The 1,153,433-nt window shown below is 41.4% G+C and overlaps 1 protein-coding gene and 7 long non-coding RNA genes across 20 annotated transcripts; 5 read left to right on the top strand and 3 right to left on the bottom strand.

Moving 5' to 3' along the window:
- Positions 1–42,968: 42,968 nt before the first annotated feature.
- On the bottom strand, positions 42,969–801,533 carry LPP (LIM domain containing preferred translocation partner in lipoma). 11 transcript variants are annotated; one of them, XM_070802158.1, is made up of 13 exons: positions 801,396–801,533; positions 731,593–731,709; positions 675,559–675,714; positions 619,674–619,737; positions 560,268–560,468; positions 487,732–487,844; positions 443,700–443,822; positions 344,477–345,166; positions 247,882–248,008; positions 175,740–175,909; positions 68,485–68,663; positions 62,045–62,165; positions 42,969–59,658 (listed from the first exon to the last, which is right to left on the bottom strand). In XM_070802158.1, the coding sequence occupies exons 5-13, from the start codon at positions 560,458–560,460 to the stop codon at positions 59,530–59,532; spliced, it is 1,845 nt and encodes a 614-aa protein (XP_070658259.1). In that variant the 5' UTR covers positions 560,461–560,468; positions 619,674–619,737; positions 675,559–675,714; positions 731,593–731,709; positions 801,396–801,533; the 3' UTR covers positions 42,969–59,529. The 11 variants fall into 11 exon arrangements, with proteins under 11 accessions (XP_070658259.1, XP_070658272.1, XP_070658368.1 ...); XM_070802171.1 differs by lacking the exon at positions 675,559–675,714 and adding an exon at positions 714,559–714,612; XM_070802267.1 differs by lacking the exon at positions 801,396–801,533 and adding an exon at positions 801,222–801,309.
- On the top strand, positions 609,928–616,807 carry LOC109556857 (uncharacterized). Its single transcript, XR_002180450.2, has 3 exons — positions 609,928–610,056; positions 615,123–615,259; positions 616,530–616,807. It is a non-coding gene; the product is annotated as an uncharacterized lncRNA (long non-coding RNA).
- Positions 801,518–802,537, top strand: LOC109556849 (uncharacterized). Its single transcript, XR_002180448.2, has 2 exons — positions 801,518–801,656; positions 801,942–802,537. It is a non-coding gene; the product is annotated as an uncharacterized lncRNA (long non-coding RNA).
- An 83,042-nt stretch (positions 802,538–885,579) lies between these two features.
- LOC139179094 (uncharacterized) lies at positions 885,580–902,806 on the bottom strand. Of its 2 annotated transcripts, XR_011563519.1 has the most exons (4): positions 902,541–902,806; positions 893,067–893,180; positions 892,211–892,263; positions 885,580–887,648 (listed from the first exon to the last, which is right to left on the bottom strand). It is a non-coding gene; the product is annotated as an uncharacterized lncRNA (long non-coding RNA). The 2 variants fall into 2 exon arrangements; XR_011563509.1 differs by lacking the exon at positions 893,067–893,180.
- Positions 902,807–934,369: 31,563 nt separating this feature from the next.
- LOC139179122 (uncharacterized) lies at positions 934,370–935,656 on the top strand. The gene is made up of 2 exons (XR_011563555.1): positions 934,370–934,597; positions 935,462–935,656. It is a non-coding gene; the product is annotated as an uncharacterized lncRNA (long non-coding RNA).
- A 28,880-nt stretch (positions 935,657–964,536) lies between these two features.
- Positions 964,537–990,145, top strand: LOC139179148 (uncharacterized). Of its 2 annotated transcripts, XR_011563641.1 has the most exons (6): positions 964,537–964,651; positions 967,482–967,648; positions 969,782–969,891; positions 978,379–978,491; positions 979,909–979,956; positions 989,883–990,145. It is a non-coding gene; the product is annotated as an uncharacterized lncRNA (long non-coding RNA). The 2 variants fall into 2 exon arrangements; XR_011563626.1 differs by lacking the exon at positions 979,909–979,956 and having other exon boundaries at positions 989,883–990,124.
- A 31,267-nt stretch (positions 990,146–1,021,412) lies between these two features.
- LOC109564203 (uncharacterized) lies at positions 1,021,413–1,027,385 on the top strand. Its single transcript, XR_002181486.2, has 3 exons — positions 1,021,413–1,021,573; positions 1,026,995–1,027,163; positions 1,027,311–1,027,385. It is a non-coding gene; the product is annotated as an uncharacterized lncRNA (long non-coding RNA).
- A 470-nt stretch (positions 1,027,386–1,027,855) lies between these two features.
- On the bottom strand, positions 1,027,856–1,034,259 carry LOC109556864 (uncharacterized). The gene is made up of 3 exons (XR_002180451.2): positions 1,034,187–1,034,259; positions 1,032,572–1,032,676; positions 1,027,856–1,029,104 (listed from the first exon to the last, which is right to left on the bottom strand). It is a non-coding gene; the product is annotated as an uncharacterized lncRNA (long non-coding RNA).
- Positions 1,034,260–1,153,433: the final 119,174 nt, after the last annotated feature.

A 1,153,433-nucleotide genomic window follows, 5' to 3' on the forward strand; every position in this document is an offset into this window, starting at 1 on the left:
ACAGTCTTTCATCAACACAATTCCTAGTGAAAGGAAGCTTTCAATAAATTTGAGTTTACCTGGGTTGAGTTTCTCACCCAGTAGAGTGAAACCACTTCATGCCCATGCTTGAGCTGAGAGCCCAGCCCCAGAGGCTAAACCAGCCAAGGAACTTTTTCCACAGTCTCACAGTCACATCAATCTTGCAGAGCCAGAAACAAAACTCTTCTTCAAGCATCTGGAGATTTATTTAACTAAAGGAATCATTCCACCAGAACGCATGATTGTGATTTCTCTTATTATCCAGAGTATTAATGAGTCATTATCATGATAAATTAGTGACAGGAGTCATTGATTTATAGAAAGGAAAATTAATAATGCACCATGAAATTGTATTTATAGAATCTTATTCAGGCATTCTTTGTACTTACTCTCTAAAGAAAAGAATTCACTTTATAGTACTTTACATCAATGTATGATTGTACAGTTGGTACATCAGTGTATGATTTCATCCACATACTGACCCAGAGAACCTGGAGGCCTTATCAATTTACAGATAAGCAAATCAAAGTCCAGCAGACAAAGAGACTAAGAATTATTTAGTGTTAGAGTTGGGCCTCAAACTCAGGACCTGTGACTACATGCTGGGTTCTCTTCTCCTGGGCATTGTGCTGTAGATGGTCATGCTGCTAAGTCACTTTAGTTGTGTCCGACTCTGTGCCACCCCATAGACAGCAGCCCACCAGGCTCCACTGTCCCTGGGATTCTCCAAGCAAGAACACTGGAGTGGGTTGCCATTTCCATCTCCAGGAATGGTCATGCTCCCCCACAAAATTTGTATGTTGAAATCTAATCCCCAATGTGATGGGAGGTGGGGCTTTGGGGAGGTGACTGGGTAATGAGAGTGGAACCCTCATGAATGGGATGAGTGCCCTTATAAAAGGGACCCCAGAGAAACCCCCTTACCTCTTCTTCCAGGGAGATGACAGCCACCTACAAACCAAGAAGCAGCCCCTCACTGGACACTAAATCTGCCATTGCCTTGTTCTTGGACTTCTAGCCTCCAGAACTGTGAGACATAAATGTCTTGCTGATAAGGCAGCCAGTCCACGGTTTGTTTGTTAAAGCGGCCTAAACAGACTAAGACACAGGGACAAGGGTCCCAGGTCCCTCCCAAAGGTACATTTGTCAGGTGAGCAGCTTCCTCTCCAGACACAGGGGTCCTTGCCCAAGGCCTGTATGTCTCATATCATCTCTGTCACCCCAACCACACCTGGACAAGTGACCTAGGAGTCTTGATGCTATGGGATTGCTCACCCACAGTATAGGTGTTTTACCATCTATGGTTCTCCAGGCTTCTGATAACATCTCAGGGACTTACTTTCCATTTTTGTATCCCAGTCCCCTACATTGAAATAACATTATGCCTTTACTCTCTAAACCATGCCTTTTCCCTTTCACCTTCACCCCCCACAATAAACTGCCTTCTTCTTTCAAATATCTTCTTTCCAAATGAAATTGGAACATAACTGTACCCAGAGGAGGGGCTGTTCTAAGTGAGCTAAACCCACATCTAATTTGATAGAACGTTAGTTCACAATATAAACTCTCCAGTTACCTAGGCGAGACCTTGGCACAGAGAAAGCCCTTGGTACATATCACTGCTGAAGAAAGTTAAACAAACGATAAATAATAATATTAATAAGCATGTTATTTAGATTTGCGGAGGTAATCACAATTAAAACTGAAGCCAAGATGGTGAGCAGCCCTTGTTTTTGAGTTAAATGATTAATGGTGGGAAGAGCATAAATCAGGAGCTTACTGCCTTTATTATGTGCCTGACGGAGTATTTAACTTCTGGGAAGAGTCAGCCTAATCCCCACTGAAGTTTTTTGGGGGCTTTCTACCTGTTAACTGCACCTTCCCCACCTGAAGACTGAAAACCCCACACTGGGAAGCCCGATGTCTGCACCTGTTTTAACCATGTGTGGTTCTATCAACTTGAACAAAAATTCAAGCGTTCAATCTATGTTACAAATCATTCCATTTATATGCTTTGTGTTTGTGGTTTCTATGATGCATAAACAAAAGAACAAAGACCCCTAGCAAGCATCCTTTCTTCACTCTCCTTTCTGTAGCCTAAAACAATGTAGACATGTGGGAAAAATAAGCAAATACCAACAGGGAGCCTCACAGCCTTTCATACGCTCAATGCTGTTTCTTTCAGAATGGCTTACTAAGCCCTCTCCCCATCAATTTTCTCATGAACCTATGCCCAGAGGGCATTGAAGTCATCCCCTTCCCCCCCCACCCCAGCCATGGGCAACCCTTACCCTGCACAGGGCAGAGTGAGGGTCCCTCCAGGGTGGTCTCACAGAAGGAGCTCAGGACACATCCGTGGGACTTCTGATATAGCCTGATGCTGAGGGTCATTGAGGATGGCATGCCATATTGGGAATGACACAATCTAAGCAAAAGCCCCAAATAAATGTTTAAGTTTGAAATTAAACAAGAGAGACAAAGAGCAGTGGGTAGGAGGAAGTTGTATGCGCTGGGCCTGCCTCTGAGGCTCAGTGGCTGTGGGTCTCTGAACAGGTCACTTCTCTGGACCGCAGGCAGCTACTCCTCACTAAATGAGGACAAAACCTTGCCTTGCCAGTCTCCTCAGAGAAGATCCAGGGTGTTTAACAGTTTGGGGAGCTATGCAAGCATGCGTGCTAAGTCGTGTCTGACTCTGTGACCCTATAGGCTGTAGCCCACCAGGCTCCTCTGTCCATAGGATTCTGCAGGCAAGAATACCAGAGTGCATTGCCATGTCCTCTTCCAGGGGATCTTTCTGACCCAGGAACCTTCGTCTCTTATGTCTCCTGCATTGGCAGGCAGGTTCTTTACCACTAGTGCCACCTGGGAAACCCCCTTTGAGGAGCTATAAGTTTCCGGTATATTTTGAAAACTTTTTGTTATCATACATTGAGCTGGAAAGAGAAGAAATTGTTTTGCTTTTCCCTGGTCTAAAAAACTTCGGATCTCAAAGCAGCTAACCTAAGAAGCTTTGGGATAGATCTAGGCGAGGAATTCTGGCCTCCTGCTTCCTGTCCTAGTTGCTAAAATCCAGCACATTGCTTGAGAACAGAATATATCATATAGACATCAGCTTTAAAAGCAAACTCAGAGAGGCCAAGGGCTGCTCTCCATGCCTCCCCACAGGACCCCAGAGAACAGTCACACTCTCTGAGACCCATGCTTTCTCCCCAGGATTAACCTTTCAGAGCCAGGTTCAGAAAATAGGCATTGAAGGCCTCCTGCTCTGGGGAAGGTTCACGGCATTTAGCTGAATCCCAGCAGCCACGTGAGGCAGGTGCAACTATCACCCCCTTTTCAAGATGAGGACTGAGGTTGAAAAAAGATGAAATGAGTTATTCAAGCCTGGAATTCCAGGCCCAGATCTCCTTCACCTGAGCTCCTAGGCTTTATGGTGTTTGGACACGGGGCCAGGAAACCAGCTATGAGTATCAGAACCCAGCTATACGCTAGGCTGGGCCAGAGGTGGTGGATACCCCACCGTCTGCCCTCCTTGCAAAGCGCTCACTCTCAAGAGGTTCTAGAGGCTTCTGGGAGGAGCTTCTCTAGCCAGACAATAATCGTGCTGCCAGCCTGGTGGAGATGTCAAGGGGACTTGTCCATTCCTGGTTTCTCTGCTCGAGGGGGTCCCTGCAAAGGAAAGGTTACACTTGGGACAAATCTCCAGAGTCTCTGTCTGGAAGAGGACACTCTCTGGCTACCCACTCACATAGCACACTCAGGTTCAGCAGGCATGCCCTGCTCTGGCTCCCAGCCAACCATAGCCTTATTTGAGAACATCCTTGTTCTGTGTACATGTGTTCATTTGCTCAGTCATGGCCAACTCTTTGTGACCCCATGGACTGTAGCCCACCAGGCTCCTCTGTCCATGGGATTCTCCAGTATAATACTGGAGTGCGTTGCCATTTCCTACTCCAGGGGAATCTTCCTGACCTAGGGATTGTTCCCACGTCTCTTATGTCTCCTGCACTGGCAGATGGATTCTTTCACACTGTGCCACCTGGAAAGCCCATTTCTCTGTGTATGAACCTGGGACAATTACAGTAGGTTCTGGGAGGGGTGCCTTGATCTCCTGCCAAGACAGGACTCAAGAGAGAGGTCTGTAACCCTGAAAGTAAAGCAATCATTATATTCTCTAAAGATCTCTAGAAGCCATGCAATTTTTGTCTCAGGGTTTATTCTGTCCAGCTCAAGCTTTGATATAGGTTCCAGCTCAGGATGAGGGTTAGTGATTCCAGGATACCTGTAAGCTAAGAAGTTCTTTGAATGGGGACAAGAAGTGAGCAGAGATTCAAGTAGTGATGTGGGTTGGAGGAACCTGGAAGCAGGTACGTGTTCCCACATATGGGCCACATTTGGTGGGGGCAGGCCAGGTCCTGCTAGGATGGGAAATGGGAGAAGTCAAGGATATCTGCCAGATGGTAGGATTCCATTCCAAGATTTTACAAGGGCAGGGTCTCATACTGAGGAGGAGCAAGATGGGCCCCGAGAACTAAATACAGGCAGAGGAATCACAGCGCCAGGGCCAAGGTGTGGAGTCACCATGCTGACCTGGTGCTTATTTCCCGGAGTTACTGAGCCAGGGCTTCTTAAATTCTAATTGATTTTTCCCTTAATGACAATAAGATGTATGACAACACTGTAAAGCGATTATCCTCCAATTAAAAGTTTAAAAATAAAAATATAAAAAATTTTAAGCAAAAGATCCCACATGTCACAACTAAGACCTGGTTGGCCAGATATCTAAATATTAAAAAATAAGATTTATGCACTAGAGAACCTAGGACCAGACTATGCCTTTACAGGGTCTACATTAAATCTGGTACAAGTTACTGGAAAGAGGCTGGAGAGCTCAATTTCATCACTAAATCTTGGACCTTTCATAGACCCCATCACCTCCTTAGGCCGTAGTGACTTGCAGTGTAAAATGAGGGTGTTGGACCACAGCAAAGGTTCCAAACTGCTGTCCATAAAACCCAGCGATTTGAGGACGGGCCTCACGGGGTCAGATAAGAGGGAAGCTAGAAAGGGAAGCCAGATGGCGCGTAACCTCAGTTGCCTAGAGCACATCCATTTTTAAGTTTAATACGCTGGATTTCTGTTTAAGATTTTTTTTTTAATGTGGATCATTTTTATAATCCTTATTGAATTTGTTATAATACTGTTTCTGTCTTATGTTTTGTTTTGTGTTTTTTGGCCACAAGGCATGTGGGATCTTAGCTCCCAGACCAGTGATCCAACCGGCACCCTCTGCGTTGGAAGGCAAAGTCCTAACCACTGGACCACCAGGGAAGTCCCTGTTGGATTTCTGTATAAGATTTTATGTAGAAGCCACAACAAGAAAAGGAATGAAAAGGAAAGGAAAGGGGGAATTACAGACTAGCAAAAGAAAGAAAGAAGAGACAAGAGTTCTCTGCTGGGTGATCTCCAAGCTCTTTCCGTCTTCTCCTTCTCTGACTCACCATCATGCTCTCCTGCTCACAGTTTTAAGAACCACTTCTGTTCCTTTCTGCTATCCTCTCAGGGAAGCATCCATACATAAGCCCAGAAAAAGTCACTGGTGAGATCTCGTTTCCCAGCTCGGAGGAGTGCTGGCGCACAGAGAAGGAAATTGGGGGGTTTATGTGGGCGGGGAGTGACGAGATTTGAGGCCCTGAGCTGTAAATCAGGCTCAGAGGTTTGGATTCCCCACAGCGTGACCTTCAGATGCCCCTCCACTCCAGAAACCGGCCTGCTAACACCCAGGCCGAGGGAAGCGTGCCCAGCTCCTGGGCTGCCCCTGGAATCTGGGCCCACTCTCAGGAGTTGTTTTGATTTTTCAGGAAAAACTACTCCAAGCCAAACCTTCCCTCCCAAGAACAACACAGGCAGGGATTCTCGACGTGCTCCGGAGATGAAGGCTTTGGGTGGCTCTAAACCATCGCCCAACCAGTAAGACCCACAGACAACATCCCCACCTGAGTCATACATACGGCTCCTAATTGCTATCTCTTTTTATTCCAAACACCTCCCGCCCCTGCTAAGTCTCGGGGTGTCTCCATTTGCCAACCTGACTGTGTGGTTGCCCATCCCTCAATACCCAGCCCACGAGCCCAGGAATGCCACAGCTGACTGGAGATGTGGCAAGTCCCGCTTGAACTGGGGACCTCCTTTGTGTACTCACAAGCCACCCAGTCAGGGCACTCTGCTGCCCTCTCACACAAGAAGAGGGTTTGCTGAAACTATCTGAATGTGTAGGGTGGTGGGATAAGATACAGGAATCAAGAGAAAACTTCTCTGGAGCCATTACAGCTAGACCCTCTCTCTGTGTGAGCTCTAGTGGGTCATCTCCCCTTTCCAGCCCTGTTGCTCTGTGAAATGAGGGGGACCCCTCACTCAGTCAACACTCACCACCTGCCTGCTTTCCAGTGAAGTGGGTCTCCTTGACCAAGGTCAGAGCCCAAGGAAAGGCATGGAAGCCACATAGGTCAAGTTAACTCGAGTTCAGGAGGGTATCTGATGTTATGGCCATTCTGCTTCTGTAAAGGAAATAAATTAGATGTATTCTCATCCCTGGGAAAGCTCACAGTGTAAGGAAGGAGAGTGTGACATTGAAGGATTATCGCCTAACAGAGCAGTAAATGCTCTGAGAGGCTGGTACCTATAGTGTGTCCCAGGCAACGTGACAGCTAAGTGGAATTTTAAAGGCTGAGCAATAAGCTGGGGAAAGGAGATGGGGAGAAGAATAGGGAAAGAAAGAGGCGAGTTTGGAGAATTTCAAGTAATTAACCAAGGAGGAGCCCTTGTGGAGTGAGAAGGGCAGAGGATGTAAGAGATGGAGTCAACCATATCCCCAGGGGCCTGTGTCCATCAGGCTTTGTATATTTCAGGTTGTTGGTTTTTCCTGAAGGCAGTGGGGAAACACTAAAATGCAGGGGAATGAGATAATCACATTTGTAGTTGAGAAATGTCACTCTAGTTCTTTTGCAGGCCATGGTTTGGAGAGGAGGAGAAATGGAAGGCGAGGAGATCATCAGGAAGCAAGAGCAGGAGGCAATGGCCCCATAAGCCATGTCAGGCAGGGTGGGAGTAAAGAAGGAAGCAAAATCCAAGACGAGAGTAAGGACTGTGACTAGATGAGCATCCTCCATTTCTGACTTTCTAGGACTCGACAGCTAAAGAAATCTCTCGACACACATTCCACCTCCCATTTTTATCCTTCCCTCCTCCCACCACCCACACACCCTGAAGTCTGGCCGGACCCTCCCACTCCCAGGCTTAGATAATAGGCGTGGCAGCGGGCCCAGGAGTTCCCGCCATCCCCTCCACCAGCATGTTCCGCTGCCTGAGCAGTTGGCTGCTGCCATGAGTGTTAATTGGAGAGACATCTGAAGTGACCAGACTGGTAACGCCGCTGCCATGATAGACGTACTCCATCTGCTGCAACAAGGCGCGTCTCCTGCACACAGGAGGCTGCCCCACTCCTTGCCCGGGACTCGTTAGAAGTGAGACTCAAGTTAGATTCACTGGCTTTCAAACTGAAAACTGCCTCTGAGAACATTGAATCCCAGCCCCTTGGTTGATGAGGAGGAAGCTAAGGCCCAAAGTCATCCAGGGTTAGTCTCTGAGCTCAGGCCCAAGGGGTCTGCTGCCCTTCCTTCCTAGATGGATAAGGTGGGAAGCCAGGGACTGAGCTTCTAAAATCACAAACTGATCAGTATGGTTCCCTCCACAGATCTGCTCAAACTATCCACAAACTGTTAAGTGTTATGACATGACTTAAGGATGAAATTTTCATTGCACCTATCAATGTCTTAGAAATTTTTTATTAAAGCTTATTCTATGATCTGGCTTTAGAAATAATCCAGTCCAGTGGTTTTCGTACTGATATTCATGTATTTGGATTTTGTTCTGTTTTGTCTTAGTAGTAGAACCTTTATCAGATAATGAAACTGAGGCTAAGAAAAGACAGCCCTTGGGCAAGAGTATAAGTGAAGAAGTTACAAAATGTGGCTGGAACCAAGCTCTTGGAGCCCCAAGCACATGGTTCACATCCATTTCCTTATTTGGTCTTCACAACTCCCACTGCTGCCCACTCCCAGTTCCACCACTGATGGGGACAGAGAGGAGGAAAGTTTCATGATGAATAAGTGTCTGTCTTATTTTAAGCATGAAAATCTTCCAGAACAGACTATTTTAGTATTACCTGATTGTCATATGGCGTTTTCTAATTAAACATTCACATCCACATATACAATCCCATGTTCACTGAAGACTGTTGTGTATGCCCATTTTACAGAAGGCACGAAAAATAGACGAATGAATTGCCACACAGTCAATGAGAGGAAGCGCCAGGAGGCTGCTGTCTCAGTGTTTGGGCCCCCATGCTGTGATCCCCATACCCAGGAGTTACCGTGCATCCTGAGAGTACCCACGCCCTCCACAGCTGTCTTTTGTGGACTAAACTTTTATGGACTGAAGGTGTAGGAAGAGAGCTGCTGTTGCTAAGATTCAGCATTACAAATAACACCGCAACATCCTTGATCATGGTTCATCTACAGGGAGATAGAAGTCATTAAAGAGACCAGTCTGGGATCTATAATTAACTAGGAGCCAAAGTGTCTTGAGGAACCAGCAGCGACTGGAGGTCTCAGTAAAGAGAAGAAGGATGTCTTCTTTCTGAGGCTCAGGCAACCCCAGGAAGCCCAAGTTCAGCCTCCACTGCTGCCCAGGTGCTGAGGGGATAATTACCCTGGCCCACCAGAAGGACAAAGGCGATGCTGGGTGGCAGGCCCTCACATCAGCAGGGTGGGCAGTACAGGTAAGATTCTGTGCCAGGGAACCAAGAAGGTGATCCTAGGAGATCCTAGTCCTCTATAGGCCCAAGGTACATCCTCCATCTGGGTGGGGGACCAAAGACCATGCCTAAGAGAGAGGCTCAGGACTAGGTCATCCCCTCCCCACAGACATTTTCAGAGTAGGTTAAATCTGTCTGTGGTGACCCTGAGAGGGAGAGAAATGCAGTGGAAAATGCAGCTTTAAGCAGGGCCATGGTTTTTTATGGAAGGGGGCTTCAAACACATTCTAATTTAGCCTATTTTTGGTCATGCGGTGATTGAGTCACTTGGCAATGACAGCTGCCTGATTCTTGGAAGCAGCTAACAACTCTCCCACGACGATAATAGTGATAAAAATAACAAGAATAGCAGTGGTAATTATTAGTATAAATATATATTAAAATAACTACTATTACTTTAAGGACAGTTAACAGGACATAAACAGTTTTTAGTCCTCAATAGTCTTTACTGTTCATCACTGCATTTGCTTTTCACAAAACCCGAAGGTGGTAGGCAAGTCAGGAATGGTAACCACACCCATTTTGCAGAGGAAGAAACTGAGGCACAGTGACTAGGAGTGGGTTGCCCGAATCACACAGGAAACTAGTGGCAGAGCTGCCAGGATTTGGAAGTGGGAGAAGAGAGGGGAAAGTTTGACTAATCTGCGCCTGCTAAGTCCCAGCGAAGAAGAGCAGGTTTCCCTTTGTAAGGGATGCAGAGTTTTCATCATCCTCAGCACAGTGGCCTTGGGAGGATACACTATTGAATGAGAAGACAAGACTCCCAGAGATCCAGCTCTGTGTGTGGAATGTGTTTTCAGAGGAAGACTTGAGAAGCGGAGATTCCCAGAACTCCCCTGGTGGTCCAGTGGTTAAGACTCTGTGCTTCTACTGCAGGGAGCACAGGTTCGATCCCTGGTCGGGGACCTAAGATCCTGCATACCACGCAGCACAGCTGCTACTGCTACTGCTAAGTCACTTCAGTCATGTCCAACTCTGTGTGACCCCATAGACAGCAGCCCACCATGCTCCCCCGTCCCTGGGATTCTCCAGGCAAGAACACTGGAGTGGGTTGCCATTTCCTTCTCCAATACATGAAAGTGAAAAGTGAAAGTGAAGTCGCTCAGTCATGTCCGACTCCTAGCGACCCCACGGACTGCAGCCTACCAGGCTCCTCCACCCATGGGATTTTCCAGGCAAGAGTACTGGAGTGGCGTGCCATTGCATTCTCAGACGCAGCACAGCTAATAAATAAATAAAGGAGACTCCGATCTCAGGGCCTTGAGCACAGAGTGCACAATACTCACAGTTGCGTGACTTCACTTACATGACAAATACCACAGAACAGTGAAATAGAATGAATAAGCTTCGTATACACACCTCCGGCATTGCTCTTAAAGATCTTGCTTACTCCCTGCCCTGTCTTTCAGCTTCTGATACTCTGATGTGAGGAGCTTCAAAAAGTCCAAGACTTTTTTTCTTCTTTGTCCTCGGAGCCTATTATATTGCCGGGCACATAGCTGTGATCAGTATGTGTTGAATTCACATGTGTGTAGAGGCATAGATGGATACATCAAAAGGCAACTGACTTGGGGGCTGGGGAGACGTGAGGCAGCTCTTAACTGAGATAACCTGCTTCTTGGCACCAAGAATTTGGTTTCTGTGTGTCTTCCCCTCTGAGACCACTAATATTTACTCCCTTGGAAAGTTCGGTGAGAACAAAAACAACGTGGAATCTGAAAAGACAAAAGGTTAAATAGCAGCAGAAACCCCAAAGCATCACTGACAGGCTCTGCTTAATAAATGCCACACAGATGCACCCACCACCACATTAGGCCTGGCATCATTTCTAACCTGATGAAAACCCAGCCACCTGAAATGATGCCCGTGTAGCAGTTCCAGCCCACCTGGCTTTACGTGTACAAGTTTTAATCTAGTTCTGGGACTTCACCCAAAAGACTACTTGATTTAAACTCAATACTCCAAAGAGGGCATTTGATTTAAATTCACAGACAGAGTAGGTATCTGCATGTGCAGAGATCTGTGTTAGGTACCCAAGGGTTAAGACCATTAATCTGATTGGTCCTTGCTCACAAGAGGTTTACAATATTATGAAGGACAAGATAGTACAGGCAAATAATACATAAACGCTAAGTACAGAATATTGGTTTCTTCTTGTGGCTTTTAAAAAAGTACCACATAATTACCATACTTAATGGCTTCAAATGATACAAGTTCATTATCATATGGTTCTGAAGGTCAGAAATTTGAAATGGGTTCACTGGGCTGTATTCCTTCTGGATGCTCTAGGAGAGAATCTCTCTCCTTACCTTTTCTAGCCTAGAGAGGCCACCTGCATCCCTTGGCTCCTGGCTCACTTCCTCTATCTTCAAAGCCAGGAGGGTAGCACCTTCTCCCCTTGCTGATCTCCTTCTGCCCTTTTATAAGGACTATTATGATTACACTGGATAATCTAGGATAATTTTCCCATAGCAAGATCTGAATTGTGTCTGCAAATTTCCTTTTGCCATATGAGGTGACATGGTCACAGTTTCTGGGAATTAGGACATAGGCATTCTAGGAGGTCATAATTTTGTTGAGCATATAAAGGAACAGTTCAGAACTTTAGAGTTACAAGGAAAACCAGGGTGAATTCCAACAAGAGGCTTGAGGATCAGAAGGGTGTCATGACAGAGGTGACTTTTGAACTGGTCTTGAAGAATAGGTAAGATTTTACAGGGAGAGAGGACAGAAGAAACCATGACACATAATCTGGTGAGAGTGGAATAGAATATCTGTACGGGAGGGAAGCATCGGGATAAGAGGCTGATGGTATTGTTCACACCAAACTGAGGAGCACCGCCAGTGCCATGGGAAACCATTTGTGTTCTGTATGCAGGAAGACCTCAAACATATTTTATGTCCTGTCCTTCTGAAAGGCCATTCTAGCAACAGCATGGAGAACATACAAGAGAGAGAGAATATACGAGAGAGGGTAAGGTGACCAGTTTGAAGCTGTTGTAGTAGCCAAAGCAATAAATGATGACCTTGGCAATGGTCTGAAAAGAGGGGAAGATGTAGAGACACTGAAGAAGTAAATCTGTGCAGACTTGGTAATTAAGTATACATAGACGGTGAGGAACCTGGAAGAGATAGAGCTATAAATGCAATAACTTGAACTGATACCCTTGTATTGATTGTTAATTAGATGAACCGTTAGCAGAAATATATATGGGAAAAGGAGCAGGTTTCGGGAAGGAAAGGGATGGGTTCAAGTTTAGGACACACTGCTGAATCCAAAGTGCCCGTGTGGCTTCCAGTGGAGATGCCGACAGGTCAGTGGAGTTTCAGAACTAGATGGTGACTGAGAGATCAAGACCCCTTACATCTGGATGCCACCTATTTGTCAGGTGCAAGGGTCATAGCTAACATAAGTTTTTGAAGTGAATTGCTGAGAACTGTCATCACATGGCAGAAATTCCAGTTCTTGAGATTGAAAGAAGCATGACAAGAAGACCCACCACCATTCCCAGGCTAGTTATTCTCAGACATGAGACTTCCATAAGTCACCATAAGAGAGCAACTGTGGGTACTGTCCTCAAAGAAACAGGAACAGAGCCTCTGTGTACCCGTGATCAAAGCCAGCCTGGGCGGGGGGCAGGGGGGGCATGCACTCAGGCTATGAGCAGAGGCAGAGAAGAGTAGTGGGTGAGAAGACGGCGCTGTCTAGAGTGGGCTTACTCTCCTCCATTTGTATGTGTTCCAACTCAACTCTGCTTCTACTTTCCTGTCTCCATGATTTCTCATGTCTCTTTCTACTTAGAGTTGCTATTTCACCTTCCCATCAAGGTTCAGCTCAAACACCACTTCCTCTGGGAAGCCTTCCATGGTGTTCTCCAAGGACATAATACTTTTCCCTACCATTGGCTGTATACTTTTTATGATTTTTCTGTCTGTACTGTCTATTACAGTCATCTGTATTATAAGCATTGCAAATACTATTATAATAATCTGTGGATTTAAGGCTTTCTTCCTCACCCAACTCAGAATTTCCTGAGAGTGCAGATTTTGCCTGATCTATTTTTGTGAGCATGCCAGCACCTTACATAATGCCCTGTATACTGCCCATGCTCCATAAATGCAAGATAAACAGGCAGAAGTTTTTCAGGGCGCATTTATGTTATTCCCTCCTCTCTCTCTCTCCCACTCTTTGATAAATAGATTTTGAGGGACATCATTATGGGCAGGGGTCAGTTCTTATTCAACTCCCAAAGCATCTCTTATGGATACCTTTCAAATGACTGGAAATCCATCAAACATTGTTGAACTCAGTTATGTTGATGACCTATTGCGTTAGCAAAGAGATGTAGAATAATGAGGCCTGGGAAACACTTATTGAAAGAATATGCCATGAGACATATTTAGGGCAGGAACTCTGCTGTCTGCTTCTTATCACTAGCCTCATATTTTGTATTTATTGTATCCTAGGTATTCAATATTTGTAGATTATTAGACTACCTATGAAATGGAAAAAGGTTGGGGAGTAAGAAGAGATGATTTCTAAGAAAATCCTGTCTCTCCTACCTGTACAATTGTACATTCCATTCTGTATACCTCTGGTGCTCTTGAAACTCTGTGGTGAAATATAAATTTTTGTTTCCATAATTATTCCAATGACATGCCCTTTGGCATATAGAAAAAGTCTACCATATGGAAAAGTCTACCAATAACATCCTTCATTTTTGTTGAGGACTGTAATTTAAAGTGTACTTTCTCACTTGATCCTACAACCACCTACGGGGAAAAGTATTATTATCCTCTTTTACAAGTGAGAAAACTCAGAGCTCAGCAGGGTGAAGTGATTAGCCCAGGGTCACACAGCTTGGCTGTTGCTGAGGCTCCCAAGGTCTATGTTTGATTTCTAGTTCTATGGTCTTCTGATCCCAAGTTCTATGCTTTCTTTCTAGACCTCACTGCATTTTAGCCATCAATAAGGTAAAGCTCCATACTGTGTGAAAAACAGCATACATAAGATAAATTCTCCAGTTTGCAGTTGCTCCCTCTCCTGGGATGGCATAATCAGGTGGGTTCACTGGGCTATTTAATTCTTCTATCAATGAAAGATCACTCCAACAGTGTCAATATTCTGGGCTCTGAGACCCAGAGATTGATTACAGGAGTAGAGAATGTTATGGTGAAATATAGAAGAGTACCTAGATATCACTGACTTTTACCTTTTTGTAAAGAAATGGAGAAACTGAAGCACAAAGGAGAAGTGACATCCAACTTCTCCTGAGTCCAGATCTTTAAGTCATTTTACCGTAACTTCTCAGTATCTCATGAAGACATGAGGCAATCAAAACTGGATTCTCTACTTTAGGAAAAAAAGTGAGCCTGGCCCGCATTTGCCCAGACCTGCTGGGGAAAGCCTGAATTAATGAGGTGACAAGGAATAAGAGCCCCTTCTCTCCAGGAGTAAAGGTGAGTGCAACCGTAGGTCCTTCAGAGCAAATCCCACAGCTAAGATGCTCTCAGGAGCTTGGGGGACTGGAACCCTCATCCCTTGAGGAATGTGACAATCCGAGAGTCTATGCTCCAAGCTACGAGCTGTTTCTGCCTGTGAGGTGGGCTGGAAACAGCCCACCTGAGTGGTGCCCCCAGGAGAGGACTTGCCTCAAGAACACTAGATCTATATGGTCTCCAGGGGACCCAAGATACAGGACTTAATTTGCCCCTAAACTCACTGAGAAAGACAAGCTCAGTTCCTCCATTTTCTCCTCTGCAGAGCATGGCAAAACAGCCAAGGGAATTCAAAGTGATTTACTCATTGACAGATCCTAGCCTGTTGGAACATTATTGTTTTATCTTTATGTCTAAAAACAACAAACCACCCAACCAATAAACAAGACAAGAGAAAGGTGTTTTCCAATTTGGGGCATTCCACAGGATTTTCTCCATCAGTGCTTAAAGTACTGTGTACACAGTTGAAGTGAGAGTGACAGTTGCTTGGTCGTGTCCAACTCTTTGCAACCCCATGGACTATACAGTCCACAGCCTTCTCCAGGCCAGAATACTGGAGTGGGTAGCCTATCCCTTCTCCAGGGGATCTTCCCAACCCAGGAATTGAACCAGGGTCTCCTGCATTGCAGGCGGATCCTTTACCAACTGAGCTATGGCTTGTTGTAATTTATTAAATATTTTCATATTCATTATGTCACTCCACCCTGCTTTATCACTCCACTTCCTCTGTGGGGGAGACAAATAGGTACTTACTCATTCACTGGGGAGTTAGCAGGTAACGATAAGACTTTGTGTCAGCAGCTGTGCTAGATGCTGGAAACATGTGCATAAAGGGTGACAGAAGGGGAAACCAAGGCTCAGGAAGATGATGTGATATTTCTTAGGAGTACAGAGTTACCCTGCAGGGGAACTTGATCTCAGAGCCAGCTTTGCCATGTGGCTTTTTCCTTGTCTACACACACCTTACCACCCATTTCTGCACAGAAATTCAAAAGGATGATATCTCTCCTGCTTCCTTTCTTCTCCTAATTTACATATTGCTAAATGATGAAATTATACAGTACATAATTCCACAGCAACTCTGCTGCTTAAAAAAAAAATTGGGAATGGAGTAATTAGGCAGAAAGGATTCTCAATTAGGCAGTGGATTCTGTTTCTAAAGCAGTAAATGGGGAAGAGATATTTTTTAACTGTCTCTTGAATACATTGCCTCAGAATGATTGCTGCCTTGGAGAGCAGCAGTGCGGCTCTGAAATGGAGCCCTCTGGTCTGGCCTCCAAGCTGTATTTTGTATCTGAGTTCCCTGCCCAGTTCCAGATCCTAAGATTTCAAAGGTAAAAATATTTTAGGATCTTCGGCACCAAGACAGACAGCCAAGACCATCACCTAATTCAAGGTGTTGTCTCTAGTTTTCCTTGTTTGAGGTAAGAAATGTGAGAAGTCCAGAGGTTTTGTCAGGATCCTTTGTGCTGGGAAATAGCAGAAAATGATAGAAAATCTCTGGGTTTTCCAGGGCTGGTCCTGACTTCCTAAACTAGGACCTGCTTGAAGGTTCTGAAAACCTTCCAGTTGGATGGCCTTGTAGAATTTTATCTCTCTGAACTTCAGCTCTCTAGACTAATGAGCATTGGGTGATTTCAACCCCATAACAATAGTGAGGACTATGTGTGCGTGTGTGTTAAGTCACTTCAGTTGTGTTCCACTCTTTGCGACCACATGGACAGTAGCTCACCAGGTTCCTCCGTCCTTGGGATTCTCCAGGCAAGAATATTGTAGTGGATTGCTATGCCCTCTCCAGGAGATCTTCCCGATGGAGGGAAGATGTGTAAGCTGCATCTCTTACATCTCCTGCATTGGTAGGTGGATTCTTTACCACTAGCGCTACCTGGGAAGCCCCTTGGGAGGTAACAGTAGGAACTAGCATATGGTAGGAGCTAAATGGAAGGTTCATTCCCCTCCCCAAGAGGGAATGTTCACTATGTTCAAATCAAGAAAGGGTTGATCCTGGCAGAAAAAGGCAGGTTTGTTGAATTGACTTATTGTCCATGGCATCAGAGGATGTAACCATAATCAGTGAGTACAAACTCAAGTGACTTATATATAGATCACCATTTTAAAAAATGGCTTTTTGTAGAACTGTTCAAAGTAGAGTTCAACAGAGACTGAGTTTTCTATCACTGGAGATAATCAAACTATGGCTCAAAACAATTTGGAAGAGATGCTTCAGAAAGGATTCCAGCTGCCAGTAACAGCTGAACAATTTGACCATTTAGGACTTTTCCCAAGCTGAAGTTCCATCATTCTGACTGTGGTCATTTGTGGCATAAGGGAAAGACCAACACCTATTTTATATGCAAGGGACTGTCTCTTCCCCAAGGAGAATGAGTCCAGATATACTGGCCTTTTAGGATCCTGGCCTTCCTCCTTCAGTATTACTGCTATGCATTGGGTTAATACAAACAGTATCTTGTTCTGTCTACAGGCTATGGTCTCCAGGAGAATCATAGAACACTTTTCGACTAAAGGCAAGGGAGAAAATCTCTTGGTTTCCTGTTTTTTTTTTTTTTTAATGCAAATTAAAATGTGAAAGATCCTCATAGTTATTCACAGTGGGATACTGCTTTTCTGACATTTTGTTTATTTGGTTGTTCCCTGGAAGATAAATCATTTCTTGGGTATGAACACCAATAAGGAGGCCACTGTTCTTTGTTTCAAATTTTGCATGCTCTGGGAAGGACTACGTTTTTGCCACAGCAGCCAGTAAAATCTGCCAAGTGTCTTTAATGGATTAGCCTCACAAAGCTAAATGGTTTTGATGCCAGACTTTGAGTGAACTAGAAAAAGTAACTAACCCTCTGAGGTTGACACATCTTCATATCTGCAGGGAAATCATAGCTTTTTCCTATGAGTTTCTTGGCAAGGTTCAGTTAGACTGAAATTCATTCTAAGTACATGATGGGAGAAACATTGACAAGAATAATCCTTCATATGGGTACTTACATAGACATTACTTCAAAACGTGTTTAATTAAAAATGTATGTATATCCCCATTTTATTGCTGATTACATGACTTTCCCAGGAAGGGATTATATAATCCACATGTAAGAACCCAAATTATCAGAGATCAGTTATGGTTTACAAAAAGAGATCTAGTAAAAATGTGTGCTTAGAAGCTCAGTCGTGTCCAATTGTTTGCAACCCCATGGATTGTAGGCCACCAGGCTCCTCTGTCCATGGGGATTCTCCAGACAAGAATACTGAGGACCCAAGAATACTGGGTCCTCCTCCAGGGGGACCTAACCCAGGGATTGAACCCAGGTTTCCAACATTGTGAGTGGATTCTTTACCATTTGAGCCACCAGGGAAGCCCAAGAATACTGGAGTGGGTAGCCTATCCCTCCTCCAGGGCTCTTCCCAACCCAGGAATCGAACCAAGGTCTCCTGGCGGATTCTTTACCAAATGGCTTAGCATAATTAGCAAAGCATCTTTTTGTGTGTGTGAGGTTTGATATGAAGTCAACTCCACATAAAAAGAGGTAAATGTGGAGCTGCTTTGGTGTCTATAGGTGGCAGGTCAGAAATTTTTAGATGAGGAAGCCGAGGCATCCAGTTTAGGAAATGACTTATTTGGGATTATATAACAGCATGACCAAAATTGAGACCTCTACCCACTTTTATGGATAAGCATAAAGGAACTGGAAAAAGTGAAAAATAAGAAGGAAGCAGAATCCTCAAATTCTTGGGCTCTCCAACCCTAAGAATGTATCACACACTTCAAAATTCTGGACCCCAGGGACTTCTCTGATAGTCCAGTGGTTAACAAGCTGCTTTATGGTGTAGGACATGGAGGTTTCATCCTTGGTCAGGGTACTAAGATCCCACATGCCACAGAGCAACTAAGCCCACTCGTAGCAACTAGAGAGCCCATGGGCCACAGTGAAAGATCCCACATGATGCACTGAAGCTCCCATGTGCCACAACTAAGACCCGACACAGCCAAGTAAATAATGAATAAATATTTTCAGAAATTCTGGACCCCAGCTTTTGAACTTCCACTGGAGCGCAAGGAAGGGAACCTCAGTCATCAGATTTTAAATGTTGACCTGGTCAGGCTGAGGAGAAGAACTAGACCATCAGGGAAGAACACGTCCCATAGCAAAAGAGGCAGTCAAGCCCCATAACACCAGACAATCCACAAGCGTTCTTGAAGCTCTTTCTCTAAACAGTAGTAATGATGTGTTACAGTCTCATTAATCTGTAGTTTTCAAAGGACTTGCACATTCACTGTTCAGTTTGATCTTCCCACCAATCCTGTAAAGCAGTAAGGGCTGGTATCATTATCCTCATTTTACAGGAGAAGAAACTGAAGCTTGGAGAAGCCAAGTGGTGTGGCTGTGGCCACAGTTAGTAAATGTAGTTGAGTGATAACTTGACCCTGATTCCCATGTGGTTCTCTTTTTACACCATGGTCTCGTGTTGTTTTGGGTGATATGGGCAAGCAGAAAGGAAGATGTTAGAAATCTTTCTAAACAGGTGCAGGGGAGGGCTCTGATATACTGGGAAGTTTCACAACCCTGCGTCATTCTCCCAAACCAGAGGAAGATGCTGGTTAAGATACTTTCAAATGGTGACAAATCACATTGCTGCCATGAAAACCAAGGCTCTCTTGCCTTTTCCCCTCAATGTTATCACAGGAAAAATGGTGGAAGAAAGTCAGACAGAGGCGTATGGGAGCTGGACTTCCATGAAGCTCATCTCTGTTTAAAGTTTATGAACTTTGGTTACATTCTTCCAACAGGAATACAAAACTCAATCATCCTAGCAGAGCATCTGAAGGAGTTGGGATTCTTACTCTAATTGAAGGATACACAACAGGCAATTAACTGTCTTACTGAGTGAAGTAAGTCAGAAAGAGAAAAACAAATATTGTATATTAACGTATATACATGGAATCTAAAAAATGGTACAGATGAACCTATTTGCAGGGTAGGAATAGAGACACAAATTTAGAGAATGGACTTGCAGACACAGAAGGGGAAGGAGCAGGTGGGATGAATTGGGAGATTAGGAGTGACATATATACACTGCTGCTGCTGCTGCTAAATCGCTTCAGTCTCGTCCAACTCTGTGCGACCCCATAGACGGCAGCCCACCAGGCTCCCCCGTCCCTGGGATTCTCCAGGCAAGAACACTGGAGTGGGTTGCCATTTCCTTCTCCAATGCATGAAAGTGGAAAGTGAAAGTGAAGTCACTCAGTCGTGTCCGACTCTTAGCCACCCCATGGACTGCAGCGTACCAGGCTCCTCCATCCACGGGATTTTCCAGGCAAGAGTACTGGAGTGGGGTGCCATTGCCTTCTCTGCATATATACACTACCATGTGTGAAATAGACAGCTAGTGGGAAGCTGCTGAATAGCACAGGGATTTCGGCTTGGTGCTCTGTAGTGAGCTAGAGGGGTGGGATGGGGGGTAGGGTGTGATGGGGCATGGGGTGGGAGGGAAGGCGAAGAAGGAGGGGATATATGTATATATACAGCTGATTCATTTTGTTGTACAACAGAAACTAACCAAAATTGTAAAGTTTTTATACTCCAATTAAAAAAACAATTGGAGACTATATATACAATATGCATATGAATAAATATATATATGTGAAAATTTTATATGCAGATAAGGTAAATAGTTCCTATGTGAAGATTACATATTGCATTGGACAAAGTAATCAATTCACACTGATTATGTGTCAGTATTAGATATTTTATGATATTATATAATATTTATTGACTATTATATGCTAGGCACTATACTGAAGGTTTTCATATATAAATAATAATAATGAGACATTCCATATTTTCTTTAACTGTTAGCCTTGTAGTAAGTATGAGGATGAGATTTTATTCCCAAACTGTCGTTTCCTGGTGTTATCCTCACCTGAACATCTACGATTTCCTTAAAGTTCTCTCAAATTTTTTCTGAGCAGCCTGAGGGGGTGACTCACACATGCTCTTGTGTGTGCTATGGCACTTTAGTCATGTCCAACTCTTTGCAACCCCATGGACTGTAGCTTATCAGGCTCCTCTCTCCATGGGATTCTCTAGGCAAGAATACTGGAGTGAGTTGCCATTTTCTCCTCCAGGGGATCTTCTCCACCCAGGGACTGAACCTATGTCTCTTTATCTCCTGCATTGGCAGGGAGGTTCTTTAATATTAGTGCCACCTGGGAAGGACCATGCTTTCATATACAGCCCCATTTGGAGTATGTCATTTTGCCTCTTCAAGATCCTTCTTTTGACTCTAGCAATGAACCGAGGCAGAACCTCCAAGCTGCCATCCCAAATTGAAGTTCATGTAACTGTCAAAGGTGCAGACAGCACTTGTAATTATACCTCATAGCACTAGAGCTACCTTGTGCTGCCTCCTTCTCTGTTTTATACGATGATGTTTCATGGGTCCCATATTGGAGCTGCCTGGTGTTCCTAATTTTTACAGCCTTTGAGGAAACCTTCCATCAGATTAATTTAAGTGGCCATTCTCCTGACTTCTGCCATGAATTGAGGCAGCCGGCAGACCTGAGGTGAATGGGTATGATACTCTGGGAATTGTCTTTCTCCTTTCCCAAGATTCATCCTCTATGGCTCTTTGTTAGAGGCCTCCACACTGTCTCGTCTCTTAGAAGCCTTCCCTCTCAACAGGTTTCCTGGTCACCACTGCAAACAGTCACCCGCTGACCTACCCCATAGACCTTCCAGTCCTCTTCAGAAGGACCTGCATCTAGGCTAGGATGAACTCAGCCAGCCACTTGCCAACATGTCCACATAGCAGATGTCCACACTACATACAGACACATGTACATATACGTACACACAAATGTATACATATACAGTAAGTGCCCTACACACAAACCTTTAGGTTGCAAATTTTCAACCATGCGAACATGAGTTCTCACGTCCTATCCTATAAGGTAGTTCACATGTCTGGTGTACACTGACACACACGTGCATCCCCTACAGATGGTGGTACTTTTGTATACTCTACAGCACTGTCTAGATTACAGTAGCTCAGCATCTTTATTTCAAGCCCAGGGTGTCTGGAAGCAAGTGTAAATGCAGTGGCATTGTAGCTGGTATCTCCTATTACTGATGATCCTTCATCTCTATCGCCTCCCTTCTTCCCTCCTCCAGTTCACTGGATGTCCACTTCTGGATGCCGGCTGTTGTACTGTACTACTGTACTTTTCAAGGTACTGTGTGTGAGATTTAAAATGCTTTTTTAAAATTTTTCATGTTTTTTTTTTATGTATTCTTTGTGTGAAAGTATTTAATCCTATTACAGTAGTACTATATAGCTGATTGTGTTAGTTGGCTAATTTCATTGGACTTACAAACACACTGGACTTAGAAATGTGCTCTTGGAACAGAAATTGTTTATATATAGGGAACTTCCTGGGCTTCCCTGGTGGGTCAGCAGTAAGGAATATGCAAGAGCCGCAGGAGAGGCAGTTTTGATCCCTGGACTAGGAAGATCCCCCAGAGGAGCGCACAGCAACCCACTCCAGTATTCTTGCCTGGGCAGTCCCATGGATAGAGGAGCCTGGAGGGCTACCGTCCATAGGATCGCAGAGCCAGACATGACTGAAGAGACTTAGCAGGCTCGCAGGGAACTTACTGTGTAAAATCCACAGATAATAAATTGTTAAATTGTGCTATACTGGCAACTGGAGGATACAATGTAGTTGAATACAAGTAACTATGAGATAGATTTTTAGACTGTCACGCTAAAGTTGCTTTCTCTCTGACCTTGAAAAGTGCAAGAAGCCTAGGCTATTCCAGGGACACAAAATGGACCCGAGCTGTACTGCACTCTTTCACATATGAATGCCACCATGTGAAATCATTTCCGTAACTCAAATGTTCAAGCTAAAGGCTGATGCAGCAGCCTGAACCTCAGCAGCACGGGGACCTTTCTGAGGTAGGTCCTCTCGTTTACAGAAGCACTCAGACATCGCTCACCAGACCAATGGCCATCAGCCAAGCCATGCTTGGCAAAGTCTGCAGTGTCCTGCTTGGAGACTTTGCTCTTAGAAGGTGACACAGGAACTCCTTAAATGAAGAGAACCAAAGACAATAGATCACTTCCTATGTCCATTTCACAGAGGAAGACAATATTTCAAGGAAGCGGATGTTTTACATCTACACAGTTTTCCACTTAGCTTCTGACCTCTTCTACTGCTGCTGTAAATCTAAGGACTGTCCAGCTGTCAGCCTTCCAGATGACATTTCTCTCTAATGCCCCTTTAGGAGAAAAAAAAATTGCAGCAGAGGAGAGAGAGAGAGACTGTCTCAGGCAAGGACTGTGTGAACAAAGCCCGTGGTTGTAGCATGAAATTAATGAGAAGCTGAAGGCTTCTTTCTAATGAGAAGAAAGGGAGTGTGAGTGTGGAGGCACACGTGCAGATGCGTGCACCTCAAAGTTCTTCTTTTATATATATATGAACCATTTTTGAAGTCTTTATTGAATTTGTTACAATTTGTTGCTTCTGTTTTATGTTTTGATTTTTTGTCCACAAGGCATGTGGGATCTTAGCTCCCTGACCAGGGATTGAACCTGTACCTCCTACAGTGAAAGGTGAAGTCTTCATCACTGGGCCACTAGGGAAGTCTCCTGGAATCTCGGTATTTCTAGTGATCCTTTCCTCTTGGTACCTCGATTGGAGTTGGAATTGTTGCTTAGGAATCAGTTCTGAGGTTACAGTAATGGAACAATTTTGTTTTCAAACACTTTATGGTTTCAGACTTGGATTGCCATCTTTTCTCTACCACTAACAAAGTGACCTTAAACATTTTATTTAACCCTTTTGAGTCTCTCTCTCTCTCTTTTTTTTTTTTTTTTTGCATAACTGAGAAAACATGTATTTATCCTACAAACACATATGGGGCACCCATTCTGTACAAGGCTCTCTGATAATTGTGTGGGGAGGGTAGAAAGAAGGAGAAAGAAAATAAGCCACACAGTCCTTTTTACCAAGTTCTTACTGGACTGGTTAATTTTTTTCTGTTTGCTTTTTGTGTTTCACTTTTTTTTTTCCATTGGAGTATCGCTGCTTTATAATGTATTAGTTTCTGCTGTATAGCAAAGTGAATCAGCTATATGTTTACATAAATCCCCTCTTTCTTGGATTTCCTTCCCATTTGAAATCACCACAGAGCATTGAGTAGAGTTCCCTGTGCTATACAGTAAGTTCTCATTATTTTATCATCAGTCAGTTCAGTCGCTCAGTCATGTCCGACTCTTTGCGACCCCATGAACTGCAGCACTCCAGGCCTCCCTGTCCATCACCAACTCCCAAAGTCTACCCAAACCCATGTCCATTGAGTCAGTGATGCCATCTAACCATCTCATCCTCTGTCGTCCCCTTCTCCTCCTGCCCTCAACCTTTCCTAGCATCAGGGTCTTTTCAAATGAGTCAGCTCTTCGCATCAGGTGGCCAAAGCATTGGAGTTTCAGCTTCAACATCAGTCCTTCCAGTGAACACCCAGGGCTGATCTCCTTTAGGATGGACTGGTTGGATCTCCTTGCAGTCCAAGGGACTCTCAAGAGTCTTCTCCAACATCACAGTTCAAAAGCATCTATTCTTTGGTGCTCAGCTTTCTTTATAGTCCAATTCTCACATCCATACATAACTATTGGAAAAACCATAGCCTTGACTAGATGGACCTTATTTTATACATAATATTAATGCTTAATTCTTAACAGTCCCTCTCTTGACTTGCATGATGGCCTTTGTCTTTCTCTGTGATCAGACCCTGTCTGGCCCCACTTCCGTCTCATCTTTCCCTGCATGGGCATCTTCCATGTACACACTTATAGACTCTCTCTCCCTCATACCACCTTCCGTATTCTTGCTTTCTTGAACTAGGAGGTATGTGTGCTATTTAGAGTCCCCAGCATTTTTCTATAGACATATTCCCAAACAACCATTTCTTTCACCTTCATAGGATTAGCAGTTATCATTTCACCTTCATCTTTATTCTTTAATTAATGGCTATCTCACCCATTTGACTGCAACTTTCATGTAGACTAGACTCACAGCTGCTCTTGTTCACCACTCTATCTGCAGAGTCTAGCATGTCCCCTGATGCTGAGCAGGCACTGAATATTTGTTAAAGGAATGAAGTAATGAACATTTGTTTTCTACTCTGCTTTTCCATAGATTCTCCTCTGGGCTTATTTGGCCCAATTGCCTCATTTTACAGATGAGAAACCCAGATTCCTGGGAGGAAGAAACTTGCTCAGCATCACACAGCGCCTTAAAGGCTGCCACAGAACTACAAACCAGGTTTTCTGGCTCCAGGAAAAGGAGACAGGGCTCTTTCCAGGCTGTTCTTATTTTTCTTTCAGAGAATAATTAAAATGCCTCAGGACTTACCCGTCTGGGACTATCAAAAAACAAAGAAGGCGGGGGACTTATTTTTACTGATAGTATGCTAATACAAACTACTACTTGCCCGATCACCAGAAAGTAGTTTCCATTAAGGAATCTGCCATCTGTAGGTGGGAGTCCCCAAGAAGAGGGTCACAGAGAACCACAAAGCAGAGTGTCAGCAATAGCCACCGCTCAGCTGCCCAGGTCTTTGCCTCTCCTTTCTCTTGCCTATGACTGATTACTGCAGAATGAATTGTAGAAATCTCCTCGTTTCCACCCTCCACGGCAAGAGCATCAGTTTTGCCGTCAAGGATTCTGTCTCCAGTGTTTCTGGTCTGCAGGATACAAGACCGTCGCTTGTTTCCTGCAGAAGGAAGGAGTGCCTCTCCTCCTGCATGCCTTATAGACTGCTGTCTGTGTTCAGTCTCACTAAGGCTTGTGTAAATCCTCCAGATCCTATCGGTGTCATACCCTTCTCTCTACAGGAGCCACGAATCAGCCCGAGGACCAGTGAGGGATGGTAGGTACCACTGATACCCTGGCTCACCCTCCCCTGCACAAGGCCTGCACCAAGTCTCTGAAGGGACCTTGATGGGGACCGGGGGAATGTGATATGATGTCTATACTATCTCAGTCTGAGCTTGGCAGTAGAAATGTAAATTTCCATCAATACCTTGGCAGAAGCAGCACAGAAGCTCAGATGCATAGACAGCAAAACTGATGACCTTGCTCCTCCTTTGTAACAAAGGCGTTTTGTTTTTTCTTTTACTGAATTCAAAGCATCACAAGTAAAACTATCTATTATCTGTCAGGGGCTTCCTTTATATCGTATTACGTCTCTCACTGAATGCAGCCTGCTGTGCTTCTTGTGGAAGGCCCCATAATACATGTGCTGTGTGTTTATATCACATCCTGTGGCTCTCTCAATTGTTTTGATGCCACAGATTTTGTCAAAATGAACACTTGGCTAAAAATCATATGCCAGTTCGAAGGAGAGTGAAATGGAACAAAGTTCTCCTTGGTCTCTTCTAGCAAGATCCTAGAGGGAGATGGCATTTCTCTGCTCTTTCCTCCACCCTTTCATTTATTCATTCATTAGAAATTATTGAGCTGGGACCTGCGGCTACCAACATAGACCCAGGTCTTGGCCTCAAGGTGCACTTAATGTCCAACTGTATTGGACACATGAACATAGAAACAATCTAGATTTCAGCATGGTACATGCTGAAAAACTGCTGGCCATGGGGGTGTCTGGGGAAGAAATGGCTGGAATTCAAATTTCAGGGGCATGCATGGGTGCTCATTTGCTCAGTCATGTCTGACTCTTTGCAACCCTGTGGACAGTAGCCTGCCAGGCTTCTCCATCCATGGAATTTTCCAGGCAAGAATACTGGAGTGGGTAGCCATTTCTTTCTCCCAGGGGATCTTCTCAACCCAGGGATGGAACCCGTGTCTCTTGAGTCTCCTGAATTGGCAGGCGGATTCTTTTACTACCATGCCACCTGGAAAGCCTGATATCAGAGGATATCAGAGGAACACAAGTTAATTCCAGAAAGATCTGAAATAAAGAGGAAAATGCCAAAAGAGGAAATTGGTTATAATATGGACAAACAAAGACTGGGAAACTGAGTGGGGTAGCAGATGGCTAAGCAGGTCCAGACATTAGGTAAGATCACTAAAAGATGTACATTTGGGCAGCAACCACACAAAGCCAGGACGAGAGAGAGTGCACACATGATCAAGGCATCTCCTGTCCAGGCAGGCTCCTGGGGAACCCAGGCTGACAGCCCCAAAAACTAAGCCTCAGAGACCTTTCAGGACCCTCTGCTGACTGGAATTAGATGTGACCCCAGCTCTACAACGTTCCAGTTTATGGAGGCAACTCTCAATCACTTGAGCAAGGTCATAGCGAAGAAGATTTAAGGCTTCTTAAACAGGGCCCCCAGACTCCACAAATTCCCCCAGCTGTCTGAGGACTCTCAGTTTTGCAGAATTCAAGGCCCAGAGCTCCCCTCAGAACTACGGATGTGGTGGGGAAGTGGAAACCGAGCCGACATTTGGTGTGTTTGTAGCGTTCCCAGCTCTGGTTTAACACAAGTGATGTGTTTCGCTCACAAACTGGCACTGAGAGCTCATTTACATTTAAATAAGAGGCTTGTTAATGCCAGCAGGAGGACGCTGTCAATGCCAAGCCTGGCTCAGGATTCCTGCCAAGGAGTTTCTAAGAGCATTGCTCTAGGAAACTCCCCCAGAAGAGAAGCAAGCGTGCCTTCTCATTAAGACAACTCCACCACAGTGACATTTGCCTCAGAGCAGCAAGCCTTTGGCTGGGCTGGAAGCAAGTTGTCGAGTCTTAGAAAGTTACCTGTTGCCAAGACAGTCTTTTAGTTCAGCTTGGCTCCATACATAGCCCGAGACCACCTGGCACATGTCTGGTGGCCTGGTCAGGAGGGTGGCAAGGTCGATCCTGACTGCTGACCCCTCCAGTCACATGGGGAGTTACTGAGAAACACGTGCAGATCATTTGAGTTGTAAAGAGAGGACCTATGCCATTGTTGAACAGCTCTTGACATTGGAAGTTCCTTCCAGGCACTGGCAGAAAAAATGTTGGTCTCTTGTAAGGATGGTGCACTCAAATGCCTGCAGATGCCCAGCAGGGAACACGGAGGATGAGACGTGCTGTTTATGAAACCGTCCAAAATGGTTGGGAGCCTAGCTGTCTAGTCTGAAGGTGAATGTGCTACTCAGCGAGAACTGATTCGGGTTTTGTAAACATGAATCTTGTTCTCTGTGGCTTAATGACTATTGGGAGAGTCAGGTAATCAGACAAGAATCACAACACAATTAATGGCGACTATCCTGGGGAAGTAAAAGTGCCGGCAGAAGCACATAGAAGTGGTAAGAGGCACACAACGCAGAATCTAAAGGTCATGAAGGGACTGAGGGTTTAAGTTCAGTCTGAAGAATGAACAGAGGTTACCCAGGCATAGATGTGTTGGGAGAGAGGGAGGAGCAGGTACCAAGGTCCGGAGGCTATAGCGAGAACAAAGTACCTTAGAGAACCTAAAGAAATTTTGTATGAGAGGAGTTTAAAATTAAAGGGAGGGAAAGGATGAAGAGGAAACTAGGGACTAGATTGTGCAGAGATTTCCAGCCCCTGAAAGAGTTTAGGCTTTAACCTAAGAGCAATGAGGTTAAGCAGAGGAGTATCAGGATCAGGGTTGATGCTGGCTGAGTCTTCTAAGGGCAAAATACCCCCAGTTCTGGTAAAAAGGGATAGAGTGGATAGAGTGGATAGAAAAGAGCTCAGAACTTGGAGTCAGAAAACTGTGGGTTATGGGTCTAATTCCATCACTCTGTAAACATGGACAACCTCACATATCTTTTCTGTAAAATGGGAAGAACATATACCATTGCTACTGAAATAACAGAGCAGGGAACTGTTGCACTCTGTGTGTGGTATGGGAAAATCATAAAGTGTTGTCAAAATCTCGTCAGGACTGTTTGACAGCATGTATCAGAAGAATTAAGAATAAGCATTCTGTCTAGAAGAATGTCCTGTTGAACCTATTTGCAGGATAGAAATAGAGATGCAGACATAGAGAATGGACTTGCGGACACGGGGGAAGGAGGGGGTGGGACAGATTGAGAGAGTAGCATTGACATATATATACTACTATGTGTAAAACAGACAGCACATGGGAAGCTGCTGTATAGCACAGGGAGCTCAGTGCTGTGCTCTTTGATGACTTAGAGGGGTGGGATGAGGAGGGAGGCAGGAGGAGGCTCAGGAGAGAGGGAGTATATACATATACTTAAATACTTATATATATGCCTATGTACTTATGGCTAATTCAAGTTATTGTACAGAAGAAACTAACTCAACATTGTAAAGCAATTATTCTCCAATTTAAAAATGTAAAAACAATCTAGTGAATTTGTCTGAACTCAAAAATAAAACTTTTTTAAAAGACAAAAGAAAAAATATGCATCCTCTTGGATCTGATAATTCCACCTCTAATATTTACCCTAAAGAAAAAGTTAAGTATTGTTTGCAAATATTTAACAACAATGGTATTGTATGTAGAGTTGGTAAGAATTACAAAAAAAGGAGTGTAATATAAGTGTCTGCTGACTGGATATTCCTTAAGTCCTTTATCCTGCTGAAGTCATTTTGGCCATTAATATTTAAGCAAAATTGGCTCAGGGACACATGTCATATGTGCAGAAAACCTTGTGACCCTGATCTGGCTCTCTTCTCTGAGTTGACTCTGCCTCCAAAATCTGTTTAATTCTCTATCCCCACTGTGTATTTTACACTTGCCCCAACTGTCCTTCTTTTGCAAAGTACCCTCTGTGTAACGCAATTCACCCCAGATACCTTTCACTCCCCCATATACTTTGGCGAGGAATACACTGCAAAGAGTGTGATTAAGCGTTACTAAGGGTTGGGACCGTGAAAGGTTTGATGTTCAGCAGACAACCACCTTCCTCAGCACCACCTCCTCCCTTTCTAAGCTTTGTCCACCTACTGTCCTCTTTGTTTTTCAGGATCCAGCATTCCTGGACTCTTCTTCAGATACCCACCCCTAGGCTATCTCCCTTCCATTAAACTTCTCAAATTCATCTGACTCTCTCCTCCTCAATCCCTACTCTACAAAGCAGAGACTCATGAATGGACTATACCAAGTATCTTATCCATTAACAGTGCAGAGGAGTCTTAAAATAGTCTCCCCAGTGGAGTCTATGAGTGAAAAGACATAGTAGAAAGATTTATTTCCTCATTCATATGCATTATTCCAACCTCTTCCCATATTAGAAAGCAAAAGAGGCACAAAGAAATGGCTTTTGTTTTCATAGTCTTACTACCTTGGAAAAGAATCTCCATGTCCCCAGATCAAGGATGAAATCAATAATGTTATCACTGTGCAATAGAGCAAAATGGAAAGGTTAAGATAATATTGTAAAATAGACATCAACATAGGGAAATGTTCAGGAACTTCAGTTAAGCAAAAAAATAAAAATAAAATTAACATATGAATTACAATTCTATGTAAAAATATGGATCACTTGTTTGTATACAAGAAAAAAGACTGGAAAATGACATTATTATCTCTAGAGTTTTAGTTTTTATTGAGAATAATTTTGTTGCTAGGGGGCATATGACAATGTCTTGTGACCTGTTTGTTGTTCCAATTTAAGGTGGAGAGAGTGTGCTACTGGCATCTAGTGGGTAGGAGATAACAGGATGTTGCTAAATATCCTACCACATGCAGGCAGCCCTCACAGCAGAGAATTACACAGCTCTCTTATGTCAGTAGTGCTGAGGCTAAGAAACCCTCTTCTACATGATGGGCTTATAGAATACTACAACTTTCTTGCTTGCTTGTTTCTATTTTTGCAGCTCATGTGTAGTTTTTGGTTTTCTAAAATGCATTGAGAGAATGCATCTGAAGAAGATCTGGAGCAAACACCTATATTTTTGCTATAAGATAATTCACATGTAAGTAGTTGGCACTGTTCCTCAGGTTTCCTCACCACCATGGTGCCATTCTCTAAACTGGTTCCTTTAAGTTGGGGCCAAGGGGCAGGGACCCAGAAGTACCAGATGACTTTCCCCAGATGTGATTCTAGTCATTCCCCATCCATGGCCCGAGCCTTTGGGCAGTGTCATAGCACAGCTGATCCAGTGAACTTGCTATTCACAAGTGTATCACAAGTGGTCCTCAAAGGCATCTCAACAGAACTAGAGATGGAGCAGGACTCTGACAGAGGAGACAGGGTACATTGCACATCCAGAGTTCCTGGCTACCCATTCTCCATTCATGAGGCCACATCTTGAGGATGCTGTTACCTGGAAGAACCTCTGCCAGGGAATGGTTCTTGTGGTAATCAAAGTGTGTTTTCTTTGCAGTTTAATCACTTGAAGAAGAGGTTTATTGCCCCTACAGACTCCTCTGCTGTGAACATTAGTCCTAATTAGTAGCTGAAACAGTGATGATTTAGCAGAGCCTCTCTATATGATGGCTGTGGTTTCTGGGCCACCAATCACAGTTGAAAAGAAAACAGCAGTCATCTCTGCCTTGTAATGAATCCTTCGCCCTAATTCCCAGGGAGCTGAAAGGCCCTGTGGGGATTTGACCCTAAACCTGGTAGAAGCTCAGAGTTGAAGAAATGACTCACATGCTGATAAAAGTGAATCCAGCAGCTAGGAGGGGCTTTGGGTAATTTTTGGTGGGGTGCTGGCCTCCCTGTGAATGCATCCAGCGTCTTGCAAAGAAAGGAGCAAAGTCTCAGAGAGGGGAGATTTTCCTCCTTGCCCGAGGATCACAGGCCTTCTCTGAATATATAGCATGGACAGTCAATCCCCTCTGCCATCAGACTGGGTAGGAGACAGGAGAAGCTGAGTGGAAACTAGTAGGGTTAGCAACTTGGAGAAGATGGATGAGACTTCTGATGTTTTGGAAGGTGAGAATGAGTGGAGGAAATATTGGAACCGAAAAGCTTGGGTTAGATGATTTCAGCTCTTCATAATCTGCCATGATGAGGGAGGAAGGACTCTTCCGATCTTCCAAAGACACATTTGATGGATGTCCTTCCTGTCTGTTTCCACTCTTTGAAGACATTCACAGAGCTGTGTTTCCACTCACGTCTCCATTTTCCCTCTGACAGAAGTCATTACCTACCTGTCTAGTCATCTAGCCCACGTGGAACAGGCTTTTTTTTACTCTCTGCAAACACCACTCTGCACAAAGAAAACGTGCCAGAAGGCAGAACTAAAGAAATAGTCTACAGGGAGATGGAAGGAACTGCTGGCAGCCCAAAGGTGTGAGGATTTGTTTTGGAAAAAAACAGAACTCTGGAACAAAGAAAAAGTGTTTACATTGCTCCTGATGGGGGGTGGGGAATGTCTTGGTGTCCCAGGGAACCTCAGATCTCACATGGGCATGAAAACTGTTGACTCCGCACTAGATGACCTGGGAAAGGTCCTTTCCAATTAGGATTTTGATAGTCTTTGTTGTGGGCTTCCCTGGTGGCTCAGTGGTAAAGAATCTGCCTGTAATGCAGGAGTCACAGTTTGATCCCCGGGTCCGGAAGATGCCCTAGAGGAGGTCATGGCAACCCATGGTCATGGCAACCCACTGCAGTATTCTTGCCTGGAGAATCCCATGGACAGAGGAACATGTGGGCTACAGTCCATGGGGTGGCAAAGAGTCAGACACGACTGAAGGGCCTTTGCACACACGTGTTCTTTGTTGTCTCTGTGAGTAACACAGGACAACAAAAACAAAAACGAAAAATGAAATCTAAGAACAAAAAGCCATTGCTAAACTTAAGGGAATCCCTGGGAGTTAAAAAAATTTTTTTCCCCTCTTGCACTTTCCCCCCCTTTCTCAGTTGGTTATGATGAGCAGGAAATCATTGTGTTCAGACAGCAACGTAGAACAACAGCCTGGAACACTTCCATTCTACTGAGTCAAAAAAAAAAAGTTGCCAGAGGAAGTAATTTTAGTCAGTACTTAGTCACACTTGAAAACAATGGAATCATTTAGGTTGGCTTTACATCACACATCTGCGCCTGGTTAAGGCCAAGATGAAGCCCTTTCAATGGACAGATTTCGTTCCGTGTTTGAAGGGATTCCTCTTTGCCCCTGAATTATGGTAAAGTATACAAAATGATTCTTAACAGCTCCTGAAAGAAAAAGGTTTGCATACAAGCTCAGAAAGGCTTGGGAAGGAAAAAAAAAAAATGGAGTGGAAATTCTCAGTGGCAAGAAAGGGCAAGTCTGTACCGGTCGATCTTCCTCTCCTCCTGGAGAAGTGTAATGACTCTCTTCCTGCTCTACAGCCATACCTCAGTCTTCATTTCCTTTAGGGACAACTCTAGAAAGAGGACATATCTTAACCCTTACCACCCTGTAAAGAAACACTCATTCATTCATTCATCCAACCTCCTCCTCATACATCTGTATTCCAGGCCTGTTACGTACGTGGCTCAAGGCATGCAGGGATGAGCAAAACACGATCTTCAACTCTCAGGGTTTTAGTCCAGATGAAAATCTAACTAGAAGACAAGAAAGAAAATTTTGTTTTAATACAATAAGTATCCTACTGTATGTCTGTTTGAAGTTGTGTGGGCTTATGTATGTAAGAGTAAAATATCACAGTGGCGGTCAAGGAAAGGAAAATTCTTGGTAGAGGTAACATGGGGCCTGGGTCTTGGAGTGTGAGTCGTGTCAGAGGTAAAAAAAAGTCAGACATTAGTTAAAGTGGAGGAAATGGATTTTATTCTGTCACTAGTGATAGGAGGGCAAAGAGCTTCCTGTTTGCAGTGCTGACTGGGCATTTTATAGGGAGGATGAGGTAATAGGGAGGGGAGTGCACAGGGGCTCAACTAGCCCTGGGGACAGGGAAAATTACAAAAAGCGTGTCGGAGGTTTGGTCAGTAAAATGTGATCAGGCCAGCTATGTCTGCTGCCAGGCAACCATTAGAGTTAGGAATCTATCCTCCTACAGAGACTGAGAGACACAGATCCTTTACTTCCTGACAATTACATTTCAAAGGAATGGCTTTCATGTCCTGAAGAAAGACTCTTGGGTTGTAGGATATATCTGGCTTTCCAGGTGGCACTAGTGGTAAAGAATCCACCTGCCAAGAAGGAGATATGAGAGATGTGGGTTTGAACCCTAGGTCAGGAAGATCCCTTGGAGGAGGAAATGGCAATCACTCCAATATTCTTGCCTGGAAAATTCCATAGACAGAGGAGCACGGTGGGCTACAGTCCATGGGGTTGCAAAGAGTCTGACACGACTGAGCAACTGAGCATATATGCACATGCGCGCGTGCGTGTGTGCACACACACACACACACACACACACACAAAATCTCAAAAGGACAGAGGAAAATTTACAGCTGTCAGCTTTTCAAAGTAAATTCTCTAAGAAAGAGGTTAGAGGCCTATTGTCAGGGGTTGGCCAGAACAAATAGTAAATTCTTTGCACAGCCTTGAGCTTTTGCAGACAGAATCTCAAAAGGGAGCTGGGTTGTCCCAGGAATGTGCCCTCAGGCTCCCAGCATTTGTGCTAGAGTTGATCAAGTCTCTTAGTGTGGGGATTTGGATGGGGTTTTGTGCCAAAGGCCTTTTGTAGTTCTCAGTGGGTGCCACTGGCAGGAGCAGAAGGGGCAGTCTAAACACAAGAAGTGAACATAAAGGCATGGAGAAGGGTGAAGGCATGTTCTCTTTGGGAATGGTGCAGTTTACTGGTTGGTATGTTGGGCGAGGCTAGGAGTAGATAAGCGTGGAAAGATGACCCAGAAAAATTGTCAACTAATGATATTAATAAAATTTAGACCCTCAAAAAACAAACAAACAAATGAACAAACAGATAATCTGGGATCTTCAGGGTCATGCCAAAGAATTTGGATTGAATCCTGAGGGCAATGGAAGGACCGTAAAAGATTGGGATCAGAGGAGCAGGGTGGTCCTATTTGTGCTTTGGAAATAGGCTGGCCCCAGTGGAGGATGGTTTAGAGGTGTGGTGAGGGGTTAAAAAAGACTGAGACAGGGAAGGAAGTGTTGACTGGTGATTTCCTAATGGAATAAAAGCCTGGAATGAAAGCAGGGAAGACAAAGTGAAGGAGATCAAATTGTCAAAAGGGAAGGCCAGGATAGGAAAGCCACAGGATGAGGAAATAGGATGGAGGAATTTGGGACAAAATTGAGGTCTGAACCCTGAGTGACCCTAAGGACATGGCAGATTTTGGGGACATGGCCATCCTGTGTTTGTTTCTTCCTTTTTCCTGTTTACCTGGCCCACTTCCTTCATAAAAGAGTTGGGAGGGAGGAAGCTCTCTGACTTGAATTTAGGAATCTTGTCTGTAATACTTCATGCAGAATTCTCTACATTGTTAGTTTTACAACATCGTAGGGAAATAATGAGTATTTTATTTACATCCTGACTGTAATAGCCAAGGTAGAAAGAAATAAAATGCTCTGCTTTGAACATGAATCTGGGGTGAAATTGAAAGAGGATCAACCTAATTCCATTGGATAATAATTTATTTAAGTTCTATAATGTGCCAGCCTGTGCTACTTTGTTGTTGCTATTGTTGAGCTGCTCAGTAGTGTCTGACTCTTCCCTAGAACCCTTGGACTCTAGCCCTCCAGGCTCCTCTGCCCATAGGATTTTCCAGGCAAGAATACTGGAGTGAGTTTCCATTTCCTTCTCCAGGGGATCTTCCCAACCCAGGGATTGAACCCGTGTTTTCTATATCTCCTGCAATGCAGGCAGATTCTTTACTGCTGAGCCACCAAGAACCCCCAAAAGATATTTTGGTGGCAACTAAATTAACAAGATCATTTCTCAGAAAAAATCATGAAAATTGTTTGGGTATAGAGGCATTTACACAACTGAGGAATGGTGGTATGCTAATTTACACTGGAATGAAAATTTAGAAGAAGGACTTAGTCACTTTCAATAAAGAAAGCAGTAAAGGCTTCATGGCAGAAAAGTCTTTATGGAAGATGCCAGGGGTAGAGAAGTGTGGGAAGAGAGAGGGGAAGTGTCCTGTAATTGTGTGGCCCACACTGTGAACTTTGCTCCCCATTTTCCACTCATTGACGTACACATTTTCTAAAGTTACTTCTAGTATTTTATGTAAGAAGTGCTGAAACGTGCTTTGCCCTCTTCTAAGGCAGCCTTAAGGTCGTTAAGGATGTACTGAGCACATGACTCTGCACCAGAATGGAAAGAGAGTTATCAGAAAGCATTTCTTCTAGAATTCCCTGGAGATCCAGTGGTTAAGACTCTGCTTTCATGGCTGAGTGCCTGGATTCAATCCCTGGTCAGGGAAATAAGATCCCATAAGCTGTGTGGCATGGTCAAAAAAAAAAAAAAACACCTAAAAAAAGAAAACTATTATACCATGAAACATATGACAGATATGTAACACATAGTATAATGTATAATGGTAAAATGAATCCCTATGACTTCATTCCAACTAAAGAAAACTAATACTATAATAGTAGCCCTGAAGATCCCCTGTGCTATGTTTTTTACCAGTCACATTTCCCTCTTTTTATTCTAACTCCACAGCATAATGTTTTTCTTGTTTTAAAATTTTGTATTGTTAGGTAGTTAGAATAGGAAAGAGGAGTCCAGAATGGTGGTGGCTAAAAGATAAGAAAGGGAAAAGCCCGTAAAAATAGAACAAAGGAAAATCCGAGGACCGGAGTAAGGACCTCAGGTAGAACAAACAGCACTCCTGGCTAGCCCAATTTACATAGGGCAGGCCCAGGGAGAGGAGAAAAGAAAACAACAACAACAAAAAAACATATAAAAAGAGGAGCCAAAGGGCCAGGCGCTCTCTCTCTCTCTCTTTCTCCTCTTCACGTCTTTTGGGTCATCATGCTGTCATGCCTCGAGGATGTATTTTCCTTTATTTTCTAAATAAAACTGAGCTGTAACACAGAGCTGCGACACTGGTCTGTCCAAGGGCTGTAATGCTGGTCTGTCACTTCAAACTTTTATTGTGACGAGACAAAACTGAGGAAATTATACACTCCCCTAACACAATGTTAATTATTATTTTATACCAATCAGATCAGTAAAAATCTAAAAGGCTGTTGATGTCAAGTATAAGAGATGACACGGCAAAATGGGTATTTATTTACAGTATTTCGGGAGTATAAACTTCTAAAATCACTTTGGAAAATAATTTAGCATCTGCTGGATCATGGAAAAAGCAAGAGAGTTCCAGAAAAACATCTATTTCTGCTTTATTGACTATGCCAAAGCCTTTGACTGTGTGGATCACAATAAACTGTGGGAAATTCTGAAAGAGATGGGAATCCCAGACCACTTGACCTGCCTCTTGAGAAATCTGTATGCAGGTCAGGAAGCGACAGTTAGAACTGGACATGGAACAACAGACTGGTTCCAAATAGGAAAAGGAGTACGTCAAGCCTGTATATTGTCACCCTGCTTATTTAACTTACATGCAGAGTACATCATGAGAAGCTCTGGACTGGAAGAAGCACAAGCTGGAATCAAGATTGCAGGGAGAAATATCAATAACCTCAGATGCAGATGACACCACCCTTATGGCAGAAAGTGAAGAGGAACTAAAAAGTCTTTTGATGAAAGTGAAAATGGAGAGTGAAAAAGTTGGCTTAAAGCTCAACATTCAGAAAACGAAGATCATGGCATCTGGTCCCATCACTTCATGGGAAATAGATGGGGAAACAGTGGAAACAGTGTCAGACTTTCTTTTTTGGGGCTCCAAAATCACTGCAGATGGTGACTGCAGCCATGAAATTAAAAGACGCTTACTCCTTGGAAGGAAAGTTATGTCTAACCTAGATAGCATATTCAAAAGCAGAGACATTACTTTCTCAACAAAGGTTCGTCTAGTCAAGGCTATGGTTTTTCCAGTGGTCATGTATGGATGTGAGAGTTGGACTGTGAAGAAGGCTGAGCACTGAAGAATTGATGCTTTTGACCTGTGGTGTTGAAGAAGACTCTTGAGAGTCCCTTGGACTGCAAGGAGATCCAACCAGTCCAGGCTGAAGGAGATCAGCCCTGGGATTTCTTTGGAAGGAATGATGCTAAAGCTGAAACTCCAGTACTTTGGCCACCTCATGTGAAGAGTTGACTCATTGGAAAAGACTCTGATGCTGGGAGGGATTGAGGGCAAGAGAAAAAGGGGACGACAGAGGATGAGATGGCTGGATGGCATCACCGACACGATGGACGTGAGTTTGAGTGAATTCCGGGAGTTGGTGATGGACAGGGAGGCCTGGCGTGCTGCAATTCATGGGGTCGCAAAGAGTCGGACACGACTGAGCGACTGAACTGAACTGACTGAATAAAGATAAAAATGTGTAAATCCCATGACTGACAATCCTGCTCTTGCCCATGTAACCCAAAGATATTTACAAAGATATATAGAACAGTACTGTTTGTAATGACAGAAAGCTGAAGATAGCAAATATCCATCCAAGGAGAATTGTTAAATAAAAGTAATATATTTCTACAACAGAAAAATCTATAACAGTAAAAATCAACTATCATTGAATAAGTCAGTATAGTCAATTCTCAGAAATAAAGTTAGAGAAAAAAAACACAAAAAGACACAAAAAAGCATAAAAGAATAGATATAGCCATATCACATCATTTATACTGTTGAGTAGTGTGTAATTTCCTCAGTTTTGTCTCGTCACAACGAAAATTTGAAACAATGGACCAGCATTATAGCCCTCCATCGGGTCAGTGTTACAGCTCCCAGACAGACCAGTGTCACAGCTCTTGGACAGATCAGTGTTACAGCTCCATGTTACAGCTCAGTTTTATTTAGAAAATAAAGGAAAGTACATCCTTGAGGCATTAGCGCATAACGTCCCAAAAGATGAGAAAAGAGAGAGACCCTGGCCCTTTGGCTTCTCTTTATATATGTGTGTGTGTATATATATATATATATATATATATATATTTTTTTTTTTTCTCCTCCCCCTGGGCCTGCCCTATGTAAATTGGGCTAGCCAGGAGTACTTTGTTCTACCTGAGGTCCTCATTCTGGTCCTCGGATCTTCCTTTGTTCTATTTTCACGGTCTTTTCCCTTATCTTTTAGCCACCGCCTTTCTGGACTCCTTTTTCCTATTCTAACTACCTAACAATTGGTTTTCAAGGCGGCTCAGTGATAAAGAACTGCCTGCCAATGCAGGAGATACGGGTTTGATCCCTGGGTCAGCAAGATACCCTGGAGGAGGAAATGGCAACCCACTCCAGTATTCTTGCCTGGAAAATCCCATGGACAGAGCAGCCTGGCAGGTTACAGTCCATGGGGTCTCAAAGAGTTGGACAGGACTTAGTGACTAAGCAACAGCAAATGACTAACATAAATGTGCTTTCCTGTGTCAGTTGGCTATTTATATTTCCTTTTCTGTGGAATGCCTTTTATTGTGCCCATTTTTCTATTGAATTTTCTTTGTCTTAAGAATTCTTCGCATATTCTGGATAGTAGTCCTTTATTATTTTCATGTGTAGCAAATAGCTTTCCCAGCTTGAAGTTGTTATGTGTCTTCTAATTAACTATATTTCTTAATTGTAATAGGGTTTAAATGATTAATTCTTTTATTTACTGCTTTAATGTTTTTTGTTTAATAAATCTTTTTGTAATGCAAAGGTTTTTTAGTAGGTCTTAACATTTTATCTGCATGAAGTAGGCATGGATGTTATTTTTTTCCACATGAAAAACCAATTATCTCAGTATCTACCCTTGTCACAGTGATCTACCATATTATTCATGTCATAGATTAAGTTACCATAAATGGGTGGTTTTGTTTTAGGAGTTTCAACTGTGGTCCATTTAAGTTATATATGTCTTTTTCTTATACAAATAATACGTTGCTTTAGCTACTATTGCTTAGAAAATTTTATCTGCTAAAGAAAATTATCTTTCCTTGTTCTTTAAAAATTTCTTGGGTATTTGGCATTTGGTTTTCTGAGTAAATTTTAGAAGCAGCTTGCCAAAGTCCATAAAAATTCTGCTGGGACTTGGATTAGCATTCCATTAAATCTGTGAATCAATTTACATTTTTATGATATTATTTTCCTATCTTTGAAGATGGTATATCTTTCTACTTATTTAGATCTACTTTAATGTCTTTCAGTAAAGTTTTATGATTTTCTTCATTTAGGTATTTTATATTTTAAAAAAGATATTCTAGGGTACTTTACATTTTTTAATAAATTATATGATTTATTAAAAAATGCATGTGCATGCTCAGTCACATCAGTCGTCTCCAACTCTTTCCAACTCCACAACTGTAAGCTGCCAGGCTCCTCTGTCCATGGGATTCTCCAGGCAAGAATACTGGGGTGGGTTTCCATGCCCTTCTCCAGGGTATCTTCCCAATCTAGGGATGGAGCCTGGGTCTCCTGCCTTGCAGGTGGATTCTTTACTGCTGACCCACTGGGAAAAGTACATTATCAAAAATACATTATCTGACTTCTTGTGGCTATTGCACTGAAATAAAATGCAGTTTGGGTATATTAATGTTATATCTGGCAAAGTGTTATGTGTACATCATACCGATTTGACAACCAAATATATTAAGAAATGATCACCACAAAAATCTGGTAAGCATCTGCATCATACAAAATTATTAGTTACATGGACTATATTCTTTATGTTGTACTTTACATTACTGTGACTTATTTATTTTACAATTGGAAGTCTGTACCTTTTAATCCCCTTCATGTATTTCATCCAACACCCACCAGTTTGCTCTAAGTCTGTTTAATGTTAATTATTTGTATATTATTTTGGATTTCAGTATATAGTTTTCTCTAGTTATATCATCTATGAGTAATGACATTTTGGCTCCTTACAGGCTATTTTTTTTATAACTCTTATTCATGTTTTTATTATAAGTGTACTGGTTAGAATTTTCAGTATAAAGTTGAGAAGATGTATTGATAGTGAGCATACTTTTTTATAATTTAAAATAACTACTTCTAATTTTTCAGTATTTGTGGTGATTTTTTCATAGATAGGCTTTACTTAAGGAAGCTTCTTTTTATTTCTAGTTTGCTAAGGGGCTGCTGTTTATTATGAATACTTTATTGTATTATGCTCTTTTCCTGCATCTATTGAGATACTATGATCGTAACACTTTTCTATTTTGTTCTGTGAAAGTGATGAATTACTTTAATGCATTTCTAATTCAACTACTCCTGTATTATTGGGATAAACTCATGTTATTTGAGATAGAACTGTATGATTGCCATTTTCTTTGTTCAACATTCCTTATGTGTCACTGATATTCCTTTCTGGTTTATTTTGTTTATGAAATAAGTCTTTTAGAATTTTTTTGTTATATTCTGTGTGTGTGTGTGTTAGCAGCTCAGTCATGTCCAACTCTTCGTGACCCCATGCATTTTAGCCCACCAGGCTCTTCTGTCCATGGAATTCTTCAGGCAAGAATACTGGAGTGGGCAGCCATTCCTTTCTCCAGAGGATGTTCCTGACCCAGGGACTGAACTCTGGTCTCCTGTGTTGCAGGCAGACTCTTTACCTTCTGATCCACCAGGGAAGCCCTGAACATTCTATTTTCTTAGGCTCCAAAATCACTGGACAGTGACTGCAGCCATGATATTAAAAGATGCTTGCTCCTTGGAAGGAAAGCCCTAATAAAACCTAGGCAGTGCATTAAAAAGCACAGACATCACTTTGCCAACAAAGGTCCATGTAGTCAAAGCTATGGTTTTTCTAGTAGTCATGTACGAATGTGAGAGTTGGACCATAAAGAAGGCTGAGTGCCAAAGAATTGATGCTTTCAAATTGTGGTGCTGGAGAAGAGTCCTGAGAGACCCTTGGATTGCAAGGAGCTCAAACCAGTCAATCCTAAAGGAAATCAACCCTGAATATTCATTGGAAGGACTGTTGCTGAAGTACCAATACTTTGGTTAGCTGATGTGAAGAACTGATTCATTGGAAAAGATCTTGATGCTGGGAAAGATTGGAGGGAAAAGGAGAAGGAGGTAGAGGATAAGATGGTTAGATAGCACCACCAACTCAATGGACATGAATTTGAGAAAATACTGGGAGATATTGGAGGACAGAAGGGTCTGGCAGGCTGTAGTCCATGGTGTCGCAAAAAGAAAGGACTTAACAACTGAACAAAAACAGCAACAAACAGTCATCAAGACCTTTCAGCTTTTGTTCATTTTTAAATTGTCTTTGTTTTTCCTAGAAATGGAAATTACAGATAGAACTTTTTTTCTACTCCCTTCACATTATTAAAGTTGTCAGTATGATAGCACAGGACTGAGGGTCATGTCAGGACACAAGATCCAGCTTTGTAATTAAATTACATTGTGACCTTAGGTAAATTCTTTCCTACCTCTGGAACCTAGTATTTCCTTGAAAAATCAGAAAACATGCTAAGAGCCCTCCCAGCTCCCACACAATGAATAGGGACAAATAATATGTGTGCAGTGTTAAATTACAAAGCAGAAGGGGGCTGAGGATCATAAAGCGAGCAATTTGAGAAAAATAGGGAAAGAAAAGCCAACGTTACATGTTATATGCGCTTCTTTGTTTACAACTTTCTGGCAAGAAGTTATGAACACCCTGTGCCCTAGTGCTATATCCATCATTTGTTAATTCAGAAACACACCTTGTGTCCAGCATCTCTGAAAATGGTGGCCCCTTGTTGGACTCTCAGTTCTCTCAGCATTTGTAAGCTGAAACATGAGGCTGAAGAGATAAAACCAAAAGCCTAATTGGGAAGGAGAAGGGATACCCTTTTCTGAATTTCATAGGAGTTTCACGTACCCTGTAGTTCTACTCACTCTTAAGTTTTAGACTGGACTAGGGATCAGGGTACTGGCTTAATTTGAAGCTTTGTTTAAAAAATTAAAAACAAGTGTTCAGTGAATGGTGATCTTGGATTGTTACATTTATTTCTCACATTCTTAGCATTTTCACATAGAAAATGAGAGTAGAATCATTGCAGACCACAGACTATTAAACATGATATGATGAACTGTGAAAAGTTTTGAAAATGTTGAGTCATACTCTCCCAAGTGTCTGATTCTTTCTGTCTTCTTACCAGTTATTTGCACCTAGCTTTACTAGACTATAGACTTCTTCAAAGCAGGAACTGTGACTGATTTATATCTGTGTCCCTCAAGGAGCCTAGAGCAAAGCAGATTCTCAATGTTGGAAAAGTATACACAGAACAGATAGAATAAAAGTGTGAAAAGTCAGCCAGCCATTAGTGATGTGAGTGGAGAACTCCCCATCCGCCGCCACCACCCCCCTCTCCCCCACCACACGTACAACTCAGGAACTGATTTGCTTGGATCCAACTTAAAAGGGGAAAGTTCTTTACTTGAAAGTTTAAGACAAAGTGGTCAACTAATTCTAGAACATGTCTAACCTTAAGATGTTCTGTGCTAACAGTGGAAAAGAGTGGGTGCCTTCATATTCTTGTTGGCATCATATTTCTTTTGAGAGACGTTCCCTTTCTCAGAAGACCATATGGAAAGCAAATGATGTAAAAAATGAATCACAGTAAAAGAGGTTAGGGGGAAAGAGACAGGGATTATCCAGCTCAAAAAGAATTCCACACATAAGCAAGTAAATGTAATAACTTTATTGGATTTCTAAATATAATAACATAGTTGCAATTTTTTAACAGAAAAAAGGAATACGATTTTCATATTTATTCTTATAGAGCATTGGAAAAACAATTGATAGAAAAAACTGATAGAGGGTAAATTTAAACATGATTTAATAGAGGTGGTAATGTATAAATACAAAAGAAAATAACCCAAATCACTTGCTTATAACAGATTTTATTCTCTTACTTTTACAAGGAACCACGAGGGCTATGTTGGACTTGTCAGTGATGGTTCATGATGTAGAGGAGCGATGTAATTTGCTAAGAATAAAAAAGAGAAATCTGCATTTTGGGAATACCATGGCTCTGTCAGTATCATATATGTGAAAAAAGGCATGTTCTCTACGTGTTTTTTGTGTCGCTTTCCCTAAGTCAGAGAATGCTATTCAGATTTGTAGCAATCATGGTGGGGCTATGATTCTAGTTAGTAGGAAATTCTTGTTCTTTGACACATTTAGCATAGAGAAAACCTGGCTTAACCCCTCTTTTCCCTGATCTATCTTTTTGTAAATACCACTTAACGTTTACATAAAACTCTCTCATAGTCGTGATCAGGTTGAAACCTGGAGCAAAACCATGCTGTATCTTTCCCAGTCTATCTTGTTTCCAAGGAGAAAAAACTCTGTGGTATTCCAATGCCCCTTTTGATATCGTGGAGATTTCCAAACTCTTATCTAGCACATTTTTCTCTAACAAAATAGAAAGTGACTAGTGTTTAAAACTGAATAAAGTAAAAACATAACAAGAACATGAACAGGAAGAGCAGACAGTTTTAGAGAAGAGTATCACTTTTCTTCAAGGAGACAAGTCATCTCATAAAATGAAGACAACTAAGGAAAGATGGTCCACACTCTAGTAATGATAAAACCATGATCCGTTCTGCCCTCCTCCCTAGTTTAAGCAGTGGAGCCCCTTAGATGGAAAGTAGAATGGTGACTGATGTCGATGACACAGGAAGCACCTTCCATTGCTTGTCTCCCTTTACTTCCTGTTGTGAAATTGGGTGGGATAGGAGACAACTTTGTGACCAAGAGGATGGCAAGAGCTTCCTTGGGGAAAGGCCCACTGGAGGTAACTTGCCTTTCCAAAGCAGAGACAGAATCAAGCAAACATGGAGCTAACTGACTTCTAAGGGAAGAGAGCGACTTGGCAAGTGTAATCTGCCAGCTGGTTGAGTCAGACGACACATTGAGAAAGATCTTTTTTGGAAGCACGTCCTCCCTTCAACCCTTTTCCTAAAATCATACATAGTCTACTTTGCCCCGTTGGTCTGGACCCTCTCTTATTGCCACAGCTGGGTAGGAATCCAACTTTGTAGGCTGAGCTGCTGCTCCATTGACAATATCTACAGTTGTTATATCAGTGACAGAACCATGGAAGCAAAAGCCAGTAAATAGCATGTGCTACTATTTTTAGGAGTCAAAGTAAAGATGCTCTAAGGATCTGGCAAGGGCATTTGGCCCCCTGAGCCTCCAATTGTCAGAGCCAAGACTTTAGTTTTCACTGATGTGAGCCTGAGAGATAAAAGGAGAAGCAATGTGCTGACATTCTAAGCTCACCAATGCTAAGTTTATAAAACACACATATGACACATATCCTAATAGAGGCCCTGGCTCATTGATTCTCTTAAACAACCTTTTTTTCCTGACTAAATGTTCCAATTCCATGAAGCATAATCTATTCCCTTGAAGTAGAGTACAGGAAACCTCAGCAATATGCCACCATCCAGTAGGATAAAAATATAAAGTGGCTGTATCAGCAAGGAATGCTCAGGAAATGTGCTTGCAGCCTGTTTCACGGTGCCACTCGGGAGGGGATATTGGAAATGAGTGACTTTCTTCCATTTGGCAAGGTTTCCTTATCTTAGCACCTACTCCTTTCGATGGTGTGTTTTTGAAGGCTGCACGGTATGACTCTGGGTACCGTGTGTACATACATATGTAGGAAGAACGTCTATGTTTCTCAGAATAGGCACTTTTTGAAGGCAGTAAATCTAAAAGTAAAGTTAATAGAGCCTATATTTAGTGCTCATCTTCTCACTTTGCTGATGTGTATGCTGAACAGAAGATCACAGATTTGAGTCAGTCTCGCAAAGAGGCCGGAGTCGGCAAATGGCTATATTCAGAGCTGGGGAAGTCTTGCCAACTCAACTGTAGCTGTTAAAAGGCAGACTTGGAGAAGGTGCAATCGTTTTTCTCAAAGGTGACAGCACAGAAGGAGAAAAGCCTGTGACAAAGCCATGAAATAAAAGCTGGTGTGTGCAGCTCAGAGAAAATTACTATCCTCCCGCTTTGCATCTTCATGTCACATCTACTTCACGGCACAGATTTGCTACCAGAAAGTTCTTTCTTTTCCCTTCCTTTTTTGGGGGGGGTGCATCTCATAACTGCACATGCTCCCAGTAGAAAAGGAGGCAGCCCCAAGTCTGTTTAACAAATGATAAAGGTGAAGTTTAAAAGACAAAATAAAAAGCAAAGTAATTAATTGCATAGATAACACAGTAAAAGTTCAAAAAATCCTGTTGTGAAAGTTTTACATTTCCCTTAAGGCACATTAAATCACAAAATTTCATTTGTGTTAAATAATCAGACAATCAATGCCATCTCTAATTCTATTTGCTTTTTCATATGTTTCTTGAAAATTAATGAGGACAAATTCAGATTTTTTTTGGGGGGAGGATATTCTGACTGTTTAATAAGAATTAATTCTTGGATAATTTGCTCATCATCTTTCCCAAGAGAATAAAAGGTACCAAAAAGAAGAAAGTTATTTAAAATGATTTTTCAGTGACTTCATTATAAACTACTGGTCTTTCAACCCTTGGTTCAGACATTTCAGTTAAGTAAGAAGGCTGGCATGGTTTACTCCAGTTTCAAATTGCTATCTAGTGAGGCAGGTCCAAGGCACTTAACACTTTTTGGTAATTTCATCCTGATATGTTATTGTAATAGCATTCATCTAAAAACTAAGCAGAAGGCACAGAGGGTTAGTGAAATGCAAACACTGCCAAATATCAACTCACCTTTTCTGTGACAAAGTTAAAACATGAGGTCATTCCCATTGTTTGCATTTAAATGATAAAATCCCGTTTCCTCTCAAAGTCTGAATTTGAAGGAATGAAACATGTTGGCAGATACATCATAACCTGGCCATGCTATTCTCCTACTTCTAGTTTATAATTACTAAGGGATCATCAACTGTCACCCAAAGAGATGAAAAGGAACTGGATTTTTTCCCTTTATATTTGTCTCCTGAGAAAGAAGAAAAAGAGAAAATGTATCCAAGAAAAGCTAGCTCTCCCTCTTTTGCACTTTCTAAATTAGTTCAGAAATGGAGTGAAATGATTTGGTGAGGGAAGTCTTTAGGCTTAATATTTACTCCTTCATGATGGAGGACAAGGAGTTAAAAAAGCAACTCTTATTCTTAAACAAGAGTAGGAAGGAAAGCAGGCACTGGAGAAAGCGGCAACACAATGTATCAATAATAATCACCCAAGAATTGTTCTTATGGGACTCCCAGCAGATAGATACATAGAGACTCCAGCTGCAGAGATAAATACCTTAGTTTCCACCCCCACCTCAAATTGCTTTGGCATACTCTAAAAGATAAATGGATCCGTACAAAATTTAAATAGCTTTTTCTTTTCTTTTTTGGCAGTCACAAAATTGGGTCAGGTCTAGGAATTATTAGTTTCTTGGCCTGAAAAATCCAAGTGTTTTAAAATAAGATTTCCTTTTTGAGGCATCAGCTTTCTTGGAAGATGTGTGTGTGTGTATGAGATAGTGTGTGTGAGTGTGTGAGCATGTGTGCATGCAGATGCACGGGTGAGTGTTCTGAAGACAACACAATTGTATTTTTCCTAGTTATGAGGGGTAACATTGTGTACAATGGAGGAAGAAAAAAATGCATTCATAATTTCCTTTATATTACGTAAAGATAAACTGGAGTTTATGGCTGTCTTTATTTTTTTTTAATGAGCTGCTTTTTCATATTCAAAACTTCACTGTCCTTTTATTCCTTGTCTAAGACATCACAGGTTCCACCCAAGTGAGTCTCAGCTCAGGCATACCTACCTAGAAAATTCTGAAGAGTTCTCAAAGTGCTTCTTCTGCTAATCCACTCCTGTGTGTGTGTGGGGGGGGGGGGGGGGGGGCGGGGTACATCATTGATTTTACAAGAATCATTTTCCACTCCATCAATCATAACATTAATCAAACCTCACTGGAAAATGAGGCTCCTTCCCGGTGTCTGAATGTCATCTCAGCCAAAGCCATTCAGCTGCTGCCCCCTGGCACCACCTGTATTTCCCAGGTGTGCAGACTGGAAAGGGGTGAGAAGCCACTTGTTATTTAACTCGGCCCTCATTAATCCCAGAGAATTTAGCAGAAGGATAATGAGACCGATTTGATGGATGGAAGCCTCCTGGGAAAGAAGATGCCTAGAAAGCATATTAGGTAAGCTCATTTTAAGGTTCCCTGCAGTAGATTTAACTCAGATGAAGAAAGAATATTTTTCAGTTAACAGATTTTAACTTCAAGTCAAACAACTACAATTAGAAATGAGAGGAACTGAAAACCCAAGAGGACACATCAAAAGGCACTGTTTCCAGACAGATGCTGCTCAAGAGGAGGCATACCCAGGTGTTGAACCGCCACATTTCATGTTCTAGAACATACAGGCTGGCTTCCAAGTAAGCATTCTGGAAACAACAGTACCAAACTCCCCATGATAAGCCCACAGGAAACACAAAATGACAACAGGAAGGGAAGCCCAGGCTCTCAAACAGCAAAAGGCAAGTGGCAGAATCACGATCCATCCCATAGCACTTTTTCACGGACACTTCAAGGTCAAGGTCACTTGGTTGGCTCGGCCTGATGCTATGACATACACTTGGTGGGGCCCTGATAAATGTGAGCTGAGAGAGAGGACAACATGCATTGTTTACCTGCAGAAGTTCCTGCCTCTGTGGGGCATAAATCAAAGCCCACATAAGAGAAAAATGTCTTAAGGATCAACTCACTTCTGTGTGTCGCCACTGAATTCTAAATGCGTGGCCTCCGTTGATATTCGGAACCTCACAGTTCCAGAGAGGTTTTCAGTTAATGTAAAGTAAACCGGAGTCTCCGGGGAAATCTGCTGCAGTGTGCTTCAGTGCCAGTGTTTGCTCTTCGCGGTGCCCTTCCTCACTGGCTCCGTCACACTGCCAATCAGACAGACTGCCGAGCAGTCTCCCACGAGAAGACACAGAAAATGCACGCACGCTTTGAACGGTCTCAAACCCCACAGCGCCCATATGCCTCTGCCACCTGATAGCTGGGTGATCGGTGTGAATTTCTTGGATGCCTTCAAACAGGGGCCCCGGGGGTCTGTAAGAGGCATCCAGCATGCTCTGAGGTATGTGGTGCCCTGAAAGCAGCCACTGGAGAGAACACTGGACTTGCCAGACCTGGGTACGTCCCCAGGTCTGCCACTTATCAGCTCTTATTGCTTTTGGCAAGTCACTTAACCATTCTGAGCCTTGGCTTTCTCTTTCAGGATAGGGCTATTAATAACCTTCCTCCCAGAGCTGTTTCATGTGCGAAAGCAGTTTGTAAACTATCTTAGGAATTATTATTTTAGAGCTTGGAAAGCCCCCTGCCCAGGAGACTGATGACAGCTTCTGCCAATAGGGCTCTTGGAGTCAAGGCTGGGGTGGAAGAACCTGCAAGTCTTATCGTCCCAGAGACCACTAATATATGGCGAGTGCCTGGTATAGTGTTCTGGCTGTCTTTCTACTTCCCATCTATCTTTGGTTACAAATGTCTTTGGAACAAGCACACTGTATGGATTTAGCCAACATCTTCTAAATAACTTTTGAAGTTTTGAATTTAGGATTTTGAGACATGTGGCATAAACTGTAATTAACGCCATGTTTCAACTGTACTGAACTTGTGTATAAATTTCGATATAAAACTGCAACATAATGTAACCTACTTCCTTTCACACAGAACAACTGGCTAGAGGTAATGCTTTTCAACAGAACCAGCATCTTCTGCTTTTGACATTTTCCTTGTTAGAAGTGGAAATCACGCTGACATTTCCCAGCATTTTAAGGTCATTATCAACAGCCTGGATAACGGGAGAGTGTTTCACGGATTAGTTAGTGGGGGAAGGCATGAAGCTGTGTAACAACTGTCAGGATAGTTTTTCTTTTGAATAAGAAAGTAAGAACTGCAACCCAAAACTCATACTCTTAAACCTGACCCTCAGAAAAACCTTCAGACTATTTTTAAGGATATTTAAAGCTTTTTTTAATAATCTTCAGCTAAAAAAAACCAAAAAAAGATCCCCCAAAAAACCACAGTTTATTTTTTAAAGAAATGTGTTGCCAAAAGCAAAATAGGTTAGGAAGGAAAACAGGGAGGAAGCAATGTTTTATTATGTACTGAGATTAATTTTGTGTGGCACCAAGGAGCACGTAAGCCCCAAAGACTGGTTCTGGGAGCTTGGAACCAAGTACAATGGAGGGAGTGGAAGAACTTAAGAAATAAGAGCTCCCTGATGCAGGGGATGCTCAAGCAGAGCCTGGATTTTCACTTATCAGTACATACATGAGGGAATTTTAACACCAAGTGGAATAGACAAATGTGGAGTCCTTTACAATCATGGACCTAGAAGCAACAGGAAAATACGGTGTCCTGCTTGTCATACTGTAGAGGCTCAGAAGATAGGGGTGCTTGGTGAAAGAGTAGATTATGTAGCTAAGAACCAATGAAAATGTACATTTTGTACATTACCAAAAAAGATTCCTATTCATACTGTCTGAGCTGGATTATATTTTGACAACTTTTCCTATCTTAAAATTACACAGAGATGAAAAAGCAAACGGAATCAATCTTGCTCTATGTCTTTCCCTTCTCACTGACCCTGAATATCTGGAAACCTTTTCTTCTGTGAAGGACATTCTAGAATGAGCTATACTTAAAGTGGAGGATCTTCTCTGAAAATAACCTATGCTTTCCTTTTGTTTCTGGTGCTTTACACAGTCTTCTCTAAACTTCTAAATCAAACCAGTGAATCAAGATTTTTAAGTTCACTCTTCCATGAAGATTTAACTGATGTCACTGGGAAGAATTACTTTTCCTGAAGCTATTATCACTTCCTATGGAGTGCAGACTGAACCTATCTGATTTTATTGCAGTTGACTTTAATCAAAGTTACTTAGGGGCTGATTCTCTTAAAGCGATTATTAAATGGAGGGTATGAGCAAGAGATGAATTTGTTAGAAAGACAAAAGTATAGAGAAAACATGGACTCTTCAGGGTAGTTCTTAAATGATTGAGTGGTGAAGCTGCTCACTTCATCAAGAGTGTAACAACTCTAGGTACTAACATTTGAGCCCAGAAAAATGCAAGCAAATCTCAAAAACCAAACTAGCCAGAAATATTTATGTGGAACCTATAAAGAGTCCAGAACTCTTTTTGCATATTCAGTATAGGAACACGGACAAGAAATGTTTCATTCTTGAAAAGACAAGGACAAAGTGAAAGGGTTGAACATGGACCAAGAAGTGGGAATCTAATGGATGACATATGTAAATACTAGCCCACTCCCTATGTAATTCTGAAAGAGAGGGGAATACCAGACCACCTGACCTGCCTCTTGAGAAACCTGTATGCAGGTTAGGAAGCAACAGTTAGAACTGGACATGGAACAACAGACTGGTTCCAAATAGGAAAAGGAGTACGTCAAGGCTGTATATTGTCACCCTACTTATTTAACGTATATGCAGAGTACATCATGAGAAACGCTGGGCTGGAGGAAGCACAAGCTGGAATCAAGATTGCAGGGAGAAATATCAATAACCTCAGATGCAGATGACACCACCCTTATGGCAAAAAGAGAAGAAGAACTAAAGAGCCTCTTGATGAAAGTGAAAGAGGAGAGTGAAAAAGTGGCTTAAAGCTCAACATTCAGAAAACTAAGATCGTGGCATCCGGTCCCATCACTTCATGGCAAATAGATGGGGAAACAGTGGAAACAGTGGCTGACTTTTATTTTTCTGGGCTCCAAGACTGCTGCAGATGGTGATTGCAGCCATGAAATTAAAAGATGCTTACTCCTTGGAAGGAAAGTTATGACCAACTTAGACAGCATATTGAAAAGCAGAGATATTACTTTGTCAACAAAGGTCCATCTAGTTAAGGCTATGGTTTTTCCAGTGGTCATGTATGGATGTGAGAGTTGGAGTATAAAGAAAGCTGAGTGTGGAAGAACTGATGCTTTTGAACTGTGGTGTTGGAGAAGACTCTTGAGAGTCCCTTGGACTGCAAGGAGATCCAACCAGTCCATCCTAAAGGAGATCAGTCCTGGGTGTTCACTGGAAGGACTGATGTTGAAGCTGAAACTCCAATACTTTGGCCACCTGATGCGAAGAGCTGACTCATTTGAAAAGACCCTGGTGCTGGGAAAGGTTGAGGGCAGGAGAAGGGGACGACAGAGGATGAGATGGTTGGATGGCATCACTGACTCAATGGACATGGGTTTGGGTGGATTCCGGGAGTCAGTGATGGACAGGGAGGCCTGGCATGCTACGGTTCATGGGGTCCAAACAGTCGGACACGACTGAGCGACTGAACTGAACTGAACCCTATGTTGACTTTGGTAACATCAAAAACAGTGAAGTACACAGAGTAAGAGGACTGTTTTACACACAAGCGAGATCTAACCTCATCCAGTTTTCACTCTCCTGGGTCTGAGTCCTTGGGGGAAATTTCCACATTGAATATCAGTTTCCTTTCAACGATTCCAATTCCATTTACTTTCAATCCTGCTGCTGCTGCTGCTAAGTCCCTTCAGTCGTGTCTGACTCTGTGCGACCCCATAGACGGCAACCTACCAGCCTCCCCCGTCCCTGGGATTCTCCAGGCAAGAACAATGGAATGGGTTGCCATTTCCTTCTCCAGTGCATGAAAGTGAAAAGTGAAAGTGAAGTCACTCAGTCGTGTCCGACAGGGTGTTTTTACCTAGCCTGACCCAAAGAGCTGGCTACATTTCACTTAGTAGACTGAAATAAAATTAGAAAATATTGTTGGGTCTAACTGTTCGAAGGAGAAGCAAATGGATGATTGAACTTGATACTATGTTGATAAATGAGGAAAAGTTGAAAGAGTGGTATCTGACCTAGAGGCAAAGATATAGACCTTAGACTTCCTGTGCATAGCTCCAGAGGCCGAATTTTGTTTAACATGAGGAAGAACTTTGGTAGAAAAAAGCTGCCCCAATAGTAGAAGGACTGCCATGAATAGTACTACAAACTAGCGAGCTCTGAAAAGATGTGGAATGGTGACTTGTTGGGAAAGTAATAGGAGATTCAGGTCCTTAAAAGACCCATGAGCCTATGTTTGTCTAGGAACAGCACTGAGGCTTGGGGTTGGCTATAGCCTTCTACGCTGGTGTAGAACAGAAGATGACACAGTGAAATCAGTGTTAATCTTGGTAGATCATTCTGCTCTTGGGGCTGAAAACTGAATTTAGAAGCTACAGTTTTGTGTAGTTGTGTGTGTCATTTAATAAGACTTCTGTTTGGGTCTGTTAGGTCAATGTCTAGCAAAGGAAGGTGAATGATGTTTCCACTTGCCCATTAAGTGAATTAGTTTATTGAAAAAAGTAGCAAGCACATAGTGGGTAAGGATTAATGCAACCATCTTAAAGTATTACAAAAGACGCAGTTATGGGTTTCCCTCTTCTTTCTAGTATATCTAACTTTTGCTTATAGAATGTTACAAAACTTGTGCTTATAATAAGGGTTAGAATGAGAGAGGTTTATTAGGGTAGTTAGAAACTGTTGTAAATTATGCAACAATCAGAAATAAAGAAAAAAGATTTTAGCAATTTCGTTTTTGTAACTTCATAGGAGAAAAGTCAATGAGTTTAATAAAATGCATCTTCCACACAACTTTCCACAAAATAAGCCACATGTATGTTGGATAACACAAATAGTGTCTACAACTTTTTTTGCACAGGGGCCAGGAAAGTAAAATAGAGAAAGGAGTAAGGGTCCTTCCTTTCTATACTGATAGGAAAATACGCCATTTTATATTTATTCTTCTTTGAACTTAGTAATCTAATGTTAGTTTTCTGTGCTTGCAACTAAAAAGGAGAAAAGGTACAAATCAATTCCAGTATAGCTGTGTAGGCAGGGCATTATAGAAAGCGCATGACTGGATTTGAACAAGAGATCCACAGACCAAGGCAACTCCTGTTTACTATGCTCACCAGGTACCTACATTGGAAAGGATGAGATACTCAGTGTGTGAAAACAGAAACCTCTAACCTTTAGAGATGCTTAGGGTGTACTGGAGCTTGCTTAAGACTATGTAAGAATAGGCATCGCCATCTGTCACAGGAGAGTGAGCTATGGCCCTCTTGCAAAGGGATGAAGTGAATATATTACAGAGTCTTGTGTGGTGATGGCCATGCCACAGAGAAAGAGCTCTCCTTTTAATTCTCTTCTGACAAGGGAAAAATACAGTGTTAGCCACAGTGATTTTTAAACACTTCATAAACTTAGAAATATATTTTATTTGTTTAAAAAGCTACAACTGCCAATCCTTAAAACCTCTGTGAAAATTCTGAGTTACATTCTATAAGAATCCTCATGTCAGTGTTTTAATTGTGACCTTCCCCTTCTCTCAAATTCTTCCTTCCCTCCGTATTCCTCTCTTCTTGGAGACCGGTTAAAAAACAAAACAAAACAAACAAGCAGAAAAACCTATTTATCAAAACAATATATTCACTGTGACTATTATTAAAACTGGGTAAGTTCATTTGTGTATTGATTGTATATATTAGATATGCTTTTACTTTTCTCATATGTGACCTTCCCAAAAAGGAAAATCAAGGTCAACTTGTAGACAACATTAAGGACAAAAATCAACAATGGAAATCCATTCCTAGAATTATAAGCTTTTTCCAAACAAATTTATAAAAAACAGACACAGAGGGCATGTTTTTGATCAGTATTAGCCAGAGTTCAAAAGAATCTCAGACTCAAATTTTAAGAAAATGCGTTACTGAGAAATCCAGATCCTTTTCAGGTTAGTTTTTATAAGACTACAAGTCTGTAACATGTGCTTCAGGAAAAACTATTGCTGATCTATTCCCTGTAAAATACCGTGCCTGAAGTATTAGGGTTTAATATGATTGTCATGGGAAAAAATGCTGATACGTGTAAAAATTCCAGAAGGATAATATGGAAAATTCTCAAGTTTCATTGATCTAAAATAACATGCCATCACTTAAGAACACGATTGTCTTGTTGGTCAAAATGCTTAGGATTAAAAAAAAAAAACAAAAAACCTTAAGCTAGTCTTAGAAAGATCACTTTGCCTATAGCTGAGAAAAGTAGGCCAGTCATAAATGAATTTGCCAAGAACTCTGTGATCTGAATCCCTGATGAAAACTCATTAAAATAAAACCCAAAGACTCTATTATCTCACCTCACTTTATGAATAAACACAGTTTGGAAAAATATGCCTTTCTAAAGAAAGGATTTATGGATGCTGCATATATTTTGCGGTACAATTCTTCTCCTAATATGATCATAATTCCATAAGGATTGTAATGTACTGATTTAATTTATTTATGAAAAGTCCAATCAGGATAACACTAATGAGTAGAAATGTTAAGGAATAAGAAGGAGACAAGGAGGGAGGGGGAGAGGGGGAGGGAGAGAGAACTCTCACCAGGTCACACAGCTTTAATCAGATCACTTTTTAAAGGCTGAAACAATAAGCAAACTAAACAACAGCCAGGCTTCCCAGGCAGCAGAGTGGTAAAGAATCCACCTGCCGATGCAGGAGAGACATGAGAGATACCAGTCCGATCCCTGGGTCAGGAAGGAGGAGGAGGAAATGGCAATCCACTTTAGTATTCTTGCTTGGAAAATTCCACGGAGAGAAGAGCCTAGAAGACTACAGTCCACGGGGGCACGAAGAGTTGGGCACGACTGAGCAACTGAACACAGCATGCAGCAAATAACAGCCTTGTGAGAAAAGTTACCTGACAAGGAAATGACTTGACCTGATATATTCATGATTGCACCATAATAATGACTCAGAACCAAGATCCTCAACTGGTTCTGTATACTATTAAAATTAAAAAAAATAAAAAACAGCAAACCAAAAGACTGTGGCAATTAAAGCGGTATGCTGAATAGATCAAGTGGAAGTACGTCTTCATTGCTGACTAAAACTAGAGTAAGACCACTAAATAAGACCACTTACTCACTAACAACACCTAAGACATCACCTGTGGCATAAGAATGCTTAAAAATGTTTTCCTAATTTAGTACCATAAGGTACTTCCCAAGAGATGGCGAGAACAGAAATACTGCTAGAATACATTAAGATGAAGAGTTCAGACATCTCTGGATTTTGACTTTTCAATGAGTACATCTTTGAGATTTGGGAGGGTTATTTATGTGAAGACTCTTCAGAGGAGCATTCATAGTAGTGTAAAGTTTTCTTTAAAAATAAGGCACAAATGCATGTTGCTCTCTGATTGTCTCCCGTGAAAGTGCACCAAAAGAGCGATCTTAGGAAATGAACTTGAGGCACATTTTGCAGAGGTATATCTTTTCCAGCCTCCTGGTTTCCTACAGATGGCTAAAGCAGGGTATGGAACATGCTGTCATATTTCATTCATAACACACATGTACTGAAGCTCTAGGCAACAGATGGACAATCGCTTGTTTAAACTACAAATGTGAAATACTAAGGTAGCATAGCAATATTTCTAGAAATGTATATGGAAAAAAAAGCCTTTCCAAGCCAAGAGAAATGGTGAGAGGCTGTGAGGTTACATCAGTGTTTCCCTGATCTTCCTAGCAGCTGCCATGGTTTCCCCAACACCCTTCAAAACTTGATAATGGAGGGATCAAGGGGCAGCCCCAATGCAGATTTGACAAGAGACGCCTAAACCATATCAAATAGAAATAACACTGTTATTCCTGGCTGGTTCACATTAATAGGATTTTTATTAACTAGGAAAACTGTTGGGAGTTGTGTTTTCAGAGTCCTGTCTATATTCCATAAACCCTCTACGACAGCCCCATGGTAAAATGCTCTCTTCCTTCCCCTGAACCCAAATACAAAATACTTGTTTAAATGCAATTAGAATATTATATACTTGAAACATCATCGCAAACATCTCTGCAGAATCTTAGATAGTGAGGAAACAGTTATAGTGTTTATATCTCCTCTGTATTCATCAGCATACACACAACGAAGTCATTTTGATCAGAGAAGTTGCTCTGGTAAAAACAATTTTTTAATGAAAGGAAAAAGAACCCACATCATTGGGCTGCAGAGACGTCCAGGATCTCAAAGCTTTGATGCATTTAGCTGGAACATATGACTTATTTTGAGTTTTAAAGGCCAATCTGTTCACAGATGAGACTCCATACTGAGTCAGTCTGAGCTGGGGATCCAGGTGGTGGAGAAACCTGACTATAAAACAATCTGCAGAGCCCAGGACATAGTGGGTTTTTTCTCCTTTTCCATGTCTCTCATGTTACATGGAATTGCCAAATATTTCTGTTTGTGACAATTTTTTTAAAAACCAGTATATTTTTTAGTATATTTTTACAAGCTTTCTCTTATAGACTCTATGATTTTTTCTATTATCTATGTCTTTAAATGATAACAATCAAGACAACATATCATAAGACAGTAGAATTATAATCCTTAAGGCACTAGATCTTTATATCTGTTATAGGCATCATTTCATGTAGCTAAAACAGTAAAGAGTGATTTGGCATTGCTGATACCAAATGATTAATAGAAGACAAGAAAGCAATATAAATCATATAATTAAGAAATCCTGAAATAAAATATTTTAGGATCCTTTCCTTAAACCTTGTGAAAGAAAAAAATCTAAATCTAAATATTCTGTATATGTAGGTGTGCACATTCATTATTATAAAAGTATGATAAGTCTATATTAAAAAGAGATTTACTTTAAAAATCTTTGGTAAAGATACTCTGAGGTTACGTGATAAAAACGCACTATAAAGATTGTAAGCAAGCACTATTCTGGCAGTGTCACAGTGAGGGGCCTGTAACAGCCTTTTCTTATAACTCTCTTTTTTCTTGGCATGTAAACATTCAGTTACATAAGAACTTAAACCAACTTGTAACCAACAAGTAGAATGTTACTGCATTTTTATAGTATAAATATTTCATAAATCCTCCCTCTTTTGGCAAAATTCATAAGACTGTATTTTAAGAGATAAACTCCACCCCTCAATAAATTGGGCTCTTTCCTTTTGACCAAAAGATATATTTTTTCCCCAAGTATTTCATAAAAAACAAATTGCTGAAGCAATTCAAGCTGATTATAGATAGTATCACCCCAATTGTCTAATGGTCAGTACTCTTTGAGGTCATCAGCATGGTCTCTCCTTTCATTTGGAAGACAGAAATTCAGTGATACAGTTGCCATTGTATCCTAAAATCCACATGCTGCCCAAAGTAGACCTCTTGTATCTCACATTATGAGAAATGTGAGGTCAAGGACAAGGGAATCAAGGTAAGGAAAGCACAGTGGTCAAAGGACCCTTTGAAAAGCTCTAGCTGTGGTCGTTCTAAAACAAAACTGGTAACCAAAGCAAATGAGCCACAGATTGACTTACAAGAGCCATAGGCTTAAGGATATCTTATTGGAAAAAAAAAAAATGAACCACCTTTATGATTATTCCTACTAAAGTAAAATAAATGTAATTGGGATGCTTGAGGTCTGGATTGCAATGCAAAACATTCACAAATAATTTTTCATTTCTGAGTGTTAAAATTAAAAAACAAAGTCAGACTAGAAAAGTTTATCACTTTCTAATCATGAAAAAGATCTTTGTGGAATCAAGGAAGGGTATATGGGGGAATGTAGCTATATTTGTTATATTTGATTTCTTAAACTGGGTATCACAGAGATCCATTATATTATTATCTATATTTTTGTTATATTTAAAATACTTTGTACTTTAAAAGTATATACTTGCAGAAAGTTTTTAAAAAGGTTGACCTAATCTTAAAAAAGATTTGAACAAATCTTAATCCAAAATACTTTGTTTACAAGATGGTAACCTGCTATTAAGAGAAGGGTCCTTCCTTAAAGGAAACGTGTTAGAACATTAAAAAAAAAAAAAAATGTATGTGGTTCTGCAGTTAGCAGGCAAGCATTTCATTGCCTCAAAAGAATCTGACTAAAGATTCTAGACTCTGCATATTTTTACTTCAAAAAGGCAATTTCTTTTCAGTGATTGTCTATGAAAGTGTGGTGTAAATGTCACATCAGTGATATGAAAATGTCTCCTGCAATATGTATTTTGAGTTGCAGAGAATTATAAGAATGATGAAACTGTGGTTTCACAACCTTTTCAAGTTTCCTGTCTTTTTAAGGTAAACTAAACAAAACCAAGACAATTTTATGTGCCCCGATTTGCAATTGTCAGGTAAAATGGACCTAGGCCTGGAAAAAAAAAAAAAAAAAAACGAACAGTTGTCTATAGAGATCTTCCTCTAGAGGAACACAGCTACACATTCTGGTGGTTGTGTTTGTATGTCCTCCCTCCCCAAACAAACAAACAAAATGTCACAACATATCCGATATGAAAAGTGGAGCAGTATTGGAAGTTATATTCTAGAGAAAACCAAGTCTGTCCATATTATTATATCCAGGTAGCATGGAAAATAAAATTTTAATATTTGAGGCATAATAATGCCTTTTCAAATGTAACCCCAAAATGCTTTTTCCAGCATACCCCATCTGTAATTTCTGCAGAAAAAATATTGAAGTTTGGTTCTCTCTCACCAATATCTATTTTCAAATGAGTCCCACCACTGGTCATTATAGATTTTGAATTGGGATGGCTGCAAATTCAGCTTCTTTTAATCTACGTAATTTACAGTTTAAATTCTTTATAACCTGACATAAAATTGTGCATTTTCTCCCCAAGGGACATGACTAGTTTAGAGCAATAAAAGACAATTTTTTTCAATACACAGAAAATGAATGACTATCTTTTATGATCGCTGGCAGTGTGGAAGTGATAGGATGGAGCCTTCAAGCCGAAAAGCACCTGGGAGTTGGCAGACTTCCCCAGGAAAAACTGTGTGACAGCAAATACCACACTAAAAAAAGCCATTCAACCAGATGAAAAGTGAGACAAACATAGGGATTAAAAGTTAAAGGAATGCAGAAGTGAATGGGATGGAGCATAATCCGTGCAAAAATGTGCAAGTCCTTGGGAACAAAGGCCTATCAAGGTTCTACATGACTAACTGTGAAATGTGTATTGTAAGAACTTAAAAAAAAAATCTCATATTCTAGGTGTTTCTACAGAAAGGTTAATAGTGGATGAAGTAGAGACCATCCCATAGCTTGATTGCCTTTCCTTTCTTTTCCTATTTCTCTTGTCATATTTTTCTTGTGTTTCATCCTTCTCGGATCCACCAACTAACCGCTAAACAGGCGACTGGATTTAAAGGTCAGTGCTGGCCTTGGCGGTCAACACCCTGATGTGGGCAGAGTTGCAGGTCTTGCAGAGGATGTGTCCATCTAGCGGGTAGCAGCCTTGGTTATCTCCTTCAGACAGGAGACCACCACAATCCTGGAAGAAGGAAGGCAGAGGGAAAGGATGTCAGTGAAAATGGAAACAAACTCCTCTGTTCATGCAGAGCTTCCATAAAGAGGCCAATCACTACCTCTTCTCTTCCCCAGGACATCATATGATATGTGCATTAAGTTGAAGCAGAGGCTGGGGACATAAACAAGAACAGGGTAAAATGACCTTTCTGACGTCACACAAAAGGAAATACAGGTACAGAAGGAGAAAAACCCGAGGGCCTAGGCTCCCAAGTAGTTTTTCCCTTCACCCAAACAATAAGAACAGGAGAGAATAAATCTTTATCACTTTTGATTAATTTAAAGATTTTTCAAAAGTAATATACAAGTGCAAGGACAGAATCTTGTGGTAATTCCAGGTCAGAAGCTAAGTTGCAGAGCGACTCCTGCTAAGCAGCGGGCCATCAACAGGCTCTGCATACTTACTCCAACTTTAGAAAGAAAAGAAAATCCTAAGGTTTGGGGTGGGTGGGGGGAGTGGGGAATGATCCATTGTACTTTCTAAAGGATACAGCACAGTGTAGAGGGATGAGTGCAGGATGGGGGGACAGGGCCCTTGGGTACCACCATTCGTTCTGCTCCTGCCTCTGTCACTGCAGGCAAGGCCAATAGCCACTCTGAAAATTATTCCCACAATTCCTACCTCACTGAGATGTTAGGAGGATCAAAGAGGAAAATGGATATGACTATACTTTGAAAAAAATGCCAAGAGCCATATAACTGTAAAGAATTATACTACTGTTAATAGTACCTGAGCATCCATTTTGAAAAGTGTTATATGACAGTTAAATGCCGACCTTCACCTTTAGAGGAAACAGAAATTTCTTCGGAAAAGAAAAATATAGTATTTCATCTTGTGGTGTGTGCCCTTGCTAACTGTGGTAGAAACTCTTCTAGAAGGTCACGACTGCTGTGTGCCTCACCTCTATTGTCTTCTATGACAGCAAGGGAGGGGGGGTCACTGAGGTTCCTATCTGAATTTGACAAATAATGAAATGTAAGTTCAAAAAGGGTATCATCCAGAACACAACAGCAGGAGCAGCAGCAGCAGTGATGGCCCCTATAGTTATTCTTCCCAAGAAGGCCAGCCTTATGAATGAACAAGCAGATATTCTGGAGATCTAGAGACATTTGGGGAAACTGAGTGATGGAATTAAACAGAACCTTTTGATCATAATAAACAGAAAGAAATTACATAAATGACATGGTTTTAAGCCTTTAATGACCTAACATTAACCGTTACCTGGGCACCCTAAAGACCCCAGAGTCGACTGCAGTGTTGAAACTCAACTGTTAGCACCTTGAATCTTAGAACCAAAGGAGCCAATACTGGAGCATCCAGAACAAGCCTGTTTTACACGTGGGGAAGTGAGCTATGGAGAGGGAAGTGATTTGTCTAGGGTGATGGAGGTCTGCCTCCTTTTAATTCAGTGTTCCTCCCATTCTACAGTCTTGATTCTAAGACACATGTGCAGCACAAATTTATTTTGTACTGCTATCATTTCATCTGGGAGGAGAAAAGGTACATCTCACACCACTCTTAGAACAAACAACAAAACCATGAAAAGTCAAAGCCTGTTGGCACATAGAGCAAGTGTGTCTAGAAATAGTGGGAAGCCTGCCTCCATTGAACCTCAGTTTCTCCAACTGCAAAGTGAACTCTAGGTTTTCCACACTTACAATTCAGGTCAATTCTAAGGCTAGACATTTTTATTGCTCTTTAGTCATAACACCTAGTGTAAAAGCTGGACGTTTTTTTATTTTCTTTGCTCATATTAAGGCCAGAGAGAGGCATGCAACTGGGGCTGCAGGAGCGAACAAAGCACACTGCATAAACTGGGTGATCAGCTACAGCTCAGGTGGTAGATGGAATTACTGCAGTCCTAGAGGCTAGGGGCAGCTCTGCCAGCCCCACCGCCCATGTCTTGGGAAAATCTCATGGGACTAGACGAGCCATTGTCATGAGGAGGTGGTAATAAGGTAGTTCATATTATCTCTTGCAGATAGAAGGGGGAGCTGCTAACTGCTGCACTCAGAAGGTCTGGTAGAAAACAAGAAAGCTGCTTCAAAAGAGAGGCCCTGGGCAAGTCATAGGACTAGGATAAAAAAATGCTTTGAAGTCATTTTCTGAATGTGGTGTCCTTTTGATACCCAGATTAGAGGAGAAAGACTTGCTGCTCTTTGCTATATACATGATGACATGGCCCTCGGGCAAGAAATCTCTCGTCACTTCCAACTGGGGTCACAGGTCTCCTGTAAAACCCAAGTTGAATGAACACAGGCATTAAGGGCTCTCTTAGATTTTATAATTGTGATATTTATAAAAATCTGGCTCTGATGGCCTGGCAGGGGGTGGGGCGCTGACCACAGACCTCACACCGGTAGCAGTGAACATGGAAATCACGATCCAGAGCCACAATCCGGACAGTCTCCTCCTGGCCAGGGGCAGGCATGATAGGCTCCTTGCACACAGAACAGCGGGGAGCAAATTTCCTGAAAGAGGAGAGATAGTTCTGGTTAGATACTGAACTTAAGCACTGACAAAGAAGTGAAAACAAGAGAAAAGAAAAGGTGCAAACCAAGAGCCAGGACATCTGGTCTATCACCTCGTGTGACCTTGAGCAAGTCACCTTCCTTCCCTGGGTCTCCTTCCTTAGCTAAAATAGGGGATTTATATTCAATGACTGTTAAGGTTCTTCTAAATCATAAATATTGTGATATTTGGGGAAGTGGGAGATGAGTGTGTGAACTGCGTCTGCATAACACACACTGAGTGGCCCGATGCAATTCACACAGGCCACTCAGCGTGTGGCATGGCATTCACCTGTGGAAAGATTGCAAATACAAATCCTGGGCTGGATCAAGCAGAGGGAAGAATGAAGGTCTTGGCAGCTCCTACTTGTTTCTGACTTTTGCTTCTAGACCTTGTATGTGCTTACTGGGCTCTACCCAAATTTCCTGAGGGTGGTAAGTTTGCCTCACTCCAAATTATTAGAGCGTTTTTCTTAGAATTGTGTGTATGTATATATATACACATATATGTATATATATATATACATACATAAGTGTGTGAAAGTGAAAGTCATTCACTTGTGTCCGACTCTTTATGACTCTGAGGACTATACAGTCCATGGAATTCTTCAGGCCAGAATACTGGAGTGGGTAGCCTGCCTTTCCCTTCTGCAGGGATCTTCACAACCCAGGGATCGAACCCAGGTCTCCCACATTGCAGGCAGATTCTTTATGAGCTGAGCCATGAGGGAAGCCCCATATATGTATGTATGTGTATATATATTGATATACATACACATGATTTTGAGGTCAACTATTGGTGAGAAATTTTAATATATCCTAACTTTTAATAGGAGAAGGCAATGGCACCCACTCCAGTACTCTTGCCTGGAAAATCCCATGGATGGAGGAGCCTGGTGGGCTGCAGTCCATGGGGTCGCTAAGAGTCGGACACGACTGAGTGACTTCACTTTCACTTTTCACTTTCATGCATTGGGGAAGGAAATGGCAACCCACTCCACTATTCTTGCCTGGAGAATCCCAGGGATGGCGGAGCCTGGTGGGCTGCTGTCTATGGGGTCGCACAGAGTCGGACACGACTGAAGTGGCTTAGCAGTAGCAGTAACTTTTAATATTCCCTAACTCTTAATATTCCTTATATGGCTAATGGGCATAACATTTTTTTTTTCTTATAACAGATCAATAGGCTGCAAATACAGGCCATGCATCCATTTGTATCTTCTAGAAATTAGGTGTGCCATTTATGAAAGTGTGAAATCAGACATGATTTGCAATGGACACAGATAACTGAAAAGATTGAAAAAGAAAGAAAGACCGTGCAACTCAGTTTTTTCATGGTAACGCTTTTAAGATTAATGATGTTAAATTTTATCTATTTGTAGAGAGACTTAAAAAGAAATAATGATAGTAATCTAACACTTTGCAGAGCACTTTATGGTTGTCAAAGCATTTTTACATACATTATACTCTATATGTACATATTAATTTGCCTGGCAGCACCCAAAAGGCATCTGTATGGCTGCAATCTAAATAAATATGAATTAAGCAGCAGATCAATTGATTGCTATGAAAGAAAAATTAAAAGGATCATGGTACAACTGCAGGAGTAATCAGAGTTGTTATAATTGGCATTTTATGCAAGAAGTTAATACTCAGTGGCAAAAAAAAACTGCTTTGGACTACCTGATTATTTTTGAATCTGGGTCATCAGTAGTGAAATAAGCAGGCTTCTGGAATCAGCTGTAAAATCTCCTTTCCCCAAACCTACTGGGACCATAAACTTTGAGGTCAGAAGTGTGTCTAGCCTATCACTGTATCTGTGAGCCTTCCCCAATGTCCTCAAATAGGATTACTTACTCCTTGAGGATAAAATATCTTTCATTGAGTTTGCCTATTTTAGTAGTAATTATTTGGATATCTTTGGAGACCTCAAAACTGTGAGCTTCCAAAGAACAAGGTTTGCTTTATTTCTGAGTTTCTAGAAATAACTATTGTGACTGGTGCTGAAGATAGAAAGTCAGACAGTATTTAATGGAATGAAGTATTTGCTATATTCTGCATAAAAAGATATTGCTTAGGCCTTTATGTTCAACCTCAAGGTCTTTCCTCTTTGGAAAGGTATGAACAGTATTCTTGCTGAGTAATGATTCTTTCTTACCAACTAGCCTCATTAGATGGGAAAAGGTAAAGGGTAGAGACTGGAAGTGGCTTCCACAGTCCCCATGGTGTTCCCTGGACAGCATTTTAAGGACTCTGAAAACTCCCAGGTGGTCTATTTAAAAACTTGGCTCACTAAGCAGACAATAATAATAAAATTAATTTGATAAAAAACACTTCTGATGGTTAAAATAGCTACCATTTATTGTGTACTTATTGTATGCCAAGTCTTGTTAAGAACTCTATATACTTGATCTTATTTTTTTTACTGATAGAAAACATGAAGAAATACTTTTTTTTTTTTTTTTTAATCATTTCTGCTATACAGCCATCGGAGCCAAAGCTCAGAGAAGGACGGTCTCTTATTTACTGGGTCCTGGCACATTTCTAGCAATCCACAAATGGATGCTGATTAAACAAATAGATGCATGTAACATCCCTGATCAGAAAGATCAGACAGTGGAATAAAAGCTCAACACAATGAAAGAGTGATTTAAATAAATCTGCTTTTCTGAGCCCACTGTCTTGGAACTGGGAATACAGAAATAAACTAAGACTCCAGCAGTCAGACTGGTGAGGGACCTCTATATATTTCTGTATTTGTTCTGTTAACATATATGTGTACTTGAGTGGGTTGTCATTTCCTTCTCCAGGGGATCTTCCCAACCTAGGGATCGAACTTGGGTCTCCTGCGTTGTGGGCAGACACTTTACCGTCTGAGCCACCAGGGAATCCCATGCATATCCTATCATACTGCAAAAATGATTTAAAGGGGTTACTGTAAAATTGTGCATGTGCATTTTTTTAATCACTAATCAGCTATGTTAAGTGCTATCTATAGTGGATTTACAAAACTATAAAACATAGAGAAAGAGATCTAAATTCAAACATGGAGCTAGGGAGAGTTTGAGATCAGAGGAAGCTTCTTTGTGTGTGCTGTGCTCAGCCATGTCTGACTCTTTGCAACCCCATTGACTGTAGCCTGCTAGGCTTCTCTGTCCATGGAATTTTCACTAGATGATAATTGGGTTGGGCCTTGAAAGATGGCCATTTAGGTGAAATGGGAAAGTAAGTCTGTGTGTGTTTGTGTGTGTGTGCTGTGTATGGGTGTGTATTGGGGGTGAGGGTGGGATACAGGCAGTCTGCCAGGAAACTAGTTTGAGCAGTCATCTGAAATGACACATGGGAAAGAGTTTCTGCCTAACAGGATGGGGGATTTGGGCCAACGCCGACTGAAGGTGGTTATGGAGGGGATGGCCCATTAGCAAGGCTTTAAAAATAGCATTTCAGAAGCTTGTTACTCAGAGTGCAGTCGAAGACCACCTGGGAGCTGGTCAGAAATGCAGAATCTTAGGCCCCCACTCCAGATCTCCGGAACTAAACTTTGCAGTTTAACGAGATCTGTGACTGTAAGCACGCTCAAGTTTGGGAAGCACCAGTGTAAAGGACAGGATTCTAGGCAGGGGAGATAAACCCCTTCTCCTGGGCCTCCTGCATCTCAGCTTCTTCTCCCAGGCTGCTCTGGCTACAGCCAAACAGAGCTTCCTTGAGTGCAGAGAAGCCATTCTTCACTCTGTGCCCTGCTTTAATGCCTGAGCTGTTCCTTCGCTCAGTAAGCTGCATTTCCCATTTAAAACACTCTGCTTCCAGAAGCCCACTCAGGCCCCAGTAATCTCTTCTGGCCTTGACAGCTCAAACCCTTGCCTGTGCCTCACCTCATCACTTTCATAGTCTTTTTTGCCTGATCTCACACATTACCTGCACTTCTTCTCTTCCTTCCTCCTGTCAAACTCCTTGCTGATCTGGGCTTCTCTCTACGAATTTCTACTTATGCAATTTCTTTCCTTTAGCACTTAGCACAGTGATAGGCACATAGAGGGCTCTTCATAGATGTGGTTGAATTGAAATGGAAAAGCATTTCCTGCTGCTGCTGCTGCTAAGTCACTTCAGTCGTGTCCGACTCTGTTTGACCCCATAGACGGCAGCCCATGAGGCTCCCCCGTCCCTGGGATTCTCCAGGCAAGAACACTGGAGTGGGTTGCCATTTCCTTCTCTAATGCGTGAAAGTGAAAATCAAAGTGAAGTCGCTCAGTCGTGTCCGACTCTTCGCGACCCCATGGACTGCAGCCCACCAGGGTCCTCCATCCATGGGATTTTCCAGGCAAGAGTACTGGAGTGAGGCATTTCCTAGAAGCTCACAAATGGGAGATCTGTTCAGAATGACCAAGTATCTGCAGAAGGCAGCTGCATCTCCTCTCTGTAACCCACTTGCCTTAGCCATGCAATGTCTACCCTGGGTTGGACTTATAGCTGCTTTCTGTTCCAGTCTTTCAAGAACCAGAAACAGAGTCCTTTAAAATATATCTTTTATTTTTCTTTTTGGAAATGGGGAAAAGAGCAAAAAGCTTCTCCCCCTGCATACCTGCCGATCATGGAGACAACATTATTTTGAATAGTTTGCATTTTAACTTCCCATTGAATTAGCGATGGTAGGGACCATTGGGGGTTTTGGATTCTTTATCCCTTTTAATTGCTCAAGTGTGCCTTCCTGGAGTGTTCAGACCCAAACACACGTCACCAGTCACAAGTCTCTAATTATGCTCCCCACTCCTCGAAATGAAAGATAAATGGCATAGATATAAACCTACATTTGTCAGAATTGACTTCCTGTTTTAATTGAGGGGTGTAACATATCAGTCTTTTCCAGCAACAGAAACATGTGTGCTCTGATTATATCTATCAGTCTTTCTTGGATTAGAGTAAATCTAAGAAAGGAGAGAAACAGTGACAGAAATACACTTCCCACTGGTATCTTTTCACTTCCCTTAAATAGATGCAAGTTTTTTTTTTTTTATGTGTAATTAGAAGCTAAAAATATCAATAACATGAAGTACAATTTATGCTGTGACTGCCCTTTCAAAGTGAGCCAGCCCTTCCTTGTCTAATTCAGGTTGAGAATTCCTGCCTCTGGATTATTATTATTTTTTTTTAATTCATTCAGCCTCACATCTTTTGGTGAGGTTTTCACTTTCTCTGCTACTTGGAAAGTGGTCAGAAAATTCTTTTTTCAAAATATGAATCTCAGGTCCCCAGGCTGCTTGCGGCAAGTACCTCCTGGTTGTTGACAATAGAGCAATGAAAATTAACCCACAAGACTGTATATTTGGAGGGCAATAGAACCCAAACTGGCAAGCCATACAGATTCATCTCTGTGCAAGCCTCAGATGATTCTTGTGTTTGCTGGACAAAACTTCCGTGTCTGCCATTTATAAACCCCACCTAAAGCTGTCATACCGTTCCTGGGAATATGCAACAAATGTGATCAACCAACAAATTGGTCAAATAAGAATAAGCAAAATACAAAGCTATACAATTTTCATGACCACTACGGCTATCATAAAAGAGGACTCTACAAAGGAGAGAAGTGAGGAAGTGGGCATATATTTTTCTAGTCTTGATCTTGAGGTTCTACTTTCTAATTGTTCTCAAAAGATTAGAAAATATCCTGAGGAAGAGGACCTGGGCTAAGAGCTTAGGGGAGGGTATGCATATGTTGATAATGGCATAAAACCACCTCCAAATATGCAAGAGGCTTTCTTTAGCAAGAGGGGCTGACTTGTTCTCTCAATAATTCAAATGTTCTCCCCCTATAACTTCCTATGTGCAGAGTGGAAAAGACATGGCTCTAGAGAGAACCCTAGGCTGTCTTGGATGGGAAACTGGTCTGGTCTAACTGAACAAACTGAAGAGCTCAGAGAAAACTGGGCAATTTGTCCACTGGCTCACAGCTTGTTCACGTTTAGGCCAGGGAGAGCTACTCTGTGATCCTGGCTCGTCAGTAATATGTTCTGTGGCTGACTCAACTTTCTTACAATTAAGGTGACACAAACATGTGATGGATAAGCCCAAGGGAAGCTTTGAAGCAGAGGCCACACTGGAGGACCACACGGATTACTTGATATCACTTTCTGCATTGGAGGAGGGAATAAATAACTTCTTTCTAAGGTCCCACCAAATCCGGAGATTCTATAGCTTGGAGAGAGAAGAGTAGACCATAAGCCAGGCAGTAAGACCAGACCCCAAGAGGACCATCAGGCAGCAGAAGGGAGAGTAGATCGCCTACTTGTGGAAGTCCTCAATGCAGTGGATGAGGCCACCAGCATCCACGGTGAATGGGATCCCATCCAGGCTGCGGTGGCACATCACACAGGTAAAGCAGTGAGGATGATAAGCCTTCCCTGTGGCTCGGAGAATCCGCTCCATGATGGGCTTGGAGCAAACGCTGCATTGCTCCAGGGTATTCTAGGGAGGAAAAGAAAAAATGCCAATGTTAAGCTGGGATGTAAGGAGCTCCACTTATATAGTAACTTAGAGCATGACAAGCAGTGTTCCAGAACATATGGGCTCATGTGCTTTCACATAGTATTTGGAGAAAGGCAGAGTGTTTATTACAGAGAGAGCATGAAACAGATGGATCAAGTAGCTCTTCTAAGGCCATGCAGATGTGTTTTGTGTATTAGTCACTAAAGTCTGTCCAACTCATTAAGATCCTATGGACTGTAGCTCTCCAAGTTCCTCTGTCCATGGGATTTCCCAGGCAAGAACACTGGTGTGGGTTGCCACACCCTCCTCCACGGGATCTTCCTGGCTCGAGGATTGAACCTGTGTCTCCTGCACTGGCAGAAGGATTCTATACCACTGAGCCACAAGGGAAGCCCTCTGGCTTTGTACAACAACTCAATTTTGCTGTTGTGGCAGGAAGGCAGCCACAGACAATGTGTAAGTAAATGATCATGACTGTGTTCTAATAAAACCTTACTTACAAAAGCAAGCTGGATTTGGCCATGGCTATAGTTGAGCTTCCCAAGTGGCGCTACTGGTAAAGAACCCGACTGCCAATGAAAGAGACCTAAGAGGTGCAGGTTCAATCCTTGGATTGGGAAGATCCCCTGGAGGAGGGCAACCCACTCTAGTATTCTCACCTGAGAATCCCATGGACAGAGGAGCCTGGCAGGCTGCAGTCCATAGGGTTGCAAACAGTCAGACACGACTGAAGTGACTTAGCATATAGTTGGCTGACCTCTGAACTACACAATCTGGGTTCTCCACTGGAAGAATACTTCTCTATTACTTCTAAAACTTGATTAATCATCAAAATCTTACCAGGACCACTCAGAACCTTAACGTTTTAGAGTGGTCTCTCTGATGACCCAGACTCGCAGACAGCATGCTGGTTATAGAACCCAATGAGAGGTCAGTAAAATCAATGATGTTTTGATCATTTAAACCCTTGATTCAAACACCATCTCCATATTTAGTGTTGTGAACTCTTGATAGAAATGTTGAACCTAGAAGGTTTTGAGTCTAGAGGGTTTGTTGAACCTAGAGGGTTTCTCTTTTGAGAAATGAAATAAGAAAGTCAAATTTATTTGGCTTTAAAAATATATTCAGCTTTAAAAATAAATCCTCCTACCCTTTTAAAATGGATATCATTTATTGAGTCAGGACTCAGAAAGATTGATAAAATTAGTTGTTAACTTTCCATCCTTGCCTAGAATTGTATGCTTTCTTACCAGACAACAGAGTTTCACATGTAATATGCATATTCTAACTGAGATGTTTGGACTGACTCCATGAGTTTACAATCTAGAATAAACCTGGGATAGGGATCTGATTAGAAAACTGCAAAACTGGAAGGGATGTGGAAATGGAGAAGAAATATTTCCCTCTTACCACTGGAACTTTTAAATGGGCATGAGGCAAGGCACATCTGTTGGCAGGTAACCATGTGCTGGTGACAAGTAGAGGGACAGTGCCTGACGGGCTTCTGGTTTCCATCTCTCCTCCTGTAACACTTGCCTGTCCTCATACTGACTTTCAGTTTCCTTTCTAAAATACAGATGTGATTAAGTAGCTTTCCTGCCAGAAAAACGTCTATGGCTCCTCACTGTGAAAAGAAGTAGTTCCTCACCTGACGGGCAATCTCCTGTTTTAGGCTCAGATTTCCCTAATGTTTCAGACTGCTACTCCTGCTCAAACCAATGAGAAACTTCCATACTTCTGAGCATTGTCATGCCTAGAAGGAATCACAATTTGCTGTTTTGACCTCTCAAGGTATGGACCAGAAGGCATCTCCCCAGGCAAGCCTTCCTCAGTAACTTCAGTTGGAATAAACTGTTTTTTTTTTTTTTTTTTAATTTTTATTTTATTTTATTTTTTGGAATAAACTGTTTTTTTCTCTCCCTTTCCTAAGCACGTAATTCATGTTGCTTATATCACTTACAGTATTCACTGTATTACAATTATTTGCACATATGGGTATTTCCTATACTATACTGTGATTCTTTAAGGGCAGGGATTATGTCTTAAGAATGTTTGTCCCATGCTTTTTCCCTGGTGGCTCAGATGGCAAAAAATCTGCCTGCAATGCAGGAGACCCAGGTTCAATCCCTGAGTTGGGAAGATCCCCTGGAGAAGGAAATGGCAACCCACTCCAGTATTTTTGCCTGGAGAATTCCATGGACAGAGAAGCCTGGCGGACTACAGTTCATGGGATCGCAAAGAGTCAGGCATGACTGAGCAACTAACACTTTCACTTTTTCACCCAGCATACTACCTGGAATAAAAAGAATCCTAGGATGAACATATGCTAAAAGAATGAAGCAAGGAATATTGTTTACATCCCACTCTGGCATCACAGTGCTGGCCCGAGTCCCCTAAACTCTGGAATCCAGAGGACGGCAAATCCACCACCATTCTCTTCTCCAAGCTGTGGTTGCTGGAGATTCTGAAATTGCTTAGTATGCCTCTGGTCACAGTCTAAACTCATGGAAACTATTAACCTATTTTCCCCCCATTTTGAAGTGGTGAAATTAAAATAGCAGAAGAACATAAGATGAGAGTCTGGAGATGATGATGGTCTGGACAATGAAGGCCCTGGTTCTTTTCTACCCTGGTGATCTGAGTTAATGTGGCTGGAAACTGTCTTCCCAGGGTTTGTGTTTTGCTCTTCTGTGGGTTTTAACTTTTTCTTTTTTAAAGCCAACCCTGTAATGGAGTTGAACAAACCAGAAAATGCTTGACCAGAAAATGTTTTTGTTTGCATTGAGGCTTGGCTGCAAGATTCAGCCTATTTATTCAAAACCAGCAGCAACATATAAAGTTGAGTCAGTTTCTAAGGAAAGACTTTATGGCCCAAGTTTAAAGGGCAGGTAATCAGAACATTTCTGCTACAAAAGAAAGTGTAAAATATTCCTAAAGTGAGACTGCAGTAAAATGCCCCCAAATCACAAAATAAAAGCTCCAAGAATGTATCTGACTAGAAGCTTGGATTGGCAAATGGTTGAGGACATACGAACCTTCTTGAGCCAGTTCCCTTTACTGTATTTATCTCTCAGTCTCCAACTGGTCCACTAGGACCTTTAGACGTATCTTCTCTTAGAGAAAGGCTAGACTGTATAAATGGGAGGAGGACTCTGGGAGTTCCTCTAGTCCAGGCCTCTGATTGCACAGGTCAGAAAACAGACCTGGAAGACTGACACAGCTGGGACCTGAGTCATGGAAACAATTAGGAGTAGAGGATGGGCTGGTACCCCAGGTTCCTGACTCCCAATAATTCAGATAGGGATCTGGTGAGTTAATTCTGTGGTCACAGAGAAACAAAGTTGCTGGATGAAGAAGATGAATTGTCCCTCTGGATTTGTCAACATCTACTGTATGACCTTAGATAAATGATTTTTCCTCCCTAGACCTTGGTTTTCTTATCTGCAAAACAGTGACTAATTTCAGCTCTGCAGTTTTATTAGTCTGTGATATATCAGTATAGTCACTCAGTCATGTCTGATTCTTGGCAACTCCATGGACTGTAGCCCACCAGGCTCCTCTGTCCATGGTGATTATCCAGGCAAGAATACTGGAGTAGGTTGCCATGCCCTCCTCCAGGGGATCTTTCCAACCCAGAAATCAAATCCAGCCCTCTCGCATTACAGGCAGATTCTTTACCATCTGGGCCACCAGAGAAGCCCTGATATATCAGTATTAACAAATACAGGTATAGGTCAATATTTCCATTACTAGAGATATACTAACAACAACTGAATGACCCTTCATCCGAGGCTTGAAACAAGGGTTCGTGTGTCAGAAACCTGGACTCTCTAACCTTTACTTTACCTTACCACTTGGAATTCCAGAAGTTACTAAAGGTAGAATTTTAAGCATGACAAAAGAAGATCTTTGTGTCTTCTTATAGAAGGTTATTTTAAAGTCAGACTAAAAGATACACATTTTATAGAAATATGAAATTTTTCTAAATTAGGTTAAAATGAAATGTTTGTTGGTCAGTCATGCCCGACTCTTTGTCACCTCATAGACTGTAGCCCGTCAGGCTCTTCAGTCCATAGAATTTTCCAGGCAAGAATACTGGAGTGGGTAGTCATTCTCTTTTTCAGGGGATCGTCTCAACCCAGGGATCAAACCTGGGGTCTCCTGCATTGCCAGCCGATTATCATCTGAACCACTAGGGAAGCCCATAAAATGAAATGGTTAATAAATTAAATTGTATTTAATAAAAGATAAAAAGAAATAACAAGTCTTCAAGCAAACAAGCAGAAGATGGGTGTCTCAGTATCTACTCAAATTGCATCTTGTCTGTGAAGCAGGGGCACTGAGTTTGACAGATAGGAGTTAGGAAGGAAGAGAACACTCCAGCCTAAGGCCCTTAAAAATGAGTAGAGGGCCTCATGACCTATCTCTACTGCTCTTTCCCATGGGCCCCACCTGCTAGCTGCCACACTGAGCTCCCTGCCACATCTTTAATAGCTGTGTTTTTTTACAAGCCCAGACTACTCACATTCTTCCTTGTCTAGAGAATACTTACTCATTCTCCAAAGTTAAGCTCCAATGTTACCTCTTCTGCAAAATCTTTCCTAATTCTCCCTTTGTTATACTCCAAGAAAAAGAAGTCACTTTTACTCCTATTGGATTGTATTATGCTTCTTCTATGACACTGAATATAATAATGTCCTTGATTTAAAGGTTTATGTCAACCTCCATGACCAAACAGTGGCCACCCCGCTCTCCTGGTAGGGAGCCATAGTCATAGGTTGAGTTTCCTAGGAAACAGTTTCTGAAACAGAGATTTACACAAAAGAAGTTATTGAAGAGTGTCTTTGAGCTCATACCTATGGGAAAGAACAGGCAGCCTCTGGAGAGAGGGAGGAATTGAACTATGATGCAGTTATAATAAAGGTTTCTGATGGTTTCATGGAGAACTCTGGAGTTAAGATAACTGTGCAAAATTGTCTTTCCCTGAAGCTAGGGGATAGGACGTTTATACCCTTACATCTGCCATCCAATGGATACAGGCTGCTTGCAAGGAGGAAGAATGATGTTGGGATGAGGGTGTTCCCTTCACTTCAGGTTAAACAGGGGATCTGGGCAGTGCACTACAGTATCCATAACATTAAACATCTTTGCCCAGGGCCTGCATGGTCCATAATACACATTAGGCAAGAGGGAACCAGGTGTAAAAGGAGGCTTCCCAGGTGGCTCAGTGAAAGAATTTGCCTGTCAATGCAGGAGACATGGATCCGATCCCTGACCTGAGAAGATCCCACATGCCTTGGAGCAACAAACCCGTGAGCCACAACTAACGGGCCTGTGCTCTGGAGCCCATGCTATGAAACAAGAGAAGCCACCACAATGAGAAGCCCGAGCATGACAGCTAGAGAGTAGCTCCAGGTCTCCCCAACTAGAGAAAAGCCTGCATAGCAAAGAAGACCAGCAGAGCCAAAAAAATAATCCTAGGCTTGTTTGAAGATTTTTAAGGAATTTTTGAAAATATTTTAAGCAGTTACTCAAATGAAAGTATCATTAATGAGAGAAGATGTTAGAGTAGCAGAAAAAAATAAGAAATTATTTAACTGCTAAAAGGCACAGCTTATAAACTTTTTTGAAGTGATGGCAATACAATTGTGATTAAAAGCAAAAAGTGAAAATACAAATAAAATCGTCAATAAATACTGTACACAAAACTCCCCAATGCAACTGTTTTTAAATGAGAGAGACAATCTGGTTGTATCTTTTCTATCCTTGGATAATTATAAATAAATTCTCTAATTCACGGGCAGAAGAGCTGGAAGAATCATCTGAATATAAATGAAGGATACAGGTAACACAAGCACTGACTATTAGTTAAAATGATGAAGAAAAGAGTATTTCTAAAATTTATATATTCCTTAGGTGTATGTGTGTTCCCTGTTGCAGATTAAATCAAGAGGCATAAGTATTTGAAGATTTGGAAGACTATAAAGTACTGCCATTTAGAAATGTTAAAATTTTCATTTCATAAAATTAAAATGTGATCTTATATTCAGTCTTTATTGTTTTTTTTTTTAGGTACCAAAGCAATACTGGAACAGAAAAGACTCTTGGAAAGAGAAGGGTGACATCTCATGTTCTAGATACAGTTTTGGTCTTGCTGAGCTAAGAATAAAAAGAAAGAAATGAGGAGAGCTAGAAAATATGAGACTTTTAAAAGTCTTTAGAGATTATTGTGGTCCTGGAGTTTTCAACTCCCCTCACTTGTCCTCTTTTCCCCAATCCTTTGTTCAGGGAAGCAATTTATTAAGGAAGCACATCCAAAGGAGTCTAAAATCACTTCTGGATGGAGAGAGGAGAGGATGAAGCCTGTTGGGGGGTGGTGCATGCAGTACAGGTTAAAACCCATCCGTCTGGTCCCAACTACCAGATTCAGGAGACTAAAGGGCAGCAAGGGAAAACAACTAGTGGAAGATATGTAATTAGAGGATAGGTCTAATTCTCCATCCAGTGGATAACCCCACTGCTACATCACAGCATGCCTATTCCACATTTCAGTTGACATACTCTACATTGCAAATAAAAGGCAGACGATCTGCAAGCTGCTGCTGCTGCTAAGTCACTTCAGTCGTGTCGAACTCTGTGTGACCCCATAGACGGCAACCCACTAGGCTCCGCCATTCCTGGGATTCTCCAGGCAAGAATACTGGAGTGGGTTGCCATTTCCTTCTCCAATGCATGAAAGTGAAAAGTGAAAGTGAAGTCGCTCAATCATGTCTGACTCTCAGTGACTCCATGGACTGAAGCCCACCAGGCTCCCCCATCCATGGGATTTTCCAGGCAAGAGTACTGGAGTGGGGTGCCATTGCCTTCTCCAGACGTGCAAGCTACATGCGTATAAAACAAAGACAGGAAACACGTTGAGATCTTAAGACAGTTCATCTACTGTCAATTTCATTGGCTTGCACAGGGTAAGCCAGAAAACTCATTGTAAGATCCCTAGCATCTACAACAGTATCCTTGCCTAAAACTGATGCTCCATAAATATTAGTTTCATCATGAATAAGCAAACTCTCGATACTTGACAAAAATGAAACACAATCTATTTAATCATGCAAAACAACTCTCTAGTCCAAAGCTTCTCAACTGGCAGGCTAATACACAGCGCCTCCAATGGGGCCCAGGTGGCCCATGCTTGGAAGGGGCAGAAGGGGCCAAAGGTTCCATAGTCCCTGAACGGTAGTTACCTTGGGCCAGGAGAAGCCTCATCTACTCCCTCCAGTGTGCTCAATGAAGGCCATCACTTTTCATGTGAATCATGATGTAAAAAAGACTGGAAAGCATAACCTAAGTGTAGGTATTCCCAACAGAAGAGCAATGTGGTACAGTAAGAAGAGAACATGGCTATGACTCAGCAAGCTTCACTGGAATGCCACTGACATTATTTAAATTCAAATAACTGTATTATCTACCTTAATTTGGGAATAAAGACTTATTCTTGATTCTGGTAATCAAGGCTTCCCAAATAATGACAGTACTTTTTGGTTTCCTTCACAGATGAAGACATCATTTTATCTCGTTAGTTTTTCAAATAAGCCCACAGTATATAACCATCAAACAGCTCTGCCTCCCAGGAAAGCATGCATTACTCATTGAAAGTTCTCTTGCATTTTCCAAATATCCTTCACCTATATCTGTATCTTAACCTAAATATCTACTGTGTTTATATCTAATACATGTTTCGAAAAGACTGAAAATAACAACGGTTACCCTATGACTGTGATTTTTCAATTAGAATAAAAATTCTTACTTGATAGATGAGAATTCTAATTTTTCCAAAACAGGAAAAATTTTGAGTCAATTTAGCAAACTGCATCAATTCCTTAAGATGTATTTTCTTTTGATGTCATTACCTCCACACACAAAATGACAGCTATGAAACATGTCACTGAAAATTCAGTTAAAGAACCTCAGCATTCTTATTTTTGTCACTTTGGTTCATCTTTTTGAGCATAACTCTTTGTATCCCATGCCTACGTAACATGTACTTTCTTATAAATCTCTTTTAAAGAAACTTTTCACGTGATTTTCTGATGAGCAGAGCTGTCTGCCCCCTTAATTTAGCATTACAGAAAGTCTCAAGAGTAGGACAAAACATCCTGGCAGGTACAGTTGAAGAGAGAACAGACAAAGAGACCATCCCTACTCTCAGAAGTTTCCACTGTGGGGGGTGAGGGAGACACTTCTATAAATAACTGACTGGAGGTAAAGGGCACAACAAATTGCTATTACAGAGGAATGAGTAATATGTGATGGGAACACAGAAGAGAGTAATTACTTATGAATGGTGAGGGAGCAGGCAATGGGTGGTGATGTATGGTTCTGGGAATCTATTGTAGGTGGGACTTGAGTGGCTCTTGGAAAAAAACACATCATAACAGTTTTTGGAATTAATGTTGTGCTAAAACAAAAGTCTTCATTATGTAAGTCCCAGATATGCCTACTCTGAGACAAAATTCATTCCACAAGAAGAGTATTGTAACAAAATGAGCGCATTGGGCAGCATTGGTAAAGGGAACTCGACATGGCTAGAGATGAGTGTCTATGTGTTAAACTAACGCAAACAAAACATGTGACTACTAACAGCATTTAGAGGAAACAATTTTTATAAGATTTTCTGTTTTATTTGGACTAAATAAATTGAATTTAAAACTAAGAAACGTGTCTTAAAACCACAAGGGAAAAAGCCAACAGAAAGAACAAAAACAGACAATTAGATCATTTTATTCAATTTTACCATAAGCCACAAATCACATTCTTCACAAAGTAAATAAATGCCCTGGTGTTTATTCTGAAGCACTGGGGTTAGGATTACAATCTGAGCTTTAGTGAATTAAAAAAAGACACTCCATTAAAGGGCATTTAGCCTGTCTCTACCTTCAGGCCCAGAGAGGTACTATTTTACCTTAAAATGTATAGTCTTTATGTAACACGGTTCTTTCAAAACAAAAACACTTATCTTGAACGTCTCCTAACCCTTGAGAAATATGATGGGGGAGCTGGGACTCATGAGCATCTTAGACCTTTATGCCAGGAGCAAAATTAAAAGATCACAGTACTCCATTGAGAGTATTGTGACAGGAGGAAAGAGTGGAATTCCTTTCCTTCTAAGCTAAGTCAGATAGATGATAGAATTGCCTTTACAACATCATCAAGGTACAGTCTGTTGGGACTTGTTAACTCTGGAATCAGAGAAGAGTCTGCTATATGGGGTAAGAAAATTATTGGTAGGTTCAAGAAACCTGGGTTTCTTGAATTTTCTATGCAATTTTCTTGACCTCTTTGGCCTTCCGTTTCCTCATCTACTATACAAGAATGAAAACATTTACACTGAAGTTCTGTAAGAACTAAATGAGGTCATATATATGAAAATAAGACCCAGAGCCTGGTTGTATAATAAATGCTAGTTGTGTTTAATTCTTATCAATTTTAGGGGACTAGATCATACATTTAATTAATCTGACATTCTTTGATCATTTAATTAAACTATTATATGTAAATACTACATTTCTAATTTTTGCATCACCATCAATCTCTTATATTTTATATCTTTACTAAAACAAATGGATTATTGAAGGAATTCTGTGTATGATACTCTAGGACAACTGGATAACATAATAATATAAAATGGGCTCTTGGATTTCTAAGATTCTTTGCTACATCCACGAGAATTTTGTGGAAGAGCTATTTTCATTTTTATGTACAATTTTTATATCCCAAACCTGGAAATACCTTAGTTCTTCATAAAAGTAATTTGTATCATTTTATACTCTCAAAATAAAAACTGACATCTTGCTTTGGTAGAGCTTTTAATGTTTAGTAACTACACAACCAGGGCCTCATTCAATCTCCGCAATAATCCATCAGAGTCAGTAGAATGGTGGAATTCTTTTTCCTGTTATATATCAAATGACTATAAACGTGGTCAGATTTGAACCTCTATCTTTAAAGTCCAAAGACAAAGTTGTTCATTCTGCTACTTTACACTGTCCTCCAGTTAACAGATTTTTCCTATATGTTGTTATTAATATGTAGTTCCATATAAAGGCAATTACATTGAATGCAAATATCAATCTTTAGCAAACTGATATGCTATAGCCTTTTACAAATACAGTTTGCTTCAGCCTGAAAAACTTATTAAAATCATCCTGTCCAACTTGCTCCCTTTATATCCTAGGACACTGTATTCTGGGAAGTTGGTTGCCTAATGAAAACTAGTTAAAGAGCTAAGGTCAGGACCCAATTGCCTTGGTTTCTATACAGTATTCTTTCCAAACTCCACACTAGGTGATTCTTGGAGCACCAAATCCTCTCTTTGGTATTCTGGCCCTTGTTAATGACAAGAATATGACAACTCTTGCTGATTAGTTATTGACGATTATTCACATTACCAATGGAAAATCATTAGGTTGAGTCTATTGCAACTGTGAAAACAAGATTGTCTCACGCTTGGTTTGTAATAGACGTTCTCTGGCCAATAACTCAGAGGAGCTAATCCTAAACTCAGCAACATGGCATGATGTCTTGCATATGCGTGCATGCTCAGTTGTGTCCAGCTCTTTGTTATCCCATGGGCTGTAGCCTGCCAGGCTTCTCTGGCCAAGGGATTTTTCCAGGCAAAAATACTGGAGTGAGTTGCTCTTTCCTCCTCCAGGGACTCTTCCTAACCCAGAGATTGAACCTGTGTCTCCTGTGTCTCCTGTCTTGGCAGGTGGATTCTTTATCACTGAGCCACCTGGGGAGCCACGGTGTCTTAGGTCCAGCTTTTATAATGCCTGGCATTTGCAACTTGTAAACAGAGGTTATTAATAGACAATCAGATCAGTTTTACTGAGGCAGATGCTTTCCAGAGTAGCTAGAACTGCACAGTATCTTGGACAAAATTCCGTAATCTGAGTATCAATTTTCTCATCTATAGAAGGAGATATAATTACTTGTCCTGTCTACCTCTCAGAATTGTGATAATTAAATGAGATAAGAGATGTAAGATGCACTTTTAAGAATGTAAACAGATGTAAAAATATTTTTATAAAGTTATTTTTTCTGGGCAAAATTACTGTTTCATATGAGGATAGACTCTAATTATTAGTTCTTTTTAGTCAGCTGAGAGGCTAATATATATTACTCTTATTACTGAAGAGAAGAAAATATGATCTGCATACACAGACATCCACAATCCTATGTATACTGGTATACTGAGTTTGAGAAAATACAATATGTTTTTTTCTCTCATTCTTGTTTTTTTTCAACAGATATTTTTATTATTATATTTTTATATACCTGGAACACCTGATAAGTGATGGACCGATTATCTGGTATTTAGGGTATACAGAGAAACTTCATGGAACATGTAGCTTATCACAGATATACCTGTCAGGGTCCTCAACAAAGCCCTTGATACTTGTGCCTGTGAGGTACCCTCTTAACCATTCTCAATCCTATGATCTTCAATTTAGAGTAGACAGGAGGCCATGATGGGGAAAATAGCTATCTTTGGGTCTCAATGCTAAGGCCAGCATTATTTGAAACTGGAATTGTTTAAAACAGATGTTTATGGAAACCCTGCATGGTACAGTAACAAAGAGAAAAGACCCAAAGCCAAGGGCATGCTCTAGTCCCACAGAGCTGAGCCACTGGCAGGATGCATGTGCAAAGCATTTGTTTCTCTGGGCCTAAACTCCTTCATCCATACAAGAAGAGAAGGTGAAAGTCACTCAGCCACATCTGACTCTTTGCATCCCATGAACTGTAGCCTGCCAGGCTCCTCTGTCCATGGGATTCTCCAGGCAATAACACTGGAGTGGGTAGCCATTCCTTTCTCCAGGGGATCTTCCTGACCCAGAGATGGAACACAGGTCTCTTGAACTTGCAGGAGGATTCATTACTGTCTGAGCCACCAGGGAAGCCCCATAAAATAAGAAACTTAGGTTAATAGACTTCTTGCTGCTGCTGCTAAGTCACTTCAGTCGTGTCCGACTCTATGCGACCCCACAGACGGCAGCCCATCAGGCTCCCCCGTCCCTGGGATTCTCCAGGCAAGAACACTGGAGTGGGTTGCCATTTCCTTCTCCAATGCATGAAAGTGAAAAGTGAAAGTGAAGACATGCTCAGTCATGTCTGACTTTCCAGACCCCATGAACTGCAGCCTACCAGGCTCCTCCATCCATGGGAGTTTCCAGGCAAGAGTACTGGAGTGGGGTGCCATTGCCTTCTCCATAGACTTCTTGGTCCCTTGAAATTCTGTGATTGTTTAGAGGGCTGAGCAAAAGTTTTAATAAGGCAAGGCTCCTTGTCTTGTCCACTGTTTCATTCCCAGTTCACTGAAAAATGACTGGCACATAGAAGAAACATAAATATTTTATTAAATCAATAAATTAATGTTTGGGAATGAATATTCCAGAGTCATCCAATAACACCTATTCTCATAGCCAGACTTGAAATTCTACCATGATCCTCAGATGGCCTTCCATCACCACCGTATGTAAGCAGCCCCCTTTACAAAGCCAGACTCTATCTCATGATCCTGCTACTTTCTTCATACTCCTTATCTCTACCTGGCATCACCTCCTGCATGCAGTTGCTGACATAGTGCTTATCTCCCCACCAATCTGATACATAGCTGCATTCACAGCCTTTGGAGCAGTGCTTAACACATAACAGACACTTAAGTATTTGTTGAATGAAAAAAAGTAACTGACATTCAACTACCTAGCATCTAAGGTCTCTTCCAACTGTTGGGTTCCTTGGTTCTATCTCAGCAAGAGCGTATCACTCAGAAAAATCAGTGCTACAAATTTCTCCAAGTATATAAATGATCTGAGGTTAATTACACAATATGGTAGGTAGGACAAGACTTTTTTTTACTATAGTATCTGTCTTCCATGGGTAACTGACCCATCCAGGGGTAAACTAAAACTGCGTTTTAAGTGATGATGTTTTTAGCTCCAAGTATACACAGCCATGACTGCCCACCTGTGCATTTCAGATCAGAATTAAATCCATTATGAATCATCCATTAGAATCAAGAACTGCAAGCAGAGACTAGAAATGCTCCCAATACCATTCTGCTCACGTGTCAGTTCAGAGCTGCCTGAAACTCAGCTCTGCCAAGATGTTTATTTTCTACCTGCCTTCATGAATTGCAATTACTTCCTAAATTATAACAAGCCACAAGTGGTCTGAGCCAAACAACTAGGGTCACAGAAGGTTTCTCCTTGCACTTCTGGGGATGACAGAAAAACTTGTTTGAACCAAAATTGCTCCTCTTTCAAAAGAAAGAAAACTTTAAGCCTTTAACTCTTGGGAGTGGCAAAGGGAACAGCCAGAGGGCCATGAGCTAACTTCATTTCTCTAGAGATCTGTTGAATAGATTTGGCAATGATTTGGCTTCTGTTGAAAACAAGCCCTTCTAATTGTACTTCTGCCAGTGGAAGACAAAAGACAGCACCGAAGCTTAGAAAGGCCATGATGACATGCCAAGATCATGACTGTGACCATGCAGTGTCCTTCTGAGTTGAGCACGGTGGATGTCTGTGTATCTAACACTGGGCTCTGGCCCCCGTGGACAAGAACGTGACCTGAAGAGTACAAAGGGGAGCCGGTGAAGTGACGTGCTTCCCTTCAACTGGATCTTGGCTGTAATATTTTCTGACAGTAGAAATAAAATAATTCCACATTTTGGTTCCTCTTTCCACCCTCAATGTGCCAAAAGTGGTTTACATTAAGTAGGCAAGGATGGCAGAAATAATGAGTACAGGGTTTTCCATTCTGTACGGTGAAAGACAAAAAGGACAGAGAATACAGATGTTTTTGCTGCTGCAAAACGGTGGTGGACTAACTCTTTCAGCGTCTCTGGAATGCAAATTTTCTCTTCACAGTTTAGCAGTCTTTTTTGGATTTCAGCACAGTGAACTAACACTTTCCTGGATTCCAAGACCTCCAGAGAACCAGATGGATGAGAGGAATTGGAGGAAAAAAGAACCCACGCTACTTGAAAAAGGTATGAATTTCTCACTCTGCATCTAGCCAAAAGCTCTGAAAATTAGAAGAGTGAAATCACTTTGAGTTTGTTCAAATGCATGCCATCCTAGAGTTGTTTGTGGTGGGAAAAAAAAAATCTAAAATGATTTGATGGTTTAGAGTCTGTGTTCAGTTTAATCTAGGAAGCAAACTTTAACAGAGATGATATGTTTACTATCAAAGGCAGGAAAGAATGTGGATGGAAGACATTACACAAGAGCATCATTCAATAAGCTTGTGCTCTAAAGCCAGTCACTGCTCCCCAGTGCCAAACTTTTAAACTCGACACTCAAGGCCCTTCAGGATATTGTCTTTCCTCCCCTTTCTGGCAAGTAGCCTACCATTCCCCCAACAGAGTCCTGATCCTGTCAATCCAAACTGTTTAACACTTCACGTCTTGCTCTTGCATACTTTTACACCCATTGTTGCTTCTGCCTGGAGCATTTCTTAACAAATGTGATGGCTCACCTTTTAGAGCCCAGGGCATATGAATGTACCCTGCCTTATTGATCATCTCCCTACACTTCTGTTCTTTAACAGCATTGCTCATAGTTTCATTATAGCAGGGACTCTGTGTAGAGTGTGATCTGTTTATGTGCTATGGGAAATGCTATGACAAAGCACATCTTCCAAAGGTGAAGACATCAACACATATACTCTTCCTCTAACGTGGTCCTAACAGTTCATCAGGGGAACAAGGATGCCTGGGAGGACATTTGTAACTTCCTGGACAATGGAATGTGGTAGAAATGATGCTGTATGACACCCAGTGCTACTCATAAAATAACATACGGTTTTCTTTGGAGACACATACTTTTGAAGCCCTGAGTTGCCTGAAGAGATTATACATAGACAGAGGGAATTCCTGAAGGATCCCAGTTGTTCCAGAATAGCTATTCAAGTATTTCCAGGCTGGGTACCAGATATACAGGTGAGGAAGTCTGTGGAAGAACTCAAACCCAGGAATCTTGTGAGGGACTCCTAGCCAGAATCGCTTAGTTGAGAGGCTATCAAATGCTTGATCCACTAAACTGTGAGAGATAATAAATGATGATTGTCCTTTTTAGCAATAAGTTTTGGAGTGGTTAGGTGTGTAGTCACAGTAACTGAAACCTAAGCAGAGATTCCATATTTGATTATGAGTTCTTCAATATAACAGTTAGAGCTATGTTTCTAGTGCTAAAGTGGGTGAATGAAATATGGGAAAGACTGTTTATTAGGAAGTACTTGAATGAACTGAATATTAACTTTCAGACCATGGCTACATAAATTAATGTCCTATAACTTTATGAGGCCAGTTAGGTTTATTCAGCTAGGGCATTCTAAGTAACAATAATGCTCAAATCATATGAAAATAAACCCTCTTTCATATAGGGTATAATATGTTTTTCAAATTTGGCAAACTATTGTTATTCCCAGTGATCGCCTAAGAATAAATTGGTACAGGAATATATGTATAGAATTCTTTTTCTTCAAAAGCTTCTAGTACTATTCTTAACATCTCTATATTTCAAAAGACAGCAGCTTTCTCTTAGTGCTGGCATCAATTAATAAAGACAAATTATCTATTTAATTGTGCTATCAAAAAAATTAAGGGACTAGAACTTCACATACAACATGGAGTAACATTAAAGTGAGAATAACCTTAGGGACCATCTGTCCCAGTAAATCTGATCCATAAATTCCCTCTGTAACATCCTCAGTCAATCAACATTTGTCCAGCCCCTGGGATTGCTTGTGTCATGTCTGGTCACAGCAGACTGTCTTAGAAGGTGTCCATTCTACCAGTAGGTATGATTGTCAGAATATTCTTTACTATTTCAATTTAAATACCTGCTACCTCATTAATCCTACTTCCGCCCTCTCAGGACAAGTCTGTTGCCTTTTCTATGTAACAGCCCTAGAGTACTGAACAAGTTGTCCCTCCCTTTATTTTTCTCTTTATCATGATAAACACCTGGATTCCTTCAACAATTACTTATGGGACATGATTTCTGTCATCTTACCTTTCTGACCACCCTCCTCTGCACAAGTTCCCTTCAATGTGTGGAGCTCAGGAATGAACACACCACTCTGGGAACTACTGTCTCCCCTCTTCTGCACACTCCTTTTTATATAAGTGCTGCCAAAGAGTGCATTTACTTTGCTATGGTCCTATTTATTATTATTGATCTTGGGTCAAATTGTCTCCCTTATAAGTCTTTTTTTTTTTTTTTACATAAACATCTGTCAAATTAAATGATTCTCATATGTACTTGCAGAGTCAATTTTTAAAGCTAAGAATAAGATTTGACTTTTGTCCCTCTTATATTTTCTCTGGTTGGATTTTGGTTATTGTTACAAAAATTTTTAATAGTATTAATGATCATGTTTTACATATTTTCCTCTCATCCTTTACCTCAAACCAGTAAGTTCAAGTTAAATTTCAAGAGCTACAGTTTTGCTACTATTAAAAGATATTTGACAGCAAAATCAGTAGAAATGTTTTTCCTACATCACATCAGGCACCAAGTTCTATTACTTTTCCCACTAAATATTTAAAATTCCATCCATTATTCTCTCTCCCTTTTTTTTACCTCATTATTCCATCATTTCTCATCCAGGTAACCACTAACTGGCCTCTCAGTCTCCCCATTTCTCTCTAGTCCAATCTACTACCGTATTGATTTGTCTACAACACAATAGCACAGACTCCTCCCTGAGTTGGAAAGATCCCCTGGAGAAAGGAATGGCAATCCACTCCTGTATTCTTGCCGGGAGAACTCCACAGACAGATTACCCTGGAGGGCCTCAGTCCACGGGACTGCAAAGAGTCAGACATGATTGAGCAACTAACATTTCACATTGATAGCTTTAAAAACTAAAGATTCCCAGGCAACTCTCAGACCTATTTCATCATTATCTCTGGGGCCAAGGCTGAGGGATCCATAATTTTTAAAAAGTTCTATGACACTGCCAGATCTTTGTGATCTTTCAAGATTGTCTGAAAAGTGCAAAAAAGAACTGACAATGCATCTAAACAAATCTATTGTGAGTATCCGGAGAAAAGTTCTGTTAAGGATTTAGATTCCTTGTGAAGACTTCCTAGGAAACTGAGTGGTCTCAGAGGAAACCCGAGGAAGGAAGGAGAAAGGAGATGGGAACTAACATCACAGCCCTAGACACATATTCCTTACTTGGCACTGGGCTAGGTCTTTTTATGAATATTATCCCATTTAATTCTTAAAACAATTCTAGTAATAAAATAGTATTACTATTTTAAAGAAGAAAAAACTGAAGTTTGTATTTTTAACCCATATGCACTCAAAGTCATAAACTGGCACACAGGAATTAAACATGGGTCTGCCTGACTCCTATCTCCAAAACCTAGGGATTAATAAACAAAATATCTTGGGCAAAAGAGAACACTGCATGTTGTATGGACACATAAAATGATGAATTTGTATCTTCAAAGTGGTCTATTGGCTTTAATTAAAGATCGCACCCTTATGAGGAAATTCTAGAGTCAGGAAACAGAATACTAGTCCTGAAACTGTCCCTAGCTTGTGGTGTGCCTTGATGGTTATTGTCCTAGAACTGCTCTTCCCATCTTTCTTTAGAACTTCCCAATTTTAGCTAGGTACATAGCTGCTCAGAATAAAAAGTACATCTTTCAGCTTTCTGTGCAGGTAAGTTTGGTTGAAGACTTGAAGGTGGAATGGAAGTGTGCTCAGAGGGAAGTAGTCTAGTTTCAATGCACTGAGATGCAGGAGCTCCCATCTGGGTCCCCCAATAGAAGCCACAAACTGAGTGTGGTCAAGGAGCCCATCAGGAGACTAGGTCCTCGCCTACCACTGTCCTGGGGCTCCTACTTCCCTCCACAGAGAGAAATGGACATTGTCTTCTCGCATCACTGCTTTCTGTCACTCCAGCTGAACCTAATCCTAATACAGTTGCTTTGTGATCCTGCTATTATCCATGTTCTTTCTGCTTCAGTTTTCTTATGTATGTAGAAAGAGGTTGGATAACACCTAAGGTCTATACCACTTTCTCTATGACTGGATGAGATGCTGTATAGAAAAGACTGTAAATTGAAATCAGGATCTCAAAGAGCCAGTGCTCTTCCATGTCCACTATAGCGCTATTCACAATAGGTCGTATACGGAAACAATCCAAGTGTCCCCTGACAAATGAATGGATAAGGAAAAAAAAAATGTATATATAAATGGAATAAATGTGGGAAAATACACACACATACATACACTATACAATGGAACATTATGCAGGCTTAAAAAGAAGAAAATCCTTCTATTCACACCAATATGCATAAACTTGGAGGACATCATGCTAAGTGAAATTAATCAGTCATAGAAGGACCAATACTCATGATTCCACTTACATAAAATATCTAAAATAGTCAAATCTCAGAAGCGGAGAATATAATAGTGGTTGCCAGGAGCAGGGAAGAGAGGGAAATGGGAAGTGGTTATTCAAAGAGTATAAAGTTTTAGTTATTCTAATAGGGGGGTTTCTAGAGATCAGCTCTATAGCATAAATGCCTGTAGTTTAATGTGGTACTACTATTTTGAAATTTGTTAAGAGGGCAGATATCATATTAATTGTTCTTACCACAAAAAAACAAAGCAAGGCAAGGCAAAAAAAAAAAAGGGACATGAGGAAACTGGGACTCATTGGATGTATCTATTACCTTGACTGTGATGATGATATCATGGGTATTTTCTTATGTCCAAACAACAAATTATACATCTTAAATATGTGCAGTTCTTTGTATACTAATTTTTCTTCAATAAAGCTATTAAAGGAAATAAATAATCCAGTCCTAATGTTTCAAACAAATTCTTCCCTTTAGCAGCCTGACATCCTGACCTGCTAGTGACTGACTCTTCAAAATTTGTAAGCAGGCTCCATCATTATCAGTGGAAGGTATTCGAAGACAGGAATCCATCTGGTGTAGAATGCCAGGATACACAGCTATCAAGCAAATGCCTACTGCTGAATATTCTAATGATATTCCAGTTTCAGCCCCACCTGGAAACTCATGAGACAAGACTTAAGGCTTTCATAGTACCCATAGGTCTAAACCTAGAGTTTGTATCAGTCCTCGGTGGAGACATACATGAGACTTAGACAAGGTTATTCATCTCAAATGATTAATTGCAATCAATGCCCATGAACTCTCATGGAATGGAGAATAACATTTTACGATTTATGATCATAAATATTTATGATGTTTATTTTCAAAATCTCCCTATCAGGGCCATAACTAAGATGAAGGAAGTGAGGCATAGAGGGAGCAGGACTTAAGGAGGTGCCCATATTTAGGATCCTGAGTGTCTGAGAATCTCCTTCACTTTGCTTCCCCAGGAGCCTCACTTCTCTTACCCTCTCCAGGCCCTGCTTCATGTCTTGTACGAATACATTTTTTTTTTTTTGCACCCTAAGAAATCCTACCTAATGTCTGTAACCCATTTTCAATCTGCATTTTTATATGACCTGTCTCTTAGGCATTTGGTACATCCCCATTTCCTTACTTGTTCTCTTGATTTCAAGGACAAATATTTGCCTGACAACTTGTTAGAGTTGAAGATAGAGTGTATAACACAGACAATGAAAAAAAATGTACATGCCTGCTCGGGGCATAATGATAAGCTATCCTCTTTCAGCACAATACCAGAGAGGCTACCTACCTGTAAGTTTATGTCCAACAGACTTAGCAATATTTTCCAAAGCCTTGAACTGCAAAGGGTCACACTGAATACACTGCCATCATTCCAAAGCCTTCTGTTCCACCTGTGTCTCTGATTTTATGGGAATCCTACCCAGTTATCATCTAAGATAAAAACTGGAGAGTCTTCTTGGATCTCACCGTCTCTCTCATTCTTTTGACTTCTAAGCAATCAGTCAGTCCATCCTTGTCCTCCTGTCCATCCCACTGCCTGCACACGATTCAGGTTCTCATCGTTCCTGGCAGTCCAACTATAATATCATCCACCAAGGATCTTTCTGACACCAGGTTTGCATTACTCCAGAAATCTCATATTCAAATACAAGACCCAGAAAGACACCATTGGTGAGTGACATGCTTTGGGTGTAAGAAATGAACTGGAGTACATTCTGGTAGATTGCAGAATGCATGTCCCAGCCCCTGATGAAGATACTTCTAAGTTCTAGCTGATTGTTGCTTGACAGAAATTGGAAATTCTGATTTTTAGGAGAAGTAAGAAATTTAGATTTTTCTGTGACTTTTCCAAAATTTTAAAAGTTTGAAATTGGGTAAAACTTAAAAAAAAAATCTTTTGTATATCCAATAAAATGCATCTGCTGGAATGTGATGTGAAAGAAGCCAGCGTGTGACCTCTGCCCTACTCAATTTGATCACCTGTGTTACCTGTCAGAATGGATTTCTAAAGCGTAGACAACATCCCATCTCTGTCTTACCTAGAAACCACAAAAAGACTCCGCATCCCGCCCCCTTTGCCAACACAAGAAATACAACCTCTTGCAGCATCAGAAGAGCGTTTGCAACTTTGAATGGCTGGACACAGCCATTCTTCCTCTGTAACCTACATTCCAGCCAAATCAGATGCTTTGTCTTCTGAACATGCCCTATACATCCCTGTTGGTGTCTCTTTATATGGATCATCCTACTTTATCTCAATCTGGACAACATCAGACTCCAGCCAGATGAGCCCCTCTTCTCTGTAGCCTTCCCTGAGTTAGTCCTTCTTAGGCAGAATTGGCTGCCACCTCTTTCTTCATCCATAAAATATCTACAAGTGTACTCTTGTGGCATTTTTACACTGCATGCTGGTTTTGTGTATGCTGATCTCTTTCACCCTATTTTGAACTTCTTGAGAAGGGACCAAGTCTTACCCATCTTTTGGATCTCCAGTACAGTGCCTGATACAAAACAACAGGAATACAATAAGAGTGATTTTGCTAATAAAAGCTCAAATGCAAAAAAAGTTTTAAGTTGGTTTTGTTGAGCTTAACAATGTGAACCCTCCTCTGGTTTAGTAAAGACTATAATTCATAGACAAAAGTTGGGTTTAGAAGACAAAAGGAATAGCCTGGAAGTGTGGGCAGCAATTGTAACCATTTTCCTAATCTGAGGCAAGCACAGTAATAAACACTTTGTAGTCATGTAGCATCTTTGTGGGATGAGCTCTCAACTCATGGCAGAAGTGATCTTTACCTTGTGTTTGAATCAACTTGTCCCAAGGTCATTGAGTCAGTCTTTGACAAAAAAAAAAAAAAAAAAACAAATGTGAGAGTTCTTGGTTCCCCTGTCACTACTCTGAATTCCACAGCACACTGTCTCCTTTAACAGTGTTCTTGTCAAGGATATGTGGCATATACACCCGGGGAAATTTATGAAAGAAACTGGCTCTGAGACCTGCTTAGATATGCTTCTCACTCACTCATGTTCCATCAAGGAGAACAAATCATAAGCACTCCAAACAGTAACCCGAAGAGAGAACCATTTCAAAATTCTAGATAAATGATGTGTCTTTTGCAAGTGAAAATTTACTTTATAGTGTGGATTTTGTTGTTATTGTTGTTAATTCACTAATCCTCCCTCAAACTTATTGAAAGCTTTAATCTCTCTCAAGCTTTTTACCATCCTCCCCCACATTTTCTAGTGACATGACAATGATTTCTAGATTCTGGGCTGTCTAAACATGAGTAGCACCATCAGGAGACCTTAGCCATAAGGACATCTTATCTCTGCAATGCACACAGAGTGTGGTCACTTAGATTTAATCAGAATGGTCCCGGTCCTCCACTGGAAAAGGGCGTGCATGAGGCCATTAAGATATGATTTTCTGGATCTAATCACAGTTTGGTAAGATGTAAGGCAATAATTAAATGGTCTCAGACTCTGTGAGTATGCACAGGAAATTTATACTTCATTTTGGAAGTTCCAAAGTTAGAGATGAAAACTCTGGGCTTTAATTTTGATATTATAATGAGAAGCGGCAGAAATGACAACTCCAAAGTAATTGCATTAACACCTTTATTGGGTTCATGCCTCAGGTGCCATGAATTTTATATGTATTATCTAAGAACCTCAAAACAACCTTGAAAAATAGAGACTATTATTCCCAATTTACAGATAAAAATACCAAAACTTAAAGAGGTTAAGTGATTTTCCAAAGTTGTTCAACTGGAACATAGCTGGGCCAAGATCAGAAAATTAGCCTTTCTGACTCTGCAAGTCCATGTTCTTTCTCGTCTGATATATTGCAAAGAATACACCCAACGAGATGGCTAATAAAAATGATAGATACTTCCCAAATCCATTTTTGCTTAGAGATGGAATTTTGAAAATTTCCACTATATATGGGTAAATATATTAACCTCTAAACTCCCTTGGTATCCAAAATAATTATATTACTTGGACTTGAGATAAACTGGAAAAATATCCTCCTTCTCTGTTCAACTCCCTCTGGTTTATTTCAATCTAAAGATAGATACTATTTCTTAAAGTGAAGCAAAGCTTGCCTTTGAAATAAAAAAATTCATAGAAAGCATTTCCCATAGGGAGGATGACTGTGTTTCAAAGACCCCCCTTGTTTCTATGAATTGTGAAGAGAAGAAGAAAAGGTCTTACTAAGCTGTGTTCGGAAGTAAAACAGACACTGCCAAGTGAATAACATAAGCCCAGGACTAGCTGAAATGTAGGTAGGCCAGCACTTTGACTATCTGGTACCTAAACTCAGAGGACATAGCTATTACTACCAACAGGAGAAAAAAAAACTTAAGTCAAGAAGTCACCATCAAGAACAATGGTTCTTTCTCTGGGAGAAAGACAGAAAGGACAAATCCACAATGTAGTTCTGAAGTATGATATAAAATACAACAAAGTATGATATCGCTGATCAGCCTTACAAATTAATAGTATTTGAGTCAATCCTAAAGGAAATCAGAGTTGAATATGTATTGGAAGGACTGATGCTGAAGTTGAAACTCCAATATTTTGGCCATCTGATGTGAAAAACTGACTCACTGGAAGAGACCCTGATTCTGGGAAAGATGGGAGGTAGGAGGAGAAGGGGATGACAGAGGATGAGATGGTTGGATGGCATCACCAACTCGATGGACATGAGTCTCAGCAAGCTCCGAGAGTTGGTGAAGGACAGGGAAGCCTGGTGTGCTGCAGTCTATGCGGTTGCCAAGAGTTGGGCACAACTAAGTGACTGAACTGAACTGACTGAGAACTTGACAAATAGGTAAAACTTCAAGACCCAATACTTTTTAGGGAAATCTTTCTTGCAGCAAGCTGCAGACAACATGTCTTCTCTGTGCTCCAAATCTAGAAAAGGTACATGTGGTACATGGAAGAGGAAAAGGGACCAGAGATAGTTCTTGAACATTGATGCTCTGGATACTTCACCACAGAGGTACAAGAGTGAAATCCCAGGACTGACTAATAAGGCTGAGCCATCTAGAGCCCAGAGAAAAGATCTGCAAAGAACCATGGGATAGCTAAAATCAAAGAGCTGAAGGATTATGCAGTCCAACCAGACCACTTTACTGATGGAGAAATTGAATTTTGGAGATAAAGTGGCTAGTTACATTCCTGAGGAGGGGCAGAGCAGCTGTCTGAACACAGGTCTCTGGACTCTCAGGACAATTCAACTGCTGTCTGTCAAGCTCAGCATCTCTACTTCATGTACAAGATGTAATTTAAGTAGATACTTAGAGACAGCCTTCTTCCACTTATTTGCTTGGAGATTTGTCATTTCTTTTTCTATTTTCTTAAGTACTATTTTATTTATTAGCCATTTCACTTTAATCTAATTTAGAAAATCCTCCTGTTTATATAAAGTGCATGTCTTTTAGTCTGGCTTTAAAATAACTGCCTATAAGAAGACACAAAGATCTTCCACTATCGTGTTTAAAATTCTACAATTAGCAATTTCCGGAATTCCAAGTGGTAAGGTAAAGTGAAGGTTAGATATTCCACACTAGTGGGAACAAGGAAGAAATAAACTGTTACCACGAGAAGCAGAGGTGTATGCCTGCTGGTTTGGGTTGGTGTCAGGTGACAAACACCGGAAGCTCTTGGGCCTGAACAGAAGATGGATTTGACCCAATGATTCAATACTTATATCTCCATCTTTTCTACTTACATAAATTCATGACCAAACCAAAAAAGAGGAGAATGGATAAAGGAACTGGGGGTATGTTCATACAACAGAATATGCTCTATAGGGAAAAGGAAAAGATTGATATTACAACAGCATGGATGAATGGATGAATCTCAAAAATCTACATGTCTAATGAAGAAGCCAGATACAAAAATAAACATGGTATGATTATATTTATCTGAATTTTTGGTTATTCCAGTGGTCATGTATGGATGTGAGAGTTGGACTGTGAAGAAGGCTGAGCGCCGAAGAATTGATGCTTTTGAACTGTGGTGTTAGAGAAGACTCTTGAGAGTCCCTTGGACTGCAAGGAGATCCAATCAGTCCATTCTAAAGGAGATCAGCCCTGGGATTTCTTTGGAAGGAATGATGCTAAAGCTGAAACTCCAGTACTTTGGCCACCTCATGCAAAGAGTTGACTCATTGGAAAAGACTCTGATGCTGGGAGGGATTGGGGGCAGGAGGAGAAGGGGATGACAGAGGATGAGACAGCTGGATGGCATCACTGACTCGATGGACGTGAGTCTCAGTGAACTCCGGGAGTTGGTGATAGACAGGGAGGCCTGGCGTCCTGCGATTCATGGGGTTGCAAAGAGTCGGACACGACTGAGTGACTGAACTGACTGACTGACTGACAGATTATATTTATCTGAATTTTTTACTCCAACAGAAGTTGGGAGGTAGTTAGTTGCCTCTGAGGGTGGCAGGTGGATATTGTTTGGAGAGAGTCACAAGAAAACTTCCTGGAGTGATGTGTACAACTGTCAAACCTCATCAGTAGTTTAGAGGCCCCCAGTGGAGATACTCATGATCTGAGTATTTTTCCTGCATGTAAATTATGCCTTTAAAAAATAAGGAAGAAGCACAAAGAAAGCAAGTAATAGTAACAAGTGACATTATAAATAAATGTTATACAAATATACAAAATATAAAAAGACAAATAAAATGAGAAAAACATTAATTTTTATAGCCCTTTTACCATAATGACTGTCCAAGCCAGGCAAGGGTCTAATCCTCAGCAAAGAAAGAAATTAAAATGGTGCTTTTTCTATTTTTTTAAGGATGGACATTATTAGAAAGGGATGCTCTATTTCTTTGCTGCCTTAAATAGCTCCTATTCATAACTTAACCTTTTTTTCATAATGAGATCTCCAGCTCTTTCAATCAACTCCTTACATAGAAAAGTTAAAGAACAATTTCAGACAAGGAAGGGATGTTTGAAAATATCTGGTTCAAACACACAACTGGGAAATTGAGAAAACAGATGCAAAAAGATCAGGTGATTTCACCAGAAGAGGCAGGAGACTAGAAGTTAGGTTTCTAAGTTTTCAGGATAAGCTCTTTTCACTGTACTGCATTAGCTCATGGCCTTGAGAGAGGCCTTCAAGTCAGCCTGCCTTCAGAAATTCAGCTTTCTAAAGCCCTGTCCCCGAGAACATTAAACACACACAAGTACAAATTATAGAGACTGCTTTTCTAATGTGTCTTTCGTGCCTGTGTGTGTTCAGTCGCTCAGTCACAGACTGTAGCCAGCCAGCCTCCTCTGCGTGTGCAATTCTCTAGGCAAGAATACTACAGTGGGTTGCCATTTCCTTCTCCAAGGTATCTTCCGGATTTAGGGACTGAACTTGAGTCTCTTGCATCTCCCGCATGGGAGGGAGGGTTCTTTACCATTGGCGCCACCTGGGAAGCCCAATGTGGACTGACAAAAAGAATCCACAAAGATTGTGACTCACAAGCACATGTTATCGCCAGACAGATCCTAATGAAGAACCTGCAGTATAACCACAGCCCTGGTGCTCTCCTATTTCTCCTGATGGTCAGGGTCAGTCTGAAGACCCCACAGCCCACAGCAACCCATGTACTGGGACCTGAGAAGACGACAAGCAAGTCCAAAAGACAGCACCCCATTCCCATGGTGTCTGGATGCTGCCCCACCAGACTGCTCCACCTTTAGTACAAACTGAGCCTGAGCTTCATCTAGGGGCCTGAGGGAACCAGAAACAAAGCTGGAGAAGGATAAGAAAGTTAACGATTTCTGGTAAAAGCCAGGATACTATTACTGGCTCATGTAATTTCATATCATGGGCAAGTTACTTCTCTGCGGTTTCCTTATCTTTAAAATGAGGATAATAGTGAGCTTTCGTAGGACATAATACAAGTCAAATCCGTCCTCTATAAATGTGAAGACTCACTGTTACAAGCAGTGGCATAACATCGTTCCCTTGCCTGGGGAATAGCAATATGGCCTTCTTTCCCATATCAACATCTGGTCCTCTCGGTTTGAGAGGAGGACATGGTTGTGTGCAGGTAAAACACAGCCTGAATTCACACTCCTGAATGCACACTCCTGAATTCACAGATTCTGGCTCCCAAATAGATACGGGATACAACAAAGACCTGAACACGTCACTCTCTGCCTCCATCAACAGCTGGAAAAAGAAAGGGATTCTTGAGTTTCTTAGAATATAAAGAATAGGAAAACGTTTGGTGGGGGAAATGCTACCTCTTTCTAGAGATAGATCTTTATGCCTTTGGGTAGTCTATGAACCAAAACTGGAATAATACTGACTATCCTAAATTAACTTGATGGGTGCATTTTTCTCACATCAGACTTGTAAAGCAGACATTTATAATTTACTGTTTGTAGATAGTAAAACTAAAGTTTAGAAAAGTTAAGTACTTATCTTGGATGGCCTATATAACAGTTAAGTGTCGAGGCTGGGTTTCATACTCAGGTCTATCTGATTCAATCCTATGGCTTCTTCCCCTGTCTCTTGCTATTGGCTCAAATAAATAACCCTTTGAGCAGACATCTGAGCCTAATCTTGACAATGACTGCTACATTTACTGCTAGTCCTAGAAGTGTTGTGCAGAATGTTTGCTGGAGGCTTGGGGGCTCGAAGTACAGAATAAACTTCAGTTATCCTTGTTTGCCTCGTAAGGGAGCTGTGGGCCTTGAAATCTAACCTGGGGTAACAGCTGACACTTGCTGACAACTTCTAGATATTTAGATAAGACTCTATTAAAAGCACCAATAAAAACTTTTCCTTGTTTATACAACAGACTGTCCACTAGCTTCAGAGTTTAAAAGAGGATTTGTGTAGCCCAAATGCCTTTCCTTACTTCTAGTGGCAGTCACGTTTCTCTCTCCTAAAGAATTTTAGGTAAATGAAGACATCCTCTTTGGTGATTCCTATCAAGTTGTGAGCAGACAGAGGTGTGGGAGACACCACTGCAGATTGTGATCCCATCCCCCAGCTTTAACGTCCAGAGTTTTATAAGAAATCGCATTTCACATTTTTAAATGGGAAATGAAAACCACTCACATAAAATGTAACTTCTTCCAACCTAAGGCTGTATGTTTTTAAGGAACAAAGTTCTTTCTAGAATATATTGTGAGGAAGAGGAGACAGAGAGGTGGGAGGTGGATAAGCCAAGCCTTTCTGACTCCGATCATGTCAAATGTTCAGAACCTTAATAGTCTTAGAAAGAACATGGCTTTAGGGGTCTCAAAGTATGAGTTTGAATCTCGTCCATTATTCAGAAGCAAACTTGTGTCATAAAGTCCTTTATTCTTCTACAAACTCTCTTTTTTATCTGTAAATATAGACCACGATACATTACACATTCTACTACATCCTATTATTGAATACATTCTAGGTTTATATACGATATATCTAACCAATATTATATCTATATTAACATATTATATACATATCTGTATAATATACTCTTTATTCAGTAATAGAATACTTAAGTAAAAGAATAACTATTTTAATACTAGAATAACATTAAGTAATATTAGCAACAATACAATGATAAAATAATAAAGTACTTTGTAAGTCATAAAGTGTTAAATAAATATTGGCCATCATTTGAGATGTTACTCATGAGAAGCTATCTGACCAAACAAGATTCTGAATAGGAACCACTAGAGACAGTGGTTTTTACTAATATGTGCTTGGTACAAAGTTGTTGTTCCACACTTTCCCACACGAATTAGATAGGGAGACAAAGTCTCCAGAGTTCTTGATGTTCCTAAACTCATAAGGCTAAAAGGATTCAGACCAGGATCTTACAGAACCAAGCTATGCTCTCCTAATTTCATAGCCATTCTGCCTTTTCTTTTTTAACTCCAGCAATATCCCTCCATATTTCCTAACTTATTAAGTCTTTTATTTTTTTCCAGGTAATGAGAATATTTAGAAAGACGTCCATGGTGGAAAAGATTTTGGAAAGCAGAGCTGCAGGCACAGCAAAAGCAAGTGATGGCTTTAACAGCTACTGGCGATCAAACTTGAAATAAAGGCAATTTTAAGATTTGTCAGAAAATATGAACACGGTCAGCAGAACAGACGGAATTTCTCAGTTGGTTATGAAAATGACTATTGTTCTCTTTTCCCCTGACCAAAAGCAACCTCAGGATGTACATCTTGCCTGACAATGAGAATAGCATCACTGGAAGCGAAGCAGGCAGCCCAGGTTACTTCTTAGCTCTTCTCTGCCTCTAGAACCAATCAGTCTAGGAAGAGTCACAAAATAGTCATACTACATTTGTATTGAGAAACATATTGTGAATATAGACCGAGTATCTTGATTGAGGAGAGTGCAAACTCCTGCTTCATTCCCTAACTGTAAAGAATGCAAACATGTCAGCTTCGTCATCTGTAAATGATACAAATTTAGATAGGATCTCTAAAAGCCAGTGCAACTCTGAGAGTTTAGGAATTTAGGCCACATGAACACAAAGTTAACCAACCAAGCTGGCCATGAAACCCAGGAATCGAGTGATATTTTGTGGGAATACATTGAAAAGCTTAAAACTATCATTGGAAATATTTTAATTCCATTTGGGCTCTAATGAAAATAACACACATCATTGATTTAGGCATGAAAAAGCAGTATGAAAAATGTACCAGTTAAATGTCATGAAAACCTAGGTGGTGCACCTCATAGAATTAAACGGCTCTGGGAATCAAACTGAAAATTCACCCGTGCGTTCATTCACACATTGAGCCACTATTGTGTGCAAAGCATAATTATCAGCATAAGGCCTATGGTGATAGAGTGAGGAGCTAAATCACGGGCGCCACCCTTGTCAAGTTGTTCACACAGAAACAGTAAGAAGGAAGTACATCAGCCTAGAAAGTTGACAAAACTGAAAAGTCGTGGACACCAAATGCCCATTGTATAAGTCTAGGGCAAATATGGATAAAGAAATGGCAACCCACTCCAGTATTCTTGCCTGGAGAATCCCAGGGACGGAGGAGCCTGTTGGGTGCCATCTATGGGGTCGCACAGAGTCGAACACGACTGATGCGACTTAGCAGCAGCAGGGCAAATATGAAAGCCCTAAGACTGGCCTCAAGTTTTGCTACAGAACTATGAACACACAGAAATGTTTAGTGTTTGCCCTCCTCCAAGGCTGTAGACTAAAGAGAATAATCTTTTCTTTATGCTTAAAGGGACAACATCAAAGAGTTTCAGGCTCAAGATGTGGGGAAGCCAAAGCTCACACAAAGAGAAATCAAAACAGTAGTTTGGCAGTAGAAGCTTTTGATACATTTTTCTTTATTCTTCCCCTTCTTTAAAGAAAATTAAAATAAACATTTCCTGGAGTTTCAAAAAAACTAACATGACCCTACAGTTCTAGACAGAAGTAATGTATGAAATTCACCTGAAATAAAAGGCAAAATTGCCTGAAACCATTTGTTGTAAATCCTGGCAGACAGGTGTTCCTAAGATAGGTAACAAAGTCCCTGTTAACTTTATCAAAATTGCAAAGATGTACACAGGAACAAGATGCACATGGGAGATGATTGTAATAGTTTCCCTGAAATATAAACTATTGTCCTTGCCTATGAAGACTGGGTAGAGGCTTGTCCTTGATTTAAGAACTGCTACTTTACTTCTCCCATTAGGTAGGAATGGGCACAGCCACCTGCCCACACATACTCCACTGATATCACAATGGATGGAGCTTTTCCTCACAGTAGCAGATGTCCTTTCTTGCAGACACCACTGATGCTGCTGGACTCTTTCTCATTCGCCTTATTTTCTATTCTCTAGTGGGGTCAGGACTCATGAATTATTATTTTATATAACACTGGATTAAATAAGTTTCCTTGTGGGCTAAGGGATGCAACTAACTTGTTTATGTGTCTGTAATAAAATGAGGACAGACAATAATGAAAATCCACAGAACCAGGTAGGAATTAGTTCTACCACAAACTCTTCCCAGGACTTTTGGTGAGACAAAGCCCCTTTTTCAGAATTGAGTTGCCTCATCTCTGAAAAGGGAAGGCTGCAATGAATTCTGTCATGGACTATGTTGTCTTTTTTTTTTATCATATTTTTATACAATGGAATAGTACACAGAAATCCAAAGGACGAAGCTATTTCTACACTCAACAACACAGACAATTCTCATACACATAATGCTGAGCAAAAAAAGTCAGACAAAAAAAGTTCACACTACATTATTCCACAGTCAAGGTCTATGAATTGGAATACTCATTCCTCCCTGAACAACTGGAACATAATCCATCTGTAATTTGGCTGCTTCCCACACAGATTGTCATTGATCATTTAAATCCTTTCACTTGGGGTCCCAGATGCTATGGCAAAATTTAAGACTACATTGCTGGTCCAGGAGAAAAATGTAATAGGAACAGCCATCCATTTATGAAATAAACAGTTTTGAAACACTGGCTTTCTGCATGGCCTTTTGCTAGACACTGAGGCTATAATGAACCAGACGAGGTTCTCTGTACTGTTGCAAGAGCCCACTACCTAGTGGGGGAAACTGAGGAATTAAGAGATAAATTAAAATTTCAGTAGAGGGATTTATGGTAGATTGGTAAAAAGTTCTCTGGGATCAAAGATGAGAAAGCAAGTAAATTCCCTGGTGGGGAAGGCTGGCAGAAGACATCTGAACAACTAAGAGAATCAGCCAGAGGAACTCCAAGACACCAGGCTCAAATATTTCATTCTAGCATTCAACCTAGCACTGGATTTTAAGCCTAGATTGGAAAACAAAAACAAACAAAACAAAATAAAAATCACAAATCCAAAACAAACAGAGAAAACAAAAAATTAAAAATAAAATAAGAAGTTTGATAAAGGGTGAAGACACATGGGGTAGAACTGATAGCACATTTGCACATGTCCCTGCCACTAGCTACCACGGAACGTACACGTGATTAAGCTGACGAGAGAACAGGATGTGTACAGAGGCAGGTCAAATTCAGACTGAATGCAGGACATTTATGTGGGACCAAATATAAAGTGCTATACAGATTTGGCTGACTAAATATTTCTTAATCTAAGTTTTTAGGAGGAGGGGTTTGTGGAGGATTTTGGCTTTAATAATGAGATCTTGGTTTTATTCTTCCTAAAGTAGGCAAACAATAAAATATCACTACAACAAAACAGTAATACTTTTAATAAGTACAGTATAAACATAGATATCAAACAGACCCTGAAAAATATAGGTATAAACATATTTTTCTCTTCCAAATGAAAAGAATCACAATATACATAAATAGTTTGTACAAAAAGAATTAGCAGTGCTTTGCTAGGATATCCTTGAATGGACAGATTAAACAGCTTCATTATTTCTTGGGCTCTTGGGGATTAATTTACTTCATTGTGGCTCATGGTTGTAGGAATAACTCTAAAGAAAATAAATGAGTTTGGGACTGGCTGAGAGTGTAAAGTGGCCAGATTTGTAAGTGAAGACATTTTGCTTAGTGAAATTTCTCATCAGATAGACTGCCAAGACTCCAACAGCCCTTCAAGAACAGACAAACATGTTCAAACCAGTTTTGCCCTCAGACAGAACAACGCTAATTGCTTTACCCAAATTCTCTTGAACCTGCCTGCATGCAGAAGCATTCAAATAGCCAAGCTGTATACACTGCCTCTAGGATCCAACCCTCCACCTGTGGAAAGGAATTCAAGTTTCAACGCTATCTCACTGCCACAGGTTTTCTTTGCAGCCTAATTACCAACTAAGTTTGATGACAACGTAACTGGCTCCAGGGCCTTCTTGTTCTTTCCAAACAAAACAAAAAACAAATTCTTAAAGCAAGACCTGAAATGCACCGCTGGGAATCTGGGATCAGTGATGAAATTCCAAACAGGGGGCTGGTCTCCCCTTTATCTTCACATCGGTAGCTTCCCTGGAGAGCCTGTCTTCATCAGTGTGGGCCAGCTTTGACAAATATTTTCTGACAAATGACTATTATTTTGATAATAATAATCATTTGCAATCATTTGCTGATGTACAGCCAACAACATTTTCATAGAGACTATCTCGCTTGATGACCATAATTCTATAAGGAAAATATGCAGAGCAGAGCTTACTAACTTATTTAACTGGATGAAACTTTATACTGCTACAGAGCAGTGGCAGCAAGAGCTCCAGTGTTATCTACCGGCCACATGCATGCCCCTTCAGTAACTTCTTCCATGAAAATATATGGCTCTGGACCAGTAGCCACTTGGGAGAGTTCAGACCCAAGAGAATTAGTAGCCCTTCACCAGCCTATCTGAACCCATGGCATGTCCTAAGCTATGTCTGCAGAGTGTATTACTTTCACAAGAGCTGAACTTGATAATATGCAAACCTGTTTAACTCTGATACAGGCTTCCCTGTGAGATGGTAGCTCCGTGCCACTAAAGATGTTTAAGCAGAACCTTGGTAACCATAGAGCTGGACAATAGTAGAGGGGACTCCTTCATTGGGTGAAGCTTTTCTAAATAGTATCTGTTTAGAATTGGCTTCCCTGGTGGCTCAGTGGGTATAGAATCTGCCTGCCAATGCAGGAGACACAGGTTCAACCCTTGTGCTGGGAAGATCCACTGGATGAAGAAGTGGCAACCAACTCCAGTACTGTTGCCTCAAAATCCCATAGACAGTGGAGCCTGGTGGGCTACAATCCACAGAGTTGCAAAGAGTTGGACATGACTGATGCAAACACGCATATATCTGTTTAGAATACTGTAAAGAGTAGTGCACTAGCTTTCAATTGCTAACTACCATTCTTAGTGGCTTAAAACAACATCATTTATTATCTCATGGATTTTGAGGATTCATATATAGTTTTTCTGGGTCCTCTATGAACTCTTACAGGCTATAACTGAGACGTTGGCTGAGATTCATTTTCATCTGGAGGCTTGACTGGGAAAGAATCTTTTTGTAAAGGATAGTTGATTTGTGATGCAACAGAAATAATCCAAAATAATCACAGAATGTGAATAGGTTTCTGGACTCTTTAATGAACTTGACCCATAATGCTGAGCCAAGTCTGGCTTCCCTGTAGGCCAGTGGTTAAGAATCAGCCTGCCAATGAAGTTATGGGTTTGATTCCTGGTTCAGGAAGATCCCACACGCAGTGGGGCCAGTAAGTCTGTGCTTTGAAACAAAAGAGGCCACTGCAATGAGAAGCCTGTGAACAGTAACGAAGAAAAGCCCCTGCTTGCTGCAACTAGAGAAAGCTTGTGGGCAGGAACAGAGACCCAACAAGCCAAAAATAATTAATTAATTAAAAAAAGACAAGTCAACATGCCACTTAACATCACTAAATTGTACAGATAAATATAGAGACTTCTAGGGTTTGCCCAGAAACAATCTTCTTCACTTTTTCTCAACCACAGGTGTTCACTGGGAGAGGGGATATTTTATTTTATTTTTATTTTTTTATCACAGTTTTGTAGATTTTTATTCATATTTCAGAGCCATTTTTCAGGTGTCAAACAATTTTCTAAGTCCTTCTCAAACTCCTGTTCCCTAGTGAATGTGCTTTTACTGTCACAGCGCTGAATAGCCACAACAGCAAGATGTCTGAAGATAAAGACCATCACATGGATAAGTAGACCAGATATGTGGAAGTGGGATTTCAAACTCTGGAAGTGAGAGCTATACATATACTTGGCCCACAGGTTTTAAAAATGCTTTAATAAATTCTATATTCTTTCATTAGTGTCAAATACTAGATATGCCTGGAAATCTGAAGGGCTTCTGTTTTTGTGGTGTGTGTGGAAATTACAAGAGCGTCCATTTCTTTCCTTCACATATATCAGTCATTATTTTTTCGCAGAGTTGATTCATACCCCCTGACATTTACTCATGGCAACTTATATTTTCTGAAATTTCTTAACATGTCTTTTAATCTTCAAAATACTCCATGAGTCAGGGAGGGCAAGAGTTACTTTTATTTTACAGAAGTGAAAACTGAGACTTTACAGCATTTTCCAGGGACATAGGGTGAGTAAATGGCAAAACTGGGGTGAAAATTCAGGTCATCTGAGTGCCAGACATAAAACTTTTTCAAACTTAGCATTATTGCTTCAGAAAGCAAGAATTCTGGTGTTAACTCTGCCGTTTTTAGCCATGTGCACTTGGATTCTTCACTTCACTCCTCTGAGCATGTTTCCTTATTAGAAACACGCAGCTGATAAATATCTGAAATTTGTACCTCACACAGTTGTTTTAAAGATCAAATGAGAAAATGCGTGAAATTGGTCTTTTACTGCTGCTGCTACTGCTGCTAAGTCGCTTCAGTCGTGTCCGACTCTGTGCGACCCCAGAGATGGCAGCCCAGCAGGCTCCCCCGTCCCTGGGATTCTCCAGGCAAGAATACTGGAGTGGGTTGCCATTTCCTCCTCCAATGCATGAAAGTGAAAAGTGAAAATGAAGTCGCTCAGTTATGCCTGACTCCTAGCGACCCCATGGACTACAGCCTTCCAGGCTTCTCCTTCCATGGGATTTTCCAGGCAACAGTACTGGAGTGGGGTGCCATTGCCTTCTCCAGATAACGGAGTGGATGACCCCCAAAAGAGAGAAATGCTTAAGACTGTGTGAAGGTGGAATGAGGAACTGGCTGGATCCACAGTAAAATGATCTTCCAAAAGCTTCTGTGAAGGAGTAGAGGGGTGTGTGAGTCAGGGAGACAAGGACCATAAGTCTGGCCTCCTGTAAGACGTGGGAAAGAATGGTGACTAGAAGGTAGGGAGGGAGGAGGAGAGGATGTGGCTCATGTTTAGATGTGATATGAGAATGGGGAGAATGAGAGAAGGATTCTAAGAACTGGCTTCCAGGAAAGATTGCTGTGTCGAGGAAAGGGATATCCTATTTGCTTCTAATTTAACAAGCAAACAGACTCCTCCATGTGTCAGGAACTATGAAAGACAAAGAGATCAGCAAGAGATGGGTGTCATCTTCAAAAGTTAAGTACAGTGGGAGAAAGAGACACAGACAAAAATATAGGTGTTTTGAGAAAAATGGAAAATCACAGGCACGAAGTCAGATAAGAATATTATACACATAATATATACACATATCCACTATGTACATAATATTTATATCTTATACAATACATAACATCACACTAATAATGATACAAACAATCATTAAGTATTTATAGGGGTTCAGCCTTTGTGTTGAACACTCAACAAGCATCATCTCAAGTAATTACCACAATTATCAAGAAGATACCCCAAAAAGATTTCTCTTATGATCCCTGATACAAAGACCAGGACACTGAGGCCCAGTGCAGTCTATTAACCTCTAGGCCTGAGATGGATGGAGCTGGCATTCCATCAGCAGCACACCTTGACTCTGTGCTGGAACTTTGGGTCTCTCTTCCTCTAGAACTCCCTCTGCCCTCCCAGTTTATTTTTCCTCAACACTTATCTTCCCAATATTCTATGTAATGTCCAACTATTTCATTTATATTATGTTCTCTCTTTGAGTGGGAGCTCCACAAGGGGAGGAACTTTTGTGTCTTTTGCTCACTGTTGTATCCTCAACAACTAGAATGGTGCCTGGGACCCATGTCTCGTTGAGCAGATACATGAATACATGTTAAAAGATCATATCTTACTGTGGGTCTCAGAGCTAGGGAAAAAGGTGACCAGATGGAAACATTTGGAAGAAGAATGAAATGGACCATGAAAAGGTAGATGGATAGGAAAGTAAGAGCATGGAAAAAGTTATGTAGATAAAGAAACACTAAAAGCAGGTGGTGGTGAAGCAGATGGGAGGAACTGGGGTTGTTTGCAGGTCAGTGAGGAAAAGGACGACAAAAGAGATTTACAGTCCACATTCCAGCAGGCGCTCAGCTCAGAACACACTCAAAGCCCTGAATTCCCTCACGTAATACTGTTATATGGTTGGAGAAAGGAATCTCGCCCCCCTTCCCGCCCCACCATTTGGCTCTCACCCTCATCTCCTCCTACTGCTGAAGTGCATAACTCCCAGTATTTTCTTCCTGTCTACTCCTCGCCCCATTGTGTCAAGCCAGCTCAACTACCACTTCCTTTCTTGCTGTCAATGACCTGACTGCCTGAACTTCACTCATTAAGTCATTTACCAAGTACAAAATTGAGTAAGACTTGTCTTATTCCCATACTCAGGGTTTCTGATTCAGCTCCACAGAACCACCATATGATGGAAGTAGTCATGTTTCCCTCTTAAGTTGCTGCTATTTGGTTTGTACTAGTTATATCAGCAAGGAAATAAATGTAGGGAGTGACGTGCTGTGGGATGGGAAATTATCTTCCCACAACCATGTGACCTGGTCCTGGCCACAGTATGTTTATGTCACTATTATTCTAGCATTGTTTCAAAACAACAGTCTGCGTGGTGGCCTGAACTGAGTTACAATCTTAGCTTCATTATTTCCTTATTGTGTGATCTGTACCTGTCATATATAAATTTTAGCTTCCTCAGTTGAAAATGAAGATTAGTACGGTAGGGAAGGTGGTAGTTAGATTTTGAAGTTCCAGGCAACTCTAATATTCCATCCCATTATGAATAAAGTTTCTTAGATCTCCTATACAATCTCTTTTTAATAGCCCAGTCAATGGAACAACTCACTCCAGCATTCTGCAGATGGCTTCTGCCATTTATTCACACATGTATTCAATCAGTGGTTTCTGAACAACTACAGTGGGTGGGGAACTAAGCCTCCCCTAAATCTAATTAGGAAGGGGACAGGAAGAGATAAGATGGGGACCCTACTATCATATCAAGGCATTTCATATCCAGTAGGGAGAGATAATGTGTATTCCACTAAAAAACAAATAAGATAAAAAGTCGCTGAAGATATCTTGGGAAGTACAGAGATGATAGTTGAAGTTCAGGATAGGACTGTCATTTTCAGCCAGGACAATTAGGGCAATACCTTTTCAGAGGAGGAGGTATTTGAATTGGCTTTTAAAGGATAGGGTGCATACCAGGGGTGGTAGTGGTTGTGGTGGTAATGATGGAGATCGTGGTGGTGCTGGTGATGGTGGTGAAGGAATTCCGGACAGATGCAGCAAGACAAGCAAAGACACAGTGGCGGGAAAACCTACGGCTAATCTGAGAGGAGCAAGAAGGGAGTTAGGAGACACAGAGTTAGCAGTCAGATCATGGAGGACCCATAATCCCAACCTAAAGTATCTAGGTATTATTTAATAGATATTTTTTAGGGTTTCCCTGGTGTCTCAGGTGGTAAAGAATCTGCCTGCAATGCAGGAGACCTGGGTCGGATCCCTGGGTTGGGAAGATCCCCTAGAGAAGGGAATGGCAACCCACTCCAGTATTCTTGCCTGGAGAATCCCATGGACAGAGGAGCCTGGTGGGCTATCATCCATGGGATCACAAAGAGCTGGACACAACTGAGTGACTAACACACACAATAGATATTATTTGACATTGCACATTAAGCCACAATCATGTCTGCATGTATCTTCTGCTTATAAGAATGTCTATCTTAATACACACTACTCAAGTAGGAGTAATAGGGCAGAACTTTCCAGAGGAGACCTTGAACTAATTACTACTGAAAGTTAATGGGGCAAGAATCTACACTGAGGATAGCAAGATGTCCCCAGTAAGTAAATGTGCAGAAACCATAGAGTATTTTGTTAGCGTCCCTACCCAAACCAAGCATACATTGGATGCATTCAAAAATGGTAAAAACCCCTCAGTCTACAAGACAGCCTGAGCCACTCTCTCAAGAGGTAAACTGCCCATTGGAGAGTCTGGAAGTGTTTGCAAGTGTACTGTTTTTTTCAGTCAGTCTTCTGGCAGCTGCTTCTGAACCAACAGAAGAGACAGGCTACAGAGAACAAGCTGTCCTCCACAGAGTGGCACATAAAGACCCAGGGGAGGACAGGGTAAGAGGAGACTCGAGGGGGTGGAGAAAAGAAAGGCTAGGTAGGATTATGCTAGCAGGTAGCCTAGGTAACCAGAAAATATCTTGTATTCTACTTGGGAGTTCAGCAGCACGTGGAAGAAAAACGTGCCCTACTTCTGTCAACATCAACAGCATGGGAACAGGACATCTCTGGGCCTCAGTCAAGGTGAGAGCAAAGATTTCCAAGGTCCTTCAATCTTAAGCATCTGGTGAAAAACAAAACAAAACAATCAAACACATAGAGTTGAAGTATGTATGTGTGTGTTTTGGGGGCCGGTATTGGAGGGTGGTGATGAAGAAAGCTTTCACAATGAGAGGGAAGTATTTTGAAGTCACTGACTATGGAGGTTACCTAGTTCTGAAGGCAGTGTCCTATCAACTCAAAGGTTGAGTGGATTTCTTCCAAGGGAAGGCCTCAAACCAACTCTCCAGAGGACAGGACATGGGGACACCTTGCTGTGATCCTTAATTTGGCAGACCACAGGTTTCTGGATTAGAGAGACTTTGTAGGTTCATTAATGAGCATATGAGTGTCCTAATAATTATGGCTGCTGCTGCTGCTAAGTCGCTTCAGTCATGTCAGACTCCGTGCAACCCCATAGATGGCAGCCCACCAAGCTCCCCCATCCCTGGGATTCTCCAGGCAAGAACACTGGAGTGGTTGCCATTTCCTTCTCCAATGCATGAAAGTGAAAAGTGAAAGTGAAGCCGCTCAGTCATGTCCGACTGCTAGTGACCCCATGGACTGCAGCCTACCAAGCTCCTCCGTCCATGGGATTTTCCAGGTAAGAGTACTGGAGTGGGGTGCCATCGCCTTCTCCGAATAATTATGGCTAACTCATAGCTAATACTTAATAGGGGCTTCCCTTGTGGCTCAGCTGGTAAAGAATCCGCCTGCAATGCGGGAGACCTGGATTTGATCCCTCAGTTGGGAAGATCCCCTGGAGAAGGGAATGGCTACCTACTCCAGTATTTTGGCCTGGAGAATTCCATGGACTGTATAGTCCATGGGTCTCCAAGAGTCAGATATGACTGAGCGGGATGAGAAGGGGACGACAGAGGATGAGATGGTTGGATGGCATGACTGACTCAATAGACACGAGTTTGGGTAAGCTCCAGGAATTGGTGATGGACAGAGAAGCCTGGTGTGCTGTGGTCCATGGGGTCGCAAAGAGTCAGACACAACTGAGTGACTGAACTGAACTGAACTGAATACTTCATAGCAGTTATAATGTGCCAGGAACTGTACTGAGATATATGTATGTAAATATACAGATACATATACAAGCATATATGCAAATAAATATATATGTATGAATATACAGGCAACTCAATATCTGAAGGTTCTGCATCTATAGATTCATCAAAACATTCAGAAAAAAATTCCAGAAAGTTCCAGAAAGCAAAACTTGAATTTGCTGCATACTAGCAACTATTTACATAGCATTTACATTGTATTTAAAACAACTTACATAGCATTTACATTGTATTAGGTATGATAAGTAATCTAGAGATGATTTAAAGTGTATAGGAAGAGATGAATGGGCTATATGCAAATACTAAGTCATTTTATATAACAGACTGAGCCTCTGTGGAGTTTGGTATCTGTGGGGGGTCTTGGAACCAATCCTCCCACATATATTTGTAGACACATTCTCAGTTAATCCTCATACAAATCCAGTTATAGAAACTCTTACTACCGTCACTGTAGATATAGAAACTATCAATAAAACACAAAGAAGGTATGTAACTTTGCCAAGACCACCTAACAAGTCTGTGGTGAAACTGGGAATTGAACACAGACAGTCAGTTCATGGTCCATGCTGGGGAAAAAAAAGGTGAAACTGCCATGCATAAAGAAAAAAATGTACTTTCATACACATGTGAACTCCAGTGTGTGTGTGTGTGCGTGTGCGCACGCATACACATTCAGAGATACTCAGGCATCACTTCACCTATAGTGAAATGAACTTCTGATTGTAAAGGTAGCATGGATGGTCATCATGCTATGACTTTATCATAAAGTTTTTAAACAAATTGATGACAATAATTTTGACTTGGGTATATTGTTTTATAGGTCATAAGAATTTTCAAAATTATATATTTGCATAGAATGTAAATGGTGGCAAACCATAAGCAGAAGGGGCATATATTTTCTGCTTATCATGCAGCTGCTTCTGGTTAATTGAGATGAATTTCTCCCAAGTAACAGGATTCTCAGTTGTCCCCTCTCTTCTCATTCCCAGAACCATTATTGTGTTCTACTGCAGGCTTCTAAAGCCTAGTACATCATCCTCGCCTTGGATGACTAAATTCATGAAGGAGACTCTGAGGTTTCATTTTGGAACTCAGATAAAGCCAGAGAAACATGCCAAAGATGACACCGGACATATGGTATTTAAAAATGATTCCAGCAGAATTCAGAGTAAACATGCCCACTGATTTCACATCTGCAGTGATGCAGCTGACATGCCATCAGCACCAGGAAACCACCTGCTGTACGTGGTAGGTTCACAGTCTCGCGTGCAGTTCAAGCAGAGTCAGAGTTCTTTGACGTTGGTCTATTCCCAGTAGCTCACAGGGCAACTCATATCAATACCATCCACACTCAAACAGCAATTCCCAACATTCTGGAAAAGGTTGTCATTCTAGATCAATGCCATCCAACAGAACACTCTGCAGTGATGAGCTCTCTGCATTTTCAGTATGGTAGCTACTAGTCATATGTGACTACCAAGCATTTGAAATGTGGCCAATGGGATGGGGGAGTTGAATTTTTAATTTTAATGAATTTACATTTAAATAAACCACATGAAGCTAGTAGCTACCCTATCAGACAATGCAGTTCTGGTTCTCCTAGACAAACGCATTCATTTTACTTCTCCTGTGAGTCATCTCCTTTAGACCTGACATCACCCAAATGAGTGAATGCACTCTTCAGAAGACAACACTTAGGCTACAAAGGATAAATGACTTTCTTGAAATTGCACAGCCATTCTACAGTAGATCCAGGATTATAAAATAAACCTCCAGATTACTGTGATTCTTATTCTACTTAACCACATATTTCTGACATGAAATTATGATACAAAGAAATAGATTAGTATGAGTCAAATCATGATCATCAACCTCTTGTTTTCTCCTTAACATTAATGACTTTGGTGCAAAATATCCCTAAGATCTAATGGTTTTAAGAAATAGCAACAGCAAAAGAAAAGAAAAAAAAGGTCAGTCACAAAGATTGAGTAGATATACCAAGGGCAGAATGTAAAAGTTTATGACTAAAAAACGACAAAACTAGTGATTTAAAGACATAATTTTAAAATCCTAAATTAAACATTATTATTAATAGCATAAACTTTTTGGACCAATAAAAAAATGCTAAAAAACCCCCATTAGAATCTTTGCCAGCTGATCACTATAGCTCCACAACTTACCCCTGCTGTTTGCTAACTCTGTTTAACTTCGTTTCCCTTTGTCTTTCTATTAAAGCAGATATGGATTGTCATAAAATCTGAAAGTATTTTGCAGTCATGGGAATGCAAAAAAGCCTCTTCAAAACAAAACATTTGAATTTGTTTTTACTTGTTCTTTTTTTATTAACATTTACAACATAGAAATTGTGTTTGTTTTTCCTCCCCCCATCAAAATCTGTACCCAATAAAAAATGTTTCCAAACTGGGATGCCAAGTTTCCATTCAAATCCCATTTTATTTTATATCCCTGGGTGAACCCTCCTTAAAACAAAGATTTACACTGAAGCTTGGATGAACTTAAAGTTGAAATAGTGAGATCAACCATCCTGTAACCATCTGAGTCCTCTTGAGCCTTGATGGTACTTGGGGAGGAGCCTTCCAAGGAGAAGGGCCAGTGTCAGCAGCATCACGGATGCTCTTTCTTTGTCTAGGAGGGAAATTTGCTTATAATCCTGAAGCTATTTATTCTTTCCCATCTTTTCTAGAAAGGCTGAGAAACTTCACACCTCTACCACAGTATCTTGATTATTATCTTGGCTTGCTCTCTGGGCTCACAGATTGGCTGAAATTCTGAACAGGACTCTCAGAAGGAAGCATGTAACTAAACTATAAAATGCCCAAGTAAGACCTTTACAAAAAGAGACAGGCCATCTAACCTGGACTTAAGCCTTTGTGCAGGACTGTTCCCCTCTCCAGAAAGCTACTGTAACGTGAGGCTTACAGTTTCCTGTATATGCATGTGTGTGTGTGTGTGTGTGTGTGTATATACACACACACATATGTATATGTGTATGTATATATATACACATACACACACAAATTATGATGGGGGATTTTATTTTGGAGGGATTTCACATTGACATAAGAAAGAATTTCCTGTACATATGGTCCCCAATTTTAGACACAATGCATTCCTGGAAATTGTATCATAAAGCAGATCACCATAAGGGAAAGCTTGATTGTGCTTGCTTCTTTCATTCAACACACATCTACTGAAGGCCCACTACAGGCACAATGATGGTCTCTGTCCCATTAACATGGTCTTAAAAATGATGCATGCATCAGATTGGGTAAGACAGTAAGAAGAGAAACAAGGGTTTACGGAGGCTGTGTCAAACGAAAGAGCAGCAGAGCCCTCCAGAGTAGGGACTGCCAGGACACTCTTTGGACTGCTGAGCTTGGAACTTGGTCTTATAACACCTGAAACGACGACTTTTCTAGCAGACTGACAGCATCCAGTGAATGACTACCATGTCAAACTTAGGTGACCCAAGTAACCATGGAATTTCAGCGCTCTCATCAATCTGCTGCTTCCCCTATTACGCTTGACTCATTTCTCTCATCAGGAAGGCATCATCCCTTCCTGACGCGTCAAGCCTGCAAAATCAGGCTCACTTTTCCAAGTCTAAGCAGATGGCCTCAATTTATTATTGGGTTGGCCAAAAAGTTTGTTCAGGATTTTGGTAATATCTTACAGAAAAACCTGAATGAACTTTTTGGCCAACCCGATATGTCAGAGAAGATAAAAGTTCAGATGCCACATGTTCCCCAACATTTTTCCACTTTACCTCAAAGAGTCTTTGTTGTCATATCATGACCTGCATGTCCTTTCTCAGAGGACAGAGTGTAGCCAATCACTTCCCAGATAACACTGTCAGTTAGCAGGGACTCTTTCATGGCCAAGGTTCAATGCTTCTAAAACCCAGGGCACTTCCGTATTAAGTTCTAAGTCTTTAGGAAGAGCAGAAAATAACCATTCTTTTAAATGCCAGAAAGAAACGGGGTACCAGGGAGACTTCAGGGAGCTATGACTCTCCTTCCTGTGGGAAAGCAGCTCACATAGAAAGGAATCAATAGACCACTTAATGTATTCCCAAGGTAAAGATTAGATTAATGCCCACAAATTGTTTAAGGATGTGTCCTGTAACCTTAAGGTATAAGAATAGGAGAACACGTAACTATACTACATGGTATAAGCAAATACACTACATGGCATAATCATGTAGTAGAGGGCATGACGACCCTCTCCAGTTTTCTTGCCTGGAGAATCCCATGGACAGAAGAGCCTGGAGGGCTACAGTCCATGGGATCACAGAGTCAGACACAACTGAGTGACTAACACAACAACCATAAATGTTACACAAATGTTAAGTACTAGGTTCTTGGAGAATAGTTTTGGGAATATATGGAAAATGTGCCTGGAAATAAAAGAGATATGAAATAAAGCCACACACACATAATCAACTTACACCTAAATATGTAAATGGATATCTGATTATAAGCATAAATTTTATACAATATGTAAGCATAAGATCACATTACATAATATATGATTGCAATTTTGTTTAAAAAAGACACAAAGAAAAAATTAGTAGGTAAGCTATTACAAATGTTTATAGTAGTTAAATAGTGAAATATGGAATTACAGGTGATTTGAAATTTTCTTGTCTTTTAAAAAATCTGTTTCTGTAAAAAAAATGTTGAACACCATAATAAAAAAGATTTAAGCCAATAATTCCTCACACTGGAATCACGTAAAGAGCTTTAAAAATTACCGATGCCTAGAATCCACCTTCTGTAAGTGGTCTGGGATGCAGCCTGGGTATCAGAACTTGAAAAGCACATAGGCATATCTAATGTTTTGCTGTAACTAAGAATCAGTTTTTAAACTGTGCTTCTTTTCAATCATATGTTTTATTTATCTTAAATATACATGTTCAAGAAAGAATTTGACTTGAATTACAAGCAAAAGTCACATTCATTAAGGTTGTTGCAATGAAAAAAAAAATCAGAGACTACAGAGAAGAAGGGAGGAGGGAACTGTACCAGAAACATTAAAAAGACAGTTAGTGTAGCACAGCATTAAATCTGGGCCCCCCTTACTGGGGGCCAGGGCAAAGAAGGGAATTTGATATAAAAGAAAAATAATTCATTTCTACTAAAGAAGCCTATAACTAAATTCCAAGAGAAAGTGAGTTTGTGCATTTAAAAAATTGATATTGTAGAAAACATCTTTATTAACAGTGTCACAAAAAGTACACAGATATCTTTTTAAAAATAAGTTTCTTACACTAACTTCTTACAAAAGCCAAAGGTAAAAGTAAAAGCAAAATATAAAGTGCTAAATATTAATTTTGTCAAACATTTCAGTGGTGGACAGGCTTACTGTAGCTGACAATGTGTGTGTGGGTGTGTTAGTCTCTCAGTTGTGTCCAATTCTTTGCCACCTTATGGACTGTAGCCCGCCAGGGTCCTCTGTCCATGGGATTCTCCAGGCAAGAATACTGCAGTGGGTTGCCGTGCCCTTCTTCAGCTGATAGTGTATTCATTTACAATAAAAAGGATTATTTAAGAACGTTGAAAACTAAAATGTGTATTCTTTTCATTGAACTTCTATATATCTGTAACACAGAAGATAATTTCTTAGTTTAGCACTGTCTGATCTGCAGATTGACCAGATATTAGAAATTTAATTTGGGGCTCTTTTGGGAAGTGGGGTATCTTGGGGAGATGCAAATACAAAGAATAAATTAATTCAAATCAGCAAATATGAAAGTAGGTTTTGAGAGAATAATATTTGATGTGAACTTTCAAGAACGGCTTCCCACCTTTTACACCAATTAGCACACACAGACTCAGCTGTAAACAAAAAATATGTGCATACTTTTGTATTTTGGTAATAACTTTCAAAATATATTTATAAACATTTGACTCAAAATAACTTGAGAATGTCACCTTGAGTCTCCTCTGATCTTTACTCAACTGCGCACACACACACATAAGTTTATAAGAGAGCAACCAGTCCGTTCTGAAGGAGATCAGCCCTGGGATTTCTTTGGAAGGGATGATGTTAAAGCTGAAACTCCAGTACTTTGGCCACTTCATGCGAAGAGTTGACTCATTGGAAAAGACTCTGATGCTGGGAGGGATAGGGGGCAGGAGGAGAAGGGGACGACAGAGGATGAGATGGCTGGATGTCATCACCGACTCGATGGACGTGAGTCTGAGTGAACTCCGGGAGTTGGTGATGGACAGGGAGGCCTGGCGTGCTGCAATTCATGGGGTCGCAAAGAGTTGGACACGACTGAGCGACTGAACTGAACTGAACTGAACAGTAGTACATACTAGAGAGTACAGCAAAAAAGTTCTTCAGGGGAAAATTTTTGACCTTTAACACAGAAGCTGTGATTTATTGCTAACAGTACTTAATGCGAGGGCTTTAGAAATATGCTTACCACACTTCCTTGGGAGAATCTGCTAAAAACAAAACTGACCCTATTACACAAGAGTGAAAATAACTCAAGTCTCGTGGACTCCACATGTGTAGTTGAAGCCACAGATACTATGTGACCTTTAGAAATCTCCAGTCTGCTTCAGGTTAGGGCACAAAGCTTCCTTTTCTGATATGATGGACAAAATTTATATATATATTATATATAAATATATATATATATATTATATGTGAAAGTTGAAGTGTTAGTCGCTCAGTCATGTCCAACTCTTTGTGACCCCATGGACCATAGCCCGCCAGGCTCCTCTGTTCATGGAATTATCCAGGCAAGAATACTGGAGTGGGTAGCCATTCTCTTCTCCAGGGGCTCTTCCTGGCCCAGAGACTGAACCCAGGTCTCCTGCATTGCTAGTGGATTCTTTATCACTTGAGCCACCAGGGAAGCCCCATAAATAAATAAATATATGTATATGTATATATATACACACACACACATATGTAAACTACAATTTAATATAAACTATACATATTAAATTATAATTTTATTGATATATACTATAGTATTAATAAATTGTTAGTATATAAATTAATGTAATACAATTTAGTATAATATATACAATTTAATCTCTTTAGGTTTCAAATTGATGGCTGGCAGAGTTAACTGCTTAAAATCCGGTTTTGTCACACATTCCGCTGCTCACATACCTTCTTGTTGTCCCCCAGAAAGGAGTACACCATTCAGGACTCTCCATGAACCAGCTCTAAAAGATTCTTCTATCTTCATTTCCTACTTCTGTGCTTTTACATTCCTGCCACACTGGCTGGAAGATCAATACCCAGATACTGATCTTTTTCCACTTCTGATCCTCAGCCCAGGCTCTATGATCTTTCTTTTCCTTTCCACCCAACATTATCTGCAGAAGACTCTACTGGGTATATAACACCTAGTTATTAGCTATTCTAGAAATTATTCCCTGATCACCTAGCTACAGTAAATCCTTTCTCACCAAATTTTATATTTCTATTATAACACCTTTCAAATTTAACTTTTTTTTTCTGTAAACAACTTAAGGTTTTTCTCTTCCTTTTACAAACTCCCAGAAGGCAGACCTTGTTGTATAGGTCTTTATAGCCCCTAGAGTAAGGTGTAGTGTATTCACTGAGGTGTATTCACTGAGGTGATAGGTATTCACTACAGATTTTCAAGAATACAGTTGAGCTTTTAAAACCAGACTAATCAAATAGAGCCTAGAGGAATAATAGAGATGGCAAAATTTCATCAATTATACACATATAGAAATAACATGTGTTGCAACTCTTTAGAGACGAAGGAAAACAAATTCTTAAATTAGCTCCAACTGAATTCTCATGACAATTATCAGACAATTATCTTCATGGCAAATTATCTTTTCTTCCTACAACTCAAGCTGGGTTGAAAACAAGGCTGGGAAGGAAGCTGGTATGTATTATGTGTTTACAAGGAGTCAGGTACTTCACACATGTAATCCAATGGAAACATTGCAAGGAAAAAACTTATCACTCCTTTTTTTTTATTTGAAGAAACTGAGACTAAGAAAGGCAAAAAAAATAAAAAAGTCCAAGGCCACACTACTACAAAACAGGATAAACCCTGGGCTATAAAATTATAACATTTATATTCTTTAACTCCACACCAAGGTGCCTTTCACATATATTAATATATAATAAAGAATTTAGCTGAAGATGAAAAAAAGAATGATTCTCATAGTACCTTATAAAATTTTTGCATGGGCAGCAACACCTGTCCATGGACATGGAACTACAAAACTCTGGCATTCGCTTAGAGACATAAGAGAAGACACAGCTCAAGAAAGAAAATAATAAATAGAAACTTTTATAGCACTCAGGAGAACTTGAACATTATTTAAATGAGGATGTGTACTTTATCAACTATCAAATAGTTCTATTAGATTACACACATTGTATGTTATCATTCACACACACACACACACACACATACATAGATGTACTGGAAAAACAAATAGAGCACCAATTAAGACTCATGAAATAGGTCTCAGTACAGAAACCCATGGACGTGCCATGGGTATCTGGTGTGAGTCTTTACCTTAGGTGGTTTATTTTTGTGGCCTATTTGCTCTGTAAAGGAGTTGATTACATGAATTCCAATGACCTCTTTGGTTCTGACATCCTGTGAGCCTGAGCCTGCTAACTGATATACTACAAGATATCACTAACAACGAAGACAGACTCTGCTCATGCCCGCTCTCTGAATATTATTTGCTGTGCACTGAATTAGGATCCACACAACTTTCCTAAAGGTGATAACTCGCTGATGCTAAGTTAAGAATTTGCTGCTGCTGCTGCTACTGCTGCTAAGTTGCTTCAGTCATGTCAGACTCTGTGCGACCCCATAGAGGGCAGCCCACCAGGCTCCCCCGTCCCTGGGATTCTCCAGGCAAAAACACTGGAGTGGGTTGCCATTTCCTTCTCCAATGCATGAAAGTGAAAAGTGAAAGTGAAGTTGCTCAGTCATGTCCGACTCTTTGTGACCCCATGGACTGCAGCCTACCAGGCTCCTCCATCCATGGGATTTTCCAGGCAAGAGTACTGGAGTGGGATGCCATTGCCTTCTCCGTAAGAATTAGAGGGAAGAGCAAAAATGCGAACACCTAAAACAGGGGCCTGATGGTGATTTCCTCACTGTTCTTCTCTGAATGGAGCCCAGACACCTCACTGTACTGTAGCATCTGCTTCTTCACTTCAGGTTAGGACTTGGAATTTGTTTGGAGACAAACACAGGATCTGGTCTTCCATTTTTGTTCTATATATAAAGCAGAGTTACAACCATTTCGAATTCAAGCAGAACTCCTCTCCATCCCACAAGCCCACAAGAATTCTAACGGGGCTGGGCTTTATTTTGGGGTGGGGAATGGCAGGAGCCACAAAAATACTAGTAAAATGGAAGAAGGTGTGATACATTGCAGAAATGAGATGAGCTGCCAGGAGAAGCGAGGATGGAAAAATTTGGCATCTTAACTGAAACAGCTGCAGAAGAGGCATCTAGTTTGTTCTGTTCACTTATGTATCTCTACAGTACAGAGCTAAGTGCTTGAACAGCCCTTTTGGAATCTGAAAATGGGTTTTCCATTCATTCAGAGTTCTACACTGGCTCAAACCAGCTCTTGTTCAGAAAGGTCATCTGGAAGGTCATGGTCCATTGTGTACCAGAGTCTGCATCAAACTTTGACAAAGTTCTAGGAAAACAAGGTAATTGCTGCTGAGAGAATAGAGCTGTACCAGCCTCTGCTTCCACGAGACCATGCTGCTAGCCAGTGCCCATCACACAGGACATTCTCATAAACAATTACAATAATGGAGAGATGACAGGAAATTGATTTATTGGCTCTAAAGACCCGAGCTCAGGGGCGGCAGCCAAGAGGAGCTACTCCGAGCCCGAGGTAAGGAGCAGTGGTTGTGCTTTGCTGGAGCAGCTGTGAAGAGAGACCCCCATGTCCACGGTAAGAGAAACCCAAGTAAGATGGTAGGCACTGAGAGAGGGGATCAGAGGGCATACAGACTGAAACTACAATCACAGACAACTAGCCAGTCTGATCACATGGACCACAGCCTTGTCTAACTCAAGGAAACTAAGCCATACCGTGTGGGGCCACCCAAGACCGCTGGGTCCTGGTGGAGAGGTCTGACAGAATGTGGTCCACTGGAGAAGGGAATGGGAAACCACTTCAGTATTCTTGCCTTGAGAAACCCATGAACAGCATGAAAAAGCAAAAAGATAGGACACTTTTTGCCTAAGATGAACTCCCCAGGTCGGTAGGTGCCCAATATGTTACTGGAGATCAGTGGAGAAATAATTCCAGAAAGAATGAAGGGATGGAGCCAAAGCAAAAACAACACCCAGTTGTGAATGGCACTAGTGATGCAAGCAGGGTTCGATGCTGTAAAGAGCAATATTGCATAGGAACCTGGAATGTTAGGTCCATGAAGCAAGGCAAATTGGAAGTGGTCAAACAGGAGATGACAAGAGTAAATGTCGACATTCTAGGAATCAGTGAACTAAGATGGACTGGAATGGGTGAATTTAACTCAGATGACCATTATATCTACCACTGTGGGCAGGAATCCCTTAGAAGAAATGGAGTAGCCATCATAGTCAACAAGAGAGTCTGAAATGCAGTACTTGGATACAATCACAAAAACGACAGAATGATCTCTGTTCGTTTCCAAGGAAAACCATTCAATATCACAGCAATCCAAGTGTATGCTCCAACCAGTAAAGCTGAAGAAGCTGAAGCTGACAGTTCTATGAAGACCTACAAGACCTTCTAGAACTAACACCCCAAAAAGATGTCCTTTTCATTACAGGGGACTGGAATGCAAAAGTAGGAAGTCAAGAAACACCTGGAATAACAGGCACATTTGGCCTTGGAGTACAGAATGAAGCAGAGCAAAGGCTAATAGAGTTCTGCCAAGAGAACACACTGGTGATAGCAAACACCCTCTTCCAACAACACAAGAGAAGACTCTACACATGAACATCATCAGATGGTCAACACCGAAATTAGATTGATTTTATTCTTTGCAGCCAAAGATGGAGAAGCTCTATACAGTCAGCAAAAACAAGACTGGGAGCTGACTGTGGCTCAGATCATGAACTCCTTATTGCCAAATTCAGACTTAAATTGAAGAAAGTAGGAAAAACCACTAGACCATTCAGGTATAACATAAATCAAATCCCTTATGACTATATAGTGGAAGTTAGAAATAGATTTAAGGGACTACATCTGATAGACAGAGTGCCTGATGAACTATGGATGGAGGTATGTGACATTGTACAGGAGACAGGAATCAAGACCATCCCCCAAAAGAAATGCAAAAAGCAAAATGGCTGCCTGAGGAGGCCTTACAAATAGCTGTGACAAGAAGGGAAGTGAAAAGCAAAGGAGAAAAGGAAAGATATACTCATTTGAATGCAGAGTTACAAAGAATAGCAAGGAGAGATAAGAAAGCCTTCCTCAGCAATCAATGCAAAGAAATAGAGGAAAACAATAGAATGGGAAAGACTAGAGATCTCTTCAAGAAAATTAGAGATACCAAGGGAACATTTCATGCAAAGATGGGCTCAATAAAGGACAGAAATGGTATGGACCTAACAGAAGCAGAAGATATTAAGAAGAGGTGGTAAGAATACACAGAAGAACTGTATAAAAAAGATCTTCATGACCCAGATAATCATGAAGGTGTGATCACTCACCTAGAGCCAGACATTCTGGAATGGGAAGTCAAGTGGACCTTTGGAAGCATCACTACGAACAAAGCTAGTGGAGGTGATGGAATTCCAGTTGAGCTATTTCACATCCTGAAAGATGACACTGTGAAAGTGCTGCACTCAATATGCCAGCAAATTTGGAAAACTCAGCAGTGGCCACAGGACTGGAAAAGGTCAGTTTTCATTCCAATCCCAAAGAAAGGCAATGCCAAAGAATACTCAAACTACTGCACAATTGCACTCACCTCACACGCTAGTAAAGTAATGCTCAAAATTCTCCAAGCCAGGCTTCAGCAATATGTGAACCATGAACTTCAAGATGTTCAAGCTGGTTTTAGAAAAGGCAGGGGAACCAGAGATCAAATTGCCAACATCCGCTGGATCATGGAAAAAGCAAGAGAGTTCCAGAAAAACATCTATTTCTGCTTTATTGACTATGCCAAAGACTTTGACTGTGTGGATCACAATAAACTGTGGAAAATTCTGAAAGAGATGGGAATACCAGACCACCTGACCTACCTCTTGAGAAACCTGAATGCAGGTCAGGAAGCAACAGTTAGAACTGGACATGGAACAACAGACTGGTTCCAAATAGGAAAAGGAGTATGTCAAGGCTGTATATTATCACCCTGCTTATTTAACCTATATGTACAGTACATCATGAAACGCTGGGCTGGAGGAAGCATAAGCTGGAATCAAGATTGCCGGGAGAAATATCAATAACCTCAGACATGCAGATGACATCACTGTTATGGCAGAAGGTGAAGAAGAACTGAAGAGCCTCTTGATGAAAGTGAAAGAGGAGAGTGAAAAAGTTGGCGTAAAACTCAGCATTCAGAAAACTAAGATCATGGCATCTGGCCCCATCACTTCATGGCAAATAGATGGGGAAACAGTGGAAACAGTGGCTGACTTACTTTTCTGGGCTCCAAGATTGCTGCAGATGGTGATTGCAGCCATGAAATTAAAAGACGCTTACTCCTTGGAAGGAAAGTTAAGACCAGCCTAGACAGCATATTAAAAAGCAGAGACATTACTTTGCCAACAAAGGTCCGTCTAGTCAAAGCTATGGTTTTTCCAGTGGTCATGTATGGATGTGAGAGTTGGAGTATAAAGAAAGCTGAGCGCCGAAGAATTAATGCTTTTGAACTGTGGTGTTGGAGAAGACTCTTGAGAGTCCCTTGGACTGCAAGGAGATCCAACCAGTTCATCTTAAAGGAGGTCAGTCCTATGTGTTCATTGGAAGGACTGATGTTGAAGCTGAAACTCCAATACTTTGGCCACCTGATGTGAAGTGTTGACTCATTGGAAAAGATCGTGACGCTGGGAAAGATTGAGGGCAGGAGGAGAAGGGGACGATAGAGGATGAGATGGTTGGATAGCATCACCAACTCGATGGACATGGGTTTGGGTATACTCTGGGAGTTGGTGATGGACAGGGAGGCCTTGTGTGGTGCAGTTCATGGGGTCGCAAAGAGTCGGACATGACTGAGTGACTGAACTGAACTGAACTGAAAGACTTTGTGTAGGTTTTTGTATTAGTTCATTTCAAACTTACTTGGAAACTGTCCTCTTTTCAAGAAGCCACATTTTCCCCTCCCCATTAATTACAAATGCCTGTTTCCATGCAACAATCAAAGAGGCAAAGGAATGGTTACTTCTCTCTGTTTAGTTCTAAGGGAGAAAAAAAAAAGGAGATTGAGAGTGGCTTTTTTTTTTTCTTCTAGCAATGAAGGAGTTGTTATCATGTTTTATTGCAATATTTTTTATATCCCTACTGAGTTCTTGGCATTATGCTAAGTATTGGGGACTGTATATGAATTTTACAGTATTTAGGAACACAAGATTAGCTATTTTACATACTGATCTTGGCTCCCAAATACATTCAAGCTCTATTAACTCTCCAGTGAGTAAATAAAAAGCATAGATTTATTTGACAATGAGTCCAAATGGTACAGGGTTTTAGAAAAGGGTAAAGTCTCAGGAAAGGTTTGATTAACCCTGATTTTAATATATATGAAAGGAGGTATAAGCTCTGCCTGATTTAGGAGGTAGAACTGGGAAAGTAAATCAGAAAAGCTTCCCAGTAGATGAGGAGACACTTGACATTTGATTGACATCTTAGATATAGAATAGAAGCAATGACTGTGAGGTACCAAATATCTATGGAGCATTTTATATTTTATCAATCATAGTTTCTGATTTCATATCATATCTGACTTGATCTCATTAGAAGACAAGGTCACAAGTGGGCAGAAACTTTACCTATTTGAAAAATAAAACCCCGCAAAACTAAAACATCATATGGGTAGGATACAGATTAACTTATTTTTCCTATGAGATTTACTTTTGAATTCTCTCTGAACACAACAGATGTAAGTGATCAGTGGTTGATACAAAGACCTTAATAATGCAATATGCTTCCCTGTGGTCTGTTGGAGCCTGCTTGCAGTCCACCATTGACTTGAGGCAGAGAACGTGGCTAGTCTACCCTGCACAGTTGCCAAGGGAACAGCCAGCAATTTATGACATCATGATCTGATCAGGGTGAAATAGAAGGGCCCCATAACAATGCCAGGAGATGACAAGCTGCTTGGAAAATCACAATGCTTATCCAAAGTCATCTTTCAAAACACATATGTGGCAACAGAAAATCCAAACCAACACATACAACCATGAAAACAATTACTTTTTTCAATAAATCCATGGTGAATCCTGACCTAAATATACAAGTCAAATACTGCCTTTTTTTTAAAACAGTTAAAATTTGCTGTTATTTTTGTCTCATTCAGAGATATAATCTTAAATCCTGACTTAGATTATTTTAACTGACAACAGCCCCAAAGGAAATGAGTCCATGTTGAAATATTTTAATAGCAAACCTATACCTGGCTCTATAGTCCTTGAATATCTTGGTTTTTCCTCATAAAATACAAGAATAGAGGCAAAGCCTATATCATATCAGAGTCTTTAGAGAAATGCTAGAAAAGCTATCCAGGTGGTCTAGGGGTTGCCTTGAGTTCGAGGGATAGGGTTAAGTTTGGAAGAAAACCCAAAAGGCATGAGGAAGCTTGTTATAAATACGGTAGCAATAAGAGGGAAGTGTTGCTGCTGCTGCTGCTGCTGCTAAGTCGCTTCAGTCGTGTCCGACTCTGTGCGACCCCATAGACGGCAGCCCACCAGGCTCCCCCGTCCCTGGGATTCTCCAAGTGTTAGGAGCACTAAATTCTAGCTCAATGAATATGTATCTATTATGAAGTGCCTGGATATTCATAGGTGTTTAATACATGTTGGCTGAGGTTAATTCTTGGAGTGGGTTGCCATTTCCTTCTCCAGGGGATCTTCCTGACCCAGGGATTGAACCTGGGTCTCCTGTATCTTGTGCATTACAGGTGGGTTCTTTATCCACTTAGCCATCCAAGAAGCCCTGATAATAATTAGTGCTCATTAGTCTTAGTGTGTGTGAGGCACTGATTGGCATGTATTTTTTCCTTTAAACCTCACAATCACCTAAAGGGAGGAAGACATATTATCATTGTCCCCATTTATGGATATGAGCATGGAGTCTTGGGGATGGGTAATTGACTTAATGCATCACAGCTCACAGGCAGGGACACCTGTCTCCTGAGCCCTGCCTCTAACCACTCTGTTAGCTTGCCTCTCAGCTGAGAGACTGAAGCAGTGCAAGGCCCAACTTCCCAGAGTGGGTGACAGGTGAATCATATACTGTTTCTATCTTCTAAGAGCTTACAAAGTAGTCTGTGTTTTAGTGCCTGTGTCTCTGAATGTGATGGTGGTTTACTTGCTAAGTTGTGTCTGATTCTTGTGACCCCAGGGCCTGCTAGGCTCCTCTGTCCATAGGACTCTCCAGGCAAGAATACTGAAGTGGGTTGCCATTTCCTTCTCCAGTCTCTGAATGTGTATTACAGTAAAAGAGGGGTGGAGAACATGCTGCAGAACCAAATATGGAGTCAGGGACAACATGGAGACAGTTAACGTGGGTGCAAAAAGAAAAATTTACGTTGCAGGGGTTTACAGCTCTTCTCAGAAATTGGCAGAGGACACCAGTCAATCCCCAAATGCCAAGTTGGTTCAAGCCATTTCTGGACATCTTTGTATCCCTGACTCTGCTTCTCTGATCCCAGTAAGAAAGAAAACCACTACACAGAGAAAAAACTTGTGGACATGGAGGAAGGAGAGTGGGACAAATTGATAGAGTAGCACTGAAACACATACATTACTATATGCAAAATAGATAGCCAGTGGGAATGTGATGTGTGACACAGGGAGCTCAACCTAGTGCTCTTTGACAACCTAGAGGGGTGGAATGGGATGGAGGGTGGGAGGGAGGTTCAAGAATGTGGGGATATGTGTATATTTGTGGCTGATTCATGCTGATGTATGGCAGAAACCAGTACAATATTGTAAAGTAATTATTCTCTGATTAAAAAAAAATAAGAAAGAAGACCACTAGGTAACCTGTCAGCTGAAAAAGCCAAATAACGTCCCTATTTGTCCCATACAAATCCCTTAGCCTGTGAGTAACTTGTAACTCATCAGTTCTGTAGTCTTGAGTTTCTCCAGCTTACAAGTCAAAAGCTTTGTAATAAACTCATGTCCCTGGCTTTGTTTTATTCAATACGCAGAGTTTGGGTTTTGACAACATACATGTGCAGACAAATCTCATCAAAGCCAGAACAAATGTGCTACAAGAGAGGAAAGAAGAATTCGAGGAACAAAAAAAGAGGAATTTTAATCCCTTTTGACCTGGGAGAAGCCATGTAGATTATTTGAAAGAGAATATAGGAAAGCCAGGTGAGGGGGCAGTTGAGTGAAATTTCAATGAGAAGTAAATAAAAAAGTCAATAGAAAAGCTTAATCTTTTAACCCAGAGCCATTTCCATGAGAGTGGACTGTAATACCATGAAAGAAAGTGAAAGTGAAGTTGCTCAGTCATGTCCGACTCTTTGCGACCCCATGGACTGTAGCCTACCAGGCTCCTCAGTCCATGGGATTTTCCAGGCAAGAGTACTGGAGTGGGTTGCCATTTCCTCCTCCAGGGGATCTTCCCGACCCAAGGATTGAACCCAGGTCTCCCGAATTTTAGGCAGGCGTTTTACTGTTTGAGCTACCAGGGAAGCCCCGTAATACCATGAGGGTATAACAAAGAAAAGGAGAGGGGAGATTTTAATATTACTCCTTCGGTACTAATTATCTTTACCTCTACTTCTAAACTGAGTCAGTGTCATATAATGATACTGGTAAAGTGAGGTTGTAAAATTGCTCCCAAGTTAACTATTGTGGTTTGTCTTCTCAGTTACTATCTCTGTATAGTTTTGAACACCTTCTCATCTACTCTTTGAGAGAGCTTGACTTTGAGAGATCTCCCAAGTAAAGGCCCTTCAGCATCTCCTAAGGTGATATTGAGATGCACTGCCCGTTACAGATAGTGAATAAACACTTTGTTAACCAAATTCAAATTGGGAACTAGCTCCTTTAAAATAAGCTAGATTTTGCTCAAGTGGATCCCTGAACTCTGCAACAGTATTAACCTTGTGAAGTCTGTTAGTTCCAAGGGCCAGGCTGTGTAGCCTTTGTGTGATATCTAGTGTTATTTGGCTGAGAGATTATAAATGCAGTGGGAAGAGGGCTTAAAACTCTGTCTGATGGATACATCAAATGAATGAATACTGATTTAGAATTCTCTACCTACTAACCTTTTAACTTACCAGTGACCTACTTTTCTCCTTGGATATCAAGTAACCAATCATAATAATGGTACTGGTTTAAAAGATCATCAATATGGTTAAATAAGATCTAGCATGTAAAATGCTCAGCACAAAAACTAGAACAGAAAAACACAGGCAGTAGGTGATATTATTGAAGAACTCAGAGGGACATGCGTGATTGAATAAATAGGTGTTAGTGTTGTTGCAATTAAATAGTTAAGCTTGTTAATTTCACCGGAGGTTAATAAATTCATGCATGTAACTATATGTAGTGTATAATTTCCATTATTCAATTTTTAAATTTAATTCATGAATTCTGTATATATTGGTGTGGCACAAGTCTCAGCTTTCAGTGCTCATCTGTGACTAGGACTGGTTCAGAAGCTATTTTGTCATAATCACCAATCAAGTCCCCTATTTGTCTAGGTTTGTTCTCCTCCCCTCCCCCTGCTTTCACTGACTGATACTTTAATTTGGAGAGAAAACATTAAAAAAGAGAGAGAAAACATAAAGGACCCTAAGAGAAGTGCAAAGTTTTCTCTTGAGTCAAATCTGTACCTAGAACAGCAGACAACTGGAGTAAAATTTATTAGGCATAATATACAAAAAAAACAAGAAAATATAACTGGGTCCTGGGGTGGAGAAAATCTTAAAAATTACCCACACATAAGCAAAAAAAAAAGTCACTCTGAGGTTAGTCCTTTGAATTATTTAATAATCACATCTACAAAGCACACATGAATCTATCAGTGAACATTTTGGAAACTATTTGGTTGGTTTTTAGAATATAATCTTAAAAAATCCTCAATATGCACAAGAGAAATGAGAAAAATAAACACAGATGTGAAAGAAACAAACTGAATTGTGTTTTTTTGGATCCTACTAGTCATCTTTGCAAATTCCTTCAAAATATGCATTTAGATCTTTTTATGTTCTGATTACACTCACCATTAAAATATTGGGTAAAATCCACCATTGCTACTGGTGTGAAATTGGAGGTTTATGCTAACTACAAGAAATAAGCTTTCAGAATTCTCTGGTTGCATGAAGAATGCTGTTTGTACACTGACACTGCAAGTACCAATAACAGGAACTGGAAAGAATCAAAATTAAAAATTTTTCACTTGAGATACACAGAGGTAGAGAGAGTAGTGAGGGTAGAGAGAGTAACCACGATTCTCCAGGTTTTACTTAATCCTCTTTTGCCTAGATTATCATCTGTATAAACTACATTTAGTTTCAAACAACAAACCATATTCACAAAAAATATATAAACTTGCTCACTCTTGCCCTTGAACAGGCCAGAAGGAATGTAGGGGAATAAGAATTATTTTCTACAACCACCAAGTTCACTACACAAGTTTTCCTAAAGAATAAAAAGATGAATAAGACAATGGTTCCACCACTAGAACTTTGAGTATAGCTCAGAGATTTCAACAAGCACATATCTCGACAGAGTGCAACCTGGGCAAGTTCCTTCCTCTCTGTGGGCATCAGTTTTCTCACAGTGAGAGTTGTAGACCCAGTGATGCCTAAGATTCTGCCATTTCTTAGTGAACAGTTCTAAGATTAGTTCATCCGGGGCAAAAGATCCAGAGATCCTCAATATTTCCTATAAGACCCAAGGTCATATGTTCCATTTCTGACATAATGACTCTAAATTTTATGAACTCTCTAAAGATGACTATAGGATGATGCTAATAATGATGATGGTAGTAACATTTCTTGAGCACCTACGATGTGCATGATGGTGCATTATTTAACTGAAATTGCCATTATGATTATCCACATTTTAGAGAAAGGAAGACTGAGTTTTACCCAGCTAAGATGTGCAGAACTAGGATTCAAGTCCAAATCTTCACATTCCAGTTCTTAGCTGATATTTATACTACTATAGTTGAAGGTTCAAGTCAAATGATATTCTCCAATATGCTTTTCCTGATTTTCCCAGTCATGATTTCTCTCTCCCTACTCCTTTTTTTTTATTTGTACAAAACTTGATCACATCTTATCTTTTAAGCTCCTTGATGGCAATGACTTCTTCAACTTTCATTTCCTAAGTGTTTATTATGTTAACATTTTCTCAGTTAATGTTTGAGCATGTGAATATCCACAGATCTATCATATTACACTTTAAAAGATGGCCTATGATCATTTAAGATGAATGTACTTTTTCATAAGTTATACTTCATAGAAAATTTTTATAAGGGTAATTTATAAAATTATATATAAATATATTGTTGTTGTTCAGTCGCTGAGTTGTCCCTGACTCTTTGTGACTCCATGGACTGCAGCATATTAGTCTTTCCTGTCCTTCACCATCTCCTGGAGTTTGCACAAACTCATGTCCATTGAGTCAGTGATACCATCCAATCATTTCATCTTCTGTCATCCCCCAGCATATATGTGTATATATGTACTCTAACTCATCAGTTCTACTCTTATGTCTCTATCTTATAAAAATATTTAATATGTGTGCCAAAAAACATGTGATCACAAAAGCATCATTTGAAGTATTGAACTCAACTTTAAATGTCTCTCAATGATAGAATAAAAAAAATATTTTTTCATTCACTGGAAAGCTATTCCTACAAGAAAATGAATACACTGAGACGGATGGCTTCTGAATAGGATGAAAAAAAGTTGGAAAAGACCAAGGCTTCCATCCTTTCAATAATGACAAAAGCCACTCCAGACAGTCTGCAAATCCGCATATTTGGAAGCTATTAGAGAATTGAGGCTATAGAGCAACCAACTAACCTGAAATCTATGGAAAGAAAGATGCCTCCAAGGAGAGACAGGATACCTGAGACAAATGCCTTTGAAAGCCATATACTCTGGTAGGAATCATCTAAAATTATTAACACATTGTTAAAGGCTGGTTGTGGACTAGTATAAAAACATGGAACTCTTGGGCAGTGCAGCTACAAGGGAAATTTGATTCATGCCCCTCAGAAGCCCTTTGTAGGATCTTCTCCACATGTCTCATCAGACTCTCATAAGAACAGACTGAGTTAGGGTGTAAGTCCTGATAAAGTGTTTGTCCTGGGGAGGGGAATAGCAGCAGCCTTGCAAAAGGCTTAAAGCCCTGCCTAGATCCTTCTCCCATATTTCCCCTCAGAACAAAAGCCTTAAGCCCTTGGGTAAAGGGCAGTGAATCCTGTTGCCCTTAGAGCACCCATGAAGACCCATGGCTGGAGAAGGAAACAAAATGAGACTCTAGTCCTGGGGAAGATGCAGGATCATCAAGACTAGCTCCTAAGACTCAGAGACAGTGTTGCCTTAAAACTGAGATTGAAACAGAATGAAGAGTACTCCATTCTGTACCCCTGGCTTAACAAACATCAAGCAAGACATCACAGCAGTGTCATTGGTAGAGAGACAGGAAAAGACTTCTCTAAGGTATAGGCACAAAGACCTGAATCTTAGGGTGGGGCAAATACTGAGAAAATCCCTTTGGTAAACTATTCCCTACTGCAGAGACAACATTAGAAGGCATGTGAAACCTACAGTGCACTGAGGGTAACCAGAGAAAAAGACCAAAAGCACCCCAAGCTAAGGGCAACTCATGACTAGACTGACTCAAACACCCTACACTAAGGGCCTGACAGAAGAAGACATGTCTATTCTCAGGCACAATATGTACTGGCCTAAGTCTCCACTATCTTATACAAGATGACTATCAAGAAAAATCACAATGCATACAAAAAATAAAAATAACATTACATCTTATAATGCATATATACGTGGTGTAAATATATGTGTGTTATATAACTCATCAATCAATTGTACTCCTATGTCTATACCTTATAAAAATATATTTATATATGTGTGTACCAAAAGACATTTGATCATAGAAGCATTATTGTATTAATAGACCCAACTCTAAACAATACAAATTTCTCTCAGTAATAGAATAGAAACAATTTTATTATTTTTCATACAAAAGAAAGCTATACCTACAAGAAAATGAATAACTGAGATGAATGGCTTATGAATTGGATGAAGAAAGCTAGACAGACCACTTTTACCATTCTTACAACAAGCAAAAAAAAAAAAAAAAAAAGCCAGACAGTCAAAAGACAAAGCAAACTGCAAAAACAGACTCAAATTTAGGGAATTTAGAGCAACTGATTAATATTAAAGGCTTTAGTGGAAAAGGCAGAAAACATACATGATCAACTGAGACACAGAGACTGTGTCCTATGAGACTATGTCTTGTCTCTTATGAGAATACAGTGAAAATGCTAGAAATGAGAGACACAGAAGAAGAAAAATGTTTACAACAGATTCATGTGTACTCTCAACAACTGGGGAAAGAATCATCAAAAGCAAAGATAGGTCAATAGAAATTATGCAAATAGAAGAAAAGGATGCAAAAGAACAGTGCACCAAAGAGCTGGAGGACAATATAAAACAGACATGTAGTTAGAATCCCAGAAGGAGAAGGAGGAGGGAAGGAAGCAACAAACAAAACTTGACGAGGTAATGGCTGAGTATCTCCAAAATTAAGGACAAACAGCAAAATGCAAGTCTGAGATCCAAGAAATTAAGGGACCACCAGGTAGGATATATATAAAAACTAAAATTAAAACTAAAAACAGGAAATGAAAAAACTCTATAAACATAACATTTTTAAACTGTTGAAAAACAATGAAAAAATCCTGAGACTGAAGGAAAAAAACATATACTGCACAGAAAGTGAGGATGAAAAATTTTACAGAGACTTCTTATCAGACACTATGCAAGTGAGAGAATGATGGAATGATGTCTTCAAAGTGATGAAAGGAAAAAGCTGTCAACATAATTCTGTACATAAAACTACTTGCAAAATTGGGAGAATTAAAAACAAAAATTAAGAGGGAATTGATTTCTCACAGACCTACACTATAAGAAATGTTAGAGGAAGTTATTCAGGCAGAAGGAATATGACACCAGACAGAAACCTCATTTACACACACACGAAAAGAAGAGTGCTAGAAAAGCCTAAATAAAGTTTTTCTTATTTTTAATTGCTCTAAAAACTGTCTAAAGCAAAATTAGCATCAATGTGCCATGTGTTCATAGCATATCCACAAATAAAAAGAAAGACAAGAGCTAAAGAATGGCAAGGAGAATGGGAATCTACTATGAGAAGGTCCCGACACTGTACAAATAGCAACATAATATTACTTGAAGGTAGACTCTGGTTAATTAAGATGTTGCAAATCAAAGAACAACACTAACATAAAAATCAAGAGTATAAATAATTGAGAAAGAGTAAAACTAACAGCTATGAAAAACACACAACACAAAGTAGAAAATAAAAAAAGAATACAAATATTTAGAAATGAAATCATATTAATTACCCGTGGGCTGGGTTTCCCAGGTGCTGCTAGGGGTGAAGAACCCACCTGCCAGTGCAGGAGAATAAGTGAGGCAGGTTCGATCCCTGGGTCAGGAAGATCCCCTGGAGGAAGGCATGGCAATCCACTCCAGTATTCTTGCCTGGAGAATCCCATGGACAGAAGAGGCTGGCAGGCTACAGTCCAGAGGGTTGCAAAGAGTCGGACACAACTTAAGTGACTTAGCACACACCCATAGATCAAACAGAAATAACAGAGAAATTAGAAAATATCTTGAATGGAAATCAAAGCACAGTGTATCAAAATTTATAGGATGAAGTTAAAGCAGGCTTCGCTAATTAAATTTTATATTAGAAAAAACAAAGGACCTCAAATCAGTGATTGAAGATTTAACTTTAAGGAAATAGAGAAGAAAAAATTAAAACCAAGGCAAGAAAGAGAAAAAAATAATAAAGCAGAAATCAATGAAAGAGAGCACAAAAATAACAGAGAAAATACTGATGAAACCCAAATCTGATTCTTCAGAAAAATATAAATCAAAATTGCTAAACTATCTCCAGACTGATCAAAGGAAAAGTTAGATAAAGACATAAATTTAAGCATCATGAATAAGAGAGAAAATGAGTAAGTATCACAGTACCTACAGACACTAAAATAATAAGGGACTGTAAACCATCACTGTACCTATAAATGCAGTCATTTAGATTAAATAGACCAATTCCTTGAGAGACTAACTACAAAAGTTCACTTAGAATAAGCCAAATTTGTAGATAAAAGCTTTCTAACAATGAAAATTCCAGGTCCAGATGGTTTAACCAGCATATTCTGCTGAACATTTAAGGAATAATGTCAATTTCCATAAATTCTTCTAGATTTGAGAATGGAACACCTGTCATTATGCTTAATGATAACAAATCCAGACAAAGACATTACAAAAATAACAGCAGCAACAATAAACTATACAGCAGTACCCCTCATGAAGACAGATGCAAAAATCCTTAACTACTGGAAAATTGTATGCAGAGTACATCATGAGAAACGCTGGGCTGGAGGAAGCACAAGCTGGAATCAAGATTGCAGGGAGAAATATCAATAACCTCAGATATGCAGATGACACCACCCTTATGGCAGAAAGTTAAGAGGAACTAAAGAGCCTCTTGATGAAAGTGAAAGAGGAGAGTGAAAAAGTTGGCTTAAAGCTCAACATTCAGAAAACAATGATCATGGCATCTGGTCCCATCACTTCATGGCAAATAGATGGGGAAACAGTGGAAACAGTGGCTGACTTTATTTTTCTGGGCCCCAAGATTGCTGCAGATGGTGAATTAATTTCATGGTGCAGCCATGAAATTAAAAGACGCTTACTCCTTGGAAGGAAAGTTATGACCAGCCTGGACAGCATATTAAAAAGCAGAGACATTACTTTGCCAACAAAGGTCCATCTAGTCAAGGCTATGGTTTTTCCAGTGGTCATGTATGGATGTGAGAGTTGGACTTTAAAGAAAGCTGAGCGCCGAAGAATTGATGCTTTTGAACTGTGGTGTTGGAGAAGACTCTTGAGGGTCCCTTGGACTGCAAGGAGATCCAATCAGTCCATTCTAAAGGACATCAGTCCTGGGTGTTCATTGGAAGGACTGATGCTGAAGCTGAAATTCCAATATTTTGGCCACCTGACGCGAAGAGCTGACTCATTGGAAAAGATGGTGGTGCTGGGAAAGATTGAGGGCAGGAGGAGAAGGGGACGACAGAGGATGAGATGGTTGGATGGCATCACCGACTAGATGGACATGGGTTTGGGTATACTCCGGGAGTTGGTGATGGACAGGGAGGCCTGGTGTGCTGTGGTTCATGGGGTCGCAAAGAGTGGGATCCGACTGAGCGACTAAACTGAACTGAACTGAAGTAGCAAATTACATCTAACAGTACATAAACTGTTTAGCACAACATGACAAGGTGGTTTTATCTTGGGACAGTAAGGTTGATACTACATTAAAAAAAACTCATCAGTGCCACCCGTCATCTTAGTAGGCTACAGAAGAAGAACACTGTCACGCCAAATGACGGTACCATGAACTACTAAGGATCTGTTTCTTCTTCAGTGATAATTCGGCCAACTATATGTTTACGATTTACAAATTACCTGTATGTATTTCATATGTCAATAACACTTTTATTATCTTTGTGACTCAGTTCTTCTGTTTGAAGAACTAGACCGTCTTGGCTCCTTTCTTTGAACAACGTAATAGCTTGATTAATATTTTTCTTAGGTTGAGTTTAGTTGGTTTTACATTTTATATTGATACTTGGGATTGATGGAATAAATAATTTGCATTTCTCTCACTGATTCTGTAATTTGGTACGAAGAATTAAACCTCACATACTATAAGTGTGTATGTGTTTTAGTCACTCAGTCATGCCCGACTCTTTGCAACCCCATGGACTGTAGCCCACCAGGCTCTTTTGTTCATGGGATTCTCCATACTATAAATAATATGCTCCCTAGATGGATCCTTAAAATGCCTCCAAGGTTCTAAATGATCAGTGCTCTTTCCCCCAAGTTACCTCTATGACATCTATTACTCCCCAGCTCGCTCACTTCTGCATGGTTATTCATGCATACTCTGGACGCTGAGGTTTCTCTAGCACTGCAGGCACGCTCCTAGCCCAGGTCCCCCCCTCACCATTTCAGCTCACTATTCAAAGACTGTCTTCTCAAGTCTGACCCTGACCACCCAATTAAACATTGCAACCTCCACCTATACTTCACTTTTGATTCCCATCACCTTGCTTTTTTCTCTTTTTATTGAATATATTATTTTCAAATATGCTACACAATTTACTTTTGTGTTTGGTTTATCATTTATTGTATATCTTCTCCTGATAAAATGTAAGAACAAGGAAAGCAGAGATTTCCGGTATTTTGTTTTCTGATGCCTCCAAAGACCCTAGAATATTTGCCGAAAGAACTGAATGAATAATTGTGGATTAACTCCAGATTCTGTATATTTTTAAAGGGATAAAGAAGATTTCTGAGTAGGCAAGGATAAATTATCTTTTAATACAAATACTTACCACTTTCCCATTTAAAATCTATTTTCTCATTTCCCATCTATTTTGAATGTCTTTGGATTAAGCCATTACACTAAGTTTTATTTAATGAATAAACTGGTATAAAAGAGTCCTGTAGATGACTGCAGAAATTAGTCCCTTCTTAAAAGAACCAACAGAAAGAGGCATTCAACAGAATACCCTCAAGCTACTACCTGGACCATTTAGAGTCATTACTCCACCCTTATTTCAGAGAGAATGAAAGAATGAGAGTGATAGCTACATCTTTTTATTTTTTTCTGTTCAAGTCTAAAAAACGGAAAGTTGGAAAAATCAAGTCCATTTCAGAGGAGATGAGTGCTAAAATATCAACGCTAGTCTACATGCTATGGGGATATGTTAAAAAACAAAACATTTAACTACTGCAATTCCTGTTCAAACTAGCAGTCTGTCTTTCACCACCATAAGAAAGGGTAGTAGATACTTGGATTACGCCTCATGTTTTTGTAAGGTACTATGTTACTCACAAAAGCTAAGAACATTTATCATGCTTCATAGTACCCTAGTCAGGATGACAATGCATGCTTTAGTACTGTCAATGTAAGAGAGAAAAAAATAACTGAAGTTTAGAGATGTTAAGAAGATCTACCCAGTATTAACCAGTAAATAATCATAAAGGAGGTAAAAATGCACTGTAGTAGAGTTAGGACTCTAATGATCTGGGTGCTGCTCTGGTATTAACTAGCTGAGGGGCCTCAAAGATTATCTCTTCATTTACAGAACTGAAAACTTAGCCCAAATCAGCTACTCACAAGTGTGAGTAGCAGATTTCCGCTGGGCCTAGAGTCAGCCAAGTCCTTGGATGAATGCACCATCTATGGACTATATAAAGTAATAAGTAATAAAGAAATCATCAAAATAATAATAATAACATTGAACATTGTCTGAAGTCATATGCATATTTTTAGTTTCGGGTATATGTTGAAGTTATCATGAAAAATAAAATACTTATCAGTATATGGTATTAAAGAATTCATGAAGGCTATCTCAGCATCTTATGTATGCATGCGTGCTAAGTTGCTTCAGTCTTATCTGACTCTGTGATCCTTTAGACTGTAGCCCAGCAGGCTCCTCTGACTATGGATTCTCCAGGCAAGAATAATGGAGTGGGTTGCCATAACCTCCTCCAGGGGATCTTCCTGACCCAGGGATCAAACCCAAGTATCTTATGTTTCTTTCACTGGCAGGCGGGTTCTTCACCACTAGCACCACATGGGAAGCCCATTTTATGTAAAACAACATATATTACAGCATAGTTTACATGCTTGATTTAGGTGTTTATAATACAATTGGAACTGAACATTTACTCTCTAAGGGCTCTTCTGGTTTGAAAATGCTAAGTTGTAGAGCCTGAGACAGACACTTTATGACAAATCTAGGGCTCTTCCATTGCAGTGATTTTTCTTTTTTTTTTTTTTTTACATCTTTTTAGCCCCAGGAGCCTTTTTAAAATCTTGATCCCAAAGCCCAACATGAAATTCAGGTAAAGACTAGGTTAGTCTGCTTGGTCAGTGTTTCTGTGTGGCTGGAGAAAGAAGCGGGAGGTAGTGCTCTAGAGCCAGCCAGGCCACTTCCTTCAGGGCCTTCCCCACGGAACCCATGGGGCTCTGTAGAACAGGTTCCAAATAAACACCAACAAAAGGTGAAAACACATATAACTTCTAACATGCCCACAAGAAAAACATGAAGAACTCAACCAAAAAGACAAAAGGTGTGACTAGGCAAACGGCTAGCTACTAAGCATATGAAATGATGCTAACCTTGATAAAAATTGCAAAAATGAAAAAGAATCTCATCTGGGGGGTCAGAAATTTAAAAGATGAACATGCACAAGGTCAGGAGGGTATATGCAATCAGGTATTCTTATACAGCATTGAGAAGAATGAACTGGGACCACTTTTTTGGAGGACTATTTTAGTAGGTGTGAAAATGGAAATGAACATAGACTTTTGACTCAGCAAGCTCATTCTAGAAATCTATTCCACAGAGAGTCTAAAATTTGCATAAAGATAATGGGACAAGGATATCTGTTCTTAATGGCAAAAAATGGAAACATGTAAATATCCACTCTAGAGAAGTGACTAAATTACGGTCCACACATCCTATAGAATACTATGGCACCATTACAAAGTCAAAGGTATACCCATATACACTATCATTTTCAGAAAGATATTAATCATATATTAGAGGAAAAACAAAAGTGAGATGTAGCATGTTATGTATGCTGTGTCTGTCTGTGTGAATACATATGCACACATATGTGTTTATAAAGTATAAAAAATTCTGGATTCTGGAAGTAGACACACAGAACTGTTAACAATGGTTTCTTCTAGGGAGAAGCATTGGGAAGAATTTCATTTTTTAAAATATTTTTATTTTTTACTAGATCAATTACTTTTATAATTAAAAAAGAACTCTATAGCATGCCACTTCTCTACATAAATATGGCTTGAATGAGGAAACATAAGCCTGAATTACACATGAAGTGCAAGAGACAATTCTGAACTTCACTCCCATACCCTTTTGCTGATGAATCCCATAAAAAGATGGTGGCAGACACACTTCATGGGAATTTTAGTCCATTACACATTCATTAAGTACTTCTAACGATGGAAAGAAAAAGATTTCAACAGCAACAAACAAATGATTTAGCTGCATTAATAAAGACTTCTGTTAAAACATCAAGCCATGGGACTTTCCTGGTGGCCCAGTGGCTAAAACTCTGTGCTTCTAATGCAGGGCCTGGGGTTTGATCTCTGATCAGGGAACTAGTTCCCACATGCCTCAACTAAAGATACATCATGTTATAACTGAAAAAAATCCCACATGCTGCAACTGAGACCCTGTGCAGCCTAATTAAAAACCAAAACAACAACAACAAAACAGCCCCAGCAAGTCACTATTAAAATAATCAACAGGGCGAAGAGGGTGTGGAAATGGAAGACAGTGAAGAGCGGAGCCTGGAAGTTTGCAATGACCCCCATGTCACGTTTCCACAACTCTTGCAAGACATACCTCTGAGGAAAATGGGAACAACATACAAACCCATAAAAAGGGAGGTTTAAATCTTAAGTGGTTTTGTATCTGTTGTGAATACAAAGATTAAATGGGTATTAAAAGAGCTGTAATTTTTTTTTACAAAGATAGAGGAAAATGTTCAAAATGAAGTAGAGACTTTATTAACAGTTGCAGGAGATACTATGAGAGTTTACAAAAACCTCACTCCTGAGTGGCAGGGGAGGGTGGGGGTGGGGGTGGGACGTCTTTATTTTTTATTTATTTTTTTCAGCTAAAGGTGAGGTTGTAAAATTGGAACCTTCTTGCTGCACCAGACTGAAGGAAAACCTGTTAAAAGGCAAGCAGTTGACTAATTCTGGATTATTTTTTATTATTGAGAAGACTTGGCTTACACTGAAGGAGAAAGAAGCAAAACAACTACACACATGTAGCCGAACTGGCAATTAAATAATTATTCATTACAAACGGTTAATCACCCTTCTAAGTGGAGAGGGTGGAACCCAACTGCAGCTGTATTTTTACACCCTGAGCAAGAACACTCACCAGCAAGTGACAGAGTTCAGGAAACCTGAACCTGGAGCGGCTTCATCGAGGGTGAAATCTCCCTTCCCTTAAGCGTCCTTCCCTCATTTCAGGCGAGCATCTTCCCAGCATGGGCTACTCAAGGGATGAGTGCAGGCTTGACTCAAGCCAACAAGTGGCTACTTCATGTTCTCACTAAAATGAGCTCTTTGACAAAGCTCTTTGACATCTGAAGTTATATCTTCCATCTCTACCACCACTCTGAGCAGCATTTCAAAGCAGCTATATCTTATATTTTAAGGGACACATAAAAGAACTGGAGCCTGTCCAGGGCAGAGAGACCAAGATGAACACAGGGAGACAGCAGAAAATCTGACCTGTGAGGAAAGACAGAATGGCCTTGGGCTGTTTACCTTGCACAGCAGGCAGTGGATGGGGGTGGGGGCACCAAGATTTATCATCATATGTTTTGGGACAGTGAACAGACTTTATTATGTCCCTGGACAGGGCTGGATTTACGAGTTTCATTGCCTATTTAACTGATAATTCAGCTTGGAGAAAGTATCAAGAAGGCAGTGTCGACAGCACAGGTCCTGGAATCTGACTGCCTGAGTTTAAGTTCCAGTACCTCTAACATCTGTGCCAAGTTTGGATAAATGACTGCTGCTGCTGCTGTTGCTGCTAAGTCACTTCACTCGTGTCTGACTCTGTGCGACCCCATAGATGGCAGCCCACCAGGCTCCGCCATCCCTGGGATTCTCCAGGCAAGAACACTGGAGTGGGTTGCCATTTCCTTCTCCAGTGCATGAAAGCGAAAAGTGAGAGTGAAGTCGCTCAGTCATGTCTGACTCTCAGTGACCCCATGGACTGTAGCTCACCAGGCTCCTCCGTCCTTGGGATTTTCCAGGCAAGAGTACTGGAGTGGGCTGCCATTGCCTTCTTCAAAGCTTCTCTAAATCTCAGTTTTCTATTCTACAAAATGGGATGGATCAGTGTACCAATCTCAATGGGTGAAATGCAGCACATAAACACTTCCTAAATATTAAAATCATTATTTATTGATAAGGTACTTTGTATTTTGTATAAACATAACATACCCACTACAGACATATCAGTGTCATGCAGGATATAAAGTAGTCTCTTTAACTACCTAACATAACTAAGTCCCATTCCAGGAATTCTCCTATGAGTCTTCTCATTTACTCCTATGAGATTCTGCTAGTGAGGAATTCAGGAGATTTAGCAAGGTTAAGAAACCTGTCCAAGGTCATAAATAAATGTTTTAGTCATAGAGCTTTTTTTCTGAACTAAATTCTTACTGACCTCAAATCACTTTTTCCCACTAGAAGGAGCTCTAGGAAACACAAATACCAAGAAAAGTTATATACCCTTCTTGCAAAAGCTGCTCTTATAGTGAATATGACTTATGCATATAAAGGCATAAGCATATAAATAAAAACGATCTATGTCATAAAGTGAGCAGGAGAGAAAGTGTTCCTTTTGAATCATGAGACAAAAGGAAGCTTCAGGGATGAGACAACACTGAACTTGGCCATGTAAGAGTTTAACATAAAGATGAAGGGAATGGCATTTCAATTCAGGGCACAGAATGAACAAAAGCAGATCAGAAAAAGGTGAGAGTTCTTGAGGACTACAAAGCATGTCAGGACAGCTACAAGTAGGGTGTATGAGATGAAATTATCTACTTTTTGATAATTCAGGTCATTTGCAAGACTTTGATCTCTCCGACTCTTCTCTATCTAGAAGTCTAGAAGAGTTCATGATTCTAATCTTTAGGCAACACTGAATCTGTAGGAATGAGCATATATCAGGGAACATGGATAGAATGGACTAGATTAACTGTAAGATGCCCGGCTGCTAAGTTGCTTCAGTCGTGTCTGACTCTGTGCAACCGCATGGACTGCAGCCTACCAGGCTTCTCCGTCCATGGGATTCTCCAGGCAAGAGCACTGGAGTGGGTTGCCATTTCCTTCTCTGGTAAGATGCCCTACTACCATTCTAATCACCCATGAACCCCAGCCCTCTTGCACAGGAAGTAGTGCTATGCCTGGATCGTAACACACGGTATGTATCACTCATGAGTCAACAAACCGAGGAAGAATGCTCAGTAATAGGTTGATCATGGTTTTCCAGAAAATCCAGGACAAATGTAGACAGCTTTTGAGTCCTGTCAGTTTCTGTCTTCTTCTGGTTCATTAAATCACCAAATTCCACTTTACCCAGTCCAGAGCCCAGAGTCATGTTTTTAAGAAAAATAGCTGAAGACAGTTTCCTCAAGGAGGTTTTCTATTCAGTGGGTGTTAGTTGCTCAGTCGTGACTGACAGTTAGGACCCATGGAATGTAACCCACCAGGCTCCTCTGTCCATGGACTTCTCTAGGCAAGAATGCTGGAGTGGATAACCATTGCCTTCTCCAGGATATCTTCCCGACTCAGGGATTGGGCCTGGGTCTCCTGCACTGCAGGCAGATTCTTTACCACCTAATCCACCAGGGAAGTCCGTTCAGTGGGAGGAGAATAAAATCAATGTATTTGTCCTCTGGGCAGATTTTGTGGAGATGAGAGTCTTGAATTCCAATTTTAGAGTTAGTTCCAGTTTTAGAAGGAAAGGAAAGGTCAGCTCAGTGGGGAGAAAAGGGGATAAAGAGTAAGAGACCTGGTTCAATTGGAAGGAATGTTTTAAATATTATGGAGAAGGAAGAGTTATAATTGGATCTGTGTGGAAAAGTGGAAAGTATACTGGAGTAGGAACCTGAAGGCTGCAATCTAGACCCATTTCTGAAAATAACTGCTGGAAAGTTGCTGATAAAATGAAACTGGTTGGGAGAGGGAAGGTCTGGAAATAGGACTTCAAATTCATTATATCTCTCTACTGAATCATGTAGTAGAAGATACAGACAGGGATCACATTTGGAAGAGGAGAACCTCTTCACTTCTCAGGTTGGTTTCCTAACTAAGCCATGTTTCCTTCAAGCTTGTCTTACTCTTAGTTCTAGGAAACAATGAGGAAAAACAGAGAAATGGAGACTGCATGGCATGTGGCTAAAAACCACAGCACTTAGGGAGAAGGCACCACCATTCACTTACTCATGGTGTTGCTTCCACATCTCCAGTATTGCCAAAGACCTTTCAGGAAAAGCTGTGATGGATGAGTGGTGCAAGAAGTAACGAAATGGTGGTGCTTCCCTTTACTTTTGGGAGAATGGCCAAAATCCTTTAGCAAGGCCTAAGGTCCTTCAGGGTCTACCTCTGAAAACTTGCCTTACATCACGCTTCTCCTTCAGCCTCTGAGCTCTGACCACACTGGCCTTCTTTCAGTTCCTCAAGTCAGTATGCTTCACCATCTGAGCTGGCCAAACCCCACTCACTCTTCCTGCCTCAGTGAAGGAGCACTGCCTGAGGAATGCTCTCCTGACTCCTTTGTCTAGGTCAGCTTTCTTTGTATTTAATTCTTGTAAGACAACTCCTTTTTCTTTTAAAGCACTTTGTCCAGTTCCCTTCAAGGAACACAAGCTTCCTGGGAGCAGGCTGCTTGTCTTATTTTTGGTCACCGTTGAATATCCAGCTGCTAACATGTGGTGGGCTCTCAATATTTGTTGAATAACTAAATAAACATTTTCTTCCTCAAAAAATAAGGTACATCCCTCAATTGTGGACATGAAGGAGGTTAAATTATCTTGTTGGCGCCCATGGAATCTATTTGTTAGTCATTATTTTAAATCAGACCAAGATAGAAAACACATACAGGAATAAAGATAAATTATATTATGGAAACGTATCTTTTATATATTTTGTTAAGCTAAGTAACTCACAAAGTTGGATTTGTAAAATTCCAGGAAAGTATACTGGTGATGATGATGGTGATGATGACAACTAAAGCATGGCTAGATATACCCCAAACCACTTCCTCTTCTTTGGGCTACATTTCCAGGCATTCTTTGCAACTGTAGCCAAATGACTGAGGCCCTGCCAATGGATTATGAGTAGAATGGAGCATTACACCACACTGCCTAGTCTAACCCATGACCATCCTTACCACCACCTCATGAGATCCTCAATGCTCTCTCTTCCCTCATTTGCCAGATGGCAGAGAACCTAGCATAAGACCTGCAAACTCTAGGGTATGGTGGAGCCAGTGGATGGACTGAGGTAGAGCCCCTGACTCCCCAGATGGAAAGCACCTGCCACCTATCTGATTCTATCACAAAGAAATAAACTATTGTGTTAAATCACTGAGATTTGGGAGTTTATTTGCTACAGTAGTCAGCATTATTTGCCCAGACTAATAACATAAGACTTGGCATTAAGAAAATTATATGTTTAAAGTTATATTTCTCTGTAATATTTGACATGGGAGCATAAGGGTAGACTTTAAATCTACTTTCTGCCCAATTTTACCACTCTATTTATTCAGCTTGTTGTAGATTTCTAGGGCTGGACAAAATCCCAGGGCCCTTTTGGCCAGCTACTAGCCAATGCAAAAAGAAATCTTTGTCATCACAGCTCATCAACAACCCCAGCCAAAACCTTCATAATAGAGAAGGCAGGAGGGCTCTTGAGTTATATTGTTACAAAATCCTTTCTCATGCTAAATCCCAAATCTCCTCTATGGCTTTTTCCAATGAATTCTTCTTTTAACACTTCAAGAAATAGGTTTAGAAAATCATGTGCTCCTCCTTGCCTTCTAATATAAATTCAGTTAGTTATAAATTGGGAGCAAGACTGAGTGATAAGGGGACAACCACAGTCACTTAAACTACAGTTGTAGAATACTCCAGAAAGTTTCAGAAAAGAAATCTAAATTCATCTGTTCTGCTGGAGGCACTTGGGAATTGAGGAGTTATTTTTTTATACAAATAAGCTGTTAAAAGTCAGACTTTTATGGGATATTTGACTATTAATGACATATATTACCAATGCCTAGGCCTTACTTTTAAATATTCTGTTTCATTGTTCTGAAATGGGGACTTAACATCAGAGTTTAAAGGAATTATCTAATTTTTAGGTAATTCCAATGCATAGCCCAGGTGGTGCTAGTGGTAAAGAATCTGCCTGCCAATGCAGAAAATGCAAGAGACGCAGGCTGGATCCCTGGGTGGGGAAGATCCCCTGGAAGAGGAAAATAGCAACCTACTCTAGTATTCTTGCCTTAAAAATTCCATGGACAAGAGGAGCCTGGGGGAAAAAGTCCATGGGGTTGCAAAGAGTGGATACAACTGAGCAACTGGGCGTACACACACACACATACACACACACACACACATACACACACACACACAATGCACAACCTAGATACACTTCTATCAACTATCAATATAAATTATACACTGCAGGGAATAAAATGTAAGACTGCTTTCAAAGATCCCTGTCTAAAATAACCCCTAAAATCAGACTGGATTCATCACCTGAAGAAAAGAAAAGCATCTTTTCCTGTCATGATTTTCCCTCATTATCCAAGCACCTTGGGGCTCACTGGCGGCACAGTGGTAAAGAACCTACCTTTCAATGTAGGAGAGATGCAGATTCAGTCCATGGGTCAGCAAGATCCCCTGGAGAAAGAAATCGCAACCCACTCTAGTATTCTTGCCTGGGAAAGCCTATGAACAGAGGAGCCTAGCAGGCTACAGTCCATGGCACTGGAAAAGTACTGGAACTGAGCAACTGAGCAGCAACAATTGAAGCCCCCTAGACTGGAGGATGATGATAAGTTCTGGTGAGAAAGGCCTGGCTGGAGATCAACTAAGACAAGATTTATGTCCTGTAAAGCACCTCCAAAAGAAATTATGCCATCCTGTCACTATTGATTACACAGGAGAAGCCCAAAGCTCCTTCCAGACATGGGACTGTGAATTCCAGGAGGGCAGGGACCAGTGTATCTTGTTTCTAGTTCTAATTCAACATCCATGGCACTGGCTTCCAAGCATCTAAGGGTGTGAATTCTTTTTATAGGTTCTTTGAATGATACTGAATCCAGCTGAATAAGAAACAAGATGTCCACTCATTCACAGGAAAAAGAGAACAGTTTCCAAGCGACCTGGATACCCTTTTGCTAATCAATGAAGCTCATACACCCCGGATGAGCAGGCTTCATTTAAAGGGCGGGCTGGTGGTCATTCTAGTTTCAGAGCATCAGTGAAATAATCACTGATGAGTTATATCCCTCCTCTGGGCCTCAACTTCACTATCAGTACAATGGGAAAGGGAAACTTGAGTCCTTTATCTTGACAATCTCTTCCTTCCGGAATTCTAAATAACAAAAAAGTCTCTGTGCCTCTGACTGCTGTGTGCCAGTCCCTCTGAAGCTAACAGACACTACAGCTGGCTCACTGTGATGTGGATCAGTGCCCACCAGAGGGACTAAAGACACATTCACTCTCAGTCCACAGCCCTGACTTCTTCCCTTCAGAAATTTCAAGATGTTGTGGCTTCAACTCTTTATAAAAGTCTTCCCTCACATGAGACGGTGAGGAAGTTTGAAAGTAAATGTAGCATCGTCTTTATCTCTCACTGTCCATACAGCTGATACTCGAATGCAGGGCCTCATGCATTCCAGAGGTCTTATTAGCAGGGTGCGGTGACTGAGCAGAGGAATCACTTGGATTTTACCTAATGTCTGATTCAACAGGCACTATGAGTGAGCAGGGAAGAGGAAGAGCAGATTCATCTAAACCATTCTTGGTTGCTTTTTGCTGTTTTTCCTCGGCCTCAGAGTCAGCTAGGTAGGTCTGTTTACTCCCAGAAGAAATCTGTGAACTTTTAGATGGTTTCTGCTGTGCTGTGTCAGGCTAGACCAGCCTGAGGAACAGGAGCCCTTCAGAAGAAGAGGGAACATGCAATTCTAAAATTCTGCCAGTGCAAATCTGAATTCTTGTCTTAAGGCTTTTAGTGGGAGGTTGACTGAAACTCTAAATAAAAAGGTACGATTCACAGCCCCACTTATCACCAGTGGCAAAACCAGTAACACCCAGCACAGAGGCGGAGGCAGTGAGCTTACATTAGGTGGGAGGAAGAGGGGGTATTACGGCACCATTCTCCAAAACCATAAATACTGACTGACACATGCTAAATCCATCTGAATGGAGCTGCAACTAGGAAAGACAGAAAACAATTCTCAAAGTGAGAATGACTTCAAGTATTCTATCCCTTCCTAACTAAACTGAATCTTGAAGAACATTAAACTGTCAACTCCTTCTTCTTCTTGTTTAGTTGCTAAATCGTGTCCATCTCTTTTGCGACCCCATGGACTATAGCCCACCAGGCTCCTCAGCCCATGGGATTTCCCAGGCAAGAATACTGGAATGGGTTGTCATTTCCTTCTCCAGGGAATCTTCCCAATCCACACTATCCTGTCCTAAAAACCCGGAGGATACACAATAACTCTGGGCACAGTGTTTGGGCTGTGGGAACAGAACAAGAAGACAGTGAGAAGAGAGCTTGGCATACGAGCAAAAGCAGGGTGCTCAGGCTCAGAATACCTGAGGTCTGGCTGAGCTAAAGCTTATATGTGTACTGTGTGTCAGGCACCAGGTGATGGGAAGGAATATAATAGTGCCTTCGAAACAACTGGAGGACAGAAACTCCCTGTCCTTCAAGAGCGGGATGCAGACAAGCAAAGCCCAAATCCAGACTAAAAAGTAATAGGTGCTATGAAGGGAGACCCAGAGTGCTATGAACTGCACACATCAGCCAGACAAAGCTGTCTTGAGATGCCAGAGAGGCTCCATGGAGAAAGTGAAAAGTCAACTGAGATCTGAAGGATGGGAGAGAATATTCTAGACACGGAAATACAGTGCACCAAGGGCTTTGGGTGGACCAACCCAAAGCCCTTGGTGTAGCTGGGAACCTGAAAGTAACCCAGTGTGATCAGAGTGGAGAGTGAAGGGATGAGGTTGGAGAGATACAAAAAACTCTGCCTTATCTCAGTCACCTCTTTGGGCAGCTGACTCATTCAACACATGTGTCACCAGCTCCAGACCAGTGACCAAAGGTCCCGTAAACAAGGGCATGTTAAAACACATTAAGAAGCTTTGTGTTTATATACAGAACAACTAGTGACCAGGAGCACTGGAAGAGGAACCTACTGAAGGATTTGAAATAAAGGAGCAGCATCATGTGGTTTGGATTTCAGAAAGATCTTTCATTCTTTCATGAAGAAGGTATTATGGAGTAGGAGGCAAGGGCATGGATCCACAGGACAAAGTGGCCAGAGGGAGCAAAGAGCGGATGGACACTCATTTGTCTTGGATGTAGGGCCTTGATCTGCAGAAGGTTATTGTGGTGAGGTGATTGGTAGCCTCTCGGGTCCTCCCACTCTGAGGCCTATACTCTGTGACAGCTGACAGATCACAAGGAGCAAGAAAGGCCACAGATTAGTCACCTGCTTGCCATCACGATTTGGGGTGAAGGTGGGAATTCTGACTCGCTGAGTGGGATTATTGATGTTTTTTTACAAGTCACATAAATCTAAAGCTTCTGAAGAGCTTTTTTTTTTGTCTTTAAGGCTTTTCTATTTGGGTCAATTAAATTTGGGAAATCAATGAAAAACACCACAGCTTGTGAAAGTGAGGACTATCTAAGCCGAATGCTAACTTTTCAAATTTTTATATGTAAATGGATGTATACTCATGTAAAATTTGAATTGGCACAGAAGGATATAAAGTGAAAAATAAGACTCCATCCTAGAGGTAACCACCCAAAACTTGATTCCTACAATTTTTCTCTGCTTGTACATAAATGGATCACACATAAACACTCTTTTAAAAAGTTTTTCTTTAAACACAAATGAGATCATTTATATACTGTTCTGCTCATTGTTTTTTCTTCATCTAGCTTTTCTTGGGTGCATTTTATAGTACATACAGATTTATCTTATTCTATTAGTCTTCATGTTATTGTATGAATTTGCCGTATCTTATTTTGTAATTTTATTTAACTAGTTTCTACAACATTACAAACAATGCCACAGGTATATTTTTGAACAGGTACTGCTGTGCCCTTGTGGAAATCAAAAAGCATACCATTTTAAATTATAGTGTCAAAATATGGGTATAATTAAACATTTTAAAGATGGTGCCAAGTTTTATTTCCAAACGATTGAATCAATTTTACTCTAATCAAAAACACACAAGAGTACCTGTTTCCCACACCTTTACCAAAGGCAGGTATTAAATCTGTAAACCGTGGCCATTCAAATAAGCGGAAAATAGCATTTTAAACTGCATTTCTTTAAGTAAAATAAGGCTGAATGTCTTTTCATAGGTTTAGCAGTTATTTTTATTATTGCTTCTGTGAATTGCCTGCTGAAGGCCTCACTCTTTGTCTAATGGATAATGCTTTTTAAATCAATTTTCATTTGATCTTTATATACAATCAAAATTATTGGTTCTGCTGCATTATTTTTGTTCACATGAATAAATCACCAAGTCTCAGTTTCCAAGTGCATGAGGATTAAATAAGATAATGGATATGAAGGCATGTTGAGAAGTGTAAAGCACTGCTGCTGCTGCTGCTAAGTCGCTTCAGTCATGTCCAACTCTGCACTACAGACACATAATTCTTATATTTTACAAGATTTCTTCACTGGAGTGTTTCAAATCATTGCACACACATAATCTAGCTATACAGTGGGACATGATGAGATAAGTCTTTACTGCCATAAAATAAACACACCTTTTAAAGGGATGGGCACCTCAGATGCTCCAGGGCAGCCCCCTGGAGGATCCAGGTTCCCTGATTTCCAATTTAATACACTTTCCACTAAGACAGACATGTTATGATGACTGTTAAAAACAACAATCCTCCCCTCCCCACAACTCACTATGGATGAGGTAACATATTAGGTGAGATAACCACGGAGTCTGGAGGGACCACATACTGGGGGGATCAGCCATGCCCTACTGCGATGGGCCAGTCAGCAGAGTAGCAGCCACTGAAACTGAGAAGGGGCGCCAGAGGCTCGTGATGTCACACTTACAGTCAGCACTGGTTAGACCCTGAGTCATTCTGGCTTTATACAATGTAGGCGAGAGCTTGCAAAAACAATTGAAAAGAGGGCTGGCAAGATACACAGGAAATGACTACAAGTTTTGGAAATCAGGGGCTGGCTGTGCAGTGGGGAATCATTCATCCAGCATGGGCTCATTGACCCCTAAGCTGCCCCTATAGTGCTTATGCGTATGGCTTCGTATTTAGTGATCTCATCTTTGTTCAGTTCAGTCCAACCCAGCAGGCAAGAAACATTTGAGGGCTCACTATAGGATGCAGTGAGGAACAAGGTATCCCTGCCCTTGGGGAGAGTTTATAGCGAATGGGGTACATGAGAAATACCTGGGTCCTTTAAACACGTGGTATGGTAGGGGGAAAGCAGAAGATGCTGTCAAGCACACGGGGGAGGACAGGAACGAGGACCACACTTGCAGTGAAGTCCAAACTGAGTCCTTATGGAAGATAATTCTTGGCTAGGTAAGAAGATGAATGTGAGAAAGTCACACATTCCAAAAAGGGAAAGTATTTCTCTTACCTTAGCCCTACAGGTAAGAGAAAACCTCCCTGTTTTGGAAGTGTGTGTGTGTTTGTGTGTGTGCGTATATGCACGTGCATGGGCATGCATATGTGGGTGCAGTCTTTTTATATGCCAGTCTGAGTAGCATGAACTTTATCATGAAGGCAGGGAAAAGTCACTACAGGATTTTGGAGGTAAACATAAAGGGAGCTGAAGTGTTACATCAGAACTTGGTGAGTGAGTGGATAAGAGGAGAAGGTGAAACAAGGGGCAGGAGTTAGGGCAGTTCCTGCCTGTGCCTTCAATCAGGGCAAACAAATGGTGCCATTCACCGAAGAGGAACAGAGGGAAGGGGGGGTTTAAAGGGGAAACTTGTGGGTCCTATTTTGAAAGTGTTGGGTTTGTGGGCCTATGAGCCAATTGATGAAGACTGGTAAGTGGATAGATATTTAGGCTGGAGCTCAGAGAGAAAACTCAACTGCAGATCTTGGCTAGAGAATGTTCAACACACAGATGATATCTGTAGTCATGAGAGCAGATGAAGTCATTTAGGAGAGAGTGGAGTGAGACTGGAAGGAGGATTAGGGCAGAACTCAGAAAAATATCGAATTAAGGAATGAAGAAAGGAAATCTGTTTAAAAAAGAAAGGAGTGGGGAGTTGTGAGTAGAGAGGTAAAAGAAAAACCCAGAGTGGTTGGTGTCACAGAAGCTAAATGAAGAACACGTTTTGAGGAGATAGTGTCAACACCTTTAAATGGTGCATAGGGCTCAAGAGAGATAAGGAAAGAACAATCCCCAGCACATTTAGCATCAAAAAAGCCACTAGTGATTCTGAGGAATGAGGTGTAAGTGGAGAGGTTGGGACAGAAGCTGGATTGCAGGTGGTGAGTAGTGAGTAGGAAGTGAGAGAGCAGAGAGAACAAAGCTTAGACGTGTTTATGTGTGTTTGCACATACTTCTAGGCAATTTATTACATGTATATATGTAATATGTGCACCACCATGGCCAAGATACAGGACAGCTTCTTCACCATGATGATCCCTCTGTTGCCCTTCTATCCACACCCACTCCTACCCATCCTTAACCCTTGACTCTTCCCCTCAACTGTAACTCTTGACAGCCGCTCATTTGTTCACTATATCTATCACTCTTTCAAGAATGTTATATAAGTGGAGTATACAATATGCAACCTTCTGTGAATAAGCTTTTATACTGAGCATAATTCTCTTAAGGTTTTGGTGTGTATCAGTAATTCATTCCTTTTTTTTTTTTTTTTATTGCTGAATAGTATTCCTGGGTAAGAATAGACCATTTTTGAAGGACATCTGGATTATTTCCAGTTTAGAGCTGTCATAGATATAGCTGCTATGAACAGATTTTTGAGTAAACTTGTCTTTATTTTTTTTTGGAATAAAGGTCCATTAGTCAACTGCTAGCTTATCAGTTGGAGAAGGCAATGGCACCCCACTCCAGTACTCTTGCCTGGAGAATCCCAGGGACGGGGGAGCCTGGTGGGCTGCAGTCCATGGGATCGCTAAGAGTAGGACACGACTGAGAGACTTCACTTTCACTTTTCACTTTCATGCATTGGAGAAGGAAATGGCAACCCACTCCAGTGTTCTTGCCTAGAGAATCCCAGGGACAGGGGAGCCTGGTGGGCTGTCGTCTATGGGGTCGCACAGAGTCGGACACGACTGAAGCGACTTAGCAGCAGCTTATCAGTAGTTGCATGTTTCTTTAATTTTTAAAGAAACTCCCAAATTGTTTTCCAGCATGAGTATACCATTTTGCATTCCCACCAGTGAAGTATGAGTGATCCCAGTTTATTCACATTCTTTCCAGCATTCCTTCATCCTTGGCCATTGGGGAAATGCCAATTAAAACTATAATGAAATATCACTATCCACTTAGCAGAATGGCTAAAATGAAAAATAATAACAACACAATTAAGGTACCTATTTTAAACATGACAGCATATTGATAGTACTTAGATGCTTGGGAGAAAATGAGAGTGACTACAGTGAGAACTGGGGAGAAAAGTAGCCAAGAGAAGCTAGACATGGGACATGGAAGAAGGAGTATGACAGCAAAAAACAAAACAAAACAAAACAAAACTGAGAAGTATATAAATAGAAAAATCAGAAAGCTCAAAATGCTAAGGAGGCTAGGAGGATAGTTTTTTAAAGATGAAATGTCCATTCCCCACTGCTGAGATATCATGTCAGATGAACCCTGACACTGATCTGTGGTTTTGGAAATGTGGAAGTAACAAGTCACAGATGTCCTCAGCCAAGGCAGTGGAGGTAGGAGTACTGGGGAGAAAAGTCAGGCAGGAGGAAAGACAGAACATGAGATAAAGAAAAGGAGGCAGCATGTGTAATGAAAATTTTTCTAGTCTGGCTTTGATAATGCAACCTGGTGGCTCAGAGGTAAAGAATCTGCCTGCAGATTCAATCCCTGAGTCAGGAAGATCCCCTGGAGAAAGAAATGGCAACCCACTCCAGTATTCCTGCCTGGGAAATCCCACGGACAGAGGAGCCTGGAGGGCTACAGTCCATGGGGTTGCAAAGAGTTGGACATGACTTAGGGACTAAACAACAACAACAACAACAACGCCATATCTGGGAGAGTTGTGTAGTCAAGGGGGGATCCATGCCATGCACGAACACAACTGGATGCTGATGAAAAGAATCCAGTCAAGAAGGACAGGCAGAGGATCCAGGAGGAAGAAGAGATGACCTAGGGAGAGAAAATCCTCTCTGGATGGGGGAAATGAGATCGGGCTAATGGGCTTTGGATCATTTGATGGGCTCTTCTGGTATTGTAACAGAAGGAACAGAGAGGACAGGGACAAATTTGACAGAAGAAGATGGGGGAGGGTCAGCTGGTCTGGTGGCTTTCATTGTCACTCTGGAGAATGTGGAGGAGGGAGTTTGGATGGGGGGGGCAGTCAGAAATTGGAGTAGAGAATGTATATAATAGCTGAGAGCAGCTTGCTTTCTTAATAGCTAAGAAAGCAAGCTGTAAGTGGGGTCAAAGTGGGTCACAGTTCAGTTCAGTTCTGTTTCACAGTCATGGCCAACTCTCTGTGACCCCATGGACTGCAGCACGCCAGGCCTCCCTATCCATCATCAACTTCCAGAGTTTACTCAAACTCATGTCCATTGAGTCAGTGATGCTATCCAACCATCTCATACTCTGTCGTCCCCTTCTTCTCCTGCCTTCAATCTTTTCCAGCATCAGGGATTTTCCAGTGAATCAGTTCTTGCATCAGGTGGCCAAAGTATTGGAGTTTCAGCTTTGGCATCAGTCCTTCCAAAGAATGTTCAGGACTGATTTCCTTTAATATTGACTGGTTTGATCTCCTTGCAGTCCAAGGGACTCACAAGAGTCTTCTTCAACAACACGGTTCAAAAGCATCAATTCTTCCATACTCAGCTTTCTTTATAGTTCAGCTCTCACATCTGTACATGACCACTGGAAAAATCATAGCCTTGACTAGATGGATCTTTGTTGGCAAAGTAATGTCTCTGCTTTTCAATATGCTGTCTAGGTTGGTCATAGCTTTTCTTTCAAGGAGCAAGTGTCTTTTAATTCCATGGCTGCGGTCATCATCTGCAGTGATTTTGGAGCCCAAGAAGATAAACTCTGTCATTGTTTCCATTGTTTCCCTATCTATTTGCCGTGAAGTAATGGGGCCAGATGCCATGATCTTTGTTTTCTGAATGTTGAGTTTTAAGCCAACTTTTTCACTCTCCTCTTTCACTTTCATCAAGAGGCTCTTTGGTTCTTCTTCACTTTCTGCCATAAGGGTGGTGTCATCTGCATGCATATCTGAGGTTATTGATATTTCTCCCAGCAATCTTGATTCCAGTTTGTGCTTCATCCAGCCTGGCATTCCGCATGATGTACTCTGCATAGAAGCTAAATAATCAGGGTGATAATATAGAGCCTTGACTTACTCCATTCCCAACTTGGAAACAGTCTGTTGTTCCACGTCTGGTTCTAACTGTTGCTTCTTGACCTGCATACAGATTTCTCAGGAGGCAGGTAAGCTGGTCTAGTATTCCCATTTCTTTAAGAATTTTCCAGTTGTGATCCACACAAAGGCTTTGACGTAGTCAATAAAGCAGAAGGAGATGTTTTTCTGGAACTCTCTTTCTTTTTCTATGATCCAATGGATGTTGGCAATTTGATCTCTAGTTCCTCTGCCTTTTCTAAATCCGAGCAGATGATAAAAGTGGGTCACAGTTTATCATGATATCAGCAGGTCTGGATGTGTACTTTTCTGCAGCAACATTCAGCTGCTTCAGTGAGCAAAAGACAAGTGGTTCAGTTCATCCAGATTACAGTATTGCCAGAAAAGAGTGATAGAGAAGAGCAAAGGATTGAAGGAAATGTAAATTTCTATGGCATACTCTATTTTCCAGTGGAGGTGTGGTATGGGCAGGGAAGCTGGCATGCTATAGTCTATGGGGTCGCAAAAGTTGGACTCAACTGAGTGACTGAACAACAACAAAATGGTGTGATAAATGTCTTCGGGATGAATCTCAGCAACAGCCAGTATTATTAAACACTTATTAGAAAGCAGGCACTGTGCTTGGCACTTATATGAAATCATTTAATCTTCCCAGTAGCCCAAAACAGTAAATGCTATCAACCTTTTTACCAACCGGCTTTAGAGAACAAATAACCTTGACTTGTCACAAAGTACAGAGTAATACAGCATGGGTTCAAACTGATTTCTCTTTGATTCAGTGTCTGAGTTTTGTGCCCTGCTTTGCAGCCTTCAGTCCAGGTACATGGAAACTGAACCAAGTGACAAGAATGGTCCTGAATGTCATGAGAAACTGAGTTTGCAGTTTTCATCTTGATATTTCCTGATGTGAATCTTTGGTTGCAGGTGAAGCTAAGTATCCTTTAACTGTAAAAGGCATTCACTGGTATTGATGTATTATTTCCATCCAGGGCTCATGGATAACTCCACTAGCCACTCTTTTAAGAAGACAGGTATACCATGTGGGTTTTGCGGGCAGGTATGGCAGGGGGGTTATGGACGCACAGTATCCTTTTTCCTGTGTTTACTTTCATGTTAGAAAGACTGATATAGGTCATTTTCTCCACTCCCCCTTACTTGACAAGAGTCATCTCTGACGAGTGGTCATCTAGAACCTGACCTTTTCCTTTCAGTGGTAGGATGCTCCTGTTTGATAGTGTGTTCAGTCTCTTTGGAGATCCTGCAAGTGTCTGTTTTCCTTTTTTTAGCATTCTTTTCTTTTTTTTTTAAATTGGGGTATAGCTACTTACAATGTTGTGTTAGTTTTTTCTGTACAACAAGGTGAATCAGCTATTCAGTTCAGTTCAGTCGCTCAGTCGTGTCTGGCTCTTTGCGACCCCATGAACCTCAAGCAGGCCAGGCCCCCCTGTCCATCACCAACTCCCGGAGTCCACCCAAACCCATGTCCATTGAGTCGGTGATACCATCCAACCATCTCATCCTCTGTTGTCCCCTTCTCCCCTCCTGCCCTCAATCTTTCCCAGCATCAGGGTCTTTTCAAATGAGTAAGCTCTCCGCATCAGGTCGCCAAAGTATTGGAGTTTCAACTTCAACATCAGTCCCTCCAGTGAACACTCAGGACTGATCTCCTTTAGGATGGACTGGCTGGATATCCTTGCAGTCTAAGGGACTCTCAAGAGTCTTCTCCAGCACCACAGAATCAGCTATAATTATACATATATCCCTTCCCTCTTGAGCCTCCCTTTCACCCTCTATCCCACCCTCTAGGTCCCACTAGTTATCTGTCTTACACACAGTAGTATAGATATATTAATCCCAGTCACCCAATTTGCGTCACCCTCCCCTTTCCTCCTGTGTCCACCCCTCTGTTCTCTATTCCTCCCCTGCATATAGGTTCATCTGTATCAAAAGAATACTTACCTGCCTTTCTTTTAAGGCAGTTCATATTGCTGACAGTTGAACATGACCCACAAACGGCAGCAGCCACTGTGCCAAAAAGTTCTATTTGATATTCACAAAACCCTGATGGATATTGTTATACAGATTTTACATGAAGAAGAACGCGAAAACCCCATTTACCTCTCCCAGTGAGTTCTACCCAATGAACTGTCAGGATCAGTATAATAACCTTTTTACCCAAAATCTCCCCAGTGCTGTCATAGCTAGGGCCCAGATGCCTTTCGGCATCCAGAAGCATGCTTTAAACACAACTTGAAAATGAGATTGCTCAAACTCCTTTGAAAGGGTGGCCATTGCTTAATAGTTGGAAATGTCTCCTCCATTACTGGAATTGGCTGCCCAGTACTGGGATTACTGGAAAGGGCTTTATGGCTGGGACACTTAATCAAACATGGAAATTTTCAGGAGCATTCTGAAAGAAACCGTGGGCATCTTTTGATAAAGATATGGATCCAGACACAGAATGGTGTGATGAGAAGGCTCCCTGGGCAATTCTGAGGTGGGATGGATGTGGACTGATAGTGGTGAGGTCAGGGAGGCAGTGAGGATGGTTTTCCCACTAGGAGGGAGAAACAAGGAGAAGCACTGGATTTTTTACTATCAGTCCAGATGAAGCATCAGCCTGGGCTTCTGGAGGACTGTGTCCAAGTGGCTGGAGAAATTGGCTGGAGCCTAGGAGCCCAAGTTTGAGTACTTTGCCTGACCTCATAGCTGATTTATTTCGAATCATCACTCTCTTCACTGAAGCATCATTTCTCCAACTTGTGCTTCAGAATTTGGATACAAAATGTATCCAAAGTTGCCGGGGACCTTTAAAAAGGTTCCATTTGCTGTCTCAGTTCTAGTCCTCACAGATTACCCATTCCCACAAGACACTGCAGATTCATTTTGGATGCTCTCACGAGAAGCTGCTCTAATGCAACTCCTAGAAATCCAAAAGATTGCTTTCAAATTCACCAAAAGCTTTTGAATTTGAATAACACCTCTAATAAGGGTATAGAAATCAAAGTGCTCTCTCTCCTCAAAGCATTTAAAAACACACTCTACCCAGGCAAAGACCAAGGGATGGTACTTACAGATTCTCTGGTTTAAATGACAAAATTTTAGAGCCACAATGTCTTCCTCTGACCAGCTCTGCGTTCTTAAGTCCCTTAAGCTTTCTGAGCCTGGATTTCCCCATATAAAAACAACAGCAACAACACAGGCACACACAAGAACCAAAACCTGTATGTCAAACTCAAGTTTAGATTGGAAATGTTTTATAAACTGGAAAGCACTTGGAATTATTACTAATGCTCCTTAATTCTAAACACTTAATGCACATCACCTATACCAAGGCAGTGCTGACTGCTAACAGTGCAAAGAAATGAGTAAGTTAACTCCTAGATGAAGATGAAACACATACTTCAGTCTAAGTAAGAAAACGATAAATGTTATAAATCTCATTTTACTTCTGCTGAAAATAGAAGGGAACCAGATCTAGTATGTAACCTTACTTTATTTCACTAGAGTTGGGAAATGGATTATAAAATTTTCCTTCAACTTTAAGAAAGTGTTGTAACTCAGAATCTTTCTGTTTTTGTTGTTTTATATAGTTATTATTGAAATCAAGTTCTACATATTCCAATACATTAATTTGTTTATTTAAGGTAAGGGAAGTTTTAAGTCCTGCACTGGAAGGATAATATTGACATGCTGGATGAATCTAGAAGACAGTGGTCAGCACAGTAAGAGGCCTGATATCAGTACAGATAACACATGGATGGAGAATTTAGCCAGAAGAAGAGAAGATTCAGATGGACTTGAGAACTTTCTTCAAATACCTAAAAGGCTTTCAAATGAAAGATGTATTAGCTGTCTTTTTTGTGGACAGATGAGTAGATGTTGTAAGGAAACAGACTTCCATCCAAAACAAGAAGTAACTTTATAACCTTAAGAGAGTTCAACAAATGAAAAAGCTGTCTTGAGAGCTAGTGAATTTCCCATCACTGGAACTCCGCTCATTTAAAAGAGTATAATGGTAAATCCATTGCAAAACAGCTTTCCCAAATCTATGGCAGAAAGGCTTCTTTTGAAAAGTGCGTAAGCACGCCTGTTTGTTTCTTTCATAAATTATTCACTTTGTTAACTGGCACACAATGAAAGCAGACCTCCACAGGCCAAGACCCACCCAGAGAAAGAGAATCAAATGGCACACTTGATGAATCTGAAGGGCTTTTTAGGCAGTACTCAACAGAGCCTCTGCCATCATGGGATCCCTGTGCTCCAACCTATGTTGATTCACAACCCTTTCTGATCTTCTGCTGTCAACTGGACTAAATGAAATAATCCAGTCTGTGAAGTGTGCTTTACAACCTGATTTTACTCACCAAGGGAATCTGCCTACAATATGCACTTTCTCCAACATCCCTATCTCTTGACAACATTATCATCAGGTACTTTTCCAGAAGGGGAGGTGGCAAATTACTTCAAACTGCATGAATTTCTATAAGTGCAATAACATTCCTCAGTTTTTAAAGGGCATCTTTTTTTTTTTCTTTTAAAGTTGTCATTTGAATTCAAACTCTTTGGAAAACATGCATAATAATCTTAATGATCCCATTGAGCAGTTTAAATTCAAATTGTGGAGCATTTGAAATACCATGCTGGCAGCACTTTCCATAAATTACTTTCAAATTCAATACACACACACACACACACACACACACACACATTTATCCAGTACCGCACTCAAAAATATTTAAATTACACTTTCTCTTTTTTAGTCCCATTTAAATTGTTATTTGGAAAAAAAAATATTTAGTTGATAAATTAGTGCTGTAGTATCTGCTTATAAATTTCCCAATTATTTTTCAAGAAAATAAATCTGTGGTAGGCATAAATTTTTATTTCCCCCAGGGTAAATGGAGCTTTGTTTTATGGTAGGGTTCCTGGGCTTCCCTTGTGGCTCAGCTGGTAAAGAATCTGCCTGCAATGCTGGAGACCTGGGTTCAATCCCTGGGTTGGGAAGATCCCCTAGAGAAGGGAAAGGCTACTCTGTGTTTGGTAAATCAAGTCCAGTTAACTCATTTACCTTGCAATTCATTCTGTACACTATCATTTTTAGGAAATGCTAGGAAACAATCAAAGAGGTCACTCCTGCTAGAGAGGCTGCCCAACCTAGAATCTTTATAATGAGCTCCTATCTACAGTAGAATTGGACAAATTACATCTTGGGAATTAAATGATTAAAGGTGATTCTTAGATATATTAGGAAAACCTCATTTTTGCTTTATTTCTAGTATCTTTGGAATTAATATTTGTTCACAAAGCTTGCCAGTTAAGATTTCAGAAACCAGGAAATATATATAAATGAGCTGGGAAACAATTCTGTTTGTAATATATGGTCAAAATAAAGCAATACAAAATGTTGGCATTGTGCAGCAGAATTCCAAGCTTGTGCAATTGACACATTTAATCATGACTCGGCTATGAGGAAAAAACTTCCCCATAATTTTGAAAATATGGGTGTTCTTTGGAACTGAATAGCACTGCAATCCATCCCCTTCCTGTGCAAAACAGTTGCAATGTTTGATACTACCGAAAATATCAATGAAGCAGTAATGATTAGATACTCGGGAATAATTAGAATTTTAAAGACTGATTAAAGGCTTTTTTGAAAGCCTAATGAAACTTACAATTCACTGACAGAAGAAAAGAACAGTCATATAAGTACAACACTCTAAACTGCAAATGTTGTGCAAAGGCTGGTTAAAACAGGATCATTACTATATTGAGCATGTTAGTACTATATTAATATTTAGATGCTAACTCATAAAGTTGTTTATTTTTCTTAAAAGTGATTTTCAAAAGGCTAACTCAAAATTGTAAATTAAACTCTGTTATACCCAAGAGCCAGCAGGAAACCTCTCCAGGGTTGTGAAAATCAGAGGGAAAAATCATCATCATCATCATCATCAACAGATATCAACTCAATATCAGCAGAATATGAAGCTTGTGCATGGAGTCTCAGGGCAGACAGGCAGATGACATGGTAAGACACTCACAGTCTAGCTGGAGAGACAGGACTCTGCCATGCTTAGATAAACAGCTACAAAATTATGCCCTCAATCTTGTGTGTCCCCTCTTCCCTCAAACACCCAGTATGCATTTAACATGCTACATATTTGTTTGTCTGGATGGCTATCTGCTTCTCATAGGGAGTTCCCCAAGGACTCAGGGTTGTATCTTCTTAAACTCTGGAACCCTAATGCCTACTACAATATTTGAAATATAGAAAGTGCTTATAAGTACTCAGTGGATGGATAAATGACTGAAGACCATTTAGTGAGGCAACTGTGATGCTGAGGTAAGAACACCAGAAACCTAGCCAGAGGATGGAAGTCAGAACATTTTTCAGTTTTTTAGCTATTGGGGCTACCTTAGCTGAGCCTCAGTTTTCTCATGTTTAATCTAGGAATAACACCTGCCTTGTGGAATTGTGAGCATCAAATGAAAAACAACAATAAAAGTACTTTGGGCACATGCATTTAAGTGTAAGGTCTTATTAAGCTAAGCAATTGGTACAGATGGTAAATGCTAAAAGATATATAATTATCATAGCTGGAAAACAGATTATTAAGGGAAATTGCCTAACACCATCCAGTAGTAACTTGGGGAATTGGGAGTCAAGTTATTCTTTCCTAAAAGCCTAATCATTCTGTTCCATGTGAAGGTAACATAAATATCTAATAACTGACCGCTGTTATAGGATTGAGGAAGTTACTTGGCTCTGTCTTCCCTGGAAAAACTGCATTCTAATTTGTCTTCAGTTTATTAATGTGCAAAATATGGGGCTTGTGTTAGAGTCTTCAAGGTCCTTTCAGGTTTCAATGGCATCAATATTGACTTCCACTCAATTCAATGAGCAAAATGGACTTAAACTGTATAAAGGTATATTAGCATTTTTCATAGCTTTTATGTTCTCAATCACTTAGTTGTGTCCAACTCTGTGACCCCATGAAGTGAATGTAGCCCGCTAGGCTCCTCTGTCCATTGGATTTTCCACACAAGAATACTGGAGTGGGCTATTTCCTAACCCAGAGGAGCTTCTTGACCCAGGGATTGAATCCATGCCTCAAGCATCTCCTGCACTGACAGGAGGATTCATAACTTTTAAGTGTCCACTTTTTCAGAAAAGGAAGAACAGTACCAACATGGCTTTTCCATTGGCTGCTGTTTCTGGTGGTCTCAGGACAAAGGAATTTGGCCTCTGTAATAAATCTGATTAAGACCCATCAGAGGAAGGTAATGAGTCCAAGACTATCTTATTGTATATGCAGGAAAATCCATGAACCAGAAGATATTCTTTACCTCCTCTGCTCTCACTTTTTCTGCAGAATAACACATTAAATGAATGCCCAACAGATTCTTATATATCAGCAGGCTGGTTTCTTTTCTTTTTATCCCAGAGGTTTTCACCATGGAAAACAAATGTTTAGAAACTGGAATTGTTTTTGTGCATTCTTTCCACCATCATCTGTGATTCTATTTTCAAGATCTAGCTCAAGTGCTGCATCGTCTGGGAGGTCTTTCTTGGTGTTGACCCCCCTCCACATCCACCCTTTCCAGAGCTCTCATCACTGCCTGAGTCTCCCTCACAGACAGATTCTGCCTTGTATTACACCTGGGTATGTGTCTGGTGCTTCTCCTTCATCTAAAGGCTCCAAGAGAGCAGGAATTGAGTTTCAAGGCGCTCATATCCCCCAGAGCACTGAACTCGGCCCTCTGTACACAGGAGGTGTTCATTCAATGGCTCTCGTGATCAGCAAATAGTTTATTCTTCAGTTAAAAGTATTCAAGATACATATGTTTAAATGCTTACTTTTCCCAAGACTTGGAGACAGTAATCACCTCCATCTCCTGGATTCTATTCTATAAAAACTCAGAAATACTCTTGAGCAAAGTCTGACAGCACAATTTCACAAAAGTAACCTTCTTTATTTTATTTTACTTTGAACTTAATTAGGAATGTTTAACCTGCCACCTCTTAATTACATTGGCAAACTGGTGAGGCTTATTGATCTGTGCATGACGAGTTAATTCCAAAAGAGACTTTGACATAAAGCACTTTATTGGACAACACATCGTTATTCCGGCAGCTTTTCTGGAATGACCTGAAGACACTGCCTGGCCAGACATAGGCCAGTTTGGCTTCCTGCCATTTGTGCCAATTTCCAAATGATCTAATAAGAATGCACAATAAATCTCCAAAGAACCAAAGTCTTTCTCTTTTCTCTGGCCTAAAAATGAGGTAAAATCTAGATGGTGAAAGTGCAATCTAAAGGAAAATTCAGTGGGGCTATATAATGCTTTATTAATATGGCCCTACTGAAGGTCCACCAGAATTCTTTAAAGGCAAGAAGATACTCAATACCTGTTAAATATCTCAGTATGTAGATTCCATATCTAGAAACACAGGATATTCTAATCATCACTCCATCAACCAGTACCAATAATGCATTTAGACCTATAGCCAAAAGGTGCAACTCATTGCTATGTACAGGACTATTGTTTAGTTGCTAAGTTGTGTCTGACTCTTTTGTGACCCCATGGAGTGTCACATTCCAGGCTCCTCTGTCCATAGGATTTTCCACACAAGAATACTGGAGTGGGTAGCCCTCCCCTTCTCCTGGGGTTCTTCCTAACCCAGGGATTGAACCCGCATCTCCTGCACTGGCAGATAGATTCTTTACCACCAAGCCACCATGAACTGCATCCTCCCAAAATTCATGTTGAAGCCCAAACTCACAGTGGAACGGTACTTGCAGATGGGGCCCTTGGGAGACAATTGGTTTTAGATGACTTAAAGAGGCTGGGGTCCTCGCTGTGAGATTAGTATCTTTATAAAAGCAGATACCACAGAGCTTATATACACACACACTCTCTCTCCCTACCATGTGAGGGCACAATAAAAAAGGTGACTCTCTGCAAGCCAGGAAAAGAGCTTGTACCAGAAATCCACCATGCTGGTACCTTGATCTTAGATTTCCAGCCTCTAGCACTGTGAGAAATCTCTGTCACTTTAAGCCACACAGTCTATGGTATTTTGTTATGACCTGAGCAGACTAAGACATTTGTTTAAAAAAAAAAAAAACATAAAAAACTAGATACCCCCAGGGTGAGTGGTATTGCTTTGAGCATTATTTTGGAATGTGGAGAAAGGTTTGAGCACAAACAGGGAAAAGAGACGCAAAGAAGAACAGAAAAAATGAGCTTTCCTCTTATGAATCTCACATTCGACACACATGTGGGTGAGATGGTTTGCCAATATAAGGTTAAGTCAAAGGTGAATGATTAAAACAAAAGTACAGATAAAAACTCTGGGAAGACCGAGGAGGAAGTGCATATCTTCAGCTGGAAGGACATAGGGAAGGATTCGCAAGAGTGGTAACCCAACTGGGACCAGAGGGCTGTAAAAAAAAAAAAAAGACCTATCTGATGACAGGCCATCTGTTAGCTTGAATTTATTTAAGAGACAGGTAGAGGCTAAGATTTAGAGTGCAGGAGCTCAGAGTTCTGCTCTAATCCTATGATAATTCCTTCTTTTTCAAAGCCCTGGTTTTTTAAGCCTTGATTTTGTTAATTTGTAGAAAGGAATAGCAACACTTCTCACTCACCTGTCAGAGTAAAAAAGAATGACTATATGATATCAGGAGAAACGAAAATGTACAATATGACTTATGTGCACTTTCCTCCATGAAGATGTTCTTTTTTAATTCCCCCTTTTCCTCCAAATGTCTCTATTCTCTTTCCTGAGTTCTTTCCTCTGACACCCTGGCACATTCAGTAAGATCTATTGTGTGGAGAAACTATTTGTCTACTTGTTATGGTTTTATAATAGAATTTACTTAAGAGTTTTTCCTAAACTAGAGTAAAAATATAAACATTTACTTTTTTGTTGTTTAGTCCTGTCCAACTCTTTAGCAGCCTCATGGACTGTAGTCCACCAGGCTCCTCTGTCCACGAGATTTCCCAGGCATGGGAAATACTGGAGTGGGTTGCCATTTCCTCCTCCAGGGCATCTTCTTGATTCAAGGATCGAACCCACGTCTCTTGTGTCTCCTACACTGGCAGGCAGATTCTTTACCACTGAGCCACCATGGAAGCCCTTTATTGATGTTAATTACTTCATAAATCTTTTAGCATTATTAAAGAACCCATAAAGTAAAAATAGCTTTTGTGGAACATGTATATCACCCAAAATAATTTTTGTAATTTAAAAACTCATCGCTTATGTTTGTTTGCGATTTTCAGATTTTTAGCGTTCTCAGTGCATCTGTGCATTCCTGACATCCGGAGCAACTCTTTCCCCCTCTCCTGGCATCTGATTTTACCGCATTATAAGTGTAGGAGACTGAATTGTTAAATAATCGTCAAGTTAAAAAAATACTTTTGAAGACCTAGCAGGTGTGCCAGGGCCTTGTCACTATGAAGCCCTCAGAAAGAGTACTTGCTTTGCTATAAGGAGTGACGCCAACCTCGCCTGGCATCCCCTGACGCTGCAGGGAGGTGAGCAAAAAGGGAGATCCCCAAAGCAGGGTTTTTCTTTAAAGTAAGCCTTGCTGTGGGAGGGAATTACAGTGCCCCATTCAAAGTCATCAGAACATCAGAGAACGTCCACTCTAACTCCCTGGCAATTTTTATCCAAGTTGGGCTTGTGTATTTGACCTTGAGCGCGGCAGCTCTTCTGATGATTCTACAGCTGGAAGCGAGACAGCTGGCTTCACTCTCACATCCTTCCTTTCAATCTTTTGCATTTACATTTCAGCAATGACTGCTCACAGGCTTCCCGAGCCAAGTTCTCTTCTTTGCTTGTTATACACAGACTCCCCATTCCAAGGTACAGCAAAGAGCAAGGAGTCAGATTCTTAGGAGACACTGGGATCTAGAGGGGAAACCCAGTCCCTTTCCAGCTCCTTACCCCAAATAAATATCAAAGCAGCCATAGACTCACATGTTGGGATAAGAACTAAGAAAAAGAAAAAAAATGAATAAAATGTGATAACCCCTAACCCCAGCACACATACACTCTCTAAGGGTTTCAAATCAGTAAGGAAATGTGCCAGAGTCTCAAATGACTATGCTGCTGCTGCTGCTGCTAAGTCGCTTCAGTCATGTCCGACTCTGTGCAACCCCATAGACGGCAGCCAACCAGGCTCCCCCGTCCCTGGGATTCTCCAGGCAAGAACACTGGAGTGGGTTGCCATTTCCTTCTCCAATGCATGAAAGTGAAAAGTGAAAGTCAAGTCACTCAGTTGTGTCCAACTCTTCTCGACCCCATGGACTGCAGCCTACCAGGCTCCTCCACCCATGGGATTTTCCAGCCAAGAGTACTGGAGTGCGGTGCCATTGCCTTCTCCGCAAATGACTATAGAGAGGGTTAAATCCTACAAGGGGCTGCCTGGTGGCTCAGATGGTTAAGAACCTGCCGGCAATGTGGGAGACCTGGGTTCGATCCCTGGATCAGGAAGATACCCTGGAGAAGGGAATGGCTACCCACTCCAGTATTCTTGCCTGCAGAATTCCACGGACAGAGGAGCCTGGTGGGCTACAATCCATGGGGTCGCAAAGAGTCGGACATGACTGAGGGACTAAACCACCAAATCCTATAAGAGAAGGAGAAACAAAAGATGTGCATATTTAGGAAAGGCCACATCAATTTGGGGAAGTTCCAAAAAAGCTTTTTAAGGCTGGATGACACAGATTTTCAAGTGATGGAGATGGGGAAAAAGGTACAAGACAGCAATCCAGTCTGGGCACACAGAGAGAGGGCTAAGATAGCAATGGCTAGGGGAAATGTCCAGTTTGGTCATGTGTTGTAAGGGAATGTGTAGGAGAGAGATGGGGGTAATAGTGAATTATTTGAGGACTACTTCTTACAGAGAAGGGGCTGGTGGTAGAGGCACAGGGATCTCAAACCTGAGCATATCTAAGAATCTGCCCCAAGAGCCTTGTAAAATATGCTAATTTTCTGGCTGTTTGTGTAGGAATTCTGGGGAGTGGTCCAGAATTTTACTTTTAATGAGGACTTCAGGGTGATCCCCTGGAGGAGGAAATGGCAACCCACTACAGTATTCTTGCCTGGAGAATCCTATGGACAGAAGAGCCAGGTAGGCTATAAACCTGGGGTTGCAAAAGAGCTGGACATGACTGGCTACTAAACAGCAACAACATTATGACATCAAAGCAGTGATCTCTGACACCTTTTGGGGAAACCAAGTTTCCAGAGTTTCATGGCTGGCCATTGCCCCTCAGACTCAGAATTCTCAAACCAACAATCTGCGGGTAACATTCCAGAAATGGTAATGCTGGTGAATAACTGACCTTTAGTGATTCAAGTTAGGCAAACTTCTCCTTTGCAGGTTTGGTAGGTATGTCCCTGAAGCTTGGTCTGTGCAGTTATTTACCACTCAAAGCCCTCATATGTTTCTACTACTAAGCCCTGTCAACTTCTCTGAACCCTCACTTAGGGTTTAGAGGTAAGAAATACCACTTTCATTCTACTTGTGATGAAATTTAAGCCAAATGAAATGAGGTGGATACAGCATGGTAGCTGGCCTAGCTGAGTGTGAATGAGGTCTGACTTTAAATTCCATATTCTTTCTCTAACATTTTTTGCTGCTACATATCAGGTCCCTTAAATGAAAGACTACATATCTTATTTAGGGCTCTTGAAGTTATTTTTAGGCTTATTTTTAAGATCAATTTGAAAGCGTAAACACACACTCACACATACACACTCGCTCTTTCTCTCTTTCCTTTGCCCAAACCCTTTTTCTTTTAATTGAAAATGTATTTCATTTTTTCTCTTCTGAGGATACAGAGCAGTTCAGAAGACCCTACTGATGCAGACTCCATGCTGTAGATGGGTAATTACCATTCCTTTATCCTTTAAGAGATACAAGATAAATATGAAAGAAAATGAGGAACAGACGCCTTCCCTATTTTCTTTCCACCCTTTTATCTCTAAAGTAGGAAGTTTACTGAACCACTGCCAACAATTCACTCAGCCTAATGAAGTGTATAAGTAATAGGATTAAATAATCTTAAGCCATTATTACAGTGGCCTGATGCTGACATTCATCCAAACTCTGGCAAACACCGAGTGGTGAGTTCATGCTTGATTTAAAAATAAACAAACTAGGGCAGTGGGAAGGTTCTAGCATAAAGTTTCAGAGGCATTTAACCTGGAAATCTGAAACTCTCTACCTTGGTTGGGGCTGAAGCAAATGCTGTCCTATTTCTAACCTCTCCAACCAGAATTTATGCAACCCAACATTTTCTAGGGATGTTTCTCTGGGGCCTGTAGCCGCATATGGTTAAACCTCTTCATGTCAGTCCCAAAGAAAGCAGGTAGTTCTTTGAAGGCATCAGCAAGGCTCATGGTTTCTATTCCTGCCTCTGACATTAATAAACCATATAACCTCAGGCAAATCAGTCAGCTTTCTTGGACTTTAGGTTTTCTCTGCTATAAAAATGACTTTATTGAATTTCTGAGGCTCCTCCTGGCCCTTAAACAGAGTTCAAATCTATGACAACAGATCAGGATGGGAACTGGAGGACAGTTTCTGTTCAGTTAGGTATCTTTGTTGTTCCAGGCAGTCTACTTACATGTATGAGCTTTACTATCCTTACCAGGACAGGACTACCTTAGAGCCTTCAGGGATGTCCATGGTGGGCAGTAATCAAAATCAGCAAAGGGTTGGGGTCTATCTGGGGAAAAAGGCTAAATAAAAACCATTAGCAAAGAACACTGCAGTAACTATTCCTCTCCCACTAAAAGCTGTGCTGTTGTATAATTATAGGGTGCTGATATAAATGCCTGTTAAAGTGAGAGGTGCTTTCCAAAGCATATTCAACCCCAGAATCATTTCACTCATGAGTTAATTATTCCTGTAAAATTTTATCGCATTCTTCATTTAGATCATGTATGCCTTTAAACGTTTGTCTAGGTGCTTTATATTTTTGTTATTTCTGTATAAAGATTTTTTTCCTGTTATATTTTCTAAACATAAATTCCTAATTTTAATGTTGGTAGGTGACTAAACTTTTGTTATTCTAATACTCTAGGTTTCCTCAGATTTTCTGCAACAATTATCATATCATCTGTAAATGTTTATACATCCTAGTCTTATAATTTTGAGTAAAGAAGTCTCAGAAATGTAGGCATGATACAATGGCATTCATTTAAAATTAAGAAACAATATATGCAAACAACACAATTATATATACATGCATACATTCTGGTCTTCCCTGGTGGCTCAGTGGTAAAGAATCTGCCTGCAATGCAGGAGAGACAAGAGACATGGGCTCGAGCCCTGGATCAGGAAGATCCTCTGGAGAAGCAAATGACAACCCAGTCCATTATTCTTGCTTGGGAAATCTCATGGACAGAGGAGTCCATGGGGGTGCCAAGAGTCAGACACGACTTGGCAACTAAATAACAAGAACAATACATATATATTAGAGATAGGTAGTAAAACTACAAATAAATGCATGGCTATAATAAAAAACAAACTTAGTATAGTAGCTACCTCTATACAGGAGTCTTGAGCAAGTGATTAGGGACAAGAACCTAAGAGATTTCAACTGAATTTCTAGTGTTTTATTTCTTAAACTGGATAATGTGTACATGAAATTTAATCTTATTTTATTTTTTTATTTTTGTGATGGAAATATTATGTAATTGGCATATATATATAAAACAAAGACAAGGTCATACATACATGTAAATATATATGTATGTGTATATATATACTTTGTTTCTAAATTTTCATTACAAAGACTAGAATGTTAAGAATAATATTAACATAATAGCAGGAATCCTATGAAGATCTAGGAAAATCTAGAAAGAAGGCTCACCATTAGTTTATCAAACTTGTACATCTTCTTTTTTCTTCTATTTTACTTCAGTTATTTTTATTTTTTTGAGTTACTGCAGTTGTTTTTATTTTTAAACAAGAATGTGTGATAAATTTCATTAAGTGCCCTTTTGGCATCTATGAAGATGATTATCTAGCTTTTTAAAAAATTTGATATATCAATACATTGACATATTAAAAGATTCCCAACACTGTTCTACCATTGGAATCATGGAGTAACCTGAGTTGTTTCATTATGTGGCATTCAATCTTTTAACATTTCATTTAGAATTTCCGCATTTATGTAAGTTTGATCAGCATAGAGTTCTCTGTTGGGAGCAACCTAGGTTAAGTATTATTAATCAGACTCAGGCTGGCTCTTCAAGATAATATGGGAAACTTATCTTCTCTTGCTGAGCTCTGAAAGTTGAAGTAGCACAGGAATCAGTTGTTCTTCAAAGATCTGAAAAATTCTGTTAGTGAAATTTCTCAGTTCTTTCTCAGGTAGGTAGCTCTGCATTTCATCCAGGCTTATGAGGTTAAGTTTCCTTCCCTTGTATTTAGTTTTGCACAGAAAATAGCCTCTTTTATATAAAATTTTAATTGCAATAATATTGAATGTCTCTAGACCTATCCTGAAAGCTTCTTTTTCGTTCCTAATTTTCTTTAATTTTTTTCTTCCCTTTTTTCTTGATTATCTTCACTGGATGTTTCTTTTGTTGTGTTTTTCAAAGAATCGTCTCCTGGACCCAAACATTCTAATAATTTTCAGTGTATTGATAACTCCCTTTATTTTACGTAATCCTTTCTCCCTTTGGATTGATTTTGTTGTCCATTTCTAGCTTTTTAAGTGAAGTGAAGTCGCTCAGTCATGTCCAACTCTTTGCAACCCCGTGGACTGTAGCCTACCAGGCTCTTCTGTCCATGCGATTTTCCAGGGAAGAATACTGGAGTGGGTTGCCATTTCCTTCTCCAGGGGATCTTCCCGACCCAGGGATTGAACCCGGTTCTCCCACATTGTAAGCAGACACTTAACCATTTGAGCCACCAGGGAAGTCTAGCTTTTTAAGTTCATATATTTGCACTCTTTCTTGTTGCAATGAAAAGATTCTAACTTTAAGTGGAATTCAACTTCAGCTGCATTGTATTCTCCTTTATCATTTAGGGCTATCATTATCACTACATTCTAAGAATTTTTTAATCCAAGAGTGTGTTTGTTCATCCTTTTATAGATTTCTTATCTTACTATGCTATTGTGTACAACTCTGCCAGTCAAAATACGAACTATTTCCATTTTCCTTTTAGACTATAATATGATGCTTTTCTAAGTCTTCTATGAAGATTTGGAAAGAAGATATAACCGCTTAGGTTGTATGGATTAGCTCAATCATATTATTCAACTTCTATAATTGGTTTGTCAGAGACTACAAGAAATGTGCTAAAGTTTTATAACTATGGTTTTACCATTTTAAGGCCATATTTCATCAATATATTTATATCATATATTTCAACGTAATGCTATTTACTGAATAAAGGTTCAAGTTGTTCTTTGGGAACTCTGACTTAACATATTTTTTTTGGCTTGTTTGGTGGTTTTGTCCTAAAACTGTACTTTGCTATTAATATTATAGTTAGTAGGTAATTAATGTAATTTTCCTTTGGTCTGAATTTGCCATTACATCTTTTCCAATCTCTTTATTTTTAACTATTAGTTTTATTGGTTCATGGCTTATCACCATTTTATTTGCTGTGGATTTCCCACACATGTTTTGGTTAATTTATTTGTCTGCTGGAATATTTCTTTGAGTCACTTTTTTAGCAAAGGGAGTGTACATAAATACTCTTTTTGAGTGTCCATGGAATATTTAAAAGCTACTTCTAAGGAAGACAAAGTTTGATATACTATTAATAAAAGCAAGTTATGAATTAGTACGACCTCATTGTGTTTGCATGTATGTGTAAATATTTATACAATGGGTTGGCCAAAAGGCTCATACAGATTTTTTCCTGTAAGTTGTTACAGAAAACCCCAAACAAGCTTTTTGACCAACCTAATAGCTGTGTGGTTACATTTACAAACATATGTCCATACTCAGATAACACTGAAATGGAAAAGAAATATGTGGTAAAATGTAAACTGTTAAAACATTTAGACAGCAGAACTATATACCTTTTAAAATATTTTCCAATTTTTCTCTAATAAGCAAATAATACTTAAAAACTGAGGTTTCATTGTTTTTTTTTTTAAAGAATTACTACCATAAGAAAAAATAGTCTGAGCTCAATGTGGTAATAGAGAAAAATTAATAAATAAAAAGGAAATATAGTAATAATAAGTAAGATTTACAATTATTTGTTGGATATGTGGAAAGAACTGGATTTGAGAATCAAAAGCCAGAGTCAAGTCCTGGCCTTGACACTCATGCTCTATGGAACTAAGCAAACCAAAGTTTTCTAAAACTCAATTTATTACTACTGGGAATGAATACAATAATAATTGTATCTACTTTCTAAGATCATGAGAGAATGACATGGGATAAAAGTACTTGAAAAAGTTAAAGCACCACATAAACATCAGTTATTTGTATATTGTTTTTAACCATAAGAAGAGGCTTTTGCCTTAAGACTCAAGGCATTTCAAAGACAGCAAAAAGTAAATGCTCAAGAAAGTGAAGGGCAGCAATTTTACCTCGTAGAAGTTTAGACTTTCAGGTTCTGTAGTACTGGAAGATATGATTCATGTGGTCATCACTAAAAATCGTGGAGATTTTAAGTCTATAATCCCAGGGGGCTGTCAGTATCTATACATTTTTAGAAAGCTAAACTCTCGTTTCAGGGCAGCAGTATGGATCCAGCAATAAAATGCAAGTTAGATCTGTTCCCTAGTCTTCATTTTGGCTATTACTTTGAAAACATCAAAACCACTATAAACAGGACAAAGGATCTCCCCCTTGTCTGTTTCACAAGGTTCTAACAGGTATGGTAAGGTACAGTTAAAGAGGCTCAGGAGCATTATAAAACGCAAGGGCCCGTGCAAATGGAAGAGAGAACTATTCATAGTAGTTAACATGGTTAAGTCTCTCAAGAGTATACTTGACAAATTCTCTTGCTTGAATCATTTTTCTCCTTCCTGGGACAGCGCCTGTGGGATGATGTAACATTAAGAAGAAAGTGTGTGTGTGTGTGTGTATGTGTGTGTGTGTGCATGTAAAAGAGAGAGGGAGAGAGGGAGAGGAAGATGAGAGAGCAGAAATGGGTAATTAAGAAAAAAGAAAGGAAGTTCATGTGAATTTTTCAAGTTTAGTCTAAACTCTCAGGTCCTTTCCTAATACCCACATAAAGCACAGGCCATAACTGCTTTTAAAACTTTTTATTAGGAGAAGTTGAGCATCTAAAAGGACAAGTTCCCTGTGGAGGTACAAAACCTGCCTCTTAATGTAGCTTGAAAAGTTAGAATGCTTTGACTGTAGCCATGTAGTGACAGAGAGAGCAAAAGACTGTGTGTGTTGGCCACTAATGTGTCAAATTCAGGAACTTTCAAGTGTTTAGTCTCCTGTGGAGTTGGCCTCCGATTTCCTGAGGTCTTTTAATCACTTAGATTGTAACTGTAATAAAAATGTCTGTACTAACTTCCACTGCTGGAGAGTTAAGGGTTGGATTCCATCCACTCTGAGTAAGAGCCCTGGTTTAGGGAAAGATCCTTGGCTGCCATTTCATAAACAGACTTGCTGAGAATCTCTGATGCACTAGGTCTCTAGGTCCAGACTCTTTGGCAATGCTAAGAACACAGCAACTCTTTTATAAATCTGTACTTAGGAGTAAACCTGCCTCACTAAGGGCAGAAGGCCACATAAGTGGGAGGCACAGTTGCTGCCTATGCCAACACAAAAATCTTCTTAAGCAAAACATGAACTTCTTCTCATATCTGTCCTCATGCTCTTTCTATGACATCTATTTATTTCAGTATTTCCATAGCAACTGCAGCTATTAAATTATCCCAAACTTAGAGGATTTCTAAATTCTATCAAATTAAGCTAAGGGAAAAAGCAACAATAATAATATTTTTAATCAGGTCAAGCCCTGATATTAGTAAACCACTTCTTCATGATGTACAAAATATTACACTTATTTACTCCTTCCCTTTGAAGACCGGGAAGAAGTTATTACCTCCTTTTAATAAATGAGGATACTGGTACTCAGAAATTAAATTACCTTGCTAACATCACACCACGAGAGCAAGGACTAGAACCATGTACACTTACTTATACTACTTTTCTTCCCTAGGAAGTTAGTGCTCTTAATTTTAATCTGTTCATTTAAATAAATCCACTAGAATAACCAAAACTAAGTTTTAAGAGACCTATCATCAAAGTATAAAAGAATCTCATTGATTTTGCTAATTATAAAAACTCAAATTAAAAACCATTACATAATGTACCTATTAAATTGATTCAAAACAAATGTAAACAAACCTCTTCAAGCGGATAGAGGTTATAGTTTAACATTTGGTCTTGTTATTGCTCCCAGTTCTGAAAATTGGAAAAAAATCTTCTTAAATCTAGAAAAAGTTCTCCAAATTGCTGTAAACTTGGTAACATAAATCAAAGGATTTACGTTTAGAAAGTAATTCAAAATAAAATAACATAAAACATTTTACTCAGTTATTTATAGGCATGTTATATACAATACTCGGAGAAGGCAATGGCACCCCACTCCAGTACTCTTGCCTGGAAAATCCCATGGGTGGAGGAGCCTGGTAGGCTGCAGTCCATGGGGTTGTTAACTGAGCAACTTCACTTTCACTTTTCACTTTCATGCATTGGAGAAGGAAATGGCAACCCACTCCAGTGTTCTTGCCTGGAGAATCCCAGGGACAGGGAAGCCTGGTTGGCTGCCGTCTATGGGGTCGCACAGAGTCAGACACGACTGAAGTTACTTAGCAGTAGCAGTATATACAATACTTAAAGATTGAAAAATACCCAATATCTTTCTAGTGGCAAATGTTTTTAGAAAGGAGTATGTAAACATAATTTAAAAGTAAACAAATAAAAAGCTAAAAATGGAAATTATTAACAATGGAAAGCTATGTACACATTCACATTAAATCAATCAATAGAAAATACAAAAGAAAGCATGTATAAAATTAGTAAAGAGGATTACAGTGCCTTAATGAATCAAATTTGTTTAATTGCAGCTATATACATGTAAGAATTAAGGATTTAAGAAATCACTGGCAAATATAAATAACCATTGACTCAAACATAAAGCCATAGCTGGTGTATTTTTACCTAAATTATGTAAATAATTGATGACTAATTTAGGCAAGAATAAATTAAATTATTTTAGACTAATCTCCTTCCTGAACTCAGAACATCAAGCAGGGTGGTCCTTACACAGGAATAATTGTCTAACTAAACCACTATCTTTACTATTCTGACTCCATCAATAACAACAACAAAAGGCACAGACTGAGGCCCAGCGATAGGCTTTCTCCATTCTGCACAGGACATTTTTCAGACATCTCCTTTCCACTAACGGAACAGGAGGCAACTGAATGAATGACATTGCTGGTGCTTCCTGTGAAAGGGCTTTGTCTCCAAGAGAGATACACACAGCCCTACGGTCCTCCTTCATACAAACTCCATCTTCAAAACAAACATTTCATTTTATCCTCGCAGCTCCCCCACCATCCCGCTGAAGAGAACTCTTTACATTTTTAGTGTTGCAGCTTACTGGTCTTTTGAAATTTCAGAAGAAATTAAAATGCTAAAACATCCATCTGAGGGCTTGAGTGCTGTGCTGAACTCTGAAATCAATATCGAACAAGGGTCTTTGAGTAAAGCTTAACTGAATTCTGACAAAAATTAAATTACATTTAGAGTCACCACGGATAGATCTCATTAAAGAAAAATCCTGATTAAAGTTTCTTCAGAGGGGATGCAGTCAAAAAGGATGGTAAGAATTTCCATTATTTGAATTCCTTCACTTTTTCCAAGGATGTGATTAAATATCACCCAGTGTTCACTGTCATGAGCATACTATAGGAACAGGCAACCAAGACCGAAGGAAACACATCCTCAAGAATCACTGAGATGCTTGCCTGAAACGGAGGCAGAAGCCTTAGTCTACCAGAGTAAAAGCCCATATTAGCCAGCTTAGACTTTCTTCAGTTTTACCACACACTCTGGAGAGTAAGCAAATCATTTAAAAATGGGAGAGGGCTGTGTCTGAGATTTCCAAGCGTGGTGCATCTCACTGCACATGTTAGGTGCTAGCTTTTCAAAAGTGCTAAATAGGCCAGAGATTTTATCAAAATTAATTTCAGAGCAATACTCATCCCACTACTGTTCCCTGAGCCAGCCCAGTGTGCTTTACAAGAATTACCACATTTCACATTTGTAAGTCTTGGGAAAAATCCTGCAATAATCACCATTATATATGAGAAAACAGGCTTAGAAAGATCAAGTAACTTTCCCGAGGAGACAAAGTTTTAAGTGATGTAACCAAATTCAAACCCATATTCTTCATACTGTGTTATATTGTTTCCCAATACTGACCATGTGATTCCTAACCAGGAAGGGATGAAAACTGAAGGAGGCAGCCACTGGAGCATCAGCCAAGTAGTGAGAATCAACACTGCACTCCAAAAAAAAGGGTGAAAAATAGACACAAGAACTACAAAAAAAACCCAGTATTCTGTGGTCACTTAGTGTATGGACAAACAGCCAGAGGTGCTTCTGGAAGCTCTGCTGACATTGCCACAGAACACACTGCAATAAATAATTTCACTGTGGCCCTAGATCATTGTGAATGACAATCCATACTACTTATTTACTGGGGATTTTGCAATTTTCTCTTTCAACAGAGATTTTTAAGAGTGATATTTTAAACATTCTTATTTATTAAGGACATAGATTTTTGTTCACTAGACTTTTCCTGATATGTAATTGTTCCTTCCAAATCAATGGGACATCACTGTGTTTGTATTTATATTCTGGATAAACTAAAGCCTTATTGTGTCTGCACTGAATATGAGACTGTGTGAACCACTGAAGTTAATCTCGGCTCTGACACTAATAAAATGACATAAGTCATTTTCTTCCTCTCTGTATTCTCACTTCTAAAGAGAGGAGTTAGACAAATGATCGTAAGTTTTTTTTCCAGCTCCAGCGTTGTGTGGCACTATAATGATGCTATATGTGACTAAGTTGCCTTTAGGGAGGAAAATGAGATAAAATTGAACTGGAGAGATGCAAAACAATATTTCATCTTGCAAGATCTTAATCTCAAAGAGATTTCAGATCTGTGCTACAGATTCCAGGGCTGCAATGAGTTAGAGCTGTCAGATTATGGGAAAATCCCAATGAGGCCAGAAACTTCTGCAATAAACTTGAACCTCGGGGCTCCGCCAAGCTATGTAGAGCTTCCAATACCTTGCACCTGAGGTTTCTCTTATGTTGCAATGCTGTGGGGGCTGAGGGCCAAATCATGCCTCTTGTGTGGGTTTGCAAAAAGGCACTACTTTTTCCACTGATAAGCGTTCAACTGAGAGATAAAATCATGTAGAAGGATGGCAAGGAAATTTACTTTAGATTTAAAAAGTTTATGTTCATTTACCAAACTGCTCTATCAGAAGACAGCTTAATGTGTAGATTTAAGTAGCCTGGCAAACAGCTAAGATAATGGGACAAGTATTTTATAGTCACTCAACTATGTTATTAAAATATAATTGTGAATTTAAGGAAAGGAAACAGCACAACTATTTTCCTTTAAGGTACTATAAAATATCAATAGTTTATCTAATTGCATCACTGAAAATTTGCTGGGTTTGACAGTTTAAGGGCTTCCCTGGTAGCTCAGTGGTAAAGAATTCACCTGCTAATGCAGGAGACATGGGTTCAATTCCTGGGTCAGGAAGATCCCTTGGAGAAGCAAATGAGGAAATGGCAACCCACTCTAGTATTCATGCCTGGGAAAACCCATGGACAGAGGAGCCTGGTGGGGCTTCAGTCCATGGGGTCCCAAAATTGTTGGATACAACTTAGAGGACTAAATAACAATGACAGGTAAGAGAAATTCTGGGTAGAAAGAAGGTGATTCAATCATCCCAGGAGTTTGAAAGAGTACTTACAATTCCCAAGGCCCTGCAACATGTTTCTCTACAAATATGACATCAAATATAGAGTGAGGCTTAATAATCAGAGGTGTGACTCTGCTACTTGGGAAACCTGATGCTTCAAGGGGGAATATGTTAGCTTGTACATATATGCTTGTAAGCCCCAGGGCGCTGATCTTCCTGGCAGACCACTAACTGAACGGTAGCCCCAGCCAATGCACCTTTTGACCTCAAATGAACAAGGGACATAGGGATAAAAATTAAGATATGTCAATCTATACACTAGCACAGTTTGAAATCTAATCAGAAGCAAAGACCTGAGGGCTACATTTGATCTGGAGTGATCAGTATTTTGCTTTAGAAGTCATTCTAGTAAATTACCCGAGGACCGAATCTGAACTTACGATGTAGCAGGGCTCGCAGTAGGCTTTCTTCTCCACCGCGTAGAAGGGCTGCCCTCGGAGCTTGTTGTTACAGATGATGCAGGTAAAACAATCCACGTGGAAGACCTGATCCATGGCAGTGCATCCTGTCCCTTCCCCAACTACGTTTTCCCCACAGCGAGCACAGCGGCCTGAAAGAAAAGAGGGATTGACTGTAAAGAACACCTTTAGTTCTTCTAAAGAGGACACCATGGGTGACACAGTACATCTGTCAAGTCAACAGCAGCAACAGGCTCACACCACTGCCCTCATCATCAAGATCACAGTGACCACGGCAGCCACCACGAGGCCAGCACCGTGGGGATTTTACAAACCAGCTGAGAAGCTGACTCTCATAGACAAGGTCCCATGGGAAGTGACCAAGTAGAATTCAGGTCTTCTGATGTGGAGGCCAATGCTCTGCCTCTGATCTCACACAGAAATGTAAGAGAAACTCAACTAAGGATGGTGGGAGTGGAAAGCACAGCATTCTTTCTCCTTGGAGCTACCAGTTAGATTGTGAGGAAACTGGGTCCAAACTCAAACTTCAGCTCCTTATATAAAAGCCTGGGTTGCAAAGCCTCTGCGTCCAGTCCTTAGTGACAGGCAGATTAAAAAAAAAAAAAAAAAAAAAAGTAGTCTCTTTTATTTCCAGACAGCACTGATTGTTTTTTCTCATATTGAGCTGGAATGCTTCCTCACTGTTACCCAATAGTCCCAGTTCTGTCTTTTAAGGCCTCAAGAAATGCATCTCATTTCTTACACTTGACACCCTTTAAGATATTACAACTCAGCATTGCCTCTAAATCTGTTTACAGTTTGAATATCCCTTAATCATGCAACAGTTCCACAGACTGTAGGGTTCTGAGTCCCTCATGGTTTTGATTGTCATTGTCCAGCCCAGTGTTGTGTAAATTTTCAGCATTATTACATTGATCCCTGGGGCTCCTGACCACATATGGACATCATGTTTAGCTTGAAAAAAAAAAAAACTGCATTAAGTTTTTAACTAGAACATTAAAATGTAATTTCAAAAAAAAAAATTTGTGTAATGGAAAGGCATTGTGCTGGCTACAGTCTATATCCATAACTGACTTCATTTTGGGAATCTTAAGCCAGAGGCCAGTCACATTCATTTTCCCCTTCTTATTCTTTATTTCTATGAAGGAAAAAAGTCTTAACAGGTTATTACAAGTTCATTGGAAATGTCAGCAAGAATTGACAGACTTTCACAAATAAGCTTTAGCAAACCTAGTGCTTTTCTCGGTGCTTTATATATATTAACTCATTTCATATTCACAATAACTTATATGGCAAGTAATTGCTATTCTTATCTTACAGATGAGGAAACTGGGTTACAAAAGTGGTTAACTGCCTTCTAACCCAAGCAGTCTAACTTCAGTGTTGATGATCCTAACCACTCTGCTGTCTTGCCTCTGCTTAGTTCTGTGCATCAGGATTGCACACAGAGCTGACACTATGGATAAATCTCTTACTAAAGACTGCTTTCAGTGCTCCATCACATTGGATTGACTACCATTTAACACCTAAAAGGGATGGGGGTTAAATATTTCAACTCAGGAGAAAAGAGGCAAAGGTGTTTCTAATTCCCTCTGGTTGCACTGGTCCTGGGAAGTATTTCTTAATATATTTTGTTGCAGAATTTAAGTATAGCCCAAACTTTAGAACATTTTCCCCCTAAAGAATAGACCCAACTATAGAACATTTTCCTCCTAAAGAATAAGAAATATTAAATGCTGGAAAAAAATGTCAAACTCTTCAGCACTTGATATTTTTTTGAAGTCTTGATATCATATTCTTGACATTTGATAAATTTAATAAACTGTGTGGCTTGATTTACAAATTTATATCAAAGAGAGAACTTGTATCTGTTTTTATTATAAGATGTATAACCTTAGAAAAGTACTTTAAAATTTTAGACTGTCATTCCCTTCAGTAACAAAGCTAGGACTACCATACGGCACCACTGTTGTGATTATTCAGAAAAAAAAAAAAAAACAAAAAACAAAACTTAACTGGTTTATTAGAAAGTTCACTATATTATGTTTGAAAAGGATGTTAAAAGTCTTGAGACTTTATGCCACTATCTGATAATATTTCATTACAAAGAACATACTGGAAATTGCAGGTGAATGGATCACTAATCCATAACATATAACTTTAAAAATTACATCATAATCACAGCTTTCAAAAATGTTTTTCTCGACTGCTTGTGCAAAGTAATCACATTCACTCCAGTGTATATAGATTCATTTCCAGTATTTATACTAACATCTTGTTCACTAACACATTTTTAATATTTAGCTGAACTGATCTTTATGGTATTGTCTTTATGACTATTTTTTCCGCTTTAAAAGAATCATTCAAATCACTGATCTAGTCTGTAAAAGTGAACAAACAGTGTAATGAAATAATAATAATCCTTTTATAATGTAGGTTTAGCAGCCGCAGGAAAAAAATACTAATATGAAAATACTGTGAGCTGAATGGCACTGTTAATGAACATCAGTTAAACACCACCAATCCACACAGGTTTCGTGGCACATATGCAATCATTAAGAATGTGATGATTCATTAAAAGCATACTGGATTCCTGTGAATATTATAATTTTATATTCATTAAATGCAAATCAACAAAATAATTATTTACTACTCTTTCCTTTTGTAGACACCAAACTGGACTTCTTGAGACTCCATCAGGGACTACCAGTGATCTGTAGACCACACTTTGGAAAAAAAATTGTTCTGGGCAAAAGTTATTGACTATTAGTCATGGTGGTCGATGAGGCAGGTAGAGGTAGCAATTATGATTTCAGAGCATGGTTGCCCAAAGTGTCAAATCTGGAATCCAAAGGCTGGAGCTTGCATGGTTTATGGAGAGTCTGAGAGCTACCGATGAGGATCTAGGGGAATATTTCAATCACTGGTAAACGGGAAAGGTCAGAACAGAGCCCTGAAGGTCAGGATGAAGGTCAGATAAGCTTTGGAATTCTCACTGTATTTAATAGGCATTCCTTAGCTATTCACTTTTTGTCCAGTTCTACAATATTTATGCTGTAGAAGGAAATGACAACCCACTCCAGCATTCTTGCCTGGAGAATCCCATGCATAGAGGAACCTGGCAGGCTACAGTTTACAGGGTCACAAAGAGCTGGGCATGACTGAAGAGACTTAGCACACAGCACAAAATCTGTATGATACCTGGACCACGTCACTGCCTTTCACATTAACTGCGAGACTATATACATCCTATAGTCATATGACAAAATGTGGTGTCGTCTGAGAAAGTGCTTTGGGGATGTGGAAGGAACACTACACCTGCGATGGCTCAGGAAAGGTTTTGTGGAGAAAGAGGCATTTAAGTCCAACCTTAAAGGATGGAATTGTGACAGGTAGGGATGGAAGAGAGAAAACATTCTAGTTTTTCCACAAGAGGGGATGAGTGGCTAGGCTTCCTGGATCCAAAACCTCTGCAGTGGCTGGGTGGCAGAACAACAAGGTTTTGTCCTGGCAGGACAACAAGGTTTTGTCCTCTCAGCTATGAAAGCAGATGGACTGTGTTCACAAGGAACAGTCTTCTCCTTTATATTTTGGAGAATATTCTTCCAGAGTGGGCCAGGCTAATATGCTAGACCCAGACATGACCAGCACTGCTGCTTCCTGTACTTTTCCTATTCTTGGGAGAAATCGGGGACACCAGGCTTGAGGGCAGTCAGTCTGGCACCTTTAAAATCACAGGCACAGAAAAAGAGCGGAGAACAAGAATTAAAAATAGCACTACACATCAGCAGGACGGAAAAGGTGCCCAAATGTTCCCTTTTTTATTAACAAAAATTTACAAACTATGCCTTTTACGGAGACATTCACAATGGAAAGAAAGTTACTCTAGCATAGCTCATCCTTGCTCCTAGAGGGGCTGGTGCTACTCATCATTAAAAGCATCCCATGATCTTGCTGCCCATCTTAGAGAGAAGTATCTCAGTGCTTTTAAAGGAGAAAAACCAGGGGAATGGTACCGGATTTGGAGGCATCAGAGCATGAAGGAAACATAATTGATTAGGGGCCAATGGGAAGTTAAGGGTCAAGATCAGACCCAAGGCTGGTGAGAGGAGCTTACTGGCAAAGCTCAGTATAGTAACCTAATGGCAGAGGGTTAGACAGCCTGGGGAGAATTCTGTCAGTGAATTGAGATGCCTGAACTAATAAAAACGTGTCCCTGTATTTTTGTTTGTTGTACATATGGCTTTATATCGACCATGGAGCCAGTCAGAGATTCTTCCCACCACTCCCACTTCATCTCCCTTACCCCAGCAACTATCACAATCTCTGCAAAATCTCTGAAATGCTTCTTTTCCCTCACATGTCTGCTGACCACATTGGGCTTATTATCTTTCATGGGCCATTGCAATGAATTCTTGATTGTTCTGCTCTCTCTGATTTACTCCCTCTTACAAATGTAAAGAGGGCTTCCCTGGTGGCTCAGTAACAAAGAATCTGCCTGCCAATCTAAGTTCGATCCCTGGACCAGGAAGATTCCCTGAAGAAGGAAATGGCAACACACTCCAGTATGCTTGCCTGGGAAATCCCATGGATAGGGGAGCCCAGTGGGCTATAGCCCATGGGATCGCTAAAGAGTGGAACATGACTTAGCAACTAAACAACAGGGAATGGAAAGGCTTTCTGGTGGTCTTACCACTTGAGCTCATTCGAAAAGCCCTTGATGTTGGGAAAGATTAAAGGCAGGAAGAGAAGGGAATGACAGAGGATGAGATGGTTAGATGGCATCACTGACTCAATGGACATGAGTTTGGGTAAACTCCAGGAGTTGGTGACGGACAGGGAGGCCTGGCGTGCTGGGGTTCATGGGGTCGCAAAGAATTGGACACGACTGAGCAACTGAATTGAACTGAACTGAACCACTTGAGCTAAGTCTAGAAGTTTAGTTTTTGAAAAAGTCACTTTAGGAATGGCATGGGTACAGAATGACATTACAGGCAAATCTAGTTAAACTAGAGAGGTAAACTAGTGGGATCTGGGTTTTCCTTTTTAATGGTTTCAGCTTTCTTTTCTTGACATGTCAATTTATTTCCTGCACAATATGAAAATACAATTTCACTTAAAAATGATGTCCTTGTGACAAGTACAGAATTAATACAGTAAATCATAGACCACCTTCTGCAAACCCTACTTGTTTCCAAGGTGAGACTGAAAATATCCACAGTGCTTTTGAGAGTTGGTGCCATGGCAAAAGAAGTTAACATACTCCCAAATTGAAGCCTTATTCAGCATCAAAAGTAAACTAGTACAGAGACTTCCCTGGCGGTCCAGTGGTTAAGACTCCACTTCTACTTCGGGGTGAGGTTTTGATCCAGGGCCTGGAAACTATTAATAAGATACTGTATGCCATGTGGCACTCACAAAAAGAATAAATAAAAAAAGAAAAAAGTAAACTAGTATATTTATTCATTCAGACATAAAGCCAGGTCACATTTGTCTTCATAGCATCCTTGCTAACTGACAGAAATTTCAGGCATAAGCAAAATTAATATTCTATCTTTAAATATTATAATGAAACTCTATATGCCAATTGTGTGATGTATCGGCTTTCTTACTAAGTACCTTCTAAAATATATTCTGAACAAAGTCCTGTTCCAGAAGTTGAATCAATAAGGTTATACCAGGGTAGTGAAATGATAGCAAGTTATTCCTAGAAGAAAGCTCACTCCATTTTACCCTTGTGTACCCACTGGAGTTATCTTCCTAAAGTACAGCTTCTGTTAAATCTATTCAGAAATTATCTTTCACTGAAGGTATAAAAGGATCATAGAACAAGTTTGTACTCTTCATGTGACAGGTCCATATGCCATTCACTGAAGGTTCTAGGATGATGCGCTTTCTATTCAGCACAGCTTTTACTTTATGGAGCCGTGTAGTATTAATACATGTAATAATAGACAACCTGTTTTTGTAAACCGCTTAAGTCCTAGGACAGTGATTCTCAACCCTGCTAGTATGTTGAAATAATCTGTAGAATTTAAAAAAAAAAAAAAAAAAAACACTGATCTCTGGGTCCCAGCTCCAGAGGTTCTGATTTCCTTGGACTGAGTTGGGATGTCTTAGGATTGGACTTTTTAAAAGCTCTCCAGGTGATTACAACGTTCAGGCAAGTCATGCTACTGTTCCAAGAGGTGTATGTTTTTATATTGCTCGTCAGGATAACAGCTGATAGCTATTACCCAAACACTTCATCTGCATGCAAGACAGTTAAGGGACAGATTGTTAACTATGAGTTGGCTGAAAAAATAAAAGAAATTTCTGTGGCATCATAATATATCTTACTTTTTCATGAACAACAGTAATTTCCCTGATGCTGTCTCTTTATGTCTTAGACTGAAGCGTTTTCAGTGGCTTTCCATCCACTGATAACATAAATGAAGAGAATCAGCTAAGTTACCATAAAATAATTTGCCAGCATTAAGCCAGAGAAAGCAGTTCACACACACTAAATACAAGCCTGCCTATATATAGAACAGGCTTCTTTTGTGCTGTAAATAAATTTAACATATGGCACTGCTCTATGGCCTTAGACAATACAAAACACACAAAGAATGTCAACAAACAGCCATTTAAGGTGTGATATCACATTCCATACATCATACATCAAACTGAGATTTACTATTTTTTTGGACTCTACTTTTAAATAATGTACCAATATTCAGTCTCCTGTTGTCAGTGCTAGTTAGCTCTGTGAATCCTGAAATCCTTATAATGTATTAAAAGCTGGACTGAGGACATATCTAACTTTGTCACTGCTTGTGTGTAAATTATTATACTACTTCACTGTTATTGCTTAAATGGTCCTTGCAGAGACAGCTTGCAGATTCGACGGGCACATGGATGGAGAGCAGAAGCAGAGGGCTGATGGGTATTCTCTCTTTCTCTTCCCTGTTCTCTCTCTCTCATACGCACACATGCGTGGACATCACGAAAAGGAGCAATGACTATAACGGCACTAGAACCAGTGGTAAATATATAAAGCTTTTGGAAGGAGACACAATAAAAAGCATTTTAGTACAAAATAAGAAATTAAGCTAGTTAACAAGGAAACAAAATAGGTTCTCCAAATTCATCAGAAAGAATGGTTCTGGGACGGGGGAACAAAGGCCTGCGTAACAAATCTGATGAGATGGAGAACCTGGTGACTTACTAGTAAAAGTCATTACAAAGTCTAACCATGAGGTGATTTGTTCACAGATACCTATTTGCTTGGGCTTCCCTGGTAGCTCAGCTGGTAAAGAATCCACCTGCAATGCAGGAGACCCCGGTTCGACTCTTGGATCAGGAAGATCCGCTGGAGAAGGGATAGGCTACTCACTTCAGTATTCTGTGCTTCCCTGGTGGCTCAGCTGGTAAAAAAAATCTGCCTGTGATGTGGGAGACCTGGGTTCGATCCCTGGGTTCAGAAGACCCCCTGGAGAGGGGAAAGGCTACACACTCCAGTATTCTGGCTTGGAGAATTCCATGGACTGTATAGTCCATGTGGTCGCTAAAGTCAGACACGACTGAGCAACTTTCACTTTCAAGTATTTGCTTAGGTTGGACCTTCAGGTAAGGAGGTAAATTGGAAGGGGGAGTCCCACATAGGGCTTCAAAAACAAGCATGTTTCACTAAAATAAATATACCACATCACAAGGAAGCATAACAAAGACATAAAAGAAAATTACCGTATTTTGTCCTCTGGGGCAGACACTGCCTTAAGTATTCTACATGCATTATCTCACTTAGTGCCATCAATCTTTCTTTATTCTTATTTTATAGATGAGAAACCAGGGGTTAAATCACTTGGTCAAGGTCTCAAAGGTAGAAATGAGGCGAGACTGGGATGGGAATCAGATCAGATTTCTAAAGCCCATCTTTTTAATCAGCACATGGTTTTCTAGGAACACACTGCATTATTCAATCATAACTGTGATGTTTTCAGCATTGCTGAGGAGCAGGATCTATTCCCACTCTCAGGGAAAAAAAAGCCAGTAGAGCATTACTTTTCCAATCCCTCAAGCCTCAGGAGAGCTTAGCGTCAGGATTGGCTACACAGGCAGAAATCAGTACAGGTAAGGATCCTTCAGAGAAGAGCCTGAAATGTTGAACCTCAAACTCTGGCTTCCAACCAGGTACATTTAAAAAATAATACAGATAGCCATACTCCACTTAGACACATTCTGATTCATTTGGTCTGGAGTGGGGACTGAAATCATGATGCTAATGTGCAGAGGGGTTGGGGACCTCTGTCCTAAAGGAAACCACGTGTTCATGTGTTCTACAAAGCGGAGTTGATCCAGAGTATTCTTAGAAAGTGGTGATGTTTGGGACCAAAGTCCTGGCCCTCAGGAGCTACATCCTAGGAAACTGCAGAGGGAGTGAGTTGGCCACCAGCCACCCTGGTTCTAACCTTCACTAAACTAATACGCACAGGCATGGTGGTAAGGACAATCACTTTCTGACAACAACTTCCAGTCTCAGGAGGAGAAGCACAAACATAAATGGAAACCAGACAACACAACAAAAGCAAAACAAAAACCAACACTGCTTTGCAATTTTGGATACAATACATGGTGCCCATTGAACAAAATTAGGTATTCCACGGTATAAAGGCAGCAGACAGAACTGCAAGGCTTGCCTTGCCACTCATTAGCTGTGGGAGCATAAACAAGTTTCCTAAATTCTCTGAGCCTGAAGTCCCTTATTTTTAAAATAAGTAGTTGTGTCATCTATCCAGTTATTCTCTCAACCCCTCAATAGATACACTTACTGAGTTTCTACTGTGTTCTAAGTCCCGTGACAGTGGTTACCTTTACTCAGCCTCTATAAAAAGGAATGGATAAACAACAAGGTCTTACTGTATAGCACAGAGAACTGTACTCAGCATTCTATGATAAACCACGATGTGGAAGAATGTAATATATACATTCAGTTCAGTTCAGTTCAGTCGCTCAGTCGTGTCCGACTCTTTGCGACCCCATGAATCGCAGCACGCCAGGCCTCCCTGTCCATCACCAACTCCTGGAGTTCACTCAGACTCACGTCCATCGAGTCAGTGATGCCATCCAGCCATCTCATCCTCTGTCGTCCCCTTCTCCTCCTGACCCCATCCCTCCCAGCATCAGAGTCTTTTCCAATGAGTCAATTCTTCGCATGAGGTGGCCAAAGTACTGGAGTTTCAGCTTCAGCATCATTTCCTCCAAAGAAATCCCAGGGCTGATCTTCAGAATGGACTGGTTGGATCTCCTTGCAGTCTAAGGGACTCTCAAGAGTCTTCTCCAACACCACAGTTCAAAAGCATCAATTCTTCGGTGCTCAGCCTTCTTCACAGTCCAACTCTCACATCCATACATGACCACAGGAAAAACCATAGCCTTAACTAGACGGACCTTTGTTGGTGAAGTAATGTCTCTGCTTTTGAATATGCTATCTAGGTTGGTCATAACTTTCCTTCCAAGGAGTAAGCGTCTTTTAATTTCATGGCTGCAGTCATCATCTGCAGTGATTTTGGAGCCCAGAAAAATAAAGTCTGACACTGTTTCCACTGTTTCCCCATCTATCTCCCATGAAGTGATGGGACTGGATGCCATGATCTTTGTTTTCTGAATGTTGAGCTTTAAGCCAACTTTTTCACTCTCCACTTTCACTTTCATCAAGAGGCTTTTGAGTTCCTCTTCACTTTCTACCATAAGGGTGGTGTCATCGGCATATCTGAGGTTATTGATATTTCTCCCGGCAATCTTGATTCCAGCTTGTGTTTCTTCCAGTCCAGCATTTCTCATGATGTACTCTATATATAAGTTAAATAAGCAGGGTGATAATATACAGCTTTGACGTACTCCTTTTCCTATTTGGAACCAGTCTGTTATTCCATGTCCAGTTCTAACTGTTGCTTCCTGACCTGCACACAGATTTCTCAAGAGGCAGGTCAGGTGGTCTGGTATTCCCATCTCTTTCAGAATTTCCCACAGTTTATTGTGATCCACACAGTCAAAGCCTTTGGCATAGTCAATAAGGCAGAAATAGATGTTTTTCTGGAACTCTCTTGCTTTTTCCATGATCCAGTGGATATTGGCAATTTGATCTCTGGTTCCTCTGCCTTTTCTAAAAGCAGCTTGAACATCAGGAAGTCATGGTTCACGTATTGCTGATACTATAAATATGTGTGTGGGTATGTGTGTGTGTGTGTGTGTATATATATATATAGAGAGAGAGAGAGATAACTGAATCATTGTTGTACAGCAGAAATTAACACAACATTGTAAATCAACTATACTTCAATTAAACAAATTTTTTAAAAAGGCCATGACAATGACTGCCTTGACTATCTGGTCACCAAGTTCAATGACAGGAACAGCTACAAAGTGCCAAGTACAGGCCTTGCTTCTTTCTCCCCCCAACTACAGGAGGCAGAGAACAACTTAAAATGAAGAGGACCAGAGGTGGATGCTCTGAACTCTCCTCTGAAGATAGTGGTCCATGTGAGGGTAAGAGGCAGTTGCATCTGTGAGACAGTTATAAGATGTTTACCAACGTGGTACTAGTATAATTTAGTGCTAGAAATTTAATCCCAAACTTGAAAAAATTTGTGGACTCCAGAATGATGATAATCGTCAAGATTTATTCAGCACTTATTTGCCAAACACTGTTTTAAGGATTTAAATATTTTATCTCAAGTAATCCTTCCAACACCCTCATGATATAGGTCCTCCCATTATGTTCATTAGAGTATAAGAGATGGCAGCCTAGGGAGACAAGATAACTTGCCCAAGGCCACAGAGCTAACTATTGAATCTGGAACTGGGACTCAGTCAGTCTGGACTTAAAACCCACTAAACTCCTCGTCTGACCTGGCTTTTGGCTTCAGAATTTGAAAATTCTGGCCTGGCAGATGTAAGCTTGCATAAGCCTTACAAAATTCCTAATAGGAATGCTGCTGCTGCTGCTAAGTCGCTTCAGTCGTGTCCCATTCTGTGCGACCCCATGGACTGCAGCCTACCAGGCTTCTCCGTCCATGAGATTCTCCAGGCAAGAACACTGGAGGGGGTTGCCATTTCCTTCTCCAATATTCCTAATAGGAATATTAGTATCTATTTTGGCTAAAACATTATTTCAAGTTAATTGTTACACATAGGCATTTTCATAGTCTGATTCTTAATTTTAATCTATTGTTTTATATTTAAAATTCATTTCATGACTGATCTATTAACAGGTAAAAAAAAAACAATGTTTACTAGTACAGTGAAAAAACTGTGACTGCAATGATTATTTTTGACTTACGATTAAACTGTGCTCTATGGTATCTATCCTGAGAATTTGCATTTCCCTCAGGCTCTACTCAAAGCTAAGAAATCTTTAAGTGTGCCATGTTACTTTGTAGTTTTATAGGTGGAAAATCTCCACATGTATTTTTGGTTATTTAAGAGCAAATCTACCACTGAGTGTTCCTGAAGCTACTGTATTTCAATATCTAACAACAGCCATAATATTCTCTTTACAATATTATTAACTAACAAGCACTCCTTATATTTACATATGGGTTTATAATTGTAAATGTACTTTCTCACTCAGTGCTACCAAAAAGAGCAAAATGAACCCTATAATTAAGGCTACTTCTTTTAGATTTTAAGTATAGGAAGATTGAAAGAAATCCTGCAAGCTCACATAAAACTTCTTCATTTCCATGTTCTTATTTGAATCTTGTAATTAAAGCCCAGAGAAGACAATTCTCTTCTTTTAACAAGTTAACCTAGGAATAATGTTGTGCGTAACCTGACAGGTAGATAACAGAGCTGGAATTTAACCCCACTTCATCTAACCCCAAGTCCTAGTGCTTTTGCTGGGCCACATAACCTGCAAGCCTGGCGATGGGCCTAGAGATGGGTGATATTTTCACTTGATACTATGCCCAGGGAAGTCATTCAGTCTTACTTGGGGGTTTTGGATTTTTACTTAGTGCTGAAATGCTCAATAAACATTGTTAAAGGATTTTAAAAATCCTAAAATGTAATAGTACATGAAAACTTAGAAACCATTCAGTCCAACCTCATTTACAGATGAAAAAGCAAAGGCTCAGACAGAGGGAGTGCCTTGATTAAGATCCTACAGCAAATCAACAGCCAAGGTGAGACCTGAATCCAGGCCTTCAGGCTTTCAGCATAGTACACTTGTTGTTTATTGTCGTTTAGTCGCTAAGTCCTGTCCATTCTTTGTGACCCCATGGACTCTAGCCCTCCAGGCTCCACTGTTCATGGGAATTCTCCAGGAAAGTATACTGGAGTGGATAACCATTTCCTTTTCCAAGAGATCTTCTTAACCCAGGAACTGAACCTGAGTCTTCTGCATTTGCAGGTGGATTCTTTACCGTTGAGCTGCCAAGGAACAAGCACTTATATTGCGTGAAAGTGTTTCCCAGTGGCTGCATCAAATACTAGTTTCTTTCCACTAGTAGGTGCTGTGGCCTGAGCACAAGGTAAAGTTTCATTGTAAATAAAATATGGTGTCCACAAGGATGACTCCTACATGATTCCAGAACAAGGGTAATGCCATTACCCTCTGAACCAGCACAACCATTCCACTTCTGTCTGAAACGCCTGTTATACTTTGGATTTGTACATCTGAATGCTCTGAAAATGGAAAAAAAAAAAAAAAAAAACAGCAGCAGGATGTGGGGTGCTGGGTTCTGCTGAGGTACCATTTGGTAAAAGAAGGTCAGTTTCTGGTTCTTGTTTAAACAAAGCTGGTCTGAATCCATCTGTCCACTGGAGTTAATGTATTCAATAGTCACTTGATTGGCTTCCACTTTTATTTTATGTGTTAATATTAGGTCAAAAAGCATTTGAGTGAAATAAGTGGCAGGTTTGTGGTCAGAACTGAGTTCTAGTCCTGGTTCTACTATGTATATATGCATATATCTGTGACTTTGGGCAAGCAACTCAGTGACTCAAAGTGTTACTGGGAGGAATATATATATATGTAAAGCTATAAGTGCAAACAAAATGTAACGAATTCCTTCAAACTATATCACTGTAAAAGAAATTTTGTTATAAATATTAATGCGAATCACATGCGCAATACAGCATAAAATATTTATATATCTGGGGCTTGTATCCGGGGATCATATTTTGAGGAATTCCTATGCAAAACTATAAGATGGAATGCAGTATTGAATGTGAGTAGATAGATTTTGAGGAGGTAAGCTTCTTGGAAATGCTGGCTGTGCCATTATTTTCCCAGTGGAGCGGGCAGAGGGACGCCATGAATATTTGACACATGATGCTACATCAGAGCTCAGAGGGAGACCAAGGCACTAAATCTTAGATCTTTAGGCCATCTTTGCCCTTGTGTGTCTGTAAAATCCTCGTTGCTAAACTGCAGTAGGCATGGATTCCACCTCTAGCACTTGCATAGCAACACTGAGCTCTCTGGGTGCTGAAGTGACGTCTTAGGAACAGATACTAACACATGTATGCATGCACACAGTCTGTGAAAACACGCAAGATTGAAAGTGATCAGTGCATTACTCTTAGGTAATACTTCCCACTGAGGTTACGCTCCTGGAAAAATTCCTCTGTCTCAAAAAGCCTGCACAACTGTCTGCTATCACTTGCCCAAAATGTTTAGGATAAAAATGGTGTCAAATTTAAGGAAACACACTTCTCAATTTTCTTTGTTAGCATCTGAATAAAACATGAGAAGGTTCCTACTTTACCCCTCTCCTCTTTCATTCAGAGAACAAGTCCCTTTACAACCTTGCTTTGTGTGAGAGAGGAAATAGTCACCCTTCTTTGCCACCTTCAAAATGGCACAATCACTGGGTCTAAAGGTAGAAGAGCTTAAATTCCATTCTAATAAATCCCACTGGCTATCATCATGTCTGAGGTGCAGTGCTATATTGTATAAAAAGAACAAACCAAGAAATCACGTATCTATCTGGTAGAAGCTTATGGCCCTGTGAGATCATGGAACAGCAGCACAGGAAAGGCACAGAAAGTTCTGCAGGAAGGATTTGGTGGGGACTGAAAGAACACGTTCATATGAGAGTCTGAGAAATACTGGAACATTTCCCTAATGTACCTGGGCCGAGGCATACATTGAATACTTTCTAGCTCTTGCTATAAAATGAATACACTGAATCAAGTGATTTGAAGTGTTTTTCTAAGCACCTTCCTAGTCTTCAGTTTTTCATTCTAAGATGAATTTTATAAGGCGAATATGAAAATTGAAATTAGATTAAGTCTGCCTGAGGGTAAGGAGAAGAAGCTCATTGCTAATATTTGGACATCTTTTCAAGACCCCAAATTTGTTGAAAAACTATAAAAGCTATAAATAAAACAAAATATAAGAAAATCAGGCAATAGGCATGTTCTGTTTATGTCAGCAGAGTATTTCTGGGTGATTCTTCTTGTAATAATGTGGTTTCCATTTTTAGATTATCATATTCAGTAAACACTTACTTTTTATGGAATAACTAATACCCAAGCATCTAATATCTAGTGAGATAAGTTAAGGGCTCTCCCTTAGCAAGGCGAGTATAGGGAGATCCCAGACACCAAGCAAATCCACAGAAACTGCACAAAACCAGATAAGCTCAGTAGTGGGCTCTTGCATCAGCTCCTGTTCATGTACTTTTATTTGTAGTTCTGTCTCGGGCAAGAGATACCACACAAGGGGAGTGCAAAGTTGAAGGTCTTTAGCAAAAATTTGGACTGTAAACACAGCTTGGCATTATCAGCATTCTGTTAAGTTCAAAGAAGTTACAACAAATACAGCTTGCTTTATTTCTGAAACAAAACTGTGCACATATTTGTGGCCATAATACTAATTAACCTGTAGATTGCTCCTTTCATCTATTCAGTGTGTTTTTCTTCTCCCTGTTACAACATGTTGGGGTTATTTTTTTCCCATCTGGAATATTCTCAAACTGTTCTCTTAGAAGCACTAGGGAGAGGAACAGTATATGAAAAGACTAGAGGGACTGACTTGCACAATAAGATTAGAGAAGCTATAGACGTAAATATAACGAGGCTAAAGGATGACTAAGGAGTGCCATGATGGTAGTCTATAAATATTTGAAAGGTGTAAAGGCTGAGGAATAATTTAGCTTGGTCCAGGTGGTACAAATGGATGTGATGGTATGTCTTAAAGACAAGGGAAGATCTCTGTTAAAGAAAAACTTTAAAATAAGTTGTTGTCCATGGGATACAGTGAAACTGGAACAGAAAAGCAGTTGAAAAACATTAGCATAAAAGTCATCTGAGTTACATTCGCCCATTCCAGTCCATTGTAGTTCACGGACTCCTAAAATGCCGACGTTCACTTTGCCATCTCCTGTTTGACCACTTCTAATTTACCTTGATTCATGGACCTAACATTCCAGGTTCCTATGATATATTGCTCTATACTGCATCGGACTTAACTTCTATCACCAGTCACCTCCACAACTGGGCGTTGTTTTTGCTTTGGGTCTGTCTCTTCATTCTTTCTGGAGTTATTTCTCCACTCTTCTCTACTCTTCTGGAACAGGTGAATTTAACTCAGATGACCATTATATCTACTACTATGTGAAAGAATCCCTTAGAAGAAATGGAGTAGCCCTCACAGTCAACAAAAGACTCTGAAATGCAGTTCCTGAGTGCCATCTCAAAAACAACAAAATGATCTCTGATCATTTCCAAGGCAAATGCCACGACCAGTAATGCTGAAGAAGCTGAAGATGAATGGTTCTATGAAGACCTTACAACACCTGATAGAAGTAATATCCCCCCAAAACGCCCTTTTCATTATAGGGGACTGGAATGCAAACTAGGAAGTCAAGAGATACCTGGAATAACAGGCAAATTTAGCCTTGGACTACAGAAAGAAGCAGGGCAAAGGCTAATAGAGTTTTGCCAGGAGAACGCACTGGTCATAGCAAACACCTTCTTCCAACAACACAAGAGAAGACTCTACACATGGACATCACCAGATGGCCTATACCAAAACCAGATTGATTATATTATTTGCAGTCAAAGATGGAGAAGCTCCATACAGTCAGCAAAAATAAGACCGGGAGTGGACTGTGGCTCAGATCATGAACTCCTTATTGCCAAATTCAGACTTAAATTGAAGAAAGTAGGGAAAACCACTAGACCATTCACATATGCTGCTGCTGCTAAGTCACTTCAGTCGTGTCCGACTCTGTGCAACCCCATAGACAGCAGCCCACCAGGCTCCACCCTCCCTGGGATTCTCCAGGTAAGAACACTGGAGTGGGTTGCCATTTCCTTCTCCAATGCATTAAGTGAAAAGTGAAAGTGAAGTCGCTCAGTCGTGTCCGACTCTGTGCAACCCCATGGACTGCCGCCTACCAGGCTCCGCCGTCCATGGGATTTTCCAGGCAAGAGTACTGGAGTGGGGTGCCGTGTGACCTAAATCAAACCCCTTACGATTATACAGTGGAAGTGAGAAATAGGTTCAAGGGATTAGATCTGATAGACAGAGTGCCTGAGGAGCTATGGACGGAGGTTTGTGACATTGTACAGGTGGCAGTGATCAAGACCATCCCCAAGAAAAAGAAATGCAAAAAGGCAAAATGGTTGTCTGAGGAGGCCTTACAAATAGCTGAAAAAGAAGAGAAGTGAAAGGAAAAGGAGAAAGGAAAGATATACCCATATAAATGCAGAGTTCCAAAGAATAGCAAGGAGAGATAAGAAAGCCTTCCTCAGCAATCAATGCAAAGAAATAGAGGAAAACAATAGAATGGGAAAGACTAGGCTTTCCAGGTGGCTCAGAGGTTAAAGCATCTGCCTGCAATGCGGGAGACCTGGGTTTGATCCCTGGGTTGGGAAGATCCCCTGGAGAAGGAAATGGCAACCCACTATACCCACCCAGTATTCTTGCCTGGAGAATCCCATGGAGGGAGGAGCCTGGTGGGCTACAATCCACGGGGTCGCAAAGAGCTGGACACGACTGAGCAACTTCACTTCACTTCAGAGATCTCTTCATGAAAATTAGAGATACCAAGGGAACATATTATGCAAAGATGGGCTCAATAAGGACAGAAATGGTATGGACCTAACAGAAGCAGAATATTAAAAAGAGGTGGCAAGAATACACAGAAGAACTATACAAAAAAGATCTTCATGACCCAGATAACCATGACAATGTGATCACTTACATAGAGCCAGACATCTTGGAATGCAAAGTCAAGTGGGCCGTAGGAAGCATCGCTATGAACAAAGCTAGTGGAGGTGATGGAATTCCAGTTGAGCTTTTTCAAATCCTAAAAGATGATGCTGTGAAAGTGCTGCACTCAATATGCCAGCAAACATGGAAACTCAGCAGTGGCCACAGGACAGGAAAAGGTCAGTTTTCATTCCAATCCCAAAGAAAGGCAATGCCAAGGAATGTTCGAACTACCACACAATTTCACTTATCTCACACACTAGCAAAGAAATGCTCAAAATTCTACAAGCCAGGGTTCAACAGTACATGAAACATGAACTTCCAAATGTTCAAGCTGGATTTAGAAAAGGCAGAGGAACCAGAGAACAAATTGCCAACATCCGTTGGATCATCAAAAAAGCAAGAGAGTTCCAGAAAAAAAAACAACTATTTCTGTTTTATTGACTATGCCAAAGCCTCTGACTGTGTGGATTACAATAAACTGTGGAGAATTCTTACAGAAATGGAATACCAGACCACTTTACCTGCCTCCTGAGAAATCTGTATGCAGGTCAGGAAGCAAAAGTTAGAACCAGATGTGGAACAACAGACTGGTTCCAAATTGGGAAAGTAGTACATCAAGGCTGTATATTGTCACCTTGCTTATTTAACTAACACGCAGAGTACATCATGTGAAATGCCATGCTAGACGAAGCACAAGCTGGAATCAAGATTGCCAGAAGAAATATTAACCTCAGATATGCAGATGACACCACCCTTATGGCAGAAAGCGAAGAACTAAAGAGCCTCTTGATGAAAGTGAAGAGGAGAGTGAAAAAGTTGACTTAAAACTCAACATTCAGAAAACTAAGATCATGGCATCAAGTCCCATCACTTCAAGGCAAATAGATGGGGAAACAGTGGGAATAGTAGCAGATTTCATTTTCTTGGGCTCCAAAATCACTGTGGACGGTGAGTGCAGCCATGAAATTAAGTGATGCGTGCTCCCTGGAAGAAAAGTTATGACCATCCTAGACATCATATTAAAAAGCAGAGACATTACTTTGCCAACAAAGCTTTGTCTAGTCAAAGCTATGGTTTTTCTAGTAGTCATGGATGTGACTCATATCTATGGATGTGAGAGTTGTTCCATAAAGAAAACTGAGTGACCAAGAATTGATGCTTTTGAACTGTGGTGTTGGAGAAAACTCTTGAGTCCCTTGGACTGCAAGGAAATCCAACCAGTCCATCCTAAAGGAAATCAGTCCTGAATATTCTTTGGAAGGACTAATGTTAAAGCTGAAACTCCAATACTGTGGCCACCTGATGCAAAGAATTGAATTATTTGAAAAGACCCTGATGCTGGGAAAGATTGAAGGCAGGAGGAAAAGGGGACGACAGAGGATGAGATGGTTGGGTGGCATCACTGACTTGATGGACATGAGTTTGAGCAAGCTTCGGGAGTTGGTGATGGACAGGGAAGCCTGGTGTGCTGCAGTCCATGGGGTCACAAAGAGTCAGACATGACTGAGCGACTGAATTGAACTGAACTGACTGAGCATAAAAGTCAGAAGACATGAGCTTCTGGGTTGGCTTTACCATACATACACAGCTATGTGACCTTAGATCACTTAAACACCATGGGCCTCACCACATTTACCTGTTTTGAAAATTAAAGTATGAACCAGATTAGAGATATTTAAAGTGTGCTCCACAGAACCTTTAGGGTTCTGGGGATTCAGCTATGTGGGATCATTAGAACAGGAAGAAGAGTGGAAGGCAGAGATGATGACCTGAGCCCCTGTATCAGTTCCATCTCTATACAATGAACTTCCTCAGAAGAATTTTTCTGGAATGTCATACGTTAAAAAAAGAAAAAAGTGTGCACGAGAAGTTTGCCAACTTACAAAATTTGAGAAAAGTATTAGAGACCAGTTTGAGACCCATTCCTAAAAGTCTCCTTAGAGAGCAGAAGACTCAATAAAATTATGCTTTCACAAAATGATTATTGAGCACCTACTATGGGCCAACTTTGCTGGTAAAACAGTTAGGCAGATCTGCCCTTGTGGAAGTCATATTCCAAATGTAATTTTAAATATAGGATTGCCAAAAATTCATAGATGAATAGAGGTTTAACTCATTTAATTCCGTGTAAGACTGAAAATAATTCAACATTTACTGAGCACTTACTATCAAATCCTTAAGACTTATGATAGATAATACAGAAGGTAAACATTCAAATTCAGCAGCTATTGAGCACCTACTGTATGTCAGGCACTGTGTGACAAACTAGCAATCTTCAGTGTCCACCCCAGGGCTTCTCGGATGCATGCCTTGTGCATAACCAGTGAACGCTGTCAGGAGCACAGCCTGACTCCTGCTCCAACCTGCTACCATAGTCGGCTGGATTTGATCTTAAGCCTACTCATACTTTTGAACTTGTTATTGTCATTAAATTATCTAATTAAATATTATGTAGGTTAGCAAAAAAATGAAAATGTTTTAGTTTTTTAAAAAACATCTAAATAGAACGTTTTGAGAAAGTTCCATAGAGACATTTCACTTAGGGGGGAAAATGTTCAGTACGGTATGGATAAACAGCTTTAAAATATTGGGGAAAAAAGCTTAAAAACTGTAAAGCATTTTGCATTCACACTTTCACAGGTTTCTTTAAATTCTTGCTCTCCTTTAAAGAAACCCAAATTGGAAGTTGTAGAGGACCCGTGATGACACTTGTAAGGCCTCCTCAGACAGCCATTTTGCTTTATTGCATTTCTTTTTCTTGAGGATGGCCTTGATCCCTGTCTGCTGTACAATGTCACGAATCTCCGTCCATAGCTCTTCAGGCACTCTGTCTATCAGATCTAGTCCCTTAAATCTATTTCTCACTTCCACTGTATAATCATAAGGGATTTGATTTAGGTCATACATGAATGGTCTAGTGGTTTTCCCTACTTTCTTCAATTTAAGTCTGAATTTGGCAACCGGGAGTTCATGATCTGAGCCACAGTCCGCTTCTGATATTATTTTTGCTGACTGTATAGAGCTTCTCCATCTTTGGCTCCAAAGAATATAATCAATCTGGTTTTGGTGTTGGCCATCTGGTGATGTCCATGTGTAGAGTCTTCTCTTGTGTTGCTGGAAGAAGGTGTTTGCTATGACCAGTGCATTTTCTTGCCAAAACTCTCTTAGCCTTTGCCATGCTTCATTCTGTGGATCATTGAAAAAGCAAGAGAACTGCAGAAAAACATCTATTTCTGCTTTATTGACTATGCCAAAGCCTTTGACTGTGTGGATCACAATAAACTGTGGAGAATTCTGTAAGAGATGGGAATACCAGACCACCTGACCTGCCTCTTGAGAAATCTGTATGCAGGTCAGGAAGCAACAGTTAGAATGGACATGGAACAACAGACTGGTTTCAAATAGGAAAAGGAATACATCAAGGCTGTATATTGTTACCCTGCTTATTTAACTTACATGGAGAGTACATCATGAGAAATGCTGGACTGGAAAAAGCACAAGCTGGAATCAAGATTGCCGGGAGAAGTATCAATAACCTCAGATATGTAGATGACACCACCCTTATGGCAGAAAGTGAAGAAGAACTAAAGAGCCTCTTGATGAAAGCGAATGAGGAGAGTGAAAAAGTTGGCTTAAAACTCAATATTCAGAAAACTAAGATCATGGCATCCAGTCCCATCACTTCATGGCAAATAGATGGGGGAAACAGTGAAAACAGTGGCTGACTTTATTTTTGGGGGCTCCAATCACTGCAGATGGTGACTACAGCCATGAAATTAAAAGATGCTTACTTCTTGGAAGGAAAGTTATGACCAACTTAGACAGCATATTCAAAAGCAGAGACATTACTTTGCCAACAAAGGTCTGTCTCGTGAAGTCTGTGGTTTTTCCAGTAGTCAGGTATGGATGTGAGAGTTGGACTATAAAGAAAGCTGAGCACCAAATAATTGATGCCTTTGAACTGTGGTATTGAAAAAGACTCTTGAAAGTTGCTTGGAGATCCAGTACTGAGTGTTCACTGGAAGGACTGATGTTGAGGCTGTAACTCCAATACTTTGGCCACCTGATGCAAAGAGCTGACTCATTTGAAAAGACCCTGATGCTGGGAAAAGTTGAAGGCAGGAGGAGAAGGGGACGACAGATGCTGAGATGGTTGGGTGGCATCACCGACTCAATGGAGATGAGTTTGAATAAACTCTGGGAGGTGGTGATGGACAGGGAGGCCTTGTGTGCTGTAGTCCACAGGGTTGCGAAGAGTCGGACATGACTGAGAGACTGAACTGACTAACTGAACGTGATGACATTATGAACAAGGACCTATCAGACACAAAGCCAACATGCCTCATTCAAATATGTTTGTATTTTTAAAAATTGAGGTATAATTTACATGTAAGTAAATGAACCCAATTTAAATCTGCATTTTGAAAGATTTTAGGAAGTTCATAGGGCTGTAACTATCACCATAATCAAGTCTTAAAATATTTCCATTGCCCCCAAAATTTCCCTTGTGTTCCGTAAGAGTTAATCCTCTCCCTTAACTTTAGAAAACCATTCACTGTTCTCTGTAGATTAAACTTGCCTTTTCTATGATTTCATAGAAACTGAATTATATAGTAGAGACTTTTGGGGGGCAGTGAGAGGTCTGGCTTATTTAACTCAGGAAAGTTTATGAAATTTACCCATGTTGTTGTACTTATTGGTGGTTCATTTCCTTATTACTGATGGGTGGCATTCCATTCCAGCTATAGCACAATTTGTCCTTGGATCTGATGGGTATTGCAGTTGTTTCCAGATTTTAGCTATTGCAAATAAAGCTATGAATTTTTGTGTAGAAGTTTTTGTTTCCTTCGGGTCAATATACAGGAGGAAAATGCTTGGTTATATGGTAAATATGTGTTTAACTTCTTAAGACACTACCAAAGTGTTTTCCAAAGTAGTTGTACCATTTTATATCCTCACCAGAAATGTAAAAGCGTTCAAGTTGTTCCATCTATTAGTTAACACTCTGCAACGTCATTCCTTCATTTCTTAGCCATTCTAATCAATTTGTAGAGGTACCTCACATTTTAATATGTACTTCTCTGAAGACTGAAGATTTAGAACATTTTGTATTTGCTTATTAGTGTTGTACATTTTAATAAGGATGTTCAAATATTTTTGCCAATTTTTAATTGAATTATTTGCCTTCAAGTAGTAAGAGTCTTAGTATTACTTTGGACACAAGCTCTTTGTCAGATACATATATATCTCATTTACTTTCTCCCAGTATATGGCGTGTCATTTCATTAAAGTTTACTGAGTTAATACTAAAATTTATAAAATTATATAAGTTCATGGGTAGAACATTATATTTCTACATTTGTATACCATACAGAATGCTTACCACCAAAAATTTACTGATGGTCACAAGAAGGGTAAAATCATACAATATTTGTCTTTCTCTGTTTGACTTATTTCACTCAGTATAACACCCTTTAGGTCCGTCCATATCACTGCAAATGGCAAGATTTCACTCTTTTTATGGCTGAGTAATATTCCATTCTTTTTTTAATCCATTTATCAATCAATGCATCTAGGTTGCTTCCATATCTTGGCTCTTATAAATAATACTTCTTATAAATAATAAATAATAACAAACATTGGAGTGTATATTTCTTTTTGACTTAGTGTGTTTGTTTTCTAAGGTTAAACACTCAAATGGAATTGCTGGATTATATGGGAGTTATATTTTTAATTTTTTTTTTAATTTTATTTTATTTTTAAACTTTACAATATTGAATTAGTTTTGCAAATATCAAAATGAATCCGCCACAAGCATACATGTGTTCCCCATCCTGAACCCTCCACCCTCCTCCCTCCCCATACCATCCCTCTGGGTCGTCCCAGTGCACCAGCCCCAAGCATCCAGTATTGTGCATTGAACCTGGACTGGTGACTCGTTTCATACATGATATTATACATGTTTCAATGCCATTCTCCCAAATCTTCCCACCCTCTCCATCTCCCACAGAGTCCATAAGACTGTTCTATACATCAGTGTCTCTTTTGCTGTCTCGTACACAGGGTTATTGTTAACATCTTTCTAAATTCCATATATATGCGTTAGTATACTGTATTGGTGTTTTTCTTTCTGGCTTACTTCACTCTGTATAATAGGCTCCAGTTTTATCCATCTCATTAGAATTGATTCAAATGTATTCTTTTTAATGGCTGAGTAATACTCCATTGTGTATATGTACCACCGCTTTCTTAACCATTCATCTGCTGATGGACATCTAGGTTGCTTCCATGTCCTGGCTATTATAAACGGTGCTGCGATGAACACTGGAGTACACGTGTCTCTTTCCCTTCTGGTGTCCTCAGTGTGTATGCCCAGAAGTGGGATTGCTGGATCATAAGGCAGTTCTATTTCCAGTTTCTTAAGGAATCTCCACACTGTTCTCCATAGTGGCTGTACTAGTTTGCATTCCCACCAACAGTGTAAGAGGGTTCCCTTTTCTCCACACCCTTTCCAGCATTTATTGCTTGTAGACTTTTGGATCGCAGCTATTCTGACTGGCGTGAAATGGTACCTCATAGTGGTTTTGATTTGCATTTCTCTGATAATGAGTGATGTTGAGCATCTTTTCATGTGTTTGTTAGCCATCTGTATGTCTTCTTTGGAAAAATGTCTATTTAGTTCTTTGGCCCATTTTTTGATTGGGTCATTTAGTTTTCTGGAGTTGAGCTGTAGGAGTTGCTTGTATATTTTTGAGATTAGTTGTTTTGTCCGTTGCTTCATTTGCTATTGTTTTCTCCCATTCTGAAGGCTGCCTTTTCACCTTGCTAATAGTTTCCTTTGCTGTGCAGAAGCTTTTAAGTTTAATTAGGTCCCATTTGTTTATTTTTGCTTTTATTTCCAATCTTCTGGGAGGTGGGTCATAGAGGATCCTGCTGTGATGTATGTCGGAGAGTGTTTTGCCTATGTTCTCCTCTAGGAGTTTTACAGTTTCTGGTCTTACGTTTAGATCTTTAATCCATTTTGAGTTTATTTTTGTGTATGGTGTTAGAAAGTGTTCTAGTTTCATTCTTTTACAAGTGGTTGACCAGTTTTCCGAGCACCATTTGTTAAAGAGATTGTCTTTAATCCATTGTATATTTTTGCCTCCTTTGTCAAAGATAAGGTGTTCATATGTGCATGGATTTATCTCTGGGCTTTCTATTTTGTTCCATTGATCAATATTTCTGTCTTTGTGCCAGTACCATACTGTCTTGATGACTGTGGCTTTGTAGTAGAGCCTGAAGTCAGGTAGGTTGATTCCTCCAGTTCCATTCTTCTTTCTCAAGATAGCTTTGGCTATTCAAGGTTTTTTGTATTTCCATACAAATTGTGAAATTATTTGTTCTAGCTCTGTGAAGAATACTGTTGGTAGCTTGATAGGGATTGCACTGAATCTATAAATTGCTTTGGGTAGTATACTCATTTTCACTATATTGATTCTTCCAATCCACGAACAAGGTATATTTCTCCATCTATTAGTGTCCTCTTTGATTACTTTCACCAGTGTTTTATAGTTTTCTATATATATGTCTTTAGTTTCTTTAGGTAGATATATTCCTAAGTATTTTATTCTTTCTGTTGCAATGGTGAATGGAATTGCTTCCTTAATTTCTCTTTCTGTTTTCTCATTATTAGTGTATAGGAATGCAAGGGATTTCTGTGTGTTGATTTTATATCCTGCAACTTTACTATAATCATTGATTAGTTCTAGTAATTTTCTGGTGGAGTCTTTAGGGTTTTCTAGGTAGAGGATCATGTCATCTGCAAATAGTGAGAGTTTTACTTCTTCTTTTCCAATTTGGATTCCTTTTATTTCTTTTTCTGCTCTGATTGCTATGGCCAAAACTTCCAAAACTATGTTGAATAGTAATGGTGAAAGTGGGCACCCTTGTCTTGTTCCTGACTTTAGAGGGAATGCTTTCAATTTTTCACCATTGAGGATAATGTTTGCTGTGGGTTTGTCATATATAGCTTTTATTATGTTGAGGTATGTTCCTTCTATTCCTGCTTTCTGGAGAGTTTTTATCATAAATGGATGTTGAATTTTGTCAAAGGCTTTCTCTGCATCTATTGAGATAATCATGTGGTTTTTATTTTTCAATTTGTTAATGTGGTGTATTACATTGATTGATTTGAGGATATTGAAGAATCCTTGCATCCCTGGGATAAAGCCCACTTGGTCATGGTGTATGATCTTTTTAATGTGTTGTTGGATTCTGATTGCTAGAATTTTGCTAAGGATTTTTGCATCCATGTTCATCAGTGATATTGGCCTGTAGTTTTCTTTTGTTGTGGCATCTTTGTCAGGTTTTGGTATTAGGGTGATGGTGGCCTCATAGAATGAGTTTGGAAGTTTATCTTCCTCTGCACTTTTCTGGAAGAGTTTGAGCAGGATAGGTGTTAGCTCTTTAAATTTTTGGTAGAATTCAGCTGTGAAGCCGTCTGGACCTGGGCTTTTGTTTGCTGGAAGATTTTTGATTACAGTTTCAATGTCCGTGCTTGTGATGGGTCTATTAAGATTTTCTATTTCTTCCTGGTCCAGTTTTGGAAAGTTGTACTTTTCTAAGAATTTGTCCATTTCTTTCACGTTGTCCATTTTATTGGCATATAATTGTTGATAGTAGTCTCTTATGATCCTTTGTATTTCTGTGCTGTCTGTTGTGATCTCTCCATTTTCATTTCTAATTTTATTGATTTGATTTTTCTCCCTTTGTTTCTTGATGAGTCTGGCTAATGGTTTGTCAATTTTATTTATCCTTTCAAAGAACCAGCTTTTGGCTTTGTTGATTTTTGCTATGGTCTCTTTTGTTTCTTTTGCATTTATTTCTGCTCTAATTTTTAAGATTTCTTTCCTTCTACTAACCCTGGGGTTCTTCATTTCTTCCTTTTCTAGTTGCTTTAGGTGTAGAGTTAGGTTATTTATTTGACTTTTTTCTTGTTTCTTGAGGTGTGCCTGTATTGCTATGAACTTTCCCCTTAGGACTGCTTTTACAGTGTCCCACAGGTTTTGGGTTGTTGTGTTTTCATTTTCATTCATTTCTATGCAAATTTTTATTTCTTTTTTGATTTCTTCTGTGATTTGTTGGTTATTCAGCAGCGTGTTGTTCAGCCTCCATATGTTGGAGTTTTTAATAGTTTTTCTTCTATAATTGAGATCTAATCTTACTGCATTGTGGTCAGAAAAGATGCTTGGAATGATTTCTATTTTTTTGAATTTACCAAGGCTAGATTTATGGCCCAGGATGTGATCTGTCCTGGAGAAGGTTCCATGTGCACTTGAGAAAAAGGTGAAATTCACTGTTTTGGGATGAAATGTCCTGTAGATATCAATTAGGTCTAACTGGTCTATTGTATCATTTAAAGTTTGTGTTTCCTTGTTAATTTTCTGTTTGGTTGATCTATCCATAGGATATTTTTAATTTTTTGAGGAAACTCCATAGTGTTTCCCTTAAGTGGCTGTTCCAATTTACATTCTCACCAACAGTGTCCCAGGGTTCCCTTTCCTCCACATTCTTGCCCCCATTTAGTATTCCTTGTCTTCCTTGTCTTTTTGATAATAGCCATTTTGAGATGTATGAGGTGACATCTCTCACTGTGGTTTTGATTTGCATTTCCCTGTTGATTAGTGATGCCGAACATATTTTCATGTGCCCTTCAGCCATCTGTATTTCTTTTTTGGAAAAATGTTATTCAGATCCTCTACCCATTTTTCAATCAGATTTTTTTTTTAATGTTGAATGGTATGAGTTCTTTATATGTTTTGGAAATTAACTCCTTAGAAGAATACCATTTACAAATATGTTCCCCAACTCATTAAGTGGCTTTTCACTTTGTTAATGGTTTTTTTCATTGCACACTTTTTTTTTAATTGATGAAGTATCATTTATTTTTGCTTTTGTTGTCCTTGACTGAAGAAACAGAGCCCCCTAAAACACTGCTAAGATCAATGTCAAAGAGTGTAGTGCCTATGCTTATTTTTATACATAGTGTTTGAAAGTAGCTGCCCAGGTTCTCCAAAAACATTTCTTTAAGAGGCTGTCTCCCCCATTGTTATATTCTTGTCTCTTTTCCATACATTACTTGACCAGGTAAGTGTCAGTTTATTGATAGGCTCTTTGTTTTGTTCCAGTGTTTTGATTACCTTTGCTTTGTAGTAGAGTTTGAAACCAGGGAGTGTGATAACACCAACTTCTTCTTTCTCAAAATTTCTTTGACATTTGGGGTCTTTTGTGGTTCCATACAAATTTTAGGATTATTAGTTACAGTTTTGTGAAAAATGCCATGGGTATTTTGATAAGGATTGTCCTGAATCTGTAGATTGCTTTGGTAGTACGGACATTTTAACAATGTTAATTCTTCCAATCCATAAGCCAGGTATATCTTTCCATTTATCTGTGTCATATTCTTCTATAATCACTGCTTTTACCAATGTCTTATAGTTTTCAGAGAACAGGTCTTTTGCCTCCTTGGTTAAATTTATTCCTGGGTATTTTCTTCTTTTGAATGAAATTATAAATGGAATACTTTTCCCCATTTCTCTGTCTGATAGTTCGTTATTAGTGAAAAGAAATGCAACAAAGTTCTGTATGTTGATTTTGTCTCTTGTAGATTTACTGAATTTATTAGTTCTAGTAGTCTTTTGGTGGTGTCTTTAGGTTTTTTATATATTGCATCATGTGTATGCTTGGTCACTCAGTTGTGTCTGACTCTGCACCCTCATGGACTGTAGCCCACCAGGCTCCTCTGTCCATAGAAATTTCCAGGCAAGAATACTGGAATGGGTTGCTATTTCTTCCTCTGGGGGATCTTACCAGTATCAAAGCATCTGCAAAGAGTGACAGTTTCATTTCCTGTCACTACATGAGAGTGGGCATCTTTGGAACTGTTCTACATGCAAGGATAGATTTAGGGAGAAGGTAAATTCAGGGTCTTTGTACACTGCCATCCTCTGGCTGGAATTTCATTTCCTTTTAAAATGGAGTTTTTTGAAAAGTCATAGTTTTATCATTTTTATAAACTCCAATTTGTCATTAAAATTTTTTTGACTTTTTTTTTGGTATCTTCTCTAGGAAATCTTTGCTTCTCTCAGCATCATAAGGATTTTCTAAGTTTTCTTGTAAAATTTTTATAATTTAGCTTTGACATCTAGGTCTATGACCCAAAATATGTGTAAGATTTTATAATGAGAAGCATAAAACATTACTGAGAAAAATTAAAGATCTAAATAAGGAGATAATATGCCATGTTCATGTATTGGAAGATAATATTGTTAAGGTTTCATTTCTCTTCAATTTGACTTATTAAGTATAAATCCTATCAGATTCTATTGGTACAAATTGGCAAACAGATTGTAAATTTTACATGCAAATGCCAAGAATGAATAATGGTCCAAATGATTCTTAAAAGAACAAAGTTGGAGGACTCACGTTATCTGATATCAAGATTTGATCTAAAGCTTTAGTAGTTACGACAGAGGAATACTGGTATAAGGATAGCTATAAAAGTAAAAATACTAAAAGTAAATTATATAATCTCTTTCTGAACTTGGATTTCTCCAACTCCGAATGCACTTTGATTAGTTTAGTGGACCCAAATGCATTGAAGAAGGTTCTATTATACTCATTTTTCATAAAATTTCAGGGTTTTTTTTTTTTTTTTTGCTTGTTTAAATAATGTTTAGGAAAACATTATATTTCCTTTACTAATTTTCTCTATGCTATGCTATGCTATGCTAGGTCACTTCAGTCGTGTCCGACTCTGTGTGACCCCATAGACGGTAGCCTACCAGGCTCCCCCGTCCCTGGGATTCTCCAGGCAAGAATACTGGAGTGGGTTGCCATTTCCTTCTCCAGTGCATGAAAGTGATAAGTGAAAGTGAATTCGCCTAGTCGTGTCCGACTCTTAGCGACCCCATGGACTGCAGCCTACCAGGCTCCTCCGTCCATGGGATCTTCCAGGCAAGAGTACTGGAGTGGGGTGCCATTGCCTTCTCCGAATTTTCTCTATAAAGATACTAAAAATTAGTATTTTGATTTTTTATGGTTCATATCACTGAAACATACTAATGTCTTTTTATTTTCTCCTCTAGAAGAACATTTGTATATATCTTATCAAATAAACTAAGATTTTCCCTTAGATTTATTTGCTAAAAAACTGTATGGTCATGGAAACTGAGACGAGGCACATGATCAGTAGAGAGATTTTACATTTTAAAATGTCAAGAGATTATAATTAATACCTCAGTTGAGGTTAAACAAACAAAAATACACATTTTTTTCTTTGTGGGAAGGATGATAATCATTTTGCAACTCACAAGAATCAAATTTAAAGGTGTGTCATTTCTATGGAGCTATTTCTTGTGGATCACTATATAAAGATATGAATTTTACAACCTGCTGAGCACATCAAACAAGTTTAACTGTATAATCAAAATCTGAAGACAAAAGACTTCTAAATGGTCCTTACTCTATGAATTCAGGCCTATTTTTCATTTCTTACCATTTATCGTGCCTGAAATATTTAAAGTAAGTTATGAGGGCCTGAAATATAAAGCACTCCTTATAAAGGAATATTCTTCCCTAATAAGTGAATTCAATTTTTCTAACTCTGTGGAATAAAATATTCATAATGGATTAATGTGAAAGGATAAAGACACAATTAAATGTAATTTCTCCTTATTAAAATTGATGTCAGATATTGGGTTTAGATAGGTATGCTTTAATAGAAAATATGAATGTAGCAGAGCATAAAACATATTACTGTATTATTTTTTTCTTGCAGTCCTAAAATGCAGGAGTACCCTCTGAAGTCTGCAGGCAGTTCCATTAACTCATTGTTATATTTATGAGCAAATAGGCCCAGAGCCCATTAGATACCATAGTCCCTATTGCAAAAGTAACCTTCAGTAAACAGAGTAATTGGCTTGATGATGCCTGTGTTAATATCCATGTTAGCTCTCTTGTCAACAACCTCGAGGAAATCTCCTTCTAGAGTCTGTTAGTGCATATGGAAATACATTCTGGCCCGGAATGGACATAGATGACACCCTTGCAGAGTTCTGTAGACATTCAGCCTGAGAAGCAAAAGGCAACATTCTTACTACTTTTCAGTATCAACAAACTCAAAACAATGATGGCCACTGACTGATAATCATTCACTGGGCTTCATGAAGTATGAGATACATATGAAGACCTCAGAAGTAACTTTCAGAGATTATAAAAAGGCTCTGTTGTCAATCTGTTTATCATCAAGCAAGAGTGGGATTACTCCCATTCCAGCCTTTAGCAGAAGATAAAGATAGGATGATGGCAACTCAAAAGGGCTTTTAAAAATTCTGGTCTTGCACTTCCCTGGTGGTCGAGTTGTTAAGACTCCATGCTTCCACTGCAGGGGGCACAAGTTCCATCCTGATCAGGGAAGTTCCAAGTGCTGCAGGGTGCAGCCAGAAAAAAAATAAGGTATGAAAAAAATTTCCGGTAATTAATAGACTTATAGATAACACTGTTACATCCATGCAGAGCTGGTTAATTATGAATATTTGTGACCCTCAAGTAACTAACTCCCATCTTCAGTTATAAGCTGCTTCAATCCGATGGGAACAGATTTTCAGAAACTTCTAGATTTATCTTATCACACCTTCCTCAGTTCCTTAGCATTCGTCTCCCATGGAATTATGCAGTGACACACCATTAGAAATGAAAATCCTTCCGCTATAGGACTATAGAAAGTCATCCTTATACATCTCCTAAAAAACAGCATAGATCTTTCAACATTATAGGGAATTACATGAATTTCTCTCCTGACTTCTGTTTCCCAATTGTTCCATGTTTTCCAACCTCTATGCCTTTGCTGAAGTTACTTTTTCCTTCTCCATGCCTTGCATCTCCTTTTCTACAATCACAAACCAAATAATCATCCAAATCCTGTCTCAAATGCTGCCTTCTGACAGAAGCCAGACAAAAACCAGTTCTTTCCTTCTCTCTTTCTAATAAATACTGTAAAATTTACCCTTTTGTGAATTACCTGTTTAAAATTCTGACCCATTTTTTTCTGTCTGGTCATTCAGGAAACCTTGTTTTTATACTCCAAAGTTCTCTCTCCTTCAAATTATTGTAGAAATTTTGACTCTTTTCAGGCAATCGTATCAATTCAGTGTGTGTGACAGGGATTTACATAATTGACTGATCCCCATGATAAGATCGTGAGGAACCTTTACAGCAAAAATATTTATGTACTCCCAATCGATACCAGCCAATGTCTGATATCAGAAAGATTTCAAATAAGTACATACAATGATAAGTTATCATTTTTAAGAAAATTTTTTAAACAATCAGGACAGCAAATCTTTGTGAGAAAGAGGCTTGATATTTATGCCAGTTAATGTTCTCGTGGTGAGAGCTGAAAAGGACATGGTGTCCGTGTGTGCTGTGTTCAGTCACTCAGTCATGTCCTACTCTTTGCTACCCCATGGGCTGTAACCTGCCAGGCTCCTCTGTCCATGGGATTTTTTTAGGCAAGAATATGGGAGCAGATTTCCATTTTCGACTCCAAAGGATCTTCCCTGACCCAGGGATCGAACCTGCGTCTCTTCCATTTCCTTCGATGATAGACAGATTCTTCACCACTCTGCCACCTTGATTTGTAAGAATTATGTCTTGACAGCACCAAAGGAAGGAATATAATGAAGGTAACTTTCACAACAAAAGTAAAATAGACAAAGCACCAGGAATCCAATTAAATGTACAAAGTTAAGAGTTAGAGGACACCAGAAAGCTTAGCTTAGCAACTAAGACACTAGTTACATTTGTGATTAAAAGCGACCCACATTCTATCAAGTGACTATGCTTGAGAATGGGATCCCTTGTACCTATAGAAATGACTACAGTAAAATAAAGAGCTTTAAACTCATCACCAGGATAGACTAAAATCCTGTAGACAGTCTCAGTCACATTACCATATGTAGAAAGGAACACTTAGGAACAAGATTTCTGAAGTCAGATTATCTGCCTTTAAGATCTGGCTTTGTTACTTCACTGCTGTGTGTCCTTGGGCAAATCACCTAAGCTATCTGGGTATAAGTTTCCTCCCCTGGTGAAACATATACAATGTTTTATTATACAATAATGATATTATTACTAAGTATATCTTAAACGGATATAATCCTACCTTGTAAAGCAGAGTTGCTGTGGGAATTACACAAGTCAAAGCATGAAGAGAGCGTTGCGTAGCACCTAGAACAACTATAAATACAACTTTACTGCTATTGTTATTGCCAAAGAGTCTGTGGATTCCCTACATGACTGATCCTTATCATTTGGAAATAACACTGCTGAGGACTTCTTTGTTATAAAATTTAATTTCCTTATAATAACAAGATCAAGATGCTGGACTAAGAACTAAGAAAAAAATGCATGCCCTGACTCTACTGAAATGAAAGCATACAGGTACCAAAAGTAATAAAAGCAAAAAGGCGGGTGCAGGAAAGGGAATAAAAAGAGAATTATGTTGGGGAGAAAGGTTATAACACACAAGATATTTCTATTTATTTCTGGAATTTAAAAAAAGCAACTGAGAACCGGTTGATTGAATGGAACAGGCCACGTCTTAGAATAAGGTAGGCTGGAGCTGAGAAAGAGGTAAAATGAAGGCTGAACGCTAGACCATTCTAAACCAAGGGGTTCCAGCATGTGATGACTACAATTTCAATCTGAATCGCAGGGTTGGAAAAAGTGGATTTAAGCTTCTTCAGTCCCATACTACAAGGCATCTTGATGAAAGTGAAAGAGGAGTGTGAAAAAGCTGGCTTAAAACTCAACATTCAGAAAACGAAGATCATGGTATCCGGCCATTTCCCCATCAATTCATGGCAAATAGATGGGGAAACAATGGAAACAGCAAGAGACTTTATTTTGGGGGGCTCCAAAATCACTGCAGATAGTGACTGCAGCCAAGAAATTAAAATATGCTCGCTCCTTGGAAGAAAAGTTATAACCAACCTAGATGACATATTAAAAAGCAGAGACATTATTTTAACAATAAAGGTCCATCTAATCAAAGCTATGGTTTTCCCAGTAGTCATGTTTGGATGTGAGAGTTGGACTATAAAGAAAGCTGAGCACTGAAAAATTGATGCTTTTGAACTGTGGTATTGGAGAAGACTTTTGAGAGTCCCTTGAACTGCAAGGATATCAAACCAGTCAATCTTAAAAGAAAATCAGTCCTGAATATTCATTGGAAAGACTGATGCTGAAGCTGAAACTCCAATACTTTGGCTACCTGAAGCGAAGAGCTCACTCATTGGAAAAGACTCAGATGCTGGGAAAGATTGAAGCAGGAGGAGAAGGGGACGACAGAGGATGAGATGGTTGGATTGCATCACTGACTCAATGGACATGAGTTTGAGCAAGCTCCGGGAGATGGTGAAGGACAGGGAAGCCTGGTCTGCTGCAATCTGTGGGGACGCAAAGAGTCAGACATGATTGAGTGACTGAACTGAACTCAACCGATACTATGAGGGCGCTGCCACATTTCCTAAGGCTATTAAACATTTCAAAAATCTATATAGGTATATTCAGCAATAAACCATTGCCAACACCAGTCAAAAACCATCACTCTGATGCTGAAATGGTACGTGGGTCTACAACTATATAAGACCACAGATATTATTGAAAATGTACTCTGCTCCTCCCATCTCATAGCTGAAGTCAAGTGGGAAGAGGACAACTGGCGTCAGTAATTTCTTACTTCCCTTTCAGAAGAGAGAAAAAGGATAATCAATGGGAAGGAGTTGGAAAGTTCATCCACGCGATTTAGTCTGGGCTACCTACTTTCTACCAGGGTTGGCAGGCCCACCAGTACACAGGGAAGGGACTCTTGGAAAAAAACACTGGCTTGTAGAATCTTTGAGCCTGAAGTGACCATTTCAACAAATCTCTCTGGATTCTAGAATCCAGGTCCCCCACTCTGAATCTAGGGCTCTTTCACTATCCCATTTCTAACTTCCCTTGTTGCTCTTTCATTCTTATTTTGCTAGTTGGTTCTATTTCTCATTTTTAAACGTATTTTTTATTACAAAAATAACACATATTCACTGTAGATAATTTGAAAATTAAGAAAAATTATGAAGAAAATAATAATCTAATTACTGAGAAATAACTAGTCTGTTTACATTTTAATACGTCTTCTTAAAGACCTTCTATACATATTTTTAACTTAACTTTGATCATACTAAATACACAAGTTTAAACCATTTCACCTACAGAAGAGCTTTTTTTCTAAATATATTAAATTCTTCAAATATACTATCTTAATATTTCATCATTTGGGATCTATACTATTTTATAAAACAAGTTCCCTACTTTTGGTAATTTATTTCTCATTATAAATTGTTCCTCAGTGAAAATTTTTGCAAACAGTTTTTGTTCAAATTTCTATGTCCTTAGGCTAGATAGATGGCATAACTGTTTATATGTACATCTATCTCTCTATGTGCATGTCCACCATCTATCTGCATTGAGAGATATGAAACAAAGTTCTTAAAGAATACTGCCAAATAATTTTCTAGAAATACTGGATTAATTTACTCTTAGCAGCTGCAAATGAGAAGAAGTTGTTCCTAAATCTTTGCTAATTTCATACAGAAAACTCTACTTCAGTTGTTTTAATTTTCATTTCATTTTAGTGACAATAAAATTTTAAGTTAATCATCCACTGAATTTATTCTGTTAAGAACTGTTTACATCCTTTGTGTTTCCTTACTGGCATTTCTTCAATTTTAAAAAAAGTTTTCATATTATATATATTGCAAATATTTATTTATCATGTTTATTGCAAATATGATTTTCATTTGTTTCTTGATTTTAATCTCTGACATTTATAAACACGAATTTTTTCTCAAACCTATTGTTAATTTTTTATTGCCATTATTGCTTTATAAGCATAAAATACAAAAAATATCCTTTCTCAAAACTAGATCAGATCAATTCAGATCTGATTATATTTCATTCAGATTACATTTCAGCATAGTTTATTTTAAAATTGTTGTTAGTTTTTAAACATTGACTTCTTTAGTTGATCTGTATTGAGACTACAGTATGAGTTAAGGAACTGTCTATTTTTTCCCTAAAAGCACTATTCCTTGGATAAGCCATAATTCTTATTTTTGCTGTTGTTGTTGTTCATTCACCCAGTTGTATCCGACTCTCTGAGACCCCATGGACTGCAGCACGCCAGGCTTGCCTGTCCTTCACCATCTCCCAGATCTTGCTCAAACTCATGTTCATTGAGTTGGTGATGCCATCCAACCATCTCATCCTCTGTCACCCTCTTCTCCTCCTGCCTTCAATCTTTCCCAGCATCAGGGTCTTTTCTAATGAGTAGGCTCTTAGCAACAGGTGATCAAAATATTAGAGCTTCAGCTTCAGCATCAGCATCAGTCCTTTAAATGAATGTTCAGAGTTGATCTCCTTTAGGATGGACTGGTTGGATCTCCTTGCAGTCCAAGGGACTCTCAAGGGTCTTCTCCAACACCACAGTTCAAAAGCATCAGTTGTTTGGCGCTGACTGAAGTGACTTGGCAGCAGCAGCCTTCTTTACGGTCCAACTCTCATATCCGTACATGACTACTGGAACAACCATAGCTTTGATGAGATGGACCTTTGTCAGCAAAGTATGTTTCTGCTTTTTAACATGCTACCTAGATTTGTCAATGGCTTTTCTTCCAAGGAGCAAGCGTCTTTTAGTTTCATGGCTGCAGTCACCATCCGCAGGACCCAGGGAAAGGAGCAGTGACCTCCATAAGAGACTGAGCCAGACCTGCCTTTGAGTGTTTGAGTGTCTCCTGCAGAGGCACGGGTCAACAGTGACCTACCACGGGGACAGGGGATCTGGCTGGTGCACCACCCAGCTGCACCCACACCCTGGGTGGTGTGGCATGTGGCCGAAGTCCTTTTGGAGGAGGGTACCATTAGCTCCACTATAGAACCACTGAGCAGATGATCCAAAAACTGGAGAACAATTATACCAAAGAAGTTCTCACACCGTTGCAAAAGTTCTAGGGCCCAGATTTGCCAACCTGAAGATCTGGCAAAGGGACTGAGAACACCCAAGGAATTGACTTCAAAGGCCAGTGGGATTTGATTACAGGACTTCCATAGGACTGGGGAAACAGACTCTTGGAGTGCACAGAAAAACCTTGTGCACACCAGGACTCAGGAGAAAGGAGCAGTGTTCCCACAAGAGACTGAGCCAGACTTGCCTGTGAGTATCCAGGAGTCTCTAGTGGAAGTGTGGGTTGACAGTGGCCTGTCACAGGGTAAGGGGCACTGACTACAAAAATCCTGAGAGCCATGGTATGCTGACATAAGTCCTTTAGAAGGAGGTTGCCATTACCCCTACTAAATGATGATGCTGTGAAAGTGCTGCACTTAATATGCCAGCAAATGTGGAAAATTCTGCAGTGGCCACAGGACTGGAAAAAGTCAGTTTTCATTCCAATCCCAAAGAAATGCAATGCCAAAGAATGGTCAAACTACCACACAATTGCACTCATTTCACATGCTAGCAAAGTAATGCTCAAAATTCTCCAAGCCAGGCTTCAACAGTACATGAACCGAGAACTTCCAGATGTTCAAGCTGAATTTAGAAAAGGCAGAGGAACCGGAGGTCAAACTGCCAACATCGGTTCGATCATAGAAAAAGCAAGAGAATTCCAGATAAACATCTTCTGCTTCATTGACTACGCTAAAGCCTTTGACTGTGTGTATCACAACAAACTGTGGAAAATTCTTAAAGAGATGGGAACAGCAGACCACCTTACCTGCCTCCTGAGAAACTTGTATGCAGGTCAAGAAGCAACAGTTAGACCCAGACATGGAACGATGGACTGGGGCCTCACTGGGAAAGGAGTACGTCAAGGCTGTATATTGTCTCCCTGCTTATTAAACTTATATGCAGAGTACAACATGTGAAATGCCAGGCAGGATGAAGCACAAGCTGGAATCAAGATTGTGGGGAGAAATATCAATAATCTCAGATATGCAGATGATACCACCCTTATGGCAGAAAGCAAGAGGAGCTAAAGAGCCTCTTGATGAAAGTGTAAGAGGAGAGTGAAAAGTTGGTTTAAAACTCACATTCAAAAACGGAAGATCATGGCATCTGGTACCATCAATTCATGCCAATTAGAAGGGGAAACAATGGAAACAGTGACAGACTTTATTTTCTTGAGCTCCAAAATCACTGTGGATGGTGACTGCAGCCATGAAACTAAAAAGACACTTGCTCCTTGGAAGAAAAGCTACGGCCAACCTAGACAGCATATTAAAAAGCATAGACTTTACTTTACTGACAAAGGTCCATCTAGTCAAAGATATGGTTTTTCTAGTAGTCATGTATGGATGTGAGAGTTGGATCATAAAGAAGGCTGAGCGCCAAAGAATTGATGCTTTTGAACTGTGGTGTTGGAGCAGACTCCTGACAGTCCCTTGGACTTCAAGGAGAACAAAGCAGTCAATCCTAAAGGAGATCAACTCTGAATATTCATTGCAAAAATGGATGCTAAAGCCTTAATTTAGATGACTACTATATCTGCTACTGTGGGCAAGAATTCCTTAGAAGAAATGGAGTAGCCCTCCTAGTCAACTCTTACTTTTAAACTAGTTTAAACTTTCGGGACACATTTGTGACAGGTCCTTTCTACCTCTCCTAATTCAGCTCATCCAAACTACCTCTGGCATGCAAGGTTACCTGGTATACTTAAGCCATAATCCCTCTAACTGTGCTAGAATGGTTAACTGAATCAGTGACATGTCTGCTTTTACAAACTGGCCATTGTTGGTTTTTAACTCCAATCCTTACATCTGATATATCAGTCTGAAAAGATTTGGGGGCATTTCTCTTCCTCTATGACTTTAACATAGATTAGGACATTTTAAACAATGAAAATTGGAGCACAATTAAGGTGATTTAACTTGGTTGATTCATTTAAGCGTTTTACCTTTGTACCATATATATATATATATATATACACACACACACACACACACACACACACACACACACACACACATAGGGCAGATCTGCTGAAGAATTAATCAGGCTATTTAGTTGCTTAAAATAAACACATGATAACCTCTGAGGAACAAGGTTAGGAAAGTTAAGGTTAGTAGCTTAACAAAAGTCAGGCTCAACAGTCCATTTAAATTTATACATGTGGATTAGTTGGACTACCTGCTTAAAAAAAAATCTGCTTGCGATTAAAGATTTGAACTACTCTAATTTGAACTACATATGCATATAACTTTCAAGGGTGGAATAACTGAATGCTGGGTTCACTTGCAGGGGATGACATTCTTGAATTCAGGGCACAGGGTGACACTGGGTGGCTCCAATTTCAAGAAGGGCTGAATACCCTCAGGCTCTTGACCATATGCTCCCCAAACCTATCAGTGTTTGTCCTGGACTCTTTTCAAACTCAGCAAATGCATCCTTTCCACTGAAGTCATTGGAATGGATGACAATCTTCACAGGTCATCTAATCCATGCACCTGCCTTTAGGCAGGGCTGCTCTTAAAACCACCCAAGACAGATGGTTCTTTGCTGCTCTCAAAATTCCCCAGGGAAGGAGGTTCCACAGGCTGCCACAATAATCCAATCCCATGTCTCTCAGTCACCCGTAGGACACTGAATCCTAAGTATTTAGTTAATAGCAGGTGGCATGAGACAACTCTTTGTCTCTCTTTGAGGAATTGGAAACTGGCCAAATTAGCCATAGGGCAATTGCCAAAGTGAACAGGAACCCCAATGCTACTCCGAGCTTTACAAATAGCAAGTTAAGTGGGGGTATTTAGTGTTCCCAGCTGACAAAATACCAAACCCAGCAATGAATTGGGTACATTTTTATAATACTCAGTCTGGAATTTATATGTCAGTAATAAATTTCAAGGCTTAATTTATTTTGATTTAAAAAAAACTAGAAAAATAAAAAGATGAAAATAACTTGGGGATAAATTTATAACTAATTCTTAGAGGGAAGAAAAAGTGAATTACACAATATTTATAATAAATCTAAAAAGACATATCAAAAACTCATGGGATGCAGATGAAGTAAGGGGAGTATTTATAAAATTAAATGCTTTCATTATGAAACAAAAAAGAGATAGATGATAAATGAAACAACATTTAGGTTAAGATGCTACAATGATGAATAAATAAATGAATTAAAACAAAGTAGGAAGTAGAAATTAATAAAGCTACACACCAAAAGTAATGAGCTAGAAAAAGAAGAAAAACTCCTCATATACATACACCTACCCACAAGAAAACTCTTAGAAGAGCTTAGCTAAAAGCAAAACACAAAAATTAGACAAAAATTTTAAAGAGAGATATAAATATAGACAAAGATATTTTAAAAATTATAAGTGAATAATATACTTACATCATGCTAATGCAGTTAAAAATGTTGATGAAGTGGATGATTTTTATAGTGTTAGACATAAACTACCAAACGAATTCCAAGAGGAATCCAAACACTTCAGCAGCCCAATAGTCACTGAAGAAATTTAAGTTTGTTAAAGATTTGCCAATAAAAAAAGATGATCAAAAGATAAAGATCAGGTCACTCTAATGTTTACAGAGGATATCATTTCTATATGAATCAGATGATTCTAGACCATATTAAAAAATGGGACATTTTCAAACTGATTTTAGGAGATTGTTGTTAAGTCACTAAGTCATATTTGACTCTTTTGAAACCCCATTGCCTGTAGCCTGCCAGGCTCCTCTGTCCATGGAATTTCCCAACAAGAATATTGGAGTGGGTTGCGATTTCCTTCTCCAGGGGATCGTCCAACCCAGGGATCAAATCCACTTCTCCTGCATTGGCAGGCCAGACATTTTTTATCCCTGAGCCATCTGGGAAGCCTTTTTAGAAGGTTAGTCTATACTTAATACCAAAATATAATATTATTCAAAAAGAAAAGTATAGCTCAGTCTGTGAAAATGGAAATGAAAGTGAAAGTTGCTCAGTCATGTCTGACTCTTTGCAACCCCATGGACTGTATAGTCCATGGAATTCTCCAGGCCAGAATACTGGAGTGGGTAGCCTTTTCCTTCTCCAGGGGATCTCCCCAACCCAGGGATCGAACCCAGGTCTCCCGCATTGCAGGGGGATTCTTTACCAGCTGAGCCATAAGGGAAGCCCGAAAATACTGGGGTGGGTAGCCCATCCCTTCTCCAGGGGATTGTCCCGATCCAGGAATCAAACCGGGGTCTCTTGCATTGCAGGTGGATTCTTTACCAACTGAGCTATGAGGGACCAGGATTCTAAATGAATTACATTAACAACTTGAAGCTATCGGTTTATCGTTGTTGTGTGCTGTGCTCAGTCATGTCCGACTCTTGCTACCCCAAGGACTGGAGCCCACCAGGCTCCTCTGTTCATGAGGTTTTACAAGCAAGAATACTGGAGTGGATTGCCATTTCCTCCTCCAGGGGATCTTCCTGACCCAGATTTGGCTGGAATCCATGTCTCCTGTGTCTCCTGCATTGTAGGCAGATTCTCTACACGCTGCACCACTGGGGAAGCCATCAGTTTATTAAATAGTAAAAAGTATGAGGTAAAATTTAAGCCAACAATATAAGGATGGATATACCTTAGGGATTCTACTAACATAATTCATGTACATGAATAAATGAAAGAAAAAAGTATAAATAATGTTGAGCAAATCTAAAACTTTAATAAAATTTAATGACCATATCTAATTGAAAAAAAATCCAAGTAATGGGGAAATAGAATGAAATGTCCTATAATAAAAAGGTATTTGACTGAAGCTATTGGAAACCATTATAGCAAAATAGGAAATGCTAAAGTCATACTGAAAGAAGTAAAGGAAGAGATGCCCAGGTCCCAAGATGGCAGAGGAACAGGATGGGAAGACCATTTTCTCCCTGATAAATACATTCAACAATATTTAAAAACACTATAGTGAAACCATAAGACAAAAAATGACATAAGTGATATATTAATAAACACTGAAAAAGAGGAGACAAAATTGGATAACACTGTATGCTTAAAAGAACCCAAGTAATCCCAACAAAAGAATTAGAGAATAACATAATTCAGTAATGCGTTTAGATAGGTAAGTAAACAAATAAGCAATTATCATTGAGAAATGGGAACAAATGAACAAAAAGAAATCTCACAATAGCAACAAAAGTTGCTTTATTTTAGAGGAAAGGTACATAAATTAGATGGAGAAAATTATTTTTAAAAATGTACTGAAGAGCATGAAACAGAATTTAAACAGAGGGGAAAATATCATGAGGAAGCCTAATTTTAAAAAGTGATTCTAGTATAGCATTATGGGGCAACATGCAAATATTAAATGACTTTTCAGAAGCACTATAGAATTGTTTAGTTTTTTATAGAGGTTTTTTTCTGTGTCTTGATGCATATTAATATGGACATATGTATACATATATATACATACACACACAGACACATACCTACATACACACATCTTTCGGGAGGGAAAACAACATTCCTAAGATATGATGATGATACTTGACTACAGATATACACATTCTGTGGCACAAAATATGGGCTCCCCTATTGGTTCAGCAGTAAATACATCAACAAAGCAGGAGATGCAGGTTTGATCCCTGGGTTGGAAAGACCCCTTAAGAAGGAAATGGAGAATGGCAATGAAACATGTAAAATATCATGTAGGAAACGAGTTGCCAGTCCAGGTTCGATGCACGATGCTGGATGCTTGGGGCTGGTGCACTGGGACGGCCCAGAGGGATGGTATGGGGAGGGAGGAGGGAGGAGGGTTCGGGATGGGGAACACATGTATACCTGTGGCGGATTCATTTTGATATTTGGCAAAACTAATACAATTATGTAAAGTTTAAAAATAAAATAAAATTAGAAAAAAAAAAAAAGAAGGAAATGGAAACACATTCCAATATTATTGCCTGGGAAATCCTATGTACATAGGACCTGGCCAGCGTTTCAACTTTGCAACTAAACTACCACCACCAGAAAATATAGGAATGTTCCCCTTTGTTGTTGTCCAGTTACTCAGTCATGTCTGATGTTTTGCAGTCCCATGGACTGCAGGCTTCCCTGTCCTTTGCAGTCTCCCAGAGCTTGTGCAAACTCATGTCCATTGAGTCCGTAATGCCATCCAACCATCTTGTCCTCTGTCATTTCCTTCCCTACTGCCTTCAACCTTTCCCAGCATCAGGGTCTTTTCCAAAGAGTCAGCTCTTTGTATCAGGTGGCCAAAGTATTGGAGCTTCAGCTTCAGCATCAGTCCTTCCAATGAATATTCAGGGTTGATTTCCTTTAGGATTAACTGGTTTGATCTCCGTGGAGTTCAAGGGACTTTAAAGTGTCTTCGCCAAAATCACAGTTTGAAAGCATTGATTCTTTGGCACTCAGCTTGTTTATGGTCCAATGCTCACATCCAGACATGACTATGGGGAAAGTATAGCTTTGACTGTTATGGACCTTTGTTGGCAAAGCAACGTCTCTTCTTTCTAATACGCTGTCTAGGTTGGCCATAGCTTTTCTTCCAAGGGGCAAACGTCTTTTAATTTCATGGCTGCAGTCACCATCCACAGTGTTTTTGGAGCCCAAGAAAATAAAGTCTGTCACTATTTCCATTGTTTCCCCATCTATATGTCATGAAGTGATGGGGCCAAATGCCACGATCTTAGTTTTTGTATGTTGAGTTTTAAGCCAGACTTTTCACTCATCTCTTTCACTTTCATCAAGAGGCTCTTTAATTCCTCTTCACTTCCTGCCATAAGGGCATTGTCATCTGAATATCTGCATATGTACAACTGTGCGGTAGTTTGAACATTCTTTGGGACTGGAGTGAAAACTGAACTTTTCCAGTCCTGTGGCCACTGCTGAGTTTTTTATATTTGCTGGTGTATTGAGTGCAGCACTTCAACAGCATCATCTTTTAGGATTTGAAATAGTTCAGCTGGAATTCTATCACCTCCACTAGCTTTTTTCGTAGTGATGCTTCCTAAGGCTCATTTGCCTTCACACTCTAGGATCTCTGGCTCTAGGTGAGTGAGCACACCGTCATGGTTATCTGGGTCATTAAGATCTTTTTTGTATAGTTCTTCTGTGTATTCTTGCCGCCTGTTTTTAATATCTTTTGCTTCTGTTAGGTCCACACTGTTTTTGTCCTTTACTACGCTCATCTTTGCAAGAAATGTTCCCTTGGTATCTCTAATTTTCTTGAAGAGATGGCTAGTCTTTCACATTCTATTATTTTCCTCTATTTCTTTGCATTGATCACTGAGGAAGGCTTTCTTATCTCTCCTTGCTATTCTTTGGAACTTTGCATTCAGATGGGTTTATCTTTCCTTTCCTCCTTTGCCTTTTGCTTCTTTTCTTTTCTCAGCTATTTGTAAAGCCTCCTCAGTCAGACATTTTGCCTTTTTGTATTTCTTTTTCTTTGGGTTAGTTTTGATCACTGCCATCTGTATAATGTTATGAACGTCCATCCATAGTTCTTCAGGCACTCTGTCTATTAGATCTAATCTCTTGAATCTATTTGTCACTTCTACTGTATAATCATAAGGGATTTGATTTGAACAGCCTAGTGGACTTCCCTACTTTCTTCAATTTAGCTCTGAATTTTTCAATAAGGAGTTCAATCTTGAGAAAGAAGAATGGAACTGGAGGAATCAACCTGCCTGACTTCAGGCTCTACTACAAAGCCACAGTCATAAAGACAGTATGGTACTGGCACAAAGACAGAAATATAGATCAATGGAACAAAATAGAAAGCCCAGAGACAAATCCACGCACCTACGGACACCTTATCTTTGACAAAGGAGGCAAGAATATACAATGGAGAAAAGACAATCTCTTTAACAAGTGGTGCTGGGAAAACTGGTCAACTACCTGTAAAAGAATGAAACTAGAACACTTTCTAATACCATACACAAAAATAAACTCAAAATGGATTAAAGACCTAAACATAAGACCAGAAACTATAAAACTCCTAGAGGAGAACATAGGCAAAACAATCTCCGACATACACAGCAGGATCCTCTACGACCCACTTCCCAGAATATTGGAAATAAAAGCAAAAATAAACAAATGGGACCTAATTAAAATTGCAAGCTTCTGCACAACAAAGGAAACTATAAGCAAGGTGAAAAGACAGCCTTCAGAATGGGAGAAAATAATAGCAAATGAAGCAACTGACAAAGAATTAATCTCAAAAATATACAAGCAACTCGTGCAGCTCAATTCCAGAAAACTAAATGACCCAATCAAAAAATGGGCCAAAGAACTAAACAGACATTTCTCCAAAGAAGACATACTCATTATTAGAGAAATACAAATCAAAACCACAATGAGGTACCATTTCACACCAGTCAGAATGGCTGCTATCCAAAAGTCTACAAGCAATAAATGCTGGAGAGGGTGTAGAGAAAAGGAAACCCTCTTACACTGCTGGTGGGAATGCAGACTAGTACAGCCACTACGGAGAACAGTGTGGAGATTCCTTAAAAAACTGGAAATAGAACTGCCATACGACCCAGCAATCCCACTTCTGGGCATACACACCAAGGAAACCAGAATTGAAAGAGACACATGTACCCCAATGTTCATCACAGCACTGTTTATAATAGCCAAGACATGGAAACAACCTAAATGTCTTGGATGAATGGAAACAACCATTCATCAATAGATGAATGGTCAAGAAAGCTGTGGTACATACACACAATGGAGTATTACTCAGCCATTAAAAAGAATACATTTGAATCAGTTCTAATGAGGTGGATGAAAGTGGAGCCGATTATACAGAGTGAAGTAAGCCAGAAAAAAAAACACCAATACAGTATACTAACGCATATATATGGAATTTAGAAAGATGGTAACGATAACCCTCTATGCGAGATAGCAAAAGAGACACAGATGTATAGGACAGTCTTTTGGACTCTGGGAGAAGGTGAGGGTGGGATGATTTGTGAGAATGGCATTGAAACGTGTATATTATCATATATGAAATGAATCTCCAGTCCAGGTTTGATGCATGACACAGGATGCTCAGGGCTGGTGCACTGGGATGACCCAGAGGGATGGTACGGGGAGGGATGTGGGTGGGGGGTTCAGGATGGGGAACTCATGAACACCCGTGGTGGATTCATGTCAATGTATGGCAAAACCAATACAATATTGTAAAGTAATTAACCTCCAATTAAAATAAATAAATTTATACTAAAAAAAAATAAGGTGTTCATGGTCTGAGCCATAGTCAGTTCCCGGTCTTGTTTTTGCTGACTATAGAGTTTCTCCATCTTTGGCCACAAAGAATATAATATATCTGATTGTAGTATTGACCATCTGGTGATGTCCATGTTTAGAGTCCTCTCTTGTGTTGTTGGAAGAGGGTGTTTCCTATGACCAATGCATTCTCTTGGCAAAACTTTGCTATCCTGAGCCCTGCTTCATTTTGTACAAGATCTGTACAACTTGCTTGTTCCAGGTATCTCTTGACTTCTTACTTTTTCATTCTAGTCCCCTGTGATGAAAAGGACATCTTTTGTGTGTGTGTGTGTGGGGGGGGGAGGGGGGTGTTAGTTCTAGAAGATCTTGTAGGTCTCTTCATAGAATTGTTCAGCTTCAGATTCTTCAGCATTACTGGCTGGGGCATCTACTTGGATTACTGTGATAGTGAATGGTTTGCCTTGGAATGGAATTGAGGTCATTTTGTTGTTTTTGAGATTGCACCCAAGTACTGCATTTTGGACTCTTTTATTGACTCTGAGGGCTACTCCATTTCTTCTAAGGGATTCTTGCCCACAGTATTAGATATAATGGTCACCTGAATTAAATTAGCCCATTCCCATCCATTTTAGTTCACTGATTTCTAAAATGTCGATGTTCACTCTTGCCATCTCCTGTTTGACCACTTGCAATTTACCTTGACTCATGGACCTGACATTACAGGTTCCTATGCAACACTGTTCTTTATAGCATTGGACTGTAAATAACTGTAAATGCTCCTTTTAGGCTGTGCCTATTAACAGTAATAATAAGATTTGGGTTAGAATTTAGTTCTGCTGTAAAGGTAATCATCCCTAAAGCAACAAAGTTCAAACCCTCTGTGCACACAAGTACTGCAGTAGGAGCTCAAAGATACCCAGAGCTGGCACTTCTTCACTGAGTCTGATTTCCACTGGATATTCTTCCACTTTGATACCAATGGCTAAAGTAGGGCTAGTCCTACTTTTCTCTGTGGCTTAAGTAAGAGAAGATAAATGATGTCTAATGTGAAACAATAGAATAATGAGGAGCAGAAAGAAGAAAATTTATAACTCTAATAGTTTAAAGAACATTTTCACTGATAGTATTTTGTTTGATCTAAATCTGAATATTGTAGGAGACACATTTAATTGTTATTTTATGAAGAAGAAATATGAATCAGACACCTTAAAAACTGTCTTTTTTCAGTAGGATATGCTTTTATGATCAATACTGATTTGTCTAATTGTCATAGCTAGCATTGGAGAAGGAAATGGCAACCCACTCCAGTGTTCTTGCCTGGAGAATTCCAAGGACAGCGGAGCCTGGTGGGCTGCCATCTATGGGGTCGCAGAGAGTTGGACACGACTGAAGCGACTTAGCAGCAGCAGCATTAATATAGCAATTTACATTGCATTGGTTCCTGGAAGAGGGAATTTTGGATGTAAATGCAAGTGGATCTTGAGGACTATTAGAACACATTTCCTTATTTCTCCTCCTACCCAGGTCTCAGACTAACTTTACTCATTCTGAATTGTGTCTAACCTGACTCTTTATGGTGGTATATATACATTTTCACTTGAGGGCCATGTTTGTTTTCTAATTCAGAAAGAACCTTTGCTTTGATAAACATATCCTTTCCCATGATACCAGGCATAAGATTCCTTATTTACTTTTAGTGGCTTCCATAGAGTTACTACTCAGTTCCACAGCTCCTGGCTTAACTGTTTCCAGGAAACACAGCAGTTTTATAGGATTACCTAAGATTGACATAGGGTTGAGGATAGAGATTCTTTCCCCCTAGCCTATTCTCTTTACCCAGATACTCTTTAACACATTTATTTCCCTCTCATATTTCTTCCTATAATCTTCTCCTTCCTTTCTTCCTTCTTTGAAAGAGAAAGTGAAGTCGTAAGTTGTGTCCAGCTCTTTGCGACCCCATGGACTGTAGCCTACCAGGCTTCTCCATCCATGTGATTTTCCAGGCAAGAGTACTAGAGTGGGTTGCCATTTCCTTCTTCCTTCTTTCAGTCCAGGTTCTCTCCTGGAATCTCCAGAAGAGATTGGAGCCCTGCTAACATCTTGATTTTAGCCCTTTGAGACTTGTGTAATTTCTGACCTACAAAAAAAAAAAAAAAAGTATTGAAAGCACCAAGAAAATGCTCTTCCTCTAGTCTCTCACCTGAATTATGGCCAATTAGACCTTTGAATTGGAGAAGGAAATGACAGTCCACTCCAGTATTCTTGCCCGGAGAATCCATGTACAGAGAAGCCTGATGGCCACAGTCCATGGGGTCACAAAGAGTTGGGCACGACTGAGTGACTGAGCAACAGACCTTTGAATATTCATTGGAAGGACTGAAGCTGAAGCTCCAGCATTTTGGCCACCTGTTGCGAAGAGCCAGCTCATTTGAAAAGACCCTGAGGCAGTGAAAGACTGAAGACAAAAGGAGAAGCAGATGACAGAGAATGGGACAGTTTGGTGGTTTAGCTGACTCAGTGGACGTGAATTGGAGCGGGCTCTGGGAGATGGTGAGGGACGGGGGGGCCTGGCGTGCTGCAGTTCATGGGGTCACAAAGAGTGGGCACAACTTAGCGACTGAACGAGACCTCTGACAGGCAAAAGAAACATATATTTTTAAAAAGGGAATGGACAGTACCTAGTACACTGACTTCCTTGATTGACTCTTTGAAAGATAATTGGATTGAGAATTCAGATACTCAGAGACCCAATGTTTAAAAATAAAGTATTTCCATTAGTAGCAAAGAAAAAAAAAAAAAAAGAACTTTAAGATAATAAGTGTGTATTGATTTAAGCTCTTACACTTTTGGTACTTTGTTACAGTAGCAATAAAAAACTATATAGGCTTCATAAACTAATACTGACACAAACCCTTATAGTTTACAGAATACGCTCTCATGTCATATCAAATCAATTTGAGAACAAAGAGGGGCGGAGATGGCTTCATGTTCTTTCTTCCCATGCCCTGCCTCCTTCCCCTTGAAAAAGGTGATTTGAAGTAAGGCTGCTATGGTAAAACATACTTCTTTACCAAATTCCTCAAATATTCTTACTGTTTCTACATTTACAAAGAGTACCAAGATATGTTACCTTAGATAATTCACTCAATCCATAACTACCAAATAGTTTGCAAATAAACGATACAAAAGTGAGACTTCCATTTTTATAATGGATTTATAATAATGGAAAGAATCAAGTTTTAATCTGGGCATGGCTACTTGGTGGCTGTGGCTTAGACTCCTAATTCTCACTGGATATCATTTCTTTTTTTAATCAAAAAAAATGACAGAATTAGGAGATGACTTCAAGATACTTTCTATACTAAACATGCATCTATACTAAATTTTTAGAGGCATCCAGACCTTGAAATGTTTTCTACTTGTATAAACAACAGACACGCACACACACACATACACACACATATACATACAGTGATTTTCTGTAGATCTGTGTATTTTTTGAAAGTTAAGAGTCACCTTTAAATCTGTAGGTTCATATGATGCACTTTAAAAACCTGATGGTCCTCCATCAGTTGAATCTGGTGAAGCAGTCACACAGCAGTATTCAGCAGAAGTATTGCTGATGTGCAAAAAGCAAAATACACACAAAACATACCAAAAACATCATTGACTTGACTTGCATTTTTGCATACCTAGGCACTTCCTGTTTTGAACTATAAGTAAAAAGATAGCCATATCTTTTTTCTCACCCCACAAGTCACTTAAATCTGTTCTCATGAAATTTCCGGCTCCATTATCCCTTGTGATCTGCCTCTATAAAATTATCTAGGCTACTAGTAATGTTACATAGAAATAAAAGTGGCTCTTTCCTCAATTTTTTATAAATCGCTAAATCTGATAATGTCTTCCATTTAACAATAGTCAACAATTTTCCATTTTTTCACAGCAAAAGATACAAAAGATCTTTTCTATGAAAAATTACAGCAGATATTTCAGCAGGGACCTCTGGTTGTCTACTCTTCATGTCCTAACACTTCTCACGCAACTGAACTCAGCTTTAGTCCCAGAGAACTTCTGATAAGAAGTCTATGACACTTACTGTTCCCAATACACCCTGCTTTCCTATCTCTACTCTTTTAAATATGCTGTTTCTTCTCTAACATCATTCCCTTCCTTTTCTACCTGGAAAAATTCTGTGCCGCCTTGAATATGTGGATCCTGTAATCTCCCCAGTCACCCAAAGACTCCCAGACATTCTCATAGCCACATACAGAAAGCTCCTTTATAACATTTATCACAGTGTAAAAGGACTGGACACATGGGTTTGATCCCTGGGTCAGGAAGATCCCCTGGAGAAGAAAATGGCAACCCACTCCAGTATTCTTGCCTGGGAAATCCCATGGACAAAGGAGCCTGGCAGGCTTTGATCCATGGGTATGCAGAGAGTCAGACATGATTGAGGGACTGGGGACAACAACAACAGTAATTATTACATATTTTTGACTCTTCAGCCTGTAGTAGTCTACAAATTTCTTGGGAGCAAAGATCTCTGAATTTAATTCTTTACAGTACATTTTTTTCCCAGAAAGGATTTACAACAACTTTTATAGTTCAACCCACCTAGGTCAGTGATGGACATATAATAGGCTCTCAAAAATATCTACTTAACAAATAAACCAAATCACCTTATAATCTCCTGGGTCATTTACTAGATATACTGATTCAATAGAGAAGAAAAATCACAGAAAATCTAGGAGATAGTTCTTCTGAGTTTTGTCATCTCTGCTATTTGTTCTGTTATCAAAGGAATAGAAATTGAAAACATACACACAAAAAAAGCTATGCAACCCACAAACCTACTATTATGATGTACATTCCACATTGGTGAGCTGTTACTTAAGTAGCACCAAGTGAATAGGTGGAGAACAGCATAATACAACAAACTTATCCTCTCTTGACCAACTGATTTGCTATGGGAACTCTGACAAATTAATCACTCCTTTTCTTTTGCCTATTTATATTCCTCTAGAACCATTAAGGAGGACATAGGGCATTCCACAAAGGCACTTTTGAGGAATAAACAAGAAAATTGCGTAGTCCTGAAAAATCAGTGGGCCCAGGTTCTAATGGTTGATGTGACATAAATGAGCTGTTATGTCAGCTCATTGTTATTGGCATTCTCTGATTCTCAATTTTGTTATTGAGAGTTATTGTCATTCTCTGATTCTCACTGTTCACTGCATGAAAATTTATCAGTGATTCTCAAATCCTCCCCCCTTTTCTTTCCCCTTTCCACCTCCTGGGGAATATGGCATACTTCATCAGCTAAATTTTCTCACAGTAATAGCATTTTCTTAGTAGAGGTGGCCCTAAGGTTATGTCAGAATCACAATGTATGTACAAGGTGGGTGTGTGTGGGTGTGTAAATTGAGTGATAAAGTTCCTTCAGGTGATTCTTAGTCTTGAGTTGAGAACCAGGAAACTCCCTCCAGATCCTGCCAGCAAAAACAACCTATGATTTTATAATTTTATGAATGAATAGTATGAATGACCTATAAAGAACAGTAGTATAAGATGCAGACTGCCTGAAGCATAAGTAACTACTTTATGAAAAAGTATCATCATCAAAAAGTCATGTGCTGAGCAAACAAGAATGGAGACAGGTTTATGAAAATTTAGTCTGTGCTTCTTACTATCTCATTTGCATGACCTTGGACAAGGTACTGAACTGCCTTTGGACTGAATTTTCTCATCTGTAAAATCCACATACACATGCCTCCCTGTAGGGGGATTAAGTATGATCAACTGCGTAAAACAGTCAAGCATAGTGCTTGCAACATAGTCAGTACTTATTAAATGGTTATGAGGCTAATCTATGCTGCTGCTGCTGCTGCTAAGTCGCTTCAGTCATGTTCAACTCTGTGCGACCCCATAGAAGGCAGCCCACCAGGCTCCCCCGTCCCTGGGATTCTCCAGGCAAGAACACTGGAGTGGGTTGCCATTTCCTTCTCCAATGCATGAAGAAGAAAAGTGAAAATGAAGTCGCTCAGTCGTGTCTGACTCTTTGCGACCCCATGGACTATAGCCTACCAGGCTCCTCTGTCCATGGCATTTTCCAGGCAAGAGTACTGGAGTGGGGTCCCATCGCCTTCTCCATAATCTATGCTAGATGCACATAAATGGATCAGACGTTTTTCTGTTTTTAAAGGTTAGGGTGCCATTTCAGGTTTAGAATCTCATATAACTCAGCTCTAGAATGAATTATCTAGAACTAATGTGAGTGAAATGAGTATCTAATTCATTTTCATGTGTTCCATATTTACTCAGTGACCCAAGGGAACTTGTTAGTATTTTACTATCTTAACTGGAAATTCCAGAAGAGCATATGTGTGGCCATCATCAGAGATTGGCTTTAAGTTTATAACCAAACACACAAAGCCTAAAGAACCTATTCTAATACCCTGTTCTAATACCCTTAGTATTGTAATAATACAGTGAATATTTTTCTGAACACCAACTGTGTGTTAGGCAGTGTTGTGAATAATTTACATGAACTAATAGTAACTTATGTAATCCTAAAACATGCTATCATAAATACTATTATAATCATCCCTATTTTGCAAATGAGGTAACTGGTGTAGAGAGGTAAAAATTGCTTACAGCCACAGTGAAAAGTAGAAATTTAAAGCCAGCAAGCCAGATCCCATCCCAGATCCCAAACTTTGGGCCTGTTTGGTATGGTGGCTAATGGAAGGAATTCTAAATGAACTGTTAGGAAACCTAAATTCTAGACCCACCTGCGTGTCCTCAAGTAAGTCATTTTCTTTCTCCATCTAAATGAAAAGATTTGGATTAAATCCAAGATTCTCCCACATTGAAAATCAGAATTATTATCCCAGTTCAAATATTACCTCTTTCCTTTCTATGAATGTCTAACTCATACTATCCAGCGTTTTGAATGACAAGAATTAGTGTCTGAGGGAGCCTCCTTTTTTTTTTTTTTAACTTAAAAAAAAATTACTTTTTTGGCTGCTGTTTTCTTTTGTTGTTCCTGGCATGTGTTATGTTGGCAACACAAACCATTGTGTCTACACTTCTGTGTTTATAAATGTTTATGTTGCTATTGCTGTTTATTTCCTTTGTTTAGGAGAAAAAATTTATAAAACATGAATGGAAAGGAAACAAAATTAGGCAGGCCAGATTTCACCAGCAAGAGGAACCTCACAATTACATTTGTCACATTATCTACTGTTACTTCCACCCCCACCACCACTGATGTATCCACTCTCCCCCTTCTTCCTCTTAGTCTCCCTCTAAAGGATGTATCACCACCTGATATATGATGTGTTTGACTTCTTTGTGTGTTGTCGCCCTGACTAAAACGGAAGCCTCTAATAGGGCACTATGTCTGTTCTGTCTTCTGCTTTTGTGTCAATGCCTACAACAGTAGGTGCTCACACAGTAGGTGCCCAAGGCAGGTGCTCAATAAGCACTGACACATAGAACTACATTGCTTCCGGATAAGGAGGATCTTGGGGACCGGAAGCATGTCACGACTGAACTTCTGTTTTCTTACCTCACTTACTGTCATTATCCCCTGAAGACAGCTCAGGAATAAGCTTTCACACAACCTTCTCATTCTCCCCTGAATCCTCACTACATGACTATCTTGGATCAGGCTGCTTATTATCGTCTTAAACAAATGCAAATGACCTTCAGTCGTCCAAATCACCTCCTGTTTAGTGCCCACTCCCCAAAAGAATCCAGCATGAGCTTTAAGTAATGTCTATCAGATCATGTTGTTCCCTTGTTTAAATCCTTCATGGATTCTCAGAGACTTTAGCACAGATTTCAGTCTCTTTAGTAGGAAACAAAAATCCCTTTGATCTGACCACTGATCAGACTTTTAGTCCCATTTCTCCACTCCAATACCCTAGTCATTCTGCACATTTTGTAATTCTCTGTTGGTCTCTTTGTACTGAGATCATTGAATCGTTCATCTGAAATACCCTTAAATTCATGGATTACCTGGAAAATTATACCACATTCAGTCCCAACATTATCTAAAGTGGAAAACCTTTCCCCACTTTTCCAATCACAGTAAGCCATTCTAACTTTGTTCCCCTTGTAAGACTTTTCACCTAACTCCAGGAGTACATTTATCATATTGTAATTCAGTTTTTTAAAAAAATTCTGTTTCTATTTTGTAGACCAGTGTTTAATGGAAATGCTCAGCACAGTGCTTGGCACAGAGTAGGCCTTCAATAACTACTGAATAAACAAATAAACAAGCAAACAAATACCATAAATGTCTATTTAGATATCCTTATTCTTCCTCTCATTTAAAGCATGTTTACAAATGAATCAAATTCCAAATCCCTACCAACAAGACAAAGTTTATAATTGGCCTAGTCTTACCTAAACACATCTTGTGGCCTGTCTAGGGTATCTCTTGACCTTGACAGTAACCACAGTGCTGAGGGCATTTCTTCCATATCTTCTTACGTGATCTCCAAATGAAGATGCACCTCGATCCTAATGTATCTGTGAGAGTGCTGCTATGACAGACACCACATGGAAGGCAGCCGGACACACACCTGAGTTGTATTTCCTTAGTCAGCCAGAGGACATCCGGAAGCGTTGTATCCCTATACCACCTGTGACCAGAGAGGTAGCTCAGGGGAGATTCCAGGATAGTAGGATGTGGGGTAGACTGTTCCCAGGATTGCTTGAGAAGCACAAGAGAAGTTTTCTTTAGCATCAGGGTGTCACAACAGCTGCTTGAAGACACCACACATCCAAAATTAGGAGTGGGAATAAGTCGAAGAATCAGTTAATCAGTGTCTGGCTTCCTGAACCACCTTAATGAAATAAAATGCCAAAATTCACAGATACATTGACACTCCTGCTGACAGCCTAAAATAGCATCAGCTTCCGACTGAGTGAGCCAATCGCTAGCTATTGCACTGAACTCTTCTACCTGATGATATGTCAATAGGATGACCTTATTTTCAAGATAAGTTCCCTTCTCCTTGCTCTCTCTCATTTCTAATTTGACAGTGAAAGTGAACTTGGCTTTTTCTAAGGCTCACTGGATTAGAAGACGCCATTGTGGATGGATTGTTGAAAGTTACAAGTAACTATTCCCACGTGTGAAAGAAGACTTCATCGATTGGGATGAAATGTTGGGAGAAGGGAGTTTCTGCATTTAGACAATGCTAAAATCACAAGAACCAGGTTTCAAATTCAAGCGGGAACAGAGGAATATAAACATATTTTTCAAGTGCTGTTAACAGAAATAGTTTTACATTTAGCATTTGCCTTATATTGTCTGGAGTAAGTGGCCCATGTGGGCACTATCATCCTTGTAGGGGAGCCAAGACAGTGCCACTGCAAACATCTGGTAGAGTGCCAACAGAAGGCTCATCTGCAGGGATTTTGACCCGTTGCTTGGCCAGTGGAGGGACTCTTCAACTAGAGAAAATCAAATCATACTAAAAGAGTCCCCCAAAAGAAGCAGAGGGAGAAAAAGAAAGGGATTTAGTAGAAAAGCCATATGATGAGCACAGGCTTTGTGGCCCAAATCTTCTGCCACGCTTAGTTAGCTGAGCTTTTGCAAGCTATAGTCATTGACAAAGTACATACAGTGGTTAGGAGGCAGACTCTGGGTTCAAATTACAGCTCCAACAATTAATAGATCCTGGGCAAATTATTTAGCTTCTTTTTGGTTCAATTTTCTCATCGGTAAGAAAAAAGAGTGCCTACACCTCACTGTGTTACAGTCATGAAATATGTATAATACATGTAAAACCTGTATACATGTAGTATATAATAAGTGCTCAGTGTATGGTAGTTTTATTGTAAACAGAACCATTAATGGGGATATTTAGAATCATGTCAAACTAGAGAACCTCTGCTCCAAGCAGAAGTCTTGATGAGTAGCAGAGAGAGATTTAAGGCTTCATCTAGCTCTACTCTTTGTGTTGCTCTTCAGAGAAGAGTAAGATAAGGAAGATGTGGTCTTTCTTCACAATGACCTTACAGTAAAGTGGAAGGTACCAACATATATTATGTATATTATATAGTATATACAATATATATACATATGTGTGTGCTTATATAGATAAGAAAAAAAGGCCCAAAAGTTATGAATAAAATACAACAGTAACAAACATTTATATGAAATTACTGCTGACTTTTAAATTGGAGACTATGTCCCAAGGTAGGTTATAGTACCTTTCTATTTGTACAAAACCATTTTACAAAAAAGCTCCACTTGCAAGTAAGGTAGATTATATATCTGGATCCTGGACTCCAGGAGGACAAAGCCTTCATTTTTCTTTAATCATTAACATCATAACCCAAGTAAGTTAAATTCAAGGAAGCAGCAATTGTACACTGTCCAGGTATTTCCTATTTTGCTGTCTGCCTGTTTCCTACTGAACTGACAAAGGAAACCAGGATCAGATGCGGTCCAAGCTTGCACCAGCTGTGATTGGCCTCTAATTATTCAATAGAGATCACAGGTACATTTCTGAATGGTTTGGACAACAACTTCTGATGAGTCCCAAACTCTCCTGATTAGAATGCTTTAACCAAAGGAAGGAAAAAAAAAAAATCAGCAGACAAAGAAAAAAAAATTAACCATATTTTCTACTATCTGCAATTCTTAGCCTAGTAGTAATATACTCTTTGTTCTGCTGAAAAACATTCTATATTGATTATGCTGACACTGACAGTAAAGCTGTGTGGTGGCTGGCTTTATTTTAATTTTTTCTCTTCACATCTCAGATGAGAAAGTGGGTTATGATTCATCCTGCACAATCTGAGTCAAAATTCATCTTTGTCTCTTTTCAATTAGTTCTTCTGCATTCCACATTAAAAAGCAAGAGTAGTTTGCTCAGCAAATGAGAATATTGTGGTATGCTTTGTGTGTTGCTTTCTCACACAATGACTGAAAAACAGTTTTTTGTAATGACATTCCAATAACAAGAGGACATCATAAGAAAACACAAAGTGTTAATTCAAACAGGGACAAACACTGACATTAAAAATTCAGAGCAGCTGATTATTACACACTAATCATAAGTGGCATAAATCAAGTTAGACGCTGCATTGGGAAGTAATACTGACATCTCTTAAATTTTTGAGTTGTTATGGTTTAGCATACATTTTCACATCTATTTCTTTAGCTTACTCATCACAATAATTATATAAAATAGACAGGGGTAATGTTTATTATTAGTTGAAATAAGTGAAACTCAAAAAGGTTAAGAGGTTATATAAAGTTGCTTAAGGTACATGTAATTTAATCCAGAAAACCTACAATAAGAATTTGGCTCATGGACTTCCATGAAGGTACAGTGATTAAGACTCTGCACTTCCAATGCAGGGGGCATGGGTTTGATCCCTGGTTGGGGAACTAAGATACCACATGATGCACAGCACAGCCAAAAAAAAAAAAAAAAAGGTTCCATCTCTTAACCAGTCCTTGGATAAGCTGATTTCTCTGGCAAAATGATAACTCTAGACTTAAAACTTATGAAAGAATGTTTTTAAATGATGCATATGTTCTAAAGCACAATGCAAATGTCAAAAGTCTCCAGTGTTACACAGAGATACAGGACTTACACTTGGGTTTCTTGACTCCAAGTCCAGTTCTGGTTTCACTATGCCATGTAACAGAAGATGAATTATTTATTTTAATAACAGTGCTATATTACACTGAAGACCATTATCACATTAATGGTTACAAATATTAATATTATTTATGTACTCCAGGTATACTTAGTGAACAATATATTAAACCCAGAATATTCTTAAATAGTGATGCCTGAATAGTCAACTCAGTACACAGTATTCCTTATATTCTACAATTTTATTTTATGTTTATTAACTGACAATGTGATGTGAACCTTCTCATAAACCTTAGGAAATGAGGAACAGTACTGAGCAGAGTGCAAAATAGTGTAGGAAATATAATTCTCGAGTTTCTTTGGCAATTCTTCTGAGGCAACCAATGTTGTAATCTTACACAGGGCAGTTATTTTCCTACCTGCCTATGTTTTAACAGTGTATAGACAACAATATATGAAAAGTATTTGAGGTAAGTAAAGAAAAAGGCCAAAGGATCCCAAGAGATCATGAAGTCTATGAGAGATGAGGTCCATGGAAAAGGGACTGGCCTAAGATGTCACAAGATTATGGGACAGAGATCAGCCCAGAATCTGGCCTCTGATTACTTGATGCCTGATTCTTTATACAACTACACTGCCTCTCATGATAAGATGATGATGCTGGCTGTAAAAATTAAAAAAAAAACAAAAAACACAACTCAGTTGATAACCTTGAGGACATCATTTCACCATAATGTCCCAATAGTTTATCTTCTGGTTGAGTTATACCCACATTTCTCAATATTTTGAACATTAGAGGGTTCATGGATGAACATTCTAAATTTAATTACGGTGTTTGCTTTCATGTCTTTTATGGGGAAAGCAACAAGTACTTAGTCCTTAAAATAAAATTATGGATATTATTGACATGAAGATAAAATAGGTTAAAAAATAAATGAGCTGATTTAAACAAAAATGATGGGCAAATAATAGATATAGATATATTGCATGTGTGTTTGTGTTAGTTGCTTAGTCATGTCCAACCCTTTGCAACCCCATAGACTGTAGCCCACCAGGCCCCTCTGTCCATGGGATTCTCCAGGCAAGAACACTGGAGTGGGTTGCCATTTCCTTCTCCAAAAGGACCTATAGAAAGAAAGAAAGTAAAGTCGCTCAGTTGTGTCCAACCCTCTGTGACCCAATGGACTACAGCCCATCAGGCTTCCCCATTCATGGAATTTTCCAGACAAGAGTACTGGAGTGGTTTGCCATTTCCTTCTCTGATATTATTGCATATTTGGTGAAAATTATGATGGTGGCTTCCAATGACCAAGGAATGGGAAGCTTTCAAGTTGGAAGTTAGTAACTGGCTCTTTAACTGTGCCATGATTCTAGGGCTGAATGATGTGTTTGTGTGTGTGGAGAGAGACTGAAGAGGTAGTGGTTAATAATTGTTTTCAGTTGCCTCCTGCCTACTGCAGCATCTTAACCTTCAGCAAGTCACTCCTGTACAGTGTTTGTGTCCTTTCTCGTTGAATTTTAATAAGCGATGTTTACCTCCAGGTAGGAGTGAAGCCAGGTCCAGGACTCAGATAAATTGAAGTTTTGATAGAGAACCAAATGGGGGCTGAGACCAGAACTGTGCAGTGCTGTAATGAAACTGGGAGAATTTAATGTAACATGACTGGCATCAGAGGCAAAATTAGGAAGAAAATCAGGATACGGTCATTAATTTGGACTTGCTTCTGGAACTTCTCAGTTTACTGGCCTTGGGTATTTTCTGCTTACTTTCCTCTTAAAGCATTCAATTGTCTTTACTGAAAACTCAATCCACAAATAGTACATCACCGATAGATCTCTTTCTTCCCCAGCAATAGGTGGACTCCTCTGGCATTTAATGTGGCACAGGTCAGGTGGCAATAGTGGTAAAACCCCCTGAATCTGGGTGAAAAAGTATGTATTTTACGCCGCCAGTCATGTAATTTGTTTCCTATCAAAGCTCTTTGTGTTAAAGGATTGAACAAATGCTTTCTCTCCTTGGTCATTCTGTTACTTTATTTCTTTTGTCTCCCATAGCACACACTTCTATGATCGGTATATAGTAAGCACTCGATCAATATTTGTAGATGAGTGAATCTGTTTAATTGAAAGTACAACAGATGTCTACCAAGTAGAACTCTGCAGATGTTCAAACAATGGCTTTGCTGACAGTCAATTAATTATGCCTTCTGACAATTCTAATGTCACTTCAAAGTCTGGAAGGAGATGATTATCTGTGTGCTTTAGAGAAAGTTGTGGGGAAAGTTCAGGTTGGGGGAAAGAAGGGTGGTTTGGAGGGGAAAGGGAGTTGAGTTCACAGTTATCTGTATTGGTATGTTTAAGATCAGAAAAGGCAGAATAAGCACTTGTAGGTCTGGGTATCAGCTCTGCCATGTCTCAATACACAACCACAGACAATCTACAAATTGAAACTTTCTTTTGCCATACACAATGTGTGCCCCCCAGCCTTTCTCTCTCAAGATATCAAGCTTATTTCCATGTGATTAGACAAAAGGATGTTTGATTATAAAGCAAAATTTTCTTTTCTACTTTTCTTCTCATTCTTTGATAAAGAGAATGGCGATCCCAATGCAACAAAATGAGTAGGTATCTACTGTAAGTATGAAACACGGATCCTGGGTGATGCTTCCCAGTCTTGAAGGGGTGAAATGTAAGAGAACAACCTTTCACAACTGTTTGCTATGGAAAACACAAGTAAACATGGAGAAAGGATGTTTTCCCAATGTGATTCCCTGCTCATCTGATCTATTTGGATTAGGACAGAAGAAAATTGAGGAGGTAAGAGATTGTCCTGGGTTCCAGGACCACAAAGGAAGCCCAGAGTGAAAGAAATGGAATTTAGAATTTAGAACAGAAAATCCTAACTACATAACCTAAACACTGGCCAATTTCAATCTTTAATTTCCACAGAAAAGACATGAAAAACAGATAAATCAAGTTCAAGGGTATCAATCTAACTTTGACTGAAGTTCAATGATTGTAGCAACCATGTGTTGTTCTCCCTGAAACATTCTCTAGTGACTTCAAGTGATTTAAAAAGGAATTAGAAAGCTTGAGTTATAATCCATGGCTCTGTCACCAATTGGTTTGAAACTAAAAAACTCTTATTTTTGTAATCTCTAAAAGTGAGAGGATTTTCCTAGATAGCCTCTAAGATTCCCTCTAGCTGTAACAATTTATGATTCCATAAGGTGCTAAATAAACATAGGTTAAATAAATGCAGTTTTTTTTTTTTTTTTTGTAGTTTATACCATGTCCTGACCCATGGGATATGGAATGTCTGCTCACAATTTTTTTTTTTCGTGGATTAATTAATTAATTAAATATTAAACATCTCCTATGTATCAGGAATTGATCCAGGATTAAAGATAGAGACACAGTGGTATACTAACCAAAAACTACCTTCAATCAGACTTACATCTTAATGAGGTAAACAATAAATGCTACAAGCAAGTAACTTGATGAGTATGAGAAAAAGATATTGGCAATCTCTTTGGTTCATTTGACTTCCCTGGTGGCTCAGATGGTAAAGCGTCTGTCTACAATGCGGGAGACCTGGGTTCGATCCCTGGGTTGGGAAGATCCCCTGGAGAAGGAAATGGCAATTCACTCCAAGACTATTGCCTGGAAAATCCCAGGGACAGAGGAGCCTGGTAGGCTACAGTCCATGGGGTCACAAAGAGTCGGACACAACTGAGTGACTTCACTCACTCACTCATTCTTGGTTCATTTATATTTGAAAATCAAGTATACATACATAGGTTCTAACAAGTTATTATCATTTTATCATTTTTATGGGCAGTGGATTCTTTTTTTCTTTGTTTTTAATTTGAGGAAATTTGTTTTACAATGTTGTGCTGGTTTCTGCCATACAACTACTCAAATCAGCAATGATTATACATATATCACCTCCCTCCATTCTCCACTGGGCAATGTATTTTTAACCGAAGTTTGAATAAGGTGTAACCCAGTCTGGGTTCACAAAAATAGCAGGCCCAATCTACTTCCTCACCTTTGTGAACAGCCCTGCCATTCCTTTACTCACTGCTGCTGCTAAGTCGCTTCAGTCGTGTCCGACTCTGTGCGACCCCATAGACGGCAGCCCACCAGGCTCCGCCATTCCTGGGCTTCTCCAGGCAAGAACGCTGGAGTGGGTTGCCATTTCCTTCTCCAATGCATGAAAGTGAAAAGTGAAAGGGAAGTCACTCAGCCGTGTCCGACTCTTAGGAACCCCATGGACTGCAGCCTACCAGGCTCCTCTGTCTATGGGATTTTCCAGGCCAGAGTACTGGAGTGGGTTGCCATTGCCTTCTCCGCCTTTACTCACTAGCAGAGACTAATTTCTATCCTTTGTTCAGAAAGGGGATTTTGGCCATAGAGTTCAAAACAGTCTCAGCTTTACAACCTTGAACAAGTCATTTAGGCTTTAGTTTTCGGGAAAATGAAAGGCTGTCCTGTATAGTTTCTAAGATTTAATGATTCTTTATGATACTACAAGTCTAGGTTTCCACATCAATGCTTAAAAATACACCATGTAGCCAAATTAATTAAAAATTAACGTGTACTAAGATAGAACACATAAAATGCTTAGGATTATTATTTATTTAGTGCTGTAATCATATATTGCCCTGAGCAAACGTTTTACCAGAAATCACTACCACAAAAGGAAGTATATCTAATATATCTCATTAACAGAAGACATTTTATTCCCATGACCCACAGAGACCTTAAGTGAAAAGATGGAGAGAAACGAAATCAAGAAATTCATTTTTCCCCAAATCAATACCACCTTTTCTCTAAACCACTTATTTTCTACTTATTCTTCCACTGTGACTTTGGGGTTTTTAATTAATTAGGTCATTTTTCTGTGAAAATAAGGTCCTTAAGGCCCCAGGTTCCATCTGTACTAAAAGAGGCTCCCATTTGGAATCAGTTTCTAGTTTGTAATTGACAGGAGCACTTTGGAAACCATTTTCTTGCCACAAAATAATAATGATTAAAAAAAAACAGTGACACAAATTATTTAGAGCCTGCCAGATGAGACCCTCTAAAAACTTTTCCAAGTAATCATGTTTCTCTTTATACCAATGAAGAAGCTAAAAAAAGAGTATGTTCACTGATTTATCTCATAGTCAATGACCAACCCAGTAACATGGTGCTGAGAGGATGTAATGGGGTGGAGAGAGAGCAGAGTCTGGAGTCAGTAGGCTCGCTGCTTATGGGAGCTATGAGTAGTACGGGGGGTGGAGTGGGGAGTCCCTTAATCACTCAGATCCTCTATTTCTTCATATACCAAATGGAAACAAACACATTGTTTTGCAGGGCAGCTTCGAGCTTAGGGCTTCACTGGTGGCTCAGATGGTAAATAATCTGACTGCAATGTAGGAGACCTGGGTTCAGTCCCTGAGTTGGGAAGATCTCCTGGAGAAGGGAATGGCAACCAGCTCCAGTATTCTTAACTAGAGAATTCCACAGACAGAGGAGCCTGGTGGGCTATAGTCCATGGGATTGCAAAGAGTCAGAAACGACTGAGCAGCTATCTCTTTCTTTTTTTGTCTAGCTTAAATGATATAACAAACACAATATAAAAGTGTTTTACAAAGCATTATATAAATGTTAGTTGTAATCATGTAGCAGTAATGATAAACTGGGTAGCACTGGAAATTAGATGCAAGAGCTTGATTCCCAGGCAAGCTGAGATGCCTAAGTCACAGAAGGTCAGAGTTGGATAACATTTCTGAAATCTAATCTCATAGTCCAATGAATGCTTGAATACTTATCACCACTTCCTCAACAAGGGATTATTGAGCTTTGTCCTAGGCTCATCCAAAAATTTCCTCTGTCACTTAAACATGTTAATTCGTTATATGGAATGTAAATTTTCCAGCTTCCCCTCACTTGCTTTTGTTGCTGACTTTGGAATAATACATATTAAGTCTAATTTCTTTTTGACACGGCAGTTCTCCAACAGGTTTCAAGGCTCTAGGTTTTCTTTCTCCGCTCCTTCAACTGTAGCTCCAATAGTGGTTTCCAGTTTCCTAAGCCTCTTAGTCTAAGTCTTCTAGACATGCTCATTTATCCTTTGCTCTTACTAGTATAGAGAAGAAATAGACCATCTTCCCCTTGTTTGGGGCATTTTGCTTCTACTCACGCGCATCCATGGGACCTCCATCTTGCTCTCAATTGAGGAGATACATAGTACCAAATGTGATGATGTGGTTTTATCAATAAAGTAATCATAGCCATGCCCATCTGAATCTTTCTTCTTTTATGGCTTGATTCATGCCAGGTCCCCACTGCCTCACATATTTTACTCTTGTCCAACTGTCCTTTGAAGCAATAAAGGCTACTTCCCCTAGAACCAACTTCCAGCTTTATGCAAAAACTCTCAATATGTCTCACTAACAATACTCAAGAGATAAGCAAAAACAAAACTTAGATAAACGCCAAGTTTTATGAAGAGAATTTACCTAGTGCTGTCTAAAGGCAAAGGGATTCTTCAAATAGCTCACTAAACGATTCTGAGACTCACACACTTCAGTCTTTTTTTTTTTTTTTTTTTGAAGAAAGAATAAGACAACACCATGTAAACACTGCCAAGATAATTACAGCTTCATGCTTCAAAATAAGCGGGTAGATATTTTCAGTCCATCCTCAGATACATTCCATTATTCACTTCCAGATATTCTGTATTCCAAGATTATTGCCTTCTGCTTTAGGGTCTGTGCAGCCAGAATATCATTATTTTTGAGGGAGTCATGCTGTAGTCAGAGGCTGAGACATGGAACCTCTCACCTACAACACCTTTTCTCTTTCAAAATGAATGAAAGCACAAAACTCAGAGGCTCTGGGTATACCAACCAACATGGAGAACACCTGGATAAATTCACAGATGTGGCTGAAAGATATCTAGAGACAAACTCAACTGTCCTTTACAGTCAGTTCAGTCGCTCAGTCGTATCCGACTCTTTGCGACCCCATGAACTGCAGCACGCCAGGCCTCCCTGTCCATCATCAACTCCTGGAGTCCACCCAAACCCATGTCCATTGAGTGGATGATGCCATCCAACCATTTCATCCTCTGTCGTCCCCTATTTCCCCCTCAAAAATACCTGAAAAATATAAGCTCTAGGGCTTCCCAGGTGGCGCTGGTGGTAAAGAACTCACCTTCCAATACAGGCGGCGAAAGAGTTGTGGGTTCAATTGCTGGGTTGGGAAGATCCCCTGGAGGGGGAAATGGCAACCTACTCCAGTATTCTTGCCTGGGAAATCCCATGGACAGAGGAGCCTGGCGGGCTCTGGTCCATAGGGTTTCAAAGAGTTGAACAGGATTAAAGCAACTTAGCACCCATGTATAAGCTCCAATGTTGGCCACTAGCGCTGTTAAGTTCCACAATTTTCTAGCAATAACTTTCTCCCCCATTAGTTTCAATATCTGTTTTAAAAATCCTCCCTCTATTTTAAGTTCTGAACTTGACCTTAAATTATAATAATTTATAGTTCATTACCCCTTGTTCTTTCTGTGTATCTACCCCTGGCACTAAGAGTCTCTTCTAGCATAAACACAGTCTTCTAGTTGCCCAGGGAAACAGGCTGCTCCAAGATGCAAGCACTTGAACCAAGGCCTGTAGCCTTGCAAATGATTTGAGCTAAGGCTCTGTTGTGTGGCTAACTGAATTAAAAGAAAACTTCTCCTATCTTCAGTTTTCTTCTATATTTCCTCTCTCTCCCCTACAAAATAGTGTTCAAGGCCTATTCAAGTACATCCCTGCTACCAGAAAGACACTGGGGAATCTGATATAACCAAAATTCAAGTCCAGTAGATGCAAAATGTTCAGAACATGAAAGGCTATCTTCCCTTCAAAGATCTGGACTGATCATACTGCTCTCTTATGGTTCATCTTTGGTAGCATTTAGCTAATATTATAATGTAACAGTTAGAATTTTTGATGAGGATGGAAAAGGAGGGGCAATGGAACACTAAAACTAGCACCTTTTCGGATGAAATCATTATAAAAAAATCAGCTGAGATCAGTTGAAGGTTCTAGCTTATAATATTTTATCAAGAAATGGCTTGAGAAAACAAGATGAGTTGTAGCTATCAGTGATTTGCTTCCTCCGAGGTCAACAGTCAACTCATGTGGTTGTTAGAGCAGTATGAGGTGGGCTATCTCTCCAGAGTATGTATCTGAGCCATGGCAAAAAGTCTATGCTTAGTTACACCAGGTAATTCAGGAGTTAAAGACAGTCAAAGTATCTTGCCAGTGACAATGAAGTCAGAACTACAGAAGCCCTGGGAAAGAATGGTAAGGGACAGGAGTAGTTAACTACAGGGACAGCTTACAACTTTTTGCAATGGTAACGAATCAGAATGAACTTAAGATGAAGACGAGTAAGTCCAAATCCAAAAAGTTACGCTGTGTAACTTGAACTCATTGAGTCTCTCTCAATCCTGGTTTCTTCATCAGAGAAATAAAAACATCATTTTTATTGTAGTTGTTCAGTTGCTCAGTCATGTCTGACTCTCTGCAACCCCATGGTCTGCAGCACGCCAAGCTTCCCTGTCCTTCACTATCTCCCAGAGTTTGCTCAAACTCATGTCCATTGAGTCGGTGATGCAATCCCATCATCTCATCCTCTGTCGCCCCCTTCTCCTCCTACCCTCAATCTTTCCCAGCATCAAGGTCTTTTCCAATGAGTTGGCTCTTTGTATCAGGTCATGACCAGGTCCATCAGTCAGACCATGACTGTGAATAGCCTTTTTAAACTTGGAGAGCTCTAGGTAAACATCAGCTTTGGTCATCACCACCACAATGCTTATCATCTCACCAACAATAGAAAGGGTATGTGTCCAGTAGAAAACAAAGAAACAGATACATAAGAAAGAGGAATTTTCAAACAGTCGAATTTAGAAGACACAGGAATGATTCTTTACTCCTCCTGCCCAAGAAGGGAGTGTTAAGATAATTCATTTACGGCAATTCCCTAGTGGTCTCATAGTTAGCAATCTATTGCTTCCACACCAGGGAGCACGGATTTGATCCCTGGTTGGGGAACTAAGATCCTACATGCCACACAGCATGTATATAAAAAGATAATTCATCTATGGCAGGCTTCAATACTTTTGTGGGGGAGAAAGGATGTACTGTGTAGTTATATTATCTCTAGTAGTTATAATCTGAAATGAGTCTGCCCTCCTCACAGTATTTTTACATCTATCTATCTGTTTCAAAACAATTTGCTGACATAATGACAGTTCACTCTAAATACTTCAACATTTGCTCCTGACAACAAGGATACTGTTTTATACACCAATGCCATTACCATACCCACAAAATTGACACTGATGTGTTATTATCTAATATATAGTTCATATTTAAATTTCTCTAACCTCTCCCCAAATGCCCTGATTTTTGATCCAGATCCAGTCAAAATGTATGCCCTGCATTTGAATGACATGTATTTTTTCATCTTCTTTAATCTTAAATAGTCTCTTATAACACTGACATTTTTAAAGAATTCAAGACAATTGTCTTTAAGAATGGCACATCATCTACATTTGTCTATTTCCTAATGGTTAGATTCAGGTTACATATTTCAGCAAGACTATTACATAGACAATGTTGTATACTTTCTACTACATCAAATCAGCTGGCACATGTCAGTTTGTCCTAGTATTGGTGATGCTAAGTTTCATCACTTGCCTTAAGAAAGTTTCCAAACTCTATTTGTGAAGGTATCTTTTCTCCTTTGTACTCAAGTCGTCCGTGAGGTGACCTTTTGATATCCCTCCCCTACTCTGAACATACCATAATTATAGTTCTTTAAATAAAGAAAACATGGTAAAACTGATGGGAAACTCCATAATGAAAAACAAAACGAAACAAAAAACCAAATATATTCATAAATTATTCCACTTAAGGAAAAAGAAACTAGGAGTTGCACAGAGAAAAACCAACATGACCACAGGGGAACCTTTTCCATTGATGCCATTTATTTACATTTTGTTCCCTCTCACTCACTGGTATGGCTCATAATCTAATAGGAGATCTTTGACATGAAAGCTCTTAATGACCTTCAGCAAATCAGCTATAGTGCCGATGAAAATTTCAGCATTAAATAGGCAAAGTGATAGAAAAAGTGAGCAGCTGAGGTACGGCTAGCAATGTTAATGCAAGAGTGAGAAATTCTTTTAAGGTGGTGATTAACAATGCTATTTCCAGCCCAGAATGGAACTAAGGTAAAATTCTAATAGAGAACAAGAGATGACTCTTATTCATCTCTCTTGGGTCAGGCCCTTCTGTTGCAAACACATGATACATAGCCTTCCTCCCTTCATCTTCAGACAGACTTAACTCTGTCTATGCTCACATAGTGTCTCTGGCAGACCCAACACAGTGCCGCACTCCCTGCCACACCGATATCCCTACTATGCTTGCCTCTCTCCCATCCTTCCCAGGAACTTGTGGGTCCCCTGAGGGCAGAGATCCTGCATCTCGCTGTCCCTGGCACCCAGCATAGAGGCAGGTGTGAAAAATGTGCGTGGGAAATATTTAATGTTTAAAGAATAGAAGAGTAAACCACAGTCCTGTTAACTCATCCTTTGCTTTCTGCTTTTACCTACCATGAGAGGTAGAAAAGGCATTCTGGCTTTGGAAACCATAGTCTTAACCACATTTCATGAAATAGTTCTCATAACCTTTTATCTCAACGTGTGGGACTCATTACATAAGATAAAATACTCGGTCTTTAGGCTATTGGTTCCAGCCTACCTCTCTAACCTTATTTCCCAATATCTTGTTCCTTCCCACATGGATGCTTCACTCCAGTGATTTTATTCCCTTTTATGTTAAAATTCTGCTCATCAGAAATGACATCACTTCGCTACTATCACTGCACTTCCAAGTCCTAGTGCCATAATTTAAAAAACAACTGAAAGTTTATCTACTCTATAAACACTTTCCATACCTGCCTCATAATTTGCTCTCTTTCTTTTATACTCTCAAAGGAATTTGGCTGAACTTTGAATAAGTTACTTGTCACTTTCTGCCTTCCGTTATTAATTAAATGCCAGAACATTGCACATATCCTCTATTAGACAATAAGCTTCTTTAAATATAAGACCCATGTCTATCTTGTTTCATGTGCATTTAACACCTACCCAGCAGAGCAGCCTGCACATAATAGGCTGTTCATTGGTGGATGTTTTCCATATGAAGTAATTTTCCTTAAATCATCCTGGGATCAATTTATATTTTCTATATAGTTTCTATATCTATATAGTTCATTCTATCTACTTGGTGGTGCTAGTGGTAAAGAACCTGCCTACACGTGCAGGAGAAACAGGAGACACAAGTCTGATCCCTGGGTCAAGAAGAACCCCTGGAGGAGGAAACGGCAACCCACACCAGTATTCTTGCCTGGAAAATCCCATGGACAGAGGAGCCTGGCAGGTTACAGTTCATAGGGTCACCAAGAGTCGGACAAGACTGAAGTGACTTAACACGAACATAGAAGAGAATACCATCTCTTATTTTCCATTTGTCCAAAGCTAATCTCTTCCATAAAACTTTTCCTAAATATCCAGACTAAACTTTGGAAGGGATGGATATGTTTATTACCTGAATTGCTGTGATGGCAAAACACGTGTATCCATACATCTAAATCCACCAAATTATACACATTATGTGAAGTTCTTTGTATACTTCAATAAAGCTGTGGGAAAAGCTTTTAGAAGAAAAAAAATTGTATAGACCTGGATTTTAGATTCTAATCCACTCCTGCAACTTATTAGCTGTTGATATTGGGCAGATTACTTAACATTTCTGAGCCTTGGTTTTCTAATCTGGAAATAATAATACCATTTACTTCACAGGATTATAGCTTTTTCTGTAAGGATGAAATGAACAAATTCTTATAAAGTACATGGTATATAATAGTCCTGCCATATTGTAAGCACTCAATAAAACTTAATCATTATTCCACATTCCCTCTCGTGGTTTGTAACATTCATTTGGCAATGATTATTTATCGATTGGTGACATATGTTCTAGTTTTGCTTGGAACTTAATTTTAAATCAAGCATTATTAATGGATTTTTAATGGGCATATCTTGTTTTCTTAAGTAAAGCATAGGATAACTCTGATTATTGAGTATATTTCTACATGCCAAGAACTTGACTAAGTGTTTTCTGTAAATATTTCATTCAATACTCACAGTAACAGTATAAAACAGCCATTATTTCCATGTTATAAATACAGCAAAACAAAATGATGTAGAGAGTAAACAATTTGTTTGCATTGTCTAAGATGGAAAGTAGTAGAGCTGGGACAGTTCTTGAAGGCAAAGATAATATTTAATTATATGTTTCCCAGAGTACTTATTATATATTCATTAATACAGTCACAACCTATGGTCAGTGTTGTTTATTTCTATCTATTCTGTTGCTATGATAATTGAAGCATACATATTTGGCATGTTAGCATTTTTGTTTTTGATATACCTTAATACAGATAATAAAGGGCCTTACTTTTCACTTTTAATAAACTTTTTTCAATTATCATCTTAGGTCGCAATATAAGATCTTCTCCCATATCAGTGACAAGGGCATGATATACTTTTAGTGTATTTCAATATAACTAGAGACTTTTTCTTTTTATACTATTCTCTATCCATTTGTGTTAGGCTTCCCAGGTGGCTCAGTGGGTAAAGAATCCACCCGCAATGCGGGAGACACAGAAGATGTGAATTCAATTGCTGAGTTGGGAAGATTTCTTGGAGGAGGGCATGGCAATCCACTTCAGTATTGCTGCCTGGCAAATCCCATGGGCAGAGGAGCCTGGCAGGCTACAGTCCACAGAGTCAGACTGAAGCGACTGAACACACAGATGCACTTGTGCTAGTCTCTATCGACTTTTAGCTTTGTACACTTCTCTGCATTAATGATGTTTCTATAGTGAACTTACTATGAAAGAAACACTAAATAACATTTGCTTCACACTCTTGATTTGGGAAAAGGGGCTGAGGCAGTGGAGAAACAGGCCAATATGTTTAGCTGGTGGAAGGCAGAAAAGGAATCAGAATGACTCTTTATCCCCACTATTATGCTCTTTTAGCTAAGATACACTGTCTCCTGAATACAAATAAATGCCAAATTTTTCATATTCTAATCCAGTCCATTTATGATGTGGGTTTGGACCAGTGCCCTCAGTTTGCTTGTTATTAAATATTCTCAAATAAGAAGTGGGAAGATATAAAAATAGAAAATATTTGAATAAGTAAAAGTCCTGGGCAATTTTTCCACCTCTCTGCCTTTGATCCTACTGCTTCCCAAATGTAATATCTTCTCTCTAGAAGTTCTTACAGCAGGGTTACTCAGAATGGTGGATGGACTAAGACACTCTGTGAAGAGACAAGTTCAGAAGCAGACAGTATTTATAAAATATTATAGCAGCTTGCTGCTACTGCTGCTGCTAAGTCACTTCAGTCGTGTCCGACTCTGTGTGACCCCATAGACGGCAGCCCACCAGGCTCCCCCGTCCTTGGGATTCTCCAGGCAAGAACACTGGAGTGAGTTGCCATTTCCTTCTCCAATGCATGAAAGTGAAAAGTGAAAGTGAAGACGGTCAGTCATATCCGACTTTTAGCAACCCCATGGACTGTAGCCTATCAGGCTCCTCTGTCCATGAGATTTTCCAGGCAAAAGTCTTCTAGCAGCTTAATAGAGTAATTTATTCCTGTTAAAAATAACAATGCTAAAACTCTGTCTTCCAGTTTATATTCTTTTTACTTCATTTTCTTAGTAACTAATTTTAATTATACTCTGTGGAGATATTGATCTCCAACAGATTAGGAAGGAAACAGAAAATGTGAAAGGCACTGCTTTAACAAGTCCAGGTTCAAGAACCATTAATTCTTCTCAAAAGCATCCCTGATGTTCTTGATGCAGAGAGCGTTTACATTTTATAACATTTGACCTAAGTCCCTCTTATAACTCTACCTGGTATACCTAGACTATCAATTATTTGTGTGCTGTTTTTGCCTTTTCTGAATAATTCCAACCTCCTTCAGGACAGGTTATGTATTTTTAATACCTCGTAATTGGCGTATCGGAGAAGGAAATGGCACCCCACTCTAGTACTCTTGCCTGGAAAACCCCATGGATGGAGGAGCCTGGTGGGCTGCAGTCCATGGAGTCTCTAAGAGTCGGACACGACTGAGCGACTTCACTTTCACTTTCACTTTCACGCATTGGAGAAGGAAATGGCAACCCACTCCAGTGTTCTTGCCTGGAGAATCCCAGGGACAGGGGAGCCTTGTGGGCTGCCGTCTATGGGGTCGCACAGAGTCAGACACGACTGAAGCGACTTAGCAGCAGCAGCAGCAGCAGCAGCAATTGGCTTTTACTTTATAAATTGACATTACACTAATGGACTGAATGGATTAACCATTGATAATTATTCACAGGTTTTGAGCAGAAAAAAACAAAACAAAACAAAAACAAAGAGATAAACTCTTCCTAAATAGGGGAAAAAATTAAGAGCAAAGAGTTTCGATACCACCCAATTCCCCATCTTGTAAATGAACGTCTCCCATTTCCCTGAACCCACATAGAAACCCTATGTCTGTCTAATGAGAAGCTAATAAATTGTCAAATATTAACTTTTAAAATAAAACTTGAATTCAAGAAACTCTGCATAACTCCTGAAATTTTAGTCCAAGCTAAACAGATATCACATGTACAGTAGTTTCACAAAGCAGTATCCAGAACACTCAGGTGTGTGCACGTGTGTACCAACTCCAGTGCATCAAGACTCAAAGCCTCTACCAGTGGAGCTGATACTATTCCTAATTACTGATTAAGGAAAACAGAACAGAACCTTTACTTCAGAAGTCAGTTCTAGACCCCACTCACCAAAGTATTCATCGGTGGGTGGATTTTCCATGTCATACAGCATCTTCTTGGTCAGGTGCTCGAGCTCATCTTCAGGGCGGAATGAGGAGGGTGCAGCTGGAGGTCCCATGGACCCTGCTGGTCCACCCTGAAAGGCAGAAAACACAAAGTTCTTTAAGGACAATCTAGACATCAACCAAGGCAGCCAGTAGTGTTTGCACTGGACAGGGCTATTAGAAGACCTGGGTTTAGGATTGATTGGCTTTACCAGCTATTCAAGGTCTGACCTTGGAGGTACCACTTTATTCACTTGCCTTATCTAGATAAGCCATCTATCAGGCTTTAGAAATTCATGTGTAAAAAGAATAGAGCTGTATTTCATTCAACAATTGCAAGCAGTCTCTATGCGCCAGTTGTATATTTGTAAAAAAAAAAAAAAAAAAAAGGATGACTATATTCAGTCTCTTCCCTTATGCAGCTTACAGTCAAGGGAGAGATATAGGCACCCTAATAATGAACAATAAAGCAATTGTGGAAAGTGCACAAAGGGGACTCTGGCATGAGAGGAAGAATTCCAGAGGAGAGGAGAGGTGTCAACACAGATTAGGACTTATTCAGCTGAAGGAGAGGAAACATACGGGTTGAAGTATCTTACATTCAGGTGAGGAAAAAACCAGGTGGCTTAAGGAGCTCCTGGCAGTTGTATATTTTGAGACCATATGTAAAGCTTGACATAAGAAAGAAGATGAATATTATTGGATACATGGGGTCCAGAATGTGAAGGAACGTGTGTTCCAGTTAAGAATGTTAAATGCCCCTCACATCCCCACCCCACTAGACCACTCCTGCACTGCAAACAAACATATCAAATGAGAAAGTAAATCACCAGCATTAAACACTGGATTGGGGTTCAATAGATGGATGCACCTGGATGAAAGCAATGTGAGGGAATCAAAGGTCAAGGGAAAGAACACTTGAGGTGATCAGCCAAGAAGCTGCCAGATGCAAAACAGCTTGTGCTATGTAAATAAGAGGGAATTTCTTATATTTTCCTTTTCCTATATTCTAACTTTGACCATTTCCGATAGCATACCCCAGTATCTTCAAAGTATTAAAAACAGAAAGACTGTTATAAGTTTAGAAATAACAGTGATGATGTTCCCTGTGGCTAAGGGGAAGAACTGAGATAGGGAATGCAGTTCCTTGATGTTTATCCAGTCTTAAAATCATTGACCAAGTTTCTCCTTTCATGAGTAGTTTACAAGAATCAATTCAACAAAATATGAAGCTGCATATTCATTCACACATTGTCTTTACTATACCAAATGAGTTCTTGGATGTGAAAATCCCTCGAAGTCCATATCCCTGTGCAAAAGTTTCATGATTATATTACCAGAATTTATTTCAACAACCAAGAGGGTTATTAATTATTTGTGTTATGTTTAAGGCATGAAATGCCTTCTAAACTAAATACATGTGAAATTGTTGATCGGTACCTATTTGACCTTTTACTCTATAATTATTTTTCGTCTGGAACCTGCAGAATCATTACCTCACTACTCATTGTGAGGTAAAGAAATTGATGCCCCAAAAGATCAGGGCAGGGCTGATTAAGGTAAAGCCAGAACAAGAGCCCATCTTAGATTTACTCATTTATCCTGCTGCTGCTGCTGCTGCTAAGTCCCTTCTCATCTCAGTTGTATCAAACAACTTTTGTACAAGTTTTTTAAACTGTTGTATAAATGTTGTTGCTGCTGCTAAGTCCCTTCAGTCTTGTCTGACTCTGTGCGACCCCATAGACGGCTGCCCACCAGGCTCCCCCGTCCCTGGGATTCTCCAGGCAAGAACACTGGAGTGGGTTGCCATTGCCTTCTCCAATGCATGGAAGTGAAAAGTGAAAGTGAAGTCGCTTATCCTAGGAACATTAAATATTAATCTCAGGGCCTCCTCTAAACTGCAAACAATGTCTGTCTTATAGAGTTAGTGTGAGGTTAAAGAAGCTCTTGACTCATTCACATTTCTTTTGCTTATTAGTTTATCCACACATTCTTACAGGGTCTATTTGTGTACCCTCCACAAGCATAAAGATGTGTTAGACACCGTCTTTGCCTTTGAGAGGACTTGAGTCCAGTGAGGGTGAGAAACACACACAAATGATTCTTTACAAAAAGCACACTATATTGGTGGGAATATATGCAGATACGAACATTGGAGTGATTTGCTGGTACTATTAAATTTCAAATTGCTCATATATGCTATCAACTTTTAGGAAAATTTTACAGAAATATTCATATAAGAACATAAAGTTACTGTGGCCAATGACAGTGAAGGAATATATGGTGTAGCAGTGGCATGATGGTTGGAGATAGTGCTTTAGCAAAGTGAGCCTGTGAACCTTTCTGAACTTCAGATCTTCTTCTGTAAAATGGGCTTGGGAATGCTACCTCACAGTCTTTGTGACAATTAAGATAACTTGATTTTTGGGCTTCCCTGGTGGCTCAGTGGTAAAGAATCTGTCTGCAATGCAGGAGACACAGGAGACGTGGGTTCGATCCCTGGATCAGGAAGATCCCCTGGTGGAGGGAATGGCAACCCACTCCAGTGTTCTTGCCGGGAAAATCCCATGGACGGAGGAGCCTTGTGGGCTACAGTCCATGGGTTCACAGAGAGTTGGACACAACTGATGTGACTGAGGATTCACGCAGGCAACTTGATTTTCATGCTAAATAGAGCTTAACTACTACTTTCAAGCCATGGTAACAAAGGGACTCTGGATCCCCCAACCTGCCTCAGAGGGAGAGGACTATCCCTGTACAGTGACAACAATGAAGACGAGATAGGAAAATTATCTATATTCTTTTTTTTTTTTTTGCAGGTCTGCAATTAAGAGAGAACTTACACACCAAATTTGGTATCACCTGGCTCTAAAACTCTGCATTTTTTTAAACCAAACATTATTTTCCATAGAGAAAAATGCTAGAAAAGCATGAAATATTAATGGTGGTGGCTGTTTTAATTTAAATCAACAGCTAGTAAAGAAAATCTCATAACTCCTGTTTCCAGCCCAACCCTCAGAGAATGGACACAATTTATCATTGTTTGGCCCTAATATCTCCTTGCTTTCCTTTTCATATAAACAAAGAAAGAAAACCAAGTTTGTCCTCTGTAAATCTAAGCCAGCAGTTCAGATTCTACCTTTAAGAACATACATTTCAAGCAGAGGTCTAATTTCAAAGTATTTACCATGTCAGTGTTTCACTGATTTTGAGGGGAAAAAATGTGTCTATTATTTCTTTTATTCTACAAATACTCCTTCCTATTTGTTTTTGATACTGTTTCTGAAGTAACACATTTGGAAAGGTTCTTTTCTTTTAGATTCTAATCTCATATAATGGCTGTCCTGGAATCTTAGTATTTCTTTTGAATAAAATATTTTCCCACATAGCTCAGTTGGTAAAGAATCTGCCTGCAATGCGGGAGACCTGGGTTTGATTCATGGGTTGGGAAGATCCCCTGGAGAAGGAAATGGCAACCCACTCCAGTATTCTTGCCTGGAGAATCCCATGGACAGTGGAGCCTACAGTCCACGGAGTCGCAAGAGTTAGACACGACTTAAGACTATCTTTCTTTCTTCTTATGACTAAAGACCCCAAGAGATCATCTCTCTCAGTGTTTCTGGGTCTTATTTGGCTGTAGAGCTCTCTCCACATGTGCTGTCTCCAGTGGGTAATGCTCAAAATCTGTGGAAACATACTGGTAAAACCTCAATTTCTTCCCAGTTGTCTCTCATACTCAGAAAAATACAGCTCAGGACTTTCTTCAAGGTTCAAGTCTCAAAGTAGTAGTTTATAGTACTTTTCTCATTGGGATGAAGAGACCCCTTTCAATTTCTGTCTTGCTTAGAACTTAACACATCCTAGGAAAAATTAATAACTGTCTGATTCATTTTTTTTTAACAAGCAGTTTCTAAAATTGTGTCTGGGCAATAGACCACAATTGAAAATTTTTAAGTAGGGGTGAGAGAGGGCTGGCAAGATGTGTGATGCATTTTTTGCTTTTTATGTCTTCAAAAGTAGAAATGTGAATAGTACCAGCAGTATACTCATTGTGACACAATAATTCCTTGTATCTATATGACCTTTCTCAAAGTGCCTGCTTCCACATATATGTACTCTCAAATGTTTAAACAACAGGCTTGTGTGATACGGGATCCCTTTTTATGGATGAGGAAACTGAGGCTCAGAGAAGGTAACTGAGCAACTTTGTGTGAAGTACCAGCTCTGAAAGATAGCAGAGCCCTGACTGAGACCAGGTGTGTTTCGGCTCCACTTCAAAACCTCTCTGGGCTTCGACATTGTTGTCTCCAAGTACTTCTAGCTCTATTATTTTATAGTCATTTGGATTTTAATCTACTGATTGTATTATTTAATAAGCAAACATGTCTTTCAGAGTGGAGACTTACTGCTAAATAGTGAAACAAAAGAACTGCAAAACAAGTATAAACACAGTCTTTAACCTTTTCTAGGGAAGAGACATTCTTATAAGTATCAATATTAATCACTAGCATGTGTGTTCTTTGAAATGCCTGGACCTCCTAGTAAAGGTGAAAAAAAATTACATGATCCACAGATGAGTTATTGAGAAGTAAACTTCAGAGAACTCCTTCAAAATTCTCTTAACATACTTTTCCTAAGGAAACGCCAAGTGCTAAGCACTATCATTATAAAGTCAAATTATTCAGGATTCATGCATGCCTCTGACAACTCAGTTTAGGAAGAAAGAGACAAGAAAATAGGCAATTACAGTAAAGTGTAAGTACGAAAAAACAGGTATGAATTCAGTGTTCTGAGATAGCAGAACACTGCCAGAAAGGAGGTACTATTTAGTTTGAGATTAAAGGATAAACTGGATTTCACCAGGTGAAAAAAAGGAAGACAAAGGAGAGAGGGAGGGGGGAGAGAAAGAAAGAAAGGAAGAAAGAGAGAGAAAGAAAAAGAGAAAAGGAAGAAAGGAGGAAAAAAGTAAAGATATTGCAAGAATAATATGCACAAAAGACCATGAACATTAGCAAAAATGTTAAGAAACAGAGGAAGAACAGAGCTAGGATGAGGCTAGAGAAATGGACTGTGGTCAAACTCAAGACTGTTTCAGGCAACAGACAACCATTAGGAGATGGTTGGATGGCATCACCGACTCGATGGACATGAGTTTGGGATGCTCTGGGAGTTGGTGATGAACAGGGAAGCCTGGCGTGCTGCAGTCCATGGGGTCACACAGAGTTGGACACAACAGAGCAACTGAACTGAACTGAGGAGATTTAAAATGATCTCTCTACTGAACTGAACTGAGGAGATTTAAAATGGTCTCTCTTTTTTTGGTCTTTTATATTTTGTCCTACCTCCTTTCAAAGAGAATGGGCTGCCTTTCTGGGTGCCTGGTATCCTCTGCCAGCATTCAGAAGTTGTTTTGTGGAAGTTGCTCTCAGCACTCAAATGATCTTTTGATGAATTTGTGGGGGAGAAAGTGGTCTCCCCATCCTGTTCCTCCAGTATGCAGGTCAAGAAGCAACAGTTAGAACTGGACATGGAACAACAGACTGGTTCCAAATCGGGAAAGAAGTATATCAAGGCTGTACATTGTCACCCTGCTTATTTAACTTATATGCAGAGTACATCATGTGAAACTCTGGGCTGGATGAAGCACAAGCTGGAACCAAGATTGCCAGGAGAAATATCAATAACCTCAGATACGCAACCCCCCTTATGGCAGAAAGCGAAGAACTAAAGAGCCTCCTGATGAAAGTGAAAGAAGAGTGAAAAAGTTGGCTTAAAACTCAACATTCAGAAAATTAAGATCATGGCATCCGGTCCCATCACTTCATGGCAAACAGATAGGGAAACGATGGAAACCGTGAGAGACTATATTTGGGGGCTCCAAAATCACTGCAGATGGTGATTGCAGCCATGAAATTAAAAGATGCTTGCTTGCTCCTTGGAAGAAAAGTTATGACCAACCCAGACAGCTTATTAAAAAGCAGAGACATTACCTTACCAACAAATGTCTGTCTAGTCAAAGTTATTGTTTTTCCAGTAGTCATGTATGGATGTGAGAGTTGGACTATAAAGAAAGCTGAGCACCGAAGGATTGAAGCTTTTGAACTGTGGTGTTGGAGAAGACTCTTGAGAGTCTCTTGAACTGCAAGGAGGTCAAACCAGTCAATTCTAAAGGAAATCAACCCTGAATATTCATTGCAAAGACGGATCCTGAAGCTGAAACTCCAATACTTTGGCCACCTGATGTGAAGAACCAACTTATTGGAAAAGACCCTGATGCTAGCAAAGATTGAAGGCGGGAGGAGAAGGGGATGACAGAGGATGAGATGGTTGGATGGCAACACTGTGCGATGGATGTGAGTTTGAGTAGGCTCCGGAGTTGGTGATGTACAGGGAAGTCTGGCGTGCTGTAGTCCATGGAGTCACGAAGAGTCACACATGACCTGAATTGAACTGAAAATGGTGGGTTGACTTTACTAAAGTCATGCTTCTGAAGTATGTCTTTGGTGAACACCTCAAACACCAAAGAGAATGATTCCTTAAAAATTGCAACCAGACATCATGCGATTTCTGAGCAATTTAATGGTTAATATGCCTTAAAAGAACTGGTATTTACTAAGTACATTTGCTAACTTCTCACCAAAATGTGTTTCCCCTTCCTTCTGAGCTCATAGCTAGACTATTTTCCATATATGACCATATGAAAGATAGGAAGGAGGGGAGCTCACTCCTGGAGGAGAATCATCAACTGCCTAGGCTTGCCTGCCTCCAACTTACAGAAGGGAGACTGGAAAGATATACACTCAGAAGTTAACGGTTAAAAAGTGACGGGCCAGTGGTTTACAGTCTTTTTATTTATATTTTCCATTTGTCTACAATGAAAATTTTTTCCTTAGATAGTAAAAAAAATTTTTTTTTCCTGACACAAACGTGACAGGAAACAGAAAATGTCCAAATATCTACATCAGGCTCTTCTCTGCCATGGTTCTTGTCTTGCTAGGAGCCCAGCTACTTATCATTCCAGGGAAAGCTTAATATGAATATGGTAGCCAAATTTGGATCTAGACCCCTGGTAAAGGTTATGGATGACACTGTGAAAAAATAAGGACAGTTTCTGCAAACAAAATGCACATGGACAGAATCTGCTTGGTGAGCAAAAAAAACCTCTGCCAGATAAAGAACAACACAAATGAGAGTATCTGTCATATTTGTATAGTACTTCATTGTATTTGAAATGTTTTATACTTTCTTACATCAAAACCTATTAAGTACAAAAGACCTATTTCTCTCTCTAATCTTAGTTCTACCTCTAACTTGTCCAGTCATTTTGATCAAATCATTTCTATTCCCTGAACCTCAGTATCTTTATGTGTAAAATGGTGTTTTCAAAGATTCCTTTGAGTCTATCACACTTTTGTGCCTATAATATGAAAGGCACATACCATTACAGATACTTATAGTGAAATCACAGATATTCATATTTACGGATACTTTGTAGTTTATTAAAAACAGACACACACTGAGTAAGTGGAAACCTCATTATTACAGAGATTTCCACTTACAGGAGGACTTAAACTACTTATCAGCATCTCCTGAAACAATCTAGAACTTCATTCAGCACTCTGAATCTGACTAAGCAGCTGGCAGGTCACAGGGTTTCTGCAGCCTACAGAACTTTCACTACACATGGGGCATGAAATCAAGAACATACAAAAGCTAACCACCCTTTCCTACCACCACTCCTTCTTGGGTAGAGAAAGCAGAATTCTATCCCTCCTAAAGAGAAAAGGAAGCATGGTAAACTGCATACACTAAGGCGCAAACAACAGAGAGCTCTAGGAGAACACCTGCCTCCTTCAGTCTTTGTTATCACCAGTTTAATTATTTCAAAACATGTGCTAAGGATCCATGTTACAAAATGGCTACTTAAATCAGTCATCATATTAGACTCTGAGTTACTCTGATATTGACCTCAGCATGGGCCATCTTTCCTCCATGAGTCCTTCCCTGATGTTGATTTCCTAGTTACAGAGTGCTGGGTAACTTAACCTTAGTGAAAATCTTAACCTTACCAGAAAAGCACCGCCCAGGCAGATACGACACCAGGAAAAGGCAGCCAAAATATTCAGAGAGACTACATGATAATGAATACTCTATCACTCTGGGTACCAGAGCTGTTCATTTTTCTTGTCCATTTGCAATGATGTACAAGAGGTTCCTTCTCTCAGAGGGAAAATAACTTCAATTATGTGTTCTTGAAAAAAGAAACATCGAAATTATCTTCTTTCAAAAGGTAGAATTAGTCCCGTTTTGGAGCTGAAAGCCTGCCAGAAAAAATATATTTCTGATATTTTTGCTCTTTTTTCTCCCCCTATTTAACAATGTCAAGTTTGCAGTTTGTAATTTCCTGAGGCTGCTTCTACTTTCTGACTCTCACTGAATTATCACACTCTATGCTCAACATCTCACTGCTTAGTCAATGGAGCACCCCTTCAGGCCAAGGGCAGAAGATGGGCTGAATACTCACCCTGCTTCACATTTAAAGCAATGGATGGGTCACAGAGAAGGAAGGGGCAGGAGAAGAACTACCTATTAACAATTAGAAACCCACAAATGAAACATTCCTTACAGCTTCATGGGAGCAGAAAGGCATGCTCTTAGCTCTTCTATTCCTAAGGCCCATTTTCTAAGGCCCATTTCTATTCCTAAGGCCCATTTCTCCCATAAGGAGAATGAATGGTTAAAGGCACAAAGCAAACCACTAGAAAACTCGACTTTAAACTTTTGATTCTAGCTTGGAAATCCATGCCAGTTAGTTCTCAACTTTCAAAAACTTGGTTTTCTTATAATCTCTTTTTCATGCTCCTTTTCTCATGCCATGTACTGATACCCCTAAATCACTCTTCTTAGGCCAAATTTGGAGATACAGGCAAGGACTGATAAGCCTGAATGATAGCATAGTGGAGTTACTGGATGTCACTGAATCCTGGGGAAAGTGCTAAGTGTCCACTGAGGGCCCAGTGTGTTTGCAAACCAGGGCATTATGGTGGTGTAGCCTGAGCTGAAAGTGGCTTCCCTCCACACCCGTCCCTCCCAGTCCCCACGTGTCAGGGTGACCTCAAGAATGCCCCGACTTTGAGCATGCTTATTCCTGGGCCTGACGTCTAGGGCACCATTTCAATTCCCCACGGATTTGTTTCTCCATTAGACTTTTTCATCCATAAACTGGAAGATAATAATATCTAGATCATATGAAGAAGCTTTATGAAATATTAAATGACAGTTACAATTACCAGGAAACAACTTACAAACCACTAACTAAGATGGTTTTCTTCTTGGAAGTAGAAGGTTTGTAGAGTAATAGTAACTCTTCAGTCTTCTATTTGTTGATAAATTACTTCAGTCTAATGTAGTCTATTTCAATTTCACATTAATTATTGTAGCGAGAGATGTAATTCCTTAGTCTTTTAAACTATAAACCTTGAAATACATGACATTTGGTGAAGGTATGCTATGCTGGTTCTCCAAATTGTTAAACTGTTGACATCTTAGCCTTTGGCATCAAAGATAAACAGTAAAGCAGAGCTCATGTTTGGTTATTCAGAAGGAAGTAGCCTCCTTATGTTTTCCTGCCTAGATGAGCTCCAAGCAAAAACGGCATGTCCATGGATGCTCTCCCACTTGGTAGGCTGCTATGAAAAGTGAAAAGCAGGAGCCCTAGATATTCAGGGTCAGAAAGAAAGTAAAGCAAAGATCTCTTGCCAACCAGTTTCATAGTTCTTATTTCACTGCTCTTTCTCTCCAAACTTCCATATTCTCCATACTTTTATCCTTTAAGAAGGCAGGCTTTCCTTAAAGGAGAAAGCCAGTGGCCTCTGTGGCAAGTGCTAACATCCCCAGCAAATTGATTCCTGTACAAGGCTAATAGAAACTATTTCCACAGCACTAGAGCTAAAACCTACCTGCATTTCTTTGCTCCATTAATTAGGCTTTTTGTGTGTTATGCAGAAGGGATTTGACATAACAAAGGCAAAGCAATGACAAGACGTTATTTCCATTGGTAATTTTCACCTCAATGAGACTCAATGCATAGAAGTTTGATGAATGGGATGAACTATTATTCAAGGTTGTGTTTTCAAACAAAACCAAATCCTGGTCTTTGCTGTGCTTCACTAGTACCCAGCAGTGACTTTGGTTGTGAAGATATTTCATCTTTATTTGGTTGCCTGGAACAATGCAAAGGGCTAGTTGCTCCAACATCAGGAAGGAAAGAGCTATGACAATGCACTGCTTTCCATGCACTGCCACACAGAAAAGCCATCCTCAACTAGACATCTTAGTGTTTTTCTTACCAGGGCTCCGGCCTTGACCAGGGTTCTAATTCACTAGGGCCTTATCAATTTCTTATTGTTACATATTTAGATTGTTTCACAATTCTAGTCATTTCATGTTAAAAAAAAAGACTGACATTAAAACAGTAATCTTCCCTTGTGGCTTAACAGTAAAGAATCCACCTGTAATGCAGGAGACAGATTTGATCCCTGGGTTGGGAAGATCCTCTGGAGGAGGGCATGGCAACCCACTCCTGTATTTCTACCTGGAGAACCCTATGCACAGAGGAGACTGGTGGGCTACCGTCCATAGGATTGCAAAGAGTTGGACATGAATGAAGAGACCGAACATGTATGCTGATAATAACAAATGTATACAAATATATACGTAAGAGTGCCAGTGTGTTTGTCTCTGTAAGCATAAAGAAAAAAGAGATACTGGAAAGAAACAAATATGAAACTTTTAACAGCTTATTTTAGGATGATGGATTACTGAGTCAGTATTTTTCTTTAATATTTTAAAATTAAATAAATAGAATATAGTAAAAAATGAATGGGCCCTAATGAACTACTATGCAAGACATGAGATTTCAGTCTTATCTTTAGCATTTTCAGATACAGAGCCAGAAGAAAAAGCACGTGAAGTGGGGACAATTTGCTTTAAAAAAAAAAAAAAGGGCACCTAGATTTTCAGTCAGATATGCACAGAAACACTTTCCTACTATACAAGCTGTTTCTATCTAAGTGGGCTTGACAGATGCCTGAACGTGACACAAGACACTGAAATAACATGCAAATCAGTTTTCGGTTTTAATATGCAAATATGATGCTTGGCACATCACTTTCCATGGCTGAGGTAAATTTCTGTTTTTGAGTTTTTCGTGGGAAATGCACGCCAGCAAACAAATGGTTAACTCCTCATATTTCACCTAACACAAGGTGGTTTTCATTTGAGTCAGAAAGGTTCTTGCTCAGCGATCCAAGGCACTTTGGATGCAAAGGAAGCGCGTGTGTTTTGTTCGGTAACAATACCACTGGCAGCAAACAAGTCCATCCCCTGACAGATGCACTGATCACATTGGATTTCTGGGCCTCGGCAGGCAGGCAGGCAAAGTGTCTTTGGGAGAATAACAGAGAAAAGGTTTTTTGCTTGACCTGTGAAAATCAAATCAAAGTAGCTCAACATGGTGGAAGATTAGCTTCTGGAGACAAAGAGGAAGGAGTCAAAAGTCCTTGCTTCCAGGATACTGAAGCAGTGTGGAAAATTGTAGCCTCATGAAATCTACATTAAATTATCCACAAATACTAGTAATTAGGCTTTATGGCAATCATCAAGATAATTTAGGTATACTCAACACCTCAATTACTGGAATTGAAATTCCAGTTTAAGGAATTTTTAATTCAGTCAAGAAATCAAGGCACATGAGGGAGAAATAATGAATGAAGCAAAACACTCCTGATGCTAACCAGTATGGTTTAGATACTTCAGAGTCTAGACTCCAGGAGCTGGCTACCTGCTTGGGTTCAAACTCCACATCCTCTACCTGACTCTTGGGTGACTCAGGGCAAGACACTTCTTGTTACTAAATATCAGTTGCCTAAATGGTATCATGGAGTCAAATAGGATTTATCCCTTGAGTTAAATGAGATGGCCCATGGAACTCATTCACTACCAGCACTAAGAGCTTATTCTTACCCTTAAAAACACGCTATACCATAACACAGCCATTCCCCAACTTCTACTGGTTTCATGGAAGACAATTTTTCCATCGACTGCGAGGATGTTAGCGATGGGGAGCGGCTGTAAATATAGATGAAGCTTTGCTGGCTCACCCAAGACTTAATTCCTGCTGTGCAGCTTGGTTCCTAACAGGGAATCCCCGTAGGTTGGGAGTCCCTACTGTAATAGATACTATGTGAATACAACAACGGATGATATGGATTTAGAGGAAAGAGTTTATGGAGGACCAGGGGATGCCAAAACCAGGGAGGATAAGCTGGCTTTAGGATTCAAAACAAAGGAAGAAAAACCTTTGCATTTCCATGATCCTTTACAGGAACAAGGAACTCCAAGGCAATACTCACACATGCTACATTTCATTTAATATTTTTTAAGGCAGGAATGTGTGTTTTTTGTACAAAGAAACAACCATGTTAGTGTTTTGTTAAGTGACTTAGCCAAAATCACACCCATAGTAAGTGGCAGAACCAGGAGTTAAACATGAGTCTTTTGATCCAAGCTCAGTGTTTTTCCACTAATTTACAGCTGCCTCTATATATTCATTTAGAAATATGAAACTTACATGATCTGTCATAAAGGTTAATCAAGACAGTCAACCTCACTGATTAAAGCATGATGCTAATTATACCAGAGGTTGGAGACCAATGTGGCCCCGTTTACTTTCAGAAACATTGATTGTGGTGTAATGGAGAAAGTGTGGGCTTCAGAAGCAGAAAAAGCTGGTTCAAACACCAAGTTATATTCCTTATTTTGCATAACATTTCACAAGTTTTAAAAAATTTCTCTTAGCCTAAGCATCTTCATCTGTAAATGGGGTCAAGGGGCAGGCAGAGAAGAGGGAATGTTTCCACTTCAGGGCCATTGTGAGTAATACCTAAGGTGATACATGGCATGTGCTAATATTTAATAGGGGCTCATGACTTTCATTAAATGCTCACAAACAGTCTGTCAAATGCGAGCTATGGCTGCCTTTCAAATGTGGCAGGAAAGTGGATGAGGGACTGTGAATGACTCATGCCATTCAGCAGCACTGCAGCAGAGGGAGAAAAAGAGCATGCCCTGACAATGAATCTAAAGGCCAGCAACACTGAATATTTCTAACCGATCAGCAACTTTGATTCAGATAACAGTAGTTCTATTGAAGAAATATCCCTTTCCATAAACTCTGAAAGGCAGAAATATATACATACTTTATGTATTTATTGATTTGTAATTGATGAGACTGAAAATAATTACAGTATCTTGAGTAGTTTAGCAGGCACTATACAATGTTCAAAATATGTTAACTCATTTAATCACTACAGCAGCCCCATCAGATCGGAGATCCGATTTTACAAATGAGAAAACTGAAGCACAGAGATCACCTTGATGGTACCTGGGAACTTGGAATCTGAACGCTGTCATCAATCCAGAAAGTGCACGTTTAAACATTACCCAACTGCTCAGACTCTCAACCAATCTACACATTGTTTCAGAGGGATTTTATGACCTATCTACTATGTTTAGGAGGATTTAATCTTGCATTATGCCTTAAACTATCAAGGGAAAGTTCCTTAGTGACAAATATTAACAATTTTATAATTTACAATGTTGTGTTAGTTTCTGGTGTACAGCAAAGTGATTGAATTATATATACATAGGTGTGTGTATGTGTGTGTGTGTGTGTGTGTGTGTGTGTAAATATTCATATTCTTTTTTATTATTGTTTCATATTCTTTTCCATTTTAGTTTATTCCAAGATATTGAATATAGCTCCCTATGCTATACAGGAGGTCCTTATTGTGTATCTCTTTTATATGTAGTAGTTTGTATCTGCTAATCCCAAACTCCTATTTTATCCTTCCCTGCTTTCCCTATTGGTAACCATCAGTTTGTTTTCTATGTCTGTGAGTCTGTTTCCATTTTATATAGTATGTACATGTATAGTATTTCCTCTGTGTAGAAAGATGGCAACCTAGAAAATAACAAGTGTCCTGGGTCATTCTGATGTAGATCGAATGAGAGACTTAGAGAGATAGTGCTGGTTTGGGTGTTTTCACTCATGATTCAGCAAAAGTAGAACTTCCCATCAAAAGATTACTTCCTTTATCAGTCTCTGATACCAGCTGGAGAGGTAATGCTAAATCTTCAGACAGAAAAAAGAAATGATAACTAGCACTGTACTGGAGGTGGACAAGGGGAAAAATCATGTAAAGGGTCATTGATACTCTAATACAAAAAACTGGAAGATGATACCATTCCTGAGTGACCACAGAAATATTTTTTTTTTCCTGTTGGGTTATAGCACAAGCATGAATAAAATACTATGAAATATTCTATTCTATAAGAACTCAGGCCTCACCAAAATGTGCCACCCTGTAATCTATTTGGGAAGTAACTGTAGATCCTCTGCACTCTCCGAGCATTCCAGAAACAGAAGACACATTAGAGAGGTCATGCAGTGGGAGGTGAATCCCCACATTTATAATGAGAACACTGAGAGTCAAAGAGGGGAACTGAGCTGTCCCAGGTCACCTAAAAAAGTGAGCAGCAGACTACAGGAGGGCTCAAATCGGGAAAGCAGGTCTATTTTGAAACTAGCTTTTTTTTTTTTTTCCCACCATGAAAGATGCACTCAGCACAGTGATGCATTCTCAGTGCCCTGTAAAGTATGGTCCTTCTTGGCACAGAGCTGGGAGCCCTCATCTCCATTTATGCAGCATTCTGAACTCCCAAGATGGAAGCTGCTGTAAAGTGAAAATCATGGTGTTATTCTCGGCCGGCCTACACAGACTGACAGCAGCTGGCACACACAGATGTTGTCCCCAGTGGAGCCTTCAGGCTGTGCTGCTGCCATTCCCCTGCCAGTCTCCCCTTCCTCGATGTAACAAAGGGCGGTTCTCTTCACACTGTGCAGCATCTGTGAGCCACCCTCTGTCACAGGTGAGTCCAGAGCCCTAGGCAAGTTGGCCTCAATCTCTCCCCTCTCTTTTTGTCTGATCCACTGTTTTCTCTTAGAAAGAAATACTTCCCTACAGTGAGAATTTTCTTGATTCAGAGTCTTATTCAATGCCCAGGGCTTACAATAATACCATTTACAGAGTCACTATTCTATACATGTATTATCTCCTTTAACCTCTGAAATAAACATGAGCACTTTTGTTACCTCACTTTACAGATGAGGAAACAGACACAGACGCTCTGAAGAGCTTTTCTCAAAGTCACAGAGCTGGTGTGAGAAGGAGCTAGAATTTGTACCCAACCACACTGATTCTTGGAGAAGGCAATGGCACCCCACACCAGTACTCTTGCCTGGAAAATCCCATGGAAGGAGGAGCGTGGTAGGCTCCAGTCCATGAGGTCGATAAGAGTCGGACACGACTGAGGGGCTTCACTTTCACTTTTCACTTTCATGCATTGGAGAAGGAAATGGCAACCCACTCCAGTGTTCTTGCCTGGAGAATCCCAGGGACGGGGGAGCCTGGTGGGCTGCCATCTATGGGGTCACACAGAGTCGGATATGACTGAAGCGACGTAGCAGCAGCAGCAGCAGCAACTGATTGTAGAAACTGTCTCCCAAGTTTTAATAACTAAAGATTAAGACCCAGAAGGATGGGGTTTAAAGTGTCACTCTAATAAGAATGCAGTGGATTTTCTATGATTAAGTGACACAAACATGCAAAAGTTTATTGTTGTAACACCACCATGCGTGTCATCATAAACTCTCCATGTTTCACCATCTCTGTCATTCTAACTATTCTTCGGTATAAAGTAGGAAGCAACTTATTATTGGCTTTATTCTTTTTCTAACCAAGAGATATATTGTAGTGACTGACCCAGGTCATTCAGTAGTGTCTTAGCCCTCATGACAATGCTGAATGTTATGGACTTCGCTTCCAGTGCTTTTTTAACATAAAATGAGCTTTTAGGAGAACAAGGATGAGATGTTACAGTAAGTCAAGCACATTGAGGATCACATTGTTTCACATGAGATGAAACCTGGGAAGTTCTCAATAGCATATAAACTAAACATAACTGAGAAGATGATTATAAGTAATACATTTATTCAAAGTACAATTGCTGAGTGCCTAGCAAGTGTTAGAGCTAAAGAAATTAAAGATATAATTGAGACATGGCCCTATCCTCTAAGAGATGTAGAAGGAAATATTCGACAGCTGGAACTATGCAAAAGTAAAATATCCAAAAATACAATAACCAAAGTCAAATGTTTTAATCAATGCTACCAGAACACAGAGAAAGAGGAGGTGGCTCATGTTGGGCAGACGAAAGGATGCTCACAAGGGAAGGTGGCATTTTAATCAGGTCTTGCACAAAGATGTAATTTGGACATCAGAGATGTAGCAAGAACGACATTCCCGGTGAAGACCCCCAAGAGGGAAGCGTGAGGTAGTCAAGTTGATAAGTTACCGTTTTTCATATCAGGTAAAAATCGTATATAATTGACCCTTGGTACTTATGCCCCTTTATGCTCCCTTTTGTTAGTCTCACTGTCTGTGCATGAAGATGTCAGTGATATTTTGGTGAAAGAGAGGGAACTCTCTTCTGGGGCATCCACCCTGCATGAGGTTGTGGGAGACGTTTCTACAGATTAGCCCATGACTTCAGCACTGCAGGTCAGCTGTTCCGGACTCAGGTGAATACTACTCACTGATATTTGCTTTTCATTGCTAATCTTAAAGAAATGATTGCTTTAATGAGAGGCTGAAGAAAACAAGCACTGAAGTGGTTGTGATGATTTCTGATGCTAACACCTCAGGGCTAGAGGTGTTCCTAGAGGAACGTCAGAGTAGAGAAAGATGGGGGCTCTGGGCTTTTGCTGCAAGGGCTGTGCCAACACACGAAACATGAGGATTGGGATGGAAGTTGTTTATTTACTTGTTTGTTTGTTTTTGCAGCTTTCATAGAAGGACATGCTGCCTTTGCATAAAGCTTGGTTGTACGTTTTCAGGACTGCTCTCCATTTGCCTTTTAGGTATTTACATCCCAGTGGATATGAAGCACTGTCATATAAAGCCTATAGTACCATAAAAGCCAGACTGAAAAACGCAATGTACTCTACTGTTTCTGTAGCTTAATCCACAAAAATTACTTTCCCCAACTAAGAAATGCACATAGGAAACAAATACAGAGCAACCTGATGGCTAGGAATTTTAGGCCCCTCTTTGCCATCAACTTGCTGACTGCAATTTAGTCATTTCCCCTCTCTGGGTCTGGTTGCCTCCAATGGCTATAATCTTCAACCTCTTAATGCATATGTTTCTTGGGGCCAACAAAGGGAGAGGGAGGGGTAAAACTACTCACGCAGTCTGTGAAGAGTAACATGCATAAGGGGACACACAAATCATGCTCACCCCCTCCCCCTCATCATCCCTTCTAAGATTCACTGAGTCAGGCCCTGTTCTAAAGACTTGGAATGCACCGTAGCCTCCCAACCTCCTGCTCAGGCAGTTACTCTCATTGCCCTCATTCAGTGATGAAGAAATTGAAGCCCAGAGTTGTAAGTAGAGTACGCAAGGTATCCCAGCCAGGACTGAAGCGCGACTACAGACCGTGGACTTGGCTGCTATTAATATACCGTGTGTGGTATTAGGAGTGTTGCATTATGGGTGTTCATTTTCTCTTCTGTTTTCTAAACTTTTGGTGGTGTCATTATGTTGCTCTTGTAACTGAAAATTAAAATTTGTTAATCCAAATTGTATTTGCTAAGCACGCACAAGGTGGCAGACCCTGCATCAGTCAGCACATTGATTAGAAAGGTGAGGATAAAATTAGAAATGCAAACTACCCCATGACACAGTAGCATAAACTGACGTTAAATGTAGCTGATACTGTTTACGGAAAAGAAATGGATTGAAGTATCCTAAAGGGTAAGAAGGGGCTTCTCCAGTGGCTCAGTGGTAAAGATCCATCTGCCAATGCAGGAGACACAAGTTTGATCCCTGGGTTGGGAAGATCTCCTGGAGCAGGAAATGGCAACCCGCTAAAGCATTCTTGCCTGGAAAGTTCCGTGGACAGAAGAGCCTGGTGGACTATAATCCATGGGGTCACAAAACAGCTGGACATGACTGAGTAACTGAGCACACATGCAAACAGTAAGAAAAGGGGTCTTGGATGAAGATAAATAGAGTGTTAAGTGGCAACCACATATTCCAACTAAAAATGTGCAGGAATTGTACTCAATCAATTATTCACACATTATATGAAATGGCATTAGATCTCTTTCTCCAAATGAGGAAAACAGAGGCCCAGGAAAGTTAGGGAGATTGTCTGCAGTCTTGCACGTAGTTCAGGAAGAGCCAAGATTCAAATCCTGGTCTGTCTGGCTCTCATGTTTGCATTCTTCATCATGAAGCTACCTCTAGAAGAGGAAGGAGGGTGTGGAAGGAGAGCAGAATGTTGTGACTATTCTCTTATCCTACCTGGTTCTGACTATAGGGATTTCGGTGAGTATTTATAGAACCCATCTCTTTTTCACACTGCTATTTATCAGCCTTTAAAATGTGCTATTGCTTCTGCTTGAAGGGAACATAAAAATTAGGACAGCCTCTCACTTCCAACTTGTAGATTCAAGAAACCTGGAACATTTTTGAGGACATTAAAAAGATTAGAAGTAAAACTGGGAAACAAATGAAAACTTCTCTTTAAACAAGTGGAGCAGTCCCTTTAATAAAATAATAAAGACAATAATAAAGAAGGCTGAGCACTGAATAATTGATGCTTTTGAACTGTGGTGCTGGAAAGACTCTTGAGAGTTCTTTGGACAGCAAGGAGATCAAACCACTGAATCCTAAAGGAAATCAACCCTGAACATTCATTGGCAGGACTGATGCTGAAGTTGAAACACCAGTACTCTGGCCACCTGATGCAAAGAGCCTACTCATTGGAAAAGACCCTGATGCTGGGAAAGATTGAGGGCAGGAGGAGAAGGGAACGACACAGGATGAGATGGTTGGATGGTATCACCAACTCGATGGATATGAGTTTGAGCAAGCTCCAGGAGATGGTGAAAGACAGGAAAGCCTGGTGTGCTATAGTCCATGGGGTTCCAAAGAGTGGGACATGACTGACTGAACAACAAAGTCCCTTTAAAGCCACAGATTTATCACTTTGAAGGGTACATCATACCTGCATTACTATGGCAAACTCTTAGGCTTATAAGTTTAGGTTTACCAAATTTTAACTTCCAAACAGAAAGCCTGACCCATGGCAAACAACAGGCAGGCAGATGGAGGCTGAGATGTCAAGCACAGATACTGAATTCAGAGGCCACAGGACTTAGGATTTCAGCCCTAGATCTGCTACATACTAGTCACACGGCCTAGCCTATGTCATGCAATCTCTCAAGACCTTCTTCTGGACCAGATGGGTTCTATTATAGTTCCCATGGTAGATTTGAAGATAACTACCCTTGGAAGCATGATATAAATCTTTAAGAGTTTGGCAAATGTAAATATTGACAATATATTGAATAGAAAACATGGTCTATGACAGAATAGGTTTACCTTGGGATCAGTCAGGAAAGAGACACAGTGATTTCACAGGTCAGAGAAACATATCAATCTTAAGAATCCCATCCTGAATTTTCTAAGCTCACTCAGCTAAAAAATGAACTCAGATCTCCTGATATACCAGCATGTGTTAACCAGACCAAAAAATACTTCTTTCTCACGGTTTCTCCGATGTCACAACAAACATCTTACACACACATAGCACCAGGAGCTTTATGACTTTGGATGAGTCAGTTTACTTCTGTGGGTCTCAATCTCCCTGGTGACTGAATGGATAGAAGTATTGAAATTCCTACCCTGTGGACCTCAGAGAGATTTCATTAGGAATGAGTGAGATCATGAATTGAGAAAATGTTCTGAAAACAACAAAAATGTCAAACAGAGGCCAGGGACAGCCAACACCACTTCTTTAAGCCACTGTGAGAAGGACTCACTTGCAAATACAATTATAAGCACAGACAACTCAACTTCTCCTGCCAAGAAGATTTGTTGCCTTTGATGAAGTGATAGCATTTTGGCCAGAGAGAAAATTTCGTCATTTTCCTTTGACCTTGGTTCTGACTTTTGCAAGATGCATGCCTGGGATTCAGGGATTGAGGATCCAGAAAGCAACACAGATCCTGACTAGTTCAGAGTCTGAGTAAGAAACTTGATCACTAAGCAAGCAGAGAAGGGATCTGCCAGTTTCCCAGTTTCCCAGGCTGAAATCTCCCCAACCCTCAGGGACCAGAGTACACAAGCCTTCCCACCAGCCAGACAGCAGAAGTCTACTTCCTGAATGCCTACCACATGCCAGGCACTGTGATACAGAAAGAAACAGATTACAAAGCTCCTGCCATGTCAAATGCATCCTATCGTCTTTTTTAATTTCTCCACATCCTCAGTGAGGCAGGCAATAAGAGCCCTGATTTACATATCAGTGAACTGAGGTGCATAGAGTAAAAATAACAGAACTGCAATCCAGGTTTAATTCTGAAACTTGCACTTTTTTTTTTTTCCAGTTGAACAAAAGTGCCTGCCCTCCAGGAGCTCTCAATCTAGTGGGAAAGTCAGAAAGGCAACTCAATAGACTGTGAGCTCCTTGAGGGCAAGGACCATTTTTTATCTTTCTTGTACCTTCAGAGCCAAGAGTGGTATCTGCCATGCAGAAGGTGCTTAATTAGTGTCTGCTGAATGGCTAAACCATAATTGGATGTTTTCTCTCTTAAGATACAAATCTAATTATACTATTCCTCTGTTCTCGCACACCTCTGCTGGCTGCTCTCTACCAACCTCTGAGAATTACTTTACGAAGTTCTTTGCAGTCCTGTCTTCATAGCCTCAACTTCCATGATTCATTCCCTTGCACATGGCCTGTGCACCATTTTCCTAACCTCCAACCACCTGAGCACATAGGTGGGATTCAAAAAATGTTTACTGAATGAACACATAAATATGAGAAGGGGAGGATCAGTGCTATCTATGTAGAAGCCCTGAGTATAATAATGTTTTATGAACACTATGGTGAGATTTATCTATTAGGACACTTCATAGAAGACAGTTGACTTGGGACATCTAACTCTAAAATCTCAAAGGCTAGATGACATTGCATAGGAAAAATTCAGTCCTTTTTTTTTTTTTTTAACTATTAATTAGACAAGTGACATCAGAACAAGACATTTTTCTTTAAATCAGAATATGAGCTGTGCCAAATTCAATCTTCTCCTAAAGGATATGGGTGCAGGCCAAAAGCCCATCATATACATTATTGTTTTTCTTCTCCTAAGTACTTAGGGAAAATTAAGTCTCATTTGGCATGCAGAGGCTTTCAGCAAGGTCATGGTTCTTCTGCAGTGATGCCCGGGGCAGTTAAGGTGAGAACTATGTTTTCAAAAAGAAGAAACTTCAACCATGTTTGAAAATAAGACACTTGGTTAGCCAGGATGGCAAGGGAAGAGTCCAGGCTTTGGTCAAGAAGACAGAAAAAGTCAGTAAGAAAGTTGGAGACACTTGTAAGTTAGCCCTTCCATCCTTGAACCCTGTATTGAGTAGATGATCATGGTGCACTGCCCAAGAGACAACAGATCTGCTACCACAGGGCTGCAGGATGTCAGACATCATTCAAGCTTGCTCATCTCTAAAACGTGGCAGCTGGAACCAAACGAGATGATTTCCCATAATTTGGAAACTAGAAATGAGAAAGGATGGAGAAAAGAGATAAGCTGCAACCAAGCATATAAACCCAAAGACTCATAAGAAAGCCACAGAATTCCTTTATTATTTTGACAGCAGGCAAAGCTAAGAAAACTGTCCTTTCAGAGAGCCTGACACTGAGGTACTCACATTAGTACATGTATTTCACCTCTGCATGTATATACCAGGGGCCTTTGCTGGTCCCCTAGTTAGAGTCTTAAAGCCCCTGCCTAATGTCTCTTTGAAGGTTAGAAGCAACTTTCACCTCCTTGATGCTGGCATCCCCCTACCCGCACTGTTTCTGTACTGCCTGAACATGTGGCCTTGAGATAAGAGACGCAGCAGAAGCAAAGCGCTTGGTGAGCCTGTCTCACCCTGATTCTTCCCCTGCTTGCCTTCAGAGCATTTTATCTCCTCCCTCGGCTCCCCCATCCTCTAACTTATGGGTTCTGAATCCTGGCTGCCCATCAGAATCACTAGGAGACCTTAAGAAAAACATTAACGCCCACTCCTCACCCAAGAACAATGAAATCAGTATCTTGGTGTGGTTTAAAGTCTTCTCAGATAATTCTGACCAGCACATGGGAATGAGAATGTTAAACACTGGATGTCAAACACCAAGTTTAACTTCTCTTTTCTACTGTCTGGCATTCCTCCTGGGAATTGTCTATCCCTCTGGCATCCATGGTGGTGCTAGCTTCCCAGGTGGCACTAGTGGTAAAGAATCCACCTGCCAATGTAGGAGACTCAGGAGATGTGGGTTCGATCCCTGGGTCAGGAAGATTCCCTAGTGGAGGAAATGGCAACCCACTCCAGTATTCTTGCCTAGAGAATCCCATGACAGAGGAGGCTGGTGGGCTACAGTCCATAGGGTTGCAAAGAGTCAGACATGACTGAAGTGACTTAGCATGCATGCATGCATGCATCAGAGCCACTGATCAGGGTAAAAGTTGCAAAAATGGCTATGGGGAAAAGAAGGAGTTATCTTAGTCTAAAGGAGTCTAGAACTTTCTATACCTTCCCCTTATCATCATAGCCTTTGGTATAGGATGATGGCTACATAAAATAAAACCATCCAGAGAAAGAGCTGGTACTTTGACTGGTATGACTCATCCTCAAAGCTTCATGTTGTTATTTATTAGACACTTAGAGTGCACAGGAACTGGGCTAAGAATTTTATACAGATTAATGCGTTTAATCCAAAATCCTCTGTGAGGTAAGTACAGTTAGTATTTACAGATATGGAAACTGAGGCTCAGTGAGGTGAATGAAGCATGACACACTCTGGCCCAGGGCTGCCTGCCTTCAACACCTGTAATTATATAAGTTAGGCTATGGTGTTACTCTGACTTTATCACTGTCTTCACAAAGATGGAGGGAAAATGAAGCTTTCAGTATGGGAATGTTTGACTCCAAGTGTAAGAAGTCATCCTTTGGACCTGACTTTGTGCCTAATAATACCCCTGATACTGGCCTAAATAGTAGCCAAACTGAGTGAAGAAAAGGAAGGTGGTGGTTGGTAGAGGAAAGAGAATCTTTAGAGGAAAATCAGTTGGTGAAGTAAAAAAATTAAGCATAGGTGATAAACTCAGCATGGCAGCTGAACTCAGTGCAGGCTGTGATATCAAATGTTTTTCCAAGATTTTAAGCAGCATCTGAAAAAGTGAGCTGTCCAAATCCCAGGCAGCAGGTTCGTCTTGCAGCTGATCAAACCAGCACTGCGGAGAAGGAAGAGGAGCTGCAGCTGTGTGAGAGCCACAGGAACTGATGCCCAGGAGGGCAAATATGCTTTCCTAGGCACTTGGCCCTGTCACAGGGCGCCCCCTTCAGGGTGCTCTTTGCTCCTGTCTAGCCTTCTCTTGGAAATTAAACCCTACCCAGGAAGAGGTGTGTGTGCATGCTCAGTTGTGTCCAACTCTTGGCTCCAATGGGCCATGCATTGAACTAAAGCAAGTGGGTTGAATTTGTGATGCTTCCTTCACCAGTAGAGAGGTGAATACCTCTTAGGGAAGTGGTCCAGCTTACTTAATCGGGTTTCTGCATCTGAGGGTTCCCCGTCTCAGGATGGCAGGAGTGAGCAGTTAGCTTCAAGCCTCAAGCAAAGCGTGGAAGTAGACACAGGCATGGTCTGGTTGCCATGCTGGTCTTATACCTATAATCGCTGAATGGCCCCACACAGACAAATGAAGCTACTTTTCTTTCAGCAAGACCACAGAGGCCGTTTTCCTCTTCAAGCTCACCACCCATATTTTTATCCACTGCTGTGAATGCCAAGAGCCAGATCATCCCAAACATTCTCTGAAGGGTCAGTGCCACTAGTCTTAACACCGTAATTCAGATGGCTCATTCCTTGATCCTGAACCCAAAGCAATTTCTTCTTCCTCTCAGATCTCAAAGCAGAGGACAGTGTTTATGAGCACACAACAGGAATCCACTGCCTGGACCCAGTGCTATTGGCTGTGTGACTTTGAGCAGATGACTTACCCTCTCTGTGCATCGATGCAAAAGGGAGATAATCACAGCATTCATATTTTCCAAAGGGCTATTCTGAGGATGACATGAGTTAATAAAGTACACAGAACAGTGCTTGACATACCATAAGTACAATATAAGTACTTGGTAAGTGAATAAGTATCTTTTCTGGGGCGCCAATTATTGTCTAGCCAGTTGGGTAGTTATATGCTTTTAGCACATTATGGTAACTCTTACGTGTTTGTTTCATTAATAGTGTCCATCCTTGCTAGCATGGACCCAACACCCGACTCAGAGAAGGCAGACAGCAAATGTTCATCAAATTGAATTGTGCTGAACTATTGAATATCAAGGCCACATTCCTATGATTCTGCAAACTGAACAGGAAAAAAAATGAGGCTTTGGCTAAGTTTGGGTACCTCTGTTAGCCTATGGCATGTTCTCAACAGCACATAGAGAAAATTAGTAAAAAGGAAATTTTGTTTTCTTTCAGTGTTGTATAATTTTGGTCTCATATTAACATGCCTTGGGGAATAAAATATGTATTTACATAAAATTTCTGGTAATGGCATCTTGAAAAGTAATTACATGAAACAACAGATTCTATCTGCTGAGGGCTCTGTTTCTAACATGAGGTGTGTGATGATGTTCTGGAATACGACCTGGACAGCTGCTCCCCACAGTCTGTCCTTGAACCACGAAGGAGAATTAAGCTCATCTATGACTTCAGGAATCCAGAACCATCTTAGAAATATGCAAGACCTTGGTGGGTGTTAGGCCCACTGACATAACTCCCTGGGTAAGGTGAACATAGGTGTTCCATAAATATGAAGTCACATTTCTTCTCCTTCTCTGCCACCTTTAGTTCCCCAAAGAATTTGGAGAGAATTTAATCAGAGAACCTGGAGGAGGTTTTAGAAATTGTCTAGGTTACTGGTTTTCAACCTGTTGCCTTTAAAAGCCTGATGCGCCCATGTTGATTTCATGATACACATTGACTTTAGATTTTCAAAATCCTAAAGCATACAAGCATGTACCTGGGGTTATATTTTTTATTGATAGATTATCAACTCAGTGCAGTGACATTGGTTAGGTCACTCTACCCAGTCCTGGCTGGTCAATGTATATGTGCAACTGGCAAAGAATGCGTATTTCCTTAATAAATGCAGCTTGTTTGGCAGAATCTTCAGCACAAGGGGGTCCTAATTCCTAAAGTAAAACGAGGTTCATGTGGTAATGAAAGGGGGAGGGGTTAGTGGCTCAGATGGTAAAGAATCTGCCTGCAATGAAGAAGACCAGGGTTTGATCCCTGGATCGGGAAGATCCCCTAGGAAAGGGAATGGAAACCTACACCAATATTCTTGTCTAGAGAATCCCATGAATGAAGGAGTCTGGCGGGCTATAGTCCATGAGGTCACAAAGAGTCGGCCTGCTGGGCTACAGTCCACAGGGTTGCAAAGAGTGGCAATGAAAAGATCTAGCCTGAGATTAAAGTGACACAAAAACTTAGGTTTCCTGACTTAAAGTCTAGTGTTTCTTTAACTACAACATAGCTGACACTTTTGACTGGACGGATGATCCTTGCAGGGATGTTATTGTGCCTATATCCATATTTTATGTGTAATGTCTTTGCATCTATAAAATAAGATTTCTTGACCCTCCTGCCATTCACTTACACTGGCTTCCTTATTATCGTAGTCTATAAGCACACAGAAACACAAACTGCCCTCCCTCAACCATGATTTCCTAACCGACCATTTATTTTCATAAAACTTATTTTAAAGAAATTTCAAGGGGTTTTCCCTCATTTGGGGCTTTGTGACTTTCCTGTCAGATTGGGAAATAATCAGAGTGCACAATCAAACCCAAGCGGGCAAGGCAGATGGACAAAAAACAGCAGTTTGACAAGCTGTTTCCCTAGGAAACCAGGCAAAAAAGCAGGATTTTGACCAAATATAGAACCGACAGTCAGAATGTGGAAATAGAAACTTTAAGTTGTGGACGGGTGGGAAACCCCGACAGTCCATCTCTGCAAACCACATACAGGAGGCAAAATCAAAGGAGAAGCGGGTTTCAATGGGTGAATCCAGTAAGCTTAGAGGACAGGCACTTCCACAGTGATAATTCCAGGAAGAGAAGCTCACATGGGTTTCCACTGAGTCTCCTGAGTCATTGATGAGAAAGGAAAAGGGAAAGAAATGAGTCCTGCACTACACTGAGCAACCCCAAGTTCATGGACAACAGCCTGACTCATGGTCTAACGGAGAGTCAGACTCGTGAACGTGTAGGCATCCGTCTCGGCATCCGTCTCACCCCATGATGATCTGTCTGAGTAAAGAAGAAAAGAGGCCTGAGGAGTTCATGGCCTGCTCACTGCACTGCCACAGCGTCCGTGACTTCAAATCTCCTTTGTACAGTTTTTACTGACTCATCTCTCCCCTTGTGGGCTTCGGATATAAGCGAATGCTTGTTTTCTCTTGCACTTTAATGTAGGAGCCTGTATCACTGTCTGCCTTATTCCCCTTTGTAGTCATCCTGTTTTAAGATAAAAGCAAAGCAGAGTGGTGCCTGAGAATAGAAAGTGACTGTTGCTACACCTCAATTTGCTGCTGAGTGTCTCCAAGTCCTTCCACGCATTAGGGCTTTAAGGGGTATCCTCTCCTGATTGATGTGTAGGTTTCCAATCTGCTGCAGGGGGAGACAGCATGGGATACCTGGCTTCTGTTTCAGCAAAAAATGATATTTAGTTTGGATTTCATGGTGATTATTGACATCCCTGGACACTTAGTACAACTCAGTAATCTGCATGGATGTTTACTGCGTTTGCCATAGCGAACTTCCCTCATGGCTCAGTGGTAAAGAATCCATCTGCCAATGCAGGAGACACAGGTTCAATCCCTGGGTTGGAAAGATCCCCTGGAGAAGGAAGCGGCAACCCATGTCAGTAATCTTGCCAGGGAAATCTCATGGACAGAGGACCCTTGAGGGCCATAGGACCATGGGACTGTAGAAAGAGATGGGCACAACTTAGCAACTAAGAAAAACAACAAAAGAAAATTACTGTGTTTGCCAAAGTGAGTTACAATTAGAGTGAATATAAACTTTTGACAACAATAGCCCAGCCTAGTCCTACTCTAGAAATGCATGTTGTTCCACTTCCTTCAAGCCCTTTGTGCTGCCAAAGGGGCCACGACAAACCCTGCTACCTGTCACTTGACCTTGGCCTCACCAAGCCATAGCCTTGACAGGCACTGGGGATGGTCAAGGCAGGGAAGGCCTGCGAGAGGAATTAATAAGGGACTGGAAAAGTACAAGCTGAGAGCTATTGTATGTGTGTGTGTGAGCCTGCACACTGACACATATGCTAATAAAGGAAAGAGGATGGAAAAGAAAGACTATTCCTCCTAAAAAAATCACACAATCTGTGTTATCATTGGATTGAAAAGTCAGTAATTTCTTGTGTACGCATCATGCATTTAAATTTGGAAACAATTTTTCCTTGTGTGACTTTTTTTGCTTTGCTACTAATATAGCAAATTCCCAGAAGACAGACAGAAAAGGAAATGGAAATAGAAAATCTGAGTTCAAGTCTTGGTTTTTCCCGTGACTAGCTGTATGACCTTGTGTGTACTCAAGGCCTTAGTTTTGGTATCTGCAAAAACATGAAGACAAGCATGATGTAGCATTTATCTCACAAGGTTATGGTGACCAAAGAGGTAATATTTGCATTCATTCATCTAACAAACATTTAATGAGCTTCCCCTTTGTCAGGTACTGTTCAAGGAGCTGGGGTTACAGTCATGAAGTCAAGAAAGCCCCTGCCCTCAGCAAGCTTTTGTTTTCATGTGCACATAATGCACATTTGTGTGTGTGTGTGTGTGTGTGTAAGAGAGAGTGAGAGAGGAGCAAGATACATACACATTAAAAAGACACACATGCAGATAGACACTAGACACCCATGCACACAATATCAGGACAGTGATGAATGTTAGGGAAATACATGTACAAAACTGTACGTGCTAAAATGCATACAAGTCAAAGGTATTATTTGTCATATTATAGTACAGCCCTGGAAAAGACCCTGATGCTGGGGAAGACTGAAGGCAGAAGCAGAACGGGACAGCAGAGGATGAGATGGTTGGATGGCATCGCTGACTTGATGGACATGAGTTTGAGCAAGCTCTGGGAATTGGTGATGGACAGGGAAGCCTGGCATGCTGCAGTCCATGGGTCACAGAGTTCGACATAACTGAGCGACTGAACTGAACTGACTGAATATGACCCTAGATACAAATTTTCTGTAGTTGCTCCTTTCATCTTTCCCACCTTCTCTCCTTTTCTCCCTTCTTTCCACAAATATTGGTGAAAAGCACACTCTGAGAATTTCATTGAGGTGCAGGTTCCTAAGGGAAGCAGATAAATTAGAAACAGCACTTGCCCACAGGAGGGCTTTTCTGGTGGCTCAGATGGTAAAGAATCTGCCTGCAGTGAGGGAGACCTGAGTTCGATCCCTGGGTTGGGAAGACCCCCTGGAGAAAGGCATGGCAACCCACTCCAGTATTCTTGTCTGGAGAATCCCCATGGGCAGAGGAGCCTGGCAGGCTACAGTCTGCGGGGTCACAAAGAGCTGGACACCACTGGGCAACCAAGCACACACCTGCCCATTGGAAGCTTGCAGATGTCATAAAAATAAGGCATTAGAGAAATTACTTTCATCCTAGGTACATCAGGATCAAAGTCATCTCAGAGAAGAGTAGGTCTAAGCCCGTGGAGATTTCCCACAGAGAGATTCTTTCCACCCGGAGGGCAAATAGCTCAGGAAGCACCTCTTGGAGGTGAGCAGGAGGCAGAGTTTGGGGTGAGGAGGGGTGTCCCAGGCAGAAAGGAAGGAGGGAGCAATTGGAGTGTGTCCTAAACATGGACTTGTGACACTGGCTGGCTCCCAGGACCTAAAAGGGAAATGAACTTGGGAAGATGCCGTGGGGATCCATTAGCCCCCAACTGTGGAGAGTCAGCCTACTTTATATTCTTAGCTCTATTTTCTCTGTAACAGGAAGTCCTGACTTCTGCTGGGAAACTAAGTTCTCCAGCTTCCAAGTTCTGGTCTTAACCAGAGTGAAACAAGATCTATGTTTCACAATGAGATTTTCCTAATTTTGAAGTCTGGGTAACTATTACACAGGCTCCTTTTCAGTAACAATGACACAGTGATACTTTCAGAGATGACTTCTAAATAAAATGATAAGTACAGACCCTCTATTGGGTCTGTATGTCTACTTAACTTCCTAAAGATAGACTTTCAGGAAAGCTGAGGCCTTTCCTATAAATTGAAGCAAATGATTCCTTTTTTCTTGTTGCTGTTTGGTCTGGATGTATCACCCTCATTTTCTCCTGCTCATTTGGGGATAAGGCTGGGTAGTCGGGAAGCTTCTTCCATTACTGCAAGCATCTGTAATATGAAGTTAGAGAACTAAGTTATGTTTTTCTGGCCTGATTTCAAATACCCTTCTTATTATGAAGGGTGTGAACTGGAAATAAAGATGTCTTCCTTCATTTGAAAGACTGAGCATTCCTGCTTGATAGTCCAAATAAATAGATGAAAGCTGCCAACAGTATAAGGCTTCAAATCAGTTTGTTCTTAAAGCCACACAAGGAAACTGAGACAATCAGCTGTGATCCAATTTAGAAGCACTCCTCTAATTGTTGTGATTGAAGAACAAAATCAAAGCAGAGGGGAAGGAAGCACACAGTAAGAGTTTCCTATTTCCCTGAAAGATGGAAAAGAAAAAGATAATGATGATGATGAAGGAGGGGAGGAAAGAACAGCCTCAGCTCTGTGTTAGTAAAATAGTGATTTAAAAAGATGCCAGGATAGAATGATGGATGCTCCTCTGGGAACAATAAGCATTTAGTGCTTACTGGCTGATATTCACCAACAATTCTAATGACCATTTTGCTGCTGCTTCCTCATACCAGGAGAGATTAGAACCAATAAACATTAGAAGGTGGTGGGAAAGACTGTGAGAGGCAGGCAGTGACAGCAGAAATGGCAGCTGACAGCCCGAGGGGACAGGAGAGACAGATTCCTGCATTCCAGCAGAATGCAATAATAGATGGTCATAGCGATGACCTTGAGTCATCAAGAGGTTTCAAATGCTTAGAAGGGCCCTCTATGGAAGGAGAGGAATATGAAATGTATTTGAACAAGGTTTTCAAAATAAGCCATTTCAATTGTTCACCATTATTATTATTATTATTACTTTTGTTTCTGTTAGAAGAGAAAGTCAAGTGTAAAGTACAAAGTGGTAACACAGAGCATAAGTGCACAGAAATTCACCAATTCCTCACTGAGGCCAAATATTTCTCTCACACACACACAACACTATTCAAAATCTTGACAAACTAAAGCAAGATTATCACAAAGACTAAAATGCACATTTTCTTGGCTACAGTGCACACCATAATAGCCATGAATTTAAAAACAGGTGAGAGGAAACAATCTTAAAGAAAGTGGCTGCTAATGTATTCCTGATAGTAAAAAGAAAAAAAAAAAACTTGCCCATAGATTTTCATGATTTACAACCACTCCTGTGCTGTTATCCGCAGGTTTTCTAACCATCCTGTGAGGTGCATCTACCAAAGATCTCCACTCTACATCTAAGGAGCCACAGGTGTCTCAGGAGTTAGTAGTCGACCCGGGGTCACAGGCCAGTCAATGACTGGAGTTCAGGTCAGTGAGCCCTCCTCCCACATGCCTTCCCTCTGCCCAGCAAGACTCCTCCCTCAGTCAGGGGCCTCTCCACCAAACATACCCCAAAGCTCAGGCAGCTACTCCTGCAATGTGTTGTCTGTTCAATGCCAGCCACGCCCCAGATTTTCTCACTCAATCTTTTCAATCTCCCTGACCAATCTGTAAAGCAGATTACTAATTCCCATTCTTCACATGAGGAAGCAGTTCTCAGGTCAAGCTATATGCCAACATCAGCAGATTTATAATCTAACTGCACTCAACTTGAGCCTGGACTTCTTTTGCGCATCTTTTTCTTTCCTTCCACAAAACTCAGAATTTCACTTCCTTAATTATCTTGTTTCCTTGCAAAGGCAAGTTCTGGGCCTTGTATATCTGTATTCCTTCATCATATCTAACATGGTACATGAGACATAGCAGATGCACAGAACATATTAGCTAAATATATGTCTGTGCATAAAGGAAACAATATAAAGTTTAGAATCAGGATGACTAGGATTTTTATCTCTTCCCTGCTATTTTTGAGCTCTGTGTCCTTAGGAAAGTCTTCATAAGCCTCAGGAGTTTTCTGCTAACTAGTAATGCAGAACTCTATGACATATTCTGAACCCAGAAGAGAATACTTTCTTGGTTAAGTTACAGTCCAATTGATTTCCCATATTCTTTTGGGTTACCCATTCAGAATGTTTTAGAAATAGTTCAATAAAATGCTTAACCCATAAAATAAATCTGAGCTATATGTAGCTACACCAAATGAAATATCCCTCAAGGGAAGAAGAGAGTGGTTTGTCTTTTATTAACATTTAAGCATCCTTATCTGTTCATTCATATTCTTTTTTACTCATTCATTCAAAATGAGGTGGACTTCCCTGGTAGTCCAGTGATTAAGACCTGGGTTCAGTTCCTGGTTGGGGAACTAAGATTCCCACATGCCTCACAGTGTGGCCATAAATAAATAAAGAAAGAGAAAATAGATGATTTAAACATGCTATAAGGCAGCACTATGATGGAAATGGAGGCTCCAAGGAAGAGGGGCTTTGCTAATAGCGGAACAGAAACTAAAATGATGCGGCAAGTGTTATAAAGAAAGAAGTGTGAAGTCCTGTTTCTAGGAACTTTCCAAAGAGCTCTGCATCTTCCATTTGCTTAGTTGAATCAAGAAATGTTAGAGAGCCTATTTGAGGGCTTGGTAATTTCCCATGTAAGTCAGAAGAGGTGTGACCACACTGGGGCTACTCCAGGGCTACTACTTATTTCAGAGTATTAGGATCCTCTGTCATTTCCAAACTGCCAAGTTCCTGTCTTTCAGCAAACTGTAACCAGGGGTCACTCGGGCCCCAAGGCCAAAGAGGTGGCTTTGATATAGACACATTTTCTTTTGGACAGTTGGGTGCCGGCCTCACATCCCTAACATTCTTCAGGCTCAAGAATTACCATGTAAAATAATGGCTTCATTTTAAGGCTTCTATTCTTATGATTTTTAACTGAATTTCACTAGAATGCAGATGACAGAGGAGCTCAAGGAATGGTTTCCACACCCCATTTCCTGGCAGGAGAAGTTCTAATATACCACCTATGGCATAGCCACAGAAAGATTTAAAAAGCCACTCTCTGAGAAACTCACCTTCATATAATTCAACTGGATTCAGCAAGGATATATTGACGATTTTCAACCTTATCCAACTTCCTTATAACACAAACTCAGAAGGCATCTCCTTTGAAGAGATACCTGAAACTGAGGAACACATTTAAGACCAATACAAAGCCACAGATAAGCCAACTCTTAAATAAAATATACCTAATGAATATGAGGCTTCCCTGGTGGCTCAGACAGTAAAATGTCTGTCTGCAATGCTGGAGACCCGGGTTCAATCCCTGGGTAGGGAAGATCCCTTGGAGAAGGAAATGGCAACCCATTCCATTACTCTTGACTGGAAAATCCCATGGACAGAGGAGCCTGGTAGGCTACAGTCCATGGGGCTGCAAAGAGTCAGACACGACTGAGTGACTTGACTTTAATGAATATGAAGATGGAGCTACAAGCCACTTTCACTTAGTAACTATTTTGAAAAGACTGAAAGATGAAGAAAATGGTGGATTCTAAAAATAACATGACTGTTCCAACTATTATTGTATAACAATAAAAACGTAGTGGTGTGGAGCAGCATACATTTATTACCTCAGCTTCTGCGGGTTCTGAGTATCACGATGGCTTAGCTGGGTCCTCTGCTTCAAGGTCTCAAAGGCCACAAGCAAAGTGCCCCTTAGGGTTGTGGTCTTACTGTTAGGTTGGACTGGGGAAGGATCTGTTTTCAGGTTTACATGGTTGTCAGCAACATTTAGTTCCTAAAGGCTGTTGGACTGAAGGCTTCAGTTTATTTTAGCTACTGGCTGCCCTCAACTCCTTGCCACAAGACCCTCTCCCTATGGCAGCTTACAACATGGAGGCTTGTTTCTTCAAAACCACCAAGAGAGCCTCCTTGTAGGACAGATATTACAGTCTTATGAAGCATAACCCTGTACTAGTAATCTGTACATGCCATCACCTATGCTCTATTCCACTGGTTAGAAACAAGTCAGGTCCTGATCACTCTCAAGGGCAGGGCCAAACACAAAAGCATGAAGACCAGTAGGTGGGGATAATTGGGAGCTACCTTATCTGCCTGCATGACATTTCCTGCCTTCTGCATAAATATCTGTCTTGGAGGCTGCAATCATCTTAAACATGAGAGTGGGGTTTACATTTTCTAACTGAGAAGGAACTGTAGGTGTTGATGAAGATTTTGCCCTGTCTTGATTTGTCTGTTACAGAACACGCATTTTTTCCTCTGTTAAGCAAAAAGATGTGATAAAGGATAGAGAAAACATTTTTGTTGTTGTTTTTGTTTTACATCCTTTACAGTATAACCTCTGGACAGAGTTAGAAAACTCAAGGGTTTCTCTAAGACACATTTATTCTGTTTTGAAGTCCAGCCCTGAACTCAACCTCAGTGCTAATGGCCTGTCCTATACCCACTTCAAGTTACCTAAGAGGTGGGGAAACACAGAGTAGATGAGTGAAAACACTTAATTAAGAGTTGGTACAAACTGCCCTTGGGATAAAATGTACCTGTTTCAACAATTTAGTGTATTTTTTCAAAAAGTATAAGGCAAGATGTTATCTAGACTATCCCATGAGTAGACAAATATTCAAGGGTTGAAACCCACTAGCATATGTATAACTGCTACCTACCCTTTCTCTAACATGTTCCCTTTTCTAATGCTTTCTTCTCAAAAATATTATCTTTTTATCTAGTCTATCTCAAATTCTGAATTAGAGATGAGTAATCTTTCACCGCGAGTACTCTTTCTCTTTAATAGGGGGATTTCACTCATCAAAACTTAAAACTGGCTTCCAGTGTAAGAGGGAAGAACACACAAAACTTAAAACTGGTGTTTACTGTAAGAAAGTAAAACTGGTGTTTACTGTTTTCTTTACCGTAAGAAAGAGTATAGCAACAGAGACCTTAAAGTATAAACAGGGAAACCCAAACTTAAGAATTTTGAAAGCATGATTCCAGAATTTTTTTCTAATAACACAGTCAGCCTTTAACATCTTTGAGTAGAAAGAACACATCTCTTTTGATACATACTAAGTGGTTAATAGTTAATGGGCAGTTAAAGCACACTAAGAATTGTAAAATCAGTAAATGCTGGAGTTGAATTAGAACTTAGTGATCATTCAGCCTTGGAGAAGGCAATGGCACCCCACTCCAGTACTCTTGCCTGGAAAATTCCATGGACGGAGGAGCCTGGTCGGCTGCAGACCATGGGGTCGCGAAGAGTCAGACATGACTGAGCGACTTCACTTTCACTTTTCTTTTTCATGCATTGGAGAAGGAAATGGCAACCCACTCCAGTGTTCTTGCCTGGAGAATCCCAGGGATGGGGGAGCCTAGTGGGCTGCTGTCTATGGGGTCGCACAGAGTTGGACACGACTGAAGCAACTTAGCAGCAGCAGCAGCAGTTGTTAAGGCAGGATGCATGCTCTGGAATTATAAATTTTGAAATAATAAATATGTCAAAACCCCTGAAGGCTCCCTCTTGATTTTCTGTATGGTTTTCTATGAGGTGGAAACAGTGTGGACTTTGAAGTCAGAGATGGCAGACTGATAGCTCACCTTAGCCACCTATCCTTGGGTAAAATAATTAATATCCCCAGGCTTCAGATTCCACATTGCCAAGTAGAATCGTAACCCACAATTAGCAGGGTTACTATGAGGATTAAATGAGAAATTGTATAAGAAGAAGCCTAGCCCAATGTCTGTGGCAAACTAGGTATCCATTATATGTTAGTTTTCCTTCTTTATCTTCACTGAGTATATATTATTAAGCTAACTCATACCTTGGGCACAGCATTGTCAACAAAACCAAGTGGGGTTTACAACGGAAGTTTCCTAATCTAAATCATACTGTGGTATGCTAAAAAATGTAAGAGCATCACTGTGTATCCAAGACAGGATGGAAAAGAGTGGAAAGCCAAGTCATTTCTGCAATGAATGAAAAGTGAGAAGAAAGAAGAGAAAGAAATCAAGCATAAAATAGTAAAAATTTACCCAAAGTGCTCACAGAAGAGAGGCTGGGAAGCAATGAAATGAAGAGAAGTGGGAAGAACGATTACTAGGAACTTAAAAGCTGGGAACTCCTTTGTGCCAAAATTAAGAGTTACAGAGTTTCCAACCACATTTTTGTAAACCTAGTGTCCCTGAATGTACTAAGTGAACACAGCCAAATATGATTGGCTTGGAATGGGGCAATTCAATAGGGAGGGCTGTAAGACTAATTCATTAAACCAAGAGCTCAATAATATATTCCAGAAAGTGGTGGTGTTTGTTATGACATGCTCGTGGTTATAATGGGTGGGGAATGTTCTTCCTTACACTCTACAGGAATGAGATGCAAATAACCCAAGGGCTATATTTCATCAGTCATCTCCTGGAGAGACTGACTCTTACTCAATCTTCTTTGATGGCAAAACAAAGAAGAGAAAAATAATTATTTTAAAAAAGAGAGAGAAAAAAGAAGAGGTGCTGATTTTCCTCAAGAGTTTGGGTGTTGGTCTTAACCATATTTTTCAGTCACTCTACCAATACACACTCCTACTCAGTTTCAGTAAGGCATGCTAAGTTCTCATTTCCTGCCCTCAGTGCAGAGAAGCAGCAATGTGGTCCATTTCTTTTATGTCAGGAGGGGCAGGAAAGTACAGATTCGAGAATTACAGCTTCAGGGAGAGCTAGGATAGTCAGGATTAGCTGGTTAAATTAAACAATTAAACCTTAGCTGATAAATGAATTCTGCCAAATGATCTCTCCCCTTTGTTGCTGTTGTTGTTGAGTTGCTCAGTCGTGTCCGACTCTTTGCAACCCCATGGACTATAGCATGTCAGGCTTCCCTGTCCTTCACTATCTCCTGACCTTGCTCAAACTCATGTCTTTGAGTCAGCGATGCCACCCAACCATCTTGCCTCTGTCGTCCTTTTATTTTCCTGCTTTCAGTCTTTCCCAGCATCAGGGCCTTTTCTAATAAGTTGGCTCTTCACATTTGGGACTAGTACAGTCAAGATCAGCAGGTTAAATCAACACTTAGCTGATAAATGAATTCTGCCAAATGATATCTCCTCTACGATGTCTTAAAAGCCCCAGAGAGAGAAAACATGAATCTAGTTATCATTGATATTATAGATCCTAATGTAAAATTGGAAAATGTCAGAGTGAAAGTGCCTTGTCTTTTAATTATAGACTATGCTATCAAATCTTTTAATAAATATTCAATATTTCTATAAATGTTGATAAAGGTGAACACATCTTTCTATTTCTTTGACACTATTTTATACTCGTTTGTCTTCACATGCAGGGCCCTCACTCATTCAAGAGATGATGTAAACTGGTCAAGCTCACGGGGGCCCTCATGGTGAAAAGAAGAGAAGAGGGGCTTCTTTATCATGAATTTGCTCAGCTAAAGTTGAACTTTTCCTGACTAGCAAGAGGTTTTCATTTGAACCTCCATAGCTTGTTTTCTGTATACCTCCCTAAGTATCTTCTTTATTTGTAGAACAGTTATTTACATGATATTTCATTTCCTGGAGGTATAAGATAGAGTCAAGGGTGTATTGTACAACACAGGGTATATAGCCAATGTTTGAAATAACTGTAAATCAAAGTAGCCTTTTAAAATGTATAAAAATTAAAACTAAAAGAATAACAGCCTAGACGACAAGGTATCAAACTCCACATGGTAAGATCCATGGCATGAAGGAGGCTGTGGGTGCCTTCCACTTTTACTTTCATATATTTTTGCATTGGTGATTTAAAAAATAACATCTTTCATAACAACTTAAAGACTAGTGACAAAAAGCTCACCCTCAGCACCATTTGGAAAACAGACCACCTTTTATGAAGTACCATGAACGATTATAATAAACCTGAGTCCTGCCTTCCAGGAATGCAAATAGCTTCCTCGTTTCTTCTCTTCCCAGTTCTTAAATTTTTATACAGTCAGTTCAGACTCATTTGGTCCCTTGATACCAAAAGTGTGAGCAGGAAAGCATTCAAAATGCAAAAATGAAGATTAATGGAGGCTTTTCAAGCACTTCTATTTAAACAATGTTTTGCACAGAGTGCGTTCTTGCTCAGTGCTGCTAGAGACCACTGAAGAATACTTAGTTTTGTTTTTTTTTTTATAATTAGATGTCCCACAAATGTAGTAAATGATGCAAAAAGAGCACAATGTTCAGAAACTGTCATTTATGGTTAAATAATTAGTTGACAGTACATTCAAATGCTACCTCTGGTATTACAGCCTGAAAGGTTCTGTATTTCATTGAATGCAGGGACCTTTTCCAGTAATTTGTCTAAAATAGACTCCATGCTCTCCAGAGAGAATGGGTCAATCCCTCTACACCAGCTAGATTTCAAAATGCAAATAAGGAACAGCAGAGAATTAAGTAGAATCCCTCCCCCCATAACATATGCAACTGTCTCTCAACTGCTTTTCAATGAGTTTTTTCTTTTATTTAAACCCACATACACACACATGAACGTGTATGCACACACACGAGGATGTACACGTATGCTCAATGAGGATAAGTAGCTTATCCTCACCTCAGAAGCAAAATCATGTTTGTTACGGGACAGATCAGGGCTTCCCAGGTGGTGCTAGTGGTACAGAACCCAAACTCCTGCCAATCCAGAAGACCTGAGAGACACGGGTTAGATCCCTGGGTCAGGAAGATCCCCTGGAGGAAGGCATGGCAATCCACTCCAGTATTCTTGCCTGGAGAATCCCAGGGACAGAGGAGGCTGACGGGCTACAGTCCATGGGGCCGCAAAGAGTTGGACACGAGTGAAGCAACTTAGCACGCATGCACGCACATGGGACAGGTCACCAGCCAACTCTTTTGAAAAATAGGTGATATATGGACATTCAAATTAATTCACTTTCATGAGATATTTATTGCATCTCTACACGCAGAATTGATTGTGTCATATCCACATGGGGAATCAAAAGATACAAGTGACACCAGTCTGTGCAGAAATATACAAGTACAGGGACGAGACAGTAATACAAGGTTTAACACAGATAGTCTACGTGCTATAGCTATGTGTTAGTCCCAGGGTCTTTCCAAAACTCAGTTATTACTGGAAATACTAGATGTAAAATTGTAGGTAATCTTAAATATCTATAAAAATGCTACAGGACCTCAGAATAAGAAGGTACTCAGCTAGTCATACAGAAAATGGTGACATCTTTGATTCCTGTCTCTCCCATCACACACCCAATCCAACAGTAAATCATGTCAACTCTACCTTTGAAATATACTCACAGCCATCTGAACACCTCAGCTATGACCTTGTTCCAAAACACCATTAGCTCTTGCCCAGCCTCTTAAATGCTCCCTTGCTTCTGGACTTTATCCCTACAGTTTATTTTCTGCAGTACAGAGTCATTTGTTTAAAAATTGATCAGCTCTTGCCACACTTCAGCTCAAAACATACTATGCCTTCTCAGCTCATTCAGCATAAAATCCAAGTCCTTAGCATGGCTGATAAGACTCTATAGCATCTGGTTCTTGGCTGCCTTTCTGATCTCATGTCCTGCATCCCTTCCCCATGATTGCACTTCTGGCATTTGGCTTTTGTTGTTCCTGCGGATTCCAAACACAGTCGGGCCTCAGAACCTTGCATTTCTGCTCCCTCTGCCTGGCATGCTCCTCCCAAGATCCTTCACACATCCTATATGTCATTCAAATCTCAATTCAAATGCATCTAATCTTAACAATGCTTCTATAATTTTTCCCTACTGAATCTGTACTACATTTTCTTATTCTTTTTTCTTCCTAGTATTTAATGTCATTGAACACAGTATGTGTGTGTGTATGTGTGTGTATGAATTGCCCTTTTCTATCTTCTAGAATTTAAGTTCCATGAGATCAGGAGCTTTAATTTGTTCACTGCCAGGGTCAACACTTCAGCACCCAAGACAATGCCAACCATAAGCTCAAATTCTGGAGAAGGTCTGTAAAGAGTGCAAGGATCTAGACATGATGAGGATGGAAGCCGTATTTAAATTATTCAACCAACAAACATAAATCAAATTCCAGTGCTTTGAGGACACTCATTCATTTAAGCTATATTGAAGGGAAACTTTGTGTGAGGTAGTGTGGCACTCTATGCATAAGAAAGCCAAAATGGAGAGGCTGGGAGATGTAAGATACCTCTCAAGGTCTACAATGTTAGTTATCACCTAAAAGGAGAAGGCTAAGATCACTTGATTTATGGAGAGTGATATCATTCCAATCAATAAGCTCACTATCCTTCCCTCCTTACAAAGACAGAGCTCCACAGACCCTCAATGACGCTCTTGACCAAACTTCACTTTAGGTGGCATGAAAGTTATATTTTCAGAGCATATCGCTTTAATTTATTGCCTATTCAAGAAGATCTGATGCAGAAGCTGTGAGATTTAACACTGATCAGAGCTGCCCTGACTCAAGTTTCACTCGAGTACCACTCAAGTTTGAGGAGTGAGCTGAGCTAGATTCTTATAAATCATGAATTTATGAATAAAGGGGGCAATGGGACAAGCTATTAATATTTAAAAAAACTGTTTCTCCTTTTATCTTCCTATTGCTATTTTGAAGGAAAAGGGGAGGGGAGGGTGTCAGTCAATTGGATTTGTGCTTTTTTTTGAGAAAATAGCCTTTTTTTTTTCAGTTTCAATGAAGTAAATATTGAAACATGATAAACTCAAGAAAATGCTGACAGATTTTCCAGCACTTCTTGTGTCAACTTTTCTAGTTTTTAACCTGATTGCGAAGAAAGTCATGGAAAATTTTAGGGATAAGGGATATTATGCCAAAATAATTTATTCCTCCTATATTTATTAAGTGAAAAAGAGGCAATGCTAGGTTCAATGGCGATAGTAACTATAAATACAAACTATTTTGCTTTTCAAGATTTCAGTATCTAGTGTCAGTATAATAACTATAATCCAAGGTAGACTTTATTAAATGCCATAAATGAAGCAGAACCATTTTAGCCTGGGTGGTGCTTGATTTGAGACTTAGAAACTGGAAGGATTTTTAAAAGGTAAAAACAGCATCCCAGGAAGAGCTAAACTGCACGGGAAAAGGTATGGAGAAAAGGCACCTGATGTGGAATATGTGTGGGGAGGCACTGAAATTGGTCCATTAGCTGAGAAACATGTAACTGACAAGTAGCAGTGACTGAAGTCAAGGCCAAAAAGGTAATAAGAGACGATTATAGAAGGCTCAGGATGGCAATGGGGCCAACAGTAACAACAGGACAGACTGTGAGGTGCGGCAGTTCAGAACCCCTTGACTGCATCTGGTTCCCTCCTACTGCCATTCCTGTCCAGCTTGGAGGCAAACGAAGCTGCATCCAAAAATAAGTATCATCTTCAAATATGTTTGTGGTAAAGGTCTTAGCTCTAACCACATGTGTTAAATCCAATAGCAAAATTATAAAGGGGAAAAGGAAGTAATATGTGTGCCAACACGGAGGTGAATTTAGTTCAACAGGAGATCCCTGTCTCAAAAATGCCCTCATCTGGACTGGGTTCAAACCCCCAAGGCTGGCCTGAAGTAGCCTTGGCTAACAGTGGGCACAAATATGAAACTAAAAGGGTGGAGACTATTGGCTTGAATAAAGGCAACCTAGGTTCTCATCTTGTGTTTTCTATTAAATAAATTATTCCAATGGTCTTATGTGAGCACCTTTAGCTTTTCTCATCTGTGAACAAGGAGCTTTGACTAGACAGAGCAGGCCTCTTTTAACTCTAATAATCTGCTTTCATATGCTGCAAGGCACACATAGAGTCTACAAAGGTAGACTATACAACCACCTCAGGATGGACATGGAATTACAATGCCTTTTCTTTATCATGATCCCACTGCTGCTGTTCAGTATAAAAAGGCTCCCTACCTCCCTTTGTAGTTTTCCTAAAATTATACCTTTATCTGTTCCTTCTCTCCCAGTCTATATATCACTTAAGTATCCTGCTGAACTTGTGTTTTTATCTGACGGAGCTTCTAGTCCAGGATCTTACAAATAATATTCATTCAATAAATATTTGTAGAGTGGAAGAATGAATGAAATGTCAGAGTTTTTGAGTAACATAGCAGATTATATTTCCAAAAAAATCTTGGATGAAGTATCAATAATAAATATCAAGGAAAATTACACAGTGTTGCTCTGATTATTATTATTTTTTACTTCTGGATATACCTTAGGCAACTGACCCCAAAAGAAGTAACTGTCCTGTGGAAAAATCAGAAAATCACTCAGCAATAATGCATGTCCATGCCAGATTGTGATTTCTAGCTAAAGTCTTTATCCACAGATTCATACATCAAAGAAGGATGAACCCTGAGGATCTAACTTCCAGGCTTGCTTTTTACACTCACAAACCTATTCAAGAGGCCGATTACATCTCGCCTGTCTCAGTGCCACTGGTGATTCTAGAATTAAGAGTCATTCAGCACTGAAAATTACTTGTTGGTAAGTAATTACACACACTGCACTTCCTAAGTCCTCTAACAACTATTTAATACTTGGAAAGTTACATAGTTCACAGAAAAACCACACCACTGAGTTAGGTGTTTGCAATAAACGCCTTCCAACACCCATTCCACATAACACAAGGTGGCTGTAAACTAAACGACTTCCTATTGTATACTGTTCATGTCACGGGTGTAAAATTTTAAGAGTTTCCATCTTCAGAATTAAAAAAAAAAAAAGGAAACAGGAAAAAAAAAAAAAAAAAGTCCCTAATTTAACACATCATCTTTAAGAATAAATGAGGTTACAAATCTACATTTGGAAGAACAGAATCCAGTCCATATGCACCAGATACCATTTTTTTTCAAATTCAAACTCCGGATTTCAAAATGTATACTCTCTCTATATACTGAGGTAACAGCTTGTCAGAGGAATGTGGCAAGCAACAGCAGGGCTAGCACAGCAGATGGGTAGTATTTTTATACTGGCTTTTAAGTGATAATGTGAGTTTACATAGGGTCATCCTAAATATTGTTTAAGTGCATGGAATGACTTGAGTCACTGTCTAACCTTGAGTAGGCTGTTTTGCTTTCAGTTTTTGTCTAAATTTGCTGCCGTCAAGTCTTCATCGAGAGAAGTCTATCTTTTCTTTGGAATAAGAGCTGCACAAATATCTCAGAAACCCTCTTTTCCGATTCTTGTATATGTTTTAAATTGACATTAGGAACACAAGGAAGAAAACAGCTATGATAACGTCTCTAGTTATCAGGGGACTAATTTAGTCTCTGCTAATCGGTCACAAATGATATGTGTCCTGGGAAGAAAAACATAAAGCACTAGACGGTGGTTGGGGACCCTGACGTTTCATTTCCTCTCTCCCCTGTGAACCGGCTTCACAGCAGCTCTGAGCCTCAGTATCTATATCTGGAAGCTACGCTTGTCAATAACTGTTGTACACAGTTGCCGGGGTGAAAGGTGTCAAAAAACAAAAGAAGCACCCACCAAGGCTTTCAAGGTTCACACCCTCCCCTTGTGCCTGAATCTAGCTCACTTTATGAAAAAATGGAGGGAACAGTCTTGCTGACCTTCAAATTCAATTTCAAAAGACTTTATGGATTTTTAAACGATCTTATGTAGTCAGAACAAAAATATCACATGGTTCATTCACAGGTAATGTAAATCAATCTTAGAAAGCCTTAGGATGATAACTTTTATCAGTATCATTTCAGTGTGGCAAACCCGAGGGACATAGCTAGAAACAGTGGCTTCCTTTAAAGTGAGACTTCTCAAATAGCGATGTGTAGGGCAGAAGAGATTAGAGTGGAGGTTTCAGGACTTTGGCAAGGTATTAGCTACTAGTTCCTTTGAACTGGGACCCCCAATATAATACCATCAGGGTGTAAGTACCCAGGAAGCAGGTATTTTTGACTGTTGTGTTCAATACTGTATGCCCAGTGCCCAGAAGAGAGACACTCAAAAATATGTATTAAATTCAATAGATAAAAAGCCTATTCCTTCTTCCCCGCTGAAAAATCATTGTCCTAAATAAATCTGTGAGGTACGCTCTTTTTCCCAAATAAGAAAATATTTGTTCAGAATTAAGCATCTTATTCAAGTTTACACATCCCGAGAGTGTCTGAAGCAGGATGTCACCCCGACTTACAGTTGCCTATTCTTTCTCTTAAGCCAGGCTGCCTTCATGAATCTTCAAAGTTGAAAAGCATAGGTCAGATCATTTGACCAAAATGAGGCTGTGAATCATTTTGATCTTCAAGTCCCATCCCTGTAAGGATGGGTTAATAATGTAATACACTTCAGAGAGTCACTGGCTCAAAAGAGATCAAATTATAAGTGAGCAAATGGTGAAATATGAATGTGTTCTCAGGTCTCTTGGGTACAAACAGGAATATGTGACATTGCTTTGAAAGTTTTATAACACTAGAGAAATATTAATAATTGCTGACTTTAGGAGTCTCGGTTTATAAGCTTCTTTAGTCAGGGCACTTACTCAGATATTCATGAATGAACTGGCCAACATTTGATAAATAGTGCCTGGCAAAGTTGGCATTCTGAGATTGAATGATTGGAAAAATGAATAAGAATGATAAAATCTTAGCGGAATTAATGTAAATGACTGCATTTCTGATAAAACATTAACTATGAAATTATAGGATGGGTCAGATATTTCCAAATAAGACAGAGGTTAAGATAAAATTATACACGGATGCAAAATTGATAGGTTTCCACTTACTTCTTCAACAAAACTAGTCCTTGTTGCAAAGGAAAAGACAAGTTGGCCTCAAGACATGTATTTTTAAAATTTTATTTAGGAACAAAATAATATGCTAGCTATATTTAGAAAGGAAATTACAATTTTCTAATAAAACAGTAACTACTCAAACATGAATTGTAGGAACTATGATGAAATAAAGTGCTTTACCAGAACCTTTCTTACTTTTGTCCTAAAATCCGGCCCTTCTGATTATCAAGAAATTTTATATTTTCTAGAACTTAACAATATTCTGCACAGACAAGGGCCTGTAATATTTACAATAGTATTTAACACACACAATTCCATTAAAATGATAGTTTGATAGGTCAAACCAGGCACACAGTAACAAAATCTGAATTTGAGAGGAATCAGAAAAAAGGAAAACCCTGCACAATTCTCAGGCAACCCTTTGTCACAATCAGTCTTAGAACCCCACAAATCCAGACAGTGGTTCTCCAAAGACATAGGAGTGGGAAGATAGATTCCTCCAGAGGGCTTAATGCACTGGGGGTGGTTTTGGTGGTCACAGAGGGTGTGTGTGTGGTGAGGTGCTACTGGCATTTAGTGGGTGAGACCAAGAATGTTATTGTGCTGCCATGCACTAGACATTTTCAAACACTGGGGAACTCTCTTGCCGTAAGTGTGAATAACATCAGCTGAAAAGTGCTAGACTATGCACTAATTTACTCCTCAGCCTTCCATAAGTCTCATCTTGGGTAACATTTCTGTGGCTATTCTGATGGTTCATTAGATGTGTCAACTTGACTGGGCTAAGGGATGCCCAAGTAGCTGCTAAAATATTATTTCTGGGTTTGTCTATGAACCTGTCTCTGGATCCAATTAGCATTTGAATCAGTAGACCAGAAGATTGGCCCTCACCAGTGTGGGTGGACCTAATCCAATCCACTGAGGACCTGAGTGGATTAAAAGGTGGAGAAAGGGTACCTTCTCTCTGCTAGAGCTGGGACATCCATCTTCTTGGCCCTCTAGTATCAGTGCTCCAGGCTTCTCAGGCTTTTGGATTCAGATGAGGACTTAAGCCATCAGTTGCCTCCCCACCCCCAACCCCAACGCCCTCCACTCTGGATTCTGACTTAATTATACCAACACCTTTCCTGGTTCTCTAGCTTTCAGACTGTGGGACTTCTCAGCCTCCATAATTGCTTGAGCCAATTCTTATAAAACTATATGGATAGCCTGTTGGTTCTGTTTTTCAGGAAAATCCTAATGTACCTTTCACTTGAAAAAAACCAATCATTGACCAAAAAGAACACTAACATAACAGACAAAACAGAAGATACTAAAAGGCTTAAAATTAGAGATTTTAATTTTTTCATAAACTAGAGGACATAGCCAGTGGGTCAATGGATGTCTCTCACAGACATACCATTTCTCTTTCTCTTTCTCGAATGAAAAAGATAAGTACAATTTTTAAAAATTGTTTTGATAAGGCCACTGGGTATATAAAAGTGTTAGAATACATAGGCCTTGAACGTCAGTTTTAATAAAAGCGGATATCTTGATAAATCAAAGAAATAGGTCAGCTTGAAACATGTTGTGTGATTTTCTTTGTTCATTCATTCAAATAAGGTTATGGAACGCCTTCTAGGTTTTATGCATTTAGCAGCATACCAACATGAGTCACTAAAAGTTCACTTTCATGGAGTCTGACATCTAAGAAGGGTGCTAAGAGATGTAGACGACTAAAAGAAGCATGAGGTGAAAACTTACATTACAGGTGTATGATCAAGGGTAAGAGGAATTCAGAGTGCGGCATTCACTCGTAGCTCAAGGATCTGAAAAGCCTCACAGGCCAGGTGACACCTGAAGACAAAATGTTCCTCTTCTACTCACCCATACTCACCCTCTGAGCATGGCATGTGGTAGTGATGCACAGCTTGCAATGGATCGAGTGTGCAAACCAGGTATTGTTTGATGGTTTAAATGTTACAGTCAATTTTATGATAGTACCTTATAAAAGCTCTATCCCCAATTAACAGAATTCCAAAAATCATCCTGAAGACACAAATGACAATAGTTGCCCTTTTCCCACTTATGATAGTTTTTTACATTGAATCAGAAAACAAGGTTATGGCATTGTGTTCTGAAAATACCTGTGATATTTATCATGTGTACATATACCACATATAATAGCCATGTTACTTGTAGCTTTAAGCAGTAACATGTGTGATACTTAATGTGACAAAGTAAGGTGGAGAAGAGAATAGCAAAAACTTGTTTGAAAGAACTTATCTTTAATTTATTAGGAGCAAAGGGATTTAGAAGGCAAAAAAAAAAAAAAAAAAGTGTCTCCTGTGGAAACACTTCATTTAGTTAACAGCTTGAAATCTTTACTGAGGATAATCTTTAATGTGAAGTTCCCCAGCCTCTTTTTGGAGTCTGTATACTACAATTAAAAGAAATATGAAGCTTACCAGGCAGGGACACCAGGGCCTTTTAACCATCCAGACCTGAGAGGCCTGAACTTGACATTCACACATAGGTTCATGCTCAGACAGAGACAATTTCCACTAATTTTCATCCCACTCCCAACACGTGTCCTAGCTTCTTTCTTCTATCTTGGTTCTCTTTCCCTATGTTTTTTTGTTTTGTTTTTCAGGGGACTTATACTGGCTTCTGTTCCATTTGACAACACCTTGTCAATTAGATGCATTCCATTCAGTTCAGAAGTTCATTAAATTCAGATAACTCACCATTCTTGCAAGCTGACTGATGTTTATTAATGTAACATGTGAAATGGGTAATTCACCAGGGAATGTGAGCATTTCTTTGCTTTGCTGAGACACTTAGAACAATGCAGTCTGTCTGGAATTCTGCAGGGACTTAATATTATTTACATATTTAAAGAATCCTTGAGAGTCCCATGCCTTTGAAAAATTGAGGAATGTGTGCATTGTGCAAAGATAAATTAGATACAGACAATATGATGACTCACAGCCCTAAATAGCTTTAACTTTTTTTTTAAATTTTATTTTATTTTTAAACTTTACAATATTGTATTAGTTTTGCCAAATATCGAAATGAATCTGCCACAGGTATACCCGCGTTCCCCATCCTGAACCCTCCTCCCTCCCCCTCCCCTACCCTCCCTCTGGGTCATCCCAGTGCAGCAGCCCCAAGCATCCAGTACCGTGCATTGAACCTGGACTGGTGACTCGTTTCATACACGGTATTATACATGTTTCAATGCCATTCTCCCAAATCTCCCCACCCTCTCCCTCTCCCACAGAGTCCATAAGACTGATCTATATATACATTGGTGTCTCTTTTGCTGTCTCGTACACAGGGTTATTGTTACCATCTTTCTAAATTCCATATATATGTGTTAGTATACTGTATTGGTGTTTTTCTTTCTGGCTTATTTCACTCTGTATAATAGGTTCCAGTTTCATCCATCTCATTAGAACTGATTCAAATGTATTCTTTTTAATGGCTGAGTAATACTCCATTGTGTATATGTACCACTGCTTTCTTATCCATTCATCTGCTGATGGACATCTAGGTTGCTTCCATGTCCTGGCTATTATAAACAGTGCTGTGATGAACATTGGGGTACACGTGTCTCTTTCCCTTCTGGTTTCCTCAGTGTGTATGCCCAGCAGTGGGATTGCTGGATCATAAGGCAGTTCTATTTCCAGTTTTTTAAGGAATCTCCACACTGTTCTCCATAGTGGCTGTACTAGTTTGCATTCCCACCAACAGTGTAAGAGGGTTTCCTTTTCTCCACACCCTCTCCAGCATTTATTGCTTGTAGACTTTTGGATCGCAGCCATTCTGACTGGCGTGAAATGGTATCTCATAGTGGTTTTAATTTGCATTTCTCTGATAATGAGTGATGTTGAGCATCTTTTCATGTGTTTGTTAGCCATCTGTATGTCTTCTTTGGAGAAATGTCTATTTAGTTCTTTGGCCCATTTTTTGATTGGGTCATTTATTTTTCTGGAGTTGAGCTGTAGGAGTTGCTTGTATATTTTTGAGATTAGTTGTTTGTTCATTGCTTCATTTGCTATTAGCTTTAACTTTTGTGTCTATGTTGTGGGGGGTGGAGAAGGAAAGGAACAGGCAAGAGGCAATAAGAAGTTCTTAATGTAATTAAAATGTTGGGTTTTTCAAATGATGTTTGAGATTATTAATAGCTACAAAAATAAATTTAAATAGTATGTACAATTTTCAGAGTTAATTTTGCCTATGTGTTTTGTCATTAACCTAGCGTTTTCTATTATGCTTTTCAGAAGAATAAATAAATAAACATAAATGAAACAAATTTTAATTGCTCTATCAGTCCTCACTCACATAACCTTGTCAGCAGGAAAGATTTCCAAGTTACATGGAACTGCAAGAACTGGAACTCAGGGAAGGGCATGTATCCACCACTCAAATCTGTATAATTTGATGATGAATGGAAGCCCAGTGATGGCATATAACTTCAGAACAAGTAAAGCTAAGCAGTTTAACCTCAAGAAAAATTGTTTAAATGCCTACCACACACTGGGCACTCTTGGAGTCTCTGAGATAAATCACTTTCTCTTGGAAACTTACAGTTTAGGAAGAAATAAACAAGTACCATGTGTGTGTAACTGAGAGCCATTATTTAAATATTGCTAATATTCCATATATAATCAGAAGATTGAGCTGATGGTTCTCCTTTCTCTCCCCCCTCTCTCTTTGTTGACACTAACATCAGGTGTTGAAATGTCATCATGTGTGTACAAGTTTGATTGCATGTGTGTGTGTGTGTTAGTCGGTCAGTCGTGTCTGACTCTTTGTGACCCCACAGACTGTAGCCCACCAGGCTTCTCTGTCCATGGAATTCTCCAGGCAAGAATACTGGACTGGATTGCCATTCCCTTCTCCAGAGGAACTTCCCAACCCAGGAATCGAACCCTGGTCTCCTGCATGGCAGGCAGATTCTTTACCATTTGAGCTACAGCAATGGTTAATAATTTTACTTTAGAGTTAAGAGAGAAATCAAGCACTCACTGAATTTCTCTCTTGAAGAAAGTAGGGGAAACAACTAGATCATTCAGATATGACCTAATCAAATCCCTTACGCTTATACAGTGGAAGAGAAATAGACTCAAGGGATTACATCTGATAGAGTGCCTGATGAACTACGGATGGAGGTTCGTGATATTGTACAGGAGACAGGGATCAAGACCACCCCCAAGAAAAAGAAATGCAAAAAAGCAAAATGGCTGTCTGAGGAGGCCTTACAAATAGCTGTGAAACAAAGAAAAGTGAAAAGCAAAGGAGAAAAGGAAAGATATACCCATTTGAATGCAGAGGTCCAAAGAATAGCAAGGAGAGATAAGAAACCCTTCCTCAGAGATCAATGCAAAGAAATAGACGAAAACAATAGAATGGGAAAGACTAGAGATCTCTTCAAGAAAATTAGAGGTACCAAGGGAACATTTCTTGCAAAGATGGGCTTAATAAAGGACAGAAATGGTATGCATCTAACAGAAGCAGAAGATAATAAGAAGAGGTGGCAAGAATACACAGAAGCACTGTACAAAAAAGACCTACATGACCCAGATAATCATGATGGTATCATCACTCACCTAGAGCCAGACATCCTGGAATGTGAAGTCAAGTGGCTTTAGGAAGCATTGCTATGAACAAAGCTAGTGGAGGTGATGGAATTCCAGTTGAGCTATTTCAAATCCTAAAAGATGATGTTGTGAAAGTGCTGCACTCAATATGCCAGCAATTTGGAAAACTCAGCAGTGGCCACAGGACTGGAAAAGGTCAGTTTTCATTCCAATCCCAAAGAAAGGCAATGCCAAAAAATGCTCAAACTACCACAGAATTGCATTCATCTTACACGCTAGTAAAGTAATGCTCAAAATACCCCAAGCTAGTAATGTTCAAAATTCTTCAACAATACATGATCTGTGCACTTCCAGATGTTCAAGCTGGTTTTAGAAAAGGCAGAGGAACCAGAGGTCAAATTGCCAACATTCGCTGGATCATTGAAAAGTCAAGAGAGTTCCAAAAGAACATCTATTTCTGCTTTATTGACTATGCCAAAGCCTTTGACTATGTGGATCACAACAAACTGTGGAAAATCCTGAAAGACATTGGAATACCAGACCACCTGACCTGCCTCTTGAGAAACCTATATGCAGGTCAAGAAGCAACAGTTGGAACTGGACATGTAACAACAGACTGATTCCAATTAGGAAAAGGAGTCCATCAAGGCTGTATATTGTCATCCTGCTTATTTAACTTATATGCAGAGTACATCATGAGAAACGCTGGGCTGGATGAAGCACAAGCTGGAATCAAGATTGCCAGGAGAAATATCAATAACCTCAGATATGCAGATGACACCACCCTTATGGAGAAAGTGAAGAAGAACTAAAGAGCCTCTTGATGAAAGTGAAAGTGGACAGTGAAAAAGTTGGCTTAAAGCTCAACATTCAGAAAACTAAGATCATGGCATCAGTCCCATCACTTCATGGCAAATAGATGTGGAAACAGTGGCTGACTTTATTTTTTGGGTTCCAAAATCACTGCAGATGGTTACTGCAGCCATGAAATTAAAAGACGCTTGCTCCTTGGAAGAGAAGCTATGACCAACCTAAACAGCATATTAAAAAGCAGAGACATTACTTTGTCAACAAAGGTCTGTCTAGTCAAGTCTATGGTTTTTCCAGTAGTCATGTATGGATATGAGAGTTGGATCATAAAGAAAGCTGAGCACCAAAGAATTGATGCTTTTGAACTGCGGTGTTAGAGAAGACTCTTGAGAGTCCCTTGGACTGCAAGGAAATCCAAGCAGTCCATCCTAAAGGAGTTTAGTCCTGAGTGTTCATTGGAAGGACTGATGTTGAAGCTGAAACTTCAATACTTTGGCCACCTGATACGAAGAGCTGACTCATTCGAAAAGACCCTGATGCTGGGAAAGTTTGAAGGTGGGAGGAGCAGGGGACGACAGAGGATGAGATGGTTGGATGGCATCACTGACTCAATGGACATGAGTTTGGGTGAACTCCAGGAGTTGGTAATGGACAGGAAGGCCTGGTGTGCTGCAGTCCATGGGGTTGTAAAGAGTCAGACATGACTGAGTGAATGAACTGAACACTTTTTAAATATCTAGATTACATTTTTTAACAAAGATGTATATAGGTTGTCAGCTTTGTGGTCATAAGAGCACCTTGTATTTCTTCTAAGACCATTAAACATTTCCAAGTCATTTTCTATCATTTCTGTTGCAACGTTCAAGGCTAAGTGTTGTGTGGAAATAGGGCCCTAGGGAATCATCAAGTAACTCTTTTGACTGAAAGGCAAACATAATCAGCCTAAAACACCAGTTCAGCAGTGGAGTCAGCATCAAGGAAGGACTTCATTGTCACAGTTTTCTGATTTTGGAAGGAGAAGGGCTAAAGTTCCCCAAAGTAAGAGATGCTGAAACATCAGAAACACATATAGATGGCATACTCATATCCTTTGTATTGTTAATCCACAGAAAATGTCTAAAAAGTCATGAATCTTCAGACAGAAAGCATGCCTTAAAAAAAAAAAATATGGAGCAGTACAAATGCCAGGGAGAAGCAGTTAAATGTTATTTGCAAAGTAGGACTGGAAGATTGGAGAAGGGTGGAACGTAAAAAGGATATTGTTTGTTTTATACCTATTAGTCCTACTAGACTGGTTGAACTAAAAGAATGTATTATTCAAATTTTTTAAGAAAGAGAAGAAGCTTGAGAAATATGGAACATCTAAATGACAAGATTGCACAGCAAAGGAAATCATAAACAAAACGACAATGGATGGAATGGGAGAAAATAATTACAAATGATGTGATGGACAAGGGAATAATTTCCTAAATATGCAGTTCAGCTCAATATAAAAAATAAAAATAAAAAATTTGGCAGAAGACCTAAATAGACATTTTTCCAAAGACATAAGGATGGCCAACATGAAAAAATTCTAAACCTCGCTAGAGAAATGCAAATCAAAACTATTCACATGGGTCAGGATGGTCATTGTTAAAAAGTCTACAAATAATAAATGCTGGAGAGGGTGTAGAGAAAAGGAGAATCCTCCTACAATGTCAGTTGGAACATAAATTAGTTCACCCATTATGGAAAAGAGTATGGAGGTTGTGTAAAAAACTAAAAATAGAGCTACAATGTGATTGAGCAATCCCACTCCTGCGTATACATCTGGAAAAGATGAAAACTTTAATTTGAAAATATACATGCATTGAAATGTTCATAGCAGCACTATTTACAGTAGCCAAGGCACAAAAGCAACCTATTAATAAATGTCCACCAACAGATGAATGGATTAAGAAGATGTGATACACACAGTGGAATATCACTCAGCCATTAAAATGAATGAAACAATGCCATTTGCGCAACATGGATGGATCTAGAGATTATCATACCAAGCGAAGAATATAAGGCAGACTAAGACAAACATCAACATGATATCACGTATGTATAATCTAAGAAAATGATACGAATGAACTTATTTATAAAACAGAAATCTCACAGCCATAGAAAATAAATTTATAGTTACCAAAGGGTAAGGGGGAGAGGGATAAATAAGGAGCATGGTATTAACAGATACAAACTATACATAAAATAGATAAACAACAAGGCCCCACTGTATAGCATGAGGAACTATACCCAGTATTTTGTAATAACTTAAAATGGAAAAGAATCTGAAAAGTATATATATATATATACACACATATACAAGCAAATATATAACTGAATCACCTTGCTGTTTACCTGAAAATAATACAACATTGTCAATCAACTTGACAGGTACCAAGTCAGAACCATTTGGCTGAGACCAAGGAGGACCTGGATGAAGGTCTCTTCTTTAAACCCTTTTGAGATCTCAGTGAGGGTGGCTATGACCCCTGCTTTACTCAGAGGCTTCAGTACCTCCCCACTTTCTTTAATTTAGCATCTTAGCAAAGAAATATGCCGCAAGAGTGTATGTTCTACCTTGTTCTTTCAAACTGACTCTGGAATGACTGGCCTAATGTGTGACCCTGTTTATTGGAAGGATTTTCAAGGTTGGACTTGGCCCAGTCTCTGGGACTCACTCAAAAATAATAATAATAAAAAAAAATAATACAACATTGTCAATCAACTGTAATTTGACAACAACAAAAAAATTAAGATAAACATCACTTACTTATTTATCATCAGTCACTGTGCTGATTAATAAATATATAAAGTGTGAACGTGTTAGTCATTTAGTCGTGTCCGACTCTTTGCCACCCCATGGACTGTAGCCCGCCAGGCTCTTATGTCCATGGAATTTCCCAGGCAAGAATACTAGAGTGGGTTGCCATGCCCTTCTCCAGGGAATCTTCTTGACCAAGGGATCGAACCCAGATCTCCTGCATTGCAAGCAGGTTCTTTACTGTCTGAGCCATAACCCCAAGGAGGTCAAGGAGATCAAAGTTTAGTAGGGATATTAAGACATCGTCCGGCCCAGTGCACCATTACATGTTTTTCTGCCACTGTTCAGTTTACAGAGCATACTCTCACAGGGCTGGAAGAGAGCTTCTTCCCTGGAAGTAACATGCTGTGGGCATACAGAGGGAGAAATTATTTCCATCTGGAGGAATCTGTGAAGGTGTCACAGAGGTGGTATTTTTGAACTTGGCTAACCTAGATTTTTTTTTTTTAAGAGCATTCTTCACAGAGAAACAATTTGATTAAAGCAGAGAAATGGATGGCATAGGTTAATATGCATAAGGACCAACTCTTAGAACATTGGGTAAACTGTGGGGATTGCGAAGAAAAAATTGGAAAAGATAACGGAGAGATAACAACAAAAAGCCCATGGACATTAGGCTCTGGCAGACAGGCTTCCTTCCATTGTTGTAGGAACCTATTCAAAGTGAAATTAATGAGTAGCAAAGTAACTAAAGCAAAATGAAAAAGCATATAAAATATAAAGTTAGTAGCAGTAAGGCTAAATTTATATCAGCCTGTGATCAATGACTGAGGAAGGCCAAGTGTTGCAACTAACGTCAGGGCAAGCATTTTTGAAGTTAAAGTTGTAATCAGTTCAGTTCAGTTCAGTCGCTCAGTCATGTCTGACTCTTTGCAACCCCATGAACTGCAGCACGCCAGGCCTCCCTGTCCATCACCAACTCCCGGAGTTCACTCAGACTCATGTCCATCGAGTCACTGATGCCATCCAGCCATCTCATCCTCTGTCGTCCCCTTCTCCTCCTGCCCTCAATCCCTCCCAGCATCAGAATCTTTTCCAATGAGTCAACTCTTCACATGAGGTGGCCAAAGTACTGGAGTTTCAGCTTTAGCATCATTCCTTCCAAAGAAATCCCAGGGCTGATCTCCTTCAGAATGGACTGGTTGGATCTCCTTGCAATCCAAGGGACTCTCAAGAGTCTTCTCCAACACCACAGTTCAAAAGCATCAATTCTTCGGCGCTCAGCTTTCTTCACAGTCCAACTCTCACATCCATACATGACCACTGGAAAAACCATAGCCTTGACTAGACGGACCTTTGTTGAGAAAGTAATGTCTCTGCTATCTAGGTTGGACATAACTTTCCTTCCAAGGAGTAAGCGTCTTTTAATTTCATGGCTGCAGTCACCATCTGCAGTGATTTTGGAGCCCAAAAAAATAAAGTCTGACACTGTTTGCACTGTTTCCCCATCTATTTCCCATGAAGTGATGGGACTGGATGCTCTGATCTTCATTTTCTGAATGTTGAGCTTTAAGCCAACTTTTTCACTCTCCACTTTCACTTTCATCAAGAGGCTTTTGAGTTCCTCTTCACTTCTGCCATAAGGGTGGTGTCATCTGCATATCTGAGGTTACTGATATTTCGCACTTACCAAATTCTTTGACATTTTATACTGTTTTTTTCTAACCCAGATCAAAGTAAAACAACTGTAAATAAGTATCTTAGGCACTTTGTTTTTGGGTGTACATTCTTTGACAGCTCTGGGAAACTAATACATCACTAGAGAATGAAGAAGAATGTGCACACCGGAGTGGAAAAAGCAGAAAATAACTGAATTCAGATATGATATCCTGGGACAACTTAAAGCCTGCAAACAATTAGGCAACTAATAAAATATCCAAAAACTTGCAAAACATCCCATGGAAATGGGCCAACTCAGACTCTACTTGGAAAGCCCTGTGAGAAAGTAGGAATCTGGCATTATCTTCAAAGGAGGTAACAGAATCTCCTTTTGAACAGCTCTTGAATGTGCGGTTAGTTCGAAGCAGGATCATGTAGTAGAAAGCATAGGTGCTGTGATATCAGAAAGCCTGGACTTGAATTTCTCACTTCATATTTTACTGGTTCTGGGATCTTGACTTTTACTGGTTCTGAGATCTTGAGAAAGTCTCTTCCCCAGTATCCTCACCCCTTTCCTCAGGGCTGCTGTGAACCTCCAAGGTCAATGTTAGTAATTTGTCACTATCACTAATATTCCCTCTAGTGGAGAGTTTGCTTGGAACCTCCATTCCAAATGAAGAAAATGAGCTTGATTTGCTCGATCTCAAGCCTTTGAACAAGGGCTCCAAAACCCCTCCAGATTTAACTACTAGAAATGGCTCACTGGCCAGTACACGTGGTCTGATGTCATTGGCTGTAATTTGGGAAAAAACAGAAGCTTAGCCACGAGGCCTTGGCAGGTGAGCAAAAAGGTTGTCACTGTTTTTTCCCCCAACACTTTGTTTTTAAATGTAATTGTTTGTTTGCTTTTCTTGAGTCTGCACAATCTGTTCTTTGATTTGCGATCTCAAACAGTTTGCTACTGCTTCACGGCTTTGAAGATCAGCTTCAAGAAACGACACCAACGAGCTGTCACAGACAGTGAGCATTAAAGCTGCCAGTATTTGCAGGCACCACCAAAGGAAAGAGTCCTCAAGTGCGTCTTCAGGACCCTCATGTAGAGGCCTGGTAGCACCTGGGTATTCCTTGGCATGGGGCTTCCTCTTACATCAAAGTGTTTTCTAACTGTGAGAGTTTTACTGCTTGTTATTTGGGCAAAGAAACATCAACATCACAGGCTGATGTTTTCTGAAGTCACAGTTAAAAGGTGCACAGGGTAAATTTTGCCTGAAAAGTTCAGACCAATGTCAGGATTATCTAAGATAAATAAATTTGTAGTTGAGCCAACTCTCTCTAACTGCTAGTAGATATCTTTCTTAATTCTTTGAGAAGAACTCATTTGAACTACTAGAATCCTAAGGCTGGAAACAACCTCCATTGTGCTCTATTCAGGCCTCAACCTCTGCTTCCTTTGATGAATCCCCATGATAATCTTCGAGCTTCTCCAGAGATGGAAATCTCACTACTTTCAAAAGTAATGGAGCCTTCCTGCAGACAGCCATGCGATGGTCTTCCCGTCATTGAGCTAATCTATGTTTCTTCCATGTACCTTTCACTTATCACTATTACACAGTGATGCTTATTAAGTGATCTCCCCAAATCTCTCTGCCACTTTTGCCTTATTCATTTTGTAAAACCTATCTTAAACTTCATTTCTTCTAGAAGCTCAGCAGGACTATTCGACCCTTTTTGGATATCCCTTCCCTCATCTCAAACCTGATAATGCTTTCCAAGCTAGTAGGAACTAGATCTTCTTTTCTGGACCTTCTTACCCTGAAGAGAGGAACACGGGCATATTTTAGACCCACACAGATATTACATGACTGGATCATGCAGATGTGTCAGTGAAAGGGATAGTACATCAAACCCTTCAATGCAGAACAAAATATAAGCTTATGAACACTTCATTTTGCATCTTCTGTTCATAGCTTACTTCCCAATGATATTCTTGCCTTCACCCAATGAATAACTTCCACCATTTTATTTTACACATATATATGGTTTTTTTTTTTTTTTTCAGATAAACTATGTCTCCCCCTACTCACCCCCAGGGCTAATGTCCCCTTCTACAGGAAGCCATCCCAACACTCTGAAATCCCTGGACTGGAACTATTGTTATGAGTCTGTTCTCTGAGTATGATGAGGATTATTTTCTCCCTGCTGGTATAACCAAGTTGAAGCAATCATCCTGGCCTCCCCACTAACTGATTAAAGGGGCAGCAGGTGGGCGTGGTCTAAAGCTCCTTTGTGAAGGAATCTTGGTACTTGTGTATGTAGATTCTCCCATCCTCAGCCACTAACCCAGGCAGGGGCTGGCTAAGCTTTTGGAGACCATGAAGAAACCCAGCAGGACTGAGAAATATTGATGGATTTCATCATTTTTCTGAGTGCAGTGCTTAAGCATGTAGTTATTTGCAGAAAATTGCAGAAAATTGCTCCATTTGGTATTGTCATTGATTTGTGGAAACGCGGACTTTGTGTGTATGCATGTGTGTATATATACACAATTCAGAGACAGAGAGAGTTTGACTGTCTGCATTTTGAGGGTTTGCTGATTTTCACCCTAGAGTCTGTGGGAATTTGAAGTAAACATCTTTGGAAGGAATGATGCTAAAGCTGAAACTCCAGTACTTTGGCCACCTCATGCAAAGAGTTGAGTCATTGGAAAAGACTCTGATGTTGGGAGGGATTGGGGGCAGGAGGAGAAGGGGACGACAGAGGATGAGATGGCTGGATGGCATCACTGACTCGATGGACGTGAGTCTGAGTGAACTCCGGGAGTTGGTGATGGACAGGGAGGCCTGGCATGCTGCGATTCATGGAGTTGCAAAGAGTCGGACACGACTGAGCGACTGAACTGAACTGAACTGATGGCTACATTCATAAGAAGTGCCATTTTTAAGCCATACTAACAAACATAGGTAGATTTAATCTCCAGAATTCCCCACCTCCCTAAGTGCACATAGCATTGCTGACATAATGGACATGAATATAAGCAAACTCCAGGAGACAGTGGAGGACAGAGGAGCCTGGCATGCTGCAGTCCATGCGGTTACAAAGAATCCAACACGACTTAGTGACTGAACAATAGCAAGTGTACTCATACTAATTCCTCTATCAGGAATGCCACTCTCCTAAAACTCCCTATCGTGAGGTCACTAATTACTCAAGCTCAGTGGGTAAGACCCTATCAACACCACTTTCCTCTTGAACCTCCTCTCAACTTCCAAAGGATATTGTTCCTCTTCAGGGACTTTAATATACTCTGGTTTCTAATCCATTTGTATATTGGTACAAATTGATTGGATTTATCTTTTGCATAAACCACAATATTCTTTCTAGTTCTAGGCACATTATGAGGCCCTCAGAAAACCTAGCATAACTTTTATTTGTAAAGTATAAAATAGGGGTCATGGACATTTAATAAAGCAAGCCATGAAATGCCTTATTGAGTCTAAGCTCACAGAGGACAGGGGCTGCTGGTTGGTATGGTAACCTCACACTCCTTTCCAGCACCAGGCAATGGCAATAGTGGCAAATCACTAACTGAGCTCAGTTTATAAGCCTGAGGACAGATATAATAGGACAATCAACTAAAGACAAATCAGTTTGTAACTAAAATCCATGAGCAGATGCTATCCAACTACTGACTGTCATTTCTTAATTCATGAGGAAATAGGCAAGGTTAAAATATATATAAAACAAAAGCCAAGAAAGAAAAACCATTTCTTTCATTAATCAAATGATTGCTGACTGTATACATGACCGTGACTGGTTGCATTGGGGCAGGTGCTTTAGAAATGTCTATCTTTGTTTTCTTTTGGATGCTCTGGGTCTTTCTTGCTGCACACGGGCTTTCTCTAGTTGTGGCCAGTGGGGGCTACTCTCTCGTTGCTGCAGTATGCAGGCTTCTCATTGCAGTGGCTTCTCTTGTTTGCAAGGCAAGGGCTCCAGGAGGCGTGGGCTTCGGGAGCTCACTCAGTAATTGTCTTAGCAGTTGTGGTGCATGGGCTTATTTGTCCTCTGGCATGTGGGATCTTAGTTCCCAAACCAGGGATCAAACTCAGGTCCCCTGCATTGCAAGGTTGATAGGGAAGTCTCCAGACATGTCTATCTTTGCAGACTCTGTTATCTTTCACCATCATGTTCCTTCTTCGAGTTAGACCATCTCTTATGAACAAGTGACTTAAGTCCAAGAGTTTCTCTGTAACTCATTTTCCAGAAATCAGGAATTCATGCTTTCATAAAAACAGTGATCTAATTGGAGGTTAGAATCCAAGGCTAGTCCAAAAATTCTATTAAACTTGTGATTATGAGAATCATATTTTCTGAACCCAAAATAGAGAGATGGTATGAAAAGTTCAAGGAGAAGAGAAAAATAATGATAATAGCAACAATAACTAAACCTTGCACAGTCAAGGACTGTCCTAAGAACCTATCATGTACTCACTTAATCCTGACAACAGACCCCTCAGGAGAGTCCTGGCCCAGAGAAGTTGTGAGAGGTGCTTAAGGTCCAGGCTAGTAAGTTAAGCAGCAAGGTTGGAACCCTTACAGGCTCATTCCAGAACCCATCTCTTAACCTCTATGCTTTACGACTTCTGATTAAGAAAAAATGGGCTGAAAGCTCCACTTATTTTTCCCAAGACTACACTTGTTAGGATAAGAATTTGCAGTAGAGTCTGTTCCTTTAGCTGTGAAGGATCAGAGGGAAAAGACACATTTATAATATACATTTATAATACAATGTTAGAGGTTTCCATGACCCCAGTTGGACCACTAAAGAGAAAGAGAGGTTTGGGGGGTGAAGAGCTTGAAAATTTGAAGCTAGAGATCTATAGAGATGACTGAGCACATAAATGTAAAAGGAGCCTCTGGAATAAGACCTGGTAAGGGGAGTGGACACAAGGATGGAGGCCCATGACGACCAGACTGTAAGTAACAGAACTTGGAGACTGGTGGGACTTGAGGCTCCTTTCTCTTCTTCACATTCCAGGAGGTGTTGGCATTTCACCAGATTCCCCAGTCTCTGTCCAAAGCTCCCTTAGTTGAAGGAGGGAAGTGTGACATGAGAAGGTGCACCTGGTGCAGAGGGTCTATGAGCTGGTATCAGCAACAAAGGAAGGAAAAAGGAGAAAAGACAGTAGAGAAAACTCCAAGTGGACCGAGAATGAGAGAAATCAATGACAGTCTAATGAGAACAGCCATACTTATACAGGAGGAATGCATACAGAGTCCCAAACATGGACACTTCAACCAGCAGCATGTACAATAATGCCAGGTGCAACAAAATTTCTTGTCAATGTCTGAAATAAAGCAGGTTACTCTAGGGCAGGCAAAGTCAAAGGCCCTTTTCTCTCATCTTTCAGACCAATTACAAGTTCCAGGGAATATTTGTAGACTTAAGTCAGGGACGTTTGACTCAGGGGGGACAGTCTTGTGGCTTTCGAACCAGAAAAAGTCAAGTCAGGTCTGATTTACTGTTTACAAGTAATGGAAATTTGAACAAGTAACTTATCTGTCCTGATCAGCCCTCAGTTCTTAATAACATGTAGAAAATTATTATAATCAACTTCTGTTGTAAAGACAAATTATAGATGAATAATATGTCATGAACTGTGATGCAGTTACTAGTATACCAAATTATTTCAAGGTAGAATTGAAGCTACTAGAAATAAAATCTTTGTTTCTACCATGGATCAACTACCAAGGCCCATCCTTCAGACACAAGTGAAATTTTAACAAGCCTGTGATATCTTTCCCAGAATTCCAAGAAGGCAGGCCGCCCCTAGTCTACGCCTCCTCTCTGCCTCTCTTTTTTATCTCCCATACAGCATCTATCACTGGGAGAAGCATTTGCTGATTTGCATGTCCCTCTCTGCTAACAGACTGGGAGCTCAGATTGTGTTGTATTTGCCTGAATATCCAGCATCTGGCAGAAATTCCTGAAACATGCAATATCCTTAGAACAAATTGGTAGGAGATGAAGAATTATACTCTATAGATTTCTTATCCATCATTTCTTAGATTGGACTTTTTAATCTTTCTTTTTTCTTCTCTTCTTAATCATTCTGAGTTTTATTCACAGAGTCAGGACCACAGGTTGCATAAATGGAAAAGTATGATTAGGGACATTGTAGTTTGTCCTCTGCTTTCCTTTAGAGATTCATAAGTTTCCCTCGATTGGCAAACTTCTTCTGTAAAGAGCCAGATAGTAAATATTGTAGGGTTTCTGGGCCATTTGGTCTCTGTCGTAACTACACAACTCTTCTGTGCAGAGAGAAATCAGCTCCAGACAGCACAAACAAATGGGTACGACTGAGTTCTGATAAATATTTACAAACACAAGTAGTGGACCAGATTTGGCCCACGAGCCACAGTCTGACCCTTGTCCTAGACACATAACTCAAATCTTTTTCCTACTATTTCCAGCAGTTCCAAGTCACTCAGATAACGTGAAGCACTATGTATCAAATGCCCTATTGCTCCAACAACCAATCCTAAGTTTTAACCAAGTGTGTAACACTTGTGAAAATGCTTGTGCCTTGATTTTCAGTCTTTAATCTGACAGCACCTGATATATGTCCACTGACACCCAACCACAAGGATGGAAGATAACAGAAAAGACAAACAGTGCAACCAACGTGCACATCTCTTGGCTAAGATGAGCAGAAATAAAGATGCAATCACAATGGCAAGTGCCCAAGGTTAGAAACAATGTCGCAGTGATCGCAGAAGAATGTATGTTCCACTTTACCCTAATACAGTGTCCAACATGGAATGAATACAGGGTAAACACCCATAAGACAGATGATGGGGAAACGTGATTCTGGCCCACAGGCATTATTCTCAATAGGAACTGCTAGATTTTATAAGGATATCAACTTCAAAAAGTTCTATATGTCTTTTTCTTTAACTCTTTCATGGATTCATAACACTTACTCAGTTGTTTTTGTCTCCATTACCAAATAACAAGTTACTTCCTAGCCAAATTCTGTATCTTTATCAGTATATAGCAAAACATCTGTCATATTGTGGGCATTAACTTTAGTAGAATGAATGAATGGATGGGTAGATTGATAGATGGATAAAGGGATAGATGGTTTCAGGGCACCAGTCAGACTTTCAAGTGAGGAATTTTTCTGAATATGAAACATATCATTAGGTGGTAAATTGATAGATAGATAAGTTATAAATAGTAAATGACCACAGAGATTAAGAAAAAGGACAAAGCAAAAGTGAAATTCATAATTATTACCTATGGCTGAGGCAAATTCCTTCAGGAAGAATTCATCAAAGTCTCCTTTGTGCTTCCTTGGTATCCTGTTCATTACACCTAGTTCACGAATTTGGAAACAGCAATTTACACATCTGTCTCCGTTCCTTGATGATGAGCTCTTGGTGGATAGGAATCATAGCTGACTCAGGAATTGATTCCTCTTCTGTCTCTGTCTCAGATGCTGCTTCATTTCTTCCGTAGCCCACTGATCTAGGAAAAGCCTTCATAGCTCTCTGAAAACTAAAAGCTTTTGGATGCCTTACAGGGAACATAGGGGTTTTGCTGTCACCTCAGTACTAAAAAGACAGTCTTTATGCAGGTTGCAATTTCACCTGTGGTTATCACCTCTCACAGGGGGCTGGATTTCACCGCAGGAGCTCTGAGTTCTCACAGGGTCAAGTCCAGTCTGGGACTTCCCAGGTGGCTCACTGGTAAAGAAACTGCCTGCAATGCAGGAGATGCAGGAGCTGCGGGTTTGATCCCTGGGTCAGGAAGATCCTCTGAAGAAGAGAAGGGCAACCCACTCCAGTATTCTTGCCTGAGAATCCCATGGACAGAGGAGACTGGCGGGTTACAGTCCATGGGATTGCAAAGAGTCGGATGCGACTGAGCATGCACACATTCAAGTCCAGTCTCCTTTGGAGTGGTTAAGATGAGGACTGGTTTGGTTACAAATGTTGAAAGTAGAAAAGCATTAAATCAAAGTGCCTCAACTGTCATCTAAAGCTGGAGGCCACTCTGGCAAATAGCCCCATCCCCCTTCCTTCAAGGATGCTCTTTTTTTTTTTTTTGGCTTGAGTAGTGACAAAGTAACAATAGTCTGGATCAAGCATCATCGTTCACCTGTAAATGGCACTGTCACAGCTAGATGCATTGGAAGTTTAGGGCTATTTTAACTTTAGGGTTTGGGGAACTCTAGCTCTTCATTGTCATTTTTTAATGTAAAATTTCCTTTGTTGAATTTACTTAAAATATGGAATATCCTTGATACAAAGAGAACATTCCTGCTATTAAGCTGGACATGACAATGAAATAGCACTTTGACAAAGTAACAGGATGATAAAGACATTTTGTAGCAAACACTTCACATGCCAGAATTAGAATCAAGCAAACACTCCTTTCCTATCCTAAAGCACAGAAAAGAGGGAAGACGTTTTCAGAGAGAAAGAAAACATATTTTTTTTTGACATGTGCATCTTAGCTTGGTTACAAGAGCTAAGAAACCGACATAACCTAGCAACGTGCTGGCCTGAACTGGCTAATAATAAAATAGAAAAGGGAAAAAATAACCCCCCAGTGCCAGACCCACCTCAGGTGGAAATTTTATTGGTACTTGACCACCAAAGTCTACAGTTAACTCTGGAGAAATCCACCAGCCTCAGGAATACTGAAAACAAATAACTAATGAGGGTATCATTTATGTAAAATAACGGTGCCCCGCAGAAAATGCTTCTAGAAGCATGGGAGCTAGAGAGAGCAATGGAAGGGGGGAAAAGAAAAGAGTAGGACGAGAAGACAAAGTTTTCACTGCAGTGGGTCAAAGCTGATATCTTGAGAGCTGAGTCGGGCCTACAGTTACCTCATGGTTCCCTCCCCATCCATATTCCTTGTTGAATATTCATTATCTGAAAAGAAGGACACCACAAGCCAGTCATGAGTCAGGATCTATCTTCCCATCCTGATTTGGCATTAGGTGAATCCCTGCTGGCTCAGTGCATTCTCAGGGGCCTGTGCTCATCACCTATACAGTAGAAAAAAGGCACTGTCCTTTGCGAGATCATGCCAGTGTTAGAAATAAGTCAACGTCCTTCGTCTAGCTTGCACAGCCCCTATAGAAATAAACATGTAGGTCATTTTATCCAAGTAATTCTTAGGGAAAGATTAATCTGAAGTTGATGGCACATGTGCTAAGATCAATGCAGAGTGCCAATTTATTAATGGAACACGAGAGAAGTCCAATACAAATTTTCCTGCTTTTGTAGTACTCTACTGTCTATGAAGCACTTTCTCAGTGAGTCTCACATTTAAACCTCACCATAGCAGAATGAAACAGACAGGACAAATAGAAATACCCCGGATTTCCAAATCAAAACACTGAGACCCAGTGAGGCCAAATAACTAGAGTCCTATCTTCTGACCACAGGCCCTGTGCTCTGGCCACAGACTGTGTGGCTCCATTCACCAGTGTTGCTCGTCCTTAATTATGAAAGAGTAACACTTTTCGAGAAGTGAATAATACGCTAGAGTAGCCAAAGCAGAGCAGGAAAGGATCAGTCAGGACGACAGTGATACGTTCGGGAAACGACCAGCAGTGACCCTTTTCTTGAAAGAATGTGCTTGAGAGAAATTTGGGTGCTCAGATGGTCTCTATTAAATCCTTGTGGCCAAAGGGGAGGCAAAAATGCTTGCTCCAAGGACTCAAGTGAATGCACACTCTGTCTCACGCCCACACGTCTTTTATTATGTTTTATGGATCCAAAGGGGGATGGGGGGCAGCAGAGAAAGGCTTCTCTCAGCCTTGGAAGAACCTCAGTAGGAGCTGGGTCCTGCGGTGTAAACAAAACTAAGAGAGGGCAAGAGAAAAGGAGCAAGTGAATCGAGTCTTCTGTTTACACTCCTTCCTGACAAATATTTTGTCACTAATGAAAGATCCATTCATGAAGCCCTATCTTCTAATTAGATGCTTCCAAATGGCAACCCACTCCAGTGTTCTTGCCTGGAGAATCCCAGGGAGGGGGAGCCTGGTGGGCTACCGTCTATGGGGTTGCACAGAGTCGGACACAACTGAAGCGACTTAGCAGCAGCAGCAACCAGATCCTGCAGCAGAAGACCCTTAGTCAGACCAGGCCAGGTCCCCTGATATGAGGCATTGGATGAAGGTCACAGTTAGGGTCCCGAGGTAGGCAGTGGCCTGCACAGGACAGATATAGAGCTGTCATGGTGGGGCTGGGGGTGCGAAGGGCATTGTGCTCAACTCCAGGTGGGGATACACAAGGAAATCCAAAACTGAATAGCCCCAAATAGCAGTCCTAACTGCATAACAGGAGGAATGAGGGGATGCAAGGAAGTTTTAGCGGAGCATCCATAACAGGCTAAGCATTAAGCCAGGCACTGACATGTTACCTCAACTAATAAAGGCCAACACCCTGCTTGGCAAGCATTATTCACACTGAGGTTCAGGAAAGCAAAGCAACCTAGCTCTACAGAAATGTCCAGGAAGTGGCACTGAGATTTGTACTGAGATCACAATGATCCCAAAGACTGCCTTTGGTCCTTTTCCAGTTGCCTGAGGATTTCCTGGGTTTATGTTTCTAACTCACAGCACAATGTCATATACAGAAGACATGGGCTTTGTTTCCACCTCAGGAACTATTTAGCCGCCTTCTACCAAGTGAGGGCATCAGACAAGAAGATTTCTAAGGAAAATTTCAGATCTGATAAGGTAAAAATTCTAGGGAACTCTAGGGGCTTTCTGCACCTAAATGTGGCAAGCTACCAGTGGTTTTGAGGTCACGCTTCACATGCCAGCTAACCGTGGGTGGGTCTACTTCATATCCTTACCTTTATAAGCTAAAAGCTACCTCACTTCTGTGGGCTTCAACTGCCTCATCGGTAACACAGAGACAATAACAACCCTGCTTAACTAACTCAAATTTGCAGGGAGGATCCAATGAGTTTACAGTACTTTATATACAAAGTCACTCTGTAAATATTATCAGCACTCCAGCTCTTCCAAGAGTTAGCTTATAGGATTCCAGGGCAAGGTTCCAAGGCATTGCTGCTCCAGATGATGGACTGAGCTTCTAATGGCCCTTGTTGGCCACTCCCCTGGGTAAATTCTACAGGAACATGGAGGGCAGATAGATATTAGGACCCTAAAGTGAATGACTGAAGCTATATAGTATATTTCCTCCTCATAATGCCTTATCATAGCAACAATATCATCATTTCCTCACAAAAATCCTCTAAGGAAAGAATATTTTCTCAGCAGGTGAGGGGACAAATATAATGTCAAAATCTGAAGGCATATCAGAAATGATTTAGTTTTACTTCTTTGTTTAAATTTAGGAAATCTGAAACCCAAGTTTCGGGAGATATGAACAAAGGTATAAAATATAAAGATGTTTGATACTTAACATTTACCTAATGGCTAGATATTTCTATTTTCTTCCAATTTTCCTTAGAACTGCATTCATTCTTTTGATCTAAATTATTTAAAGATTTTTTTGGTGGGGGGGATTCCTTTTTTTGTTGTTCAAGGAAAGAGACATTGGTAAAGGAAGCACACAAAACATTTCTTCTGAATGTACTATCCTTTAGGAGATATTTTCTTATGACCAAGGAAAGAAGGGCTCAGTAAGTTTCTCTGAAGCTACACTCAATTACAAGGGACCACACAACAAAACTGATTGAGAAAGAATGGATCCAGTTTTCTACACAACAGTTATTAATGGGCACCCACCACTAGGAGGAGAAGGGGACGACAGAGGATGAGATGGCTGGATGGCATCACTGACCCAATGGACATGAGTCTGAGTGAACTCCAGGAGTTGGTGATGGACAGGGAGGCCTGGCGTGCTGCAATTCACGAGGTCGCAAAGAGTCAGACACGACTGAGTGACTGAACTGAACTGAACTGAACTGAACCAGCTATAAGAAGAAAGTGACACTGCATTTCATCTGTGAGTCCATTCCTCAAGGAAAGCGTCTATTTTGAGTCATATGTTCCTTAACAGGGATGAGGGCATTATTCTGAATACATATGTGCTCCTCAAAATCATATTAATAAAGGATCATTTAAGACTAGGCAATGGTCACCCAGATGAAGAGACACTGAAAGCACATGTGAGTATTATCTTCAATATACTAAAAAAAAAAGCCAGGTAGACAGGTATGCTCTTCCTTCCTTCTTCCAATATCAGAGGAAATGTTTCAGAGCTTAGAAGTAGGGACCAGAACTTAGAGATTCTTCGGCTTAATAAAAGCAGAATAGATCTGTTCAAAGATGGGATGAACTGTTTTGGAAGGTAATAAGCATCTTATCACTGATAACAATTGAGTTTACGGTAACTAAAACAACTATACAGTATGTTTCAAACTGGGCTAACTGTTGACATGTATTTTTTCATTTATTCTTTACCACAATCCTATAGGCATATGCTATTAATACCATTTTTGCAAACGAGAAAGATAAAGTTTAACATCACATATTGCAATCTACTCCAGTGTTCTTGCCTGGAGAATCCCAGGGACTGGAGAGCTTGGTGGGCTTACGTCTGTGGGGTTGCACAGAGTTGGACACGACTGAAGCAACTTAGCAGCAGCAGTGAATAGAAGGGAAAGAAACATTTTGAGCCAAGTTCTGCCTCATTTCAAAATATACACTAAGCTCTTCCTGTTCCTTTCCTTCTCTGCTCCCTATACCAGGCCACAACCACCTAGGAATGGATCTTTCCAATAAATACAAGATTTAGAAGAACTGATTTTCCTTCTGTTGAGGTAAACTGAATCTCAGTCGGTTTTAATGCCATCCATCACCCATAATGCATGGCGATTCCTTCCAACTGTTGAGTCCCTGAGTGAAAGACACCATCATGCCATATGGCAAAACTTCACAGATGAAGCCAACATACCCCGGATCCTTAACATAAAAAGTTATCCTCCTAAAAGGAGACCTTAACAAACACTGCATGAGGGCATTTATTCCATTTCTTAGTCAGGCACTGTGTGCGGCTGTTGACTACTAAATGCTAACCAAACATCTTATTTTTAGAAGAATATTTAGCTCCATCTTTATAGTGTCTGGACTTGTAACTACCCATTTCTCTAACATTAAGCTGAGCCACACAAGAAAATTGCTACAGTGATAGTATTTCCAGGGCACACTGAGTCACTGTCCAATGTCTAAAATGGGAAATAAATAATTCGTGAAGATTTGTTGGTACAATGAGGAGGAGGATACTCTACGGTTGGTGTTCTGTAGTAAACCTCAGGGTTTAATGTAGGGGAAATGATTTATTCCCCTCAAAGGGGGTTGAAAACTTTAAAAAGAAAAAAATAGTTCAGGCTTAGGAATAAGAAAGTAAGAGTGGGCAAAGGCTAGTATCACCAATAATTATCAAGCTTAACTGCTGTAAAAGCAAAGATGTGGTTTGCTCCTGACAGTAACAGGCCTTTTGGGGAGAATGAATGATCAGGGTCACCCTATCCAGCAACCAGCCAAGAGCGAGGACAAGGTTCAAAGCCTTCCACATTCAGATCCCAGGCCACACAGAAAGAAAAGAGTTCTATCAGAACAGGACAAATGTCACAGCTATTGTGGGAGGTTGCCCTGTCCCCATGTGAATTAACAGAAGCCTGTGTCTGTACTCCATCCATCTGAAATTTTCCTTTGCTGCCAACTTTACCTCAAAAGGAAAAAATAGAAGAAGAGAAACAAAACAAGCCCAACTGATTATACAGGCAACGGTAATGTACCTGTCTTCATTGCAGCCAACACTATTCTGATCAAACCTAAGCTTCCTTTAAGATCGTTCTCCAACAAATAATTCTCTTCAATTTTCATCTTTTCATAGGTGAAGAGAAAGGAAAGGATAAAAGAAACAAACAAAACTCAAAATACTATTTACTCTCCCAGCAGAGCAGCATGGTGTAAACAGAAATAATAGTTACGCTCCTGGTTTCTGAACCCTCATAGGGTTGCTGTAGAAAATAATTTTAATGGAGAGCCAGAGAGTCTTGCAAAACACATAACGAAGCCATAATAAAATGGGATACTTATCCTGCTGCTCCGATTAGACCACTTCCATTCAATGGTTGTAACTAATGGCTTGTTTTTCCTCTGGTATTAGCAGCCCTATTACCGTGCTGAACATAACATACCTCATTTTGTTTTCCTAGCCATGCTTGTCTCTTTCACTGATGACTGCAATTCGATATTTATGAAATCACATAAAAATAATGTATAATCTTCCCTATTACTCCCTCCCAAATTGTATAAAATTATTCAGAGGACAATAGATTAATGTACACTCCAATGCATGTGCCCTTTTTTTTCTAACCACTTCTAACTGACAGTCTCTATCCCTCGCTCACTCTCTCTCTCTCTCTCTGGCTGGAGAACACATTGTACTTTGGAGATAATTGACTGTGGAATATGATGATGTTTATTCAAAAACAGGTCACACAGACTGCAATTTGAGAGTCTTCCTTTATCCTCCTTACTTATTCTCATCCAAGGGAAACGCATAATACTGTTTCCTGCAAATCAGAAATATGGAGTCTTAATTACTTCTTCAGATTTAACCTACTGAGCAAGAATCCACTGCAAATGTACCCACCTCCTTGGAGACCGGCAAGGTTTAGAAAACACTTTCTTTCGATTACTCATGCGGAACAAACTGGGATGAGATAGACGGTGCATTTGTATCATTTTAATAGTCTGTTCTACTGTTTCTAAATCAGCACATTATGGCACTCAGATTTTGTTTTCTCAGGAATTTCACAAATGGACAGTAACAGCTGGGTGGGAAGGTGTTGTATGGTGGGGGAATCTCGGGCTATCAATAACCTGGGGCCATGGTATGGACACGAAGACAGGTCTTTGACCTGACGGTAGAACTTTTCTTCCTGTCCACTGCCAGCACGTTCTGACTAATTCAAGTAAAAATATGGAGTTGTCCAAAAGACAACGGGAATTCTGTCACTGAGGGTGTACCTGTGTAAATCATTGATTCTGTACAAAGAAGCAATCATGTTGAACTGGTTGAATTTTGCCCTAAGGTGACTTTCATGGGGATCTGGTTCTCTATCTGTAATGCATTCAAATTTCATGTCAAAGATCTAGGCCAGACACGGGGTAGAGCAGGTGACTAGTAACACATCGTGTCCTCCACCCCCCACGCCCACTCCCCACAAGAGTCTATTACTTCCCTGCCACATCTCCTTGTAGTCCAATACAGGCCTGTGTTTAGGAAATGGGTGCGTGTGTGTGTGCTCAGTCATGTCTGACTCTCCTGTGACTCCTGCAGGCTCTTCTGGCCATGGGATTTTCCCAGCAAGAATACTGGAGTGGGTTGCCATTTCTCCCTCCAGAGGGTCTTCTTGACCTATGGATTGAACCTGCAGATTCCTACCACTGAGCCACTAGGGAAGCCCTTAGGAAATGGGGGCAGATCACAATCACAGTGACTTCATTCACTGAACTCATTTAATAAATGTTTATCATGTCCCAGGTGCTCAGAAATATGCTAGATCTAGAAACATAAACCTGGAGTTCAGTTAAATGAAGTTAAGAGCTATGGATTAATTTGTCATTTGACATATCATTATTGATATGTCCTTGGTATCTACTTAGAAAAGTTATCAATAAATTTGTGAGCTAAATATTAAGCATCTTGCTTCATAGGCTATTTAGGAATTTGTAAAGAGAAAGGAGTCCAATCTCCTTTTTTTTTTTTTTTAATTTTATTTTAAACTTGACAATATTGTATTTGTTTTGCCAAACATCAAAATGAATCCGCCACTGGTATACTTGTGTTCCCCATCCTGAACCCTTGTCCCTCCTCCCTCCCCATACCATCCCTCTGGGTCGTCCCAGTGCACCAGCCCCAAGCATCCAGTATCGTGCATCGAACCTGGACTGGCGACTCGTTCCATATATGATATTATACGTATTTCAATGCCATTCTCCCAAATCATCCCACCCTCTCCCTCTCCCACAGAGTCCAAAAGACTGTTCCATACATCAGAAGTGAGAAAAAGAGAGATAAATGACTCATCTAAAATGACTTATGGATTATTAACTGGGGCTACCACCTAGGATTTCTGATGCAGGAAAGCTTGCTTTCCTATATCCAACATTACTTCATTTTTTAAAATCAGCTTAGTCACTTAGATCTGGTATTGACTTAACAAATATTTACTGAGTGTTTACTGTGCCACCTGAGGGCTTCTAAGTTGAGGAATAAATGTTCATTATTTCAAGGGAAGTACACATTGTTTTATCCCCTGAGGCCTTCTCTCATTTCCCATGGCATCAGATTCCAAAATAAAGAACTTCTGAGTTCCAACATATGAGCAAAGGCACTTGGGATGTTGGTGACCGAGGCCATTTACAGCCCCTCCATACTCAGAGGAGAGCACCCCAGGGACTCCAGCAGTGGTGTCTGTATTTCCCTGGAACGCACATGTTCAGCCTGCATGTGGTTCAGAACGCCCTCTCTGAGCATGTCAAAACAGTCTGACAAAGCCTGCTCTCACCATATTGGTGGGGGGCTAGAACCAAACGTGCTGGGAACCTTTTGAGAACAAGTTGTCTTATGAGATGCATACTCCACAATTCAAATGAAAGCACTAGAGAAACACATCCAGACTCTGTTTGGGTAGATGCAATGCAGGCTTTCTAAACTGTCACTACTGATGGCCAAGAAGCACAGTTAAAACAGAGAACCTTTCTAGCAACCCAGAATATGAGATTACAGATTTCTAAAAGCTCAGAATATGAAGACATCTATCCTTTCTTTTTCCAGATGTCTATGAATTACTGGGGCTTCCCTGGAGGCTCAATGGTAAAGAATCTACCTGCGATGCAGGAAACACAGGTTCAGTCCTTGGATCAGGAAGATCCCCTGGAGAAGGAAACAGCAACCCAGTCCAGTATTCGTGCCTTGGGGAAACCCATGGACAGAGAAGCCTGGCAAGCTAGTCCATGGGTCACAAGAGTCAGACATGGCTTAGCAACTAAAATACCATCACTATGGAATCAATGCTGAACGCTGACCTTCATAGTTTAAGCATAAAATTTTAACACAGAGCCTGTGAAACTTGCAACCAGGAATAAGAATAATTTCAATCCAGCTGCAGATTCTCAGTGATGTCCCAGGTTAGGAGGATGGAGTGGTCATGGAGAATCAGAACTAAGGTTACTGGGAGACCTTGAGCTAGTATCTATCCTATCTTCTGTGTCTATAAGGCATTGAGCACAGGGCTCTAAGCATTACTTTCCTTGTCACTTCCTATCTGACTGACATCTTCAGTAGCAGGGACTGTATCTTCTCTGTCTTAGATAGGCAGCCCCTAGCACAGGTTTGAGCATTCTTTGGCATTACGTTTCTTTGGGATTGGAATGAAAACTGACCTTTTCCAGTCTTGTGGCCACTGCTGAGTTTTCCAAATTTGCTGACACACTGAGGGCAGCACTTTCACAGCATCATCTTTTAGAATTTGAAATAGCTCAACTGGAATTCCATCACTTCCACTAGCTTTGTGCGTAGTGATGCTTCCTAAGGCCCACATGACTTCACATTCCAGGAGTTCCAGCTCTAGGTGAGTGGGCGTGATCATACCTTCGTGATTATCTGGGTCGTGAAGATCTTTTTTGTAAAGTTCTTCTGTGTATTCTTGCCACCTCTTCTTACTATCTTCTGCTTCTGTTAAATCCATACCATTTCTGTCCTTTATTGAGCCCATCCATCTTTGCATCAAATATTTCCTTGGTATCTCTAATTTTCTTGAAGAGGTCCCTAGTCTTTCCCATTCTATTGTTTTCCTCTATTTCTTTGCATTGATTGCTGAGGAAGGCTTTCTTATCTCTCCTTGCTATTCTTTGGACCTCTGCATTCAAATGGGTATATCTTTCCTTTTCTCCTTTGCTTTTCGTTTCTCTCTTTTTTGTGTGTGATTTTTTTTTTTTAATTTTCAGTCAGCCATTTTGATTTTTTGCATTTCTTTTTCTTGGTCATCTCACACACTAGTAAAGTAATGCTCAAAATTCTCCAAGCCAGGCTTCAGCAATATGTGAACTTCCACATGTTCAAGCTGGTTTTAGAAAAGGCAGAGGAACCAGGGATCAAATTGCCAACATCCGCTGGATCATCGAAAAAGCAAGAGAGTTCCAGAAAAACATTTATTTCTGCTTTATTGACTATGCCAAAGCCTTTGACTATGTGGATCACAATAAACTGTGGAAAATTCTGAAAGAGATGGGAATACCAGACCACCTAACCTGCCTCTTGAGAAACCGTATACAGGTCCAGGAAGCAACAGTTAGAACTGGACATGGAACAACAGACTGGTTCCAAATAGGAAAAAGAGTACATCAAGGCTGTATATTGTCATCCTGCTTATTTAACTTATATGCAGAGTTGGACACGACTGAGTGACTTCACTTTCACTTTTCACTTTTACGCACTGGAGAAGGAAATGGCAACCCACTCCAGTGTTCTTGCCTGGAGAATCCCAGGGACAGGGGATCCTGGGGGGCTGCCGTCTATGGGGTTGCACAGGATCGGACATGACTGAAGTGACTTAGCAGCAGCAGAGTACATCATGAGAAATGCTGGGCTGGAGGAAGCAAAAGCTGGAATCAACATTGCTGGGTGAAATATCAGTAACCTCAGATATGCAGATGATACCACCCTTATGGAGAAAGTGAAGAAGAACTAAAGAGCCTCTTGATGAAAGTGAAAGAAGAGTGTGAAAAAGTTGGCTTAAAGCTCAACTTTCAGAAAATGAAGATCATGGCATCCAGTCCCATCACTTCATGGGAAATACACAGGAAAACAGTGTAAACAATGGCTGGCTTTATTTTTCTAGGCTCCAAAATCACTGCGGATGGTGATTGCAGCCATGAAATTAAAGAACGCTTGGAAGGAAAGCTATAATCAACCTAGACAGTATATGAAAAAGCAGAGACATTACTTTGCCAACAAAGGTCCATCTAGTCAAGGTTATGGTTTTTCCAGTGGTCATGTATGGATGTGAGAGTTGGACTGTGAAGAAGGCTGAGTGCTGAAGAATTGATGCTTTTGAACTGTGGTGTTGGAGAAGACTCTTGAGAGTCCCTTGGACTGCACAGAGATCCAACCAGTCCATCCTAAAGATCAGTCCTGGGTGTTCATTGGAGGGACTGATATTGAAGCTGAAACTCCAATACTTTGGCCACCTGATGCAGAGAGCTGACTCATTTGATAAGACCCGGATGCTGGGAAAGATTGAGGGCAGGAGGAGAAGGAGATGACAGAGGATGAGATAGTTGGATGGCATCACCAACTCAATGGACATGGGTTTGGGTGGACGCTGGGAGTTGGTGATGGACAGGAGGCCTGGAGTGCTGCGGTTCATAGGGTCGCAAGGAGTCGGACATGACTGAGCGACTGAACTGAATTGAGCACAAGTTTGACACATGGTAAGCATGCATTTACCCTGCACACTCAATCAAAGTGTGCAGAGTAAGTGACAGAAACAAAGGCTTGAACTTGATGTTACATAAACCCTTCTCTAGCACTCAAGTTTAGTTCAGCTGAGAAAACATGAGGGTGGTTGCTTGAATGTCTGAGAAAAAGGATGATACAAGGAAGAAAGTTTTGATTCCGGAATCTGAGGCACTAAGAGCTTCCGGGTACTTGCTTTTTATTAAGGTTTATGGAATTACACTTTATAGGGAACATTTTCATTCAGCGTTTTCTACAGATCCCCTTAAAGTATATCTTGTGCTGAACCGCCAGACTGACTGAAACAGGTAGTACAGTTCTGGCCTAATCAAGCTATGCAGTTTATCTGATAGTTCCACGGCAGACAGAATGTCTGGAACAGAGCAAAAAATGAGATCACAAAGTAAAAAGGCTTCAAATTAATTCTCATGACCAAAAGCAAAAAAAAGAGAAAACGAAGTATGTAGTATCACATTATATAATACTTCGAAGAAGCATCAGTCAAAGAAAGACCTGTGATAGTTTGAAGAATTACTGTATGAGAGATATACAGATAGTTTTCAATTATATCCTTGCCATTTTACTTGTAAATATTGTGACTGCATTACTTGCCATTTGTCAGAAGACTGATTGATTCTTTTTATTGGCATATTCCTCTCACCCCACTCAATTTTATTTTAATATACTCACACCATTAGAATAAGTTATCTGGGGAGAAAATCAGCACAGAGACCAGAATTATGTGAAATCTAAATGTGTTCAAGATAGGTGCGTTCATTCACTATAAACGGAAGAGTACTCTTTGTATGCATGCACATGTGCTCAGTCGCTTCAGTTGTGTCTGACTCTTTGCAACCCCATGGACTATAGCCTGCCAGGCTCCTCTGTCCATGAGATTCTCCCAGTAAGAATACTGGAGTGGGTTGCCATGCCCTCCTCCAGGGATCTTCTAGACCCTGGGATCAAACCAGCGTCTCCTGAGTCTCCTGCGTTATATGTAGATTCTTTACCGCTGAGCCACTGGGAAAGCCCAGTCTTTGTATAATCTTTTCTATTATTATACCTAAAAACTCAGTACAGAGATGGTCATTCCCACTGAAGAGTAATATTAATAGTGCTCACAAGACTTCTATCTGTCATCATGATCCCTTACAATACCAGGCATGTTAGCAGCAGGTTCATCATTACATTTACTCCTGAAATTACACTAAGAAGAGTTGTGGAAGCCATGACAAAATCAATACATTTACTGAATGTGCGTTCTGTGCAAAGAACTGTGTTTCTGCAGTGAAGTGGGATGCAGTCTTCTATGGGTTCTGTTTAGATGGATTGATGCTACCAGCCATCGGCCACCAAGATATTGTATACTTTACTATGGGGATGATAGGGAAGAAAAGGGATGTCCCTTACTCTCACAAGACTCACCATCTAGTACGATGATGGCAAAATGCTTTTTCTCACAAAGATTAAAATAACCAACAGATCTATATGACTTGACAGAATCATGCAAAGATGACTGAACATTCAAATATCCCTTCTGGTTTCTACTGGTTCTGTCCCCAGGTCACACTGAGTAATTCTGGGCCAACTTCTTGCCTCAGATAGTCTGTGAATGAGACACTTTTCTAGACTTTTCTCCCTCTGGGCCATGAAAAATTCATAAAGAAGGCCATGCCTAGACTGTCTTTTATGGGAGTGAGAAAAGCCACTGGAAAAACCAAAGCAAAGTAACAAATGGGGCTGGCGGGGAGGGTAAGACAATACAAGCAAATCTTAAATATCGGAGAGAGCTAAAGACCAGCGAGAGAAACAAACAGCCAGATAAACATGGAGCATCAAAATTCCCACCAAATATCACTGGAGAATGACTTGGGTTTGATCCATGGGTTGGGAAGATCCTATCACTGGAGAATAGACTCTATCTGTCCCTGGGTGCTAGAATTGAAACATGGGGTCTTTGCGAAAGGGCTGTTTGAAGTCTATTTCTGGTGAACTGGACAAAGGTATTAGCTTAATTCCTTCAGATGCTGTCACAGAAATGACCTAAGGGATCCCACAACAAAGATGTGATCAGATGTTCTGAACCTTGAACATGGCATCAAACTTTGAAGGGCATTTCACAAAAGCATGGAGATTGGCCACCACATCAAGGATTGCCCCTTATTTCATTTGTCTCAACCATGTAGCCAAATAAAACTTTAAATGTTACAGACACAGAAAATGTCCCGTAAAGGTGCAGCTATATGCAGCTTAAGTTGTCTGGAAGGTCCTTTTGTATCACCAGTACACATCCCAGCCATCCTTTAGGCCAGATCAAGTACTGCTTCCTGATTACTCAGGCTTAATGTGAGCCTAAATCATTTGATAACAGTAGATTTTATCTTTAAAAGCTCTGGTTGTGTGCATGCATGCTAAGTGGCTTCAGTGGTGACCCTATGGACTCTAGCCTGCCAGGCTCCTCTCTCCTTGGGATTCTCCAGGCAAGAATACTGTAGTGGGTTGCCATGATCTTCTCCAGGAGATCTTCCTGACCCAGGGATTGAATTGCGTCTCTTACGATTGCTGCATTGGCAGGTGGATTTTTACCACTAGCGCCACCTGGGAAGCCCAATAGCTTTGGTTATCCATCACTTTATACCTGTGCTGTAGACATCATCATATATGTCTTACCCCTCCCAACATGGGGCCTAGAATATGGTATCCACAGAATAAACATAGAAGGAGGGAAGGAAGGAGGAAGGGAAGGAATAATCTTCCCAAGCAAATACCCAGAGTAGAAGATATACTTTTAAACAAATATGGATTGACAAGAAAAAAAAAGTTTCAGCCTTCTCATTTTCTTTGGTTCCTTTGAAGATCCTGGGGGACCCAAGCAGTATGCTCCCTGCTGCCTCTTCCCATTCTGACTGTCTTGTTACATACTCACGTGGGACACTGTTGGAATGGTGTCAGGAAATTGGGAGTTTGGTGCGGGAAGGATGCACTTTGGCTACATTTAGTTCAGTGAAGTGGGATACATTTACATGGTTTGCTTTCCCTACAACGTGTGCATACGGTATCACCAATTATCATGGTTAGGAATGACTAGTTGGCATACTTTCAATGCCCCTGGGCCCACTACTTGCCTAGCTTTGGGACCCTGTGACAAGAATGTGTCCTACAACATCTAGCATGTGGATGATGCAGGCAGAAAAGAGAAACAGGGTGTGAGATGTATGGAGCATAAAACTAAATCAGCTGAAAGTTCTACCAATTGTCAGACGTATAAAAGCATACACAAAAGGAAGACTACTCAGCACTCAGTGATGCAAAATGAGATGTTTTCTTTTATAAGGACTGTGCTCATGATGTACTAGAAGCACTTTTAAATGCACCACTGACTTCATTTTATTTTTCAATGTGGATTTCACAAAATAGAATTTATCAGTGTATTAACTTACAGCAATAGTACAAGTATTTTTGTAAGAGCTTTCAAATAAAAGAAACTTTATATCAGTTTCCCCAAATTTGACAATCATCTGAAGTTTGGGGATATTACCAATGAAAGTTATACAGATTAAAGGAAGTTTTCCAAACTTTTAATCATAATAACAAAATTAATTTCTATCAACTATTTAAGAGGAAAGAGTAAAATATTTTTCTATTCTGTCAATAGGAAAAAAAAAGTATGGTTAGGTTGCATGGAGAGGTGACCAGAGAGCATGCAGCCAAAAAAATGAAAGAAAAAGTCACCAGACAATTAATTAATTAAAGTGATATTTTTCTGGATTTTGTGATTTTTGTTAGATTTCACAGATTTTTAAAAATCAATTTATGCTTTATTAGCTTTTCTCATTTGAAATAAATATTCATTTTTTTTGCATAATTGTTTTGGGATGAGTTACATCCATCCCAAATTCAGATGCTGAGGTGCCCTAGTACTATAGAATGTGATTATATTTGGAAACAGGGCCTTCAGAGAGAAACTTAAGTTAAAATGGGATTGTTAGGTTGGCTTAGGGGCTTCCCACCTGGTGCTGGTGGTACAGAACCCATCCACCTCGCAGGAGACATAACAGATACAGGTTCAGTTCCTGGATCTGGAAGATCCTCTGGAGAAGGGAGGGCCACCCACTGCAGTATTCTTGCCTGGAGAATCCCATGGACAGAGGAGGCTGCCGGGCTACAGTCCACGGGATGGTAAAGAGTCAGACATGACTGAAGGGACTTAGCATGCATGCACAGGTTGGCCTAAACCAATGTGACTCATATCCCTGTAGGAAGAGGAGATCAGGACACAGATACACACAGAAGAAAGACTAAGTGAAGACACAAGGAGATGTCCATCTATAAACCAAGGAGAGAGGTCTCAGAAGAAGCCAACCCTGTCAGCACTCTGACCTCAGAATTCCAGCCTCCTGAAACAGGAGAAAATACATTCCTGCTGATTAAGCCACCCAGCCCCAGCAAACTCATGCAATAATTTTCTGGTCATAATTTTGTACTTTTTAAAACAGTCTCCCCAAAGTGATATACCTCAAAGCTTTATGTCCCAAAGAATCTGAATATATCTCAACACACACACACACACACACAGAATATATCTCAACACACACACACACACACACACACACACACACACACACACACACACTGTAATTTCACTATTCACTGCTGGGTGTATTAACTACAGAGTGAAAGCCAAGGTTGTTTTGTTGGAAATCCTTACTTTTTATACATACTTCTTTATAAAAACTTTTCATCTTCAACAGCTGTTTATATTGTAACTACCAAGTGGTGAATAGGATTCAATCATTTAATCAAAAGGTTTATTTGGCTTCTGAGATTTGTCCAATCGGCCCATTATCTACAGACCCTTCTCAGAGGGAGTACTGAAGAATACCTAGATATCACCAGATATCAGTCCACATCTTTTATTCCTATCCTGTTTAGTGAATTTCCTGTTTTTCGGTCTCAATGTTAAATGACTGCAGGGGGCATTCTATAAACAGAAAAGCTAGGAATTGAAATTCCTTTTAGTTCCGTGTTACATGATTTGGATTTTATAGACAAGGGACAAGGATTTTATGATTTACATAGTGTGCAAAACTGGGAAGTGACTTCTTTAAAATCATGTCATCATCTGTATAAGAGGATAACAGTTCACTCTTTGTCCATCTTGACAAGTTTCGTTTTGTTTTCAGGAACAAATGAGACAATGGATATGAGAATGTATTACATTAAAAAGTTCACTGTTACTTTATTGGAGGAAATTATAAAGGAACTATAAATGTACATGTAGGGTTGATCTTGATCTACCAAATCTAGAGATTTAAGAATTGTTTTTAGATCCTACCTGTGAGACGTTGGATAATCATTCTCTGGGTCTTAATTTCTTATAAAAAGACAAGATGACTTCTTGGGAAAACAAAGGAATACATTTCATTTCTGACAGCCTAAAAATCTAAGAACTCCCAATCACTGAGAACATTTCTGTGGTGGTTATTATGTTCCAGAAGACTACTGGGAAAGCTCATTTTCATTTCTAGGACTTCATTTTGACACTGTAATTGGTTAAGACTTGAAAGAAAACCAGACTTCTGTTTTTAATAGAGAATGCTAACATTTAGCATGGATATAAGCATGGAATCTGAACATATAAAATGGAAAACAATGACTCACCTAAAACACATTAAATTTAAAAAAAAAAAAAAAAACCTCTTGCTAAAGGAAAGGGTCCTTTATGAACATGATCCATGCAGTTAAAAAAGAAAGAAAGGAAGTAAGCCGCAGCACACACTTGTGCTTGCCTCCCTATCGATGGCCTGGCACTAGGACTCATAGAACTGCCACAGAGAGCCACACAGTCCTGAGCGCTGCACGTGATCAAGCTCACACTTCCACCGTTCACTAAATAAGGCTTTTGAAACAAACCTGGCCTAGGCTCACTCATCTGGCATTTCTCCCACAGGAATGCAAATCAGTGTTCTACCCAAGGATTCCAAGAATGACAGTTCAGGATTTTTATTGATTGATTTAATCCCTCTCAGGATGGACTCATTTGGAATCAATAGCAAATGTCACGAGTCAATGGGATATTCACTTTGCCTGACTTTCTACTTTGGATATAAATGGGCTGAGTTTTACAGATTATATTAACTTTTTCTTCCCCTTTACCCTTTACTGATTAGCTCTCCAATGACAATGTCAATTACTTGTGCCAATGTACAAAACAATGTTACCCCTGGCATTTTGCAAGCAGTTCACATGTTTGGGGGAAATTATACCACACTTGAAAAGCTGGCATTCTTGGTTTTGTTTCAAGTCCTTCCTTCTCACGTGGACACACTGTGCTGATGTCACAGATTGACTCTGAGGAGGGCTTCATCCTCGTGCGATTTGTCCTGCATCTCTCGGCACTCAGGAGTACTTTCCTCACTGAAGTTCAAGGCTATTGGCTAGATTCTTGTCTATGATATTCCATTTAGCTCCATTTTGTAGCCCGCCCATCACACCCCCAACACTGATGCTTCATGAGTGTCTGGCAGGACAGACTGGTAGATGAGAAATGAAGAGATGAACTTATGTCATCTGTTAGAAAAATTATTACAAACTTTTCCTAGCAGGTAACATCCTAATAAACTAGACGCTAAGAAAAGGTATCCTCAGCAGATTAACATGTGGGTTCTACACAGGATCAGAAGAGAGCTTGATTTAAAGTTTAAGGTGGGGCTGCCACATACCAGGGAGGATTTCTGTTTACATCCTTTTATAGAGAATTTGTGTAGTATCATGGCTAAGAGCTTGTCATGTGGTCTTGGGCAAGGAATCTAATCCCTATCTTAATTTCCCACTTAGTAAAAAATCAGGGTATCAACACTATTTTCTTTTATACTTTCTGCCAGGACTAAATGAGCCAATGCACACGAAAGGATCACAAAGAGAAATAATAACTCATCTTGGGTGACATCTGGCACTCATGCCTGAAAGCAGGTTTTAAACTTCAGAACATAGACATTTTGCCACACTAGACTTTTAAGCACAGTTTCTCAAGTGATTAGCATGTACTTGCTAAGGGGTCATAAGTAGGTAAAACTCACTATTGTTAATATACATCATGTATTCGTTATTACTTACCAACTATCTTTGACAACAAACAAAAGGTTATGTTACAGACTTCACTATGCATGCTTCTCTTTTGTTGTTGTTAATTTTTTAAAGAAAATTATTGAAACACAGTTGGTTTACAATATTGTCTTAGTTTCAGGTGTACAACAAAGTGGTCAGTTATACGGATTATATATATATAATATATATATATATTAGTTTCAGGTGTACAACAAAGTGGTCAGTTATACGGATTACATATATATAATATATATATTATATATATATATACATACATGTAAAATATATTATTTTTCTACATTTTATCTTCCATTATAGGTTATTATTGATACCAATGAGTATAGTTCACTGTGCTATCTATACAGCACATGCTTATCTTTAAGCTATCACATGTAAAGATACAGGTTGTGAGCCAGCCTTTAAATTGATCTCATGGTTAGAGGTAAATGGCTAGAAAAATGGAGAATCAGAATGGCAGTTAATTAATACTGAAATAAACTTAACTTAAGGAAGAACTTTTGATTCTACAGCCATTAGAGGCTCTGGACAATTATACAATCTAATCTTGCCTACTTTCTAACCCCTCATTCCTACTGATTCAGAACTAATAGAGATCACATCCTACCTGAAGCGTTCCAAAACTTAAGACAGCTACCTCTTCTGAAGATCACTAGAACTTTCTCAGGGACTTTCTTTTAGCATTTACAATTCCTGTGAACTATTTATCCTTAAGCATCTGATTGTGGGGGAAAATGCTCTATTCTCTAAACAAGTGGGGATGTTAGCTCTTTGTGTGTGTGTGTGTAATACTTAATGGGGCTTCCCTGGAGGCACGGTGGTCAAGAATCTGCCTGCCAACGCAGGAGGCGTGGGTTTGATCCTTGGGTAGGGAAGATATCCTGGAGAAGGAAATGGCAACCCACTCCAGTATTCTTGCCTGGGAAATCCCATGGACAGAGGAGCCTGGCAGGCTATAGTCCATGGGGTCACAAAGAGTCAGACATGACTTAGAGACTAAACCACAACAAAGTACTTCACACTGATCAATAAGAAGGTAGCAGTGGTCAGAGGCTGCCCAAGTGCCATTTAAAGAAAAAAAAAGAAAAAAAAATATATATAGCAGTGTAATACTATATCTTTACGAGGAAGTAATTATAACCAGAAGATTTTGAAAAACTGTCAACTCTAGTTCATCTCCCAAATGTCTTGAACTACCATGGCTTTCATTACTACTTATGTGGGGTAAACTTGCCCTGCCACTTGTGAGAGAGTAAATGGTGTGTCTGATATTTCTCCTTCTCATTCAACAGCCATATTCTTCCAACTGCCCTTACAGCTAGAGCCTGTGAGTCTGTTTAAATAGACAACTATAAGAATCTGGAGCTATAAACTCCATACTCATAAAGTGGCCCAGACCTTCACATTTCTTGACATAAAGCTCTTCTGTTTGCAAATAAGAAAGTTTATAAGCCCATCTTTTCAATAGTTAAGGGAAACCACAGAAGCAGCAGAATAGAACAAATATTCCTACATCTTCTTGGATCTTACACCGTGGCTGGGGTTGTCTTAAAACAAAACCAGACCTATTGCTCCCTTGCTGAAATTCTCCACTGGACTTCCATTTCTCTTAGAATAAGGACAAACTCCTTAGTATGGTCCATAAGATCTGGACCTTATTCACCGTTCTCACCTCGTTTTATTCATTCTCTTTGACTAGCTTCCCTGGCTTTCTTTCTATTCCTGTAAATGCCAGGCTGAGAGGGTTCATCCTTGTTGTCATCTGCTGGGAATTTTCCTCACACAGATCGTAGGAGAGCTGGCCCCTGTGCATTTTTCAGGTTTGGGCTCAAAGGTCATTTCTTCACTGTCTTTCTTGAGCTGGCTACCTAAACTAGCCACTCTTTATCCCATTATTAAAATATTTTATCCAGAGCAAGTTGTTGTTTTTGTTGTTTAGTCACTAAGTTGTGTCTGACTCTTTGTGACCCATGGACTGTAGCCTACCAGGCTCTGTCAAAGGGATTTCCCAGGCAAGAACATTGGAGTGGGTTGCCATTTCCTACTCCAGGGGATCTTCCTGAGCCAGAGATTGAACCCATGTCTCCTGCATTGGAAGCTGGATTCTTTACCACTGTGCTACCTGGGAAGTGGATATTCAGAGCACCTATCACTGTCTAAAATTATGTCTTACTGCTTCTCTTCTGAAAACATTACTAGAATGTAAGCTTTAAGAGGAATGAAATTATTTTCCTCTTTCTGACTCTAACCCAGCACTAAAAATAGAGGCTGAGTAAGTTTTTGGTGAGTAAACGTACAAACGAAGCCACGTGTTTTGTCATCCAATAAAGATGACCTCATTGGCTTTAACTCTTAACTTTGTTTATATTAATGAAAATTTATAAAACAAAGAGCTTCTGGATTAAGAAAACTACTTGATGTCTCCAAGATTCAGTTTTTGCCTGCAAAATGAAAATAATAACACTATCTACCAGAAAGTGTTACTGAGAAGATAGCATGAGCTAATCCATGGAAAGTGCTTAGCACAGAACCTGATACAAATATGTTATCAATATTAGCAGCTATTGATCCATACGGCTTTAAAATATTTAACACCATCTATCACTTAAGATTTCTAGTTACCCTCCTTTATTCTAAGTCTTTCCAAATCTAACAATAACATTTTAAATAGGTGTGGTATTTATAATCAAAAAGAGTACTTGCCCATCTGTCATCACATAGGACATTCCTTGTAGTTTGGAACTCAAACCTCAGACTTGACATCCAATATTAGGATCTATCTACCATGTCAACACTATCATGGAGCTAAAAAGAGGGCTGAGGAGCTTAGGTAGTAGAAGGCAAGTGGGATGGGGAAAACACATTAATCATACATTAATGGGGAAATCATACATTAGTAGGTGTCATATATTCGAACACAGTATGTTCAACAGTAATAAATATTACAGGGGAAATGAAGTCAAGGTGAAAAGGGACACCTAGAGCCAGGGGAGGGATTTTAGGGTGGTCAGGGAAGACTTCCCCAGAAAGGAACCTTAGAGTGGAGTTTCTCGGGAGGTGAGAGAACAGCCTGAGTGGATATCTGGGGAAAGGCATTTCAGGCAGATGGCACAAGCAAGGGAGTGTGGCTGAATTTCAAACAACACGTTATTTACAAAACCAGGTGGCAGGTGAGATGGGCCCTTGGGCTGCAGTTGGCTGGGCCCTCATCCATGTTCCCCACCTGCCTTCTTGAACTCTTCTCTGGTTCTCCGCTGGTCACTAGCAATTTCCCTGTCTCTGCAGATATTACAGCCTCAGTTATCTCATAGAGACTGCTCGAAACTTTGTGTCCTTTGGATGGGACGAGTAGCAGGATTAAAAATAAGGTTTCTTCCGGTAAAGATTATTGTTGTTTTTAGCTGCTAAGTGGTGTCTGACTCTTTTGCCACCACATGGACTGTAGCCCACCAGCTCCTCTGTTCATGAGATTTCCCAGGCCTGAATACTGGAGTGGGTTTTCATTTCCTTTTCCAGGGGATATTCCCGACCCAGGGGTTGAACCCATGTCTTCTGCTTGGCAGGCAGATTCTTTACCACTGAGCCACATGGTAAAGATTATAAGTATCATCTTTATAGTAATTCTGTCCAAATTTATGTTAAAGATTGCATGCATGTACCATGAAATATATATTTAGCTAACAAATCCATGAAGAAATCAAAGCATACCTCTACTTTCTTACCGCTTTTCATAATAATCCTTAAAGATACACCCTAAATGAGCAAGGGGTCAATGTTTGAGCAATCAATGTACCAAACATTTATAAAGACAATAAAAGGGGCTTGTTATCTGGAACTTATATTTAGTATATAGTTTCACCTCGTGGACTCTTAATATAATGTTGACTGAACCCTGGGTTTCAAATGTTAAATAAGCTATTAATATGTCCCAGAAATATGAATCTAAAGTTTTAATCCCTAAACTGTTGGGCCCAAGGAATACTGATGTTTGGATTTGTACAGGGAGCTGACACAGGTAAACACAGGCAGCTATGAATGGACTCAAGTGTCATGGAGTGGAAAGAACACACTGGGGCTGGCAGTCTGTGACCTACGAGCTCATCCTTCCTCTGACACTGGGTGTTGGTATGATACTAGGCTGTTGGTATACTTACTAGGTAAGTTGCCTCCAGATCTCTTACATAGCTTTCCCCACATATGAAAGTGCTTGGTAAATTGTGTAAGGGGTTATAAAAATGCTAGATGTGGTTGATCTTTCTAGTCCTGAATTCTCCATTTCTTTATTCCTCAATAAGAAAAAAGCAATGACTTCCTTTTAATTAGCAATTTACTCTCCTTTAAGATCCCTACAAGGACAACTCTACAGTACAACCACACTTGGCCAAAACCTATGGATCCAGAGCCTGGATGGACAAACCAACTCATGCCGCAGTGAGTGAAGGTCACTCAGTCATGTCTGATTCTTCACAACCCCATGGACTATACACTCCATGGAATTCTCCAGGCCAGAATACTGGAGTGCGTAGCCTTTCCCTTCTCCAGGGGGATATTCCCAACCCAGAGAACCCAGGTCTCCTGAAATGCAGGCAGATTCTTTACCAGCTGAGCCCCAAGGGAAGCCCCAGGGAGGGGTCATTTAATGCTCTGACTCCAATCTGTTAAAAAAAGTGCTACACATTATTATTATATAAGTTGTTATATTTAAGTAAGTAAGCTTCTGAAATAAACTATATTACATTTTCTAAAGAACATTCACAGAATTCCAAGGATAAAATACAGCAAACATCATATTATTTGCTAAGAGTATATCTGAAAGTTGTTTTCTATGTTCCAGAAAATCAAAGAGCTAACATAACAAGTAAATATTTCTAGGGAAGTAGCATTTTTGGGAAGTCAACTATTTGACTTTCACTTTGGGATATTTCCTGAAACTCTGTGTGTAAAATTTGTCAAAATTTTTATGCTTACCACTAATTATTATACACTGATAGTGGTCAAGCCTCTTTGCTTTCTGGGGAAGGGAACTATATTTTCTTCTTTGAAATAGGACAGTGTGAATGTTTGCTGCTGGCCAAAAAGGAAAAGAGATTTCTAGAGGGACAAATCAGTGATTCCATATGCAAAATGAAATGCATTCTCTTGCCCTTAAATACAAAATAGTACATATTACGAAAGACATTTATTAAAACTATCTAATTTTCCAAAAAGATTAAGGACCTGGGATATCTTCAAACCATATGATACCACTTATATGTGAATAAACAAAAATGGTACAAGTGAACTTACTTACAAAACAGTGTCACAGATGTAGAAAACAAATTCATGGTTAGCAAGGAAGAAAGAGAGGCAGGGATAAATTCAGAGACTGGGATCAACATATATACACTACTATATATAAAATAGGTTACTAATTCATGAACCGACAACTTCCACATGTACCAGCTGGGTTTTTAAGAGACAGAAACAGAGACCAAATTGCCAACATTTGTTGGATCATGGAGAAAGCAAGGGACTTCCAGAAAAAACATCTGCTTCTGCGTCACTGACTATGCTAAAGCCTTTCACTGTGTGGATCACAGCAAACTATGGAAAATTCTTAAAAAGATGGCACTATCAGACCACCTTACTTGTCTCCTGAGTATTATGTGGGTCAAGAAGTGACAGTTAGAACCAGATATGAAACAGACTGGTTCAAAATTGGGAAAGGAGTACAACAAGGCTCTATATTGTCACACTGCTTATTTAACTTAGATGGAGTACAGTATGTGAAATACCGGGCTAGATGAATCACAAGATAGACTCAAGATTGCTGAAAAAAATATCAACAATCTTAGATATGCAGATGATACCACTCTAATGGCAGAAATTGAAGAACTAAAGAATCTCCTGATGAAGGTGAAAGAGGAGAGTGAAAAAGCTGGCTTAAAACAATATTCAAAAATAATTGAATTATTTTTATCAACAATATTCAAAAAACTAAGATCATGGCATCCAGTCTCATTATTTCATTACAAATGGAGAAAAAGTGGAAGTAGTGACAGATTTTATCTTCTTGGTCTCCAAAATCACTGTGGATGGTGAGTGCAGCCATGAAATTCAAAGATGCTTGCTCCTTGGAAGGAAAGCTATGAGAAACTTAGATAGCATATTAAAAAGAGAGGTCACTTTGCTGACAAAGGTAGATATAGGCAAAGCTATGACTTTTCCAGTAGTTATATATGGATGTGAATTGGACCATAAAGAAGGCTGAGTGGTACAGAATTGATGCTTTCAAACTGTGGTGCTGGAGAAGCCTCTTGAGAGTTCTCTGGAGTGCAAGGAGATCAAACTAGTCAATCCTAAAGGAAATCAACCCAGAATATTCATTGGAAGGGCTGATGCTGAAGCAGAAGCTCAAATACTTTGGCCACCTGACGAGAAGAGTCAACTCACTGGAAAAGACCCTGATGCTGGGACAGATGGAAGGGAGCAGAAAGAGAATGGAGCAACAGAGGGTGAGATGGTTAGATAGTATCACCAACTCAATGGACATGAATTTGAGCAAACTCCAGGACACTGTGGAGGACAGAGGAGCCTGGTGTGCTGAGTCCACGAGCAGAGTCAGACATGACTTAGTGACTGAACAATAATAACAAGAACAGCACAGTATAGCACAGGGAACTCCATTCAATCCTCTATAATGACCTATATGTGAAGAGTCTTAAAAAGAATGGATATATGAATACATACAACTGATTTACTTTGATGTACAGCAGAAACTTACACAATATTGTGAAACAACTATACTCTAACAGAAATGAATCTAAAAAAATAAAAAACCATTTATGATAGCATCCAGAGTAAGAAATAATTAAACAAAATATGAGTGAAACAATAATACATTGTTGAGAAAACTTAATAAAAGCATAAATGAGCACTATACCATGCTCATAGTTTGGAAGACTCAGTATTAAGATATCAGCTCTTCTCAAATTGATCTATAGATTCAGCAAGATCTCAATTGAAATCACAGGAAGCAATTTTGTGGAAATTGACAAGCTGAAGCTAAAATTTATACAGAGATGGAAAAGACTTAGAATAGTCAAAGCACTTTTGAAAGAGAATAAAGATGGAAAGCTTATATTTCCAGATTTCAAAATATTTTATAAAAGTCAGAGATGAAGACTGTGTGGCATTGCCTTAAGGATAGATATATAAGTTTATAGGATAGAACAAAGTCCAGATGGACTCACACATTCGTGATCAATTGATTTTTGTCAAAGGTGTCAAGGTATTTCAATGGAAGAAAGTCTTTTCAACAACTCATGCTGCAAAAAGTGTATATACCAATGGGGGGTGACCTTTGACCCCTATCTCACACAGTACACAAAAATCAACCTTGAAGTGAATTGTAGCCCTGAATTTACCTGAAAAAAAAAATCTGAAAAAAAAAAAAAAAAAAAGCATAGAAGAAAGTGACTGCAACCATGAGGAGGCAAAAATATCTGAAGACACAAAAAGCATACACTGTAGAAAATAAAAGTGATAAACTGACTTTCATTAAAATTAAATACTTCTGCTCCTAGGAAACACCATTAAGAAAGTGAAAAGTAAAGTTACAGACTGGGATATTGGCAATGCATATATCTAAGGATTCTTATTCACAATACAAAATGTACTGTTACAATAAAAAGACACAAAGCAATTAAAATGTAGGCAAAAATTTTTGATAACACTTCACAAAAGAAGATATACAAATGGCCAACAAGTGCATGAATAACAAGTGTTCCACATCATTAATCAAAAGTAAAATGTAAATATAAACCTCAATCAGATATATCTATAGAGCATGAAAATAGCTAAAATTAAGAAGGCTGATAATACCAAGTGTTTCTAGGGTTAGGAAGCAACTGGCCCTCTCATACATCGTTGGTGAGATTGTAAAATGTTACATTCAGGAAAATAGTGTGGCATTCTCTTACAAAGTTAAATAGTTTCCACATGATCCAGCAATAACTCTGTTAGGTATTTATCCAAGAAAAAAGTATGTTCATATAAAGGCTTATACATGAATGCTCATAGCAGCTTTTTTCATAATTTAAAATAGAAAAAAAAATGCCTCCAAACAAGTGAATGGGTAAACAAATTATAGCATATCCATACAATGGATGCATATACAAATAAAGCTCAAAAACTTATGAGTAAAAACAGTCTAGATGCAAGACTGTATACTATTAATATATGATTTTATTTATATGGAATTCTAGCAAAGGTAAAAATGATCCATGTTAGAATGCATAAAGGTGCCTGGGGCTGAAGGTAAAGGGGACTGACTGCAAGTGGGCCTGAGAATCCTCCATGGTGAATCAGAAATGTTCTCTATCCTGACTGTGATGCACTCGGGTGCGTACATTTTATTGCATATAAATTGAACCCCAAAGAGATAACGAAAGGATCCCAATCAACAAATCCTATGGACATTCGGCAAATGCAGAAAGTAAAACACACTATGCACGTAAAAGCATAAACATAAACACATGTATTCCAGAAGGAGTGTAAAATATTAGCACAATTGTGAACATGAGAAATTGCGTAGCTACTTTAGATATTAAGCTGCTGATGTGACAACATGTGTGTTACTGAGTTCGCCTAAGCTGATTTGGTGGTGTAGGTTTGGGTTTTGGGATTTTGATGACCAATCTGCTATGTTCTAAAGCAGGGCTTACTCCTTATTTTACTAGGACATAGGACACTTCTTCAAGCATCTTCATTAAACAAGAATGTATTATGTACTGTCTTAGTTATTCAGTAGGAAACAGTGTTCAGATACCATCTGATTTTTATCCTCTAAATCTTAGGTAGGTGGGGCTTCCCAGATGGCTCTAGTGGTAAAGAACCCAGTTACCAATGCAGGAGACATGAGAATCACAGGTTTGATCCCTGAGTTGGGAAGATCCACTGGAGAAGGGCATGGCAACCCACTCCAGTACTCTTGCCTGGAGAAACTCACTGAAAGAGGAGTCTGGCTGGCTACAGTCCATGAGGTCACAAAGGATCGGACATGACTGAAGCAACTTAGCACGCACGCATAGGTTGGTGGAAGACAAGTACATAAATGATTCTAGTACAGTAAAAGTGTGGAACTTTCCATGACAGAGTAAAAACCACACAGCTTAATTTTAGAAAGACAAAACTTCACAAGAGAGATGACCACTTTAGCTCAGTCTTAATGGGTCACACTGAATATGCAAATATTTAATTTGCAGGGAGGTCTGGGAAGGCATTCAAGAAAGAAGGTGCTCCATGACAAAAGCTACCAAGGTGAGAAATATCTAGGCAGGTAATTTCTTAGCTGGAAGCTGGGGTGCTTAAAGGGGGATATAAAACTGGAATCTACGCTGGAGTTTCAATTCATCCCATAACTGGCTTGGAACTTCTGACGGTTTTTTTAAAAAGGCAGTTAGTGACAAGTGCAGAGCTGTAGAGTAGAAATATTAATCTGGTAGCATGTATAGAATGAATGAATGTGGAGTAAGACTAGAGGTAGCATATGCAAGCGTGTACACTCAGTCGTGTCTGACTCTTTTGCAACCCCGTGGGTGGTAGCCTGCCAGGCTCCTCTTTCCATGGGATTTCTGAGGCAAGAATACTGGAGTGGGTTGCCATTCCCTTCTCCAGGGAATCTTCCTGACCCAGGGATTGAACCGTGCCTCTGACTAGAGGTAGAGACAGCCATTAAGAGCCATTTCAACGGCTCAGGTGGGACAACTGAACCAGGACAGTAGCAAGGCGGATCGCAATAAGAAAGCAGAATTGAGATATTGTGAAGGTAGAAACACTGGGATAAATTGTACATGGGTGATGAGGAAGAGGAAGCATAGTCCCACAATGCCAAGGCTGGGTGCCCATCAGGGGTTCAACTGGTGCTTCCCCCTCCAGCTGTTAATCTCATGACACAGCACCATGACTGCCAGAGCCCACCGACGTGTCTGCCCATCGGGAGGGCCACAGCAGAGCCACACACAGTGGCTGGAGATGCTGACGTGGCAGTCGTTGCACCCAAACACCAAAACAATACCCACGGTTTACTAGGTGGAGAAAGCAAGAGGACAGCCTTCAAAAACCCTGATTTGGAATTGTGGCTCACCCATGAATTTGGCATATGAACTTAGGTGAGTGACTCTTATTACTGAGCTTTTGAATCCCCATCAGTAAAAGAGAGACAAACACCTCTATCTGTGCTTATCACTCATGTTTTTCTGCGAGATCCACAAAGCATTTTGGAAACGGAAAAGCCCTGTGTAAAGAGGAATTACTAATATTACAGTCACTGTCCTCTACAAGCAATCTCCTCCATCTTCAGCTTTATACAGATCCAAGTATTACTAGCATCTGACCCAAAACCTGTATCTGTATCCATCCCTCTCCATATCCTATCTCTTCTTTGTTTCTCTGATCCTGGAATTGCATGATATTTAGTAACAGGATTTACCCTAAAGCTTTCTCCCAAATGCCACCAATTCTCTGCCGGACACCCGATCTATACCACCTTCTCTTTTCCACAATTAAAGGAAATTTAAATATTTTGATATTATTTGAATATTTGAAATGCTACTATATTCTCAGATATTTTCTTAATCTCAACAATTCCCAGGTCTTGGGGGCCTGTCAACACTGACCCCAGCAGTTCATTACCTTCACTCTCCTCTGAAACATTAAATATCTCCCAGTTTCAAACACTAAATGAACAGCAGTGATATGTTCTGACTCTGAATAAACCAACACAGAACTTTGTGTTGGATTTATCAAAATGTGGTTTGTTGATCTCCAAGTTCTCCCCATCTTGAAAGATTTTCCAAGGAAATTTTACCAGATGATTTTAGAATGTAACCTAACTCCCACACCAGGTGGGCCTCCACAGCTTTCCCGAGATGCATAGTACCAGCACTCTTCATATTATGGAGTAAATGCTGAGCGCCAAAGAACTGATGTTTTCAAACTATGGTGCTGGAGAAGACTCTTGAAAGTTCCTTGGACAGGAAGGAGACCAAACCAATCAATCCTAAAGGAAATCAACTCTGAATATTCTCTGGAAGGAGTGATGCTAAAGCTGAAGTTCCAATACTTTGGCCACCTGACGTGAAGAGCTGACTCACTGGAAAAGACCCTGATGCTGGGAAAGACTGAGGGCAAGAGAAGAAGTGGGTGACAGAGGATGAGATAGTTGGATGGCATCATCAACTCAATGGACATGAGTTGAGCAAACCCTGGGAAATAGTGAATGCCTGTTGCAGTTTATGGGGTTGCAAAGAGTTGGGACACAACTGAGCAACTGAACGACAATAACTTCTGTCTCTTCACCAGAGCCAAGGCGGTCATAGATTAGGTTTATGACAAGGAAGTGGAACCTCGAGGTCCTTACTCTGGGGCTTTCAAAAGCTGACTCACCTCACGTGAAAATTAGAGAAAATACGCATCCCATCTCACAGGAATGTGAAGCTAACACACAGGGAAAAGTTCTGTGAACAACACAGCAACTCACAGATATAAGCTTTTATAAAATGGCAAAGAGAAGAGATTCCACTGTGACTTTAAGAGGATTTCCAGCAAGAAGGGAACATTTCTCTCTTAAACAACTAAAAAAACTTGCTTATAACAATATTTTTCAAGGAACTCAGCTCAGATGGTCCAGGAAACACATTATGGTCTACTGTAGCATGCAAATTCATTGCTCAGCACATTATGGAAACACAAATATAATCACGATCCCCTAAGCCTTGCAGGTTCTGATTTGGGCTTCTCCTTCCTTTCCTCATTCTTTTTTTCCTTTCTTTTTCTTTTCCTTTTCTTTCCTATTTTCTCCTTCCTTTCTTCTACCTCCTCTTTTTATATTATACCACGGCATGGAGAAATTAAAGCAGCTTTTCTCAAACATAAAGGAGATCATTTCTTTCATTTTTAAAAACCTTTTTCCTTAAGGGTTAAATGCCAAATCCCTAAGAACTTCTTGAGGTAACAAAAGATAATTGTTTAAGCCACAGAGGTATATTTTCCATCGGTGCCTAAAAAAGTTGGAAATAAAGCCAGTGTAAAAGCTGAATCCAAGTCCTCACTTGGCAATTATTCAGCCCTTGGAAATTTCCAGGCCCTTTGCAATCATTAATTAATTACTGAAGATGACATTCCACTTTACTGAGGCTGAGAGCGTGACATAAAAAGGTCTAGAGGCTTTCCTAAAGCTGAAAGAAGAATGTCAAGGGAGGAACTAGGATTAGAATTAGGAGCTCGTTTCTCAAGCCAAGAGTCACATTGCTTAGCCAAGCCAAGTCACTATTTGAGACAATAGGGTCCTCTGTGAACAGGTGCAGTTGAATACAGTAGTGTTCTGCTCAAAGACCAACTGTGAAAGAGACCACCCCTTCATCCATCAATGCCCCCCAACACACCCCAGACAACCACTCTCCTTAATAATCACTGCAAAAAGTACATGATTTGATTTTCATTTTTAAAATGTATAGTATGATGTTAAAACACATGACACTGTTGAAAAATAAATATTTCAGATTTTTTTTTTAATGACAAGAAATCTATTGATATCCAGGATCTTCAATATTGGAATAGATCACCCTGAATAATTATCTTATTCCAATAAGGAAAATAAAGTTTCAGGCTTTCTGCAGAGTGGTTAATAGAAATTCATTCTGTCATCTCAAGTAAGTTGATGAAGACAGGACCAAATATTAGTGATATGTCTGGACCTAATAGTTTAGATCCAGGTCTTGCAGTGGGTGCGGATTCTTTTTCCTATTCCACTGGATTGGTTCCAGATTGCCCAGAGACATGGTGGGAAAACAGGAAACTTGAATTTGGGTTCAGTAGTTCTCACCAGGTCATTCTCTCCACCTAGACATACTTTTTCTCTGTCTCATGTCTGTTTCCCCAGGTTGGGTAATAGGATCATTAAACAACTCAGGCCTGAGTCCCCTGCCCTTATGATGATCACCCAGTAATCCTATTACAGTCAGGGTGTTTCAGACAGGGCAAAACTGCATAGCCACTTGAACTTAAACAGTGAAGGCCATTGTCTCAACCTAAGCTTTCAATCTTCTATAGGAGAATTTGTTGCGGTTGTCCCAAAGTGAGGTAAAGCTGAATAACCCCATTTTTTTCTCAACAGGTCACTTCAGGGCCAGGAGGGATGAAAACAAATATACTGCAATGTTAACAAAGGGCAAGGCTGCCCAGGTTGGCTATTTTGGGCAATATTTTTAAAAAAAAATAAAACAGAAAACCCTGAATAACATTTCTTTTCATAAAGAGATTTTTTCAAAAGAAAGTCTGTCCAAGAGTAATGTCTCAAAAACACTTAACATTTTTTGCCTGGAGTCTTTATGTTGGAAAATGATCATGGCTGGTTCACTTCTATGTAATGGGCATTTATAAGATAGATGGATACCTCTAGCTATCCTCAGGCCTCACCTGCTAGGAAGGGTTCCTTACCCCTAAGGAACCTAAAATCCACCTGCACCAGAGCTGATGCTTTCATGTGAGAACAGTGATTGAATAAACTCCCTGGAAGAGTGAGGACCTACTAATTTTTGTTATAATATTGAAAATGCAAATGGATATGTCTTGAAATTGATGATCTCAAATGTGTAAAGGGTTAAATATATATAATACAAACTTCCATCCACCCAGGTTACCAATGAACTTCTATTTAATCCAGGCTTCTCCAATTTCTGATTTCTCATGGTTCTGACTAAAGGGAAGGGAAAGCTTGGTTTTAACACAATGGCTGGAAACTAGATTTGTTTCTCCATCTCACTCCTTCCAAGTAACTCTCCTTGGTTCCTCTTTTCAAGGTGAGAGGAAACATGATCATGTTGGTTCCAGCAGTCAAGAAAAACCCAAGCTGTAGGTGAGTAGGTGTGTATAGTATTGTATGTTGCCTATTCATAAGAAGTTCATAACTAAACATGTTGACTTAAAACTAATACAAGCTTGAAATTAAATCAAACAATAAATAAGAGAACTGTCATAAAGAAATGTTTTTTAAGTTGCCTAATAGAATTAAAGGTTGGAGAGTAATATTTTTTCCTGGAGGATCACTGATGTAGATAAACAAGGGCCACTGTACTCCAGCCCCCTCCCAAAGAAAATTAGATAAGGTATCTGTATTACCTTAGCCTCAGCTGTCTCCTGGGCCCTTATCCACTTGTTCTTCCCTAGCAGTCACTGTGGCACCAACTTTGCCTGGGTTGTGACCACCTTCACAAGAGCCCAATCTGACAGCAGTTCATCTTGGGTTGCCCTGAGCACCTCTCACCTCCACACCTAGGGATTCCCTACCCCTGCTAAGACATCAGATGCTTCAGATCTATTTAGTGACCAAGTAAATGCAACATCTAAGTGTGAGGAAGTCTCTAACCCACGGTAGAAGGCTTTGATCAACAGGAAACAAGAGTGGGAAAATAAATTATTTTTCCTTCTTTCCCATGGAAGAGATTATCCTGAGCTGCTATGGTTCATATGGTCTTTTGGAAGCTGGTCCTTCAAAACTGAACAATTAGTTGTACTTGATACTTAACAGATTTCATATTGATAACACTTTCCCATATCTCCAAGTAGGATCTCCCCATTTTCTTGCCTCTATCCAAGTACTTCCTTCAGACTGTACTTTTTAATGAAATAAAAGTAGCACATATATTAACACTTTTGCCTTAGGATCTGCTTTCTGGGGAAGGCAGGCCAAGATAGGTACCCTTTTATTCCCACCACTATGTTAATAAGTTTCCTACCTTTGGTTGCAGTGGTGGTACACAGGGCGCTGGAACAGGATCTGTGATATAGGTCTTCTTGGGACCAGCAACTGGATACATCCCAGCAGGGTTCTGGTTCCCAGGGCCAGAAGGAGTATACCCTTGTTCCCGTTTCCAGGTATTTGGATGGCCTTGTTGACCATAGGAAGGATCAGAGTCATTTTTGCCCCCATAGCCAGGCCCCACTGCGCAATAGGGTTCATAATAGCGTCCTTGGTTGGGAGCATACCCATACCCAGGCTCAGGCTGAAGTCCTGGTGGTGGAACATATGCATAATCCATGCCTCCCCGTGTAGAAGGAGGTGGACCCTGGCCAGACATAGGAACTGGTTGAGTGTTATAACCTTGGGCCCCTGGCCCTGAACCATAAAATTGTCCTGGTGAAGGAGCGGCCATGTAATGGGAGCTGGGCTGGGCTGACTTCACCTGCACATTGAAGGTAGGTCTTGAAGGGGTGGATGCTGTAGTGTAAGAAGCTGGGACAGGCTGAGGCTGGGGTTTTAGTGTTCCAATTGGTGCCACAGGGATTGGTCCAGCCTGGGGTGCAGGCTGTGGCTTCATTGTAGACTTCTTAGTTGCTGTCAGAGGGGGTTGGTTTGGTATGACCATTCTCTTATGTCCTGTGACAGGGGTGGAGACTGGAGGAGAAGCTGTTGAACTAGTAGTACCCTAAAGCAGGAGAGAGAAAAGGAAAAAAAAAAGACAAATATTACTGCTAATGTAAAATAAATATACCTAAACAAATATTAATAAATGTTATTATATTTTTGTATTAACTCTGCAAAACAAAAAGAAGGCATGGCTCCTGCCATCTAAGAGTTCACAGACTAACACAAAAATCAACTGTGCTTCTGTGCAATGAACAATCCAGAAAAGAAACTAAGGAAACAATTCCACTTATAATAACATCAGAAAGAAAGAAAAAAAAACTTAACCAAAGAGGTGAAAGAATTACACACTGAAAAGTACAAAATACTGCTGATAAATTAAAGAAGACACAACTCAATGGAAAGACACGCAATCTTCATGGATTGAAAGATAATATTGTAAATACGTTAATACTATCCATAGGAATCTACAGATTTAATGTAATCCCTGTAAAAATTCCGACTGAACTTTTCTGAAAAATGGAATCTCAAGAGACTGAATAGCCAAAACAACCTTAAAAGAAGATTGAAGTTCCCACATGCAATTTCAAAATTACAAAATTATAATAAGCAAACAATGTTCTCCTGGCATAAAGACAAACATAGACCAATGAGATAGAGCAGATAACCTAGAAATGAACCCTTGCATACACGGTCACTTGATTTTTGACTTGGGTGCCAAGATCATTTGATGGGGAAAGGATAGTTTTTATAATAAGTGGTGCTGGGAATACCAGGCATCAACATGCAAAAGAATGAAGCTGGACCCTTACTTTACACCACATACAAAGAATACCCCCAAATCAAAATGTAAGAGAGAAAGCTCTTTTTTAAAAAATAGAGGAAAAAAAAATTATGACAGTGGACTTGGTAATGACTTTTTAAAATATATACTGAAATATCAGAGCCAAGAGAAAATAAATTGAACAATGTGATCTCAAACAAACTGCCCAAAGACTTGATCACCATAAAGTGCAATACTAGAAAAAGAGAGGGGAAGGGCTAAACAGAGGGAACGAAAGTAAAAATGAGAAGCATTGAGAGGAATAAACATACACCCCTGGCACAATCAAAGAAATACTAAGTTTAGGATCAAAGATTCCTGTTAACAGTGATTTACTAAAGATAACACAAAAGCAGCCTTCTCTGCCCTTATGTCTTCTATTTCTATTGCATTCATTTGTTCAATTCAAAAATACTTGCTGAATATCCTAAAAAGGACCCAAGAGCACAAAGATTAAGAGACCTTTTGCTTAACTGTGAGATGTCTTGGTTAGTCTGGGAATAAGTAAAGGCTGGAAATTCAAACATTCATCCTGAGGCACTGATCTATTAGGGATCTGTAAACATGCCAGTAACAATGTTTTAATTTTGCTCTTCCCTACTATGATTAGATTTGTTAATACAAGAAATGAATAACTACACCCTATTTTGGTTGTTCATTAATTTCCAAATAAATTCCAATATGTATAACAAAAAACAATATAAGACCATATTATTCTAGTGTCATTTACTCACACCAAGCCATTAGAGAGATATACATGGCAGGGGTGCAGGTGCTGCTAACTGCTTTCTCATACACACTCCCCTTCTTCATTACTCAAAAGATTTCAGTTTTATTAAGAGCAGCAATATGCTCACACTTCCCTAGATTACTTTGCATGCAGGAGTTGCCATATGATGCAGCTCAGGCCAATGAGATGTATGCAAAGCATTTCTGGAAAAACTAGAGCTCTCCTGACATAGCATCATCCCTTCCTAGTGTTCCCCTTTCCTCCTTCCCTCCTGGGATGTGGCTGTGGGGCTGGACATGGTACAGCTATCCTATTCTCGCCATAATATCCAAGTAGATCTATTTAGATATATGGCTTTTTGAGGATAGCTTTATGGTGATCTCAGCCAGAGATAAACATTAAAACAATCCCAGGGACATGTAATTACGTATAGTGGTTCTCAGCTGGAGAGGGAGTCACCTAGGGACCAGGGAGAGATTAGAAATGTGTGGCAATGCCTTTTATTGTCACAGTGACTAGGGGATGCTATTTTCATTGAGCAGGTAGAAGGTGAAAACACATCAGTGTTAAACCAAAGAGGACAACAGTGCCCCTGTCGACAGATACTAAAACCTCTTGAGTGTGTATGCCCAGCATCATATACGAAACGAGTCGCCAGTCCAGGTTCGATGCACGATACTGGATGCTTGGGGCTGGCGCACTGGGACGACCCAGAGGGATGGTATGGGGAGGGAGGAGGGAGGAGGGTTCAGGATGGGGAACACATGTATACCTGTGGTGGATTCACTTTGATATATGGCAAAACCAATACATTATTGTTAAGTTATAGAACAGTCTTATGGACTCTGTGGGAGAGGGAGAGGGTGGGAAGATTTGGGAGAATGGCATTGAAACATGTAAAATATCATGTATGAAACGAGATGCCAGTCCAGATTCGATGCACGATACTGGATGCTTGGGGCTAGTGCACTGGGACGACCCAGAGGGATGGTATGGGGAGGGAGGAGGGAGGAAGGTACAGGATGGGGAACACATGTATACCTGTGGTGGATTCATTTTGATATTTGGCAAAACTAATACAATTATGTAAAGTTTAAAAATAAAATTTTTAAAAAATTAATAAAAAAATAAATAAAATTTAAAAAAAGGGAAAAAAATAAAATAAATAAATAAAAAATAAAATAAAAAACTCTTGAGTCACATTTCTTCCAGCAACCTGATTGTGATGTCCCTAGCTATCAACCGTGGAGGGTCACTGGTCCTTTCGAGGATCTGTCTTTTACAACACACTCTTCTCCTATTCACAATCAACTGCTCCCCTGCACGTTGGTCCTCTTAAATGTACAGGAAGACAGTTCTGACTCTGCTAGCCCCAGATTATCATTTCATCCCTAATGGCTTCTCTATACCCCAATAGACCTATATACACAGGACATTTATAAATCAGTTCCTTGGAAGGGGCTGGTTTCTGTGTGCTATCATTTTTATTGGGTTCAGACTGTGACAGCTATCTTTTCCTATCATTAGTGATTTGTCTCAGTTGTAGTTTCCCAGGGATTTTGTAATTTTAGATTTAGTTTTCTGTTAAGTTATAAGAAACTGTTGAATAGAGTTATCTTTTTTCCCCCTTTTTAGATAGCCTCTCATAGGGCCAACTTGCCATTTCCTTTTGTAATTTAAGTAACGTGAAAGTTCTTGTCTTGGTGGAGTAGCATTTCCCTCTCTAGGAAGGTCCTCCCAATAGTACCCAATAGAAGATGTTATTTCCACATTAAGCAATTTGTTAAAATACATATCATGAAAAAACAGGCTTCCCTGGTGGCTCAGAGGTTAAAGAGTCTGCTTGCAATGAGGGAGACCCGGGTTCGATCCCTGGATTCGATCCCTGGGTTGGGAAGATCCCCTGGAGAAGGAAATGGCAACCCACTCCAGTATTCTTGCCTGGAGAATCCCATGGACAGAGGAGCCTTGTAGGCTACAGTCCACGGGGTGGCAAAGAGTCGGACACGACTGAGCGACTTCACTTTCACTTTGTTTCATGAAAAAACTCCAAGATAAATACTCAGTAAGATCCTGATATTCTGAAGAAGAGAGTACAGAAGATTCAGTTTGAACCTAAAAACATATAAAGTTAGATTTTTTTAGTCAACCATGTCAATCTTAAAAAAATGTCTGCATGAATGGAATTGAATATAAGAACGAATAAAGCTTTTCTTTTCTTTGATGACTCAAGATCAGCAGAAACCCAGAGTTCCTATTTTAAACACTTTACAAACCCAACTATAAATGGAGACAGTGACAGAGCAACTGGGTTAACGGCAGGCATACTCTACACCGCAGCTGGAAAGGAGTCTGCCCCCAAACAGTCACATACTTTGAAGATGAAAACCAGTCATATTTATAAAGTAAACAACAAAGAATTAATCCTAATCCTTAGAAGCAACTTTTTTCAACCAATTTCTCTTTTTCTTTCTTGGTGAACATGCACACATGTGCACACACACACACTGGCTTAAAGATTCCTAACATCTTTGAAGGAAGGCATCAGGGCGCAATTTCAGGAGCCACTGCATTCTTCTAGGAAACAGCTCACTAGATGAGAAGGATTCTCAAAACTATATTATAAATTCTGCTGTGTATGTGCCGGCATGTTTCTGAGTGTTTTCTATCTCATAGTTACGTGTGTGAAAATAGCACATTTAGCTATAATTTTTTTTCATTTGCAATTTAAAATTCTTTACCTCATTGGAGGTGGAAGGGGGTAAAGAACAGGAATCATTTTAAAGCATATTTATTTATGTTCTTCATGGTAAAAGAGAGCTATGGCAACACTTTCCTGGCCCACATATTCAATTAAATACATAGCGAATCTTTTCTACTTACTGGATTAGACATTTCCAAATATTTATTTTTGGCATTTCATTTCTTTTTCTTTTTTTGCAGGAATTCTTGAAGTTTTATCATGATTTAACATTTTAATTTTGAAAATCATGCACATTTTAAAGATGACACACACACACACATATACACATACATATATATTTTTTCCCTGAGACTCGAATCTCTGTAGCAGTCTTTTAATATGGTTGTTTGTCGATCAATCATTCTCTAGGCTTCTTCAACATGGAAAGCTTGACAGGCTAATGGAAGGAGAGTAGTATTCCAGGATGAAGAGGGCATGTCTACCTGTCCCCCAGGAGTTTGCAGTCTTGAGGAAGGACTGATAAATAATCAACAACTGTTGAATGGATGTCTCCACTACCAGAAAGAACTGGCTGTGGCCAAGAAACAAGAACAGACAAGGGGCTATAAGTGCACATCTCGTGCCCACTTTGGGAGCAAGCCCTCAACTTCCTTTATGCCCAAAGTGGAATAACAACTAACATTCCTCTACCCTTCTCACCCATGACCCACCCATTCCCTAAACACACCCCCGCATGTGTACATGTGCACACACGCTTCCAATCTAATCTACTACCATGTCGTCTACATAGTTCAGTTCAGTTCAGTTCAGTTGCTCAGTCATGTCTGACTCTTTGCGACCCAAGCATTGCAGCATGCCAGGCCTCCCTGTCCATCACCAACCCTGGGAGCTCATTCAACTCACGTCCATCGTATCGGTGATGCCATCTAGCCATCTTATCCTCTGTTATCCCCTTCTGCTCCTGCCCCCAATCCCTCCCAGAATCAAGGTCTTTTCCCATTAGTCAACTCTTCGCATGAGGTGGCCAAAGTATTGGACTTTCAGCTTTAGCATCATTCCTTCCAAAGAACACCCAGGGCTGATCTCCTTTAGGATACACTGGTTGGATCTCCTTGCAGTCCAAGGGACTCTCAAGAGTCTTCTCCAACACCACAGTTCAAAAGCATCAATTCTTCGGCACTCAGCTTTCTTCATAGTCCAACTTTCAGATCCATACATGACTACTGGAAAAACCATAGCCTAGACTAGACAGACCTTTGTTGGCAAAGTAATGTCTCTGCTTTTGAATATGCTATCTAGGTTGGTCATGACTTTCCTTCCAAAGAGTAAGCGTCTTTTAATTTCATGGCTGCAATCATCATCCGCAGTGATCCTGTAGGCCAGAAAAATAAAGTCTGACACTGTTTCCACTGTTTCCCCATCTATTTGCCATGAAGTGATGGGACCAGATACCATGATCTTTGTTTTCTGAATGTTGAGCTTTAAGCCAACTTTTTCACTCTCCTCTTCCACTTTCATCAAGAGGCTTTTTATCTCTTCTTCACTTTCTGCCATAAGGATGGTGTCATCTACATATCTGAGGTTATTGATATTTCTCACGGCAATCTTGATTCCAGCTTGTGCTTCTTCCAGCCCAGCGTTTCTCATGATGTACTCTGCATAGAAGTTAATAAGCAGGGGGACAATATACAGCCTTGATGGACTCCTTTTCCTATTTGGAACCAGTCTGTTGTTCCATGTCCAGTTCTAACTGTTGCTTCCTGACCTGCATACAGGTTTCTCAAGAGGCAGGTCAGGTGGTCTGGTATTTCCATCTCTTTCAGAATTTTCCACAGTTTATTGTGATCCATATATTTAAGGCTTTGGTATAGTCAATAAAGCAGAAATAGATGTTTTTCTGGAACTCTCTTGCTTTTTCGATGATCCAGTGGATGTTGGCAATTTGATCTCTGGATCCTCTGCCTTTTCTAAAACCAGCTTGAACATCTGGAAGTTCACAGTTCATGTACTGCTGAAGCCTGGCTTTGAGAATTTTGAGTATTACTTTACTAGTGTGTGAGATGAGTGCAATTGTGTGGTAGTTTGAGCATTCTTTGGCATTGCCTTCTTTGGGATTGGAATGAAAACTGACCTTTCCCAGTCCTGTGCCCCCTGCTAAGTTTTCCAAATTTGCTGGCATATTGAGTGCAGCACTTTCACAGCATCATCTTTCAGGATTTGAAATAGCTCAACTGGAATTCCATCACCTCCACTAGCTTTGTTCGTAGTGATGCTCTCTAAAGCCCACTTGACTTCACATTCCAGGATATCTGGCTCTAGGTGAATGATCACACCATTGTGATTATCTTGGTCATGAAGATCTTTTTTGTACAGTTCTTCTATGTATTCTTGCCACCTCTTCTTAATATCTTCTGCTTCTGTTAGGTCCATACCATTTCTGTCCTTTATCGAGCCCATCTTTGCATGAAATGTTCCTTTGGTATCTCTAATTTTCTTGAAGAGATCTCTAGTCTTTCCCGTTCTGTTGTTTTCCTCTATATCTTTGCAGTGATCGCTGAGGAAGGCTTTCTATCTCTTCTTGCTATTTTTTGGAACTCTGCATTGAGATGCTTATATCTTTCCTTTTCTCCTTTGCTTTTTGCTTCTCTTCTTTTCACAGCTATTTGTAAAGCCTCCCCAGAAAGCTATTTTGCTTTTTTGCACTTCTTTTCCATAGGGATGGTCTTGATCCCTGTTCTCCTGTACAGGGTCACGAACCTCAATCCATAGTTCATCAGGCACTCTATCTATCAGATCTAGTCCCTTAAATCTATTTCTCACTTCCACTGTATAATCATAAGGGATTTAATTTAGGTCATACCTGAATGGTCCAGTGGTTTTCCCTACTTTCTTCAATTTAAGTCTGAATTTGGCAATAAGGAGTTCATGATCTGAGCCACAGTCAGCTCCCGGTCTTGTTTTTGTTGACTGTATAGAGCTTCTCCATCTTTGGCTGCAAAGAATATAATCAATCTGATTTTGGTGTTGACCATCTGGTGATGTCCATGTGTAGTCTTCTCCTGTGTTGTTGGAAGAGGGTGTTTGCTATGACCTATGTATTCTCTTGGCAAAATTCTATTAGCCTTTGCCGTGCTTCATTCCGTATTCCAAGGCCAAATTTCCTGTTACTCCAGGTGTTTCTTGACTTCCTACTTTTGCATTCCAGTCCCCTATAATGAAAAGGATATCTTTTTTGGGTGTTACTTCTAAAAGACCTTGTAGGTCTTCATAGAATCATTCAACTTCAGCTTCTTCAGCATTACTGGCTGGGGCATAAACTTGGATTACTGTGATATTGAATGGTTTGCCTTGGCAACGAACAGAGATCATTTTGCCATTTTTGAGATTGCATCCAAGTACTGCATTTCAGACTCTTTTGTTGACCATGATGACTACTCCGTTTCTTCTAGGGGATTCCTGTCCATGGTAGTAGATATAATGGTCATCTGAGTTAAATTCACCCTTTCCAATCCATTTTAGTTCGCTGATTCCTAGAATGTCAATGTTCACTCTTGCCATCTCCTGTTTGACCACTTCCAATTTGCCTTGATTTATGGACCTAATATTCCAGGTTTCTATGCAATATTGCTCTTTACAGCATTGGACCTTGCTTCTATCACCAGTCACATCCACAGCTGGGTATTGTTTTTGCTTTGGCTCCCTCCCTTCATTCTTTCTGGAGTTATTTCTCCACTGATCTCCAGTAGCATATTGGGCATCTACCGACCTGGGGAGTTTCTCTTTCAGTATCCTATCATTTTGCCTTTTCATACTGCTCATGGGGTTCTCAAGGCAAGAATACTGAAGTGGTTTGCCGTTCCAATCTCCAGTGGACCACGTTCTGTCAGACCTCTCCACCATGACCCACCTGTCTTGGGTGGCCCCACAGGGCATGGCTTAGTTTCATTGAGTTAGACAAGGCTGTGGTCCGTGTGATTAGATTGACTAGTTTTCTGTGATTACGGTTTCAGTGTCTCTGCCCTCTGATGCCCTCTTGCAACACCTACCGTCTTCCTTGGGTTTCTCGTACCTTGGACGTGGGGTATCTCTTCACGCTGCTCCAGCAAAGCGCAGCACTGCTCCTTACCTTGGACGAGGGGTACGTCTTCTACATAAGCCCTTAATATCTCTGGCATCCCTGTACTTTACCCTAGTCTCACTTTCTCTCTCCCAGTTCTGGCTTTCATCATCACTTTTCAGAGCTCTTTATAGTCATGACCTAATGTTATTTCTCTCCCATATCTCCTTGGTACTGTCACAGTGATATTACGTCTAATGTGAATACTTGATCCTGACTCATTTGCAAATGACTCTGCCTTGTGTTGAACTTCTTATTATTCTCTCTACCTTTTTAAATACACTTTATAAGGACTCTGCAATCTAGCCCTTGCCTTCCTGTCCAGCCACCTCCCTATTTCCACCATCACTCACAGTATACATCCAATATTAGGCTTATGTAGAGATAAGAATAGACCATACACTCATGTGTCTACTCATATCTGTTAGCCAGGACCTCCTTCTACCATCTATGACTTGTTCTTTATAACTCTCCACTATGTATCTCCTTTGTTGCTCAGACACAGCCATCTTCTGTTTGGCAGTTGCTACTAATTCTTCAGGAGAAGGCAATGGCATTCCACTCCAATGATGCCTCTTCTGTAATGTCTTTCCAGAAGTCTAGAGACCTTCATTCAACAGTTACTATGTATTCACCCCTGTACCATATTATAAACTGCTGGGGAACAGGGAGACATCCTAAAATACTATCCTCTTCCCAATAGCTCACAGAGATTAACATGTTGATGATATTCACAAAATGCTTAATAGAAAAATGAAAATCACCTAGAAGGATTTCTACAGTACTTTAATCATAGCCACAATGGGCTTTGTATAGACCTCCATTAAAGCAATTACCTTACAGTGTTTTAATAACTGACTTGCTTTTTTCATAAGTTGGGAAGAAGTCAAACTGCAAGCTGAAAGTGAAAGTGTTAGTCGCTCAGTAGTGTCCGACTTTTTGTGACCCCATAAAAAATAGCCTGCCAGGCTTTTCTGTACATGGGATTCTCCAGGTAAGAATACTGGAGTGGCTTGCCATTCTCTTCTTCAGGGGATTTTCCTGACCCAAGGATTGAACCTGGGTCTCTCACATTCATGCAGATTCTTTACCATCTGAGCCACCAGGGAAAAATCAAATTATCATGGTCATAGGTAGAAATTTGTCTTCTGTAATAGAAAGGGCAGTCAAGAACCACCATGTCTATTCGACAGTGGTAGCAAGGACCCAGCCTCTTTATAGCTTTCTGCCAGAAGTACTTTTCCAATATTTTTATAAAAGTGCTACTGACAACTTGAGTCAACATGTTGCCCAATGGCCCCTGAATAATGATCCTTTTTATCTGACACAGGACCTCTTCTCCTCTCTCTCTATTAAATCTCTCCAGAACTATGCCCACAACTTGAAATACCTTCTCTGTATGAACACTCTCCTGAATTTCTATCTGCAGAACCCATCTATACTTGAAATACCAGGTCCAAATATTCAACTGTCTATTTCATGCGTTTACTTGGATGTCTCAGACACTCTTCAGCCTCAAGATGTTAAAAACTGTTTCAGCATCTTCCTTCAATCTGCTTTTCATGCCTTTCATTTGGTTTTCTTGTCCATTCTGGTGTTTTTCAAATGAGAACACTAGAAGTCATTCTTGACCCTCTCCCTCACATCCCATTCAAGCATCAAATCCTGGTGATCTTATTCCTTAAAGAGGCAACATCTGCATTACACCATTTCCTCTATTGTAAGCCAACTCCAAGACACTACACCACCTCTCCACAAGGACTTATCCAACAGCACTCACTCTGGTCTCCCAGTGTCTATGCTTGTTCCCCTTTAATGAATCCTTCATTCTGTAGGAAGAGTTAAGTAAGAATGGTGGGATGTGCATGCTCAGTTATGTTCGTGTGACTTTATGGACTATGGCCCACCATAGTGCTGGAATGTGCTGGAATTTTCCAGGCAAGAATACTGGAGTGGGTTGCCATTTCCTTACTCCAGAGGACCTTCCTGACTCAGGGATCAGACTCTCATTTCTGGCATCTCCTTCATTGGCAGGCAGATTCTTAACCACTAGCGTCACCTGTAAGAGGGTATGGTGGTTTGGTGGTTTAGTCGCGTCCGACTGATTGCAACCCCATAGACTATAGCCTGCCAGGCTCCTCTGTCCATAGGATTCTCCAGGCAAGAACACTGGAATGGATTGACATTTCCTTCTCCAGGGGGATCTTTCCAACCCAGAAATCAAGCCCGGGTCTCCTGAATTGCAGGCAGATTCTTTACCAATTGAGCTATGAGAGAAGCCCGTAAGAGGGTATAGGAAGAGTGATTTCTCCCAAATGCATATCTAATCACATTACTTTCCTGCTGAAAAGTCTTCAGTGCTTTAGTGGAGTGATTGGGACCCAGTCTCTCTCTTCTGCCTCTCCTTGAGAGGTCAACGTCATGTCACTCTCTGACACTGACTTCCTTTCATAGTTGACGTGCCAGACTGTCTGCCATCTCATGGATTATATCTCTGTGCTTCCCCACCTCTCTCTGGATTCTATATTGAGCTAATTTCTAAGAACCCTTGAAGTCTCAGCCTGAGTGTCAGTTTCCTCAGTGAAACATTGCCCAAATCCTCTGGCACAATGAGCACTCTATCTCTCCTCTTCTGCACGTATCACGCTTGTGTACGTCTCTTTTCATAGGGTTAGAGACAGTCCCCTTTTTACTGCTGCTTTTCACTGTCTTTTTTCAAATAGCATATAATAGGCATTTAACAAATATTTGAATAAATGAATAATGGTCTCCCAAGAAAAATGCATTTCTCTTGTCAGATTGCAAAAAAAAAAAAAAAAAAAAAAAGGCAAAATATAAGGTATCTCATTTCATTACTTGATAATCAAGGAAGTCTCATATGTTTAATGCATGCTTAATTACAGTAACCTCATTAGTCTCTTCCTCCCTCTAAATAATTTAAGGACTTTACTCTTGGAATTTATTAATTACTACTATCTTTCAAAGAAGCATCTGAAGTGCTTATTTTCATTTTAATGGTCAGATTATATATGTAAGTTTTACTTGATACTCACTCAAATCCCCTACAGAAAGAGTCAAGTGGCAAATTTTAAATAACTGTACCATGAAAAGAAAGAAACTAAAACATTTAAAAATAATCTTTAACAAACATTGAAAGGAAACATATTTTGAATTAACTATCAAATAACTATAATATCCCAATCCCATAAAATCTAAATAATCCAAAGTATCTATTCAACAAAAATTTACTGAAATTCTGCTATGTTAGGCACTGAGATAGTTGCTAAAGCCACAAGAAGACAAAGGGAATCAAAGTTGCTGCACTAAATAATTCTTCATTCAAATTTTTTACAAAAATGTTTGTAGTGAGCAAAAATGACTTCTATTTGGAACGAAAACTTTCTAAGGTAACAGAAAGGGAAAATATATAAAAGCTAAAGTCTGACATATACACAGCAACATAAAACTCAAATCCCCTTCCTTAAATTTGGTTCTAGATATTATAAACACATGAAAATATGCTTAAGATGTTAAATGAAAATGTAAATGTTAAATGAAAAACACAGAATGTGAAATCAATCATATGTACAATACAACTGAGGCTACACAGAATGGTATTTCCATATGGGCAAGGACTAGACAAACTATGGAAAGAGTGATGGTTGATTTGTTAGAAGATAGGGTTACAAATATTTCAGCTTCAATTTTCTTTTCACAACAGTTGTGTAAATTTATTTGAACAAAACCTAATGGCCATTTGTCACTTGGAACTATGTATTTCATCCATATATCTTTGTGGCAGGAAAAACAAACTAAAATACCAACTGGTATTTTTTAAAAGATATAATAATAGTAAACACTTATAAAGCATTTACTTTGCGTAAACATTTTGTATCCAATGCAGTTTATACTTACTCCTCACAGGTACCCTTGAGACAGAATCTATTACTTATCCTTAGTTTCCAGATGAAGATACTGAAGCATATGTATCTTTAACATGTATTTATGCAAGGTTAACGGCTAGCAAATGGCAGACCTAGGATTCAACCCAGGCAGCCTAGTTCTGTTCTGTAGTTTGAAGTTTTAAAAACCATTCTACTTCTCTTCCCCGATGACTCATGGGGTAAAGAATCCACCTGCCATGCAGAAGACATAAGTGACGTGGATTCGAACCCTGGGTCAGGAAGATCCCCTGCAGAAGGAAACGGCAACCGACTCTAATATTCTTGCCTGGAAAATCCTATGGAGAAGGCTGGCGGCCTACAGTTCGAAGGGTTGCAAAGGGTTGGACACAACTGAGCAACTAAACACTACTATCATTCTTGGGTAAAGAAAAAGTAAAATAAACCACATATGAGAAATTCACATAAACAAACATAGAGGCCTTCTCAGTCTATGTGGGTTCAGAAAAATATTTCTGTGTAGAAGAAAACTAATGGAGTAAATGGTGCAACAGACAGCAAGTGATACTTAGCACTGTTATCTGGGAAACAACCGAGGGACATGAGCTGTGTAAAATAAGCCCGTGGTGCAAGGCAGCTGCTGTGCTGTGCTGCGCTGTGTCAGTTGATTACTGCTGTGTGGAAAATGGATCAGAGTTCCTCTTCTGACTTTAAAGCTATGCTCATTTTTTTTTTTTTTGGGCAAACATGAGGAAGCCAAATGAAGGATTTTTACAGGCCAATTGTACTGCAGGAGGTGCATTTTCCAACTTCTATTCTCAGTTAAGGATACTGGCAGATAGAAATAGTGCCCTAGAGGATGATCAATTAAATTGAAGGGTCCTGCAGTAAAATTCAGGATCAAAAAATCCCAGCTTTGCCACTATTTAGAGCTGAGTGACACTGGAAAATTCACACTACTTCCCCAGATTGACTCTAGCTGAACAACAAACAAGATCTAGGAATACTGTCATTTTATCCTCCTTTCTAAATGACTAGTCTATCTTATTCTTCACATAAAAGTCGTTCTATAACAACCACCAAAAAAGGAGCTTCACTGCTCAAGACACAGACTTGAGGGGACTATGCTCATGTCTCTTTTCCTTCTAATACTATCCTTATACAAAAGAAGTCATAAGGACATTCAAAACTGAGTGATACCAATAGTAAATTCTGAATGTTTGCAATGAGTTTTACTGGCCAAAAAGAGCTTGATCTTATCATTAAATTTCACACCAAGCAGGTACTTAATAAACCATGACGGGATAAATGAATGGACAGACCTGGTGTTTGAGTTTACATAGTGCAAGGAAAGAAAAAAAGAAACCCTAGCTTACCTATTTCAGTTATAATGCCATGCATCCTTTTTTTTTTCTTTTTGCTACTTGTTTTTTGCTCAAGAAAAATTACTTACCATTTTTTCCAAGCCCTTAATATAGAAAATGACTTAATTTTGCATCTTGAGTCCCCTCACTGATTGTCTTCCATTATTCAGGGTTTAATACCCATGGTTGCATTCCTTGCTCATTCCAGTCATACACTTTTCATTTGATAGATGACCCCATGAGATAGAAAACAATCCAACAGACTAAGAGCACAATGTATGATATGCTTCTATATATCCAGAAGTACTTTTCAAGTCTAACTGCAAACAGAATCACTGAGTGCTCTAGAAACACAGTGTCTTTCTCTTAGAGCTTTTTAGATACAAATTATCTTAGACCTATTACTTGGGGAGTGAAATCTGGAAATTAAAAAGGGGAGGAAGAAATGATTTTCTGTTGAAACTGGAGTTGAGAACCACCTATTTAGGTTAAAGCAGAATAGGGAATTATACCTGGAGTTGGGGGCTATGTGTGATGGGAGGGCATTATCCCAACTGTCTTCAAAGGGCAATGTTCATATAATTCAGACTTAGGGACGAAGGTAATATTTGTTTCTGTAAACTTCTTGTGGGCAATTTGAGAGCTAATTTAGTGATATGTATCAGAAGTCCTAACAAAAGCCAACCTTTCATTTTTAAGAATTTAACCAAAAGAAATAATCATAGATGGTTAAACCTTCATTTTCAAGATATGTTCTTGGCAATGTAATTTATAAAAATAACGTATTATGTGCAACTTAAATAATCAGTACTTGGGGACTGGTTAAATAAATGATGGAACATTCCTATAATGAAATATTGTATTATTAAAATGTTTCAAAACATATCAATAATCCAGCAACTCCACTTCTGGATATCCTACCCTAAAGAACTCACAACAGGGAAGGACTCTTATCAAGTATCCATATAGTCATGTTCATAGCAGAATTATTCATAATATCCAAAAATGTGAGAGCAACCAGTGTCCACTGACAGATGAATGAATAAACAAAATGCAGTATAAACATAAATGTTGTGATATTCAGCTTAAAACAAGAAAGAAATTCTGAAACATGCTAAAACAGGAATGAATCATGAAAACATTAGGCTAAGATGAAATAAGCCAGTTAAAGAGGATATATACAGTATGAATTCAATGATATACGATAAGTAATGAAATTCATGAAGACAAAGCAAACGGTGGTTAACAAGGAGGTGAGGGGAGAGGAGGCATGTCGAGTAATTATTTAACGAATGTGCATTTTCAGTCTGGGAAAGTAGAAAAGTTCTAAAGATGGATTATGATTGCACAACTGTGTGAATATACTTAACGCCACCTAAATGAATCCTTACAATGATTAAGGTGGTGAACTTTGTTATGTGTCTATTACTAGAGCAGAAAAACAAAAAATGATGGGAAAGAGGCAAGGAAAAAGAAAAGAAAAAAGAAAAAAAAGAAAAAGAAAGTTATCCATTTTAAAAACAGATTAGGGAACACTGTTTTATCAATATATACATCTATCTCTACCTCTCACATACACATAGACACACGCACACATAGCTAGAAGGATCTATTCCCAAAATGATAATAGCAGTTATTTTAAGGCGATGATTTTAGAGTATATACTTTTCTAACACAATCATATATTGTGAAAGATATAGATCTTCCTCTGATGTGTGTATATATTTACACATACATATACATAAAAATATAGATTTTGAATAATATGTATGAAATAAATAAATTATTTTAAAATTTAATACACATCAAAAATATTGTAGTATCCTAACTTCTGTGTGTGTGTTTGCACAGTAAAAAAGGAAGGGACGTAGTAAAAAATGTTAAATGATTTTAAAATACTTTTAAAATGTTAAAATGGCATCAGCTGATGCAATTAACAGAAGCTTTTATTTTCATCTTTGTAAGTTTCTGTATTTTCTACATTAAAGAAAAAATTACCTCATGTGTGGTAACTGAAAACTGGTGAATGGTTAAAATGATCTCAAAGATTACTTTTGAAATTAAAATCACAGTATTTTAATCAGGTTCACTGAGTTCAAAACAGTGCTACCAATACAGGGACACTACTAATATAATTTTCATTCATTGATGGACTCTTAAACCACACACACACACACACACACACACACACACACACTGCCTGACAAGTCCTCCAAAGAGTTCTTGTCAGAGAGACATAAAGATGTCTTACTTCCATCATTGTATCAGCCCTTGTTAATTTCACAGTTTAATGCTTTGGCTCTGAGAACGTGTATTGACAGCTAGAGAGGGGCTATTCTTAATACCTTCAGGAGGCTGAAATTGCAAAAACAGTACACCATGGTTTGTACTCCAGATCAGCTTTTGTCTTTGAAACTTCTCCACTTAATTAATTCTCACAGAATTCTGAATGGGTATAAGATACTTTGAAGACAAACTGCTCCCTGGATATTGAAGACATGGATGCCAGTATGTCAACTTGTTTTCCCAGAAATAAAATTTAGGCAATTGGGAGCACCAAGATTCTGCCTGAAGTCCTCCTTTCTTAACTCCTAATTATTCAACAGAGAAGCAATGACCCAGGGGAGGCCCTGCACTCATTCATTCATAAAACTAACATATCATCATATGAACACCTAGAAATCCAGTATTTTAGGGAATTTTTCCCCCCAATAACCATCAAATGAGATGGTATGTCATTAATATTGGACAGTCTCTGAGGCTTCAATTTATATAAATACCCAAAGAATACAGAACACTTAGTCCCTAGGATGCATGTGATTAGCGCTGGAAAAAACGGCATTGTGGTGAGGGTTAATTCAATCTAAGTGTGTTCTGTAATCTAGGGATGTGGCAAGACGACAGTCTACTTAAAAGTGACCTCATAACACCGAATCATTGCCTCAAGGGCCTATGTGATTTTCTCCAGTCAGGCCAGGAGTTTACCATAAAGTGCCTGGTGTTGAACTAACAGGTCAAGAAATAATAAAACACAATCTCTGTGAGAATATGCTAGTGCATGCTTAATTATATGACTGGTACAACTCGAAGTTGAAACCATTTCTCTGGTGGGTAAACTGGCAACGAAGAGCTATCAAAATGACAGTAACTTAACACTGATTGTATATTTAAAAATAAGTTATTAGGAGATGGTTGAGAAAATCACGGTGCATTGTTCTGATGGAATGTTATGCAGCTGGTAAGCAAGCGAACAGGTATTCAAAATAATGGTCTACAGTAAATTTTAAGGTTATAAGTATTTCAAATGATATAGGTATTTTTAAATGATGTCTTACTGATCACTAATACACTTTCTATGCTGCAAATAGAATATTCCTAAAATTTAAATTGATTGCCTTCTTTTCCTAAATCTCCCAAAGGGTCTCATTGCTCTTAGGATGGAGTTCTTTTTTTTTTCCTGATAGAGTCATCACTTTGCTTCTTGATCTACTCTCTCAACTCCCTCCACCTGAAACTTGATGCTCCAGCCATTCTGCAGCTACCTGATTTGAATGCTTTCCAATCTGCCCCACCTCCCAACTCCTAACCAGTATTCATCCTTGAGGTTTCAAATGAATGACACTCTAGAAAGCCAGACCTGAGTATCCATGTCATGATAAGTGTCCAACAGTGGTATCCTTTTAAAACACCGTACTTTGCTTAATGATAGCACTTGTCCACGGTTTTGTCATTCCATCTTTTTTATTTTTTAATTAATTAATTACTTTCGGGGTGTGTACCCTGCACTGGGAGCACAGAGTCTTAACCACTGGACACCAGAGAAGTCCTTCAATTAACGTCTTTAATATTCTCTTCTCCTCTAAGCTTCACAAAGGCAAGGACTTTTTCTTGCTCAACATTATATGCTTCAGTTCACTTCAGTTCAGTTGCGAAGCCATCTCCGACTCTTTGTGATCCCATGGACTGCACCACACGAGGCCTCCGTGTTCATCACCAACTCTCAGAGTTTACTCAAACTCATGTCCGTTGAGTCGGTGATGCCATCCAACCATCTCATCCTCTGTCTTCCCCTTCTCCTCCCACTTTCAATCTTTCCCAGCATCAGGGTCTTTTCAAATGAGTCAGTTTTTCGCATTAGGTGGGCAAAGTATTGGAGTTTCAGCTTCAACATTAGTCCTTCCAATAAATATTCAAGACTGATTTCCTTTAGGATGACTGGTTGGATCTCCTTGCAGTCCAAGGGACTCTTTAGAGTCTTCTCCAAAACCACAGTTCAAAAGCATCAATTCTTCGGTGCTCAACTTTCTTTATACTCCAACTCTCACATCCATACATGACTACTGGAAAAATCATAGCTTTGACTAGATGGGCCTTTGGTGGCAAAGCAATGTCTCTGCTTTTTAATATGCTGTCCTGGTTGGTCATAACTTTTCTTCCAAGGAGCAAGCACCTTTTAATTTCATGGCTACAGTCACCATCTGCAGTGATTTTGGAGCCTCCAGAATTAAAGTCTCTTACTGTTTCCACTATTTCCCCATCTATTTGCCACGAAGTGATGGGACCAGATGCCATGATTTAGTTTTCTGAATGCTGAGCTTTAAGCCAACTTTTTCAATCTCATCTTTCACTTTCATCAAGAGGCTGTTTAGTTCTACATCACTTTCTGCCATAAGGGATATGCTTAGAGTCCAGCAAACACACTCCATATGTATTCAGTGAATGAAATCATTTTAAGAAAGCATTATTGACAAAATCTACAAAGAGATATTCAATGAAATAAAACAAGCATAGCAGTAGTTGGCTAAATGATCACCCCTCCACACTATTTTTGGAGAAGAAAATGGCAACCCACTCCAATGTTCTTCCCTGGAAAATCCCAGGGATGGTGGAGCCTGGTGGGCTGCCATCTATGGGGTCGCACAGAGTTGGACACGACTGAAGCGACTTAGCAGCAGCAGCAGCCAGACTATTTTACTTTCCCCATCAGCTTTGTGAAGCCAAACCTGTAATTATTTATCCAAGGAGTATTTAAGCATGATAGAGGGCTGTGTAATTCAATCTAATTTTTAAAAAGTATTCAGAAGAACTGTAGAAAAAATATCTTCATGACCAAGATAATCGTGATGGTGTGATCACTCACCTAGAGCCAGATATCCTGGAATGTGAAGTCAAGTGGGCCTTAGAAAGCATCACTAAGAACAAAGCTAGTGGAGGTGATGGAATTCCAGTTGAGCTATTTCAAATCCTGAAAGATAATGCTGTGAAAGTGCTGCACTCAATATGCCAGCAAATTTGGAAAACTCAGCAGTGGCCACAGGACTGGAAAAGGTCAGTTTTCATTCCAATCCCAAAGAAAGGCAATGCCAAAGAATGTTCAAACTACCACACAACTGCACTCATCTCACACGCTAGTAAAGTAATGCTCAAAATTCTCCAAGCCAGGCTTCAACAATACGTGAACCGTGAACTTCCAGATGTTCAAGTTGGTTTTAGAAAAGGCAGAGGAACCAGAGATCAAATTGCCAACATCCACTGGATCATCGAAAAAGCAAGAGAGTTCCAGAAAAACATCTATTTCTGCTTTATTGAGTATGCCAAAGCCTTGAATGTGTGGCTCACAATAAACTGTGGAAAATTCTGAAAGAGATGGGAATACCAGACCACCTGACCTGCCTCTTGAGAAACCTATATGCAGGTCAGGAAGCAACAGTTAGAACTGGACATGGAACAACAGACTGGTTCCAAATAGGAAAAGGAGTACGTCAAGGCTGTATGTCGTCACCCTGCTTATCTAACTTCTATGCAGAGTACATCATGAGAAACGCTGGGCTGGAAGAAGCACAAGCTGGAATCAAGATTGCGGGGAGAAATATCAATAACCTCATATATGCAGATGACACCACCCTTATGGCAGAAAGTGAACAGGAACTAAAAAGCCTCTTGATGAAAGTGAAAGTGGAGAGTGAAAAAGTTGGCTTAAAGCTCAACATTCAGAAAACTAAGATCATGGCATCTGGTCCCATCACTTCATGGCAAATAGATGGGGAAACAGTGGAAACAGTGTCAGAGTTTATTTTTCTGGGCTCCAAAATCACTGCAGATGGTGATTGCACCCATGAAAGTAAAAGACGCTTACTCCTTGGAAGGAAAGTTACGACCAATCTAGATAGCATATTCAAAAGCAGAGACATTACTTTGCCAACAAAGGTCTGTCTAGTCAAGGCTATGGTTTTTCCAGTGGTCATGTATGCATGTGAGAGTTGGATTGTGAAGAAAGCTGAGCACCGAAGAATTGATGCTTTTGACCTGTGGTGTTGGAAATGACTCTTGAGAGTCCCTTGGACTGCAAGGAGATACAACCAGTCCATCCTAAAGGAGACCAGTCCTGGGTGTTCATTGGAGGGACTGATGTTGAAGCTGAAACTCCAATACTTTGGCCACCTCATGCGAAGAGTTGACTCATTGGAAAAGACCCTGATGCTGGGAAGGGATTGGGGGCAGGAGGAGAAGGGGAATGATGAGGATGAGATGGCTGGAGGGCATCACCAACTCAATGGACAGAAGTCTGGGTAAACTCCGGGAGTTGGTGATGGACAGGTAGGCCTGGCGTGCTGCGATTCATGGGGTCACAAAGAGTCGGACACGACTGAGTGACTGAACCGAACTGAACTGAACTGACTCTGAATTACTTTATGCATTTTAAATTTCTTAGCTGTAGGTAAGAGGAAATATGGTGAGCTTCGTTCAACAGCTCTTGTTTACAACCAACTACTACAATAGAACCAACCATTCCAGTCTATTATTGCTACTAAGAAGCCATCAAGAGACAAAAAATGTAAAAGAATGCGATCCCTTCTCTCAAGTCCTACAGGGGTTTCTCATTGCTGAAATTTGCCTGTTGGGGTGAAGTTAAAATGTGGCCAACTTTGAAAGGCAGTCTGAAGAGAGTTATCCAGTACAGATATAGACACGAAGGAATTTCTGAGAAGGAAAAAATAAAGTTGACTTATTTGTATATCACTAACAGAATCACAGAGTATTAGAGCTGAAAGGAATTTATAGGTCATAAATTTCTACCCTCTCCTCAAGGACACTAGGCTTAGGAACAATTCATCCAATGTGATAAAGCCTTGAGAGATTAGAATTAGAATTCAGATTTTCTAAGACCTGTGTTGGGACTCCAATGCCAGTCTTCCTGCTATTACACCAGAATTCCCAGAGGTAGTAACAAGCCTACCAAAAGGAAACAAAGCCCAGTTTTGTGTTTTATCAAAAACTGAACCTCACTACACAGACACTGGGCAGCCCTGCGTGGAAATCACCCATACGGCTCCGTGGGGACAGGTTGGGTTGCTGTGTTTTCATACAGGAGTTTCCAAAATAGTAGTGGAATTCAGTGAGGGAAGCCACCAGTGTGAGCAAGTGACTATATTTGCTTCAGTGGAAACAAACAGACCTCCGTTCACATATGTCCAAGGGAGTTTGGGTGACCGAAAGCGAAAAAAAAAAAAAGAATAGGTGGTGTGTTACAATCCTCAGACAACACGGTAAGCAAAAATCTGCTAAGTCCTATCAAATATTTCACATAAAATGCTTCAAGGACACTATATTTACAGCACATTAGGCTCATAGCACAGTCACTAGATGTTTGCTCAGTATTTTTTCCTCCCTTTAGAGAAAACATGCTTTTTTAAAATGATCACTATATTCTTATTATTTGAATCTGCATCATCTGCATTATCTATTATATGAGAAAATGAAGTTTCTCTTCCCCTAACATATTTGTTCCCAGAAATGGAGGCTGTTTGTCCACTTACTGTGGATGGATAAAAGGGCTGAATCACAGAAGGGTATAATTTCGAAGGAAAGAGCACTTTTGCCACATAGTAGGAGAAAGGGTGGAAAATGTTTTTATAAAAGGCGACTACTAGAGACAAATAAGAGCTCTATTCACCAAACCTGTACATATCCCTTTATACTTGTAAAACAAGCTATGAAAGCACATAATGACTAACTGCAGCAAAATTACTCACATTCTAGCTTTGCATAATCACTAAAATGGTTCTGGTTTTTTAACCCTCCCCCCTCAACAATTCTGCACTCTTAAAAAAATTTTTTTTCAACCACAGCACAAATGGTTATAGCAAACGAGTGTACCAGGCACATCTGCTGTTTCAGAAAGAATTCACTCTCCCGTGCCAAACCCATGTCTATCGGAAGAAATAAAAATAAATTGCGAGCAGGTTCAGCAAATGCCCAGATAAATCCTGCAATGACCGCATGGGGTAGATTCAGTTCTCCTCATTGGGATGACCAAAAAGGGGGAGGCGATGGAGGAGCTGATCTGGAAGCAAAGGTTTGTCTCACGCCTGTCTGTGTCAGTCACTGAACAGAAGTTAAGGTAGCTCCCTTCTTGCTTTCTCTGGACAACTATTTAGGTAAGAGGATTGAGTTTCACAACCTCAGAAGTGAAGGGAAATTGGCACAATGTTTTGCAATATATGGATAGTCTCCTTAAACACACCAATGGCAAGAACAATAGTCTTAGTGTGAATGGGCCCCCAAACCACCCTTTGCTATTTTGTCCATTTATATTTTTTAAAATATTTACAGATAGAGTTCATTTGATATTTTAGATCATGCAGTGCAGTAAATGTGCTAGATTGGGAACTAGTAAAGAACCCATTCTTTCTTCTAGACAGACACTGTCAGTTGGAGATCTGAAGCTGGCTTACGGGAGGAACCACCATTATTCTCACCATGGCACATGGTGACCAAGCTCTCTTGACGAGCAAAGGAATGGTGGCTGGGCAAGGTCAGAGTATGGGCACCACTTTTGGAACCTTCCAATAGGTGAAATCCTACAAATGGCTGACAGAGGTCAATCATTTGGGGCCTCATTTCTTCAGTGGAACTTCCTTCTGAAAGTAAAATGAAGAGTTATGTCATCCTTCTTTTCTTTTTGGGTTGAAACAAATTTGCTCATGCTGTTCTCTGAGTCTCAATTTTTTCCTTATAAGATAAGAGGATTTGCATAGAAGAATTCAAAACTGCCTGGTTGCACAGGGCATCTCAGGAAAGCCTTGATTCCATATACTGTGATACCTGAGGTCCTCTGGAATGGCGAATAAACTAAGACACTTCTCATGCTGGTGCTGTTTTCAACATTTGCTTTGATAAAGCTCAAGACCTATATATATTATAGTATGCTAACCCTCTTATCTGGAGAAGGATGACAACCCACTCAGTACTCTTGCCTGGAAAATCCCACGGACGGAGGAGCCTGGTAAGCTACAATCCATGGGGTCACAAAGAGTCAGACACGACTGAGCGACTTCACTCACTCACTCCTATGTTATAATGTTACAAGAAAATAAAAGAACGTAACGTAAACTTGTATGTATAGCATGATTTAATTCCAATATCTGATTAAGAAAAAACATTTTGTGGTTGTTATTTTTAAAAAATAAGCATTTGGTCCTTTCTCCTCTTTCATTTTAGTTTACAAAATGAATATTAGTACTAATATTTAAGATACAATAGCTTTTCTTACAGAGAAAAAGAATAGTAGATTCAAATATCTTTTCCTTTCAGAAAAAACACTATCTTCCCAAGCCATCCAATAGCAAAGAAATACATTAGTTGCCTCTAAATATATGACTTTAGAATTTTTTTTAAATGGTGTCATTCATACAGTCATCAACCATTAACTGACCACCTTGTAAATACCGGGAATTTTGCCAGCTACTGGGTAACAAGTTATGGTTTCTAGCCTCAGTGAATTCAATGATAGGGGAAACAGGCAGAAAACCAGTGGAAACTTTTCAGATTTCCAAAATTCTGACAAACTCTACTTGGAAGACACTACTCTACTGCAACCCACTCATTTCTTAAACATAGAGCTGAGTTCTAGCCAGCCAAATAGCACTGTCTTAAGAGGCCAAGGACCAAGGTCCCTTGAGAGTAGGGATTGCATTCTAATATTCATCTATCCATCCTTTCATAACACTTAGAAAATTGTAGCATAAAGATTAAGACACAGTAGGTTACCAAAACATTACCAAGGAACCACTGCATTAATAAATACTTTCAAGTATGAAGTAAGTATGAACTTGTCGCCCATTTCCTTAATTCTGTGGTTTTGTGTGTGTGTGCGTGATGTCTGTGTGTGTGAACCTTGTGAGTGCTAGGTGTCATCTATATCACTATTTGCTGATTTAAAAAAAGTAAAGTTGTAGAAATAAAAAAGGGAAAATTACCACAAATGATCCCAGGCATCAGAGATGTAATCTATAGAGCTTCTCATTTTATTGCTAGATTTCTTTACTCAATATTCCAGTCATTTAAAAATACAAAACATACAATTTCCCAGAAATACTGTTCATAGATGGCAGGCAGTGGCACTATTTAAGATTTTACTTTACTATTATAAAAAGATAATTTAACTTTGACTATTTGTTCTTGTGTCACTCAATCATTTTTTCAAAGATGTTTGAACAAAACGATGCCATTCACTCTGCTTGGACTTGTGAATGAGCGTGCTATGTGAATCTTCAGGTAAGTTGCAGTTTCTTCATCAAAGCAGTAATACTCATTGTAGAAAATATGGGGAATATTAAAAAAAATAAAGAAAATGAAAAACCTTAGTAACAGTAAATTTCTGGTGAATTGCCAAGCTTTCTTTTCCCTATGCATTTACGTGTATATTTGTGTATTATGTTTGCATGCATATTTGAATATATTTGTGTGTGTGTGTGCACATGTGTGTGGCTGGTATAGAGGTTAGTGTTTAAATGTAAACCCTTTTTATTACACAGTTTTATATCTTACATTTTCTTTTAGCATATCATAAATGACAAATTTAAAAATTCTTCAGAAAAACTGTTTACAATGTGGTAACCAAGTAGTCAATCTGCTTTAACAGATATGAACACTCAAACACAATCCTCTCCTATTTAGCATACATACTTAATTGTGAAACCAAGAGCAGGAAGATGGAAAGCATTAAGATTTTCCCACTGTCCTGAATTATGCTCTATTTTCTTGACAACATAGTTTGTTTCTGATAACAAAGGTTTGAGGAGATGGAATGGTTTATCAAAACACTAAGCATGCACTTCTAACAAAACGTCAACTCCCCACCCACTCACTTCTCATGTATATCAGATGATCTTTCAATCAGCCACACTATACACATGTAATTCAGACCCACAACAAATACCTCAATGTTAAATCCTCTGATATTGAATTACAAAACCCTGTTGTCTCAAGACATTTGATATTTTGCATGGAGCATTTAAGAGCATTCACTAATTATTATTTTATTACCATTATTATCATGATCATTACATTCCTTCTATCTGTATAACAGGTGGGCTTCACTGGTAGCTCAGCTGGTAAAGAATCTGCCTGCAATGCAGGAGACCCCAGTTTGATTCCTGGGTTGGGACGTTCCCCTGGAGAAGGGACGGGCTATCCACTGCAGTACTCTTGGGATTCCCAGGTGGTGCAGGTAGAAAAGAATCTTCCTACAAGGCAGGAGACCTGGGTTCCATCCCTGGGTTGGGAAGATCTGCTAGAGCAGGGCATGGCAACCCACTCCAGTATTCTTGCCTGGAGAATCCCCATGGACAGAGGAGCCTGGCAGGCTAAAATAATCCATGGGGTCACAAAGAGTTGAACACGACTGAGCGACTAAGCACAGCACAATAACAGGTAGATTGTTATGAAGCCACATGTAGACTGACATGACCAAGCCTATGTTGAAGAAAGATTAATCTAGAAGCCATGTGTTTATGAAGGACACAAAGGAGACAGAGGAGAAGCTATGACAACGTTCCAGGCAAGAAATGAGAGGCCCAAATGAGGGACAGAGTTTGAAAATACTAACTAGAGAGCTCATGTGTGGCCAAATTCTGTCCCAGCAGATCTTTTCCCAGCATCTTTTATTCTGTACAATGTTGCTTCCAAATATGAATAGGTATGGAGAAAATGGGACCCACTGGTGTGGCAGATTTGATGGAAACCAAGAAAATATAATTCAAATGATCACTGTTCAGACACCTAGGGTGTCAGAACAGAGAGAAACAGGATCATGGGATAAGGTTGCTAAAACTGAAGGTCTGCAGTCTGGTAGTCAAAATAAATGATATTATTCACATTAAGTAGTTTATGATTCCTTTATGAGAGCAGGTGATTTGTTTATTTTAGGAAATACAAGTATTACAGTAGTCATGTATTTGTCTTAACAGATGGTTAGAAAATTTTGTGGGGCAGCACAACATATATGTCCAAATGTCCTAAATGATTTGTGCTCAGTTGCTCAGTAGTGTCCAATTCTTTGTGACCCCAAGGACTGTAGCCCTCCAGGCCTCTCTGTCCATGGGATTTTCTGGCAAGAATACCAGAGTGGGTTGCCATTTCCTCCTCCAGGGGAATCTTCCAGATCCAGGAATCAAACCTGCATTTCCTTGGTCTCCTGCCTTGGCAGGTGGATTTTTTTTTCTTTTTTTAAACTAGAGAGCCACCTGGGAAGCCCCTAAATAATCTGACTGCAGCCAAAATCCAAAGATACAATCTTGCCTCTGATTTGGAATGTTATCTGTTTGTAAAGATTCCTATATATTATTCCTATATATTACAAACCCTCACGGGGGAGGAGGAAAAAACAAATTCAGTTCAGTTGAGTTCAGTTGCTCAGTTGTGTCTGACTCTCTGTGTCCTCGTGGACTGCAGCACGCCAGGCCTCCCTGTCCATCATCAACTCCCAGAGTTTACTCAAACTCATGTCCATTGAGTCAGTGATGCCATCCAACCATTGCATCCTCTGTCATCCCCTTAAACTGGATTTATTTCATAATTTCTTAGACTTTGTCTAAATAGTTCAACCAAAATTGGGACTTGGCATTAGAAAAGCATGACCACTTTGGTTTTTTTAACTAAAGCACTGAACCCATCCTTCTCCAGTGGTGTCAAATCTCACAGATAAAGTCTTAGGAATCACAGGCCATTTATGTAGAACTTGGTCCCAGGGAGCTGGCAACACTGAGTCTGCATTGCTACATGCAGCATGGCTTACAGATGCCATGGTCCTCATCATTCCCTAAATATTTCCCAATCAGAGACTAGGTGTCAATTAACCATTTATCTCCTGTGGCTTGGTGGCACTGGTGGCAAAGAATCTGCCTGCCATTGTAGGAGACATTAGAGACATGGGTTCAATCCCTGGGTCAGGAAGATCCCTTGGAGGAGGGCATGGCAACTCATTCCAGTATTCTTACTTGGAGAATCCCATGGAAGGAGGAGCCTGGCAGGCTATGGGGTCACAAAGAGTTGGACACAACTGAAGTGACTTAGCATGCACAAGTACAAAGGGTAAAGTGAATTACCTCTTATGTAATGACCTGTCTATTTAAACAATGGGAAAACTATTTGCTTTAAGAAATATGGAAGATATGTGAATTACTCTTAGGTATGCCCTATGTAAATGAGAAGTGTCTAAAGAGAAAACCTAACCTAAAATGTCATTATGAAACCAACCATACTTTTTGGTCTGCTTTGATCACTTACCTGAATCTATGTTATTGAAATTACCACCCTAGAACAAATGAATTATCATTCAGCGCTGAGGGGACATAGAGGTTGTTTACATACATGTACAAGAGTGAGGTACAGTGCAACAGAAACAAGAAGCAAATAAGGAAACACTGTTGCAAAAACCAACAAAAAATCAAGGGCAATAGAAAACAAAAGTAAAATCAAGCAAAAAACTGCTGCAGATAGTAAAACCTTTGTATTCTCAAACAAGCTATACAAGCTATGTATTCCATGTCTTTAATTCAGAATTTGTCATTTTTAATGAAGTCTATAGTCTTTGGGCTTCCCAGGTGGTCCAGAGGTTAAAACTCTGCCTTCCAATGCAGGGCATGTGGGTTTGATCCTTAGTCAGGGAACTAAGGTCCCACAATGCCGCAAGGTCCAGCCAAAATTTTTTTTTAAAAACAAATAAATAAAAGTGGCTGTACCATTTAAAAGTGTTTAAAAAAGTCTACAGTCTTTAAAAAGTCCAATAATAAAATATTTCTCAATAGAATTTGCAAAATTATGTTTTATGATTTGTTTTAAAATATAATCAAATAATTTAAATGTATAAAGATTAAACTATTTTGAGCTTCACAAGTTTCTAGCAGTAAAGAAATAACACAGCTTAGTTTTATCACAGAATATAGAGTGTTAAAATATTATTTAAGAGTATAATATTTTTAAAGACATAATGGCATTATAATTTCCAGAATGTAACTGGTTTATAACCCACATGAACATCACACACACAAAATATACAGGCCCAGCGAGTTTCTTACAGTTTTTATAAATAGAGTATACATGTGCATTAACGATATACACTTAAATATTCTAATTATCCATTGATAAAGAATGTCATTCATATCATAGAAGTAACAGATCTGCTTTCATTTTCCTTTAACAAAGTATCTGTCATTCTTTTGCAAAACTATTAAGAGCTAAGTGAAGGAAGGAAACACAAGAGGAACTCACATATTGCTTAAATGGGCTAAATGTATTTAATTTTGTTCCTCCTAATTTTCTGGCTTTTGCCAATGCCCAGAAGTGATAGACTTAATGCAAAAATGCAGACTACATCGTGTACACTCAGAAGTATTTCAAATAAGATATAAAGAAAAGCACTCTTAGATAAATAATGATCACAGGTCACAAAGGAAATAGACTCTTTAGACCAGGGAGAAATTCATCACAAGATTTCCCTGGATTCCAGGAGTTCACATACCAGCAAAAGAGACAAAATTACACTACCATATACCTGTAACAGTTCAGCATACTAAGACACACAATAGAAGGTTTCAGATGGATTAGCCCAAAACTGGCAGACAGAGAGGGGCTCTCGGAGCTGTTCTGTGGGGTTTACAAAATTAGCACACGAGGATGGCTTCATGTTGTATGCTTGTATGCGCCTGCCTTGCAAGAGGAGAGTAGATTCTGTTTCAAGCAAAAAATGTGAGCAGAGACACAGACAAAAGGACAGGAAGGAACAATAAAGTTGTTTGGCAGGACCTTAATATTAAACAGCTGAGATCATCCTTTGCGTCTGTCCTTATGTAAGTGCTTTACATACAACAGAGGAAGGGCCTGTTATTCCCATTTTACCGATGAGGAAACTGAGGTCTAGTTATTTGCCCAAGGTCACAGAATAATATAATATTGGTATCTGAATCTACACTTTGTGATTCCAAAGTTGTTCTGTTAGCTCTTTCGATGCTAAAAGCAAGTACCTAAAACAAGTCTGCAAAATTAGATCAGGACAGACTGTGAAGGGTAACAGCTGCCTTTAATTTTAGTTGACAACTAACCTGATAGAATTAAAGAACAAGTATTAGGGCAGAAGAAGGGCAAGAGAGGGACTCTCAGTGCTGAGAGAAAAATACATTGCAAGGAGAACAATTACTTTTTGAAGAGAGAGACTGCTGTTTCATTAAGAGTAAGGACAGACCCACACACACACATACACGCGTCTCTGATGTAAATTACTTCTATTTAGCTGAGGGTGACATTTTCAAACAGTCTTGAAAAAAGCAGCTTACAAAATATTTTTTTATTAAAATCCTATTTTCACAGCTAGATACACTATTCTGTATCCACATACAATATCAATTTAAAAGATAATATTTTTAAATACCAAAGATTTTCCTCTACATGTGGTGCCATTTAAAACTCCTTCCTCACAGGACACTGGGGGAATTTAATTATCATGTTAACACATTGTGAAAATTAAAACAACATCAATGATGGCCACAGAACCAGAAGCATGACTTTCCATTTATTAGGAATCATCACAGTGCAATGTACAGTAAACTACTTGAAATTAACATTGTTTGGTATTGCTTAGAGTTTTTAGAAAGAGTTACAGGGAGGGAGGGAGCATAAAGCCAATAAAATGAATTATTCTCTAAATATCTTGAATAGTGATCCCACTGAAAAGCAAGAAACCTCTTTTACTCTAAAAGAAGAAAAATCACAGAAGACCCCTTATTAATGTAAAGTTCTGAGTATATTGCAGGAGATAATACTGGCCATCAATCTCTTCATTTAATTCAAAATTCAACAGATACAAAGCACATAACCACTTCAGGAAAGGCTGTTTCAAAACACACTGCCTTTTTATTACCTTATTATACAAAAATTATGGTAATTTCTTAATAAAGTTATGGAAACAGGTCACATTATTAATTGCATTGCAAATATAATATTTAATTAAAGATACGTTATGTTGATAGAATTTAGCATCTGGCACTCAGGCTTCGCAGACCATGTAGAGTAACAACATGGAAATAATCACTATCAATGCCCTCTTGTGCTTCAGTCCTCAGTAGAGTCAATCTTCTTTAGAACAACAGTCAACGTTATATTTTGTGGAAAATATCTACAACTGAGGGAGATACTCACAGAGTTCCCAGCTGGCGCTAGTGGTAAAGAACCCACCAGCCAATGCAGGAGACCTAAGAGATGTGGGTTTGATCCCTGGGTTGGAAGATCTCGTGGAAGAACATGGCAACCCACTCTAGCATTCTTGCCTGGAGAATCCCATGGACAGAAGAGCTGCAGAGTTGAACGCAACTGAAGCAACTTAGCACACACGCACACAAGGGAGAAATTCACTTACAGTGGTCACATATTACATCACCCAGTGTTCTATGGGTACATTTGTCTTCAGAGATATAAACAGCTTTTCTTCAAGCACATGTTAGTGACATGGGTGCCACTGTGTGGACCCTCACAATCAATTGTTTTTTAAACAGACACTCTAAAGATTTATATCAGTGTAACATCAAGCTTTCTGGTATATACTTCCCAAGTTTTCCAGAATCTTCCTAATGTCAATTATACATAGTCAATGGTGGACTAATGAGACCTATTTAGTAGCGATCCATCATTTACTGCATTTGTGCTGTTGCCTACAGGGCTTTATTTCTCCCACTAAACCACAATCATATCTCATTACTGTTGCTTCATGACTACTTTCTGGTCTAAATTTTGTCACTGGCATTTGGTTAAGAAAAAGACTTTTCCATAAAATCTAAAGAAGTTTTTCCATTTAAAAATGTCAAGTCAAAGTGTTCCTAACTTAAAAATGCTACAGTCAAATTAAGACAATCTCAACAACAACAATAAAAACAACAACAAATGAGGCCTTTTTTTCCTCCTTCTAGCTTGAAGGTTATTCCACCTTGTCATGAAAACATGGACAAGTCTGCACATAGCCACTTCCTCAGGTAGCAACGACCTTGCTCTGCTTAATAGCAGAATGTAAAAGCTCTCCACACTTCATCCTGCCCCAAGGAGACCCCCTCCAAAAAACCGTAATCCTTTATTACAAGATGCAGTATGTGACAGCATTTGGAGACGGATTAAGAAACTGTAAGAGTGTTATCTAATAATGCTGCTCTTTATGTAGATTTATATATGTATATAAATATACAGATATGTGTTTATGTGTGTGTTTGCATATATTTCACACACATTTAATGAAGGAACAGAAATAATCTTGGCAGTTCAGATATAAAACAAGTACATTTACAAGTTCTCTATTTTTTTTTCCTCATGAAATACTGATATAAATATACAGTAATAGCAGGTTTTCAGTGGCAAATCATTTGGACATTTTCAACTTCAGAATTTTAAGACCTGGATTTGTAGCCCAGGGACAAAAGCCATATGCATATCCACACTTTAGGAATGAAAGAAGAATGCAAAGTTTCCTAGGCTGGTCCATCTGGGTTACAGAAGGGACCATTTCTCTGTCTCATGGGAGGTCATGCTGTCAAGAGTTGTGAGAGAGCTCTCTCTACTCCCAGGAATCCATTCAGCTACCAAGAGAACGGCTCAAGTGCAGAAGTCAGTCTTCAAAAGATAAGGAGAGGAAGAAGGAAAAGAGGAAAATAAGCTGACATATCCTAACACAAAATGGTAAACCTTCAAAGAACCAAAATGCATAACAAAACAGAGGTTCAAGCCCATGCATTTTAACAACCAATATGAACTTGTTATATATTTTTTAAAAATAGGCATTAAAATATGCAGCAAATTTAATAAACTTCTAACATGTTATTCTACCTTCTTCAGGACTTTCAATCCTCTAAATAAGTCACTAGTTCTCCACGGAATTATAAAAAAGTGACTTATGCCATGGGATTGATTTGTTTGTTCCTTTAGGTTGCCAGCTGAAATGTGGGGTCCCTAGAGAAAGGTTCAAATGACATTTATATTTGCCAGAACTCAATGGAAAAGCTTTATGTCTCAAGTAAAATAAAACATAAAAACATATTTTCAAAACTCTTAAGGCAATGATGTCTCATCTCAGTTGTATCAAACAACTTTTGTACAAGTTTTTTAAGCTGTTGTATAAATGTTGCTGCTGCTGCTAAGTCACTTCAGTCGTGTCTGACTCTGTGTGACCCCATAGATGGCAGGCAGTCCACTAGGCTCCCCCGTCCCTGGGATTCTCCAGGAAAGAACACTGGAGTGGTTGCCATTTCCTTCTCCAGTGCATGAAAGTGAAAAGTGAAAGTGAAGTTGCTCAGTCGTGTCCAACCCTTAGCGATCCCCTGGACTGCAGCCTACCAGGCTCCTCCATCCATGGGATTTTCCAGGCAAGAGTACTGGAGTGGGGTGCCATTGCCTTCTCCATGTATAAATGTTACATAGATGAAATTTTTCAGAGAGGGAGAAATTTATATCACAGAAAGAATGCAGACCATCTTTACCAGTTTTATGTTAAAAGAAGTTGGTAGGAGAAATCTGGGTTTGAGACATAAGATGATGTGTATGTAGAGTATTAAAAAGTAAGACCTAGATATAGAAATATGAAAGAAAAAAACGTTGAGGGAACAGGATGTAAAAATGAATAATTTAGATATAAAACATAAGGCATGAACCATGCCAATAAATAGCATAATTTAAATAGAAAATGTCCTGTGATTGTTTTAAGCCATGACCAAATTCACACAGACGCAAAAAGACCAAAAGTAAAAAACAACACCAAAACCTATTTTTTCCTAGTCTAAAACTGGAAATAGGAGATTACTTTATAAAGAAAAAAAAATCCCTCATTTAATTCTTGTTCTTATCAGAGAACCTTCTTTGTCAGTTTTAACAGCAGATTAATCACTTTCACAACCTACAGAAAAAGTTTTCTGGAAAGCATAACAGCCTGCAAGTGTAAATGACAGTATTACTTTTCCTACAGCTCAGCCGCCTACAAATTCTCTCTCATCCATGACTCAGCATGAGGTAAAAGGAGCTAATGAAAAGGGCCACATTTCCTTTCAAAATTTGTGAACTTTTCTTTTAGCGTGCAGAACTGTTAAAAAAAAAAAAACTCCCAAAATCTCCAGAGAAAAGTAAAGCAGCTCTCCATGAATGCTTGTCAGTTATATACCTAGAAACTTCCTTCCAAGTAATGCCAATAGTGAGTTTGGTGCTTGCTGTTCCCCCCACTCATCCAAGGGTGAGCCTTATAATCTATTGGGGATTTAGTATAAACATATTCCTATATTACAATGCTAGGATTATAGGCAGAAGATAAAAATGTTGCTTTGCTGAAACCAAGATTTCAAAAGGAAAGATAGAAAACATAGAACTCTGTGGTCAAGACAAGGGACTTATCCTGGGGCTTTCCCTCCTAGCAAAATACCGTTTGAGTTCATTGCGTAAACAGCTCTCTAAGACAGTCAGGTTCCTAGGGAGCCATCAGAGATAGGGGGATTATACGTTATGGTATGCTTTCTCCCAAAGAAGAAATACTGCGATTGCTTTGATGGAAACAGTGAATTAGTGAGACCATCGCATAAACATTCATCGAAAATTGAATGAGTGCCCAATCTCTGCAAGACTCTGTGCTAAGCTCTGGGCAGCAGGAACAGGAAGCTTAACAAGATGACCAGGGTCAGTAGTCAATGTGTGGATGGCACATACAGTGGGTGGACAGTGAATGATCAAGCGGGAGGAGGAGGCAGTGAGTGAACAAGCATTTACAGACCAGGGTAGAAAGTATGGCAACTAGGAAGTTCAAGGAAAAAGACAGAGGAGTGCATAGCAAGGACACCCAAACTACACAGGAGTGGAGGAGGTTGCTGAACGATTTGTCAAGGGAAATGACACCTGTGTTGAGACAAGGCAACAGAGAGAAATTAGCATATGACTGTCTAGTGGGCAGCTCAGTGCCTTTGGGGATCTGAGAGAAGTCTAGCATGGCTTCATGGAACACAAGAGGGACAGAAGTAAAAGAAGTCAAAGGTTAAAAAGGGCATAAAACACCTTAAACAAACAAGGGGAAGGGGAGAGAAAAAAGAATAACTGTTATCATCATTCCTATTTTACATATGGAAACAAACCAAAAATTGTTACTTGTCCAAGATTACATAACATAAAAGTGAGATTCAAACATATTTCTATTTGGTTTCAGGGTCTGTTTTCTTAATCAGTTATATTACCAGGCTAAAAACATAAGACCTTAGACAGGGGAATTCTGCAGTGAGATTTGCATTTTAGGAACAGACTGGGAAGCAGGCAAGGGGCTACAAGGAAGCCAATTAGGAGTATATGACCAGAGCCATACAAATGTGGTCCACCTGAGATCCTTCCGAGGCCATGCAGATGGCAAGAAGTAAAAAGGTTTGTGAAATTTTTAGAAGCTAAAATTGACAATATGGAAAAGAGAGGAATGTAAAGGAGCACTCAGATTCCTAGCTTAGGAAAATGGCTAGATGGCAACACCGTTAAATTTAACAACACAAGAGGAGAAAGAATTCTAGAGATAAGTTGATAAATTTATTTTAGACACGTTCAGACTAAGTTTTCCGAGATATATACAACTGCACCTGGCCCATAAGCACTGAGAAAGGTCTGGATCTGAAGTGCAAGAAAGCTTGCTGAAACACATCTATAAAGAAACTTTACAGCACAGGTATTTGAGGCCACGGAAATGAGAGTCTCCAAACCAAGTGTGGGAAGTAGAATAATAACAGACTTGAGGAAAGATACCCCCAGCCCTGGCCCACTTTACCGCCACCACCAAAGAAAACCAACATCTAGGAGAAGGCAAAAGAAGAGCTAAGGAGATCCCTAGAAGTGGAATTGTTCAGAAAAGAAGGCAGAAAACCAAGGCAGCATGATCCGTAAAACCTAGAAAAGTTGGCAAGACGGCCTAAGCGTGCTGTCGGGTGAAACAGGGTAGGTATACAAAGTGAAACTCCGGGAAGAAAGCTGACTGAAAGAAAGTCAACAGTGGAAAGAATGGGCTGAAGTATTGAACAAGAGAATCTAAAATGGGTAAGAAGAAATAGTCAGGGGCTGATGGGGAAACAGAAATAAAGACAATGGAAAGCAAAGATACTGAAGAGGAGTAGAGCAGGAGTTGCCTAAGAGCTGGAACAATCCAGGGTTGGGTTTTTGTTTGTTTTGTTTCAATTGTTTGATTAATGAACCAATCAATGACAAGATCCAGGGTGTAATCTGGGGACAGGTGGCTACAGTTGAGTGGAGAGAAGAGTCACAGGAGATAAGAGATCAAAGGACTAAGCCAGCAAGTTGAGGCCTGAACTCTTCCAACAAGACTGAGAGCCTGGACCCAGAGAACAAACAGTGAGCCATTTGCCAGGAGGTCAGTAAGTGACCACCAGGACCAGGAGGTTAGAGGATGATAGCAATGTAAAGGAAAAGGCATTTTAGCAAGTGCTTTTGACACTGAAGAAGCATATGAATAGGTTACTAAATTTTAACTCAGTAAAGAACATGGAAGAACTACCATCAGCTCTGCTGTTTGGAACTTAGAACTAACAGGAACTATTTGACAAGCAACAGTTCTATTCCCAGAGCAGGTAGGCAAAGCCTTTTCAGTTCTCAACAAGCATGAGGTAGAACACTCGTCTGTCCATATTCACTGTCCCCTACATCTACCATCATTCCCAGCCCCAATCTTGATGATGAATCTGGGATTCTTGAGGCTCCTCCTACATCATTCCTGCCTTCCCTGTTTCTGACCTCTCAGTGCCCTTGTTTTGTCTACCATAGATTATCTATTATAGAAAATAGCTGGCCTTCTGTGATAATGAGTTTTCTGTGTCAGTTTTGCTAGACTATAGTATCTGCAGTTATTCAAACACTAACCTAGGTATGGCTGTGAAGGCATTTTGTGTAAGTGATTAAAGTCCATAAACCATTCACTTTAAGTAAGGGAGATTATCCCAGATGATGTGGGTTAGCCTGATTGAAGGCTGAAAGGTCTTGAGATCAAAGCTGAGACTTCTTTAAAGGAGAAAAGTCTACCTGTGGACAGTAGTGTCAACTCTTTTAGAAAAGTTCCAGCCTGCCCCTCCTAACAGCCAACGCTACAGATGTTGGATTGCTCAGCCAGCCCACTCAATCATGAAAGCTAATTACTTGCAATGAATTTCTTATATGTATCTCCTAACAGCTCTGGTCGGAGAAGGCAATGGCACCTCACTCCAGTACTTTTGCCTAGAATATCCCATGGATGGAGGAGCCTGGTAGACTGCAGTCCATGGGGTCGCTAGAGTCGGACACGACTGAGCGACTTCACTTTCACTTTTCACTTTCATGCATTGGAGAAGGAAATGGCAACCCACTCCAGTGTTCTTGCCTGGGGAATCCCAGGGACGGGGGAGCCTGGTGGGCTGCCGTCTATGGGGTCGCACAGAGTCGGACACGACTGAAGCGACGCAGCAGCAACAGCTCTGGTAAAACACTGACTAATGCACCTTCTCTAGGCATCACCAGTCACACTGGCTGATCTTTGACTTTTGGTAAAAAACAAACCATTCGTAAGGTCTGCCAAAATTGCTGCAAGACTATTTGTAGACCATTCTTGCTACATTCTGATTCCACCCTAAACAAAATGTTAAGGTTGCTTCTGAAAAGAGATGCCTTCCTACTATAAGCCAAGAACATTAGCAATATATCTCCCCAGGGGTCGTTCATGATGGGGACTTCCTGGAACCCTTGGAAAGTTTCAGCTGTCCCATGAGAAGAGGGGCAGCGACTACAAGACAAAGAAAGCTAACACAAATTCTTCATACTCTACATACGAAGGGAAGTAATTAAAATCAGGGACAGGGCAGAGATGGATAGCAATAACAATGGAGAAAAACATACAATTGAAGAGAGAGAGGTTTTAGGCATTACTGATACTTCAATTCTTTATAGGTTTTATCTGCTTATAATTATAAATAAACACTAAATGTTTGGGGCCTAATTTTTTTAATGGAAAGGAGGGGATCTATTGAGAAAAACAATACTACAACATTGGTAGTATTATTCTTTTAAGAAATACGAGAGGAATTTTGGTAAAATAGCTCTTGGTGCCTTGTCAGTTGCCATGCATACGGTACTATTGTTTGCATAACCCAAGCGCTTGAACGTGAGCTCTTAATTTGACAAGGTCTTTAAAAATATTAGATTCAGAATTGTTGTATCTTGACTAACTAGAAATACTGTATATGTACTTGTTTTTCTTTTTTTTTTAAATGAGGTTGCTTTTGTTCTTGTTGTTTCATTTATTTTAGTTTAGTTAACTCAGTGACACAATGAACATGCATGGTCTTTCTGTTATGGAATAATCTAAAGCAAATAGGAAAAGGAGTATGTCAAGGCTATACATTGTCACCCTGCTTATTTAACTTATATGCAGAGTTCAATATGAGAAATGCTGGGCTGGAGGAAGCACAAGCTGGAATGAAGATTGCTGGGAGAAATATCAGTAACCTCAGATATGCAGATGACACCACCCTTATGGCAGAAAGTGAAGAAGAACTAAAGAGTCTCTTGATGAAAGTGAAAGAAGAGAGTGAAAAAGTTGGCTTAAAGCTAAACATTCAGAAAACTAAGATCATGGCATCCAGTCCCATCATTTCATTGGAAATAGATGGGGAAACAGTGGAAACTGGCTGACTTAATTTTTCTGGTCTCCAAAATCACTGCAGTTGGTGATTGCAGCCATGAAATTAAAAGATGCTTACTCCTTGGAAGGAAAGTTATGACCAACCTAGACAGCATACTGAAAAGCAGAGACTACTTTGTCAACAAAGGTCTGTCTAGTCAAGGCTATGGTTTTTCCAGTGGTCATGTATGGGTGTGAGAGTTGGACTATAAAGAAAGCTGAAGAACTTTTGAAAACTGAAGAACTTTTGAACTGTGGTGCTTTTGAACTGTGGTGTTGGAGAAGACTCTTGGAGAGTCCCTTGGACGGCAAGGAGGTCCATCCAGTCCATCCTAAAGGAGATCAGTCCTGGGTGTTCATTGGAAGGACTGATGTTGAAGCTGAAACTCCAATACTTTGGCCACCTGATGCAAAGAGCTGACTCATTGAAAAAGACCCCGATGCTGGGAGGGATTGAGGGCAGGAGGAGAAGGGGACGACAGAGGATGAGATGGTTGGATGGCATCATCGACTCAGTGGACATGGGTTCGGGTGCACTCCGGAAGTTGGTGATGGACAGGGAGGCCTGGAGTGGTGCAGTTCATGGGTCATAAAAAGTCGGACACAACTGAGCGACTGAACTGAACTGAAAGCACAGGTTATCAATGATGAAAAAGAAAGATCTTAGTCTGACATCCTCATTTTACACATGATAAATAAAATTCCCAGGAAGGTAGGTAACTTTTCCAGTATGATGGAGATTACATGATTCCAGGTCTAGAACGAGGGCTTCCCTAGTGGGCTCAGATGGTAAAGAATCTGCCTACAATGCGGGAGACCTGGCTTTGATCCCTGGGTTGGGAAGATCCCCTGGAGGAGGACATGGCAACCCACTCCAGTATTCTTGCCTGGAGAATCCCATGGACACAGGAGCCTGGCGGGCTACTGTCCATGGGGTCGCAAAGAGTCAGACACAACTGAGTGACCAAGCACAGCACACAGCACAGGTCTAGAATGCAGGTTTTCCAATTTTCAGCCAGTGTTCTTTTCACCATGCACTGCTGGTAAGAAAATTTTAAAACATATTCATATACACACCTTCATATCCCTCGCTTTCCCTAACCTAAAAAATATCCCAAAGGAAGCTTTTGGCAGGATTCAGAGATTACTTTGGCAACTCTAACCACATTCCTGGAATCCATTTGGAAATGCTGGTCAGCAGAGCGTGCTTCATTCCCTTTTTGGTATTACTCACTCAGTAAAGGTTAAGTGTATGTGAATTATCATAAGTTTATTTTTATTCTCCCACCCCCCCCCCCACTTTTTTTGGTAAGTGATCACTGACTACCAGGCACAGGAAATACATTTCACTGAATGATTTTCTAAAATCAAAACTCCATCTGGTTTGGAACTGAGACAGACTTAGAGACAATCATTTATAACATTAATACCAGTTACAAGCAACTATTCAATGATTGGAGTAGGGAAAGGGTCTCCATCTTTTCCTGAAAGTCCTTCCTAAGCTGAACCTTGAACACCCCATGGTTTAGTGTGCCATGTGCAAGAGTGCACAGGCAGCTGCTAATCGCATTGTGACTCAGTGCACCTTTGGGAGAGGGGGCCACAGGAGGACTCACTCAGAATGGGAGAAGGTAAGTATCAACTAGCAAGTACTAAATGTGATCTCCTTAGTTGGCCAGTTCAAATTGAAAAAAGAAAAAAGTTAGAGGATGGACTGTGAAAGCCAGTTTCCTCAAGTGAGAAATATTATTCCCCTTTAAAAAATTCAGAGAGACACACACATACTTGCCCCCTTCACTGGATTAAATTCATATCTTAATAACTAAAATGAACAGCATTACATGAATTGACAAGGGAAACACCATACAAAAAAGGATAAATAGAGCAAGGTGGTCCCAGAGCAGACACCTGGAGAGGAAGGAAAAAAAAAAAAAAGGGTATAAGGTTCAGTTACTAGGACCCAAACTCCTGGCTGCTACAAAAATTACCAACCAAGATCTTACAAACTTGAAAAGGAATAGAAATCATCATGGCCACTGGGAACCATAAAAGGCACTCAACTTGGGTAAGTGGTATCAGAACTACCAGACTTGTGTTTAAGTGTTCTGTTCTCTCTCATCAGGGTGGCTGGGAAAGGAAAGTCTATTCACTAAAGATTGAAATTAGTGTTAAAAATCATAGTTCTACTTCTGTTTTGAGACAGGTTCAAGTATCACAATGATATGTGGATACAAGGACAAGATATCTCTTCTCAAAAAACACATTCAATTTTTCTAACACGTTATGTTTAAGATCAAGATTATTTTCAGTTTCTATTCTAAAAAGTGCTAAAAAGGTAAAAGGTGCTGGGCAGAGACGAAAGAAAGAAGAAAGTGATGGAGGGATGGTTAGGTGATAAATTAATAGGCTGATGGAAAAAAGAGGAAGAGAAGGGGGAAAGGGAGGGAGAGGGGAAGGAGGAAAAATTTAATAGCTTAAAAATTTATCCCCTGTACATGTTAATTGGGTTTATTGGGTTTTATTTGGGAGGAGGGTGGGCAGTTGTTTGATTGTTTGGCTTTATATTGGCCGTTCTTGATCTTTGTGGCAGCCTGCGGGTCTTCTCTAGTTGTGGTGTGCATGAACTTAATTGCCCCTAGACATGTAGGATCTTAGTTCCGCTACCATTGCAGGTAGATTCTTTACCATCTGAGCCACAGGGAAGCCCTACTGTATGTGTGTGTGTGTATACATATATACGTATATTTATACAAAGTTATGAAATAAATATTTATATACATCTACCAAAACATTTATATAAATTATATTATAAATGAAGAACAAAATAAAGTAGATTAATTATAAAAACTTTAAAAACTTGTAGAAGTATAAGAAAGAAGTCTTTTTCCTGTGACTCCAGAAATGACTGTTAGTGTATCTGTAACTTTAAATGTTGTAAAATGCACATATACTAGTATATTTATGAAAATATATGTCACAATTCAAATAATATATAGATTCACATCTAATTAAGAGAAAATATAGAGGTTTCAAAGGCATTATTTCTCCTTTCACATGGAGTAATTAGAGAAGAATTTGCTGTCAGAGTAATAACACCAAGAATCAGGATTTTAAAATCAAAGTCCCTACAGTTACACATAAGGAATATCAAAGATCCTCTCAGATTAAGTTTTAAACAATCAGACAATATTGGGGTAGAGAGGTGGATCGCTGGGTAATCACAAGAGGAACACTACCACCTTCCATGAGATTACCTTTTTTGCATCTGGGAACATAATTCTTACTCATTTCTTCACAACCCAATATACTTATCCAATATTATTAGTGTTCCATTTTTCTCACAGGGAAATGAGGAATGAAGGCATCAACCATACTAGTTGAAGTAATCAGGCCAGTAAATGGGGAAGCCAGAACTTCAGTGAATGTCTTTAATTACTGATAAGTGAAAAAGCTAACATAGACTGTAGAATGCTTTATAAAGATTCATAATTCTCTTCATCATTTTGAATTTGTGATTCTGGAGACCTGCTCCCTGGTGATAGAGAGAGTCATGGGAATATCCCTTCTCCAGAGTTACATAGTAATATGCAGTCCACTCTCCTCCCTGGTTACCATCCTTCTAGACAGGATATGCCCACACTCTTTTCAAGACAAAAACAGTTCTGGCATTAGAACTTAAAAATTCATATTTAGAGAAGATCCATCTTGACACACTATGGTATAAAGAAAACACTGGGGTGCAAGCTAGGAACTGGTGCTCAGAACTCACCATCATAACCTCAGAACCCTTCACATAAGCAGGCCATTTGTTCTAACTTATCCTTTACCTCCTCTATAAAACAGAGCTAATAACAGAGCTGATGAAATTCACCGAGGTAATAGGTGGTATGCGCCTGGTGCAGTACCTGATAGGTGGAAGAAAGTAACACAGCATTTTGCCAGCCTACCAGTTACCATCTCAGGGAGCTGACAGCCCACTGGCATAAAGAGCATCATTTCCTCCAAGCTGGTGTCACTGGGCTAAGCACTGATAATATTCAACACTATTTAAATTCTATGTGCTTAAAGGAAGCTCATCAATGAATCAGTGTCCATCAAAGCAAATTCTTGATCCATCAAAAGTCTGTAAAGGGCCAAAGAATATCAAAGAGCTGCACATTTTTCTGAATCAAGTCTGGATATAACCAACAGGCTAAGAACCACACAAACAGATGTCCATGAGCCTCCGCCATTCATATCAGAGTCCTAAATCAGCAGACTGTGGTGGGGTGGGCGTGGCTACTCAAAGGGCAGGCAGAATTTAATTAGGCTTCTTTCCATGCACTTCCATACATCTTCATCCACCGCTGAAAGCCCATGGTCAAAAAAACAATCCCAATTTCTCTCTCAAATTCAATCCATCACCCAAAGGAGGACTTTTTGTTTGTTGGTTTGGTGGAGTAGAATAATGACCCCAAAGGGTCCTAAGAGGCAAGGACAACTGGTGAGAACCCACTTTTGAGCATCCTTCCATCAAGAAGTCCACGTCATCAGCAATGCTAATTTAATAAAACCGGAGCAGTGGTGCTATAATTGGATTGCCATTCTAGCTAGTGGGTTTCCAGGGTAACCGTATTCTTGCCACAGATAAAATGCACCTAGTAACACAAAGATTAAGGGTTTGGGGAGAGTCTGCATCAAACAAGAGGTCAAGAATTGAAGCTTAAGAGAGCTAGCTATAGCAAAAGCAAATTGGAGAAAGTGGTCTGGATTCAAAACCCTGGCCTTGCCATGTCTCAGCTGCATGAATTCAGAAAAAAATAAAAATAAAAAATAACTTCTCTAAGCCTTGTTTCCTCATCTGTAAAATGAGCACAATTATGGCATCCCTCACCTGGGGATGTTATAAGGATAAAACAGAGAACTTAAACTGGTACATTTAAACTCTAATGTTTAAAAAAAAGGGGTGGGGGGTATGACAGATGTCTCTAAACTAGATATTCAGAAACCTAAAAAACTAGAACAGTAAGTTTTGTTTTCTTTTCAGTTTAGTGCTTTGGAGGGAAAGTCCCTGAAAGCTTCCCAAAGGATCCTGGAATGGCTTAAATCCACATTGTCTAATGGTTGTGCTTATGTTATTCCTGCCTCTGTAGCCCTGACTTCTGGGAATATGCTGCCATGTCAGAGTCAATCCGGCAAGTCTTAAATGAAGAGGGACAACAGCTTTGCAGGCCACAAATTAAGGATTGGGAAATTGCCCTTGCTTAGTGGGTAGCAGCTAACTGGAATGGTTCGTGGTCATAAATACAGCAGCTGACTTAGCCTGTTTCCCCTCAGGGGAGAGACTCTGCTCCTGCAGAAGTAAGTTATGAAGAAAAAGGGAGAAAGGGAAATTCTCCATTTGGAAAAAAAAGTCAATTTCAGGAGGCAGGGATACCTTCCATTGTGTGTTTCAGTTAGAACAGGTACCTAGAATTAAGTTCAGCTACAAATCTCCTTATGCTGGGTCCCCACCCCCACCACCCTCACCACAAACACAATGGGAAGTTAAGCTGGAAAATGAGAAAGAAAACCACTAATAAACTCCTGTGTTCATGCTCACAAACTTCCAGGCAATCAACAGCAAAACAGCGAGAAAGATGAAGTTTGAGAGCAAGAACATGTACGCACAAAAAAAGTTTCTGTTGTCCTCAGCTTAAATGCTGAGGCAGGAAGAGATACTATTCTTGAATCAAGTGAGAAAAGATGGTAAAGTGTGATATTAAAATGCAGCACACTGGAATAAGTTTGCCTCTATAAAAACTGTTATGTTCTGTATGTGATTTAAATTAATGCCTATATTTGTTGGAGATAAAATTAAAATGAAGATAAATGGTGCCAACATATAACGTGTTTGCTGGAGCAATAAATAAGGCAGTGAAAGGTACTTTACATTTCAGTCACATCTATCCAAGTGGGGAGCTCACAGCATTTGAGGAACATTTGTTAATTGAATGTTATAAGAGGTTTGTAAGGCCCCGGAGTGTTAGTATGTGCGTCTTTCAAAGGGACAGGGAGGTTCAATGACCCAGGGCCCTCTGGATATCGCTGATTTGGAAGCCTAGGGTGGTCAAGCAGTGTGCTTTCCAGTTCAGAGGATTCTCTGCCTGACAGTAGGGCCCAGAACACAGAGCTCCCCTGCACTGCCCCATAATAGACATCACCTGTCCACTCTCCATTTATTAACTATCTCAGTGGTGAATAAGACTACAGTTTTAGCTGGGGAGAAAGGCAATCATTTTGACACACTTTAACAACAAATCTCTCCTTTCCCCACTTACCTTGGAAGAATGTCTTATGAATGATTAAATACTGTCACATCATTTATCCTCAGCTTGAAAACTTGTCTAAAGTATTGATTAGTGATGCCCTCTCTTCAAATCAGTCTCTTCAATCCCATCCTCCCCATGTCCTCACTAAGCCTACTCATCACAAAGCTGCCAACTGGTCACTGGCTTTCTGTTTTGGAAGTCCTGTTCTCTGAGCCCCACAAACTCGAGGAACTCAGTCTGTGTTCAAACATCTATTTGATAGATGGCCAGATTAACTTAAGAAGCTAAATCATGCAAGACTGGGTGGGCATTGATAACTGTATAAGGATAACTGATCATTTGGAACACTGGGTTCACTATAATCTTCTACTTACACATATGTTTGACATTCTCAAATAGAAAGTTCAAATAAATCAAAAGGGGAACATTCCCAGAAACACTGGCAGCTCGTTTCCTGGGACAATGCTCCTCTCCTGAGCTAACAGAGAAGTGTGCTGGTCAGGAGAGGGCCCACGTCTTCTGAAGATGATGCAGCAAAAGAAACAGGGGAGTCACCTTTTCTGCAGGTCATTTAAGGATTCAGGTGAAATTTTAGGACGTCTTAAGGATCACTTAGTCCACTCTCTTGTTTTTCAGAAAATCTCAACTTTATCTTCCTTTTACAATTTTAAAAAATACATTCAATTTCATTATAGTTTGATATACATATCAATGCTACAGATCCTGTAAAAGTCCTGCTCTTCCTCTTCTGCAGCGGTTAATCTACCACTTTTCTGCCCACTTGTACAATGGGAATCACGAGCATACCTACGTCACGAGCACTAAAGAACTCCACACCTGAAAAGCATTAAAAACAGTTCCTGGTATATAGGAGCCGTAATTATTATTATTATTACAAACTTTGTGGTAGCCATCAATGCTGCTTTCTAAGTATTTCCAGCTCTGCTTTCTGGCACCCTTATGGCTAGATGGAGCCGTATGAAGAGTTTTGGCTGAAACGCTGTAAGTACAAGTCTGCATGTGTTACTTACAGGCCAGAGTATGCAATTGAGAGGTCAAGACCCTCAGTTCAGTTCAGTCGCTCAGTCGTGTCCGACTCTTTGCGACCCCATGAATTGCAGCACGCCACGCCTCCCTGTCCATCACCAACTCCCGGAGTTCACCCAGACTCACGTCCATTGAGTCAGTGATGCCGTCCAGCCATCTCATTCTCTGTCGTCCCCTTCTCCTCCTGCCCCCAATCCCTCCCAGCATCAGAGTCTTTTCTAATGAGTCAACTCTTCGCATGAGGTGGTCAAAGTACTGGAGTTTCAGCTTTAGCATCATTCCTTCCAAAGAAATCCCAGGGCTGATCTCCTTCAGAATGGACTGATTAGATCTCCTTGCAGTCCAAGGGACTCTCAAGAGTCTTCTCCAACACCACGGTTCAAAAGCATCAATTCTTCGGCACTCAGCCTTCTTCACAGTCCAACTCTCACATCCATACATGACCACAGGAAAAACCATAGCCTTGACTAGATGGACCTTTGTTGGCAAAGTAATGTCTCTGCTTTTGAATATGCTATGTAGGTTGGTCATAACTTTCCTTCCAAGGAGTAAGCGTCTTTTAATTTCATGGCTGCAGTCACCATCTGCAGTGATTTTACAGCCTAAAAAAATAAAGTCTGACACTGTTTCCCCATCTATTTGCCATGAAGTAATGGGACCGGATGCCATGATCTTCGTTTTCTGAATGTTGAGCTTTAAGCCAACTTTTTCACTCTCCTCTTTCACTTTCATCAAGAGGCTTTTTAGTTCCTCTTCACTTTCTGCCATAAGGGTGGTGTCATTTTACTCTGGGATGCGGGACAGCAATGTTTGAGATGGTGGCAGCAATGTTTGAGATGGTGGCTATTCCATCAGTCGGCAAAGAAATTCTGATCCAGAGTGAACAAATAACAGAAGCAAAAAACTAGCTTTTGTTTTAAGAACTGAGATTTGGAAAATAGTTGTTAGCATAGCATTGCCTGACCTATCCTGCTATTTCTTAACTTTGGTTTACAGAATGCTTTCACTTCTATTATTCAATTTAACCTTCATAATCAAGAGAAAGGAGAAGTGTGTAGGTATTCAGAAGATGTGAATTTCAACTTTAGTTAGCACAATATCCAAGTCTTACTGATATATCTGTATACTTGTGGCAAATGCAAAATATTCTTTCAACACACTTGACTCTAAAATTAAAGGCCTTAAGACCATTACCTTTAACAATGTAGACACACTAACCTCAACCCAAATACTAATTAGAATTGCTAATGTTTTCTGGGTGTTTACAGTGTCCCATCAAAAAAGATGTCACTGATTATAAAATGTACCGTTACTGCACCAGTAGAAACAAAAAATATCGTTGCTTAAATTATGACAGTGTTTTGTTATTAAATAAGTTATTATTGTTGTTGAAAGAAACATTCTTAGATGATTTAGACAGTCTTTTAAAAATGTCACTCCATTGCACATACGCATATGTGTGTGTGTATGTGTGTGAAACAAACTGAAGCATTCCAAAAGCTTCTTCACATTTAGAATTCAACCTATTGAACCACCTTGCAAAGGAAAATCATGAAAGTTCTATGAATTTTGCCATAATACTCTTCACTGAGTCATCAAGAGCAAAGATAAAAGAGGGTTCCACAATTACCCTCGGGATTTTCTTCCAGCCATTTGAAATCAGGAACTGACGCGTGGAGAGATTACACTGCCTACTGAAGGTCACACAGCTAGTAAGTGGTGTGACCATGTAAGGTAGCTGCCATCTTTCGAGTAACTGCTCTTAGCCACTATATAGTACAGATTCTCATCACAGCAATCAGATCAGTACTCTTTTTTTTTTTTTTTTGAGGGGGTGGGGCAGTAGAAGTACAAGAATTACAAACTCAAAGAAAGTGTTCACACTTAAGCCTCTTAAAATTTACACCTGTCTGTCTTGTTTAAAGCAAACCAACACTTATTACTGCCAACACTTTAATATACTGCTAAATGGACAATTTAGCAGAAGTCTCAACCTCCTTTTGATTATCTTCAAAGAATTATTGAAAAAAATCTGCATGTAGCCCTATATTTTTAAAATTTTGGGATGTAATATCAGTGAACACAGGTATATAACATCTATACTTACATAGACATACTCTTAAAACACATTTTAATTGCATTTAGTTCTACTAGTGTCTATGTTTCTACATGGATATTAGCTTTGGAAAGCCAAAGAAATCACTACTATTACACATTTGAGGACCAAATGTGTGCTTGATCCTTGCAGAGCATGAAATTAGATTTAATCTATGCCTAGAGGGAGAAACCTTACTGAACAAGTATAACAGGTGATTTTTTTTTTAGCAGTTCTTTATCTCCTCTCCTTTATAAAGGACAGTTAGCACAACTGAACAATTACTTAGGAGGTATGATACAAAGCTTTGAGTCTAGCTCTTTATATACTTATCAAATGAGTATTATAATTTGCTATAATTCTCCGTCTTGATTATATACAGTTGCTATTTCATTCTCTAAATAATATCTTATACCTTTTTTTAGAAGTTGGTTAAATTGCTTAGGAGGAGAATATTAGGCTCAGTTTCTTTGAAGGGTAATATAGTGGGAGTGACTGTATAATTATCTCCACCGGGCTCTCACCCACTATACAATGTCGTCTACTCTATCGCTTTCCTGTTGAGAACTCCAGTTAATCCTAACTAACTAGCACACAAGAAAATGAGGCAGGAGGATTTTATTTTTAACTTGGGACTGAGAAAATAAGAAAAAGAAATGCTAAGATTGATCAAATCTGGTGCATTTGCAATTTTTATTTTAAGCCATTTTAGATATATGTGCTACCAAATAGGTACAGTAATTCAGGGCTTACAGTTACTTGTGCAGCCACATCCTATCTAGTACTCTCTGCTTGAGACCAACTGTCCTGTAAGTCACTGCACAGCTGGGCTATTTCATGTCTGGCAATCACTACTCTATTCTGGATGGGGAGTTTTATTTTTCCTAACATCAGTGTGGATTTTATCCTCAAAATGCCAAGCAGTCCAAATGCTTCATACAGTCTAGATTTTTATAAACAATTCAATGGGTTCCAGCAGAAAGAAGTTTAACACAAGTCCTTCAACAAATATGTCAAAATTTCTAGATGAAGTCCATTCTCCATTGTTGTTCAATGATGTGTCTATTTCTGTGTCAGCGTCTCCAAAAGACATATGAACTCAAGTGTGGGGCCTGGCGCAGTCTTACTCATGTGCATATGACCAGTGACTGACACGGGGCTGGCACTTTTACACTTTTCTGCCTAAATTAAGAACAGAGAACAGTGCTCATATGCAGATGTTAGAAATTATGACTTCAAACTGTGTTACTCTCCTGAGTTACTGAGTAAGGCTATCAGATTGCTACTATTTAAAACAGACTGTCACTAAAGTGAAATCACATTCACTTAAAGACTGATGACCACTAAGGCAGGTACAAGGTTATAAAGAGTTGGAGGTGAGAATAAAGAGTGACTCCAAATGGGTATGAAATTTCTTTTTGAGATGGAAGAAAAGTGCTAAGATTAGATCAGGGTAATGGTTGCAAAAATCACTGAATCACTGAGTCATAAAAAACAAACAAACAAAAAAAAACTGCACCCAAATTCCTCATCAACGTCATTGCTGTTAGTAGTTTTGATTATGCATTCATCTGTTAATTCTTATAATTTGGCATAAGAGCTAGACTGTTGTGGCTCAAACACCAGCTCTGCCGCTTAGAAATTTCAGGTTTCACCTCTCTAGACCACTATCTCACCTGTACAATGGGGGTGAAATGACAGGCTTCCTCACTGAGTTGTTGTAAGGACCAACTAAATTAATACATGGAAGTGATACAGAATGTTTTCAATGAATGTTGGCTATCATTTCCATATCTTTAAATTAATTTCCTAATATTAGAAACAGTTGACCACTGCTGCAAAGGGAAATTGATAGGTAGAATTTACATAAAATGTTAACTAGATAAACACTACACTAAACAGTAGAGATGGCTTACTCCTACTTTCATTCTCAACCCAGGGCTCCTCCAATTTGAGTATAGCCAGAGCTATCTTTCGGAGGCATACTTCTAATTTCTTTTCTCAAATCTTCAATGTTCCAGTCTTCTCTCGAACTTCGGCCCCTACTCCCCCAGCCGCCTACAGGATGAAGAGCACAATGTACAAATTCATTGCATTGCACGGAGTTTATTCATAAGCTACCCTTCAACCCTCACCAATGTAATATTTTGGCTCTATTCTTTCTTTGTTTCACTTACCTCATCTTCCAAGTCCTTCAAATTCCTTACCCAGCTAAAAACACCATTCTTTGATTTCTACAATTGCAGTTCCTTATGCCTGGACTAACTGTAGACTGCCTCAAAACCCTCCAAGACATCTTTGTGACTCAACTCACATGTCACATCCTCTCACTGACCTCATCCTCCTTTGTGACCTCAAAGTAAGACACACGCATTTCTATGAAGGTACACACTGACACACTCTCAGACCTTCAGACTCAACAGAAACTGTCCTCATACCACCCTCTCTGCTCTAACCCTACTGAACTGCTGTAAGTTACCTATGTCACACCTCTTTGTGTGGGCAGGTTTCTTTCCTCTTCCCAAAACATTTTCCCCTCTCTTTGGTTCCCAGTCATCAACCTAGAAAACTCTCAACAGACTTCTCAGATTCTGTTTAGAGATAACAGCCTCTCAGAAACCTCCCAAGGTCTCCCCAGAGTATATTTTCTTTGTCCCTCTGTTGTGACCCCAGAGTACACTTGCATGCATGCCCTCTAAGTCGCTTCATTCACGTCTGACTGTTCGCAACCCTATGGACAGTAGCCCACCAGGCTCCTCTGTCTAGGGATTTTCCAGACAAGAGTACTGGAGTGGGTTGCCATGCCTTTCTCTAGGGGATTTTCCTGATTCAGGGATTGAACCCAAGTCTCTTGTGTCTCCTGCACTGGCAGGCAAATTCTTTACCAATAGTGCCACCTGAGAAACCCTGAGTACCCTTTGTTGACACCAAACGTTGGACATCAACACTATATAAAAAGTCTGTTAAATAGACCCATAGATATAGAAAGCAAACCTACCTATATATAAAATAAGTAGCCAACAAGGAACTACTCTATAGCACAGGGAGCTATACTCAATATTCTGTAGTAAACTTTAAGGGAAAATAATCTGAAAAAATAGATAAATATGTATGCAAAACTGAACCACTTTGCTGCACACCTGACACTAATGAACACTGTCGATGAACTACACTTCAGTAAAAAAAATAATAAAACAAAACAGTCTGTTGATGGACACGCAGTATGAGAAGCTAGGTTTTGTAGAACTACTGTCAGTCTCTCTAATCCCAACACTTAAACAGTTTTCCTCACACACAGTATGTTCATAAAATACTTGTTGAGTAAATGTAGTAGTCATCTCTAAAAATCATCTGAATCAGTGAATTGTATGGTAAGTGAATTATATAACAACAACAAAAAAACTGTTATAAAAAGTCTGAGTTAAAAATCTATGATTTTCACTATAATTCAACCTCTCAGTTGCTAGGACAGAGGTCGTATTTGCTTGCATCCCTATTGTGAAGCCTAGTACCTATAAGATATTCAGTTATATTTAATTAAGTGATTTAATAAAAATGAAAATGTTAGCCAGATTCTAAACCACTGAGCCACTTATTATAAAAGCCCGCTCTATATGATATTTCTCAGTAGGTGAATTAATAGTGATATTAAAAATCCACATTTATAAAAAAAAAAATCCACATTTATAAAATGTGGATATTTCAACATCCACATTTTATAAGTGAGGAATCAGGCAAAATAAAAGAAGCAAATTATCCAAGATTGTAACTGTAATTCTTTTGGGTAATTGTAAGCAATTACCCAAAAGAATGCCTCTTCCCAAATCAACATTATTAATGGTGTCTGAAAGATGCATGTCACTGTTGAAATCATATCAAGAGTTATGAGCATGTGCTAAGTAAGGGCAAAATATTGTTTTTAAAGCTATGTTTGGGAATAAATATATCACCAGGTTTTGTTTTTTCTTTTATATGATCAGATTAAACAGTTGGTAATCTTGAAAAGAGAAATAAATAAACTCTTGGCTTGACATGTGTCATTATTTGATGGGGTATTTCAAAACAGAATTGATATTTCTTTCTTTTTTTTCAAATTTAAAATTTTTATTTTTTTTTGTTTTTTTAAAAGGAATGGTTTATTTTTTAATATAAATTTATTTATTTTAATTGGAGGCTAATTACTTTACAATATTGTATTGGTTTTGCCATAATCAACATGAATCCGCCATGTGTTCCCCATCCTGAACCCCCCTCCCAAACCCCTCCCCAAACCATCCCTCTGGGTCATCCCAGTGTACCAGCCCCGAGCATCCTGTATCATGCATTGAACCTGGACTGGTGATTCGTTTCACGTATAATATTATACATGTTTCAATGCCACAGAATTGATATTTCTAAACAGTTGATACCAAGGGAGGCAATACCAAAGAACAACAGGAGTGGGGGGAAAAAAATCACTAATGATTTCTTTCATAAAAAAATTCTATACAGTGTGAAAATCGATCCTTATGGATTTCCAGTACTGGAAACTTCCACTTGGGAGAGAGTGTAGGTTTTTAAAACCCGCCAAAAAAAAAAAAGCCCTAAAAACAAAAAAAAAATCACTTCAAAAATTGACATCTAGGCATATGTATGTGAGGCAACTAGATATCACTTACTTTACAACATTAGAAAACTAACTAGGGAAAATCATTTCATAGCTTGTTCTTCAGCGTACTCATCTCGAAAAGAGGATAAAGCAATCCATGTTCTCACATCCCTCTCTAGACTATAAGAACTTCCCTAAAGCACTCAAAAACTGTAAGTTTAAAAGGTATGGTAAAAGATGCCCAAATCCTTTGCTCCTGAGAGACAAAACTCAGCATCTATTACTGAAGCTTAAATCGCAACTACCTTAGGACTGTAAGCATCTACTCCCCTGGTCCACCCCAGTCCATTCTAGCTCCTTAAAAGATCCAAGTTCATTTCTGTCTCAGGTACATGCACTGTTCTGTAAGTGCAAGTTCTCAATTTGACATGGAGCTGTCACTTAAGAAGTTAACTCTTCTGAGAAACATTGCTTGACCTTCTCAGCAAACACCCTGCCAGACACTCCTATCTGCACCTTTTATCCTGTTTCATCATGTAGATTTGTTTACCAACTCCTTTATGTTTTACATTCCCCTCACCACTCTTCAGCATTTAAGGTCAGGGGAAAAAAAAAAAACAAAACCTCGTCTGCCAAAGTTACCTCTCATCCTCAGTACCCAGAGTTCAAACAGTGTTGTTGCTGTTCAGTCACTAAGTCGTGTCTGACTCTTTGCGATCCCATGGGCTGTAGCACGTGAGGCTTCCCTGTTCTTCACTATCTCCTGGAGTTTGCTCAAACTCATGTCCATTGAGTCAGTGATGCCATCCAACCATTTCATTCTCTGTTGCCTCCTGCCCTCAATCTTTCCCAGTATCAGGGTCTTTTCCAATGAGTTGACTCTCAGCATCAGATGGCCAAAGTATTTGAACTTCAGGTGGCTCAGAGGTTAAAGCGTCTGCCTGCAGTGCGGGAGACCCGGGTTCAATCTCTGGGTCGGGAAGATCCTCTGGAGAAGGAAATGGCAACTCACTCCAGTACTCCTGTATGGAGAATCCCATGGAGGGAGGAGCCTGGTAGGCTACAGTCCATGGGGTCGCAGACAGTAGGACACGACTGAGTGACTTCACTTTCACTTTCAGCATCAAACCCTCCAATGATATTCAGGGTTGATTTCCTTTAGGACTGACTGATTTGATCTCCTTGCTGTCCATGGTACTCTCAAGAGTCTTCTCCAGCATCACAGCTGGAAAGCATCAATTCTTTGACATTCAGCCTTTTTTTATGGTCCAACTCTCATATCTGTATATGATTACTGGAAAAACCATAGCTTTGTCTATACAGATCTTTGATCTTTGTCATACAATGTGGGAGGACTCAATAAAGGTGAGACAAATATAGCATAAATAAAAGAAACCTCAGTTCATGGCCTAGGTTTTTCACTTACCAGCGGTGAGATCTCTGGCAAATATTCCAGGCTCTATTTACTCAAATAAAGATCAGGAATCATAAGCATATCTGCCTCATAACGTAGAAGTCAATGAGATGAAGTACAAATGTCTTACAAACCACAAATATGGTCTTTAGACCATGATAACGGTATCACTCTTTAAGACCTATCTGACCAAAGGTCAGTGAAAAAGTGAAAGTGTTAGTCACTCAGTTGTGCCTGACTCTTTGCAACCCCATGTACTGCAGCTGCAACCCCATGTACTACAGCCTGCCAGGCTCTCTGTCCATGGAATTCTCCAGGCAAAAATACTGGAGAGGGTAGCCATTCCCTTCTCCAGGGGATCTTCCTGATCTAGGAATTGAACCCAGGTCTCTTGTATTGCAGGCAGATTCTTCAAGGACTGAGCCACCAGGGAAGCCCAGAGGGTCAGACTCTGTTTTAAAAGCACTTTATACATACAATATGATGCCTTTGATAGTAAAATGCATTGTTAATTTTTTACCACTAAGGAAGAAAGAACTCCTGCACGTAAATCTGTAACACAATTAAATCTTATGAAATCAATTACAGCATACATATCAACCTCAAAGAAATTGAACCAAGAGGGAGAAAGGTGCTTCATAAAGTGGGAGAAATGTAATTTTACATATTGAATGCTCCTAACAATCCTATGAGGTAGGCCCTATTATCATTACGTTTTCCAGATGTGAACATTGAGGCACAGAAAGGTTAAGTAGCTTGTTTAAGGTTACCTAATGAGTTTTAATTAAGACCAGATCAACAAGGACTCATGAAACTCTATGGCTTCAGCTAGCCATAAAATAAAAAGAATTAGGTTTGCTTTTTCTAAATGGCCCAAATAAACCTTGAAACTTTGCTCACCAAAGTGTATGGTGTACAAAACTCTAACAATTCTCATGGCAAAGTATTATGAAAATAAAAGTAGAAAGATACCAGTTTTAAATACTGAACTTCAAGCTTTCTTAATTTGCATTCTCTTTGCATTTATAGAACTCAGTTCTTCCCAGATCAATTTGTGCTCATTTAGACTTTGCTTTTAAGTTTTCTTAATCCTTTCATTTATCTATTTTCTGCTTTCGTAAAGACACAGGCAGCTACCCTGGAGATGATAGTTTGCGTTTATATCTACTTACTTTCTGCCTTTCACCATTCTCCATGTTTTTTGCTCTGAGCTTAGTAGGCATTAAATAAATGTTGCTGACTAATTCTTATAAAAGGAAAAAAGATCCAATTTGGCATCATATCTTACAGCATGGTATTTAAGAAAAAAAAAAGCTCAAGCAAGTTTCCCAAATATGATTAGTAGCAATAAAGAGAAATAATGGCTCTCTGAACTAAACAGAAAAATCCAGGAGTATGGTATGTAAGGTGAGAGGAAGGGCTTCAAAACCAATACATACAGCACTTCCAGAGATGTAACTATTACAGTTACATTACATTACCAATATTTGACCATTGTTCTAAGGCTGAACATAGTTGAGATTAGAAAAAAAAATTCTGAGTTATTTGGTGAGGTTTTAAGAAATATCTAGTGAAGGTAACATATGAAATATGACACAGATTAAAAACAGCATGGTCCCCATCAATGCTCATTTTCAAAACAATGTTCTTTTTATATATATAATCCCTTAAAGTACAGAAAAATTATTTGCAAAATCCTGCTCCCACATAAGAAAGTCAAGACATGATATTCAGAGTCACCTGTGAAATTCTATTATATATTAGGGAAAGCAACCAAGGTGTAATCCCTTTTGTATTGTCTCATAATCACATAAGAGATGACTGAAAATAAGCACAACTATTTACTTGCTCGACTATTATTCATCAGGGATCTTCCCTTATTGAAAAGTTACTGAGAATATAAAATTAAACCTTACTATCCCATTTTTCTTGGAGAAGGAACGACAACCTACTCCAGTATTCTTGCCTGGAGAATTCCATGGACAGAGGAGCCTGGCAGGCTACAGTCCATGGGGTCACAAGAGTCGGACACAACTTAGAGATTAAACCACCATCACCACCACCACAACCCATTTTTCTATCATATGAAAAGTTCTATTAACTACATTAACTTATTAAACCTCATACAAAGGTCTGAGAACAAGAGGCTGTTCCAAAATCATTTGTCTCTAAATCCTAAATGATAGTATACAAACCCACACACACATCATTTCTTAGTGGTAGATAGAGAAAATCTGTATATTCTGGTAAAGAGCTCTATCCACATTTGCAACAATTTAAGAGTTTGTGAGTAAAAGGAATTTCCATACATTTTCTAATAATACATGTTACTAAAAATAAACTTGAGGTATACGAAAAGTATTTTTGAGTCATCAAATATTGAATGCTTTCAATTTATTTTAATATCAACTGTGTTTTATTATCCCTGGAGTAGGATATGGCAACCCATTCCAGTATTCTTGCCTGAAAAATCCCACACACAGAACAGCCTGGTGGGTTACAGTCCATGGGGTCGCAAAAAGTAACACAAAACTGGGTGGCTGAACACAACATGCTTTATTCTAATTGATTCTTTAATTTTTTCCCACAATTCATAAGACACAATATGTGCCTGGCAACATATTTATAAAGAAATTAAAGTTCTATCCAGCATCCAAAAGAAAATTACTAGAAATTTTAGCTTTTAATGGACAGAAATAAGATGAAATATTTTGGAACTCGTGATGCGATCTCACAATTGTTTTTTAATGGGCTCATTGCTGTGCTAATTCTCCTTATCAGAAATCTGTAAAGTGCTTCTGTATGGATTACTAATTCATCTGTTTTAAAGCATATTGGCGGAAGAAATGTTTTGTTGGACAAGAACTTACTTGTCCGATCCTCACACACCTATATACTCATAGGTGTATATTCATAAGTGTGTTTGTATCTGAAGAGGCATCTGTGAGGAAATGAGTATTCCAGTTGATGGAATTAACAATCTGAAAGGGTCAAGGGAGCCAGTTTCTCCTGTGAGGATTTTACTGTTTGAGTTTGAGTCTACTGTTTGACTAGACCTCTTTGGCTCTTAGCTTTACATTCTGTACAAAGGCAAACACAAAAAGAGTTGTTCTTGTATACCCTGAAGAGTCGGTAAGGTGTGAACACTACTTGAAATACAAATCTTCAGTAATGACAGCAATTTCCTTTATTAATCATGCTCTTATGGTAAAATTTCCATTTTAGATGCTATGTAAATTTCACTGAGACTGCACATCAGAAACCCAAGAATTCTTTTTAATGTCTGGATCAACCAGAATGATTATTTTACAAATTCACTTGAAAACCTCTGACAACAGGCACCTCTTATTACAGATAAGTGAACAAGTCTCTGATGGGATACTGCCATTGGAGGCAAGCCCCCATGAGCTTTTGTATAAATTACAACATTAGGAAAAACCATACAGTCTGCACTTCCTTTCAGCAGACACAAAACTGGTGACTGTGCCACCCAAAAGTTGTGAAGACTGAGTACATGGAAGATGGACTTGGAGCCTGAGGAAGAGGCAGGAGGAAAATGAGAGAAACTGATCTCTAAGTTACAAAACCTGTTCACTTGCAAGCCCAGGGGAGAAAGCCCCCTTCAGGTAGTCTTATAATACCTCCCTCTTTCTCACCTCACCAGCCACTCTCATCCACTCAGCAGTACCCACCACCCAGCTACATTCCAGACCTCACCTCCACCGCTCATCACCACACTCTCTCCAGAATAGGTGGTCCTTTCCATCATCTGCCTGAGCCATCTCGAGTCTCTTTGCCTCTACGTCAAACCACTCTGCCTTCAACCAGTTCCTTGACACCCCATTTAGAACTACCATCACTAAATGAAGGGAGGAAGTGCATTCCCTGCTCTTTGAGTTTTCCATGTGGAGGGACCTTCCATGGAAAAATATTCCTATCATCTGTCTAGGCCCCACTCAACTTCCTGAGAAGGAGCGGCGACTTAACCGACTGGTGACTTTGAGGAAAAAAACAGGGCAGGTATAGTTCAGCTCCTTTCTGAGTTCTACTCAGAATCGGCTGCTGGCAAGATGATGCTTTTCTCTACTTTTTCAGACTCTGAATTGTTCAGGGGAAGGTTGTGTGGAAGACAGCTTCACTCCAGGAGAAGCCTGCAGGTGAGCATCACTGACTATTATCAAAGGGCCATCTGTCATTTCAGGGGAAAAACAGTAGTAATTTCCTTGCACCTAAAGCTCATGCCAGTCATCCATGGTACTTCTACCTGTCATAAGGCTAACATTTTAGTCTCTGTCTGATTCCTGTTTCTTTCAATTACTTGTAGAACATGGGTAGAGATGTGGTGGTGGTTTATTCGCTAAGTCGTGTCTGACTCTTGTCACCCCATGGACTATAGACTACCAGGCTCCTCCGTCCATGGGCTTTTCTGGGCAAGAATACTGGAGTGGGTTGTCATTTCCTTCTCCAGGGGATCTTCCGGACCCAGAAATTGAACCTAGGTCTTCTGCATCACAAGCAGATTTCTGCATTGCAGATGGATTCTTTACCGACTGAGCTGTGCAGCTCTCCCAGGTAGAGAGGGTACTATTTATTGTGCTCCCTGAAGTCACAACAATTAATATTCAATTAGCCATGTTTCTTTCTTTTCACCCAAAGTTTCTGCTAACCTTAACTCATGGTAACCAACCAGTGTCTCCTCCCTTCCTTCTTTTCATTTCATTTCATTTTGGTAGTTCTGGGATTGCATGAATTCTTGAGAAAGGCAAGAAATAGTGCAGACCTAATCATTAATTTCAAATGACCTTCAGTGCTACACCACGACCTTCTCATGTATCTCTTCATTAAATATCTCCCAAAGGGTCCACACATTTCCATGCCCTCTTTCCACACATAACTTCCCTCTTTATTTTAGAAAAGAGTGAGGCTATGTAGCATAAATGTTCACCCCTAGTCACTCACTTCTTATCAACCTATCTTTGTTTCTATAGACGTACTTATCTCTCTCTATAGGAACAGAGGAAAAAATACCCAATCTCTGTGCTAAACTAATCTTTCCAGTCATGCTGTTGATCCTAGCCACTGCTGCTGGTTCCCTCATTCCCTCCCTTCTCCACACCCATCAATATCTTCCATGGCTCCCACTCCATGGGTGCATTTCCAAGGGAAAACAGGTCTCACTTTCACTTGAAGGCAGAGGATAGCGGGCACTTAGATTTAGGCCTACTCTTCTCTTAAGGTAGATTTTTTTTTCTTTTTTGTACAGTCAAACTTCTTGAAAAGATGGATAGACTGAAGTTTAGCAATGAGAGCTAAATTCCAAGAAGTTCCACTTCTGGGTAGAATAATGCGAGAACCAGAATCTAAGTCTTCCGAATGTTTCTGGAGCATGTAGACTTGAATGTTGCATCATCAAAACCTTCCATTTGGCTGAGTTAAAACCTCTGTCTGACAGGAGACAGCATGAAATATTGAGTTTCTACCATATCCACAACTCTGTGTAAGGTGAGAGCCTCAAAAAGTGGTTTATTTTTAATAAATCTACCACCACAGCTTTGTAAACAGGTAATTCTGAATTTAGTCCACGACTAATTGGATCAGATGTTGAACCAAAACCAGCTCCATGAGATGTGTCCTTCCCAATTTGTACTGGATAGGAACCAAGTAAAATAATGGATCCTATTGCTCTGAGTGCAAGGCATACGGAGAAAGAATGGTTGGTAGTAGAAACAGAATGGGGCAAAAGCAAGAGATAAACAGAGTGTATGAAGAAGCGCTAAGTCGGGAGAGGGCAATACAGAGTGAGCATCATGGGGTTCAGAAGACTAAACAGAGTCATCAAGAGCAGCAGTAGGGAATGGAAAGAAAGAAGTTAGGTCATAGGAATGGACACCCACTGGATAAGGAAGCACCGGGTGTTTACTTGGAAGGGATGACAAAATCAGCTCCTGTTGTGCCCTTAGTGATCTTCCAAGTTTCCATGAGGCTTGGTTGTCTGGCTGTTGACACAATTTTAGGACTTCTTTCCTTCTCTTTGTATCCTCACCACAAATTCCTACCATCTAATGTCATCTGAGGTAGCTTTAAGCACATCTTGGTTTCCTGCAACTGAAAAGGACCTAAGGACAACAAACTTGAGAAACAATTTCTTTATTTTAAAAGAACTTAGGTAAACAGGATTCTGACTTATACTGGTATATTTATGGTTTTAAAAATAACGAGCCTTTTAACAATGGAAAAGAAAAATAGAAGGATGGAGGGAAAGGGAGTTATTTTTTGTCTCTTCTTGTAACACATTATCTGTGATTTGGGAAACCTCTGTGAGAAGGCTCATCTGCAATCTATAATAACGTACAAGAGCTTTCTTCTTTTTCCATACCCACATTTTCAGAATTCAGTCCCTATTAATTACCTCTAGAAATAAGAAGTGAGAAAGGTGGAAAGAGACAGGAGGGCTTGGGAGGTAGAATTGATTCTCTGGACCCTTATATCATATAATTGGTGCAGAAAGTTAAATTGTACTTTTTTTCAAGCCTGATTATGTGAAAGATTTGTTTCTTAATAAAGAATAAACTCATGGTAGTTTTAAGCACATGGCACCACTTGCATTTTTAATTCTAGTAGATATTTTTATTGCATTAAGTACCTTCTTCTAGCTGAAATAAGAATGTGGCTGTTTAAAGTAAACAAAATCATCACAAGAATACCCCACTCTTCTTCCATGGTGAGTACTCCCTGTATCCAAACCACAGAGCCATGGAAAATAACCTCCCCGACATTCACTCTCCTGGCCACAAGCATCTGTTTAGAGAAGTGTCTAGTTGGTCTAAAAAACACATCCTTGACCAACTAAGTGGAAGCTCAAGTCTATAACATGGACTAATATAAGGATTCTAACATCTGAAATGTTGGTTGAAACTGACTTTTGACAAACCTCAAAAAACCAAGCAATTATACTTCTGGACATTTAATTCTACACTTACACAAAAGCAAAGATATTGATGCAAGGAAGCTCATCTTAGTATGACTTCTACTAAAGAGCTAAAACCCATTCTGAATGCCTACCAGCACAGATGAGGTACATGATGGTGCATTTCAAAATATGGAGCACTGAATGCAAATCCCACTTACTGAAATGAACAGAGGAAAGAATGAATTAGAGACAAGAGGTAATATCATTTGTATGATCTTTATGTATGATGTGCACGTGTACATGCATGCTTAGTCACTTCAGTCATGTCCAACTCTTTGCGAACCCAGGGACTGTAGCCTGCCAGGCTCCTTTGTCCATGAGATTGTCCAGGAAAGGATACTGGAGTGGGTTGCCATGCCCTCCTTCAGGGATCTTCCCAACCCAGGGATCGAACTTGCGTCTCCTGCATTAGAGTCAGATTCCTTATTGCTGAGCCACCAGGGAAACCCATTCATGTATGATAATACATTTTAAAATAAATGTTACTTGCAAAGCTATTGCTATATATATATATATATATATACACACATATATTGGTAAAGCATTGGGAAGATATACAAACAGACTATAGTAATTACTTTATGAAGAAAGTATAGAGTTGGTGTGGGCAGAGAAGAAATAAATAAAGTGGCTAGTGAGAGATGACTCTGAAGGTCTATTCTACATACTTCCGATAGTTAGGATATTGTGATGAGAGTTTATCCATATACTACATCATAAGTGTGCTTCAATAAAGTTAAGGAACAGAATGTCTTCTATGTACTGCACATGTATTCGATTGGTGGGTCAGCATAGAAAGCTGGAGGAATCACTGGATTCAAAATTAAAATCAACAGGATCACTTTATAAGTAGGGGTTTGTATTCAACCTCATGTGTAATAAGAGGACAATAGTCTCTGGCCAGGTAAGCTCACAGACTTGACGTTGGGACAGGATGAGATATGAACACAAAGTCACACTACAAGGGCTCTATAAATCACAATCACTGCTTGTACTGTTTGTGTTCTTTGACCTCTCAAATTTCCCTGGAGAGAAACTGACAAGATTGTGATAATAGATAATTTATTTTAACTCCTTTGCTTGAACCACATTATTTTATCTCCCCTGTCTCCTTTCACTAAGGTCTGAAATGAAAACAAACATCAAATGAGGCTGTAGGATTTTATTTTATCTGTCACATACAGCTGTCATTAAACACACTTGAGATGAGTGGGTTTAGTTCACATAAAACTGCTTCTTTCCCAAGCTCAACAAACACGAAGTGGGGAGAAAAGGAAGCTCGCACTTGAATTGTGCTCAGAAGCGCCACACGCTACACTTCAAGGAGATCCAGCTGGCAGGCTGACACAGTAATAAGTTCTTTTAATTGTCAGGTCAGGCAGATTACAGATCCAGGCTGTCAATTCTTTCACTGCAGTTTTGTTATTGGTAGCTCATTAAAAATTTTTTTTTCCCTCCTAGTGATTCAATGTAAGAAAAACCACCTACCTTCTTTCCTTCCCTCCTAGGAATTTGCTGCTGCTGCTAAGTCACTTTAGTCGTGTCCGGCTCTCTGCGACCCCGTAGACCGCAGCCCACCAGGCTCCCCCGTCCCTGGGATTCTCCAGGCAAGAACACTGGAGTGGGTTGCCATTTCCTTCTCCAATGCATGAAAGTGAAAAGTGAAAGTGAAGTCGCTCAGTCGTGTCCAACACTTAGCGACCCCATGGACTGCAGCCCACCAGGCTCCTCCGTCCATGGGATTTTCCAATTTAGGCAGCAGCAATCCAGTACAAGCATATACTACTGAGTACCAACTATGGTTGAACCATGCTTGGTGCTGGAAATTCAAGAAAGAATATATACAAAATTTTGTCCCACAGGATATTACCATTAATAGGGAAGATAAACTCTTAGAATCCCAAATGACAATCATGTGACTGAGAGATGCTGGTAAACCCGACTTTCTCCATCGTTTTAAAGGAGTTACTTCTCTAGTCTACACATCTACTTAATGTTGGCAGTTTATCTGTTTCCAGAAGTAAAAAGAGCAACAGTTAGGAGACCCTGAAAAGAGTTGTGTGTGTGTGTGTGTGTGTGTGTGTGTGTTTGAGAGAAAGAGAGGGGCAAGGCGGAGAGAGCATGCCTGCAGTACACTCTGTAAACTCATGCCAAACCACCGCCATTCCTTACAACCTATACCTAACTGCTCACCTCCATGTATAATAGATCCTCAGTGATGCCCCATTCTCAATAGAACCTGAACTTTCAAACTGTCCTATCATTACTCAAAATTTCCTCTTCCGGATGTCTCCCTCCTGCAAACTTCTATTACACTTTAATTATATTTCACATAGTCTGTACTCAATAAATAGCCATACAGCCTCTTAATTTTACATGCTGCAAGCATTTCCTTGGAAAATGCAAACAATGAAGGGTAGTACTCCAATAAATTAGGAAGGAGAAAACTGGCTGAATTTACCAAAGAACCTTAGAAAAGATCTAGTTCAACGCCTTATAAAAAATAAACAAGATGTTCAGATAAGTGAAGTGATTTTTCAAAGTCAAATAATTTATGGAAGAGGAGGGTTTAGAATCTGCCTTTCTGACTTTTAACACAGTGCTCTTTCCACAGCATATTGTTTCTTTACATTTTTGAGTAATGACAGGGATGTGTACTGACAAGCCCAGTGGGTTATTAAGTATGAGATGGCATTCCATTAAAGAGATGGGGGGAAAGTCAAGAGTACTTATTAAAACAAGTGTGCTTTCTTTTACAGCACTGCCTCTCAAATCACTACCCAAGGCAAGGTACATTCAGCTACCGAGAGCACCCCCCTTGCCCATCACAATGAAGAAATAATGCTTTACTAAGAATTCTGCAGAAGACAATGGCAACAGTGAATTTCTACACTGAGTAAAATGTCCCTGGGGCTTAACAAGAAATATAGAATTAGGAATCTGTTGGAAAAGGAGGAATATGTAGATCCTATAACCTTCCAGAAAATAAAAGCTTCAGTTTATATTCATGTAAGAAAAAACATTTTTGCTCAGAGACTAATAAGCACACAGGATTCCCTGGTAGCTCAGCTGGTAAAGAATCCACCTGCAACGCAGGAGACCCCAGTTCAATTCCTGAGTCGGGAAGATAAGCTGGAGAAAGGATAGGCTACCCACTCCAGTATTCTTAGGCTTCCCTGGTGGCTTAGATAGTAAAGAATCCACCTGCAGTGCGGGAGACCTGAGTTCGATCCCTGGTTTGGGAAGATCCCCTGGAGGAGGGCATGGCAACCCACTCCAGTATTCTTGCCTGGAGAATTCCATGGACAGGGTGGCCTGGCAGACTACAGCCCACAGGGTCACAAAGAGTCAGACACAACTGAGCGGCAAGCACAATGCACGGCATAATAAGCACAAAGACATCCTAACCAGGTTGGCAGTTACATTTACATTCAGAATAAAGGGCAGGACATTGGTCTGGGAGAAGGGTGCTGCCTGAAATTTAGGCTATGCAGCACTTCTATAGGACTCCTGAGGAAATCATTTTGTCTGTTTCCTCGTATCTAAAATATGTTGAGGATTACCATTTTCAAGAGTTACCGTGAGACTTCAAAACAAAAATTACTTTGCAAACTCTAAGATATCAGAGGAAAGCACTGAATTTATCATTATCAAGAAGGAAGACCAGCCCTTGAAGGGCCCATAGACCAGCCAGACTGAGAAATGCTACAGAGTGACTGTTCCAGGCCTAACAGAGGGTACATATAAACTCTGAATCCTAGGAAAGAAAGGGAACTCAGGGGAGGATGGCCCTCAATACTTCAATACTGAATAAACACAAGCATAAAGAATCTATGCAGTTCTGGGAAGACCTTAAGGGATAGCTTGTTGTTGTTTAGTCGCTCAGTCATGTCCAAAACTTTTGTGACCCCATGGACAGTAGTCTGCCAGGCTCCTCTGTCCATGGGGTTTCCCAGGCAAGAATACTGCAGTGGGTTGCCACTTCCTACTCCAGGGATCCTTCCGACTGAGGGATCAAACCTGTATCTACTGCATTGGCAGGCAGGTTCTTTACCACTGAGTCACCAGGGAAGTCCAAGGGGATAGGAGTTATTTAAATATGTAGAAAGAAATGAGTTGGCAGAAGTCAAAGAGTTGGTGAATCTGAGAGTGAGGACTGGAGTCCAGGACTGGTGGATCCCACATTACATTATGGAGACTGTGAAATAACAGAAGCCTACGAAACACACGGAAACTGACATGCCAGTGCTTCAGAGATTGCTGGGTAGTGATCTGTGCTGTGCTTCGCTTAATCACTCAGAAGTGTCTGACTCCCGTGGTCCCATGGACTGTAGACCACCTACTTCCTCTATCCATGGATTCTCCAGACAGTAACACTGGAACGAGTTGCCATTTCCTACTCCGGGGTATCTTACCAACCCAGGGATCGGAACCACATCTCTTGCATCTCCTGCATTAGCAGGTAGATACTTTACCACTAGCATCACCTCTGAGGCTTCACTAAATTGGATGGAGTCCTGAGTGGTGGTTGCATGCCATGTTTCCTATCTTATCAGATCAGTGGAAGACCCTTTGCAAATGGCATAGCAAAGAGAAAAACCAGGTGACGCTACAAAGACCACTGGTCACCTGGAGGAGGGGAGGCAAACCTGCACATACTATGGGTTACGGGATGGATGCTTTGCATGTGTTCTTTCTCATAATTCTGGCCCCATCGAAAAGTAAATGTAATCATTCCTCTCTTATTGATGAGCACATTCAGATCTAGAGAAGTTCAATACTCTACCAGCATCCACAGAGTTGCTGAGTGGCAGAACAAGAATCCAGGTTCCAGATACCAGAGGGAGATCAGGAGCTCTTTATGCTTTGCCAGATGGATGACCCCAGCCCCGGCCCAGGCCAGCAGGCAGAAGATTCTGAGATGCTGGAAGGAGGAGGCAGGAGGGCTGCCGTGTTGACAACTGGCATTCAAAGGAGAAAGTGGTTTGGGGAACAGTGTTACATTCATATTTTCTGAAGTGAGTTTATGCGAGGTAAGTGTTTTTATTTTCTCTAATGAGAAACTGGGTGATTCTGGGTACCTTTTTCAAAGGGAAAATATTTCTCTTTGTGGCATGGCTGCAATAGAAGATTAATAAAATATGCAAAACTATAAATATAACTAGCATGAGTCAGGAGCCAGCATGACTTGGACAGAGGGGCTGGCAAGAAGCTTCGTTTTCCAGATTTGAGTGAAATAGCTGATTCTCTGAACATGGACATTCAGGAATGAAAACAACGCATCCTAATTGGTTTTCCTTACTAGAGACAGTACTATATACGTCAACTTCAGGCTTCTTATAACTGAAGCTCTTAATATACTATCATCCCTAACTCATAAAACTCAAATTGTATTACTTCCTTATAATGTTCTAAGCCTTTTTCACTTTGTGCATATTTCATTTATCATTTTACACTCTACTGAGATCCTGAATAGGTTACATTACATATACATCTGATAGAATATTTAGGACTCAATTTTCACCATCATTGAACATCTCTATGCAATTCATATTTTTAAAAAATGTGTGAATAATCAAGTACTTGTGATTATGACAGTGGGCCAATTAAGAGCTGAAGGTTGGGCCATATGTCATCAGAAGGAATTATTCCTCAATCCCAAACCTAGAATTCCAGGCTGGAGGAAGCACTGGAAATTAACTACTTCATCTCCCTTATGTGACATCTGGAGAGACTAAGGCCCAAAAGGAACAGAGACACGTTAAGATCACTGAACCAGCAAGGGAACAGCAGAATATGTGCTGGAAATCAGATAGTTTGTTTCCTAGTCTCTATGGAGATTTGTGTTTCCCGTTGGAGACAAAACGTCAAGCTCTTTGTTGAAACAATAATTCTTCTTTTTCCCCATGAATTCAGAGTAGAACAAAGGCATTGCTACGCTGAAAAAAGCAGTCTTATGCCCATCCCTAGACAGAAAGTTAATCAGACTTCATCAGTGTGATCCATTATCCTTTAAATTCACCACATTCATTTCTGACCTTTGGGGTAAACCTGTGGTTTTACTTTGCTTGTATTTAGAATGGCACGGGGGAGGTAAAAATGGCAAAAATAACTATGGCCTGGCAGTTCTAGAAACTCTCTTTGCTGAGTTGTTTTAAAAAGTGTTGAAGGTTTGGGACTTCCCTGGTGGCCCAGCAGTTAAGAATGCACCTTTCAATGCTAGGGGTGCAGGACAAATCCCAGGTCCGGAAGCTAGGATCCCATATGCCTTGAGGCCAAAAATCTAAAACATAAAACAGAAGCACTGTAACAAATTAAGTGAAGGCTTTAAAAATGGTTCACATCAAAAAATCTTTTAAAAAAACATATTCAAAAGAAAGCGTTGAAGGTTTTATTCCACCCCCCTTCCCACCCTTTGTCTTCACTGGTTCAGCAAACATCCACTGACAGCCTAATTCATACCAAGAATTTTTGTTAAATTTACTCTTAATTTTACTTTTGCTTCATTTCATTCCTGGGTCATTTACTGTATGATGGATACTGTGCCAAGTGTTTATCTCATTTAATCCTCCCAATAACCCTATGGGTGGATAATATCACTTCCTCCCTTTAAAAAAAGGCATAGAGGAAGGGCAAATAAGTTTTCCACCCTCAAACAACTAGTAAATATGGAATGAGGATTGGACTCCAAGCAGTATAATTCCAGAGTCCTTGTATTTAACAATTATTTAGTGTGGGTTCCACCTGGACAAAGAAAAAGTAAAACACGCGTGAACCATTGACTCAGAAGAATGGTGAAAATTGTTTGTCTTAAGGTAACAGCCATCAAAGATTTAAATCCAGTTGTCCATGTTTTAATTCTCATGGCATTTAATCTAACAGTGCAGATAAATTGCTCATTCACTCACTCACTCCTGAAGCACTTTTACATTACATTTTTAGATGGTTTTGTCTCTAGATTCTCTTCCAACCTCAATATCTTTGTTCATGACATCTCTAATGGTTCCTCTATGTCTCCAAGAAACATCAAAATCTTGGCCCCAGAGCTTAATCTATCATTTTAGATAATGTCACTCAGTATCACGATTTTATATTTATATCTGCTGCCACTGCTAAGTCACTTCAGTCGTGTCCGACTGTGTGAGACCCCATAGACGGCAGCCCACCAGGCTCCCCCATCCCTGGGATTCTCCAGGCAAGAACACTGGAGTGGGTTGCCATTTCCTTCTCCAATGCATGAAAGGGAAAAGTAAAAGTGAAGTGGCTCAGTCATGTCCGACTCTTCGCGACCCCATGGTCTGCAGCCTACCAGGCTCCTCTGTCCATGGCATTTTCCAGGCAAGAGTACTGGAGTGGGGTGCCATTGCCTTCTCCGAAATTTATATCTACTGATTCCTAAATCTATATCAAGTCAACACTTTGCCCTTGAACCCCAGGCTCAAATACATAACTGTCTACTCAACCATTACTTCTAAGGCTAACAGTTGGCTCAAATTTAGCATATTGAAAATCAAATTCCTGAACACCTTTTCTTCTCAAAGAAACAAAAATCAAAACACAATACTAATTATCTTGCTGTCCTCCTGACATCTCACTAAATTGAGTATTCACCCTTCTCACTGCCCAGGCTAAAACCTAGCAGTCATTCTTGGCTCTTCTTTTGCTCTCATACTCTAGATCTCATCCGTGCACTAAACTTGTGGATGATACCATCAAAATATATCCAGAACCTCATTTGTGTGCCCCTTACCTACCAACCAAGTATTGTTTCTAGCCCACATTCTCTTCTCCACAAAGGGGCCAGAGTGATGCTTAATGTTAATCACATGATTCCAAGTGTTCCCCATCTCACTCAGAGCAGCCTACAAGATCCTGTGCAACAGTCCCTGTTTCCTCCCTGCCCTTATCCTTTCTCATTCCCCTTAGGATCACTCAGCTCCAGCTTCTTTTGGCTCCTCTACCCTTTCTCAAACCAGACATCTGCCAGCTAGGCTCCTTCCCCAGTGCTTTTCTCTCTGGAACATGCTACCTTCTGTCCCAGATCCTTGCATGCCTCACTCTCTCACCTACCTCCCTTCTCTAAGCTTCTCCAACTGCCTTATATAAAACAACCAAGGCAGGAGACATGAGTTTGATCCCTGGGTCGGGAAGATGCCCTGGAGAAGAATATGGCAATCCACTCCAGTATTCTTGCCTGGGAAATCCCATGGACAGAGGAGCCTGGCGGGCTGCAGTCCATGGGCTCATGTCCATGTCCAGCAAAAGAGTTGGACATGACTAAGCGACGAAACAGCAACAAACCAAGGCACTCTCTCCCCCCTTTTAGTCTTGCTTGATTTTTCTCTACGTAGCACTTAACTCCATTAGACTGAAATGTTTACTTGCTTATATACTTATGGTACCTCTCCCCAGAGGAAAATGCACTGTTTGAGGAAATACACTTTGTTTTATTCATAGCTGTGCCTTCACCCTCTCAAAGAGACTTGCCACCCAACAAGTGTTCAATACATCCTTCAAACGATCATGAATAAATGGCTCCTCTTGTTACTCTTATAGGAGTTCTAGAAATAAGACTCAATGTGAAGAATCCAATAGCGTAAAAAGGAAGGCAGCAGTGTAAGCACTTCTAAAAGTAGCTTGTTGATTTAGAATCAAAGTAACATATTATATGTCACCATAGATTTGGACTGTGAGTCATAGACTGTTAAACTTGGGAGGCAGCTGCGCTGGACTAGAAAGAAAGTTAACTGGGAGTCAGGTGATGATGGCTCCAGCGCTGGCAGCGCCACTGACCTGCTGCACGACCTCAGACAGGTTTAGCCCCATGGGCTCTCCTCGTTCATCCAAATAAAGAACAATTCACCTCAAATCTCTCTGGTTTTGTAGTTTGATATGAAATTCAACTAGTACTTGTTCAAAAGATACCCTTTCAGAATTCATGTACAGAAGATCATCCACTGTTGTCAACTCTACTTGCAAGTTAGGAAAGAAGTCACATTTGAAATTGCATTCCTTGTCTGAAACAAAAGTGTTACATAATTAACATCTAAAGTGGGAGATAAGAGTCTTCTTCCTCTCCATGCACCACTGTGGATGCTGGATACCACCAACTACAGCATAGAAGGAACAAATGTTCAGGATGCTAAATTCTTCCAGAAACACACACACATATTCATATATGCACACATGTGAAATTCACACATGGAAAATAGCTTTCAATTTTCCTTCAAATACGCTCATTTCCCATTCTCGATATGAAGTCTCATGTAAGCATAAAACACATTTCCCATGAACAATAGATATGACCTTTAAAAATACAACCCTCTGTTCTCCAGCCTGCAATTACACAAAGATCAAAACCAGTTTACTCCTCTGCATTAACATTTCTGTAATCAGATATAATGTGGGCACCCTGATTCTTTGTGTCAAGGGATTGTCTCACAAGTGACTTGCATGGTAGAAGCTCAGGCATTGAACCCAGCTCTGACACTGTCTCCTTTGAGCCTGATTCCACCGTGGTGGTGTCACAAGCCAATGTACTCTTTAGTTGCTTTCCTCCGCAACACAACAGGGTAATTGCACCTGACAGAACAATAAATCTCAATTTCCCTGTTCCACCAGTTGAATCTTTCAATTTCCTAGGATCCTTCTATTCACTAACTCCCCTCAGCATTACACATCATTCCTGAATAAGTACTCAAGTTAAATGCCCACTTCTACATTAAAGTCACAGGGAAGCCGTGGCAGTTCTTTAATTTGACTTCTTAGACCTGTTCCCTGGGGACACAAGAGAAAGCTGGGTGTTGTTCCTGGACTGAATATATGAAGAGGTCATCCTTCCCCTCACTCAGGCTCTGTCTGCTCCAGGAAGCACGAGTTCAGTGTACCAAGGGACAGGCATCTCTTTGTCCTCCCAAGCACCCTTGCTGCTACCACCTTCCACTTTCCAAAATCTGAGACATCTTGCCCAATGAAAGGCATCATGAACTTTTCACCCAAAAAAGTCCTAGACTGTGAATGGCATTCCTTTGTGCTCCAGAAAAACTAAGTAGAGGAAGAAGGCAGAAAAGAATATGATAAAAAACAAATGGGGGACACAACACTATGTAAATGACGTGAAATATGTCCCAGGACATTAAGTCAAAAACTAGACTTAATTTTCCCATAGAAATAAAAGCAAAGGATTGTTAGGTAGCATCAAGCTACTTACTGCAACGGTTTAACTTCATTATAAATCAAGTGCCTTCATGCTAAAAAGCATTGTCTAGCTCCTTGTTGCCATCAGGATGCTTTGGAACTCTACATACAGCACAGAACACACCTCATGATCTGTCTACTTCAGCTCTTCTCAGTTACATCCTCCCTCTCTATATATTATTAACAATCTAAAACTATTTACATCTCCATAAAAAGACCAAGGTTTATAGAAATCATGGCTCCCCTGAAGATGTCCACATTGTGATTCCTGGCACCTCTGAAAGCATGATTTAGGCAAAAGAGACTTTGCTCATATGATTAAGATTAAAGATCTTGAAATGGAGGTTATCCTGGATTTTCCAGGTGGCCCTAATCTAATCACAGGACTTCTTAACAGCAGAGAATCCTTCTGAGCTGTAGTCAGAGGGAGACACGACTACAGAACAAGGGTCAAAGTGGAGCAATGTTGCTGGTGTTGAAAGGAACTGGAAATTCCTTTTGAGATAAGTAGCCTAGGTTTATTTGCCTTATTTTCCAAAAAAATATTGCAATGCTAGATTTGCTTTATTTGATTTCTTATTATGCTCTATCTTGAATTATGATGTTTTTCTTCAGTCTCCAAGTCGTGTCTGACTCTTTGCGACCCTATGGACTACAGCACATCACCAGTTGTAACACAGGGAGTTTCTTTAAAAGTTGTGGAGAGTGTCCAATGGGGAGAGGGAGTTCTGTTAAGATTCTGATAAAGTAAGATTGCCTTTGAGGTACCTTGGTCACATTGACACCAAAAAAACATCCCTTTTCTTTCACCACAGAAATACCTTGTCAGTATAACTACATCATTGGATATCTACATGAGGTTCAGGAAAGCCTCATGATCAAAGTGATGTAAATACAGCAACAGAAGTCACAAATATTATGTTCTGCACAAGCAGCAATGAAAATTCAGCACTGATGTTTTAACGAACACCAACCTTGAGCCCCATGTGTTTCATCAACTTCCAAGGTAGGAATGATAAGCTAATGAAAAGACAACTTGGCTGGTAATTATAAGCCCTAGTTTCTAAATTCTTGATCTTCTAAATATTAACTCTGTAACCGGAAGTCAGTCATATGATAGTGTTCTTAGTTATAGTAAGTGCAACACACGTGAGGCAGTGCTTTGGAAAAGAATGCCCAACAAGCCTGTGATACTGGTCCCTGCAGGGAGCAGAATTGTTCACATTAGCTAAGAGCTGTGTCTTGGCTTGAGTATCCTTGCAATGAGATAGGAGTGAAGCCAATCCAAGTGTTTGCTAGAATAAATGCAACCACTGATGAGATGTGGCCTGGCTTCCCCTCTAGAGGCAGACAACTAGATGACAAGGTCAACAGAAGATGGGATGAGAGGGCAAGGGACTGGACTGGCCACACCTCAAATGCAAAGAATTTCTGCATGTTTTCCAACAGAACTCTTTTGGCACCATCTCAGCAGAGTTTAATTATATCTCTATGGGGATATAATAAATTGAATTATTTTCCCATGAATGTATCTGCCCAAAATTACCAGAGACAGAGAAAATGACAAGGCCCTCAGTGTTCTGATTTCTAGTCCAGATCTATTCCTACCATAAAAGGTCAGCTCCTTGTCTGGAAAAGTTATTTGATCTAAATCTCAATGTGCAAATAATTCTGATTTAAAGTCTTTCTTATAAGAGGTCAAATCTTTTCTCAGTACTATCTCAGAGTTCTATTGTGCTGGAGATAGGAGTAAGGGCTTTGGAACCATGCAGCCCACCTGTAATTCCCACTTGTACAGTCATGGACTGTGTGAATTTGGGAAACTTATTTAACCACCCTCAGGCCTCAGGATTCTCCTCTGTTCAACTGAGATACTACGAGTTCACCTCTTAAGTATAAACACGAAACAAGATAACATACACAAAACATTTAGCAGCGATCTTGGCAAATAATAGGAACTTAGGCAACACCAACTATGACCATTATGTCTTCAGACAATAAAGATCACAACTCCACAGAGTGCTCAGGATGTAGGGGTGTTTGGTGTACATATCTGTTATATGTATAAGGTGTGTGCATATGTATAAAACTGTAGGGATGTGTGTTGCACATGTGTATGTCTTGTTTATGTAATTATATATGTGCATGTATGTTGCATAAGTGTAGGTGTATATATGATGCATTTGTATAAATGTGTGAGTATGGGGGTATAAGAGGTATAAGTGAATGTGTGGATGCTTCTGTGCATGAGAGGTTGGGGAAGTTATGAAAGTGATGAAGGAAAAACTAGAGATGGGAAGAAACTAGTTCACAAATAAAAATACAAAGGCCTTGATAGATAACAGCTTTAAAAGCATATATCCTGTGTTTGTTTAAAAAAAAAAAAGCAGACAAGCACTTAGATATCTTATAGCACAATAGTGATACATCTTTAGATTAAGTTTACAAATCTATCCTCACATTCTAAGGTCTTACCTTCTCAGAAGTTGCTGAACAGGGAACGAGCATAGCTGTGTAAGCCTGTGCTCATATTTCCTTCCCACGTCAGGAAAGGCTGTGAAGTGGTCATAATTTTTAATGAAGAACCTCATTCCCACATAGAGAAAAGGAAATGGGTGGTGGTGGAGGCTTTTGTGCTCCTCAGTCTCAAGTAAACTAACTTTATATGTATTGGGCTTATCAGTCTTTTCTGCATCTCAGATGCTGTACTTGGAGATGATGAGATAAAGCACAATGCGACAGCCTTCAGCATTAAGCCAGGCCACTGCAATTAAGCAGAATTGTCTGGTAATCAGGTTCTGAGCTACCAAAGATACATAAACTACATAAAATTACTTTTAAAAACCATTGTTTGCAGGTCTCTGAGCTATCAGTCAAGTCAATATCCTCTAATCTCTTCTGGTGGTGTTTATGGTATTAGGGAAAAAAAAAAAAAAAGACATGGAAAAATAGAAACACCACAGTGAGGTCCCATCCATTTCTTTCTTTCTTGGATTTTCAAAAAATAATATGGAGCTTTAATATGCAAAGGGAGACAGTGTATTTTAGTACTGCTGTGTCACACATTCCAAGTTTTTTTAAAAAATGGAATCAATAATGAATAAAACAAAACAAAGACTTCACTTAAACTATCTACCAACATCCAGCTTAAATGGGACACTGTATTGGAACACCTCACAACTATTTTCATAGATTTAAAGCCTCTAAATGCATTAAGTATATTCCAGGAATGATGGTGGTGCCTGTTTTTATCAGAATATTAAGCTTATGGTTTTCTTTTCCTGCCATCCCTGTGGAAGTCTTAGTTTCTTCTCAGTTAGGTCTCACCCCTAGCACCACGCACGTGTTAGTGACTATTTAGATGGACCCACAGTACTGGGGCCTCTTAGGGCCACCTGGGCCCTGCATGCACTGCTCCCTAGTGGAGGCCATTCTCCAACAAGCTAACCTGTGAGAGGACTGTGCAGCAGCGTTGTGAACGCGCACAATCGTCCCCAGCCCGAGACTTGCTGTCCTCCTCTTTAAGACCAAGAGACTTCGTCCGGAAGACTTCCAAGAATCTACCCAACACTGCAGTGCTGGAGTGAGGAAAGGTGAAATGCACAGCCCATCACAAAGGGTTCTGCCGTCAACACCATCTATGCCCCTCCTGGGGTCTACCTTCACCTTCTTCCTACTTTTTAGATCCACATCAAATCTGTCTTGATAGTTTTAGGACAAGAGACACAGTGGCTGGCAGTTTCTATATTCGTAGCCCTTCTCTTTTCTGCCTTTGCCCTCCCTCGTCTTCACCCCAAGAATTTCCTTACTGATTATACTCTCATTTGAGGCAGCAATATAAGGCAGGAGTCTAATGAAATGTTTGAACCTAACTTACCAACACATGGACAAAAAGTACATGCGTGTGTACTAAGTTGTTTCAGTCGTGTCTGACTCTTTGTGACACTATGGACTGTAGCCCGCCAGGCTGCTCTGTCCATGGGATTCTCCTGGCAAGAATATTGGAATGGGTTGCCATGCCCTCCTCCAGAAGGGGATCTTCCTGACCGAGGGATTGAACCTGTGTCTCTCAGGTCTCCTGCACTGGCAGGCAGGTTCTTTACCACTCTAACCACCTGGGAAGCCTGGACAAAAAGTGAGTAAGCACTTAATTCCTATATGGTGAATAACTTTTCCAATTCACCAGGTCAAGCTCCCTGTACCCATAAAAATGACACTTCAAAACATCTACCAAAGGAGGTCATGAAAGGGAGTAGAAAACATTAGAATTCATCCTTTTGTGATCTGAGGTAGGATAGGTTATGAGTCTTCCTCAAGGAATGAAGAACCCATGGAATAATTTCTAACAGAACCTGAGGGGATCTAGAGTTCAAATCCTTTGTAAACTGAAGTGTTAGCCTAAGAGAATGGAAGTAGCTTGTCTGCAAAAAAAATCTTACAGCAAGTCAGGGCCAAAATTAAGATGAGAATCTGCATGCTCTACCATGGCACCACACTGCCTTCATCATCTGGTTTTTGTATTCTTGCATGGGTTTGGCTTTGAACCACATAAACTTACAATGGGATCGGTGGGAGAATGATGTGACTGACCCCAAATGGGCAGTAGATTGGTTCCCTCATTAATCCCACCCTGGGAAGCAAAATGATCATTAGGTCTTTCCTGAGGGCTCCAAGGACATGAAGAATTAGCCCAGTGCAATGGGACTCGTTTTCATATTAGATATGGAGATGCCTCAGGGCAGCATCTGGAGAAAGAGGATGATGCTCAACAAAGATCCAAGTCCCAACTTCATGTTTTAACCAGATCTGTTTTACTTTAGCCATTTTATATACCAAGTTCAAACTTCAGAGTTCATTGGAACAGAGATCACACTATGGAGGACCACTGACTGACCATGGATTGAAGCAATGAGTTTAGTTTCCTTTTCGTGAGAATTACGGTAAGACATTTCATCTTTTATTAGATGGGTTAATCACCCACATGTGGTACGTTGTCAAAAAGACACTGTATGGTAAGTGTGATTTTGTGCAATGAAGCACTTCCAAATCATGACTGTTACCACACGACACTGCTACAGAGAGGCCCAGCAGTTTTATAAAGAAGGGATATGAGAAAAAAGGCTGACCCTAGAGGTTCTAGTGACTTACGACTGGTGTAATTTTACCCCGATGTGACACAGAACTTTCTAGGCCCCATCCTGATAGTTTTCAGATGAGTCACTGGCAATGAGGTATCTGCACTGAGGACAGACAGACAGAGGGATCACAGAGAAATGTAACACTGTGCATCTTTGTCTGCTGTGGTCTGAGATTCCTGGTCTGAGTCAATACTATGTCTATAAGGCAGATGGGGAGACAGAAGGAAAGAATGCATTTGCAGAAACATTTACCTGCCTTTCCAAGTTTAGGTCATGACATTTGCCCTACACACCTGCAGTTCCAACCGAGCTCAACTGTTTCCAGTTCCTTAGTAAATCCACATAAGGTATCTCTGGAAAGCCTCCTCTGATCTCTCAAGGAGGGAATTAGAGCACTTTCCTCTACGAATCCATACAGTGTTGCTCATTGCATTTGCCATCTATCCCTGCCGTCTGCTTACAAATCTGTTTCCTGCACTGGAAGCCCTTTGTGGGCTGGGGAGCACTAGAACTGTGGTCCCTCTGATTTTTAAACTGCAGCATCCTGTATTCAGTAAGGACTTAATATGTGCTGGTTGAAAAAAGAGATGAGAATGATTTGATAAATGAACAAGTTTTTAAAACGGATACAAACTGATACATAATTAGCTATAGTTTTCTCAATTTGGGGGTTAGACTTTGGTAAAAATTCCAAGATAGGAACCAATTCCAATATAGGATTTTGTTTACGAACACCAAGGAGCTGAACTTTTGTGGGACAAGAATAGATGTCCCTCAGTTTCTTTAGTTTTCAACTAATATCACCTGTTTTCCATTTTCTATTCTGATCTGTCTCTTCTTACTCAGCTATTCTTCCCAGCTTACCCCAGACTCCCATATGTCTCATTAAATTAAAGGCAAAATCATCATGACCACTACACACTATGGATGGAACCAGTGGAATGTTATTTTTTGGCGGGGGGGTGGCGGGGGCGGTTTCCTAGCATTGGCGACTGGAGCACCTGGGGACAGGCTCAGACCTATTACTTTCAAAGCCAATACTTGCCTGCTTGTGATTCCTCTGTATTAATATTGCTTCTTCATTCTTTTTAAGGTAGACAGATGGTGATGGGGATGGGAAAGATGTAAGTAAGAGGATGGTGTGGGCAAGGTTTGGAGATATAGATAAAACATGGACATAATCAGGTTAGAGTAGTTAAAGCATGGGTTCCAAAACTAGATGACCTTGATTTCAATATGAATTCTGCCGTTTATGAACTGGTTTGACCTTGGGCAATTTACTTAACATCTCTGGGCCTTGGTTTTCTGATTTGTCAGAATGAAAATAATGACTACATCATGAAGTTGTTGTATAAATTAAATGAACTTTAAGAGAACTACAGAACTTACAACATGTCTGGCACTTAGTAAGTACTCAACAACGGAACTCCATAAAATGTAACATAGGCCATTATAATACGATAGGATTAAGTATGACATGATACAGTACAACAAAATACAACACAGTGCTATGCTAATGTGCTACACTATCACTGCACAATACAGCGATAGGCTGTATTTTCCAAAGATGGCCACAACAATATCTCTTGCACATATGTTGTTGTCAAACCTTCCATAACCCCATTAAAAGGTGGAGTCTACGTCCCTTGCCCTTGAACTGGGTGAGTCTTTGTGACTATCTCAGCCAACAGTGTACAACGGAAGTAACATTATATGTAATTTCTAAAACTAGGTCTTAAAAATGCATGCATTTCCACCTTGCTCTCTTAGGCTATTTATTCACTCTTGGAACTCAGCCGCCATGTTATAAGGAAGCCCAAGCAATATGTGGAGGTATGAACATTGGGAGAAGCCATGATCACCAAGCCACAGCACTAGCCACGCTCTCAGCACCAATCTGCTGACCAACCATCATGTGTCTTGAAAATGGATGCTCCACATTCAAGTCAAGCCACCAGGCATGTTTCACAGAATACAGATAAGCCATTCTCATGAAACAGTACCCAAAGTGAAGATTCATGAGCAAAATAAGAATAATGTGTTTGGGAGTAGTTTAGCATGTACCAATAGATGTCTGACACAAATCTAGAAATAGATAAAATTATCTGTATTTGTATGAACTGATAGTCATCCTTTTTGACAAAAAGGAATGCTTGTTTTGCTTCAAACTACACATCATTAGTTTCAATAAAAACATAATTTTTTTTAATAAAATGCTGTTCTAAGTTGTACAAATTTCCGCAAACAAGTGTCAATGTGTTTATCATGTGTGCTAAGTCACTTCAGTCACGTCTGACTCTCTGTAACCCTATGGACTGTGGCCTGCCAGTCTCATCTGTCCATGAGGATTCTCCAGGGAAAAATACTGGAGTGGGTTGCCATGCCCTCCTCCAGGGGATCTTCCCGACCCAGGGATCAAACCCATGTCTCTTACGTCTCCTGCATTGGCAGGTGGGTTCTTTACCATTAGTGCCACTGGGAAGCCCCAATGTGTTTATCAGACATAAATAAACATACAAGATAAACAAAAGCTCCATGTTACCAACTGAATAACCATTTTAAGGAAGAAAATCAATCAAGGTAACACAGCTACTCAGAGGCAAATTGAAAGTCACAAAGTCAAATCTTTTTATGCCAAATCCAGAGCTGTGTCAAAGGGGTTTGAGGACTTTGATCCAACTGATCTGGCTACAATCTCTGTAGCCTGAGCAAGACCCTCTGTGAACCATGGAGTCCTTGAGAAAACGAGGTGTTTAGGTAAAAAGACCTCTAAAACTCCACCCAGCTTTAACTTCTCAGACAGAAGAATCCCTCCTCCACCTGTTAGAGCCTTTCATTATTGTGTATTCCTTCCAGACTGGATTCTTCTCTTGGTATCCCACTTGCCTCCTTGTCCCTGACTCACAAATCCACCAGATTCCACAAGCAAATTCATGTTTGTATTAAATTCCTTATTTAGGCATAAGATGTCTTGTTTCATCCCCTTCTATGGTAGGTAGGTTTCTTAGATGGCACATCTAAGGATGGTGATCCCTGCCTCCTGTATTCACAGCCTTGTGTAAACTCCTCACCCTGAGTGTGGTCTGATCCTAGTCACCTAATTCTAACCAACAGAACATGGTATATGTGATGGGATATCACCACCACCATTAGGTTTCACGTGATTAAGACTGACACCTGGTAAGCAGATATCTCTTGCCTTCTCAGCTTCCATGGTTTGATATACTCAGCTACCAGGCTAGAGAGCTGCACAAGAGCTGAAGCCAGTCCCCCTGCTAACAGTCATCTAGAAACTAAGACCCTCAGTTCAACAAGCCAGGTGACACTGAACTGTTGACAACAACCACACAGGCTTGGAAGCTGATCATTCCCCAGTTGAGCCTTCAGATGAAACTGTAGACTCAGCTGATATCTTGATTGCAGATTTGTGAGAAACTGTGAACAGATAGTCCAACTAAGCTGTGGCCAGATTCTTGGCCCACAAAAAAAATGTAAGAAGGTGTGTTATTTTTTAATTAATTACCATATTTTATTCATTTATTTATTTTTGCTGCAGTAGATCATCACTGCAGCATGCAGGCTTCTCTTGTTGCAGAGCATGGGCTCTAGAGTGCACAGCCTCTCTAGTTTTGGAGCACAGGTTTTAGTTTCCCCTCAGCATATGGGATGTTAGTTCCCTGAACAGGGATCAAACTCAAGCCTCCTTCACTGGAAGGTATATTCTTAACCACTGGACCACCAGGGAAGTCCCATGTGTGGGGTTTTCAAGCTGCTAGGTTTTTAAGTAATCGATTGCACAGCAATAGAGAACTAATATTTTTTACTATGCATTAATAATAAGGAAGATCCTCCAAATATCCCTGAAGGGAAAAACTCACTAAAATCATGACAGCCTTGTCTCCATCCCCACCACCCAATATCTCTATCTCAGGGAATCCAAAAAGGACACAGTCTTGTTACATTTTAAACCATAGCAACAGAAAAACAGCCCCAAGAAACCCAGTCATATCCTGAAGGAAAGGTATGGAGGAGTTATACTGCATTGGATACAAACAGCACTTGGGCCTGAAATAGGAAAAGGAAAATACCTTATTAGAATAGATCCAGGTCAATGTGGCTACTCTGTTCAGAGTTTCTCAAGGAGGTGAAGAACATGATTTAAAAGGTGACTTATAATTTGAATACCATAGACACTGTGAGTGGAAGGTATGAGTAAGATCTGGCCTCATTTACAAATGTGGACCTGAGGCTCAGAAAGAGAAACACTTACACAACTTGTTAATTGCAGAACTGGGAGAAAAATCCATTTCTGCTTGTTCAACTCAGTTCTGCTTCCAATGCAAATGCAAAAAAAAAAAAAAATCATTTCAAGCAAAATAGTAACTCATTTAATAATTAACTTATTTCATTCTTAATAAATGTGACCTGTAGCATATGTTAAATGAAAGGATACTAGGGGAAAAATTATTAGGTCGTGCATACGAGTGTGACCACATCTCACATATGTGTAAGTATTCAGATGCATAAGCAGCTAAATGGCAATTCTAATTGCATATTCTTTAGAAGCATATTAGCAGAGAAATCAACATAGGAAGGAAATGAAAAAAATTCTATGCAAAAGGTGACAGGTTTATAATGTACTACTTCTTCCCAAATAGTTAGAAAAGTCAATATTTGCCCTAGATGAGTGGGAGAATGAGGTTCCTATCATAAACGTTCAACATGATGTTGCATCTGATAACTGGGATGAGTGAAAAATATTTGTATAGCACTTCATAATTTACAGAGCACTTTAATGCACAGTATGTAATTTACTTCTCACGAAACCATATATGTTAAGCAGAGAGGGTATTCATATCACGGATGAAGCAAATGAGGTTCAGAGAGATAAAGCAACTAAAATTCATACTTCCTAATATGGAAGAGCTGGAATTGTATGCTCATTTTCTAAATCTACATGCTTAGTCTAAGAATTAGAGATGCAAATCATTCTCAATTAAAAACAAAAATCTTCCAGATTCTGTCAATTTACTGTGTAACCAGGGGAAAATACTTCTCTGACTTTGGGTTTCCTCCCCTAGAAAATAACATTAGACTGGTGCCCACTGTTGACATTAGAGCAAGTCTTCGGAGAATACAACCGTAGAGGTAAGACAAAGGAGGGAAAGGATCCTGCTCATAAAGCATTTGATTGACAAGCAGCTGTAAAGAGTTCTCAAAGTGGGGCCCCAACATCAGTAACATCTGGGAACTTTTTAGAAATACAAATTCTTGAGCCTTACTGCAGACATCCTGCAACAGAAATTCAGAGTATAGACCAGCATTCTTCCCAACAAATCTGTCAGGACAGCCGGAAGAAAATTAACTTGACTATACGCACAGAGTCGGACACGACTGAAGTGACTTAGCAGTAGCAGCATAGTTGTTTCCGCTTTAGTGAGAATAAATTATACCAATAGTTCAATACTAGGCTTATTAAATCATGACAAGTTCATAATCTATGAGTCATGATTTTTGTTTTTACAGTGAACTTTATTCAGTTATCAGAGGAATTACCCTGTGATCCACAGAAATAGATGTCAATGATTCATGCATATGTCAGACGAAAGGTTATTGCTCTAGTTTTGGCCTTAGAATCCATGCATGAGAAGACGCTAAAATAACCAAAGGAACTGGACAAAGGCTCAGGAACAGCTAGACCCACACTGTGACATGATATAAGAATGACGACCAATTTATGTGAGATAGACGATCTGTTCAGACAGTTGTATGGTGGTCACAGACGAAATTTATGAATCAATCTCTTTCTTTAACATAAAAGCAACAACTTGGACAGTTTTAAAATAAGGATTAGCATTTAATTCCCAATGATAAAATCTGCTACTGCAAATGCTGCTGCGCTGTGTGCTGTGCTAAGTTGCTCAGTCATGTCAGCCTCTTCAACCCAATGGATCATAGCCTGTCAGGCTCCTCTGACCATGGGGATTCACCAGGCAAGAATATTGGTGTTGGATTGCCATGCCCTCCTCTAGGGATCTTCCCAACTCAGGAATAGAACCCAGGTCTCCCACAATGCAGACGGATTCTTTTCCACCTGAGCAAATGCTGCTAACTATATACCGAACACTGTTTTATGTGCTTACACATGGCAATTCATTTATTTCTCATTACAATCCTAAGAGGTAGATACTCTAACTATCTCCATTACAGAGATGAAAAACTGTGGCACAAAAAGCTTAAGTGATCTATCCCAGGTCACAACGAAAGTGATAGAGTTAGGATTTGAACTCAAGGCAGTCTAGTCCCAGAATCTATTATTTTAATCACCCCCAATAGAGTGCATTCTAATAATCTTAAATGCTACCAGGTTGTTTGCAAAACGTGTTGAACACCATGAACCTAAGTTCACATTATCCTGAAAAACATGAACGTGGCCCTTCGATTTGCAGACACTACCCTCTGGTTGCACATAATGACTTCTAGGAACGCCAAATGAGTAGTACAGAAAAACTTCTACAGTGAAATAATTAAAGGACAGAAAGAAAAATAAATATATACATATTTTCTTCTTTTACACAGGGCAAAAGCCATACCAATTCAAGCTAACAACACCATAAGAGATTATGTCATTTCTCAAGTCCAGTTTATAAATATTGAAACAGACTCAGAAAGAGGGAGCATACCCACTGGACACCTGGGCTGATGATGGAAATTATGGACCTCTTGCTGTTGTTCAGTTGCTAAGTCGTGTATGATTCTATGAGAACCCATGCAGTGCAGCATGCCAGGCTCCTCCATCCTCCACTATTTCCTGGAGTTTGCTCAAACTCATGTCCTTTGAGTTGATGATGCTGTCCAGCCATCCCATCCTCTGCTGCTCCCTTCTCCTCCTGCCCTCAATCCTTCCCAGTATCAGAGACCTCTCAAGACATTTTAAATAATATTTTTAAATGTCCAACTAAGTTGTTCCACTTGCCTGTTTTCACAAGATGGCGTATTTTTGCAAGGTTAAGGAAGGAGTCTCTTTCTACCCTCACTCTGTTCACCTATAGCTCTTATCAGTGTTCACCAGAGTTCTGCTGATATTTATAAACACAATCTCCAAAGGTCATTAAGGTTCTTTTTTAAATGTTTTAATTTAATTAATTTTTAAGCCATTGGCTTTCCTGTATGCAATGGCGTCTCTCCAGTCGTGATGCACAGGCTTAGCTGCCGTGTAGCATGTGAAATTTTAGCTTCTTGACCAGGGATCAAACTTGTGTCCTCTGCTTTGGAAGGCAGATTCTTAACCACTGGACCATCCAGGAAGTCCCCATCAAAAATTCTTCTCAGTAACAGTTCTAAAAAAATCACATATCTCTGCTAGTTGTTATAGCAAGCAGCACAAAAACCTTTATTGAGGCTGAGTAGTTTGCCTTAAGCACAGAAATAGTCAATATGGGGGCCTGGGATAGGACCAAAGTCTGTCTTTACTTCTAAGTTTTACATCAAGGAACAGAAAACTCCAAGCCCTGTGACCAAGAATGAGAAAACCACAAAATCCTAGTATCTTTCAAATCAATTCTCCCATCTGTTGCCTGAATGACTTTCCCAGAGTTACTGCCAAGACTCACCTGATGATGATGGTGGTGGTCGTGATAGCGACGGCAATAACAGTGTTATCATGTGCAAGATAGTGCATTCACACATTGCACATACACCCAGTATTCCATGTGGTCCTCATGTAAACTCTGAGATGTATTATTAACTCAGGTTAATAACTGAGGTTTTAGAGCATTTAAAAATTCACCCAGTAAATGCCAGGGAATCATTTCAACTGGCTCCAATGAAGGCAAATAAGCAATCTTCTGAGGAAGCCTACATTGAACCTCAACTGTCCTTACTGTTAGAAAGGTACTGCCTTCAAAATATTAGTTTGTGTTATGCTCCCTAGATCTACATGGAAGTCTGGTCCTACCTGCAGTGACTCCTATTCAAGTACGGTTAGGAGTCCCAGGCAGCTTCCACAACATCCATGCTGAGTTACATCTCTTCCGGCAGCATCCTATATATGCTTCTTCCTTAGGATGTATACTCTGTGCCTTAACTGTCAGTTTGCATTCTCCCAATAGACTATGAGCTTCTTTAAAGTGTGGACCATGGGCAATTTTACCTCCGTATTAAAGGCACATTGCTCAATATAGAGCTCTATTTTTTTTTAAGTGAGATATAATTCACACACCACTAAGTCCACTCTTCAAAAATGTACAGTGATCACTGGTATATTCAAGAAATTGTGAAATGTTGTTGTTCATTTGCTCAGTCATGTCCTATTCTTTGCGACCCCATGGACTACAGCATGCCCACCAGGCTTCCCTGTCCTTCACCATCTACCAGAGCTTGCTCAAATTCATGTCCAATGAGTCAGTGATGCCTTCCAACCATCTCATCCTCTGTCATCCCCTTCTCCTCCTGCCTTTAATCTTCCCCAGCATCAGGGTCTTTTCTAATGAGTCAGCTCTTTGCATCAGGTAGCTAAAGTATTGGAGCTTCAGCTTCAGCATCAGTCCTTCTAATGAATATTCAGGACTGATTTCCTTTAGGATGGACTGGTTGGATCTCCTTGCAGTCCAAGGGACTCTCAAGAGTCTTCTCCAACACCACAATTCAAAAGCATCAATTCTTTGGCACTCAGCTTTCTTTATAGTCCAACTCTCACATCCATACATGACCACTGGAAAAACCATAGCTTTGACGAGAAGGACCTCTGTCGGGAAAGTAATGTCTCTGCTTTTTAATATGCTATCTAGGTTGGTCATATGGCAATCCACTCCAGTACTGTTGCCTGGAAAATCCCATGGGCAGAGGAGCCTGGTAGGCTACAGTCCATGGGGTCGCAAAGAGTCGGACACGACTGAGCAACTTCACTTCACCTTAGGTTGGTCATAGCTTTTCTTCCAAGAAGCAAACATCTTTTAAGTTCATGGCAACAATCACCATCTACATTAATTTTGGAGCCCAAGAAAACAAAGCCTGTCATTGTTTCCATTTTTTCCCCATCTATTTACCATGAAGTGATGGAACCGGATGCCATGATCTTTGTTTTTGGAATGTTGAGCTTTAAGTCAGCATTTTCTCTCTCCTCTTTCACGTTCATCAAGAGGCTCTTTAGTTCCTCTATGCTTTCTGCCATAAGGGTGGTGCCATGTGCATATATGAGGCTGTGGATATTTCTCCTGGCAATCTTAATTTCAGCTTGTGCTTCATCCAGCCAGGCATTTCTCATGATGCATATAAGTTAAATAGGTAGGGTGACAAAATACAGCCTTGACGTACTCCTTTCGCAAGTTTGAACCAGTCTGTTGGTCATTAGTATATTTAAGGAATTGTGAAATGAATATCACTAATTGCTATTTGATCATTCCCAAAATAATTAGACTGTCCCCACAGGAGGTGGTGATTTAGTCTCAAAGTCATTTCTGACTCTTGCAACCCCGTGGACTGTAGCCCACCAGGCTCCACTGTCCGTTGGATTTCCCAATCTGGAAAGCAGAGTGGGCTGAAGTTGGCCCCAGTCCAGCATGCCTGTAATTTGGGAACCAGGTGTGAAGCATTTTTGTTCCATCTTGTTCCCCAGCATCTACAGAAGCCTCACGCACCTCACTACAGAGGCAGCAGCACTCTGTAGGAAACATATGTACAGGTAGAGGTGGAAGAAAGTGTCACAGCTGGATTACGGATTTTACAATACAAAAAAACACACCTCATCCACGCACAAGTGAGAGCTGGGCTTGGGAGATAGGGGAAAGAGTACTTCACAGCCTCAGTATAAGGTGGGACTCCCAAGTGTACTAATTACTCTGATACTCATTTGTGGTTTTTAAAGATGCGTCTTATTACTTTAAGGAAATGGTGCCCCACTCCAGTATTCTTGCCTGGAGAATCCCATGGACAGAAGAGCTTGGACGCCTCAGTCCATGGGGTCACAAAGAATCCTTTGTGCGATTTCCTTCTCCAGGGTATCTTCCTTACCCAGGGATTGAACCCATGGCTTCTGTACTGCAGAAGGCCTCCTGCAAATTGTAAAATGAATATCGCTTTCTCATTGCAGATTATTTCAATCATTCCCCAAAGACCTTCTGTTGCCACTTTTCCCCCTTCTCAGTCACTGGAGACCACTAATCTCTCTAAATCTATAGATCAGCCTAGTCATATAAATGCAATCATGTTACATGAAATCTTTGTGACTGGTTTCTTCATATAGCATAGTTTTCAAGATTTATATGTGTTTTGGCATGTATCAGTATTTCCTTTTAATTTATGATTAAATAATATTTAACTGGATGGATATACTACACTTGTTTATTCATTCTTCAATTGATTGATGTTTAAATTGTTTCCACTTTCTGGCTATTATGAATAATGCTGCTATGCACATTCATTGACAGGCTTTTGTGTGGATAAATGTTTTAATTCTCTTGGATATATATTTAGGAACAAAGTTGTTTGATCATATGATAACTTTAAGTCTAATCTTTTGAGGAACTGGTAGGCTTTTTTCAAAGTGGCTGTGCCACTTTACAACTAGCCAGCAATGTATGACAACTCCAGTTTCACTACATCTTTTTTTTTATATGTTTCTGTCTTTTGTATTATAACCATCTTAGTGTGGGTGATGTTGTATCTCATTGTAGTTTTGATTTATTTCCTGGATAACTAATAACATCTTTTCCTATGATATTAGCTTCCAGTATATCTTTGGAGAAATGTCTATCAAGATCATTTGTCCATTTTTAAATTAGATTATTTGTCTTCTTACTGCTGTATAAGAGTCTTCATATAGTCTAGATATAAATCTATCATATACATGATATCCAAGTGAATTCTCCCAGTCCATGGGTTGCTATTCACTTCCATGATAGTGTCATTTTAAGCACAAAAGTATTAAATTTTGAAAAGTCTAAGGAATTGGGTTTTTTTGTTTGTTTGTTTTGTTTTTTAAGCTATTAGTACTTTTGGTCTGGGCTTCCCCAGTGGCTCAGTGGTAAAGAATGCACCTGCCGGGCAGGAGATGCAGGTTCAATCCCTGGGTCGGAAAGGTCCCTTGGTGAAGGAAATGGCAATCTACTCCAGTACTTTTGCCTGGGAAATCCATGGACAGAGAAGCCTGGTGAGCTACAGTTCATAGGGTTGCAAAGAATAGGACACGACTGAGCGACTGCGCACATGCACACACACACACACACACACACACACACACACACACACACACACACACACTGGTCATTTAGAAAATAAAACATCACTCTCTGTTGGGTGGCAGAGGGAGCCAAGAGGATTCCTTATTGCACTTCTAGCAGTATCTGAGAAATAACATTTTTCAGTATTTTCATATAAGTAGTATAATATCAAGATGATACAATCTCAAAACAGTCAAGACACTTATTAAAATAACTTGAGTAATGGGCTTACTTTGAGTAATGGGCTTACATGTCTGATGACTAGTACTTGAAGCTTTCTGAAACACATTTCTTAAACAAATATTCATCTCATTAACTCACTTTAATTCTTATAGTTTAGATATACCAGCAGAATGTTACTGTTATGGATCCATTGTTTATGATCTATATAAGCAATCTATTTAGAATTAAATGATCACTTTAAAATGTCTTAAGTTTACTTATTTTTAAGGATTTTCATAGACACATATAGATAGAAAGCTTGTTTCCATTTAAAAAGTACAAGTTAGGTTAAGACAATCAGTTTTAAAAATGGCTTACAATTGGCACACACATAATATTTCAAATATCAGGTCAGGAGGTATCAGAAATAATGCGGTAAAGGAAGGAGGAGATGAATCATTGAAGCTCAAACAAAAGAGTCATATGATAATTCTGCAGAATTTTTGCTATTTTTTTCCTGAAAAAAAGAAGCATACATTAGCTCATCAGTCAAGTAACTTTTTGTCTTCTATCATTGAATCTGAAGAACTTATCATATTGATCTTTGTATTAGGAAACACTGAGTAACATAATGGTCCTTTCTTTTTAGCAGTTACCTAGAGGATACAGAAAAGACCTTGATGTTTATTTTTATATCATCACAATAAGAAAAAAAGAGTTAGAGTAGTGAATTATAATCCCAGAAAACATCATCTTTTCAACCAAGTGCATAGCCTTCAAGTGATACAAGGCAGTGCAGAGATAAAGCGAGAAATTTTAGCTGAATCAGTAGCTGCCGTTAAGTTGTCCATATGTACCTCACTTGCCTCAGCTGTACTATTTTTTACTGCTACAAATACCTGCTGTTACTTATGGAGAAATCAGAAAGCAGGTATAACTATGTCATGTACTAACTCAATGCCAATTCCAAAGTGGGGTTTCTAGCAGACTTCTAGAATGTGAATTCTTACATCCTTTTTGGATTTGCTGACAATATTTACTTATTTACTCAGCAAATATGAATTCATATGGCTCTTGTTTGCAGGAAATAAGAAGATAATCTTGCCTCAAGGGCTATATAGTCAGGTATTTAACACAATTATTTATCAGCTGCGTAAGCTTCAGGCATTGTATGTACACTTTTAGACCATCTATAAGATATACTCTGTGAAGTAAAATTATTGGAATTTTAACTTTACATGTGAGCAATTTGTGATCCAGAGTAGCAAAACATAATCCAATTCTCTTCTGACGTCTTGAACCCCAATACGATAGCATAGCAAGTTTGGGCTCAGGACCTCAGAGAGGCCAAATTCCCAGAGACAAATTCTAAAATTCACAAGTGGCCCCATGCGCACATACGTGAAAAGTATACCTACTGGCTCAGCAGCAGTAAGTACCCAACTGGTATCTTTCATTTCAACAAATGTCCAGTTCACAGTTTTATGTAAACTGGAAATATGTATGTTCAAATAACAAAATATACCAAATTAAACTTTCATATCTGTAGTTAATGTATTCACTGAAAGATGACATGTGACGTTCCTGGTAATTCTTCCACAGTATGAAAGTAAGCTTAGCAGTTATCTTCCAACATGGTATTTTTGTGGAGAGGACAGACCAGTTACTCACCATGACAAATAGTGATATGTAGGATTAGTATTAACCACCTCCAATCTTCTGTTCAAAGAGACTACCTTTATCATCATTACGCTTATTTTAGCTACAAGGCATACAAAGGAAATGGGTGTTGAAACGCACAAAAATGTGACAATATCTTATCTGAGATTCGGCTCTTGCTCTTAAAACACAACGTTCCCATGCATTTGCCGTGGTAAAATCTAATCATCTTGAGTAAAAAACATAGACAAATTTGTATTCTGTTGTTTATTTGCTTTTAAATAAAAAAAAAGATAAAGGAATAAAGGGAACCATGGGATCTGAGACTAAGGCTACCACCAAAATAGATATTTAAACAGTGGGAGAGAAGGAAAGAAATAAGGAAAGCAGTCCTGACAAGAAAGCTCTTTAATTTTGCAAATGTGATGTGTGCTTCCGCATGGACATAGAGCTAATTATTTCCACTAAGATTGTGTTATAAAATGGAGAAGCTCAACAGGCAGCTTTGTGAGCTTCTTTTTAAACCAATGTCTAAATGGAGTGACTCAATGTAATGTAACACAATCATCTCTGAGCCAAGGTCTTGCAAACAAATCACAGCTAAAACCAACCCCAGGGACTGTGGCCAGGACACCAGAGAAGGCTTCCTCTTCCCTCCCTAGGCTCCAGTAGAGCTGGCTTCTCCTGGATACTTCAGAGCACAGCTGCCTTGCTTCCCTTCCTCCTAGTTCACTGCTGAGACCTTACCCACATCACACACTCAGAGCACACTCTTACACTGGGGCAAGTCAAATGGGCATTTTGGGAAAGAAGTTTTGGAGAGGTGCAACCGGAGAAGGCAATGGCATCCCACTCCAATACTCTTGCCTGTACAACCCCATGGACGGAGGAGCCTCGTAGGCTGGAGTCCATGGGGTCGCTAAGAGTCAGACATGACTGAGCGACTTCACTTTCATTTTTCACTTTCATGCCTTGGAGAAGGAAATGGCAACCCACTCCAGTGTTCTTGCCTGGAGAATCCCAGGGACAGGGGAACCTGGTGGGCTGCCATCTATGGGGTCGCACAGAGTCGGACACGACTGACGCGACTTAGCAGCAGCAGCAGCAGCAACCCAAGGAAGATCTTCAACATAAAGTTCCACGTGAAAATGTTACATTTTCTTGGCACTCAAAATTGAAAAGCTAACTTTATTATGCTTGTCACTTAAGACACAAATACAAACATCAGCTTCTTTAAAAGGAAGAGGTATAAATGTTATTGAGATGCAATTATATACAATCTAAAAATTAATTGCCTGTCATCAAAATCATGGCATGCAACTCTGAGTCAGCTAACCACTCCTCCACCCCCACCTCATTGTTACTTAACAGTTGAGGTTTCCTGGCAGGTACAGACTAATTCAAAATAACCCAGATCTACTAAATATGGGAACTCCAAAGAATTAGATCCTCTTTTCTTTTAAAATGGTATTTTGCCTCTATTACTTGAATGGACTCCATTTGGCAACTTACATATGAGGTTTCTACTATATTTCAACTTTGACCATAGCTTTCAAAGAAAGCTATTAGTAAGCAGACATTACAGATACATGGACAAATCAAAAAAAAATTTGTTTGTTTGTTTGTTTTGTTTTGTTTTAAGTGAATTTTGTTCTTATTATTTAGTTGCTAAGTCCTGTCTGACTCTTTGAGATCCCATGAACTGTAGCCCACCAGACTCCTCTATCCATGGGATTTCTCAGGCAAGAATACTGGTGTGGGTTGCCATTTCCTTCCAGAGGGGCTCTTTCCCACCCATGTCCCCTGCTTGGCAGGTTGATTTTTTACCACTGAGCCACCTGGGAAGCCCAATCAAATCATGCTATGAATCTAACATTTTTCCCAAAGGAATACGAGAAGAGGAAAATGACACTATCCATACCTCTTCTCTTTTTCAACAGTATAAGACCCAGTTCCTATCTCCATTTCCAAGAAGCCAAACAAAGCAACACCCAAGTCTTATTCTGCAGCAATATTCTCCATCTTAGCACACAGTATCAGCATGTCACAGGTCTCATCCTCCAGTAGCATACATGTTTAGGTTGCAACAAATAGTATGGAATATTAAAATTTTAATCATTAATTTCCCCTGCAGCTGCTCATGGCTTTTGCAAGCTAGAACAAGGAGCACAAGAGAATAGAAGATCCATGGCATATAAGACTCCACCCTGATTACAGAACCAGCAAGCCCTTAGGCCACATGAATTACAAATAAAAAGGCTTCCATGCAACACAGACACACCTGAAATAATTTTTTAGGTTGCCTCATAAATTATTGCTCTATGAAAGGAATGCAGTGTGGGAGCACTGGGATTGAAACTCAAGATATGTTCATGTAACCAAACAGCAAGTATGTACTCAGTTTCCAAACAAACTAAGAAATTGTAATCATTTTAAAAGGTTTAAATAAGAAAGATAAATATATCATTGATGGAGTAGCAGCATTCAGGAAAGACAAACCGCAAACCTTCAAAGACCTGAAGTTACAAGCAAGCTCCCAACACAAGCTAACCATCTGAAAACAAAACAGGAAGGACTGGCACTTCCCTGGCAGGCCAGTAGTTCAGTTTAATATGTTCAGTTGCTCAGTTGTGCCTGACTCTCTGCAACCCCAAAGACTGCAGCATGCCAGGCTTCCCTGTTCATCACCAATTCCCAGAGCTTGCTCAAACTCATGTCCACCGACTCAGCGATGCCATCCATGTGAAGTCAAGTGGACCTTAGGAAGCATCACTACAAACAAAGCTAGTGGAGGTAATGGAATTCCAGTTGAGCTATTTCAAATCCTGAAAGATGATGCTGTGAAAGTGCTGCACTCAATATGCCAGCAAATTTGGAAAACTCAGCACTGGCTGAGAAAAGGTCAGTTTTCATTTCAATCTCAAAGAAAGGCACTGCCAGAGAATGCTTAAACTACTGCACAATTGCATTCATCTCACACAATAGTAAAGCAATGCTTAAAATCCTTCAAGCCAGGCTTCAGCAATACGTGAACCGTGAAATTCCAGATGGTCAAGCTGGTTTTAGAGAGGGCAGAGGAACCAGAGATCAAATTGCCAACATCCACTGGATCATCGAAAAAGCAAGAGAGTTCCAGAAAAACATCTATTTCTGCTTTATTGACTATGCCAAAGCCTTTGACTGTGTGGATCACAATAAACTGTGGAAAATTCTGAAAGAGATGGAAATACCAGACCACCTGACCTGCCTCTTGAGAAACCTGTGTGCAGGTCAGGAAGCAACAGTTAGAACTAGACATGGAGCAACAGACTGGTTCCAAATAGGAAAAGGAGTACGTCAAGGCTGTATACTGTCACCCTGCTTATTTAATTATATGCAGAGTACATCATGAGAAGTGCTGGGCTGGAGGAAGTACAAGATGGCATCAAGATTGCCGGGGGAAATATCAATAACCTCAGATATGCAGATGACAACACCCTTATGGCAGAAAGTGAAGAAGAACTAAAAAGCCTCTTGATGAAAGTGAAAGAGGAGAGTGAAAAAGTTGGCTTAAAGCTCAACATTCAGGAAACTAAGATCATGGCATATGGTCCTATCACTTCATGGCAAATAGATGGGGAAACAGTGGAAACAGTGGCTGACTTTATTTTTCTGGGCTCCAAAATCACTGCAGATGGTGACTGCAGCCATGAAATTAAAAGATGCTTACTCCTTGGAAGGAAAGTTATGACCAACTTAGACCGCATATTAAAAAGCAGAGACATTACTTTGTCAACAAAGGTCCATCTAGTCAAGGCTATGGTTTTTCCAGTAGTCATGTATGGATGTGAGAGTTGGACTATAAAGAAAGCTGAGCGCCAAAGAATTGATGCTGTTGAACTGGGATGTTGGAGAAGACTCTTGAGATTCCCTTGGACTGCAAGGAGATCCAACCAGTCCACCTAATGGAGATCAGTCCTGGGTGTTCATTAGAGGGACTGATATTGAAGCTGAAACTCCAATACTTTGGCCACCTGATGTGAAGAGCTGACTCATTTGAAAAGACCCTGATGCTGGGAAAGATTGAGGGCAGGAGGAGAAAGGGACGACAGAGGATGACATGGTTGGATGGCATCACCGACTTGATGGACATGGGTTTGGGTGGACTCGGGGAGTTGGTGATGGACAGGGAAGCCTGGCGTGCTGAAGTTCATGGGGTCACAACGAGTTGGACACGACTGAGTGACTGAACTGAACTGAACTGATGCCATCCAACCATCTCATCCTCTGTTGTTCCCTTTTCCTCCTGCCCTCAGTCTTTCCCAGCATTAGGGTCTTTTCCAATGAGTCACTTCTTCACATCAGGTGGCCAAAGTATTGAAGCTTCAGCATCAGTCCTTCCAGTGAATATTCAGGACTGATTTCCTTTAGGACTGACTGGTTTAATCTCCTTCTATAAAATTCTGTATACCTCAGAGCCCAAAACTAAAAATATAAAACAGAAGCAACACTGTAATAAATTCAATAGTCTTTAAAAATGGTTCACATCCAAAAAGAAAAAAAATGAAAAATGGGAAAGACTGAGTGGACCATTGCTCAACATCAATATCCTATTTCTTGGGACTAGAAAATATGGTTTCTCCGCAAAAGAGGAGAACTGTAGTTACCATGCCCATATAAGAAATATAGAAAAGGAAGCTCAGACTGGTGGTATGGACAATTCACACAACTGGAGGTCTTTTTACAGAGGCGATCACAGGAAATTGAGAAGACAGTGCTCTTCTTATTGGCAAGCTTGGGAACCTAGGTTTTTTTTTTTAGTATAAATTTATTTATTTTAATTGGAGGCTAATTACTTTACAATATTGTATTGGTTTTGCCATACATCAACATGAATCCACCACGGGTGTACACGTGTTTCCCATCCTGAACCCCCCTTCCACATACCTCCCAATACCATCCCTCTGGGTCATCCCAGTGCACCAGCCCTGAGCATCCTGTATCCTGTATTGAACCTGGACTGGTGATTCGTTTCATATATGATATTATACATGTTTCAATGCCATTCTCCCAAAACATCCCACCCTTTCCCTCTCCCACAGAGTCCAAAAGACTGTTCTATACATCTGTCTCTTTTGCTGTTTTGCATAAAGGGTTATCATTACCATCTTTCTAAATTCCATATATATGTGTTAGTATACTGTATTGGTGTTTTTCTTTCTGGCTTACTTCACTCTGTATAATAGGCTGTCCAATCCTATCCTTATCCCTGGAATTGCTCCAAATGTTTTCATACTATCCTAAATGAAGACAGAGAAATTGTATTTGACCAGTTTCAAAGAAACTTGATTCAAAAACACTAAATCTTTAATGACAATTAATATAAAATACCTGAAATATCCTCCGAGTTACCTAGGTACCAGTCCCTGCCCTACCAAACTCAGTGCAGGGAAGAAAGGTCAGCTTTGTACCAGGAATTAGAAAGCCAGCGATCTAGGCATGGTTTTGCCAAGAGAAGGGAAAGGAAATCATAAGTCCATGGATTTATCCTTTGTATTCTAAGAAACCAAGAGAATTTCAAGGTGACCCTATGTACACTTGCCAGGAGTCTAATCTGTGCTTTTACTAACAGCAGAATGCCAGATGGCTGGGGTCTATATTCATACTAATTAGAAATATATATATATAATCATAAATATTCAATTTCCCTTTAAGTTATGTTGTATTTTGTTTACTCCTTCATGTTTCCAAGCCATGTTTTAGAGGAAGTGCCACAAAAGGGTGCCATTTTAGAATAGACTTATTGAAACACTAAAGGGAACCAGTATGTCCCTTGGTTGCTCTTAGTATCCACATGTAACCATTACCTCTTGGTTCAGGAAAAAGAAGAAACAAAAAAAAATCATTGATTCTACCTCTAATGAGCCTTACTGAGCAATATTACTTCCTCTCTCTAGACAAAAACTAGAGTTTGGCTAAAAGACCTCTAAACTGTGATACTCTAAGATCATACTGAGTCTGCAGTTCAACCCACAACCATCTCAGAACTCTCACATCTGTTCTTCTAAAACTACTCCCTAACATACACTTTTTATCATGATTAGAAATTTTAGTACTAAATACTATGGTAGTTTAATCACATTACTCTGTACAATGGCTGGCATAGATGTGTTAATAGATTTTAAAATCTTCTGTAAAAGTTCAAAAGGTGTTACCCCTAAACCCACTCTAACCAGAAATATCATTGCTACCCACCCCCCAAATTTCTCCTTTTACTGTAAGAGTCCTTAGGTATCAAGAAGGATATTTAGGTATTAAGTAAAGCATGGGATTCCATCTGCTGTTCCCTTTGTACTTCACACACCCCATGTCATAACTACTTTAGTCTTTCAAAAAGGCATTCATTCTCTTTCAACATCCCAAGACTAACGTATTTATATTATTCTCTCATTTGAATTCCATGCCCTTCCCAAATATGCAGCCAAAGGAACTCAAATTCTACCTGCTGAGGGTAGTCCTCCCTGACACTTCCCTAGAAAAATGTAAAATATAAAGTTGATATTCCTATTTTTGATTTCCCAACAATTTCAACATCCAGTGAGTCACACAATAACTTCAAGTAGCACATCCAACAAGCCCTTCTTTTGTGCCCCTCTGAACTGTTTATGCATTTGTCTCTTCTGTAAGACCAGAAATTCCTCTAAAGCAAGAAAATGTGGATTCTAACCTCTATATTTCCAATGCCTAACCCACAACGGGATCTCAATAAATGTTAGCTGAATGAATGAAAATGTGGAATGAAGCATATTTCCCAAATAAAAAATATGGATAAAAAAGTGAATAGAAATAAAGTTGGGAAATATGACAGTAGAAATTACTCCTTTGGTAAAAGGAAGAAAATGCCCCCATAAAATCTATTTTCAGATATTTTCAGTTGTTAAGTAAATAGAGCAACTTTGGACCTCTTACTATACAAACATTCTACCTATGTGATCATTTTATCCTCTATCCATGAGTCAATGCAGCCTTGCAAAGGTGATTCAGGAAAGGTGGGTTCAGTAAAGCACACAACACATGATTGAATAATGAAAAATCACAGACCTACTAGCCTACTTTAAGTTGTCAGTGATTTAACAGGTTTTGCAATTAGCTTTGGATCAAAAATGGAAACATCAAAGTTGGCCATTAACAGTCCACATTTTGAGGACTGTTCAAGTACCTTTTAATTACAACACAACACAGTCTACTGCAAACACCATCTTCTCCTGGCACATATTTTTAATATTTTAAGTGTGTGATTATTGTTCTCACAGTATATAATTATGTTAACCAATAAATACTAACGTATCTAATTCAGTTCCACAAGAGTTAAGATAATTCAGAAGAATGAGCTATTTCTCCCACTTATGTTTTGCTTTCGTAAATTAGAATAAAGAAGTTAGAATGGATTGCTGTTTAACTTCTGAATGGAACAGAAACATGAAAAGTGGAAATCTCAACCTGTTCTACTTGAGTTATCATTAATAATTTTTTTAATTTTTAACTTTCATACAGTTTTTAAAGGTAACTTTCCATTTATAGTTATTACAAAATATTAGCTATATTTTCTGTGTTGTACAGCATATCCTTGAGCCTATCTTATAACCAATAGCTTGTACCTCTCACTCTAGAAAGATGCAAGAGGATGGGCCCAGGTCTCAGAAATGTTCTCCAGCTAGCCTTGCTTACTCCTGAGTTTCTGAATGTTGTTTGATGTTAAGCATGTTTCCAATTCCACCCCAGCAAATACTTCACGCCCACTTTACACAATGGCAAGGCCACTGACTTTGCCACTGCACTCATCCATTTTGTGCATAAATACATATATATGCCTTCTCTCTTTTTTAAATAGGATTTTTACTTAATCTTGTTTTTCCTCCTAAATTCTCATACCCTAATATATACTGGGGAGATTCAGATTAGAGGTTTTTCTTAACATAGCCTACATTCTTTAAGACTGTCTACACATGCCTCCAATTCACCTCTGCATTTTAATGGGTTTATTCAGCAGCCACATTTTGCTTGTGCAATCTCACTGTGCACACAAACTCATAATCACTGATATTTAAACAGTGCTTTACTGATTATAAAGTACTTTCACATCTTTTCACACTAGAGTGAAACACAGATATCTCAACTCTGAGACACAGATGCTTATGATGAGGAAACTAAGACTTCGTAGGTGAGTGGCTTGTCTGAGGACATATGACCACCATGTGAGCACAGCTGGACCTTGAAATTAGACCTGTGTTTGATTTTCAAGTTCTAGATCATACTGAGATTTTTCTCTGAATGTTTTTCTTTTTATGAAAAAGCCATACTCAAGAGACACTGATCAATCACATGAGAAACAGTGTCTTATTTCCTATGTTCCTTCTCCAGGATGAACTGTAGATTTTCTCTGCTTGGAAACCTTCAACTATCCCCCATTATTTATAAAATAAGCCAAAATCTTCATCTGGCACTCAAACATATCCATGGGCTGTGAGCAGGAGACCTTCTAGGCTTATAGTCCACTTGAAGCTTTCAATGACCTTGTCTGCAACCACTAGGCAGCTTGCAGTTCTGTGAATGCAGCCTGAACCTTCCTTCAGGTTGCTCTTCCCTCTCGCCTCCAACATCACCACCCCTCCATCCCTCAGCAGAACATGCGAGTATTTGGAATCATCTTTTCAGATGTTGCCACCTTTAAAAGAATATCTCAGTCTTTTCCTTGCGCTTTGATATATCTGCCACTGTTGAACTTATTACGTGTTCCTGAAAGAGGACCATTTGGTCCTATTTTTCTTCCTTTTAACCAACCTCTTTCCTCCTTCTAATAGTTCCCCCAAAAGACCACAGCAGGTGCCACCTGTCTGCAGCTCAGCACGTGTTTATAGAAACAAAGTGCATTTTCACCACTGACAGGCCAAGTGAAGCCAACAGTGATGACAGCTAAGGAAGAACTAAGCACTAGCGTGTGCTGCCTGTGCCCCACGTAACTGACAGTCCCATGATATGTCTAGAAAAGGCAGCTGGAGCATGTCTAATGAGGAAAGCGCCTTACTCAGTACTGTGTTGAAATGACTGACAGCAGAGAAGCAGGACTGGTTTTTTATTTGTGAAAGGAATCACTGTGAATATTGGAGACGCTACTGGAGAACTGGAGGGCTGAAGGTCAAGCAAACATAACACAGTGACAACAGTTCCCGTCCAAGGTCTGCACGAAGAGTACACTGGCTGTCTTATGAGGGCTCAGAAGCTCTGAAATTGATTTACCATTACTTTCTCGAGACTGGAGGGAGGCAAGGAGTGACCACTAGCAGTGCAAGGTCAGCTTCCGAAATGCAGATAATAAATAAAGGTGAAGAAAAATAGCCACACTCTAAAGGAAGCCAGGGGATGCAAAGAAGAACTAATAACAAGACACCACTTGCATTAGAAAAAAAAAATTGGAGGTTCAAGAGGGAGGGGACATATGTATGCCTACGGTTGATTCATGTTGATATTTGAAAGAAAACAACAAAATTCTGTAAAGCAATTATCCTTCAGTTAAAAAAATAGGTTAAAAAGAAAAATACATTAATTGCTGTACCAAATGCTAGTACAACTGGGGAGAAACTTATATATTCAAACTGTTGGTACTAATATAAGCTATTCAGTATCCATGGAAAGAAAAATAAGAAGTAGTCATAACCCCCAATGCAGAAATCCCACTCTAAAAATTCTGAGTCACGTAAATAGCTCCAAAGAAAATATACATGAACATGTCCTAGGCAGCATTACTTACAACAACTGAGAAAGGAAGGTGTCTCAATGTATTTGATGTAAGGAATTTCTTAGAAAAGATGTAGTTCTCACCCTGACTTTAACACAGCCATGCTAAATCATATCTCTGAAGATTCTACTAACATATAACAAAATATCCACCTAAGCAAAGCCAGAAAAGGAGCAGGGCAATGGCATAAGAAGATTTAACTTATAAATGGGTAGGATGCTGTGGTGCTGTTTTAGAGAAAATACTAATCAAATCAATGAAATAAATTTCTGTTGACAGACACGTTGATATTAAAAAGATAACTTAGACCATCGACCCTGAGAAAATCAAAAAAGAAAGAAGGGCTGTAAGAAGCAGCTTGTGCTTCAGGTAATTGCAGATTATCTGTGGCTAATATTCACAGCTAGCTCTTACCTGCGGGGGCCGAGGCTTGTAGGGGGAGCTGCACTCCAGGTCAGCCAAGATGCTAGTCAGTGAGTCAATCTCAGCATCCAGGCTGGAGCGTCTCTCCTCAAGGGTCTTGCCTCCAGGATTTCCCTGCGAGAAGTAACATATTTACATTAAAAGTGGAACTTTCCGGTTTCCATCCATTTCAGTCTGGGTTCAAATTTCTCAAGTACAAAGTGAATTTGTCTAAGCTTTTTACCATTTCATATATTTAGCTTTTATAAAGTTTTTGAGGTAGGCTGGAGTATTATCCCTCTTTGACAAATAAGACAACTGGAATATATGAGAAGATTTTCCCAAAGTCATACTCTTATTTAGAGGATATTTTCTTTGATGCACATGCAAGTTAAAGGAAGTAACTGCCTCCATACCTGCACTCAAGGAGTAGATCCAGCCAGAGAGGTGATACAAATTCTGTGTTCAGAAACCACAGTATAGCACTTCCCTGGTGCTGCAGTGGTTAAGAATCCGCCTGCCAATGCAGGGGACACGGGTTCAACCCCTGATCCAGGAAGATCCCACATGCCACAGGGCAACTAAGCCCATGGCCCACAAGCTTGCATGCCCATGCTCCGCAACAAGAGAGCCACTGCGGTGAGAAGCCTGAGCACCACTACAACAGTGAGCAGCCCCAGCTTGCCACAGCTGGAGAGGAGCCCCTGTTCACCTCAACAAGAGAATGCCTACTTGCAGCAACAAAGACCCAGCTCAGCCAAAAATTAAAAAAAAAAAGAAAAGAAGCCACTGTATAAAAGGATGGGATTTTAGTTGAAGCAGGAAAAGGCAAGGAGAGACTTCAAGTCCAGGAAGAGGAATCAGTGAGGGATCAGTGGATTAGGTGTGTCTGTGTCAGAGAGACGGAAAGCCCAAAGAGATGTCCCTAAATGATGAACTAGAGTAAGACTGCCCAGGGTGTAGCCAAAGGGCTGGAGAAGAAGCATGTGGCACTAACCAGTGATTAGGAAGCACAGGATCTACGAATTTCATGTCAGTGTTCCATGTTAGCAGGAGCACTGACTGCTGCTTGCATTTAGAATCCACGTGAAGTGAGCAGAGGGCAGTAACACCACCATAAGGGCCTGCACAGGAAGTGGGAACAGGCTTGGGAAAAACAAGAAGTTTGCCTAGAGTTTAAGGCAAGGAAATAAAGAGTGAAAGAGACTGAAAGTGAAGTCGCTCATCATGTCCGACTCTTTGCGACCCCCATGGACTGTAGCCTGCACCAGATTTCTCTGTCCATGGGATTTTCCAGGCAAGAGTACTGGAGTGGGTTGCCATTTCCTTCTCCAGGGGATCTTCCTGACCCAGGGATCAAACCCAGGTCTCAGGGATCGAACCCAGGTCTTCCACCTTGCAGGCAGGCTCTTTACCCTCTGAGCCACCAGGGAAGATAAAAGAGTGAAATACAAAGGAAATAAAAGGGTAGTCCTAGGATTTGGAAACAGGGTGACCTGAAATAATCTTTTAAGATAACAATGTAATAATGATCATAGACATGTGATGGGAATGTCTCTTAAGATTCCATCGAGAAATCAAAGTGAATGTGTAGTAAGGCCCATTAGGAATGAAATAATGAGATGTTAGTGTAATTGAATCAACTCTACAGAACTTGTCTAAGGAAGTTAAATATCAGTATAGTGTCTTGAAGTGTTTAGAAGAAAAAGCCAAGAAACCAGAGTATCCTCAGCAACAACAAAAATTAGGGTGCCCTGACAAGATAGTGTTTAAATCTTATACTTATCTAAGTAAATTTATCTTTATGAATCTGATACAATGACAACACAATGGTATTTCCTATTAAGACCACTGTTTTCTTTTCTCCTAGTAGCTTGCTCCCCAAACCACCTTTCCTGAGTCCTTAAACTTATTTAATTCTCTGCATAAAACAGCTCAAATGAGATCTAGTATATTAGTCAGTTTCTTGTGATTTTAGCCAGCAAGAGTTAATCTTTCAGAACCTAATCTATCTGTTTAGATCAGATCTATCTCCATATGTTTATATCATCTTTGATTTCCTTCATTAGTGTCTTATAATTTTCTGTGTACAGTTCTTTTTTTTTTTAAAGCAGTCATTCCATCTCTCAATTTATTCTTTTCTTTTCTTTTCTTTTGATTTTTATTTTATTTTTTAACATTACAATATTGTATTGGTTTTGCCATATATCAAAATGAATCCGCCACAGGTATACATGTGTTCCCCATCCCGAACTCTCCTCCCTCCTCCTTCCCCATACCATCCCTCTGGGTCGTCCCACTGCACCAGCCTCAAGCATCCAGTATCGTTCATTGAACCTGGACTGGCGACTCATTTCATATATGATATTATACATGTTTCAATGCCATTCTCCCAAATCATCCCACCCTCTCACTCTCCCATAGAGTCCAAAAGACTGTTCTATACATCAGTGTCTCTTTTGCTGTCTCGTATACAGGGTTATTGTTACCATCTTTCTAAATTCCATATATATGCGTTAGTATACTGTATTGGTATTTTTCTTTCTGGCTTACTTCACTCTGTATAATAGGCTCCAGTTTCATCCACCTCATTAGAACTGATTCAAATGTATTCTTTTTAATGGCTGAGTTATACTCCATTGTGTATATGTACCACTGCTTTCTTATCCATTCATCTGCTGATGGACATCTAGTTTGCTTCCATGTCCTGGCTATTATAAACAGTGCTGTGATGAACATTGGGGTACATGTATCTCTTTCAATTCTGGTTTCCTCAGTGTGTATGCCCAGCAGTGGGATTGCTGGATCATAAGGCAGTTCTATTTCCAGTTTTTTAAGGACTCTCCACACTGTTCTCCATAGTGGCTGTACTAGTTTGCATTCCCACCAACAGTGTAAGAGGGTTTCCTTTTCTCCACACCCTCTCCAGCATTTATTGCTTGTAGACTTTTGGATCGCAGCCATTCTGACTGGTGTGAAATGGTACCTCATAGTGGTTTTGATTTGTATTTCTCTGATAATGAGTGATGTTGAGCATCTTTTCATGTGTTTGTTAGCCATCTGTATGTCTTCTTTGGAGAAATGTCTATTTAGTTCTTTGGCCCATTTTTTGATTGGGTCATTTATTTTTCTGGAATTGAGCTGTAGGAGTTGCTTGTATATTTTTGAGATTAGTTGTTTGTCAGTTCCTTCATTTGCTATTATTTTCTCCCATTCTGAAGGCTGCCTTTTCACCTTGCTTATAATTTCCTTTGTTGTGCAGAAGCTTTTAAGTTTAATTAGGTCCCATTTGTTTATTTTTGCTTTTATTTCCAATATTCTGGGAGGTGGGTCATAGAGGATCCTGCTGTGATGTATGTCGGAGAGTGTTTTGCCTATGTTCTCCTTTAGGAGTTTTATAGTTTCTGGTCTTACATTTAGATCTTTAATCCATTTTGAGTTTATTTTTGTGTATGGTGTTAGAAAGTGCTCTAGTTTCAGTCTTTTACAAGTGGTTGACCAGTTTTCCCAGCACCACTTGTTAAAAAGATTGTCTTTAATCCATTGTATATTCCTGCCTCCTTTGTCAAAAATAAGGTGTCCATATGTGTGTGGATTTATCTCTGGGCTTTCTATTTTGTCCCATTGATCTATATTTCTGTTTTTGTGCCAGTACCATACTGTCTTGATGACTGTGGCTTTGTAGTAGAGCCTGAAGTCAGGCAGGTTGATTCCTCCAGTTCCATTCTTCTTTCTCAAGATCGCTTTGGCTATTCGAGGTTTTTTGTATTTCCATACAAATTGTGAAATTATTTGTTCTAGTATCCTTGAGTAAGTTTATTCCTAGATATTTTATTCTTTTGTTGCAATGGTGAATGGGATTGATTCTTTAATTTATCTTTCTGATTTTTCACTGTTAGTATATAGAAATGCAAGTGATTTCTGCATATTGATTTTATATCCTGCAACTTTGCTAAATTCACTGATTAGCTCCAGTAATTCTCTGATACTATCTTTAGGGTTTTCTATGGACAGAATCATGTCATCTGCAAACAGTGAGAGCTTCACTTCTTTCCTGATCTGGATTCCTTTTATTTCTTTTTCTTCTCTAATGGCTGTAGCTAGGGCTTCCAGAACTATGTTGAATAATAGTGGTGGAAGTGGACACTCTTGTCTTGTTCCTGATCTTAGGGGGAATGCTTTCAGTTTTTCACCATTGAGAAGAACGTTAGACATAGGCTTATCATATATGGCCTTTACTACGTTGAGGTAGATTCCTTCTATGCCCATTTTTTAAAAAGTTTCAATCACAAATCGGTGCTGAATTTTGTAAAAGCCTTTTTCTGCATCTATTGAGATTATCATATGGTTTTTATCTTTCAATTTGTTAATATGGTGTATCACATTGACTGATTTGCATATATTGAAGAATCCTTGCATCCCTGGAATAAACCCAAGTTGATCATGGCGTATGAGCTTTTTGATGCATTGCTGAATTCTGTCCGCTAAAATTTTGCTGAGGATTTTTGCATCTATGTTCGTCAGTGACACTGGCCTATAGTTTTCTTTTTTGTGTCATCTTTGTCTGGTTTTGGTATCAGGTGATAGTAGCCTCATAGTTTGGAACTGTTCCTTTCTCTGCAAGTTTTTGAAAGAGTTCTAGAAGGATAGGCATTAACTCTTCTCTAAATGTTTGATAGAATTCTCCTGTGAAGCCATCTGGTCCTGGGCTTTTGTTTTTTGGAAGATTTTTGATCACAGCTCCAATTTCAGTGCTTGTTATTGGGTTGTTCATAATTTCTCTTTCTTCCTGGTTCACTTTTGGAAGGTTAAACTTTTCTAGAATCTGTCCATTTCTTTCAGGTTATCAATTTTATTGCCATATAGTTGTTCATAACAGTCTCTTATAATCCTTTGTATTTCTGCATTGTCTGTTGTAAACTCTCCTTTTTCATTTCTGATTTTGTTGATTTGATTCTTCTCTCTTTTTTTCTTGACAAGTCTGGCTAAAAGTTTGTCAATTTTATCTTCTCAAAGAGCCAGTTTTTAGTTTTTATTATTTTAGTTTTTTACTATTGTTTCTTTCATTTCTTTTTCATTTATTTCTGCTCTGCTGCTGCTGGTGCTGCTAAGTCGCTTCAGTTGTGTCCGACTCTGTGCGACCCCATAGACGGTGGCCCACCAGGCTCCCCCGTCCCTGGGATTCTCCAGGCAAGAACACTGGAGTGGGTTGCCATTTCCTTCTCCAATGCATGAAAGGGAAAAGTAAAAGTGAAGTGGCTCAGTCGTGTCCGACTCTTCGAGACCCCATGGTCTGCAGTCTACCAGGCTCCTCCGTCCATGGGATTTTCCAGGCAAGAGTACTGGAGTGGGGTGCCATTGCCTTCTCCAATTTCTGCTCTAATCTTTATGATTTCTTTCCTTCTACTAATTTTGGGGTTTTTTTTGTCCTTTTTGCAGTTGTTTTAGGTGTAAAGTTAGGTTGTCTATTCCATGTTTTTCTTGTTTCTTGAAGTAGGACTCTATTGTTATTAAACTTTCCTCTTAGAACTGCTTTTGCTGCATCCCACATCACCCTTATGGCAGAAAGTGAAGAGGAACTAAAAAGCCTCTTGATGAAAGTGAAAGTGGAGAGTGAAAAAGTTGGCTTAAAGCTCAACATTCAGAAAACGAAGATCATGGCATCTGGTCCCATCACTTCATGGGAAATAGATGGGGAAACAGTGGAAACAGTGCCAGACTTTATCTTTTTGGGCTCCAAAATCACTGCAGTTGGTGACTGCAGCCATGAAATTAAAAGATGCTTACTCCTTGGAAGGAAACTTATGACCAACCTAGATAGCATATTGAAAAGCAGAGACATTACTTTGCCAACAAAGGTCCATCTAGTCAAGGCTATGGTTTTTCCAGTGGTCATGTATGGATATGAGATTTGGATTGTGAAGAAAGCTGAGTGTTTAAGAATTGATGTTTTTGAACTGTGGTGTTGGAGAAGACTCTTGAGAGTCCCTTGGACTGCAAGGAGATCCAACCAGTCCATTCTGAAGGAGATCAGCCCTGGGATTTCTTTGGAGGGAATGATGCTGAAGCTGAAACTCCAGTACTTTGGCCACCTCATGCGTAGAGCTGACTCACTGGGAAAGACTGATGCTGGGAGGGATTGCGGGCAGGAGGAGAAGGGGACGACAGAGGATGAGATGGCTGGATGGCATCACTGACTCGATGGACGTGAGTCTGAGTGAACTCCGGGAGTTGGTGATGGACAGGGAGGCCTGGCGTGGTGCAATTCATGGGGTCACAAAGAGTCGGACACGACTGAGCGACTGAACTTAATTGAACTGAACTGATAGATTTTGAGTTGTCATGTTTTCATTGTCATTTATTTCTAGAAATTTCTTGATTTCCCTTTTGATTTCTTCAGTAACCTGTTGGTTATTTAGGAATGTATTGTTTAATCTCCATGTGTTTGTTTTTCTTACAGTTTTTTTTTTCTTGTAATTGATATCTAGTCTCACAGGTTTGTGGTCAGAGAAGATGCTTGATATGATTTTAATTTTCTTAAATTTACTGAGGTTTGATTCGTGACCCAAGATGTGATCTATCCTGGAGAATACTCCATGTGCACTTGATAAGAAGGTGTATGTATTCTTCTGCATTTGGATGGAATGTCCTGAAGATACCAATGACATCCATCTCATCCAATGTATCATTTAAGACATGTGTTTCCTTATTAATTTTCTGTTTTGATGATCTGTCCATTGGTGTGAATGGGATGCTAAAGTCTCCTACTATTATTGTGTTACTGTCAATTTCTCCTTTTATGTCTGTTAATGTTTATCATATGTATTGAGGTGCTCCAATGTAGGGTCCATAGATATTTACAATTGTTATGTCTTCCTCTTGGATTGATCCTTTGATCATTATGCAGTGTCCTTCCTTATCTCTTACAATCTTCTTTAAGGTCCATTTTGTCTGATATGAGGATTGCTACTCCAGCTTTCTTTTGCTTCCCATTTGCATAGAATATATTTTTCCATCCTCTCACTTTCAATCTATATGTGTCTCTAGGTCTGAAGTGAGTTTCTTATAGACAGCATATATATGGGTCTTGTCTGCCAGTCTATGTCTTTTTGTTGGAGCATTTAATCCATTTATATTTAAAGTAATTATTGATATACATGTTCCTATTGCCATTTTCTTAATTGTTTGGGATTGATTTTGTAGATCTTTTTCTTTTTTTGTATTTTTTGACTATATAAGTCCCTTTCAGACATGACTGAGTGACTTACAACAACAACAACATTTGTTTTAAAACTGGTTTGGTGGTACTGAATTCTTTTAACTTTTGCTTTTCTGAAAAGCTTTTTATTTCTCCATCAATTTTGAATGAGATCCTTGCTAGGTACAGTAATATAGGTTGTAGATTTTTTTCCCTTTCAGAATTTTAAATGTATCCTGCCATTCCCTTCTGGCCTGCAGAGTTTCTGCTGAAAGATCAGCTGTTAAATATATGGGATTTCCCTTGTATGCTACTTGTTGCTTTACCCTTGCTGCTTTTGATATTCTTTCTTTGTGTTTAGTCTTTGTTAGTTTGATTAGTATGTGTCTGGGCATGTTTCTCCTTGGGTTTATCCTGTATGGGACTCTTTGCACCTCTTGGACTTGATTGACTATTTCCTTTTCCATCATTGGGAAATTTTCAACTATAATCTCCTCAAAAATTTTCTCATACCAACTATGGGTACTTTTTAATCAGAAAATCTAAAACAATCTTTTAATCATCTTCTCATTCTGAATATATTTGTATGATCCCTCTGAAAGTAGTGTTAGTTGCTCAGTTATGAGTAACTCACTGTGACCCCATGGACTGTAACCACTGTCCATGGAATTATCCAGACAAGAATTCTGGAGTGGGTAACCATTCCCTTCTCCAGGGGATCTTCCAAACCCAGGGATTGAACTTGGGTCTCCTGCATTATAGGCAGATTCTTTACCATCTGAGCCATCAGGGAAGCCCCATGACCCCTCTCTGGCACTCTATCCCTTCAATCTGTTTTGTTTACATTTCTCATAATATCTATCACCATCTAACATTAACTTTTATGCATGTTTGACTTCTGCTTTCCCAGACAGCTAAATAGGTAACGAATCTGCTTCCAATGCAAGAGACACAGGAGATCTGGGATTGATCCCTGGGTCAAGGAAATTCCCTGGGAAAGGAAATGGCAACCCACTTCAGTATTCTTGCCTGAAAGCTCCCATGGGCAGAGGGAACTGGTGGGTTACAGTCCAAAGGGTCACAAAGAGTCTATCGTCAGTCTCCCCAGGAGACTGACTTCATGAGGACATGGAATTTGTCTGTTTCCCTCCTCGTGACTTCGCCAGAATCTTGCTCAGAGTCTGATCCATGTACATGTTCAATAAATAATTGGAGTAAATCAATGAATAAGTAATGGCAGACTCTGCCATAGGTCCAGCCAGTAACCTTTCCTGTATCAGCATCTTTTGAGTCAAATCAGCTAGATGCCCAGCAGGATCAATGAATATGAAAGGAAACAAAAGGTTCAGGATGACTGTATGTACAAACCTGTGTGTGTTTGTGTTTTTCACATCTTAGGACCCAGACTGGAACGTCCTTCTTGTGAAAATTGAGAGACTTTCCTTAGCCCCCTTGCCATAGCCAGAAATGGGCAAACACTGTAATGTTTTCTCAGTATCTGAATCTCCAGTGTGACCAAACTCTCTAAGGCCAGTGCACCTCTGTCCTAGGACCAGATGTTTTCAAGGAGTGAATCCCTCTATCAGAGTTGATCTCATCTTCACCCCATTGAGTAACTATGGAATACTGTAGTATTATTAGGACACCATTCTCTTAAAATTTAAAATTCATGTGAACATCCTGGCAGTGGATTCTGGTACAAGTAAAGGTAGGACATTACCATTATGGAAGGCAACTGAGAACTGTGTGAACCTGATTCTCTTATATGCAGCTAAAAAACAGTATTATTAACATGAAATTCGATCACTGTATTTCCATAAACTCATGACAGCACAAAATATTGATATGGGTGGTGGGTTGGAGTCTAGTTAAATTCTGCCTTGGGCCACAGTATCCTCATCTATAAAACTAGGAGAAGATCACCTGCCTGACCTAAGCCAGAGGGACGTTACAAGACTCAGATAAGAAAATGGATGGGAAAAACACTCTTTAAATTGTAAAGTGCTATAATTATAATTATTTTTCTTAAATAGCAATAATTATAGCAACCAGTAACCATAAATTAATATGAATAATATAGTTATTGCCAATTCTTCTTCTTCTTAAAGGAAGCATCATTCATTAAGTATTCCCTTGGGGTATCAGCAAAGAGACAGGACTTAATCAGGTCTTCAGCATCTGTACTTTACTGTAGCAGATGGCAACTGCCCACACCTTAAGCACTAGATACCATGGAGTCTCAAAAGTTACAGAATTATTCTGAGCAATGCAATGAAGTGAGTAATTATAGTGCCCAACCAGCCTGAGCACGTAAGATTCATCCTCTCTTCCCTCTGAATTGGGACTACTCCCCATTGTCAGTTTCTCATTTCTCATGACACCACAGAACACTACCCAGACTAAAGCTGTGAGATTTTTCACCTAAGACTCCCCTTGCTGCCCCACCTGGCCTTCTGATAAGAGCTCTGTTCCTATATTTCAATTCCCATTACAGACTAGGATAGGCTTCTTTCTCATTGCCAACTCTCTACTTAATGTCTCAGTTCAAAGAACGGAAGTCCTGCACAAGTCCCACCACCAGTCCTGGTCGTGGTGCTTCATCTACCACCACAGCACCTTTAGACCTGGAAACTGCTTCATTACTCTCAACATTTAACACTACGCACTAGGACACAGTTCTATAACCAGCTAATGGAATCCTACTCACTTACCTGCATGTCTTCTCCTTAACTCCCTGTCACTGTAGCCTTACCAGTCACCTGATGGTTGAATGACCTGCCTGAAGCCAAGTAACAATAAAGAGGAGTCTCCTGCCTCTTTGCCTAATGCTTTTTCTAGATACAACAAGGCCACCTATAAAGTGGTCACTTTAATAATAATGATTCTTACATTCTTCAACAACAGAGAGATTCCATTGTTTTAGGCCAGGTTCTGCCAAAAACAAAGCTTGAGACAAAATTGGTTTTGGGAATCAATCACCCCTCCAAAAAAACAGTCCTGAATGACTGAATAATTTAAGAAAGAAAGGAGGAAAAGTCATTTCAAAGGTGCATAATTGAACTGGTCACCAATATGGACAACTAGGGCTCCATTCTCCTGGGAGCACTCTAAGGAGTTCCATGAAATAAGCCTCAGATTTTCCCTCCTAGAGAATGAAATATTTACCCTCTGACTCTAGTTCTCCATTGGGTTAGAATCATCTCAGTTCAGTTCAGTTCAGTCGCTCAGTCGTGTCCGACTCTTTGCGACCCCATGAATCGCAGCATGCCAGGCCTCCCTGTCCATCACCAACTTCCAGAGTTCACTCAGACTCACATCCATCGAGTCAGTGATGCCATCCAGCCATCTCATCCTCTGTCATCCCCTTCTCCTCCTGCCCCCAATCCCTCCCAGCATCAGAGTCTTTTCCAATGAGTCAACCCTTGGCATGAGGTGGCCAAAGTACTGGAGTTTCAGCTTTAGCATCATCCCTTCCAAAGAAATCCCAGGGCTGATCTCCTTCAGAATGGACTGGTTGGATCTCCTTGCAGTTCAAGGGACTCTCAAGAGTCTTCTCCAACACCACAGTTCAAAAGCATCAATTCTTCGGCACTCAGCCTTCTTCACAGTCCAACTCTCACATCCATACATGACCACAGGAAAAACCATAGCCTTGACTAGATGGACCTTTGTTGGCAAAGTAATGTCTCTGCTTTTCAATATGCTGTCTAGGTTGGTCATAACTTTCCTTCCAAGGAGTAAGCTTCTTTTAATTTCATGGCTGCAGTCACCATCTGCAGTGATCTTGAAGCCGAGAAAAATGAAGTCTGACACTGTTTCCACTGTTTCCCCATCTATTTCCCATGAAGTGATGGGACCAGATGCCATGATCTTCATTTTCTGAATGTTGAGCTTTAAGCCAACTTTTTCACTCTCCACTTTCACTTTCATCAAGAGGCTTTTTAGTTCTTCTTCACTTTCTGCCATAAGGGTGGTGTCATCTGCATATCATCTAGAGGGTTATAAACTCGCTCCTCCCTGTCCAAAGAAGTACACTGATATAAGGAAAGTCCCAGGACAGAAAGTGAGAGAAAGGTTTTGCAGCTGAGGCAAGGGATTGCCAGGTTATACGTATGAAGAGGTGGTGGTTGGCCTCTGAAGACAGGATGAGAGGAGGAGAGATAGAGTACAATGACTATGACTTTTTATTAACAGCTATAAAACTCACATGAACAAGCCATTTATTAGATATTATTTTCTGTAAGACACTTAACTTCATTAATTCAACAAATATGTATATGATATTAATAAAAGCTCACCAAATCACAATAGGGGCTTATTATAATTGAGAAAATCATAATTCTTAGTTTCAAGTAGAACTACAAGGTGATGACTCTCTCACTATAAGTACACAGAAATAGTTTTTAATATAGAGTCCAGAACCAAAATGCACAGCATGTGAAGCCATAGGGGTCACTACACTACAGGTGACAGATAAAGAAGAACCAGCAGCTGAGTCATGAAAGAGCTTTCATTTATATTTATTTATATACTTACTCTTTATATACAACTGTTTTTATTAAAAAAAAATAACTCATAGAAAAGTTGAACAAGTAGTAACATGAACTCCATACACACAGCCTTTATCTAGATACCCAAATTCAACAGTGGCCAATATTTTGCCTCTCTCTCTCCAATAACAAATATAGCTGCTTGCGTATTATTGTAGTTTAACTCTTTGAAAGAAGGTACAGAAACTTCCCTTCCATTTACTTTAGCTTAACATGTCCGAAGAACTAATTTTTCAATACCATTCTCAGACCCACATTTCATCAGAAGTCCCACTATGTCCTTTTATTGATTGTTGTTCATTGCCATCCAGAACCTAATCAAAGATCATACATTTAAGTGATGTGTCTTTTTATTCTCTTTTAATTTAGAACAGGTCCAAAGCTTATGTTTGTCTTTCATGAAACTGATTTTGCGTAAAGAATTCCAGCCAGGCGACTTGTAAAAAGTTGATCAATCTGGCTTTGTCTGATGATCAGATTCAGATTACACATGTTTGTCGGGAATACTCTGTGTATGATGCTATACCCTTCCATTGCATTACATCAGGAAGTTCATGATGCCATTTGGCCATTTGGTGATGACAAGTTTGACGACTTGGTTAAGGTACTGTCCACCAGATTTCTTCACTGCAAAAGTGCCTTCTTCCCTTTTAAATCAAAATATGATCCGTGAAGTGACATTTTGAGACTCTGCTAATATTCTGCTCATCATAAACCTTTTATCCAAGGATTTTAGCATCCACAGACGATCCTTGCCTCAGTGGATTACTGCATTAGTATCTGCACAATGGTGAAAGTATCCATTATCAGTGAACAAAAATAAATGGATTCTGCTCAGCATAATAACAATTTATTTGGTAAGTATGCATTTCTTTTTTGAGGTAGGGAGCAGGACTAACTATAAGGTCCCCTGCTATTTAAGGAAAAAGAAAAAAAAAACCTCAGGAACGTAATGATCAAATCAACCTTATTAAAGAGAGAGTTCTCTTTCAGGCTGTTAAGAAGAACAAAGGATCAGGGAATAGTCTAGTTGATTAAGAACTGCTCTCTGCCCTAGGAAGTTTACATCCTAGAATTAGAGTTAATAGACAGTGTCACACTCAAACATGCATGAGCTGACCTAATCCTCAACAACCTCCAGAATCTCTGACATAGCCAAACAATCACACTGACACATCACAGAAAGGGGATCTGAGGAGTTAAGATCTGCATGTGACTGCTCAAAAGAACCAGAGAGAAAACGTGATGCTGGAGGCAGTAAACCTGAGATATTTACATTGTGAAGCTCATGGAACTCATTGGGGCAGATCCCATGTGTCATACCAAGGGACTCCCAACACCTATTCATTCCTGGACTTCCCTTTGTGATTCATTAGGGGGAAAAAAATCTATCCCTGATAGCTTAGAAATATAAAACCATGTCATTCTAGGGAACCTTAGGAGGCAAGTAGCATAAAACAATATATTCCATTTAAATACAATTTTGATTTTCTTTTCAGTGGTATTGAGTATTAATAATACAATGGGAATTTCACTTCATTTTTGTTTTCTTTTACGGCCAGTAAAGTTCATTATCCACTTATTTCTAAAAGTAATGTTTAAAAGATAATGGTTGGTGATAACAAGAGGGATACAAGAAAAGTTGTATTCTCTCTAAGCAACAAAACTGAGCATGTATCATTTACCCATCATCTTTCTATCTTTGAGGAAGCTAAGAATAAAATCAGTGAATTTCCTTGTGATCATTTTTATTAAAATTTACCCCCAAAGCATCCTTAATAAGAAACAAAAGTAGTGATAAAGACTCTGGAGTCAGAATGGAGGGGTTTGAAACCTACAACTGCCACTTACCAGTTTTGTGACATTAAGCAATTTCCCTGAGGTCTCTGGGTCTCAATTTCTCATGGAGTTGTTGTAAGGATTAAATGAGTTCATACACATCAAGCATTGTTCACATCTTAAGTATTCAAGTACTACCTTGATCACAGTCTCATTGGCTGACATGGTGAATCAACTGAGTTTTTAACTTTTAAAAGCATTTTGATTCGAAATAAAATCATCTGCTAGGGACTTCAATGACATGGGGTGCCTATGCTTCTTAACATGGAATGGTGCTAGAAATTAGCAGTGAAGAACATAATTCTGGATCAGTGTTTCTCAAATGTTTCTCAAAGCCTGTATAGAACAACCCAGAGAGCTTGATAAAACACAGATGACTGGATCCAACTTGAGAGTTCCTGAATCTGTATATCTTGGATGAGGACCAAGAACTTATATTTCTAACAAGTTCTTCCCAAGTGACACTGATGGTGCTGATGTGAGGGCTGCATTTTAAGAACTACTGCTCTAAGCATATTTCCAATACAATGAACATTTGAAAGAGCAAAGAGTGTGTATTTTATATGGCTAATGCTGCATGAAATGCCTATAGCCAATCCAAATTATGAGTAAGAGAAATCTGGATCAAAATAAAATGGAAATGGCGCCATAGCTTCTTAATATAATCCCACATTAGTTCACTTCAGTAGCTCAATCATGTCCGACTCTGCAACCCCATGAACTACACCATGCCAGGCTTCCCTGTCCATCACCAACTCCCAGAGTTTACCCAAACTCATGTCCATTGAGCTGGTTATCCCATCCAACTATCTCATCCTCTGTCGTCCCCTTCTCCTCCTGCCTTCTATCCTTCCCAGCATCAGGGTCTTTTCCAATGAGTTAGTTCTTCGCATCAGGTGGCCAAAGGATCGGAGTTTCACCTTTAACATCACTCCTCTCAATGAACACTCAGGACTGATCTCCTTTAGGATGGACTCTTTGGACCTCCTTGCAGTCCAAGGGACTCTTCAAGAGTCTTCTCCAACACAATTCAAAAGCATCAATGCTTCAATGCTGAGCTTTTGTTATAGTCCAATTCTCACATCCATACATAACTACTGGAAAAACCACACCCTTGACTAGATGGACATTTGGTGGCAAATGTCTCTGCATTTTAATACGTTGTCTGCTGCCACTGCTAAGTCACTTCAGTCATGTCCGACTCTGTGCGACCCCATAGACGGCAGCCCACCAGGCTCTCACGCCCCTGGGATTCTCAAGGCAAGAACACTGGAGTGGGTTGCCATTTCCTTCTCCAATGCATGAAAGTGAAAAGTGAAAGTGAAGTTGCTCAGTCATGTCCGACCCTCAGCGACCCCATGGACTACAGCTTACCAGTCTCCTTTGTCCATGGGATTTTCCAGGCAAGAGTACTGGAGTGGGTTGCCATTGCCTTCTTCAAATACATTGTTTAAGTTGGTCATAACTCTCCTTCCAAGGAGTAAGTGTCTTTTAATATCATAGCTAGTTACCATCTGTAGTGATTTTGGAGTGACCCCTTGCCAAGAAAGAGTCTGCCACTGTTTCCACTGTTTCCCCATCTATTTGCCATGAAGTAATGGGACCAGATGCCATGATCTTAGTTTTCTGAATGCTGAGCTTTAAGTCAACTTTTTCACTCTCCTCTTTCACTTTCATTAGAGGCCCTTTAATTCTTCACTTTCTGCCATAAGGGTAGTGTCATCGCATATTTGAGGTTATTGATATTTCTCCTGGCAATGTTGATTCCAGCTTGTGCTTCAACGAGCCCAGCGTTTCTCCTGATGTACTCTGAATATAAGTTAAATAAGCAGGGTGACAACTTACAGCTTTGACGTACTCTTTTCCTTATTTGGAACCAGTCTGTTGTTCCATGTCCAGTTCTAACTGTTGCTTCCTGACCTGTATACAGAATTCTCAGGAGGCAGGTCAGGTGGTCTGATATTCCCATCTCTTTCAGAATTTTCCACAGTTTCTGGTGATGCACACGGTCAAAGGCTTTGGTATAGTCAATAAACCAGAAATAGATGTTTTTCTGGACCTCTCTTGCTTTTTTGATGATTCAACGGATGTTGGCAATTTGATCTCTGGTTCCTCTGCCTTTTCTAAAACCAGCTTGGACATGTGAAGGTTCACAGTTCACATATTGTTGAAACCTGGCTTGGAGAATTTTGAGTATTTCTTTACTAGTTTGTGAGATGAGTGCAATTGTGTGGCAGTTTGAGCATTCTTTGGCTTTGCCTTTCTTTGGGATTGGAATGAAAACTGACCTTTTCTCAGCGACTGCTGAGTTTTCCACATTTGCTGGCATATTGAGTGCAGTACTTTCACAGCATCATCTTTTAGGATTTCAAATAGCTCAACTGGAATTCCATCACCTCCACTAGCTTTGTTCGTAGTGATGCTTCCTAAGGCCCACTTGACTTCACATTCCAAGATGTCTGGCTCTAGGTGAGTGACCACACCGTCGTCATTATTTGGGTCATGAAGACCTTTTTTGAATAGTTTTTCTGTGTATTCTTGCCACCCCTTCTTAATATCTTCTGCTTCTGTTAGGTCCCTACCATTTCTGTCCTTTATTGAGCCCATCTTTGCAAGAAATGTTCCCTTGGTATCTCCAATTTTCTTGAAGAGATCTGTAGTCTTTCCCATTCTATTGTTTTCCTCTATTTCTTTGCACTGATCACTGAGGAAGGCTTTCTTATCTCTCCTTGCTATTCTTTGGAACTCTGCATTCAAATGGGTATATCTTTCCTTTTCTCCTTCGCTTTTTGCTTCTCTTCTTTTCTCAGCTATTTGTAAGGCCTCCTCAGACAGCCATTTTGCTTTTTTGCATTTCTTTTTCTTGGAGATAGTCTTGATCCTTGTCTCCTGTACAATATCATGAACCTCCATCCATAGTTCATCAGGCACTCTGTTTATCAGATCTAGTCCCTTAAATCTATTTCTCACCTCCACTGTATAATTTTTAGAGATTTGATTTAGGTCATATCTGAATGGTCTAGTGGTTTTCCATTCAGCAGAAAATATGACCTATTTTATCTAATAGAAATGTCACATTATTGAATTTGACAGAAAATGTTGGGAGGGAAAGAAATGCTTTGATGGTTGTGCATTCTTCTTCACATTCACTAAATTGAAGTTACGTTTCCAAAAGCCCATCTATCTTCTTGTATATACTCTCTTTCAGAATTCATCATCGGTAACCTAGCTTATATGATAACTGACTCTTCTCCGTCGAATTCTCTCCAATAGCGATGTTCATAGGGTAAGTCATTGTTGGTTCACGTGAATGTCTCTTCTCCTGCACTGCTCTAGGAGATCACTGTACTAAGTAGCAAGCAGTCTAAGAAAGGCATGATCCCCAACCTCAAGAAGGTTATCGTTTACCAGAAAATACGACTTTCACATTTGCCTAGTGATATCAAATATATCGTGTTCTCTAGGACTCTCTAAAACCACATGGAAAGACAGAGATTTAAACAGCAACAACAAAAACCTTCCCTAAGAAGCTTATTATCCAATGATTGATAGAAATACAATCCAACTTTTCTAATGTGCAAAACTAGGGTAAAACTTGAGTCTCACTATTATGTAATAAGAGTCATCTACGCTACAGGTTAAGGACAGGGGGGAAAAGGTGCCATAAAAAGTCATTTTCTGGTGCAAACACTTAACATTTGAAACAGAGACAACCTCTTCACAATTCAAACAAGAATAATAGCTTGGCAACTGAGAGTATGGCAATGAATAGACAGAAAGTAAGGGAACAACAGGGACCAAAGAGATTTTCATGGTTCTAGTATACTTGAAGCAAAAAACGTCAAGATGAAACCTCAGCACTAGGCTTGACACCTGCCTCAATTTTTTCCTCTCTATTCCCTTTCATCTCATCTTCTTCAGTCCTAGCACACTCACTCAGCATTGATAATAATATCTCTTTAAAGGAAACACTGTTGACCTTAGCTGCTGTTGCCAAAGAGCCATGTTCTGGACCATGAGCCTCTATCTCCCAACATTATGACCCACGGAAGCAAGGCTGGACAGCCTGTCCACAACCAGGCTGGCAATCTCACCTTTGGCCTGTGACAAAAAGATAAGCGAGGCAATAAACCTCCTTCTAACCAAGCAACATGTGACAAAACTGCCATGAGGATGAACTTTAGTTATGATAAACACAAAGGATCATGTGTGTGGCTAATAATCAGAACATATAAGAAGCTGAGATGTAATTATCAGAGGGAGGGGATGAATGGGCATGCAAATAATAAAAACATGAAGGATCAGAGGGAGAATGGAAGGGAAGAACAAAAGGAGAGAGATATGGCCCTAAGCCTGAGCCTTCCAGTGCCAGATCTCATCCACCTGGATCCTAATGATGAACTCTTTATATGTAAATACTCCAGTGGCCTCAATCCCACCATCAGCATTATTGAAGCAGCCACCATGAGCTCATTCACAGGGATGACAGTAAGGAGTCAGGTCTACTTGTGTGACACCAGCGGGCAGTCACTTTTCCTTTCTGAAACTCAATTTTCACTTCTGTAAAATGAAGGGTATGAACCTTCCAGGTCCTCTTATTTTTTTGTAAGCTCTCACATTGCATGAGTCTAAAATGACATTTCATAGCTTGCGTGCCACTGTCTTCACTGACTGCTTGCAGTCAGACCCAAACTCACAAGAGTTAGGCCCACTCACAGTGTAAGTCAACTGAAATGTCAGAAAGGACAGGGACATGGATAAAGTGTTCTGTGGCTGAGTAAGGCCCCTGTGTTCACTGCTCTCTTCAGATAAGAAGGCAAAACATACAAACAGTCAAAAACAAGCAAGCAAATGAACAACAGCAACAGCAAAACCCCAAAAACACCTTGTCATTGTATTATCTGCTCATGGAATTATTTCTACTGAATTCTAATCTTTATAAAATAAAAGTAATATTGAGAATGTACTCTTTTACTAGTCCCTTAAAATTAAAATAAAGGTCAATATGTATGACAATAGCTATATAAGAACATAGAAAAATACTTACAGTACCGACCCATTGATAATAAGATTAATTATTTGGCAGTAAAAGAGACATTTGGCAGGCCTTTTATAAGCAGCAGAACCCTATGGCAAAAATGAAATCACACACCAAACCCCATTATTTAAAACAGATTAAAAACAGAGCTGCTCTGGTTCAAGTACAAGCAGAGAAGTGCAGCGCTCCACCCACCGGGTTTTTCCCATTGCCTCCAGTGATGTCTCCTGAAGCAGTTCTACAAAAGTTGGAAAATCACCACTGCAGATTTTCTGGGCAAGCTGCTAAGTCGCTTCAGTCGTGACCAACTCCGTGTGACCCCATGGACTGCAGCCTACCAGGCTTCTCCGTCCAAGGGATTCTCCAGGCAAGAACACTGGAGTGGGTTGCCATTTCCTTCTCCAATGCATTAAAGTGGAAAGTGAAAGTGAAGTCGCTCAGTCGTGTCCGACTCTTCTAAGCGACCCCATGGACTGCAGCCTACCAGGCTCTTCCATAGGGATTTTCCAGGCAACAGTACTGGAGTGGGGTGCCATTGCCTTCTCCCTCTGGGCAAGCTAGAGAGGAATAAGTGGGATCTTCGGAGGAGCCACCTTGCCAATCAGTCCACACACATGGTTTAGTGAACACTATACCAAGCTACCTTCTTGGTACTTTCTGTGTACACACAAATATGTGTGCGTGTGTAAAAAGGAGATACATCCACTTGAACAACTATAAAGGTATCATCATATAATATCATGGAAACTTTCCCAGGAATGCTTTGCCTAATACAATAAACACAAAATAATACAAGTAGAAGTAGTTTTAAAAGGTAGAGAAAAAACAAGTTTGACTCGCCATTTCGTGCGTGCTAAGTCACTGCTTCGGTCATGTCTGACTCTTTGAGACCTTATGGACTATAGCCCGCTAGGCTCCTCTGCCCATGGGATTCTCCAAGGAAGAATACAAGAGTGGGTTACCATGTCTTTCTCCAGGAGATCTTTCTGAATGAGGGATCAAACCTTCATCTCTTAAGTCTCTTTGATTGTCAGGAGGGTTTATTACCAATAGTGCCACCTGGGATTTGCCATTAAGGAAACAATACTTGAGGGTGGAGGGGGAAGAAGAACAATCATCATTCGAACTTGTGAAACAAATGTGTGTGTGCTCAGTAGCTCAATAGTATCCAACTCTTTGTGACCCCAGGGACTATAGCTCACCAGCTTCCTTTCTCCAGGGAATTCTTCCAGGCAAGAATAGTGGAGTAGCTTGCCATTTCAATGCCAATGAAACAGACAGACAGATGAAATATTTTTTGTCCCTTTTGCAGCATGCAGTAGATAAAAGATTATACCAGATATTTATATTATTAATTTTGTTTTAAAATCTCATGGAAGATACTTTTGCATTTGGGTACGATGCAAATGCATTGGGACAATGAGCTAAGGCATGAAATATTCCAGAAACCACTTTCTCCCATTCCCCAACAATGCAACAGAAATAACCAGAAGTAAATATCACACCCTCTTCCAACAACACAAGAGAGGACTCTACACATGGACATCACCAGATGGTCAACAACGAAATCAGACTGATTATATTCCTTGTAGCCAAAGATGAAGAAGCTTTATACAGTCAGCAAAAACAAGACCGGGAGCTGACTGTGGCTCAGATCATGAACTCCTTATTGCCAAATTCAGACTTAAATTAAAGAAAGTAGGGAAAATCACTGGCTCATTCAGGTATGACGTAAATCAAATCCCTAACGAGTATACAGTGGAAGTGAGAAATAGATTTAAGGGATGAGATCTGATAAACAGAGTGCCTGATGAACTATGGATGAAGGTTCATGACATTGTACAGGAGACAGGGATCAAGACCATCCCCAAGAAAAAGAAATGCAGAAAAGCAAAATGGCTGTCTGAGGAGGCCTTACAAATAGCTGAGAAAAGAGCAAAAGCAAAGAAGAAAAGAAAAGATACACCCATTTGAATGCAGAGTTCCAAAGAATAGCAAGGAGAGATAAGAAAGCCTTCCTCAGTGATTAGTGCAAAGAAAGAGAGAAAAACAATAGAATGGGAAAGACTACAGATCTCTTCAAGATAATGAGAGTACCGAGGGAACATTTCTTGCAAAGATGGGCTCAATAAAGGACAGAAATGGTAGGGACCTAACAGAAGCAGAAGATATTAAGAAGAGGTAGCAAGAATACACAGAAGAACTATTCAAAATAGATCCTCACGACCCAGATAATCACAATTGTGTGATCACTCACCTAGAGCCAGACATCTTGGAATGTGAAGTCAAGTGGGCCTTAGGAAGCATCACTACGAACAAAGCTAGTGGAGGTGATGGAATTCCAGTTGAGCTATTTCAAATCCTAAAAGATGATGCTGTGAAAGTACTTCACTCAATATGCCAGCAAATTTGGAAAACTCAGCAGTGGCCACAGGACTGGAAAAGGTCAGTTTTCATTCCAAACCCTAAGAAGTGAGTGAAGTGAAGTTGCTCAGTCATGTCTGACTCTTTGCGACCCCATGGACTGTAGCCTATCAGGTTCCTCTGTCCACGGGATTTTCTAGGCAAGAATACTGGAGTGGGTTGCCATTTCCTTCTCCAGGAGATCTTTCTGACCCAGGGATTGAACCCAGGTCTTCCACATTATAGGCAGACACTTTACCATCTGAGCCACCAGGGAAGTCCTTAAGAAAGGCAATGCCAAAGAATGCTCAAGCACTGCACTCATCTCACACATTAATAAAGTAATGCTCAAAATTCTCCAAGCCAGGCTTCAACAATATGTGAACCATGAACTTCCAGATGTTCAAGCTGGATTTAGAAAAGGCAGACAAACCAGAGATCAAATTGCCAACATCTGCTGGATCACTGAAAAAACAAGAGAGTTCCAGAAAAATATCTATCTCTGCTTTATTGACTATGCCAAAGCCTTTGACTGTGTGGGTCACAATAAACTGTGGAAAATTCTGAAAGAGATGGAAATACCAGACCACCTGACCTGCCTAATGAGAAATCTGTATGCAGATCAGGAAGCAACAGTTAGAACTGGACATGGAACAACAGACTGGTTCCAATAGCAAAAGGAGTACCTCAAAGCTGTATATTGTCACTCTGCTTATTTAACTTATATGCAGAGTATATTATGCAAAATGCCAGGCTGGATGAAGCACAAGCTGGAATCAAGATTGCCGTGAGAAATATCAATAACCTCAGATATGCAGATGACACCACCCTTATGGCAGAAAGTGAAGAGGAACTCAAAAGCCTCTTGATGAAAGTGAAAGAGGAGAGTGAAAAAGTTTGCTTAAAGCTCAACATTCAGAAAACTAAGATCATGGCATCTGGTCCCATCACTTCATGGGAAATAGATGGGGAAACAGTAGAAACAGTGTCAGACTTTATTTTGGGGGGCTCCAAAATCACTGCAGATGATTACTGCAGCCATGAAATTAAAAGACACTTACTCCTTGGAAGAAAAGTTACGACCAACCTAGACAGCATATTAAAAAGCAGAGACATTGCTTCACCACCAAATCCCCATTTAGTCAAGGCTATGGTTTTTCCAGTAGTCATGTATGGATGTGAGAGTTGGACTATAAAGAAGGCTGAGTGCTCAAAAATTGATGCATTTGAGCTGTGGTGTTGGAGAAGATTCTGAGAGTCCCTTGGACTGCAAGGAAATCCAACCAACCCATCCTAAAGGAAATGATTCCTGAATATTCATTGGAAGGATTGATGTTGCAGATGAAACTCCAATACTTTGGCCACCTGATGTGAAGAACTAAGTCATTTGAAAAGACCTTGATGCTGGGAAAGATTGAAGGTAGGAAGAAAAGGAGACACAGAGGATGAGATGGTTGGCTGGCATCACAGACTCAATCGACATGAGTTTGAGTAAACTCCAGGAGTTGGTGATGGATAGGGAGGCCTGACGTGCTGCAGTCCATAGGGTTTCTAAGAGTCGGACATGATTGAACGACTGGACTGAACTATCTAAATAGTTAGAAATGTGATGTTAATTTTATATATCGGTTCATCATCCTCACAACTTTTATCCTTGATTTCTTTCAAGACTCTTCAAAACGTTGCCAAAATTGAAATCAAAGGAAAGTGTTCAGCTCCTGTGTCGAGCATTCCATGTCAAGTGGGCAAAGGTATAAAGCCAAGGGCTAAGCAGATAAGGGGGGTGAGAAATTCCTTTAAACCTTCCTGACTCGGATTCTATGTGCTAAACACTATAAGTCAGGTCTTCCAGATAAAGGACATTTGGGAAATTGTAAATAGATTATAGATGATTAGAATATAAAAAGTAACTTAGGCTCATTAATATTAGAATTCGAAGGGAAATTTAAGCAGTATTCCTACATTTTCACTTAAATACAATAAAATGCCTCCAAAGAAATGATTTAGATGTTGGGGATAGTACTTCAGTGAAGGGACTGAAATCAGTCTAAAACCTGAGTACCTTATACTGTGAAACATCTTTTCTAAAGAAAATATTTTTATGCATTGTTTCAAGTGTTCCTCTTAGGAACCTATGAAACATGCAGAAAGTTACTCTGGTCCCATCTTCCAGATGAGGAAACTTTGGGGACGAGAGGAGCACAGACACTGTCCAAGGACTTCCAGTATCACTGGTGGGACAGGATCAACAAAATTAAGCAAAGAGAAGAGTCCATCCTCCAACCACTTGAGAACGCAATATGGACACACAGATGTCAACCAGTGCTGCAGAAATTCCTAGATGAGAAACATCAGAATGGATGGAGACACTCAGATTCATAGACATTGGAGACAGGAAGAACCTCAGCTAAGACCTATTAGGATACCATAATCAAACCAAAAAGGAAACAAAGAACCAGAAAGCGCAAGTGATTTGCTACTAGTCAACCAACCAAGTGATGAGGATGGGGCAGGGAGATCTGAATCAATGCTTCCTTGTTCCAGTCCTCCCACTCAGAACTCACTGTCAAGTAAATGAAGACGGTATTGCAAGTTTCTCCTAAGAAGCTTTTAAGTGCCCTAATGTCAGAAGTTGATTGAGTACTGGGAAATGTTGATCCAGAAAAGTGACAAATTATCCACCCAGTGCAACCACAGAAATCCCTTTAGTGAATCAGGAGGTACACGTGTAGACAAGGAGAACAGAGAAACAGCAAACCAGACACTTTGTCTCGGTTCTGTCTTAATTCAGTAGGGTGACCCTGGGCAAATTGCCTGCCCTTTCTAAGCTTGTGTTTTCTCAACAGCAAAAATGATGGGTATAGATTTGATCTTCATTTTCTCTTTTACTGAGAAGTTCTGTTATTGTCACACATTCATATAAATACAACCTCCCTAACATTATAAGTCTTTTAAAGTTTTTCATCGTTGTTGGGTTTTTTCCCTTAGAGCCACTTACTGGAACCAAATTACTCTGTTTCTATTTAGTGTAAGTGCACTTCAGTAGCTGAAAATACAGAAGATATAGGGCAGATACTAACAAGATACAATTTAAAACCCTCGTTTCAAAAATAGGGTTACTGATAACAGCTTCAGAAAGGAAGCTGCATTCGGCAGTACTGTTGTCACAGTCACTAGCTGACTCATGGAAATGGAAAAAGACAGGTGAGAACGACAGCACCTTAGCAAGCAGGCAGAAGGGAAAAAGATGAAACACACATCAAGTCTTATCTCAGAGGCTTAGAACGGAAAAGTTATGGGGGAAATTACCTGAAATGGCAGGAATCGTGTTTTCTAACAATCAAAGATACATCAATTCTCTACTGATTATTTAGGATCTGTTCATCACTCTCTCAGTCAAACTCCCTGTTCCAAGAGGAACCAGCAGCATCGTTGGCCGGTTACCCAGTCCACTGTCCACAGCCTGGGACGTGGTTACCGCTGGGAATACGTGAAAAGCAAATCACAGCTCCCTCTACACCGCCATTATCAACAGAGAACTGCCTAAGTTTAGAAAAGCACTTTTATAAATATTTTCTCATTCGATCCTCCCAGCAATCCTAAAGATGAGCAGATATTATTCCTATTTTACAAAAAATAAAAACGGATGCTGAAGGTCAGAGAAAAACAGTTTTCTAAGTCACTCAGGCAGAAAAAAAAAAAATGAATTAGGGACCCAAACATTGAGCCCCAGAGCTCTAACTCTTGCACTTTCCATGACACCAGGCTGGAAATGTTAATGGGGAAAGGCCATCCCTTCAAACATGAAACGGAGATTCTAGGGGCCTATTAGGTTACCATGAGTAAGGTCACAGCTGCAGCTACAGGGAAAAACCAAGCTCCAGTTCTCTCTCTCGCTTTCTGTCTCCCCATTTAGCACAGTTTTTGTGCAGTTTTCAATAAATATTTATCAAATATTCAATACACACTGATATGAATGACAGGACTGAAAAAACAAAAAAGGAAAATCATTGGTTCCCTGCCTTCCAAATGCCTATAGCTGCATTAAGGAGTTAGTATGTCCACAAGTCACCATATTATAGAGCAAACTACAGGCAGGTAAGTATCAAACTATGTGAAACACAAGATGCTAAGGCAAACAACAGAAAGAGAATGCAGTGAAAATTGGGCAGATCTTAGATGCAGAAAAAGTATCTAAGATATTTACCATGTGGGTATAAAGATATATAGAAGGAACACTGCAAAGCAATGTGTACCAGCATTTGGCAAACGCAAGTGTTCTTTAAGGTAAAAATAGAGGAGGGTCAGACTCAGAGGGTCAGCTGTGGTCACATTATGCAGGTGTGCAAACCAAGGCATAGAAGAAGCTTGGCTGGTATCCAGCGTACAGCTATCCAAAGAATAAACACAGTCCTCATGACGGAAGGAGAGAGTGGGCAGGGTAATTGTATCTTGGGACTTAGTGCTGATGTGGGAACAAACACACGGTATGAATCACATATATTTTAGGCTGTGCACAGACAGTTTACATTAATGCTGCTCCCAAGAGGAACTCTTATTTTCATGAAAAGGTTGCCATTGATAAAAAGTGAGTATGGGACCACAGAAGAAAGTTGAATTCACTTTAATCAGGAATGAATGTGAGTCCATGAGACAACAAATATTTCTGTCTTCTACCTCAAGAACACAAATTAACAAGTGCTATGAAAAGCCAGTTTTTACCGCCAGATAGAAGCTAAAAAAGTCAAAAGAGGCAAAGATGATTCTATCTGAAGCCTTGCAGTTCTCATCTCCACTAACAAAGCCTTCCTCCATGCTACGACTCTGCTCACATGTCTTTTCAGGCTTTCCTGAGAAATGTTTCCTTTTCATAGAATATTCAGAGTCAAACAATCATCAAATGGTTACTATTTGCTTAGCAATGGTTCAATACTTAGCCTATGTTAAAGAACCATGAGAAATAACAGAGAAATAATGAAAAACTGAATTTGTCATTTCTACTGTTCCTGCCCTCCTCTTGCCTGTTGCACTGTGAACTTTTTTCTTTCTGATCCATTCCACTTAATACAGTTGCCAAGGATCTGACCCCAGTTGTGATTCAAAGTGGAATCCAGGCCCCAACCTGGATTTCAATCAAAAGGGTTTAAAGTACTGAGATAGCTCACCAACTCACATCCCCTCTTGGTTTTTAGTTCCCACCTGTGAAATAGAAGACTATGAATCCCACGGGCATACTTTGAATACCAGGGGGGCTAAGGTCTCAGGAGCGACGTGTCCTGTAGGTTGCTAGCGGTACAGTGGGTCTTCCATCAGGGTGGCTCGTAGCGTCTTTGGAAATAAGTGGATTGCAGGATTTTACTAAGCAAGTGGTAGGAGACTCTACAGATACTAAATCACAAGTCTTGGTCTCAGGAAGAGGCTAGATTTTGGTGGCAAAAGACAGAAACTACAAGAAGGAAAAGGCTGAGGTTCTGAAGGGACACTGAACCTCCTCTGAGGACAAGAGCACCTCAGATGCCCATTACAAAGGAAAACCTTTAGGGCCCCTCACAGATTTACCAAATCAGAACCTTTGGGAGCAGAGCCTCTTGATCTGCATTTAACAAAGAACTTTGCAACCCCTACCCCTAAGTTAGAAATCTGTTGGCCTAGAATCTGGTCATCAGTTGAAAATGCAAGTGTTGACAATACCTAGAATGATTTAATTAAAATCCCACAACTTGGAACACACTGATGGAGAACTCTTTACTACTGTATTCTAACCCAATTCCTGGGCACAGACAAACAACTATTCTCTCCTTCGATAGCTCCTATTCTCACCAACAGTGCCAACAGAGCAAATACAACCCACTTCACTTGTCCGCCTCTGCGGAAATGGCATTTGGATTTACCACCTCAAAGGGGTTCTGTGAGCTTCCATTTACCGGTGTTTATAAAAGTCTTCCAAGTGTCCTGATAAATCAATTAATTATTCAGTACAGTTCAGTTTAGTCACTCAGTCGAGTCCAACTCTTTGCGACCCCATGGACTGCAGCATGCCAGGCCTCCCTGTCCATCACCAACTCCTGGAGCTTACTCAAACTCATGTCCATTGAGTCTGTGATGCCATCCAACCATCTCATCCTCTGTCGTCCCCTTCTCCTCCCACCTTCAATTTTTCCCAGCATCACAGTCTTTTCAAAGAGTCAGTTCTTCGCATCAAGTGGCCAAATATTGGAGTTTCAGCTTCATCATCAGTCCTTCCAACGAACATTCATTTAGGATGTTTTCCTTTAGGATGGACTAGATGGATCTCGTTGCTGTCCAAGGGACTCTCAAGAGTCTTCTCTAACACCACAGTTCAAAAGCATCAATTCTTCAGTGCTCAATTTTCTTTAAAGTCCAACTCTCACATCCATACATGACCACTGGAAAAACCATAGCCTTGACTAAATGGGCCTTTGTTGGCAAAGTAATGTCTCTGCTTTTTAATATGCTGTCTAGGTTAGTCATAACCTTTCTTCCAAGGAGCAAGTGTCTTTTAATTTCATGGCTACAGCCACCATCTGCAGTGATTTTGGAGCCCCCCAAAATAAAGTCTGACACTGTTTCCACTGTTTCCCCATCTATTACCCATGAAGTGATGGGACCAGATGCCATGATCTTAGTTTTCTGAATGTTGAGCTTTAAGCCAACTTTTTCACTCTCCTCTTTCACTTTCATCATAAGGCTCTTTAGTTCTTCTTTACTTTCTGCCATAAGGGTGGTGTCATCTGCATATCTGAGGTTATTGATATTTCTCCTGGCAATCTTGATTCCAGCTTGTGTTTCTTCCAGTCCAGCGTTTCTCATGATGTACTCTGCATATATGTTAAATAAGCAGGGTGACATTATACAGCCTTGATGTACTTCTTTCCCAATTTGGAACCAGTCTGTTGTTCCATGTCCAGTTCTAACTGTTGCTTCCTAACCTGCATACAGATTTCTCAGGAGGCAGGTAAGTTGGTCTGGTATTCCCACATCTTTCAGAATTTTCCACAGTTTCTGGTGATGCACATTGTCAAAGGCTTTGGTATAGTCAATAAAGCAGAAGTAGACGTTTTTCTGGAACTCTTGTTTTTTCGATGAGCCAACAGATGTTAGCAATTTGATCTCTGGTTCCCCTGCCTTTTCTAAACCCAGTTTGAATATCTCAAAGTTCACGGTTCACGTATTGTTGAAGCCTGGCTTGGAGAATTTTGAGCATTACATTGCTAGAGTGTGAGATAAGTGCAATTGTATGGTAGTTTGAGCATTCTTTGGCATTGCCTTTTTTAGGGATTGGAATGAAAACTGACCTTTTCCAGTCCTGTGGCCACTGCTGAGTTTTCCAAACTTGCTGGTATATTGAGTGCAGCACTTTCACAGCATCATCTTTTAGGGTTTGAAATAGCTCAACTGGGATTCCGTCACCTCCACTAGTTTTGTTCCTAGTGATGCTTCCTAAGGCCCACTTGACTTCGCATTCCAGGATGCCTGGTTCTCGGTAAGTAATCACACCATCGTGATTATCTGGATCGTAAAGATCTTTTTTGTATGGTTCTTCTGTGTACTCTTGCCATCTCTTCTTAATATCTTCTGCTTCTCTTAGGTCTATCCATACCATTTCTGTCCTTTATTGTGCTTGTCTTTGCATGAAATGTTCCCTTGGTATCTCTAATTTTCTTGAAGCGATCTCTAGTCCTTCCCATGCTATTGTTTTCCTCTATTTCTTTGCATTGATCACTGAGAAAGGTATTCTTATCTCTCCTTGCTATTCTTTGGAACTCTGCATTCAAATCAACTACAAGTTGGCATTATTCATACCACCCTGTTGAAGCTTAATACATATTCGATTAAAAAACAATGACAACAATACTGCAACAACATCCACAAATTAGCATTCATTATAGTGGTGTATTATTCTTACCCTACTGTCACAGTTTTATCTGAGCAGAGCTGTTTCTGTCTGGAGACTGTAGTCTCTCTCATTAATGAGGGGTAGTATTTGCTCAGTGGTATCCACGTTTCCTCTAGTAAAGTTCACATTACACTTGCCTCACAGTTCTGATTTTTTAAAGGAATTTCCTATTTGGCAAACATTAGGGTAGGAAGCAAATCTCTTTCCTAAAGAAAATCAGGATCCCGCAAACATCTTGGACCCTTCCATTTCCTCTCTTCTCAAATAGCTCTGGACTCTAGCCCCTCTTCACCATGGTCATGACCATCATCCCAATTCAGGCTCTGGTCTGCTTTGCTAGACTCTTGCAGTCAGCTCCAAGTCATCCTCCTATGGCCACTTCTGACCAGTCAAGGCTTGCTATATTATAGAACTCCATCTAATAGAGACAAGGTAATTTTATTCTCTTTCATAAAGTTCTTTATCATTCCCTGATGGTACCTAGTATTGCCTCAGATTAGGAAAATCCCCAAACTGCCATAAAAACAACTAAAAAGAGGTAATTCACTTAATATAATTTGGTGAGTGGCTGTAAGGCACACAGGGAAAGACAGAGAGACACTCAGGCAGAAGGAACTGCTTAAGCAAAGGGCTGTAACACTAGATGTCTCTTTATCTATGTAGTTCAGAGTTCAGCTATCTCCAGAGTGGCAGACCAAGACTCCACTGATGGAAGGGGTCCCCCTCCCTCCCCCGCCTTCTCTGCCCTGGCTCTCAGGTACCAGGCATAGTTTGCCTGCCTTGGTTCCGCTGACTCCACTCTCCTCCTCTTCATGAGCCTTTGACATGCATAGTTGAGGTTGAGGAATCTGTGCCTAGTGGGTTTGAGGTTTCATCAAGAGAAAAAGAAGGAACTAATGTGACTACTCTGAGGAACTATTTTCACTACAAAAAATTCCCATATTTTTTTTTTCCCTTTTTTGAAATGGCACTAAAGGAAACACAAGCCAGACTACCATGAACAGGGCTGTACTTTCCAAACAGTAGCAAGGACTAAAAATAGAAAAGCTTGATTTGCTCAAGATGTATATAACTTCCTCTCCCATTTCCTTCCCCTACCGCACTGAGCCAGTGCACAGAAGCAAACTTACTGGACCCTCTGAGTGTTTGCAACAGCATCAAAACAGTGATAAGCCCATGTGTAATACATACTCCATAGAGGTTTCCAGAAAATCCTTATTGCCAAGTCAAAAAATGATTCAATCAATCCACAAATATCAACCAAGTGTTCCTCAATGAGATAAAGACTATGAGTGACATGGGGATATGAGCAGAGATCCAGACTTCAGACAGTTTCTAAAAGGGAAATAAACAAGAGGATAATAGATAGCTTTCAAATCTGTGAGTGCAGAAACCCCCATTTGGCATAGGGGTTGAGGCCACTGCTCTTAACTGTGTCACCTTGGTCATTGATCTAAGAAATCTGGGTGCCCCTTTCCTCATCACAGGAGAGATTATGGATTTTGATCTTTTCAAAGATGAGGCTCTACAAATTATGATGTTAACTGATTTCTACAGGTCTCTCCCACATCATAGCTTGATTCTGGCTCTATGATATAGAGTTTGGAGACACATGATATAGTTACATCAGTCTACAAGCAGGCCATATATTCACTGGCAGGAAAATGAAACCTAATTAACTGATCCATTAACTGATTCATTGTAGCCTTTACTGTGAACCACATAATACTAGAGACTCTATATTCTTTATCCTGGTCAGTCCTCAAAATATCTGTGATTATTCCCATTTTTCATGTGAAGGTAACTGATAACACAACTGATAAGCAATAGACCAGAGCTTCCTGGCATTAAACCCTAGGTTAACATTACTACACTACACCCAGTCACTAGAGTCATGATGCAAAGAAGGGACAGACTGGGATGAGCTGGCAGTATCAGAAGGTATGAATTGGGCTTTTAAAAAATAGGGAGACTGTCTGATCAGCTGAGGGATGAAGTTGCTTCAGGTAGCAAGAAAGACATAATGAAAATTAGCATGGGACCACCAGCCTCACAAGGGCAAAGACAGAAAGGGCACAGAGATAAGGTATACTTTAAAGGATAAAGTAGGTCTTGGAGTATTGTAAAGGATATCAGTCCTGACTGTTCATTGGAAGTACTGATGTTGAAGCTGAAACTCCAATACTTTGGCCACCTAATGCAAAGAGCTGACTCGTTTGAAAAGACCCTGATGCTCGGAAAGATTGAAGGTGGGAGGAGAAGGGGACAACAGAGGATGAGACGGTTGGACGGCATCACTGACTCAATGGACATGAGTTTGGGTAAACTCCAGGAGTTGGTGATGGACAGGAAGGCCTGGCGTGCTGCAGTCCATGGGCTCGCAAAGAGCTGGACATGACTGAGGGACTGAATTGAACTGGAGTACTCCAAAAGTCAACCAAGAGAGGAAATTTCATGGGGCAGTCAAAAGAAAAAAAAAAAAAAGCCATAAAAGAAAATAACATTTTTCAAAGGCTAATCTGTTAGGGAAATGTAGCTAGAAGGGAAAAGAAACACAAAGCAATGAGTCCATTGTGATATGGAGAAGGATGAGCTAGGACAAGGAAAATAAAGAGACTACAGCAAATCTGAGAGTCATTTTGAACCATATATATATATATATATATATATATATATATATATCAGCTATTGGTGACAAATATGTTTATTTTTTATTTTTTTCCAAAGAAAATGTTTTTTTTTCATTCAATTTTTTTTTTTTACTTTACAATATTGTATTGGTTTTGCCATACACAAATATGTTTAAAAAGCAAGAAATTTCAGCAATGACCACAATGTTTAGAGTTTGGAAATAAAATATGGTGGCACTTCCATCAAAATGGAGGTTTTGGGAGAAGACATAAGTGGAATTTTTGGACCCATTGAATGTGCAAGTGTTCCCTTTGGAAAGATTTTCTATGGATAAATGGCACAACAGTTGTCAAAGAAAGACATAGCACCAAGAGTCACAACCAGTGCGAGTCCCTCAACGTTGACTCTGTGAGAGGCGTGACTGAAGACAAGTCAAAAGGGAGAGCGCTGGGTGGGCACCTGAACACTGTGGGGCAGAGAGAAAGAAAAAGGGTGCTCTACGGGAGAAAAGGGGCGGTTGAAGATCTAGCAGAGGAGCCAAGGAGAGTCTTTTTAATGAAAATGGAAGGAGGAAGCAAGGAGATTCAAATCTTCCAGAGTGTTCCTTGCCTAGTAGAAGTACAAAGAACTTCTCAGCAAATTAATAATCATTAGGGAATTTGGAGGGGGGTGGGTAGAGGGTGGCAGATGAATATGAGAGCCATTGCAATAGAGTTGACATGACTTACATTCATGGTAGGACTGTAGAGACACATGGCAGAGGGGAGGGGAGAGAGCCTCATTTGTTAAACCTGTAAGTGTGGAAATACTTCTCTGCAGTAGTTGCCATGTCCCTAAACTTTCTATTCCCACCAGAGTAACAGAAAAGAAATACTAACGTGACACTGCATGGCTTTCAGTGAGCTAAAGGGAAATGAAAACAACCCAACAGGCACATTTCAATGAACATGATGACTTGATAATAAAAATTACAAAGTTCCCTGAATGTGTGTTCCCTGAATGAAGAGTGAAATACTCTTCCAGTTGCTGTATCTTTTATTTAATTGCTTGATCATCTCTCAGTAGAATATCTGAGTCCAAGCCAGTCAGGTCCCCTATTCTGTTCTGACACAAACCTTCTCAGCGCACATTTCAGTGCAGTGAACTATGGCTTAGATCCTTACATCTCTGTTCAGGGGACAGTGTGCTATTCTCTTTTCAATATATGTTATACATCAAATATATCACTGAAGGACATTCTACTAGCCATCGCTCTAGATGTATAATTTCTAACTGAGTTAAAGCTCAAGGATGTTAAAATAATGTTAGGAAAAATAGATATTTTTAATTACTTACTGATTTAGAAAGTGTTATCAAATGAGTTGTTTTCATCTGACTTTCAAAAAAAAAAAAGAATATGAGAGACAGAGAATTATGATTACTAGTACTGTGAATGAAAAAAATTGAGATTTGGCTCTTAGAGATGATCTGCCCCAAATCCCAAATCATACATCATCTGGATCTGCTATCTACAGGTCAAAACAGTAGGTAGTCTTAAGATAGGCACAGATTCCCTTAAGCACTACAGGGAATCAAACAACTATTGAGAAAGGAGGTGGTGTTTGAGCTCTTGTGCTGTCTCTTTAAAATATTTAAAATATATATTTTATATTATTTTTGGCAGATGATGCTGGGGGTGGGGTCTTATAAACCAAATCCTTTATCTCCAGTAAAGTTACTGTTGTTGTTAAGTCACTGAGTCATGTCCAACTCATTCAGACCCCATGGACTGTAGCCCACCAGGCTCTTCTATCCATGGGATTTCCCAGGCCAGAATACTGGAGTGGGTTGCCATTTCCTTCTCCAGGCGATCTTCCTGACCCAGGGATCAAACCATGTCTCCTGCATTAGCAGGCAGATTCTTTACCAGTGGCCACCTGGGAAGTCCTTAGATTTCTTACAAAGTGAAACCTCTCTTTCTTGTGTCACCCTCACCACTTATTTTTTTAAAAAACTACCACAGAAACATTGTTTATACCAGGTACTGCCAATTTTACTTTTTTCTACAGTAATACAAATTGACATCTTTCCTGAAGCTTACTGGCAAAATAAATATAAGAACAATCAAAAAACTTGGAAAGTATTCCATTTTAAAGGTCTACAAGCAGCTTTCCTATATTTTAATGTCAAAGTATGATCTTCAATCTGTAAAGATACAGTTTTAAAAAGGTTGAAGACAATACTGCAAGAGAAGATTCTACAAATGAACTCAAAAGAACACAGGTTAACAATTAATGTTCTAAGAGGAACATGACAATTTGTGTTCTGTGTCCTTCATTGAAAAACAATATAAAGGCAGAGTAACAAGAAAGCAGTGACGCCAAAAAAGAAAGAAATGGACTGGCATGATTCAGAAGAAGGTAGGGTCACATCCCTCCCCAAGACACTTAATACCTTGGAAACCTGAAATACGACTTAATTCTCTGAGCCTCAGTCCCTTTCCTGGCACAAGGCAGACAATCATCCCTACCCTTCCCCTTTGTAAGTTATTTTAAAGGTTCAAGATAGATAAATTATATGAAAGTCCTTCATTAGAAATAAAATTCAATGTCAATTTTGGAATTTATCAAATTTACAGAGTAAGAGCCTTGGACAGGTCAAACTCACAGAAGTCAATGAAAAAATAATGATAATTATAACTTAACCCCTTAAGGATTCATGTAAGTATTGCATGCAATACCAAATTTTTAGTTTTAAATAGCTGACTTTTGAATCTCCAAATCAGCTATGCACAGAAACTCTCCCTAAAACATCAGCACTTCAAAAACAAAGTATGAGTTAATGCCCTTGCTTTTGGTTTTGGCATCCTCCACTCCCACTTTTACCCCTTCTTTCAGATCAAGTTGTTTTGTGCTCATGTTGAATGGATTATGTAAATTACAAAGGAACTAAAGGATTTGTGAGCCCAATAGGGCTTCCTTACCAAATCCATGGATAACAAGTACATGGTACAATTGGTGAGGGGATTGTAAGGCAATATGCTAGGATGGAAGATGTACTTATTTCCACTAAAGAATTACAGTGAAAGCTATCTTGGTGGCCCCTGGCCACTGGCCATGAACACATACTGTTGGTGACTTTGGCTGCTTTTTGAGAATTTAAAATGATCTGCCTTCTCTCATTTGCTGAGAACTGATACTAAGCCAAGAGGCTTAAGAGTTCCCAAAATGCATTTTGTTTTTGTTTTTATCCTTTTAAAAATAAATCATTGCTTCCATGACACTTGTCATGAAACCTAAACAAGCTGCCTCAACTCTTTGAGCCTTAATGTTTTTGTATTTGTTAAATTATATGTTTGCTATTCTTACTTGTGAAGATCAAATTCAATAATATAAAGTACTTTGCAGTTTGTAAACAACTATGAAGTTATAAAGAGCTAATATTTTCTTACTAAAGGGATGAATTTTAGAGTTATAAGAGATCTAAGGTTATTTAACACAATCATTCGTTTTGAAGAAAGAGCTTGTGGGAGCATTTAGTAAAATGCCTTAAAATCCCCAAACACTTAAGAGCAAGTGATGGCATCATTAGTGAACCTTAGGGAGGTGTGGTACAAACCAAAGGACAGCAATAACTATGCCAGAACTCAGCACAGAGGCCAGTTAGCCCAGAATAGTCTAATAGTAACAACATCAATGGGAAACACTTACTAAGCCCTATGCTATGTCAGGCTCCTATGATATTCTCTGTGTAACTTCACAAAAAGCCAAAGAGGTAAGCACAACAATAATTTCTATTTTACAGATAAGTAAACCATGGCAAAAATGGTTTAACAGCATGATCATAGTCACATAGCCAGCGAGCGGGAAGTTAAGTCAGGTACTCTAGATCAGCACTCACAGTGTTCACCATCATACCATGTTTTCCCTGAAGCTTTCTTTACTTGGTCCAGATGATGCAGTCAGGGAGGGTTTTCCTGGCATCCTCAAAGGCAGCAGGGTGAGTTTGAGACAAATAGCAAAAGGTAGCAATATCTGATCTGACTTCAAACTGCCATGATAAAAAGGGGTGAGGGTGTGGGGGAACCTCTTGGGAAAGGAAGTTTGGGGTACATGATGAAAGCTAGACAAAACAGCAGTGAAATCACTTAATGAGTTCATTCTTTCTAATAAAAGGTACTTTGCCACAACCCCTGACACTTCTGGTGACATAGTCATTGAAAGGCATGAATGGGGAAATAGTGAGAGAGGAAACTGAGAACTCAAGCAGAGACCACCCCACAAAAGGGCTGTCCATAGCCTGTTGCTGCCCATATTGGATATATATGTACAACATGTAAAATCGGGGCTTTGCTACCTGCCAGTGGACCTTTAAAACTAATAAACAGCCTTGATGCTTGCTGTTCTCTCTTGGCATGTGTCTCTAAAGGAAACCCATTCCCTGTCCTGCCTCCCCTAATTACACACACAGTGACAACTGGTGCACAAACCCTATGGCTGCCCTGACATTTAAAGGACTATATGCTTCCAGTCTAGATAAAAGATAAAGTTTGAGTGGAAGCTAGATAGGTCTACCAGAACAGGAGATTCAGAGCCACTCCCAAGCACATTTTCTCCCTAAATTCAGGTGCAAGTAGCATTTATAATTTGAGAATACATCATCACCACAAAAATTAAAAATAAAGGAAGGATGCAAGCAATAAGAATTCTTCCATATGGTAGAACTATTGAAAAAGAATACTGATATGAAGAACAGAAAAAAATCCAAAACTATAAAATAGGAGTTCCATAAGGAAGAAAAAGGCAAATGAAAAAATTAAAACTCACTTTCCCAATGTCACAAGAAAATCTCCCTTAGCTAAATAAGAATTTGACTCCTCATATCAGATTCAACGAATACTAAGTAGAAATACTAGGGTGAGGGTAAGTAAGGGAAGCTGTACCTAGAAATATTGAAGTAAAATTGTTGAATGCCACAAAATGCAACTTACAGATCAAACAATAAAAGCTACTAAATTGGAAAAAGAAACAGACTTACATCAGATTTCTCATCTGCAACAATAAAGACTAAATGACACAAAGCAATAATATAGAAATCTTTGTTGAACATTGAGGTAAAGGAACTTGGAGCCTAGAATTCTACTTGAAGCCAAACATTTACTTAACTATGAAACTGAAAGAAAAAAGGCTTCAGAAAATTTATCACCCATGCAGCTTTTCAAAAAAAAAAAAAAAATGATAAAGTACTAGAAGAAGAAATTAAAAAAGAAAAAGGATGATGAATTCAAGAAAAAAAAAGGAAAAAAGAAGCAATGCAAATAACAAAAGTAATGCTGCTGCTGCTGCTGCTAAGTCGCTTCAGTCGTGTCCAGCTCTGTGCGACCCCATAGATGGCAGCCCACCAGGCTCCCCCGTCCCTGGGATTCTCCAGGCAAGAACACTGGAGTGGGTTGCCATTTCCTTCTCCAGTGCATGAAAGTGAAAAGTGAAAGTGAAGTCGCTCAGTCGTGTCTGACTCTAGTGACCCCATGGACTGCAGCCTACCAGGCTCCTCCGTCCATGGGATTTTCCAGGCAAGAGTACTGGAGTGGGGTGCCATTGCCTTCTCCGAACAAAAGCAACAGTCTATTAATAATGCAGTGGTACAATTTAATGTGAGAAATGATTCTCTTAAAAGAGGTGTTATAAAGTTTAAAATTTGCAACACATTCTCCAAACATCTAATAATAATTTAAATGAGACAGTGCTCAAACTTCTTACAGCCCCTATGTTGGGGGTGGGGCACATATGCATATCATAATTTTTCCTTGATAGAGAAACATGTTTGAAAACATTTAATCCATGTTAATGTTATTTGATTTATTTACATTACTAGAAGAAAAAATATGTTCTACTTTTTAGACGTAGAAAAAACAAATATATTTCAGCTTTGAAGGAATCACTAAGATTCTTGATGGGAAAGACAAAATGGGTTAAAAATCTCTTCTGAGTCAGAAAGAACCAACTGAAGTTTCACTTAATTTGGGCAAAGGAAATTTTCTGAAATATGCAAACATTGTAAATGACTCTCTATAAAGGCACTGAGGAGCTAAAGTAAATCTAACCTCATTGGTTATCTCAATACACAACAGAACTGACCGCAACCAGTTTCCCCGTAAAATTTTTCTTGTCCATTGATCAGCCAAGCTCTCACTGCTGAATGCACGCATGTGTCCTAGATTATTTCAAGGGAGCAGCATCAGTGGAAGTGGGGTTGCTAGGGGTAAATGAGTGTGTGTGTACACATACTCCACTATTGATCCCAGGGAAAGCATTTACCTTTTTAAATAGAGTCTTCAAAAAAACAACAAAGAGAAACTATGGCATTCCATGAAAAGGGTCAAATTACTCGAGTGAAATACTGGAATACTCCCCATCGACTCTCATCTGCTACTTTCAAAGAAGTTTTTATAAGTCTAGACACCAAAAATATCTCTGTTTTCTCATCTGAATACCCAATCAGAGGATGATTCAGAGCGAAAGGAAAACAGAAAAACCTCTGACATTCGCTTCTAGAAAGTCACACCGATCTGAGCCTGAAGCATACCTCAAGAACCCACCAGCCCTGCTAAACACCCACTGACCTACATGTGTGGACCTTAAAAGAAGGGGGCGCTCCCAAATCAAGCTGCTGCTGCTGCTGCTGTTGCCAGGGTCACAAACAGTCCCACAAATCAACTAGGGCCCCTAGCTAACCCAAGGCCCAAAGGAACAAGACAAAGGGCCAGGAATAAATAAGCATCTTAGTCACTCCTCTGGTATCTTTCCATGGATCAAGATATCTTATATCCTCACTACATAGGAAGGATAAGCACCTCAGAGTGGATTAAAGCTTTTGCTGACCATTTTGGTTTTGCTCTGGCAATTCTGCATCTCTACTCTTAGTTTTTATAGGTGGGATCTCCTTTTACACCCAGACTCTTCCTTCCTCACCCAACTTCCAACCAGCAGAAGGGATGCCCTCTGTGGTAAGTTAAGTCCAAATCATATAAAGCAAGTAAGGCCTGCTGCCTATTTCTGTGAACACATGAATGAACATGCCCCCAGCTGGGGGCCTGAGTTCTCTATGTCAACAAGTAAAATCCTGTCATTCCATACTTATGATCATGATAGTACTTGTCTAAGGGTCACAAGACACCCAGTTTGTGTGTGTGTGTGTGTGTGTGTGTGCGTGCGTGCTTAGTCATGCTCAACTCTTTGCAGTCCCATGGACTGTAGCCCACCAGGTTGCCCTGTTCATGGAATTTCCTCAGCCAAGAATACTAGAGCAGGTTGCCATATGCTCCTCCAGGAGATCTTTCCGATCCAAGGATCGAACTCAAGTCTCCTGAATTGGCAGATGGATTCCTTATCACTATGCCACCTGGAAAGCCCTCAGTGCCAGTTTATGATAAATGAAATATATAAAATTGGTAAGTGGATAAATGACTACAATCCACTGCTTACCCTATACACTATGAGGTTTGAAATTATTTTCACAAGAGTCGGAATGAGTTGGCTTACAAACTTTTGGACACTGACTTTAAGATAAGACCATAAAGCATTTCAGAAATTTCTTCAGAAACGGATTTATAGACGAAGAATACAGACCTAGGATTACCAAGGAAGGTGGGAGGAGGGTGGGGAAGGAGGTATTCAGAGTTTGTGATTAGCAGATGAAAACGATTATATATAGAATGGATAAATAAAGTATTACTGTATAGCACAGGGAAGTATATTCAATATTCTTTGATAACCCATAATGGAAAATAATATGAAAAAAAAAGTCTATATATACACACACATATATAAATAACTGAATCATTTTGCTGTACAGAAGAAATTAACACAACATTATAGATCAACAATACGTCAATAAAATAATTTTTTTTTAAAAATAAAATTATTTAAAAATAAAAGAAGTTTCTCTTCTTCCTTCTCTTTTCAACAAACTCTGGGCATTTCCCACAAGTTCAGTGAACAGCTCACATGACAATGTTTTCACTCTCTCCTCAGAAAAGTGACCTCTTTCAGGAGTTTTATGGATCACCCTCTTGAGAGAGACACCACTTATTTCTCTCCTGGTCTGACAGTTCCTTTGAATGTGCATCATTTTCTAAGAGGGTAGGAAGAAAATTGGAGTGAGGAAATCATAAAGGAAGAAATTTCAGTTCAGTAACAGAAGACCCTTTCAATACTTGGAGTAACAAGCAATGGACAAAACTGTTTTCTGAGCTGGAGGGGCTGGAGTTACCCTAGCAAAGGTAGCCATCTTGCCTGAATGAATGGAAAAGGCGATGGGAACTGGAAGGGTAAAACCCCCAGATAACAGGCACATAAAAGCAAGCCACAGTCTAGGTCACAGAGAGAGACAGGGCGAGGAGGTGTCAGCTGTCATGAAGAAAAGCCAAGTAAAGATGTCATAAAAAGAGGAAGTTAAATATCAGGTATGCGTGTGTGCTTAGTCATGTCCTCTTTGCAACCCAATGGACTATGGCCTGCCACACTCATCTGTCCATGGAATTTTCCAGGCAAGAATACTGGAGTGGGTTGCCATTTCCTCCTCTAGGGGATATTCTAGACCCAAGGATCAAGCCCACATCTCTTGTGTCTCTTGCATTGGCAGGTGGATTCTTTACAATTATACCAGCTGGCAAGCCCCAGAAATGTCAGGCACCTGAACTCAAAGCCATCAGGTATCAGCAGGTAAGTCCCTGAGGAGCTAAAGGAAGTCTCCCACAAGGGCAATACGTTTTGTCTGATGGTATGCTAAACGCACCACTTGGCATCCAGCAACAGACCTAGTGATGTCAACCTTAGATTTAAAATAATAACAAACACCTGCAATGATTTCAGAATTCTTCAAAATACTCTGAATTCTTTTCTTGTTACTTTAGTACCTAAAAATCTATTCCGCCATCTGAAAATTAAGATGGTAATTAACCATCAAAGTTCAGTTAAATTGAAATTGTTTCCAAAAATCCTTCCTGCATGTCTCTAGTCATAGTTAATTTATTTCCCCCACCCTGTACCACAACATAAGACTTAGATTGCGCTTCTGATCAAAGCATGATGACTAAGTAATAATTTACCATGAAACATCTTAATTTAGAAGTTGTGCATAAATGCATCTCCCAAGTTTGAATCAGAGGTTGTAACTCATTCATCCCTTAGCCATCAAAATTGCCTCAGCTGTAACAGTTACCCATTGGGGGAAAAAAAAATTAGGAGATTCAAACAACAGAAAGGCACTCAAGTTATAATCTCTAATCCCCTTGCAAGTCTGAAATTCTATCACATATTCTCTTTTTAAAACTACTCTAAACAACACTCTACACCTGCCCATTGGATAGCTAAAATAGGAAGTAATTATCAACTGTGGCATCAAACCAAACACAGCTAACAGTCCCAAGGGTGAGACTCAGGGCATTAGACCAATGATGCCAAGCCCTACGCCCTTGTGTATATGTCTGACATATAGAAGGTATTCCATTTATCATGGATGAATGAAAAACAAACAAAGGAAGGAAGTGACTGCCAAATGGTCACCCAAGCCTTAAAGGCACTGAGCTCCAACTGATTCTCACATAAAAAAGAAAATCTCTCACTGACTTTCCAAGATTCATCTTTTCCCATAAAATGAGAACTCTTAAAGCAAGAATTCTTGACACTAAATATTCACCTTTTGCAAAGGGGAAAAAAAAATTACAGCCTTATATCAGAAATCTGGGGAGAAGAAAAATGCCAATAGCACCTCGTCTTTCCAAACAAAAGCATGTTACCCATTCTTCTTAACCTCAGATCCTTGAGAGGCCCAAAGCAAAATCACATGCTCCATCAGTGGAAGGGCGGATCAGGAGACAAGATTTCTCAAAAGAGATCTGCCAGAAACTACAGGAACCACATCTTCTTGGATCTCAGTTTCCCCGTTTGCAAAGAGAGGGAAGTAATTTATTCACCAAGTACTTGAAAAGGCTGTAACCAGATGCCTGGCGCCAGGGTTGGACCCAATGGATCTCTTAGGTCCCTTTCAGCTCTGAAAATTTTATAATTCTTATAGTCACATTTAGTAGAGATACTTTTGGCTCTGACCTGAAAATCTGGCTGGAAACATAAACAGACTTCTACACAAAAACACACATTTACCAGCTATAATTTCGACTTGGCAACAGGAGTTTTCACCATTGGCCGAGAGAAAAAAGTACAAAATTTTCTGTGGTGATTACATTACTCTAAGCTCCACTGTAGCTCAAGTATGAAGTTGGGGCAAATATGGCCAGAGTGGGGCCAAACCTCTTATCACATCACACACCACCACACAAGGAAAGGACACGCCTGCCTTCTTTTGAGCTTGCCGATAATCTTCCATATATTCAGGAACAACATGCCTCTCTCACCAGATCTGCCCTTTTCCACTTGACAAACTCTGTTTTATTTTTTATCCTTCTTCCTTCTGTCTTACAGAGAATATAAGCCAACATGGCAACAGGCTCTTTGTTTATTTCTTTCTTTTTCAAAAACAAAGTCACAGCTTGGATATAGTTAGCAGGACGAGATTCATATAGAAAAAGGCTTTTGTAATTTATGAAAGCCCCGTGTTCAAATTTTTCTTAAAGAAACCCTTTGACAAACCTTGTATTATTCCTGCCTTTGTTATTTTTATATTGTGATCATTATAACATCTGTACAATCATTATAATTTAGTACTTTCTAATCCATCTATATTTCATTCAATTATTAGAGACAGATATATAGTTATCTTACTTTTAATTAAGAGGAAAAGGGCCTTTGGGTGACCCACTCAAGATCATGGGACAAGAATAAGCTGCCCAAATAGTATCAAATATAAGTCTTCTGTCACAAAGTCAAGCAAACTTCAGAACTCAAGACTTTAAATGCTTACACAACAGTTTCATAATTATTCAAGAGAGAATATAAACTAAAGCGTTAAAGTGTTTAATTGTATAAGTAAAACAATATGCAAAGAATAGCTCTTAGTAACGTGTAAATTTCATAAGAGTAGAACCCTGTCTTTTTTTTGCTATAGAATCCCTAATGTTATAAAGGTATGTACACAGCACCCAGAAATTTTTGTTGAATGAATGAATCACGTCTACCTTTGTCTCCCCCAGAATGAGATTTAGGAGAAAGTCATATAACGAACTGAACTAGTTAAGCAGTTACTTTCTATGGCTTTTCCTCTTTACAATTTATTATGAGAAACCTTAAACATACAAAGACAGAACAAATAATGAATTAAATCTCCCTGCACCCAACAAACTTCACTTTCACTTTTCACTTTAATGCATTGGAGAAGGCAATGGCAACCCACTCCAGTGTTCTTGCCTGGAGAATCCCAGGGACGGAGGAGCCTGGTGGGCTGCCGTCTATGGGGTCACACAGAGTCGGACACGACTGAAGCGACTTAGCTGCTGCACCCAACAATTGTCAATTCATAATAATATTTTCTCACCTGTATTTGAACTCAGTAGCTCCCTATTCTTATGATTTGTCCTTTTTTTGGAGTACAGTTGATCTACACTGTTGTGTTAGTTTCAGTTGTACAGCAAGTACATCGGTATACATATAAATATATCTAGCATCCCAATAGTATTGTAGTGAATATAGCTAGCCATATACATATACAGTATACAAATACATATATTTTTAGAGTCTTTTGATTTTAAAGCAAATGCCAGACACTATTCCATATCACTCACCAATCTTGCTAACATTTCTCTAAAAAAATAAGTTTTTTCTTTTATACATCTGTAGTAACATCACCATCCCTAAAAATATGACATAAATACTATATGACATTATTATTTAGTTTTCCTTCCTGATAACTGGTGTTTAACTGCTTAAACAGTAGCAGTTGGTCACCAGTAGCCCTATGTGATCACAGGCTGAGAACTTTTATTGTTGCTTCTGACTCCAAATCTGGGTCACTGTGCAGTGCTAGAGCATAATACTTCCAAACAGTCAATTCTCACTATATGCATTCCTGACCTCATTCAGAAGAGAAAACTCTAAGAACTGTTCCTGTTGCTTTTGCTAGAAAGATGTTGCTGACCAATTAGTACCCACAGTGACCAACAGAACCTTAAAATACCAGTCTTACTCATTTAGAAAGCAAATGTCAGTGGATACAGAACAAAGGCAATAAAAAAGCATGGTTGTATGTCCCCAGGATAACAAGAAAAAGTGAAATTCTCAGATGGCGTTCCTAAAGAATGGCTTTCAGTTTCTAAATAAAATTAGTAGGTAAAAGGATTTCCAGGGCTTCAGTTTACAAGCCAGGAGAACTCTGAGAAGCTCGAGCTGGGCAGTTGGCATTAACGTGCCTTAGAGCTTTGTGAGATATCAAGCTCTTTGTAGGCTCTGGATAAGTATTTATTTGCCACAGAAACAACCTCAGAATTCACGATTCCTAGCATTACTTACAAACATGACTTCAACCACAGATCTTACCTGTCCCCTGAAAGCATTGTCATCAAGGGGCGGGGGAGGAGGGAAGTTTCCGGAGCCTGATGGAAGAGCACTGGAATCATCGAGAGGTGGAGGTGGGGGTGGAAGAAAATCACCTACAGAAAAGAAATACACATGAAGTTAACATGGGTGCAATTTTACAGAACTCTTTTTACAAAACACAGACAGTCCGCAACTTATGATGGGTCCACCTGTAAGTACTTGACTTTGCCGTGGTGCAAAAGCAACAGGCATTCAATAGAAAATGTACTTTGAATTTTGGTCTATTTGGGGCTAGGCATATGCAGTACAGTACTGTTGGGATGCTAGGCAGGGCACCAAACAGCTCCCAGTCAGCCAGGTGATGGCCAGGGTGAACAACCAATACCCTTACAGCCATTCTGTACCCTCATAACCATTGTGCTTTTCACTTTCAGTACAGTGTCCAGTAAATGACCTAACATACTCAACGTTTTATTATGAAATAGGCTTTGTGTTAAATGATTTTGTCCAATCATAGGCTAAATGTAAGTGTTCTAGGCATGCTGAAAGTAGGTGAGGCTAAGCTATGATGTTTGTTTGGTAGGTTAGGTACATTAAATGCATGTTCCACTTAACAATATTTCCAATTTACAGTGGGCTTTTCAGGATGTAATTCCACCATAATTAGAGGAAGATTTATATTAGCTGGTATCTGACTGCTTTGTAATTGGCTTTGACACATAATTTTTTGTCCTACATAGCAATTATTCCCTATCTTACTTCTCAGTTTAATCAGCAGCCTTAACTGTCAGAAGAATGATGACCAGATGTAACACATAGAAGTGATGTAAAGCTAGAGTAGAAGGATCAAGTACATTCAGCCAGGACAGGCAAGGTGCTTGGGGTGGTGGAATACTGAAGTGCATGAGATGTGTTGTTTGTTCTCAATACATTTTCAGTCAATTAGAGGAGGAAAAAAATGTATAAATAGGTAAGATAATACAACATGCAATTTATTAAGAATCTACGGGCAAACTCTTCTGGAATTTAAGATAAAGGAAAGTGCAGTTGGAGGAACAAGGAAGCTATACTGGCCAGATGGCTCAGTAGTAAAGAATCCACTTGCCAATGCAGGCGATGAAGGAGACATGGGTTCAATCCCTGGGTTGGAAATATCCCCTGGAGCAGGAAATGGCAACCCACTCCAGTATTCTTGCCTGGAAAATCCCATGGACAGAGGAGTCTGGCAGGCTATAATCCATGGGAACGCAAAAGAGTCAGTCATAACTGAGGCTCACACACACATGCACACACAAAAGGGACTTCCCTGGCAGTCCAGTGACTAAGACTCTGCACTTCCAATGCAGGAGGCGCAAGTACAAGTCCTGGTCCTAGAACTAAGATCTCACATGCCACATGGCACACTATTGTCAATGAACATTATGATGTACAGCAAAAGTTCATGCTAGGCAGAAAGAAAGGAAAATAAAAGTATAAAGGTTAGAAAAAATTAGGGCCTAGAAAATAAAGAGCAAATGGTAATATAGCATAAAGATAGGAATGTAGATAACATTGTGCTGTGTTGCACTTAGTTGCTCAGTTGCGTCCAACTCTTTGCTACCCCATGGACTGTAACCCATCAAGCTCCTCTGTCCATGGGGGTTCTCCAGGGAAAAATACTGGAGTGGATTGCTATGCTGTCCTCCAGGGGATTTTCCCAACCCAGGGATCAAACCCAGGTCTCCTGCATTGTAGGCAGATTCTTTTAACATCTGAGCCACCAGGGAAGTTCAAGAATATTGGAGTGGGTAGCTTATCCCTTCTCCATTGGATCTTCCAGACCTAGGAATTGAACCGGGGTCTCCTGCATTGCAGGTGGATTCTTTATCAGCTAAGCCACCAGGGAAGTCTGTAAATAACAGAAAGTCAAAGTGAAGTCGCTGAGTCATGTGCAACTCTTTGCGACCCCGTGGACTGTAGCCCACCAGGCTCTTCCGTCCATGGGATTCTCTAGGCAAGAATACTGGAGTGGGTTGCCATTTCCTTCTCCAGGGGATCTTCCTGACCCAGGGATCGAACCCAGGTCTCCCACATTGCAGGCAGATGCCTTAATCTCTGAGCCACCAGTAAGTCATAAAAATTGGAGCAGTACAAAAATAAGCTTTTAAGTGTGTTCCACATCTGACTAAGAGTTTGAATTTTATCATGCATGCAGTAAGGATCCATTAAGGATTTCTGAGAAGGAAACACTTCTAAGAATGTGATTTACTAAAGACTAATCTTAAAGTGTGTGTGGGACAGATTGGGAGAAACTGCAATAAGAAACATCAAATTTGGAGATCTATATACTATCCAGGCTTTAGGATACTAGGAAATCCAACACCACTATGGGTGAATGGTATAGAATCTTTTGAAATATTTTTTGCAAGAAATTATATTAAAAAAATAAAACTTTCATTTTCTAAAAAAAAAAATTATTTATATGTCCTTTTCCTTATAAAAATGACCTTTTTGAATGTTGGGGAACTGTCTCTCCTCAATGGATAAACAGCTTTTCCTTGCATTTCAGCTGTTCAACACTCAGTGATAGATGATAGTCCCTAGCACTCAGTGAGTCACTGTTGGATAGTACTAAAACATCACAACTCAGGTCTTTAGAAAAAGAAAAATCTATATCTCACAGTGGAAGGAGGGTGACATGGACTGGTTGTCTGGATACACCTTTGAGATTGTTCACTTGAGCTCCATCTGTCTTATAAATAATACTCTTACATAGAAAACAGATTTGCGGTTGCCAAGAGGGAGGGGGAGGTGGGAGAGAGAGGAGTTGGGAGTTTAGGACTGGCAGATGCAAACTATTATATATGGATAGTAATCAAGGTCCTACTGTAGAGCACAGGGAACTATATTCAATATCCTGTGATAAGCCACAATGGAAAAGAATATGGAAAAGAAGGCACGTATGTGTGTAACTGAATCACTGTGCTATACTGCAGAAACGAACACGTTGTAAATCAACTACACTTCAATGAAGTCATTTTCTAAAAAGTAACAGTCTTAAAGTTGGAAGAGTAGCTAACAGCTGTCAAGTCTATCTACCACCATATTCAGGCAACCAAGATGCCAAACACACTGTCTTTAGGGTACTCTGATTTGGGGGTTCTCACCACGCACCAGGCACTGTGCTAAGATTTTCCTAAGCTGCCTCTTATTTCCAAAACAACTATCTAGTTTGATAACTTTGAGACTTTAGAGCTCACTAGTATCTCTGGAAGGTCTGGTTAAAACACAGATTGCTGGGTTCCACCCCTGGAAATTCTGACTCAGTAGATCTGGGTCAGGGTCTGATAATTTGCATTCTTAATAAATCCCCAAGTGATGTTAGCGCTACTAGTCCTGGGACCACACTTGGAGAACGACTGCATTAAACAAAGTGTCAAATTATCTCTACTTAGACCCTATAGAATTGAGTTCAATGGCATGTCTTATAGAAGCATCTGTACTTCTTTTAACTGCCTGAGTGTACACATCTGGAGATATAATTTGTCTATATCCTTATTAAAATCACTGCAGATGGTGACTGCAGCCATGAAATTAAAAGACGCTTACTCCTTGGAAGGAAAGTTATGACCAACCTAGATAGCATATTCAAAAGCAGAGACATTACTTTGCCAACAAAGGTTCGTCTAGTCAAGGCTATGGTTTTTCCTGTGGTCATGTATGGATGTGAGTTGGACTGTGAAGAAGGCTGAGCACCAAAGAACTGATGCTTTTGACGTGTGGTGTTGGAGAAGACTCTTGAGAGTCCCTTGGACTGCAAGGAGATCCAACCAGTCCATTCTGAAGGAGATCAGCCCTGGGATTTCTTTGGAAGGAATGATGCTAAAGCTGAAACTCCAGTACTTTGGCCACCTCATGTGAAGAGTTGACTCATTGGAAAAGCTTTGATGCTGGGAGGGATTGAGGGCAAGAGGAGAAGGGGATGACAGAGGATGAAATGGCTGGATGGCATCACCAACTCAATGGACGTGAGTCTGAGTGAACTCTGGGAGTTGGTGATGGACAGGGAGGCCTGGCGTGCTGCGATTCATGGGGTCACAAAGAGTTGGACATGACTGAGCGACTGATCTGATCTGATCCTTATTATAATTATATGTCTCAAAAACCTTTATTAACCTCATCCAATAGTTCTATATTTGGCTAGATACTAGAATCAACTAGGAGTCTTACCTTAAAATGCTGATGCCCAAACTCTGTCTCATACCAATGCACTCAGGATCTCGGGGAAGGGCAATGGAAATGGAAAGGAGGGGTCAGATACCCATATTCCTTTAAAACCCAGATAATTCTAATATGTAGTCAGGACTGAGAAAGAAACTCTTTGGGCTTCATGTGGCCAGACAGTGCCCTAAAAGAAACATTTAACACCTGTCAAGTAAAAAGAATTGTCACCAAGATACCTTCCACCATTAAAAAAATCATCACATATGAGACTAAAGCCCACAGTAAACTTTTGAGTGATCAGTAAAGAAGTCCAAGTTGATGGAGACCTGATGACCAAATTCTATTTCACAGCTTAATTTTCAGATTCAGTGTTTAATCTGGACCTATATCTTCTTCATACTCAATTTAAGAGGATTTCTGAGCACCTTATTGCTGTCAGAGGAATTAAATATAGTGAGGCACAGGTTGATGAGATTCTGGGAGAGTGAAAAGGAACCTAAAAAGAAAATAGAATTTGTTTGTGTAAAGAATTATCTTGTAAACAACATAAATCCAGAACATTTATTCCAGGCAAGATTAGGCAGACTGTTAAAGCGATAGTGATAACCTCATAATAATTTTCTTCTTATTTTGATGAGTTATTAAGTTAGATCAAAATTTTCCATTTTTCAAGCTCAATTATCGGAGCTTCCCATTATGTTCTTTAAAGTGGAGCTCACAGTTTTAAAGGATGTGTTTGTCAGTGTTTAGTTGCTAAGTTGTATCAATTGTTTTGCAATCCCGTGGACTGTAGATTGCCATGCTCCTCTGTCCATGGGATTTCTCAGGCGAGAATACTGGATTGGGTTGCCATCTCCTCCTCCGGGGATCTTCCGGACCTAGGGATCAAACCTGCATCTCCTGTGGGTCCTACATCGGCAGATTCTTTGCCACTAAGCCACCAAAAAGATGTGGAGGAATGAGAAATGTCTAGAAAACAGATATACACATGACAAAGGGATAGAAAAGGGATCCTTTGAAGGAAAGCTTAACTAGTTAAGATAACTGGAATGAAAAACTCCTAGTAACTATTTTAAAACAGACTTAGAACTCATGAGTATTCTGACTTAAGGTTCACTCACCATTTTAACAGGTAAGTCAACAAAAGGAAACTCCTCTAAATTGCAGTAAGAATAATTTTGGCTTAAGAGAAAAGACACAACATCCATGTATAAGGAAGATGGCAAATGAACAGAAACAAATATGTGTATACAAATGTAGGGGGATCCTTTCCTTTCCAGTAGATTTCTTCAAACAAAGAAGGAGCATTTGGCTGACATGCTTGGGGCCAGAGGTGGTAGAGGTGGTGGTGACCCTCTTAGAGAAAAGCAGCTGGACAGAACCCGCTGCAAGCACCTTCCAACCAGCAATACTAAGCTGTCCCCCTTCACATCAATGCATCCCCTGTCCTCTGGGCTTGCTGGGGAAATTCAAGTGTACTCCCAGACTCTGTAAATTACAGGGGCATTGAATAAATCAAACAGGCAAGTCAAAAGGGAAAAAAAGGACACACATTAGGCAAATGGAAAATGCACGGTACATAAAACCTAAGAAAGAAACATGTGGTTTTATAAGAAGTAGAGTAGTCATAGACACATCTCTATAAACCCTGGTCCCCTCCTTACCCTTTTCCTCACCATCCAAAGCCTACCCAGACTGCAAAATACATCATCCCTCAGTTACCAGATAAAATGGTTTAGTGAAATACACAGCTGGAAATGGATCCTCAGAATTCCTTGGAGAGAAGCAAGGGAAGATCTAGTTTAAAATGTTCCACGTCATCCCCACTCATTCAGCTAATATTCAGAGGGTTTTTACTTTGTGCTAGACGCAGCACCACGAGGCAGTTAAAGGGTGACTGTGGCGCACAAAACATTATATCCCTGATTCCCAAACAGTACTTTATGCCAGTTACATCAGAGAACAGCCTGTTGTGAATACCATTAACTTGAAAAGAGTGAGGAAAAACTCCCAGAAAGCCAGCTCTGTTTATTTTCTCAGGCGACCCTTTCTAGGGGTAAAAAAGGCAGTGGCACGGAGAGCCAGATGTCGCTCCTTCGTAGTAGCTGAGTCTCACCCACTGTAGTTACTCTAGTAACATGGCTCAGGCATGTGTAAACAAAACTTGCTTAGCCCTTGGTAATACAAAGTCCCCCATTAGGGGAGAAACGAACAAGAATGTACCAACAAAGAAGATGGTACACTACTGGTTATATGTAATCATAGTGCAAAAACACAAGGCAGTAATTAAACTCAGATCGTCAATAAAGTCTCAATTAATTTACTATGGTTAACAACAACAACAAAAGCAAGCATCATTCTCTTTCTTCGTGATCCAAATATCCATGTAAACCTACATATACACACACACCTACAGGTTCAGATAACAGCCCCTTTGTGCCTCTTATACATTCTGTCAAAATACCTATAACACTTGATTGCATTTGTGTTTATGGTCATTATCTCCCAGTTAGAACTGAAACTTCTGAAAAAACAAAGCCCTCTCATAATGTATCTTTATATCCTCACCACCTGGCGTAAGTTTAGGGCCATATTATCCATCAGTAAACACAGGTTGAAAAACTAAATAAATAAAAAGTCACTTTAATCACTCAACTGATGTTTAAAAACAAAATGACCTGATATCTTAGATGCTTTTCAAACATCAATGTTCACATCACAAAAAAGATCTAGTTAAAATGTAGGCTTTGACTCAGCAGGTCTGCGGTGAGGCTTGAGATTCTGCATTTCTAACATGCTTCCAAGAGATGCTGATGTAGACTCATGGACCACACGTGGAGGAGCATGGCTCTAGGGTTCTTCCAGCTGGCAGATGTTGGCTCCCTAACTTTCTTAAATGGAGACTTTCTGGTTGTTTAAGGAAAACCTAACTTTAAGGGAAGTAAAACTACTTAGGAGCTCCTCAAATTAAGAATTTAAATTTTGAGTACATAAGAGATTGGGCTGGAACACAAGCACAGAGAATAAAAATAACTATGTTGACCAAATAATAAGCTTCAAGTAAAGACAGTTCTCTTTTCCATTAATAGTAACTGATGGAGAAAGGAAACTATGTTCCAAAGAAAATAGCAAGGCTTAGAATGCACACTCCAGTGCTACCTTTACTTCGGAAAAGCTAATATACTACCATCTCAGGTTCAGTTTTCCTCACCTATTAAGTGAAGAGAACATTTAATAACATCTACTTCACAGGGTCACTCTACAGATCAAAGCAGTTAAAACTGAGATCCTGAACTATTTTTGACTACAACCCAGAGTAAAGAAATAACCTTTGACGTGATGATGCAAAACTCCTATCTGGAGATATATAAATAAGTACATATATATCTGCAACAATGGTTTCATGAAATCATACCTATTGCATGTAAGGCACATTGACATTTTCTGTTTATTTATTTCAAAAGTGTGGTTTATAACCCACTAAAGCATGACTGTGACCCATGAAAGAGCCTCAACTCACAGTTTGGGCGTGGCTCATATGAGATGGCTGGATGGCATCACCGACTCGGTGGAAGTGAGTCTGAGTGAACTCCAGGAGATGGTGATGGACAGGGAGGCCCGGTGTGCTGCGATTCATGGGGTCGCAAAGAGTCGGACACGACTGAGCCACTGAACTGAACCGAACTGAAGCTAAACTGCATATAAGTGATATGTACACTGTGTATGTGATAGTGGTGACTTGTGCATTTACACACGATAGATGACACTTCCGTTTTCTTTTTACTTATACATAAAAAAGCAACTGAGTCTTAACTTGCCCACTCACTAGAGGAGACCAAGTCCGAGAAGATAAAGCTTTCTGAGCAAGGCTGAGTAAAGAGAACAAGTGAGAAGATAAAATGTGAGAGGAGTGAAAAACCTCTGTGAGGTGATTGAGTTATGTCACAGCTGTAACATTCTCCTCATAAATAACAGGCAATTTATTATGAAACCAAGCAGTTGAAGAATTTACTTACAATTTCACCCTCCAATCCATCTTCAATTTGCATGTAAACATGTACCAGCAAGAAAACTCTACCAGAAAGCACACTGAATAAAATATTTTAAAAATCAAGTATTAAGGTCTAGGACAGCAAACCTTTATTGTGTGATAATATATATAATATATATACAGATTTGCCTATTTTATCATGGAGAATCTTTTAAGTAGATTCCCAAGAAATTGTTAGCAGCAAGCTGTCTCTAAGATGCTCAATTTTGTAACTGGGGAACAAGTGTGCAAGAAAACCTCGTTTTTCATTATACAAATTTTTAACCTGTTGTTCTACCCACTTATTTTAAAATAACACATACACACAATTCAGAAAAGAACTGTCAGTACCTGGAAATGTGCCACCTACAAATGTGGAGCTGCATAAGTTTTTAAAAACCACCAGGAAATATTGGGCTATGTACGGCAGAGATCAAGAAACCGCTGAGGGTCCCATTTAAAGCATCACTTCTCAGTCTTCTCAATCTATTCACTACCCATTGGTTCTAATTGAAAATATGAAAGAAAGAGCCCTGATTTACTCAATGTGTGGTTCTTACTAGAGATAGGCTAAATCTTTGGCTTATTCCCAGAGCCATAGCCTAAGCACCATCTCAGTGTGAGCACAGATCTCTGTCCTTGATTAAGCATTCATGGAGCTACTAATAAAGCAGTTCCTGAATTTCCATTTTGATCTTGTTCCTTAAGTGTGCAGCCCCTTTGAGAACTCACTGGCAGAAGTGATAATTATCAGGGCAAGGCTGGGCATCCCTGGTTCCCTGTCCTCATTGTCATCAAAATAGCAACAACACCACCCCCCTTAAATGGCACATCTTCATCTGTAAATGAGACGATATGTGACTTCAACCAAGTAGCTTCAGTTCTCTAGTTCTCAAATCAGACAGTTTGGGAGTTCAGGCTTTTATTATATATAATTATACATTAGGAGAGTACCCTTTCTACTTTTCCTCTATTTTTACTATCTGCTCCTTAACTTACAAAAGCAAATTGTTGATTCTGATAGTACTTAATTTTCTAAGTCATATAATTTAAATGAAAGGACTAAGATTAAAAAGAGCAATGAAACACAATATTGGTATAAGAGAGTATAAGAAATTCAGCACTTGTGTATGCTACTTATACATAAATAAGAGTATTAGAGAAAAAACTTTCTCAAGAAAATTTGGCAACAGGTATCAAAAAGCCTTACAAATATTCATACACTTTGATGTAGTAATACCAATTATAATAAATTATCCTACTAAAGAAATGACTGAAGGATATACAAGGAAGCATGTTAAAGAAACTTATCCACAAGGAAATATGATGGAAACGATCAGACTATTCATCGATAAAGTATGGGTTTAAAAAATCACCTGCAATCACACACTGGAAAATGGTGTGGTCATCAATAAAAATGATGTTGATCCAGATCTAACATTTATTTAGTCATTGACGGGTGCCTTCTATGTGCCAGACATTACTTTAGACACCAGAAGGAAATCTCAAACAAACAAGTAAAACAAAGAGCTGCACTCGTGGACTTTATACACTATCAGAAGACCTCTTAAAAATATATTACATAAAACCTACTTAGTATCAAATCTTGATAAGTACTTTATAGATATATAGGGCAAGCAAGGGGAAAGGGAATGCTAGGGTGATGATGGAAAGTCACAGTTTTAAAGAGAATAATTAGAAAATGCTTCATGGAGGTGATATTTGAACAATGACTTAAATCTAGTGAAGGTGTGAGTCATGGAGTATCTAGAAAAGAACATGAATATGTGTTTCTGATACATTATCTTGTGAGGAAAAAAGTGGGCTACTGAATAGGGTTTATAATATGGCATTATTTCTGTATAAACAATCTGTATATGCTAACAATTGTCTGTAACTCATGGGATGACAAGTGTTATTTTTTAATGCCTTTTCCTTTTGGTTTGTTATACAATAAATGTGAATTATAGGCATGCATTTTTAAAAAATCAAAAGGAATTTACTTTGAGATGAATTGCAGAATCTACTTAAGCCAGTGTTTAATTTTAATGCATCACTATATTTACCCAAGCCAAAATGTAATGTCTCCGTCATCCTTCTAAATAACTTAGCTTGAAATGCTCTTTGAGATTCTCAAATTAAAAGCAGGAAGAATCATTATCCTAAAGTAAATGAAGTCTCCCTTATTTTCAAATGGACAGTTTCACTCTACATCTAGCTAAAACAGAATCCTTAGGTCTTCACTGAGTTCAACAGGCCTCATGCTTGACCACAAATAAATACTCTGTAAAAAGGTGAAACACCTTAGTGCCTCATATCTAAGTATGCTGCGTTTCTCTATGACATAGTGGTTTCCAATTGCTGAAAAACAAATTCACTTTCTTAGTCAAAAAACACGGAATGATTTTCAAATAATATGAAATTAGGAGGACACTCTGGTTCTGCAAATGGACTAAAACCAAACAGAATTTTTGAATCCACCAAGTGTCAATTGTTTTACAAAAAGACAGTAATTTCCACCAAAACAACAGACCACACCATATACTTTTGGTTTCCAAAGATGGGCACTCAAAATAAACAGGGCAATGATTTAAGCTTAGGCATCAATCTTCTACCCACTACTGAGGTCCCTGCAGCCCCCTATAACAAAAAGTGAAATTCTTTCAGATAAAAATGAAATAAAAATTAAAAATTCATGTTGTGGGCACAGAATGAGACAACAGTCAAGAGAAGAGAAAAATCTTAACCACTGAAAAAAGAAGCTGGCAAACAAATATCAATGTGCTGAGAGACTATTCCAAAAATACCCTTATCCTTAGAGATGGGACATGGCCCTGTGGTGGCCATTGAGGCCAAACGCTTACCTTCTCTCCAAAGATGGTGATGGAGTTGGAGGGAGTATGGTTTCAAATAAAAACACTTTAAATAGCTCATTTAAACCTACTTCACCACTGCTATATCTGGATAGACTGACACATCCTTACTCCCAATGACAACATACTGCTTCTTCCTGATTCAGCCCTTTTGTAGCACATATTCTGCTCTCCATTATTTAACTGCATACCTACTGGTATCTTCTCCAAGACTAAAAGCATCTTGAGGGCAGGCTCTCTGTTTTAGAGAACATACAGAGAACATAAGGAGAGCAAAGGCATCAATCCTAAAGGAAATCAACCCTGAATATTCATTGAAAGCACTGGTGCTAAAGCTGAAGCTTCAATACTTTGGCCACCTGATGTGAAGAGTCAACTCACTGGAAAAGATGCTGATGCTGGGAAAAATTGAGGGCAAGAGAAGGGGATGACAGAGGATGAGATGGGTTGGATGGCATCATTGACTCAATGGACAGGAGTCTGAGCAAACTCCAGGAGACAGGGAAGGACAAGGAAGCCGGGCATGCTGCAGTTCAGGGAGTCGCAAAGAGGAGGACACAACTTAGTGACTGAACAAAATCAACAGAGCACACAATAGATGCCTGATAAATAATAGTATCACTATTGTAAATAAATATTATAAATCTATATTATATTAAACTGAATTGAACTCTGAAAGAATGAACATAGATATTTCTACCATAGACCATGTTGTCCCTTTCCGGTTACTGATGCAAGGGCAATGCACTGTAATATTGTTGGTTCTGCGTGATGCTCATAGCTTGACAGTTAATAACGTCAGTCTTAAAGTAGCCACCTAGTTTTACTATTGTTGTCATTGTTTTTACACATTAACTTACTCAGAGCATGTCATCAAAATACAGACCCTGAGTTCCTCATACCTAAGTCACCACACGGTTGCGGGGACATGCAAGCCTCGAGAAACACTGCAACCAAGTGTACTGTACTTGATCTTTCTTCTGTAATAAAATTCCTGGAGATAGGTCTTAACAGTATTTACATCTCATAAGGCACCTAGAAACTCCTTCAAACCCTCCAGGAATGTTGGAGGGTCAGGTTTCTGCCCATAAAGCAGGAACAGGGAAATGAGCAACTAGAAGAAGCAAGGTCATATGAACAGAAACTCAAAAGGGTAGTGCCTGAGGTATTGAAATAGCCCTGATTTTAAGGAAAGTGTGCAACAGCATCTCATGGAGCACTTTCTTTTACCACATCTAGTGAGGTCCCACACTACAGTTCTTAGATCAGCCTCTTTGGGGTTGGAAGCCAGACCAAGTATCTTGGCACACTCCCCACATGATTGTGACATGCAGCCTGGTTAAGAGTCATTGACCTTCATGAAAAACAATGTAAGACTGAGAAGCTATGCTGAAAGACAAGGCAACTAAATGCAACTTGTGGTTCTAGATGGGATCCTAAACCAGAAAAGGAATCTTAATAAGACAGCTGATAAAATCTGAATAAAGTCTGTATATTAGGAAGAAGTATTGTCTCTGTGTGTTAATTACCTGATTTTGGTAATGCAGGATGAAAGATACCAACATGTGGGGAAACTGGAAAAAGGCAAAGTAAGAATCCTTTATGCTGTTTTTCAACATTTGTGTAAAGTCTGGGATCATTTCAAAAAAAGGGAAAAAAATTTATTTTACATTTTAAGAAAAAAAATAAGAAAAATGATTTTTTAAGAAAAAAAATCTAGACCAATAATTTTATTTTATAGATGGAAAAATTTCAACCTGTATGATAAAAGGGAACCACACATAAAGTGTAAAACCATACCAAGAAACCCACTGTGACCCCATATCTCCTAACTTCTGACTGAGGTCCCATTTACCATAACAGATGGCAAATTTAGTGGGAGAAAGTGGAGCTGTTTGAGAATGAGGAGGAACCCTGCCCAGCCCCTACAAATTCAGAAGACTATGAAGAAGAGGGGAGATTCTTACTATTTAGGAGACTTGGATTAGATGATCGGAAACAAGTGAAATATCTTCAATAACATCCAGGCTAAAGGAAACACGGATGGGCTGGGAATCCTAGTTTAAGGATCCGCACCAATGAAATCCCATCATGCTTCCTGGGCCCCACTGTGCAAGCCCATTCCCCTGCCTTAGGAGACTCCCTGAGGATAAGAAGGGCTGTCTGAGACCAGGGGCCTTCTGTGATTTCTCCAGACTTCATCTTTTATGCACAAACGACTTCAAATTCTTCTCACTGAGAAATTCTTGTTACTATTTATATAAAATGATGCCAACCATTACTCACTCTCCTTCAACCCTGCCATTTCATCGAGACTGAGGCTTAGCAAACGCATAAATGCTTTAAAAATAATCAAATAGAGACACTCATTTCATTTCAAGGTGGCTGTTTTTTGGCATGTATTTTTTTTTTCCCAAAAGAATACTGAAGCTGACAGGTACTTGCTCTAAAAATTTACTTCGCCACCTGCTAGCTGAAATATTGCTTTCATGGATTTATATTGTATTAAAAGGTCACTGGCTGTTTAAGTCTTCAACAGTTTTAATCATTCTAAAAGTCTCTTAACAGTAAGAAAAGGAAACTCAGAACAAACAGCAGCAGGGACTCTAATTAAAAGGGCCAATTCATCTAATTTTATTTGGGGTTAATTATTCAGGATTCATTCTTTGATGTGTAAGGAATAGCAATTAGTAATTTTAGTGATTTGAGAATCATTGGAGGTGTAATCAGTTAAAATGAGTGAGTGTTTACAACACAAGGTGGTGAATTAGTCTCTCTCAGCTGGAGAACAGGAACATTAGGCTCCAAGAGATCAAGGCTAAGAACTGCAGACCCTGGTAATAACAGTCATTTCAAAATAAAACACATGTCAACAGCATCCAGTGTTCTCTTTCCTCTGAGCAAAGGCAATGCACAGAAGCTTCATGAAATTACCTTTACCAGATCTCCATCTTTGCTTCTCTCGTCAACCATGTCCCTTCATTTGGCTCTTGACACCATGGTAACAGTGAATACATTACATTAAAAAACCAATTCTAAATGAACATACCATTTATAAGCAACATGAGACCTACAATAACCATGCCACTCATTATCTGTATCCACATCAGTATCCGTAACTGATGGTGGGGCATCCCCATCTGAACCTCTAGCTCAGTGCTCAAAATTTAATTCAGATACCCTAACCCACAGACATGCTCAGCTCCCCTTGTGTACTCTATTTTTCTATTTATTTCAGTACAATTCTCCCAATCACAAAGGTTAGGAGAAATACTATTTTCTTTTTATTCTCTCATTCATTCACACTGACTATAACAAACCATATTAAATGATTTCAAATTTTTCAAAGTCATTTACTGCTCTCCAGCTCTACTGCCACCAGAATACTTAATGACTAGTTACCTCATATCTAAACTTATGGAACAGTTGAAATGGTTTCCATTCTTCCCAATCTATTCCTTTCCAACTAATCACATGCACTGGTACCAGACTGAAAACTTCCATTGGCCGCCAAATAACCAAAACAATCTTGGAGGGAGAGGGAGGACAAAGTTGGAGATTCTCCCTTCCTGGATTCAAAACTCACCACAAAGTTACAGTAACCAAAACAGTATGAAACAGGCATAAGGCAGACATAAAGACCAAAGAAATAGAATAGAGAGCCAAGAAATGAACCCTCACATACATGACCAACTGACTCAATGGAAACTTTGCTAGGTTTTAGAGGATGGTTTCGGAGAAGGCAATGGCACCCCACTCCAGCACTCTTGCCTTGAAAATCCCATGGACGGAGGAGCCTGGTAGGCTGCAGTCCATGGGGCCACAAAGAGTCAGACATGACTGAGCGACTTCACTTTCACTTTTCACTTTTCACTTTCATGCATTGGAGAAGGAAATGGCAACCCACTCCAGTGTTCTTGCCTGGAGAATCCCAGGGATGGTGGAGCCTGGTGGACTGCTGTCTATGGGGTCGCACAGAGTCAGACATGACTGAAGGGACTTAGCAGCAGCAGCAGCAGAGGATAGTTTCGGAGAAGGCAATGGCACCCCACTCCAGTACTCTTGCCTGGAAAATCCCATGGACAGAGGGGCCTGGTGGGTTGCCATCTAAGGGGTCGCACAGAGTCGGACACGACTGAAGCCACTTAGCAGCAGCAGCAGCAGCAGCAGCAGCAGCAGCAGCAGAGGATGGTTTAGGAATTCTACAGGCTTGGTAATACCCCTGCTCCAGGCTTCCCGTGATTGGACAGGATGTCATACCGCACAGGCAGAATCTTTAAACAAGACAGGCCTCTTAGGAGGAAATGGAGAGCAACTTGAAAGTTAGCTCCACCTTATACCTTCTTAGAGTGCTCTGATGAGTATGAATCGTACGCATTCTTTGAGATCACTGCTGCTAACAGAAGCTATGCAAATCCTGTACTTCAGAACAGTGACTTTCACTCAGCTACACACCCGGACATCCATCCAACTACCTTCCCTGGCTCATGCCTTTGCTCATGCCATTGTCTCCACCAAGACCTCCCTCTTCATTTTGAAGCCCAAGCTATTCTTGGAGGCCTAGTTCACCTTCCAAGTGGTGACCTTGGCTAACCCCAATAGCTAGACCCCTTGGCTACTCCCAACCAAAGCACCTTCCCAACTCTGACTCTATGGAGCCCTTCGACAGCATGTTCACGATGCATCTTGTTGAGAATACGGGACCATTTGCCTGCACTCTGTGTTCCTTGAGGGCATACATCACATATGATTCATCACTTGAGCCCAAAAGTACCTCTTCCCACGCTTCAGAGAGTTGAGATAGAGAAGAGTTAAGAAAATATTTGCTGAGTGGGTATATGCATGAATTCTCAACCACCACAGGTTGAATCCTAGCCAAATTAAATTATCCTTTGAAGGAAGAATCTGAGTAGTTATCAATCTCAAAATAAGTGTATATATGTGTAAGGGAGAGAGAAAGAGTGGGAGAGAGGCATCAGAGTGTAACTAAAACAATAGCAAAATGAAGCCCTAGCTGCCAAATAAACAAATACTGGGTTCTCTCTGGAATGTTTAGAAATCTTGGAAAGGAACCACATAAAGAGCCCTGAGGTGGCACTAACTTGGCACATCAAGGGCTTCTGCGACTGATTAACCCGACATTTCCTTGGGTTTGGGAGTATTATTAGGTCACTTTTATTATGGACAAACTGTTCTTGAACTATTTGTAAGACATAAACAAGCTATTGTGATGAATCAATCAAACAGGTCAGTTTTGTCCTGAAAACCCTGTGAGATAGCCAAGGCAAAACAACAGTCACCACCCCAACCAGGCAGTCAGACCAACAAGAACATCCCCAGACCCCAGCGCCTTCTGCTTAGTTTTGGATGGGTTCTTTTTGCCCCACGTTGACCTATAAACCCCCACACTTACATGGGCAAGTCTTGTATCATGAGTTTCAAACGGCCTCCAAAGCCTATTGAAAGTGAAAGTGAAAGTGAAGTCACTCAGTCGAGTCCGACTCTTTGCGACCCCTTAGATTCTGTAAAATCTATTAGATCCATGAACTTCCTTTTCTTTCTTTCTTTTTTTTTTTAATTAGAATAGAGAATTCAAAAAGTAATCTCCTGAAAAGTCAAGTTTGTCTCTAGGGAGGCACTCCAAGAAAAACCTCATTCTTTGTATTTCATTCACTCTGCTTTCTTCACTTCCTCAGATTAGGAAGTCATGTGAGAGGAGACAGTCCCAATGCAAAGTTTGGTGACGTGTTCTGGGCAGGAGTTCAGGTACCTTGTTATTTTAGCAGACCTGGCCTGGCTGCCCAAAAACATAATTTAGCTAAGTGCGGATCTTGCCCCTCTTCCTGCTTCATTTGGCCAGCTGCCTCGGAAGGTCTTTCATTCCAGAGGGCAATGGATTTATGGCTCCCTTTTAGTTATCCAACAGTAGTTCCACTTCTTTGAGTTTCAAGTTCAGTGAGCTCAGTCTTGGCATTCAAGGTTCTCCTTATGTCTCATCCTTAACAGTGCTTGCCCTGGGTCTGTTTGCCGAGGACGCAGTGGCCATTCCCTTCCTGGCACTCAAATCAGCAATATCATGCTGCTTCTTATAAACAGACTCATCCCATTACTCAAGTTACTTCTCTAAGTCCTACTGGCACTTTCATGGCTTAACTGGTACTAACAGTACAACTTTATAAACTCACAAAATCATCACATTAGAAAGGAATTAGAAGGAGGTTCTGCTAGTCTACGGGTCAGCAAACAATGGCCAAATCCAAACTGTCTCCTGTTTTCTAAATAAAGTTTTATTGGAATATAGCTACAGTCATGAATTCATTTTTCAACTATGACTGCTTTTGTGTTCTGTTGGTAAAACTGAGTAGCTGAAACAAAGACCTTACAGTCAGTGAAACCTAAAACATTTCCATCTTAACTTCCAGGAAAAATCTGGCAACACTGATCTAGCCCTTGAACTCATTTTAAAGATGAGATTAAGAATCAGGAAGGTTAAAACAATGTTCCTAAGGAGTAAGCAAAATTTTCAAAGCACAATATTTAGAGCAGTGCTGGGCATATGGCATATACACATTCAGTAAATATGGGATCTCTCCAGTTTGACAAGAAATTTCATTCCTTTAATGTATTATAGTGTTAAGTTTTTTGTTTTTGTTTTTTAATTACAACATTGTAGCCTTTGAGAAATTCACTGTCTGGAGGACTGAAGAAATTTATAAACAGATAATAGCAACATAATATTGTATCAGTTTTCTATTCGTACTGCAAAAATCTACCACGAATAGTCCTTTAAATATAACACAAATGGATTACCATAGAATTCTATAAAAAAAGAAGGCTGTCATGAGTCTCACTGGGCTAAAATCAAGTTTCGGCTGTGTCGAATTCCTTGTTGGAGTCTCCAGGGAATGCATTTCCTTGCTTTTCTAGCATTTAGAGGCCACCATCAGGCAATGGCACCCCACTCCAGTACTCTTGCCTGGAAAATCCCATAGACGGAGGAGCCTGGTAGGCTGCAGTCCATGGGGTCGCTAAGAGTCAGACACAACTGAGTGACTTCCTTTTCACTTTTCACTTTCATGCATTGGAGAAGGAAATGGCAACCCACTCCAGTACTCTTGCCTGGCAAATCCCATGGACGGAGGAGCCTGGAAGGCTGCAGTCCATGGGGTCGCACAGAGTCGGACACGACTGAAGCGACTTAGCAGCAGCATCACTCCTTGGCTTATGGTTCCCTTCCTTCATGTTCAAAGCCAGAAAAGGGTATTGAAATCTTTCTCAAATAACATCATTCCAAAGACTTCGTCTGTCTCTTATCATTCATTTCTACAGATCTTCATGATTAATTCCATCTGCAACTTTTATTCTCCTCTGCCATGCAACTGGACATATTCACAGGCTCCAGAGATTAGGACATGGACATCTTTGGGACCATTATTGTGTTAACTGCAGTTATCATAAAGAAGGGAAGCATGTACACAGTTCTATAAACCTCAAAGAACAGTTTGTCAGCACAGGGACACAAGGGTAGGCAAGAGTTAAAACTCTTTTATGGTACAAATTTTCTGGAGTTTCCCAAAATTTTCTGAAAATATCATCCTATTTCACCATACTTTAAATTTAAAATATATATTTTTCAATTGTTTGATTTTGTTTCATACACACAGTTCTTTTCTTTTGGCAACCATCATCTTGATATCACAATTTAAGAATAGAAATGCAATTAGATATTAGTTTTAAGACCTTTAAGAAGGAAGTTTGGGTTAGAATTGCATACTTTCTTGTTTGATTGCTTTTCTAAGGTCAATTTTGCAGATAAGAAACCTCAGAAAGACAAGGAACCTGCCCACACAGACTCCATCTAAAATCTAGAGAAAGTTCCTTCATCTCTCTGACTCACATAAATGGAATAAAAAAAATGTTAGGGCAGTGTTTTTATGAAGATTTACATGGCAATGCTTTAAAACAGTGGGGGGAGTGATAAAATCTAGTACTTTGAGAAAAATAAATGTAATGATTTAGCAAATGATGGAGCTATACATTTTACTTTACATTTTAGTTCTTTAGACAAAAGTGCAACTGAGACTAAAAGACATAAAAATATGTGCCTTTACTGTCATTAAGACTTAGAAAAAACTACGTTTGCTTAGAAAAAATTTAAGAATGTCACAGAAACAATAAAGGTTTATCAATACTGTGTAACTATATTTACAAATCCTAAGGCATAGCAATGAAGATTGAAGAGAAATTCCGTGGTGTGAGTAACAAGTAACTGGAAGTGTTCAAGTAGAGGCAAGGAGACCACTTGATGTGAACACTATGAAGGAGATCCAAGCTTTACAAACCCAAGAGACCCAGTATGTGAGCTTTAAAGGTTCCTGACTTAAAGCACAAGAGTCAATTAATAGCAATAAGAGACTTAGCTTTCTTTTGTTTTCTTTTAATGGATGTAGTCAGAAAATGTACTGTGGGCCTTCTCAGGTGGTGCTAGTGGTAAAGAACCCACCTGCCCGTGCAGGAGAAGTAAGAGATGTGGGTTCAATCCCTGGGTTGGGAAGATCCCCTGGAGAAGGGAATAGCAACTCACTCCAGTATTCTTGCCTGGAGAATTCCATAGACAGAGGAGCCTGGCAGATTATGGTCTATGGGGTTGCAAAAAATCAGACACGACTGAAGAGACTTAGCAGCCCACAATACAACAATTATCCCAAATACAAGTAGGTGCTTACGAAGTACATGACATGAAATAATTCTCTAAGCAAGATCAAGGGAAAAGCAACTTGTAATGTAGAGATATTCTCTAGTCTGACCCTGAGTCCCATGTCTTGCTGTCTCATGGAAAATGAAGGTGTTTGTATTCAGATTTTCCCCCAAAGTTATATTTTACTCACTATAAGGCCATAATTTGTCAAAGGACAAATGAGTGGTCACCTAAGCAACGTGAAGGGGAGTAGCTAGGCTGTCAATTCTTGCAAATTGAGGCCACAAGAATCCAAAAACTTGCTGCATGGTAATAGTTTATCCCCTTTGACTTAGCAGGTACATAAAAATCTGGTAGTGAAGCTTAGAAACATGTGAGAACTTTCTGACCTGGCCTTTGTTAACTAAGATGGAGGTGATGCAACAATATTTCTTAAATTAAGGTGTACACATTTCCACCCTTTACAATAAAACCAAGTAAAATACCAAATTACCAAGACGGAAAATTCCCACCGTAAACAACCAGAGCTACCAAGAAGAGAAAAACAGGACATTCAGTCATAGGAGCTCAATGCCCGCCTGTTAGGAGAAAATATACACACATTCCCACGCAGAACCTTTTCCTTGTGAATAGAGCTCAAGGTGCAGGAAATAGTTTGATAGAGACATTATATTACTTAGACAAAACTCAACTAGATTATCTGTTGGTTTATTAGATTAAGGCTTTAGGCACATTGTTCTTCTCTAAGAGCTCTTGACATGAGCCAACACACACATTCTTTGGAATGAAGGCTTTTGTGAGAGAATTTTATGGTACTTAAGCTCTTGAAAAGACTTGTGAAAGCCTTCACACCAGAGGATTAAACCCAATCTTTGGGGCTACCACATTAGGAGGGTCCAGTTTACTTCACACAGCCTTAACTAGGACATGTGAGCCTTCTTGGACATAACGCCAAAGAGTTCCAACTCATTTATTGTGGGATTTCTCATGTGAACCCCCATGCCTCATCTTAGTCAAATCCAAACAGCAGATCCTGAGTGATGGTGGATGAAATTGAAAGCAAAGTACTCTAGAAAAAGAATTCTACTAGGTTTCATTTCTACCTGTCCTAAAGGGGAATATACTCTTGGTTTTATTCTTATTTAAATTCCAGTCAGGGACATTCTTAAAATAATTAATAAATTCCCAGAACATATTGGATCATATATTCTAATTCCATATTTGACTGTAAATAAAAGCTTATGGATTAAAGATCATCGCACCCACTTGGGTTCTAGTTTGATTTCATTGGTTTGTTTTCAATAGTAGGGCTTTGAATTGGGGCTAAAATTAGACCAATTTGTGGAATTAAAAGAGTATCATTTTCAATTCAGTTCAGTTCAGTTCAGTCGCTCAGTCGTGTCCGACTCTTTGCGACCCCATGAATTGCAGCACATCAGGCCTCCCTGTCCCTCACCAACTCCCGGAGTTCACTCACACTCACATCCATCGAGTCAGTGATACCATCCAGCCATCTCATCCTCTGTCGTCCCCTTCTCCTCCTGCCCCCAATCCCTCCCAGCATCAAAGTCTTTTCCAATGAGTCAACTCTTCACGTGAGGTGGCCAGAGTACTGGAGTTTCAGCTTTAGCATCATTCCCTCCAAAGAAATCCCAGGGCTGATCTCCTTCAGAATGGACTGGTTGGATCTCCTTGCAGTCCCAGGGACCCTCAAGAGTCTTCTCCAACACCACAGTTCAAAAGCATTAATTCTTCGGCACTCAGCTTTCTTCAGAGTCCAACTCTCACATCCATACATGACCACTGGAAAAACCATAGCCTTGACTAGATGGACCTTTGTTGGCAAAGTAATGTCTCTGCTTTTCAATATGTTATCTAGGTTGGTCATAACTTTTCTTCCAAGGAGTAAGCGTCTTTTAATTTCATGGCTGTAGTCACCATCTGCAGTGATTTTGGAGCCCAAAAAAATAAAGTCTGCCGCTGTTTCCACTGTTTGCCATCTATTTCCCATCAAGTGATGGGACCAGATGCCATGATCCTAGTTTTCTGAATGTTGAGCTTTAAGCCAACTTTTTCACTCTCCACTTTCACTTTCATCGAGAGGCTTTTGAGTTCCTCTTCACTTTCTGCCATAAGGGTGGTGTCATCTGCATATCTGAGGTTATTGATACTTCTCCCAGCAATCTTCCTTAATCTTTAAAGGTGGAATTCCTTGGTGGCTCAGACAGTAAAGAATACACTTGCCAATGCAGGAGACACGGATTCAGTCCCTAGGTTCAGGAAGATCCCCTGGAGTAGGAAATGCAACCTACTTCAGTATTCTTGCCGGAAGAACTCCACAGATAGAGGAGCCTGGCAGGGTACAGTCTACGAGGTCGTAAAGAGTCAGATATGACTGAGCGACTAACACTTTTGCTTTTTTCAGTTTCAACATTTAAAGGACTCAGAATGACTGTTCATCCCAAACTATCAGACTTACAAATGTAAGAAGAAGACATATTTCTAGATGCAGAAAGACCTTAGCATTTTATTCAAACATCTGCAGCCTTTGCTTCTCTAGTATTTAAGGTGTTGGATTGTGAAGTGCCTCTTAATCCTCTCAGTTATAAATCAAGTATACTAAGTATTTATTTATCCTTATAGTCAATGATTTCTATATCTTGCTGATTACAGTCTATGAAATAATTTGAAATTATGACACCTCACTGATTCATCAATCATTAAAGAAAAGGTTCTTTTGACTAAGACTTACAGAAACCCACAAAGTACACCTTAATACTTGTTCTTCCTTTACCTTAATCGTTTTATCTATAGAACCATGTATATCAACACAGTGCAACAGAAATTTCTACAGTTTCATAAATGTCCTACATTAGGTCAATACTCACCAAGTGTGGCTCTTGAGCACTTGAAATATGACTAATGACAAAGAGACTAAATTTTTTAAATTTTATTTAAGTTTAATTAATTTACATTCAAATGCAGATCTGCAGCTTCTACATTGGACCACACAGATCTTGTCATATTTTACTTATAATTTTACTCCCTACCCCAACTCCAAACTTCTTCAAGGAAAGCAATAAATCCAAGATTTTAATAGCAAATAATTTAAACCACATAAAGATTTTAGATTAAGAGCTGGGCACATAAACATGCACCTGCATTTCCATTTATTTAAATAGAGCAGTAACTTTGGGAAGATGAATTATGTCTTACTTTGTCTCAGAAGTTCAAACCCAACACTATGTCAAGCATGATTACAAATGAAAAACGGTCAATGGGAAGAGTCTTCTCAGTATCCACTGGTATCAAAAGAAAAAAGCAGCACAGGAGCCAGTGTGGCTCTGTCATGGGCTTGCTTGAAGACAGAAGGCAGGAAAAGAAGGGGACAACAGAGGATGAGGTGGTTGGATGGCATCACCAACTTGATGGACGTGAATTTGAGCAAGCTCCAGGAGTTGGTGATGGACAGGGAAGCCTGGCGTGCTGCAGTCTGTTGGGTCACAAAGAGTCGGACACAACTGAGTGACTGAATTGAACTGAACCTGTTGTCTCTCCCAACCACTTAAGATTTTAAACCGTCATCCAATAATGTCCTTATTTTGTGCCCCTAAAGCTAAGCTGTCCTCAAGAAAGTAGAGATATAGGCAAAACAAAAGACTGTCTTTTCTAATCTCCTCCGTAAAACAGTAGCCACTCATATACTCATACCACAGCCACAAGATCAATAAATACCTTTCAAAAGAGACTTCCGAACATGTTCTTCATGGCTGAGAGAAATCTTTTAGACACAACTACTATCAGTGAAAATTTACAGCAGCAATTAAATTATATGATATCTGGGACTAGTTTCAAAATAATCTTGGGTGAAGGAAAGAAATGGGTGTATAGATGAAACAAGAGTGGCCTAAGCCAAATCATTGGCAAAGATGGAGAATATATTCATGAAGGTTTATTGCAATATTCTTGCTACTTTTGTATATGTTTGAATTTTTCCATAGGAAAATGTTTTTAAAAATGAAAAATACATATTTTTAGATGTTATAATAGCAACCCTCACTATCCTAAAAGTTAAGAAAGGTAACGAAACATAACTGTGCTCACCTCATTTTTTAGTTAAATGTGCTGCCCTCATCTATTTTTTACAAAATAAAGTAGACAACTCTTTAGGATCAAGAAAAAACCTGTCTTCAAGCTAGTCTCAGCCAGTATGTTTAATGTTTCATGCAACATGCAAGGACCTCAAATCCTTGCTGAATCTTTTATACACATACCCAATTTACCTCATATCTAGTTCCCCTTCAATTACCTCTTCAGATGCTTAAAAAGGTGCCTGGTGGATGCAAAACTAATAGTACCACTGGGTTCATACTTACCGGAAACTGTTTGCAGTGGACCTCTAACTTGTGAATGCCTGAGGTTATGTGCAAGCACAGTATTTGCATTTGCCTAAGGAAATGAACTAAAAATATAATATCTACTGCTCCATATATCAGCTCATAGTTTAATCCCAACAGATCACAAATTATATCAATAATACCATTATTATGTGTATAGCATCAATTCAGTGATCTCAGAGGATGAAGAGAACACTACCAAATTTAAAGTCTCAAATCATCCCCTTAAGGACTGCAAGTGTTGGGAGAAATGGCACTTAAACAACTTGATTCCAAATATGGGAGCATTTCATGTGTTTGGCCCCATCATAGTAAAGAGCTAGTATTTCGCTGACGGTGGGAACCTCTAGGTAAATTCTAGCATTCTAATGGCTTTTCTTCTCTTTAAAAAACAAGCAAGAACTGAAATTAAATTGGCACCAAATGTCCCCAGGATTCCTGTCCATTTTTCCTGTGCACTAGTAACTTTTGAAAACTACATCATTTAAGTGTACAGCAAAATGGGTGAGCGGGTGGGTTACAGATCAGGAAAAGAAAGCTCTGAACGCCACGGCACCTACCTCTTACTGAAATATCTCTTCTCCCAGCTCACCCAGGAATAGCACTGTCCAAAGTCAAAGACTTTAGCACACTCTAAGGAACACTGCCCCAGTTTTTAACAGGACCAAATGCTGGGGAAGATTCACTCCACAACGACAATTCATATGTATGTTTCCAGGGAAAACTGAATGCTTCTTTCTGATGGTTCTCAAATGATTCACTCACAGGTGTGGAATTCTGTGACTCCTGAGTTCACTTCTGATTTGGATACCAAAAGGCAGTGCTAGAGCTTTCAGAGTAAATGTGAATACTAGAGCTGCTTAATTTTCTGCAAGGAGCATGGCCAGCTCTGGCTAGCTACCTCCTGCCCTTTCCTCAAAGGATTCAGGGACAAATGATTGCAGCATCCTCTACATAAGCAACCTGCAAAGTAATTAGAGACGATTATCATGTTACTTCATGCACTTTCTTCCTTGGGCTTAGCTCTTTTTCTCATAAATCACTGACATTTCCCAAGCCCCAGCTCTGCTGGTTTAGCTTACTTATTTCCTCAAGGCACTCAACTTTCTTCTTAATCTCAGAAGCTAACTTTAGCTCTGCCATCAGTGGCCAAAAGAAATGCCATGTTTCTTTGAAATATCATGAAATATTTCCATATCTTTAACCACATCAACCAATCCCCACCCTGACTTCCATATACCAAACTTCATTCAGAATTAACCAACTGCTCAAGTCCTGCACAAATGTCACATGCTCCAGTAAGCTTTTGCTTATTTCTTCATTCAAATTCGTTTCTGTTTTCATTGCATGCTCATAGTGATGAAGGTGTAATCCTTATAGCATTATCACTTTCACCTTATAATTGCATCCATACTGACTTGTAAGGTCCTTGCTGATGGAAACCATGATGGATTTATATGACCCTCCCCATAGCAGTTTCTCAGATATGCTTGACCATCATTCAGGAAAAGAAATGCATTTTACGGAGATCCAGCACAACCTAAGTATTGATACATGAGCATGTGGACACCCACACTCCCACCAAACACACACAACTGAAACAAAAATTTTCCCAAACAACCCTTACCCTCGCTACATGTGAACTGTCCATTTTTGCTGGTGATATCACAGCCCACTAATTTGATTCATGACCTACTGATTGGTTGTGGCCCATTTTGGTAACACAGTACGTAGTATAAGGTTTCTTACACAGTGTCAAAAAATGCCAAATGAATGCATGGTCTGCTAACAAACACAGATTTATTTTTTTCATCACTGTATTTGTCAACTAAAGTTTTCTTTGTTCCCTTAACAAAAAGAATCCCTGCAAAATGTTGGATAAAACTAACAATTATCAGGAATATGTAAAAACTAGTCTTCTGTTTCAAGGAAATCATAGTCTCCTGAGTGTGTATAGATTTCATTTTATACAAACTACATAAAAGAATTTTACTAAGAATAGGAAGCTGACAATATCAGGTCAGTTTTTCCCTTCTCCCTCCTTGTCTATGGCATCTTAGTAGCACTTTGCTCAACATCAAACGTTATTATTAATAATGGTCTTCAGATTTCATCAGGCTCTCACCTAAAAAGCTTATGTATGTAAACCACCCTAAAACCAATCAGCTTAATGAAGCAACACCTATATTATCTAGTAAACCATCTTCCACTCTGTCTTTCCCTAGAACTATGGTTCTATTCTACCTTAGCTCTTGCAAAGACAAACATAAAAACAGGGTATTAACAATCTGTGTAATCTCCCTTGTATAACTTTTACACATGTTCACTGGTAAGAAAAGTTGTTTTTCCAATAGTGTACTATGAATAACTTCTAGAAAATAAGACAGCTCATTCTTGTATATAATAACTAAAAAATGACTGTTGTTTTCAAATAATACAAATAAAGATTTTTATGGCTGAATTAATTGCAGGTGGGAAACGTTTATTCATCTTAAATTTCATCATCCCACAACTGAGAAATCTTTGAAAATATTAAAGTCTTGAAGCACAAATCAATGAGACATGTTAGTTTTCCATTGGGAAATGTTACTGAGAAATACCATAACCCATAATTCTCAAATGTTATTAACTGAGAATGTCAGTGGCCTTAGGCCTCTGTTTTGAGCCCCTGATCACCTGCAGCTTTGCAGAGCAGTGAGGAGTACAGGCTGTGATATGGAGCCAGACTCCTGGGTTGGTATTATGGCTATCACATGCTGACTACATAACCTTGAACAAGTTACCCAACCTCTCTCTCCCTCACTTCCTTATATGTAAAATACATATGAGAGGACAGTGAGATGATTTGCCTTAAAGAATTTCTATGATAACTAAATTAAATAAACATCAAAATATGGAACACCATGGCTGGAACACACTAAGCAGGCAGATAAAGGTAGACATTAACTCCAGGACCCTGCCCTCAACTGCATTACAGAAGGCAGGGCTACATCAAGAGGAAGGACTGGGCACAGTGGAAAGATGTTTTCCTTAATACGTGAATTTGGAACTCCACAGTTCTACCTGTTCTATTTGTGAACTGGACTTACGTAAACTGAGTCCTGTCTCCTCATCTGTAGTATGCTAAGAAACAGAACAGAAGTACCCATAAAATTTAACAGAAACTCAAAGGAAATGAAAGTAGCTATCAGCTAAGGAATCAGAAGAGGCTTCATAGAGAAGGTACTACTTGATACAGATTGTAGAATAGATATGTGAAAGCAGAAATACTGAAAAGTGTATTCCAGACAGACGGAACCGTTTGCATGAAGACATGAGGCAGGAAAGCATGACATGTTTTCAGAGAACAGCTTATGGTCCAATCGAGCCAGCACCAAGAGCATAAAGGGAAGCAGTTGGAGCTGAGGTTCAGCAAGCAGATCCCATCAGCAAGGGACCATAGATTCCTGGCTGGATTGGAACCTACCCCCATAGACATATGGATACAATAAGGGTTGTAATAGGCCATTAAGAGGCTCAGGTCAATAATGTAGAAGCAAAGGTTCAACGTGCAGAGTGGTCAGAGGCTCAGGCTCTGGAGATAAGTAGTTCCAGAATCCAGAGAGCAACTGCCAAAGAATGGAGGTGTGTGATGCCACGGAAGGGCAGAGATGATGGGGATGTAGAACAAGTGTATCTCAATACCTGAGGAAAAATAAAGTGTCAGAGAGAAATGACAGAGTGGTGCATTGTCACACACAGATGCCCGCAGAGGAGCAGAATTAAAGAACCCACAAAGGGCAGTCCATCTGAGGAGACATCTTAAACAACCAACTACAGTCTCCTTCCTGCAGGCTACCGAACACAAATGAGAAGCTTATCCATGTACAGAATGTGAGCGAACTTAATGTCAGAGGTGAGTTTGAACTGAAAGATTCTAGGATCAAGAAAAGAATTGGGGCTGAGTGGGTACTTGGAGAAAAGAGATGTAGGAGCTATAAAGAATGAATAAGACGTGACAAAAACATGGATTTTTTCATAAGACATAAACTAACACCATCAAATAGACAGGACAAAGCAAAACTAGGGTATGGCCTCTCCCATGTGAAATGGAGCATTTACATTACATATTATGTCTACTTCATCCCTTAGAAAATGAAGCAAAGGCCAATAACAAAATCTCCCCTCAATATCAGCCATATTTCATTCCCAACAGTGATGGTAGAGGGCAAAGGTGGTAGGTGTAAAACATTAAACTATAAAGTTGGGAAGATAGGAGTGAAAAATTATTCAAAAAAAATGTTTTGTTGTTGTTCTCCATTTACATCACATGTCAGTTAAAGGAAAAAGAGACTCCATCACTCCTGGACAAAAATAAATAAATAAATAAATAAACTCAAAGAACCATTAAGGGTTTTTCTGACTATATTAACTCCTGAGCAGACAGGAGCCTGACTGATCTGTAGCAAGTGTGGTCTTCCTGGAGACAAGAAGAAACAAGAGGTATGGAGCTTGGTGAACTATAGGATCAGAGCCCAAAGGCTATCTGTTTTTTTAGCAACTCTACACAAACAGACTATGTACCGTTGAACAACACATAATACACAGCTGGACTTATGGTAAAAGAAGAAAAGTTAGAAATGATAGCTGCTGATAACAGCGAGAAAACTAACATTAAGAATACATCTCCTCATGATAGTAAGATTTCACATTTTATAGGTCCCTGATGAAGAAAGTCTCAGACAAACTGTCCTATCTTCTGACAAAGCTAAAAGAGGTTAAGAGAGATCTGAAACCAAAGCATTAAAAAACAAGCAAAAGATGATTTGAACATGGACTGTTTGGATTAGAGAAAAACCAAGGGAGATGAGTAAAAGATAGAACCATTGGCCTGTCTTTCCAAGTTCACCTCATTCACCCAACTGTGCTGTATTCACTGCCATATTCTGGACTACAGTAGCACTCAACCAAAACGTGTTAAATAAATAAAAGCCTTCAAAACAACACTTGCTTTTCCCTTCACTGAAGATACCAGATTCCTTCTTGCCTCTGGGTCCCTGCACAGATTATTCTTTCTGAATATTCTTCTTCAGCCCTTCACCTTACCTTATAACTTTCCTGACATACAGCACCCCTATGACTTGCACCAAATAAGCATAAGCATCAAATAAGCATCAAACAAACATTAGCCACCCCATTATATATCAGAACTACTTCTGCTTCCTCTTCACATCACTGGCCATGGTTCATGTTGGCATGCCTGCTTGATTAACAGCTATGCCCCCAACTAAACTACAGGCTCCAAGAAACCACAGGTTATGTCGATTTTGCTCATAATTGGGTTCCCAAATACCTGAAAAAGTTACTAATAGGTGGTTGTCACTCAATAAATTTTGGAAGAATGAAGGAATAAAATAAGGACACCTCAGTAACATCAGCAGCACAGTCTGTCTTGATAATGCCAACTTCCTCAAAGAATCTGTTCCCACCCACGAACCCTGCTGTCAATGTGGCTCTCATGACCACAGTCCTAGAGATCTCTCTGACCAGAAATGGACACTTCACCATTGTGAAACAAATTTGACACCCCAGTAATTTTGAGAGGATGAGTCAGCTTGTCATATATAGAACAGAAGCAGAAGCTGGAAGTTACCACTTTACACCCATCATATTAGTACAAAGTATAAAGTCACATGATACTATGTATTGGAGAAAACAAGAATCTTAATGTTTTACTGGGAGAATTGAACCCCAGTGCAGGCTAGAAATAAAAAAAAATTTGGCCTACACTCGTGAAACTCAGTATAAAAATGTACTGGGACCAAGCAAGCTACTCCTAGCCACAAAGCTGAGCAAAGCTCTGCCAATCCTTGAGAACACTTATACAGAGATGTTAATCGCAGGTCACAGGTTTGTGGGTGCAGAGTTGGAGGTAGCCTTGAGGTATATGGATGGAAAACATTTGAGGAAAATGAATCTCGGAAATGCAGTACAAACATTGTCTGGAATGCCCCACCGTGTCAAAAGCAATAAACCTCCTCGAGGGGCAGCAGTGTAAATATATCTTTAAAAGAAAATGCTGAGACTTCTCTGGGGGACCAGAGGTTAAGAATCTGCCTTCCAATGCAAGGGACATGGTGTTGATCCCTGCTCAGGGAACTAAGATCTCATACGCCTTGAGACAACTGAGCCTGCATGCCACAACTAGAAAAGGCAGCGCGTCACAACCAAGAGTCCATGTGCTGCAATGCAGACCCAGCTGAAAGACAAACAAATACACAAAACAAAACAAAAAAGACAAAAGCAAAACAACAACAAAGAGAGAGAGAAATAAAAAAAAGACAATGGTGATCTTACAGATAAATGCAAATTAATATAATTGTTTAATCCATTAGTAACAGTGGAGCAGTAGTTCCAATTCTGGGGGCAAGAGTGAGTATCAGAGATACTCCAAGGGTCCTAACCATTATATGCTAATTGAGTGTTATTTAGGTGTACAATTAATTATACCTCACACACACTTGTCCAGTTTTGAAATATAGACATTTTTTCTCATCTCAGGCTAAAAAATTAATACCAATATTTTAGAGGTATTCAAACTAAACAGTCTAATCCATAAGAATAATGTCTGATAAAACCTAAATCCTTTATAAATCTTATCCATCTATCAATATTACTAATACAATTAATAAAAATACTACTTTTAATTTGGGGAGCAAAAACAGACTATGCTAAGCCACAAAGACAGCAAAGAAGATAAGAAATAGGACCAGGTCTGGCCATAACAGCAACCTATCCAGAGGCAGATATGCAGAGTCAGACTACATGGGGTTTGAATCCTGGCTCTGCTACTAACTTGCCATCCATGTGCCCTTGGGAAAGGTACCTTCCCTGTGCTCAACTTTCTAATCTATAAAACAGGTAAGATAATGATAGTCTCTGTAGTATCACAGAACTTATTGCAAGAATTACTGGAGTTAACACATGTAAAGGACTTGGAACAGAGTTAGCAAGTGGGAAATAGATAATAAACATTTGGCATTATTACTAGGTAAATTAAAATATTAGGTGCTTCTAAACATTCAGGCATATATAAGGACTATTCCAAATACATTAAAAAGCAGGAATCTATGGGGTACAAGGGAAATGGGAATGAGGATGAAGGATGAGGCAGAAGAAAAAAAAAAAAAAGACAAAAATAAGAAAGAGTTCTTCAAGGACAAATAGCAAAAATCTACCATCCTTCGAGTCATATAGTTAACTCAGTCTCCAGGAGGAAAGAGCAGAGATGTACATGGACTCATGAGATGGAGGTGCAATAAAGTGAAAGTACTGAAACTCTAGTTTCCAAGGACCCCAGAGCACCTGTGGGTCCCACCTTCATGGCTTTTGACTTCTCTTGATTTTTCCAACATATAGCTAACTAGCCTTCACTTGGCTAGCATGAGTTAGTTTCTATCTCTTGCTACATTATAGTATTTGACTGAGAAAGGCCCTCCAGAGGAAAAGAGATCAGACTTGCTCTGTGTCAACTCAGAAAGCAATAGGCTTAAGAAGGCAGAATCCAATACGAGAGATATATTTTCAGCATATGATTCACCGAACAAACAAACAGGCTCCAGGGAGTCATGAAACACTTATCACCTTGGCTGTATGAGCATTAATACAGGATGCAAGTTCAGGATGGGAGGCTGAACGAGTTAACTTCCAAGGTTTTTCAGGAGTGCATGATTCTAGGTCTCACTAAGATCTTTATGAACAGAAAAAGCCTCCGGTATACTAAGAAATGAGGAGGGGTTGGCAACCCACTCCAGTATTCTTGCCTGGGAAATCCCATGGACAGAGGAGCCTAGCAGGCTACAGTTCATAGGGTCACAAAAGAGTCAGACATAATTGAAGCGACTGAGCACCAGCACAAGCACCACACTAAGGACTGAGCACCATACAAAAATGCATTTGTGATACAGATGTTGGAGGAGATCCTGTTGCCTTACAGGCTAAAGTGCTTCCTCCCACATGCCATGCATGTTTCACACCTAAGATTTGCTCATGGTCTGTCACCTAAGTCTCAGTGACCATCCTATGCAAAACTGATAGAAATCACCCTTGTGATTTGGCCACACATTTAGTCCTATCTCATTTTCTGCAGTGAATGTTAGGCCTGTCTCACTTCCAAATCAAATAATACTTATTAAGTATCTATCCTGTATCAGTTTTTACATATGTCCAGGAAATTGCCTAAAGCCCAGGAAGAAGGGAATGCTATCGTCATTATAAAGACAGAAGAAAAGAAAGCTCAAAGGAAACCAAGTTTGTCCAAGTTCCCTGACCTCATAAAGCTAGAGTCAGAACTTGAACCCAAGATGTTTATCAACAAATATGATATCTTTACAATATGCCACAAATATATCTTATGAACACATTTCACACTTTGAAGTATCAAACCATAAAGTTAAATCTTACGACCCTCTCCTTGGGAATCTAGACACACTCAGTTATCCAGATTCCCCTTACTTCTTGAGTCAACCACCTAGAACCTCTCCCTGTTAATGACACTGACAAGTTGGAGCACTGTCCACTGTTCACTGTCCTGTCTACTCTCCTGTGTGGAGACTTGGAATTCTTCCCATCACCCAGGCATGGTGGAGACAGCCTGACTCACCAATGACAGTCAATGGTAATAAATGCAGTAGAAGAATTGCCAACTGTAAATCAGGAGACAGATGTTTTTACTACTCCACAGTCACACTGCTGTGGGAACCTGATCAAGTCACATTTCTCCCTGTAAAATCAGATGAACTCAAGAGTTTTTCAAACTTGGCTTCTCAGAATCGTATGAGAAATTTTCATAAACTGCTAATGCACAGGCCCACTGCAGATCAATTAAATCAGAGGCTCTGGAGGGGAAAGTTTTGGCACCTGTAGTTCATGAAAGCCCTGATCCTGACTCTAAGGTATAGCCAGGGTTGACAACACAGATGATCTAGGTTTTTCTCTAAGCTTGCCAAGGTTCCTGACCCCAAAGGATCAAACAGTTAGACTACTCAGGCCACATCACCACTTCAGGCTTTCTGAAGTTCCCATGATTCCACATCTCAGAAAGCCTCTTTCTGGCCAACAACAAAGAAGAGACACCACCTTGTCTTCAATGGTAAGCAGCATCTGCAGTTTAGAAAAGAACTGTGAAAAAAGCAGTTCAGCAATTCTATGGTAAGTAGGGCATGCTTAGAAAGCTTACACATGAGAATTAGAGCCAAAAAGGACATGGAGGAAATGGGAAAATGAGAAATATAAATTGTCCAGTCCTATTCTGGAGTACCTCAAGGCTGTATATTGTCACCCAGCTTGTTTAACTTATATGCAGAGTACATTATACAAAATGCCAGGCTGGATGAAACACAAGCTAGAATCAAGATTGCTGGAATATCAATAACCTCAGATACACAGATGACACCACACTTATGGCAGAAAGCAAAGAACTAAAGAGCCTCTTGATGAAAGTGAGAGAGGAGAGTGAAAAAGTTGGCTTAAAACTCAACATTCAAAAACTAAGATCTTGGCATCCAGTCCCATCACTTCATGGCAAATAGATGGGGAAACAATGGAAACAGTTTCAGACTATTTTCTTGGGCTCCAAAATCAATGTAGATGGTGACTGCAGCCATGAAATTAAAAGACGCTTGCTCCTTGGAAGAAAAGCTATGACCAACCTAGACAGCATATCAAAAAGCAGAGACATTACTTTGCTGACAAAGGTCCATCTCTTCAAAGCTATGGTTTTTCCAGTAGTCATGTATGGATGTGAGAGTTGGACTATAAAGAAAGCTGAGAGCCAAAGAATTGATGCTTCTAAACTGTGATGCTGGAGAAGACTCTTGAGAGTCCCTTGGACTGCAAGGAGATCCAACCAGTCCATCCTAAAGGAAATCAACCCTGACTATTCATTGGAAAGACTGATGCTGCAGCTGAAACTCCAATACTTTGGCCATCTGATGCAAAGAACTGACTCATTGGAAAAGACCCTGATGGTGAGAAATATTGAAGGCAGGAAGAGAAGGGGATAACATAGGATGAGATGGTTGGATGGTATCATTGACTCGATTGACATAAGTTTAAGCAAGCTCTGGGAGTTTGTGATGGACAGGGAAGTCTGGTGTGCTGCAGTCCATGGAGTTGCAAAGAGTCAGACATGACTGAATGACTGAACTGAACTGATTCTGAAGCACTCCTACCTCATTGACATTTTGAAAATATATGTTTTAGCAAGCAAAGAATTTTTTTTATATAGATTTATTTGGCTTTGTTGGGTCTTAGCTATGGTACATGGAATCTTTGATGTCGATCGCAGCATGCGGGATCTTCAGTTGCAGCAAGTGAAGTCTTTAGCTGTGGTTTGTGCGATCTCAGTTCCCCAACCAGGGATCAAACCTGGGCCCCTTGCATTGGGAATGCGGAGTCTTTGCCACTGGCTCACCAGGAAAGTCCCAGCAAAGGATTTTGCTGTGAAGAAGAAGAAGGTGAGCTGGACTTGGACACTGCAAGAAATACAAGGTACCAAGTGAGGCTCACAAGCTTCAGGATAAGCTTAGTATTTTCATCAGTCAGTAAAAAATTAGGAAAACTCAGGAGAAATTATCATAGAAAAGTAGAATGAGTCTAAATTATTAGAGAAACAAATAAGGGACAACAAAAACCTAAACAACAAGAGAACCCACAAAAGCTTTCACATATGCACTGTAAAAGCAGTCACTTGGAGTGAACAACAGAGGTTCAGTGTCACTCACATTAACCAACAGGTCACAAAGAAGTTTTTACAAAGAAAGAGCTGAAATGATCTATGGTCCATTTCATGAAGTGTTGACCCTGATAGCCAACTGGCACAGAGTGTGGAGAATGGCAGAAAGAGATACATTTCAGGAAAACTAAAAGCCAAACACCACCTGCTACTTTCACTGGTTCAAAAAGGCCAGGTGAGATTTGAGTAGCAGAAGGAAGCCAAACCTGCAGGCTCACTTCAAATGATGAGATGATCCCGGTCTACTTACTAAAGAAAGCTGATTCTAGTCATTTCAGTGGTATCCCACAAGTCGTTATAAGGTAAGTATTGTGGACAGGACTCTCCTGAGATTATTAAGCACAAAGCACACGTGCAAGCCCACTACCTTCCTGCAGAGTATGAGAAAGTTGTTTTTACTGAAAACTGAAAGCACTTTTTTCCGGGGCGGGGCAGGGGGGGAGTCCCAAATCACTACAGATGGTGACTATAGCCATGAAATTAAAAGACATTTGCTCTTTGGAAAAAGTTATGACCAACCTAGACAGCATATTAAAAAGCAGAGACATCACTTTGCAAACAAAGGTCCATATAGTAAAAACTATGGTTTTTCCAGTAGTCATGTATGGATGTGAGAGTTGGACTATAAACAAAGCTGAGAGCCAAAGAACTGATGCTTCTAAACTGTGATGCTGGAGAAGACTCTTGAGAGACCCTTGGACTGCAATGAGATCCATCCAGTCCATCCTAAAGGAAATCAGTCCTGGGTGCTCATTGGAAAGACTGATGCTGAAGCTGAAACTTCAATACTTTGGCCACCTGATGCGAAGAGCTGACTCATTTGAAAAGACCCTGATGCTGGGAAAGATTGAAGGCGGGAGGAGAAGGGGACGGCAGAGGATGAGATGGTTGGATGGCATCACCAACACAATGGATATGAGTTTGAGTAAACTCCAGGAGTTGGTGATGGAAAGGGAGGCCTGGCATGCTGCAGTCCCTGGGGTGGCAAAGAGTTGGACACGACTGAGTGACTGAACTGAACTGAACTGAACTGAAAGCATTAGGTACAAAAGTGGCAGGCAACTCCACTCTCCACTAGGCGGGACATGTGCTTTTTGCGTGCTAAGCTGCTTCAGTAACATCCAACTATTTGTGACCCTCTGGACTATGGCTCGCCAGGCTCCTCTGTCCATAGGATTCTCCAGGCAAGAATACTGGAGTGGATTGCCATTTCCTTCTCCAGGAATCTTCCCGACCCATGGATCATATCTGTGCCTCTTGTGTCTCCTGCATTGGCAGGTGGCTTCTTTATCACTAGCATCACATGGGAAGCCCTAGATGGGACATAGAAGGATCAAATGAAACCATTCAGTAGAAGAAGAGGAAGAAGAGAGCCCTTTAAAGGTGATGATGTGCATGCGTGCTCAGTTGTGTCCAACTCTTCACGACCCCAGGGACTGTAGCCCTCCAGGCTCCTCTGTCCATGGAATTTTCCAGGCAAGAACACTGGAGTGGGTTGCCATTTCCTCCTCTAGGGGATCTTCCTGACCCAGAGACAGAACCTGCGTCTCCTGCGGCATCTGCACTGCAGGCAGATTCTTTACCACTGAGCCACTGGGGAAGCCTTAAGCATGATGTGACTGGTGGCAAATTACGACATCTATTCCATATCACAAATGACTAGGGAATTCTTTACCTTCTCACACTAATATGTGACACACTGATGTGAATATGTGTGTTTGTGTGTGATAGAGATTGTTACCGCTTGAGCCATTATATATTTATTTATTTATAATCTATTCTGCTCCTTTTTATAGTGTAAACTCCAGGAAGGAGAGGACTTTTCTCATTGCTTAGTCCCAGTCCTAAAGCAGCACTGGAACATGATTAGTTTTCTTATCATGTTTGAAAGAACACTAAATGTTTGACTAAATATATAAATTATCAAATGAGCATCTTTTGTCTTCTCTATCATGAATTTCTGCCTGGAATCTTTTCTTTCACAAAGCCCCAAGAACAATCTTGTTCAGGTAAAACATATGCTTTCCTAGTTAATACATAATCAGAGAAACAGACACAACTTTTTGATTTCCAGTTGAGGATTGAGATGCATAGCTAAAGTTTTAAGATGATTTCATCCATGAAGTGAAGTGAAGTGAAGTTGCTTAGTCGTGTCCAACTCTTTGCCACCCTATGGACACCAGGCCCCTCCATCCATGGGATTTTCTAGGCAAGAGTACTGGAGTGGGTTGCCATTTCCTTCTCCAGGGAACTTCCTGACTCAGAGATCGAACCCAGGTCTCCCACATTGTAGACAGATGCTTTACCATCTGAGCCACCAGGGAACTCATCCATAATGGTACCTTAATGTCTCAAAATGTACCTCTATTCCACTTGGTTTTCAAAATACTCATGCAGAGATACAAACTCAAACACAATTAGATACAATGGATTATCTGTATTAATTTGAAGAAGCAAACAGCCCAATCATATCAATGCTGTACAGGCCGAAAATGTGTCATCCTGGTAGTCTAAAACATTGAAATCTTTTAGTTGTTCTCTTCAAAAGAAGTGAAAAATGTGTGAATTTCCAAAGATGAAATTTCCATGTTGGAACATTTTAATGAAGAAAAGAAAAACACAGGTTCTTAACAGGTCTGAGACAGATTTAAAGGTGCATTTGAAAATTATATGCTGTATTTGCACAGGGAAGAATCTCTGCTTCAAGTACTTTCTTTATACACATGCTGACAAAATTAAGGGCACACCATCCTTTGCTGAATGAGAGCTTATTAGAAATGCTGGTGTGAGCCATTTCCTTTTGTTCCCTGGAGGAAAAGCTAAGCCTTGGGGGAAAAAAAATAAATAATACTTTGTTAATGAATCATCTTAAGCTGGCAAACTTAAAGCTGAAGTCAGTAAGATTGATAAATTAAGGTTCTGATGGCAACACGACTCTTTCCTGTCATGCACATGGTAGTGCTATAACAGGAACACTTGTTTCCATCTTAAGGATCGGGGAAGATTGATACAATGGTGAGATTCGGCATTGCTAATTAGGAATGTCAGCAAAAGAAGGTCTGACGCTTTCTGTGCTGCTGAAGTCAAAATAGCAGAGAAAGGTACGTAAGACTCATGTTCCCATTTTCTCCATAGCCAGGGGGTGAAAAAATAACAGCCCTTCACACTCATTCAGCACTTGCAATTTACAATTCACTTCTGCACACAGCTACCATTTGAACTATATTGAACATCGGAAACATACTGTTTACACCCATTTAATAAATCAGGAAACTGCGTTCAGTAGGATAAGTGACCTCTCCCATGTCACAGAGACTGCAAGTGATAAAGCCAGGCTTTCAAGGCAGGCCAGTACTTCATTTCTATACACAAGGCTACACTGAATGACAGCACTGCCAAGAACCTGCCCTCTACTCTTTCACTTTGCTTACCTCATTTTAAAAATCAAACAAGGTTGCCATTTCTGTTGTTGGGAAAGTGGTAAATGAATGAACTTATAAATGCAGACCCAGTGTGGAAATGGCTTCTACTTTTAGCAATTATTATATGTTCGTTGTGTATAAGTGTGTTGGTCATAAAAGCACAGATAAATTCATGGGTCATAAAAGTGTGGAAAGTCAAGTTCAAGTAGTGAAAGTCCTGAGAGGACAGATTATAAACATGCTCTCATGACGTGTCCAGCAGCCACTATGCTGCTTTGAAACAGAAAGGAAAACAAAATGTGTCTTTCTTAGAATGCATTTTGCCATCCCCCAAATGATTTACAAATAGACACATAAACCACTGCAGTATGTTCTTAAGCGAGGAGGAGGAGGCCGTGGAGCTGAGAGAGCTCCTCTGGGTTATCCAGTACTCTGAGTTTTGTAAGACCAGGTGACATCCTCAGGGCACAACATATATATATATATGTTGTGCTGTGCTTTGTCACTCAGTCCTGTCTGACTCTTTGTGACTCCATGGATTTACAGCCCTCTAGGCTCCTCTGTACTCCTATACTCCTTTAGCCTCCTCTGTACTCCTCTGTACTCCAATACAGGCTCCTCCCGTATTGTCCAGGCAAAAATACTGGAGTGGGTTGTCATGCCTTCCTCCAGGGGATCTTCCCAACCCAGGGATAGAACCCAGGTCTCCCTCATTGCAGGCAGATTCTTTACCATCTGAGCCACCAGCGAAGCCTAAGAACACTGGAGTTCCCTTCTCCAAGGGATCTTCCCAACCCGGGGATCGAACGGGGTCTCCTGTATTGCAGGCAGATTCTTTACCAGCTGAGCTACCAGGGAAGTCCATATGTGTATTATGCATGTGCGTGTGTGTGCGTGGTATGCATGTGTGTGCGTGTGCATGTGCGTGTGTGTGTGTATAATGAATGTATTCACACAGCTTGAGTCTTAAGTTTGAGAAACTCTCCACAGTTAAAGTTTGAACTGAAGCCATAGCCACAAAACAGTCTAAGCAAGAAAAGCCAAAGAAACCAACTTCAGGAAGCACCTCCCTTGGCCCCATGCTACAAGTTATAGAAAGTGTGTGATTGCCCAGGCTGCCCATCTGTTTCACACTAATATATGAACAATCTAAGTGTCAGGTTCTGGCAAGAATAACAAAAGGAAAGAAGAGTAAGGGAGAATAGTGCCATGGATCATTAAGAGAAGGGTTAAAGAAACACAGTAACTGGTGGAAAAGGAGAAAGGATAATGAACTCATTTAACATTGCAAAGTCACTCTGAGCCCTGACATCAGTGCTCACAATTCCCACGTTCCTCCATTATGATGGGGTGATTCATCCCCATGATCCATTCACTAAATAGATGGTTCCTTCCTAACACTGTTCTCATTCATGAAAACAATCTACTTTCCAAGATCCAGATGAAATACATCTCCAGGAAGCCTTGCCCAATGTCCTGATCAAAAGTAGTATCTTATTTCTCTCTGTGGTTCCCAACAGGCTTTGGCCAGAGCCCTGCTAGAATTCATTTCACGTATTTTAAATGCCCTCCCACCAATAAATTATTAGTTTTTGAGGCTGGAAATCATGTCTTGTCTCTCAGTATAAACTGCTAAGCATCTGTGTCAGTGGTTGGAACAGAGGTTTTTAGTAATATTTTATTAAGTTGAATTCAAATACTTAAAAGGCTCACTGCAGCACTAATGTTCTGGACTTAAGAAGCATGTATTCTCTCACTTAATCATTTATCAATTCATTCATTAAACAGTTACTTACTATGCCCCTACTGCCAATCACCCATTGTGTTCAGATACAATGATGCCCACCTTGGAGTTTACAGTTGAGTCTGGGCAGTGATCAAATAAATCATGAAATTAGAACTGTGGTGAGTACTGCTATGGAACCATTTAGGAGGATTTGAAAACACCCATCCAACTCTAACACTGAAACTTCCAGGGGTCAGTTATCAAAACACAGACAGAGGCAACTGTGATGAAAATAAGCAAACGACTACGAAGGCCCCTAAATGATGACAAATATAGCTTCACTGCGGTTTTATTAGGAACTTAAGCAATATTACAAAAGAAGTGTTCAGCTTCAACCTGTATCCATATTCTGCTATATCCTAATACACAACATGGTGGAAGATTATACCTGCCTCAGGGCTTTGAAAATCTGGGTTCAGCCTTGCTCCAGAACACACTAGGTGCCGACTCTGAACTTCTCCATCTGTAAAACGGAGACCCTAATCTCTGCTGTGATAATGGCACAGTGTTGATGCGGAAGGATTCAATGACAGTGGAGTATAAACACATTTTGTAAAGTGCATATTGTGTGCACACAGAAATATGTCAGCCCAAAAGTCTGATACATAAAGCCATATGAAATACATACATATATTCATACATATACACACATAAATTCATATATATATTCTGTATATAGTTGAGTTTTGCATTATGTTGCACATCTTTTTCCACACAGCAATCTTTCAGTTACTCTGTTGTTCTTCTTTACAATACACTTTCTCTGCCAGCAGGGGTGGGAGAGGGAGGTTAAGAGGATATCAAAGTCTCTGCCTGACTCCCCTGCTCACAGCCAGAATAAACAAAGGACAAGGGACCAAAGACCTGAGTCAAACCCCAGAGGTCAAGCTGCACTGCTGGCTGAAGGTACCAATTAACATAGTCTGTTGTTAAACTGCTGTTAGCAGTAGGCATCTGGAAAAATTCAGAGATCTTACTGATACCATGAATTGACATCAAGGGGAAACAGTAGCATATTTTACCTAATGTTTTGTCACCAATCATACAAAAATAAGAAATGTATACCATTGATGAAACAGCATATTTATATCTAGTTTCCTATATAAAGAAGGCTGACATAAAATCCTAGATGGCAAGTCTCTTCTCCATCAATCATAAAGAACTGCAAGAAAATCCTAGAAGGAAATGCTAGCACTTCCTAAGCAGCAGTAAAATCATTTACTAATGATAATATTTAGTAAATGGTTACCAAATGTCAGACACTATTAAAAGAACTTTCAGTACAATACCCAAACTTCACAACAACCTAGGAAGTAGGGATATTGGTAAATAAACTCTTTTTTACAGAAAGAACAATGAGACTCAGAGAAGTTCACTCATTTGCCTAAAGATCACAAAGCCAGCATTGACCAAACAGACTGAACACCACCATTTATCTGGCATTGTTCCAAGATACCAGGAGAGGTGGGGGAGGACAAAGGTCAAAAGGCAGACATCCTTGAAATGAGTCACACACTGCTTCTACCTTAAGAATCTACAGCAAAGCTAGGACATGAACATAAATTACTATAATCCAAGGTAGAAAATTCTAAGTACCACAAGAAATGCACAGTTGAGCTCCATCTCGCTGTTTATAGGTACGTACTCTCGGTGGAAGTAGGAGGTACATATGCAGTAGACGGGGATGAATTCTAGGCCAAAAAAATTACAGAACTAATGTGACTAAATTTATTCTTCACAACATTACAAATGTCTGGGGTTCGATTCCTTTAGAATAAGCCTACAGGCTTCCAAGGTGAAGATTCTGCCTGCCAATGCAGGAGACATGGGTTCAATCCCTTGGTCAGGAGGATCCCTTAGAGGAGGAAACAGTAACCCACTCCAATATTCTTGCCTGAAAAATTCCATGGACAAAGGAGCCTGGTGGGTTACAGTCCATGGGGTCAAAAAGAGCATGACACGAGTGAGCAGCTGGGCACACGAATGCAGGGCTATGTATTCTCTGAGTTCGCCTCCTGGGGTAATTCAGTAACACAGTTCACAGTAAGTGGACTGGAAGCTTCCTGAGAACAGGTGCCGCCTGTACTGTATCCTCATGGCCAGGATGGTGTTGACTGAGCAGGTGGGCACACATGCATGCAGGGCTATGTATTCTCTGAGTTCACCTCCTGGGGTAATTCAGTAACACAGTTCACAGTAAGTGGACTGGAAGCTTCCTGAGAACAGGTGCCGCCTGTACTGTATCCTCATGCCCAGGATGGTGTTGAGTACACAGTGGTGCTCAAGAAATATGGATCTAGGTGCCAAATGAATTAATGTGTTATTAATAATTAGTTAAAAAGCAAATTAATGAATACAGAAACACAAAGTCAGGTGTACACTGTTAAGAAATATAGACCACACTGGAGTTCATGAACTCAAGTTCCCTGAGTGCTAAAGCCCCTGTCCCCAGGTGTAACTTTGCAAACACGAGTGTCAAGGGACTTTTGCTAGACAGCAGGTGGGCATTTTCTTAACCAAGAGACCACACTGGTGACCTACCTGGTCAGTGATTTGAAGAATACCAAGAAGCAAAATGAATTCTTATTTTATTCCCCATCAGGGCAGGAAGCACAGAGTGAGCCGCAAAAGCTGTATTATCTAGAACTTTCTTGAGAGCTATAAAGTAACTCATTTGCAGAAGTCGTTGATTTTGTACATAGGGACTGTTTGGTGAGATTGAGGAAGCGAATGATGGTTGACTTCCTGGAGTGAGTCATGGCTGTAACCCCCTTTGAGAGTATTAATAGAACGGGGGGAAAATTTCCAGGAAACATCAATTACCACAACCACCAAAATAGAAAAGATGGCTGATGACTTAATCACTAAACTTTTGGGGAGACTACCCCCTTTCTTTATCAGAAAAAGATAACAATAAATCAAACTAACAGATTTTGAAACTTGTTAATATCATTTTTTTGTCATTTGCAGAGTTATCTTTTAAACCTACACTAAGATTCTTCTTTAGCAAAATGACCATGCATACTCTGGGCTGATTACAGTTAAACCAAGGTTCTCAAGTCAAGACTTAGATCTCAAAGAAATAGACAAATGCACTTGGATGATTCATTCATCCGTTCATCCCTTCCTTCAAACCTTAAATTAATAGGTATTTAATGGGCATCTACTATTATGCTCCAGACTCATAATCCCTAAGATACAAAGAACTAAAGAAAAGAGATAATAACTATAATAAATGTCTTGATCTCTGCTCACTATATTGGCTAAATCTCCTCACATTGTTTTTAGGCTGTATCAGGATTAGGGTTAAGAGATTAGTTCCGTTTTGTAGCCTCAGAAAGTGCTGGGAATCTTAGGTCAATCTAATAGGTTTCAAAATCTAAGCATTTTAGTCCCACTGTAAAGGCATGACATATCTTCCTTCATACCTTTATTATTTCATAGCTTGTATGACTTAGAGCAAGTTAGTCCATGCTTCTGTGCTTCAGTTTTCATATCTAACAAATGAAAATAAATAGCAGCACTGTTTCATAAACTATGGGGATTAAATGAGCATATACACATATATAATTAGGAGCGTGTGTGTGTGTGTGTGTATGTGTGTGTGTATTTGGAATGGAATCTGGAACATAATACACCAGAAAATTTTATTATTATTGTCATTATTATTATCACCCCCACTTACTACAAGAGGGGTTTTTTGTTACTCTTCACAGGAAGAGAATCAGTTGCACAGCTCTAATCCAGGTCATATATGCAGACTGATCTCTGTCGGCTCACTCACTCACAATCCATCACTATGCTTTGTCATCCTTACTATAGTGAAACCACGCACTCCAGTCCAAAAAAATATTCTGCCCAAGCAATCCAGTTGGGCCACCTCTCCCTCAATTGTGGTTGATTTGCTTTCATTGCCTATTTAAATACAGTAAGTGTGACGAAGGAAATAGACTGCCCATCCCATCCTCATCCATCTCAAACACATAAAACTCTTCTCAACTAACCAGTTCCAAGCATCTGTTCTGCCCCCCAAGTATTTCACCACAGCTGTTATACAATGCTTCCTGCAGAATGGAATTTAATTAAAAAGATATTTTGGCAAGAACCAGTAATAAGCTGGTCATAAACATGTTCCCAATTAATTCAACATGCTATCTCCTTAAAAAGTTGTAGCCATGAATATCTTTATTGTGTTCTCTAACAGAAAACACTGGAAATAACACATGTGATTGGCAAAGTGGCAATATTTGAATAAATTCTAGTGTATCACCTTAAAGGACTATAACGTGTGTGTATGTGTGTGTGTGTGTTTAGTCACTAAATTGTATCTGACTCTTTGTGATGCCATGTACTGTAGCCCTCCAGGCTCCTCTGTCCATGGAATTCTCCAGGCAAGAAGACTGGAAGAGGTTGCCATTTCCTTCCCCAGGGGATCTTCCCAACCCAGGGATCAAACCTGTGTCTCTTGCACTGCAGATGGATTCTTTACCACTTGAGCCACCATCGAGGCCCAAGGACTGTAATACCACTGTAAAATATGATGAGGAAAATTCTTATAACATTAAATGAAAAAATAATGAAAAAACTATCTCTCCTGATTACACATTATAAAAACCATAGAACCATATCACTGAAGAAAAAATCAGTACACAGAAAATGGGGTTGATGTGTTAGGGTGGCAGGATTGTGGATGTGGATTTTTTAATGATTTAATTTTCTTATTCTTACAAAAAGCACTTGCTCAGATTTTAAAATTTCTATCAATAATCTTCAAATTTACCTAAAAGTCCACAAAGAAAAAAATATCTTAAGAAGGATTTATATGATTGAAATACATTAGGAAACTTCAAGTACATAACAAACCATCCTTATAGCAGGAATTTCTCCTTCTGAAGGATACACAAGTACTTCTAAATTTAAATCCAGGCAGTACTTAGCACATCTCTCAAATGCAGGCGCTTTGGGAGGAAAGCTCTCATAACCCCCCAGATCCATCCAGGCCTGAAGCCCACAGAGGCAGCAACGTGCCCAAGTTTCATTCATCAGCTGCCTCAAGTGCCATTTAGGAAGGGTGCTCACAACCAAGAGCAGCATCTTAATTTCTAGTTATTACCACGTGAGTGGCCGTGTAAATGGCTGCATGAGACGCCCTACATCCCTAGCTCACGCTATTGCTCTAGGCTCCAGGCTGGAAGGCTGCCAGAGTATTCTCCTTTCCCTCCCTTGGATCACTCCTTCTACACCTAGGAGACCAGACCTTCCCACTGGCCTGGAAGTGCCTCATACTCCATCTCAGTCATGCATCTCTACTCCTGCTGACCACCCCACTGCACCCCACTCTGCCTGCCCACCCCCACCACCCCACTCCCCATCCCTCACCCTGCAGCCAGTCTGTACCTATCCAACCAACAGAACCCATTTACTCCTGCTGACCACCCCACTGCACCCCCACTCTGCCTGCCCACCCCCTACCACCCCACTCCCCATCCCTCACCCTGCAGCCAGTCTGTAACTATCCAACCAACAGAACCCATTTACTTTTGACTATAAACATATACTAAAAACATATACTCTTTCTCAAAAACAGGACTAAAAACATATATTCTTTCTCAAAATTCCTACTGAACTTAAAGTCTAGATTATTTTCCTAACTGGCTCATTATTTCTTTTATTTTTTTTAAATCTCACTGAAAGCACTTTCGAGTCTTTCAAATATAAATCCCAGGTCTTAAGTTTTTGTCTTTTTCCCCCCCAAGGTAGTTAATACTGCTGGACAAATATTGAGGGCCTAAGTAAATAAGTGCTTAAAGAATATTAATTACACATAGAAGAAACTGCTAATAAAAAGGAGTTATTTGTGAAATGCACACCTACTTCTCAAATAATATGAGCACTGTACAATGAATGCTATGGTCAGAATAGGGGATCTGGAGAGGAATAAATCTGTGAAGTCCTATGTTAAACACCTCAGATAGGAACAGAAGACCTGTCTCTGTGCACTGACCTCTGGAACACTAGGAACTCCAATGCTCTCAGCCTCAGTTTCCTCATCTAAAATTAAAAGTGTTCAAGTAGATCATCTGAATTGTACATCAGCAGTGACCTTCCATGATCCATCTAACCTCCCTCTGTCCAGGAGTCAGGAGCCCTATTATTCTGTTCTGGTACCACGACTTTTTAGGTGAGTGATACTAGATGACACCACCTCTAGATACTTCAGCTTAGGCACCTACAAAACAGGAAGACTATCCCCTGTCCTTTACCTATCAGAGAAGAGTGCTGAAGATCACATACAGCAGCAGCTGTGAATGTGTGCTCGGAATGTAAAACACCACATAATAATATTAAGGAATTTTACTTAGTCCTGTTGTTAATATTAGATTTGCACCAGAGGAAGTAAAATCCATGGGATTGTTGTTCTAGAAGAGGCCAATGGAGAGAAAGCAGGTAAATGAACTTCAAGAAAGCAATATGACTTTGTCTCTCACTACACCAATAAGAAAACATTAGAGAATTAGATGATTGAGTAAGATATGTGAGTGTGTGGGGCTTCCTCAAGGAAAAGCACAAAATGGAAACAAAACTACGAAGTCCTCAAATTCATTCTGGTTTCTGTATTTAATTTCCTTCACTGACTTATGGACTTCACTGGTGGTTCAGTCAGTAAAGAATTTGCCTGTCAATGCAGGAGACTCAAGTTTGATCTCTGGGCCGGTAAGATCCCCTGGAGAAGGAAATGGCAACCCACTCTAGTATTCTTGCTTGGGAAATCCCATGGACCAAGGGGCCTGGAGGGCTACAGTCTATGGGGTCCCAAGAGTCTTGACACAACTTAGCAACTAAACCACTACCACTGACTTAACCAAACCAGACTTGTTCAGAAAGTGACATCACTGAGAACATTATTTTCAATATTCCCAATAGTGCAGGGTATTTCCATGGTTTATAAACTACTAAAAGATGAGCTCAAACTAGATAAGACTCTGCCTAAAAGGAAAAATTTTTTAAAGATAAAGAAAAATATTCAAGCATTATTTGTTCTGAAAAAATCATATGTATTAATTTCTATTTCCTTATTTACTTTCCTCACTCCCAGGGGAGAAAAACACCTTATATTTACATAAGCATGTGTCTCTTAGCAGTAGGGAGTGCCATACAGATATTATTTAATCAAACTTCACCTTATCACTATGCAGTGGGAAATGGGTCATTATTACAGGGTAATGGTAAATGGGAAGAAAAAATGTCATAAAATATAGAAAATTTCAGGATGGGGTTGAGGGGTTGGAATCTGCCCACAATACTGGGTTCATGACACTGTTAGTTTAGAGAGGTCAAAAAACCTAACTCAGAGGGGGCAAGTAAGATGCCATTCTTCCATTATTCACAACCTTAAGCCTACCTGGATGTCTTGCTATCATAAGTCTCCCAATGTCTGAATCTCCTTCCCCGCTCCAAAAGCTTCCTTTCCTATACTAATGTAGCCTTCAACCTTTACCTTCCCAGTCAGATTAATTTATCCTTTCTTGGGAAATTTTATATTTTAATTCTACCCTAACTGTAGTGTTTAATAACTTGTGTCTTTTTCCTTTTTTTGCTGCATCACACGGCTTGTGGGATGTCAGTCTCCCTACCAGGAAGCAAACCGAGGCCATGGCAATGAAAGTCCAGGGGCCTATCACTAGGCCCCTAGGCCACCAGGGAACTCGTTGTGCCTTTTTTTAAACTTAATTGTGTCCATGTCTTACTCCTATACTGTACTAAGATATCTGAAGTGAAAAACTAGGATTCAGTCTCTTGTGTACATCACTTCCTAACACAGAGCTTTAAATTTAGGAAGAAAGGACTCTGTCATTGTTCTTTTTCTCGAACTGAATCTTAGAGATAAATTGATTCAACTGGATGATTTTGGGGGTCCCTTCCAGCTGGAATTCAAAGATGTTACAGTCAGAAGGAATTTATGACATTATCTAATGCAGACCACCTGACCTGCCTCTTGAGAAACCTATATGCAGGTCAGGAAGCAACAGTTAGAACTAGACATGGAACAGACTGGTTCCAAATAGGGAAAGGAGAATGTCAAGGCTGTATATTGTTACCCTGCTTATTTAACTTATATGCAGAGTACACCATGAGAAACACTGAGCTGGAAGAAACACAAGCTGGAATCAAGACTGCCAGGAGAAATATCAATAACCTCAGATATGCAGATGACACCACCCTTATGGCAGAAAGTGAAGAGGAACTAAAAAGCCTCTTGATGAAAGTGAAAGTGGAGAGTGAAAAAGTTGGCTTAAAGCTCAACATTCAGAAAACGAAGATCATGGCATCCGGTCCCATCACTTCATGGGAAATAGATGGGGAAACAGTGGAAACAGTGTCAGAGTTTATTTTTCTGGGCTCCAAAATCACTGCAGATGGTGACTGCAGCCATGAAATTAAAAGACACTTACTCCTTGGAAGGAAAGTTAAGACCAACCTAGATAGCATATTCAAAAGCAGAGATATTATTTTGCCAACAAAGGTCCATCTAGTCAAGGCTATGGTTTTTCCAGTGGTCATGTATGGATGTGAGAGTTGGACTGTGAAGAAAGCTGAATGCCGAAGAATTGATGCTTTTGAACTGTGGTGTTGGAGAAGCCTCTTGAGAGTCCCTTGGACTGCAAGGAGATCCAATCAGTCCATCCTAAAGGAGATCAGTTCTGGGTGTTCTTTGGAAGGAATGATGCTAAAGCTGAAACTCCAGTGCTTTGGCCACCTCATGAGAAGAGTTGACTCATTGAAAAAGACTCTGATGGGAGGAATTGAGGGCAGGAGGAGAAGGGGACAACAGAGGATGAGATGGCTGGATGGCATCACCAACTCGATGGACGTGAGTCTGAGTGAACTCCGGGAGTTGGTGATGGACAGGGAGGCCTGGCATGCTGCAATTCATGGGGTCACGAAGAGTTGGACACGACTGAGCGCTTGAACTGAACTGAACTGAATGCAACCCCATCACTAAACAAGGAGCCCCAAATGAGAAAAGAATGTGCCCAATGGAACCAAGTCTCCTGAGTCCAGTCCAGTGCTTCCTGGCCACACTATGGCACCCTTTCTAAACTGCTGACAGGCCAAGAGGAATCACCTCAGGTTCATTTCCCTAAATTTCAAGCCATGATCTTAGGATGCATCTACATAACAGATGACAAAAAAAAAAATATTTAGCTTAAACAACCATCACTCGGAACATCACAGTGCTGGCCAAGGACTCTTCCCATGGCTGAACTTGCTATTTGGCATCATTTTAAATTCAATTAAAACAGAAGGCAAATGCTGACCCTAGACTAGTGCTTTCCAAACTGTACAAACCAACTCATTAATGGATCATAGAATCAATTTGCTAGATCCCCAAAAGTATTTTGAAAAACTGAAATAGAAAACATCAACGTGTATCATGTAAAGTGACAGCATGTTGTGTGGAGTGAAATTTTCTTTCACATCTTTATATATATCTATATGTGTATAATTAGCAAAGCAAATTTTATTTATAACTGCCATTTGTGTCAGAAAAAAAAGTTTGGAAACCACAACCTTGAACCAAAGTCTGTAGTGATAAATATTAACAGCTACAGAGCTGACATACATAGTCAAAGTTATGGTTTTTCCAGCAGTCATGTATGGATGTGAGAATCAGACAGTAAAGAAGGCTGAGTGCCAAAGAACTAATGCTTTCTTTCAAACTGTGGTGCTAGAGAAGACTCTTGAGAGTCCCTTGGACAGCAAGGAGATCAAACCAGTCAATCCTAAAGGAAATCGATCCTAAATATTCATTCGAAGGACCAATGCTGAAACTGAAGCTCCAATACTTTGGCCACATGATGTAAAGAGCCCACTCATTTGAAAAGACCCTGATTCTGGGAAAGGTTGAGGGCAGGAGGAGAAAGGGACAACTGAGGATGAGATGGTTGGATGGTATCACCAACTCAATGAACATGAGTTTGAGCAAACTCTGGGAGCTGGTAAAGGATAGAGAAGCCTGACGTGCTGCAGCCCATGGGGTGGCAAAGAGTCAGACCCCACATAGCGACTGAACAACAACAGAGCTGACTGCTGCACAGTTAACAAGCAGGGCAGGCAAAAGCAGATCTTAGAAAACTAATAATACCACCTCTAGCCTTTGCATTCCTACTCCTTGGGGAGTATTCTACCATTTCCAATCTCAATTGGAAAAACCAAGGACAATGAAATGATACCACCTTTCTCTCCCAGCATCCGCTCACACTTGGGACCACCAAGTTCCTGTTTTAGGAGACAAAGATTCTTGGGTCCCTGCCACTCTTTGCCTCTTTCTCCCTCTTTCTGAGATAAGTTTCAAAAAACAAATTACCACAAGAGAGAGGAAGGAAGACAAAGAAAGAAAAGTTTCTGTTTCAGATATTTGTTTCTTTATTTATTTCTTACTTTCCGTTTTCTTAAAAAAGAGAGAGAGAGACCCAAGCCAGCCTATAGGAGCTGCCACGTAGGAATCATGTTCCTGGGCACTTTCAACAGACTTTCAGACTATTTTTCTACTTCCCTGGCTAGATGGCTGGGTTTGAGTAATTTTCTCTTTCTCCTGGGGTTGGTTGCTAAGAGACACTCTATTACTTCTCTTTCTCTTATGACCCGATTACTGTGATCAGCAAAGACAGCATGCAGACAACATCCTGACATGGCTTATACAAAATGGCTGGGCCTGGTTACAAAACGATGGGCTCTCTTTAACCCTCTCATAACCACTGGACCAAAATTTTCAAAGTCCTTTTTTACAAAGGTCTAAGGATCTTCCCATCTTCCTTTAAATGGTAATCATGATGGATCAACTGTATCCATCATTACAGCACCCAATATTGGCTTATATTTCCATGACACTTCCTTTTTTAATATACTTTTTTTTTTTTTATTTCACAAGTAAATAAATAGACCAAAAAATGCTCTGGGTTCATTTCCAGCCTGAAAAAAGACAAAGCTGAAAGGAAACTCTTAAATCGCTTCTTAGCCAAAGTCCTCCAGTCCACCCTTCTTTTTCTGGAATACACAGCCAGAGTAAAATTCACACCTTGTTTATCTCTAATCCTACACAGCTTTTGGGACATCTTAAACGTCCTGAAGTCAAGTCGCTCAGTCATGTCTGACTCTTTGCAACCCCATGGACTGTAGCCTAGCCAGTTCCTCCGTTCATGGGATTTTCCAGGCAAGAGTACTGGAGTGGGGTGCCATTGCCTTCTCCAGAGGATCTTCCCCACCCAGGGATGGAACCCAGGTCTCCTGCATTGTAGGCAGATGCTTTACCGTCTGAGCCACAAGGGAAGCCCTTCGGTGCTTTTATTTCAGTAAAAAGAAAACAAAATGCTTACAGGTTGTTTTCAAATGACCCTTGATGCCCTCAAAACAGACTAGGATTTAAAAAACAAAAAAAGTAACAAAGGTTCTGAATCTTTATCCAACATATCTTCTCTAGTTTATGTTTCCTTTATACGACCTTGAAGAATCAGGTTGCCAGCCATTCATTCATTCTCTCCTCCTCACTCCGAAGTTAACTTAGAAGAACTTTTAACACTCTTCTTGCCACAAGGACAAATTCATCTCTTGTATATCTCCACAGATATCATGGCTCCCAGATTCTCTTTATATATCTCCTGAGAGCTAAACCTTTATCTTAGAACCTCATGCCTTAACAGTTTAAGGCTCCAGTTTCTATTAAAGGTAAAAATCCTTCTGGCAAGATTTTACTTTGGCATACTCTCAAAGATGTAGACCTCTTTCTTTTTGATAGCTAGTTAGCTAGCTGGATATGAATATACAGATATAGGTAGATATGGATATATATCTGTATCTCAGTGTGAGTACATTTAATATATTTTTTGTACAGATGTGTGGAGTCAGCAGACATGAAATTTGGATTTAGAGATGACTGGATTCAAATCAAAGATTCATTATTCATTAGCCACAAGACATCAGGCAACTTATTTACAATCTCTTTAAGCCTCAATTTCAGTATTTGAACCTTGAAATATTAGTACCAAATTTCAAATAATATTATAAAAATTACATATCAGAGACCTGCCATATAGTAGATACAAATAAAATGTTAGCTTCCTCATGAACTATATGTAAAGAACATGAATTTATATCTTGTTCTGGGGTAGGAAGAAGAATGTTTGAGGATATTAGCCTAGAATGGAAGAGTTAAGAGGGCATGAGGGTGGCAGAGGAACATGCTGGGGGCATACAGAATGGAGAGCCTATGGCCCATTTCATGGCCTTACTAAATTCATGATTTTCCATGGGAACAATTTTACTCCGTGTCTTTCAAGAGTAACCAATTTTACGCAATTTCTGTAGCTGAATCATACTTTCATACAATTTTAGAGCAGGAAGTGAAGAGATAATATTGTTCAATCTAACTGTTTTATGATTGGGAAGATCAGCCCCGGGTGGTCTGGTGATGTACACAGGCCATAAGTGCACAGCTAAGAAGGGTCCTTTCAACTGGACCACACTTTTCTCCAGGTAGCTCTTGTCGTGTACAGTGGTTACCTTCTTGATTGGCTGGTACTTCGTTTCTGGTGTAGCTGAAATAAAATGTCCTTCATTCTAGCAAATTATTTGTTCTCTCCTTTCAATTGAGTATCCATACACAACTCTGTGGCCTTGTTCAGAACAAACTCAAACTTTGCAGTAAATATTAGCTCCTAACTAGGATTCATGGTTCTTTATACTCTGGGAAAGAAATAACAGGTGCTAGTAGAGCTGAGTTTATTTCTGAAAACAGGATGTTTGAAGGGCACTTCATGAATAGTGCCTACATTTGAACTACCAGCCTGGTATTCCCTGGCATTCCCGCTGTGACTCCAGCTTTGCCCTTCCTCTACTTCTAGCAAGTGCCAACTAAGGCCCTGATCTATTGCCAACAAGTGTCCTGGCAGCTGTTGGAGAGAAGGAAAGTTCATTGAAAATACACAAAATGAGCACAGATCCTAAGATCGCTCCTTCTTAAACCCTGGATTGAGACGTTTTCCAGCTAAAAGGCAGCAATACTCAGTGACAATTTCAGTCGAGAATGGACATTATTTTCATATAGGTTAATTTTTATCAGGGATATATACAACGCAGAGAAAACTGCATGATACACACTGTTAGGAATGGCTGCTGCCACTTCATCATCTAACTTATAAGTTGAGTTTTAAGAGTTTTGATGTTCACAAGTAACCAATGTTGTAGGCAAGCTACATCCAGGTAAGGGTAGCATGTATAACTGCAACACACACATAACAAATCAGGAGCACAGACAGAGGGAAAGTAGCAGGTGATCCTTCGTCCTTAAGAAAAATAGAATAAAAATTAAAGAACTATAAAACAACTTGAACCCATGAACAAGGTAAACCAGGGAAAGCTATTGCAAAAAATAATTTCATGGGAAATGTTGATAATCTTGTTAATAATCTTAGTTTTGCCTTTACTATTACTCATTCTGATCCAACTTTTCCAGTTTCCTCAAAATTTAGACTTACTTGAGTCCCATGAACTCCAACTTATTTATTGAACAATAAATCCAACTTGTCCTAATCTAGCTATTTAATCTTGTCACAGGAAAGTTCTAAATTCATTTGTTGACCTTACTACCCACCAGACCTTGCATTCTTTTCCATTTATAGTGAAGGGGAAAAGAGTATACACAAAAATATACACATGAATTTTTTAAAAGTCAGTTAATAGTACTGCACAGACTAGTCCTTTAAGCAAGCCAACAAACTGTGCTGAAATTGTAAAGGCAATTCTTGGTATTTGCACCTTTGTTTAAGAAAAAGAATTCTCTTGGAGAATTTTGCCATTCTCCATCTGTGCTCAATAACATTAAGTTCAATTCTGGGTCCTGACAAACGAGGCTTTTCATGATAGGCTGAATAAAATACTTGAAAGCTTTAAAATCCCAACAATGGAACTGTTTAGTGTTAAGTAGGGGAGGAAAGATGGACTAAGGGACAAATCACTAAAAAGCTCCAAGGGCTCACATAGGGAAGAGACTTTTCTTTGCAATTCACTTGGATATAGGAAAATATTTTCTAATGCAAAAGAAACACAAGTAACTATAAATATGTTCCTACCTCTGCCACATATTAAAGCCAAAGCAAACTTAAGATTTCCTAACTAGTGGCTTCCACGGTGATCTAGTGATTAACAATCCATCTTGCAATGTTGGGGGCATTGGTCCGATCCCTGGTCCGGGAAGATGCCACAAGGCAATTGAGCCGGTGCACCACAACTCCTGAGCCTACGCTCTACAGCCCTGCTTCACAACAAAAAAAGTCACTTCAATGAGAAGCCCTTGTACTCCAACTAGAGAAAGCCTGTGTGTAGCAATAAAGACTCAGCACAGTCAAAAATAAGTAAATATTAAGAAAAAACAAAAGATTTCCTAAAAGGACAGATCTACAACAGGGGAACTGCTGCTGAGCATTATGCCATTCCAGAGAGCTTGAGTGATATTTTAGTTTTGTTCTTGCTATGTAGCTAAAGTTCCATATCTCCTATTAAATTTGTGCCTAGGCCTTTCAAGTTTCATTCCCTCTGCAAAAGGGACATTCTCCTACTATATTTTCTAAACTATTGTTACATTTAAAACTATCAGTTTTGTATATTTAATTTGAACCGCCTTTATAAGCTGCATATATATTATTTATGAGGTGAGTATTCACTGAATGCACCTCACATTGTTCAATTCAGTTCAGTTCAGTCGCTCAGTCGTGTCCGACTCTTTGCGACCCCATGAATTGCAGGGGGTTAAGGTTAGGGTTAGGGTTAGGGTTAGGGTTAGTGCCAGGCCTCCCTGTCCATCACCAACTCCCGGAGTTCACCCAAACTCACGTCCATCGTGTCGGTGATGCCATCCAGCCATCTCATCCTCTGTCGTCCCCTTCTCCTCCTGCCCCCAATCCCTCCCAGCATCAGAGTCTTTTCCAATGAGTCAACTCTTCACATGAGGTGGCCAAAGTACTGGAGTTTCAGCTTTAGCATCATTCCTTCCAAAGAACACCCAGGGCTGATCTCCTTCAGAATGGACTGGTTGGATCTCCTTGCAGTCCAAGGGACTCTCAAGAGTCTTCTCCAACACCACAGTTCAAAAGCATCAATTCTTCGACCCTCAGCTTCCTTCGTTAATTTTATGATGACCAGCTGAGAGTTCCTGCTTTTAAGGCCAAATCGGCTGCTTCAAAACATTAACTCTGAAGATGGCTCACTAGAATAAGTGTTTGTTTAATTTGTCTCTCTGTTTATTCTTCACTGTTCCTTTCCCAGGAACTCAAAAATGGTTAAGGGAGAGGTTCCATTTAATGAGAACTGAATCACAATTAGGGCACTGTGATTAGACTGTTAAGAGAATTTTTTCCCCCTGAGGGTACAAGCTTACAACACTAAGTACTAACGAAACTCCAGGACAAGAGATTTAAGTTTGTAAGACTAAGAGATATGCCCACTGAATTTATGAACAGATTTCAAATCAGAAGAAAGATGAAGTTTCCAAAAACTCAGAACTGTCCAAAGATAGAAAGGCTAGTTTGTCTCCTGCTCTAGAAATATTCAAGAAAACCTGAAAAACACCTTGTTAAAGATGGTAGAAATTCTGTCAGAGGAGAGACTGGCCCGCCTCAGTGATTCTAAGATTTGAAAAGTGTTTTTTTTTTTTGTTTTAAAAGTGGGGGGTGGGTATCTCAGGCCAACTATTTTAGAATATCTGACGGTGAAGGACAAGTCTAGGCATTTTTACAAGTTCCCTGGGTGATTTTGTATGTCGTGAGAGTACAGAACCACTGAGAGAGAGTTAAAGCCCTTTTCGGTACAGAGTAGGCTGTTTTCTATAAAGTTAATAGATTTTAAGCCCAAAAGTAAAGGGAAACGATGGTAAAATGATAGTGGCGTAACGCCTTCCACTTACGCAGAGCTATCGAGGAGAAAAGCGCCAGGCAACAACACTGGCTGTAATAAACCAGTCTAAGTTCTAAGACGGTCTCATGAAAGAGAAAGGCCAGGACGATCAGTGATACACTGGCTGCAGACAAAGGGAGACACACACATTTTGCAATTCCAGAGACCATTACTCGCTCAGGCTCTGCATGGAGAAGCTGTACCGAGTAAGACGTGCTCTTTAGGTTATTAGGAGTTCCTGCTCCTTTTCTTTCCATTATTTATTTATTTTTTAAACCGGAAACCCCCTCGTCACCTCTTCCAAAGCTGCCATTAGCTTAATGAGATGTCTGTAACATTCACTGGGATTGGGGGAAGACAGGCTGGAGAAACAGCTTAGCAAAATTATTATATTTTGCTAAGGGTAAATGTCTGGCTTGTGGTATTGAACACAGCTCTACTAAAGGCATAAAAGTTAATGTAAAACAAGCTCAAGGCCCCCGCTGAATGTCTATGACTTCCAAGTACCATAATACACTAACACTATAACACTAGAAAACAGCCTATTTTTAGTACTTGAGTTTGTTTTTGAAAATCACCATGCCATTGAGACTTTTTTTTTTTCTCATACTACATCTTTTCCATCCCTTCACAATTACTAATGATTATTGACCAAGATACCCTACAGCCAAAAGCAACAGTGGTAATAAGGTTGGGAGAACCCGGGAAAAGAAAAGTCCACCTTTCCTCTGCAGCGGCTCTGAGGAAGAGAAAGGTAAATGGGGAATAGAAAGGTGAGTGCCTTGGCCAAGGCCAGAGTGAAAGCTGGCACTGGCCCCAAGAGAAAAATACAGAAGTTCTCCCTCTCAGCCCTTATTTCAAACCACCAGCCATTCTCACTTCCCCTGCCAACAGAGTTGACTTTTGCCAGGGAGGGAAGAACTAGTTTCACAAGCAATTATCACAATAAGAAACAAGGGTGGGGTATGAAGGAATCATAACCATGTGGATTGTTTTTTGACTCTGTGACCACTGCCAGGCTTTGAAAAGAAATTGATTTGTTCCTTCGACATTTTACTAGACCAGTTTATAATAAAAGCCAACCAGTAATTGTCATCTGCCATGATGTAGTTGAACTTTCTGTCTCAGAGTACAAAAAACTCCAGGGCATGGAGAGAGGCAAACTTGACCCAAATAGTTAACTTTCAAAATATAAATCTGCTATAAGAGCCACCACAAATGAACCAGGGCAGGAAAGCAGAAGGGGATTTTCTACAGCCATTAATGGCCATATTACCATTATTATCATTATATAACACAGTAGCATATGGGGAGTATTAAATGGCGTACTTTCCAAAAAGACTCTGGCCAACTGGGTTAGGCAATGGCCTCCTTGAATCAAAACCTACCGCTCCTTGAGGCTTGCATAGCTGCCTTGATTAAACACAGCAGCAGGCTCCAGTTGAAGGGACGATTCCTTTTTTTTGAAGGGAGGTAGAATAGAGTAATTGCCAGATGTTTGTAATTTTAGCTATAAAAAGATGGCTGCTTTCCATTCCTGAGTATGTTGAATCTTTTTTTTTCTTTCTACCCAAGCTATTGTGGTTCACTAAAATAGGCCACTGCACTGATGAATCATCATTCAAAACTGCAATAATGGAAGCAGAACAAATATGACATTTTAAATTCACATATAAGAGAAATAAGTAAAAATGTATGGGTAACAGTTATATGCAAGGCAACAGAAAGCATATTGCGGTATAAAGAACTCAAGAATCGCCTCTTGATTACTTTCAACCTATAGGACCTGGTATAGCCAGTTTCATCACAGAATCTGCGATGCGATTATCAGATGGGAATGAATAGTCCTGTGTGGCCTCCCTCTCAGAGGAAAGAACCCGGGCCTTATCCATCTCCATACCTCACCTTACATACATATGCACTCCCCAGAGAAGACATGAGAGTAAATATGAACGTGTATCAAAACCACATATTATGACATAATTGTGTATGCACAGTGTCTGTTATATTGTACATTCACTGTATTTTCTAATATAATTACTAGAACCGCCACCACCGTCACCACCAAATGTTCAGTTCTCTCTTCGGACACTACCTGTTACATTTGGCAAGAAGAAAAGGAAAACCTGGCTTTTATTTAAGCAGCATTAATATAACTAGCTTTGGAGACTGGTGACTTCTTAGGCAGGGGATGTTATCTTTCTTAATGAGTAAGTTAAGCATCTCTTTGAGGATCTGATGACATATGGACCCTTTCCCTGAAAAAGACATACACATGGACCAAGTTTAAATACAGTATCAGGAGACTGGCTAAATGCCAATTATGAATCCCAGAGATGAATAGGACCCAAGATAAAATTCCTAAGCAAATTAATTAATTATTTTTTTGTGATGATATAATTAACAACATCTCTAAAATCTCTCTGCCTCATTAAAGAATTTGGCAAACAAAAGATTTTTAAAGGTAATAAAAATCACTGATTTACTTTATACAGTTTGCTTTTTATAACGTTCACTTACATTATTATCTGTAATACTAGTTTAATATTAAGAATGCTCCTTCTTAAAGGGATACCATAAATATGAATCTTTTTCTTTTCTTCAATAGTGACATAGTTCAAGTAAATCCTCTATCTAAAAAAGGTGTCTTGCAAATTCCAAAAAGGACATATCAACACATCATAATTCTACCAGGAATAAGACAAGCCTATTCTAAAATGTCAAATAGCAAAAGATTACCATAGGAAAAAAAGATAAAACCATGGTTATTTTAAAAAATGGCCAGCAAGAGTTATATTTAGACAATTATGATTAAAAGTCTAAGGATGAACAAACTATGGATTATCACTCCTGATGTTAACGGTCATGCTTTAATTTTAATAATAACAGCAACAATAATGCTGACAGCTTCCAACAACTTAACCATTATTTTGTGCCAGATATTATGCTAATTTATACACTTAATTTTGAAAATAACTCTTTGGGATATGTGTATCTCTATTTTAATGTAAGAACATATTGAAAGAGCTTAAGTAGCTACTTAAACCAGTTACCTCAAGTTCTTAGAGAAGTAAGGACTAAAAAAAACTTGAACCCAGATCTGATGTTAGAGTCTACGTGCCTAACCACTGCCTCCTGAGTCTCCCTTCTTTTATCCTTCCAATCCTATCCTGGCCCCAAGTAAACTCTTCTTTCTGAACTCTCTGAGAAGTTAGCCATAAAGTCACTTCACAAACAGAATTTATAGCTTTATAATGTGAGTTACCTGATTATTTTCATACGTCAGGTTTCTAATGAAAATATAAACTGCTTAAGGGCTAGCATGTGTTTTTACTCTTCCCCTATCTACTAGAGAGTTCTATTGAATAAAAACGGCATAAGATGCATCTGAATTGGGCTGAGTAGGGAAACTGAAGAAAAACGCTGAGGGTGAGATATGAAGATGCAAATTCAGTCTACTGAGCTTTGGGTGGGTATATGCCGTGCTGTGTGGTGCTTAGTCGCTTAGTCATGTCTGACTCTTTGCGACCTTCCATAGACTGCCAGGCTCCTCTGTCCATCGTGATTCTCCAGGCATGAATACTAGAGTGGGTAGCCTCTCCCTTCTCCAGGGATCTTCCCAACCCAGGAATTGAACCAGGGTCTCCTGTATTGCAGGCTGATTCTTTACCAGCTGAGCAACCGGGGAAGCCCTGGGTAGGTATGTATAACACCTCAGATAGTGATGTTTATAGATACACATCATCTAACTTGGAGATTTCTTTTTCAGTAAATAATTTTAACAAAGGAAGCACTTAATAAACCACAAGTCATTATTATATAGTAACAAATCAATAACAAAATATCAGCAAATTTAAATGTCATTTTAATTTCATTTTAATGTCAATAAAACTACCAATGACATCTAAGTCTAAGCAAGATGACATAATTCAGTGGAATTAATGGCTATTTCAAATGGTTATTCCAAAGGCTCTCTGAAATACTGTCTTCTTGATGATGATTTACAGAGATTACCTTGGCTGTTTTATACTTTGATACACCATCTCATGCACAGGTGATTCTAAATAATTTTCACATGTTATTTGGACAAGTTCTACTTCAAACATCTCTGGTAAAGATTAGGAAAAATAAGTGTGAGAGTTTTCTTTTAAAAACTATTCATAACATTAACACAAGATGCAAAGTAGTGCAGAGGAAAAGCTCTGGACTTGGAATCAGGAAACAAGGATTCAAGTCCCACCTTTGCCCTGCGCTGGTTGTTTCGCTTTGTCTAACAGTCTCTGTATACTGAGGGTCATGATACCCATCTTTCATAGGGCAACGGAAAACATCAGGTTAAGAATGAAGCTGAAGCTTTTAAGTTTAATTAGGTCCCATTTGTTTATTTTTGCTTTTATTTCCAATATTCTGGGAGGTGGGTCATAGAGGATCCTGCTGTGATGTATGTCGGAGAGTGTTTTGCCTATGTTCTCCTCTAGGAGTTTTATAGTTTCTGGTCTTATGTTGAGATCTTTAATCCATTTTGAGTTTATTTTTGTGTATGGTGTTAGAAACTGTTGTAGTTTCATTCTTGTACAAGTGGTTGACCAGTTTTCCCAGCACCACTTGTTAAAAGCTTCTGCACAACAAAGGAAACTATTAGCAAGGTGAAAAGGCAGCCTTCAGAATGGGAGAAAATAATAGCAAATGAAGCAACTGACAAACAACTAATCCCAAAAATATACAAGCAACTCCTACAGCTCAACTCCAGAAAAATAAATGACCCAATCAAAAAATGGGCCAAAGAACTAAATAGACATTTCTCCAAAGAAGACATACAGATGGCTAACAAACACATGAAAAGATGCTCAACATCACTCATTATCAGAGAAATGCAAATCAAAACCACTATGAGGTACCATTTCACGCCAGTCAGAATGGCTGCGATCCAAAAGTCTACAAGCAATAAATGCTGGAGAGGGTGTGGAGAAAAGGAAACCCTCTTACACTGTTGGTGGGAATGCAAACTAGTACAGCCACTATGGAGAACAGTGTGGAGATTCCTTAAAAAACTGGAAATAGAACTGCCTTATGATCCAGCAATCCCACTGCTGGGCATACACACTGAGGAATCCAGAAGGGAAAGAGACACGTGTACCCCAATGTTCATCGCAGCACCGTTTATAATAGCCAGGACATGGAAGCAACCTAGATGCCCATCAGCAGATGAATGGATAAGAAAGCTGTGGTACATATACACAATGGAGTATTACTCAGCCATTAAAAAGAATACATTTGAATCAGTTCTAATGAGATGGATGAAACTGGAGCCTATTATACAGAGTGAAGTAAGCCAGAAAGAAAAACACCAATACAGTATACTAACACATATATATGGGATTTAGAAAGATGGTAACAATAACCCTGTGTACGAGACAGCAAAAGAGACACTGATGTATAGATCAGTCTTATGGACTCGGTGAGAGAGGGAGAGGGTGGGGAGATTTGGGAGAATGGCATTGAAACATGTAAAATATCATGTATGAAACGAGTCGCCAGTCCAGGTTCGATGCATGATACTGGATGCTTGGGGCTAGTGCACTGGGACGACCCAGAGGGAGGGTATGGGGAGGGAGGAGGGAGGAGGGTTCAGGATGGGGAACACATGTATACCTGTGGTGGATTCATTTCGATATTTGGCAAAACTAATACAATATTGTAAATTTTAAAAATAAAAAAAAAAAAAAAAAAAAGAATGAAGCTGAGTGTCCTTCTGGAGAAATAGACTAGGTAAGTCCACTAAAATGTCTCCCACATTCTTAGAACAAAATTCTCCCAGAGAAATTGTATCAGTAATAGCAATAGTCAACAATGATTATGCAGTGGTTATTCTACATTACCAATGGTTTACTGAAGGGAAAACATGCAAATTTGATCAAATGTGGCTTGCCCATTTATAAGCTTCATCCTGAATCCTCTGAATCTCAGATTTTTCATTTGTCTCTAGGAACCTTAATAATAAAGGAACCATAATAATGTTACAGAATATAGCAGTAATTAAGTGAGATATTACGTGGGAAAATGCTTCAGAAACAATTCACACACACACACACACATCTTTAAAGTTGCAAGTTGTAATGAATATTTCATAATAAAGTCCCTCTTGCTGCTTCCTATTTTCTCAGGATCACCCAAAAAAGAGATAAACCAGAACAACAACAACAACAAAGTTATAGTTGGCTCACATCTCACATTCGTAAGGGTGAGTATTTGACTGGGAAACAGACTGCTTTAACTTAGTTTGGGGAGAATTAAAAGGCAGACTTGGTTTTTGCCTCTGTCTTAGAGATGTAGAGATACCTTAGAGATGTAGACATGTAGAGATGGTCTTAGCATCTCTGCATATAGAAACATTTCATTCTCAAGCATGATAGACTCTTGGAGAGAAATAGCTGGACCATTCTGGCCAGGATCACCAGCATAGTAGCTCTTGTCCAGAGTGTAATAAGACTGTTATACTTTTGCTTCTTGGTATTTCCTCCCTGTAGCTAGCCACCCTTCTGGAGCTATTCCTAGAGATATGTGTCAAAGCACATGAGATGTTGAGTCTACTCAGAGTGAAGTTACTTTGCTCATATTGCAAAGCTAGCAGGAGCCTCAATGCACTGCCTAAGGACGTCAGCAAAGAGCTACGAAAATTACAAGGGTCAGAAGGGATACCTTGCTCTGTGTTCACATGCCATTCCCTTTGCTTGGCATGCCATGCTGTCTGCCACCCTCTCCTGTGTGGCTAACAACTAGTTCACTCTCCAAGAGTCAGCTCAGATGTCTCCTTCCCTCTGAAGCTTTCCCAAATCCCTCCAACACCACATCTTTCATGTCCTTTAATTCACTTAATTTACAGATTGCAACATCTGCTATTGCATGTTTATCTTGACTAGCAGACAATCTATTCTGCCTGAAACCAGCAAGACACAGGAAAACATACAGAATGGATAATAAAAGATGCTGGAAGGTCAAAGCACACAGCAGGCTCAGGGTGTCACAGCTCAGGGTCCTGCCCTCCTCTGTCCCTGGTGCTATTCCTAGCCATCCAGTCTCTGGACACTGTAAATCTAAGGAAGGAGGATAAAAACATCATTCCATGATTTGTTTTTTCTTTTACAGCTCCTAGGGTCAATCATTGTTTCAGGGCATGATTTCTTTATATGGTATATTTGCCAAAAGGCTTAGGTGTCAGGTTTATTTTTATAATATTCATAATGAATCTATTTATAGATGATTTACATAGGCCTGTCATGACCCCAAATCAGCTGAGATTTCAGGCATTGCTACCTGAAATCATACAAGAGCAAGTGTTCTATTATGAAGTTTGAGCATTGCTGAGGCATTCTAGAAGAATCTTTCTTTTTTTTTTTTACATCTTGTTTAGTTTTTGGCAACCAGTTAAAACTCCTTGGGACAACATATGCAGGAAACTGGTATTTACGATGAAAGCACAGGAGGAAAAGCATAGCATCGTGAAGGAGGATCTGAGTCCCTGAATCTACATTGTTTACATGATAAAAGAAGCATAAGACTTCCGCAGCTACTGTCATTAAGGATAGGATCTGTACGCATAGGACCTGGAGAAAGTTCAAGAGCATTAGAGGACTGACCCCCGAAGTTACTGAAATAAACAAATAGTTCCCAAATTTTGCTTGAGACCCAATCAGAATTACCTGACAAGTTTTATTTTGTTTTAATGTAGGCTCTTGGGACCCATGCCCTGAGATTCTGATTCTGTAGGACTGATGTGAGCCTCAAAGACAGTGTTCTTTGTTGTTGTTTTTTTTTTTTTTTAATGTTCCCCAAGTCAGTCTGACAACTGGCCTGCTTTAAAAAACCATTATAACAATGATCTCCAAATGGTGCATAAAAGATGGCACTCCGAAAAGGAGAAAAAAACACTGAGAAATCTATATGTATTTATTTATATATGGTTGTTATACTTTTTACTTTAAAATATAGATGCACAGAAAGTTGTAAATATAATATAAACAGTCCCAAGAACCACTCACTCACCTTCTCCCAATGGTAACATCTGAAAAGGTATAATATTAAAGCTAGGAACATTGACTTTGTTTCATTACTGTTAACGAGTCCTTATTCAGTTTTCACCATATTTTAACCTGTATTCCTTTGTGTATATTAGAGCTAGGCTATTTTAACCCATGTACAGGTTAATGTAACCACCACCACAAGAGAGATACACAACTCTTCCACCACCAACTCCCCGTTGCTTTTCTTAATGTGAACACCCATTCTCTGCACCAGTCCACCCCTCATCCTGTCCCCCCAACAACCATTATTAAATGACTCTCTATGTCTAGAGTTTCATCATCTCAAGAATCTCTTATAAATGGAATCATATGGTATATGTAATCCTTCCAGAGTGATTTTTCCTTTTTCGTTAAGCATAATGCCCTTGAGGTGAATCCAGTTGCTGCATGTATCAGTAAATCATTCCTTCTGATTAATAAATAGCTTGGATGGATGGATCAGAGTCTCTTTAAACATTTACCGACTGAAGGACATTTAAGATGTTTCCAGTATCTTGCCATTATAAAATAAGTTATGACATTCATGTATAAGAGTTTATGTGAACATAAGTTATCATATCTCTGGATTAAATGCCCCTAGGGTACGACAACTAAATCACATGGCTAGTATACATTTGTCGTTGTTGCTGTTTAGTTGCTAAGTCATATCCTACTCTTTGTGACCCTATGGACTATAGCCCGCCAGGCCCCTCTGTCCGTGGGATTCTCCAGGCAAGACTACTGGAGTGGGTTGACAGTTCCTCCTCCAGGGGATCTTCTTGATCAAGCGATCCAACCCAAGCCTCCTGCATTGGCAGTGGACTCTTCACCACTGAGCCACCAGGAAGCCCCTCTGGTAGACATTCACTTTGGTTTAAAAAGAAAAAAAAAAGCTGCAAGAAGAGTTTTCCAGACTAGTTATACTATTTTACATACAACTTCCAGCAATGTATGAGAGCTTCTCCACACCCTCACCAGCAAATGATGTGATTTTTCTTTTTAGCTGGTTTAATGGGTGCATTGTTTAGTCACTAAGTCATGTCTGACTTTTTGCAACCCCATGGGACATAGCCCACCTGGCTCCTCTATCCATGGAATTCTTCAGGCAAGAATACTGGAGTGAGTTGCCATTGCCTTCTGTAGATGTTTATTTATTTTTATTCTTGAACAAGAAATTAAACTTTCTTCTTATTTAAAATATGGAGTGAAAATTGTACTTCACATTTATATAACTTAAAAAGGAAGAAGATTAAAGAGCACCTCACCACAGAATATTGCATTATTCACAGTTTTTGGAGTCAGACTTGGATGAAAAATCTACCACCTTCTTAAGGCATTCATTTCAGCAGTTAATTAAGTGGCAAGTTATAAGATAAGAGATTTTTGTCAACAATTCAGGAATTCCTTTTTGTCCTAAAACATTTAATCCATTCTGTGCACATACATTAATTTTATCACTGGAGATTATAAGCAAGTCACCCCAAACCCTTCAGTGACACAGAACTACAATAATCACGGAAGGATCCACCAGATCCAGACTCAGCTTCACCACTTACTGTTCTGTGATACTGAACAATCACCTGACCTTGCTGAGGTTTCACAATTGAGGTAGTAACCCCTGCCTGTATTCAACAATTTTGATTTGCTATTTACAGCATTCCTAGAGCAAAAGTCCTATACCTCCTAGAAATGTATTATGGAAGTAACTATCCTTATCTGAGAAACGAACATGTATTCAATGATTTTTAAGATTTATCCTGGTTCAAGAATTGTATAACAATATAATATTCAGGCACTAAGATCCCTATCACTAATATTAGAATTTTTACTGTTTATCAGTATTTATGAATATTATTAATAACTGTATTTATACTGCTATACATTTATTAATCTTATATTACTGGTATTATTAGTTAATTATTAGTAATGGTCTGTATAAAATTATGAAATGCATTTATTAAATACTATTTAATAATTTTATCAATATTACTTAATATTAATCAAAGCAATTAGTTATTTTTATTACAGCAAGGAATACACTCTACAAGGGCAGAGATCAGTCTCCATTTGGCTCATTACTTCAGCTCCTACAAGAGTGTCTGTCTGGCGCAAATTCTGCTTTAAGTAAATGATTGTTAAATGAGAATGCAAAAGTAATTCCTAGAGTTGTAAGGTATTTTATGGTTTGTGAAACATTTTTACACTCATTATATCTGATCCACAAAACCACCTCATAAGATAATTAATATTACCAACTAGTTTTATAAAGTAAGAAAACATAAAACAGAAAATGACATGTCCAAGGTCAAGGAGTGAAACTGAGGCTTGAATGTAAATGCCCTGATCACCAAGTCAGCACTGAATCTTGGCTCTTTTGAGTGTCAATAAGGCTTATGAATATTTAGTAAAATCTGATTTCATACAAAGAATTATAAGTTCTTCTCTCTTCAGGAAGATGCCATGTAAAGATCAAAGGAATACAATTAGTATCTGACCCTTTAAAGAATACATAGCTTATCCGCCCCCCCCACCCCAGTCTCTGAAAATTTAAACTCATTTACTATACTCCACAATGAGAGATGAGGCTAAAGATGCTTTCCCTGAACCAGAAAAGGGGCACACCAGTCAAACTTGAGTGTTTTCAGTGAACTTGTGACTGTCCTGTTGACAGACCACAGTTATAACAAACAGCCTGAGAAGCTGTGAGTGTTCTGTGATGGCTGGCGATTTAAAAGGACCGTTAGAACTATACAAAGATGACATTTCCCCTTTGTACCTGCAAAGCCACAGGCCAGATTCACCTTTCACACCAGGGAAGAGACTAGAGGACTCCAGAGACAGAGAGTGCAGGTCGAGCAGAAATACTCAGAAACGACTTGCTCAGAGTTCACATTAGTCCTTAAACATTTTCTACTTCCAATTATTTCAGGAATAAAAAGTAAAAGCTTTCACTAACTGCAAAAGGAGTTCAGTTCAGTTCAGTTCAGTCGCTCAGTCATGTCCAACTCTTTGCAACCCCATGGACTGCAGCACGCCAGGCTTACCTGTTCCTCACTAATTCCTGGAGTTCACTCAAACTCATGTCCATTGAGTCAGTGATGCCATCCAACCATCTCATCCTCTGTCATCCCCTTCTCCTCCTGCCCTCAATCTTTCCCAGCATCAGGATCTTTTCAAATGAGTCAGCTCTTCACATCAGGAGGCCAAAGTATTGGAGGTTCAGCTTCAACATCAGTCCTTCCAATGAATATTCAGGACTGATTTCCTTTAGAATGGACCGGTTGGATCTCCTTGCAGTCCAAGGGACTCTCAAGAGTCAAAGCAGCAATAAATTGGTTTATATGCACAAGATTAAAAATGGCAGAAATAATCCATTCCAAATTACTTTTTCAAATACATTGCCATAAGTGGCCATCAATTTCACTCACATTTTTGCTATCTGTTGAAAAAACAAATATGTCCTGCCTGACCAGGTTACATGACTTCACATCACTAAGGGCCAGTTCAACACCAAATAGCAATAATCAAAGACTCAGCAATTCCTAGGAACCAAGCTCCAATTTTGTCTCTTCCAATCTAAGACAGCGGAGAATTAATGGAATGAGCACATTTAAGACCTGAGTTCTAGAGCCAGTTCAGCCCCAAACTCCTGGGTAATCTTGGGAAGATATTCTTTTCCCTCTCAGACTGAGTTTTCACATCTGACAAGTGAAAGAACTGCCCTAGAAAACCTTCAAACTCTTTTCTAGTTCTGCTGCTCAAAGACTTTGTGATTAAAACATGAAGAAAGGCTTGGGCAGGAAAGTGGAAAGGAAACAAGTTTGGCTGCCATTTCCATCATGGGAGACCAATTGTTTAAGATGGCATTTTGTTCTCAGTACTACGTTTACCTCGGGTTAGCAACAGGCAGTAACTACTCCCTCTCCACAGGATGGATTGGGAACCTCAGGTAGAATAAAACACAGAGAGATCTACTAAAAAATTTCCAAGCTTAGGATCCTCAATGAATAGAATTTATTTCACCTATTCTGATGTGACCTTACAAGTCTAGGTGAAGCAGTGTAGGCAAAGCTTGAAAACAGAGGCTTTGTTTATATTATACAGAAGCATATAAGGTAATATACATAGGAAAAGTTTTTTTAAAAAGCAACCATTTTGAAATTAATTTCAAAGAAAAATCATGAAATTATAAAATAATGAATTCAAAATAGATGAGGCTATCTAGCCCAATCTCTAATAAATAGAACCTTCTAAAATCAATAAGAGCCCTAGATATAAAAAATAGAGCCTAGCTTTACAATTTTATCAACTATGTGATTATTGAATAATAATCACATAGTTGAATAATCACATATTATTGAATAATTATTGAGTAATACCCTTCACTTTGGGTAGTTTACCACTTGGTATAATTGCAATACCATCTGTTCCATCTAACTCAGAGAGCTACATACAATAAGAACAGTCTTTTGAGAATTAGATAACAATGAATATGGAAGTGGTAGAAAAATTATAATGGATTGTACAAACAAAAGGAATTCTACTAAAATGATCATGTGGAATTTGTATCCTATGGATTCACTTTTTTAAAACTCTTATATAAAAAATATTTTTAAAAGAAATTTCAGAAATTGGACAAAGTCAACTCCAGACCACAAGATAACTCCGACTTTACAAACCTACAAACTTTACAAATCCTTCTGTATTATAATCTATTGTAATAAGGAACACAAAATATGATCACAGTTCATTCAGCCAAATTATTGAGAAAAAGAATTTCCAATTGCCAGAGTTAAAATAGTAAGAAAATTTCAAAATCATTTCATAAAACAATGTATTAATAAAAGAAAACAGATCATTTTCTTTAGTATCTACCAAGGATAGAAAAAGCAAGATTTATACCCTGTTCTGCCATCATTGGCAACCCACTCCAGTGTTCTTGCCTGGAGAATCCCAGGGACGGGGAAGTCTGGTGGGTTGCCATCTATGGGGTCGCACAGAGTCGGACACGACTGAAGCGACTTAGCAGCAGCAGCAACTGCCATCAAAGTCTAAGGCTTTGGGAAATGTTTGCAAATTGGAAGCAGAGAGACGGCCCAGATTACAAGATAAAGAACACTACTGCTAGTACTTTAAAGACCAAAAGAAAAATCATGTCACCTTATTCCCTCACCAGTCTAGAAGAGAAGGTAAAGAGATAAAACCACACATACATACCAAAATCATTCCATAAAAAAATACACAGACACTTAACATGGTAAAATTTGCAAGAAGACAAAACAATAAAAAATATACATGGGCTCATAAGTATATAGTACAAGACACAGAAAGGCATTGGGAAATGCAGGGGCATTCCAAGACACACAGTTGTTGGGGGAAAAAAAAATCAATGATAAATGAGAACAATGGTAGCAAAATAACAAAACCCTAAGGCCTAAAGAGCTACTAACTGGGAAAAAAAGTACACCCCACTTTTAAATGTGCCAAAGCCCTTCAGAGAAAGTTATTAGTGGAATACCTTATAAAAGAAAATTATAACATATGGTATCACATAAATATAAGTTGATGTGGAAAACATGTGGGTACTTTTTCAACTTTCACAGTCAGAATTTAAAAATGAGAAAGCAAACCCCAGAGATTACAGACATAAGACCAGGGTGAGAAATGTAATCAGTAACTTCAAGGTAGCAGTGGTTAAACAAATCCTAGGCTACCAAGCTCAAGGAAAGGGGAGAGGAAGTAAAAATAACCCATACAGAACCATAAGCCCTGAAAAGTATTTGAGAGCCTGAATGTGAACCTGGATAAGCAGGTTCACAGTGCCGTAGCTTAACTCTCACTGCAAACATCACTGAGTACCTGCTGTGTGTCAGGTGTCCTGGATGCTGCTGGGAGTAAAGGCATGAGTCAGGCAGCCCCACCTCCAAAAGGTCTGAATCTCCCAAAGGAGACAGGCCCACATTCAAGCAAATCTATTAGAAGGACAGTTGTGCAAAGGATTGTATGAGATGCATAGAGGCTACAGTGCAGGGAAAGAGTCCTTGCTAGAATATAATACAAGGGCCTGATAACTCTGGACTCAGACAAAGGGGACCTGATGACCAACTTGATGACAACCAGGTCATCCATCTTCAAACAAATCACTTACACTCTCTGCACTGCAGGTTTTCACCTTGACACCAGCAAAAGGTGGGCTATGATTTCTGTTAGTTTTACACTGTCTTCATGGCTGAAGTTCTTGGAAGTCAGGCTCTGAATTAAGCTATGAATGCTAAGGCTTTATGGCGAAAAATTGAGGGTCAGTATACATAGAGGCAAAGGATAGCATGAGGTGAGCTAACAAGACCTTGGCATCATCAACTCACCCTATAAATGAAAACTGTGTTACCTACTACCTGGGGATTTCACTAATGGTACAGAACATTCTAAATGGACCAAAAAAGAAAAAGAAAATGCATATAAACTTTAAAAAATGTATTAAAAATTAAAAGTAACATGAATTATAAAAATGTTGAGGGCAACAGAAGATGCACTAACATTTAAATTAAATATAAAGGAAAGTAAATCTTACACTTCTAACAAATATCGTGTTATAAGATACAGCAGATGAAGAGACGGAGCTACATTTTAAAAAGTCTGAATATCCATGAACCTTTATCCATGTTTGCCTTTAAAATGCATATATGCAAGAGAAATCTCTTCCTTTACGTATTCAAAAAAGGTTATATTAAAAAGAAAGAGAGACTGGCAGAATTGCAAGAAAGACTCAAGACTTCAGAAATTCAATGAGACTGAGTTGCTTTGAGAGAGGATGCCACGTTCCAAACTGTTTATTGCAAGAGAATTACTGAGCAGTGCACTCACCCATCCAGCCATCCGCCACCCATCCAAATATATATACACATAAGAAGATACAGACATACATTTGACCACACACAACCATTCCCACTAAAAACACAGTAGCATAATAAGAGCCAAGAGGAACATAAGGATGAGTGAGAAACCATATCTTGTTGCTTAAATGGGGAAACAAAGCTTACATTCTTATAAGGAAGTGAGGAGGTGTCACCATCATATGGGGCCCAAGTGCCACATATGCCAAGAAAAGGGGGACGAGCAGCACAGCAGGCTGGGTGAGGACGATAGCCTCACTTCAGAACCACAGAGAGTGTCACCTCTTGTCTCTAAGTTCCCATTTTTTGATGTGAAAAAGCACTGGGTTCATAGAGTTACAGGATAAGGCAACAGAACGACAATGAACAAGCAGAGTGCCTCACACAGACCATCTGGTCAACAGTGGCAGATGAAGGACAGCAGGAGGAGAAACAAAAGAAGTAGGAATTTGACCGTCAGAATACGATGCATGTGGAAACCCAGGGAAGAGATTACTTCCGATTACCTGCAATCCAGGTCATGCCCAGACACTGGAGAAGGTGACACAAGTAGGGTTGTGACAGGGAACAAAAGGGTGGTGAGGTGGCATGGTAAGAAAGAACAGAGTGGAGCAAAGAGCTGCAGAGGATCAGAGATGAAGCCAGTGTCCCTAGAGAACCAGCGGGGCAGTGAGAGGACCTCATAAAGGATGATGACAGGATGGGGCATCTCAACACAGAAAGACTCGGCCACGGGTCCAACTCACTAGAATTCACAGCACTCCGAGTGAAGGCGTCTGAAGCGCGACCATCACCTGTTTTCCCCTCCCTCTCACACATGATGCAGAACCTGCCCCATCCTGACCCTCAAGTGTGCACTGACTGTCCTAACTACTAAGCCCTCCACACAGCTCTGCCTCATTCTCGGTAAGAGGGACTGTCTTTATTCTCTTCATATTAGAGGGAAATTCATCTTACCTCTCCCCCAAAATGAAGAGACAAAATAACAATCTAGACAAAATAACTAGAGAAGGGAAAAAAAAGTCTAAGTGCCTTATCAGGGTCACTTCAAACAGACCCACCATCAGACCACTGCTTGGTAGCATGTGGGACACTTGTCCGATGGCAAGAGGGAGGGGATACTGGGTGGTAGGCACATTTCTACAAGATGATGGGATGGGGGTGGAGGATACTGCAATAGAAGGACACTGAGCTATGAATGAAGAGATGAGGGTTCTAGTTTTAGGTCTGGCCAAAACCACAGTCAGATAACCCCTAACAGATTTCAACCTGTATGCCCAAAAGAAGAGTTGCATAGGTGGTTACTAGGTGATCTTCAATGTTTGACAGTCTCTGTACTATGATGACCATACTACAGAATTATTTTCCCAATGCAACACTGTCCTACAAATCACTTTTATTATATTGACCTCTCCTGCTGTAGGCAGCCACCTCTGCAATGCCCACACTCACCTTCACCACCAGGTTGCTTGTATGGGTTGTACTTGGGCTTTGGCGCAACGACTGGGGCAAACTTCTTGGGTGGTTGCTGTGTGGACACTGAAATGCTGGGGGTCCCAAAGGAATGGGTGGTCTCCATCCGTGCAGACACATGGCCAAGAGGCTCAGCAGTGCTTTTTGGTGGCAGCCAAGATGGGTGAGACATTGTTGAATCTAGAAGTAAAAAGAAACAAACAGTTGCTTTTAAAGAAACACAAAAATGAGAGCAGTATTCTTCGCTTCATTATTGTTTCTACTTAATCCACACCTAATGAAATTCTGAACACAGACTCTGAGATGATGCAAGAAGGAAGGAAGGAAGAAGGAGGAGCAGGTGGAGAGTTATGAGAAAAACTACCTTAACTGAAGGAGGAGAAAAATTGAACACTCCCCTCAACCCATCTTGAATACCTCTCTTCCAACAGTTACCTATTTTAGTGCCTAGCATTCTTCAGAAAATAGATATGAGCAAGAAATGGTTCCCAGCCTTAAGAAGTTTCTATGGTAGGAGAATCTCATATCAGTAAGGCTGGAAAAAAAGCTTCAATTTCATTCAGTTCAGTTCAGTTGTGTCCGACTCTTTGCGACCCCATGAATCGCAGCACGCCAGGCCTCCCTGTCCATCACCAACTCCGGGAGTTCACTCAAACTCACGTCCATTGAGTCAGTGATGCCATCCAGCCATCTGATCCTCTAACAATCTATTAAAATGACTACCACATCAATTAATGATGATATTATCTAAGTGAGGCTTCCCTGGTGGCTCAGACAGTAAACAATGTGTCCTCAATGTGGGAGACCCAGGTTCCATCCTTGGGTCAGGAAGATCTCATGGAGGAGGGAATGGCTACCCATTCCAGTATTCTTGCCAGGAGAATCTCATGGACAGAGGAGCCTTGGCCCCCCCATGGGATCACAAACAGTCAGACATGACTGAGCAATCAACACATACATACATACATATATTATCTAAGTGAGGTAAAAAATAAAGTGTTACTCAGATGCAGAAAAAGGTAAAATTACTTCTTGCAGGGAGCAGAACTAAGACCTCATTAATGAGGTGACCTTCAGATTGAGCTCTGAATGCTGAGTAGAGGTCAGGCCTGAATAACGTAGGCCACGTTGCACAGGTAGGAAAAGTACACAGAACTTCAATTTAGTGTGGCTGGAGGGGGAAAACGGAAAAGCAGCTAGCAAAGTAACTAAAAATGTGGGGTGGAACCAAAGCACTGAAAGCTTTGTGTGCAAACTTGAGGACTTTGAATTTATTCTGCAGGCATTAAGGAATCATCTGAGGTTTATTCTTGAAACAAGGGGATGACTAGTACACGGCAGGACACTGAGATGATGCCTCTGGAAGAAGCAGTACTGGTGCTCACCAAGGGGTACTTGGAAACTGGGGAGAGGGGCAGTGTTTGCCACAGTGCCTGAGAAAGGTACTGCTGCATAACGGCCAGGGGCTAAAATATTCAGCCCCTGTGAGCACAGGGCAGCCCCCCATGACACCCATCAGGAGCTCTGCCCATCAGTGAGCTCAAACCATACTGGATCTTTAGGAAAAATTCAATTAGGAAGGGGATACGACAGCCAGCCCAGGGACTGCCCTACTCAGACTAAAATATGCTCTGTGAGGAAAGAAAAACGATGTCTTGGTGTCAGGATAAACCAACCACCCCTCCAGGCAGCACGCAGGCTGGGGCTGAACCTCACATTCTCTCCCTGAGGAGGGCTCTCCAGTTCTGATTGCAAGAGCTCTCCAGCAAGGGGAGGCCCGGAAGCTTTCCTCACCCTCTCCAGCCCCAAATCCACCCTGTAATTTATTACTGGGGCTGAATTAATTGAGAGGGCTCCATGATTACCTCCAGATGTCTGTAACAACAAAGAACACTGGTGTGTGTGTGTGTGTGTGTGTGTGTGTGTGTGTGTGCATGTGTGCATGTGTACAGTTGCTCAGTCGTGTCCAACTCTGTACGACCCCATGGACTGTAGCGCGCCTTTTTTCATGGGATTTTTCAGACAAGAATACTGGAGTGGGCTGCCATTTCCTCCTCTGGGGGATCTTCCCAACCCAGGAACTGAACCCTCGTTTCCTGTGTCTTCTGCATTGACAGGCAGTTTCTTTAGCACTGAGCACTAGGGAAGCAAAGAACACGGGAAACTCAGGAGAAAATGCAGGGTCAGAACGTGGTATGGCCGTGGAGAGATAAGGGTGATGGGGGAAGCTGGGCCCAGGGTGACCTGGGTAGCATTAGACTACGCCAGGAGGGGTGGCATGGCCTTGAGAAGCTCTGCTTCCCTCATCTGGTGTCCCAGGGACCCTTGCTCCCTGCTCTCACAGAGTTTCATGACAACCAGTGAGATAATAGTCTTCAAGAGTTTTATATACTGTTAAATGCTATGCAAAGTGAAGAGAAGAAAATTGTTGGAGATGTAGCTCTCTGATCAAAGAGAATGACAGGAGTCAATGAGGAAGCCTCGAACATAGGAATAAGGAGTCTGCTGTTACTTAAGCCTATGGTGGTGACACTGACTTCCCAATCTGGTCGCAGGGCCTTCTCTTCCCTTCCTCTCCTGCACCTCATACATATGCTTTGTACACAGTTCAGTTCCTCAGAAGAGCGGGGACCGTATTTTATGTACCCTGAAACAATCATTAAAGCCCAGCACAAAACCGATACAGAAAAACAACTATGAATTTGGGTTTATTCCTGGTTCTTAAAACTGGCTGCACATTTTAAAGTCTATGAGATTTTTTTTTTTTAATGCCAAAACCAAGCTCATGTCTCAGGGTTGAGAAACATTAATTTTGGCTTTATTTGTTTAACTGAGCCTCAGTCTTTTACTAAAAGGGGTTAAAGTGTCTGTTTTACTTTCAGTCAGACTAAAATGAATACAAGCGGGGAAGAAGTAGGATAAAATAAAGATTTGAAGATTTTAATGCATCACACACATTTGTAATATAAATGTTATTTGTAGATTTTTTAAATGGCTTAATATTATCCTTGCAAATTTTCTATAAATCTCAAGCTATTCCAAAATAGGAACTTTAAAAATGGGTTAATATGGGATACAGTGATTTCTAAAGCAAAGAGGCACATTTCCAAAGCAATTGCACATTGCCAATTGACTGAAGAATCCTGGCCTTTTCAGAAATTCTGTAGATATAAAGGAATAGGCAACTTCTGGGAGACTATGAAAAAGAAAATGTAAGCATCCATATGCAAACCATGCCCCTCACCATATTTTCTGTTATCCCCAGCACCATATATTACCCTAAAACTGTACTCCCCATGGAGGCAACCCCAGGGACCTCAAAGGAGTGCCAGGGTCTGGCTAAGTATCTGTCTGCGTAAGACCTTAACAGCATCTTCCCAAACCATTCTTCTGTATGTTAACAATGGCCCAGTAACACCATTCTCAGGATTTATAATGAAATTTAATGACCTTGAAGACTTGCTCATGCTATGTACACCATCTACAATGCTATATAACTCCCATTATTGAGAGAGTTAATTCTTAGGTAGGTTGATAAGAAGTCTGGGGTCTGTGAGGAGGAGAAAGGGGTCTGGGGTTCGTGAGGAAGAGAAAAGCACAATTTTTTTTTTTCTACACTCCTGTATCTTAGCCACATAAAATGTTGTGTGTGTGTGTGTGTGTGTTTTCTTTAAGCCCAGAGCTAATGATTATACAACAAAACAACTCATCTTGCTTTTCCTTAAACTCTGTACCAATGATAATATAACAACAATATATCTTGCTTGAGGACATGTTTCTTTTTCTTAACAGGAAAGTTCTGACTAATCTTAAGACTTACGTTCTAGGAGTGGGTCTGGTAAGACCTTTCTACTGTTAGTTCTAATCTTGTTAATTTGAGACGTATGTTGTGAGAGTGGGTCTGGAAAAAGTATGTACGGCCTTGATAAAACTCAGTGGGGCACTCTTCGGCCCCCTTTTGATGTCTATGTCAGAAGCTTTCTCTGTCCTTTTTATACATTAATAAAATTCTGCTACACAAAAGCTCTTGAGTGGTCAAGACCGGTTCCTGGTCCCAAAGCGAAATCACGTTCTTCTTCGGAGATCACAAATGCAACATCAATCACCATAAGCTATCATTACTTTCTATCAAATCTTCCACCAACCTTTTTTTGTTTGTTTTTTTTCACCTTGACCCAGCTGAAACGTCTCTGATGCTGTGAACATTTCCCTAACTCCATCCAAAAAGAGTAGCTTAATTCCTGGGCTCTTCTGGTATTTGTTTCATACTTATAACAGTCACATATACGCTATTTTATCACTTGCCTATCTGCCCCAACAATGCCTGGCCGGGAAGCCCTTAGAAAAATATGCTATGCATGAATGGGTGAGTGAATAAATGTTGATCTCCTTGGTTACTCATCCCTTTCTAGGATCTCTGCATCACCCTTCTTAGCATACAGTGATATGATCATCTTTTTTTCCCCTCCCTTAACTTATATATGTAACTAATTGTGTTGATAGATGTCTTAGATTTCCAGATATTGAACTAAGCTTTGCTGTCCTAGGGAAAAATCCTACTCAGTCACAGTCACGATTTTTTGGTATACTGATGAATTAAATATGCTAATTTACAAAGAATTTTTGTACATAAAATCATAAAGAATATCATTCTCTTATGTTTTTCCTCTACTTGTTTTCAGTTCAGTTCAGTTCAGTCGTTCAGTCATGTTCAACTCTTTGCGACCCCATGAACCGCAGCATGCCAGGCCTCCCTGTCCATCACCAACTCCCGGAGTTTACCCAAACTCATATCCATCAAGTCGGTGATGCCATCCAGCCATCTCATCCTCTGTCGTCCCCTTCTCCTCCTGCCCCCAATCGCTCCCAGCATCAGGGTCTTTTCCAATGAGTCAACTCTTCACATGAGGTGGCCAAAGCACTGGAGTTTCAGCTTCAGCATGAGTCCTTCTAATGAATACTCAGGACTGATCTCCTTTAGAATGGACTGGTTGGATCTCCTTGCAGTCCAAGGGACTCTCAAGAGGCTTCTCCAACACCACAGTTCAAAAGCATCAGTTCTTAGGTGCTCAGCCTTCCTCACAGTCCAACTCTCACATCCATACATGACCACTGGAAAAACCATAGCCTTGATTAGATGGACCTTTGTTGGCAGAATAATGTCTCTGCTTTTCAATATGCTATCTAGGTTGGTCATAACTTTCCTTCTAAGGACTAAGCGTCTTTTAATTTCATGGCTGCAATCACTATCTGCAGTGATTTTGAAGCCCAAAAAAATAAAGTCTGCCACTGTTTTCACTGTTTCCCCATCTATTTCCCATCAAGTGATGGGATCACATGCCATGATCTTAGTTTTCTGAATGTTGAGCTTTAAGCCAACTTTTTCACTCTCCTCTTTCACTTTCATCAAGAGGCTTTTTAGTTCCTCTTCACTTTCTGCCATAAGGGTGGTGTCATCTGCATATCTGAGGTTATTGATATTTCTCCCAGCAATCTTGATTTCAGCTTGTGCTTCTTCCAGCCCAGCGTTTCTCATGATGTACTCTGCATATAAGTTAAATAAGCACAGTGACAATATACAACCTTGATGTACTCCTTTTCCTATTTGGAACCAGTCTGTTGTTCCATGTCCAGTTCTGACTGTTGTTTCCTGACCTGCATATAGGTTTCTCAAGAGGCGGGTCAGGTGGTCTGGTATTCCCATCTCTTGAAGAATATTCCAGTTTATTGTGATCCACACAGTCAAAGGCTTTGACATAGTCAATAAAGCAGAAATAGATGTTTTTCTGGAACTCTCTTGCTTTTTCCATGATCCAGTGGATGTTGGCAATTTGATCTCTGGTTCCTCTGCCTTTTCTAAAACCAGCTTGAACAAATGCAAGTTCATGGTTCACGTATTGCTGAAGCCTGGCTTGGAGAATTTTGAGCAGTACTTTACTAGCATGTGAGATAAGTGCAATTGTGAGGTAGTTTGAGCATTCTTTGGCATTGCCTTTCTTTGGGATTGGAATGAAAACTGACTTTTTCCAGTCCTGTGGCCACTGCTGAGTTTTCCAAATTTGCTGGCATATTGAGTGCAGCACTTTCACAGCATCATCCTTCAGGATTTGACATCACCTCCACTAGTTTTGTTCGTAGTGATGCTTTCTAAGGCCCACTTGACTTCACATTCCAGGATGTCTGGCTCTAGGTGAGTGATCACACCATCGTGATTATCTGGGTCGTGAAGATCTTTTTTGTACAGTTCTTCTGTACAAAAGAAGAACTTGCCACCTCTTCTTAATATTTTCTGCTTCTGTTAGTTCCACATCATTTCTGTCCTTTATTGAGCCCATCTTTGCATGAAATGTTCCCTTGGTATCGCTGATTTTCTTGAAGAGATCTCTAGTCTTTCCCATTCTGTTGTTTTCCTCTATTTCTTTGCATTGATCACTGAGGAAGGCTCTCTGATATCTCTCCTTGCTATTCTTTGGAACTCTGCATTCAGATGATGCTTATATCTTTCCTGTTGTCCTTTGCTTTTCACTTCTCTTCTTTTCACAGCTATTTGTAAGGCCTCCTCAGACAGCCATTTTGCTTTCTTGCATTTCTTTTCCATGGGGATGGTCTTGATCCCTGTCTCCTGTACAATGTCAGGAACCTCGGTCCATCAGGCACTTGTTTTACTTATCTACTTGTTTTACTTATCATTATTTGGTTTAGATATGGGAGTTCTGTAGCCTCTTCTACTGTCTGGATTAGTTTAATGGTAAGATTAAGACTATCTGATCTTCAAAGGTTTATCAGAATTCAGTGTAAATTCATCTAAATATGATACTTTCTTTAATGATAAAGCTGAATCATCTTTCCAAGAACTTCTACAATAATTGTAAAAAAATTGTACTTCTTTTGAGGTCATTTTTTGGTATTTATATTCTGCTGGAAATTCATCAATTTCTTCTTGGTTTTATCTTTGTTCCCTTTTATCCAAGATACCTCTCCATTAAAACTGATATCTCAACTACTATGTATCATTTAGATTCTGAGCATCACTTCCTACTAGTCCTTTAAGATATAATTCACATTCTCCAACCTCCAGTTCAAGCTGTGTCCCCTTTCACAACATTTCCACAGCACCTGGAATACTGTCATCACCACACACATCACTTGTCAGTCTGCCTCTCTGCTTGCCTGTATCACAAACTAAACTCTTGAATCCTTGAGAGCAGAAGTAATTATCATTCTCTAATCTCAGGGCCTAAAATATGATAGGCACTCAATAAAAAGTCTGTTAATTTAATGAATGAATAAATTTAATTGCCTAGTGCTGGAGCTCCAGATAAAATGAAATCTCATCCTGTACTCACATCATTCAGATTATCATCCTATTTTCAAGGAGTTTAAAGACTACCTGAGGAAGATATATATTTTATATGTGAAAACAGAAAAAGAGCAACATCAAGATATACAAAAAGAAACAAAACAAGCAAACAAACAAACAAACAAACAAAAACACTGGCATATGTCACAAGATCCAGCATAGAAGTAGCCATGAGCAAGGAGTCTGAAAGCTAGGTGGCTCCAAAAGATAAATGAAACAAACCAAAGGACAATGCCAGAAAATTCTGTGAACTGGAGGAAGAAGTAAGGCATTCCTGTAGGAAGGGAGCAGACCAGCTAAACTGAAATGAGGGGCTTAGAAGATGTGCAGAAAAGATTGGCAAGGTTAAATGAGCTTTGCTTTTCAAAGGTCTTATATAGAGAAAGAAAAGGCTAGAACATTTATCTTTGAACAGGAATCTGACAGGAGCGAAAACCTGATATATTAAAAAAAGAAAAAAAACAAATCCACACAGAATGGATCCAAGGAAGGAGAAAAATACAATAGTATACACAAAGAGTCCCGATGACCCCAGTTCTAGTCTCAGCTCTGCCAGTGTGACCTTTAACGAGAGAGGATGCTCATTTGCAGAATGAATGTCTGTAAAGTCCCAATTAGCTCTAATATTCTAGAGTGCTTTCCTTCTCTGAAATCTTAATTACAGCCCTTCATTTTGATAAATGAGTTTGAGAAAACCTCACAAGTTTAGTGAACGGGCAAACTAGAACATTTCCCTGGGGTTTCTCAGCTTCTCAGAAAGAGACCCCTGGTAAACACAAAGATAAGCACTGGTGAGAGCTGGTTTTGCTGGGCCAAAACTTACCCTGCTCTTACTTCCTCTGGTTCTAGATTGGTTTCACTCTAAGTACATAATCATCATGAAAGCAAGAAGTGAAAAGGAAGATCTACACAGAGGCCCTGAAAATACACAAACACCATCAGAAAAGAGGAAAACAAGAGAAGTGGCCCTCAACTAAGCAAGATGCCTCTGCTGATGGGAGTTAAAGAGCTGGGGCTCCCTAAGCACTAGACTTTCAGGAACTGTCATCAAATGCAAAGCAATTAAGAAGAACCTAGATAGGTTCACTTATTGCCACTCTGTTGCTTTTGTTTTTACTCCTCCTAACTGTTCAGAGGTTATAAGAAAGCTACAGACTGGCAATAAATAGCAAGTGTTTATTTAGGATATGCTTGTGCTCAGTCACTATGTTGTGTCCAACTCATTGTGACCCCACAGACAGTGGCCCACCAAGCTCATCTGTCCAAGGAAATTTCCAGGCAAGAATATTGGAGTGGGTTGCCATTTCCTTCTCCAGGGCATCTTCTGGACCCAGGGATCAAACCTGCATCTTCTGAGTTTCCTGCACTGGCAGACAGATTCTTTACCACTGTGCCACCAAAGAAGACCCTCATTGAGAATGTACTATATGCCAATTTCCTACTTGCAACATATTCATCCTGACAATTATATGTGGTGGGGTTACCGTTCTCCATATTTAGCAGATCAAGAAAGTAAGGCTTTAAGAGTTAAATAACTTGCTCAAGGATACATAGCTAACAAATAGCCAAGCTGAAGCCTGGACACAAGTTTTGGACCCAAAATCTATGAACTTCACACCATGGTACTACCTGTTTGTTTGGAGGGAAAAGAAATCCAAAGGAAATCATCACTTAGGAGATTTTGCTTTATATCCATTCCAGGTTCCTGCATCCTACTTGCCGAAATGTCTTCTCCATTCTGTTCTGCCAAACCTAACTTCCATGAGCCATGATTACAAACTGAAAGTTTGGCCAAACTGATTAGACACAAGGAAACATGAAACACGAACAACTGCAAAAGCCCACGTGATAACCAAGACCCTCCCTCTACGGGTGGGAACACTTAGGGCTACAGGTAAAGTGACATTTGACGCTAAAAAAGTTACCAAGCCTCTCTAAAGATAGAATGTGAATGACAACTCATGGTCATCCACAAAAATAGAATGAACTAGTGTTTGCTCAAGTTTTGCTTCTTTTCTAAAATCAATAGTGTATGCTTTGTCAAACATTTACATAGCTCACCAAAATTCAAAAAACAACCAGTCACTTGTTACATGGTATTATCTAATATCAAATGCTACAAGCTTAAAGAAGTGGTTTTCAAAACTGCACACTAGACTCATCTGGGAATCTTTATGTATGTATTCTGATTCAAGGGTTGGAAGCAATTGACTTAGAGCATTTATATTAATCTTTAAATCATGTTGCATTCACTAAATCTCCCTTGGCAATTAACCTAAGGCCTGGCTCTTGGTCAATGTTTGCTGAATAAATGAATGACACTGAAGGAAGGGACAGGTATGAACATCACTATTTTATTGGTGGAAGAATTGAGAGACTGAAGAATTGAGAGACTGCTTTGTGACCGAAACATCAGAAGCAGTTGAGGGCTGACTTAAGTTTAGGATTCAGGTACTTAGCAACATTTTCTCCACTTAAGTGATTAAGATTTAAATAACACTTTCCTATACCTTTGGAGATTTTTAACAATCTTCCCTCTTTGTATAAAAGTCAGTGCCTTCCTAGAATTTCAAAACTGCTTTCTTTTTTAACTTTTTATTTTGTATTGAGGTATAGCCAATTGACAATGTTGTGAGTTTCAAGTGAACAAGGAAGGGAGTCAGATATACATATACATGTATCCATTCTCCCTCAAACTCCCCTGCCAGCCAGGCTGCCACCCTGAGCAGAGTTCTGGAACTATTACAGTGGTACACTGTGCATCCTTCCCTAGACTACAGATAGATATCCTTTTCTACACCTTGGTCCTCAGCTGGAAGATACCTGAGCTTCTGAATTCAGACCCAGCTCCCAGTCTCAGCTATGCCACAAGCTCATAGTGCAACCTTCGCTTTCTATGGGATCACAGTGGCTGCCCCTAAAAATGATGTGATTGGACTATTTTGTGCTGTTCGCATTTACTCATAAGTCAGGTCCAAGTCTTTGTGACTCTACAGTAGCCCACCAGACTCCTCTGTCCATGGGATTTCCAAGGCAAGATTATTGGAGTGGGTTGCATTTCTCCTCCAGGGGATCCTCCCGACCCAGGGATCAAACCCAAACCTCCAGCATTGCAAGCAGATTCTTTACCCACTGAGCCAGCGAGGAGGCCCAATTGGACTGGATTATTAGATGAATGCAAATGACAACTCTACTTACAAACTCAAGTCTAGGGAAGATCCTGACTGTAGAACTAGCCAGAAACAAGTAAAAGTCAGCCATGGAGATTCCTAATCATCCATAATCCTCCTCTTAGCTCATCAATGAGGAATCACAGCCCTCTTTTGTTTTTCCTTCTTTCTTTTGTCACCCGTTTCCTGACTCTTCAATCCTCCCCATTGTGGGAGGGAAACTTAGATTGATCTCAGAGATTACCAAGGTATCAATCAAGATTTATTATGCACAAGCAAATAAGTACTTTAGGCAAATCTTTTCCAAACGGTGTAGGTAAGTCCTTACCAGTGTAATTACTAAGCAGATATGCCATGGCATGTGATAGAAGCGTGGGAAGACAACGTTAAAGAACAAGGCAGGCTGAAAATTGCACACAATTGTTAGTTGAACAGCAAATGTAATCACTCTTCTTCTGATGAGAGCTAGAAGGGCAAACAGGATCTGCCATGGGCTGAAAATGTCAATGCATTCACTCCACTTCTCTTTACAGGCAGCTCTTGGCCCTGCACTGGCTAAGCGCCCCACTCTCTGCATGGACAGCTGGCATTACTCGGAAGGGGTGACAAGAGAACATCTCTACAGAAATGCCAAACCTTTATATAGACTATCTGAGAGACAGTTGGAAATACAGGGAAAAACATGGGACTGAGATGCAGAGGACTTGGGTGGAATTTCTAGCTCAGCCACTAATTGGCTCTGTGGCTTTAGTAACTTGACTTCTTTGAACGTCAGTGTGTCTCCTTATCTTTAAACTGAAGATGAGATGCCTGCCATCATTCCTTCTGACCCTCATGGTCGATGACTCCTCCTAGCAAGTCCGCCAGTTGAGTGAGCTGAGGTTTCTTACAAAAGCAGCTTCTCTCCTGTGAGTCCTCGTGAGTGGGGATGGTGGAGTGAAGAGAGGTAGACTAGGAATCAACAGGTTAAGTGCCAACCTGCCTGGCACAGAGTGAGTATGAATACAAATCAGTGCTAAAGGTATAATCCCTATGGCTGGCAATACAGATGATGGCAAGGAAAATCCATCTATGAATACATTTGCAGATGCCAGTAAACTAAGAAGCAGGAAGATGGAGAAGCATCAATCCATTCAAGTAAACATCCGTCTCTGATAAAGAAGTGAGGCAGAATAGAACATACCCCACCTCGCAGTGCCACTCCAGATTCAGAATGTCACACCAAAAGGGAACAATCCACCCAGACAGGGAAACAATAGTGCTAGAAGACCAGGCCTTGCAGGAAAAGGTAAAGCAGAGAGTGGAATCAAACTGATTGCTAGCTCCTTGGTTTTTATTTACCACAACCAGGTGACAACAGCCAAGACAGGCTATTCAGTGGCCAGGAGGTCACAGCAAGTCCCAGGTGGGAGATATCATAGGGACCAATTTGTTCCTTCTAATTTGACAACCAAGATTTTTAAAAGCTGAGATGGCTTATGCAATATAACACAGCAGTTAGTGCGTATCAGAGATTGGATACATACCCAGTCACTCTGCTTCTAGAAAGGTTTGCAGTGGAAAAGTTTCATTAAACAATCGAGAAACTCTATTGACCATTGGATAGTAACTAGAAAGAGTGAGTAAAAGGGAAAGAAATAGACACAGGAGCAAAGAATTTCTCTTCCAAAAGAGCACGCATGCCACTGGAAATTAGCACTGAACTCATGACCCCAACATTGCACTTCAGATCACATTTAGTGACAATGGTTATACTTGGCTAAGTGAACAAGAAAATATGTACCCTGTCTGGACCTCAAATTCTCCAGCTCTAAAATAATAAGCATTAAGGAGATGATCTCCAAAATTCTCTCTTTCAAATCCAGAAAGATGATGCCGAAGAATATATTTTCACGGCAGCAGTGGAGAAAGAGACATAGAGAACAGACTTATGGACACAGGGAGAGGGGAGCAAAGGGTGAGACATATGGAGAGAGTAACATGGAAACTTACATTGTGATATGTAAAATAGATAGCCAATGGGAATTTGCTATATGTTTCAGGGAACTCAAACAGGGGCTCTGTATCAACCTAAGGGGTGGGATGGGGAGGGAGATGGGAGGGAGGCTTAAGAGGGGGGGAACATATGTATACCTATGGCTGATTTATGTTGAGATTTGACAGAAAACAACAAAATTCTGTAAAGCAATTATCCTTCAATCAAAAAAATAAATAAGGTTTTTTTTTTAATTCCTTCTTTCAACAACATGCTATGTTCTATCATGGTACAGCTAGTCTGTAGAGTATGCTGTGCTTATTTTTAAAATGTGCTCTTAAGGAGATTTAAGTCTCATTCTAACAGATTTTTTTCTGTACAAGGCCAAGAAAAGGGGACAATAAATACCTTGAGCTCTTTGAGTTCAGTAAGTCTATTCCTAAAAGTGGAAATCTGGCTTTACAAAGATGAGATTCTCATTGCCTGATTCATAAGCATTTAAAATCCTGATATATATCTTGTACCTTCACCAGGATGAAAAAATGACCAAGGGAAAAATCACCAACAGCATCTCTGATGAGGCCTAGCAATCCCCTTGGTGGTTATCTGGCTGGAATCCTCTCATCCTAAACCCACTGCCAAGTGGGTAGGTCCATAAGTTAATTGCTGCTCATTGTCTGCATTCCCCTGACAGCTTGTTCAAACTTGTATTAAAACACACAAATACCACATTCTAGCTATCTGTTTATAGGTCTGTTGTACCCATTAGATAGGTCAGAGACTATTACTAGCCCTTGAAGGATGTTTTCACTGGTTTTGATTTTTTTAAATAATTTTGTGTTCTTCTTTATTATAAATTCACATTGATATCCCCCAAAAATTATATTAAGTAAGAGAGAGAAAATTCTATTTAGATATAATATAAAAAGCAGAAAAAGTTCACTTTGTCCTCAATGAATATAAACCCTCTGTTGACAAATCTCAGGCCATGTTCACATGACACTGCTCTTTGTGACTCTGAAGCGATGTTTGCTCAGACCACAGAACCAGCCAAGAGTACGCATAGCAACAAGACACAGTTAACTGTTGCCCTGCAGCCTTCTAAACACTATATTGCTCACAAAGCTGTCACCTGTCAACTGTACTATTTGCACCCTACTATCACATTACTGGTTGTAAACTAGTTCAGAGCTTTTGCATAGAGTTTGAAGGCTATAATTTGAATTAACATTATTGAATTTAGATAATATTATTGCAAATTAAAGTTTCCAAGTTAATCTTTATCTGATAATTAATTTCATCTTAAATTTCTATTAAACCCAAGATCTACTTCATCTTAGGGTTAAAATACAAGGATATTGCTAAATTCAGTTAAATTGCTCAGTCACTGGAAAAATAAAGGGAGGAAGAAGAGGTACAACTTTTCCTCTTCAAGGATCATAAGATACAGTTTTTAAAAACAAAGAAACTCAATGCCTTATAGCTCTGAAATTATAGTTTCTGGTTAACACCAATCCAAGAGCCTGGAGAAGCTTCTCAGCATTTAAAATGGCATAAAAAAACAGACAGGCTTCTCATTAGAATGTGTTATAAATTCAAGTTATGTAAGAGAGGCTAGTTTTGCAATTTCACATTTAATAGCAAAACAATTGAAACCATTTTCAACCAGTGACCTTTTTCTTAAGTCATGTTGGAAGTTGTTCCACTTTTATTTCAAGATTTTGAAACAGAGACAAAATCTGTAGAAGCGTCGACCAATAGCCGCTGAGTAAAAACGAGCCAGGCTGTTTCGGATCAGTTTCAGAATGACAGGGGTGGATGTTATTCCTTTTCAAATTTCTCTCGATGAGAGTGCTGGTGTTGTGCCTCCTGTATTTTTATCAATTACTGATAAAAATAAGACAATGCCGTGTGTCAAAAATATTCTAAGTGGGCTAATATTCTGGGGAAATAAAACACACACACACTTTAAACATACATAAGGTAGTAGCTAACAACTTAATACAGAAGTTTAATATCCAAGAGGCATGAAATTGTTAATGAAGTTATTTCTTCTAATGCAGAGCTGAAGCTGAAACTGAACCACCCTCTGTGAGTCTGCTTATCCACACCAATGACAAGGAAATTATTACTTCACAAGGCAGCCCCTTTCATGGCAGAAAAGTTGTAACTACTAGAAAGTTATGTAAGGCTGAAACCGGCATTCCCCTAAGAACCACCGATCAGTCCTGCCTTTGCCTTGGAATCATAAGCCTTCTTCTACACGGCAGCCCTCCAGATACTTAAAATATCTTTTTAGTTTCCTATTTCTTTTTTTCTGTGTCCCAAGTTTAAATAGTCCGATTCTTCTTTTTTTCTCCAACTAGACTTACAGCTTGAGAACAATAACTCAAACCAGCAGTTTTCAAACTTATCGTTAATAAAAATGGGTTTCTTCACACCAAATCTTTAATCTTCACACCAAAACCCCAAGAATAAAATAGACAAATTGATAAAGTGATTCCTCGGATTTATTTAAATCTTTGTCTTTTGACAGAATACACTTCAGTTTTGGGGAGGGGGATTCGGGGGGGTGGGTGGAGTGGGGAGAGAGAAGTAGAAACCTAATTACCTCCAATAAGAACTCTGCACTGAGCCAGGTTGACAACCCTCTGCTTTAGAATATTACAGTGATTGTAGCAAATAAAGAACACAGATGGTGTCTTCCTTTATTTTCCTAGTGCCTAATACAGAACCTGTCCCATCATCAGGGCTCAGCACGTGATTATTATATAAAAGAGAAGGGAAAGATTTGGGAAGATGAAGAGTTAAATTCTGGTTCTGAATCATGTCAGTTCACATTTCAAACACTGTTCTTCACAATTTCTTATAATTAGAGTGACCATGCATCCAATTTATGCTGTTGTTCCAGTGTAATTATTAACAGTGCGCCTTTCACTCTCGGAAGAGTCCCAGTTTAGACAATCCCTTATATATAGTCACTTTACTTATAATGTAGTAATAATGAGAGTCAGTGAGTCCAGGAGAATTCTGAACATGTTAGGATCCTCTCACATAGGCTCCCTCTGGCCAAAGACCTCCCATGCTTTGAGCTTGGAGCTTATTACTGCAATTGTTAAGAGGGCAGAGCAATCAGCAGTGAGGAGAGATCTTGGGGGCTACCCTGCTCCAGAAGCATGTGCTTTCCAGTAAGGAGGGAAGAAGGTACCAGAATGATCGTGCAGGAGTAGAAAAATACAAGATATAGCAGAAATCTACAAGAAGCTAGCGACTACCGCCTCACTCAGCCTCTTTCTCCTGAAGCAAAGAACATCACCTTTTCCAAGAAAATCAGATTATTGACTTCAATTAAATCTTTACTACCTGTCCACTCTTGTCACCACAACCATCAGTATTATAAGAAGTTTTATGTCTACTTCATTTTAAATAGGGCAGCAGGTTTGACTAACTCTGAAATCGGAATAGGAAAAATTAGGGAGTGGGCAAGAAACAGGAATAAAGTGTATCCAAATGTATTCACTAGCATACAAGAGTAAAGATGGAGGGATTATTTATCAATGTTTTACATTTTTAAACAGAGGTTACACAAAAGTTAAGGGAAATGAAGTCAAAAGAATTCAGTGCCAGCCCATAGGCTATATATCTATTTAATTTACTTTAAATAAACTATTTTATATTAATTTTCCCTGGAAGTTTGAAATGTATATTCCAGGGGCAGGGGAGGAGGCAAAGCATTCAAGACGGAAGGCTGACAACCCTTGCCAGAGACGGAACTCCCCCCAGACATGGTGAGCACTCATAAAATCGCATGTCTCCTTGTCGTACTTTCCAAGATGTTTGAAACCAAAACAGTTTAGAACACTCTCCCAGCTCAGACTCTTTCCTCCTTATGGCATTTTTTCTGATAAATAGGAATTCCCCTTAGGGACTCCCTAAAATAAAACTCTTGCCTTTCCTTCTGTTATATAATTAATTACACTGACAAATAGAGATCTAATGGAACATAATTGTGAATCCATCCTCAGTTTAGTATCAACTACACACAAATAGTGGAAGATATGCCCAAAATGTGACACCAATAACCCTGACTGTCTTGGAAATGGTGGATAGGCACTCAACCTTGCCATAGTGCAGAGGCTGATTCTCAGGCAAGGGTTTGATTGCAAAAGAGATTCCACCAAAACATATGTACTGGCCTGAGACTTGGAAGACAACAGTAAGATGATAGCCATGCTCTGCCACTTTGGCGGACTTTCTGCTGGAAGCACAGTCATGGAGACAGGGAGTTTTCTGTATCCACATTCCCGTATTCAGGCTTCAGCCTTGTGGTTATCAAGAAGCAACTGTGGCAGAGGGAGCAGCTGGACTCCAAGTTTAGGGTCCAGTTACTACTTTCCGATGGTGGCTTCTTAATCTCTGGTTCATAAGCAGTGTGCTGTATCCTTGACCACAACAGTCCCATGGTAGCCTCAAGAATCTCTACTGTCTTACACATAGTAATTTTGTGTGGCTCTGAGATTTATATTGGAAGCTCAGCCAACAGACTGCTGTATATAATTCTCTCAGTGATTCTGAAGCACCCAACACCCTGCATTAAAACTTTTCTGCTTAAGATATCTAGAGTGGTTTGTCTCCCAGAAGAAACTGACTAACTTCTCTCACCCCACCTCCATATCCTTAAAATTCTATTTGCCAATAGATAGTAATGATGTATCTATTAGAATTTATCAACAAGCATGCATGTGTGCATGCTCAGTCAAGTCCGACTCTTTGCAACCCCATGGACTATAGCCCACCAAGCTCCTCTGTCCATGGATTGGCCATTTCCTTCTCCAGGGGATCCTCCCGATCCAGGGATCGAATCCACATCTGCTGAATTGGCAGGCAAATTCTTTACCACTGAGCCCCCTGGAAAGCCCTCATCAACAAGAGACAGGTTCAAATCAGTCACTGTGCAAAGTGCGTGCAAGCCCTCTGATCTTCACTAGGGAGCAGACACGGTGCCAGCCATCTCAGAGCTCAGAGACTGGTTGGAAGAGGCTCAATGCAGCAGGGGAACTATGAAGTGACATAGAATGAGGCAGCAGGGAGTCTAATCCAACCCCAGCAATCTAGCTCCATTTTATCACTAACTGGCCACCTTTTTAAATCAAGGGGGCAAGATGGATGAAAGTCCCTTAAACTCTAACATTCCACAATTCTATGAGTCTTTGTACTTGTAAGGGAATTTACTTGGATTCAAGTCCTAACAAAACTTCCTAAATTTTCAGTTCCCTAAATCTTAAGGTCAGAACACAAAGGTCACACAACACAAAAACCTCAGAGAGTTAAAATAGGAACAGGAATCAGTGACCCCCAAATATGAAGCATTGTGGCAGCCTAAATCTAGAAAACCTCAGGGAAAAATATCTAAACTCATGGTTGCAGTGGTTGTTAAGAATACCAGAGAACAAACATATTGTCTTCAGGGTCTCTGTCTTCTCTGCCAATGTCTGCCTCACTGTCTGGAGGAAAAGGTGTGGAGGGGGTGGGAATATTTACATGTAACTGTCTTCTCTGAAAGTACTCAGACCAACAGTAAAGTGAAAGAAATATCAGGCAAATGAATAATGCTTAGATCTCTCAAGAAAAGTCACCAATTTCTTTGTGTCGTGGACAAGAAAATCCCTGAGACCCATATAAGAAAAGCAGTTCTGTGGACAGGAAAAAAAAAGTGTCAACAGAGTCAAGGTCATGCATTTAAGGCAGTTTTGCTGCCAGTTCTGAGGGCGGCCTCAGGCCAGGGCTTTCCAGACCTCACGGGCCTTAGTTTCCTCATCTGTAGAACAGAAACAACAATCTCTGCCCTGCTGACCTCATAGGTGTTGGTGAGGACTAAGTGAAACACTGGACACGAGTATTGCATAAACAGCAGATGACACAAATATATGAAGAAAGATTATTAGAAAGGCAATTCAAAGGAAAGCTGTGAATGGTAGTTTGCAAGTTCAGGCAGCAAAAGGAAATATAAATATAGCTGAGATTTTACAATTTTATAATCTGGAGGAAGAAATGGTGATCAGAAATGTGACAAACAATGACGTCCAAAAGAGAACAGAAACCAGCTCGGCTCTGTCATAATGGTCTCAGTTCCTGTACCTCACACAGCAATGGAAAGACTGCAGGGAGGGGCAGGGGCAGCCTTTGTGAGGGCAGCCCGTCCACGACATGGAGACCTGGACCAAGAAAAGGACGCCTCCACCTCTATCATTATCATAATCCCATGGTGTGTGTTCTCTAAGAATTTCTGTGTGGCTCCTTGCAAGTGATTTTACCACTCTCGGTCATATATCTTGGAAAACAGAAACAACTATCATCACTCAAGAGTGAAACATAATTCTGATCATTCTTTAAAGTACAATCTGAGGGACTCTCCTGGTGGTCCTGTGGTTAAAACTCTACTCTACCAATACAGGCGGCACGGGTTCAATCCCTGGTCGGGAACTAAGATCCTGCATGCTATGCCACATGGCAGTCAAAAAAATAAATAGAGCACAATTGGAGGGAATGAGGCTCAAGCTCTAGAGTTTCTCAACTAGGATGAACAGAAATGCAAAGGTAGATCTTGCCCACAATTGGATTTCAAGGCCCAAAGGGCATAGGTGGGTTCAGGTAACATACAGACAACAATTAACTCTACAGGAGCTGAAGGCAGTAAAGCGCCACTCAGGATGGGGAGACAAGCGGTCCTCCAAGTCTCAGTCTATTGGCAAGCAGCCAGCCTAGCACATAGGTAAGACATCAACTGACAATCAATTTGCAGGGTCTTGAGCAAAAAGTTAGAGGAAGAGTTATAATTCATGAAAGCAAAATGGCACCCTGTTGGTCTGCACTGGTCTGAGATACCACAGGTCTCCAGGGCGTTGGGACATCGGGTGACAAGAAGATGAAATAAGTGACATAAATTAATTCTGCTTGTAATTCACTGAAGAGGAAGCTCAATGGAAAACAAATATAGAAAAGAAGAAGAAGAAAAATACACACAGACACAATTTTAATAGTAGAGAAACACAAATTAAAACAGCAAGGAGATACTACTTTTCACACATAGCTTGGCAAAAAAATTAAAAGACATAAAATTCACTTTGGGAACAGATGTGTGAGGAAACTGACACAATATTATGTTTCTTCTTACAAACAGATGTATTCTCTATTTCTTTATTAAATGTGTGACTTATTTTACAGCTCCTTTGGTGCCACAGTGGCAGACTTGAGTAGTTGTGACAGAGTCACTCTGGCCTCAAAGCCTAAAATATTTGCTATCTGGTCGCTTACAGAAAAATTTTGCAAACTTCAGATCTAAACTAAAAAAAGTTACTGTTTCCAATTACTAAAGATATAATCAATCTGTTCTTTCATTAAAGTTTTTTGCTAGTTGTCTTTTTTTTTAACATGGCCTTTAATTCATAACAAGATCTATTTTGATACAACTCTTTTTCATTGTTGTCACACAAAGAGTTGTGTCTGACTCTTTGTGACCCCATGAGCTGCAGCACGCCAGGCTAACGCCTACCAATTATCCCAGGCTTCCAAGTAGAGCAGTGGTAAAGAATCTGCCTGCCAATGAAGGAGACACAGGAGACTGGGGATCTATCCCTGGGTTGAGAAGATCCCCTGGAGGAGGAAATGGCAACCCACACGGGTATTCCTACCTGGAAAATCCCATGGACAGAGGAGCCTGGTGGGCCACAATCTACAACTGATCACACGTGCACATGCACACATCAACTATCCCACAGCCATTAGAAGAACTCTCCCTTTTCAGACTGTTTTAAGATGGTCCTTTTATTGCAAATTCAGTTTGACCTGCAGTTGCTCTGTCTCTGGGTGGGTCATTTCACCACAGTGGCCATCATGTACTGCAGCACCAACACTCCATCACTTCAGTTATGATTCCCTCATGATCTAGCATCGGGCCAGGCTGGTCCCTGCCCCTCGTCACTCCTGTTTTTCAGATTTCTCTTAGCTATTTTGCCTGTTTATTACCAAGTCCATTTTAGAATTAAGATTCAAGAACAATTAACTTAAAAATTGTGCTGAGATTACATAAAATGGAGGGGGAAATAACTACTTAACAACTTTTATATTTCCATTTAGGAATAAAGTATGTCTTTCATTTAGCACTTTATTCAAGGGCTTTTTAAAATTTATTCAAGGGCTCCTTCATAAGACTCAAACAGTTCTAGAAGTTCTTTGTACAAGCCATGCACAGTCCTGACTAAAATATTGACTCTTTGCTTTGCTGTGAATAAGTCTGATATTTGGCAAAACTAATACAATATTGTAAACTTTAAAAATAAAAAAAAAAAGTTTCCATAGATCACAAAGTAATTTTCATATGCCATAAACAAAATATAACTAGACATGAGGATACATGTTTAACCTCACAATAACCAAAAAATATACTAGTACCAAGAAGACAACATATCAAATGCTGGCAGCACTGGGGAGATGCTGAACCACTCACACATTACTGCTGCAATTACAGAAGCATTCCGTGCAAAACACAAGTCATTGGTGGATCTGAATAACTATAAAACGCTAACCTCTGCCCCTGAGGTCTCAACCCTCCAACATGTTTAAGATTTTTGGTGAACTAAGCTATATTTATGCATAAAATGTCAATCACAGCAATATATAAAAATAATAGACGACATAACCACTCAATGAAATATTAAAGAGTTATAAAAATTATAATCTTTTAAGAATATGCAGCAATACAGAAAATGCTTACCATATGATGCCATATATGATACATAGCACTATGGTAATTTTTGCTAATAGCTAAAGAGTGGAAGGAAATGTACAAAAATGATAAGTTGTATTAATACCTTTATCAAGGTGGCAGAATTATGGGTGACATTTTTCCTCCTAAAGGATCTTACCTTGATGCAATGTTGCAACATTATTTACAAAATTTTTTAAAAGAGAGGACCAACTTTAGATACCTTCTCAATCTAAAGTTTGCAATTCCTTTGATATTTAAGGTGGAAACATGAGAGTGAGGCATCTGATCTGACTCTTCTAAGGCCTACAGATTCAGTCACAGGCAAAATTAGGACTAAAACCCAGGTCTTGAGACTCAAGAGACAATATTCTTTCCCACAAACCATTTTGTGTTGTCATTTTTCTCAAACCAACTCTGAGGCCATTTAAAAATTTTTATATATACAAATAAGTAAATGAAAATAACAATGTTCAATTACCTCTCTAAGAGAATAACTGCTTTTTAAAATCCTACAAAATGATTTGACGAACTAGAGATTGAATCAAACTTGTTTTCTAAACATGGTTATTTAGCACAGTAGAGGGTATCAAAGTATGTCTTTTCTACAAAAGCTTCCTTAGTAGAAATAGTCATTTCCTCATAAAGTCATAGAGCAATTTCAGTGCTGAGTTAAGCATTAACTTGATAAAAAGGTAAATTTTGTCTTTGGATACTTCCTTTAAAACCCACAAAGTCTAAAGTTGAAGTATTATTATTTTAGGGGAAAAAATTCCTTCGAAATTCAAAGGCTAATGAGAACTAGTTCCTTAATTTTACTCACTGCAGCCTGACAACAAATTTGGCAGAAGAGGTATTTATATACCTGTATACACAATGGATAACCTAATTAGTTTCTAATATTCCATAATGCCCAAAGATAACATTTGGAGCCCACATGTATTCTAATGTTCTGTAAACTTTGAGAGGTTCTAATTAGGTCCCAGTGGAGGTAATATTTGGAAAGGAACAAGGTAAAAGAAATCATAAAACAAAGAAAGTCAAGAATAAATGGCTAGTGAGGCAGAGAGACTGTGCATGCTTGTGTGTGTGCACACATGATTTAAGGATCATCTATCGAAAGCATACTTTTCAAGAAGCTGAGCAACCACCTCCAGCAACTGGTGAGATGGCTTTCTATTTCCTGATGTGCTACAGATCTCTCTCCTTAATTCCTATGGTTTTCCAAACATTGAGATACGCATCAATCATCCTCATACCTTTTTTTGTTCATCTTCTGAAAAAAAAAAAAGGCATAAATCTTTCATTCTACTTTTATTATTCAAATCATAATAAAATTAAAAGATTGAATGTTGGAATGAGGCAAAAGCCAGATAAAATTCTGTATAACACATAAAGAACATATGTGTCTGTGTGTATAGTCATTACTTCTAAACTTCATTTAAAAATTTTATATTATATAAAAGAAGAATCACCTCAGCAAGAGGAATGTGAGTGTTAAATAAACAATAAAAAATGAGCATACTGGCAACTTCCTGAGAATCCCCACTCAAATTTAATCTTTCCTTCCCATCTGATACAGTTTTGCACCTTAAATGTTGAAAGTATCCTAGCCCAGCTAGTACTAAAAACTTCCTGTTAACATGCTTGTCTCTTCCACTAGACACAGAGCTCCTTGAGGGCAGGAACTACACCTAAGCCATGGTCTCAAGTCCTAGAGCTTCTTACACAATGACTGGTTAAAAAAAACTTAAGTGGCAAACCATGCTAAGGAGATGAGGAAAAAGTATAGAAAACTGAGAATAACACTTACCCAAAAATCAATTTTAATGGATTATACAGATCCATACTCTCAACATTCAACATGATAAAACACACACAGTAAATTTTCCACTAATACATGGAAAAATGTCTTCTATACCTGGTGTCTGTCATTCCTGGTTATGTCTAGGAACAGATGCACTACAGTGAAAAGGAGAGTGCAATTCGAGGTAGAATAGGATGAAAGTGGATTCAAAAATAGAATCCTAATGAAATTTTAATGTGATAAAAGTCAGTAATTTCATCTTAAAAGCTAAAAAAAAAGAAAAGAAAGAAATTAAAAGGCAAGAAGATACACAAACAGCAGTAAACCTGAGTGGAAAGTACAAAATTGGCACTGACCCAAAACCAGGACCCACACTGACCTGAACCAAATATAGATGGACCTTCTCTGGGCCTCAGCTCTCTATGAAGCAGTTGGATGCTACGTCCCTATAGGATTTAAGTGATGCTATTGGCATCATTTCTGGGGCAAAGTAAGAACATCCAGATATCAAGACAGACCGGCCTGATGGCATGAGGACGGCATACCAGCAGAAGGTAAGACATAAGAGAGGGGACCAATAAACTCAAAGAATAAATTTTTTATGGAGAGGTTAACATCTCAGTAACACAGCAGTCCCCAGCATTTTTGGTACCAGGGACCGGTTTTGTGGAAGACAATTTTTCCATGGACCTGGGGAGGGGAGGTGGGGGATGGTTTACGGAGGATTCAAGCATATTACATTGACTGTGCTCCTATGAGAACCTGATGCCACTGCTGATCTGACAGGAAGTGGAGCTCAGGTGGTAATGAGAGTGAAGACGAGCGGCTGAAAATACAGATGAAGCTTCACGGCTTGTGAAGTTTCACAGCTCACCCTGTTGCTGTGTGGCCTGGTTCCTGACAGGACAGGGACCAGCAGCAGTCTAAGGCCAGGGGCTTGGGGATCCCTGTACTAACAGGCAGGGAAAGCCTCTTCATAATAAATGCTACATAAAAAAGAAAGTAGAAGAAAAGAAATAAGACTAATCATCATTGTGCAATGAACATCCAACACCTATGGGTAATAATGAAGTTAATAAGGAAAAAAATTCATTTAAAAAGGAAAAGTGGATATAAATGCAAAGGAGCTTAAGAGTTTACCTGGAAAGTGAAAACAAAACAAACAAAAAATCGCAATTACTGTATTATAAATGTGGGTAAAAGTGATTTCTTAAAGATTCCCTTTAAAGAGCTTTCATATCCATCACCGGAGAAGGCAATGGCACCCCACTCCAGTACTCTTGCCTGGAAAATCCCATGGACGGAGGAGCCTGGTGGGCTGCAGTCCATGGGGTCGCTAACAGTCGGATACAACTGAGCAAATTCACTTTCACTTTTCACTTTCATGCATTGGAGAAGGAAATGGCAACCCACTCCAGTGTTCTTGCCTGGAGAATCCCAGGGATGGGGGAGCCTGGTGGGCTGCCATCTATGGGGTCACACAGAGTCGGACATGACTGAAGTGACTTAGCAGCAGTAGCATATCCATCACCATAGTCAAAAAGTCAACACCAACTGTGTGGCACAGATTGGGTAGGTTATTGTTAACCTCATTTTATAGACTTAGAATTTGAAATCAATCAAAAAATCACACAAATAATAGGAAAGCCTGGACTCAAAGAACAGCTCTGCTGATTTCTAAATAGAGTTCCACTGTACTGTGCCACCTCCATTCCAGTTTTAGTAAATATACAAGTGACCTGGATGAACACATGTTTAAATCACAAAAGGAAATTTACAGGAGATTAGGGTCTGGTAGACATTGGCCAGGTTAGTAACAAAAGGGTTATCTAGGCAGATGGAGCTTGAGATAGATGTCACCCTTTAGAATGAAATGAGAAAGAGGACTTTTTTCTCTCTCTAAAAGCTCCATGACCCATCACATCTGCTGCTCTGTGTTCAGTGTATCCTGACAGTCCCCAACTTTAGCCCTGACATTTCTTCAAAATATTAGTCTTGAAGATACTTTAATCCATTTGCCATACTTTCAAATTGGAAAAGCTAAAGAAAAAAAAAAAACAAAACCTCCATTCTGCCCTATACCCACATAACAGGGAGCTCCCTTGAGTATGCCTATTTCAATGACTGGCACCCTCCAGTCTCTAAAATAAGAAGTCAGAGGGCCTCCTCTGTAGGATGGTAAGGCATTGGCTTCATGAACTCTGCTTTCCCTCAACATTGTTTGCTGTGTGGCAGCTCCACCAAGGACCTGCTGGGATGGCGAGGTGTTTACCACAGAGGACTAGGAAAGCTCCCAGGTCCCCTACCATAAAACCATCCTAGGAACATTAAAACATTCAGCCACTAATGATTCCATCTCAGAGCAATGAGGTCAGTGTGCAATAATACTTAAAGGAAGAAAGGAAGGGGAGAGAGGAACAAACAGGAGAGGGAAGAAGAAAGGGAGTCAAGAAGGGGTGCGGGCAAGATGAGAATCAGAAGCAGAACCAAAGGTCAAAAGGGAGCATTTTGAATTTAATTTTAAAACCTGTGTTCAAGTCTCATGGTGTGATTTTGGGTTTATTTGTATCACTGTCACACATTGACAGCTATGTGTTTTTAATCACAGCTCCATACTGAACGTGTTTCACTTCTCTCTGGGCTTCTTCTACACAATTATCAAAGGAGGGTCGATCAACTCCAGAATCTAAACAAGGTTAAAAGAGAGGAACACAAAGGACATGCAGGGTGACCGTGCATAAGAGTGAGGAGCACGGGCTCCGGGCCAGACACTGCAGGGTCTGTCACCAACCAGCTCTGTGATCTTGGGCAAGTTGCTGATTGCTGTATGATTCAGTTCAAAATCCATGAGAATGAATTGTAAAAATTTAATGATCTAAGTAGAGGAGCTCAATACCTTAGTACATATAAGAGATTTCTCCTCTCAGGAGGGACACAAACCATTTGAGAATCTTACAGACACTGGGGGAATGGGGATATGCCCCCACATAAATTTAGAGAATTATGCAAACAATTTCAGGATGCTCATAGACCACTAACCCTTAGGTTAATAGTCCATGAACCAGATGCTCTGTCAGCTCAGAAACATATGATGAGTGATTTCTGTTGGGCTTTAAGACAACAAAACATTTGCCAACTATACTTGGGATACTTTAACTTTCATTTGAGTGGAAGGAATCTATCAAATTAATACAGGGAGTATAGCCAAGGCCACAAATTCAAAGGAAATCAAAACAAAGTAGGACTCTACTATGGGTTGAATAGTGTCCCCTACAAATATATATGTACTGAAGCCCAAACATCCAATATGATGATATTTGAAGACAGGGACTTTGGGAAGTAATTAGGTTTTGATGAGGGTGGGGGCTATGATTATGAAATTAGTGCCCCTATAAGAAATTAGTGCCCTCTGGCTTCCCTGGTGGCTCAGAGGTTAAAGTGTCTGCCTGCAATGCGGGAGACCTGGGTTCGATCCCTGGGTCGGGAAGATCCCTTGGAGAAGGAAATGGCAACCCACTCCAGTATTCTTGCCTGGAGAATCCCATGGACAGAGGAGTCTGGTGGGATACAGTCCACAGGGTCGCAAAGAGTCGGACACGACTGAACGAGTGACTTAACTTATAAGAAAAGACACCAATGAACTTGCTCTCCCTCCCCTTTCCATGTGGGGACACAGTGAGAAGCTGGTCTTCTACAAACCAGGAAATTATACTACACCAGAACTTGACCATACTGGTACCCTTATTTCAGACTTCTACCATCCAGAAACAAATAATAATAATAAGTTTCTGTTGTTTAAGCCACCCAGTCTATGGTGTTTTGTTATGGCAGCCCAAACTGACTAATACACGCTTTGTATCAGAAACAGCACATGACAACTGTACAGACAAATGGGCCAGCAGAGAGCGTTTCTTCATGATGTGATAAGTGCCTAGCAGGCTTTACCATGAAAATATCACCTTATCCCAAATATCCAAGGAACAGTATTTTTAATTATAACCTATATATTTCAGTTCAGTCACTCGGTCATGTCCAACTCTTTGCGACTCTGTGGACTGCAGCATGTCAGGCCTCCCTGTCCATCGCCAATTCCCAGAATTTATTCAAACCCATGTCCATTGAGTAGGTGATGCCATCCAACCATCTCATCCTCTGTGGTCCCCTTCTCCTCCCACCTTCATCTTGCCCAGCATCAGGATCTTTTCAAATGAGTCAGTTCTTTGCATCAGGTGGCCAAAGTATTGGAGTTTCAGCTTCAACATCAGTCCTTCCAATGAATATTCAGGACTGATTTCCTTTAGGATGGACTGGTTGGATCTCCTTGCAGAACAAGGGACTCTCAAGAGTCTTCTCCAACACCACAGTTCAAAAGCATCAATTCTTCAGAGCTCAGCTTTCTTTATACTCCAACTCTCACATCCATACATGACTACTGGAAAAACCATAGCCTTGACTAGATGAACCTTTGTTGGAAAGTAATATCTCTGCTTTTCAATATGCTGTCTAGGTTGGTCATAACTTTTCTTCTAAGGAGTAAGCATCTTTTAATTTTATGGCTGCAATCACTATCTGCAGTGATTTTGGAGCCCCCCAAAATAAAATCTTTCACTGTTTCCAATGTTTCCCCATCTATTTCCCATCAAGTGATGGGACCAGATGCCATGATCTTAGTTTTTTGAATGTTGAGCTTTAAGCCAACTTTTTCACTCTCCTCTTTCACTTTCATCAAGAGGCTCTTTAGTTCTTCTTCACTTTCTGCCATAAGGGTGGTGTCATCTGCATATCTGAGGTTATTGATATTTCTCCCAGCAATCTTGATTTCAGCTTGTGCTTCTTCCAGCCCAGCGTTTCTCATGATGTACTCTGCATATAAATTAAATAAGCAGGGTGACAATATGCAGCCTTGATATACTCCTTTCCCTATTTGGAACCAGTTTGTTGTTCCATGTCCAATTTTAACTGTTGCTTCTTGACCTGCATACAGATTTCTCAAACAGGAGGTCAGGTGGTCTGATATTCCCATCGCTTTAAGAAGTTTCCACAGTTTCTGGTGACCCACACAGTCAAAGGATTTGGCATAGTCAATAAAGCAGAAATAGGTGTTTTTCTGGAACTCTCTTGCTTTTTGGATAATCCAACAGATGTTGGCAATTTGATCTCTGGTTCCTCTGCCTTTTCTAAAACCAGCTTGAACATCTGGAAGGTCATGGTTCACATACCGTTGAAGCCTGGTTTGCAGAATTTTGAGCATTACTTTACTAGCGTGTGAGATGAGTGCATTTGTGCGGTAGTTTGCGCATTCTTTGGCATTACCTTTCTATGGGATTGGAATGAAAACCGACCTTTTCCAGTCCTGTGGCCACTGGTGAGTTTTCCAAATTTGCTGGCATACTGAGTGCAGCACTTTCACAGCGTCATTTTTTAGGATTTGAAATAGCTCAACTGGAATTCCATCACCTCCACTAGCTTTGTTTGTAGTGATGCTTCCTAAAGCCCACTTGACTTCACATTCCAGGATGTCTGGCTCTAGGTGAGTGATCATACCATCGTGATTATCTGGGTCATGAAGATCATTTTTGTATAGCTCTTCGGTGTATTCTTGCCACCTCTTGTTAGTATCTTCTGCTTCTGTTAGGTCTATACCATTTCTGTCCTTTATTGAACCCATCTTTGCATGAATTGTTCCCTTTGAATCTCTAATTTTCTTGAAGAGACCTCTAGTCTTTCCCATTCTATGGTGGTGATTTAGTCACTAAGTCGTGTCTGACTCTTGTGACCCCTTGGACTGTAGCCTGCCAGGCTCCTATGTCCATGGGATTCTTCAGACACGAATACTGGAGTGGGTTGCCATTTCCTTCTTCATACTATTCTATTGTTTTCCTCTATTTCTTTGCATTGATCACTGAGGACGGCTTTCTTATCTCTCCTTGCCATTCTTTGGAACTCTGTATTCAAATGGGTATATCTTTCCTTTTCTCCTTTGCCTTTCTCTTTTCTTCTTTTCACAGCTATTTGTAAGGTGTCCTCAGGCAGCCATTTTGCTTTTTTGCATTTCTTTTTCTTGGGGATGGTCTTGATCCCTGCCTCCTGTACAATGCCACAAACCTCCGTCCATAGTACATCAGATACTCTGTCTATCAGATCTAATCCCTTGAATCTATTTCTCACTTTCACTGTATAATCATAAGGGATTTGATTTAGGTCATACCTAAATGGTCTAGTGGTTTTCCCTACTTTCTTCAATTTAAGTCTGAATTTGGCAATAAGGAGTTCATGATCTGAGCCACAGTCAGCTCCTGGTGTTGTTTTTGCTGACTGTATAGGGCTTCTCCATCTTTGGCTGCAAAGAATATAGTCAATCTAATTTCAGTGTTGACCATCTGGCGATGTCCACGTGTAGAGTCTTCTCTTATGTTGTTGGAAGAGGGTGTTTGCTATGACCAGTGTGTTCTCTTGGCAAAACTCTGTATAGGTTTAATTTTTTTTTACATGCTTCTAATAGTTTTAAAAAATAGTTATAGCAGAAAAAGTCACCTGTGCTTTTTTTACTCACTTCAGCTAACAAACATAAATATTAAGAGGCAATGAAATATGAGAAAAAATTACTTCGGAGGTAACTGTTCTTGATTTCATACCTGGCTTTCTACAACCAACCTGGGTGACCTTATAGTCTTAAATACCATTTGTCTTCATTTTTTATCTATTGAGTCATGATATATCTGCATTCTGAAAGAAATTTAAACTTACTCCTAATTTTCACAATCTACTCCAAATTATATTTCCAGCTATATTTACCATAGTATCTCTGACAGCAGGCCCTACTCTGCAGACACAATATTTTTACCTCAAGCCTCTCAAATACTCCAAACTGTCCAAAGCAGTTCTTTCTCTTAGCTCATCCTAATGCATCATTTTGGGGTGAACTTCCTTCCATTCTCCAGTAATCAAAAACCTACTTATCATGCCACTGCATGGATGAAACTGAAAAATATTACAGCAAGTGATAGAAACCAGTCACAAGACAGCCCATATTATGTGACTGCACTTATATGAAATGCCCGGACTGGGCAACCCTAGACAGCAGGAAAGGAGTGACTGTCAAAACGTACAAGGTTTCTTCTGGAAGTGATGAAAATGTTCCAAACTGATTTTGGTGATGGTTGTGCAAAATAAAAACCATTGAATTGTATACTTTAAAAGAGTTAATTGTATGACATATGAATTAGATCTCAATAAAGCTACTATTTGAAAGAAAAAAGAAGAAAAACCTTGTCCATCCAACTTGGCTTTTCAATTGCTGTATAAATTTACTCTCCCCACCCTGTCAGAATTAAAATCCTTCAATTAAAGCCCCTCGACATGTCATTTGTACCTCTGGTTAGCGTATTTCATTTTGGCTGGCAATATAATTATGTTCAGTCATTCCCATGTCTGCCTCCTCCACTAAGCTATAAGGGCTTTCAGAGAAAGACAAGCTGTGTCAGACCTTTCCACCCAGGCCTCTGCTAACCATTAGGTTATTTTGCTCATATCAGAAAATCACATCCAATCTTGGCTTAACCAATAGAGGAGGGGGCAGGATTTGAGTCCCACTTGCCTCCTGGCCTGAAGCAGGACAGAATTCGAATGGCAGAATAAGCAGCTCTGCCTCCGCCCTTCTGCTTCTCACTTCCAACAGTCCATTAAAATATGTAACCCAAGGAAGACATTCTGAATAGATAAATACATGCAGAAAGAAAATGATACATCTGAAATCATTTCTTACGATAAGACACTCCCAGATTCCAGCGAAAAGCTCAAGGCATTGGTATTCCAGTTTTTATCTACCTGTTATTTATTTTTGTGTTACTTACAATGACATGAAAAATGTTTTTCTTACTAATTGAATTCAAAGATCTTGGGTGTACATACATGAAATACAGTGAATTATTTTAACACATCTAGAAAGTAGTAAGGAAAACAGAGGGTTTTTTTTTCTTAAGTCAGTTTACAACTACTAAACCAGGTCATGATACACAAAAGCCCACCATTTATAGAGTGAAAAGCAAGAAAATACCCTAAAGGAGTTTTATCACCAACCTAGCTTTTAAGATGTTCTTGCTTATCTCAATTCCCACAGCACTTGAGCTGAGCACTGACCATTTTCTACCTTGTATGATATGTGTCTGCCCAAGCCCACTCCCCTGTTCTCATCTTTCCCTAATTCCAACTCTTTGGGGAAACATATCTCACCAACAAACTAGGCCAAGAAAAAAAGACTGTTTAATATTCCCGTCACACCCTGTAGCTTTGCTCTGTGGCACCTATCAGAGCCATGATTATATAATTATCTGAGAAACTATGAATGTGGTGATTGTCACTCCTGGACCAAAAGTCCCATGTTGAGAGGACTTGAATCAGCTGGTATCCGCTGTTCTAGTACTTGGTCATGGTGGGCACTCAAGAACTAACTGTTGATTGACAAAGTGAATCCTCCCCTTCCAAAGAATTGAAAGAAAGTGAAAGTGTTAGTCACTTAGTCGTGTCCAACTCTTTTACGACCCCATAGACTGAAGCCAGCCAGGCTCCTCTGTCCATGGGATTTCCCAGGAAAGAATACTGGAGTGGGTCGCCATTCCCCTCTCCAGGGGATCTTCCTGACCCAGGGATTGAACCCTGGTCTCCTGCGTTGCAGGCGGATTCTTTACCATCTGAGCCACAAGGGAATTAGGTCTTTATAAACAAGGATTGTGTCAAATTCATTTTGGTATCACTGTTGTGTCTGATAGGTAGGAAATATCACATAATTCATATGTAGATGAAGGCATCAGTGAATGCCAGAGTGAGTCACTTATGGGGATTGAAAAGGTGTGTGAATGGTAAAATAAGCACACCGCATGAATTAGGAGTTAAAGGCAACCCTCCAAGAAAGCTAGTCCCAGTAAAAGGTCTTGGAACAGCATCACACAAAGAAGAAAGGCAGCCTCTGAGATGGAAGACATCTGCCATCTACAATATATGTTGATTTCCTTGGGCTCTAAGAGTCAGTTTTCTCCCAATTTCAATGGGTGTGACTCTTTCTCAGATGCAACTGGGCTACAAATCTTGGGTTACATCCAAGTAGAATCCAAGAAAATCAGGTCTTAAGAAAAATAAAACAACAGCAAAGCAAAAACAGGCTGAAGCAGCTGGGAGACTCTGGTGGAAAGTCTTCCACCAGACCTCACTCTGGTAAAGTCAAGCAGCCATGAGAAAATCGGAGTGTACAAGCCATGCGGGCTGCAACTTATCTTGTCTCCCCTGTGGAGACTTGTTCAGAGTCACACCACAGCAACCTCAACCGGCTTTTGATGTGAAGAGGCCATCCCGTCAAACACACTTTGGGGAGAAGCCAATGGCAGGCCTTCCTAAGGGGTTCAAAGAATCTAACGTTGGCCAGAAAACAAACGGTGCACATACCAGGGGACACTACCATGTGCCAGACCCTGTTTTGGACACTGGAAATATACTTTCCAGCACCAAAAACCTGCAATCAGGATGCTGAGAATCTAATTGTGGAGTTAAAACCTAAACCACTACCAAAAACCGAAACAGCTAAATGATAATCATGGAGCTGATTAGAGGAGGAGTCTGACAACATAACACATTTGGGATCTCTGGAGAGTTCTTCAAATTCATCTAGCTGCGGTCATTCTGGGGCACCAGAGCAGAGTTTGAATCCCAGCTCCACCACTCACTGGCTGTGCAGCCTTGGGAAAGTTACTTGAGCTCTCTGTGCTTACGTGTGTCCTCATTTGTAAAATGAAACTGATGATGGCCTTAAGTTTAAATGTGAGCTCTGATTACTGATCAGTGACTGAATTGGCGAGGTTGCAAAAACAAACAAACAAAAAAAACTTCCAAGCAGAACAGAAGCACCCTTACATTCAATCAGAGTCCAAGCATTTCCTTTACAAAGAATGCATCTCAGGCTCAAGGAACAAAGATACATGCCCACTACCCCTGAGTAAATCACCAGCCAATCCAGGTTAGCAGCCAGGCCTGGTGATTTATAATGCCGGGAGCTATTCACCAACGCACAGGTCTACAGTCAGAACTGTGAACTAATAGATGTGTAAGGTGTAAAGTGGTACTGGATGCAAAATCAGCAGCATGGATGTGTCTGCATTATCATTTACTTGATTGCTATGAACAGATTTACACTATTTATAGGGTGCTTTAAAGTTTACAAGGCCTGTTCATATCCATTATCTCTTTCGATCCATGCAGTTCCAGGAATCATGATTCCCTGAGCCCCGATGAAAAGACGGGGTCAAATGAAGCTCAGAGAGCTTTTTTAGTGTCCCCAAGACCCCACAGCTAGTTAACAGAGAAGTGCAGCCCAGAACCCATATTTTCCACTATTGAGTTTAACGCCCTTGCCTTCTTCATACACCACAGTTATGGCAAGCACCAGATTACAGATTCCACAGTAGCGTTTTAATAGGGAAGCCCTTCTTAAGATCGCTAACCACCAAATCTTTCTACCTAAAGGATAAAACTCAAAGGCATGAGGATTTGATTTTGCTTTTGTTACAGTTGGGCAAAGCCTCATCTCCCTTAGATGGGAGGCTTCTTTCCTGTCTTTCAAGCGAGATAGCCTTCTGGCTGAAGACACAGGAGGTGGAGAAAGGAGCTGGTGCAACTGGGAGAGGTGGGGAGCAGGGAGGAGGAAAGAAGCCACAGGATGATGTAGAAGCGGGGAGCGGGGAGGAGGAAAGAAAGAACCGCAGGACGATGTATAACTAAGCTAGAGCCCTCAAGCACTTGATGATGAGCCAGTTTTCTCCTTATGTCAAAAACCTTAAACACCACCTTGCTGTAGTGAATATCTCAGCCTCAAACAAAGGAGATTCAAATGTGCAGCAGGACCCTGTTTTTCACACATATCTCTTCTGTTGAAGTAATTTAATTTCTCAAGTAAGCAGTATCAAAGAACTAGCCTGAGGTGGGTGAAGTTCTTTTTATTAAAAAAAAGAAAAGAGAGAGACAACATAGGGACTATGGAGGGTCTTCTTACCTTGAGGGTAAAAGAGTTTCTAATTATGAGCCTTTATCCATAATTGAGGGTTTCCCACGTGGCTCAGTGGTAAAAAAAAATTCACCTCCAGGGCAGGAGACATGGGTTCAATCCTTGGGTTGGGAAGATCCCCTAGAGAGGGAAATGGCTACCCACTCCAATACTCTTGCCTGGGAAATTCCATGGACAGAGTGGCCTGGCTGGCTATAATCCACGGGGTCACATAGACTTGGACACGACTTAGGGACTAAACAACAACAATCTGTCACTGATGTGTGTATAATACATATCTATCTACTATCTAATCAAGATAAGCAATCTACTCCTTTCCAACAGCTGTTGTTGTTCAGTTGCTATGTCTAACCATTTGCAACCCCGTGGACTGTAGCAGAGGGTACAATAAACAAAAAGGTACTACACTTAACTCAGTAAGTAAGTGAGAGTTCTTGATTTTAGTTCTGGTTTTGTTACTAATTACTAAAGACACTTAGAAAGGACACCAAAGCCTTCTGGGCCTCTGTTTCCTCATCTGTCAAGTGCAGGCTTGGACAAGATCAACACGGAGTCTTCCAGCATTAAAAAAAAAACCAAAAAAAAAACAAATTAAAAAAAAGCTAATATCCTAAATAAGCAGGAAAAAAATGTCATGATGGTCAAGCCAACTATTTCAAAAAGTTAAAGAAAGTGTTGTTTCCTCTACAAGCCCTGGTTTTGAATGCAAGAAACATGTCAGTTTAAAAGCAGCCATATTTATGCGTTTGATGGTGAGAAAGGCTCCCACCAAAAGCCATAAAGTTTTGCTTAAAAACAAGCTATTTTCAGGAATAACTCTCCAAGTTAAAGCCCTAATTCACAAAATTGGGTTTGGCTGGTATAACACTGTCTTCTTTCTGCAATTATTAGTCTCTAAAAGGTTTTTTTTGTTGTTGTTGTTTTTTCTTTTCCTCACAACATTTCATTTGAAAAGTGTTTGATCCTGAAATAAACCTGTAATTTCTCCTATGGAGAAGGTAGGGCAAGTGGAGGTCTATAGTTCAGCCCAAATGACTTTACATTTCACACAAGATTATTACAAGACAACAGATGTGAACCTTAAGATTTTTAACAATAAAATCATGCTATCCAAAGAATGTTCCATAAAACACTAGTCTGGAAAATCATCCACAAAATGGTTCCATGATAAAATAAATTTGAAAAAACTTGAATTTCACAAAACAGAAAGGAATGGTGTGGTTATTTTTTTATCTGTAGGTGTTCCAAAATGGAGATTGCTATTGATTCCGGGGACTTCCCTGGTGGCCCAGTGGTTAAGATTCCACACTCCCAGTGCAAGGGGCCCAGGTTCCATCACTGGTTAGGGAACTAGATCCCACATGCTACAACTAAGACCTGGTGCAGTTAAACAAGTTATTTAATTTTTAAAAAGCAACTGATTCCCACTTGATTTGAACATTTGGAGCTAGTATCCCACGGAGGACATTTTAGGAAATGTTGCCATCAGGCTATGACAAGGATATAGCTTTATCCCTGACAGGATCCCTACCCCTGAAAGGTAAGGTCTACAATTCAATTAGGAACTTGTGTGTTTAACTCAATCTATCTACACCTGATTTTATAATAGATGTAACTATAACCAACTGAAAACTTTGACAAAGTGATTTCTACTTCTTGAGACTTTCTTAGAAATATAGGAGCCTCATCCTAGGAGGACTGAGTTTTCCCTATGCTACATATACATTCTGTGATGCCAGGCAAGACTAGGGGAACTTTTTACCCTCTTTCCATCTTTACTTTCTTTCTAATTATTCACAGATTTAACACAGAATCCATTTTCCTTACGGCAGAGAAACAACGAGAAAATAACAGGCAGAGAGAGCTAACAAAGTAATTCAAACTGACGCTTTCTCGTCTAAGAAAAAAAGCCCACCGCACACATCAGTTTTCATCTCAGGGCCTCAGTTTTCTCACACTCAGAATGAGTTAAGTGGATTTCACAGTCTCCTTCTCATGGTTCTATACGGTTTTTGGTTTTTAGGGTTTTTTTCTATAGGTTCATGGTTTTTAGGGTCACTCATCATTATCTCAGAAGCCGATCCCAAGGATGCTCTGAGCTGAGCAGTGGAAGCAACCGAGGACCAAGTGCTCCCCATGCTGGAATGGCGCCCCCAGAGGGAGCACTGCTCAGATGTCTCTACTACTGGCATCTACGTGTTCCAGGATGTTGGCTAAAACACCAGTCTCATTATTTTGCAACCGTGCCATGTTATGTTTGGCCAGCGCACATTATGGTGCCTCATCAGGTCACTTGGTAAAAGCGACAGTAAGTTTAAAACCACTTTTACATGGCAGAGAGCTGATGGAGAGCAGCCACAGTGTTGAAACACACTCACCAACCACCAGAGAGCTGCTGGCAGCATCCCGACGTATAATGACTTTCTTCTACAGGAAAGCCATTTAACTACCCACATCTATTGCCCAGCATATAATGTATTCCAGGAAATACTCTTTTCTAACCCCCACCCAGATTTATTTTTAAGGGCAAAGGATCGAGTGGTTTTAATACTGGCTCCTACTAAAAACAGAAGAAACAAGGAGAAAAAAAGGGACACTCTGACACATATACATATATATAAGTATAGCTGTTGTTGCTGCTGTTGTCATTGTTCAGTCACTAATTCAGGTCCAACTCTTTGCAACCTCACTGACTGCAGCATGCCAGGTTCCTCTGTCATTTACTATCTTCTGGAGTTTGCTCAATTTCATGTCCACTGAGTCAGTGATTTTATCTAACCATCTCATCCTCTGCCGCCCGCTTCTCCTTTTGCCTTCAAACTTTCCCAGCATCAGGGTCTTTTCCAATGAGTCGGCTCTTCACATCAGGTAGCCAAAGTATTGGAGTTTTGGAAATACATGCAAAAGCATCTATATCTCCCCTAAATATGATCTAAGAAAAGATAAAGAACAATCAATTGTCTTGATTATAATCCCCCTACAAACACCCAACATTTCCTGTGTTCATCTCTCCCATTTTTCCTCTCTCATACCCCCTTAAAAGACATTAAAAGGGGGCTGGTTCCTTCATCCATTTTTTATACAGGACCTGGGGACTATGAAAGCCTCGTTTACACACTCTCTGGCTTTCTAACTGAGGTCCCACCTGCAATAACAGCTGTCCAAAGGGCCTGGATAGTGGAAAATGTGGAAAAACTAAGTGTAGTTCACACCCTTCACTTAGCCTGGGAAGTATTCCCCCCTTTTCGGTCAGGTCAAATTCTACCCAGCATTCAGGTCCCAGATCAAACCTTTCCTCTTCCAGGAAGACTTGCGACATTTGCATTCAATCCAAACCAAAGTTAATGTCTCTCTCTTCTAAGGACCACAGATTCCTTAACTAGACTTCTGAATATTTAGGGATACTATTCAAATACCTTAACTCTGGAGTTAAGATTGGAATTATCTCTAGTCTATCTCCAATAAGAGTCATCTGCATTAACTTTCATCAATCCCAATCTCCCCTTCAAAATATCCCTTAAGGGCAGAGACTGGGTCTTGCTGAATTCATCAAACTGAAAGATATCAATAAAATCTGTCTAAAGAAAGAATTATGACAAGAATAAAATAACTATCTTATAGGGATGATCCTATGAAAGACAAAGCAGCAAGGAGAGAGGAAGTATCCCAGGTTAGAAGTGAAGCAAGTCCTTGTGGATGTGAACTAACAAAGACCTTCACACACAGGATGTACACTGTCTTACAAAAATGCAGGCAGCCAACCTTAACTGAGCACCGGCTATGAGTCAGGTAGAGCCTTAAACATGTTCCAGGTATTAACACCCACAATCTTCAAAGCAACCTTGGAGGTAGGTACTGCCTTTTACCTCCATTCAATAAGGGCATGAGGCAAAGGCACAGCAAAGAGCAAACGCCACTTGCCCAAGCAAATAGATGAGCTGGCTTCACACTCCAGCAAAGAGACTCCGGCTAACGTGCTTGACCACCATGCTCTCCTGCTTCTGCAGAAGACAGAGCACATCCTGCAAAAAGGAAGAAGGAGGTGGTACTTTCTAGAACTCGGTCAAAAGAGGGACTTTTGCAAACGGACCCAAGAAACAACAGCATACCACTAAAGGAAACTTTAAGGATCAACAGCACATTATAGATGTCACACTCAGAGAAAGGTGACACTCTTGGGGTTTGAAAGGAGAAAACTAAAGCCACTTTAAAGCTCTAGCTCTAATTTACCTGACTTCCTCAAACTGGAACTTACTCATTCTTTGCTAAGAGCAGTGAGGCTGAACTTCTTTTCCTTGCACTGTTATTTTATGAGTGAAAGAAATGGGGCTGTTACCTTGACTGACAATGTTAGAGACGCATTGTGATAACCTAGCCAGTATTCTCCTTCCAGAAAAGGCAAAAGGCCCTTTACTTTTAGCAAATGACTGGATGTGAGAAATCCAACTTAAATGATGAAGGAGAGTATCTTATGGCCAATCTAAATGATACTTAATTCTCACATGAGGAATTCTCTAGTAAACAACCTCTTGACTCTGTACAAAACATTTTTAATTTCATGCCCTGCTAATCACACAGCTGTTAAATTTCCCTTCCCATCAGTTGTAAAAAAAAAAAAAAAAGATAATAAAATAGATAATAATTGTAATAATAATTTAAGAAACAGTTGGGCCTCAAACAAAATTTGAGCCCTAATGAATTTTCTCATCTGGAATTAATAATGTAGTGGATGGTTGCCTGGATTCAGTTGATATAAACTTATATTACATGATTGTACGTATCAAAACGTAAGGTTCTGAACATCACAACCTTCTAACGTTCAGAACACAGAATGTAATGTACACTGTATTCCTAGACAGGTCCAGCACTTGATGTTTCATTCCAACATATTTTAACAACATGTTTCCCTTCACCGTGACCTTATCTTCTCTCAGCCACAGCCAGAACTATACATCTTTAAGTACCACCTAGACTGGGTGTTTTGGGCTTGGCAATCCAGAGCCTGGAGAAGACAGAGAAATCAGTGTCTTCAAACTACAAAACGGTCAATCTAATCAATACAGGGACATTTCTTAAAGGCTATTGTTACTGTTGCAAACCAAAACAAGAGTGAGGATGGAAGGGGGTATTACAATAGTAGGATATCAGAGAAAAGAGGCTTTATCCAAAGGAGTATGATAATATGGTAGCAAGTGAGCCAACTTTGCAGGCGAGAGAGGTCAATGACCAGGCAAAAAAATGCCAGCAGGAAGCAGCAAAAAGGAATATCCTGTCAAGAAAGAGGGGACAAATATACTAAAGGAAATAAAATAAGCACAGTCAAATGGACCAGAATACCAGTGGCGGATCCTCAGAACGGAAGATTTGTTTCTGTGCATCAATACTTTTCCCATAACCTTGGCTATAAAATACTATGGGAAAAGCCTAAGTACTAACATATTGTCTCTTTCTCTGGCTTGCTCCAATCTAAAGTCAGTTTGCTTAAATCCTTTCAGTTCTTCAAGGCTTGCTTAAAAACCACCTCCTTCAGGAGCCCCTCCCTGACTCAGGCCCACTGAAACCCTGCTCTGGGTTCCCACAGCATGCCTCCTGAACCTCTCTTTTGTCACCTAGTTTGTTCTGTGAAACAGCTAGTTACGCACGTGTCTGGGCCTCCCATTGGATTGGAAACTCCGTGAAAAAAGAAATTACACATCTAACCATATTTTTATTCTTCAGTGCCTGATTTAGGCTTTGTACTGTAGACACTTAAGGAACATACATGCTATCTTAAGAAAACCTAGAAGAGGACACTTCTTGTTTTAGGTATTCTTGTTATAGAAAACAGAAATGTAAGGATTTATAAACTTACTCACCAGCAATCACCCTACAAACCCCTGTCAATGACAACCACTATGAATACTTCATCTCTTCTCAAGTTTACAATGAGAAGTTCAGAAAATGAACACAATTTTCGTAATCACTATCATGGTCTACCTGAAGAAACAGTTCAATATAAATGCACATTGCTTTTCCTGACCTGAGCACAAGCTTATAATTGTCAGTGTGAGAATCATTTCCAGGAACTGAAAAGAGCTTTCCTGAAATCTCAGCATCACTTAAGCCCCACCCTCTACTCCACATCTCATTAAAAACCAACAGCATTTCCTTCATGCCTCATCATTAATGATAAAGTGAATGAGTCACACTTTACAAAACAAACAAAACACCAACAATAATTTACTGTGAACACTGTTGTATTTTTACAGCATTTTAAATATCCAGACTCTCAATTGATGTTTTCCATGAGTTTCTGTAGCAGGAAGAAATGGAATAATTATTTTAGAGATGAGAAAACTCAACTCTACAAGATGTGATTTGACCCTAAACACACAGCTTATAAGAAGCAATAAGAAGATGTGAATTCAGGATTTGAGAGTCTCCATCAGAATTTGTGTTCATTTACACAATTTTTACAATTGTCTTTCTTATCTAAAGTGTTTAAACAGACACAAGAAGTTGATAATTGAGCCCCAGAGACTTACATAAATGACAAGTTACCTAATTCAGATAGGGCCTCTGATGGGTTCCCTTAGAATATGAGAGAAGGAAAGAAAAAGAGAAAGGAAGAAAGAAACCACTTTGGGTGAAGACAATCAGTTAAATTTCCTGGAAAACAAGGGTCTTGAACTATACTTTAAAGGCGCATTAATCAAAGTGAGCCCACAAACTGACAGTTTCAGAATCATCTTGGAGCTTATTAGAAATACAAATTCTCCCACACTGTGTTCTCAAACCTCCAGTATTATAACCTCTGAGGGCGAGAGGCTCCATGTGATTCCAAAGAGTGACAAATTTCAAAAGTGATGCTTGAAAGTTAAAGTCAGACCAGAGAAAAGAAAATAAAGGTAACAGGTATGTTCTGGAAAGAAATGCCTAAGTACTAACACACTATCTTAAGTGAGGTAGTTTTACACAACTCCGAATATGGTCTCCATCAAGGAGCGAACACTCTACATTCCACTGCCTTGCATTGCCTTTCAGACCAATACAACATGTGGGAGTGAGCTAGGTACCTGGCCCTCTCCAGGGCTGGCTCGCTGACCTGAAGGGTGTTTTCTTATAAATGTTCACAAGGCAGCCTGCTAGGGGAGGTCCCATGGTGGCAAACCATCGACCTCAGCCACATTCCATTTCAAGAACTAGAGCTCCTTCACTTCCTGCTTCTCACTCTTACTTTTTCAGAGGGGTTGCAGGTTCTCAAGGTTATCTTGAGCACAGCTTTCTTTCTAAATGACACATAACCATTACTACAGGCCAGAGTGCTCTGTGCAACTTCTCCTTTCATAATGGGACTTCAGGCTGCCCTGAGAGTGGATCTCCTTCTCCTCTCAGACGCATCTTGAACTGTGGACACAGATCAGCCCAGCTGGTGGGCTGGTGGTTTCCAAGAGTGTGTCTACTCACTGATGTTAACTAGGGATGCTCAAAGGGAGAAACCAAGTTCCAGAGTCAACTGTAAGCCAGCTGAGTGCTGTCCCACAGGGCTTCCTGAAAGATTTAACAAGCTAATAATGTACATTGCCAATGCCTAAGAGGGCGCCAGAGTATGCTGCATTCTCCAGGCTTGTGGGGACCAATCTTTTCAGAGGCGTATCTCCCTGGATTAGTACTTATGGACCACACACAAGAAAGCAATGAGTCAAAGCATGATCTAGGTAAGGCAGGGGTCATCTATGTGCCTAGAGTCGACTTCCAGAGAGATGAAGATGGCAGTTATTGGTTATGCTTTTTCATCTTCCCATTCATTACCTTACTCTCCATGTCCTCCTCTTCCTCCACAAGCCCCTTCCCTTCCCTGTTCCCCAATGCACAATTTTGAAAAGAATCTGCTAAAACTAAACTGATCTTTTCAAAACAGTGAACTGATCATTCAGTGAACTGATGCCTTCTTTTTCACCACCTTGTGCATCGGTGCCTCTATTCCATCGTCCATTCTATTTACTTAGAAAGCATCCCCCTTTATCAAAATCCCATTCATTCAAGGCCAACCCCAAGAACTCCTTAATCCCCTCCCCTTCACCCCAGTTAGAGGTGATCATTCTTTTTCTTCTCTGAATTTTCTCAACAAGTTTCTATTTTCTATTTAGATTAAAGCTATTTTGTGCTTTCTCACCTTCAGTAGTTGGTTCACCTTTCCCTAAAACTTTCAACCTACCTATCATCTTGTTTCAGCCTCATAACATGCTGGGAAGAACAGGCCAGTATAATTATACCAATAGTACAGAGACAACATACCATAGTGATTAAGACAGCTGAAGACAGACTACCTGAGTTCAAGTCCTGAGTTTTACCTTTCATGAACTACGACCTTGGATATGTTGTGTAACATCTCTGGATCTCAATTTTTCATTTGTGAAATGGTGGTAATAACAATACCTTCCTCAGAGGGTGGTTGTGAGGATTCAGTGAGTTAACAAAGTGCTCAGAATAATGCCTAACTCAGTAAGTATTTAGTAAAACTCCCAGAGAGTTTAGAAGTGGCCAGATCAGAATTTTCCAGGTAATATCATGATAGTTTCTCAATAAGGGCTATCTTTCAGTATTGCTCATTCATTCAGTAAATATTTACTGAGCTCATGGATGAGTCAGGAGTGACTCTAGGCAACTGGAGTCAGAGAAGAAGCATGACAAGGCTCTCAATTCTGGTCCTTATGGTCCAGCAAGGAGATAAAGAAGAGAGGCAGAGGTAGCCCATGGAAAAGTAAAGTAAATAAACAAGAGAGCAAACGTGCTGTTGTTATTTTGGCTTGCCCTCATGTCATCCTCTCCATCCCTTGAATATGTATTTTTATATTAGTCTATTTTAACCAAGACTATGAAGAAGGCTGAGCACCAAAGAATTGATGCTTTTGAACTGTGGTGTTGGAGAAGACTCTTGAGAGTCCCTTGGACTGCAAGGAGATCCAACCAGTCCATTCTGAAGGAGATCAGCCCTGGGATTTCTTTGGAAGGGATGATGCTAAAGCTGAAACTCCAGTACTTTGGCCACCTCATGCCAAGAGTTGACTCATTGGAAAAGACTCTGATGCTGGGAGGGATTGGGGGCAGGAGGAGAAGGGGATGACAGAGGATGAGATGGCTGGATGGCATCACTGACTCGATGGACGTGAGTCTGAGTAAACTCCAGGAGTTGGTGATGGACAGGGAGGCCTGGCGTGCTGCAATTCATGGGGTCGCAAAGAGTCAGACACGACTGAGAGACTGAACTGAACTGAACTGACACACAAAATGGGGCTTCCCTGGTGGCTCAGCAGTAAAGAATCTGCCTGAAATACAAGAGACCTGGGTTCAGTCCCTGGGTTGGGAAGATACCCTGGAAGAGGGCATGGCAACCCACTCCAGTACCCTTGCCTAGAGAATCCCACAGACAGAGGAGCTTGGCAGGCTGCAGTCTAAATGGTCACACAGAGTCGGACACGACTGAAGTGACTCAGCAGCAGCAGCAACAACACACAAAATACTTTCTGTTCCATTGAAAACTGTATTTCTAGAGTTCAACATTAGTTTAGAGCAGTTTGCCTCATCTCACCAGATCCTTCAAGGAACAAGTCAGGAATCACTCCTGGGTTTTTTCTAATTATTCTAAACACTTATTTTGGGTCATACCTCCCCCCTAGCCCTATAAACCTAGGTGCATCCCCAGTGGCTGATACGTGACTTAATAAAAGAACATTCTGTCTTGGCACTCACACTGTTTTTATGAATTCTGTTACCAAAGGGGAATTTCACCATAAGAAAGTGTCACAATAGAATTGTAGATTTGATTATCCTCTTCCTTCACAATTTCAGATATTAGGAGAATTAAAACAATCCCATAATTTGATCCCTGAGGAAATTTGAAAATGATGCTTCTGAATGTCTACCAAAGTAGACATTAACCCTCCTTCCCATTTTTAGGATGCTTTTATATCTATGAGGTATATTTTTCCTGATTTGATTTTATTATGTTCACACTTAAAGGCTTTTCTAAAGTCTTACTAAGTCATGTCCCTTGACCATTTGTCATTCTTACAGTCTCTTCCTTGATTTGTAATGCACAACTTTTTATTTCCCTACCGCATCATTCTGGGAAATATACATAGGAATATGCCCTACATAGTGGATCAAGATGGTGGTGGTTGCATGTGTATGGGGTAGAAGGAGGGAGGATAAACAGTGAACTAAAATATCAAGTTGTGGGTGCCCAGCCTCCTCCCCAAACTGTCTGAAATGTTCCAGTTTAAGGAATAACATTCACATCCTTGACCAGAAACAGACAAAATACTTGCCAAAACTTCTTTATCTTCTTTTGTCTGAACTTGCTCTAAATGATAGTTTTTGCTGATGTAAAAATCTGCTCAATTGGAAAATAAGTTTACTAAGACCAAAATGATGCAAGGATTAAAATCAGACATAGATATGACCTCAGTTAGTGGCTCTTCCCTCAAATCTCACAATGCAGAAGGCTTTGCCATTGTAAGGTCTTCCATGGAGGCTGCATGGGTGTATAGGCAGAACCTAAGGCCAGATGAGTCAAGATCTGCTGGTGCGATTGCCATGTGATTTCTCAGGAAACGGGCCGCAGAACCAGAGAATGCTGACGCTAGATCACCTAGTAGAGTGGCTGCCAACAGGTGGGCAGGTTGGTTTTTTAAGCAGCAGAACCTTTTACTTAGATGAAATAGTGCATGCTCAGTCACTCAGTCATGTCCGACTCTTTGTAACCCAATGGATTGCAGCCCATCAGGCTCCTCTGTCCATGGGATTCTCCAGGCAAGAATACTGGAGTGGGTTGCCATTTCCTCTTTCAAAATGAAATATTATGTACAACTAAAAACAGATGTAAGATTGGGTTGCTCAGGTAGAAGGGCCTGGATTCCTCACCACTTTCCCCGTACCCTATCATCTGAGGTCACACATCCACCCAGAGCTCTGGACTCCTTGAAGGCATGCATTTAAAAATTCACTAGTCTAATCTAATTTCAATCTTAACAATTTTTCAGAGGAAGTTGAGACCCAAAGATTGAGTGTGATCCATATATCCAGAACTAGTAAGAAGCATAGCCACACTTCAGAGAGAAACCATGCTGCCTCTTCCCATATATATGGTATTTATGTTCTAGGATTCTGTTCTTTTATTAGGATGAAGAAGTTAGTATAATCAATGTGCCAAGCAAAATTCAAAAATGTACCCAAGGTCAAAGAGTAAGGACATCTAAATTATACCTTGAGAAACCCAGCTTGGAAAAAAACAAAACAGCTATTCTATTAAGGTTTCATGTGATGGTTTTGCAGTGAAAACAACAAAATTACAGTAGGGGATTTTTTTTTTTTTCTTCTAGCTTCTATACATAAATGTGTCAGGCACAAAATCAAACTACTCTGAAATGATGTTAAATCCATTCAGCTTTAAGTAGAGGAAAACATAGCAGCATTTGTGTGAGGTGTGGGAGACACGTAACCCAAATGTGTTCCCTGGGTTAGTAACTTGAACTTGGAATTCACTGAAAAAGTGTGAGGAGCCTACAAGAAAGAGCACCAAGCAGAAAACATTGTGAGACACGTTTGATATAATAGTCATATGATTAACAAACTGTCACATCAAACTTTCCCGCAACGTGGGAACACTTTGACACTTCATATTTTTAAAACTGACATTTTGATTCATTACTGTAAATAGCATGTTGGGTTAAATATTGTGACAAGGAACAGATCATATATATATGATTGTATATATATGTACATATATAGTCACTCTATATATTATATGTGTATATTTTTCCTAGCTGTGTAACATTTTAGAATATATGCAACCTTTTCTTACAGTGACAGTTTGAGCCAGTATGTAAACAGGCTATTGCACTACTTAACTATCCATTTTTCTTGCAAGTAGGCAGATGGATTTCTAAAGTAATTCCACAGAAAGTCTATGAAGCAGAGGGATTTCAAAAGTAATAGAATGACTTCTACAGAAATTCTGAATAAGTCTATTGACTCCAGGCAAAAGATGTTACCAAAGTTGTTTTGATTTACTGCACTTGGGTTCACAAAATCATTATCACAAACATGTACAAAACATTTCTCTTATCTTCAAGGTGCTCCCAATCTACTTAAACAAAAAGACACACACATATGCAGTTCTAAAGCAAGGCAGATTGCTTCACATATGCAAGTGCTGCTTCTTTTTCTCCTTTCCTTTATTTATGTAGTGTGTATGTGCATTGCTTATAATAAATAACATGTTTTCTAAGCCATTGTTCACTGTAAACTGATTCAATCAAATTAAGCAAAGTATGGGCATTGGTGGGGCTGAAGTAATTTGGAAAGTTTGAAAGAATACTCAGATTCCCAAGCCAAGCTTTCTTCACAAAGAAAATATACAGATACTATTTGGTTTCCATCTAACACCAAAACATACACTCTTTTGACTTTTCACTTTACCTACAGCTCTAAAACAAAAGATAAGTTATCCATCCCCCTAATCATCCAAGTTTTGATTTCAATTTTCTCTGGTAATTCTGAAGTTATTATATACTTTCAAGTATAGACAACTTTATAAAAAGACTGAGCTAATCTCACACATACACCACTACAGAAATAGATTCCAAGCATATTTGTTTTATGTATTCAACTTTCTCTCTGGACATTATACCATTATTATTCAACTCATTCTCCTCCTTAAACACCTGGAACGTTAGACACAAATGGAAACATGTGATCTATATACATATCAAGATATTATGCTCACTACTGATAAGCTTTGCCTACTGAAATTTAAATTAGAAAACTGTGGTCTTCCGAAGCACATACATAAAAAAGAAAGACGGCTCCACATTTATGCTTTTTTTCAGAAAGGATGCAGGGTGTTATCAGCCAAATGCATCCAAATCTGATGAGTGTTAGGAAAGCATAAAGTATATCATCTTATGAATATGGCAAATATTGAAAAATATCTGCAAAACATCGATACCAACCAAAACCTAGACTTCAGCTACAGCATCAAAAAATTCTTGCATCCTTCATTTGTAACCAAAAACAAGGTCTGACTTTGTTCACAGCTCAATTAGTCAATTCATTTAGGGCAGAAGGCCTTTTTCACTCATATTCTGGATGGATCCAAATGTATTAAAAGTTCAAAGAGTATTACATACCATTTCAAAGTTTATTTCAAACTAAGCAAATTAAAGAATACAGAAATGTGTTATTTTTCCCTTGGCTTACAGAGAAAAAATTAAAAAAAAAAAAAAAATCAGCCCGAGGTGGTCCAAAGCATAAGAAGTCACTGTTTCAAATCCGAGAATTCATATTTACTTTTCTAAACTCTTAAGAGGTAGGTTATAACCTTAAAAGGCTGGAACTCCTCAATGGAAGGGTGAACCACTGTCTATGGAACAATCACCCCTCCATAAGTACTGGGGTAGAGTAGAAGTAACATAACATTTGAAGACAGACAATCTAGAGGCAAATCAAATTTCACCATTTACTCTTTCAGTTGGAGCAGGTCACGCGTCTTTCACTTCTTCATTGTTAAATGAGAATAATACTTGACAGCGTATTCAGTTTTGTGAAGGTTAACTAAGAAATCTCACTGAATCTAAACTGATGAGACGATTATTCCCCCAAATCTTTATTTGGCAATGTGCACCATCTGTTGGGCTTCCTGGTGGCTCAGACGGTAAAAAATTCACCTGTAATGCAGGAGACTCAGGTTCGATCCCTGGGTTAGGAAGGTCCCCTGGAGAAGGGAATGGCTACCCACTCCATCAATTAATAAAAATGTTGAGGCCATCTAAATTCGACTAAGTTCAATTCAATGAAAATTTACTGGATGCTCATCATATGTGATATAGGTCTCTGCCAGATGTCATGACTGGAGGGAGGGAGGGTAGGAGGGATGAGGAGAAGGGAGAAGGGAGGAGGGTCCATGTGACTTACAGTTTCTGTCTCCTGAGATCCTCCTATTATGTGGAGAAGAGAGCATTTCACATATGAAATCTCTAAAGAAAACTCAACACTGTATAATAAAGTATCCCAAAGACAGTGGTGCTGACAATGGCTTTTAATGGTAGTGTTTTGTGAAGTCTAATATGAGGTTAGGGAAGGGTTCAGAGCAACAGAGAACATGACCTTGTTATTCCCCTGCTTCTGTAAGCATCTATTTCTCCGTGGACCAACCTGTGGAACCTGATAGAAAAGAGTCTCTTCGAGCGGGCTGAGGGGCACTTAGGGCATTTACTCTGGCCTCTGTCGCCCCCAGAGGCCTCTTGGTAACCCTCTTTTCCTCATTCCTCTCTCTTCACTCCCTCTGCCCATTCCTGGGGACATCGATGTACCCAGGCCTATCTCCTCTCCATCCACAGCCATCAGGGCTGAAAAGGGCCCTCAGGCAAGGGAAAGAGTGGCACAATGGGAGCATTAGAGAATCTGGAGACCCAAGCTCCTGCCTCAGCCTTGTCCCTACTTCACTCTGCGACCTTGAACAAGTCCCTTTCACTCAATAGGCTCAGTATCCTCCTCATCAAAGGACACTAGAGGATATTTAACAGCCTTTCTTGTTCCTAAACGTTCAAAGTCTGTGTCCTGACCTACAGCTTCCAACAGTTTCCAAGTCACAACTGGGGGGCCCACCAGTTCCAGGGCTCCTGGAGGGGCTCTGACATGACCACATCAACGGTTTCTATTGTGGGGAAGGTCAGGGACTCCTTCAGAAAATAGCTGATCTAAACAGAGCCCAAGGAGTGTCATGGCAACACTGCTTGCAAGCTGCCAGAGGTAGGGAGGAAAAGCAGCCAAGATGCATGTGCAGCTGCCACATTTCAGAACAGCACTCAAACCTCGTTAATATCATCTTGCCTAATACCGAGTTGCATAGATCAGAAGCTATTTTTACTGTGTATTTAACAGATTTGTGTCCTGTCTTCCCTGCCAGCATTTTACAGTCCAGTCCAGGGGAGTCTGCCATCGGACAGCCTTTGGGACCTGAGGCCACCCAGGGTTAATTCAGGAGAGGGAGAGAGCGGGTGAAGAAGAATGAATAGGAGTGATAGAAAAATAGACTCAGTGGGGCTGGAGGCCAAGGGAGAGGCAGGAGTAAGACGCAACCAGAACAAGTACAATCCAGTACTACCAACCCCCAAGCGGGAGGAAGGAAAGTCTCATCCCTCCAAAGACAGGGATGCATGTGTAGAGGAGAGGAGCGAGCACTGAATCTTCTCTTACACTCCAGGAAACACAGGTTTTCCCACCACAATTCTGATCGTTGTCCCCCATCAGTTACCCTTAGAACAGCTGAGAGTGCAAAGAGCCCTCTCCCCATCAGGCCAAATTCTATCCACCACCATGCACTCTTCAGTGTTTACAGCAAAGGGCTTTGGTTAAATGCCCTGTTTACAACCTGTCTCCCATGCGCAGGGGGTGGGGGAATTCTCGCTTATGATGATTGACTAAACCAAACGACGTGAAAGCACCTGCCATGGGCCTGTCACGTGGTACATCACAGGAATCACCGGTTAAGCGTCTGCTTGCTTCCCTCTGGTTCGTGCGGCAGCAGCGTCACGTGCACCACCTTTACTCCCAAAGTTCTCCATCGAAAGAAGGAACCCGGCCAACACTCGTCGAAGGGTGAGTAGGAGCTCAGGCCCCAGCCACCCCTCTCCTGCTTCATCAGATGAGGGTGCCACTCTCAGACCCACCACTCACGGGGCAGATACAGCAAAGTAAGCCATTTCTTCCCTGGGGCGGAGCTCAACTAGACAGTGAATTTTTAAATTCCTTTCCCATTCTGAAATTCTATAAATCTCTAAGTCTCATATCCATCTCAAAAACAAGCACCAAGCAGAGGGGAAAACGGTTGAAGAACACAGTTGTTTCTTTATCAGGAATGATATGGGCAGTGCTGTGCCAGAAGTGAAAGGGAATTCAGAGAAGCAGAATAAAGTCCCTAGATTCAGAACCCTCATAATACATGGATAGGGGGTGGGAGATAAGAGGAAACATTAAAGGGTGACAATACAAAATAAAGTCCAACGCTAACTGAGCCAAAGGGTGGAGAGAGATGGCTCCCCTAGGTTGAGGGATGTGTTCTGGTTGTTCAGGCAGGAAAGCAAAGCCCACACAGGCAAAGTGGAAGAAGGAAGCATTTTATAAGAGTGGAATGGTCTCCACTGGAAGGGTCAAAAGGTATGCAAAATGGTGAAATATCTCATTTGTTTGATGTTGCAGATTATTTTAAAATTCTGTGTTTCACACATTAAAGGCTAGAATAATAATTGTCATCCCAGCCACTCATCATTTTAATGCCCTGGGGGGTCACAGAGAGAGTGATGAAGTCAGAAATAAGACACATGGGTTCTGGACCCTGCTCCATCGCCACTGTGAGTGACCGACCTTTAGCTAAATGCTTATCTGGCTTTAGGATGGGAGATAGGGTAGGTCTTGGGAGATGCTGTAGCCTCAAGACCAATTGGAGGTCTTGAGGCTTCTTGAGAACCAAATTGTCCAAAGGGTACACTCTGCAGATGAGGAGACAGGTCTGCCAGAAAAGAAGTGCTTTCTCTCAACTACACATTTCTGTCATCTGTGCCCAGTTCTCTGGGCAGGGATGGTATTCACCTGCTTCTGGGGACTTGCCTCAAGCTGATTCTTGCCTGCCAGAGCATCCCTCTGAAGCCCCTGTAATATCTCATCAAAGTCCACTCAATCATCCTTCAAAGCCAATTGCAGCCCCTGCTTTTATAAGAAACCTCCTGTAGCAAGAACTCCCACATTCTCTCACTCACAAAGTCTCATCTCTGAGCCCACACATCACACTGAGTCCTGGCTGGCCCTGCATCAAGTTCGTCATCATACACCTGCCACCTCCCTCCTTCCATGTCTTAGTGAGCCACCTTTCTCCGTAGGTGCTAAGTAAATGCTGCTTAAGTCAGGTTAATCTGCACCTCGGTTTTCTGACTCTCAGCCAAGTACCTTCTCAAACATAGCATGCTGTCTCTAACTGTCACAAGCCTGGATCACCAGAGTGGCCAAAAAGAGTTTCAACCACCTCCCAATCCATCAAGCCATTTACCAGATCCACAAACACAGTAAGAGAGAAGAGACATAAAGAAAAGGAGAGGAGGAGCATGCCCTACGATGATAAACAGCCCCGAGCAGACCTGCACTTAATCACCATTCTGGTTTCACAGGGAGGAATCTGCAGTGCAGATACTCAGTAGGGGGCCCAGAAGTCTCCCAGATGGTCCTCAGTGGAGCAAGGAGGTCCAAGGACGCTATGGCAAACCATCGGGTGAACAAAGTCTCTATACCCAACCATCAGCTGGGCAGGACCTTTTGGCCCACTGCAGAGAGAGAGAAACATCTGGAAAGGAGGAACATGGCAGCCCCCTGATGGTAAAGGTTTTATACTGAGTGACACTCCACCAGTAACATCGGAGTGAAAACACGGCAGAAAGATTTATGAGGCAGAGCTGTGTAACTCCAGAGGCAACCTAAGGCACACATCAGATGGGAATTTTAAATAATCCCTCCAAACACACGAGGACTCAGATGCCAGCGCACGCGGGGATGGCCCCAGCCAGACAGCAAAGGCATACTGGCACCGCCAGAATTTGTCCATTCACCAATATGCTTCCCGAAAAATGCCCATATGCTTTCTTTTAGCTTCCATATGCTTTTTTAGCAAGGAAACTAAAATATTTCATTAGTTTTGAGTAATTAATAATTACTTATTTCACAATAGTCTCCCTCATTAAAAAATGAAAATAACTGATTAAGCTGCAGGATCCTGGCTTTCAACTCAAGCTTTTTTCTTTTTTTTTTTTTTAATTCCTCCCCTTTAGGAATTGAGTAATAGAGTAAAACAGCCAGCGTGGAAATACTGGCACTATGGGGAATGAAGAGTTATGGTCCACACAGCCCAGCATTCCTCTTGACTGAGGCATGGTGGTGTGATGAAAAGAACACAGACTTTAGGAGTCCAAAGCCTGGGATCCAATCCCAGTTTGACCCCTGGTGAATACTACTTCTGGGGAAATGAAGGGCGTTGAAAAGATAAAGCCTGCTGGATTCCTGCAACCCAGCCTTCCACTGCTCCCAGGGAGCTGCTTGACAAGGGCTCCCTCCTGTCTCTCCAGGCATGGGGAAGGCTTGCCCCAGAATACTGGTTCCAACCTTGTCAATGTCGGCAGAGGCCTATGGGCAACAGACTCAGAACTGGTCTTCAGTGGAAAAACTGCTTCGCAAACTCTAATGAGCCTAGAACTACCTGGGAAATCTTATTAAAATGCAGGTTCTGATCAGGAGGTCTGGAATGGGACCTGAGGCCTGCATTTCTAAGGAGCTCCCAGGTGATGCTTACATTCCTGGCCTTCAGACCAAATTCCGAGAAGCAACAAAATGAAAAGTATCAAAACGAAGCTGGGAAGTAGAATCTGTAGAATAGGATACATGTACCTGTCCCCACTCCAGTATTCTTTCTTACCTGGAGAATCCCATGGACAGAGGAGCCTGATGGGCTACAGTCCACAGGGTCACACAGAGTCGACATGACTGAAGCGACTTAGCACACACGCACACCTATCTCCTTGGGCCATAATAAGGACTGTTAAGCATATGTGAGATAACACCTCAGCATGGTGTACAGCACAATGGTATTTCACTTATCCTCACAACAGTTCTGCCAATAGGGTCTGATTTTCATTTTACAGACAACAAAACTGAGATCCAAAAAAATCAAGTTATACTTCCAAGGTTATATAGTTAATAACACTTAATTCCCAATCCAGTGTCAAGTGGGGGCATGAACCCCCAGGAAGACAGGAAATTTAAGGCGCTATTACTGGAGAGCACTGGTATGAAGTCTGGTTCTCGCTCTGCTATCAACCCGCTGCTGCCCCTTCTCTGGGCCTCATCTTCCCACCCGAAGGTGTTGCCTCTGACAACCTCGAAGGCCTCTTCCATGTCTAACACCAGCCTTCATTCTCAGGGCTCCCACACAGACTCACAGTGGGTCACCAGGCACTGAGATTAGCTTCACACATGTGGCAGTCATTACCTCTTGGCACGATCCAAATTCTCGCTGCTCACATCTGCATTTGTGCTGATCTGTGCACGGCCAGAAGTCTATCTCTGGTAAAAATCCCACGCTCAATATAACAGGGAGAAAACAACAAACGGATTCCCCAAAGCATTGAAATTCCAACTCAGTTGATAACTTGCAGTGCGATCAGAGCTCTATGACTCTGTAATCACCACCTCCTCCTGCACTCACTCACAAAACTGAAGACTCTCAGACCACTAACCTGATCCAAGTATGCAAGAAAAGAGAAAACATGAGTTATTTATAATGCCGTTTAGACAACTGCCCAACTTTTTTTATCCTGCCTTAAGATACCAGAAGAGCATTTAATTAATGAATTATCATATAAAAGATGCAGGATATATGAGTTTGTCCCTCTTTAAACTCCCAGAGCACACATTCACTGTACTCCTCAGGGGCCCACTGACTATTTTTTACTAGGAATTTCTATAGGTTATAGAACAGTTTCATTGCCCCTATTCACATTCATTGTTATCTCTTGTGTGTGTGCATGCTAAGTCACTTCAGTCATGTCTGATTCTTTGTGATCCTGTGGGCCCTAGCCTGCTAGGCGTCTCTGTCCATAGGATTCTCCAGGCAAGAATACTGAGTAGGCTGCCATGCCCTTCTCCAGGGGATCTTTCCAACCCAGGAATGGAACCCACATGTCTTATGTTTCCTGCATTGGCATGCAGGTTCCTTACCACGAGCGCCACCTGGGAAGCCTGTTACCTCTAGATGCAGTCACGTATTTTCAAGAAGATCTAGACTGATTCCAGACTTTGCATTCATTTGCTATATGACATTAGGCAAACTATGCAATCTCTCTGGGCTCAGTTTCTGCATATGAAAAGTGGGAAAAATATTTTTTTTATTTTATGAGATTCAGTGAAATGATATATTAAAATTGATAGCGATTAGCAGATTCTGGGTTAAATGTACATTTGTGTGATAGAGTGAATAAATGAATAAAGTGAGCAGAGTAAGAGTTTGAATATTAAAACATCACTCAACAGTTTGAAATATATAAATGCCCAGAGTCACACTCATAAATGAGTCTGACACTCAGAGCAAAACAATAGGTGAACTGTGGGAGAAATCCAACAGCAAAGGAAATATGTGTTATCAAAATGTCATGTCAGACTTCCCACACTGAAAAACATCTTTTGTTTAACCTAGAACCTAGGTATGGCCTTTAGAGAGTTTACAAACCTCGTGAAATTGTAGACAACATTCTATACAGATGTGTATTTTCTATTTCACAGATTCCAAATATTCCATAATCCTCTCCCTTAGCACTAAACACACACACACGCAAATTAATAATGACTGCCTTAGGCAAGTCCCTTGACAGAGGGATCTGCCAATGAGAGAGAAAAAGTTTACTTAATGAAACAAGGCTGAAAGATACAAGCATGCGGTTTAGGAAGTATGAGCGGTGGACGTATTCATGATGAGCACTCCAAACCAGAGAAAGGAGCTCTGAATCTAAGACTCAGCTTGGCTAAAATCTTGCTACAGGACCTTAGGAAAGTCAGAGACTCAGGATCAAGATTCTGGGAACCTTTGACATCCTCTGTTTCATCCTCCTCCTCCTCTTTCCATCTCACAGATGGAGAAACTGAGGTTCAGAGGAAGGAAGGTCATGCCTTCACCAAAGTCACAGCAAATAAGGTAAAGCCAGGATTTGAACCTCAGACCCAGTAAAATGATTTCCACTCTCTGTACATCAGTATTATGAAGTACAAGGTAAGTGTTTAGACCCAGTTGCCTCTAAGTTATCTTCCAGCTGATGGATAATTATTGCTGTCTTCTCTGGACCTGGAAATCTCATGAAAACATTAGTTTGGTTTTGGAAAAGATCATTCCAGCTGTTCCTCAGTCCCAGCCCAGTCCCACAAGAGCAAGGCAGAAAGAAGGTCTCAAAGGATGAGAGATGTTGCTATTAATCTTATGTAACACAGCAACTGGGAACCACAGGCCTTGAACTAGATTTCACTGTGTTGGCTATTACTCTCCTGTCCTCCTTCATATTAATCCTGCATCTGTCTTCTCTTTATTGATGTTCCCAACTATGCACAGCACACAGCCAGTTAGGAACTCATCCTAAGCTTCCTATAATTCAATGGATTAGAAAAGGACAGTAGGAAACAGTGGTGATGTCAGGGTCAAGAAGAACTGCAAGGGAACCACAGACTCCTAACAAACACAGAGAGCAGAGGCAGCCAGAATCATCTATCTCATGCTTCACAGAATGAACGAAAAGGTATGCCATCCACATATTTGAAGGGCATCTCATATCCCTGAGTTGGCAATGTGATTGGTTTTGCCTGAAAGATAATGTCCTTTTAAATGTTGGGAAGAGAAACGACATTTCACATATAGAGATTCCTTTCCTAAAACAGCAACTAAGGAGTCAGAAGAAAGAATTCTAGCCCAGGATCTGCCACTAGTACCTCAGACAAATCAGATTCCCTCCCTGAGCCCAAAATTTCCATCTCTGAAATGAAAGGATTTGGCTAAATTGGTTCTTTTTTAATTTTTATTATTGGAGTATAGTTGCTTTACAATGTTGTGTTACTTTCTGTTGTACAGCAAAGTGAATCCGTTCTACATATATATACAGCCCCTCTTTTTTAGATATCCTTCTCACTTAGAACAATGAGTAGAGATGCCTGTGCTGAACAGTAGGTTCTCATTATCATTTTTTTTTTATTTAAATTTATTTATTTTAATTGGAGGCTAATTACTTTACAATTTTGTATTGGTTTTGCCATACATCAACATGATTCCGCCACAGATGTATACTTTAGTAATCTATTCTATACATAGTAGTGTATATATGTCAATCCTAACCTCCCAATTCATCCCTCCCCATCTCCCCTACTTGGTATCTGTATGTTTGCTCTCTACATCTGTGTCTCCATTTCTTCTTTGCAAATAAATTCATTTGTAAAATTTTGTCTAGACTGGTTCTCAATGCCCCCTCTGTCTTTGATATTCTGACCTCTCCTTACAGGTCACTGACGCAATCCCAGAAAAGTCAAACAACAGAAGAGGAACCTCTTTATATGGCTAGTTGAGAAGTTTACCAGAGCCTCTAAAACTGAGACCGAAATTATGGAGCAGAAAAACATAGAGGAAAATGGACTTTTTTGATTTCTAACTAGAAAATGAATGTTGCTAGGGTAGACACAACCAATGCATAAATGTCCAATCACTGTCCAATCTAAAATTCAAATCATTAACTGCCTTTCAGGTATGTAAAAGAATTAAAAGCTAAAAAAACAATTTTCACATTAGACTCTCTATGACTTTGGAAAAGTAGCAGCAGGAGGAAGAAAGAACTGACCAAGAAATAAAATCATAGCAATTAACATTGGGATATTTAACTAGAAATAACACCATGACCAACTGGTCTAACTCTATCTATTGTCAGATGCTGAAATAGACCTCAAAGAGGGAAAATGACTTGCCCAAGGTGATACAGTCAGAGCTGGGAGTAGAAATAGATTCTCATGACACCTGGTTCATAGAACATAATCCATAATGCTTTACTTCACTCCCGCAAACAATGAGATTCTATTCAGGTAACTAAGAACATAATTTCACTTATAACTACTGTCTCTAACTCCACCTCAAATAACAATAGCTGATTTATTTGATTTAAGGCAGACTAGAGCTGTTTCCATCAAATTATAATAACCAATTCACTCTAGCAATAGAGACAAGTCTGTGAGAATTAATTGGGCATTATTCATCCTCGCTAATGAATCACCCCATGGAAAACAAGGATAATCAACGGTCTACCAAAGGCCAGAAGCTTGTTCTTACTCAAGTAAGATCTTCCCTGTTAAAGAACATTGGGTATCAGCTCTAAATAGTAAACAGGGTATACAGTTTCAGATTCCATGAAGTACAGCTTTAAATAGATTTGGTTTGGAAGTGGGACAGGGAACACACCGCAGTCAGTGGATCAACGTTGAAAGCCGAGAAAAACAATGATTACACTCATTAAGTGGGTACCTGTTGACACAGCTACCGTCAAGCCTAATTATTTATTTAAACTGTTATTCTTTCTTCATTACTGACACTGACATCAATTATTACCATAAGATTATTTTAAATTTCTGTAGTATGCTCTCAGAATATTTACTTCTCTATCATCCAAAGGCTATCTGAGAAGTTTTTATCCTTTTTTCCTCACCAAATCCACTTAAATAATTTTAAAAGATAGATGAATAGATAGATAGATAATAGATGACTGATAATAGATGATAGATAATACACAGATGATAGATATATACAAAATTCCTTTCTCAAGAGCAGTTTTTCATAACCTTTCCAGCCTTGCTTAAACTCTTCTTTGTACATTCAAATTAGTTTCAGTGGGGAAGCAGGGGCATAGTTAACCACTTTTCAAAAAGTATTTTATTAATATTTAACAATTTGCATTTGGAGGAAAGTTAATATAAAACCTGTAGCTTCTAAATGAACAAACAGATCTCTGTCTAACAGAGCTACCAAAAATTATGCTATCACCTGTCTACAGTACATTCTTTTCTGACGTGTTATCCCTGAAAATACATCAAGTATATAAGAAAGGATTTTTTTTGCAGGGGCATTTTATAGACTAGAGAGGAACAAAAAGATGGACAGGAGCCATTCCTATATTTTTGGCTACCATCTTTTTTTTTTTAGTAACTCTTCTTATAGAAACGAGTATAAAATCTAAATACCACAAATGGCATATAGGTCTGATCTGCTCATAGAAGAGTTTCACAGTCTATACGTTCCCTCACTGGCCTTGCTCATACATGATCTCTTCTTATTCGATGTATATGATGAGTGTTAGCTTTGAAAACCATATTAATGTGACACCAAAATTTTCACTCATTTATAAATTGCAACTCCTGCAAATATGAGGCAGTACCAACAAACCTCAATTTGCTCAGAGGCCTGTATAATTAAAATTATGTTTAAATTACTATATATAAAATAGATAACTAATAAGGACCTACTATATAGCACAGGGAATTCTACTCAGCACTCTGCAATGGCCTATATAGTAAGAGAATCTAAAAAAGAACAGATATATGTGTATGTATAATTTATTCACTTGGCTGTACACTTGAAACTAACAGAACATTGTAAATCAACTAGACTCCAACACACTAAAAAAATATATATATATGTTCAAGATCATGTAAAGAAAATACCAAAGAGATAATCAAAGTATTCATCAGAAGAAATGTTTACAGAACTTTCAATACTGATATCAAATCTTCCACAAAGGTGCTATCCTATAGGGCCTGCAGTTAGGAACACCATAGTGACTACTTCGCCTCTTTTTGGCTAAGACTTCCAGAAGATTACAGAGAACACAGCAGAGTTAGCTGGGAAGTACAGATATCAACTGGTTATCTGCAGAAGAAAACACACATCTTGCAAATTTTAAAATTTTTATGCTTTCTTAAACACATAAAACAAATTTTATGCTTTCTTATTTTTATTTTAAACTGGTCTCCATTTTCTTGACAAACTCAAGAAGAATGAAATCTTCTGCCAAGTTCTAATTCATTTACACTGGTTCCCCAAGACAGTGGAATGCAGGTACCATAGGTCCTGGGTTTCAAAAGACTAACTCATTTCCTGTATTTGTAAGGGTTTTGTTGTTGTGATAGCCTTAGATTATGTCTTTTAGAGATGTTTTGGGAGCAGGTAAGAGGCAGTGACAGACGCTACTAGTAGTTTGACTCCTTCAGAGCCAGGTAACAGTGGCAGCGTAGTGTAGTGAGAAATGCACCCCATCAATGACCAGGAAACTGGAGAAAGCCCTCCTGCTACATACTAGCTGGGGATTTAAGAAGGCACTAGATAAGAACGTCCTTGGACATGGCGTACTATAGACACTTCAATACTTGCATGTTACCAAAATACTTCTCTGCTTCAGGTATGAAGGTTCAAAAAGCTGGAATTAAAAAGGAAATCAAATCAAGGAAACATAAAAGGGAAAGGAAGCACTTCACTGCCTTGGCCATGTTTCAGGTTTTGGTGCTCCTGGAATACCTTCATATTTCTTCTGTTGGGAGTGAAATCTACCTTAAACACTACAGATGCCTATTAGCATTTCATAAATGTGATGATACCAAGCCCCTCTTACCTTGGACAGCTCGTTCTTGGAATGATCAGTGGACACAAGGGTCAGCAAACTGCAATGCTAGTGTCTGTAAACAAAACAGGGAAAAGTTACTCTTAGCTTGCAAGCTCTATTTATTCATTAATAATCATAAACTCTTCTATATATACAGCAGTTTCTGGTTTCACAAAACACTTTCACATTCATTATCTCATTTTAGTCCATGTCAACTTGGTAAAGAAGCAGGAAGAGATTATTCTATCACTTTATAGGTGAGGAAACAAAAGCTCACAGAGGATAAGGAGGATGAGAAAGGAACCAATATCTCTCTCATGGTTAAATTCACAAATGTGAATAGATATTATTTTCCTCATTTTACAGATGCAAAAACTGAAGTCAAAAAAGGTAGGTAACTTGCCCAAGACGGCACAGTACAATACATGCCAAGATGAGAGTTTGTACCCTCTGAGCTCTGCCTGTTCATCCAGTGGGCTTTCCTTTACATCCAGAATATTAGGTAAGGAAAATATGAGGACAGACAACTCATTGACTTGATCCACCAGACTTAGTGAAGGAGGAAATAATTAGATAAAACCAGTTATTTGATTGACATGAGGAAGTGGGGAAAACACAGGATTTAGAGCCAGTCAGACCTGTCTGCCTCTTACCAATGGCCTTAGGCAAGTTACTTAAACCCCCAAGTGTCAATTTCTTTATATGTAAATGAGACATATAATACCCACTTCACAGCCAAAGATGAGTTAAACTTTTGGGGGGAAGATTTTCCTCTATTATTTCATATATATAAGCATTGATGGGGTGGTCAACAAAATGGTATACAAAAATTCCTTCCTATAAGCACATGCTTATATGATCAAAGAATAATGTTCTAAGCACACAAGAATAGAGGGTATCTCTGGGTTGGGTATTTCCTTGATTCATGTCTCTAGTTTTGAAATACCATAGTATTTATCTGTGTCAATCTACATGACTTCACCTACCAGCATCACAAAGAACTTTTGTTCCATGTGACAAAGCCTCAAAATTGAAGAATCATGTATCCCCTCAACCCAAAAAGCAAAAGAAACTGCTTTAGGGGAAAGCCTGAGGATTTATCACAGGTCAGTCTAAAGTCTGTGCCTGTATCATGCTTTAGGTTCAGAAAAATGGAGCGTCCAATAGGACTGCAAGAACAAGGGGTCAGTTTTAACACAGGGATAGATTTGTTGAGAAGCAAAGCAGATGGTGACTGCAGCCATGAAATTAAAAGACGCTTACTCCTTGGAAGGAAAGTTATGACCAACCTAGATAGCATATTCAAAAGCAGAGACATTACTTTGCCAACAAAGGTCTGTCTAGTCAAGGCTATGGTTTTTCCAGTAGTCACGTATGGATGTGAGAGTTGGACTGTGAAGAAGGCTGAGCGCCGAAGAATTGATGCTTTTGAACTGTGGTGTTGGAGAAGACTCTTGAGAGTCCCTTGGACTGCAAGGGGATCCAACCAGTCCATTCTGAAGGAGATCAGCCCTGGGATTTCTTTGGAAGGGATGATGCTAAAGCTGAAACTCCAGTACTTTGGCCACCTCAAGTGAAGAGTTGACTCATTGGAAAAGACTCTGATGCTGGGAGGGATTGAGGGCAGGAGGAGAAGGGGACGACAGAGAATGAGATGGCTGGATGGCATCACTGACTCGATGGACGTGAGTCTGAGTGAACTCCGGGAGTTGGTGAGGGACAGGGAGGCCTGGTGTGCTGCGATTCATGGGGTCGCAAAGAGTCGGACACAACTGAGCAACTGAACTGAACTGAACTGAAAGATCTCTCAGGACCTCCCTGGTGGCTCAAACAGTAAAGCATCTGTCTACAATGCGGGAGACCTGGGTTCAATCCCTGGGTCAGGAAGATTCCCTGGAGAAGGAAATGGCAACCCACTCCAGTACTCTTGCCTAGAAAATCCTATGAATGGAGGAGCCTGGTGTCCATGAGGTCGCAAAGAGTCGGACACAACTGAGCAATTTCACTTCACTTTCAAAGATGTCTCAGAAGTTTTATTAACATATCCCATTTTCATATAGGGGCCTAAATCAGATGATTAGGAATACAGCATGGTTGATATTAAATTCTGTGAGAAATTATTGCCATATGCCACCAAAATAAAAATATTAATCATCTGTAATACTATAGTTTATAGTTTGAAAAATATTTCATGATCATGTTATCTCAAATCATCCTTAACGTAACCCCAATGAAACCGTATTACCCCAATTTTACTGATCAGGAAGCCAAACTTCAACCATCACATGGTTAATATGAAACATATAAAAGTTTATCCTCGGATCTTGATCCCCAAACGAGTAAGGACGCTTCTACTACACGATGCAGCCTCCCAGTTGGGAGCACTCTATTTGGAAGGAAAGGTAAAGTGAGCATATAGCCTGTAAAAGTCTACTGTCAAGGGGCCAAGGCACATTTAGTACTGAGTCCTGCTTCACTAGCAAGTGAAAGGAGAGAGACTTCGCATCTGTGGTCTAACCAGAAGGTGACACATTACTAAGCTGAGGGAGTGTTCGATGCAGGGTTACCATCAACACTTTCTCAGCTCTCCCCAGTGAAGTTTCAGAGACGTGACATCCTTGGGCAAGCTATCGAAACACAAGCCACAGAAACAATACAAGGCTGTACCACTAAATTTTCGTAAAGGGGTCTGCATCAGTAAGTTTCATCTCACACTGTAGAAGAGCTAAAACCTTCTAGCTAAGAAGTTCACCATCCTCTTCTCACACGGTTTGAGTGGCACGTGTCCTCAGTAACTCGAGTATTTTCTGATGCAGTGGAGTTCTCCTCTAGACCCATAAAGACATCTGGGACAAGTGACAAATCCAGTGACAAATCCTCTGTGGATTTTATGACTGCGGACCCAAAACCTGGCGAGGATGCATCCTTTGTCAAATCACCCAACCCATCACTCTCAAGAAAACCCTTCTCATTTCCAGAAGCAATTTCAACAAAAAAAAAACTTGTATGATCAACCTCTAACTTAAAAAACTTTAACACATTAATTAGGATCAAAGCAAAATAAGAATCAAGAAACTGAGAGCTGGGACTAGTATAAAATAGTTGATCATTTCTACTGTATTTGGGGGAGAAACTGGAGAGAACAATGGAGCCAAAGGGGGAGGGGATAAAAAGTGAAAGGAAAGAAAATGATAAAGAATAAGGAAAAAAGAAGAGAGGAATGGGAGGTCAGGAGAAATGAAGAAAGAAGAGATAAAAACAGGTTTTCCAATAACCACAGTAGCCTCTGGATCGACCACTCCACCCCTGAACAATTTTAGACAACAGAACTCTAGGTGAAAAAAAAAAAACTCTAAGTGATGATCTTGACATTATGAAGAAAAATTCCAACCAACTGGCCTGAGAATCACTAAGGCCAATGTATGGATGCCCCTTAATATTTGATATTTAACAAGTGCTGTAGTACAAATAAGCAACTGACAGAGCCTTGTAAAAACGCTCTAAGCAAATAAACTGAAGTGTCTTCAGTCCCGTAATGCCAGACGTTTATTCTGAACAAGGGGTGCTATCTTAAAAAGAACAGTAGACTGGGAATTGAGGACCTTGGTTCTGGTTTTAGTGCTACAATTCCCAAATCTTTTCAATTAGAAGTTGTATGAGATTTACATTTTTCTGTTTCTCTTTCCATGAATCTTGACCATCAGTTCAGTTCAGTTCAGTTAAGTCGCTCGGTCGTGTCCGACTCTTTGTGACCCCATGAATCCCAGCACGCCAGGCCTCCCTGTCCATCACCAACTCCCGGAGTTCACTCAAACTCACGTCCATCAAGTCGGTGATGCCATCCAGCCATCTCATCCTCTGTTGTCCCCTTTTCCTCCTGCCCCCAATCCCTTCCAGCATCTTGACCATGGCTATCCCTAAACCACTGTGGAAAAGCCAAACATTATTTTGTCTAGACTGTGCATTTCGGTAAGTTTTATGAATTGATAAAGGTGGTGGTGAGACGATAACTTGTAAATTAAACAACATCATAATCTTAAACATGATTATTAGGAAGTGTGACCCCAAAAGTAATCGAAATGTGAGATCAGGCCAAAGGTATTAAATGACAAACATGGAATGTCCTCCACTCCCAACATCAAATCCCACATGAAGAACATTTTTAAATGATACCTTAAGACACTTATCAAGAATACAACGTACTCTGTGGCTTATGAACAATTTGGTTGTCTCATTAAAGTAATGTTTGCCAGTATTTAATTGCTTCCCTCCCTGATTTTAATTTCCTCAGCTGTCAGCATCTATCAAAGACACTGAGATCTTCTGACATCCTGGCTGATTGTGTTGAAATTAATCAGATTTTTAAAAAGTAAATTGCTTTGGCCTAAAGGTAATGCTCATCTTCTTCATGTGATATTTATAAGGGTTCTATCAACAGAACTTATAATCTAGAAATTAAATCAGAGGCTTTAGGAATCCAAAGCAAAAATGTAAGTAGCTCACAAATTTCCGGCACTGGACTTCAGAAGACCAGTGCTTTAAAAAATCCAATCAACAAGTGTTTATTGAACATACAGCACTTAGCAGCAGTCACTACTGGGTAAACAGACAGAAGGAAGACGTGTAGCTTAGAGGAGGAAATGGCAACCCACTCCAGTATTCTTGCCAGGATAATCCCATGGAAAGAAGAGCCTGGCGGGCTACAGCCCATGGGGTGGCAAACAGTCGGACAAGATTAAACAGCTGAGCATGCGAGACATGCAGCTGCCTCAGAAAGTTTAAGAAACAAGTGAAAATTACTTACTTAAGCTGAATTGACTGTGACAAAGTAGTTCACAATCTGGTCACTCGAAAAGTACACTTATTGTGTTTTCAGTTGTGATCAGATATATACATTATTCTTTCACATGAATTAATGATTTTACTCTTCACCTAATCCAATGAGGGGAAATAGTTAGTAATAGTTGCAATATCTCCGTTTGGCAAGTGACAAACCTGACCTCAGAGTGGAAAAGAGACTTTTTCCTAGATACCTGGTAATGGGCAAAGCTGGTTTATGATCTAAATAAAATCAGATAATACAGCATGATCACTTTGAAATAAAGAGAAAAAATTCTTTGCAAATCCTCCACACATAATTATTCAGTGCTAATTCTTGTCTAATATCTATCAGTAATAGTGTTTAAGATACTCGCTGAGGAAACCCACAAGCCATTCTATAAGAAGTAAATGAAATGATAGATAGAGAAAGACTTTGTAAAGTGTCCTAGCATTATGAGATTATTTTTATGAATTTATGTCATTATTCCTACTTTGGAATATAGAAATATGTATGCATTCATGCAGTAATTAGGTCCCAAACACTGGTTCTAAGGCCCCAAAACTAAACAAGAAAAAAACAAAAAAAGGCAAATGTTGCATGTATGCAATTCTGGGAAGCAGGGGGAGAGAAGCCAAGGATAACACACAGAATTTAGAAGCTGGCTTTATAACCAAAACCCTAGTATAGGTCTTATATTTCCAGTGGACTCTAAGCTCTTACCAAGCCTTTAAGTGTCTCTCTTGCTATAAAGCTTCGCCTGACCCAAAAGCATTTGATGAAGCAGCCTTTGTAAAGACAAACGTAATGCCTAGTTTCATGTATAGATCACTAAAATTGACACCGGGGCTTCCCAGGTAGCTCAGCAGTAAAAAAAAAAAAACCCCACCTGCAAAGCAGGAGATGCAGGTTCAGTTCTTGGGCTGAGGAGATCCCCTAGAGGGAAAAAAAAAAAAAAAAATGGCAACTAACTCCAGTATTCTTGCTGTGAAATCTCACAGACAGAGGAGCCTGGTGGGCTATAGTCCATGGAGTCGCAAGAGTGGGACACGACTGAGCAACTGAACAACAACAAAATTACCACACTGTTTTATAACTTTTCCTCGGTTGTGTTTCTTGAAGAAAATACCCTGTCGAACTCAGTTTCTTGAAACCAAACCCCAAATCCAGAATCTGATCCTTAGTAAGTACTCAAGAAAATGTTTACTGAATGACTGAATGAACAAATGATAAAAGTGTTTCACATAACTCCTATAGCATTAAGCTCATTACATGCCACATAACAAGAGGTTAGTAAGTGTAGGGTGAATTTAAATTAATTGAACAGTTAATGTAAAAAAAAGTGTATTGTTTAACGAAATGATTCTAGAAGCTACTAAGTGAGTGGTTCAGTGAAGAGTTAAGTAACCTGCAATGGCCCAGCCATCATTAACCCAGTACAGGGGTGAAGAAATGTTTTTCACAGTAAGAATAATAAAGGCTGAAGATATGAATAGAAATGCAGGCAGGAGCTGAGAAAATTAATGTAGAAAACAATGATTGTCAAGAAAACCATGCTAAGTGATACCAAATTAAAAAAACAAAGGAGGAAACAAATCTAGAGATAATGGGACTTCTTTTTAAGATTATAAATATAAATAAAATCCAAACAGGGGAAAATAGAGAAAGAAAGAGGAGAAGGAGAGATTCTATTTTTTATTGTAATAGCATTTTTTAATTATGAAAATATGATAACACATTTACAGGAGACTTGGAAAATACAGAACAAGGTTGCATATAGTACCACTATATATTATAATTATTTTTAAGTAGATTAATTAAGATTTTTAGTTGGAGTTTCAATATCAACCTCTCAAAAATTAATAGACTGAATATACTGAGAAGTAGATATAGTAGATATATTGAGAAGGATATAGTAGACCTGAAAAGCACTATGAAACAACTCAACATAATTAATACTTATACAATAGTCACACAACAGTAGGATACAAAATCTATTCAAGTTCCCATAGATTATAAAAGGAGAGATTCTTGAAATAATGATTTCTAAAAAAGAAAAAAAAGTCATATATAGGGGAAAAAAATCAAAGACAAAAGAGTTGAGATATACATATATACACTTATATACATATATAGATAAATATATAAGCACACATCTGAAACTAACACAATACTGTAAATCAACTCTAATTCAATAAACAAAAAGGAAATGAAAGTTACTCAGTCATGTCCAACTCTTTGTAGCTCCATGGACTATACAGTCCCTGGAATTCTCCAGGCCAGAATACCGGAGTGGGTAGCCATTCCCTTCTCCAGGGGATCTTCCCAACCCACGGATTGAACCTAGGTCTCCCACATTGCAGGTGGACTCTTTACCAGCTGAGCCACAAGGGAAAGATTTTTTAAAAGCTGATCAAGTTAAAAGAAATATCTATTAAACATGCTATGTTTCAATAACTAAGCTAAGCACTTCACATATCTTAATCCTTAAAAATATTCTTAGAAGTCATTATACATCCATTTTGCATCTGAGTAAAGGAATGCTTAGAAGGATTGAGTAACTCATGAAGTTCACACACCAAATAAGTTGTGGTACTAGAATTCATATCCCAGCTTTTAGGGTCCCAAACTCACACTGTTCTCAGTTTAACAGACAAAGAGAAGTGGGTTTAAAAAAGGCTCTTAGAATTGGACTGCATGATGGAACTCTAGAAAGTAATATGAAATAGGGAAGGCATAAAGAATTTGAGCATCCAAACCTTCTCAGGGACCAAGATATAAGCAGTAAGAAGAAGACTGAAGGAGGAGCAAAGATGGATACGGAATAAAAAGCTGTCTTTGGGTATCTAAGGATATGTCCTATATAAATCATGATACTTTTGAAAAATCTGCAATGCTAGAACTATTAGGGTTGAAACTATGAAAATTCAGTTTCAGAACAATGCAAAGGAGATTGTTAAACATAAGCTATCCAGTAGTAGAAACAATCGCCTCACAAAGAATTAGAAGTGTTCAAGTAGAGGCTAAGTGGCCATCTGCCAGGAAAGGCATGCATGACATCCTAATGAGAGGGAGTCAGCATTAGAAGACAGGCCAGTGAAGCTCCAGGTTTCAAAGACTTAGCTGAGAGATAAACAACAGTTCAGATCACTAGATAAAAATCTGGAGAATGCCCTTTGAAGAAGAGATCCCTGGATAAAAATAACATCCATTCAATACATCCATGAAGCTCCTATGATGCACTAAGCACAGGACAGACCCAAGCTCCAGAGGTTCCAAAAAGGAAGCAGAAAACATTGTAAAGAGTTAGAACTGTTGCGAGGGGCAATTTTTGAGCCTAATACATGGCTAGGAAAACCATAACTAGAAGTTCTAAAAAAGAAACAGAAAAGACTCAATGGTTTTCAGGTAACTACAGACAGGAAACATGAGTTTTGCAGACAGAAAAAAGAGTTACCAAAGTCCTTGGTTTAGAGAAGAGCTGATAAACAGGTGTATGTATATTAAGTCCCTTCGGTCATGTCCAACTCTTTGTGATGCTATGGACTGTAGCCTTCCAGGCTCCTCTGTCCATGGGATTCTCCAGGAAAGAATACTGGAGTGGGTTGCCACGCCCTCCTCCAGGGGATCTTCCCAACCCAGGGACTGAACCCAGGTCTCCTGCATTGCAGGTAGATTCTTTACCACTAGCACCACCAGGGGTGACATGAGGCCAAATCTGATTAGCCTTTAGGGTAATGAGAATCACGAGGGAAGAATCAGAAGGTTAGAAAACAAAGTTCAGTTCACAGAGTGCACAGGTAAGGGAAAGTGAGCAACTGTTGGATGAGATATAGGAAAAAATGGCATATTGGAAAAGAATATCCAACTTATTTGAAGGTGAGAGAACAATACATTTGAGAGTCTGCAAACCTCTTTTTATATTTTGCCAAATTTACTCATTTTTATACACTGCAACTGCTTTCAACCCCCAACATCCCTCAAAACTATTGTAAAACAGGAGAGGAAGCTATTAAACAGAAAATTCAATATCTAGGTCTAGTTCTACTGTCTCTCTTAGCATCCTTCATGACGATTTCAAAACCTGACCAATTTTTATGGAAGAAAACAGATCACATAAAATATTAACATAAGCAAAAGCAAAATTAAGAGTAATTTTGTTGGACAACATCCCTCCTGCAGGGAGAGAGAAACTTTAATAGATAATAGAAGGTTGAGTTTGGTTGGCCAGAGAGATGACTTGTTGTGATATGAAAGATAATGGTTGTTTGTACAGTTTCCTTTCCTATGACTTTTAACTAATAATCTAGGTGAAGAAAGAAATGGCTGCTTCAGCACAAACTCACTGATTCTATTTTCCCCACAAACTGGAATTCTAAACCAGAAAATGAATAAGCATCCAACTGCTCCCTCACCTCCTCTCCATTTGGCAAAGACAAAGCATGTTCTGATTACAAAGGCAGTGGTGGTGACTACTGAAATATTGAAAAGCAAAAGAGTGAGTGGTGCAGAGCAGGGAAACTATGCAAAGGGTTTAATATGCAAAAAATACAGAAATCTTCCTAAATATGTTCAGTAATTATATATTTTGGTATCACTGGGGGCTTCCCTGGTGGCTTAGAGGGTAAAGCCTCCACCTGCAATGCGGGAGACCCGGGTTTAATCCTGTAGTCGGGAAGATCCCCTGGAGAAGGCAATGGCAACCCACCCCAGTACTCTTGCCTGGAAAATCCCATGGATGGAGGAGCCTGGGAGGCTGCAGTCCATGGGGCCGCAAAGAGTCGGACACGACTAAGCGACTTCACTTTGGTATCATTATATTCACAAAAGAACTTCACAAACATTTACCTTGAAATTTCTGAAACTGAAACAGGAAATCAAGAGAAAAAAGGAGGAATGTACTGAGTTCTTGTCCGTAACTGGTGGGGCTGTCTTGGGTTGGTCTTTTCCAGCTCCTCTTTCTCATGAAATGCAAAGATTAGATCTTTGATTAGATCCAGATTAGATCTGAATTAGATTAGTGGCTCTCAGTGTGTGATCCATAAACTTAGGAGTTAAACTCCTAAAGTAAAGGTCCTCCAGACCCTTCCAAGGGACTGAAAGTTCATTTTTATGTTTTGAACCTTTTTCACTGTGTATACATTTATACCAATAGTACAAAAGCAATGTGTGGGTTAAAATGACTGGAGTTTTAACATGAATCAAGGAAGTGTCACCAAAAGGTACTGAAAGTCATTGTACTTTTCATCACCAAGCACCCACAGTGAAGAGGGGCTTCAAGGGGACTGCTTCACTTGATACTGCCCTGAATGAATCAAAAATCCTTAATTTTATAAAATCTCAATCCTGAGGTTTCTATATCATCTTTATAAGACTGACACATCTTTTTAATATTCTGTGTGAGATAGAGGAAGTATTCATGAAGCACTTCTGCTAATCCCAAACTACAATGGTTGTCTCCAAGAAATTCAGGTACTTGATTGTTTGAATTGAGAAATAAAGTAATGGCTCCTTGCTTGAAACACCATTTTTACCTGAAAGAATGGTCATTCAGACTTGGTCCTGTCATACATTTTCTCAAAACTAAACCAAAAAAACATAATTTCAAGAAAAAGAACTAACAAGCTTTATTGTCAATGATGAAATTAAAATATTAAAGTGAAAATTAGAATTTTGAAAACCTTGCATCTACTATTTATATTATACATTTGACAACTTCCTAATAACTATATTCAGGTCAGGAAGCAAAAGTTAGAACTGGAATGGAATAACAGACTGGTTCCAAATAGGAAAAGGAGTATGTCAAGGCTGTATATTGTCACCTTGCTTATTTAACTTCTATGCAGAGTACATCATGAGAAACACTGGGCTGGAAGAAGCACAAGTTGGAATCAAGATTGCCAGGAGAAATATCAGTAACCTCAGATATGCAGATAACACCACCCTTATGGCAGAAAGTGAAGAGGAACTCAAAAGCCTCTTGATGAAAGTGAAAGAGGAGAGTGAAAAAGTTGACTTAAAGCTCAACATTCAGAAAATGAAGATCATGGCATCTGGTCCCATCACTTCATAGGAAATAGATGGGGAAACAGTGGAAACAGAGTCAGACTTTATTTGGCAGGAGTGGACGGGGCTCCAAAATCACTTAAGATGGTGATTGCAGCTATGAAATTAAAAGATGCTTAATCCTTGGAAGGAAAGTTATAACCAACCTAGATAGCACATTCAAAAGCAGAGACATTACTTTGCCAAGAAAGGTCCGTCTAGTCAAGGCTATGGTTTTTCCAGTGGTCATGTACGGATGTGAGACTTGGACTGTGAACAAAGCTGAGTGCCAAAGAATTGATGCTTTTGAACTGTGGTGTTGGAAAGACTCTTGAGAGTCCGTTGAACTGCAAGGAGATCCAACCAGTCCATCCTAAAGGAGATCAGTCCTGGGTGTTCATTGGAAGGACTGATGCTAAAGCTGAAACTCCAGTACTTTGGCCACCTGATGTGAAGAGCTGACTCATTGGAAAAGACTCTGATGCTGGGAGGGATTGAGGGCAGGAGGAGAAGGGGATGATAGAATGAGATGGCTGGATGGCATCACCAAGTCGATGGACATGAGTTTGAGTGAACTCCGGGAGTTGGTGATGGACAGGGAGGCCTGGTGTGCTGCGATTCATGGGGTCGCAAAGAGTCGGACACAACTGTGAGACTGAACTGAACTGAACTGAACTGAACTGAAATACTTAAAATAGTCTTGCTGATGAAATCAGCAGTGATATTAACAAATGTGATTACTTTAAAATACTAAAGAACAAAACATTTCAATATTTGGAAGATATGCACAACTCCACGAAACAAGTAATAAATGATGTTATGCAATCATAGGTGAAGATCAGGAATTTAGAAAGATGGTAACGATAACCCTGTATGCAAGAGAGCAAAAGAGACACAGATGTATAGAACAGTCTTTTGGACTCTGTGGGAGAGGGAGAGGGTGGGATGATTTTGGAGAAAGGCATTGAAACATGTATAATATCATATAAGAAATGAATCACCAGTCCAGGCTCAATGCAGGATACAGGATGCTTGGGGCAGGTACACTGGGATGACCCAGAGGGATGGTACGGGGAGGGAGGTGTGGGAGAGGGGTTCAGGATTGGGAACACATGTACACCCATGGTAGACTCATGTTGATGTATGGCAAAACCAATACAATATTATAAACTAATTAGCCTCCAATCAAAATAAATTAAAAAAAAAATAAAAATAAGACCAATAGATTTTAATATAATGGGCTGTTTAAAAAAAAAGGTTTATTGATATGATTTCATATTTCACATTGCAATTAAACTTTAAGAAACTACCACTCGTCATATATTGGTATAGTATCAAAGAAAAAAATCCATGATTACCTCTTTTTTACTCCCTATCTGTAAATTCTCTCAAGATTTTCCTCAAAAATTTTAATCAAAATACATATTGCAAAAAATTTAATGCAAAGACTCCAGTTGCCAATTTTTTCAGTAATTTTTTGTTTATTTTGGAAAACAAACTTATTTTCATACAAATAATTTTCATTAAAATATTGGCTTTAATTTATTTGTAATTAATTTAATTTCTATGATAATGAACAGCATTAGTTATGACTCCCATAAATAAAAACTCATTTTTAAGAGTGTAAATAGGTCCTGAGACTGAACCACTGGACTTGATGGGATTTATGTCTATTTCCCTACTGCTTCATACTAATCATCTTTGGTTCCAAACCTTTAGGGGAGATTCATGCAACATGCTAAGTCACTTCAGTCATGTCCAACTCTATGCAACCCTATGGACTGCCAGACTCCTCTGTCCATGGGATTCTCCAGGCACAGAGTGGCTCAGTTCTACATTCAGATCCCGCTACCTGTTTACCCTTATCAGCTGCCACATTAGTATTTAGAAACACTGAAGTGAAAGTGAAAGTCGCTGAGTCTTGTCCGACTGTTTTCGACCTGCGACCCCATGGGCTATACAGTCCATAGAATTTTCCAGGCCAGAATACTGGAGTGGGTAGCCTTTCCCTTCTCCAGGGGATATTTCCAACCCAGGGATCAAACCCAGGTCTCCCACATTGCAGGTGGATTCTTTACCAGCTGAGCCACCAGGGAAGCCCAAGAATACTGGAGTGGGTAGCCTATCCCTTCTCCAGCGGATCTTCCTGACCCAGGAATCGAACCAGGGTCTCCTGCATTGCAGGCGGATTCTTTACCAACTGAGCTATCAGTGTTTCTGAGCCCCAGAAACACTGAAACATGGACATAAAACTTCATCATGATTAGTGACTAATCCATTGATTAGTCAACAGATATTCACTGTGTGCCTTCCACGAGGGGGTCACTGGTTAATATGCCACAAAGATCAGAATCCAGACTCCATTACCACTCAAGGTATGCTCTCAGTCAAGACATAAAATCTCTCTAAACCTGCTTCTTTCATGTAAAATGAGAACGATAATAGGACTCACTCAAAATTACTGTGTCACTACAGTGAAATGATCCATTGAAGAGCTTAGTATACACAGTGCCTGCATATCCTAAAGACTCAGTGGTAAATCTTACCATAACAGACTTTGCCATGAAAATGAAAGAAATAAAAAGTTCAGCATATATATTATCAAGGACTTAAAATCAACCCCAGTTACCAAAGCATTCAGCTCCCCGGAAACACAGAAGCAGAAGTATCCAGAAGCAACTGTTTCTCACTTCAAGAGCAAGAATCTGGAGAGTTCCCTGGTTGCCTAGTGGTTGGGATTCCAGGCTTTCAATGTCATGGCCCGGGTTCAATTCTTGTTCAGGGAACTGAGATCCTATAAGCCTCAGTGTGTAGTCAATAAATAAATAAACAAAATGTCATTCTGCTTTATGGAGAAGGAAATGGCAACCCACTCCAGTATTCTTGCATAGAGAACTCCGTGGCCAGAGAAACCTGGTGGGCTGCCATCTACACAGTCGCAAAGAGTCGGACACGACTGAAGCAACTTAGCAGCAGCAGTAGCATTCTGCTTTAAAAAAATAAAAAAGAACAAGAATCTGTCTTTGACCAGGAAAGAAATCAGAGTTATAACAATGACCTAGCCATTGCATAATTCCCTAAACTATCTGTGGTCAGACGAGCAAGCAGCTCATAATCAGCATCATTCTTTGCATTGCAGTGACAAGACACAAGGAGAGTGAAGATTCATACCAAGTTCCTGACCAGACAAAAGAGATTTTCACTTTTCCTTTGTTTGAGCAAAAGGTCTCTTTACTCCATTTGAAACCCAAAAGGAGTGAGTTTGGGGAAAAATAAGGATGCTTGTCAATCTGAGGTCAGACCAAAAGTGAAAAAAAGATGTCCTAATGTTGCTAAGGATGGATTATAAGTAGAAGAGAGGAGGTCCTTAATAAGTTTTTTTCTTTCTTTCTTTCTTTCTTTCTTTTTTTTTTTTTGGCTATGCCACATGGCATACAGGATCTTCGTTTCCCAACCATGGATTGAACCCCTGCCCCATGAGTGGAAGCAGGGAGTCTTAACCACTAGACTGCCAGAGAAGTCCCTAAAGAGGTTTTTAAATAAAAAATATAATCTGGAGGAATAGACATATGCACATTTACCTACAAATTTTTATAAATGTATAAAAGAATACATCATTAAACTGGTTATACTGAAGAGGTTCAAATTTCATTTTTAAAGTAAAAAAAGACAGATCTTTATCTCACTTTATTTCATCATCTCTAAGTATAACAACTTCTAGTGTCAGTATCTTACTAGCCTGATAAGACTTTCTGCTGCTACTGCTAAGTCGCTTCAGTCGTGTCCGACTCCGTGCGGCCCCAAAGACGGCAGCCCACCAGGCTCCCCCGTTCCCGGGATTCTCCAGGCAAGAACACCGGAGTGGGTTGCCATTTCCTTCTCCAATGCATGAAAGTGAAAAGTGAAAGTGAAGTCGCTCAGTCGTGTCCGACTCCCAGCGACCCCATGGACTGCAGCCCACCAGGCTCCTCCGTCCATGGGATCTTCCAGGCAAGAGTGCCGGAGTGGGGTGCCATTGACTTTAACTGCTGACTTAATATAATGATGTAAGTTGTGCTTCCAGAATAATGTATAGGAATGATCATGCCCCCTTAACAGCACTTGGATCTTCAATCAGGAAATTCAATTTTAGCTGCAAAACTATGTTTTGGCAAAAGTGCAATTGAACTCAGTGTACTTGTCACATTTCTAAATATACTCCGGTCACCATGACAACAAGGGAGACTGATGGATGGCTTAAAAGAGTACGGTATATTTAATTGTCAGCATTTTAAACTGACTCAGAAAAATGCTGTGTGATAGGTCTACTCACCATGGTTACTGCCGACTGAGTCCATAATAATAAAAGGTTCGTATACATACATTGACAACGTGAGCACAAAGAATAGCAGTCAGAAGGCCCTGTATTTCCAACCAGGCCAAGCACCAAACTTAAGGCTTTAAAAGACTTCTTCTCATTAAGGTACCACTCAAGGATCTCTCTCCCAGACAGGATCTGCATGTGCATCCAAGGCCACTAGAGCAAGTCCTAATCACATTTCAATGTTTGTTCCACCTCTTAGACTAAAGACCCACGTAAGGTTATTTTCTCTTGGAACATAGCTGGAATAGGAAGGAGACTCTTCTTTCCTTGAATGTAGGTGTGTTCTCAAATGATAATCTTCTGGGACCCATTCATTTCCTAAATAGCCATTCCCCAAGTTCATCTCTTATGTCAGGCAATCTTCCACAGGCTGGGGATACAGTGGCAACAGACAAGGTCCCCACGTTTAGAGAGCTGACATCCTAAGACAAGAGGAAGATAAAGAATGAGATAATTCGATTGCCCTAGAGGAGATCAGTCCTGGCTGTTCATTGGAAGGACTGATGTTGAAGCTGAAACTCCAATACTTTGGCCACCTGATGCGAACAGCTGACTCATTTGAAAAGACCCTGGTGCTGGGAAAGGTTGAGGGCAGGAGGAGAAGGGGACGACAGAGGGTGAGATGGTTGGATGGCATCACCGACTCAATGGACATGGGTTTGGGTGGATTCCGGGAGTCGGTGATGGACAGGGAGGCCTGGCGTGCTATGGTTTATGGGGTCACAGAGTCAGACACGACTGAGCGACTGCACTGAACTGAATCCATTAGAGTATACTATAAGCAATGCCTCGTGTATACTAAGCACTCATCAAGTGTGGAGAAAAGTCACAAGGGAAAATCATAAAAGTATAAAGACCATTTCAGAGACTCTATCGCCACTTTCAAGGTTATGAATGGTGACTTGGATTGGGTCACTGTTCTACTCATGCTTTTCCATGGTACATGCTCAGTCTCTTAACCAGCTCTTGCAAAAGAGATGGTAAGAACCATCAGAATCAGGAAACATTCCAGAGGCAGAACACACACACACTGGACAAGCATGCATATACTCAGAGCAAAAGTGGTAGGTGGTATCAAGTGGGGTTGGACACAGGCCCTGCAACAGAATAGGGAGTGTGCCCCAGGAGTCAGCAGGTCTGGGTGGGGCTTAAGATGTTTCATGTCTGGCAAGCTGAGAGGCTTGATGGTGATACTGTTGCTCAGAGAACCACACTTTGAGAACCAGGGCTCTAGGAGAGTCTGGACGCAGGAACTCCAGTCGAAAAGGAGGCAATTTGAACATGTCTTAGGATAATGATGGGTAGAATAGAGAAAAGGGAAGAATATCCCAGAGATGTAGCCAAAAAAAAAAAAAAAGATAACATCCAAGACTTGAAGCCAAACAATCCATGAGTACAAATAAAAAGGAAGGTGGTGGAATGGATTTCATGCTTTCTTTAATTACTTTGTTCTCTCTATAGGTAGTTTACATCTTTCTAACACAAAGCACTTTCACAGCTAGTATTTCCTGTAGCCACAGTCTATCCCTTTAAGATAGGGTCAAGGAAAAGGATTCTGGTGATAAATAATAAAAATAACAGTAGTAAACACAATGGAAGTGAAAGTGTTACTTCCACAAAATGGAAGAGTCATGTCTGACTCTTTGCTACCCCATGGACTGTAGCCTGCCAGGCTCCACTGCCCATGGAACTCTCCAGGCAAGAATACTAGAGTGAGCTGCCATTCCCTTCGCCAGGGGATCTTCCCAACCCAGGGACCAAAACCAGGTTTCCTGCATTGCAGCCACCAAGAAAGCCCTTGAGAGCTTACTCTGTGCCAGGCACCTTATACCATGTGCTATATCCTGCACTGAAAACAATCCTATTCTTGTTTCAGAGAAGACAAAACTGAAACTCAGAGACATTATGTAGCTCGCCCACAATCACTCCTGTGTCACCTGAATTCAAACATGGGAATACACCCTATAATCCATGATTGTCACCTCCATTCTGCCTACAAAGTTAAATCCATAGGAGAATTAGATGCCCATTTGGGGCATTCATCCTCAAAGTCAGAGTTCTTTTCTAATCTAAGCTTCAAGACTCCAAGTAGCAAAGCTTGATCCAGGGACTCTAGTAGCATCAGAGTGAAGTGCCCAAGGTCAGGTGGCCAGTCTGGAGCAAGGTTATGACTCATTTCATTCGCTCACAAAACAAGCATGGCTGGAGTGTTTCTGTGCTCACACTCACATTCCCATTTCTACACACTTACTCCAGTGCGTTTCCATGCTCCAGGCTTACCTTCTCAACTGCATTCTGCTTTGCCCTCCAACATTTTCTGCCCAGAAAGTAACAGGCTTTCTACACACTGACGTATTTTGAGTGAGGATGTGAGAAAGAGGCCCCTGTTTGTGAAGATACATTGTGAACGGTAGTGGATATTGACAAAGCATCAGCAGATAAGAAAGATGAGCATAGACAGCTCCCAGCCCAGGAAGTGGGTAAGAAACGAACCACAAGATCTTCCTTCTAGTCACCCACACTGTGCTTTCCCAGGATGATTCACAGGTATGGCTCCACGGACCTGACAAAGGGGACCGTCTTCAGGAAGATGAAAGGATGTTTTTATGCCTGCTCTCTCTCCTTTTTATTTGTTCCTTCTTGAGTAATAACTATTAATTGTGCTATGCGGGCAGTACAGAGATGAGTCTACCGGGAAACCAGCACAAATCCATCAAGTGCTTTTAGTCCGAGCTTTTTAGAAGCAATTGCTTACCGCATGTTCCCTGCTCTTTTTCTCACAGCTAGAGTTAGAGTGGATTTTACCACATCATCACCCCAATGCCCTCCTCCCCTACCTCCAAAGGAAGACAGAAGATGGTGAGTGGTCTGTCACCAGGAAAATCACAAGACCTGCGTGAGAAAACCAATTCATTTAGTGTTTGTCAAGTCTAAGGACTGGTTCCAAAAATAAGTCCTGCACCTTTATTAACACATGACAGCCCTGTGAAGTAGATAATGTCCAGTTTGAACCAATGAGGACATTTATGCTCAGAGATGATATGTTAGTTTTCTAGAGTCTAACAACTAGAAAATAGCAAGCTAGGAAGTAAACACGGGTCTTCTGACACCAAAGTCCGTACTTTTCCACTCATTCACCACCACCATATACACACTTGCAAGAGAATCTGTTATCTTCCATTCTGTTTAGCATAAGAATCAAAGCTTCAAATATTTTCAAAAAATAAGGCTGTATGTAACCAAAAAACCTCTTTCTGGAGGACTTTATTAGGAATAGTGAGCAAAAAAGCCATCGTAGATTCTATAATTCTCACCTCTAACCAAGGGGCTTCCCTGGTAGGTTAAATGGTAAGGAATCTGCCTGCAATGCAGGAGACCAGGTTCGATCCTTGGTGCAGGAACATGGCCTAGAGGAGGGCATGGCAACTCATGCCAGTATTCCTGCCTGAAGAATCCCATGGACAAAGGAGCCTAGTGGGTTACAGTCCATGACTGACTCCCAAAGAGTCAGTCACGACTAAGCAACTAAGGCAACATGCCCTTAACTATGTTTGGATTCATGGATTAGGTGGAGTCTGAACCATGCATAATGTAAAATCAAAAACCAAGGAGGCTCCTCCTGAATTTCCCAGCACAGGGCTCAGGCCAGATAACAACATAGCACAAAGCCTGCTCTTTCACCCAGCTCCAGGGCGTCTACTGAAGGAGGAAGACTGAGGGAATGAATGTAACGGAAGAGTGAGGGCCTGTAAGTCATGTGTTCACAGAAGCTCTGGCTTAGCATGAAATAGAATAAAAGCTAAAAACCAGATGAAGATTTAATATAGTCCAAGCCTAAACTCATTTTCATTATTAATTCTAGATCCTCCATAGCATGGGCAGTGATAAAAAAGGATCAAACAAGAGGAAAAACAAGAATAATCCAGTCTTCAGGCCCTTAGATTTAATATCTGAACAAGTGAGGATTAATTTGTATAAGCAGCATCTTTTTCTGTCTTCCCCTCACCCGGGGGGATGGTGAGGTTAAGCATTTTGAAAAGATCCTTTATCATAAGCACAGCTGACAGCAACACCTGATGAGAATAGTAATTAAATCAAGAAGTAAAATAAACACTGGGATCAATGTTCTTTACTTTTGGTGGCTGACTTAAGAAAAAGGGGTGCCTTATAAAGGTGGGTATTTCTCTCTTCCAACCATAAATATAGGGTAGCTTCCTAAGGTTTTCTCTTCTTTGAAAGTTATTTTGCTGCTCACCAAATACCAGGTTAACTACCTTCTGTGTGTTAGTTAGTATGTGGTTTGGAGGGACACGATGGTAAAAGAGAAAGGACACCATCCCTATTTTCAAAGAGCTCAAAGTCTGGTACCTGAGGCCAAGCACAAAATGTTGTGTTTTTTTTTTTAAAGTCAGCAAGTTATGTTCTCAATTATGAAAATACCAAATGTCAGATTCTCCTCCAGTCCAAGCAATCATGTAAAATGAGCCAATTCTTCTGAATCAGACTTTTTTTTAATGAAAATTATGACTCTTGAAGCTTTTCCCTTTAATGCCAACATTATTAGAACTCAGAGGAGAACACAAGGTCAATTCACTGTGCTTCATACTCTTCTCGGGTTAAAACCACTGTCCAATAGAAATATGATGTGAGCCACACATACAACAAAATTTTCTAGTCATCACATTTTAAAAGAATATTAAAAAGCAATTTATTTTACAAAAAGATACAAAATGTTATTCTTTCAACATGTGGCACCGGACACACTGCAAGTATTCAGTAGCCACATGTGACTAGTGGTTGGTCATACATGACACACATCTCCCACTTCTCCTCAACCTTCACCTCCAAGGAAATGAACAGAGTGAAACCTTTGTGGGAGAAAGGTTTCAGGTTTTTACAATACCATTAAGATACTTGGACTCCCACTCACTAGACCCAACTCATCCAATATTGCAAAGTATTCCTCTAAGCCTTATACCTCAAGCCCAAAGATTGTAGATCACTGTGATGGCAAAGTCAGAAAGAGAAAACGCTCCATCTCATGTGAGGATGAGGAAAACCAAATAGGACCCGGATTACTACCCACAAAATAGCAGCTTAGCCACTTGACCCACTGGGATACTGATATCCCATAGAGGGCCTAAGATTTTACCCTAAAGTCTTTCGTGGCTTGAATCAAGATTTGTTTTCCAACTCTAGTCATCAGTACTTCTCTTCCCAAACCCACTGTGCATCCTCTGAGAATAAGACAGGGTAGATAAAAATTCAGTAACTGTGCAATGCATCATGGCAGGAAGGGACTGAAAAGAGAAGAAAGAAACTCTTCACCTCTTCATCACTGCTGGTTTGGGTCCCTGAATAGCGAAGATTTCATGGCCTTGTCAAATGCTGAAGAGCACTCCCTCTGGCAGATGCCAGCCAAGATAGGACAAAGGATGGTAATGGCTGGCGTCCATTAAGCCACATCAGTCAAGGAGAAGGCTTATCTCCAGAAGACTAATAAAGTCCAAAGCTCACTCTTTCCTGCCTTCCCTAGTGTTCTCCTTTCTGTTGGAGATTTGGTTTCTGAGGTTGGGTCCCAATCCCTGAGTTATTTACTGGGTAAGAATGCAGATTCTTACCAGGCAAGTCCCAGGGTAAGGAATGAAGAAATGTTGTAGCAAGCCCCAAAATGGGCTTCATGTCTGAATCACAGTTTCTAACTGAGCTGTGGCAGGAGTTGTGCTCTTCCATTAAAATGAAGCTGGTGGTTTAAAGACTAGTCAACGATGGTCACCATTAATGGGGCAAAGTGTCAGAGAATTAACAGTCCCAGACAAAGGATCTTTAGTTAAAACATAATAAAAACAAAACTGATCAACAGCAATACTAACATCCTAGTATGACCAACCTAGACAGCATATTCAAAAGCAGAGATATTACTTTGCCAACAAAGGTCCATCTAGTCAAGGGTATGGTTTTTCCAGTAGTCATGTATGAATGTGAGAGTTGGACTATAAAGAAAGCTGAGCATCGAAGAATTGATGCTTTTGAACTGTGGTGTTGGAGAATACTCTTAAGAGTCCCTTGGACTGCAAGGAGATTTAACCAGTCCATCCTAAAGATCAGTTCTGGGTGTTCATTGGAAGGACTGATGTTGAAACTGAAACTCCAGTACTTTGGCCACCTGATGCGAAGAGCTGACTCATTAGAAAAGACCCTGATGCTGGGAAAGATTGAGGGCAGGAGGAGAAGGGGATGACAGAGGATGAGATGGTTGGACGGCATCACCAACTCAGTAGACATGGGTTTAGGTGGACTCTGGGAGCTAGTGATGGACAAGGAGGCCTGGCGTGCTGCAGTTCATGGGGTTGCAAAGAGTCGGACACGACTGAGCGACTGAACTGAAGTATGAGATCATGTTAATATCATGTACTCCTAGATATGAAGCCATGAGAAAGACTTTTTTCCCAAACTCTACAAACAAGAGTCTAATTCTAAGGAAACATCAGAGGGGCATTATACAATGCAATAAGTGCCCAACACAATGAATAAGTGCCCAGGCCACAAAAAGCTAGGAAAGGCTTAGCAACGATTACAGACAGGATACCAAGAAGACAGGATGACCCAATGCAGAGGAGTATCCTGAACTGGGCTGTGGAACAGACACAAAGTATTAGTGGAAAAATGGGAAATCCAAATAAAAGGAGCAGATCAATTAATAATATGATCATACTTTCTTAGCCTTGATTAATACACTTTGGTTATGTGAGATATTAACATTAGCAGAAACTGGGTCAAGCGTATAAAAGAACATTCTACTCTTTTTGTAACACCCCAACAGCAACAGGTAAGCATTCACGGGGAATGAACACCCTCAGGCTGCTTCCACACAAACCAAAAGTCCATCAGGAAAAGAGCTGACAACACTGAACTATAAGAAGACATCACAGAAAGTGACTTCTTATAATAAATTAAAAACATTTCCAAAATATTTGATTAGTCAAAAGGCTCACTGAAAGCTAGAAATTAGCTGAATTTAAAAGTTTTTAATTATACATAAAGAAAGAAATAGAATGTGAAAGGCCAACTTGGCCAAAAAAGAACTTGATAATTGAAAAATTCACATATTTGCTAATTATTAAACATTTTAATTTTATATTCGGATGGACATTATATAATCATCTTCCCACATCACATTTGAAGGTTTCAACGATTATATTGGCTCTGTTTTACTGAAAAAAAGAGTCTGTCTCCACTTGTGCTAAAAAGAAAAGTAGTTTAGCAAACAATTCACAGGGTATTCAGATATTTGGTCCAGACTCTTTAGTTCCCATCCCAAGAGTCTGTAAAACTGTATAACCTCGGCTGGAAAAAATTCTTTTCAATGAATCAGGACACTTTTTTTTTTTTTTTCCAAAAGTCAGTTTTTCTTCAACTCAGTTGATTTGGCTCACCAAACCAACCAAAGCCTAAAACATAAGAGAAACTAATTCTACCATATTCCATAGACAGGTAGGTAGCTAGGTTAGGTGGGTGGGTGAGTGAGTGAGTGGATGAAGGGAGGGAGGGAGGGAGGGAGAGGGAGAGGTGGAGAGAGAGAAAGAACTAGAATAAAAGCTAAGACTGTCTGAGTCTGGTAAGTAAGCTGAAGTCCTTTATTAAAGGAAAAGGACTTTTGGAAACATTTTACTCCTTCTCAAAGCCTCAGCACTGTAACAGAAATATCAACATATTCACTGAGAATTTTTTTTATCCCTAGTTTTAGAAAAATGTTTTCCCTTCAACAAAGATAGTGAGTGTTATAGAAACCAAGTTATGGAGCCCAACACATTTTGGATGAGGAAACAGTGAAGCTAAAAGAGAAATGGAATTACACAAATCAGCTCTTTCCTGTCAGAACCCCTCCTAAACATTCCTTCGGATATTTAACCTTGAATTAAATGATTTTTTTCCAAAGGTAAGTGCTGTGAACAAAATGCCACACTAATGGCAGGATAGAGTCTGTTCCCTGGTGACTTAGATGGTAAAGAATATGCCCACAACACAGGAGACCTGGGTTCATTCCCTTGGTTGGGAAGATCCCTTGGAGATGCGAGTGGCAATCCACTCTAGTATTCTTGCCTGAAGAATTCCAAGGACAGAGGGGCTTGGCGGGCTACAGTCCATGGTGTCAAGAGTCAGACACCACTGAGCACCTAACACTTTCACTTCACTCAGAGACAAAGAGGACAAGGCCTTCCCTGGCCCTAAGGAACTCTGGAATCCCTTCTAAACTCCTGGGGTAGGTGTGGTGGTGGGGGCATGTGGAGGGCCTTACTGAGGATAGCTCTTCTCTGGGGATGCTCTTTTCCTGGCAACCTCTCTGTGACTAGCTGCCCTCTTACACTCCAGCTACAGAGTCCAAAGCCAGTGCTGGCATTTCTCCAGTTGTCCCTCTCATCTGTAGGTCACCTCTTCACTACCACACATCCTGAACTCAAGCCTCCAATTCTCCGACCTCTAATTTTTGCTTTTCCATTGAGACTCCCAGTTCTTGGGATCATCTCTTTTCTCCCCGGGCACCATCTCCTCAAAGCAGCATTTCATCCTGGTTCAAGGTAGAGCCTGTATCCTACAACATTTCACACAGTATTTTGGCCCTTTATCTGCCCTAACCATCCCCAATGTTGGATAAATACATCAACCTGCCTTCCCAACTCTCAAACCGAGTGTTTGACTGTGTAACACTAAATATAACCTTAACAGACTAAACTATCATCAATGAAAAAGTAACTTCAACGATAACCCCCTCAATTTACAGCATAGAGTGAATGAAACATTTCCTTACTCATTAACCTCATCTGATTCCCACCATCCTAGTAAAGGGGGCTTCCCAGGTGGCTCACTGGTAAAGAATCTGCCTGCCAACGCAGGAGCCACAGTAGATGTGGGTTCAATCCCTGGGTTGGGAAGATCCCCTGGAGTAGGAAATGGCAACCACTCCAGTATTCTTGCCTGGGAAATCCCATGGACAGAGAAGCCAGGTGGGCTACAGTCCATGGGGGTCACAAAAGAGTCAGACACGACTGAGCGACTAACACCACCAAGTGTTATCCTAGTAAAGAGGCATAAGAGAATTGGATGCCCATTTAACAGAGTAGAAGTGTAATGGCAGAGATGAGAAGTAACCTCTACTAACGGCTCACAGGAAATTTTTGGCACTGTTAAAACTGGGACCCAAATCTCCTTATATGTGGCTCAGGGCGCTTTCTATCACTTCACACACTCAAGGTTCTAGGATTCCCTGCACAACAAATTACACACCAGGATGGTGAGGACAAATCTTAACCTTCACCAGAATTAGACCAGCATTTTTTGTTGATTTAGAAGTAGAGGGGAACCTCAAAGAAAAAAGTTCTCCAAATGATTCTGGTAGAGACGATTAACAGAAATATCTTGCAAAGAACGTGGGTGTCCTGGAAGACTCATCGTCGTCATCATTATAATTTCTAATCATGCTGTGTGGGCAGGTGTCCATGCAGCAGAAACACCATTGGCACGCAGATTAGAAGTTTCATCAGGAGACTATAAACTAAGTTTGCAATTCTTAGACCTTGGAGTCTGAATCACAGCTTTCCCCTCTGGGATCAGCAAATAAACAGTCTAACCTAACAAGGACTGTTGGGCCTGCTGAGGGAGGTCATCAAATATCAGGACCATTAACAAGGACACACTGGTACAAAGTACAGAAGGCTTCCTGGGAGCCTGGAAATACCACTAAATGCAGAGACAGAAGGCAGGAGTTGTAGTCCCACATTGTGCCTCTAATTCACTGAGCAACTTTGAATGAATCATTTGCCTTCTTTGCATTTTTGTTTTCATTCTCATCTGACAATTGAGTTTTTTAACTTAAACTATGGTTTTCAAACGAGACATGGAAGGAGGTCAGGAGCGAAGGCAGCCAACAGGAGGGCTCTGGGCTTCCCCTGGCCCTGTGCCCTCCCACTACTACGGCAGGTCTGTTTCATCATTTTACATCCTGGACTCGGGCCTGTGTGTAAGATTTAGCTTAAGCAAAGGGACGAAGTCCACAAAAATCATGGGCATGATCTCTGATAGTTCATTAGCTCTCACATTTGGATTCTACTCAAATAGATTTTCTCGGAGCTAATTTTTACAAAAATCTTTTTATACTCAGGTTTATTTTATTCAGGGAAAATTACATTGGTAGGCTTTAAAAATAAATCTATTAATAATATTCTCTGTAAATGGAATGGGAAGCATGTCTAATACTTTCTTATGCCTCCACATTAGTAGACACCAAGAGAGAATGTCCAAAGATTGTAGAGATGAACTGTAGCAATAGGAGAGAACTGGCGATAAATTCCATAATTATTTCATAGGGTTATTTATACATTCAAAAATGTTTCTTAAGCATTTGTTATGCGAGAGGCACTATGGCAGGTTCGAAAAGAATAAACAACCTCCTATCCTCATGAGGTTTAAATTATAACTGGTTCTTGCATTATAGAAACCTGTACATAGCAAAATAACTAAATCAAAATCCCAGGTAAAGATGGGGGAAAGAACAGTTAGGGAGTTTGGGATAGACATGTACACACTGCTACATTTAAAATGGGTAACAAACAAGGACCTACTGTATAGCACACAGAACTTTGCTTAATGTTATGTGGCAGCCTGGATGGGAGGAAAGTTTCGGAGAAAATGGATACATGTATAGGAGGCTGAGTTCCTTCCCTGTTCACCTGAAAACAACATTGTGTAACCTAATCACAACAGTGTTTTCTAATCAGCTATAACTCAATACAAAAAAAAAGTTTTAAAAAATATAAGAACTGTTTTTTGAATACATTATGACTTTTGCTAAACTAATCAAAAAGAGGGTAGCAAGCAGGGAACTGGAGGACAAAACCACAAAACTTTAAATAATAATGTGGAAATAACCATATGCAGAGAGGAAATGAAAATTATTACAAGAAATCATTTAACTCCATGCAAATCAATTAGAAATAGGTGACTTTCCTAAAATACAATTAACAAAAGTGCCAACTGAAAAGATATAAATGAAAATCAGTCCAGTTACTATAGAAGAAATAAAAAATTACTTAAAAGCAAACAAACAAACAAACAACACCCTCCAAACAAGGCAACAGAACAAGGCAGTTTCACAGAGGAATTATTTCAAACCTTTAAGGAATATAACATCTAAACATTATTTAAACTATTTCAAAAAGGAACAAAGAAAAGCTTCCAAATTATTTTCATGATGACTTAATAATGCTCAAAATTCTCCAAGCCAGGCATCAACAGTACGTGAACCGTGAACTTCCAGATGTTCAAGCTGGTTTTAGAAAAGGCAGAGGAACCAGAGAACAAATTGCCAACATCCGCTGGATCATCGAAAAAGCAAGCGGATTCCAGAAAAACATCTACTTCTGCTTTACTGACTACGCCAAAGCTTTTGACTGTGTGGATCACAACAAACCATGGAAAATTCTTCAAGAGATGGGAATACCAGACCACCTTACCGCCTCCTGAGAAATCTGTATACAGGTCAACAAGCAACAGTTAGAACCAGGCATGGAACAACAGACAGGTTCCAAATAAGGAAAGGAGTACGTCAAAGCTGTATATTGTCACATTGCTTATTTAACTTATACGCAGAGTACATCATGTGAAATGCTGGGCTGGATGAAGCACAAGCTGGAATCAAGATTGCTGGGAGAAATATCAATAACCTCAGATATGAAGATGACACCACCCTTATGGCAGAAAGTGAAGAAGAACTAAAGAGCCTCTTGATGAAAGTGAAAGAGGAGAGTGCAAAAGTTGGCTTAAAACACAACATTCAGAAAACTAAGATCATGGCATCTGGTCCCATCACTTCATGGTAAATAGATTGGAGAAACAATGGAAAACAGTGACAGACTTTATTTTCTTGGGCTCCAAAATCACTGCAGATGGGGACAGGAGCCATGAAATTAAAATACACTTGCTCCTTTGAAGAAAAGCTATGATCAACCTAGACAGCATATTAAAATGCAGAGACACTACTTTGCCTTTTACAAAGGTCTGTCTAGTCAAAGCTATGTTTTTCCCAGTAGTCATGTATAGATGTGAGAGTTGGACTATAAAGAAAGCTGAGTGCTGAAGAATTGATGCTTTTGAACTGTGGTGTTGGAGAAGACTCTTGAGAGTCCCTTGGACCGCAAGGAGATCCAACCAGTCCATCCTGGAGGAGATCAGTCCTAAATACTCAATGGAAGGACTGATGCTGAAGCTGAAACTCCAATATTTTGGCTACCTGATGCAAAGTTGAATTCATTGGAAAAGACCCAAACACTGGGAAAGATTGAGGGCAGGAGGAGAAGGTGACGACAGAGGATGAGACGGTTGGATGGCATCACTGACTCGATGGACATGAGTTTGAGCGAGCTCTGGGAGTTGGTGATGGACAGGGAAGACTGTCATACTACAGTCCATGGGGTCACAAAGAGTCGGACAGGACTGAGCAGCTGAATTGAACGGAACTGAATATGCATAACACTAACAATAGAATCTCACTTTGCAAATAGACACACATACACAAAAACATAATTTCAAATCATCTCACTTAGGAAAACTGCAAAATTGTTAATAAATCGAGCTCCAGATTCTAAAAACACTAAAAATAAAATAAATAGTACACAAACTATTAGCAAGTGGATGTTACTCCAAAAACAGTAGCATGGTTTCCTGTTTGAAAAATGCATTTGTATATTCATCAAATTTATAGGATAAAAAAGACAAAATCTCTTTTCTTAGAATAGATAAAAGGAGACGATGTGTGGTTATTTCCATAGTTTCCAAAAAAGTATTAGACAAACATTTAACAACCAGCCTCAACTTAAACAAACAAAAATAAGAAAACATTCTCAGAATAAGGATGAACAGTATTATTAGAAAAAAAACTATAAGAGTTATAAAAATTAGAAAGAAGAAGGTAAATTATTGGCAGATGATATGATTACATAACTCGAAACTAGAAAAAATTCAATTTTTCAACCAATGAAAGAATTGAGTAAAGTGGCTGGGTACAAAAAAGTACTGAAATCAAGAGGCTACACACACACACACACACAACTAGCTAGATGGTATAAGTAATAATTTCATTAACTAGGACAAACAGAAAATACCTAGGAAAACAAACCTAGAAGAAACATGCATGGTATACATGAAAAATTTAAATGCTCTTTGGGACAATAAAAGACTTCAACAAATGGAAAGGCATAGTGTTCTAAGAACAGGAAATAACATCTTTATAATGCATAATGTACGATGCTAATGAATAAATTTAGGGCAATTCCCATGAAAATGTCAACAGGACATTATTTTTAGAACTGAACAAGTTCATTCTAAAGTTCATGGAAAAATAAACAAATGACAAAAGACAAAAACTTGGGGAAAAAGGCTTTAATGAGAGTGAAGTAGCACATTAGAAAATAAAACATTATACAGGTACAGTAATTGATAATGATGCATGAAATGACAGATGAATGGAACAGAAGACCCCCCCAAATGAGGGAAATTCCTAAGTATTAAACATTTAAGCAGTTAAGCATTAAAGAATTTGATATATAATAAAGGTGGCTTTTCATATCAGTGTAAAAAAAGATAGACAATTCAATAAATAGCTTTTGGACAGGTGGATCTGAAAAAAATATAAAAATGGATCCCTACCTCACATCTTTTATCAAAATGTAATTTCAATGAGTTGGTGATGAAAGACAGACAGAGAGAGAGAGAGCAGATGAAACAACTAGAAGGAAAACTAGAAGATTTTTAAAAATAAGTGGAAAAGGCAGTTTGAAGTTCTACACAAAACCTAAAAACCATAAAACCAAAAGATAGAACTGACTATATACATATATTTAAAATTCTGATCTGCAAGTTAAAAAGACAAATACAAAACGGCAGGCTTTTGCTCCTCCTATCATGGCAACCCACTCCAGTGTTCTTGCCTGGAGAATTCCAGGGACGGCGGGGCCTGGTGGGCTGCCGTCTATGGGGTCGCACAGAGTCGGACACGACTGAAGCGACTCCTGCCGTCTATGGGGTCGCACAGAGTCGGACACGACTGAAGCGACTTAGCAGCAGCAGCAGCATCACAGACTAAGGGTTCAAAATGAACACTTAACATAATAAATCAATAGGCAAAAATCCAACAACCCAATAGAAAGTGAGGCAAAGGCAGTTCAAGAAAAGGAAATACAGTGGGGATGGCCTATGTGAAATGTCCCAAATTACTAAACAATAGAAATGTAAATTAAATCTATAAGATACTGATACAGAAATGGTCATCTAGATGTATTACATGAAAAAGCAAGGTGCCAAATAATCTGCATAGTATGCTCCCTTTTGTGTAAATATTCTATATATACTGGGATATAAAACAATATAAATGCATATATGTTTATCTGTACCCAGTTTATTTCTAGACACAGGAACTGATAACAGTGTTTGCCTCTTGGTGGAGTCAAAGAGATGAGACCTTAAGACAACGATTTGCTTTTCATTATATGCATTTATGTAACTTTTTAATTGTGCACTATATTGTTGCATTGATCACTCAAATTAGTTTTTAGTTTCCTTTAAAGAAAGTCAGACTAACAATGCATCAATGAGAACTTCAAATGGAGGGGAAGGAAGCCTGCTAGATGACGCGCAACCTTCCAACTCTGCAACTGAATCTGGCAGAGGCAAACGAGAACAATAGAGGTGTCAGAGTTTGAACCCTAAAGCAGCTACTTAATAGCTTTGACTTTGGGGAAGTTCTTTATTCTTGCAATACCTCAGTTTCTACAGCTGTGAAACAGAAAGCTAAAATTCACACCTCAACAGAGTTGTGGTGAAAATTAAATAAGATAACAAGTATAAAGGCCTTAGCCGAAGGTCTGGCAAGGATTGTATGTTCAATAAATGTACTCTTTGTACTACAAAGATTGTTCTTGAATTAATAATAACAATAAAAATAATAATTGTTCTAGTGCTGTTTTGCTCAACCACATTCATTCAATCCAATACCCACCCCCATCCCCTGGCCTCAGCTTCTCTTCTCATGGCCACTACACCCCAACTCCCCATGAAGCAAGAGTTGAATAAATAGTCACCAATTTTAAATACTAGTCAGGAGAATGACTGGAAAATATCCATTTCGAGGTCCCCATTTCGGTGAGAAATGAAGAGAGCTCAGCTGTGGTTAAGTGGCAGCCCCAGGGGATGAACACTCAAGACTATTGACCTCCATTCCATGGATTTTCCACCACATGTCATGTGTCGGCAAGAAATGGGCCTCTTTCCCTCAACTCCACCAGCCTGTGATTTTTAAAGGACACCTGTTTTATCTCCAAAGAGCTCCCTTTCTACTCGAAAGCACACCCTTCAATCCAGCATCCCTGGTCTCTCTTTCTTCGTGAACGTGAATAGTACCAATACACACAAAATCATCTGTGTCAAATGCCCATGCACTTTAGAGGACAAAACTGGCCTTCTTCCAGTGTTACAGAAGGCCAAATTGGCCAGTCTGCCAGAAAAGGGAAAAAAAGAGAAAAAAAAAAAGAAATGCAGCCCCTTTCCCCTAGAACATGATGACTTAACAATGGCTACTTAGAGACCATGCATCTTCAGCACACTGGGGTTTGTTAGTGGTGATGGTGGTGGTGAGGTTTTTGTTTGTTTATTTCGTTTTATTTTTTCTTTCTGTGTTGGGTCTTTGAGAAAGATTCTATTATGGTTATTATCAATTCTCATTTAGAGAAATAAGGACAATGGTATTAATAATGAAACAAAAGTACTCCTTTTTACTCTCTGTGGTCTACAAGGAGTTTCACATTCCACTCAGATCAGAACTCCATGTTTTACTGATGTGAAAGTGTGTGGTTTTTGCGATAGCCAAGTTCTTCTAATATTCAACTTTCTGTTGTTTCTTACTTGCAACTTACAGTAAACGAATCCCAATTTTTTCCCCTTTGTCAAAATCAGCCCATTTTCAAAACAACCAGGCCACCTAAGACATGGCACTTTTCATGAATATTATAGCAGCCATGAGCCTATTCAGACCCAGTTTATTGCATTAAACAATCTCAACTGTGAAACAGATAGACCAATTTGTATCTTCAGACTTCACAGAGTATAACTCTTCTGGAGAAGCACAGAAGAAAGTCCAGTCCCGCCTTACTTTTCTTGGCTTTCCCCCAAAGTCCTCTCAGCCTTCACTTTTGACTACATTTGCACAGAAAAAGCAGGGGCATATCATCTACAAGAGGAGAAAAACCACTGCTGTCACCATTCCCTTCATCATCATCCTTACCTTGGTTGTACTGCTTTATCTCACTAAGTTCTTTCACATGAACTTAACCATCCAATTATGCCTGGGAAATAGGGGGCGCCAAAATTACTCTCCCTCACTTCATATTCGGAGAAGGCAATGGCACCCCACTCCAGTACTCTTGCCTGGAAAATCCCATGGACCGGGTGCCTGGAAGGCTGCAGTCCATGGGGTCGCTAAGGGTCAGATATGACTGCACGACTTGACTTTCACTTTTCAGTTTCATGCATTGGAGAAGGAAATGGCAACCCACTCCAGTGTTCTTGCCTGGAGAATCCCAGGGACGGGGGAGCCAGGGAGCTGCCATCTATGGGGTCGCACAGAGTCAGACACTGAAGCGACTTAGCAGCAGCAGCAGCAGCAGCACTCCATATTGGGGCTTCTCTGGCGGCTCTGACAGTTAAGAATCTGCCTGCAACCGGTCGGGAAAATGCCCTGAAGAAGGGAATGGCAACCTATCCACTATCCTTTCCTGGAGAATTCCAAGGACAGAGGAGCCTGGCGAGCTACAGTCCATGGAGTCGCAAAGAGTCAGATACAACTGAGAAACTAACATTTTTCCATATTAAGACTCCTTTTCTAACTCAGCTCCACTTTTATTAGAAGAAACTTAGTCTCAGAAAGGGCAAGTGAACTGCCCAGAAGCCCACAGCAAGAACTAGCAAGAGCAGGTACTCAAGCCAAGTTTTATCTTTGGGAAACAAGAGCTCTTCCACTCTCTCTTCCACTTCCTGTTAAGAGAAGCTCAGAATCTCCCTCAATCCCTTGCCCATTGCTGGATTTAAGCTGCTTCATCTTCATCTTGACAGGCTCTGATTCCATCAGCAAAGCTGTACTTGACAGCATAACTCTTTCTGTCACGGTCGCTTTTGAAGGTTGAGTGTCCAGGCCATTCCAGAAATTTAAGTATTTTCACTATCACCAGGGTCCATCTGTTGTCGGATGTCACAAGCAAGTTACTTGTCACTGTTAAAATCCTAAAGTTCCAAATAAATTGTTTTTATTTAGAAACTAGTGCTCTATCAAGGTAATCCCTACGATACTATCAAGCATACTCCCAATGACTTTCTTAAGGGGAAGAACAAGAGGCAAAGTTATAGTTAGGTCTCTAGTTATTCCATGTAACCTCAGCCTGCCTTCCCTTGATAACAGCTCATGGTATAATTATCACAGGAACATTATCTAGCATATGAGTCTGTGAGGAATAAAGGCTGAGAACTACTGCTTACAGATGGTGGGGGCAGAGTGACCTATAGAAGTTGGCTTTCCTAGAAAGAGAAGAGTATATGCGAATTCCCTGTAGACTAGGTAAACGTCTACCAACAATCATGAACCTGTTCTATGGACTGTTCTTCGGGTAACAAACTTTAGAATGCCCTGCTTGTAATCCCTAGCTATCTCACTAAGAAACTATACCCAAAAAGGGCAAAGTAAGGGTTATCTGTGACTCAGTTTACACTTACTTACATACCCACACACACAGCACAAAAGGGATCCAGTCCAACACAGCACATGAGCAAAATGCCCCACAGTCTATTCGCAATGTGTCAAGACAATTTATCCTAACAATGTCTAAGAGATAAACAACAGTATTCCAAGTTTTAATGAAGTCAGCATGGCCATCCCTGTTTTCAGCTTCTCTCATAGAACCAAGTAGGTATTATCTGTCTTCTTCACTAGAATGTAAATACCCTGCAATGATCCATTCAAATTAATTTTTCCTGAGTACCTACAATGTGTCAGATAGTAATCTAGATAGTGGGGATATAGCAAAAAACAAACAAAACCAAAACCCAATTAAATTCATGAACTCATGGAGCTGACATCCCAATAGTGAAGGCAAAATATTCACAAAGAGGTAAATGAACATATAATTTTCAGAGAGTAATTAATGTCTAAAGAAAATTAAAACAGGGTACAGAATGCTTGATGTGGAGAAAGAAGCTGTTATCTATATTGCTTCTACCTCTATCACTGATCTGAAGCTTAAAAAAAAAAAATACCTCTTACATATGATCTGTGTGATCTTAGGAAAGATACTTAATCTCTCTGAGCCTCAGTGTTCTTAGCTACAAATTGGGATAATAATAGTAAGAGTGCTGAGTCACTCGGTCATGTCCGACCCTTTGTGGCCCCAAGCAGTGTAGCCTACCATGCTTCTCTGTCCATGGAATTTTCCAGACAACAATACTGGAGTGGGTTGTCATTTCCTAATCCAAGGAGTCTTCCTGACCCAAGGATCAAACCAGGGTCTCTTGCATCTCCTGCATCGGCAGGTGGATTCTTTACCACTGTGCCATCTGGCAAGCCCCAACAATAAGAATACCTCTGATTTATTATAAGAATTAAATGATACATGCAAAGTTAATAGAAGAGCACCTAGAACATGGAAAAGACTCAGGAAGTGTTAGCCATTACTTACTGTTATATTTATTGGTTAAAAATACGCATAGAAGATGCAAACTGGAGGGCGGGAGGTCAAAGCTGGTCCTTAGATGGGTTCTGTTTGCCAGGTACAGTGTGGACTTTTCAAGCACTTTGCTGTTGTCATTGTTTTCAGCCAAAGTTGATGTTACAGAGTGAGATCGTAAGTGGCTTTTTTCTCCTTCCATAAGGAAGTGTCTCTTGCCATATTTTAAAATATTTGAATCAGTTGCCAACAATTGAAAACCTAAACACTTCACGTTAAAAAAAAATCTGATCCTGCATTCCTATGTGCAATAACTGAGCAGTCCAGACAGCTGCCACCCTTCTCAGAGACATCCCCCTCAAGTTCTCCAAGTCCCCAACCACACACAAGTTCTCTCCCAAAGATACATGCTCAGATTGTGGCTAAAGGCCAGTGGCCAGTGGCCAGTGGCCTGCTTGCATGGCTGTCTTCCCTACAATAAAAAGGAAAACAAAGTGTGTCCAGTACCTAAGATTCTAAGGTGGGAAAAGTAAAACTAGATAAAAGGGCTTTGTGTTTCAAGCAAAGGGACTGGAAGCATTTCTTTCTGGAAGTCAAGGATCTCTGCCACTGAACTCTGTCAAAACAAGGGTATGCATCAAAAGCATGAAAATTTAACATCATTGGCTCCCTCTTTTACATGATTCACCTGGCTCTGTAGGCTAGTGTCTTCTCATATTCTGTGCACTGAAATAAGAGCCTGGCAAACATTAGCTCCTTTAATCCCACAACTCTGGAGAGTACTTTCCATTACGACCATTTTCAAGATGAGGAAACTGAACCTTGGAAAGGATAGGAAACAGTCTTGGGTCACATCAATAATAGATGGCCAAGTTAGGTATGGAATCAGAACCTTATGACGTCAAAGCCGAAATTTCTTCCAACACGCAATGTGCCCTTCACCTAGGGAATGATTTAGTGTAATTTAACTATCAGGAAGAACAAAAACTAGATGGAAAAATTCTTGGAAAGAATACCATTAGAAAGGATAACCTCTCTCTGGCCAATGTCCTTACTGTCCATACCACGGATGACGAAGGACATCTCTGTCTTTTGGACTTTGAGAAACCTGCAGGTTACACAATAAAACCTGCTCCTCTCTACCTTTTGTCCCATATAAAGATAGTACTACTCTTAAATCTACAGCCAGATTGCAAAAAAAAGAAAAGAAAAACAACAGCCATCACACTGTGTGTATGTGTGTGTGTTTGTATGTGTTGTGTTGACAAGGATCAAAACCAGTGGTGGCTCACTGGGTAAAGAACCTGCCTGCAATGCAGGAGACACAGGTTCAATTCCTGGGTTGGAAAGATCCCTTGGAGGAGGGCACGGCAACCCACTCCAGTATTCTTGCCTGAAGAATCCCACGTACAGAGAAGCCTGGCAGGCTATAGTCTAAAGGGTCACAAAAAGAGTCAAACAGGATGGAAGCAACTGAACACAAAATGCAAGAGCGAGACACATCCAGTTTCATCTCAAATACTTTCTCTTTGCTAAAGCCTCCCTTGATTCACCCTGTCAGAATTAACCTGGCTGCAGATTCCATCATACTATATTTATGTGTTATTTGCCAACATTCCCATCAAACTAGAATTCCCTGAGAGAGAGAACTATCTTTTATTCACTTTTCTATGATCTCCCAATCCAGCCTTACCACCAATATTAAGCACAAAGCATGGCACAAAGTCAGATGCAAAATAAGAGCGAATTAAATGAATGGGTGAAGATAAGATTGATCATTTTCTATCCATGTTTCTTTAAATAAATGTATCTGGAGTGTGAGCACCTACAGATCATGCTTTGTGAAGATGCAGAGATTAATTTTGTTAAAGCTTTGACTCAAGATGCTCACCATCTACTGGGAGAGACAAATATACATATATAATCATAATGCAGAAGAAATAAAAATTAAGTCTCCTAAGATATACAAGCAAAAAAGTTTTGGCAGTTGAGAGAAATACGAAAGATATGAAATTTCTCAGGAGTTTGCTATAATCTTTTATTTTAAGTGGTCAATTAAAATATATATACCCAAATAAATATGCAATTTCTTTCTCTGATAATTTACTGACATTTCTTTTTTGAAGTTGCTGACATTTAACTATCAAAAGAGCTGTTAAGAAAGGTCTCAGCTATAATAGGAAACTCAACTTTTTTTTTAAAGAAAATTTAAGAGAAAATATCTTTGTATTTTAGCAATTCTGGAGAAGTCTGACTTTCCTGACAATATAACTACACAGAAACTTGAATCAAAACATACAAGAAAGGAAAAGATGCTCAAGATATTTCAAGTCTACAATTACTTGCTGAATACATGCTAAAGTGCCAGGAAATATGTTAAGCTCTCCAGGGAAACAGAGCTCAGTCTTTATTTGGGGTAACAGTGAGATACGGGTTCAAGAGAAGATATTAAGAGATAACTTGATGATTAGCAGCACTGAACAGGTATAGGCAAAAGGCTATGAGATTCATGGGGAAGAGAAATTATGCAAATTAGGACCTTTATAGATAATGTGGCATGGCACTGTGACAAGAAAATTAAATTGAATAATTTGATATTTGCATTACTCCTGGTTCTGCCAGTAATTTTGTGATAGAACTTAAGCAAGAAACTGTCTATGTTTTAGTTGTTTCCCCATCATTAAAGAGACATACGGCCCTCCCAGTGGTCATAGTCTACAAAACTGGGCATTCAATTAAAATGGCCTTCTCAGCTGAAGTTACAGCAAGAGAAAGCAAGTTCTCTACTGTGCTATTTGAATAAATTTGCCTTTTCAGATGTCTGCCACTCAAGAATTCAAAAGCAACAAATCTAGTAGCTATGCAGAATTTGATAGTCTCACTATAATTTACATAACGGACTGAACTGCATGTCATTCCATTATAAAGGCCGGAGTACTCCTATAACATCAATAGGGGACATATGAAGCTGGACACACAAGCATGGTGGATATCTACCAGAGTTCCCCCTCCATTCTACGGACAGAAAGTAGAGGATAATTCTAGGTCCAGCTACCATCAGTCAATATTGGTTCTTCTGGAAAGAAAAATGAAAGTTCATTTCCCATCAGAAATGATCCCAGTATACCTTTCCCATGTCAACACCCAAAAAACTACTTCCTGGCAAACCTTTATTCATAAACAAATATTGGCCAAACTTGCCTTATATGAAACCTATATTATTAATAACAAGTGATTTTGATCAACAAGCAGGCCAGGGAAATCCTATTACAGAGTATCTAAACTACTCAGTATTCATCACAAATGTCCTGCTTCTTGTCTATGTTGTATGTTTCTTCTCCCTGCAGCATGCTTCTCACCATCTCTGGCTGGTAGCATGCATTTACCTATTCTTCAGGATCCAGTGTAAACACCACCTGATTCCACTACTCTTATACATATATTTCTTGACTCCTCTCTTGGGTTATGAACTCCTAGAGATGACAGAGTGAGTCTCAGCCATTCATTCATTACTTCATTTACTCAATAAATATTTATTGAGCATCAACCATATGCCAGGCACTGTTCCAGGCATTGGTGACAGGGCAATGAGCAAGACAAAGTTCACTATTTCATAGGCATTCTAATACCAGAGTTGGCAAACTGTGGCCCATAGGCCAAATATGGCTCACTGCATGTTTCTGTAAAACGTTTTATTTCAAACTTGGTCACACTCAGTTGTTTACATGCTGTCTATGGGAGAGTTGAGTGTTTTACACATTGACTGTGTAAATGAAAAGCTGCAAAAAGACCACATGGACCACAGGGGTATTTACCACCTGTTCCTTTACAGAAAAGTTTGCTGACCCCTGTTCTAGTATATCCTTCCCATATACCAGTGCCTGGTAGACAGTAGGCAACTAATAAATGCTGTGAGAATAAAATGAAGATGGAAAGTGAGAATAAGATCATGTAAGGCAGGTCCTATGACACAGCCTCTTTTACCCAGTTTCTATCTTCATTCCTAGTTATGTCAAAACATTACTAATTAATAATTTCCAGAATGTTATTAGCAATGTTACAGTTTAGCAAGATAAAAAGAAAGGGGATAAGCTTTCAAATCTATGGAAAATTTAAGAACTAAAATAAATTTGCTGTGTCTTCAAAAGTCATGACTATTTCAGGCCCACTTGTGATCATAACAGCTGGTCTGGCAAAATATATTACAATAACTGTGTTTTTCTGGCTTTCTAGAGCTTACAAAAGTTTGATGAGAGTTGTTATTATATTTCATTGGTTTGTCTGCCTCCATAAGATGCACCTTGTAGATGGGAACTTTGTGTCTTTTGAATCAAGCTGATTAAGACTCAAGTTAAGTGAAATACAAACACACAGCTGCACATGAGGAAAACCCCATCCTGTCAAACACCAAAATCAAGTTTATAGATTTAGTCTTACATCCACATCCTCAGAACTGTCTTCTTTATTATGTCTATATGCAAACCTGTTCGTCTTTCAAGAAAAGAATTGAAAACTATAGAATTTCAGAGGATGTTCAGTTCAGTTCAGTTCAGTCACTCAGTCGTGTCCGACTCTGCGACCCCATGAACCACAGCACGCCAGGCCTCCCTGTCCATCACCAACTCCCAGAGTTCACCCAAACCCATGTCCATCGAGTCGGTGATGCCATCCAACCATCTCATCCTCTGTCGTCCCCTTCTCCTCCTGCCCTCAATCTTTCCCAGCATCAGGGTCTTTTCCAATGAGTCAGCTCTTCGCATCAGGTAGCTAAAGTACTGGAGTTTCAGCTTCAACATCAGTCCTTCCAATGAACACCCAGGACTTATCTCCTTTAGGATGGACTGGTTGCATCTCCTTGCAGTCCAAGGGACTCTCAAGAGTCTTCTCCAACACCACAGTTCAAAAGCATCAATTCTTCGATGCTCAGCTTTCTTTATAGTCCAACTCTCACATCCATACATGACCACTGGAAAAACCATAGCCTTGATTAGATGGACATTTGCTGACAAAGTAATGTCTCTGCATTTTAATATGCTGTCGAGGTTGGTCATAACTTTCCTACCAAGGAGTAAACGTCTTTTAATTTCATGGCTGCAATCACCATCTGCAGTGATTTTGGAGCCTCTGCAGTGATTTTGGAGCCCAGGAAAAAAAAGTCAGCCACTGTTCCACTGTTTCCCCATCTATTTGCCATAAGGTGATGGGACTGGATGCCATGATCTTAGTTTTCTGAATGTTGAGCTTTAAGTCAACTTTTTCATTCTCCTCTTTCACTTTCATCAAGCAGCTCTTTAGTTCTTCTTCACTTTCTGCCAAAAGAGTGGTGTCCTCTGCATATCTGAGGTTATTGATATTTCTCCTGGCAATCTTGATTCCAGCTTGTGCTTCTTCCAGCCCAGCATTTCTCATGATGTACTCTGCATATAAGTTAAATAAGCAGGATGACAATATGCAGCCTTGTCGTACTCCTTTTCTTATTTGGGACCAGTCCGTTGTTCCATGTCCAGTTCTAACTGTTGCTTCCTGACCTGCACACAGATTTCTCAAGAGGCAGGTCAGGTGGTCTGATATTCCCATCTCTTTCAGAATTTTCCACAGTTTATTGTGATTCACACAATCAAAGACTTTGGCATAGTCAATAAAGCAGAAATGAATGTCTTTCTGGAACTCTCTTGCTTTTTCGATGATCCAGCGGATGTTGGCAATTTGATCTCTGGTTCCTCTGCCTTTTCTAAAACCAGCTTGAACATCTGAAAGTTCACGGTTCACCTTTTGGATGAGTTAGTATAAAATTTAAAAACAGAGAGCTGATATACAGCTAAGGTTTTACAAGTCTTCGGGACAATGTCAGTACAGTTTACTGCAAAGAATAACAGTTTGAGTCAAACAAGTCTCAATTTCAAGAAAGCTCTGCCTATTTTCCACAAAATGGGAAGAATACAAGTTGCATCACTATCTGTAGAAGGTAATTAAGTGCACAGCAGCTTTCTCAGAATCAGCAGAAAATAGGTTTCAGTAACTGTAGTTCTTTCCATTTTATCAAATAACAAGTGCAACATAGGTCTTCATATCTCAAAATACCCTTGTTTGGTATATCTAAACTCCCTAAAAATGTTACAGCACGTTCATTAAGCCAATAAATTTGGAAAGACGTCATTTGCACATCTTTGACATTTAGTCCAAACTCAAGAAAATTCTGTTCCCTCTGAATTTACTACTCAAAAGCTGTAATATAGTTCTTGTTTAGTCTATCTCCTGGTGACTGATTTCTAGTAAAATATTAATTGAAACAATATTCCCCAGAATGTAATATACTAAGAAACTCCTGATAAACATCATAGAATAAGTAATCAGGTCAGTTTTGAACATCGCCTCTGGTTTGAAGGTGATAAAAAAGAAGGATTGAGTTCTAGTCATTTTCACTTTCTGGTTCTTATGCCCTTGGTTCCTGTGATTCTCTTTGTAAAATGCAACAAAGAAATGCCTATGTTTCCATCAGAATAGTCACCATTCACTTTACAGATGGATATGGATGATCGAATAGATGGACAAAGATGACTGATGAAGACAGAGAGAGATAAATGAGAGGGGTAGGTAAGAACGGCCAGGGGATAGATGATTTGATAGATGATTGGATGGATAAGCGGGAGGATGGATGGGGAGGGGCATAGACCAAGAAAGGCATGGATCAGGCAAACATAGATGACAAGAGGCTACACAGAGACATGGAATGCATAAACAGAGGCAAAGAGATAAAGCCATGACAAAAAGATCAATCTCAGGACTGAAATACTAGCAAAACTCTCTATCTAGTCCACTGTTCTTTAACTTTCCATTTTTAAAAGTATCCAGAGGTTTCTCTTCATCATCACATCCCAGTATGTGGTAACTCTGCATGGGTGTTCAGTCACTTCAGCTGTGTTTGACTCTTTGTGACCCCATGGACTGTAGCCTGCCAGGCTCCCCTTTCCGTGAGGATTTTCCAGGAAAGAATACTGGAGTGGGTTGCCATGCCCTCCTCCAGGGACCTTCCCAACCCAGGGATAGCACTTGTGCCTCTTGCGACTCCTGCATTACAGGTGGATTCTTTACTGTTAAGCCACCAGGAAAGCCCTGTGCTAACTGTAGTATTATATATATGCCCAGCAATGGAAAATGAATCCTTTGGGTAAAACAAATTGACCACATCCTCCTAATGAGAGAAAATAAACATTTTAAAAGACATCAAACAACTTATCTAATGCAGTGTAATCACAAGACTACCCATATTGTGTTTCAATGTTTCTCTAATTAATATTAATTAAGAGAACTTGGCCTAACAGACTTTATTACTGTCAGAATTTTCTCTAAATTAACTATCCACAGGTGTAACTTTACTTTAAAACTGAGATCTTAACTAAAAGTACTACTAAACTCTAGCCCTATGCATGTTAATACAGGATGAAGTAAAATACGCCAAATTCTTCTACTATAAAAAACAGTGCCAAAGATGCCTGCCTTATTTTTAAGCAAGTTTTCTTCTTGATAAACAGTCAGCACTTAATAATAGAAACAATGGTCAAATATATCATAATAAATGCAAACACAGCATTCACATAATGCACTAATAAGCAGTGATTAAAATGTGTACTTTTAAAAAATGATTAATGACACAGGAAAATGCACACATTATGTAACAGAAACATATACAACTAAACATGTTTAACATGACCATCCTTTAAAAACAGAAGAGTGGTTATGCATGTAAAATAGGAAGATGGTTATCTCTGGATGATGGGTTATAGGGGTTTTAATTATCTTCTTCATACTCTTCTGTATTTTAAATTTCTAAAATAAGTGTCTATAACTTTTATAACTTAAAAAGAAAGGATGATTTATTTTTGTTTTAGGGAGAGGTCCAACACCTGTGCTAAGTAACAAATAGGAAAGGTTTGATTTTCCTGTTTACAGACCATTTTCATATGGATTATAACTCATCTGATCCCTTCAACAACTCAGAGAGATGAGTTCGAGAATCCCCACCGACAGCAAGAAGTCAAACTCATGCAGCAAAATGGGGCAGAGCAGACCCAACTCAGGGTGCCTCAGTGCTCTACCACCTTCTTTACAAGATCCATTCATTTATCTCAGGAAAAGAGTATTGTTTGGGATGGGGGCAGAATGGTTTGTTTTTTTTTTTTTCCAAAAGAGTTCTAATACTGTCCTGCTTTCCTCCTAACCCCAAAATGTCAACATTCTATCAAAAATAAATAAATAAATAAAACTTCACATACAAGCATACCTTGGCTCCTTAATACCTCATCCCAGAGTGAGAAGAGAAATCTGTTCAAGAACAACAAAACTTAAAAGCTTTTGCACAACAAAGAAACTATAAGCAAGGTGAAAAGACAGCCTTCAGAATGGGAGAAAATAATAGCAAATGAAGCACTGACAAAGAATTAATCTCAAAAATATACAAGCAGCTCATGCAGCTCAATTCCAGAAAAATAAATGACCCAATCCAAAAATGGGCCAAAGAACTAAATAGACATTTCTCCAAAGAAGACATACAGATGGCTAACAAACACATGAAAAGATGATCACTCATTATCAGAGAAATGCAAATCAGAACCACAATGAGGTACCATTTCACACCAGTCAGAATGGCTGCTATCCAAAAGTTTACAAGCAATAAATGCTGGAAAGGGTATGGTGAAAAGGGAACTCTCTTACACTGTTGGTGGGAATGCAAACTAGTACACCCACTATGGAGAACAGTGTGGAGAGTCTTTAAAAAACTGGAAATAGAACTACCATATGACCCAGCAATCCCACTGCTGGGCATACACACCAAGGAAACCAGAATTGAAAGAGACACGTGTACCCCAATGTTCATTGCAGCACTGTTTATAATAGCCAGGACATGGAAGCAACCTAGATCTCCATCAGCAGACGAATGGATAAGAAAGCTATGGTACATATACACAATGGAGTATCACTCAGCCATTAAAAAGAATGCATTTGAATCTGTTCTAATGAGATGGATGAAACTGGAGCCTATTATACAGAGTGAAGTAAGCCAGAAAGAAAAACACCAATACTGTATACTAACACATATATATGGAATTTAGAAAGATGGTAATGATAACCCTGTATGTGAGACAGCAAAAGAGACACAGATGTAAAGAACAGACTTTGGGACTCTGTGGGAGAGGAAGAGGGTGGGATGATTTTTGAGAACATCATTGAAACATGTATATTATCATATGTGAAACAGATCGCCAGTCCAGGTTTGATGCATGTGACAGGGTGCTCAGGGCTGGTGCACTGGGATGACCCTGAGGGATGGGATGGGGAGGGAGGTGGGAGAGGGGTTCAGGATGGGGAACACATGTACACCTAAGATTCATGTGAACGTATGGCAAAACCACTACAATATTGTAAAGTAATTAGTCTCCAATTAAAATAAATTAGTTTACAAAAAAAGAACAACAAAACGCCCCACTGTTGCTATTTTCAAAGCCTATAAAGCCAATTATCCTAGCAGGACCAGTCCGATCTATGAAGGACATGTACAGACACAATTTTTTAAAAGACGTGGTCTGACCTAGATAAAGAAATCTGAGACAAGGATTCGAAAGCTGCTTAAGATGACAGAATGCTAAGGGAGGCTTCGAGTCAGCATTGGAGAATCACCACAGCTCAAATCCTGCTGGTCTTGGAATGACTCACAGTGCCACTGTGATGCCTTCCTGCCCGTTCATCACACAAGGTTTTTCCATTAGAATTTACTGACGAGGTGCTCCCCAGTCAGGTGGTATGATCAACCCTGCACTCAAAATATGGAAGATATGACTGAAAAGTCACTGATTCCACATACTACACTCACAAAGTCCCAAGGAGAGTAAAATGCTGGTTGAAAGAACACTGGCCTCCATTTCACCTCCACCAGTAAGCAAACCATCACAGTCTGTCTGTTCTGGATATTTTACTAAAGAATTAACTGATTCTGACAAAACCTGATGTATTGTTAAAGACAGATTAGTTAGATGAGGAATATATAAAGAAAAAGGCTGGCTCTGCTTAGGGCCTTGGGGCAGGAACAGAGAGTGAGTTTCTGTAGAAAGGCTGGAACCTATAGAGTAAGACAGAAGAATCTCATGACTGGCCTCATTTTTAGTGGGGATGAGCTAAAAACTCCTGACCTCAGTCCCCCTGCCAAGAAAACTTTAAAAGAGAACGCATAGCACATACGTGTGGAAACAACAAGAATGTTGTTGGCCAAAATAAATATAATGGGCAAAGCCTGGGGGATAAAAGAAGTGGATGGTCAGGGCACTGAGCTTCAGTTCCCTCGTAGCATCGTCAGCTTCCTCTCCAGCTTCCTTGACTCTCTTTTCATGTCCTGAGTCTGCCCTTCCCATCCTGGAACCCATGACTTAGAAGTCTTTTTAAAAGCTTCTATTTGAAGCACTGCACAACATAAGTAAACTGAAAAGAGTACATTTCAGGATTTCTGAAAACTGGAATTACCCAAAAAGGTTTTCAAAATGGAAATGCCCACGTCCACACCTGAAGATTTAGGAATGAAGCCTGAACATCTGAATTCTGGTAAAACTTCCCTAAGCGATACTGATCCATAAACTCAGGTGAGAAACTACTGCTGTAGGGAGCAGTCACCAAACGGGAACTCAGGAGAACCAATGGGAAGGAATGCTACGGGGTACCTGGGCAGGTGTCCCCCAGGAGGATCAAGCCCATAGGTAACTTGCATTCATAGTGGACCAAGGGAGAAAAACAAAGACCAGAGAGTAACCAGGGTAACATGCAGATACCCCAAGGGAAGAGCAGTCTGTCCTGTCAAAGGCCTCCAGAAAAGAGCCCGCTTAGGAGATCTGGAGTGAGATAAAGAGGGAAATTTGGACAGGATTCAGGTTTTGCGGGGTTGGGTTTGCAAAAAGTATTCACCGCAAGAAACCTAATTAATCAGTCTATACAATATATTCCATTTATTATCTTGAAAACAGACAGGAGATAAGAATAGATGAGCATATCCTCTGAGCACGTCTTTAAATATTGCTGTAACAACATCAGGATCCGGATGAACCCTGAATGGGAAGGAATTTGTCATCGGCCCCCAAATCAAAGATGTATAATCTATAATCCATCATGGCCACTAAATTTCTGACAAATCTCTTCAGCCAAAACAAGGTAGAGTGCTTAGCTACTTACACCTCCCTGTTGCCTTTGGATGTCAAAACCAAGTCCAATTCATTTGTCTTATGAGTCCCTATAAACAATTCTATTGTTTCACTTCAATATGAACACCCGATATTAAACAAAGGATTGACCTAGCCGATGAAACCTAGTCCAAGCGTCCTAGGATATGATCTCCATATTTGTCTATCATTTCATTTGTAAAGTAGGAAAAACAGACTTCTCTCCACAGTATGAAAAAGAAATATACTAAGCAGTTGCCAAATAATGAAATGCCTAACTCCAATTGCTAAATTAATTAATGACTTGACATATTTAAAATCTATTGTACATTTCCTTTGTTTTCAATAAGTAACATCTAGTTTCTAACTTGCGTCATCAACCTATTCAAATCTTAATTGCATGGATCCCTTCTGCTTTATCCAAAATTCCAAATATGCAAGTTAACTGTTTAATTAGATTCTCCTACCTCTGTTACCATCATAGAAGTTAGGCCTTTACTCTGTGAATTTCCTTATCCTATGACATTCTCTGGAAAGGAGTCTGCGTGGAAAGCAAAAATCTGACATTCATATGTGAAGTTTGAGGTTTTACATTGAGGAGTGGTTGCTATCTCTGAGATGGGGGCTGATTCTGTGACTGATGGACCTTGAGTTTGAGTTATCTAAGTGTGTCCTTCCATCGGTGTTTCCTGAATAAATAACCAGCCTGGCTGGCTGAATTATATCATTCTCAGCTCAGAGAACTGACCCTCACTTCACAATATATCTCAGTCCTTCCTTCCAACCTCCTACTATTGCCCCTAAAAAAAAAAAAAAAAAAGTACTGTAATTTGGGTTGAGAGGCGGAGGAGGTGGCAGAACATCTCTCTTTTACCTTGTTCCATGCCTCTTCAAGTTGACCTCTCCCTACCCTGCCCTTGTCCACAGGGAAGAATGGGTGAGTTATCTAATTATTGAGTCTGGAGAAGAAACTGGCCATGGGCAACTCAGGCCCTTCCTCCCAGTCTTGGGATATATCTGACTGTGGAAAGAATACCCTCCCTACCGCAAGTACACTGAGCTAACAGGCCTATAGCTCATTCTCCAACTAGTCTTTACCTCCAGCTGCCTAACAAGGCATTACCTTCAACTGGTTTCTAGATGAAACACAAGAACAGGAAGCAGAAGAACAAATGGTGCTGACTTGATGCTTAAGAGCCAAGGCAGAGGCTAGATTCAGTCTCAATGAGCCCCTTCAAGCGCTTACATATCCCCCAGTCTAACCCACACTGAACATACTTGACCTTGCACGTGGTACATCAGGGCTTCTGCCTTCACAAACACTCTTCATTCATCCTCAAATTACCTTTTCAAATCCTTCCCTGGCCCAATCCTGACCTCCATCCCAGGATCACCCAGCCGTCTCAGATGCTGCCAACCTCAGAGATCTCTCCATTCCCTGAATCCTCACTGCTCATTCTCTCTTGGTCTTTATCACTCTAGAAACATTTTTTATTTTGCCTTTTTTAAAAAAAATTATTTACTTTTAGTTGGGGGATAACTGCTTTACAAGGTTGTGTTGGTTTCTGCCATACATCAACATGAATCAGCCATAGGTATACACATATCCCCCCTCTCTTGAACCTCCCTTCCATTTTCCACGCCATCCTACCCTCCTAGGTTGTCACAGAGCACTAGGCCAAGCTCCCTGAGATACACAGCAACTCCTCATTAGCTACCTATTTTACAGATGGTAATGTATATGCTGCTGCTGCTAAGTCACTTCAGTCGTGTCCAACTCTGTGTGACCCCATAGACAGCAGCTCACCAGGCTCCCCCATCCCTGGGATTCTCTAGGCAAGAACACTGGAGTGGGTTGCCATTTCTTTCTCCAAGGCATGAAAGTGAAAAGTGAGAGTGAAGTCGCTCAGTCGTGTCCGACTCTTGGCGACCCCATGGACTGCAGCCTACCAGGCTCCTCCATCCATGGGATTTTCCAGGCAAGAGTACTGGAGTGGGGTGCCATTGACTTCTCCGTGACGTACTCCTAATACAAGTTAACTAGCGTTTAGTTAGTTAGTGAAAGTCGCTCAGTCATGTCTGACTCTTGTGACCCCATGGACTGTACCCCACCAGGCTTCTCTGTCCATGGAATTCTCCAGCGAAGAATACTGGAGCAAATACCCATGTCCTTCTTCAGGGGATCTTCCCAATCCAAGGATCAAACCCAGGTCTCCCGCATTGCAGACAGATTCTTAATCATCTGAGCCACCAGGGAAGCCCAACCAGCATTTACAGAGAACTTATTAGCTATCAGGCTATCAGGCATGAAACTAAGAGTATTATGATCATTAGCTTGTTTAATTGTCCTCAGGAAGTAGGTACAGTTATCATTCTCTAGAATAAACAGGGTCTATGCTCAAAAAGGCTCACCATGCCAAGCACATCTCACCATGTCTGGTGTAACTATGGGAGGCTTAGAGACCTGAGGCAGAACAGCAGATGGGGATGGAAAGTGAGATTCAGGCACTAAATTCAGTTCAAAACTGAGGTTCCACCTTCACTGCCTTGCCCTTCACCTACACTTGGCCCTGGGTTTAAGGAGAAAAAGAATTCTCAGTTTAAGAAAGAAAAGAAGATGGAGAATATGAAAGTCCAGGTGGTCACTGCTCCATGAAAAGTCTAATCACTCGGTTTGAAAAGGCTCCTCAACCCCAATCCTTGCTCTGAAAACAGAGGTCTGGATCACTGTGGTTTTGTCATGAGATGAATAACAAGCCCCAAGGATTACTCGAATTACAAGGCCCAGACCAGATCCACTCAAATATAGCTGGAAGCTTTCTAGTAACTCTAACCGTGCATGGGGAATGAGCTGCTCAGAGAAGTGACTCACTTACTGGAATCCATGCTGCCTGCATTACTCAGCTGATATTAATACACCCACTTGTTCATTAAAGTTTAATTGGAGTTCATGTGAATTGGTTTCACTGGATATTTAATCAAAGAGAAGTATCTGTGTATGAAGTGTTCACATACAAAGCTAGAAAGCATAGCTCTTCCCCAACCTCTACACACTCCACTGGCTGCTCCTCTAATACTGTTGACACAGTAAGTTAGTCAGAGAAGGTGGTACAGTGATCTTCCAAGAGGGGGAAAGTTGTCCACACACAAAACACAAATAAATGATAAATCCTCTGTACGGCACTAGACACAGTTCCCCAGCTCATCAGCCACAGCCTGACATGGGCTAGGACTCAAATGGCTAGCTCCTCAGTAAGAACTTGCTCCTTTCTGGAGTTCATTATCAAAGCTGCAGGGCTCCTTTCCTCCCTGGGCACCTGTCTCCCAGCCGTACATCTTTATTTTTAAAATGGGTGGATAAGGAAATTAACCATCATTCAACATAATCACACATTTCTCTTGTACTGACAAGCAAACCATGAACGCAATCCCAAACGCCTATTTATACAATCAGGGCTGTCAGTACCCTGTTATTTCTTATTGGATATCTCACTAATCAACATTTCTGGAAGTATGAGTTTCTAAGGCTCCTGAAAAGACTTGTGCATGAAGTTGAGGAGAAATAGATTTCTCTCAAGTCTGGTGGCTCTGGTTCTATGATCAATTTTTCATTAGGAATGGTCACCATGGTTAAGGACATAGGACTTCTGGGCCCAAAACAAATCAAGATGAGTTAAAAACTTGGTACTCTAGATTGATTTGCTGGAAAAAACCCTCAAAGATTGCAGACTGAAAGGCAATATACTGATTTTCTTATTTATTTATTTACTTGGCTGCACCAGATCTTGGTTGTGGCATGCGGGATCTCATTCCCTGACCAGAGATTGGACCCAGGCCCTACCTTTGGGAGTGAAGACTCTTAGCCACTGGGTCACCAGGGAAGTCCCGGCAATGTGCTGATTTTTTTAACAGCTTTATTGAGACACAATGCACACACCATACAATTCACCCATTTAAAATCTACAATTTGAGGACTTCCCTGGTGGTCCAGTGGTTAAGACTCTGCTTCCAATGCAGGGGGCACAGGTTCAAACCCTGGTCAGGGAACTAAGATCCCACAGGCCGTGTGGCATGGCCAAAAGAATAAATAAAGTCTACAGTTCAGTTTTTAATATAGTCACAGAGTTGTACAACCATTGCCACAACTAATTTAAGAACATTTTCACTGCCCTCAAAGGAAATCCACACTCATTAGCAGTAACTCTCTGTCCCCCACCCCATCCCTGCCAGCAATCACTAATCTACTTTCTACCTTTACAGACTTTACGAATTGTCCTATTGTGGACTTTTCATATAAATGGAATTATAGAATGTGTGGCCTATTGTGACGAGGTTCTTTCACTTACCCTAATGTTTTCAAGAGTTATTGGTTTTGTACCACTACTGCATTCCTTTCTATTGCTTTATAATACTATATTTTATAGTACATTTCACTTATCTATTCAGCACTCCACCTTTTAAAAATAAAATAGAGCTACCAAAGACCAGCAAATTATGTAGCAGCACTCAGCCTGGCAGATAATCTGCTAATCCTCTGAATGATCTAGTCACGATTATGCCATCAGACATGTAAAGTATGTGGGGTTGTGGTAGGGGCTTCACAAATGTGGGAGGAGTTGGCAGAGCCTAGCCACCCAAGCCTTACTAAAGTTAAGGCTCATCAGGATGACCCGTCTGCACACGCTTTCACAGTTTACAAAGAGCTCTCACTGACGTGATGTAGTTAGACGGTGGTTCCTCAAGGAAGGAGCTTCAGTGTCTGCATCTCTGATTTCCCCAAGACAGCCAGCATCGCTTGGAACGCACTGAACCAACAGTACAAGCAATCACCTCTCCCTCGAGCAAAGCCACTTTTTCAGTTTCTTAAGATATGACCAAGTACCTAGTAATAAGCACGTATTATGTGCCAGGCACCAGCATGGTGATTAATAAGATACAACACCTGCCCTTCAGGGGTTTAAAATCTAGCAGAAGAGACAAAAGGAACACACACAGGACAAGTCAGGGCCAGATGAACAGCATTAAGGCTGTGAGAGAAACCCAGAGACAGAATCTCTAGCTTATTCCATCTCACTTGCCATGCTAGTGATTTCACTTCTAACCTTGTTTATCGAGTGGGAGCAAATTGTCATATTTATAACATGACAGTCATAGACGGTATGCAGACTTTCATGGAGATAGAGAATTCATAGCTATGAGTATCCTGAAAGAGTACAAACTGATCTGTATCTGGAGTATAAATCAAAGTCAACTTTAGCACCCACACGAGTAACATCAGCAGATGATGTAGACGAAAAAAACAACCGTCAAAGATGGAGAATCAAGGGGGTCATCTGTCCAAACCTAAAGACTTTCTGCGTCCTTCAAAGCAGGCATTTCAAAACACTGCCAGGAAGCAGGCAATTCACTTAGACGTTGTCACCTAAGCAACCAGGTACCGTGAAGGAAAGAACAGGCTTCAAAACACATGTCATCTAACCCATACCCTGAATATTCATTGGAAGGACTGATGTTGAAGCTGAAGCTCCAAAACTTTGGCCACCTAATGTGAAGAGCCAACTCACTGGAAAAGACCCTGATGCTGGGAAAGACTGAAGGCAAGAGGAGAAGGGGATAACAGAGGATGAGATGGTTGCATGGCATTACCAACTCAATGGACATGAGTTTGAGCAGGCTCCAGGAGATGGACGGACAGGGAAGCCTGGCGTGCTGCAGCTCATAGGGTCACAAAGAGTCGGACACAGCTGAGCGACTGAACAACAACAACAACAACTCATACCCTGGTACATGAGATCAAGTAATACAGCACTGAGTGTATTTGGTGCCATGTGCTTAAGAGACTCAAAGATATTTGCCAAAGAGAACTCAGTCCTCCCTACCCTCTAAGCAAGCAGAGCTGATTCCTAATCATTAAGAAGGTCAAGAGCATCTTCTATTCTTATGTCATATATTCTGAGGATGCAGCTGAGCTCCTAGATAAAGGCACTATGCCATCAAACGAGAAATTCAACTCATGTTTTTGTTTCTTGGTGTGTAAGAATATATATCTTCCTTGGATCCAACTCATGGAACAGATTAGGTTTCCATGCAAACCAGAAACAATTGATACACCTAATCACTTACAATTTCCACCAGCATGAAACCTTCTTTAATATATTCATCCAATTTGTACATCAATTGTACCAATTTGTACAAGTGTTCCTTTTTAAATTCCTATAGCGAGTTCGTGCCTCCTGTTTCCTAATTACCTCATGCAAAAAAGGGAATTTTACCTTCACTTCTCTTGTTCATTAAAGCAAGTTTCAGGAAGTACTTTGACATTTGATTTTTTTTAAACACATGCTAATTTAACAGAAAGTTTTAGAGATTCATTGCTGCTTATACTTGGGGAGAAACAAGTGAATATCAAATCATAGCTAACTTTTTAACCAATGGAAAAAAGAAAACTAAAGGGGAGCATTTTCAGGTTTATTGCAACTCTATATAATCTTGATAGCACTTGATAAGAATGACCTCACTACACTCGAACCGGGACAATGAAGCAGAAAGCAGCCCAGAGTTAAAGGCTCTGGGTTTCATCCATCGCCACTTTAAGAAAACTCATCTCATCTCTCTGAACTTCAGTTACATCATCTCTAAAAGGGAAATGAATGACAAGCTCTGCCTTGCCTACCTCATGGGGATGCCATAGGGTACACATGAGAAAATGTGTATTTCAGTGCTTTGAAAACCACAAAGCCCCGTACACAATGTGAGGTATTCACAGTGTAAGGTATTATCTTAATGTCTTTTCCTATAAAGACATTTTTAAATGACATGCACAAACACTTTTGCCTTTCTGTTTCTATTTTGAATCAGCTAAGGAAACACCCCCAAAATCAGCACCACTAATTCCAGGAAGCTTCACTCTCACACACACACACACACAAGGTTTATAATGATAAGTGCTGTGTAAGACAATAAGACCAAGAAAGCACCAGCTCCTGAAGAATCTTCCATCTCTGAGCTATCCTCATGAGAACAACTTTAATATTAGTGTCTTTTAATGTATTCTTGTTTTTCGAAGGCATATGAAGTATATTAGAGTATATCACCTTTCAGAAAGCAATATGCCAAAATCCCCACCCACCTCCTTTGGGTGCAGAAGAGATGGTCCCAAGGAGGAATTAGCCCCAGCATATCAGTGTCTTCTGGAAAGGAGGGAAGTGGGAGCCAGTGCTGAAGACAGGATCCAGAGACATGCAGACTGAGGGAAGACAGACCCTGCCTGGGTGACACAGAAAAAATTCCACCCCACAGGCCAGCTTTGATCAGCAAACCCAGTAGCCACATGGTGACACTCCAGGAAGCAGCTTATCAAGGATGTGGCTGTCTTTCACTCCCCACACAGGCTGTATCATCTGAAGTTTACTCTCTCAACTACCATCTACAGATTAGCAAAGATCAAGGACAGAGAAGCCAAAACTTTTCCAAGGTCACGAATGGCTGTGCAAATGCTTTCGATTCCTACGCCCCAGGCTAAACTGGCTCCTGGTCCTTGAGTGATCAGGTCAGGGTCCCAAAACAGCCATAAACCATTCACTTGGTACCTGTCTTTCATCATTGTAGCAGGACCAAATAATGAGAGCTAACACAAAGCGCTTGCTGTGCCAGACACGGTGAAATAAACTTTACAAACGTTTTTAACTATTAAGTTAATTTTTTAACTCATCTTTTAGCTTATTTCACTCTCACAATGACCCTAGAACGTAAGTACAGTCTATAAAGATGAGAAAATTGAGGTACCAGAGAGATGAAGTTGTTTGCCCACAGTTCTCTAATATCTCATAGTGGACAGTTTTAAACCCTGGTGGTTGTGGCTTCGATGGCTGTTCCTACCCGCACACACAATGCCTGGCCCTGGGTACTTCCCACGCTGGATAAACATCCACCAGGAGCCAGGCACCACTGGAGGCTCTCACATATATTTTCTAATTTATTCTCACAGTGACATTGGGAGAGGGATGCTATCATCCTGAATTTAAAGAAAGACACCAAGACTCAAAGAGGTCATTTAACCAAGGTTCTGACAAATACTAAGAAGCACCTAGTATTTGAACCCCCGTCCAATTTCAAATTTCTGCACTCTGTAAATACAGCTCTGACAGCGGCAAACTACACAGTCCTCTACTCATCATTAGCATTGTCTATCTAGCTATCTACTCATTAATTTTTTGCCAAGCAGTGCAGCAGAAAGAACACATGTTTAGGAGACAGGAAGACCAGAGAGGTTCCATCACTTACTAGCTGTGTGACTTGGACAAGTTATTCAGACTCTCTGTGCCTCAGTTTCTTCATCTAACCAATGAGAACAATGATAATAGTACCTAATACTGCCTTGAAGATTGTGATAAAAATTAAATAAGATGATGAATGTAAAACATTATGATAGGGGCCAATACATAATAAGTGCTTATAAAATAAAAATAAAAATTCACTAATAATTGAGTGAGATGAAGATAAAATGGCATAATCCAAGAACAATTTCTACCATGGTTTCAATAATATAATAGCTACTCAAAAATAAAAATGATCTTCATGTTCTGTGAATTTCCTCTCTGATAGTCTTGAGTTTCACAGCCCTCTCTGATCTAGTCCCTAAACCCCACAGTGGCCAGCACATGCCTTGTACATTAGAGAGATTCAGAGTCAATGATCATATGATCTTTCTCTGAACTTAGCAAGGAAAGAAAATCTAAGATGCTAAGGTAACTCCTCTGAAAGTTTGGAAGCTTCAGTTGTCCATTTTCACCCCAAATGTTACCTTCAGGGTAAAAATTATTACCCACTGTTAAAGCCTAAAACACACTGAAAAGCATCAATTGACTGTTCTTATTTATTTCTGACACATTTCTCAAGAAATAAGGAGAAAAATGATTTCTCAACCTCCATAGTTTTAAATCTTATGTCTTTCTTCTCTACAAAGATCATCACATTACTTAATAAAATCATGTATTTTGCACGGGTCCTCTGCAGATGTTAGTCACAGGGCTTTCCTAAGTCTGTCACTAATGTGCAAGAGAGAGGAGGTAGAAAGGGGAAGAAAGAGAGGCACAGAGAGAGAGAGAGGTTGGAAACACAAGAAATGGAGGATATTTGATATTAACAGAAAATTCATATGGCAGAACTGCTTTAACCAGGACACCAAAGGAAAAACAGCTATAAGAATGCATCATTAAATTGGGAAGAAAGAAAAAAAATTGTATGTGTGTACGTGTGTGTGTGCCCATGTATGTGTATATGGATGTGTGTGCATGCATGCATGAACATTTATGTAAAAGACCTAGGGCCAGACCACAGGGCAGGAAAAACAGTGCCCATACCAGGGCTTCTGGGCAACGTGTGAAGGGTCATGATGCTGCCAGGGCCCTGGGGGCTGGAAGACTGGATTTTCAGCCCAGCTCTGCCATCCAACTTTCCCATCTGGAACAAATTGCCATTCCTCAGTCTCCCACTCTCAGAATGGAGCCCTCGCCAGACTGGTTTGAGAGCTCAGTAACAAAAGAGATGTGAACATGTTGTGGAAACATCTGTACAAACATAAATGGGCCTTACTATCCATTTATTACAATGCCGAGGAGAGAGACTTTTCATCTGAGCCACTGTGCCTCACAAGTGGAATCTATTCCCATCCCAGCCCACTTTTAGCACAGAAAGAAGGGATGTAGACAGTTTTCCAGAGAGGCAATGCTTTTTAATTTCTCTATTATTTCCAAAACAAAAAAGCAAAAACCTTCCCCCTCTTTTGTTTTTCCAAATAAAAATTAATTATAACCCTAACTTGCTAATAAATGCAGGCTGGAGCTGTCCTTAAGTAAAAGCTTTTGATAACAAATTGCCTGCACTAACTGCTATTTTACTGCTGAATTTTTTATTGTTGCTTAAGCATAGCAATTATGCTAATAAGCCTGGGAGGATGGTACATTGAGTATTGAATCTGACAGATAAAATACTCAATAAAATGCTAATCTCACCTGAAAATTGGAATCAGACAGCCTTATTAGTATTTATGGATACGGCATCTTAAACATGTTTTGTTTTTTTTTTTCTTTTTCAGATAAGTATATATGAAATCAATGTTGTCTCCTAATACAGCCTGCCACTGCTAAGCCTCCGTGTGCTTTAAATTCGAGAAGACGGTTCCTCACTGCTTCAACCTTGCTTCCTGATGGAGAAACAAGAGCTTATTGGTCATCTCTGCCACAGAAAGAATAGGGCAATAAAATGTGTTTCTTCCTGCACCTCCCTTTCTCTCCCCCCGCCCATCTAATCCCCTCAAAAAGGAAAGGTAAGAACTGTCTTTCTGAGCAGAAAGAGAAGGCAGATTTGACAGTAACAAGAACCATTTGTCAAACCATCTGGCTTCTCTCTTCACCTGACAGGAGGGAAGAGTGATGTGTCAGAAAGAACATGGAATTGAGGATTCAAAGAGCTGGCTTTCTCGCCTTGAGTTCTGCCATTTCCACCATGGGAGGCCCTAACAGGAAGCAGTGTCCTACACAGGGACCTTCTGAGTCCACAGTTCAAGTCCTTATGAGAAATGAGTCTCTACGGGGGACACAAAAAAATGGGGGCCAGAGCCCCAGTGTATGTGAAGAGCGAAATATTATAAGCCAAGGTAGACACATCAGGGGAATGTGAGATTCTTGAACTTGTTACATTTACATGGTACCTCCGTATTATGTATCCTCAGGATATGTTTAAACTGGTCCAGGCTTAAATTCAGAGATCTCAGACACCAAATACAAACAGTAAGCAAGACTGGATGGTCTACCAACTGTTCTCAGGAATTTTACTGGTTCTCTTCTTTAGGATCAATACATTAACTCTGGAAAGGAACAAAGAAGAGAAGTCAGCTTCCTATTTCAAGCAACATAAACTAATGCTGAATATCACAATATTATTTATGAAAAAAATCCTTTCCTCCTTTATTTCCATAAGAACCACATAAGGCAGGAAAGAGAAAATTCTCTTCTCCAGAGGCTGCCGTAGATAAGAAAATTAAGAATCAGAGAGGATTTCCTCACCCAGTCAGAGCACATGGGTTCTGGGGTCAGGACGAATAGTTTTGCCTTCTGACTAATTCCAGCCTGCCACTAAGCACATGCGGGTCTTCTGGGTCTTGGGCCCGTTGACTCACCCCAAACTCAAATACCCAAGCTACGAGTCACTGCTGGACAGGAGAGGCAGTGAGCAGGAACCTCAACACCCACAGCCGCCATGCCAGCGCCTTCGCCCACCACCTTCAAGGTTTCCAAAAGCTGACACCCCTTCCAGAAGTCTCTATCTCCCCTTGTTAGGTCATAGGCATGGACAAATCTGGCTTTCATGGCATGCAGGAATGTGACAGGTTGTGACAAAACTGGGCACAGATCCCAGGACTCAAAAATTCCCTCTAGGGCCTTACAGAATTACTGTCCTCTATAATCCCCCGTTTCTTCCTTTGGGCCCTTTCACCTTTCCAAGACCAAAGAGGTCCCTTGACCACTAGCAGAAAGGAGAGGGAGAGAAAATGGGCTCTAAAGAGTCAGGGTTGAATACAACTTAGAATCCTCAAGCCCCTTTCTTCAGCAAATCTTCACAATGCAGACAAAGCTGTGGTGATTTTTATTATCCCCATTTTGCAGATGAAGAAATAAAGGACTAGAAGTTCATAGATTCCTCGCAGATAACACAAAAGCTCGGTGATCCTCAGCCCAGAGCTGGGGAAATGCCAGTACAGGTAGGTGGTCAGCCCAAGGCAAGGTAGTGCCACACAATCAGTAGAGTCCACAATCGTTAATCACAATGTTCCAAGACACACCACCTCCAAATAAGAGAAAATGCTGGCATCACTTTAATATTAGTGATCCACACCACCCAAGGGAGCTGACCAACTCGTCATTTTCCCTTCTACTTCACACAGATAGAAATAAAATCCAAGTCCAGACACCCCTTTATCTTTATTGTACCAGAACCAACATTGCAATTTTCAAAGCAACATCACAACAAATTCATCATGTAGGGATCACTATCTTCCAATTTTCAGGAGGAAAAAGCCAAGCACTAAGAAGTATATTCACTCAACCAATTCTCAGAGGTCTCTGAAAACAGGACCAGCACTCAGATCCATGCCCCCTGTTCTTTCCACTTGATTAAGCCACCTCTGAATTGCCAGGGCTGCCATCTCTTTAGTAAACAACCTCGGCAGAAAGTCAGTTCTGAACTGAGACATCTCCCAACAGAGTAACGATTCGAGTCATACTTCGAGGAATAATTTCTGGGAAAGCAGAGGAGGTGATGCTATCAAACAGTGAAACTCAAAACTCCTACTCACTACCTACCGGGGAGGGAGCAGGAAACGGGGCCGAGGCCCCTTCCCTCCGTGCTCCCCCTGCCCATTTCTGTCACTTACAGTCATTACTAAACTTAGCACTTTAAGCAAATGAAAGATATTTCCTAGCGGCATAGCCTTGGGTAAGTCCCCAATCTCTTTGGTCCTATTACTGATACACAGTCAAGCACATACGCACACACACAGGTGCACATATACACACCTAAGACCACCCCTTCCTTCCCTTAGTGGGATGGTGACAACAGAAAGCCCCTGTTTTATTTACCCTGCACAGCCCTGCAGGAACACCCTAACTGTTCATGCAGTGTCCCCAGCCTCTGCACCCAACACGCTGACCAGAACCCTCCACTACCTCCTTCCTTGGGCCTCCCAATTTCCAGCCTCCTTCTGCTAAGCCCCGCTTCCCAATCCTCACCTGCCACTCTCCTCTGTCAGGTCTGGTCACTTCTTCCCTGCACAAGCACTAACTTCTTTCCCCATCACCAACTGCAACATTCCCCTCACACCCGAAATCCATCTTCCTCTAAATGAAATACTGCCAGGCCTTCAACAAATGAAAGCTCCTCAAACACCCTCCACCAGAATAGCTGCATTTCTCCACATGCTCTTGATTTTGTATCCTACTAAAATCAGCACCTCTATAACTAAGTCTATTTCATAAGTGAGAAAAAGGTTTTGTGCCCAGAATACAAGAAGTATGGCACTACAAGGACCTTCAGTCAAACCCCCAAGGACACTGCCCCAAACTGGAGAAACTGCGGCAGTGGGGAGTCAGTCCCCGGGTCAGACACTAAGAAACACCACCATGCTGGGTCTTATACAAATGTTCTCCAATCTTTACAACTTAGCATGCAAGGTATATTCAATCCCCAGTAAAATCCATTTACCGGGACTCAGAGAGATTTAGTGTTAATAACTCAGCCCCACTAGAGTTGTGTGTGTGTGTGTGTGTGTGTGTGTGTGTGTGTGTGTGTGTGCGCGTGCGCGCATGCTCAGTCATGTCTGAGTCTTTGTGACCCCATAGACTTTGTAGCCCACCAGGTTCTTCAGTCCATGGGATATTCCAGACAAGAATACTGGAGTGGGTTGCCATTTCCTTGTCCAGGGGATCTTTCTGACCCAGGGATTGAACCTGCATCTTCTGTGTCTTCTGCATTGCAGGTGAATTCTTTACCAAGTGCGGCACATACTATCCTAATTCACAAGGCTACTGGAGCTCAGGTTTATAAACAAATCTGTACAATTTCACTGAGATTCTCTGTTATTGAGCAGGGTCTAGTGCTCTGCCAGATGCTTTGTGAAAATAATCTTGGGTAACATACAAAAAACCCTGCCCAGTAATTCTTAGTGTCCCATTTTACAGATCTGAAAACTAAAGCCAAATACCAAACAATATGTGTCTGGCACATTTAGGACTAGAATCAGGGGTCTCTGACTTGCTCTTTTTCTCTTTCCTCTGCATCACACATCTTCTTTATACCTAAAGTCTCTGTCTGTAGTGTGTTAAACATAATGGGTTTTTCTATGCATGAGTCACTAGAAGCAACCTTCAGCAGTCCATGCAGAATCTGCGCTGCAAGTCAGGAAAAGGTGCTTCACAAGCAGCGATCTAGTTCAGATCACAACAGTGATGGTGGAAGGTGGATTTTTGGAGCATGCCATGTGAGCACAGGCTGACCCTGGACTGTTCCCAAGGGTCAAAGTCACTCAGCTTCACAAATGCACATGCTGGCTTGTCCACCATCCTTGTAGCAGGGGCAACTCCAGTGTATTGTTCAAGAATTTTCATGGTCAGACTCAGAAATCCAGAGGTCATCAAGTACACCTCCTCTTCAAAAGGAAATCTTTCCAATAGAAGGATTTGATAGCCCCAAGAACTTGAGGACTAGAAGAAGAGATGGTGCACCTTGACCTAATCTCACTGGAATGTCACCAGCATGTTAGGTAGATATCACCTTTGCCTCTGGGAAAGCAGGATTAAGAAGAGCCAGGGAAAAGTTGATAGCTGCTCTTAAAAGCTATAGGCCCCTAAATCAGTTCCCAGGAGACCTTCTAATTTCTTGGGTTAACTGTAGGTAACCTTCCAATCCCTCAGGCCTCCTTAGTAAGTCAATTTAACACACATTTACAGAGTACGTAAACATGCCAGCTACTGAGTTATGCTCCAAAGGCTGAGAGATACCTGCCTTCTGCAGATCAGAGCTCAGAAACACATGTCACCCATTAAAAAACAAGATGGTTTGAGAAAGAGTCTCTGAAAATACAAACCATGGGATGGTGGACGTAGGAGGAAAGAGACCGATTCTTAATGGAAAAGCTGATGTTTCTGAGAAGGTGGAATTTGAGCTGGGTATGGAAGGATGTTGGCTTCCCTAGTGGCTCATATGGTAAAGAATCTGCCTGCAATGCAGGAGTCATAGGAGACACAGGTTCTATCCCTGGGTCGGTAAGATCCCCTGGAGGAGGGCATGATTCTGTTCTGTAGATGCGATTCTGTCCTGTAGAATCCCATGGACAGAGGAGCTTGGTGTGCTACAGTCCACAGGCTTGCAGACACAACTAAAGCAACTTAATACATGAGCATGCATGCTTGAATCACTGTACTGAAGCCCTTTGCTGTACATCTGCAATACTGTAAGTCAATTATACTTTAATTAGAAAATATATAAATCAAATATGGCACTGCAGCTTCAAGTGACTGTTTCAATTATGAAAGTCTTGGCACTATTTTGAAAATACAAGAAATGTAAACTTCATATGAATAATTTTTGAGTTTCTTCTTGGGAGAAAAAAAGGATGATGGAGTAGGAAGAGGTTTGGTAAGTGGTGGAAAGTGTCTCAAACTCACCCACTCCCTGCATTCTCACTCTTAAAATACATTTCAAGCTCCTCGAGTCCCTTGGACTACAAGGAGATCCAACCAGTCCATTCTAAAGGAGATCAGTCCTGGGTGTTCATTGGAAGGACTGATGTTGAAGCTGAAACTCCAATACTTTGGCCACCTGATGAGAAGAGCTGACTCATTTGAACAGACCCTGATGCTGCGAAAGATTGAGGGCAGGAGGAGAAGAGGAGGACAGAGAATGAGATGGTTGGATGGCATCACTGACTCAATGGACATGGGTTTGGGTGGACTCCAGGAGTTTGTGATGGACAGGGAGGCCTGGCGTGCTGCGGTTCATGGGGTCGCAAAGAGTTGAACACGACTGAGTGACTGAACTGAACTACTCAGATTACTAAAAAGTGTGTATTCACTCATTGACTCATATATTAATCCACTGCCTATTTCACAATCCACTCTACATGTCTCCATAATCCATCCTACATGTCTCCATATTTTTATCCATAAATATGTAAGATTTTTAAATGTTTTATTAAATACAAATGTCTCCCTGCTAAGAGAAATGAGAGCAACATTTACTGAATGTGCAAGGTGTTCTTTTAGGACCCTCACGTGCATTAGTTCAGAGTCTTTCTCTGTTCTATCATTATACATGTGCATGCGTGCTCAGTCATGTCTGACTCTTTGCAACCCCATGATCTGTAGCCCACCAGGCTCCTCTGTCTATAGGATTTTCCAGGTAAGAATACTGGAGTGGGTTGCCATTTCCTACTCCAGGGGATCTTCCTGACCCAAGGATGGAACCCACATCTCCTGCGTCTCCTGCCTTGGCAGGCAGATTCTTTACCACTGAACATGGGAAGCCCCGTGTTCCATCATTATCCCCCAGTTTATAGAAGAGAGAGCTGAGTTACAGAAAGTAAGCAACTTGCCTAAGGCCGTGTGGCTACTAAGCAGAGGACTCTGGATTTAAACCCAAACAACCTGACTCCAAAGCCTGCTGGGCTACTACTACTGTGTGTACGACATCACTTGAATCCATCATTTGATTAACTCCAAAAGGTAAATGGCGAGGGGACCCTGTTCTGGCTCCTGGTGCACATGGCTTCCTTTCAAAGGCTCTAAATCACCTGTCAAAAAAAACAGTCTAGAATTATACCAGGAATCAGGATAAAGTCAGCAGATCCTAGACTCTGGATACTGGTTTGTCGGTTTTATTTTGTTTGTTTGTTTGTTTTTTGATAAATGATTTCTATTTCCTCATCTCTCACTTCTGGCATGTCTGCTGATTTTCAGTTTCCTCAGAATTACTGGCAGTTCTTCCATGGTCACCTCAGCCATTCTCCATATCCTGAGACATGGCATGCATGGTCCATGAGCTCTGAAATCATTTGGTAGAGCAGACTGCTCTCTTGCAACATCCTTTTCCGTGGACATCAATTTCTTCTTAATGACATCGATTCTACACTTCCAAGCTTACAGATCATCCCCCTTCCCTGGATAGAGACGACTGACAGAGGCAGAAACAGTCACCCAGCTCAGTTTTCTCTCTGTCATCTAGGCCGTTACGTCACCCTCCCCAGGTTACAGAATGCCAGGTGTCTCCACTAAAGGACCCCCTCCCCTGGAGCCCATTCTAATCCCATCCCTGCCCAGAAAGGAACTGAAAATGAAAGGCTGTGATTGGCTGCCAATTACATCATTGCTCTACAGGCCTGACTGAACTCTTAATTAATTGAATGCCACTTTACTTCCGTAACAGACTCCATGGACAAATAAATAACCACAAAGAGAACAACATAGGGTGAAGGCAGTAATAAACCAGAGCCTCTGGCTCAGGTTAGAAAAAGGAACCATTTGCTGGGGTCACCTGTCATTAAGAAAGATTTGGTCACCAGGTGAGGACACACAGTTTTCTATATTAAATTAGAGAAGTGATTCAAAGGGGACTGGTTTCAGCTGACAAGAGCAAAGAGAAAATCAATTTCAGGTTGCCAGGACAACTAGACTTTCACTGCAAGAATAAATTTGAAAAAGCTCTAAAATCTGACAACTAAATGTTTCCTCACATTACATCATATCCCTAAAACGTGTGTTGAACCAGTGAGATAACCAAGCCTGCTAATTACTTTCTACAACATCCATAAGACACAGGGTTGATGGTCTTGGCTCCAGTCTGGCTTTCTTCTCGCAGTCCCGCTCAGTACCTCAGCTTTATAGTGAATGAGGACTATGTGCTTCTCCAAATAAATCTGAAGGCTTAACATTGTCAGGTTGTCCTTGGATCCTAAAAAAGGGCAGGTGAGCACCTTTTGAGTACACATCCCCTAAAGACAACCTGACCTTCAAGGACTTGCCTCAACTCAGGGCACTTGGATTATTGTGCTTAGCATTTCTGTATTACTTAACATTTGCAGAGTGCCTTCCAGTGACTGAGATGGACACCCATGTTCCTTGTCATATAATTCACCAACTACCCCTTCCAAAGAAGGGGTTCAAAGTCATAGAATCATCCTTAACACAATGTTAGATCTAAAGGGGCTTGGGAGACAAACGCTGTTTTACCAGAGACTGAATCCAAGACACATATAGGCAAAGTGACAGCTCAAGGTCAACACAGATGGTCAACAGCCGAGTCAGGACTGGAATCCAGGTCTTTTGATAATGGCTTCTATGCAATTTCTTTAAATAGCTGCCATCATTCCACCTCTGCCTGAGAGACTCTGGGAGCTGAAGTTAAGTCCACTTGATCTCCTATTAATCCTCATGAGGCAATGACCCCAAATGGCCTTATCCCAGGAGTTCAAAGTCCTGACCCCAGATCCAATAATATCTGATGAGATGAGCCTTCTCTATGCATTTATGTTCTCAGAAGGCTGAATATCAACTTACCTCCAGGGGCTATTAAAAACAAGCACAGCTAATAAATCACTGGAAAGCACTTTGCAAATGTAAAGTAATACAGAAATGCTAAGCACAATAATACAAGTGTCCCGAACTGAGGCAGGTCCCTGGAGAGCACAATGACTGCGCTCTCCACCATCCACCAGAGGATGCAGAAGCCATGCCTCGCTCCAGACTTCATTCTCTTTCCTTAGAAAGAAAGAAAGTGCATGTGTTAGTTGCTCAGTCATGTCCAACTCTTTGCAACCTCGCAGACTATAGCCCACCAGGCTCATCTGTCCATGGAATTCTCCAGGCAAGAATACTAGACTGGGTAGCCATTCTCTTCTCCAGGGCATTTTCCCAACCCAGGGATAGAACCCGGCCGGGTCCACTGCACTGCAGGCAGATTCTTAACCATCTGAGACTGCTCCCTAATTGTCAAATATGCCTCTGGATGTAACTGTCTTATGATAGATACACAAGAAAGCACTTGCTATCAATTCATATGGTCAGAGAGTTTTGCTAAGTTTGGAGAAACACCTACAGGAGATCAGAATCAAACAGATGGAAAAGTAAATGTCAAGCTGTCCCTCACTGGTGATAAACCAAGTAAACTATGAAAAACAATGAGCCCAATTGAAGGTACTTTCAGGGGGTTCAGCCTTAAGAGCCAATTTTGAATCTGGTGGGAGGTCAGAAGAATAAAGCACACCCTCAAGGGCTCTGGCTGCAGGTGCCAATGGGAGAAAGAGGTGAGGACAGAGCATTCCTTCCATTCAATACCTGGTCCTTGACTCTCGTTAGCAAGGTGAGCAGAAAAGAGTAGGAGAGGGAACCAGGGGTGAGTAGAGTAACTCAGACATCAAAAGCTGGTATCGGACTGAGACATGAGCTGGTGTCTGAGAGACATGACGTCTAACTCTGACCCTGCCACCATATGCTTTGTGATGCTGGGCAAGTTACTTAAACCTCTCTAAGCCTCAGTTTCCTCATATATTCAACATATATAATACTACTACCTACTGCACAGGCTGGCTTTGAGGATTGTTCAGCCGCTTAGCTGTGTCCGATTCTTTGCAACCCTATGGACTGTAGCCCGCCAGGTTCCTCTGTCTGCGGGATTTTCCCAGCAAGAATACTGCAGTGGGTTGCCATTTCCTCCTCCAGGGGCTGTGAGGATTAAATGAAAGGAAATATGGGGGGAAATTTACCCAGTGCCTGACATTTAGAACATGTGCAATAAATGTGAGTTGTCATGCTAACCAGAGAGGCTGGAGGCTGGAAGCTAGCACAGAAAAAAAGGCAAAAAGTAAAACATAAAGTTAGAGGTAAAGATCATGGGAACAGAGAAAAGAAGCTCAATCTTACCAGTTCTACTTTGTATCCACTAGGGAGTTATCAGGATCACATTCCTGAGTTTTAAATTTAGGGGTGAATGACAATAATTTAGAAATGGTCAAGCATCTGAAAACCTCGGACTTGAGTGGAAATCCAGGAACACTTGAAAATTCAACCACCTGGTCAATGTAGAGGTCCGTTCTCGGCATTTGAGCCATTAAAATCCAGGACTGAGTGGTAAATGTGGCTCCAAGATTCTCATCCCAAAACAAGAAACGAATTTTAGTTTTTGTAAAATGCTTCCCCCCTACCCCCAGTTCATTTAACATACTTTATAGCACACATGGACACAGTCCATACCACCAAGAGAAGTAAGAAATGGGCACGAGAACCATGAAATTGGGACTTCCCTGGCGGACCAGCAGTTAAGACTCTGTTCTTCTGCTGTAGGGTGTGCAGATTCAATCCCTGATCAAGAACTAGGATCCCACATGCTGCGGTCAAAAAAAACACAAAAAACCAAGAACCATGAAATTAAAGAGTAGTCCCATTAAGTCAAGCCCATATAAAGAGACATGAGACTTAGAAGAAACAAAAGAAACCAAATTTACTGAGCTTCTATTCTGCCAATGATGCATAAGAATTAAGAGAGGAGAGGATCAAGGAAGATTTTCTGGAAGAAGTCCCTTTGAGCTGATCATCTGCTGGGGCACCTAGAATTTGGGGCCACATCCTTTTCTTCAGCAAGATCGTGACAATGCAGTGCCACTGGATGGGGAACCAAAAGCCCCACAACCACTGGTCTTCCTTCCCTCCAGGTTCCAATCTGCAACACGAGCAACTACCTACCACTCCACTAACAGAGAAGCAGAAGCACAGGGAAGCTAGGGAGGGAGCTCGAAGTTGGAATTAAGCCAGCATCAAGGCTCAATGCACCCGCAGGTACAAAGCAAAGCAGACGTGAAAAGGAGACGAAAAAAGGGATCAGAAGAAAATATGGGCTTCCTGGTAAAACAGAGTGAGAGAATAAAGGGTCAGGTTATGAAGAGAGGAAAAAGAAATGAGAGACAAGAGAAAGAGAAGGAGGAAAGGACGAAAGGAAAGAGCTGGTGTGTTGTTTGTTTGTAGTGTTTATTTCTGTAAGCATACTTCTGCCACGTCATTTTTAAAAAAAAATCATACTTGGGTTAAATCATTCAGATGTTAGCTTGAGAGAACTTTGTTTTATTCTCTGACCAGCATTGAGAAGAGTTCCTGGAATATAGTAGGTGCTGAATAAATATTTACTGATTGAATGAATAATGCTCAGCTACAGTGGGTCACTGTTGCTGAGAAGAAAGAGGCTTTGAAAGTCACCAAGAAAAATAGCAAGATTCTGTTTATACTTCAGTTCACTTGCTTTCATAGGTGGGAGGACACAGGTGAAAACAAAGTTAGTGCAGGGCTCCAGGGGGCAGTCACCGTATGATCACCAAATTTCAATCAGACTGACCCACACCCGAGGACAAAGGAAAGGTAGGCCATTCCCTGGATGAAATTCATCTGAATCGGATGGTTCAAAGCCAGGATGAACCCTGGCCATTTCACTGTCTCCTTTGGAGAAAGGTGCCATTTCTCACTGCTTGAGAATATCAATGCTCTGGAAGTAAAATTGAGGTGACTAGACTTCCCTTGTAGCTTAGTTGGTAAACAATCTGCCTGCAATGCGGGAGACCAGGGTTCGATCCCTGGGCCGGGAAAATTCCCTGGAGAAGGAAATGGCAATCCACTCCAGTATCCTTGCCTGGAGAATCCCATGGACAGAGGAGTCCAGCAGACTACAGTCCGTGGGTTCGCAAGAGTTGGACACGACTTAGCAACTAAACCACCACCACCACCACAAACTTCATAAATGAAATTAGTTGAGAAAAAGGACAGGATCTAGAAAGGACTAGATTTAAGCACTGAATTGAAGCCTGCCTAGAAGACTTGCCTATCAATTTTCATGGTGTCCCTTCAATCATTCTCTTAACAATTACTGAGAATGATTGAAGGAACACCATGAAGATTGGCTAACTTCCCAACTAGTTCAGAAAGTAACTTTGCCCATAATGAGGAATATAACAGTGACTTGAAGATGGAAACACTAATTACAAAATGATGAAACGAGCTAATAGCAACCACTTCACTCTTCCATCATAAGCTGTATCAGAAGTTTCCATAGCCTGCAAGGTCGGCACTTCTTTCTATGGCTGTGCCAAATCTCAAGAGCCTGTTATTATTTATTACACATGAAGCACTTTCCATCTGCAGAGCGCTTTGGAGTCATGTTTTATTAGTTACTCAGCATTCTTAAATCTAAACACAGCTAAAGTCCTACTGGAGGAGAGGCAAGCCCCATGATTTACTTACTCATCACACTTAATGGGTCTACACAATCCCTCCCAATGACTGGACAAGTTAAGGAAGGGGCAAAGAAAACACTAAAACTGAGAAATCAAATCAATCCAGTTCTTTCTTCAAGGCTGCCTGGCAGGGGGCTATAGTGCTGCGAGTTGCAGCAGGAAAAGGTGCAGAAATGTATATATGACACAGCTCTTGGCCTCAAGGAACTTATGGCCTAGAGCTATCTGAGAGAATCTTTATGCTCCCTTCCAACTTGAAGAGTCTGGGTTTCTACAAAAATATAAATAGGTTTCAAATACCATGTGCAGAACATGTTCTGACATGATCCAAAATTTGAGTAATTAAACAAATACAATTCTGTCCCCAAAAATCAAAAGGAAAGAATATTTTTTCAAAAGGAAAGAAATAAGAAAAATTGAATTATTTTTTCAATTTTCACCTTCCAGACTCAAGATAAGCAGCCCCGAATCATATAAGAGGAAATTTTAGATGAAATGGGGGTTAATAATCTCTTTCAAGAGCAGACAGTCAACCCAAGGAACTTACTCTAAAAAGAAAACATAAATTTAAGAGAAGGATTCTACTCTCATAAAGCCATTTAATAGATGCATAAATTAATACTGATGGAAGTTATAAGTAGTTTGGGTATTTCTCTAAACAATAAAGATGAAAAGACCCTGATGCTGAGAAAGATTGAAGGCAGGAGGAGAAGGGGACAACAGAGGATAAGATGGTTGGATGGCATCACCGACTCAATGGACATGAGTTTGGGTGAACTCCAGGAGTTGGTGATAGACAGGGAGGCCTGGCGTGCTGCAGTTCATGGGATCTCAAAGAGTCGGACACGACTGAGCGACTGAACTGAATTGAAAGATCAAAGTGTTTGGAGGAACTACCTTCTACTTCTATAAGAGACATGAAATAGTCAAGTATAGATGATCATATCACCTGCTAAGAATAACAGAAGATGGATGGATGGATGAGAGGGAAGATGGGGTATTCTCCACACGATTTAAAGTTTAAACCAAGTGGTTTGTGATTCACTTCTAAGGATTAGCATCTAGTAGCAAGCTTGGCACATGTTAAATGTTCAATAATTTTTAGCTCTTTGCTGTCTTAAGTAAGTGAAAATATGCAAGCAAGAATGAACAGTCCCAAACAAGAATTCCTCAGTTGTGTTCTCTGTCAAGGTGTCCTAGTTGATAATTCTGTTGTTAAAGTGAACTGACTGTCCCATCACCCTGCTCATTACCGAGACTGATTCATCAAACATTTTGGTTCATGCAATTCACAACTAATTAAAAGCCATCCTCTATCATCCTTTGATGGGGCTTCCCTGATGGCTCAGTGGTAAAGAATTGGCCTACAATGCAGGAGATGCGGGTTTGATCTCTTGGTCGGGAAGATCCCCTAGAGTAGGAAATGGCAACCCACTCTAGTATTCTTACCTGGGGAATCCACGGGCAGAGGAGCCTGGCTACATACAGTCCATGGGGTTACAAAGAGTTGGACACAACTTAGCAACTTGAGCATGGCACCATCCATTGATGAGGGAGGTAGGGGGGTGTGTGTGTGTGTGTGTGTGTGTGTGTTTATCAATTTACTGGCTAGGCTGAAGCTTCATAAGTCAATATGTTTGAAGCTTCCTAAGAATGTCTAAAGCTTCGTAAGAGCACTAGACAAATCTTTGCTATGCCATCTCTTTACCACGTGCTACTTCAAGTTTTGAGTATCAGTTTGTTCTTAAGTAAAGATATATTCTTTAGCCTTCCACTTCACCTGTGAGGATCTGATGAGTACATAGGTATGGTAAGGGATTAGTCCACGAGGAAGCCCTATAGAAACCTACGTCACATATCGTACTCTCAAAAAAATTAGTCATGGCCAATAAGTTATTACTGTTTATATGACTGCTCTTCCCTGTGGTTTTCTTACAATAGCACCAAGCATTTGAAGCCATTATAATGGATGATTCCAACTAAAGCAGAAGATACACTGTGCTCAGTTTCCTTAAATAGTCCCTAAATTATTGGTAGAGTCTTTCACGGAGCCCCAGGAGCCTGATTCATTCTTCTACTTTCTACTTCAGCCCCAGTTATGCTTGCTGCCCTGCCATCATGCGCTGTCTTCTCCTTTTATACACACACCTACCTCCATGGCACCAAAGGGCTCAGAGCAAGCTCAAAGTCAAGATGAAGGCCACACATGTAAGGAAAGGCTGCTGAAGCCCTCATTTCCCAACCTAAAACCATCAGGTTCTAGGAACCAGATTGTGAAGGGAGGTGAATGTCTTACTAAAAAAATTTGGTCAACATATTGCCTAGCATAATGAGTGGGAGCTCACAGAGGGGTCACCTTATCTTTTTCTTTTAAGACATTAAGGAGGTCTGGTCAGGACTCTGTACAAGTTGATGAGCTCAGTATGACTGGGGATATGAAGTAGGAGGAACGAAGAGACAATTTGGAAATACACTCAATCCATGCTTTCAGAAGGCCCACTAGCATTTCATGATCCAGATGGAGAAATGAAAGCTTGGAGATCTGAAGCAAGCAAGTAAGCAAGAGAGAGACAGAAGGAGGTAGGAAGAAAGGAAAGAAAGGAAAGAGAAAAGAAAGGAAGGAAGACAAGAAGGAAGAAATCATGCCTGCTCTCATAAAGTAGAAATGACTGGTCCTCTCTAGACCAGAATTTTGTATTTTTATTTCTTAACCTTGTTAACATCTGTGACGGGTAACTGACTCATCCAATTACTAAATGGAAAGCCAGCACCTCAATTTCACATCCCTAGTTCCATTTCCTATGGTGTGAGGAAGTTTCCGGAACGGTCTGCTGCCAGTCCCACTTCTCTCACAGAGAAGACAGAATCTATAAAAGAAGCAGACAACTAATAAGGGCATTACAAAGCTGCATTGGCCAAGTGCACACCTGTTCCTACAGCTTTGCGCTGGACACACCCGAATTTCTTCTCCAACAACAAGGACAAGCAGAGGGGAAAGACCGTGAGGGTGCACTCAAAGCAATCCTCTCCACCCTCAGCAGAAAGCTGTCTGCCAAGTGGAGGCCAACCATGTGCCCAAGTTATATTTAAGGAAATCACAAAGAAAAATTCAAGACCAGGGGTTTTATTCAGTCTTTTTAAGTTCAAACCACAGAAAGAATTTGGAAGAATTAGAAACTTCTTTTTGTGGGGAATTCCACAGGAACTGGAAAATCTCAGGCAAAATTAGAACCAAAGACAACAGAAATAGTAGAGATCTCAGAGATCATCAAATTCAGCCCCGCCACTCTGACACTAAGCAAAACAAGCCAAAGAGTTTCACAGCTGGATGGCGGTCGGATTGGGCTGAGGACCCACATCTGCTGACTCCAAGAATAATTTCTTAGTCCTCATTCCTTGCTAGCATTGACTTCAACACTAATTCCAAATTAAACCTACATGTGACCAAAAAGAAAAGGGAAAATAAACTATTCCCTGTGGCAGATGCTTGGAACATTAGCTTCTTTCTGAAAACGTTACAGTTCGTGTTCTGCAAAAGATGGAAACCAACAAGGGTCCTGTTTTGCTAGTTGCGAACGCACACTTCACAGGAATGCATTTTATGTCTGGTATTCTCCTGCCGCTCCCTTGCCCTGTTTCTCTTTGGCCATATATGGAACTGAGCTCTAACGTCTGGGTCACAGAACTCAGGCCTCGGGTATGAAAGCAATCTGGTTTCGGTGCTGTTTGTCTTTACTGAAAATCCGATGAATCCATCTAGGAAACATTTACTAAAATGCAAAAGGCAGGAAGAATTGATTCACACCCTGAACTTGGCACACAGAAACAGATTATTCTTTTGCTCACCCAAAGGTATGCTAACCAGATTCTGTGGAGAAAGTGACAAATTTAACAAATATAAAAGTTTCTTGCTCAAGAGGTGTGTGCATGTGTGTGTGTGCGTCTATATGTGTGCAACTCACATGTGTGTCGGGGAGGGGAGGGTAGTTGTCCTAACAGAGTTAGAAAGACAAAATTGATGCAAAAAGCAAGACAGTACCATCAAACCAATAACAATACATACTAGGGATTCATCTTTCCTGATATGACTTAGTTATCTCTTTATGTGGTATCTGACTCTCAAACTTTTGCAAATAGCACTTCAGAAATAGAAAATCTCTTTGAAAATGGGGATTACCTGCAATTATTATTTCAATTTAAAACAAGCATTTAGTAAGCATCTATAATTTCCAACAATATTCCTGAGAAGACTTGTGTGTGTGCTGTGCTCAGTCACTCAGTTGTGTCCAACTCTTTGTGACTTCATGGACTGTAGCCCTGCAGGCTCTTCTGTCTGTGGGATTTCCCAGGCAAGAATACTGGAGTGGGTTTTCATTTCCACCTCCAGGGGATCTTCCCGACCCCAGGATCGAACCTGTGTCTCCTATGTCTCCTGCATTGCAGACAGATTTTTTACCTGCTGAACCACTGGGGAAGCCATGGATTTACACAAAGAGAATTCAACAAGCACATTCCCCAGGCATGTCAACTTAGAAGGACAGAAATATGGGGCCAGGAAAGAAGAGCCATTTCAAATGGGGGGAAAACCAAGGGCCCAGGAATAGAAATGACTCGCCCAATAGTGCATAGATCAGTAATTTCCATGTGGAGCACATAAAATCTAAAATGAAAGTAGAAGAGACTACATAAAGATTAGTTATGAGCTCCAAGAACAGAGAGAGAAAATGGCTACCTGTTAACCCTTAACAGTATTCAGCACTCACTAAAGCATGTGGTCACCCACAAACTAGCTTTGTCATTTTCCAGAGAGCACTTTTTGTCTCCTGGTGAGGACAAGGATGGGTAGAGATCACATCCTCTATTTGAAAGGCCTCTGGAGTCAGGCAGTCCGGGTCATAAGATGAGGTCCATTGATTCTGTGAAGAGGAACCTTCAGCAAGTTACTTGTCCTCTCAATGTCTCCAGTGATTCATCTACAAACTGGACATGATCATTTCTACCTTATAAAGCAGCTAAAGAGTTTAAATGAGCTTTTTACAAAGTGTCTGCCTAGCAGCATTTGACACATAAATAAGCACTTCATAAACAGTAGCTGTTAACAGGATATTCATTCATAATTCTGGCTACCAGAAAAAGGAATAATTTGTTGCAATGGTATGAGTCAGGGAGACTAAGGTTAATATCCCCGGAATTCTTCTCAACCTAACCTGAACTGTGAGCCTAACTTTGATTCTACATGTGTTACCTCGTTGAGTCTCCTTCTCGTCTATGTTATGGTGAGGCTCAAGTGAGATCTTTGCTGGAAAAAAGCTCTTTAGAACCTGTCTTGCATAATCAACTTCCTGACATGCCTATGGAGTTGGGAGTATATAAGTAATTTTAATTTAATTTCTAAAAGTAAGAAAATGTTGTGGAAAAATTAATACCTACTAGAGCTCATAAGTGAATTGGTCAAACAAACCACAGTTTGAAAGCCACTTGTAAAATAAAGGTTTACAGAGAATAGGCACACAAAAAAAAATTGTCTTGCAATGTGAAAATGTAAAATATGGTGATAAAAGTCAGAACATTCTCTGGGAAACAGTAGTGTTACACAATTGTAGGTACTGCATAAGAATCAGAGAGAGATGGCCCATTCTTTAATTTTCTCCCAACACTACTTTTCTCTTCAGCACTTTTTTTTTAAAGAGTTTCCTTAAAAACAGCATGAATGCCACTTACTCCTCTCATAATGTTTGTGAGACAGAGCCTGTAAGCCTAACAATGGTACCAAGAATTCACTGAGATGACTGCTCAGTGCAGCTCAGTGAATGATAATGAGGTGCTGGCCACGGGAGGGAGGCGTAAGTCCCAGCCCAGGTGTGGAAGCCTCGGGCAGGGCAGCCCAGTGAGAACAATCACTGGAGGGGAACCAGCCAAAAGGCCCTCATCACACAGGATTTCAAAGCCAGTGCGAGGAAACCAGAAGGGTCATGTCTCCCTCTGGGCCCATCTTCCTCACCTGTACAAGTGCCACTTCCTAAACCTTGAGACAAGTCCAGAGAGGCAGGAAACTTGAAGAAGCTAGAACCATGGTCACCAGGGCTACCAGAAGTCCTGCAGTGCCTCCAATACAACGGTTTTCAAAGTAGGTTCCACAGATGCACAGAGTTCTAGACGATAACTTGGCAGTGAATGGAAGCCTATTTAACCACTTAACAACAGCATCACCATGTAGTTATGTTTCGGTTATTTTATCTATAGGTATCTTCTGCTTTTCAATAGTTTTCTTTATACCACTTTGCTTTTACGAAAGAACATCAGTACCAGTTTTCACTAAAGAAAGCTGAAGAAGATTTTCGCTTTACTCCATTTTGGCTCAGGAACTGTTTTATAGGAACACTGTACTTAAGAGAGAGGAGGGGAAATCTGTATTGGGATTTCCCATGAGGTTTCATGAGGGGTTTATAAAGGAAAGGTTCTGAAAATACTAAGGCCCAATGAGTCCACTCTCCAAGGTCATATGGCCAGTTAATTTCCAGACCACACAGACGTTTCTTGGATGAAGACCTGGGGATGAGGGGCTAATGAAGAACCATGAGAGGGGGTTAAAAGAGCTCCTGTGGGTACACACTAAAACTAGAGAAGTCAGCTCAGCCCCCACAAAAGGCTGGAAATCTCTAGAAAGATTTGAGAAGCAAGAGTGGAGGATCATGGGAGCCATTAAGGACACTTATCCCAGGTGTGGAAGTTCCTTAATGTCTCTCCTCCAGGCTCATCTCTGGGTCGTCACACCCAGGTGAGCCACCCTGGAAGAAAGCTCTTCTAGCCTGGCAATGGGGGCTTGAAGGAGAAGGGCGAAAGGAGTACACACACTTTTTCTGGCTCTTCAGACTGCGCTCTGGACGGTCAGGCTAAAGTCCCTCCTGGGCGCCAGTGGACTTCAGCTTCACATTCCTCCGCCTTTCCAGGGGCCAGAAAGGAATAAGCGGATCCACGTCAGCCCAAGAGGAGTCTGGCGAAATCACAGGGAGGACTCTCCAATCTGCTTAGTAACGGCAACAGAAAGTGCTAAATAAGTGAGTCAAGAAATATTTCTGGAAGAGCTATTCAACTGGAATGCTTGGAGAGCCACCCGCATTGCAATAACTCGACCTGTCCTCATCTTTTAGAACACCCATGAGCCCGAGGTTTAAAAAAGGACTTCCCGGCTCCAGGGGCGGCCAAATAAATAAATAAACACATAGAAAGCTCTCGGTGGCTGATTGAAGTTATTAGGGAGAAAGTTATGTTCTCAATAAGTCTGTGCTTTCTCCCTCTCCCTCTCATTTCACATCTTTTCCCCAACCACTTTCGGGAGTGAGCAGTTTGTCATGTTTCCAAGGGAAGCGACGCAGTCTCCTGCGCGGCAGATCCATCTAAAAACATATCATCTGTCTCTGCGGCAGAAAGCCCAGTTGGAAGAAGCAAGTTCTGTGCGTTCAACTAGAAAACACTTCTTGTTCTCGCTGTCAAAATAATTCTGTATTAAACTTCTGGGATATGTGACTAATGTGCTTGGAACCTTTTGGAGCGACTGGTTTATTTATTTTAGGGAGGGGAGGGCTGCTGCTGCTGCTGGGGGTGGGGAGAGAGAGGGGGAGGGAGCAGAGAAAGAAGAGAAAAGGAGGAGGAAAAAGGGTGGGGAACCTTGAAGAATGCCCAGGGTCTGCTCAGAGACCTCAGGTCGGCTCCCAGGAGCTGGCCTTGCCACACTTCATCATCACCAGCCGGACAAGGCCCCAGGCCAGGCAGGAAGAGGAAAGAAAAGACACAGAAAGACAGCCAGTGCACTCTTCCCAGAGTGAAGGTTGCCTCACAGTTCCTAAAAAGACTCGGAAAACTAAAAAGTAAAAGCAAAACAAAACACACACATGCACCAGAGCAGTCCTATCACAGCTTTTTCCAGAACTCATAACCACTCTCTACTGCTTACAGTGAGGAAAAAACAATAATAAAAGCCCCAAACATACCACGGAGTTGAGGGGTGGGGAGGTGGGGTATACCACTTCTATGACTTGATGCAAATGCCTCACCTCCACAGCTTGCCGCTCCCCATTTTCCTAGGTCTTCTCAGGCCTCTGCTGTTCCCTTTGTCTTGAAGATGCACATCTAGCTTCCTTGTTTATTGAAGTCATATCCATTATTTCAAGACTTTCAACACCACACCCTCCAGTGAAGCCTTTCCCAGCAGCAGCAAACAGAACCCTCTTCCCTTCCCTGAATCATTGATCAGTTTACAGCCAGCCTCCCGCTGATTATCAGTTGTCAACACACCAGTCTACCCATCCCCTGACCCACCCTCCATCCCCAGAAGCCAGTCTCCCCGTAGCACACACATACACGCACACCTGAGCCCTCCCAGTCAGAAGTCCAGTTTTCCTATCTCAGCCTCCCTCTCCCATGTAGTTTGACATGTGCATACACCAAGCATTCAGTCAATGCAGCCCCATCACTGAAATGCCATTCCTTCCACAGCAAAGCATCTTTAGCAGTAAACTCCAGAGACAAAAAAAAAAAACAACCCAGCTAAAAAACCTTCAGAAAAAGGAATTTGCTCATGTTAAACCTCTAGAGTCAGCACTTGAAAACTGCCCTGCTGCCTTCTCCTGTGTGGTCAGTCTCCTCTCCGGCCTTCAGTCAGAGAGGGGTAGAAGTTGGGAAAATTAAATGAGGAGAGAGGTGGCAGGAGGGGATGCCCGAAGTGGGAATCACCAGGTAAACAAATTTAAAATGCATCATTTTCATCACTGTATATTGAAACTGTCTGCTTCCTTTGTGTTTTGTTTCAATTTTCCCCTAGCTTCTTACCTGTAATATGTTTAAAAAAGGAAAGATGTTTGGAAGTGAGGAACAGGGATGGGGCAGTGACCGGGACAATGACAAAAGAAACAGCGAGCTGGTCTACTTGCTGCTGTTGGCCTGGCCAGGCCCCCCCACTAAACTTTCTCTCCAGGGAGCTATTAGGCAAAGAGAGCCTCAGAAAAGAGTTTTCACTTTCCTTCTCCAAACTCCACCTTCCTCCACCACCTCATTTTAAAAATCAGTTCCAACCTCCTAAAGAGGGAAAGGAAAAGTGAGACCCAATTCACTTCACATTTTATACCACTTAAGGAAAACCATTTCTTGGAGCAACTGCTTTAGAGTTCAAACAATAACCTACTCTCTCATCCTGTTTCTCTTTGCATCTGCAGCTTTACTCTCATTCCTGTTTCCAGCTTGGAGGTGGTTCTTTGCCCTCAAAACCAGCCTCAACCTTCTTCTCATTCAAAGTATCTCTTCTCTCTCTCTCTCTTTCTTTGTCTCTCTCCCTCTCTCTCACGTACACACAGCATTGTTGCTATTTTCTTAACTTTATTAGAAGGTAATAAAAATATCCACAAAGAGTAAGTCTTAATTAATTATTTATTCAATTTAAATATAGCTTAATAACCACCCTGAGGTTTCTGAGGTGACGCTGGTAGTAAAGAACCCACCTGCCAATGCAGGAGACATAAGAGATGCGGGTTCAATTCCTGGGTCGGGAAGATCCTCTGGAGCAGGGCATGGCAACCCACTCCAGTTATTCTTCCCTGGAGAAATCACTATGGATAGAGGAGCCTGGCAGACTACAGTCCATGGGATCTCAGAGTTAGACACGACTAAAGTGGCTTAACACACAACCATGCAGTAAGCACCCTGCTCTCCCAGAGCTAATATTCTGGTAGGGGAGATCAAACTAGCTCACCAGAAAATGAAACGCAATATCAACGGCCATGTGTCACAGCAGTGGCAAATGTGATGAACTTCCCCCCACTCGAGGAGCCATGTGAACCTTCCTAGAAAATGCACGTGGCACACAATAGACACTCTATAAAAAATTTTGCTAAAGGGATGAAGAATACATGAATGAGTGAAGAATGGCTAAAGATACATTTGAGCCTGGCCTTAAAAGGATGATTAAGATTTGGACAGGCAGAAATGAGAGGGCTAGTGTGTTAAAGATGAGGGTCACAGTTGCACAGCGGCAGAAAAATGAGGTGACCGTATCACGAATGACCAGAAGTCTAGTGCAAAAGGAAAATGCTATCGGTGGAGGAACTGGAAAAGTATCCATTTAATAAACTAAGAAAGCACTCTCCACGCCATGAATTAGGACCTAGTCACTGGTTCACCTTTACAAATCCTAACTCATTTACTCACCAGAACAATCTTACTCCCATTTACACATGAGGAAAGTGAAACATAAGATTCAGTAATGTGCTGAGGTAAGAGTGCTAATTAATGATGGAGCAGCCTGGCTGCCAAGGCTGGCTCTTAACCACTACATTATTACAGCTCCATAGTATATCAGTATCAAGGATAGATCACACGGGTTCAATCCCTGGTCAAGGAACTAGAGCCTACATGCCACAACTAAGATCCGGCGCAGCCCAGTAATCAAATAAATATTTCCCTATGACTGATTCATGTTGATGTTTGATAGAAACCAACACAATTCTGTGAAGCAATTATCTTCTGATTTAAAATTTTTTAAAAAATGGAAAAAAAAAAAGGATAGATCACAGAGGGCCTTAAATGTCAAACAGGAGTCCATGCTTTGTTCTGTATGAAAAAGGAAACAACTAAATGATTGGGAAGTTAGAATAATAGGTCACATTGAGAGAGAATGAATAATCTGCATTCATGTATAAGACTTACTGGAGCTCACGAATGAATTACAGACTAAGATGAACCCATCCCAAGAGCAACCCCTGCCCCCGCCCCAGCCAGTCACACTCATTCATCACTGTTTCATTGTTAGGTACACAGTTTAACAGGATGCGCAGTCAGTTTTTTCTGTGTACACTCAGACCCTGAAATTTGACTGAAAAAGTCTGTTCCCATCTGGTTTCTGAACCCAGGGCTCTGCGGAGCCTGCCGTGGAGGCTGCAGTCAGCAGTGAATGGCCTCTTGGTCCAGCCTGAACACTCCGAGAGGCGGCCTTGTACATGCTCTGAATAGTCACAAAAATAGCTCCTCAAAAGGACTCAGGGAAAAAACTGCGCTATTAAGAACTGATGTGTTTTTTCTTTTCTCTCTCCACCCCTGCTTCCATGACTTAGTAAGGAGGTATCACTGACAAGGAGAAAGAGCACTGGACAGGAATTCAGGAGACATGGGCTGAAGTGTTGGTTGCCACTTTTCTTTTTTAAATGATCTTAGACAAGTTTCAGGCCTCAGTTTTTCTATCTGTAAAATGAGAGGTTGATTCTCAACAACAGTGACTGTTTCTCCTTTTGTGCGTGTGTGTGTGTGTGTGTGTGTGTGTGTATATATATATATATATATATGTATGTATGTATGAGGTTAGCAGGTGTCCAAACAGATGAAAGTACATTTTGGTTGAAATACAGTATTCTTTTAATCACAAATGCTTTAAAAATGTTATATAGAATGAGCTGAGAATTAGATTATGGAAGGTGAGTTCAGGTCAAAAGAGCTGGGGTCACGTAGTCAAACTTCCACAAATAAAATGTCACTGTTACCTGTGAAGTGTGAGATTATAGGTGGTTTTCATTTTCTTTTTATACTTCTATACTCTAAATTTGCAACATGAGCATTTATTACCTTTACCAGAAGAACTACTATTTTAATATTAATTTTATTATTAATTTTAATAATAGAATTATAATTGCAGGGAATATCAGGAGAGTCCAGAAGCTCACTAACAAGTGAGTGCAGTCTTTTCATTTTCATAAATGAAGACCAGAACAGTGCTTGTCATCATTGCTTCTGTGTCGCCTGCCCACTCACTGACCCACCGCAGCACATGGGGCTTCTGGGTGTGTGGGCTTCGGCCAGGCTCAGGCGGAAGTGCAGGAGCTGCCTCTCCACCTCTTGTTAATCCAGCTCAATGGCAGCTCAATGGCAGCCCCATTCTAAATGCTGTCATGTGATATCACTCTTACGTGGAATCTAATTTTAAAAAATACAAATAAACTGATTTACAAAACAGAAACAGACTTACAGATATGGAAAACAAACTTATGGTTACCAAAGGGGAAACATGGTGGGGAGGGATAAACCAGAAGCTTGGGATGAACATGCATATACGCACTGCTAATGTAAGACAGACCATCAACAAGGACCTGCTGTAGAGCACAGGGAAGTCTACTCAATATTTTGTGATAACTTACATGAGAAAAGAATCTGAAAAAGAATATATGCATTATGTATAACTGAATCATTTTGCTATACACCTGAAACTAATACAATATTGTAAATCAACTATATCAATAAACTTTATTGATTTGTAAATCAACTAAATTGTTCGACATTGTAAATCAACATGTAAATCAACTAAATCAATAAAATGTAAGAGCTTTAAATTAAAAAATACATGCTTAGTTAATATGCCCTCAATTAACAAAAGACCTTGCTTAGAACTACTATAGGAAGAAGACTGATAATATCCAATTATTCTAAAGAACTTTTTTAAATCTTGGAGCCACTAAAAAGGGAGGAGGGTCATTTTAAAAGACATGTAAACAACTGCCACCATAAATAAGCCGGGCTCTTCTTTCACCGAGTTTAAACATGAGCCTTCCTCACCAGTGAGCCTGCAGGGGATATTCTGTAACTAGGTCACCGGATTTCACTCTATCACGGTGGACCTCTCCCAAATGTTCACCAAAGCTACCAACATCTCATGAGATTAATTTTGGACAATGGCTGAGTTGAACTAAAAGTAACACACTTATTCAAAAAACATTCAGGGAATGCTTCCAATATTCTTGGCACGGCAGGAGACACCAAAATTAAGAGGCTGCCCCACCCTCCGGAAGCTTTCAGAAAGGGAAGAACTATATACACGCATAAATAACGATAGCTCAAGGTAAGTTCTAAAAATGTTCCCACTCAGAGCAGTGTGGGGTTCTAGGAAAGAAAAGGTTATTTCTAGCCACTGGGATGAGGGACAGAGCTAATGTTCCAGCGGGACAAAAAGGGAACAAAGGCAGCGATCGGGCAGATCCTGGTCCAGGGTACAGTTCACCTGGCTGGAGCCCAGGGACAGGAAGAGTGGCCTTGATTCTAGAGTGAAGGACTGGAGTCCGACGATAGAGACAACCCTAAGTTCCACGCTGAGAGTCTGGCTGTACTTCCACTAGGGAGAGATGGGGCCCTCTGCATGCATAGGGATCTTCTCCACTGAAGCCATTTCTTTTCAGTGTAGCAGTAAACTCAATCAGTAAACAAAAAGTTTACTTTTCAAAGATGGAGAAGGACAGGGAAGTCTGGCATGCTGCAGTCCATGGGGTACCAAACTAAGCGACTGAACAACAACAACAAAGTCAGATACAACTGAGCAACTGAACAACAACAACAAACAAAAAGTCAAGAAACTATAAACATATCCAAGCCACTGTAAATAAGCCACATTAGGCTCAGAAGGAACATCGCTAGAAGGTGAATACCCCACAACTAAAAAACACAACTCCTTCAACACTGAAAATCTGGCGAGCGGGCTGGGAAGACAATGAATTAGGAGGGAAGGTGGCAAAGTCATGGCTCTGTCTTTTGGTTGCTCCCAGTGATCCATTCCAAAGTGACTCATTTCCATGCCCCATGGCTGCCAATTTCAGCATCTGTGTCCATTCCTGTAACATCCTCTTCAAAGTCTTAAACTCCTCAAAAAGGCATGAATGCTTTGGGTGAGTAGATTCAATCTCTCAATGGAATGATAACATCATGAGACTGAGCGTTCACTTAAGTCAGAAGAAAATACACCACATCAACAAAAGTGTGAAGAGAGGGTTTCTCTACCCTTAAATAATTGATTTGGCTGGATATTAGAATCCTCTGCAGTACTAATTTTTTTTCCAAATACTGATAGCCAGGGCCCCACCCCAGTCCATTTAAATCAGAATGTCTAGAGGGGGTACCCAGGCATGGTTAGAATTAAAACCCCAGGTGATTTTAACGTACAGCGAGGATTGACAGTCCGTGCTAGAAGTTTGGACAAAAGGCAGTAAATAAATGAAAAGAACTGACTGGCTGTTCAGCTCAACAGCACAGTAATTGTCAAGGCCCCCTCCCTTTAGTTGGAGAGTCCAGAGTGAACTCTTTATGGTAAGAGCAGAGGGTCAGCTTCCCCTGGGCCTGTCAGCAGATGGCTTGGGAGGGTCATCAGCATCTTCTATTCAACAAAGGTGTGCCTCCTACATCAGAACACAAGTCAAGGACACCTGAGCAGCAGGCGCCAGCACTGGCTCACGCATAGTCCTTCCCCCACTGTAACAGGACAGGAGGAAGCAGGAGCCTGCAGGTGTCAGTTTCCAGCCTTCAGTCCCAGGGCAGTGTGGAAGTGGAAGTAGAGTACAGGCTTTGCAATTAGGTAAATGCTGATGTTGCCACTTTCTTCGTGAGCTTAAGCAAGTCCTTTCATCTCTTTGAGTCTATGTTTCCTTATCTGTAGAGTGGGAATTAGACTGTACGTGTAAATATCTTCTTTTCTTCTAAGGTTAAGAATAATGTACGCGTGCAGCAACATGGATGGCCCTAGAGATTATCCTACTGAGTGAAGTAAGCCAGACAGAGAAAGACAAACATCATATGATATTGCTCATATGTATAAGCTTATTTTTTTTTTAAATGACACAAATGAACTTGTTTACAAAAAAGACCCAGAAAACAAACAGACACAGAAAACAAACTTATGGTTACCAAAGAGGAAAAGGGTAGGGGGCTAAATTAGGAGTTTGGGATGAACATTTATACAGTACTAGGTGGCTCAGACAGTAAAGAATCCGCCTACAATGCGGGAGACCTGGGTTCAGTCCCTGAATCGGGAAGGTCCCCTGGGGAAGGCAATGGCTACCCACTCCAGTATTCTTGCTTGGAGAATTCCATGGACAGGAACCTGGCAGGCTACAGTCTATGAGGTCCCAAAGAACTGGACATGACTGAGCAACTAACACAACAACAATATATAAGATAAATAACCCACAAGGACCTATATATACCACAGAGAACTATGCTCAATATTTTGTAATAACATATAAGGTAAAAGAATACGAAAAACAACATTGTATGTATACACACACACACACATATATATGTATAGCCGAATCACTTTGCTGTACACCTGACACTAACACAACATTGTAAATCAACTATACTCCAATAAAAAGTAAAAATACTGAAAAAAAAAGAATGATGTGTGCACATAGTCTGGTATTTACTAGATGCTCACTAAATGACAATGAATGTTATTATTATCATTACTGAGCAAATAAACTGACCTGAAATTATCTCCAAAACTGCATTCCATGATCACACCATGAACTGAAGACAAAAATAAGAAATCTATGTGGCAGACAACCAAGTTTATCTCATAAACCAGAAAGAAGTATTATTTACACTTCCAGTGTCAACTAAAAACCAGCCTGCTTAAACCTAGAGGTAATTTATTTCCCTCAGTCATGGTGGTGGTGGTGGTGTTTTAGTTGCTAAGTCATGTCTGACTCTTGTGATCCCATGGACTGTAGCCCATCAGGATCCTCTGTCCATGGGATTTTCTAGGCAAGAATACTGGAGTGGTTTGCCATTTCCTGCTCCAGAGGATCTTCCCCGACCCAGGGATCGAACCCAGGTCTCCTGGACTGCAGGCAGATTCTTTACCAAATGAGCTTACCAGGGAAGCTCCCTCAGCCATACTTGTTAGCAAATACAAACTGGCTTGGATTCCAACAGTCATTATGATCCGTCTTTCCTCTGTTCAGCCCTTATCACACAACAGAAAGACAAAGCTGACAGGTCTGGAGAAGACATGACCATCAGGCTCATGGGGACACAAAGCATGTAAGGAGCACGTCTGTCCTCGAGAAGGTGGTCAATCTTCATTAAACCTAGAAGTCACTGATTTCAGAACAGAACTATGAACATACTCTGATTAAGTTTACTAACACTTCTTATTAGACAGGTTGTATGGAAATTAAATGCCTTACTCTGTGTAAGGAGCTGTGCCAGAAACAGCTCCAAAGCCAGGACTAAAAGACAGGTGTGGGGGATACCAAGCACTGGGACAGGTTCTCCTACCACCTGGTATCCTCTGACAACGAATGCCCTTCACTTCTCCAAGCCATGCCTTCCCTCTCTTTAATGAAGGACTGACTTCCTCAAGGATCACTGGGAGAATTAATAGATGGTAATCATTGAAATCATTTGTAAACAAATTAATGGTAGACAAATGTGAGGAATCTGTTCCAATCTGACCTACATGCTGTCTCCCAGTACAAAAGGATATAAATCTACCAAAAGAAGATTTGTATCCATTACATACTTGGGTCAAATGCTAAATTGCTGAGTGTTAAAATCAATATTAAGCCAAAGCCAAGACTGAAATCTATTACCATCATCACCTAGATTTCCTTGATACAAGAATAAATACAAAATTTCTCTGTGTTTAAGATAATTTATCAGGGATTTGTTACACGATTGTGGAGGTTTTTCTGACCATGAAATGTTGAAGGGACAAAGTTGGCAATCTACTTGTAATTTATCTTTAAAAAAACTAAACAATTCTTATAGGGCTTTTCTAGAAAGATTCATGGCCTTAAGTAAAATTAAATACTGAAACTTAAAAGTGAAAGAAAGAAAATGAAGTCGCTCAGTCGTGTCCAGCTCTTTTCCACCCTAGGACAGTAGCCTACCAGGCTCCTCTGTCCATGGAATTTTCCAGGTAAGAGTACTGGAGTGGGTTGCCATTTTCTTCTCAGGGAATCTTCCCGACCCAGGGATCGAACCTGGGTCTCCCGCACTGCAGACAGACACTTTACCATCTGAGCCACCTGGGAAGCACTTAAAAACAGTTTCTTAAAAATAGTAACTGTGTTTAATTATGAATGCATTCACTAACCAATTCTATAATGATTAGAATTATAATATCATTTAATCTCATAATAATGCCTCTTAAAATTTATATTTTTATAAACATTTATTAGCTAAGAAAAAATACAATGTTCTTCCCAAAGGTATCTAGCTAATGTACTCTATTAATAAAGATTTCACAAATCTAATACTAGCATTTACTATCAACTTATTGCTTAACTATTAACTATCAAGTTAAGCAACTTGAATTGCTTACCTATTCAAAAGTTCTTAATAGTTTCCACAATCACAGTTAAATATTGTTGTATGTTGCTCTTATAATATATATTTTAATATTTCAGTGGATTTATATAATTTCAGGGTATAAAACACCTTTAGAAGACTTTTTACTACAAATCATACGTAAAAGATTCACCTATATTTGAAAGTAACAATCTAGAAATTAATTTTATAGATATTAAGTGGAAAGTAATTGCACTCATCTCACACACTAGTAAAGTAATGCTCAAAATTCTCCAAGCCAGGCTTCAGCAATACGTGAACCATGAACTTCCATTTCTTCAAGCTGGTTTTAGAAAAGGCAGAGGAATCAGAAATCAAATTGCCAACATCCGCTGGATAATGGAAAAAGCAAGAGAGTTCCAGAAAAACATCTATTTCTGCTTTATTGACTATGCCAAAGCTTTTGACTGTGTGGATCACAATAAACTGTGGAAAATTCTGAAAGAGATGGGAATACCAGACCACCTGACCTGCCTCTTGAGAAATCTGTATGCAGGTCAGGAAGCAACAGTTAGAACTGGACATGGAACAACAGACTGGTTCCAAATAGGAAAAGGAGTACGTCAAGGCTGTATATTGTCACTGTGCTTATTTAACTTATATGCAGAGTACATCATGAGAAACGCTGGACTGGAGGAAACACAAGCTGGAATCAAGATTGCCGGGAGAAATATCAATAACCTCAGATATGCAGATGACACCACCCTTATGGCAGAAAGTGAAGAGGAACTAAAAAGCCTCTTGATGAAAGTAGAAGTGGAGAGTGAAAAAGTTGGCTTAAAGCTCAACATTCAGAAAACGAAGATCATGGCATCTGGTCCTGTCACTTCATGGCAAATAGATGGGGAAACAGTGGAAACAGTGTCAGACTTTATTTTTTGGAGCTCCCAAATCACTGCAGATGGTGACTGCAGCCATGAAATTAAAAGACGCTTAGTCCTTGGAAGGAAAGTTATGACCAACCTAGATAGCATATTCAAAAGCAGAGACATTACTTTGCCAACAAAGGTCCGTCTAATCAAGGCTATGGTTTTTCCTGTGGTCATGTATGGATGTGAGAGTTGGACTGGGAAGAAGGCTGAACGCCGAAGAATTGATGCTTTTGAACTGTGGTGTTGGAGAAGACTCTTGAGAGTCCCTTGGACTGCAAGGAGATCCAACCAGTCCATTCTGAAAGAAATCAGCCCTGGGATTTCTTTGGAGGGAATGATGCTGAAGCTGAAACTCCAGTACTTTGGCCATCTCATGCGAAGAGTTGACTCATTGGAAAAGAGTCTGATGCTGGGAGGGATTGGGGGCAGGAGCAGAAGGGGACGACAGAGGATAAGATGGCTGGATGGCATCACTGACTCGATGGACGTGAGTCTGAGTGAACTCCGGGAGTTGTTGATGGACAGGAAGGCCTGGCGTGCTTTGATTCATGGGGTCACAAAGAGTCAGACACGACTGAGCGACTGAACTGAACTGAATATCTGTATATAAACAACAAAACTGAAATACATGTTTGTTCATATTACAAATGGTTTTATCCTGATATAATAGCAACAAATGTTATGTTAGTTATTCACAAACTCAGAAATGCCCATAATGTTAATAAAGTCGACAACTGGCTATCTTACCATTCCAAGGGCTGAAGCAGAGAGCCGAGCCAAAGAGCATCTTTACAACAAATATTAAAGCAAAAACCAAAGCTGGTGCATCGTTGAAGGCAAATGAGTTGCCTGCTTCCAAGAGGGCACTTCTAGATTTTTAGTATCCTAACACAGAAACATGACATAGGGCAAAAAACGAGAATTTTTAATACACATGTATCAAAAGACTGCCATGAATCAGATACTATACTAAGATATCTAGAAGAACTCACTGTTCAGCACAGGAGACAAACATGTACACAACAACCATCACTGTGTCCGTAGAGGTCTGGCACAGAGTGTGTATGGTGCGGGGTGGGACGTTAGGAAAACCTTCACCAAATAGGACTTTCAAGCCCCAGATGCAGGCTGCATGCCTCAAATCTATGAACAAGCTCAGAGAAAGAGTGATGCTCTAGAATCACGTGGTTGGCAGGTTGGACAAGAACAGTCACAAATTTCATGGTTTTTCAGACATGGTTTCTAGTTTCATTTCCATGACCTGGTTTGAAAGTAACATAAAATATCTGAGCCTCAGTTTCCTTTTCTATCTGTAAAATGGGGTAACATTTATTTTGAGTGGGTGCTAGAAAGACTTATAAGGTGTCTACTGGAATTATCTAACAGAGTCCCCAGCTGGATACAGCATTCTGCACACTTTTTGCTCCCTCCCTTCCCAGTATCAATTCACACATTCAGTACATGAGCTCAGACAAATAGTTCTATGACATGGGTTCTTAGCCTTGTTGCTGAAACAACCAAGGTGCTTCCACAACTCCATCAAGGCAGAGGGAACTTTCCCAAGAATCCAATAGGAATAACACTTAAATAAGTCACTCAAACATTTTATAACCTCCCTGGCATGGAGTGGGAGTGAGTTGGGATGCAAGGATTTATCTGTGTTTATCTAGCACTACACAAAGAAGATGGGGCTTCCCAGGTGGCACAGTGGTAAAGAATCTGCCTACCAATGCAGGAGATTCAGGAAACACGAGTTTGATCCCTGGGTCAGGAAGATCCCCTGAAGGAGGAAACGGAAACCCATTCCAGTATTCTTGCCTGAAAAATTCCAAGGACAGAGGAGCCTGGTGGGCTACAGTCCATAGTGTCGCAAAGAGTCAAATGCGACTGAGCAAGCCCAAACACACACAGAAGAGACAGACGCCACACTGTGACTCAGGAGTATGGCTGAGAAAGACAAAGCCTCCAGGGATCTAAATATTTAGGCATCAAGTTCTCTTAGAAGTCCTGTTGGGAAGTTACACTCCAGGAACTCAACTGGTTAACAGTTGCCCTGGGCGATTTATAATCTTTCAGCTACACAAGCCACATCTTCAAGGGAGGAGAGGCAGTAAGGGAATTCTATCCACTGCGTTTGGTGGGCACAAGCTTTTTGAGGCCCCAGAGAGGAAGATGCTCGTGGAGCAGCAAATATTCTCCTTTAGATCCTCCAAACAGTTTGCACCGATTCTTCCTTTCCCATGCTATGCCTCTGACAACCAATCCTGTTCCTAAAGCACCTGAGGCAGAACACAGGAGATGGCAAGCCAATTAATGCAAAGTTCTTGCTCCCAGGCATGTATGGAAGTGAAACTGAGTTGATCCTGAGCTGCCTCACAGAACTGATTAATGTAATTTCCTCTCCGTCCTACTACTGAAACTCTGATTCACTATTAAAGAGACACATGTATAGAAGGGACAGTGGGAGAGGGAGAGGGTGGGATGATTTGGGAGAATGGCATTGAAACATGTGTATCATATATGAAATGAATCACCAGTCCAGGTTCGATGCATGATACAGGATGCTTGGGGCTGGTGCACTGGGATGACCCAGAAGGATGGTACGGGGAGGGAGGTGGGAAGGGGGTTCAGGATGGGGAACACATGTATACCCGTGGCAGATTCATGTTGATGTATGGCAAAACCAATACAATATTATAATTAGCCTCCAATTAAAATAAATAAATTTATATTAAAAAATAAAATAAAGATAAATTATCCATTAAAAAAATAAATAAAGCTCTCCTGTGTGATTCTGATAAAAATAATCAAGATTGAGAAAAATAAATTAATTAATTAAAAAGGGGGGTGGGAGGCCCCAGGCCTAAAATGATGAGGACCAGATACAAAGTGTGCTGACCACAAAATACGTTGAAGCCCTGTCTCATAACTGGCAGACACTTTCAATTCACCAGAGATAACACGTACTGAACTGGTACAGCCTTACTGAACCTGTCCTGACCTTATAAGGGCAGCTACATCAGTCTTGGCTCTCACCTTCTTTTGTAGTTTTGGAACACATCATGCGTAGAGTTTAACTTCTTAAGAAAAGGTGGGCAGTCCCAATTCTGGTTTAATGTCTAGTCACAGAAATTCATTACGCATTTACTGGGCAAAAACCATGTGCACAGATGGGCCTGAGCTAATCCCTGGACGTACAAAGGTGAATCAAGATACAACCACTGACTCGTGCAGCACAATGATTTCCCTGGTAGGCACTAAGTAAAGGTTAACTGTTCAGTGTTGCAGTACGTAACTATTATTAATTTTAATGTTAAAAATACAGGACATATTTAACAGTGGAGGACTGGTTTATAGAGCAAGCCACAGAAAAGCAGTCAACAGTCTGTATACACACACATGCTCATACACAGGACAGAACATTATTCACCATGATGTATTTCGAGATAATAGGATTACAGGCAACCCAGATTTTGTTCCTCATACTTTCCTGTTTTCCAAATTTTCTACAGTGAAAAATAATTACTTGTATATTCAAAACGAACACCAACATAATGTTGAAAATAAAGAAAGCACGCTAATAGCTCAGAATTCCATGCTCCCAAAGAGCTCCTATATTAAACCTGGATATGTGACACCTCAGCTCCTCACTCAGAAGATGCATGTGTAGATGTGCGCGTGCATGTGCACACAGGTACCTAAGTACACATTTATGGTTGATACCGACCAACCCAAAATAACCAGGGATCTGTTGTACGATCCCCGGTGGAGATGAGAGGTGCAGGGAAGATCGGACAAACTCCAAGAGACAGGGGGTCATCTTTCAGAGCAGCTGAAACTGGAGTATATCAGAGTGGTCTCTGATCAGAGAAACTATGCAAACCTAAAATGCATGAGACAGAGAAAACCAACAGTGCTTTCCAGGATGAGTCCCAAGCTGAAATTGCACAAGTGCAGAGCTCCTGAGCCCAGACATTTCCTTCTTAACTAGCTGTTTCTAGTTAAAGTGTCTAATATCTACGTTTAATACAGGAGCTCTTTGGGAGCCCAGAATTCTGAGCTATTAGTGTACTTTATTTTCAACATTATGTTGGTGCTCATTTTGAATATACAAGTAATTAATTTTCACTGTAGAAAATTTGGAAAACACAGGAAAGTACAAGGAACAATTCTATGTGCCTATTCCTGGGTGACAAGCAGCAATGATTAAATCATTTATGTAATAATGATTCATGATTAAGCTTTACACCTCTACAGAAACCAGGAAGTTATACACAAAATTCTTCGCAAACATGTTTATCTGATTGCTAGGACTAAGAAGAAAGAAACTGCCTCTTAAAACATATACTGTTGGAAGGGGAACCAAACCAGAAACACTGTAGCAAGGCCAATGAGAGCAGACAAGTTCAAGCTCAGAAATATTAAATGAACACCTAGGATACTCCAGGCACTATAGGCGTCTGCACCACAGTAATGCCCTCACAGAGGTTAACTTCTTCTAAAGCTAAATTCTTCTAATTTAGGAGGAAGCAATAAAACCAAAAAGTCATGGGGAATCCTGGTACCATATGATATAATATTGCAGCCCTAATATACTTGACTGTGCAGATCTAAGAATTAAGCTATTAATAGGAGTAAAGTATTGGGAAGGAGGGGGGCAGATATTTGTCCTTGGTTTAAAGAAATTTGACAAATTCATACTAAGAGCTTTGAGAAGCCGTACTGCAAAGAAATGTGTCTTAATCTGCATAAGCTGGCATTTCTCAAATGTTTGACCACAAAAATGCCCCTTTTCATGAAATATCTATCCACAGATCAAAGAAGGCTAACATTTAGCATAACTCAGTTTGCAGAACGCACATTAATGGCTGTGCCATCAATATTAAATTCTCATCAGATGAGTTCTTTTAAAAAAGATGGGAGTTTATTATGTGTTCTATAAAAATTACAAAAAACTTTTAAATCTGATTCTTGAAGGTACGAAATTTATTTATTTGGATTTTTTCCTTCTCTAAAATCGAGGGAAATGAGACTTTGGTATATTTCCCAGCTTGCTGGAGAATTACAGAACTGTAAAGCCAGCCCCCCAAAACCCCAAGACCTCTGGGGATCCCTTCTCACCCCATGTGGCTATGGGCTACAAGCAGAGGTGTCACTGAAACATGGGCAGTTGGCAGAGGAAGGCATAGTGAGCACTCAGCATGTGGCCAGTGCTACAGACAATAGACACAGAGGCACACGTGTTCACAAAAAGTGTGCAGCCAACTTCTCATAATCTATTTCAGGGAGGAGGAGTGGTTACAGATCGCTGAGAAGGAGAGAGCATAGATAAAGCCTAAACCCTATTTTGTTTTAAATATCTTTTTTGTTAAACACATTAGTCAATTTGACAAGAAAAATGGATGAGAGAAGTTGACTTATAAAAAAGTCAAGCATTCTGTATTGAAAGTGAGAAGATTTAGGTTCTAATCTTGTCTCAACCTTCAGCCAGAATCTCTAAATTTTCCTCTAATCACCCTCTTCCCCATCATTCCCTCTCCTTCATATCTAGTCATGGTATAAGTTAAAAAGTAACCATCAATCTCAAATCACAGAGACAAAGAATTGTTTAATTAAACGATACTGGGATGCTAGATAGTCATTTGGATAAAGATAAAATTAGAGCCATTCATCACATCATATATAAGAATAAACTGCCCATGAATCAGACATCTAAACGTGAAAAGAGAAACTATACAGGAACTGGAAGCGAACACGAGTATAAACATGGTGTCAGGAACACTTTCTAACTACGATCAAAGAACAGAAGGAATTTTTACAAAAGATTGTTAAATTTGTCTATATAAATGTAAAAGTCTTTTTCAGGACACAAAAGACAAACACTGTAAACAAAGTCAAACGACAAATTGGGAGAAAATATTTATAATATATTTCATAAATTAAGGGCTAATTTACAGAGATTTCTTGAGGAAAAGAAAGACCAAAATTCAAATTTAAAAAATGGGCAAATGATATGAACAGATAATTCATAAAAAATGGAACTTATAAAATTAACAAATGTGGTCTTTAAACACATGAAAAGATGTTCAGCTTCACTCATAAGAAGACATATGCAAATTTAAACTAAACTGAGATATCATTTCTCACCCATCACATTGGCAGCAATTCAAAAGCTTGACAATACATTCTGTGGTTGAGGATGCTGGTGGGACATTCCCAGGGAGAGGAATATGGCACTACCTACATAACAAGACATCTGCCCTTGACCCAGCATTCCCACTTCTAAGAATGTAGCTTGAAGATAAGCCTCCAATGTTATATAAATAAATATGCATAATATTATTCACTGCAGGAAACTGCTCTACCACCCAAGCATAGAAGATCAGTTGTATAAAAGAGAGACAGAGAAAGGGAGAGATATAAGGAAGGAAAGAAAGGCATAAAGATGGGTAAAACCAGGAAGGAAAGAGAGAGAAGGGGGAAAAGAGAGACAGAAGGGCAGACATAAGAAAAGAAAGAAGTTCTAAAGAAAGGAGGGAGGAAGACAGAAAGAAAGAAGAAAAAGATTTTTAAAAAGCAAAGTACCCAAGAGCATAAGTGTGTGTGTGCGTATTACCTTTTGTGTAAAAAAGAAAAAGAAATATGAGAGACACAAGAAAGATACCAAGGAAACAATGAGGCTGGTTGGGTAAGAAAGTAGAAGAAATATTGGAGTATACTTTTTTGTTAGTTCTGACAACTGAAGCATGTTAATATTTTACATATTCAAAAAATAAAATGAAATCAACAAGACAAGGGTGAGAAGGAAGGAAACTGAAATCCAAAGTCCATCGAAACAACTGAATCCAAATACATTTCAAATGAACAACATAATGACACTGAGGGGTTGGGGGAAAGGATCATAAAGAGAAAAGAACTAATCCAGGTAACTCCTAAATATAGTATTTGACAGTATATCTTCAGTCCTGGACAGGGTTAAAGTTAGGGCAGAGGATCACAAACAAACTCTGAACTCTTTTTAGCAGGTCTGTGTTGTGTCATGATGATGGTAAAAATAAAACCATTATTATTATTTGTATATACATATGAGGATAGACATCCATATAGCACAGGTATGTATATATTTAAGTGCTTTATGTATACACGCATGTGCCTATAAAGCTTTTATGTGCAATATTCCCCAGCTCTGGCTACTGAATGGGCTTAGGACCCAAAGCACCACAGTACCCATAAGAACATGCAACACTCAAATATTGGCCCCAACACCTGAAAAGAACCAAGACATAGTGAAGAAATAGTTGATTTTACAGCTCAGACAGAGAAGATACAAGATCAAACTAGAATATCCTTTTATCCTAGCAAGTAAATAAGTGCTAACAGCAAAGATAGGGACATATCACAAGGACATAGGAGTCAGCTTACAGGGACAATTTAATCATCACAACAATTACATACTACTATGAATTATACTGTATATTGTCTGTATATAGGCTGGATTCTCTACTAGAGGAGGAAAATGCTGTCAAGTATATAACTGGCAAATTGACAAAACAGGAAGTCAAAACAGTGGATTAAAATATTACATCAGGGTTATGTGTACTGAAACGGATAACTATAATGTGAATATGAAGAGATGATCCTTATTATTAGGAAATACACACTGTACTTAGTCATAGGAGGCCATGATGTATCATGACATATGCAACCTTCTCTCAAGCACTGTAGAAAAAATACTATAAAAATATATATGTAAATGCATGTGTGTGTATATATATGTATATATGTACACACACATAAGAAGGTGGGGGAAAATGCAAATAGCATGAAATGTTAACAATACACGAAACTGATAAAAGCGTATAGGTATTGTACCATTTGACTCAACAATTCCACTCCTGGATATATTACTGAAGAAAACAAAAACACCTGCTCAAAAAGTTACATGCCCGCCAGTGTTCATAATAGCGTTATTTACAATAGGCAAGATATGGAAGTAACCTAATGATGAATGGATAAAGAAGATGTGATACATGTATACAATAGAATACTACTCAGTCATAAAAAATAAATGAAATTTTGCCACTTGAAACAACATGAATGAACCTGGAGGGTATTATGTATGTTTAGTGAAATGAATCAGAAAAAACATACTGTATGACATCACTTATATGTGGAATCTAAAAAATAAAACATACTAGTGAATATATTGTGAATTGGAGAATATATAGTGAATTGGAGAAGGAAATGGCAACCCACTCCAGTGTTCTTGCCTGGAGAATCTCAGGGAAGGCAGAGCCTGGTGGGCTGCCGTCTATGGGGTCGCACAGAGTCAGACACTACTGAAGTGACTTAGCAGTAGCAGCAGTGAATATAACAAAACAGAAACAGACACAGTTAGATATAGAGAACAAATTAACGGTTACCAGTGGAGAGGGAGAAGTAGAAAGGGCAAGATACAGGTAGGGGATTAAGAGGCACAAAGTACTATGTATAAAATAAATAATCTACATGAATATACTGTACAGTACAGGGAATATAGCCAATATCCTAAATAACTATAAATTAAGTATAACATTTAAAAACTGCAGATCACTATGTTGTACACTTGTGACATGACTGAGCGACTTCCCTTTCTCTTTTCACTTTCATGCATTGGAGAAGGAAATGGCAACCCACTCCAGTGTTCTTGCCTGGAGAATCCCAGGGACGGGGAGCCTGGTGGGCTGCCGTCTGTGGGGTCGCACAGAGTAGGACATGACTGAAGCGACTTAGCAGCATGTTGTACACTTGTAACTTACACAATATTGTACAACTATACCTCAATAAGAAATAATTTTTTAAAAATTTAAAAGCACATGGGTATTGTTTCTACTATTCATTTTATGTTTGACATCATTTACAATAAAAAATTAAATAAAAATAACTACCGAGAAAGAGAAGGTGGGGGGAATGTAGCAATTAAGAAGTAGCTCTCTGTGACAACCTAGAGGGGTAGAATGGGGTGGGAGGTGGGGTGAAGGTTCAAGAGGGAGGGGACATATATATATACCTATGGCTGATTCATGTTGATATATGGCAGAAACCAACACAATATTGTAAAGCAATTATCCTCCAATTAAAAATAAATAATATTTTTTAAAGTTGCTCTAGTTTCTAATAGGATTTGAAAATAATTAATAAATTAAGCCCAAACTACCTCATTCCATGTAATATTTATGTGTCCATATGTTTCATAGATATATAAAGAATGTTGCATATTTTAATTTCTTAACATGGAAAATTATCCTATAATTTCTTCTTCTAAAACTCCTGGAGTAAACAATTCCTAACACGTCCAAGGCCACAGTGTCTATGTAACCAGGGCTATAATTACAGGATTTGTAGGTCAATTGAAGCCTCTGAAATTCCAGTTCACCACATCTGCAATCTGAGTACTATTTTCCTTCTAGAAAGAGCAAGTTTAGAGTTGGAAGATGAGCTATATCTAACATGATAATAGCTAGCACCAATTTTTTTAAATCTATCAGCACTGGCCTTTGAGGTTGAAAGTGAAAGTGAAGTTGCTCAGTCATGTCCGACTCTTTGTGACCCCATGGACTGGAGCCTACCAGGCTCCTCCATCCATGGGATTCTCCAGGCAAGAATATTGGAGTGGGTTGCCATTTCCTTCTCCAGGAGATCTTCCCAACCCAGGGATTGAACCCGGGTCTCCCGCATTGCAGGCAGATGCTTTACCATCTGAGCCACCAGGGGAAGGCCTTTGAGGTTATCACCAAATGCACAAGCTTGGGGGTGGTGGGGGGCAAGAAGCACTCTTTTGGTGAAAATATAGATTAGCCCACATGCGCTACTTTCCACTACACACCTGAACTTCCCAGCAGGAGGAAAAAATAGTGAATCAGGCCTTGAAGTTTCCTTCCTGGATAAGTTTGAGAGGGGGAATAAAAAAAAAAAGATACAAAGGTTAGACATTATGAGGTCAAGAACCATCAAACAAATAGAACTTGATGTTTAAACAGGAACAGGTAAAATATCTGGGAAGGCAACAGAACTCTCAGCTCTTTGATTCCAAAACAGCCTCAGCAGACTGAAAAAAAAAAAAAAAAAAGATATATATATATATATATATAAATAATTAAAAATTATACTGCAGCTGAATACTAGGTATTGTTCCTTTCCAAAAGCATTAAAATATAAAGGTCAGTTAGCTTAAACGGTATTTTATTGCACACACTTTAAAAAGACCTTGAACAATTAAAGCAATGAAATATATTCCTTGCTATCATTTCAAACGTTCTCAGAAGCATAAAAGAAAGCACATACCACAAAAAATGTTAACCCCTTCTCTCCCTTTATTTCAAAGCCTCACAGAACTTGAGCCTTTTCAGCAGAGTTTCCAGTGATTTCATGTAGTTTGGGTGAAATTCTTAGTTATCTAGTGGTTTCACTTAGGTGTCAGGGTCGCGACAGCCCATAATATGGCCCATGGAAAGGGGTTATTACCACGATACCACCAAAGACACAGGTTAAAGATCAAGACTACATCAGTGGGTCTCCCAGGAGCTCTAAAATAAGACCAAAGCTCACACACTGTAATCCAGGTGAGCAACTTAGGGACAGGGCATCTTTTTCTTAATTCCTCCAGAGGTTTTAATAGGGCAGGTGGGCTTGCAAACCACTGGACTGGAAGACTGCAAACTCCTCTGTAGCTGTTAAGCTCTAGGAAAAGCTTCAACCATCTCCTTCCTGCCTTATAGGATCCTCAGACGGACCCTGACAGCATTCTATTATTTCTCTCCCTGGTTCAGTTACCATAAAAATAAAATGGTGAAAATGACAAGCCATTTCCACCAGGCTAGAGGGGGAAAAGGTGATGATTTTAAGGCGTTTTGCATATATGAGTATCAGTTTTTTATCAATTTCCTTACATAATATGTAAAAGGGTTCCTTAACTTTTCAAAGGCATTGCTCTCCCACCAAACAGTCTATAAAATGTGTACACCTCTGAAAATATCCTCCACTATTTTGTCCCCCCCACCCCCACCCCCCGCCAAGTCCCTGGAAACTAGTACCTCGGGCAGGGTACTTGATCACAGGATCATAGATCAGGGTCTTTCTAGAAGTTCCCTGGAAAGCCCCCCACTTTCACACAGAAAAGAGATCATTACCCCATTTCACAAATAGGTCAAGTGAAGCTCAGAAAGATCAAGTGACTTGAGTTTAGTCACACTCAGGTCCCCACACTCCACACCGACATGCCTCTCTGATTTCTGAAGGTCAGAAAGTCAGGCCCTTACATATAGGATAACTATAGTTCCTATTCTAGCTCATCCAGGTGACAAGACAACCAGAGTCCCCTCGCTAGGCCTTGTCCACTAACCTCTAGCAAAGGAAGCTGAGACTCAAAACCTCTCATCTGAGGTCATAAAATGAAAGAAAAGCCTCAGATGTCAATAAATTGCTGTTTGCTGTAACTTGATGGATTAGTCAGGCTTTCCAGGGGGCGCTAGTGGTAAAGAACCTGCTCATCAATGCAGGAGACCCAAGGACTAGGGTTTGATCCCTGGGTCGGGGGGATGCCCTGCAGAAGGGCATGGGAACCCACTCCAGTATTCTTGCCTGGAGAATCCCATGGACTGAGGAGCCTAGTGGGCTGCAGTCCATGGGGTCACAAAGATTCAGACATGACTGAAGCAACTTTGCATGCATGCATGCAATGGATTAGTAACTTTGAGCAAGATATTCAGTGCAAGAGGTAAAGAAGACCCCATAGTTACATTTCAGAATATGAGCATGGGATATCAGAAAGGGCAGAGAATGTTAATCACAAACAAATTAGTGCAAGGAAATGCAGGGTGTTTGCTTCCGAGCCACCTATAAGTTACTGAGGCCAATGATTACATGCGTTTATGGGTCATCATTCCACTTAAAGGTCAGAAAAATGAATAGATGCCTAGAAATATCTGTTCCCCAAACTCTCAGGTATCATGAATTTTACATAATTGGGGGGAAAAAAAGTCATGGAGATCTTCTGAATCTCATTTTAGAGATCAAGAAATGACAAGGGATAAAGAAACTTACTCAGATGACTAAACAATTAAGAAGCAGATACAACACACAAGTTGTATCTCAGTCATTTCTCCTTTAGAAAATTCTCACATCGTGGCACAATATTCTACGGTATTGGCCAATAAATGGAAAATTCTGAATATATATTTCTACAATTACAGTCAAGAAATGGAAATCTTTCTGTTTCCCTAACACACTATGATTTCATGGACAAAGGAGAACAGTAAGGGTAGCTCGATATATTTACCATGATTTGCTTTTTTTTTTTTAATTAAGCAGGGCACAGGCAAAAGCAGAGTTGTTTTTGACCTATAAAAAAATGTGAGGGTTGCAGAAGGAAACAAGCTTTACTATTTGATTATCAAATTTATTTTGCCATCTTCGTTGTATGGGAAGCATTAGCACACAGGCTGCGTCCTAAGAGGAGGTGAAAGGCTTGGTAGCCCAAGATCTCATTCTCGTGGCCCACTTTTTTGTCAGCTCAAGAGTGACAGGAAACAAGAGTGCAAGGATCGGACCAAAAGGATATATTAATTAACTGTGCATTGCAAAGGCAGATAACAAGAAATTCAGAAACAAAGGGAGAGAAAGAAACCATTTCACAACCTTATGTCCACAAGTTTCTCGAAAAGCCTCTCCAGACCCTGCCTTCTGCAATCCCAGCCCATGTCCTCTGAGATTCAAACTGCCCCAAAGCACAGTTTTTCTAGCAGCCTCCAACAGCAAAGGTGGGAGAGGATTACCAATTTCTTGTGAATCCTGAAGATTTCCTTTATGAGTCATGGGAAACTGACATAACTTGGGGGGCGGGGATGATTTTTTTGAAAGAAACACAGTTTTAAATCAGTTCCCACTAATTTGTTCTGCTGTGTGGTATAAGTCTTGAACACGGGAAAAATTAAGTTTTAGAGTTGATGCAAAAATGGGAGTTTTTGTTAGGTTCTGTCAATTGTCACCGTGGCATTTCTTATTAGGATTTTTCTTACTGTCATTTTTTTGTTAAATTAATTATAGTTTGATCAGTGTAGGAGCTATTTTGAATCCATGGGACTTTCCTCACCAGATTGTTTTGGCATTTTAAAGTCACTTACATTCAGGGCCTAAACAATATGGCAAGTATCTCTTTTTCTCTCTCCTTTATACTCAAATTCTAAACAAAGGAACCATCTGTTCTCTCTCTAAAAACATCAGCCCTTGTTTTCATTTTTCTGTTAATAATAATGCTTCAAACTTATAGCATGTCTTTTTCCAACTTGCTTATTAAAGCATTTTGTAGTTATTGCCTCACTTATCTTCAACATCACCCCCCGCCCCCCGATTAACTGAAGGGTAAAGGGAAACGTTTGCCAATTTTTAGTTAGATAAGTGATTATTGGATGTTTGATGAGTTCTATACAAATGACCACAGGTGAATCTCAGAAGGAACGTGGCCATCACCTAGCTCAGCTCTGACTCTTCCACGTGTAAAAGGGAGACCCAGAAAGGAGAAGTCACTCAGTGATCTATTTGTGTACTCGGTCCCCTACCGCACCCCCGCACCCCCAGCCCTGACTGTAAGCAGCCAAGGTGAGAACCGTGTCTTACACATTTTTGTGTCTCAGGTACCTGATGTGTAAAAAGTGCTCATTTGAATATTTCTTGAATAAATGAAAATTTTGAGGGTAGTTCCGCAGGTGGTTGCGGCAGAGCCGGGGTCAGAGCTCAGCTCACCCATCCTCTTACTCGGTTGCTGTTAAAAATACACACCAAATAGACCCAAATGCAAAACAAATCAGAGACAATACCAAAGTGGGTGGGCGGGGTACATAAGATGCAGGCCTGTGTCTAGACTCAAGAAGCTGGTTGAACGAAATCAGTAAGCATAACAGAGTTTGGCCAGGGGCCGTGCTCAAACATAAGCCACGTTAAGGCTGACTCCCCAAACGCTCTGCATTCCTTCTGTGCTCCGAGCAGCTGGGGATGTGGATGTAGTGGAACTAGCCCTTAGACATGACCCAACTGGAAGAAATGATGTGTCTTAATGCCAAAGGACAGCGTGTCTCTATAACACCCCTGAGCCCAATACGAGAGCATCCTCCACCCCAAGATTTCCCCTCATCACTCAGTGTAACCCGAGAGTGCTCAGCCTGAGAATCATGAAAGCCACCAGCCCAGAGTTTTCCAATGAGCAGAGAGGTCACTGAAATCAAAACCTTTTTTTCCATGTGCCTCACTGGAAATCTGCGACTCATTTGGCACATTTTTCTTCTTTTCAGAATGCCCCATTTCCCACTCCTTGAAGCTAAAGGGAAAATAAATTGTTTCTAGAAAAGCAAGTTAACTGTGGGATTCTGTCATCCGAATACCTTCTACACTAGTAATTCTAACAAAGTCAGCAACTCCCCAAAGAGTCTTCAAAAATAGATTGTCTGTGTAGACGAGAAAGCTAGACGTCCAAGGAGAGAAGGAAAAATACCTTCTTTAAGTAAAAGAAATCATATAGCCAAAGAGAATTCAAGTATAACGCGATTTCACATTAAATGAATTCGTTTCAGACATGAACAGGAAACAAATCAGTGACAAAATGCAAACAAATCAGCATACAGGAGCCCTCAAACAATTAGGATTTGTTTGAAGGGGGAGGTGGGTTGGCACAGTGGTGCAGAGGGGAGAGAAAGACACAGGAATAAGGATGGAGTCTCTTCAACCCCCAACACGCTGTGTCTGACACGGACACAGAGGCTGCGGGCGGTGTCTGGGATCGTCCAGCACATGGTGGGAAGCATTTATATCAAGCCGTGCAGTATCAGCAGGGGAATAAGACAGCAAGTACTTCAGGGCAGACAGCTGCAGAGAGAGCCCCTGCACAGAGCAGACACAGCAGGCTGAATGCATTCGTATACCAGCAGTCCTTCCCTCACTCACCACGCTCGGCTTCTGGACGCCTTCAGGGTCAAGGCTGTCCCCAGAACCATGTATCATTCCTGCAGCCACTACCCGTGGACTCGCTCTCAGCATGTTCCTGACAAATTTGCCCTTTTCATACATAGGGACCTTTCTGCTCTTAAGCTATCTCCAAAAATATCACCTTGGACCTTGCATACATCCCTGGTAATCCAGCATCTTAACGTTTAATATTCAAAAGTGAAAAGAATAAAGGATTCACATAATGTTATTTAACTAGCCTTCATCTCCAAACCTAAGTTTTTCAGGGGATCATTTGGAAGCTGGCCATTGGGGAGGTAAGTTAAGCGTTCATCTGATGTCTGGTTAGGTGTCTGTCATGTCGGCAAGAACAGAGAAGACCTGAGCATGCAGCTCTCACAGATCTTGACAATCATCTCCTGCCAAAATCATGTCTGAGAAAAGAACCCCCAAGACAGCAGATGCTTCCTCTCACATGAGCAGCACTCCTGGCTAACCAATAAATACAATTTGATTGTGGTGACTGGTACTTTTTCAAATAAAAGTGTCTCTCAGAGGACATTGCTGGTTTGATACTCTAACTACTCAGTTCAAGTTAGATAACTGGGAGCAAGGCTCTCAGTCACGCTGGATATCAGTCTCTCTTTTCCTACAAAATAAAGCAGCCCAATTCAGTAAGCTCAGACTTCCTCTGTCTCACAAATCCTGTGCCTCAGTGCCTACTGCCAAGTGGTCTACCCTCTCCCTCTTAGTTTGTTCATCTCCCCTCTCTCTCTCACATCCACACAAGCTCACCCCAAGATCCCTCTTATCCAGTCCACAATCTTGTTATTAGGCAAGCTACAAGCAGTTCCTCCACAATCCCCATCACTGTTTCTCTGCTTAAGATCTGACACCAAAAGGATTTTTTAGCTAGTTTATAAGAGACGCAAACATGGGGCACATGAACCCCATTGACACACAGACCTCACCTTGAGATGAGATCCTCAGGGGGGCTCCAGCAGTCTCTTCATCCCCCGGCCACAGAGGCAGCCACCTGCCGGGACTCCAGCTGTTCAAGTCCGATCTAGACCCTTACTCTCTGACACCTTGAACAAGTCATTTCACCTCTCTGAGCCTCAGTTTCTCTAACTGTAAAGTGAGGCATTTGGGATAAAATTAATGACAAAGTCTCTATCAATTCTGACACCCTTCCCCAGAGCTCTGAAATCTCATTAGCCATCAAAGCAAACACCCTCCAAAGCCCTGTCTCTGGTATTGGTGTTGACCTGGGGCTCCCAGGTAAATGGAGATGACTCTTTGCATGATCTTGCACAATAAGTAATAATAGCACATCAATAGGAGCAAATACTTCTAATTTGTGTTTGTTTGTTTAGTTCCAAGCTAAAGAAGTTGCAGGCACCACCTGCCAATGGCCTTTGGAGTCTCCATGATGCCTTTTTTATTTTTTTTAACAATGGGTCAGAAGTTCAGAAACTAAAAAGGTGAAAGTGGAAACCACACAGAAATAATATGGAGCCTGAAAAATTGAAAAAATGATTTAGGATAAATAATACCACATCCCTCTTTTAAAAAAAATTAAACAATAATGAGAGTAAGCAGGGGCACTATAAAGTAAAAATAAAATCGAACACAGAAAAGACTGATTTGCCTAGGATTCCTCTCAGCCATGTAATCAGCATGAATAGCAAAGACCGTATAATACTCATGTTTCTATTTGTTGCCCTCAACTGACATGGTTGGTCGTTTGTTTTGTTTTAAATAAAATGGGGAAGCAACAAATATATTAAATCCATCTGCAGAAAACCCATATTTGCATGTGGAAAACAAATAAGTGGGTGCCTGAATGGGTGATTAGGCATGCAATTGCCCATCTGCACCCGGGGCCCCAGCCTCCCTGCAGGTGCGCCTGACACAGGAGCAGAGACTCCGAAAGGCAGGTCCTCCACCATGGAGAGCGACAGACAGGAGGGAAACCGTGCCCTCCGCAAATGGACTTGTTCTGAGCTGCGCCCCCTACCCCCGCCCCATAGGGTCCTGGTTCTCCAGTCACTGTCCCTGTATCTTACAGCTGAAAACCAGAAATAAGTTTTGCCATCCTTTGCTTAGATTTCTGCGGATTCTTTAAACCACAAAGGCAATTTTTTTTTCTGAGCATCTTCGATATGTTCTTAATAAATATTTGTTGTTGCATCTATCTTTATGAGAATGGGTGACCCCCTCCCCTGTACTCTTCATCTGGGTCATTCTACTCATCACACTGGCCTCACTTTTCAGTCTTAGGACCTTGGCAACTGCTTTCTTTCAGCTTGAAACACTCTCCCCACTCTGGTCTCCAGCTTACTAACTCATAGCCTTCAGGCCTTGCTCCTGTGCACTCATAATAAGACCTTCTTAGATCAATGAATTTAAATCTGTGTCATGGTCACCCTCTGTGCCCTTAACCTGCCTTATTTTCCTTCTGAAAACAGATCACAACCTAAATATTTTCTATTTACTCATCAATGGTTGTCTGGTTCCATCAAATGGGTTTGTCTGATTTGGTTCACGGTTCTATTCCTTGCACCTGGAACAGTCTAGCGCATAGTAGGTGGTGAACACCCAGTTGTTATGTTAATGAGTCAACACAGTAATCTGCAAACCACAACACCTGGCACCATGAGCGCTCTTATGGAAAAAGACAAGATCTATGCTCTTAGGAAGCTTCTACAACGTGGAGAAGGAAGACTGAAAATCTGTTTATGTAGCAGAGCAAAGTGACATGAATGCTCCACTGAAGGTATAAACAAAGCACTCAGATAATACAGAAAAAGCAAGCTCTTGACACTGGAGCAGGGAGTGGGCGGGGAACAGACTGAAGGAGACCAACAGAGCAGAATTCTCTGGAAGTATCTTAAAAGGAAGCACAGAAATCATCCTCAAAAATACATTCAGCACAAACAAGTACTAAGACATCTTCAGTTAGCCTCCTTTCCTTCATCAATAATGCTAAGTGAAACAAAAGATTGCCCAAGATAAGTCAGCATTTCTGTGTGCCAAGACCATGGAGAAAAGAAGAATCACTTTCCTCCATAAAGCCTTCATTTTAAAATGGAAACTATTTAATTTGCACACAAATGCACACAAAACATCGCTTCAGAAAATTCCAGGGTGACCTTAAAGGGTATCCAGTTTAACAACATCTTACTTCCCCCTAGAGAACCCATTGGTATCAGCCTCTATCTAAATACCCTCAGAGATAGGGAACCCATAACCCCAGAAATGGCCCATGCCACTGCAGTCTGCTGTTAATACTAAAACACACTCCCTCACACTGTCTTTCTGTTACTTCCACCCAATAATGCCAGAACTCCTTCTGGGGTCACAAAGAGGGAGTTTGTATTCCCTTCTGGGGCAGAGTCCCTCCTGCTCCCTCCTTCTCCATCCCTTTCTCTCTTCTCCACACTAACCATTTCCTGTTCTTTGTTTCATCCCTCAAAGGCTCTGATTTCTGGTGCCATCAGCCATCTTAAACTGCACCATTCCCTTCCCTCCATCTCTCACTGTTCCAGGACATTTTTTTTTTTCTTTTTTTGGAGCTGACCTACTGCTCAAGCAATTTAGCATTCTTTGGAGAGCTGAGCATTTTGTCTGGGGTTGGGGAGAGGGGCACAGGGGATCCAAAAGAACATGGGTAAGTAACTCTGTGAGCCCTGACCCAGGAAGACCCTGGCAGAGTAACCTAACTTTCCTACCTTGACCTTGAAATGCTATCTTTGACATAAATTAGAAAGCTGAAGCATCTGACCTCCCTCCACCCCAAGGACATTCAGAATCTGGGGCGTCTTGTACCTCTGGTAAACCATGGCCCCTCTAGTCTTGTTGGTCCCAGCTTGCCAGCCTGCATTAGAATATGTAGTTTTTAGCCACCTCTACACCTGAGAACTGGATTGCTTGTGTGACCTTGGTGAGACACTTAAAGTCAACAAATCAAAGCATCTCAGAAGGTAAAAGAAAAAGAGAGCTCTAAATCATCCAGTCCAAAAATTGCCCAGCAATCTCTCGTGCACCTTGCCATGCCCTTCCCCATCCTCAGTCATGGCAGACATTGCTAAATGATCATGGGCAGATACAACTTCAGAACTCCTCTCCACATAGCACCTCAAATAGCCATTACAAATCCACCATGTGGCCACACAAAATCCAAGCTATTCATTCTTCAGATGAGGAAAACTGGAGCTCAAAGATGGGCTAGGACCTCCCTGTGTGTCAGGCTCAGGAAAAGAACCAGAACTACAAAGGTCCCATCCCCATATTCCTGAGTCCTCTGTCCTCCTCTAACTCTGATACTCTATCAGTGCTCCTTGGAGTGGGGATAGGGAGCTTGCTGTTGTATTAATACAGATAAAGAAAGGGTTTCCTGATAGGAGGCAGAAGCTTCAGAGAAGGCTTGGAGGAAGAGGTGCATTTGAGCAGACCTGTAGGAACCAGTAAGCTCTATTTGCCTTTAGCCAAAAAAAATTCAGGATTGGAAAAGCATTTCTTATAGCAAGCACAGCATAAGCAAAGGAATGGGGAGGACTATGGTGGGATGAGAGGAGGCTATGGGCTTCTGAGAGAGTTGGAGCCAAAACAGAGGCCACAAAGAGCAGTGGGGGAGGAGAACAAAGATGAAGACAAGACAAGACAAGAAGAGTCAACCAGAGTCTTTGTGGAGTTTTCAATGCTGATTTTTTTTTAATTGACTTAAAGGTCTTAAGACTTACAAATAGAAAAACAGAGAAAGGATTAGAGGAAAAGTAAAAGAATCCATCTCCATTCTCAATGGGAAAAAAAAAAGCCTTGCCCTAAACTGTATTACAGGAACACTTTCATTATGTAAAAGCCTATTTTGTTTTCATGTCATTCTTAGATTACATCATAGAGTGGCTGCAGCCGTCTCGTACCGTATTATGAATAAATCACCAGCTTAATCATAGAATGAGCCAGGGCCCTAGATTTAAAAGGAAAATATTAGATCATTTTTAATAACTGATATAACTCAAGCCAGTCGCCATTGAAGCAGGGGGAGGTGATGTCATCCTAAAGAAGTCCAAAGAGGAACTAGAGAGGGTCAGCCCTGGGCAGGTCCCAGAGAAGCTTCCATTTACAAAGGAAGAGGTGGCTGATGGCAGCTGAGTGGGATGCGTTCTCTGGACTGAACGATCTTGTCATGAAAACCAACAATGACTTCTCAATAGACCATCCTCATGAAACACAATGTACAAATAGCTTGTTCCCAAAACGACTATATTTCCAAAGACCAGAAAACATGAACATATTATGATGTCTGTATTTATGTCTTGGGAGCCATTGAGCAAAATTATAAATATTAAGGCTTTTAGTTATTCAGAAAAAGAGATGAAAGCTGGGGTGACATATGCAAATGCCACAGGTCTGACGTAAGCCAAGGGGACAGTACAAAGTAAGGACACTGAGACAATGGCCTGATAGAGAAAAGAACTAGAGTGGTTTCTAGCCGTCACAAACTATTAAGGAGATTGGAAATGAACATTTACTGTGCACCAACTATGCACTAAATATCATACACAATTGGCACTTTAAATACACATGCTGCTTTGTGAGCCCAGAAGAATCTAAAAGGTAGGTGCTAGTAGCACTATTATTTTCAGATATGGAAAGTAGTGTGAAAATGATTAAATGATGTAAGTAAGATTATGCAACTAATACATGAGAGTCTCCTTACTCCAAATTCCACTTTACCTAACTGTCCCACTGTAAATGCTTTTGAACTGTGGTATTGGAGAAGACTCTTGAGAGTCCCTTGGACTGCAAGGAGGTCCAACCAGTCCATCCTAAAGGAGATCAGTCCTGGGTGTTCATTGGAAGGACTGATGCTAAAGCCGAAACGCCAATACTTTGGACACCTCACGCGAAGAATTGACTCATCGGAAGAGACCCTGATACTGGGAGGGATTGGGGGCAGGAGGAGAAGGGGACGACAGAGAATGAGATGGCTGGATGGCATCACCGACTCGATGGACATGAGTTTGGGTGAACTCCGGGAGTTGGTGATGGACAGGGAGGCCTCGCGTGCTGCGATTCATGGGGTTGCAGAGTCAGACACGACTGAGTGAACTGAACTGAAACTATTTCCTATTATGGACTTGCAATGAAAATTAAACAATTGATAAGAAACACTTTGAAAGTACCAAAAGTATTTAAAAAATATTGAAAGCCAAACGGGATCATGGACTGGGGAAAAGCACTGGCACTCTGGCCAGTGACAGTCTCAATGACTACAGATGGCCTTCCATATTTTGGCTGCAGGGCTACTAATGAGCTTGACCAGCATTTTAATCTCCCACTTCTATTAATTTTTTAGGAATGCTAAGGTGGGCTCTAAGGGAACCTGTCAACTTCTATGAAATTTACTGCCGCGCTTGATTTTATAAAAAGACTATTTTGGTGAGGGGAGGAGACAGATGATCTGGAAAAGGGTTTTCTGCCAGACAGAAAGTATTGGCTGAGGTTTTCTGTCTGATCCTGTCAGTCTCACAGCAATGCTGTGTATCGGTTCACTGTTCTTAATACAAATGTTATTCATAACGGCAGAGACACACTGTCTAACCCAAGTAATACTGATTTATGCAACTTTTCAGGACATGGCATGACTCAACAAGAGACGCAGACCCTGAAATTTACCTAAAGGGACAACAGCCTCCAAATTTTGACCTATTTTCCCCAATTTCTTTCTGAAACAGGACAGAGGGTGCAAAAAGCAGAGAAAGCACACCTAAACGTTGTATGGACTGATTTGGAGCAGAGACTGTGTGAAGAGGTGGAGGGCACATACTGGGCCAGAGTCAGAGGTGCCTTGGACGTCCCTCCCATGGCTACCCCTGGCTCCATGGCCTTGGAAGAGACATCTCTGGGTCTTGGCATCTCATCTGCACAGCAAAGAGCTCAATCAAGAACTTGCAAACATTTCCACCAAAGTAGCACCAACTGCTAAAGAGGGCAAAGATGCAGAGGCATAGGAGCAGGGCATTAATTAAAAACTTGTGTTCTTCCTCTGAAAAGTCACGCCAGTTTTGCATTCTGTGCAATTATATATCGACGCTTAGATTCAGATTTTAAATGGAGTTCTCCTCCAAAACAACCTTCAAATAAAATTGATCTACAGAGGTGCACTGAGTATATGCACCTTAGCACGTGCCATGTAGGCTTGGGTGTCTGTTACAGGCAGCCCCCTAGGAGACCCCTTGTAACTGCACCTCCTGCTCTTCAGACCCCTTTGCAGTCCCTCCTCTTGACCGTGGGCTGGATGTAGTGATTTGTTTCTAGTAAGGAGAATGAAGCAGAGGAAATTGTGTGTCACTTCCAGGACTGGGTAACAAAAAGGCTGTGACAGATCGGAAGGATTCTGTCTTGCTCACCTGCTTTAAGGGAAGCCAGTTGCCATGTTGGGAACTGCCTATGGGAAGAGAAAGGAACTGAGGCTCCCAAGCCAACAACCCACAGGGAACTGGATCCTGCCAATGATGTGACTGAGTGTGGTGGTGGGTCTTCCCAGGCAGAGCCTTCAGATGAGACTGCAACCTCAGGGCAGACCTGGAGGCACCCATCTAAGCTGTTCCCAGATTCCTGACTCACAGAAACTGTGAGATAATCAATGTTTCTTGTTCTAAAGTGCTAAATTTGGGGTAATTTGTTAAGTAGCAATAGATAAGGAAGATAGCACCCCAATCTGAGAGGTCCAGTTGTGGATTATTTTAAAACCTCTTACCAATGCCACCATTTTTCTTGAGGCTAGGCAACAGAGCAGAAGAGATCTGCTATCAGAAACTATTGAAAGGCACCCCTGTCCCCTGGAAAGTAGAGATGCTTGCTAGCTTGGGAACATACACCTGGCATGCTCTGATCACCCAAAGATGACCATGGAAATAATATCAGTGCAGCTCAAAATCAACATGATGCATTTGACAACAGTAGACTGGTGAAAAATGAAGCAGAGACTGAAGCACATGTGGAAGGTGACAGACTGCTTACCTACCCAGCCATTCTCTTCTATCAGCCACACCACCCTCAGGCCCTATCCAGACCTAGTGATCCAGATGACAGCTCCATGGTTCACTGAGAAGTTCTGAAGACAGATCTCCTCCTTCTGGAAACCTTCCCCAGTGCTCCCAGTTCTTTCCATTCCCCCATCCTTTCATCTAAGCCCCTTGAAAGCTGAGTCTTTAACTTATGTACCTTGATTTCCCAAGCACCTATCATAAGACTGGAAACATATCTGGTGATCAATAAACGTGTGTTGTAAATCTTTCTAATGTGTATTTTACTTTTATGTATGTCTTTCTCTCCAACTAGATTATGAGCTTCTCAAGGTTAGGACTATGACTAATTTACTGTGATGTCCTAAATACCCTGAGTTTCACTGATTTCCACACAAGCACTGGGATCAGGGTACAGAGCAAACATATGCTCTATGAACCAGGAGTAAATATTTGGCAGCAGTCTACCCAGGCAGGACTCATGGGGCCTCCATCCATTGGCCATCAGACCCTACTACAACACAGTAGCCCACTGAGAGAGAACATGAGAACCCCTGACATACTAGGGCTCTGCCCAAGATAGAGTAAAAGTGTATCCACTGTGCTGAGGTCAGGAAATAGAAGAATGAGGAATTAGGAGGAAGGAAGCAAGACAGAGAGAGAGAAAACTTCCACCTTCTTTCACAGATAGCAAATACCTCTGACAACACATTCCTGGGTTACAGAACCACAGAACCTCAGGAGGTTGGACAAGTCCCTGCTCAGACTCAACAAATCCTTTTGTAACTTTTGAAGCAGTAACATGAAAGTTGGCTATGCAGATGTTCACATATGCCAGAAACCACTTCACCAACCGACTGGAGGGAGCCAAGACCTTCACCTCTGACGGAAGTGACCAATCCTTTGCTTCCGGCAGAGACTAATACCTGATTCTCCTGAGGACCAAAAAGGAAATATTAAAACTGAGAGCCCTTAGCTACCATCATCAACTGTATGCTAGTATCAACAGAGGGAAATAATTTCCTTCCTGACTCCCACTGGGTAAGTCATGCCTAGAGCAGAAGGTGTGATTATCTAATCAAACAAAGCAAGTCCCAAACGGGCAGACTGTAGCTTCTAGGGGATGTTTCAAAGCATTGAGACTTCCTCAGTCTTCAAATCTACCTCCTTTCATCTCCCACTGCCTACAGCAAAAACAAATACAAAAAGTAACCATGATACACAACTTCATCTCAAGCTCAACCATCGTCAATGAGCCAGGTCCCAGATCTAGCTGCTTTCCAAGACTGGGGACAAATTACTGCCTGTCCAGTCCTGGGGATGCTGGGGGTGCAGAGCTGGAAGGAAGGACACACATTGAGCATATATATGATGCACCAGGAAGAGTACAGGGGCCTGCACATTACATTGCATTATGTTTCTTTATATTTAAGATCAGTATTTTTCTTTATCGTCACTATCTTATTTTTCTTTATATTCTTTGTATTTAAACAAAAGAAGAAAGCAACTGTAATGACCCATCATGTAAGGCTCACACTTTACAGTTTCCCAAACAGGTTGGCATCTATCAACAAACATGCTCTAAGCAAACATGAGAGGTGAGCAGGAAATGATTATTATTTCTAAATCTCCAATCAGGGAAATGAAGGTGGAGGGATATTGTTTTCTAGGGTTGCACATCTAATAACTGACAGGCCTTCTGCTACCCCACCCCACCATACTCACTGTATTCACAGACTTCTTAGGCCATACTGGTCCCAAAAGCCTATTTCTGTCCAGTGGTTTGTTTCATTCTCATAAAAGCATGCAGTTCAGCCTCATCTGTGCTAGAATTCCTAAAGCTTTCCAACAGAGAACTGGCCAGTGCCTGAACACCTCAGGAAAAGGGACAGTAACTACCTCTAGATTTAGTCTTTCTATCCATGAAAATGCACCGTGCACCTACCAGATGCCGGAGATCCCACTAGCCTCGGGCTACACACATGGGCAGGAGATACTGTCCCTCTTCTGACCATGTTTTATATTCTTAAAGGCCACTGTTATTTGTGCTCTGCATCCTGCGTTTTCTGGATCCATTCCAGTAAGAGTGGGACATCATTTCCAGTCCTCTCAGCACCATGGTGTGAAGAGGCCAGTTGGCCAGTGTCTCTTTCAGAGGAGGAGGCAAGGACTAAAGTCCACCAGCCTAGGAGAGTTCTGACAGGAGGGTAAAATAAGGTCCGTGGTCACCTGCAAACGTTAGTCCTCTCTCTGCATCCTAACAGCACCCAGATATTCTCTTGAGGGACCGCCTCTTCTCCAGCATTTAGCGGCCATGAGTTTCCGGGTGACAGCGGGCAGCCAGTTCCCAACCGTGAGGGGAGACAGCCTGTGGATGAAGCTCACACACACACAAGACGGCAGAGCAGGGAGCGTGTCAGAGAGGCAGAGCCCGGGCCTGCCACACTGAGCTTGAGGCCACCCGCCCTCGAGACTTGCCGGCTTCCGCCCGTCAGCCACCCACACTGCCCTCTCTGCACCACCGTCTGAGGCTGCATCAGTGTTCTTGAGGACAAAAACCACTGTTGGCTCATAATTAGCTTATGGACAACAGACCCTGCTGAGCTTCTTCCAACTCGCTCCTGGTAACGCACTCTCTCCCATTCTGCCATGACACACTAGAACTTTTGTTTGAACCCAAGTACAAGGCTTCATATTCATCACAACTGAATTTGAAGCACTGGAAAAACTCAGGCGCGGGAGCAGAGAATCAAGATTTACATCTGATGCTCAGAGTGTCTGCCTGGGGAGAAACATTCCAGACCATGTTTGAAATGTTATAGACTGAAATGAACGTTGAAGAGTCCAAGCAGCGGTTTCCAGCCTTTCACCTTATGTAGATCCACAGGCGCAAAGAAAGCCAGCCGGGTGTTCTTTTAAGACACACTGATTAAGAAAAGAGTGACAAAACCTATAAACTCAGCCTCACTTTTAAATGGAGTTAGGTTTTACTGATCACAACAGAATCCTCTCCCTTTTGAAAAACTAAGCCATAAACATGGCAAGACACACTATTTATTCAGTAAAAAAGCCAGAGGTGAGGCGTTTAGGGACTGGCCCTGGGAATGAGAGTACAGATTTAGAATTCTAGATAGAAGTCTTGCCCACAATCCCTCAGCTGTTTTTCTCAGATTCTTCTATAGCTCAGGATATCCCATATCATCGATTCTTTTCTAGAATATGTTCTACCTGCTATAAACACAGAGGAATTCCAAAGTACAAGGGAAAGTTTACCTTACCTGCTCACCATTCCCGTTTAATCTGAGGATTAAAACTCAGATCCCCGTGGAGATGCTGCAGGCCCTTTAGGACAGGTACACACCCTTGTCTAAGGAAATTTAGCCTTTCTCACTACAAAGGGTTGATGTGAAAATACAAAATCACAGAAGAAGCACCCTGCACAGGGGTGAGCAACAGCCACTTAAAACTACTACTTCCTTTCCTCACATACACCCATAACACTGTTCACTGACTCTTTCTCGTCGTTCAATTTCAAGAATGCTCCCCTCCACACCAAAGGAGAAAGAAGGAAGCAGTGCAGTTATTGGCCACCCAAAATCGTAATGACTCCAGATTTTCTTCCAGTTTCTCTTCCTGCCACCTTCCAAAGGCTGAGTCCTGCCTTAGCTTTGCCGTCCATTTTATTAGCATTATTATATCTTGCCATTCGTTGTCCTTCATCAATAAAATCAACTCAAGAAAAAAAAGGAAGAATATTTTTGTTCTTCTTAGTTCTTCCATCCTAGTTACCAGTGCCCATGATTTAAATGGAAACTGATTTTAAAATTTCATTAAAATATGCATATTGATTATAAAAGGAAAAAGTTCTCTTTTTTTTGCACAGAACTCACCAGCTGAGGAAAAATATCTTCCCTCCGACAAATACCCTGTAGAGCAACAGCAAAAGCACTGAACTGGAATCAGGTGACTGGATTCCGTCCTCTGTTCTGTTTCCGCAATGATCTCACCTGTAGAAATGGGACAAGGAGGTTAACTATGAATCTCTAGGATCTTACTAGCTGTAGAACTTCCCCAAGCTTATGAGCTTGCTGGGTAAACCATACTGGAAATTACACCAGGCTTGAAACCCACAAATGTAGTGGCTGATCTCTGTATCTCCTAAGCCATCAGTCAGCTCCTGGCACTTCTGTTTCATTAATATGTCTCAGAATGATGAAGAAAGAGAATGCTGGTACCCCAGTGTTCATACCTCAGCTTTGGGGGGAAGTGGGAGATAGCTTCATCATAATATCAAAAGTGAAAGAGAGAGATCAATTAGATACATTTTAGGCAAGAAAAAATTAACAGTGAAACCTGAACTACAGTAAATAAAAAGAGGAAAAAAATATGAATTTGGAGACAAATTTCTAACTATAGGATCCAGTGGCTGCTGTGAACCTTAGTTTCATTGCCTAAAAAATGACAGTCAATGGGCAGTAGAGGGCTGGACAATCTTGACGCTTCCTGGTAAGTCCTCGCTACTTTATTTCATTAAGAACTAGTACTACTTTATCAAGAATCCTGCAATATATATTCCAACAGACAAGTGTTCTAGGGGAGCAGATTGTTATAAAATGTAGATTCAGGGGAAATCCGCATACCAGGAAAACGACTACTCCCATTTTCACTGTTGTCATTTTAAACATTATTGACCCAATCACACAATCATTTTGTGAATATGATCTCATTCAATCTTCAAATACCTATACAAGCTCGAAGTTGAAAGGGACCTTAAAAATGACCCACTTCAACCCTTCCAACTTAACAGGAGGAGAAACTGGGGACCAGAGCGGGGAGGTGGCCACCCAAAAGCACAGTGAGAGGTAGGCAGCCCAAGGCTCCACTTTGGGTCCTGCTCCCCTGGAGTGATTTACGGCCACTTTAACAGAAGAAATGACTGACATTCACTGGCCAGAGAGACCTGCCCTCAGCCACACAATCAGCTTTGAAGGATAACCAGGACTTACACACCCAGACCTCAGAACATTTGTTTAAAGCTCTTGCATACAGCCCGATAGCAAAAAAAAAAAAAAAAACTAAGTTGAGAAAATGGAGGATCATCAAGGTAAGTCCAGCAAAGCAATGCATTTCCTGAGAACTAGTGGTCTTCATGGGCACTGGAATCGTCAAAGCCACTGAGGGACGGAGAACTAGGAGGCCAACACTGGCCCTGTGGGCAGTGCAATCTCAGAAAAACAAAAAGATCCCAACTCCAAGCCCCAGGAAACCTAAGCCTCTCCTTGCAGAGGGAGACATCAATCAGAACAATTTCTACAACAGCAGCAAAGGGCAGCTGACGTCCCCAGATTTTCAAACTTTGCTGAAAGGTAAATCTCTCCACCATGGCCCTGGGGCAATGTCTCAGGCATTGGCTACCTTCTCTCCAAGCACAAATGAATGTGGCCCCCCTTTTCCATAGTCAACCTCTCTTTCAATAATTTTTTTCTTCCTTTCCATAAAGAGAACAAGCAGTTTCGCAAAAGAACCGCTGTGAAATGATTGAAGTTCTTCTGCAAACAAACCATTAGCAGAGTTCAAATGCAATTTAAATTACCAGTTGTTAAAGTGCTCCTCAATTTCTTCCTAAGTTTCCAAGGAGAATTACATACTATACACAATTTAATTGGTTGTTTTCTATTTTTTAACATCCATTTACCCCCCGATTTTATATTTCAGAAGTGTCTATAAAAGCATCCCTTTAAAAAATTATACATTGTGGAATAGATTAAACCTAAAGATTGAAAAGTATCAGAGAAAACAGCTGCAGGATTACGCAGCTCAGCAGAAATTGATGGTTTTGACACCACAAGACATGCAGAGTTTCAAAATCTTAAGAATCACCTGATGGTGTTCTCACTGTTTACAGACGAAGACTCTGAAGCCCCAGAGGAGGAAGGCTTGGCCCAACTTTTCTCACTGGTCAGTGACAGATTCCAGGTGAGAACTCCCTACTTACCAGACCAGTGCTGTCACTTCCCACCACCATATGTTGAAGGAGATGATGGGAAATGCTCAACAAATTTAATTTCCACCTGTAAATTTTTTTCTTAAAGAAAATATGAAGTCATCTTCAAATACACTCCTGACCTCAAAAGTGGAGCTGGCCCATGGCAAGTATCTTCCCAAAAGGGAAAAATAGAAGTAAACCCTGACGAATGAATCAAAGGAGCTTCAAGTGAGCAGATTCCTGGCAGGAAAAGTCAAGACCCTCTTCTAGATTCACTAAATAAGTTATAGGACACCAAGACTGCAAAATTCCACTGCTTTATCTGGCCCAGAACTTGTGGAATGAGAGGATAAAGGCAGATCTTATCACATCTGTAAATGGAAAGGATTTTAGAGCCCATCACAAGGACAAGGCAAACTTCAAGGCTTTGATATTGAACATGTGTAAAGTATTCAACCTCCCTGAGCTCAAGCTTTCCTGTCTGCAAAATGGGTCTAATACACCTACCCATCAAGGTGTACGCGACCATTTCTTGGGATTCCATACCAGCATGCAAAGCACAGAGTCTGCACAGAGTACGCCTTAACCAATGTTCATCCTCATCTTCCAAGGTCTGTCTACAACTTCTCAAAGCCTATGATTCTGTGGTTCTAATTTACTAGAACTACAACTGAGTCTAAGCCATGTATGCTTCCTAAGTCTGTTAGATGCTGTGTGTTCCATGACTATAAATTCATTTACTTTGTCATCCAAAAATAAAACACATACCTGAAAACATAAATATCCAAACGTTTTCCACCAAAAGCAAACTCTTTGGAACAGTTTTGAAGACGGCCTTCAAATTCAGTTGATGAGCCAGACAGTAGTAAAAACCTCAGTTTAACGCCCAAGATCTCATTTAAACTGTCCATCAGCCCTATAAGAAAGATTTCCTATTGTCCACTGAGGAAACTAAGGGTCAAGAAGTCAGGCAACTGTCCAAGATTTGGGGGCTAGTAATGGTAAAGCTGGAATTTGACCTCAAGTCTTCAAAAGTCAAGCTCCACGACCTGGGTTTTATTATTTTGCAGTTAAAACCATACTATGGACAGCTATTCTGCTAGAAGCAAAAATATACCTGGGAAAAATAAACCGCTATGTTCACATTTTAAGGAGCTTTGGGATAAAAAATAAAGTCTGAACTTTTACACTGAAAAGTGTTCACCTTAAAAGCAAGTAGATCTTTCTTGAATGCCACCTCGCTGTTGTTATTATTTTTCAATTGAAGTAGAGTTGATTTACAATGTTGTGTTAATTTCTGCTGTACAGCAAAGTAATTTAGATATATACCTACATATATATGTGTGTGTATTCTTTTTCATATTCTTTTCCAGTATGTTTTATCACAGGATATTAAATATAGTTCCCTATGCAGTAGAACTTTCTTGCTTATCCATTCTCTATACAATAGTTTGCATTGCTAATTCCAAGTTTCCAATCCATCCCTCCTCCACCTCCCCTTCCTCTGGGCAACCACAAGTCTGTTGTCTACATCCCTGAGTCTGTTTCTGTTTAGTAGATAAGTTCATCTGTGTCATATTTTAGATTCCACATACAAGTGATATCCTAAGATATCTTTCTCTTTCTGATTTACTTCACTTAGTATAATAATCTTTAGGTCCACCCACGTTGCTGCAAATGGCATTATTTCATTCCTTTTCGTGGCTGAGTAGTATTCTATTGTATTTATATATACATCATCTTCTTTATTCACTCGTCCGTTCCTGGACATTTAGATTGTTACTATGTCATGGCTATCACACATAGTGCCTCTGTGAACACAGGAGTGCATGTAACTTTTAGAATTATATTTTTGTCCAAACACACACCCACAAAATTATACTTTTGTCCAAACATGATTTCTGGATCATATGGAAAAAAGGGAACCCTCCTACATTTTGGTGCAAATGTAAATTGGAAAGCCATGATGGAAAACAGTATGGAGGTTCCTCAGAAAACCAAAAACAGACTTGCCATATGATCTTGCTGCTATGTTCTTACATGAAATAAAAAGTCCAGAGCCCTAAGTTCAGAGCGCTAAGAAGACATCTGCCAGCTATGTGGGAAGCAGGCCAGAGAAAGGTTAAGAGTGAGCTGATACCAGAGTGACTCAAAAACAGAATTCAAATGTCTGGGCTCATGATGAAACAAATCGCAGGTAATCCTAGTATGAGCTTCTGAACACACACCCCCACCCCAGCTCCCGGCGCAACCGTGAACTGCCACGATGTCAGACGCCCTGCGCTCAGAGATGCACAAAGCAGACTTTCACTAGCACCTCCTGCCCTGGAGGCACTGTGTATGGGCCCTGCAGAGGTGGGCGCTGAGCTGGACCTGCCTTGAGCTCTCAAAGGGGTTACAGAGGACACACTCCCCCACAACAAGATGGGAGAAGAGTGTGCAAAATACCAGTACATGCGGGTGTCCTTTGGAAGGTCAGGAAGAGCCCTGCTGAAGATGACTTTAAACTGAGCCTGAGCACACAAGAGGATTTCCACGTATGAGGAGGTGGGAAATCAGCCCAGGGAACACGATGTGCTAAGGCCTTGAGGGAGGAGCTCAGGGTGTTCTCGGGGAAAGTGACTAATCTGGGGAGGCCAGTGGCAGAAAACACGGAGGGAAGTGGTGGGACATGAGGCTGGAAAGGAATGTTGTGGCCAGAACATGGAAGACCTTATGTGTCAGGCTCTTGATGCTCATGGCTATTGCATTTTGAAAAATGACACAAGAGAAAGTGAAATGGTAGAGCTATTGGAGCCGAATCCCCTCCATGGTCAGCTTCCAGACATAGCACAGCTAGGAGGGTCTGAAGGAAAGTTTCCTGGGGCGGGACCACTTCTCTGCGGCCCCACTCAGAGACATCAGAGGAGTGGGTGGCCCTTAGTGTTGCCCCAAACCCACACCTCCATCGACCCTTTCTTCTAGTCCAGAATGCTCACCCACGGACGACCCGGAAAAGAAATCAAGTCTCATGCTCCAAACAGGATTTCCACTCTGCCTTCAGGGAAATGACAAAGCTATCCAATTTGATGAATCAGAAGAACATAGGCTAAACACAGGCTCAAGCCTCTTTCTTGTCACTCAAGAAGCAGGAGCCAGAAGTCTATGCAGCATGTACTGTGTGTGCAAGAAGCACCACGTCATAGAGCTCCTGGACAGTCCTGGGACCACATTACTGGGGCCTACATATGAGCCTGAACTGACACTACTGGGATGTTACATGGAATCCTTTCCCTTAAAGGGGATTTTGTGGCAGGTCCCATAAGGCAAAGGCACAGGCAAGGTGTAATTCCCTTCCTGCCCTTAAATAGCTCCCAGTCTAGAAAGACTACATGATGGTGGGTGCCATAGCAGAGGCACAGATAACAATACAAATCCTCCAAACAACACTGTAGGTTGCCGTGATTACTTGTACAGACTTGACAGATGAGCAAACTTACCAGCTTAACTGGCCTAACAGATCACACAGCTAGGAAGCATCACAGCAAGATTCAAATCCAGATCCCATGCTCATAAGTATCACATGGTTATACTTTATTGCCTCAGAGCCCACTGTGTTGTGAGTCAGCAAAACAGAGAACAAAGAGACCAGTTCTGGGGAACTGTGGACGGCGGGAAGTGGGCAGTGACCAGAGGTTACTTCACTCAGAAGGTGAAGTATCCACTCAGAAAGGGGGTATGTGTGCAGAAGTTTATAGGAGGAACAGGAGTCCTAGGGATGACGATGGGAGAGGTCATCTCAAGCAAAAGGAACAGCATGAGTTATGGCAGAAGGTGACTAAATGAGAGACTGAGAGAATGATGGGTGTTCACACTGAACAGGTGCTGCTGTCTGATTATGGGTACCTGGGGTAGAAGTTTTCACTTAAATGCCAAAAATACTAGGGAAATGTTATGAATAACAAAATAAGTGAATTTAAAGCCGGGAAGCATACAGCCGAGTATACAAGAAAAACAATAAATGTTTCAAAGCAGGACTGTCGTGTGGTCTCAGCTTTCCTTGGGATTCTGCGCTTCAGTGCTAAGGCCATGCATTAACCTTTCAAGACCTGAGCCAGGGTCAGGAATAATGAGCCTTCAGGCCCTTTCAGGTCAATGTATAGAAGGACACCAGACCCTCTGGAAGTTAGGACTTCTATACCTATCTCATGGATTCTGACCTTTTAGAGAAGAGCTTCTACAACCACTAAATGAATTTCAAGCCCTCACTGGAATAAAGTAACCCCAGCCCAAGCCTCAGTTGGTAAAAAGAGCATGGAAAACAGGAAAGAAGATACAGAATCAAAAAATCTTACACCTGATGTTTCGATTCTCCACTAATAACTATGGAATCCTGAGCAAGTCACTTCTTTTTAACAAAGGCACATTCTCATTCATAAAATGGAAATGACCATACTTATTAATACATAGGTAGTGAGCATCAACAAGGGATCTATGAGATTAAATATAAGGACACGTGTTTCTACATGTGCGGTGACATGTTAAGAAGAGGTGCTCCCCTGAAAACCACCACATTGATAGGAATAGTACAAAAACTGCCCAATTCTCCTGGTGAAGTATCTAAATCTGGACTTGTCAACAATTTTCCCCCATAGAAAATTGAGCTGTATTCCCCAGGCAAGTCATTACATCTTTTTGTGCCAAATTGTTTTCATCTTTTAAATGACCCAGTAATCCCACTTTGGGCAATATACATAAGGGAATAATCCAAGAGGAAAAAAGAACACAGTTTGTTCAGAGATGTTATTCATAGTGCTATTTCTAGCTCTTTATATATCCCTCTATTATAGCACTTATCTCACTGTGCTGTAATTATCCACTCCCAAACGCCTCCAAATTATCTCTGAATCCATCCCCAGCACCTAGCACAATGCCTGGCATACAGTAAGAACTCAATAAATGTGTGGTGACTAAATGAATGGTCAATAGGAGAGAAATTTTCAAAGAAACTGAAGTGAGCAAAAACAAAACATTGTTTGTAAGAGATGTTGTTAAAAAAAAAGTTTACCAAAAAAAAAAAAAAAATTTAAAGCCCTGACAACTATAGACTGCAAACTATTTGAAGAGGAGTTTGTGAAGCTTCAGGAATGAATCTCAGATGAGTCTGTCTATGATCTCTGAGCATCTCCAGGCTTAGGCAGAGTGCAGTATTAAATTGCCATGAGACATGTACTAAGTCATTTCGGCCTAGTGCATTCCCTGTGACTCAGCCTCTATCACCCAACTTCTCTGAGGCCAGTTTCTCCACTGAAAACTGGAGTATTCACAGGAAAGCCCAGCCCATTAAAAGGAATTACAGGGAAGAGGCGAGGGCCAGCAAGTGTGAATTCAAACTCAAATAAAAGAAAAGGGCTGGGGGTGCCCATGGACGAGGGTCCCCAAGGCAAAGTAGGGCTTTGAAGCGCCAGGTCTTCCGGGCCGCCACCAAGCCTTCTAAATCCATCTGACAGGGCGGCTGAAGGCTCTTCACCACAGAGTTTATGCGAGGCAGTAGTCTCTGCAAGAACAGAGCACACATCAAAGGGAAACACTATGTTAAATATGGCCCATAAAGTCAGCATCACTCTGGATGTTCTCTATTCTTGATGGGAAAGAATGCTTTATACAAATACCCAGACAGAGCAAAGGAAGCAGCATGTCCTGCCGGGCTCACTGTGGAGCTCACTGTGCTGTGGAGCTCCCGCAGCCCTCAGCCAGGAAGTCAGAGGCAGGAAGCCACTGCCCTCCAGTCCTTGGCCAGAAGCTCCAGGCTAGACATCAAAGCGGAGAGTACTCAGAACCTCCTAGTCCAAACCAGCTGCCAGGCTGTGAACCCCTACTGTGCCTCCATGGAAGTCTCTCAGATTCCTGCCACTTGAACCTGACATTTCTCTGGAGGAGACTGGTCTTGACATCCTGGAGACGATCTCTCGGAAGCATGTCCTGAGCAAATCTGCTCGCTTCTCTCTGGTCCCACTCGGACCCCCCTAATCACTGTGACCCTGGGCTGTTGCTTGCTTCTACTCCTGGCAATGCACTTCCCCCACGGCAGCTAGAGTGACGCTGGTAAATGTAACTCCGATGCCTTCCAGCACTCGACTCAGGTCCAAGCCCTTCTTGAGCTCACTGACACATCCCAGCCCCTGCCTCGCCCTCATCCCATGCTTCCCCCACTGCAGCCCACCCTCCTGGCATACTGGGCTCCTCTGTTCTTCAAATACAAACTCATTCCCACTCCACGGACCTGGTATTGGCCCTGCCCTCTCCCCCTTGACTTGCCCATGGCTGGCTCCCCGGCATTCAGAGCTCAACTTAAACACCATCCCCTCCTCCACTCCCTCACAGGCAGGGCATCCTCCGTGAACCCTCCTCAGCATTACTTATCACTCTCTGCTGTTTACATGTTCATCTATCATCCGCCTCCTCCACATATCTCTCTAGAATGTAAGTTCCAAGGGATCTTTGTTTTGTGTCTTTTTCTTCATTCAAACCCAGTACTGGATCCATGCCCAGAACAGTATGAGGCACATAAGTGGGAACCCAATAAAGATTTAATACAATTTGATGAATGTAGATGAATGCATGCCACAGATGACAGAAACCTTAAAGGCTGCTTAAAGGCAGTAGGCGAGTACTGTGGCTAACATCCTGGATTACCGATGCTGGCACTTAGGAGATATAGGAGTCTAGGTGAACTTTCCCACTTCTCTAGCCCTTATTTTTCTCAAGTAAAAAGGGCACACCAGCACCTGCCTTGTGGGAGTACTGGGAGAACAAAAGGAGATAAACCATGTGGAATGCCTTGAGCAGAAGAAACCTTTGCTGTCATCAACTGCAGCCCCATCTTCCAGGAAGGAAAATTGAGATTCAGAAAGGTGCATGCATCTTTGCCCAAGTTAGACACTGAATCAGCAGCAGAGTCAGGTGAGAAGATCCCACCTTTAGTGTCTTTCCATAAAATTAACAAAAATATCTGACAACATGTCACTCATTTATATATTCTGCCTTGTTCCAGAAAGAATCTGAACTACCTGACAAAAGATGTACATAGCTCATGATTTTTTTTTTTAAGTAAGAAAACTGGGAAGGGAGATGGGGAAATAAAGTGAAGGAAAAGGACAAGGGTTACAAAAGATAAGGGCCATACGTCTCATACCATTTGCTAGATGTAGGCTTCACATGTGGCTCTGAGTTACCCAGAGGCCAATATAAACCAGAGGAAAATATCTGTGTACATATGGTCCCTGGAAATACTTGGTTACTGAAATGTCACAACACTATGTGAGAAGGTATTGCCATCCAGGAGAGAATCACCCTGGTTTTTCATACTCTTGCCATCTGAATTCCACTAACTGCTTCCTCCTGGGTCACATGCACTCTGAAGCCACATGACCTGGGTTCAAATCCCAGCTCCACTACTGCCTGAGTGATGCTGGGCAACTTACTTATTAAAGCCTCAAAGTCTCAGGTTCTTCCACTATAAAACTGAGATAAGAAATAACACCTACATGGATAAATGAAATGTGCTGTATATATACAACTTATTTTACTATTCAGCCATAAAAAGGAAGGACATTATGACACATGCTACAATATGAATGAATCCTGAAGACATTATGCTGCGTGAAATAAGCCAGTCACAAAAGGACAAATACTGTAGGATTCCACTTCTGCAAAGATATCTAGAGAAGTCAAATCCACGGAGACAAACAGAAGGATGGTTGTCAGGAGCTGGGGGAGGGGAGAATGAAAAGTAAATGTTTAATGGATACAAAGTTTCAGTCCACAAGATAAAAAGCATTCTGGAGACTGATTGACCAACATAAGACTGTACTGAACACTACTGAGCTGTACACTCAAAAATGGTCAAGACAGTAAAAACGGTTATGTGTATTCAACCAAAATCAAAAACAATTAAAAATTGAGCCAACTCAATCACTTGGCTGTACAGTAGAAATTAACACAACATCGTAAAACAACTATACTTCAATGAGATAAAATTTTTAAAAAAAATAAATACATACCGAAAAATAGTACCTACTCACAGGTAGCTATTGTGGAGAATCAGTGTAGGTCAGGTGCTCAGCCTGGTGCTCGGCACTCAGGGAGCAGTCAGTGCACCTCAGTTCTCCCTGTTTGTAGGGATAGTATTCCCATTGGTACTATCAACCCTAACCTCTCAGTGCCCATCGACCACGTCACAAAGGGAAAACATCCCAAGCCATCAGGCTTCAAGGTGGCTTCCTCCCACCTGGTGAACAGAGCCTACAAACCAGGCCCATGTACAAGTGGGAAGGAGGAAACAGGGTGCCTGCGTGTCCCTGGGAGTCCCAGGCCAGTCCCCACCTCCCCAGTGCTTCAGAGAAGCTTAGAGAACTGCTTCCCCTCCCTTTCTCACTCACCACACAGACTCAGGTCTCGAGCACTTCCTCCTCTCTATTATGATCTGCCACCTAATGCCATCGACATCAAAGTGCTTCTCCAAAACACATCTCGAACATCTTTCCTGCGTTAGAGGAGGGTCCCCAAGCTGATCAGAAACTAATCTGACTGCAAAGAGTTACTCTTTATGGCTCTGTAGCATCTGGGGGACTGTAACAGGGTGGTGCCCTCTTGGTCTCTGTCAAATGCTGCTGTCACATCAAAGAAAGCTAAAGAAGTTTGTGTGTATGTGTGTGTGTGTCTAAAATCTATTGAAAGTCAGCACTCACCTGTGGTGGGGAATTACACTCCAAAATTCTTACAGCTTTAAGAATACTGGTAGAGGCTAAAATGGAAAGCCCTGATCAGTTTCTTTCAAGGCCCGTGCAGAATTTCAGTGCCACAGAAGAAATAGAAATAAAGGCATTCGCTATTCAGTTCCTCCTCTTGGACAAGCTATCATCCTCTTTCAGGAAAAAGAGAATCAGGCAACAAAGCAGATCAGAAGGAAGCAGCTCACATTCAAACCATATTCACATGACTGAAAGCAGAGAAAGGTAAGTAGAAATCAAAGAAGGAAAAAAAAGTGAACTTTTTAAAACCAACTAAGACAGGGCTCTAAGTCTATGTAACATAATTAAAAGAGATCTGACCTGGGAGAACTTGGTTCCAGTTGTCAGTTTCTCACAAATGAAATCAGTAAGTGTGGGCACCTCTGGCATGTTGAGTTCTAATTTCCTTATCTGCAAAATGGGCATCTTCTCCGCCTCTGCCTAAGGGACAGCTTCAGTGCAGTGGAAGAAGAACTGAGAGTGAAAAGATGTGTATTCTAATCTCCCTAACCAGCCATGTACTTGGGAGGCAGGTGAGCCCCTGGGCCTCCCCTGCCCACCATCACCCTGTAAAATGAAACAGATCAATAAAATCGTGCCTAAGATGCCTTCCAGCTCTGACAGTCCATCACATTTACACAGTGTCCCGCACACCAGGCATCTGCTGCAGACTGGACGGCATGCCAGTGCTCTACAGCAACCTTTTGCGTACTCTTAAGTCCAACCATAGCTCTGCTTTTTCAAGATAAAATTAGCCCTCCCCAAAGGTTAACAAACATCCCCTCTGGCCTGTTGCTCTAGTCCCAACTGTCGGACAATGACAGCACTCCCAAATTATCCTTCTCCCCAGCTTAACCTAGGCCTCAGGTAGAAGGTACAGCTGTCTAATTTTTAATATATGAATAGAATTTCTCCTTAGTCGGAGTGCATCTCTAGATCCCACTGTGAGAAGTACTCCCCTGGGGAAGCACCCGTCCACTCCCCAAATGAAAGCAGCCACATTCCCAGCCGCGTCCCATCACCGCCCAAGCCAGCCAGCCCTCGGACTCTGAGCCCTGGGTCTGCGGGCACAGATGCCACTGGCTCTGGCAGTACTGATGTACTCACGCGCCGTCAGGCCCCACAGGCAGCCGGCCCTCCACTGGCACTCACTCTGTCTCACACACCCTGAGTCCCACTGCAAGGAGGTGGTCCCCAGGCCCGAGGGGAAGGGCTGAAACACTCTCTCCTTGGCTCCCAGAACAAGGGTCAAAGGAATGGAGGGGGAGGGGGAGGGGGGAGGGGGCGACTTTGTTTCTGGAAACAAGAATTCAAATCCTGCTTCTCCTAAACCCTGAGTCACCTCCTTCCCTTCCAATAGATCAGTGTGGTGGGTAAACATTTCCATATATGGAGAAGCAGCCTGGAGGATGTCAGAAAAATCACCCTTCTCGCCTCTGGCACTTGAAGAACATGCCCCACTAAAGACAGAATTCCTTACTGGGAGTGAATGATTAACCCCCAAAGAAGTAGTCTTAGCTGTTCCATAGGCTCTCCTATTACAGGAAAAAGGCTCTCCTGCCAGGACAGGGAAGTGGCTGGGTTGAAAGGCTTTAAGTTCATCTCAGGAATGGGGCCACCTAGAATACAAGTACATTTATCAAGTTAACTTATTAATTTGTGTGAAGGGCAGTTGTTCGGCAGGGGTCGGGGAGGTTTGCATCTGAAGAGATCATCAAAAACCCAGCTTGCAGCTCTTTTGATGGCAGGTGAGTCCCCAAACAACCCTTACACCCCAATTCCTAACTCCCTTGGGCTGCGAGTCTTCTTGGGAACTTAGTTTTGCATGAGTTCTTCATAGAAAAAAGACACCAGGCAAGAAGACACAGGAAAAAAACTAGACTTCCAGGAGAACACCGGGGGAGAGGGACATAAGGGTGACATGCCCAATTTAATTGGTAAGAGTAATTGGTTTGTAAGAGTAATTCCAATCCAAGGTCCTGAAAAGTATCTGATGACTAAATGGGGCCAGTGAAGTCAATTAGGGATGAATCTGATCTGAAATGACTCCAGACTGAATTAGGAGAAAAGAAAGAGAGATGAGATGCTGGGGAAATGGCACTATGGGGAAGTTGGTGTCTGCTCAGAGAAGGAATCCATGTCTTGGCTTCCCAGAGGTTCTACTCCTTAGCATGATCTTGCCCTACTGTTGGCTGTAAAGACTTTCTGTAAGTCAGATGAGCCATTGTTCAGAATTATCACCCACTTACTGGCTTTTGGGCCTTCAGTATGAGGCTGCTTGTACTCATATCCAGGCAACCATCAAGCAATAAACAGCACTGGCCAGGGAACGAGAGGACCCAAGCCTCACACCCAGATCAGTCACTCCTTCCCACTTTGCACAAATTCATTCTCCTGCACTATATATTCTCTCACCTACAAGCTGAATAGACATCCCCAAATTGTCCAACTATGTCAGATCTAAAAGCAGCTTCTACTAGCCTATCGAAATAATCCTGATGTTTATTTTGATTACTTGCTTTCTATTTTTGCAAGCATGCCCAAGTACCTGAAAAATGGCAAATATTTCTTATTTTTTGCATATTTAATGAATGAACACAAACATAAGTGATAAGTAAACGAGGTAAGGCAACAGGATCGGAAAACCTGCCACATGTCAGAACCAGAACTTAGCATAGAATTCTTGCCACTGCAATACTCCCAGGAGGGCCCAGAAGTAGGCCTGAAGAGGGTAAGGAGATGTCCCTCACTTGTAACTGAGACTAAACCAACCATTAGACTTGGTGGTTCTGCAGAAAGACTGTCATCTTTTCAGGAGCTCAGAGTTCCTGCCAATATCCCAACAGGAACATTTCAGCAGAGGAAAGAGATATCCCATGGAAAATATTTATAGCTGCCCAAGAATGGCCTGAGAACTCTGAAAACCAGGGAGCAAGGAGGCAGCCACCAGGATAGGAATGAAAATCAGAATGAAAGGTCTGTAACTACCCTCCATTCTTCCAGTAGCATTTGGAGATGGGTTTCCATATTCACAAAGCAACCCTTCATTCTTTAATGTAGATGTGTCTTTCTTCCTCTTGACCCCTGAGAACCACTGGCTCTGGGATCTTAGGTGAAGAAAAGACCATAAAGGCCACTGAGCCCAGTGTCTCTCCTATTCATTGAGCCCTCTCAAGGCATCCCTAAGGTCTCCAGTGAGGTGGAGATCGGTATCTTCTGCAGCTATAAATTCCATCTTTCCAGCAGAAAGTTCTTCTTTATATGGAAATAAACATGGTTCCCAGGACTTCAAACTCTGGCTCCTTATTCTGCCTCTTAGAACCATACAAACAACCTGTGTCTCTGTCTGTCTCATAGGCTTGGAATTTTTGTAATTGAATATGGACTTAGAAATAAAGTTATCCAAGATCTCACTCTTCAATCCCCTGGGCTGCCTCCTGACCATATCACACCACTAACTCCTAAAGTATTTGTTGCCAACTTGAGAGCCATCTTTTCTGGGTTTTTCCAATAAGTGTTAATGCGAAGCAGCCCATTCTGCACGAGAAAAGAGAGAAAACAGACTTTGAGGTCAGTTCCTCATCCACCTCAACGCCATCAGCCACACCACATTTCCACCCTTTGTGGACGAAGCTCAGGAATGCAGATCCTGTCCCCAGCTCCCCGCTCCTGCTCTCCAGTCTGGCCGACCTAAAACTGTCTCCAGGATACAGGACTGTTCCAAGGAACACTGAGAGCAAGCTCTGTAAGAAAAGAGGACCTTGCCAACACCAGCGCTCTCAGGATAACAAAGCGGCCTGCAGGCAGGGCACCAGGGCCAATGTGCTGATCACAGGGCTGGGAGCTCGTGATCCCTGACAACCGCCAACACCATTTTAGACCTCAGTGTCCTTACACAATAGGGGGAAAAATGCTCTTTTCTGCCACTGTTCTGACGTGGCACTCTTTGAATTCAAGGTACTTGTGATAATGATGCCTCACATTATCACATGCTTTACTGTTTAGTAAGTGCTTTTCCAGACAGTCTCATTTCATCATTACTGACAACTATCCCTGGAGGGTTATACCCATTGTAGTGATACGAAAAGTGAGGCTAAGTAAGATGTAAGTATACTCCAAAGATCACACCAACAGCAAGTAGTGAAAAGGATGTTGATTTGAATCGGACTATTTATAATTACTGTTCTAAATTCTTCTACATACAAAATGTACGACTTCTGGCCAACTGCTTAACTTTTCTAAACCTCAGTTTACAGGCTGAAAATTAGAGATGAAAATAGCCCCTCTGTCTACCACTCAGGGCAGTAATAAGAATCAAATGAGATAATGTGAGCAAAACCCTCTGGAAAATGCGTACACGTTACCAAAGTGTAGAGGATTATTGTGATTACTTGTCAATGACTGTGCATTCCACTATAAACACAAAAAAGCACTGAGGTCATTCTCAAGACAAAGACACAGCAAGGCTCTGGGAATTGAAGGGAAATGATTCGATGTCCTTTCAGGGTTCTGTCTATACACTACTCACTCATGCAGTTGAAACTCAGCAGCAACTGTCAGATTTTCAACCGCCACATCACAAACATCTACAGGACAACTCAAGACCAACTCGCCCCTTTTGGCTACAAGCAAATGATAGAGATGGGCACTAGGAAGACCCCAAGCCCCATTCAGAGCCTCAGTTCCGAAAACGTGACCTGTGATGTTTTCCTTGGAGAAGTTGTTACAAACACAGGCTCCAGTCTCTCCTCAACGAGACCATGGGGAAATAAACGTATGGTACGGAGCTATTTACCAGACAGCACTAAGGAAGCTCCCAAGCATGAATTAATCAAGAGTACAGGATATTTCAAGTTGCAGATTCCAAAAGAAATCTCCAGCCCATTAAACCTCTGGCCCAGTTCACAGAGGCTCAGCCTGGTATGCTGGCAGCCCAGGCTGCAGAGAAGCCCATTTCCATTCCAGAGGTCCCGCTGCAGGTAACCGGGGCCAGAGGGCATGCAAGAGGCTCTGAGAGGACAGGTGGGGTCTGGCTACCTTCAGGCCTTCCCCAAAGTCATCAGGATTCTATTCCATTCCTGCAAAGATCCAAGTCATGCACATCATTTATGGAGGGCCCAGATCATCCCCAGAAATCCATTCCCAAGGCTGATGCACACACAGCTCAATAATTGTTTTCTGGATTTGCATTTTATCATCTGCTTCTTTGTGATTAATGTTGGAGGAAGGCACTCGGTTAATTTGTTGCATAGATGTGTGACTCCTACCCTGAGCATGTGCCTGCATCTTCAGGGATGCTACAAAAAGGGACTCTGAGATGCAGACAAGTTCAAGGAGCTCACAAGCATGGAAGAGAAAGGCTAACCATAATACAGGACAAGAGACTTAAGAACGGTCCCCCTCGATGGGAGAGACAGATATCTGGGCCAGCTACTAAAAGCGGGTAGGACAGGAAAAGGGGGAGGCCAGAGATGTACCTCCTTGATAAGCAGCTCTACATTTTTACCAGTGAGACAGGCAATACCTGGTATAGCAGGGAAGAAAGAGATCAAATTAGAAAACCTCGAAGATAATCTATTTAGGATCTCTGTTCTCAGAAGCAAGGTATTTAAATTTTCCTAAGCCTCAGTCTTCTCATCTATAAAATAGGAAAGAATATTTTTACCCACCTAATAAGGTTTTTATGAGAATTAACACCTAAGTGGCTTAGCAGAGTACAACAATAAATACTATGTTATGATCACTACATCTATAAATATATGTGTGTCCACAGATTTAAAAAAAACAAGTAGCACTGCATCCAGGGCAAAAAAGATGTTCAACAAGTGGCAGAAGTCCATCTCTTTCCTTCCTTGCTCTCATGAACATCTCCACCTACACAAACAATATGATGACAACAAAGGGCTAAAGGGAGGAACATATTTCCTGTCCCGAATTCCCTACACCTCATCTTTGAAAATATTACATCTTGTCTCTGGGAACTTTGAAACCCATGGCCATCTCAGGCCTCCAAGGATGTCAACCAAGATATTCAGGTTGGAAAAGGTGAGTTTGGGAAACCACTGACCCAGATCACTGGCATAGGACAAAGCATCAGACTTGGCATCCTAGCACCTGGCTTCCACACCGACCAGCTGGGTGACCTGAGAAATCCCATCTACTCTCTGAACCTCAAGTTCCTTATTTGTAAAGTAAGGATGAGAACAATCCCACCTTCTACCTCCTCATGATGCTATATAGAACCAGGGAGTTAATGCGTGTGAAAACTCTTGACAGGTTCACAGCTCTAAATTTATACAACTATTATCATTTTTATTATAACCTAAAATAAAAAGCTGAGCCACTGAAAAAAATAACTTAGAATGCCCCCCAAACTTGAGAATCATCCCACCTTGAGGTCCCTGCTCCAACTACAAAATTCCCTATCTCTCTCCTGAGTTTTGCCCCAGGTTCCCTGAACATTCTGAAGGTGCTGCCAAGTAAACCCCCAATTTCATCATGACTTTCCCAGGTGACCCCTCACCAGTGCTCTGAACTGCACAAAAAATAATGTCCAGTTTCCCTCAGGACAGCACTCAGGGCCTCCTGCATGGGGCCCCAACCCATCTTTCCAATCACATCTCCCATGATATTGTCATTGAGGATACCACGCAAGAGTATGCTCCCAGTTCCTCCCAACTCTAAGATTTAGCCATGCTTCCCTCTAGACCTGTGCCTGCAAATCTAAGTGCAAGCTCTCTTGACTGTAACATGGGGAAAAGGAGCCCCGGGAGTGTTCTGTGATCCGGGTGTAGGCAGCAGTGTCTTCACTGCCCCATCCTTTCTCTTAAAGATGGTCCCACCAATTACAGGTCCATAACATCCACATTACAGAAATATTTCTGTATTTCTTCACAGTCAACAAAGCTTTTCACATGCTGCACCTTTTTAAACACTTAATGTAAGATATGACCATGACACCCATTTTATTAACCAGGAACCTGAGAGTCCAGAATATAGTCAATAGCTAAGCTGATAACCAAGCACAGGTTAGCACCAGAGTCCAGACACACTACACTCTCCCGCAGGAGATGAATGCAATTGAAACCCTGCTATAAAAAAGTGCCGACCTCCCAGCCAGCTCACTGCATGGCCCTGGGAACATGGCTTTCCTTCTTGGAGCCACAAAATGAGGGCTCTGAGGTCATCCCACATATCTGCACACCCCTTTCTCTTTCCCTTTCATCAGATTTCAGAAATGCAGCCTTAGAGGGGAATTAACAAGGGTAACCTCTTATGTCTTTGGTCAGTTCCATCCCAAGCTTTCCCTCCCAAACTCCCACGCCCATCCCACAAGAAGGAACAGGGACTGACCCCAGTGTCAATAAGCCACCAGGACTCTACAGGACGGCTCAGGGAGCGCCGTGTGGTAGCATCACCACACAGACAGCAGGCTGCTCCCGAAAACAACTGCAGTCATGGTCACAGTGTGTGAACCTTGTCAGCAGATTGCTGGCTTGATTGGCGATTTTTAATAAGCTCAAGATGCACAAGCATTAATGCGGACTGCGCAGTATGCATCTTACATGGCCTGTAGGCTTCACGAGGGAGGGCAATGGAAGAATCCCTCTCCTTCAAGATTCTGAAGACTCTAGCTTCTCTCTTTAGCATGGGCAACTACAACTGCTGCCTGACCACAGCACTCGCGTCTGGATCCACATCCAGACTTCTGGGTACCATGCCGCCATCGCTGTGTGTTTTCCTAAAGCTCAAATGCTGACTGCCAGGCTCTCCTAGGACCACAGGAACCTAGATCTGGCAAAACTCAAGGGGCAACCGGTCCAACTCCTGTGCACAACTTGTACGGTACATTTGTTCATTCAAAAGCATCACTGCTGCTGCTGCTGCTGCTAAGTCGCTTCAGTCGTGTCCGACTCTGTGCGACCCCATAGACGGCAGCCCACCAGGCTCCCCCGTCCCTGGGATTCTCCGGTATCTCTTTAATCCACAGCAATAAGATGAAGCTAGGTTTCTGCTCTTGAGAACCCTGCACCAATAGCTTCGATGGTTTCTAAATGGCCACAGAATAAGTCCAAGTGCCTTATCTAATACCTCAAGCTTCTCAATAACTCAGATTCAATCTTCTCTTTCCACCACAAACTCCCTCCCAATGCCACTCAGCACATATTCTTTGCCTTATTCGGACTGAATTCTTAGCTTCTGTTGCCTATGCTTCACCTGCTACCCTTTTCCAAGCCAATATCAAATAAAGATAACCTACACATCCTTCAAAGCCTACTGGTAGTTCTCAGCTGGAACAAGATCAATCTTTAAAGAAAGGCCGTCATTTCCAGTGTCTCATGGGTTACCGAATATCTCTGGGTCTGATCACTAAAGGACAATGGTGGTCTGGCCTCCAGCACTGACATGACAGAAAACACTGCACCATGTCCACAAAGCCCCTAACGTGATGCACCGCCCCCGTCAGCCTGCATGAAACCGCCCTTGCTTCTCAGTCCAGCCAGAAGTCTCTCTCCTCTGGCTGCTCAGCCTGCTATCTAGGACATGGATCGTGGCCTTCCTTGTACTGTTCTCACTATGCACTTGACAAATTCTCTTTCCAGGGAGGGCTCCCAATGGGAGAATCTGTGACTTATCTCTGCCCACAGTGCCAAATCTAGCACAGCACCAGGCTCACAGTAAGTGTTTAATAAACATTTATGCACAAATTATGTAAACAAGACAACTGTCCAGGGCATTACTCTCAGGAGGAGATTAAAATGAGCTGGAAAATTACAAATCAACCACTGCTGTCAATACTAAGGAGAATTCATTTCAGACACTGGACAAATGACCTGTTTTGAGGGATATTAAGTATATCAGGTATATTAATGCTATTCATTTTATTTAAATAAAATATTAAGTAGAACACTCTATCAGTTATAGTATTAGAATTAGTTGTACATATTAAATATTTGGGGATAATAACCTTGGGTATTTTGAAATGATAGTCAGTGGTTAATACACTTTCTCAATTGGCTCCAAGTTCCCTTACCCCCTCTGAAGGGCCTTCCTGTGCCACAGAAAAAGACAGCCAAAAACTACATTTCCCATACTCCCTTGAAACTAGTAGATCAGATTCCAGGAATAAGATGTACTTTTGTGAGACTTAGAAGGTGGAAGAGAGGCTAAAGTCTCCTACTGGTATTTCATCGGGCAAGCAACACCCTGGAATCATGAGTCAAAGTGTCATTCCACTTGATAATGGAGTACTGCCAATAAGCATGAGGATATTGAGAAAAGTAACAGCGGTCTCCGTAGGGGCTTCCTAATCCCATCTTCCTTCTCCCTGGATTGTGACTACGGAATAAATTCTTAAATTCCACTTCTTCTGGCTCCCACTGTTCCAACCGTTCCAACAATTCTGTTAGCATCTCTTTCTGTGAATTAATCCCTTTCCATTTAAAGTATGTGAAATGTCCTTCCTGCACTTAAGCCTGATACACACGAGAAGGGGGGAAAAAATAGATCAGTTAATTGACCATCCATTTATCTATTTCTGATCTTCTCGAGATCTATGTCTGTCTATACCTAATCCTTCTCTTTTGCCTCTGTGAAGGGAAAAAAACACCTCACTTCAGTGCAATGAGCTAAACAGACCAAAGGGAAATACGCAACAGGTGTCATTAACTAGCTTAGGATCAAGAGAAACTCTACTGATATAAAATGAAGTACATTTATGGCACAATTACTGACTCTTCCCTGAGAACTCTTTTGACTTGACCTCTTTGTTTTCCAGATCTGCTGCTGAATCCTTCTGTATCTCAAAGGCATACCGGCTACACACCTGGCCATCTGCTCTGGCAGCCCAAGAGAGGAGGCCTCCAGAAAGGTCCGTTCTGTCCTTGCTTCCTTATTTGTCAAATGTACGTGCATGCTCAGTCACTCAGTCGTGTCTGACCTTTGTGACCCCATGGACTGTAGCCTGCCAGGCTCCTCTGTCCATGGCAAGAAAACTGGAGTGGTTTGCCATTTCCTTCTCCAGGGGATCTTCCTGACCCAGGGATGGAACCCTTGCCTCCTGCATTGGCAGGCAGATTCGTTCACTGAACCACCTGGGTTCTCCAGGGATAGCAATAGACTAACCTTCCTCACGGTTTGTTTAGAGGATCGGTGGATCACTATGAACAAACGAGCTGCAAGAGTGACTGGCACACAATGACTGTTTACTAAGAATCACCCAGAGTGTGACCTAGGGGCAATCTTAGGGCCAGGTCTAAGCCCTGTTTTACAAATGGGGAGACTGAGACTCAGATTCTGTAACTCTCCCAAGGTCAGGCGGCTAATAAGCGAGGGGTGGGGGCAGAATCCAAACCCTGCTGCGTGGCCTCCCAACAAATCCACAGCTCTGCACCTCAGCGTCCTGCTTCCTAATATGCATACCTAACAGACAAAGGTACTAAACGGGAAAAGGAAAGGCAGTCCAGACATAACGGGGCTGCACCTTGGGAGCTCTCTGGGTATCAGAGGATGATAAAGCCAATGTCATAAGCCCTGCCCTTCAGCACAGTCAGCTCCTGTGGGTAAAATTAGCTCAGCTCTGCTCCAGTGCTGCCTGGAGCCCCGAGGCAAAACTCACCCTAGGCACAGCACGACCTCACCTGACCCTCACTCCCAGGAAGGGTCCCTCAGGCACCTCATTAGGGCCTGGAATGACTCATTTTGCTGTTTCCAGCTCTGGCCGTTGAGGTCACCTCTCTGCTCTCCAGAAAGGCAGCTTCAAAGGAGAAGTAAAGATTAAACTTCAAGCAACCTTCCTGCATTCCTTTTTTCCTGGGCAGATCATGAGCAAAGATGGGGCGCCGGTTTGCCATGCTGGCCCTGTCCAGGGGGAAGGAGGTTCTGCTGAGTTCTAGAGTCTAGCTCAGGGCCAAAGACAGACACTGGGCCAGATGGACTCCCGAGACTACACTCCTTAGTTTACTCTGCTGCTGATGGTCCTGGTCGGGGGTCCGTCCATATTCCTATGTGCTGCAGAATGGAGCACAGTGATGATGACCACCAGGGCGTCTATCCTCTGCATCCTCCCAACCCAATGCCACCAGACTTGAAGGTGGAGCTCAAATGACACTTCGCCTGGGGCCTTCCCTGCCCCCATTCCTACCTACCTTGAATTGCCATCCAATTTCCACAATGCCTTATCTCTACCCTTTTTTACATCACTTGCACACTTATTTTGGACTTGAGGATACAGAAACGGAAAGGAAAATAACCTTTGCCCTCAAGGAAAGGCAACCAACTGCAATAAATCACAAAGATTGGGAAAGTGGGACTACTGGAGGTCAGAGGTACATTCCAAGCAGAGGTGATATCAGACCAAAGTCTTGAAAGGAACCTGTGAGCTATCCAGATAAGGTGGGAGAGGAGCGATATTTTGACAAGGAAACTGTGTTAAGTTGTGGAGGCTGCAGAGAATCCCCTGTATATTCCAGGAGCACAGGATCTCTGAGATGAGTAAGATAAGGATGAAAAGAGGCTGGGACCCAATTCCCAGTAGTCTTCTATCTTATGCAAGAGTTTTGGATTTTCACCCTCAACGAGAAAAAAATTTTAATCCTTTAAAGGATTTTAAAACAGAGATTTGGTATGAATGGATGTGTACGTTTTTCGAAAATCACTTTGGAAGAACAGAGAATGGAATGAAGGAGTGTGACAATAGAAAACAAAGGTTAGTTGAATATTACTGTAACTCTGCAGAAGAGAGATGCCGAGAGTCTGAACTGAAGCAGGGCAGCAAAAGTGGAGTGGGCAGGCAGGGTGTACTCATCTCCAGTAGGTAAATACAGGGTTTCCTTGATGGCACAGTGGTAAAGAACAAGCCTGCCAGCGCAGGAGACGCAGGTTCAATCCCTGGACCTGGAAGATTTCCTGGAAAAGGAAATGGCAACACACTCTAGTATTCTTGCCTGGGAAATCCCAGGGATGGAGGTGCCTGGCGGGCTACAGTTCGTGGGGTTACAAAAGAGTCAGACACGACTGAGTGACTAAACAACAAATGGTTGAGTATGAGGAGTTACCATGGTTGATGCAAGAAGGTCTGAGGATGAATAGAAACATAGCTGAAGGGGAGGAAGCATCCAGAATGAGTCCCAATTTCCAGGCTTGATTGACTAAGTAGACAGACATTGCTATCAATCAGCAAGGTAATAATGCTATCAATAAGAGACAAAGCTAACATTAAGATTTCCAATCAGAACATTCAAAAGGCTCTGACATATGTAAGTCTGGGATTCAGGAGGTCCAAACCCAATATAACCCCCTAAGGGTCATGAGCACACAAACATAGAAGGAAGCTGAAGACAAAGCTCTGCATGTGAGTGGGGACAAGGGCCAGCAAAGAAACCATGAGGACAGATGGAGATGCAGGGGAAGAATGAAGTAAGTCAAGGAGCAAGCATGGTCAAGAATGACCATACCACAGAAGCCAGACCAGAGCAGTGCTAACAAGAAATGAACTTAGCCCCATAGACCTGGACAAGAGCTGCTTAGGTCAGACTGAAATGGGCTAAGATGCCAAAAGAAGGAGAGACAGCTATGAAGACAGAGAAGCAAAGAAGAGGCATGGCATGTTATCAGAGAAGGGTAAGTGAGTGTATGCCTTACTTCTTCCACTAGGCAATAAGCTTGAGAACAGTGCTGCCCAGGAGATGTATAATGAAAGCCACAAGTGCAATTTCTTACTTTCCAGCAGCCACCTTTCTAAAAAGCCAAGAAGGAACAGGCAAAAATAATGTTAATAATATATTTTATTTAATCCAATATACCCATATTCATTTCATAAATAATGAACACAAGATTTATTAATAAGATGTGTGTGTGTGCTAAGTCACTTCAGTCATGTCCGACTCTGCAACCCCATGGACTGTTGCCCACCAAGCCCCTCTGTCCATGGGATTTTCCAGACAAGAATATTAGAGTGGGTTGCCATGTCCTCTTTCAGGGGATCCTCCCGACCCAGGGGTCAAACCTGCATCTCTTATGTCTCCTGCGCTGGCAGGCAGGTTTTTAAACACTAGTGCCACCTAAGAAGGCAATGGCACCCCACTCCAGTCCTCTTGCCTGGAAAATCCCATGGACGGAGGAGCCTGGTAGGCTGCAGTCCAGGGGGTCGCTAAGAGTCAGACACGACTGAGCAACTTCACTTACACTTTTCACTTTCATGCATTCGAGAAGGAAATGGCAACCCACTCCAGTGTTCTTGCCTGGAGAATCCCAGGGACAGGAGAGCCGGGTGGGCTGCCGTCTATGGGGTTGCACAGAGTCTGACACAACTGAAGCGACTTAGCAGCAGTAGCAGCAGCAGCAGCCGCCACCTAAGAAGCCCATTAATACAATGTTTTACTTTTTTTATATACTAAACCTTTGAAATCTGGTAAAATTTGTATGCAGGTCAGGAAGCAACAGTTAGAACTGGACATGGAACAACAGACTGGTTCCAATAGGAAAAGGAGTTCGTCAAGGCTGTATATTGTCACCCTGTTTATTTAACTTATATGCAGAGTACATCATGAGAAACGCTGGACTGGAAGAAACACAAGCTGGAATCAAGATTGCCGGGAGAAATATCAATAACCTCAGATATGCAGATGACACCACCCTTATGGCAGAAAGTGAAGAGGAACTCAAAAGCCTCTTGATGAAAGTGAAAGTGGAGAGTGAAAAAGTTGGCTTAAAGCTCAACATTCAGAAGAGGAAGATCATGGCATCCAGTCCCACCACTTCATGGGAAATAGATGGGAAAACAGTGGAAACAGTGTCAGACTTTATTTTTCTGGGCTCCAAAATCACTATAGATGGTGACTGCAGCCATGAAATTAAAAGACGCTTATTCCTTGGAAGGAAAGTTATGACCAACCTAGATAGCATATTCAAAAGCAGAGACATTACTTTGCCAACAAAGGTTCGTCTAGTCAAGGCTATGGTTTTTCCTGTGGTCATGTATGGATGTGAGAGTTGGACTGTGAAGAAGGCTCAGTGCCGAAGAATTGATGCTTTTGAACTGTGGTGTTGGAGAAGACTCTTGAGAGTCCCTTGGACTGCAAGGAGATCCAACCAGTCCATTCTGAAGGAGATTAGCCCTGGGATTTATTTGGAAGGAATGATAGTAACACTGAAACTCCAGTACTTTGGCCTCCTCATGCAAAGAGTTGAGTCATTGGAAAAGACTCTCATGCTGGGAGGGATTGGGGGCAGGAGGAGAAGGGGACGACAGAGGATGAGATGGCTGGATGGCATCACTGACTCAATGGACGTGAGTCTCAGTGAACTCTGGGAGTTGGTGATAGACAGGGAGCCCTGGCGTGCTGCGATTCATGGGGTCGCAAAGAGTCAGACACGACTGAGCGACTGATCTGACCTGATACTTATATCACACCTCAATTTGAACTGGACCACATTTTAAATCCTCAGTGGCACGTGTCATTCTGTTTCAATCAGTCAGAACACAGCATGGAAGGTGACATATTGTATTTTTTTTAATATGATAAAATGAATGGACAGGTGATGGATGAAAGGACAGATGGATGGACTGTCATAAAATTGAGAAAACTTAGTGAAGTCTCCATGGTTCTTTGCCTTTATCAACAGCACTTTAAATTTCCAGTCTTTCAGCGTATTATGACTGGGGCCTTGGGATAGCTTAATATTAATATAAACAGCATAACTTCCATTCCTTCTAAACTTCCCCTCTTCCTTAGAAATTCAAAAACACTGTCAGTCTCTCTAATTTTCTTAGAGCAAAACAACTCTGTCAAACACTGATCAGTAGACCTACCATGCACATGTATCTCAAGCAGGTTACCTTACCTCTTTGAGCCTCTGTTTTCTCCACCATAAAAATACAACGCCAACTATGCATATCTCATACGTTCATTGGAAACTCAAAATAGCAAAACACTAAAGTACTACACAGAAGCAAGGTATTCCAAGAAGTTTCCCTGTATTATAAATACATACCCTAAGCACTTAACATATTATAAACTCCAATCACACCTACATGCACAAGGAAAAAACAATTAACTGGTGGCTACATTAACATTAGTATTTTAACTTCCAACACCACTAGTCTTCCCTTCTCCCTTCAAAAATCACAGAAGATGTGATCATCAGCCTTAAGTAGAGATTTAAAAGTGCAAGCGCGGGACTAGAGTAAGCATGGGAAATGGTATGGTTGAGGGCTCCAAGGCCTTTCTACAGACGGGACACAGAAAACATCTTGCATTAGACTGACCACTTAAATGTAACAGTTAAAGTCTCCACCCAACTTCCAAGAGCAGAATGGTAATAAGTATTTGGTTCCATTCAGCTTTTTGAGCATGAGACACAGAAATACTGGGGGAGATTTGAAAAGGTGTGAAGCGGAAATGAAGATTTCAAATGGAGAGAAAAAAATTAAGATGATCAATTTGCTTCTTTAGTTGACCAGGGTCACCATCCACAAACCTGAATTAAACAAACAAAAAAAAACTTCCTTCAAAATTCTGCAGCTACCTGACCAAGAATGAGGGCCACTCACAGACCCCAGACGTGAAGGAGCTCATCTGACCATCCAGCACCTAATTTTAGTGGCGAAGAATCAATAAGAACAAGAAGACAAAGTGGAGGCCTCTGGATGGAGAAGAGGGAGTGGACAAAGCAGTGGACAGAGGGTTACCAATGGGATCACTCTGCGTGAGTGACACAGGGGAGCCTTAAACTCTGTTGGTCAGGATCCAAATCTTTTGTTGTCTCCCTGATTTGTCTAAAAGCCAAATTAAAAATTACCCACTGACTGACCCAGCCAGATAAAACTACTGGCTCACAGGTTGCAGAGTATTATACCAGGAAAAATTTTAAATACATAAACTTAGCTGTAAATGCCATCTAATGTAAACTCTGTTCTACTAGTAAAGACAAATCTTCGTTTTATTTGGTATTTCTCAGCCACACATTTTCCACAGCCAGTAAAGTTCTTCTGCAAACCAGCCATCACAGCCAGTCTCCACCCGACCACCCATGTGAACCTTTCTGTGCTGACCACACAGCAGAAGTGTCCCCACCTGCTGGGGTTTAAAGAAAAACCAGAACACAGTAGTACATCCTGACCATAGAAGACAGGGCCATTTATAAAATGGTGCTGTTGTTGTCAATTAACAAACACTTGTTATGTACCAGGCAACTTTCCAAGCATGTTACCAGTATGAACACATATAACCTTTCCAACAAGCCCTATGAAATAAGTGCTGTTATCGTATTTCCATTTTACAGACAAGAAAGCGGAGGCAAAGGCAGACACAGAGGAACACAGCGGCTGAGCTGGGAACTAAATCTAGGCCATTTGGCTCAATGCCTGGGCTCTTCCCCTCCACCCTATGCTGCCCTCAGTTGGGTCTATTTGTCTTCCTTGCTTTATTGTTGGGGGAGGGGTTCCAGAAGACAAACACTGACGGAGAGGAAGAAATATGAAGGACACATGACCAACACATTCTCTAAAGTCAAGCAACAAGAGAGGCCAAATCTTAAGCAGGAACCAAGTTACTGATTTGCTCTGAGAAAGCCCTGTCACAAGACTGGGAATATGCAGTGTCCATGAGATCATCACACTGCCTGTCACCTTCAGGAGGAGGTCTCAGGAGAGGGGAAGACAAGCCAGAGTTTCAGGGATGACAGAAGAGCCAGACTGAAGCATCACCCCCGAGACGGTCAGGCTGAGGGGACTAGAAGGCACGAACCAGGTTCCCTGTTCCCCGAGCTCTGCCAATGCTTGGAACAGGGACTCCGATCCCCATTCTGCTGATGAGAACACTGATGCCTCCAGTTTTGCTACAAGTTATAAGAAAACCACCTGTTCCTCGCAGATGTTGCTATAGTTCATGGGAGACAGCAGTGACACAGTGTAGGGGTGGGCCACTCAGGCTCTGCAGTCAGACAAATTCGAGTTCAAATCCTGTTCCTCCCACTGTATGATGCCGTGCAAGCTACCTGCTGAGTTCTGACTTCTTAACCCACGAAGTGGAGAAAGATAAAAATCCCTCCCTCCTGGGAGATTAGAGACAATGCTTGCAAAAGGCCTACATCTGGCCCAAGTCAGTGACCACCGTATTCCTTGCTTATCTGCTGTTTCAGTTACCCAAGGTCAACGTGGCTCAGAAAATTTAAACGGAAAATCCCAGAAATAAACAATTCATAGGTTTTAAATTGAGGGTCATGCTGGGAAGCATGATGAAATCTCAGGCCACTTCGCTGAATCAGGCTGAAGAGTGAATCAACCCTTCGTCCCACATATCCTGCTGCTTAGTCACTTAGTAGCTGGCTCAGTTATCAGATCTACTATCTCAGTATCAGCGTTTGTGTTCAAGTCATCCTTCTTTTATATAATAATGACCCAAAGTGCAAAAGTAGTGATGCTTGCGATTCAGATCTACCAGAAAGAATGTGTAAAGTGAAAAGGTGAAATGTTCTCCATGTAATAAAAAATAATCATTGTATGCTGAGATCGCTAAGATCTACAGGAAGAACAAATCTTCTCTACATGAAATTGTGAAGGCAAATGAAACCCATGCTAGTTTAGCTGCCACAACTCAAACTACAAAAGTTATCACTACAGTGCGTGATAAGTTCTTAGTTAAGATGGAAAAGGAATTAAATTTATACGACAAAATATTTTGAAAGAGACCACATTCACGTAACTTTTATTGCAATGTATTATTATAACTGTTCTATTTTATTATTGTTGTTCATCTTCTATTGGCCTAATTTATAAATTAAACTTTATCATAGATGAAGTTTATACATACAGATACAGATATAGATATATGTATATACAGGGAAAAACACAGCACTATCCATGGTTTCAGGCATCTACTGGGGTCTTGGAGCATACTGCCTACATATAAGGAGGAACCGCCGCACCTGAAAAAAACATAAGAACTACCTGGCACACCCCCGCCTCTCTATCTTTGCCCTCCTCTTGTGGGAAGGATGAAACAGACGTGCTGCCTTCCCCCTTTCTTCCCTGCTCTTTCAATGGCACTGCTATGCTCACAGTCACCTGGCCCGAAATCTCTTAAGTCCCTCAACCATCCAGTCATGTCCTCTGCTGTTTTACACACTAGTGTTCTGACCCATGTACTCCCTCTTTTTCTAGAAAGCTTTTTTGTCAAAATCCTATTCATATTACAAAACCCAATTCATGCATCACTGACTCCGTGAAATCTTTCTGATCATTCCTTCCTCTGTGCTTCGTGTGCACATCAATTATTACACTGATGACAGTAAAAGATAACTGAATAACCACATGCAAAGCTGATATTCACCAGTACACAAAGATATGACAACACAGATTGCTAAAATATTTAAATATGTCATTTCTGTTTCCTGACCTCCAAATGTCCTCATCCCACCTCAGCTTTCCTAATCCCTCTTTTAGGGTCCCTTGAATCTCATTGTGGTCCAGCAACAAACAGGTTCCCCATGGCAGAGCTGGTGTCCCTTCAGTACACATACTGAATTATACACATACAAATTCAGTTCAGTTCAGTTCAGTCGCTCAGTCGTGTCCAACTCTTTGTGACCCCATGGACTGCAGCATGCCAGGCCTCCCTGTCCATCACCAACTCCCAGAGTTTACTTAAACCCATGTCCATTGAGTCAGTGAGGCCATCCAACCACCTTATCCTCTGTTGTCCCCTTCTCCTCCCGCCTTCAATCTTTCCCAGCATCAAGGTCTTTTCTAATGAGTCAGTTCTTCGCATCAGGTGGACAAAGTATTGGATTTTCAGCTTCAAATCAGTCCTTCCAATGAATATTCAGGACTGACCTCCTTTAGGATGGACTGGTTGGATCTCCTTGCAGTCCAAGGGACTCTCAAAGAGTCTTCTTCAACACCACAGTTCAAAAGCATCAATTTTTCAGCACTCAGCTTTTGTTATAGTCCAACTCTCACATATAAATTACACACATATAAATATCACCCCTATCTATATGGATAACTTACTCCAGACCACCTGATCTGCCTCTTGAGAAATCTGTATGCAGGTCAGGAAGCAACAGTTAGAATTGGACATGGAACAACAGACTGGTTCCAAATAGGAAAAGGAGTTCGTCAAGGCTGTATATTGTCACCCTGTTTATTTAACTTATATGCAGAGTACATCATGAGAAATGCTGGACTGGAAGAAACACAAGCTGGAATCAAGATTGCCGGGAGAAATATCAATAACCTCAGATATGCAGATGACACCACCCTTATGGCAGAAAGTGAAGAGGAACTCAAAAGCCTCTTGATGAAAATGAAAGTGGAGAGTGAAAAAGTTGGCTTAAAGCTCAACATTCAGAAAAGGAAGATCATGGCATCCAGTCCCACCACTTCATGGGAAATAGATGGGAAAACAGTGGAAACAGTGTCAGACTTTCTTTTTTGGGGCTCCAAAATCACTGCAGATGGTGACTGCAGCCATGAAGTTAAAAGACACTTACTCCTTGGAAGGAAAGTTATGACCAACCTAGATAGCATATTCAAAAGCAGAGACATTACTTTGCCAACAAAGATCCGTCTAGTCGAGGCTATGGTTTTTCCAGTGGTCATGTATGGATGTGAGAGTTGGACTGTGAAGAAGGCTGAGCGCTGAAGAATTGATGCTTTTGACCTGTGGTGTTGGAGAAGACTCTTGAGAGTCCCTTGGACTACAAGGAGATCCAACCAGTCCATTCTGAAGGAGATCAGCCCTGGGATTTCTTTGGAGGGAATGATGCTAAAGCTGAAACTCCAGTACTTTGGCCACCTCATGCAGAGTTGACTCATTGGAAAAGACTCTGATGCTGGGAGGGATTGGGGGCAGGAGGAGAAGGGGACGACAGAGGATGAGATGGCTGGACGGCATCACTGACTCGATGGACATGAGTCTGAGTGAACTCCGGGAGTTGGTGATGGACAGGGAGGCCTGGCGTGCTGTGATTCATGGGGTCGCAAAGAGTCGGACACAACTGAGTGAGTGAACTGAACTGAACTGAACAGACTCCTGAACTAAATGATGATTTACATAGTTTTTGGAACAAGACCTGTAAGGAAGCCCCTGAGTGTCAGAAGCACAGGATTCCCCAGCATCCACAACACTCCCCACAGGGCAAACTCCTCACAAACTTTGAAGAGATTTACAATGTCTCCAACGGCCCTCCCTACTCAGCCAGGACTTTGCACATAGTAGATCTTCCTTAAGTCCTGCAGCCCAGCAGCCCTGCTGAGTGCAGCTCTGGCGTTAGATCAGTTTCACTCTCACCTCCCGCAAGCTGCCCGATCCATCTCCCAGCCCCAGCTGCTCGCCCTCAGTCCACCTCATCCCCCACGACTGACACAGAGGCCAGCCCTCTGCTCCACTCCAATGATCCCTTGATTCTGACAAATCCAATCCACACCCTCCTGAGACTGCATGAGGGTCCGCATTCTTGACCTGCATCTAGGAATGAAAAAAGGACCAAAGGGCACACAGTTCCTCAAAGTACAGGAGGGCAGTGAATCAACAGAACTTACCCCTTTAAAAGATAACTGTTTAACTTTTAAAAAGTTAAAAGCTGTTACAAACAGTTCCTTACATTTTTATAACCTATTAGGGCTTTAAAAACCTTTCACATCCAATTGATTCACTTCCTCCTCCCTCACCATCCAGTGAAGCAGAAAGAACAGGGATTACTTTCTCCGATATTAACGATGGGAGGTGATTTTGCCACGTAACACAGCTGAGTCACAGGGGCCAGGACTGAATTCTAACCTCAAGAATCTCAATCCCCAGAGCCCTCTGGTTTCCTTGGGTAAGTGTGTCTCTTTAATGGATACTTTTACAGACTAGGATACAAAAAACAACATACAATTCTGTCACTTACTGTATTCTAATGCTGCTGTATTCTCCTGCTTAGCACTTTCACTTCCTGAAAGCATGGGTCTGTTTTCTTGTCTGCTGTCTGTCCCAACCCCCTAGACTGCAAGCAAGATAAGGCCATGAACCTTGCCTGTCTCCTTTGTCACCATACCCCAGCACCTAGAGCAGAGCAAGGCACACTTGACTGTGAAAAGAAAAGAGGATTTGGACTCAAACCCAATAATGACCCTCCCACTGATATTTGTGTGTGTGTTTGGGGGTGAGGGGACAACTCTCAGACTGATTCTTTTCGATCCTATGAACTGTAGCCTACAAGGCTCCTCTGTCCACGGAATTCTCCAGGCAAGCATTCTGGAGTGGGTTGCCATTGCCTTCTCCAGGGGATCTTCCCAACCCAGGGATGGAATCTGCATCTATTGTGTCTCCTGCATTGGAAGGCAGACTCTTTACCACTAGGGCCACCTCTCCAAGCCTCAATCTCTTCACCCTTAAAATACAAATGATGACACCTATTCCCCAGTGTGTTGAGGGGAGGAGTTTTTAAAAAAGAATAGTTGCCAGTGTTCCACACAAGATAAGCAGTCAATAAATGTTGGGTCTCCTTTCTACCAGTCACCAGCTGTGCTTCCTTCATCCTGCCCACCCTAAATGTCTCTTTCTCCTATCAATCACCCCCATCTCCTACAGCCCTAGAGCCACAAACCCGCCTTTCTCCACCTCCAAGCATAAGATCCTTCCTGTGGCCGGTGTCTACAAGGGGGACCCAGGCTGAGCTCACACCTGCAAACGACCACATCTTCATGTCTGCCAAGCTTTGACCTACTTCCCAGCCAGACCAAAGCAGGTGTTGCTGCTAGTGATTCAGCAGGGACTTTTTTTCCCCCAAGTCGTCTTGAACATAGAACATAACACAGAATCACAGATGCACAGAACTCAGAGTTGAAAGGCCTACAAAGCCCAGCCCATCAAATGCAACTCTCTTAATCGATAGATGTGGAATCCATGTTTTAGAGAATGGAAATATCTTAGCCAAGAACAAACCCCCCAAGTTCCCCAGAATCAGTTATAACAGCTTGGCTCCAGTTATATCCTAAAAATGGACCCTGACTTGCCCACCACTTTCCCTCATCTCAGAAAAGATTCTTTGTGTCTCAGAGCTTAAGTTCTTGCTGATTCCATCCCAAGCAAATGTATTTTCCATTATTAAATATTCTGCATCTCTGTAGATGATGGAAATTTTCTCTACTTTCCAGCCCCATGAACTGCAGTTTACACACCTGGAAATAAAACTGAAAACATTTTAAATAAGGGAGGATATAAGAAAAGACCAACAGACTAGAAGTAAGGAAGTACAGAATACAAACTTGGTTCTGCCACTAACCACGTGTACAATCTTGAGTGAGTCCGTCTTCCCTCTGAGTCGCCTTTTTCTCATATTAAAATGGAATTGCTGGAGCAGATCCTCTCCAGGCTGTGATATTCTGAATCTATGTGTCTCATCATCACCTTCAATATAATATTATCACCCACTATCCAAAATAATTAGACTGTGACTCATTAAGCCCAGAATTTTCTCATAGTGCAACTGAGTATATGTCCTTTAGCATGTGATCAACATTGTCAATGAATTGTAAAGCTTTTCAAAAACAAGGGTCCCATTTTTATGTAATTATGTCACATAGACTTGTAAATACGTAAATTTCTGCCAAATGATGAAGTTTTAGAGTAATGCATGCTGTAGGGTGACAATAAAACAGTAAGACAGTTTCATCAATACATCAAAATTTAGGTTTCCTGTGACTGTGGATTTCTTCACAGTAGCTCCTTTATTCTAATAATCCTGCCATTCTTCAAATCCCTTCCTTATAAACTTTGTGAAGAAGTAGTTGTAGACTTTACAGGATATTCTCAATGGGAGCACCTCTTTAATTTGGGGATGGATTCTGATCTTTCCAACAGTTACTCAGAGACAATTCCAGTGAATAAGGGAAATGAGCAAGTTGCTGGTGATCAGGGTGAATAACACTTGCACAAGAAAAATTATCACAGGAAGCTTTTGAGTGAGAAGAACTTCACAGGCACAAGTCATAGCACCATAGTTAACCCCAGAAGACTCAAAAAGGGCGATATGATACTCTGTTGGTTTCTAGGCAGTATCACATTTGCAATATATTGCACTAAGATCATGGCATCTGGTCCCATTACTTCATGGGAAATAGATGGGGAAACAGTGGAAACAGTGTCAGACTTTATTTTTCTGGGCTCCAAAATCACTACAGATGGTGATTGCAGCCACAAAATTAAAAGACGCTTACTCCTTGGAAGGAAAGTTATGACCAACCTAGATAGCATATTCAAAAGCAGAGACATTATTTTGCCAACTAAGGTCCATCTAGTCAAGGTTATGATTTTTCCTGTGGTCATGTATGGATGTGAGACTTGGACTGTGAAGAAAGCTGAGCACTGAAGAATTGATGCTTTTGACCTGTGGTGTTGGAGAAGACTCTTGAGAGTCCCTTGGACTGCAAGGAGATCCAACCAGTCCATTCTAAAGGAGATCAGTCCTGGGTGTTCATTGGAAGGACTGATGCTAAAGCTGAAACTCCAACACTTTGGCCACCTCATGAGAAGAGTTGACTCATTGGAAAAGACTCCAATGCTGGGAGGGATTGGGGGCAGGAGGAGAAGGGGACGACAGAGGATGAGATGGCTGGATGGCATCACCGACTTGATGGACATGGGTTTGGGTGAACTCCGGGAGTTGGTGATGGACAGGGAGGCCTGGCGTGCTGCGATTTATGGGGTCACAAAGAGTCGGACACGACTGAGCAACTGAACTGAACTGAACTGAACTGAACTCTTCTTAGAGCTGCCAAGAAAATTCAATGTGCCAATTCAGAGGTGGTGCTTCTCTCCTGCTTTCTATTGCTCTTTTGCCCCAAAAAAGAAAAATAAAGTTTCTTAATAAATTCCAGGTGGTCCTATTAGAATCCAACACAAGCATAGTTACTATAATATGGCCTCAAAGACAATGACACAGTTTCCCAGTTTTCTTTCCCTGCTAAGAACACACATACACACACACACACACACACACACACACACACACACACACATAGTGAAAAAGGCCTTGTGCTTTAAAATGTTCATAACAGTGGTATTTATAAGAATAGATAATTGACAATAATCCATGTCCAAAAACATTTAAATGACTAAATTTAAAAATAGTACTTCTACTCAATGGAATATAAGTGGCCATTAAAAATATAAGAATTATAAAATAACCTGAAAATGTTTATGAATATTCATTGGAGAAAAGAAAATAGCAAGCAAACTGCCTAGTAAGAGGAAGTAGAAGAAAGTACTGGTAGATAATATTTTAATAATATGCTTTCTTTTGAAAAATGATGATGACTAACAGCTAATGGCATGACTCAGGACGTCTCCATGTCAGCCTGGAAATAGCTGAAGCTATGATAAAGACATAGGGGTTTAAATAGAAGGCAATCAGAAACTCCAGGAAAAAAAAAAAAACAAAAGACTGCATGAGAAATCATGACACAAACCTGGAGAAACCACTCCAAAAGAAAAGAAAAAGTTGATGGAACTTCAAGAAGAAATGTAGAATAGACTCCAAGCAGCCAGGAAAATGGCTGGATGAAAGATGGAAGGAGAAAGATGGAAGATATATAGGATATGGTAGAAAACACTTAATTACTTGATTTTCTTCTCCCAATCAAAAGAATACAACCACAAAATCCAAGAATATTAACAACAAAAAAAGCAAGAGGCTCCATGTGAAAATAAAACAAACAAACTGGGATGATTTTCAACAAGTAGAGGGGAATTAGAAGGATCTACTAGATTCTGATGCTAAGGGAAAGTTCAGTCCCCTATGAGTGGCTTAAAGGTGGTGACCTCAGAAGCCTAGAAAAGGAAATGAAACCACAGTACATGACTTAGCCCTGTATTGAGCAATATTTACCTAGAAATCATAATGCAAATGCTGTTGATTGTTTTCAGCTTTTGGAATCAACTCACAGACAAAGCACAGAAGATTCAGTTATGGTTCAAAATTATAAAAGTGCATGTGGACATGTATGCATTTATAAAAGCTGGAGATGGTAAAAGTAACATAAAACATAACAAGTTGTAAAAGTGGGAGAGGAAAGGTACAGAGAAACCTCAACATCTTCATCTTACAAAACGGTGGGTGAAGCGATCCTGCCAAAAGTTGATATGGCAAGGAATGGAGATGTATGCACATCATATAAATTTATAAAGGAAACCAACCCAGAGAGAGCAAAAAAAGTGATCCAACTGTCAAAACTTAGGAAGGGGGATAGGAAGTGTCAGTGTGTATATGAGCTAGTCCTTCCTATCATAAAAGCCAGTAGGCACAACTAAAACGAAGAACTTAAAAACTAAAGATATAAGCATACTATTTAAGGACATAACAATAACCACCAGAAGAATTAAAAAGAAAAAATGATTACAGATGGAGAAGGGATTAAGGTTGAGAGAGATGGGAGAAGAAATTCTTCTTAGTTTTTTGGGTTTTTTTAAATAAATATTTCTGAGGTATTTTACTCTACTTTTACTATGAGCATTTATTTGAATATCTTTTAACATTTTTAAAAATAAGAATACACGTATATATATGGCTAAGTCCCTTTGCTGTCCACCTGACATTATCACAACATTGTTAATTAGCTATACTCCAATATAAAATAAAGTATTTTTTAAAAGGTTAAAAACATATATATTTCAGAGGAAAAAGGAATTGCTCAGAGGTCCTAGAGGTCAAATGTGGAGGATATATCTTGGCAAAATCATTATGAAGGGACATTCTTGGGGAGATACTAAATACACAACCAGTCCCCTTTTTAGGTCCCTTTGTGCTAGGATGCCCAGCTGTGCCTGACTCTTTGCAACTCTTTGGACTGTAGCCTGCTAGACTTCTCTGTCTATGGGATTTTTCAGGCAAGAATTCTGGCGTGGGCTGCCATCTCCTCCTCCAAGGGACCTTCCCAATCCCGGGACTGAACCCAAGTCTCCTCTGTCTCCTGAATTGCAGGTGGATTCTTTACCCACTGATCCATCAGGGAAGACCCTTTAAATCACTATGCCCTTTTAAAAAAACCCCTCTTCCCACTCTCCCCAAGCTCTCTCTCTCCTAACATCCTCCCATAAAATTTTAAACACTGTATGCCCCTCTTTCTTCACTGGCTTCAAAATAAAAAGCAGACCCCAGTGAAAACTTGAAAACATAAAGAATCCCTGAGGAAACCCCAAAATCAACAGACAGCTCAGGCTGCACAGTCCTGTGGCCTAGAAGCGCACCACGGCCTGGAGGTTGGAGCTATAATTAGCTGCTTCTGGGCAGACAACAAGAACTCCTGTTCCCTGGAAAGGAGGTAATTAAAGGAGGCAGATTTCAGCCTGAGGTGGTAAGTCTCAAGGAACTGTGGCTCCAGGCAATCCCAGCCTGCACCCTGAATGAGGAAATAGGAACCCTCAGGCCTGACACTCCATTCCTAAACCATTTTTTCTCCTCTCCAGTTTCTAAGGCCAGGGGAGTGCCAGCCATCAGCCTGATCACGTCTCTTCTTTTGGTCACTTAAGACCCATTCACTGGGCACCCGCTGTGTTCCAGGCATGTGCTCAATACTACAGCAAGGGCACAGATGAGTCAGACCTGAACCTTGACCTCAGGGAGCCGACAGGGCAGATGGGCGCAAACAGAACTCAGAGCACCCAGCACTCCTGACAGACTTTTTCTCCAATTCCTACAACCACCCGGCAGAATAAAATGCTTTCCCCCTGTTTTACAGTTGAAGAATCTGGAGCTCAGGGAAAAGATACCACCTTCCCAAGGTCATGGAGCTGTAGAATAACTGGGCTTACAATCAAAACCAGGCTTCTCTAGCTCTAAAACCCAAAACCTTTTCTCCCTGTGCCATCAAAAAAAAAAAAAAAAAAAATAGGAAAAGAAGGCATCTCTACAAACAAGGCCAGGGACCATGTGCAAACCTTTCTCAGAGCTCAGCACAACACTCATGGATTTCCGTTTTTAGGGATTTCCCAAACATCATATTACACCTGTGCTGGTGTTTAATGGCTCCCTCTCATACCGTCCAACACCTTAGCTGTCACCATCTCAGTGTTTAGAGCCTTTAGGAACGAGGGCCCTGGCTCAGCATTTCTCTCTCAAAGTTTGGCACTCCACAGGGTCCTTGCTTTCGGTAGGAAAGGATCACACAGCATGATCCACCAAAAACCCAGAAGTCTGAGCTCCATCACCACGAGCCTGAGGGAGTCAGCAGCTCTGGCTTCACGTCCTTGTCTTGCATCTCAGCATCTGTCCACCTGAGACCTTCTAAATACAGCCAGGCTCCTCGGGAGAGTGGCCCAGGAGATGTGTGCATCTGCCTGGCACACCTCTGAGGCCTGCCTTCTGCAGTGCTGTGTCCATCTGCTAATTTGCCCTGCATATTCACCCACAACTGTTCCCATAAACAAGCGTGATGCCAACTTTCCTCTGTTTGGGAAAGAGAAGAGGCACAGGAGAGGGGAGGCTTCCCATAGGACTGAATCATGACCTTGCCATGAAACAAAGATTTAAGATCCAGCTTACCTACTGTATGCACCGGTTTCCACATTGATTGTGGCAACTCCATGATTTGGGGATGCTGCTTGGCTATTCTGTACAAAAAGAAACCTAGAGTTTGGTGTTCAACTAAAAAAAAAAATGTAGCCTGAGGATTGTTCTCCCTACATCACATCTACTGACCAGCTCCTGTTACCCTGACCCTTCTTGGAGACACATGGTCATCCTGGGCCTTTATTTGGACACCCGAAATCTGAACCAAGGTCAGTACTGATATTAACTACTTAAATATAGCTGAGTCTTGCATGCTTTGGTCCATATTTGTAAGTTTGCAAGTGTCCACCTGGCCACCAGCTACCCAGACACTTCCATGAGAATTTTCCATGAACTCTCAATACTTGCCAGCCTGTGAATTTTAAGGGGACTTCCTTGGCATTCTCTCATTCATCCTTAATGGTCTTATACTGCAACGGGAGGTAAGATAACTTCCTTTGGGCATAAGTATATGAAGGCAGATGAGGGAAGCCCCTCATTCATACCTCTGGCAAAAACGTACTGAGCAATTAATTCATGTAATTATGCTGTGATTGTGCCTGCATACAGAGTTGAAAACACACGGAGGCTGCCCTCAAAGTATTCAGGCCTCGCAGAAGGCCAAGGACAAGCAAATTATTAAACGAGTATTGGCACAACGGAAATCAAGCTATCCACTCGTGACTCCAGCCTCCTCACGGGCAGCAATGCACATCTTCCATGAGTCAGTGTCCCTGGACCACTCTAACAGATGCTAAAATTTAGACTTCAGTTCTCCCAGCTGGAAGCGGTGGGAGGACGATAAAGCACCTGATAGGTTAGCAATACACAGTGGAATCTATTTCATGCTGAAGAGAAGAGTAAAAAATAGAGAGAAAAAGGAACTTTTCCAAGAGTTGCTTCAACTTTCAATTACTAGAAGGTACCAGACAGAGAGACCAAAGTACTGGGAACTTCCCAATTCCTTCTGGCTCCACAAGCCAAGGTCAAGAGCAAGGAGAGCAAAGAGTTGTAAGACCCTGACAACCCTCAAGATCACCCCTCATCCACACCTTTACCTACACAGCTCCCTCTTCCTGACAGGTCCCTGCCCTACCTCTCCTTCCAGATTATCCCTGCTCATCCTTAGAGGTAGGCTTTGCTTGCTCCAGCCACAGTGGCCACACATCAAATGCTAATGGAATTAGATAAGGCACACCTGCTGTTACTCCACCACTTGGAAAACAATTGTTTAACAGATCCCTATAACTTTCAGAAGAAGCCCAAGAGACTCACTCTACGATTTCTTATCATCCAAGGCCCTCCACACCAGGGCCTGACCTGCCTTCCCATCACACGGTCAGTGAGCTCCATCTGAAGGAGGCTAAGCATCCTTAAGAGCCCACTACAGGTCCAATACTGTAGAAGCACAGTTCCCTGATCACAGAACTCATCCCTTCTTCTGGGCCCACAAGGCACACTCTCGTCCACTTTCCCCACACTGTCTGCTCTTGGATAGTTTATCTTTTCATGGGAGCAAGTCCTCCTATCCCCACTAGATGGGAAGCTCCCTGTGGGCAGGTCCTTATACCCCGGACACCCCAGGACACTCATGGCACATCCAGGCACTGAGAAGTCACCCCAGCATAGCTCTCACAGCTGGAAGTAAGCCATACAAAATCAAAACTTCACTGCTTTTCAGTGCTCAATCTATACATTTTCACCTAATGTACTTTTTACTGTATTCTGACTGGATCCTCCAATTCGATTTACAACATCTTGGCCAATCGAATTCCCAACTGACAGTCTCCCACCAAGAGGCACAGTATCTTTCCTTGAACACCTCCAAGGACCTCATTTGGGGATATCTTTTACTGTGTCTTCTTAAATACTGAGTTCACTGTATCTCCATTGGCTTCCGGTTGAATCCCTAGGAGTGGCGGGTGAGAAGGGCAAGCACAGGACAAGCTGGGGAAGCAGTGTCACATGACAACTAAGAGTATGGACTCTGAAATCAAGCAGAACTGGGTTCACCTCCCAGCCGGCCACTTAGGGGAAGACATCAAACCCTAGGCCTCTCATGGCTGCTAAAGAAGAAAAGGAAATATAATTCAGGCAGAGTGCCCGGCTCAGTGAGCACTTGATAAAGTGCAGCGATCATGGTAATTAGTTCTATTCCTGTTTCCCATTCTGGCCCACCGCATAATCAGAGTGCTAATCACACCCTTGACCTCTTGGTGATGCCTGTCCACCCTTCCATAGGAGATCTTTGCAAAACCTCAGTCAGCATCCCATTCTGTTTGCTGCTGGCTGGCAGGACTGGAAGCCAGGGCTGACCAGATTTCCCATTAAAACTTTGGCACTGGGAGGACAGTGAAGAGTCAGGGGGAACATAGATTCTTGAGTTTTGGCCTTGCAGGGTGCCGTCCACCCCCCATTCTGGAGAATGAAGGACATCAGATGCTGCAGCAGCTACCTGGGCCACTTGGATCAGGGATCTTGGATACAGCTCCCTGATCACAGTCCCAAATGACGGCACCAGGAAGGAGAGCCAAGATGGGGATGAAAGGGCAGCATGTGACCACGTCTGCCACCCACACCCAGGCTGCCGACCCACTTGCCACCCTGGAACATATCTGCCTCAAGCACCGGGGACGAGGTGCCACCTCTTCACCAGGCTTACTTCCCACCCATCACTGCAGGTTGGCAGTAGCTCAGGGGCTGCATCCTCAGGCAGAAGACACTGAATCCAGTCCTGGCTTCAGACTAAACTCTAGGTAACCCCGGAGTCTTGGTGATCTCTCTGAGCCTCACTTTCCTCATCTGCACAACTGGATACTGACTTAAACTGTTGGTTTGTTTACCAGGATGCCTGGCAAACACACTTATGGAATTTTCTCTAAGTAATCAGGACAAGGCTAGCTCTTGGGAATTCTGATTGAGGACTGGGGTGAGAGCTGGGCACATATATGTTTTTAAAATTCTCTGCTGATTCTGAAGGTTAAGAATCACTGGCCTTAGTGGGAAGGGACAAACTAGGGGTATGGGATGAGCAGACTATTGTTATTGTTGTTTAGTTGCTCAGTCATGACCGACTCTTTGCTACCCTATGGACTGTGCCCTGCCAGGCTCCTCTATGCATGGGATTTCCCAGACAGGAATACTGGAGTGAATTGCCATTTCCTATTCCAGGGGATCTTCCTGACCCAGGGATTGAACCTGTATCTCCTGCACTGGCAGGTGGATTCCTTTCCACTGCACCACCTGGGAAGCCTGGATTAACAGACATAAACTACTATATATAAAATGGGCTTCCCTAGTAGCTCGGCCAGTAAAGAATCCACCTGCAATGCGAGAGACCTGGGCTTGATCCCTGGGTTGGGAGGATCCCCTGGAGAAGGGAAAGGCTACCTACTCCAGTATTCTGGCCTGCAGAATTCCATGGACTGTATAGTCCATGGAGTCACAAAGAGTTGGACACAACTAAGTGACTTTCACTTTCATATAAAATGGATAACAAGGATTTACTGTACAGGGAATTACACCCATTACCTTGAAATAACCTAAATGGAATATAATCTGCAAAAATATTGAATCACTATGCTATACACCTGAAACTAACATAACATTGTAAATCAACTACAATTCAATTTTTAAAAAAGGAATTCAAAGGGGAAAAAAAGAAGACTCATCAACCTTAAAGACCCCTATGTCCTCTTTTGCTGAGATCATCATGCCTCACCCCTGGGAAATACGTATAAAGACCCTGGCACAGGGCCTCGCACACAACAGGCACTAATTAAAGGCTCACTCCTTCTACCAACACATCCTCTCCCAGCCAAGGCAAGATGGCAGCTGTGAAACAAACTGTGTTGGCCAACCAGATGAGTCTGAATCAGCACAGACACATGGTCCACCACTAGGAGTGTCCTACCAGTGGGAGAATGGGGAAGGTGCACCTGTAAATACACACAAGCCCTGAAGAGTGGACGTGAGCACTAGAGCGATGCTTCCCAACCTTACTGTGCACAGTTCAGTTCAGTTCAGTCGCTCAGTCGTGTCTGACTCTTTGCAACCCCATGAATCGCAGCACGCCAGGCCTCCCTGTCCATCACCAACTCCCAGAGTTCACTCAGACTCATGTCCATCGAGTCAGTGACGCCATCCAGCCATCTCATCCTCTGTCGTCCCCTTCTCCTCCTGCCCCCAATCCCTCCCAGCATCAGAGTCTTTTCCAATGACTCAACTCTTTGCATGAGGTGGCCAAAGCACTGGAGTTTCAGCTTTAGCATCATTCCTTCCAAAGAACACCCAGGGCTGATCTCCTTTAGAACGGACTGGTTGGATCTCCTTGCAGTCCAAGGGACTCTCAGGAGTCTTCTCCAACACCACAATTCAAAAGCATCAATTCTTCAGCGCTCAGCTTTCTTCACAGTCCAACTCTCACATCCATATATGACCACTGGAAAAACCATAGCCTTGACTAGATGGACCTTTGTTGGCAAAGTAATGTCTCTGCTTTTCAATATGCTGTCTAGGTTGGACACAACTTTTCTTCCAAGGAATAAGCATCTTTAATGTGCACACACATCACTTAAGATGAACTTAACAAGTGGAACTTGTTAAGATGAGATTCTGGAGTGGGGCTGACGGTCTCCATCTTTAACAAGTCCCAGGTAATACTGATGTGACCAACCCAAGAAACAAATCTCGAATAGCAATGTTCTGAACACAGGTATTAGCCAGGGTAAACTGACACACAAACTTGCTGAGCATCAGTTAAGTACCACTGTGCACTGTGCTGGGGCTGGCAAGACAGAGATGCATAAGACGTGGGAAAGAGAAATCTCAGCAAGCATTCACATTTAAACATGCTTTAAATTCCAAATCTGAGGCGGAGCCAGGGTATCATGGGCATTCCAGCATTAAGTCATTAATAACATCTGGGCAGCATGAAACAGAAAACCATAGGAGAATGAGGAGGCACCTACCTTATGGAGGAGAACAATACAAAATATCAATAGGACATTCAGCATGGTGCCACCATGGAGGTTAGAACTGCAATGGTTCTAGCCAGTAACAGTTTTTATATTTTTTAGGGGGAAAAGGAGGAGTGGGAGGAGGAGGAGGAGAAGATGTGACACATCACATGAGGCTTGCAAAGCCTGAAATATTTACTATCCAGCTCTTTACCCAAATATGCTTGCCAATACCTGGGCTAGAAAGCGAGATGCACAGTACACAGATTTCACACCGGTTACTGCAAGCGGCTGCAGGTGGTTGTTTTATTTTGGTTTGTTTTTTTTTCTTCTCTGTGCTTTTCCTTAGGTTCCTAACTTTCTTCAGTTACCATGAATTATTTTGAAATTAAGGGTGAAAAAAGTCCTTGCATTTTCCATGTGCAAGTAATATATCTTAGAAAGTAATCAGAGGTACAGGAAAAAAATGTAGTAAAGAGGATGTTCATCACATTTTTTATCAATGATGAAAAAATGGGCATTCAAATGTCAGCTACCCAAGAAAAGATTAAAAATGATGGTATATTCTTATGATGGAATAATATCCATCATAAGTCATCAAAAAGTATGAAGAATTCCCAGTGCCATGAGAAGGTGCTCGTACTCCACTGTTTGATGAAATGGTAATATACAAAACTGTACATACCATAACGTGTCAAGTCAGCAAAATGCAACAGAAAGTAATGAAAAGAACTATTCAAGAATATTAAAAACAAACAGCATTTGTATCTAAACTGTGGATTTATGAGTGAGTCTCGTTTCCTCCTTTATATTGGTTTACATATATTGGTTCTATATATTTGAAATATATTATGAGCATGTGCTGCTCTTAGAGCAATGCTTAGAAAATCTGGTTTTGTTTTATTCTTTCACAGTTCTTCATGAGAGATTGAGAAGAGGTTCGAGAGATGGAGACATCTGTGCTACCTTTTGAGTGATGAGCAGGTGTTCACCAAATAGAAACAAAGGGCCCAGGGCCAAGAAGAAGGGACATGAAAAGTCACAGGCATGCAAGAGAGTGCTTACTAACACACTCGTGGTAGCTTCAGCTATAGAATGTGACTAACAGGGGTTGGCCAGAGACACTTCTAGAACTGAGGTAAGGTCGGATGGATGGCAGGGTGGAGGTGTGCCCAGGAAAGGATTTTACCCACAGGCCAAGAGAGACAATAAGCAAGAAGGCAGAGGCCAGCTGGAAAACAGGAGGGGAGATGCCTGCTCTAAAACAGAGGGGACGATCACGAAGAACAGGCAGAGCAGGGAGAGAACTGCAGGTGAGAGTCTTGCACTCAGTGCCACTCACAACACAATTCTCCTTCATTCCTAACACGGCTCTGCTGTGTGTGTGTTTGCACCTAAAAATAAAATTAGTTGGGAAATCAAACCAACATATTCTTATTGTCACAAAGCATTGCCAGAGGCCATTCTGACATCCTCCTAAAAGCAGACCCCATGAACACTCTGTGTGGCTTCACAAGTTACTTCTGAGTAAGGCATAGATGCCGGGCAAAGGAAAAGATGCCATTCTGTCCAGCGGACCCAAGGCAGGAGACTAAGTGGACAAGGATAAAAAGGAAGAAAGCCTCATGGGAGGGAACAAGGAAGATGAGGTAAGCAGGGCCAAAAAGAGCTGGTCCCCCCTTCTGCCAGAAGTCATGATCTTGGAGAAAGAGAAGAGGCTGCAGAGAGGCTGTGCTCAAGTCCTGTTCAAGGCTGGCTCCCCAGCAGGATGAGAAATGGGGTTCCAGGAAACGCGAAGGAACGGTGCTGGCAGGAGACACTCAGACCCGCTCACAAGGGCTTTAAATGGAAACATGAGAGTAAGGGAGGAATTTGGAAGTACAGAGCATGCACTGAGCAGACAAGTGTGTCCCAGCTATGGACACCACAGAAGGGCAGGGGCTCAGGAATCACAGGGGAAGCCAGGGGAGATAGATCAGTCTGGCCAGCCCTCTCAGCCTCCAGAGGCCCTGGGGCCCAGGCAGGAAGTGAGTTGCAAAGGTGGGATAGGAGCTTGGGAGGAGATCCACAGGGTTTCCTGGGGGCACTGCCTGGAAGAGGTTCACAGACGAGCCAGACAGAGAGTCATGCAAGAGGAGGCCACTGTGGAAGATGGAAGAAGGCCACAGCCTTCGAGGATGGCAAATTAAAAACCCTGGGGGTGAGCAAGCTGCTAAGATTAACAGAGAATGTGGAGGACTGTGGCTCTGTAGAGCCTAAATGCCCTCAATATCTCATTTTCCTTCTGGGGAGCCAAACATGTCTGCATGTCTGCAGGACCACTGATCTGCAGCCCCGATGAGCTCTCCATCACCCTGCTGCCAGGATACCTCCTTTATGTCTCATACACACACCTTCCAGCGCTGCTCCACCTGCAGCCCCAATCTGGTTTGCATGTCTGTTTCCTGTGTTGACCACAACCTTGCAGACGCCTGAAAGGGTATCTTATTCAACTTCTCTGCCCTGTCCTGGGAATGGAAGACAGTGGACACAGAGCTGGCACATGTCCCTTGCTACACACACACACACACACACACACACACACAATGTAAACTAAGTCTGCATGTGGTGTGCTTAGTCACTCAGTCATGTCCAACTCTTTGCAACCCCATGGACTGTAGCCTGCCACACTCCTCTGTTCATGAGATTTTTCAGGCAAGAATACTGGAGTGGGTTGCCATTTCCTCCTCTGGGATTGATTCCTGACTCAGGGATTGAACCCGTGCCTCCTCTGTCTCCTGCATTGCAGGTGGATTCTTCACCCACTCAGCCATCAAGGACCTGCTTCAAATTATAGCTCAGTCAAGTCAAGTGACTTGCACAAGATCACACAGCTAGTTAAGTGGCTGGGACTAGATCTCAGCCCTCCTAATTCCAAGTCATGTGCTTGTTCCTCTAATTCCCACTGTCTCTCAGTTGTAGCACTCAGTAAGTCACCTATGCATGAGAGGGTGGGGACCACGTTCTACCCAGTTAACAATGATTGCATCAGGCCTATCGGTCAGGGAGTGAGGGCCAGGTACAATCTCGGCGCTCTACCTGCTGTCCTAGGAGGTATTACTATTCTCGTTTTCAGATGAGAAAATGAAAAAGCCATTTACTCAAGGTCAAACTTCCTGAGACCCATGCTTTCAGACTACCATGCTATAATACCACCTTGGGTTCAAGTGCAATTCCTAGTGCAGAGCTGTAGTCAAAAATGTGGATTAACTGAGTAAGAAAATGTAGGATGGAGACAGCTTTTAAATGAAAGGCCCTCAAAAATAAATTTGTGACCAAATCAGGCAAAGCTGGTGAAATATGTCATCATCCTGTAGTAGAACTAAAAATAATAATGTTCCTGGACCTAAAAATAATATTGTTCTAGTGACGGTATGGAAATGACTTCGAGCCAGGATTCCTGGTTTTGACTCCAACTTCACTCCTGATATCTGTGTGACTCTAGACAAGTCCTTTCCACCTATCTCTGTGTGTCCTCTCCCCATCTATAAAATCTCAACAGACCAGCTGTGGGACTAGGTCAGGGGTTCTCATCAGCACTGGCACACCCATGAGCTTGTGGGAAGTACAAACTCATGATCAACTACATCAGATGCTCTGGGATGGGGTCCAGAAAACCCTAATGCCCCTTCAAGTCTGAGAACCACTAGATTAGATGACCTCTCTGATTCTTCCAGCCCTAACCACTCTGAGAACCTTAAGCTTCTTCAGTTCAGCATCATCAAGGTCTCCCAATTTTGCCATTCTAATTTGGATCCGACATGAACTTCAGTCAGCTGGCTCTCTCATCTGGCCGTGTCTGACACCTCCTCCTGTGATTAATACAGAAGGCCCCAAGAAACAGACAGTTCACTGCACTTCTTCTTCCCATTTACCACCTCAGCAGCATGCATCCTGTCACTATATTAAGAAAATAAGAGTAGAGACATTACCAGGGAAGCCCAACCATGATCATCGTGGAATACTGGCACTACCTTTCAACACACTGGGAAGAGGACTGGTCCCTGAGGAAAGCAGTAAGGGACCACCATAGACCCTGGTGCCTGTCTCAGCCCAGCAGTATCTCTTTATTACCAAGCCAGCTGAAGGAATGAGAGAGCATCCACTTTGACACATGCGGATGAAACAAAACATTTCTTGCTTGGTTCTTCTGTGTCAAAAGAAAAAATCAATCCCAGATCAACCTTACAAGAATGAAAATATATTTCAAAGAATAGTCTATTTTCTGTGTAGGCTATCAACAAATGGACTATTCATCACTTCATTCCTAAAGTAGTGCCTGAAAGTCTATTGTGGAATGAATGAATGAACAAATAGCAGGCACCTTGGAGAAGGCAATGGCACCCCACTCCAGTACTCTCCCCTGGAAAATCCCATGGTTGGAGGAGCCTGGTAGGCTGCAGTCCATGGGGTCGCTAAGAGTCAGACATGACTGAGCGACTTCACTTTCACTTTTCACTTTCATGCATTGGAGAAGGAAATGGCAACCCACTCCAGTGTTCTTGCCTGGAGAATCCCAGGGACGGGGGAGCCTGGTGGGCTGCCGTCTATGGGGTCGCACAGAGTCGGACACGACTGAAGTGACTTAGCAGTAGCAGTCTCAGTGCTAATACTGAGGAGATATAGAGATTAGCGGGTTAAATCCCTACTCTAAAGGAATTAAGTTTGAGTAGTATGAATGATGTCAAACCTGTCCATCCATCCATCCATCCATTCAACAAGCATTTGTAATATGTCTGTCAGATTCTAGATAAGAATGAATGTCTAAAGAAGTTAAAAACTCCTAAATAAGATAGGGACACAGATAACTACAATAGAAGGTAAAAAGTGCTCAGTGCCCTGCACTCAGTCCAGACAGAGACCATAAGAGGAAGGGATTATTTCCTGCTTAGGACCAAGGGTGAAAATCAAGGCCTGCTTCATGGAGGAAGTGCTGGCCCTGAAGATACATTTGGATTCAAACAGGCGATGATGGTAGAGAACAGCAACCCAGCCTGAGAAAATGCTGTGACAAAGCACGAATGAGGGAAGGCAATGGAGGTCAGTTTCTAAAAGTCAGTTGGTTACCATTCAACACAACCAAAAATGGCAGGATAAAAAGGATACATGTGGAGACAGTAAAGAGATCAGTGGCTGCCAGATTTGGGGGTGAGAGGTAGGTATGAATAGGCAGACGACAGGATTTGTAAGGCAGTGAAATACTCTGTATGATATAATGATGGACACATGTCACTATACACGTGTCTAAACCCATAGAATATACCACACTGAGAGTAAACCCTAATGTGAAGTATGGACGCCGGGTGACACTGATATACCAACATGGGTTCACCAACTGCAACAAACAAACCACTCCGGGAGGAGATGCTGACAGCTGGAGAGGCTTTGCCTGTGCAGGAGATAGGGGACATGTGAGAAATCTCGGTACCTCCCTCTCAGTTTTGCTGTGAGTCTAAAACTACTCTTAACAAGCCTAAAATTTTAAAAATCTTTGAAGGCTATCAAAAGGTTGATTTCTCCAGGATTCTGCGACTGCCTTGACTACCCTCAGCTTTTCCACCGAGCCTCCCCGCTGGAGGTGGCCTCCCTCCATCTCTCCTGACACTGAGTGCGATGCCGGACACCTCCTCACCTCCTCCCGCTTCCTGCCTCCCATGCGTCTCAGCTACCACACCCTTGTCTTCCTCCTGGGTGCCAGTGCCTGCCGCAGCCTTCACTGTACTCACTATGCCATGTCGTTACACTACTGTTTTCTGTAATTTATAAAACACATACTGCCCACGAGTTTGTATTTTTAATTCCTGTAAGAGGTTTTGGGATCCAATTTGTGTGAAAGTCAGACTGCAACATAATGTAGTATTGTATGATAAAAGCCTCCAAGAATAAAAACAGACAGTATATCCCGCTTATCAGAAACTCAAACACTGGTTCCATTTCCGAGTATCGCAGATTTCCTTATGAATGACTGGTTTTTGTTTCATATCAATTTGTCCCTGCCTTCTAGAAATTAGTTCTAAGGATAAAGTTTTCTAATTTTCAAGGCTTCTTTTTTTTTGAAATATATATTGAGAACCTACGATGTTTCAGGCTATGCTAAAAGTAAGCATCTTCGCTTACTTAACTTTCATAAGGTAAATGGTGGTACTTTGTATCAAGTACTGTTTGAGGTATCACTGACCACTGAACCAACTTTACAGATAAGAAAACTGAGACATACGGTGGAAGAGCCTGGATCCAAACCCAGATCTTCCAGAGTGTCCCTAACTGTTGTTCACTCATCCATTAAACAACAGGGACAAGATTGGGGTATTTCCACAATCCTTTTTTTTGACCCTCACTGGGCTTCCAGCTTCACCTAGGATCATCACTCCCCATTCTGGGGCCTCAGTCTCTTCCCTGGAAACAAAGAGACTGTATTATGGTGATATTTAAGCCTTACTTTACCAGAGCCTATTCAAATAGAAAAAGTAGGGAAGTGTAAGAAAGTCAGTCCCGTCCTGCACCATTTCAACCACAGCTGCTCCAGTTTATGGGTTCAGCGTTACATGTTGTAATAGGCTTCTTAGCTATTAAAAAAAAACCTGTAAAGCCACTCTAGGGTAGCGAAATATCAACTAAGTATAATGTGGTACCCTGAGGTGTATCCTGCAAAAAAGAAAAAAGACATTAATGGAAAAACTGGTGAAATCTAAATAGAGTCCAGTTCCGTTAATAGTCATGTACCAACATCCATTTCTTAGTTTTGACAAATGTACTATGCTAATGTGGTGGTACAGTGATAAGAATCTGCCTGCCAATGCAGGAGACATAGGAGACATGGGTTCGATCCCTGGGTGGGGGAAGATCCCCTGGAGGAGGGCATGGCAACCCGCTCCAGTATTCTTGCCTGGAGAATCCCCATGGACAGAGAGCCTGGCGGGGTGCAGTCCATGGGGTCTCAAAGAGTTGGACACGACTGAGCACACACACAATATGCTAATTTAAGAGGTCAAAAATGAGAGAAACTGAGTGAAGGATAGATGGAAATTCTCTGTATAATTTTTACAACTATTCTATAAAGCTAAAACTATTCCAAAACAAAAAATTTAAAAAGACAAAAAAAATAAAAAACACAGAGAGAAAACACAAAACCTCATTTACCTGTAACATCTCCAAACCACAATTTTCTGACTTTATAACACATATAACAGCTGCTGCTGCTGCTGCTAAGTCGCTTCAGTTGTGTCTGACTCTGTGTGACCCCATAGACAGCAGCCCACCAGGCTCCCCCATCCCTGGGATTCTCCAGGCAAGAACCCTGGAGTGGGTTGCCATTTCCTTCTCCAATGCATGAAAGTGAAAAGAGAAAGTGAAGTTGCTCAGTAGTGTCTGACTCTTAGCGACCCCATGGACTGTAGCCCACCAGGCTCCTCCATCCATGGGATTTTCCAGGCAAGAGTACTGGAGTGGGGTGCCACTGCCTTCTCCAACATATAACAGCAGATAATATTTAATGGTTACTTGGCATGTGTCAGGCTCTGTTCTAAGCATTTCACATAGTTCATTTAATCCTGACAACTAGAAGACAGTAATTTTCTTCTCCTCATTCTGAGGATGAGGTAATAAAAGTCTAAAGAGACTGGGTAATAGGTCAAGTTAATAATGGTGGAGCCAGGACGCAGCCTAGCTCCAAAACCCGTGCTTTCAAATGTTATACAGATCAAAGCTTTCAAAATGCTTCTGTATTTTTTAGGCAGGCCTATATAACGGGAAATCCAAACAACTAATCACAAAGACCAAGAGATGAGAACTGTGTTTAATACAAAGAAGAAGTCAAAGGATTCACAAGGTAAATTTCTAACTTTGGAAAAGTCTTTCCCGGAGCAGAACCAAACTTGACTGCCATTTCCAATGGCAGCTTCACATGTCAATGGCGTCGCTGGGTCTCTGCAGTGTCCTACGTGCGCTGACACGTCAACCTTGATAGCATGCACCACCAGCCAATATTATGGCCTCTGGTGTGCCACTTGCCAAGCTGCCTGCTGACATTTTCATCCCTAAAGTGTCTGTCCAGGTAGGTGGTAAAATGAAACATGCAAGCTGCCTTTTCAAGGTCTGCAAAACTAGCTTCAGCTTTCCAAGTGATTAGTTTTCCTAGATGCTTAAGAATTCATGCTGAGACTCTAACAGTGCACTGCCCAATTCTAGAAGGCAAAAATCCTTCCTCTGCAATGAATAATGTTCCTCACTGGCTGTGGTTTCCCCCAGGTGTCAAGAAGTCAAAAAGCTTCTCAGTTCCATTGTGGGCTCCCCCAGGGCAAGACTTAGTCTCATTCATTGAAATATATTTATCCAATAAAGAAAGGGTTCTGAAGAACAGTCTCCTGGAAGGACCTGCAGCTGGCCAGGACCGCCATTCCCCAATCTGACCCATCACAGTAGCCATCTGTCTTTAGAAAGTTCCAGAGCGGACATCCTTCATGGGCAGAGCCAAGAGGGAAAAAGGAGACAGGGAGCTATCTGGCTGGGCAATAGAAGAGGAGCATTTACAGCAAGAAGTGTGTTGGCAAAGAATAGATAAGCCTGAATGGCAGAGGAGGAGGAAATATGACGAAAAAGTAACAGGCAATATAAGGAAAATGACTCCAGTAGAAGGCTGTGGGTAGAAGAACCACACCTCCCATGTGTGGACAGGGAACTCTGCCCACTGCCCATATCCTCATATCACCAGTCTTGAAGATACATATCTCATCAAACGGCCCAGACCGACTCCAGCGAATGTTGACTTCACTGGACCAAATGCTAACACTCAATATGTTTAGTTGAAAGGACTGGAAAAAGAGACCTAGCCTACCTGAGCATTTCACAGATGGATAAACTGAGGCTCGGACTGGGGAAAACTCATGCCCAGAAACAGAACCTTGAGCTCCCATTCCTGTGCCTATGCTGCCTTCCATACAGATGTGATTAACAAGGTAGGTACTGAAGGAACCCCACCTGGGGGCAAATCTCCCCAGTGTGGAGGACCAGATCTGTAGATTATCCTCCATTCCATCCAGCAGGTTCCATCTGCTGGTTGCTCCTGGAGAGGAGAAAATTGGTAGCACTATTTTCAGTGAAGTAAAGTACTTGTCAGGAAGAACATAAAGGGTACTTGCCTCAGAGGGAGAGGATGATACAGATGGATGAGAATGAGAAATGTAGACAAGGTGACTCATCAGAAGAAGGGATGCTAAGGAGAAAGGAAAGGTGGAGAAAGTGGGAAGTGATGAGGCAAACGGAAGCTGGACCTGCCAGATGGAGGGGCCAAGACTCACTCTTCACAGGACAAAGAGGCTGCCCCAGACACGGCATCAGGATGCCTCACAGAAGGGACCCCTTCTCCAGACGGGCAGTCGCTCAACTGAAACAAGGCCTAAAGCAGAGCATTCTGCACCACAAAGGCTGCCGCCTCTTACCTCTCCAGATTTAGGTTATTTAACAAAACTGGTCTAAGTTGGATCCATGTGCTGGGATGTCGTGATCAAATCAGCTGTGTCAGAATTTCACGGTTCTGTTCCTGAAGACTCTTTGGCAATCTTCCGGGCCTCTCCGCTGATACAAACTGTGTCTCTCTCACAAGTCCAGCTCTCTACCAGGAAAGTCTGCTTTGAATTTCACACCTTCAACCCCACCAAAAGTCTGAAATCACCCACTTTTCCTGTACAACTTTCTTACAAATTAGAACTTCCAACCCTGTATGGGTTACCAGTGTATCTGCCTGCTAGGCTGAGACGCCAAGAGACAGGATCCAGGGCTCACAGTGGTTTTTCCCAAAGCACACTGAAAGACTACGACCAAGAAACATTCTGAGAGGGCAAAAAAGGTTGGTGACATAGAGAGTCTAGGATCTAAAACTTTGAGAACAAACCTCTTGGAAGGTTACAATGCACATTAGTTTCCTAAAGACTCAGAAAAGTCACACAGTAAAGACACCCATTTAGTTTTGCTTGTCTGGACTTTTCCAAACTTTCTTAGCTACAGGATCCTTCCTCACAGAACACTAAGGGACTTCAGTGCTCCTATAGCAGCATCTTATCCAATATTTCCACCACCGCTCCTCTCAAACTAGACTATGTGTCTTCCTCAACAGCAAGGACCTTGTCCAAACCATTATGGTATCTCTGACACCCTGCAGAGGGCCTTACAAGCTGTAGGCCAAAAAATACGTGCTAAATGAAGGTACTAAATCCCATCATCTCATTTCTAAGATGAGAACATAAAACCAAATATGTCAACATGACCTCCTCCACATCTTCCGAAATGTTCAAAAGAATGTCTTACACAGAGAATGTGCTCGATAATTCTTGAAGAATGGAACGGAACAGAAAAATTTCTCAGCTGTACCCCCAAGCCAGAAATTCCCATAACACAAAAACTCCTACCTCTTTTCTTCATCCTTCACCCAAGTTGGGTGTCAAGCAGGTGAAAATGAAGATGACAAGTCAGAAGAAGAAAGCCATGGGAAAACCAAAGGCCCTTTGGGGTGAGAGCTAGGGAAATGGTGTTTGCAAACTGATGGGGATAAACAAGACCTGTCTGTATCTAATTTAGACTTAATAAGATAGTTTGCTGAATGTTAATTAAATACTCAGTGGTTGTTACCAACTGTGGTGATTAACTTAATTTTGAATTAAATAAGCAATACATGCTTAACTGAAGTTCTATTAAATTTTACCCAGTAAGTGAGGAATATGAGGCTCTTAATTGACTTTAAACAAGACAGTTATGGCAAGTTAGTTGAATTTTTATAACCTGACAATAACTGCCTTATTAAAACTAAATTGACTATTTTATTCAATAGAGAAATATGTCACCTCTTCTCATTTACCACAAACATGTCCAGAAAGGTTCAGAGTTGGCCTGAACAGCTTAGATGGGGTAAGTTTATCTTCTAGCCCTATTTTAAAAACAAGTTTATTCATTTAAGAATGCATGTAAATATAAGGGGTAAAGGGCTGTAGGAAGAAGTTACATATGAGACTGAAGAACTGCTGCTGCTGCTGCTGCTGCTAAGTTGCGTCAGTCATGTCCGACTCTGTGTGACCCCATAGAAGGCAGCCCACCAGGCTCCCCCGTCCCTGGGATTCTCCAGGCAAGAACACTGGAGTGGGTTGCCATTTCCTTCTCCAGTGCATGAAAGTGAAAAGTGAAAGTGAAGTCGCTCAGTCGTGTCTGACTCTTAGCGACCCCATGGACTACAGCCTATCAGACTCCTCCATCCATGGGATTCTCCAGGCAAAAGTACTGGAGTCGGGTGCCATTGCCTTCTCCGGACTGAAGAACTGGGTGATCATATTGTCTCAACCAAAAACCAGGACTCTGCTTTCTCAGTGTAGATACAGTTTGCAGGTGTTGTCTGAATATCACAATTCTGCAATTTCCAGGATGTTTCCATAGCTTAAAAGGCTACCAATACAAAACATATGAAATTACAATTATTGTTCAAATAAACAGTTGGTTCTGCTACTAAACAAGCTGAATGATTTCAGTAATTTTTTTTCTAGATCTCAGCCACCACCTACATTACCTGAGGAGGTTGGAGTGCAGGCTACTGATTTTATTCACTTTTTTTTTTTTTCCTCTGTGGTAGCCATAGCCCCTGGAAGAGTGCCTGCCACATAGTAGGTACTCAAGTTTAGGTAACTCAAGACACTAAACATTTTTAGCCCTTTCATATGGAGCTTCTCAAGCCCAGACTATTTTTAAGTATTGCCATTTGACAATTCACACAAGAGGACATATAAACTCTAAACCACTTCTTAGGAAATTATTCTCAGTAATTAAAGGAAGACAAATTGCAACAATAACAAAATATGATTTCTTATTAATTTAGCAGACAAATGCAAGTTATAAAATTAAATTCTAGGGAAGACACTAAGAAACCAGTACATTCATCCACTGCTAATGACTCTTTAAATTAGTTCAACCTTTCTAGAAGTTGAATGGCAAATTGTATGAAAAGTAATAGAACTATTCAGTAGTTGTGCCTATAATTGTTTTTTGAAAAAACTTAAAAGTTCTTTAGCCAGCTGATAAACATGTATTTAAGGTCTACTTGCTATGGGTCATACTCTATGGGGAAATATAAGAGAAAGATCTTGGCTGTCTTATCATCTGGTGGGGAACAGAGAGCAGAGGACAGGGTGTTTTTCAGCAGACCACATGGCAGACTTTGGTGCCTTCCAACACTGACCAAAGAATCCCTCCACAGTCACATTACATGGAAAGAATTACTATTCCCTGTCACAGATAAGCACTTGGAGGTTCAGAAAGGCTAAGTAACCAGTATAAGATTATATGACAAGAGGCAGTGCCATAATTTGAATCCAAACCTGTCTGACTCCCCAGCCATACTTGCATTTTCTCCTACATCCCTGAGGAGATAAGACACATAGTCACATAACCACATAATACAGGAGACAAGATAGTAACCAGTTTAAGGGAAAGTGGAAGTGCCAAAGAAATCATTGTCTTCAAGAAATAATTTAGAAGTAAAAGTTATCCACTGATGTTTACACTGCATGTTTTAACTTACTGAATTGTATTATTTTAAAATTTGAAAACTATCCTGATGCCCACATATCACTTATATATCACTTATATACTGCTGTTTAGCTCCTAAATCGTCTCCAATTATTTTGCATCCCCACAGACTATAGCCCACCAGGCTCCTCTGTCCATGGAATTCTCCAGGAAAAAATAATGGAGTAGCTTTTCATTTCCTTCTCCAGTGGATCTTCCCTACCCAGGGATCAAACCCACAGCTTCTGCACTGTAGGTGGATTTTTTACTGCTGAGCCACCATAGTAGCCCAGTGTCCACACAGGTAATGTCAATTCGACAAATCTTGAGTTATATAAAAGATAAATATAAAGACCAGGCCAAAGGAAGGAAGCGCATTTCTTAGAATAATATTAAGTGGAAGGAAACACTGTACACAAACAGAAAAGTAGACAGGCCCTTTCAGGGGGTCAAGATCAGAGTTATAGGTCCCTAAGAGATCTGACAGAGGTATTCAGGCAAGAATTTGGTGAGGGGTTTTTTTGGTGCTTTTTTTTTCTTAATGAATTTGAGTAAATGTATTCTAAATGAGTTCTTTCTCATTGTCTTTTGATAACAAATTAATGTTTAAGGGAGCTCAATTAGATTTTTATTGCTACTAAAGATATTCTTAGAATTCAAGTTGTCATTTATTACTTCATTTATATTATTTATTCACATGTTCATTCAACAAACATTTATTAAATCCTTACCACATATCAGGATCTACAACAGATTTAAGGATATCAATAAGAATAAAAGCTAGAGTCTGTCCTAGGGATCTGCACAGGCCGGGGACAGGAAGAATCTGAAACTGTGCAAACAGAAAACTAAAGCTGAAGTCAAGATTCAATATCCAGCTAGTTTTGGTCATAAGTCATTTAATTAAGAAGCCTCACATTCTTGATCAGTAAAACTTGAACAATAATAGTAACTACTTAGAGGACTATGGTAAGGATTTACCTGTAATTTGTAGGAAAACACATCATAAACTGTAAAGCACTCAGGTGGTTCAGTGGTAAAGAACTCGCCTGCCAATGCAAAACACTCGAGTTCGATCCCTAGATCAGGAAGATCCCTGGAGAAGGAAATGGCAACCCATTCCAGTGTTCTTGCCTGAGAAATTTCATGGACAGAGGAGCCTGGTGGGCTACAGTCCATCGGGTCACAAAAGAGTTGGACACGACTTACTGACTCAACAACAGCAACTATAAAAATGACAACTGGCATAATTAACTGTATGGTGGATTTCATTTTGATCAGGATCATGCAGGCTGGCTTAGGCCACTTCCCCAGGCCTGGCGAGTATTAACTTACTGGCACCCAAATGGTTATTCCCCTTGCTACTCTGCCCACCATTCTTAGTGCCTAATCACCTATTTTTTTTTTTAATGCTATGTTGTTTTTTTTTTAAATAATATGTCTAGTTAATATACAGTCTTACAATTTTTTTTCTTGTGGTAAGAATGTTTAAGATTTACTACCTTGGCAATTTTTATTAAATTAATTTATTTATTTTATTTGTGGTTGCACTGAGTCTTCGTTGTTGCTCAAGACTTTCTCTAGTTGTGGCAAGCGGAGGTTACTGCTTCTGATTGCGGTGTCTTCTCTTGCTAAGAGCACAGACTTCAGGCACACAGGCTTCTATAGTGTGGCTCACAGCCTTTACAGCTCGGGCTCGGTAGTTGTAGCACACAGGCTTAGTTGCTCCGAGGCTCGTGAATGCTTCCAGGACCGAGAATCGAATCTGTGTCCTCTGCATTTAGCAGGTGAATTCTTATCCCTTGTACCACCAGTGAAATCCCTAATCATCCATTTTTAACCGTCTCTGCCTTTTGTCCAATTTGGCTAAAATGATCCTGAGGAGCCAAATGGACAGAGGTTAAGTCAGGTAAGATTGTTAAGTATCTTTTACAAGAAGGGAAGAAAGGAAAGGAGGGAAGCTGGGAAGAAGGAAGGGCTTCAAAAAAAAGTCAGAGCTAACAGACCTCAAAGGGACTTCCCTGGTGGCTCAGACAGTAAAGAATCTGTCTGCAATGCGGGAGACCCATGTTCAAACCCTGGCAACCCACTCCAGTATTCTTACCTGGAAAATCCCATGGAAGATGAATGAGCCTAGAAGGCTACACTCCATGGGGTCACAAAGAGTCGGACACAACTGAGTGACTACCACTAACTAAAGATATTCTGCACCAAGTCTTCAACCAGTGCCTGATTTCCACTGTAACATCCCAATCGGTCACTGATTGAGTATCTCCAGTGATCAAAGAGTCACTAAATCTAGAAGGAGCAAATTTCTTTCAAAATTAAGAGGTTCCAGGACTTCCCTGGTGGCCCAGTGGCAAAGACTCCAAGCTCCCCAGTGCAGGGGGCCCAGATTCGATCCCTGGTCAGGAAATTAGATCCCACATGCCACAACTAGGAGTTCACATACCACAACTAAGACCGGTGCAACCAAATAAACAAACATTAAAAAAAAAGATTTCATAGAATTAAAAAGTGACAGAGATTCTCCTCTTGACAGATGGTGATCTCAGCCACTAAGCATCTGCCACCCTTCTAAAGACACTGGGCAGAGGATGGATTACTTAGGGGGTTATCATGGAACCAGAGCTTTGGACTCTAAGTGTTACCTGCTCAGGACCTGGGGTTCCTCTTGTTTAAGTGAGGAGATTGGGTGACCTCTATTTCCACCAGTGAACTGTCCCTCATATCCACTGTCTCAACTCCCTTTCAACTTGTATCTTGGGACTAGACCATGACCACACATCTCACCATCTCCACTACCACCACTTTTGAAAGTGAAAATGTTAGTCACTCAGTCAAGTCTGACTCTTTTTACCCCCTGGACTGTAGCCCACCAGGCTCCTCTTTCCATGGGATTCTCCCAGCAAGAATACTGGAGTGGGTTGCCATTTCCTCCTCTGGGGGTTCTTCCTGACCAAGGGATCGAACCTGGGTCTTCTCCACTGCAGGCAGATTCTTTACCATCTGAGCTACCAAGGAGGTCCCCTTTAACCACCCCCTTTAACCATCCATAACCCATCACTTTCCTAAAACACAGACCTAATCACCTCCTTTCCCTAGGTGATTCTCCTTTCATAGCACAGTCTTAAGTTCTCAGTCAGCAATCAAGACCTTTCTCAACCTAAGCCCATCCCTGCACCCTCATCTCCATGGCCTTTCTACTCTGCAGTCCATCCCCAATGAATCCAATTTACAAGGATTTGGAATTTCCAATTTCCAAATTTCCAGTTTCCAAGTGCATGCACTTTGGCCTCCCAGGTGGCACTAGTGGTAAAGAATCAGCCTGCCAATGCAGGAGACATAAGAGACGTGAGCTCAATCCTTGGGTCAGGAAGATCCCCAGGAGGAGGGCATGACAACCCACTTCAGTATTCTTGCCCGGAGAATCTCATGAACAGAGGAACCTGGCGGTCTATACAGTCCAGGGGGTTGCAAAGAGTCAAACACCACTGAAGCAACTTAGCACACAGTACAGCACATGCACTTTCTCACCTACTCATGTTATTTCTCTTGCTCAATGATCCTCTCCTTCTCTATCTCACTAGACAAATCCCCATTCATCCTTGAAGGCTCCATCAAATAACACTTATTATCTGTGAAGTTTCCCCAGAGTCCCTAGAGTTGGTCACTGCTCAGTTAGAGCCACCAGATATTTTCTGCAGATACTTTTATGTCCTCTCTTGACTTCTGGAGACAGGGATGGCACAGCATTCATGTTTCCATCCCCTAAACCCAGACTAGAGTTTCACTCATTCATTCACAGGTATACCTGGCATCTCGTGTGGAATGAATGAACACACAGATGCATCAAACCAATAGACAGAGGGGTCTTGAGGGTCCCATCCAGCTGTCATTACTGGCACCCTCCTAGTCTCCAAGGGAAATTACTGCAGCCAAGAAAAGAAATCCAGTTTGGAAACAACCAGAATACAGGAAAACTGACCTGACTTTCACCTCGTTCTAAGAAAAGGTCTCCTTACCCTCCAGGTCACTGCAGTTTGCCTTTCCCACGAGTCAGGGCACACCCTGCCCTTGGGGTAGCAACTCCCTCCTCCAGTTCCTGAAAAGGACTGGTTTTCATACCAAACAAGACAGAAGCGCTAGGTGCCAACTGTTTTTCATGTTTTTGTTTTCTTCCTGGGAATTAAACAAGAAGCATTTTCTCTGGAAATTCATTAGAAGAATAAGTACAGGTTCCTCTGGTGACCTCTTGGCACAGGACTTGGTACCTCACTAGGCTTTCACACTTAAAGCTACAGATCTTCATGAAGGTGGGCTACTGGATGGAAAATAACAGATTAAAAAACCCAGATAAAACACATATTTGGGGAATTCTCTAGAGATCCCATGGTTAGGACTTCAAGCTTCCACTGCAGGGGCTCTGGGTTCACTTCATGATCAGGGAACTAAGATCCCTGGAGTGGCATGGCCAAAAATAAAAAATAAATAAAATACACACATGGACAGAGATTCGATCTTATTTCTTAACTATAAGTAGCCAGAGCAATTTTAGCTGCCCCATGGAATCTTGGACTAAGCCTTTCTGTCCCTCAATGTTTAATTCAAGGCCCAGCCCCTCCAACAAGCTGCTATACACCTTCCAGACACCTGCAGTAGTCCATCCACACCACTCTCCTGGCACTTCCTTATATTCTAAACAGGTATTAACACATTTTTATCAACCTTAATAAACTCTAACTGCCTACAAGCTAGACTTTCCCTTCAAATATCCTCAAACTTAACCTTTATAAAACTAGTTCACTGAACAAACATTACTTGAGCACATAGCATCTCTTCTGACAAACATTTCTTGGTTTTTACTTTAGGCCTACCCTTATACATACTACTTATACAACCCTACTCAGTACTAACAAGTAGGGTAACCTTCAATCAGAACACCTCTGAGAGTGAAATACTCTTACTACTACAGCAGGATACAGGCATACAGGGATGTCCTGGGAAAACCAGGAAGTATGGTCCCTCTACCTCTGAAGCAAGCACTGTTGCTACAGTCCTTTTTACAGACAGGAAACTGAGACTAACATTAAGGGCAGGATTCCCCTAGAGTTCAAAAAGTGGTCTCCTAGGAACTTCCTTGGTGGCCCAGTGGCTAAGAGTCAGCATTCCCAATGCAGGGTACCCGGGTTAGATCCCTGGTCAGGGAACTAGATCCCATGTGCTACAATTAAGAGTTCGCATGTCAAAACTAAAGATTCCACACGCTGTGATGAAGATCAAAGATCCTACCTGACAAAACTAAGAACCAGTGCAGCCAAATAAATATGTTAAAACAAACAATAAAACAGGCTCCCAAAAATGCCAAGGAACTGGCAATACATATGCCCACAACCATCTCTGAATGGGGTAGGTACCTCTCCCTCCTGGAGCTCCCTGCACCATGGCGACAGAGCTGCTGGTTGATGGCCTGAGTGACTAAGGAATGCTGATCATGGCTATGTCGGGAAAACTGCCCACAGTGGGGATGGAAGGAGGCCAAAGCAAACTTCTGGATTCAGGTGAACCTGAGTGAAACAACCCTGCCCTGTCGTGCCCCTCGTGCTTACCTGCCCCATGAAAGGTTCCCACACAAGTTTCTGAGGAGGGCCTGAAACAGCCCCTGAGTACCAGCCTTCCCTGTGAACTACAGGGGGCTTTGAAGACGGACAAGAGCAATGACTGCAGGAGGAGCTGAGCATAAACCAAACCCGAGGGGCCCAGATGCCAGCGGGGCCTCGGTCTTCGTCTCCACAACAAGAGGAGCTGCCACACATATGCAATGGTTGGTCAGGAGGCTGGTCATGTTCCAGCTTCGCCCTGGAGAGGAATAAGTAGATGCACAGTGCCAAACCCAGGAACCTACAGGCCCGAAACTGCTTCCACAGTAACGGACTCTCACCAAAAGACTTGGATGTGAAGCCGGCAGCAGACAGCCAAGGGGTAGCTGTGGCGATGAAGCAAGGTACAGCCCGGGAAAGCAGGCCACCTATGCATGGACCACCATCAAGGAGAACGCCTGGGTAATCCTCAGCAGCATCTGGGACAGGATCCGAAAGAACAAGTACCGCCCAGATTTGCAGAGAGACCGCCATCCCGCGCTGCTAGAAGTCTGTGATAGGGAAGACAAAGTGGACCTGCCCCACTAAGAGCTCCTAAGTGATCCCCTTCCACCAACCAATAGACATCACCTCATGATACTCGTGCGTGCTCAGTTGTGTCTTTGTGATCCTTTGGACTGTAGCCCACCAGGCTCCTCTGTCCACGGGATTTCCCAGGCAAGGAAATGGCACCCAGTTGCCATTTGATCCAGGGGATCTTCCCAAACCAGGAATCCAACTGGAGTCTCCTGAGTCTCCTGCATTGCAGGAGGGTTCTTTACCTGATGAGCCATCAGGAAAGCCCCTGATTTTTCTCAAATTAAAAAAAATTAAATAAAAATAATTTTAAAAACCAAGAGAGACTGGGATGGTCACAGTGGAGAAGAAGAAACACTGGACAACCATTCACTGGTGACAAACCATCTCTCCGTGCAGCCTGGAAGTGCCTGTGAATGTCTGTGGCACTCACCCCACTTTGCAACCTGACATTTGTCAACAGTGGTATCCTCTTGAACAAGATGTCTAAAACTGAATAAGTCAGTACACCAAATCTCCTGTCACTTCCCCAGGAAGCACCCTCCATTAAGTAACACAGCTAAGACTTGAACTTGCAGCCTCCCAAGTCTAAATCCCATAGTCTGCTCTAGGAGGACAAGATGCCATTCCTGTGGGCTAGACACTTCACTGGGCACCAAAAATTAGCCGCATGTATCAAGAATCCACCTACCAATGCAGGAGACAGAAGAGACCTGGGCTCGATCCCTGGGTTGGGAAGATCCCCTGGAGTATAAAATGGCAACCCACTCCAGAATTCTTGCCTGAAAAGTTCCATGGACAGAGGAGACTGGTACAGTCAAGGGGATCACAAAGAGTTGTACACGACTGAGTGACTGACCATGCACCCACTTCACAGTCACATTACACACTACACAACCATTTCACATTGGGGTAGATCATACGATCTATAATCAAAGATAACTGAGGCTCAGAGATGTTCTGGAACTTCCTTAAGATCACAGGGCTAATGGGTGGCTCAAACACAGGTCTTGGTTTTCTTACCCCCAAAACCAAGTTGGTGATGGTACTCCTGAAATGATAGCATCTGAAGTCCAGACCCTCAGACCCCTCTGGGGCCTCCAACCAGATTCTCCATTGCAGCTACTGTTACTAATTAGCCCATTATGAAAAAACAGTTTCTCACCTGAGCATAGGGCTTGCTCAGGACTTTCACATCAATTATCTCCTGCTCACCAGCAAAAGTGAAGTAAAGAGCAGGACAGGAGCTTTAGCTGGGGATCTGATTCTCACACTACCACTTAAGCATCCCAGCGGAGGTTTTTTACCACTGAACTTTTGCCCACGCTCTGGGGGACAAGACTGATCCTGCCGACCCATCTCTTGGATGGCAATTGGGAGCTAAGTAATAAAAACAACCATAAAACACATTCACCACATAAAAAGTGCTCCGAAGGCTGTGAAATGCTAATGGGTTCTATGAGATGGGTTGTGATGGACAGATTTAAGACAGAAAGAAAAAAGAGCAGGATCTACCCTGTAAGGGATCTAATACCTGCAGCCTGAAAACCTTTAGGCAAGCAAAAATAAGTAGAACTAGAAAAGAAATGAGAGTGCGGACAGTCACAGACAAGGAACCTTGAAGTTATCATGGAGTCAGAAGCTCAGTTCTTGCAAACAAGTGACGGGCCTAAGTGGCAGAAAAAGAAATAAATCCCCAAACCACAAGGACACCAAAACTGAACTCTCTGAATCACTTTGTTTTCTCAGGGCAAAGAACAAAGTTCAAGCCCAGTAACAAGGATCTCCAACTTATATTCCCTCCCAAATTCTCCCAAGCAAAGCCCCTGGGGCTGGGAGTGGGGTGGGGGTGGAATGGAGAAGGAATGTGTCCAGCCAGGCTCAGCAAAAAGAGAATCAAAAACACCCTTGAAAGAAAGAACACAGGAAAGAGAGTAAGGGCCACGCCCAGCTCCAGCTCAGCTGACAAGGGTGTGACTGAGCACTTCCGTCCTTTCCCTGGGGCCTCAGTTTCCTCACTCACAAAAGGAGGAATGGTGTCCCTCTGGCCATCAAGACCCCAGTCCTCACTTCTAAGGCATAAGCTGCATGCCAGCCTGCCACTTCTGCTGCCTACAAGCTTTGGTGTCCATAACACAGTTGTTTCAGTCAAGGCTGATAAGCTGGCAAATAATTAGAAGAACAAGAATAGGAACTAAGTTCCCTGATAAGATTCTAACAGCAAACAACTTTTTCCCTCTCTGCTGACCTGATGCAGGCTCGGCATTTCCCGACCAGGAACATTTCAGCAGCCTCCTAAGTGGTGTCCCCATCTCTGGCCCTGACCTGCTGTGACTCTGCAACCAGAGTTCTCTGAAACACAGATCTGACAACACCCTCCTTTGCTCAAAGAGTAACAAAAGCCCTCCTGATTCCCACCCACCACCACCACCAGCATCATCTTTAGCTCATCATCCCAGCCCTTTACCCTCTACTCCTCCCTGGCTGGGGCAGCATTAGCACAGAAGTGAAAAGTCTGCTGGCCCTGGGAAACCCTCGATTATGATCCCACTGAGGCCCCATGAAAGTGAGTACTGAGAGAAAATCTGACGAAGAACCCTGACGGTGGTGATTCTGTGAAACAAAATTCGTATTTTATACAAGAGAAATGTAAACATAGAAATTCTTCTCTGCCCTTTGGCCTTCTCTCTCCCCTCCACGTGCACCATGCTTCTGCACTGTGGCTCAACCAGACCTCCCCCACTCAGGAATACCTGCTCAACCATAAAGAGCAACATTCTCCTAGCACCAAGGAGACAACTCCTTACAAAATAACATTCCTTCTTGATCTGGTAAGGTTTCACATGACCCACCAGGATGATGCTTAGATCTGGATTAGCTGTCGATAATACATCATGTGACATACAGCCCTCTGTCTCAAAAAACTTAGAAAACTGAGCCTTGATTTCTAACTGGAGAAGGAAATGGAAACCCACTCCAGTATTGTTGCCTGGAGAATTCCGTGGACAGAGGATTTCTAACGGGCGAAACAGGTCTCAGAACTTTCTGAGATGCTCTTTCAAGTTATAATCATCAAATTTGGCTCAAATAAAACTTTCCAATCCTTTCTTAGATCGACTGATTAATTTTTCATCCACAATTTGCACTTTTCCTTCTATGGAAAAAGAAGAAAGTGGTGAAGAGGCTGTAGATCAGGCAAAGGTTCAAAACTCGGCCATTTCACTTAGTGGTTATGTAACCTTACTTACATAAGCCATCAGGGCTTCCCCGGTGGCTCAGAGGTTAAAGCATCTGCCCGCAATGCGGGGGACCTGGGTTCAATCCCTGGGTCAGGAAGATCCCCTGGAGAAGGAAATGGCAACCCACTCCAGTATTCTTGCCTGGAGAATCCCATGGACGGAGGAGTCCATGGGGTCCACGGGGTCGCAAAGAGTCGGACACAACTTAGCAACTAAACAATAACAAATCTTATTTGACCACACTCATTTACTCATCTGCAAAATGAGATTGATAATCATAAAACCTACTTTGATGAATCGGTATGAGAATTATGTAAGTACACAGTAAATAGGCAAAAATTTTATATATTATTAAGAAAGAAAGACAAAAAAAAACCCGTGTTTTCTAGCCTCAGTTCTGTGGTTTACCAGTTTCCAAGCATGAATGCCATTAACCCATGGCCAGCCACCCACCCTATTTGTAGAAAGTCAGGAGAGGTGAAGTCCTCATCAATTTATCAATGTCCTTTTCCATTTGTGTGACTTGCCTTAAGAAGCCACTACCATTTTCCTCCACGCATCTAAGCCATCTACAACAGACTCCCATACCACACTTCCATTTCTTCTTCCCTTCTCCACCTCTGCTTCACACACACCTTTAAGACCGTGAATCTCCACCCAGATCGGAGCTTCATGCATGCACCGCAACTTTGCCTACCCTTTCCTCACCTCTTCCAACTCACTTCTTCCAGCCTGGGTGCAGCCTTCCAATGTGGAATTCCAAGAAAAGTCCCCACCCACCGATGCACAAGCTGAGCTAGGACTCCTAAATACTGCCCCGGGTCAAAGTCTCAGCTCCACTCAGTGGTAGCAGTAAAAGTCGCTCATGGACTGTAGCCTGCCAGGCTTCTCTGTCCATGGAATTCTCCAAGCAAGAATGCTGGAATGGTGTGCCATTCCCTTCTCCAGGGGATCTTCCTGACCCAAGAATCGAACGCGGGTCTCCTGCATTACAGGCAGATTCTTTACCATCTGAGCCACCAGGAAGCGCACCAGCTCCACTCAATCAGTTACTAAATGTGTTACTACTCTTCTTCCTGTGGTTACCATCCCAATACCTAATCCCACAGATGCTTCCAGAGCCCTTACTGGGCCTTGTTTTCATATGAATCTCTAAAGAACCCCTTAATGGCCCCTACAACCCACAAGATAAATTTACATCTGCTTACCAGAAAATGAAAGTCCTCCCATTTCTCCATTTCCCACCACTCTGTTCCTGCTGGCCTTTCAAACTTAGGCCTTCTTCCCTACATCTGTTGGCATACGCCTAACAGGTTCATCTCTATCTGTCTTTTTTCCACTTAGGCAACTCATATTTGGCCCTAAAGGCTCTCTTTAGGCACCACTCCTTCTGGTAGCTTCCCTGAGGTTGAACCACTTCAGTGCAACCAAAACATAGCCCTAGAATAGCACCACACACTCACTCATTCACACACACACACACACACACACACACACACAGAGGTGCTACCCCAGAACAGGGACTGACCATGTTCTCCTAATCTTTATATTCATAGGGCCAGCCAGTTCCTGCTTCACAGCAGGTAGGCTCCAGAACCCATGTGCCTCATCCATTGCTCCTCTCTTTCGGTGTAATAGCAGCGTGCTCCATCCTCTGTTTTTATTATGTTACCTGGCATCTTCTATCCCCCTGCCCATTTTCTATTTAATGCATTAAATCTGTGGGCTAACAGAGCCTCCCAGTCATTGTGAGTTACACTCTGCCCTTGGTCAAAACTCCCCAAAATAGTTCTGAAATTAAATTCCATCTGACTCTTCCTATTCCCAATTAACCCATGCTAGTTCCACCGCAGGGTAGCCACATGTTAACACCCAGAGTCAAAGTTCTGGGCTGTTATTTTGAGTTCATTTCTAATTAACTGGATGACCTCAGGCAAGAGATAAAATTGAGATGACAGGGTCACCAGGCCCAATTCTCAGGGGATTTTTGAGATTCAAATGGAATATTTGATGGAAAACTTTTATAAAGTGCAAAGCACTGTACATTCATAAAGGGTATGATTAACAAATTTTATCAGCTCTAAGCTATCAATGGTAAAATACACAGTTACCAACTTAGGACAAAGATCTCAACTATGACACATTTGTGATTATAAGACAACCCAATGTCACTGATATAAAATGTGAAAAAGTATATTTTTTCTGATGTAATACAAGTTATCTGTCTCAATAAAATAAAGAATCTGCCATAAAATTTTCACATTTGCCAACAGCATGTAGTAAGAAGAAATATATGTGGAGTAAATGAGCAAACACTCACTGATAATTCTTAGGCCAGATTATTGCCTCTCTCACTGCAATGGGCGGCAGAGGGTTACCCAGTGCCAGTTCTTCCCTTCTTACTCATGTCCCAGCCTGCTCAAAACCCTCAAATGATGACTTCAAGTCATATCCATGCCTGGCATTTTTAAGGACCTTCATAATGAAGCCTCCTGTCCCATCAACCACTGTCTGGAACTGACTGTTCACTGGAACACGTCCCGCCAAGAAGGGTCCTACTCTGTCAGTTCCAATCATAGTAACCAGCTCAATAGCAGTTTCTCCTCCTGCCAATCCTCAAAGCCAGGTCCAGGCCCACCCACTGTGTAGGAGGAACATGACCCTGGGTGGCTGCCTGACCCAAGGGCCCAGGTTTGCACCCTCACTATTCAGACAGCTAACCCCAATTACTTATTTCTTACCTAGAATCTATACTCTAGTTCTAAAGCCTGGGTGCTGAGGTTGGAAGTCTGCCTTGCAACCTTTTGACTGACCCTAGGGCAGACAAAGACCCTGAAGGAAGAAGGCTGGTCATGGGATACAGAGAACCCTACTGAGAGTTCTGGCCTTCCACCAGCTACCAAAATTTACTGTAGACTTTAGAACTGGCATCCACCTTCTCTGGGCCTTTATTTATATTTCCCTATCTGTAAGAGCAAGGTGGGGGTGAGGAAGGAGGGGAGGGGAGTTGGAGGGAAGAGGGTGTTAGCTGCTTTTTCTCTTTCCACTTAAAGGCTTTCTTAAAATGCTCTTGTGTTCAAAGAGGTAGGCCATTAAGTCACTAACACCTTAGTAAAAATGAGGCTTATTGGGAAGCAAGCAATTTAGAAAGCGGAGTAGGAGACAGAAAGAGGGGATCGGATACAAAGTTAAATGAGTCTGGTACTAGAAAAGAAGCTCAAAGGTGAAGCTAAATTTTTGCATTTTGGGTTCAGGGTGAGCAGGCAGTGAATCACTGAGAAGGGAAAGGAAGCCAGAAACATCCTTCAGCTCCTCCAGCACCCCAAAGTCCCAAAGACACCCCTCTGTCCCAGTGCACTCAAGCACAATTCCACTGATTATCCCATCTTATGTACCCACGCTGCCCCACCCCGTGCCCCCAGCACAATAACAGTTACAGCTTCATCTCCACTCTCCACACTTGAGTCTTCTCTGTCTCTGCAGTTCCCTCCAGCACATGCCCTCATTCCTTGTCCCTAGTCATTAACTTCAGAAAAAACCCCCATCCTTCAAAAGCCTCTGATCCCTCATGAAGGACCAGGAGACCAAACTCCAGACTCCAAGCCCCACCCCGTGCCTTTTCCCCAGGACTTAGCACCTTCTGTTTGGGGTCAGGTTCGGTTCTTCGGTTGACTGAGCGCTTCCTGAGGGCAGAGTCTGAGCCCTAAAAGCCTCTGGACCCAATAACCCAGCACAGGGCGGCACACAGTGAGTGCCGGAGAACTGCTTGGAGAAAAGGAACCAGGAGTCGGGAGCCATTTATTTTAGTTACGGCTCTGCCTCTAGTGAGAGACTTTGGGGAGACTCGGCTCTCTAGGCCTCAGTTGCCCGAGCTGGGAAATGGGGGAACTTGATGCCTGGGTTCCTAGGCCCCTTCCCCAGTGACAACTGTGATTCCACGAAAGCGCAGAGCTGCTGGGTGTGGCCCCGCCCCCTGGGAGTCCTGAAAAGCCCGGGCAGGGGGCGCGCAGGGAAGGCCTCCAAGCCCGCCCAGCCCCCGGTCGAGGCTTCCCAAAAAACTCGGGGTCCCCCTCCCCCACGCGTGCACCCCGTGATCGCGCCGCGGCCGGCACTTCCGCACCGCGGGCCCTGCGGCCCGGGCCGGGCGCGCGCTGGGTGCCCTGCGCCCGGCTCTCCTGCCACCCCGGAGGCGCTCTTGCCGGGGAGGGCTGGGGGTTCCCGAGGCGCCCGCGGGCGGAGGGTGAGGGGAAGGAAGGAGGATTTGCAACAATACCTCGGGGAGGAGGCGGCCGGGGCAGCGGCGGCGGCGGCGGCGGCTGGAGGCGGAGGCAGCGGCGAAGGAGGAGGTGCCCGGGCACTCCCCCTCCCATTGTCCCCAGCCCCGGCCAGGCCCGGCCCCGCGCCCCGCACCGCGCCCCGCGCCCCGGGCCGCGCAGCCAGCCCTTACCTTGCAGCGACCAGCTCTCCCCCGCTCGCTAAAGCTACTTATCCCGGGAAAGCTCGCGCGGGGCCCGGGAGCGAACCCACAGACAAAAAGTGAAACTTCGGCAAGGCTGGAGCGGCTGCTGGTTGGTGCCTTTCCCCCTCCTTCCTCCCACCGTCCCCACCCCCTCCCCTCGGTCTCCCGTGCGGTGCCCTGAGAGCTGGAGGCTGACGTCAGGACGGGCCTGAATTCCTGACTTTGCCTGCACGCATTTGTCCATGTAAGGTATGGGAAGGCGGGTGCCCGCGGGGCCGCGGCGCTCGCCTCCGGGGGAGGGGGCGCCCACCTCGGGGCCGTGGCCCGGCCCCAAGGTGGGTGCACCGAGGGCGGTGGATTTCCTGGGAGGAAGAGAAGACGCGGGGAATGCGGGGAGCTTGCAGAGGAGGAAGGGAAAGAGGGAGGTGTGGAGCCTTTGCCTGCCCTGGAGGAAGAGGAAGGAGACGTGGAAGGAGGAAGCGGCCGGGGCGAGGGGCTACTGAAAAAAATGAGGGAACCTGTGTCCACTGTTAGGGCGCCAGACTAGGGGGTTGAGTCCGGGTAGACGAGCTCAGCCGTGGAATCCCCCTGCGAGATCTTGCTCGTGAGCCCCGCCCCGGATTCCCAGCAAGGTTCAAACGTACTGGATGTCGGAACTGGCCCCGACCAACTTCCAGCCCTTCCACTTCACACGGGAAATCTGAAGCTCTCGGAAGAGAAACGACTCGTACAAGGTCATGCCCGCCACAGATCCCGGCGCGGGAGCCAGATGCTCAGTCTCCCAGCTATGTTCCTGTCTGCAGGCAGGGGCCCGACTCCCTCCTTCCCGCGGACCAGTTAGCCCGGCTGGATGTCAGAGGGCAACGCGGACCACCCTGGGAAGAGATTTGGAGCTTCCCCGGGCCCCGTACGCGGTCAGTTCCTGGAAGGTTCTGATTGCCAATGAGCACTGCATAGCCATGCTGATCAGTTTCTTCAAGGCAACTCCTTCCATCCAGTGCTCAAATAAACGAAGCCCTGGAATTTACTTAACAGCCCTATCCAGAAACCCAGACTTGGTGCTTATAGCTTCAAAAAAAATCTACGAACTGGGTGAATTAGTTTGAATAAAGGCAAGACTGTTCTTGGAAGGTTTGTGTAGGACTTTTTGCTCTGATATTTGTAAATGTGAGCACCATGTGAGGGGCCTATCCTGTGCATCAGCCATTGCCTGCAAGGCACGCCAAGGCTGGAGACTCGTTTCCTTGTACTTCTGTCCTGCTTCCTGATGTCTAAACTAATCATTCCTCACCCCAGCGCATCGTAAAAGCACATTCTCCCAGGTTTATAAGGTCTTCATAAAACAAATTGTAGTCCATCGTTGACATTTGAGGTAAAAAGTCAGGCAAAATAACTTAACCAACACAAAAACAGCAAGCAACTTGAACCCACCTCCGGTGTCTAGGTCACCTGACTGATCCCATGACTTTTTCCACCCAAGGAGGAGGCCCTGATCTCCTAATTCATATTAATACATGTTGAGAGTACACCATGAGTTACTAATTCGTGAAATCTCCAAAACTTGGTTCTTTTGGGATTTGGTGTGACTTTTTTTTTTTTTAACCAAGAATTAAACAAATGCAGAAACACATATTTTTGCACTTAACCATTTATTAAGCATATTCTTTGTGCAAAGTCTTTGACTTCACACATTTCTGCTTCCAAATTAATCTCTCTTGCTCTCAGTTTCTCATCTATTCATACAAAAATATGAAAATAGAGAAGTTCAGTAATGAAATATTTTTCTTTGCAACTGGTATAGTTTGAAATAGGAAATGTGAGCTCCTAAAGACATTTTGTTCTGGGGCTTAAAAAGATTATTCTCTTACACCACAATTCACTTATTCTATCCTCAGTATTTCAGCAAACGACATTCTAAGTGGTACTGTATAATATGAAAAATTCCTGGTATCACGCAAAGTAAGAATGGATTCAACCATTCCCCATCGGATATAACGGGACTTGACCAGCATTTTTTTTTTCCTTCCCCAGTAACCCACTTATAAAGAATAATAGGGTTCTAATGAGGATTAATAAGATTTAATAAGGTATAATTAGAGCCATTCATTTCCTTCATCATACACATTGTAAGAGTGCTGTGTTAGATCCAGAAATGCTCCTAATTATGTTGAAACTGTTGTATGAGTGTGTTGGGGAAGATCACTGTGTCACCCCTCCTGAAGTATTTATGAAATGCTCAGGTGGGCCTGATGTTAGCACAAGTATTATATAAAGTTAATCACAAAAGATAATTTCTACTCAGGAGGCACTCACCAGGAGTGTAAGAGGCAAAGTCATAAATTGGATGCTTGGCGAACTGCATGCAGTCTTGTCATCAGTGCAAACTCAAATCAAAAGCCTCATTTTCGTGTGCTGATCTGATTTCTTTTGTATTCACACTTCTCTCAACAACCCTATTAAAACCTGCTGCGTGCGGGGACTTGGGAAAGAAGGGAAGGCTGTGTAAAGCTACAGACACAATTCTGGAGAAATACAGGTTTACGAATTCAGAGACTAAAAGAAGCACAGAATTTCAGATGGGGCGGTGGATGAGTGACCAGAGGATTGTACACTGGTGGCCTGAAGCCCTACAGATGCAGTCTCGTAGGTCCAGTGATGGCACAAAAGACTTTGAACAAGGCTAGGCTGTGGTGCCCCCATTTCCTTGCATCCAGGACCATCCCTTTCCCAGAGGCCATTGTGTAGCTCATGCCAGTCCTTTCTCTGACCTTACATATGCCTGGCAATATTCTAAGGATTTTTCATCCATATTTCATTTAACCCTCACAGAACCCTTCTGAGCTTGGCAGCAGTATTTTCTCTAGCCCAGGAAGGTGAAGTAGCCTGCTCTTAACACAGAGCAAGTACATGGTAAGCTGAAATGCCCCTCTGAGCCCAGGCAGCCTGACTACTCACCCACTGCTGAGTGACCATCTGGTCTCAGTTTGAACATTCCAGTGTGCAGAACTCATAATCTGTCACAGCTGACCAAGAGGGTATGAAGAAGCTACTGGAGAAATAATAAGAACAGGGGCATTAAAGATGGACAATAAAAACCAACTTGGTGTGGCCTCTCAGTTTAAAACCCATCGGGCCAAGCTCCTTCATGTGGTTTGCATAGCCCTTCAGGGTTTTGTCTGCCAGTCCTTAGCCCTCCAGCCAATTTGAGGTCAGGTGGTTTCTCAGACACCTTAACTGCCCCACTTACCTGCCTTCTACAGGTTTTTCTCTCTTCTTCTCCATACACGTGGTCACCCTTACCTAGCTTCTTTAGACTCCCCTTAAATATCACCTCTGAGACTCCTTTTTAAAAAAATATTATTTATTTATTTATTTAGGCTATGTTGATCTTGGTTGCCTGGAGGCGGGCATAGCAACCGACTCCACATTTCTTGCCTGGAGAACCCCATGGACAGAGAAGCCTGGCAGGCTATGGTCCACAGGGTCGCAAAGAGTCAGACGCCTCTGACGGGATTCAGCATGATCTTGGCTGCAGCACACTGGATCTTTATTCTTCTTGCAGCATGCAGGGTCTTTAGTTGCAGCAGTGGAATCTAGTTCCCTGACCAGGGATCAAACCCAGACACCCTGCTTTGGGAGCACAGAGTCAGCCTCTGGACCACCAGGAAAGTCCCTCTCAGAGGTCATTTTGCCCCTCCACTACCTCCAGGGGATGTGTTGCCCCTACAGAGTACATCTGTCACTCTGTGCTTAGTCTCTATAAATGCATAATGTCATTGGTCACCTTGTCTTCCTCTGCTACTGGACTGAGAGTCTTAATGTGTCACTGAGTCTTTAACAAAGTGACCGCCTTTGTCATTGCAGGTATTCAACTGCTTTGTTTTGGTTTTTTTCCCTTCTTCTTGTTCCTGGTCAAAGGCAGAGGAAGCTACAGCAGGTGTAGGGCCTGGGCGTTTAGATGAAACCAGATGACTTCCTCAAGAGATGGAGACTGGATGTAAGCAGACCAGTGGGAAGAGAGAGGAAGAGTCAGAAGGGCCTGCCCACCTGGAAATAGAAGTAGGATGGACAAGGGGAGGTAAAAGAAAGGAAAGTTTGTAGTCCTTTCCTTGCCCTGAAACCGGCAAGGCACTTCGTCTTTGGTCTCAGTTTCGTTATCCACACACACAGTTGGATTCTCAGACTTTATGCTCTCTAACAGGCTCTTCAATTTGATGCTACTTTCAGCCTGCTGCCTGAAGTCACCTTCCCAGAGCTTAACATGCCACATGATAATTTGAAATATACTTGGTATATCAAACACATTAAATTCATGCTCTTCAGCTGTCCCTCCCTGGTTTTATGATGAGCTTTTCAACTATAGATCATACCTCCAGCCTTCCACCATTACCACCACCACCACCACACACACACACACACACACACACACACACACACACACATAGAGCTTCCTGCCTCTGGACTTTTTCTCATTTAGTTTCTCTTCTGGAAATACTTTCCCCAGGCCCACCCCAACGAATGCAGATTTTTCCTGTCCTAACAGCATCCTCTCAAGAAACCTCTTCCCTGTTGTTCATTTCCTCCAAATCCTCTTCAAGGATATGAAAACAATTTCTCTACCTTCTGAAAAATGTACACACTGGATTGTCCCATTGCACTGTAATTTTCCCAAGTGTGTTTGTTCTGTTCCTGTTAATGCAACTCTTCACAGTGTGCTTCATGTCTTCATTTCTCCTCCTCAGCAGCTATGGACTTAGGACCAAATGTTATCCAGTGAGTGAATTAATGAATACGTATATTTCATCTTGGCTAGAAAAGCAGTTGTTCAGTCGCTCAGTAGTGTCCAACTCTTTGCGATCCTATGGACTGCAGCATGCCAGGCTTCCCTGTCTTTCACCATCTCCTGGAGTTTGCTCAAACTCATGTCCATTGAGTCCATGATGGCATCCAACCATTTCATCCTCTGTTGTCCCCTTCTCCTCCTGCCTTCAATCTTTTACCAGCATCAGGCTCTTTTCCAGTGAGTCGGATCTTCCATCAGGTGGCCAAAGTATTGGAGCTTCAGCATCAGTCTTTCCAGTGAATATTCAGAGTTCATTTCCTTTAAGGTTACTGGTTTAATCTCCTTGCAGTCCAAGGAACTCTCAAGAGTCTTCTCCAACACCACAATTCAAAAGCATCAATTCTTCAGTACTCAGCCTTCTTTATGGTCCAACTCTCACATCCATACATGACTACTGGAAAAGCCATAGTTTTAACTATAAGGACCTTTGTCAGCAAAATAATGTCTCTGTTTTTTAATATGCTGTCTAGTTTCGTCATAGCTTTTCTTCCAAAGAGCAAGTGTCTTTTAATTTCGTGGCTGCAGTCACCATCCACAGTGATTTTGGAGCCCAAGAAAATAAAGTCTGTCACTCTTCCCATTGTTTTCCCATCTATTTGCCATGAAATGATGAGACCAGATGCCATGATCTTAGTTTTTTGAGTAGTGAGTTTTAAGCCAGCTTTTGCACTCTCCTCTTTCACTTTCATCAAGAGGTTCTTTAGTTCCTCTCTGCTTTCTGCCATAAGATGTTATCTGCATATCTGAGGTTATTGTTATTTCTCCCAGCAATCTTAATTCCAGATTGTACTTCATCCAGCCCAGCATTTCGCATGTACTCTGCATGTAAGTTAAATTAGTAGGGTGATAATATACATCCTTGATGCACTCCTTTCCCAGTTTTGAACCAGTGCTTTGTTCTATGTCTGGTTCTAAGTTTTGCTTCTTGACTCAAACACAGGTTTCTCAGGAGGCAGGTAAACTGGTCTGGTATTCCCATTTCTTTAAGAATTTTTCACAGTTTGCTGTGATCCAGTCAAAGGCTTTACAATTAATGTTATCTTTCTGGAAGACTGGTCATGTTATCTTAGACCATGACTCTAGCAGGTACAAGGAGGGATGAGGGAAGGGAGAGGATTTGTCATTTGTTACATTGTTTCCTGTGTGCACTGTTCTAGGCTTTCTCAACATTTAACATCAATTTTATAAATTATCTAAGGATATAGTTCTGCTCTAGGAGTGCTCAGTTGTGTCCAACTTTTTTCAACCCCATGGGCTACAACCCTCCAGGTTCCTCTGTACATGGTATTTTTCAGGCAAGAATACTAGAGTGGGTTGCCATTTCCTACTCTAGGAGATCTTCCTGATCCAAGGATCAAGCTTGTGGCTCTTGCATCTCCTGCATTGGCAAACAGATTCTTTTACCACTGTGCCACGTTAAAGCAATGGTTGCTTTGCAACTTCATATCAAATAAATTCTTGAAAAAAAAATGCTAAAGGTCATATTTTTCCGGGAAGAACGAAGCACAAGTGACAGTTCAAATATTTGATGTGTCCTGATCAACCAGCTCAGATAAGCATCAGCCTTTTGTAAAGAGATGAAAACTTGACATGGTAAACAGTTGTGGTAGGCTTTTAGTAAATGCACTATTAAGGATAATGAAGGCATATTACAAATGAAGGCATACTGTTTACTCTCTATTATTCATAACTCATTGTACAGTGGGGAAAAAAATGATCTCCATGTGAAAAAAAAAAAAGATTATATGACTTCCTAAATGAATACTTACTCCCTATTGTGTGAGAAAACCCTTGGTATTTTCTTGAGAGAAAAATGGTGTCATAGGTCTTTCTTTATTGATTTTGAGGAATCAAACCAATGTAGACAAATGATAGTTTATATCTGCCCATGAATTTCTGCACTATTTTACCTAGCTTTGTAGTCCGGTTTTCAAGCCAGAGGCTATCATCATTGTTTGCATTTTTATCAGATTGCAGGATCAGATTATCTGAATGCATTCTGGCCCTTACACAGCACCTTACACAACTCAGCTGACTTTTGACCTCAGTAAGCCCAGAACATAGGAGAGCTGTGACCACGCTTGGAAACCAATAAAACTTCAGAAGTCAGGCAGTCCAGTCAGACAGTGGTCCAGTCTGTGGTGGTAGAAATATTGATGGATGGAGCTTTAATCTCTGTTAGGTCCACTACCAATGCAAAGTTTCACAGAGACTCAAACACAAAAGGAGGCAGTTTATGCCATATTTTTGTCTTGACAAGTATATAATATACACTTTGCTAACTCTACTGCTGCTGCTGCTGCTAAGTCGCATCAGTCATGTCCGACTCTGTGCAACCCCATAGACGGCAGCCCACCAGGCTCTCCTATCCCTGGGATTCTCCAGGCAAGAACACGAGTGGCTTGCCATTTCCTTCTCCAATGCATGAAAGTGAAAAGTGAAAGTGAAGTCGCTCAGTCGTGTCCAACTGAGCAGCCTACCAGCCTACCAGGCTCCTCCGTCCATGGGATTCTCCAGGTGAGAGTACTGGAGTGGAGTGCCATCGCCTTCTCCGGCTAACTCTACTAGACCTAGGAATAATGTTGAGAAAAATAGACGTAGTGCTAGTTCTACATATTAAAAGAAAGATAGAAGTGTGTGTGTGAGATGCTCAATCATGTCCAACCCTTTAGGACCCATGGACTGTAGTCTGCCAGGCTCCTCTGTCCATGGAATTTTCCAGGCAAGAACTGGAGTGGGTTGTCATTTCCTCCTCCACGGGATCTTCCCAAGCCAGGGATCAAAACCACGTCTCCTGTGTCTCCTGCATTGCAAGCAGATTCTTTACCCACTGAACCATGGGGGAAGCCACAAAGATAAAACAAGATAGCAACTGCAAGGGAAGGAGTGGGTGAGGCAGCTCGGCTAAGATTTCCCAATAGACCACTGGATGGACTGGACCTGTTACTTCAGCCAGGAGTCTGTTTTGATAGTGATGGAGTGATGGAGCAGGCAAAGATGAGCCCGGTGATATCCCCCAGGACCTGCCGGAGGAACACAAACATGGAGCACACGTTTTTGTCTTCATAATACAGCAAGAGGTAAAGGATGGTATCCAAGGGTTTGATGCCTTTAGCCTTGGTCTTGGTGGCCTCTCTGCTTCCTTTAGGAAGCTGTGTAGAGCTGTGAGACTTCGGAAGAGGGTCTGCTAATTCTTGATGATCTGGGTTTCTGGGGATATGCTTTAGGATGTAGTTTGCCTCATTTGTGGCTGTGATACACAGCCTCACCTACCCTTAGAGAATCACAGCAGATATCAAGGCTGGAGATAGCATTTGGGCCCAACAATAGGGATTTAATTTTGATTTCTATTTCCAACTACAGTTTTAGGTGAAATGAAAAGAGGTCCATGATAAATATATATATACATCATATATATATATATATATATATATATATATATATACACACACACATCATGATATATATATATATATTATATATATATATATCATGGACCTCTTTTCATTCACCTAAAACTGTAGTTGGAAATAGAAATCGAAATTAAACCCCTATTGTATATATACAGCTATACCATAAAATTTATTCATTTTATGCATACAAGTGATTTTACATAACTTTATGGAACTCTATAAACATTCAGTTGAGTTCAGTTCAGTCTCTCAGTCGTGTCCGACTCCCTGCGACCCCAAGAATCACAGCACGCCAGCCCTCCCTGTCCATCACCAACTCCCGGAGTTCACTCAGACTCACGTCCATCGAGTCAGTGATGCCATCCAGCCATCTCATCCTCTGTCGTCCCCTTCTCCTCCTCCTGCCCCCAGTCCCTCCCAGCATCAGAGTCTTTTCCAATGAGTCAACTCTTCTCATGAGGTGGCCAAAATACTGGAGTTTCAACTTTAGCATCATTCCTTCCAAAGAAATCCCAGGGCTGATCTCCTTCAGAATGGACTGGTTGGATCTCCTTGCAGTCCAAGGGACTCTCAAGAGTCTTCTCCAACACCACAGTTCAAAAGCATCAATTCTTCGGCGCTCAGCCTTCTTCACAGTCCAACTCTCACATCCATACATAATCACTGGAAAAACCATTGCCTTGACTAGACGGACCTTTGTTGGCAAAGTAATGTCTCTGCTTTTGAATATACTGTCTAGGTTGGACATAACTTTCCTTCCAAGGAGTAAGCATCTTTTAATTTCGTGACTGCAGTCACCATCTGCAGTGATTTTGGAGCCCCAAAAAAGAAAATCTGACACTGTTTCCCCATTTATTTCCCATAAAGTGATGGGACCAGATGCCATGATCTTAGTTTTCTGAATGTTGAGCTTTAAGCCAACTTTTTCACTCTCCACTTTCACTTTCATCAAGAGGCTTTTGAGTTCCTCTTTACTTTCTGCCGTAAGGGTGGTGTCATCTGCATATCTGATGTTATTGATATTTCTCCCAGCAATCTTGATTCCAGCTTGTGCTTCTTCCAGTCCAGCATTTCTCATGATGTACTCTGCATATAAGTTAAATAAACAGGGTGACAATATACAGCCTTGACATACTCCTTTCCCGATTTGGAACCAGTCTGTTGTTCCATGTCCAGTTCTAACTGTTGCTTCCTGACCTGCATACAGATTTCTCAAGAGGCAGGTCAGGTGGTCTGGTATTCCCATCTCTTTCAGAATTTTCCACAGTTTATTGTGATCCACACAGTCAAAGGCTTTGGCATACTCAATAAAGCAGAAATAGATGTTTTTCTGGAACTCTCTTGCTTTTTCGATGATCCAGCGGATGTTGGCAATTTGATCTCTGGTTCCTCTGCCTTTTCTAAAACCAGCTTGAACATCTGGAAGTTCACGGTTCACGTATTGCCGAAGCCTGGCTTGGAGAATTTTGAGCATTACTTCACTAGCATGTGAGATGAGTGCAATTGTGCGGTAGTTTGAGCATTTTTTGGCATTGCCTTTCTTTGGGATTGGAATGAAAACTGACCTTTTCCAGTCCTGTGGCCACTGCTGAGTTTTCCAAATTTGCTGGCATATTGAGTGCAGCACTTTCACAGCGTCATCTTTCAGCAGTTGAAATAGCTCAACTGGAATTCCATCACCTCTACTAGCTTTGTTCGTAGTGATGCTTTTTAAGGCCCACTTGACTTCACATTCCAGGATGTCTGGCTCTAGGTCAGTGATCACATCATCGTGATTATCTGAGTCGTGAAGATCTTTTTGTATAGTTCTTCTGTGTATTCTTGCCACCTCTTCTTAATATCTTCTGCTTCTGTTAGGTCCATACCATTTCTCTCCTTTATCAAGCTAATATTAGAACGAAGAAGGCAATGGCAACCCACTCCAGTACTCTTGCCTGGAAAATCCCATGTATGGAGGAGCCTGGTAGGCTGCAGTCCATGGGATAGCTAAGAGTCAGACATGACTGAGCAACTTCACTTTCACTTTTCACTTTCATGCATTGGAGAAGGAAATGGCAAGCCACTCCAGTGTTCTTGCCTGGAGAATCCCAGGGACGGGGAGCCTGGTGGGCTGCCGTCTATGGGGTTGCACAGAGTTGGACACGACTGAAGCGACTTAGCAGCAGCAGCAGCAGCAATATTAGAACAGTTCCATCATCCCCCAAAGAAACCTTGCACCCCTTTACAGTCATTCCCCACTTCTGCCTGTAGCCTCAAGCAACTACTTACCTACTTTCTGTCTCTATAATTTGCATATTCTGGACATTTCATGTAAATGGAATCATACAATGTGTAGCTTTGCATTTGGTTTCTTTCGCTTAGCACAATATTTTCAAGGTTCATTTATGTTCTACCATGTATTTATGGTTTTTGTTCTTTTGTATGGCTTAATAATAGTCTATTGGATGGATATACCACGTTCTGTTTATCCATTATCAGTTGTTGAATATTTGGGTTATTTCAACTTTGGGGCTATTATGAATGACACTACTATGAATGTATCATGTAAAACTCTCTGTTTGGTCATGTATTTTCATTTATCTTAAGTACACAATGTTTTAAAGTGGAAAATAAAAGGATAGATAAGCAAAATGGAATCTGAAAGGATATGACCATGGTTTTCAAAGTGATTATCATTAGGTGGTAAGAAGATTTCTTCTTACTTGTCTAAATTTTCTTTCAATAAGCTTGTATTATTTTAACTTTTTCTGTATGTTTGTAATAAGACAAAGCCAACAAAGCTCTTCTTTTTTAGGGCAAAAAAATCAACAAATATTTGGGAAGTTTCAATCCCTCTTTTGACAACTGAATCTTCTTGGGAATCCATACCATATGGTTTGTAGTGAGATATTATTTTAAAATACTTAATGAGTTTTCCTACCCATATTTCTAACCGTTACCTCTTCACTCAACCAGTTAGCTTAAGACATTTTGTGTTAGTACATTCCCAGAGAAAGGGTAGACCTCAAATTAAATGAGATTAGGTTTCTCCTACTTTGATGAATAAAAAATTTAATTTTAATTAGAAGTTTCCAATTATAGATAATTTTCAAATTTTTATTTCTCACCTTTAAGTTGTGACCTTTTGAGTTTTATTTCTCTCCTTTGAGTTGTAAGTTTAGTATCTTATTCAATCTTTCTTTGAGAATCCTCAGACTCAACATGGCTCTAGATTCGACTTCCTCAGTCCTCCTTACACCATACCTCCCTGCTTCTAACCACCAGTCACAACCCTGAATCATTCCTAAACTCTCTCTCCCCCTAACTCCTCTCTTCAATGTGTTGTCAAGTCTGACCAATTCTGCCCCACAAAGTTCTCTCCTACTTGTCCCCTTCTGTGAGGTCAGCTCCCATCATTGATGCCTGTAGCATCCATGAATTCAGCCTGAAAGCAGAGTGAGATGAGATAACCATGGAAATTCTGCTATTGGTCCTCTGCACCAGGGCTCTTGTGAGCAAGAGGTGTGAGATGTGAACCTGTTGTCCCCACTGAGCCTCCAGCCTTGGTCTGCCTTTCATTGTCAGCTCTCCTACATCTATGATTTTGTTGTTCAATGATAACCATTTTTATTCAGCATGATCCTTAGTTAAAAGCCAACCACTGCTCCTGGGGCTGAACCAATAAATAGCAATTAATCCTGCAACTGGAGATTAAACAGCCTGGGTTGAGCTGCAACATGGCACCTTCCTAAGTATTTTTCAAAGATAAATTCAAGCAAAAATTTTCACTACATGCTTTCCTTTCAATCATGAACACTAACATTAGATGGGGTTCCACTGTATGGTCACTAGGAAAATTCAAAGGCCCTTTGACTACACAATATTATCACAATCCTACCAAAAAAAAAAAAAGAATAAAAATAGATATCCATAGAGAGCAGTAGATCAGCAATTCATGTTTACATCTTAAAATGATTTTTTTTAACCAAGGAAGTTTGGTGTTTTCACCTTGCATGAACCTTTCAAATTCCTAGTCTGACACACAGTATTATTTCATTTGTCAGATTGACGCGTGGATTGCCACACTACCTTAATACCTCACCTTTAGATCCTGATCCTTCTACCTCCAGATCACTCAGGTGGCTGCAGCAGTGTAACTTGAGGGTCAAACACTTGCAGGGCACTGAGAAAGCTCTGGCTATGAGATCTAGCTTCCTTTCAGCAGGTGCTGTCATTGTTGTTATTTATTTATGTAATTATCTATGTTTTTGGCTACGCTGTTTCTTCGTTACTGGGTGTGGGCTATATCTAGTTGCAGTGAGCGGAGGCTACTCTTGGTTGTAGTACGTGGACTTCTCATTGTGTAGCTTCTTTTGTTGTGGAGCACAGGCTCTAGGCACAGGGGCTCAGTAGTTGTGATTCACAGGCTTAGTTGCTCTGTGGAATGTGGAATCTTCCTAGACTGCAGATCAAACTCACGTCCCTTGCTTTGGACTGTGGATTCTTAACCACTAGACCACCAGGGCAGTCCTCAGCAGGCTTTTTTTTGTGTGTGTGTATATATATAAGTTTTCTCTGTGCTCACAACATATGTTTTAACAAACAGACAGGGAAAGAATCAGAACACTTCAGGTTTTCCTTAGCAGAAAGGTAAGCAGTGTGAATGTTTTCTGGTGAAACTTGCAAATCCTGAGTAGGACAGGTCACAGTTTTTAGGTCTCTTGTACTGTGCATTGATGAAGCACTCAACCATATAACTGATGGTGGGGACGATGCCCAGGAGAAGAATGGAGAGACTTAGATTCCAGTCCCAACTCTGTTAATGATAAATAATGAATGTGAAAGCACACAGCAAACTATAAACACCGTGCAAATGTATGAAACAATTAGTATTGGTTTCCATGATTCCTAGAACTACTTTTCTTGTCTCCACTGAACCTATTCAACACTGTTCTCAAAATTAGCCTCCAGTGTTCTCTCATGGTCTAGTGAAAGTGAAAGTCGCTCAGTCGTGTCCAACTCTTTGCAACCCCATGGACTATATAGTCCATGGAACTCTCTGGGCCAGAATACTGGCATGGGTAGCCTTTCCCTTCTCCAGGGGATCTTCCCAACCCAGGCATCGAATCCAGGTATCCCACATTGCAGGCAGATTCTTTACCAACTGAGCTATGGGGGAAGCTCAATGTGACTCTAATTTGTCAACCTATTGATAACAATAGATCTACTAAACCACAATCTGATCCGAATGCGGTATATATTGAGCCTTGATTTCCCCAAAGAGAATGTAGATAAGAAGACTTTCTAGGGGATCAAGCTCTTAGGTGGAGGGTGACTGAGTTCAGTTCTGTTGTTCAATAGTGTCTGACTCTTTGTGACTTCATGGACTGCAGCATGACAGGCCTCCCTGTCCATCACCAACTCCTGGAGTGTGCCCAAACTCGTCCATTGAGCCAGTGATGCCATCCAACCATCTCATCCTCTGTCGTCCCCTTCTCCTCCCACCTTCAATCTTTCCCAGCATCAGGGTCTTTTCTAATGAGTCAGTTCTTCCCATCAGGTGGTCAATGTATTGGAACTTCAACTTCAGCATCAGTCGTTCTAATGAATATTCAGGGTTGATTTCCCTTACAGTTGACTGGTTTTATCTCCTTGCAGTCCAAGGGACTCTCAAAAGTCATCTCCAACAGCACAGTCCAAAAGCATCAACTCTTTGGGGCTCAGCTTTCTTTATAGTCCAACTTTCACATCCATACACGACTACTGGAAAAACCCTAGCTTTGACTATATAGACCTTTGTTGGTAATGTCTCTGCTTTTTAATATGCTTTCTAGGTTGGTCATAACTTTTCTTCCAAAGAGCAAGTGTCTTTTAATTTCATGGCTGCAGTCACCATCTGCAGTGATTTTGGAGCCCAAGAAAATAAAGTCTGTCACTGTTCCCATTGTTTCCCCATCTATGCCATGAAGTGATGGAGGGTGACTGACTGGAGGGTGACTGAACTGATGTCTAAATGTTCTAAGTGCTTTTCTTAAAGAAAAAAAAAAAAGTGGTTGTTGCAATGGGATGATGGTGAGTCACCAATTAAATTCTTTAAAGCACAGGGCTTTGAGATTTTTTTCCTACCTCTGATGACAATGAGAAGATTATGCTTGATCACCAAGACAGAGGTAGAAAAACAGATCTGTTTCCTTCTGTTTTATAAAGACTAATTATTACAGTTCAAAAAGTGTCAAAATTGCAACGTTTCCCATTGCATGTTCCACACTTAATCCAAAGGGAAGTAGGATTCGTTGGGGGTAAAAATAAAGAGAATCAAGAATCCTGGACAGTTTCTCTGATCCTGTTACTAACCCCCTGCTTATAGTTTGATTATGAGGTGATACCCTTTCATACTCAATTTGTTCTTCCAGAGAATGAGTGTAATGTCAGAAGTTCTCTCTCACCCAGCACCTTCTGGCTTAGATCAAAGTCTATAAAACCACAGTTAATGACCTGGCAAAGGGGTGTTGCCAGCTAAATAAGGTGATCATATGTCCCACTAGCCCCAGACAATCCCAACACAATACCTCTTGTCTCCAGGTAATTACTAATACCACTGCCTTTCTCTCTCAAAACTGGCCCAATTTGGACAGCTGATAATCCAGTCATGAATTTCATCTTAATAAGCTGTATGTAAGTACTTTACACAAAGAAAAGAGTCATTGTATTTTAAAGTGCTATGCATGTTCTTTTGTTGACCACGATGGCTACTCCATTTCTTCTAAGGGATTCCTGCCCACAGTAGTAGATATAATGGTCATCTCAGTTAAATTCACCCATTCCAGTCCATTTTAGTTCTCTGATTCCTAGAATGTCAACGTTCACTCTTGCCATCTCCTGTTTGACCGCTTCCAATTTGCCTTGATTCATGGACCTAACATTCAAGGTTCCTATGCAATATTGCACTTTATAGCATCGGACCTTGCTTCTATCACCAGTCACATCCACAACTGGGTATTGTTTTTGCTTTGGCTCCATCCCTTCATCCTTCCTGGAGTTTTATCTCCACTGATCTCCAGTACCATATTGGGCATCTACCGACCTGGGGAGTTCCTCTTTCAGTATCCTATCATTTTGCCTTTTCATACTGTCCATGGGGTTCTCAAGGCAAGAATACTGAAGTGGTTTGCCATTCCTTTCTTCAGTGGACCACATTCTGTCAGACCTCTCCACCATGACCCACCCATCTTGGGTGGCCCCACACAGCATGGCTAAGTTTCATTGAGTTAGACAAGGCTGTGGTCTGTGTGATTAAATTGACTAGTTTTCTGCGATTATGGTTTCAGTGTGTCTGCCCTCTGATACCCTCTCGCAACACCTACCATCTTACTTGGGTTTCTCTTACTTATCACAGTAATCCAAGTCTATGCCCCAACCAGTAACGCTGAAGAAGCTGAAGTTGAAAGGTTCTATGAAGACCTACAAGACCTTCTAGAACACCCAAAAAAGATGTCCTTTTCATTATAGGGACTGGAATGCAAAAGTAGGAAGTCAAGAAACACCTGGGGTAACAGGCAAATTTGGCCTTGGAATACGGAATGAAGCAGGGCAAAGGCTAATAGAGTTTTGCCAAGAGAATGCACTGGTCATAGCAAACACCCTCTTCCAACATCACAAGAGAAGACTCTACACATGGACATCACCAGATGGTCAACACCGAAATCAGATTGATTATATTCTTTGCAGTCAAAGAGGGAGAAGCTGTATACAGTCAGCAAAAACAAGACCGGGAGCTGATTGTGGCTCAGATCATGAACTCCTTGTTGCCAAATTCAGACTTAAATTGAAGAAAGTAGGGAAAACCACTAGACCATTCAGGTATGACCTAAATCAAATCCCTTATGATTATACAGTGGAAGTGAGAAATAGATTTAAGGGACTAGATATGATAGATTGAGTGCCTGATGAACTATGGATGGAGGTTCGTGACACTGTACAGGAGACAGGGATCAAGACCATCCTCATGGAAAAGAAATGCAAAAAAGCAAAATGGCTGTCTGAGGAGGCCTTACAAATAGCTGTGAAAAGAAGAGAAGTGAAAAGCAAAGGCAAAAAGTAAAGATATAAGCATCTGAATGCAGAGTTCCAAAGAATAGCAAGGAGAGATAAGAAAGCCTTCCTCAGCAATCAATGCAAAGAAATAGAGGAAAACAACAAAACAGGAAAGACTAGAGATCTCTTTAAGAAAATTAGAGATACCAAGGGAACATTTCATGCAACGATGGGCTCAATAAAGGACAGAAATGGTATGGACCTAACAGAAGCAGAAGATATTAAGAAGAGGTGGCAAGAATACACAGAAGAACTGTACAAAAAAGATCTTCACGACCAATATAATCACAATTTGGAAAACTCAGCAGTGGCCACAGGACTGGAAAAAGTCAGTTTTCATTCCAATCCCAAAGAAAGGCAATGCCAAAGAATGCTCAAACTACCGCACAATTGCACTCATCTCACACACTAGTAAAGTACTGCTCAAAATTCTCCAAGCCAGGCTTCAGCATTACGTGAACCGTGTACTTCTAGATGTTCAAGCTGGTTTTAGAAAAGGCAGAGGAACCAGAGATCAAATTGCCAACATCCGCTGGATCATCAAAAAAGCAAGAGAGTTCCAGAAAAACGTCTATTTCTGCTTTATTGACTATGCCAAAGCTTTTGACTGTGTGGATCACAATAAACTGTGGAAAATTCTGAAAGAGATGGGAATACCAGACCACCTGATCTGCCTCTTGAGAAACCTATATCCAGGTCAGGAAGCAGCAGTTAGAACTGGACATGGAACAATAGACTGGTTAATAGGAAAAGGAGTATGTCAAGGCTGTATATTGTCACCCTGCTTATTTAACTTATATGCAGAGTACATCATGAGAAACGCTGGGCTGGAAGAAGCACAAGCTGGAATCAAGATTGCTGGGAAAAATATCAATAACCTCAGATATGCAGACAACACCACCCTTATGGCAGGAAGTGAAGAGGAACTCAAAAGCCTCTTGATGAAAGTGAAAGTGGAGAGTGAAAAAGTTGGCTTAAAGCTCAACATTGAGAAAACTAAGATCAGGGCATCTGGTCCCATTACTTCAAGGCAAATAGATGGAGAAACAGTGGAAAAAGTGTCAGACTTTATATTTTGGGGCTCCAGAATCACTGCAGATGGTGATTGCAGCCATGAAATTAAAAGACGCTTATTCCTTGGAAGGAAAGTTATGACCAACCTAGATAGCATATTCAAAAGCAGAGACATTACTTTGCCAACAAAGGTTCGTCTAATCAAGGCTATGGTTTTTCCAGTGGTCATGTATGGATGTGAGAGTTGGACTGTGAAGAAAGCTGAGTGCTGAAGAATTGATGCTTTTGAACTGTGGTGTTGGAGAAGACTCTGAGAGTCCCTTGGACTGCAAGGAGATCCAACCAGTCCATTCTAAAGGAGATCAGCCCTGGGTGTTCTTTGGAAGGAATGATGCTAAAGCTGAAGCTCCAATACTTTGGCCACCTCATGCGAAGTGTTGACTCATTGGAAAAGAGTCTGATGCTGGGAGGGATTGGGGGCAGGAGGAGAAGGGGATGACAGAGGATGAGATGGCTGGATGGCATCACCGACTCGATGGACATGAGTTTGAGTGAATTCCGGGAGCTGTTGATGGACAGGGCGGCCTGGGGTGCTGCAATTCATGGGGTCGCAAAGAGTCAGACACAACTGAGTGACTGAGCTGAACTGATGCATGTTCAGGGTTGGGGAGGAATTACTTCTAATTATTCTTATATTCTTTCACAAATGTTTTCAGGTACCTCCTACAAGACAGGCACTTGCCTAAATAAATATTAGGGATACAACAGAGAATGACATACCCAAGGGGTTTGCTGGATGTTAGTTGGGGTTATAAATAGACACACACACACAATTACTAGAGTGATTTGTGTTAAGATTTGGGTGTGTCTCAGAGTGTCATGAGAGCCTATGGGAGGGGCACCTAGGTCTTGGGGAGAGAGGGAGGGCAGAGATTTGTTGAAAGAAACAATTGATAAAATGATACACAAGAGAAGAGGAAGCATCAGTTAGCTGAAGGAATGCAGGACAAGGAGAAGTACTCCAGGCAAAGGATATAGCACAAATGAAGATTGTGAAATCATGGTACGATCAAGGAGTTAAAAACAGTTCATTATAGATTGAGCATAGAATGTGGGGAGACTAAGAAAAGAAGAGCTTATGAGGGAGAAAGCAGTAAAGCTAGAAAAATCTGGACCAAGATGGAGAGGGGATGCAGTTCAGAGAAAGGAACAGGGAGAGGCATTATAGCGTGGTAGAACAGCCAGCAATCTATCCTGGTTGATGACTTCAACCAAAGTTCATGGAGAAGTTTTGAGCAAGAGATGGGCTGCCCAGCATTATGCTCAGGTCAATGGTTCTGAGCAGAAGGACTGAGAGTATGTGAGCGTGGCTCCTGTTTCTGGTCCCTCTTAGCCTGACTCATCACTCATGGGTCAACTTGCATGCATATACAGGCCGCGTAGCCTTTAGAAATCACTGAATCCCATCCTCCTCTGCTTTAATAGGTAAGGAAACTGTTCCTGTGGGAATATCTGTACCTGATAGTGTCCTAGGTAGCGACCTCTTTCCCCATCAGAACTCTATGTCTGCTTTCTCAGAGCTATGAAACCCCAGACCCAACCAACAGACTTGTACAGAATGAAAACCCAAAGACACCAGAAATTGAGCCAAAAATAGAGTATGACATGGCTTTCTCTGAAAATGGGTTCCACCTGGACCCAAGTGGATAGAGAGGAGTCAAGGATTTACTGTGTTATAAAAGGGCTCTGGGAATTGATGATGGACAGGGAGGCCTGGCGTGCTGAGGTTCATGGGGTCTCAAAGAGTCAGACACGACTGAGCGACTGAACTGCACTGAACTGAAAAGCAGATGACCACTTATTTAAGAAATGGAAACAAGGGGACATCCCTGGTATCCAGTGGTTAAGAATTCACCTTGCAATGCAGGGCACGCAGGTACCATCCCTGGTTGGAGAACTAAGATCCCATATGCCAAGGAGCAGCTAAGCCCACAGTCTGGCAACTACTGAGCCTGGGTACTCTGGAGTGCATGCTCTCTGAGGAGCACTGTCAGGATCACTCATTACCAAACAGATGGGCCGAAGCATCTGCAAAAATAGAAAAAGTGTGGTGCTCTCTTGTAGCAGTGTCAGGGTCAAAGTTCCTTTTTATCCCTTTCCTTATGACATTTTATCTTTTTGAGACTAATGCTGTCATTGAACACAAATTTCTCTTCCAGGACCTTACTCAAGTAAGGCTTAACATTCTTGAGAAAAACAGTTAAGTGTGATGAAATCCTTCTCCAGGCAATCTTCCCAACCCAGGAAATGAACTCAGGTCTCCTGCATTGCAGGCAGATTCTTTACCAACTGAGCTACCAGGGAAGCCCAAAATAATGTTACAAGAAATCAGAACACTTCTGTCTGTTAAAAAAATATACTGGAAGGAAATAAAGCAAATTATTAAATAACAAAATTTATTTCTTTCTAAATCTCTGTAGTTTTTAAGTTTTCTTGAATGAAGTGATTGTCATAGATTATAAAAATGCATTTAAAAATAAGTATTTTCTGACATCATGAGAAGATCTAACCCAGGAAGCAAATCATAACTTATATAGGAAATTTTCCTTATGCCTTCCTTTCCAGCGTTTTCTCTCACTGTCCCCTTCCTGCTCTCTGTTCTAACAAACCTACCTCAAACTTTGTCACCTTAGAGTCTTTGCTAACTGGGAAATCCACATCTCCTTGTCTACCAAAAGTGTCTGTGGAGACAAATCCTATGGTCCTGCAAAGCCATTTTAGTTGACACCTTGTCTACGAAAAGCTCCATGATAATTAGAACCACTGGTATTCTAACTGCCTTCAACTGCTTGTATGTCTCTTCAGGTCTTTCATGCTTTATATCTCATGTTATTAAAAGTAATAGTATTAGCAGTAATAATGTAAAGCCTTTGCTATACTATGAACTCTTCAAGGCCTTTAGGAATTTTGAAAATACCTTGATTACAGTAAACAGAAAAGTGAAAGAGAAGTGAAGTCGCTCAGTCGTGTCCAACTCTTTGCGACCCCATGGACAGTAGCATACCAGGCTCCTCAGTCCATGGGATTTTCCAGGTAAGAATACTGGAGTGAGCTGCCATTTCCTTCTCCAGGTGATCTTCCCAACCCAGGGATCGAACCCAGGTCTCTTGCATTGCAGACAGATGCTTTACCGTCTGAGCCACCAGGAAAGCCATACAGTAAACAGAGGTGATTGGTAAATGAGTGAATTTGTCCTAGAATTTGAGTCAGATCTAAAAGACTGGAAAATCCTGCCATGTCTTCTTTCTTTTCCTTTTTCCAGCTGTGTAGCATTGCTTTGAATTTGGTTAGTATAGCAACTAAGTGGGTTTAGTAACAGTCGCTTTTTAGGCTTGACAAATAGAAAAACACAAGAAAATGCTTGTGTTTCTTTTTTAAAAACACCAAAAGAACATGTTGTATCTTTCTTTATTTAGAACAACTTACTATCCTGCCTTGGGCAACTAGCTTCCTGGGTTCCAGAGGAACTGTTGGCTCTAAAATTAGAAGAAATGAGTTTGGATTAAGAGCTCTCTAAGGCCCCTTCCAAATCTGGCCTTCTATGATCCTAAAAATGATGATAAAGCCAAGTCTGACTTTTAGAGACTTCGATTGCTGTGTTCTAAATATTATGTCAAAGTACCATAACTATTAATAATGTTTAGCATTTACAAGAATGTGCAGCCTGATTCTTGATTCTCCACGATCTGGTCTCTGCTTTAGTATTTTTTTCTTTCTAGAAGAACCTAAAGTAAAAGGCTTCCTCTCCGTTTGGCTTCTCAAGTGCAGACACGCTTTCTGCAGCCACAGCCATCCCCAGTTAACCTGTCTCCTCGCCAAAAGGGCACGAGCCCCCATGACTCAGCAATCCCAGCCTCTGGAAGAGTCCATCATCATGACAAACCATCAACCATTAGCTTTCTTGCACAGTAGTTCTGAGTGAGGCAAGTACAACTTTCTTCTCAATATAAATCTCCAGATCCAATTAAGTGGCCAACTTTTAATTCATCCCATGGGAATTTTATTGATAATCTATTAAGTACGTAGTTACGCCTTATAAACTGTGGATGATATGTAACACATAATCACCATAACACAAATAAGTAACATTTATTTCCAATTTTACCATTTACAGGTGGTTTCCACATGTATGTGTGCCATATTATCTCTTAGAATTCATATCAATGATTGTTGGCTTAATTTTCAAATGTGTTGTCATTAAGAAGTATCAAGAGAGGCCTGTTCCCCACACTTTGTTATGGTCAACACAGAGTGGAGTCCAATCATCAACACTTCCAGGTCAACAGAGATGGATAGGGATGTTCTATTTTGTTCCTTCAACCTGAGATGATCACTCAGTATATACATATATCAACTGCCCAAGTTCAAATCAAAATTTTCTTTCTCCTAAATCTTCCTAGATTTCTATCTCTCTTCCCATATCTCATCCCTTTTCTGAATACCCATAGCACTTTTCCTATATCTCATCAATCATATTTTTATTATGTAAAAAAAATTATGACACTTTCCCTCCTTGTTCATATTTCATTTCCTCTACTACTCTAGACCCACTGAACCAGAGTCTAAGGGGCATCTGTAGTTATAGAAAGCCTTATGGTCCACATGTGGTGCCAGGCACCTGTGTGAAAGGCAGGAATCATACATGTAAGTTACGTGTCCCCTGAGGGACAGTAGACACAGCAGTGAAGCAACCAGATGCTGGTGTGCCAGGCCACCCGGACTCATAGCCCAGCTCTGACACTTACAAGGTAGGCCTTGGGCAAGTCACTCAACCAATGTGAACTTAATGCGTGAATGAGGAGATATTAATAATAGAACATATTGTCCCCCTGTGGCAGCCTGTGTCCAGGAGCTGCTTTCTAATTAAATATTTAAAAAAATATACATACTGGGACTTCCCTGGTGGTCCAGTGGCTAAGACTCCGTGCTCCCAATACCGGGGATCTGGCTTTGATCTCTTGTCAGGGAAATAGATCCCACATGCCCCAACTAAAAATCCTACCTGCTGCGACTGAGACCTGGTTCAGCCAAATAAATAAATTAAATAAATAAAAATAAATGTTAAAAAGAAACCATAAAGATACAATTCCATTACTGTGATGCACAACCACATGCATAGAATTTTATCACTTATTTCTCAAGGGACTTAGAGGACTAATTGATTTAGATTCATAAACCAGAGCCCTCTGTAGTCCTTACAAAGCCTATATACTAATGTTGCTTAGTCCCTAAGTTGTCATGTCCAACTTTTAGCAACCCATGCACTGCAGCATGCCAGGCCTCCCTATGTCTCACCATCTCCTAGAGTTTGCCCAAGTTCATGTCCACTGCATCAGCGATGTCATCCAGCCATCTCACCCTCTGACCCCCTCTTCTGTGACCCTTACAAAGCCTATATAGTAATGTTGTTGTCTTTTAGTCCCTAAATTGTCGTTTCTGACTCTTTTGAGACCCCATGGATTGTAGCCTGCTAAGCTCCTCTGTGCATGGAATTTCCCAGGTAAGAATACTGGATGGAGTACCTGCATTATTTTATTTTTGTTTTTACAATAATTGACCACTTTTTTCTCTCTGTGGGAAAGTTCATTCAGGGACATGTAATTGTTGTCAGTGAGCTGCAAGCAATGGGCATTTCTAAAGACTTCACTGATTCAAGGTTGAGAGTCCCCGAGCAGAGGAACTTTCACGGTTTATTTCTCAGTGATGTGTGACAAACTGGAGCCTTAACAGAAGCCTCAGGTGGCTGAGACCAGAGGGCGCACAGACCAGACCTGAGGATGCCATGGGCAGGAAATTAGGCTTCACATTAACACAGATGGGTGAAGGATTCAGATTTATTTTTACTTTTCCTACAACTTGTATATTTTGGTCCCCAAACTGGGTTTTTCATATGCTACACCTTGTTTAATTATCAGGGAGTAAGACAACCAAGGGTAGTATCTTTAAGCAAAAATCAGCGTTAGCTAGGGCAATAGCTCTTTGCAAAGATGGCCACAGTAATCTCTTTGCTATGTGACTTGCTATTTCTCCCACAAAGAGGTGGAGTCTACTCAACCTTCCTTTGAATCTAGGCTGGCCTGGTGACTTGGCCTGATAAAAGAATACAGCGGCAGTAATATTTTGCAGCTTCTGAGCCTGGACTTCAAGAAGCCTTATAGCTTCAGCTCTTACCCTCTCTGCAGTGTGTACAACTTCACACTGCATGGGAATAAGCCTGAACTGGCTTGCTAGATGCTGTAGGCACACAACCTAGCTAAAAGCACACACCATTGTGGACAACTATACTTCAGTAAACATTTTTAAAATATAAATGAAATTCCCAAATTTAAAAATAAGAAGAACAGATTCAGCAGCTACAAATGTGTGTAAAGACACTTGTATAGCTCAAATAGCTCATTCACAGACAGAAAGGAACGTGAGTTCCTACACTCAGATTTCCAGACATCTTTTCCAGACATGGACCCTACTCCTCTGTTATCTCCATCTTCTACAAGGGAGAGACTGGGTTTCAGAAATTTGCTTGAGATCATTTAGACTGAGCAAGGCTCTAACTGGAGGTTTACTGAATCTAAATCCGGATCGTTCACCCTTGCCAGTGATGTTTGGGAACTGGTAACTGTTGAGTTAAAGCTCAACCACAGGAAAATTACACACTGCTGCTGCTGCTGCTAAGTCGCTTCAGTCGTGTCCGACTCTGTGCGACCCCATAGACAGCAGCCCACCAGGCTCCACCACCCCACCAGGCTCCACCACCCCTGGGATTCTCCACACTACAGGTATGTCATTGCCCATTTACAGTCACCGTAAAGTAAGATTCAGGATAAATTTTTAACAAGTGAAATCGCCCATGTTTTAACATTCTTTTAGAAACTCTTACACTCAAACATTAGAAAAACAACGGCTTTCTTTCTTCAGCAACCCCCAGAAAAGGAATGAATTTGCCCTTGTGGTTCCAGAGGTACAGAAGTTAGACTCAAAAGTTGGACACGGCAGAGGGTAGAGTGTAGCTTATACATTTTTAATGCTTTTGTTGTTGTTGTCGTTAACCTAATTTCTGTCACAAAATTGGCACCTCCTGTCCTAAGGTGTCCAGAATCTCACAGATGGGACTCCAAGACTGGTCAAGAGGCTGCGGTTATAAAAAAAAATAAATAAATAAAAAAGGCTGTGTCATCTGACATCCCAGATTTCTATAAGGAAGTTTATAAAAGCTGAGGTCCTTGGACTTACGTGAGGATTACTGCTTTTATTGACTCTGAAAAATCTTGTCCCCAAAGAGAAAACCTGTTGTATTTGTTCCCCAAACACCCCAAACATTTGTTCCTTTAAAACCTTTTTAGAACATAAAGAACACTTATTTTGACTAGGTAATCTGGCAACTGCAATCACCAGTCCTTCATATGTGTACATTACAGTACCAAAGATATTGTGGTAGGGTCTTTAGGGGCTTTGAACATCCTTGGCCAAATGTCTTCAGTGTTGGGGAGACAGGCTTCTACAAGAGCAAAAGCTTCCTGCGGGTTTTGTCCGTTTCAGTTTTCTCACTTATGTCAAAGTAAGAAGTAAGGTGGGGGAGGGTGGGAAAGAAAGGAAGAGGTACTGGCCCTTGGGGGGATGCCAGGCACTGAGCTAAGCACTTTGCCAAAGCTAATCTTCAGTCTTCCAGACAACCAAAGCTAGTTCAATCCTCCTTACCTTGCAGACAGGTACATGGAAGCTCTGAGAAGTTAAGCTGCCTGGGTCCCATTGCTAAAAGGGGGTAGCTGGCTCTAAAGTCCCCACCTCCCTCTCCCTCCACCAGCCCCCCTGGAAGTAAGTAGTTCAGTCTCTCTCCCAGAGTCCAAAAGAATCATATATCAGTATTCTTAAGCCACGTAGGCTGTGTCATACACGCACACCCTAGCCACCTCAGGAGGCCCCGGAGGAACGGAAAACAGTGCTCTAATTCAGCAGGAAGCCCACTGGGCTGACCAAATGCCCTTCTCTGCTCTGAATTCCAGTTTGCCCACTTGTAAATAAGGGGCGTTGGACTAGTTGCTTTCTTAGGCCTTATTTCTAGCTCTTAAAGATGCCCACAGATAGAGAACAGACTTGTGTTTGTCAAGGGGAAGGAGGAGAGGGAAAGACTGTGGGAGTTTGTGATTAGCAGATGTAAACTATTATATATGGGCTTCCCCAGTGGCTCAGTGGTAAAGAATCTGCCTGCAGTGTAGGAGATGCAGGAGATGCAGGTTTGATCCCTGGGTTGGGAAGATCCCCTGGAAACTATTATATATAGGATGGTTAAACAAGGTTCTCCTGTATAGCACAGGAAACTATACTCAGTATCCTGTGATAAACCATAACGGAAAAAAGTATGAAAAAAGAAAGTCTGTATGTATGTCTAAAGTATGAGTCACTTTGCTGTAGACTGACACAACATTGTAAATCAATAGAAAAATAAAAAAATGTGCATGGAATCATTCATGGAAATGATTACCTGAGTAATGTGTTAAGGACTTTCTCTCAATAGTAGAGAATCCCCACCTCTGTGAGTTTTATTTTCAATTTTTTTTCATGTGCATATTTGGTAGGAGTAGAAGGTGTGAGAGTGAGGACCTTTATTTACTCCCAGGGTGTCTTTTGCATAAATAGGAACTGGGTGAGAGCTTCCCCAACACAGGAGCATCACAGACGCCTCCCTGTGAGGGTGTGAGCAGAGCCCCGCTCAGCCTTTGCTGAGAAGATAGCAGCCTGTCAGGAGGGGCGGGAGGTGACAGGGAACGTGGTGGGAGACAGCTAGAAGAGCAGTGTCACAAGATGCTGGTTAGTGTGGACCCCAATTTCAGAGTGTGATGGTGGGTAAGATGCGGCTCTTCCAGCCTCTAATTTCTTAGCTCTGAAAGGACACATTTGGGCAGACAGATGACCAGGGAACCTAATAAGATGGCTTGTGGATGATCATGTAACTTGGCTCATTGGTCATGGACTTCAGTTGTTTATGGCTAGATTTAAATGTGTGCCCTTTGGACCTTCTTTCAGCCTCATAAATCATCTTGGGCTATTCTAGTTCATCTTGTAAACTATGTGTCTATGAATAAACTACCTTATGGATTATCCAATCCAAGATTCAAATCCCATGGTTAACCCGAGGGAAGAATAGATTTTTGAGCAGAAGGGTGTTACTTGGGAAGGTGCAGAGAGCCTACTGAAAAATTCCTTGAATTAGACAAAAACAGCTTTGTGGAAATTATCTGCATGTTACTGAAAATAGGGTTCGCTACCCCTTACAGACAATCAAGTTAACTGATCTAGATTTAAGAACCCAGTCTCAAAAAGACCAGAGAAAGATACTAAGCTCAGCTCTTCCCACAGTGCTCAGACCAAGTTCCAAGTCTTCTAGGCTGAGAACCTTTAGTGAGCCAGCTGAGGGGCATAGCTTGAAATGGACCATAGGTCTTTAGCACTTGGAAAGCATTTTCATTAAACTTGTTAACTAGATGCTAGTCCATGCTCCTGACAAATCCAAGAATCCTTTCCAGAGCATCCCTGACCAATGGTTGTTCTTTGTTTCAACCTTTACAGCAAACGAAAATACACTGCTTTGATGTGACAGCCCATTCTTGTACAGCAATTAGTTCCCAAGTTATACCATGATAGAGATACATATTCTCTCTATAACCAAGTAAAGGATGTCTTTCTATCATTCACTTGTATCAAGCTTTCTAGGGGAGGAACTGTCTCCTTTAGAGTCTATCAGGATTGTTGGCTACAAGAAACAGAAACAGACTCTGGTTGTATCATGTAAAAAGGCACTATACTGAAGAGATATTAGGGCTCACAAAATAAAAGGGAGACTAAGGAATGAGGCTGGGCAACAGGCAAGATCCACAGTCAAGATCGTATTTCAGTAACAGTCTGGTTCATGTTTAGGTGCTTTGCCTGACCTGCAAGTGTTTCCTCGATCTATACTCATTCACTAAAGATTCCAAGTCCTAGGAGCAAGTGTGTGATTGGTTAAAGCTCAAGGCATGTGGTTTAGACTTGGAGAACGTACAAAGGAGTGACCATAAAGCCTTAATCATTGAGCTCTCCAAGTACATCCACATGGCTTACTTCTTTGTACCCTAATTATGCCCTATACAGACTAAATGCCCACTGCCTGTCTCTGGCAGAGAAACACAGTACTCCTTCAGGAGGGTATTTTAGAAATGAAAAGAAATGAATTTTGTCATCAAATCCAGTTGTACCTTTCAGCTTGTTAATGCCAAGTATAACTTTACACTTATATACCTGCACTAAAACACACCAGTATCACTTAATGAACTTTTTAATTGGGTCTTTAAAATAGTAGTGCAATCAGGCTCCTCATTTGATTCATGCCCAGAAATCTGCAGACAGGCTGAAAGGAAAAAATGTGAATCACAGTTTAAATAGATGCTTTTCAACTACTTTGTAAGACAAACAGATGTATTAATTAGCACATACTTTAGGGCATGTTTTATACTTGAAAGGAGAACAGGGTATCATCTCACCAGAGGCAATAAGAAAGATTTGCGCTGTGATCCCAGAAACAAAATGGCATCTTGTTTTCAGAAATGCCTATTTCTGAGAACAATGAATTCAGGGGCTTAGAGTAGGGCTCTGGGGGCCTGAACAGACCAGAGAAGTGATCTCTGGATTTATGGAACAAGGAGGCTCTTGTCTAAGAGGTATAGAAGAAGCAGACCACAGCCTTAGTAATGTGGGGAAAAGCCTTTTAACATAGATACAGATGAAGACATCCAGTAGTCACAGAGCTAAGTAACACAATTGTGCTCTTATATGCCCAGAACTTACATATAGGAAGATTTGGCTGAGGGTAGAGGCAAAATTCTGGGTGGACATGATATTATGCTAAGTGTATTTGAGATGATAGAGACAATGAAATCTCTACCTTGCAAGAGATTTGAAGGGTCACAGGGACATAGACATGAACTTAGTATAGCATGTTTTTTTATTGTGGTAAATCCTTTTTTTTTTTTTTTTTTTAATGAAAGCTGAGACCAACACTTTTTCTTAAAATGATTATCTTGTGATTCTTTGTTGCTTTGAGTTTCTTTGGCATCCATCTCCACCCACCTGGGGTCACTGTTTAAGGCTCCTTGGAGTTCAGGAAGAATGCTTGGCATTCTTATATAGAGCTCTAGCTTGGGAGATTTGGAGGCCACATCTAGGGGCTTAGAAAGAGGGTTGTGATTGATTAGCCATGTCTGGTATAGGCATTGGAGCAGTAAGTGGCTGCATATGTCATCTCTCAGCCAGAAGATACCTGCACCTAGGACCTTTAACTGTTACTCACAGTGAGAGCTTCAGTGGGAAAATAAAATGGAGATGGACTCGGACTTCCCTGGTTGTCCAGTAGTTAAGAATCTGCCTGTCAGTGTATAGGACACGGATTTGATCCCTGGTCAAGGAAGATTCCGCATGCCATGGGGCAAGTAAGCCTGAGGATGACACCTGCTTAGCCTGCCTGCTCTAAAGCCTGTGCAGCAAGGGAAACCAGCATAATGAGAAACGGGCATCCTGCATCTAGAGAGCAGCCTCCCCTTGGCGCAAATAGAGAAAGCCCAGGTGCACAATGATGATCCAGTGCAGCCAAAATTAAATAAATAAATTAAAAACAATTTTAAAAAAGGAGATGAAGAAAAGATAGAGATAGACTAAGGAGATGGTCAGCTTCTCTGGGCTCTTGGAATTCTCTCTTTGCCCAGACTGCATATTTCTGGTATGGGCTGGCAGAGTGCTGCTTGATGGAAAAGAAACAGGATATTCTGTGCATCTGATCATCCATATGTCCTGCTCACCTCTAGGCTCTTGTATCTACATTGTTTTATAGCACGAGGAAGTAAATGATTTGTAAAAGGTCATTGCGTGCATCCGTGCTTCGTCGCTTCAGTCTTTGTGATCCCGTGGACTGTACCCTAGGCTCCTCTGCGCACTGGATTTTTCAGGCAAGAATACTGGAGTGGGTTGCCATACCCTCCTCTGGGGGATTTTCCTGACCCAGGGATAAAACCCATATCTCCTGAGTCTCCTGCATTGCAGGCAGATACTTTACCTCGGAGCCAACAGGGAAGCTCAAAAGAATATTAAGAGAATGCAAAAGGTATAGGAGAGTCATTGCCTGCCCTTCCATGTAGATAGCTTCTTACCCTCTAGGCAGTTTCCTAGAAAAATCATGGTTATCGTGTTTGAAAAATCATGTTTCTCTCTCATTTTGAGTAACAGTTAAAGGTCCTAGATGCAGATATCTTTTGGCTGAGAGACAACACAGGCAACAAGTGAAAATGCCCAGACAAGGTTGCGATATGCCCTGGATTTCCGAATGTGGGCTGATGGGTCCTGGTGCACTGACTGATGACAGTATAAGATGCTTGTTTTGGGTATAGCTTCCTGGGTCCTTCCTTAGAACAAGTGAATCAAAATCTTAGGCTTGAAAAGTTTCCACAATGATTCTGTTGTGAAGTGAGGATTGGAAAGCACAGTTTCTGATGGCTGAATCATAGTCCAGAAATGTCTGAAAAAGGTGAACAAACAAGATGAAATGTCAGAGACAAACATAAATTCCTCAATTTTACAGTAATAAGAGCTGGAGAAACCTAGACTGACAACCGCATGTGTAATAAATCTGCCGTATTTCATTTTCTGTGAACTCAGGATGAAAAAGTTCTGAGACTCAGCCTCCCAAATAGCTGTGGCCGTGTTAGGCTAAATGCATATTCATGTCATATCCAGAGCAGGGAAGGGGTTCTCCCTTTCCTAGTCTCTACTCTTAGAACACAACTGGATTATATTTTTGATTTAATAGTAGTAATTGTTATTTTCAGTAGTAATATCCAGTAGCAGTAATGATTTTTTTTTATGAAGTACTTTATCATTTACAAGCTTTCTGCGTCCAACATTCATTTACCCTACATAAAAACTTAAGTTCAGCTGTGAGGATGGAATATGGCCCACTGATAGACATACAATTCAAACAGTTTAGGGGAATTTACAGACCAGAGGGGGCTTCCCAGGGGGCTCATTGGTAAAAAAAAATATCCACCTGCCAATGCAGAAGACACAGGAGACTCGGGTTCAATCCCTGGGTCAGGAAGATCCCCTCATGTAGGAAATGGCAACCAACTCTAATATTCTTGCCTGAAAAGTCTCATGGACAGAGGAGCGTGACAGGCTACAGTCCATGGGATTGCAAACAGTCAGACATGACTGAGCAACTAAGCACATATGCACAGACCAGAGGAATAATATAGCTGAAAACCATGCCATCAGAAGAACTAGAGTTTCTTATCTTGGAGAAGATGTAATAAGGCCTTGTGTATTGTCTCCCATGGCCTGGTGGGTTTCCATGGGGAGAGAGGATAGATTGCCATGGAGATCTCAGAAGACAGATCTGATCAATGGCAGAAATTACAGGGAAGCAGATATTGACCCAAGATATTTTTCTGTGGTCAGAGCTCTTTAAAAATGGAACCAATTGCCTCCAGGCAGAGGCTGGAATACAGTTTACTAGGAATGCACAAGGAAGAAATTTGGGATTGTTGAGCTCTCAATAATCAGAAACCTAGAGACCTCTCAGAGGTCCTAGAAAGAACTCTGGGTTGTGAAACCCAGGCTCAGCCAATCTTCTGATGGTCAGGGCTGCTGAAACAGCAGGTCTGGAGGCAAGGGTTGTGGTGGAGAATGGTGACGTTAGATGTGGGAGGCTCCCACTCTGCCCAAGTGGAGGACAGTCTCACCTCTTGCCCTCTGACCTCTTGCAGGAGAATCTCATACCTTAAGCTGAGCTAGAGCATTGGGAGCATCCATATATCCCTTATGCTTCTCTTCTTTTCTGTTTAGTGAGACCTGGTTTAGTCATAGAACCACAGATTCCCAGAGCTAGAGGGCAATTAGAGATCATTGGGTTCAACCTGGCCACATTAAAAGTGAGAAAACAGACAGTGAAAAATGTGAATCACCAACACCATTACATCTTGGAAGAGAATCTTAGGACCCTCTGGCCATGCCCCTTCATCTCCCTGTGACCTGAGAAGGGGAGTGCTTGCCCACCCTCACAGGCTGAGTGATAATGAGGCCGAGGCTGCAGCCCAGCCTCTCAGCACAGTGTTCTCGTTCATTCCACACATCACCTCCTGTCTCTCCCTGGGAATCCTTTCTTTCTTTCCCACTGAGGACAGTAGCCTCTGCTGTAGGATGGACAGAGGCTGGAGCTGAGCTCACAGAGCACCCACCCCATCATACCCAGCGCCATCTTCACTGCAAGCCAAGCCTCGGGAAGATGTACAACCCCACCATGGCTGCAAGCAGGGTTCTTCAAGCATGAAGCAAAATGTCAGTGTTTTATCACCTGTAGCTCACATCACAGAGGTTTAAAAACCAGACAAAACATTCTTCTGGGTAATTCTGCTTATTAATCTGTCCTCAGGTTAGTTTTATGTGTGTGTGTGTGTGTGTGTGTTGGAGACTAGAGTTAGTATTTTGAGTGGAAAATAGAATTTAGTGTAGAATAGAATTTATCATTATAATAGTTGAGGATTTTTTAATGGACTGAGGAGAGAAACAACATTTGGCTATTTTTTTTTCTCCTTCCCTCCCTCCCTTCCTTCCTTTCTTCCTTTCCTCCTGAATTTTCCAACTCAGGGCTGCAGGTGCTTGTCAGTTGAACGAGTGTCCTCGCTTTGAAGAGCTGGTACATACCGCTCTAATTTAAGGATGCTTTATTCTGCCTTTCAGCTTCTTGGCCTGTCTAAGAGCACAACTGTAAAGAACTGGGCCATCAGACACTCTTCTTTGTGAAAGTCTATACCCAAAGCCAGTGCAAAATCCCTCTTAAGTCTGACTAGCACACTCATTTGTTCTGAAGTTATTATCTCTGCAAGGTCTAGCGTTTGCAGTCACAAATACCAGAGGTTACCAAATGCCTGGCCTGTTTCAAAATTTCTATTTGTGATTGCTCACTGCTCTTTGAGAAATTTTCCTTTCTCCACTGGAATTTTCCATCGAGTACTCTACCCTAAAGGTGAATTTTTCTGGTGAGGAAATGTGAATATCCCATTTACAGACTTTTCTCTTTTTAAATCATGACTGAGCTTGCCATTTTTAGCGGGAAAAAATTTCCAAAATCAGAAAACCTGCCTGTCCCACATCTAATTGCCCTAGGAAGTGGCTCCTTAGGATAAGAATCAGTTTCCTCTAAGGTACTCAAGAAAGAAGAGTTTGGAAATTAGCGATGTTACCTCCTGAGAAAATGGGATGACTGTGAGAAAGCAGGGGCCTCCTTGGGATGGAAGACCTGAGCTCATCTCCTGTTTTGTCCACTCTTTATAACCTACACTGCTGGCTCTACTATGTATAAGGAATGTGACCTTGAGCTTAAGTGACTTAACCTCTCTGTACTTCATGCAGGGATAAGGCTGCTCCAAACCTCATAGGATAGTTATGAGGAATAAATGAGTATCTAGATCTGAAGTATGGTGAGAGGGCTTCCTTGGTAACAGAAGAGCTGACGCAGAGGACTGGAGACTAGCCTGAGTTGCCTGTGTGAGAGACAGGACAATGAGAAGAAAAGCTGTCTGATCGGGGCGGGGCTACAGCAAAGGCAGTGCGGCCACAGGCAGCCAGGGCCGGCCAGGCCTGCTCACTGCTGACCTTGGGAATATTAGGCCAACCAAGGGTGTATCTGAAAGCTGGGATTCTCTCGCTGGGAATAGAGAGAGGGATCAATTATTGTTTTAGCAATTAGACCACATAACAAATTACCAGATTTGCAAAGAGCATTGGCCTAGAGGACAGGAGACCTCAAGTGTCTCAGCATGCTGGAAACCTGCTATTTGACTGTGACAAGTAAGTGGGCAAGTAACTCACTCCTTCCAAGGCTCACTTTCCCCCCTGTTTCCTAATAAAACAAGTGGGGCTAAATTACTAGATTTTCTCCTCTGGTTCTGATATTCTGTGATTCTAATTTGTGAGCATTTTTTTTAGGGCTTAACAAGGAGAGAAAAGATTATGCTGAATTGCAATCTAAAAAAAAAGAAAGAAAGAAAAAGGAAACCCTTAAGATCTAATAAAACCAATGCGCTCTGCACCATTTCTAGCAATCCCTGGCAAGTGTTTCATAACAGTAGCAGCTTGCTTACCCCTTATGGAATATTTGTAGAAAGAGAGGTACAGATTGTGAACAGGAAGACACTTGAGATGTTGAATATCTTTGAATGTCTGATAAGAAAAGGGAAAGGAGGAAATGGCATTTGATGGTAATTTTATTCATTCAATAAGCATATGTCAAGTGCACACTGTGAGCCTGTGCGGCCTGCCCACGTGAATCCCACTTGGTTTGGGTCCTCAAGAAGTCACAGTTTAGTGTAGGAGACAGACATACAATAAAAAATCAACTCTATAGATTTAGTGAAAAGAGCTGGAGAAGGAAGGGATTCATCCCAACTGGGGGAACTAGGAAAGACTTCACACAAGGTAATGTTGAGTTGGCCTATAAATGATGAGTAAGGTTTTGATAGCTGGAAAGTGAGGAAAGGGGGCATTCCAGGCTGAGATAATGGCATGAATAAAGGATTGCAAGTGGGAAAGTCTGGGTATTTTTAGGGCACAGAGGTAGGCCGCATTGCTGAAACAGCAGCATGGGAGATCTCAGGTAAGTGGCTGGAAAAGAAGGGATGCTCTTTCTTGTTTGTTTTTTAGTTGCTTTAAATGAAATTAACTTACTTATGGTTCTTAATAGAGAATTCTACCCAATATTCATTTGAGGGACAGAGAATCACTGATCAAATGCTTGGAAATATAATATCCAAATTTAATAATCCAGCCAAGGTGTGATCTGCAAGTTTGCAGTATAGAAGCCTATGGAAATCACTGGTATTCTCAAGAAATGGAGATCGGTTTTGTTTCTTTGGCTTTCTAATAAGAGCATGAAATCCATTGTGCTCAGAGTGGCCATTTAGGGACACAGTGATTATGGTGAGGGGACTTGGACATGTCAGTTTATATCTCTGGGTCTCTCAACATGAGTGACCTGCAGTGAGTTCAGGGTGATTTTCAAAAAATAAAGATTATGGGGCCACATATTCAAAGCTCATTTGACCCTGTCACAGATGAACTCTATGACCTTAGGCCCATTCAACTGACCTTTTGTTGTCTTAGCTTCTTCCTCAGAAAGCGGTGACAAAGCTATGGTGCCCTGAGTCACTGGGGAGACTGGGGGTGGGGGTGTGAGGAACCCTAGAGTGGAAGCCAGGAGCCTAGTCTTCGAGGAGCCTAGCCTAGTGGCCCCATGCGGTCCTTAGTTTCCAGTAGCCCTGAATATAGTCGGCTCTTCTTGTTCTAAGAGTAGCGACAGCAGTGCTACCTACCTCATAGGCTTGCCTGAAAATAAAACAAGATTATGGATGAGTAATAAAACCATAATGAGACTACAAAAATTTAAGTGATGATACATGATGATTTTAAAGTTAGCTAATTTATATAACACACAATTTTTTAAAATAGTTAAAAGACAGACTCGGAGTACATTTCACCAGAATGCAAGTTTACCAGCCAAATCACATATATTTAGTACAAAATTCACCTTTAATGCAACAATGAGAAAAATTTTAGGGTGGAAGATTGAAATATAAGATTTTTTTAAAGAAATACTATTATTATTATTGTGAAAAAAAATAGTAAGATGCAAAAACACCTATTTAGGTCTAGTTTAAGACCTGGGTTGGATAGTGCCTTGGAAATGGTCCCTTTGACTCATTGGAAAAGACCCTGATGCTGGGAAGGATAAGGTGGGAGGAGAAGGGGATGACAGAGGATGAGATGGTTGGATGGCATCACCGACTCAACGGACATGAGTTTGAGTAAGCTCCGGGAGTTGGTGATGGACAGTGCAGTCCATGGGGTGGCAGAGTCAGACACGACTGAGTGACTGAACTAAACTGACTTAGAGCATCATTTGCACAGAGGAGGCCAGTCCTTCAAGGAGATCCAGTCTCCCTGGGGACAGTTCTCAAGTTTGAAAGATTCTTTCTTGTGCAGAGGTTTTAGAAGTTTAGAAATTCAGAAAGGAAAGTGCCCCTGGAATTCATGTAAGCCCATTCCCCGGAGCACACAGAAATACCTTCTACAACCCAGCTCCAGGGTCTTGGATGGGTTTCTCAGCCCTCCAAGGAGAAAGCCATGGCATTATTGAGCAGGCTTAACTGTTAGAAAAGGTGTGCTTCTTTCTTGGCCTAGGTTCTCTGAGACCACTGTTGACTGTGTGGTCTTAGGTCCAATTAATATTGATATTTGGAATTTTAAGTTTACAATGCAAGGCTTACCTGCCTTAGATTTGATTACCCTTCAGATACATGGAAACCCAGAATTATCTGAATTAAAAAAAATTTTTTAATTGGAATATAATTGCTTTACAATACTGTATTTGTTTCTGCTGTACAACAGCATGAATCAGTTATGTGTATACACATATCCCTTCTCTCTTGAGCATCTCTCCACCACCCCCATCCCAGCCCTCTAGGTGATCACATGGAACTGAGCTGAGCTCCCTGTGCTATTCAGCAGCTTCCCACCAGCTAACTATCATGGCTACCCTCTCAATTCGTCCCACTTTCTCCTTCCATCCCTGTACACAAGTCCATTCTTTACATCTGCATCTCTATTTTTGAGTTGCTTTTTTTTTTTTTTCAGCTAATCATTCCCAGTTCCTTCAGGGGTTCCTTATTGCACCCTTTCCCCAGTCCTTTCCTCACTTTGGGTCCTATCTCTCAATGTCTGGCTTAACTGTCTCTCCCTTCATCTCTTCCTGAGTGAGTGAGTCCTCCCACTCATGGAAGCCTTTTCTTCAAGGCACTTTCTCTGAGCACCCCCTTAGAAACAATGGCTCCTACACTCAGAACCTGGGCATACTCTACTGTCTACCCATCTTCATTTTCTGCCTTGTCTACATATCTGTGGATATATAATGAAAGAAAAGGTCACAATTTCTTGTTACTGACCTACCTTTTGGGGAGTGTTAAAAGTTATCATTTACCTTCAGCTTGACCTTCTCTATTCATCAGCCTTGACTAATTAAATTACTGTTTACATCCATGAGGGGATGTTGGAAAAGAGACATCATTCCCTGACTTACTGAGAGAAGAAAATTATATGGAGTGGCTGCCATTATGTGAGTGGTCCTATGCTGTCACAAGCACAAACCAGAAGATACAGGTCTCAGCAGATGGACAATCTTGGGTCTTGCCGCTTAACCTTCTTGTACTTCATTTTATTTCACCTCTAGGATGTGAATAATAATATCAAGACAGGGCTGTCTTGAGAATCAAATGAGGTGCTATGTGACAGTGCCTGGCTTACACAAGCTGCTCCATAATGTGAGATGAAGCCAAGTAGAGTAGAATTGCAATTCAATGTGACCCATTAAATTAGAGAAGTTAACATGAATGTGCAGGATTATGCCTAACTGAGGGAAAGTGAGCTTTCTGACAGAAGAAGAGTAAACAAACTATTATATGAGAAGGGGGGATGACTGCTTAAGCTCACAATAAATATCAGAGTGCTATATAAATATCAGGAAGTATTATGCAAAGAATGCAAAATTTGAAAATTAGCATAAGTTAATATTAATTAGCAACACGTTATTATCAAAACTCTTTAGACCTTGTTTACAGTCCTTTGTCTCAACAATATAACTGAGTAACCTTAAGCAAAACCATATATATTGGAGCTTCACTCTTCTCATGTGCAAATTCTAGATGTTTGGAAGAAGTGATCTCTAAGATCTCATCAATTCTAAAATCCTTAGACTCTAGCATTTTTAACTCAGTGCAAAAATTCTTAGATTAAAAGAAATATATATATATATTTAACCAGTGCATTTATGTGCAATGAGCATTGGGAAATCCTACGCAAGAGTTATCTCAATACCAGCCATCAGGCATCAGAAAGGATATTACTGTAAGGCTGGAGGTATGGGGGTGTGTGTGACAAGCTTTCTTCCATTTCCATTGAAGGCAGAGCCAAAGCAAACTCACTTGGATTGCATAAGGGAAGCCTTTCCAACTATCTGGGCTGTGTAACCCAGAAACAGTTACCAAAGAGATCTTGGGAAATCTGACCTTTAAGAAGAGTAGAGCAAAGGGCTTCAGCAAGTGGCTTTCTGAAAGTCTTCCTAGCCCACTGGCACTCACACACATACATCTCTGTGCTTGGTTGGCTGTGAGGCATCGCCCAACTCTACATCCTGGCTTGGTTCAAGTTCTTCTCACTTTCACTCAATGTTACTAGGGAATGTGACTCAGAGCCAGATGGGGTGAGCTGGATTCCTAATTGCTCAACATTTTTTTAATAAGCAGTTAGATGACACTGTGTGTGTGGTGCTAACGTGCTTCACAGTGAGTTTCATTAGCTGCTCCTTGTAATTATTTTGAAGAGTGTTTGTTGTTTCCCCATTTTTAAAGACAGAAATACTGACAACCAGAGATAATGAGGGCAAAATCAAAGATGGCACTGGAATGCATAACTTCCCAAGCCTGAACCCTTAACTTGGTCTTCGACTATCCAGGCTACTTTCCTAAGAGGACTATCTTTAAGGAAGTCCTCTTAAATCCTAATAGATATACCCATTTAACAAATAGGGAAAATGGATCATGACCATCTCAAGGTTAGGAAAATGAATAATCTATATACCAGAGACCTTTAGTATGCTTATCCCAGATCTAGAAAGAGAATGTAGAAAATCCAGCCTAATGCTGCAAACATTTGATGTCACTAGAATCACTGGATAGAGGTAAACATGGTCTTTGACCTCTTCCAAAAGTTATGACCTGGATGCACAGGACCAGGGTCCTGGAGGAGTATGCCCAATATGTCCTTCCTCAAAATTCCCAGGAAAAGAATCTGTTGTGGGGTGGTATTCAGAGACCTAGGTTCTAGTCCTGATAATGCTGTGAACTTCTATGGGAGCCTGGGCATGTTTCTTCTGACTCTGAGCTTCAGTTTCTTTCTCTGTGCTGAGACAAGTCTGTGGATGTTGAGGGGTAGGAGTTTTGTTCGGTTTATGGGTAAACTGCCTCTTTCTGCTCTGGTGGCATCACCGTGGAAGTATGAATGCCTGTAGGGCCACGTGCTGTTTGTTGCAAGATGGGTCTCACAGCCTCTGGAGGACCATGAATACCAGGATCATCCAGAATTATCAGACATGGCCAGTACCTCCATGCCACATACAGAATGGGTATTCAGCAAGTGTCCATTATGGGAATGCATTGGGCCCAGCTGTGGGCAACAAAGGCCTGAGAAACAGTGGTTTGGACAAGATAGTAATATATCTCTCTGCATCTGTATGATAGGCCTCACAAAGATGTCCTTGTCCTAATCTCCACAACCTGTGAGTATCTTAGGTCATGTGTCCACAACTGTGAATATCTTAGGTTATGTGGCCTGGGGGAATTAGGAAAGCAACTGGAACTAAGTTTTCTAATATACTGACCTTAAGATATGGAGATTATCCTGGATTATCAAGATGGGCCCAATGTAATACCAAGGATCTGTAACAGCAGGAGAGAAAATTGGAAGAGAGAATCAGAGTGATGGCATCAGGATAAGGACTGGCCATGACCCAAGGAATGTGGGCAAAATTTCCCTTAAGCTTCCAGAAAGGAGTACACCTTGCTGACACTTTGATCTTGCCCAGTGAGATCCCTGTCAAGACTTTTGATCTACAGAACTGTATGGGGAAAAATAGATTGTGTTGTTTTAAGTCAATAAATTTGGAGCAAGTTGTCAGAGTAGCAATCAGAAACTAATACAGTCCCATGAATTAGGGAGCCAGACTCGCTCTCTTTTGTTGCGCTAATGTGTGACTTTCATTCTCAAGGCCACCTCCGGGACAAAGATGGCTGCTGGAGTTCCAACAATTATATCTGCAGTCTGATTAGAAGATGAAGAGGCGGAAAAGTTCTTCCTCTAAAAGGAGAGTTTCTGGAAGTCACACACACATCTTGCTGACTAGGACTTAGTCATTTGTGCACATTAAGTGACAGAACAGGCTGGGAAATCCAGCTGACTGATTCCGTGGCCAGTCAAAAACCAGGGCGACTTACTGAAAAGGGGTCACTAGATGTTTGAAAGCAACTAACAAATTCTGGCATGATAAAACAGTCCTGTTTGCTCTCTCAAAACCCATTTTTTAAGGAAACAAGCTCTACTCTCAAAACTTGCTTCTGATGCATAGTTCTACTCTCAAAACACACAGGCTCTCAGGGTGTCAGTTACTGGTCTTCTAACCCTTTCATTTTGGCCTAGTACACAGTCTCGGTCTTCCTCTCTACTAAACTGCCTTTCAGAGCTTATCGCTTTCTGCCCCATCTTTATTCAGGAAGAGACTTGTCCTCTCTTGTCTGGATTCTTTCTGAAGTATTTGGCACTCTGTTGAGGTAGACAGAGTAGATATAATTACCCCCCAAATTCCCCCTACCTGAGGAAAGTGAAGTGCTGGGAGGTGAAGTGACTTGCCCAGGATCCCAGCTGGTGCATGGCAGGGGAGTAGTGTTGAAAGGCGCTTGGCTGGGTGTCGGCTGCCTAATTGCACCAGAGTCCTCTTTCATTGCTAACCAGATCTCTGAGTGAGAAATAAATTTACTGATTATTTTCTGGGATAAGTTTTTTAACTTACCCAAAATCATGGCAATGTATAATCTATTAGCTGTCATATCGAGCTCCATATGGAGCTTAGGGTTAGCTGTAAGGTGGGCTTCTTCATTCTCAGAATGTGTGCTGACATGCTAGTGTTCCCCCAGTGGGACTTCATGAATCACTGCCCCAGCCCCACCCATATCACCAAAGTCTCTGTGTTTCCAGGCTAGAAATGTTGGGATTATATCTTGCTCCTCCCTCTCTTACCAGCTCCTTTACCTGTCCCCTCATTATCTAGTTATTGCTGAATCCTCTGGACTATAAGTCAGCAGGCTTCCTTTAACCATGTCCTTCTTGTCTTTCCCACGGCTACTGTTCTTCTCTGTCGCATTTCTGTGGCACCCCAAGGGTCTACCTCTCTCCTCTCTGTCCCTTCTTTTTTCCTGCAATGCTGTCAAACTAACCTTCTAAAATGTAGCTATTGGTTCCATCACTCAGAAAACTTCAGTGCTTTCCCCATTACTCCAGAATATAGTCCAAACCCTGCCCTCTTCTACTTTGCCAGACCATGTTCACACTATGCCTTTTAAATGGAGTCCTACCAACACTCAGTAGCCAAATCTTACACAGATCTTCAAAACTGGTACAAGAGGTACTTTATCTATAAGACCTTCTTTAGTATCTGTCCCTATATATTCACTGAGGGAGTGATTCCTTCTCCTCCATTGTGATCTTCAAAAAAATTTTTTCTCTTTGTAATTGTATTTGTATTTGTATACAAATACAAATTATTATTTGTATAATTAATAACAAATTTTATTTGTATAACAATTTGTATAATTAATAACAAAATTTATTTGTATAACAATTTTATTTGTATAACAAATAAAATACAAAATTTTATTTGTATAATTATTTAGCTAAAATCTACTCCCTCCATTCCTTGTATAAGTTCTATAAGGACATGCCCACCAGGCAAGGATGTGGAGAAAAGGAACCCCGAATACAGTAGCACATTGGTGGAATATAAATTGGTACATCCACCATGGAAAACATTATGGAGTTTCCTCAGAAAACTAAAAATAGAACGACTGAGAGATCCAGCAATTCCACTCTTGCATTTACTTGAAGAAAACAAAAACATTAATTTGAAAAGATATATGTATCCACTGTTCATATGTCCATAGCAGCATTACTTACAATTGACAAGATGTGGCAGCAAACTAAATGTTCTTCAACAGATGAATGGAAAAAGAAAATGTGGTATGTATACACACACACACACACACACACACATTCAGGAATATTATTCAGCCAGAAAAAGAATGAAGTCTTGAAGCTTGTAACAGTATGGATGGACTTAGAGGGTGCTGATGCTGCTAAGTCGCTTCAGTCGTGTCCGACTCTGTGCGACCCCACAGACGGAAGCCCATCAGGCTCCCCCGTCCCTGGGATTCTCCAGGCAAGAACACTGGAGTGGGTTGCCATTTCCTTCTGCAATGCATGAAAGTGAAAAGTGAAAGTGGAGTCGCTCAGTCGTGTCCGACTCTTAGCGACCCCATGGACTGCAGCCTACCAGGCTCCTCCGTCCATGGGATTTTCCAGGCAAGAGTACTGGAGTGGGGGGCCATTGCCTTACTACACTTAGTGAAATAAGTCAGACAGAGAAAGGTAAATATGGTGTGCTATCATTTATATGTGGAATCTAAAAAATAAAGCAAAGGAGTTAACAAAACAGAAACTGACTCATAAATGCAAAGAAGATACTAGTGGTTATCAATGGGGAAAGGGAAAGACGAAGGGGCAAGAAATAGGTAGGGGATTAAGAGGCACCAACTACTATGTATAAAATAAATAAGCTTCAAGGATATATTGTATTTCACAGGGAATATAGCCAGTATTTTACAATACCTTTAAATGAAGTATAATCTATAAAAATATTGAATCACTTTAAGAAAAAAAGACAAGTCCGCCATTGTATGATCAGAGAACAGTGCCTGCAAATTATAGGTACTCCAAAAATCTTTTATGAATAAATGAGTGCATCAGTTAGGTTAGTTCCCATGGTTCCTGGTTATATTTGTATGTCTAGAATATTTATATAAATAAACATATATACTATACACATATATAAAGATTTCTATAGATACAGGTATACCTACCTCTATAGATACAGGGATATCTTAACATACCATACACACACACAAGTATATATATAGAGAGAGAGACAGACTGAGGTTCTGCACATCCTACCTACCCACCAACAAAATAACCAACAAAGTAATAATCAAAATCATTCTTAACCAGAAACGCAAGTGGGGAGCAATTCAGTATGTTTATTTCATTTTATTTCACTGAGCCGAGAGGCTTGTGGGATCTTAGTTCCCTGACCAGGGATCGAATCCAGGTCCTGGCAGTGAAATAGGCAAGTCCTAACCACTGGACTGCCAAGGAAGTCCCAAATTTAGCATATTTTGAATAGAAATGCTTTTTTTACCCCCACCTCTTCTGTGCCTGCCCCGATGAGGGCTACCACATTCACTTTCTATCTTGGGATCAAGTTATTTGCAGGTATCCCTTTAACTGTCCAACCAGACCAAACTCTTAAAAAACTGGACAGCATCTCACTCATCTCTGTATCTCTATCCTCCAGCATCCCGGATGCATCAGGCATTCAGTAAGTGAATGACAAACCAACTAGATACGCTGGAGGACTGCGTGTTACACACTGGGAAATGTTGTTTTCTTCCCTTGCCCAGAGCAAAGGAATATGTAGAAAGCCCAACCTCTAGCCTCCTCAAGAGAGAGCCCTTTTGATAAAGAGAATGCTTGGTTATACAAAAAAAAAAAAAAAGTTTCAAAGCAAGGGCCAAAATTTCAAAAGGCGAGCAGATGGCCCTGCAGGTAGTGTTCACTGACTAACTGGGAAGCTTTCAACTGCCCGAGCTAAAATTGGTGCTAGAGGCTAATGTCTTGCTTGTCTTGCCTCATTAGAAAGTCTTTCTCTTTCTAAGATGTGTTTCAAGAAAAGAAGAAAGAGAAATGAAGGGGAGAAAAAAGACAGCTGCCAGGTCGCCACTGGAGGGGAACAAGAGTCTAAAGATGAAGTGTGTAGTTGAAGAATGAACTGATCCGGCTCACCTTTCATCTCTTTTTATTACTACTTCACACTCCCGTGTCAAGCTTCATTTCCTATTAGGATCCTTCCAGACAAAGGCACTTGCCTTTTGTTTTTTTGCCTCCCCTAAAGCTTTCCAAAAGCATTTCTGATCTCTTTGGCCAGGACTAGCTGAGCGGGGCCGTGACCTCTCTCCTACCACTCTGAGGAAGAACGTGGAAAGCAGAGGTGAGGGCAGGTGACCTTCCTCGCAGTGGGAGTAGGGAGAGCACTGCCCACATTAGCATCATAGAGAAAGACTGAGGTTCCGCTTCCCCACGCTGGCTTCAGAGTCTGGCTCACAGCGGCAGTCTGAAGCGGATGCTGTAGGGGTGTAGGAAAGATAGGTAGAAATAGTATTGTAGTTAATTTCCCATTCTGCACACACACATGGAGGACAGAGGGAGGGGGAGCAAAGCCACTACAAGCGACAACGAAGAGTGGGTAACCCCGATTCCACGTCCACACACATCTGCTGAAGCAGGGCGGGGAGCTGGCTTGGGGTCTGGAAGAAACTAGCTTGGGAAGAAATGTTCGTTATCAATTTTTCACAGAATGGATGAGTGAGAACTGACTCATTTGTTCAGACAAAATGCAACTGTAAAGTTGTGATATTCTTCTTTATACTTGTAACTGCTAAACAAATGCTTAATTCAGGGTTGCTTGGCTTTGGTGTGTTGTGTTAAACTCACTTTTCTCCCCTCAGGGAATAACGTTGGATTAAAAGGCAGTTCAATGCTTGCCAGAAGAATTGTGATAATCTGCTCAGGAGCGCTGGTCTCACCCTGAATTATCAGGCTTACTGGACCTCTGTTTTTTGAGTCACTGATGAGTAGAGGAGGCAATTATTTTAAATCGTGGCTTGGACTCTGGCTAGTGAAAACATGTAGACTGTGTCAAATTACCAATACCTGCCTCTCTTCATGGGGAGATGGGAGCGGGAGTGGTGGCAGAAGCAAGAGTTTCCTTCTCAGCACACCAGGGTGCCCATCTTAGGAGAACAGACTCAACAGCAGACTCAACTGGGCTAGGGAGGTGTACACGCATCCACAGACACATCACCCCTCCAGCAAAGGTCCTAGAGAAGATCTCTGATGAAAGCCGGGATAATCAGAAGAACCTAGGCAACCTCTATCCTGTCTTTGGGCATAGACCTGGCCTGAAATGACTTCCTCTTGTCTGGAGATAAGGGAAAAGAAAGAGCCCCAGTGGAAGCTCTTTTAAAATTCTATCATGTGACAGAAGGAATACCTTGCATTCAAGATATAGAGAGAGGATGCACATTTGGAAAAATGTACTGTTGGGCCAGCCTGATGTGCAGCTTTCTTGCGTAAGGCTGTGACACCTGCAGCCAGCCCTGCAGAGAAGCAAATGATATATGAGTTGGCATACAAGCTACTTTCACTGGGCAAGAGGCCCTCCTGTCCTTGGAGGCCCTTTATCTTCAGTCTTGCCTCTGTGCCATCCCTATAGCACAGACATTATACTCGTGGTCCATGATGGTGGCTAGAGTTCCAGCCATCACGTTAACATTCAGGCAGCAGGACAGCTGAAGAAATGGAACACACTTGTTATCTTTCAGGCAAGGTTACCAGGAACTGCTATACAACAGTTCCGCCTACATTCTATTGGTCAAATTTTATCATACGGCCACCCTCAGTCGCAAGAGATTCATTCTACTGACATATTCATTTAATGATCCTAATCTTATTTAAAGAAATGAGATCACTCTGCTAGGTAATTTGCATTCCTGCTCAAATTACCTTGCATATGCAGGTGCACTTAGTCATTCTGAATAGTTGAATGGTATGTGTTATTGTATGGATGTACCTTTATTGAATCAATCATCTAATATTTAAATAATCTTCTACCTTTCCTTTCCCCCCAAACACAATAATTCCTGCAGTAAATATCCTTGATTAACTTTCTACTGTACTTCGTGAGCACTTTTTTTTTTTTGTGCTGTTTTCTGTCTAAACCTGAGTTCTCCAAAAGTCAGAACTGAAGTAGAATTATGTTATTCTCCTTTCTTAAGGAATCTCATCTCAAACAACATAAGTGAAATGAGAGCAAAGCAGGGAGGAAGGGAGGGTCAATGTAAAAATGATTAATGATTATTGAGCTTCTCTTACTTTGTGATACTGATTGCTCAATAAATGTGATGGTACCCCAAGCAGCCTTAGAAACTGTATCTACGAACTACCCATTAATAGGGGGAGAAGAGAGGGCTTTATCTCCTGGCTTCTGTCTCCCATGGGTCAAAGGTTTACTCCACAGAGTGTTAAATCTCCTATGCTTCTAACTAGAACATGAAGACAAAAATTTGTAAAACTATAGGTTGGTTTATGTGATTACCCACCCAAAGATTGTTTCCTGTTGCTTATGCAGTGAGGTTTAAAGTCTTTAGGCGCAAACTTAAGGATCTTGTTCATTAATCTGACTCCTACTGGAGTCTCCAGCATTATCTCCTCCTTTATATCTCCTCTAACCTCATGTGTTCTAATTCCAGATAACCACTCTTGATGCTATGCTTTCCTTTTGTCACACCTTTTCTCATGCTGTTCCTGTGCATATCCAAACCCTACTTATCTTTGGAGGCCCAACACAATGAAGAAACTTAGTAAACTAGGGGGCAAGGCCGACAGTCAATGGGAAAGGAAGAGAAGGGGTCAGGTCAGGGGCATCCCAAAGACATAGGGAGCTTAGTCAATAGCAAGCTTAGGGACTCCTTGCCCTATCAGACCACTTTACCTGCCTCCTGAGAAATCTGTACGCAGGTCAAGAAGCAACAGAACTGGACATGGAACAACAGACTGGTTCCAAATCAGGAAAGGAGTATGTCAAGACTGTATATTGTCACCCTGTTTATTTAATTTCTATGCAGAGTACATCATGAGAAATGCTGGGCTGGATGAAGCACAAGCTGGAATCAAGATTGCCAGGAGAAATATCAATAACCTCAGATATGCAGATGATACCACCCTTATGGCAGAAAGCGAAGAAGAACTAAAGAGCCTCTTTGATGAAAATGAAAGAGGAGAGTGGAAAAATTCAGCTTAAAACTCAGCATTCAGAAAACTAAGATCATGGCATCTGGTCCCATTACTTTATGGCAAATAGATGGGGAAACAGTGGAAACAGTGACAGACTTTATTTTCTTGGGCTCCAAAATCACTGCAGATGGTGACTGCAGCCTTGAAATTTAAAGACACTTGCTCCTTGGAAGAAAAGTTATGACCAACCTAGACAGCTTACTAAAAAGCAGAGACATTACTTTGCAACAAAGGTGTATCTAGTCAAAGCCATGATTTTTCCAGTAGTCATGTATTGGAGAAGGCAATGGCACCCCCCTCTAGTACTTTTGCCTGGAGAATCCCATGGGTGGAGGAGCCTGGTAGGCTGCAGTCCATGGGGTCGCTAAGAGTCGGATACGACTGAGAGACTTCACTTTCACTTTTCACTTTCATGCATTGAAGAAGGAAATGGCAACACACTCCAGTGTTCTTGCCTGGAGAACCCCAGGGACAGGGGAGCCTGGTGGGCTGCCGTCTATGGGGTCGCACAGAGTCGGACATGACTGAAGTGACTTAGTAGTAGTAGTAGTAGTAGTCATGTATGGATGTGAGAGTTGGACTATAAAGAAAGCTGAGCACCAGAGAATTGATGCTTTTGAACTGTGGTGTTGGAGAAGACTCTTGAGAGTCCCTTGGACTGCAAGGAGATCCAACCAGTCCATCCTAAAGGAGATCAGTCCTGAATACTCAATGGAAGGACTGATGCTGAAGCTGAAACCCCAATACTTTGGCCACCTGATGCAAAGAACTGACTCATTTGAAAAGACTCTGATGCTGGGAAAGATTGAAGGTGGGAGGAGAAGGGGACGACAGAGGATGAGATGGTTGAATGGCATCACCGACTCAATGGACGTGAGTTTGAGTAAACTCCGGAAGTTGGCGATGGACAGGAGGCCTGGTGTGCTGCAGTCCATGGGGTCGCAAAGAGTCGGACATGACTGAGCAACTGAACTGAACTGAACTGCCCTATCACTGGGTGCCTTAATCTCCCTAACACCCTAACTATAGTGTTCTTTTATGAATTTTTGTTTTTAACACTTCCTTGGTTTTGATGCACCACTCCTCATTCAGATCAAAGACTTCAGAACCAGAAACAGATTTAATGCTGAAAATTAATATGCAATACTTTAGACTAAAGAAAATAAAAATAATTTCTGTGAATTCTTTGATTTATAAGGGAAACCACATGAATATATTCTCATGCTTAATTGACTATGTCACTTAAACAACTCTGGTTCTTTTTTTTTTTAGATAGACCGATTCAAAAGAGGGATTTAAAAGGCTTTACAGATATGTGTGTGCTGAGCAATCAGTCACTTTTATTTTCTGGAACTTTTTTTGAGAGCACACTCAACAAATATAGCAACAATTATTTATAGATTAACTAGTATATTCTAGGCACTGCACTAGTGGTGAATAAGACACACACTTTGCCACTAAGGGGCCTATATACTAGGTAATAAAATAGACAAGTGAGTAGAAAATTAAATATAGAAAGAGAAAAGATTTTATAGGACATCGGAGAGCTAGCAAGGGAATGGGAATGTTTGACACCTGGGTAAGAGATCAGAAAAAATAACAGGTGAATTGAATCAGTTTAGGAGAGGATCTCTGTCAAACATTCATTCATTCGTTTCTTTAGTCCTTATTCAGTCATTCACTTTTGTTCCTTCATACGGAAGACCTTTACTGGGAGCTCTGGCAGACACTGTTGGTTGATTAAACTCTTATTCCTAATCAATGTCCAAGCAAGAATAGCCATTTGACTCATAGAGCCAATAAGGTAAAAGAGTAAAATTGCTGCGGGAGTGCTATACGTATTTTGATTCCCTGACATAAATACCACCATTTTCCTTTCCTCTTTATTTTTGCCGGATTATACGTATGATGGTTGTAGCTGCTGCAGTCAGAATGTAACTATGAGGAAAAAGGGCAGAAAATTTCAACTTAATAGAATTGTGATGACTTTATTGAGCCTCTCAACTAGCACCAGCAATCATCTTCTTGTGCACGTTTCATGTGAGAGAAAGAAACTTCCATTTGTTTAAGTTGACAGTAGTTGAGCTTTCTGTAATTTGCAATTGAAAGCATTCTCAACAAAGGTGGGCATGTACTTTGGGCCAGGCCTTTTGTTTGGTGATCCCTTAATAAAGTTATCTGTCGCAAACAACTTGAAAAGATGAGAGCGCGCTCCAAAGGATCGGGTGATAACGTCTCTTCAGTTGGGCCTCTCCAGTGAATGAAGCGCTGAGATTTATAACTGGGAGATTGGGAAAAGAGTTATAAGTGTCTGGCCCCCTGTCTCAGCACCATCATATATTTCTTTAATGAAGTGTGAGACCAGAACTCCATAAATTCACATAGTAGCAGACGCGGGCAGCAGCTCGTCAGCCGAGCTATTCAGGGAGCCCAGCATCACTTTTTGCGTATTAGAGAAGCTCACAGCTGGTTAAAAATAGGCTTGGAGAGCAGTCACTTTTAGACCACAGCTCATTTTGGATTTCTCTGGAGCCCCATTCTGGGCCACAGTGTATTTCCTTTTTCCTTTCCTTCGAGCAAGAGCACTGAGGCGGTTCAGAGACAATAGGTGTATGGTTATCTTTAGGTCTGCAGTGCACTGAAAGCAGCTCTAGAGAGAAACAACAGTAACCCCTTGGGCACAGGGAGAGTTACAGCTTTTTAATAAATGCCCACACTGATTGAGCTTGCACTCGATGGAGGCTTTAAGTCTCCAAAAAAACAGATGAGGAAAATGCTATAAATAGCCTCTTTAATGAGGTTCAGAGCAGACAAGCAACTTATTTAAGATCACACAGCTAGTAAGGAGAAGGAGCAGGATTTGCATCAAGGTCTGATCTGGCCCCACTCGGTGCCTATGCGTCTGAGCCTCCACTCAGGCTGGTCACACGGTGTCATATCATTTTGCTCCTCAGAGCAGCCTTGTGAATTAGGCAGGGCAGGGAGATGATCCCAGTTTACAGAGGAGAAAACTGAGGACCAGAGAAGTGAAACGATTTGCAGAGGTCAACCCACCCAGGCACAGTAAAACCAGGACTTGATTTTAAGTCCTGTGAGCACAGTATAAGCTGAGAGTTCAAGCTTCTCAATTCTGAAAGAAAAACATTCTGAATTTTGGGAAGTTGACTTCTGAAGTTCCACAGCAGGCCCTGTACCAAGGAACGAAATATCCCGAGGTTCACCTGATATATTCAGAGTCTACGGTAAATAAGTTCCTACTTTGTGCCTCTGTTGAAAGATATTTGGTACTGACATTTAAAACTCCCAACATAATATTGTTTCACTCTTAATTTAACAGTCCTTCAAATAATGGGAGGGGAATGAGCTGGAAGGGAAAGACGTCTTGAATCAGGGATTGCCAATTTAGCTGATAAAGCTAGTATAATATATCTTTGAACATTTAAATTATCTTGTGACAAGGAAGCTGAGAATTAACTTGTGAGGGGACTAGGGTAGGTATTGTACATGTGAATATTTTTTTAAACACCTGAGTTTTAAAAAATAAAAGTGGTCTGCCCACATTTTCAAGCACAGTGGTAATCAAAAGAGAGCTCTGTGGAGGTAATAATACCTTGTATTTAAATACTGCTTGTCTCCAAAGAGCTCAAAGCATGCTATAATCATTTCCTTATTATGATTCTCAAAACTTCCTGGGTCAAAAAGTTACAAAGTTTATACCTCAGCCATCTGGCCTCAGTTTCCTCTTGGGGAATTTGAGGTGAAAAAGCAGGCGGGGGTCTCAGAACTCCATCAGGGCCCAAACCTTCTGCACTCTGGCCCCACCTCCCCTTACTGTCTCTCTAGACCTACCACCCTATTTGGGTTAGGTGTTTGTTTTTTTTTTTTTCCTGGATCTGACTAGTTACTCTCATGATATTGAACTATACAAATAATTAGAAAAGGCTCACTCCAGTGAGCTAAGACTGAACCTTCTTTCCAGGTGAGGATGGGGGAGGGTCTCTAAAGACAGAGGTTCCACTTTTATCTGCTTTTAGATAGCATTGGAGCCCTGCAGGAGATTTCATCTTTAAAGAGGACTTTTGCTGTTAAAAAAATTGAAATATGCCAGTCCTGTCTAGCTCCTGCTTTTTACTGATGGAAAAACTGAGGCCCCATGCAAGGGAGTAACTTGTTCAAGGTTCCAGTCCTGCTGTTGGATGGCCCATCTGTCCTTGAACCCTGGTCTCTGGGTGTCAGTCGGGCTCCTCACAAGTCACCAGATTGCTTTTCCCCCCAGCTTCACTTTCAGTGACGCGACCCCAGGCCCAAAAGGTAGACCTGTGGCTGTGGGCTCACACCTGGGGAAGGCTTGAATGCTCCTGACAGAACAGTATCTACTTCCTTTTTTAGAGTTAAAGGGATTCATTTTACCTAGGAAGTTAGACTAGACCACGCAGGGAAAAGCGGGGAGAATTAGCACGTGCCATTTTCACCTAGTCCCAAAATGGTTCACCACTTCAACTAGGTCAGGAAGAAAAAAGTGTAAGTACAAACACACACACATATTTAAATAGCTCCTTGCCTCCCAGTGAACTCGAAGCATATATAAACACACACACACACACACACACACACACACATTAGTTCTGCTGGGGGAGAGGAGGGATAGTTATTACCAGCCTTTTTTGTAGTGAGAAAATCAAGGCATAGAGGAAACACATCTTGACTCAAATCATGGCCTGAATTGGTGGTGTTGGCATGAGAATGTCTATACATTTATTGTATCCTGTTGGGCTCCAGGAGCAAAGTCTGGTAAGTCAAAGACCCAAGCTGTAGACCTGTGTTGAGCTGTGACCTTGGGCAAGTCACTGCTTGAGCCTCAGTTTCCCCATGTGGTAAATGGATAGAGAAGGGGCGTTGGCCATTTTCTCTTTAGGGCTCCTTTCTTTGTACTACAAGTTACGTGTGCAGAGGTTGAAAGAAGCAAGGGTGAGACTAGAGCAGCCTACCTGCATGGGCCATGGCTGCCCCTTACCTCCCCATCCCTGGTATTCTCATTTTTGTAGGGTGTGCAGCTTGCATTCCATGAGCTAGTTTTGTTGGGGCCCTAGACCAAACCACACACCAAGGGTTGAGTCTGCCCCAGAGGGAATCCAAGTCCCAGGGGCTGTTCCATGTTACCCTTGGGCTGAAAATGAAAATAGGATGTGCTTATGTGCATGAAGGGAGGGCAGGATAGTTCAGTAGGTAATAAGTAGCAAGTAGCGTAGTGGGTCCAAACTCCAAGGCATGGAGATGCCTGAGCTGTTCTGTTGGTGTGGGGCTTGCCCGAGAAAGCCTCAAAGAGGAAGGCCAGGGGCAAAATGGGGGACTGGCTCTGTTAGAGACCCCAGAAGCACCCTGGGAGTAGTAGTAATTTTAAGCTATTCTTAGCTTTCCTTTCCTTTCATTATCCCTAGAATGGTAGTTATCTTATTGAAAATCATCCCTTACACAGCTCCAAAGAAGATATATAAATAGCCAATAAGCACATGAGAAGATGCTCAATATTATTAGTCAATAGGGAAATGCAAATCAAAACCACAATGCACTACCACTTCCCACCCACTAGAATGATTATAATGAAAAAAAAAAAAAACACAGAAAACAAAACAACCAAACGGAAAATAACAAGTGTTGGCGAGATTGTATAGAGATGGAACACTCATAATGCTGGTGGGAATATAAAATGGTTCAGCTACTGCAGATAACTGCTTGGAGGTTCCACCACAAGTTAAACACAAAATTTCCATATGATTCAGCAATTCCATTTCCAGGTATATTACCTCAAACAGTTGAAAACAGGGACCTCAGACAGATACTTGTACACCCATGTCCATAGCTGCATTATTGACGATAATCAAAAGGTGGAAATAGGGACTTCCCTGGCGGTCCAGTGGGTAATTCACCATGCTCCCAATGCAGGGGACCTGGGTTCCATCCCTGGTCAGGGAATTAGATCCCACAGGCTGCAGAGAAGACCCAGCACAGCCAAACAAATGAATAAATATAAATATTTTTTAAAAGGTGGAAATAACCAAATGTCCACCAATGACTGAATGGATACACATCATGTGGGTTAGACCTACAACAGAATAGTTTTCAGTCATGAAGAGAAAAGAAGTATTGTAGCTTCGAAATCACCCACTAGATTACATTAGCTCAGATTAAGGCTAGAAATGAGGAAGAGTGAGAAACAGTACCCCAAAGCACCTGACAAGTCCAAGCCAAGTGTACAAAATGAGAGTCCTGACTTGCTGCCCCCTCCTCCTTTCCTAGCCCTGCTTGCTCGTGCATGGGGAGTGCCTGACATGTGCTTCCAATGCAAGGGCTCAGCCTCATGACAAAGATCCACCCACAGTCCAATCCCCAGCCCAGCCCATCTGCGGCACTCTGCATGCAGTTGCCCCTCGGCCTAGGAATACGCATGCTAACATCATGCTTTGTCCTCCACAGGAGAGAGCTGATGAAGCAAGGTCCTAGCAATGGGTTCAAGACAATGTGGGCGGGGAATTTTGGAGTCCTGGGTTCTTGGAGGGTGGTCTAGATGCTGACCATGACTCTTAGGTGCCTGTGACCTCCTCACCCGGTGGAGAGGAAAGCACGTGGAGATGGGCTGGCCTGGGGCCTCAACAGTGCAAGGTCCTGCTGGACGAACTGGGTACAGGGCTCAGGGAGCTCTAGTCTAAAGCAAGGCTACAAAGAACTAAGATGTATTGAGCCAGGCCAGGCTGTGGCACTTTTTGTTTGTCATTGATCATTGTCACAATCTCAGAAACTATTACTTGCCCCATATTACAGGTGAGACTCATGAAAGTGACTTATTGAAAGTCACATGGTGAATAAGATGCAGTGATTCTAAAGACTGTGTTCTTTTCTAGGACTGTGTTTTTCCATGGGACAACTGGAGAAGGAATTAGAACATTTAAGGCTGCTTTCTAGACAGAGGTGGTGTATTTTGCATCAGAAGTCATACTGTGCAGCATCAGAAGGCTAACTGTGCGGTGAGAGAGGGTTTCCCCCTCATGTTTGCTTAGGCATAAGGGAGAAGGAAATGGTGACCCACTCCAGTGTTCTTGCCTGGAGAATCCCATGGACAGAGGAGCCTGGCTACAGTCCATGGGGTCACAGAGTCAGACACGACTGAGTGACTACACCACACTACCGCTCCTACTAAAGGAGGGGCTTTTGCAGGCTCCCTCCACTGCTCTGCTCAGGGCACCCAGGGCACGTCCTGTGGCATTCCTGGCAGTTCAGGTCGACAGTCTGACAGTGAGCCGTGATACAGCCACATCTGTCCGGGACCACACAGCTGCCAGTCTAAACACTTCCACCAGCACAGCTGTGCAAAAGGTACCCTTGAGTTCCCCGGTAAACAAGTCGGGGAGGTTGCCTTGGTGTCTTTCCATTCCTCTCAGTCTCATAGGAGATTATCCACATCACCATCCAGAAGCCAAGAAGCCTCTAAACAGCACAATGAAATAAATTAAACCAGAACTTTCCTTTGTGGCTTTCCTTCCTACTTAAGAAAACGTCTCCTATTCTTAACTTTGTTTGGAAACAAGGCATGTGGGCACTCGCTTCACGTGGTGAACGGGTTAAAGTGGGCTCTGATGGTTGCTTTTTATTTTTAAATTAAATTTATTTATTTTAACTAGAGGCTAATTACTTTACAGTATTGTATTGGTTCTGCCATACATCAACATGAATCCACCACGGGTGTACACGTGTTCCCCATCCTGAACCTCCCTCCCACCTCCCTCCCCGTACCATCCCTCTGGGTCATCCCAGTGCGCCAGCCCCAAGCTTCCTGTATCCTGCATCAAACCTGGACTGGCGATTTGTTTCTTATATGATATTATACATGTTTCAATGCCATTCTCCCAAATCATCCCCTCCCTCCCTCTCCCACAGAGTCCAAAAAACTGTTCTATACATCTGTGTCTCTTTTGCTGTCTCGCATACAGGGTTATCGTTACCATCTTTCTAAATTCCATATATATGCGTTAGTATACTGTATTGGTGTTTTTCTTTCTGGCTTACTTCACTCTGTATAATCGGCTCCAGTTTCATCCACCTCATTAGAACTGATTCAAATGTATTCTTTTTAATGGCTGAGTAATACTCCATTGTGTATATGTACCACAGCTTTCTTATCCATTCATCTGCTGATGGACATCTAGGTTCTTCCATGTCCTGGCTATTATAAACAGTGCTGGGATGAACATTGGGGTACACGTGTCTCTTTCAATTCTGGTTTCCTCAGTGTGTATGCCCAGCAGTGGAATTGCTGGGTTGTATGTTGCTTTTTAAATAGAGCTGTTCATGTTTGGAAGGATAAACGGGCTACCTGGGAGGTAGTGAGTTCCCTCACACTGTAAATTTTTAAACAGATGACAAAAGACTTGGCAGCGGTGTGTGGAAGATTTAAGAATTAGGTGCTCTCGGAATTCCCTGGTGGTCCCCAGGTTAAGAATCTGCATGCCAAAGCAGGGGAGATGGGTTCGATCACTGGTCCAGGATGATTCCACATGCTGTGGGGAAACTAAGCCCATGCACCACAACTTCAGAGCCCATGTGCTGCAACTACTGAAGCCTGTGTGCCTGGAGGCCATGCTCTGCATCCAGGGAAGCCGCTACAGTGAGAAGCCTGCTCACCCCAACCAGAGAAAGCCATGAGCAGCAGCAAAGACCCAGGGCAGCCATACATAAATAAATGAATAAAAAATAAAAGCAAAAGAATCAGGTGCTCTCTTAAGTCTCTTTTAGCCCTATGACTGCATTATAACTATTCTTTATAATAGAAGAGACATTGTGTTATATACCATTAAGAGGCACAGATTGGGCCCTTATAAAGATATTACATGAAGAAGGAGTTGATTCTGGCTGGGAGAGTGGTAGGAGGCTTCATAGAAGGAGTGTCATTTGAATCTGGCCTGGAGAAATGGCTAGAATTTGAAGGGAGGAACAGCAGGAGCAAAGGTATGGAACCCGGGGCAACAAGCCATGAGGCCCATCGTAGAGCTAAATATAAGTAGTTTATTATCTGTGCAATGTGATGTAAAATGTGGGACATATTCCTGGCTTAGTAATCTGTTAGATGAGAAGATGGAAAACCTTGAAACCTAAGACATTTTGCATTTATTCTGAAAACCATAGGAAGTTATCAGTTTATTTTTTGCTTACTTGCTCTTTAAGCAAGAGTAATGAAATTTTGGGGGCTTGCACAGTGACTTAGTGGTAAAGAATCCACCTATAATGTAGGATACACAAGAGACTTGGGTTGGATCGCTGGGTCGGGAAGATCCTCTGGAGGAGGGCATAGCAAACCACACCAGTATTCTTGCCTGGAGATCCCATGGACAGAGGAGCCTGGAGTGCTACAGTCCATAGGGTTGCAAAGAGTTGGACACAACTGAATTAACTGAGCACGCATACACACACACAATAAAATAGTCATTAATGCTGTTCACTGAATATTTCTGGGCCCACACCTTCTAGACACATGGTAGAATTGTACTTCCTGGCCAGTTGTGGATGGGGCCATGAGATCAGTTCTACCTGGTGAGCTATGAGAGAAGATGGCCTTTGCCACCTCTAGGCAGACGTGGATCTATCAATGTGTAACCCTCTGGAGCTCTCTCTTCTCTCTTCCACAGCCTCTGCAGTGTTTTGCATAGTGGCTGGTTCATCGACCTGGGTCTCAAAGTGGGGATTATAATGACATAGAGCTGAATCCTCAGCTGCCAAAGATGGGCCTGCAGTGAGAGTGAGAAATAAGCCTTCATCATTTCAAGTCACTGTAATGTTGGGTTTGTCTGTTACTGTGCCATAGCCTAACCTATCCTAACTGATGCAGGTAACAAGGTCAGGGCTGTACTTCAGGGATTTTCTATATGCAAGCTAAATTGTCTTTAGGAGAGACTGGAAAGAGGAAGAAGAGTTAGGAGAGAGTGTAGTATGCCAACCATGAGATAATGAACCTATGAGGAAGGGCAGTGGGCAGGCAGATGGAATGGAAGTTATAGACATGATGACTTTCAAAGACGACTCTGAAAATGGAGTGGGCACTGGACCTGGCAAACAATTAGATTGATCTGCAGGCAGATTTTTGACTATGTTCAGCATCCCACTCTGGTCCAACTAACAGGATTCCCTAAAAATATCCCTGGGAACTCATTGTTTTGCCCAGACAATTAGTTCGTTGGGACCAGAGGCTCCCCCTCTCCCAGCAGGAGGAACCGCACGCAAAGTCAGCTTCCAATCAGATCTGGAAGGTTTCTTCTTCTGGATAGGAGGTGTTGCCTCTGAACCCAGTTTCCTATGGTCCCCAAGATTTGCAGGTGCTACACAGTTAACTTTCTTAGGAAACTCATGTAAACACTGAAACTCACTGGCATATAAAAGCCAGACAGCCTGGCATCCATACAGTCCGCAGTTACCCTCCCTGCCCTCAAGTATGCTCTCAGGCACGATCTTTAAAAGGGACTGTGCAGCCATGGCAAATCTAGCTGGGTATCCTGGCTCTGGTATGCCTCTCCACGGAAAAGTAAGAGACTGGTCCACATGCCTTCCACTGCTGACCTTTGCTTTGTAAGTTTTCCTAATAACCTCTGTTGTTGTGTAACCCATATCCTGCTAAGAGCCCTGTTGCATGCTGCAAAATAGATGTGCCAACAAAGGGACTTAGCACAGCCACCACAGATACTGATTTCCTGTGTCACTCCAGATGAGAGTGATGGAAGAGCAGGCATGCTGATGGTTCTTCCAGTGTATCCTCTTGGCCTGGAAGTCTTTCAAGCAGAAAGATCGAGAACACTCCAAATCAGAGTGAAACAGAGCCTAACATGAAATAACAGTCCTCCAAGATGTATATACATTCCCTTCCACCCGGTAAAAATTATTTTATTAAAGTCAGTAAATCACCATTTCTCTTTTTGAGAAGAGAGTCCATATTGTTCAAAATGGTTAGCCTGCACATTTCCATGTTTCAATTCCATCACAGAGATCCTTGAGGAATCCTATAAGGATTATGAGGCATGGACAGCTTCCCCATGAATTGGTTCCTTGGGGCCCAGGGCATGCTTCCTGGATGATGCTTCAGTGGTAAGTAGAGCCCCAGTCCATCTCCCTACAGTCTCTGGGCCCCATCATATAACTGAAGCATGATATGTTTGTGTTAAAAATAGTAAAACCCATTCTAGCAATGTAAAATCTAGGGTGGTATGTTTGTTTGAGTTTTTAGGTGGCTCACTGGTACAGAAGGGAAACAGAAGGTAAGGGTAGTGACAGGACTTGTGTAGAATCACTAAAGTAATTTCTAGGCATCTCCAAGGACTTTAAGGGGCTGATGAAAAAGATTTCTTGTAATGCTCATTGCCCTACAAAATGCAAGGCTCCCTTTGCCTTTCACTCAGGGTGTCATCAGCCCTGTGCTGAGGTCTGTCAGTCTGAGTGGTTTAGGGCTCATGCCAGAGTTGATGAAGAGGAAAGAGGGCAGAAGAGAGATTTTCCAGTGCTAAACAGGAGAGAGCTGGAGAAGAGATATGAGCAGAAAACCAGGGAGGCTGCACGAGTTAAAGAGAAATAGCTTGAGGAGGCGGGGAGTGGTGTTACCTCAGCAGGAGGTGGTAAATGCGGGGGAAGAGGGGCCGTGTGGTACCTGCAAGATTCCCTGAGAAAGAAGAGCTTGGTGGGAAAGCCAGCTTCCGTGCCAGCCAGTGTGGTTTCTGTCGGTGGGTGGGATAAACCAGAAGCCGCATGTGTGGGATACGCCCCACGTGGCACATGTGTGAGGTTGTACCAAATGGAGTGTGTTTCTTCATGACCACCGCGACAGCATGGCACAAGAGGCTCCAAATCGGGACCCTTCAGTTCTTACCCTGATTTTTACTTTAACTCATTGCATGAAAAATGGGCGCCTTTGAGGTGTCCGGCCAGGTGATGGGTATGGAGGGTCAAGGGTGATCCTGAGGAGCTGGGGTCTGATGAGGAAGTGACTGCTGCACCTGCTGCGGCCCGCAGTTGGCTCACTCATCCTCTTGGGAGAGTGTGGTTCATGTCTCTGGGCGAATGGACCTTCTGATACTGAACTCAGGGTTGTGTTGATTTACCCATCTTGCCACCGGCAGTGCTGGACAAGAGTGGCCTCCTACAAGTCCAAGGCCTTGGCTGCCATGTTTACACTGGAGAAGAGCAATCGAGAACATATACTCTGAGGGCAGACTGCAAAGAGAGAGAATTGGAAAAACGCACAGGCCACGACCCCACTTGCAATGGTCCATCTGACAAGTCACTGTACTCCCCCAGGGAGGGGTGCTGGGGGTCAGGCTATCCCACCTTTGTAGCTCCTTCTCAACCCTGAAGGAGCCATCAGCATGGAGAGGAGGGAAAAGGTTTCCCCTTTTGACAGACACATGGTAGGGAAGTTAATTCCAGCTTACAACTGCCTTTTTAATTCCCCACGAGGAAATTAGAGGAAAATAGTCCTCTAAACTGGAGAGGAAGTGAGGGGAAAATGATACCCAAAACATATATGGTGACATATACACCTCCATCTCAACACCTTCTAGTAGGAAAGAAATAATGAAACATTCATCAAAAGACTGCTGAAATTTATATTTGGCTTCTAATTATTAGAAAAAGATATAAATGACATTTACTAATTTCATTTAAAATGTAATAGCTTATCTTATTTGCATTTCCAGTGGTTTTTTTCTTTCTTTTTTTTTTTTTTTTGCACATTATAAAGCTGAGCCACAAAGTTCCTCTAAACTCAAGTAGGTTGGAGCCTTGACGTGATCAATAAAAAAAAACTCGGCCACAAAGTGTCCTCAAGCTACTGGAGCATAAACCTGAACGGGTATTGTGTCAGTTGCAATTTGCTCTCATTTATCCATCAGCATCCTCTCCAACTAAATATAAGTGAGTATGAAGAACAGTTGTAGATATAGACAGGCATCAGTGTCTCTAAAATTATTAAGAATCACTGACTTGTGAAATATCAGTATTCAAAAGTTCTGATTTCTCCCGTGAGGTACTTTTCATATCTTATTTTGATAGCTGAATGCAAATGAGCGTGAGTAAACCCTTCTTCACCTGGGTTCTTTGCATGATGGTGCAACTGTGTCTGTTTATTACAGACAATTAACAAATACATATCCCAGATTAGATTTATACAAATCAACTATTAGGTGAGTTACCAAAAAATATATTTGAAGGTGAAAACAAGCCTATCTTTAATTACAGCTCTGTTGATTCTTGGCTTTCTATAATTATTATGATTTGCAACAGTGCATGGGTCTGTTCACTGCTAACAACTCCAAACCAAGAATGGAGAGTCTGAGACCAGGCCCGATCTTGGTAAAATAGGAATAAGCATCCTTTTGGCGCCTATCTTACGGGCTTGCTCAGCGGCTTAGATAACGGGATAGATGTGATAGCTCGCGATGAGATTATCCAAACATGGAAGGAGGAGCATGACTCTGCTTAGAAGAGCCCTAGCAAACCAGGGGCACATCTGCTTGTGTCCTAGGAGATGCACAGACACAGAGAGCTCTTCGGAAAAATGACTTTCGCTGTTGTTGCTTTCGTCATTTTCATCGTTTAGCAGCCATGACCAGATGTGATAGTAATCCCACCTCCCCCTCTTAGGTGCCTCATACATCTTGCATAGATTGAATTTGATGAGCACTGATGAAGAGCCTACTGTGTACCAGGGACTGTTGCAGGGGATGCAGAGTTGGGTAGGAAGCCATTCTCATCGCACCCAGTAATTCTAATGGAAGGCAGAAGTGCGGACAGGCTTCTGTGGCAGCACAAACTCTTTGTTGAAGGGAGTTTCATTCCCACGGGTGTGGGTTGGAGGAGTGCTCATCAGAAAAGTGGGATTTCAGCAGGTCCTTCAAGGGCCTGATACAAGTGTCTGCTAGATAGCTTCCTGAAGAATGGGCCAAAAAAAAAAAAAATCACTTTTAGCAGTCAGGCTAGTTGATTCCATCCCTGTGTGACAGACTTGCTGTGGTCTTCTTTCCTCTTCTTCATGGCTGAATGGCCAGGGTTAGCAGAGGACCAGTGCAGAGTGCTGCTGCTGCTAAGTCGCTTCAGTCATGTCCGACTCTGTGCGACCCCATAGACGGCAGCCCACCAGGCTTCCCCGTCCCTGGGATTCTCCAGGCAAGAACACTGGAGTGGGTTGCCATTTTCTTCTCCAACGCATGAAAGTGAAAAGTGAAAGTGAAGTCACTCAGTCGTGTTCGACTCCTAGCGACCCCATGGGCTGCAACCTACCAGGCTCCTCCGTCCATGGGATTTTTCAGGCAAGAGTACTGGAGTAGGGTGCCATTGCCTTCTCCAGTGCAGAGTGAGCACTCAGCAAATATCACGGAGGGAATTACTGAGCAAAGTCATGCTGGGTTTTTGGAATGCAGTTGCCTGTTTCCTACGCTAAAGGGAGGGAGTGTACCTTGTTCCAAGACCTTGACCACCAGGTCACTTTCCTTCTTCTCTCATCAGGACACTGGAGAGGCACATCTGATCTGTGTTACAGGTTGCTGAACTGTTTGCTGCTTGCGAGGTCAATGAAATCAACTGCTAAGTAGCCAGAATAAAGACACTTTCTGGAAGCATGGTGGGGATGATAATGACTATCATATGAGATTTAGGATGGGGAGCGAGTCATGTAGAGCAGCTGTCACTATTTTATACAAGAGGGACCAGTCTGAACACTAATACCAGAACAAAAGAAAAAGATGATTAACGAAGGTAATTATCTATTGTGTTGAGGAAATCTTCCTAGGGCACTTTTCTTTAAGAAGGTTAGTTATCTTCATAGATAGCTAGAATATTAGCGTTATTGGTGGGGAGGAAATGACTGATGTTTAATCTGTAATTATTGGTGGGATGCTATGGGTTGAGAAAAACAAAGCTGATTGGCGCAAATGCTTAGCACAGAAAGCTCATTGGGGAATAGCAGAGGAGGGGCTGGCCAGCCTTTGAGTTATTGCCATGCAGTTATCAAGTAGTCGGTGCTCCCTGTTTTAGCAGAGATCATGTCTGAGAAGCAGGCAGGGGCTGTACTGGCATAATGATAGTACTTTGGGGAGTCTCTGAAAGGTGCTTCCCTAGTAGCTCAGATGATAAAGAATCCACCTGCCAATGCAGGAGACTCTGGTTTGATCCCTGGGTTGGGAAGATCCCCTGGAGAAGGGAATGGCTACCCACTCCAGTATTCTTGCCTGGGAAATCCCATGGACAGAAGAGCCTGGCAGGCTACAGCTCATGGGATCACAGAGAGTCGGACATGACTGAGCGGCTAACGCTTTTCACTTCTGAAAGGTGCAGACAGCACAGCCAAGAGTAGCCTGTGCCTATGTCCTCACCCACCTGTGGGACTAATTTTGTCTGTTTTGGCTGTTAGTGGCGTCTTCCAGCTGCAAGTCTCCCTTGCATAAAGTGTGGTGTTTTGTAAGCATGTAAAACACTTTCACATATTTGGATTTGTTTTGTCCCGTTTTGCTGTTGCCCTCGGGTTATAGGAGTTCAAAGTAGTGGGGAAATAGAGTAAAGCCTCTCTCTGGCTGTGAGGCTGGGCCTCAGGCTATGAGGAAACTGCCATTCTGGAAACAGCTGTCATGCCTGGCGGCCATCTCTCTCTTGTGTGGAGGCCCCTCAAGTCACTCTGGCACCTGCATGCCTCAGCTTGTCCTCCGTCCTAGCGCTACTTCTTGCTGTGGCCACTGACTTCTTTGCTCTATGTTTCTCTTATCTCATGGCTTCTCCTGTCTGATCTCACTCCAAGGTCTCTGAGAGTTTCCATTTCTGCACCCACTTGTCCTCACTTAGCCACTGTAAGGAGAGAAACTATGCAACTCAGAGGATCTCTGTTGGCAGGACTGGCTTCACGGGTGTGCAGGCTCTGCATTTCCACAGCACCCTGCACTCTGAAGACACCAGCACTGGATTTAGTTTTCTCCCCTGCAAAGACTCAGCAGTGTGACACCTCCACTTTGCATTGTACTGTCTTTATCTGCTTGTGTGTCTGTCTTGTAGCTCTTAGCTCCTTGAGAGCCAGAGGAGCTTTATTTTTCATTTCTGTGTACCTGGTATCTATCTAAGTATTCAGCATCTACTAGGTGCTCATTAAATATCTTTGGAATGAAAACAAGGGCTCATAGTTGGTGGGTGGCACAGGGATAATAACCAACGTCTCCCATCTCTCCACCTCGGGCTTAGACAACTTCACCAAATAGGCAAATGGATTTTCAGTTGATGGCTGTTATGGAGACTTTTTTTTTTTTTGTCTTTTGTGAGGTGGGTTCCTAAGACAGCAAAATTCCACTACTCTTCCCTGAAAGGCAGATTGTGTTCAGCTGAGCTCTGTATTTCCCACTGCACAGACACTGCTAACAGGGAGACTCAGGCTCAGAAGTTCCCAAAGTTGTTTAGCATGGACCCTGCTTGGCGTAGTGGCAAGCAACAGATGTGGGCAAAGAAGAAAGCACAAAGAACATTGCTATTCAGGAAGCTGAGAGGAAAAGGAAGTTTGTGGAATGCAGAGAGCTCTCCTTGTTTTCTCTCTCCAGGTTTCTTGGTTCCTGTCCCAGTTCTGTTATTTAATACTTGTGTGACTTAGAGCAGGTCACTTAACCTTGATGAAATTCATCAGTAAATTTTGCTACTTCACGGACTATACAGTCCATGTAATTCTCCAGGCCAGAATACTGGAGTGGGTAGCCTTTCCATTCTCCAGGGGATCTTCTGAACCCAGAGATCGAACCCACGTCTCCTGCATTGCAGGCGGATTCTTAACCTGCTGAGCCACCAGGGAAGCCCAAGAATACTGGAGCGGGTGGCCTATCCCTTCTCCAGGGGATCTTCGCATCCCAGGAATTGAGCTGGGGTCTCCTGCAATGCAGGCGGATTCTTTACCAACTCAGATATCAGGGAAGCCCATAAATAAGACAGCGACATCTCAATTGCATACCTTATGATGTCTTAATAGGCTCAAATGAAAGTGCTTATAAAAATGCTTCATAAAATTTGTAAAGCATGTTGCTCATATCATACTGCTATTCCATGTAATAACATGTCTGTTATTCCCAGACATACTTACTGTACATGTGGCTTTCCATGAAACTTCTTCACTGAATTTTGATGTCTTTCCATGAAGCTCCTTCACTGAATTTTGACTAGGTTTATGATTTTAACTGAACATTTGCTCCTAAGGTAAAGAGATTTGTGGCAGTCACGAAAAATCCAGAAGTGACTTTATTCACATGAAATATAAATGGCAAGCAGGCTTGTTGTTGCTGTTTCTGGGGAGGGCAAATGTTATCAACTTTGGTCCTTACACCTTGCAGAAGTTGTCTGCTGCTCTGACTTCCCCTCTATCAATCCCACTTCAAATAAAGTCAAAACGTATTTACCTATGACCTTGTAGTATGTACCAGCATAAGGGATAATGTAAGATGTCCTGTCTGAAGTCTTAAGAGAAAAACCAGAAGACAAAAAGAATAATTATAACCCAAGGTAGACAATAAAAGAGGTAACCTAAATGGTCTTTGACAGCTTTGAAGAGAAGAAATGACATCCCACTGGAAGGCTGAGGAATGATTCATGGAGTCTATCTCTGAATCTTGTGGTTCTTGGACCCAGTTCCTTTGATAAAGAAAAACCCTCCAAGGTTCTTACAGAGCTTGTGAACCTGTAGAGAGAAGGCATCTGCAGGAATCTTTGTTTCTCTGAGCCTGGGAATAGCACTGTCACACTGTCTCACTCTTTGTCTGTGAGGCCCAGAGCTCTGCAGAGCTGAAGTTTGAAATGGTTGTCCTCCTAGAATCTTGATTGGGTTGCCTCTAAGCAAGCCCCTTGGCCTCTCAGTTTTCCCATCTGGAAAATGGACGTAATAACACTTAACTTCAAAGCAATGTTGCAACACTTAATTAATGTTTGCAAAACTTTCTGAGATCTACAGATGAAAGACCTTGGAGAAGAACACAGCATGATTATTATATGGGAATTAATCCCTTCACCAGCCTTTGGGAGTTCTCTGTTCAATCTGTACCTTCTTTGGGGGTCACTGGCCTGCATTTCCAGGTGTGAAACATTCTTACAAGAAGAAACATGTGGTTCTTGATTTCCTGGTCACCCCTGGGACTTTCTCAGTTCAACATCATCCCTAGACTATCACCTTCTCTCTTCTTTCTTCCTACTCTTGAGGCAAAGGCCTTACTCTTTCACACCTAGGCAGCGGTCAGCCTGGTCTCACCCTTGAGCATGGTGTGGGTGAGAAGAAGCCGATACATTAATAAGTTTGTTAACTTCAAAGACTCGGTATTTTCTGCTTTTTGAGCTACAGAGAAAATGTTATGCCCAATCTTAGAATCAATGAGAGCTTCTTAGTCCATTGGAAAACATCTCTCTCTTAAACAGAATCTGATATTTTTCATCTCTTCATCATGAAACTGAGATGAATGTTCTTGGCCTATGATTCCATAGTGAGAAGAACGAACTCCCAAATGAAGTCTGGTGATTTCCTTTGATTTTATCATTGATTTGCTTTTCTCAGCCTTGCCTTTCTTTAGATTTCTCAACATAAAGTGAGTGTAATAATTTGTCTTAAAAATTTGCCTTGAGGGGTTAATGAGATCATGTAATTGAAAGCACTTTGTAAACTTCTAAAGGATGTGTAGATGCACACAAGTGAAATAGAGCATTAACTGATTTGTAATGCAGAAATCAATGGATACAGTCAACACTTACAGAAGTGGAGCTGGCATAGAACATAAGTCATTAAAATCATCCCCACTCTTCCTAAGTTTGCTGAAAGAATCTCCTCTACAAACTGTCTGTTCAACTTCTGACCTCTGAACACCTCCAATAATACAGCACTTGCTCCCTATCAGGGCAGTCTATTTCATACTCGGAAACTTCTCACTGGTAGAAAGTTTTTTCTTCGGCTAAGGTGATATCAGTCTCTCTGTCACTTCCAACTGCTTTGTAGTTCTGGTTCCTGACTCCACACCAAAAAAAAAAAAAAAGAAGAAGAATTAAAAATCAAACCCTTCCTTGTGATCGTCCTTCAGATCTGTGAAATTAAGGATTCTGTCTCTCCTGGGCTTTCTCATCACCAAGTCAAACTCCCCAGTTTCTTTCTTTTTTCTCATAGTGCTCTTTCCAGGCTTTTTGCCATTCTAAGAGGTAGAATCTATGCTTTTCCCAAGAGATGGGGGAAGTTGAGGCTCCAGGACAAGCCGTAGGGCAGGGTGGGAACAGCTGGATCCCCTTGTACCCAAGGTTAAAAGGAACAGCATGGAAAGGCCATTTTTATCACACTGACTAGAGCCAGCCAGCTTAGCCCTGAGCACTGTCAGTGCCTTGCACATAGTTGGAGTTGAGGGAACAAATACTGTGAATGAATAAAGGCAGTGAAAGCTTTGCTGTCTGTAATAGAAATATATTTTCATTCCTCCAGACCACTGTGATTCTGGAGTGTCTTTCAATAATTTTTCAGCTGCTTTGCCACTATGGAGGAACAGAACAGTTTTAGTTTAGTTTCTTCTTCAGCACTGAAGTGTATCAAATTCCTCCAAAGTCCTCATACTTTATGGGTACACATGACGAAATGGAGCATGGGGGCAAACTGGAGAGTGGTTCAGTTGGGGTGCCTCCTTAAGATCTCTTCTACTGCTACTTCTCATTTCTATGCCCAGTCTGAGAGTGACAAAACTTTTGGCCTGGAACAGAAATGAGGTTCCAAAGTATTAAAAAGAAGGTGGAGCCTGAGTCACAAATCTAAGAAGAGGAGATACTGGGTGTCAGCCAGTCCAGCTCCTATGATCTCCTTTCTAAAGCCAGATTCTGTTTAGTTAATTTCCTGGAGAAGGAAATGGCAACCCACTCCAGTATTCTTGCCTGGAGAATCCCATGGACAGAGGAGATTGCCAGGCTACAGTGTATGGGGTCGCAAGAGTTGGACACAACTGAGCGACTGAGCACAGCACATTTAGTTAATAGTTAGTGAGCAGCTCTGATACACCAGGCACTCTGCTAGATGCTTTTACACAATCTCTCGCCTAACCCTCCCTTCCATGGGATGAGAAAAGTATCGCAGTCTCCCAGAGTCAAGAGAGATTTGTCATCAACACTGCCCTGCAATTAGTGGTCTCCTATCTTCCAAAGAAGCATGTTTCACTCATTAATCAAGAAATGTCTACAGGGTCCTCAGCAATGGTTCCCAGACTCTGGATTCTTTTAAGCCTATGGACTTATTGCAAGAAAATCTCTGAATCCGTGTGTGCCCAAGGTTGTCTAGAGGCTGCAAAACACAGGCATATTTTACTCATATGTACTTGTATTTCTCAAGTTTATGTGGGAGCTGTTGTGATTAATCAAATATAATATGTAAAACCAGGCTATGAAAACCATGGTGTTTTTGTCATCATATATTTTATTAATCATTAGAATTTTAAAATTAATATACATTATTTTTGGAGCAGTTTTAGTTTTACAGAATAGTCGAGCGGAAAGTACAGCGAGTTCCCATACACCCCTTTGCCCTTCCGCCAAGTTTCCCCTATTATTAACTTCTTGCATTAATGTGGTATATTTGTTATAGTTAATGAGCCAATACTGATACATTATTATTAGCTGAAGTCCATAATTTACATTAGGGTTTACTCTTGGTGTTGTGTATTCTGCTGGTTTTGACAAGCGTATAATGACACGTATCCACCATCACAGCATCATAGAGTGTAGTTTCACTGCCCTAAAAATCCCCTGTGCTCCACCAATTCATCTCTCCTTTCCTCTTTCTCAACCACTGATTTTTTTTTTTTTTTTTTTTTTTACTGTATCTACAGTCTTGCCTTTTCCAGAAAGTCATATAGCTGGAATCATACAGTATGTAGCCTTTTCAGGTTGCCTTCTCTGACTTAAGGTTCCTCTTTGTCTCTGCAAGGCTTAATAGCTCATTTTTTTATTACTGGAAAGTATTTCATTGCATGGATGTGCCATAATTTGTTTATCCATTCTCCTATTGATGGTCATCTTGGTTGCTTCCAAGTTTTAGCAACTATTAAAAAAGTTGCTGTAAATATTTGTGTACAGGTTTTTATGTGGACATGTATTTTCAACTCATGTGAGAAAATATCAAGGAATGTGATTGCTGAATTTTGTGGTAAAAGTATGCTTATGTTTGTAAGTCATCGCCAAGCTGTCTTCTAAAGTGGCTGTACCAACTTTTGCATTCCCACCAACAAGGAATGAGAGTTCCTGCTGCTCTACAGTCTGATCAGCATTTGATATGTATTTAATGTTCTAGATTTGGGCCATTTTGATAGGTGTATAGTGTATCATTTTGTATAGTGCATCATTTTTGGCCATTTTGATAGATGTATAGTGTTCTAGATTTTGGCCATTTTGATAAATGTACAGTGTATCACACTATAGTATATACTGTATATAGTGTATAGAGTTGGCGATGGACAGGAAAGCCTGGAGTGCTGCATGGGGTTGCAAAGAGTCGGACATGACTGAGCGATTGAACTGAACTGAACTGGTAATGTATCTTGTTGTACTAATTTGAAATTCCCTGTTGACATGTGTTGTTGAGCATATTTTCACATGCTTATTTGCTATATGTATTTTTTGTTTGGTGAGATGTTTGTTCAGATCTTTTGCCCTTTTTAAAACTGAATTATTTGCTTTCTAATTGTTGAGTTTTAAGAGTTTTTCATGTATTCTGAATCCCATTTCTTTTTCAGATATGTCTTTTGCAAATATTTTCTCCCAGTCCATGGTTTATCGTTTTCATTCTCTCAACAGTGTATTTGACAGAGCAGAAGTTTTTAATTTTAATGAAGTCCAGTTTATCAACATTTTCTTTCATGAATTGTGCTTTTGGTGTTGTTTCTAAATAGTCATTGCCAAACCCAAAGTCATCAAGATTTTCTCCTATCTTGTCTTCTTGGAGTTGTATAGTTTTGAGTTATATTTCGGTTTGTGATCTGTTTTGAGTTAATTTTTGGAAAAATGTAACATCTGTATCTAGAGTCACTTTTTTTTCTTTTTGCATGTGGATGGTCAGTTATTCCAGCTCCATTTGTTGAAAAGACTAACTTTTCTCCATGGAATTGCTTTTCGTTCCTTTGTCAAAGATCAGTTGACCATATTTGTATGAATCTATTTCTGGGCTCTCTCTTCTGTCCTAATGCCTTTTCCATTCTTTAGTCAGTGCCACACTGTCTTGATTACTGTAGCTTTATAATAAACCTTGCAGTTGGGTCATGTCAGTCCTTCAACTTTGTTCTTTTTAAATATTGTGTTGATTATTCTGGATCCTTTTTTTTTTTTTTTGCCTTTCCGTATAAACTTTAGAATCATTTTGTTGGCATCACAAAGTAATTTACTGGAATTAATAATCCCTTGATTGAGATTTCTTTGACTTACTTATAGATCAAGTTGGGAAGAACTGATACCTTGACAATATTGAGTTTTCTAATCCACTCGTGGAATATGTTTCCATTTATTTAAATCTTCTTTAATTTCTTTTCGGGAGAAGGCAATGGCACCCCACTCCAGTACTCTTGCCTGGAAAATCCCATGGATGGAGGAGCTTGGTGGGCTGCAGTCCATGGGGTCGCTAAGAGTCGGACACGACTGAGCGACTTCACTTTCACTTTCCACTTTCATGCATTGGAGAAGGAAATGGCGACCCACTCCAGTGTTCTTGCCTGGAGAATCCCAGGGACGGGGGAGCCTGGTGGGCTGCTGTCTATGGGGTCGCACAGAGTCGGACACGACTGAAGCGACTTAGCAGCAGCAGCAGCAATTTCTTTTCATCAGGATTCTGTGATTTCCCCCATATAGGTCTTTTACATATATTGTTGAATTTATACATAAATATTTCAGTTTTAGGGGTATTAATGTAAATGGTATTATGCTATTAAAATTTGAAAGTATAACTGCTATCAAGTGAGAAGTCTGTGATATTTTTCAGGTTAAACTGTGGTCTGTATAATCCCAAAGATGAGAAAGTGCTGGCTGGCATGATGTTGGACATGAAGTAACAGAGAGTAGGGCTCTGAGCTCCTGTTGCCAGTAGGGTGTCTAATGGTGTTACAGCGGCAATGTCACGGTACACTGGAAGGAGAAATCGCATTTGCAGCTCAGACTCTAAAAATGAAATAACTTTTCTATCCAAAAGAGTTTAAAACTCTTCTTCCTTGTCACAGATCCCAGAGAGAGAACAGGGCCCCCAAAGAGCCTGTGCAGAGGGTCCAAGTTAGAAGAATGGAGAACTGTGGCAACAGCCCACCATTTTTTTTGTTTGGTTTTTTTCACAGCAGAGTAGATAACTCCCAGTGCTCATGGGATAAAGGTAAAAGTTCTTACCATTGCTTACAAGCCTGGGATGTTTTCACCTCTGGTGGTATATTCAGTCTCTAAGTCATGTCTGACTCTTGAGACCCCATGGGCTGTTGCCTGCCAGGCTCCTCTGTCCATGGGATTTCTACTACCAGTCTCTTAAACCATATACTCCCCTCCTCTGCTCAGCCCTCTGGACTTGCATGTCCTTTTCTTTGCCTCACATATTTCTGGAGGCCTTTTCATATGTTGTTTCTTTCCCTCTTTAGCCAGCTCATGTATCACTTCCCTGATCCTCCTCAACAAGTCCTCTGAAAGCACAGCTTACTTCTGAGAGTAGATCACATTGTGATTTTACATTTACTTATGTGATTGGCTGATTACAAGACTAAGTTTCTTTTTTTTTTTAATTTAAATTTATTTATTTTAATTGGAGGCTAATTACTTTACAATATTGTATTGGTTTTGCCATACATCAACATGAATCCGCCACGGGTGTACACATGCTCCCCATCCTGAACCTCCCTCCCACCTCTCTCCCCGTACCATCCCTCTGGGACATCCCAATGCACCAGCCCCAAGCATCCTGTATCCTGCATCGAACCTGGACTGGCGATTTGTTTCTTATATAATATTATACATGTTTCAATGCCATTCTCCCAAATCATCCTACCCTCTCCCTCTCCCAGAGTCCAAAAGACTGTTCTATACATCAGTGTCTCTTTTGCTGTCTCGCATACAGGGTTACCGTTACCATCTTTATAAATTTCATATATATGTGTTAGTATACTGTATTGGTGTTTTTCTTTCTGGCTTACTTCACTCTGTATAATCGGCTCCAGTTTCATCCACCTCATTAGAACTGATTCAAATGTATTCTTTTTAATGGCTGAGTAATACTCCATTGTGTGCAAATGAAGCAACTGACAAACAACTAATCTCAAAAATATACAAGCAACTCCTATAGCTCAGTTGCAGAAAAATAAAAGACCCAATCAAAAAATGGGCCAAAGAACTAAACAGACATTTCTCCAAAGAAGACATACAGATGGCTAACAAGACTGTTTCCTGAGGGAAGGCACTGTCTGTATTGCTCACCCTTGTGGTTCCAGCACCATAATTGTTGACCAAATGGATGATCAATGGGATATACTGCAGAATCATAAACTGTGTATATTTCTCATTTTAGAGTATGGGGACCACTCAATGAATCCTTTTATTGTCCTAAAGGGCTCCTATAGGTATTATGGTACATATCAGTAGTCATGTATGGATGTGAGAATTGGACTATAAAGAAAGCTGGGAGAATTGATGCTTTTGAACTGTGGTGTTGGAGAAGACAATTGAGAGTCCCTTGGACTGCAAGGAGATCCAACTGTCTATCCTAAAGGAGAGCAGTCCTGAGTGTTAATTGGAAGGACTGATGTTGAAGCTGAAACTCCAATACTTTGGCACCTGATGTGAAGAGCTGACTCATTTGAAAAGACCCTGATGTTGGGAAAGATTGAAGGCAGGAGGAAAAGAGAACAACAGAAGATGAGATGGTTAGATGGCATTGCCGACTCAATGGACATGAGTTTGGGTAAACTCCGGGATTTGGTGATGGACAGGGAGGCCTGGCGTGCTGCAGTCCATGGGGTCGCAAAGAGTCAAACACAATTGAGTGACTGAACTGAACTGAACACTTACCTAATATGGTTGGTTCCCCACCCAAATACTATAATCAATGTTCTGGTTTCTGCAATAGTGAAAACTTAGTCAATAATTTCCTTTGCATAGTGTTGGTTAACTGAGGTTTATAGTGGTTTGGGTAACCATTAATTCAATTCTTTTAAAGTTTATTTAGCAAATGTGTATAAAATGGTCATGGTTTACTGCACATTGTATTAAATGAGAACCACATATGGAACCCTGCAAACATGTCTCCGCCTGGGAAGACTGCTGTGATCATAGGGGAAGGATGTTCATCAGTCCAAGAAAACTGAACTGTTAAGGGCGGAGTTACAGCATGGCTATAAACTGTTGGCCCTGGGGCGCAGGGTGCATGCTTTTTTTTGGCTGTACAATCTTTCTGAAGCTTTTGGGCTTGAGTGTCTTAGGCAGGTCCTGCATATTTTGTTCCGTCAATCTGCTACCACTCTCTACTGTCTCAGACCTGGCTTGGGATTTCTTATGTTACCATTGCTTTCCCGGTCCCTAAGCACAATCAGTCTGTGACCCTTGCTTGAGTTCAGTCCTCTACTGGGGTCAGTGGCCTGACAGACAGAAGGACTGCTTTTCACATCCCTATTTTGCACAAGAACTGGGGTGCGGGGTGGGGGGGCACACAGCTGGATCACACAGGCTCTGCTGAAGAACTCACAGTCTGGTCAAAGAAGTGGCATGAACATAAATGGCCAGAATACTCTGTTTCTGATTGTTTACAAAGGCAGCTGTGAGAAGGGCAGTGACTGGAACACATGCTTTTGACCTGCATGTTTGCAGGTCTTGTTCATGGAATGGTGAAAAGGTGGGCCAAGACGAGGCCGAAGCAATCTTAAGACCTTGGTCTCATCTGTCTTCCATCAGTGAAACAGACTGTGAGTCTTGCTGTGGGTCCCTGGGTGAGTTACTTCATCTTCACTTCTTTGAGCCTCAGTTTCTATAACTATAAACTGGAGGTGATATGAGAGGCAAGAGGGCTGTTGTGAACTTTATAGAGAGACTACATATGAAAACACTTAGCATGATGCTTTATACAGAAGAGACAAGCAACAATTGTTGAATTTGAGTCCTGCCTCATGGGAAACTTTATAAAAAAAGGGCTTCCCTGATAGCTCAGTTGGTAAAGACTCCACCTGCAATGCAGGAAACCCCAGTTCAATTCCTGGGTTGGGTAGATCTGCTGGAGAAGGGATAGGCCACCCACTCCAGTATTCTTGGCTTCCCTTGTGGCTCAACTAGTAAAGAAACTGCCTGCAATGTGGGATACCTGGGTTCAATCCCTGGGTTGGGAAGATCCCCTGGAGAAGGAAAAGGCTACTCACTCCAGTATCCTGGCCTAGAGAATTCCATGAACTGTATAGTCTATGGAGTTGCAAAGAGTTGGACATGACTGAGTGACTTTCACTTTCACTTTCTTTATAGAGACTAGTGCAGAGTGTACTATGGCAACACTTGGGCCTGCCTTCCACAGGACGCCTCAGTAGGGGGCTGGGCAGTTTTCTTCCTTGCCCAGCCATTGACTGTGTAGAATGCCCAGTTCCAGCAGCAGGCCCAGCCATGTGACCTCTTCTCCCTGGCTATTCCCACTGGCAAGCCATGAATAGCCAGAGAGACGCCCTCCATCATGCCAAGAACTTTTCCCAAGGAGCCCAGAGAGAAGAATGTTCTGTGTTTTTGCAAAGCCTGACCCTCTTCTGGAGCCAATTCTGGTGGAGACAGAGGAATCTAATTGTTTACTGTTCTTCAGGTTCCCTCCGTTGGGGCCACTTAAGTGCTCGTTTAACACAATGAATGGAATTCTTCAAAGAGTCTGAGATCTGACAATCTCAGCTTCCAGTGGTCACAAGAGCACCAGGAGTTTCAGGTTTACAGATTTGGACAGTGTCAGAGCAGGAAGGTGTCCCAAACTTATTTGTCCAACCCTCTCACATTACAGTGAAGTAAGCTGATGCCCAAAGAGACAAAGCCAGTGACAGAGCTAGACCTCCTGCCTTCCAGGTCTGGGCTTCTGCCGTGACACCACGCTGCCTTCCTTGTATGGAAAGAAACATTGAGCATGAATATGCATGCGTGATTCCACTAGTGTCAGTCATCACAAATACAGAACAGCACATTTCCCCCCGCCTAAAAGAGTGTGTGCATGTAGCGGGGATTTATTGAATTCTGTAACTGAGATAGACAGGATGATATCTGGCTTTGGCAATATTCTTGGGATCCATTTTTTCTCTCTCTATCTCTTAGGTTTTCTTCTCTTGTCCTTTAAGAAGGCCACCAGAAGTTTCCAGGCCAAAATTCTTTCAGGATTAAATCATGTGTCATGGGAAAATATGAAAGTTCTCTGTGCCTGCTTTGCCAGCAAAAATCCCAAGATTCACCTTGATTGGAGTTCTTGGACCATATGCTCTGCTGTCAGCCAATCACTGGGGCTGCAGCCTGCAATGTGCCAACTGATGTGGGTCTGGGCCACGTGCTCCACCCCAGGGTTGAAGGTGGGGCCCACCCAGATGCTATGGATTGAAAGTGGGGTGCTTCCAGGGAGGGGAAATGGGGCTCCATGGAGAAAAATGAAAAATGTCCGCTATGCCACCATAGTGCTTCCGTGTGTGATAATAATTATGTGATTATGTCTTAGGTACATCAAATCTTCCATCTCCTCAAGTTAGGGAGTGTTATGCTCTCTAGCAAATAGTGCAGTTGTGACAGTAGAAATTTATGCAGAAGAGACTGCTGCATTTCGCTGGGTGAAGTGGAATTCTGGGTTTTAGGTAATACTACATCCTATAGTTGATCAGCTAACCCATGCCTTACTCTGTATGTGCTTCTATTAAATTTAAAAAAAATGAGGCAAGCAAACAAAAAGAAATCAAAATCAACCAGTAAATATGTAAATGAAACTCAAGACCTAATCTTTCAGCTTACTAAGAAAGTCTGATTAAACATATTTCCACATAGGATTAGGGCTATTGTAGCTATATAAGGGGCTTTCTTGGTACATGGAAATGTGCAACCTACCTCACTGAGCATCAGTTTATTCCCCTTATAAAAGTCAGATAACGCCTAACATTGGCACAGAGCTAACTATTAATACAGCCCTTTCATGACAATTATTTCACAACCCGGACATATAGGAAGGTGAGGCCCAGAGAGATTAAGCAACTTGCCAGGGTCACCCAGCTTGTCAGAGGTAGATTTGGAAGCCAGCCCCAAGCCCTTTAACCCCAGAGACCTTTATCTTTTGATATGTCACGTTTTCTCTGGAGCAGGTTAAGACATTTTAAATATTAACATTTTTTTTTTTGCTACTTCTAATTTTAAAAGAAGATATATTTAAGATGCAAATTAGCATCAACTATGCACATATATATATATATATATATATATATATTTTACTATCAAATTGCCCAGAAAACTAAGATGATTGATGATAACCAATCTCTAGTGAAGGCTGTAAGACAATAGATCCTTTCCTATAGCACATCTATGGCAGCTAACAAGACTAGAGCTCCACTACCTGTGGCGGATTCATTTTGATATTTGGCAAAACTAATACAATTATGTAAAGTTTAAAAATAAAATAAAATTTAAAAAAAATTAAAAAAAAAAGACAGACTAACAGGAGGAAAAAAAAATAATAAATGTAGAATAATGCACACACCATTAGATTATTTAATAAGAAACAATATGCAAGACATATTGAGGTATTTCGACATTCACATGTAGTTAGCTGCATACAGAGAAGGGTTAAATGACGCTGATAAGTATTAACAGTAGGAGTGGGGCTGGGGGACAAGGAGGACAAGGGTGGGGAGTTAGCAGGAAATAGGGATGGGAATCATGAGGGGCAGTCAAAGGACATCTGCTTTTAGATATTTGAACTTTTTGCAGTAAAAAAAGATTCATGTGCTAGTTATGTAATTTAAAATGTTGAGATACAAAATAACCCGAGGTTCTTACTAAAATATATTGTCACTAGAATTAAGAAATGTTTTATTGGTAGCTGAGTTTAGAGGGAAAAGATGCTGATCCTTTTCCCAGTTTTCTGAGAATTACAAATGCTTATCCAAAGTCTCCATCTCCTCAGTTCCAGGGAGCCTTGAACCTCTGATGAATGTGTAGATCTATAGAACTTGAATTCCAAAAGGAACTTAGGGATCACTGCTGTTCACCTGCAGGAAGGCAGGCCACTGCGGACTAGAGTCCAGTGACCTTCCTGGTTCTTTTCCAGATGACTCATCTGGGAGTGAGGTCAGGACCATACTCCTGGGACTCCATCTCTAGAGAGAACAGCTAATCGTAAGATTCCTTCCCTGCTCTCTTGTAAGGATTAAATCAACCAGTGATTATAAAATTATTAGGGAGCTGTCAAACATGATAAAAATGTTAAAAAGTGATGCCATTGCTCGTGTTTCCATTTTTCTGAAAGATTGAAATGATTTGCCCAAGGACAGGTGGCCGCAGGACAGCTTTGTTGTCACAGTCCTGGTGGCGCTTTACAATAATGCTCATCTCACATTGTCCAGAAATTGTGAATGTACCTGCATTTTCTTCTCAGTGAGTAGGTCTGTGAAGCTGAAGACCAGATACCAGTCATCTTCTTAGCTAGCATCCGTCTAGCACCCCAGGCCTTCTGGGAATGTTAGGTGTGAAATATTCTGGACTCAACTTCTCCTTCTCTAAATAAAGACTGGGATCTAAATGGCCAATACCCTTTTTAGCTGCAAAGGTCTGTGATTTAAAGATAAGGGTCTTCATTTCAACAATACTCATCTTTATCCAGATGGTTCAGTTCAGTTCAGTTCAGTTCAGTCACTCAGTCTTGTCGGACTCTTTGCGACCCTATGAATCACAGCACTCCAGGCCTCCCTGTCCATCACCAACTCCCGGAGTTCACTCAGACTCACGTCCATCAAGTCAGTGATGCCATCCAGCCATCTCATCCTCTGTCATCCTCTTCTCCTCCTGCCCCTAATCCCTCCCAGCATCAGAGTCTTTTCCAATGAGTCAACTCTTCACATGAAGTGGCCAAAGTATTGGAGTTTCAGCTTCAGCATCAGTCCTTCCAATGAACACCCAGGACTGATCTCCTTTAGGATGGACTGGTTGGATCTCCTTGCAGTCTAAGGGACTCTCAAGAGTCTTCTCCAACACCACAGTTCAAAAGCATCAATTCTAAGGTGCTCCGCTTTCTTCACAATCCAACTCTCACATCCACACATGACCACTGGATAAACCATAACCTTGACTAGACAGACCTTTGTTGGCAAAGTAATGTCTCTGCTTTTTAATATGCTATCTAGGTGGGTCATAAGTTTCCTTCCAAGGAGTAAGCATCCTTTAATTTCATGGTTGCAGTCACCATCTGCAGTGATTTTTGGAGCCCCCCAAAATAAAGTCTGACACTGTTTCCACTGTTTCCCCATCTATTTGCCATGAAGTGACAGGACCAGATGCCATGATCTTAGTTTTCTGAATGTTGAGCTTTAAGCCAACTTTTTCACTCTCCTCTTTCACTTTCATCAAGAGGCTTTTTAGTTCCTCTTCTTTCTGCCATACTAGTGGTATCATCTGCATATCTGAGGTTATTGTTGAGTGAACCTAAATCCTCCAAAACCTTGGACATTTCATCTGAATGAGAAACTAAAGGATCAGCTGGTCCTTTCGGGTTGGGGGAGAGAGGAGGTTTCTGCTGGGACCTGAACTGTGATGTCCTGTGATGTACATGGACTTGGAGGTAATAACAACTTGTGTTTATGGGGCCTCTTTTCCTGAGGAGCTCAAAGGGCTTCTCAGACATTATCTCACTCTTTCTCATGATCATTCCCTGGCACACCTGGCACCAACGGGTTAAGTGGTTTTCCCATAATCCTCTAGTGGCAGAGTCAGGACTATGACTCAGGTCGCCAGACCTCGCATTGCATCATGCAACTTCAGGATCAAGGCCCTCATGGAGAAAGGAGACTCTACCATCAGTGTTGTAACTGTTTGAGACATCTGCTGGAGAGCCCCGGGGGTGGGGGGTGGGGGTCGGAGGGGGCCGGTGGAAAAGGTTCTTCTCTCCTCTCCTGCTCCAGCCTCATACGGTTGATAATATATGAACTGATTATAATTTGAGCATGGGTGATTCATCCTCTGGAAGAATCTGGCAATGAATCAGAGACATCTATGGATGCCAGTGTGCATTATGGGGGGACACTGGAAGCCTGGGTGGCCTCCAAAGCTCAGTGGGTACTGTGCTTCAGTAGTAGGACATCAGAAACCTTAGTGGGACCATGCATTTCAGTCCTTGATTATTTCCTACCTGACATTACGGAAGCTGGAAAAAAGAACTGGACTTACAGCCAGGAGACCTGATTTCATTCAAGTATATATTCTGGTGCCATGTGCTACTGAGAAAAGTACTTAATCTCCCTGTTCTTCAGTTTCCCCACTGATGAAAATGGATGATACCTGCCTCATCAGTTTGTTGTAAAGAACAAATAAGAGACAGTGTAAGTTAGTCATGGTTTTCCAAACTTTTGGGAGACTTGATAGTGCCAGGGCTTACTCTTAGACGAAACAAAGATTTGGGGAAAATTAATTGTTTATTAAAATAAGAACACATTTTTAAAAAAGTAGCAAGTCAAAATTGAATGCTTTTTATTTTTAAAATTTCATTTATTTATTTATTCGAGCCACACTGCATGGCTTCCCAGGTGGCGCTAGTGGTAAAGAACCCTCCAGCCAAAGCAGGAGATGTAAAAGACACGGGTTTGATCTCTGGGTTGGGAAGATCCCCTAGAGAAGGAAACGGCAATCCACTCCAGTATTCTTGCCTAGAGAATCCCATGGACAGAGGAACCTGGCAGGCTACAGTCCATAGGGTCGCAAAGAGTTGGACACGACTGAAGCAACTTAGAATGTATATGCATGGCATGTGGGGTCTTGTTTACCCAACCAGGAATTGAACACACGACCCCTGCATTGGAAGCATGGAGCCCAAAGCACTGGACTACCAGGGAAGTCCTAAAACTGAATAAATTTTAAAGATAAATTTTACTTTGCTCCAGAGGGCATAATTGATCCTCTATCTCCCCACTCTACTGGGAGGGTGGAATTCCACTGTTGCTATTAGGGATACTGGGTGGAGAAGTTTGAGAAGTGTTTGTTGAATGGTTCATCCCTTTGCTTTTCCTGAGTTATTTTCTTATATCTATTTTGGTTACTTAGATGATATTAGATCATGTTCTTGTAGCAATGACTTCACAGCTTTTTAAAAATATCATATCCTCAGATTTTTATCAAGTGTCAGTATAATAAATGGTTGTGTGGAGAAAGAATCTGCATCGTCTGCAAAACCACTGTTGAAGATTCAGTCTCTTCTGTTACTTAGCGTCTCCTATATACAGATGCAGATGATGAAATTTCCTCAAGTTTTATAGCCAGTAGTTTTTTTTTTTTAATTTCTTTTTAATTGCAGGATAATTGCTTTACAATGTTGTATTGGTTTCTACCATACATCAACATGAATCGGCCATAGATATACGCATGCCCCTTCCCTCTTGAACCTCTCTCTCACTCCAATAGAATTTTATTTCTTTTGAAGAATGAGTATTTGTGCTTTTGATCACAGCACTTTTCTGGTATTACTTTAGCAGTCAGGAAGCTCAAACCTGTTTTATCCTTATATTTAGTAAAAATTGAGTCCGAGGTTCCTGACATGACTATTTCCTTTCTTTCATAGAGTGGCAAATCTGTGTATTTAGCTATCTGATGTTTTTGCTATAAACCTTCTCCAGGTTTTTGTTTTTTAGAGATAGGGTATCAAAGCTAAGGAAACCAGTTCTGAGATACCTTTATTCCAGAGAAAGAGGAAGAGGAGCTAAGACCTTTAAAATACAAAATTGGAGGAAAGGCAGGCTTGGGAAGGAGCCTGGGGTTGTCTGTGGCCCTTTGGAGGTGACAGAGTGGACAGCTCCAGCTGGGGAAAAACATCACCACTCAGTGGCCCACTCTTCTTCCAAGCACCTTCTCACATGCATCTTTTACAGTCCGTTCTGTGGCAGCCAGTCACCAACTCCTGCATTGGCAAGCCGGAGTTGCCAATTGCCTGCATTGGCAAACTTCACTTGTCCCTACCAGGACAAGTGAAGTTTGCTGGTCACAACCCCAGTCCCTGCCTCCTCCTCACACTATTGCAACTCCGCCTCTGCTACTCACTGGCACTGTTGGGCATTGACACCCCAAAGACAGACGCTTTGCAATCGTTTCCACCAGAGTATTCCTGAGAGCAGGGAAGAGTAGGGTGTGGAGATGGAGCATAGATCACACTGCCCATCTTTGGACCACGCCCAGCCCTAGGAGTGTGTATCCTGGGGCCGTGATCTGTTCTGGGGATGAGGGACAAGGGCCGACATCAGGTAGGGCCTGGAAGCAAACCTTGGGCCATTTGCATAGGCTACTTCAGGGTCCCAGGTACCCAGAGTTTGCTCTGGAAGGGGGATGCAGGCTTCAGGTACACATTTTCATGACTCCATCGACTTTTGCCCTATAAAAGCCAGAGTTGGCCCCCTTACAGCATGGGGCCCAGGACAGGGGTGGTGATTGCCTCATTCTACTGTTCCCTGACAGCACTCTGCTTACAAAGACTACTGTTGTCACTGGCTTCCCTCATAGCTCAGTTGGTAAAGAATCTGCCTGTAATGCAGGAGACCCTGGTTCAATTCCTGGGTTGGGAAGATGACAGTTGTCATCATAACTGACCTGCTTTATGTCCCCTTCAGTCACAGTATCTTCAAATACTGAAGATGGAAGCAATTATGGAGACCAAGTGTGTAGCTCCTTATTTTAAAGGTGGCAATCTTGAGGACTAGAGAGGCAAATAGCTTGCTCAAGTATGTTATTTATTTTTTCTAATATTTCTTTATTTATTTGGCTGAATCATGTCTTTTACAGCATGCAAACTCTTAGTTGCAGCATGTAGGGTCTAGTTCCCTGACCAGGGATCAAACCCATGCCCCCTTCATTGGGAACACAGACTCTTATCCACTGGGCCACCAGGGAGGTCCCAGCTCAAATGCTTTCAATTGTGTTCTAATGTCTCTATCAAGGCCTCTAAGGATGGGTAAACAGAGAGGTTTATAACATTATATAAAGGTGACAGCATAGCCAGATCCATGTCTATTTAATGCCTCTGAGATTAAAAATTCCTTAGAGGCTCGTTGATGAACAAGGTATGAGAAATGAAAGGTGGGAAGAGAAAAAAAAAATCATATCCAACTTCCACCGTCAGAAAAAGTATTTTTTTTTCCCCTTGGATATACTGTATTCACTCAGATGTGCTATTGCGTGGCAGAGATAAAAATTAATAGCTTTGTTTCCTGTGATCTCTTTATCAGCCAGAGTACAGGACTGTGGTTCTCAGTAATTTTAATGGAAAAACTGAGGTCATATTATTAGGTGATAAGGCTGTGTCAGGCGTTATTTTATTCTCTTATCTCTCTTGTTCAAGGTGAGGTGTTCTAGCCCTGATGGATGAGCTGGGCTACTGTGACTGTGATGTTTCTTGTTCCTTGATTCACGCCACCTTTTAAGATAACCATGCAGGTGAGAGAGGACTCTGGTGCAAGTTGATTCAGAGCATGAATCCCAGGGAAGGCTATGATGGCTGGGGTCCTTGTCGTAGGAGGCTGGGACAGGTAGCTTGAGAGCCCCTGCAGACTCTGTTCCTTGGCCCAGGTCACCTACATGGCAGAAGTGTTCAAGATTCCTCCAGGAGAATTTATTTAGCCTGCACTAACTGGTGATCTCGGATGTTCCCCGTGTGATATCTGATAGAAAGGGAACGATGAGTCATGCTGGTTCCTGCAACCCTAGGGAAGCTCCTGCCAACAGAAAGTTGCAAGTTTGGTCACATGGGAAGGAGGTTTAGTCACATCCTTCAGTTCCGGGCTTCTAGATCCCGCCTACCTAGCTGCACTCCAGCATGTGTCACAGTGTATGGTCATTTATTTGTCTGCGTGTCTGTTTCTTCTCCTGCTAGAATGTGTATTCCTCGGGAGCAGAGACCAGAGCTTAGACATTGTCTCTGCTCTGTCTTTAATGCCAGCTGAAATATGAACTATGTTTGTGTATTAACGCAAGAGCCACTTCATTAATTCATCTGTTCAATCATTCATTCATTCATCATCCAATGTCTAGATGCTGATTTGCATTATATAACTCTACCTCTAGTCAGGCTTTGTTGGATTTTAAAAAGGAGTAGCTTTGCTCTGAGTGTCAGGTGTGGCTCACAGAGGAGAACAAAGGAAACTTCTGCCCCAGCTCCTTTGTCACACCCACAAAGGTCCTGGACTCTCATCCTTTGTCAGTCTGAGCAGTGATTCAGAACTGGCTGTGGACAAAATCCCTGAGGTGTTGCAAAATGAGTGCTGGCCACCTGTGGGACAGGCTGGGTTCTGACTGCCCCGGGTCTGCCACTTCTTAGACAGGTGAAAGAGGACAGGTGGCTTCTCCTCCCCCAGTCTTAGTTACTTCCCCTGGGAAATGGGGAAAACATAATTTGGTCTTGCCTTCTTTACAAGGCTTTTGAAAGAGTCATGGCTGTGACTGGTAAAACTGTACTAGACAAATCAAAGATTACTGCAAAAAGAGGCAGTTCTCTCTTAACTCTGACCTAGAACCCCTCACATGCTGTAGATTAAAAAAAACATCCTTTTTGTATGTAGAATAATTATTTCTTCCCTTTATCATGTTCTTGAGAGTCTGGAAGAGTGGCTTGGTAAGCAATGGAACCATTCCCCAAATTGTCATCCCCTGATGGCATCCACATTTCACTAGAAGTCCACGTGGAGCTCAACAAGACTGCATCCTCAGCAGGGGCTTTCTAGTGGGGATTTTATGGTTATTGGCTACAAAGCCAATGAAATAATGGTCATTGGCTAAAGACCCAATGAAAGTCCTCCAGGCCTGCATGACTCAGTCCCAGGAAAGGCTCATTACATGTTAAAATCAAGGGATGTACTGAAGCAAGACTAGCCACAGGAAACTATCTGAGATAAAAGACAACATCTGTCAAAATACAATTGCAGACTCCTCACTCCTGCTGGGATGGAAATGAAATAATAACGGTATCTCCTTTGAACTGGTCAGAGTCATGGAGCCCTGGGTCCTGGGAATGACTTGGCAAGAGTGATCTTGGACAAGATCTTGGACAAGTCCTTGACCTGTTCCATTTTCCAGGCCCTTACCTGTCACATGAAGAGGCTGATTAATTCCCCAGGTCCTCACTAGCTCTGGTATCTAATGATTCTATGCTATCCAATTGTTTCATGATTCTCAGATACTTTGAGGTGATTGACAGCCTAGTAGCCCTTCTCTTGGGTGTCCCATGTGGCTTAGTGGCAAAGAATCAACCTGCCAGGTAGGAGACACAGGAGATTCAGGTTCTATCCCTGGGTCCAGAAGATCCCCTGGAGAAGGAAATGGCAACCAACCCAGTATTCTTGCCTGGGAAATCCCATGGACAGAGGAGCCTGGTGGGATACAGCCCATAGCATCACAAAAGAATCAGATATGACTCAGTGACTAAACCAACACCACTAGCCCTCATCTTATGATTCTCTCAGTGTGCTTCTTGGTGGCCTGAGCCCCTGTGTCTACACGAGGCCCCACATAGCCATTAGCATGGCTTGGGGAACCAACAGCAGCAGCCTTTCTCCTCTAGGACCCGACCCTGCATTAGCACTCACCCCTGTTGGGTTTAAACTGAATACTGGATCAGGAGGCAGAACACAGGCTCTAGTCTAGGTCAACTGTGACTCAACCCCTTAATGCCCATCTCTGGTGAGCTCTCTTTTATGAAACTTTCCCAGATTTCCATCCAGAAGATTCTGTTCCTCCCCTGATCTTCTCTAAGTTCTCTTACCAGTCTGTGTGGGTAGTTGGGCCTGGTGGAATCATCTAGCTTCCCACAGATCCCAGGAGAAGTTTGTACCTGGGAGGAGCTCAATAAACATGAATCAGCAAATTTGAGATTGAGATTTGAATTAGATACAGATCTAGATCAAGAGATACAACAAACACATGTCTATGATCTCCTTGGTGCTTAGTTAATGATTCTCAACCAAGGATCCCTGGAACCCAGAGATCTGTATAATAATGAGAGTAAGGTGGGAGTAGATAAAATTATCCAATTATAAGTGATAAACACCCAACTTATATCAGCTAAAGCAAAAAAAAAAAAAGGGGGGGGGCGGCGCTTCTTGAGCGCAGACTGGCTTCCGGTTTGACAATCAAGGCACTTGAGCTGTCGTCAGCTTCTGCTCTTTGACTCTCACATTTGCTTCCTTCTCGTGGTGTCAATATAGTTGATAGCACCCCCAGAAAACCCATTTCTTCCCTAACTTTTCCAAAAGAGTGCTGGGTTTATCTCTCAGAGTTGATTGTTGGTTAACAGTCCCCGTAGCCAAAGAGGAAGTGGACTTGGATTGATTTTTGTCCAAGTCCATCCTTGGAGCTGGGGGCAGTCTAGGAATTGATGTAGCAAAGGGTGGGGTGGGGAAAAGGGAGTGGTGCTATAACCAGAAGAAGGGGAATTGGTGCTTATAGCAAAACCAATAAAGTATCTTTAAAATATCTTCAGTGATTCAAAAAGCCTGATAGAAACAGTCAATTTACTGTTAAAGTCATAGATGTTATGACGTTATGAAATGTCAGTTTAATGAAAATATCATGTTGGTTTTTTTTTTGGCCTTTGTCTGAAATTATATCATCTCAGTTTGAAAACATTGGAAGTCTCTTATAGACCAGAAACCCTTTGCCTCATGAAGAATGGAAAGGAAAGTTGATTTTTGTCATCCCCCATTTAATAATACAGATTCATTTCAACCATAATTACTATGATTTTTTTTCCTTGAAACATGTGTCATTCATATCATATCATAAATATATCTACCGGGGATTGGAGAGTTAGAATATGCTCTCAGGATGTAAGCGATGAATAAACTCGATGGTGCTCTTTCAACCAATGATCATTACTGTCCCACCCTACAAGTGGCTCTCAGTCAATGGGCGCTTCAATTCCACTGTGAGAATTAAGAGTCTTTGGCAACTTGTGTTTTCTCCCCCTGGCATCTTCTCTTTCTGCCATATATGTTGTGCTCTGGTCAATGCTTTGCCATGGGAGTATGAGTATTGAAGGAAGATGAAGAAACAAAGTTGAGTAACTTAGTATAGGAGCTTAAAATGAAAGATTCAGGAGGTTTTCAAAGAAAGTGTCCAAAGTGAAGATGTAGAAGGAATTAAATCTTTTGACCTTAGGAAGGGCCTGGTGAACATATCTAAACCCAGGAGGTAAAACCTTGTAATTGTAGTAGGAGTCATAGCCTCAGGCATTGGAAAGAACCAATGTCTAGGAGAGTCAAAGGCTGAAAACAAGCTTTTTTCCTGGCCAAGCTATAATAGTTGACTCTCTAATTTTGAGGATTTACAAATGCTAAAGAAAAATTTTGTAACTTCTTTAGGTAATCATTAATATATCTTAAGGAGAGAAAAAAGAAAATCTTTGCCTAGCATCTCTTATCGTTAAGGAACTCATTCTCTGTTTCAGTTCAGTTCAGTTCATTCTCTCAGTCATGTCCAACTCTTTGCGATCCCATGAATTGCAGCACGCCAGGCCTCCCTGTCCATCACCAACTCCCAGAGTTCACCCAAACCCATGTCCATAGAGTCAGTGATGCCATCCAGCCATCTTATCCTCTGTCGTCCCCTTCTCCTCTTGCCCCCAATCCCTCCCAGCATCAGAGTCTTTTCCAATGAGTCAATTCTTTGCATGAGGTGGCCAAAGTACTGGAGTTTCAGCTTTAGCATCATTCCTTCCAAAGAAATCCCAGGACTGATCTCCTTCAGAATGGACTGGTTGGATCTCCTTGCTGTCCAAGGGACTCTCAAGAGTCTTCTCCAACGCCACAGTTCAAAAACATCAATTCTTTGGCACTCTGCTTTCTTCACAGTCCAACTCTCACATCCATATATGACCACTGGAAAAACCATAACTTTGACTAGACAGACCTTTGTTGGCAAAGTAATGTCTCTGCTTTTGAATATGCTATCTAGGTTGGTCATAACTTTCCTTCCAAGGAGTAAGCATCTTTTAATTTCATGGCTGCAATCACCATCTTCAGTGATTTTGGAGCCCCCCAAAATAAAGTCTGCCACTGTTTCCACTGTTTCCCCATCTATTTCCCATGAACTGATGGGACCGGATGCCATGATCTTAGTTTTCTGAATGTTGAGCTTTAAGCCAACTTTTTCACTCTTCTCCTTTACTTTCATCAAGAGGCTTTTTAGGTCCTCTTCACTTTCTGCCATAAGGGTAGTGTTGTCTGCATATCTGAGGTTATTGATATTTCTCTCAGCAATCTTGATTCCAGTTTGTGCTTCATCCAGTCCAGCATTTCTCATGATGTACTCTGCATATAAGTTAAATAAGCACGGTGACAATATACAGCTTTGACATACTCTTTTTCCTATTTGGAGCCGGTCTGTTGTTCCATGTCCAGTTCTAACTGTTGCTTCCTGACCTGCATACAGGTTTCTCAAGAGACAGGTCAGACAGTCTGGTATTCCCATCTCTTTCAGAATTTTCCACAGTTTATTGTGATCCACACAGTCAAAGGCTTTGGCATAGTCAATAAAGCAGAAATAGATGTTTTTCTGCTTAGGTTTTGTTTTTTCTAAATAAACTCTCTGTTTAGGTTTTGTTTTTTCTGAGTAGTTTGAGATGATTAACCTGGAGCATCATCCTGGTTAGTAAACTCTAAATCTGAAGCAGGATTAGGGGTCTAGAGAACCAGGTACTTCCTGGATATTCCTGCCTGAGGACAGTGGGTTGTGGAGGTGCCATCTGAGGACCTGCAAGAGTGAAAAGAACAAGTCAGAGAGCACTCTGTGGATGGCGTGCAGTGGGAGGACCTGGCCGGGAACCCCTGAACCCCTCCATGGTTCCCACTGAGCTCTGTGTTGAAAAGTGCCTGTGTTTGAGTGAAATGCTCCTATAAGCACATGGCCCAAATGGGCTATGGAGCTAGTCCAGGGCAAGGTAGGGACCCAACCTTCTCATTCAAGAGTCATAGATCTCTATTGCCTGAATCAGGAAGTGATCTTAGAGATGACCCTTGTCCAGTGTCCTCATTCCATTTATGGGAAATTAAGACTCAGAGAAAAGGGAATAACTTGCCTACAGCTGATGGATGTTAGCATGTTTGTTCTAACATCTAGTTGTGTCAGCATCAACTAAGAGTGCTGATTAAAATGCTGATTCTTGGGGACCAAGCCAGACTCTTAGGAAGTTCGATGCCCTGTAAGTGGGCCCAGGAATCTGCATTTTAGCAAATACCCCAGGTGATTTCTAGACACCTCAAGTCTGAGAAGCACTGGTCTAGGGTTCCAAAACTGGTTCCCTATTGTCTCTGTAGAAAGACTCCTGACTCTACACTGACTGCTTTCACACCAGAGCTGGTGACCCTGGGGAAAGACAGATCCAGGAGAGTGAATTGGGCAGCTGTTTCTAATTCTTTCTGCCCTTTGAGAGGTACTGGCTGCCTTTTTCAGACTAGATATAAAGAAATTAGTCAAATGATTCCTGTTTGTCTGTCAGGCACTATGTTTAAATAAATACGTCTTGAAATACTGTTACTCCCCAAACTGCTCTGAACATTTGACAGATTCAAAAGCTCACAAAAATTCCTATCTTTTTTTCAGTTAATATCTCCTCTGTATTCTCCAATACTGCATGTGTAACAGTTTAACAGGTTGGCATGCATCCTTCTACTGCGTTCACATCTCAAACAAATTGCTGAAAACTGCAAGGGATGATCTCCAAGTCTTAACTACAAGGATTAAAATGAAAAGAATTAGTTCTTTTTGTTGCTTTTACAGTGACGTAGTTTTTTACTGATGGTTAAAATAACATTTATCTCTTGTTATAAAATGGTATGGACTGTCTTACATGTTACTATGTGAAGACTTCTTTAATCATTTTAAGCCAAATTCCTTTGGGATGTCCTAGAACCCTAGTAAGACTAGAGGTTAGTTGCTAAAATTTTAATTTTCAATTAGAAAAAGTCAGTAAATAGCTCATCAAGTTGCTAACAAAGATTAAACAAAAGAATGTTTTTATTTTTTTCTTTAAAAACTCAACTTGTGGGACTTCCCTGGTGGTCTAGTGGTTAAAACTCCACAATTTCAATGCATGGAGTGTGGGATCCATTCCTGGTTGGGGAACTAAGATCCCACATTCTGTGTAGCCAAAAAGTTAAATAAATAAAACAAAACAATGGGTCTTTTTAAAAAAATTAAGATGAAAGAACACTCAGCTTGTATGTGTATGTTTCTTTAGGACGTTTGACTGGGATAGGACAAGAATCCAATGTTGGCTCTGCTCCAAATATGCTATGTAAACTTGGACAAGTCACTGCCCTTCTCTGGTCCTCAGTTTCCCCTTCTAGAGAACAAGAGGGTCAGACAGGTGATTTCAGAAGACCTCCTCAGGATTGAAAGTTTCAGGGTAAGGTACCACGGGGTTATGACATGTCCCACAGTGTGGGAGGGAGCAAATATGTCATGATTTCATTCCGGTTTAATCTGTTTCACATTTAGTGTAGTCCAATCTGAAGTAGGTCCTCCGTGGAACACAGATGATTCATTTCCTGTCCTAAGTGGGTCTTCTCTGAGGTGTGGAACAGATCATGCCTTCAAACATCAAGCCAGCTAAGGGGGTCAAGTCTACGGGCCTCTGGGCAAATTCAGCAAATTCTTTATGCCAGCTTAAACCTGGTAATCAGCATACACACACATACATGGATATTTAAGGACATCAAGTTTTTATAATCACTATCACAATTGAAATGAAGATTAAGGTAAATTTTCTATAAGGTGTCAGATGTCTTCTGTGTAAGTGATTCTGAAGACTGGAAAAGCCCAGTATATTTACCACTTCCTCCAGGGAGCCAGCTGGCTGCTGGTTTCTTCACTTGTCTGCCTCCCCACTGAATTCAGCTTTACTTTGAGAGCTGGACCCACATCAGAAGGAACAGAATTATGCTCTTAAAGCCACAGACTTCTAACATGTTAGGGCCAAAAGGGAATTCTGAAATATCAAGTCTCACTTCACCTCTACCCTTCATTCATTTATCCATTCATTAACTAACCAAGGATTTATATAACGACTACCCTTGATAAGCACTGTGCTAGGCAGAAGACATAGAGCAAAATCAAGGCATAAGTGCTTCCTACCCTCGTGGAATTGACATGTTGTGTGTATGGGAATGAGCAAGTCATAGGCAAGTGAACAAAGTATGTGATAATGAATGTGCTCAGTTGCTCAGTCATGTTTCACTCTTTGCAACCCCATGGACTGTAGCCTGCCAGGCTCCTCTGTCCACGGGATTTTCCAGGCAAGAATACTGGAGTGGGTTGCCATTTCCTCCTCCAGGGGATCAAACCTGCATCTCCTGAAGGTCTCCTGCATTGGCAAGCAGGTTCTTTTACCATTGAGCCACCTGAGATGATTAATAGGTTGATGGAATGGGGAATTACCAGTCAGGTAGGGAGAGCTACGTTAGATAGGATAGGCAGAGAAGAAGCTGTAAGGAGGTGATATTCAGACAGATATCTGAAGAATGAGAAGGAGCTGGTCATGGCACACAGGGAGGGAGAGAAAATATAACTGGTGAAGGTTGATGCTGAGGAAGAGCCAAGAGTTTAGAGACTGGACCAGAGAGAGAGGCATCAGAAAAGGACTAGGATTGCTCTGGTGGGATGCAGGGCAGTGGACGGTTTAAAATAAGTTTTGGAGGTAGATACATGAGACTACTTTCTAAATTGGACAAGGAGGTTGAGAGAGAAAGGAATCAAGGATGATTCCTTATCTTTTAGCTTGAGAACTAGGAAGAAGTCAACTTTTTGAGATAGAAGTTTGGGAGAATATAATACAACTTTGGCAGGAAGTCCAGGAAAACTATTTTGGGTGTAGTGAGTTTGATATTCTTATTCGACATTCCAGCAAAGATGTTGGGAAGACTACTGACTGCTCAAAAGGCCCTCTAATTATTTCAAAGGTATTTGCTTTATCTCCTGAACTGAACCAAAATTCCCCCAAAGACAGGCATGTCTTAGACAACTTTATGTCCCTCCATAGAGTTCTAAGTGAGAGGAAAGTAACAAGCTTTGATATTCCCATGTTCTGGAGTTAGATAGAGCCGGTGTGCTGAATCTGCCTGTACTGACTCACAAGAATCAACTGCTAACATTTGAGAAATATTGAATCAGTTGTTAAGTCATCCTTGCACTTGGTTAGGGTGGGAGTACTTACCTTTGGAGTTTGGCAAACTATTCGAATCAAGACTTTTTTTCTTCAGAGAGCCAGGTTACTAGTACATCACAGTAAGACCCAGGGTTACCAACTCAGATGCCCTTTGAGGAAGGGAAGTGTCATGTGTAAATGATTTGTTCAGATCTAGCAACATTCCTCTTTGTGAAATATCAAAGCATGCTGGCCCCTTGCCAGGCTGAAGTTAATACCTAAGGAAATCCAGAAACTTAGAGTATAAAATATATGTTTATATAAATGTAAATATGTACATATATACAATATAAATAAACTATATAATTATATGTTTATATGTATTAATATGCTTATATTAATAACATATTTGGGTTATCACAATACATTCAGCTCCCCCATTACTCTCCTCCATAAATTTTTTTAAACTCACATGATAGGCCTGATGTCCATTTTCCCTGAATTCATACAGTCTGTCTCAAGATGAAGTTACACTTTCCTCTCTGATTAGGGAGAGACGCAGCACCTCCGTAAGAGAAGCCGCTAAGATGTCAGTTGCCACTGTAGGGATTCCAGCCCAGTGTCCCTAGAGCTTTTGCGAAGCCGCTAAGATGTCAGTTGCCACTGTAGGGATTCCAGCCCGGTGTCCCTAGAGCTTTTGCTTTTTCAATAGAATCTAGAAATCTGGGTTTTAATGAGAAACTTCCCAGCTGCTAAAAGTTGGCTTAAAATGTTTAAAAAGTACTGCAGGCCAAGCAAAACACTTTTTACAGGCTTCATCAGGCCCCAGGGCTGCCAGTGTGCATCTATTTGAAAGTTATTGTACATGGTCATCCATCTGCGGGAGGAGAGAGCCCCTCCCCCACCCCCAACATGCCAGAAATCAACTTTCCCATGAACCCTGGCATATGGCATGTAGACACCAAATTTATTTCACTAAGAAATGTTGTTTAAATGACATGTGTTGTCCTCCAGCATCTTGAAGCAAGTCATATCGGTTATGTTTATTCTTCCCCCTTAGCTATGGGCTCCTCTAGGTAAGCCCCTGGACCGCGTCTTTGTCTCCTCCAAGCTGGTCATACCGAGGACAGCAAACGGGAGCTTCTACCAAAGGAGCCTTCAGACATCTTACCCAGTGTCTTGAAGAAACCGGCCCCCAAAGAGATGATGTCACTTGCCTTGGGCCTAAAGAGTGAATTAGGAAAGAACAAGAATCAACCCAGGTCTCTAAATGGTAGCTCCCAGGGCTAGAAAGGATCTATGGTTCTCAGGAAATAGCTGCTGAATTAATGAACATGTGAAATAATGATAGAATCAGTGAATGTATGAACTAGTGAACACAATCTGAAATGACCAACTAGTTTATAGAATAGAGTTTATAGTAAGGATCACGTGAGGTGGGACTCGGTTTCCGTTCTTCCACTCACTATCTTGTCTTAGACATCTGGTCCTTGACTTTCCTATCTATATGCTGTCTTATCTCTCAGTGTTGTTTCAAAAATCATAAACTAATAGCAATAGTCAAAATTACTGGATGCTGTATGCCAGCCACTGGGCTAAATGCTCCACAAGGATTTTGTCAATGCTTCTGATAGTTCTATGAAGTGGCCACTGTTTCTTTCTATCACCTCCATTTCATAGATGAAGAAATGGACACACAATATTATCACTAACCTGTCCAAGTTCACACAATTTGTAAATAAATGGTAGATGGGATTTGAAGCAAGACATTTTATTCTGAAATTATAACAGCAATAAAAATGTTATGAGAAATGAAAGGGTGACACAGATGTATGATCAAAATATTTCAGGAATGTGGTATGTCTCAGATCTTATAAAGCATGAAGCTCAGAGGCATTTTTTTCTCCTGTGTTTTACACTGTGGAGTTCACATTAGAATCAAATCAAGTATTGAAATAAGTGACCTCTGGGGAAACTTTTAGAGTGATGAAAAGATCTGGCTTTTAGTCCTAGAACTTTTAGGATACCTCTAAGCAGATCCTCTCAGTTTCTCTATTCATTTCTCAGTTTCTCTATTCATAGTGGACTTGAACACATTAGAAGTTATTTCAGCTCTGATATTCAAAGTTCCCATGGAGTATCTAATAAGAAGATAACATTAGTCAAGAGTTCTTTGGTTACAAATAAGAGAAACCTAACTGAAATAGCCCATACCAAAGAGTGTATTTATGAACTCAGTAATAGAAAAGCCTAAGAGTGGTCTTGCTTCAGGCTTGGCTGTATCCCGGGGCTCAGATACCATCACCAGGTTTTCTTCTTTCCAGCTCTCTCCATATATGGGCAGGATAATCATCTGTAAGACTCACATTCTATCAACTAAATAAACTCAATGGGGAAAAAATAATCATCGTCCTTAAAAGCAGAAAAGTCATGGTGCGGTATTGGATTGACCTGCTTTGGTCTCACATTCACCCTCATCTTCATACGGTGACCCAGTCCAGGACACATATTTGCCTCTTTGTGTGTGTGGGAAGAGTCTGTCTCCATATATAGTACACGGGATGGATTTTCCACTGAATAAGAACTTTCTGTATGAGAAGAAAGAGAAAGGGTGCTGGGCAAGAGACACAGAAGTTGACTGTAAGCAGCTTCCCCTCCCACTCAAGAGGAGACTGACAGGATAGGTATTTTGGGTCTGAACTTCCAGCTCAGAATCCCAAGCTGTGCTAATGGTCCGCAGTGCTAGAAACAAGTCATTGCTATGTATGTCTTCTGGAAGGTTTTCCTCTATCTTCAGGGAGGTTGGAGTCAGCGACATCAATGTATGTCATGGAGTCATTATTTTGCCCTATAGTTACAGTTCTTTGGAGAAATATCTACAGCAATGATCTCAGCACAGGTAATAAATCAGGAAATAAATGGTCAGGCTTTGAGTAAAGTTTTTCAGAGCTGTATTCATTTATGAGGAATCAGTCAATGAGGCAACATGACTAATGCCTCTGATTTAACTCACCACCCCCTGGTTTGTACTAGAGAGAATGACCGGCCCCCTTTGCCTCTTTTAGCTGGTACAAGTAGTTACTTGTGCTAATCAGCAGTAGGACAAAGGAGTATAGGGCAAAGGGATAGAAAATATCCATCAGCAAGACGCAATAGGTGACAAAACCTCTCCTGGACACTGACTTCTATGACACTAATGGATTGAAAAGAATTGGATCAGTGTCCTACTTGAAAACACTTACAGTCTGGACATAGCTCACTAGAGATGGAAGAATGTTTAAATCTTACCTAATACCACGCTTTCATTTACTGATGAAGAAACTGAGGCCCAGAGAGGGCAAATAACTCAGTCAAGGGAGTGCTGCTAAGGAATAGCTGAAACAGAACTTCGATCCAAGGTTCCTTATTCATTTTCCAAGAGCTCACCACCGCACGGCAAGCTCCCTTTGGTTTGCCCTCAGGACTCCAGTAAACATTTTGAATTATGGAAGCTTTGCCCAGGAGGAAACTTCATTTAATTTGATCTTCACTGGAAGTGCAGGGAAGAGAAATAAGAAGTGTCTGTTGAATGCCTTCAACTTAAATATGCTCAACTAGCTTCGGAGAGCACAAGGAAGGAAGTAATAGCTTGAGGCTCTTCAGCATTAGAAAATCAAAAGGTAATTCATGAATCTTTGAAAGGTGCCAAAGGAGTATAAGTTATGTTTACTTTCCTAAGTCTGTTTGTGTTTGCTGCTGCTGCTGCTAAGTCGCTTCAGTCCTGTCCGACTCTGTGCGACCCCATAGAGGGCAGCCCACCAGGCTCCCTTGTCCCTGGGATTCTCCAGGCAAGAACACTGGAGTGGGTTGCCATTTCCTTCTCCAATGCATGAAAGTGAAAAGTGAAAGTGAAGTCGCTCAGTCATGTCCGACTCTTAGCGACCCCCGTGGACTACAGCCTACCAGGCTCCTCCATCCATGGGATTTTCCAGGCAAGAGTACTGGAGTGGGGTGCCACTGCCTTCTAAAAGAGTGCTAGAGGAGGCATTTGGGACCTAAATTCTTCTTGAATGTGGGTCTTGATGGGTAATCTTGGCCACCTCATTCTCTCTGGGTTTTGGTCTCCTCGTCTGTAAATTTAGCTGATTCTCAAGACCCTGGTCAACCTCAAGCTTCAGGGGTCTAAAAAATGTCTATGCTTTGCTTATCATTGTTATGGGTAGCAAAGGGATTTCCTGGATAAAAGGTAGCCAGCCTAAAGCCAATCTGCCTTTACAAGTTAAGTGCTCTCTTTACTAACTTGGGGCAACAGAGCAAGCACAGAGTCAATAGCCTAGGGCATGACTGTGCTTCTTTGCTCCATGATCTTGGTGGTGGTGGTGGTTTACTTGCTCAGTCGTGTCCAGCTCTTTGTGACCTCTGGACGATAGCCTGCGAGGCTCCTCTGTCCATGGGATTTTCCAGACAAGAATACTAGAGTGGGTTGTTATTTCCTTCTCTGGAGGATCTTCTTGACCCAGGAATGGAACCTGGGTCTCCTGTGATACAGGTGGTCTCTTGTATTGCAGGTGGATTCTTTAATGACAAGACTTTGGGCAAGCCCTTAACTTTCTCTAGGCCATTAAAAGAAAACCTCTAAAATGGGATTACTGCCTTCCCAGGCTTGCCTCACAGGATTGTTTGCCTGGAGCTAAAGGATGTAGAAATGCTTTATGGTATTCAGGCTCTTTTATATGTGTGACTTGATAGTGAGTTTGCCTTTGGTTCACTGAGAACAAGTAAAAACAACCTGTAGATTTAGTCAAAGTTTCTCTGTGGCCAAGACCACACTGAGGGAACTGAAATATTTTTTCCTTAAGTTCATTTTGCCTTCTTGTTTTTCCAGTAATAGTGCAAGTTGAAACAGGGTTTCATAAAATGCCCATACATCCAGTTTGCCTGGTACAGTTCTATTTGCTATCGTCATCCTGGTATGTTGCTGTTGTGTTTTAGTCGCTAAGTCGTGTTCAAATCTTTCGCGACACTATAGACTATAGTCCTTCAGGCTCCTTTGTCCTTGGGATATCCCAGGCCAGAATACTGGAGTCAGTTGCCACTTACTCCTCCGGGGAATCTTCCCAGCCCAGGGACTGAACCTGCATCTCCTGTGTCTCCTGTATTGCCAGTCAGATTCTTTACCACTGAGCCACCAGGGAAGTCCCATCCTGGTATAATTACTAATAATTTTTCATATTCAGAAGTGTCTCTATTCTGGCAATAAGTTACACTGTTACCCTTAGACTTAAATATCACAATGTTCAACCACTCAATTTCATATTTTGGAAAATAGAGGCTCAGAGAAGAGAAATGACTTTCTTAATCCAGCCGGAGTTTGCCCAGAACCTGGACTTGGCAAACTCTTTCTCTTTGTGCCTGGGAAGAAAGTGAAGGGGAAAGCAGGGTGAGAGGATTCTCCTTTTGTTGTCCTCCTGTTTCCTGAAGCAAGAGCAGCCCCACCTCCCTCCTGATTTCCTGGAAAGTGATCAGCAATCCTGTGGCTGCCAGTGGCCAGGAGGGAACTGGGGGATGGAGCAAGCATTTCAGAGTGCTGGAAAAGGGATTTTTCTCTTCTATATTCAGAAGAATAACCCCAAGGGGAGAACCACTGCCTATTAATAACTAGCCCTTATTTAGGTACATACATTTTTGAATTATTACTGTTCATAAAGTACATTTATGACTATAGTCTTAATTAGTCTAGTTCTTACTGCTTTTGAAAATTATCTTGAAGGCATTATTATTTTCATTTTGTAGTTGAAAAGCTGAAGACCTGCAAAGACAGTTGATTTGCTTTAGGTTTCACAGTCAGTGTTAGAGACAGGAACAGAGTTTCATTTCTTAACTCCTGACCCAAAGTTCTTTCCACTTCTCCTGGTTTCCTGTGTTGCTACTTTAGGCATCTCCTGGGAGAAACTTCACTATAATAAAGTATTTTGTTGTTCTAGTAACTAAATCCCTTAGACGCAGCCCAACGCAGACCCACCTTGTACCCTGAATTTGTCCTGTGGCAAATAGGAATGTTAGAATATGGCTCATGATTAACCATGATCTTCAGTCTGTCAACATCATCTCTGAGAAAATGAGTATGTAGATGAGGAAAAGGATATTGCATCCTGGAATAAGATTTTTGTCTTTCAAATTGTTGCTAGGATCATGGGGACTAGATTCTCACCAGTCTCATAATCTGAAGGTCCTGAGTTTGAACCTCAGAGAGGGCAGGCCCTCACTTTTGGGCTTCCTTTGTACCTCAGTCAGTAGAGAATCTTCCTGCAATGCAAGAGACCCGGGTTCGATTCCTGAGTCAGGAAGATCCCCTGGAGAAGGAAATGGCAACCCACTCTGGTATTCTTGCCTGGGAAATCCCATGGACAGAGGAGCCTGGCAGGCTACAGTTTATGGAGTAGCAAGAGTCAGACACGACTTAGTGATTAAACCACCACACACAGTACCTGACTGTGGTGTGCTTACAAATCACTGACCTCATAATTTGCAGAATTTCCATTTCAGGGAGATTTGTTCTAGCAGAGACTGAAATTCTTTATTTGGAACTTGACAAATTCCAGACCCACGAGAACTCAGCTTGACAAGTTATGCAGCTACATCCTTCCATCATTACTCAGCCCTAAGCTGGCAACAATGCTGGGCAAGTCTTCAGTATGCAAATCAGGGGCCCCAGATCTATCGTGATTAGTGTGTGACTCCTGAAATGTTAGGAAAGTCACTTTTCTCTTAGGAAGTTCAGCTGCTTCAGTTGTCACATGTTGAGATTGGATTAATCAATGTGCTTCTAACTTTTATAGCCAGTGGATTCTTTTTTTCTGAGAATGCTGTAGGATCCTATGATGTAGAAATGGTAAAACAGGTAGGGTTGAGGACTTGGAACCCCCTTCATTTAATCCACGTGTTGCCACATGACATCTGCATGGAAGATGTCAGTGTGGAAATGATGGGATAATTCCCCAAACCCCTTTTAGTCCCCAACAATGGCATTCTAAGGACCAATAATATCTTTGATACATGTTAAACATGTGCGATGGGTTTCCCTGGTGGTTCAGTGGTAAAGAATCTGCCTGCTAATGCAAGAGATGTGGATTTGATCCCATATTCAGGAAGATGCCCTGGAGGAGGAAATAGCAACCCACTCCAGTATTCTTACCTGGGAAATCCCATGGACAGAGGAGCCTGGAGGGCTACAGTTCTTGGGGTTGCAAAAGAGTAGCAAAAGACACAACTTAGCAACTAAACAACAACAAACACCCAGGGGCTTCAGTGAATCCAGAATTCAGGATCCAGAACTGGGCAGATGGGTAAGGTTATAATGGCATCACAAAGAGTAGAATTTGGAGTGAAAAGCAGCATGGTACAGTTGTTACCCTTCACAGGTGCACAGCCCTTCATAGTTCACATCGTATTTGCACATCAGTTGTCTCTTGATGGCTTGCTCAGCACTGTGCATTTCGATATTTATACAATGACCTTTCACGAAGCCACATTAGTGTGCCTGGTACAGTGGTTGAGCTCCGGAATATAAAGAGGATCCATTTGAACCTCAAGAAGCTCATCCCTTGGTAAAGGAAAAGGCAGGTAAACATATCAGACAAATTGCAAAATGGGAAGCCTCTTAGAGAGGTACATGCAAATGTTGAGGAGAGAAGAAACGATTCACTTTTCCGGGGGTGGGGAGGAAGTGGCATTGTTAGGGTGGGGCTCTGCAGGTGGAGTTCCCTGGGCCTTTCATCCAGGTCTTTCTACCTGCTAGGCTCAGTTCAGGCTACAGAGAAAGCCAGTGGGGGAGAGGGGAGGAGTTTGGGGAACCTGGCCCGGGGGAGCAAGCAGAGGTGAAGCTATGAAGGTAGATTCACTGGGAAGGACTGTGAAAGCAATGCAAAGAATTTGGACCCCGTGGCAATGACATCTTCATTTTCCAGATAAGGAGCCAGGCTCACAGGCGTCCAGAGCTGCCCCGAAGCCACAGGCACCAGGAAGGGACCTGTAGGGTCGGCCCAACCCAGCGCCCCACCGCTCTTTCTGCTACCCTGTGCTGCCTCCAGCAGGCCTAAGCCGAGCAGTCCCTGCGTGGGAGAGGCCCAGGGCTGTTTATCCGGCTAGGCTCGGTGGGGCTGGCCCTGGCAGGGAATGGAAGTGGGTGGGGTGGGGGCCGGGGAGGAGAGGAGGGGCCTGACAACAAGGGCGACATTCAAGGCCTGCGCTGGAGCCGGGCGAGGAGAATGGAAAGCTACAGTCTGTCGGAGCGTCCAGCCTTGGCAGGGCGGTCGGGGCCTTATAAGGAAATGTTGTTCTCTCTCAGCCAGTGGGGCTGGGACGGAGCCCTGTGCCCACAGGACAGAGCTGCCCTTGTGGGGGGAGCAGGGGTGCCACCCGCCCCTGGGCTGTGAGCGGCTGTGAGCCGGGGCTCTCAATGGGCCACTTCTGCATGCTCAGCATTCCCTCTCAGCCCCAGTAGGCCAGCGGCCCCCACCCCCTGAACGCCCTCCCCCTCCCCGGTGCCCCGGGCTGATTGGAGGAAAGGAAAAAAACAAAACAAAACAAAGACTTGGCCAGATTTCAGGCCTCGATGATGTTTGATGCCGAATTACCCTGAAAACAGGCTCAAGTCAAATTCCCTCCTGTCTCTGCAGGGGAAGGTATGTCTCTGTGCCCTTTGTCCAGGCCCTGCACCCAGCCTCCTCCTAGTGACCACAGGACTCCCAGAACTGGGCCCTGTCGTGGGCGTAGAAACACAGGAGGAGGAAGGCTGGAGCTGGTGCGAAGGAGGACAGAGCCACGGGTGCACTCCTAGGAGCAGGACGGCTCTTCAGGATCCTTCCCAGTGGGCTTGGGACACTCAGGAGGGTGCAGAGGAAAAACACGGCCACCCACAAGCAAAGGAGAGGGCTCCTCAGGGGAGAGAGGTCAGCATCCATCACTGCTCCACGGCAGTGCAGTGAGGGATGATTTAAAGCACTGATCCCTAAAGGGAGCGCCCTGGACCTGGGACAGAAGCAGAAAAGATGCTTGTCTGGCCTTCTGCTTTGCCTATTCATAGACTCACAGGTGTGTGAAACCCTGGAGCCGCCGGGAAAGAGGTCAGCCAGTCAGCTCTCCACCTGAAGCTAACTTGGCAGACCTGCAGGGGGCTTGTGCTCTAGGTGCCCCTGTGTGCCAGCCATCATGGGCCACCCTGAGGGCCGAGTCATGAGAGGCACCCAGGGAAAAAATGTGAAGGAGAAAGTTACGAACCCTGAGAAAAATACAGGAAAAAGGCTCTTAGAGTTGAGAGAGGGGAATTCTTCTTGAATAGGTGATCAGAGCAGTGGACAGGAAAGGAGGTCAGGGCAAAGAGAAGGCCTTTGGGGTGAAGAGAAGATCTTTGGGGTGCAGAAAGGCTCAGAGTTCGAGAAGTGACAGTCTGAAAGCTTGAAGAGTGAGGGAGATCGTTTCCAGGGGAGAGGCTGGTGTGGGCAGGCAGGAAGGATGGGGAGGCTTGGGGTTGGCTGGGTACCTGGATGGGCATACAGGTGTGCGCAGCTGGCACTAGGGTTAGCACCAGACTTTGGAGGCCCTGAGCGTCAGAAGGAAGAAGAGACTCAAGTGACAGACAGCTGGGAGCTGCAGAAGGGTTTGAGAGTCAGAGAGGCTGGGCATCAGGCAGTGTGATCGGGTAGCTCAAGCAGAAAGAAGCATCGTTCTCTCCACTTCAGTCAAGTCAGGGTAGTGCTCCTTCCACAGGCAGAGGTTGGGGTGAGCCATATTCCCCTTCCCAAGGTCTGGAGGCTTGGTTCTTCACCTGGGCCACCCAGACCCCAGGATTTCAAGGGTGGCTGGGTTTCAGAGGTGCCCTTTGAACAAGCAGCGACCGTTCCCCTGGGAGAGGACTAGGACGGGCTGCTTTGGTTCAGTTCTCTTTCCAAAGTGAAGCTTTTGTACATAAGTCTGTTCAGATGGGGCTGAGAAACCTCGTCTTCAGTCCTTTTTTGTAAAGAGGTTATTAACAAGCTCCTGGGGTTGAAAGGCAAAGACATGGCGCTGACATCTCATCTCGGAGAGCCTGTCCTTTGCTGGGCAGCCCCTATTCACACGCCCGTGCTTATCTCGCTGCTGATGGCAGACCAGTGGCCCCTCCGTTTTGCTCCTTCACTTCCTTTCAAGGCCTGTCCCCACTGTGGCACCACCACAGAGAAGAGACAGGACCCCTTTGTAAAAGAGAGCGGGACTAATTCCTTGCCTGTGCAGAACACCAGAGGGGCTTGGGCAGAGCAGTGAGCTTGCTCGGTGTTTGGCCCTGGGTTCTGTGGCCCACTGTTTGGAAAGAACTTTAGCTTGATCCTCAGACCTGGTTCCTGCTTCATGGCCATGAGAACAGAAGCTGAGGAGCTGATGTGGTGAAGCTCCATAGCAAACCTTGCTTCCCACCAAATTTTTCTTCCCTCTCAATGCAGACACTGACCCTTGGGGTCACAGAGTTATAGTTCCAGTCATTGAGTAACCGGCTTGATCCCTTGCCTCTCCAGTGGGTAGGGGTCATTTTGGATTTGTATTAGATGAAGATGAATTTATTAATGTTTTTTCCCTTTTAAGGGCAAATGTGAGCATTTTATGGTGAGTTATTGTCTTAAGTCTTGAGAGTGAATTTCAAATAATAATAGGCTCAGATGGTGGCTAAGGTCCTATTATATGACATCTTCTTGGAATCCACTAATTTTTATCACCACCACATAAATTGTCTGCTAGTCTCAGTCCCAAGTGCAAGGAAATGTCATTGGCAAATCTCTGCCGATTTTCATTTTGTTTAATTTTACCTAACTGTTCATTCCTTATTCACCCACTTATTTGAGATGGTAATGAGTAGTTAAAAAAAAAAAAAACAACAACAAAAAAAGCATAAATGGAATGCAGTAAAAAAGTCTCCCTCTTACCCTTTCTCCAATTTCCTCTTGTCCTCCCCCAAAGCAGCCTGTGTTACCATCTGCTTGTGTATCCTTCTCCTCTATGATGTTTTTATGGAAATCATTATCAAGGACATTTCTCATCCAGGAGAGATAGGTTCAGATTCAGAAAGATGCAAGCTTGTTCAAACAAAATTTTCTAGGGGCAGATGTTCTCCCAGGTTTGCCTGCCCTGGATATTGAGCCCTAATTCTGGCTGTTGGAGAGCCCTCACCTGGGCCAGGTGTCTATGGAGCGATCCCCGATATCCTAAAGGACTTTATCAGGAAGTGCTGAGGATGCATGAGCAGTCTCTGGAATGAGATTTAAACACCATCCCCTGCTTGATCTTGTAGAAAATAAATGGTACAGAGACTGTACCATGAGTTCTGGTGCCAAATTAGCAAGTATCCGGGGAGGATCTGGGGTCCAGCTGGCTAAGGCTGAAGGAAGAGTCCCTGTGGGGTTAGCACTGTCTTCTCTGGGCCAGAATTCTCGGGTTTTTCATGGGCTAATCTGGACTGAAATGCCCATCACTCGTTCTAGACCTTTACTTACCGATCACAGAGGAATCTCAGTCTGTCAGTCTGTGTGTGTGCCCCGCGACCGGCAGCCCCACTCACACTGCAGTTGCTCACCCATCACATGGGAGCGTCACCTTGCTCAGCAAACACATAGGAGCACCTCTGGCTCGTAGCAGTATTCTTCATGGATGGTGCTGGAGATGCATTTCTTCAGTGAGGATCAGGATTTATCAGTCCCGGCAGCTCTGGTCTCTGTGTGCTGGTTGCTGGGAAGGGTTTTAAAGCCTCTTTGGTGGGAAGACTTTCTGAGCAGAGTCCAAACTGAAAGTGGATCCTCCATTTATAAGACAGTGACACTACCAGTGTGGTATCATCAAACATCTCCCAAGCAACACCAGCCTGGAACATCATTTATTGTTTAACCACATCTTGCCCAACATTGTGTGGGTTTCACTTGCTGAAGGATCTACACTGTGAGATAGGAGCAAGTCAACACAGAAGTTATAAGTATCTTGATAGAGACAGATGTATGAAATCAAACTGGGTGGGGAAAACAGATGTAGATAAACAGCTGGATAAGAACACAGGCTTGAACTTTTTGAAATACTAAGATGATATAAAATATAATATTAAAGAAAAAGTCACCTATGGTTCTTTTATCTTTTGCAACATTTTTTATTTTCCACTGTCTCTTTTATCTTTTTGTCCGTGTACCATGCACATTTTTATGTAGTTGCAATCCTATCGCACATACTAGTAACTGTCTGTGTTTTCCCTTAATATTATACGCACTTGCCATATTGCTCCAATCTTTATTTTATAGCTGCAGAAATGCCATTGTGGTGATTCACAACACACTTCTTGCTTTTACCTATTGTTGCAATTTTATGTCTCCAGCTGCTTAGTGTTACTGGTAATTGGTAAAGAACATCTAAGGATATTTAGCTTTGTGCTTTTGTTGATTTCCTTTAGAGCAATTTAAAGGAAGGAGATGATTTGGCCAAAGTGTATGGATCTCCCTTATGAGGAGCAGCCTTCCCTCTAGCTAACTGTGTCAGGCAGAGCTCTGAGCCTCAATACCAATCTCATTGGCTTAGTGCTCCAAGCCGGTAAATAGCATGTCACCTGGCAACTGAGAGAAGAGCAGAGGTTTACTAGGCCCTCAGGGAGACCTGTTACTGCACAGGTTCTCTACTGTTGACAGCAGAATATACATGGGTACCATTCCAGGGGTCTGCCTTATTTGCAAAGGTTGTTCATTTGTGGTTACCATATAAGGACTTCTGAGCCAACCATGGTTTGGGAGCAAAACCAAACCAGTACTGAGATCCCTTGTGCAGCACACAGATCTTGTACTGCAGCTGCAGTGGTGAGGGCGGCATGGGGTGCAAGGATGCGATTCACTGTATTCTGAGCGCAAGGACACTGTGGCCCTTATCAGTGGCACTGCCCAGGGGCACAGCCCTGGGGGTTGATGTTAACTGACATCCTTGGAGATTCTTTTAAACTTGACCCCGAATTCTGATACCAAGCGTTGAGAGAGCCTCAAATCCACACCCGACTTCCACGAGTCCGGACAGTGTATGTTGTCACACCTTGCTCAGCCTCCATGACCTCTTGTCAGTGTGTGCTACCCAGTTCTGCCCCACAGTCAATCAAGGAGCAAAGTCTAATGCTTTCCTTGGGCTTCACAAAAATCCACTTGTACCCAGGCCTTTGCATTTGGTAACGTCACTAAAGGTGGAAGGTTCTGGGGAGGAGTCTCATCATAGACTGGCAGCCTTTTGCTTTCCTTTTACTTGCTCCCATCTCTCTTTGTCAACCTCAGGATCCCTGGGAACATGCAGCTGATTTCCCCCCATCTTCCTAAGAGCAGTTCCCCCACATCCAGGCCATACAGGGAAATATATGCCACCCCTGCAAGCGACTCTGCTTGATAAGATTTCTCTGTCCATTGTCAGCACCATGCCCTAACAGAAAGCTAGCAGGTGGGGAGCTTCATCTGGTTTTCCTTTGTTGTTGTTTTAAAAGAGATAAAACTTCACACCATGAAGAGCTGTTTTCAGGATACTTTGAAGATATCATTTCATTCAGGTCTCCCAGCTACCCTGACATGTGATCAATTGGACAGGCATTCTTATCCTACCTTAGATGTGAGGAAGCCATGGCGAGGAGAGGGGAAAGACCTGTCTTAGGCCACTCAGTTGACTATCTGATAAGCTGAAACTGGAAACCAGTTCTCTCCTGGGCTCAGTGAGCAGTCCTTTTTACCATCACAGTGGCTGACTCTCTGTTTCGGTGCCTCATGGAGCTATAACTACGGCACACATTGATCAATATCCATTGACTATGCCTTCCTCTTTGTGCCGGTCTTCAAAGAGTGCAGAGTGAAGGACACGGGAATAAGTTGATGGACTCCAGTACCAACTCTTAGTTAAAACCAGGTGTGATAGACCAAATACAGTATATATGTACAAAGGAATATTACTCGGCCACAAAAAAGGAATGTTGTGTTGATGTGTGCTACAACATGGCTACATGTCAAAAACATGATACTGAGTGAAAGAAGCAAGACACAAAAGGCCATGTATCCTAAGATTCCATTTCCATGAGATGTCCAGAAAAACCAAATCCACAGAGACAGGAAACTGGTGGTTGCCAGTCTGTTGGGAGGAAGAAATTGACTGCTGAATGGGTAAGAGGTTTTCTTTGGGGGCGGTTGAGGATATCTTGGAACTAGATGGGAGTGATGGGCATACCACCCTGCGAATCTACTAAATGCCACTCAGGTGTAGACTTTGAAATGGTTCATCTGATGTTATGTGACTTTTACTTCCATTTTCAAAATGAACAAACAAAAAAAGCCAGTAGACAAAAGCTGGGTGTGAATTTCATCTCCCTGCCTTCTGCTCTATACGTCTTTGCCTGATGCCATGTGGTGATGTTTTCTCCCCAGACAAGGAACGAAAATACTCAACTCTCAATACTGTTACTTATCAGCTGTGTGGTCTTGAGTAGTTCATGCCCCTCTCTGGATCTCAGCCTCCTCATCTGAAAGATAAGAACATTGACTGACTCAGATTTTACCCAAAGACCCTCCCAGGTCAGCTGCTGGAATCTGGAGGGCAGATATGGGGATGATATTCACTGAGCGGAGGGAGGCACTCTCTGAGTTTCTTTTGAATCTTTCTCTCCTCTGCTAGTGGAGAGCAATGACTTTTAATTTCCTCTGTCCTCAGGCACCAGGGAAAGAGTCACAGAGACAACAACCTTGGCCCCTGATCTGGCTGGCACCGCCCGGGCTCCTGCCATGCTTCATTGAGCAACGTGAGCCCCTCGGTAATCCTGTTAAGCCGCTGGGGCAGTGAGTCATTTCCATGCCACCCAAATGCCATCCTGTCCCGACAAGGAGAGACGCTCTAGCCAGAACATTAAGACTTGACCTGCAGCAACATTTTAAGCATAAATTGGAGCTTTTAATTGGGTTGTGACTTAGAGACTCATCATGCCCAAATTAGTGTTCAGAACAACTCAAACCGTGCTGGTTTGTTTACTTATGACCACTTTTCTGAGCCCCTGTGACATCCCCAGCCCTGGGCTAAGTGTTGGGAAGACTAAGCTATGTCTGAGCCTCTGTCTTCAAGGAATTCAAGGACCCCTGGGAGAGACAGAATTGTAAACAGGAGGGAAATGTAGCAGTTCAAGGGCAGGAGAGAAAAACAGTGTAAAACAGGAGAGGCAGCGGACCAGAGGAGAGACGCATTGTTTCTGGGAGTGGAGGGAGGCTGGGGTGGAAGGTCAGCGCAGGTCTTTATGATTGGCTAGTGGGAAACCGCTGTATAGCACAGGGAACTCAGCTCTATGATGATCTACAGGAGTGGGATATGGAGTGGGTGGGAGAGAGATGCAGAAGGGAGGAGAATGTATGTATACTCATAGATGATTCATATTGTTGTACAGCAGAAATTAAGATGTCATTATAAAACAATTATACCTCAATTTACAAATAAATTTAAAAAAAAAAAGATTTCTAAAAAAGGGAGGTCTTTGCAGATGTGCAAAGGAGACTTCCCTGGTGACTCAGACGGTAAAGCGTCTGCCTACAATGCAGGAGACCCGGGTTCGATCCCTGGGTTGGGAAGATCCCCTGGAGAAGGAAATGGCAGCCCACTCCAGTATTCTTGCTTGGAAAATCCCATGGACAGAAGAGCCTGGTAGGCTACAGTCCACAGGGCCACAAAGAGTCAGACAGGACCGAGTGACTTCACTTTGACTTTGCAGATGTGCAGACCCCTAGGCTGGGTTTTGAGGGATGAGGTGGACTACTGTGCTCCAATGGTGCTCCAAGAGAGTGTGACATTTTGAGTGGTGTCTGAGTGTGGAGAAGTGTTTTGTCACTGTCCATGTTTAGAATCACCAGTGCAATAAAAAGAAGGCTAGATTTAAGTTGGTTTTATTACTGATCTTAAATTTCTACAAACAACGTACCCCCTTATCGCCTAGTGTATACCATATTGCTCTCCCCGCTACTACTACCAGGCATACAAGGGTGGGAGGTAGCTATTCAAGACAGTGGGAACAGAATGTACCCAAAGCCTGGAAGTATGAAGCTTGAGAATGTATTAATGGAATGACAAGCAATTCAGTAGGATGAGACATGGACTATTTGGAGAAGGAGAGCTGGAGAAGGACAGAGAATGAAGCCTCTTTCCCTGAGGGCCCAAGTTACTGTGTTATGATGTCTGGGTTTTATCCTAGAAGGCATCAGGGAGCCATAGAGGGTTATAAACAGGAGCACTGTGTACTTGCCTCTGTGTTTTTTAAATCACATCTGTTGTTGATGCAGTGTTTGACAGCCAATAGGATAGGATGGAAATGTGGATGAAGGAAGGAGACTGGTTGGGAAGCCCTTGCTGTCATCTGGAAGAGAACATGGGCTTTATATCAAAGCTGGGTCATGTGGGGAAAAGCAGAAGATGAGCTCAAGGTATAGGTAGAAATTCAACTCCAGAGGCCTAAAGTCTAATTGAAAGTGTGGATGGGAGAATGAAGGTCTAAATGACAACTCTGACTTCTCTTCCCATGCAAATGCCAGAGTTGGAGGGAAGTTCAGGACCACCCTCTCCACTGTTGTGGGTCAAGGAAGGCAAAGGAACTTACACTCAAGCTCTTGAGTTGGTGACCAAGTCAGTGGGATCCCCATTTCTAAAGTCCCAGCCACAGGACTGTCTCCCATCATGGCTGTCTCCTGCTGCCTTGACCTTGCCCTCCACAGCCCTCCACTGGCTGAGCAGCTCACCGGACAAACCTATTTCCCACTGAGACACTGTCCTCAAGACAGAGTGACATGCAGGAAGACCCTCTCTTCTTTGAATCTGTCATCTCATCCCCAAAAAAGGCCTGCAAATGTGCCCTATCTCCATTTTTCACTCTTGCTTTCTGGTTTTTGACTTTTTATTTTGCTATAGCTCGTGGCCCATTCCTCTTGCTTTACGTGAAGATCACTTCACTCATTTATACTACCTGCCTGGACCTGAGGGCATCTGTGCGACTCCTTGGATTCTCTGCCCCTAGAGCAAAGTCACCAGGAGAAGGGGTATGGCTCTGTCACTGTGTCTGCTGAGCCCAGGCCTGGCTCTGACCAAGCTCGTTCTGGAGGAAACAACTTCGGGGCCTGTGATCTATGAAAACAGGGTCCTCAGTGTGGCCCAGTCCACCTGGCCTGTTCTCTTGGGGCATAGCAGTCTCCTGAGTCAGCTGCCTTAGAGGCAGATCTCAAGGAGAGAAAGTGGCTCAGGTAGGCTTCTTCATGTAACCCTCTTTCTCCTCCTTCCTGCCCCTCCCTTCTCAAGTGGCAGGAGAGTCAGAATGCAAGGGAGGGTTAGGTAGGGTTTCCCAGAGGCCCTGGGACCACGCTTTCAGCCAATGCAGAGTCACTCCTTTGGCTTTCCTATCCTTTAGTCCCTTGGCCTCACTTGAACACTTCATACACATCATGTGTGACTATTTGGGGCATCTTGTCCTGTCCTAGTTTAGGACTGTCTTCCTGGTGGCTCAGACTGTAAGCATCTGCCTGCAATGAGGGAGACCCAGGTTCGATTCCTGGGTCAGGAAGATCCCCTGGAGAAGAAAATGGCAATCCACTCCAGCACTCTTGTCTGGAAAACCCCATGGACGGAGGAGCCTGATAGGCTACGGTCCATGGGGTCGCAAAGAGTCGGACACGACTGAGTGACTTCACTTTCACTTTCTTTCACTTTCCAGATGATGAAACTGCCTTCTTGTAACTCCCAGGGACTGGTCCTCTTAGAACATACCAGATCTCTCTCTGACAAGATAGTCTTTGGAGTGTATGAAAAAAAAAGATTTTATATTCTATCCGACTCTTTTCTCTTCTGAAGGTTATCACATCTCTTACATGATGTAGTTGATACTCTTAGGATATGGTACTTCCTTAAGCAAAGATTCCAGATATGGGTTAACCAACTTTTGAAACAAATGAACCAGAGATGCCAGTGGCCTAACACAAAGGAAGTGTGCTTGTCCATATGTAACCGGTCCTGGTTAGGGGCTGGTCTTCTTCCCCATGGTGATTCAGGGTCCCAAGTCCCTGCTAACCTGGATCTCCATCATTCCCTCCCTGCTGCTGGGGACAGAGGGAGAGGGTGAAGAGGGCACTCATCCCATCAGTGAGAACCGTTCATGTGGTCTTACCTCACACTCGCGTGAGCTGGGAACAACAGTCCCTTGATCTGCTGTCCACTGGAGACAACTTAACTGGGGGGATGGGGGGTGGGGGGCATCCGGAGGGCAGCAGGCCGCCTTGGCCACACCTGAGTCACCCTCCTGCTTCTCACTTCGGAGCAGCCAGCTTAGGGGACGTGTTCGAGGCTGAGAACGGGGCTCCCTCTTGTTTCTAATTGGTAAGCAGCGACTTCAGTTCAGCAGACACCTCTTTGAAGATTTTGGCTGTGTGTGCACAGCACCTGTACTATAATTGACGTTGTGTTCTCTTTAAATCAGTTCACTTTTTAATTTAGTTTCACCTGAATAATATACCTAGGAAATCATGGTTTAGATGTGCTAATTATACTTCTCCTAATATACTCTGAAATAAGTTTATAGTTACTCCAATAAAAACATTTGCACATATACCGCCCTCAATATTTGCACACACACTATAGTAGTGGGCACTGCACATCTGGGGACACGCAGTGATTGAGTCTGTATAAAGTTCTCCACGATCGAGCCCTGGCCTTTCTCTCTGACTCATGTTCTGCCCCTTCCCACAACTCTCTACATTCATGGGTCTTCTAGTTCCTCAAACCTGCCAAGCTTATTCTTACCTCAGGGCTTTTGGACTGGCTGCTGTCCGCCAAGAGCACGCCTCCCCCTTCTCTGCACACGTCTGGCTCTTTCTAGCTATTAAGTATTTTCTCAGATGGCTCTCCCACGGGGAACCACCTCGTCTAGCTGTCTCATACCCTAGTCCGCTACACCCTGCAGTGTCATTCCTCGTTTCAGGCCTTTCAAAGCACTTTCAAGATCCGACAGGCACTGTTTATTTATTTCTGATTTATTTACTGTTTCTCTGTGCCCGGTAACATGTAAATTCTATAACTGCAGGGATTTTTTTTTTTTTCCCTACTTACTCCACTTTCCCAGCACTTAGCACTGGGCCTGACACATAATATGTGTGTGTGTACGCATGCATGCTCAGTCCTGTCTGATCCTTTGCAACTCTATGGACTGTAGCCTGCCAGATTCCTTTGTCCATGGATTTCCCAGACAAGAATACTGGGATATGTTGCCATTTCCTACTCCAAGGGATCTTCCCCACCCAGGGATTGAAACTGCGTCTTTTGAATCTCCTGCATTGGCAGGCAGATTCTTCACCACTGGCGCCACCCAGAAAGCCCTTGACATATAATATAGGCTCTATAAATATTTGTTATATGAGTAAAAACTGTAGAAAATAGACACATAGGTCACTAGTCAAATGAAACTGAAATACATTTTTATCAACTGCTTGATATCCCTGATATGCATCTTTTCAACTGCCAGAGAAGGCAGCTTGAAGGGGAGGCTGCCATGCGGTCGCCAGCTCCATCTCTGCAATTCCCAGGTGCACTGGCCACCTGACTTGCTCACCCAGCCACAGAGAAGCCAGACAAGGGAGAGCTAGAGGGCCAGACCCACCCCTAGAAGACACTTGCAGGAAGAAAGCAAGAGGCGAAGAGAGAAGAGGCCAGAGATTAACCATCTCTGTTTGGGACCCACGGGCCCTGGAGCATGGGATCAGCATGGGATCAGTTGTGGTGCAGAGGCTCAGTTGTCTCATAACATGCGGAATCTTCCTGGACCACGGATCCAACCTGTGTCCCCTGCACTGGCAGGCAGATTCTTAATCACTGGACCACCAGGGAAGTAGCGATTGACATTTTTCAAATTTCCTTCACATGAAGCATTGGACCCTGTTTATGTGCTGCCCCATGCGCCCCAGATGAAGACATGGCATTTACTCATTTGATTGATTTTCACAAAAAGTCATTCTATGGGGCAGGAATTATTACTGCCATTTTTCAATTGAATAAACTAGAATTAAAATAAGCTACTCAAGACCAGAGCTACACAGTAAGAGGCAAATTAGGACAGAGCCTACCTGTTTTGTCTGCACATTTTCTTGCACTTGAATGTAAGTTTCCATCGAGAGTTACAAGAACCAGTTAACTATTTCTTTTCCTGTAAAGATGGTGTTTAGGAGGAAGAGGTGGGGTAGTTATTACTCGAAAGTGGATTATTAAAGAGTCTCCTGAGAGGAGGCGGATGAGCTGAGATGAGAGGCTCATAGACTCTGGCTAGCTTTCACTTTCCACACATTCAAGGTCAAATGTGTACCGGTAGGACTGATGAGAGTACAGAGAACAGTGTGACCAGGTGTATTAATTCCCCAGGGCTTCCTTAACACATCACCACAGTCTGGGTGACTTAAATCAGAAACGTATTCATTCACAGTCTGGAGGTCAGACGTCTTGAATCAAGGTACCAGCGGAGCCTGATTCTTTTGGAACCTCTAGGGGAGAACGTCTCCCCTGTTTCTCACAGCTCGTGGTGTTGTCATTAGTCCTTCACTTGTTGGTTTCATCTCTCCCCACTCGGTCTTCATATGGCCTTTCCCCTGTGTGTCTGCATTATCTTCCTTTGCCTTTCTCTTTTAAGGACAATAGGCCATCTTTTAAGGCATTTAAGGCCATCACAGATAATCCGGGGTAATCTCGTCTCAGTATGCTTAATTTAATTACATTCCAAAAGTAGCATTCCATCTTATTCCAAAAGTTAACATTTTCAAATTCCAGGCATCAGGACTTGGTATTTGTGTGGCCGTTATTTAACCTTCTGCACTATGTAAGAGGCCGCTTAGCCTGGAGACACTGGTGTGTCCTTAAATGTGTTGAAAGACAGTTCTGAGTGTTTCTTTACATGACACTATTTATCTTATCAGCTGGAGCAATGGAGGAGTAGTCTGGGCAACAAAGGTGGCCGAAGGCAATTTTCTGCATGTTCAGCTGTGAGCTAGAAGGGGCACCAGAGGGGAATTTGTCCTGCCCCTCCCTCCCAGCCTTACTTCCAGGAGATGGTCTCTCCGATACCATTGAAATAGTGACATTATTCTTCTACTGCTGGGATCATGGAGGACCCTGGGCTGCTTTGCCTGTGTTTGAATTTTCAGTTGCCATCAATCACCCTGAGCCAATGTTTATATTTTGCAGGACTATCTCATGGCAAATTGTGGAGGAAAAAAGTCCTCCCAATCACAAATATTTATAGTACTTGACTTCATTGCACTTTGGCCAGTGATGTTGAAAATGGGTCACGTGCTGCCCTGAGGGACCCTACAGACATGCGTATTGGGAAAATTTACCAGCCGTACTGTATTCTTAGGCCACTGGTGGAGAGCACAGAGGTGCTGAAAGCAAAGGAACATACTGTGCCTGACCAAGGGCCAGATGCCATGCAAAGAAAGTCTTCACAAATCCCAACTTCCTTCTTTTGTTTATTCTTAGGTAGCTTCCTCTTAACTTTCTTCAGGGGCTTCAGCTGATTTTATAATCACCTTTTTCTTCAAGTTCCCTACCCAGTTCTCAAGTCCTTGCTTCAGAAGTCAATATCACTTCCAGTTTCTAGAAAATTGAGGCACCTCAATTCCTCCCACTCGCTTCCCCCCGACACTTGCAAACCTACCTTCAAACCCACCCTTTCCTCCTTCTCTCAGTCTTAGAGCCATTCAAGATTAGATGCCCCACTAATGTGGAGATTCAGCCTTTCTCATGTCCTCCAGGTCTCTCTTCCATCAGTTAGTACCCTCCTTTTATAAACAGCTTTGCATGGGTACTCATTTGCTTCAGCTGTGTCTGATTCTTTGAGACCCCATGAGCCAAAGCCCACCAGGCTCCTCTGTCCATGAGATTTTTCCAGGCAGTCCCACTGGAGTGGGTTGCCATGCCCTCCTCCAGGGAATCTTTCCAACCCAGGATTGAACCTGCATCTCCTGCATTGCAGGAGAGCCAGCCAGGAAGCCCAATAACAACTTTATTAAGATATAATTCACATATATAAACTCCCTTTTAAAGTATAAAATTCAGGGTCTTCTAGTTTCCTGATAGAGTTTTGTGTTAATCCCCATGATCTTATTTTAAAATATTTTCATTATCACATAAAGAAACCCTCTACCCACTAGCAGTCTATCTTTATTCCCATTCCCATTATTTCTGTTTCTCAACTTTATTCCATGGATCTCTATGTCTAGTTTACATTAGTGCTCACTATCTTCATTACTGTAGGTTTTGAAATTGAGACCTGTGAATTTTCCAACTTTGCTATTGTTCAAAATCATTTGGTTATTCTGAGTTTTTTTACATTTCCATATGATTATTAGGATCAATGGCCAATGTTTACCAAAAACAGCTGGGATTTTACACTCTTTCTATAGTTTGGGGAGTGTTGCCACTTCAAAATTCAATATTTGATTCATGAACATGGGATATTTTAAAATTTAAATCTTCTTTAATTCCTTTTGAAAGATGTGTCTTAGTTTTCACTGAAGAAACAAGTCTTATACTTCTTTTGAAAATTTATTCCTAAGGATTTTATTCTTTTAATATTATTGTAAATAGAATTGTTTTCTTAATTTTACTCTTAGATTTTTCATTACTAGAGTATAAAACATAATCGATTTTTATATATTGATTTTATTTCCTGGACCTTAACTGAACTTGTTATTAGTTGTGAAAATATTTTTGTAGATTACTTAGGATTTTCTATATACAAGATTAAGTCATCTATGACTAGAGATAGTTTTACTTCTTCCTTTTCAGTCTGGGAGTGTATTACTTCTTTTTCTTGCCAATTGCCATGGCTAAACCTCTAAAATGATACTGACTACAAGTGGTGAGTGGATGTTCCTTATCACAGGGAGATAGCTTTCAGTCTTGGTCGGTAAATATAATGTTAGTTGTGAGTTTTTACAGATGCCCTTTATCAGATTGAGAATGTTTCCTTCTATTCGTAGCTCGTTGAGTGGTGGGTTTTTTGTCTTTTTTTAAAATCAAGAAATGGTGTTGGATTTTGTTCAATACTTATCCCGTGTGTGTTGAAGTGGTAAATTTTTGTTCTTTATTCTGTTAACATGATGCATTGACTTTCGTATGTTGAACCAACTCATGGTGTATAATCCTTTTTATGCATTGCTCAGTTCTCTCTCTTGTATCTTCCATATTTTTTCCCACTGACTTCTTTCCTTTAGCTGTTAAACTTGCTCACATTTCTTTCATAATAACAGAGAACAAAACAAACTTACCTCATGGTCTCTATACCCTCAAACTGCTGCCTTCTCATTCTTCTTTCATTTTTATTCAAATTTTTGGAAAGGGTTGTCCTCTTTCTGGTTTAATACAGATTCATAAGTAACCATAATGGAAACTGCTTTCATTAAGATCAGGAAGGACTTTCTAACTACCAAAGTCCTTGTTTTACCAGACTTACATATCATTCTCCAGTGTCCTACTTCCTTCCTCTCTGAAACTTTCAAATCTCTGATTTTCTCTGCATCTTTTTTATTATAGCATCTTGCTCTTTGGGGGCACTTTCCCTCCTGCTTATAAAATAATGACATTTCTTTTTTTTTTTAATTAATGACATTTCTTAAGGTTCTGTTTTTAGTTCTCACCTCACGTTATACTTGTCTGGGACAGCTTACACATACTCATCACTTTTACTATCATTTGCATGGGAATGAACACTGACTTGTTACCTTCTCTCAGACCCAGCCAGGTATATTCAAACACCTTCTGGACATCACCACTTGAAAGTCCAACGTATTGTCAAATATAAAAGGTCAAAACAAAACTTTGAAACCTTGTCCTGCCTAACCTGTTCTTCTTCCAGCCTGAGGCAAATCTCTGGAACCAGATGAGGTGACAAGTGCTTTAGTTAACCAAGGCGTTCTGGCAGTCCTGTTTTTTCATGGGTGTTAGATGCTGGGTAGCAGAAGGAGAGAGTTCAGCATTTTACTTGTCTTCAGACAGCTTTTAGTCTCAAGTAAGAGACAGGAACAGACCCAGCTGACTGTATTCCAAGGTAGGTGAAGGAGAGTTTGAGAGAAACAGAAGTGAATGACAATAGATCAAAGGAGAAAGTTTGATTCTGCCTGGGAAGGTAGCAGGAGGGAGTGGGGAGACATCCCAGACAGAGATGATGATGTCTGGACTGAGACAGGAAGGTGAGTGGGATTTAGATGTGGCAGGAGGGTAGAGAATTGGTTGAGCTGTCATGAGGGATAAAGCCAGCCTGTTCAGGGAGGAGCATATGGTTTGATGTGACTGGTGGAGATTGAAAAAAGAAGCAGGTGCCCCAGCATGGGCCAAAACTGGAAGTGTCTTGAATGTCCCCATGGAGAACTTGAGATTTTATTCTATAGACAGGAGAGACTCATTGAAGCTCTTAAGCTGAGTAGTGTCAGGGTCTGAGCCTTATTTTAGGAACAGTCAAAGGGTCCTACACACCTAGAGTTCACATGCATTTAAAAAATTATTCCTGGGCACCTCAGAGTCAGTGACCTGGAAAAGGTCCTGAGAGGTCACCTGTCCTTGTTATTGCTCTGGAAGATGTGGTTCTTATATTTAAAAATAAGAAGATAATGAAGCAGCATCAGCTTATGAAAGATTAGCTGTCTCTGCCCAGGGCCTGTTCCTGTCCACATGCGTCTGGCACTGTGTCCTGAAATGTCACAGAAATGTGTGTCACTGTGTCCTGAAGGCTGTAGAAAAATACACCTGAAACAAACAGGAACAAAAGAGACCCCAAGAAAAACCCACCAACAGCCATGCATGGCAGGTGTACAGACTCCTCCTTTCAACAGCCCTCCCCAAGCCTCCCATCCTGTATGGTTGCTGAGGTAGACATAGAACATGAGCAAAGAGGGGACTTCCTCAGGGCATGGAACACAAAGCTCTGCTTGTGCTTCACGGCCTGTTCCGGGGCACCTTCTGCCCTAAAGACTCTCAGCTCTTCTCCGATAGGAAGACACCTCTCCCTCCTCTGCTTTCACAAGACACTCTGGCATCTGTGAAGTTCTCATGGCATTTGTTCCCAGGCTGCTGGAGAATCCAAGGGCAGGACTGTGGCAGCGATCCCCGTGTTCTCCACGGCATTCAGGCTTCTTAGAGCAGTGATCCGCAAATTTGCACAGCCAGTGGGGATATGAAGAACTATCTTTGGAGAGTGAGAAGGAAGTATTAGAACTTCATTTATGCTTAGTTCTAATCCAAAGATAAGCAAGAAATCAAGTTTTATTATTCTTTAATATGTAGATTGACAGGCGTGTGTAATGTAAAATATAAATAAATAATATGTGAGGAGTGCTCAATTTTTTTATTGCTGAGATTAAAAAACGGGACCACACTCTAAGGACTGAATTAATGATTATTGCATGAAGTAACTCTATTTGACATTGAACAGGTAACATCATTGCCAAAGAAGAATCTGGGTCATTAATTTGCTCATTTATTCTTGCCAACAAACAAATATAAATATAACATAGCTACTCTTCTGTTTCAGGCAATGTGCTAGGCTCTGTGGGTTGTGTTGTTCTTCAAAGCTGAATACAATATACACACAAGTACTTTGAAGAAGTTTTGACTCCACATAGTATAATAGAATGGGAGCGAGTTTGCAGGGAAGCATATGGGGAAATGGGAACCTTCACTAGCTCCTCAAAGATCTTTGAAAAGTTCATACATTGACTCAGCAAGTCCACTTGTAACAATTTATCTAAAGTACCATTAAGGATTTGTAGCAAATACTTAGCTATAAGAATGGTCATCACAGCATCAGTTCTAAAACTGAAAAATCAGAGACAGCCCCAACTCCCAACATCATGGGATTGCTTATATAATAAGTGTTATGTCCATTCAGTGGAACACAGCCCAACCATTGAAATTGATATGTAGATACATATTTCATTACACTGAAAGCTATTTACAACATTGTAAAATCAAAATGTGTTATACAGTATTATCTAATACAAAATGATTCTGTTAATATATATGCAGGAAAAGATTCAGGTGGAATGTGCTAAGACATATTTTTTAAAAAACATGTATTTATTTATTGACTGCACCAGGTTTTTTTTGCGGCATGTGGGATCTTTGATTTTCCTTGCAGCTCATGTAATCTTTAGTTGCATGTGGGATCAATCTCTGATCAGGGATCAAACCTGGGCCCCCTGCATTGGGACCATGGAGTCTTAGCCACTGGACCACCAGGGAATATCCTTGTTGTTCAGTGGCTAAGTTGTGTCCAGCTCTTTGTGACTGCATGAACTACAGATGCCAGACTTCCCTGTCCTTCACCATCGCCCAGAATTTGCTCAAAGTCATGTCTGTTGAGTCGGTGATGCCATCCAACCATCTCATCCTCTGATGTCCTCTGTTGCCCTCTTCTCTTTCTGCCTTCAATTTTTCCCAGCATCAGGGTCTTTTCCAATGAGTCGGCTCTTTGCATCAGGTAACTAAAGTATTGGAGCTACAGCTTCAGCATCAATTCTTCCAATGAATATTCAGGGTTGATTTCCTTTAGGATTGACGGGTTTGATCTTGTTGTCCAAGGGACCCTCAAGAGTCTTCTCCAGCACCATAATTCAGAAACATCATTTCTTCAGTGCTTTAGGAAGTCCCAAAGACTTTAATTTTAGTTTTTAAATCAATATACTGTAAAGTACAGTTGTATAAGTTTTAATTATGTATGAATTTGTGTAACCACAGCAATAATCAGGACAGCCACATCTATCACTTAAAACAAACAAACAAACAAACAAAACCTTTGTGCTGCTCTTTGGATTTAACTGCAAATCTCTGGTGACTACTAATGTGTTCTCTGTTGCTATAGTTTGGCCTTTTCCAGAATGGTGTATAAATGGGGTCACACAGTGTAAAATTTAAAAATAGACTTCTTTCCCTCAGTGTAATGCCTTTGCAATACGGCACTGATGGTTCCTTTCTATTGTGAGCAATATTTCATTGTATGGCTGTACCACAGTTGCTCATTCATCTGTTAAAAAACATTGATTTCTTAAAAATAATACTTTGGGGTACTATGCAAGGAGCTTCTGTGAACATTTGTGCACATTTTTTACCTTCTAAAAACCTACCAAACTGTTTACAGATGATTTTACATTTATACTTTCTCGCCAGCAATGTATGAGGGTACAGTTGCTCTGCGTTCTTGCCACCACTTGTCATTGTCAGGTGTTTTTTCTTTTATCTCTTTCAGTCCTTCTAAGTTGTGCAGTGGTCTCTCATCACGGTTTTTACTTTCATTTTGTAATGGCTGATGGTGTTGAACATCTCCTTATGTGTTTATTTGCCATCTGTAGATCCCCTGTGATAAAATGTCTATTCAGATCTCATGCCTATTTGAAAACAGACTGTGTGTTTTCTTTTGATTGCATTTTGACAGGTTTTTATCTAGTTTTGATGTAAGTCCTTTGTCAGATGTGTGATTTGCAACTATATTCTCCAAACATTTCCTTGTCTTTTCATTTTCTTAATGTTATTTTTCATAGAGACAAAGTTTCTAATTTTTATGAAGTCTGATCAGTTTATCATTTTTTCTTTTATCTATTATGTTTTTGTGTTATAACTAAGAAATTTTTGCCTAATCTTAGGTCATGAAGATTTTTTTCTGATTTCACTTCTAAAAGTCATAGTTTTATGTTTTATCTTTGTATCTGAGATTCATTTGAAGTTAATTTTTTCTAGAATATGTGAGGATTAGATTGAAATGGTTCATATGTTTGCATATGGATCTTCAATGATCCCAACATGATTTTATTAGTAAATTAAATTGCCTTTGTGTTTGTATCAAATATCAACTAGCTGTATTCGTGTGAGTAGACTTACAAACTCTGTATTCTGTTCCAATGGTCTCTGTGACTCTTCTTTTGCCTAAACCACAGTCTGTTTACTTTATCATAGGTCTTGAAATCAAGTTGGATAGGAAGAATTCTCTAATATTATTCTTCTTTTTTCAATTTTGTTTTGGTTATTCTAGTTCTTTTGCCTTTCTATATAAACTTTAGAATCAACTCCTTTGTATCTACCAAAAAAAACTTGCAACGATGTTGATTGGAATTTAATTCTATATATCAGTTCATAGAGAATCAACATCTTAACTATAGTGAGTCTTCCAAGCCACGAACATAGTATATATTCCTATTTGCACTTATTTACTTACCTTGATAGTGTCTTACTTTCAATAGTTGTTGTTGTTTCTAATTTTAAAATTAAAAGGGCTTTCAGTAGGCAATGAACAAGGCAGATCAGAAGAGTAGAACTGGAGATTAGAGATGTCCATCATCAAGAGCTGGGAGCAGACTCAGTTGCCAGTGGAGTGAGGGATTCCAGTAGTGAGATATGGCTTCTGGGGAGTATGGTGTGGAGTAGCTGTTGTTCAGAGTTAGGAAGTACCAGGGAGAGGTGGAGGTTCCAGCAGGAAGTCTGATGTTGATGAGACAATGTCATATGCCAGTTCAGGGTCTGGGCATTTTAAGAGATTAGGAAGCTGGATCCTAGCTATTGGGATTCAGGAGGGGGATGGATAGTCAGTCTCTTATTGTAGTGGAGAGGGTTAGCAGCAGCAGCAGCAGGATAGTAGCAAGTATTACCAGATACTAAAACTGGAGTGAACACAGGGGCTACAGGAGAGGAACAAGGCATACTCCAAATATGGACTTGACTTCACTGTGGAAGGATTGGCCAGGCCACTAAATTCTGAGTTTCTTGGGGATCTAAACTAAGGCTCCTGAAATTATACTTGACTGAGTCCTGAATTGGTCCTAGACGTTGTGCAATGCGGAGCCTGAAGGTGGAATTCAAATAGGCCCATTTGTGCCAAGAGGAGGAATGCTGGGGGAGAAAGCCAGGTGGGGCACTCCTCATTTGTTCACTTATTCAGCCAGTATTTAATACACGAAAGGCATTCTTACCTTGATCGCTACAGTCCACAGCAATGCTGTCTGCTTGTGGAATGAGCAGAGAGTGTGCCTACACACGCTTGAACACACCCCCTCATTCACACACGCGTGTGCTCATGCACACATGCATGGGTGGTTGCACAGGAAGAATGGCAAGCACTGGCCAAATGCCAGCTGGGAAACCCACAGTGATACTGACCCTGAGGCACCGGGAGCCCCATGGATCAGTTCACTAGGTAGCTGCTAACATCAAAGAGCTCTGGGAATGTCCCAGAACTGGGACAAAGGTGACTGTAACTCTGAGGTCTTGTGAGAATACGTTGATACATTTCCTTTGGATTGAAAAAAAGTTCTAGGTGGCATTTGAACAGCTGAGCCTAAGGTCACAATGAATTGGCCAAAGAAAGGAAGAGGACATGTTAAAAATATAGTAAGTAGTTCTTGATTTAAGTAGCAACATGAGTGGGCTATTTTCCCACCCCCCAACAGAAAAGAGGATTAGCGGCTTCTTTTCAGCATCTAAAAGCAAGAAGACAGTCAGTCTCTTGAACTTGAACTTGCTTATTATAAGCCCTTATCATAAACCATCGCTCTCTGCATATTGATTTCTAGCCAACGATTAACCGGATGTGACCTTAGAGCTTTGATAATAGCTAGAGAACTCACTCAACAGAGGGAAGCCTGCTAATTTATGAACAAAGCAGGTATTTACAGACCCCTTCAGCCTCAGGTGAGTACTTTTCCATCCAGGTGGCTTAAGAAGTCACAAACACAGAGCTCTGATGGGCCCCTGAGCACGGGCTTCTGCTGACTATCAGGAAAGATGAGGCAATCTAGACCTGACTGGAAATGACTCAATGCCAAAACCGTGAGACCAGCCACCTGCTACGGGGGGTTGAAATTCAATGCCAACATCTCCATATAATAAGATCACTGATAATAATGCCATTCATTTTTGTGTACATTACACTTGACAACTTTTTTTGCATCCTTTATCATGACAATATTTTTTCTGTATGATTCTATTCATATGAAGTTCAAAAATAAACTCAAGTGAACTATAACATTCAGAGATGCATGCTTAGGTAGTAAAACTACATAGCAGATTAAAGAAATGATCTGAATAACGTCAGGAGAGCAGCGATTCTAAGGGAGAGAGCAGGTGTGATTGGGGGCACACACAAACCTTCTAGGGTACTGGTGTGTCTTATTTTTTCACTTGGAGAAAGTGAAGTTTCTCCAAGTGAAAGTGTGGAGTTTACACAGGGATTTACTTTGGAATAATTCATTACGCTGTACACTTATGATCTATGAACTTTGTGCATGAGTTTATGTCTTATTTTATACACAAACAAAAACATGAAAAAGAAAAGAAAATTAGTTTCTTTCCTTTGCCTCATTCCAGCCATGATTGGTTGTTAGTTATTGAGATCCTAGGCTAGAGATGGCTAAAGCAAACACAGTATCTAACATACCTTGGTGGTATTTTGGATATATTGATCTTTCACATACCTTAATTTAAAAACATCTCTATCCCTCTATATAGTCCCAGTCTGGGTCCCATGAAAGGATTAGAGACTTGTTAAAAGTCACCAACTAATGTCAGAGTTAGAACTTGATCCCAGGTGTTCTGACTCTACATCTAATGTTCTTGAGTGATGATACTAATATTTTACTCCCAGATTTTAAAATTCCACGTATTTCTTTATTTCAAATGAAACTGAGTTGGGTATCTTGGCAAATGTCCTTTGGTTTTCAAACTTGTTTTAAAGAGTAGAGAACGTTTGGCTGTATACTAATTAGAAATGCCAAAGAAAGGTTCACTTAGTACTGAGAGTTAATTGAGTAGGAAAGATGTGACTGGTTTCCTAGTGACCATAGCATCTTGAAAAATTAGAATCTTTTACATGTAAGATTCAATCTTGTTATAATATTTTTATACACCAATATATTGGAAATATATTAAGTGTTCATTGTACATATTTAGAAAATTTCAGGAGAGATAAATAAGGAAAGAAAAAGCACCCACAACCCCAACCTTCAGAGATAAGCATTGTTAAATTTTGATGTTTTGAATCTATGTTTAAAAAGTGTTTGCAAAACTGATATCCTAAAAATAGTTCTGAAACTTATTTATCTTAGAAGTATGAATATTTTTTCTTACTATTAAGTCTTTAGACAGAAGCCAGGTATGTCTCCCTTTGCCTGGCAAAGCAATAAATCGATCCTTTTCTGCTTCACCAAAAACTCTGTCTCTGGGATTTGATTCGTTTGGCCCCAGTATACAGACGGGGCTTCTCAGGTGGCTCAGTGGTAAAGTAATCCGCCTCCCAATGCAGGAGATGCAGGAGATGTGGGTTTGAACCCTGGGTCAGGAATATAACCTTAAATAGAAAATGGCAACCCGCTCCAATATTCTTGCCTGAAAAATCCCATGGACAGTGGAGCCTGGAGGGCTCCACAGGGTTACAGTCCATAGGGACTGTAGGGTTTCCGACTGTATGTACAGTCCATAGGGTTGCAAAGAGTGGGACATGACTGAGCATATATGCACAACACATTTTTAAGGCCTACATAATGTAACGCTGTATAAATGAATACGTCATGTTTTTCAAAAAGCCAATTTCTTTTTGTTGGCTATTTGATTTTTTCAAATTACTTTGGTTGTGAAAAACATGGTAAGCATTTTTGTAAATGAATCTGTGCACATAACAATTATTACTTCCTTACAGTACATTCCTAGAAGTGAAAGAAGTGTGTCTGGGTCAAAGGATATACACATTTTAAAGGCTTTTGATATATTTGCCAAATTGCCTTTCAGAAAGATTGTCCCAATTTATGCTCCCATAAGGAAGCTGAAGTTGAATGATTCTATGAAGACCTACAAGACCGCCTAGAACACCAAAAAAGATATCCTTTTCATTATAGGGGACTGGAATGCAAAAGTAGGAAGTCAAGAGATATCTGGAGTAACAGGCAAGTTTGGCCTTGGAATACGTGAAGCAGGGCAAAGGCTAACAGATTTTCGCTAAGACAGCACACTAGTCATAGCAAGCATTACCACGAACAAAGCTAATGGAGGTGATGGAATTCCAGTTGAGCTATTTCTAATCCTAAAAGATGATGCTGTTAAAGTGCTGTACTCAATATGCCGGCAGGTTTGGAAAACTCAGCAGTGGCCACAGGACTGGAAAAGGTCAGTTTTCATTCCAGTCCCAAAGAAAGGCAATGCCAAGGAATGTTCAAACTACTGCACAATTGTGCTCATTTCACATGCTAATGAAGTAATGCTCAAAATTCTTCAGGCTAGACTTCAACATCATATAAAAGTGTTTCCCCCAGCCATGCCAACACTAGATATTCTAACCTGAAATGTAAAAAAAAATTGTTTACTAGTAAGTTTCCATTTTCTCGTGGTTTTTTAGCCTTCATGTTGATTTAATTCCTTTAGTCCTTTAAGAAAAAATTGTGTATTATCTCTCCTATAGGAGTCCTGATGATCAAACATGAATTACAGGACTGAGATATCTCACCTGTCTATGCATATTTAAAATTTCTCACTTAAAACATGATGAGAATCCATTACTAAGAGAAAGGAAAATGGATTTTTGTCTATGTTAATACTGCAGTTCCCAAGTGAATCACTTATTTACCTACCTAATGCCCCATTAGGCGTTCCAAGCACATTCATATGGTGTTAAAATACCTAATGATCACTCATAGAAATGGAAAGTCAAACAAGCCCAGTGTATCAATTTGCCAGATTCAACAAACTCTTTGATAATGTGCTTACGAGACCCTATGGGGGACAGCAGTTAAGAATAGGTTAGACAGCCCATTAGCTTATGAAAAGAGCTGTCGATGCAATCATAATCTATTTGCTTGCATTTCACTGACATTTTTCTGAGCTTATGGTGATAGAAAGCTATTTCCCACATTCCTACTTGGGCACTCAGCAGAACGATGGGCAGGTTAAATCACAATAAAACAAATATTGCTAGGATGCAAATCTTTCTGTAGCTGAAAGAATGCTAGGCCCCAGGTGGAATTCCATGTATTCGAAATATTTTTTGATATCATAAAATCCTAACACAGCAACATAATTGGGACAGTGCTTTGGCTTACATTCTATTGGGATTTGACTTATTAGTGATAGCTTGATTAACAAGGCTTCTGGAAAGAAATCTTCTTTCAGTAAAACATCAGCCTGGGGGAAAGCAGTTTAGGAGAAGTATGGGCTTGTTCTTTGTTATTCCAGAACTCTAGAGGGAAGAACTAAGGTCAGTGGGTGGAAATAACAGACTCAGATTATAGAGTATTTTAAGGAATACATTTCTAACAAGCAGAGTGCCGCTGCCTCATGCAGTGGGCGATGCCCCTTTTCCAGTATGGGTCCAAGCTTCTGCTGGAGGAGTAGGCAGGGATGCTGGAAAGGAGTTTCCTTTATTGTGACACCCAGGGTCTGTGTTTTCAGACAGGATCACATGCACATTTTTGCATGGGTCACTCTACCACTGTCTGTTTGCTAAGCAACAAGAAATGTGAGAAATTCCAAGTTCATATTTTTCAAACAGCTTATTTTTTTTCGAGTAATATGTTAGTCAAATACAGATTGCAAAGGTGAGGACCATCATCAGCTGAGTCAGGCCAAAGTGTCAGGTTAGATTATTCTCCCCAAATCTCAAAAATAGGGATTTCTTTCTCACAAAAGCTTTGTTGAAGGCTGGAAGATTCTCCAAGGCAGCTCCCTTTCAATCAGTGTCTTAAAGACTATTCTAGTTAATTTTGCACCATGTCTCTCTCAGTGTGTGACTACGGGGGTCTCCATGGCAGGGGAAGAGAAAGTATGAAAGACTCACACACTCTTTTCTATGCTTCTACTTACGTCACTTCTATTTACTGTCTGTTGGTCAGAACTAGTCACATGGTCCGTTCTAGTTGCGAAGGAGAGTGGGAAATACAGTCTTCTGTGTTCCTAGGAAGAGATAAGTGAAGTAGGTCTTGAGAATGTATAGCACTATTTTTTGACAAATTTTTTCCTAAGTTTTCTTTACTTTTATATTCTACCTTGAAAGAAAAAATCCTGTGAGCTTTACACCATCATAAAGCATGACTGTATGCTTCCCCACATAGACAATTGATTTTATGTAATTTTAGCAGTTCTTTTACTTTCTCCACAGTTGCAAGAAGTTTGTCTCCTCTGAGAAGATGGGGGTTTGAGCATCTTTGCCCACTGTCCTGAAGTTTTATTTATTTGAAGTAGGGTTATCAATAGCCTCTAGGTAGTTCTAAGGTATCGTTCTAATATTTTTCTGACTAGCTCTGGGTTCCCTAGTTCTGGGTTTCATGACTGATCGCTGTTGAGGAAGAGGAATGATGAGTTTGCTAGGGCTGTCAAAACCATGTACCACAAACTGAGTGGCTTAGATAATGGAGATTTGTTGTCCCACAGTTCTGAAGGCTGGAAGTCTGAGGTGAAGGTGCTCTTTTTGGGGGCTCTGAGGGAGCATCTGTTCTATGCCTCTCTCCTAGCTTCTGGCGATTTGCTGGCAGCCCTTGGTATTCTTTGGCTTGCAGGAGCATCTTCTTGATTTCTGCCTCCATCATCATGTCGTGTTCTGCCTCTTTGTGTGTGTCTCTCAGTGTCCAAATATCCCCTTTTTATAGGGATAACAGTAATTTTGGGTTAGGGACCACCCTAATGATCTTATTTTCACTTGGTGATCTCTATAAAGACCCTATCTCCACATTAGGTCACATTCTGAAGAAAGAGACCCGAGTTTACACCTGACTTCCCTTTTCTGAGCCTCTGTGCTTTCACCTACAAGAAGAGGAGGCTAGGCTGGTGAACTTTGAAGTTCTATACTGATCCAAGCCTCTGTTACACAGTTGGTGATACTCCACGATACAAAGACATCATGATAGAAGGATCCATGGCTAGAAGAGTCTTTGGCTTTCTGAGTGCCCAATTTTCTATTATAGCATGGCTTAGGTGCAGGGAAAAGAGGTCACCAACCGTGACTTACGTGTTTAGGGTCTCACTCTGGCAAGCAGGTTTGAATCCATTCTCTCTCCCTTTCGTATACATACAGTGATATGCATACAGATTTGTTTTTGAATAGAAAAAGGAGATATTTTTAATAGCAAAGTTTTTTTATCCCTCCCCTTTTTTTCCTGGAAAAAGATGAAATCATCTATTTATTCTGGACCAATTACAAGCACTAGAAAGCACAGGAGGAACAGAAAGCTTAATCACAAATAAATATACCCGGAGGGGGGGTGGTTACAGAGGAAACTGCTATTGATTGGCCTTGTAAAATCTGCTGCTGAATCGATAGCAATTTCTGGAAATGCCAGACATTTATTTTGTGTGGCTCAAACAGCAGAGATAATAATAAACATACTTATGAAGTAGGTCTCTTGACACTATTTCCTTGAGTCCCTTAAAAGAGCACACATACAAGAGAACGCTACAAGCCATAGTGAATGGACTTCAGATTTAAACCCAGGCTGAGACACCCACTCCCAGCCTCTCCTCTAGGTTGGACATCATATTTGAATAAATCTCTATTGAAGAAACATAATTCACATGCATGAAGAGATGGTAGAGGTGTCCTTATCAACTGTGGAAAGGCAGGCTTGGGCTTGTTCTGATGCTCAGGGAAGAAAGATTCTGAAACTACTGGAGCCTGCTCTTTCATTCTGAATTTCTGTTCCTTCTTTGTCTCCTTTACATAGCTCTCCTTGGAGCTTCTTTATGCTCCCTCATCCCTCCCCTTCTTCCTCAGCCAGTCCCTTCTCCCTGCTCCTCGTGCAAGGGCGTTTGATAAGCTTTCCAGGGCCAGTAGGCCTAAGAAATGACTCAGAGGTGTTTCATGAATAGGGAAGATGCTCAATGTGCTTCAGCACAGTAAAAAGAGCTATCGTTTATTGAGTCCCTTTATGTGCTGTGCATTTTACACTCATGACCTCATGTATTTCTCATGACAACCTTTTGAGCTACTATTATTCTTAGATTTTTTTTTTTTTTTGTAGGAAATTGAAGCTTATCAGGGTTAAATTATTACCCAAGACCATGAAACTGTTACAAAACTGAGTTACATTTGAACTGAGATCTGATTCTAAATTCTTTCCATTCTGCTTTTTCCCACTGGTGTGTAACTGGGACTGTGGGAAGTGAAGTTATAACATGAAGAGGGCCTTGAATGCCTGGTGAAAGCATGTCAACAGTATTCCTGTGCGATAGGGAATGTATGAAGGTTTCTTTGAAAACATCGATGGTATGATCAGACTAAAGTTAGAGGGAGATCTTTTTGGTGTTTGTGTTCAGGATGGATTGATGCAGGTAAACACACAGACTGGAGACCATATAAAGGATGAAGTAGGAGATATGGTGGGAGGTAAAGATGCTTAGACTAGGAGAGGGACAGTGAAATCACCAGGAGGTGGCTCTTGACAGTTACAGGAGTGGAAATGTTTCCCCTTTGCCCAAATTTGTCTCTGGGTTCCTGCCCAGCTACCTCACCATCTATTTGGGGATGGTGGGAGGATTCCCTGGAGAATATTCATTCCCAGCCTGGGCTTCTTGATGCAAAGTCAATGTCAAAGATATTACTGGATATGGATGCCTGCTGAACTGGGAATAAATGGAGATCATTTTCCCATCTTGTTTCGTTAATGCATCTCTATTTAGTACAGTGCTGCTAAGAATTTGAACTACTAATTTGGATGGTGGAAGGTGTTCTTTCTATAAACTGGTAGATTTTTGGATCCTTGTTTGTGTCCCAACTCTTCACATTGAACCTATATTTTTGTGAGAGTCTTCAGGCTCTGAAAGCCACAGTAAGTCTCCCTTGAGATGGGATTGGTGCTGACAGTGATGCTTTCCTTTCAATTACTCAAGGAACCAGCTGTCCTCAGATCCTAAATCAACCCCTGTTTCAAGAGCAGGTCCTGAAAGATAGCTCCCTAACTATTTAAAGAAGGGAAGTCAAAGAACCTTCTTGAATGATCTATCCTGTGAGGACTCAGGTGAGTTAATTCTTTAGATGCCTTTTGTGTGGGTATTTTGTGCCATACCCTGTGCTGGGACCCTTGGAGGAAGCCAAGAAGAATCATACAGAGTTTCATCCTTGAGAGTCTAGCAGGAAACTAAGCCCATGTTCAGAAATAACTTTTACACAAGGCACTCTCCAGTTCACACCATGGAACCACCACAGATAATACAGGCCATGAGAGTTCAAAGGGAAATAAGAAAGGGAAGCTGTAGGTTCTAAGTATCCCTTGAATGAGAGGAAAAATTACTTTGAAATTTTGGGATATTTCAGGTGTAGAGAATGACAATAGCCAGGTGAGTCAGTGAGAAAGCACAGAGAATTCAAGGAATCCTAGAGAAGAATCCAGTTCACTGAGTTCCCAATTCACTGAGATTCATGGAGCCTGTGGAAGGAAAGAGTAGGAGACTGAAGAGGTCGGTTAGCGTTAGATAGAGAAGACTTTATACATCACACAGAGGCAATAACTCCATATACAAAAATGTGACTACTTGGATGAAACAAACCAAATACTCTAAAAGTACCACAATTTACCCAATATAATACAGACAACTGGAATTGCATTCATAATTTTAAAAACTTTCAATAACAAAATCTCCAGTTCCAGATGGTTTCACTGAAGATTTCCTTCCAACATTTAAAGATGAGTTAACACCAATTTTACACATCTAGTAGAAAACAGAAGAGGACAATACCATCTTCAATTCATTTTATAAAGATAGTATCATTCTAATACTGAAATGACAAACACAGTACAAATAGAGATAACTAAAGATGAACACTCCCCACACGAATGCCAGGTTGCTTTAGTCGTGCCCGACTCTCTGTGACCCTATGCACTGTAGTCTACCAGGCTCCTCTGTCCATGGGATTCTCTGGGCAACAATACTGGAGTGGGTTGCCATGCCCTCCTCCAGGGGATCTGCCCTACCCAGGGACAGAACCCAGGTCTCCTGCATGATTGTATCAGCAAATGCAGAAAAAGCATTTGGTAGTTAGTAAGATTAAAAGACGGAGAAGGCAATGGGACCCCACTCCAGTACTCTTGCCTGGAAAATCCCATGGATGGAGGAGCCTGGTAGCCTGTAGTCCATGGGAGTCGCTGGGAGTGGGACACGACTGAGCGACTTCACTTTCACTTTTCACTTTCAGGCATTGGAGAAGGAAATGGCAACCCACTCCAGTGTTCTTGCCTGGAGAATCCCAGGGACGGGGCAGCCTGGTGGGCTGCCGTCCATGGGGTCGCACAGAGTCGGACATGACTGAAGCGACTTAGCAGCAGCAGCAGCAAGATTAAAAGACAAGTGACCAACCAGGAAGAAAATATCTGCAAGTCGCATATCTGTCAAAGAACTAATACCTAGAATATATATAGATATCTCAAAACTCAACAGTTAAAAATCAAGCAACCTAATTTGTAATCAGCAAAGGCAAGAAGCAACATTTTGTCAAAGAATATGTACAGATGACAAGTGAAAGCACAGAAAGATAGTTCAACATCATTAGAGACCAGGGGAATGCAAGTTAAAAGCACATGAGCTATCACTCTACACCTATCAGAGTGGCTGAGATAACAAAAATTAGCAACAACACAAAGTGCTAGCATGTATGTATGAAACTGGTTCCCTCATACATCCCTGGTGGGAATGTAAAGTGGCATCATCTCTCTGGAAAATAGTTTGGTTGTATTTTTAAAAAGGAGTAAATATACAAGACCAAGGAGAGTCCCGGGGACGGGGGAGCCTGGTGGGCTGCCGTCTATGGGGTCGCACAGAGTCGGACATGACTGAAGCGACTTAGCAACAGCAGCAGCAAGCAACCCAGCACTCTCACTCCTGACCATTTAACCCAGAGAGATAAAGATTTATACTCACACAAAATTCTGTCCATGACTGCTTTATAGCAAATGTTTACAACTTCCATAAACTGAAAACAACTCAAATGTCTTCAATGGGAGAATAGACTGTGGTACATTCATACATGAAGTACTACTCAGCAATGGAAAGGAATTAACTTGATATACACAACCTGGATGAATCTTCTGGTAGAATTATCTTGATAGGAAAAAGTGAATTCCAAAGAGTTACATATGGTGATCCTATTCCTAACTGACAAGATTTTGTTTTATTATTTTTAAAATTTTTTATTGGAGTGTAGTTGCTTTACACTGCTGTGTCAGTTTCTGCTGTACAGCAAAGTGAATCAGCCATATGTATACATATATCCCCTCATTGTTTGGTTTCCTTCCCATTTAGGTCACCGCAGAGCACTGAGTAGAGTTCTCTGTGCTATACAGCAGGTTCTCATTAGTAATTTATTTTATACATAGTAGTGTATATATATGTCAGTCCCAATCTCCCAGTTCATCCTAGGCCCCCACCTTCCTCCTTGGTATCCATACATTTGTTCCCTATACCTAACTGACAAGATTTTAGAAATGGAGAACAGAATGGTGGTTAACAGGGATTAAGGGGGCCGAGGTGGGTGGGGATGGATTTGTCTATAAGTGTGCAACATGAGAGATCCTGGCAGAGATGGAAATATTCTCCTTGACTTATCAACATCAATATGTTTGTGTGTGTGTGTTCAGTCATTCAGTCGTGTCCAACTCTTTGCGACTCCATGGACTGTAGCCTGCCAGGCTCCTCCATCCCTGGGATTTTCTAGGCAAGAATACTGGAGTGGGTTGCCATTACCTTCTTCAGGAAATCATCCAGACCCAAGGATCGAACCCATGTCTCCTGCATTAGCAGGGGGATTCTTTACTGCTGAGCCAACAGGGAAGCCTATTAACATCTATATATTCATTGCGATATTGTACCATAGTTTTGCAAGATGTTAACACTGAGGGGGAGGGACAGACAGGCTGTTTCTGCATTATTTCTTATAACTACATATGAATCTATGAGTACCTTAACATAAATTTTTAATTAAAGAGAGGTTCAGAGGAGACTCCAACTTGGATGCTGATAGTGGTGATGGGGTTTGCTTTAGGGGGAGGGGATGGACTGAGGTTGTTCGTATAAGTCTGGGGGTTCAGCATCTATACTGTCTGCTCCCTTGCTTGGTAAAGAGAATGGTGAAGGACTTCTCCACTCAGTGCCCACGACTGACTTGGAGTATTATCCTGTTTGAATCTACTTCAATGACTTTTGGAGGCAAATCAAAGACACATTCATGGGAGCCTTTGAGGGGCCAAACAGGCTTCACATTGGTCCCAGTGTTCAAAGTTGAAGAAGTCACACAAAGAAATTTTCTAAAATTCTCCAAGCCAGTAAAGAGGTGGTAGTGGAGGCAGAAGGGGTGTGAATTATATATGAGCTTGCCTTATATATGAGCAATTATATATGAGCTTACCAATTTGATTGGTAAGCCAATCAAATTAATAGAAAGAACAAGAAGTGAGGGAATATTGGCTTCTAGAGCGATTGGGAGGTCTTCCTCTCCCCTCTCCTTCACAGCCATGTCCACACCTGCATGCACACGCCACCCTCAAGGACGAGTCAAGGTCAAGAGGCTCAGTGGGAATTGTCATGCTTTTAGCCTGTAGATTGGGTGTGAGGAGGCCTGAGGAGCGGCCCAGTTCAGTGGCAAATAACAGGGGCCCAGGGCTCAGGCTTGTGGCAATAAACTGCTATTCTGCCTGACTTTGCTGTTGTACAGCACCCTCAGGAAGAGGCCAGGGCAGCTGGTTTGGATCTTGGATCAGAATTCCAGATCTGAGAGAGAGAGAGAGGTGGGGGAGAGGAAAGGAGGAAAGAGACACACAGAGAGAGGTGGAGGGGAGGAGAGGAGGGGAGAGAGAGAGGCAAAACAAGGGAACAGAATATGGTCCTTTTTTCCTTTCTCTTTTTTGCTCGTGCCTCTCACTGTTCCTTTTTCTCTCTTCCTAACCTTAATCCCCTTTACATGCTTTTGTTGTTCTTGTTGTTTCATTCTATGGTTTACTCGTCTAGTTTTATTTTAGTTTGGTCTTCTTTGTGTGGTTTTGGTTTTGAGTGAATTATAGCAGGTTCTCCAAGTCTATGCCAAGTCTTTATAATGGCCTCCATGGTGTGTCTCCAGCCTCCACTCCCTCCTGCCTCCGCTCTGGCCCTCCAGTGCAGCCACGGCTGACTCCTTACTGTCCCTTGGGTGTGCTAGGAAGGTACTGTGTCAGAGTGCTGGCACTTGCTTTCTTTTTTTTGTTGTTGAACCCCTACCCCCGACTTCAGGCTTCCCAGGTGGTGCTCATGGTAAAGAACCTGCCTGCCAATGCAGGAGACTTTATAAGAGACACAGATTCGATCCCTGGGTTGGGAAGATCTCCTGGAGGAGGTCATGGCAACCCACCCTAGTCTTCTTGCCTGGAGAATCCCATAGACAGAGAGGCCTGGCAGGCTATGGTCCATAGGGTTGCAAAGAATCGGACACAACTAAAGGTGGCTCAGATAGTAAAGCGTCTGCCTACAATGAGGAAGACCTGGGTTCAATCCCTGGGTCGGGAAGATCTCCTGAAGGAAATGGCAACCCACTCCAGTATTCTTGCCTGGAAAACCCCATGGACGAATGAGCCTGGTAGGCTACTGTCCATGGGGTCGCAAAGAGTCAGACATGACTTCACTTTCACTTTCAAAGCAACTGAACTGAACCCCCAACTCCATATATCTCCATGGCTTATTTGTTCACCTCCTCAGGTCTTGACTTGAACACAACATTTCAAGGAGATGGTTACCAAACACCAATCAACACTTTTTTATCTTTTACTTTCTTTCTTCAAAGCTTGTATAACTCTCTAACATATTCTGTATTTTGCTTTTAGCTCAGTTACTTTCTGAGTGCCTCAATTAGAATGGAAGTTTTAGGAAGGCAGAGCTTTTGTTTGTTTTGATCACTACTGAACATACCTCCAAGAGAGTGTGGTCCATAAATTTCTGGTCAATGAATAAGGGAGAGAATGAAATTCTTTCTGGTGCTGAGAAAACATATGCATATATATATATATTTTAAATTAAATACATCATTAATTAATACTTTGTTCTTGTTCAGTCACTACATCGTATCCAACTCTTTGCGACCCCATGGACTGTAGCACAACAGGTTTCCCTGTACTTCACCATCTCCTGAAGTTTGCTTTAACTCATGTCCATTGAGTCAGTGATACCATCCAACCATCTTATCCTCTGTTTCCCCTTCTCCTCCTGCCCTCAATCTTTCCCAGCATCAGGGTCTTTTCAAATGAGCCAGCTGTTCACATCAGGTGGCCAGAGTTGTGGAGCTTCAGCTTCAGCATCAGTCCTTCCAATGAATATTCAGAGTTGATTTCCTTTAAGATTAACTTGTTTGATCTCCTTGTAGTCCAAGGGACTCTCAAGAGTCTTCTCTAGCATCACAATTCAAAAGCATCAATATATTTAAAACAAATTAGTTTATTTATTTATTTACTTATTAAACATCTGCAACCTTGAAAAGAACCTTGGACTGGAGACTGAAGAGTTGGTCACAGTTCTGGCATCTTTAAAACAGATTCAATGGGGAAGAAGCTTTTCATTTCCCTGCCTTGGTATCTGCTCTTATAAAATAGGTATAATATTCCCTTTGTACCTTACAGGATTATCATGAGAATCAAATAGATTATTGGACAAGAGCAAAAACTAAAAGGCAAATCACACACACACTCAAACTTCTACAGGGATAGAAGAGTTATATTAATGTTTAGTTATCACATAATGAAAGAATTCAGAATGTGATCTTCCTTATCCTAATGGTGATAGAAGCACATACTATGACAATAGAGCTGGGTATTCTGGAGGACTTAATCTTCACATGATACTGTGAGGCTGTTTGAGGAACTTATCTTATGAAACCCAAGTGTTATTTGGGAGCTTATCAGGAATGTTTTATGAGAGGAAAGGAGAGCAGAGCCTAGCTGTGTCATGGAATATTCCTTCCTTTCTTCCATTACCCTAAGCCCTGTGCTGTTGCATTTCTTGCTGTGTATTATTGACAGAGGAAATGCTGATTCATGGGTCTGAGTTACAGGAAACTTTGTTTCCTGGTGAAGAAACAAGCCTGGCGGTGCTGCCAGCACCCTCCTCTGCCAATTTCTGCCACGGGCCCTTCTCCCAGGCCTACACCGGACTGACGGACAAGGGACAGAGCCAATTTGTGCTTAAGCAATGAAGTCACTTTCCCTTGCCAGTGAGGTTAGCACCATGCCTCTCTAGACCCTTCAGCTCTGACCCCAGGATACCTTTCCAGTTCGGCTCCCCCCCACCCTCCCTCCTCACATGCTGAGCTGTGGCCACACATGACTACTCCGGGTCCTTTGCAAACACCATGTATTTTCCAGTCTCAATGCTTTGGCTCAGGATGTGCCCTGCCTGGAATGGCCCCTGACCCAGTGTCGGCTCACTGAAATCCTACCCATGCTTCCATCCCGCTCAATGGTGACCTGTAATGTGACACCTGCTAGCTTTCTTTGTCTTTGTTTTTATTCTTCTTAGGAGGATATTTTCTAATATGCAGGTAAGTGGACAGAGCTGTGTGGTGACATTCTGTGTACCCATCTCCCAGCTTCAACAATGACCTGGTTTCTTTTAAATAGTTCTTGATCCCTCCTTCTTTGAGATCTTTTAGTAGATTTTATGTTCTGTGCTTAATCCATATTTGCTAAATTGAAGGAGAAGAAAGTGAATCTGTGGACTTAGAATGCTCTGTTTAACCACCTACCACAAAGGGGAAACTGAGGCCCAGAGAAGTGAGGTTAGTCACTCAATGTCATAAGATAGGGAGCAGCAAGCTGAGGCCAGAGTCTTCTGAAGGACCTCATAGTCTAATTGAAAGATGTACATACTATAGTATCTCAAGTAGCATAACAAGTACATGCTACAGGATCTTGGGCACTGTAGGAGTTCAGGTTAAGTGATTAGTAAGTATGTGTTGAATGAATAAATTAGTCTTCTATCCAATTGATTAATAAGATGACCTCTTAAGCTTTGCATGGAGCAGCCCCTCTCCATGCTATAATCTGATGTCAGCATGCTGAAGGTGTTGGAGATATCTGTCTTAAATGGAGAGAAGAGCCATCTAATGCTAAAGAACACTAAGAATCTGTGAAAAGTTTAAATTTATAAATATTCTAAAACAAATTCTGTATTATTACTACACGGATTAGAGAGTAGGTATTCTGTGTCTGAGGAAACTAAATGATCCTCGGTTAGCTTGGACTAGAAAGGAGGAAGAGAAATTAAGAAAGTCTTAGGTTTTGTGACTTGGAGTGTTTGTGCCTTTGGTAATTTGAGAAAAAGGCAGGAAGAGAAAGTGTGGAAAGATAAAGCAAGTACTAAAAAGCCAATTGGGGAATAATGGCACTTTTTCTTCTTGATCCAGACTGAGCTCAAACCTGGATTTTGGAAGAACAGCAAGAGTTCATCTGGATGTCCTGCTGAGGCACCCTGATTTTACCATGTCAAAATGGAAGGAAGCATCTGGTCATCAGCCAAGAAGCCGTTGCCACTGGGGTGGAAAATAGAAAATGTGTATAGATTTTCCTCATAAAATTAAATTAAAATGCAATTTGAGATCCTTTCCTTGAAAATAATCTTTTGAATCAAATTCTTTCTAAAGGTCATGTATAATCAGTGCATAATTCCTGCTTTTCCTTCTTGGTAAGGCAAATTGAGGGTGGGGGAAGGACAGAGGAGCCTGGTGGGCTACAGTCCATGGGGTCTCAAAGAGGTGGACACGACAGAGCAACTAACAAGGAACACAAGGTTACTGGGGTCCAGTGAGTGTTGGAGCTGGTGGGGGTGGGTCATAGCTGTTGAGAGCTAGTAAAGTAATGCTCAAAATTCTCCAAGCCAGGATTCAACAATATGTGAACTATGAACTTCTAGATGTTCAAGCTGGTTTTAGAAAAGGCAGAGCAACCAGAGATCAAATTGCCAACATCTGCTGGATCATTGAAAAAGCAAGAGAGTTCAAGAAAAACATCTATTTCTGCTTTATTGACTATGCCAAAGCCTTTGACTGTGTGGATCACAACAAACTGTGGAAAATTCTGAAAGAGATGGGAATACCAGACCACCTGACCTGCCTCTTGAGAAACCTGTATGCAGGTCAGGAAGCAACAGTTAGAACTGGACATGGAACAACAGACTGGTTCCAAATAGGAAAAGGAGTACATCAAGGCTGTATATTGTCACCGTGCTTATTTAACTTATATGCAGAGTATATCATGAGAAACGCTTGGCTGGAGGAAGCACAAGCTGGAATCAAGATTGCCGGGAGAAATATCAATAACCTCAGATATGCAGATGACACCACCCTTATGGCAGAAAACGAAGAAGAACTAAAGAGCCTCTTGATGAAAGTGAAAGTGGAGAGTGAAAAAATTGGCTTAAAACCCAGCATTCAGAAAACTAAGATCATGGCGTCCAGTCCCATCACTTCATGGCAAATAGATGGGGAAACAGCAGAAACAGTGTCAGACTTTATTTTTGGGGGCTCCAAAATTACTGCAGATGGTGATTGCAGCCATGAAATTAAAAGATGCTTATTCCTGGGAAGAAAAGTTATGATCAACCTAGACACCATATTAAAAAGCAGAGACATTACTTTGCCAACAAAGGTCCATCTAGTCAAGGCTATGATTTTTCCAGTAGTCATGTATGGATGTGAGAGTTGGACCATAAAGAAAGCTGAGCACTGAAGAACTGATGCTTTTGGACTGGACTGCAAGGAGATCCAACCAGTCCATTCTAAAGGAGATCAGCCCTGGGATTTCTTTGGAAGGACTGATGCTAAAGCTGAAACTTCAGTACTTTGGCCACCTCATGCAAAGAGTTGACTCATTGGAAAAGACTCGGATGCTGGGAGGGATTGGGGGCAGGAGGAGAAGGGGACGACAGAGGATGAGATGGCTGGATGGCATCACCAACTCAATGGACATGAGTTTGAGTGAACTCTGGGAGTTGGTGATGGACAGGGAGGCCTGGCGTGCTGCAATTCATGGGGTCGCAAAGAGTTGGACATGACTGAGGGACTGAACTGAACTGAACAAAGAGCTGATTCATTGGAAAACACCCTGATGCTTGGCAAGATTGAAGGTGGAAGAAGGAGACAGCAGAGGATGAGATGGTTGGATGGCATCACCATCGGACATGACTGAATGGACATGAGTTTGAGTAAACTCCGGGAGTTGGTGTTGGACAGGGAGGCCTGGCGTGGTACAGTCCTTGGGGTTGCAAAGAGTCAGACATGACTGGGAGACTGAACTGAACTGAGGGGAGAGAACTGTAGGGGGCTCTGACCAGGCACCTAGCAGGCACTCCTTCTGCACTGTCTCGTTGGCCCATGAAAACGGTGGCAGTCACACCATCACCTAGGTCCCAGGGAGGTTCTAAAGGTCACCCAAGTTAGAGAAAGTCATTTGCAGGCTGTGAAGTGCCTCACAAAGGTCATGACATCTGCATAGCCTAGACGCGCAGGAGTAGTCATCTGATGTCCCTGAAGATGTCGCCCGGAGGCAAGAGGGGAGGAGAAGGAGATGAGATGAAGAAGACTTGTTAGCATCCTGGGCTCACAGTTTCCCCACAGTGTGAGCCAGAGACCGGGTGAGAACGTAGGAGGGAATTCTGAAATCGTGTCCCTCTTCTATGTTTGTCTCTCTCTGCTGGTGTCCCCGTGCCTGCGTGTGCATCCGCGCTCAGCGTGTCTGGCTCTTTGCGATCCTATGGACTGTAGCCTGCCAGGCTTCTCTGTTCATGAGATTCTCCAGGCAAGAAGATTGGAGTGGGTTGCCATTTCTTCCTCCAGGGGATCTTTTTGACCCAGAGGTCAAATGTGCATCTCCTGCATCTCCTGCAGAGGCAGGCAGATTCTTTAGCACTGAGTCACCTGGGACACTTGTGTCCTTGTGGACTTTCTTAAAAGTGTTGGCACGAACAGTTTGTGTACCTATTTGAGAAGCAGCAAGTCAAGGGGAAGGTACTCAGGAGGGAGCGGAGTAGTGAGCAATGTTTTGCATTCTGTAGGTGGTCTGGAATTGTGAAGAAGCGAAAATGGATAGAATTTATGGATTCTGTAGGGAGGAAAGGGGATTTTAGGTTTAATGGGCAAATGAATGGGGTGTTTTCCCACTTGGGCCATGAAAATCCATTCAAGTACAAGTAGGAACAAAACCACCACTCAAAAGAGACCCACAATCATCACCAAAGATAGATAGGATTCCACAAAAGCAGGTGATGGTTTGTCCTCTAAAATTCATGAGAATATACTTCCTTGCAAAGAAAAATGTCCCTCCTTCCACCCCACCACACACATGCTCATACACCTATTTTATTTGCTTAATGAGTCTTTTTTCAGGGGATATAAAAATAAGTGTGAAAAGTGAAAATGTGAGTCGTTCAGTCATGTCCAGCTCTTTGAGACCCCATGGACTGTAGCCTGCCAGACTCCTCTGTCCATGGAATTCTCCAGACAAGAATATTGGAATGGGTAGCCATTCCTTTCTCCAAGGAATCTTCCTTTCTCCTCACCCAGGAATTGAACCCGGGTCTCCTGCATCGCAGGCAAATTCTTTACCATCTGAGCCATCAGGGAAGCCCAAAGGTAAGTGTGCCCAGAACTAAGTAACAGATAACCATGACAATCTCCACATGTGGCCCTTGGAACAGCTGGTCTGAATCGAACACCACCAAGGAGCAGGTCCCTTGAGATATGCAACTGGGACAGAATCCAAGCCCTCAAAATGCCAAGGCCTGAGCAAACTCCTGTGGTTTAGAGTCCTCACAGAGGAGAAGGAAAGGCAGGCCTTTCTTTTGACACCTATAAAAATTCTTCTTCTTCCACACCCTTCTTGCTAAGAGACAACAGCGTTTCCAAGTCCAACGCATTCATGGAGTGGCGTGAAGGGCACCGTCCTGTAGAGCCTGGAAGACTTCCATTACAGAGCTCAGGTGAAGGTCTCGGGGCCCTGGGGGCCTGCATCACCCAGAGGGAGCTGGCAGGAAGAAAATGCTTTGGCTGTGCTGAGCAGATCTCATTAGCAGCAGGGTTAATCCTGAGGTTAATGTATATTCGTTAGACTTTTTTGTTTCCTGGTGTCATGTTTCCATTCCTAAGTGGAGAGTTGTTCTGTAGACTTTGGCACAGGTTTAGCTGCATTCTCACTGAGACTTAAGGGCAGTATGTGTGTGGAGGAAAACTTCTGAGGTCTTCTGGTAAAAGGACCATATCTGAGAGTTCAGGTTAGGTAATCAGTTTCAGAGAAGGTACAGAAAGAATGAAGAGTCCGCCGCGGTGTGTCTGAGAGCTAGTGAATAAGACACTCTCAGGGGATACAGCCCTGTTGTAGTAATGGTTAATTTCAACTGTGTAGACAGCCTCCCTGTGGCCGACCTCGAACTACTGACATGGTCACTGACGGTGGAGCTGGGAAGAGATGTTAAGAATCAGCTTTGTGCCTCGGCAGGAGCCAACCCAGCATACCCCCTGCCAGCAGTTAGAAAAGACATGGTGGAACTCGCTCAGAGGAGCAGAATGGTAGAACCCAGGGATTGGAGAAGGCAGTTAGGTAGGTGTGGGTGCCAGCAATCCTGGCAGTACATGAGAACAGGCAGGAGGTGACAGGCCAGGGGACAGTCGGCACCAAGCCAGCAGTAATAGGTGGTCATCCGAAGAAAACAGCTACTGTTCACTGAGCAAAACTGTGGATAAAATTCTCTGCATTGTCACTAATTCTCACAGCATCTCTGTCAGGGTATTTTTATTCCCATTTTACAGATGAGGAAACTGAGGCCCAGAAATATAAAATGGCTGGTCCTGTGAGACGTGGTGGAGTGGAAATTCAAAATCTGAAGTTAGTTTCCAGTATAGCCTCAGGCCAGGGGAGGCTGGGAGCAAAACCTGCTCTTAAATATGCCAGTCAGGACATGTGGCTGCTGGTAGCCGATTCTGATTCCAGGCATGGCTGAGAATTATGTAGGAATGAGGGCATTGGTGGGTTATGAGATCAGGGATGAGTCATTGGACCTAGAGTGCAAGAGCAGAGAGGGATGAACTTGCCGCTGGGTCACAGAAAAGGCCCTCGACCCTCAAGTGGGATTGATGATTGTTAAGTTGGGAACTCTCTGAATGTCATCTGATCAGGGTATCCATCACTAAGTCCTTCCTGTGGCAGCTGGAACTTCTGAAGAAGGATCCTATGCAGGATGACTATGGGTACTTGTGTTTTATATCAATAGGATGTCGTCTGCTGCTGCTGCTGCTGCTAAGTCGCTTCAGTCGTGTCCGACTCTGTGCAACCCCATAGACGGCAGCCCACCAGGCTCCCCCGTCCCTGGGATTCTCCAGGGAAGAACACTGGAGTGGGTTGCCATTTCCTTCTCCAATTATAGGATGTCTACAGACCTTTAAAACTATACTACAGTCTATGGAAGCTGACTTGAAAATGCAAATATGTGCTTAATTAATTAATTACTTAGGACCCTAACGGATTCAAAGACAGAGTTGAGCCTGTTACATAACTATGCATTATGTAAGGCACAGAGATTGGATGAGCTGCATGGTCCCTGTGCGGATGCAGATCCAGTGAGTGGGGTATTGAAGAGGAATGCAGCAAAGGATCTGGGAATTGGAGAGAAATGAAAGCCTAAGGATGAGATCCAGGAGGAGAGGGAAGAAGCCCACTCTCCATGTGGCGGATCAAGAAGACCTAGTTCTGGGAAGAGCTTGAAAGGCCTCCAGGGACTCCATGTGGGGCTGGCTCGAAAGGGAAGCCTGGGTGGGAATAAGCTGTTGAAAAATCAGATTTAACTTCACCGGTAATTCTTATCTGAAGATAGTTTATGTTCTGAACTTTCTTTCCTGAGTAGGAGACTTTAATAATATCTTTTCACTCTCAGTATTTGTGTGTGTATTGAATTGTGGTGGCACAAGATGGAAAATTTGGGTAGTATTGAAAGAAAAACCCATAGGAGATCGATGGTGGGGTTCTGTGATGTGGATGTCCTATCTATGGAGGACTAATCCCCTTTCTCACTCTTGGGTACTAATGGCCAAAGGCTGTACCATTCCATGGACACTTCCATTTGCTACAAGTGCCCTATGAGGTAGGTTCTAGTACTATCCTCATTTTAAGTAATAGGCAGGACAGGTTACTTTGCTAATAAATGTTGGGGGTTGCGATTTGAACCTCAGGCACTCTTTAGAGCCCAAACCTATGTAATTAGGGCAGACCATAGGAGATAGCTTTTCTTTTAGATCGAATATTTGGAATTCCATATCATGCTGTTTTTGATCCTCTGGGTAATGAGAATGTCCCTGATGTGACCAGATCTTGCTATCCCAGTGAGCAGACCGAGGCACCAATCTCAGCTGCAAGGTAGTGTCCTGCCTCTTCTGTCATATGGGATGCCAGCAGTGAGGACTTTTTCAGAAACAAAGGTGATGAATGTGTGAGATTTTCAACCCTGCAGATGTGACTTGAATGACTTCCCTTTGGGAAATGGACACTGACTGGCTAGAAACGTTTAGAAAGAGATCGCCCATAGGGTGAGCTACATGAGAGAACCAGCTTGGTTCCCCAGCACATGATGTCGAACAAATGGTGAACAAAGAACTTGTTCTTGTGCAAGACTTCACACCGGGATGACGTAATAATGTAGCTCTCCCCCACATACTCTCCACTCAGCACCTCAGCCTCTTGGCACATGGTTGAGAATGTGGACCAGAGCAAATTTTGGCAGAGCAAATGGTGCTGAGGTGGAAGAGTCAGCATTTCCCAAATTGTCCGTCCAGTGGCTGAGGCAGGTGACTTCAAGAATGTCGCTTACACTTCCCGGGGCCTCTGTTAGGTACACAAGGTGATTCTTTCCAGTTTTCTCTCTGGACGGTTGGGAAGATCTTAAAAGCTTTAGAAGAAGTATGTCTTGATAAGCTTAGAAAGACAAAGAAATTGTCTGAGGTAGAAAACAAGGTTTGCTCTGGTAGAAAAAAGAAGGGAGCAGTATGGTGGCTGGTCTGGAGGTCTGGCCTGGCTGCCTCTTAGTGGGACAGTCAAAGGGGACAGCGGGAAAGCACTCCCGACACTTTGCCCAAAGCTGGCCCAGGGCCTGGATGTCTTTGGAGGCCACATCCTGGGCTGCTGACTCAGCGCCTTCACCTGCTGCAGACAGTGACTAATTCCAGTGCCCACCATCACAGCTGTGGCCTTCCTGCCCCTGCCTGCCCCCAGGCCCCTCCCAGCCTCATTCCTCCCGCCTCCTCCCTTTCCCCCCTTTTGGAACAACTGTGCATAATCCGATCTCCCCCTCCTCTCTGCTCCCCCAACACTCCCACCTGCCCTTTCTGATTCAGTGCCAGCAGCTGGTCAGTGAGCAGAGCCAAATCAAACAGATGTGTGTGGGACTGGCCGGCACGTGGCAGCGGGCTCCCTGTCCAGCCCCCTCCTCGATCAGGGCTCTCTCTCAGCTGGGCAGAGTCTGGGTGCCCTCTTTCCAGGACCCCCCACCTCCACCCCAGCAGGGCCTGAGTCAAGAAGTGTTCAGATGCCTTCGCCTTCTGACCCTTCTTGTGTCTCTTCTCTTGCAATCCTCTTTTTTTTTCTCTTACAGAAACATTCCTTCCCCTTCTTTACTGCTTGTCTTTTGTTCTATTTTTTATTTTAAAAAATTCTGCCTCATTAATCAAACTCGTGAGACTTCTAAGGATTGTGTTAAAAAAAAAAAAAAGAAGGCAACCACACCTTCTTTTAAAACTGGTTTTAAAGTTCAAATTCTCAAAGATTCACAAAAGACATCACAACAGGCCAGAAACCAACCAGAAGAAGAATAACAGATGGTCTTTTTTCACCGCAGCTCGCCCCAGCCCAGGATCTTCAAGATGTCACTTCCTTCCTTCCTTTCTTAGTCAGTGGCATGCAAAATTCATGGTAATTCTCAGAAGTAGGTACCCTTGCAAGCAAACGTCTTTGATTTTTCTGTACAATTGGCTAATTCTCCTCACTCCCACCTACCTGTCTGCGTGGGGATGAGTTGAGAAGAGCAGCAATTAACCCAAGAGAGGCCTGTGACAGATCAAAGCCCTCCGGGCACTATCGAAAATAAGATTAACAGGTCTAGCATCATGACATAAAGATCGCTCTGTGTTTTAAAGAGTATTTATTTATTTTTTCTTAAAAATACAAGAAGTGAGACAGCTTGTGTTCTAGCTGAGAAACAGCTTTAACAGAAATGATAAACAAAATAGTTTAATAACGCATATAGATTTTTTTTTTAAAAAAAGAATAGTCCTAAAGGCTGATAATGGTCCACGCCAACCTGAATGTCTCAAAATTCCACAGCCAGGCATGCGTTTTGCATTTGTCAAATGAATAGAAAATGCAAGGTTAGTGGATTAGACCTTGCCTACTTTTCTGTATATTGCTTAAGAGAGTGTTAGTATTTGAGAAGTAGTGAATTATAACAATGTGTTTCCCATTTTGTCCTGACTTCCAGTAAGCTCAGAGTTAAATCTAATGCTAGATCTAACAACTGTATTAGCTTTTGGCATTTCTTATGGCTTCAATATAAATATCTAGTTCTATCTTTTTATACCTCAGTGTCTAACTTCTGTAATGTTATAAGTCATTCAAAATTCTTTTTGGAAAAAAAGGATGATATAGTAAATATATGCAATTCCATAAAAATGACTTCCAATAATGATGAAGATAATGATTCATGACACATCACTCTCTACCTTTAATTAGTTATTTATGTACTTGTTCTAAGATCCTCATTAGTCCCAGATTCCCTAAGGGCAGAGTCACCAGTGTTCGGGCATCTCCCCTGGGATGGGTGTTTAGTAGGATTCTGTTGGATAAATACAGCCTGAGGATTAATTTTAGAGGAAATAGAATGACGTTTTCTTCCCCTTTCTTTTCCATTGCTTTCCTTTTTTTTTTCCCCTCTTTCTTTAGAGAAGACACTATTGACGTGATCTTCGAGCCCAGGCAGCTTGGAGGTAATATATGGGGCTGTTTCTCCAGTGCCAGGCAAGAAGTTATTTTCTCTTCTTTCCCCTTTGAAGCCCATCGTAAATTTTTTCTTTTTCTATATTGTTGTCTCCCTCTTCCTGCATCATACTCAGTAATGTTCTCCTACATAAATAATAACCACTTACATTTACATAAGCACCGGTAACACAGGCACATTCCTTCCCAAAAGGATTTGAGATGGCTGTCTTAGAGGATTTTTAAATTTTACAGCACACTCTCAGATGCCGCCGGTGCTATTATTAGCTAATATTTATTGTGCACTTGCTACGTGCCAAGCACTAGGCAAGGGCTTTTTGGATACCACCTCAGTTAGTCCTTACAGTAATCCCATGGAGAGGCTGCTGATAACATCCCTGTTTTTACTATGAGGAAACAGCCAGGCTCTGGAACTTGCCCAAGGTGGCACAGGCAGGAGGCAGCAGGATCTGGATATGAACTCTGACCTCCAACTAAGAGATCTAACCTCCTAGCCTCTGAATATACAATCCCTTTGGGTCGCCGTTGTAATCTAATGAAATAGGTAAGGTGGGGGTGATTCACTCTGTCTTACTGATGAGCGGGGAAAAAGAACAATGTTTACTGAGGACAGATGATGTCCAGGGTTTATGTATTGCTCATTTTGTCCCTCCAGTCATTCTACAAGGTGGACATCAATTTCTGCATCACAAATGAGAGAACAGAAGCCTCAGGTGTTTAGTTACCTTGAATTGACACTAAGCAGAGGAGGCAGGATTTGATCCCGATTCCTTTGACTCTAAAGTCCATATCTTTTTTCCATGGAACATGGGGAGATACTAGCCCAAGCTCACATAGTAACTTACAAAAATGCCTTTCTCAAGTTTTGGTGTCCTGCTGGGGTCAAAAAGTGCAGTGTCTGTCTGGCTTCTGAGTGTCTTTCCCCATGTGACCTTGAGGGGGAAGGAGCATCTTATTATGACTCCTCAACAAGGCAAATGCAATTGAATTTCCATCTCATTCAGAGCAGAGAGAGAATAGCTTTGGGAATGAGGCTAGTCTGAAATAAGGGCTCCTGAAGCTAATTAAAAGCTAGGCTTGAGCTCTGCTTTTCATTCCTTAAGAATGTTCGACCTCATTAAATAGGAAAAAGGAAGTGGAATTTTCTGATTTTTTTTTCTTTTCAGGTTCTGCAGGGGATGGGGACTCTGAGCCAGTGGGATATATTTCCATGGCTTTCAGGCTTTCAGCCTGCATGGTACTAGCATCAACATCGCTGTTGTGATGAAGACTTATCCTTCTCCATCTCCAGTCCTATCACCCTGAAAGGATCTCAGCTTGGTAAAGTAGACACAGAGGACATATGCTCTCTGTTTCAGGCTCCTGTTCGCCTGCACTCCCTCCCTGGCAGTCACAGGGGGTGGAGGAAGCGAGGAAGTGTCTATGGGCTCAATACAGTGGAGCAAGTAGTTGGTCTTCAAAAAGGCTGCCCTTGGGCTCATCCACAGACACCTGGAGCTAACAGATGCTCACAGGCAAGGAGTTCCAGTCAAAGGACACAGAAAAGTTCACAGACTCCCCATGTGGCTCCTGGATGGGATGGAAGATTCTAAAACTTTGTTCTAATGTTTGGACTTAGAGCTCATAGTGGGCAGCAGCAAGTCAGGGGCCATGTGCTCAAACCATGGAGATGCCTAGGACTGCAAAGATTAGTCTGGCAGAGGCGGAGGCTGGAAATCTTTAGGTTTTGATTTAAGAGTCTCCACTGATGGGGCGCCTACTGAGCGTCAGGCACTGTTTGCAGACTTGCATCTATTGTCTAATCTTTCCAGCCACCCTACAGTTGGTGATAGTATCCTCATTGTAGAAGTGAGGAAGCAGAGGCCAAGGCAAGGTTTTCCTTTTTCATGGTTCTTGGTCCTTACTAAGTTAATACAGCATGATTGGAGGAATCCTAGTTTTACAAGGTATTAGAACTGGAAGGGGTGTTAGAGGTCATGTCTACAGTCTGAGGATAATGATCCCAAAAGATCCAAAACTGGAAAAGTAAATCATTTTGCTCCAGGGCACACAGCAGAGCTGGCATCTCCTCCTGGGTCTCTGGGTTTGCAGTGTGGACCTGTCTTTTCTTCTCCATGTAACAGTAGGAGAACCCAGAGATGTCACTGCTATCTGGGAGTAATGGGCCAAACGCCAAGGCTGCACTGGCTCCATCACGAGGCAGTGATCACCATAGATGTGGCCATTTTCTAACCAATTCTCACTCTATCTGCTCAACATTCTTTTAAAAAGAGGGAAGGGGCAGCTTTTCAATTTTGGAAGATGAAACAACTTGCCGATGATGACAAGGGACATCCTTGCCCATCATACGTTTCAAGTCCCTTAAGGGAAAGGTGCAGGCAGAGGGTGAGCTGCTTTTGCATTTTCTTATTTCCATCATCTTGTGCTCTTAGGTATCACACGCTAAGTCTTCCCTTTAACACACTGGCAAGTTGCTTGTTTCACTCCTTGGTTTTCTCCAAACTGTTTGGGGTTCCAGTGGAACTGTCTTCTAGAAATGTCCCTGACTCATCTCACCACGCCTCTATTGGGTGTGTAGTCCACGTTCACAGTCATAACCTAAACCCCAGTCTCTGTGAGCCACGTGCAGAATTGCCCAGATGCAGGCACCTGGCAACTCAGAGATGGCTCTTGGGGTCGGGGTCTGGCTTTAGCACTGTGTACAAGATGGTCAAGAAGAACTGGGGCTGAAAGGGCTCTTGGAGGCTCTTTCAAACTCTCATTTTCTGAATCACATGGTAGCTGTTTTTCGTTAAACAGTGGCTTTCAGAAATTCTCAGAGGTTGAACATGTTGGTACAGTGATTGTTGTTGTTGTTTAATCTCTTTTTTTTATTGTTGTTTTTATATAAATTTATTTATTTTATTTTTTTAAAAAATTGGTATATTTTTATTTTTTTGTAACTAATTATTTTATTTATTTATTTATTTTTTTACTTTACAATATTGTATTGGTTTTGCCATATATTGACATGAATCCACCACGGGTGTACATGTTTAATCTCTAAGTCATTTAGTCTGACTCTTTGGACTGTAGTCAGACCCTATGGACTGTAGGCCACCAGGCTCCTCTGTCCATGTGATTTTCCAGGTGAGGATACTGGAGTGGGTTGTCATTTCCTTCTCCAGGGGATCTGCCTGACCCAGGGATTGAACCCGAGTCTTCTGCATTGACAGGCAGATTATTTACCACGGAGCCACCTGGGAAGTCCTGGTACAGTGATAGGGTCATTTGCAAGGGCACAGAATAAGGAGCTTAGATGCTCGATTCTACTTTTCACTTTGAATGTTCTTTATGAGCCAGTTTTATTTATCTGTTAAACCGATAAAAGACTGCATGAACACATGTTCTAAATGTGATGAAATATAAAATCTGCACAAGCCTTAGTCATGGTCCCTTCACTTCAGCCACTGGTTAGCTTGCTGGTCCCTGAATCATGTCGTGACAGTGCCCACCAGCAGTAAGACTAATAACTTCTTCAATTTGATATAAGTGCTTTACATTCTTATTACAGAGGATAGGAGGCTTTGAAGTTAAATTTTCATATTTAGTTTCCCGCTTAACTTCAAAGGCACCCTAAGAAGTAGATGGGTAAAAGATTTTTATTCCCATTTTGAGGCTGAGCCAATTGAGGCACAGCCTGGAGAAATAACTAGCTTAAACTCACACAATGTATTAGACACAGGAACAATGGGTCTCCTGAATTCTGATCCAGAATTCTTTCTGGATTATATGGGGTATTATACATGAGTTTGAGTCAACTCCAGGAGTTGGAGACGGACAGGGAGGCCTGGCATGTTGCAGTCCATTGGGTCGCAGAATCAGATACGACCGAGTGACTGAACTGAATTGATATGGGGTAAGTGCTTAACGTTCCCAGATTTGGAGCATATGTTTGGCTACTAACACTTTCTCCCAAGATAGGAAAAACACCTGGCTGCTACTTGCCACACCACAGTAATGACCACATGCCTCAGGGGCACCCAAGCTTCCCCACCTTAATTCGTTCTGTTCCCTCTGCTGGGAATGCCCTCCCTTCCCTTTCTCCGAATGACCAGCTTCTCCTAATTCAATTTAAGGCCAATTCAAATTGTACCTCCTCTCTGCACGTTTCCTGATTAAATTCCTTTTCCGGGTCTTTGCCTGCCTCTACTACAGCACGACAACGCGCACTGGACCACAGCCAGGCATTTCTCAGGGAGTCACAGAAGGAAGAGAAGCCAGGGACCAACTCGAGGCCCAGCTTATTGAGATCTGGAAGCTGGTCTGTGCTTTTATGTTTACATCACTTCACACAGTGCCTGGAATATAGGAGATGTTTGACCTAAGGTTTCCCAGGGCCTGAAAAATAGGTTGCTACTATAAAGAAGCAAAGTGGCGGGAAAGGAGTGATGTATTAACAGTAAAAATGGAAGCCAGGATCCTGGCCTTTAGGTTTCAAGCTGGACTGTGCATCTGAGATGGTTATGAACATTTTCGAGGCTAAGAGACTTGAAATCTCTTGTGAGGTGGGTCCTCCAGCAGTGTCTATTCTGAGTGACCGAGAGCCCACTGAGCCCTCGAGGGCCGAATGCTAGGGTGTAGTGTACCGTTGCTTTAGCCCGCTTTTCTCTTCTAAGTGTCAAAAACAACTTTGGATGGAGAAAATGAACTGAGCAGGGGTGAAAAAAATCTGAGTTCCCGAATAATCTCCAGTTTGGTAATGATTTATCTTATTTCATTGTTAATTTTGCAATTAAGCAAGAGTATTTTATATGCCTGAATGACCCATGGATTGTATCTTAATCAAATTAATGTGTCTGTAACATAAGACTGATTCAGCATTCAACCATCAGGATAATAAAGCCCAAGTTTCCTCTTTCCTTTCTCTCTCCTCTCCCCACAAAACCCTTCATCACAAAAGGTCAACTGCCTGAAAGCCTGTTGTTTTGATGACTGGCGTGAGATTCTATTGGTTAAAAATGTGAGAAAGCTGGCTACCTACCCTCCCCCAACTTCAAACCAACTGTATGTGTGTGTGACAGTGTGTGTGTAAATTTGGGCCAAAAAAAAAGAACTGTGGTTAATTCTTCTTGTTGTGTGCTTCCTGCCGCTGACATTTGCCGCTGCTGCTGTGTAATGAGGTTGAGGCTGGGTAGGAAAATCAGATGCAAATGACCTATTTATTTATTCCCCAATTATGACTGCTCTTCTCAACCCTTGTTCTTGGAAAACCTGGAAAGTAGAAAGAAGAGGTCATGAAAGCCAGCTGAACAAGGCATTACCCTGAAGCAACCCCTAGGACTTCGGGTCATTTTAGTTGATAAGAAATTTGAGGATTTTTGATTCTGTTTAATAAAATGGCATATATTTTTAAAAATTATAAATCATGAATGATGGCTTTTTCATAGAGACTTTATGGTTGAAGTCAAGGACTAGGATTTATGTTTCACTGGGTTCAGTTCATCAGCTTTATTTCCCCCATCCTCATCCATCCACTCCATTTTCCACAATTTAGTGGTGTAATTGAAAAATATATTCACCAGATCATGTCTCTTTCATGTCTAAAATCCTTCAGTGGGTTCCCATTCCACTGCTTAGAATAAAATTCAAAGTTCTCACTATGGCTTAGAAAGCCCTCTGACATAAAGTGCCCCCTGCCTTGCCCTCTGACCTTTTCTTTCTCTCTACCCTCCTTGTGACACTGGCTGCTTACCTTCCAGCCCCAGGGACTTTGCACAGGTGGTTTCTGCTGCCTGCTTGCCCCTTGGTTCCTGTCCTGGCTCACAGAAGAGTGCCACCTCTTTAGACAGGGCTTCCCTCATGTTTCCCTATGTGTTTTCCTTGCGTTTGTGAATTCTAAGTTGCTTCAGTCATGCCTGACTTTTTGCAACCATATGAACTGTAGCCCGCCAGGCTCTTCTGTCCATGGGATTCTCCACACAAGAATACTTGAGTGGGTTACCATGCCCTCCTCCAGGGGATCTTCTTGACCCAAGGACTGAACTAGCGTCTCCTGCATTGCAGGCGATTCTTTACCACTGAGCCACCAGGGAAGACTTCCCCTCGCATTACTCTATAATAGTTTGTAATTATATTTATTTCTGTGCTGAATTTTAATTTTATTATCTGCTTTCTCATTAGCCTATAAGCTTTATATCTGGTTTGTTTGCTATTATGTCCAGTTCTGGGCCAATCATAGAAGCTTAATTAATATTTAAGAAAGAAAGAATGGGCAACCCATTGACTATCATAAATATTAAAATTTCTTAGCCATAAAATAGGAATCAAGAGCTCAAAGCTCAGTCATTAAGTCATGTCTGACTCTTTGCAGCCCCGTGAACTGTAGCCCACCAGGCTCCATGGGGTTCTCCAGGCAAAAGTACTGGATTGCCATTTCCTTCTCCAAGGGGATCTTCCCAGACCAGGGATCAAACTTGAGTCTTCTGCATTAGCAGCCAGATTCTTTACCACTGTGCCACAATAGCCATCTTTATTCTAGAGCTAGCAAAATGAAAAAATCAAATTCATTTTATATTTGTTTTACACTGAACTTTATTTGAGATATTAGGATGTTGGTTGCACATGGAAGGAATGTGAGACTGAGAGTTTTGTTTTTTGTTTTTCTCTCTCTGTTCAAAGTTCACTCGCTCATGTGGCAGGGATTAGACACAGCCCTTCTCCTTCATCCTGTGCCTGTAACCACTCTGTTGCTGGATCTCCTTTCCCTTAGCCCTTTTGGTCATTGTCTCTGCCTTTAACAGGCCAGGAAAATAATGGGAAATGTGGTATCCAACAGTTCAAGACTCACTTTTCACCACTCCTTCCTTCTTTAGGAGTTTCTCATATAAATCAGCAGTCCCCAACCTTTTTGGTACGAGGGACCAGTTTCAAGGAAGACAGTTTTTCCACGGACTGTGTGGGGGAATAGTTTCAGGATGGTTCAAATCCATTACATCTATTGTGCAGTTTATTTCTATTATTGTTATACCAGCTCCACTTCAGATCAACAGGCTCCCAGAGGTTGGGGACCGACAGATCCCAGAGGTTGGGGACCCCTGGTCGAAATAAATTTGGAGACTTTAAAAGAGATGCTCAAAAACTTGGAGAAGATACTAAGCACAAAAATGCCACTGTTCTCCCCTTCTCTTCTCAAAAGGCTCCAAATCCAGTCCCCGTAATTTTCTATTGGCCTCTCTTCCCTTCATCCCTTCCTGCCCTGGGATGCCAGAGCTGAGAGTTTATCCAACTATGTTCCTGTAGACCCCCTGATTCTGTTTTCTTTTTGGTTCCCCAATTTCTTCTAGGAAGGAGACAGAAACCTGCAAGAGGTTGAGAATAAAAAGACTCAAAGGGAACTATGTGCCTTCTGGAGAGCCAGTGAATATCTCTGAATTTGATGTATCTATAAAACGGGAGTTAAAAATACCAAACTCACAGCATTATTTAAGATGAAATAAAATGGACTCCATGGTAAAAAAAAAAAAAAATTCACCTTCAATGCAGAAAATGAAGGAGATGTAGGTTCCTGGGTCAGGAAGATCCTCTGGAGAAGGGCATGACAACCCATTCCAGTATTCTCACCAGGAAAATCCCATGAACAGAGGAGCCTGGAGGACTATGCTCCATGGGGTCGTGAAGAGTCAGACATGACTGAAGTGACTAAGTACACATGCAAATCACAGATGTAGCAGTATTTTTTACAATATTTGATAGTTAATGCTCAATAAATATGAATTGATTATTCATCAACTGTTTTCACTTCTCCCTGCTCTTTGGCTGCTCCAAATTCCACGTGATTCCTTCAGCCTAGAATGGTAGGAGACTATCATTACAGTTGGTCTACCTATTTGTTAAGAAAGTGGAGAAGTGGGTTGAGTTTAGGAGATGAATAAGTTCTGAGCATTGACCTCACATTGGATTTTCCATCTCAGCTCTGTGTGTGTGCTAGATTTTAGCCTCTAGAATTCCAGTGTGCGGAGGGGTTCTAATGGTAAGCAAATTCAGTTTCCCCCACTCATTCATAACTAGCAATCTAGTGAACAAAGCAGTCTTTAGTAGAACCATCCCACTGTCTGATTTTGCAATCAGGCTCCATTTCCACTTCCCAAGGGTGAAAATCCTAGAAAGAATGTGAGATGAGCAGAAAAAGAAACAGAGAAGATGCCACTCAAATGCTAGCAAATCCCACTGTCAAAATAGAACCCTCAGCTTGTTATGTTGGCCCAGAGAAAAGTAGTTGGGTTCTCATTCAGAGAGGGTTCTTTAAAAAATCAGTTCCCTTAAAATCATAGAGTCTCTGACTGTCCACAAGAAGCTAAGTGGATGAGAGATGTGGCAAGATGCTTGTAGAAGACCAGGGACATGCCCTGGACCATATGATGCCTGCCTGGGAGACATGACTAGGCAGGCGACATTTGAAAGGGATGAGAGAACCTCTTGGTTTCTAGCTTCTTCTCTCCAATGCCATATGCTTTCCAGTATAACTGGATTTTGGCCCTTCTGCCTTTGTGTTTCCTGAAGTAAGATTAAGCAGGATTCTGCTAAGGTGCTTGGGCTGGGAAAGAGCTTCCAGTTCTGTGTCAGACTCCTCTTCAGGGACTCCCCCCCGCCACTTTTTTAAAGTGCCAGCCTGGAATCAAAGAGTTGGCCCATTTGAGTGGGCGGATCTGAGTTCATGGGCCACCTCTTCCATTCACAGCCGTGTGAGCTCAGCTGGTCACCTTACCTGTCTATGCCATGGTTTCCATAGGAAATGGAGGAAGTTGGTACCTACCTCACAGACCTGCTGGGGAGATTATGTGAGACACTAAAGCGTGTCCAGGATCTGGTCATCAATCAAAGCTAGTTGGTGCCCTTTCCTCCCCAACTCCCTCTTACTCTACCATGTTCTATGCTGTGGAAGGAGTCTGGCAAACCTCAGGGATGATGAGGCAGATGGAGGAGAAAAATTCCAGGGGCAAAAGGTCTCCAGGACTTCAACATGGAGGTGAGGAGCTCTGTTTATCAGCTTAATTTTGCACATAAAGGGGACTTACCTTCATCTTGCACCAAAGATGGTTGTGCATGATTGGGGCCTCAAAGTAAGATTGAAGCTGTAGACAACTTTCCTAGTCCAGATTTGTGGTGCTACTTAGAAATATACCTAAACTTCCAGAGGAAGAATTCTATTTCAAAAACATATGACCTCTCCTCTCCCCTCCCCCTATTGCTGAAAGAGGTCTTTTGAGCAAAGGAGCAGGAGCTTTGAAGTTTATCAGTTGAAAGACTTGTGTCATGTCAGTATTATAGCAAATAAAAGGAGATGCCCACTCTGCTGCATCTGCCCACTCTGTCGACTTCTGAGTGGAGAAGACAGAATATTAAATAAGTAATAACAATGAACTGAGCAAGAGCTCTGGGAGAGGGGGGCGCAGGTAGCACACAGTCCCTAGGAAAACAGAGCAGAAGCATGGACTCTAGTCTGGCGGAGGTCATGGTTGGGGAGGAGGGCCAGAGGGGGTGGTCAGGGAAGGCTTCCTGGAGGAGTGACATTTAAACTGAGACCAGAAAAGAAAGTAGAGGAAATCTACGTGCAGAGAGTCAGAAAGGTAGAGGAACCAGCATATGCGAAGGCGCCTGGTGAAACAGCATGAATCAAGGTAGAGACTGATGGATGTTTACTTGGGCTGGAGCAGAGGGCAGACAATAGGGTGAGTCAGAAAAGCAGGCGGGGGCCTGCTCAGGAGCGTTCCAGGAAGCCAAGCTCGGGGAGTTCAGTTTTATCCTAGAACCATCAAGTATTTTGCTCAAAGAATGATCATCAGCAGCAATGCTGGCCACCAGGTGGGGGATATACAGACAAGTCAAGCAAGTGATGAAGACGGCCAGGATTCAGGCAGTGACAATGGAGAAGGAGACATGAGGAGGGACCAAGACATGTTTAGGGGGAACATGGACAGGACTCAGCAGTCAGTTGGCTGCAGGGTGCTAGGGGAGGAGGGAGTGTAGAGGAGGACACCCAGGAATCCGAGTGGGTAGGTTTAGTGAGATAATAATCCAGAGCAAGAAACAGGTGCTGGCAGAGAAGAGGTGAAGTTCAGCCTGGGAGCTGGGTTGAGGAGCTCAGGGCGCAGACAAGAGCAGAGATGGAGATAAAGATTTGGGGGTTATCAGCATGTAGGTCATTGTTTCTTATGTCATATTCCAGGTACCACCTGCATCAGACCCACCTGCGGTATTCAATCAAAAGAAATGGCTGGGGAAGGTTGGGATAACGGCTAAAGAGTTGTTAAATATTTTGCCCATAAAATGAGCGCAGAGAATATACATTTGAAAGTACTTAACAGAATGGTGTCTGAATATTCCTGGTGTGACAGGGCAGAAACCCCAGGAAGAAGGAAGGGTTCCTTTTCTCTCCTTCCCTCCTGGTTACCTGTTCCACACTCCTTTGCCCCAAACGAGACTCATTTTGTTTGTTTTTTAGGGGAGAAACGGTACAAATGAAGCCCAGCCCCATGCTTTTTTTTCTCTTCTTTTTTTTTTTTTAAAGTCTAATTCAGGACAGAAAAAGCTTTCATCAAAAGAACAGATGTCATCTGCTTTGGTCCTTTGTGGTGGTTTTATTTTATTTTATTAAAAAAAAATTTCTCCCACAGAGGAGGCTCATTTAAACATAATGAAGGGGCAACAAGAGTCCTCTCACAGAGGTGGCTCAGATTCAGTTTGACTCAGGGGAGGGAGACCAAACAAGGCGATGTCCTGTCCACCGGGCTCCCCTCCGCAGGGCCCCAGCAGCTGCATTTCAGATGCAAATGGGAGACGAGGGTGCGGCGGGGGAGGGGAGGGAAAGGGCCCAGGAAGCTGACGTGCAGGTGTTGAGGATTCCAGACAGCTTGGCAACAACAGGCTCTGAAAACACAGAGCTCACAGACGGAGCGGGCCTGAGAGCGCTTGCTCGGAGGGCTCAAGTGGCCCCGCAGCTGCACTGGACATTCCTTTTCAGAGCCATCAATGGGCCCTGTTTTGAAAATAGGAGGGCCAGCAAATGGCACGTTCGGAGAAAGGAAACGCTCTGGGAATGGAGCGAACACCAGGCCTGGGGCCTTTGCCTGGGCTGAGCTCATGACTGACATCCAGGAACAGGCACAAATTAGATATTCGATATATGACCCTGGTGTCCTGGGGCTGGAAGGAATCCGGGAATCGAGTCCAGTCCTCTCATTCTGTAGAAAATACGTGGCAGGGACCTGTGTGGCTTGCTCCTGGTCACAGAGCGTGTGAGAGGAACTCGCAGCACAGAATCCAGGAGGTGGCATCCTTGGAGCCCTCCCTGTGTAGAAAAGCTCAGTATTTTGTGTGCACAATTTAATTTGCACAACAGAACTCAGAGAGAGCTTTTATTACTTCTGTGGTTAATATGGAGAAATTATGGAGAAAATATGAAGGCTTTGGTGAATTTAACACCTGTTTCAAGTCAAAAAGCTCCTAAATCATAGAAACATTGTCAGGATCTGAACCTAGGTGTGTATGTCTTATTCCAAAACTCCTGACTCTTTCGTTACACTTCATTCCTGACTCCTGTGCAAATAGTCTGTTCTCTCAAGCACACACACGCACACACACACACCTGTACATATGCAAATAATATGTCTATTCCCATATATGTAAAATGCACAAATATATATATATACACACATACAAACACATGCATATATATGTACCTTGAAACATGGAACTTTAGACTCCAGACATATAAATATTAAACTATAGCACTACTGAATTCGGTTATAGAAGAGTTATGGTTAAGATTGGCAACAATCCCCTGTACTGTGTCTGGCACACAGGGTGTACTCAATAAATATTTGGATTTGGATTCTCCCTTTACATTTTCCTTAGAGACAGAACCTAGTGTCTACTAATGTTATTACTCCTGTGAATCCTACACATTGGTATTGTGCCTATAGTTTACAAGACACATTCACACCTATTAGCTCATTGCATCTTGGTAACACCTATGTAAAAAAGCTGAGCAGAGCCATTTTATAGATGAGGAAATTGAGGCTCAGGGAGAATAAATACTTCTCCCAGAGAAAGCTGCGAGGTGAGCCCGAGTTTGCTCATCACAGCAGGTTGACAGAAGCTGTTCGGTAACGGGCAACTGATAATGGGGGTCAGAGGAGGAGAGCCATCAGAACACGGGTTCACCTGTTACCTTCTGAAAGATGCTGAGGTTCCAGGAGTAGAGGTCCAGATTCTCAGACAGACAACCCCAAACCCGGTGAAGCTGTGAGTGTCGGGGTGGTGCTGGGAGGTGAGGTGACCATGGAGATAATACCCGGGGGAGGTGAGATTGTGTGGGTGACTTCCTTTGCACCGATGTGTCATCATCAGTGCCTGTCTGAGGACTGTGGCAATGGCTGTGTGAGTGCCCACAAACGAGCACCCATGTGGGCGAACAATGCCCATGACTTACTGGGGACATGGTCAGAGTCCCAGCCTATGGTAGGGTGGGTCCTGGGTTTCTGGGTCCCCCTATAGAGCACTGGCTTTGAGCAGTTCTGTGACTTCAATCAGAGATTCTGAGACCAGTCACTTTGCAGTGTGGGTGGGCCCACAGTCCCACTCCTTCCTTGGGAAAAATAACTCAGCAATATCTCCTACTAATGAGTGGGCTGGGAGTGTGAGCTGTGTCTTTGAAGGATGGTGCAGTATAAAATCTGAGCCTTATAGAGTTGTAAGGTACTTGGATCAGATGCCTATTTTATGGACGGGAACACTGAGGATCAGAGGATAAAAGTGACTGTGTTTATTACCTCATGCTTATCTTTAGGGCTTCCCCCATTGCTCAACCGTAGAGTCTGCTTGAAATGCAGGAGACTTGAGTTTGATCCCTGGGTTGAGAAGATCTCTGGAGGAGGGCATGGCAACGCACTTCAGTATTCTTGCCAGGAGAATTCCACGGACAGAGGAACCTGGTGGGCTACTGTCCATGAAGTTGCGAAGAGTCAGACACAACTGAGCAACTAAGCATGCATGCACACCTGTCTTAACATCTCATTTATTCAAGAAAACACCTGTTAAGTAGGCATTCTGTGGAAGGACCTGCCTCCAAGAATCTTCCAGTCTGTGGGACAGAGACGTGAATAAACAAGAAGTCACAATGGTGCTTAGTGAGAGTGACCATATTTTGAGAGAGGGCTCAGAGAAGGAGGTACCAGCGCATTTCTGAGCATTTGAAAGGGCCAGTCAACAGAGATGACATTTTAGCTGAATCTAGAAAGATAAACAGTGTTGCCAAAGGCAGAGAAATGCTTACCTGTGAGAAACAACAACATGTTCAAAGACCCAGAGGAGGAAAGAGATCTTTGATACCAGGATTCTGAGGACTGGCTCCCCTAGGGGATGTCTCCTTGCATAAGCTTTGTAGGGGTAGGATCAGCAGGCAAAACCAGAAGGTGGCCAGGTCCTGGATCATGAAGGGCTTTGTTCACCAGACTGAGCAGTCTGGGCTGTTTCTTGTAGGAATTGGGAAAGCACTGAAGGATGTTACGTAGGGTGAGAACGTTAGAAGTGCGGTTTGGACATAGCATTCTGTGGACAGTCTGGAAAAGACTGATGAGAGACAGGGGTCAGTTAGAACATGCTTGAAAGAGTCGTAGTAAATAATATCAGAAGGCCATTATTATCAGAAGGCCACTCTGCGCACTCAGAAGAGTCAGGTGTAAGTGGGGAAGGAGAGGAGGAAATGGAGTGAGATATTCAAGAACTGAAATTAACCTGGATCCATGGAGTGATGGGGAGTATGGGTAGAGGAGGGGCCCAGGCGGGGTCGAGATTGGGTGATTGGTAGACGCTAGTACAGCCAATGAGAAGAAGAGCTGAAGGAGGTGGGTGGGTGGGGCATTTTCAGTTTTAAACTTCTTGCATGTGCAATGTATGGGGATGTTAAAGTGATGATATAGGTGGAAAAAACAGTCTGGACCCTGAGCAAGGCCAAGATTGGCAGTCGGGCAGCTGTCAGGATTAGAACCCGTTCACAATGATAAGGTGATAAGGGATACTTTTTAAAACCAGTTTATCAAAAGTGGTATTCAGATGTGTCTCAGTCCTTGGGCTAAAAGCCTCCAGAGGGCAGAAGGACATCCAGCATCTGCTCTGGAAGGTCCCTCTGAGCTGGTGGGAGTTGGTTCATGGTGAGGCGAGGTGAGGGGGTCATGGAACGGAGGGAGCTCAGGCCCCGCCTGTCTGCACTGTGTCAGAGCCAGGAATTTACCAGGGTCAAGTCCCTGTATCTTGGAGCACCCTTCATCAGATAGTGTATTCACTCATTTCCTCTTCAACCCCCATACCCTTCCCACTACTGCCACCTCCTCACCTTAGTCACTGGAGCTGAGTCATCCTTTGAGCCTATTCTTGTCACCTTCCCCTCCGTCAGGACGGAAAGAGTTTGGCAGGAGTCACCCGGCATGGGTGTTGCCATCTGCTGGCCAGACTGGAATGAGGGAATGGGTCTCAGACTCCGGGTTCCAATCCCTTTACCATTGTTTGCTTCCTGGGCGGCCGAGGGGGAGGTAAGGCTGACCAGTCTCTGTGACTCCCAGAGAGGAAAAGAGAAATATGAGTTGATGTGGGCAGAGCACCTCTGGGGTGCCAGGCACATGCCAGATCCGTTAACATCCAACTGCCATCACAGTGGCCTTAGGCAAGTGGTGTTCTTCTCAGATGGGGAACATGAGGATCGTGACATTAAGCCATTTTCCCAAGGTCACATAGCAAGTATATCAGAATGATTTCCAAATCCACACTCTTTCCACTACATTCCTCTGTGATTGCTCTATCATGTCTGGGGGAGGATGGCATTCCAGTCAACTCATGGTTGAATACCTTCTGGGTGCAAAGCGTAGCACCAGAGAGGTTAATAGAAGCATCTTGCTCTTGAGAAGCTCACCACGTCAATGCTGAAAAACTTTGAACCTTTGATTCACTCACTTAAGATTATCTGAGCACCACTGATGAGCAGAGCCCTCACGGGGGCTGTGGAGATGGAGGAGGCAGGGGCTCAGCACAGGCAACTGTAACACTGACCTCGGGAAGCCGTGGGAAAGCAGAGGAAGGGGTGTTGCATATTCTATGAGGATTTCAAGGAAGATTTCTCGGAGTTACTTTTCTTTTTTTTTTCAAACTTTAAACTTTTTATTTTGTACTGAGGAAGGCGATGGCACCCCACTCCAAGTATTTTTGCCTGGAAAATCCCATGGACGGAGGAGCCTGGTAGGCTGCAGTCCATGGGGTCGCTAAGAGTTGGACACGACTGAGCGACTTCACTTTCACTTTTCACTTTCATGCGTTGGAGAAGGAAATGGCAACCCACTCCAGTGTTCTTGCCTGGAGAATCCCAGGAACGGGGGAGCCTGGTGGGCTGCCATCTATGGGGTCACACAGAGTCGGACACGACTGAAGTAACTTAACAGCAGCATAGCCAATATAACAGTGTTGTGACAGTTTCCGGTGAACAGTGAAGAAACTCAGCCATACATATACATGTATCCATTCTCCCCCAAACCTCCCTCCTATCCAAGCTGGGACATAACATTGAGCAGAGTTCCATGTGCCATGTAATAGGTCCTTGTTGGTTATCCATTTTGAATAAGCAGGGTGTACATGTCAATCCCAAACTCTGTAAGTATCCCTTCTCCTAGGCAACTATACGTTTGTTTTCTAAGTCTGTGAGTCTTTTTCCAGAGTGACTTTCTGACTGCCATCAAGACTGAGGCTTGTATAGACAACGTACGTAGGGAAGGAAGCCAGGGCTGAGGTACAGGAAGTACAGGCTGAAGTACAGGAAATGGCAGGTGTAAAGGAGAGTAGCACGGCTTAGAGATGTCAGAGAGTTGTTGGACTGTTGAGCTAAGGTTTCAAAGTCCCACCATTAAGAGAGAACTACTGAAGATCTGAGTATTTGTGTGTTCTTCTGCTGACCCACCCACCAGCTCTTCCTTGCATTTACTCCCTTTACTGCTCCCTTGATATCAGGTGCCAGGGTTTAGGGGACAACAGAAAATAAAAAACAGGGACAGTCCCTGCCATCAAGGAGGTTAGGGACCCATATCAGAAGGTCATAATTCAATGGATGTTGCAAACTCAGAGAGTGTTCAGAAGGAAAGGAAGATGATGTGACAGACCACAGAATGGGAGGATGTGTTTTAGGGCAATGTGGTGGTAAGGAAAGACGGCTTTGAAGAAATAACACTTAAGCTGAATTTGAAAAAAATATATAGAAGTAATTAGATTCTGTGTGTGTGTGTGTTGAATGGATGGTGGAGACAGGGGTAGGGGGCAGAGAATATTATCCAAGTAGCAAGGCATTGACAAAGAGGAGACAGATGATATAGCAAGCATCCTAGGAAATAATAATGCAGGGTGGTCTAGAAGCTGTTGGCACATCATCGGGGTCCGTGAGTCCAGTTATTGAAGCCATGCTCAGTGCTTATCCCGGGAAACAGCAGCTGTGTCTAGTATTGATGATAGTCCTTGGCTTTGCTCTGTGACTAGGACCTTTGGGTCCTTCATTTGTAGAGTGTAAAAGAACTCACCTGTGTGCTTTTCAGAATACTGATAATAAGAAATGACAAAATACGAGTTGTCTAGAGACATTTCCTCAAGGATTAACAATTTGGAGCTGATATAAAAAGTCAGAAAAGAGCTCAGAGTGTTAATTAAACATACCTGCCCACACATACACACAGCCCAGGACTTCATGATGTCAGCTTCTAGTAGACAAATGTGAGCCTTTATTTCTACATCTACCAGCTCTGAGTAAGGAGGTGGGATGTGAAGAGATGCAGGGCACTGACATCCCCTCTGTGCTCCTTAGAAATCTCCTGAGAAGAGAACGCTGTTTTTATCTCCCTCCATTTCTAGCACGTTTTTCCTTCCTGGGCTACAAAGGGGCTTCAGTTTGGAGCCAAAGCACATTAGACACAAGGATTAGTGTCTGAGCTGGGGGGAGAATCCAGATTTCCACAGCACTGAGCTGCCACTTTCTGAGAGTGAAAGTCCTGGCAGTTTTCCGGTTGTTATTCAAGAGCCTAAGAACACTGAGATCCTGCAAACTTCAGAGACTAATGAGAAAGTGTGTCCATGTTATTCAATATATTCTCATCCTTGAGAGTGTGAAGGCGGGGGATGGTCCTCAGAATGTCAGTGGGCATTTGACCTCTAGCCTTGGTTCTGCCACATATTCAATGTGTGACCTTGAACACAGTCACTTGCCAGATCAGAGGGAAATTTCTCCAACTCCAAAATGAGGTGGTTGGTCCAAGGGCTCTGACCTGCTGTGTCTCTAGGAATTGAAGCCCTCCAGGAAGACCCTGGATTTTGTTGAATCTGAACTCAAATCTGGGTTTTGGAGTGCCATTTGCCCATGTTTGCTACCTGGAAGGGCCCCCTTTCTTGCTTGCTGCTGCCCTATCACCTAATCCCAAGCAGCAAATAAGTTTTTTTTTTTTTTTCCCACCCATTTTCAGTAGCAGCATTTTATGGATGACTTCCACATTATTGCAAGTTTTTCTGTTGATGAGGGCCCTGTAAATCTGAACTGATACCAAATTCACTTTCATTTTTAATACAGGCAACACAGTGACTGCTCCGGGCAGGGCAGGTCAAGTTCAAGGTGATGGTTGGCATGATCAGGTATAGCTGTGTGAGATGGGTAGATTGGTCTGGTCTCAACAACAATAATTAGAGCTTTCTTCTTTACTCCTACCTCCAACACTCTATTTCTAGCTAACTGAGAATGAATTTCCCTGACAGTTAAAAGTTTGCTTGTGAAATTTGATAAATTAAAATAAAATTTACAGTTCTATGTGTTTATATATACATATATGTAAGTACATACATATACACACATAAAATATAATACCATACATACAATTATTCATATATATATATATATTATACACACACACATATTCTATGATTTGCTTCCTGTATATTCACTGATTTCTTTTTTTCTTTTTTTGTCTGTGCCATGGGACTTGTAGGATCTTAGTTCCCCAGCCAGGGATCAAACCCAGGCCCACTTTAGTGGAAGCTTGGTGTCCTAACTATACTGAACCACAAGAGAATTCCCTCCCCTGATTTTAATACAACTCTGCTTCCCAGAGTTGGTGCAGACCAGGAAAGGAAAGAGGTAAAATGCCCCAGTGCTATAAAAAAGCCTGTTAGGGAGGAGCTTTGTCCTCTCTTCAGTACTGAGTTCAGTTTAGTTCAGTCACTCAGTTGTGTCCGATTCTTTGAGACCCCGTATACTGCACTACGCCAGGCTTCCCTGTCCATCACCAACTCCCGGAGCTTGCTCAAACCCATGTACATTGAGTTGGTGATGCCACCCAACCATCTCATCCTCTGTCATCCCCATCTTCTCCTGCCTTCAATCTTTCCTAGCATAAGTCTTTTCCAATGAGTCAGTTCTTCCCATCAGGTGGCCAAAGTATTGGAGTTTCAGCTGCAGCATCAGTCCTTACAGTGAATATTCAGGACTGTTTTTCCTTTAGGATGGACTGGTTTGGTCTCCTTGCAGTCTAAGACTCTCAAGAGTCTTCTCCAATACTACATTGGAGTGAAAACATCAATTCTTCAGCACTCAGCTTTCTTTATAGTCCAACTCTCACATCTATACACAACTACTGGAAAAACTATAGCTTTGACCAAATGGACCTTTGTTGGCAAAGTAATGTCTCTGCTTTTTAATATGCTGTCTAGGTTGGTCATAGCTTTTCTTCCAAGGAGCAGGCGTCTTTTTAATTTCATGGCTTTGGTAACCATCTGCAGTGATTTTGGAACCCAAGAAAATAAAGTCTGTCACTATTTCCATTGTTTCCTCATCTATTTGCCATGAAGTAATGGGACCAGATCTTAGTTTTCTGAATGTTGAGTTTAAGCCAGCTTTTTCACTCTCCTCCTTCACCTTGTGGCTCAGATGGGTAAAGCATCTTGCCTACAGAGTGGGAGACCCAGTTTCGATCCCTGGGTCGGGAAGATCCTCTGGAGAAGGAAATGGCAACCCACTCCAGTACTCTTGCCTGGAAAATCCCATGGACGGAAGAGCCCGGTAGGCTACAGTCCATGGGGTCTCAAAGAGTCAGACACGACTAAGCGACTTCACTTCACTTCCTTCACTTTCATCAAGAGGCTCTTCAGTTCTTCATTTTCTGCCATAAGGGTGGTGTCATCTGCATATCTGAGGTTATAAGATTTGTACAAAATAAGACAGTAGATTTCATCCTCCTGAATTGAATCAGAGTAACCTCCAACTCATACCAACCCCCAACTCACACCATTTTCTTTGGACTCTCATGATAACCCTGTGAGGTAGGTAGGTCTGAACGAAGAAAGAGATCTAGAAAGTCACCCAGCTACCAGGTTGTGGCAGGAGAATTCAACTGCTACCTTAAGAAAAAACAATAATGATAACTGTGTGTCTCTCATTATGCACCTATGCATTCGGTCTTGTAGATGAGGAAACAGAGGTTCCAGAGCTGGTCTCTGAAGTGCCCTCTGGCTTGTGATCTGACCTAGCTCTACTGAGGATGTGGACAGTTTTCCATCACACGGCGGTGCTTCTTTTTGCTCCACTGTGAGCGTTACCACTCTGGTGAGACAGTTCTAGCTATGGCTTGCCTGTCTGTCATTCTCTGTCCCTTGGAAAACCTATTTCATGGTCCAGTAGAGCAGAATTTCATCCAGTAGCACTTTGACTTGGTGGCTTCAAAGTGTGGTACCACCCTCCAGCTGGGTTTGGGGCAGTAATGCTTAACAGTCTGGTAGTTAAATCAGAAACAATAATAACACAACAGTCAGGTTTGGTCCAACACCCCAGTGATTCCCAAACCTCATGCTATAAGTGCAAGAGGTGGGAGGGGACGGATGAGTCTGTGACTCTGTAGAATTCCTGCCATGTTTTTCTATAGCCAGACAGAGCAAGAAATTCCATTTAGCCATGACCCCAAAGCCATGATCCCACTCTGTGGTTGAACAAACTTGTGCTTCATTGACAGGTTCAATGCTGACAGGCTGAGAATAACTGAAACAATTAATTCTAAAATTATCCCCAAGACAAATCTCTTTTTGTCCAAAAATTCTAGGCTGCTTTAATGTCTGGAGTGTGTGGTATTTGGGTTTTTCTTTCAACATTAAATGACAAATTCCAGTCCCAGGGCTCTAGAGTCTCCAGAAATGGAGGGTCCTAACTTGTGTGTGCCCCCCTTTCCAGGTGTGAGTGCCCCAATGTGATGAGGCAGCAGACTTGCAGACTTCAGTCCCCTCACACGCTCTGACAAGCGTGGCTTGGTTCGCAGGTCACATCAGGATAATGCAAACTGAGCTATGCATTTACTGTAATTCTAATCAGATGACTCTATAATTGGAAGAACCCCAGTGGCATTCTGTCTTTGGAATCTTCTCCATTAAGTGACTGAACGAGGGCCAGGGGACCTTTGCTTGCCCCAAATGTAGGTCCTGATGGAGATGTTGGAATCTGGGTACTGTGTTCCATTCTCCTTTTGTTGGTAAGATGCTAAATCAGTCTGGAATTGGCACATCATGTGTATCGCAATCATTTCCCCTCTTCTCTTAGTAATGTCTGGCCAGTTGCATTTCTAACAGTAAAGAACAAGTGGGATGCCCATAGTGTGTATATGGCAGGACAGTGGGGGCAATACCTGTGTATAAGCTTCATGACAGTGACTGAATATTTTTGGTGAACATTTCCAAGTTTAGACTGTGCTCAGGTTTGGTCATGGTTGTCTAAGATCATAAGAATAATAATCTGAATTTCTTAATCTTTCTGGATACATCTGTTAGAAACAATAAAGACAAATGTATTGAGGAAGCAGATTGTAGTAGGAACTTCACAAAGTATTGGATCATTTGGGGAAATACAGAAATGAGTCAGATCTAAACCCTGACCTTGAAGAGCTCATATTTGGAGAGAGCTATAAGTCAAGCTCATAACAATTATAATCCAAGATAGAAAGTACGAGTTCTGTGGCATTGCGATTTAGAGGAAGGAAAGATCATTCTTAATGGGAATATCTGGCTTGGCTTCTTGGAGGAGGTGGGTTTTGAGCCACACTTCAAAGCATGGGAGGTTACCCGGTTCAGGGAAAAACCAGGGGAAGAGAGTTACAGGAGCAAAGGTGAGACGGGAAATGTGAGGATGTGGGTATTGGTGAGCATGTCTTTAAGCAGCCAGGGTGACTTGGACTTTACCAGGGTCAGCAATCTGGGTCAGATTCTTTATGTCAGTATTTCTCAAGCCTCCTGTGCAGACACATGGGGATCTTATTAAAATCAAATTCTGAAGCAGTAATGAGTGGGGCCTGAAATTCTGCATTTGGAAAAAAACTCTGAAGTGATGCTGATGCTGCTGGTCTGAGGATCACTTCAAGCAATGAGGAACCACTAAGGATTTTTTAAATTTTCTTGGAAATTTTATTTTATGTTGGAGTACAGTTGATTAACAGTGTTATGTTAGCTTCAGATGTGCAGCAAAGATCACTGAGGGAAGTAGGAAACAGTAGGGAAGGAATTGCTGCAATAACCAGCCTTATACATCCCTTTAAGGAGGCATTTGGAGAAGGCGATGGCAACCCACTCCAGTATTCGTGCCTGGAGAATCCCAGGAACAGGGGGCTGCTGTCTATGGGGTTGTACAGAGTCGGACACGACTGAAGCGACTTAGCAGCAGCAGCAGCAAGGAGACATTTTCAGGTTGTCTCACACACACACACACACACACACACACACGACTGGTACAGCAAGCAAGATTCAGGTGAATGTTTGCTTTCTGTCCTTCTTTCCTCAATTGCACTGACTCAAAAATCCAGTTAGAGGGTGAAAGCGGACAAGGGGTGGAAAGATATTCAAGACTTGGATTCAAGAAACCAGGTACGACACAAATCACAATATAAAAGCTGTTTTGGTTTCAGAAGTGGTTTCTTCTCCTGAACTGTTGAAGGGAAGAAGTGAGCTGATGATGGCCTTTGTATTTGAAACCAATTGAAATCCTGGCCCTCTGGCTTGGTCATTAATACAGTTTGTAATATGATGATAGTACTTTCATTATACTATGGACAAAAGAATAGAGATCAGAAGATCTGACCTTAATCCTCTAACCTTTCAGAGTGTCACATGAAGTTCCTCATCTAGAACATTTAAGAATCAACCTTTAACTGGCCAGCTCTCAGTTCTTCATAAAAACCAAATGAGCCAATGAATCTGAAGGGGCTTCTTAGGCTGATAAGCGCCTTGCAGGTGAAGCACCTGCCGGGTGTAAGGGCTGCCTCTTATTACTGCAGATGAAGACGTTAGTCTTTTCTCTGCTCTTGGGAACTGCTAGTGGCATGATTAGCATCTGTGGGGAGGGGCCTACGGCAGCCTCAGGGGCAAGGCCCCAGGCACTATGGTGTGGGAGGTCGCGCGTGGAGTTTGTGTCCTTTTCACAGCAGGATGCACCTGCAGCCAGCGGGTCAGACTTGCACTCGCATCTGGCTGTATAGCTTCCTGTGATCTCTAGGGAAGTGTCATCAGCTGCTATATTGCCGTGCAAAGCATCCTCTGGGAGTGACGTTGAGGCCAGACTCAGGTGCTTGGGAGCTTCTGCCTGAGTTATGTCTTGTGTTCTCTGCTGCCTAAGGAAGGTTTTCCTGGCTTCAAACCCAGAGCCAGTAACACTGGCAGATGGGGATATTTGTTGAGTAAGGGCAGAGTCAGGAACATTAAGCCTCCAAGGGCTCAGAGAAAACAGGCAGGACATCAAGAAACAGCCTCTGGGCCAGACAGAGAGGAAGGCAAACAGGTGGCATTCACAGTATGTGGGGAGAGGGGACGATGACTCCTGAGAGTCAGACCTGCAGAGTCAGGAGCCTGGACCAGAGAGTTCATGTTTAGGGAGGATTCTGCTGCATGTCAATCTTGATAGAATTGGGTGTTTTCAAAACAACAGACAAGAGATAACTATGGGGGTCAGGTTCAATCCCCTTATTTTGCACTTGAGGCAACTGAGGTATTTGGTAGGGGCTTGCCCTGGTTACACTCTAAATGAATAGAAGACCCCAGGGTGCATGCCAGGTCTTGTGATTACCTGTTGATGGTTGAAAAGGACCATCATTTTTGCCTCTCTTTGACCTCAGTTTCTTCATTTGGAAAAAGAGGGGATTGGAAGAGCTGTTCTCTCCCTTCTATAATCTTCCAGCTCCAATATTTGATGAGTCCCAGGGACCCAGATTCAATCCCAGCCCAGGACTTCACCCTCTCCGGGTTGTGCTCTGAGGAATCACACCCTCTCCGCTTACTCTCCCTTGGGAATCTGCAATAATGTTTCATCCCTGTTTGCAGACTCACTTTCACAAGAGGAAATCAATAGATTCTTCAAGCGGTTGGACCACAGGATGATGCCTGGGCCTATTTTGTCAACCAGGTGGCTCTGCTGAGGGAAGTCGGATGAGTCATTGTCGGCCAGAAATGTAAATCTGGCCTGAGGCTTCCCTTGCAGCAAAATTTAGGTCAGTAATAATAGTGAGCGTCTGTGCAGCACGTTACAGTTACAAATCACTTTACATACCTCATTTGTTTATCACAACTATTCAGAGATGTCGTGTTATTGTTGTGCCCATTTTGCAGATGAGGAAAATAGGCCCCAGAGGTATGGTAACTTTCCTAAGGTGACAGGAAATGCGAGTGGTCGACCTGGGATTTAGTTGTCTCTTAGGACTTGGTTAAGTCTTTGGGCTTTACAATCCATGTTCCATGCACCACCTCTCTTTATATTAGGCTTCTTACTGCCAACTCAGCTTCCAAGGAACTGAACAATAGCAAGGAAGGTCAATCTGCTTTGTGGCATTTCAGTGGGGAAGCAATGGTTGTAGAACACCAGTGTGGGTACTACAGTCGTGGCAACAGGCCCAGGAACAGACCTTCCATTTCTCAAATGGAAGACCAAGTCTCCTGATTTCCAAACCAGGGCCTTTTTTTTTTTTTTTTTCTTCTATTTTGTGAAATATAAAACATAATTCAAACACTTAAAAAGAGGATGATGAAAACTATAACATTTCAATAAACTTTCTTGAGTGCATGTGTGTGCTAAATCACTTCAGTCGGTGTTCAACTCTTTGCCACCCTATGGACTATAGCCTGCCAGGTTCCTCTATCCATGGGATTCTCCAAGCAAGAATGTTGGAGTGGGTTGCCATGCCCTTCTCTAGGGTAATCTTTCTGACCCAGGGATTGAACCTGCATCTCCTGCACTGGTAGGTAGATTCTTTGTCACTAGGGCCATTTGGGAAGCCCATTACCCAAATGTTTCTAATTTTATCCACTTCTGAGCTTATAGTGGAATTGTGTACTTTAAGACAATGGCACCCACTCCAGTACTCTTGCCTGGAAAATCCCATGGACGGAGGAGCCTGAGGGGCTGCAGTCCATGGGGTCGCTGAGGGTCAGACATGACTGAGCGACTTCATTTTCACTTTTCACTTTCATGCATTGGAGAAGGCAATGGCAACCCACTCCAGTGTTCTTGCCTGGAGAATCCCAGGGACGGGGGAGCCTGGTGGGCTGCCGTCTATGGGGTTGCACAGAGTCGGACACGACTGAAGTGACTTAGCAGTGGTCCCCTTGAGCCAGGGAGGATTGTACAATTAGTTCTGGCTAACTAGTTGTGAGAAGAGGTGACCATGTCACTTCTAGTCCGGAGCATGTAATTGTTCTTTCTTTTCCTTGACATGGCTGCCAGCAAGAGGGTGGTGGCTGCTCTGTCTGCCTTGGTCCATGAATGACAACAATAGTCAGAGCCCCTTTGCCAACCTACCATGAATGAGCAAAAAAAGCCAAATCTCTGTTGTCTGAAGTGTCTGATTCAGACTTTTGTTACTGTAGCAAAACCTAACCTATCCTGACCTTTATGTTCATCTTCCCACCTCCCTGACTTTGAAGGCATGCTTCAGCTTTTAAAAGAAACAAACATTACCCAAAACAACTGAGTCTCTTTCTAACTTACCTTTTCCCAGCCCTTTTCCTTGACCCCCCCAAACAACCACCACCCAAAGATGGGATGCCTTTGTCCTATTCATGTTGGGTACGTTTATTCCATAAACATGTGTCCAAGACAATATATAGTATTGATTCATGTTTTCTTTACATAAATGATGTAATAATACTGACTTATTCTGCAAATTGCTTTTTTCATTCAATATTATTATTTTAAATATATTGATATTGGTACATAGTTTATTCAATTTAACTTCTACATTGCTTTTCTTTTTCTTAAATGTGTTACAATTTATTAAGCCCATTTTCTTAATAATGGGCTTTAAAATTTCTATTCCTTCACTTCATATTGTCAGACTTTAAGAATTTTAGCTAATCTGATGGATATGAGATGGCATCTCTTAATTTTTAAATCTGCATTTCTTTATTAGTGAAGTTAAGCATTTTACCATATGCCGAGAATCATTTCTCTTTCCACACTTTGCATGTTCATACAGTCTGCCAATGTATCTCGATTGCTTTTAATTCTTCTTATGGATGTATAGGATTTCTCTGCTATATTCAGGGTATTAATTCTTTGTCAGTTACATATGTTGAATGTGCATCTGTGACTTGCTTTTAATTTTTTTTTTTTTTTTTTTGCTGCCCAGTTCTCAGTTGTTGCAAGCCACTGGCTGCCTTCTTCTGGACACACTTAATTTTTCAGATCATGGCAATGACATGGTGAAAACAGCTTGGAGGTGAATTTTGAAAGGCCTGTGTGAGTAAATGTTCCTTGACTCTAAATATCTGTCGTAGGCTCAGGAATGTGTTCTTACAAAAGAATCTGTGAAGGACCTGTTTTGCTTACTCAAGGATCTCATTTGCTAATATAATTCTGTGGTGAAAGCAAAAGAACCAGGTGTAAGTGGAAAAAAAACCTTAGTCACTAAGGCTTGTTTGGGCTGCTCAGTGATGAACACTGGGGTGACAGGTTCTCCTGCCATGGTGAATCCTGGCAAGATTCGTCTGGCTCTCCGGACATTATGCAGCCCCAGCATATGTGGGAGGACGCCTGAAAGAAGTTTCGTCCTCAGGGGTCTCTCCTCTCCACCTACACACCTTGGAGAGCCTTCACCAGGGTGTGATGGTGGGAAGTCTGGGACGCATTCATCAGAAGGTAGGAGAAAGCAGTGTCTTGAAAGTGCCTTTAGCTTTCCAGTGGGGAGAGTCATTTTCAAGCTTTGTTTATCTCTCCATGCCTCAGCTAACCCCAGGAGAAAACCTTAGCTCAGGACAGGAAGCTCAGAGCACCCAAAAGGATGACTACAGAACTCAGGACTATTTATGTCTGCCTCTCACATGTCGCTCCATCTCTGCCCCAGGAGGCCAGGCTGCGCAGGTGCTCTAAGGGCACCTGATACCCCATCACTCCCTAGGAAACCAATGGGCATGGAGGAAGCTGAGCTCTGGGATCAATTACGCTGGTGAAGCTACAAAGGCTAGGGATGAGCCAGGAGTGTCGTGGCTTAGGAACGACTTGCTGAAAAAAGACTCGATGTTCCCAGGTGGAATCCAGTGGCCCCAGGGGGAAGTGACCCAGCATGTCTGGCCCATCGGCCCTAGTGCTTGGCCCGAGGAGCCAGGACACGCCTGCCGTTCCGGCTGACTCACTAGAGTGGCAAATTCTTTTCTCCTGTACAGTCCTCTCATCTTCAAAGGGAATTTATTAAGCCCCACAATGCCATCAGCACTGGGCCAGGTGTCATACTGGCCCATTAGGTGGACACAGGCCTCTGCCCCAGGGAGCGTGCCGAATGAGGTGGAGGATAGCAGCTGAGACTGTTGACATTGTCCGAGATTATCCTGAAGCAGCTGGTACAAACCCTCCTGCTCTTTGCAACAGTGTGTATGAAACTCTCAGCGCATGCTGTGTTCTCTCTTCATCCCCTTGCCTTAGCTCTCTCTGTTCCTTTTGCCTGGAATGCTTTTCCACTCTGTGTGCTTAGTACCTTCAAATGCCAACTCCTAGGCAGAGTCTTGGGCTTCCCTTATGGCTCAGCAGTAAAGAATCTGTCTGCAATGCAGGAGACCTGGGTTCAATCCCTGGGTTGGGAAGATCCCCTGGAGAAGGAAACGGCAAGCCACTCCAATATTCTTGCCTGGGAAATCCCATGGACAGAGGAGCCTGGTGGGCCACAGTCCATGGGGTCTCAAAGAGTTGAACACAACTGAGCACAGCGTACACACACAGGTGGAGTCTTCCCTGACAACCCCGGGTGGAGCTGACCTCTCTGAAGTCTGCATCCACATGGCATTTTGTATCCTTTTTAATATGGCGCATACCATTTATGCCAGAAACTTCTGCTTACTTGTTTATCTTCCTTTGTGGAGTCTGGCTTTCTTGAAGGTGGCTTTTCTGGCTTTTTCCTCTATATTTCCCCACCAAGAATCCAGTAGATTCTCAGTAAACACATGCTGGATTAAGTACAGCAAGGGTACGGCATGTGCTTTCATCTGATTCCACCTTGTGGCATGACTGTAAGCAGGTCACGTGTGTCTGAGTCTTAGTTTCCTGCTCTGTAAAATGGGAGCAGGGAGGATAAATAAGGTAGAGGGCCTCCAAGAAGTTTTCTGGCTCTATCATCTATAATTTGAACCTTCTGGTCTAGAAGAAAACTGAGAGTTCATTATAATTCAGTAAAGACCAGGGTACTGTTCTAATTTACATGTATTAAAGGGCCCCATAGATACTTTCCACCTCTAGTCTGTCACCTTTACAAATTAGAATTGTGCAAATTCTCTGACTGAAGCTTCAAGAGGCTTGTGATTGATTACAGGAAGTATATACATTTTATCTTCCCTGGGGAATAAAACTGTTGAACTAAGAGATTCTTTGAAAGGAATTTCTGACTATATCTTCTGATGACTTTTGTCAGCCTGGGTGCTGGGAGGGGTCCTTGCGTGACTGTGCATGTCACCGCAGCATCTCTCTTCCCATGGATGCAGGCTGCATATGTCAGTTCCAGTAGCTTCTGACCCATGGACCAACAGTTTTCCTACACCATCTCTGCCTCTTGAGTTAAAGGTTTGAAATTCCCTGCTTGAATAGTATTGAGTGGCTCTCATCTTCATAAGATGCTGGGTACTCAGTCGCTTCATTCGTGTCTAACTCTTTGCAATGCTATGGATTGTAGCCCACCAGGTTCCTCTATCCATGGGATTTTCCTGGAAAGAATACTGGAGTGGGTTGCCATTTCTTCCTTTAGGGGATCTTCCTGACCCAGGGATCAAACCCGTGTCTCCTGTGTCTCTTGCTCTGTAGGCGGATTCTTTACCACTGAGCCACCATGGAAGTACTTATAAGAAGCTAATAATACACAATTTTGATCTTATCCTGCCTATGAAGAGAGGCAGGACAAAGGTTATTATTGACCCATTTTGCAGATGGAGCTAAGACTCAGACAGGTGAAGTGACTTCAGGAGCTGCATGATTAAGAACTTCTGAGTCTGGCCTAGGGAAAGCCATTTAGAATCCCACTGTTCTAAATTTCATGGACTGCTTTAAAGATTGTTTACATGGCTGTTTTCTTGACTGGTTACCCTGAGGCTTATTATTTGGTGAAACTAGATGCAGGTGAATTCCAGAAGGAAAGAAGGGATCCTAACCAACTTCTGATTTTGTGGCACCAAGAGGCTGTGTTCATTAGTGAGAAGGGAAGTCAGATGAGCTAGGACTGTCCACTGGAGGTTTCTATTGTTAGCATCTTACTTTGCCAGAGAAGGAGTTGTCGCAACCTGAAGGAGGGCCTCCCCCTGAAAGCCTGAGAAGACTCAGATGTAGGGCAGGGCGAGGGGACATCTTAGGGGTGTGGGGTCTTAGTGTCCTCCCTTTATCTCAAATGGAGCTCAAGGCGGGTATAACTTGCTAGTTGTATCTGTGAAATGGAGATGATACATCCTTCCTAGCTTACATCAGGGGGTGATTGTGAGGGTCACATATTATATGGAGGTGACAGTGTTCTGGAAACTCAAAGTGCTAGATGAAAATCAGGCAGCCTCATTCCACTTCCATAACTACAAATGGTCTTACTGGAGGGATGGGCGCTCAGACCAGTGTTCTTTTCCTAAAAGTGGTTGCAAGATGCATTATGCAAGAGAATACATAACATAAAGTATGAATAACCACAGTTCTTGTCAGAACACTGGAGAGGATTAAGCTAGGTAATGATGTAAGGGCATTTTAAAATGGTAACAACTGCTATTGTTATGACATTCTTGTTCCTCAAAGGTTAAAAGGTAGTTCTTAATAACCTGAATGGAATTTACCCAAACCCTCTGTGGTGCTATTTATGTTGTAGCCCTGCCTCATCCTGGGACTAGTTTTACTTGGCTGAGAAGTAACGAGATGGGCTGGGCTGGAACTCCTCTGCTCAGATTTTATTTCTCATATACCTTTTGTATGCTCTTTCTGAGTCAATGGCTCTAGCTTTCTATAACAACCTATAGGCTTCTGGTCCCTTTAGCGCTAACTGATCCCTGAGGACTAATTCCTTTCAGAAGAGGGTTTGTTTGTTTGTTTGTTTCCTTTCTTTTACCTGGGGGAAAAATAGTTATTCTTATAAATTGTGAAGGAAAACTCCTTGGGAACCTAAAAAACACTTGAAGTGAGTAGGGTGCAAACTTATCTTAATAATATCAAAGGAAAGCATACATGCTTTTTATTTCCTAAGAGAGGTAGAGGCACCTTATGATATGGGATATGCACTGAAGATATTAAATTGTAAATGAAAAATTAAAGCCATAAAAATAGCAAGAAGACAAATATGTTAATTATAAGGCTTTCTCAGTACATTACTGCAATTGAACGTTAAATATATCTCTGAGCTTCCTGGCAAGCCAGGCAAAAAGTAAACAAGATGACTTACATTATGTTCTTTTTCTGATTGAAGGGAGTGTCTTGATTGTTTGAATTTTTTTCTGGTACTAATGTTGAAACCAAATTTCATACCGAGTAATCCTCAAAGGTAATGAATCTCTTTAGCAAGAGTTTTACGTCTAATGCAGGAAAGTTCTTATATCTCCCTCTTGTTCCCCCTTTTGAATTCAGAGACTCATATTAACTATGCCTAAATTTCTTCCCCTAGATATTCCAAAGTCACCTCAAACTGAACATATACCAAACTGAACTTCTTTCTGAAATTAGTTCATTCTCCTGGGTTCATTAATTCAGTTAAAGCAGCACATACACAAGCTGTCCTTGCCATAGAAATCTAAGGATTGGAGCTTCAGCTTAAGCATCTTATGGCCTAATTCTTACATCCGTACATGACTACTGGAAAAACCATAGCTTTAACTATATGGACCTTTGTCTGCAAAGTGATGTCTCTGCTTCTTAACATGCTGCCTAGGTCTATCATAGCTTTCCTTCCAAGGAGCAAGCGTCTTTTAATTTCATGGTTCCCATCACTCCTATCATTTGTTTAGATGACTCTAACCCTAACCTCCAGCCTGCACCCAATCCATCCTAGAGACTCTCTCTCTTGATTTTGTTTAAATCCACCCTCTGGATTTGTTTAAATCCATCACCACTAATTTAGGTCTCACCTGGGCTACTGCAATGGCTTTTTAATTTGCTTTCTTATGATTTCAACCTATTTTGAACACTGCTTCTCTAGAAATGGATCTATAAAAGTACAAACTGAATCCTTCTGCAGGTTTTCCAAAGGCTATGCATGGCCTTCACCATGAGATCTATACTCCATGCTTGGCAGGTGAGAGTTTCCAGCCTCATCTGCCGGCACACCTCTTACAAATTCTCTATCACAGTCTACTTGTTCCCTTAGCATACATCACGCTCCTGACTCTGTGCTTTGCACCACCTATTCCTTCTGCCTAGAGATCCCTCCTATCTTGCAAACCTGGCATCCTCCATTCTGGAAAGCACTTCTCATCCCCTCTCAACCCCCACCATAGTTAGGTGCTCGCTGCTCTGGAGACCCCAGGACCTAGCATATCTCAGTTATACTTAACACATGGTGCTGTAACCATTGGCTTTGTTTCTGAATCCTCCAAGAACATTAACTCTTTTGGGAGCAACAGTGGTGGAGTTTGTTTTCTTGGGCTCCAAAATCACTACAGATGGTGATGGGAACCATGAAATTAAAAGACATCACTCCTTGGAAGGAAAGCTATGACAAACCTAGACAATGTGTTAAAAAGCAGAGACATCACTTTACTGGGGCTTCCCTGATAGCTCAGTTGGTAAAGAATCCTCCTGCAGGGCTGGAGACCTCTGTTCGATTCCAGGGTTGGGAAGATCCGCTGGAGGAGGGATAGGCTACCCACTCCAGTATTCTTGGGCTTCCCTTGTGGCTCAGCTGTTAAAGAATCTGCCTGCAATGCAGGAAACCTGGGTTCAATCCCTGGGTTGGGAAGATCCCCTGGAGAAGGGAAAGACTACCCACTCCAGAATTTTGGCCTGGAGAATTCCATGAACTATATAGTCCATGGGGTCACTAAGAGTCAGATGCGACTGAGTGCCTTTCACTTTCAGTTTGCTGACAAAGGTCCATATAGTTAAAGCTATGGTTTTTCCAGTAGTCATGTACAGATGTAAAAATTAGACCATAAGATGCTTAAGTTGAAGCTCCAATCCTTTGGCTACCTGATGCAAAGACCTGAATCATTGAAAAAGACCCTGATGTTAGGAAAGATTAAAGGCAAGAGATGGGCAAAAGATTGAAGGCAATAGAGGATGAGACGGTTGGATAGCATCACCGACTCAAAGGACAAGAGATAGTGAAGGACAGAAAGCCTGGTGTGCTACTGTCCATGGGATCGAAAAGAGTCTACATGACTTAGCAACTGAAAAACAACAAAAGACAGAAATGGAATCTCATTCATCCTTAGTCTCCAGCTCTATATGTGTGTCTGACATAATTGGAGCCTGATAAGTATTTGTTGACCAAATGGGTGGAAGAAAAGATAGAACACTGTTTGACATGCCCCAGTGAGGTCAAGTTTAGGATGTGTTCACTAGCAATACAGGGATCCACAGAACTTTTTCTTTAAGATATCTAGAGGAGTGGGTAGAGAGAGAGTGCTTTAGGGAAACCTCCCTTGAAGGCATCTTTCTGTGCCAGCCTTTGGTAGCAGCTGGTGGCTGACAATGAATGGTCTTGTTTGCAGAGACCTCGGTGACTGATATCCTGTGTGCCAACCAGACAAATCTATACGTCTTGATCATCCTATATGTGGGTGGATGGGTACTATTAATACTATTCTATTAAGAGAAGAAAGAAGCCTTGGCCAGGTCATGGATTATGATGGTGTCTTCCTGGGTTTCCCTCAAGAAGTATTACTTTCCATCTATGCCCTGGCACAGCATGGATTGAGCCCTTTCCTTGCTCCACTCCATTGAGTTTTGCATCATGTACCATTTTTGTCATAGGCATCTTTATTAACAGGGGCACTTGTATAAAATACAGATTTCCCCAGGCCCCCTCATCCCCTCAGAGATGGTCTCCAGGTTGGCTGGGGAAATCTATCAAGTAAGCTCCATTGCCTAGCTCCTCGCTGACCCTTTCCCAGCTCTAGACTGACAGAGCCTGGGCTCAATCTTGTTTTTAACCTCCATGGGTCATTTGGTGTGAAGGTCTGTGGGCACAAGTAATTTCCAATGTCCCTGGGCCCAGCACAGCAGAGCTTGACCACCCCACAGTCCTGGGGGCTGCTCTCTTCATGTCACACCGATCCCGCCTGGGAGGAGCTCTACTCCAGGGAAGGGATTTGAGCTCCTGTGCAGGGCTTTTCCAGTGTGGTGTTGGTTGATAAAATTCTTACGAATAGCCATGACCAGTAATCCATTTTTGGAAGTTAATCATAATCACTCAAAGCCCAGTAGGATTTTGCTGTTCTCAAAACACTCGCACTGGTGTGATTGCCTTTGATCTCACGGTAGCCCTATGAGGCAAGTAAACCAGGGCTGTTCCCATTTTACAGATGTAGAAACTGAGACTCAGAGAAGGCAGGTGACTTATAAAAGTTCACACAGATGGGATTGCTAACCCTTGGTCTCAAGTTTCCTGACTCCATCTTGATGCTGTGTTCTGTTTTACCTTGCTTACTGATCTATTATCAGATTTGCAAGTTGAAGAAGAGGAACATTACTTAGGATGATAGAACGGTATTTTAGGGCTCATCAATGTCCATAAAGAAATCCACAATTGAGATTTTCTATAAAAATGCTAAGTACAAATTTAAATAAAAATGTTCATCTTTGAATTACTGGAGGAACAGACACTGTGACTAGATATTAAAACTTGAACCTTGTGTATTAAGAAGTGTTCCGAAGTCCATTATACCAACCTCAGCATTGAGCAAAGTTTCTGTAGTATGATGGAACTGGCTTGCATTCAGTAGGGAGCGCCAGTTGTGGGCATCTTTTCCTCACTTCATGGTTTAGTAATATCACATCAGTAGCTTGAAATCAGCCTGGCGCTAGAATTTACCCCACGGAAATCAGCAAATGCTACAATTCTGGGCTTTGTCATCCCAGAGAACCAGTTGTTAAACATTTACCATCACACCACTGTTTCCAGCTAACAGTGACTGGCACACACTAAGAATTTGAAAATTCTTCTCTGTCTCTGTGTGGGACAATCTTCAGTTTTCCATTCTAACCACAAGTCGTACCCCATTCATGGACTATGCCATTCCTTAAACATGAGATTCTTTTCAGCTGAGCTTGCAAAACCAAGGTGTATGGGCTTCTACCAATAGTCCTTCATATTTGTACAGTTTGCAGATTGTTTGCATACCCCTCATTACCTCAGAGCTTTCTTCGGTCTGTGGGGCAGATGCCTTCTCCTTTCAGTAGAAAGGAAGGTCCTGAAGATCCCACAAAGGATGTGACCACTCGCAATGTCACAGGCCTAATGAGTGCAGACAGGGGCTTGAATCCTTGTTCTGTGCTCCTTCCCCTGGTACCAGGCGCCCTCCTTCACCCAGGACCCTTGCAATACCTGTAGCTCAGGCTGTGGTCTTGGTCATGGATAAGGTTTGCCTAGATGCAGTCTGGGGTGTAACATGTCTCTTAGCCTTTGGCAGAAAAGGACAAACAGGCTAGCTTGGGAGTTTCTGCAAATAACAGCTTGCCCCACTTTACTGGTCTCATTCAAGGGCAGAAGTCTACTTTCCCTCCCCCTTAGCCTTGATCCTCTCTTTGATTCCTTTAAAAACTATTCTGGAGACTTTGTGTCTTTAGGTCCTGCTCTCAGCAGAAATTTGGAGCCTCCTGAGTGACCAGCATTAATGCCCCACTTCCCCTCTTGCACAACTCCCAGCTTCTCGACTGCCCAGTGATGGAATTATTGATTGGTAAGCATTTCACAACACATTTTCAAAACATGCTGAAGGTCAAGAATTAATGACTCACGGGCAGTCACATTTCTGTCTGCCATGGCCCTTCTACGTTATATTAGTGAGGTTGGTGAATATAAGACCAGGGAGAAACTGAGATAAAAGTCAACTCTGTCCAACTCTGGCCAGCAGGACTATTTAGTGGCTGAAAAAAAAATAATTCTTGGTCTTCTCTTTAGTGCGTGTTCTGTGGAATCACTTGATTTTTAATACCAGGTATCTTGAAGAATATAAGATGAAATCGAAGGATTTCAGGACTGATTTTGCCACCAACTTATCCCAGTAGGTCAGAGTACCAGGGAAGTACTCAGCTGAAGAAAAAGGCCAGGGTGATATATGGAGGAGGGGGGTGTGGTGGGGGTAGGTGGGACTATACTTCTCTCTCAGTCTGTGATTGTACAGCGGTCCTTTAGACCTGTAGAGAGATAACCCCGGATCCAGTCTTGTAGATAACTGTTCATCTCCTTGAAAAAGTGAACATTGTTAGTCGCTCAGTTGTGTCTGACTCTCTTGTGACCCTATGGACTGCTGTGTGTGTGCTAAGTCGCTTCAGTCATGTCCTATTCTTTGCGACCCCATGGACTGTAGCCCACCAGGCTGCTCTGTCCGTGGGATTCTCCAGGCAAAAATACTGGAGTGGGTTGCCATGCCCTCCTCCAGGGGAGCTTCCTGACCTGTGTCTCACATCGAACCTATGTCTCATGTCTCCTGCACTGGCAGGCGGGTTCTTTACCACTAGCGCAACCTTGGAAGCCCATGGACTATTGTCCACAGCCTTTTTTTCAGGTAAAAATACTGGAGCGGGTAGTCTTTCCCTTCTCCAGGGGATCTTCCCGACCCAGGGCTCAAATCCTGGTCTCTTGTATTGCAGGCAGATTCTTTACCAGCTGAACCACCAGGGAAGCCCATTCACCTTTTGTTTGAGGCCAATAAGAACTCCTCTTGGGATACTGTGGAAGAGCACCTAGCACCAAGAGTTCCAGACCAACTGGTTCACTCTCAACTTGGCCACCTATGATTTGCGTACACTAACAAGTTGCTAAACCTGTTAGAGCTTTAGTTTCCTCACCTGTGAAATGAAGACAATGACAAAGGCCTCCTTTCAGAGGGTTGTTTCAAAGATCAAGTGATAAAGTGTATGCAAACTTTTTGGGTACAAACTCTAATGCATAAAAGACCTACAGTCTGATTCTCCATGGGCTGGTTTAGAGGTTTGGGGGCAAAGAATAGCAAGGGGATATTTTTTTCTTCTTGATATGAAAATTTTTTCTCACCTTTTTCCCCCTAAAGTAATCTAATTTGCAGAATTAGAATTTCTGAATGCCTTTTCAGGAACAATTATGGAACTGAAAATTTCTTCATCATTCTCCTGTAGGTGTTCATACTCTAAATACCTGGAAGGTCCTTTAATATCATCACAGAAGTAAGTGTTTTGTAGTTGAAGTAATTAGTGGTGTTTGCACTGCAGTACTCTTGCATGGAAAATCCCACAGACGGAGGAGCCTGGTGGGCTGCAGTCCATGGGGTCGCTAAGAGTCGGACACGACTGAGCAACTACATTTTCACTTTTCACTTTCATGCATTGGAGAAGGAAATGGCAACCCATTCCATTGTTCTTGCCTGGAGAATCCCAGGGACAGGAGAGCCTGGTGGGCTGCCGTCTATGGGGTCGCATAGAGTCGGACACGACTGAAGTGACTTAGCAGCAGCAGCAGCAGCACCTCCTTTACTTACCAGCATAGCCCCTCCCCACCCATACACCCACATAGCCCCCTCCCTCTCCAAGCTCATGTGGGCAGCATCGCTCCCCTCACCCCTGACTAGAGGAACAAACCAGTAAAAAAAGGAAGTAAATTCACTTATGTAAAGTACATTCTGGGTGAGGAAAGGCAAGCATGTCTTTGTCTTCTCTTCAGGACATATCAGGACTTACAGAGAACTTGGCAGTCTCCCGCTCTCACCTCTTCATTGTAAAAAAGAGCCACAAGGCTCAGAGCTGAGAAATGACTTCACCAGGGTCACATGGCTAGCTGGGGCAGCATCAGGATTCAAGTCCCCATCCCCTGACTTCTCCTACTCCTCTCTCTATTACACCAGATGTGGAGAGGACACAGAGAACATGAAAGTAGAAAGAAAAGAATACATTCTGGTTGGATATCTTGGGCTTCTGGTTTTCAAGGATAGTTTTATGATCAGTGGCAATGATGCCTCAAAAGCTATGGTGACTAGCTTGAATGAACTTCTGTAACAAACTCTTATCACAGCACATGATGCGTCAAACACCTGCTAGATCTGAGCGCTGGCACCAAAGCTGATTTCATGGTCAAAGAAAAGAGGGGGAAAGAAACTTGGCTGAACAAAGCTGGCAGACTTTTCACTAGAAAATTCACAGGTAATTTCTGTAGGAACAGGAACACATTTCCAAAGGCTTTTAAAATGTCTTTAAATGTGAGAGGGTGAATTTACCAATTAATGAGGTAAAGGCCACTGAGGACCGTTTGGTGCCTAAGGCCTCTTCCAGACTGGTCCCTTCTACCTGCCTTGGTCAGAGTCCTAGCAGCCTCAGGATGGGCAGGTTCAGAGGTTTGCCCTGAGGTTACTGATTTCCATCTAGGCTCCCACACAAACACATTCCAAAGACTCGGGCTTCTCCATGGAATCTCTTCTCATTACCAGATGAAGTCAGAGGGGCAGGGGCCATCTGTCTCTCAAACAGAGTCTACCCATACAAAGTGGATTCTTTAGCCTACTATGGAGGTCAACCTACATCAACAGAACAGGCAGTGGTCAAACACATGGTCACTTCCCTTTGGCTACCTACAAATATTTGAGCTGCAAGGTCTGTTCATTTGTTTACTCTTCTAATAGCTATTATTGGGAGAGCATAGGGTTAGAATCCCCATGGGATGTGTGGCTTGCTGGACCTCAGTTTCCTCACTTGTAGGGTGCTACTCATTGTCTGCCTTGTGGACCTTGCTAGTTGTTTCAGGAATCATTTGAATGACACATGGAAGTGCTGTTTCAACCCTAAAGGCTGCTGTGAGAGTAAAGGATTGTTGCTACTACTCTGTGTCCAACAATGTGCTAGGCACCAGGAGGATAACAAGAGAAACGTAAGAGATGATCCCTACACTCCAGGAACCTATAACTCTGTATTAGGAAACAAGACAATTCATTCGGGTATCCAAATGAAATATGTGAAACGCCTCAAGGCTTTATTAACTGCTTAAATGATGGGTAAAGACTCTAAGATTTGTAGGAGCTCAGAGAAGCTGAGATCATCAGCCAGGCTGGAGATGTTGGGAATGATTCCTGGAGGAGGTAAGGCTTGAGTTGGGTGATGAAGTAGACAAAGAAGACAGAAAATCTCTACATCAGGGTGTGGCATAATGGAGTCAAATAGTGGAAGACTTTCTTGGTAGATCAATCCACTTGGCGTTAGAGTTACCATCAAGCTTGAGTTATGGATTTAAGGATTTGAGAGAGTTATTGGAAAGAGAAAGTCAGGACAGTTTTTAGGTCAATAATAAGCCATGATAATAATTTAGGAGGACTCACATATGAAAGATGGACTTGTGGGGAGATACAGGAGAGAAAGGGGATGGTGGGGGAGTCCAGACTCAGGATGCTGTGGTTTGGACCAGACCAACGGAAACGGTAAGAGCAGGAATTACATGTAAGTGAAAGAGTTCTGCTTGTAACAAGAGAACAAGTCACCTTATTAAACTTTCCTCCTTTGTTCGTGTCTCAACTTTGGGATTTGAGTTAAATTGGTCAAGGAGGAGCAAGAAATAGGGAGCATCTCTATGTGAACACTGGAAGATTCCAGAAAACCCAAATTGGTCTCACAGTGTCTATTTCTCTCTGCATAAAAAAAGGATTTGAAGTTACTGGCTGATCCAAAGAAACATAGATTTAGGAGATGGCCAAAATCATAAAGTTCACCTGTTCACACCTGTGGCCAATTTCAGAACTTCTGCTCCAATATCTCCAGGAAATACGCATCCGTTCTCTTCTTAAACTTCTCTAGTGAAGAGCATTCACTAGTGCTTGAGGAAGACCTGTAGTTAGTTGTATCTGTGCTTCACAATTTTTAAACCTTGAACTTTTGTGAATTTCCATAATTGATTCTCTTATTTGTCCCCAGAGGCATCCAGAACTTTTTACATTCCTTTCACATCTTCTTGATTCAGTCATTTAATTGCAGAAGCAGGGCCTACCTTCTAAGTTTTCCTTGTCTCTAACACTTATAAATTACCTTTTAAATTAAATAATTGAAGTGCCACAAAATCTCATTACTTCTATTTTTGGTTATCACTTGACCCCAAGAAAAGAGACTTTGACTCTGGACTTTACAGAAAAAATAAATAAATAAAAAAAGAAAGAGAAAATTAGGATCCTTCTTATCCTTCTTTCCTTACTTCGACTGGGGTGTTTTATCTGCCTTGTACAAAAGTCAGGTCCCACAAAATAGGTGTTTTCATCTCTTTCCTTTTTCACCTGAGTGGCTGGATATCTTTCCAGGGATTTAGTATCAGAAATCAAATCCAAGAAGTTTAACTCAGTTCAGGAGTCCTGCCAAGCAGAGGGTGAAGTCAGGTCAATTAGAGGGGGCAGCAAACAGGAAGCTTTTAAAAAGCTGCTGCTGTATATTTCTTTACCATCTGAGCCACCAGGGCTGTATATTTGGAGCAGAAAACAGCTTTAGTCAGTAGCAGTTTTTAATTAATAAAACATAAAATAAATCATTACCATCACCATTGCCACCATCATCACCAACATCAACCAGGCAAACCCTCAAATGTCTTCACTGACACAGAAGGAAGATTTGTATAAACACACTACTGTTCTCTTATGGCCTTTACTGTTGTCTAAGCAAGTTATATTGACATGGTCTCTTGGAGGCTATGTTGCAGAAAAACTTCAGTATTTGCTTGAAAAGTTTAGGGTATAAAGGATCATCTTAACAGAACATAGAAAATGCTCCATCAGATCAAAACCAACAAGTAAACAAACAGAAGCAGGTCAGTTCTCTTTCTGGCACTGAGCAGGACCATATGCTTCCAGAGATGATAATTTAAAAATAGCCTGTCACACAGCTCACATTGTCACCCTGGGACATGGTGGGGGTGGGAAGTATTGCCTCACACTTAATGATAGTGACACTTCACATTTGTCCCAACCTGTTTTCAAAGCAACTCGGAGTACTTTCCAGTTATTAATTTTTCTTAAAAAAAAAAAAAAAAAAAGTCGAATCCTTCTGGAGTCCCTAGAAGTTGAGTAGGAGCTGGTACGAGTCTTCCCACTTTACAGAGAAGATGACTGAGGTATTGAAAGATAAAGTTACTAAGGATTACGGGGTGACTCAGGGATTAGTCTTGTGCTGTTCGAAGCACGCTGGGCTGACAACTGCAGCAACATCCTGGGCTGTGAGAGCCACGAGTTCATAGGATGTTGCACAAAAAAGAGAGACAGTTGCTTCCCATTGCTTCTGTTTTGAAATGTACTTGCCTTTCATTGTTAGCATTTCATCAGTTTCCAATTTTAAGGCAAGTGGCTTACTAGCCATGGTGACCTATATTTGCAGACCCATGTACAGAGGCATGACTATAATCACACATCTCTGCACTTTCTGGCAACTGAGATGATTTTATACTCATCATTTCATCAGGTCTGTGTAATGATCTGTAACTTAGGTAGGGCCAGAGGTTTAAGGGAACAAAGGCTCAGGGTGTGAAGGAACTTTTTCACCTTGTGAGTGCAACAGACACCGATGGAAATCCAAGTGTTTTCTCTGCATGTGTGGGATGTTTTCCTGCCCCATGCCTTCATCTAGGTCTAAGCCAAGTGGTGAGACTTGGCTGCAGACTGTGAGTTACTAGGAAAAACATCCCCTTCTGTGCTCAGGTTTGACTCTTCCCTCCATCTCCTAGTTTGATACCCAACACTCAGTTTCTAATTGGTTGCATAACCTTGAAGGGGGGATTCTAGATGTGGCAAAAACCAAAGGAAGCCAGTAATGAACTCCCTTTTCCGGGGGAAGGCAATTTCTTGACATACTGAGAGGTCCAGGCAGATGGTCTGGATACATGTGGAGTTCACTGATGTGTTTATTGAGTAGCCTTAACCCCTATTCCAACTGTAACTCCCTCTGCTCTGTATCATGACCGCTCTCTTTCCAACACCCTAAATTCCCTTGCTGCTTTCCCCTTCATTGGGCAAAACCCCCATCCTGGTGAAATGTGATTATCTTCTTGGTCCTCCTTTGCTTGCAACTAAGCAACAGATGCTGTTAAGAACACTGCGGATCATGTGGTCACTTTAAATTTATGACCACAACCCTCAGTGGATCCTGCCAGTGTGCCCTCTAACACTTTTAGCAAATTTACTTTATCAGGCTCTGGATTGATTTTTTCATACCTTTATCTCCCTCTGAAATCTCCACTGGGCTGCACCCTCTCTGGACCTCAGGATGATGACATTCCTGCTTTGCTATCAGAGGAAATCACTATATCTTTCCACTACCAACTGCTTAATTCACCTGCATCTGGACCCACATACACTGCCTCCTTCTTATTAAGAGGAGGGAGTGTCACAGCCTCTTAAGTTCACTTCTTCCATGTGTCCTCTGGATGCTATCTCCTTTCATGTACTTCTTTCCTGAACATTATTTTCTCTTATTTTGTTACATCCATTCTATTAGCAAACAAATATGTTTTCATAACAACAATTAAAAAACTGCAACTCTCCCTTGACCCTACATATCCCCATAGCTGCCATCCCGTTTCTCTGATGCCTTCACAAAAAAAACTTAAAAAAAGTAAAATCTGTATTTCCTATCTCCTCTGATCAGCTCCCATTCTTTCCTCAACAATGCTCCAAATTTCTTCTGACCCTATACTTAACAGCCCTTATCAAGGTCACCGATGGGATGCACCCAAAGCCAAAATATATTCAACTAACTGGATTATTCGATAGAATGCAGCATGGTTGATCCTTCTGATTTTGAACGTTTTCTTCTCTAGCTTTCTGGGATTCCACACTCATCTCATTTGCCCTTACCTTTTTGTCTCCTTGTCTGGCTCTTTCTCCTCTGTATCAAATTTTGGAGTGCTCAGAGGTTCTTGTTTCAATTCTCTCTCTACTCATCCTAGATAAGCTCCACGAGCCCCAAAGCCTTAATATACTATCTATGTGCAGATGACTTCAAGTTTCTCTCTCCACCTGACTACTCCCTTGAGTTCCAGACTTGATAACTCTAATTGTATATCTAATAGGTGTTTCACACAAACCATGACCCAAACCAAACAATTGATTTATCCCTCTCTCCTCCTCCTATTCCTCCTTCTCAAGTCTTCCCTGTCATGGGAAGTGGTTTGAGCCTCCTAGCTGCTATTTTTTCAGGGTAAATTCTTGAATCATTTTAGTAATTTTCCTGACTTCCTTCAAACCCCATGTTTAATCCATTAGCAAGTTACATTGACCTTTACGTCTAAAATAGGTGTCAACTCAGACCATTTTTCATTATCTCCACAGCAACAATCTTATTCCAACTACCATCATATTCTTTCCCTAGACTCTTGTGCCCCTAGTAATTTTCTGTGCAGTCACAAGAATGATGTTTTGAGAATCACAAATTATGTCACCTCTCTGCCAACTCCTCTTACTATGACCTGTAAAACCATACAGGTCCAGCCCCTGACTTCTGTCTTATTGTTCAGTTGCCAATTTGTGTCGAACTCTCTGTGACCCCATGAGCTGCAGGCTTCCCTGTCCTTCACTGTTTCCCTGAGTTTGCTCAAACTCATGTCCAGTTGAGTCAGTGATGCTATCCAGCTGTCTCATTCTCTGTTGCTCCCTTCTCCTTTTGCCCTCAATCTTTCCTAGCATCAGGGTGTTTTCCAGTAAGTTGGCTCTTTGCATCAGGTGGCCAAAGTATTGGAGCTTCAGCTTCGGCCTTGGTCCTTCCAATGAATATTCAGGGTTGGTTTTCTTTAGGATTGACGGGTTTGATCTCATTGTTGTCCAAGGGACTCCCAACAGTCTTCTCCAGCACCGGAGTTCAAAAGCATTAATTCTTCAGCTCTCAGCCTTCTTTATGGTCCAACTTTCACATCTGTACATGACTACTGGAAGAACCATAGCTTTGACTATATGGACCTTTGTCAACAAAATTACATTTAGCATCATCTCCTTTCAATCTCAGCCTTATCCACAATGTTCACTGTGTTTTTTCTCCCTCAGACTTGCCAACGCTTCCCAACCTGAGGACCTTTGCACTTGCTTTCCCCTTCTGCTAGATGCTCTTCTTGCCCACTTTCAGTGACTGCTTCAACTTATCATTCAGGCCTCAGCACAAATCTTGTCATTCCCTGGGAGCCAATTCACCTGAGCCATGTTGCTAAGGTGGTCCCCTCCAGGACCAAGAAAATAAGTTTCCTCCCCACTTCCCCACCCCTAAACAAGTGTTTTCATTTAGGTTGAATCTGGGTGAATTACACCCTCAACTATTATAAGTGAGTCAGTATAAAAATTAACATTGAAATTTGTGCCTACTCTATCCCTTGTGGTTTAAAAAACATGATTTAAGCGTGTCACTCAGTGATCTTTCTATGAAGGCCCATCAGACGAATTCTTTTAGGCCTAAGGGCTAAAAAGTCTGTTTCTCCTGAGGAACTGGTAATGGGACACTGACTTGCCTTTTTTTTTTTTTTTGGCTTTGCTAACACAAAGCTCAGAGCCACAATCTTGGCTGAATTATTACAAATGTGTAGAACTATAGGACCTGGTTACCTGTGTAGACAGCAGCATTCAATAGAACTTTCTATAATCATGGAAATATTCCACATCTGCAATGTCTAATAAGTAGCCATCAGCTACATGGAGTCATTGGGCACTTGAAAGGTGGCTAGTGGCCCTGGGAGGCTAGATACTTTTTTATTATATTTAGTTTTAATTAATTCAAATTTAAATAGATATATGTGCCATTGGTGCAGAAGGCAGTGGCAACCCACTCCAGTCCTCTTGCCTGGAAAATCCCATGGATGGAGGAGCCTGGTAGGCTGCAGTCCATGGGGTCGCTAAGTGTTGGACACGACTGAGCGACTTCACTTTCACTTTTCACTTTCATGCATTGCAGAAGGAAATGGCAACCCACTCCAGTGTTCTTGCCTGGAGAATCCCAGGGATGGGGGAGCCTGGTGGGCTGCCGTCTCTGAGGTTGCACAGAGTCGGACACGACTGAAGTGACTTAGCAGCAGCAGCAGCAGCAGCATGTGCCATTGGACTTCCCTGGTGACTCAGACAGTAAAGAATCTGCCTGAAGCTTGGGAGACCCGAGTTCAATCCCTGGGTCAGGAAGATTCCCTGGAGAAGGGAATGGCAACCCACTCCAATATTCTTGTCTGGAGAATTCCATGGACGGAAGAACCTGGCAGACCACTGTCCATGGGGTCACAAAGAGTTGGACACAACTGAGCGACTAACACTTTCACTTCACATGTGCCATCGGACCACATGGGCCTGGGTATTCTATGGTTTATCTCCAAGACATTAGAATTTATTTTAATGCACACTTTATTATTGGTTATTGTATTTCATTAATATTTCATTAATCATTTGTGGCTGGTTAAAACACACACACACACACACACACACACATTTAAATGAGTAATTGAAGATCACGTGGAGAGAGGAGCCTGGCAGGCTACAGTTCATGGCGTTGCAAAGAGTTGGACACGATTGAACATGCATGCTTTAGTATGTTTTTAGCCTTAGGCGACATGGTCAGCAAATGCAGACAATGAGTCTAAAATTCTCCCTCTTTTTGCACAGCTCTGTGGAAAGGCTCTAGCAGTAAGTCTGAGCTCCAGATTCTAACCTTTGTTTTGGAGTTGAACAGGAACTGTGACTCCAAATGAGCCAGCTATTCAGTATGTTCAGATGTAAAATGGGGTTTCTAGAATGATGGCTTGGTGCTTTTGGCATTTGAGATGCCAGATGTGTAGCCCCTGCGCCTATTCCCACGCTTTCTGGAACCTGGAAGCTGGCCCCTGGCTACCTACTTGGAATATAAGGCAGATGTCAGGAGGTGATTTCATTCCTGCCTGTACCTGAGGCAGAGTCACTGATAAACCAGCTTAAAACAAATATGAATCGTCCCATCTTCCAAACATCTTCAGGGAAGGAGAACCCACCCCCAGTACTTAGGTATTTGGATGGTTTTCAATACAGGATGAGCTACCATTTTTTTAATTATATGAAAACATAGAACTGATGTCAGAAGACTTGTGTTTCAATCCCATCTCAGCTACTAACTAGCTATGCAACTTTGATTAAGTCAGTTTCCTTTTCTCTCATATGGGAGGATTGAACAAAATGACATTTAATTTCCTGTCTTACACTAGCCATAACAATAATAGCTAACACTGATTGAGAGCTTAGAATGTGCTGAGGTGCAATACCTTATTTAGTCCTACAGTGGTGACAGTACTATTTCCAGGACAGGAGAAACTGAACTTCAGTGTTTCCTGAGAGTTGGCAAATGGTGGATTCTCTATCTGAACCCCATGGTCTGTGTTCAGGATTCTCTTTCTTACCTATTCTACATTCTCCAGCATTTTGTTTTTTCATTGGCCTGAACACTGTTGTTTTTCTGGAGTTGTCTTAATCCTCTCAACCAAAGCTTCCCAATCTGGGCCCCCGTGGACCCAAATATTGTCTCCTTAGTCCTTGGAGTAATCAGAATCAGTGCGTTGGTTGCCAACATAACAAGTACACAATTATTCGTTTGCCTACTATGCTGTATAAGTATTAATACTATCACTTTCTAAGGATGCCATAATATGGAAAATGTTGGAAAGCATGTCGATTTAGACATACATCATGACTCACTTGAAAGCTTTAGCTTGGACATTTCACAAGTCATCGCACATACATTTTACAAGATTGTATCAGCAAGAGATGTTCTGTCCCACAAATTTACTCCCTCAGATGGGAGTATCACAGTCATTTCTGCATCTCCAACACGTCCATCTCAGAACCATCTCCGAAGCTGATCCTCAGACTAGAAACTATCTTGCTCGGTGATAGGGTAGCATCCCCATATTGGTTAGAATCCTAGAATTTAGAGCCAGAAGGAAGTTTAGAAAATTTAAGGCCAACCCAAAGAAGGTAGAAGATTTTTTCAAGGTCAGTGTCAAAGTTGGAATGAACACTCTGGTCTCTCTCATGCCCAATCCAGAGCCCTTTCCCAATCTGAGCCCCATCTCTTAGACTGAGCAACAGAATTGGTTTTGTTGGGAGATGAGGCAGAGGAAACATAACTGAAATTTCATCTCTCCTCTGCAGATGCCAGGAGCAGTGGAGCACCACTGGCAGAAGAACCTGCCTCCGTGCTCCTTCAAAGGCCACAGACCCATGAGAACCATTCACTGTAGCCTGAGCCACATGCCTAGAGGCCACAGCAGTGCACAGGAAAGTGAGGGGAAGTGGAAACGTGCGAGCAGACGGCTCAAAGCAACGGGCTCACCACCGGAAAAAAAAAATAAAAATAAACACGCTCAGAAATAGTGTAACTGATATGCAAAGGAGATCAAAACAAGGGTTTTTAAAATATCTTGGCTGCTTTAGAGGTGGTGGGGGGTGGTAAATGAAGCAAGGTTACCAATGGTGGTAGGGGAAGGGGGCGATGAGGGGATAGTTCACTGTAGCCTGCTGGGTCATGGGAACCTGGAACCCCCAGGGGCACTTCAAATGAAAATGTGGGAGGTCTAAATCCCCATGGGGAGCTCCAAGGCAGGCATGGACTTGGGAGCAAGAACTGCAGAAACCCTCAGCCCCAGACTCCTCCCTTCCTGACCCCCTTACTGTCCCCTGAGATTCTGTCCCCTCACTGTGTGTCGTGGCCGTTTTCTTGGAGCAGGGCACTGAGGCTCAGAGGAGCCAGCCATGGAGGCACTCGGAAGTCCACCCAACTTGGCTGAACTTCAAGATTCAAGTCCGCAGTTTGGAGCCACGTTTCATGATTACGGGCTGAGCTGAGCAAACGCATGGAAGACAAATTCCCCAATCTCTCAAAGTGCAATTCCCTTTCCTTTCAGTGGGTCATGAGCAACTGCAGACACGCGCTCTCTTCAGAGGAATGGTTTATTTTGAAACTGGTTCCTGAAATGGGAAACCCAAAGGTTAATGATGGCCCTGCTGGCTGTTTATAGCCTCCCTCTGCCAATGTAACCATCCCTAATAATAGCTCAAGGATCATGGGACTTTTCCAGCATCAAAGGCCACTGGTCAACAGCATAGGTAAAAAAGGGAGCATTCGCTTCTCTGTTGATCCAAATGGCCTCATGGATTTTAAGAGAGGAAAGACACTGGGCAGGAGTGGGTGGCCCAAGCTTTGGAAATTAACCATCCCTTGGACACGACTGAGCGACTTCACTTTCACTTTTCACTTTCATGCATTGGAGAGGGAAATGGCAACCCACTCCAGTGTTCTTGCCTGGAGAATCCCAGGGACAGGGGAGCCTGGTGGGCTGCCATTTATGGGGTCGCACAGAGTCGGACACAACTGAAGCAACTTAGCAGCAGCAGCAGCAGCAGAATACAGATTTAGCATTTAAACTCACAAAGCACATTCACATCTATTATGGAGAGATATGGGCTGCTGCTCATATGGTGGCTGATGAAGGCTGGGGAGTGCCACAGGGGAGAGTTCACTGTGGGCTGAGGCCACCCAAGGAGACTTCTAGCAGGAGGTAGCCCTGAAGGAAACAGCATTTGGAAGGCTAGATCTGGGGTGAAGTATGGGGAGGAAGTCTGAAGAAGGCACAGGACAAAGGTCCAAATGTTTAAAAAGTGCAGAAGATAGTATTGAAAATTCAATTAGACCCACCCAGCAGAAGCAATGGAAATAATGTTGAGGAAACACTCTGAAGTCACACTGTGGAGGGCTTTGAAAGATCAGCCAAATCACTGGAATTTTATCCTGGAGGCAGGAGGAATTTCTGAAGCTTTGTGAATGTGAGAGTAGTCAGAGAACAATGGTAATCTAGAAAACTCCTTTTAGCCAAATATGCAAGATGTATAATAAGGGAGTAGCTGGGAGAAGAGAGATCATAAGGAACACTGGACTTAGAATCAGGAGGCTGATGATGTTGCTGTCTATGTAAACTTGGACAGATCACGTCCAGATATATGCATAATTGCATGGGACTGTCTTCTCTCAAATGTGAAATACTGCCCCAATGTCAGGGAGGCCTTGGACATCATATACCAAGAGGTTAAAATGCTTTGTTAAACTAGAAAACTGGGGGGTAATGATCCAGGCTGGCAGGAGGCAGTAGAGACAAGAGTTGGTTGGTGACCCTGGAGTTGGGAGGTTAGGGGGAGGTTGAGTGAGAGGCTCCATTTGGGGGGAACATCTTCCCTCTGGAGAGATATCTTTTCCTCCATGGCATGTCCTGGATCACCTGGCACAGACTGGGGGTCAGCAAAAGATGGGGATGTGTGGAGCTAGCAATCAAGAGCTGAAGATGAGAAGTCCCCCAGGTCCCTGGTAACTTCCTCAAGGGAAAGAAAGAAAACACACAGCTAGCCTTTCAATCTTAAGTTTGAAATAAAAACAAACATTTGGGTTACTGTTGTGCAGAGTTGCCGAGTAATCATGGAGGGCAAAGAAGAGCTGGTTTGCACAAGGTGGTTGCTCAATGGAAAGGTCTTGCCTGCAGAGGTGTCCGGGAAGATACAAGCAGAAGTCAGCATGGCTGTTTTCAGAGCTGCTTGTTGGAAGGCAGGCCTTGCCCTCGTAGAAGAGAGAGTTAACATGGACGAGTGGGATGAAAACTGCTGAATTGTGACTAGGTTAGGAGGGTTGGAGAACTTTCTAGGCTCTCAGCCAGCCCTGGGCTTCTAGTGGAAGCATTTCACAATCTCCTCCTTTCTCTGCGGGTTATGTCCTCGGATTGAACAGTCTTTGGGGGCTTTTCGGGTGAGTGGAAAGTGCCCTGGACTCAGGGCCAGAGCTCTGCATTCCATTCTTGGCTCCATCACTGTCCGGTGGGATGAGCCTTCCTCTAGGGGCTAGAGTTAGACGAGGTGTCATGATCCCTGGGGTGCCCTCCAAGTCTAGACTCCAAGTGGGTGGGGGACAGTCAGCCTGTCTCTGCACACTGGGATTCAGAGGAAACAGCTACTGAGAGTGAAATGACCTACAGCCCAGAGCCGCTGAGCTCTGTGATCAGGTTTTAGCTCCGGCCATGACGTCAATACGGGGAATTTCAAATGAGGTCAGCTTGGGGCAGAGGTAACTGCGCTTGCCAGTTGAGGCTTGCAATTCCAATGAACCAGAAAGCTGGGACCCCTCCGCATTCACCCACAGTGAGCTGAGGAGCTCCTTGTAACTAGGAAAATTTTCCTAGCCAATTTCATATACAAGGACAGCATCTTCCCTTTGAGCTTGGAAGAAGAGCATAAGACATAGGTCATTCCCCCCACCCCCACCCCCGCCACTAGCATTCTCCTTCCCCAAGTCTTAGAAAATAGGACCGCTTTCTCCCATTTCCCAAGCAGTGTCTCAGGGACAAATGCAGCAATTTCTCTCGCATCCACGCTTCCCCAGTTCTTTCTGGTAACCAGGAACAACGCTGGTCCAGGCTTTGGAAAGTAGGATGTTGGGGCATGAGGGCAGAGTTCACCAAGCTGACCTGTTGATCCCTTTGGTTGCCCAGGCTGTGCTGCATGTCCCTGCAGGCAGAGTCCCACGGTGAGTGGCTCTCTCTCATTTCTAAAGAGGGACCCATTGCTCCCAAGCAGCTCGGAATCACCATTAACTTCCTCTGGCCTTGCATCTAGGGTCCAGAGGAACATTCAAATAACAGAAACTTTACTGAACACCTATGAAAGGCTAGAATCCATTTTTAGATGAAACCAAGAATTCAGAAGAAGATCAGTTTCTGCTTTCAAGGAGGGAAACAGTATAATTGGAAAAATCTCTGTAAAACTATGTAGAACATCGGGACAGCCATCAGACAGGGACATTTCAAAAGAAAAAGAACTAGTACTCAGTTAGGAAATCATAGAAGGCTGTGTGGCAGAAATGACTTAAGATAGACCAATCATTAACATCATTATGACCATGGCTATGATTATAGTTAACTTTTATTCTATTCTTCCTGTGTTCTAGGCGCTGTGCTAAGTATTATTTTAGTTCCTCTTCACGAAAGCCCTTCGCTCTTAGCATCACTTTGTAAATGAAGAACATGAGGTTCAGAGAGGTTAAGTAACTTCCCAAGGCCACCGTTGCAGGTAAATGATTGGAGCCCATGGTTTCCACGGAGGTATAGTGATGAGGTCTTCCTAGTGGAGGATAAAGAATGACTGCTTGGGGTGGAAAAGCAGAGCATAATTTGATGGGGAGCTGTGGGAGTTAAGATCAGTGGGACTTGAGGGTCAGTGAGGAGTGAGTCTACTTTGTTCTAGCAGCTGCCGGGAGGCCGGGGGTGTTTCAGCAGGACATGGTTTAAAGAGAAGCTGGCTGCAATTTAGCAGGGAGGAAATGGCAACCCACTCCAGTGTTCTTGCCTGGAGAATCCCAGGGACGGCAGGGCCTGCTGGGCTGCCGTCTATGGGGTCGCACAGAGTCGGACACGACTGAAGCGACTTAGCAGCAGCAGCAGCAGCAGGGGAGGCAGCAGTAGGACTGGAGAAGAGGGGGCTGAGCTGAGGGAAGAGAGTGATGAGGGATTGAGTTAGGGTGGTGGAGATCAGAGAAGGGGGTGAGGGGTGAGGAGAGGAGCAACCTGAGCCTGAGCTCCTCTCCACCCATCCCCCTGCTCTCAGCATCAATGGCACAGCACCCAGAGAAGGATATGGGGACAGCTTACTCTGCTGAGGATCCACAGGAGTCTGGGGCGCCTTCCTGTCACTCAAGTCTTACGTCAGGCACCAGTGAGGTGGCTGGTCCTCTTTCCTCATCTTCAGTGAGCCGTGCCTCCCCTGAATTATAACCTTTTGTACAAGTTCAAGGGCTTCCCCCGTGGCTCAGCAGTAAAAGAATCCATTTGCAATGCAGGAGATGCGGGTTGGATCCGTGGGTCAGGAAGATCTCCTGGATGAGGGCATGGCAACCCACTCCAGTATTCTTGCCTTAAAAATCCCATGGACAGAGGAGCCTGGAGGGCTACAGTCCATGGGGTCACAAAGAATTGGACACGGCTGAAGTGACTGAGCACACACGCATGTACACATTCAATTTGTATATATAATACCTTTTCCCTCACTCTCTTCTCCCCACTCTCAAAACCCCAAGCAGCAGAACCAAATGAATCACAGGGCTCTTTTGATAGAATCGGGGTCCAAAAGAGAACACCTGGGTGGAACAAAAGAGTGTGTTCTGTGAGTCCTCAGCCAGTTTCAAGAGATCAAAGTAGAGGTGGATCAGAGAGTAACAGGGTCGGGGGAGGGGGGAGGTAGGAAGAAGGGGAGGTTCCTGCATCTTCTAACAGAAGCCAGAGCGCAGACTCCATTTCACTCCAAGGAGCCTCCTGCAATGGCTTGACCCAGGTCAATATGAGAATGAAAGCTGCAGAGTGTTTTGCCTCAGCCAGGCCAATGTGGCCACTGGTGGTCATGCTCTTCCTTCCAAACAGCTGCTGTGGAATCTCAAACAGCAGCTCGGAGTGGGATTTCCAGGCCTCATCATCCCAGCAAGGAAAGCAGTTGACATGACAATGAGAGACAGGGGAACTAGACATAAATGGGGCTTCCCAGGTGGCGCTAATGGTAAAGAACCTACTCGCCAGTGCAAGAGATGTAAGAGATTCGAGTTTGATCCCTGGGTCGGGAGGAGGGCGTGGCAACCCTCTCCAATATTCTTGCCTGGAGAATCCCTTGGACAGAGGAGCCGAGTGGACTATAGTTCATGCTGTCACAGAGAGTCAGACACGACTGAAGCAACTTAGCATACAGGCAAGCAGACGTAAGTTAATCCAACCTATGTGTGCCCAGAGTGGCCTGTGACTCACTGTCACTCAGTCACCTGTCTTCCCAGTTTGTTTTACAGACCTGCGTTGCTGATGTGGCAGGCACTGTTCTAAGCACTTCATGAGTTATTAACTTACTCAGTTCTCATAACATTCCATAAGTTACGAACCTCTACCCTGTCTGATGAAGAAAGTGAGGTGCAGAGACACGAAGCAACTTGACCAGGGCCTCACAGTAATTCACAAAGTCAGGATTGAGCCCGAGCAGTTCCAACAACTACAGGGTCTGAACTCTGAAGCCCTGAACTCTGTTGCTCTTTATTCTGATTTCCACTCAGCCTCTAGCACTCCTACAAAAGAGGGAGATCAGAGCAAATCATTTCTAAAGTTGCACCGAGCTCTAACACTTTGTGATTCAGTGGAATCAGTAAGTGGTTAGGGCTCAGGCTGTGAGTTTTCAGTGAGCTGTTAAATATGCTTTGGTGTGACACAAATACCCATGTGTGCATTTCACCGAGTTCTGGCCATTGGCTGGCCACCACCCCGGCTGTGCTCAGTGGATCTGCTGGCCTATTGCAGGGCCCCAAATCTTCACGTCAGGGACTCAGAGATTCTGCACCTCTTCGCAAAGCTCTAGCCAATGGAATTGTGAAAACAGCACTCAATCTAGGCAAATAAGTGCGATGAGGAAGTAACTAGAGATTAGGGCTGCAGGGGTACAGTGATTCAGTGAGATAAGGCCGGAAGGAAACACTTGGCCCTGAGTGCTCGCCAGGGAGGTAGACCAGAGGCTTCGGTTTAATAAGGCAGGTGATTAGTTGCTGGCCACGGGGTTACTTGAGTGGAAGAAATATGACCTTTCTAGTGGCCCAAATGAGAAAGGTTCTGTATGGTAATACAATCTCAATTTCCCAGTTTGTTTAAACATTCAAATGGGATTATCACGAAATTCACATTGTGGATATTCCCGTGGGGAGGTACTAGGTAGAATGGAAAGAGCACTGGCCTGGTGTTGAGACATCTGAGTTCCAGCCCTGCATCTGCCCCTAGCTAGGTGAGAGGCCATAGATGAGTCACATCCCATCTTAGCCTCAGTTTACCTATAAAAACTCTCAGCGAGTAGGGACTTCCCTGGAGGTCCAAGGGTTAAGAATCTGCCTTCCAAAGCAGGGGATGCGGGTTTGATCCCTGGTTAAAGAAATAAGCCCATGTGCGGAGGGGCAACTAAGCCCCCCATGGGCTATGAAAGATCCCGAGTGACACAACTAAGACCCACTCCCCAAATTAAAATCAATATATAAATATTTCAAAAACAAGCAAACAGATAGAATTTCTTGAGTCCTTGGCATGCTGAGAACTGTTCTCAGAGCTCGACATGTGTTCCTCTTTCTAATTCTTATAGTGTTGCCATGAGGGACACACTATAATTGCTTTTAAAAGCCAAAGAAGGAAGAAGAGACTCAGAGAGGTGAAGGAACTCATCCAGGGTCATACACTAAGAAGTGAGCTGGAAATTGCTCCTAGGGCATCTAGCTGTGTGCTTAGTTGCTCTGTCATGTCCGACTCTTTGAGACCCCATGGACTATAGCCCTCCTCTGTCCAGCATTCTCTGAGCAAGAATACAACAGTGGGTTGCCATGCCCTCCTTCAGGGAAATCTTCACAACCCAGGGATCAAACCCAGGTCTCCCACATTGCAGGCAGATTCTTTACTGTCTGAGCTACTAGGGAAGCCCAGGAATACTGGAGTGGGTAGCCTATCCCTTCTCCAGGGGAACTTCTCCATTAGGAATCAAACCAGGGTCTCCTGCATTGCAGGTTGATTCTTTACCAGCTGAGCTACCTGGGAACCCAGGTACCTAGCTACCTCTCACATTTTGAGACATAACGCTGTACTGCCCTTGCCTTTATAGAGAGGGGTGGGCTCTCTGGATGGACTACATACAGTCTTATTTAAGATACTTGTGATGAAGGCCACCTTCCAGGAGCAGTAGATGGCTTTGCTCAGCTTCCGATTCTGGACCGAGCCCATCTTTGTTCATGACTTTGTTTCTATGGAGTTTGGAAGATTCCATCAACCTCCCCTGGACCATCAGCTCTGGGTGCATAGGGCTCCACCACTGCACCCCTAGTGATAAACAATGTGCCTGATCCATAGGAGGTGCTCAGTGGTATTTGTTGAATGAAGGTAGGGATGAGTTACCAACCCTGGCTGAACAAAGGAGCAGCTGAGGAATGGGAAGTGTGGGAGAAGCAGAACAGAGCCAGCTCAGTGGAATGTGAGGGATCCAGGCAGTCTGAAAGCTAAAGATCTTAACTCATGAAGAGGTGAGATTTGAGCTTTCAGATAGAAAGCCACAGTGTAGCAATGGATCCCGTTGTAATGAACAAACTCTTCATTGAGGAGTCCACACATGGACATGTCTACCCCATAGGGTCTGGCTGCTAATGAATCACCTTGAGAGTGGAACCTGGTTCTGCCAGCCCTCGGGGAGGCCTTGGCAGGCCCTTCAGCCTCTCTGGGCTGGGCTTGCATCCTCTATCCAATTCCTCCTCTAGCCAATTGAGGTTTGGACTAAGCCTTCAGCCTCATAAGACCTCACCTGAGCTTTTCTTCCTGCAAAGGGAACATATCAGGCCCCCTCCTTCCCAGCCACCTTCTGTCCATCAAAACTTGCCTGTCCTGTGTTCTGGGGCCTTCAGGATTTTGTCCTCCACTAGGTGACATTTATCCTTAGCTACTGTGATGAACACACCTGCTGATGTGCACTTAGGTATTCATGTGTTTTACCCTGGTAAAATCGTCACATTTCACCAGGCCCTTGAAGATATAGTTACTGATGGGACTTTTCAGCCCTAGAGAGGTATGTGGGGCACAAATTGTTATTAATTATAATTATAACAACTACCAATACAATGGGCAAAACACGTTGTTGTCTTTTGCATCTGATCTGATTGTCATGTGCAAGAGCAGCTTGGAGGGGTACCATGGGCTTGTGAGAGGAGACCTGTGTGGCCAGCTCTGCCACTAACTGTGGGACCTTCTTCTCAGTGTCTTCTTTTCATAGGAGAGAAAGTTGATGAAATGATTCTAGGGCTCCCTTGTCTTTAACCTTCCTCAAATCTAGGCATTAGGGGCTTGTTTTACAGAGAACAAGTGAGGTTTGGATGGTTTAGGCAGTGTGGGATCCAGGGCATTCTTCTGTGGCTTCTTATGTGGCCTTCTGACTTATGCAACACCCCAGTGTATAAAGTACCAGCCCATCATGAGACAGGTAGCACAGGGCTTCTTATTTTTACATCCATTTTACAGACAAGGACACAGAGACTCAGAGAAATTTAATGAATTGTCTGGAGTCACACCAAACAAGATGAAGGAACTGGAATTTAAACCCAGCCCCCAGGATGGCCAACCTTGCCTGTGGTGTTAGTAATGTCTCTTGGGAGCACTTGGTCTGGTTTTTCTTGCGCTCCCCTGAGACTTAGGGCCAGATTGGCTCCCAGAGAGCTGCAGCTGGGCTCTGGCGTGACTTTGCTCTGAGACAATTGGGCTACTGATTCCCTCTCTAACCCTAGCCCCTCCACCAATTTCTTGCCTGGGGAAGCTGCCAGCAGCTGCCAACAGCTCTGTGCTGGGTGTTTTCTGTGTGACCCTCCACATCCATGCTCCTTCCCTCCTGTCCTGCCTCTCCAGGAAGCTGACTGCTGAGGAGCTCAGTTGGTTACTCTGCCCTCTGGCTTCTGGTTGGATTCAGTTGGGTGAGCAGAGGGTGGGAGAAGGGAGGATGGTTCTTCTTCAGCCCCCTCTCTACAGGCTGTAGGTTGGCAATGGTTGTGTGCATTTGTCAAAGTCTCCATCTTCAGCTGGGCAGCCCTATCCTCTCCTCTCCTCTCCTCAACATTGTCTAGCTCACCAGGTTCTGGTAACTACCTCTCCATCTTTCCATTTGCCTTTTCAACCTGAGGACTAGCAACAACTCCCAGTTATTGTTATCCTCAGGATGCAGCACCATCTCTTGGGTTTCCTTAGCCTAGTCTACACCTTCATGAGCTATTCTTTAATTAATCTCTCTTTGGTAACCCTCTTTTGAGTGTGTCCTCTGCTTCCTCCTTGGACCGTGACTGATACAGGCTGCTTGTTTCCTCCTTGTCTCTAGTCTTCCATTCTTAAAAGCACGGATGATCCCAGACTTTTTACGTGAAGGTCTGCCAATATTGTTCCTTGAAGGATTTAACAAAAAAACAAAACCAAGCTAAAGAGAAAAGCAAAAGGTTGGGGTTGCCAGGGGATATGGTAAAGGGCAGTGAAGTTGAACTTGGGAGGCTAAAGACTCCAGTTAGCTGCTAACTAGCTATCATCCTGCTGGGCACCTGGGCCTTCTGATAAGTAGAAGGAAGAATCATTTTTGCCTTACCTTTCCCATGAGCCTTTTGGGCAGACCAAATGAGGTGATGCCAGTAGAAGCACTCTGAAATGTTGACGCCTTTCCAAGCATTAGGTATTACTGTTGTTTTTATTAGACACAACATGAGGACAAAATCCTCAAAAGGCCATATGCTGCATTTTCCAATGCACTCAGATTTCCCTGTCGCCTCCATGCCTCCTGGATTAGGACACCTGGCATTTGCAGAATCCAAGACTGATGTCCAGGGAGTGTTGGCCAAGCCTAAACCCACATAATTGGAGCTAAAAATACCCTTGACCTCAGTGGGAGCATTTCAGTCCTGAGGGGGACAGACATAAGGGACAGAGACCGTGAGGGAAATGACTTCCATCATTCAGGGGCTGGGGTTAGGAGAGGGCAGGGAGAGATGGCTGTCACAGGCCACCCTTGTCAAGGGCCAGTGGGAACACTGTCTTGATCACTCTCTCTCTCTCTGTCTGTTGCTCTGTCTGTCCGTGAAGAAGATTAACCTGAACATTTTGTACTTCCCTGTAAGAATGAAGGTTATACCTTAAAGCTTTTCCTCATGGCCAAGCCTCTTAGGAATGTTCCCAGCCTGCCTTGTGGGAATGCCAGACACCTCCAGCCAGAGGAAAGTAAAGAGGTGGATCCTAGGACCCTGCTGTGGAGTTGACTGCAGAAGCTGACTTCTATCCAGAGAAGGAGGCGCTGATCCAGGAGCCTTGGTTTGATTTTTCTGGGAATGGGGAGTGGGGATTCTCATCCTCTATATATTCTAGAGATCAGTGGCTTTCAAAAAATAATATTAAGAGCTCTAGATTATTGCTATTTAAAGTGTGGTCCATGGATCATCAACATGAGCATTGACCAGGAGTTGTTAGAAATGCAGAATTTCAGGTCCCAACCCAGACCCCTAGATCAGAATCTGCTTTTTAACCAGATGCATTATGAATTCATATGCACATTGAAGTCTAAGAAGCACTGTTCTAGAATCCCTCTGGAGAACCTGAGGCAGTCACCGAAAGATAACTTCCAGTTGTCCTCATTGGGTCCCATAAAGGACAACATTTGAAAAAGAAGTTTCACTTGTATTTAACAAAAGAAGAAAAGGCTGGTCTTTCCCTTTCTTTGATAGGAAGTTCTCCCTGTCTCTCTCTCTGAAGTCAGTTCCCACCCAGCCTTGCCTATCAGCTCCTCAGATGCCTGGTACAAGCTTGGCATGGGGGTGGCTCCATCATTGAGGGGCTGTATGAGGGGACTAATGGGAATCAGATTGTTTCTCAGCTGCTTCTTGGCTCTGGGAGTCTAGCCTTCCCAGGGCTGCCTGGTGAGGCACTGAGGACTGAAAAAGAACTTGCCAGAACCTGGGAGTTTAGGACTCGGCTGGGTTTTTTAAAAAGGGAGGATGGAAGGGTGCGGAGCTGATGCCTCTGTAGGTGGAGTTACCCAGGGAGCTTAGTGTTTGTTGTATGAGGAACAGCCTGGCAGGAGCTGAGAAGAGAGAAGTCGGCCTCCAGCTGGGATCTGGGCACAGCCCCACAGCGGCAGGTTTTCAGGATTTCCAGAGGGAGTGCTTGGCGGCCCACAGTCTCAGTTTGCTGCAATTATAAATATCTGTGATTTGCATTCCCTTCACATCCTCCCCTGGAGCTGCTCAGCATATTCTTCCATTGCTCTCTGTCGTGCTCACCTTCACACAGGACCCTCACTGCAATGTTCAAGGCTTTCAGGTCACAGCAGGGGAGACTGAGGCTCGACAAAGCCACCGAAGGGACCACCTACATCTGGGCTGTCTCGGGGAAAAACTAGCACCTTAGTGCAGCCTCAGAATCCTTCACACACCAGCCCCAGACTTTCTGTCTTCAACTCTAGCCCCTTCTCATCCTGCATTTTACCCTCAGTCCAGATCCCACATCCCACTTGTCTTCCTGAACACCTGAGCCCTCGCCTTGCGCAGATGTGTTTCCTTCTCTCTTCTCACCAGATAGATACACCAGACACATACCTGTGTGCCTCTCTCAGTGGCACAGCTGTCCTTTCTTGATTGGAGCCTCCTTGACTCCCCACCCTCACCAGCCCTCAAAATCAGGGAGTCAGAGTGTGTTTCAGCCCCCTCAACCCCAGCCCAGTGCCATCCTCAGATAATACTCACGTAAGATAGCATGTTCAAAAGCAGAGACATTACTTTGCCAACAAAGATTCGTCTAGTCAAGGCTATGGTTTTTCCTGTGGTCATGTATGGATGTGAGAGTTGGATTGTGAAGAAGGCTGACCGCCGAAGAATTGATGCTTTTGAACTGTGGTGTTGGAGAAGACTCTTGAGAGTCCCTTGGACTGCAAGGAGATCCAACCAGTCCATTCTGAAGGAGATCAGCCCTGGGATTTCTTTGGAAGCAATGATGCTAAAGCTGAAACTCCAGTACTTTGGCCACCTCATGTGAAGAGTTGACTCATTGGAAAAGACTCGGATGCTGGGAGGGATTGGGGGCAGGAAGAGAAGGGGACAACAGAGGATGAGATGGCTGGATGGCATCACTGACTCGATGGACGTGAGTCTGAGTGAACTCCGGGAGTTGGTGATGGACAGGGAGGCCTGGCGTGCTGTGATTCATGGGGTCACAAAGAGTCGGACACGACTGAGCGACTGATCTGATCTGAATGATGAATGAACTAGAAGACAAAAACATGCAAGCTAGTGGATGAAGCAGGGAGAGAGTATTTTATAGACCCTTATGGGTGAAATGAGCATGCTCTTCAGTGGTTCCGATGCTTTGCAGGAGCTCATGTGAGAAAGATTTGGAGCAGAAGTTGTAAAAGAAATTTCCCTGTTTGTACCTTAGGTACAAACCTGACGCTAACTTGTGACTCAAGATATTTGAGTTATCTAAGTCCAGTGTTTGTTTTCACCTGAAAATGGACATTCTGAGATTATTTATACCTAGTGTCATTGGAACCCATGCCAGTACTCTTGCCTGGAAAATCCCATGGGCGGAGGAGCCTGGTAGGCTGCGGTCCATGAGGTCACGAAGAGTCGGACACGACTGAGTGACTTCACTTTCACTTTTCGCTCTCATGCATTGGAGAAGGAAATGGCAACCCACTCCAGTGTTCTTGCCTGGAGAATCCCAGGGACAGGGGAGCCTGGTGGGCTGCCGTCTATGGGGTCACACAGAGTTGGACACGACTGAAGCGACTTAGCCCCAGCAGCAGCAGCAGCAGCAGCAGCAGCAGCAGTGTCATTGGAAAGACGAAGCAGGGTGAGGTACATGTGGAATGTTTATTGGAGGGTAGGGACCTCCTATACTCTTGACACTTGTCTGTTACTGCCTCCTAGGAGAACTCTTTCTTTCTTCCTCTATCCTGGAGCCCAATAATGCCCAAGGAAGAGAAGAGAAAGGTGATAGGCAATCCTGAATTTGAAACTTCAACATTCATTTCAGCTCGTGAATGCTCTAGATCTTGGAAACTGATTTTCCAGGATTCTAAACACAATGGTTTAAAAAAAGAGTCTCATCCAGCCCACACTAAGCCCTTTATTCCAATCATGTAGCTATTCATCAGTGATTTAGCAACTGAGCGAGCCCAGTGGCCTCCATGCTGGCTTCCTTTTGGAGAACCAGGGATGTGGGGTTGAAGAAGGACTGGCCTGGGGTCCTCGGACCCTGAGTTTGTCCTCTGACCCACTTTGGAACCATGGACCATGAAGTCCCTCATTTTGGGCCTCAGTTTCTCATCTGTCAAATGAGACTGGACTAGATGCTCCACAGGGCCAATCACCTTAGATTTACGTGGAAAATAGGAGCATCCACAGCCTCCGCTCTCTAAGCATCCTTGTTCATTTCTTCTCACCCTGTCCACCTATCCTGTTGAGTGGGGTCTGAGTTGAATGAGAACAAGCCCGTGAAGTAGTGCTCTAACTATTCAAAGTGCTTCCATACTCACTTACCTCACTCTAGCTTTACAGACAGCTCAATGTGGGGCAGATAAGATGGATGTCATAATCCCTGTTTTATAGACAACAAAACTGAGGCTCAGAGGAAGGAAAGGGCCCCAGGGCATATTGCTGAGTAGAGATAAAGCAATGCCTTTGCATTCCCAGTTCTGATTTTCTCTGCCAGGGACTCCCAGGACTGGTGGTGGTTACACTGCTGTGTTGGTTCCTTGGGCCCATGTTAGCCTCTCTTAGTTCCTCCTGATCTCCCTCCCCTGCCCAGGTTCTGCCATCTTGGTTCTTGCTTGGCCTCCCAGTAAAAGAGGTTAAGCTTTTTTTAACCTCTTAATCTGGTGAAGCTCAGTCCCGGTTGAGTACACAAGACGAAGCCCCATGAGGGTTCATTTCACCCACTCTGCTCTTTCCTCCTGTGCCTAAGTCCTCCTCTAGGTTTCACCTTCTGACCGAACCTCCTCGTGAGGGCAGAGATATGGGTTGTTGTTCTCCGCCTCTGCAGATGAGGGTGCTGAGGATGGGAGCAACCTAGGCCAAGTGGAACAGTGAGACTTCTGAGCTGCACGGTTGACCTGTTCTGACGGGTTGAAGACAAGTAATTGGGCAGAAAGTTACGCACTTGGAAGATCAAAAGATAAGCTTCCAAAGAGGGGGCAGGGTAAGTCGTGTGATACCTGCAGTGAAAAGGGGTATATGAGTGACTGTGGAGAATTAGTCAAGGAGATTTGGAAGCATTAGGCAGAACTGTAGAAACATTTCTCACACCCTTCCCTTTCCCCCATCTTCACCGTCACCACCCTCTCACTTCTCATCCAGGAGGCTGCAAACTCCTGGTCTCGCCACTCTAGCCTTCTCCTGCTCCATTCCAGCCCCACATGCATCCCGGCCTGCGTGATGAGCCGTAGTCCTCAGAGCTCTGTCTGAGCACACTGCCCAGCTGAACTACGCACTCTTCTCAGTCCTGTACTTTTCCATCTCCGGACATTGGTTGTATTTTTTTCCCGCAGCTCAACTCTTCCTGTGAGTGCAAATCCCACTTCACTCTCACAGGTTCACGTTAAGGCCACCCCTCACTCTGTGAACATCTTTCCTCGTCCTTTCCCTCTCCCCTCCGGAGGGAGTAATCGCTCACGTGTTGAGTATATTGAATACCTGATGGCTCCACCTCTTCTTTTATACTTTTATTGCCATCTACCTGGTACTATACATGATTTCTGTGAGTGTCTAGACTCACAGAAATAGTAGACTGGGATCCCAGTAGACTGGGATCACCTCACTGTTGGGAGAGAGATGACTTTCAAGTTTTTATCCTCATGTCTCAGTTGCTATTTAGTTATTGGATGAATTAATAAAGACATGAGTGAACCAGTACTTGTTGGGACAGGAAACAGAACTCTACCACCTAAGCTATAAATCAAGTTAACCATAAACCCCAAATTAACCTGAGAATGTCCTTTTGAGGCACGCGTGGAGGGAAATGCAAATAAATACATTCAAAGAAAGGCGGATCAGAAAGAAAAGAGCCTGGCACAAGAGAGCAACCCAGGGGACCAAATGGACAGGTACAAGGGAGACGACGGTGTTTGTTTTTTTGCTTGGTAACAGGAGAAGTCAACAGAAGCTGAAAGAAGTACCATAGGGTGGGACCCAAGGAATCATAAGGCTTCCGTTTAACCCTTGAATGGTCCTATATATCCTCCCCATGGTAGAAACTATAGAAGAGAAGAGTGCCCAGCAAATTAAGGGGGCATCAAAAGTTACTGACTTCACCTACACTTAGTACTTAAGTCAGTGAAAAGTAGCAACATGGGCAAGACGCAAGTCTCATTCCCAAAGAGTTCACAGTCTACTCGGAAAAAGATGACATGGTTCCAAGTAATCATGATGAACCACATGGGTCGAGAAGATCCGCTGGAGAAGGGATAGGCTACCCACGCCAGTATTCTTGGGCTTCCGTTGTGGCTCGGTTGGTAAAGAATCCACCTGCAATGTGGGAGACCTGGGTTCAGTCCCTGGGTTGGGAAGATCCCCTGAAGAAGGGAAAGGCTACCCACTTCAGTATTCTGGCCTGGAGAATTCCCTGGACTGTATAGTCCATGAGGTCAAAGACTTGGACACGACTAAGCAACTTTCACTCAATTACTCACTCACGTATGGTCACATATGTATGTATATGCAGGAATGTATCACATACGGGCTGTGGGACTATGGAAAATACAACAAGTAACTCTAAGTAAGGGAAAAGGGAGACGAGGACAAATATAAGGGAAGATGTTTTGGAGACCTTGTTTGGGAAGCAGAGGCTGTGAGAATGGGCTGGCTTTCCATTGGACTCCAGAAATGGTCTGTGAGAAGGGATCGAAGTATAAGTTAACATCGTGAGGTTATCCGAGGAAGGCAAATGTGATTGGGTCAGGGCACAGGGGACTGTTATGCCCAGATAGGCGGCAGCCAGGGCCTGTCTTTTCCAAGGACGCTGGGTATTGACTGACCGGTGTGTATGTCTCAGAATGACAAAGAAGCCCACACTGCTTTATGTGTATGTGTGTGTGTGATTGTGTGTGTGTGTGTATGTGTGTGGTGTGCAGGAAGGCTCAACAAAACTATGAAATGGAAAACCTTACTAAAAAAGGGAAAGTAATTCCTCCTTCACCAAGCCAAGTCCTACCTGTGCAGGTGAAAGGCAGGACTGAGTCCCTAAGGGAGGCGGGTGTTGGAAAAGGAGCCTCACCTTGGCCACTCTCGATTAGGGAAAGTGAAAGTCTGAGAAGAACGTGAGGAAGGAGGGCCTTCTCCCTTTGGGCAGAACTCGCTTATTCATAGCCTCATCTGCATAGGGAAATCAGAGCGGTCAGCAGTGCAGGACCAGCTGTGGTTGTGCAGCTGCATGGAGCGACACCCTGGCAGCAGACACTCTGGCAGCGCGGCAGGGGTGGGGAGTCCCCAAAGCCGCTCCGGGCCACCAGCGCCCGCGCTGTTTGGAGGGGCGAGCATAAAAGAGTAGGGATACTATGATGGGAAACTCTCAGAGAAAAGGGGCCCTAGGGCCATTTCAGCTAACTCCTTTATTTTACACCTGGGAAAACTCAAGAGGGGCAGTGGGTCTACCCATGGTCTGTCCTTCAGTCAGCAATTGTCGGGACTTTGGCGAGCACCCACATCTTCTGACTGAGGGCAGGAGCGGCGTGCGTCCTGTCCTCTTGCAAGACTAGAGTGGAGGAGAGGGAAAGAAAAGGAAAATAACGGGGTTGAAGAGCCCTTGGTACCCTCACAAGTCACACTGGCATTCATTCCTGACCAGCTGTTCTCTACCAGTCAACGTCCGTCTTTATCCCATACACCTTTCAAGCTACCAGGTTCCCAGAGCCACAGGAATTTAGGGGACACTATGCCTTCTGTAAGAAAGTCACTCGCAATTTCCATGAAGTTCAAAAGGTGTTTTTGTTTGTTTGTTTGCGTTTATTAGAATCCTTTTGAATCTCTTCAATGTTGCTTTCGTGGGTAGAGAACTTATAGTCACCAATTATAGCTGAAGGTTTTGAGTGGCAGAAAGATGATCATTGAGATATTCATGCTTATTCTACCAATTTTACTTTATGTTTCGAGGACATTAACCCCAATTTTATTTTCGGTTTTTAAGATAATTAAGCTGAGAGGCAGTTATGCTCTACTGACAAGAGCATTAACCTTGACTTCAGAAATCCTGGGTTCAAATGCCAGCTCTGCTGTTTGCTAACTTTTAAAAAATTTTTGTTAATTTCTCTCTTTGAGCCTCCATTTCTTCATCTGAAAGCAGGGATGTCAATAATTTGTTAATATTAATGATTTATAATATTACTGATTATTTTAAAAATTTTAACAGATATTTATTGAGTCTCCATTGTGTGCCAGGTGATGTTCATGAGACTTAGATAAAAATGAACAAGATGTAAAATTCCTGCTCCCTCAGACTTTATAATAGAGCTGAAATGTGATAACCTGTTTTTAAAACGCTTAGCACAATTCCAAGTGTGTTGTAGCTGCTTGGGCTTCCCTGGTCATTCAGCTGATAAAGAATCTGCTTGCAATTCAGGAGACTCCAGTTCAATTCTTGGGCCAGGAAGATCTCCTGGAAAAGGGATAGGTTACCCACTCCAGTATTCTTGGGATTTTCTGGTGGCTCAGACAGTAAAGAATCTGCCTGCAATTCAGGAGACCTGTGTTGGGAAGATCTGAAACTAAATTTTTAACTTTTTTTTTTTCTGTGCTTTCTACTTAATAACTTTTCTCTGGCTACTAATAAGCAGTTTAGCTGAAAAGAAACAAAAGTCTGATGATATTTGCCTAAGTTTATATGAACTTGCTTTCACAAGGAATGGGGGGCTGACAATAATTATAGCGTCCAATAATCCAGGTCAGTGAAATTTCCACCCAGTTGGATTGGTCCATCTTTAGGGACTGGTAAAACTACTTTCTAGTGATAATATATTGAAGAGAGTTTCATAAGTGGATTGGTGCTTCACAACTACCACTGGTTAACTAAACCGAAGCCAGAGAATCATGGACAGAAGGGAGAATAAACATCATCTTGTTCAACCTCTTTATCTTACAATTAAGAGAACTGTGGTCCAGTATTGACAACCGCCAAGACAGGGAAGCATCCTAAGTGTCCGTCAGTGGAAGAATGGATAAAGAAGATGCCATATATGTAATGCAGTATTTTTTTTTTCAGCCAAACCAAAGAAAAAAATTCAACCATTTGCAACAACATGGATGGAACGCGAGGGCATTATGCTGCATGAAATAAGTCAGACAGAAAGACACAAATACTGTATGATCTCACTTATATGTGGACTCTAAAAATGCCAAACTCACAGAAACAGAGACTAGAATGATGGTTATCAGGGGCTGGGGGTGGTCAGGCAGTACAACCTTCTAGTCATAGAATGAGTACGTTTTGAGGATCTAATGTACAGCATTGTATTCTAGTTGATAATATTGTTATGTACTTGAAAGTGGCAAAGGGAGTAGATTTTTGTACTACAAAAAGGACATGGTAATTATGTGTCATGATATAGATGTCAACTTATGTTTTGATGGGAATAATTTTGCAATATATAAAAGTATCGAATCAACCTGTAGCTTACACAATGTTGTATGTGAATTATATCTCAATAAAGCTGGAAACGAGAAGGAGTGAGGGCGGGTGTGAGAGAATTCGGTGTGGAACATACGGAGTGTAAGCTGCCTGCTGGATGTGAAAATGAAGATATGCAAAAGGCAATTAGAAGATGGTTCTGAAGGCTAAGAAGTGAGAGATGTACATGTGCGCGTTCGCGTACGCTGTTTTTTGTGTGTGTATGTATGTGTGTGTGAGAGAGAGGAAGAGAGAGAGGAGGAGGAGAGAGGAAAACCTGTGGTCCAGAAATGTGAGGTGCCTGCCCTCTAAGATCCGTTTACTAATCTAATTAGTGACAGACACAGTGGCATGGACTTCATATAAAACGTCAAAGAACGCTAGAATCTAGGTCTCCTGATTTCCAATCCAATACTTATTATTCCTTTAGCCTTCTCAAAACTGGAAATGCCACATTACACTCTTCCTTTAGAATTTTTAAAGTGACCCCCAAAATTTCTGCCTAGATATGATTTCTGATCATGATGTTGACTTCAACAAATAGGAGTAAGAGCTGGATTTTAACACCAGAAGGCATATAAAAAGGAAGAGTTTACAGATTTGTTGTTCAGCATCTCAAAGACAGAGATTGAGCCAAAACAAGCATAGTAAATAGAAAGAAGTTTTGTTTAAACCTAAGAAAACACTTTTTGGATGTACAGAACTCTCAACAGCTGGAATCTTCTACCAAGGGAGAGAGTGAGCTCTTTACTATTAAGCACAATCAAGTGGATGCCCATGAGGTGGTAAGTTAGGCCAGGTCAACTTAAGTGCTCACACATTTTTAATAAACCCATGTGGAATTTATGAATCCTCATAATATTTAAATGGGCTTCCCAGGTGGCGCTAGTGGTAAAGGACCTGCCTGCAAAGGCAGGAGGCATAGGTGTAAGAGAAGTGGGTTTGATCCTTGTGTCAGGAGGATCACCTGGAGGAGGACATGGCACTCCAGTACTCTTACATGGAGAATCCCATGGACAGAGAAGCCTGGCGGGCTGCAGTCCATAGGCTCGCAGAGAGTCAGACACAACTGAAGTGACTTAGGATGAGAACAAGACGGATGATTGTATTTAAATAATCCCTTCTTAAATCCATCTCTAGCCAATTACTACCTCTGGGCTCATTGAGTTACCACCTACTATATAAAGTATACTTCCTTTCATTTTCACTGAATTTAACTCTTGCAAACTTTGGGTTAAGGGGAGGTTGGGATTAGTTCTGTCCTTCTGAGACTTACTGATTAAGTACACAATTCCATTCTATCAAGCATTATAGTATCTTCTCTCATTCTTCTCTTTTTTTGATTGGGGAAATCTAAGTTTTTAAGTCCATCTTTTTTGCCAACAAGCTCCATCATTTTGATGATGTGACTACCCTCTGCCCTTCCCCTAGCTCCGCTGAAGTTGTCTTGAAGACCCATAAATAGAACTGTCATCTTTTTCCTGAGCCCACACACTGATGTCGTTTGATCACAGGATAATGTCTTTCTGTTGGCTTCCATACTCATTCTGATGAAACCCACATGCCCCAGCTTAAGCTACTGGAGTTCAGATTTGTCATTGATGATCTCAATTTCTGCCCTGTCAGTTACTAACTATGTGACCTTGAACATGTCACTCATTTTCCTTTGGAAAATGGGGAAAACAATGTTCCAAAAAATTTTGGTAAGAAACGAGAAAGAGAAGATCCATGCAAATAGCTTGGACAGAAGAACCTGGTACGGCATCTATGCTCAGTACTCATTCATGGAAGTGAAATGAAATAAACTTAAATACATTTCCTGATTTGTGATACATTGTGCGTGTGTGCTAAGTCACTTCAGTCGTGTCTGACTCTGTGTGACCCTATGGACTTTAGCCCTCCAGGCTCCTCTGTCCATGGGATTCTCCAGGCAAGAATACTGGAGGGGGTTGCCATGTACTCCTCCTGAGATACATTAGTGTCCATCATTTTATAATGAGAAATTAAGGAATAATTTATCTAAGAGCACTGCTTTATATTTTCCCAAACTGAAGCTCAGCTGTTACATTTTCCCCTCATTCTCCTCAGATCTTTATGCCCCTGAGACTTAAAGTCAGGGAACTCCAGTTTGAATTCTTTCTCTATGATTTATTAACTCTACAATTTTGGTTGATTAACATTTCTATTTCCTCAAATGTCACATTGAGATAAAAAGAAACAACTGACCTTGAAAAGCTTTGAACCCAAATAGACTCTGGGTTCAAATCTAAGGTTCACCCATGCTCAGACCATGAACATTGTGACCATGGACGAGTTGCCTAACCTTGCTCAGTTTCCTAATAGGCAGAAAGAAAAAATAACACTCACCTCAAAGAGTCATGGTCATAATTCCATGAGGCAACTATGTACAGAATCTAATATAGCCCTGGTCACACACAGCAGGTTCTCAACAGCTAGTTGCCTTCTTCCTCATGTCACAGAGCTGTCTAGATGCTCTGTAACTTCTGAAGAGGTGTGCAGATGTTAGAAGGTATTGTGTGTTGTGGTAGTTCTTTGCCCAGAAACAATATCATGTGATTAAAAGTGTACTGGATTTGGAGTCCAACTGGGATTCAAATGACTGTAAGGTTTGGAAAGACATTCTGTTCCCTGAAGTGTGGCTTCCTGGTCTCAGATTGGGGACAGACCTCGCTCTGCTCAGCTTACAGGTGCATCTTGAGCATCTGATGAAATATTAATGGTGAAACCATTAAGGTAGTCTGAAAATGAGGCACCATGATGACTAGAAACGCTCAGTGACATTTGCAAAAGTGAAGTTATCACTACTTTAGATTCTTTCTTTCATGTCTTTTATTAAAGGATGACTTAAACCCCAGTTCTGGGTGATTTTTTGATTTCTGGAGATTTCTTGGCTAATAGTCTCTTTTTGGAGAGGTTGTAGCAATATTACTATTATTACTTCCATGATCTTTATGAAAGATGGCATAGTATCATGCCAAACCATTCTGGAATCAAGCTGCTCTCTGATGTAAAAATCCGGTCACAGAGAGCTTGAATCTATGAAAACTGAAAGCATTGAATTTCCATAGTCCCCTGCTTCAAACCTAGAGAACACTGGTTTGTTAAAGTCCTTCTGCTTTTTCTCCTGGTAAATTATGGTTTTACAGTTTCAAGATCCCACTTGTTCTTGTGAATTCCAGACACGATAATGAAGTTTAGTAGTTCGTACTTCCCAGGTGGGAAATCCATCGGCAGTGCGGCATTCCTTCCGGTTCAGTGACCGTTTATAATGACTGGATGTGCATTCTGGACAATAGCACGCCAATTCTACCCATGACTTACTCCAGAATTCTAGAGTAGATGCTTTCTGGCCCAGAGGGCTTATTCATTTAGTTTGTCCATTCCATTTAGTTGGTGAGGGAGTGGACAGAAGTTCATAGCATGGAGCCCTGAATTGAGAAGCAAGAGATTTGAACTCTTGCCCCCAGTATGCTACTAACTTATTGGAAAAAAACTGAACGAGTCATTTCTCTCTATGGCTCAGCATCCCCACCTGCCACCAGAAGGGGTTGGATGAGATGATCTCTAAGGTCTCTTCCAGTTTTGTCATTTTGCGATTCTAAAATACGCTGTCATTCATCATTCTTCCTGGCAAGGTCACTGAGGGGCAAAGCTGAGGTAGCTGAAACATCTGATAACACATTTCTCTTTCCTTGCCAGCTACTCAGAAGCTCCCCTTCAAATAAACTTTAGATGGACATTCTTTGAATAAACATATCAGACTCTGTAGAACTCAGCAACAAGAAATGTCAACTTAGACCAGACAAGGGTTCAAAGTAGACGATGGAAAAATCATATGTATTGATTTTCTATTAGTCAAGTAGCTTGTAAAAATACTCATAAATGAAATTTAGAGAAAAAAGAAAAAGAGGAATGTGATTACCCAGCTAGCTTCGTAGTGCTGGCATTGGGAATATATCTCCACTAAGGCTTTGTCCAGAGGAAAGGGACTTAAACAGGATAGTTCCCTGAGTTCCATCCTGACATTCTCCTGCTCTGTGACCTTGCTCAGGTACAGCTCCAGCTTTGAGCTCTTGTTTCTTCCACCTGGTGATGAGCATCTTGGGCTAAGGCAGTGGTTCTCAAAATGTAAGGTGCATATGAATCATCTAAAGATCTTTCTAAAACACAGATCCTGATTTTGTAAGTCCAGAGTGGGGCCTAGCATGCTGCAGGTCTAATAAGCTCCTCAATGAAGCAGCTGCTGCTTGTCCTTCCCTCATCGAGAAGCAAGGCACTACATCGTTTTAAAGGCCCTTTTCCATTGTGAACTCTCCATGATAGGTGAGAAGCAGAATAGCAAAGACTTTCTAGATGGTCTCCTATCTGTATTAAAATATCTCTTTTAAAAGAGAGATGAGAACAGAATTCCTAAACCTAGGCTTAAGTAAGATGGAAGGTGGGCATGGGTGGGAATATTTGCTTTGAAGCCCAAGACAATCTGAAAAGATATAAAGGCTTGAAAGGAAAGCAAAGGAGAGAGGCAGAAAGTTTGCCTGAGGCAGATAGAAAGGTCAGGGAACAACTGTCCCTAGGAACTACAGGTGATGGTCACAGAAATGTAATAAAGATCTTGATGCTAATTCCACCGTGAGGCATGGTTGGCCCTGGGTTTAGAGATATTATCTTGTGCACCCTCACAGCATTCCTGCAAAGCTGCAGGAGAATGGCAGGACTTTCCTCACCCTCAAGCGGAACTAGAGAAAGAAGGGCTCAAGGCAGAACCCCAAGGGGGAGAGTCGTCTCTGGGACTGGGCGGCAGAGCTTTAGCTTTGACATCCCGGTGATGAGCCTGGCACGCCCGTCTCTGTACACGCTTGGACATAGCCCGCTAGGCTCTCCCCATGTCATCTCTCTGGAGCCGCCCGTGGGCAGCGGTGTGGGGGAAGGAAAGTGTCTCAGCAGAACCTCGGTTTCACTTCCTGCCTTGAACACAGAGAGTCATTATATAAATATCAACCTCAGCAGCTGCTACTCTCACCCCACTTCTCGCTATTACTCCCGAGCCCCAGCTCACAGGCAGGGCGCCTGCAGCCTCTCACTTTCCCCTGGTCCCACAGCCTTGCACCAGGCCGGCCAGGTGGGTGCCTGGGGCAGAAATGAATCACAACCTCTCTCTGGCCCTCCAGCCAGCCATGTCCAGTGGCCCGCACCTCACTGAGCAGGGGAGGTTGTCCTGACCAGTGGCCCACGTTAATCAAATTAAACCTCGTTTACAGATGTGACAGGCCGCCAGCCCATCCACAGAGGCCGCAGAATGCACCGTCAGCACTCGTGCTGGTCGAGGTGGGGCACGCTCACATATGTGTACTCTCTTCGATGCAGTGAACTACAATCGCTCAACCTTTCAGACCTGTTTTAAGTCAGGAAGGCAGTGTAGCATGGTAGAAAGAAAAGTCTGGAATGAAAGATCAGAAATGAGCTCAAGCCTCCACTCCACTATAAATATTAGCAGAATAAATTCTCTGCTCATCTTCAAATGTAAGAAATTCCCCTCTAAACACTGGCTCATCGCTGTTGACTTATTTTATTTCTGAAGCTATAATTTAAAAAAAAAAAGTATTACAAAAATCCCTGGCAGGTACATGTAATCTCCTTGATCCCTAATTTCTCCATCTCTAAAATAATGAAGTGAGCCCTGCTTTTTCTCCAGGGTTGTTACAAATATCATGCAAGACCTGTGATGTCTCCCTCTCTGTCTGAGCACTGACTGACATGTAATAGAGTGTGTGTGTGTGTGTGTGTGTGTGTGTGTGTATAAAAGAGGTTAGCGAATTGAAGGATGGTGTTCCAAGCTGTTTTAATTCAATTCAGTCTCTCAGTCATGTCCAACTCTTTGTGACCCCATGGACTGCAGCAAGCCGGGCTTCTATATCCATCACCAACTCCCGGAGTTTACCCCAACTCATGTCCATTGAGTCGATGATGCCATCCAACCATCTCATCTTCTTTCGTCCCCTTCTCTTCCTCCCTTCAATCTTTCCCAGCATCAGGATCTTTTCCAATGAGTCAGTTTTTTGCATCTGGTGGCCAAAGTATTGGAGTTTCAGCTTCAGCATCAGTCCTTCCAACGAATATTCAGGACCGACTTCCTTTAGGATTGACTGGTTTGATCTCCTTGCAGTCCAAGGGACTCTCAAGAGTCTTATCCAACACCACAGTTCAAAAACATCAATTCTTCAGTGCTCAACTTTCTTTGTAGTTGAGCTCTCACATCCATACATGACTACTGGAAAAACCATAGCTTTGACTAGACAGACCTTTGGTTTAGTTACTCACATCTTAATGGTGTGCTACAGTCCATTGGGTCAGAAAGAGTTGGACAGGACTGAGTGACTGAACTAACAATGTCAGAGCCATGGCCATCTTAGAGGCAGGAAGGCCTAGGCAGAGCCCAGCAATAGGGCTTCACTGGGCTCTCGAAATGATTGATGGAAAGCAGTGTTTGGGAATCTCACCACTTACGTGTTACTCAGCAGATCAAATGTGATCAGAGTATCACGCTCCTTCTCCCCCTTGACCCCTTTATGACCTGACTGGGTATTTGTGATTTATTTATTAAGTGATAAAAACAGATTACTAGGCAACTGATTCAATATGAATCCATTAAACAAATTATATATATGCTTTGGAAAAAAAACCGAAAAGTTGATGCTCACCAAAATATTAACTACTGGTAATCTCTGGATGGTGATATTTGGAGAGGTTAAAATTTCTTTCTCCATGCTTTTGTGGAATGATTGGCCCCTTAAAGAATGGAGGTTTAGTGCTGTTAGCTTTTCTTCTTCCCTTAAGCACACATGTGAGGTGTTGAGTGGAGAGAAATGAGAGGTGAGGGAGCTGCAGCAAGTTACCATGGATCCAAGCAGAGTGAGGGTCTGGAGGTTTTTTCTTTAAATTTGTTTCTTAAGAGTGATTGGTTGATTTCTATGTTTGTAATTCATTAATTCATGCATCCATCCTATCATTGTTCATTCACTTGCTCATCAAGGAGTGACTTCATTGCTTATACTTGTAGAGGAAAGGCACGGACTAGTTGTCAGAACACTGAGGCTTAAGTCCTTCCACCATTCTTCTAAGGCCATGAGCCCTTGGCCCTTTGGATCACCTGAGGCTCCCCAGTCTGTAAAATGGGACTCATAATGAACAAGAAAACCCTTTGAGAACTTCACAGTGTTGAGCAAAGAAGAGTTTCTGTGAACTCAAAACACCATGCCAGCAGCACAGGAGAGATGGGTAAGTCATATGGAACCTGCACTTTTGAGAATCTGACAGTAGATAGTCTCCTGGCTTAATGCCGAGTCTAGCAGTATGGGGCATGGAAAGACTCTCTAAACTGGAATCCAGGAAGCCTGGCTTCCAGGTTAGTCTGAGCTGCTGATGTGCTGTATGGTGATGAGCCACTCAATTTCCCCCTCTAGACTCCTGATGTTCCACCCATCCTATAAAGGGATGTTAAGCTTAGGTACCTCTAAGGCACCTTGCAGCTTGGACACTCTATGAAATGAGTGAAATCAAGGAAAAATAGGAAACATGTTAAGATACCCATCATGAACCAATATGTATCATATACTAGTTTCTGTTTGGGCAACAAAGGCATGGGAACATTCTAGGCAGTGATGGTCTCCCACAGGGCAAGTCTTGGGTCTGTGGATGTTGATTTTCCATGGCATCTCTGCCTCTTTGCTTAGCTTCCATCTCTCCGGGAGAAAGAGGGAGCTCAAACTCTTCTCCAAGATGACTGGGAGTCCACCTGTGACTCCCGAATAAACATGATGGGCAGGACTATTTGCAACAATGTTTCTCAAACCTATGACTTGAGTCTGAATGGGGGAGGTGGAAAGCATGAGCAGAGGGGAGCCCCAGCTTGGAAATTTGGAGCCCTGGGTCTAGGGGCAGCTTATCCAGTGACTGATCAGCGACATTCATTTATTCATCACTCATTTCCTCAGGAAGCATTTATGGAGCACCTACTATGTATTTTAGGTTCTGGATTAGACACTGGAGACAATGAGTAGAACATAGTTTACTAGACTTTGTGTTTCCTGAAAGCAAGGGTCCTGTCCTTAGTTCAGTTCAGTTCAGTTCAGTTCAGTTGCTCAGTCGTGTCCGACTCTTTGCGATCCCATGAACTGCAGCACGCCAGGCCTCCGTGTCCATCACCAACTCCCAGAGTCCACCCAAACCCATGTCCATTGAGTCAGTGATGCCATCCAATCATCTCATCCTCTGTCATCCCCTTCTCCCAATTTGAATCATTCCCAGCATCAGGGTCTTTTCCAATGAGTCAGTTCTTTGCATCAGGTAGCCAAAGTATTGGAGTTTCAGCTTCAACATCAGTCCTTCCAATGAACACCCGGGACTGATTTCCTTTAGGATGGACTGGCTGGATCTCCTTGCAGTCCAAGGGACTCTCAAGAGTCTTCTCCAACACCGTAGTTCAAAAGCATCAATTCTTCGATGCTCAGCTTTCTTTATAGTCCAACTCTCACATCCATACATGACTACTGGAAAAACTATAGCCTTGACTAAGTGGGGATTTGGTGGCAAAGCAATGTCTCTGCTTTTTAATATGCTGTCTAGGTTGGTCATAACTTTCCTTCCAAGGAGTAAGTGTCTTTTAATTTCATGGCTGAAACCACCATCCACAGTGATTTTGGAGCCCCCCAAAATAAAGTCAGCCACTGTTTCCACTGTTTCCTCATCTATTTGCCATGAAGTGATGGGACCAGATGCCATGATATTAGTTTTCTGAATGTTGAGCTTTAAGCCAACTTTTTCACTCTCCTCCTTCACTTTCATCAAGAGGCTTTTTAGTTCCTCTTTACTCTCGGCCATAAGGGTGGTGTCATCTGCATATCTGAGGTTATTGATATTTCTCCTGGCAATCTTGACACCAGCTTGTGCTTCTTCCAGCCCAGCGTTTCTCATGATGTACTCTGCATAGAAGTTAAATAAGCAGGGTGACAATGTACAGCCGTGAGGTACTCCTTTTCCTATTTGGAACCTGTCTGTTGTTCCATGCCCAGTTCTAACTGTTGCTTCCTGACCTGCATACAGGTTTCTCAAGAGGCAGGTCAGGTGGTCTGGTATTCCCATCTCTTTCAGAATTTTCCACAGTTTATTGTGACCCACACAGTCAAAGGCTTTGGCATAATCAATAATGCAGAAATAGATGTTTTTCTGGAACTCTCTTGCTTTTTCCATGATCCAGCGGATGTTGGCAATTTGATCTCTGGTTGCTCTGCCTTTTCTAAAACCAGCTTGAACATCTGAAAGTCCTTATTTCTCCTGGGCCTAAATATGACCCTGCCTTAAGGACCACCTGAACTAGAGGGATCTTTGGACAAGCAATTTCCTTCCTTGAAGCTCCATGTTCTCACCTGTAAAACAGTTTTGGGAAAGTGGACTTTGTGATCTCCACAATCCTGTCTAACCTGGGTGTTCTGTTCTGTGGCTGCATTACCTGGTGGCCTGCAGTGAGAAAGGTTTGCATACAGAGATGGAGCAAAGGTCACAGAACAATCTGCAGCAGAGATGAAATGAAACCGCAAAGTCTCCAGGGAGTGCTTGGAGCTAGTAAACCCCCTTCACCGCTGAGACAAGACAAAGCCTGATCCAGGCATTCAGAGTACTCCTCAGAGTACTGAGGCTCTGCAGGACACCACTCAGGGTCTCCATGGACCCTACCCTCAGGGCAGGGTTGAGGTTTATCTGGCAACAGCCTGGACAGTGTCACAGCCAGCAGTCTGGGCAAGCCTGAGAGCCAGATATTGAAGCGGTATACATTCAGGACAGAGAACCAGGATCTCTGAGTTCCTGTCACAGTCTCCCTCCCCCTGCTTTTACCTGTGTCACCAAAACTCTCCGGGGATGGTGACACCTACCTCCCTTATTACTGTGATGATTAAATGTGAAAACACATATGAAAGGTCTTCGTAAATTCTGAAGTGCTTTATACATGGAAAATAGAGTTAATATTCATGAAAGAGGGAGAAATAAAAGGGCACCTTAAACAATGAATTGATATCCCCTTAAGTGTGTGCCAGGCACTTAAGTAAGCACTTCATTAAAGCCAACTCATTTAAACCCCATGACATGAGGTGGGGGTTAATGTTCCCATTCTACAGATGAGGAAATGGAGTCCCTGGGAGTTTAAGTAACTAGGTCAGAATCACCCCACCAGGAAGTGACAAAGCAAGGACTCACAGCAAGGGAGTCACCAATGTGAACTTCTGCCTCCCTGCATGGAAAAATGTTTTCTAATTCAAGTAAATTCTAGCCAACAAACCTGGCCTGAGAGCTAGACTGAACACTGGGCACATGACGGTGAGGACACAGGAACATAGCAAATGAGGAAATACTCCGAAGAATAAGGAAATAGACACTGCAAATATGATTGGTATTGGAATAATGTAAAGAAAAATGTGGAGATGGAAAAGATGAAGAGGCTTTGCATTTATCACCCTAGGAACAAGGAAGTGGATAAACAGTAGTTCAAGGTGAGGCTGAAAAGGCAAGGTGTTGGAGCCTGATGGTGAAAGATCTAGGAGGCCAGGCTGCAGTGATCAGAGTTTAGCCTGGAACTGACACAGAATGATGAAGGTTTCAGAGGAAGTGAGCAATGCATCAAAAGTGGAATTTTAAGAGAGTTAAACTAACAAAAGGGAAGAAACCCATTCATCTTTGACCACCACTATTACCATAATCTGTGTCCTGGTAAAGATGAAGTTAGATGAAAGTTAATCTTTCAAGTTGGACCCCTCCTCAGGGAAAAAGGGGGTTGAAATTTCAGGTATTTAGTACAGCACTGATACACATAATGGTGAAGAATGGAGAGGTGTTCCCAGAAGACTCGGTAGAAAGGATGTTAGAAGTGACATGTCTCCATCCCATGCTTGACTCTCCCACTTCATTGTTGAGGAGGTGGTCCTGCCAGGTGATGGGGAATTCTCACCCCCGAAGGTAGCCTGCTCTATTCTTGGACAGCTCCTCCTGCTAGAATGAGTCGGCTTTGTTTTGTTCAAACCTAAGAATGTCTTTGCCTGGAGAATCCTGTGAACAGAGGAGCCAGGCAGGCTACAGTCCATAGGGTTGCACAGAGTTGGACACAACTGGAAGCTACTTAGCATGCACACAAGCAAGAATGTCTTTATCTCAGTATCACCATGTTGTTCATCCCCCTTGGGCCTAAAACCTGCATTAGGTGACAGTAAGGGAACTTTATGGGGGTTCGAAGGGGTTGGATCTGGGAAGCTCAGGACTATCTAGAGAGACAGACAAACTTAGCATTTCGGGGGAGGAAGTCCAGCCAAGTAGGGGAGACACAGAGTTTAGAGCTGGAAGGAAAGAAGGAGCTACTGTTTATGGGCCTCTGTAGCTGAAGGCCAAGTGCTGGGCTTCCGGAATCACTTTGCTAGTCAGGAAATAGGTGAAGTGTCCCAAATGAATCTCAACTCTAATTCCTCTTAAGAAGCCTCTGTCTCTTTTCAGTGAATTACTGGAGAGACTTCCCAGACCATTCCTGCAACCAATACCTACTGGGTGCCAGGCAGTGAGATTTACAAGTGATCCAGGCATGCCTAGTCTTCTGAGAGGCTTACACTCTAAGGGGCAGATGAGGGGGATGAAGAAGTGAGCAAATAAAAATTATATAAAGAATCTGCGATGTATTCAAAAGTGGTCAGCAGCCCAAGTTTCATGAGTCAGAGCCATGTTTTGGTTTGTTACACTGGATTCTCAGTGCCTAGAATTAGGCCTGGCATGTTCTCAATAAATATCGATCAAATGAATAAATGAGTGAGTGAATAAATAAGTGTCTGGTAGCTTCTGATCTAAAACCATAATAAGGTTCTTCTGAGCTTCAGTTTAATACTTTATTCACTGTAATCTGGTGATCTTTAGGTCTATAAGGTCCCCTGGAAAGTTTGTCTTGGCAAATGGATATTAACCAGTTGAAGACAGGCAAATGGCATCTACCACTTTCTATGACAACGCTGTCCATCCCATGTGGCTGGTTCCTTGTCCACATGTTGAATCAACAGGAGTCTGACGTGTTGAGTGAACTTGGGCAAGTCTCTTAACCTCTTAAACTTCCGTTTCTTTTCTGTGAAAGAAAGAGAGCACCCCATTCTGGTTCACATCAGTTTAGTAAATAATTTCATTCCAAGAAAGAGCCTGACCTTGTTGAGAAAGGAACCAAATGGAAGGCAGGCTTTTTTCCTAAAGCAGCTCGATCTTATCAGAGTATTCAGACTCAAAGGTTAGCCTCTGGGAGCTGCTGACTTTAGAGGGGTATTTGAATCTGTGAACTTTTGGCTTAAAAGTAAGAGTTCAACTCTCCTCTGGTTCTCTCTGGTGTTGCAATGTTGGCCAAAGGTGGCTGCTGTACTGTGCGTACAACCGGAAACCCCAAATTGGGTTTGCATCTCTCTGACCGAGCGAGGTGCCTTCCCCAGCCTCACCTCCAGATGTTCCATGGGGGTTTGAAGTGTGGAGGAAGAGTTAACGGAGCTTGGTGTCTCTCTTATTGAGGTGAGTCTGTGCACCCGCATGCACAAGAGAAAGCTGGGGGTGGGGGTGTCCCAGCCTGCTTCTGTAAATGGGTGCCAAGGACAGCCACAGGGTGCTGTAGCCTGGAGGAAAAAATGCTTCTGTAATCATGAGCTAAAGGTTTCCCCCACCTTCCCTCTGAGAAAGTTTGGAGGCTATTTCTTTTTCAGCAAGCTGCCAAGCTTTTCCCCACATCAATATAATTTCAATGACTTTTACAAACTTGCCCGCCTGCTTTTTAATAAGCAGGTCTTTGCATTGATGGTACGTGTGCAAGGTCTGACCTTTTCATAGGAAAAAACATTCATAACCGAAGCCTATATATAGAAGCTGAAGACAGGAGCAGATAAAGATGTAGGTCATATGACTTTGTGTGTGTGAAGCATAATGCAAGAGGGACCCAGCAGACAATTCAAAACTCATGAAATACTGCCACTGGCTTAAGCCTTCCTAATATTTATCAAAGGCTTTCAATAATGACTTTGTTTTCAACTGGGAGCTGTAATGCCACCTTCTATCCCTGAATACAAGACTTTTTTTCTCCACAGAGGAACTTTATTTAAAAATGCCTTTCACTATCTGGTTAACCCTTAACAACTCTTGTTCAAGGAAAGAACAGTGACCACAAAAATGTATCTAGTGAACAAATATTTCACATAATATGATTGGTAATTCAAGTACCTAATTTGCGTCAGAGGAAGACATTTCCCCAGGCTCATGATTAGCTAAGTGAGCAGAAACCAAATTCCTCAGCATTCAAGACTAACGTGATTGAGAGGCTGTTTGCCTTTCCGACAATCTCTCCAGCACCCCTTTTTATACACCCCTTGTTCCGCCAAACCTTCTACTCCTCCCTCTTCGTGTTCCTCCATCCTTGCTTTTGCTCCCTTTCTTCTCCTTTCTTGGCGCCTTCCTTTCTGGACACCTCTGTATGTACAGGTCTGTTCTGACAGCTATGGCTCAACTGCAGTTGCCTCCAAGAATTCTTCCTTCTCTCCCTTCCCAAGCTCTTTGTTCTTTTATGATCTGCTCAGTACTTGCTGTGGATTATGCTTCCAGTATATCCCATTCTTTTAGGCTATAAATTCTTTGACAGCAGGGTAAGAGTCATGTTTGAGGTATTCTGAACCCCCTTAGCATGTAACTCTGAGGTTCATGTACCACCGATAGTACTCATAAAACACATTCCTGCAAAATGTTTATTGAGTGCATGAATTTGGTATGGGGCGCTGATGGTGATTTGTGGGGTGTTTACGTAGAGCTACTGTGCTAAGCATTATCTCATTTGAGCATCACGTATAAACCCACGAAGCTACTGTTAGTGTGTCACCATCCACAGCTAAAAAAACTAAAGCTCAAAGGAGTTTTAAACATCACCCAACATCACATAGCTGGCAGAATGGTAGACCAGGATTCAAACTCAGATCTGTTGGCCCAGAGGTTTGCTAACTTGCTCCAGATTACAAGAGTTGATTATTAAATGATCAGCAATTTGGCAAAGTGGTTGAAAGCACAGTTCTGATTAAAAATTAAATCACATAAACATATAAATAAATAACATTAAAAACAATGGTAGAAAATACTCAAAACTCATCACTTCCTATTTATTTTATGAAATGTTATCATATATGTTCTTGAGGTTGTTAATATTGCTTTTATCCATATGTTAGAATGATTACCTACTGCTGTGCATCTCTTTCAAATGACACATTCAACAATGTTGCACTGGTAGCTTGAGAGTGGTCTAAGTGGAAACATCTCTACCAAGGATATTGGAAAACACAACAAATGCAACTTGCCCCTTACCACCCCCATCCCACTTAAAGCCAGTTGTTACACATTTACAAACACAACACTGATCTGGCCCCAAAGTGAGACAAATGCTTCAGTAAGTAATATGCTTTAGATCCAATACTCATACAGATTCTTCTGTTTCTAGACTTAACTTTCACTCAGTAGGGCCTAACTTTGAACCATCACAGATAAACTGCTTTCTGATGTTAGAAAATTGACACTTATATGGCTCCTTTCGGAGAAGGCAATGGCAACCCACTCCAGTACTCTTGCCTGGAAAATCCCATGGATGGAGGAGCCTGGTAGGCTGCAGTCCATGAGGTCACGAAGAGTCGGACACGACTGAGTGACTTCACTTTCACTTTTCACTTTCATGCATTGGAGAAGGAAATGGCAACCCACTCCAGTGTTCTTGCCTGGAGAATCCCAGGGATGGGAGAGCCTGATGGGCTGCCGTCTCTGGGGTCACACAGAGTCGGACACAACTGAAGTGACTTAGCAGCAGCATGGCTCCTTTAGGCCTCAGAATTGGAATAAAAGTAACTCTTAGTAGTTATTTTTTTTGCCTATATCCATATATCCTAAACCACTAACACAAATTTAATTATGCCCTTCATCACATCCTCTACCCAGGAACACATGATGAATCTCAAACTAAAGTAGGAATTCTAAAATATGGATATAAATTTATTTCCCCAAATTTACATGAATATAATAACCTATTGCTTGATTTACATAGTCTTAGAAGCTAGATTTCACGTACAGTTTCCATACTATATATTTTATGTACGGTTCCCATGAAATTAGATCTGACCTTTGAACCACAGGTTGTGGGATGGGTACTAATTCCTTAACTCTGGAGCACGTATGTTAGCATTGCTGAACCTCAGTTTCCTCATCCATACAACAAGGAATTTGATTTAGATGTCCTTACAGATCCTTCTGGTTCTAAATTTCTAAACGACACTACACATCGCTTCTCTTCTTTAGGGCTCAGTTTGTGCATCTGTAACCAACAGTTTTCATTCCAATCCCAAAGAAAGACAATGCCAAAGAATGCTCAAACTACCGCACAATTGCACTCAAACTACCGCACATAAAGTAATGCTCAAAATTCTCCGAGCCAGGCTTCAGCAGTACGTGAACTATGAACTTCCAGATGTTCAGGCTGGTTTTAGAAAAGGCAGAGGAACCAGAGATCAAATTGCTAACATCCGCTGGATCATGGAAAAAGCAAGAGAGTTCCAGAAAAACATCTATTTCTGCTTTATTGACTATGCCAAAGCCTTTGATTGTGTGGATCACAATAAACTGTGGAAAATTCTGAAAGAGATGGGAATACCAGACCACCTGACCTGCCTCTTGAGAAATCTGTATGCAGGTCAGGAAGAAACAGTTAGAACTGGACATGGAACAGCAGACCGGTTCCAAATAGGAAAAGGAGTATGTCAAGGCTGTATATTGTCACCCTGCTTATTTAACTTATATGCAGAGTACATAATGAGAAATGCTGGGCTGGAAGAAGCACAAGCTGGAATCAAGATAGCTGGGAGAAATATCAATAACCTCAGATATGCAGATGACACCACTCTTATGGCAGAAAGTGAAGAGGAACTAAAAAGCCTCTTGATGAAAGTGAAAGTGGAGAGTGAAAAAGTTGGCTTAAAGCTCAACATTCAAAAGACGAAGATCATGGTATCTGGTCCCATCACTTCATGGGAAATAGATGGGGAAACAGTGGAAACAGTGTCAGACTTTGTTTTTTAGGCTCCCAAATCACTGCATCCATGAAATTAAAAGAGGCTTACTCCTTGGAAGAAAAGTTATGACCACCTAGATAGTGTATTGAAAAGCAGAGACATTACTTTGCCAACAAAGGTCTGTCTAGTCAAGGCTATGGTTTATCCAGTGGTCATGTATGGATGCGAGAGTTGGATTGTGAAGAAAGCTGAGAGCCGAAGAATTGATGCTTTTGAACTGTGGTATTGGAGAAGACTTTTGAGAGTCCCTTGTACAGCAAGGAGATCCAGCCAGTCCATTCTAAAGGACATCAGTCCTGGGATTTCTTTGGAAGGAATGATGCTAAAGCTGAAACTCCAGTACTTTGGCCACCTCATGCAAAGAGTTGGCTCATTGGAAAAGACTCTGATGCTGGGAGGGATTGGGGGCAGGAGGAGAAGGGGACGACAGAGGATGAGATGGCTGGATGGCATCACTGATTTGATGGACGTGAGTCTGGGTGAACTCTGGGAGTTGGTGATGGACAGGGAGGCCTGGCGTGCTACGATTCATGGGGTTGCAAAGAGTCGGACATGACTGAGCGACTGAACTGAACTGAACTGAACTGAACCAACAGGGGGTTGAAATGGATAGTTCCTAATGCCCTTTGCAGCTCCATCAGCTTGTGGATCCACGTGAAAAGCCCTGTCTTCCACCTCATGTGTCATGCCTACTGGATACCATCATGCCTTACTTAGCCCTAGGAAAATGCCAGGTCACCTGCTGAACACCCAGAACTCGAGTGTGCCAAGAGAAGACTCAGAGATGGAGCTGCTTTTCTCCCTGGGAGCTCTAACTGCCACAGGACCAGGCTGCCATAGCCCTCAAAACAAAGGGAAATGTGTAGGCGGAGGGAGCGCCTCTGTTGTTTTCTTTTAGACGGTCTAGAAGTGAGGGTGAAATATCTGTACAAGGGTTTTGATTTGACACTCCAGCTGGGTCTGCAGTGAGGAGGGTGGGGGTGAGGGAGGCGCAAGACGTAAGACGGGTGACACTTTCTGCTGTACTGGGGAGACGGGGGTGACGGTGGAAAGGGAGAACTGGGGTGATGCTCAGGGTGAGCAGAGCACTCAGCCAGCATGTCTCAGTCTCTGCCCTTACTTGCTGACCCTGAACCTACAGTTCATTTGTATCTCTATGGAAAATCAAAAACTGTTCTTAACCCCTCATCTACATCTCCATCCTCATCCTCCCCCACAAAACCCGTATGCTTTTCAGGTTATAAGCACTTTGACATGTAAAATCTCTTCTGACCCACAAGACAACTCAATGAAATAGGTATCATTGCCTGGACTCTTCAGAGGAAGAGTCGGAGGTTCAGAAAGGGAACTGAAGTTGTTTAAGATCACCTAGGTTGTAGGGCTGAGATTGGAACAGAGTCCATTCTTTGAACTTCAAGTCCATATGTTTCCAGCTCCCAAATGGCTGCAAGGGTTGGAGTAAATGCAATCCTTGAAGTCAAGACTGTTAGTTGAAACCACATGTCTCCGAGTGGCTGCTTTCCTGAGGACTCCCAGAACCACACTCAGGAAAGGAGTCGTTGATCCATTCATGAGCTTAGTGAATCCTTGAAGTGGAGGGCACTCTGCACATTCTCTGCCCAGACTCTTCAAATTTCACATGGGGGAAGTGCAGCCCTCAGAGACATGTGCATGTTCAAAGTCAGGTAGAGAGCAATGGACAAGGCTAAGATTTCACCTGCTGGTCATTGCCATCTGCTCAGGCACTGCTCTCTTTTGATGGCTTTTTAGCTACCAGCAGCATTACAAGATCATGGCTACTCTAAAAGCCTCCACCATCACTGTGAGGTAAAGTAACATTTTCTTCCAGCAGGGACATGGGCAGAAGAACCATGAATGGAGGGAGGCCAACATACTCCGATCTCAGCTGTCATTTTGAATTTGATCTCCTCTGTGCCAGAAATCAGATTTATTGCTGGTGAGAATGGTGACTCATGCTCTTTTGATGCCAACCAACTAATTTATCCTGCTGTGGTTTGGTAGGTACAAATGTTTAGTATGTGAACAAAAATAGAGACCCACCCTCTCCCACCATGCGGGCCCTTAAGATTAGTCTTGCCCAAGCCTGAGGATGTCCTTGAACTCCAATCAAACTTTTACCTCAAATGTAATCTGTTTTATTCTAGGAATCACTGAAACTTGTAACCGAGTCATGAAGGATAGCAAACTGTATCAATAAAAGGGAAGAGTCTCATCTAAGAGTTCCCTGTCTTGAGTGTATTCTCTTTTTTATTATTATTAAATTGATCTGGTACCTTTGGCAGCTCATTTCCTCTCTCTGAGCCACATTATCCCTATCTGCTAAATGAGAGGGTTAAAGTGGGTGACTTTGGGGGATTATCTATTTTAAGGAGCTCCTTTGTTATAAGATCACACTTTTATCAGAGGCATCTCGTTACATCTCAGTTTTCCAATATGGTCTCGAGATGCTTTGGAGGTGAGGTTTAACCTGTGTTCTAGATGGGATTCTGCTCTACTTCTAAAAGGAAAAGGAAAGCTAATAAGAATGGTATCAATTTAACCTGTAAAAAGTTAACTTCAGGATGAGCAAAGGAGGTGCATACAACAAACTTCAGAACTTGACATGACTTAAGCTTTCTCACTCTCATTACAGTATTTCTTTTAAAATCTACTTTTCAGGCCAGATGGACAGGGCACACACCATAATCATCCAAGAGGTGAAGATGAATTCAGAGGAAACCTCTACAGGGATTGAAAGCAAATAACATGTTTTATTTTAATAGTCATGATCATTGTCTCAAGATTTAGCCAGCTTTGGTCCTGGAGAGCTGTCTGTATCAATTTTTCTAACATGATTGTGCAAACTCAGGTCTGAAACTTGGGTTTCTTCATTCACTTTTTCAACTAGTATCTCCTAAAATGCCTATGCAGTGCCAGGCACTTTTGCCATGGCTGTGGAAAAACAAGGATAATTTTAATACTACCCTGATCATAAGGACCTTAGGGTCTTCCCAGAGAAGATTTAACAGGCACACAGATTACTGTAGCTTAAGGCAGTGGCTTCAATGCCATGAGAAAGCTGGAGACAGTTGAGAGGAGAGAGATTCCATCTCACTGAAAGCTCCTCCCACAGGAAGTGGCCTCTCCAGTCTTGATGGTTGTCAGGCAAGATTTTAATTCATTGTGAATAAGCCAGTGATTGGGAGCCTACTTCTCTGTGATTTTTTTTTTTTCATCTGTAGAATGTGATAAGAATAGTATCAACCTCATTGACTTGTGAGTAATATGTGATTTCACGTGTATTAAAGCTCTTAGAAAATTTCCTGGAACATTGTAAGTGCTCAAAACATTCATCATGATTTTTATTCTTAGCATCAGAGTAAAATTACCCCAAAGTTTCTTGCAGTCTCAAGAGAGAGATCCATGGAGGGAAGACCCATGCTCATAGACGTCTTTGTGTGTTACAGTGAAACCTACTCAGGTCTTCACAGGTGTCCAGGCTGTGTAGCTCAGAAGGGTGCCATCACTTTTTCCCTCTCCCTTAAACTCATCCTTCTGTCTCTCAAACACATCGTGCGTTTGCACACACACACACACACACACATGCACAACTGTTTCTGTCTGTAGAAGTTGGACTGTTTATCAAAAGCCCCAGATGTAGGAGTGTTTCAGATAATTTTTGGAAACTGAAATGATTTCAGAGATAATAAGCATCAAGACTGTGGGTGTAAAATAAAAACAATAGGTGAGTTCATAGTGAAATCTTTACATTGAGGAGAGATGGGTTTTCCTTTTTGCTGTCTTTTTTCCCAAAAGCATCATCATTTATGTGGTTTGAAAGTGATCTTTCCTCTGGAAATTAGACACCGTGATACACAACACAAAGACGTAGCTGATTAATTGTATGAACATCTCAATCTCTTTTGAGCGCAGCTTCGTCCTCCTTCAGGCATGGCAGCCTACAAGAATGAATTTGCTTTGAGTCATGTATTTTACATAAACCAAAGAGGTTACCCCTAAGATGAACTGTCTGGCTTACTCTTCCCTACCCCCACCGCGTCCCACACACCATCGCAGGAAGGTATTAGCAGTTTCAAAACTTGAACTTTCTCTCAAGCATTTCTTTACTTGAACCAATCAGGATTTCTACATTAAAAAAATTATTGTCACAGTGCCGTGTGTAATGAATGACTATGGGCATGTTGTTCTTTTAGATGTAAAGCTAATGAGACAGTATTTCTCATTTACCATCAGTGTGGCAAATACTAGGCAGAGGTACTGCTGTCTTGGATATTCAGCAGTGTTTTTTATCTCTCTGGTCACATTGTGAACAGAGACAAGCAGTTGCAAGAGGCTGACCAGGATGGGGGGTATTGAAATTTGTCTAATTTACCCCGCATCTCTTCTATTTTACAGATGGAGAGATCGAGGGCCAGAAAGAGAAAGCGACTTGTAGAAGGTCGCAGAGGGGTTAGAACCCAGAACTTTTGAATCGCAGTCCAGGATTCTAACAATAGAACAGAAGATTAGCACTAGCCCACAACCACAGTGCTCTCATAAAGTGTAATGACATGGTACAATAATATCTGACTTGAATGGTTGTTATGGGGGTAAATGAGATAACAAATGTGAAATATTCATGTAAAATCTTAGAGTGCTACCTAGGTGGTTGATAGAGTGCAGAACATCTATACAAGTCAAGGGAGAGATGAGGATTATTTTCTTCCTGCAAATAAAACAGAAGTAGTCCCAGGGTCATTTTAAATGTGTTTGCCTGATGCCTTCTTTTAGCCTGAAGTTTCCTTCGCATAGTTCAGCATGAGGGAGTTTCATGTCGTTCTAGACGAAAGATAATTTGTCTGTCTCTCATATAACTAGCAATCTCTAACCAAGCACAAATGTGGCTGAGGTCAAAAGCAGAAACACTACCCTAAACTTGAAAATGGCATTTGCAGACTTAAGCCTAGAGCAGGAATTCTTCACTCAAAGTGGGGGCTCCTCAGTCAAACAGGTAAATAGTACCTTTGGCACCACAAAGACTTCTTCTAGAGCGAGGAAGATGGGAAGAGACAGCAGAAGGTTACTTCACAAGAAGTTGGGCTCGAGAATAGAAGTCCTTGCTGTTCATGGGACTTTTCTGATAGGGATTTAAGACAAGCTGAGTCACCTGTGAGACTGGCAGCAACACCTTGGATGCTTGCATAAGCATGATCAGAATTGTTTGGTGCCGGCCACAGGAGGAAGTTCCCATGAGACAGAGTGTGGCTTAGAAATTTCGGACAATCTAAAATATGTTAACATAGAGCCAGACTGCCTCTGAGAAGACAGCACATAGTCTTAGAAGCCATTCTACAGGGGCTGTGGAAGGGGTGCTGAAAAGAGGCTGCAGACCAGACAAAGCCCCCTGCACAATGCCACCCTCTAAGAGTCTCTCTGAAAGCCTAGAATTCCTTTTTTCCATAGAGGGAGGATGCTGAAAGAGCTACGGGAGTTAGAATGGCAATGGACAGGATGGAAAATCTTTAAGCGGCCTCACCTTTCTTCTCCCATAAAAAGAGAGTGATGAGATCCTGCTCTCAGGGAAATGAAAGGGCAGTAACTTTCCAAAGCAATCAAAGATGCTGCCTCTAGTCCTATATTCAGGCCACATGTGGAAGTGCTTGCTTTCAGATGGATTGTGGGTTTTTGTTTTTTTTTTTTTCCAGCTCAAAGTCTTCTGTGGCTGAAATGATGTGATCCAGATTGTACAGTGGAGTTGCTCCATGCTAGGCGGTACCTGGCTTGGAGGGTCGCCTTCCATGGCCTAGCAAATACAGTACTGAGGTCGGGTACAGCAGGAGGTGGTAGTGGTACTGGGGTGTTGTAAGAGTTTTCTTGGAATCTATGATGCTGCTTTAAAAGACCAATGGGATCATCAGAGAATGTCCTGCTGTTTATCACAATGGGATCCATAGCACACTGATTCTATGAGATCCATGTTCTAGGGCCAACTTAGAGGAATGTTGCACATTCCATAGTCCCCCTCCCCATGTAGATTTGCATGTAAAGGCTCTGAGAAGGGCCAGAGCAAAGCAACCTGTTTCATTTTGAATAATCCTTCTTTTTTTTCTGACTTATTTGACCATGATAACCATTTTTACTTAACACTACAGTCATCCTGGGTTCTTATGCTCCATAGAAAATCCTTTGGGTAACATTTTTGGTTAATTCCATGGATTCAGTAGTCACTGACACAAGGACCCACAGAATGTTAACATTGAAAGCAACACAGGATTCAATGCCTTCTTCTACTTTTTAAATAAAGAAAGCAGAGACTTAGAAGTTTGTACCAAAGTAATGAACAACAGCCATTAATCCTGACCTTTAAGAACCTAAAATTCTAAAATGTCAACAAATGACTGTGTAACATTAGGTCATGGATTGTGATGTAATATTATATTATATATAAGGTTAAATGGGAGTTCCAAGAATACAGGAGTTGGAATGAATAGAACAGGTTTCTAATCTGAGGTATCTGCTTTTTTCACTCTTATGGCATGGGCCCATCACTTTTATTAGCACTGGGTACTCTCTCCTGTCTAAATTGGGGAAGATAAAGCTTGTCTGGCTAATTTCACAAGTTCTGGTGAGAATGAAGATAGAAAAAGGATGTGAAAGTGGTTTATAAATTGAAAGGTACTATGTAAATGGTAGAGATCCTTTTTCTCCCTAACAGGTTGATGTATCAGTTGACATTGGGAGGCATTGCCATTGTATACATTTTCCATCGATTTCCTGTTTCTTGAAGTTTGCTTGTATCTCTCCATACACTCCATCTTTTAACTGCTTTCCCAGGTTAGTGGGATGACCTCTGTGTGGATGCTCTCAGCAAAGTCACAAAGTCAGTTGCCCCCCTGGAATGAGACATGTAACCTAGGACCTTAACTCACACCCAGTCAAGCTGACTTGCAAGGGAAAGCAGAAAGCTATGGGCAGGGACAAACCCTCATAAACACCTGTGAAGGACACAAAGGCCTCTGAATTCTGTCTTGTCGGGACTGAACAAAAGAAAAGGAAGAAACCAACATTAGTACCAGGAGAAAAGAGAGTGACAGAGACAGAAAGACTCGGTTCATGAAGCCTGGGTATCTTATCTCTGGAATGTTATTGATAACCTAAGTGTAGTGTGAGATCTTAAGTGAAATGAATTGGTGGTTTCAGTTCCGGATATGGTATGCAAAGAAAAAAAAATTGCTCTTTGAAATTCAGAGCTTCCTCGTCTGGGCTTCAGGAAGCCACACGCCTGAAGCTGAGTGTGGAAACTGACTCATTTCTAGCCCTTTGAGATTAGCCTTTCCAGCCCCCAGACTGTGGGCAGGATCTGAGGCCTATTGGGTCCAGCCAAGCCTGGAGAAGGAGATCAGAAAGAAAAGTGTTGGATACACACCTCTTTTCGGGTGCTCGACCTCCCAGAAGGTTCTAGGCGCAGTGGACCTTCTGGACAAACTACTCCCAAAGCTCTTCAACTTGCAGTTGGTAGTAGGTGGGTGGCCTAAAGTGGGAGGAAACAAAAATTCAAAAGCAGTAACTACCTAATTTTTAAGGAGACATTAAAGCAGGTTGTCTGGCTGACCCACTTGGTGGACCAACTTGACTGTGAGGTTTTGAGTGTGAAGGATATCATATGTTTCCATACCAACCAGCCCGCAGAAGCAATGAGTCATTTTCCATGACTGCCCCAACAATCTGTGGATCTGGTATTCTATGGGCCACTCAGGGACAGGGGAGCCCCAGGGGTATTTAAAATAACTTCTAGGAAGAGAAAAGCATGTTAAAAATCACATTTTCCCATTTTTTATTTACACTTCAAACATGATTGCCCATGATGTGTCAGTTAAACTGAAGCAGGGAACCCCAGGCATGACAGGAGGGAACTCAGATTTCCTAGAAGGGTCATTCCAAGCTTGACCCTTTAGACCTTAAATCAGCAGTTTCCAGACTGCCTGCAGACCATCTCAGTGAGAGAAATAGCCCCTAAGATGATCTTTTATTTCAATCTGATTGACGTATTAAAAAAACCTGAACAATGTGTTTGAAGATAATGTGAAGAATGCTGGTTTAAATGAGAAGCTAGTGAGAGACAAGATGATATTGGGGAACGGGGACCAGCAAAAGACCTGGCTGAGGGTCAGGAGCCCAGAGTTTACCAGCTCCATGGCCTCTGGCAATCCACTTAATCTCTCTAAACCTCACTTGTTCATCTATAAAGGGAGAACACTAATTTAAAAATACAGCACACATGTGAAGGCATTTGCCTTATAAATGGTAAACGCTGTGCAAAGGTTCATAGTTATTACTACCTATAAGCTTTTAAACATTAATGATGAATCTGTGTTAGAAGTGAAAAGTTTAGACTTCATCATAGAATAAGCATTCGTCTTCTCAATTTCTACATCTGGAAAGCACTCATGAAACACTTTAACTCACATTATTGACTTATTTGCATGGCACTTCCAAAAAAATATCCGAAATAGCTCACATGATATAGAGGTAACAATCTCATTTTAAAAAAAAACAGATAAAAGATTAAGACCTGGCCAGGAAAGAAGAGGACAGTGAGGAAGAAGAGAACTCAGAATTATAATAACTTTACTGAAGCATAGAGTGTGATTTTTGAGCCTCCCAGCAGCTTAGACAAAGAGGGAACTTTGCAGTATTATGCAGTACTTTTAATCCAGTAAAGGAAGAATAGTTATGTATGGATTGGGAAGGGGGACCAAACCCTTCTTGGCCCTAAAGTCTACACGAAATGTATCATTTACATCTTTATTTAAGCGATTTGAAAAAATAAAATGAACAGGATCTTCAAAAGCACACAGCAAAGATACCGTTCCAGTCTAACCACTAAGAGATATTTCCCTTTGTGAATCAGTGCTTGCCTTCCCAGAACAAACAAACAGCAAGATGATTAATAGAAGAAGCAGGCTGCCTTTAAAAAATAGGGCAGTGAAAATCAGAATGTTTGCCCCTGGCAGGGGCTTGCCACTAACCCAGGTACTCACAGAGGCAGTCACCATTCATTAGGGGAGTCCAGTCAGCAAGGCAATCTACGAGGTGCCTTGCACAAGGTCACCTGGTGTCTCTGAAACTGACTCTGCATTCTGAGTTCCTTAATATGATTTTTTAGGTCACAGTGTTCTAGGCAAAGCTCCCTATTGATGTACATCTCTCATGCAAGATTTAGATCACCTCTTTTCGGGCAGAGCTCCATGGAAACACCGCCCATGATTTCTGAAGTGGAGACTGATTGAATCCCAGTAATGCCCAGCTAGAGTGGACAGTGAGTCTGCAGCTGACCCGTTGCTGGACAGTTGGCAAGCCTGAGACTCCCAGAATATAGTCCTTAGAGGCCACTATTGTTTTGATGCCACAGTAAATTCCTGTTTACCTAAGGTGGCTAGGCAATGAAATATTCTGGGCAATGGAAAATTCTGGTTCATGTTGTTGCCATCTATATCATTTACTGATACTTGGTCTCCAAATACTAAATTGCAACACACTTTGCTAAACACTAAAATCATACACTGGTATGATTTAAGCTTTCTCTGATAATTCATAAGATATTGTAAGATCTATTAGCATTCAATATTATCATTCATTATTACCATTAAGATCATAACCTGATTTTCTGAGATTCTGGGTGCAAATGCAGAAGGTGTGAGAATCTGGGCTGCTTCTGTCCTAATTCCCCACCAGGCCATCGGAATTGCTGTTGTGGTTTAGTTGAGTCATTTCATCCTGAATATCAGTTTGTTGGTCGGTGAAATGATAAGCATATCAGCACAGTATCTGGTATAAGTTATTGTTTTACCAATTCTTTTTTCCTCGTGAACATCAGGATAAAAGAGAATCTGATTCATTGAATTGGCCAGTTTAGCATCTGAAAAAATTCAATTCGTAGTTCATTAGTTCTGGCAGGGACCACAAATATAACAATCTTAATTCCCTGGATTCTCATAAAAGAAAACTGAGGACCCAAGAGGGAGCATGACTCTGCCATAGTCTTTTGGCTGTTAAGGGTTAGACTTGACGTAGAACCCACATATCCTGGGGCTAATGCTGGGGCTATTCCTATCAGCCTGACTCCTATAACACGCAGAGTTTCTCCACAGCAGGAAATTGAGATGGAGGAGAAATGCCCTCTTTCTGAAGGGAGTCTGGACACCCCCATTATCAACAGGGTTTGAAGGTCCTCAGTGTCCTCTCTGTATAAAAGCCTCGCCCTGGCTCTCTAACAGTTCACAGGGCAAAGGACCAATGAAGTCCCCAGCATCCAGTCAAAATGAAAACTTTTCAAAAATAGCCAAGAACCATATAAGCCCCCATACCAGCAAGAGTGACCTTATTTAAAAGCTACCGGATGAGTTTAAATTCCTAGCATCTGTCTTTGCACTGCCTGTTTTACAGCTTGATTCATCCCTATTTCTGCCTCTTGGGTACTTTGAAAAGTAAGTTTGCACTCACTTAACTTCCAAATTAGCTTATGGTAAAGTCCCTCCCTGTATAGGAAGAGGGAAGAAGGAAATGAATGATTTCAATGTTGATTGCATTTTTGAAAGGTAGGACTCAATCCCTTTAAACTGAGCTGCTCTTTGGGTTTAGAGGTGTTTTTTTCACAGTTTCAAATACTGGCTTGTCTCTTTTCCTCTTACCAATCTCTATGTGCTCTCTCCTGCCTTTGATCCTGGGCCTGGAAATCGGCTGTTTGCACATGAGCGACCAGAGGGCTGAGATCTCTGTTGCCATCCAGAGTGAAGGAGGAAATGTCACAGGAGACCAGTCCTAGGATCTGAGAGCCCCAATTCCTGCTGTTACAGTGGTCAGGAAAGTACTTTTGACATCTGGCCTTCTATATCCCATCTTTTTAGCTCCAGTAGACTAATTCCCAGAGCTGTGTGTGTGTGTATATATATATCCTGATATTCCCTGTAAAAGTATTGTGTTGATGATAAGTAGTAATTGATTACATAATCTCCCAGGAATGGATTACAGAGGTTGTGTAGGGAAGAGCAAGGCTCTCCATACTGTCCCACTCAGGGTCCTCTCTGGTCCCCGCTGCCTCCAGGATGCATTCTAAACCTTGGGAACTGACACTCAAAGGTAGGAACAGAACCTGGCAAAAACTGGCACTGGGTAAATATTGTTTATGCATGTGTCTAAGACATGGCTGGCTCCTCTGCCCCACCTCTTCCAGTGTAGTGAGGCCCCCTCTTCCTTCTCTTAGACACCTCTTCTGTAGCCAAGCACACTGCCCACCTTCCTCCACTGCCCTGACTCCGACCCCTCCACGCCTTGTTTGAGCACCCTTCCTGACGGACATGGTTGATTGATGCCCTTTCTGTCTGTTGCTTACATCTCCTCCTTTGAAGTATTCCTTCCTTTTCTAATCTTCATCCATACGAACTTCCTTTCCTCTCGGCTTCCCAAAGAACTTACCTCTCTCATCTTAAGTACACCACTGGTCTCCCTCACTCAAGTATAAACTTCTTGAAGGCAGGACCCATGTCATCCCTCCCTGCCTTCTCCAGTGATCCTGGCCAAAGGCTAAGCATGTGGTTGCCACCCAAACAGGCTCTCTGGCTTGAACTGAATCTCTGGTCACCTTCTCTTCTAGCCTGATAGGGAGGGTAATATGTGTCCTCACTCTTTTCTCCTGCATCAGAAGCTGAGTTAGGAATTATTTCTATCCTCATCTCTGACCTAAATCTACTCAAGTCTGCCCTGACAATGGCACCCACAGATGATGGGGTAAGCAAAAATAGCCCCCGGATCTGAGTAACATAGCGGCCCGTGCTCACTTCTCCAGGCCCTGGCTCAGCCCTGGAAATTTACAGGCATGTTTAGCTGTGCTATTGCTGAGCCAGCTTGAAACCTGTTCTGCTTGAGGCTTCTTCGCCTCAGCAGGTATGTCAAGGTGTGATGAGTGTTGCCAACTGGGACAGGAGGGCACCCAGCCCATGCTCAGGCTTTATTTATCCCAGTGCAGCAGGGCTCCATGGGCTTTACGATCCTTAATCATGAACCTGGGAGCCCTTTGTGTTCTCTCAAGCAGTCAAGCCAAGAAGGCTTTCTGATTTCACTGACAAAAACCAGGCGTGATTTATGAACTCTCAGAACCTGGAACATTAGAGGTGGATGTAACCTTTAGAATCGCCCAGTCTGATTCTTCATTTCACAGATGACAAACCAGATCAGAATTGTCTTGCTTTTAAAATGAGGAGTGGGGGTAGCTTGTATTTATCCATTTAGTAATCCTTTCATCCACCTACCCACTCTTCCATCCAATGATCTATCTACAAACCCACTTGCTAAGTAGCCACTAGTACCAGGTGCGCAGCCCTACTAGGTTCTGGATAGAAAAGTATAACTAAGACATGGACCCTACTTGCCACACACACACACACACACACACACAAATAATAAAAAACCTATTTGATATGTTATAATACAACTGTGAACAAAATGTGTTATGAGCACGTGGAAGGCAGTGACTAATTGGCTCTGCATGGAAGAATGAGAGAAGACTTTTGAGAAGAGACATTCAAACAAAACCTTAAAGGAAGAGATAGAGTTTCATAAAGCAGGAGGGAGGACAGAGATCACAGAGTGAGGGCAATCTGTGCTAGTTCACACCTCAAAGGAGTGGGCAGTGTGCCAGGAGGACAGTGAGCATCTCAGGGCTCTGGGAGAGCTGTGTTGGGGGGTAGGGGGTGGGATGGGCTTGGCCTGTGGAGAAACTGATGCAGAACCTTGGGTGGAGATCTTAGTAGCTGTGCCTACTATTGGAGCTTGATTTTAGACATTTTACTAAGACTTCTTTGGCCACAGTAAAGAGAGAGAGACTTTTGCTGAGGGAACAATTGTAATGGCCCTAGAACAATGAAGGCAGATGGTGAGATTTCAAACATACAAATTAGATCGTGCCGCCTCCTTGTTTACAGTCCTCTATACTCCATTGCAGTTGTTCAGTCTCTCAGTCACATGCAACTCTTTTGCGACCCCGTGGACTGTAGCCCACCAGGCTCCTCTGTCCATGGCATAGTATTTCCCAGGCAAGAATGCTGGAGTGTGTCGCCATGTCCTCCTTCAGGGGATCTTCCCAACCCAGGGATTGAACCCAGGTGTCCCACATTGCAGGTACATTCTTTACCAACTGAACCACCAGCGAAGCCCAAGAATACTGGAGTGGGTAGCCTATCCCTTCGCCAGAGAATCTTCCTGACCCAGGAATTGAACTGAGGTCTCCTGCATTGTAGGTGGATTCTTTACCAGCTGAGCTACTCAGGAAGCCCCTTCTAAACTCCATACCTCTCTACTAACCTATCTTCATCACAGATTCTTGTGTGTTTTTTTTTTTTTTATAGTACTTACTACTGTATTAAATCATCTTATTTAATTGTTTGCATGTGAATTGTCTGTCTCCAATCCTAAGATAAGAGCACCACCAGATCCAGAGCTATGTGTGTCTTACCATTATGTCTCCAGGCTTAGCACAGCACCTGGGAATAACAACAGGTGCCCACAAAGTGTTTACAGAGTGATTAATGAGACCTTGACCTCAGGAAATGGTAATGAGGACAGAGAGGAGATGGCCTTTAAAGACAGAAAAACAGATCTCCCGTTGCAGATTCATTATGTGCTTACTGAGTGAATGCTAGGTGATAGTCATCAGATGGAGGATGAAGTTATGCTCTTGCCTGACTGTCGGTACGACCCACATCTGAGAATTTTTATGACAGACAACCCTATCTTTCCTCTTGTCCTCTTTGCTCCAAGTGTTTCCACAACTTATCAGTCTCTGGAATGTAACCATCTAGGGATCCTCTCTTTGGGCTTCTGTTCTAGACCAGGCTCAGCCACTACACTTGTGGGATAGACTAGCTACTTTTTCAGCATTTCAGTTTTTAACTATAAAACAAGAGCACTAGACCAGCACCTGTAATGCTTTTAACTTATATGCAATGATTCTCAAGTTTCCTTAGCTTGGGCAAGAGTTCCTCTCTACTCTTTTTTTTTTTTTTGAATGTATGAACAATGATGATATACAAAATCTCATAAAACAAAATACCTCTTTTATATTCCTCTGCTGTCCCTTTCCATTTCTAGCCATAAGTATTTTTGCAGTCATAATCAGAGCACATGTACAATTTTGCATTCCCCTCTTATCCTTGAACGTTATTTGTTATATGCCTTTCATGTTGTCACAAAGTCCTCCCATTTATCATTTTAATGGCTACATAATTTTCCACAGAGTTAATATATCATAAATTATTTAAGCATTCCCAAACTGTGGGGAATTTGGGTTCTTTCCAGGTTTTGATATTATAAAGGACTTTGAACATACAGTTTTTCTTTTCTTTTTGGGAGTTATTTTCCTTAGGATAAATCCCTCAGAGTGGGATTATTAGATGAGTTTTATGGCTCTTGAAAAGTATTGCCAAATGGCTCTCCAAAAGGATTGTTTCAATTTGTAGTCAATTTGTGTTCCATGCACGAGTGTGCCAGTTTCACAGAAACCTTGCCAGCGTGTTTTTAAAAATCAATTTCCTTTATTTTTTTTCAAGTTGAACTTGTATGAAATGGGGCTTCCAATACAGCTTGATTGTTTCTGTGTTGGAACCATTGTCAGTCAGACTAAAGTTATAAGTGCTCGGCAAGTAGAAGCACTCAAAACCAGCATTGCTATAGAAAGAGGTATCTTAGGAGGGCCATGCATGCTTGTCCTACCTCAAACTCAATTTTTTTCTATCATGGTCTCCAGTTAAGCTCACTACAGATACATACTCCTTACCTTCGAGGTTTCCTCCAACCAAAGTGCCACCAAATATCCTATTCCAAGGTGGCCAAGGCTCCTTAGACTTAGAAGTCATGGGTCAAGCTCCATCCCTTGCTGATTTTCTCTTCCCTTCAATCTTCTGCCAGGAGATAGCCCTTATTAGAGATGGGATGCTGACTTCTTTCCCCTGAAAAATGCTGTTTCTAGTAATCTGAAGTCATTCTCCATAGCTTCTCATTTCTCATCTTTCCCAAGATAGCCCATTGACTATTGGAAGATGGTAAATTAGTTCCCCAGTAGTATTTTCTTCTTCAAATTGGATATTTTGTTTTAAATCTATCCCTTATCCCATTAATATTTTCATAGTCCTATTTGCTCTCGTCTGAGTTCCAGTTTGTAAAGTTGTCCCTTTAAGTGTTGGGACTTTTAATTAATTAAAATTTACTGAACACCTGCTGAGTGACAAGCAAGATATGAAGATGAATAAACCCTAGTTTCTGGCCTCAGTATGCTCAGAGTCCAGTGGATCAGAGAGGAATCCGGCAGCACTGAAACTCTTAGAAAGACATCCCAAAGTCTGAATTTCTGAGCTTCTGGCCATAAGAAAAGTTCTAGGAAGAGTAGAAGATGCCCACCAACCAAACAGAGCTGATTCAGTGCCACATCAAGGATGGAAGCTAACACACTGAGGCAGATGCATGATTGAGGCTGCTGGCTATTAAAGGAGTTGGTACAAGTGTAAGAAAAGCGGCTGCTGGCTATTAAAGGAGTTGGTACAAGTGTAAGAAAAGCTAGTTTCTTAGGGACGAAGAAAGGGAACCTACCATTAACCAACAAGAAGAGGACTGGAGAAAAGTCTGATTCTGGTCATCCATTGTTGGGTGACTTATGTCCTTCAACTTCTCTGGAAGTCAGTTTCTTCATGTATAGTAATGAGTAGGGTTGGATTATTTATTTTATCTGTAGATGTCTCTTCCAACTCTGATAATTTATGATCCACAGAACAGCAAATCCTAACTTGTCTGATCCTTTCAATGACTCCTTGAATCCTCCCTCACCCATTCCAGAAAAGCACAGAAAATGAGATGACCTCTGGTTACCAGAGAGATGTTGGCAAGCCACTTGGGATTCCATGGCCTCTGTAGCTACTGTGGTGATCATGCCCAGTTGCAGCTAAAATCTGTTGCTGGCAAGATTTGTACCCTGTTTGCTGAGCCTGGACTCTAGCTGCTGCCTCTTACTTCCTCTCATTAAGGCAAAGCACCATCTTATTTTGTTTTGTTTTCCCTGCATGTTTTGAGTTTGCTGCTTCCCAGCTCTTGTTATTAGAACAGACATAATTAATAACTCCTGGCACATGGAGCAGCCAGATTGGACAATCTGCCTTTTGCTTTCTCGAACTGTCTTCTTATGAACAATCTGCAAGCTCGAATTTATAGCCTGGACCCCAAAGAATCAGGAACTCACCACATTGCCAGCTTGAAAAAATAAAATTTTCTTTGTAGTTCATAGTGGGAGTTTTATTCAGTTAAGAACTGAAAGTGACATGTGGTCTCATCCTTTCTTAAACCTCTGCTGAAAATATGATTCTGTGGACTTTGGTCAGCATTCTAGAATTTTCCTTCTGGGATCATCAGGAGTTGGTTCCTAAGGTCTAATCCACTCAATTTCTGTGGCAGCCCAGACCCATTTACCTTTAAAGAAAGTGTTAGTCGCTCAGCTGTGTCTCTGAGATCCCATGGACTGTAGCCTGCCAAACTCCTCTGTTTACGGAATTCTCCAGGTAAGAATACTAGAGTGGGTAGCCATTCCCTTCTCCAGAGGATCTTCCTGACCCAGGGATCGAACCCAGGTCTCCTGCATTGCAGGCAGATTCTCTATCATCTGAGCCACCAGGGAATCCCATTTCTTTAGTAGAGATTAAAAACAGAGTAGCCTGTGGCGGATTCATTTTGATATTTAGCAAAACTAATACAATTATGTAAAGTTTAAAAATAAAATAAAATTAAAAAAAAAAAACAGAGTAGCCATTCTTATTTTATTTTTTATTGTGATTGGAAAAAAATTATTAAATACCTTGTCAGAGTCCTCTATTTGCCATCACAGTTCGTTGGCCTTTTCCACTTCAGGAAACATTCCAAAACATCAGGCATATCCAATCCTGCCATTTGGTCTTTGGTTAATTTGTCCATGTTTGTTTAAATTAATAGAACCTGAATTGGACAGATGCAATCATTTAATAATATTTATTGAGCTACTACTTTTATCTTGGTGGTGTGGAAGACACAAATTTGAATAAAATAAGATTTCTGCTCTCCAGTAGCTTACAGTTTATAATCATAGTAATTATAATGCAGGGCTGAGCTATACTGACTTACAGCAGTGGCATAAATTTGTTTGCTCTGTAGGATCTCCTGCGGAGCTTATGAAACTATTGAGGACTGTATCCTAGCCCCAAAGAAGTTCTGATTTAACTTATTCTGGAGTATATCACAGGCCTTAAGAGTTTAAAAAAATTCTCAGATTCTAATGTTCAAGCCACTTTGGGGGCCACTAGCATATTTGAAGGACTGAGCTACATATACACATGACATTTTAATAGAGAAACTGAGAAAGACTTTACATGATAGTTTAGTACAAATTTGTATTGGGGATTCAGTTTATCAGTGAAGATCAACTTGCTGCGTTGTAGGTGATGCAGACTAGAAGTTGAACCTCAGCTCTGTCTGTTTGTGGCTGTGTGTCCTGGGTGAGTTACCCTTTCTGAAGGAGAGTCATGGGCATCCTACATGAAGGAATGTAGGGTGCATGAAGGAAATAGTGAGAGGGAAGGTGGCAGGTGGGGGATGTAAGTTTTCCTTAGGAGGGGATTTGTAGGAGGGCAGGCCCAGAGGAGACACAAAGAAAGTGGTGAATGGGACACGTTATAGAGAAGACACTTTTCTTATTGTCTAAAACATCTCTCCTCTCCATCCAATCCACCCACTCAAGTCAAAGCCAATTCAGTTGAGTTCTTGTTAGTCTCTCCAATAGAATTTTATACCAACAGAACACAAATCTATGGCTAAAGCTTCAGACCAGAGTCATGTCTGAGCAACCAATTCTCATGAACAGAATATATATGTGGCTCCTTCATCAGCTGCTTCCCATTTATCTCTCTTCCTATTACTAAGACTCTGGCATTCCCATTGAAAATAAACACAATGAGAAAAAGAAATTGTATCAAATATATAACAGAACAGGTTTCCCAGGTGACACAGTGGTAAAGAATCTACCTGCCAAGGCAGGAGACACAAGAGATGTAGGTTTGATCCCTGAGTCAGGAAGTAAGAGTAGGAAATGGCAATCTTCTCCAGTATTCTTGTTTGGAAAATTCCGTGGACAGAGGAGCCTGGCAGACTGTGGTCCTTCAGGTCACAAAGGGTCAGACACGACTGACTATGCATGCACACACACGGACAGAATTAGAAATTAAGACTGAAGAAAAGGCTGAGGACAAAATACCTCTACTCTGAATAAATCCAGATCTGCCCGAGTTAGCATTAATTGCTTTTCACGATCCATTGTAAGATATATTTGAGTAACAAGTGGCTATTACACTGAGAATGTTGGAACCTTCAAGACAAGGTTCTGTCTTGAAGCCCATGACAGGGTTAACAGGAAACAAATCTACCTCTATAAGTGAAGAAATAGTTTTGTTAGAGCAGACTGATGAATTCCAATAAGAATGTCACATAAGTTGCAAATTTGTGGAGGAGAAAGCTGTAGACATTTTGTAGAACAGAATCAAGTCATAAAATACAGGGGCTAGAAAGGCCTTTGGAGTTCCTTTCATCCATCCTTCAATATGTGCAAATGAGGAGATGGGGGCTCAGAGTGGTAATGTGATTCGTACAGGATCACACAGTGAAATAACTGCTGGGCAACGGAGGGGAGCAAGGTGCTGTCTCCTTGTGCTCATTTGCCATAAGATAAACAATCTCTTTGGTTTTTCAGTCAGGAAGAACTGGTCTTTTCTGGAATCACAGCTTACCTTACAACCACTGAAACTTGTCATATCCCTATATTGTGACCACAGGATTTTGTGTCATTTTGTAAATCAACCTGATTTCTTGAGTCCAGTTTGTTACTCCAGCACCATTACTTTGTCCAGTTCCCTTTTCTTTTCTTTTTTTTGGCCATTTAAAAAAAATGTTAATTTTACTTTGGTATAGGGCTTCCCACGTAGCTCAGTGGGTAAAGAATCTGCCTGCAATGCAGGAGACCTGGGTTTGATTCCAGGTGGGGAAGATCCGCTGGAGAAGAAAATGGCAACCCACTCCAGTATTCTTGCTTGGAGAATCCCATGGACAAAAGAGCCTGGCGAGCTACAGTCCATGGGGTCGCAAGAGTTGGACACTACTTAGCACTATCTTTCTTTCTTTACTTTGATATATTAGAAGCATCAGTGCAAACTGTCTTAATTCCTTTGTAGAGTAAAAAAATAAATTATGTATATACTATTATTATCTTTGTTTTACATGAGGAAACTGAGATTCATAGAATTGAAGAAATTGCGGCTTCCCTAGCTCGTTAGGGTTTGGAGTTTGGCTGCCAGTTTGGGAGACACGGGTTCAATCCCTGGTCCAGGAAGATTCCACATGTTGCAGAGCAACTAAGCCCATGCATCACGACTATTGGAGCCCACACAGCCTAGAGCCCGTGTCCCACAACAACAGAAGCCACAGCAACAAGAAGCCTGTTGGAGAAGGCAATGGCACCCCACTCTAGTACTCTTGCCTGGAAAATCCCATGGACAGAGGAGCCTGGTAGGCTGCAGTCCATGAGGTCGCTAAGAGTCGGACACGACTGAGCGACTTGATTTTCACTTTGCACTTTCATGCATTGGAGAAGGAAATGGCAACCCACTCCAGTGTTCTTGCCTGGAGAATCCCAGGGACGGCGGAGCCTGGTGGGCTGCCGTATATGGGGTCTCACAGAGTCGGACACGACTGAAGCGACTTAGCAGCAGCAGCAGCAGCACATAGAAACTAGAAAGTAGCCCCTACTTGCTGCAACTAGAGCAAAAGCCCGTGTGGCAACGAAGACGTAGTACAGCCAAAAATGGATAAATAATATTTAAAAAAAAGAATTGAAGACATTGCTTGAATCTCATAACTGGCAAGTGGGAGGGATGAGGTTAAATCCAGGTCTGACTGATCCCACCCCTCATACTCCTTCCCTACCCTGGGTGACTCTGGAGATATTTATTGCCCGGGAGTGGGAAAGCTGCCCAAGGTCTGCTGAATGGCCTGAGTGTGCTGCTTTCCCACAGTGCTTTGCTGCTTTATTCTTTAGAAGTGCCTAATTATTTCACTCAGCGAAACCTCAAATCTTACTCCAAACAACTGGCTTCCAAAGAATTGGCTGTTTTCCCTGTTTTAAATGTTGGGGAGAGAAACTCAACTAGCTATTTTTCTTTTTAACTCCAGGACTTTATGAAAACAAAAATAATCATATTACGATGTCAAAAATAAATTTTAAATGTGCAAATGTTGGGGAAGACACCTCCCGTCTGGGAGAATCGAAAGGAATTTAAAGAGACTCCCGTGTGTTCTTTGTGTGAAATGCACGGGCCACAGTTCAGATTAAGATGTTAACAGGACATTAATAAGAATAAGCTGGGGGATAAACACAGGATTGTGAAATAGGTCCCTAAAGTCACGTAAGTGAGAAGCACAGTATGTGATCGGGACTCTGCACTGTCCTGTCCCTATTATCAGGGCTGACCCCACAGAGACAGATTCCTCCCTGGTATTGCTGCTACTGAGTCAACTGCAGTACCTTATCACCTCCCAGCTCTGAGCCAGGTTTTTCAGCTGAGCAGAGGCACTAGTTTGTGCCATTAAGAGCACCTGGATGGTTGATGAATTTGCTGACAATGAGCAAAACTTATGCCCAAGAAACTATTAGAATTCATCTTAATGGGCAGGTTAAGTTTCAGGGCTGAATGAAGTGATGCTGGACTATGGTAAAGTCTTATAGTGGACAATGTGGTAAAGTCAATGTGGACGACAGTCAAGTCTTACACTGATAGAGTTTGCAGAAACCTCAAAGATAATAGTCTATACCTTCATTTTATATAAGAAGTTTCCAGGGAGGCTAAGAGAGAAAGGCTTGACCCAGGGCCATTGCAGTTAATTCATTGTCATAATTATGGCTGCTCGTTAGGTAACAGAGCTTGTGCCACACATTTGACATATTCAACCTGTTATCCAATTCATGACACTGTGACGAGGTAGTTGTCATTCCCATTTGGAGATGAGAAAACTAAAGCATCAAGTTGGGAATTGTTTGCCTGAGATCACACAGCTAGGAAGCTATATAGGAAAGATTTGAATACCAGTACGACTGACTGCGGGGCTTCCCTGGTGGCTCAGTGGTAAAGAATCCACCTGCTGATGCAGGAGCGTAGGAGATGCAGGTTTGATCCCTGGGTTGGGAAGATCCCCTGGAGGAGAGCATGGCAACCCACTCCAGTATTCTTGCCTGGAGAATCCCATGGACAGAGGAGCCTGATGCGTTACAGTCCATAGGGTCACAAAGAGTCGGATATGACTGAAGCGACTTAGCATGCATGCATGCATAACTGGCTTCAAAGTCCACCTTCCTTTAACCATTAACAACAGAGCTGGGAGTGGCATCCAGAGCCAGGTTCACGCTTGGTAATGCTTTTCACTCAGGTAAACTTTGAGTATATTCAGTGATTTATTCGCTTTTTTATTTTTCTGAGGACCCACTATGACCAGATCTTAGGCTAGACCCTAAGGATATCAACAGTTAATAAGTGCAGATTCTCAATCTCCTGGATCTTAAAGTATAATGGAATGATTGACACTTGAACAGGAAAATTACAGTACAGCGTGGTAAGTGTTATTGTGGAGATATAAACAAGGGCTGTGGGAGATCAAGATAGAGCAAATAGTTTTGCCTGGAAGGAATGAGGGGTGACCTCACAGAGATGGTGAAATGAGACTTGGGTCATGACATATGACTGAGTTTTCCTATCAGAGAGGGGAAGAGATATGCTCCAGAAAAGAGGAACAGTGTGTGCAAAAGCCCCAAATTGTGAAAGACATCAGTATGTTGGGGTAAGAAGTTCAGGGCAGCTACATGAGGTGAGGAGGCAGGAAATGAAGTCTGGGATCAGATTGTAAAGGGTGTTATGTCCTCCTATCTAGGAATTTTGTCTCAATACTCTAGACAGTGGATCATCAACCTGGAGTCCTAAGCTGAAACATGTCTTGGATAGATTTGCTTTTTGAGAAGATAACCCAAGGAGACATGGAGGACAGGGAGCAGCTATTTCAGTGGTCCTGCTGAAAACTGATGAGGACTTGAGCCCAAGACATTGTGGATGGAGAGGCAGGATGAATGAGGGGTATTAAGTTCCCGAGTTGAACTCCGAGGGGTATGATGGCTGGTTTGTGGAGGGAGAGGAAAGGACATGTCTGAAGATGACCTTGTGACTTCTCGCTTTAGAGGTGGAGTGAAAATGATGCTCATAACTGGGACTGAACACCAAGGATGTAGAGCAGCTTTAGTAAAGCTCGGAAGAGAGGTGGCGGAAAGGGAATTCTCTTTCAAGCCTGCTGTTTTACGCTTTTGCAAAAACACCCCACTGGAGATTCTGGGGACATTTGGGAAGACAAATACCACTGTTGGGAGAGGAGATGGAGCTTGGGAAGGAGATCTCAGGATATCAGTGGTACTTAACACTCTCAAATCTATTGAGCGTCCCTTGGAGGACATTCGGAACTGGAAAAGACAAAGCCCAAAGGTAGACCATGAGTGTATCCTGTGTTCCCTCTCAGACCCAGAGTCTCTTCAGCAGAAAGGGCTCCTGCAGGGCAGGCTCTCAGGGCAGGTCACTCTGGCTTCCTCGAGTGGGATGTGGACCCATGCCTTCATTCCAAGCTGATGACAAAGTTGCCATTAATTTACAATTTTTTTCAAATAATTTTCTGAAATTTTTAACTTAAAAACTATGTATTGAGAGCATAATGGCTGGTGGGGCATGGAGGGATGAGTCATATACAATCTCTGTCTTCAAGGTGTTTCTGTCTAATATTAGAGGGAACTAAACAGCAAATTAAGAAGCAAGTATGAAAGTGTTTTAGCAGGCCCCCTGACTTAATAGGTGGGAAATCATTTTCATTTAAGAAATGATATCCATAAGTATCTGAGAGAAGGGATAAAGATGGTTCTGAGGAAGAGGAGATTCCTAGATTTATCAGAGGTATGAGGGAAGGCTTCTTGGAAGAGGTGGGATATAGGCCTGAGGTGTGGGCAGAGTTGGAGCAGGCAGAAGTGGCAGTTGTTGGGGACCCAGACACATTGTCTGATAAGAAATTATGTGCACAGGTGGGACCAGCTGTTAAGAAAGACCCCAGACAAGTGCAGTGGCTCTGGTCCCACAGCAGTAGAACACAAGAACTGAGACTCACCCCAGACACTGGGTTCACAGGGCTGAGCCACCAAAAAGCAGGGCTAGTTCCCAAGAAGGGTCAGAGGGCTCCAGCGCCCCCATCCCTGCCCCCATCTTGACTCATTGTGGGACGAAGCTGTTTTAGTTCTTCATTTCCCTTGGTCAAACCAGGACGATTTGAATGCACCTGCCTCTCTTCCGTCCCCACCGCATGGTGAGGGTGGCCGTTGTGAGAGGCAGGGAGCGTTTCCTAATTGCGGTCCTGTGGCCGGAGCGCCACGTGAGGGCTCTTGGCGGTCTCACTCAAATGAGGTGGGGGCCGGCTGACTGCTCAGCCACACTTGGAGGACGCCTTGGTTATTCCTTCTCACTAGACCTCTGGTCTGGTTTTGAAGCTGCACATTTCAGAAGCTCGTTGTTGCTCTTTAAAAAAAGGTGAGGGGAGGAAGTGGGGGTGAGCGGTGAGAGGAGTTCCACCTGCCCAGTCACTGCCAGGTCTCTCAGTGGGTACTCTGCATCTTGCTCTTGTGTCCCCACCAATGACCTCCCAGCACCCCCTCACCACCAAATCAGACACATTTGAGATGCAGAGCGAATGTGCTCATTGAAAAAAAGAAGAAAGATGGCAGGGGGTGGGGGGAAACAGTAAAAGCTACAAAATATCACCATGCATCTGGAAGGGTCTTAGGGTCCTTTCACAGCAAGTGAATTTTTCTGGGAATGTTTACTTCATCGCTCAAGGGGTCACCCTCTTTTGCTGCAGGGATGCAGGACCTTGGCTTTTCCATTCAGAGCACAGCTCCCACCAGCCACACCTGCATGGTGACCAAGAAACCACAGAAGCCTGAGCCACCATCCCCAGGATGGTGAGACGTTGGGGGTCAGTGTTTTACACACAGCAATTAGAGGTGCTGACCTGTTTGAATTCTTCTGGTCTCCAGGCCACCTGATGATGATGATGATAAGAATGATGATGAGAATAATGCCATCAATAACTCTCTGAAGTTGTGAGTCATACCGCTACAAAGCACTTTCACATTTATTGACTCATTTTCTCTCAACAGCACTGGAGATCCCAGTTGCCTTCATAGTATCCCCAAAAGATAAACTCCACCTCTAGCACAGTGAACTTAAATGTGGATTCATCATTTAGAGCTGCACATGGTAGAACTTTTCAGATTTACATTGTGGTCTTGCCCTCACCATCTGGGTGACCTTGGACAAATCACTACACCCCTCCTAGACCTTAGCTTCTTCATATGTAAAATGTGTTAATAATAACAGTCTCAGAGGGCTATTGTAGGGATTTAAATGACTTCATGTAAATAGAAAAGGGCATTATAGCCTCTACAGCATTATGCAAATATTCATTACCATCTATACCAGGGTGAGCTATTTGCAAAAAAATGAATGTAAATATAGTTTTGAGATGGCCAGCATGATGTGCCTGAGAGAGCACTTTACTTGGAATCAGAAGACACGGGTTCTATTTTGGCTTCTACACGTCAGGTGGTAGCCAAGAGTGTGGCTTTCAGACAGACAAACACAGCCATGCACGTGATGCACTTACCAGTAAAAAAAACGGCTACCACCATCCACCTGCCACCTTGTCACCTGTAGTAGGTTGAAAAATGGCCCCAAAGGTGCCCATATCCTAATCCCAGAAAACTGTGACTATGTTACCTTCCATGGTAAAAGGACTTTATAGATGTGATTACATTAAGGATCTTGAGATGGGAAGGTTATATTGGATTATCCAGATGGTTTTGATGTGAGCCCAAAGGTCTTTGTAAGAGGAATGTGGGAGAGTCAGAGTCAGACAGCTGGCTATGTGACAGCAGGAGCAGAAATTAGGGTAATGGTCTTTGAAGATGGAGGGGGAGACCAAAAAGTACGAATAGCCTCTAGAAGCTGTAAGGGGCAAGGAAACACCTTCTCCTATAGAGCTTCCCTGGTGGCTCAGAGAGTAAAGAATCTGCTTGTAATGCAGGAGACTTATATTTGATCCCTGAGTCAGGAAGATTCCCCTGGAGAAGGGAACGGCTACCCACTCCAGTATTCTTGTCTGGCAATTCAATGGACAGAGAAGCCTAGCAGACAGAGTCAGACACGACTGAGCAACTAACACTTTCACTTTCATAGAGCTTCCAGAAAGAACCTTCTCTGCTAACATCTTTGAATTTAAAGCCTAGAAAAACCAACTTTGGACTTCTAGCTTGCAGAACTGTAAGGGAACAGCTTTGTGTTGTTTTAAGCCATCTGTGATGGTAATTCATTATAGCAGCAAGAGGAAACTCATACACCACTTTTACCCTGAACTCCCTAGTTCATAAGCACTGGGGCTTCTGTGTTCTTTCTCCCAACCTGTACCTAGCATCTTAGTAAGCTAGTGGGCAGTGCTGAAGCATCCCTCCATCCACTTCCCATCTTGGATGGACCAGCATGCTGCTCAGGCATTATTCAACCTGGAAACTGGTAAACTCCTTGACTCTGTAGCTTGAATTAGCCAGAGATCTTCCTGGGGTGTGGTGTCTCAGGAAACACACCTTGATGGTGGGTAAGTCACTTAGCTCTCAGACAGTCTATTTTCTCATCTATCATTTGGGGATAAAGTTTCCTTCCATGTCTATTTCAAAAGGTAGTTGGGAGACTTAACAGAAATGCTAGTAATGAAAGCTTTTGTGAACTATAAAATATTCAGCAAGTGCAAATTCTTACACCATCATCATCATTATTAGAAACAATGTTTTCCAGCTTAATCTCTTCTGCAATCAACATACATGTGACCAACACTCTGGTTCTAAAGAGGAAAAAGTTTTGGTAAGGGGAATATTCAGCTGGGAATTGGATTTTGAACATCTGGATTTCCCATGAACTTTCACTTTCAATATGGACCTAGAACTATTGGAAAAAAATCAACAGATGTTCTGAGGACGTTAAATATTGTTCAGTAATATTGCCCACTTGGAGATGGTAAGGTGGGGCAAATTTAACTAGCCTTTCTCTTTGTTGAACTAAAAATAGAAATGACACTTTGCTAATCAGTAACAGGGTCGTCTGAAAACAGAAGCTTTTAAAACATCTTTCAGCCACAAGACTGCCGAGAGTGGAGAAGCTGAGTGTTACTGCATAACTATGCTTGTGCATCTTGCCACCAAAAAATGGAAACCCCCTCTAGTTATGAGCTCTTTCTCAAACATTAAAACCACAATTTACCTAAAACTCACCCTCGACCCTCAGAATGGTTTATGCACTACGACCTCAGTAACCTTCTCTGACTAGATTAGGATCAGAAAATATCAAGCATTCGTCTGGTAAATTTGATCAGAGAGTAGAAAATGTTAGAATGCAAGGGGAAGGAGTTGGTGGAAGGGAAATAACATTTCTCAACCACTTAGTTCAAGATGCAAGCTTATACTTTTCCATACATAGTATCTAATGTAATGCTCACTACAACCTCTGTATGTAGCTGTTATCCTCATTTTACAGGTGTGGAAGGTTGGGGTCAGGAAGATTAAGTAACGTTACAGAACATCACAGTTGAATGTGGTAGAGCTGGCTTTTCAGACCACTTCTAGTTCATCCCTTTACAAAAGAAGGAACAGCAGAGGACTGATTGCCCTGAAATCATGTATTTACTTACTTTGTGCCCCTACAAGTTCTAAAATTTAGGTTCACTAACAGGTTTTCACTCTCCCCTTTGAAACTACCTCTGAGCTCTTTAAGTCCTTAGAAACCCAAGAGAACTAAGTAACAACACTCCAGGACCTTCTTCCTTGAACCACCCCAGATCTGATACTTAAAGGTGTATTACCTGGGCTTCTGAGTGTGTTGAGGCATGGGACTTTCCCATAAGAGGTACAAGTTCCTTCCGTGACTCTTTGTGATGGTTCAGTACCCACTGGAAGTGTCAAGCAGAAGTTTTGTAAGATTTTTTTCCCTGTGCCCAATGCAAGGAGTGAAAAGCCATATATTGGCTTTGAAGCCACAGTTCTGGAGGTCAAGGCCCAAGTTGGCTATTGTCTCAAGGTGCAATTATGGGCCAAACAGGAGTGGGCTAGGTAACTTCTCCTAGTGGGAATTTCTCATTTCCAAGAGATTGGTTTGATTGGGTTGGTTAAAGTCCGAAATATATGCTAGTGAGGGAAGTTCTCAATGGATTTTGGCTTTGGCAGTGAAATAGAAAATCTTATTTGCTCATGGATAATTCAAAACATCCACACCCCTTCCCAAGTGGGTGCACCTCATGTTAATTTGAGAGTGATTCTCCACTGAAATGCTATAAAGCTGTGATCAGCTGAGGTGGTACCAAGTTTGTAGAGCTAAAGGCAGAGAGAAGGTTGGTTAGGGGCAGCGGGCAAATGGAGCAGACTCTTAGGGAACAAAGATAGGATATAAGTGGACAGGAAACTACAGCGGGTTAGGGACCCTGTTATCTCATGAGATGGTGCAGTCCAGGGCCAGGCTCTAGAAAGCAGAAGATCTGGACCATGTGCTCCTTCAGTTCAGTTCAGTTGCTCAGTCGTGTCCGACTCTTTGCGACCCCATGAATCGCAGCACGCCAGGCCTCCCTGTCCATCACCACCTCCCAGAGTTCACTCAAACTCATGTGCTCCTTAGACCTGCCCAAGTCATTCAGGCTCTTTCGATATCATTTTCCTCAACTGAAAGAGGGATAATTATGGTCTTCCCAGCTGCCTCACAAAGCTGTTGTAAAGACTAAAATGAAATGGTGTATGTGAACTTTCTCAGAAGAATGTGGAGTGAGCATTTTATGTATATAAAATAAATATTATAGATTTTAGAGCCTTCTCTGTTGGTGCTGTGGAGAAACGATTCTTAATCCCATTTTCCTATTCGGGGAACCCAGGTCTGAGGTGTTATGATCTTCCTAACAGCATGTATGTGATGGAACCAGGGCATGTTGCTATTAACTAGGGGAGAAAGAAGCACAGGTGAGGGTTTTCCTGGGTGCTGGAGATGCACGGGCAGTAATCAGATTCAGTGGTAGGATGGAGGAAGGGGCATGTGCCAATCACTATGGTTACAACAAAGCACCTTGAAATTCAGGGATTTCAGCTGTGGGTGAGGAGTTTGGGAGGGGCTGAGCTAGGGGGTTCTAGCTCAGGAGCTCTCGTGTGGTTTCAGACAGAAGCTAGAGCTGGAAGAGTGGGGAGGGGGTACAGGAGGAGCTGGGAGCAGACCAGGTGTCTCTCAGGACCCCTCCACGTGGTCTCTCTGTGAGAGGACCACACAGCGTGGCAGCTTCCAGGCAGTTGGACTGCTTCCTTGGCAACTCAGTGCTCCACATGAACAAGGAGGAAGCAGCACTGTGACCTTGAACAATGTAGCTTCAGAAATCATACATTGTCACTTATACGGTATTGAAACGATGACCATCCAGTCTTAACCCTACTCAGATTCAAAAGAAGGCTTAGACCCCACATTCCGATGAGAGGCATGGCACATTTCCTGAAGAGCATGTGGTATGGAAGAGCCTGTTGCAGTCAATCTTCAAAAAAGTACAGTCTGCCAAGGAAGGAAATCCCACAACACTATCAGAAGGAAGATTAAGGGTCTTGAAACCTGGGAGAAAAATCAGTTACTTCTACACTGAGGGCATTGACTATGAAACAGCCTCTTTTTTGACAGATGAGTCCCTTCATGACGAGAAACTGAAGAAATATCAACAATATCTTATCATGTAGCCAAGAAGTGTGTTAAACTAGAAACGGGATTGGGGTATTATTAGGGAAGGTCCTGAAATTATATCTGGGCACATCAATTAGCTTGTTGAGAAGCTCACAGAGAAGATATTTCTGGAAGCAAACAGAAAGAACTCTCTACAAATGCCCAGATCACAACTTACAAACTCAATTTCTTTTTTTTTAATTGAAGTATACTTGATCTGCAGCATTGTGCCAGCCTCTGCTTTACAGCAAAGTGACTCAGTTATACATATATACACATTCTTTTTCAATATTCTTTTCCATTGTGGTTTATCACAGGATATGGAATATAGTTCCCTATGCTATATAATGGGAACCTTTACTATTTATCCATTCTAAATGTAATAGCTGGCATCCTGTGTGTGTGTTCATGCTTAGTCATGTCTGACTCTGAGACCCTGTGGACTGTAGCTCGCCAGCCTCCTCTGTCCGTTTCATGCTTAGTCATGTCTGACTCTGAGACCCTGTGGACTGTAGCTTGCCAGCCTCCTCTGTCCGTGGGACTCTCCAGGCAAGGATACTAGAGTGGGTTGCCATTTCCTACTCAAGGGGATCTTCCCAACCCAGGGATCAAACCTGTGTCTCCTGTATTTGCAGGGGGATTCTTTTACCACTGAGTCACCTGGGAAGCCCAATTCGCATCTACCAACCCAGCAACCTGAAACTCCCAGTTCGTCCCTCTCCATCCTCCTCTCCCCTTGGCAAACACAAGGCTGTTCCATGTCTATGCACACTCAATTTCTTGTGTGAAAGCCTTGGCAAGCTCAGGTTTTCTATATGACTTAATTATCTGGGAACATCTTTATCTTGCCTCTGGCTTAGCTGGAAGTTGACGGATTCTGGATAGAAATCAAAGACCCTTTCCCATCCAATTAGCCCTCAATAAAACTATTGTTGAAAAAGAAACATTAATGCATCTATTAAGTCACTCTTGATTTAATTAATTTTATTTGCTTATTTATTTTCAACTATTTCACCTCGTGCAGAGTACCATAATATCTCCTGGAGTTAGCAGACATGAGGAGAGTGTCCTGTCTTCAACAGCCAAGAATTTCCCATTCCCTAGAAAAGAGGTGAGAGGAGCAGGGAGCCAAATGTGGCTTGAGAATGGAAGCCCAGGCCCAGATTTCGCAGGACTGAGGGTACTGTGCAAGAGACTATTGAAATCCTGCTTATGAAAACGACCTGGTTTAAACCCTGCCTCAAGCAAATGGTTATTGGTGAGAGTTCTTGGGTTTCAGGAGTTAAAAGAAACAAAGTATATGAAACACTTGGCATGCAGACAGCATTCAGAAGAGTGCACTCTTGTTATTAGGCTGTATGTTTTTATTATCATTTAATCCTAACATTGAAGTATGAATAATGACTTCCTGTTTACAAATCACTTTGGTATTTTTCATCTCATTTAACTATCAAAAATCTCACCATTCAGGCCATCTGATTTTGCCCCCCTCCTCCAGTTTTACAGATTAGCACACTGGTATTCAGGGAGGTTAAGCGACTTACCTGGGATCTCCTGGCTGATAATTGGCAGAACTGGGATGTGGAACCAGGGTCCATCCCCAAAACCGCCCTTTTCCACCCTACTGTGTTGTTTCCTAAATTGCCAAGTGACCTTGTGTAAGCATTCTATGTCCTGTCCCCCAATCTGGGCTTCGATTTCTACATCTGCAAAGTGAGAGGGATTAAATCATGCCTGAGGTCCCCTCCAGGTCCCAGTGTCTCTGATTAAAAGCGTATGTTCAGGAATGGATCCTGTTTGCTGCTAAACTCCGAGACACACAAGGAGCCTGGGCTTGGGGAGCTGGAGGCTGGAGCTGCGCCTAAACACAGGCTGGCTTGGCGTTCAGCTCTGTATCTGGCTGCCAAAAGGCCAGAATTCTCTAGAGAACTGGAGTTCAATCTGGCCAACTTGTGATGGCCTTAAGTTATCCTCTGACCTCGAACTTCTGATTATCTGAAGCTTATTTTTATAAAGGCTTAGGAATAGCCAGTCTGTCTCTCTGGAGACCTGCTTCCTTTCTTACTTCCATTATGCACTTCCAACAACGGGGAGTGGGAACTAGGAGTCAGGCAATCTGTCGGTAATTTTTGCCTCTGCTGCTGCCATTCTTGTAATTCTGGGCAAGTCACATCCAAAGCAGGATTATAAAAAAGAGTTCCCCCTGTAGTAGAGCACATGGAACTCTCTCAATGTTATGTGCCAGCCTGGTGTGGGAGGGAGGTTTGGGGGAGAATGGACACATGTATATGTATGGCTGAGTCCCTTCACTGTTCACCTGAAGCTATCACAAACAACGTTGTTAACTGGCTATACCCCAACACAAAATGTTTTTGGTGTTAAAAAAATAAAAATTAAATTTAAAAAATAAAAGAGTTCCCCTAGTCGGAGGGTTAGTGAAGCCATGTGGCTTTCTCTTGGGGAGGAAATGAAAGACCTAAGTTATATGAAACTTATCGATTTGCTAATAATAATGTCTAATATTCAAAGCTGGTCTACTTCAGTTCCTTAAAAAAAAAAAAAATTAGCTTTCCTACTGTACTACAAAGGAAATAGGCAAGGAAAATGCTTTCTGTGTCTGTCCCCAAGAGCAGTCATAGGGTTCAAAGGTAATATCAGGTTTAAAGCATAATTCTCTTTCCTTCTGCATACCTCCTTCCCCATTTTTGATGGAATGTGAAGTGACTCAGGAAGTAAGTCTCTCAGAGCCATGCTGGAAGGAGTCTGTCTGCACCTTGACCCAGTGTTGCTTCTCCTGGGTCAAGCATCTTGCTTTGAATCTCACCCCTCATCTGGTTTCATTCTGCAGAGATTTGGGCAGGACATCCACCTGCTCCCAGGAGAAGGGCCTTCACACTCCACAAGGTTGGGAGTCCGCGTAAATTCAGGCTGAGGGCCCTCTACAACCAGCCTCTCTGCCCTCTAAGTTAAGGAGTTGGTTTTGGTTTCATTTTACCAAAGACAAGGAAGAAAGAGCCATTTGATCTTTGCTCCACTTCCAGGGTAGAGTCTGCTTACAGCCCTCTCCCACAGCCCTCTGCGTGCTGCCAGCATCCCAAGGGAATAGAGAAAAGGGTGATTGCAAGAGCCTTGGGACAGCAGTTTCACAATTCGCCATGGGGCCACAGGGCTGCTTGAAAGGGATGGCTGTAGCCATGTGTGGCAGTAGGTAGAATGATGACCTGGACTTGGTCACTGCTCGCCACCAACGCACAGTGTCACCTTAGGCAAGCTACCAAACCTCTGTAAGCTTCTTTTCTGTCTCCTGTCAAACTTTAGAACAGAATAGTATCAGATTGAAAAGTACCTTGTGTTTCATCTAACCCAACATGTTTATTTTGTACACTTGGAAACTGAAGACTAGAGAAGGGGAAGAACTTGCCTAATGTTACACAACAGGTAAATAACAGGGCTGTTTCTAGAAAACAAGATCCCCATACCTCATGTTGCAGGGTTGCTTTCTCTTCTGGATAATTTCCAAGGTTCTGCCAGCTCTAGGAGTCTATCACTCTAAAGACATAATCCCCTACCAGCTCTGGCTCTTGTCTTTGGGCTTGGGCTTGTGTTGGTCACCATGTACTTCCTCTGGAGCTCTTGGTGACACATTGGGTCCAGCTGTGTCCCTCATTACAGAATTCTTCAATTTCATGTAAGGTTGGACAAATGTTCTCCTTAGCAAGGCTTTTGGTGGTCCTGTTGTAATGCTTATAATGGCCTAGGCTCATCTTGCCTTTTCATACTGTTCATGGGATTCTCAAGGCAAGAATACTGAAGTGGTTTGCAATTCTCTTCTCCAGTGCTGAAGAATTGCTTTCTGGAGGATCCAGTGCTTCTCTAGTGCATGGAAGAATTGATGCTTTTGAACTATGGTATTGGAGAAGACTCTTGAGAGTCCCTTGCACTGCAAGGAGATCAAACCAGCCCATCCTAAAGGAAATCAGTCCTGAATATTCATTGGAAGGACTGATGCTGAAGCTGAAGCTCCATACTTTGGCCACCTGATGCAATGAACTGACTCACTGGAAAAGCCCCTGATGCTGGGAAAGATTGAAGGTGGGAGGAGAAGGGTGTGACAGAAGATTAAACGGTTGGGTGGCATCACTGACTTGTTGGACATGAGTCTGAGCAAGCTCCAGGAGATGGTGAAGGAGAGGGAAGCCTGGCATGCTGCAGTCCATGGGTTTGCAAAAAGTCGGACACGACTGAGCAACTGAACTGAACTGAGGCTCATTTTGGACAAAAACTTCAGACAGAGTGTTGAGTAAGAGCAGGGTCAGTTTAGCAAATTGCCCTTGTATATAGACAGAGAATTGTAGTAACCTCCAAGAGACCCATGTTCTACATCCAGCTTGGCCCCAAGTCACTTTGTGACCTTGAGCAAGCCTCATTCTCCTTCCAAGCCTCAGTTTCCCCATACTTAAAACAAGTTGATTGAACTAAATAATCCCTAAGGTAGCTCTAGCTCTGGTATTCCCTAGCAGAATATTACCCAACCTTTTAATTCCTAAGGGAATCTTGCTTAGAAACTAGGAGAATTATCTTTGCACAGGAAGTCAGAGAATGCTTGCAGAATCATAAAACAAATATTAGGAAAAAAACATAAGAATATTGTGTTGTTCTGTGCTTTTGGCTCATATTTTCTAAAGTCCATGTCAAATATTTGCAGCACAACCACATTTTATTTTCAAATATAGAGAGGAAGCAGGGGAAGTAGGAGTAACAGTTGCTATGAAAATTAACCATGCTCTATCAAAATATGATTGCATTTGGTAGGCCATGTATCCTCAGCTTCCTGAACATACATTCTGCCTTCACAGATCATATCTGCTAGAGATCACAGACATAGAGATAAATAACTCAAATACATACAAAGTATGACATATAAAACCAATATAAAGAATCTTAGAAAGGAGAAAGATCACACTGATTTGGGGGATCAGGAAAGTTCATGGAGAAGTTAGCATTTGATGTTGGTTTGGAGAAAGAAATGGTCGTAAGAATCAAGAGGAGGCCAATCAGTGAGAACACTGTGAACAAAGGCAGAGGCAGGGAAACCATATGAGTCTGGTGGCTAGCACATGGGTAGTTTGCTTGGCTTAAGGCAAAAAGCTATGAAATGAAGTAGTGGGAAAGAGAACTAATTAAATTTATGTGTTATATTTCCCTCGTTAGTACACACCTTTTTTATGGCAAAAATCCTTGTTTACTTTTGTCATCCTATCAAAAATGACACATAATCATCTCTCAAAATTTGTTTAATGAATAAATAAACTATATTATATGTTACTTTTTCCTCTAAACCATCAATGCACTGTGTAGACCTAACTATATCCTAGAAGCTCAGAAATCAAGGTAAACATGAAGTTGAACAGTTGTTGTATTGACTGTCATGGATTAAGTACCATCTCCCAATCCTGTAACTGTATATAGATAATTTCATCAGGGGAGGAGGCTATGTCATGTTCATCAGCTTCTAATAGTTAAAATGTGATGTCTTTTGGACATGTACAAGAGACTGAATTCAGAGACTCTGATGCAGAAATAAGTCCATCAACCATCGTCCCTTGCAATGGCACAGGGGGCCAGTTCTAGGGACAGTAGTATAAAGGAGACCCTAGAGAACACCTTTGAGTTGTAATCCCCTAAGGTAACGTACTGATACATGTTCAGTGAGTTTCTATCACTTAGCAGTGTTGTATCCAAACTACAGCAGAAAATATGAAATCTGGGCTTTTCTATATTTTTACTATGGTACTCAATAACAAGCTTACACATGAGACACAATTGTATACTAAATACTAGATTCCCACATTAATGGGAAATAAGAATAAGAGAGGTGTGTAGATGATAATATCTTGGTTGATATATTGCACTATAGTATTGCAAGATACGTCGTTGTGAGGAACAGGGTAAAGTGCACCTGGGATCTGTCTGTATTATTTCTTGTGCCTGAGTGTGAATTCATAAATACTTCCATAAATGTTTTATTTAAAATATTGGGGTCCAGATAGATTCAATAGTGAATTCTACAAAACTTCAAAGGAAGAAATTGCATTAATTCTTTACAATCTCTTCTAGAAAATAGGAGCAAAGGGAATACTAACTTACTTTATGAGATCAGCATTACACTAATACAAAAACCAGAGAAATACAAAGAAGACTACAGACCCATATTTCTCATGAACATAGATGTATAGATCTTCAACAGAATATTAGCAAATTGAATTTAACAGAGGTTAAAAATAATTATATACCACAACAAGGTGGGGTTTATTTCAGGTAAGCAAGAATTGTTCAACATTCAAAAATCAATTAATGTAATCCATTATATCAACAGCCAAAAAAAGAAAAATCATATCAATAGATGCAGAAAAAAGCATTGGATGAAATTTAACACTCTTTCCTGATAAAAACTCTTTCTAGAATAGAGGGGAACTTCTTCAACTTGAAAAAGAACGCCTAAAACCAACTAACATCATACATAGTGAAACTCAAAGTTTTCTCTCCATGATCAAGATTAAGACTGCTTTCAACATCATACTGGAAGTCCTAGGCATGAAAAGTAGAGAAATTTGTACAGATGAAACTGTCCTTTTTCTCAGTTAACATGACTATGTACATAGCCAGTCGGAAAGAATCAACTATTAATTAAAAAAAAAAAAAAGCACCTCTTGGAATTAGTGATTATAGCAAGGCTGCAAGATACAAGTTACTATACAAAAGTCATTTGCTTCCTTAGTGAGCAAGTAGACCAGCAGTGAGCAAGTAGAATTTGAAATGAAGAACACTGCTTTTACATTAATACTCTGGAAAATAATGCTTAAGTATAAACCTGACAAAAATGTAAGATCTATATAAGGAAAAACACAAAACTCTGATAAAAATATCAAAGGAGGACTAAACAAATGAAGAGACAGTTCATGTTTATCGTAGAAAGACTCAATACTGTCAAGAGGCCAGCTCTTTCCAACTTCATCTATAGGTTGAATGCAATTCCAATAAAAATTCCAGCAAGGTTTTTTTGGTGTGGGTATTGATGTATTAATTCTAAAGTTCATGTGGAGAGGTAAAAGACCCAGTATAATCAACACACACTGAAGGAGAAGACCAAAGCCAGAGGACTAGTACTATCTAAATTTAAGTCTTACTCTACAACTACAATATTCAAGACAGTGTGGTATTAGGAAAAAAAAAAGAGAGAGAGAGACAAATGTATCAATCAATGGAACAAAGTAGGGAACCAAGAAATAGGTTCTCATAAATACAGTCAGCTGATCTTTGAAAAAGGAGCAAAGGCAATACAACAAGCAAAGATAATCTTTTCAACAAATGGTTCTAGGACAAATGAATATCCACATGTAAACAAGAGTCTAGACTCAGACCTTCAACCCTTCACAAAATTCAAAATGGACCATAGAACTAAATACAAAAGGTAGACCTCTAAAAATCCTGGACAGTAACATAGGAGAAAATCTAATTGCTCTTAAGTTTGGCAATAACTTTATAGAAAAACCAATGGAAGAAATAACTGATAAGCTGGACTCCACTAAAATTTAAAATTTCTGTTCTGTGAAAGACAATGTCAACAGAATGAGAAGACAAGTCACAGACTGGAAGAAAATATTTGCAGAAAATATATATAATAAAGGATTGTTATCCAAAATATACAAAAAGCATTTAAAACTCAAAATTAACAAAATGAACTAATAGACTTTTTTGAAAATGGGAAAAAGACCTGAACATACATCTTGCCAAAGAAGATCTACAGATGACAAGTAAGCATATGAAAAGATGCTTCACATTACGCAACATTAGGGAACTGAAAATTAAAACAACAATAAGACACAGCTACACACCTATTAGAAAGCCAAAATCTATAACAATAACACCACCAAATGCTGACCAGGATGTAGAGCAACAGGAGCTCTCATCTACTGTTGGAAATGCAAAATGGGACAGACAAGTTGAAGAAAGTTTGGCAGTTTCTTACAAAACTAAACATACTCTTATTGTACAATCCAACAGTTACACTCCTTGGTATTTACTAAAATAAACTGAAAACTTATGTCCATATGAAAATTTGCACATTGGTGTTTACAGCAGCTTTATCTATAATCGCTAAAACTTGGAAGCAACTAAGATATTTTTCAGTAGGTGAAGAGATAAATAAACTGTGGTATATCAAGACAATGGAATGTTTTTAGCAGTAAAAAAAAATGAGCTACCAAGCTGTGAAAAGACATGAGAAAACATAAATGCATTTTACTAAATGAAAGAAGAAAATATGAAAAGACTACATACTGTATAATTCCAACTATATGACATTCTAGAAAAGGCAAAATTATAGTGACAGTAAAAAGATAAGTTATTGCCAGGAATTAGGGTGCAAGAAAGGATCAATAGGCAGAACACAGAAGATTTTTAAAGCAATGAAACTTTTCTCTTTGAGGCTACAATGGCAGATACATGTTGTTATATTTTTTCCAAACCCAAAGAATATACAACATCAAGGCGGAAACCTAATGTAAATTGTGGACTCTGGGTGATAATGATGAGTCAGTTTGATTGTGACAAATATACCACTCTGGTGTAGGATGTTGATAACGGAGGAGGCTATGTATGTTTAAGAGAAGGGTGTATATGGGAAATCTCTTTACCTTCCGCTCAATTGTGCCATGAATCTAAAATTGCTCAAAGAAATCAAGTCTTAAAGAATAAGAAGGGAGGAAAGAAAGTTTGTTCATGGGAAGTAACATAGATGAAAGTACTCGAAGATATGGCCAATGTGAGAATGATGACAAAAACTGTTCTTCCTGGTTCCCGTATCCAAAGTAAATATAGCTTCCCAACTGAGCAGTTACCAAGGTTAAGAGAGTCTCTATAGATGTAAAAAAGATATAGCCCCACCTCTTGGCTTTCTCCAAGGATGAGCTTTTTAATTGCTATGCACTAGAGAACAATCAAATTTCTCCCTTCAATTCAGGGTGACATTTTCAAATTCCTGCAGGCTCTGAGTCTGACTTACAAATCCCTTTATGTCTCTTCCAAGTTGGCTGCTAAAAGGGTGTTTTCCTTTGTAACCTGCATTCTGGACAGTCTGAACAAGTCACGAAAGCAAGGTATCACTACCGTGTACTCTAAATAGACTGAAGGTCTGGTACTAAAGACAGTGTTTTTTTTTTTCTTTTGGCTGCGTTGTGGGACATGCAAGATCTTAGTTTTCTGACCAGGAATCGAACCTATGCTCCCTGCTTTGGGAGCACAAACTTTAAACCACTGGACAGGCAGGGGAAGTCTCCCAAAGGCATTATCATCAACAAATAATATTACTTTTTTTCACTTACGCAGTCTCCATGATGCTTTTTTCAAGATTTTTTAGGAAATATTTTACAATTTTCTGTGTTTTACTTAGTCAGAAGACCCTTAGAAGGAGCCTGTGAGAAGGGGTGGATGGTTGAATGGTTTCAAGTCAAGAACAGAGGACTTGATAGCAAACAGTTGATGATATTTCCTCCTAATAGCTAGAGATGTCCCACCACTGTATAACCTGAGAGAGATGTTGTTGTTTGGCCGCTAAGTTGTATCTGACTCTTTTGCGACCCTGTGGACTGTAGCCTGCCAGGCTCCTCTGTCCATGGGATTTCCCAGGCAAGAATACTGTAGTGGATTGCCATTTCCTTCTCTAGGGGATCTTCCTGAACCAGGGATCGACCCCCCTTCTGCTGCATTGCAGGTGTATTCTATACCACTGACAAACCAGGGAAGACCCTAGAGAAATGCATACCTCCCCAGAACTGTGCGTGTACAATCCTAGAATTTTAGAGCCACGTGGAGTTTTGAATCAACCTATCCATTTTACTGGAGAAGGCAATGGCACCCCACTCCAGTACTCTTGCCTGGAAAATCCCTTGGATGGAGGAGCCTGGTGGGCTGCAGTCCGTGGGGTCGCTAAGGGTCGGAAACAACTGAGCGACTTCACTTTCACTTTTCACTCTCATGCATTGGAGAAGGCAATGGCACCCCACTCCAGTGTTCTTGCCTGGAGAATCCCAGGGATGGGGGAGCCTGGTGGGCTGCCGTCTATGGGGTCGCGCAGAATCGGACACGACTGAAATGACTTAGCAGCAGCAGCAGCAGCATCCATTTTTCAGATGAGGAAAATGAGGCCTGAAGAGAGGAACAGCTTCTCCCAGGTCTCACGATGAGTCAGAACCATGGTCTTCATAAAGGGCACGTATGGAGGTGCATCCAACAGTTCACTGAGCTGCCTCAAGGATATTGGAATTTCTATGTATAGAATTTTTGTAATAATTACAGATTCACAAGGAGTTGCAAAAATTGAAGGAGATATATCATTCACCTACTGGTAGCATCTTGTATAACTATAGTCTAACATCAAAAGAAGGAAATTAACATTGGTACAGTCCACAGAGCCTGTTTAGATTTCTCCAGAGTTTATTTACACTTATTTTTGTGTGTGTATATGTATGTGTGTAGTATATGCAGTTTTTTCACACATGTAGATTTATGTAACTACCAAGAATTTATGTTTTTATATTATAAATCTGAAAAATGAAGAAAACTTTACCAATCTTTAGTAAGTGGATGGAGTGCTGCTACCCATATTGGTGTTCATGCTTACATGAGAAAATTGTAGTCTTGTAAGACACCTCAAATGTCTTGAAGGCAGAACAGGAGTTGAACAGTGTGGCAATCATATTATTTTTAGGTTCTCAGTGTACTACAACATTCTGAAGGTTATAGGAGCCTCATCAAGTGAATCTATGGATTATATGATCCAGTTTCAGCTAAGCTAACCTTTCCAAAATGAATTTAAATGGGTTAAAATGATTTCTGCTTTAAAAGACTTTTACGAGCAGTGGATTGAAGAAGATACCTATATTGCAAGCATAACTGAACAAGGAAATGGAAGTACTGACCCTTCTACTCTGGAAAAAAATCTCTGGCAGTCACATTTCAAGGAAAACGCAGTCATCATCTCACCTGAGCTGATAGGAGGTCAATGAAAAAATTATTAAAAAAGGGATGCAATATTTCGTGTCCAAAATATATGTGTATATTGTGTCATGAGGTGTATACAGTTGATGGCAGGATGAGCATCACGGTTTGTGAAACATCTTGAACGTTATGACACACCTTTATAAAATTTTCAGTAGTGCTTAAAACTGGGTAGTACATAAGACAAAATACATAACATTAAGGAAATACTTATTCCTCTTACAATGCAGCAGCAAATTCAGGTGCAATCATTTGCTCACTTATTATCTGAGAGACCTTGGATATGACATTACACCTTCCCCACAGCAATTTTGGAGGACCCAGGAAGAGAAAGAAACAAATATGCTTTGTAAACACTAAGGCTCTGTGCTGATGGGATACTATTATTTTTATTAATTAACATAAAATTTCAGAAGAAAATGAATTGAACAGGAATATTATCATTAATGGGGCTTCCTTAATGGCTCAGCAGCAAAGAACCCACCTGCAATGCAGAAGATGGAGGAGACATGGGTTTGATACCTGGGTCAGGAAGATCCCCTGGAGGAGGGCACGGCTATCCACTCCAATATTCTTGGCTGCAGAATTTCATGGACAGAAGAGTCTAGGGGCTACAGTCCATAGGGTCACAAAGAATCAGACATGACTGAAGTGACTCAGCATGTACACATTATCATCTAATAAGCAAATATTTGAATCTCAGAGAAACTTTTAGTGGTCTGCATGGAAAAACAATTTTTTGAGGCAGAAAACAATATTCAAGGGTAGCAGTAGGGTGGAGTTTCTCCAAACCCGGATTTCAGGGCTGAGTTACTACTGCTGTGAACTTGAGCCAGATTCTTAATCTCTCCTAGCATCTGTTTTCTCATTTGTAAAGTCTACTAATAAATAGCCCATGTCATAGAGTCATCATGAGAATTGAGCAAGACAATATGTAAAGAGCCTGGCACAGTACCGGATACATTGCAGGTTCTCAGGCCTCATTAGTTCTATCCTCCTCCCTCTCTTTTAGGAAGTTCAACAGAAAGCCTCCATTCTAGCAGCATTACATTTATTTCTTGCCCTCTTAACTATCCAGAATTTTCTTGGGGGGACCAAATTGAGTACCCTAATTTCTGCAGAAAACTCACAACATTTAACAGTTTTCTGCTTGCTGTAGGCACTTAATAAAAGCCTATTAGATGAAAGGTTGAAATTAACGATCTCCAACAGGGAGCAAATATGTGGCCTCAGGCCAAGGTCCTTTGTTCTCAGAATTTCAGGCACTGTCACCGAAGGTTTACGAGTGCCCGCCTATCCTGAGCCATTAGTGGATGGATAGAATATAAACGTAAGAATTCTTTTGATTTGTACAGAGCATCACAGTTTCCAAAGCACTTTCACATCCCTCATCCTATTTGATCCACACAACAAAATTTTGAGTTACTCAGTTGGTATTCCTAAAGAGAAGCCTTAGTCCCAGAAAAATAGAGCAGCTGCTAGGCCAGGCATAGCACACAATACTGGTCCCAGCCACCATTTTCTGCACACATGTTTTGTGCCAGATACTTTAAGTAAATTACTTTGTTTACTTAGGAAAATCTTTGATTCTGTTTCTACTGGTGTTTTAAAATGACCCCAGCGAGTTCCCTGGGGGTCTAGAGGTTAGGATTTGGTGCTTTCCCTGTCATGGCCTGGGTTCAATCCCTGGTTGGGGAACTGAGATCACCCAAGCTGAGTGATAAAATAAATATATAAAATTTGTTTTTTTTTTTTAAAGGCCCCAAAAATTGGTGGCGTAAAATAACAATTTTATAATGAGCGTATATTTTGGGGGTCAGGAACTCAGAAGGCCCACAAAAAAGGTAACTTGTTTCTGCTCCATGATGTCTGAGACCTCATCCAGGAGATACCAAGGCTGGTGGGCTCAACAGCTATGGGTTGGGATGATCTGGAGGCCATACAAATTGCATGTCTGACAGCTGCTACTCTGTCCACTGGGATGGGAACACCTACATGTGGCCTCTCTCTCTGTGGCCTTGGTTTCTATACACCATGGTGGCCTTGGGATAATTGAATTTCTTATTGAAATTCAACTGAAATTGAATTTCTTTCTAATTCCTTCTTCATGGAGGCTCAGTGCTCTAAAAGTCAGTGTTCCAGGAAAAAAAGATGGAAGTTGAGTCACCTTTTATGACCTGGTTCTGAAGTCAGATTATATTCCTTTTGTTTCACTCTATCGGTTGGTTATAAGCAAGTCACTACACTTGTATTCAGGGAGATAGACACAGATCTCACTCTTTATGGAAAGAGAGCTCAGATGGGATGGCAGATGTTGCTGTGACCATCTTTGGAAAATACAACCTGCTATCCTCCTAAAAAAGTTAAAGAATAAGAAAATCAAAGCTCAGGGAGATTGAGAGACCTGTTCAAACTCATAGCTGTTACACTGAAGTAGCATCTCACCCAGAAGTTAGGATTTCAAAATCAGTGAATAAGGTAAACATTGCTCATTGTCAAAATTATGTTGAAAATTCTTCAATTTGCCAGTAAAATACAATGTATGGGCTTCCCAGATGACTCAGTGTTGAAGAATCCACTTGCCAAACAGGAGACGTGGGCTCGATCCCTGGGTCGGGAAGATCCCCTGAAGCAGGAAATGGCAACCCACTCCAGTATTTTTGCCTGAGAAATCCTGTGGACAGAGAAACGTGGCGGACTACAGTCCATGGGGTCACGAAAGAGTCGAACATGACTTAGCAACTAAACAGCAACAACAGAGTACGGTGTATGTGGTTTTGCACAAACGACAGATTCTAGTGTCTTCTCATGCTTGCTGAGATATATCACTAGCTTAGTGAAATGATGGGCAGAATTATTTGCAGGCTTTAAATTTTTCTCTCATTTTTCAGAGTGCTAATATTTAAATTACCATAGATTTGATGCATTTAAAGGGTAGATCCAGAATTCCCTCAAGTCAGTCTGACTGCAAAGCCCAAGCTCTTTCTACACTGTTGCCTAGAAACCAACTCTGGGAGATGGGGAAAAGGATGAGCGTTTCAGTCCCACCTAGGTTGACACAGATGCAGGTCACCAGAATCGGGCCTCACTTGTAACGTGGATGTAATATCCAAGCTCGGTCAGTGCCTTAACTCTGTGTATCTAAACTTTGTCCATGTTACAGGTGCAGATATTTTTGACTGCCTGAATAGTCCCACCCTCTCTGCTCATTATCTTTTCCCTCCAGGTCTTCATAGATTAGGAGGAAGAGGAGTTGAGATTTGAAAATGAGTAAAGTGTCAGCTGGTGAGGGCTTCCCTGGTGGCTCAGATGGTAAAGCATCTGTCTGCAATGCAGGAGACCTGGGTTCGATCCCTGGGTTGGGAAGATCCCCTGGAGAAGGAAATGGCAGCCCAATCCAGTATTCTTGCCTGGAAAATCCCATGGACGGCGGAGCCTGGTAGGCTACTGTCCATGGGGTTGCAGAGAGTCGGACACGAATGAGCAACTTCACTTCTTCACTGAGGGATTAGTGGGATACACAGTGCTATTCTGCTTAGGAAGGAACACTGAGGGAATTCTATAATTCCCAGCCAAAGACTTGATCTAGAGATAGTGATACAGAAAAAGTAATCTGATCAGTTTTGCAATTTAGCAGTAACACTCTGGAGGCAGTATGGAGAAGAACTGTAAGGGAGGGTGGGGCTTAGGTCAGGAGACTGGCTAGGATATTACTGCTTCAGCAGAAGCAATTGCCAACCTCTGGTTAATGTCAGAGTGTCTGAGCATGGAAATTTAGTCTTTGCACATGATCTTTACAACAGGTTTGGTACCAATATTTATGGAACTAGGCAGGCCTCCAGGGCTAATGGATCAAATGGCCACTAAATACATGACTCAGACAGTTCTGCTCAAAGAAGTCTCCACCTCTAGGGCCTCAGTGCCTGAAGTCTCCCATTTGAAATATTTCTTTTAGATCTCGTGGACTTAGAGCTGGATTAACTATAATCCTTGTTTCATGTATGGCATATTGTATTTACTTATTTAGTTAATCTAATGTATTAAGCATTTTTAAATGACCCTTCACGTGTGAAAGCTAGGAATTTGACAGTGGCTTGACCACATCTTTTCCTGTGATCTTCCCCTGCTCAACCCCTGGCACTCTCCTCCCAGAGTAACAATGGTTATGCGTCTTGTATTCATTATTGCTTTCCTTTCATTTTTAAATAGTTTTGTCTCGTCTATAGGTATTCCTTTAAAAAGTATATTTTATTAATACTCTTAATATTACAAAAAGCATATCATGCACAAATAGTTTTGATATCCTTACTTTTTAATTAATATTCTATTTTGGAGACATCCAAGTTGTTGCTTGTTTTTGTATTCATTTAATTTGAATATGTTGTAGCTTATTCATGATTCCCTATTGACAGGAAATTTTTTTGTTAATTTGCATAATAGTGAAATGAACATTCTTACTCAAATTTTCTGGTATGTATATGCAAGATTTCCTTTAAGCATAATCATAGGAACAGAATTGTTAGTTATAGAGGCCATAAATTTCAATTTTACTAGACAATATCAAACTGTTTTTCTAAGTGGTTTTACAGATTTCCAGTTCCAGCCTTGACTAATCTCACCAAAAACAAATGTGAAAGTTGGTCACAAAATCACATCATCTGAAAATAATGGTAATTTTATTTTCTTCTTTTCAATTGTTAAGCATTGAATTTCTTTTTCTTATTGTAATAGCAATATTTAGCTGAATGGTAAATTACACTTACAGATTTTCTAATGTTCAGACAGTCCTTGTATACCTGAGGGAAGCCCAGTGTGGTATATGATAATTTTAATGCACTATTAGATCTGATTTACTAAAATTTTTTTGAGTATTTTTACAGTTATAGCAATAAGTGACATAGTTATACAATTATCCTTACTGCTCTTTGCTAGTTTTGGTATAAAAATTATGATCCTCATAGTATCTGTAGTGTTATATTAACACAAGTTTATTATTAACACTTGCCTGATTAATCACTTTATGTTCTTTTATTTTTTGCATATATGTTGCCTTAGAAGAATGTATTTAGTGAATAGCAAACAACTAGATTTTGTTTTTTTAATTTGCAAAGTTAGTTCATTTTCATCTCTAGTAGTTATTCACATATTAGGACTTTCTTCTACTTTATTAGTTTATTATTTCAATTTGTCACACTTTCTCCCCATGTTTTGTATATTTTAAAGTTGTCTATGTTTTCTCTCACATTAGATAAGGACATTGATATACTCTGATGTCCCTTGGTCTTCTTTACTCTATTATACTGAGTTCCTCTAGACTTTTCATTCTTGGTTTTTATGGACCTGCTTTTGTTTTCTCTTTTCTTTGGCCTTAGTTATTTTTAAAGACAACCACAGACTTTACAAAGATCTTTTACCACCCTTTCTTCACATATTTCTTCCCTCATCCCTTAAATTGCTTTCTATCTATGGAAGTACATCATTAAAAGATATTTTACATATTGGTCTTGATGTGGCAAATACTCTGAGACTCTGTATGTCTTAAGAGCATTTTTATCATTAATATTTGACTGAAGGTTTAGCTAGGTATGAAATTCTATAGTTTCATCCTTACATATGGCTGAAAACCCTGATATCAATATTATTCTTATTCTTTTGTAAGGGATCTTCTTTCTTTCTATTGGAAGTTTTTTGGGTTTTGTTTTACAATTTTACCTTATCTTTGATAGTCTTGTATTTTAACATAACTTATGTCTAGAAGGGTGATTTTCCTTATCACTCTTCTCTGCTCTCTATGGCTCCTGTCAATCTGAGGCTTTTCATCATTCATTAATTCTGGGGGGATTATCTCCATTATCCCTTTAAATATTTCCTCTTCTCCATTTGGATCTATTTTTTCTTTTTTCCTTTTTTCTTCCTGGGACTTTTTATACCTTAAATGTTTTCCATTTTTAAAATAATTTCCTGCTAAGGAGAAGTTCTCAATCTGATCTCCCACTTTACTAATTCATTCCTCAGGTGAATTCATTCTACTAATTATCATTGTGCTCATTATCTCAACTATTATATATTCATATTCAACATTTCTACTTGATTCCTCCTATGATTTTTGTTTTCTTTATATATTGCTAGAATCATTTATTTTGTAAATATAAAAAATTAAATTCTCAAAAATATATGTAAATTCTTGATCTGTCCATTATAATACCTCTGGTTCCTATGGAATTTGTAACTCAGTTTGGTTTTTTTATTTTGTGAATATTAGTACTTCTCTTATCTCCCATGAGCTTTCATTCCTTTGGGGTTATGGGCTACTTGGCTCAACAGTTCTGATGGTGGAAGAGATAAAGGCCAGACCTTCCTATGTGTCAGTGTGTGAGCTAAGTTGCTTCAGTCATGTCTGACTCTTTGTGAGCCCATGGACTGTAGCCCACCAGGCTCCTCTGTCCATAAGATTCTCCAGGCAAGCATATTGGAGTAGGTTGCCATGCCCTCCTCCAGGGGATCTTCCCTACCCAGGGATCAAACTCACATCTCCTGCAGCTCCTGTATTGCAGGCAAATTCTTTAGCGCTGAGCCACCGGGGAAGCCCCTCTGTGTCAGCAGCAATGGGTTAAAAATGGGGGTTGAGGACAGAGGATAAACCCAGAAGTGGAGCATTCCAGGCATCAGAAAATCAAAGCTAATCACTCATCACCACACCAAATAGCTCTTTAGATGTATTATTCTTTATTTCAGGGAAAATTAGTCTCTAGAAGAGGAGACTATAATCCACCAACCTTGCACTCCCCTGCTTTACACCGGAGGCACACTTGCTCAAGAACTCTAAGCTCCAGTTCTTATCCGTCCCAAAGTAATAAGGGTGGGGAGGTAGTGGGGAAGAAGATCCTAAGAAGGGATGGTTACTTTCTTGTCTTATTCTGAAACAGCAGCTTGGGTATCCTATCACAGGTAAAGCCCATTTCAGACACATGTAGATGCCAAATAAAAACAGCTTGTGCATCTCCAGGGAGTTCTTACAGCTTTCCCTGCAATTTAAAGCTTTTCCTCTGTAGTTCTTCAGAGTGGATCTCAAGGGAAGGAGCCAATAGTTCAGGCTAGTTCAGCATCTTCTTAGAAACCTCTCTTGACTTCTCAAAGGCTATACACTCTTCTTCCCACCCTGCCTTTCTTTAACACCTAGGTGTCCCAGGCAACAGTTGACTGAATACTGGTGTGAGTGGGTGCACTGGGTCAGTGCGTCCACTTGGACTGAAAGAAGAGGCAGCACACAGGAGAAGCCGGGGCTGGGCTTATGCTCTTATTCAGTCATTGACTTGCTGTGGACTTCCGCAAGTCATTTCCCTGAGCCTCAGTGTCCTGTTCTGAAACGTGAAGTTAATAATAAAACTGACCTCACTAGGCTGACTACAAGATTCAAGTGAGAAATTGGATGCCAAAAGGCTTTATAAACTGATTTTATTGATCATCTGGAGGAAGGGAAAGGAGTCTAAGGCTGGGTGAAAATTCACTTGCACAGCCTCAAAATTTTACTGTGTTGGCCCTGCTAAAAAAGCCTGATGCAACTGAACATTCTCTTATTATAGAAAATGACGAATCTGTGTTTGATGCCAGAGTTGTCACATTCTTCCAAGAGTGCAGACTTTTATGGGCCCCTGGAAGCTCTGCCGGGGACTATTTCTGAGGATGGGAACATTGTGCCTTGTTGGCAAGGTTTGTTAAACCAAGGCCACTTGTGGTCATTGAAGAATCTGGGTCTGCCTTCGCTATGGTAGGGGCGCGGCATTAGATCCCGTCCTTTGATGTTTACAGATTTGGATACACAGCTTCTGCCGAACTTGGTGCCTTTAGCTTCCTTGTTTGGGAAGGGTCCTTTCCAGGTTAGTTAGGGGAGTGAAAAGTGGGAGAACAGGATGGAGCAGGTCCAAATCAGAGACAAGTGGCAGAGGTAGAAATGAATGAGAATAATGTGTTCTCTCTGGGAATTTATACAAGGACAAAGCTAATGAGACTTTGTTTTCAATTACTTAAAATGTAGTCTGTCATTGAAAAGATGATGTAATGACTTTAAAACAGAAAACAAGCCAGAATCCTACAACGTATTTAACTACTTTTATTTTTGCACATTCTTGTCTATTTCTCATTGTCATCATGCATGCTTATTACACATTTTATCTTATGGCCTGATTTTTTTTTAATTGCATAATAGGGATTTTTCTTTTAAAGTTTGTATTTTAACCACTATATAATATAATTTTGATACTGTCTTATAATTAATAAAGTGCCCTACTCTGGCACATTCGGCTTCTCTTCAGTTTTTTTGTATGCTGTTTATTTCTTTGCTTTTTCACTATTATAGTGAATGCTGTTATAGACATGTTTGTACATTTTGCTTTTTGTTGTTGTTGAATTGCTACCTTTGCATGAATTCTGAAATTCCTATGAATGGGATGACTGAGGAAATATGCTTGGGATCTTCATAGTTCTCATATACTATTTAAAAAACAGTGTTAATTTGAAGTGTTACTAGCCAATTTAACCACAGCTCTTTCAAGCATTAATTGTTTGCTTAGACCTTTTTCCTATTTTAATATATCAAAAACAGAGCTTCAAATTTGTTTTCATCTGCACTTCTCGGTTTAAGAGCAAAGTTTAATGTTTTTCATGTGTTTTTGTTTTTGTCTAGATCATATTATTAAAATTAAAAGTAAGCTGCCATAAATTTTGAGAGTTTTTTAAAAAAACTCTCCCCAAGCATCCCCCAAAATATTTATTAAGGAATTTAACTTTCCAAATTAATCCGATATAATTAATCAAAGAGCAGTGTCAAACTAATTTGTCTTTTCTTTAGCTGGTTAAGTGTCTTTCATGTGTAATTCAAGTTCTGTTAGGAATGTTTTAAAGGATCTTAAAAATAAGACATGGCTATTAACTCCCCAAAGTTTACATTCCAGTACAGTTATTACCATATGACTGATCGGGATTCAAAAATTGTTCAGTATTATAAGAAGAGAACAGAACAAGGGTTATGAGGAAAGAATGGGGAAATTATTTCTGACTTTAGAGGTGGAGTATGAGGAGTCAGAGAAGGCTTCTTGGAGGAAATTGCATCTGAGTTGAATGAAAAGGGTCTCTGAAATAGGGACCTGTTTCAGGGCAGTGGGGGAAGTGTGTTGGTGAGAATATTTTACTCATTTTACATAGGGAGCTTCTGAGATTGTTTTCTTAATATTTTAATTGTATTGATTACAGTTGATTTACAATGTTGTGTTAATTTCAGGTGTAGAGCAAAGTGACTCAGTTATACATATACATATATTCATTCTATACGTGTGTGTGTGTGTGTGTGTGTGTGTGTATACACTTTGAGTCTTCTAAGGCATACCTACTCTCCTTCTTGTGGGAAAATGGAGCCAGGCAGGGATAACCAATCCATGGCCAGCAGGTCACATGAAAGGGACAGGTTTCCCTGTAAGTTTCATTTTAAAAACAAACATGAAGACAAAAATTGACCGGTTTCGATTGTCTCCACAACAGTAAAATTATATTATGTATTTTGAAAAGCCTGAAATTTACAGTGAAGCTCAGGGCTTCCCGGTCCCTTCCGAGACAGGTACACAAAGAAACTGATAGCATTTCTTTGTTCTTCTGGAGTAAACAGACCCACATGTTCTTCGGGACAACTAGCTCAGAGCGCTGGCTGTTCCTGGTCCTACTAATGGTCCAAAATGCTGAAAGGATAAATTTCTGGGCACTTTGGAACCCACTGGGTAAACACCATGTGGGAAATTCTACTAGTAGATAAAATGATTAGTAGAAACAGTTACTGGACATTTATTCCGCATGATACATAATCAGTGAACTGGGCACTGAGATTGGTAAAGAATAAAAGGAAATTATTATAGTCCTTAATTGGTATGACTTTGACCAGGTGATTTACCATGGGATAAAGAAATTTCTAGAATTACATACAAAGTAACATAATTGCACCCTGAACTTTTTACCATCAGCGTGATTGGATACGATTCTTTTTGCTATTTTCTAAAGAGCAAGCCTTCACTAGCACTCTTTCTGTTCCCCAACACACTGTCTCAACAATTTATTAGAAAAGAAGTGGTTTCAAAGGTATCCTTAAGGGGATTCTAGTCTACTCTTCTTCCCAGTGAAAGAATACAGTCTATAATTTTCCTGATAAGTCACTGGCACTGAGTTCAAAGTTTGAAAATCAACCCAAGAGACAAGAAATTTACCTAAAGAATATGTTACAAAGCTGGCTGATGAGAATTAATATTTTGCATTTATACAATGGTCTTGTTAGTTCAAAACATAATGCTCATATCCCAAAAGGTAGAAAGGTAGTAGACAAATTTCTTGAGATCTTCATTCAACAAAAAGAGCACTTCAGTCTAGTTATTTGTTTACTTAATTAAACCCTGTCTTGCTCTAGAAGTTGTTTCAACTAGACAGAGTATATTGGCCATTCAAGGATTCAATATTTTAAAGTTGAAAGGTTAGAAAATGATTTAAAAGACAGTCTTTGCATAATAGAAAAAAATGTATTTGCAAGAATATGTTTTAAAAAGTTACACAATTAGGTGAAGTGCTCTTGTGGAAAAATTCCTGAAAACCTTTGGTATACCAGCATACTTATTATTATATTAGAAATTCTAGCAGCTGTGCTTTTCTTCTAAATTAAGAAAATAAAGCAATATCATGAGCTAACGCCACATCAAAGTGGCATATTTCAACACTTCAATGTCATGTGTTGCCAGAGTTGAGTTTTCCAAGAGCCCTGGCTCACTCCACTCTTCTTGGAGGCAGATGTTGGAGTGGTCACTCCAGGCCAGGGAAGTCAGCATTTCTTGCTTCTCCTTCCAGATTGTGGTGAGATTGTGGTGGATTCACTTTATCCCACCTCAGTTTCTCGGGTGAGGTCCTTTGCCATGTAAAGAGGTTGTGGTCAAATGGAAATATCTGAAGGGTTGCCACACGGAAGAGGGATTTAGCCCATTCTGCACGGTCCCAGAGGAGGGAACTGGGACCAACAAGATGGTAACTGCTTCAGAGAGATGGATTTGGATTCTACATAAAGATGGACTGTAAGAAAAAAAAAAAAAACAGGACTCCTTAACACTCCTTCTTACTAGGACAAACACCTCAACTAAGCTCTTTAATTCTTTCAACAACTCAACAGGTTAAATGTTATTAATTTTTACAGACTAGGAAACTGAGACTCAAGAGAGAAGAAAGTTACTTGGCTAAGGGCACACCAAGACTGAGGGAGCCAGAACTGAGACTCAGATCACATCGAAACTCAAACATGACCCACTGTATAGAATCAGCTCATGGAATTAACCACTGAGTTACACTCCCTTAAAAAGTGAAGTAGGGGGAAAAAATATCAAAAATCAATCATTATTTAACAAGCAACAAGTTACTATGGGATCTGTGAATGATCAAGATGGACCTAACGTGTAACGGCAAAGAGTTAGGATTGGAGGTGGGAACACCAACTGAGGCAAAACATCTACAATTGTGATTATTATAATCCTCCTGGGGTCAACCCAACTGTCTTGTAAGAGACAGATCCCAGGGAAATAGCTGGTGAGCTGACCATAGATAGTATTCTGCTAAGTCACTTCAGTCGTGTTCGACTCTGTGTGACCCCATAGACGGCAGCCCACCAGGCTCCCCCGTCTCTGGGATTCTCCAGGCAAGAACACTGGAGTGGGTTGCCATTTCCTTCTCCAATGCATGAATGTGAAAAGTGAAAGTGAAGTCACTCAGCCCTGGCTGACTGTTCGCGACCCCATGGACTGCAGCCTACCAGGCTCCTCCGTCCATGGGATTTTCCAGGCAAGAGTACTGGAGTGGGGTGCCATTAAGTGGGGTGCCATTGCCTTCTCCGATAGATAGTATTAGGCTTGATTTAATTAAGGGAGCTGTCCGGTTTCCTCTGAAAAACTTTCTAATAAATAGAACTGTCCCAGATGGAACTAACTGCCTTGGGAGATGCTGAGATCCTTGCTCCTGGGGATGTTCAGAGACTGGATGGTAGATGTTGAGATAGAAGAAGATCAAGATGTAAAGACCTTCAGGTCTCTTCCAACCCAGAGAGTCTGTAGTTTCCTCTGTAGAGGGTGTCTGACCTGAAATATTATTAATAACAAAAGGAAGATAAAGAAAACCCATTTGAAGGAATTAGAGAAGATCAAGTCTGTAACATTACCTGTGCTTTGAAGAAAGAGTCCCAGGCACTGGAAGAGGAGCTCTACCTGCTCCACCCCTACCAAGGAAAAGGAGGGAAGATCTTACTTTCACGACCTTACAGAAGACTGTACATTGATGACTTTAAACCATAAATAAGGTCCAGAAAATCAATGAGGTCCAGAAAACGGAAGTGATCTTTCCAGCAAGACAAAGTCAAGCTCTGCATAGGGACCTAGGTTTTCTGACTTCGAAACTTCTGGAGTTTCTTCTCAGCACTTTTGCCTGCTAGTCTCCTTCTTATTAAGGATCTTATTTTGTCCTGGTCTGTGGGCTCTGTGAGGGCACCTTTCTCACATCATGCCCTCATTTCTGCTCGCCCAATGCTAAGGCCTCCATCAATCCTTGGGACCCCAACCTACTTTCCTAATCTGATTTCCACACTTCCCATTTGCTAAACTAAGGTCCTCAGCTGGCCTAAAAATACCAGTTAGAAATGAGAAGTGTCTCAGAAATCATCTAATTTAACCCTGGCATTTTGCAGATGAGAAAACAGGAAGTCAGGGAGGAGTAAGGAGGCATCTCAGTCACTGATCAGCATCATGTGAATTGCCTATTATCTGGCATCCCTGGTGCTGGGAGATGCCAGGGGCTACCACAGCCTGTGAACCCCAGGCCTCTGCTCCCCAGGAGGACATAGAGCTAAGTGGGAAGATCCTGGCAGCTGAGAGTGAGAAGCAAGAGCTGGAATTGATTCCTGAGTCCTGGTGTTTTTAGATTTACGGGCAGATGTTGCATGTTTTCTGGCTTCAGTTTCTCCAATGGTACCATGAGGGGGTGTTTCCCCCATTTCTCCTCTTGGAGCTGGTGCAGTGATGGCAAGGTTGTACTTGGGGAACTTTGGAGAGGGCGCCCCAGAGAAGCTGAAATTAACATGGTATATTCCCTGTGACCTTACAAGAGCAGCCTGACCATGAGCTCACTTTGTGGAATTCAGGGTGAGCCTGGGAGAGACTGGGGGATAGAGTGGGGTGGAGTGAGGGGAGGGGAAAATCCATATTCCTACTGTGTACAGGCTTGATGATGTAGCGATTAAAATAGATTTGGTCTGGTATTGCCATATCAAAGGGATACTCCCTGAGTGAGTCACTTCCTTTGGGATAACTCCCTTCACCTGGACTTGCTCCTGGAGGGTAGGGACCTCAGGGTACAGAGCCCAGCCCATTCTAAGAACTAACCATGTGTCTATGGTATATGTCTTCCTCTCACAATGAGCATCTTAGGATGAGGATGGACTGAGCTTACTTGCTCCATTTTCTCAAGTTATAAAAGCGTATACTCATTTTGCAAAGGATTCTGAATCTATTCTCAAGGTTAGTGGGGTGGCTGCAGCTTCAGGGAGGGTCTCAAGCATTGAAGGGCAGGACAAGAATATTTAATATCTGAGCACTGGGTCTGTGCTGGGAGAATTTAGGTGAGTCACAGACATCTGTACATAGCACTTTAGTATTAAAAATTCTGCAAATACATGATTTTATATAATCTTTACAATAGCCTTCTACATGTGGCATCATTTCCCCATTCCAGCCCATTTTACAGAGAAGGAAATTGAGTCTCAGGGAGCTTATGGGACTGCAAGGATCCCAGGGGCACATGGCAGTGCTAAACTTGGATGGAAGTTGTGCCAACCTCAGGGCTTTTCCCCACAAACACTGACTTTATAGCCTAGGCCCCAGGTTTCCTCTCTGGAACCAAGAATATTTGACAATCTCTGCAATCTGGTCCCATTCTAACATTCTATGGTTCTATGGAGCGGGTCATGTGCATTTTCTCTCTAATGCTGTGTCCTCAGAACCCGAGTTAAGATTATATTACCAAGCTGTGAGGCAGAGAGAGACATCAAAGCGAAAAGTCACATGATCACTATTACCTTCTGGGGGTGGGGTCAGAGAGGGAGAAAGGGATTGACTTGGAGCCAGACCAAGGCAGGATGAAAACTTGACTCTTCCCATTTCTTAGCACTGAGACTTAAAGAGAATCACTCAAATTCTCTGAACCTCTGCCTCAACTGAATTTTTTTTTAATTTTTGATTGCACTGGGTCTTCATTGCTGCATGTGGGCTTTCTCTAGTTGCAGCTTCTTATTGCGGTGGCTTTTCCTGTTGCAGGACACAGGCTCTAGGCACACAGACCTCAGTAGTTGCAACACGTGGGCTCAGTAGCTGCGGCCTATGGGCTGAGTTGCCCTGCTGCATGTGGAATATTGCCAGACCAAGAATCGAAACTGCGTCCTCTACATCGGCAGGTGGATTCTTATCCACTGTACCATCAGGGAAGTCCTCTCCTGAATTTTTAAATGGGGAAAATGATACCAATTTTGCAGGTGGGTGGTTGTGAAGATCATATGAAATTGTTTTTAAAAACACTGATACATTTATCACCTGTAAGGTAGGTAGTGGTGAAAATGGTTAATAGTTACTGGAAGTTAGTTCCCTTATCTTATTTTCATCTGGTGGATAGAAATATCAAGCCTGTTGTCAACAATAAGGATTTGCTTGATTTCTGGTGGTCCTGATGGGATAGGCTGTAGAACTGGAAAGGGGCCTAAGACTACTAGCCTACTTATCTATTGGTATGTGCCCAGGGGCAAAGGAGAACAAATAGGTATTATTTGGTTGGAGCTGAGAATGAATGGACATGGCCAGAAATGAACCTGTATGTGAAAAATGGTTTTAGGAATTGTTGTTTACCTTAGATCACATAAATTATGTACATTATTCCATAATATATCCATGTTTACTTTACTATTAAAACAGTGTTTAAAACAGTAGCTGGCATATAACCAAGGCTCAAAAAGCATTGGCCAACAAAGTGAATTAATTTTTGAATTAAAAAATAATGTTTTCAAATGTTTCCCTTCAGGTAAAATTGATGTTTCAGAAAGATGTATTATGCTTGATGGTGGCCTCCAGCATCTGTTTGCATAGCCCTGCACACCCACCCCGAGGAACACAAGCCCTAGAGAGATTTAGCCTTTTATCCTACAGTTGAGAAATCTAGGTTCACATCTGTACAGCCATAAGACAAACTGGTCTAAAACCCAGGTCTCCCGATCCCTAAACCAGGCTCATACAACAATTCTTCATCCTCCTGTTTCAAGATCTTTGAGGTTTTGGTTTCCCTACATTTACTTCTCTGACTTCTCCACACAGTACCCAGAGGCCAAGGCAAATTTACTGGAGGTGTCTTTTGCTGGCCCTGTGTTTCATTATTTTGACAGACACTCTGTTTGACCATGTTTGTTTCCAGAATCCCTCATACTAATTATTTGAATATTTGTGAAGGGCTTTATGACAGTTTTGTGGGTTTCTTCCATTTTTGTCTCAAAAGTATTTCAGTAAGGAGCATCTTAGACAGCAAGGAGATCAAGCCAGTCAATTCTAAAGGAAATCAACCCTGAATATTCACTGGAGGGACTGATGTTGAAGCTGAACCTCCAGTACTTTGGCCGACTGATGCGAGGAGCCAACTCATTGGAAAAGACTCTTATGCTAGGAAAGATTGAAGGCATGGGGACAAGGGAGTGACAGAGGATGAGATGGTTGGATGGCATCACTGACTCAAAGGACGTAAGTTTGAGCAAATGCCGGGAGATAGTGAAGGACAGAGAAGCCTGATGTGCTGCAGTCCATGGGGGTGCAAAGAGTTGGACATGACTTGGCAACTCAACAACAACTAAAAGGAGCATCTGGGGGCTTGTGAGAAAGATCGCAAATCTGGTCCAGTTTCTGAGGGGAGACACTGAGACCCAGAGAGAAGAAAACTTCTCAGCCAGGTGTAGTCCCGAGCATGGCAATCCGAGCTCTCTCATTTTGTCCCTTTTGGGGACCTGTAGCAGACAGGTTTGCCCGCTTGGGCACAATCTCCCTGAGGCCTTGTTTGGGAAATCTTCCAAACAGAGGCATCTAGTTTTGCTAACCTAATTGCCACCTTTCCCAAGATCTCTTCTTCCCACCATCCCAACATTTCCTTTTTTCCTTCTTTGTCCCACCCTGCCTTCCCTTGCCTAGATCTCTTCCTCTGCCCAACATTTCCGTGGCTATTAGGACTTGTTTGCTGCCAGCCGCCTCTCTCTAGCCTAGATTGACCCCAGTGAAGGATCCCTGACAAAACAGTGTGTTGTGCTGATGCAACAGCAGAAGGTGTCAAAGCAATTAAGTAATTCAAGCATGGGGAGGTCAGGGTTTCTTCTGTCTGGAAAGACAAACAGGCTCACAAAGAGAAAGGCTAAACAAGGAAGCCGATTTCACATCCCCTGGTCTCTCCCTGCCCCTCGGCCGTGATCCCAAAGCCTTTGTACCTACAATGGATCCTCTTAGAGTTCCTGGACTGAGAACCCACTTGACTTAGAAGGTGTGGCAAGCTTTGAACACCAAGGAATAGAGCTTTTTCAAGATTTCAACACACCCCTGTTTTTGTCTTCCCTGTTTGTTTTCCCACCAGCCCCACCCTAGGCTCCTGCTGCTGCAATGGCCCTAGAAGTGGCTCAATGCCTCGGATGGGACATTGCTCAAAGAGGCCTGTGGGTACAGAAGGCAAAGTCTCCTCCCAGGAAACCAAGCCCTCGAAGTCACCCTCCCTTGAAGGTGCACTTATTCAACACTCAACATTTGTGAATTCAGTTTCGTTCAGTCACTCAGTCATGTCTGACTCTTTGCGACCCCATGGACTGCAGCACACCAGGCTTCCCTGTCCATCACCAACTCCCAGAGCTTGCTCAGACTCATGTCCATCGAGTTGGTGATGCCATCCAACCATCTCATCCTCTGTTGTCCTCTTCTCCTCCCGCCTTCAATCTTGCCCAGCATCGGGGTCTTTTCCAGTGAGTCAGTTCTTTGCATCAGGTGGCCAAAGTATTGGAGTTTCAGCTGCAGCATCAGTCCTCCAGTGAATATTCAGGACTGATTTTCTTTGGGATGGACTGGTTGGATTTCCTTGCAGTCCAAGGGACCCTCAAGAGTCTTCTGCAACACCACAGTTCAAAAGCATCAGTTTTTTGCCACTCAGCTTTCTTTATAGTCCAACTCTCACATCCATACACTGTTTCCATTGTTTCCCCATCTATTTGCCATGAAGTGATAGGACAGTATGCCATGATCTTAGTTTTTTGACTGTTGAGTTTAAAGCCAGCTTTTTCACTCTCCTCTTTCACTTTCATCAAGAGGCTCTTCAATTCCTCTTCACTTTCTGCCATAAGGGTGGTATCATCTGCATATCTAAAGTTATTGATATTTCTCCTGGCCATCTTGATTCCAGCTTGTGCTTCATCCAACCTGGCATTTCGCATGATGTACTCTGCATATAAGTTAAATAAGCAGGGTGATAATATACATCCTTGATGTACTCCTTTCCCAATTTGGAACCAGTCTGACTTGTGAAGAGCCTGATATATTTTAGGGAGTGTGCTTAGATCCAGGGGAGGGGGCAAGGAGGACCCAAAAAGGAATGTAAAATGGCTTCTGTTCTGCAGGAGCTCACTCACCGCCTAGTGAGATATCTGAACATGCTGGCAAGCATCACAGTCTAACTTAGGTCTGAATAAAGTTCTAGAAGCCTCAGGGGAGGATATGACCAATGCCTTGTGAGGGTCTGAAAGTGTGAAAGTGTTAGCTGCTCAGTCATGTCTGACTCTTTGCGGCCCCTTTGACTGTAAGCCATCATGCTCCTCTGCCCATAGAATTTCCCAGGCAAGAATACTGGAGTGGATTGCCATCCCCTTCTCCAGGGGATCTTCCTGATCCAGGGATCAAATCCATATCTCCTGCATTGTAGGCAGATTCTTTACCATCTGAGCCACCAGGAAAGACAAGCAGTGTCTAGGATCCAATAACTGAGGAAGCAACACTTGAATTATAACATGAAGGATGATTAATGTTTCTCCAGACAGGAGGGAGGAAACAGCGCATTCTAGGAAGAGGGGCAGTGAATTCACAGGTGGGAGGGCTGAGAGAGGAGATTGTTCTCTGAGAATATGGTATTCATGAAGACTAAAATCAGGACTATGCTGGGGGTAGGTGGAAATGGGATAGTGTCCCTGAATAAGTTGGTTGGAGCAAAATTGTGGATGTTTTTATTTCACTTTTTAAAAAGTATTTATTTATTTCTTTGGCTGTACCCAGTCTTAGTTGCAGCATGCAGGATCTAGTTCGAACCCAGCATTGGGAGAGTGGAGTCTTAGCCACTGGACCATCAGGGAAGTCCCTGGGGATGTTTTTAACATCTTGCTGAGGTGTGTGGCCTGTTCTGAAGGCACCACTGCATCAAAAAGAGATTTTTGGCCAAGGGACAGATGTGAGAAGATCCACATGGCAATGGCAGCAATTTTCTTCCCCAATCATCTTCCTGCTGAGGTTCACACTCTCAGGTTTCATCTCATCAACATTCAGCCCCACTCTTCTCAGTCATCAAATAAGGCAGCTTTCAGCACCAGCCCCTTCCGAGAATGAGCCTCTCTTCAGATGACCAACTGCAGGGTGCTAGAGGCCCAGCCATCTGTCTAGGGTGGAATGCAGAGTGGGAGGCTAAGAGCTTTGGCCTCAGACAGCCCTGGTCTTAAAAAGTTCCATTGCCTCTTATTTGGGCTTCTCTGGTAGAGCCATGGGTTCAATCCTTGGGTCTAAAAGATCTCCTGGAGGAAGAAATGGCAATCCATTCCAACATTCTTGCCTGGAGAACCTCATGGACAGAGGAAACTGGTGGGCTACAGTCCATGGGCTCATAAGAGCTGGACACGACTTAGAGACTACACCACCACCACCTCTTATCAACTCTGTTATCTTGAGCAAATTAGTTCCCTCTTCTAAAGTCTCATGTTGCACTTTGTGAAATGGGCTTGAAGGACAATAATGCCTTCCTTGCTGGTTTCCTTGAAGAGGGCCTGATTTGTAGCACACTGAGGTGCTCCATCAATTGTATCTGCTAAAGGTCTGTCCAGCCTTGCTATCAATGTCTCTTAACCATGTTACTTATCACATCCATGTGACTCTTGACAGGAAAGAAGGCTGCAGGTTTACCTTCAAAGAAAGATATTATGGCATATCACAAACATGAAAAGAAATAAATCTGATAAAGAAGGAATGGGCTCTTCTGTCATTTAGAATTTGTTGCTCAGAGCTGACACAGAAAAAAACAACCAAAAACATCAGCTCTTGTGACAAACATCATTCAGGTCCCCAGAGCTTCAGATCTTTTGCCCTATATCCTTGAAACAATAGGCAGTTCTGTCTGGATGTTGTGAAATTTGGGGGTTGTGTCACTATCAACTTCGCAAATGCATCCTGCTTAGGAGAACAAGGAAGATTTGAGTAGTTAAAGCACTTAGGTAAGAGAAATTAAACAATTAATTACCTTGTCACATCCTTCCTCTCAGAAGGCATAAATGTAATAGATCCTTAATAAGAAAGTAGTGCTGAGTGTCCATTTCCTTGCTTCTCTTCATGCGCTAATTCATGACTCTGGAAGTAGTTCTGAATTAGTATGGATTTCTGGCAATTTTTCATGGCAGTTGAGGAATATTTTGCAAAACAATTCATATTACTCTTAAATTTGCATATTCCCTGGTAGCTCAGATGGTAAAGAATCTGCCTGCAATGAAGCAGACCTGGGTATAATCCCTGGGTCAGGAAGATTTCCTGGAGAAGGAAATGGCTACCCACTTCAGTATTCTTGCCTGGAGAATTCCATGGACACAGGAGCCCATGGGGTCGCAAAGAGTTGGACACGACTGAGTGACTAACACTTTCACTTTACTTTCAGGTTGAGACATGATCTCTCTGACAAGTGTGACATAGATTCATAACATTTGCCATAAAATAGTCATTAGAAGCTGGTATTTTCAATTTTTTACAGAAATAAATATAATTTGATTAAGTTAAAAATAAACTTAAATATTAGCTTTACTTAATTTTTATTTAAAGTGTTAACATCTATTAATTATAACATGTTTAGTTTCCTTTTTAATTTGAATTATTAATTTTTGATATTTGAGATATTTTTGAAGAAATATTTTTGAAAACATATGTGCAAAGTAATTTTAATTTTTAAATGATTACATTTACTTTCATTTACATTTTTGATGAAAATATATTAAAATTTTGTACACTTTGAATACAATTAACAATTTCTTTTATAATCCTGTATCAGTGTTGTCCAGTAGAACATCCTGCTACGGTGGGTGTGGTCTATGTCTCTGCTGCCAGAATGGTAGTCACTAGACATATATGGCTGCTGAGCATGTGAAACGTGGCTAGTGCAACTGAGCAGATTTAAGTTTAATTTCTATTCGATTGTAACTGATTTAAATTTAAATATCCACATGTGGCTGGTGGCAATTATGTTGAGCTGCATGTTTTTAGATCATTAAAAATAAGAATACGTCTAGATAATAGAAATTGAAAAAGTACTGGAAGACTTCAGAAAAGATGAAAGTCTAAGGATAAAAAGAAACAGAGAGATTGTCTGCCTAGTTCTTTAAAATAGAAATGATGAACGTTAGCAAATTGACTTGCACACAGAAAAGCCCACACAAGATTACACGGACTGAAAAATTTAAAAGGCTGGAAAAATAAGCAGCAGTTGATAAAATACAACAGAGACAAAGCAAAGTTAAGATTTGCTTTGAATATTAGCATGAAGTTTTTAGGGTAATATTATTTAGCCAATACTTAGCCAAACATAATGTCAATTTTCACAGCATAACTGGATCAATCATTTCAGGAAAAGTTCTGGATTTAGTAAAAACTATTTTGAGTGTTCCAAACATTGCTGTTGTTGTTTAGTCACTCAGTCATGTCAGACTCTTTGCGACCCCATGGACTGCTGCACACCAGGCTTCTCTGTCCTTCACTATCTCGTGGAGTTTGCTCAGACTCATGTCCTTTGGGTCGGAGATGCCATCTAACCATCTCATCCTCTGTCAGCCACCTCACCTCCTGCCCTCAGTCTTTCCCAGCATTAGGTCCTTTTTTGATGAGTCAGCTCTTCACATCAGTTGGCCAAAGTGTTGGAGCTTCAGCTTCAGCATCAGTCCTTCCAATGAATATTCAGGATTGATTTTCTTTAGGATTGACTGGTTTAATCTCCTTGCTGTCCAAGGGACTCTCAAGAGTCTTCTTCAGCACCATACTTTGAAAGCATCGATTCTTTGTCTCCCAGCCTTCTTTAGGTCAAACTCTCACACCTGTGCACGACTGCTGGTAAAACTATAGCTTTGACTATACGGACCTTTGTCAGCAAAGTGATGATGTGTCTGCTTTTAATACACTATCTAGATTTGTCATAACTTTTCTTCCAAGGAGCAATTGTCTTTTAATTTCATGGCTGCAGTCACCATCTACAGTGATTTTGGAGCCCAAGAAAATAAAAGCTGCCACTGTTTCCACTTTTTCCTCATCTATTTGCCATGAAGTGATGTGACTGGATGCCATGATCTTAGTTTTTTGAATGTTGAGTTTTAAGCCAACTTTTTCACTCTTGTCTTTCACCGTCATCAAGAGGCTCTTTAGTTCCTCTTCACTTTCTGCCATTAGAGTGGTATCATCTGCATATCTGAGGATGGAAGACAGATTAAAAAGTAACAAAATGAATTTTGATTATTTGGGATGGCAATTTCAAAATGATATTATTCATTAAATGGATAGTAAAGTGCAAAAAAGATATGTAAAATTTTAAAATGCAAATATCACCCAGTACAACTAGATTCCTTCAGGGATAAATGTCATGAACAACCAACAGTTATTATACATGTTATTGAGCTCTACCAGTTAGGAAAATAAAGAAATCAAAATTAATTTCCTTGGTTTTATGTCTCTTGTAAAAAAAAAGTTCAAGTTTTGATTTAAGTTAAAAAATAAAAAGGAATTTTCATCTTTTGGTGTTTTTTTAAACAATTGTTTTTTGTATGTCTTCTTTGGTGAAATGTATATTCAATTCCTTTGCCCATCTTTAGACTGGATTATTTATTGTTTGCTATTGGATTGTAGGAGTTTCTTATAAATTTTGGATAAAAACTCTTTATCAGATACATGATTTGCAACTATTTCTCCCACTCTGTTGGTTGCCTTTTCATTTTGTGGATTGTTTCCTTCACTCAGCAGAAACTCTTTAGTCTGATGTAACCCCACTTGTCTATTTTGCTTTCATGGCCTGTGTTTTTGATGCCGAAACAAAGAAATCACTGCGAAAGCCAACGTCAAGAAGCTTTCTCCCTCTATTTTCTTCTAGAAGTTTTATGGTTTCAGATCTGATGTTTAAGTTTTTTTGTTTTTTTTAATCTATTTTGACATAGTAGCACTTATATGAGGAATATAAGATAGTCAAACTCATAGAGCAGACAGTAGGATGATGGCTGCTAGGGACTGAAGAGCCAGAGAAACAGGGAGGTATTAGACAAAGGGCACAGAGTTTCAGTTATAGAAGATGCAAGTCTTTGAGATCTACTGTAGAGCATAGTGGCTGTAGCTAGTAAGATTATATTGTAATCTCAGAATATTGTAAAGAGGGTAGATATTATGTTGTGTTCTTATCACACACATAAAAACAATAACCCTTATAAAAATATTAATAACAAATAAGAGTGAGAAAAGAAACTTTTGGAGGGAATGGATATGTATTTTGACATGGATTGTAGTGATGATTTCATGGATGGATACTTATCTCCAAACTCATTAAACCATGTACATAAAATAAGTGTAACTTTTTGTAAGTCAATTATATCTCAATAAAGTGGTTAAAAATGTTGCCAAAGGCAAGTCTAAATGACACTTGGATTAAAAGGAAATAATGACTTGGATAATAAGGAAATAATGACAGGGATAATAAGGAAAAAGTTTATGAATTGGGATTCTACCCCCAAATTCAAAGCACTCATTGTGCTATATATGGTTCACAGTTTAAATTTGTTACTGGAAGATGAGCCTCCATTGTGCCCATTGAAATCACATTCTTTGAAACAATTCAAAGATTATATTCCCTTTTTTTTCTTGATCTGTGTAAAAATAAAGCAACATATACCATATTTGACCTGCCAAGCATTCTTGAATACACAATGGGGAATGATATTATCCAATTAGATTTGATAGAAGTAAGATATGAAATGCTCTAAAGAAAGAAGAAAAAAGTAGAATATTCTCAAAGAAACACTGAATTATGGTCTTTGAAGAAAAATATAATTAGTTTTGACTCTACTTTCTGGTATTTGGTATAAATGATTGTTTGTTGTTAATACTACTAACAAACTTTTGTTGTTGTGTAGTCCCTAAGTCGTGTCTTGACTCTTTGGGACCCCTGTGGACTGTAGCCCGCCAGGCTCCTCTGTCCATGGGATTTCCCAGGCAAGAATACTTCAGTGGGTTGCCATTTCCTTTTCCAGAGGATCTGATCCAGGGATCGAACTTGCATCTCTTGCATTGCAGGCTGATTCTTTACCACTGAGTCACCTGGAAAACCCTAGCAAACTTTTACAACCAAACAAATCAAAGTTTGACTTTTTCACTTTTAAATGTTTATTTGTTTATTTAAAGAAAATGGTTTCTCTAAATTGAAAAAGTTTTGTAAATTTGAAATGTCAAATATTCAATATAAGTGATACTCCAATAAAATATAAAGTCAAAAGAAAAGATCATAAGAGATACAAATTATATACAAATAATCCCCAAACTAACTATAGAATCTATTTCCTAGCTATTATAGATCAAGGTATGGACTCTATTAAAGAGAATTTTGAATAAATTGAGTAACATATTTTTATATTCAATCTTTTGTTAATGATAGTCCAGTATTTTTAAAAGTAGAAAAAAATTAAATGCTGTGGGCACAAGAACTTTACAGGTCTGTGAAAATTGTGATGTAGCAACAGAGATACAAAATTACTTTCTGTGATGGTGATACTTTGTAATATACAACCTATAATAATACTTAAAAGTGATATGTAAAACTTACTGGTTCACTTTCTAATCTAATATTTCTTTAATCATTTTATTAACAATTCCAGTTGCTAATTATCTGGGGCAAGCGAATGAATAGGATAGTCTGATGTTGAGTACCCCCGCCTCCCTTTAAAAATACCCTGCAATTCCTTTCTGAGAGCTATAGGACTCCTGAAAGACAGATATCCAGGTCTTTGAGGATGAGCACGGAGTGTTTCTGGTTTTGTTGTGATTATTTTTCCTTCTTATTGTTGACTTTTTACTTATTGAGAACACAGATTGCTAATCTTCTGTGACCTCAAAGATATCTGGGTTTTCCCATTGCTAAGATATTTGGCAGTAAGTCATAGGACTAAATGACAAGGAGCCCTGAGAAAGACTGGTGGTATCTGAGTATCTGGAAACACTGGAAAATAAGACCAGAAGTTTTTCCCGCTTGGATCGCTTAACCATCAGATCAGATCAGATCAGATCAGTCGCTCAGTCGTGTCTGACTCTTTGCGACCCCATGAATAGCAGCACACCAGGCCTCCCTGTCCCTCACCAACTCCCAGAGTTCACTCAGACTCACGTCCATTGAGTCAGTGATGCCATCCAGCCATCTCATCCTCTGTCATCCCCTTCTCCTCCTGCCCCCAGTCCCTCCCAGCATCAGAGTCTTTTCCAATGAGTCAACTCTTTGCATGAGGTGGCCAAAGTACTGGAGTTTCAGCTTCAGCATCATTCCTTCCAAAGAAATCCCAGGGCTGATCTCCTTCAGAATGAACTGGTTGGATTTCCTTGCAGTCCAAGGGACTCTCAAGAGTCTTCTCCAATGCCACAGTTCAAAAGCATCAATTCTTCGGCACTCAGCCTTCTTCACAGTCCAACTCTCACATCCATACATGACCACAGGAAAAACCACAGCCTTGACTAAACAAACCTTTGTTGGCAAAGTAAAGTCTCTGCTTTTCAATATGCTATCTAGGTTGGTCATAACTTTCCTTCCAAGGAGTAAGCGTCTTTTAATTTCATGGCTGCAGTCACCATCTGTAGTGATTTTGGAGCCCAGAAAAATAAAGTCTGACACTATTTCCACTGTTTCCCCATCTATTTCCCATGAAGTGGTGGGACTGGATGCCATGATCTTCGTTTTCTGAATGTTGAGCTTTAAGCCAACTTTTTCACTCTCCTCTTTCACTTTCATCAAGAGGCTTTTGAGTTCCTCTTCACTTTCTGCCATAAGGGTGGTGTCATCTGCATATCTGAGGTTATTGATATTTCTCTTGGCAATCCTGATTCCAGCTTGTGTTTCTTCCAGTCCAACGTTTCTCATGATGTACTCTGCATAGAAGTTAAATGAACAGGGTGACAATATATAGCCTTGAAGAACTCCTTTTCCTATTTGGAACCAGTCTGTTGTTCCATGTCCAGTTCTAACTGTTGCTTCCTGACCTGCATACAAATTTCTCAAGAGGCAGATCAGGTGGTCTGGTATTCCCATCTCTTGAAGAATGGTCTCCCTTAATTTTTACTTTCTCTTGCTTTTTGCAGGGCACTGAAATCCACACATTCGTAATCTTTCCACTTTTCATATACAGGTATTACTTTGCATGAGGCATCTGATACTCATGAGAGGACTCATGATGTCTATCTATCCATACCTATATGTATATCTATATCTGTATTAATAGCTGTGGGTTCAAAGTCTTTCTGACTTTTCAAGTGCACAATTTCAAACTTGTCACCAGTGAAATAAATCTAATCTGGACCTGTGTTTGAAGATGAGGGAATGGAAAGGATCATATCTAATGTTTAGCATCACTGAAATACTGCTGGGTGCAACATACCTTATGTTAAGGTGCTTTTCTTTTAAGTATCTGATTAACATAATTTTTTTTATATTATACAAATACATAATATACCATGATTATGGAAATAAAAAGCCACCCACAAGCTTACTATCTTTATAAATCATCTATTTCCATTCTTTCCTGTCTTTTCCAAAAAAGCATATTTTCTCACAGCGTTGGACATGTAGCACAAATATACTTTTGCATTCTAATCTTTTTCATAAGCACCACACAATGAGCAATTCCAATGTGGTCTTTAGAACAACCTATTTGAATGCTTCAAAATATGTTCAGTCACTAAGTTGTGTCTGACTCTTTGTGACCCCACAGACTGCAGCATACCAGGCTTCCCTGTCCTTCACCATCTCCCAGAGATTGCTCAAATTCATGTTCATTGATTCAGGGATGCTATCTAACCATCTCATCCTCTGCCACCCCCTTCTCCTTTTGCCTTCAACATTTCCCAGTGTCAGGGTCTTTTCCAATGAGTCTGCTCTTCTCATCAGGTGGCCAAAGGATTGGAGCTTCACCTTCAAAATAGAACTTTAGTGAATATATTGTCATTTATATCAGCATTTTGAAATGATTCTTCAAATAACTGGGATATTTATGTTATCTCCATTTCACCTCAATAATACCTCTATAGGCACTTTCCTACCATCCCTTTTCCTAGACTTGGATTATTTTCTTAGAATAAATCTCCAACAGTGCAACAGTTGAGCCTAAAGCGATGGGAACTTGTTGAAATTTTTGATGGTTTCTTCCTCCAAAGCATTTATTTTTAATCATGGTCTTCTTCTCTCATTTAGGAAAACTACCTTACTAGTTCACCAAGTCACCGAATCAGTTTCCCAGTCTGTACCTTTTTACATCTTACTGATTCACAGAGTCCCTCATATTTGCTCTTTCTGAAAATGAACCTCTGGTTCCCATATTTTTACACAAATAAGTTGCAGTGGTAATTTTTCTCCCTGAAGCTTCATCACTTCACAAATCTATCGTCTGGCTTCAAGGAATTCCCCATCTACAAAAGTGTCCATGAGACATAGTTTCAATGATTGTGAAAGGGGCATGCTGATAAGCCAGGTAAGGACTGGGCTCTTGGCCATCGGCTTTTCTGCTTCTTATCAATTAAGTCTCTGCAAGACACCTTGGGCTCTGCCACCAACTTGTTCCACCAGCTCTTGCCAAACTTCAGGCAACCATGTGGACGTGGGCATGGGTACTCCCCAAACACCCACTCTACCTAGCATCGGCCTAGATCTCATGAAGGACCTACTCGGATTTAATCTTTACCCTCAAGAACCCTTTGAAGAAATAAGATATATGCAATCTAAAGATATTGCTGAGAGTCTATGACTCTTCAGAGGTTCGGAAGAGATAGATAACATCATGGGCCCTCAGCTGGGGCTAGAAAGACTGACTGAAAATAGAAGAGGCAGAAAGGTGTACAAAGGACATTTAGTTTAGAGGCATTAATTTATTTATCATTCAATCTATAAGCATGTACTGCATAGCAGGCTCTGGGCTAGGTACCGGGCATATACAGATGAGTTAAAAATAGTCCTTCAGGAGATCACAGTCCCGTGACAGAGACACTCAGAAGAAGATCCACAGCATGTGGTGTAACACATGCCATCCAGAGAAATTGACAGAGCAATAATCATGCAGTGGCCAGATCTGCCTGAGAAAGGCAAAGGGAGTAACAGAAAAGAAAACTTCCCTCTAGACCACAGGGATCTGGGGTATTTTATGAGGAACGCATGGACAAAATGGGAGCTAGCAGTGGTAGAGTAGGAAGAAGACTCTGCTTTTAGCTGGAAGACCTAGGTTTTTATCTAACTCTACTCTTTTCCAGCTGTATGATGGGAATCAGGTTCCTCAAAGTCTCTGGGCCTCAATTTTGTCAAAATTCAAGTGGGGGTCATAATATTGGCACAGGAACTTCTGGGAGATTTACAAAGAAAGGAGGTGATAAAGGGCCAAGTCAAAGAATTGATTATTAATTATCATCATTACCAGATACAAAAGCACTTTGGAAATTCTCTGTCCCTGTACACATGAGCGAAGTTATTGGTGCGATGATTTTCATCACCACAGTTACCTGCCCTTGTCCTCCTGGCTCTGCTTTACATCTGGAAACAGAAGGATTGGCCATGAATGGGCATGGTTCACTCCTGTCACTCACCACATCTTTTTGCTTTGGGTAAATCTCACCCTGGAAGGCCTCAGAATGTTCTCTTTGCATCTATAAGTCCTCCTAAGCTTGATTCTCTGCAATATTTTTTTTTCTTTAAGGAAATTGAATCATGTGGAGTTCACTAAACCTAAGGATATTTAAAGTGCATGGAGCGTTGGCCAAATGCCCAGGGCTCACCTAGTCAACCAGGCATTACTTCACAGGCCATTTATTTCATAATTTCTCACAAGAAACTGTGGCAATAGCCAGAGATGACAGAGATGACAGATGAGTCAAGGAGAGAGACTGACTCAGAGGCAACCATCTTAGCCCTCACCAACCCCCTACAACTGGCAGCCTTGAGTGTGCTGGCTTCTATAGAGATTTATACTTTTGTTTGGATATTGCTTTAAGGAGATTAAAGGATATGTATTCCTGGAAGCCTCCTTTCTCATTTCTTCCCTGGGGCCCTTCAGACCATGCTCCAATTCATTCCTTTGTAATGAGAAGAGCTCACATTCCTTGGGAATCTATTCTATGCCAAAAATTCTACTCTGTCTTCACACTCACTGCCTTATTTACTCCTCACCACTGCCACACAGGTATGATGGTTAACCTCAATTTACAGATGAGGAAACTGTGGTGTAAAGAAAGTAAGGAACTGGGCTAAGGTGAGTGACTCCAGGAAAACCCGGTAGAAGTGTAGATGTATCAGTAGATTGTCAGAGCCCATGCCTCTGACCATTCTGCTTCCTTCAGGTAGGAGAGCCTGGAGCTTCCATGTCACAACAATAATCTCAGTCACTTCTGCGGTGAGTCAAAGCTGAGGACTGTTTTAGGAATGGCTTCTAATAAAGCAAGAACTGGGGAAGAGAGGAAATCACTGAAGGATGTTCTAGGCAATCTTTTTCCTGTGCAGGCAGCCAAAGAAAGCCTGGCTCTGGGAACATGTCCTACAGAGCTCCTGCAGGTGGATGGAGGCCCCCCGTGGCTTACCTTAGTAGGGAAGAGAACATCTCCGAAAGAGGAAGTTCCAAGTTTAATGACTGTCTTCCAGACTCCACCTCTCTGGTTTCTTGTGCAACACTTCCCCCCCAACCTTGAGAAAACATGACTAAGTTTATCATCCCAAACACAGCTCTGATCATGTCTCCCACTGTTGAAGGACTTCCAATAATTCTTATGTCTCCCCCTATTGAAGGACCTCCAATGTTTCTTATGTCTCCAATCAGCTGTCTCCAAACTTTTCTGAGTATGGAGCCCTGCTGGTTAAAAAGGTTTATAATTTGTGTGCCCAAACAGATTTATAGTATGCTGTATGCATGTGTATCAAACCATGCCAATATTTTATGTACACTATAAAAATAAATAAAAACTGGAAATGATAAAAGGAGAGTTAACTATGAAATAAAGAATGCTTTAAAATGTATGCTAATTTTCATCACATCATACTATCTTTTCTACCATCTCAAGACATAATTAATATTGTAGGCAGGGCTCACCATTAATCACAGGAATGTAAACCCATATTTCAAACATTCTTCCTGAGAATTTTGAGGTTTTTTTTTTTGCCTACAGCTTGTTATATGTGATTAGATCATCATTGGCTTTAACCCCTGAAATGTAGCCAGTGGGAAGCCAAGAAAAGGAGAAAAGTTAGTTTTGCATTTTCTTGTGGTTTGCTTGTATTTGTTACACGAATCATTCTCAGTTCTCAGGTTCTTTGTGGGAATCTTTCAAAACCATTTGTCCATTTTGTGAGGATTTATTTAGTTAAATCCAGGTAAAGTTTCCAGTAATCCAAGAAACTAGCTCAAGGAGAACAGCATGGGTACCTCTTGGACACTCTGGGGCATAGAATCCCTATCCCTCCCTCAGAATAACCTCAGTTGGAGATGTGACACAGAATCATTCAAATTAGGAATCTAAAGTGGGTTCCCTAGTCAACCTATGTTGGAAATAATAGGAATTTTAACTTCTTTTATATGAATGAAAATAGATAAAAATGAAGATTCCAATATGATTTGCACACCCTCCTGGGAGCATGCATGCCTCTTTGGAAATCCTTATCTACCAAAATCAGGGCCCTCAACTTCTAAGATTGGTGACCTACTTCTTTAGCCATATCTCCAACCATCATTAATCCTGCCCATTCTCATGATCACCCACACATCGCACTATGCAAACACACAGAACCAGACATCTTTCTCTGAAAACTTTATTCTCCTGAGCCTTTGCCCAGAACCTTCCTTGTGCTTGGAACACCTTTGCTTTCCCTTGTTATCTTTTGAAATTTTACTCAGCCCTAGAAGCTCACCTCAGCCTCCACCTTCCATGGAAAATAATAACAACATCAACAGACAGTCACTGACTCATAACTACATGTTGGACACTGCATTATCTCATTTAACCTTCACAACAATTCCAGGAGATAGATACTATTATGAGAAAGCTGAGGGATAGAGAGTTGCCCACAGCCACACAGCTAAGAAATGGGGAAATCAGGAACCAAACCCAGAAGGGCTTAAAATTCACACATTCTAGCACTGTATGTGTGTTTTGATTTGATTGAACAGGTAAAGCCTACACTAAACCCTCCCCCTCTTCCTACTTGTTGAGGGCTTGAGGAGTTCTTCTCAAGTTGTTTAACTTGAGGAGTTGTTCTCTCCTCCAATTTCTGAAGCAGCTCATTTGTAAATACTATGTGATACTTACTTCACTTTGCTATACGTTGCTGTTATGTGTGCTCAGCTCTCAAATCCCCAGCTATACAGTAAAATCTTTAGACAAGGGACCACGATGAATACAGCACAATAGCAGAGACAGAGTAAATGAGTCCAGTGAGTGGGTGAATGAATGGATGGAAGTATAAATGGACGGATGGGAAAAACCACCAGCAACAAAGGTCCTAAGTCAGGTGTGATTTCTCTAAGTGTAACTTGGTGCTTCCTGGGGGCCTGAGGAACAAACTACAAAGATCCATGTGTGCGGGTCAGCCATGTACCACAAAGATTTCAAACGAAAATGGAAGACACGAATTCCATCTCCCAAGATTTATAAAAGCACTTCAGAGCTGTGTTATACTCTTTAATGAGCATTGACTGGCTGATAAAAACTTAAACCTGTTTGTGTAATCTAACTTTCAAAAAACCCAAATGCAGTAAAGGCTGTCACCTTACAAACTACCACTTGCCATGTTAGACGGTGGAGAAGGACGTTTGGACAGACCATTCTAAAGATGACAGTAGTTGGCACCATTTACAGAAGGAACTTTAGCACACTTAGTGCTGAAAAGAATGATCGTGAACACTTGTACACACACATACAACCACACACCCCACTGTTTAGAAATTTTTTTCTTCAACTTACTGATTCAGAACCCGGCTTATAGGGGTGAAGTGACTTGCCCAGTAATCACACAGCCAAGAAGTAACAGAGCCTATAGCCAAACCCAGGCTTTGGAACTCAAATCCCTTAATCTTTCCCCACTCTGCTCCTTCAACACAGAATGAATCGTCGAATGTCAGGCATCTGAGCCATCGGAAACTCTTTCCCACAGGCATAGAATATATAGTCTCCAATGGGGTGTCTTTGAAATGCTGTTTCATATAAGCCCGCACTCTTGAGGACTGTGCATGGGAGGGAGGGACCAGTGATTTCTAACCCCTAGATGACTAAACAGAAGCCCAGTCCATCTATGATAAATATCCCTTCCAAGGGCCACAGGTGCGCATGAGAGAGCAAGCATTTTTTTTCTGCCTCAGTGCTGAAACCATCTTAGAAGCATTCCATCCTCCAAGTAATTAATCTCTCCTTTCTAGATTTTTTTATTAATGTTTTACTGTGTCCTTTTGCAGAGGTCCAATCCACAGTTCTCTGACAATAAGCTGCACAGTAAAATGGTCTAGCTGCCTGAACCTACTGGAGTCAGGGATGTAAGGGCGTAGGGGAAGGGCTTCATTCTTAATCGTTGAGGGCTGGAAGAGACAAAGGCAGGGCCTAGTTCCTCAATGCCACCCTTCCAACCTTCTCTGAACATGGCATCCGGACCAGGCACCCATGGGATCCCTTGAAAGAAAGGCCATTAGAGCCATCTTCAAGTACATCTTATACATAAAGGATGGAAATGGGGGTATATGCTAGATTTACTTTGGGAAGTCCCTGGAGGACAGAAATAGAGGAAAGGGATGAAAATTAGAGGCAGCCAGCATCATAAGACAGAGCTTCCTGACAGATGTATAACAGAACAGTGAGCTGCCTTCCAGACTAGTGAACTTGCCGTCACTGGAGGCTGGACCATCCCTCCTTGAGAGTGGTGTACAAAGCATATATTTAGATAGTAGATTATTTGGCTAGATTACTGCTAAAATACCCCTTCCAGCAATGGCTGGTATTTTGTGTGCCTCCAAGTTCTCCCCACATGAATGCTTTGGGAGATGGGTTCAGACAAAACTCGTCTGTTCCATAATACTTGGCCACAATGCAACGGCTGCTGCCTGGTCACAAAGCATTTCATAGGCAGCTGTTACCACCCTTATCTCAGAAATGTGGTGAAAAGGGAATGAGAGACAGGTGAGGGGCCTGCTACCATGAGAGCAGGTGCAAAGAAGCCCCTAGCTCCAGGGCTGCCCAGGGCCTGAGCCAACACACTTCTCAACTGGATCGGAACTCAGTGATTTCCAACCACCAGCAATGACACCAACACCCCTAAAATGCCTTTGAGTTTTTCCTTTCTAGGTTATAAAGTCACCCAGTCTCAGGATTTGAATAGCCTTTGAAGACATGGAGTCATTTGGGCTCTGGAAACCACAGGAAAGTAATGTTTCCCACTGACTCTAATTGAGAACTAGAAAACGGAATGAGTCCCAGGGAATCCTAAGGAATTGTCTGGGCTCGGGGATAAATAGGGCAAAAGTCACAGCCGAGTCTCCTGCCAGCTTGCTCTGAGGAAGCGCTGAGCCAGTCTTTGTGGCGGGAAAAGACTGAATTCCAGGAGTGGGGCAAATGTAATAAAGTTTAAGGCTGCAAGTATTTGGAGCAACAAGAAATAATAACAGCACAGCTAGGAGCACTCTTTTTCTCTTGAAAGGTCTTTGCCTGTCACAGATGGGGAAGCAGCAGGATCTAAGAGAAAGCAATGAACTGAGAATCAGAAAACCTGGGCCACCACCGACTTGCTGTGTGATCTCGGAAGAACACTTAACCTTCCAGAGCCTCAACAGTTAACCTCACGAGGATGACAATTTGCACCCAGGCTTGATCAGTGGATCCATGGGATGAGGGATGTGAAGCACTGTGTTGTTGCTGTTCAGTAGCTCAGTCGTGTCTGACTCTTTGCGACACCATGGACTACAGCACACCAGGCTTCCCTGTCCTTCACCATCTGCCGGAGTTTGCCCAGATTCATGTCCATTGGTGCAGCACTTTAACATTATACAAATGGGAGGTGCTAATAGTCATGCCTGCTTTGTGTGCTTTTCCTGAAGTGAATTGATGGTATTATTGTATGATTCTCTATTTCCAGATGTGGAAATCAAGGTGCAGTGATGTGATGGGATGTGGGTCTCATTCCTTAGTGCCAGGACCAAGAGAAGGGGTCTCCCCACATTGGGAGGACCCCTGTGCCTGCCCATGGCCAGGTGCTTCCTCTCCTGAGACTAACCCTGTTCCATGCCTGTCTCAGGCAGCGCTCCAGGCCAGGGAGTTTCTTCTGCTCGGTGGTGTGATGTATGCATACCCTGGCAGGGTTTCAGGAAATGGCCACTTTCACATTCATTTGGAAGCCCTGGCCCCTACCTCTCTTCTACCCACACATCCACTGTCTCCCCCGATCCATGCCCACCCCCACTATTAACGATAGTCCCTGCTACTGAGCAAAGGTTGCACCCTCCAGTGCTACCTCCAATCAGGGAAAAGATCTCTAGCCTCTGTCTGGTTCTCTGCCTCAGAGAAGGTCCCACCATCAGCTATACCTTCTAACAGTCCCCAAAGTCTTCTCCCTTCTGCTTCCCCACCAACGTGGCCTCTTCTGCGAAGTTCTTTGACCATGGGTTTCCCCAACATCCCCCCCCCCCACCCGCAGGCTCCCCCTCACCATCATCTTCATTTCAGAAAATGAAATAAAAAAGAAATTCAAATGACTCATCAGTCCACATGGCAGGAAGGGGAGAAGCAGAGAGTGAGTCTGTGGGTCCAGATGAGGATTTCTGCAGGCCTCTTGCCTGCTTCCCGTCATCAGCTGAGCTTCACTAGAGGGAAGATATAAAACTCTGAGTGATGCCATATTGTCTCCAAAAGCAGCTAGAGTGAAAATGAAGCGTGACTGCCGCCTCCCCAAAACGCAGGGCAGCTCCTGCCTTGCGGGCTCAAATGTGGCTCAGTGGCTGGCGGGGCAGCCTCAGGACAGACGCCGGCTAGGTTAGCGCCACTGAGTCTCAGCCGCCTTCCTAACCGGGGGCTCCCCCAGGCCTCAACGCCACCCTCCGTGAGGCTGGGGATCCACTCCTACTAGGCGCCCTGTGTATACAGCAGTGTCTGCTGGGGACACTGAGCAAGGAGCCAACAAAGGGTGCCTTTTTGGGAGGCACAGCTCACTGGCAGCCCAGGGTTTGGCAAGCCCCAAATTCTATGCCTATCGGTTGGCTGGAGACCTGTTAGACCAACAGTTGTATCAGGCAGAGTGTGCTTGAGGGGAAGAGTCAGAGTTGGTGGGCCCAGCCTTGCCATCAAAAAGAGGGGCTCTGCTCTCATCTGCTATACATAGTGGGCATCCGCTTGAGATTTCACCAGGGGGAAAAAAAACAAAACCAGAATCCATTGAAATTACAAACCAAAAAGTGCAAACAACCTTAAAAGCCCCCATCTATCCTGTGCTTTTCAGACTTAAACATGGCTCAGATCTTCTGGAAGGCTAGATATAACATATATGTCTGGGTCCCTCCCCAAATTTGCTGGTTCAGTATTTCAGGGTGAGGCTGATAGTCTGTATTACTAATAAGACCATAGGAGAGCCCAGTGCTGCTGTTCCAGGGACAAATTTGAAGAACCAGGGATCTACCCCAAATTTTATCTTCAGAGCTGGGATAGATGACTCCTCCAAGCTTTCTTAGCAAGTTAGAGGTAAGCTAGAATAGACCCCAGGCTTCCCAGGTGCCAAAAATGGTAACGAATGTGCCTGCCAATGCAGGAGACATTAAGAGATATGGGTTCGATCGCTGGGTCAGGAAGATCCCCTGGAGGAGGGCACAGCAACCCACTCCGGTATTCTTGCCTGGAGAATCCTATGGACTGAGGAGCCTGACAAGCCACAGTCCATAGGGTCGCAAAGAGTTGGACATGACTGAAGAGACTTAGCACACAGCACTTACCAAATAGACCCCACTCTCTGCCAGGCTCTCCCTGCCTTGTCCAGGCCTTGGACATCATACCTGCACCTGCTCCAGCACATAGGGCTTGGGATGCAGAAGACTACTCTGGCCTGGGCTCTCTGGGGCCTTTATCCCCCGGAAAGTGATCCAAGGGGAGCATTCCTAACCCAGAGCCCACGCTCAGCTCATCAGTATTGATGACCAGAGGCTACTACAGAATCTCAGAAAACCAGGCCTGGCAGACTTGCAGGGAGACTCAAAGCTGATGTTCTCACCACTATTAATACAAAGGCTTTCTGACCATAGAAAATACTACACTAACTCATTTAATCCTGATAGCAGCTTCTACATCTGATCTCTGTCCTTCTGATGTTTCTTGCCCTTTTATTTCTACTGACAGGTCCCCGTGCCTGGCAAAGTTTTACTATTAGGGGATCAGGGCTTGAGACTTATTCCTTGAAGAAAAATCATGGACTGAGACAACCTCAGAATCAAGAAATTATGATCGATGTCGGAACTGTTTATTCTCCTCATTTTACAGGTGAAGACGCTGAGTCTGTAGGGGATCAGTATCTTGTCCCATCTGGACCAAAGTCAGGCAGTCTCTCCGTACACCTTCATCTTGTTCCCCTCCTCCCCCTTCCTGGGGCCAGGCTGGAGGCCCTGCAGCTGTGGCGAGTGCCAGATGGCATCTCAGCCACAGGGCCGAGGGCGCCTGAGGACCTTGCGGTTGGTCAGTCCCAGGCTGGCAGCCTGTCTCCACATCGCTGCTGCGGTCAAAGGGCAGAGGCGCTGAGTGAAGAGAGCACGTGTACGGAAAAGGCGAGAACGCAGTGACTCACAGCATGTGCAGAGCTGCTCACAGCTGTTCCCAGAGCATCCTGGCCTGGGCAAGGCAGCTGCCAGCCTCACATCATCAGAGGGTCACTCTTGGCCTCGGCTGCAACCATGGTAAGAGCAGAGGAGGGGGAATCAGGTTTTCAATGGGCAGCACTGGGCAGAAGAGCTAGTGCTCACCACGGAGCTAGAAAACCTCAGCTCTCCTCTCAGCTCTGCCCCTGCTCTTTCCAGCAGTGTGACCTTGGGCATGATGTCACCTGGACTTGATGAGCCTGACTTCTCTCACATGTTCATGGGTGCATTGCCTGACGTGGAGAGTGACCGGTAGACTAATGCATGAAAGAAAAAAAGCCTTTTGCAAATCTAGAGGGATTCACGTGTTTGAGTCTATTCAGGCTACTATAACTTAACACCACAGGCTGAGTGGCTTCTGAAGAACAGAAACTCATTTCTCACAGTTTAGGAAGGTCTGGGTGCAGTCAGCATGGTGGCCTTCTGCTGACAACCCACTGTCCTCAGATGGAGGAAGGAGAAAGAGAGCCCTCTTTCATAAGGCGCTAACCCCATTCCTGAGAACTGTTCTTTCCTGGCCTATACACCTCCCAAAGGCCCTGCTTCCTAACATCACCTTAGGGTTAAGATTTCAACATATGAATTTTGGTGTTATTGTCATTGTGAACAGTCATTGTTGGCAATCAACCATTCTCAGAGGCAACATGGTGGTAAAATATTAATATCTCTCTGCGAAGGATACGTTTGAACCCTTTGTGCTGATTTTGCAATTCTCCTGTAAACTTTAAATCACTTCCAAATAAAATGCTTTAAAAATGCTACATTCTCTGTAATTATATTCTGTTTCATTCAGTCTGGTTCACCATGAGGCAGGCAGACCTCAGGAAGATTACTGTCTTGTAGAGTTGATGTTCCAACAGGCAGAAACAAATATTAATCATTGTGAGAAATATGAAAAGCACCTGTGGTATCAGAGGGTGTTCGTCTAACCAGGGACACAAGTAGGATAGCAGAAGAGCGCGTGGATGTCCTAGGTTTGGGGGGCTGGGGAGGGACTTGCAGCTGATAACATCAGTGCTCAAGGTGGGCCTGAGTAAGCAGCTATCCAGGAAGAATCTACGGGCCAGCAGACACGAGGCCAGCGTGACCGGAGCAGCATGATTGGATTGTGGCATGAAGGGTTGGAGGAGATTAGGTCAGCAGGGCCCTGTGTAGCCACAACCTGTGGGCCCATGAAGTCTGTTTGGAGGCCCTGGGATTTCTCTCTGAGAAAAATGGGGCAATAAGACAGAGATTTCAGCAGAGGAGTGACACAATCTGATACATATCCCGCAAGGGTTATTCTGAAAACGTACCAAGGAGCACAAGGGTAGAAGCAGAGAGACCAGGTAGGAGGCGATTGCAACAATCCAGAGAGATGGCTACAGGGGGTGAAAAGTGATGAGGTTTGGGATTTGTATTCTAAAGGTGGAGCCAACACAGTTTCTTTGACCCAAATTCAGTTTCTAAGGCTCCTTCCAGTCCCAAACCCTTTGTACTAGAATTCCATCATCACCTCCACAAACTACTCTGCCCAAATGTGGAGAAAGAGACACCAGGCTACTTTTAAAAATAGATACAGATTCTTTCAAGGGTCTTGCTCCTTCACGTGATTTCTTTTTTCCTTTCCTTTTCATTTTTTCTTTAAAACTGAAGTGTAGTTGACGTGCAATATTTTATAAGTTACAGGTGCATGGTGAAGTGACTCATAATTTTTAAACGTTATACTCCATTTATATTTTTTATTAAATATGGGTTATACTTCCCATGTTGTACAATACATCCTTGTAGCTCATTTTATACCTAGTAGTTTGTACCTTTTAATCCTCTACCCCAATAGTGCCCCTCCTCCCTTCTCTCCCCCCTCTGGTAACTACTAGTTTGTTCTTTATATCTGTGTCTATTTATTTTTAGTTATTATTCACTAGCTTGTTGTATTTTTTCTGGATTCCAATAGTTTGTTCCTCCTGCCCTCCCATTCCTATACTGTTCCTCTCTCCCTCCCCAGTGGTAACTACTGGTTTGTTCTCTAAATCTGTGAATCTGCTTCTTTTTTGTTATATTTGCTAGTTTGTCATATTTTTCAGATTCCACATTTAAGTGATATCACACAATATTTGTCTTTCTTGGCCTGACTTATTTCACTTAGCATAATGTCCTCCACCTCCATCTATGTTGCTGCAAATGGCAAATTTTCATTATTTTTGATGGCTGAGCAGTATTTCATTGTGTGTAATATATATATAGCATATCTTCTTCATCCATTCATCTGTTGACAAGCACGTTGCTTCCATGTCTTAGCAACTATAAATAATGCCGCTATGAACACTAGGGTGCATGTATCTTTTCAAATTAGTGTTTTTGCTTTTCGACATGATTATTAAGCGCACATGGACGTTGTGATTCCCATTCCATGGCTCAAGGTTTCTGGGATGATGTTTATTCAATCCTATTCTGTGCCCAAGTATGAATATGGCAAGAAAGACGGACAAAAGTCTGTCTATTTCTGTATCAAAGGAACTGCCAAGCCCAGAGGCCAACCCAGAGGACAATGGAGAGGCTTAAAGCGTCCACAGAAAATAGTTGAGTAAGAAGGTGTCCTCCATATGAAGTGTCTGGTCCCCTAAGAAAAAACTTCATCCAAGTCGCTGTTTCTAAGGCAGACGCATATGATCCGTCATCTAGACAATTACTGTAATCTGCTACCTGGGCCCATGATCAAGTGATGACTCCTGCCCCTCCACATTGCCCCCAGCTGCCTGGTTCCCAAGCACAATGGGGATGCATTCTTCTGCTCTTGTCCTGTCCTTCCTCGCCAGAATCTATATTGGGCCACAGCTTTAATGACTCTCCTCTTTAGACCCTCCCTCACCCCCCGACTCTCCCAGGTGCCTTGTCAGTGGTGGAGAACATTCAGTTGGAACATGAGGCAGAGTGCCATTGAGAGGCATTGCAGCCTCTTGACCTCAATTCTACCTCGGCAGTTTCAGCACCATGCAGCCTTCTTTACTTCCTGCCCTAATTGCTGTGCAGCGTTACTGGGGGCTGTTAAACAGCTGCCACCTTCCACCCCAGACATGAACGCCATCCAAGGGCAGGTAAAAATATTCCTCCCTTCACAGAAGTTGATGGAGGAGACTTCTGGAGGAAACAGGCTCAGAAAATTGGCAGCGCCTCCAGGGCCATCCAATGGTTTGGGCCTGTCCCCATCCATAGCCTTGTTCTTTGGAACTGGTCACCCTTTTGGCCTTTCTTCCCCAATCACACCCTTTTGTCCTTCGTTTTTAAAGTCTGTGGGTGAGGCTGAGAGTTCTGGCCTAGGATCATGGGGGAGCACAGAACACTCCAGCAATGGGGACTTCAGAAGCCACCCATTTCTTCTAAGAAGTGAAACCTCCTCCTTTCCCATCCCCCCCAAACATAATTTACATCCCCAATATAGGGTGCATGTGAAGGTGAGGGGCCTTTGGTTGAAGAGCATTTGGGGGGCCCAGTCTACCTCCCCCCAGCTCACCTTCACTGATGCAGAAATCAAGTTAACAAACCCATGAGCCCCTAATTTGTTCAAAACTTTTCATTTTACAGATGATGATCTTTGAGGCCTAGAGGCTTATCCCAGTTGGCCCAGTACATCAAAAGAAGAGGCAGGATTATGAACTTAACTTCTTGCTGTTCAGCTCAGGTGGTTTAAAGAGCTTAGCAGTCAGGTCCTCAGGTGCAAAGAGTTCCTTCTCTGGGCTGTAGGGCCCTGGGAAGGCCGTGGCCACCATGTGCTAGAGTTGCTCCTGCCACCTGCTAGAGCCTCAGCACACATATCCCATCTCTCCTTTCAATGAGTTCATGTCGAAAGCTTGAAATTGACCCTGGTGGGAAACTGGCAAATACTACAGATCAGGCTTCCCCTCTCCCTCACCACAAGAGCTGATTATCAAACACCGCTGGCTTTGGTTTGTTGAGCCTTTTACCAGGTTCTGAAATAGACCTTCTCATGGAATGGGACCCTCGCTTCTCAGTCTTTCAAGACTTCCAGGGAATAGTCATGAAATGTGAGCACTCAAGGAGACCTTTGGGTTGATCTTTATCCAAAAAAGAGAGACTTAAATGCCAGAAGAACCAGTTGAGAAAGTAAATGGGCCAAGCAACTCAGTGGAAGGAAATAGAGAATAGTGAGGAATGTGGTGAAAGACCCCAAAGTGTTTAATTTTAAAACAACAACAAAGGTGGAGTCTGCTAGGGCTGTAACAAACTTACAGACTGAGCGGCTTAAACAAATTAATCACCAAGGTGTGGGTAGGGTTGGTTCCTTATAAGGGCTGTGAGGGGAGAATCTGCCCCAAGTCTCTCTCCTTGGTTTATGGATAGCAGTCTTCAAATTCACATGGCATTCTTCCTGTAGGTACATCCATTTAATAAGCAGACCAGTCATACTGGATTAGAACTTACCCTAAAAATCTCATTTTGACTTGGTTCTTTCTGTAAAGACCTCCATCTAAGGTCCTATTCTGAGATGCTAAGAGTTAGGACTGCAACAGATGAATGTGGGGGGAAACACAATTCAATCCATAATATATGGGCAGGACAAAAAAAAAAAAAATCTGAGAATCAGATCTGACCTGCTCACTGCCCCAGTTATAATCCATTGGCTAAATTTGGCAGGTGTGGAAACTAAAGCGCTGAGGGAGGCAAGTGGCTCTCCAGAGGTCACAGGTAGAAAAAGGCAGAGGCAGGTCTCCAGCCAAGCTCCTCTTATCACCTCCCCAACCTGAGGCTATTTCACCTTGTATGCCTCTTGGCACCCCTGGAGAGCCTGTGAAGCAGCCCAAGGGTCAAGATGTCTCTGAAACCCATCTCCAAACTCCCCACAGCCCACAGCATGGGGAAACACACATAAGACACTAGAAAATGCATTCTGAGACTTTATAGACCTCGACCTCAATTCTCTGGGCTTAGTAGAAGCTCTTGGAGTTTTGGGGCTCAAGGTTAATTGCTGGCTCCAGCTACAGTCCATGGGATCACAAAGGAGTCAGACATGACTTAGTTACTAAACAACAGCAACACCACCATTGGTTGGCCTTAGGTACTTAGAGGTCTCTGTTTTTCATTCATTCTTTCTTACTATTGAACAACAAAGTGAGATCAGGGGAGGACTTCAGGATCCTCCTGTTCTTGTTGATAGTAAGAGCAAGAAGAGTCAGACAATTTGGTTGAAATCCTAGATTTGCTAGAACAAACGTCTACTATATGGTGATCACTTACAAACCCTCTCTGAGCCTCATTTTTCTTACCTGAAAATGGGAGACAAATAATATTTGGCTCATTCAGTAACTCATTCATGTGTTCCTTCAACCAACACTTGCCTTTTTCTTCTAACAACACACCTATAGATTTTATTTTCTCAAACTCAAGACTAGAGATATAAGCTTAAAAAATATATTTTAGTAATATGGCTTTAAAATGACTGAAGTCCACAGTTTATGATATTCTAGTCAAGGCATAGATTTTTTTATTGAAAAAGCCTACATTTCAGTTTTCAGATACATCTTTTGATGTATATATACACATATGTATTTACTTTTTTTAATGTTTTTGGTATAAAACACGCACTCTTCCTTGTCCACACAGGAATGTACTATCATCTGACTTCAGATTTGAGTGAACACAATGTTATTATCTGTTTTGTAACCTCTAATGACCTCTACACACCTTTCCCTCTTTGACCATTCTAGGCTTTTTCACACCAGGTTTCTCAGCACAACTGGAGCCTGGACTGAAGAATCTTCGTGAACTATCAGACTGCAGGGAACTCACTGAGGGTTCTGTTAATAAAACCAAGAATGAGAGCACCAACCTCCAAGGCACATGTATTTTTCTTGGACTTTCTTCATAAAGTATGTGCCAACAGAAAATAAGTCCTTCTTTTTTCAAAGTAATTTTGGCTTATATCACACAAATGAGTATTACCATTTTGACTGATTCATAGTCTGGTAACAGAATACCAGTGTGAATAGGGACAAGAGGGGTAGGAAAATCAGGAAAGGATTTGTTAGGCATTTAGTATTTATTTTAAAAATATTCATATAAGGACTAAAGATAGTCCTCCCTTCCCCATTTCCTTCTTCCTTCTCTTTTTTTAAAAATAAAACATCTCTCTAATAATGTCTCTTTGTCCAGGACTTTGCCAATGATAATACACATCCTCATTTTTCTCTTGCCAGTATACTGTAAGGAAGGTAACTTTTATTATTATCATTATTCTCATTTTGCAGTAACATGAACTAGTCCGAGGCTGTATAGGTTGTGATGGACAGACTGAATTATAACTCCAAATTCTGGCCTCTATTTGTTGCCTCATGTTTCTTCTCCTATTATATCTCCCAGTCTCTGAGATTGCTTCTGAGCTCTGAAATTTGGTGGAGTAAAAGCTTCATGAGGGCAGAGACCTTAACTGTTTGGTCATTCTATCTCCATTGCTTCGCACAGTGCCTGGCATGTCCAAGGAGTTCAATCAACAGTTGCTTTTTTATTAAATTGAAATCCATGCCCTCTATACATCTTATTGCCTCAAGAGTTGAGGCTGAAGTGATGACTTGAATGATAATAAGCAGCTGGTGCCCAAGAAAGCGACAAACTAAAACCCTATGTGAGACCCAAGGATAAGAAATTTACATATACCCATGCCAGAGCAGAGGAACCAGAGATCAAATTGCCAACATCCGCTGGATCATTGAAAAAGGAAAAGAGTTCCAGAAAAACATCTATTTCTGCTTTATTGACTATGCCAAAGCCTTTGACTGTGTGGATCACAATAAACTGTGGAAAATTCTTCAAGAGATGGGAATACCAGACCACCTGACCTGCCTCTTGAGAAACCTATATACAAGTCAGGAAGCAACAGTTAGAACTGGACACGGAACAACAGACTGGTTCCAAATAGGGAAAGGAGTACATCAAGGCTGTATATTATCACCCTGCTTTTTAAACTTATATGCAGAGTACATCATGAGAAACGCTGGGCTGGATGAAGCACAAGCTGGAATCAATATTGCCAGAAGAAATATCAATAACCTCATATGCAGATGATACCACCCTTATGGCAGAAAGTGAAGAGGAACTCAAAAGCCTCTTGATGAAAGTGAAAGAGGAGAGTGAAAAGTTGGCTTCAAGCTCAACATTCAGAAAATTAAGATCATGGCATCTGGTCCCATCACTTCATGGCAAATAGATGGGGAAACAGTGGAAACAGTGTCAGACTTTATTTTTGGGGGCTCCAAAATCACTGCAGATGGTGACTGCAGCCATGAAATTAAAAGACACTTACTCCTTGGAAGGAAAGTTATGACCAACCTAGATAGCATATTCAAAAGCAGAGACTTTACTTTGCCAACAAAGGTCTGTCTAGTCAAGGCTATGGTTTTTCCTGTGGTCATGTATGGATGTGAAAGTTGGACTGTGAAGAAAGCTGAGAGCTGAAGAATTGATGCTTTTGAACTGTGGTGTTGGAGAAGACTCTTGAGAGTCCCTTGGACTGCAAGGAGATCCAACCAGTCCATTCTAAAGGAAATCAGTCCTGGGTGTTCTTTGGAAGGACTGATGCTACAGCTGAAATTCCAGTACTTTGGCCACCTCATGTGAAGAGTTGACTCATTGGAAAAGACTCTGATGCTGGGAGGGATTGGGGGCAAGAGGAGAAGGGGATGACAGAGGTTGAGATGGCTGGATGGCATCACCGACTTGATGGACATGAATTTGGGTGAACTCCAGGAGTTGGTGATGGACAGGGAGGCCTGGCATGCGGCAATTCATGGGGTCGCAAAGAGTCGGACACGACTGAGCGACTGAACTGAACTGAACTGATGCCAAAGCAGCAAACACAGCATCCTCAAGAGCATAGAGATTTATTCTACTTGCAACCATCACCACTGCTGGTGAGTTGGAGTTGGGTAAAGAGGCTGGTGGGACAACCCCTGACTTCCACTCTTGCATCTTCCTTTCCCTAAAGACATCACTACAGGATGTTGGAGCTCTGATGGTTTCCTATAATTTGCTCTAAAAAAATTCACTGGGTTTTTCCAGTCTGGTAGTACTTCCTCCTAAAGCTTTAGCTTCTAAAATTGGTAAGCATTTAATTTCAGTTACAAAATTAGTTGCTTATTGGTATGACATATTAAACTGATAATCTACCCAAGAACAACCTGTTATAATTTACACAGCATTTTCACAAGATGACCTTTTTATAAAGAAAGAAAGATCAGGAAAGTTAAGTGTTTTGCCCTAGATTATGCAGCTAGTAATTTATAACACCAAACCTTTCAACTCAAGATGCTCAAGTCCTTACATTATAACATTGCCAACGTGACACTGGTACTTGTCTACCAAACAGTCCATGAAAATAATGGGCTGTAAAGGAATCAGGGAAGCTGACTCACTCCTACTCAGGATCCTTCCTTTACTCACGATGGATTCCATAAACACAGCACCCTCTTTCCCAACCATATGACAGAAGCTTCCCAGGAAGCTTCTCAGTGGATGTACCCAAAGCATTTGTCAGTAGCCCTCTTAGGGAGTGCCCAATCAGTTCTGAATCTTTGTTATTCTAGCTCTGTTCACAATTCCTTCCTCTCTAGGGAGCTATTACACAGCAGGGACCAGGTGAGGAAGAAGGAGCAGTGGATGCAGAGCCAGAAGGTCCCTGGTGACTGGTTGTCTTCAACTCGTAGAGCCTGTTGCCCCACCTGTTAAATGAGAAGAGTGAGCTGTAGCAGCCTCACCACCTGGGGCACAGTAGGAATTGAGATACACATAACACATAGAGGTCAGTCTTTGGGAGTGCAGGGGATAATGGTTTTGGAGTCAGAAGATCCAGGTTTTAGTCAAGCTGTGCTGCTGCTGCTGCTAAGTTGCATCAGTCGTGTCCGACTCTGTGTGACCCCATAGACAGCAGACCACCAGGCTCCTCCGTCCCTGGGACTCTCCAGGCAAGAATACTGGAGTGAGTTGCCATTTCCTTCTCCAATGCATGAAAGTGAAAAGTGAAAGTGAAGTAATTCAGTCATGCCAGACTCTTAGCGAACCCATGGACTGTAGCCTACCAGGCTCCTCCGTCCATGGGATTTTCCAGGCAAGAGTACTGGCTACTCAGCATCTATTCTAGGCCCAGTCAGTGAGCTTCTCTGAAACTCAGTGTCTTCATCTGTTAAATAAATTAATAATACATCCTCATTCAAAGCTTGGGCTTCCTTGATGGCTCAGATTGTAAAGAATCTGCCAGCAATGCAGAACACATGGATTCTATGCCTGGGTTGGGAAGATCCCCTGGAGAAGGGGAAGACAACCCACTCCAGTATTCTTGCATGGAAAATTCCATGGACAGAGGAGCCTGGTGAGCTGCAGTCTGTGGGGTTGCAAACAGTCAGACACAACTGAGCAACTAACAGACACACACGTTCAGACCTCATGCAGACGAGACATTGCCTGTGAACCATAGAACCCAATCATATGTAATGAGGTGATCTGATTCTAATGTATATGGAGTGCTTTCTAGAGCACTAGATCATCTCAGGGTACATTCCACAGTCCAGCCCTCCTTCTTGCTCTTCAGAGATTCTTGCTGGGTGTTGGCCATCTAGGGCTCTCTGCACTGAGGCTCCTGACTTCACCTACTCATGGAGAACATGTCCCTGGGGTACATGTGATGCTGGCCTGGAAACTCCCTGTTGAAGGAATCCTAGCATGTCTGGAGATGGTCTCTTGCCAGAGGTGGGAGGTGCGGGTGGGAAGGGATCTGGTCCCAATAATCATTAAGTATGAATCAGGCTCCAGCAATGGTCCACAGACCACCAGATGAGACAGATCCTGCCAGGGTGGGAGCACTTACAGAATGCCTGGGAACATCTTGGTTAAGGTTGCCTGTTTCTACATGAGGGCGCTCATGTGTGTGTCTCAGGGGTGAGTGTGTGTGTGTACATGTACATGTAAGAGCAGACAGTAGTGGCCTGTCTTGATCCATTCTGGTCTTTCAGCCCAGTCAGCCATGCCTCCAGTGGAGGGGGGTGGGGACAGGAAGAACACTACACTAGCATCACCAGGGCTTGGCTTCTTCCTGGCCCTGCTGTCTCTCTTTAATAGCCTGGGCTTCAGCCACTCACCCCCTTTCTCGCCCCCCTCACAGAAGTCTGTGTGGGTCCTGGCAGGTGTCAGGGAGCAGAAAGGCCTCTCTGGAACTAGGAGGGTCCTTGTGCTTCAAGGATGCTCGAGCACCAAGAAGAGCTGTATTTCCCAAACCCAAGATTTATTTCTACCCATAGGACTGCTGGCAGCTGCACCTGCCATGGGAAAAGCTTTGCTTCCATGATTTCCTGGAAACTGTGCTCTGTCAGGCCATTCAAGGTCTTGCTGACTATAACAGGCAGACTAACTAAGACTTCTAATTCTCTGTATTGGAGTAACACAGTTGAGTAACAATGTTGTGTTAGTTTCAGTTATGGCAAGGTAATTCAGTTATATACATATACATGTATATGTTCTTTTTCAAATTCATTTCCCATTTAGGTTATTACACAATAATGAGCAGAGTTTCTGCAGCATAAACCCAAAGAGCAATGCACAGAGACACAGAGTAATTAAATTGACAAAAATTGAAGACCAAGAAAAAATATTAAAAGCACCAAGGGAAAAGAAACATAACATGCAAGGGAACTCTCAGGTGCTCGATTCTTTATGGATCATAAGTAAATAAATACGGGTAATTCGCTGGTGGTCCAGCAGTTAGGACTCCATAAAGACTCAATGCAGGGGGTATGAATTCAATCCTTGGCTGGGGAACTAAGATCCCACATGCTGTGTGGTACGACCAAAAAAAGAAAAAAGTAAATAAGTAGGACACTGTGATCTAAAGACAAATTTAAGAAAACGGTGATCTAAAATTGCTATGTTTGTAAAATTAAATAAATAAACAAAAAACTCACTAAGGAGTCAAACTTTTCCTGGTAATGAGAGCAAACCAGAAGAAAGCGTGCTGGACCAGGGTGCAGGGACCATGTAGTTTTTCCCATTCTTCCTAGCTTGGCCTGTTAAGTCCCTGAGGACTGGATCTTGTTCTGCTCATAACTATCTCACTGCGCCTGTCACGTGCTAGGAAGTTGATCAAAAGTAGGTACAGTAGTCTCCCCTTATCTGTGGTTTCACTTTCCAGGGTTTCACTTACCTGTAGCCAAACTTGGTATGAAAATATTAAACGGAAAATTCCAGAAAAAAGTAACTCATAAGTTTTAAGATTCGAGCTGTTTTGAGTAGCATGTAGCAATCTTATTCTGTCTTGCTCTATCCTACCCAGATCGTGAACCACTCCTCTGTCCGTTAATTCTATATACCTGCAAAAAACTTAGTACATTTAGGGCTTGGTACTACCTGTGGTTTCAGGCATCCACTGCATGTCTTGAAACATATCCCTGGGGATCAGAGGGTCTACTGTACTTACTGGCATGATGATACATTCACAGGATATCATTGTGGATTATAAAAGCACTCTGGACAATATGCATATATTTCTTTAGAGAAAGACTAGAAAGATATTAATACTGTTAATAGTAATAGCATTATCTTTTTATGATGTGATTGCAAGTTACTTTAATTTTCTTCCTTTTTATAACTTTCTACATATAACCTGCATTCATTATATAATAAAAAAATGGAAACTGTACAGATTAATATACAACTTTGTCTTCAATACATCATTCAATTTTTTTAGGGGGTGGACAATCACAGTAAACTGAAAAATAGAGATCTGGGGTTTGAGAAAAAAATACAATGTTAATTCATAAAAATATTGAAATGTTTTCAAAAATTGGCATGCAGAAGCAATCATGGAAGCTGCTTTGTTCCCGGTGATGCACAGAGCACAGTTCAGTATGACCTACCAACATGCAGCAAGAACTAAGAAAGACTTCATACTCTCTACCTATTAATTCCAATCAAATTGAAAACAACTCAAACACTCAAAAATGAAGACCTGGCTCACCAAACGACGGGCTCCTATATTTCAGAACCCTGAAGTGTACATAAAGTCATGGCTGACTGGTGGTTTCGTACGGCAGAAACCAACACAAACCAACACAATATTGTAAAGCAATTTTCCTCCAATTAAAAAATAAATTTAAAAAGTCAAGTATGCAAATTAAAGCATTTATATTAAAGAATACTAAGTTGCCTGTAGATACTTATTTACAATTCTGTGGAAAGTCATGTTTCTTAAGAAAGATCAAACTTCAAACAATGTAAAATGGAACAAAGTACTTTGTAGTATAGTTTTACAATTTTTATAAAAGTCAAGTGGAAAATAGTGAATGTCTATATAGCAGTAATTAAATAATTCTAACATTCCTTGGAATTCCACAGAATTGTAAGCAAAATGAATAATGAAGCTAATGCTTACCTGCCTCCTGAGAAATCTGTATGCACGTCAAGAAGCAACAGTTAGAATTGGACATGGAACAACAGACTGGTTCCAAATTGGGAAAGGAGTACATCAAGGCTGTATATTGTCACCCTGCTTATTTAACTTATATGCAGAGTACAGCATGTGAAATGCCAGGCTGGATGAAGCACAAGCTGGAATCAAGATTGCCAGGAAAAATATCAATAATCTCAGTATGCTGATGACACCACCCTTATGGCAGAAAGAGAAGAACTAAAGAACCTCTTAATGAAAGTGAAAGGGGAGAGTGAAAAAGTTGGCTTAAAACTCAACATTCAGAAAACTAAGATCATGGCATCCATCATGGTATCCATCACTTCATGGCAAATAGATGGGGAAACAATGGAAATAATGACAGACTTTATTTTGGGGGGCTCCAAAATCACTGCAGATGTTGACTGTAGCCATGGAATTAAAACATGCTTGCTCCTTGGAAGAAAAGCTTTGACAAACCTAGACAGCGTATTAAAAAGCAGAGACATTACTTTGCCAACAAAAGTCCACCTACTCAAAGCTATGGTTTTTCCAGTAGTCATGTATGGATGTGAGAGCTGTACTATAAAGAAAGCTGAGCACCGAAGAACTGATGCTTTTGAACTGTGGTGTTGGAGAAGACTCTTGAGAGTCCCTTCAACTGCAAGGAGATCGAACCAGTCAATCCTAAAGGAAATCAGTCCTGAATATTCGCTGGAAGGACTGATGCTGCAGCTGAAATTCCAATACTTTGGCCACCTGATGAGAAGTACTGACCCATTGGAAAAGACCCTGATGCTGGGCAAGATTGAAGGCAGGAGAAAGGGACAACAGAGGATGAGATTGTTGAATGGCATCACTGACTCAATGGACATGAGTTTGAGTAAGGTCCAGGAGTTGGTGATGGACATGGAAGCCTGGCGTGCTGCAGTCCATGGGGTCGCAAAGAGTTGGACACGACTGAGCGAATGAACTCAACTGAATGCTCCGCTGCTACACTGTTGCTAGGAATGTGAAAATGTAAATTTAAGTTTTCTGAAGAGTGACTTGGAAAAAACATATGTCAAATTTATAAAGTGTCATTGTCTTCATTCCATTGATTCTCTCTTAAGACTCTCATCCAAGAAACCAAAGATCAAGAGATATTTATCTTACTATTATTTGTGATGGGAGAGAAGAGGCATTACTAAACTGTCCGGCAGTAATGACTGGATTGAATGGATAAACCGACAGCATAAATAACTAGGCAACCATTGAAAACACCCCACAGGGGAGTATTTAATATTATGAAAACAAAATTTCACTAGAACATGCAAATATTAGATCACCAAACATGCCACATAATTGCAGTTTTGTTTTGTTTTTAAGACTAAGAAGAATGTAAGGGCTTCCCTGGTGGCTCAGACTGCAAATAATTCGCCTGCAATGCGGGAGACCCAGGTTCAATCCCTGGGTTGTGAAGATCCCCTGCAGAAGGGAATGGCTACCCACTCCAGTATTCTTGCCTGGAGAATCCCATGGGAGGAGCCTGGCGAGCTATAGTCCATGAAGTCATAAAGAGTCATAAACCAAAACATTGATAAGGGTGGTTTCTAGGTGGTGGAATGATGGGTAGTTTTAATTCTCTCACATTTCTTCTAACTTCTAAATTTTTTATAATAAACGTACATTACTTTCCAGTTAATGATTGTTCAAAATAAGTAACAGGTAAAATTGTAAGGTGGAGTCTTTATTTCTCGTTCAATGGAAGATAAGAGTGTCATCTGCAAGTCTTTCTGAACCTATCTGCAAGCAAACCCCTTCTCTCCTCCACTCCTCCATGATATACAAGAAAACCTCTCAGAGCAATCCAGGTTCCTGGCAACAAATATACACTTGCACAGGTGTGTATACACACACACACACACATACACATTTGACTGGATGTTACTGGTGGGAGGATTGGTGCCCAGATAGCAGGGACCCTTCTGCAGCCCCAGCCGACATCACTGTTTGTAAGCCCTTAGGCAATGCACACCCTTTCTCTGGGTCCCAATAAATGAGTGAATTGAACTGGAATGTCTTTAAAGGCACTCTGCACTTGGAGCTGTTTCATTCCAGAGGATATAGTCCTGGATTGGAAGATCTGTAAGGGAAAGGGAAATAAATCTCCTTTGTGGTACTGTCCCCAATCTCTGGATCCCTTTTCTCCTTTGGATTCAAAGTGAAGAAGGAGCTCTTGAGGCTCCTCTCTGGAGGTTCGGGGTGGGGTGGCAGGGGCTGTTTTCAAAAGCTAGTTCTCAGAAATTGTGGGGATAATGACAAGGGTTTATAAGTTTGGGTTAAAGTCCCTGGAAGGTGTGAACAGGACTTTCCTAGGCAATAGGACTTTACTGCCAGCAGAGCCCCAAGGTCAGCCCTCTCAAAATCCCTTGTTTTAGTATCCTGCATGGGAGGCATGGGAGTGCTGCAGGGCTCCAGGGAGCAGGTGGAACCCTGCAAGAATGGCAGCTGCTGTTCTGGAGCTGGAGCCCTGAATCTCACCTGATTTCCCTCCTCTAGGCTGGGACGCCTTTACTCTAGACCTCTTCCCAAGATGGCTAGTGTCAGTCCAGGATCTGAGGATCTATCTTCTCAGAGTCTCAGTTTCCTCATTTGTGAATGAACTAGGTCCTCTCCAAGTCTGGCCTCAAATAAAAGCCCTAAATTTGAATATTATAAGCCCTTCTTGTTGTTTGGCTTATATAGAGCATGTGCATTACATTGATACTGCCCATTAATGGTGCACAGAATGTGAGTTCTCTCCTCCTATGTGAATAGGGTAACATTTCAAGCTGCATGAAGCTTCCAGACCTTCATGTGCCTTCCTCCTGTGTCCCAGAAGAGCAGTCCAGGCATTGGACCTCATTGACGTAGCAGTTGAGTTTTGTTTCTTACCATTTTTCCTGCACATTTTAATTTCTTTTGCATTTCTTTCTTTCTTCTTCTTCTTTTTTAAAATCAGTGCATTGTTTATAAGATAGAGACCATCAATTTTTCCCTACCTCTTCTAGATAAGGAAACAGGAAACAACCAATTTAATATTGACAGACTCTATGGCCCAAGATACTCTAGTGTAAAGTCCAAACTTGAATTTTCATTCAAGTTTGCTATCTAGAAATTGGCAATCACTTTAAAAATTAAACGGGAGTCCCAGTCTGTATTTGCTACATACAAAGGGCAGTTTTGAGGTTGCATATAAGAAACGAAGTATTAAACAGGAATTGTATGCCGGGAACCTGTGTAGGAATTCCGCCCTCCAGTCAGGCTCAGTCCTCCATTCCAAGAGACTCTTGGGGTTGAGAGGGCTCCACCCAGGGGAGGTGTCTGCCTGGATGGAGAGAAAAACAGGCTCATCTGGTGGTGTGCTCATTGTCAGTCTGCTGCTCCCAGAAAGCATGCTGATGGCCTTCAGGTGATGCAAACTTCATGTGTAAACAGGTCTCTGGTCTACTAACAAGACCTTGACTATGGACTGTTTACAAACTCACCTTCCAGTCTGGGAGGGATAGCATTTAAGGTACCATAGGACCCTAGGTCCCAAAGCTTCCACTGTCATCCACCCTCCATCAGCTGGGTAGAAAAGTCATTCTATCCTCAGATGAAGTAGACGGATCATTATTTCATTCTAGTGCCAAAGCTGGGTAACAGATGAGGCTTGCTTCTTGAAGAGCTCATTCAGGGAGGGGCATAGTGCTGGCTCTGGACCAGGCTGCCTGGTTTTGAATCCTGGGTCCTCCTCCTTCTAGTTGGGAAAGCCTGGGCAAATCACTTAACTTTTCTGGTCCCCTGTTGCCTAGCCTATAAAATGGAAATAATAACAACAACACTTACCTCATTCAGTTGTTGTAAGAATTAATAGTGCCTGGCACAAAGTCAGCAAGCAGTAAATGTCAGCTATTCCTGCTAATGAGACAGAGAGACTGTCCATAGTGAAAGTATAACACTCTATGTTTTGTGCATTACTAGAAGGGTTCAGGCTAGAAATGATGGACTTTAGAGGCTTTACAGAAGACTCTTGATCACTTAGGGCTCTATAAGAGAAGCAGGACCACTGTGTGTGGTGCAGAATTAGAGATCCATTATCAGGGCTCAGTCCTCACAATTATAGGATCTACCTGTCCAGTTGAGGTAAAGCAGTTGCTTCAGAGTTTGGCGCTAGACTTGGAATCAGCAGGTCAGGTGATTAGGAAATAGAAATGGGCATGAAGTGGAGGGGGGAGCGTGATGGTGGACTACAACCTTCAAGGACCACCTGGAGTCCATTTCCACCTCTCATTGCCTTTAAGTGATGATCTTGGTGACCTGCAGGAGAAGCTGGCCTCCCCCATGAAGCCCTACCTGCTGGCCCAGGACTCAGAGGCACTACGATATCTCTGATGGGAACTGGAGAAGCCAAGGACTCTGCCAGCCCTTCACTCTAACATATGGTGCCCTACACCAACCTTCTAAATATTATAACATAGTATAATAGCTTCACTTCTATATTCCAAATATTGTGAAAATTATCTCTTGTAGCCAACACTACTATGTAAGGGGAGTCTGGGAACATAATTCCAGCTTAACTAAGTTGCCCCCGAACAAATCCACCACAGTCCCGTAGAGGAAGTAATGAAATTGGTTCTGAAAGTGCGTTTGCCACAAGGGGAAAGGGGAAGAATATCCCAGACCCAGAGAACTTAATTTTCAGAGCATGAAAGGTCTGGTGTGTTCAGGATGTTCAAAATGGGGCAGCATAAGGTGTTTTTGTTCCTAAACCATAGAACTTGTCCAATGTAATCATGAGCCACTGCAGAATGAGGAAATACAGATCTATCTATCCATTCAGTTATAATTTTTCATTAAACAAAGAACAACTTCTTTTCCTTCTAGGCCAACGTCTCACCCACTACCAAGGCAATTAGACAACAGCAGTGAAAGAAGCATTGAGCCTAAAGCCAGGAGACCTGGGTCTTAGGTCCAGCCTTGTCCCACACTCTATGGGTGACCTTAGACAACCCTCCTACCCTCTGAACCCCAGTAACCTCATCTCTAAAGGGAGAAATTTGAGACGAAGTGACAGCCAGCTCTCTGGAGTCATTTCAAACTTTGACGTTCTCTGATTTTCAGGCAAGTACCAGGAGACGGAATGGATACAGATATTTCATTCTGGTTAAAGCCAAAACAAAACGCAAGGCCCTTTGCCATGTCACTTGACTGTTATCTCTAAAGCCTGAAGGCAGGCACAGGCCAATGCAGCCTCCCATGACTGTTTCTGGGGTCTAGGTCAGACATGAGTTGGGTGTCCAAAGTCACGTCAGGGCTAAATTGTGTTTGTTTTGGTAATACTAGCCTTGCAGTATGCCAGAAGCATCCAGGGCTGTCAAAGAATGTTGGATGAAAGAACCTGTGATCTGGTCCCAGTTTCTCCATTGATTTGGAAACTGATGTATGGGTCACTTTGAGAAGACACTATACAGATTCCCATCTTAGGGGAAACTATGAATCTGCAAAAGTTTCTTCCAGCCCACTCTAATCTTGCCCTATATTTCTGGGAGGACTATAGGATTAAATAAGAGGGAAGGGACCAGAACAAAAGCCTGGTGTCTGGTACGTGTCTGAAGTGACATAAATACTAAACAAAGAAGCAATCACCTCACCTTTTATCTTGTGGCTATATTAATAAGTATTTTGATTGAAATATTTCTAGACATAGGTATCCCCCTCTCTTTAAAATTCTTGGGAGATGTCAGACTAAAGCCTCACATTCTTTGCCTGTTTCTGAAGATGTTCTTTGTGGGAATGTAGGGAAGCTATGATGTTGTTCTTTGTGGAACCCAATAAAACACAGATACAGTTAATTTCTCTCTCTTATGGTAAGTCACTTTTGCTCAGACAACATGGCTGTGTTCTATCATGCAAATTTTTGATTGTGAAAATTCATGTAAGCTTTGGAGTCAGAAAAACTGACTTCAAATCTGAGCTTTACTACGCGTGTGTATACTAGGAAAGTTATTTCATCTCTGAGCCTTGGTGCTTTCTTCTGATTTAAAAAAAAAAAGGCAGGATAACACTGATTGCTTAAAGATCTTCAATAAGATGCTGTATATAAACTGTGGGAAATGTTCAATAAATATTATTTATTTTTCCTGTTCTGCTTTTAAAAGTAAAAATGATAAAGAGATCATATTTGTGAGTTCTCCTATTGCTATTTGCCTGTTATTCATTTATTTGTTGTGTTAATATGCTTGTAAGCAGACAAGTGATAACAGGCACAAAGAGCTTGAGGAGAAAAAAAAGTTATGGAAAAAAATAGAACTGAACTTAGTTATTATTTTTTTTGTATGCAAATTGCTGTTACTGTGTTTCAGAGGCAGAGTCCATTTATCTCTTACAGGCTGAGGAATCTTGAGGTATATCATGGTAGCAGTCAATTTCTGGCTTCAAAGGATCACATTTTAGGCATGACAAATCTCTGAGTCTTGTCTCCTAGACACATGAGCCATCAGAACTGAAAGGCTCTTAGATGTCACCCAGCAAAACCCTTCCATGAAGTGGAAGACTGAGACTCTCAGAAAGGGAAGTGATTAGCCCCAGATCTCTGACATGGCTAGACACAAAGCAAGGGCTAGAATTTATGTCTTCTGATTCCTCATCCAGTAACAGTGTGTTGCTTCAGAGCCTTTGCTGATTCATCACGAAATCTTGGGAAATGTCCTTGTTTTCTGTCTAGTGATCTTTCTATGAAGCAAAAGATGGCAAGGGTAACTCATGATCCATACCTCATGGAGGTGCCTGTGGATTAGTCACACCCAGGCTACAATAAGCATTCAGCTCCCTAGAGTTGGGCGCAACCATTAAGTATTTATAAAAAACACCTGAGTATTACAAAAGGCGCTGCTTTCCAATTCTCAGGTGGAAGGACCCTCCTTCCATGCAGTGGGGAGAATCAATGGTATGGTCCATGAATGTGCTGAGTAACCCACTTGCCTTCTCTCAGTTCCATTACACTCATCTGTAAATGGAAGAGCGTGGTCCAGAGAATCCCTGAGCTTCCTTCTAGCCCTAATAGTCTAACATTTCATCAGTTTCTTCAAATTAGGACCTGATTATGGGCTGACTGACTACACTTCTGAGCAATAGGGACCCTGACCACCTAGAATCACTAGCTAGAAAATCACAAAAGTTAATGAATGAAAATGAAATTGAAAGTAAGACAGGAATACTGTGTAGATATTTAAAGCATTGCTTATCTGGTCTATAATCATAACCACGCAAGAAAACACTAGTTCTCTTAAACTTGAAGATTTCCAATCACTGTTAAGGAAGTATTCTGTGGTTCTCATCTGTCTTCTTTCTCAGGGTAAACACTTTCCATGGACTCCATCTGTGGACCTATATTGATAAACAGTAGTGAAAAGCTAGGCTAAGTGGGTCCAGTTAGGATTTAAGACAAGGTTTTTGTCTATTCAATTTTACTTTCTCCCAGGATGAAAGACGGCATAGGGGAGAGCATAAGCCCTGACCAGGGATTTGGGGAGGTCTGTCACTGGCTAGCTATGTTAGCCTTGGTCTTGCATGTTCCACTCTGAGCCTTGGTTTCCTCCTCTGTATGAGAAAGAGCTTGGGTTAGATCTCTTTGAAGTTTATTTAAGGGCTAACATTCCACTATTTTGCTTACCTGAGTTTTTAGAGCAGAGTCCCCAAAGCTAGCATCCTTGACCAATCTTTGTCTCATAGCCCAGAAACCCCCATCTCTTTTCCCTCAAGGGTTCCAGCGCAAGGGTTCTCTTAGATCCATTTGCAACTCATATCTGTTTCATTACAATGAGTATTTGTGTTCCAATAATTTCTTAAAAGCTTGCAATAACTAAAACCAATAATATTCCTCAAGGAGTTGCAATTAAAGATGCATTAATGGTAGAGGGTAAAGACAGGAGGGGAGAAAAAGTTCAGAGATGGAGAAGGGGGACTCAGCTTTCCCTTCAAAAGGTAAAGACACAAGCTGTCACAGCTCTGGTACCCTGAAACTGCTGAGTTGACAATGCCTTATTGACATCACCTCTCTCTAGCCTCAGTTTAATATGTTCCCGCAAGGAATCCTTCATCTGTGAAGACAGGCACAATTTGACACATTCATAGAAACTTTTTAAAAAATAAACCTAATGAGTTCACTCTCATTTTAGAGACCTGGGAATTAATCTGTGGATGAAGAGTTGAAATTTCACCAGCTTGAGCCGTACAGCAGGCAAGCCCTCACTGAACGACTGAGAAGTGAACGTGCCAACAGCAATGGGCAAAGTTCTTCACGTTGAAAGATTTGTTTTGGAAAAGAACCCCCAAAATTCAGATGCTTTTGCTGAAGCTTCTCTGATTTTTTCAAGCTGGGAATGGGGGCTGCAGAGGCATTTGTGGAGCCAACCAAACCAAAGATGTGCTCTGCTGTCCCTGGCTTTGTTTTCTAATTTATTTATTTTTAATTGAAGGATAATTGCTTTACAATATTGTGTTGGTTTCTGCCACACACCAACATGAATCAGTCATAGGTACACATATGTCCCCTCCCTCATAAGCCTCCCTCCCACCTCCCACCTCATCCTACCCATCTAGGTTGTCACAGAGCACTGAGTTTGAGCTCCCTGCAACATACAGCAAATTCCCATTGGCTATCTATTTCACATATGGTGATGCATATGTTTCAGTGCTGGTCTCTCTGTTCATCCCACCCTCTCCTTCCCCCACTGTGTCCACAAGTCTGTTCCCTATGTCTTCATCTCCCTTACTGCTCTGCAAATAGGCTCATTGGTACCATCTTTCTCCATTCCTTCAGTTCAGTTCACTTCAGTCGCTCAGTCGTGTCTGACTCTTTGGGACCCCATGGACTGCAGCACACCAGGCTTCCTTGTCCAACACCAACTCCCACAGTTTACTCAAACTCATGTCCATCAAGCCGGTGATGCCATCCAACCATCTCATCCTCTGTCATCCCCTTCTCCTCCTGCCCTCAATCTTTCCCAGCATCAGGGTCTTTTCAAATGAGTCAGTTCTTTGCATCAGGTGGCCAAAGTACTGGAGTTTCAGCTTCAGTATCAGTCTTTCCAATGAACATTAAGGACCGATCTCCTTTAGAATGGACTGGTTGGATCTCCTTGCAGTCCAAGGGACTCTCAAGAGTCTTCTCCAACACCACAGTTCAAAAGCATTAATTTTTTGGCACTCAGCTTTCTTTATAGTCCAACTCTCACATCCATACATGACTACTGGAGAAACCACAGCCTTGACTAGATGGACCTTTGTTGGTAAAGTAATGCCTCTGCTTTTTAATATGCTGTCTAGGTTGGTCATAATTTTTCTTTCAAGGAGCTAGTGTCTTTTAATTTCATGGCTGCAATCACCATCTGCAGTGATTTTGGAGCCTCCCAAATATAAAGTCTGACACTGTTTCCACTGTTTCCCCATCTATTTGCCATGAAGTGATGGGACCGGATGCCATGATCTTCATTTTCTGAATGTTGAGATTTAAGCCAACTTTTTCACTCTCCTCTTTCACTTTCATCAAGAGGCTCTTTAGTTCTTCACTTTCTGCCATAAGGGCAATGTCATCTGCATATCTGAGGTTATTGATATTTCTCCCAGCAATCTTGATTCCAGCTTATGCTACATCCAGCCCAGCATTTCTCATGATGTACTCTGCATATAAGTTAAATAATCAGGGTGACAATATACAGCCTTGAAGTACTCCTTTTCCTGTTTGGAACCAGTCTGTTGTTTCATGTCCAGTTCTAACTGTTGCTTCCTGTCCTGCATACAGATTTTCCAAGAGGCAGATCAGGTGGTCCAGTATTCCCATCTCTTTTAGAATTTTCCACAGTTTATTGTGATACACACAGTCAAAGGCTTTGGCATAGTCAATAAAGCAGAAATAGATGTTTTTCTGGAACTCTCTTGCTTTTTCGATGATCCAGCAGATGTTAGCAATTTGATCTCTGGTTCCTCTCCCTTTTCTAAATCCAGCTTGAACATCTAGAAGTTTATGGTTCACATATTGCTGAAGCCTGGCTTGGAGAATTTTGAGCATTACTTTACTAGCGTGTGAGATGAGTGCAATTGTGTAGTAGCTTGAGCATTCTTTGGCATTGCCTTTCTTTGGGATTGGAATGAAAACTGACCTTTTCCAGTCCTGTGGCCACTGTTGAGTTCTTCAAATTTGCTGGCATATTGAGTGCAACACTTTCACAGCATCATCATTCAGGATTTGAAATAGCTCAACTGGAATTCCATCACCTCCACTAGCTTTGTTCATAGTGATGCTTCCTAAGGCCCACTTGACTTCACATTCCAGGATGTCTGGCTCTAGGTGAGTGATCACACCATCGTGATTATCTGGGGTCATGAAGATCTTTCTTGTACAGTTCTTCTGTGTATTCTTGCCACCTCCTCTTAATATCTTCTGCTTCTGTTAGGTCCATATCATTTCTGTCCTTTATTGAGCTCATCTTTGCATGAAATAGTCTCTTGGTATCTCTAATTTTCTTGAAGAGATCTCTAGTCTTTCCCATACTATTGTTTTCCTCTGTTTCTTTGCACTGATCACTGAGGAAGGCTTTCTTATCTCTTCTTGCTATTGTTTGGAACACTGCATTCAGATGCTTCTATCTCTCCTTTTCTCCTTTGCTTTTCACTTCTCTTCTTTTCACAGCCATTTGTAAGGCCTCCTCAGACAATCATTTTGCTTGTTTGCATTTTTTTTTCCTTGGGGATGGTCTTGCTCCCTGTCTCCTATACAATGTCATGAACCTCCGTCCATAGTTCATCAGGCACTCTGTCTATTAGATTTATTCCCTGAAATCTATTTCTCACTTCCACTGTATAATTGTAAGGGATTTGATTTAGGTCATACCTGAATGGTCTAGTGATTTTCCCTACATTCTTCAATTTAAGTTTGAATTTGGCAATAAGGAATTCCTGATCTTAGCCACATTCAGCTCCTGGTCTTGTTTTTGCTGACTGTATAGAGCTTCTCCATCTTTGACTGCAAAAAATATAATCAATCTGATTTCAGTGTTGACCATCTGGTGATGTCCATGTGTAGAGTCTTCTCTTGTGTTGTTGGAAGAGGGTATTTGCTATGACCAGTGCGTTCTCTTGGCAAAACTCTGTTAGCCTTTGCCCTGCTTCATTCCATATTCCAAGGCCAAATTTGCCTGTTATTCCAGGTGTTTCTGGACTTCCTACTTGTGCATTCCAGTCTCCTATAATGAAAGAACATCTTTTGGGGGTGTTAGTTCTAGAAGGTCTTGTAGGTCTTCATAGAACCATTCAACTTCAGCTTCTTCAGCATTACTGGTCGGGCCATAGACTTGGATTACCGTGATATTGAATGGTTTGCCTTGGAAACAAACAGAGTTCATTCTGTCATTTTTGAGATTGCATCCAAGTACTGCATTTCGGACTCTTTGGTTGACTATGATGGTTACTCCATTTTTTCTAAGGGATTCTTGCCCACAATAGTAGATACGATGGTGATCTGAGTTAAATTCACCCATTCCAGTCCATTTTAGTTTGCTGATTCCTCAAATGTCATTGTTCACTCTTGCTATCTCCTGTTTGACCACTTCCAATTTGCCTTGATTCATGGACCTAACATTACAGGTTCCTATGCAATATTGCTCTTTACAGCATCGGACCTTGCTTCCATCACTAGTCACATCCACAACTGGGTGTTGTTTTTGCTTTGGCTCCATCTCGTCATTCTTTCTGCAAGTATTAATATACGATATTTGTTTTTCTCTTTTTTATTTACTTCACTCTGTATAAAATAGGCTCTAGGGTCATCCACCTCATCAGAATTGACTCAAACGTGTTCTTTTTTTATAGCTGAGTAATATTCCGTTGTATATATGTACCACCACTTCTTTATTCATTCATCTGTTAATGGGCATCTAGGTCGCTTCCATGTCCTAACTATTGTAAACAGTGCTGCAGTGAACAGTGGGGTACGTGTGTCTCTTTCAATTATATTTTCCTTAGGGTATACTCCCAGTAGTGGGATTCTTGGGTCATATAGTTTTATTCCTAGGTTTTTTTTTAAGGAATCTCCACACTGTTCTCCATAGTGGCTATATGAATTTACATTTTCACCAACAATGCAAGAGGGTTCCCTTTTCTCCACACTCTCTCCAGCATTTATCATTTGTAGATTTTTCGATGATTGCCATTTTGACTGGTGTGAGGTGATACCTCATTGTCATTTTGATTTATATTTCTCTAATAAAGGGTGATGTTGAGCATCTTTTCATGTATTTATTAGCATCTGTCTGTCTTTTTTGGAGAAACCCTACCTTTGCTTTTAAGCTTATGAGTATTTTGAGGGGAAATCTAATCCACATATTTCAAGTCCTTTGCATTTGAATGCATGGAAATGCTAGTTGGTGAGAGAGCAACTTAGATGGCTAGGTGACTGCTAAATAGCAGGGAAACTCTCTAAGCAGAAATGCATCAAAGAATGGAGAAGAGTCATTTCCCCAAGTGCAGCAGAGAATGAGAAAGAAAAAATAGGGGATACAGACCAAGTGGCAGAACACAGCTGAGTCTGTGACCCCACACAGAAGTTGGAGGATAGTACAGAGAACTCTGAAGTTGGATTTAGAAAACTGTGGCTTAAATTTCTTTAGCAAAGTTAGCCTTAGTTTCCTCATCTATAAAATGGCTATTTTCATCAACAATTCCTTTTCCATGTAGTTGTGAAGATATAATAATGTTTATTAAAATTCATTGTTCTATGCCTGTCACATAATAGGCACTGAATAAATATTTATTATGTTTTTAATATTTCATTTACGTTCAAGGCAAATCCTGATTCCTGTGTGTGTTCCCCAAACTGGTTTACCCTGTCTCCCACCCTCAAATCCTAATTGTCACCTTGAAAGTAGCAAGGAGTACACTCTCCCTGGAATACAATATAAATTGGCTCACAGGTTTGGGTTTGTTTTTTTTTTTTACACACCAAACTGCATGATTTCAAAATGCTCAAAAAGTCAGAGCCAAAGCAAATTCCCTCTCTGTACTCCCCACCACAGACACACATACACACACATGAACTTTTAAACCCTGGAAATCAGATGAGAGAGAGAAAGAGAGAGGGGCCAGGCTTCCATTGCTTCAGATCGTATACACATATATATCGAGTTCACATTGCAAACACGAGGTGCACTGTCAGAAGTGCCTTGGGCAAAGTTTGTACTCTGCTTTGAATTCAGACTTTTGTTTACCAAGGCAGTAAACCGGTCCTCTGCTGCTCCAGGTGTAAAGCTATTATGAAAAGGCATATTTGTATTTCACCCCACCTCAGATGTATGGTATGTGGAACGTCCCGCACTGTAAGAGCAGCCGGGATTTATTTACAGACAGAGGCACCCAAGCAGGTACAGGTGTCGTCAGGCTGGGAAAGGCTGGGCCCTGGCAGAGAGGGGCCACCGCACTCACCTCTTCCACTTCACAGGCCCCTCAGTCTCCAGCATTTGCCTCCTCTGCTTTGGCAAATAACCCAGCCTACAGGTGACCCTCCAGGGCCTTTGACATCTCTGTTTAGACAAGTTATTAATACATCCTCTTGGGCTTTTTGTCCTAAGCTTTCCAGCCGACCCATTCCTGACACACTTTGTACAGCCAGGAGAGGGTGGAGAAAAGCAGTAGCTGCCGAAACTTTTGCTCCAATCCCGGGCCCGAAAGTCTCCACGGTGTTCCTTCCTCCTCATTCTTGCAGGTTGTCACACCCTGATGGGTTATCTGAGGCCTGGGGTGGGCGGGAGGAAACTTTCACCCAAATTTCTGACTAAGCTAAATGGCCTGGAACCCACTCTCAACTGTCTGCTGCAATCTTGGCACGGGAAGGAGGAAAGAATGTATGGAAAAGGGCAGACTCAGACTGCCAGGGCCGTTAGCCTGGGCAAGTGTGAGAGTCACTGAGGGGTTCCAGCCGCGCTGTGGCCTCCAGGCAGGTCTGAGAGACCACCCAGAAACTTATACTAAGGCACACAGCTGTGGCAGCGTCTCAGCTAAACACATAAGCTGCAAGACACAAGCAAAGCTCTCAGTCCTGGGCTGGAACTGGGGCCTCTCTTATTTTCTGGGAGGTTATTCCAACTTCTTTAGAACTTTGGGTTCCCATGTTTCCTAAGCCCCCACTAGGTATAGGAGCTTTAACCAGGGCCTAGCACACTGTGTTATGGTAGTTGTTTAGTCACTAAGTTGTGTCTTACTCCTTGGAGACCCTAAGGACTGCAGCCCACCAGGATCCTCTGTCTATAGATTTCCCAGGCAAGAATACTAAGTGGGTTGCTATTTCCTTCTCCAAGGGATCTTCCTGACCCAGGGATCAAACCCATGTCTCCTGCTTGGGAGGCAGATTCTTCACCACTGAGCCACCTGGGAAATCCCCTAGCACATTTTTAGGTACTCCATAAATGATTTTGAGCCATGAAATAACACCAACTTCATTCCTTGAAAAAGCAAGATCTTGAATGAGATAAGCTCTATGAGCCCGGATTCATCATCTGTAAAGTGGGGGTCGTAATAGCCATTTCCTTTCAGAGTAATTGTATCAAGTGAGTAACCCTTTGATAACTCTAAAGAACTACACAAACATTGGTAGTCATAGCAACACAGAACACCTTCTTAAACTCACAAGGTCAAGACAGACCCTGCCTTGTCACTGTCTCCCTCGTGCTGCCTAGAAACCAATGCAACACACACCCATCAAGCATCTTTGAAGGTTGAGGCTCCATGGAAGCCATCAAGAGTCCAGAGATGAATATACAGGGAGTTTGGCAGGTAAGGCATGAGCATAAGGAAAAGACACTCCACCACTGAACATATAATTACTGAGTGTTTAGCCATCAGTTATTCAGTAGCTGTTGAGAGCCAATTATGGACAAAACTCTGGGAATTCTTGGCAGTGGGAGTTGTTTTGGTTAGGATAGGCTAAGGTAATGATTCAATACAAAACACATTTATTTCTTATTCACATAACAGTCCTGGATGGGTATGTAGGTTGCTGGGGCAACCCTTCTTCATTTAGTCATTCGACAGCCCAGTTCCTTTCATCTTGTGCCTCCACCATCCCAAAGGGCCTTGTCATCATCTGGCAGAAAGGGGGAAACATGCAGGAGTGTGCATGAGAGGCTTTCATGGGCCAGGCCGGGGAAGCAGCCCTGACTGTTTCCACTCCTGTTTCATTAGCTCCAACTCTGGCCCACCTAACAACAAAGGAATATGACATGAGCCTTACTTTGTTTCCAGGAAGAAGAAGAGATTTTGGTGAACACCTAGCCAATGCTGATACAAGGACGCAGCAAGTATCAAGACAGATCCCTACCCTCAAGGAGCTTACAGTTTGGGGAAGGTTATGATAAACAGGTACACATATAACCAAGATAATTTCACATAATATTTTAATAGCTACTCTGAAGAAAATAAATAGGGGAATATGATGGTGACTTTAGGTGAGGGGGCTTATTTTAGATGGGAGAGGGTATTTTATAAGTGGAGACTCCAATGATAAAAAGTAATCAGTTAGGGAAGAGACAAGAGGAGGAGCAGAGGCCTACGGCAAACAAGTACAAGGTGGCAAGATGGGACTTGCCTCGGATGCTGAGGACGGAACAAAGGCCAGCATGGTTGGGGTGCTGTGAGTGAAGGGAGAACTTCATAGGATGAGAGCACAGAAGTTAGAGAAGGGCTAGCTTAGGTCAGGTCTTAGAAGCCACAGTGAAGAATTTGGATTTTTAAACAATAAACTGTCGAAGATTCAAGGCGATCAAAGTAGAAAAGAGTTGTGTACCAGTCTGGGACCTATTCATCAACAAATTCTTTTATCCATTCGGAGTTGTTTCCCAGCTCTTTTCTGACCTGCAGAAGGGCTGTGTACCCAGGCTTCCATGTCACTCGCCTTCCAACTGGTAAGAGTCAGTGGAGGGTGTTGGCAGCAGATTGGAGGGTAGGAGAAAAGGTGAAACTGGATACATACCTCTCTCCCCTTTCTGTCTCAGGAAGCTTCTACAGCAGGGCTCTGTCCCCTCCATAGACAGGCCCACTTTGGTCCAGCTTCTGCCAGGTGATCCTCTGGACTCAGTGTATGACCTCCTCTCTATGTCCCTCTCTAGGCCAGCCTAGTAGAATCCTACTAGCAACCACTATTACGGCTAATGGCTGGATTGGCTTTGTGGCTTCTTCCTATCATCTGTTTAGCCATTGACTGGCCTTAGATTTCCCGCTTTTAGACACTTAGAGTGGCTTCAGTTTCCCTGATTGGACCCTGATGACTGATACAAGGTAGAAATCACATGCTTGGGGAAAGTTCCTTCAGCTCACCACCTGGTACCAGGCTGGGTACATGGCAAGTCCATGGTGACAGTCTTCGTTTCTGATGACTACTGTCACAGCACAAATATTATAGCTCTGGAGGTCAGAAGTCTGAATAGGTCTGTCTCACTGGGTTAAAATCAAGGAGGCTTTAGGGGAAAATCTGTTTCCTTGTCTTTTCCAGATTGAAGAGACAACTCATTCTTTCTTGGTCCATGGTTCCTTCCTACATCTTCCAAGGCAGCCACAGCAGGTCAAGTCTTTCTTACCAAGCCATCACTCTGCTTCTGACTCTTGTGCCTGGCTCTTCCGTATTTAAGGACTTTTGCAATTACGTTGTGGGCACATGATTAGTCCTGGATAATATTCCTAGTTTTTAAGGGGTTTTTTTTGTTTTGTTTTGTTTTTAAGGCTGATGAGCAAGCTTAATTCCATCTGCAGCCTTAATTAGCCCTCACCATTTAATATAACATATTCATGGGTTCTGGGGATTAGGACATGGGCATCTTTGGGGGCCATTATTCTGCCTGCCGCAGTGACTCACCAAGCAAATAAGTCAGAATAGAAGGAGAGAGGTCATGGAGGCTTGCCGAAGGGGACAGTTGCTTGGTGCCTTACCCTGCACACAGGGACAATTGATGCCCGCGAGCTGAAAGGAACACAGAACGTCCAGTCCTGCAGAGAGAGCATTTGTGTCCTGTGGTTCAGAGGGTCTCTCCAGATACCCTTGAGGCTAGGCTTGCTGTCAGGAGCCCCTCTGAATCTTCTCTTGCCTGTCACTCCAGGGATGCGATGCTGGGACCCAGCTCCTGTCCCTCTCTCACCCAGGATGGCATGTAGGTTTCTTGTTTTCCCAGAGGAAGGTTCATTTCAGAGAGGGGAGTGGGTGAAGGCAAACTGTTGGCTGAAGCACGTGAGGCCCATCAGTTCCAATTCAGGGACAACTGGAGTTGATGCGGGCACTCCAGCCAAATGTAATCAAACGCCTCCTGCTGCCAGACGATGTGTTGTTCAGAGAGGGGCTGGTGGGGTGGGGGGGGCGGGGTGGGGAGGTTTGTTGTGAATTCAAGATGCCTCTGTATCTTTATCAGATGGATCTTCGGAGGCGAGGAGGGAAATTCACTGTACTGGCAAAGAAACTTCAAAATCGCAGCCGATTCCTGAAAAACTCTGAAAACTGCCTACAGGGGAGAAAATCTGCAAGCTGTGGTGGCCGGCACACACTCGGAGTGGGAGGATTTGTGACCACATAAGCCCATGGGGCAGCATGTGGCACCAGATCTCCAGGAAAGAATCCTGGGCCCCTCCACCACTTCATCGTGTTTAGGGCAGGGAGGCGAGTTTGAAGAGGACAGAATTTGGGTAAGTATAGAATGGCTTTCTCTATTTTGAGCTAGATTTTATGGAAATGATTTTTTAAAAACCGCTTCATTGGAGCTGGAATTCCCCCACCCACTCTTCCTCCGCCTCCCAGCCCAGCAAGCACACAAGGGCAGAACACCATGAGGACGGCCCTGCCAGGTCTGAGCCTGGGAGTAGGAGGGGCCTGGGACGTGGGCCTGGGGTTAATGTCTTAGTCACTGCAATCCAGACACACAGAGACTCTGATTTCAAGTTCTGAGCTTTGTGAAGATTCAGATAAATCTTTGGAGCAAAGAGCTGTTTCTAAGGGAACGTATCATGGTTGAGAACCTCCAACTAACTGTCTTTGTGGGTTAAGAATGATCTTTAGGAAGAGATGCAGGATGCAATTCTGGTTATGTAACTGGCATCCAGGTGGTATAATCGCATCTTTCTCAGCACAGATAACATTACATTAGTGACATGCTTTGATCTGATAGATAGTTTTTGGTTCTTGAAAACCTTGAAGGACTAAGGGACTTTTTAAGGATTAACTTTAAAAATGGACAGATATAAGCATCAGGGGTTCCCCGATGGCTCAGTGGGTAAAGAATCTGCCTACAATGCAGGAGACACAGGAGATATAGGTTCTAGCCTTAGGTTGGGAAGATCCCCTGGAGGAGGAGATGGCTACCCATTCCAGTATTCTTGCCTGGAGAATCCCATGGACAGAGGAGCCTTGCAGGCTACAGTCTATGGGGTTGCAAAGAGACAGACACGACTTAGTGACTGAGCACACAGAAGCATCAGACTCGTCTCAAAGGAGATGTAGGAGACTTGGGAGAAATTTGGATGATGAGAAACAGGAGCAAGAGAGAGACTGTCTTCTCCCTGCCCCCTTTTGTGCCTTTTAAATTGTGGATGTTATGCATGTGTTATTTGTTCTAAAAATAAACTTAGAATACTTTGTTATCTACAGAATCAATATCATCTCCATAAAGTCAAACAGATAGAACAAGGGAACTATAGTGAAATTTAATAGTACCCCACTTGCCATGATGAGATTGCTTTTTTTATATCTACCTTTGGATATTTTCTGTATCTTCCTCAATGAACAATCATAATAAATAGAGTTTTTGAAATGATTGTGAAAGTTATATTTTTGAAACAATCAGAGGAAGCAACATTTCCATAGGCCAGGGCTACCTTAATCTATAGATCAGACCGAATCTGATAAGATAGTCCCCGCCCAAATGCCTTTTCCATTTTCCAGTTTCTTAGTTTGCCAATGAGTGGGCTGTGTTTCTAGGTCTGATTCGTGGATCTCCTGTTGTTCACTCAGTCATAGTGAAACGTCGTGCGTACATCACCCTTCGTGACGGCTGGGTTTCGGTTCAGTTAACCTTCCTCTTATCACTATCATCTCCACCGTCAATCCAGCACCATCACCCACTGTCAGCAAGCTTTTCTCAGTTCAGAGCTGTGTGCATTTTTAAGTGCTTGCAACCTTGAGCCATGTGCTGTGAGGGATGCGGAGGTGAATCCATTCCACCCCCTAAGATACTCCATAGCAGAAGCGAGAGACCATTTACGGAGTCAGCTTCCATTGGAACTAGAAAGTGATGAGGACTTTAAAAGGTACCATGACGTATTGCGACTGGCAGATAGGAGAAGCGGGAAGGTATGCTTCAGGGAGGAAACCTTCTTTCCTTTGATCCTCCTGAGTTCTTCATCTGAGCTTTTCTCTCCAGGCTTTATCACAGTCTGCCATGTGTCATGTCCTTATCTTGATCCTTTTTCTTGCCTACCGCAGCCCAAGTGAGTGTCTTAGTGTAACGGAAATACCAGCAAAATACTATGGAGCTTGGAGGAAGCTGAGATTAACCCTGGAGGCAGAATGCATAGAGGAGCTAGCATGTGAACAGGCTTGGGGGACAGATGGCATTTAGATAGCGGAGGCAGAGGAAAGAGTGGCTTCAGAAGAAGAGGAGGGCACAGATATGTGGGGGTGCTGTGAGGGAGGGGGTGCTGCGCCGGGACGTGCTTGTCTGAACTTTAGACTCCACTTCTGCAAAGTGAAGATGATCACACCACTGACCTCAGAGGTTGCTGTGAGCATCAAGTAGCACATCAAACAGCACAGCTAACATTTACAAAGCACACACTGCAGGTCCAGGGTCACACAGCTGACAAGAAGCAGAGCCCGGATACATACTTGTGGCTCAGAAGCAAGTGCCCTTAGCCACTATTCTATACCACCCTCAAAAGATGAAAGAGCAGTCCATGCACCAAAGAATTCACAAGTGTGTGTTATACTACCCCTTCTGACTTGAACCTGTCCCTTGGACCTGAGAGGTTTCTGCTTTGAAACTCTAGATTGTTTCTGAGCTAACTGAGCTTCCTGGAGAGTGGCCCTGGGTCTGGCCTGATTTGGCTTTTGGCCTGAGGTGTTAGAAGGGTCACCCATTCTAGGCCTGACTGTGACCAGAGCCCCTTGACTCCCACTAGGAGGAACCAGCAGCCATCAGAAGACTTTCTTAGTCCTGAAATTTTCTGTCGTCAAAGACAGGAGTCCCTGAGGCCTCTTTCAGGCCGAGAGCCCCATTGAAGAGTCAACCCAGCACCAAGTTACTTCCAGGGATGTGAACAACTATCTGTTCCTCCTTGCCTTTGCCTGATAAACACCATGACACCCTCTAGGAGGAGGCTTTTCATTTTTACTGGACAAATGCTAACAAACTCAAGCCCAGTGGAAATCCAGTCTTGATGGTGCTGGGCAGTATTCCCTAGGTGTTCTCTATTATTTGTTCTCATATTGCTGTGAGGCCACCTGCAATGGCACCATTACCACTTTTGATAGGAAAATCATTCAGTAATAAAGTTCCTTTTCTATGCTCTCTTAGAAAAATCAAACCTTTTTCTTTGGCTGCACCGCTTGGCCTGTTGGATCCTAGTTTGCCAGTTGGGGGTTGAACCCATGCCCCCTGCACTGAATGCTCAGAGTCTTAACCACTGGACCCCCAGGGAATTCTCCCCAAACATGAGCCTTTAGAGTGATAACAAATATTTGACATTTTAGCTCACAGTGTCTTTCACATACATAACTTTTGGTCCTTCTGCCAATATTTTGGTGGTGTGCATGGAGGCTGGGAAAACGGAAAGGAGATGCATGGAGACGAGGTACCATTTCCATTGGATTCACAGGGACTCAGGCTCAGAAACGTCAGCAACATGAACGTCAAAAAGCCAGTCAGTGATAATGTAGGGCTCACATGCTAATTTCCTGCCTCCAGACTCCATGCACTTCTACCTTTCCTGAGCTCTGTGGGAAGCCCCATTTCCAGATCCTTAGGCGTGAAGGGAGGCTGTACCTGGTTTCTACACCCTCCCAAGCCCATCCTCAGCTACACTAATCTAAGGAGTCTTTTATTTTCAGTTGGGAATGCAACTCATGGCCTATGGTTCTCAACTAGGGGCAATTTTGCCCCCAGGGAACAATTGGCAATGTCTGGTTGGGTTTTTACAACTGGGGAGAGGGAAGAGGATGCTACTGGCATCTAGTGGGTAGAGATCAGACATGTTGAAAGACATCCTACAATGGAAAGAACAGCCCTCTATAGCAAACAGTTGTCTGGCCTCAAATGTTAACTGTGCTAAGGTTGGGAAGCCTTAAGTCAGAGTAAAAGGAAAACCCTCCAATTCCCAGATCCCATGCACATAGAGAGTTTTCATGTATGTCTCCTTTAAAAAAAGAAAAAACTCCATAGCTGTTTTCACAGACTTTTCCCCTCCTACCATAATGAGGATCTGCCAAATACGTCAAAAATGAAAGGGAAAAATAAGCCCAGAGAAAAGAAGTGAGTGCTCAGGATCACAAGCTCATATGTGTTGGAGAAGAAACAGGCCAGTCCTCCTGACCTGAGTTGAATGCATTTTCTACTTCTCATGCTAAATTCCCCACTCACCAGCTCTGCTTTGAGACATTTTCTGACTCACTGATTCAACTAATGTTGTGATCTGAATATGCTCCCTGACACAGACATGCTTATAGCTTACTCTAACACAGAACAAGGAGACACGAAGCAACCTAATGCAACATGAGAAGAACTTTTTTGATTTTGCCTCGGTTCTCTGTGTGTCGGTTCTCTGCATGTTTCCAGACCCAATTCCCTGGTACAGCTGCTGGACAGGGGTTCGGGGCGTGGGCGACTCTTTCCCTCTCTCCTGAGGAGACAGAAAGTCAAAACTCTCTACTGGAAATGAAACTGACACCATCTAAGCCCTCAGGCTTCCTTGCAGGAGGCACATTACTGAAAATACCTAAGTTTCTTGGAACCGAAAGATTTTTTTTCTTATTTGAGTTTTCGTAGCTTTTTCTGTTGGTTTAATGTTTGTTTTTTACTCAGTCAGTTGGTGAAACTGGGTTGGTCAGTGAAACTTTCTAGGGACTGCAGGTTTCACTTTCAGGGACTGAAAGTTTGGGTTTGGGCTTTTAAAGCCTCGATAAAGGCAATCAACACTCTTAGGTTCAGAGTGAGTTTAAAATTACATGAACACACACAAAAAACGCTTAGATAGTATTTATTGAGTAGGTTCATTCATACGAAATATTTATTTGACATGTGCTCTATCTATATTCGACTCTGCTGTGGGCAACAGACAAACAGCCCTGAGCCAGACAGAGACGTTTCCTTCCCTCAGCTGCTTACTGTCTGAGTGGGAAGTGAATCAGTAAATAGCCCTGCTCTTCTCCTGCCAAACACCCTTTATCCACTGTATCAGGGTCTTAGCTTACATTTTATTCTCTTACAAGAACACTTCTATGTTTTTTTTCTTTGTCAAATTCCTACTTAATCTACAAGAGCAAAATCAGAGCCAACTCATTCAAAAAAAAAAAAAAACCATTAGAAATCTCCCTAGCTGACCAGGAAATGCTGGTTGAGTATATATTCAACTTCTCCAAGTGGCTACAAAACTATTTCACATTTATCATGTCCCTTTGTAGGCAAGCAGTGGAGCCTGGTTGTTAAGTGGCACCTGTGTTCAAATTTGAATTGTATCATTTACCTGTTGTTGCCTTGAGCAGGTTACTTAGCCTTTTTGTGAGCTTAGTTTCCTGGTCTGCTGTAAGGAGAAAACATCACAAAGCTTGTGGCAGTTGCACCTGGCAGGTGGCAACTGCTCAGCATAGAGTCAGACCAAGAAACAGCCACTAGGTAGGCTCTGTGCCATGAAGGATCCAAGAAGCCAAGGGACACGGGCACTCCCCCATGAGAGCTCATCATGAAAGAAGTAGACAAAAAGTTTACAAAATCTCTGTAGAACATAGACATAGGTGTGTTAGGACATTTGCTATAAGACGTATTTGGGAACAAGTGAAAATTAATTCTAAACAAGTGGATCAGATTCTCTGCAAAAGTTCTTGGAAAGAAGAGGGTTTGGGATTGAAGTGGGATTGGATATGGGCTGATTAACAGACTTAGTTGGAAACATAGTTAAACCCAAAGTCTCAAAGGCTTAAAAAAAAAAAAATGGCTTCATTGGGTCTTCTTTGAAGCACAAGGGCTTCTCACTGTGGTGGCTTCTCTTATTACAGAGCACAGGCTCTAGGGCACTCAGGCTTAGTTGCCCCAAGGCATGTGGGAATCCTCCCGAACTAGGGATCTATGTCCTCTGCACAGGAAGGTGGATTCTTAATCATGGGACCACCAGGGAAGTCCTCTTAAGGGCTTTAATGCTCAGTATGAAGGTTTGGACTTCCACACAAGAGCAAAAAGAAGCCACTGAAACTTTCTGACTTGGAACATTGGCTTAAGTTGATTAGATTCCTATCAAGGAGCTCACAGTCTGGTCAAGGAGAGAGACAAATGGAGAATAAACAGTAAAAGGATGTGATAAGTGAGATGCTAGAGGCATGAAAATAAGTGCTTGTGAGATGCATGGATAAGGGAACAACTAAAGAGGAAGGTTTTGTGAGAGGAGATGAAGAAATACAACATGAGCAATGTTAGATCCTCCACCATCACAGTTCCACATCAGGTTGTACTTTATACTTTAATTTTCTCTGCCTTTCTGGATTGTGAATTCTTGAAGCTTTCAGGCACAGAAACTATACATAACAAATCTTCATAAAATACTGATTAAAATCAAAGATTGGAGATAACTCTGGGCAGAGCATGCAAGTGAATTGAGAAGGAAGGGTATTAAGGCTGGGAGACCACTTAGAAAGTTTCTGCAACAATTCAAATGACAGCTAGTGAGGCAGAAAGAAGAGTAAAGCAGACAGGGAAGGGATAAGATGGCCTGGAGATACACACTGGGAAAGAACAAACATCAGGGACTGGTTGAAGGTAAACAGGGTGAGAGAGGAGGAGGGGTCAGAATTTACTCAAGATGTTGAATGTGAGTGCTTGGAAGGATGATGATGGCCATCAACCTATCAAGGACTCAAATCGTATAGACATAGCACAAGTAGGAATTCAGCAAATATTTGTGGAAAGAATGGATGGATGGATGGATGGACTGATCTTCAATGCTAATCAGGGAATTAGGGACTCATTTATTATTGTGGCTGAAGGGGAGCTTACGTGTCATCAACCCACTCATTCTATATATGAGTGAAATGAGGTAAGATGAGGGAACTGACTGCTTTTGATCACAGAGCTACTAGGTGATAAATTTAGGGCATGAAATTAAATCTCTGGATGCCTAGGCTAGTGTTCTTTCCAGTATGTTATATGGTTATTTTCTTCAATTCTTAAAAAGAATCTCAGAGGAAATGGTATGCATGAATATCATATACCACTTGCAATTTGTTTTTTTTTTTTTTAACTAAAAGCTACATTGAATTTCATTTCCGTTTCACTGATTAAAATAGGAATTCTGAAAGTCATGCATATTGATTGAGGAGTCCTCGACTTTGGGGCCAAATTCTTCCAGTGGCTGTTACCTTCTACTATCCTGTTTCCCCAGACATTCCTCTCTGGCCAACCCAAATGCACAACTTGTGACTAAAAAATGTGGGACATGACTTGGTGAATGTGTGCAGAAGACTGGCAGGCATCATTCTGAGGGTAGTTCTGAAAGTATGTTCACTACTTTGCAAAAACAAAATTGACTTTTGGATAGACGGCCACTTGGCAATTTAGTCAATCCACATTTATGCGGCATGACTCTAAACAGAGGGACTAGTTTCCTACCCCTTCTCCAAAACCCAAAACCAGGTTCCTACCTGTCCCCTACTTTGTATGTACTCAGTGCTTCCTATCTGCTCCTCAGCACACTAGCTGTCAAGGTGGAAGAGAAGATAATAAGTTGAAGATACAATTCCTACTTTAAAGAGTTTACATCCCAATTGAGGAGAGGAAACACACACACAAAAATCACACAATAATTTATGATGTAAAAGCGCATTCTCTTAGGTAACTTTCAGCATTGAACAACCAACAGAGTGAGAGAATCTCAAATTCAGAAGTTTATCACTCCAAATTTCTTTGGGGTATTTGAGGATAATGATAGCATCCTAGCCCATAGGTCATTAGTCTCTGAGGTTAGAGAACGCACCTTCTCACTTGCTGGTCCTCCTAGAACAGTACTGTGGGGGACAAAGAATCAGTTAATTAAATGGGATGTTGTGAAGAAGTGCTAGGAGAACAGGAGAAGGGCATTCCACCCAGTCTGGGAGGAGCCACTTGAGCCTCCATGCTTCTGTCCTATCTCCTCTCCAATTCAACTTCCAGACTGTTGCTGTTCAGCCGCTCAGTCATGTCCCACTCTCTTGCAACTCAATAGACTGTAGCCTGCCATGCTCCTCTGTCCATGGGATTTCCCAGGAAAGAATACACACCAGTCAGAACAGCCATCATCAAAAAGTCTACAAGCAATAAATGCTGGAGATGGTGCGGAGAAAAAGGAACGCTCTTGCACTGTTTGTGGGAATGTAAATTGATACAGCCACTATGGAAGATGGTCTGGAGATTCCTAAAAAAAACTAGGAATAAAACTACCATATGACCCAGCAATCCCACTCCTAGGCATATACCCTGAGGAAACCAAAATCGAAAAAGACACACATATTCCACTGTTCATTGCAGCACTATTTACAATAGTTAGAACATGGAAGCAACCTAGATGTCCATCAACAGATGAGTGGATAAAGAAGTTGTGGTGCATATATACAATGGATCATTACTCAGCCATTAAAAGAAACACATTTGAGTCAGTTCTAATGAGGTGGATGAACCTAGAGCCTATTATACAGAGTGAAGTAAGTCAGAAAGAGAAAGATAAATATCATATTCTAACACATATATACGGAATCTAGAAAAATGGTACTGAAGAATTTTTTTACAGGGCAGCAGTGGAGAAATAGATATAGAGAATAGACTTATGGACATGGGGAGAGGGGAGGAGAGGGTGAGATGTATGAGGAGGGTAACATGGAAACTTACATTACCATATGTAAAATAGATAGCCAATGGGAATTCGCTGTATGGCTCAGGAAACTCAAATAGGGGCTCTGTATCAACCTGGAGGGGTGGGATGAGGAGGGAGATGGGAGGGCGATTCAAAAGGGAGGGGATATATGTATACCTATGGCTGATTCATGTTGAGGTTTGACAGAAATCAGCAAAATTTTGTAAAGCAATTATCCTTCAATTTAAAAAAAAAAAAAACAGAGTGGGTTACTTTTTCCTCCTCTCGGGGATCTTCCCAACCCAGGGATTCAACTCATGTCTCCTGCATTGCAGGCAGATTCTTTACCACCTGAGCCACCAGGGAAGCCCAGGCTGAGCCAGCTGTTAAAGCTTCTGAAGGGTCCCTATTGTGGCAGTATGCTTTAATCATAGCTATGACCAGCATTTAGTGAGCATTTACACTGCACCAGGCTTTCTCCTTAATACTCTGTGTGCATTATATCATTGTGTAGTGACAACAGATCAGACATCTTGGTGCCAGCATTGCCAGTACCTAGGTGTATGTTATTAGAACTGCTAATTCTCTCTAAGCCATTTCCTCATCTGGCAAAGGAGGCAGTTCTAGTACTGGAGAGCAAGTGTGAAAGAAGCAGCCCCATTCAACTGTCCATAGGAGTGTAAACCATTAATAGTACAATTCTTTTCAAAGGGAATGAGGTAATTCCTAGTAAGGTTTTAAATGTGCATAGTCTTTGATTTAACAACCTAACCTCCAGGAGTCCATCCTTTAGAGATCATAGCAAGGGCACGTCAAGATTCACAGGCAAGGATGCTCTAGGTAGTGTTATTTGTAAAAGCAAACATGTTAAAGCATCATCTATGTCTATTAACAGGAAAATAGTTGAAAACTTTTGGTCTATCTAGTCTAAGGACTAGACTGCTTGTGAGATATGGAGTTGGAGATTTTTTCACAACATATTTTTAAACTAAAAAGCAGATCAATACGTAAGGCATAATTTCTTTTCTATAAATACGTGTGAGTGTACATGTATATGTGTGTGTGTGTGTGTGTGTATATATATATATATATATATGTGTGTGTGTGTGTGTATATATATGTGTAGAGGGAGATATATTTGCTTTAACTTGGGAAGATATCTTGACTGATAAATGCTAACAGACTGAAGGAGGAAACTTAAAGTTTGTTATATAATTTTTTAAAAGAACAGCATAGGATAATTTTTACTTTTGGGGGCTTTTAGAACTTTTCAAATACAAACTAACACCTGCCTATACGGAAGGAGAAGCTGGGCAGACAGGAGACAGGAGGCTCTTTTGTTCTCTGATTACTTACTGTTACCTAAAGGAGACCCAACAGAGAGAAGTTTCTGTGCTGGGGGTGGGGGCAGTCTGGAGGGCTGGGTGAGGACTTGAGATGGGAAAGATGGCAGAGAAAAGCCCCTGAGAAGGCAGAAAGCTAGGGGTTCACCACACAAGGTAAAGCATTTAGTGAAGACAGCCTACAAGTTCACAAGTTCTGAGGAGAGGAATCACATGTTCAGTTTGAAATTATTTTATTTTAGTTTTTGGCCATGCCACACGGCTTGCAGGATCCTAGTTCCCCAATCAGGGATAGAACCCGTGCCCCCTGCAGTGGAAACACAAAGTCTGAACCATTGGACCACCAAGGAGTTCTCCAGTTTGAAATTATTTGAGTTACCATCATGCTTCCTTCCTCTGTGTCCAGCCCTGGATATTCTTCAGTGAAGCCTATTTCACACACATACACTCATGTCAAAATTAAAAATATGTGTAACAAGGACAAAGATGACTTCCATCACCCCTAAGCTCCCTCCTGACTAAAACCTGGGGTGTGTCTGCGCCTTTATGTTTGCCTCTCCTTATCTGGACCCACCTCCATCCCACCCTTATCTCCTGCCAGGCCCATGTGTCTACTAAGGAGGTTCATCCCGTTCAAGCCCTAGCTGAGCCCCCTGCCCTTCCACACCTTCCAGCCTCTACCTGTGCTTCTCTTGGTCTAGAGTCCCTCCGCTTTCTCTGCCTGGAGGGTCCTACTATTGCTAGTGCCAGCATGCATGCATGCTTAGTCAACAGTCATGTCTGACTCTTTGCGTCCCCATAGACTGTAGCCAACCAAGTTCCTCTGTCCATAGGATTTTCCAGGCAAGAATACTGGGGTGGGTTGCCATTTCCTCCTCTAGGGGATCTTCCTGAACCAGGGATCGAACCCACGTCTCCTACATCTCGGGCATTGGCCAGTGGATTCTTTACCCCCTGAGTCCTACTTAGTCTTTATGGCTGTGCTCCAATACGGAGAAGGCAATGGCACCCCACTCCGGTACTCTTGCCTGGAAAATCCCATGGATGGAGGAGCCTGGTGGGCTGCAGTCCATGGGGTCGCTAGAGTCGGACATGACTGAGCGACTTCACTTTCACTTCTCACTTTCATGCATTGGAGAAGGAAATGGCAACCCACTCCAGTGTTCTTGCCTGGAGAATCCCAGGGATGGGGGAGCCTGGTGGCTACCATCTATGGGGTCACACAGAGTCAGACACGACTGAAGTGACTTAGCAGTAGCAGCAGTGCTCCAATATGCCCTTCCTAGAAACCTTGGTTGTCCTGGAAACAGAATCAGTCACTTTTTGCTCCCAACACACTCTGTGCAAGAAAGTGAAAGTGTTAGCCATTCAGTCATGTCTGACTCTGTGACTATAGCTCACAAAGCTCCTCTGTCCATGGGATTCTCCAGGCAAGAATACTGGAGTGGGTAGCCATTCTCTCCTCCAGAGGGTCTACCTAACCCAGGGATCGAACCTGAGTCTCCTGCATTGCAGGCGGATTCTTGACTGCCTGTGCCATCAGGGAAGCACTCCATGTATACTTTCCTTCTGTTTTGTTGAGTAAAGGAAGCAGTCACCATTGTTCTCATCCCTGAGGGTGTGTTTACTCGTCTCTTTGGCCTCCAGCACAGGGCCCCATCCATTGCAGATGCTCAAAAATTGTTGGAAAAATAACAAATGTGCAAATGAATGAATCTGACTTTGTCTATCTGTGATTTCAAAGTCCGTCCTGGCTCTGAATCTTTGTCCCTATGATGAGCACCCAGTGATCCAAGATCTACAGGAACATTCTGGTCTGGACCCCTCCTGCTCCACCGGCAAATAATATCGCTCCATCAACTGGACATTCCAGGCTGTGCTGGCCCCTGGAGGGTCCTCGAAACCTGTTCAGATTCCCAGTGATTGGTATCCCCAGGCCAAGGGGTGCAGGCTGACTGGGTCTGGGTCTAGACTTGGCTAAGAGGTGGTAGCTGGGCCAGCAGAGGGGACGTCAGCCTGGGAAGAGAGTTTTTTTCACTGAAAAGGGTGATTCTTCCCTGTAGCTGATGGCCTGTTAATAGCTTAATGATCATGTGAGAGTCCTTGGCCTGGCCTGGTCCGGTGCTGAGAACTGGCAGTGCCAGGCCTAACACAGGAGAGCCCCACCCAGGTTAATTGATCTGTTTCTGTCCTCTGACAGGCCCTGGGCAGGATCAGCACATTTTCCTCTCTGTCCAGATCTTTCCTGTGCCAGACTTACAAAAGAAATTTTTCTGAGCTGAGCAGGTCAGGTAGATGTTTAGTTGTCCCTGTCTTGTGTGGGCACCCACACCCCGTCATTGCATCCCTCTTCTCTCTCCTCAGAGTTTTCTCTCATTCCCAACTTAGCTCTGATTTTCTCTCTGGAGTCTCTGCCTGTCTCTTTGTAGCATTTAATGCTCCTTCCTTCATTTCCTTTCCCTTCCCCTCCCTCCTTTCCTTCCTTCCCTTCCTTCTTCTTTCTCTCCTTCTTCCCTTTCTTCCCTTTCCACCATCCTTCCTTCCTTCCCTCATTCCCTTCTTCCCCATGTTTTTTGTTCTCAGTTTTTCTTATCTCTGTATCTCATTCCTCTGCCCTCAGTCTAGACTCTTCCCCCACCTCCTGTCCACAGGGACTTCCTCCACTCCCCCATCTTCCTGCCATCTCATCTTGAACCACCACTTGAGAAACCTTTCCTTTGCTCTCTTGCTTGTACTGCTAGACAGAAGTCCCGGAGGTTTTTATATTATATTCCTCTCCTTATCCTTTTCCAAGTTTCTGAGTGAAAATGTCACTTGATCCAAAATTGTTTCAGGTAGCACACCTGTTGTCTGTCTGTTGCCAGGATCCCCTCCTGATGGCCAGGTTGACAAATGCTTATGCACAGAGAACAGACCTAGGTCCCTGGCCAAAGTCAGTGGGGGATGGGGTAGGTTGTTGACTCTGGTAGGAGTCTCAGGATGAGACTCATCCTGAGTCTGACAACCAGAAGTTTAAGAGTTGGCTTCTTGCTCTTCTTCCCCATCTCCTAAGCCTGGGCAGGGTCCCTCTGTGTACCCTGGCCACCTATGAGTACTCAGAGACATAAAGTAGGAAATCCAATGATGCCAAGCCAGATATGCCCATTTTCTGACCTTTTCTGATTCCTCATAAAGGATGAAACAGAGGCCACTGCTAAGCTTATCATTACTCTGAGAGGCTTCAAGGGCACAATCTGGATACAGATGAAGTACCTCTTTCTTCCATGAATTCATTCAATCGACGACTGGGTAGCATTTCTGGCCTTGTAAACAGTGATACAAAGATGTTCCCAGTTCTCAAAGAGCTTGTGACTTAACAGAGGCAATGGATCCATACACAGGGATATTAGATAAGCTCAAGCAAAGTATGGACAAGATGTTGAACTAGAGACTGACTGGCAAATGGGAAGATATACAGCAAAGAGAGAGTTCAGCATTTAATTTTTGCCAAAAAAAGAAAAAACATTTGTGTGTATGCATGGTGGTTGAGAGAACTGGAGAAAAATGAAAAATGAAAAATGATGGGGAAAGTATGAAAAACTTAGTGATACCCTAATTAAAAACTACTGGTCAAAGATTTAATTCACTCCCCACCCATACAAGAATCTACTGACATTTTATTTTAAGTGGACACATGTCATCAACCCCTAAGCCCTGACTCTGGTTAGATATACTGAAGCCAGAGGAGGAAAGACAAGCTGGAAAGAGGATTTGGAACCAACAGATTGACTCATAGTTGTCTTTAACTTGCCACTTTGAGTGAATCTCTTCTCCTTCAGCCCTCAATGATTCCAAGGTGCAATCAACTTTAAATGTGATGCCTGTTTTGCAGGTTGATGGAAATCTACTGGGCTCTTCCATGGCCTTTCCAAGTGGACCTTCTGTGTCCTTCATGTCGGTCCTGTGTTCCTAAAGCCACAGCCTTTTGGGGGAAAGAAGTATGGGGTATATTTTCACATGTTTTATGAAGAATAGAAAAATATTTGAGTCCTACGTTTTACTTCCCAGCCCGGCATTCACCACATCTTCCCAAGCATGGGGATAAAACGAAGCAGAAAAAGACTTGAGTTTTCAAAGGGTAAAAAACCACCTGGAATAAAGCAAGAAGACAACCCTGATCAGCCCCTCATCTTAAGGATGGAGAAAATGAGGCCCAGAAAGAGCAAAGGGTTTGGCCAAGTTGACAGTGCAAGTTAGTGACACAGCCTGGACTCAGAGTCCTGTGGAGCCAGCGGCTGGTGCTCTTTATCACACCTGAGTTCATCAGGTCTCTGTTTGCCTCTGCAGTCTGACCACAAATGCCAATGATAAGACTCCATCCTTGACATGTCCTAGAGAGCGTGTGACAGGCCACTGCTACATCTGCACTCTTAGGTTCTTCAGAGCTGCCACCCTTTTTCAGTATGTACCACTGAGGCTTTCTCCAACAGGCAGGTGTCCCGTGGACAAAGGTCGACACTGCTTCATGCAATGGGCTTCTAGGGGCTGATCTTCTGAGCATCCTGAGACAAAGCAGATCCTCTTGTCATCTACACTGATGGTTGGTTGAGGCCCAGACTCACTCCAGTGAGAGGGAGTCCTAGCTGTCCGTGTGTTAGAGGCCACACACCTCTCAGTTTTAACTAGGATAATAGGCACAGAATCCATGGTTCTCCCTCCTTACCCTCCTGAAAGAAATCAGATCCTTTAGCCACTGAAATAACATGACTGAGGTCAGAAAGGATGCATTGAGGTCAGTTGTGGACGTTTATATAAATAATAATTTTCCAGTGGGAACTGTAAACTTTCCTTGTCTCTTCTATTTTTAAATGCTAATTGCTTCTGATTTTGTTGATATAGGCGGAGCTAATAACATTTGCTTCCTAACCATTGAACTTAACGTATCTGTTTTTGGACACTTGTGATTTATTTTTGCACACATGCTCCAAACTGGTGCTAATTACTTGAAAGGATCAGGGTTTCTATTCCAAGAGGGATGACGACAGAATGTCAGTTTGTAGTCTCTGAGCATAATGTCCCAATTATCAATGCATTCCAGACCAGAATGGACTTGGCACCTTCTTGAAGGGATTTGGCTGTTCTTTTATCAGCCAGTCCCTGGACATAGGTTCATGAAAACTTGCTTTCTAGTAACTTGTGGGTGTGCCTGTTCTTTCCTCAGCCTCAAAGACCATTTAGTGACGTATCAGTGTCCCAAATACCTACCATACCATGTCCAGCTTGAATGCTTCTCTCTCAGAGCCTTCTTTGATCTCTTTGGCTAAAGACAAGTTTCACTTCCTTATCAAAGTCCCAGAGTATTTGGCTGATTCCTTCCTCAAAGGACACAGCACTTTCTACTTTGAATTGAAATTATTTGCCCACCTTGTTATCTCCTTTCTGCATTATAAGCCCCCCAGGGACAACACCTTATCTGTGTTATATTTGTCTCCACTGACAGCACACTGAAACTTCACCTCATGCCCCATGTTTCATTCAGTGATTCATTTGAAGTGCTTTTCCTCTAATATTTCAGCTGCTCAAGAAAACTTAAAGGTAGGGTTAAGTAAGTATGGGACAAATGATTACCTACATCTATATACACACAAATAAAATAACTAAAGTATATAATGATTATATGAAGTTTAGCTGGAGAATCCAACTTTTAACTATCATACCAAGGAAAAAACAAAACACCGTGCTGTAAGGAATGGTTGGAGAATAGTGACAAAGGATTTAAAACTTGATCTACTTAGCAAGTGTCTACGCCAAGTACTGTGTCTACACTGTGGATACAAAGGTGAATGAGGACATACTAGTTTAACTTTTTAGTCCAAGGGTCAGCAAACTATACCCAATGAGCCAAGTCTGGCTCACCATCTGCATTTGTGAAAAAAGTCTAATACACTTGGTTTGTGTAGTGTCTGTGGCCACTTTCACTAACTATGGAGTTGAGTAGCTCTGACCAAGGCTGTATGCCCTACAGAGACAAAAGTATTTATTATCTGTAATCTATCCCTTTGTAGAAAAAGTCTGTTGAGCGGTATTGTACCCAGGTTTAAAAGTCCTTAAAATACACCAGAGACAGAACCATGTAGAGTGAGGACAGGGTTCCATATGAGACCTAACAGACTTGGAAAGTCAAGAAAGGCCACTTGGACTGGAACCATGGAAGCAGAGACCACTTAGGTCTTGCTTGCTGTGGTATGACAAATGCCCGTGTGGTGTCTGGCACATAGTAACTTGCTTAGTAAATATTTATGAAATAAATGAATGAGTGGGGTTACTTCTAAGGTGGGAGTGAGAGGATGACTGGAGTGATTTAGGAGGAGTGTGGAGTGATCAGCAGAGAAGGAGGATAGCATGTGCAGAATGCTGAAGCAAGAGAGAGCCAGATACCACGGAGAGCAGAGGTGGCTCAACTGTTGGGAGTATGGCATTCAGGAGCAAGGTTTGCTGTTACCTGTCTTAAACGTAGCAGTGTGTACGTGCTGCTAAGTCGCTTCAGTCGTGTCCGACTCTGTGCGACCCCAGAGACGGCAGCCCACCAGGCTCCCCCGTCCCTGGGATTCTCCAGGCAAGAACACTGGAGTGGGTTGCCATTTCCTTCTCCGGTGCATGAAAGTGAAAAATAAAGTGAAGTCGCTCAGTCGTGTCCTACTCCTAGCAACCCCATGGACTGCAGCCCACCAGGCCCCTCCGTCCACAGGACCATTGCCTTCTCCAGCAGTGTGTACATATCCATCCCAAACTCCTGAACTATCCCTCCCTTACCCCATCTTCCCCCCAGCAACCACAAGTTTCTTCTCTAAGTCTGTGAATCTCTTTCTGTGTTGTAAATAAGTTCATTTGTATCATTTCTTTTTAGATTCCACATATAATGGATGTCATATGATATTTCTCCTTCTCTGACTTACTTCACTCAGGATGACAATCTCTAAATCCATCTATGTCACTGACAATGACACTATTTCATTCTTTTTAATGGCTTAGTAACATTCCATTTGTCAATGGACATTTCGGTTTCTTCCATGTCTTGGCTATTATAAACAGTGCTGCAATGAACGTTCGGGTGCATGCACACTTTTGGATCATGTTTTCCTCCAGATATACGCCCAGGAGTGGGATTTCAGGGTCATATGGAGCTCCATTTTTCGCTTTTTAAGGAACCTCCATACTATTCTCCACTCTTCGCATCTGGCGGCCACCTGATGTGAAGAGCTGACTCATTTGAAAAGACCCTGATGCTGGAAAAGATTGAAGGTGGGAGAAGAAAGGGATGACAGAGGATGAGATGGTTGGATGGCATCACCAACTCAATGGGCATGAATTTGAGTAAACTCCAGGAGTTGGTGATGGACAGGGAGGCCTGGAGTGCTGCAGTCCATGGGGTCACAAAGAGTCGGACATGACTGAGTAACTGAATTGAAGTGAACTGATACCGGTCTCCATAGCGGCTATACCAATTTACATTCCAGCAACAGCATAGACTATGGTTTTTCCAGTGGTCATGTATGGATGTGAGAGTTAGACTGTGAAGAAAACTGAGCACCAAAGAATTGATGCTTTTGAACTGTGGTGTTGGAGAAGACTCTTGAGAGTCCTTTGGACTGCAAGGAGATCCAACCAGTCCATTCTGAAGGAGATCAGCCCTGGGATTTCTTTGGAAGGAATGATGCTAAAGCTGAAACTCCAGTACTTTGGCCACCTCATGTGAAGAGTTGACTCATTGGAAAAGACTCTGATGCTGGGAGAGATTGGGGGCAGGAGGAGAAGGGGACGACAGAGGATGAGATGGCTGGATGGCATCACTGACTCGATGGATGTGAGTCTGAGTGAACTCTGGGAGTTGGTGATGGACAGGGAGGCCTGGTGTGCTGCGATTCATGGGGTCACAAAGAGTCGGACACGACTGAGCGACTGAACTGAACTGATCTGAACAGTGTAGGAGGATTCCCTTCTCCAGGAGTGGGGTTTGGAAGTCAGAAGGAGACAAGGCTGAGGTAAGTAGGAGTCAGACCACACAGGCCACTGAAGCCTCATTATGGAGTTAGATCTTTATTCTGGAGGCCATGGAGAACCACTGATAAGTTGTAAGCAGGGCAAGAACAAGTTCAGAGTGCTGCTTCAGAAAGACCACTTTGGTTGCTTTATGGAAAATCAGTTACAAGTATGATAAGCCTGGGGCACAGCTAGTTAAGAGCTGTGACAGATATCCAGGGGCCTGTCCTAAGGTAGTGACATTGGTGAGAGGAATCAGTGGACTGATTTGAGAGATGTTTAGGAAGGAAAGTTAATTGTTGGGGAATAAAGAGTCAGAGGGATGACTTAAAGAGGATGACAAGAGCTCTATCTTGTCATAGATGCTGGGTAGAAGGTAGGACCCTTCACTGAGACGGGAGGCACATGAGGAAGAAAATGTTAAGAGGAAGGAAAAATATGGGTTCTATTTGGGGCATGCTGAATTTGAAGTGATATTTACAAGGTAGTTAAATATGTGTATTTGAAACTCAAGTAGGTCATCCATTCTAAAGATAAAAACTTAGGAGTCATTAGAATCTAAAGAGTAATTAAAATCATTAGAGTCAATCAAATTTCCTTGGGAGGGTATGTAGAGTGAGAAAAGAAAAGGGTCAAAGGAAACATCTCAAAACTCCAAGGAATGCCAACATTTACTAGAGGAACAGAACTCAAGCAGTCCTCGAAAAAGCCCGAGAAAGAGAGAAGATCCAGGAAGAAAACCAGTTCAGTTTTGGGTCACAGAGTCAAGAGACATGGTCTAGCAGTGGTGAGAGTTTCAAATGATTAAGAAATGTCTGCTGTAATAAAGAGGGAAACAGAGATACAGACACATTTACTCTGGCACTTCAAGATGGCAGCTTGGGTAGGATGGTCAGAGCAGAAGCAAGACTCCAGTGAGCTGAACCATGACTGGGAGGCCAGGAAATGGAGACATCACAGACCATGTACAAAGGAATTTGGGTGGGGAGGACAGCTGCTGATGGACGTCTCTTTTCCTTTCTTTCGTCTTTTTTTTTTTTTTAAGTTGGGAGAAATTTGATCATGCTTAAACATTAGCTGGGAGGAAACAATGGTCTCATTTTAATAAATTACTAAGGAAACTTGGCTTCTGCAGATGACTTCACAAGTCATATCTCATTAGAAAAAGAAAATTCAGTAACCCAATGTGTTCTCTTTTTGTAGTTAGTTCCAGGAAGCTTAGAGTCAAATTCAGTTCCTTTTAGATGTCTGGTAGTATTTACTGTCACTTCCTTCACTGGCTTTCTGTTCTGTTTTGTATCTCAGTATCTTATTTCTGAAGAATAATTATTGTGAGCTGTTTACAAGGCCCTTTCACACATGACCAGTCACAGCGTTCATCCTCCATTCCACTCGCATTTAATCTGTGTCCATGGCGGCCATGCACTTTGCTCTGTGTAGCAGAGACAATGTAAATAAAACAACTCGGTGGCTTGCAGTCTGGTTGAGAAGATTGACATCAACTGAATGAGTATAGTAATAATTACAACTGTGGTAAGTGGAACAAAGGAAAGTACTGGAAGACCTCAGAATCTGAGGGGTCAGGAAGAGTATCTGAAGCAGGAACAGAGACTTGGAGATGGTGGGGGGCGGGGGAACTCCAGTCACAATGAAATGTCCTCTATGGAAACCCTGTGATGATCGTTCAGCTCCTGCCTGGACAATGGCAGTGACGGAAAGCATTGCTGCATTTTTGGGCGGTACCAATAGTCAAAAATGAGTAGAATATGGCTCATGTCACCTCTGCCTGAAGACCTATACCTTGAGCTCAGACAAATAAACTTAACTTTTTTTTAGCATGCTCTCTCACAGCTGGAAAGTGGCAGCAGAAATGCCCATGTGCATATATTTACAGATAGATTTGTTCTCTCAGTTAAAAACAGGTTTTCCAATTTTCCTTTTATTTATTTCCAGATGATGACTTGTTAAAAAAGATTTCTAACTGTTTACAAATATTCATCCTTAGTTTCTTCTATAGAGCTACAACTCCTTGCTCCCTTATATAGAATGGTTAGCTAGATACCTGCTGCCCAACTAATAATCCCAAATATGGGACCAAAGAGTTGTAACAAAAGACTACATTTCTAAGCTTCTCTTGCAGCTAGGTGCACTATATTACAAGCAAATTTTAAGCAGTCATCTCTCTTAGAAGGAAAAAAAGCCTTGATTCATAGCATTTGCCAATTTTCCTGGTGTTAATTCTCCCAAGACTAATTTAAAGCTGTCAGCATGACTCACTGAATGTGGAATTGGGAGGAAATGCACACAATGGGCTTTCACTTGCCCTGGGACTGACTCCAGCACACCATTGACTAAATGGACCAGAAGATGAAGTTACCAACAGGATGCGAGGGAAGCAGTGTGTGCAACTGCCAAGATGTGCATTAAATGCAAGTGGGGTACCTCCAACTCGCCCTTTCCTCCTTCCAATGGTCTGGCATACAGACATGGTAGAGGCTCTGTTCTATACCATGGAGAAAAGGACAGCATTCTAGAGATGGCAGAGCAACAAGATAGGAGGAACCTGGTTTCCAAATATTTTAGAGCTACCTTACTAGCCCTAATTTCCTTGTGGATAGTTTTTTAATGTAAAAAAGAAATTTCTAACTTGTTTCTTACTTGGATCCCTCATTTGTTGTTCAGTTGCTCAGTCATGTCCAACTCTTTGCAACCCCATGGACTGCAGCATGCCAGGCTTCCCTGTCCTTCACCATCTCCTGGAGCTTGCTCAAACTTATGTCCATTGAGTCAGTGATGCCATCCAACCATCTCATCTTCTGCCACCCCCTTCTCCTCCTGCCTTCAACCTTTCCGAGCATGAGAGTCTTTTCTAATGAGTCAGCTCTTCACATCAGGTGGCCAAAGTATTGAAGCTTCAGCTTCAGCATCAATCCTTCCAGTGAATATTCAGGATTAATTTCCTTTAGGATTGACTGGCTTGATCTCCCTGCAGTCCAAGGGACGTTCAAGAGCTTTCTCCAATACCACAGCTCAAAAGTATCAATTTTTCAGCCTTCAGACCTTTATGGTCCAACTCTCACATCCATACATGACTACTGGAAAAACCATAGCTTTGACTACACATACATTTGTTGGCAAAGTTTTCTCTGCTTTTTAATACGTCATAGATTTGTCATAGTTTTTCTTCCAAGGAGCAAGTGTCTTTTAATTTTGTGGCTGCAGTCACCATCTGCAGTGATTTTGAAGCCCAAGAAAATAAAGCTTATCACTGTTTCCTTTGTTTCCCCATCTATTTGCCATGAAGTGATGGGACCAGATGCCATGATCTTTGTTTTTTGAATGTTGAGCTCATAGAACAGGTGAAATTGTATCCCAACTGACAGTCATCCATTACAGAATGGCAATGAGACCACTGCTATAACATGTAGAATCCTGCTACTTACAAGGTACAGTGAGAGCAGATGAATTAGACATGCTCCCTGCTCCAGGGAGCCTATCCCAGGATGAAAAATATCATGTACTCACATTGCTATGAGGCAAGGTAGAGGTCATGAGTGCTCTAAGGTAATGCAACCGGTCAACCATGCAGATTTAAAGGAGAAGATGGTGGTGATGATGATGATGGTCATGGTGATGATGAGGCAGTATGTGATTCCCACTTTCAAAGATGGTTATAATTTTGACAAGTAGAATGGAGCAACAAAACATTTCAGCCGGAGGGATTGTACTTTTCATTCAGATTTTAGATTCCAATCATTCTGAAAATGTGATCCCTCAGAAAATCTCTAGACTACTTTTTCTTCCAAAATAGAACAAATTAATATTGCAAAACTATGACAAAAATGTTTCAGATATTTAAGAGAATCAATTGTTTTCTG

Source organism: Bos indicus, chromosome 1 (assembly GCF_029378745.1).
Source record: "Bos indicus isolate NIAB-ARS_2022 breed Sahiwal x Tharparkar chromosome 1, NIAB-ARS_B.indTharparkar_mat_pri_1.0, whole genome shotgun sequence".
NCBI lineage: Eukaryota > Metazoa > Chordata > Mammalia > Artiodactyla > Bovidae > Bos > Bos indicus.

Excerpts from the sequence above, each read along its gene's own strand:
- LPP (XM_019958232.2), bottom strand. The coding sequence starts at position 560,460 with ATGTCTCACCCATCTTGGCTGCCACCAAAAAGCACTGCTGAGCCTCTT. Across the intron at positions 62,166-68,484 it reads TGCATTGAGGACTTCCACAA|GAAATTTGCTCCCCGCTGTT; the intron begins GTAGGCGATCTA and ends CTCCTCTTTCAG. Across the intron at positions 59,659-62,044 it reads TTCACTGCTACCGGTGTGAG|GATTGTGGTGGTCTCCTGTC; the intron begins GTCTGTGGTCAG and ends TCCTTCTTCCAG.